This window comes from Argiope bruennichi, chromosome 8 (genome assembly GCF_947563725.1).
Source record: "Argiope bruennichi chromosome 8, qqArgBrue1.1, whole genome shotgun sequence".
Lineage (NCBI taxonomy): Eukaryota > Metazoa > Arthropoda > Arachnida > Araneae > Araneidae > Argiope > Argiope bruennichi.
Window position 1 is genome coordinate 79667998 of NC_079158.1, and position 1153433 is coordinate 80821430.

Genomic DNA, 1153433 nt, shown 5'->3' on the forward strand with positions numbered 1-1153433 from the left:
ATTTTTGGCCCTTAAAGTTAAACGACATTTTTAATGTTCTCATTTTTGTTAAAGCATAAACAGGAAATGCAGGTTATATAAAAATATTTTGTAAGGATTTGAAAGTATTTGTCGAGCATTAATATGAAGAACTAAATTATATTCCTTAATCTATGAAATTGATTATTTTAAAAATTCCATTTCAAGAAAACACGAGTAAAAAAATGCAATAATAATGACAAAAAATTTGACAGATTCAGCGTAATTTTTTTCCAAATAGTTAGCTGAAAATTATTGTTGATTTAGAAAACAAAACCAATTTTAATTTCAATTATGAAAGAAGAACAAGAGAAATGCTATGAAATTAACAAAGAAAACAATGACATATTTATTAGAACTGCATTTATGTTTTTAATTCTCTCAAATTCTAAATTGTAATGAATAAAACCCAAAGAAAGCAACTTAGTATCATACTGTATAAAATTATATTAGCATTACAAAAAAATCAATTAACTATATTTCAGTTAAAATATATTTTTGAAAACAAAATTATATATCTAAAAATTTTTAGGGCTGAGGAAATTCAAATATTTATTACTCAGATTCTCCAAAGACGTAATTATCAACTTTTTATATTTACTCATTATGTATTCATATCTTTTTCCAGTAATTCTTACTATGCTGCATTAATATAAAATGCATAAATAAAATTAACGATTTTTATTATGAAAAACTTGTAAAACATATCTATAAATGAATGAAAAGTTTCAATAAAAGAAAAATACATCAAACTTATGTGAAAACATAAAAAAATACAAAAATGTCAGTAATTACTCACTCTGTCTCTGAATATATATACTGAATAATTCGATTAGAAATTATTTAATTAGAAAACGACCTGAAAACTAAATAAAGGCTATTAAATCAGAAATTTTACCAAGGAAATATTTTCGTTATATTTACCATAAAAACATGCGAAGTTGTTTGTATATTCTTGATGAAATAACTATTTTTACTGATAAAAAATATTATTCCAAACAATTTTATAAGCCATTTGACGTAAATTGAAAGAATATTTTAAAAAAATATTACAAATGCAGAAAAAAAGTACTTATGTTCTTATTAAATATTCCAGAATTTAAGACAAATCTAATATTTTTTTATTTGAACAAAAGAAATTGTAAATAAAGCTTCTATATTTTTTTGAAAGACAGAGAGAGTGAAAAATGTTTTAGAGAAAATTCAGCGAAAAACTCTAAATGATAGAAAAATATGCATTCATATGAAAATATTTGAAATAATTTCTTTAAAGTATTTAAAACTATTTAATTAATTTTAAAATATTTTTACGATTATCGTATTGGTATATTGGCTTCTAAATATTTGCAAATAATAAAACTAAAATAATTGCTCCTGAAACTTATAGCTAACTTTTATCTGCATTAATTAATTTACCTAGTGTGGCTGTGATATTCAGTTAATAGGTTTCTTTTTAATTTATTTTAACTGGAAATTATCTGAGACTTTGTCCTGAAAGTAAGAACAATTTCGAACTTATTAAACTTTTGTATTCTTTGCTCATTAATTATTTTATATTTGTATTTTCAACTTTATTTTAAATGAACCTCTAAAATAAAGTAAAATATGATGATATATGAAAGGGCTTCAAAATTCATTTTAATGCAGTTGAGCAAATTTTTCGAGTTTTGGCATCTGAATATAGATAGAAGAATATACAATTTGCCATAAAAACCAAGATGAATATGAAGGGAAGAAAATTTATACATTTTCTGTTTTCTATTAAAAACATATTTTAGATATTTGAAAATTTACAAAAAATAGATGATGTAGGATGTATAAATAAGATCAGAGAAGATAATAATTAAGAAATGCACTTTTTTTTATAATTTTCTAACAATTAATTCTTTTTATCGAAGTCTCACTTTAATGAACTATTATAAGATATTATGTAAATGTAGAATAAAATGGATGTATTGTATGTTTTTCAATTTGTCATAAGCTAATTTATAACTCAAAATTTATTTGATTTCAAAATTTGAGGCAGTATCATTCTTCTCAGAATCCGAAACTGATTTTTTATTATCTGAATTATTGCATATGACAAAGAAAATGTTTCGAATTTTATGTGTATTGATAGTTGTATAATACTCAATTAATGTAATATTAATATAAATGAATAGAGGTAATAATTCGTCTTCAACTTTATAGTCTTTGCAATAGAGATGTTTTAATACAATTATTTGCCAATCTGACATCTGTAATCTGACACTACTTCGATGGGGCTACAATTGCAAGTTTCAGAACAAAATCTGGGCACACAGGTTTTATTGAACTATTAAAAAAAACATTTAACCATTACATTTTTTGGAAGTAGAGAAACGGAAAATCGATTTTATTGCATACCTTTCCAACTAATCAGTTTTCGATGAAGAAACTTTTCGTAAATAACCACCAAAATGTATTAGGATCAGCAAAAAGAGACAGCAATTGTAGCACTCTTTCAGTAGTTAATTACTTCACACAGGAAAGTTACTCAAAGAAACGCTTGGATCTATCATGTAAATCAATTATATTATATAGAAAGATACAGAATGCTTGGAGAAATAATTTAGAAAAGCAAAAGAACAGAATAACTTGAATGTAATACTTGGCTATTTTGAGAAACAGTAATACATTTTGTTGAAAAAAAGGGAAACCAATAACTTAATTTTTCAAGAACTGCGAAGTAACAGAAAACAAGAATATTTTCATTTCTAGAGTTCAATTCAAAATAGATTCATCTACAGATTAAAAAATCTATGTAAGAATTATTAATTTGTTTTTTGTTAAAAATACATATACATATATTCTATAATTTTTAGTTATTTGTAAAATATTTTTATTCCATTGTGCTATAAAATACTATATGTGTCCGTATATTGAATTAAAAAAATAATAGGCTTACACTTCTGTATTATCATATAAAGTTTATTAGAATCATTACTTTCTTGCATAAAAGTTTTTGTTAAGCGATCGCTGGATGAAAAGTGCATTTTATGACTTTCATTACTATTTAAACACGACTAAATTGTAGCATTTTTATATTTAATATAAAAATGCTAAGAAAAATATCTTGATGGATGGAAATGAATATTTTCTTTACCTTAGTTTTAATTGAAATAGAAAAAAAAAGACATAAATTTTTTTCTGTGGTCCCACGTTCCCATCATTATAAGAAGATATTAAATGCTGCACATTCCATCTTAAGTTTTTTTAACATGAGTTTCAATTAGTAGTTTGGAATTTCTTATTATTCTCTTTTTACTGACGAATTTTTTCTAAGTATAATATACATTTGAAAAATATCAGGGGAACAAAAAATTAATTAGTTTTTTTTTTGTATTGTTAAATTTCATCCGCATGTATTTTCAAATATGAAAATGTTGAGATTATTTTATTTATTCGAAGAAATTTAGAACTTATATCTAGAATAGTTTTTTTATTCGCGTAAAAACTGTTATAAAATATATAACATAAACTAGGACGAGAATAACTGAAAAGATAATTCTGTATAAATGGATATGTATCGGCCATTATTGAGGAATCAGAAGACAGTATCTTTTTTTAACAATTCAATATACTAATCACCATTTTAAAGCTAATAAGAAACTAGTTTGCATTTATGGATACAATTTAAGTTCGAATCCAGTTCAGAAACATAATCTTGAATTCAAACGAATTATTTTACTATGATTTAATTTATTTATAATGTTTTTATGAGGGAAAAGAATTTTTCATTACTAGTTTGTTTTAGTTTTCAAACATATTCTTTCAAATATATCTTATCCTTAAAAATTATATTTTTTCAGAAAGCATGCCAAATATGGAAACGTCAGTATATTGAGCATATTTCAAATGAGTACTGGTTTGCATCAAACTTTTTTAAAAATTAAATTAAAATATTTCACAATAATAATCTGATGCATATATCTATTTGCTATTCTCAGTATTGTTATGATCGAATTTCTTGCGATTTATCAATTTTTCACTTGTGTTTATTTTTATTTTATTTGCCATGAGTTTCTTCCGCAATCAAAAAAATAAAAAATAAAAATTGAGAATTTTTGAAAAATGTTGACAGATAAAAATGAATAAATGGAGATGTAAGATTTTTATTTCACTTTCAAAATGCAAAAGGTTTGATAAAAATATTTAACGAACAGATGACAAGAATTGCATTCCTCATAATATGCTTTTTGATAAAGATATCCAATTATTGTTTAAGTCCTTATTAGCAGCGCAAGATATATATATATATATATATATATATATATATATATATATATATCCTTTTCTATCAGTTTTTATTGTATTACGTAATGTAAAAAATATGTGAGAAAGAAATGAAGTAAATAAAGAATTTAGGAACTGAAACTAAGAATAATTAGAAATAGAATTTCAAAGTATTGTTTACAAAGCTGCGAAGTAATAAAGTTATATAACAAATAATTTTATTTTCTGCATAAAAAAATGAAGAAAATATTGAACCTTACATATGATAATTTTCATGCGAAAAAATGTTATATTTAAATCATGAAAGAGATAAATGTAGAAAGTCAAACTTTTTAAATCTTAATCAGCTGCAGATTGCACAATGCACCCTAACTGAAAGCGAATTTTTGCTTGCTCAGATGATTTTTGTTAATTTCAAATTGGTACACTGCACTGCTTACTTTAAGAAGAAGGGAGTTGAGAGGTCGGGAAGGCGGCGAAGATGAGTCTGTAATTTTCAAATAGAAAATTACTTTATGTTGCAGACACCTCGTAACCCAAACCTCCCATTTAGAGGTAATTAACCACATGAAAAAAGTTATCCTAAGATGGATTATAAGTTTCAAAATTTGCAGAATAAATTCGGTTTAAATATTTTTTTATTATTTATTCAGATTAATTGTTTCAGCATGAATCAGTGTAATTTCATTATATAAAGTTGAGAAAATTACATCATTATGAAGCAATCAATAGTGGTGATAAACTTTAAACCATAGAAGAATTATGATTTTTTTTAAAATTAAAAACAGCTCAACATATATGGAATAATAATAACATTTAATATAATTGGGATAAAGAAACAAAATAAAAACAGTTTGAGTGTGAACATATCAGAAAGGTGATTTTGCTTATGGTTTCTACATATTTTATTCATGTTCGAATAACGAATGAATTGCTATATAACTCCTTTTTGTATTCCCATAGCAACTTTCTAAGAGGAACTGCAACATTAATTTGGCATTATAAGCCATTCTAGAAAAAATGTTGGCAACTCATATGTGACATTAGCTTTTCGTAATAATAATAATAATGAATCTTTGAGAGCATCAGCCATTTCATTTGCAGTATGGTTTACTTGCATTAAATTACTTGAATGACCTGTTGAATGACGTTTCGTAAGTATTCTACATATAAAGAAGGGCGTGGCACATTTTATGTAGTGTATAAATATATTATTGCATGATACTTTTGTGGATGGTAATTCGAAGTGTACATGGTTTGGCTTAATTTTATATATATATATATATATATATATATATATATATATATATATATATATATATATATATATATATATATATATATATCATTTTTCAGAACATGCATGTATCGTCTGTTATCGTCGGTTTATACATTTCAAAATCAAATGAACGTGACAATTCATAAATGGAATGATTTAAATCAATGAAATGACGGTATGTGAATTCGTGATCAACCTACATTTCTGTGTCACATTTTGGTTTCAATCGGTAGACAGAAAAACTTACAGAATACAGAACCTTGCGATAGATTCAATAAAGTTTCTAAATTCATACATAGGATCTACATTCAGTATATATTGTATGCCATTACCATGCATTGTCTTACCCGAGGTCCACAATTTTATACCTGAAAAGTAGAATTAGGCATTCACTGGAAATTATACAAGAAAGTTTCATGGAGAATATTCCTAATGGTTTAACTTTCGGCATTCTGGAATTTTTTCAGATATTTCTTCCATGTATTGCTATCGGCTTGGCTACTGATCAGTGAACCTCTGAGCCTTTAAATGGGCGAAAGTGCGGAAGTGATAGATATGTTGAACTGATATTTCAATAAAAAAGGAATTTTTTTCAAATTTACATGATGAATATTGAAAAAAATCGATCAAAATTAGAGAAAGAAATGTTTGGGAATAAAAACTAATGACGCTAAAATGAAAATTGTTTGCATTTAAAATAATGTAAAAATGGTTTTGTATCATAATGCACTTTGACGCCAAGGCATAAAAATACTTTTGTTACGATTGAATGTAAAAAAAATGTCTTAAATTTCTCAATGAATGTAGAGTTGAATAAGGATTAAAATCACTTAAAAATGACGTACATTTAGTTATGTATATAAATTTTCTGAATCTTAAATTTAAATATAGCTCTAAATGTAATATTTTATTTGCTTAAAAAATTGTTTCTAGTATATGTAAATGATATTGCAGTTTCTTTATCGAATAATATCTACAAATAAAGAACATTTAATATAACTATATTATTTAGACATTCAGCCTACCATAGCTGTAATAAATTTAAATCAAGTGAAAGAAAGCAATAGAAGTGACAGAGGTCTATAACAGAGGTGAAACGCAATTAATGAAATAACTATGCATACATTTGACTTTTGTATTTTAAAATTATTTTTATAATCTTTTTTATCACTATTTTATTTAACTGTTTTACTTTTTTATATGTAAGTCTTAAATTTTAAAGAAATAACCGTTTCTTTTTATTTTAACATTAAAAATGTAAGTATTCCTAAGTGAATCTATAAAAAAATTAAAAAGTATTTTTTATAATTCAGTTGTAATTTAAAACAAAAAAAAATGTTACATAACGACAAATCATATGATCCAGCTTTTATTTTTATATTCCGTACTTATATAACCACTGATATCTCACGACTAATTAAAAATGTGAATCTTTCTTCAATTTTTCAACGACTCTGACATGATATGATCTTCTTTCAACATGAATATGAAAGAAGTTCTTTATGTTGCTGCAATATTTTAATCTTTATTTATGATCTATTAATATATGACGCTTTTAATCTTTTTTGTCAAAAGTTTGATTCATATGGTGTTCTAAAGTTCAGCTATAAATCATAAATGGATGTTTTTTTTCTTCTTTCGAAAGCTTATTAAATATTCCACGATGCCTTAAAATTTATTAGAATATATTTTTTTTTTAAATTTTGCTTTCCTTTTTAGCTTTTTTGGCTCATGTCTTCAATTCATTTGATTTGAATACTGAAACATCTCACGAAATTAGAATAAAACGTATATAGAATTGTTGAATATTAGGTTCATAAAAATTATCACCATCTGTTTTATTTATTAATAGAATCAGTATGACTGCATTACGGATACTTCATTCTTCACTGAATAAACTATAAGTAATGTCGCTATAGCAAAGCGACTTCTTCATTTATTCAATTGTATACAATTACAGCGACCCCGTCAAATTATATTTTAGATAAAGTAATTTTCGAGAAATAAGTATTCATACAATTAAGGAAACAAATCGGAATTGCGTGCGCTAATGCAAAAGACACAGTGTAGCTTTTATTGGGCAAAAATGAATAACAGAAAGTAATATTTCTTTGTCACTTACATCGCAGTTCACACCGTCTTCTGACAAGAACTGTTGTGGAACAAATACATTTGGCATATCTGGAATATCTTAACGAGTTGACCCAGATTCGAATAATAATAAATTGTTTCCTATGCCAAAAGAGTTGACTAAGGTGACAGATATAGATATCTCAAAAACGTCTTGATGTATAATGAAATATATACTTTGACAAATAGATTAAATCAAACTTTATAGAGAAAAATTGCATTATTTAGATTGCTTAAAACTTTTAACATTTAGCGATAAAGAAATAATTTCAATAAAAAATAATAAAGTATTTTTTATGGTTTATTTAAATTTAGAATGATATAGTTAGCACTTTTAAGAAATACATCAAAATAATAAAAAAAGTATATATTATTTATTTCTTCTTATTAGCCCAATCAAGAAAAGTGGCTTTCTTCCCTTTGCATCCATACTTTGATTAATTATTTAAAATAAATAAGTTCATTATTTATTTTATTGAATAAATTTTCTTTTATTTTCAAATTCATATTGACTTAAAATGTTTGAACTTGAATATGATATTTTATGCTATGTATATTTTTTTATATTAAAAAATGTTGTACCTTTTTGTACATTTTGAACAGAAATTGTGGTTTCTATTGCTCACATATTGTTTCATTACGCTTAAGTTTATTTCAGTTTTAATTCATGTGCATCTTTAATTATTCTTTCTATTTTTTAGGCTAATTGCATTTAAGGTAAAATAATTTAAGGTAATTCATTTTATATTTACATAAAAAATAAATTTACCATTAGATTTAAACTATTTTAACAAAGTTATTTAAGCAAATTATAGTTTCAGAATATATACTATAATATTTTAATTATGTTGAAAATGTCTACCGATTTTGATGATAATTAAATATGAATATTTCCTTACTATCACGAATGTTTTTTTTTTCATAAAAATGATTCCAAATTCACAATTTTAATTTTGTACAATATGCTGTCTTTCCAAATATTTGATGGAATTGATTTTATGAGAAATGATCCAATCGGATAGTTATCTAAAATTTGATTTATCATCTACAATTGATGAATAAGAAAAGTTAGTATTCTCATAATTTTACAAAGTACTTAAACATAACTTGAAAATTTCATAAATTGCAGTCAACTATTGCATAGAAACAATACAATAGGAGTTTATAATCTATTTTTTTTATTAGTGCGAAGTTTTTAATGGAATTATTACTTTAAAAAATCTGTTTTAATATGCACATAATATTTTTAATTGCTATTAATGAAGACATACACTCTTAAGTTTGAATTTAAAGGCTCGTAAAGTTTACAAATCATGACAAATTTAGCATTAATATTATTAATTAGAAAATACATATTTTTAGCATATTTTTTTTAAAATTATTTTCGTAAAGTATTGCAACTGCTTAAATTGGTCTTTTTTTACATAATGTTTTGAAAAACTCTGAAAACATGTGGTGTATTATTTTTAATTTTCACTGAAATAAAGTGAGAATTAATTAAAATTTTGATAGTGACGCATTAGATCAAATTTGTATAAAGCATAATTTAATTAAATTATAATATTTTGATTCATTATCAGAAATTCTGCATAAGCTCTGAATAATAAATTGACTTTTCTATTGACCAATATAGATGATAATGTAAAATTCATAGTATCGTCTAGACAAGGTTAATCAAAAATAAGAATATACTCTTTTAACTCGATATTATTAGTTATATAAAAATAAAGCAAGCTGTCTGCTGCTATTTTAAAACATTGCAATGTCTTTTTAAGTAATTAATTTTATTTTTTAAAAATTTATGGCAAGTTGTAAGTTTCTTCGATTTTATAATCTTAAATAAACCTGTTTTTAAATATATATAAGAAACGTTTAATAAATACTAAAATATTTGCTTTAAGAAATCAAATATTCTTATTTGTTTTAAATTCACATTTAAAATCATTATTTTCCGAATCAAGACAAAGTTTGTCTTAATCATATTGTTTCAAAAAAGCATATCTTAGATTTAAAATGGCAAATTTTTATACTACTTAACTACATAAGTAGTGAATAAAATGCTCTTTTATTACATTTAGAAAAGAGCCTAGATTTTGGGAATATCTATGAAAAGATTTGAGTATTATAGAATATCAAATTTGTGCATATGAATATGAATTAGTACAAACTCATATTAAATCATTATTCGATAATGTTATATTTTTTACACTAGGTAACATAAATCCTGAAAAATATTTTTGACTCGGTTTTTTTTCAAAATCTAACAGACGGAAAACATGTCCATTTGTTTATATTATTCATTTTATTTAAATTCATTTAAAATTTTTCAGAATTAAACAAATTTAAAGGCAAATAAAAAACACATTAAAAACATGCGATTGAAGTAATAAAACATTTATAGAATTTCTTATATAACAAAGTCTTTAATGAAAATCCAAACGATTGCTCCTCCTGCTACAATAGGTTTCACTGATGCATTTTGAAGAAAATCACACATAAATCTCCCTACTTTAAGGAGTCCTTTCCCTGTCTGGTGATCAAGAAACGCCCAAATCTCTCATTCTATGATTTCAGTTTCACTTTCAGAAAGTTGAGATTTAATGTGGTTATTAAATATCAAAAACAGCAGTATATATCTTTTTGATTTCCAGCAGCTGCAAAATAAATGATGGCAATAAAATAGGAATATGGCTCTTTTGAAAAATAGTTTATATTTTACCTTTTTCCTATGGAATAGAATGGAATTTTATAGTCTTTGCTCGTCTCGTGTGTTGAATATCGTCTTGATATTTTATAGTCTTCATTAAATATAAAAGTAAAATAAAGAAACTGAAGAGTTAAGGTTTCAGAAAATTCACTCGCATTTTTAAGGTCTCAGTACTGACAATTTCGAAAAGCATAAAATAAAAAGAGAAAAGTTACCAGTAGTAAGCAACTGTTGATGGTGAAATAAAGAGGACCATGAAAAGGGAAATTTAAATTTTTGCACTCGTAACTGGAATTATTGTTCGCGAAGCTGTGCAATTCAGCATCGCTTCAATAGGCAAGCTCCCTTTTCATGAACATAAATGCTGATTCTATTTTAAAACCCTCCCAGAACGAAGTATTAAACATACATTTCCTTTAATTAGAAACTGAGGCAGAGAATTTCTAAAAGATTTCTGCCGTTTATATTTTAAATCCTGCAATCTTGTTGCTTGATTGTTGCTTTAATTTTCATTGTGTGATTTGCTTTTCCGTGTTTAATTTAGAGTTGAGTCTTGGAATTAAATTATTTCAAAAATGAGCCTTGAATGTATAAACATCTTTATATTAATAAAAAGTACTAGATATGGTCTTGCATACATTTTGTCATGTTAAATGGCAAAATAAATGCAAAACGTTATCCATTCGCATAAAGATGAGCTTTTTATTGTAATTTTTAAATAAAAATGGAACAAAAAAAATAAATGGATTGATTTATTAGTTCTGTTATTAAACAGCTATGGTAAAATACAATAAATCGTATTTTTTCCATTTAGTTAAGTACCCTGTTTTCCTTTGAACAATGTAAATTTACTAACAGGGATTGTAATTTTAATTTGTAAAGATAATTAATTATTTGTGAGAAAAATGTAAAATTTTAGTCAGCAAAACACTTTATATATGTTTGGAATTTCGAAGAATTAATGTTCAACATATCTGTAAAAAACGTATGAATGTGTAAAACATGCTAATCTTATAGATTTTAATGATTTTTGTCTTAAATATCATAATGTATCTTCACAATGTTCACCTATCTCATAATCATGCTCAAAACTATCTCATCTAAAACTATGTCATTATTTCAACAGTTCCATGAAAGAATTTTATAATTAAAGCTTTCTAATGATCTATATAAAACTCCTTAAAAAGATTTGTGAATTGGGTGAATTGGACGTCTATAAGTTATATATATATATATATATATATATATATATATATATATATATATATATATATATGTTACGGCCAAAGCCCGAAGTACGGCCAGTTTGCGAATTGACCAAGAGGTTTAGCCAAAGTCCGAAATATTTGCAATTAATATTGTATTTTCTACTTTGGCTGGCTATTTCGCGAAGTGGCCGGGAATCTTTGGCCAAAGCCCGATGTGATAATCTATACTTATAAATAAAGCTCATAGTGTGTGTGTGTGTGTTGGCACTCTACAGTCCAAACCGTTAGACATACAGTTATCAAATTTTACATATATATAACTTGGAGGTCGGAAATGTGCACAGTGGAGCGATTTTTTAAAATTTTTAATTAGAATTTTAATGAAAAATTAAGCGTAATTTCGGCATTTTGTCGCTATAACCAGAAAATATTACAGCACAAAATCGATTTTTGCATCAAATTAAAGCTTAAAATTAAATTTTTAAGTTATGCTTAGATTAAATTATGCTAAAAGTTAATCTGATTGAGCACGCCAAGTTTAAAAAAAAATACCTTTTATCAACGTGTTGCTATCACATTGATAGAAGTTTAAATTAAAAAATAAATCAACTATTATTGCAAATTTAATAAACAAAATTGTAATTTTCGGCAGGTGTCTGTATAAAACGAAAAAAAAAAATAATAAAATAAGGTATTTTCTGAAAAGTAAAAGGAGGAAAAGTTTTCTATGAGCTTTGACAATACCTATATTATTAATTCAATAAAACAATTTAATTTAATTCAAAAATAGTTTAATATATTTAGGATAATTATTCTAATCAGCGACCATAAGCTAATTTGGGGCATACATTTGCTAACAAAATGGTCTAAAGGAACTAAATAATTATATTTAATATAACTTTAGTCAATAAATGCTCCAATCAATCAGGAATTTTAAATTTTTACATAGGTCCTCTGCCCTTTGTATCATATTTAAGAAAATATTCTTGAGACACCAATATTTTTAATAAAAAATCAACCAACTAAATCAATCACTAAAACTGACTGATTTATGAAATTTCAATATCACTCTTCTATAAAAACTGGCGATTTTAGACTACTTCACCGATTGTCGCAATGAAGATACGCTAATCCTCTGCAGGGTTTCTCGATGATTGGCCTGTGATTATAAAAATGTTGATTGTTCTAAAACTCGTTCATAAAAAAGTTCATAAATCGGTCAGATTCATCGCAAAAGATAAGGACGTTTATTTATTTATTTAAAAGTTGGTGTCAAGAGTATTTCACAGAATATGATTCCTTGGGACCAAAGGATTGTGTAAAATTTAAAATTCGTAATTTATTGACTGAAATAAAATAAAATATTTTTATTTGCATCGTCCTTTTGAAAGTAAAAAATTAATTTTAAGATGAATCAGAGAAATTTTTGTTGAATAATTCTTTAGCATATTATATAAATTATTCTGCAGTGCACATATAATTTCACTGCCGAACGACTCTGATTTCAATTTTCATATTTAAAAAAAGACATGGTTAGCTTAAATATAAGAAGCTTTTACACTAATTGCAGTTTAACATTTCCACTTTAATTTAAAGTAGAAATTTTATGGATACGGACAGAACATTAGGGAAGATAGTACAATGAAGCAGAACTGTTTAATTCCTACATGAAAGTACGACTGAATCATATAACTACCAACATATGAAGCTGAAAAATATTTTACAGAAAAGGCTACTAAGAGAACAAGTTACATTAATTGAAAATTTTAGCGATCATTAATACTGATGAACCAGTATTATTATTAACTGGTCGCCAAAGGCGACTAGTGGTAAATAAATATAATTACATTCATGTATAAAATATAAATAAGGGCATATTGTATGTGAAATTCGACAGATGGTGCCAAATAAGAAATGTCCTTAAATGATATTAATAACAAAACTATTTGTCCTTCATATTTGTTTTAATTAGCCCTTATTTTTGCTATTTGCCTTTACAAGAAATTTCATATTTTTTGAAGCGATATTTCGGGAGACAATGTGGTGTGAAATCTTTAACATTAGGTCCATGGAGCAGAAAAAGACTAAGGATCACCCTTAAAGGTAATTGACTACTGAATTCTCAATTTGCCTTTGTATTCATACACGATACGTAACGTCTTTGCTCAAGATATAATTCGTTCATTTTGAAGGGCTCGAATGTAATCTTCACGCTATCACGTTGTTACAGTATATAAGTTCACTGAAAAATTTCTATTACGGCTTAAATATAAGAACAGAATAACACGATATCATATTTTTATATATTACAAGCTTATTTTTAACTCAGAGGTGTCACTTATATTTGAACTCGTTTCTGAAACAATTGTACTTAAAAAAAACAGTACACAGAAGTACTCATTTTTAAATACTTCATTTTTAACAGTATGTAAAACAATCTGCTCGATTCCTTTCTTCCTACTTTGGCCGATCGTCCCAAGCCATTTCGCGAATTGGCCGCCCAAAGCCTGAAATCAAGAAAAGATTGGACATTGGCCGGTAAGTTTACAGCAACGTTTGCAAGATAGCGAATTGGCCAGCCAATATGTACGTATATATATATATATATATATATATATATATATATATATATATATATAAATGCGTGTGTACTTCAAAACTCATTGTATTTATGTAGGATTGTAATAGGATACAAGAAGATAAACACAAATCAACATGCAATGTGTGCTGGAAATTAAATATATGAAGCAATGAAGTATACCCTTGCTCAAATCTTGATTCGATTTAAAAGTGAAGTAAAATGTTGTAGGAGGTGTGATATTGGAGTATTTCAGCCCTTTTAGAGGAAATATCATAAAGGGTAAAAAGTATAGTTTGGAGGATGACATTTTCATTTCCCCTTAACACTCTTCCTCTTCATGAAAGAAAAATAATTCGAATTGGACGGCTTCTTTACATATGACCTAGAGCAACTACTCCATGTTAAAACTTGATCATTACAATTCATTAGAAGTTAGGGGCTGAAAAAGGGTTTACAGTTCCCAAGTCTATTTTTAACCAAAGATTATGATACCTCGTTTGGAACCTCGGAAGCTCTTCAATGAAATGCATTTTCTTCCGTTCTTTATCAAACTCAAAATTTGACCATTATATAAATATAGGTATTATTATTTAGTCAGATTAAAAATTCAAATATTTAGTAGAATTTTTTTTTACTCCCCTCATAATTTATAAGGTATTTAAATTACCTATACATTTCGCCTAAAATATCTATTTATAACTTTGTGACAATAATTTGTCAAATTTGAATTAAATTTCTTCTTTCAGTGAAAGATCTTTGAGAGAATTAAGTTTGAGCTCTAACATCCTTTCATGGCCTATCTAAATATTATGTTGAGATTTTTACATCCCTTAAACATATCACTCACTGGAGTAAATAGAATAAAAAGATATATAATGGCATGCTTACTAAAGTTGTAATACCATAGTTATAAACAGATGAAGAGATTCTATTTCGGTATTCGCATTCTATTTTGCGATCCAATAACACCAGCATGCAACGATTTCTTGTTTTAAAAGTAATAGTTGTTTTTTATGTATTTTCGCATGCTTATTTCAAAAATAATATCAGTTTTTACGTATCACGTACAGTTTTTTTGAAAAGTAAATTTTTTTAAAAAAATAAAAAATACACAGATTTTTTGCGATTTGGATAGGATAAAATAATAAAGTATGTATGTTTATTTGTTTAAATAAATTCTGAAAACCTCTTACTTTATTGAAATTAAATATTACATTTATATTGAATAAATACTTATAATTGTATTTAAAAAAACCTTTTATTTTAATCACGTTTGCAGTTGCTCTACGGTTTATGTTTTAATTTTCCTGTATTTCTTTATAGTTGAACTGTGCCGTTTCTATTGTGTTTCTAATATGGCGAGTAGTTCCAGGAGATGTTGTGAGAATGATCCAAATTCATTTTGTTACATTTGTGGAGAATATATGTTAAAAAAAAGCAAAGAAATACGATCACATCCTTCGTTAAGAAGGCCTACTTTTGGTACTTCGGAATGAAACTGGGCGACCAAAACAAATATTGGGCGCCGCATTTCACCTGTCGTTCCTGCGTAGAAAAGTTAAGAAATTGGACTTAAGGTAAGAGTTTATTTTTACCTTTTGGAATACCTATGGTATGGCGTGAACCGAAGAATCATGTGGATGACTGTTATTTCTGTTTGTGTAAAATTGCAAGATATAATATGCTATCGAAATCAAACATTGTTTACCCAAATTTAAAGTCTGCTATAAGACCTGTCGCACATTGTGAAAATATTCCTGTCCCGACACGACCTGAGGCTTTTGATAGTGATAATATATCTGAAAGCGAAAGTGATGAAAAAGACTTGGATTTCACCGTGAAAAATGAAGTACCTGAAAAATTTAATAAAGCCGAATTAAATGACTTAATTCGTGATTTAAGTTTAACTAAAGAAAATGCAGAATTATTAGGCTCTCGGTTAAAAGAGAAAAATTTATTAATGACACATACGTCGTTTAGTTGGTATAGGAATCGAGAAAAGCAATTTTTATCATTTTTCAAATCTAATAACTTCTTGGTTCATTGTGCTGACATACCTGGTTTGTTACATGAATTAGAAGATAATATTCCTTATAATCCGAATGATTGGCGACTATTTATAGATTCCTCAAAGCGGAGTCTAAAAGCAGTTTTATTTCATAACGAATCTAAACTTTCATCAGTTCCAGTTGCACATTCCGTTTTCATGAGAGAAACATATGAAAGTATGGAGATGCTTCTCACTAAAATAAAATACACTGAACACAAGTGGACAATATGTGGTGACTTAAAGGTTATAGGTCTGCTTCTCGGGCAACAAAGTGGATTTACTAACTTTCCGGGCTTTATTTGTGAATGGGATAGCAAGGACAGAGAAAGTCATTGGATAAAAAAGATATGGTAGAAGAGACATGAATGGATTCCTGATAAGAAGAATATTTTAAATGAATATTTAATAGATCCTTAAAATATTTTATTGTCCCCAATTCACATAAAATTGGGACTCATAAAGCAGTTTGTGAAAGCTTTGGATAAAGGTGGAAAATGTTTTGAGTATCCCAAAATTGTCTGGCGCTAAAATTAAAGAAGGGGTATTTGATGGAACACAAATAAAGAAATTAGTTAAAGATTCCAATTTTGAACAATGTATGACAAATAGAGAGAAGCAGGCTTGTGTTGCATTTAAAAATGTCATAGAAGGGTTTTGGGGAAATGAGAGAAAAGAAAATTACAAAGAACTTGTAACTGAGTTATTACGTACTTATCATCTTATGGGGAACAATATGAGCATTAAAATTCACTTCCTTCACTCACATTTGGAATATTTCTCAGACAATTCAGGAAAAATGAGAGACGAGCAAGGTGAAAGATTCCACCAGGATATAAAGGAGATGGAACGCAGATATCAAGGACGGTGGGATGTTAACATGATGGCCGATTACTGTTGGTCTTTAAAAAGAGACAGTGATGTGGACCGTAAACGAAAAACCCCAAAAAGAAGCTTCTTGACTTCAATAAAAACGCAAAAGTTATCATAATATTGTAAATGAACAGCATTATTGTGTTTAGTTAATAGTAGTTACAGTTGCAACTGTATGCATTATACTGCATTTTGTTAATTTTTTCATCGTCATTTGTAAAAAATCCTTACATGCTACATAAAATTTAGTTTGCATTTTGGAATGGCATCATCATTGCTAATATAAATCAAATAAAATTTTACAAACATTTTTTTTTGCAGGCTGGTGTAATCCATTGCTGTTCCAATGCATAGCTTTAAATCGGCTTCTTTATTTTATATGGAGGTGTTGGAGATGAGTATGATGTCGTATCCGTGTTACAGCAGAAAGAGGAGATGCAGTAGCTTCTGACGTAAATACATTTGAACATCCTAGGGCAGAAGGCTGACTTTCTAGCTCATAGGAAGATAACACACACACTCGCTTGCACAGCCCTTTTTTACGGGGGGAGGGGGGGCACTTTCACACATCTCACGGAGAGAACACAAGAGGAAGAACAACCATTACCGAACCAGGACTCGCACCCGGGACTCTCAGATCATGGGGAAGACGCTCTACCCTTAAGCCAGGAAGCCGGCAAGGTGTTGGAGAGGAAGATTAATATTATTTGAGCACTCGCGTCCTCTCATGGCCTATCTATAAATTATATAGAAAATTTTACATCCCACTAGACATATTACTCATTGGAATAAACTGAATAAAAAAAGTATCGAATTTGCATGTTTACTAAAGATGTAATACTAAAGTTGTAAACAGAAGATATTCTGTTTCAGTATGAACATTCTATCTTGTGATCCAATCATCCGATGCAGTTCTAATATATAGCTTTAAATCAGCTTCTTTATTTTATCTGAAAATGTTTGAGAGAAAGTAGAATAAGTATTAACGCTTAACCAGATTAAATACAGTAGGAAGAACGGCTAGCAAATAAAATTTCTGGAAAATTAAGTATCTTCTAAGATTTATTATTTCAAAGATTTCGTTTTCATAACAGATGGGAAATCCATAGATTTATTTTAAATCTGACATTCAATAGTTTTTTTTTTTTAAAAAGAAATGAAAGAGATATTTTTAAATGGATAAACACAATAACTTATGATTTATTCCTCATCAGATGCAATTTTCTAAAATTAATGGGAATAATTATAAAAGTATAAATTAATAAAAGTACAAAAATTATAATTACTTTACAAAATGTTGCGACATCATTCTTATGCATTTCACTAATATCTTCAAACAAAGTTTTCATTATGTTTAGAAATAACGTTCTGAATTTCTACCAAGAAAAGTGGACGATGTTTCATTTTCTGAGATATTATTTATTCTTGCAAGAAAATAACTCTATTTTACTCCGTATTCCACCCAAATTGCTGCGGGAGAAACATTTTTCTTTCTAGTGATGCAGTTTACATGCGTAACGCTAGCGAAATACCTTCTCATATTTTATGTTCCGTTTTGCAAAGAAGTGATGGTTCTCAAAATGTAATTTCTGTGCTTTCTCCAGCCAAATACTGTCGTACAGTGATTCATCAGTTTAAATTTTAGATGGGATGTAAAAAAGTAAGCAGGTTTGTTTTATGGCATTAATTTGTGACAAGGTTTTAATATTTTTGTTTATTTTATTCATCTGTATAAATTATTCATAGAAATATTGTTAACTTATAATATTTATTATTATGTTGCATTTACCCATATCATTATCCATTAAAATATATTGTCATTATCTTTTAAAACGCCAATTAAATTCATTTCATTCTTTCAACGTTTAGTCTGCAACAGAAGCAAAATAACTATAATTAAATAAAATCAAATTTGTTATTTCGAAAGCAGTTTGATCACACGATTTATTTCAGTAATACGGAATTTAAATGCTGAAAAAAATTTTTTTTTTGTAATCGATAATGATATTCAATATAAAATAACATTCTCACATTGATGATTCAATTTACATAAAAGCTATTCTATTCAGTTGACTATAAAGAAAATATTTGTCTGTCGAATTTTTTTTCAATATAAAAAATGTTTTCTGGAATTCATTTTAATATTTTAAAGTCTTCCATTATTGTGATAACGATAAATAATATATGGAAAATGTATATGTATTTATCAGGGTCAATATATGGAAAATGTTACTAAATAAAAATGTATATTGTAACATTTACTATGTTTTGAGAATAAGTAGAAACCTTAATGTGCCCATTTTCGGGGAAAAATATTCTTAAGAATATTGAAATATTGCTGCTCTGCTCTTTGTCTCCTGTTAAGAAAGTTTGTTTTCTGTTTTCTATATAGCTTTAAGGCAAGCTCAGTAGATTCAGGATGAATGGCAAATTTAGCAACATTTTGAAAACTAAGCGAACGAATATGCTTACATTGACACACACACATACATACACACACAAAAAAAAATCGAAATTTCCGACATTTCTAAAAGTTTGGCGGTGTATTGATAAGTAGCTAATATATAACATTTTTCTAGATCTCTCATGGAATCAAAGAAAAGCTGAGAGATAAAGCGGGAAATAAGACAGCATTGAGAGAATAGTGAGTTGGTATTTGAGTATAGCATTAAACAAGTAAATTACTGAGAATAGCAGACGATTCGAGAGGCTTGAATAGTCATGCGTAGTCTCTCCCCAACAAATGCTGTTTGAGCGCTTTGTGTCTTTACGGTTATTTATTACCGATTTGTTACTGGATCTTTGCTGTTTATTGCAAGTGTTGTTGGTTTTGTTGTCTGCGAGTTTTTGTTTTCGTGGAAAAAAAAGCATCTTTTTAGGAGCCTGTTGACTGTTCCACTGTATTCTCACAGCACTGTACCGTATAATTTGAATAATTTTCTGTAACGATATACAAGTTTAATTAAATTATTTATGAGATTTTTAAAAAAAAAATCGTCAGCTTTGATCAGATGAACCATATATTTTTATTATGATTTAATCCATTGAATAGATCATTTCCAAATTCAGTCTCAAAGAAATTGTATGACATGGGCAAAAAATTTGACAAATTACAGTAATAAGCCAAATTTTGTCAACTGAAGTACAATTAAATGTTACAAAAACGCTAAATGTTATTTGTTAAATCACAGTTATCTGTTCAGAATATAATGTTAATAATTTCAAATGCAGTAATTCTACAAAGTGCAAAATATAAATAAATTATTGGAAGATCTTTAAAAAAAATGTAATAACTGACGAGAATGCATTTGGAGTTTTTAAAAAACTAATTTGTATTGAATAAAAAATTGCCAATTTATTTTTTTAAAATAATCAATAAAACGCTTTTTAATCTTATTTATCTCTGTGGGTATTAATAAATTTATAAACTTTATATCTTTTTTCATTGCTATGCTTAATATGTAAAAATATTCAAATTAATAATGGAAAATCTAATTATAAAGAATATGAAAGAAAACATATACAAACGAATAAAAGGTAGCAATAAGAAAAGAGATTAAAACTGTACACGGCTATAAAAAAGAAACAAAAACATTAACATTGTGAACATATTCCTCACATCTATATATTATAACCCTACGTATACAATCAAATCAGTACATCAGGAATTATAAAGTTTTATTTTCAATTAAACTCAAGCTATTTCTCACAAATAAATGGTTTAAATTTCGCTTATATTTTCTGCTGTATCACGGGAAGTTCGTAAAAAGCATTTGAAATTTCTTAGTTAGCATTTTATAACTTGAAACTTTTTCATTTTTAAGTAACGACAAATGAAAGTATAATATTTTTTTATTAATCAATTCGGGAATTTTCTTTATAACATTTGGATGATGTGTTGCTTCGCATACTTTTTTTATATGATTTATATATATTATATATTATAACATATTTATATATATTATAACAAATATTAACTACAAAATAAATTAAATGTCGCATAATATATTAATTATTTATAATAACGTTTATCATGTATTTGAAATTTTTTTGATATATTAAACGAATACTATTAGCTCCAATCATTCAATTAGCAACTATTTATATTATTTTCTAATTTTTAATCTGCAATATTTTTAAAGTATTATTCCATGTATGACAAAAATAAAATTGTTCTTCTATTTTTCTGTGAAAATGGTGCATTATTGATTTTCAAAATAAATAAATTCAAAAAAAAATCTTAGAAGCTGTAGAAATTTAAAGAATTCATTATTTTACAATCGTAAAATATAAACTAGTATGCTTTTTAGATGTTCAACTAAATTTGAATTTCTATTAGAAACATTACATTTTCCCTCAATATTTTATATTGCATACCAATTTATGTACTTTGATCTTCAAATGTAATTAAATATTATACTGGAAAACACATTTGAGTATTAAGACACTCAGTAGAATAAAAACGGAAATAATTTAAATAGTTTACATATTCTATTTCGAGATCCATTTACATATAAACTCTAGCTCTGTTTAACTTCAAGTTATATTTGTGATTGCATTTTTATATAGCCCCTGAATTAAAATGGAGAGAACTTTTTGCGCACCCATTATTTTTACGTTCTCCATTTTTATCCTTTTTTAACAGTCCATTCTGTTCTTTTAAATTAATGTTGCATTAACTTAAACTGAAAGTTTATTTTCGCCAACATTCTTCGACCATTGAAGAAAATTCTTAGTGAGTTCGAACTATTGGAACACGCATTGTGCTCCTTGCTTAATGAAAAATGGATAAAGGCATGGCTCTTCTTCAAAATACTTAGTTACTCAGGAAAAAAAAGGATAATACCGTTTTTATTCCTTTTTTTAAGTTTTTTTATATTTTTCCTTTTATAAGATGAAAGCAATGGATTAACAGACAGTGGAATAACTTTTCTGAGTTATTTATAATGGCCTTAGACTTTCTTTTTATCTTCTTCAAAGGTATAGATGCTAGTAGAAAGATTAAAGTATGTATCGAATGCATATTATAAATATTTAAATGCAATCTTTCTCATAATGGGAATTTTATTTTTAAATAACATCTCATGTTATTAAGGATTAAGGATTAGGAATAAAATTAATGCTTAGTTTGTTCTTTTTAACTGAGCTCATTCTATAAAGATTATTATTTATTTAAAAAAAATCATAAGATATTTATTACTTAGAGGCCCCAATAAATGCTCCTTATTCATAGGAAACCTGAATAGCTTAAATAAAAGAATGTTTTCATTGTATTACTTTCTGTTTCAGTCCATTTACTAGCGATTAACAAATTACAAAAGAGTAAAAGTAACTTTATTTTATCAGGGAATTATTATTACGTGAAACGAAAACTGTTATTGTAATTATTTATTTTCATTTTTAATTTAATGTTTTTTGACATAGTGAAGAAATGCTTCATAAAAAATTACCAAAAAAGTAGATTCATTGAAGTTATATTGTAATGCATTAAGAGATTTTCATAGTCAGTTTTCACAAAAAATATGTGATGATCATTGAAACTGATCATTCGGAGAGAAAAATAATCAAAATATATAAATATTCTTGTTATAATAAGATGTTTTTTTATTTCAGTTTATCTACAAAATCTGAAATTTAACAGAGGATAGGGTTATTTACAAAATTTACTTAATTCGTCTGACGAATGCAGATAACTATAATTTAAATTAAAAAAAAAAACTATAAATGAAATACAAAAAAAAAAAAACCCTCAATGATTTGAGTACTTTATGCAGTTGCTGTGCAAATCAGATGCAAAATAATTGTGTTTTATGATGTACTAAAATTTAACGAAATATGTTGCATTGTTTATTTTCCAATATTGGAACAAGTTGAAATATAAACGTTTTGTTCAATTATTCAACGTTTGATCACCAATCGTTCAAACGTTTTGTTAAATAATTTTGCTCTAATTTTGTTTAATGTTAAATTCAAATCCTATTTCGTTGTTTCTATTATTATCCATATTCCCAAGAAAATTTAAATAACTGTCAGGAACAGCGAATATTTAATCTATTTTAATCGATATCTATTATTTTTTTTATTTCTCTTGCCATATCTCTTGTAACTTCAAAGGAAATTCAATCACGCAACATTTTTGATAGAGACAGGCGTATTCGATATCCGAGAAATTTATTTCTCTTTGATACCCTGTATATATCAAAAAAAGAGAAGAATAGAAGAAGAAAGTAAGTAATAATTTAACATATAAAAACTTCAGAATACCGCATTTTTAAATTTACAGTCGTTATAAATCTAGAAAGTAAAAGTCAGCATTCACTATTTACCCCCACAAGCCCTTAGTTATGAAATAGATTTGAACATACTTCAAACTCTGATCATCCACCAAGCAAAGAAGACGAATTATCTCTTTCCAGCAATTTCATGATAGATATAGTTTAACTATACCATCACAGTGTCTGATCACTTGGTCCCATGAGAAACAATTTGGGACGTTTTTTTCACGCAGAAATACATCTCCTTCTTGTGTGCTGAAGAAATTTGTCGCCTGCCTTGTTGAATGCTTTCAGCTGGCAGAATTACTTCTAAGACTAATTTTCCCCACAGTTGCTCACTATATAATATCGAATCTTATACTATTATGGGGATTCATTTCTTGTCTATCAAGATATGAGCAAGCGTTAGTATTTCTTTGTTATAATTTTTCTAATCGTAGAATAAGCGACAATAGTTCAAAATAGGAAAAAAAGTTGAAAAGTTGAAAACTTACAGGGGACTTTCTTCATCCAAGATAGCTCGGTTAAGTATTTTCTGATAGCATAGTTCGTCAAACCAATTAATTGGTTCAGCCAAACTCTCCTCAAAGCATTTAAGTGGCAATATCTATCGTACTAAACGACAGCTGTTAAGGTGATAAACCTATTTCTATTGGGCCGCGGTGGCTTGGTGGTAAGGTCTCGGATTCGGAACCGGAGGGTTTCAGGTTCGAGACCCGATTCCACTGAAGAACCGTCGTGTAAGGGGGTCAGTTGCACGTTAAATTCGTCATGACCAACCGTCCTCCCGCTGGTGTGGTGTGGAGAGGGGGGTGCCAGCTCAGGTGCGTCCTCGTCATCTGACCGCGGCTCAAAATTACGAGGTGCGTCCCAAAATAGCCCTAGTGTTACTTCAAACGGGACGTTAATATAGCTAAACTAAAGTAAACCTATTTCCGTTTAATTCCTACCTTATTTTTTTCAGATGGTGGCTTTCATGTCCTTTCCATTTTGATTAAGAATCTCACGTATATCATTTAGCATATTTGTATCGCATTCTAATTAAAGTGATAATTTATTTTATCACTTTAGTTAGATTTTTATTTAGATTATTATTTTTTTTACAGAAATACTGAACAAATAATCTTTTTTCCAAAAAAATTTCCCTCGACCTGATCACCACTAATCATCCCGTGGATGTATTGTTTTTGTAGATTTCTTGTGAGTTTTTGATTTTATGCAATTACTAATAATTTTAAAAATCAATCACTATTCGTGCTTTTGGACTTCTTTTCCCCTTAGGTAACTGCAATTGGAATCAAGAAAGAATAAGAAAGTACTAAATCATTAAAAAATAAACCAAGATTTAACATGAAGGGTTATGAAGACAGATGAGATGATTAATCGGTTGAATAATTAGGAGTCGCCAGGTAATGATTAATAATAAATAGGAAGTATTACACATTAATCAATACTACTGCTTCTTGCTTCCTATTCGGTCCAGTTCCACCTGAAAGTTGATGGATTAGAGCAATACAACACAACTACAGGAAATCAAATTAAAACCAAGATTATTTCTAAAACTAACTTATATTTAACTATTTATCTGTATTTGGATTATATTATGTGGGTGTTTCCTGTCGGTGGTGTACCTGCCTCTATATTTACTTAGCTACCCGATTGGTTTTATTTGTTCGTAAGCAATAGATATTTAAATATTTTATTGTATGAATCCCTTACGGGACTAGAGCCTGACTAAAGCCGAGGTATACGGTGCAGTTGCTCTGGATTCCAATATCAGAAGGAGGCCCCTAAATTGAATAGAAAGTTTATTTTATGTTTAGTTCTTTAATGATCTTTTTTTAAACAAAATATCAGTATAGTGTAAAATCCGTCAGTTTATGTTAGTGTCTTCATTAATCTATCGCATGAACACAAAAAATCTATATTTTATAAATCCATGGCTTTCTAGACGGAATTCAGGAAAATATTTCGTCTAACCATTGAAGGGAGGGGGGAGATTTTATAGCTATTTTAGGTTTTAGTCAATTTTCTTGTTATATATCTATAATGAGGTGAAAAATTTAAATACCACAATAAAGTTTGGTTCTTCATTACTGAAGTAGCGAAATAGAGGGCAGGTCTCCAAAGAAGTTTAAGTCCCGGGTCCAAACCAGGGGCTAAGTCGGGCCCTGGACGAACATCTCCATTTTTCTCCTCACGTTTTGTGACTAGAGTAATTTTAATCATCTGATTTGTTATATTATTCCCACTCAAGTGAGTCAAATTATCTTTTCTAAATATTACACCTGAATGTAACAATTATTTTAAGGCTTTCATGATCATTTAAGGCTTTCATGAGTAAATTTACCCGCTTGAGATGGTTGATTTGGGTGATCTTTGGTTTGCTGTTCCTCCCATCCTTTCACTAGTTTTCCACATTACTTTAGTAAAGTAGGGGAAATTCATATTTCAAAGTGCTCTTGGAACAACACATTTTTTTTTATCTCTAATAGTATGACAGAGATTGAAAAATAACTTATCTTCAACCTCAGTTGAAGATAAGTTATAAAACTTTATTTTATGACTTATCTATCTTTAACTTCAGTTGAAGATAAGCTATTTCAAAGAGAACTGAATTTTGTGCTGACAGTGTAGAAGATGGTATCATTATCAGTTTATACAATATTTTTCCATTTTGATTGAAAATTTCTGCAACGCATTCAAAATACATACATCATTAGATCTGAAACATATTCAATATGTCAAGTCGGAAGAACAGTGAAATGTAAACAGCTTGTGAAGGGTTGGATCATGTACAATAGACATGAGAAATAAAATCTTGTGAAAAATGAAACGCAAGTATTAATATATTAACTGAGGTCTATTATATTTTGTCGAGAATAAGACTAAGAGAGTCTGAATGATATTTATCTATGGATAGCATATTTCATGTCTTCATGGTAATGTCAAAATAGATTTCTAAACAGAACTCTGACACTCAAGAGATATAAATGCACTTGATTATGATGTATGAGAAGTAAAAGCATTCCTTAAGCAAGGGTTGTTACTTTTCTGAACTAACTACAGGAAATTATAACCTACATTCAAATCCTCAATGATACACTTTAGGTAAAAGGTTGAAAAAGGCAATCTTAAATTTAGTAGTTAATGATACATAATTATTAAAAGTTGAAATTTTCGCACGAAAACCCTCATTTTGAAGACCCTGTATTCAGTATTATATAACCCTTTCTATTTTATTGGGAGTTTTAAGATGTATTAATTAATGCTTTGGCATGCAATTTTCAGAAATTATAAGTCAAATTTCTGATTCAAAGAATATTGTTCTGTATATTGAAGATATGAAAGGATTATGATGAAATGCAATTTCACATTACATAATGTTTGTAATTTTGACTTTCGTTGAGTCTTAGGTGTAAGTAAGTTCCACTTCTGAATTAAGCAGTTGGATTATCCCATTAAACATCCTATGATGAAAATTCTCCTGTCGAAATTGCTCAAGATTCTTAGTTCCTAGACAAAACCATTACCGTGATGGTAATGTGTAGAGAGGTATTTCTAAAGTATGATTGAAATTGGTATTTTCTAAAGATTTGGATTCCTCCATTCAAGCTGAATAGCGTTATAGTGTTATTGTTCTATGATCCAATATAAAAACATAAGAAAATAAATAAGCTAATTTCATCTCAGTATTCTATCCCCTTAAGTTTTCAATTTGTTATCTTTTTTTCAATAATGAAATATTAAATAACCAGGCAAAAACTTTTCTAGAAATTACTTTGACTACTTGAAAGAAAATGCATAATACAGCAATAATAAAATCTGCCAAGGGGTAAAGGCTTAGTTGCTAATTTTGGAAGCCTATCTGATAAATGAAACTGACTGAGTTTACAAAATAAAGGGCAAATATGAAAATCTGTAAATGAAAATAACTTTAAACTGTTATGTTTTCCTTTCACCTTTCTTTCCATATCTAACCCCCAATTTTTTAAATATATTTTTGTTTCTCCTTCACTTAAATTAAGCTGTGAGAAAACCTGGTTACGGCCTCAAATATTTCATAATATTTTAATTCCCGAAACCTAATAGGGTTACACCCCTATGAGTAGATAAACTAAGAGATTCTGACTCAGTTCTCGAGGAAACTCAACTTAATACTTATCATATAATCTTGTTTAAATTTTATGGAAATGCTTAGAATATCTATGTTTTTGAATATTTTCTGAAAACTTCAGTTATTGCAAGGCAACATCGTAATTACCTTATGGAATAGTCTTGTATTTTTGCCATGGAGATTTAATTACAAATATGCTATCAATTGCACCGTGGATGCCTAGAACAGCTTCAGAATTTTTATTATATGCTTAGATATATCACTTTCCTGCACAGTTTGGATTTCAAGAGTTACTAATACCCAGAAGTTGGGTACATCTTTATTCTCGATCGCAGAATTGGTTTGTCTTCTGAGTATATTTAAAAAACAGATATATTGTCAGTTTTACGTTAGTCATTGATCTGAAGTAACTTAAAATCCATTTAAATATGAAAAGAGTAAAAACGATATTCATTTAGAAGGCGTGCAATGATCATTAGTGCCGACTAAAATAAATTTGTAGGCATTAAAACTCCATATTGTAATTCATCAATTTTTCATACAGATCAGCAAGTATCAGTTTCTTGTGGCGAGTAAATTGCCGTATGCCTTGAAATAGACTGAAGACACATATTCATATTATTGTACTGAAATGCACTTAAGGTAACACTTAACATGTTACAAATTCTGAAGAATATCAAAATGAACGTCAATGAGGTTGACTTGAAAATTTCAAATGTTCTACATTATTAGTATTAGTGCTGATTTCTATTAAATTTAAAATATCTACCAGACGAATAAAAAAAATAGGCAGAACTGGAATCACCTTCAAAAATAAAGTGTGTTACTTGAATAATTTCTGTGAATCCATTAAGGAATAACTCTGTGATTTGCAGGTGGATAACAATACAATCGCCTAAAAAAACACTGTTTGATTTGTCATAAAAAACTCATATGAATTGGAATTATACAATTTAATGCCTATTTGTAAAAGCATTTTATTTCTCAAAATGGATGTGAATTTGAATATGCATTGTAAAAACATATATATATTCTGAACACAAATATTAAAATTATTGCTACTATCTGCTGGAATTAGGTATTAAAATGTCTTTTGCATTTTGCTTATCTAAGAAAATATCTTAATACATTCTATATCAACCCCTTCACTCTGATGGTATTAAAAATATAAATATTTTGAGAAAAGCAAAACTTTTCAACACTTGTATGATAAGTATACAAAGTAACTAGTAAATAAAATTGAAAATCGTAAGAAGTAACTTGTAAAAATAATTATCCTTCCTTAACTATTTATTCTGATACTTATACACATTTTTAGAACTATAATTGTTGATTTATAATATTTTTTATATCATTCTTTTAGCAAATATTGTAGTATTTGTTTACAGCTTTTGCAATTACAATTTACTAAAAATTGGTTAAAATCATGTATAATATTTAGACATATATAATTTTAGAATTTTTGAGCAGATACTTTTTATTTTTCTCTAAAAATATGATTTGCCTTTTTAATTAAAACTAAAAATGCAAACGATTTTATTTAACTATTAATCAAAGTGTATTATAATGCATCCATCCTGAATCCAGAAATATAGTATAATATAGTATTTGTTTATTATGAAGCAGTCGAATTCTGTTTAAATTCTAACAATTATATCTTGAACGAAGTTAAGATTCAGAGGGTTAAATTAACTATATTTGGATATATATTTAAGTAATAAGCATTTTAAATAAAATTTAAAGGTGTATTAAGAAAAATCTTCGAATAATTAAATGATTATATATTCTATATTATAGAAACAAATATTCGACTTATTTTGAAGATTTAATTAAAAAAAAATATGAAAAACAGGAATTATATAAAAATGTGACACTAAGAGTTCAGTTTTATATTTTTGTTGCACTAATTGCTAATTTTTTTCCCTTTTCCTTATTTTAATACGATATTTATTAATGAATATGCAAATTATGAAGGCAGTCACATAGTCATAAATAAAATCTGGAATTATGTAAAAACGTGAGACTAAGCGTTCCGCTTTATATTTTTGTTTGCACTAATTTGTATTTTTTTTTCCATTTCTAGATTTTGAGACATTTATTAATGAATAAGGAAATTATAAAGCAATGACATAGTAATAAATAAATACATAAACTAGTCAATTATTCTTTGAATTTATTTAAAAATTTTCTTTTATAAAATCCAAAACGAGTTTCTAAATATTAAATATTGTTTATTTTCGAAGTAAAATAGATCTAACGCTCTATGTGCTTCTGAAATAATAGAGAATTTCACATTTTTAAAATTTTGCTTAAAACGTTACTTTACAGACAGGAAACTATCAACCATAAAATAAAGCAATCTTCATGAAAATAACTTAAGAATAAATATTTCCTGAGTCCAAACTAATGAAAGAACGATTAATTGTATTTAGAGTGCACTACTTCTGCTACATCTAAAACTCAAATGAACTTAACCATATTAAAAATAATTATTAAGTTCAAATGTAAAAACTAATAAAATGCAATAAAAGTAAAAAAGATGAATCCGGCCTGAAGATTTTTTCAAGGATCACCTTCAAGCAGGGATTCAAACCAATAATTTTTTCTATGAGTAGCCTGACTTTCATCCAAGTATTGACTCCTCGTGACCCGAAAAATCCCAATAAATTGAGGCTTCTGAAGATAAGAATTAATATCAATAAATAAAAGACATTAAATTACACAATATTAATAATCAAAATAGTATATGAAAATTCAAATCTAAACAAGACATAGCCAAATTGAATCAATATAAAACCATTTTTAAACCATAAAGATAATCGATAAGATATAAAAGCAAAGAACAAAATAGTTGAAAGTAAATACTCCAAAAGCTTTTATGAAGAAAAATTAATCCTATTACGCAGACCATAATACTCTTTAGTTCAATAATTAGTGCAGTCTTCAGGCGGGATTCGTTATTTATTTCTTTTTATTGCATTTTATTCATTTTTGCATTTAACCATAATAATTATTTCTAATTTTGGTTTAGAGACTGGAATTATTCGTTTTATCCCTATTGTTATAATTATCTTGTTTTTATTTTAATTGTAATCACATGTTCAAATGCATTTGAGAGTAAATTTATTCTTGAGTTTGAAGTACATTATAAACATTTCTATTTACCTGTGATTAAAATGGGACGGAATAAGCTAATTGACTTTCTGCGGCATTTAGACTGCTTTTAAAAGCTTACCACTTTCGCAAATCTTGTTTAATGGACATCAGGTAGAGAAAATCTTTAATGACAAACATGATTATAAACTAATCTGTAAGCAGGATTAGAGACTTGAATTAAAATACCAGAAGAATTAATTCAGTTCGAGTAGTGAAGGGAGAAAACATGTTTTGAATAGGACATCTAGATACAATTTTAAATTAAAACTTTTGTTTTTAAATGTTATTATGGTTACATGTAGTGTTGTAAAATAGTTATATTAATAAGTACATTATTCTAGATTCACAAAATGTCCGAAAATATGGTAAACGTTTTAACTTATTTCTTTCCGAATGTATGGTGTATGTTAAGAAGAAATTGCAATTTCATTTAAGTAGATTAAGCTTATTGATATTGTATATTCATAAAATACAAAATTATTGTGACTGAAATGGAATCTAGTTTCCATCAGGGTATTCTTGGAACATGTTATATTTGTTAAAAATTATCCATCATCATGGATTTTAGCCATATTAATAGGATGAATTTTATCAGAATTTTCTCCTTCATTTAGCATAAAAGATTCCTTTAAAATTTTAATGCCACTAAAATGTTATCAAAATATCAGTTTCAAAGCATATCTGTGTTTAAATCATTATATACTTATTTAATATATTCTATTAATATATCTAATGTTTTATGTTTCAATCATTGTATGGAATGGATAATCCTAAATGCGAGAATTTTCTGCGATTTAATTTAAATCGCAGAAATGAGGTTTTACGTTATTATATTGCATCATTCCATACATTATACATCAGCCTTTCTTGTTTTTTATCAAAAAATTTAGATTTAATTTCTGGAATTGAATTCTCGACGATTATTTTCTTACACTCCTGTGTTAAGGATCCTCTACATGTTTATTTACTAATGTTCCTTTAGATTTATTTTTCGAATTTCTTTTAACCTGCCTTCTAGTCTTTAGGTCATATCTCATTTTTACCCATCAAAAATTACTTCTGATACGTATCATAACATGGTCATTATACAAAACATATAATAATCACTTCAGTGATATAAGGTTTGCTTTTACAAGTCCTGTGGGATCCTTTTTTCATCTAGAATTATATTATAAGAACTTTTAATTCAAATTAAGCAATTTTTAGTCAATATGAATATTGTCATAAAAATCTTTGAAACTTCCCTCGCCCTTGATACACAAAATTATAACTTTGTTTTCATAATTTAAAAAGAATTTAACAGTGAAAGATATATGTTTAAAGTACGTTTCGTGCTTGAGAGAAGGAAAAATCTTAGAATTGGGGTTGTCGATAATGAATGAATTATGATGAATTAATCTGGATGTAAAATGATACATTCTTTAACTTTTGCAAATTTTCAGTATAATATGGTATCTATCGCATTTATATATTTTTATTGAAGAAACGTCCCCACATACTTTTCCTTGCTAAACTGTTTCACAGCCATTTTCCTATTTTTGAAAGAGTCAAGCGATATACTTTGACTTTACTTTGACTGCGACTTTATTATTAGAAACATCCCTCAGCGTTTGATCTTTCTCTTGTAATCGTTATTGCACTTGGATTCTCTAATGAGTTAATTGCTCTGAGTTGATAGTTCTTATTGGCAAGCAAACACTAGTTTCTTTAGTATAATGCTTAAAGTATGATATATTTCCTACAATAAATGTTTTTGATAAGCAAAAACATGTAGACCTAATAAATTCTTTTTTTCGTTTAAAAAAAAAACTGTCAAAGCGACGTTTTTAGGTTTTGAAAAGCTCCTACTTCAATTACTTTCAATATTTTATAAAATGTATACCATATTTTTGGACAGAGGATTTGAGGATTGAGAGGATTTTTGTGATTTAAAGTTTACAAAAATGTTAAGTTGTTTCAACGATGTTTTTGTGCTTTTAAAAGTTTTTTTTTTCTTTTTTTTTGTTACGATTTTAGACCTAATCGAAAATCTATTTTCCGTTTATTACATGATTTTGAATTTTCAAAACATATTTTATCTTTAAAGACTCTGCGTTATTTGAAGATTTCTTTATATTTTTAGCAGAATTTCTGAAGGAACTTTATATTAATGAATAATTGAAAATACGGATTTTCTGTTTATATGTATCTACACTAAAAAGTAAAATATTATCAATTGTAAGTTTGTATTATTGGCAAAAGCTTATTAAATTTTGATTAATTAAGCGAAATTCAGTTTAATAAATTCATGTTGAAAAGATAATGATTCCCAAACAATATAAACATTTCTTTGATAATGCGCCAATCAATTCTGAGAATTAACTATCCAAAAAAGAAAAGATATGCAAACCTAAAAATTAAGAGAATATTCAGACAAATCTTAATATAGAATATTATTTTTGAAACGGCCATAATTAGACTATTATAAGTATATTACATTATACTATATATACTATATATATTATATACTATATATACTATATACTATATATACTATTATACTACTACTTAGACTACTATTCTTTATTTAGATTTTACTATCATTTTCGGAATGCAGGAAAATTAAAAAATGTGTAAATGAATTGAGCATTGAAAGATAGATAGCAAATCTCAACTTCCAAACCTGAGATTCGACATTTGTATTTCGTATTTAACTTTACCTAGAATGAACTGCTTTTGAAAATTATGGTATTTTTATAAAAGAAATTTCCTTATAGAATTTATACGAAAATAAAAATTTTATATTTCTTATTACATTATTTCTGATATAATGATGTGATGCAAGATAATATTCTTTTTAGATTCTGATAAATTTAAATAAATACATAGTATTAGTTTCCCCTATGAAGATAATAGTGATATTCTATAATTAACTTCTTATTTTGATTTCTTCTCAAAGAACCAGGAGTTTTAGAAAATCACTGAGGAATCTAAACACTTCTTTTGAAGTTGTTTGCCAATAAATGGATTTACACCCAATTCAAATTAATGGTGATTTGATGTGTTGTAACTACAAAAAATACATATTTATAATGATTTAATTTACTAGAATAGTCATACAAAGCATGCCATCAGAATTATGCAGATGCATAACTTACGGGATTAAGGAGGTTTTGGGCGAAAAGAAGATGGAAATTTGGTCTTAAATGTTTTAACAGAAGTCTTTTAATCTGAAATGAAAACAATTAATAAAACTGTCATACGTATTTATTAAAATCCTATAAATTTAACAATCGGAAATGTAGATAGCTCAATTAAGTCAAAAGTAAATAAAAATTTAAAATTGGAAAAACAATTTAATTTTTAAAATAAAAATAAAAATTATGAAATTAAACTATAATGTGCGGTATATAGGACATAAATATTTGACAAAAATTTAGTCTCTGTTTCTGCATTAATTTTGAGAAATGTAATTTTTTTCCAGCAAAAAAGATCTTCCCGAAAAATACTTATAAGTATTTTCAATCAGCCCAAATTCACGGGGCGAAAATATTGCATTCCTGTCATTTCTAGTCCGAAATATCGTCGTCTGATAATATTTTAGATTCGATTTATCTGTCTTGTCAGTTGTAACATTCTATGCATAAGTCATAAAGTTTTCAGAAAGGATGTCTGACTCGCAGTTCGTCAGTCAGTCCTTTTTATTATGGCAATTTCCTATAATACTAGTTTTAGGATTATAGGCTTAGGCCAGAGAAAGATGTGTACAGACATGTTTGAAATGCGTTTACTCTTCTCTCTGAGAAATCTACAGTTGTTGTTCTCGTCCCATTAATGAACCCATATTGAAATTAACAACCATTGAAACTGTACAACATTTTAAGTTTCATTGTTTTCTTTCCAAGAATTTGAAAAATTAATTTTTTTTTTCAAAACGATTTTTTTTTGAAAAAAAAATAATTTTTGTTAAATAACGGTGATATCAATAAGGAATTTTTAGAAAATATCCACAACAGTATAACATATATTTCACAATAATTTTTTTTCAAAACTTTGTGCTATTAAATAAAAAAAGAAGAAAAAAAGTAAAGAAATTAAAAACATAAATATATATAAAAGAAAAAAAATTTAAAAATTTAAAAAATATATTAAAAAAATTAGAATTATTTTTCTAAATACCTTTAAAAAAATTACTGCTGATCTAATTGAATTTCATTGCCATATGTCTCATCTGGCTAATTTATAAATCATCTATATTATTTGTTTAACATTTTCCACCTGATCAATGGTCTTTTGTTAAAATTTAGACATGTATATTTAAATATTTTCGTCTGTGCATTTTCCTTAAATACTTTAATGTTTTCCCGCATGATATACGAATAAATGAATGGCTTTTGTCAGGCGATATTTTGTCTAGATTTTTATTGTAATAATTTGTGTTAGGGATTTTTTGTCATGTTTTTGTGTATATTTTTGATAAAATGAGACAAAATTACAAAATTCAGATTCATTAATTTTATTGGAGTTTATGATCTACGATGTCCTAAACCTCCAACAATTGATATGCATAAAACGATAAAGACATTGCAGTTTTATAATAATTGCAAGTAATAAATTTTTAAGCATTAAAGTTTTAATAATGATACTAGATCAATACAATGGAAAAAGAATATAATCAGTTTGAGTATTAATTATTCTAGACAATTGTGTATAATATTATAAAAAATGATTTTTTTTAGTTCTTAATTATAACAGGATACTAATGATTGGCTAAACACCCAAGTCTTAATAACTTTGACATTTTTCGAAATAAAGTAAATGCCTTAAGACTCGAATGTGTCATTTTATTTCTTGGATAATACAAAATATGTTTTACTTGGAATGACAGTTACAACTAAAAGTAGTTCTTTATTAAAGTGGTATTTCTTTACGTCAACTGATAGAGAACAATTAGACATTGTACAAATATTCATATAAGAATATTAAAAAAAAAATATGATGATGTTAATATTTTGAATAGTTAAGTTTAAAACTAAATATTCTGAATATTTAATAAGAGAGCTTCAAATGTTCTCATATTCTTTATTTTTACAAGGAATTACAAAATATTGGATTTTCAAAGTATATTATGATTTTCTCCGGTATTTATTTGAAGGCGAATTTAGAACTACAAAATGTTAATTTCAAAATTCTGCATACGAGTTAGTATTTTCAGAAGAAACATTAAAGTCTACAATGTTATTTCATTCTGTTCAGTTGTTATTCATTTTTTCCATTGTTATTTCATTCTATTGCTTTTAATTTTAATTTTATAATTTTTATAATTACCTAATTTATTTTTGAACGATGACATTTTGTTATCGGTCGCTTTTTTGTATTTTTGTTTGTTTTCAGTTCTCAAAATAATATTTTACTGCAACTAGAATTTAACTGCGTGTTAATTAGTAATCATTTAATTACAATAGTTTTTCCATTTGAGTGGTCACATCTAATATTGAAATGAAGGAAAACATACGCATTATAATATTTAAAGAAATGAATAATAAATTTAAAATTAAAAGTAGAAAACGAATAGATAGAATTAATTCTTCTTTTTAGCACATTAATAAAAATGTATTTTAAAAACTGCTTTCATAAATTCATTATTTTTCAAATGGAAGAGTAAATAACTATTAATAAATGGTAACTATATATGCATGCACGTACCAATATGTTCTTAAACAATTTTAACCCTCCAGCTGCTTGTCCCACGATTTCTACTGGTTGTCAATCATTCCATTTTCTATTGAATCCATCGTTTTTTTGCAGTTTAGAGTGTTTATTTTTACGATTACAGATTTTTATTATATCATATTATTATCTTATAACATATAGTATTAGTTCACTTTATTTGAAAAATATTTGAACTAATTTGCAAACAAAGCATCTAAATATAATGATTTATAAAATTTACTCAGACAGAATATTAATCAATAATATATCTGCAAATTTACCTAATAATAGAATATTTATCAAGTGTAATCAGCAAAGAAAATATTATCATTGAGGAGACACATTTTTCAACTTTAAGTTTATTAATAGATTTTAAGCATTATGAGTAGGAAGTAATCATGACTAATTTATTATGAGTATGGAAACTAGGAAATATATACATAACCCATTTACCACCTTCGTTATACGATATTATTCAGTGAGTCCAATTAAAACGTAGTTTTGACGTTGATAAATGACTGCTGGGATTTTATAGGGTTATGATAAGAATGTGTCGGATCCATTTTCGGTAAATTCGATTGAATGCTATTTTAATCATTGCTAAAGCTATTCTTATATTTTCTATCCTTGAATCGCTATGAGGTATAGATAGATATTTTTATGGAAATAAGCATTAAGTAAATTGGATGATTTTTTTAGTGGATAAAGGGTAAAGGCTTCTAGTTAATGATATAATTAAATTTATTTTCACTACACATCTAAACTATTAGACATCATTTAATTGATATAAACATTGTAGAATTCGATTACATAAGCTTCATGGATAAGTGTCATCCGTGTTTCTCTTTTATATTTCATAACTGAGAAAGGAATGATTAATGAAGGCAGAACATTTTAATCTATTGGTTTTCACATTTTATCTCAATTATTAAAAGTCTTAAAACATTTTTTTTAGCTCTGCTTGATTATTGCATAACCCTCAGCATCAGTCGTTCATACTTAATAAAAATTTTATCATAGTCCAATTTAACCATAGGTCGTGTTTCAAGATAAAGCTGTACAAAATATAAAACATGAATGACTTAATTATCTAATAAAGTTGTTTAAACTTTATTAGATAATTCTCCATTGTATCAACATAAACTTTCTTAAATGTAATGTTATGCTACAGGGTGGGAAAAAAGTCCGTAAAAACTTTAAAAAATCATAAAACCTGAATTAAAAATGGTTTGTAGGTTTAGCATTGATAGGTCAAAATATTTTAAGATAAGAAAAACCGGCGACAGATGGCGCTGATTCGAACGACTTAGTTGGATGTATGCAAATGAGACTGGCGATTATAAATATTTACGCTCTTGATCCAGAACCAGTTCTCCATTGTATGCCATGTATGTGAAAAAGAATGCTGAGTGGAAAAGATATATCTATGTTGGTGAAGCTGTTTTACATGAATCAGGAATCAGTGACTGTAGCACTGCGTAAATTCCGAATACAGAAAATTGTGAAGACTGGAAAAGGGTCTCTAACAGTGACAGACCTCATAAAGCTTATTCAGCTATTCGAGGAAATTGGATTGCTGGATGATCGTGTGAGTATAAAGCAGACCAAACTCAGCTCTTGTTGTAGCCGAAATGGAAACATTTGCGTCATAATCTAAAAGTGGAAATCTCGTGTTAATGTGGAACACTATTGTAATTGCTATAATAAATCATTTGCAGCATTAATTTTGTAATTAGCCTATCTTTTTTTCCACTTATGTACAAAAACTCTACATCTCAGCTGTTTTTTTAGCTATTTTTTTCTTATATAAAAAATACCGTGACTTATCGATGCTAAATCTGTAAACCATTTCTTTTTATCATGCTTAATTTTCTAGATTTTATAAATTTGTAAAGTTTTTACGAACTTTTTGTCCACCCTGTACTAATACTTCTAGTATAGGATTATCAAAAGGATGTATGGCGATCAAACGGCATGATGGAATTTATGTTTACCAAAAATTGCCATTTAAATATTTTTGTAGCTTGTTCCTGAAGACATCCTGAGCTATTTCTAAGCTTTGAATTTGATAAATATGTAAAGCTTTTTAATTTAAAGCCTTACAAGGTTTCATTAATTATACAATGCGTTTTCCTTTGCTTCTGCCATCCCAACTAAAATGTGAATTTTATTTTGAAAAGGAACATTTTTTGAACTTAATATGAAATATTTCTTGATGAAACTAAACATTTTTATTTGAAATATAAGAACATAAAGAAAACTCTTTCAGTATTGAAAGAGTTTTCTGTGAATACAGAAAACTCTCATGTGACAGTTTCATGTGAAATACAGAAAAACTTTCATAATTTGTGTAATAACTATTAAAAATTATTAAGGAAACTTACCATGAATGATTTTCTAAGTCATATAATTGTTTTGTACATGTCTACTTTTCATTCAAATGTCAAAATATTTTATTTTAAAACCATAAACTAAAATTATATCATTCATAAATTTTAAAATTTCAAAGAAGGATTATGGTTTACTTATGTAAAATCCAAGTTTTTATTATTTTTTTTAATACATTCAACAATATATTCCCAAACGAGAAAAATATTATATAATATACTTTCAATTAATAATAAAAAGAATGTATAAGATATATAAAGTAAAGTAATATTAAAGAATATGTAGTAAAAAATAACTGATTAGTTAATTGATTTATCTAAAAATAAATTTAAAAAAAATCTATATTTTAAAAAATTCTATATTTTTTCAGGAGCCTTAATTCTTTCTTTACATTGACTTATTATTTAGTTCATTTTACTAAAGATCCTTTATTGTTGCAGCTACTTACCTCCGATTTAAGTTTCCTCAAAGAGTCTGTAAATGTATTCCGTTCTCTACCTATGAATTAATGAATATTTACTTGACTTAACTTCTCGCATAGAGAAGAGAAGTTTTAAGTTTCAGTAACAGTGTGTATTATTAATGAAGAGCAATGCATTCTGAAATCAAAGTGAAAAGCGTTACTTAATTAAATCGAACCTTTGAATTACTTGGCAAGTGATTGAAAAGCGCATGCTTGCAAGGAGCAGTGATTAATAATGCTATTATGTAACAGGGAAATGTTCATTCTGTGCATCGCATTCTTCATTCTTTATTAAGAGATATCATTGTTTGTTCTGCTCACAGAGCAAATGCATATAATAATGATTTCAACATGCAACACTGATGAATTTGTTATTGTTCTGATTGGAATTCGCAGATGGTGAAATAATGAATGTATTGTCATGAAAATAAAGGGAAATTAAATAAATTCAGCAACATAATTCTAAAGGAAGAATCCATTAAAAGAATGTAAATACAAAATTTTATAAATTATTTAAAATTCTCATTCGATATTCGTAGTAAAGCATTATATGTGTTAGTGTAAATATATAAAAATATACGCTATATCTAGATAAATAGATATATTTTGCAACCATCTGGTTTGCCATGGATATTGTTAGTGTCTAATTTCAATTAAATCTATTATTCATAACTTGATACCGATGATTACAACAGCAAAAATTTCTTAAGCAGAGAATTTGTATTTAAAAATCGTTTTATTTTTAAAACCTTTCAGCTACTTTTTTTAATAAGTATAATAACGTTCCTTGATTCCATAATGTCCATAAGACACCATAATGTCAATAAAAATTTAATTGCCCAAAGTGTTCGAATAATCTTTTTTTTTTTTTTTCAAATTCGTGGTTCGGGAATTTAACTTATTAATTCATAAAATAAATTATATAGATAATAAACATAATTTATCATTCTTAGTTTTCAAAAATGCAGAAATTCAAACTTTAAAACAGTTGATGAAACATTAAAAACGATCTAAATTTCATACATTGTAAAAAATGTATTTTTTAATTATTATTATCAGATTTATACAATTTTTTGGGGGAACTAACACGAAAAAACATCGATAAATTATTCGAAATTTCAAACATAACTCAAAATATAGCATTTCACTCTTCTAAGTATACACAAAGGATTAAGACACATTGGGTAGCTTTTGATTTACAGTCTGCAGAGTATAGTGTCATTACTACATGTTCATTTTTATTATCAATAGAAACAATAACTAATGGCATTTTTCTACTTCTAATTTTTTATTTATATATATAATTTTATATTCATCTTATCCACTATCTTGCAAGGTAACATCTTTTTTATTAAGGTTTAGTGTCATTGCAATAACAGTCACTATATAAAATTTACATTGCATGTTTTTGACCTTATTTTATTCTTTTGATGATCTTTCTCTAGGTAAATTAAATGAATTTTCTTATCAATATTGTCAAATAACATGCTAAATATTATCACTTAAATAAAATATTGAAAATGTCTTCATTTTTTGTCTGAAATTTTAAAAAAGAAATTTCGGAAAATTCAGTTGATTGAAAAAAATCAATCAAATTTAATTCTTAAGCGGATATTTATACTTTATAATTCAAGTGTACTGAAATATAAATCTGTGCAATCATAAAAAAATGAAATTGAAGATTTAGACGATTTTCAAATTTCTAAATCTTCCAGAGTTAGAAAAACACGTTTTTGGAATTATATCTTTATAAACATGCTTACTTAAAACCGCTTTCAGCAATGGTCTTAATTTGGCATGTGGTTTCTACACCAAATTTGAAGATTTTTGTCGAATCTTGAACAAAATTCATTCATAGGGAGTCTGCCTAGTACAGAATAATTCGAAAACGAATTTGTAAGGGCTACTAAATACTTAAAGGGTTATATACAGTGAAAGTCAAAAGAAAGTAAACACCAACTTTTCATGTATAAAATGCTTTATTTCAAATGCATTATTGACTTATAATGTAAAACAAATACTTAAAATTAAATGTTCATTTAATTAGAATTTAACAGCTTATAAATGTTAAGCTAAAACAAAATACAAAAAGAAATAGCTCAATTTAAACAAATGTCTAGCCAACTTTCTGAGTCAAAAAAAAGTAAACAGATAACTCTGATAGCAAAATAGAATGAAAAAAAATTAGCAATTAATACTTTGTTTGCTTTCCTTTAGATTTTATTACAGCTTTTAACCTTCTAGGCATAGATGCTACCAATTTTTTCGTCAGTTCGATCGGGATTTTCTGCCATTCTTCCAAGATAGTTTTTTTCAATTCTTCTTTATTTGAAACCGTTCTTTGGCGTACTTTTTTTATCTAAATATGCCCATAAATGTTCAATGGGGTTGAGGTCTGGAGACTGCGGAGGATGGTCTAAAGTCTTGGGTGTCCGATATAGTAACCATTCTTTTACAATTTTAGATGTGTGTTTTGGATCGTTGTCATGCTGGAAGATCCAAGTTCGTGACAGTCCTAATTTCTCAACACTGGGGCCAACATTTTCTTTTAAAATATTTAAGTAGCCTATTTTATCCATCGTAGATTCGATAAATACCAAATTTCCGACCCCTGCTGCCGCCATACATCCCCAGACCATAATAGAGCCACCCCCATGTTTAATTGTTTTAACTGTACATTTATCATCAAATTCTTCGTTCTTCGATCGCCATATTTTCGACTGCTTTTTAGGGGCCAAAATTTCAAATTTTTTTTCATCACTAAATAAAATATTATTCCAAAAATTTAAATCATTTTTTTCGTACTTCCTAGCAAAATTCAGGCGCTTATTTTGATTTGTTTTCGATATGAATGGCTTTTTACGCGGTATCCTACCATGTAACCCATGATCATTAAGAGTTCTTCTTATAGTACTTGCGCTTACTGATTTTCCTGATGTCTGAGATACATTTTGCGCTATCTTTACAGCACTTTCAGCTGGATTTTGTTTTATCTCTCGTACTACAGTTCTAACTTCTGCATCAGTAAGTCTTCTTGGTCTTCCTGTTCTTTCAAAATCCTTAATCTGCTTATACTTCGTATATTTGTCAATGATTTTTTTTGACCGTGCAATGATTCCTTTGGACAATTTGTCCTATTTCACGTAATGATTTTCCGTTTTTCTTCAAATTTATTATTATTTTTCTCGTTTCTAGTGATGTTTGTTTCCCCATATCCAGTTTTCTAAAAATGTTCCAGAAAATTTCAGAAATTAACAGAAGAGCGAAATGTACATCAAGAATTCACTTTTGTTTAAGATTCTGTGAAAAAAAAGTGGTGGCACTTACAAAATTGATAACGTTATAGTGAAAGACTTGTCAGTGTTTACTTTTTTTTGACGCTCAAAAATGGGTGTATTTTTTGATTAAGCGGCTTATTTCTTCTTGTAATTACAATTTGTTTAATATTTATAACGATTTAAATATTTTAATATTAATTATTTAACTATGCAATATTAATTTATGTTACAAGTCAATAATATATTTGCTATATATTGTTTCACACATGAAAAATTAGTGTTTACTTTTTTTTGACTCGCACTGTATATAAAATCCGGTGCTCAGAATTAACATCTGAAGTGCCAAGTTTTATCAAAATTGAGATCACATATATCAAACTGTTGACTTCCTTCGGTCTGTTATTTCTCCATATGTGAATGCGTTGATTCATAACCGTAATAACTTAAGAAAATGAAAATTGATTCAGAATTTTGGCATCTAAAGTGTAGACGATACACATTGTTGCAACTTATAACAGAAAATAGGTACATTATAAACTATGGCAACAATCAATTTTATTTAGATGAGTATTCATGGTAAAAAAAAATTACTGCCGTTTATTCTAAAGGTGCTTATATGTTTTCTTGTAATATATAATTTTTAAATAGTTGAGTAATGCAATTTATTTATTATTGTAACAAAATTATTTAATATTATACTATAAAATACAATTTTATATCAATTCAAATTTGATATCGATTAGAATTTGATATTAATATAGTTTGCAAATCTTTACTTGTTGTAATGGGATGTAAAGATAATGATTTTTGTGTGTGTGGGGGGGGGTGAAATATCTAAATACTAACACTTTTTTAAATAATTGAATGCAATGAAAAGTTAGAGACGTTAGAGAAATCATAACAGTGAAAAACTATTTCATAAGTATCTTTCTTTTTCTTAAATAATTAGATTTTATACAGTTGATAAAATTATTCAGGTGCAATTGGAACTTACATTCTTTAATAATATTAAACTTAATAAAATGGGTGAAATATCCAAATACTGACACTTATTTTTTAATAATTGAATGCAATGAAATGTTAGAGAAATCATAATAGTGAAAAATTATTTCATAATTATCTTTTTTTAATAATTACATTCTTTTTTTATATTTGCAAAACATTATTCAGGTGCAATTGGAGGATACATTCTTTAATAGTATGAATCTTTATGAACTATCCTAACAGTACAAAATGTCCAGTAACATTGCGACAATTTCTTCACAATATTTTCTAGCTTTCAGATACTGTGCAATTTCCTGTACTAATACAGTACTAAGATTAATGTATAAATTGTATAGCTAAATTATTAAGTGAAAGTTCTATGATCTACAACTGTTATAATTTAAAAAGAAAACATTAGCAAAGGATTTAAAAGAAATATAATATAATTTATTATTAATATTATTATAAACTTTGTAATTAAGAGATAGAAAAAATGTTTTGAAATTAGATGATTTTAATTTGGGTTTGAAATTTTAATGTGAAACTATATTCACCTCTTTGCATTTAGTCTTAAAAATTAAAGCAATTTTCTTAATTCATTGTTTTATCTTAGAAAAAACTTTATAATTTAAAAAGAAAACATTACGTGAAAATAGAAATCTACATAATTTTTAACAAATTTCTAAATTATAGTTTTAGTCGATAACTTTATATTTTGATGCAACTAAGTACGTTTTTTCATTCATATTTTGTCATTGATCTTAGTTTCAACGCTAAGGAAAAATGCTTTCATTTTTATAAATTCGACTTGTTTATCATTTTACAAGTTATCAAGCTATCTTATATCAAGGCTTCTATGAAACTGTAAACTTATTTGTCTAGAAGTAACGTTCATTCAGCAGAAGAGAAAACAACAACTTTCTTTGAAATCAGTGTAAAAACTTGGTTTAGGAGTTTTAAAACTGTTTGATTATTTTTCAGGTAAGTGGATAAATATTTAGGCAAAAGGGCAAAAAAAAAAAAAATACTAAATACAAAGAAAAAAAGACACAAAATAAATCACCTAAGTAATGATAACAGAAGAAACAGCAGGAATATCAGATAACATCCATTCAATGAAAAAGTAATTGTACAAATAAATTCACTCATTTAGTGAAAACTCTTTTTTTTATTTATTATTATTATTATTATTATTTTGTCTCCTCATATCATGCCGAAAATTATTATAGGCATGAAGAAAATTCATTTCATTAGAGAAAATAAAAGTTGGTTTCACCACCCCCGAAGCTATACTTTTCAATGTAAGTTTTAAAAACATTAAAAGGTTTGATGATAAAAAGCAATGTACGTATCTTTACTGCATAAGAAATACATAAATAGAGCAATTCTATTGTAGAGGCCTTTGTCGGCAAATATTGAAACAAGCATTCTTCCGCTTAATTTATTTATAAGAATGTCTTCCTCCTGGTATTAGTTTGAAAGCTTTAGGATTTCCTTTGATTTGTATCATACTTTTTATATTACAAGCTTTAATGCCCAGTTATGCTAATTATTAGAAAACATTCATTGGTGATCAGTTGGTTTTCTGCGATTAGAAGTTGTTATAAACTTCAATTAAATATTTTACATAACAAGGTTTTAATGGCCTCTCCAGCAAAATATACCTAATTCAAATTTTAACCAGTATATAACATTCACTATTTTAGAAATATTACTCTGTTCTTTTCATTGAGTTAAGCATTTTATTAATGTTCAACTTATATTTTTATACATTCAAGCGTGACAAAATAAAGAACCACGATGTTTAAAAATGGACGGGCATTAACATATTTCATCGTTGTTTTATTTTAAAATTTAACTTTGATTGTAAATGCAAGAAAATTTGAGAATTTTATTCCAGAAACACTTTATACTGAAACATATTCATCATGAAAAAATAAACCGAATTTTCATATCTTGAGCATCATCAATAAATAAAAACCAAGGTGAAATATTAATAGTGACAATAAAAGCGATATTACATACATTCAAAATATTTTTTTAAAAAATCGATTAAGATTAGAAACAAAATTACACGTTAAGAATAGATTGTTGAAAAAAAAAATTTGTTGAATTTTAAGATAATGCAAATATAAATTTTTTCCAAAAAAAATAGTCAACAATTACCACCGAAAATACGCTAAAATTTTGTTCAATACTTTATTAAGTAAATGTCAGAAATCATCGTTACCAGGTGTACATGTTCATTCCCCAATGTATACGTCCGTAAAGTTTGGTGACTGTAGGTTAAACGTTCTAGTGTGTAGAGTGCCTAAGTGCACACGCATCAACACATATTCACCTTTATTATTAATTAAGATTTCAATGAATGTTCTGTTTTTTAATATTTTAATGATCCGAATATGCAAAAATAAATTTCTTCGCACGTGATTCGTTTATATTTATAATTTCAATACAATGGCCAAATAATGAAGTTCGAAACTGATTCATTAATATAAGCGTAATCTTCCAATTCGTTTCCCCACTTTCTGCTATATAGCGCATATTTTAAAAGAAGAAAAACATACGAAATGATTGATACTATGCACGTATCCTTCATTTGTACAATTCTAACATGTCTCGACATTACTACTAATCCACTAACTCGAGCCGGCTGATTCCGAGTTTTAAAATGCAACACTAGCATCAGGTAATTACATATCTCCTTCATTACGAAGTTTTCATTAAAGAATCATTACGGGAATTCATTTGATAAATCGTTAAACGTTAAAACACCCTCGGAACGCATCACCGGATGCACAGTCCGAGGTTTTCATAGGGGAATATTGGATCTGACAAGAGCTGAGATATAATTTCGCAATCCGGAGATGCTCGATCGCTGAACAGTGGGAGTGCACTATAATTATATCAAGACCTGTGTCTACTAATTTGGAATCCCCATCGCAACTGACTCGGCAACTGCGAGTTAATCAGGGGAAGTCCCTTGAGTGACGTTCCGGAATGGGGCAGAAATTATTGCGGCGATACGTTGTCGAGTTACGCGAAAATTACTCTCCAACTTTGTTGGATGACATACCGAGAATCGTTCAACCCCTTAATTACAAGGATCATCGCTGCTGATGAATTGGATTTGAAATGGAAACGTTGCCTCTGATTTTCAATTGCTCTGAAATGTGCGTTGCGTCTTCGAGTCATGCTAAATTAAGCAATCAGTGGCATGAAGTTGCAAGCTCGTTTGCATGATGGTTATTGCTGCAATTCTTCAATTACCCATTGGAAGTGATTTCAGACATAAAGAAAAGTGAAGGAATTATTTAAATATAAATTTTATAAGATAGTAAATTATATTTGTTGTTAAAAGTCGAAATCATCGATGAAGCAATCACTAATGATACGATTAAAAATAATTTTCAAGATTTTCTTTTCATTATTTGCTCAGTTTCATTAGGATCATTTCTTTCTAATCAGGAAACAACAGACGTCATTACCTCAACCATAAAAACAATCAATTTTGTAAAATAATAAGTTGTATTTTGTTGTTAAAAGTCGAAATCATTGAACAATCAATCATTATTGTAACAGTAGAAAATAAATTTCTGGATTTGCTCAATTTCATTCGGATTATTCCTTTTGAATCAGAAAACAACAGACACCACTGCCACAGCCGTCAAGACAACAAATTTTGTAAGACAGTTAGATTCCATTTTGTTCTTGAAAGTCGAAATCATCGATGAAGTAATCATTGGTGCAGAGGTTCAGAACAATTTTCAGGATTTTTATATAAGGATTTTCTCAGTTTTATCCGGATTATTCTTTATGAATCAGAAAACAACAGACGTCCAACACCACAGTAGTCAAAACAATCTCATTTCTTTCACCATGTATCCACACTTATTGTCCCATTTTTTTTATTTCGTACCTAAGGGAAGAGGTTGACTTATGTAATGGTCATAGAACAAAATTGAAAGATTTTAAAGGTATAAAATATATGATGATGGATTTGTAATGGAAAGATTACCCCTGATTTTAAATTGCTCTGAAATATGCATTCTATCTCCGAATCAGGCTAAGTTAAATAATCAGTGATATGAAGCTTCAAGGTCAAAAGACTCAAGCTTCGGCTTTATTGCTGGAATTCTTCAGTTATCCAATGAAATTGATTTCAAATCATTTTCATTGGATCAAATGAAAGTAATTAAAGTTTTTGATTATTAAATGATAGTATTAAAGCTTTTAAACATAATTTTCTAAAACAATAGATTGTATTTGGTAGTTAAATATCGAAATAATCTATGAAGCAATCACTGATTAGACAGATGAAAGTAATTTTCTTGATTAGGGTTTCAATAGTTTTTGCTTAGTTTTCCAATGTGTTAATGGTTTCAGGTATAGAAAAACTAAAAAATTCCTAAGAAGTTTGTTTTTTTCTAGCAAACCAAAGACTTTTTACAAACCATAAGGTATTTGTTTAACAAATTATATATTTGTTCTTTATACAAACCGTAAGGTGTTTTTATAAGACTTTCATTTGGATAAAAAGTAACCTTTTACCCTGTAAAATGCAGCCTTCATTTGAATAAAAAGCAGCTTTGTGCTTAATTTGAATTGTCATTGTTTCTAATGGCACTTGTCATAGGCAAGCCCGCTGGCAAAGTCAGTGATTTTAAGCCAAGTGTGCGTCCCTTATTTTTCAGTAGCACCATCTAGGGCCAAGAGTACGTCTTAGCTACACACACGTCACAACCCTTTTTACGGGGCGGACATCACTCAAGCATTTCATCCATTCATACACAGATGGTAATTTAGACTTTAATCAGAGAACGTTCACCCCTGATATAGTACCCGCAGTGGTATTATTCGTGACATGGAGGACTTTGTGACCACGACATATTTATACGCATGACAACCACCACACTCACGGATAGTCTTCTGCCGGCGGGGTTCGAAGTCGCATCCCAGGGATGCGAACCCAGTGCCCTACCAATCAAGCTATCCCGGCCTTAATTTGAATTCAATCTTTTAAACGCTCTTTGATTTTCAGGATTCCTTCAAATATCAGATTGTGACATAACTTATAAACATTCTACTTTAATAGACTTATATGTTATGCTTATTATACAAATGAAATGTTTTATATGGAATCGAGGGTAATGACATCAATGTGCTATTAAATCTTAGCCTTCAAAATAATGCATCTTTTAACTTACGTTATGTTCCGCAAAATTTTATTTTCTTTTTCTTCAGTTTATTTTCTTATTTCTCCAGCGGTATAAGCTAATAATCAGTAGAATTTTCTTCCTCGGCATGAAAAAAAATGAAGAAAGTCAATTGACTAAATATATCATGAAACATCGAGAAAGGTTTGAATTTTATTGCAATAAGGGGAAATGTACAGTCAAAATCATTACAAATATGTTTTTAAGAAACTGTTATAAGGCTAATAATCAGTAGAATTTTCTTCCTCGGCATTAAAAAAATGAAGAAAGTCAACTGACTAAATATATCATGAAACATCGAGAAAGGTTTGAATTTTATTGCAATAAGGGGAAATGTACAGTCAAAATCATTACAAATATGTTTTTAAGAAACTGTCAAAATCCGGGAAAACACTGTTATAAGCAAATTGTCATAATTAAAATTACAAACTGTATATTTTTAAAGCAGTGTAAAATCAGTTCTGTGCAATGATATTTCCGAGAATCATCTTAAAGGAATGGCAAGTCTTCAGCAATTAATATTTCAAGGAATCGCTCTGAATTCTGAGTTCTCATCCTCTAAAATATATCTGTAGCATTGTGAGAATTGAACAGGTTGTTATCGGAGCTTTTATCTCGTTTGAGTAAGCTGCACAGAAGATGAACTTATGAAATGAAATCAATTAAGGAATCATTAGTGAAGATAAAACTAAATTTATTATAGTAACACATTAAACTACGTAGATGTGTCTTTTGAAGATCAAGAGATATACCTTTGAAATTTTTAAATAGTTTAAATACCTAGCACAATAATACAAATATGTAAAAAAGAAAAAAGATGAATAAATTCCTAAATAAAATTTAGGCTATCCGTGTTTTATAGATGTTTCCATAGTTTTACAATCTAACTGAAATCAAAATTAATCAACTTAAAAACAAAATTAATTCTGTATAAGACCTTTTATCCTTTACGGAAGTGATTACTGGACATTTAATAAAGATGAAGGCCTGCTATCGATGTTGGGAAATTAAACCTTAAGGAAGATTCTTTGGATTAATTAAACAAAATAAGAGGTGGACGGTTATATGTAATTGTGAAATTTATATATAAAAATATAACTAATATATATTTTGAACTATATTATCGAAATAATACAAGCATCTCGTAGTAAATAGTTGGGTAACGTATATAATTATGTTGCTGCATTCCCAACTTAGCAAAAAAAAAATTTTTTTTTTCTAGTTTAGAGAAAATATAGATGAAGACCACCCACTATATGGCTGGATAGCGTTGGAAAAAATATGAAATCCATAGGAACCGGTGGGGTATTAGGCTATTTCCCCGGATAGTGTGAGATATGGAAAAAATAGATAGTAGTTCTTGACTTCTAACAGTCTGTAATGTTTGAAAAAAGGAAGAAAATAGTTTATATCAAATTTAGTAACTCTAATTGAAACCTTTTGATTTATTGATTGTCAGCACATGTGAAGACAAACATATATAAACTATCCTTTATTATAAGTATAATTTATTTACAGAATCACTTTTTCAATGCATGGGAATACTCAGTAAATTTATGACTCAAATTATTTTGCATTTAGAAGATTGTATCCTTTAATTAAATTTATATAGCAAATTTTAATTTATATTTGATTGTTATGTTAATCTGATATCAAATAAAAATGGTGCTTACTAAAATATATTCATTAAATAAAGATATAAATTGAAATTTAACAATCACTGGTGTTGTTTGTATAATATATTTTTCTAATCGATATTGCCAAAATTGTATAGTTATACAAAATTACAGCGGGTTGAGATTTCTTAAAAAAGAATATGTGATAAGATAAAATATTTATACTTTATTTTGTCAAATATTTGTTGCAAAATATAAATATAATATATAATCTATTAAATTAATTATAGATTGAACAAATATTATTAGAAATGTTTCCATAATGCAATTTTTTTTGAGTTTTTCAGTCATTAATATGCATTGTTAATGAAACAGAACAAATTTCCCAAATAAGTTTGTTTTTTTTTTTGATGAATTTCAAAGAATAAGGAAAATAGATGAATTACAGAAAGAAAGAAATAGGAAAAAAAAAGGAAATTTTGTTTATTTTTTATCGCTGGTTTAAATTGCCCCATTTATCAAAATTTAAATCAAAATAAAAAAAAAAATAGCTATATATTTCTTCAAATTGAAATTAAATAAAACAACTAAATGCATAGCTCTGAATAGTGATACTTTTAAATAATTATCATTGTACGATTATCTAAAAAGGCATTTGATGTTCACTTAAAATCAATTAAAACTTTTTAAAAACCTAAAATCTCAATAGAAAATGAAATTTTAATTGTGCTTTAAAGTTTTTTAACTAGAATCATTGAACGTGAAAGCCTCAACGAGAATAATAAAATACTTAATATTAAATAATTACAGTGTTTAAGTCAAAAATAGAAGTTTTCGTCCACTAATACAACTTTGATGAATTTAGAATATCTGATATATTTTTCATCAGGCTAAATAGTCAGCTTGAATTTAAAGCGAAAAAAAAGAAGAATTAGTTTTCTTACTAAATTGTTAACACCTGAAAACTAAGAAAATTAAAATCAATGATGCATTGCAAATTTAGTATGATATTAATATATACTGTCGATCGTTTTATCTTTGATATCAACCCCAAGTTACAAATAATTTTGAAGAGAATTCACCTTTTCAATCCAACTGCTCTTTCATCATCTCGGACAAAAAGTAATGATTGCAAGACGTGTAACTAATCATATAAAATAAAAATTTCGCGAATTTCTCTTTGGATTATTTCTTAGATTAGATAAAAAACAATTCAGGCAAATAAATTAAACGTAGGAAGTATATATTAAAGTTATCCCTTACTTATGCAAGAGTTATTATTTGAAATAAAACTCTTCATTTATAATTTTAAAGTGTAAAAGTTTTTTCGTCATTTAGTGATAAACCTAATAATATTTGTAAAATTGCAGTCATTTTCAAAAGTTCATTGCTAATTTATAAATTTATTTTCATTGTGTTGCAAGTTTTTTAGTAAAATATTTGAGATTTCAAATTTTGAAACTTCACAAAAATAATGTAAATTATGTTTGAATGACTTTGTTTAAAAATTGCTTGAAATCACTTTACAGACTAAACGAATTGAAATTTTCCATAACAACAATAAAGAAAACATGCTATTCATTGAATCCTTTCAAAATCATGATTTATAGAATACTTAAAACATACAAAGTGCTAATTATTTAGTTAAGAAATCGCATAATTTTTTTAAAAAAATGCTGCTTATTCTCAGAAAATAAGATTGAAAAATGAGGTTTATGAAAAATATGCTTTACGAGGAATTTTGCCTTAATGCTTGTTATTCAGTAAATATCTAATTCTTTGTGATAAAATAATTCTAAGGTTGGTATCATGATTACAAAATTATTTAAAATAATTAAAATCATAACGCTCTTAGTACTTTCGAAGATAAATATTATTAAATTGCCTTTATTTGGAAAGTTTTATGAAAGTTACTTCAAATAAGTTATTAAAACCTTTGAAATACATCAATTGCATTTCTAGATAAAAGTTCTTTGCGAAAACAACGATGTGAGTGTTTTTACAAAAAATTAATGGGGAAATTTATATATTTTGTGATGAATTAAGTTTCGATTAAATTATTAGCTGGAGTTCTTTTGAAATTTATGTGATTTTATTTTCATCAGTCAAAACAGTATTGTTTACTTTTAAAAACTCTTATAATTCGGAAACCGACATGATATTTATGTTGTAAAAAAATAGAAGAAATTTGAATTTCAGTAATATTTTTTTTTAATTATTGGGGTGACATTAAGTAATTTCAAAGAAATTCTGAGTTAATTTATTTCTGTAATATTTAATTTTTAATTCATAATGTGGAAATTGTTTTAAAAATATTTCAAAACCACATTTTTCGCAATTTTATTCACTAACATATTAACAGATGTGATAAAAGGTTTTCAAAATGAATGAAAAATGTGCTTTATTTAACGGTGAATGGTAACTATAACTGAAATTATTATACAGTTTGACCATAATATAACCTTCACTTTGGGAAGAAATTCTTCCAGTAACACACATATATTGTTCAATATTGTAAAATATAAAATATATTCGTAATATTGCATAATATTGCTGAATATTGTAAAATATAAAATATATTCGTAATATTGCATAATATTGCTGAATATTGTAAAATATAAAATATATTCGTAATATTGCATAATATTGCTGAATATTGTAAAATATAAAATATATTCGTAATATTGCATAATATTGCTGAATATTGAATAATACACTATTCCAAAATGTTGAATAATATGCTATCTCACATTATTGTCCAATATTCGGTAATTAATCTCAATTCAATCATATAAAAGGAATATAATATTTTTTCAAATGCAAATCTTAGAAGACGTGGAAAAACAAATGAATTTTGGAAGAAGAAATCTACCTTAGGTTGCAAAAGTGCCCACATACTATACATTATATAAGAAAAAAAATGCAAGAATTATTTTTCATGAGTTCCATACTCCGTGTCCTTCAATTTCAATTTTTGTACGTATAATTTTTATTGCTAAAACATAAAAGAAATTGTGCATAATTCCTTTTCTGTACATTGTACATTTCCTATAGCTATTTGGTTCAAAATTTGATAAGAATCTATATTTTAGATTTTTAATCTATGCACTGACTTTTATATATTTAGCTCTTTGCATTTTGAATTTATCGAGTTCATTTGTAATCAAATAAGCAGACCCCTGCCTGTTTGATTACAAATCAATAGACTTCCTGGGAATATATTTCATTTAAAAATTTGATAAGAAAATCTAAAAATTTGGTCATAAGTCCCAATATCAAATTTCATTCGTCTAAGTCAAAGCATTTTTGAGTTATTTTATTCATAGACAGATATATGTAATGCCAAAAAATGTGGCAGGAAGTATGAAAGTCGAAATTCGTCAGAATATTCAGGTCGAATTTTTTGACGTTTGCAATATTTCGTCTCCACTTTGTGTATGAGAAAGTAAAAATCTTCGTTACGAACTTACGCAAAAGAAGCAGAAACGTTTAAGAAGCAGAAATCAGCAAACGGAAATAAAAAATGGAGTAAAATACTGAAGCAAAAAATAATAAGGAAATGTATGAAAACTTTCTTTCTTGATATATTAATAATCTGCTGAAAATCAAGAGTGAAAATAATATATGCGATTTATGCTAAAATGATTTATTTCTAAAAAAATGCTTCTATACAGTAATGTTAATTGCCTTCAACAATTGTTCTAAGTTTACGTCAAGATTTCATTTCAATAGTAAATGACGCACAACTTAGTGGGTCCTACAGAGTATAAAATAAATATGAATACAATATTTTAATTTAAGATCAATTTTTATATCTCACGACAAAAATTTGGAGGATTCCAATTACTCTGGACTGTTTATAAGCTAAAGGAGTTAAGCTAAAGTAGGATATTTTCGGATTTATTTGCAAATATAATCAAAATACTACTCATTTGAAATTGAAAACATTTTATTGAAAAGGGTTATTGTTGTCGTTTCTTTGCAGAAGTTTTTGAGTGTAAATAAGATAAAATCCTGTTCATCCCACTAGGAGAAGATTTTTTTTCTTTATATTTCAATTTTTTTAGCTATGAAAGAAGTTTATAACGTATAAGAGGATTGTACTGCGTTGATCTAACAACTTACGATCCTTTCGACGTATTTTTACAAAGTGAAATCAATTTTATATACCAATGTACAGTTGAGACAGAATATTTTTGTGAGACAATTCATTGCAAGTAGTATTTGTTTTATTTCCTTTTTCTGTCAGTGACCAGAAATGCTATGAAATATTCCTCTCGCAATTGTTTTCCCTTCGCCGAATAATCTATTCGGATTATTCCTTGTGAATCAGAAAACAACAGACGTCATTGCCACAGCCGTCAAAACAATCTTATTTCTCTCACCATTTTTGTCACTGTCTCCACACTTGTTGTCCCATTTTGTTTATCTTGTACCTAAGGGAATAGAGGTTGATTTGTATAATGGCTGTAGGATGAAAAAAATATAAAGGTTTAAAAGATATAACAAATATGAAATATTTCAAAAATATAAAGCATATTTCCTTAAAGCATTTTTTAAAGTGAATAACTTGTTCTTTCTTTCCCTTGAAATAATTTCTTACAAATGTTTTAAGGGCTGACTGAAGTTTTTTTGAGTGACTGTGACATTTTTGTTTTCAAAACATGCAATAAATTTATTCATCGCATATAAACTGCCATGGGAGCCGAAAAAAAACTACTAAAGGACCCACTTGTGTCTGAAAATTAAATTAGGGATAATTTATAGTTACGATTGATTCCCAAGCATGCATAAGAGCCGGGTTCAACTTTCGTACCAACAGTAAGAAAAAACGGATAATAATCAGCAGCTCAGGTAATCCGAAGTATTACTGTGATCAAAAAGAACCTTGAATGATGACATAAGGAATCAATAAGGTTGTTAATAATTAAAACATCTCCTTCTAATTGCATTTTTCTAATTATCAAATTATGTACAAGTTGTTTATGTAAGCCCTGCCCCCTTGTTCACAATGAATTTCATTTTATCGATCTAATAGACTCATAACTGTGACCATGAAGAGGAAATTCCAACCGTGAAAATAAATAAAAATCCCTCAGTGCCATATCAGGTGAATACAGAGATTATAGAGTCATATTTGATAATTTTTTGTCAAACGTTAATGAATAATGATGACACTGCGTAAATACGCATTCTCTTTTAAAAAGAAGATCATGAATTATTTCTTCCAAGCTTTTGTTATTTTGTACTTTTTTCTTATAAGAACGTGTGACATAATTTCTTTAATTGCTAAAAGGCGATCATTAAGTGTCATTTCACTGATCTGATCATCACGTTGATAAAAAGTGGATTTTCTTCCAAATTTGATTCACTCATGACAGATTCTCTTCTGTTATTGATGTTTTATTCAGTTCAAAATTTCCTGTTTTTGAAATGCAGTTATGCTTAAACGTTTATCCGTAACATTTCAAATGCTTTTGTGCACAAAATTGCTTTTCTGAAACAAATTTTAATATATGTTCATTACTCATTTAAAATCACTGATGAGGAAAATCGGTGGAATTAAAATTCGTATTTCATTAGAAAATAAATTTATTTTCAGATAATAAAAGGCAATAACTTCCTGACTATAAGTGCTAAAAGAAAATGTTTGTAAAATTTGAAAAAAATGTATGAAAACCTTATTTTTATGATTGTATTATATTGAAATATAATGGATACATTTTGATAGCAGAATTTAAGTCATTTATTACTTTTCATTGTAAAAGTTTTTTTTTAAACTCTCCATTTAAATTATCTAATTTAATAAAATTTTCTACAAGCTAAATGCATATGAATACGATTTACCGTTTTCTATATATATATATTTTTTTTCGTTTATTACTCTTCTTATCCATTTCAACTTTTCTCACATTAAAAATTAGTATTTGTCACTTATGATGCTAGCAGATTTTTATTCATTTCTACCGATATCTTATATTTGAAAAGAACTTTAGAAAGAAAAAGAACTATAAAATACATATTTTATGACTTTATTTACTATAGCAATTTCAAAGTCATGCAAAGTTATGCCAAGTAAAGTCAAGGGTAATGAATAACGTTTAAAACATTATGTTATTAAATATATTAATTCATTAAAAATAAAATCAAATTCATTTTTTCAAATAAAGATTTAAATGTGTGTTCATTAATTTATGGCAGATATTCAAATGAAAAACAATATTTAATGAATTAAAAAACAATTGCTTACTTCTTCCTAAGTAAACCACACTTATATCCTAATTCTCAACGACATTTGCTACAATTTTAGTAACTTAATTTTTTTAATAAGCAAATTATAGAAATCTTTAAATTTGTTTTATTCTAGCTATAACAAGAATTATTTATTTGCTTAACTTAGGTGAAATTGGCAATTCATTTTGAAATATATTTTCTTAATCATTACAATTTCGCTTCTCTGAGAATAATTTAAATAAAATGAGACTTTTACCAAGTAATACATTTATAACAGACATAAGCTGGAATAATTTTTTCTCGGATTTCATTGAAGTAATTATATTAAATTCATTCGCATTATTTTCCTTGACATAAGATATTAATCTAATGAAATAAAATACCCTCTCTTACTTTGTGCATGTATAAAAGCTAATGTCATTATCTATTATATCCAATTTCTAAGAATTGTAACAATGTAAAAAGTGGTATTAAGTAGAAGTATCATATTTAAATGACACAATATCCAGCTTTTAGAAATGCTAATGACTTCAGGGAAATGCAATTACTTTCAGCTGAAAGTAGGCTTTATCATTCTCTTATAGTAAAAAAAAAAAAAAAAAAAGTTGATGTCAAAGGAAGCTCTGTATATTTTGTTAAAAAAAAGAAACATGTTAAGAAATTCTACATCATTCATTGTTAACAATTTTGGTGTTAAAAAATAAACCCAGCATTTCAATAAAAAAAAAAAGAAACAACGATTGTAATTTTTTAAAAAGAAGAGTTTTTATTCTAAAAAAAGTCTTCTCATATTATGATTGCACTTTTTATTTAAAGCCATTTCGTTACTATTTATTAAAAATTAGTTTCTATTTCTCACTACAATGAGATTACTGCTAAAAATAGTGGATAAAAGTCTTTATTCGAATTTTCAAAAGGCTCCGAGATTTAAATGAAAGCTCTTGAATCAAAAATGAAAATTGTTACTTAATATAGTGAAATTATTTAGAAATAGGAAGATAATACTTTACCTTGAATACATATTAAAACCTTTTCTTAATATGATTGAATACCGTTATAATGCACAATTTGAATAAATATTTCATCGTTTTTCATTAATTGCCTGATTATACAATCAAGTTAAACTGGTGGATTTTTGCCATGCTATTTATTAGAGAATGCTAATGAAGACAAATAAATTAAGTAGACTTATGGATTTTCTTAAACTTGTACACTATTAAATATGTTATGAAAAAAACGGTGAAAAGATTGATTTAATATTTTTAATTTGTAAAATCTTAAATTGGAGGCATTTCTAAAAGTTCAATGCTTTGATATAATTAGATAATTGGCATTGATAAAATTAAAGTACTTATATAATACTTACTTTCTCTGAGCATGGGGAGTTTGATATGTATGTAATTATTTGAAAGAAGCTACAATTTATTTTATTGAACCAAGATCTTTTTTTTAAGGAAATTAATTTCATTTCTTAATATAGATTTCAAGATTATGTTTTACAATATACAGAGTAAAACAGAATAATATTTCAGCTTGATTGTAAATTGTAAAACAAATTATCATAAATAATACCTATATTGTTTTTGTATTCTAAGCAGTAGTATTTCAGTTTTTTTTTAAATCTGAAAAACATTTTGTTGATTTCACGAATGTCTAACAATTTATGATAATGACTTAATATGATATAGAAAACGAAGAAATTCGTTGGACCTAACGCTTCCAACTTTGGTCTATGTTACATCCTGGCATTAGCTGCCTTCTATGAAAATGTTTTCCAAATTTCAAATTGGAATTTTTAGTAAACATTAGGCAATATTGTTTTCTTTACTCATTGTTGCTTTCTGAGTAAAAAGAAAATATAAAAGCTTTTTCACTCATATCAAATTTTTAGAAATTTTCTTTACTGTTATATCTCAAATATTTTCAAATTATACTTTTCTAATAATTTAATAGGTCTTTAAAAATATATTCCAATACATTTTGCAACAACATTTTTAATTATTTTAATCACTGGATTTTTATTCATATATATTGTGACAATATGAAATGGACATTTTTATGCACACATTATCCATTCTATATCATTAGAAGCAAAATTTGATGTCCCACAATCAAGCTATCATTTTTCGGGACACAAAATAAAATTTCCTTTCCTTTTTCATGACTTCTATTTTAGAGTGCAACTAAAATTAAACACCTTTTTGAAATTACTTTACTAAATAATGTGCTTTAATTACCAATAGCCTTTAAATTAAGATGTTTGGATTGATCGCACACATTGCTCTGGTAAAAATAAACCCTAAATTATATTTCTTAAGTTGTTAGATACGCAAAGCTTATAAAAGTACGATAAATAAGTACTTTGCTTCCTACTTATATCTTTCACTAATGGCCATTGTGGTGTTTTTCATCTGGATAATATCTACGCGCATTGTTGGAATCTGGATAATATGTTATAACATAGTTTGAGAGCAGTTGAAATGACAGTCCTTTGAATATGTGCTAGATATTATATTATTTTTCTCTTCCTACTCTTGCCAAATTTGTCATTTCCTTTCATCAAGCATAAGCTATATATCGATAATATATAGCTTATCTTTGAAGAATGGATGACGACGAATAAACGAACAGTGACTGTAATATATAGAAATTTAAACAAAAATGTACTTGAAGATTTTGATGAATTTGACACTTTATAATTGTCTTAGAGAGAAAAAAAATATTTCGTTAAATATCCATCAATAAACTTATATTGGAGAAGTCTAACTCAAATCGCTAAGTGTTCATTTAACAATAATCTCTGATTCTTAGTCAAGTTTTAAACAATCAATTTATTCACTTCATTTCTAAATAACAGATTTTTTTACATAATACATAATGACTAAAATATTTCATGGAACCTACAGCATACATGTATTTCTGTCATGACACTTGTATTCAGTAATAATGTTTTATACCACAAACAGTTTCCCAAATTCCTGCTAGTATTAAGAAATCAAAATCCAATTAGCCAATTGAAACAAAGGTTTTTTTTTGGGTGTCATAAACAAATTTATTTCAAATTATACGCAATGCACATATCAATGTACCATTAAAAATTGTTTTGATAATGTATATCAAACTACACATTGCTTTTAACTAAGTTCAATTTATTTTCCCGTTTTCTCATGTAATCATTGAAGGTAATAAAGAATAATTCTTTAATTTCTTAATTTTAATAATATAAAATATTATTTTCAATTTTTAATATTATAATAATTTTATTATTATTTTTCCAGTAATGAAAAATATATTGCAATTAAACATTAGATAAATCAGCGGAATTTGTGTGAATTTGATTGTGGAAACAAATTTATTGTTGAAAATCATATAAAAAATATTTGTTTTTAATTTCCAAAGTTTAGAAAATTTTTTGAAGGCACATAAATTTATATAGTTTCAGAAAATAATATTTTATTTCTAAAATAGTGTAAAAATCAGTTTTGCGAAATATTTTTTTATATTTGCCATCAAACATCTGCAAAGTCTTGCTTAATTTTTAATTGATCAAAATTGCAAATAAAATCTTAAAATGAATCACTCCAATGATCTAATTACCGAACCAAATATATATATACAGTGCGAGTCAAAAAAAAGTAAACACTAATTTTTCATGTGTGAAACAATATATAGCAAATATATTATTGACTTGTAACATAAATTAATATTGCATAGTTAAATAATTAATATTAAAATATTTAAATCGTTATAAATATTAAACAAATTGTAATTACAAGAAGAAATAAGCCGCTTAATCAAAAAATACACCCATTTTTGAGCGTCAAAAAAAAGTAAACACTGACAAGTCTTTCACTATAACGTTATCAATTTTGTAAGTGCCACCACTTTTTTTTCACAGAATCTTAAACAAAAGTGAATTCTTGATGTACATTTCGCTCTTCTGTTAATTTCTGAAATTTTCTGGAACATTTTTAGAAAACTGGATATGGGGAAACAAACATCACTAGAAACGAGAAAAATAATAATAAATTTGAAGAAAAACGGAAAATCATTACGTGAAATAGGACAAATTGTCCAAAGGAATCATTGCACGGTCAAAAAAATCATTGACAAATATACGAAGTATAAGCAGATTAAGGATTTTGAAAGAACAGGAAGACCAAGAAGACTTACTGATGCAGAAGTTAGAACTGTAGTACGAGAGATAAAACAAAATCCAGCTGAAAGTGCTGTAAAGATAGCGCAAAATGTATCTCAGACATCAGGAAAATCAGTAAGCGCAAGTACTATAAGAAGAACTCTTAATGATCATGGGTTACATGGTAGGATACCGCGTAAAAAGCCATTCATATCGAAAACAAATCAAAATAAGCGCCTGAATTTTGCTAGGAAGTACGAAAAAAATGATTTAAATTTTTGGAATAATATTTTATTTAGTGATGAAAAAAAATTTGAAATTTTGGCCCCTAAAAAGCAGTCGAAAATATGGCGATCGAAGAACGAAGAATTTGATGATAAATGTACAGTTAAAACAATTAAACATGGGGGTGGCTCTATTATGGTCTGGGGATGTATGGCGGCAGCAGGGGTCGGAAATTTGGTATTTATCGAATCTACGATAGATAAAATAGGCTACTTAAATATTTTAAAAGAAAATGTTGGCCCCAGTGTTGAGAAATTAGGACTGTCACGAACTTGGATCTTCCAGCATGACAACGATCCAAAACACACATCTAAAATTGTAAAAGAATGGTTACTATATCGGACACCCAAGACTTTAGACCATCCTCCGCAGTCTCCAGACCTCAACCCCATTGAACATTTATGGGCATATTTAGATAAAAAAGTACGCCAAAGAACGGTTTCAAGTAAAGAAGAATTGAAAAAAACTATCTTGGAAGAATGGCAGAAAATCCCGATCGAACTGACGAAAAAATTGGTAGCATCTATGCCTAGAAGGTTAAAAGCTGTAATAAAATCTAAAGGAAAGCAAACAAAGTATTAATTGCTAATTTTTTTCATTCTATTTTGCTATCAGAGTTATCTGTTTACTTTTTTTTGACTCAGAAAGTTGGCTAGACATTTGTTTAAATTGAGCTATTTCTTTTTGTATTTTGTTTTAGCTTAACATTTATAAGCTGTTAAATTCTAATTAAATGAACATTTAATTTTAAGTATTTGTTTTACATTATAAGTCAATAATGCATTTGAAATAAAGCATTTTATACATGAAAAGTTGGTGTTTACTTTCTTTTGACTTTCACTGTATATATGTACAAATAGAAAGGTCTTGGTCAAACGGTCTGTCCTAACTTTCTTTTAGAAAAATAAAGAAATACGTAACACACACTATGTTTTTTATTATTTATAGAGATGATTATGCATATAGAAGGTATTTATGGACTCCAAAATAGATTTTTATTGCTTAAGAAATTTTAATTAACTGGGAATTTTAACTAAATGCTAACATTATAAGTTAAATTTTATATAGCAGTGAAGTGAAATAAATTCCAGTGAAGTGCTATATTTTATTCCCAGTGAAGTGCGATATTTTTTTCCAGTGAAGTGCGATATTTGATATAAAGCATTGAAATGAGTGAAATAATGGAGGGGAATAATCATTAAATATAATTTTTCTTATACTATTAGAGGAGTTTTATAAATAAAATTATGAACATTTCCTTATTTTATACAATTAATATTGGTCATGCGCTGTCAGTTGTAATATAAAATTCGAATGGAGGTTCCGACATTTAAAATATGTTTTGCTTGGTTCTTTTTATAAAACATGAATTATCTTATACTAATACTGTAATTAAAGAGTCAGATCATCACCTATCTTAATATTCTTTAATATTCTTAATCACCATTTAATAGATATATTTATAATAACTACGCTGTATCGAAAACTTTTAAGAAACTAATACGCAAATGTGTGCTGTATATATATGGGATAAACTAAGTTAACCAACATTTCGTGATATTAATTTTTTATTCAATTCTTTTTTAGGTTTTACGAGCTTTAACAGACCAACTCTTGAAGCATGTTAAGTTGATATTTTGCTCACTGATTTGTTTCATTTCAATTTTTGAACAAATAAAATACAGATTTGGGTAAGGTTAATAAGAAAGTATTTTACTAAAGTAATTTCGCAACGATTGTCGGTATATTGTCTAAATATCTCATATTTTCAAAAAAAAATTTGACTATAGAAAAATAAGCTACTTTATAATTTTATACTTCTAAACAATACCATTTTAAATAAAAAATATCAAATCTAAAAACTTCACTGAGTATTAATATTTAAACAAGAATTTCTTTCTAGAAAGTTAAGAAATAAAATCATAGCTGGGGCGGTAGAAACTGGAAATCTAAATATTAGCTCAGAAACCGAAAATATATTTTAAATATTTATATATATATTTTTCATATGATTTTATCGTTATTCTTATAGACAACATTAATATTTTGAACATTTCTTGAGTAGATAACAAAATATCCATTAAAGTTTCAAAATTAGAAATTCGATCTCTTTAATTTTTTGTTTTAAATATAAATTAATTGTGCCATGCATTAATTATTTTATACATATTTCTATTAAAATGGAATATAATGTTCCAAGAAATGATATAATTGTGACGCTTGATATCATTCCTTTGAACATAAATGCATTTACTGCTCATTCAGTAATACATGTTGTTGAAATTGTTAAAATAAGGGATATTAAAGTAATTCAACTAGATCGACTTTTTATTTTGATGAAAATTAAGTAGTATAAACTGTTAACTTGTAATACATGAAGCATATTTGCAACTTTTTCAATACAATAAAGTATTTACTGACATATTTCAAGTAGAATTTATCAAGTCAGTCAAAAAAGATAATTTTGAATTTTTTCTAATTTAATGTTAAAAATTGTTCCATTTATATGCAAATAAATTTACTTATTACTGAAAATATTTGATAAATAAAATTATCAAAATCATTGATATTTAATGATTCTTGAGAATTGTTTATAAAAAAGAAGCTGAAAAATTCTTAATTATTCCCATTTCTAGAGATCTAAAATTTTGCAATCATATATTCTTAAGTTTCTTAATCGCACCATGCCGTTTTTAATATTACTGTCTTCAGAACGAATTATAAATTATATTACTGTAATTTAGATTTCCAAGAAAATAGAATTAACTGCGATCGCTGTTTGTGTTCATAGCAGAAGCAACTAAAGTATATTCAGACGAGATTAATTACAAATGATGAGAGTGAATTGAAACCTTTTTCGATTTCTTGGAGGAAATTAAGTTAAATTGCATTTTAGCAATTAAATTTTGATTTTGATTGCTCCGAAAATTATTTTGGAGATAAAGCATTATATGTTATAACTCATCAAATATCATTGTTTTCTCTGATTCCTAATTTATTTAAAAGCATCAAAATTGCCTTAAAATAGTACCCATCTTAGCAAAGTCTATGTCAGCTAATATTCTCTCTACTTATTTGACATATTTTATGTTGTGAGAATCATTTATAAGAGAATTTTTTTATTCAATATCCTCTCGAAATTAAAAATTCAAGTCACATACCGTTTCCAGCATGTTGAACAAAAAAGAATTTCAAAGTCTATGGGGATCTAATTGTATCACACGAAACTTTTAAACCGTGAGTAGAATTGAATGCCAAAAATAATTCTTTTGGTGTTCATCCTGTCGTAAAATTATTTCGGAAATTACTTTAATATATATAAAAACATTTAACTCCTATTCTTTTATACATTCGAATGAATAATACATGCATTTTATCAAAGTTCAAGATTGTAATTAATTACTGACTGTTGTTTGTATCGATAACAGATTAGTACTGTAGAATTGTCCAGAGACATTTTATTTATATTTCTTCGATGAGTGTGGAATGACTCGCTGTTTTATTTTTTTATGTACGTGCCGAATTCTATATTATATTTCTTCTGTTTTGATTTTATTTTTACTATGTATTTTAAGATTTTCATTTCGTTTCAATTTTCGTGAGATATTATCCAATTCATTTAAACGAATTAGATGCAAATATTAAATTCGTGTATACTGTTATTCTTGTATTATATTGTGTTATGTGCAAGCTGAAAAAAGTTGGCTTACAATTAAAAAGACGCAAGCGCATGAAGATTGAAAGATTGAAAGAATGATGACATATATTGTATCATTAAATATTTCATACTATTAATAATAAAAGCTGGTCTTTTTTATAAGAAAAACAAGTTTTTATCATGGAAATGTTATGGATATTGCTGTTGTAAAAACAAAAGAGAAATGTTCATTAAATAAATATGAATTTTAACATTTCATTACAATTTTCCGAAAAAAAGTACTATTTACCTTGTCTTAATGGCATTTCCGGTCTTGTATATTTAGGAAAATAAGGCTTTTCTAAGAAATTTCTAAGGAAAAAGTTCTGTAGATTTCAATCCCTTCTAGAGAGTACACTCAAAGTATTTGTCAATGGCTTCCAAAGTTGAAATATTTGAACTGACTGCTTGAAGAACTTGTCGACTTGCTGACGGCTTATAAACTTCGCGCAAATAAAAAAGAAATGCTACCATCTTCTTTAATACAAGAAAAATATTAGGATTAATTCGTAGTTAATGAAAAGAAAATTAGAAATATTACTTTTAGAAAAACGACTCCTTTTATTTGCAGATAAACAAATCCAAAGAATCTTTTATTGATTTACTTATAATTAAATGAAATAATGATAGTTTAAAAACGGCAGTTTTTATAAATACTAATTTAACAGATTCATTCAGTTAAAAATTTTAAATGATTATATACATAAGGAATTATTTACCATTAATTATATCGGTATTTTTATCTAACAATTATTGGCAAGTAGAAGAGAATCCTTTTAATTGGATTTCCAATAAAAATTTACTGGTCTCTAAGGATAAAATTTTAATTCACTAAATCTGCCTTTAATGTTTCTAAAATATAATTTAATATATCTTTCGGTACTGAATCAAGAATTTTCATTTCTGAAAAAAATTATATTACTCAATAAAAATTTAACTTTTTATAAAATAAAAAATAACATAAATAAATACAAATATATGCTAACTTACATAATGATATTTAGCAGCATATTGTTATAGGTTCATTATCTTTTTAGAATCAACTAAAAATAATATAATAATTTCACGGAATGAAATATATTACTAATTATTAAAATATATTTAAAAGAATAGCAAGGGAATTATTATTTTTCAAAGGCGTAATATTTTTTTTTGTTCGATATTTTGAAATTTGATAATAGAAATCCTCTAGTACAAATAATATTTCAATAATAATTGGGATATACATTATAGTAGTTACGTAATAAGTTAGAGATTGAAATACCTAATATTGCATATTTTGTCATCACGAGTATAATATGTAAATTACCAAAAGTAATATATTTGGTCTTCTTTGTGAAGCTTATTGATAATCCAATTTTTCATTAGAAAATACAACATAGACTTTTTAAATACAACTTTTTAAGTTTTTTTGGCTTATTTCTGAAATTATATTATTTATTTGATCACAACTTATGTTGGTTTCTTGAGTTTGTATCAGCTTAAGAACTGCTGATGATAATAAATTAGAAATAATTTACGGAATATTTTGGAATGACACTAATTTAAAAAAAAAATTCAATTAACATTAATAGCATTGCTTTTAGCATAAATTATTCAAACTACTTTAATTGTTATATAAATTGCAAAATGCTTTATCTTCTATAGTTGAAAAAAACCATGGCACTATATTTGAGTTTTATCTATTATTACAGAACTCACAATTGCAAAAAAAAAAAAAAAAAAAAAAAAAAAAAAATGCTATTGATAATAAATTACCTAACTTTCGATTCTGTCATTTTAAAGACCAAACATGAATGTTAAAGAAATAACACAACTTTTCAAATAAAATATAAAAAAGCAATCATTTTTAATAATTTCTGACAACGTTAAATATTAAAGTAAATAAAATTTCGGTTCAAGAATACAGAAACTTCATTTTTTTATAAAACATTAAAATAAATTTCATCTGTTTTATTAATGAATCTAAATATATTGTATACTTAAAGTCAAGACTATAGTTATCTCAAAATAAAATCAAGCATCCATCAGAAATTTCAAATTTTAAATATTATAACTAACCGCTTTAGAGCATTAATAAACAATACCAAAGAAAATAAATTTCAGCTAATTCTCCATCGAAATAGATTTATTTTACAAATTTCATATTTTATAATGTGCTATGGGAATTGTGCATTTGTTCGGAGAATTAATGATCAAATTCTCGGAAAACGCAATGAGTCGAAAAATACTAACGTCCATAAATCAGCAGATGACTAGAGCGCATCTTTTACTCTAAATGCATCGATGTTAATTCTTCTACTCATTCAGTGCTTAAAGGAAAGATTTAAAACCATAAAACAACACCCTGAGGAATTGCAGAGGATGGTAGCGATTAGAGAGCTCAGAATTATTGGCGACATGGGACCAATGAACCAAACGAGATAACAGCGATTCAAAGTGACTATCTTTTAGTAAACCCATTAACTTAAAGGGTAAAGACTTAGGGTAAGTGGTAAATAGAGTTTTAATGCTTGTATTAAGTATTAGGTTATTACTATTTTGAGCCATAATGACAATCCTATAAAATCTACTCCATCGAGAGGTGTTTTTGTCTTCAAGGCATAATAACGGAAATGCAGTGATTATTGGTTAGAAATAAGAATTGAGATTCTGGCTCCCTCTAAAAATAAGTTATCGATCATAAAAATCTGTTTTCAGATAAAATGTGATTTTAAAACTAAAATAAAGATATAAATTGATTGCACTTTAAGAATTGTGTGGAAGTAAGAAGAATAAGGTAAAAACTAATAGTTCAAAAGCACTGATGTAAGAAAAAATATTTCTACACTGAGTTAAAGCTGGTAAATTATTTTGGGGATTTAAATTTTGTAAATACAATGGATGGTTTATGTGGTGTGTTTTTTTTTTTATTTCTTTGCTCTCTCCAAGCATCTATTCATTTTAATATTAGGGATAATATATTGACAGCTCGTTTCCTATTTAATCCTTTCTTGAGATATTAATAATACTTATTGAAGGAAGTTAAACAAAATATACATATAAATACGAATCATCAACTTTTGTTAAATAATTAGGAAAAGCCTTTTCGTCGACTTTGTTTTAAGAATATGAAAGAGTATTGCAGTTGTATATAAAGGCGAAGTCTAAAATAATATTTGTTGCTCGATATATATTTGTTTTATCATGATTTTATAAGAGAAAATTAAAAAGCGGAACTATTTTTAGCTGTACATTTTTGCAATATGCATTTAAAAAAATTATTTTAATGATTGTCATATAGCTAAAACAATAAACAGTTGTTAAAGACTTTTCAATTTACTTATTATTAACATAATGCATATTTATTGTACTAAAAGTATAATATTAAAAATTATTATAATATATATTGAGAAAATTTAATTCAAGATCTTTTATATTTATTGAAACTGCTACATTTCTAAGCTAAGTAATTATTTATTTGGCTTAGAAAGAAACAAGAAAAAATAAAAATTATTTGGTTTTCACTCAATAATTGTCATTATTTTCATCTGACAAAAACAATGAAATGTTATTTCAGTTTAATTTTTTGCAGTAGTTAAAATTATAGACTATTTAGCATGTGTTAAGTGATGATTTGCATGATATAGAAATTTATGTTTTATAACTTTATAACTTTTTTTTTCACCACATCATCCTATTTTAATTAAGTCCTTCTTCGACAGAAGGGATTCAACTCAATATGTTCATTTATCTTAGAAGAAATAGGTTCCTCTAAATAATGCTCAAGGTAATCTGTTCATCATATGTATAATATTAAATTTATAATTTTTCACCAATTTAAAAATAAAATTATTATATTTAAAACTCTCATAAAGCATTTATATAATATATCCTGCAATATAATTCAGAGTTCTGGTGGATATAATAGATATCTCTACTAATGCTATAGGATAATTTGCATGTATGTCGGTGTCTACAAGTCAAATCATTTAATCTAGAGCCACCAAGCTTTGCACATTGCAGATAATTTGAAGTTAGGAAATTTGTATTTTGGATAATTTATTTAAAATATTAATAAATTGTGAATCAATAATTATTAATTATGGATTAAATCTTTTTAAGCAAACATTTTTAAAAATTACTTTGAACCAAAATTATTTCCACTGCTTTTCAAAATTAATATATATATATATATATATATATATATATATATATATATATATATATATATATATATATATATATATATATATATATATATATATATATATATATATATATATATATATATATATATATATATATATATATATATATATATATATATATTTTAAATGAATCAAATTGATTTAATATAATTTTTATACATATTTTATTTAAAATATTTTTTATTAACTTTTAAAGAGATTTTTACTGATAGTTTAACAATATTTCTAATGTTGTAAATGAAACACAAATTGTAAATATGTCCTCTATTTTTTTTCTTTTATTGTTTGACATCAAAGTAAAATAAAAAAAAATCGATTTTAGTTTTCATTTTATAATGTTTTCAGTTTAAAGAATGATTTTTGTTAAAATTTTAAATACTAGAACAATAATAGCTAGCATTTACATTCTGAACTATGTAATAATGAATGTTTTTAAGTATTCCTTATTTTTAATATCGTTATATTATTATGTGTCTGCCAGTTTTGACGTTTTGCATTCTTGTTGTGGTAAGCTATTTTTTTTTTTTTCGTTATTGAAGTAGAGGATATTAAACACAATGAACAAGTGCCAGAGACAGTAAAAATACAAGCGTAGGAAAATGAACATAATTATAAATGGCTTCTAAAATTATACTACCACCATCACAATCAACATTTGATAATAAAGTAGTGGAAAGATAATTTGGCTTAATTATATACAAAAGAATAAATAGAAAATTTAAGTAACATGTGGTTCTGGTGAGCCATTTGCTAGGAGATGTATAGAAATATTTTAGACACTTTTATTTAGGTTAATATATTTCAAGTGTTTTTTTTTTTAAATTGATGTAATTTGGCAATCAATATTTCATCCAATATCTGATTTACAAAAGTTTTGAAATCCCATATGCGTTCACTGATGGCAATGCTTACTTCCTAAGGTTTCGGAACTTAATCATCTATTAATTTAATTTATATCAAAATTAATTTTATGCTCTGTATAGTACGAATTTAAGAAAAAAAAATATCTACCTATAAAAATATTTATAAAAGAAATTAAAATTTGAAGAATGAGGAATAGAATAATATTAACATCAACATTATGTCAAATTTTTAATGAAGTATTAAACAGGTTGTGTTTTTGAAAACTGATTTTATTATACATAATGTTTTAACATAAATAAATTTTTTCGTAAATTTAGTCCACATATTTCAATGCATTTATGAGATTTTTACCCGCATATCCGAACTTAAAACTCCGAATATTTATTTCCTATACATTAAAATGGTAAAGTGTCAAAGGGGAATGTTTTCAGCATTAAAATAACCAATTACAATTATTTCGTAATTGTTACAGTTTTCCTTATTTAATAACAGTATCAAAAAATGCAAGGAATATTTATGTTTTAAAAGATATAAGGAAATATATCAGAGCTAGAAAAAAATACAACTGAACTTATTTCTCAAAAAAAAAAATGATGTTAAAATAAATGGAAACAATATAATGAGAGTAAATTTACTTAATTTTGTTTTCACAAATCATTTTAAAATATTTATTTATTTTATTTTTTGTTTTATTTTGCGCAGTTATTAAATAAGCTTTAAACAGATTATTACACGTGGGCTTAAATAAATTACAGATTTACTTATTATGGTTTGTTAAAATCAACGCAATAAATGAAGAAATAAACTAATATTATCTCTTACCAAAATGTTTATATGAAATGTTTAAATTAAAGCAGTTCAAACTTGTAAAGCCAAATCATCTCCAATTTTAACTTAATATGCTACATTTAATGTTTCTCTATAATATCAGTAATTAAGCCATTAAAAAATTGAGCCACAGAAATATGCATTCAAGGCATTAATATTGTAAAAATATGTGATCTTTTAAAACTATTTCTTAATTAAAGCAAGAGAAGATAATATTTTTAAAGAAAATAAAACAAAATTACATGCTTAAGTAATTACTAAAACTGGATGCTTATTAGTATTTCTAAAAATGAAATATCTCTTATTTTGAAAATCAAGTATTTAATTTGATTATTTGAGAATTTCTTTCTTTTAATTCAAAATCTGAAATTAAAACGATAGAAAAATCATTCTAAAAGAAACATTTCTCTGTTTAATTTCGGATAAATTCCGGAATGCTTCGAAAATTTTTCATTCCAACTAAATTTAACGCTAGGAAAAATCTTTAAGAAATTTAAAAGTCAGACAAATATTTTCTCCTTTTTCTTCCAAAGGACCGCATCGCTTCTGCGGTATCTTTTAAATGATTAAATCCTACCTGAGAATTTCAACTATTACTCATAATAAACATTCGCGCTGCCTCTTTTCTCATCAGCGATCAACGACTAAACATCCCAGAGTAGAGGATTGCGTGCAGAGCCGGGAAGCGCTTCAACTTATAATTAAAATCGACCGCAAAGTCATTTTGCGGTAGAGCGAAATTTCTCTGCATATGTCGGCAGGATTCGCCAAAGTGCATGTAATATTGGACAAGATACGAGAACTGGCAGGTGGCAAATATTTGGCAGGGAAGTGGTAAATAAAGGAGCATTTATTGGAAGACCTTTTTATAAATCTTTTGCGTGAAAATAATTACTTGAAGAGCCAAGTACCCGGCACTTATTTGCAATGAAAATTAAAAGCTTAAAAAATCATTAACAGGAAATCCAATTAAATTTGAAATGGTAATTTATTTATTTTATCTTTGTTTTGAAGTTTACTTGAAAGTATAAATTAAGTTAGTTTAGTTTCAATTCAAAGTAATGAATAAAGCTAATCGAATGAAATCGCGCTTATTCTCCTTTTAATAATAACTATTTATAGGTAGTAATAAAAATTATGGAAATAACACATACTACAAGAATTTGTATTAATAATGCGTTGGTTTAGTTTCATTTCAAAGTATGTATAAAGCTAATCGAATGAAATCGCGCTTATTCTCCTTTTAATAATAACCATTTATAGGTAGTAATAAAAATTATGGAAATAACACATGCTACAAGAATTTGTATTAATAATGCGTTGGTTTAGTTTCATTTCAAAGTATGAATAAAGCTAATCGAATGAAATCGCGCTTATTCTCCTTTTAATAATAACCATTTATAGGTAGTAATAAAAATTATGGAAAAGATACAAACTACTACAAGAATTTGTATTAATAATGCGTTGGGCCATCTTTTGCATATAAGTCTGGGAATCGAATCACACAAATGATGAATATTGTTTAGAGGATAATGGCATCATCCTTCTTGGCGATAATGTGAACGTTCTGGGAGAGATGCTGGTGAATGATATCGATTTCGGATTGAACTCTCTAAAATACAACATAACGGTTCGATTATATTGAGATCGGAGGATTTTAGGGCACAAGAGAGAAGTTTCACTTCAGCCTCGTGTTCATCAAACCACGAATACGGCTGTACGAATAGGTGAATTATCATCTTTTAAAATGGCATCTCCTGAAAGGAACAAAGTTTGTATCATAGGAAAGACTCGGTCAACTAAGACTTCTCTACATTCTTCCCAAAGATTGCACCAGCAGAAAATCATGGCACGTCTTCCCATACTATGACACGTCCACTTCCATGACTGAAAGCTGAGAAAAGACAATGACGATCATAGGCTGGTGCAAGTGTCTAAATGTGGGCCAGTTCTGTTGTAGGGAAAATTACGTGTTTGTTCATTCTGTTTGTTCTGCCATTTACCAATCGACCAAGTTTTGCTGTTATGATATCACTATAGACGAGGTTTGGCAATAACATCCGTGCCAGGTTTGTTTAATGTCTTTCTGCCTTAAATATCTTGTTTATGAAGGTGTTTTACAATTTTAATTATTTATATTGGAAAACCTAATGGCTGGTTGACTTCTCTGTAGTCAATTGGGTTCAAGCTGTTTCCTTTTAAGACATCACAATCCTCTTCAATAGCCATCGGACTTTTCCATCTAGCTTATCCTTCCGTTTACTGTTTTGCTTTGTGAAATTTGTCTTGCTGTGCAGTGTGTATATACTGTCATAACATTAGATATCGTGCTTCTAGAAATGCCTAAAAGCTAGGATATTTATGCCATAGTTGATCCAGCTAGTCGAACTCCGACAATTTGGTCTCATGAAAAACTGTGAGAATTTACGCTTTAACAAAAATTCAGGACATATGCACTTCACTAAAGCTATCTATTACTGTTATGATTTATACTTTTTGCTATATATCATAGCTTGAATTAAATTTTAATATTTACATGCAGGATTCTTAAATATTACATTTATTTATGTTACATTTCCAATATTTAAATAAACTCATGTATTTTTATTAATTCTAAATTTTGTAAAATATGATTTAAAGTGGTCTTTTTTATATAAAGAAGAAATTAATTACTTCATAAGTTATAAACATTCTATTAAAAAGATGGAAAATTGTATAAAGCAGAAAAAAATTGAATGGAGTAACTGAAATCTCTTAATATTTTATCAAATGTTCTTATAAATTTTGTTTGACTTTTTCGATATTTTTTAAAGTTTTCATTTGGAATAAATTGAATAAAGTGAGATGTTTTGGATTAAAATTTACCTTCCTTTATTTCGTATAATGTGATTAGTTTCATTATACCTATTTTACAAAGTGACGTTAAAACGAACAAAATACATTCAGACTGTAATTCAATTGGCATTCAGCTATTCATGCTTAGGCAAATCAAACTAAAGTAGCTTTGAAAAATTCGTTACAAGTCTTTTGAAATAAAAACAACAACAACAACAAAAGATTATGCATTAGTTAAAAGCAGATGAATGTTTATTGCCTCACATTTGAAACATCTAAAAACAATTCAAAATAATACCTTTTTCTACAAAATAAAGAATATTTTAAAAGTTTATTTCCTTAGAATTCCGAGAATAATGTCCTGAAAATTTAAATTATTTTTTACTTAGGTAAAATTTGCAAATTACTTCTGAGCTGTATTTTGTAAAAAAGAAATATTAAATGTTTTTAATGGTTTAGAGATCATGATTGATGCGTATAATATTTGTTCGATACATAATTTTTTTAAAATAAAATATTCAGCTTTAGAGTTTTGTAGGTTTGATGATTTAATTTTTATGCATTTAGAAAATATGATGATGAATGATGTATTTTATTTTTCTGTTTCTGAAATTATGTATATTTTTTCAGACTGATTCATTTTTGATTTGTAAAATGAAGTAATTTCATTTGTATTACTTGTAATTAATTTCAAGCTATGCTATATATATATATATATATATATATATATATATATATGCTATATATATATATATATACTATATATATATATATATATATATATATATATATATATATATATATATATATATATATAGCATATCCAATCCTTTAAAATTACAGAATATTAAAAAAAAAATTGAAAATGCTTATCTTCTAATCTATATTATGGAATTAAGAAAAAATCATTTAGAAGAATACTACTTAAAAGCATTTTTTTAAAAAAAAATATGATTTAATTTTAGTTTATTGAAATAATTTAAACTTCTTTCCTTAATTGGTTTTAATTTAAAAGTGTTGCGGCATAGTTTGCACCCATATATAGAGAATTAAATGGTGGGTTCGAGAAAATTGTTGAAACACAACTTTTCGTGTTTAAATAAAAAGCTATTAAATTAAGAGGAAAGGTTTTAAAGATTTAAAAATGTTGTAATATTAAAAAAAAAAAAAAAAAAAAAAAAAAATCTTTAAAATAAACAATCGAGTTTCGTGATGGCTTACTTAGATCAGTCGTAATTTTTTTTTTAATTTTAAATTGAGAAAATAATATTTTTTTTTGAAAATGTAGTTAATTGTGTGCGGAAGAAAATAAGTGGAAAAAATTCAAATCGTATGAATTTTCTTATGAAATAATTAACTTTTCTGTATAAAACAAGATTTTCGAATAAAGTCTATAGGTACTTTCTATTAGTCAGTGTTTGTGGACCAAAAAAACCCTTTTGGGAAATTATTATTCTGCAGTTTCAAATTATATAACTATTTATTTTTAAAGAACAAGTGGGAAAAATATTTATGAAATGAATATTTTTCTCAACTATTAAGTTTAAATACATTTTCTGTTGATCCATATGCTCATGAATACAACTATTTGAAATTTGTCGAGAGTAAATCCTTAAAAATTAAATTTTTTCTTCTTTTATCAAAGTTGACTTTCATCAGAATTGTATGAAAATTCAGCCTTTAGGATACCACTTGAAATTGTATAATAACGTTTCAAGATCAGGAGCTATTTTTTGGTTGCAGAATTCTTATTTTTTTACAAGACGTTCTTTACTTTCTAAAATCCATATTTTTGAAAAAATAGTATGCCAATATCAATCTTAAATTTAAACAATTATTTTCTCTTATTTAAAAAGTACTTAAGTTGGTCCTTAAAATTTTCGTTTAAATTTAAATAGTAATAATAAATATATTTTCGACTTGCACTTTTTAAAAATGTGATCCTGATCTAAAATTACTTTAATAAAGCTTGATAGCTCATTTTATAAGCATTTTCAATGTGTACAACTTTTTAATTATTTTTTTCTCAGATCAATAGCTTGTTTTATTCGCCTACTAAAATTCGGTACTTCAATATTCGTCATCCTTCCACCTGCTATCCGATAATATATCCAAGAGAAAGATTAGAGGCATGACATGCATATATAATTCAGCAGTATATATATCAGTATATATACAGTATATAATTCAGCAGTATATATGTACAGTAAATGTATTTTCAAAGTAAACTGGAATTGCACACATTTTGCTATCCAGTTCCATCTACAGTTCATTCTACTGAATACGTGAATTAGATTGAATTGAAGCAATGTGAATTATTGAAATAATCTAGTTTGTGTTAAAAACATTAAAATCGGGTAAAAAATTGTACAAAGCAAACGTTTAGAGCCTTATTGTAGTTCAGAAATAAAATTCATATTTTTTTGCTATGAGTCTTATAGTAGGCAGTTTTTATGGTACAATGTCGTCTATGAGAAAAATTCAGGACTAATTTATTTTTATTTGAAAGAATAATTTCGCCATATATTTACAGCAATTTAACTTTAAATACTTGCCATAAGAATTTATTCAGTCTTTGCTAGTTCTTAATTGATTGTTTATTTACAATATATCAAAATATTTTAGTTCATCCTGAATATTGAGCTAAAAACTCTGAATCATAAATCTCTTCTTGTACAGAATTTTAATTCATGGATTCATTTTTGTAGGAATAATGATTATAAACATACGGAATGCAAAAGAGTTAGATTCAATAAAAGAATTAAAATTCTGAAAGTTTTAAAAATTTCAGCTTTAATAATTAAAAGAATTAACTTCAAAGAGTTAACATTTATTAAATTCTGGATAAATTTTTGTTTAGTAAAAAAATTCGGTAACGAGGAAAAATTATAATATAGCCTCCCCCCCCCCCCAAAAAAAAAAAACACATTGCAATTTTATGCCGATTGTGAACTACCGGATTATCGTACTAGTTTGAAACAAAATAGCTTCACAGAAAAAAAAAGTAAAAAAAAAGTTTTTTTTTTTCTTTTGGGAATTAAAAAAAAAATTAAGACTTGCAGAATAAGACTTAAGAATTGTAGAACCCATATTTCTATAAAGAGGATTGTTGTAAAAAAATGGAATATTTCATGCAGTTTACCTGCAACGGCATTTATAGATTTTGTTCAAGAGTAAGTATATCAGGTGAAAGAGAAATCAAATGAGAGCTGACTTTAACAGTTATAAAACTTATTCTATGTAAGTCAGAAAATAAAATATCTTACAATTGTATATAATACAAGACTTACAAAGCTCGAGTTTCTATAGAAATTTCTTTAGATGTATCTTCAATAAAATAAATGTGTCATTCCTTAAAATTACTTATTTTATACAATCAAAAGAGAAAAAACCAAATTTCTAGAATGACCTAAAAATTTACAAGATAATGCAACATTTCTTGTTATACTGAAAATAAACAGTAGCAAGCAAAGTTTACAAGTAATTATGCACTAATGGAAAAGATCCTTGCCTGCAGATTGAAAGAAAATAGTTATGTAACACTCTGTTTGTTGCTAAAAATACAGACAAACCTTCTTTACTACAAGGTACCTCACATTTGTAATTAGTTTAAGTCACCTAAAAGAAGAGTTTTTCATTTTCTAAGCAAGAGGAGTTGAAAATTTTATGGCAATCGTGCTGAAGACTAAGACAGAGTAACAAAATTTCCATTTACTCTGGTCAGAGTGTAAGTAAAAATTACCGAAGGTACGCTTAAAGTCTAGATCTTAATTACATTTTGTTAGTTTCCCAAAACAAAGAAGTTCTTTTCAGAATTTCTTCGCTATTTTCTATTTTAGACTACATGAGAAGGCAATTCTTTAGTTTCTTTTATACACCAATACAGACTGATTTGAATATCATAAAATTTATTTCTTGCACAAAATTGGAAGCAGAAAATGAGATTTTCATTTCCACTAATAATGAAGAAAAAAGTATGTGCTGTCACTATATAGGAGAGCCTATTTAAGCCTAGTAGAAAAAGAAAAAAAAATTTTGAGAGTATAAATGCGAACTTCAGAAAGATTTCTTTTGAAATTTGAATTTGAGTAAACTTTTTAAAAACGAAACAATATTTTGGCGATTTTCTGTTGCATGCCCTAAAATATTAATACACAAAATTTATTTCTATATTATTTAAGAAACTGGATATAAACTCAACTGTTGAGCAGTTATGATAATTTAAAAAAAATATTTTTATTGCTTTCAACAATAGATTTCTTTTCAAAAGGGATTTACATATTACCTTAATTTTTGCATACAAATTCAGATAAAATTACCACAAAAGACAATATGCGATTTGAAATACATTTCCAGGCATTTAAGTTTTTCAAAGTTTTATTAATTGTATTAGAAATGTCCATGTGCACAGTAAATAGATTAAGTGTAAAACGATTGAATTTATAAGATTTTAATATCTGCCACAATTTGATCCTGAAAATACTTTGTAAGAATAATTTAAAAATATTTAAAAATGTACATCAAGGCATGCATTAGATATTTTAATGAAATTAAATTATAGTATTTTAGATTATTCAAGGAAAGTAAATATATTCATAATATATTTGATACTTTAGTCCTAAGAATTTAGAATTTAATTTATCGATTACAAATTATATGCATTAACTGTAATGAATTTTTACTAATATATTCTTTAAAAATACAAGGATTACTAAAGGTTTTCTGATGATTTTATTCAGACCTTTTGATACAGTTGTAGAATTTGTTTTCATTTTTATATTAGTATTTTTTTCCTTCCTTTTTATTACTTGCATATATTTTATTTCATATTATCAAAAAGATGAAACAAAAATAAGTCTGTGAGAGGTTGCATAGTCGGGTATGAAGAAGCAAGATGGTGAGCGACTCAGGATAATGCATTTTGGGTTTATATTACTCAGAATTCATCACCTTACAGATATTACTAATGCAGCATACTGCAAGGCATCAAAGATACACACAGTTAAATCATTACTGCCATTTTTGTGTCCGTAATGTGGTGTTCAAAGCTGATTATCAAGGGATATATTTGGTTATTCTTTGTTATGAATTACAACTTTGCACAATACCCTTATATATATATATATTTTTAAAACTTTTTTTGTTTTTTTAAATTTTGTAATCATACTTTTTATATTTTTTATTCTTTTATATTTTACTAAAAATAATTAAAAATCCTTTTTTTTTCAATCAAGGGAAGACGACTGGATAAACTTTATATTCACTATTTTATATCTAATACTCCTCATTGTTTCCTATTTTGCATTGTATGCATTTTTTTATTTATCTTGGTCTATATATTTTATCAAAGTGATCCACAAATTATTTCAATCCCCTCCAAAAGTTGCAGAGACATAAGGATAATAATTTTACAGTCTTATCTTTGTAAAATATATGCCTTACGTGTTGTCAGGGAACACATAAGGCATAAAGGTTAAAAACAACAGACGCAAGAGAGACTGGGGATGAAGAGAAAAGAAGTTGCAGCTAAGAAATTAAACTGTGTTTGCAGATTTTCATAACATGAGCTGAAATGTCTTACGAAAGTACATTACAATACCTGTTGATTGTGATATATGTTTTGACTCTCCGTCAAGGAAAAGTGATAGGATATTGCAACAGATTACATTAGATGGCGCAAGGAATGCACAGATTTTGGAGAGAGAGTTTTAAGAAAGAAGTAAAACGCAAATTTTGAGTTATATAAAATCTAGACATTAAAACACAATAATACCTGCAATACATACTATTCCAGAAAATGGGCTTAACAATATGCCGTTTATGTCTTCAAAGAATAAAAATATATTCAATTTTTATCAGGATTGTCATTTTTTCCCGGCGGACATAATCATCTTACTCAAGTATCAGATCAAATTGCCATTTTTTACATAATCTTTTTAAAGCAAAATTGATTATGTTAAAAATAACCTCAATGTATAAGTAAAGGTTATTATAATAGTATGTACAAAGAAAATTAACTTACCCCAGAAGCTGAAATCATTAAAAATGATAAATGTTTAGCCTAGATTTCTACTACCTTTTCATATTGCCTGAAATTCTATTATCTTGATGCTGTATAAAATTAGAAGAGCTATTTCAATCAACAATTTCTTTAAAAATATGCATGCACTGACATTAAATATTTATCATTTCATAAAAAATTGATGGAAAAATTTTTCTTAATATTAATTTATCTCCACAATATGAATGATTTTTATGAACTTTCAATTTTTAGTTAGTGCTGCCTTAATATATCATCATAAATTAAACAGTCGTGTGCTATATTAAGTTTGACATATTTTTGGCCAATCTGATAGATTACTGAAAATTTTAAAACAAAATCCAATTTTTGAAAGGAAATATACTTCTTCATAGCCTGGTTCTAAGGTAGAACAAAATTGCAGTTTCTTTATCTAAATAGTTTCTTCACGATTGACGAGAAGCACCTCTTTTTTATAGTATTTTATGTTTCTGTGGATTAAGGAAATTTCCCGCAATTAATGGGATGGTTTCCACACTTGACTAAAGAACTCTAAAAATTGAATTTGAAGTTGAAAACACTATGCAACTCATTATCTATGAAATTTTAAATTGAAGAAAACTATTTGTAAAATCAGTTGATAACTGAATAAAATAGAAAAATATTTCTTAAATTCGGTCGAATATTTAAAATGTCTCAAAATTCTTTGATATGATATAGATTTATTTTAACTGAAAAGAGAACTTAGTATCTGAAATCGGATTAGAAACTGAAATTTAAAACGAATTCAAAGAGGCTGAATTTATCTGTAACTGCATTTTTAGAATAAAATTATGAAACAAAATTTTCATGAATGAAAATTTATTCAATTATCATTTTCTAGATTCGAGATAGTTACAGAAGAAACTGGAAAGGCATTTAATACACGTTGTGGAATAAAATAAATATAATACAACTATTTAAACTCAATATTTATTCTTTAAATATCAATAATTGCATTGGCAATCCATGCAATTTGTTTTTCTATGACAACCTTGAAATTGAAACTGTAACGAATTTAAAATTCAAGCATGAAATTGAAACTCTTAACTGAAAAGAAATTTAATCAATGATTCTTGCGATTTCTATTTATTGATTAAGCTCATAGATGGGAGAGTCCTGATATGAAAATTCTTATTATAGTAACCCATACAAAGTCAGAACTTTTGAGGATAGAAAACATTATAAAGTTGCTAGAAGCTAAATTTGTTCAATGCTTTAAAAAGATATCAGTTACCGAATATAATTTTAAACAAGGTATTCAGCATTTATGATTTGAATTTTCATTTTACTTCAAATTCTCCAAAAAACAAATTTAAATCAGAAAATATTTTTATTCTCATATATGTAGTAAGAAGTAGGAAATACTAAAGATGTTTTCACAGTTTTTGAAGGTTTTCAGGGTCATTTAATTAAAGTCAAAATTTAAAACCTGTTCGATTAAATGTTGGATCAATATTATTTTTATGGAATGTAAATTTACATCGTGATTTTCATAATATAAAGATTTTTTGTAAATTTCTAAGGAAGATTGATTTCTATATCTCTTCTTCCACTTTCTAAAATTTGTGATGGATTTGTACTGGGAAATATAACTTGTTTTCTTATTTTCAACAGAATGAAACCATTATTACAAATTAATAAAACATCTGAATAGTGGAAATTTATAGGTTTAGCAAGAATTTGTTGAAATTGTGTATAATCAATACTTGTATCAAACTTCATTTTTTCAAGTAATGCAGTGGTACAAGTCGAAATATGACTTTTTGTTTTGTCTTGATAAAGCTTCACTTTTTAAATTTCATTGGAATAAAGAAATAGAAATTCTGTTATAAATATTAGGCTTAAAACAGATAAATATCGGGCTTATATTTAGTTGGTTTTTCTCATTTATTCCACTCATTTTATTTTTATTTTCCCACTATAGAAGAACCAAACGACAATCATAAATTCCATACTTAAACTTCCTTTGTATTAAAGGACTGAAGCTTTTATATATTTTTTTTCGCTTCGTTTCGATAGTAAATAAATCTTTTTAATATTCACTTAGATAAAAAAAAATGCTTCATCTTTATTTCTACTTATGTCCTATTAAATGGTTTTAATACCGGATTTTCAATCTGTTCTGCTTTAAGTCACATGTCAATTTTGGATATTACATAGTTCAGCATTTTTTAGATGCTGATCTCAGTATATTATTTTATGTGTTTTTGCTGTAGAAGTATTTAAAAACTCTGCAATTGATTTCAGCATCTGTGGATTTCCTGTTTTTGCCAATTACACCGACGAGTTTAGAAACATTTCAAATAGTTTCTCGAATATTCGTTTGCTGGTTTCTTTACATGTAAAAATAATGACTGTCTTTTTTTTTTCTTTTTTTTTCTCTTTCTGACAAATAATGCTACTTATTTTCAGTTTAAATTGTAATACAAGGCATTTCCCAACATTTTTAACTATGGAGTATGGATATTTCTCTTCGGAAAATGCGATATTCACAGTTAATTTGTATGCCATGGTTTAATGGAAAAATAAATTTATAAGTAGCTGACGGTGTTTCTGACTTCAATAATATGATGTTGCAAGATTTATTTACTTCAAAACAATTGCTTTTTAAAATTATTTACCGAATCCGTTCTAAAAACGTGTAAATACTTTTTGTGAATAAAATCGTCTAGAAGTTAAAAACTATTTACACTTATTGTTAAAATTTTCAAAAAGATAATCTGAACACATATTGTGTTTATCATTCTTCAAAATGAAATAAATGTGACTGAATGAAATTATAATAATGGATTCCTCTTTCTTTCAAACTCTGCTAAAACGAAAACTAAAATATGAATAAGCAGAACTAAAGCAATTTGTCTTATAACTATAAAAGCTCCAATTTCTTGCTGTGGGAAAATAAAAGCTACTATTTTTCCTCGGGATGCAACAATGTTGTTGAAATACCTTTCTTATTAACGTTGCATACGGTTCTACTAAACGGTTTTTGTTTCGAACATTATTTTGAGTGATGGTATACCCTCCAGTCACATAATACATACACTTAAACGTGGTTTAATGACCAATTTTGTCATTCATCCTGTTGAAGTCTGATAAGAATGTCTAGTGCTAGTATTTCATTTTTATGGAAGAGAGTAGTTGTTTTTATCGCTTGCTTGATGATTACTTTCAGAAAACAGTTAGGGGATATTCACAGAATAACTCGCTGATAAAATAGGTGTTTTTGTTTTGAAGTAAATTCAACATTTACTGAATATCCAAAAGAAGGTTGCATATTCACATCGCCTGCATGCGTATTCCAATGTGAATGGTTAAAAATAATTCAAAAAATAACTTATTTAATATTTACAATTTTATTAAAATTACTTTTAATTAAAAACTTTGACAAAAATAATTAAATTGTGTATTAAATCCATATTATCTATAAAAGCATATCACACAAATGCCAAACTCACTGAAATTTTAACCCTTATCCCATTACTCCCCAAAATATATAAAATAAATAGTATTTTTTAAAAATTAAAATTTATAACATTAATGATACAGATTTATATTGCACAAAATTTTGATGTTTGAATGCCAGTGAATGTTTTAGGCAACCAACTTCTTAGCAGTAAATTCTAACAGGTTAGCAATTTTTTTGTTAATTCTTATTTTTCTTATATTTTTATAATTTTTATATTTTTCTTTTTATATTTATGTTCTTATATTTTTTTGTTAATTCTTATAGAGCATTTTTAAGTATTAAGTTCCAATGAAATATTCTTCAATTAATTACCACTTTTTTATTTTGGAATAATACAAAGTTGCATTGTGGTATTACTGAAAGATGTGTTTCATTTTTATTATTATTTGGAAGAACAATTTTATTGTGTGTAAATTAACACTGTTTAATCTGCATTTTTTCGTATATATGGCTTTGATCTGCAATTTCAGAACATATAACCGGTATTTGTCATAATGAAATCTCAGAATATAAATATTTATTTTTTTATTAATATGATTAATGGTTTATTATCAATAATATCTATTAAAAGTGGTAAATAGTTGTGTCACATTGATCAAATATTAATAAAACGAACTGTGGCTATTATTATTGTTATTGATAAAAATAACTATAGTTACTATTATTGTTATTATTGATAAAACTCACTATGGTTATTATTAATAATAATCAATTAATTGTATTGAATGCCACATGTACAATGATGGAGTACTTAAAGAGCAGCATTAAAAAAATTAAAACTAATTTGTATGGAAGACATGTAAATAAGTTCAGTTATCCTAACATCATCGTTAAATTTGTTTCGTTTTATTTTCAGGTATAGATTTGTAACGTTAATAACAAGCAAAAGTAGGAAAACTTTCGGATTTTTTTTCCATTTATACCGGATGCTAGCGATTAATTTTATTCATCAAATAAAAATAATAATATAGGTATAGGAAATATCTATAAGAAGTGAACGTTTCCACTGGTGACGAATTAAAAAATAGTTTCATAGTGATATCTTGATCAAGAGGTGTCAGATGGTACACAGCTGGTAAGAGAGAGAATTGATATTCGATGGGTTTTACAATTGGCAAAGACGTACCAATTACGATAAGTGTTGATTTCTTTTAAGTAGTTAAATTTTAGTAGTTCATTGACAGATATGATTTGTGACATGAAATATTAAGCAAAGATTTGAATTAAATGCTCAACATGCTTACTTATAACAATGAGTTATTTTCTAAACATTTTTATTAATGTTTTTGTTTATAAAAATGAATGCATATAAAGGTATTGCAATAATATTCTTATTTAAAATAATCATTTTTATTGAAATAGAAGCATATCATATAACCTTTCATTCCTAAGATCACTCGAGTTCAGGTATCACAGAACATCGGGAAAGCTTGAGTTCTTCTTTTAAAAACTAGACAAATTCTTTTCTATTTAAAAATCCTCAGTGACAGCTCATGTTCTTAAAGAGATGATATACAAAAGAAAGCATCGCTTAGCTGTTGGTTAGCCTCAGAAGCCTCTTTGTCCTCAAACCCCATCTGGATCATCTTTTCTGACCAATAAAGTACATAAAATGGTTATTCACTGAATCATACGTTACGGAAGGTAGAGAACATTTGCAGTGATATTCAAACATTTCAGGTGTCTGCATCAGATTCGTTGAGCACGCATTTGGGACCTTTGAATGTTGATAGAGCTTATTCATATGTAACATTTTTTTGAACATGAGTAGCATATGATGGTTCATGAAAGCTACGGAAATTATTTAGAGAATAATGCAATATATTATTTTGTCGAAAATGACAACATCAAAGCGTTGTAAAAAAATTATAAAATTTACATTTTAAGCAATTTTTTTTTTTAAATTCATAGCGCCGAGAAAAGAGCCGAAATTGAATTTATTAAAATAACTTCTCACAATAATTAATTATTTTTCCTTTTACATTAATCCATAATTTTATTGTAAGATTCCCTGATAAAACTCATCTCTCTAACTCACTGGAATTTTTGAAATGTATGCACTTTAAATGTGCATTTATGAAATGCTGTTCTTTTACAATTATATATATATATATATAACAGAAATATGGGATATAATCATGGACCCTCCAGCATTGCATTAAGATATAATTGAATTCAAACGCATTAAAGTAAATTTAAATATAACTAATTATATTTAAATATAATTAAATTTAAATATTCAGAAGCAACAATGTACTGATCATATTGAACTTTTTTTGCCATAAATATTCCTTTACTTCAATATTTAAACTACATGTTTCTCAGTCTAAATAACTACGTAAATTATCTTTCTCAAAGAGGGCAACTTTTTACTTCCTTTCTATTCCTCAGTTTTTTCAAAAACTTTCTGCAGTAAATTTCCTTTCCACCTCTGAATTTTTCAAATATACTTTTAGGCCCGAGGGTGCAATAAATTTTAACTGAGAATACGAATAAATAAGTAATTTTTTCCTAATAAAGATAGAATTCCATTGATATTATTATTAATTTTGCATTAGCTCCCTTATTATAACTGACATTTTCAATTCCATTTTTTGAAACTAAACTTTTAATCTCGTTCTTGAAAAACATTATTCCCTTAGGAAATGGAAATAAATAAATACATATGCGATATCTTTTTCAGCTTCAAGCAGCAGTCGAATCTTGGATTTATTCAATTATTTCGAACACAGAGTGAAATTTTCTGTTTCGCATTTCAGCTCAATTTGATTGTTTTTCGAGACGAAATGTTTAATCAAAGGCATTTAAAATAAACAGAGAAAATATACGGAAGAAAAGAGGGAAAGGACGGAGAGGGTGAAATGCAATATTTTATGCAAATCAATTTATCGTGCTTTGTTTTCTCTCCTACAAAAAGAATTACTCGATTATATTTCCTTCTCGAAAAGAACAAAATTTCTCCATTTTTGAAGCCCTCATGCTCAGTGCCCGCTCTCTTTTTTCGTGTTATTAAGACAAATATCCCATGGCTTTGGGAACTGAATATACCAAAGAAAGAACTCCAAACTGCGATAATTGATTTTTACCCTTTGTTAGCTTGTCTCCCAAGGGGAGAAAGATATCTTTTTTATACATGGCTGAATCGAATTCAGGACTCGATGAACTTATTCGTCGTCTGCATTAAAGAAGTATTGGGTAAAATAAAGAAGTTAATTTGATAAAAAAAGTACTCCTCAGCTTCTGACCATTTGTTGGTCTTTGGTAAGTGATGACGGATTTTGGAAAAATGCTTCTTTCCTCATTGTTTTGTTTAGAAATTAGTAATTTTCAAGTTATATATTTTCTGAAAAACATCACCTAAAGAATTAAATGTATGCTATTCTATGTTTCTGAACTATTCAGAATTTTTACACATTATTTCTAAACATAAAACATTAAAATGCTGCAATTGAATATAAATTGACCCGTAACTGGAGACGGGAGTCAAAATGACTCCACGTTGTTCATTAGCTCTGACTATCACATGGTATTAGGATGAATACAATAATATCCTCTGTATCTTCAAATTGTTCTTTAGGCAATATGTTGACCGAAAGTCTAAGTATGCATCTGAGTACTAAGCTAATGAACGCGTGCGTATAACCAAATTATTCTTTTTTCAAACTTTTTGTTATGTATGGAGTCATTGATTCCATATTTCTGAAACTGCTTTTAATTTGGATAATTAAAAAAAATAAAGAAGTATTCCTAAAATATTATTTTAAAATGCTGTATTATTCATTCTTGTTTGTAAAATTTTAACAGTTATTATCCTTAGTGTAATTCCGTAATACCTAAACAAAATAAATCATTAAAAGATTGTTTTGGTGTTTTTAAATATTTTTAGCATTTAATATTATAGCCGTTAACATTTTTAATGTTAATATTTTTATATTTATGTTAACCATGATTTCCAGAATGCATTGTGTTTCCAATACTGTTTACAAAAGACGCAATCGAAAAATATAAATATAATTGGGTAACTTTGGTTACATGAGTGAGGAAATTCATGTCTCCAGTAACAGGTTAACACTTCAGGATACACAAAAAACACCACTCTCAGAAACGAAAATGTATTTACAGTCCAAAATGGCATGCCTTAAACATATTAAACATATCTGGTTAGAGGTAGCAGTGAATTACTATCCATAAAATTTTAAGCATCTCTTTTTTTAAGTAAAATGCATTTTACTTCTAGTATATCACGTGTTACCAAGGAGATATTTGATTAATAACAAATAAACAAGCTACCACAAAAGCAATGGACTAACAGGTCCAATTAGACATTTCCTAGAAAAAACCCAGCAGGAGTGATCTTACTCAAACTTTCCAGCATTCTCTCTAATAAAGATATTATCTCGGAGAAAACCTTGCATGTCATTGGCGTACTTTAGTTACTAAATATTAACTTTTGAACTGAAATTAGCAATGTTCCTGAATTTATCATGTCATCCTTGGCGAGTTGTTTAGTGATTAATCCCTGAAATGCGATTAAAAGTATCCATAAATCGAATTTGGGATGGAGACACGTTCTTCCTATCCGACTGAAACACAAGTTTTACATAAAAAGACATTTAAAGTCTCAAATCACATATCAAATTTGATATATTTAAATCACGGTTCTCCTGAGCTATCGCGTTTATGTCTTTCTGAAAGTAAAGACCAACAGACAATCAACCCTTGTTGAATTTCGCTCAAAATTTAATAGCCGTCTATACTATAGATGTTATGTATATGCACCGATTTTTATCTATTTTGATATTTTGGTTTCGTTGTCCTCGTGTTAAATAATATTCGAGCTGCCAGACAAACAGATTTCCTCTGAAAAGATTTTGCTCAAAGTTTTATGGAAATCTACATAATCGGTTTTAAACCTACATATCAAATATCATCCGTATAACTAGAAGCGGGTTTGAGTTATCTTTGTCTGTCACAGACATACAGTCACTTTCCAAAAATGTGTTTTTTGATCTCAGGGAAGTCTAAAACGAGGAGATCCGTCAATATCTCTTTCGAATTTTTGGACAATTATTATACTTTATCTATATTTCGTATACGATAAAGTAAAAAGAAAGGAGGGTTTTAGTCTTTGAAATATCCAAGAGTAATATAGTTGTCATAAGAAGCATATTATATTTTAAAGAATTTGGCTTCAGTATATGAATTGTTACATATCAGAAAAACAGATTACAGCTTATATTTACCTCAGAAGACTCAACATATATATTATGTTGTTTAGACTGTCAATGATATTTCCTCCACATTGCACACAATTGATTTATTGATGATATTCTCAGATAAGTGAAAAAAGTAAGAAGTTTCCTAAGCTTTCTCATCAGGGTAATATTTGGTCGTTAACATTGAAAAAAAAACTTCAGATGAGATTATGAAAATTTGCTTTTGGGTTGCAAGAAATATGATATGGTGCACATGATTGGAAACAAAACTTCGAGACTATTTCTGGATTCATAAAAGACATTATTTTTATAGGACACTCTCCGCATGACAATACTGTTCCAGTGCTCTTGCCAATTCTGGAATGTGCCAAGAAAATCCACATCTGCAAACATGTCTAGTATATTGTGTGATTCTCGTTTTATTATGGGGACGGAGTTCTGGCCATTCACTGATATTCTGTGGCTACTGAATTTTTATGTCCTACACATATATTTAAGGATTGAAAGCAGGATTTCTTCAAATTTTAAGCATCATCTGCAATGTCCTGGAAGTGAATTTGTTGAATTTCACACCATTTTTTAAAGTTATCTGCTTGTTTCTTTTGGTTTATAAAAATAATAACAAAAGTGGCCAAAAAACATGAGCTGCACAGATATGGATGCATTCAGCGAAAAACTAACATATGAATAATAATTCTCCAAGTTATTTTGTGTGCCGTGACAAAATTTTGATTCGAGCTATTAAGTTTTACTTGGATGCAACGTGCTATTCTATCTATTTATTGATATTTATTTATTTTACTTTATTATTTAAATATAAATTAGAAATATAGTTGTGCAATTTAGCATTTACAAAAATCAAAACTTTTATATAGAAAAAAATTAAAAAAAGAATATATTTTTTTATATAAATTAAATTATATTTTGTTCCTATTAATGCAGTTAAATATGATTGTTATTAAAATTGGAATTTATAGAACAAAATCATTCTGATTTATCTAAGGCAAATAAAAATACAACAAGTCACAATATTCTCACAAGTATGAATAAAATTTTGAAACACTGAAAAACTTATATTTTATTGAAATATTTTCAGGTTATTATTAAAATCCTTATTCAAGTAATATTAACAGTTATTAAAATATTTACAATTTACTTCTGTAGGCAAAGAATCATAAGATAGTATACATTGTATTTGGATGGGTGATAATCAAACTATTTACTTAAAATGACTAAATTTCTTTGAAAATTATATCAAAATTGAGAAAGGGATATCAGAAGCAATATATAGGAGAAAGGCATACGTCTTCTATGAAAATATTTAGAAATAAAAAATTATATTTAAATCAAATTATTATCTCAAACTAATGTTGGCATTTCCAGATAAATGCTTTATAAATATTATCTAGTTTTTAAAAATTTTTAGACATTTAAATAATGTGAAGCTAGCAATTTTTTTTCCCAACTCTAATATTTCATCCAATGCGTACCAAAAATATGCATTCTTTGTTTATTTGTTACGCTTTCACTACTTTTGATTCATTCATTTGGTTTGGAGAGCTTGCATTAATAGATTCTTTAATGTTCACAGTTTTGTTTAATATTATAATATTTATAGTTTTTTTTAAAAAAATAGATTCATAATTGATATTCATAAAATAGTGTAACAGTTAAAAATGATAATTAATAGTGCATATTAGAATTAATAGTACTTATATCTAAGTAAGGCACTCATTTTTAATATTATAGTAAAGGAAGATTATTATTTGTATTTTCACTATTTGCAAGTAAATAATATTAATTTAATAATGCACTTAAATTTATTCACGGTACTTTCAGAAACAAGAAATTAAAATAAGAGACTAGTTATTGCAAATTATCTGCCATCGTAAATGAAATTTAAGTTTCTTCCAGGCGAGTGAAACAGTGTCATTCTATTTGTTGGAATATATATGCTATTATTAGCTCTATATTTCATTTCCTATCATTTTCTTGTATTTTAAATGCAGTAAAATATTTAAAATACCGGAAACAAAATACAACAAAACATTTATGGTAACATTTCTAAAAGTGAATGGAAGATTTTGAATTCCTTCTACTTAATTTTTAGTAAATATTTGCTTTAAAGTTTTATTTCAACAATCAGATGCTAGATATTGAGCATAATTTATCTGTAAACCTTTTAATAATAAAAGCTGTATCAAAGATTTATGAAAAAAATTTCGTAATTTTTAATAGTTTTGCTCATGAATCATCTGGTCATTTTTAAATAATACATAAGTATCAATTGGTTAATACATAAGTATCAGTCATAATAGGAAACAGAAATCATCAATGCTATTCATACAATCACGTGATTAGTGCCAATGTTCAAGAAACACAAACGCTGCTCCCAGAAGATCACTCGTGATTTGTGAGATTCAGAGAACCCAGATTAAGATCATATAAGATTCAGATAGCGAGATTAATCTCATATATTAAGCAAGGAATCGTGTTACTCGTAGTATATCGGTATCTGGCTTCAGAGATGACATGGAGAATATACTGGATGGATTTTAGCACCCAAATCAATGCACGCTATCTAAATACTTCTATAATAATTTTGATTTAAAAAATACCATCATTTTCAATCCACCAATAATGAATATTTTAAAGTTATATCTTCATAACTTTGATTACATAATTGTTTTATTTGCATAACACCGTTTGAATCGAACATATATATGATATGAATACTGTATAAAGTATTGATGTTACAAATTGTTACAAATAGTCAATTTTCATTTATAATTTCATTTTCAATATTTCAATTTTCATTCTTAGGTGTTTCTGAATTATACAAACTTTATTATGAGCATAAAGTACATGCTGGATAATTCTAGTTAGCTTCTAAAATTGTAGTATATAATTTTTTTCAAAATATTCGCTGATTTCTGTCGATTTTCATAAGATATGAAACAAGAAATGGAAGAGAGAAATATCTCATTTAACAATGTTTTACTACATGTGTAAGATCTCATGCATTCTATATATATCAATATAAAGTTTGAAAAAATATTATTTTCTATATTTTCTATTCACGGCGAAACATAGTAAATTCCCTTGTATCTATTTCAGAATTCGGTTAAAGCAATGAAATTGTAATCGAAGCTTTAAAATCCGGCAGCTTTAAATTTATAGAAATTCATGAATAATAAAGGTAATGGGTTTCGCTGACAAAATTCAAGCGAAGCAGTCAGTTGCAAACATTGTAATTGTGTTCCTCAGCTCAAAATTTGACGTATTAAATCTGTTTTAAGGGAATGACAAACTTTCCTCCTGGGATAGTTATTACAAACACGTTCAACTCATAAATATAATTTTCCATATAGTAAGGACGAGATCCCTGACTGCTTCTGTCACAAATGTAAACGCATTGATTTAAAACATTGAATGAATCCTTTTACATTAAACGCAGCATCCCACGCAGAAAATTTGAAATTTGCATGTAAATTCACTTTGATATTTAATGTATTTTCATGTTATTTTTAATGTGAATTTTAGAATTGCAAGTAAAAGTTAAATATCAAAGTTTAACTTTGAGATTAAAAATTTGTGAGTCTTAGATATGCTACATTAATACTTCTAAATGATTTATTATCGAGTCGAGTATTACAAAGGTATAATTTCATTGATAATAAATTACAATACATAATTTAATACATTCATACAAGCGCTTATTTTAGTGCGAGTTCTCCTGCTATTACTATGACTCCTTAATCAGTCTCATTTTAAACAAAGAATGCAAGATTTTTTTTATCAGATGCTTCTGAATAAAAAGTAATTTTGAAATTCTCTAAAAATGTAGTATCAAGAGATACAATATGAATCTAGAATCCCTTTTACAGAAATCTATAAATACTTGTTAAGAATTTGTTTTTTAAGAATATGCTTTGTAATGCTACAAAACAATGAAACAGCATCCATGCCGAAGAAATGAGAGTAAAAATAAAATTTTGAACAAGATAATTTTTTATTATGCCACAGTAATTGTAATTGAGTTGAATCGTAGGCAATAAAATATATAAATATAAGCGACAAAATAATTCACATTATTGGGGATTACCTAAACCTTTTGAATCTGGGATAAAATTCAATGAGATAAAATAGTATATAAAAATTTTGTTCATTATAGAAAACTAATATTCATAAAAAATTATAACAGTGTCAATGCATTAATGAATTGTAACATTCACACTATCAATATTACGAATGTAATATTAAAGTGCATGCGTTGCGAACAGTGTGACTATTTATTATACAGCCGAATAATAATATTAAAAATAAGTCAATCTGATAAATCGATTTATTGCATTTACTGGTAATTTTTAATATTAATGATTCCATATGTAGGATTGATTTGTATTAATATGTGGTGACTATTGGTTTGGAGAGATTTCTTATACCTACATGCTAGAAGTTTTAGCCGGATAGCGTAGTCGAATGCGATTCCGAGGTGTGTGTACAAGAGCCTGTTAAGTTGAATTTTAATCGACATGAACTTGTTTATGGAACTAGATGGGGATAGCAACGGTATCGATGTGCTAATGAAATAATATAGCCAGAATTATGTAACAGCAAAAAGCCGCGGAAGAGATTTGACAAGAGCGAAGGAAAATTATAGAGGAACAACCTTCCAGTAATATAAAGGAGATACTGCAAGCGTGAGAAGTTATTGCCTTTTATGATAAGAAGCATCACTCTGATAAAGCAATTTCATTAGCGATAAAAATTATTTAACGGTAATTCTGTATCACATTGTCTTCAAATTATGAAGTTTAGCCTCCCCTCTCCCCAAAGAAAAGTATTTAGACATTTTTTTTTTTTTGTAAAAAAAAAAAAAAAAACATACATTATAAATAATAAACTGCATAACTATAAATTTGTTTGAGTAATTTTTTGAGAAAGAAATATATTGTCATATTTAACTTATATCCCTATGGAAAAAATTGCTTCACATTACGAGTAAAATTTTGGATAGAATTAAACTTGCCAGGCGAGGTTCCACTGTACATAACGAGCGACTATTACTGATCACCTCAGATAAATCGATCCTTCTCAGCTTCTTTAAATAATACTCTAATTTGATTTTTATGTGATGATAACCACAATATTTACATTCAACGTATCATTGCATTACCTTGATTTTAGAATTATAGTCTGCCCCACGTAAGTTTTGATACAATTAATTTCAACGTATTTTTTTTTCTCGTATGACTCGAAAAATTGGGCAGAAGTCAGACTTCTGCCCAACTTTTGTACAGTAGCTTCTGAGGGTAAAGATCCCTGAGCACCCGAGGGCAGAATTCTTACTTCTAGCTCAAATGAAGATAGTACACACACTCGCTTGCTTGCACAACCCTTCTTACAAAAGCGCCCATTCACGCACCTCACAGAGAGAACAACCAAGCTCAAACCAGGACTCGAACCCGGAATGCTCAGATCACGGGGAAGACGCTCTACCCCTAAGCCAGGACGCCGGCGGCTTCAAACTATTATAGAACATATTAAGCGCCAGAGTTATTTTCAACTCCATAAGTCTGGATGTGTAGCTTGCTGTTTTACCCTACGATGTCAGGTTTTTCTTAAGTTCATTCATTTATTCTATTGATTCTTACACTTATTTCCAACAGTGTAATCTTTGTTATCAGCAAGATCACTGAATACACCATTTAATTCCTGACCTGATTTTAAAATCATATCGCATACAAATGAATGATATTAAAATGATTCTAAGATAGCTTTGAAGCATATTAGATTCCTTAAATATGGCACCTTAGATTCTTATTTCTTTTATAGATTCGAATATCATCTTTATTATTTGTAATTAATTTGATATAATTTTAGATCTCATTAACAATTGGTTTTCTAACGGAGGATTTTATTTCTTGAGGCAATCCAATTTCCTTCATTTCCTTAAGATGGAGTAGGTAAGTAATTATTTACTAAACTATTTAAGCTGATTAAGAACAAGCTATATTATTTTTTGAGATTTTATTAAATTGATAATTTGTATAATAATATGAATTGTGAATTTAGCAATTGAAAGCCAATAAGGGGATGCTGGTAATACTTTCTGCATTAAAATACTAAAGACAACATATACTAAATTAAAACCGTAAATATTTTTTAAAAAATTAAATAAATAATTTTAAAATTAGTAAATACACAAACAGGAAATAAGGAACACAAGAAAGTAAGTCTTGATTGTTAAAGAATTGTTATTTTGATTGTCAAAGCAAGTGTACCAAGTTTCATTATTTTTGTCATAAATGGTTATACATCTCATATGTTACATAGCCGCGTTCATATTTTTTGGCTCTAAAAATTAAACAAAAAATTAATTTTATTAATCTAATTCGTTTGTAACATTTTTATACAATTTGTTTGGAAATTCCTAAAAACGAGGATATTTTAGTTTTCTCTGCCTGGAAATTAAACTTATCGTTAAAATATTAATAAACACATTATTATAGAGCTTGAAATGTTTTATTTTTTTACTAAAATGTTTTTTTAATATAAGTCTATGGAATGGACATTATGATATTTAAAAAAATGCTCTTAAAACTACCTTCCAAATAGGAGCATAAAACAAGTTGAGCTTCACTTTAATTTTGATTTTTAATTCATACTATAATATTATTAATTAACGAGTAATATTAGAACATTAATATTGAAAATTCAAATATTTGCTGGGAGAATGTTTTCTAAATATGGTATAAAATGCATCACATAAAAGGAGAAACAAAACACATCTTATTTGTAGTTAAAGATAACAAGTACAATTACTAGTAACGAGATTGATGATAATTCTTTTTTAAAAATATATATACGTTCCCTCAAGAAATGCAGCTCGTACACAGGATGCAAGTTCTCGTGTGCATGATGCTTTTTTTATGTCAGTTTGTATTTAATTTTTAATTTATTTTTAATTTTTATGCGTATCAAAGATTAATTAACTATGCCCTTGCAGTTCGAAATTTATTTGTCAATAATGATCTGATGGAAATTAAAACATTTTGTGTATACTCCCTGCATGGCGTAAATGTGTATATGAATATATTCAATATAATTGAAAATTCTAATTATGGAAATACGTATTATTAAAAATTCAAAACTTTTGACAAATAAATTTGTTAGCAGAGGGACTGCTTTCTAAATATGGTATAAACAACATTACATCTATGTTGAAAAAAAATAGCCTCAAGAAATGCCCCTATCATAAGCCTATGTCCAACATTATGAGAGACTGGTGTATTTGTAAGTCGGCTTGAACATAATTTTTAATGTTTATGTGCATCAAACATTAATTATTTATGCCCCATAATTAAAAATTTATTTGTTAGTAGCAATGAAATGGAAATTAGCTACATTCGTATATACATATAATTGTATCTATGAATGTGAAATGTAATAGAAAATTCAAATCTTGGAAATAAATAAATTTGCTATCAGAAATGGTATCATTATCTCTAAGGTAAATTAAACAGAATTGTTGGAATAAAACACAATTTATTTGCATTTTCAAGCAAAAATATAAACCAAAAACTTGCTAAACCACAAGACTCATTTGCATATAATTCCTGGAAAAATTAAGTACAGTAAAAAAACTTCAATTTAAATTTTAAAAAAATTTTCTTTTGCTTTCTAAATATGGTATAAACAACACTGTATCTATGTTGAAAGAAAAATAGCTCATTCGTATTTACAATTACAAATAACTGTGCGGGAGGTTATTCTTTTTTGCACTTGTCTCCTCAAGAAATATAACTATCATAAGCTTATATCCAGCATTATGAGAGACTGATGTTTCTTCTAGTCAGTTTGAACATAAATTTTAATTTTTATGTGCATCAAACATTAATTATCTATGCCCCATAGTTAAAAATTTATTTGTGATTAACAATGAAATGGAGATTAACTACATTTGTATATACTTCCTGCATGGCGTAAATGTATTTATGAATAGGTATAATGTAATAGAAAATTCAAATCTTGGAAATAAATAAATTTGTTATCAGAAAGGGTATATAAGAATCATCTCTAAGGTAAATTAACCATAATTGTTGGTGTAAAACACAATTTATTTGTATTTTCAAGCATAAATATAAACCACAAGACTTGCTAAACCACAAGATTCATTAGCATATAATTCCTGAAAAAATTTAAATACAGTAAAAAAACTTCAATTTAAATGGGAAAACTTTTCCTATGCACATATATTAGCATGCTACTTCTTTGCATCGTTTAAACTAGAATGTTTACTCTTTAATCTAAAAATATTTATTTATATACAGTTGTTTTTTATTTAGAGTGCAAGCGTGTATGTGAAGCAATGCAATAAAATTTTAAAAAAAGTATTGAAAAAAATGTGTTTCTATAATGATTGGTTTCTGAACATGATATAAAAATCATTGTCTCTAAAGGAATGGAAGATACAACTGAATTTTATTTACAAGCGACAGATACCAACCACAAGCAATGGGATGGACGGAAAGCAATTCTTTTTGCATACGCTCCCTGAAGAGTTGAAACTCCCGTAAAGTGAGGACCATTTTCACGGACGAACCGAAGTTCCCGTAATGCGGGGCCATTCCTCTTTTTCCAGATCGATTCCTGAATGCTGTGATTGCGCCCAAGATGAGTAAGAGGCGGGGGCTTGAAATCCAATTAACAGGTACCTTTGTTTCTTATTTCCGAGAAAGAATTTCCTTTAAAACGGGCACAAGAAAGGCAGGATAATTGAAGAAAGGCGTGCGCCATTTACTATGCGCATTTGCCAGTTTAACAATAGAAGAGAATAAAATAATGTGATAAAAAATAAATAAAAGAGTACTCCCTGTTATCGGAATTTGAAGAGAATAGAGGATTGGATCACGCGCATAAGATAGAAGAGAAAGAGAGAGGGGGAGAGCTTTGTTTTCCGATAAACATACGCTTAACGCTGGAGGAGAATAAACATGGATTGAAAAGTGTATTTCTTCAGCCAATAAATTGCTATAAATTTGGATTGATAAAAAACATCTGTTATTTTAAAGACTAATAAGGTAATAAAATAAGAAGTAACTAGTGTTAGATGAAATTCAAAGAATTCGATATCTTCTGTCGTTCAGATGGAAACATGAGTGTTCAGTATTTGTTTTTCTTCTCGGTTGAAAAATAATTTGACGTATAGGAATGGGAATAATGTAATATTATTTTTATGTTTACATTTCTATTTAAATTAAAGCTCAGAGTTGGCTATTTATAAAAAAAAATGAATCCCGTCTTCGCAGTTGTAGACGCAATTAAAGCTCTTTATTCAATTTAATAATAATATAATTAATTTAATAATGATATAATATAATTAATTTATATTAATTTAATAATAATACACTATTTGCAGTTAGTTTAACTGTCTTTTGAATACTGATATAAATTTGGTTTAACATTTCTTAAATAATTTATTTAACAAATAAATATGGGATTGACTCTTAAATATTTTCTAGGACATAGAAATCGAAAATATTTTTTTACAGTTCATTTCATGAATATTAGATTATTATTTACAAGGATGCATTGAAATATTGAAAAAAAAAACGAAATTAAATTTTTTCAACTAATTAAAAAATTTAAATACTATATTCCATCTCTTTAAGGTTTTACTTTTTATTTCTGTGCACAAATAAAAAAGAAAATAGATTTTTTTTAATGTGAAAATTACCCCTAATCATCAAAATAAATAAAGAATTTTATTAATAATATCTAAAAATATGTAATGAAATATATGTCTAGAACTAAACATATGCTTTGTGCATAGTTAGAAATAGAAAATAGAAATGTTCCCGAACTATATTTACAGAATTACATCTGCCAGTACAAGACTACTTTTCCACCATAATGAAGTGCAATATAATCAATAAAAACCGAAAATGATATTTCTACTATATTATTAAGAAATGGTAGCATCATTAGGAAATCAGAAATTAAGTTGCCACACATATGAGAGATAATGTAGAAATACATAAAAATAACTGGTATTAACATAGCTATGTCAAAAATGTAGACGGTTGGATAGGATAGGATATTTGATTCCAGTAAAAATGACATGTTATTAGGATATCATGTCATTTTTACTGGAATGAAATTTTCAGGAATTCTAGGGACCGGAATTTCGCAATTGCTTATATTTACTTAGAACTGCCTATTTATAAATAGAGCATAGTTACTTCTACGATTATTTAAACAAAATATTTGATAATTTATTTGAAATTGTCGTGTATTCCAGATAGATATTTACGAGGATCTTCAATTCTTGAGAGGCATCCACTTTCAAACAAACATGTCCATGGTGAAATTTTGTTAAAAGAATACAACTATTCAAAGAGGAGGATTGAATAATGCAAAACTTTCTATTTGTAGAATTTCACAAAATATTAGTATGAAGGGGTAACTAGGGGTGTTGTTTTTCTTTAGAAGATTTCTAATTTCTCAACATTGATATATATTTATATAAATAGAGTAAGAAATGTATCCACATTTAGTCAACCTTTAGAGAAGTTTAAAACGATATTGCATTTGGTCTGTTTCGTATAGCGCTGCTTAATTAAAGGTAACTGAATGCAGTGGCGTTAAAGGTAATAATAAACATAACGAATATTATATTTTAAATATTATTATTATATAAATATAACATTATATTTTAAAAATAATTGAAAGAATGTGCAGTTGTATTCAATAATGATATTTTTTTTAAGTCTTAGGTAATATTTGAAATATATGCCACAGCTTAGGAATGTTGGATAGGATCAAAATATAATGCACAGTTCATGTTCATTTCAAAGCAATTTCAAAATGTAACGTGACAGGGAAGAAAAATTTGAGTAAAATGTATGAGAGATTTCAAAAGAAAGATTCTTCTCTCTATTTTATTATTCTGCAAAAATTCAAGAAAGTATTGCTGAAACAATAACATTTGATTTTTGACTCAATCTAAATATTATATAAGTTAACTGCTTTGTATTGTAATTTCAAAGATTCTTATTGCTTTTTCAACAATTGGAAGTTATTCTTAATTTTACGTTCTTTTAATATTTTACTTGTTTTAGTAAGAACACTTTCTTTTATATCGTTTCTTCATAATTTAGTAGATAAAAAACTTTCTCAAATTTAAGTAATAACATAACATTAAAAATGTGAATTTACGCAATATTTTACATAAACATCATGATATAAGAAGGAACAATGTCAAATGCAAATAATCTAATTTAAATAATTTTAAAAAAATTAAATTTTTATATTTTATCTGTAGAGAAGCTAATGCGAAACAACGCTAAATAAAGAACAATTATTAAAATAATACGAAGGAATATTTAAATAAAACACCAATTTTTGAAAAGATGAATTCAGATAATAATTTTTGATAAATCGGGTAATTATAAATATAATAATTGTGATGAGTTCATTAATCTCTAAAATTTAAAAGCTAAACATAAAAAAAATATATACATTCATGTAGATATTTTTTAAAAAATGTGCAATATTTATTTTAGATTATTTTAAGTAAAGGCTTATAAATTTCAGAGTTTATCCTATGCTAAAATCTAGAATATAAATGCAAAATGCTAAAACTAAAAAAAAAGAAAAGAAAAGGCTATTTACCGAATTCAAAATAATTTCAGATTTTGTAATACAAGGTGATATAAAAGAAAAAAAATCAAAACAATAATATTATTTATTTTAGTTTGGGGAGAAAATATTTAAAAAAAACTAAATCTTGTAAAAAATTTAAATTTTGAAAGAATTATAATTAATTTTAATGAAAATTCTGAAATCATTTGTTGCAAATTCATAAAATACTCAATCCACATGAATTTATCTATTTTAGCTTCATAGCAATTTAATAGAAAGTATGATAAAATATATTTCTTCATATAGCGAATAATGTTTGATTACATTGGATTGAGGAATTCGTATAATCGTGTCTTTAGATAAATTGAAGTTTTATTTAATCTATCTATTCGAAAATTTTATTAACTCGTACAAGTTACAAAATGTGTAAAAGGTATGCAAAGGGTGAAAGAAAGAGAAAAATTAAGATTTTCAAAATCTTTGAAGTCTAGACATATAATGTTTGAAATTTTTTAAAGGAAAAATAAATAGTTACATCATAACGATTTTATTTATTTAAAAGTCTCTGTATATCCCTTGATATCTCACAAATATTTCTTTAGTTTTAGACATCTTCTTTGTGATTGCTGAAAATTTAATAAAACTTGCTGATGTTTGTAACTGTATATGCGAAAACTAAGTTACATTTGCATATTAAATTTTGAGAGATGAAACATTTATTTTATTTCAAAAATAGATTATATTTTTTAATACAATTGAAAAAAAAATTATCTATTCGGAAATTTTATTAAAACTTACAATATATGAAATTTGTAATTCTGCATATGTAATAAATACGTTTTAAGTTTAAATTACGAATGTAATCTCACTTATGCATCTTTTAATGAAGAATACTGTTCATAAGCAAATTAATATATTATGCATTCTTTTATAGATATGACTGAGTAAGTAAATGCTACATTTTAAAATTTTTTATCGATTAATATACTCATATATTGCTTGTAAATGTTAAAAGAATGAATTTGGTTAGATTTTAAAGTAACTTTGTAATTAAGAGCTTTATCTATTATTCTCATATTCACTACACAGTATTCGAATAGAAATTGTTTATCTTTACATTTATAAATATCAATCGTCTTTGCATTTAAAATTTTGCAATTGTCAATTTTATCAAAATGATGTGAAAAATAGTTTATATTCGACGATATAAAAGTTTTACTGTAATTACAATTGTTAGTTGTTGTGTCATTGTAATATATTCATTTCAGAAAACATTTATTACAAGTATTTACTGTTGTTTTTATATCATAACGTTTTGTAAAACTTATTGAAAATTGTATTTTTTGCAAAATTTTGTACCCTTTATCTAAGAAAAATTCATTTATATCTGTAAATTCTCTTGAGGAAATAAACCAACATCCCAAGAACCGTCATTTAACACAATTTTAATTAATTTAAAAATCCTCAATGATATTAATGAGAATAAAAATAACTTTGAAATGATATATAATATTATTAATAATAATTTTTAATAATTTTTACTAGACAGTCCTACTTATTATGTGGATTATATTATTAAATCGTCCAATGTGGTGTACAAAATATTAAAATTACTCCTACTTCTTTAATACATGAATGATATTTAGCTAAAATAATTTTTATCAAATTGAGAATATTTTGGAATTCATCTAGAAATGTGTTTCAATTTCAAAATTCTGTTAAAATATCAAATTAAACAAACCACAATGATAAAACGAATTAAAAAATATATTTTTTCTTCATTTAATCATGCTTTTTTAATGCAAGGAGCGCTTCGAAATTCTTAAGGAAAAGTAATTTAATAATTTTAAAATAGTAAAGCTTAATCTTCCATTTATATGAATTAATATCACTTTACTCTATTACTTTATTTATACAAATTATTATCACTTTAATCTTTGTAAAAATGAAAAGCATACATTAAAACTATTTCAAATGAGACTACACATGTAAAGCTACATCTTTCTATTTACAAAGTTGTTAATAATATCTATACTCATAAACATGCAGAGGGTCGGTATGATCCAACGAATGCCTTAAATAATTTCAAAATATTTTGAAAACACCTTGGATCTGTAATTTTCCGAATATTAATATCAAAGTAACGAATTAAATGAAACGTAAATTAATGAACATAAAACATTTTTCTTTAAATATTATTTTATTAATATTAAGCATATAAAGTAATGTTTTAAAGTCACAAGGAAAAAAATCAACTTTTTAGTGGAAAAGTCTGTTAGTCTTAAATACATATCAACTCACAATAAAAATATATTAAAATATTTTATTGAGCCAATTAATCAAAAACTATCTAATGCATGCCTATTGACTTACGTATAAATAAAGTCTATTTTGCAAGAATTATTGCTTAATCTTTTTATTGACCATATTTGCATATTTATTATTTGATTTAATATATTTTTAATTCATTCTTCCGTGAAATTTCAGATAATTATTTATTAACTTTTACGATGAACAATATTTCTTTTTATTTTCAAGTAATGTAATGCAATAAAAGTGTTATTCATATGTATTATGCATAAATTGCGTTTCTTAGTCAATATAATATAAATTTAAACACTTTCACCTAGAAAGCCATCGCTGTTCAGAGTAGTAAAAATGTTGGAAAATACTAAAATGCTAAAGTAGTAAAAGGTATCAAATAGTAAAATGTCAGTAACATATCGAAAATAACAGTAACGTTTATCGGATTTTTACTATTTGATGTGTAATTTCATGATTTTTATATTAAAGGATGTTGAATCAAATAATGCTCAAAAGTCGAAAAGTCAAAAGACTTCTTTCTTAAATCAGTAAATGATACTTTTCTTACTTCTCCTATTAAAAGTTAAATGTAAGTCTTAGAATCAGTAAATGACACTTTTTTTCACTATTTTCGTCAATGTGAATAAAAAAAATCAAAAACTAAGTTTTAGTTCTATGAGCCCATTTCTGTACTGTACACCAGTAGTCACACTCCCATTAAAACAAATGATAAAGTTACGATAATAACCTCTTATATTCAAATTGTTTCTTTCAAGACACATTCAATGCAAGCAAGCACTATAAATATATTCAAGCAGTTACATTCTCATGCGAGCGAACATTGAAGTAGCATTTTCGATTCTAACATATCCAGCTTGGGCATAAATATATTTCTTCTGAAGGAATGAGTACCATTTTATTCGTGTAATGCAACATTTATTGCTACAAGTAATAAAAAGAAAAAAAGAAGAACCCATCTTTCGCTCTGAACTCAAATTAAACTTTTATTACATCAATATCACTATTTTGCGAATGATATCCGAGAAGTATTTTCGTGCAATAACATTCTAGCCCTGAACAGGAAGCATTTTCGCAAGTTGTGATTCGCGCTGTTAACTTAAGAATCTTCACAGATATCGACAAAGGAGAAGTGAAGGACATAGTATCGGGCCCTCAGCTCAAGTTGAGGAGAGAAATTTCATTTCTCTATTCCGCTTGACTTCATATTTAACGACATGTCTGAAAATTAAACAGCCTTGCCGGCAGATTCTTCACTTTTACCGGTGGCCATCCGTAAGAGGGACCATCGCCAAAGTATGGGGACAAAAATTTGTAAGTCTATCTCTGAAATGTTACTAATTTTCTAATGAGTATTAATTATTAGTACTCCATTAGTATACAGTATGCGATTAATGTAAGATCGTTTACAATATTTCTTAGTAGTATTGTATGGTATTCAGAAAATCAAACAACATTGTAGGAAACAACTCATAGGATATATAGTAGAACATCCCTTTCACTGCAAACAAATGATCAGCTTAAAATCATGTTACTCTGTGTTTAACAGATTAATTTAATGCTAAATTTAATAAAAATAATTAACTTAGAAGTCACATATAAACAATAAGAGTATACATTTTCTAATGTAATAATTAAACAATTTTCTAAAAAAAGTATATGAAATACTTCCTCTCCGTTTTCTGTATTGTAATATTTTTAAGGTAAACATGTAAGTTGCTTTTGCTAGATCCCAAATAGCACTGATTCTTCACAATTTTCCATGATATTCTGTATTAATATATCAAATTATCCAGTTCTCAACAATATTATTCCATATTTTGATTATTGTATGGTGCTATACAATATTGTAAAATATATGTGTGCTACTAAGGATTTACAAAAATAACTATTAAGCAATTATACTGAAGTTTAAGTTTAAAGTGTTTCCATTTCTTTATCAGAATGCTATTTTTTGTGTTATGTTTTTTTTTTCATTTCCTCTATATAAACTCTACATTAATTGTATCATTTAGTTACTGAGTAAGGCATTTTTGTCAGCATAACTTTGCATAGAAATTTGATCAATATTATTTTAAACGATTCCATAAATATCCATGCTAATTGTTTACTGTTTTATATTTAATGAACATATTTCGCGCATTCAATTCATTATTACTTTGCCTTTACTTTATACCTTTCAAATGCTTATATATTTTGAAATGTATCCGACGCCATAGTAAAAATATATCATGCGTAAAAGAAACATTTATCTTAACAACAAAATTCAGTCAAACAGTCTTGTTTCTCAAGTATAGTGCATGGTATACCAATTATATATATGTCATTAAAATTGGATAAATTCTATACGATTAAGCAATAAAAATAAACGTCTAGTACATGAAGAGGTAACTGAGGAATTTCCTATAAAATAAATTTTTAAATACTACAAGACATACAACACTTAAGTCAATTGTTCATTCATTTCTGCTAAGATTTGACCTTGAAGACTACTTAAATAAAATTTATGAAAAATTCTAAATAACAGTATAAATTTGGAAATAAATTTTAGGAAACTTTTCTTTTTAAATATATTTTTTAAAATAATGTCATAATATCTTTAATGTATTGGATAATGTTAAAAAAATTAATGGCCAGATTTTGAATATAAATTTGAGATTTAAAAGTTAATAAATTTAAAAATGAATGAGTTCGTGATATTAGTAAATATTTCAGTTAATTAGATTTTAAATGATTCGGTATTTTTTAACTGATTAGTTAAAGAAGTAACTTGCATTTGTTTGAATATCCTTAACAATCAATGTGGAAAGTAGTAATACAGTAACAGGCAGTTTCTGTATTAAATAATGTCAGTAAGATTTCTGATACATTATATAGACTTTAAATATTTATGGTTTAGAAGTTAGAAGCTTCTTAAAGAAATTGATGAATGACTTCAAATGTATGATATTAGACAAATCTTTGTTTAATGTATATTTAATTCGCTACAGTTTGCAACTATAAAATAATGGCCCAAGAAAATCTGCAACTCAAAACATAGTTAAAAATATCCCCGCTTTTTGTCTTCTTTTGTCATTGCGTTGATGCAAATATCACACTTTTTTATTTGACTTTTTGGAATTAAGACATTTAGGTTATCATATTATATATTTAGGCTCTCATATATTTATAATTAAAAGTAACGAATAAAAACTAAGGTTTCATATGCACCTTACATATTTACCTTACAATTCAAAATCTATAATTTTACCGATTTAAGAATAATGCCCATTTACCTAAGTTGATTTTTATGGAGTAAATTTTTGCCGAATGTAATTCTGACATTTTTTTTATTGCAACACTAAAAACTGTTTATTTCCATATCTTACAACCATTCAAAACGATGATTTTCAGCCAGAGTTTATTACGATTCTTAGTACTTTGTGAGAAACCATTAATAATGACCAAAACACACTCAGCCTTAAACAAATAAATATTTTACGTTTAAAATACGCGCATAAAAAATTCAATATTCTAAAATTAAATAGTTTTTTTTTCTTTTTTATCACGAAGAGAGTTTAAACGTTTGATAGAAGCAAGTTTTCCGCAATCCATAACTGTTATTGCAATCTGTTTTTCAGCTGATTATCTGGTGATTAATAATATTTTGCAATTCCATTATTTAGCTAGGAAGTGCTTATTTAAGTGAAGCTGTAGAAGATTTCAATGAAGCGGTTTGGATTTCTGTACTGCAATTTGTTTGGTGGTTATTTGAAGGTTGATATTCGAGAAGAAAATAATAATAAAAAGTTCTGTGTCACTCAAATTTATCTTTTATAATAGTAGATGTTTAGATTGACTGATTTATTGATGTTCTCATAAAGCATAAAATCCCATAATTATTTTTTTACGTGAAAAAGAATCATAAAGTTAAATATTTTTACACTGCATTTTAGCAAAGGTCAATGAGCTGAAACAATAATAGAAAGTTATATTTTTAATTTTAGATATTTTCTATATCACGATATTCAGCTAATAATTCAGTTTTATTATTAATTTCGAATCTTGAAATATTTTTTTGTGTGAAATTCAATATTAGATGGCGCCACATGTATGAGATAAAATTTTACTTAAATTAATTGATAATGAATCCCATAAACTAGTAAGATAGTTTGTTCATAATGAATCCGGTGACATTAAAACGGAATTCCGTAATTCCGTCCTTTGATACTGAATTCCAGAAATTAGCAAAATAATTTACTGCGTACGGAAACGCACAGGTATATAAGATTTCGAAGCTTACGACAGTTAGGAAGTGATGAATTAACGCTTACAAACAAGCATAAATTATCAAAATAAAATACATGAAGCATCCACCTAGAATGAATTAAAACCTTATTCAAATTTAAACTTCTATTCGTTAATTCAATTCTGTAGAAAAATTCTGTTTTTTTTTTTTTTTTTCTTTTTTTTTTTTTCAATTTTTGATTTTTTAAAAGTTTTAACGAAGTTGATTATCATAGTCAAAACTGAAATCAGATAAATCGTTATCATTGAGTGTTATGCAAATGCTGACAATAGGTTTAACATCATCTTAATATGTCTGTTTAAAAAAATATATATATTTGGCTGTTGTGAGTATTTCTTTGTTTTAAAAAAATATTTCAAACATTTTCCCTTTAAAATAATTGTAAAGTTACTTCTGATGATCAATTTTATAATAAGTACATCATTATATGCCCTTTCAGTAAGTACTTTAATTATATGAGCAGATTAAAAAATAGTTTTAATTAAAAAGTTATTAATTATTAATTTATTATTTTTATTTATGTAATTAATGTAATTATTCAGCATATATTTTGTTTAAAGTTGCATTCCCATAAACATATATTTTTTATTCCTTATTTAGGAAATTTTTCTTCCAAAGAAATTTATTCGTGTATTTCCTAAAGACTTATTTCTTGATTTATGCAAAGTCGAATATGAAAGTTTTCGAGATGGACATGCTCCCTAACGGTGCTCTCATAAATCGATACAAAACTCTCACATGAGGTTCCAAAATTGGATTTATAAGAAAAGAAACTGTTAGAAACCCGAGGAAATGAAATTCATGCAATTAGGAAAACATCGAAGTGAAACCTCAGCAAGGTGTGAATTTGAAGTCAATCGAGCAAACTTGTTACGAGCACTTCCAAACACATTATTCCCCCGATGCCTGGGGAACTGCAATCGTTCAAAGATGGCTCGAGGCAATAATATTCATCTTAAAAATTGCGTAGATTCATTAGAAGTTGATGAGTCTGTAAATGCTACGCTCCAAGAATGTTGAGATACTTTTTTAAAAAGATTGTTAACGTCCCTTGTAGATGCCATCCAGTAGCATCTGGATCATTATCAGCGAGTAATCAAGGATTCTTTCAAATGCAAAACTTTTAATTACTATGCATGAATTTTAATGCATTTATTTTAAATTCGTAACTATAATGATATTTTTAAAACTTGGAAAGGAATGAGAGAATTTGTATCTATTCCGGCAGTTGTTTTCCGCCGTTATTAATATTATGATACCGTTATATTATTGACTATTACTTTTAAAACAAGCTCTGTAAAATAATTATTATTTATTTAAAACACTAGAAATAATCAGTTTTCCGAATGAGAATAGAACAGAATAAAGTGATTTTACTTTCACATAGTTTAGAAAGAAAATGCATTTTCGATGCGAATGCAATTTGTTTCATCAAGTGATAAATTTAAATGGGGAATTTTTTCGGTAATTTCACGATACTTTCTTGAATAGTAGTGATTTCAAATTGGCGTAGATGTTCACGGCTTTCTATGTCTATTTTAAGAACTGTTAATCTAGTTCGAAAATTAATTATATAAATTCTTTTGAAATGGAACTAAGTGCAAATGGAAGTTAATTTTACTATCTATCGAAGTTAAATTTGAGATAATCTTTCTATATGGGTCAATATGTTTTTCCCTGTTCAGTTATAATAGGAAGATCTCTTTTAACTTATTAAATAACATTAAAAGAAACTTATTTACTTCTTAATTGTACTTTTATTGTTAACAAATATTGAAAAATTAGGATTTTAATGCTCTTGAAAACTTGAAAAGTGCTAAAAAAATAAGAAATTTCAATTAATCATCTCCGACATTCTTTCGAAAAGAGAGCCTTATTACCGATAAAATTACATTATTATCTTCGGAAATTACGTTATTTATAAAATAAAAATATGTAATAATATAAAATTTCTGAAATAAAAGGGTTTTATGGGTTTTTTCATTTTATATGATTCTTAAAATATAATTTTTAAACCAATTTTTAATAAGTTCAAAAGGTAAGTAAAACATAATTTTCAGCGTAATTAGATTTCGGTTCACTTTCAACTATCTATATCGTTGCTTTAAAAAGACACGGGTTTCAGAAAGGCATATGAATGAACAAAATTGTGTACTTAGGAGGAATGCATGTTAAAATTTTGCAAATACATAATCTTTATGTTTCATTCAATAAGCTTTGAATAGAAAATATTCTGCAATAGATAATTAAGCATGAGGGAAAATAAGTAAATTAGGTAATAATGCTGAATTATCTTGAATAGTTTTTTTTGTTAATTTTTATTTTTACTTTTGATATACTTCATAAGCAATTATATTAGACAGAAGTTTACACAAAGAATATGTAAAAGGATATGAGAAATTTCAAAACGTGCTTAATAATCTCATATATCACCTACCATTTATACAAGATTATTAAGCGCACTTAGAATCAAATCTGATAAGAAAAAACATCAGAGTATATTCCAAATCTATTATTTAAACTCTCAATACTGATTTTTTTTTGTCGTGTGACTGTTTTGAGCCAAATTTTGTGCAGTGGCTTCTGAGGGTAAAGACCCCTGAGCACAAGTCTGACTTCAATCTCAAATGAAGATAGCACACACACACTCGCTTGCACAACCCCTATTTACAAGGGGGCTCATTCACGCACCTCACAGAGAAAGCACAAAGAAGATAACAACAATGCCCGAACCAGGACTCGAACCCGGAACGCCTGGATCACAGGGAAGACGCGCTACCCCTAGGCCAAGACGCCAGCAATACTGAATATTATAAGAATTAAAACCAGTTTGAAAATGTTTTTCAATTCATTTATTGTAGATAAATCTTTCTGCTTAGGAAAATATTTAATGAAAGAAATATATGTCTCTTAAAATTATTTTTATCTAATTTTTAAGAAATTATATTCTGTTTATTATACAATCATTAGTTGTTTATTAATACATTTTACTAATATCAACTGCGCCTTTTTTTAATCTTCATTAATAATCATACCAAACAAGAAGCAAAAATATTAATTTAAAGAAAAAAACAATGGAATAATGACAAATTCGTCTAATTTTTTTTTATTTTTTATTTTTTTATTTTTTTTTTATTTCAACTTGTTACGTATGAATCTTGATATGTTTATCTGCTTTAGAAAAGGATGCACTATTTCTTTATATTAAATTTGGGACAAAGGGAAGCAGCTTATAAATAAAATTTTAAACAAATATCAATAAGCCAAGTTTCCGCAATTTTAATCCCTATCGAACGAGTATAAAATGGAAAATCCATTATTAATTAATCCGTTTAAGATACATCATTTCTCTGCTAAATTCTCGTATTATAACTAATGGCCTTATAAGTTCAAATGCGAGAATCGTATGCTTAAAGATTATAAAGTATATAGAAATTTGAGGTACAATGCATTAACTGTGTTTAAACATTTCTTGATAGAATATATTTGTGAATTATTCCATATACTCGAAAATTCGGTACTTCTATGCACGTGTTTGATCTGAGGATGTATATTAAACACTTATTTAAATGGTTTTTTTATTAGCGGGCTTGTTTATTTTTTGCATAACTCTAATTTTCAATAAGGCGTTATTTCATTTGCATAGGCATATTGAAGCCTTTATCTCAAATTAACAATATCATTTTAATTTCGAAAACGTGATTTTGTTTTTTAAAATAACGGAATAACGTTTTTAAACACCCAGTATTTCCCTATTCAGAAGGCTATATGAACGATAAAACTTGTAATGTCATAAACGGATGATAAAGACAGCATCTTACCATATTCATCACTCTTCAGATTCACTCTCTGTTACAACATATGGAATCCCAGGGCATATTATTATTTATTTATTTGCAGCTGATGTTAGAACGCTCATTCAAAGGGTTTGTAGCAGGGAACGACAGATGTAAATGTTATATTGAATTAAATACTCAAACCATGAGGAATTTGATGGTCTGAGGATTTGAGAATTCAATTCTACCATGTGCTACAGATGGGATTTATTCTTCATTTCGTGAATTACCGATCACGAAAGAAAGATTCTACTACCATGCAACCATACCTGTTTACCAAAGCTAAGAAATTACTGACAAACTAATGAAATTTACGTAACATTTTAATATTTGAACATTTTAAATCAAGGGCTTTACAAGTCTATCGCTGAATTATGCACTCATTTTCAATTTATTGAATATGAAACAGAATATGAATGAAAATATTTTTAGCGATTATAGAGAACATAAGTATAAAAAGCTAACTATGAAGGAATTCAAGTGATAAAAATTTATTCATTAAAACTCTTGGATTTCACCTTAATTTATTATCCATTTTTAAGTTATGCTAAAGCTTATTTTTTAAGGAGAATGACTGAGGAAAAATATAAGACTATCTGCATTGTACCAGTATATATGATATAATTATCCTATTAAAAGAGTAGAATCAATGACTCGTAGACATTTCTGTCCACCATTTTATGACGGCACTAAGACGATCTTTGATAATGAACCGTAAAACTTTTTAAGACAACAACTTAAACCATACCTTATGCACCTTTGGCCTTGTTATTTTGTAACTGTGGATGTAAAAAATCATTTAGTGGTTAATTTCCCCATTCTGACATAATGCGAAAGGGCAAAAGTGAACCACAGGTGGGACCAATTACAAAACTCTATATCATCTGTGGCGGCAAATGGGAGTGTGCCATAAAGAAAGTCATCAAATTATCTGCTTTCTGAAGAAATGTTGTAATGCGAAGGAGTATTGTAACATTTTCTCAGTAAATTAAAATGAAAGCATTGATAAAATATATCGCAAAAGAAATAATGATAAGAATGCAAATCAAATGGATATTTTTTCTAATAAAAAATAAACGTGTAAATAATGCAAAATATATTTTTTCTAATAATTAATAATGCATTCAAATAATGAAATAAATGAATTCTTCTTTCATGAATTTGTGTAGCTACAGTTAAGAACTAAATAAAATGATCTTATGCTAAATAAGTATTTTGCTCAAATAATAATATTATTTAATAGAAATTAATTTAATTAAATAAGTATTATTATTTATTAACAACTGTTATTTATGTTTAATATAAAGGTGGGAATAATAAGTGAAATATAAAGTATTCAAAATTATGGTTAGGTTTACTGTGCAATGAAATTCAAATAGTATGACACTTTGTTTTTCTCAGAAAGACACTACGCTGTAGTTAAGGATAAATAACATATATTGCATCGTATCCCAAGATGCAAAGGAATTACCTGAAATGTCGTATCGGTTTTAAAACATATAGTCTGAACCAACTTATTATATTTATGATTTTTATTATTATTATTTCTTAAATAATCATGTTTAAGAAAGATAAAAATCTGATGAATATTTAGGTGGCGAAAAAGATAATGTTTATTTTATTTAATTATTAACAACGTTGTACGATAATCATGTAGCTTTAAAAAATAATAATTAAAAATGTCATTTAATAAAGAAAGAAGTAATTTTCTTTTGACCCTAGTGCCAATATACAACATGGTGTTGTACTATAGAATGTAATGGTCTGTGAAAATGTACTGTGCCTTAATGAAATAAATTGCGATTAATTTAAAAAAAAGGCTTTTTATTCCTTAAATGACTGTATATAATGGTCGACGCCGACGCCCTGACCTAGGGGTAACGCTTTTTCCCCGTGATCTAGGCGTTCCGGGCTCGAACCGTGGTTCGGGTATGGTTGTTCTCCTCCTTGTGTTCTCTCTGTGAGGCGCGTCTCCCCCCCCCCACTTTAAAAAGTGTTTGTGCAAGCGAGTGTGTGCGTGTTGTCTTCATTTGAGCTAGAAGTCGAACTTCTGCCCTCGGGTGCTCAGGGGTCTTTACCCTCAGAAGCTACTGCTCAAAAATTTGGCTTAAAAATAGACACACGTCAAAAAAAAGAGTAATGGTCGACTTGTAATCGTATACAATTTTAAACTTCTATCAAGGTTAAAATCTGTTCCAAACCACAATGCCTCCCTTTAATCTGAATATCGGTATTTTCATTCAAGTATTTCAAAATTAAGCTTTATTTTGCATTATAATTATTTGTAAATGTTTAGATCTAAGTCAATCAAATTGTTCACTAAGTGACTTCAAGTGAAACTAAGTGACTTCAGTTGGTACTTGGTGGTTACAATACATCTATAAATTCTGTGACGGATCACCTGCCTCTTCTCATATTTACAAAACTGATCTTAATAAATCCGTATCTTAATAAATAGCATAAACATGCAACGGTTATATAAGTTAGTAAAAAAAAAAGTAACAAATTTTTTCACTTTACCACTAATCAATTTGAATATTGCTACCATTCCTTGAGGGGCATTGCAGATAACTGTTCTTATAGAAATCTCAACAATTTTGAGAAATTCTTTAAATTTATATGAATGATCAGGAACGATGGCAAATCATCTACCTGATATCCCATTACTACTATATGATCTTTTATGGACGAGTTCATTCATTAACAATCATGTAATAATTATTACTCCGATATTTTCATGTATTCGTAATGCAGCAGTTTCCATTATAGTAACGCTGCAAAATATATTTGTTATCGATGTATTGTTGATGAAATGCTTATTTCATCCGTATTAAATAATAGGCATTAGATAGCATCTATAGAACTAATTGTTCTGCCTGAGATACTGAGCTATATGTACTTTGAATAAGAGATCAATAACACGCCAAAGAAAAAAAAAACTCTCCTTGAAATTTAATTTTGTTCATTCACAGAGCAAGAACTACTATTAGGTGTATCTATTTAAATAGATTTTTTTTCAGAATTTTTTATAAAAGTTTTGAATGGCCATAGATAACTACTTGCTGAAATTAGAAGGTAAAAAGACTGAAAGAAAAAAAAAAGAGCGATTTAAATCTACGGTTACCTCGTTAAAAAGGTATCTATTGGAGAAAATTTATTCTAATAAAAGAAATAGTTAGCATTGAAAATAAAGGTAATAGGAACTTTTTAATGGACTTTTAGGAATTAGTTGAAATCATTCATAAAAGGCTTTGGAAGCTGGTAAGCATAACACAGAACACACACGGAATAAGCGAATTTGGCAAATGTGAAATCTGGATGCAAAATCGAGGAATATGAGTGAGTAAAAAAAATATGGAATAGTTTTTTGTATGACCACAATTGATCCAATTTTAATAAAATTATGAATATATGGTAATAATTTTTTTTTATACTTTAAAGAGGGTATATTTTTAAAAAGGTTTATCTATATTAAAATAATCAGCTGAAAAAAATTTAAAACCCTAGAAATAGAAAAATAAAATAGATAAGATGTTAATTAGTTTAAATGTCATTTACATTTTTTTATATTGATTCCTGCTTATAAATCGAATATATTAATCAAATTATTTATGAATTTCATAATAATTTTATAATAATTATTTATGAATTCATAACAATATTTATTTACATTTTCCTCTTTGTTTTGTTCCTGTTTTATTTTGAGAAATGGTTTGTTTAATAATACCAAACTATAAAATTTCACAATTATCTTATTTATTTTCTCCTTGTGTATTTGTATTGTATATATATATTGTATATTTGTCTTATTTATATTTTCCATATTTTGTGTGTGTGTGTTAAAGAAGAATTAAGCCACTGAATATAAAGACAGCAAATTGCTTCAATAAATATCATTTAATTTTAAATTTTTCATAGAATAATCTGATGACTTTTTAAACATATCACTGGCACAATAAAATCAGTATATTTCTTATTTCAATTAAAAGTTTTTTTTAAAAATCCTTTTGTAATCTTTATTTTCATAGATATTCTGAAATCTTTCAGATTTTCTAGGAAAGGCAGGAAAAACAGTAGCGAGCAAAGCAGAATTAAAAAAAGAAAAAAAAAACCTTTAAATTTCATTTTCTAGCCTCAGTTTCAGCAACGAAAAGACGGAAAATTCTTTTCAACATTTTTCTGTTTATCTCGTTACTCGATTCGTATTGAATTATATCTTAAAAAGTGTGTTATGTTGAAAACTGTTTACTTTAGTTTGGAAATATAAATAGGATAACATTATACTACTGTAATACGTTTCTTGAAACTTGAAACATAGTTTAGTTGGATGCTTCACTTCAAAAGAACGGCTTCTTCACAAACTTTGAGATGTGTAATTCGAAATTTAGTTATAGAGTTTATATATATATATATATATATATATATAAGTATGAAAGAAAAAATTCCAAAATGGTTTCTCTATAAGTAATAAGAAGTTTGAAAAATATTCTTTGTATTTTTATCAAAATAGCAACCATTAAAACTGGTTTACTGAAAGATGAGGAACAAAGTATAACAATTTAAAATATTTATAACAAAAATGTAAACCTTTCCTTACATTTTTCTTTAAAATGTTTAACAAATCTGATTTTTTAAAAATTTCTTATGTTGCAGACATCATATTGCCTTGTTATAAAATAAATGTTTATTGCAAATATTATTTGCAAATGAAAGTTTCATTAAGAAAATAAATGTAGTAATGGAAAGAATTAAATTTCTTTTTTAACAAATACGTCAGGTTTTTCTGTGTAAGTAATCTTTTCTTCGCATTGTCGAACGGTTATTTTAAGTAAATTTTTGTTTCCTTCAACACAACGTTTTTTATATAAAAATGTGTTTACTGCTAGCTGTTTTCCGCGACTTCGTTCGCTTAGAAATTTTGATGTGTATGTGTGAGAACTGACGGTCTGATCAAAATGTAAAATGTTATCAAACCGAATCATTATGGTGCTGTTGAAAATAGAGTCTCATATGATATAATCAAGAAACTTGTAACTCATTGAAAGTTCAACAGGAAAATTTCAAAAATTTTTTTTTTATATCAATGCCGTTTTGTATACAACATTAAATGACTTATTATTTTCCGTCAGCACATGCAAGATTTGGGCACTTGAAACACGTGAACAACCAACATATAATTGACCGTGTGAGAAGCATGGAGTGCCCAAATGAATGCCTGCCACTTTTAAGGTTTGGGCCTGGGATTTGTTGATTGTCATTGTAAAAGTCAATTTTAAGAGAAATCGCAACCTCTAGATACAAAATGGCAAATTGTTTGGAATAATAGGTACGCCGGGAATTAAAACGCTGTCTCCTTTAGGAGCTCCTGTAATAATGGTACCTTTTTATAATATTACTGCCAAGCTCTGTGATACGAAGCCTGGTGCAGTTGCACAGTCTGGGTGCATCAAGATTTCGCATCAGCGGAGAAGGAACGCCAACTTTAAGATCCATCTTATGGGAACGTACACCTGTTAACTCTAGGGAGTAGAGAAATTCAATGGGGTATTCAGTCCTAGTGTCATTAGCCATCATAGTGTTTATGGATGTGTTTAATTTTACATTTCCAACGATCATGTATCAAATTTGGTTTATTTATTGATCCACTCGTTCTTTGGTGACAACACTGCCCTCTCACACTACCACTCTTCATTGTTTATACTAACCTCCAAATATGGAAACACTTTCATGATAAGTTCATCTTCTGTAGCCACTGGATGGGAAAATTCTTCGGAAAATAGAATTTTTCCATCTGCGTCCGTTTCCAAATGACACTTTCCAATTTGCAGAAGCTTATTTGCAAAGACATCTGATTCATGGTCGTTGTACAGTTGGACGCGCATGTTGCACGTTAGATGGAACTTTTCAATCCTAGACCAGAGAGGCGATGTCTTGAGACATTTATTTTTAGATATTTTATTTCATCCGCCTGTGTGCCTCTCTCAATAATTCGCAGTGTCTGTTTAAAATCGCCTACGATCAAAACGACAATGCCGCCCATCACCCCCTGGTTGCCGTGGATGTCCTGCAGGCTGCGGTTGAATGCCTGTAATGCATGCTTGTGCGACATTGTGCACTCGTCCCATATTATTAATTTGCACTGCTGCAAGAGGAATACCCAGGCCGAGGTTTTCAGTGATGTTGCATGCTGGGATATCTTCGCTTGCAAGATTAAGCGGCAATTTGAAAACGAAATGTGCAGTCCGACCACGTAATAAAAGTTGCTTCATTGCCCGTGGAAGCTACAACCTGAGCTATATTGTGGTCCTTTCAGAGTTGGGCTAGTAGAAAATCCAGTACAAACGTCTTATCTGTATCCACTAGTGCGTCAAGAAAGAATAATCCCCTCTTTCCACTATTTACTCGGCGCAGAATCGTTTCGTAGACTTGACGTTCCTCGGGAAGTCCCAGCAGTTGCGTCCCAGTGGTTGTACTTTTCTAATAGCTCTCGGGCCTCACATGCTTCCCTGAACGTTGCTCGCTCTTGACGATCTACGGTTTTAAGCATCTGGAAACTTGTCGGTCCCCGTATCTCATTGAGCAAAATTCGCAAGCCAAAACATTCAAAGTAGCTGACATGCACAGTATATATCCGTTCCAGAGCATCTGCTGCCTTCACACCTTGCAGTTTTCAATGTTCCCTGTACACGACGCTTCCATTACTTCCTAGATGCATTCCAGTACCGTAGTACTTCAGAATAGAGCAGGGATTTGGCAAAGTTGTCATTTTGGAAAAATGCAGTCACTGTGGTTTTCGGAGGTGTCGCCACTCTGTCTAGGAAATTGTGCTCAGTGAAGGATGCTCGCTTGCCGTTGGGAAAGTGAACTGCCAAGTGGATGACCCTGGGGTGTCTTTCGTGCAGCGGTAAGCTTAAGATAGGTCTACCTGCCCAAAACATTTTCACTTCATGACTGACGTTAATACCGGTGTTATCTTATTGGACACTAAAGAGAACTTGGTAATTTCCTTCGGAAATATATTTGCAAATGCATTTAATTGGCTTGAACAGAACTACTAAATTAAACATTTAAATGTGCGTTAAATATTCTTGACAATATGGAAAAAAACAAATACAACCATTATCCACTTTAACTTAAACAGGACCGCCACGAATTTTAATTTTAGTATTCCAACCACCATGCACTGTTGCTCTCCGTCTTTATAGGGGATATCCATTGTTATTTGTCTGCGTACCCTTCAATATCGCTCGGGGATACTTTTTTGTACACTTTCCGTCCTTAATGCAAGAAAATGAATGGTTTTGTACACCGCAGGGTCCGTGAATCATGTGTTTTACAATAATTCCATGTAACGTTTTGTCCATATTTGGGTCATAGATCTCGGCACTAATAATCAATTTAATAAGCCGTCAATTTGGTTGGGACGTATTTTTCTTTATTTTAGACACAGAAACAAATGTACGTGGGGCAATCCAAGTTTTTGACACTCAATCGAGTACAGAAAGTATCGAGCTTCTCCAAATATTTGATCTTTAGTAAGTACAGCGACTAATTTTTGGACCTATATACTGAACACTTTAACTATGCCATTTGGCCAGGCATGAGGGCTTCAGTTATTTATGTCCAGGCAGGGTTGCACGTGCACGTAAGGGTCTGGTCATCTGTAGTTACGAACGCACTCAAATGTGTCCTGTGTGTACTCGTGAAGATATCTCAGGCTATTTACAAATGATGAGGGAAGGATTACCATCTGCCCTAAATTGTTGGGATTGACATTACCATTGGTTTTTATTCCAGCCTGTAAATGTACGTAGTTCTCAGCTCACGACCTGCTCTTATTAAACGCTATGTATCTGAAGTATTCATTCTCTTTTTCGGCATACATATCCACCAGAAACTGATGCAAAAATTTCCTACACCGCAGTAGTAACGAAATAACTTCGCCGGAACATCATGTGAAATGCGTAAGTGTCCATACAGGATACCTTTTTATTTGGTATTGGACGGCTAGTAGTTCGATTTATTAAGTGGATGTCATAATGATACCCCTAACACCATTTCCAAAATATGATCGTGTTCTCTAGAACATTGTATAACATGTGAGTGTCAGCGATTCTGTAGAGCGTGCTATCGCGTGCTCGTAGAACAGTGTCTCGAGCTGTGGTCTGCTGGCTGCCTGCAATCACGACTGCTCTTTTGTTATTCTTTGGGACGTTGTAGCGTCGCTCGTGTTTTCCGCACGGCATCCGGTCGGTGTGGACTACTACTTTATAGCTTTCATCGGGGATGTTTTCAAGTGCAATTTTAGATTATCTGACTTAGGCGTTATTGTTGTGAAGTACTCGTTGTATTTTACGGACCGTCTCTCTATCCACCCCTGGAATGAGCCTTGACCATCGCTGAATTTTGGATTCTCCGTCACCCATGAAATAGATTTGTAAGAGCTCCGGTTGCATGTTCGAAGTAGGCAGTAGAGACCCAATTCTATGACACACTTGACCTTGAATGGTGCATATCGGCAAAATTCTTGGTATTGCAGTCACACTATCAGTTCCAAAAGATGCCGTATGGAAACACAAATTATATTTTCTAATATTATTCAAAAAATGTCGTGATTCTGCTGTCTCTAAAGAAAATAACTGCTTTAAAGGCTCCACCGGCCTCTCTATTAAAAGTATGGAAATGTTTCTTCCAGAACAACACATTCCAGCAGTTCCGTCCTTCCATTTAAGTGCCCTGCAAAATCTACACTTTTTTCTTATCCTCTCCATTTTGATAAGCTTGTGTCTGGCGTAGTCAAGAGTCGAATCATATTTAAATGCTACTTTATTAAATACGGACCACATGTTTCTTTTAAACGTTTGCCGTCGCTGTGCCGTCCGCTCAGCAATGGCTAGTCTCCAATTTTCTGTCTCTTCAAAGGATTCATTAGCACGTTCGAAGCAAAAGGTTGTACGTGCTGTAGTTGCCTCAGTTGTGATCGTTCCGGAGTTTAAGCAGCACGTTGAGATGCCAAATATTCAATGTGCTGTAGTCTCCTCTTTCTGAATGCTCCGGTGTTTCAGCTCATCTAGAAGTAGCCTGTGGCTCCGCTTGCTTAATTCTTTTAAGTTCCGCTTGAATATTCGACTCTCGGCTTGAAGCTCTTGCTAAATATTCGACTCTCATTGCCTGAGCTTGATTACTCCTCTTCAAAAGATTATATTTGTTTCCCGGGCATTTCTCAAAACTATCAAATAATAGCAAATAATAAAAAAATAAAACTTACCTAAAAACGATGTACTTAAAATTATAAGCATATATGACGAATATGTAACTAGCATAAATACAATTTAATCAATTTTAAAGGACACAACTAACCTAAAAACAATTTATTTATATACCTCAAATAAAACAAAATAGCAAACCAATTATTCAAAATCAAGTCTGTATACATAACATAAAATCAATTCTATTTCATTTATCGGTCGAGATTTAGATAGCTACAACAGAATAATACACATAATTTTTAAACGTTTAATTAAAATGAAAATAGCAGTTGTTAACAATTGCAACACACTGCGCATGAGCGAATTTTCAACAGATTAGTGCAGATTAGAAATTTTTAATTTCCTTTATTCTGCTTTATTTTAATTCAAAAGTACTTCAGAATGAATCCGAAAGATCGATTACTTAACAAGGTTTAGTTTTAAATGCATCAAATACCAAGAAAATAAATAGAACCGTTTGAAATAATCGGTCAAAAACATGCTAAGCCTAGCCTCATTGGCATGGGTAATAAAACTGAAGACTTACTCATTTGGAGGTGGGGAAATGAAAAGATTTTTTGGCTGGAAAGTTTACTTTTTAATTAATAAAAAAATAAATCACTAAATTACAGTGATAAATAGTAACCTATGTCCAATTCCAGATTATAATATATATCAGTGCAAAATTTTATAAAAATCCTTTCAGCCGTTCTGACGTTATTGAATAACAAACATCCATCCATGCATCCAAACTTTCACTTTTATAATAGTAATATAGATTATTTTAATGGAGTATACAATGTATATTTAAGGTTACAATTAACATTAATCTTATAAAGCATTTTTTTCACAAAATTCTTTTTAACAATCACATTAGCGTATAAAAGGAAATCTGAACAATAGTACAAAATATTTTTGAGCGAAATAATTTTGCATACTTATTCTACATATAAATGTTATGTAAATAAATAAATATATATATAAACGATAAAACATACTGCTATTTTTAAGTGTAAATAATCAATTTTTCAGTCAATCAATAATCAATTCAATCAGTGTAATTAATAAGTGTAAATAAATAAAATATATGTATCTTTCTTAGCATATTCTTCCTCAAATAAGAAGGCACATAATGAAATATCAAAGAAAATATCGAGTCAAATTAACATAATTTATTATGAAAAACAAGTAGTGAGTTTAAGCATAAATTAATTGAAGACATTCAAGACGATATAAATTAAATATTTATATTAATAAATACCACTCTTTGTGTATCTTTCATCCTCCCTCGAATCAAGTACATGCAATGTGATGATAGTTGTTTAGGTTGAAAATTTGCATTCTTTTCTTTAAAAAAATTTCAAAAAATTTAAAATTCTATTAATTTTAGCACAAATCTCATATTTTCATAGTTAAAATCATTTGAAAAAAAATTTCGTTGCTAATAGAGAGGGAAAACCAAAAAGTTTTTGGACTTGAAAATATATGTTTAAAAATACGATATTCAAATGTCAAATAAACTACTTGCTGTAACTGATCATTGAAATAAATTCCTAATTGTTATCTCTATTTTCCTTTATATATAGGTTTGAGATTTCTTAATTGTATAAAACCAATTTTTTGAAGTTCATATTACAATAGCTTAGAAAATTACTGTTATGTTTGAAAATAAAAATTAAAAATCTTGTCAATCTTGAATATGTCGAAATCCTTATAAGTCATTATTTGAAATCCTTATATTAAGTTGTCATTTCTTTTATATCTCCTTATTTGAAATATAAATTCAGGAAGATTATTTTGGATAGGAATGCAATTAGTGCAATATTTAGTTGCATGTTTTGCATTAAAAAGTTTGCTTAATTTGCAAGCAATAAAAATGTAAAAATTATGAAACTCTTTTAAAATATTCTCGATTTTTTTTAATTCTCAGAAATATTTATTAGATTTTATTTTATAAAATTTCAATTAAATGCATACTTTTAATATAAATTTAATAACATTTAATAGTTGTAAAATAAATTTTCCCTAAAGAAAATTAATTTTAGAAAGTTTATTAATTCTCGAAAACATATATTAAATTATCTAATTAAAAACAACACAAATAATCTTTTATCTATAATTAACTCGAAAAAAATTGTGAATTTAAATTATTTTCTTTCATTCCAGTTTATTTAAATGTACTTCACGTTTAAATGCAAAACAGCATGTTGCAGAAACATAAATTAAATATTTCTTATAATTAAATTCTATGTTCTCTTGAAGGAAAAAAAAACAAACATTCATAACCATATTACGAAGCATCTTCTCATTAATTTCATTAAGTAGTATGTGAGAGAGTCTTCAAGGTCTAGCAGACTGGTAGAACCTATCAAGGAGAGATAAAAGGATTTGCCAAAAAAAAATCCAGAAAGAAACAATAAAAAAAATGTAAAAGAAACGCATTAAACTGCAATTTGGAAGCGTTGTTTGAAGCCCCGCAGCTGCGTTTAAGAATATTTCTTTTCTTTAATAACTATCTTCCTTTACCTTTTCTTTTCATATTTTATTTTTTCGTAGATCTAATGAGACTCCTTTGCATTAGCAGAGTATAAATTCTTCAATGCATTAACGTTGAGCAAAAATTCTAAATATGAGTTGAAAGAAGGAGAGTGGCCGCTTCCCCTCCGACACGAATTTGTCGAAACTGTATCGAACCTTCTCACGACATTATAAAGCTTAAAAAGGATAAAAATAATGCATTAGAAAGGAACAACAACAAAAAAAAGAAAGGAATTTAATGATACAGTCTTCTTTACCACTTTCATTACAACGGATGGTACATAATGCTCTCGAAATATATACTTAATAGCTGTCGTAGCCTGTCCTGAAATCCATTAACTGAAATCACGATCAATCAACTTGCAAGAACTCTCTAACCAAATCTGTATGTTTTTCTTTTTCTTTAGCTATTACTGGGATTTTGGAGTTGTAATGGTTCCATTAAACTTGCTTCTAATGGGTCCAAGGAACAGTTTCGAATTCTAAAATCATTTTCCTGTCATAAGAAAGAAATGGATGTATTAAAAGCAAAAAATAAAGATTAAGACGTGAAAAAGAGAAAAGTTATATCGAAATGTCAGATAAAATAATCTAGAAATTCTTACGAATTACAACTTAAAAATTAATCCATATATATTTTTAAAAATATTAAATAATTTGTTTTGTTTTTTTCAATTCATGTTAACTGATAGCTACATGCTGTATTTTTATCTTATTTTATTATATCACGACTTCTTTCTTTTTTAAAAGAATAACCTTTCATTTCAAATTTAAAGTGGTTACTAATAAAGTAACGGAAAATAAAAAAAGGTAGTATATCAAAAATTATATTCAATTGAATCTACTTAAAGTTACTATTTCTTACGCCAGATGAGACATGAATTCATATTGACTCGAGTGGTTACTACCGTTCGAAGTTGCTTCATTGTATTGTTTATTTTAAACGCTATGTTCCACTTTTGCATCTGTTGGCGATATTAATTTAATCAAACATATTTTTTTATAATAAAATCTTTTAATCAATAACTTGTCATATAGCCATTTGAAGTCTCGCGATACTTTTTTCAGATTTCAGTACCGTTATTCGGTGTATCTAGTGAACTTGAAGATATTCCAAAATCTTTTAGAAACTTTAAATCAATACAGCCGTATTATCTATTATATTACTCAAGTTTTCGCAAGTGTTAATTAAAAATACTTTAACTTAAATATTAAATATATATATATATAATATTACGACGGAATATAAAAGAAAGGGTTTATAAAGGGATGCATAGAAGAAAAATTAATTTTATTGTGAAAACTGAATATATTTGAAACAAAATTTTATGTAGATTTTACTGATAAGTATGAGAGTAGTTACTTTGACTTAAAATCCAAATATTTGGAGATGGAATTCAAACAAATAAGGAATGCTAAGTTTTGGAAGAAAGCTTTTCTGTATGTTTATGAAAAATTAAAATTTTATGTCCATAATTATATTTATATTTAAAGCAAAGCACTGATAAAACTATTTGTTCAAAAATAGGCAGAAGATATATCTCAGCATGCCTCAAAATTCTTTTACTTGTGTTGTAAGCCTTGGAAATAAACATAATTAAAATAATCTGAGAAATTCAAATAAATGACAAACTGCGACTGAAATTATAATTTAGAGCAACAATGTGAATATTTTTTTTGATATTATAAAATTGTCGCATATATAGAGCATTTTAAAAATTTAGAAAATCCTTAAAAAAATAGCTATTTATTTCGCAAAAAGTTGTAAATATTAGGACGATATTTTTCAAGGTAACTTTTAGAAACCTAATTTCAACTAGAAATAAATTTCATGAGAACTCTTTTTAAGAACATACTTTAAATAGCATAATAAAATTCAAAATAATAACAATTATCAGTATTTTATATTTTTCTTCTAATATTAACATTTTATTAATGAAAATATTGAGGCAAAAATATTTCAATTATTAAAGAGTTTTACCATCTAAATATTACGAAATTAATATGCCAACTATTGGGGAATTGATAATTTGGTTAAATCAATATAAAAACCACTAATTATGTTCTGAAAATGTAAAATCAGTGCATTGTCATCACACATATACATGCGTTTGAAAATTATTAATTTAAGTCAACTGCAATGAACCGTCTTTGACAACATAAAACTTTGTAAAATAAACATAAACATTGAAAAATCAAATCACCGAATTACATATTCATCAATGCTTGAATAAACCCAAACAAACATTAAAAAATTGATTTTCAACCTTATTTATCATCTGTATTTTAATCTTTAAGGTCTACCAAACATTTTATTACTTAACCATTTTACATAAAAAAATGTAATTAATCTTTAAAGAAATAAAAAGAAAATCTGTGCAAACAATGTCTTATTGTGTGATGATTCATTGCTTTTACTTAAATATTCACAACTCTTATATCTCCTCTCTCTCTCTCTCATTCAAATTCACAGCATAGCTTCTGTTTATTTAACTAAATATTCATAAACCCCATTCGCTTCAGTCATATTTACAGAACGGAATAATAAAAGATCTCTAGCCTTCTTTAATTATCATGATATGCATAACTCACACTATTTCCACATAAATTTAACGCATCAATTTTCCGGAAACCTCGTTGGTATCCGAACCGGATTTAGAGCTTACGTGCAATGTAACCCCTTCTTTGTATGCAAAGATGCAACTGCTCAGACGTAAAAGGAAAATCTACATGGTTCGACGATTCAAGCGAAAGATTTCCAGTTCACCAGTTAGTAGAGTTTTGTAGTGCCACCGCTCTATCTGAGCCTAATGCATTTGTTGGGTAAGCTTAACTCAATCTTCTCTACACGCGAACCATGGCAGTTGCAATGAATGTACATTACGGAGAGATGCTGGCATTACGGGAAAGTTAATGGCTCCATTATACAACTTGAATCAGCAAAGGAGGACTTTTCTAGCAAATCCTAATTTAAATAACCGGACAGATAAAGGAGTTCCTTAAATGTTCTTCCACAGCTGATCGGCAGATGGGATTTCAGGCTCCTTATCGGTGAATTTAATTACTACTGCCTTGCCTAGAAAAGTAATCCCGAGTGTTAATGCACAGTTTTATGTTTCGCTTTCAGGAAAAAAAAGGACAGGAGTTTAACGGCTAAGAATTAGGGTTCAGAAAAAAAAGACGTATATAAAATTGGCAGTAAATATTTAAATTTCAACAAATGGATCGTAACTAAGGTTTTGATTTATGAATATTGGTCCATAATTTGTGGAGAAAAAAATTTTTTTTTAAGTGATGTTGATAAGAATAAAATAATGCATTTTCAAACATGTTTAGACTTGAATTACTCTTTAGCTGCTGGAAAAATGACTTTATTTTTTTTTTGTTCTAATTAAGCAATAAAGTTAAATATTTTGTAGTTAGATTTTGTTTAGTTATATTAATAGCCCAATTTTACGATGAAACAAAATAGCATTACTGAGTCTGTTTCATAGTAGATTTTGAAAATTTGATGTTGAGAACGATGTTTGAGCTGGTACAAACTCTACTAATTACTCTAGATTACACTAAGTTACACTAGAGGAAATAGTCGGATCCTCGGTATCAGACTGAAAGTTAACGAGGATAATAAACAAAGTGGATTTTTTATTGAATTAAGTTTCAAATAAAGAATATTCTTGTCCTGATGGTGAAACTTATTACAGGACACTCTTGGGCTTATAAATACTATACTTTTAACATGGATAATTATTCCATGTAGTATGGATAATGTCAGCAGTTAAAATTTGCTGCTCTAATTTAATTGTACTATGGATTAGGAAATTAACGAACATCATGATTATTTCTCATCATCAAATTTTAAATGTATACAGTTTACAAGCAATATATCAAGTCTAATAATAAATAACATAATACAAAAATAGATTTAAATCATCAAAATGGAAATTTAGATCTGTTTTAACAGTACAGAAATATCCTTGAAAAGTAATATCCTTTATATTGTCATATTAATTAAAAATGTGTGGTTGAAAGGAAACTAAATTATTTTATCTATTATAAAATCAAAGCAAAAAGGAAGAATTTGCACATTTAGCAGATTTAGAGATTTTTTCCAAGTATTCAAAACTCAAAGTTTATAAAAGGGTAGAATTTCAAATCATTATTTCTCGGCTGTTAGGTTTAACAATAAAAAGCAAAATATATCAAATGTATCAAAATATAATTTGTTGTAACATTTACAATTCGTTGTAATATGTATTTTTATGCAATTTCAATGTCCATTTTCTAAGAATGAAAAACTTCGCCCAAGATACAAAATTTAACGTACTTTTAACAATAATTTCTTGATACGTTTCTTTGTAAACAATATCTCAATCAGAATTGAATGAAAGAATTATTTATAAATAAGTAATTGCTTATATTTAGTCATTTAATAATTGATTAAAAGTCAAACATTATTGCGAATTGAAACAATACACACAGCTTTGTCGAATAATTGTAATAATTTTAATTGGACTGTTGTAATACGAAAATTTATTTTAAGCATTGAACATTATGTAGTGGAATTAAATTAAATTTTGTATAAATTAAATCTGTCGTAATGCAATGTTATTCTTTTAACTTTTGCCATTTATAATTATCTAATTTAATATATATATATATATATATATATATATATATATATAAACGAATAAACGATAGTATGAAGCTAAATGATATAACATATTTTTTATTTATAAATAACTTTAGCTATTCTATAATGCTCTTTATATTGACAATTATCTATGTAACATTGTTTGATTTATTCTAATGAATTGACAATCACATATCAATTATAGTTCGTAATTAAAATTTAAAAAAAAAACGCAACATAGCCAATCATCAAATAAAATTTAATAAAAATATTGAAATAATTATAAAGGATAACAAACATTGCTTTCCATTCTTGTTTTTCTTAGCTTACTGTCATGCTGTCAAGACTTACAATTTCCTTTGGAACAGGGCACTGAATACTATTTCAAATGAAATACTGAATATTTTAATCTCTGAACAAAAATGAATAAGAAGTTTATATATATATATATATATATATAATCTCAATTTCTTTTCTTTTTGTTTATTATATTTTATAGAAAATTCAAATTCTGGAAAAAATATGATTTGGATCAATTTGAAATATGATTAGGATCATATTTAAAGTCACTAACATCAGAAACTGGATAAAAAACTAATTAATTTTATTTGAAAGTATTAAAAAAATTAAATCATCGCATATGTTCTTTTTTATTTCGCAGAATATTATTAGGATGCAATAACGGACACTTTAGAAAACAATTTAAATCCGTTATAAAATGTTTTTTTCAATGTACTGAAGAATAATCTTTTGAACAAATCAATGTATTATTAAAAAAACTTCAGGGTTTTTAATTCTTTTGGTAATGTGGTTTAAAGTATAACAAAAAATTAAATTAAATTATTTTAAATGATTTAATATATAAATATATGAAGGTTATCTGTTCAAATCAGTGGCTAAATTTTATTTTATATAACGTTTCAGAAATTTACAAATAATAGAAAAAAAATATTTCAATGATGCATAATTTATGAACATTTTAAGATAATTGAATATACTATATTCCGTTTCTAAAAAATTATTACTGATACAATATAATTTCAAATAGGGTAATAAACATTTTTTATGACTCAAGGAGGCAGTGTTATGAAGAAACGAATTTTATTATTTTACTTATCACTGACCACCCTGCACAAATCATTGAGTAATAATCATCGAGACCGCAGTTAAAATAGTCTAAAATTACAAAATTTAACTCCATTATGCTGTTAATTTTAGTTGCTATAAATTGTAATTTTCCTTAGCTCAAAAATATCTCTCAGCGTTAATTTTATTTCTCACATTAATCACCTAATTAATATAAAAAATAACAGTGAAAGATAGCACAGAAATTTTAAAAAAGGTAAATTGGAAGGTCTGCAATGGATTTACTGATTCAATCAATTATAATACTTCAGTAAAAATTCCGTTTCGTAAAATTCCTTATCACATTTATTTATGTCTGAATAGAATTAAGAAAAATATTTTCGACAAAGATTTAATAAAGATCTTAAATCAATTCATCTCTCATTTTATCTTGACACCTAAAAATCTCTATTACTCTTTGTTTACTTTCCATTGCTTTATTTTCAATTTTGAATTACTTTTACGCTAAATTTAAATACTGTTATATAAAAAAGGGATTTTTACATCACTTGCAAATAATAAAAAATGTATATTTCAGATGGGCCAATTTTTTTCTGATTTTAAAATTTTTGAAACTGCCTATAAATCGCAAAAAATATACTTTTCTTTTAATTTTATCTTAAAAAGTCTCGCCATATGAATGAATAATTGCAGGATCTAAAAATGCCCATTGATCTCTCACTTTTACTACTCTAGTAAATAAATGTAATGGATGCAATGTGTTTATCGTTTGATTTGAATGGTTCCGTGTACGTAAAAATATTTTTTAAACATAAAAATGACAATAGATTTATTTCTTATTTTTACAAAATAGCAAAACTTATAGGATGTAAAGAAAATATATTTCCTCCTTTATGGATTTAGTGCCAATTTTGATATTCGTCTAAAAATTTTTGTGAAAAGATTACTGGCCAAATTTTATTTACATGTAAAAATAAAATTAAAATACTTGTTACAAATTTTATTATATTACTGAATTTATTTATCTACAAATGGTCAGAAGAAACTGTATGACTTCAAATATGTATTTTTCAGAATGAGAAGAATGATACAATGATACATTGAGAGAATCATCAGCAGTTAAATGTTGAAGTTGTCAAAATTAATTTTTTATACAAACTTCATATAAAAGAAATGATTGACACTTTATACATACTGGATATAATAATCTATTAACTACACATATTCTGGCATATATGTGTATAAAATGAAAAAAGCAAATCTAAAAGAAATAAATTCACCAAGATGTTAAGATGCCATGCAAAGAGTAATAAATTGCAATCTCAATGAAAATACATTGTTCCAAAAACTAAAATTTGAAATATATATTTCTACAGAATTTTGTATTACAAATTCATTAAATAAAATAATAACAATATAATTCTAAATAAAAACGAATAATATAACAAAATACTATAAAGAAAATCATTTTTGATTTTAAAGAGAAAACTAAACATTAAAGAGCTGATCAAAAATGAGATTCCAATCAAAATCCCAAAATAAAATTTTATTCTGTTAGAGACATTTTAGTTTTTTTAAGTCCATTCAAAGTATTTGAAAAATTACAAGACAATGATATTTTTTTTGAGTTATAAAGTGGGACAGAACATTAACAGTTCTATAAAGAAACGAAAAAGAAAATTAAATATGCGTCATATTTGGAATTATATTAATATAGATTTAATATAAGTATAATTATATTAAAAATTACGTAATAAATTGAATTAATTTATTTGTCAAATATTTAGAAAATAATTTATTAAAAACAAATATTTTTTTATAAGTTCCTTCATTAAAGAATTTACTTTAATTAAAGATCATGTAAATTTACTGTATTGAATATTACATCACAAGATAATCCAATTTTTGTAATTTTGTGTATAAATTAAATTTAATGAATACATTTAACTTTTTAGAATATTAGAAAATTAATTGTTTATATCTTAACATCCATGTGAAATTTTCTAAATAAACTTATGTTAGAATATTTTTCAAAAGAATATGTATTCTAAAAGTACAGATTTTATTTTCGATGGGACAAGGAAAGTTTTATTTTTCACTGTAATTGGAAATCCTACATGTTAGAGAATACTGAAAAATGCTTTCGAATACACTTTACCAGCATAAATCCATTTAAAGCTACAATATTTACTACGATGTTACTTTAGAAAGTTAGTACTTTATTACGTTACAAAAAGTGTTTCGTTTTTCTTCTATTTCACATTAAATTAAAATGAATAAAATTCATTGCAAATGTTCAGCTTTTCATAGTAATTGTTACTTAATTCAATTTCATGAAATATTTCTCACAAATACAACGTTTAACATTTGTAGCTATACCAGACTACAAACTACAAGCATTTAGAAATTAAAAACTACAAAAATAAATTATTAATGTTCATCAAACAGTGAGCGATACCTTTTTAGCAAGGTTAATCATGACCCTAACGACACTGTTCTCGGTTTTATACACATAATAATGGTTTGATTGCGTCAAATTATTCTTCGGAAATAATTTGACTTGTCAAGTATTATTGAACATAGCAAAGCTGAATATGTTTCTAATGTGAGAATACTGGACACACCCAATTTAGTGATTACACAGAAATGACAATAAAAAAATCTTCAAGAGCCGCACCCTTTCGAAAAGTAACTGACAGATGATTTAAAAACTAATTTAGCAGTCAAGAATTATAAATTAATATCTTAAAGAATGATAATATCGACCAGTTTTTGCATATTTTACTGTGTAATGAATTATTCAGCGCTGTAAATCAATTTTTTTCTTTCACTAAACAAATTTTGACATGAAATTAATTTTTCAAGAATTTCATAAAATTCTGAATTTCCTTAAATGCATTTTATGTTCTCCTTTTGATAGAATTTTGGAAATAAAATAAAAATTCTAAAGTTTTATGTTTTTTAAAAGTTTCTTTTAATTCGGTTTCTTAATTTTTTAGTTTTTTATTATAAAAGAAGAAATACTTGATTTTTTTACTTTTGTTTGGCCTCTGTGGAAATGCAAAATGACAGCAAAATAATGTTTGCACTCTTGGCGTAATCTGAAAATCATCAAGTAAATCTTGGAATACAAACATCTTGTGAATGATGGCGCTTGATGATCTTGCTTTATCTGAAAATCGCCAAGTAAATCTGGGGGACGCAAATATAAACCTTTATTTATTTAAGTACTTGAAAGATATAACTTTCATTTAACCTAGATGTAAAAATGTTTTAAATATTTAAAAAATTTTGAAATGCTGCTGGTTTTTTATTTATTTTTTTACTAAAATAAATCGATAGAAATTGTTTATGTATGTTTTAAAAAAAAATAAGCTTTGAATGGGCATTTGTAAGTCCATTGCGTTTCCATCTCTTTCTTCATCTTGTTCTTTTGTGTTACATAAAAAAAAAATTAATTTTTAAAACTGTTTTTAAGAGCAGGTTTTATTAAATCTTTACTTTCCTGTATACGAAGCACTGCAGTATTAAATTTCGAAATAAAAATTTGAATAAATGCTTCTAAAATATTTTTAATTTTGATCTCTGTCAATAAATTTGATAGCAGAATAAATATAAAATTTAAAAAGTGACACACGTGAAACTCATCTAAGAAATTAAAGAAACTAAAGGAAAAGTTGTTAGCTTATGGTCTTTACTTTTAAAAAAATGGACATCCACAAACTTTGATTCCAGTTAATCAGCATGAATGTCGAGTATTCGAAAACACATATTTGAGTCTCCTCAATATATAATCACCGATATAAAGAAAAATTACCACAGTCCAAAAATATTTGACTTCTACTCGATTGCATTATGTGGAAATATGTATGCTGGATACAATCTAAGTTTTTTTAAACAAAACATTACCACGAATCCTTTGTCCAAAAAAGTTTCATTACATCTTCAAACAACATCTATTATTATTTATTTATTACCACGTGAGCCTACTATTCTTTATCATCATGATTATATTTCATAATGGTTACATCATGCGATCATTTGGTTCACCGAGAATAAAATTATATTTAATTTCATTTAAATCGCTTACACATATTATCAGATTAAAGACTGCGTTCAATTAACATACATATATGCCATGCTATTTTAATGGACTTAAGTGTGTTAAGTTTATTAATACGTCCCTGAAGGAGATAAATTCCATAGCTTTGTAACTCCATTAAAAATGGAATTGTTCGGTTTGATTTTCTTGGCGGTATTGCGAAATAACATTGAAACTATGCAGATATTGTACAGAATCTTTCTGTTCAATTCTGTGGTATCTGAGTTTTCAACAATGAAAGTAAATACCACAAATTAATATCTGATGAAAACACAAAAACTGTTTGAATTTAAGATCAGCACTGTAATACATTATCAGAAATTAAGAAAAATCTCTACAGATGAGGAAAAATTTGTACAGCTATAAAACTAATATGAATTTTTTTTAAAAATCATATTAATCATTCATACTAATTTTTGATTAATTAATATTTTAATTAAAATTCTGAAACATTAGTTTCGAAGTAATTATTCCATTCTTCTAAATATATATATATGCTAAAATTTGTAGCTGTGGTTCAACCAATCTTTCCTATAGAGAGTCAAAACATGTGCAGAAACACAGATACACACATCTTCTCCTTCATCATTTTTACATTTAAGCTAGATATGAGTACACAAAAATTTATACTGCAAAATTATTTCTATATATTCCTTATAGTTTTTTAAAAAATCAATATTTACCACACCAAATCATTGCTAAGTTTGGTTGCTGCCCTTCCTTGTATTTACTAAAAATAAATAAATCCTTGCTGGTCAGTGTACAGTAGCACTGTTAACCGGAATGATGTTTTCTATTCTGTTTTGAAACAGGTGTTTGTGATTGTATGTTGTGAAATGACTTTGTAACACTTCAGCTCTTTTTTATAGTTGTCAAGATTGCAATCTCAAGACATAATAACGTCATCTGTATTAGAAAAAAATATAAAAACTCCATAATGCACTTTAGGATGAATTTATAGAAATGCATTTTCATAGCAAAACAACTACAAGATAATAAATTCTTTCAAAACACTTCACGAATTTTATGCCTATATTAATTAAAACTAAAGGAAGAATAATACTTCGAAAATACCCAATAAATTAACTCCGATTCTAAAAACCATTATTCTTGAAGCGTATAATCAAAAATGAAATATATCTTAAAGATTAGTAGCTTGTTTAGTAAGAAAGGCGTGAAATGCCGCTATCAACACGGGAACCTTCATTATTCTTTCGTGCTGGACAAAGTCCAAACTGACATTTATGGCTCAATTCGCTAGATCTTAATTCTGATTTCAAAATAGCTCATGCGTGTGAAACTAAAATCACTCACTAGAAACATATATTTTTTCTTAAATCTAAAGTTTGGGCTTATGCTTTTGCAATTTATTAGGCATTTAATACCGCTTTTCTTTTCAAGGAGGCTTTGTTGTGCAGGCATTTAATTTTGCAAAAGCATTTGTTGAAGATAATAAAATTCTACTTTTGTACCCTATAATTTTTTTCTATAAATTCCTAGAAATATGCACGCAATTACAAATTTAATTGTAGCATAATATCTATTAACCCTTTATTTACCGACGGTACTTGAAAGTGTTGTTTAAATTCTGCTGATAACTTCAAAATATTACTATTTTTTCTTACAGTATTTAGAAGAACACAAAGAACGTATTTTCAACAGAAAACAGTGGGTATCAACTAAAAATAGCATATAAGATCTTTAATTATTAATTTAATTAATTAAATTATTTTAAATGATTAAAAAAGTTTTTTCTTCTTCCTGAGTTTATGCTATACCAAAACTTAACTAAAGATTCAAAAATAAATTTGAAAAATTGATGGTAAAATAATTCAGTAAATAAAGGGTATTTCGGATTTCGATTAACTGACTCTCCTGTTATTAAGTAATAGCATTTTGTGTTTATACCAATTCATGAAATAAAATAAAAGTATTAAAATTTTTTAATACTTTTGTGAAAAAAAGTTACTTAAATAGTTTCGTTGAACACGTTTTTGATGCTATTTTCAAAATGTTTTCATCAGATTTTCTCTAATAAAAAATAGATACGGAAATCCAAAGTGAAAATAAATAATATGTTTTTGAAGCCTATATAAGGTCGTATCTCTGATTAATGATGCAGTAACAGTAGACGCCGTAAACAGTAGGCAAACCTTTTCAAAAGAAATAAAATATCGTTTCGAACATGCATTCTACATAATACAAAATGTAGTAAGTAATTAAAAGCAACTTTCATTAAATTTTGCAGATTTTCAGTAAATATATTAATATTATATTCCAGATGATTTAATCGTGTTGTGACAAATTTACAGGTTAAAATTTTAGTTTACTGTGCAAAGCTAATTTAAATTCTGTAGAATGGAGAAGCTTTAGTTCCCTTATATATGTCTTTCAATAAGTTATTCTTATATATATCTTCTTCATATAATTTTCTATACACACAATATAGATATAATATACAACTTTCACTTATTTTCTTAAAAGTGAAATTGAGCTTTTTTACAGTTTATATTATTTTTTTTTAAATTTTATTAGTTATTTTCGACTGCAACTAGAAAATATACAAATTACCTTACTTTTATTAGATTAAAAAAATTTAAACATTTATTCTATTTTGTAAAGTAAATAAATAATATGCACAATTTAGTGACACAATTTGTTCTAACTACTAAATTAAATATTTTTTCTTATTACAGCAGATCGTTTTTTTTTTTTTTTTCACATCTGGAATTCTAGTGTGATAAGATAACATAAAATATATGAATATTTTTAAGCAGAAAAACGAGCTAGCACGCGATAAAGTGATCATTTTGAATGCTTTTATTCTCATAACAACATTACGAAACAATTTTTTTAGCAATCAAATTATGTCCAAATTGTTTTCAGCTCCGATAGTATTTTTTTTTCTGAAAGTATCTGTAAAAATGTTTTTCTTCCATATGTAATACATGCACAGGAAAAATATTCTCGATTATTTTCTGGAAATGTCTGTAAAAGTGTGTTTCTTCTATGCAAGTTTTCTCCACAGGAAGGTTTTATACAGAAATCGCAAGTCATATATGTTTTCACCCCATTTTATCACTGACATCGGTTTATTGGTTGATATCTTCATTATGTTTTAATGCAATCTTTACCGATATTAGTTCATAGTTGAAATGTAAGTTCAAATTCCATGTACCGTAAATTCTAGTTTTGTGTTTTTAAGTAAATGGAAATCTTTTTCAGTTTATTTTCAAGGAAATGAAATTATTTTTCTAATTCATAAAAGATTTGATGGATTCAATCTTTTTCAGTTAAAACACAATAAATTATTGAATTTATTAGAGCCAATGATCTATAAATAAAATATTATACTAAATAAGTTGTTATAAACGCAAGAACAAAAAAAAATCTAGTCCCTTAGATCATTAAAAACAATGTTCAACTTCTGTAAATGTATTTAGTATTTTGTATAACAGGTTAAGAATGCCAAAAAACGTAAATGATTAAAACTCATACAGTGCATAATTTTCTCAATATAATTTATGAAATAATTTTAGTTCAGACACAGACTTAATCACGTGCATTAGGAAAGTATCAATATTACATTATCTTATTTATTAAAATACATAGATTAACTTATTTATAAAAATACGATTTATTTTTTGCTAAATACATTGATTTATTAAACATGAATTATTTGATAATTATTAAAATTCTGAAGCGATCGTATTATTGTTATTTTTTTTGTTATACTGGTTTGCTATATATATGGAGATAGTTTAAATATCCAACACATTTTGAGTGAACTTTCAACATTTAATTTGTTGCACCTCAAGCATTTTTATTCAGTCTTTTGGGGTTACCGATTTTAATTAAACAAAAAAAAACATATGTTAAACATTTCCTTATTTTGAAATAAAAAGAAAATCTATTTAAGGAAAACCTATTTTATCTAAGACATTCATTATGTTTAGAAAATCTTTTAAACATTTCTTGGAATCTGTAGTTAAAAGATGCATTTAATTTAAAATCCATTTTTAAAATTATTTTGCATCTGCATAACTTATAACAAATAATTTTTTTAAAAATTCAGCTCGTTTCTGGCAGTTTATCCTGAAATTGTATTTTTGGCCAAGAAAATATTTGTACTGATTTACATTTTTCGGTGTACGAACTTATAAGTAGAGCAGTTATTTGGTAGAAAGCTAAAAAACGAACAACATTTTTTTTTTAAATTTTTAAACAAAAGTAACTTTTAGTTTCTGCTCAATATAAATGTTAAACATACAATTTCACTGTAATTCCTGGTGCAATATAATGTCTTATTTAAATAATAATAAAAAATATGTTGGTTATAATATCATTAATTGAAAATTATTTAATAAATATCAATAATTAATACATCATTAATTATGCTACTTTTATGATAAATATTATTAATTAAACGATGATTATAAATATAATTAATTAAAAAATGTTTTAAAAATATTGTATTTTAGCATTTTATTATCATCAATGTAATATTAAAAAAGGATAATATGGTATTTGAACATTTTTGAATTTATACGTTGTTGATGCCTGTCTTCTTTTGAAAACGAATTATACAATAATAGAGATAAAATTTAAAGGATTTCACTAATAAATCAGAGCAGTTATTTGTATCAACTGAATCATAAAATCAATGTATATTCACAAGCAAGTTGTTAAATTCTAGAAAAAAAAAATGAAACAAATTATTGTAAATCAATTTTGATTTAAAGCATATTCTTCTTTAGATACTGTAGCGAATTATTAATAATATAAAAACTTGAAAAAATATGCATAATTTTGAAGTAGGTCTAATAATTCAAATTTTAAATTATTAAACAAATGTGAACCCAAATTTAAAGAATTTTCAATTATTTAAACATAAAGAAGTCTAAAACCCTTTGCCTCTGAAAAGCAATGTGATTAATATGCATTCACCTATTTAGAATTATTTTCTATTTATTCGTTTTCCAATGTGTACCATCTATCACAAACACTCAATACTCCAACAAACTTTTCCAGCCCAATGCAGTCCACATGTCAAAAGTTCTCCATCGGGTAACGATTACGATGACAAACGATGAGTATTTTTCCGCTAGAGGGCAGAGTTGGATCTTCAGAGTAGTAGGAGGATCCATCCGATTCAGGAACTCCAGTTGAACAGAGAACCGCGGGAAAAACCGTCCGTGGAATGTTTACTGTCCTAATATCAACCGGTGCGGCAAAAAGCGCGTGCATCTAACTCTTGACGGATTTTGCGAATCTTTGAGAAAAACGTTAATATGAACTGTATGACTGAAATGGGCTTACATAATTTGTTTGTATTGGTGATTTATATGGGTTTGATATCGGGTAAGTAATTTGAATTTATTTCTTTGGTTTCAAAATTTAGTTTAAACAATTAAAAAGGTTCATCCAAATACGAATTTATCCATTTAAAACAATATTTGAAACTTAAAAGTTTGAGCTAATTAATGTCGAATCGTTATAGAATAATTTTAGGAAATATTTTATTCCTCTTTGAGTTTTTGAAAATATAATTTTTCTCGTACTACTTTATTATTCTTACTTTTTTTTAAATTATCTTTTTTTTTCTTTTAATTTTTGAATTTCTTTCAATTTATCCTTAGGTTTATAAAACAAGTTTCAATTTTATGAAACAAATTTTCTAAAACTGATTTTATTTTCACATTTAACTAATTTTAAACTAATTATAAAATTTTATTTTATTTTTACTTTCAGAACTATTTATTTTTCATACTAAGGAATTTCTGGACCTAATTATATTAGCTAAACTAGAAAAAGAACATTTATTATTAATAGATGAGTTTCTACTAGTCAGAAACATTATTTGTTTGTAGTGGAATCATCTGGATTTCAAATTATTTAAATTATTACCGATGATATATTTAGAATCGACACATGGTTAGCTTTGACGTGATTTCCTCTTTTAAGTTAAATACGATATTCTTAGATATCCTATGATATTATTATTATCAAAGAATAGGCAAACTACAAAATATATTTGCTCAATTTCCATTAAAGTTAATATTTAAAGGAGATATAAAATGCATGATTAACCAAAACCACGTTCCCAATCGCAGTTACGAATCGTAATTTGACCATTTTGACAGTATGTGTCATGAACTAAAGTAATTGTGTATTGCCATCCTAGACTAAAAACCAAAAAAAAAAAAAAAAAAAAAAAAAACGATTTTTCTGTATGTGGTTAAAAAATGCTTTATTTTAAACTAGATGTCGCCAGCTTTAATAAAATTAAGTAAAATAATTTTTAAGGAGAAACTAAAAAATGCTTCCGATTTTCTAAAATGTGAGAACAATAATTACACTTTGTTACACATTTACGATAGTTATATTTTAAATTAAAACCTAAATTTTATTATAACTCTTTATTTAAAATTTACACATTTTAAAAGGTGAAGCCGGAAATCCTAGATTTAAAATCAATAAAGTTTTATAGAGTTGCACATTTTCTTAAAAAATATTTTGTTTCAAAATGCCTATTAATTGATATTTATAGATAATTTCTTTATGATATATGAAAAAAAGATCAAACATCGAGTTGTAGAAACGCGAATGGCATAAAATCTCAAAAAGTTTAAAGTGCTTGATTTTATAAGTTAGAATTTCATAAAAATAAAGAAATTAAATTCATATATAAGTAAATTAGGATCTAAGCACAGAATATCTCATTACTGTTTTGAAACATCTGATATTTTTCATTAATTTCTACATTTATTAATCTAAAATTTTAAAATTTCCATATCAAAGATCTCTGCAAATGACAGACAATTTGTAATCTCTACATGAAAATATTTTAAAATATTACAAATGGAAATTCGACAAATAACAATCATAATTCTTTTTAATTTAAATGAATATGTTTCATTTTTCATAATTTATAAATTGATCCCTGATGAAATATATTCTGTATCTTGCGAACATTTGAAATCTTGCATCATATTTAAAATGAATATTTTATTTCAATCAAAATTGATGAGATGAATCTAAAATCTTCATTTTTAGTCGGATGCCAAAATTATGCACATCTTTATTTTCATATTTTTTAAACCTGGAAAGAAATTGCAGCATAGAAATATAATGCATACTGACTTATAAAATAGGTAAAATTAATAAAAAAGAAACAAAATTGTAAAATTATAAAAAAAAACCTTAGACATAGTTAAGAAAAGTTAAAAGAAAACAGATTTCTTTCGTTCTTCACACGTATTCCCCAGTGATCGTTTAGTCTTAAGTGCAAACTTCTGTAAAGAGTTAAAATTAAAGTGCCTTGATGCTTTAGTCTTGTCGCCCAAGAGAGAACTCATTTTTACCCTTAATAAAATTCAAAATTTCAAAGCACCTTTTAATTAAAAAAAAAAAGGCAAAGCATTAACTCTAGCATTTTTTTGTTTCTAGGTTTGATTTAAACTGAAATAAAGTTTTAAAAAAGTTAGAAGCTGTTTTACAAATTTTCTAACAATGTAAGCGAATTTGTGCTTTGATATACTTATATACATATATAGTGCAATGTAGAGAAAGTAAGAATTTACTTGAAGAATAAGCATTCTGACACATTAGGAAAGATATATTGTTAGATAAAAATTAGAAAGAGTTATTGATTAAGATATTGTTAGATAATTTAAAACAATATAGTTATAAAATAAATAAACATTGCATGACTATTAAAATCAAACGCAGTAAAATGATTAGTTAAGATTATAAAAAAGAAAGATAATTAGGAGTTTATAAACTTAGAGGTGATAAATCAAAAAAATTTCGAAAACTTTTTAAAGCTGAAGTAAATAATAAAGTTTTTATATGTCATATAAAAATCATCTAAAATTAAAACAATTCAAACTTAATATAACGAAATCAAAAATCAATTAAGATTAATATTTTTTTATATAATTATGCACTATGACCTCTGTTTTTTTCTGATATTTTGGAAATCTGGAACGGAATAACATGTGTAATAATTTTATTACTATCGTTCAGTAATCTGCCTACCCATACATATATAAATAGGAATACATATACTGCAAAGACTTGATGATATTCTTTATAACGACCATACTCAAAGCCTGAAAAATTGTTTAGAAAAATTGAATCACCTTAGAAGCAAATAGAATAATTGGTAGAATAGATATAACATTTCATCCCCATATGATGGGAAATACTCTTTTTAATCTCAATGCACACAGCTTACTTTGTGAACAACTTGCTTTTCCGAAATGATGACAGATTTTACAATATTCGTTTAAGCGCCAATTGAAAGTAATCAGCACCTTTTGTCTATTAAATATCGCCAAATGCCACCTTCCCCGAATGTCACTTTACTCCACTGGATCAAACTTATCTAGCATGAATCTTGTCTCTTGTGGCTGTAAGGAGGTGAATCATTGCATTCCATGTTTACTGTTCTTTTCAATCCATTCTTTCTGCCCGTTAAACCTTTGTCGATTTGAATTTCCAACGTATGTGACAGTTTTATAGAAATCATACATTACTAATAAATTAAAACTGTCTTTCTTTCTTTTTAATTCCTACATAATATTATATTTATTTTTATAAATATAATTTTAACAACTTTTCTAAATCTCATCAGTATTTGTTGAGTTTATCTTTAAAACTGCGTCTGACAGGATTTCAATCAGTATTCACTGTTACATGAGAGAGTCATGATATTTGATGGTAAGACAGAATTGTTCCATTTCTCTAACGATCGAAAACTCAAAAAATATTAAAAAATAATACATTTATGTTACCATATTTGGCCTTTTTTTATCTATAAAAAATTACATTTTTGCGATTGTACATTTATGTTACCATAATTCGCATTTTTTTTTGTCTATAAAAAATTACATTTGTGCGATTGTTCCTTTACTTTAGCTTAGCAGTAATGCTAAAATTAAAGCAGTAATGCTACATTCCTTTACCTTAGCTTACATTAAGCAATTTAGTCGAGTGCTTACAACCATGTACCCGTCTGGTTTGAACATATGAATGTAAGCGATTCGATGACTGCCTATCCTCGAACAGTTATTGCCGATTCTGCTTTAGATAAGGTATGCGAAGATGTTCCATACATATATAGCAGAATAATTCGAAGTGCCGCAGCCCCAGACGGATTGTATTATGCGCTGTATTAAAATATATGATAAGCTGATAATCATCATTCAGTGGACAACAAACGTCAAAGTAAATTTAATTATCTTTATTATTTTTCTCTGTATATATATATAAATATATATATATATATATATATATATATATATATATATATATATATATAAATGTAAATTATCATATATGTTAGTGGCAAAGTCCTTTTAAGCCCTATAAATTCAAAATGACAACACGCATATCCAGGGAAGTAATATTTATATGTAGTAAAGTGGCTATGTTAAATATATTGAAACAGGTTTCAAACAATGAATAAACAAATAAAATAAATGAATAATCTGCCAAAAATCCGAATTAGAAAAATGTACGCTGTACCATAATAACAACACACAAAAAAAGTTTCATGAAATTATCTGCAAAACTGGCAGAGATGTTTGAGATTAAACTTATGAACTTTCCGTAATTTGAGAAAGGATTTATCTTAAATTGAAAAATGTATCCTCAGATTCTCTCTCCTCCGATGATGTTTGTTAGAATTGTTTTAAAATTATATTTATTTATTTTTAACTGTTAAAATTTTACTCCATCCTTGCTTAACTCTGGAAATCTGTATGGTAACCGGATAATACATTTTTTTATTTTTCAATTTTTGGACCAATTTACTTTCCATTCCTGGAACGTTCGTATCTTCACCAATTTTATAGAAAACTCCAAGACTTTTTTCTCTGTTCATGTGATGATATAACAAACATTTTTCTAATTGTACTTCTTTGCCAAACGTTATAATTTGTAAGCTGTTTCTTTGTAACTTCCTTATTTCGCCTCTAAGAGCGCTGTAACCTCCCTAAAAAATTTAACATACTAAATTTACTATGGGAAGACGGTACTTTCCTTGATTTACGAAACACCTTTTTGAATTTAAAGGGCTTTACTGATCTTTCTATGTATACATAAGAAAGTTAATATGATTTACATACATTAATGTGATTTGCTATTTAACAAATAGATTTCAGATTGAATTGCATACAAAAAATTGAATTAAAATTTAACATTGTCAATAATTCATACCAGCTGATTATGAATGTCGACAAGTTTAATTGTAAAAAAAAAAATGTTAAAAAAATCTATTGTATTGTTAAAAATTTACTTTATTTTTAATTTAAGAAAATGATGTTATCTCAAACTGAAAGTGATATCATTTTTCACCAATTGAACCTCCAATATTTAAAAAAAAAAAAAAAAAAAAAAAAAAACTTAACTCGTTTTTGCCTTTGAAATCCTAAACTATAATTTCATCAATGTATACCAGATCAGGATTTATTTAATGCTTTAGAAAAGAAAAAAGTTTCTTAGAAAATTTTAGATATATGGCATAAACTGCAAAGTTGAAAAGCTTGAAAAATATTTTGTATTCGCATATTAATATTTATATCCTTTATTTTTAATATTATGTCTATGCATAGACATTATACATAAGACACTTAGTGCTTTAATGCTTTAAATTATTATTCTTTTTTCTCAGTTAGGGCCCAAATATGATTTTATTTATATTATAAAATTTTTAGTAATGTTTGTCCTATTTTTTTCGTTAAGGCGAGTTTATGGCAGAAATATGTTTGGATATTCAAAAGTATTAGGAGAACATTTAAAATAGCAACATGTTTTATGTTTTTCATTATTACTTAAATGATGTAAATAAATTGAAATGAAGCCCTAATGTGGTGTTCAGAAAGAAATTCTTCTCAAGAAAAAGACTGGCTTACCCCGAATTATTGACATTAGTATTAATGATGATTATATATGAAAGTCTGTTTTTTCTTTTAAAATAGTATGCATTGTATAGGAATTTCAAATATGTGTCATTTAATATATTATTTGTACTTTTACAAATAATTTATTAAATGGCATTTACAAAATGCGCAGTGCGAGATACAGAGATTCTGATAGCACCATGGATGTACATCAATGTAAAAGAAGTAACAAAAAAATGAGTTAAAATAGTTTATCACATTTAAATTCAGAATGTTTCGTAAAAAGTAATGATTCTATAAATGTAGATTTTTTTTTCAAAGTAATTGCACATATATATATATAAAAAAATGTTACAAGGATGAAGAAAATAAGAAGATAAGCAACTAAATACTACATGCAAATGAAGCATTTATATAAAATTTAAAATAGATTCCAAAACAAATATTATTTTCTTCTGAAGCTTACATAAAAAAAAATAGAAATTGTTTCTTCAAATCATATACATACATTTCAGTCACAGTTGGCTGGTATTTCATTTTATAAAATTTATTTTTAACCAATACTTGGAGATAACATAGCTTACTAAAGGAATAAACAGAATCCTTAAGAATATTAGTTCGTAGAAAGGATTCTTTATTGGTTTTCTATGCAAACTGCGGAGACAAAATGTGGTAAATCATATTTCTGTAGACGAGCAAAAACGATTTGAAGAAATGTAATAAATTCAGATAACTTTCTTTGTTATTCTCAGTGTCTTTTTAAGTATTAGATTATCTTGTTTGATTATCAGCAAATTATTGATATTCAGGGCAAAATAATTTTAAATTCATAAAAAAAAGGGTTTTTTTCTTGTTTGCTTCTTTGATTCAGGAAGATGCTATGGATTTAATTTGCTATATGATATACTTATTATCCCAAACATAAGATTGCATTAACCATCTTAATTATATATGAATCTAAATCAATGCTTTATTTTTTTTAAAAAAATTGACATTTTAACATTTTTTTTAAATGAAAGTCGAAAGGTTTATAATTCTTACACTTAAATTGTTTTATTAATATTTCTGTTAAGTTTCAAAATAGGGGTTTCGAGAAATTTTATACATATAACTTCGATAGAATCCATTGAGTTGTACAGTAAATACACTTTGATAATATTCCAATGGTAAATTTATGACGTTTAGAGATTTACAAATAAAACTTTAAATGTTTAGTTTCATAAATAATCATAATAAGGATGATTTAAATTATATAAAAATTATGTTATACATGATGAGAAAATATATGTAATTCATGAAAAATTACTGACACTTTTTATGTTACTCATCGGCTCTATTAGCCATAGTATGATTTTCTTGTCATAGTAGCATTTTAAGAAAAAAGAAATGTTTCGCACTTGTACAAACAAAAATGCCAAGTTATGAAGCTTTGAAACTTACTAGTTTAGGCCAATCAACTCCTAGTGCTGCCCGTTAATAGAATGTATTTCTCTAAGTGGTCAATAGAACGACCCAGAATTATCCAGATTAGTGATATTAAAATCATCTTATTTGATCTGTTTTAGTTGCAAAATAATAAAACTTCTTTGTTTCAAATATAAATGTATCATGATTATTATGTAAATGTAACTAATAAGACAGGCTAGCAATATAAAATTGATGACTTCATTTTTCTAACAACATTTGTTTTTCTCATTTCAAATAATATAAATATTGTTTAATTCATTTAAAATATATCTTCATTTGTAACTAGAAAAATGCTATCTTTCTTCAGAGTTCTAAAAATAAGTTTTTGATATGGATTCCTTTTATATTTAAAGAAAATTGATTTTCATTAATCTAGAATTTTAAGTATATAAATATCATGGATTGAGTAAACAAATAAAATTGCTATTAAAATAAAATGCTTCATTTAATTTCTCATATAACTTGTCTGTTGTGTGATTCATAAAAAAAAGAATGTTATTATAATCTTATCAGTGAAATAGTTTTGCTAGAATTCAAATGCACTTTTTAAATGGTACTAAGTACTTCCCTCATAAATATATGACGAATATATGTTAAATATTTAACTTAAGTTCTTAAATAATTTTATAAATTTTCTATATGATGATATGTATATATTTACTTAATAGTTCTTATATATTCAGTTAATATACTAAATACGTATGGATTGACTAACAGCATGATATTGAAATATACTTAAAATAATTAAAATTATTTTTATGACACTAATTTATAATGAATTAAATATTAAATGAATAATAATTTCAATCATTATATCATTTTCTCATTTTTTTTTCCAAATATTATATTACTCTGTATAGCATTTACCATGCATATATATGTAATGAATTTCATTTTGAATTTCATTGATAAAACGAACATAAGTCAGATTAGAAAGAACAAACAGATTTTAAATAAACACAGTGAATAATTTTGTTTTGTTTTTCTTTTTTCGTAATATGCGTATGTATTATTATTATTAATTAAGGAAAACCGACAAGAGAGAACAATAAATGTCCTATATTCCAACGGTTTCTCTTATTTGATTTCTAATCATTTCGTTCATCAACAACTCCATATCATTCAAATATTGCAATTTTTTGTCGACTTAACTATGTGAAAAATAAGGAAAAAAACCCCTCAAAAACAGTATATCAGATTTTTTTTCTTTAATTATTGTTTTAAAACTAAAAACATAATATCAGAAATTCCACACACACAAACATAAAGACAGGAAATTTTAAGGAAATAATGGATTAAAAAATTAAATATTTAACAAAAATAAAAAATAAAAAAACTTTCTTGGGAAAAAATATAAGTTAAAGCATATTTTATTTAACTTATATTATTTATTAACTTATTTTAATGTATATGTAGTGTTTTTAAATTGAATCATATAAAATATTCAAAATGTTAATTTTTATTGTGATATAGCATTTGAGAGAAATAAGAGACCACTGAATAATTAAGAAACAAAAATATATATACATCGAAAAATTACAGAGCTAAAAACACTAGACAAGAACTTGGTGTCGTTCTCTTTTCACATAAAAATTGTTGAATAAAAATCAGTTTTTAAGATTGCGATATTACTTGTGAATCCTTTCCTTTGACGGATGAAGCAATCGAATATATTTTTGAAAGAAATTTTAATATTCTAAGTATTTACACATATGAATTGGGACTGAAAAATATATATTTATTTCTTTAGAAACAAAATGATTTTAAGGATAATTAATCGAAAGTTATTCCATAAATTTAAAATTAAGAATACAAACCAAGATATAAATTAATATTGCATAAAAGTTAATTTTACATTCAAAAATCAACACAAAAAGTTGTAAACCTTTCTCGAAAAATCAAGAGAAATTTAAGTAAAATACGATAGAAAATAATAAATCACGATAATTTTTGTCCTATTATAAAGAATCATGCAACAAACAAATGAAAAAAAATCTGAGTGTTCTTCAGATATTAGCGAAAGCGATTTATGAGTAATGCAACTGAAATAAATATTAACTTATGTTAAATATTTCATGTTTAGGGCAATTCAATGCAGCTTCCCTGATGGATTAAAAATATACTATAAAGAATGAAATCATTCCCTTCACAATAGGTGGAAGAATCTGATTAATACAATCGCAGAAACTTTCAGCAGTTTCATAGATTTTTTTTTCTTATTCATCCAAATAGAAAGGCTTCTTTTTTTTTCTATAACGTTCTTTGAATGAAAAGTAGACCGTCGTTTCTTTGTTCTTTTTTTTTCTCCAGAAATTGTGATTTTTATTTTGTTTATTTATTGAAAACCCATGTTAGGATTATTTGTTATAGTTATTTTCTAGGTGACATCTTTATTTTTACGTGTAAATATATGGAATATGTTATTGAAAATCCGTTTCAAACTATTCATATTATTTTGTTATATTACACAAACATATATTTGATTCTGTTCGAGAAATATTACGTTATTTTTTTCAAAGCATGTCAATTTTTTTAAACACTTTATTATGAAAAGAATTTTCCACTGTTTCAAAAAAAATAAACAACTTTTTCTCTGAAATGTGTGAATAAAAACTTGTGCATTTCATGTTTTTTTTTTTTTTTTTGTGCTTTAGAAATAGTTCTTTAACTTTTAAAGTTAATATTGGAAATACAAATCATATTTATGCATAAGTTTGAATAAGATTATTTGAAAGGAGTATAAGCTGAGAAATTTAAATATCTAAAATCCAACAAAACGCTATATCTTCATTGAGTTTCATGAGTAACAAACAGAAATATTTCAATATTCCTAAGACGTTTCGGAATTCTTATTCCATTCGAAGAAGAAAATTTAAATTAAGGTTTTTAAGCAATTATTTGGGAAGAAAAAAACGTATTATATCTCTAACATAATTCCGATAAATTTTTGTTCAAAATTAAAATATTCCAATCAAAATGCTTGTAAAATTGACATTATTTATAAATATCGTTTTCTTGTAATATATTAAACCTATTTATTTTTAACTTGCAAGACATTTCGATTTTCAGTTGGAATTAATTTCTAATTTTATAAGTTAAGATGAATGTAAAACTTTTTTAAAATATATCGTAATTTATTTTTATACTTAATATCTAAATATATTTTTTACTTCTTTTATTAGAATTCAGAGAATTTAGAAATGGAATTCAAATAATGATTGCATTGCTTTCGTTTTATTAACCACAAGATGTGTTGCAAACAGCAAAGTTAATGCTAGCAATGGTGCGGAAATAAAATCAATCTCGTACACTCAAACTCGTATTGCATTGGCTAAATGAGCAGGAAAAGTCGACTGGTACTAATAAATAATAGAAACAGCAAGGATTTTTATTTGATACAAATTCAGATGTTTTTGACTTGCCAACAACACTAATGCTTAACATTTTATTTACGATACATCATAAATAATGTCCTATGATTTCCTATTCCGAATGAAAGTGACCGGAAACCGAAGGTGTTAGAGTCAGGGGATGTATACAAAGTGATATTCGCTTTCGAACAATATGCCGAACCAGAGAATAAATCAAGGAATAGGCTAAAACCCGAAACAAAAAAATAAGCTGGAATTGTAAAATTCATATATTAAACTCCAATTCGAAAAAAAAGTATTATATGTAATTAAAAAAAATACATCAAAGAAATATGATTTAGTTAAATGATTAAAGACGATTGTTATTTCAAAAAAAAAATCTTGAAAGATAAGGCTTTTTAATAATACTATATGTTTGTGTGTAAATTTGTTTATATATTTTAAAGAAATATAAGTATTGGAGAAATTTATATTAAGGAAAATATATTAAATATGTAATCTCAATTTAATAATTTAGAAATGAACTCAAGTTTCTAAGTAATTTTATCATCAAATCATGATTTAAAAAAAATATTATTTCTTTGAGTTTCCCGTTGCAATTCTAACTTTTAATATATATATATATATATATATATATATATATATATATATATATATATATATATATATATATATATATAATTTTTTAGCTTATTGGAACTATTATTTATCCGTGACTTCTCATATTGCATCTTAAACAACAAGCAGCTCATATTTCTGTCTCTTCATTTTACGAAAAATCATGTTTTTTCTAGTACGGTTTAGTGAATCTGTTTAGAATTGTTTTTCAATTTAACATCAAATTTCGAATTTCGAATTATTATGCTGATTTAATGTTATTTAATAAACTGCATTTTTTTTCAGCAGTAAGAATCCTGAAACAAACTTATTTTTAATTTTTCTTGAAATCTTTCATAGAATTTTAACCATTGAGTAAAACTTTATTAAAATTGATACATTGATGAAAGTAGATTTAGTTTTAGCTTGTATCATAATTCTAATATAACAATTTATGAGAATTATTTATTATTGTAACTTATTTTCTCCACTTTCATTGATTAATGGGTACAAAGATAAGCCAATTTTAGACAAAGAGTATTGAATTGTAGATTAACTTAAACACATGATCTGTTTTATATGCTCCTTAACAGAGTTTAAAACAATTAAATCTTTAAGGTCTGTTGTATGAGTTTATTAAACAGTACAAACATAATTACAAATTAACAACAGTACTGTATGTGAATGAATATCATATCAGTAGTATTTATGTTAAAATCTAAACGTTTAAGTGCATTAGTGTTTCGTAATTGGAATTAGGAAATATTTTTTTTTAATTAAGATTGTGAAAATGAATTTAGTTTCCAGCTGTTTTTATATTCAGAAGCAATTTACGCTAACAAATAAATCGATAATAGCACGGAAATTTTCTAATTCCTTATAAAACTATGAAAATATAAAAAAGAGGAAAAACATTCTAACATTCCATTTTTTTAAGACACAAAGTACTTTTCAATTTCAATTACAGTTCCAATGAAAACCAGCACTTTCAGATATCTCTCTTATTATTTTAATTCATAATTTTGTGTCATGAATTGCAAGTTTAACAGTAAATTGTTCATTTATATGAACTTAGTACCTATCACATATGTATTTAATCTTACTTCGAAAATGATTCAAGGTGCCAAATTTAAACGTATGAATACGCAAAAAAGTAAGATAATGAAACTGGTAAGAGTAAAGATTTAAATAAGCAGAAACAGACTGATTTTGCTTAATGTTATTTAGAAAAATAGAATTTAAATTAGAAAAATATTGAACTTGAATTCTTTATCAATACGAATCACATGCCTAAATAATTCCAAGCACAGCGAAACTAGATTACATTTTATTTAAACTACTAACCTCATGAAGAAAAAAGAAAGAAAATATTGACAAAAAAGTCTAAAATAATGATATATTATTTTATTACTTTTCTTTTCAGTGACTTCAGCATGGATTTAATGAAAGCTTCTCTAATCCTTAAGAAAATTTAAGATAAGGATACATCAATTATATTTATATACATATTAGTTTAACTTAATGCAATATAAAATAAACCATGAACACGACTGATAAGGGATCTGTAGTAACAAATTTCTAGTTATCTGATATAAGTACCGCGTTCTTCTTCCCCTGGAATGAGGGTTTTCTGCTGAGGTCTTTGAAAATTAAATCACAAAAGAAAAGCAGACTTTATCATGTGAACATGAAATGATTTCGCTATAATTAAAATTTGTATATTGAACTGTTTTATAAATTAATAAATGCATAATATAATGATATTCTGAACATTGAGATTACCTGTATACATTTCTACTCTTTTGTCTAACGTTTAGTCTACTGTTTCAAAGCCAAAAAGATTCATAATCGACTAAATTAAATTTAGCTCAAAAATGAAAAATAACTAAATTAAGAAAGCAATTTAATTGTTTTGGTCTGAATAAAATATAATTTAAAAAAACTTTTTTTTATTTATTTAACATTTTTTTCAGTTGCAAGAAGCGATCGCAACCCTGTCGGACCAAGGTTCACCATCGAGCCCCCTGGAAAAGTGCAGTTCTACAATTCGACCGGTGCTGTCGTGACATGTGCAGCAAGTGGTGTTCCTCTTCCCACAATGTCCTGGATTAGACAGGATGGAACCCCGGTTCAGGAAGTCCCGGAACTTCTGCAGATAAGGCCCGATGCATCCCTCGTTTTCTCTCCCTTCAGACCGGAAGACTTCCGACAAGACATCCACTCTGCCACCTACAGATGCACAGCCTCAAACTCAGTCGGGATTATCGGAAGCAGAGACGTCAATATCCGGGCTGGTAAGCTCACGACTCGATATTTTTGCTTGCTGAGATGCTACGCAAACAATACTCAATGCTCAGATTATATTTTTGAAACTGAGAGTTGGGGAAAGGAAAATATACTTTGTTTATATTGGTGCCCATTGAGGGGAATGATTTTAATTTAGTTCGCTAAATTAAAAGTTCATACACTTTCAAGTTTGCAAGAAAATTTAATATTAAAGTTATTATTTATTTTGGGACTTCAGTTAAATAAATATACAGTAAAATTTAAATATGGTGACATTCTTGATTTAAAGGATTTGAATATATGGCTATCTTAATTTGTTCAAAATATTTTGCTAAAAGAAAATAAAAGCGGAAAATAAATAACATAAAAAAGAACAGAAAGGTCAAAAGTTTATTTAATGTTATGTATTTAAATTGCTACAATAAATTTTCGACTCACGGCAAACGAATATTCCCATTCATAATGAATAAATATTATATTTTTATTGATTTTTGAAATTTTAAAACCAATTATATTAATTAAATGAACAAAAATTTTAATCAAATAAAAATTGGCAAACCAACTCGTATCGTGATGATCTGGTGGTATGGTTTGACTTCCATACAGAATGATCCGATCAGGGATCTGATTCTATAGATAAACCACGTAAGCGTATTTGGTGTACGTTAAATCTGCCATAGTCAATTATCTCTCTTGGTATGGTGTGGAATCTTGGAGTGGGGCAATCGAGTCAGGTATCATCTACGTAATCGAACAATTATTACAAATCACGTTCCAAACTAGACCTCGTTTGCTTCGAACGAGCCTCAAATATAATTAAACAAATTTTTAAATATTAAGAAATATTTGAGAATGCATTTTAATAATCTAGTAAATATAATAATACATGCATTTATTTTAACTGAAGAATTCTAATATTCTGGCCAACATATTTAAGAAATAATTGATACAGTTTCGGAATAAAGCAATCACGATGAAATTTTTTAATCCAAGAATTTATTTTTATAATTAATGTTTTCGACCATAATTCTCTTGTAGATTTCTATAATTTCACTTTTAAAATTATGAATATATATAAGTATGCACAATAGTTAAATCAAAACTATTTCGAAACTGTATCAATATACGGAAATGCAAATTAATATATATATAAATATATATATATATATATATATATATATATATATATATATATATATATATATATATATATATATATATATATATATATATATATATATATATATATATATATATATATATATAATTTTATTTATATAAAATCATTAAGTATAATATCAAGGAGTTTTTCATAAAGCGAGCATATGTGACAAAATCCGTTTCAATAAGAAAAGGATGTAATATCACCCAATTTCTGCTCTTTATTCCTCATTTAAATTCGAGAAATTATGATAGTCATTTAAAAATATCAATTTTACTTACTAATTATTTCAGTTCATTAAGTTACATAACTCTTTACGAAATTATTTAATAAAAAAATTCTTTAATAAAGAAAAGAAATCTTATTTATTTTGTAATTTCTCTACAGAAAAAAAATTAAACTATATCAAAAAATATTTGCTTAATCCTCTTGCAATGCAAAAAGGAAAATCATCAGAGTTGCATTTATCAAGTTACATTGTGAATGCAAATATTACTCAAGCTTTTCAATACAACAATTTTCTCTTTTATCTCACCTACTAACTGGTAAAAAAAATATTTGAAAGAAGTAAATCCTCTTATCTTGGGCATTATTTGGTTGTCGATACGCTGATAGTGAATTCAAATGACGATAAATTACTCGCATTGTTTTACAATTACAATGCTTAAAAGTAATTTACGACAGATAAAAAAATGCTGAAATAAATTGAATTATAGAAAAACTCTTAAGATTAGAACGCTGGAACTAGTTAAAGTATTTAAACAGCTGAATGCTTTTAAGAGGTTGAGGAATCTTTAATTTTTATTATTCACTTATACGCTTTAATTAGAGCATATAAAATCGATAATTCTGGTATGCTTTTGACAAAGTTTCAGAACGATTGAAATATTTTTGAAGTAGAAGGAATGATGCTTTTTATTAATATTGACATATATTAGTTTATTCGAAGAATATTTTTTAATAAATTCATGGTTTGTAGAAAAAAGAGATGTCTAAATTAAATTATTAGTAAAGATATATTGACTATGTCTTTATAAACTAGGAAGGAATTGGGTGATTTTAATTAGTTTGGTTTTGTTATTTTAAAATTAATTTTCTAATTGCAGAACTTTACTTTTAAACTTTTGAATGCACTAGGTAAAAGTAGTTGTAAAAATATAATAAAAAATCTTTATGCAATAGCATCTTTTTTCATTTAGACTTTCTTTAGTTTTTTTTTTTTTTTTGATTGAAATGAAATGCATCTCATTTGTCGTAAAAATATTTACAATGCTTCTAACAATGAGACCCCATGAAATGTAACATTAATTTTATAAAAATTATTGCTAAACGAAGAAATTTATGCGCTTCTTTTTTGAAGTTATAGATAAATTAAATGTAGACAAATTTATAAATTTTATTTAAATTTCTGAATAATTCCTTAAAGAAAAAGTAAAACAAACTTTCTAGTATTTTGAAAACAATTTTCAATCACATTTTCTTACAAATCAACAATTAATAAAAATTTCAATAAAGATTTTAAGAACATACATAATTAATTGTACTTTGGATGAACGCAACACTGGAATGAGTATTAGAAAAGGTAATAAAAATGTCACACTGATTATTTTAGATAGTCTCTTCTTATCTCAACATTATAACAAAGAACATTATTTCTTTTGATTATAACATAAAAAATCAATACCTAAAATTGACAAGTGAATTTTTTCCATCCCAAAAAGGTAGCAAATATCCATCTTTCTTCAGTTTAGGGAAAAAACGTTTAATATGGAAATTATTCGTCAAACGCCTGTTCAGGTTCAGCACTGTGCTTTGTGTCGACAATCGATGTCTTCATGAATTTTGCAAATTTCTATAAAATTTAAAATTAAAATTTCATAACTTATATAAAATTTAATTAATTACAAAATTATTTAAATAATTATTATTTATTAAATTTACTAATAACTCTGTTAAAAATAGAATTTTTTAGGGATTTTTCCGTTTTTTTTCTAGCATTTCTAAGAGGTTTTAACTATGTTTTGACAGTTTTATAAAATGTAAATTAATCGGTTCATATTACAGCTATTTTTGAGATAGCAAATTTTGTAATTTTATGTCTAGTACCATTTTGAAAGCAGCATTCTTCCCTTAGGAAATTAAAAGAAAAATTATATATATTACAATTTGCCACTAGAAACTTTCTACAATTCTACAAATTAACTTTAAATGAATACAGACAAAACCTATGAAAAAATATAAAATATTTACTAAGAGTACATAACCATTGGTAAGTAAAATGAGAATAAATTAAACTAATTATATATTGGCTACTGACATATTATACTAATTCGAATCAGTAAACGCTTGAAACACAAGAAAAATAGCAATAAGAGGTTTATATTATTCCAATCATGTCCCCAGAAACTTCAGTAGACTTCTTTTTACACCTTTGTTTCTTTTGAAAGTATTTAGCAGTACCTCAGAAAATAATTAACAGTCAAATCATCTTAATAAGGATAAGGATATTGTGGATATGTGCGGATTCATTTAGTACATTTTGTTAATTTCAAAAAAGTTTCTGAAATAATAGTATTCCTCCTTGTTACAAGGTTTACACATTCATTTACAGTATAAATTTAAATATATACTTTGGCACTAAATTTTTATAAGTAAATATAAGTTAAAAATTAATTGATTTTTTTCATCAATCTGATATAAATGGGTGTTTGTAAATTATCACTTACATTAAATTTAATTTTATTCATAAATACTTAATTTATTAGAAATGTAGTGATACCGTTAGTAAGAAATTTTCATTTTCCTAATTCAGTAGAAGAATTTTAGATTTTATTTATTTGATCAGCTGGAAAAATGTAATATTTTTTTTATTACAATCAATAATTTCGCTTTCAACAAATTGATATTTTATAAGCAAAGCTCAGTTTAAATATATAAATTTCCATTTTTTATATTTTGATCTCTGCAGAAAAAAACATTTCTGCAAAAGTATAAATAAATTTTAAGGAAACATGTAATAAATAATTTGATATAAATAAACGGTCAACATGATTTCTAAAAATCAGTTGGTATACTGTAAGAGTCATTACATTTTAATTAAAAAATCTATGTTTCAGTAAAAGCGTAAAAATTGAAATTAATTTAATTTGAAATATTTTGATTATTATAATTATCAATTTAAAAATCCTTTTTGACTTTTAAGTTACTTTTACCATAAAAACGAGAGTCTGCATAAAGTATGTAGGCCGAATCGATCGATTATCTTTTTGAAGATGTGAGACATTTTTTTTTTACAAAAGAGACACATTCAGATAAATATTTCATGAATAAGTAATATGGGTGTTCCTGGAATATTTGAATCCGAAAATTGGTAAAATTTACATGACAATGAACTAGTTTTCCCGCTCCAAGCATCAGGTATATTTGACATACCATGATAGAAGTTGTGAATGAATGAAATGTCTGGAAACGAGGTATCCCACTAGAAAAACATATCTTGGAATGATTTAAAAACCGTACTGAGTATATTATAGATATCCCAAAATATTATTTGGGAAATGGACGTTTGCACAAATGTTGAAAATGTTGTCTTGTTTCACATATATTTTGTTTAATGAAATTGAAAGTAAATAATATATTACTAGAATTTTGTTATTTAAAAAAAAAAAACTTTTTCGGAAATAAAACACTTAACATATTAAAATTATTTACGAATTGTTGAATTGTTATTTACGTCAACAGGGCTATCAATATCAATTTATATCCTGCTATTTTGGATAACTCAACATTTTCAAAATTGTTACTCTTTTTTGCTAAAATTTGTTTAAAATTCTTTATATAGTGGACTAGTACTGAAATAACGTGTTCATGAAACTTATACTAGATTCTTATAAGTTAAAAGATCTAGCATTAAAAAGCTTTATGAATGGAGTTGAAGCTTAAAAATTATGTTAACTTCTTTTAATTAATTATTTTCAAATTAATTAAAAAAAATTTCACATTTAAGCTTATAAATTTCTGATTTTATTGCAAATGTATTAATTTAGAAAGAAAATATGAATTTAAATATTGCATAATGAATAATTTAAGTATCTACAAGTGGATGCTAACTAAGCAGTCAGCTGTTTTAAAGAAATCTGGATAAAATAACAATACGTCTGGGTGAATAATTGAATATATATTAATTGAATAGAACAAAATATAATATGCATTGAACGCCAATGAATTTTAATATAACAAACTATATGCTTTGTTAATATTGATGTACTCTTATGTGCTCAATATATTACATTCCTTCCGTTTATTCCTTAGGCAGCTATTCAGCAATTCGAGCGAAAAAATATATCTTTATACGAATAAAATTTCTTAATCACCGAAAATACAAAATTAGTAGCATTTCAATTGATTCTCAAAAATATAATAAATGATCCACTGTGATAGTATTGAAGGTAACCAAAATTGGGTACTCTGAACATCCCGAAGGCATACAACAAAAAATTGAATAATCTGAACTTGGTGACAGTGACAGTATGGTTGAGTCCTAGGAATCATTACTGTCCCTGTTACAGCTCCTGCCGTAGGGATCACAAGAGCAAACCAACATATTACAAACTTCTCATTCCCAAGTATAAGATACCTCTAGATGTGACTTATAGAAAAATGAGAGAATTGGAAAAATGAGATAAAGACATCCAGTTTCAATCAGATTAAAACGAATCAGTGTAAGCAAAACGAAATACTTACGAAAAGTAACTTGAACATTAAATTTTCATTTAAGATATAAAGGTTCTCATCTGTTATCAAATTATAACAGTAAAGCATAATTTAGAATCAAGTACAACATAAGTCACAAAATGCTTAATATTTAAACAGTAACAAAATGAGAAGCCATAATAAACAAATTTCAATTACTCTATTTGTTAATGTTACAAAGGAAAATAAGAGAATTACAAAAAAAATAAACAAGTTTTTCTAATTCTTTTACATATTTCGTTTTCTTCCATTTTGTGTTGAGTGAAAACTAAAATGACATGTCATTAAAGAATGAAATATAAGAAAGTATAGATATACATTGAATAGGAAGATTAAACAAAGTAAATGTTACGGTTTAGTTTCTTCATTATTTTCGCAGCATGATATTGAAGATTAGAAGCAGAAAGCATGCTTTGTTATAAATTTAATCTTAAAACTGTCATTTTATAATTATCATACATTTAATTATTAAAAGAAATAAATTACCTTATTTATCCAAAATGGTCTTGGATATGTGTAGTAAATGTTATTTCGCCCAGACATGTTTAAATGAATTGAATATGTTTCTGAGAGCCAAACAGAAGTTTAATATTTGCATATTATAAAGTTAAACATAAATTTAAATTAATTTTCAATATGCAATTATTTTATTAATAATATTATATACACGTTCTTCAAAATACCTTTAAAAATTGCATGAATGATAATACTACTTAAATGATATTGTTACGGAAAATTCAAAATTAATAAATCAGGTCCAGTGCACTAATTCATGAGTGCACGAATTAATAATCTAAAGGCTCTATAACAAATAATGATTCTTTATTCAATGGGTTAGCAGAACATACAGATAATAAAATAGAACCGAAACGCAAACAAGTAGCAGACGGGCTAAAGACAAACATAACAGAGAAAAGCAACAATATATGATTCGCAGAATAGAGACTAGCACGACAATTCAACTCTCTCGAATCGTCTGCTATTTTCAACAGACTGTTCGTTTCAGGTGAGTTCCACTACTGACTCACCATTGAACAAATATTTGACTCAATACCATAGAATTCAATTGTGGTTATTTTTGTTGTTTTCTTTCAACTTTTTATAGTTTTCATGACAAGCCAAAGAATGTTCTAGAAGGATCACATTGTAATGGATCTATCTTCAAGATTCTTAATATTTCTAGAATCTACATTTTAAAAAGTTGTCAGATTTGTCCTCAAGTTACTTCATTATCGGCAAGGGCGGGGTTCTCTGATACAGTATTTATATTATTTCTGTAAAATTTATTCCATACCAGGAGAATTACTAAACTGAGAAACAATGTTACAAATTCATTACAATATAATCATAGTTTAAAATAACGAATAAATCACATAAGATAGCCATTAGCATCTACTGAGAATTAAGATACTCGATGTATATATATATATATATATATATATATATATATATATATATATATATATATATATATATATATATATATATATATATATATATATATATATATATATATATATATATATATATATATATATATATATATATAACTGATTTTCTTTTCTATTCAACAATATTTTTCTTTGTGTGAAGATAGCTTTTAAAATGTATTTTATTTAATAATTTTTTCCTTATGAAATTCAATAACCTTTATTTCATTTTCATTTTTACATTTTCTTATAAATTAATTATATAAACGAGATCCATAAGAATGTAGAACATATGGATAACAAATAAAATATTCTTGATTATTATCTGTGTATGATGGTTTTGAGGAAACTTCTTTTTAAAACTAATTCTATTTAAAAGAAGTGCATCCATTAATTATTTTTTATATGTAAGCATATGAAGAAGAATAATTAATGGATAGCATTAATAAGGAACTTTCGTACTATCACATATGATATGATTAAAAGTTGAAGAGGAGGAAGGCTTCTATTGAAAAAAATGACATAAAATGCTATTAAGAAGAGACGGAATTCCCCATTGCTGGCTTTGTTGGATAATGGAGAAAGGCTTCTTATTAAAGAATTATAACAGTTTTATTAATTATACTTTTATTTTTTTTATTATGAACATAATTAGGCTTCTTTAGTTTCATCAAGAAATACATAAAGCTTTAAACAATGAAACAAAAATTGGTGCTACATAATATGCAATTTAATTACAAAAATTACTATCCCTTCTTATAATTAATCCAAAGCGATTCTTTTAAAAAATAATTTTTTGAAATATATCAAACTCATAAAATATCTCCATTTGCATTAATGAGAAAAATTGAGAAAATGTATTAAACTGCAACAGCCGGATATAATTAATCTGATGTGAAAGCATCCCATTATGCAATTTTTTGAAGTTCTCTATGAAACGAACGATATTTCTTTATAAAATTTAATACATGTGAAATAATGAATGACAGTATTTCCAATAGTAAATTACTTGATTCTCCCTATTTTTGATAATATCGATTGCTTTTAAAATTATTCTGAAATTATTTATTTATTTATAAGAAAGCAATCGTAAATTTGATTTTTATAAATAATATTATGAGGCGTTGCACAGTTTCGATTCATTGCAATTAGTCACAATATAATTACAGGCAGAATTTCGTAAGTAAGTAACAATATTATTGCAAACAAATTCCAATAATTTACCATAAGATTAGAACCGCATAGGACACAAACTCAGAGATTCGGTCATCTCATTATGCCATCTCCGGCAGAACAAGGACCCTTTCATTTAACTTATATTGATTAATGATCATCTCTAATGGTGCACATATACGTTCTCGTCTAAAGATGCTTCCTTTTATCTAGCATACTTCCATACCACCATCGATCAACGTATATCAGCTGTCCAGTAGTAATGATATCTCGAAGCGATGTCAATAGAGCACATAATATTAAGTCGCAAACTTATTGGATGTCGTAGCTTGAGTTAATAGTAATATTTTTCCTGTCTGATTGCCTCTGTTAGTAAGAGTAAAATCCATAAATCAAGAATATATATCTTTGCTTGATGCATAGCTGATTGAATCAATGTATGGTGACAGATGGTCTCTGGGCAATCTAATATGAGAACTAAGTATTATAAATGGTTTCCAGAATAAAGGATATTTGCCTTTTACTCTTATATATAAATTTAGAAGAAATTAAATTGAGGAGGACTAATGATCCATTTAGAAATGTAAAATTTTAGATTATTTTTTATCGGAAAAGCAATGTATAATTTATTTAAATGCACTAGTAAAGAAGTTTTACTTTCCGCAACAAAAAAATAAGTTGAAATCTTTCAAAGTAAAAATTATTTTTAAAATTACCTTGAATATCTAATACAGTCAAAAAATTGTATTTCAAATTTTATTAACTATTTAATAAAAGTGATTAACTATTTAAGTATAAAAAATTGCATATACTGTAATATTATGGTTATATTAACTTATTTTTATTATTTTATATGCTATATTAAGATTACATATTAATAAAACTATTAACTATTTACATATTTACAATTAAATAAGTATGTTAATTGAAAATTAAATTGAAGCGTATTTATAATTAAAATATTTTTCGGAATAAAAATATTTTGATGTAAGTATCTGTTTATTATTAAATGCATTTAATGTGGTAATAAGCATATTAATTGGATTTAATATGATTGTATTTATTAATATAAGTATGTGTTTTATTAATTTTCTCAATGCAAAACCAGATATAAATATTAAAATGGGATAAGACGGCAATTTTTAATCCAAAACTTTTTCTCAGAAAATGCAATTCATATCTGTCGCTTGGCTCAAGAGGTCTTTATTCAGGGTAATATTTTATACGTCAGATGTTCCTGACAGAAGGATCTTGCGTCATTTTAAATCTATGAGTAAGAAAATGGAGATCAAATTTGCATTACTGTTTTACGATGTAATTAAAGCAATGAATCCAATAATCTTTAAAACATTTTAAAACAAAAAATGTTTTTAATTAAAATTTATGAATATTTTATTGAATATTGGAATTTAAATATATTGTTAAGAATTCACGCATATCTCAGGTTAATAAATGTAGCAAATAGGAAATGTAGCTACTCGTAAGCCTGAATGATATTACATAACTAAAAAAGAGCTAGGAATAAGAATTTTAACTTATGCTCCAGGATAAGAAATGAAATAGCAATATTACAGTACGGTTTGTTAATTAATTACGGTTTGTTAGAATTATGACTAGAAATTCAAAATCTCTCTTAATATTTATAAGAAAATGTTTGGCCCGTGTGAGAATTTAATGTTATGATTTATATGGTTATCCGCTAATGTCCTGCTACGGCCACTAACTTCGTGCCTCAGTATAATAAAGTGAACATACACTACATAGTGAAATCTATTATAGAACCATCGGGCGAACGAAGTTAGCCATTCTGTTTCGAAAATGGTACCATATATGAAAACAAACAAAAAAAAACTGCCAATTACAAAATTGTAGAGCTTTTTCGATTTAATACGATTTAATATAAGATATTTGACCATAATAATGCTAGAAATGAAATTTGTAAAATGCTGATTTGTTTGGTCCCGATTTTTCACATCTGTGTTACAACTCTCGACAACTGCAAAAAGCAACATCTTTTGGAAAAAAAACAAAAAAAAACAATGGAATTAAGCATTCCGAACACCGAAAATAAAAGTATTTGCTGATAACTAATAATGATTATTCTGTTTCCAACACTTTTTCTGGAGAAGGAGTATTGGAATTGGTTGGTAACAAATGCCCTTTTACATGTTTTACTCAGAATTATTGCATTCAAGGTATTTTTATTATAAATAGAAGATCCTCTACAATTTTGTTATTGACTTTATCTTCATATCTTATACTATTTTCGAGATAGGGACACTAACCCTGCTATATATCGCTAAGTGACGTTATGATGGATTTCACCTTGAACCACACGATCACCTTACTATACCTAGGCACCAAGTTTGCAGTGATTGGTTACGACGCTTTCAAATTAAAATAGGAAAGGAAAATGTCTCTTCACACCCTGTATGAAGGTATACATATTTCCTGTAGACATAACTTTCATAAAGTTCTACGCATACCAAGAATTTTATTAAAAATTCAAAGAACTAACTTTCATCCGCAAGTATAGTTCGTTTCTTTAGATAATGCATAATAGCGCATCGAAGTGCATAGTTACAAAAATAGATTTTTGATTTCAAAGAAATGTAAGACATGGGGATTCATAAAAATCTTAAGGTTAAATGTATTTACTTTATAATTCTTTTAAGTTGTGTACTTCGTAATCCAGGGAAGGAGAAACAAAACAATGCATGGCATTTACCTATGAAATTACTATTACAATTTTTAAATTATAGCGGTGATGCATTTGAATGAACTAATTAAACACAATGTGACTACAATTTAAAATAAATGCTGTTTTGCGAAAAGAATGGCAGAACTAAGGTTCAAAAGGTTTTGTTACTATAACGTAAGAAAAATTCTTCTATCAGAATTTGTTAATCTAGTATTGAAATGTCTTTGGGTAGATATGTATTTTTTTTTAATAATGTAGTGCTTTTAGGTAAACAAAATCTAAGGAAAAAGAACATAAATTTAGAAACTTTTTATAGTATGGTTAATTAATTGATATCAAACTACGTAGACATAAATTTAATTTCCAGGAATAAGAAACAAAGCAAGTATTATGCATTTTACCTTTATTTTTATATTAGTATTTTACAATTATTAAAAGGAATCAAGAGTGTTTTTATATTGCTGTCGAAAAATAAAATCTGCAGAAATAATGTTAATTGATTTTTATTTATTTTCCATTATAAAATAATGATTTTTTATTCAATATCTAACTTACATTAAATAATAAAAATATTATTTAACACTGAATTTTGAAACATTATTTTAATTTTTGATTGTAAATTCTCTCTTCCGAATAAATTGCTGCAGACAATTATATGGATTATAATATGAATAAAATAATTATTTAACTATAGATATCAATATTTAAGAGATGGATTTTTATAAAATCTTTGAAATCTTCCGCAAGTTTATACATTTGTTTATGTCAATATTTATGTTGCTAGCAGATTAAAAGCAGAAAAAGTAACATGACGAAATTTTCAGAAGGCTTATACAATATGCATTAATAGTACTTCTACAGAAGAAATTAGAATTTTGCACAGCATAAGAACTTGGATTAAATTTATAGTTTATTTCATATGTCAATATATTGAAAAAAACCAAACAAAAAAGCGCTATTTTTTATTACTTTACTGATAAATATTGAGAATTTTATAACGGATATTCATCACAAAGAATAAATTTTGATTTGCATTTTATATAACTACATTATCAATTTCTCATTATTATTGTTCTGAATAATTCAATTATTTGTTGTGTAAAACCATTTATCGGTTTAATGCCAAGACCCTCATTTGGTTGAGAATTCATTAGTTTAGATAATTAGTTAAGTTTTAAAGAATTCTGTAAATTTGCATAGTGTAACAGTCTAGTGTATTCTAGAGGTTCCTGTACTAAAATCTTTAATTCCGTGCACAGTATTAATACACTAATTTATTGAGCAAAACATGATCCCTTGATTATTCTTATAAATCTCCATTTCCAATATATCTTTAAATTTGCATTCAATAAATCGTTAAATATTAAAAAAATAATGTTAACTATATCGTTAAATTTTCAGCAAAATTTACTGAATTTCAAATTATTGAATAATTTGAAATTTTACTAAATTTTTAATTATTATATAGTATATAATAATATCTTTAAGAATAGCCATTACATGAAGAAGGGCCTTTTTTAATGCACAAGGTTTTAGTGATCATAAATATATATTGTTTTCGTTTTAGAATCAAAATTTTTAGCTATAATGATTTTTATTCCAAAACAAAATGTAATAATAATAATTTTTAAACAGTTTTATAGATTACAGAATTAATTTGTAAAGCTATCAATTCAAATGATTTAAGCCCATTTTTATAAGGATAATATTTCAATAGTCTGAAAACTTGCACTTAAAACATTCCACTATCCCCCCTAAAAACGTGTGTAATAGTTTTAGTTTTTAATATTAGTAACTAAGACTTTTCTGAATAAGTAGAAAGAATATTAAAAAAACCATTCAAATGTTCAAATTAATTTTTTAACAATTTGCTTTTGATGTCATGTACTGAATCTTTATCCTTTTCACTAAATATTTTTCCAGATTTCATTTTCTTTCGATGTATCAAAAATTTATTCTAATTTTTCTTATCTTATTCCACTCTGTTTCTGTTGCATATTACTTATTTCCTAAGACTTTTATTTTGTGTTTTTCATGTATATATACTTATTTGTTATATTTCATATTGTGGTTTTTATTTTGTTTGTGTTTCTGCATGTTAATTTTTATTTTTATTATTAACAAGTTTGTTTTATATGATGCCTTTTATGGTTTTATTTTCTGCATTTTACAAATACTTTCTACATTATTTTCTTTTTTTATTATTATTTTTTCCTTTCTTATGTATATATATATATATATATATATATATATATATATATTATTACTTATTTTTATACTCATTGATTTCATGTATTTTCAAAAAAGCTTTTTATTTATTATATTTTTCTCCATTTTTTTATATTTACTACCCACCGAGTCCTGCTAGCTCTATACCCTTTGGGATAAAGAGAATGGAGATAAAGAAAACCTTATTTATAATTACGCATTGATAGTAACGTGTGTAGATTTAAATATTTGCCTTTTTTTATTAAAATTATTATCAAGGATATTATTTTTGGGAGGATATCATATATAAGAAGTAACTTTTTATTAAAATTATTATAAAGGATTAAATCATTATTTCTTCCTGTCATTAGTTTAATTTCAACAATTCAGGATGATTTAATTGAATTAATTATTTACCATTTTGGAAATGTTATGAAAATAATAAAAGCTAAATGAAAAAAAATCTTTAATTTTATTGTTATTTTTTTCTTTCTTTTCGTTTTGAAATTTTAAAATTGCCCCCGAAAGGTTTTAGATAATATTATAAACAATTTCAAAGGAACATGCCTGTCCAGTTTCACTTATATTCTTTGAAAATAGTAGAAATGTTCCTGCAAGGTAAAAAGCGTTATTTCGAGCAATAATCGTTTAATTCAAATGTGCAAACGAAAACCTGAAATTATTATGTTATATTTGCTAAACAATTTTGATAAAAAATTCCTTTGAAAATACTGCTATAATATTAGTCCAAAGTAAGACTGGTCTAAGACATCTATATTTTTATATTGTTTTCAAGAAGACTTTAGCAAATTCACCTTCCTTTATTCTATGGCAAAAGCAAGTTTCATTTTAAAATAATACCAAAATCTTGAAAGCTTAAGCTTTTACTTATTTCTGTTTGGATAAATGCTTTTATTGTTAAAACATTTTATTATCTCTTCATATAGGTGCATTAATCCTTCCTTTAAGAATTCGTTTTTGTTTCAGGTATAAATTTTCAATATGAAGAAGATATATTATTAAAATTTCAGCCGGTATGAGACTCTCTTAAAAGTAATCGAAAATTTAATGAAAACGAAAGCTTTTAAAATACTTACAGTGCCTTTTTGTTTCAATTAAACACGGCGTCTTTAATATTAGCTCAGAAGATGAGCTAAAAAGCTTTTAAACTCATTTACTTGGAGGAAAAATCAATAAAAGATGCACTTACCTTTATTTTAAAATATTACGGTGCTCTTACGTATCCGGTAATTATAAAAACTAATGGCCCAGTTAGGCTCTTCAAAATAATAACACAAAGGATAATGCAGGACATTATATTTCTTCTCCCTTAAATCTGGCTGTGAATGCCTTCAAATATTGATTAATGACTTGATTTTATTTTTAGAGCAATTAATACAAAATTAGTGCAAAAAATGCCGCGCTAAACTTTTGTAACGCGACACAATTAAGAAACGATGTAAGTGTAGCAATTAACGACTTGCAACGAGCAATAAATTATGTCGAAACTCTTCATTAAAGAGCTGGTATAATGCGCCTGGAATATAATCCTCTCGCACTTTTAAACAAGCTTTCTGTATTAAAATAGAGTTGAGCATTGATGAAAAGATAGATGAATTATCCGTGAATTTTAACATGAAGTTTTTTTTCAGTGAGAACTTTGTTATATAAAATTTATTCTTCCCATTAATACTTAATGAAAGCTTCTGTACTAGCTCATCAATTGCAATATACTGTTTTTGTTTCAAAACTGAATTAAGTCATTTTCTTTTGGCAAAGGTTCTTTTATATGAATTTTTGCAGGAAATAATTTATTCTTGATATGTGCTAGAGCTTTTTAAGAATATTCCACTACTACTAAAAATAAATGCACGCTACTAGAATAGAATAAAATTTTATGTGGTATTCTGAGAAATATTTTAGACGCACTCGCTGTCTTTAATGATAGCATATTTCATTCCTTAATGCAATATTTTGATATTACAGGACATTACATTAGTATTATTAAGTAACTTAACTTAATTTTCAGAAAGAATAATACATTTTCTCTAACCTTATTCAACATTTTTCTTGATTAGAATGAAAAAGAAAAGATTATGTTTCTTAAATACTGCCAGAAATAAATATTAATCATAATTACTACAAGCCTTCTTAAATGTTGATTAGGATGCATTTTATCTAACTTATAATTTCTCATTAGATATAAAATGAAGATCTAAAAGTGATATGAAATTTGTAACATAAAGTGCATGCTTTTTTTGGAAATGAATAAATGAATAGCTAGGAAAATATATATTCACTGTCTTAAAATTGATTAAACTTGTAAAAATAACCTTAATAGATGGTATTGATGTATTTAATTATTTTATTTTTACGATCACTTCCTTTAAAACAAGTAAGTATTAAATACTGTATTTAGAAGCATTGGATATTAGCATCATTACTTATGCCGTTTGTATTAAAATTTTCATAATCTCCAGAATAGAAAGAAATGGGAAAGTAATTTTGCTTCTCAGTATTTAAGGACAAAAGTGTTTCTCATAATTTCGGAAATTTCTATGTTTTTATTTAAATTTTTTTAAATAATTCAGAATGTTAAACATTTCAGTCAGCTAGAAAATGTAAACCAAATTGTAATTTAAGAAAGATGCACCATTTGAATCATAACATTGTTATTTCTTTAGTTAAAATGTTTTCACCATTTTTCAAATTTTCGATTGAAAGTTTAAAGAAAAATAACTCATTTTCATTAGTTTAAATTTTATTTATCCTTGAGGTTTTAAAATTTTTCAATATAATATATACATTTTTCAATATATTTTACAATACATCATTACTTATGCCATTTGTATTAAAATTTTCATAATCTCCAGAATAGAAAAAAATGGGAAGGTAATTTTGCTTTTCAGTATTTAAGGACAAAAGTGTTTCTCATAATTTCGTAAATTTCTATGTTTTTATTTTAAAATTTGTAAATAATTCATAATGTTAAACATTTCAGTCAGCTAGAAAATGTAAACAAAATTGTAATTTAAGAAAGATACACCATTTGAATCATAACATTGTTATTTCTTTAATTAAAATATTTTCACCATTTTTCAAATTTTCGATTGGAAGTTTAAAGCAAAATAACTCATTTTCATTAGTTTAAATTTTATTTATCCTTGCGGTTTTAAAATTTTTCAATATAATATATACATTTTTCAATATATTATACAATATATTTCAGTCTATATAAAACGTTTCAATATATTAAAATTTTTCGATTTATTTCTCCTTGCGGTTTAGAAATTTTTCAATATATATAAATATATTTTTCAATATATTATTCAATATATTTCAGAGTATTTAAAAATTTTCAATATATTAACAACATATACATTTTTCAATATATTTCGATATTTCCATAATATATTTTCTTGATTTGTTTTCCGAATGTCATACACTAAAAATTTTTATAACTCCCAACAGTTGTGAAGACTGTTAGAATTTTCTAGAAAATTTTTCATCGACTTTTGTGCGTATCGCATAAAATTTGGATTTTTTTCCCCCTTAAACAATGATTGCACTATGTTTTCCCTAGCATAAACCTAGCACTATTTTTTCGAAGTTGGAATTCCAAACACTGTTGTTTCCGAATAACTTTTAGTTTCAGAAATACAATCTGCATTGTAAGCTGAAAATATTCACGAAACGGAAAGTGTTGCGAGAAGATAAGAAGAAAAAGACTTACGGGAAAATTTAACTTTGAAATTCCTTTAGCACATTCTGTTGAAAATTTGCTTTTATTTATTAATATAAATACCAATTTGTTTCTTGAGTTGATAGCAAAACGTTTTCCTTAAATTAATATAATAAATAAGTAATATTTGATTTACAGATATATCACTTCGGTTAAGGAATATATTTTTGAACAAATAACAGCGAAGAGGGTATCATTTTATCAATGGTGTAATATTAAATTTATTAATGAGTAATGAAATGAATATGAAAATCTAAATGATTTTTAACACATAATGATAAAAAATACTAGATTAATGCACCTCCTAAATATTTTTGATTGAATTTCATATTTTATTCATGTTAATTTATTTTCATATTCCATATTTTATTTATTTCATAGCAAATACATTTCTAACCAAAAGCTTAATTAAAATTTCCGATTATGTATTTTTTGAATACATTGTCTTACATTTCTTTATAAACATTCCGAACGTATCTGTTGATATAATAATTTATAAGTTGTTTTCGGTAAAGTTAAAACATTAGATTTAAAAAAAAATCTAATAAGTTATAGTATTTCAAAAGATTTTATTCAATTCTATTAAATTGTGTCCATAATACAAGTAATTTAAATCATAAATATGATTTATCTTAAAGTTTAATTTATATTGTTAAATGTATTTTATATTTGTACTACTCAAGGTATTCGAAAAAATTTATGAATTTTTAAAAAAAGCGGAGATATTACTTATGAAATTTTAGTATTGATTTTCAAGAATTGAACAATTTTTACATTTACTTTCGATAAAAATTCAATTGGTCTCAAATTATTGTTTCTAATATCATTGACAGTATATTTACCATTATAATCAAGAATTGCAATGATCTATCTTATAACTACTCCAATTTTTTTTCTAATAACCTCAGTAGCCCTTTTATAAACTTATTAAACATTTTAACTACCCAGAAATATTAATAAACACTTTAAAAGTTTTGAAATCTAATATATGATCAACTTATTTTAAATATAATTATTTTGATATAATTATATTCTGACACTAAGTATTGAAAAGAAAGTCGTTATAAAATTTTGTTTAATTTTTTGACGATGAAAAGCTCAAGTCTTTTCTGTTTTTTATTTCAAACTTTAATATTAAAGATTCAGGTAAGGCTTCAGATTTCACAGATAATTTTTCAAGAATTGAATTAATAAGTAAAAAAACATTATCCTAGAAGCTAAATTCATTCCTTTTTTTGTAACTAAGGACACAATATAGAGATTAATTCTAAAAATATTTTAATATATAACTACCAAAGAAATGTTCCTTCACGGGGATAATAGAGTTCAATTGATAAAATTTGTAGAACTTATTTTTAAAAATAAATAATTTAAATGTGTTTTTCACCTAAAATGTAAATACATGATTTTGCTATTATATTCTTTCAATAGAATATAATATCAGTCTTAAAAATAAAATTAATTTGAAGTCTTTAGTTAAGTTTTGTAATTTAATTAAAGCTAAAAAGTAAGGTAAAAACTTCATTTTAACTAATTTCTCTTTCTAAAAATAAATATATCCTATCGTTTGCAATCTCTTAGTAATAAAATAAATAATTGCTTTAAAAGATAAAAACATAAGTTCTTGAAATATGACAGCTGATTCTTTAAAAGTGCAAACGTTGGAGATATTCGAAAAATTTGAGCCAACTAATGCATAAATAAAATTAACTTTACTTCCATTCCTAGAGAAGGTTTAATCATGCGAGTCTAGAAATTTAAATATCTTTTAAATCAGAGAAAGTTATTTTAAGTATTCGCATGACTGGAAGCTTATGAAATGCCATGCAAAGAAATATTTGGAAATATCTTCAAGATGTTCAAGAAGTTAACTTTTATAATAACAAATTTTACTACGAATCTTGTGACAATTTTAATCTGCCTCAAAATTCTGGAATGTAATAACATTAGAAGAAAACTCATGCATGGTAAAATTTAACACAAAATAAGTATTAAAAAGAAATATGTAGCTGAAATAAGATAAAAATAACAATATTTTCCATCTTCAAATGATGCGTTGATTCTTAATCACTTTTTTTCAGAATTGGGGCATCATTTTTTCTAAATGGTACATTTTGATTTGCCAATAATTTCTTTTTCTCTATTCTATTTATATAATGGGGACATTTTAAAAGCCAATTTTAATTATCTACAAGTCATTATCAGAAAAAAATAACAATATTATAGAAAAAATAAATAATAGTATACAGTTAAAACAAAACTAATGTGCACATATCTTGTATGTACATGTTTCTAACATTTTAGTGATTAAAAAGGGCAGTTTAATTGCATTTAATAATAATTGCATTAATAAGCCATTTCACAAAGAAATTGTAGGTCAGGACACTTATGGTAAAATTTAACCTTATGGTAAATTTAGTATTAACTCTAAATAATGTATTCTTATTTCAACAATTTAACCGAATAAAATTATAAATCATATTTATACATTAAATAAATTAATTTCTGCATTACATTACCTTAATTTATGTCGAAATAAATCAAACATTCAATACAAGAACTTTCGAATTAGCGAACAGAAACAGTCAGTCTCAAAAATTATTTGTGAAGCAATAAATTATATTTGATAATTATTTATTAATGAAGATACTGCTACCTAAGTAGCCTTAAGTGCATGAAATTTATATTTATCAGTAAATTAATAAATTAAATGCAACATTTGGAAACTTTTAGAAGTTTCTTGCAAAATGATGACAAAGTAAAGCTTTCTTTCATTAATAATATACATTTTAGAACTTTCCAGGAACATGGAATTTTTCTGCTACTTACTTCTCCAAACTGTGATTTCTTAAATGCCTAAAACGTGACATGAAAGTTATTGCACAAAATGCTCGAGTACTTTGAGCGACAAATGAAATTTCTCTCAGAGGTATAGACGTTAAATGCTGTAACTTGCTTTGTTTTTGTCTCATAAATAATGAAATTTAGCAAGTTTGTTTCTTGCTGAAGTTCAGTAAATATCTATTGCCTACTTATTCATCTTATTTGTCATTTACTGAAATTGTTATATTTTCAAGACTTGAAAATACCACATTAACTCCTGTAAAAGTTATCATGTAAAAATGTGTTTTTATTTTTTAACAATTTTATAAATATATTGCTAAAATACATTACATTAAAATATATTTAAACATGCTAAAATTTGTGCATCAGATTAGCTGAAACATTAATCTAACTGAGAAACAAACATTTGATATAGTCTAAAATATAAGAGTAAATAGTAGATTTTAATTAAAGAAATTTAATATGGATGTATATTAAATTTAAAGTTAATTTATTAAAGATACTTATTACATTATTTATTATATCACGAATTACTGTAACTGAAAAATAAACTGTGTAACGTTACTTGATTTTTCCAACATTTATCTGCCCTTTTAATGTTAAGGTTTTTGAAAAAAATTGAAAAATTAAGGGTTTTGATGCTGAAAAATTTTGAATTCATTTCAGTATCAGTTTAGTTTTGCATTAGCATTTAGCAAATACAAAAGGGAAAAAATTTTATAAATTTTTCAATAATTCAGAATTTCACAAGTTTTGAGCCCGATATTCACAATAATTATAATCTGCATGAAATAATACTGTATTTTTCACCCATTCATTTAACATTATCCTAAATTTTCATACCAGCCCTCCAAAAAAGAGTTTTTTTTTGTTGTTAAATTTAAATTTTTTATTAGCCTCCTACGAAAAAACAGAGTATAGCCATCATTTCTACTCTAAATAAGCTATAAATTCAGAAATCTTTATGATTTTTTTCATCTCAAAAAACCCCATTATTTTATAAAATATGATCTTCTCTTACTAAGCAAAAAGCATATTTATATATTCAGAAGCATAGATTTTCTTTGATCTTCAATCAAGTTCCTGACTTTTGTACGAAATGTTTTATTTTATAATCTATATATGCATCGAAAAAATGTTTTATGCTTTTGTAGTTGCAGAAAACTTTCTTCAATGCTTCATCTAATCCGTTTTAATAGTTGAGTTCTTACATCAAAACAACAAAAAAATTATTCAAAGTTTGATTATAGCTATCCATCAGTCCGCCCCAAAGCTTTTTACTGCATGTGTTAGAGCCGCAAGTTTTTTCGCTTTATTCTCCGCATTTTTCCTTTTATTTTTTATTTTTCCCCTTTTTTTTTCCTTTTTTTTCCCTAAGATCTGGGAATTTGATGTCGGAAATACGAGAATTTTTACGATCCATAACTGCTATCGATTTAACTTAATGGAATCATGTATAATGCCTGAGAAATGCAATTTCGCCTGCCAGACTCATATCAAGATAATTACAATAAAACGGTGTCGTTGAAGTAGTTTAGGGTTAAAATGCAAAAACTAAATGGACGTCGTTATCTAATGAATGAAAAAAAATATAAAAGTATTGGAACTCTAGAAAACTTTTTTTACCATGGTTTTTGTGCTCTTTTCACGAAATTTAGGTATGTCATTAATGGTTAATTTAAACTCTTAATTTGCAATTAATGGAAACTACCAGAATTTTTCTTTATCAATAATGCTTTTAACGTAATAAAAAAAAACATCATCAATAATATTGAAATTTTTCTTGTGTTTATATTTCCTTGTTGGAAGTCAACATTTTTCAAAGTGTAACTATCACGAACACCTAATTATGGGTATTTTACGCACAATTTATTCGCGGTATACTTCAGCTATTGTAGCACCTAAAAGTGCTATCGATATTTAAAATACCCCAGTTTTTCATTTTTTTTTCTTTTGTAATTCTGAACAATGTATTCTTTCTGGAAAAAATCATGCATTTGAATTAATATGAAAATGTTAAATGTCTATAGCGAAAGGAATTATAGAATTTTACAGTTGATATAATCACATAATATTATTTTAGCTAATCTTAAGCGGCCTGACTAAATTAATATTTACTGAGCTTTAATATTTACTTTCATTAATATTAAACTTATTATTTGTTTCTTATAAATATAAAATTTATAAAAATACATAAAGTTATTTTTTGCTTTATAGAATGTACAGTAAATAAAGAAAATAAGTAAATAAATTTTAAATAATAAATAACTTTTAAGTAAATAAAGTTATTACTCTACTTTAATATTTACTTCCATTAAATATTAAAGTTATTATTTATTACTTATAAACAAAAACTTAAAAAATATAAAACTTATAAAAGTAAATGATGTTATTAATTACTTTTAAGAAATAAAATTTTATTATTTATTTTCTTTTTTTATTTAATGGTAAATCTGATTCCAATAAAAATTTCCAAATAAAATATGTGTGTCATTTACAGTTAGTCATTAAGAATGTAAATTAACAATGTATTTGAGAATAATATTGTCATTTCTGCTGATGAGGCTGCTTGATAATTTAAGTTTTATTTAAAAATATTTAGGAAAACGTGCGTGTTATATATTGAAAGGTCTAAAAACTTTAAAATAGCAAATCGAACTGCTTTAGCCCAATAACCATTCTCCAGACAAAGAACTCGGTCTCTACCTGCCTTCTACAGCTGCCATTTTATCTTGCATATATTGAATCAAAGAAATATATTATTCTACAAATCATGGCTTTAATTTTATTGTTCATAAACAATATATGATGAATTTTTTCAAAGAGTTCTGAGACTCTTACATGAACAACAAGATATTTCATAAATCTAACTAGGGAGAAAACAAGTCATTGTTGATTGTGCATTTTATATCTTGTTATTTCATTAAAATCGCAGAATATTTTTTTGTTTAAATAATTATTCTGTCTTAATTACCATTATGTTCTCTGGCAAATTTCTAAAAATTCTCACAAATTCATATTTTGAACATTTATTACCGAGTGCATATTTGATTATCTTTGATCTGATCAATTAGATGAAACTAATGTTGCAAAGGTAACCCAAGAGAGGCGCAAAAGCAGTGACAATAAGTCATCTGCTTCATGAATAAACATTCATCCAATTTTAGACTGATGATAACGTGTGCAGAAATTTTAGAGAACCCTCAGGACATTTATGTGGAATGATCAAAGAACATTTCGCCCTTTCACCTCTATTAGCCTTTTACTGAATGAGAAATATGGAATGGAACTGATATTGGAACTCTTGAAATTCTGCGTAGAATGACCAAGACTAATCACAGTCGTAGGTAGCATTCTTACCTAAACCAGCCCACATATTATTGCTTTAAATATCCTATCTATAAAGTAAGACATCTCTCTTTCCTCCTTTTGGTGTCTGATCCACTTTTATGAACATTTTTAAGCATTTATAGGAGCAATTGGAGTTTTAATTGCATGCTGGAATTGCCCCTTCAGCCATTCAAATTAGTGTGATGGAGTGGTCTCATATTATCTTAAACACTGCTTATTCCTTTCTTCCAGTTTATGTAAAGCATATTTTAGTTAAAACGACTCGATGCTGTTTCTACAATAAACGCCAGGATTCGGCACACAGCTCAATTCAGCAATCGCTTGAGCTCCACACAACGCTTGCTTTTCGTTGGACTGATCCAACTATTCGCCGTTGACTATTTCCACGATTATAACTCATTTCACGAATGACTTCGGCTTGAGACTGCCAGTCTTTTATAGTTCCCAGAAGAGGGTATAGAAGGTTCTGGAACAATCAGGCATATTCGGTTCTTATTAGCTCAATCGCTTATTTTCTGGAAGTTCCCATTATTATCTCTTTTGTCTCTAAAATCGCGAAATTCGTCGCCAAGTCATCAAATGGTAGCCAAAGCCTGAGATCACTGATTAGGTATCCCATCAGCATCGAACAGAAATGATCGCAAAACGATCTTTCCAGGGATTGAACTAATCATGTTTGGAAGCAACATTACATATTTGTAACCATAACAAACAGAGTCTTGGTTGGTATTAAGGCTACATAAGACTTTGTTCATTTTGTGTGATCTTCTTTCCCAGAAGCATTTCATACTTCAAGAAATTTCATAATTAATTTAAAGAAGAGGAAGTTTCAGAGAAAACTCTTGTCTAATGCATTAAGATCTAATTTCAACATAAAGTATGCCACATAATTATTAAACATCTTTGGAAAATCTAATCATTGTTCAGCAATAACAGATCATTGACAGCTTTCTAGTGATTTCTTTGTGAGTACATGGAAGTATTAGCATGTGAATAATGCAAGTAAATATACTTTCTATTTAATAATTTCATTGAAATTTCTATAAAGTAAGATACATTACGCAAATAATCTTTTATGACTATCTTATAAGTAAGCCTGTCTCCATAATTAAATTATATAAACTGCTTAATATTTTGCATATCATATCTAATTTTCTGTGCAGATAGTATTTCGAGATTGTTCAAGAACAAAAGAAAAGTTCACCCGATTATTCGTAGCTTTATAACATCACTCTAGTTTAATTTGATAAATAAAGAAATCTAACCATATTCAACATTTTAGGAAGCGTAGTTAAAATCTATTTGCAAAGCATCTATGAGCTCAAACTGAGTACCATATTTATCTCAAAGTTTATTAAAGAAAATAAATTATACGACGAAATATTTTTAAATAGTCAATTATTAAAATGTATTAAATTATTCTATATTCAGAAAAACACACTTAACCTAAATTAGTAAAATATGATACAAATTATCAAATAAAAATAAATACATAAGCTAATATTTTATTTTCAAAATTTCCCAAGATAAGGAATTTTGATCATAAGACAGAAACTCATTTAAATGCAATCAACGGAATAATTTAAGCAACCTCTACTTCTTTTTAAGGTTATTATTATTTCATTTAGACCCAGAAAATTTAATTAAGATGGACAACTACATGATTCCTATTATTGAGAAATTTTCTCTATGGACAATTCTTCTTCATGTCAGTTTATTGTTCGGTTGCTTTTAAATTTCACACCTTTTTATTATTTTGAATATTTTGACTAATTTTAATATTGTAATAATTTTGCCATTCATAATATGCCTTTTCTCATAATGATGGTTCAGTCTAAATCTATTTTAAATATTTAAGGACTTTTCTTTATGTATTTGGAGGAATAAATTCATAAATACCAAATTAAGACTTTGGTTAATTTCTTATTAAAACTATTCTGAAAATCCGAACATGATAAATATAAGATTTTTATTTAAATTACATGTATGCTCTCTAATGAATGACTTTAAATATTTATTTATAAAGTTTTAAAAAAACATGATTTCAATTCCCTAAAATAGAATTTTGTGTGCAACAAATATCGAAAAGTGACCAAAATGCAAAACCATTCAATGATTAAGGATTTTTTTTTATTGAAATTGTTCATTAATTCTGATTTCTATGGTCAACAGTATGCGATACTAATTGAAATATGACATCCTTAAATTAAATTCTAGAATTATATAAGATTGCAAAAGTCAAATAAATATTAAAAGTTACTCTCACTTAAAAGGTAATGAATGTTTTGAAATGCAAAGTTATTTATAGTTTTCTATAAATTTTTATTAGTTATAATATAATAAACATTTTCCTGATATATTAAATTACTTCACACTTTGTAGAGTTGTGTATGGCTTTTTTAAGCAATTTTCAAATTAAAAACTTTTCTAATAAATGTTTTGGTTTGTAACTTATGTGGACTCGCATTTAAGATTCATATAATACTTTTAATTTGTTTAAATTTCATGGAATAAGCTCTGTAGAAATAATGTAAAAATACTATGCTTCTGATTGGAGTGTTACGTTGCTGTAAGAAATTTTGAATTATTACTCTTATTAAATGTAAAATATGCATTAAATTGCTGTAAGATACTGTTTCTTTTACCCATGGCATGGCAATCTAATAACTTAAGTGCAGTGTAGGAAGACGGCAGCTAATATATATATTAAGATTTTCTTTTTTGTCAAATTATATTTTATTTACTATTTTTCATCTGTGTAAAAAATGTTTCTTTCTTCATTGGATATATTAAAAAATTTCTGGAAAAATATAATTCGCTTTAAAAAAGTTATATCTTTAAAATGAATTTTCCTCGAGCTATGATATTTTCCTTGCGTATTTCAAAGAATTCTATCAACTCACAAATTTTTACTAGATGCTTAGGATAAAACTTACCCAATAAATGTTCCCACACATTTTTCTGTTTTGCTACAAATAGATGTAACAAATTTCCTGTTTTGTCGCCACTGGCTTTACTTCCTTTTTCCCCCAAGAATTTCCATACATCTTTTTAGATTCCAGACAAACTATTTTTGTATATATATATATATATATATATATATATATATATATATATATATATATATATATATATATATATATATATATATATATATATATATATATATATATATATATATATATATATATATACAAAAGTATTAGAATCAAGTTAATAGGAAAAACCAAAAATCAAAGAAAAATTAAACCAAAAAAATTATTAAAAAATATTAAAAAAGAATCCGGCCTGAAGACTTTTTCAAGGGTCACCCTCAGGCAGAGATTCAAATAAAGGGATTTTTTCTGTGAGGACATACAGACATTAAGTCTAATAATGATTCCTCGTGACCCGAAAATCCCCCGAAATTATGCTCAAGAGATATACCATTTTAACAGAAAGGAAATACTAAATAACAAATTAGAAAAAAAACCACAAAGTAAAAATACAATAAAAACAATAACAATAAAAACAAAAACAGCATTAAAATTAAAATTAAAAACGAAAAGCCAGCACATACCATCCAACAGTGAAGTAAACTTTAAACAATCGATTGTGATTTCCTGTTTTTGAAAGTTAACGGTAAATTATGTAAACAGAGGTAGGCACCCAGCGCCATCTATTGAGTGATCCAATATGCAAGTAAATTTCTATTTTTATTTAAGCCAAAAGATTAATCCCAAACCATACCTTGTTTAATTAAAAAATTGACATTACAGTAATTTCTAGGAAAATCATTTTTAATTAAATTTTTAAGGAGGTTATTTGATGCTTCAATATAAGAATTTTTATTATTGCAAACCCTTTTGATCCTGTTAACTTGTGAGAAAATTAGATTTTTGAAAATTTTAGAGTTTAGATTGGAATGGTAGTTACATAGTTTTGTTATTTTAAAGTTGAAATCATCCCTTTTATCGTATATACCAACTATTGTTTTATCATTAGCAATTTCGATTTTTAAATCCAGAAAGGTAGCCTCAAGTTGATTTATATTTGTATCTTTTAGAATTAAATCTTTTGGATAGCAATTAGTAATAATATTAGTATTGTCGAAGTTAATCAAAAGTAGGTCATCAATATATCTCCACCCGTTTATTAAATTATATTTAATTATTTTTTTCTCATAGTAATGCAGGAAAATATTAGCTAAAGCACTTGAGAAAGCTGTCCCCATTGGAATGCCCTTGACTTGTTTATAAAAATTAATACCATTAAACACGTAATTTTCAATAATATTAAAATTACATAACTCAAGCCAGTTATTTTTAGGAATGATATTTTCATTTAAATATTCGTCATATATAAAAGTGCAGACCTTTATTAATTTTTCATGAGGTAGATTAGTGTATAAATTTTCGAAATCAAAAGTATTAAGTTTATTAATGTTGTTATCTTTAAGAAAATCCAATACTTCTTTGTTACTAGAAATAATAAAGTTGTCTTCATTTTTTATTTTGTCCAGGATAATTTTTAAGTATTTAAAGAAATGTTTACCCGTATAGTAATTATAACTACCAGTGCTACAGGTTACGAATCTGAATTTTAATGGATTTTTATGAAATTTAACTGTTGGGAATAAATAAGGATAGTTAAGAGAGCAAGTCTTAGTTTTGGTTTTTTTTGCGAAAGCTAGCATTCTTTTATCTAATTCCTTTTTCCCGGTGTTCTTTAACATATAAGTTGCATTAGAGTTATATTCATTAATTAAAAGTTCTTTATAATAATATTTACAAATTAAACAGAAATTATTTGCTGATTTATCTATTACTGTAATAACAAATTTTTCTTTTAAATTTTTTATTTCATTTTTTAATGTTTTACTAAAATAAATCCCACGTTCTTTAGATCTGTCAAAATCAATATTCAATTTTATTTTAATTTCCTTTAAAATTCTCACTTTCCATTCCCCGAAACCTTCCGCAGGCCAGTGGTATTTTCTAGATAATTTGGCAATAAAAACATCCAAATCATTACCAATAGAAATCAAAATTTTGTTATGGTTTATTTTTTCTCTTAATCTAAATTTTGTTCCTCTTCCCATCAAATCTCTTAAAGAGTTGGATTCAATAATTTTTAAATTACCTGTAATAATATGACCTTTATCAATATCTATAAAATCTTTATATTTTTCCATGTTACAGTAACAATCTGTTTTATTTATTTTATTTAAATTTTTGCTATAGTAATTATAATTACAAATTTTTTTTCTTTAAAGTTGAAGTGTAACTAAACGCTATTGATACATTAGTTTTATCTGCAAGAGGAAAAAAATATATTATTATTATGTATAATTTTGGGTAATTTTAGATATTCGAAGTAAATATCCAAGAATTTAATCACACAGTATTCTTTGTAAACATTATTTTTATTATTAAAAAGTAAATCGTTTTTTCCAATGTTAAGTTTACATTTAATAAGATCTAGAATAATACATTTAGTGTACGAATTTTTAAACTCTAATTCCCCGAATTTATTATTTAAAAACCATTTCATTTTATTATTTCTAAGACCAAAAATGTATTTCCTAATTCTGTGAATGTTTTCACTATTGTGTTCCAGATTACAGTAATTTTGAAATTCCTCAAATATAATTTGAAAATTGCCTCCTTTCCCTTTACCTCTTTTAAATCTTTTAGAAAAGTTATCTTTATTTAGAAAATTTTTAAAAATGTTAAATTTGTTATAAATGCAATTATTGTTTAAATCTGCATAACCTTCCCCATTTAATTTACTATTGAGACCATAAGGAAATAAAGTTTTCAGGTTGCAAATATAAATGTTTTCCAGATCTAATCTTTTGTTTAATTCGTTAATATTGTCTTCTAGAATGTAGATATTAATATTGTTAAAGTTATGTTTTTGAAAATGCTCCAGTTCGAAGTCAGTGGTCCTATTTTTTATGAAGTTTTTTATATCGGATCTGTGATTGTTAATTCTTAAATTAAGCTCGGTGCTAGTTTGGCCAATATATTTTAAATTACATTCTGAACAATTAAGGAGATAAATCAAATTTTTGTTTTTACAGAATGTTTGTAATTTTGAGTTTTCATTTTTGATCTGTTCTTTATCTGCCAAAGGACATGTCCTACACTTTCCGTTTCCACAAATTTTATATTTTTTTGTATTTTTAAGATTTTTTAAACAAAACAATTGTGTCAGTAATTTTTTCTCCGTGAATGCTCCTGACACAAAGCTATCCACAGTGCCCCTTGGTAGAGCGCGCGACGGGCCATGCGCTATGATAAATTCGTTATTAACTTTTTGCATAGTTTAATTTATTTATTAAAATGAAAATATATCTCCTAAACGCCAAAAACAAGGAATTCTCGAAAAAGTAAAATCAGGAAAAATGATCTGAAAATTCTTAATTTTTTAGGCAATACACCAAAAAACCTATTGAACCCCCCACCACCACCAAAAAAAAACTATTAAAAATATTTTATTTAAAAATTTTGCAGTTCGTGGAACAGCGCACCTGCAGCTAAATTCCAACCAAATGCAAGAACGAGTAACCAATCTAAAGTAAGAAAAAGTTTGAAAACGAAACTAAAATGAAAACGAAACAAAACAGTTTCGAAATCGCAACTAAAATTTATTACCTATTTAAACTAAAACCAAAAAGGAACTTCATAGTATTTAGTAATAAATGGGGAAGGTTATGAAGATTTAAACAATAATTGCATTTATAACAAATTTAACATTTTTAAAAATTTTCTAAATAAAGATAACTTTTCTAAAAGATTTAAAAGAGGTAAAGGGAAAGGAGGCAATTTTCAAATTATATTTGAGGAATTTCAAAATTACTGTAATCTGGAACACAATAGTGAAAACATTCACAGAATTAGGAAATACATTTTTGGTCTTAGAAATAATAAAATGAAATGGTTTTTAAATAATAAATTCGGGGAATTAGAGTTTAAAAATTCGTACACTAAATGTATTATTCTAGATCTTATTAAATGTAAACTTAACATTGGAAAAAACGATTTACTTTTTAATAATAAAAATAATGTTTACAAAGAATACTGTGTGATTAAATTCTTGGATATTTACTTCGAATATCTAAAATTACCCAAAATTATACATAATAATAATATATTTTTTCCTCTTGCAGATAAAACTAATGTATCAATAGCGTTTAGTTACACTTCAACTTTAAAGAAAAAAAATTTGTAATTATAATTACTATAGCAAAAATTTAAATAAAATAAATAAAACAGATTGTTACTGTAACATGGAAAAATATAAAGATTTTATAGATATTGATAAAGGTCATATTATTACAGGTAATTTAAAAATTATTGAATCCAACTCTTTAAGAGATTTGATGGGAAGAGGAACAAAATTTAGATTAAGAGAAAAAATAAACCATAACAAAATTTTGATTTCTATTGGTAATGATTTGGATGTTTTTATTGCCAAATTATCTAGAAAATACCACTGGCCTGCGGAAGGTTTCGGGGAATGGAAAGTGAGAATTTTAAAGGAAATTAAAATAAAATTGAATATTGATTTTGACAGATCTAAAGAACGTGGGATTTATTTTAGTAAAACATTAAAAAATGAAATAAAAAATTTAAAAGAAAAATTTGTTATTACAGTAATAGATAAATCAGCAAATAATTTCTGTTTAATTTGTAAATATTATTATAAAGAACTTTTAATTAATGAATATAACTCTAATGCAACTTATATGTTAAAGAACACCGGGAAAAAGGAATTAGATAAAAGAATGCTAGCTTTCGCAAAAAAAACCAAAACTAAGACTTGCTCTCTTAACTATCCTTATTTATTCCCAACAGTTAAATTTCATAAAAATCCATTAAAATTCAGATTCGTAACCTGTAGCACTGGTAGTTATAATTACTATACGGGTAAACATTTCTTTAAATACTTAAAAATTATCCTGGACAAAATAAAAAATGAAGACAACTTTATTATTTCTAGTAACAAAGAAGTATTGGATTTTCTTAAAGATAACAACATTAATAAACTTAATACTTTTGATTTCGAAAATTTATACACTAATCTACCTCATGAAAAATTAATAAAGGTCTGCACTTTTATATATGACGAATATTTAAATGAAAATATCATTCCTAAAAATAACTGGCTTGAGTTATGTAATTTTAATATTATTGAAAATTACGTGTTTAATGGTATTAATTTTTATAAACAAGTCAAGGGCATTCCAATGGGGACAGCTTTCTCAAGTGCTTTAGCTAATATTTTCCTGCATTACTATGAGAAAAAAATAATTAAATATAATTTAATAAACGGGTGGAGATATATTGATGACCTACTTTTGATTAACTTCGACAATACTAATATTATTACTAATTGCTATCCAAAAGATTTAATTCTAAAAGATACAAATATAAATCAACTTGAGGCTACCTTTCTGGATTTAAAAATCGAAATTGCTAATGATAAAACAATAGTTGGTATATACGATAAAAGGGATGATTTCAACTTTAAAATAACAAAACTATGTAACTACCATTCCAATCTAAACTCTAAAATTTTCAAAAATCTAATTTTCTCACAAGTTAACAGGATCAAAAGGGTTTGCAATAATAAAAATTCTTATATTGAAGCATCAAATAACCTCCTTAAAAATTTAATTAAAAATGATTTTCCTAGAAATTACTGTAATGTCAATTTTTTAATTAAACAAGGTATGGTTTGGGATTAATCTTTTGGCTTAAATAAAAATAGAAATTTACTTGCATATTGGATCACTCAATAGATGGCGCTGGGTGCCTACCTCTGTTTACATAATTTACCGTTAACTTTCAAAAACAGGAAATCACAATCGATTGTTTAAAGTTTACTTCACTGTTGGATGGTATGTGCTGGCTTTTCGTTTTTAATTTTAATTTTAATGCTGTTTTTGTTTTTATTGTTATTGTTTTTATTGTATTTTTACTTTGTGGTTTTTTTTCTAATTTGTTATTTAGTATTTCCTTTCTGTTAAAATGGTATATCTCTTGAGCATAATTTCGGGGGATTTTCGGGTCACGAGGAATCATTATTAGACTTAATGTCTGTATGTCCTCACAGAAAAAATCCCTTTATTTGAATCTCTGCCTGAGGGTGACCCTTGAAAAAGTCTTCAGGCCGGATTCTTTTTTAATATTTTTTAATAATTTTTTTGGTTTAATTTTTCTTTGATTTTTGGTTTTTCCTATTAACTTGATTCTAATACTTTTGTATATATATATATATATATATATATATATATATATATATATATATATACAAAAATAGTTTGTCTGGAATCTAAAAAGATGTATGGAAATTCTTGGGGGAAAAAGGAAGTAAAGCCAGTGGCGACAAAACAGGAAATTTGTTACATCTATTTGTAGCAAAACAGAAAAATGTGTGGGAACATTTATTGGGTAAGTTTTATCCTAAGCATCTAGTAAAAATTTGTGAGTTGATAGAATTCTTTGAAATACGCAAGGAAAATATCATAGCTCGAGGAAAATTCATTTTAAAGATATAACTTTTTTAAAGCGAATTATATTTTTCCAGAAATTTTTTAATATATCCAATGAAGAAAGAAACATTTTTTACACAGATGAAAAATAGTAAATAAAATATAATTTGACAAAAAAGAAAATCTTAATATATATATTAGCTGCCGTCTTCCTACACTGCACTTAAGTTATTAGATTGCCATGCCATGGGTAAAAGAAACAGTATCTTACAGCAATTTAATGCATATTTTACATTTAATAAGAGTAATAATTCAAAATTTCTTACAGCAACGTAACACTCCAATCAGAAGCATAGTATTTTTACATTATTTCTACAGAGCTTATTCCATGAAATTTAAACAAATTAAAAGTATTATATGAATCTTAAATGCGAGTCCACATAAGTTACAAACCAAAACATTTATTAGAAAAGTTTTTAATTTGAAAATTGCTTAAAAAAGCCATACACAACTCTACAAAGTGTGAAGTAATTTAATATATCAGGAAAATGTTTATTATATTATAACTAATAAAAATTTATAGAAAACTATAAATAACTTTGCATTTCAAAACATTCATTACCTTTTAAGTGAGAGTAACTTTTAATATTTATTTGACTTTTGCAATCTTATATAATTCTAGAATTTAATTTAAGGATGTCATATTTCAATTAGTATCGCATACTGTTGACCATAGAAATCAGAATTAATGAACAATTTCAATAAAAAAAAATCCTTAATCATTGAATGGTTTTGCATTTTGGTCACTTTTCGATATTTGTTGCACACAAAATTCTATTTTAGGGAATTGAAATCATGTTTTTTTAAAACTTTATAAATAAATATTTAAAGTCATTCATTAGAGAGCATACATGTAATTTAAATAAAAATCTTATATTTATCATGTTCGGATTTTCAGAATAGTTTTAATAAGAAATTAACCAAAGTCTTAATTTGGTATTTATGAATTTATTCCTCCAAATACATAAAGAAAAGTCCTTAAATATTTAAAATAGATTTAGACTGAACCATCATTATGAGAAAAGGCATATTATGAATGGCAAAATTATTACAATATTAAAATTAGTCAAAATATTCAAAATAATAAAAAGGTGTGAAATTTAAAAGCAACCGAACAATAAACTGACATGAAGAAGAATTGTCCATAGAGAAAATTTCTCAATAATAGGAATCATGTAGTTGTCCATCTTAATTAAATTTTCTGGGTCTAAATGAAATAATAATAACCTTAAAAAGAAGTAGAGGTTGCTTAAATTATTCCGTTGATTGCATTTAAATGAGTTTCTGTCTTATGATCAAAATTCCTTATCTTGGGAAATTTTGAAAATAAAATATTAGCTTATGTATTTATTTTTATTTGATAATTTGTATCATATTTTACTAATTTAGGTTAAGTGTGTTTTTCTGAATATAGAATAATTTAATACATTTTAATAATTGACTATTTAAAAATATTTCGTCGTATAATTTATTTTCTTTAATAAACTTTGAGATAAATATGGTACTCAGTTTGAGCTCATAGATGCTTTGCAAATAGATTTTAACTACGCTTCCTAAAATGTTGAATATGGTTAGATTTCTTTATTTATCAAATTAAACTAGAGTGATGTTATAAAGCTACGAATAATCGGGTGAACTTTTCTTTTGTTCTTGAACAATCTCGAAATACTATCTGCACAGAAAATTAGATATGATATGCAAAATATTAAGCAGTTTATATAATTTAATTATGGAGACAGGCTTACTTATAAGATAGTCATAAAAGATTATTTGCGTAATGTATCTTACTTTATAGAAATTTCAATGAAATTATTAAATAGAAAGTATATTTACTTGCATTATTCACATGCTAATACTTCCATGTACTCACAAAGAAATCACTAGAAAGCTGTCAATGATCTGTTATTGCTGAACAATGATTAGATTTTCCAAAGATGTTTAATAATTATGTGGCATACTTTATGTTGAAATTAGATCTTAATGCATTAGACAAGAGTTTTCTCTGAAACTTCCTCTTCTTTAAATTAATTATGAAATTTCTTGAAGTATGAAATGCTTCTGGGAAAGAAGATCACACAAAATGAACAAAGTCTTATGTAGCCTTAATACCAACCAAGACTCTGTTTGTTATGGTTACAAATATGTAATGTTGCTTCCAAACATGATTAGTTCAATCCCTGGAAAGATCGTTTTGCGATCATTTCTGTTCGATGCTGATGGGATACCTAATCAGTGATCTCAGGCTTTGGCTACCATTTGATGACTTGGCGACGAATTTCGCGATTTTAGAGACAAAAGAGATAATAATGGGAACTTCCAGAAAATAAGCGATTGAGCTAATAAGAACCGAATATGCCTGATTGTTCCAGAACCTTCTATACCCTCTTCTGGGAACTATAAAAGACTGGCAGTCTCAAGCCGAAGTCATTCGTGAAATGAGTTATAATCGTGGAAATAGTCAACGGCGAATAGTTGGATCAGTCCAACGAAAAGCAAGCGTTGTGTGGAGCTCAAGCGATTGCTGAATTGAGCTGTGTGCCGAATCCTGGCGTTTATTGTAGAAACAGCATCGAGTCGTGTGAGCAGTTACCAGTCGTGCAGTAGTGAGTCGACAGTTGGATACAGCTAAAGCGAGGAGACAGTAGGGGATTGCAGGCGTTTGGGGACACCGTAGAGTGAAGCTACGAAGATTCCCTTCTCTTGCTGAATTTTGTCTAGCCGCTTTGTGTGCTGTGGTTGTCATTGCTACCGATTACTAGTTGTGGGCTATTGTTTGTTGTAGTGGGCTACTGTGTTCGCCTAGGCTGTATATCTGTTATCTGCGTATTCATGTTTTCGCGTTTAATAAAAGTCGTCATTCGTTATTGAGCCCTGCTGATTGTTTTCACACCATACACCTACTATAAGCGAAACCGGTGAAATTACGGACTTAGTGGAATTGAAGTTCCGTAATACTATTATCCAAGTAACTATCAGATTTAATCATCATGAAATGTGAATGTCATATAAAAGAAATTATTCAAACAATTCAAAATTGTTGATCATGTATTTCTTAAATTCTGAGAGTGAACAATTTGAGTTTTGTTTTGGCTATTAAAAGCTAATTTTATATTATGAAACATGTCTTTGCAATTTTGTTCTAGTAAAAAAATGTTTTCGAAAAAATCCGCAAATTTAAATTATAGATATACTTATTTAAAGACTTATATGATACCAAAAATAATCACATACGGCAGACTGTTGGTATGTGTTGCATTAATTATTCAGAATAATGCCAGGTTTACATTCGGCGAGTTACATGATAGCAAGTAGACAGTGCATGCGTAGAAAGGGACTGTTTTATGTTTGCCACAAATACATAAGATAGAGTCAGGCATTCCATGCTTGGCTATAAATTGCTATTTTGGGGTCCCAGAATTTTTCTTTTTCTTCTGTCTTATTAAAATGGTGGATATTTACACAAAGAAACATAGTAAAAATAAAGAAAAGGTCAACATATCTAAATTTGTAAAACAATTGAATAAAATGGCAAACAAAATGAAAAAAGTATATATATATATAAACTCGCATCAGAAAGAACCAAAATAAAATGTATGGAATTAATCTATGATAAGTGATCAATATTTTCACGCAAAAAACCAGCCAAATACTACAATCGCATGCTCATTAAGAAAAAAAAAATGCAATGCAGAGGCATGTTGTTGTACTGTCGGGGCAATTACTTGCCATGAACCGAACAGCATACATAATGCGCTGCCTACTGAGCAGAGTATAACCCGGCAGAAAGCAAAATTTTTAGAACATAATCCTAGAATATCTTATCGTATACAGTATTGAAGGGAAGGCAAAATAGAAACGTACGCTCTTGAGATTTAAATAATAACCTACTTATATGAAATGAAAATTTACAGCTAAATATTTATATTTAGAAATTCTATAAATGGAACTGTCGAATGCAGAAAAACACATCTAGATATGATATATGAGACAAACATTATCTTTAAATAAGATGGAAATTAAATAATTAGGTAGTATATATAAGGCAACTAACTCTTTTTAAATTGTTGCTTCCATATAATGTGCAATGCTCTCATGAACTAGAAATTCACTACTAAGTGATCAGTATTGAAGTACCATGCATTGGAAAGTATTGTAATATTAAAAAACAATGATTTAAAATATCAACAAATGGTGTTTTTAAGCCTATCTGTTGAAACTTCTTTTGTTTAAATAAAATGAAAAGCAGATGTTGATATTCACTCACACATTTCCTTAAATTCATTTTTTTTTAGTTATACTAAAAGAAATATCAATAGTTTTCTTTAATGAGATTTATTAAGGATGACATACCTTTGCTGTTAGCTAAGCTATAATAACACTGGTTACGTATAATTTTAATTAAATCTCTTTTACATCAGTCGAAGTTCAGTATTCTCTCAAGATTTTCTAACATACACTAAAGGCGTATTCTTTTAATATTTGTGCCAACTTTTCCATATATGTTTTGATTTATTGATTAAGTGAACTTTTCTAAAGGAGTCAAGACCCATGACAACACTATATCATTAAAGCATAATTCTTCAAATTATTCATTTTTTTAGATGATATAGTTCTTTGTGGCAGAAAATCCCAACTTTTAATATCGTGAAATAAATATCTATGATAATAGATAAAATCTTCTTATGTTAGTTTTCAATAGCGATATGGTTCAGGCTTTTGATCATTTGAAGAAAAAAACGAAGATTTTCAATGGATTGAATTTAATTTCAGTTATGTGATCTTTTTAAAAATAATATAATAAAAATATTTAGAAAAAAAATTGCAAACATTTCAGAATAATTTGCACTTATATTAAATTGAATAAATAATAGGTGGCATTTTTGAATATTTAAAATTGTATAAAAATCAGTATTATGCATTTATATATTTGGGAGTTATCAGAGAAAGCACCAAAATGTTGCTTAATTTTTAGTTATTAAAATTTTTAATTGATGTTTCAAAAATAGCTCTTAATTGCAGCAACCTCAAAAAAGATATATATTCTACTTTTAATTAGTCTGCCCTGCTCAAACACACATACAAACAAACACACACATACACTAACACACAAGCACACATTCACTTTTATTATCTGTTGAGGTATAAATAATCACTATTAATTTATTTTTTATTTCAATATGTTTCAATAAATCCAACAATCTCAATTTTCCTAAAGCTAAGATTATCTTTACAGCTTTATTATTAATTTGTGTCTAAAGTACTAATTATTATGAGTAAAGCCATTTTGTGCTAGCTCTTATTAAATATAAAAAAAAGAAACCTTGATTTCTTATCACTTAATTGCGTTTTCTTTCCAATATTGATTACTCGATATTTCCAACAAAATAATCAAACCTTAACTTCTATCCCAGATAAGAACGCCACAGCACAAAACGCTTGGGAAACTCGAGTAATTCATTAGCTCCGGCAAAATCGCGAATGCGGTTCTCTGAAGCAAAATGGGTCATTACCTTTAATTCGCCAGCAGAAAACCATCAGCCTTGGTCAATCCTATTATAGCTCAATTGCTACTCCAACCTCGAACATTCGGACGATCTGCCGTCACAGTTTCTAATTACTGCCGCTGAATGAACCCGTGGTTAATAATCGCGTTAGTAAGCATGCGTAATGATGGGGTTCAGAGAAAATTTGAAGAGCAAGAGGGCTGTTCGTTTGAGATTTGTGAATCAGTGCAATTTCTGTTTCATAATGTAATTTTACGCTTGAAGAAAAAATAAATTAAAGATTATTTAAATTCAATTCAATCGTAGCCAAACAGCTGTTTAATAAATAATGATAACCCAAATTTTGATTTTCTTACAAATACAATACAAAGTGATACAAATCAATAAAAACACAATTTTTTATCACATGGGTTGATACATTGACTGAAGAATCAGATCATGTAATGATAAGCCGGATCTTTTGTATATAACCATTTCTTAAGTAACATTAATATAATTAAACGGAAACTTTGTATTACAACTTTCAAGAAGGGATTTCAATCAGCTCAGAATCCGTCCTCGTCAACTAATTGCGGTCCAAAACAGTGAGACCAATTCCTGAATCAGTCCCGATGTATTCGTATTGATCAATAATTAAAGGGATTTTATTAAAACCAAACTATACTATATAGCTTATTTAAGCTCTTGTATACACAAATTAACACGAATCTTTGGTACCTGATACAAATATCTCTAATAACAATTTATATATTTATTCTCTCATACATTAACATATATCATATATGCTTATAATTGTGTAGATTGTTTTTAAAAGAAAGAAATACTAAACCTGCATGCAATCGAATTGGATAAAAGTTTCTAATTACTAATTATACAAAATAATTTTTAAAATATTTACTGCTCTTTCATCAAAATATTCCACTTTGAAATATATTTGTGATTAAAACCATTTAAAATCTGAAATTTTAATGAATATAGAGCTCTTAATTGACTCTATAATTCAAAAATGTTATTAAATCTAAAAAAAATTCGATATGTTATCTGCATGAGATCATTCTTCACGTTAATTATTTCTCTGTAAATACATTTTCCTTTAATAAAAGCTCATTATTCCTCTATTTCTCTAAAAAACAATAAAACATTGTTTGGTTGAATGTAGAGCAAATAAATTAATATCCGGAAATGTAATAAAAATGTTTTAAAGTAAATATATAATTTAACATTTTCTTACAAATGCTGTAAAATCTGAAATAAAAATGGAGAAAAAAGAATTTTACAAGATCGGAAATCTTAGAATCCTAACTTTATCAGAGAAAAGCTCAAAGATATATAATTATACTACTTTTCTAGAAAAAAAATGTAATTGAATGTAAAGGTTGTAAATATATTACACATGATATGAAATGAAGACTCAAAACGAGATATTTACTTTAATTCAACATGAGAAAGTTTAATTAATTTTATGCAACATTTAAAGAAAACAAATCCTATAAGAAATCTGTTAAAGCGTTTTTCTTTCTCGGTGTAAATCTAACAGAAAAACTCTATCTACATCAAATCGGAAAAAAGTACCTACTGTCAGAATATCTATACAGTTGCAACTCAGCTGCTGAGTCCGCATCTTTTATCGAATTCTGAGAGTTGAAAATACAATTGAATCTTTGTCTCAAAAAATCGATTCCATATTTGTTCTTCCTTAATAGTTATTCTCTCCTATAGAATAGAACCGAAATAAAATCATTATTTAAATTCTATTTGAAAGAGCCAGTTTCTATTTTAGGCACATATTATTCTATCTGCATAAAGTTCAGTAAATTATTTTAAAAGCATCGAAATTTTATTTTAAGCAAGAAAAATGCTGTATCAGCATATAATTTAACAATTCTATTTTTCATATATCAAAAAATTGAAAATTTAATTATTGTAAAAAGAAAAGAAAATAAGTTTTCTATATTTTAAAACAGGTGAATAAATATAACATTCACGATTTTTGTTGACTTTCTATGCGTCAATTGTTTCTTTAAATTTATTTCGAAAATTTTAATGCTAATAAAAAAATTTAAGTTAGATTTCTTTAGGAAAATAAAACATTCTAAAATAAAACTTAAATGGATAGAATACATTTCTCCGATTCAAATATATAAATGACAGAAAATTTAATATGAATTTCAAGAACTTACGATCTTCATTTGCAATCTCAATATGAAATAATTATCTTTTGTCTGAAAAGTTATACATTAAATTACAGTAAATTTCGATAGAAGTAAAATAACAACAAAATGAATTAAAAATTTATGAATAGAAAGGAAGTAAAATAGACACAACTTTGTTAAAGAATTGTTAAGTGTCGAGTTGAGAATTAATGTTAATTTTTTTTAGATGTTAAATTATTCCTGATCCCATTCCACTGTGAAGCTTTGTAAAAATGATGCGCCGTCAGTTCCACGTGTCAATTAAAAATGATCCCTTCGGTGCCCTTATCCAAAGTCAACACAAGTATTCAATCGACACGTAGCCGGAAATTCCATGTTATATAAGATTAGTGATAATTTGTTTCGTACCTTCCTTATGTCTGCTTTTCGTTCCGCGCTGTTGTGGACGTGTTCTGTCCGTGCCTGCTTGTAAATAAATTGCTTTCTCTGTATGGATTAAAATGAATTTTAAAAAGAAAAAGTATCTTCAATGTCTTTAAACCTACTGCTTTAAACGAATTAATACACACACACACACACACACACACACACACACACACACACACACACACACACACACACACACACACACACACACACACATATATATATATATATATTGAATAGCAATAAAATGTAATAACAGGCATTATTTTAATTTTATTAAAATAATTCTTATGATTTTTGCAGCTTTAAAAAGAAAGGAAACAAAGCATTATAAGGCATGCAAATATTTAAATTTTATCATAAAAGGTGCAATTAACTAATTAATTGAATTTCTTGATGCTTATTACCAAATATGCACTCAGAGAGAGTTGTTTCTGTTTGGTACTTGAGATCAAAATCATAGATTCATTTCTATCAAGTCTAGATTTGAACATTAAATTAATGCTTTTTATGGCCGATAAGCATTAAGCAATAACCATCAGGATTTTTAATTTGTACTTTTCTCATTCACTGTAATCTTTTGTAATCACTACACTTTTTTCTTCCTACGAAGCTTAAAGACACATTTTCTAAGCAATTAATTTTCCTAAATTGAAGATAATTTTTATTTCATTTTACTTCTTTCCGCCTTTTTCCTTTATACATTTACAAGCCTCTAGCTTTCTCGAAATTATTTATTATTTTTTTGCATCTACAGTTCTATAAAACAAATATTTTCACATTTAGATGTTAAGTTTACATTACATTTTTCGCCACAAAATTTATTTATAATTATTTATTTTTTCCCAACGTAGAATCCAACTAATTAAATTTTGTTCTGGGAATTTTCTTGAATTTTTTGTGCATTTTTTTTTTTCTTTTTTGAATAAGGAGGAATAACATTTTTTGCAAGAGAATTTATGTAGAATTATTCATTTTGCCCCTGCGTAGAATCCAACTAATTAAATGGTGTTCTTGGAATTTTCTAGAATTTTTTTGCACTAAATTTATTTTTGAATAAGAAAGGGTTTAGAAACACTCTATGTGGATGATATAGTATATACTTTTCTCTGACATTATTAAAGCATATTTCATGATTTATTTTATCCTAAATATCAAAAATTTATTTATCAGTTAAGAACGGAATCGATGCAGAAGAGTAGTAAAAACTATGAAGTGGCAGTAAAAAGTAATTCCATATGCTCTCTCATATCTAACTGCAAGATGCTTAAAACTGCATCACCATATTACTGTCTTTTCTACTTGCAAAAAGATAAATAAATTAAGAAAATAATTTCAGGTAAACGTTATCGTGATTTTACTCAATTTAGTGCTATGATATTATCTATTTCTTTATATTACTTAACATTCTTAATTTAATTCTTATTTGACCAACACTTATAGAACAATTTTTTAGTGACATTTAGGGTGAAGTTATTTTATATAGACGTTTCAATAAAAGTGTTGGTGAAATTTCGATGATTTAATATTTTTCTGAAGCAAAAAATTATTTAAATATGAAAATAATTTATGGAATATAGTAACAATAAAATCGTATATTTTATTTCAATATACTGTGCTTATTGACGAACAATCAAAGAAAATATAAAGAGAATATTATTGTGAACTATAAAAAATTATATTCAAGCTTTTTAACAATATTCAGTTTTTTTATTTTTTTATTTATGCAATAATATTTATAAAATCACTTTTCCAAGCTACATATATGAAATAAATATGTTGCTCGGAATTGATGTGAGTTCCATATGAACGATGCTGAGTGATGTTAAAACAATTAAATGAAAGGAAACACTAACATCAAGTGAATTCGTCGTTCTTTAGCTAGAAATTGTTTTCTTTATTATTCATATATGCTTCCTAAAACTTTATGATAAAAGAAATTGTGTTAAATGAAAGGAAAATAATTAAATGAAAAGAAATAATTAAATAAAAGGAAAAAATAACATCAAGTAAATTCTTAATTATCTGACAAGAAATTGGTTCCATTATTATTAAGAAATGCTTCCTCAAACATTATGACACAAGGAATTAAGTTAATTTTCTTTGTTTTTTAACTAATGTAATTTAGAATAAATAAAAGTTTAATTTTGCATTGTGAACATCCGTATTCCTTATCAAAGAAATCTCATAAAGCAGATCAAAAATTCAGTCTCTTTGCAATGCACATTTTTATAATTTCACTCAGTAAATGCCAAAAGACATCAAAAAACCATTTTTAAAATTTTATTATATTTACGTATCATTTAAAAATAGTAGAATTATGGAAGTAAAAAAATGAATAAAGTAGTATATATTAATAATTCATTTTTACCTACATGCGAAGAAAAGTTGAAGTCGCTTCCTTTTCGGAAAAAAAATAGATAAAACTCCACGAATGTAGTAAGTGACTTAACGAAAGAAAAGAGGAAAGAAAATTGAAATATACAGTATAAAAAATGCGGTATGTGTACACACCACATGCCACTCAGAAGTAAATTTAGCGTCAAAAAATGTGACAGACTTTCCGCTTTAATAAAAGATAACTTTCTCTTGCACGTCTTTGGGGTAGACAGAAATACGAAGGAAAAAAAGCAGTAAATATATAATAAAGGCAATAAAAAAAACGCAGGTCAGTAGGGAGTTAGGCTAAACGATTATACATTCAAAAGGCGTAACTTTCTGTCCAGATCACGTTCGAAACAGTCGAATAGTGATCGGACTCTTTATCTTGGGGCTACCCTTCGTCGAATCCTTTCCCCTCCCTCCCCCATTCACAGGTGGATAAACGGGGTTGGCTGATTTTACGCTATTTTGCGTCTCCGTTCATACATCATGGAAGGCTTGAATTTATTCCATTTGCTTTATTTCTAACGAGGTAGGGAAAGTATCATCAATCGCAGAAAAGGTTATAGTGCAAAGAAGGTACTATTCGATTGATTGATGCGAGTAGTTATGTTAGCTGCGTTTTTCCCTTCGTTTATTTCTTAGAAATGAATTCATACTTTTCCCATTCGGAAAGATGTAGGAGAAATAATCTTGATATTAAATGAGACGTTTCTTCATTTACATTTATTTATCTATTCTTTTTGAGGATTGGAGTGCATCGGCATTCCAATTTATTGAGGAACGAACTCATTCTTCAAATATATTGGTATTTTATAAAATCGTTTGGGATAAATATTTTGAAAATTATTGAATATCCATTTTTTTTTAATTAACACATCAGGGTAAAAAAATATATATTGGAAGTTAATTTAGAAATTAGTAGGGAAAATATATTTAAAACTCTACATTTTCTCACATAATTTGTTGTCAACAATGGATTTTTTAATTTTTTGAAAAATGTCTGAGATTAGGCATATTTCTACCATTGAGAAGGATACAGGAGAAATAATATTCATACTAAATGAGATGTTTCTTCTTTTAGGTTCATATATCTAGGCATTTCGAGGATTTTTCGAGGAGGAATAGCTTTTCGTCATTCAAATAATTTGAGGAAGGAATTCATTCTTCAATGAAATTAAATTTAAAGAAAGAAATCGTTTCGAATAAATATTTTGAAAACTATTGCAGATCAATTATTTTAAATGAACACATCCGATAAGAAGTTTGCAGCTGAAGTGTATTTAGAAATTAGTGGGGCAAATAAATGTAACACCTTACATTTTCTTACATCGTTTATTGTCAACAATGCATTCTTAAATTTTTGAAAAATGTCTAAGATTATTCATGTTTTTCCCATTCGGAAAGATATAGGAGAAATATTCTTGATTTTAAATGAAATGTTTCATCATTTATATTTATTTATCTATTTCTTTTTGAGAATTGGAATACATTGGCATTTTTTTTTAGGATGAAATTCATTCTTCAAATATATTGATTTTTTTTCAAAAAAGAAATCGTTTTGAATAAATAAATATTTTGAAGAATATTAGAGATATATTATTTTTAATTAACACATCAGTAAAAAATTTGTAACTGAAGTGAATTTAGAAATAAGTAGTGAAAATATGTTTAAAAACTCACATTTTCTTACATCGTTTATCGTCAACAAAGGATTTTTAAATTTTTGAAAAATGATTATTTGAAAAAAGATTATTTGTACTTGCCCCATTCGGTAAGATGTAGGAGAAATAATCTTTATGCTAAATGAAATGTTCTTTGATTTGCATTTTTTAAAATATATTCTTTTTTAGGATTGTAGTGTTTCGGCATTTACATTTTTTAAGGAAGAAATTCATTCTTCAAATATATTGATTTTTTTAAAGACGTTGTTTGGAATAAATATTTTGAAAACAAGTACAGATCCATTAATTTTAATCAACACATCCGGTGAAATTTTTTTTAACTGAATTTAATTTAACAATTAATAGAGAAAATTTGTTTAAAACCTTACAATTTCTTACTTCGTTTATCATCCACAATGAATTCTTAAATTTTCTAAAAATGTCTATGATTATTTATACTATTCCCATTCGGAAAGATGCAGGAGAAATAATCTTGATATTAAATTAAATGTTTCTTCATTTACATTTATTTATCTATGCTCTTTTTAGGATTGGAGTGTTCCCTCATTCAAATTTTTTGAGAAAGAAAACAAATTTTTGATATTGATATTCAAATATTCATCTCAAAATCCTTTATTATGTGCTTTTATATGAAACATAAATTTATAATGTAATGAAACAATTAATACTATTTTCAGAAATACAGTTTATTACTTTTTGTTTAAGATTTGGATCGCCTTTTAAATTAATTTTGATTTTATCATATATGTGCTAAAACGGTAGACTAAAATATGTGTGTTAATTTAATTTAAATGGCAAGATAAAAATTTAATTAATGATATTTTGTTTTTTATTTTAAATTATTTAAATATTCTATATTTTAAATGATAATCCATGCGTAATTTATAATTATTTAAAATAATACTCCTTTTTAACCTGTAGTACTGACTTATTTTATTTATTTTGTTATTTCTATGTAGACAATCAGCGTAGCATTCTATGTTCATAATTTGGAATAGATATTTTTCCCATTCTGATTATAAACCCTCACTTTTGATATGGAATATATAAGTAACTGTACTGCAAATCAAAAAATACCAATACTTTTAGATTTTTATGCATGCTCAAATCATAAGCACAATCACACATGAATCAAAACTTCGATATTTATTTTGCTTGATATTAAGCGCATTCACAAATATTAAATGTTAATTGTTCCAGTGTTCTTAAACAACATTAAAATTTTTGTATTTCTTATTAGATGACTTTAACGATGGATTTTCTAATGCATTTTAAATAATATAAATATGTTTCTTTTTTTATATTTTAAGGAAATGTATTTGAAGAAATATAACTCAAAAATAAATGCTGATTTTCCATGCAGTAAAAGAGAAAACTATTCTTCGAAACTCCGTTATGCTGATGGAGATTTGCGTTGAAAAATAATTAATCAAAAGATAATCGATTTCCAATAACAAAAAATAACCTCTGTTCCAATATTTGGTAAAAAAGCAATCCTTAGAAATGAAAGTTTAACTGATTTCGAATCAGAAAATAACGAATATGCATTTTTTTCTTGATCAGAATATTTCCCTTTCTTCATTGAATTTTAAGAATAGATTTAAATTATTATTACCATAAAATATTTCAGATCGATAAGGCTCGAACGTATTTATAAAATTAAATTTTTCCTACATTTCTAATTTTAAAATAGAATCACTGTAAATGAAAACTAATATATTTGAAATTTTAAATCAAAGAACAAAAATTCAAATTGGAAAAGATAATTAATATACTGCAACAATTATTTTTATCTGTAAAAATGAGAGACTATAATATTTTTTTTTCCTGTAGGTATAAGATTTTCAGAATTAAAGATTAAATATAGAAATAATGACTATGTAATTTTAGATTGAATAGATATTCGATAATAATAATAATATGATATATGTGTTTGTAATATGTTGTTATAAACACAGATGTTGTAATATGTTGTTTTACAGTAATGTACTTTATATGTAATAAAGTAGTAAATGCCAGTTTGGCATGCAGTAAAGGAGAAAATAATACACCCTTTCTTTATTACTTGAGAAAGAAATCTTTGAACAATAGTTAATGAATTAGTAATCGAATTTCAATTTTTGTTCATGTTCCAATTAGCATTTTTCTACCAGCTCTTGACGTTTAGAATTGTCAGATTATTTAAGGTTATGTATGTGAAAACAGTTCATTTACGTAAATACCTATAATAAAAAAAAATATAAATTGTTAAAATGTGTTTCTTAAAAAAATCAATATTTTTAATCTGTCCTTTCGGGTTTTAAAATCAAATTTTAACAACTTTTAAATTCCTAATGATTTTTAAAATTTTACGATTTAATGCTTTCAGATTTATAAAACCATTTTTTCTTTTAATTTTTTAAAAAGCTTTTATTGTAATTTATTTGAGAAATTTTTGGATTTTTAGTAATTTGAATAATTATTGCATGGGATTTTTCTAATTTATAATGTGCTTTGAATATTTGTAAGACTTAATATAATAAGTTTTCTAATCTCTCACAGAGTCTTAAAATTTCTAAGCCTCAGACTCTGTTTTAATAATTTTTTATTGCTTTAGATTATTGCATAGATATGATAAACTATCAATACTGTTTTATTTTGAGTAACATTTGTAACTTACACCCATCTAATGATTATTTTGCAACGCATTCGCCAAACGCAGCGTTTTCTGTATTGCATCTTTTTTTAATAAATAAATAAAAGCAAAAATAATCATAACAAACAAATAATGTTTAATTAAATAAGTAAATTCTTTTCCAGATTTTATTAAAGAAGTAATCCTTTAATATATGAGTGTCATTTATTTTGAGTAAAAAAAAATGGAATTGGAATAATAAAGTCATTAATTTTAATATTTATCATATTGATTTGTTTTTAAATTCATAATACGTTTTGGACATTTTTAAGATAAAATATATTTAATTTTCAAATCTCATTCGGATTTTTAAGGTTTCTAAACCTCAAACTGCCATTTAAAAGTTTTTAATATTTTTAATTATTGTCTAGACATAATGAATTCGAAATGCGGCTTTAATAATTTGATGCAATATTTGTACTTTAAAACTATTACTGCTCATTTTATAAAGCATTTGTCAAATGGAGTATTTTCAATTGTGCGTTTACTTCTTTAACAAAGAAACAAGTTAGTAAAATTAAACAATAGAAAGAACAAACAAACAATCTTTAATAAAATAATCAATCAATCTCTTCTATATTTTATTAATGAAGAAGTTGAAAAAAATGAGTTAACATATATCCTCGATTTTAAATAAGAAAAAAAAAATGTGCTGGATTTCTATTTTGCTCCAGATCTTATCGCCCTTTATATTTCCTTTATTTTAAACAGTGATTTTTTTTATTTCATTTGTTCATGATTATTTTCATGTCCTGATGATTCGAAAATATTATTAATAATAATGTAGATAGTAGTTCATAATGTCCATGATCAACAATTTTAAATATTTATATTCAGTTTACTGTACTAATTAAGAATAAAATCAGTTTTATTCAAAGCTTGGATTGGGTTCAATTTGGTTCCAGATCTTACTGCAGTTTACTTTTTCTTTATTTTAAACAATTTTTTATTTACTTTGTTCGTTCATGATTACTTTAATTAATTGATGATTCGAAAATATTCATAATAATAATGTAGACAGTAATTAATAATGCCCATGATCAACAATTCTAAATCTTTAAATTCATTTCCCTCCTACCCTAATTAAGAATAAAATCAGTTTTATTCAAAGTTGTTTTATTTTATATTTTATAGAAGTTAGTTATCCTTACCGAATGAAAGCGAAATATAATTTCTGTGCATTCCGTTACTAAGTGGGAACAAGAGCATTTCACTAATACGACATGCCTCTCGCAATGATGGCGCGAATCATCCAAAGTGCAGCTGCCGCTCAGGTGAAGCAAGAAAAGCCTCTCTCCAAAGATATGGAGAAAACATCATCCACAACTTCCCTCGTCCCTGAAGCCCATCAGAAGAAGCCCAAGAATTCCACCTCTTTTCATCTCCATGGTAATGCATTCCTCAGACACGTTTAATTTCCCTACATAGCGAGAGGCTTTGGAATTCAGCACTTTCTATGAGAAAGACCAAAGACTGAAGTAAAAGAGGAGAAAGGATAGGAAAAAAAAAACATCCAGCCCTTCATCCCTCGGAATGTAAACATATTTTTCGTTAAGACCTGAAGAGAGGAGCATTAATGTCAGGCGTTAGAGTGCTTTGGTTCCTGCTGTGAGCCGATATGGCCATGGGAATGGTTCGCTGCCACCTGCTGGGCGTTTCCATTTTTCCATTTGAACCTCTCGGAATAAAACTTTTACCGTTTGTAACTGTTGACAGAAGAATAATTGAATTTTTTTCCGTTGTTGTTGAATTAAAAAAGAACAGAGAGTTTTAGATTTGATAAATAGAAGGATTGGTGGATGATAAAGGGAAAAAAAATGTTGTTTCTCTTTAATGGATGGAATATATTTATATATTCCGAAGTAAAATAAATAAACGAATAAAGTAAGCAATTGTAAATCTGTAAAGGAATATAGACGTTATCAGTAATTCATAGAAACATGTGATAAAGCTAAATTGTAAAACAAATGCACAAATATAGGTTAGCTGTTGTTTCTCTTTTTATTTAGAAATGTTCAAATATTTTCCAGAATAAAATTATCAATTAATAAATAATGTATGTCAAATATGCAATAAAATATTATTAATGTTTCAATAAAATGCGAAAAATTTAAATTATAAAAATTAATGGTTATAATTATTTAACATTGAGGACTTGTTATCATTTTAATGCTAAAGTAAATATATTTTTTCTGTACACATATTTGATAATGATAAATTAACAACTCTTTTTAAATTCGAAAATACAAAGAAAAAAAAAGGAATCCTACATTAGTTTTCTGATACAGACACACGCACACACACACACACACACACACACACACACACACACACACACACACACACACACACACACACACACACACACACACACACACACACACACACACACACACACACACACACACACACACACACACACACACACATTGTTACAAATCTGTAATGTTGTTTTTCAGCACTTTTAATTTAATCACTAGGAAGACCGTTTTACGATCAGCCATGTTGGATGCTGCTCGAATCGGAAAGAGTGATCCCATTGTTTGGCGATCATTTGGAGATATGGCGACGAATTTTGATAAAATAGATAATACTGGAATTTTCCAGAATTTTGGAGATAAAGCTAATAGATACCGAGATGTACTAGATAGTTCCAGAATATTTTTCTGCCGTGTCTCAGGAAATATATAAAAGGCCGTACGACAGAGCTTACGAAGACGTTTATTTAGATTTCCCCGGATTCTTAATTAGGTCGAAAACATTTGCAGTAATGGGAGTATCTCTGATTTGGTTATAAATAAATATTTCGTAAATATTGCTGTTTCAAAACATGACGCAGCAAATTATACGTCTTTTTGTTAAGATAAACAATTCTAATGGGGATTTAAATTTAACTTTAAGAAATATTCTAGAAAGTAATTCACATCAAATTCTTTTGATCCTTAGCATATTCTCTATCACTAAAATAATTCTAAAAAATTTTGAATAATTAACAGCAGTAATCATACAATAATTATTTACATTATTCTTTATAAAACAAATACTCTTTCATTTGAAAATTCTCATTATAAAGTTTCAAATCATTTTATGGCGAATATTCGTAACTAGTTAATGAAACAAATATATGCTTCACTATAAAAATGTTAATTCCAAAAATACTTAGCATTAATATATAATCAAACTTTCATGAAATAAAATTACTCATATGAAAGAACATGTTTCAATATTTAAATCTATTCAAACAATTTGCAATTCTATTTTTGAAACTTTAGCAAATTCGTTTAAAATCTACCTCATTCATGTGATAAATTAACAACAATACTAATTAGTTTTTAAAGGGCTCAACATGAAAACTGTTTTGTTATTGCACTAATGAGATTTTAATGCACTTTTGAATTTTTGTCAGCGAAGTGATCTAATATTTTCGAACTCATTAGCACTAATTCCTGAAGGAAAGAAGATAAATTCAGGAATTTGAGGGTAAAATAGGTATCATATGTATTTATGCATAGTCTTCAATGCTCACAACGCATATAATACATTCGGGCTTAGTTTTTATAAATACACAGAAACTAAAAGCTAAATTTTGAGCATTTTGTTTATTAAATTCTTTATCGATCAAAATATATATTTTAGAAATCATTTGTTCAGATTATGATGTTTAAATGGACTAGATATGTTATATTTTAAAATAATCATCTTTATAAATATGTTTTAATTAAAATTGTATCAAAATAATTTTAATTCATTTTTGTTGGCTACCTTAAAATGTCTCTAGTCATATATGGCAAAAAAGAATTATAATCACACAAATATTCAGATACCTAAAATTCATCTTCGCTAAAAGCTATTTAATATTCTTAAGGATGTTGTTCTTGTTTGACTTACATAAATGAATTCATATATCTTATTCCAACAGCCAAATTTCATCTTATTTTGAAACCTAACATAATAATGAATCACACTACTGGAAAATAGTATATGTTTTAGTTTCATGTTTGAATATCTCATTAGATTATAAGGTAAAAATCTTTAAACGATATATTACTGAAAAAATATAAATTTTAAATTTAAATGCCAAATGAATATAATATTATGGATACTGAAATACATGTCCTTATTTTTAATTACAACTTTCCAGCAATTGCATGTTAATAGAAGCTAGGAACATTACGCAGATAATTGTATCCTTTGTATTTGCCAAGATTATTGCGTTATGTCGCTAATGTAGCCATTTTCCACATTCCTTCAGAAAATTCTAACATGTACACATAATTGTGGTGACGCTTTAAAGCCTTGAAATATTTATAAAAATTAAAAATTAAACACAGGACCTCTATGTAGCGTACGCTAATTTTAGTTATGATTTGCCACTTAAAATAAATGCCAAAGATGACTTTGGTAAAAATATTTTGATTTAATTCTAATTAGTACAAAATAAGATAGAATTTTAGGAATCTATAAATTCTATGATGGTATTTTATCTGAATTCCTTATTCTTTTTCAACAAATAACTATTAAAATATTAAAATAATAAAAAATGTCTCTATTTTTCGCTATTACACAGTATGCGCATTTCATATTTGTATCAAGATATATGTTAGATATATTTGTAATCAAACTGTAGATATATTTCATATCAAGGGACGAGGAAATGAATTCTTGGACAGTTAAGAAAATATCTATTGTGAAAAGATCAGATTTTATAAGTGTACATAAATGCAATGAAAAGTATTTGAAATGAAAATAATTTGAATAATGTATTTATTTCACTTTAATTGGAAGTTACGGGTAAATAAGTACAAAATAAAAAAAAAAAAATGAATAGTCGAAATGTTTTTTGTTGGACTCGATATAATAAAAATTAATATATTCGATTAATAAAAGCACTAAAAGTTTCGACACTGTTGATTATAAAACGCAATACTTGTTGTTATTACTGCTATTGGATATGAATTGGATTTCTCATATTTTAAAAAAAATTAATTAAAAAATCCGAATAAATTATTATAAAGAAATGAATTAAATATGCAAAGTAATATTTATAATTTTTTTTTTGAAATACCTCATTCCATAACCATATAATTAAAATATTGTAATAAATTTATACTAAGATATAAATATTTATTTAGTAATTTATAAGATATTTAAATATTTGAAATTGAGAAATTAATGATACTAAGATTTTCATTTATTATTAAAAATATAAGTCTAAATATATTTTAGAAATTATGTCTCCAAACCTTTGATCAAAAGGAGTATAAAATTTCAAAAAAAAAAAATCAAATATTTATTTATTTATTGAAAGGGGAATATAATTTTACATGAGTGAAAATTTCATATAACCATCAAACGAGTGAATCAAAATTTTTGAAATAAAAGAAAATAAAAATGTGCTAGTTTTTAAAATTATTTTTGTAGCTTTTATTATTTCTAACCTGGAGTCATCATCATCAATCACGTGTAAGATGTTCAAGACATAGAGATGACACGGGGAAGCTTTACAGAAGGGCAAGGCATTTTGTTTTGGAAGCTAATCAAATAAAATATGACAAAAGGGTTGGATGATCACCTTGGACTTGATTAATGTGTTGAAAAAATATGTATATTTACTCACATTTTACCCATTCCGCCTTTAATTTTAAAACGCTATAGTTGAAATTACTGTTTTTTATCTTACAGTTTTAAAATCAAAAATTAAATTAAAGTATCTTTTATCTTTAAATTCATTCATCAGCGATAGTAATAAATTAGTAAAATACGTTCGCCAAATTTAAAATATTTGAAAACTATTCAAAAAAATATCTCTGAAATTGTGACTTAACGAAAAAAAACATATATACAATACGATTCATTCATATGATTTTTTTTAACTTTTATTATTGTAAAACAAATTGTTAACTGAAAATTTAGGTCACTACTACAAATTTTTCCTATGTTTAAAATCAAGGAAACTTGAAAGCAGAACCGATGGTTAAAAAGTGAATACTTCAATATTTTAGCATTTGATATGAAATAAAAAATAATAAATGTTTAATTTTAGTATATTTATAGTATTATATTTTTTTCAGTTGTGCAGTTTTCATACCGATAAACAGATCGGACTAAAATTACTTGACTTTTTTATAAATAATCATTGCAAATACTCATCGAAATACTTGCAATCTGAGTTCCATTTTCTATTCAGTTTCTTACTTAAACACAATATGCTAGGCAATTTCCAAAAATAAAACTTTGAAAACTGTGTATTATAAAAAATCTATTACATATGGATAAAAATTTAAAAATTTATTTTGATTACTGTATTTAAAAACCTGGAGGAAAAACTACTTTCCCGAACTATAAAATTTCTGAGTAGAAGAAGTTGATACTTTCAGTAGCCGCAACGATTTTCCATCGTACATTTGACAAAGGTGTATTGAAGTTTAGTTGACAATATATTTGATATGTTTCCAAAACATAAACCAAAACTACGAAGACTTAGGAAACATCCAGGAATCTAAAAATAAATTGCAAAATTCTGTCATATCTTAAATAAATTTCATGGGCTTTCACATGACGGTGTTCAGCCTTCTGTGGAAACCCTAAGTAAAAGGATGTGAGCTTCAAGTATTGTTATTTTTGAAATTATTTTATAACAACAGTTGAGTTAAAAAATATTGTTAATTAGATTTAACTAGCCACCTTTAAGATCAGGTCAATTTGCAACAATATATATATATATATATATATATATATATATATATATTCGACTTTTAGCCCTTTCATTTCTACGTTCATTTTTCAATTAAAATATTGGAAAGCCAGAGTTTCTTTAAAAGATAAGTGAAATTCAATATCATATTAATATCATTCACTGTAGAAATCGCAGCCCTTGTCTTTAACGGGCTGTTATACAAAAAAAAATACCTCTTTTGACTGAGCCTAAGGAGATGTATGCTCGGATATCCTTTGAGACTTCTCATAAAACCTTCTATCTCTAAACCCTTCTGACTTCTTCTAAAACTATCACAGGTATTTAATCAATCTTTCTTGTTGAAAGTGGTGAAGACATTTTATAATGAATCCATGCCTCTCGGGTGTTCGTTGTAGTTCCATTGAATAGACATTTGAAGCATTTCAGTACTGACTGAATTAGATAAGTAATATGGAATGCATTTCCCTTTAATTTCATTTTTTACTTCAAAAAACTGAAAAATATTAATTTAAACGAATCGGTCAACTACAAATTAAAGAAACTGCAATAAAAAAGCGAATACTAAGAAATAAAATTGAAAATGGAAGTACTGTATATGTCCAAAATGCGATTTTTTTATACAATCTTTAAGATGGGAAAAGCATGTAACTGAATAGAATGAGTTTAAATTGAATTTCATCATAATGATAAATATTGCTACATAATTGATGTCAAATTAATTTTTTAAAAAATTATTGGAAGAAAGAAAATTATAGGATAGTGAAATAAATACAATTAAAAATGTAGATTTCTGCATTTTGTATGTAGATATTTTTTATGTTTGGTATATAAGGTTAAAATCACAAATATTTGCTTAGTTCTTAATTAGCTACTACTTTTGCCACGTAACAACATCTTCCCAAGAGAACTTGCCACTCCTGTTCAGAAAGAGAAAGAGAGATAAAAAGAGATTTTTTCTATTTTGATTGGCTACCATTTTAACTAACTTTGTATTTTGAAGTGCTGTTGTGACTTTCCATTTATTTTGAACTGCACATGTGCTAAATTTCATTTAGGACCGGACGTGAACTATAGATTTGTATAAAAAGACATACATTCTGTTATACAACGTAATTATGTTAATAAGTTATTTATCTTTATATTCAGCATATCGAAGCTGATATATTTTAAGTGTAAATTATAATTTCGTGCTTTATGTTCCATCCTTTTGCTCATGAGATTAATTTAATGGAAAAATTACCGAATGAAAAATTTGTTATTCTTTTAGTTAGTTAAAATTAGCCATTTAATCTTGAACAATGAATATTTCTACACTTTGTTTACTTTACGTATATATAGTGTGAGATAATTAAAAGTAAAATATTATGAAGAAGATGTAATAAAAGTCATAAAAGATTTTCAACTATAAAAAATAAAACAAAAATGATTATTATAATCATGATGATGATTAAATTATTTCATTTTTCATACAAGAAAGATACTGTTGATATCATGTAAAAACTTAAAATTGCATTAGCCTTAATTAATTTCTTTTGATAAATATGTATTAATTAAAAAAGTTATTAAGTACATATGCAAGAACGGGAATTCAAATTTATATCCGAATTTATTGAATAACTAGCTGCCTTTGGCGACTAGCCGGTGCGCCAATCTTAATGTTCGTTTAAATTTTAATAATTAAATATTTTACGCTACTTTAATAGATTCTTCATCAAAATATTTAAAAACTTCTAATTTTGATAGTCATATAATTCACTCATAATATTATAAATGCCTTCAGTCATAACGTAATATTATCTCTCTAATTTTCTGTTAGCTGCCGTAGAATTTATGCTTTAAATTAAAGTGGAAAGAATTAATCTGCAATTAATATCATAATATTTTTTACTGAAACAAAGCATTTTTTTATAATATGATTACTGATAACAGAGTCACTGAGCGTTTAAACTTTATGGGCACTAAAGAATATCTTTTTTAATTTATGTAATATCTCAAGACTTTGTCAACAAAATTTTCTGAAATTCATCATGAACAGATCGATTCATTAACAATGTTTCATTTTAAATGCATCAAACACTAAGAAAATAAAACGAATCGTTTAAAATAATCGGTCGAACACAGGTTTAAAAAAAGTACTTAAAAAACGATGTACTTAAAACTATAAGCATATACAAAAAATATATAACTAACATAAATACAATTTACTTACAAAAGCATGCAACTAACCTAAAAATAATTTAAATCATTCTTTGGTTGTCATGCCAACAGTCAGAACATAATGCGCATGCGTGAATTTTCTTCGCCAGTTACGTTAACGCAAATGCATGAATTTTTCTACGCCAGTTGGGGTAACGCTATGCAGATTATACATTTTTAATTTCCTTTATTCTGTGTTATTTTAATTCAAAACTACTTCAGAATGAATCTGAAACATGGATTAATTAACAATGTTTAATTATAAATGCATAAAACATTAAGAAAATGAACAGAATCGTTTGAAATAATCCGCCGAAAAATATTAACCCTAGCCTTATTACTGTTGGGAGAAATAAACAACTGAAGCCTTACTCATTTGGTGGTGGTAAAAATGAAAGATTTTTTTGGCGGAAAAGTTGGCGGTGGGGAAAATGGAAGATCTTTTTGGCGGGAAAGTTAGTTTTTAATTAATAATTAAAATTCTAATTAAAATTTCAAAAAAAGGGACCCCAGGTGCACATTCCCGACCTCTAAGGTATAAATGTACCAAATTTGATAGCTGCATGTCAAATGACCTCGCCTATAGAGCGCCAACACACACACACACACACATTGAGCTTTATTATAAGTATAGATTTAAAATATGGCGTCGATATTAGCTTATCCATATGAGCGATGGCATTTTTAATAATAATGATCATGATTAGAACTCCTAGCATTAAATTTTACTTTTATCTTCAAAAGATTAAATTATTTTTTTATTTGAAATCTTATGTATATTACATATTATTGTTATTTTTTAACTATTAAAAGTAGAGATGTGAACGTGCTTTTTGATTATTTTTATCCATTAATATATCAAATTCCAAATAAAGCTAGTTAAAAATCTTAAAATGCGTAAAAGTTTATATTTTAAATATATTTTCAGTATGGAAAGGATATTAATTTTTATTTTACACACCTAGCTATAAAATCTAAAGAATTTCAGAAAACTAATTTTGAATTTATTACTAATTTATAAGAATAATCTCCCAGGATGAAATGTAAAAGATTTCCATATAATATAATAATAATAGCGCTTTCAAGCATAAAAACTGATTTAGGAAACATTATTTTAATTGCTTTTTTTTAGTTTTTAACTAATTATCTAATAAATTGAGTTCAGTTTTTTATACCTTCTAATTCTTTGATAAACAGGACTTAAGAGATGTACTGACACATCCCATACATACTTTTGGCCATTAAAAATTAATAATTTCAATTCAAGATTCGTCTGGTAAAATAATGCATATTTCATCATTCATAATTGAAATTAATATTTGAAAAATTTCATCGAAGAAAATAGCAAAAGAAATATTCATTTTATATGAAAGATACTATTTGTCCAAAAATTTATAGCGTGAGAAAACCATATTATATAGGAACCAAATGCCTTTAATGCTAATTTCTCCTTCAAAATATTTTACCAGCAAGAGTCCAATTTCAATGGACTTTTATTAATAAATAAGGTTTAAAAATTCAACGAAATAATAGAAGGGTAAGTTCTCTTTACAAAACGGAGAATTAACAATGAATCTGCGTGTCGTCTTCTTGCAAATTACACTGTAACATGTGACAGAAGTACTCGTTTCAATTACGCATTTCATCTGCTAGAGAAGTCGAAGAAGTCTTGTGTGCGAACTCACGCAGTCTTTGCAATGTATCACGCAAGGGGGTGGTATATTACATAAAACTTGCAAATTTTTCGATCTTTGTTATATGTCCATTTTTCAAGTTACAATATTTGTTGTATGATTTATTCCTTGAATATTTTCTTATTCTGATTGTAACAATTTTGGTGTATGGACAGTGAATATTGTCTGAAGTATTTTAATGATTTGCGTTTTATTTTAAATTATTTTCTACCCTAAACGTGTTGGAATGAAAGTGATAATCTCCTATCTTTTGGTAGAAATTGTGTACTAATATTATTTACTATTTAATTATATGAGTGTAACTATTAATATTAGGAGTGTAACAGTTTAGATATATGGAAAGTAAATATTGTCAGAAGTACCTTAATTATTTGCATTATATTTCAAATTATTTTCTATCCTGAACCTGATGGACTGAAAGTGATCATCTATATCCTTGTCCATCTCCTGTCTTTTGGAAGAAAATGCATTGAATAAAATCTTTTACCACATTAATATTATTGATTAGTGGGGAAAATTTTCTGATCATTCAAAATGTTTGCAAACTTGATAATAATTTCCTGCCAAAAGATAAAAGTTAATATTTTAAAAGTCGCAGTGAAGAATTAAAATTTAATAAATCTTAAAATGAAAAAAAAACAAAAAAAAACATGGTAGAAATATATTAAATGTTTCATTTGATGAAAATTTGGTTTTTACTGGCAAAAGATGAAATACTTTATTTGAATCAAAACAGAATGGCATTTATTTTTGAAATGCCTTTCTAGCCTTCATTTTATTAGGCTTCAATAACAACAAAAGCTAATTTTTTATACCTCATCATACAAATATTCATTTAAGCAATTTTATTAAGTCTGTGTATTGAAATATTATTTATTTTGATTTTGTTAAAGCTATAAAAAATTCTAGAATAGAAATGACAAACATTTTAATGAATAAGTCAGACCGGGAGGCAGTCTTGAAATTTAATTAATCCTTTGTCACGAATAAAGGAAATTCTAAAAATAGAGCGTTATTTTAGTATTTTATAGGACTGTTTTCATATTTTTTAAAGCATGCAACATATTAAATAGCTGGTCCATTCTGACTGTCAGCTTTTTTGTTTTTAATCTAATGTTACGAAAAGTAAATTTATTCCTTACTCCCTAAGAGATTTTATTTGATTCTTATATCAATTGTGTGAATATTAAATATAAGAAAAATACAAAATTTATATTTAGAAGCATTATTAGTAGCAATTTATATTAGAAGCTGTATAAAAATATATAAAGATAAGATGTGATTAAATAATTGAAAAATTTCAGAAAATGAAGTTTATAAGCACATTTACTAGATTTTAGACAATAAAAGAAATCAATTCAATTTGTGCGAAGTCCCTTGCAATTCAAGTGCAAAGAACGGAATACGGCATTTTCTGTACTTAACCCACAACACATTCCCTCGAGATTCGGCTTTGCGCAAACGAAATAGGCAAAGCATTTACCATAAACTTTTCCGCAGTTTTGGAGGAATAGACTTCCCTTCTGTACACTTCACTCAGCATGCTTTTCCAAGAAATGGCAGGCATAGCGTCCTGAGTACACCCCCAGCCCCCCTTACGCCTCCGTCTATCTTATTTTTACCCATAGGAGAAAAGAAACTTTTATCTCTATTTTTTTCCCCTTCTAACGAGGTAAAAACTTGAATGTGTTCTTCGACATTTGTATGAAAAAAACAAGAATCTGAACCTCTCTGAACAACGTTGAATTCGGTTTGTGCAATTAACTGAGTTTTCAAAGTCTTCCCGATGATTCTTTCAGATTTTTTCGATTTTTTGTTTTGTTTTGTTTTTATTTTGCATGCTATTTTTCTTTTTATTTTTTTCCTTCTTTCTTTTGTTGGCATTCTTATACATTGAAAATATTTTTTTTTCTTCATTCTGTCTTCGAAATTTTGACTTTTTATGTATACCGTAGTTTTCATGGTGAATTCCAATTTGTTTGTTAACCATATCTGACTCTTCTTATCTTCGTGAATTTATAAAGCACTGCAAATCCTTTTAAATTAAGCAGGTACACAAAAATGATTGAAGATCAACTTTTCTTTCTTAGCTTCAGAAGATCTTCAGATTCTTCCTTCTTTTCATTACATTTTTTCCCCATCTTATTAAAGGATTGTTATCGATGATCTCAGCTGATTAAATATATAAGATTATATTACTTTTAGATTTTGGATAACAGTTTTATTTTATATATATTTAATAATATAACATTTGTGCATATTTCTCTTCATAAAAAATTACAGAAATTCGAATGCTATATAATATCTGTGTTTCGAACTAATAAAATAAAAATGTAATTCTGCTTTGTGAAAGGAATGCAGATTCTATCTTTATTAAATGAAGTAAACATAATTATAACTTGAAAAATCCGTTTTAATTATAATTAGAGAATTTTAAAGAATTTTGAAACTACGCAGATAAATAATTTCTTTTTATAATGTTAAATACGAATTTACAGCTCATATTTTTATTACATTCTTTAAAATTATTAAACTATTACTGATGAAGAATGTTGTCAAATGTAAATTAGAATGTTGTCACACACATTTAATAGAAAATATTAACATTTAAATCAGAAAAATGAAAAAAAAAAATAATTAACTTACAAAACATTTTAATTTATTCTTGCAATTTTTTTTGTAAGTACTTTTATATATTAAATAGAGTTTTAATATTATTGCACATTAAGCAATTCCAAATAAGAATGCTATTAAATCAAAGTGTCAAAAGAAAAAGAAGCAATTTAATTTATATGAGGATTTCTAGAACATAACTTAAAAAAATACAAAGTGGATTAAGAAATGCTAATTGATAATTAAAAAAAATAATTAAATAAGCTTTAATTAATATTAAATTTATGTGCAATTAATTGTTAATATTTGGAAAACTTAAGAATTCAACACTGTTAATAATATTAATTAATCTCATCTTCTTAATATTCAAAATTTTAATATAAGGAATTGTTAGGCTGCAGCAATAATATAATTTAGTGTTAGTTTAAACTGAATATAAAATAGATGCGATTGTTAAATTTCATGTAAGAAAACAAGCAAATATTGCATTGTGCTGTTTCCTTTGGAGATTATTTGTATCATATTGATAATTTGATGACATTTGCAGTTGTGAATGAATAATTCACTTATACAAGTATCTCTGAAAATCGTTCACTATTTTGATCCCATATTAATATAAACTTTTCTTAATGAAAGGCCAAAATATTTCCAATAATACATAGCAAATAAGTGTTTGCAAAAGACTGAAAATGTCAGATAATAAATTCTTATTTAAATTTTACTTTCATTTGCTAAATGTACTTTCTTTTACTTACTAAATTTAACTATACTGCAACATGACATTAATAATATTCAGATTTATTGCTATAAAATATATTTTCACATATCTACCTGTTTTCATTATTAAAATGAAAAATGCTTAAGGAATGCTACTTGTCTTTGTAACCAAATGATTCATCAAATAGTGGTGAATTTAAATTAAATCTCTAATGCACGATTTTTAAGATCCCTCTCAATAAAATATTTTTAATCTTCGAATTATATTAAATGCTATAGTTGTGTTATCATAACCGTCTTATAATTGGTCTTTTTATGATTTGCATGAAGGTTCCAAATGTATTTAAGTCATATGGAATCATGATGCCATTAAAATATCAGTATTCAAAACATCAATTTTTCAACTCTGCGATTTCTGTAGTAATAAAATAGTATAACTTTCAACATTAATTAGCAAAATCCATCTTCCTTAATTTTCAACAATTGAAAAACAACCTGAGGTTGAATATTTCATAAAAGACTGAAAATAATATGCATTTCATCGTAATTCAAAATTTTCAAAACATATTTATATAAAAATTTGTCAGATTTCAGTGAAAGTTGAACTGAAATTAAATTTATATCATTAAAATGATAATTTATAATTTTTTTAAAAGTTGTGAAATTCATAATTTTGCAATTACGTTTCTGATCTTATAGAGGAAAAATGTGATTTTTGATTTTCTAATATATTTTTTAACTTATTTGAAGGGCACTTGTCACTTTCGAGACGATATTTTACCAAATTTGCTCCTCTATGATAAAGAATTTTACCAGAAGGAGCCACACATAAATATTCTGCTTTATTTTTGTAACAATTACGATGAATATCAGTTTCATCCTTTTTAATTAGCTTGTTAAAGATGCTACGTTATTAATCAGAGTTTCGATCCGAAATATTTAAATTATCCGCATAATTTTATATAAATAATTAACGTATAATAAATATTCATGAACTATGGAATTCATTCATATTTCTTATTTCAATAATTTCGTAACTCAAATTTTTTGAAAAAAAAAATGCATGAACATATTCAATAAAAAAAATAAATAAAACACACAAGAACTATGCGAAGAAACTATATAACTTACACAATTGTTTGCATTCTACTTCGAAGATACCATTGAGAAGATGTAACAGCAGAAATGGACTTACGAAATAAAAGTAACCCATTTAAACTTTAATCAAATTGCATTGGAAGTTATTTTGTACATACAATGAATTATTGTGTACAATTATTTATTTTTACATATTTATAAATTTAATTATGTTTTCAAAATTTTTTGTATAGTTCTGGTCATATTTTAATCTGTTTTCTTTAAATGTGTTTTTCGAATTTTTAAATACAAAGATAACAATAATTAAATGTTTAGTTATATAATACTTTATTTTAGACACAAATATCAGAAGTATTAAGTATTATATGTAGCAAAATTAAATAGTTAGAAATTTTTTCTTTTGAATTAATTCTTCTTCTAGATTTTGACAGATGAATTTTCTTATCATCTAAAGGCATTATCAAAAACCAGATGAATAGAAAAAATGGAAATTTATTTACATTTTTGCAGAAATCAAAATAAAGTTTTTCTGAAAAAATTTAATAAAAATATATGACCAAAAAAGCGTCTCTTTAAATTGATGTAGTTCTCTTATTTCATAATAAAATATTACACTCGGGAAAAAAATGCTGAATTGAAAGAAAAGGAAAAAACACAAAGCTCCTTATTTGGTGCTTTTCCTGTCAAGTTATAGTAGAATTTAGTACCGCAGTGGAAAGGGATACCTTGTCGTGCAATGGAATGAATCATAAGTATTGATTATCAGTCAAGACACAAACTATTTTTTTCCCATTTCCTGCCCCGAAAAGTGGCAACCATTTTGACAGAATTATATAAAATGTCATGGGCTGCTGATTTTCTTCTCAACTTTTATAGCCAAATTTCTTTATAGTTTCTATTGAAATATTTTTATATCTTTTTCCGTTAAAAATTATCTGGCTTAAGATTGGAAATTCAAGTAATATATATTATTTTAATGTAATAATATTTTAAATAAGATCAAAAAGTTCTGAAAAAGAAACAAATTTAAAATAGTATATAGAATAATCCTCACATTCATGAATAATACTCATGCAAACGAATACTTTATATTTAATTTTAAATTTTATTTTTGTTTTTGCATTATGCTTGGTAAAAAAATAGAATTTCTGAGATTAAGTGATATTATGACTTGGGTAAAGTATAACTGTAAAAATATTAATGTATTTTTAAATGAAGAGATGGAATTTTATAAGTAATTAATTTTTCGTTTCTATATTGCATTTATTTTACTGTTTTTATAATGTATTTATTTTTCAATTCCTACTATTAGTTCACACTCCTATATATATATTTATATATGTTCAATTTTTCAATCGTTAATAAAATACTTTTTATTCATCCACTGAAGTTCAAATACATTTTTTTTAAACTTGTAGGGGATGACACTTGATGTTAATACCTTTTTTTTTATCAAAAATTAATTAATTAATTAAATTGAATTAATTTTTAATATTTTTAATAGAGTTTTAGCAGTTTGTAATGAAAATTGAAATCAACCAGCAGTTTTTCAATCTGTAAAATGCAAGGTTTTCAGTATTTTTCACTTGAAGGTGAGGAATGCGATTTTATTTCTTAAGAAAATCAATAAATTTTTGTTACTTAATAATTTTTTTGATAATTATTTAATAAAAAGTAACTAAAATAAAATTTTTATTTGTTGACTTAAGTTGGAATTGATTTTTTTTTATATTACTTGTTATTGTTCGTAATTGATTAAATCTGTGATCCAAGAGAAGTTTAAGGCAGAAAAACTCTAATATATATTTATTATCACTTATGTTACTACCAGCAATTTTTATCTTACTTAAAAATATATTCAGAATAAATTTATATTCTAAAATGCTATTCACTTAAATTTTTGCTTTCTATATCTTTCAACTTAACACTACTAATTCAACTTTTAAACTTTTTTTTCAAATAATTTTGTAAACTGTATGATGAATGACTGCTCCCACCAAGTAAAAAACTTTAAAATTTAAACAGAAAAAAAAACTGTTTAGATTTTTCCTCTTTTATAATATTTTTATTACATTATTGCGCTCTTTTAATAGTCAGATTTTTGTATTTTCTTCATTAAAATTTCGTTAACTATTACATAAATCTCATAGAATAATAATGAATATTATTAGATATGTGCTTATTAGTTTAGCTAAAAATAATATTTCCTTAAATTTGCTTAAGCAATGGTCAAACTTTTTATTTCTGATATCACTAACTCCACATGCTTTAACTTTGTAAGATTTTTTTTTCCTTGAATCCAAAAAGTGGATGAATAAAATCTGGTCCCTTAAAATGTCGTCTTTGGTAAAATCCAAACAATCAAGAATATGGAAATGAGGTGGTTGATCAGCTTTATAATAATGGCATTCGGGCAAGAATGCCATTATTATAAAGCTGCACTAAAAAGTAAAGTATTGTTAATAAATCATTACAGTGTTAAATATATAATGCCGATGCAAATTATATTCCGATGCACTTAAAAGTAAAGCATTGTTAATAAATCAATATAGTGTTTATTACCTATGCCTTACAGACATCATGTTTTTAATATGTTTACTCTTGAATTCAATAGAATCTTTATGAATTTCAGCAAAGCACCATGTATAGTTGGATGGAGCGTTTCGAAGTTTATTTATTTATTTTTCTTTAATTGAGAAGACTTCAGAGTAAGTGAGCACATTGTTACCATGGATGGTTAAGCTGAAACGAAAAAAAATATATATATATATATATTAAAAAAATATATATATTGTTATATTGCCAAAGCATCTGCTTGCCTCTGACATTCATGGAACCCCCTCAAAATTTGCTTGTTTTTGTCAAGTATTGTTTAAGAATTTTCTCCAAGATAAATTATTATTCGATTTCTTGAGGTAACAGCTGACACGAAATTATTAAAAAAAATCTGCTTGACAATTTGATTTTAGGAATTACTGATAATATTAAATCAAATTAATGAAAAAATACAAAATTTTAAATAAATAATATTCTACATCAACTCCTCTATTTGAAAAATAAGTTTTTTTCCAGATATTTAAAATGATAAATTATTAATTCATTTAAAACGCTAAAGAGGCAAGGTATTTTGATAAAAAAATATCGCAAATAAAAATAAGCCCTTTTTATTGATGAAAAAAATTATGAATGCATTGTACCTATTAAAAATCACTTTATATCTTCAGGAAGTAGGCGGAAATAAAAGTTTCTTTTCTAAAAAACGATACGTTCGTTAATATTTGATTCTCTACAGTCCACCAAAAAAATGACTTCCGTGAACTCCTTAACAGTCGCGCCGTTTTCGCAAAGTATCGCAGTTTCCGCACTTCTTTGCGACGACATAAAAAAAAGAGGAAAAAAAAATGAAACAATGCTCGAAAAAATGATCTGCTGAAAATCACTCTCTATGTGGAAAATAACCGCTGCAACCAGCCGATCATGCCAGAAAAAAAGAGGGAGAAATAAAATGAAACGTCTCCGCGGTGTATGGAATAGAGCCATGGGGAAAATGGATATATCTTCACCTACGACTAAACGAGGAGTTCCATATGTATAGTTGAATTCCGGCAATAGTGATTCAAGTCCATATGTCAGAAAGGATGTATAAATAGAAAGCGGTATTCCGCATTCTTAAGTATTTGATAGTTCTGAATAATATTCAGGTTTAAAATTTCCTTTATATTTCAGAAAACGGGAATATGAAATATTATCTGATATTTGTATATTTATGGAATTTTATTCACGGCGGTCTTTGCGATACAAACTGAAAAATAAATCTGTTTTGATGGTTGGATACTGTTTCCATATTTCTACAATACTATGATATAAAATAATGTTTTATTGCATTTTCTTTTGGAAGTTATTTCCTGAATAAAATTCTGCAAGCCTAAATTACGAACTTTTTTTAATAAAAATGAATGTTAAATGTTCCGAAGGAAGTTGGATATTCAAAGTTTATTAGTAAAACGAAAGTAACAAGAACATTTACAAAATGTGCTACATATTCATAGATTCTTATTTTTTATTTCTTTACCAAACACAAAAATTAATACGAAAAATGAAAGGCATAATACATAAATGAATAAGTTAAATAAAATAATTTATTTTGAATAAAAATTTATTTCGAAGTATAATACGCACGACAAAAGTTACAACTTTTCATTTTACATGTTACAACTTTTTTAAATGTATTTAATGGCGTATCCTATTAAACATGATCTTTTAATTCAAAAAGATAATATAAGATAATATAAACATCATTCCTTACATTTTTTTTTTATTCTGAATGTAACATTTCAGACACAATTTGTCTGTTTTATTCTAAGTATTTCATTCATTTTATTTTCCTTTGATATATCAGATGTTTGTAATATTTTTGACATAGTTTTGCTAAAAATGCCTGTTAAAGCTTGTAAAGTTTGCATTTTTAAATCTGAAGAATTTTATTTTTATTCCATCAATCTTAAATGTAAAGTATTGAGATCAAAATGAATTCTATTGTGAATTGCCTTTAAGAAGATATTCATTTCATTAATATTAATTTTATAATTTTTAGCAATCCCAATTTTATTAGAAATAAAATATTAAAATAAAATTACAAAAATTAGAAAAAATAATCAGATTATTGGATTTTAGAATTATTTTTCTGATATACAAAAGCATTTGCATTTAATTATGATTTTATAAATACTTTAATTATTTTACTATTTTCTTTCAGAGCAATTTTCGTATTTTTCTCCCTTTTTTTTAATATTTATGTGAAAAGTAAACATTTCCTTACTGAGTGGATTTAAGTTCTTTTAAATGTACTTCAAAACGTTTTGAAAAAATCCTTTTCCCAGAATTCAAATGAATAATTATTGCTAAATATGCAAAAAATTCGTGTCCGATTTCTGTGAAATTCGAAAACAGTATTTGAGCGAGCATAATTTTTTTTTAACTGAATATTTTTAGTTGAAAAAGAAATCAGACTAATATGTCTGAAAAGCAAGATATTTTCGAAATATTTTTATTTATTTCTTCATGATGGCCATTTCAATAAACGAAAAACTTTTGGAATGAGAGAAAATACTCTTCCTTATTATACTGGAGGGGAAAATATCAAAAGTCTTTCGTGCTCTCCCACACTTATTTTTCTTTGCATATAATCTTCTTTTATAAATAGGGCTTTCTTTTCTGTTTATGTTTTCCGTCTTCACAGCCTTGGTAAACAACAAGTAAATTCAAATGATTCAAGAAAAGGAATCGATATAATAATATAATGGAACAATTTATTATTCCTTGTTCCTTATTAAATTTTTGTCATTTAAAAATTTATATACCTAATTTTTTTCTTAATATATTGATAACTAATGATAGCATAATTAATTAAATTTACATTTCTATCATTTAAGTATTTTAATAACTAGGAGAAGATAAATAATTCGAGGTTTATTTTAAATCACATTTTCAGCAATGCCGTATATACTTTTGAATATTAGATGAAACAAATAAGCGTTGTAATGAAAAATCGTATAAATATGAAAATAAATTTCCTTGAATTTTATGAAACCAATCTAATACAGGTTTTCATTAATTCGTCCATCTTTTTATTTTTCCCAAATATTTTCCACATTGAAGAACTAATAATGTTTTTTTCTACAGCTATTTCATTTTTATTCATTACTTGACTATATGAAAAGAAAATTTGGTCTAATTTATTAAAATAGGATAAATAAATTCGATAGATCTTTTATTCCGATAAAAGAATTATATTAATAAATAACAATTAAATATTCATTTAATATGAATATGAAAGGTAGTTAAAATCGTTTAGCATATTTTAATGATTTAAAAAAAAGACATATTTAAATCATACCTCGTTTTAAATTACAAATTCAGAGCGATTCTAAAAAAAAATGTTTCATTGCGGTAAGAAAGATTTTTTGTTGTAATAGTTTAATAACTGAAAATTGGACACTTTGCTGAATCGTTCGTGAAAAGACACATTTAACCCACGAACAAATGTTTTTTGTTAGAATATCTCTCCTCATTGTCCAATTAAAAAATGTCCTGTATTTTTACAGTATATTATATAGAAGTTGATAAAAGAAAATGTGGTTTGGTTCATAGGCAGTTGCTCTCATCAAAGTACATATTACAGTTTCATAAAAAACAAGAAGACAATATTAAGTGTATGAGGGCATATGATGCTCATCTTCTCGGAGCAAGTAAAATACAATAGTGCATACAGTATAAAATTAACATTAATTAAATCATATTTATTACAGATTTTACGAATACTTTAATATATAACATATACAAGTTGACAAAAGGAAAGCTGGACCTGATTCAAATTCAATAGTTCTCCTTAAAAAATGTCTTTTTTTAGTAGCTTGATAAAAAGAGAAAAATATTAGGAGGATGTGGAAATATAATGTTCATCTTCATGGAGCAAGCAAAATACAATGTAAATACAATTTAAAATTCACATTTATTAAATCAATGTTATTTATTACAAATTTCCTATATAAATCAACCGAAAACTTCAAACCAGGTCTCTTAGATGTGATGCACTGGCTGATTAACATTTTCGATCGTGTCAGACTTCTCACGGACATCTGCATCAGTAGTCACATTCTTGGCAATCAGAAAATCTGCAGATTCTACAACTTTGACTTGACAATCCTAGTAAAAAAGTGAGAATAATGAATTAATTACTTCTAGGTTATTTCCGTATTCCCATAAGCCCCATCATGTTTGATACCAGGATTCGTTAATAATTATAATTCTTATCTCTGTCCTGGCAAATTACACAAAAATTTCTTTTATATGATATATAATATTGCCTATTCTTGGTCGGTAAAATTTGTTTAAATTCCTTTGATATTGTCTTCAGCCAACTCTCGCTGTGACTTCAACTTCTTTCATTCTAACAGAATGTTTAAGATAAATTGTCATTCTGATATTTTCACTTCCTTTAATTATATAGATATTCACGCTATAATATGAACATTTTCAGCTGCTTTATTTATGGAACGTGTTGTTCCACATTAATGCATTATTTAACTATCCGTTCAGCTTCACATCATTTAAATATAATATCCAAGTATGGTTTTCATTCGAATCTAATACATTTAGTCAAGATATTTTTCATTGAGTAAATGTTAGCTAAATATTATTTGGCATGGATAATTTATCTACTATTTTGTTTCACTCTTTCATTTCTTACGCTTTTTCTAAATTTTTTTTATTCCTTAACATTATTTTATCAGATTTGATGTGACGTCATTTTCGGAACATTTTACAGAATTTAAAAACAAATGGAAAATACTCACGATTTCTAAGAGACTGTACACAATTTTCAAGTAATTTTTGCTTAGTTTACATTTTTATTTTATTTTAAAGTGTAGCTCTATGAAGAAATCTTTGCTTGTGCATATATAACCCTCTGAACATTTCATGGACCATTGCACCATTCCTATGATTCTAAATTAATATTCGTAACGGAAATATTTATTATTTTCCATGTATAATATAATTACTTTGTAGATACTTTATAATACTATATAATACTTTGTAGATATAAAAAAATAAATAGAAATAAATTTCGCCTTTTGAAGTACTTTTATAAGAATTGCATATTTTTTTCAGTTAAGTAAGTGATCTTATTATAAATGTCGAATGATTGCATAAAGGACATATTTTATTTTCTATTATTGAGTACTAATCAAGCGATATACTTGCAAAAAAGAAAAAAAACATACGAAAATGCGAATAAGAATAATTAGTATGAAAAAATTATTATCATTTAGAAAGAAGTAAGTTAACTTACATTTTTCAAAACATATATCATTTCCATATTTGAAGCGTTTTGGAATGAAATGTAAATCTATTGTTATCCAATTGTAATCCAGTAAGTCCAAAAATTATATCGGAAAAATGGCCATAAACCTTTAGGCTTTAGAATATTTCTGAGGCAACTAAAATATTATCATATTGGAAGCAATTTAAACAATTGATACTGCGCTATTTTCAATAAAAACTATCAATTTCAACTTCTGATGCGCATACTGTGCGATATAATGCATAGTACTATTACATTTTCAATTTGCATCAAAGGTACCTCTTATTATGGGCGTCTGCAATCTCTGATCGAATTGTGCTAATATAGGCTCTGTGATTAAATGGAAACTATTCCACTAGAGGGAATGAAGTTAAGCTGCAGTAATTGAATGGAAAACACTTTTAAAGGCACTTTTATATCATCTTTATTGAACAATTAAGAAAAATGTATACTTTAAGTAAACTATAAAATTTGTTTCTAAAATATTATATATACTTACTTCAAAAGTAAGAATTAAGAAACCACAAATATCATTGCACTTACATATAATTAAAATAAAGAATAAATTAAAAATTTTATTAAAAAATGTTATTTTTAATCAAAATTGCCACTAAGAAATATTTCTTCAGGAATAAGTAATTGCATAATATTCAAAACTAGTCAAATTGTTTTTGTTTTTTTAATTTCTGAAATCTTGGCATGTCGATTTACATTCGTGGCATTTGATTTTAAATCAGAATTGCTTTCTTTTTTCGCATAGTTTTCCTGCTGGTTTCGTAAGAAAACTATAGTCTAATTTTCTGATAAATTAACAAGCAAAATTTAAAAGCAGGAAATATATCAAGTTAATTTCGAACAGAATAAAAAAAAGTATTCAAAATAAACGCTTATATTTAAATTCTTTATTTTCACTTTGAGCAAATTTTAAGTTTTTTTTTAAAAATCCAAGGAAAGATTGTTGCAACTATTTAAATATAATTTTCATTATACAAAGTGTTCGAAAAAATTTGAAAAACTCTCAAATAGACATAAAACGTTTCGGTAAACATATCCAAAAGTATTTATAAAAAAGAAATTCCAGGTAAATATTTTTATTATATTTATATATTAGTAAATTACAACATATCATAATTTTAATTCATAGAATCACTTTTTCTCAATACGACCATTTAATGATTAAACATTGAAATTTAAAATTTTATACATGAATTGAAAGTTTCATTACATGATTTCTGAAATTTCTAAAATAAGTTTTAGTAATTTCCAATTTTTTATTAGTTTTTTTAATGCAAAAATTATTTAAACTTATTAATTATATTAAATGTAGATAGGCAAAAGTAATTCCTGAATATCAAAGGGATCTTTGATCTATTTAAAACTTTAGGTTTTGAGCTGGTTCGCAGTTTTCAAATTTTCCTTTACTGCAGCGCCAAATTTTCATATCAGCTTGAAACATTTTTTTTTCTTTTAGAAATAATTAACAATTATTTTACCCAATAATGCATATGTTGAAAGTGGAATTTACGAATATACAAGAAAAATGGAAATTATTAAATTATTCTTTAAAATGCTGATAAAAAATTTATTTAAATTTCTTTAATACTTTGCAAAATGCGATTACTTTTTTTTTATTTTTACAGCAAAAATTAATTCTTTGAAATGTTATAAAACTTTAAAAATAATGTTTCATCTATTATTAGTCTAGCTGTGCTCAATTTTAAAGTACTACTTAGGATGTGTACTTTTCAAGAAAAGAAGTAAATGATTCTCCTCTTCAACATTTTATCAATTTTGAAACAATTATAAATGATTTTTCTCGTTTTAAAATAATCAATTCCTAACTTCCAGCAATAAAATATCAAACAATGTCAATCAAGAAATAATATAGAAAGAACTCTTATTACTCAACACTTAAATGAAGTACCATTGTAAGTTTTCTATATAATTAATAGTACTTTGTTATATGAGATATATTCCACAGTATAAAGGTATAACTATTGCAATTAAATGCATTCTTTTACTGCGTAATTACTTTTATTTTTTACAATGGCATTGTTATATATTTTGAAGATTAAGGCACTGATGCAAAGAAACAGGTATCAATTCAGTAAAATTCGTTTTAAATTCAGATGCAAAATTTTTACTTTATAAAAAAAGCGTCTAAAATCATTACATTGCTTCAATTTATTACCATTTTTTAATTAATTTGATTTGACGCTTGTATTCCATTAAAATTTTATTCAAAAAATGCTTTGTTTGAAAGATAAGTATTTAATTATAACAATTATCCTACAATACATTATATATTAACATTATCGTTTATAAACTGAAATTTTGTTTATCATCAAATTTAGATGATTATAATTTATTTATCATAAAATCCCTTGATGTATTATAATTTGAAATTCTCAATGAACATTTCTCAAACACCTGCATTTTGATTTTTATTGTCAAATTATGCCTGTTTAATACTAAAATTCAAGCAAACTGTCTTAATTAATATTCATTCTAAGAAATAAAATTATAAATAATTTCTTACTGAAATTAAAAGAACAGAAAAAAACAGAAAATGTATGAAAAATCAAGATTCAAGGAATTTTAGAATCAACACCGTCTAGAGGAAAAAATAAAGAAATTAACGAACCTAAACTATAAAAAATTTTATAACATCATAAAGGAAAAATTGGGACTGATGAAAAACGGTAAACGAGATCCTTGTGAACTTTTGATATCCTGAAATAAATAGCAATGCATTCAACACTTTCGTTTAATTTATTCATCAATTACAATAAAAAAATAAAAGAGTTTTTCAAACCAGATTTTATCATACAATAAAAAAAAAAAATATTCCAAAATCACAGACATAGTCGCATGAGAAAATATGTAAAAAAAAAAAAGGATTTTTTTAAATTCAAAATACTACTGAAATCCTAATGGATATATTATGTTTCATAAAAAAACAAGATCTCCAAAAAAGAATTAGCAAAAATAGAAAGCGCATGTTAGAGGAACACATTTATTTTTAAATCTATAAAAATATAAAGTAAATGTTGTTTCTGTTTTTCATTTTTTATTTTATTTTAATGCATCCATACACATCTTTTTATAATCATTGAAGCAAGAAGATAATAAACCTTAAACAAATAAGACGTTCAACTACATTTTGTTTTTAAATATTTAACGAAGCAACGTAAGCAAAAGGAGTCTGAATGACAACATTTTAAATATTTCATAAAATCAAATTAAAACTGCAGCAGTTTTTCTGCCTTCCTAATTTAGGCTTCATTGTAAAAATTAAATTTAGAGTTAGACATTTTAAATTTTCATAGTGTTTATTAGGAAATTATACCGATTAAAAGAAATAATTTTTATTTGGAAATTATATTTGAAAAAATATTTGATACATGTTTAATAGTTTGGACTTTTGCTATCTATAATCATTTATATCATTTATTTCGTATCAAAGATTAAATTTACCAAATTGAAATGCATTTTACTTCCATTTATTAATTCTTTTAAGATTTAAAACTTTTTGATAAATTTTATATTTAATTATGGTTAAGACATAGTACCGATTTTCAACGATTTTAAATAAACATAAAAAAATGAAGTAAGGATATATTTTAAATTCATCTTTCTTCTTTTTTATTATTTCTACAAGTATTTCCATTAAATATCATTAAACAACAACCTTCGCATTTTAGTGTTTTTGCCTGTATTAATTCTTATTAAATACAGAAAAACTCGTTAAGTTCGTTGATATTATTTTTGTAGATATTCACAAAAATAAATATGGTGAATTGAAAAATAAAATTACTTCTTTCCCTAATGTACATATACATGTGTTACACAATTTTATTTAAGAAAATAGAAACAAAATTTCAAAACACTCAGAAACAGCTGTGTACAGGATATCTATTGATAAACCATTTTGTACTCACATTTTATAAAAAAATGAAAAAGGTGTAATTACATTTCGCTCCTTTACTACATTGCACTGGAAAGACATTCTTATTTACCGTGAAGTAAAAAACAAATTATCATATTTTCGTCCCGTTTAATATTTTTCAACTTTATTTTAACATAAACACTTTCTAAATATATTTTGCTGGAAGAAAAATGATTAAAAGCTCGAAGCTGGGCATTTTGCAAAACTAAGGAAAAATTATTTAATTTTTTTTTCATTACTTTTAAACATTGAAAAATATATTCTCCAAATGGCAATAAGGTGTCTGTATAACCCATAAATTGATATATAACTTATTCTTGTCATCATGGAAATTTCAAATATATATATATATATATATATATATATATATATATATATATATATATATATATATATTAATTAGATCAGATTAAAATAAGTTATTTGTTAATAGAAAAATCATAAAGCAAACGATGCTCAGAACACAATAATCGATTTTCGTATATATACCATTCTAGAAGCATTTATCCCATGGTAAGAAATTCAACATATGCAACACATATTTTATAATTCATCTCTTATAATTGTAAGAATCAAATTTACTGCCTTCTAATCACAAACATTGGAATTAAAATCACATTTCAGCTATTAGTCAAAAGCAAATTAAACTTAGAATTTTATCTCTGTTCAGTTGCCATAAAAAAATCTGATACTGCTTTATTATGACATAGTTCATTGTAATCATAAATAGGTGTCCTTCTAAAGAAATTAATGTACTGTTAAAGAAATTAATGTACAATTAAAATTTTTCTAAGTAGCAGTCCGTAGAGTAAAATCAAAACAAACTTCAAAATTTTTCTAAAAATAAAATCCATTTTTTAATAATAAAAATAAAAAAATTACCTCCCAAGTTTTTCCTACAAATCTAATTTAATTTCTCTAGGTCTATTCGTTTTGAGATTATGAAGTAACAATTTTTTCAAATTCTAAGGTAAAAATAAAATTTTCTGCTCTTTTATTTATATCTTAAAAATGGTTTAGTTACTGACCTAAATATATTGTTAAAGTATAATTTTGTTAAAAAGTAATTATTATTATGGGAAAAAAAATTCAAATTTAGTTTGAAAAATTTTGAATGGTAGCGAACATATGAACATAAATCAATAGATAAGGCCATTTTATATGTATATGCAAAATTTCAGCTAATAATTCCTAAGGGTAATTTTCCTGTTAATGTATTACTTCTGAAACGATGCACTCTCATGTCCAAAATTAAGGTCACAAAAATGTTTTTCAAAGTAATTCTAAATGGCTACCAGTAAAATTTAAACAAATTATATTTTATATATTGTGAAGGACCGGTAACAAGATATTAACCTTTATTGTGGGAAAAATTTTATTTAGCATTAATTTTTGAGAAACTACTGAAATTAGACAGTGCAGGCATTTGGGATTTTTTGCCTGCAATTTTGTGAATATTGCATTAAAACAAAAAAATTAACCTTTTCCCAGTGAGAATGAGTTCTCATAATCGTTTAGACGATTCCTTGAGATGAAGAGCCAGTTGGCAGGCTTGAAGCTGGGCAGTCTCAAGCGGAGGTGGCTTGAGGGTTTCAAGTGGCACCGACAGTGCTATCTAGGTTGTGGAATCAATTCCAAACAAGTGGCACTGTAACAAGAAAGGCCGGCCAAGGCCGTCACAGAACAATGACGCCTGCACAGGTTCGCTATTTGGCATTAAGTGCATGACTGCATAGGCTGACAACGGCTCCTCAACTTGCTCGGGACCTTGCTGCTGCGTCTGGAATAAGAATTTCCAGACAAACAGTATACAGACGTCTAGCAGAGAGGGCCCTTTATGACCGGCAACCCATTGAGTGCGTCCCTTTGACTGCATCCAACAGAAAAGCTCGGTTGTTGTGATGGCGAACACATCAGACTTGGGCACAGCAAGAACGGGGGAGTGTTCTTTACAGTGATGAGTCGAGATTTACCACAGAGTGACACTCGTCCAATCTTCATCTGAAAAGAGCAAGGAGCTCGCTATCATCCCTCTTACGGAAAAGAAATCGACATATTTGGTGGCAGAGGAATCCTTGTCTGGGGTGGCATAATGTTGGGCAGTCGTAGACAACTGCAAGTCTTCGATGCGGTTATTGTCAATGCACATTGCTATAGGGATGAGATCTTTGAAGCCTATGTGAGGTTGTTCCGGGGTGCTGTTAGCCCAGACTTCCTGTCTATGGACGATAACGCGCGTCCACACAGAGCCCAAGTCGTTGATGATTTTCTTGTGGAAGAGGATATTCGACGTATGGGCTGGCCCTCGAGTTCTGCGGAATCTCAATCCTATTGAACATATTTGGGATGGTCCCGGAAGATTCATTGCACAGCGTAACACCCCTCCTAATACCCTCCAAGAGTTAAAAGCCGCGCTTTTGGAAGAATGGGCTTTGTTGCCCCAAGCATTTATTGACACCCTCATAAACAGTATGAAAGCTCTTTTTGTAGCCTGTATAGCGGTGTACGGTGGTCACACTCCATATTAGACAGGCTTTTTCCGAGAAAAATGCTTTATCTCTGATCCATAATCTAACACTTTTTGATATACCCTGTTTCTTAATTCCCAATTAAAATCTTTTAAATGTTGTTATGTGTCTATATTCTTTCTTCCATTGTAGTGTACCTCTGTGCCAAATTTCTTGGCAACACAGTGAATAGTTTTAAATTTTTCGCAGATCTTATGTGTGACCTTACTTTTGGACAGGAGTGTATTTATAGGCGCATTCATAAATATTTAAAGACATATTATATTTTATTTCAAAGCTATTAATGAGGTAATTTTGAATCTAATATCTTTACCTACTTTGTTGCAAAGTAAGAATATATATATATATATATATATATATATATATATATATATATATATATATATATATATATATATATATATATATATAATGCAGGATGCAGTGTTTTGAAGGCATAGAAGAGACATTTTGCATTTTTAAATTCGTTTAATCCATCCCTCGAAGGCATAATATATTTACAAGACGCGGACAAGGCACGTCCGCCACAGCGCCGCACAAGAGCAGAAGTTGGTAAGAAGAGAGAAATAAATTATACCTCGTCTTATAGAACATGAGCTATTGATAGGGAAAATATTTTTTCATAGTGCTAATATATTATTAAGATTCTTAAAGGGATTTCTAACGTATGCCAATCATAAATAAGGGAAACACAGGGTTCTTAAAAAATTAAATGCTTATTGGACATTTATCTGATCCGTCACGCGTAGCGTGTGAAAGTGCAAATGTAAGCATCAGAAGGTTTTACAAAGCTTCTCTTGAATTAATTCAGTAGAGAAAAGGGAATTGGATCAGTAAATAAGAGAATGTTTTATAATTAAGTTACTATGCGCCAAATTAAGATAACCTTGGAAATTAATTAAATTGAAATTAGAGTTTAAATTATCAACACACACACACACACACACACACACAAATATGTATCTATATATATATACGAAGTCGCCAAATTCGTACACCATTCGCCACATGGTCGTCAAGTTTGTCCCCAAGCTTTAAGATCACTGACTGTTGGGACTGATCGTACAACGGTCTTTCCGAAGTGACCATGCTAGAAATATATATATATATATATATATATATATATATATATATATATATATATATATATATATATATATATATATATATATATATATATATATATATATAGAAGAAGCCTTTTATATGTATACATATATAGAAGGTTTCAGTTATATAGTCAGAAGGTTTACTCATCTGCTCATACAAAGTCTCACAGAATAAAACTAATTTTTGAAAAATGAGAATTTTATTCCCTAGTCCTAATTTTGTCCAATTGCAATTATTTAATTGTTCAAATATAACTGATCAAAATATATATACTTATATTTAAGGCATATTTTGCTTGAAACATGCAAGAAAACTGCAAATTGTGTAAATTTTTCGATATTTGCTTATTTATTGTTCACAAAATTTCTTTCAAAGATTTAATAACGATAAACTATTGCTGTTTTAATTATTATAATAATTAATAAAATTTTAAATAGAATATAACTTTTAAACATCAAACATTTATTAAATAACTCATTTTGTATCTTTTTGGCTGCAAAAAGCATTTATTCTGAACAAATGCGAAGAATTTCATATAATTTCAATCCTTCACGAAGCACTGATTAACACTTTTATCAATAATTTTGTCAGTAAATGCAATACTTAATATTTAAATGAAGATAAAGTAATGAAATTAAATTTTTTTTTTAAACTGAATGTTGAATTGATTATTTTTCTTTGAAAATTAAGCTTTGCAAGAATTTCCCATGATGAGCAAAAATATTTTATAACCAAAAATTGCTCAGAATTTTGAAATGCCCTTTTAAGTTATTACGTTTTATAATATTTGAAACTTACAAAAAAAATCATTATAAGTAATTTTTTTTAAAATTAAATATAAGCAAATTTAAAATATAAATTACTTAGAAAGTAAATAGTAAGTAATTTTTTTAAAAATAAATAAAAGTAAATTATAATAATAATAATTATAAATAATTTTTTTCTATAAAATATTTTGTATATTTTTTTCTTTAATTATATGAACAATCATGATTTGTCAAACAATGCTTTTTAAATGCATTTAAGTGCTTTTCTTATATTGTTTTGAAAAGAATTTTAAACTTTTACGAATTAATGCAATCATTAAACATTTATCTATATCAAACACATGTTATTTTCAATGCAGTATATTTATTATGATTTGTAATTATTTTTATTGATATATAAATACCATTTCATTTCGTTATATTTAATTTAAAAAATTTCTTATGCAAATTTCCCTTTACTAGACGATGCCTCTTAAAGATATCCTATGGAATAATTACTCTCATAAATATATATATATATAATCATTATTCCTATAATTATATATATTTATTCGAATAATTGTATCTGCTTTTTGATTTTTATTCGTATCAAGAGCAGAAAAAATATGTGATTTGTTTGAAATAATAATTCACAAAATTGCAAATTTATCAAAGATTTAAATACGCTACTTTTTTATATGTTTGCAAAATAAAGTGGTTTCTCATTCCATCTCTGTTTAAGAGTACTAAACAAGGATGATAGTAATAGTACTTACTGATAAAGAAATTCAGGAATAAAGAATTAAAATCAGTTAATTCATTCTTTCTTTTTCTCTTATCAGTAGAGTATTGATTTTAACACTAAAATCAATACTTACTGTAAGAAATATATTAATAAAAATAAATTAAATAATTTAATATTTCTTTTAAAATGAATTAAAGTAAAAATGCATTATTATTTTATTTGCTCACTTAGCAAAGCTTTCCGTTTTAGTACTTCAGCATAATGGCGATTGAGCCTCAGGTTTCTGGAACGAATGAAGCTTTTTAACTAAAAATTAATTTTATTATAATTCTTAAACAATAACTTTTTATATTATTTCATTTTTAATTTATATTATTCTAAATAACTAAGGAAGTAGTCTTTTATCTAGCTTATTTCCTAACAAATGGGTAGAAAATATAATCCAAAAACCAATGAGATATCTGTAAAATTTTATAAAGAGATATCTAACAAACGCTTGTCACAACATTTCTTAGCAACTTCAGCACGGAATTGTACCAAAAAGTGACACTTTCAAATTTTACATTCACTCTGCATCGGAGTATAGATCCGACTTTGGCTGTACGCCCAGAATTCTGCTTAGAATTTCTGAATTGCAGCTCTATACAGAGAAGCAGACAAGTTAAAATGAGTTACATTTCTAATCTTCACGTTGACAGGATACCAATGAGTTGATCAAATGAAGACTGACGTGTACTAAAGCCTTCTTTAAGGTTTAAAAAATATTTGGGTTATTCAGGATACTTTGTACTGTATATTTTTACAATATGAGCATTATGTTATTTAAAAATATTTATTATATCTTTTTTAATCGTTTGTATTTAAAGTTCTATCGGAATCAAAAAGGTTAATGCAGCTTTTGTGTGAAGATTTATTTTAAAAATTGGTAGCATTTAGAATTTACAATAAATGATAAAAATACAAAGTTTCAAATTAGATATTTTAACAAGACATGAGCATATGTAAGAACAAAACATCATTAAAATACCTGTTAAAAATAAATGTATGATGGTTCATTATACAACTAATAGTTATTGCTTTAACTGATATTTTTTAAGATTTAAAAATCTTTGTAAGATTCTACCCTTTAAATTTTTCAGAAAAATATATAAAATATAAAAATGATCAATGTGAAACTTTTATATATATATCTACGTAGAAATTTTATATTTTGACTTTTGTATATAGTTAAAAGTCAATATTTGATGATAAAAAATACATAATTTAAATGCTTAAAATAATAATTCAATTTTTTTCAATAGATTTGCCTAAAAATTATTTCAAGAAAACTAAATATTAAATTGAATTAAAAATAATCTATATTTTTGTTCTAATTTTTATATGATTATAAAGACAAATTTAACGGAAATATAAATTTTGTGCGTTTGGTGTTTTTTTTAAATTTATAAAATCTGTCAATTTATTTTTTCAGAAAATTATTTAGTTTCAAATATTTTTTGCAAGATATTTGAGTTATTTATTTTCAAATGTATAATAAAACTCCTTAACTAAAGTCTGTAATTTTGCAAAAAAAGAAAAAGAAAAACCCTTATCGAATACCACCTAATTTTTAACTACATAATTAAATGATACATTCTTTTAAAATATCTTATAGTTATATCAGTTTAAGAGAATATAAAAGACATCTGAAATAATTAATTTACCCGAATGATTTTTGTCTTATATTACTGTGAAATGTTAGTAGTATCGCTAAAAAATTCTACAGATATTTTTAGCGGACACCGAATTGATACCAGATCAGTTATTTCCGAATTTGGCGTCTATTTGGCTAAAAAATAAATGCCCTTGAAAATGCAAGAATTTTTGTGATATCTTAAATTGAAGCCGGTACCTGAATATATTTCGAAGAGATTCCGTAATACCCTTTAGGGAAGGCATGAAACGCGATGCACTCACGCGAGGAGCCCATTCAATATTTGGAGTATTGATTGCGAACCAAGAACTCCAATCGTACTTTGTGACATGTATTTCTATTTTCTTCTTATAAATTTCTATTTGTCGGTTTGTGTTATGGATTTCTACAAGAACCGCTCAGAATAAACACCTTGATTATATTTTTCTCACCTGTGTTTTATTGTAAAATTAAGGACCCTATACCGTTAAAAAAAACTTGTTTGATATTCTTCTCTAGACACATGTGGGAAATGTTCCAGTAAAATAATACTGAATAACGATTCAAAACGCCTTAAAAAAGATATGGATATTTTAATATGAACAAGTATTATATATTTTCGTAAAATTGATTTTATAAAATGAATAAATATTTTTCTATAAAATTTCTGTATTATGTTCTTATTTCTGGAAAGTTCTTCTTTCGCACTCATATAGTTAAGATTTTAAGAATATGTAAGCACATATTTTAAAATAAGAATTGATTTATGACAGTTTATGAGATTATTTTGTGCTCTTTTTCAATAAACCCCTAATTTATTTGTTTTAATTTACCGGAATTTCTTAATTAAAGCATTTGGAAGTTTAAATAAGAATTAATATAACAAACTTTAAGGTTTAACTTTGGCTATTAATATAAGAAAAAATACTGGATTTAAGTTCTGTCAATTTATAATATATTTCATGCCAAATGGTTCACAAAATTGTCATCTTAGAAATATCATTAAAATATTCATTTTCAGATGCCCCCACATTGAAAATCCATCAGCATCTTTCAGTTTCTATTAAATCCACGTTACAGGAACAACTCTCATTTTTACAATAAAATAATTCATTCATTTGAAATGCCTTAATTTAGCATCGAACTTGAAGGCTGTATATTTACTATTAGAGAATACATAACTAGTTTTTATCATCAATTCTAGGGGAAAAAATCTCCATTTTTTTATTATTTAAAAAATACAAAAAATATTTTTAAAAAAACATTTATATATAAATAAAGTTTTAAAAAATGCCAAAAGTTATTAAAACGAACTTTATAGCTAAATAAAAATTTGTTGCGCATGAAGTGTTTTCAATTAAAATTTTCATTTATTTTTCAAAAAATAAAATAATATAAAAAAATTAATGCCGGGAATGCAAAATTCTAAAAATACTTTAAGATCTGATACTATGCTTTTATTACAATAAATATTCTCAAATTTCGTTGCTCGCTGGTGAAATTTGTAAAAAAAGTACCTTTTTATACGTTTTTCAATTATTTTCTTCCTTTAAAAGAACTTTCTAAAAGCAGTTTTTTTAAATGATACTATTTTTTTTTTCTGAATAGAAATAATGTTCATTGTACCGTATCTTAAAAATACTTTAAAAAAACTTTCAGCAATAGAATTAAAACAAATAAAGGAAAAACAGGAATTGTATTATTTCGTCGTAAAAGCTGATAAACTTGCTTCTTCCGCCCAGAAAGGGATTTTAATTAAAAATGCAATCTATTTCCAAATGATGAATATTTATTATTTTGAATTAATTTTGTTCTATAAACTAAGTCAACATTATATTTTCTTTTAGGGTACTTCGCAAGTTGTTTTTACGCTTTACAAGAATCTGAGAAAAATATTCTTTATCATAAACACACGCGTTTTTTAATTAAATTCTATTTCACTTCCTCTTCCAAAGCTTTTTCTTAAATGCTTCTTGGATGTAGAGAGAAAAACGTAAGAAAATTAATTTTCATTTACTTCAGTAGCTGAAGAAATAAGAAGGAGCACTCAAAATGGATTAACAACATATTTCGCATTTGATAAAATTGAATTCGTTATCAACTTATGCATATTTTTTTATTCGTCTGTATTTAAATTAAAATTAACTTAGGTTGTAAAATGATTCAAAATACAATATCAGATTCTAGGTTATGGCTCATAATAGTTGTTATAATTTTATACGACTTTCCAAATATGAAGAGTGAAATTCATATACAAGTTAAATATTTCAAAATTCCAAGAAATTATAATATTTTTATTATATTATAATTATATGAATTTGTTTTTAATATTTTTTATGCTATATTTATTATGAAATATACATGCTTATAAAAATTGAAAATGTAAAATATACATATACAAGCATATACAGGCATATATGGTTTTTTTTTATATTTTCCATTCTAGAAATATGCTTATTTCTTATCATCACTAATAAAAATAAAGGATGGTGAATAAAATATAAAATTAATTAAATTTGAAACTTGATTTATATATTTTAAATCCGTCATCAAAACTTTATAAGATAGACGAAATAATTTATTAAAATAGTATAATTACAATATAATTATCATCAATTTACTTAAAAGGCGAAATAATAACCTAATTTTATAAATGTGAAGTTGACTAGATGTTATTATAAATACGGATAATCATCTTAATACTAAGTAAAAAGTGGGCATTGAAAATACTTCTTAGTAATAATGCTGCTCAATATAATTATTAAAAGAAGTAAATAGTGTTTAAAAAAGAGATTAAAAAGATATTGAAATGGTGATATCAAAACAAATAAGTTATTATTAGTGTCTAAATCGCTCATCTGTAATTGATGAAAGTATCCATTCTGAAAATTAAACATTTATTGAAATAATTTAATAGTTTATGCTAATTATTTTCAAAAAAGCAATCAATCATCTACATTATAATTATTAATGAATAATTGTTGTAAATATGCCTGATAAGAGTTTTATTACATGTAAAATAATCTAAATTTTGCTGAATATATTCTTATGACATTATTATCGATGACATTTTGTGTTTACAAATATGTTTTACATTGACATCGATGACATTTAGTTTTCACATGCTTTTACATGAAATGCTTTAAATTAATAAATGACAGTATTTAAATATAATTCCTTGTAGAAGCAATTACTATAATAAAATAAAGTAAGAAAATTTATATTTAAGTGAAAATAAAAGAAAGACGATGCATCTTAGTATTCAAATACTTCAAAAGTTTAAACATTAATTGAAAACTGAATTTAATATTTAATCGCCTACTTTTGCCAAATGTTATATGATTTAAATATCATTTTAGAGATTTATTTTTATTTCATAAATAAAATTATTTTACAAATAATACATCTAATATGAAACTCTTCATTGGTTTGTAGTAGTTAAGCACTCAGAAAAAAGCAAGCGAAAAGTAATATATACTGCATGTAATTTCTTAAAATACATCAATTTTTAAACAAATCATATCACTTCAAACACAAATGTTTAGTATTTATATAAGCAACATCATAATAGGAAATCACTATCATTCAAACCAATTTAAGAATATAGATAAGAAATAAAGTTCCAAAACAAAGAATATCTTGTAGTTTTTGGCAATGACATAACATCAATGAATTGTTTTATTAGAAAAATTGCATGCATTAATGCAATTATTTTAACATTTAAGTTAAAGATATTTAAGCGAATTTTATAAAATCTATTTATTCTTTAAAAACTACAGGTAAAAGAAATTCATAACCTGATGTTAAATAACAAAAACAAATTAATTGGATTAAATTTAATTGCATATAAATTGCAAATTAAAATATTGTATAAGTCGAAACTAAAGAGAATATTGTATGTTTAATAAAAATGTGCCAAACATTTATAGCCAGTATAATAAAAAAGCTTTCAATATAATCATCAATTTCCCAGTGACACATAAAGAAACACTAGATCGTCATGAAAAGGCAAGCATCTGTTGCAGCACTATATTCAACTTGATTTAGATTAATAAAAGCAGACATTGCCATGAGAGCAAAAGCACAAAAGAAATAAATGTACTTCTGATTAATGCAATAGTGGTTTATCTACTGATAGGAAAAATATACAAGCCGATCTCGAAAGAGAGGACAGACAAATCATTTTAGATGTACTATAAGATAAAAAGATAGTCAGCATCAGTTAATGATCTTATGTATATGTCACCATTAAAGTGTATAATTCAGTAATTTCATAACAAGGTATTTCATGAAATAATTAAGTATTTCTTGTATTAACTAGACAAATCAGTTAAAGTATATAATAGATAAAAAAATATTTTACTTTACATAGTTATTCTATGAAACAAATAATGATAGACCGTTAAAATGAAAAATGAACAATTTCAAAGTTATTTAATATATTAATTAATCATAAATGGCTAACTAAAATCTCTCGATAAATACATTTTATCCCTATTGCGGATGATTACTTGATAAAAAATAAGGAAAAACATATGGTATAATTTATTATTGCTCATATTGCTAACATTAGTTAAACAGAAAAGACAAAAGAATGTTTCATCAATAGTTATATTTAAATGTTATCAAAAAACTACATGCTGGGAAGAAATAATGTTGCTTCATAATATCTCTGTGTAAAGGTTTTCAAGCAAAAATACAAAAGAATATTGATTTAAATTTTATGATTAATGTCGTATTTAATACTTTAACAGTCAAGTAATCGTTAGTTTATAAAACATTTAGTTTAATCGTAGAATTCAATAATTTTATATACTTTAACTGATTTGTTTAATTACTTCATGGAATACCTAGTTATTTTAAGAAATACTTAGTTATTCTAAGAAATAATGGATTTCACACTTTAACGGTAACATATATATATAATAAAACCTGGAAACGTTTTCCTATATAAACATTAAATATTTTACATTTCTTAGAATCATTATTATATAATTAATGTAAGACTATGAATGAAATTAATTATTTATGAACTAGATATTATATTACATTAAATATTTATTATATATTTATTATCAATATTTAATGCAATATCATTTCTTGCACTAGGATTTTATTTCTATTGTTTTTTTTTATATATTTTACTGTTAATGTTTTGCATTTGTATTCTTGCAGTTGTAACAGTTTCCTTCGATTTAGATTTCTGATATAATACAGTACTGAGGTCGGGCAATTCAGTTTCTTTTAATTTCACATAAAGTTTTTGTTTCAAATCTGGAAAATTGAACAAATCTGAGATATATATAATAATTTTGTGGAATGTTGAGGTTTCTTTATTTATTATCAATCTTTAGCACTCCACTATGGCGGTATTGGGATGCATGCACACCTTAGACTTTAAACATATATAATTCACATTTTTATCTAGAGAATATAAGCAGAACTTTACTAGATCATAATTACTCATTTTGGTTGCTAATCAAAGTAATTTTATTGCGATCATGAATTTAAAAAAATGAGTTATATGTGTTTAAATCCTAAAGTATACATATATATGACCTTTTGTCGCTGTGGCGAATACAGTGGAAAGTTATTAGTCAAAATTAAAAATTTGATTAACTTTTAATGAATTAAAATTTCAAAAAAAAACTCATTAGATGTATATTGTCATGCTCAAAAATATATATGTACAAAATTTGGTAACTCTAGGTTAAATGGTTCGGCCTTTATGCTGTCCACACATACGCAGTACAGATACACAAGGTAATCTTTATTATTAAAACCTATAGATGTAATTCGCATGATAATTATAATATAAAATGAATTATTTTTCATAAATACAGCATAAATTAAAAATAAATATCATAATTTTTGAAGTAATGTTGAATTTTACTAACAGATGATGCTTCCAGCTTTTTTAGAAAAATCAAACTTTAATGGACAAATTGAAATTCATATATTTTACATTATTGACAGTTGAGAATGACTTACAAAGTATATATAAAGTATTAGAAATAGTTGTAAAGGAACAATTTTGTTGTTATTGATGTGAGTGATCAGATAATAAAAAATTTATTTTCATGTTTGGATTCATATTTCGAAACATTTGGATCTATAAAGAAAAGAGTTTAAACTTGTAACCAATTTCATTAATTAAATTTGCCATAACTCTACACAATGTCAGAGCATACCAACCTCTGATATTAAACAGCTTTAAAGTTCAAACAATTATGTAAGTATATGACTCGTGTTAGAACACATAATCATCGATGCATTACAAAAGAAATATAATAGGTTATCTCTTGTCAATTGTAGGCAATTTTTTTTCTTTTATTTCATTTTAAAGTAAATGACAAAGCGAATGAAATATTAATTAAATTTTTAACTGAAGTATTACTTAATTGGATGATTTTAAATTATTAAATACTACTTTCAATTAAATATTTTGTTATCGCTTCATCAGCTATTTCACTCGAAGTTTCTAATTTTGATAATCAAATAATTCATACTATATTAGAGAGCATATATCTCCTGTACATCGTACTATGCATTTCCATATTTTTCTCTCGCATCTTTTAAAATGTAAATTTTGATTTTAAACGGGAATGATTAATTATCATTCAAAAAAGATTTGTTGAAATCGAACACATTTATTTTTAAAATATGAGTTCCGAAGATAGAATTGTTCAGTATTAAAGACGCTTTATGTGTACTATAGAATGTATATTCCAAATTTATGCAATAATTTAGACGATACGTTTTTTCTTATTCTTGATAAAATTCAGTTTTCTATTTATATAAATACAGCTGATAGTATTGAGGGTCTGTATTCGGAATTCAACAAAATATTTACTTATACAAAGTATATAACATATAACTATTTACTTCATTTACAACGTTTTTCATCTTTTTAATTTAGAGGTATACGTCTAACACTAACAGCTTCGAAATTAGCTGCTGTGATCTAATTGTACACCCTGTATATATAAACTAGGATGATACAGACATTATATTGTAAATAATTATCGAATTAATAACATAGACATCTTTAAAATTCATAGAAAAATTATTTTCGCATTTTTTACAAAAAAATATCATTTTTCATATTTATTTCTTCAGAAGATACAGTAGATAAATATCATAAATTTTTAGGTTTAAAGAGACTGAGAGTAGAATTATTCTTTTATTTTGAGTTTTTGTCAGCTTGATGGCAATTCTAATTTTTCAATCAAGTAAAGTTAATATTTTTTTCGTAAAAAAATGATTAAAAATTGATTAAAAGTGTAAAAAATATACGGTAATATGATAAGTATCAAGATAAGAATAATAAGTACCGGTACGAATTTAAAGAAAAATGTGCTTTAATATTTTTGTAGTTTATCGGAGAAAAAGGCCAAAATTTGATTTCCTATTAATTAATAAAAATTTTAAATACTCGCTCTGAGGTGCACATTTTCAGCCTCCAAAGTATTTATAAATCAAGTCGGGTCATTTTTGGTCAAACGGTCTTGCCCTAGGAGCCCTAACACACACATACACATACATTTATTTTTACTATAAATAAATATTATAAAAATTGAAATACAGTCCAAAATTGCAGTGTTTTAATTTATACGATATCTTTAAGAATTTAGGTTTCAGAAATCATCAAAGAGAATTAGGTTTCAGAAATCATCAGAAATCATCATTTCCTATAAATCCGAATTCGAGTGAAAAAAATGTGTTTTTTATTTATATTCATTCTTATATTGAATTTATAAAGAAGTTTCAGTATAATCATCAATAGCCCATAAAGAAATAATAGATTTATAGGAAAGGGCAATATATTCATCTTTAGAGGCAACATATTCATATTTTTTAGATTAATAAAAGGAGCCATTGTTCTGTGGCCAAACAAAAATAAAAGTAATAGAAAGATAGAGACTTCCGATTAATTGAATAGAAGTTTAAGCTTATCTCGTAATGGAAGCGATACAACTGATATAAAAAAAAATGAATAGTGAAATAATTCCGTATGTGCAAAAAGACAAAAGATTATCTCCATCAATTATGAATCGCATATATGAATTATATAAAAGCGGATAGTTTTCTCTCTGTACTATTGCATATTTCTTTGACTATTTATGCTACTCCATTGACTCTATGAATGTTTCTTTTCCTCTAATATTGCGTCTTTTGTTTTCAGATCATTCCATTGCTAAATTATTTATTTCTTTTCTACTACATAATTTTGTAACAATCTTCATAAGTATAAGTATTATAATAACTCAGTATAATAATTACTCAGTAGAATAATTATAATAACTTTAGTATAATAATAACTCAATAGTATTTTAGAATTTTGTTGCAATTTACAAAGAAAGTCTGGAATATTCTGTAATTCTGCTGCCAAGTTCTAGAGAATTGCAGCAACACATTCATGATTTTTATTGTTACACTTTTAATGTTTTTTCTCCGTTCCTATTTATTTAGGCTTAATGTTTTGCAACATTGCAAACTGAGCAATTTTGTGCTAGTAATACTTGTAATCAATTGCATTATAAAAATGAAATAATCCACTTTGTTTTTAAATTCACATGCTAAATAATACGACTTATAATGTTGAAGAAAATAAAATAAAATCCTTCCGGTCGGAATAGGCTCAATAACAAATAAGGATTCTTTATTATGACACATAATCGAAGCCTATTAAAAACTTCACTTGCAGTAAACTCCTGCCCACAAACAGCAAATCGTTAATAAGAGTACAAAGCACTGATATAGAAAGTGTCCCTTCAAAGCCCTGAAAGGACTTCGCTAAATTACTTGTATGAGTTCAACTCAACTGATTCTACTCACTAATGACTGGTTGAAAGCACCATGTATTTGATTCTTATAGCCACTGTCGAAGGATATTGAATCATTCAGAATAAAATGCAGAACCTGAATCCTGAGGAAAATATCAACTAAGATTCTCAAATATATTCAGGATCCATCATTTCTAAATGGTCGCCTAGTTTTTCGCCAACGCTCTTTGATTTCAGGTATTATTATGTCTGTAAAACTATCTTTCTTACTGGCAGGGAAGTATCATTACAAATTCATAATGACATAATATACTGCTAAACTGTATTAGCAAAATTTTTTCTAGTATTAATAATATAAATTTCTACAAAATATAATTACGATATCTTGATATTTTACGGAATAAAAATTACCATAAGTCATTCGAAGATATTGCTCAATATCTTCTGCTAATAGACTAATTATGTACATTAACTTCAAAATCGATATTGACCAAAAATATTTGATGGCCATTCCATTAGCATAAGTTAATTCGATTTTGAAGAGTGCCATTTAATGCTTGATAGCTCTCATTTTGAAAGAAATGAAAAAGTCATGAATTTAAAACAAATTTTAACTATAAGTCTTTAAGAATGATGACGAATTGCGTAAAGGATTTTTTTGTAAATGAGTGAATTTATGTTGACTGCTAAAAATACTTATTCAAGTAGTCAAAAACGTTAATTAAAATTAGTAACAAAGTTAAAAGGGTTTAAACGTGCAAAATAATTATTGTTAAATGTTTTCGCTGTATTATTAAAAGACATGCACATTTATTTTTGGCTGAAGAAAAAAATAGGGCAAAAGGCGCATTTTTTTTCAAAAAGGACAAACTCATCACATTTTACGGTATTTTAACTAAAGTACTTGAAGATAATATGGACGTCTTTCATTTAAAGAAAAATTGTGTATGTTTAAGCAATAGTAAAAAAATTGAAAACAAATATGTGGTTCTCAGTATCATTATTCATTTGAAGATCTTTTTAAAATTAATTTTCATTCTTGAACAGTTTTTTTAGAAAGGGATAAAAACAATGAAGACGATTAGAAGATTCTTCTATTTTTTTCTCTCAATAAATCCACTTCTACTGTGTTTTCTTCTAGCAAAGGAAAAAGCAAAGATATAAAGGCATAATTCATTAGAATTATGAAAAAGGCCTTTTATTTTTATTTCAAGCAATTCAACATACAAAAACTACAAAAAATCCAAAATTTCTCAAACTATTTTCACAATTTCTACTTTTAGAAACATTTTAAACACTAGGCTGAAGCATATGGGATATAGTAAAATAAATATTAAAATAAGTCGATTTGTTGCACTTTGAAGAAAAACTATAATGTTGATATAACAGCCACTAATAGATTTATTTCTTTATATTTAATGTATTAAAACTGTATTAATTTATAAAGTAAATGTTTTGTTAAATGTTTGTTTCCCCACCCTAAAACAAAAACGTATTTAAAAAAATCAGCTTTGTGTTTATCTATTATATTTATTTTGCAAGGTAGTAGACTTTTTATTGGTAAATGTAAATAACAAATGTTTAACTAACTAAAGTATTAATGTTTATTTAACTAAAATAATTAACTCTAAAACTACCGAGTGGTCGCATTAGCTAATTTACTTAAAAAACTATTACTTCTAGCCTTATAAAATATTTTAAATAATTAATATCAGTAAATAAGAGCACATTTAGAATACTTATTCCTTAAAGAAGGAGCTTTTTTAAAATTTATTGAGTATTCAGAGACAGGGAAATGTATTAATAATAGATTCGAATGTAAAGAATAATTGAAAGTAAATAAAAAAAATATAATAAAGATGAAGGAAAGTACATTTATTGAATATGCAGTGAGAATTCGTAAATAAAAAAATTATATATGAAAATTACATTCTCATACTTACAAATCCTAATTTAGAGCATTATAACAAAAATGGAAAAAAGTGGTCATTTTATAATAGAGTTACCTTTCTTTAACTAATAATAAATAAGAAAAATATCAGTATATCAAAATTTAAAAAGTTATACACCAGAGATAGTATCTATATATCAACAATAAATTCCATAGGCATTTATTTGGAAGTAAACATCTTTCATTTCAAATATAATAGTTGTAATGAAATTAAATTTTTTATTTGAATGCAATTTGATATATGAGAGTTGTGTGCTAAAATAATCTTTCGATTTGTGTCATTTCAACGAAATATGTCAAGATTCGCAATTAAGTAAATATAAACTACTTTTAAACTAAGAAAACTTTCTAATCATCTTAATTATTTCATACTGACAGATATATTCTCAAGGAAATTTGTGGAAATATAAGAAAGTATACAATCTTTCAGTTATATAAATTCATTTTTAGTCTTTACATAGTTTCTCAAGACTTGTAACATCTCGTTGAGCTGCAATTAATTTCAGCTTCATTAAGCAATGAAAGTCTGTTACTCTTTAGATAAAATTATGCACTGATTTACATATATTGATTTCTGATGACATGGAAAACTCTTTTTGATGAATGAGACTAAGTAAGAAGTGAGAAGTAATTAATTTAATTGCGTGTTCTTTTTCTGACGGCCCTACTACTTTTCTTTGTCAAAGGGGAAAATTATCAAATTATTGATATCGTATCATAGAATTAACTTGGACATAATAAATATTTTAAAATTTTATTATGCTAAATTTTAACATTTATTTCTTTGGTATATATTACTTTTATTAATTGTGAAAAACTGATTTACAGTGAATTTCTTTGATACATTTTCTTTAAGAACATTTTGAGTCAAGTTTTGTAGAAATAAAAATTATGATTATATTAATAAACGAAAATAAGAAAGAGAAATAGCTTTGGTGCCCAATAGGAAAATTTTTCTAATAATTCATCAGATTCACGAGTATTATAAAGCAGAAAATAATGATAGATATCATCGGTTAACGGTCCCTCCCCGGATGACAGGACATACTTCTTTCTGAATGTTTTAATCTTTAATATTTGATACATTAAAGGAGGATGGAGTTAATGGAGTTAATTTGGCTTAATTAAAATTCTTAGTACTGCTATTTGCAAAAGTCCATTGTTCAATAATTCGGTTTTTAATTATTTGCGCTTTCTGCCGAAGCGGATATTCTTTTAAGGATTTTAGAAATTTAAAATAAAAAAGCAGAACACACACACAAAAAAATTAAATTATGTTAATCATACTTTTGAACATCAAAATTCTTCATTTTTAAATTTATTTCCTTATTGACGAGCGAACTTCGAAATAATATCATCCAAAGATTTCATTAAAAAAAAAAAAAAAATTGTGTGTGACAAATTTTGTTGACAATTTTGACAGAAAATTATTTTGAAGAGTGTCATTTCTGTTTAGAAAATATAGTTATTAATTTCAAAAACAGTTACTTATTTTAAAAAAATCTGAAATTTACTCACTGAATTTACTTCTTAATTTCTCCTTTTAGATTTCGAGAAAGAGTTCATTCATTGAATTATTCTGTTTCTTAAACTGAAAAGTCATTCCACTTTTGAGAGAATTACGCACATAGACTCAAAGTACTTTTAATACTTCTAATATATGCAGAGTGATATATTACATACAGATGGGTAAAATGGAAATCTCATTTATAAATATTTCACACTAAAAAAAAACATAAAACATGAGCTGTGAAGAAATTTAACAACTCTTTTTTCATGAGTTAAATACTTATTTTTTTATGCAGCAGCGTGATTATATAATTCGAAATACGAAATCTGAAGTTCTTAAATCTTATGTAACTCCATCTTAAATGTTTTTGAAACATAAAAGTTTAAATATAATAAAACTAAAAACGATTTTTTTTCAAAAGCATGAATTTATTAGAGTAATAAAATGCATGGATATATGAAAAATTCATTTGGAATTGTTTGTGAAAAAGTAATGATCCAACTAAAAGAAAAACGTAAAATAAAATTTATTTGAGATATGCATTTCCAAATTATAATATGCAAATAAAAGCATTATCTGCGTGTAGAAATACTATAAAATCTGAATCAGAAGTTAATAACATTTGTAAATAGTTTTCCATACAATAGATAAAAAAAATAGAGTCCACATAGTAAATAAAATATAAATCCAAAAGGTTCCCTTTTAACGATTGTGTAGGACAAAATATTTATATTTCTTATATTTCTTATCCTATAAGCATAGTTATCAAGCAATCCATGTTCGGTTCATTAGATTTTAAATAACAAAAAACATTCTTGTGCATCGTTTGTAGAATACAACTAAAACTTAGTTTTCCTAAAGGTTTATTTCACTTTAGAAAATTTTTTTAACAAAATTTAAATGTTTAATTCCCAGAAAAAAAATAAAGTTATATTTATGGTAATATTTATAAATTTTTTTTGTTATTGTTTTTTCTTCTATTATTTATTATATCGCTAAGGACATCTCAAATAATCTACTATAAGAGTATGGGGAACATTATTAGAAAATATTATGTTTTTAATACATCAATGCTTTAAAAATGAATTTTATATAAATGACCATAAAAGATCTAAACAAATATTCGAATAGCTTATATCTTAAATATTAGGGATATTTAAGATTGTGACAGGGTTAAAATTGAAGGATTACTGACTTAACAATAAAATGACTTATGTTATATTACTAAATACGTTTTTATAAACGTATTTAATTAATCCTTAACAATTTAAGGTTAAATGGCCCATTTTCGTCCAAAAACTAGAAAAATAAAACTAACTAAATTTTCAAAAATAAAATTGGTATTCTATTCCATAATGTAAAATTCTTAAAACATTTTTATTGAGACATAATTTTTGATCCAAATCTATAAAATGATAAGAAAGAAATTTGCATAAATATTCACACATCAAAGTCGATTAAGGAGAAATTGATATGAGGCACATAAAAGTGAATTCAAAATAATCTTTTTGACCTAATTCATTAATTTTTTTAGAATAACAAATCCCATAATTTCGCTTTTTATAAAACTCATAGGATTTGTGGTCAGTTACTAATGAAATGTGACATCTATGTTACACATTTTTTTTTATTAATGGAAATTCACTGTTATCGGGTAATAGATTATTTTGTGTAAATGATTATATATTTCTATAATTTTCTATTGATGTTCAAGATAACAACTCTATATGTTACTATTAAAGACTAAAACCGAATAGATGCAGACATTTACATCTCCAAATTCATGTTTACCCTTACATCTTTAAAAATTTATAGAGTATACCAAGAAGCACTATAGCTTCAAATGTTTATTAAAAGAAAAACTGTTCCACAAAAATTTGCAATCTTTTAAAAGCTTCTTTCAACAAAATTGGCTTGTTTTACGTTTTGCAATTATCTGCATCATCTTTATTTATCTTTTTTTATTGCAAAAAGAGAGAGTATATAGGGAGATGACTGTTTGTATTCATGCATACTCTTTTCTTGTGTAAATTTCCACATTACATAATTTACCCCCAAAAAAACTGAAATTTTACTAATTTTTTTCTTCAAATATATCGTTAATTTAAGATTTTAAATTTACTTTATACGAATTTCAGTCGTTTAAATTTTGAATGCCAGAATGATGAATTAAATTTAGTTAATAAATGAGATCATATGAAAAACTTTTTCTGCATATATTCTTGATGACTATCAATATGATATGGAGAGGATTGATTGAGCATTTCCGAATGGTATGAGTATTAGATAAATTTGAATTGAGAAGAATATTTACCAGAGGTTATCTAAAATTCCGTGATCATTCTTTCGTAATGAGTGGTTTTCATTGAGAGGAAAAAAAAATGATTGAAGGGTGCATATTGATTCATCTAAGACTTTTTATAATGCCCATGTGGTATCAGCAAAAAATCCAGATGCTAGCAAAGATCTACATATCAGCCAAAGCTTATTATATATAATATAATTCTGCATATAATAAAATATTTCATATAATTAAGTTTGCATGTTGTTTGTTTTGACGATCAAAACAAACAAGCCACAAAAAAGTAAGAATCGTCGAAATGGTAAATAGCCCACTGAACGTTTTTAAAATATGGTACATTCTCCCCATTTGATTTGTTATTATCCAATTCAAAACTGTCAATATTTAAAAACAGTAAAAGATAATCAAGAAAATTCACGAAGAAATTGGCAGACATTTGGAGAACAAAAAAACATATTTCCAAAAACAGTTTCACCAGTGGGCAAAATATTGGAGATGTTTATACATCAGACTGAAACATTGTACTTAAAGACACAAATGTATTAAAATACATTTATTAATTATGAATTTAATTATTTATATCCATTTTTCCCCAGTTCCCATTATTTCAGAATTAAGTTGTCTTAAGTATTTTTCCATTTTACAAGTATGAGTTTATCATATTGAAGTAATAAATGTTTTTGGGAATAAAATAAACAAAAAAAAATATTTTGATTTAAAAAAAATATAGATAAAAAATTTGAATAAATATTGCTCAAATTTCTTAACAACAGGGTTTACATAAAATATTTAGCCATTTTAAGTAATTCTTGGAAATATTAGAATATCATGTAGATGTCAAAAAAAGTGGCATTCAGCATTCTAGTTCTTTAAAAGGAAATAATGGTTCTTTAAGTTGAAAATACACGCAAGCAATAAAAAACTTTAAGCTATATTGAACGAACATTTTATCTTCTTTCTATATCCAAATTGTTAGAACTACATATCGTCATTTCACATATTTGATCTCACATATCTCATTTCATTGGAAAATTTCTTTTGTCTCATACTAAAAGTTATTTATCCTTAACATTCTGCAACCTGGAGAATTTCCTTCAAAACAATTTGATAGTGTGAGTCAAATTCGCAATACAATAAAACTTTTTCTAAATTTACTAAAAATAATTATAATGCAGTAAGCGTGTAGAATTATAATATGTTTCAGACTTAAAAACTATATTATGAAAAGTAGGACGCATTTTAAATATTTTAACTTACAAACGAAAAATGTTGTTTACTAAACAGTCACAAAAATCTTGTACTTCATCTATCTCAAAATAATGTTTATGTTTGTATTATCTGATTGCAAAAGTAACTCACATTATTCTAATCTCAGATTCTACGCAATAAAGTAGATATTCTTAACAAAAGCAAGAAGCTAACAACCATTTTTTAAATCGACATATTTTTATTTATGGAAAATTACAACAACGTTGCCACTTTCGCTAAATGAAAAAAAAAAGATGTAACATCGTTGCCATTAACTTAAAATTTTGAATTACAAACGAAAATATAACATATGTGAATCAATATATTTCTTGGGAAAAATTAGTAAAAATTCTCTGAAAATATTGCGTTGCTACTGTTCGTAGACTTTAAGCTGTTCCTCTTGGATACTTGATATGTGCGGAAATTTGAGGAAAATCCCCTTCAGTTTTGCTGTAAATCTTCGAAGCACAACACCTGGCACAACGTAATAGAATGCAAATTCCCTAGCATTAAGAAAGGCAAACGGCAGAAAGAGAAGCAATATGAAAGACCTCTCGCCTGGAGGAATCGCGATTTGAAGCAGGGGAAAAAAATCCTAAGAGAGAGATCGAAAAAATAAATGACAAAATATTCTAAAAAATGTCGAGAAATACTCTCCATGTGGATATTTTTTCTCATACAGAAAGAATTGTGTCCTTCGCATTCTTACAACACTATAACAGATGCTGCGTATTTATAAGTAGTACAGTTATGCAAATTTTTCGAAATAAATAGGAATCATAAGTTTTTTGAAATATTTGTTAAAAAAATCTGAGGAGGAATGGAAACTTTTATGATTTTTGGATTTCGTAATACAGATTTTTTTTTTTACTTTTTAGTAAAATTCTGTCCTTTAAGACTTAATTTGGAATGAATTTTGAAATTCCATTTTGACAGAACTGTCATATTAATTTCATATGTATAGTTGCTGGATATCATTGCTTTAAACCTGAGTTTTAGTAATACCGTAGATATAATAATTTCTTTATAAGAGTTGGAAATGATTTTAAGTCTAAAAGAAAATTAGTATTTAACAAGAATTTCTGAATTTCATCATAAGCAAACATCTGTTGCTGAAATTTATTTCAAAAACTTTCTGATTAAATTTTACTTTTTACTCTGTCTTATGCCAAATATAAAGTGTTGCAATTTTAAGAAATCTCCTTAAGAGTTTAACGATTCTCTTATTTGGATCGAAAAAACATATTTTGGGCATCATGTTTATCTGAATGTGTACATGCCAATTGAAAATGTTTTTCTGTTTAATGGATGAAATTTGGTTTATGAATTTTAGACTAAATTTAAAGGCTTATGCCAATTTTAAAATGAAATCCATTCAGAGGAAATTCTTTTTATAGGAATGTTCATATTTAGGTAAACTCAATAAGAAAGAGTTATATCGGGAAAATTTCGTTCATAGGATTAGCATCTAAAATGTATATTTGTATTAAATTTTGCGCCGAGTCTGTTATAAAGTCATTTATGTGCCAATTTCTACTTTCACAATCACTTAAATGCAATAATTCGTAATGTAATGATTTAAATCATTGAAGTGTGGTATGTAAGCTTGTAACTACGACTCTGCAGTGGCAAGCTTTAGTTGTAATCAGTCAGAGTTGTAAGTTTAGTTGTAAGTTTTCAAAATGCCTACTCGCATGATAGATTCTGTAAAAATGCTAATTCAAGCCAAAAATCTATATTTCATAACTTTTGTCAGTGTCATGCAAAGCATTCGAGATCTTTCCTAAAGTCCTCAATTTTATGCCGGTGTAAAGGGATAATATCTTTAGTGGAAAGTTTGCAGAAAGTTCTGGGGAGCCAGCTTTCGCTAATTTAGAGAAAAAACATTCGTGCACATTTTCCTTTATATATTTTTGATACCACTCATTAAATGAAATAGCTACATTCTTCCAGGAATGCCAAATTCAAAAATGTCTTCTTTTTTTATTTTTTTTCAAATAGCTGACTTTATTTTAAAAATATATATCATAAATTTGAATGAATCTAATGTAATAAATTATCAATAACATTTTACCACTATATATATGTTTTAAAATAGATACATAAAAAAATCAAATTTACAATTTATTTTACTACTACTGAGAAAGTTTTAAAATTATAAATAAAAATATAAAGCTTTAAATTGTAAGACAATAAATGTCTGTTTTTTTAAATTTTCATGGCATAAATATAAAATTCATATAATATTTAAAAAATTCTAAATAAATACGAAATGTTAATATTCAAATGATAAAACTGCTATTCTGAACATGAAATGTTTACTTTTCTTCCTTTCTCGTTGTAAGTATTTGGTCATTAAATTTGAAACTGTTAAATTCAATTGACAATACTTATTCGAAATTAGAACGGACAAATATATTTTCTACTGCAATGTTTCAATTACAATTCTGGTATAATGTAACACAATCATACCCAAAGCTTATAATAATACCTCCTGTCAGAAAGCTGTTTGGGATAAACTTAAATAAACATAGTATTTGCAATGAACACGCTCGTTGACAATATGTACTCGGATGTTGAAATCAAAATTACCTCGATATGTATTAACAACACTTAAATAATCCCAGAGTTAGAGAACATTGGAATTAACATTACACGATCACCAATTTAGTTTCATAATGAATTGTTACTTGAAAGTGTATAGTTATGGCAAACAGTTTTATGATGAATAGATTAGATATTGAAATAGAGTGGGAAAGAGTATGTACTCAGTCTTGTTTCAGAACCTTTCCTAATCATACATTTAATCCAACACATTGAAAATATAATCTATTGTATCGACGATTTAATATCATGCTCAGAAAAATTATTATTATAAATGATTATAACATCGTGATATATTTATTTTATTCTTAATAAAAGTATATAGCCTTTTTTAAATATATATATATATTAAATAAATAGATGGTATAGTATCATGCGTTTATTTTTTTTTAGTTACAAGGAACATGAATGATAATTCAAATATATTCAGAATTGAAACATTCTCCAAAATGAATTTAATATATCATATATATTTTTTGAAGCATAACTCATTAATTTATCATCGATTAATTTTGATGAAATCAACTGTGAATTTGTGATATTTTTTTTCATGCTGTAAAAAGACCTAAATAAATGATTTTTTTCTGGATTTAATAATTTGTGAGATTCCTCAGGAAAATATTTATTAAAGGTTAAAAATTTCTAGGTATAATTCGAATAAAAGTTGTTATTGTTGTTTCTAATGGCACTTGTCATAGACAAGCCCGTTGACTAAGTCAGCGATTTTAGGCCGAGCGAGCTTCTCTTGATTTTTTTTAGTAGCGCCATCTACGACAAAAGTGTACGTCTTAGCTACTCACGCATCACAACCATTTTTACGGGGCTGACTTCATTCATGCATTTCATTCACTCATCCACAGATAGTAATTTAGACTTGAATCAAAGAAGAATTACCTCTGAACCAGTACCTCCAAAGGTATTCCTCTCGACATTCCACGACAGATTTAGACGTGCGCCAGCCACCACACATACGGAGAGTCTTCGGCTGGCGGGGTTCAAACTCACAGTCCAACGGATTTTACTCCAATGCCCTGAATTACAGTAGATTGAGGAAGGATATTTTCATTTCTCCATTAATTGTTGACTACATTTGAAGGTCCTAAGTAGAAAGGAACATTTTTAATTCTATTTTAAAGAAGTTATTTTAAATCAGATTAGGGGATAATATCAGATAAGTAAAACGTAAGCTGGGGTCACTTAGATTTTATTTAGACTCTAAAGTCATTAGAAATCTAAGTTTAAGATAAATTTGTGCATTAAAAATTCTATTAAAACATTAAAACATATATCTTTGATTTTATTGTAATTATAAAATATCTCAAAAAAATAATTGATTTTGAATTTTTGCATACGAACTATGCAAAGCTATTTTTAACACGAGATTTTAAATGCATATAATCAATTAAATTTACGAAACATCTTTTAAATAAATATGAAATATGAAGTCTTTTTTATAAGTAATTTAAAATCATATAGAAAATTTAAAAACTTCTCTTTATCTCGATATTGCGTTGAAGAATTTTACAGAAAATATATATACAATTATTTCATTTTAAACGCTAAAAATGAAAGTTTTATGTAAATTGCAATTTATTGAAAACAATTTGTTATAAATTTTCTTGTTATATTTAAGTTATGTTGTTATGGGAATGTATTAAATGTCATTAATTAAAAAATCAAAGAAAAAGATTTTCTATCAAAAATATTTTGTATAATTACCTGCTTTATTTCCGTACTTTCATAATTCAAATTTAATGAATCTATGGAAGTATTTTTAATTTCCTTTAAAGTATTTTTAATAAAAGGAAGCAAACTAATTATATTGAGTTTTTCCTATTAAAGTAATTATAAGTCATTTAAAATTATTTTATGAGATTTCAAGTTATTTCTCCCTGAATTATTGCATATCATCATATTTTAAGTAGATACATAATTATTATTATTAACAAGAGCTACTTAAATGCATAAAGTTTTTAATTTCCGAAAAATTGTGTCGCTAAATATAAGAGAAAACCAAAATAATTATTTTTAAATTTGACTTCATTACAAAGAAACTTCATATAACTTTTATGCATAATGCATTTTAATCGCATTAAAACGAAGCCCTGTCGCAAACTAAACCATATTTTGCAATAAACTTTCAAATTTTACTCTATTCAGGGTGTTTGGTGAAAAGCTTTCATTTTTCTCTGGGCAGTTAGAAGAAGAAAGCTTCTCTTTTTGAGAACTTCCATGGAATTACTTCTTTTCTTTCTCGCATTACCCCGCTCCATTTTGATGGTAAATATAAGGAAAGATTTTTAATATGTCGCTTGTTTTCCATAAATGTGCTGAAAGTTCTCCTTCTAACTCATCAAAACTGATACTAAATTTAGAGAACGAAGGAGAAAAAAATATAGTTGCCGTCATCTCGTTTCTTAGGTATTCTCTCTACCAAAGTTCTAGCAAAGAGAGAATAATTCATTAGGAATTTAATATTGTGCTCGGATGTAATTGACACGGGATGGTTTAGGGAGGGTGGTGGAAGCTCTCTAGAAATTCTGAGAATGTGAAAAGGGACGCTGCAGCATATGACAGACGATATTAAATTTACGGCTTCGCTTTTCTCGTCTCCTGCCATTTCCTTAATTTATGCGTCGAAACAAGGTGCAATCAAGTATTGGGAGACTCCTTGCTTTCTTCTTTTTCGCGTTGATGTTTGGGAGTTCAGTGACGTTGTTTGGGAATGTCAATTTGGAGATAAATGGTGAAGGCGCATTTTTCATTTGGTATATCAATGAATTAGAAATAAGAATTTTTATTTTATTTTTCATCAGAGCATTTATAGAGTAATACAATAATAAAGAGGAAGCGTATGATCTTAGGTTAAATTAGGGCAAGCAGTCGTCCTACTTTAATTTTATTTAGATGTTGACACACCAAGTGAGTCATTAAAAATAAAAATAAAAATATTTTTTATTAGCATTTAAAAGTAATTTGCTCAAGAATGTTGAAGTATGTGTTCTATTTGATTTCATGTTCTGGATGAGTGAGATGTTGTTTAGGAATGTTAATTTGAAGATGGTGGAGGGGAATTATTCATCTGGTATTTTAAGGAATCAGAAGTAGGAGTTTTATTTTTCCATCAGATAATACTCAATAAATACAATAATAAAGAAACAGTGTATGAAATATACGTTCGTTGGTTTGAACTTTATTTAGATGTTAATGTAATTATATATAAATAAATATTTATATATAATTATTTATATTATGAATATTTTAATCCAATGTTGTGCTGAAATATGTATTATATTCGACATAAGGGTCAATGCAATCGATAATATGATTTTGGAATGTGAATTCTGAGATAAATCGTAAAGTGCATTTTGCATTAGATATAGTATTGAAGTAGAGCTAAAGATATTTATTATTAGAAAATTCATGTGCTAACATATCAGTAAGAAATTAATGCAAAATTAGAGGGTTTTTTTTTTTTTTTTTTTTTTTTTCTCAACGTGGTGTTTGAAGAATTCAGGGATACTCTCAATATTTATTTTTTTTTACTCTGGAGATAAACAGAGCGCACGCTTTTAATTTTCTTATTAATCAATTAATTATTCCTGGAAAATTTCGGATATATTACTACTCGTCAGCAAATTACTACAATAAATCAATAATAGGTAAATGTTGTATAACTCGATCTTAAATTGGTGCATAGCTCTTTTCATTTAAACTTTATTCAGTTTTTAATATTTCATATAATAACTAAGAAGTAAAAATAATCTATATTAAAATAATTATCTAAAAAACTGTTAAGTATGTATTTTTTCCACCTGTGTTTGAGAGTTTCAGTAATATGATTTGAAAATAACTATTCCGAGGTAAGTAACTAAGTGGAACATTTGAAATATTAAAAGATTAATATAGTAAATTTTTGTGTATTGTTTGCAATATAATGCTATAATACAGTAATAAATAATTATTAGAATAAAATAATTTCATGTTTTTTAGGAATATTATTAAAATATTATTATAATGAAGTAATAATTGATAAAATGATAGACGCTTTGATTTATGCAATATTTTAAAACCATTTGAAAAATTGCAATAATTAATTGCTCAGCATCCTTTTATTCAACTTCATATTTGGGGCAACAGTAACGTTGTTTAGGAACATAAATTTAATGTTAAATATGTCACCTTTAGTGTACTTTTTTTGAGGAAAACTTTATGTAAATTGAATTGATTAGCAAATCATATGGAATTGAACATAAATAATTTGGTGTACACAGTGTAAATCAGGATTACACAACATTGATATAAATCAATTATCGCATTTCTTGGCACAGAAATCTATATAAATAATAATACTTAGCACCGAAATTTATTAAAAAAATTCTCATATTTTATTTTTGTAATAATAATATGTACGATATATTTGTACGTTGCTTTTGGCATCACTAATGAGGGATTTAAAACTATTTTTCGTCTTGTGAAGCAATCCTATTACAAACAGATTTACCATCGGTATTTAAATAAAAATCTTTTTTTTTCCTTATTACTTATTTTAGAGATTTTTATTATTTTAGATATTTTCCTTATTACTTATTTTAGAGATTTTTATTATTTTAGATATTTTCCTTATTACTTATTTTAGAGATTTTTATTATTTTAGATATTTTACTTATTTTAGATATTTTCACTGTGAGCAATGGCCGTTTTAGGTTTTATAATTAGTATAATAACTTTTAATTATTGATCGGTAGCAATAAACTGTTATCTGCAATGAATTATATGTGAAGAATAACTGCTTATTTATAACTTAGGCTTCATAGGAAAAAAATATTTTTAAGTTCAATTAGGATTTAATAATAATAATTGTATTTTCTTAAAGATTTATTTAGCTTCATTTGAAAATGTAAATTTCAATATAACAGCTGTGTTAATTTTTCTAGACGGTACTTAAAATTTTTGTATTTTATCAACACATGGAATTATGTTTTGTATGTTTAAAATTGTTTATATCAAGAATAAACTCTAATTATCTATAAGTTACTAATGAAATAAGGCATGCTATAATAATATTTATTAAGTCATGTCTTAAAATTGAATCATGTCTCAAAACAGCTAAAAATCTATATTTATTTATTTTCAATTTTCCAATAGATATTATTTTTATCCAAGTCTTTTCTAATTAAATAATTAATTACTCAAATGAATGAGCACCTATGCATATTTATTATCATATATAATTTCGTTAAATATTAAGTGAAAATCTTTATTTTGTTGAATTAAATAATTAATTATCTAATTTTATTAAAATTTATTGTATTCTATTTTTATAAGCGCAATTGCAGAAATAATAGGAAATCTTTTATTAAAGAAATATAATTTAAAGTCATAACTTGACGCCATCATGCGCCCCCGGTGATATGAATTCAATGGCGATTTCATGAGATAACCTCTTTGTTTAAACTCAGGTTGAAAAGTTTGAAGATTGCCTCAAACTTTCAAAATATAAATGATTTGTTTATGAACTATTTTTATAATTTTATTACTTCAATCCACTAAATCTCACTTTTGAAGTACATATGATAATTACAGAATTTAAAAAATTTACAGCGCTATTGCAAAAATATCCAAAATCTATGTAAATACATGAATTATTATCAATATCCTCAATTAAGAATAATATAAAAAAATTTATGATCTGTAAAAACTGAGCTTTAAATCATATTTCTATTTGGAACAACTTTTTTACTAAATTTCTTATTGCATCTTCATAGAATTTAATTAACACTATATTTTCGAATAGCCTTGTCTATATTTTATTTCTAAGAATTTTCAACACTGTATGAAATAAAATTCCCTAATAAGTGATATAAATAATTAGATAATTTTTAATTTGATGTAATTTATTTAATGGAATTATTAATTGTTCAAGATATTTAAATTTCTTTAATGCTTCATTATTTAAAAAAAAAGAACACTTTTTGATAGCTAATTTTGTGAAATATTTTGCCGTTTCAAACGTTTTAACTTCATCATTTCAAACTTTTGAAGTGTGTTTCAGATTTAAAAATAAACAATCGTTTTTTACACATTACCTAAAGAAATTTCTATAACTGTTTTTTGCTTTGAATTACCACTGCTTTTTTTTAAGTATTATGTCACAGAAATATTTTTAAAATCTACCACTGGAATGATGGTATGAGGTTTTCATCAATCATTTTCATATGTTGTTATTGAAGCATTTCCTCTTTTATTGATAGCCCTTAAAAAGTCTTTTATCGCTAGTCACAGTAAATGGTGGGCTAAATGTTAGGTTCATATTTCATTTTCATGTCATTCTAGCCTTATTTTGAAGCTATTAATGACAGTTCATTTTTCAATCGAACTCAAAGAAATCTAGAAAAAAACTCAATTTGATGCTTCTTTTTGTATTTGATGTAGTAGGAAAAGTAAAAATTTATTTTTGTTACGACATAAAGTAAGAAAACCCATGTAATGATAATTATATCTTAAATTGAAGAAATTAAAATTGTTTAACTGAAAATGCTGTTCTTTTTTTATTATTGCTTGACAATTGTATAAAGGAAAATTAAACCATAATTTGTCTGTTATTATTAACAGCATTTGAGAGAAAACAATAATTCTTGAAATATTTTATGGTAGCATAAAATTTTAAAATCATAAAAAGTCATTAATAAAAATCAGTTCCTTCTTTGTTATTTAAGGTCACATAATTCTATTATATAATCAATTTCCTATAGATATTAAATATGAAATATTTAAAAAATTTAATTGCCATTATAATTTAAATAAAATACCCATATTAATTAAATTTTGCGCAATTAATTCATTTTATATAATGTTCTAATCCAGGAAATAAGACCATAAAGAATTTATTTAACTTTATTAAACAATACTAGTGAAACCTGCTAAATGAATAAACTTTCAAACTGCCTTCTAGTTATTTTTGAATGCTAATAAGAGTCTTAAAGCAAAAAAAAGTTTTCTTTTAGTTATTTCAAGAAAAAATATTTCATTTTCATTTCTAAAACAATTTTTGAACTAATATAAAATTATTACAAAATGCGATTCGTAGAGATTCTTAAGAGATGAAATGCATTTGATGTATTATTCTCTCTAAATAAAAGAAGATATTTCTACCTATTTCGGAAGGGTTTTTCCGTTAAAATAAAAGACCACTCTTCTTTGAACGTCCAAATAATTTAAATGGTACTTTAGTTAGCCTTACCTTCTAAATATTAAACATGAAAGTTGTGGAAGTATTATCTTTATGATTAGAAGTAATTTCGATCAATTTCATTTAATAAGAACTACAGTTCATAATAATATCTGAAATGCATATTATGGTTTTTGTTTGAAAGCTTAAGATCCTTACACAATTGAAAAAATAAAATCCTTAATTTTTGAGAATACAGAATTTTACCCGAAAACTTAAAATCAAAACTAATTCTCGAATTCAAACATAAATAATTAATTTTCAAAGTTTCTAATTACATTATCTTTCCAAGAAAATTGTTATTTTATTGTATTTCATGAAGAAAATTATCATTTCACATACTTTGAGACTAATTTATGATACCTCATATAAACAAAAATAGAATTTTGTGTTTGATTGATTTCGGAAATTAATCAATTTAATTATTTCTAAAAAATTCTCGTTTTTTTTATTATGCATATGAAACATAATGATTATAATCCTTAGAGTTAAAAAGTAAATATAAAAAGCAATTAACGATATAGAACGGATGTATCTCAGACAGGATTGGTATGAATATTTATTTTTTGATAAAATAGGCTAATTAATATTAAAAAGACAATTCTTAAATATTTCTCGCTTACCAAAATGATTAACGAAAATTTATATATCTATATATCTAATTTACAGTCATATACATATTAAAACTTGTCTTAAGAGCACAGAACATTTTATTCTCTTTTGTTGTAATGCAAATTGTGTATTCGGCATAAATTATTTCCAAGAAATGTTTGGGAAATTATAAAAAAAAAAAAAATTATAAAACTAAATACTTATACTTCAATTTCACCAAACTAATTAATAAAAATTGTATTACCTATTTTGCAGTCATATTTAATTAAAATTGTTTTAAGAATATAGAGTATTTTATTCTCATTTTTTGCAATGCAAATTGTGTTCGTCACAGATTGTTTTCGAGAAATGTTTGGAAAATTATGAAATAATTTTTGAAATAAAATAATTTATACTTCACATTTATCCAAATAACCGCAAGATATTTAATAATTATTCTCTTCAGAATACTAATAAAGCAATTACCTAAAAATTATTTTAAACATTCTATATTTAAACTGCTGCAAAAAAAAAAAAATCAGAAATATTTATTTTATTTAATCATGTTAGCCAGATTTTTTTTTCTTTTTTTTCTTAAGTATAGGTAGATTTAAAATCTATGACAAAAAGAAACTTAAATAAGAATGAATACAGTTGATTGCATTGTTTAAGCGAAAATCTCTTTAGATACAGAATGGGTTTTTTAAAACACTAAGATTTTTAAAATTTTGGTTTATTTATTTATTGGAAGGCAATTAGGTTTTTTAATTTTATAGTGCAAATATTAGAGTGTCCCACTTTATTCTATATAATTACTAATTCAAAATTGGTGCTCTTATGAGTTGTAAAAATCAAATAAGTAATTTGTCGCATGGTAGAAAAATGTGTATGTTTATTCACAAGACACATTGCAATGCATAAAATTACACCAAAATGAAAAATTAAATTAAATATAGTGAACTATATAATTTCTGCATCCAGCAAGCTGCAGCTTAAGATTTGTAAAGGAAAAGTTTCAGGTTCTGTGATTGTTCTTCGATTCTCAAATAGGTTTAGTAATTGTTTCAAATAAGGAAGCAAATTTTTTTTGTCCTCCTCATTGAAAGGACTATGTTAAACCTCTTCTCTTATAGGATAAGTTTAATAAACTTTTACTTTCATTAGGACTTTACTTTAGTTCCCCACTCCGAGCAAATGCAACGCATATCATTCAAATTTCGGGATACGTAGGCAAGGTAGGGGTAAATCCTGCCACATTTGTGTGTGCGCAACGTTTTTTCGTGTAGACCGTGAACTCAATATTACCTGAGAAAATTGTATGAAAAATTTCTAAGCTTTGCTCGATTTCTATATGCTCTATGTTTTATAAGTTATGATAAAACATATCGAAAAAAAATTTAATAAAAGCTTATTAAAATAAATATTCCTATTAAGTTCAAACTTAGCAGTATAGCATTGATTTAAATCGCAATATTAATAGCAATACAAATAGTAATAGCAATGTAATAGCAACATAATCGTATATTGCTCGTTTAGTTCATATTTTCAGATTTATTTTTAGAACAGATCTCTTTACCATATTTGAAAACTAATATTATCTTAGTTAATTTTCAACAATGGTTAATGTTCCGATAATATATCCAGTACTTGAACCTGCAAAAAAGTTTATATAGTTCGATTGTAAATAAAGGAATAAAAACTCACAATAGTATAAAACATTCTCACGAGTGTAAGACACAAATTTGAAATAAAACGGCGAAGAAAAACAACTTTAAATATGTTTCATTTCGAGACTCTAAAAACACAAAAAAGAAAAATATTCAAACATCGTTTAAAACGTTATTAGTGATTGCAAATTCAACCATTTTTCTAATCATATATTGTAAGAATGTTTAGATTTACTAGAAAATTTAGCTGCGAATTTCCATTTCAGACAAATGTAAAAAACAGGATGTTTTTACTTTTTATATTGTCATTCAATTGTAACTCAAAAAATGATCTCGTATGCCTACAAATATATTGGAACTGAGTCGTATATTCTTCTGTGTTCGAAAATCTTGAAGATAACTGTAAAAGATAAATGTATAATGATTTCTCAAGGGGTGTCGTAAAAAATACACAAGATATCTCGTTTTTTATTGCTTCCATCAGGAACAACGTTGCTCTTCGAACAATATGTAAATTTCTCGTTTTACTATCATGTTCTCTTTATTGCTATTTGCTCAGGATAGAAGAGAAATATTTTACTGAAGTCATTAAATCATACTCATAAAGACCACACGCTTCATTTTCCGTGTAAGAGAATTTTAATGAAGACTGAAACATTTTTACCCTCAGGCACAACAAAAAAGAATGCAAGAACATATCTGGCTAGTATTAAAATAAATTGAAAAATGCTGTAGAACTCTTTAAAAGTTGTGCCTTCATGGTGAATTTCGAGCAGTTTATGTAAATTTCACTGCTGCATTTACGACATAAGAGGATAATAAAAAAATTGGTTATTTGTAAAAGTCTTCGATATACTCCATTGAATATTTGACGAGCAATAGTACAGTTAGATTTTAAACCTAAAGAAAGCAATGTAAAGTTTTTAGAAACGATCATATGAACAGCTAAGCGAAACTAAGTAAATTAAATAAACTTATGAATTGTAAAATTTCTTATGCCATTAGGAATTGTAGAATACTTCATTTGAAGATTTATAGGTACTTAAACAATATGGTGCTTTAAAAATTTATCTAAAGATTACAGATTACTTATTATACAGGATGTTGAGAAAGATTGTTTTCAAAATATATTGACGTATCAAGCATACGGAAATCTTCATTTTCCAAAACACCATATGACTGAAAACGTAATAGCGAGCGCTATAAATAATAATGATTAAACATATTAAGAAATACACTAAACAAAGATCTCAATGCAGGTTTAATACAACACTATTAAAAGTTTGTAATATTGCTTCCCTGCAAAGTACTGAGTGGTTGCAGATATGCTGAATGGATGCAAAATTAATGACACATAGCATTGGAAACAAAGTTGACAACGTATTCAGCGATTTTGGCTACAAAATTGAAGGATCCAGAATATTCAAGAATATTGATGATATCCCATTAGGGCTCGAAATTCTCCATTTGTTCTATAACGTTCTATGTACTGATACAAGCACTTTAAAATTCTAAGCAATGGTATAAGAGTTGTAGATTTTTAGGTGGGCTTTGTGATGGTTGTTTGCTACAGATTTACAATCTGTGTGTAGCTGTTTATTGCTATTGCTGTCTTGTGCTGTGTTTAATAAAGTGCATTTGTGTTTCCCTTCTGACGAAAGCGTTTTTTTCCGTTTCTCAGAGGGTTAGACGTATCACCGTAACCCTTCAAATGGAGTTGGATTTTCCGTGAATACCAATTTTTAATCATTCTTGTTATTATTTTTACATGTTGATATAGTCACAATTGCCTGTATATAAACAAATAGCTGTGTTTCGTTAATGTGCATGATATGTGCATTGGGGTAGACGAATTTCAAACTGAATTTGTCTTATTGTGGAAAAAATTCCTTTTAAAAGTTCTGTACAGCTTCTTTTTTGGTTGATTTCGCAATCTCTTTGACATTATTATCTGTTTGTTGTAATCCATTAATTAAATGAAACCTTCCTGTTATTCGCATTTCAATAAACTTGTTTCTGTATTTTTTGCTTTCCACATTGAGATATTTAGCTTGATTCACAGATACTTAACCCTGGTTGCTATTTGCTGAATACTTACCTTAAAATTCGCAAACACTCATTTGAGATATCTGCACAGCACACGCATTTAATTCTTATCTGGCCTGTTGTTGCAATCGATTAATTTAACGAAACAATGCTGCTATTCGCATTTCAATAATCTGGTGTATATATTTTTTTGTTTTGCACTTTCAGGTATTTGGCTTAATTCACTGATAAGTAACCCTTTTTAACGTTTGCTATTTGCTGAACTCTTATCTTAAGCATCAGAGACACACTATTAAGATATTTATATAACACACGTAATTAATACTGTTATTTTATTTCTCAACCCATTACTAATTTAACAGTTTTCAATGTATTTCAATATTTTTTCATAACCAAATGCCAGTTGTTCCGAACTTACTTACTTCCTTTCCTACTATTACTATTACTATTTAATTACTATTACTATTACTATTTCCTTTTCCTATTTATCGGAATTACTATTTTCCTTTTCCTATTTATCGGAAAATCTTCGAATCGAGTTGTTGAATTATTTTTTTTGTAAATCAATTTATGAGCGTGATATTATTTTATTTTCTGACTTTATCCTTAAACTCAATGATTTATCAACATTAATACAGTTGGTGTTGATTAGAAATTTAAATAATAGATTAGTTTAGTTTAGTTATATTAACGTCCCGTTTTAAAGCATCACTAGGGCTATTTTGGGACTGACCTCGTAATTTTGAACCGCGGTCAGATGACGAGGACGACACCTGAGCTGGCACCCCCTTCTCCGCGCCACATCACACCAGCGGGAGGACGTTTGGCATGACGGATTTAACGTGGTGGCCTGGACCTTACCACCAGGCCACCATTTAATTAATAGAAACTGACAATTTAATGCTTTAAAACTACTTTTTAACAAATGTATTTCAAACAAACAAACATAATTCCATCTTTACTAATATGAATTTTTTTATTGTTAAAAAAGATTAATAAATACTAGAAATGTAAAAAAACCCAGTAAAATAGATATTTTGATAGATTTTGTATAATAGCTAAATATGCAGTGTTTAATATTACATTTTCTAAAAATTAAAATATTTTCTTCACATGAAAGTCAATATAAATGCCTTTTATGAATTTTAAAGCATTTATTATTGCTGAATTTATGTATTGAATTTTAGAATATGGTTCCTTTTATAATTCTGTCACTTATTCTGTCATCAAGAAAAGTTTTTATAATCTTTCAATAATTGTGTTCAAAGGTTTTAGGATTCAACCTTTTTTTAAACACATACATACCTGTAATTCTTATTTAATGATTCCTAGAATATGGATTATACCAATTAAAATTTTATATAGGTGCTTTTTTGCATTTTATAGAATAATTTGCCATGTGTAAGATATATAAATCATATAAATAAGTCTTATCAGATTATAAAAGTAACATATATTTCTGAATTATTTATGAATAAGATTCCTTTGTACATAATTGAAATTGGTTTTATTTTTAACCGAGTTAAGAATATATGAGAAAAAAATTATCACTAATTAATTTTAAAAATGGCATCATTAAACCTAGTCTTCACTCGAATGAATTACATCATTACAGAGAGTATAAAAATCAACACTCTTTCAGTACAAATATCGTGATGAAGAATCACTAGAAATAGTGACTAAATTAAATGTCGACTGGAATGAAATGACACTGGAATCATCGAATGCAATTACAATGACTTCCCTACCTTTCTAAAACGGTGAGCAGTGTCAGTTTCCTGCAGAGATAATTAGTCAATGCCTTCGAGTCAAATGAGTAAGTCTCTTCGCCTTTCTAATGTCTCATATAATAATTACTGCCACACACACATCTAGAGACTAGCAATAACATTTTCTTCAGAAAGTGGGAGCCAAGTGCACTGTTCAGAAGCAACCATGAATCATTACTAACATACTAGACAGGAGGTAAATTAGTATTTTCCTACATGATTTCATGGTCATCAAATTAGATACAGAGATTTGCAGATGGTCTATCTAAATATTATATTCCAACATTACAAGATACTTCTCAGAAAAGTACGAAACAATTATTCAAAGCCAGTTAGCAATTAAATACATTTTACATGACTCGAAAAAATCACTCTGAATGTATACTTAATTATCATAAAGAAATATTAAATGTATTCAGAAAATGCAAAAAAAATTAAATAAACTGAACTCAGAAATAATTTCTTAAAAGAATTCTAATTAGTAGACATTGGAAAACTATGAAGATATTTGACGCAAATCTCAGTTTTCTGACTTGTAGATATATTCTTCTAAATACATAATTTTAGAATTATTGAAATATTTATCAAATAATGATTTACTTTATAGAAACCAATTTCAACTACTAGTTTGTTCGTCAGGTATATTGTATGTTTGTTTTTTTCAATTTGAATCTCTTATCGACAGAATCTTATTGATGAAGAGATTATAAATATGAATTTTGATAAGCAGCATTCAGCTTTGAAAGAAACTCAAGTGGTTAAGCATTTAATAAAACAATGAAAGTGACTTGAATTTCATTAAAAAAAATGAAACACACGGTTAAAAATAATGCTAACTTTTTTATTGAGTAATACTTATGACGTCATCGGGTAAAATCAGAAAAATCAAACATAATATACGTTTATATTATGTTTGATGTTTGTGCAATTATATACGTATATATATACGTGACACTTTGGACTTAATCTCACAAGTTATTCTCGGCTAACCTCCTAAGGGGCTAATAAAAAATTTAAAAAAAACTGAATAAATCACTGAGCTACAAACCCAGCCTTCAAAAGTATATTTGTGCCAAACTGGGTAGCTCTAAGTAAGTAGTCTATCCATTATAGAGCAATAACACAAGCACATATCATTTTCTTTGATAATTAGGAGAAATTACTAAAGTGAATTCAATAGCTAATGTCATTTTAACCACTGATAGTAAATTTTGCATTTAATTTTTTAAATTACATAAATAACAAAATCAACATTATTTCAAAATAAGCATATATACAAATCAACTTTAAAGCATTTTCTAAAAGCATTTTGCAAAAGGATACTGATAAGTTTTAAGGATAAAAGAAGAACATTAAAATAAATAAATGTTACGTGGTAATATATAAGAAGAAACCTTAGATAGGGAGGTAAGATGTGTGTGTGTTTTTTTCCCTTTGGAGAAGGAAATTCTTGCTCTTAAAGTAATTTTAAAAGCAAGAGTCATCATTATTTCATTCAAACTCACGGTATTTCTGAAAGAGCAATTATGAATATGGTATATGAGATAACACTAAAAAAAATGGCTTGCAGGCTTTGCTTGCACTTATAATTTGTGTCATGAAATCTTGTGAAGAAAGATCTTTTGTATATCTTTCTTGATTGTTGCTTGTGTACAGTGAAACATTTCTAAATATACATGTGTTAAAACCATAAATTGTTTACACTTTTATGCCAGAAGTTATGCAAAACTACATCTTTTTCTAAATTTTGTTCATAACTCATGAATTTTTCTTACATTATTCTCATATTGTTTAACAAATCTGTTTTATTAACATTAATTGTTTTTTTTTTGTAATTCTTCATCTATCGCTAATCAAATTGATTTTTTGTTTATTGATTCTTGTGTTAAAGCAACTAATTAATTCTGATCCACAGTATAATTTTGCATGAACTTGCATGAATGACCTTATATTCAAATTAATATGAATTGAAAAGCACAGATATCATTAAACTCTAACATTCATCGATGCTTATCTCTAATACTGATATAGATGAATGTGTCTATTGCTGCTTTAAAGGAAAAATATTTTGATATAGAGCTATCATATCTGACACAGATTTACTTTTGAAGGAAAAAAATGAACTTTGGAGCAAATTTTTTGAAAAACAAAATTATGCTTACCTAACAATAGCTTAAAAAAATGTGAAATATATAAAAAAAATAATAATAATTTTTTGAAAATAAAAGGAATTTTACATTTTTTTTTCTTTTTTCAAAATTTGAAAATGTTTTTTAATAATACCAATTTAATAATTATGTGATATTTTCATCAATATCGCAAATTACTAAGGAACGTCATTACCAATTTTCTAACAATTAATATCTTTGCTGCCTTGAAATGTAACCCGTTTTCATTGTTTTATCAAATAATTAATCGCATGAATTTCTTAAATGGATAAAATTTAAGAATGCGGATTCTATTTAATATTTGTGTTGTTTATTTGAGGAATAAGAAAATGAATCTATAAAATAAACGAATAGGACAGCTATATTTTTACTATAGCTGCGCTGTCATAAAACTTTCCATTTCCATAAAACTTTCCATTCGTGTTCATAATGAACAAAATATATGTAAAATTATTAAAATAACTTGACTTTAAAATATCTGATAATTTGATGCTGGGAATAGCTTATTTATTATAATTATTACGGAAACACAGACATGAATTACTGTCTAAGAAATTTTATTGAAATTATATACAACGAACATTCCAATAATATAATTCAAAAAGTTATTGGAATATTGATTGTATTTGGAATATTGGTTCTGTTTAACGTTTATTGAAATAAATGTTTTAAAAGTTTATTAGATTATTAAAAATATAAATTAATCACAATAAAGCCTAGTTTATAATATATGCAAATTATCTTCTTAGATATACAGGGTGTTTATAAAGTCCCGGACCCATTTTGATGTTTAATAACTCGTAAAATAATAAAGATATAAACAAACTTATGGCATTTATTGATGGAATAACTCATATATTTTCCTTTTCAGGTTTGAATATTTTTACTTTTGTAAATATCGTCTGCACGTGTGGTTATTTTCAGATAATTTCATTTTCCAGTCTAAATATCTGTACTTTTCTAAATATTGTCTGCTTATTAATTGCATTTTTCTCTCTCTTTTGTTTTTGGCAACTATTGCAATGTTATGTTTACTTTTGATGTGTTTGTTCTATGTAGTACTTTTGTATGTGATGTTTTATTCGAGTGGATATTAAGGAGAATGCGTACACCACAAGAGAAAGCACAGATTTTATGGTGGTTCATAGAAATGAAATCGATAGTGCAAGCACAGAGAAATTTCAGAAGAATTTACCAAAAAGATCCTCCATCCCAAAACAGTATCTTGCGGTGGAAAAAGAATTTTCTAGAAATTGGAAGTATCGAAGATAAGAAACGTTCCAGACGTCCTTGCACAAGTGATTTTGATGTTGAGCGTGTCAGAGAGACATTTTTACACAATTCTAGAATATCTGTGAGATCAACGGCAACATAATTGGATATGCCAATTTCGACGGTGTACAAGGTTATTAAGAAAAAATTAAGACTGCATGCATACAAAGTTCAAATTGTTCAAGTTTTGGAACCGAACGATAGGCCTAGGAGGATGGCCTTTGCAACAGATATGCTAAGGAGGATAGAAGATGCTGCTGATTTTCTGAAGAGCATAATGTTCTCCGATGAAGCATCCTTTCATGTTTCTGGCATTGTTAATCGCCATAAAGTGCGCAAATGGCTCTGTGGATGCCGACATGCTTGTCGCTACCTGGCGTGAAATTGACTATCGACTTGATATTCTCCGTGCGACGAAGGGGGCACACGTGGAAGTTCATTGACAAGGGTCATGAAACTTTTTGAGTCTATTTAACCATTTATGTTATTAATTTTAATCTATCTTTATTATTTTATGAGTTATTAAACATCAAAATGGGTCCGGGACTTTATAAACACCCTGTATAATGCCAGCAATTTTAAATAAACTGTCAGAGATTTAAAACCTAATAAATTCACTTTGATCATTACACGGTCAGTATTTAGGGAAAAAAAATAATAAAAATAAAAAAAAAGTTTTTTTTTTTTTTTTTTTTTTTGTAAAAATCGTTTTTTTATGTCAACACATATAATATATATAAAGTGGATTAGTTTTCAACTTTTGCAAGACAGTATGGAAATAATCGATCATTTTTAACGTCACTCTACAGAGTGTAAAACAAAATTTCTGAGAAATGAAGGCTGAAAAAATCTGACACTTCAAATGCCCATACAGTTTTTTCCTTATAAAACAAAGTTTTTGAACACAATTTCCGAAAAAAAAGGAACACCTGTGCAAATGATGTTGATTTCCGTAGATTTATTTTATATTTCAAATGGATAATAAATTAAATTATATATTTCTATAAATAATAACTTTGATTTTTTTTATGTTATACAATTTACTGAATCGTCTTTGAAAAAAGAAAGTGATTTAATGAGTTTATTTGGTTAGTTTGTTGTAGTTTAATGATCCAATATCAGTTGTTGACTTAGGCTGCGTGAAATTGTATGTACAGTTCTGGAAGGTTGGTCGCTTATATATATATCGCTTTTCCTTTTAAATTCCAACTATAAAACCCATTTCTCAATGCAAGTTTATAATTCAAGAGTTTCAACGTTTCTGCGTATTTATTAAATAAGAGATAAAATAATATTATATTAAAAGCCGGAAGTAGGAATTTAATCTTTAAAGGCATGATTATTTGCTTTGAATTAGAAAAAAATAGTTTATTACAAGAAAATAGTCATAGATTACGTAAAAGCGTTATAACTTTCACACCAAAAGTAATGTTAACTTTTTTCTTGCACAAATGATTTATTGTCTATAGTTATCAATATGCGGTTGGAAACTAACATACTCAGATTTTTGAATAAAATTAAGTGGAACTTGATGTAGACAATTGTCAACAATATACATTTTGTCAATTGTCAACAATTCATAAATGCCTTACCATATGTTTTTCATGCTTTTTTTTAATTGTGTTTACATATAAATTTAAATGAACACATTTATTTCAAAAAAGCATTTTATTCAATACAGAAAGACATTTATCTGCAAATATTTCTTCTTTCATCTCAAATATTTTTCTAGTGCATCATCTAATCTTCATGATTAAGAAGTTATTTGTTAATCACGTATGTTTTTGTTTACATTCATTGATAGGCTGTGCGAAATTCAACTGTATGAAAAAAAAAGGAATATACATTTAAGAAATTGAATATTTAAGATTATGTTTTAGCAAATTCAATTTTGTATATATTTACAAAACAATTCGGTAATTGCAAATTACTGGATCCTTGCTTCTGTGAGAAACATAATTCAATCAATACAGAAAGTGAAATTGGGCCTTATTTTATAAGTTAATCTCATTTTAGTGTAAGAACAGGCATTTCATAACTCAACATTCCAATACAAATAATGCAAAACATGTTTCATTGTAATAAGTATCCATATAGCATTTGTGGAATTTACTGAGAGCTTCAATCAGATCATGGCCGACGTCTGGAGTTTTACGATTAGACTCCGCCTCAGGTAAATCAAATTCCGAATGCTTGAGTAATGGAATGTTGATTGACAAATGCCATTCTATGAAAATGAAATAGCAAAACTCAAAGCAATTACTTTTAGCATGATAAAAATATATATTTCGTATGATAGATTAATCATCAATGGAATTTTTCATAAATGTGATGAGTGGGTATTTCGAAACATTTTAGTTGTTCCTATTTTGTGCAACAATTCGTAAAACATTCCATTCAATTTATTTTTAATTTGAATATGTCCAAACAAATTAATTAATTTCCTTTGGGCCGAGCTTTCACCATGTAGTTGTATCTAAATGGTACTAATCTTTATCACATTATAACTGCAAGATAATGAGTGAATATGCAATTCATCGAGAGATGGATTAGCCTCTGATCTGAAGCCCTTCTAAAGACCTTAGAACATCTCACTTGATGCATAGCGATTTTTATTAAAGAGATTTATGTAATTTTTTTTGTATAATACACCTTCTATCGAGACAGCATATCTTTAACTATGAAATTAGGAAATCTATCTTAATGTCATAAAATGATAAAATGTATTGTATGCATGTAAGTATATTAGAAAAATGCAAGTTTATATAGATATGGCAGTTGTACAATTTTATGAAATCAATTAATGTTCTAATTTTCTAACTTTTAACATTTAGTGAAAAGTTAATAAATATTTCATTATTCTCCGATTCCTCCCTGTCAACAACTTATTGAGATATGTGAATTTTCCCTGAAACGATCTATGAAAGACTCGTTAAAACACCAATCTGAAATTTAAAATAAATTATAATCTAAGTCAGCAAATTTGTCTTTTAATATCCCAACAATTTTTGTAGTTAAAGGCATGAAACATTTTTGTGTGCTTATTGAAACCTATAAGAGAAATACTTTATTATTGAAACACTTGCAATATTGGGACAACATAATAATTCTAATTTTCTAATTTTATATTTTCAACTTTAGTATATTCCAAATGATGTCATACAATATAAGAATCATATGTCCGATTGTAATATTTAAAGGAAAAAAACGCTTATTCCCCTTCTTTGGAGTACTCCTTATGCGATCACTTTACACATCTCCTCAACAATACAAAAGAATATTTTTTTGTATTGTTATTGTATTTGCGAAGTATATACTTACTTTCCTCTTTAGTAACATAAAGAGTAAAGTTTATATACTCAAATAAATATTCTTATTTGAATATCAACATGTAGTTAAAAATTTTCTGATATTATACCTTCAATGTAATTCCTCTTCATAAGGTAGATTTCGCCAACTTTTTCAGGAATTTAAATGCCTGTTTATTCATTCCGTTAAAGAAAGTCCTAGTAGTAAGGTACTAGAAGATTTGATATTCATTATACAGATCGGAGTACAAAAAAATCCATCGAATTCACCCAACTCCATTCAACTGCTGTGAAGTCAATGGTTAGATGTAAGGTACCTATCCATATTTCTTCCCATAATCAGGCAACGGCAAAACATTATGAGGATTGCACCAAATATCAATCGTACTGTTTCAATAGGAAATCTAAATGGGGCTAAATTAAATATCATATGGGTAAATATAATCCCATAAATCTGTTTAAGGAAATTTGCATTTAAGTTAATTTACTTTTTCTGATTAATTGCTGTTTACAAACAATAAAACATTCATGTTCATTACATTGTCACTAAATGCCATTTCACAAGATTGAATGATATTTGTTGGCAAAGTTTTCGAAACTAATGATCACAATACAGTTTATATTATTTTGATTGAATTGTGTTTTTAATTTTGTGTATTCATTAAGATTCCAATCAATTTTGAGTAATATCAGAATGAGATTTTTCTTTAAAAGTATATAGAATCCAGTAATATTTCCCATAATGAAATAATTAAATAAATTAGAGTTTCTTAATCATGCTGTAATTGCTGGACAAAAATTGTAAAAATAAATAAAATTGTAATAAACATTCATTTATTTTTTAAAAAAAAAATGTTTTTGTTTGTTGAGTTTCACCTTTCGTTCCCATTCTTCTGGTAGTTTCAGTTGTCCTTTGCTTTTACTTTCTAAATGGATTAAATTTAAGAACTTTATTCTAACACCCAAACGATTTATCACTCTAAAAACACCCCATCTGTTTACTTTCCCAAATATTACTTATGGGAGATTTCCTTTCGTCTAAAGCACTCATACTGATTGACCAGAAAGCTTTTATGGTATCATGGCAGGATTTTAAATCTTAAAAAAATGCATCTTTGGTCAGTTGTGACGGATAAAAATGATTCTGAAATATAAAAAAAACATTTGAAGTCGACTATATATGTGAAATATAAATCCTTTGTTGTTCTTTCTCTGTCTATATTCGTTGTAGGAAACGATAGATTTCGTACAATTATTTGTCATATCTAAGTATTTAAAAATTTTAGATTTTTCCATATGAAATTAAAATTCAAATAGATACACCTTTGTATATGAAAAGTAGTACCCCACATAACGATATGAAATTTCAGGAAATTGAAGATTATAATTCAAAATTCTTTAAATAGTTATTCAAATACATCAACTGATCTTAACCAAGTCAACAATTGTCTCAAGAAAGGTAAATATGTCTAGTTACATGCTATTATCAAAATATCATTTCTTTTTAAACTATCCTAATTAAAACCGGGCTTAACTTATTTCATCTGTTTTGAAGTATTTCACCAATTTAAAGTGTCTGTTAAATCATTTCCAATGCAATCTTTAATCTTATTGTAATTTAATAAACCTTGTTCTGTTTTAATCCTGACTTTGACAGACGGAATTAATACGCTTTTTAAATAAATTTCCAAATTTTCCCTTCTTCCGGTTGCGAAATAGTGTGTCGACATTGGTACTCAAAGGAATATTTAATTTAAATCAAGAGATTCAAAATATTGTTTTCACAATATTATCATTCGTTATATAGATTGAATTACTTTATTTCATATGCATTCATTAATTATATTATTAAAGATTAATTGAGGTATAATTAATATTTTTAATTTAATAGATGCAATTGCCATGTGTGATTATTTTAAAAATCTTTTATAGATGACTCTTTTTTACCAAAAGCATTTATCTTGATTAACCAAAAAGCTTTCACATGACCATTTCTGGGATGTTAAACACATAACACAAAAACACATCCTTAGTTAGTTGATAATATGTGTAAATATAATTATCTAATTATCTAATTAAAGGGAGCATAAAAATTAGCTATGCAATATGACAACTCTACACACTCACCCAACAACTAATTTTTTTGATCAGTATATTTCTAATTGGTATATATTCTAAACAATTAGTGATGCTACTTTAGAAAGTAGCATCACTTAGATCTCTTATAATTATGAAAATAAAAAATAAATAAATAATTGCACTATTAAATAGTAATTTATTTGGAAATAACTACTAATAATAAAGAAGATGTGCATGTGTGCGCATTATTATAGTGCATTACTATAACTACTAATAACAATGCGTACTTGTTTGTGTTTGCTCTCTACATTCCAGAATGTTTAAAAAAGAGCTTCAAAACTCACCACATGCAGGTGGTTATTAAAATAATGGAAATACCTGTGAATAAAAGTGACATTTTTGAATGCGCTTCGTAACCATTAAAATATAATAATAGTGATCAGTTTTTTTATAAACATGAATGCATGCGTTCTAGTAGTATGTTTTAGCTTTATTGAAGTTATGTAATTCTTTAATTTTTTTTCAAAAGCGTAAAATGTCGGACCCCTCAGATTTTCAAAGAGGCCAAAATGTATTAACCCGTCTAGCTGGAGCAAGTGTGACTGAAACATCTCAACTTTTAGGCGTTTCTCGAGGTACAGTGTCTAAAGTCATGACACTATACACATATCGTGGCAAGTCAAGCTGGGCAAAGTAAAATAGTGGGCGGAAAGAGAAGATCATTGGAAGAGACCGATGGAAATTGTAGCGGATTGTAATGTCTAAAAAGTGAAAAACTGCAGCAAAAATGAACGCAGAGCTAAATCCGCACCTGGATTCTCCACTGTCAGTGATTACAATTCTAAGGCACCTTCATTAACTGAACATTTATGGCAGAGCAGCAGTTTCCAAGCCAGTTGTCACAGATGTTAATGGTAAACGTCGTCTACAGCGGTGTCACACTCATATAACCTGGACGATTGATAAGTAGGAGGAAGTAAAATAGTCTGACGAATCGTGTTTTACACTTTTCGCTACAACAGGACGGGTTCATGTTTGGAGGGCACCTACACAAGCGTTTGATCGTGATTGTCTCCTTCCAACTGCCAAACATGGAGATGGATATGTCATGATATGGGCAGCCATGTCATGGTTTTCTTCTGGATCAATCATAACCCTGAAAGGAAGGATCACAGGGACGATGTATATAGAAATTTTAGTTGACCAAGTCCATCCTATGATGTAAACTTTGTTTCCTGCAAGAGACATAATTTTCCAGGATGATAATGCATCTATCCACGCAGCAAGACTTGTCAAATTATGGTTTGATGAACACGAGGATGAGGTTAAAAATCTGCCTTGGACCTTACAGTCTCCCTATCTCAATATAATTGAACCATTATGGTCTATTTTAAAGCTTTCAATACGGAATCAATATCCTCCATTGGCATCTCTCCCAGACATTTCACAATATCTCCAGGAAGAATAGTACACTATTCCTCTAAACACTATTCAGCACTTGTATGAATCGATTCCTAGGTGAATCCAAGCTGTATTACATGTCAAAGTCGATATTACACATACTTACAAAGGATTCTTTCTAAATGTAAGGTGTTTCCATTATTTTGATAATAACATGTATATTTTTCATGATAGAAATGTGTATTCCTTGGGGGATATTTTGGAATTTTAAAAATAGTTATAAAAAAAATTAAAGATTTTCTTAGCTTTTTATAACATAACTTCCAGCACGAATATGATTTTAACATCATCTTAAAATGATAAAAGTTTTATCTTTAATGTTGGGATTTAATTCTGTGTATTTTATAATAATTTTAGATAAATATTTTAAATATCGTTTTCAAAAGTGTACTTCATTGTTGAAGTGAAACACAAACCTTTCGCATTCTCATGTCTAAAATTCATCCGGGTTCATTTGCTTCATTCTTGGTATAAAGATTCGGCTTATTTTTTTCATGAAGAGTATGTTTCAGGGTAAAATATGCGTTTAATCATATCTATTTTTTTAATTTTTTGCAATTAAAATTAAATTGTAATTTCGGAATCAAGCTGTGGTATAAAAGTATTGAATATTCATTTTTAAGTACTGATGTTCTTTCAGTGATAAAACTGGAAATTTAAAACACGAAAATTCATAGAATGCATAGCATAACGAAAAACGGATATAAGTAGAATTATATGTCTACCATAATTCGAAGATTAAAATTATTTTGTAGAAAATGTTACTAAGAGATAATTGAACAAAACATTTCACCGGCATGTTTAGCAACCATTCATCCGGGTGAAATAACAGGTCTCTAAAGAGGAGATAAGTACTTAATAGTTTTAATTTAATCACGATATTTTTTTTCGAGAAGAAAATGTTTTTCTTAGAGGTTGATAATTTTCACGATATCAATTAAATTATTGTTTTAATTATTTTAGTTCATTGATTAGTACATTTGCAATTTACACTGTTAACAATTAGTTACTACCAAATTAATACTCATAATTCAGTTTATGCATTCCCTAAAAGCATTTCAGTGCAAAGGACCGTGAACAGTTCCAGAATCTAATCACGAGCTAACATAAATCAATCACCAACAACATTTATTGAAATTGATGTTTTTGTCAATAGGATAGTGTTTACTCCAAGTAGAGGATCATTGATGGTTGCTCCACGGGAAATAATTGCATTATCTGATTCTGCTGCATTAGCAGAATATTTGAAGACAAAAGGTATATCATTACTGTCTGCAGAAATCACCCTCGTTAGCGAGTTGCCGAGCAGGACTATCAGTCAAAGAGCTAATGCCCTTGGAAGCTCTGTCATTGATTGCTCCGAGAAGAGATGATAGCAATGGAAGTTGGGCATGATTCCGAATCTGAATGTCAAAATAAGTAATTTGGTAGAGAAACTGCAAATTATCAGTATAACACAATTTGGTCCATAGTTAACGAATCATTACATTTCAACACGGTTAAACTTGGAATTCTTCATTTATGTACGAAACGCAATCATAGAATTTAATAAATATTTTAATTACATAAAGATTTTAGCCAGATCTTCTACTTCGCTCAAATGACACGAAACTAGAGAAGCATTTTAATAAGAATTAGACACCACTGCAGAGAAATTAGCGGAAATATTGATTAATCTGGCGTATAATTTTAGTATTTTATTTATAAATATAAAATTGAAAATCCTTTTGTTGCATGTTTAAGCCTTTACAAATTCAAATTTTATTAATTAACACTCAGAATAAAACTTCATAGATATGCTAGGGTAAATTCATTGGGAAACTCTATTTAATTCAACATTCGAAAGAAATTAGATAAAAGACCCCAAAACAAAGATTTTAATTGTTTTAAAGATAATGTTAATTATCTGATTAGCTTAGTTCATTGAAATTAATTTATTCTCTGAAATCTGAAATAGGATTTAATATTTCCAAAATATGAACATGAAAAGAATGGAGACTTTTCCAGATTAATTTATTTATATCACACAATATTTTTTTCCTTATATTGAAATCAGTACCTATTTTCATTTAAGTATTTACCAAACGAACCATTAAATTTGCAAAAAAAAATAAATAAATAAATAAAATAAAAAATAAAAAAACACAATTTAATTAAAATGCTAAGTGTAAAGAACTTAAACGAATTAATTTTAAAGAATTTCGTTGCAACATTGCAAGATTTTGAATTAATTGAGATACAAGTTGCTTAGTTTAACTATGCCGAATGTTTTAAAAATGATGAACGTGGGTGAAATTTACAGAACAAAATTGAATAAACAAAATATGTTTGTATATTTTGACATTTGATTTTTTTAATTCAATGGATGGTAGATGTAAGAACTTTTTATTATGTAATTATATATGATAATAAAGAAAGGTTTTCTATTATATACAACTGTTTTTTTGATATACGATAACATTATAAACACATATTATAGTCCTGCATTTCTTTTTAGCTTTCCAAACGTTGTGGTTTATTTATTAACTTTTTATAAGAGTGGGGTTTTCAACCAGTAAGTCTATAAACCAATGAAAAAAGCATTACCATTTGAAAACTTCAAAGTTTTTTCGCTGTATCTATGAGAGGCTAAATGCAACCTTTCACATTTTATCTGAGCGCATATCTAAAAATGCCTGCATTCATAATTCAAATACCTTTCGTTTTATGGTAGGATAATTAGTGATTCTTATCGATATTTCTTGTATATAATTCTGGTATATAAAAAGTAATAGCCCCACCCGTAGCTGCTTACATTTGTATTTGTGCAATCATTTTTTTTAATTAAAAATTCCTTGTTTTCTTGTAAAATAGGATTTACAGAAAACATCTAATATTTCAGGCGCGATTGGAAACAACATAAAGGAGCATTCTAGGATACAATCAGTATCCAGTCTTCATTGTTCAGATTACTAAAATAATGATAAATGCATACTGTCTCCAAAATCCTGGACTTGCGGGTATTCAATAAGCATTGTGTAATCATGAAATACAAAAATTACACTGGTTTTCAAAAATTAAAAAAATGAGACCTATTTTTTATTGTAGTGATCTTTATTTTAATTTACTTTCACAGTTTCGATCTAATAATTCTGCAATATTATAAGCATGCTATCCAAATAATTAAATATTTAGCTAAATGCTCGCATTTATTTATTTTCTAACGCAAAAGTTTTACTCAATTACAATCATAATTTTATCGTGTACATAAGTAAAGGCGTAAATAAACTCTAAACACAAATCACTATTAGAGCGAAAAAGTTGGAAATTACAATTCAATTATCTGCGATGGTTTTTTTTTTTTTTTTCTTTTTACAATTACACTTTAATAGAAAAGCAACAAAAATAATTAAGCCACATAATCATTTACAGATATTGATAATAATAATTTCATTGCAATAGTAACTGCTTTGATGCATTGCTATTAAATTAAGTTTCATTATCAAAAAAAAAATCAAAAATCGATGATTATCAATTAATTATAAAAACCCAGGGATAATATTTTTTTTTATATTTCAGAGAATTCATTACAAAAAAATCATGAATAAATTACTTTAATGAAAGCATGAATAAAATAAATCTAAACATTATTTTATTTCTACAAAAAAATTAATATTTCCTTTTTTTTCCTAATTTACCGAAAGTTAAACTATTCAATCACCGCTGCGTAGGAGAGCAACAACTTTCAAAAGAATTTAGCAATTAATTTTTTATACTTAAAATATCAATTTTTTAAAACACTTCCTTTCAAACCTTGAGGCAATTTTTTTGTGTTCTGAGTTCGCTCCTTAAGTTCTACTAGAAAACTGAATTTTAAATGTTATGCCTCGACATAAATTCATAATAAGCCCCTGAAATATAGTTTCTAAAATACCTCGTCATATATTTCTAGCTATTCCTGAAAATAAATATTTTATTATCCTTTGGAAATTTATGACTCATTTTTGAAAACAGAACCTTTTGAAAACATAGAACATTATCATGAATTCTAAATCCATGCGATAAACAAATGCAACCTATAAATCTTAATTATAACCCATTTACGGATATAGCAATTCTAAATTATGCTTTTCCCATGTGCAGAAAAGAGGCATTTTGTGTGGTTGAGACGGAAATATTGGGAGAAATTTTGGGAGTACGCACCTTTGGATGGAAAACAAAATTTTTAATTTATAAAAGGTTTTCTACTACTACTACTACTTAGAAAGACGTAAAACTATCAGTGTTTTGAAATGTAGGATACAATAGAGTTTTATTAAATATTTGTTTCATAATTCTTTTATTACTCAAAACACACACACACACACACACACACACACACACACACACACACACACACGCACATATATATATATATATATATATATATATATATATATATATATGACAGAAGTTAATTTTTTTAATATTAATGTCTCTACTGAAATTATTAGGATCTCAGTATTTCTAATTCTTGTTTAATTATTTTTTCTAATTAATGTGAAAATTTCCTAACATTGAAAGTTATTTTTATGGTTTGTAATAAATGATTTCAGTGGTATCACACTGCATAGCTCAATAATTACTAAACGTAATAATAGCAAATTATTAAACCTAAGTTGTCACATATTTTGAATATATATTTTTCTCGTCATTGATATGAATATATTTAGATGATATTAATATTATTTATCTCAAAATTATAATCACTATTTTTAGTGAAACGCTTGATTATTATCTCAATAAAATGTATCTCTCTGTTTCATGACTATTTCATAATCTTATCGTTATATTTAAAATGTACATTTAAAAATATATATATTTCCTTTCAATTACGAATTAAAAAGTTATAAATATATCTCCAATTTTCCAAAAATAATGGCAATATACTGCATTTTCAATTGATTTTATCTTCATTAAATATATGAATAAATATTCCCATTTTAACGAAATACAACACTTTTATTATTTGAATACTGCTGACAAGGTAAAAATTGATACCTGTACTAATCAACTTTGAATGCGATTTAAGGCCACATTCTCTATCCGTAAATCCTTATTGTTAGACTAATGGAACACTTTGGAGTATTTCTTTTTAATTTCATGTTTATGATAATATATTTATTATTTGTGTATTCTATTCTAAATTTATATTCACTTTGAAGTTTAGGGATTTCACATTCATGCAATTATATGCTGAAATATGTGCTATTTCATCACTTATTTAAACATAGAAATAGGTTTATCTTCAATTAAGTAAATATATCTGTTTTTATTGCGAATAAAAGCTATTCATTCGAAGATATTTATAAAACCGCAAAAAGCTGTTGACTGTAGAAAAAATGATCTCTGGATTAATTCGAGAATGAACGATTGTTTAACTGTTTAGTGTTTCTATAATATATTCAGCAGCAGTTAATATATTGATTCTACTATGCAATTTGACCTACAATGGCTAACTCTATGCACTGTGCATAGGTTATTGTAGCCAATGTAAATATAGTGTAAAGGGTACCATTTTTAATAATGACCCCAAATCTGATTTGTAGACACTTTTTATATATACTTTTTCTTGGAAAAGTGTTCAAAATAAAGTAAGGAATTATATTTTATGTTGTTTATATCAGTAAAAGCGCATTTAAAAAATAATGAGCTAAATTTTTATTACGTTTCCTTATTTTATTAATCATATTTAATAAATTAATATTGATACTACACTATTTACAAAGCCTTTCAATTTTCTGCGATTAAAATAGACCAAGTATGAATGATTGAACATCATTATTTCAGACTATTTTAGACATATTTAATTTATAAAGTGAGGAACAGAATATTACAAATTACAATCAATTTTAATTTCAGAAGAGTAGTTTAATATTTCAGAGTATAAAAATTATTCTATTAAATACGACTTAAAAGACCAGAAAATTGTAAACATTTTAAATTTCGTAATTTTTTTTTAATTATATCCATACATATAAATATAATAATATATAATTATTTATATCATTCACACCATTTTTCACAATTGCAAAGATACGCCTAATTCTGAAGATTTAGAAAAATCTATTAAGCTACTATTAGAGAGGAAACTTTGAATGAGCTATTGATAAAATTTTGTTATCTAAATTTTGGAAATGAGAGAATAATTAGATTGATCCGTATAAAATATTAAAAATTCTAACTACACAACTTTGATTATATGCTTCTTTTCAATATATTTCTGAAGTTAAACCAGTTGATGGCATACATACTGGATATATTATTATTAAGTATATCCAGATATATTTAATAATGATTAAATATATTTTATTTTGAAAACGAGTTAAATTTTGGCTAGTTGTGACATAATTTCTTAACAGTGAACAAAGGAAAAATTGTCAAAATCTTTGTTATGCTTTTAAAACTTCTTTGCAAATTAATTTGAAATTAATTTATAAACGTTCATTATTTATCCTAACTCACAAAATAAATTTTCTAAAAAAAATTCATTTTTCTTTTTCCATTCAAGACGTACTGCATTTTGAAATCTAGATTTTACTAACAATATTTCATTTTTAAGCATAAGAAATACTTTTTAAGCGTAGCGGCGTATAAACTATGAAAGCGTACAGACGTAAATATCTATGGTATCATCTATTATAGGTTATAGACGTCTCTTTTCCACTCTGTTGTTGATATGTCTATGTTTTTAAAGCAATGTATATATATGAGGGGAAACATTTAAAGCTAATGGAAGGCAATAATACACTTTTTTTCAAAAAACTTTAAGACTAAGATTAGATCACCTTCTATATTGATACCCTCAGTCAAATCCCACATAAAGGATAGCTTGGTTTTCTACTGATAGGGGGTGTCTGACATTTCATGAATTAGATATAATTATAACAGAAGTTGCAGTTGTTTTTAGAGCAGAAAATGTTTGTTTCGAATGCAATTATTAGTATGGTACAAATGCTGTAACTGAATTTAATAAAATTAATAAATTCATCAGAAATATAAAAATAGATTAAACTAATTTATATTAAGTTTTGCTCATATTGATCAAACGTTTTCTTGTGGTATAAATTTTCTTTACACTCCTAAATATGAAAAGTATACTAGAAAATTTGATTTTTCTAAGACAAATCAGAAATGGGAACAAATACGTTATTCAGACACAGAGAAACGATATTCAACATTTCAAATAAGCCTGCCTGAAAAATTGCCAATAATATGTGATAAATGTCTTAAACAATTTTTAATTATGTAAAAAAAAGCAAAGATCTAGATGATGTGGAGACGTCTATTTGGCAGTTGAAAATGTCTCCAAACTTCTTGCAATTGGAAATGATGTCGGTAGTTAGGAACTGTGCCTTTTTTAAAATTGAATCTAAAACAAAGTGAAAAAAATTGCGGATTGGAATCGAAAAGAAGCCATTAAAACCAAAAAATGTAAATAAAAATTCCTTCAGAAGTCAAAACTAATAATCTGCTCACTCACTGCCAATATTTTCACTCACAATTTACTAATCACTCCTGAATTTTGAAGAAAAAAATTGGTATCTTTACAATGAATAACCATCCTCTTTGGATTATTTAGTACCCTATGTTTTCTTTTTTGTTCCCGAAATTAAAACTGAAACTAAAAGATTTTCATTTTGAGAATATTTCGATATAACACACACAGAGGACACGTGATTTGAAATCAATTAGAAACAGTAAACTAGAACAGGCATTTAAATAAATATTAAATTAGCATAATAAGTGTCTTGAAGTTAAAAGCGCGTATTTTGAATAAAAATAAAGAGAAATGTCTTATTCATTTTTCCTTTTCTAGATATATTAAAAATTTAAAACTGTCTTTCCAAATTAATTATTTATTTAAGGAAAGCCATCAGTGATTTAAAGAGATAATGCATCCTCTCTACAAGACGATAAATATTCATCACAGCCTTGTCTTAAAAACACCCATCCTATAGCTAATCTATTTTACTTATTTCTAATAAAAGTTGTTTAAGATACATTTCATATTCAGTAGCTTTGAAAATACAACAAATTTAAAATAGATCTAGTACAAAGTTCTTGAATTCGGAGATATAGAGATTCTAGTTAGAAAATCGAATTTACTATGAATCAAAAGTGGTTAAACATATTTCATATTCAGGAGTTCTGAAAACGCAAAAAATCTCGGATAAATTTAATGGTATGTTCTTGAATTAGGAGATAAAATATTTTTGGTTAGAAAACCGACATATTAAAAGTTGTTAATCACATTTAATATTTAGGAGCTATGAAAATACAACAAATCTGTGGTAGGTTTAGTGGTAGAGTATTGAGACCCTTCCAAAGGTGTCCAACGAGTGTTTGTTTAGGAAATCGTATCTATTAGTATTTGAACCTAACACCTAATGGCATAATGCAAAAGCTTGGGTATATGGCGCTTGTACGTATGAAACTGTGATCATCCGAATACGATTCGAATGTATGTATTCTCTCCAGAAATAATCATTAAATTGTTATAAAACAAGATGCTGATATAACTATAGAAAGAGCTTTCTACTTTTATGCTTACATAATCACAACCATATTAGCAGAAAATGGTCAATAATATTTCTACAATATCTACACGATGTTGACCGGCATTCAGAATATTGAACAACGCCGTGGAGTTCTAATAGGAAATTATTCACAGCAAGTCCAATGTTACAACAAACTTTCAAACACGATTTCAACTTTCATTTTCGTAATTATCATAATTATTCACATTAATTCCTATATTAGTCACACATTGTTTAAAAGTTTTATTAACATTCCCAGCTTGTTTTTAACTGTTATTCTTCTATTTCAGTCATCCGCGTCAAATACGAGATAAGGACGTATGACGACTTTGTGGTGAAAGGCAACACTGCTGTTCTCAAATGCTACGTGCCATCCTCAGTGCAAGATTTCGTGCCTGTCATCTCGTGGGAGACCGACGAAGGGTTCACCATCCAACGCAGCTCCTCAGATAGTAAGTTAATCATTTTAGGATCCTTGTAACGTAATCTCTTAATTCCTGGTTGTTTCTGCTGGGAGTTGAATTTGAGGCTTTCAAGTCAGGGTGCATGATTAAAATTATCAAATGAATCTGGAATTTACCATAATGCGTTTAGGAGAGGATTTCAAGATTTTGCCGCAATCATATGATTTTGATAAGATGCATTCAGAATATTAATTTGTTGCGTAGAGAAATGAAGATTCAATCAGTTCTCTTTTGAATTACATTATGATGTTATATTTATCTGGAAGCGATTGCAAATCATAAAAGCGAATAAAGCGAATTATTAATCTTATTTATAAAATATACTTCCTCAAGCATGGAATATAAATTTTTTGTGCAGTATAAGCACGCACGTATACGTATGTATATATATATATACGTGTGTGTGTAATGAATGATATTTTAAACTCTTAATTTAATCTAAATTAATTTCCAACACTTTGTCTTAATTTAACCCAGCGTAACTTCATTCTAAAATATTCTCTTATTTCGTGATCCAATTCCACTTTCGGTTTAATTAATCCCTTTGTAAAAATAATGCGCTATCAGTACTACGCATCAAATGAAAGTGACACTTTTGCCCTTATCAGAGGTCAAAACATGTATTTCATCTGCACGTGGCCGGATATCCTATGTTATATAAGACTAGTGATCATTTGTTTCGGCCCTTTTACCCTTCTTTGTTACTTCTGCTTTTGTAGCGCTCTGCGTCTGCTTGTAAATAAATTGCTTTCAGGAAATAAATATTAAAATTAATTTAAAAATATAACATGTTTCTTCAACGTCTTCAAACCTGCACTCTGCTTCAACCAAAAATATTACATATATATATATATATATATATATATATATATATATATATATATATATATATATAATTCCTGTTTCGCACCCAAAAAAATAAAAAGTGACTTTTATCAATTATTTAGAAAAATTGCATTGGAAGTCATTCAGAAAAGATAAAGCACTTGTTCGTAGCTTATGATTACAATCATTAAAAATTTTTCATCGCTGAAAGGTTTAAGTCCAGGATACTCTATCACTGTAAAGTTCTTCCTAGTGTCAAATTACGAGCCAGAATATCACATTCCAGTAATTCCACAACTGGCTTAAAATTTGATCATGCAAATTGTAACCATTTACTTGATTGATGAATTTCATTCAATCATTCAGTGTTATGTATATATTCATGACGTACATGATTCTCTAGTTCCGAATGAGAGATGCAATGAAGACCCTGGAAACGAGTAAATTGATCTTTTCAAATGAAGTCCTCATAACTTTCTAGTACCCCTAATAAACTGTGCAATCTCCATTTTTTTATTTATCTGTTCTTTAACAAATTCGTTAATCCTCGACTCTCCCCCTCCCACAAAAAATTGCATATAAGTTGTGCTAATCTATGAGCATCATACATTTCTATAAAATCCTTCACGTGTGAGGGTTTTTTCCCTTTCTTTTATTTCCCTTCGTAGTATGTTTCTTAAAACAATATGCATTTTGGAAAGCCTTTTTCAGAATGAATGGAACCAAAATTTGACAATCGACTATTCACTTATCATTATTATTATAGAAATGTTTGATATAAAATCATAAAAATATATTATTATATTCATAGAATATCAAATTTTGAATTAAAATCATTATGATTTTGAGTTATTCAATTTAATTGAATGCTAAAGAGCATATCGATAGTTGGTCACCTTTTTGAAGTGTTTAGTTCAAAATGTAATAAAATGCACACTTTAGATGCTAAAATAACTTACAATATGACATTTTTTTAAGTCTTTGATTGTTTGAAATATCGTATTTATATGTATAAGAAAGTGCAAGCTAGCTGACAACCTTTCGCTTTGCGAATTTATTTAAAACCTTTTTAGAGGAATAAAAAGGGAGGACTGGGACTTGATTTTACGTTTTTTTATGAACGACGGAAAAAATGCAAAGCTGTACATGCAAAATTGTAAAAGATAATTACTAGAAACGGACCACGAAATTTGTTTTATTTGTGTAAATTGTTTCACATTTTTTTTCAAATATATATATATGTATATATATCTGGTGGTTTACTATAGGTGTATAAAAATAGATTCTATCTTTCACCATTTCTATTTTTTTCATTATATTTTTAATTTAGATTTCATTTCATTCATTCAGATTGCCAATTTCTTGTCTGTAGTTAAAATCCTTTTTTTTGCTCAATAGGGGGCTACAATATAAATGAGATTGTTGCCAGTCAAAATCTCCCTGAATCTAATAATTCAATAATTTAACTTTCGTTGAAAATGAACTTAAATGTAATTTTTATATTTTGCACAGTTTCTTAATTATTAAAGACATATGCTAGTAAATTATATTTAAAACTACTAATAAAGAAAGGCAAAATATAGTAAAAAAATATTATTTTTCTTTAAAAAAACTATTTAATCTATTTGAAATGCAGAACTTTATTAATCAAGATTGAATCCATTAATTTAGGAAATATGATCTACCGAAAATGTAAAAAATCAAAAATATGCAAATGAAAATCTAAAATTCCAACATATCTTAAACCAAACACTTAGTTTATACTTTTAGCATTATGCGATATTTAAGCATTTGTATTCAAATTGTTATTACCTAAAATAAAAACCATTATGTTGATAGATATTTTATTCCTCGTATCAAATTTCAATTACAGAAGACACACTTTATAATATTGTTTCGTTCAAAACGCGATTTGTTGAAAATCTCTCATCTTCTTTTCTTTATTAATTTATTTCGTTACAGAATTCTCCATATTTTTTTTAAGATTTCGAATTTCATGCTAAATTCCTCCTTTTCTTAACTTATTTTATCAACAATATACTATTTAAATGCAGCAAATTATCTTATTTCGAGATTTAGCGCATTTTGATTATTTTTTAACTTTTCCCAGGAGTTTAAGAAGAATAAAATCATTTTTGACCATTACGCTAAAGAATTTCTGAGACTTATTTAAAAAAATGTATTGATGTAAAACGTTTTTGTAAGGTTTTAATATTTCTTAGAATTTAAGTTTTTTTTTTTTTTTTTTTTTTTTTTTTTTTTTTTTTTTTTTTTTGCTAAACAATTATATTAAATATGCTATTAATAAAATCTATCCTTATGCGAAAATTGGCAAAAGGATAAAATTATTTTATTTCGATAGCTAATAATGATTTTAAAATTAAGTAAAAATTCGTTTAAAAGGAGTAGGTGGTCATAGGAAAGGATTGCCAATCATTAATCATTTAAAAAGCGATAGATTCTTTCCATAAAAATAAAAGAAAGTTATTCAAACAATTTAGTTGCAATTCTGATATTTGAAGCAACTATAATCAAATCAGAATTTTATTTAAGTGCCTGACTGCGAATGGATTCTTTATTTCTAGTACTAGATATACCATTGGTATCAAATAATTATAAAGCTGTTTTTTTGGCAAATGCTTCATTGCTAATTTTTCATACGGTAAAATGGCTCTGAAGAATATAGATCCCATATTGTTTCCTGGAATACTGAAATAATTTTTCTTTGAAAATGCTAAGAAATTGCATTAAAAATAACTGAAATAAATTGAGAAATCTTATATATCTATATATAAACTTAAAACTAAAAATGTAATAATAAATAATAATGTCATAATTAATAAATAATAAACAATGTGTCATAAAGAATGTAAGGTGTGTCATAAGAATGTAATTGATTATTAGTAATAAATGCTTTCTGTGTGGTACATTCAACTAACGATATAATATTTACTAAATCAATACATGCCTCAAAGCAAGAGCAAATGAACGGTCGTGAGTTATCTGTTTTCTGTATGCCTTATAATAAAAATGTCGAAAGAAAGAAACTTAGAATTCTAATCGAAGAAATAAAACCTTTTGTACTGATATAGATTTATTGACGGAAAATGAAATGCTATATACATGAACTATTTTAAGTACTTTCATTTCTATATGCAAGATTGCTAAATCCAATTGTCACTTAGAAGCTGCATAAAAATCTGCACAATGCAGATATCCTGAATTCTGAGCCAGGTTCAAGTAATGACGACTACATTGAAGACAGAATAGTATCTCCAAACTTCAGTATCATAGGGGCAGAATATGCAGTCAGCAATCCTGCCAGTACTGCTGCAGGATAAATTTGATCAACCATTGTATCTATTGCTCTCCAGTCAGGCCACAGGCCAAATCATCTAGCTTGGCAAGGTTTTTTTTTTTTTTTTTTTTTTTTTAGAGACAGTGGACCCCTTCCTCCCTATTCCGAGGACACAGTATGTTCGAAACACCCCCTTGTCTGTCATATCACTTCCACTAGCTTTACTTTCATGTCAACTGCCGTTGGCCTTCTCTTTAGCCACAATGCGGTCAATAACTGATATCTTTTTACATCTGTGATAACACCTGACAATCTATGCTCAAGGCACAGGCCAACATCAAAGGACCAAGAAGGTTTTTGTTCTCATTTTATTTAATGCGAGTCAGTAGCACTTAACTAATTTAACTCGGACATTCGGCAGATCCTAATTTTGCAAACATTATCATTTAAAAAGTAAAAATAAATAAATAAATAATTTCCTTTGTTATACATTTTTCTGATACCAATGGCGAATAGCTGATTCAACTAGAATATTTTTGGTATTTTATTTTAATTATATCTCTTTATCATTATTTAATGAAGAATAATAATAAAAAAATGTAAATACAACCCAATTATAAAATAATTGGTTGAGCTTCCCAAGAAATTCGAACGATAACGATGTGATGTGATAACTCTCCTCACACATTTTACAGCATGTTCGTGTGACGCAATGACATATTGTAAATTCATTGATCAATATCAGTCGATAAAAGTGGAACATACACCTGTTTTTTGGTGTAGCCCAAGAAAAAAAAAACGACTATTGCTATACACGCATATCTGTGGCCTTTTAAAGTTTCACAAAGGCATGATGAATAAAAAGCAAGATGAATTATCATATCGCATGATGAATTATCATTGATATTGTTCCTATATTTCATTTCCGATTAACAACAGACTTTATTTTGTTTTTTAGTAACTCTGCAAAGTGTGGGTAGTTCTTATTCCTTAACAACTAGATGATACTTTTTCAAATTATAGTTGATTATTTTGCAAAAAAATTAAAATTTATTTTTTCAACAGAAAAATTCCAAATAGCACAATATAAAGTACTTGCATTTATTCTTCTAACAGAAAAAAACAAACATCTCAATTATTCTTGCATTTAACATCGAAGAATGCAAATATGAGATTACATTTTCAGAAAGAATCCGCTTAATATAAGGGTATGTTGCAGAAGCAGCATGTCGTCAGACCGACGCCATTCTCCAGATATAATGCCGTGGTTTTGGAGAAGAAATATCTTCTCTGGTATTGGTTTCTCATGTTGTTTCTAATCAGGACTTGAAATTAGTTTTATAAGAATGTTTACATACTATTACAAATGATTAATATCGAATACTATTAAACTTTGATCATTTGCTTTAAAATTTCATTTGAAGAAATCTTATTTCCGATAATTATTTCCTGAAATTGAAAACTGATTAGGTAAACTAAGTAAGTGCAAAACATTCAAAGGTTTCTAAAGTTAATATACACAATGAGCAATATTTAAAATGTGGAACCCATGTAAAGTACCTTAATGATCTCGAAGTGTGTAAATAGGTCTTTACTGTGAACATTCTAAAGAATACGTAAAGACTTAATGTGAACATTCCCGTTTCTCAAAGTGCATCGTATGAAAAGATTTCTGTTATTTTCTCAACATTTTCACATTTGGGATTATGAATATTTACCTGTAAAGTCCAGTCTGTGCACTAGTCATGATCTAAAAGGAAGAAAATTATTCTTTTACATCTCAAGCATACAATGTTCGCGTATACATAATTATTATCATTAGTTTAATAGAGCTTGAATTGCTTTCAAACTTAAAATAATCGGTGAATTATCATTCGAAACATGTCTTTTCAGTACCGTTTAAAAAACACTTAAGAAATTTGAATTTTTATTTAAAAGCAACTTCATCTTAATATTTCATTTAAGGTTTAACTTTCTCCTTATAACTAGTAAAACGCCCTTGTATTTATTATATAATGTTAAAAATTATAATATTAATCCTTGAGTTGTTAAGAAAATCATTTTTGAAATAGTTTACTCTTTTTGAGTTTAATAATTTTCGGAAAAAATAGAATTTCTGGCTCTTACAAATAAATTCTCATCATTATGAAATTATGTATTAATACATAGATATGAAAGCCAAAAGCGAAATTTAATGAAAATAATATACCCACAATATTTGCTAAATCCACAGTTGAAATATATCATTAGTTGACTACAAGTTTAAGAGATTGTTTGAATATTTTAAATAAAGTCTTTTCCATCTTGAGCTGTCTTTGAAGTTTTCTTTAACCAAAAGACAGGTGAGCCTCAGAAACCTTTCTGCAAATATGGAGACTAAAAGTTTCTGCAAACATAAAGTATTCTCCTCGAAAGAGGGAACTTCAAAACTTTTTCTGCGTCGTTTATTTTCAAAAGAATATAAAGCTACTTTTTCCAGAGAAATTCGACAAATATAATCATACATATTTACACCAAGGCACAGCAAATACTACTTCTGTTGAACGTTACCCGTATGTCAGTGGTTTGTTCCAACAGACTACCGAATAGTTCTTTCTTTCTCTTTTTTACCCTCTTTCGTCGACAAAATGACTAAACGTTTCGCTGCTGGTCCCAAGGGTATTCTTCCAAATTATTTCGAAATGTACCCCAGAGATTCGCTATTCACAAAAGAAAACATACATGTTTGTCGTGGCCGGAGGGTCTCAGCAGAGATATCTATCCCGAGCGAGTTCTTATTCAAAGTTTGAATCATGCTGTATCTTTGCCCTCGAGGAAGATGTGGAAACTCGGTAATAAATCTCTTATAATGTTTAAACTCTTGAACAAAAATAATGTTGAGGGAAAAAAATGTTTGCTAAATTCTCGAATTCTTTGGATGCAAATAAAATGTCAAAAATGTGGATAGATATTTTAAATAAGAAAAATAAATTCCCTATAGAAAACTAGAGAGAAAATAAGCATATTTTTTCTTCCCTAGAATTTCCCATTAAGTGAAAAAAAACTATTTTTAAAATGTTTGTTCATTTTGGTAATGTATTATCGATTGCTCATGACAGGTATATCTGTATATGCAATCGATTACATATCATAGCTACATTCACACATTTAGAGGAGAGAATTGAGATATAAGTAATTAATTTTAAAGTAAATATGCAATTAAAATCTTAGTTTAGGTTCTCTAATTTAGCGAAAAACGAGTTCTTATATCAATCAAATATTTAAATAATTAATTTCATAAATTTTATTTCTTATGAAATACATTTTCTTATGCTTTTTTAAATCTTGATTTAAAATTTATAAATGTTGATGTTGAATGAAATATTGATGATGAAATGAAAAAAATAATATTGAGGGAAAAATAGTTTCCTAAAGTCTCGAATTCATTGAATGAAAATAGAAAGTCAAAAATGTGGATAGATATTTTAAATAAGAAAAAAAAACCTTATAGAAATCTAGAGAGTAAATAAGCTTTTTTTTTCTTTACCTCGAATTTCCCATTAAATAAAAAGAAAATCCATTTTAAAAATATTTGTTCATTTTGGTAGTTTATTTTTGAATGCTTATGACAGGTATATCTGCATTTGCAGTCGATTGCATATTTAGAGGAGGTAATTGAGATATAATCAATTAATTTTAAAGCAAATATGTTATTAATTTTTTCACCATCCTTCCCTGTCCGTAAAAAATTTCTGTTTTTCCTTTGTTTTTAGCCGCAATAGAACAAACAAAAATAAAAACTCAAACAAGTAAACAATTACAAAGCATTTTAAAAGTTTTAAAACGTAGAACTTTTGAAGTGCATTACGGTTGTCCTGCAGAAGTTTCAATTGAACGCACTAGACGTGTTATGGATGACGAAGAGTTTAAAATCTTAGCTTACGTCATCTAATTCAGTGAAAAAGGAATTCTTATATCAATCTCTAATATTTCAATAAATTTTTATTAAATTTTATTTTTACATAATACGTTTTCTTATGCTTTTTTTAAAATGTTGATTGTTTAAAATTCTACATATTTAATAATTAGTATTACTCTGAATCAATTTTCTTTTTATCTCGAAAATTCATAAATTAAAAATGTAGCATTATATCATTAATATTAAAAATAATTCCCTTAGTTTTTAAAATTTCTCAGACATTTATCGTACTTTGAATATGATGGGAAATACTGAAAAATACAAAACTAAAAATCCGACCTTAAGTATATATTTATTAAAAAAGTAATGCAGTTATTTCAAGTTTCAAAAATATAAGCAGTTATGAAATTGTATAATTTTAAATAAGTCTTTTAAGGTTATTGTGGTGTTCTAGACAGCCAAAATCACTGAATTTTGATTATAATGAAATTATTTCTTTTCAAGTAAATATTATGGCTCATGAAACTTTCAGTATATTTAAAAAGAATAATATATATTCTTTATAAGTTAATATAAAATATTTTTAGAAAAGAAATTTGGCTTTTTATATACAAAATAAAATTTGTGCAAATATATAATAATATACTTCTTACCACAAAATAATCTTAAAAACGTGTCTCAGGTGGCAAACAAATTATATTTTTCATCATAAATAAATTTTTAAACATATATTATTGCACAGAAAGCATTAAAAGTACAATTACCAGATGCTTGTAAGTATTGTAAAAATATACTTTTATATTACTGTAGTAATATAATGCTGAATATATATATATATATATTGGAAATATGAAAACTCATGTTTTGAGAAAATGATAAAAATTTCATGCTATTGTAATGTCCATTTTAGCTGTATTTTTGAAAATTAACTTATGAGTTTTTAGTTTTTCAAACCGGTAATCTTTACTTATTTTTGAAGTCACTGTAAAAGTCTCTACTTTCGAAATCTAAAATAAAATATAAGAACGGACTTTTCTAAAGGTACAGATATTCCTAGCTTAGGAAATATTGTAAAAATGTATTCCTTTATTTCTCTAACTTTATTCTTTCATCCTTGGAAGAACATACTTAAAAAAAAAATGTATTCAAAATTTTCTTCCTGATCAATCATTTTTAGAATCCTCTTCGAATGCTGAATGCAATAGGGTTATAATATTGTTAGATTACCTGACTGGCGTTTATTGGAAGTGCGACCCCAGACAACTTCCAGACATCTTTCGCAAATATAATAGAGACAAAAAAGTATAAACTCGGATGGTATTCTTATTGGAAATTTCTGTCTCCTTTTAAGATAGGCAAACAAAAAAAAATACTTCAAAAATATGAAATGCTCGTATCTAATCATGAATGTATTTCCTGTATGTCGTAAAATATACACTCATTGAGATAGCAAAAGATACAACAAAATCATAAAGCAATTCATACTGATCAATGTCGAGGGTAAAGAAATTACGTTTAGAATAAAAACCAAATTCATATCATAAAGGCAATTTTTCAGTTCTATGTATGAATACATTGAAACTTATATAGTTTAATAAATATTTGATCGAATTCAAGACGCAAAGAAAATATTTATTTTTAAAATTTTGAAAGACTTCATTCATTTTCACAGCATCTATAAAAATGATTGTTTCAAAACAAGGCAGTACATAAAAGATAGGATAAAATAACCATGACAAAAGATCAATATAAACTGAACCATACTTTCAGAATTCAAGCTCAATACATTTTTTAAATCAATGATTAATAAAAAGTTTATTTTAATTCTAACATTTTTCATTTTTCCCTTGTAACTTTTCCCTTTCATTTTTCCCCTGTAAAGAAAACAAATTTGATTTTGCATTTCTTTTCATTCCATGAAAGCAGAACATTTGCGTTTGACTCATTTTATCGCATTTTATTACTGGTAGTAATATTGTTGAAATAAATTTAAAGAATAAACAAATTGCAGTAACAGATTTTTTAAAAAATAGGTCAATGTTGTAATATATTTAAAGATTAAATAAGTTTGAGTATTAGTTTAAAAAACACATTGTTGTAATAAATTGAAGAATAAACAAATTATATTAATAAATATAAGGAATAAATAAATTATTGAAATAATTTAAAGAATAAACAAAAACATAAAAATATTTGTTTAACATTCATCCTTAAAATAAAAAAAAAGGATAAAGCTAACAATTTTCATTAGTATAATTGAACGGAAAAGAAATAAGCAAAACAATAAAAAAAATTAATCATTTGCGCTAACATTAATTTTGTGAGTAATAAATGTAAAAGTAAGGGAAAATTAGCATAATTAGCACCAGTAAACGCTACTAATAATAAAGGAAAATGCTGTGTGTGGGTTTTGTTATTCTGTAGACCTGACTATTTAATTTGAAGCTTCAAAAATTTAGTACAAATTCATTTTGAAAAGTGAGAATATGGAAACACCAAAAATTTTTATCAGTAATGTGCATTCCGGAACAAAATCTTTGGAATTTAATGATTTTTTTAATCAAATATAATTTATATTTGCTTGAAATTTGTACCACTAAATAATATTGAAAAAACTGTTCTGCATATTAATCTCAAACAAAATAAAAATTAAATACATAAATAAATAGCAAAGTCTATTATTTAGATAATTATAATAAAGATGAATAAGTATCTGTGTTTGTGGGAGAGTTGGAGCTTTAAATTCACACCGTTTGACCTGTAGCTACTAAACTTGTTATATATAGAATTTAAAGGGTTGGGAGTGAGCACTGAAGAAAGGGTCTTTTTTTATAAGTTTCAGTTAGAAGTTTATTTAATTAAAAATTGAGCTAAATTTTGTCACTTTTCTATGATAATTTCGCAGAATATTACAGCAAAAATGATTTTTATATTATCATAATAACCACAAAATTTATTTTGTAAATAATACCTAATATTTTGTCGTATATTTTTTTTTAAGTATTAAAAAAATATTTAAACATATTTTCCATCACTCACAAAAAGAAATCAACCAGAATCAGCATATATACTTGAATGAAAAAAAATTAGTTTTTATTAAATTGCTGACACTTCGCTAAAAAAATATCAATTTAATAATTTAAATTAACACCCATTATAAACTTAGAAAAATGCAAATTTACACATGCTCTATGAAATAAATACCTGAAACGATAATTTTTCAATAAAAAAATATAAAAGAAAGATTTTTCTGATTATTTAAAATATCTTTATTATTTATTCAATATTTATGTGTTATTTAAAGTAAAATTGGTAAAATATATACAGGCTATCTATTTCAGTCGGAACATAATAGCTGATTTATAGACAATTAATAATAGGTTTATACATCTAATAATAAAAAATGGTCTAAAGAAATCATTAAATTATAATTTCATTCAGTTTACGCCTATACATATCTCTGAATTTTAATTTTTCTAGATATTTTTGGTCCAATGAGTCACATTTAAAAAAATACTGTTGAGGTACAAATAATTTTTTTTTACCGATAAAAACCGATTTGAAGTTATTAAATATCTATCACTATTTTATAAAATCTTACGAATTTTGACTATTTCATTGATCGTTCTCGAAAAAAAAAAATACACTTATCAGAGATAAGATTTTCTCGATCCTGAATTTACCTAAAATAATGAAATAGTTGATAATTCAAAAGTCATGACATTAAAAGCTTCATAATCGCATTAGATTTGCTCCAGAATATTATACTGAAGCACTAAATAAAATTTAGATATATATTTTTCTTTATTTTTTTTATTAATACAAAATAATTAATATTATTTATGCCATTAAACTATTTTGGAATTAAAACTTAAAACTGAATTTTATAATAAATAAAAGATATTTTTATAGAACAAAACTTAGAGAAATTGCATAAATTATTTTTAAAAAAATACTCTTCTGTACACAGGAGACTTCAATATGGAAAACGATTCTATACTTAAAAAACATGTTTCATTCCGAATTAAATTTAAAGTTGTAAAAAAATCATGGAAAGTCATAGTACAATGAACAGAACGATGTAAACATTCTAAAACAGATCGAAATGTATGACTTTCAAAATTCGAAGCTTCACATTATTTTGCTAAAATGCTATTAAAATTAATTTATATAAAATATTTAATCAAGAAATTTTGTAATTATTATTCTCGGGGAACAAATTTTTCAGCAAAGGCCACTAAGAGATAATAAACAATTATTAAAATTTATATAATTAAAAATAAATGCGATATATCTTTATCAAAGCGTTTGTAAACACTATTGTCTCTGGTATTACATTAGGAATTCTGCTAATTAGATAATATCGCCTTTATTGCTTTTTTAAGAACTGAAAGTCATTATCGCCAATATTAGATTCTGTCAGCCTGCGTTTTTTCCTTCTTTTGTAATAAATCTATAGTTGCATTCTGCATCTACTGCGATGGGAAAAGTATCTTTCAAAATTGAATATAATGACCCAAAGAATTTAATATTGTCAATTTATAAATTTTGATTTATAAATATTTCTAAAAATGCCTTTGAATTATATATTCAGTTAAAATAAGGCATACAAAAGCTACACTCATTTCGATAAAAGTTAAAATTCCTGCAAGTCTCAGAAAATTTTATTAATGCTTTGAGTTTAGGGTTTATAATAGTTAATAATTAATAGTTTCTACCACTTTTATATATTGAATAAAATTTCAGAACCAGCAGGCACATTTTGAAATGAAATTAGATTGGTTACTTTCAAAATTTCTTAGCATCTGTGGTAGCGAAATTATAAAATTATAAGACCAAAGAGAAAATGCATTTTTATTTTTAATTGGAATGAGAAAATATTTTTTCCCTTTCTTTAAGGATTCAACTTCAGAGCCCGGTGTATTTTCATGTATAGGATTACTTTTATGCATTTTTAAAAAAAAAAAAAAAATACACGTTTTTTTCTAATTATATAGCTAAGTTATTATTTTTAAAATCAGTTTCGTAATTTAAAAGAATCGGAACAAGTAAAAAACATTCAGTTTCTATATTTTGGAAATTATACAGACCTCCATTGTAATAGAAATAATAAAAGTAAATATGCGCTTGTTGTTTTCGTTTCATAGAATATTATAAGTTGTTATATAGTAACAAGTAAAATTCGTACTGAACTTATATATAAAGAATATCCATTATAATAATGACCCAATAAACAAATTTTATGTCGATACAAATGTGTATATACTATTATATAGAAAACATTATCTAAATGGGGGAAGGAAATATAATTTTTTATCAATAAATGCGTTTCTGAAAACCATTTAGAACAATATGTTTCGTCCATTTAATTTCTTTATTTTTAAAAATTATTATCTACAGTTAAAACTGAGTGCGCCCTGAAGCTTTTAATTACACATTTTTCAACATTTTCAAACCATTTCTTGTTTTCTTGCTTTTTTGGGGCAGCCATAGACTGCAATGAAATAATGAGATTCAGAGATTCACAACTAGGTAAGTTTAGTTGAAGAAGAATGGGACATTTTATTTAATGCTAGAGTATCAATATTAATTTCATAACTGCACCCAATAAAAAATAATTCTGTATAAAAACATAGACCGTGATTTTTTCAGAAATATATTTATTGACTGAAACGGAATAAAATGCCTTTCTTTTAGGGAACTGTATGTCTAGCTCTAATAGTTTTCAAATTACATTTTGCTCTACAATTAGAGAAAAAATTTTGTTAAAAATCTTCAAATGCATAAAATATTTAAACTATTCTCTCTTTTTAATCTTAATATAACTTCCATTTCATGTAAAATAAACTATATTGATTAAATCTCAGAAATTCTTCGTATATCACTCTTCTATTAAATGCGGCTTTTCAAAATATCACAACTTTCAAAACATTTAAAATTCATCGAAATGCCTTGAATTTAATAAGCCATTCAAACCCTTAACTACTAAAGTGCTGAAAGATCCGGCAATGTTTATTTAATTTCAGAATACAAAACACGAATAGTATCGAGGGAAAGAATGACTTCACTTCACTTATCCTGAAGGCAGTCTCAGCTGATGAATAACTCATTCTTGCGGTTTGCTTTATTTTTGTTCACAAACTTTGTTCAAGTTAGGACCATGCTTAGGAGTTTATAAATGACTTAGAGCTTTAACTTCGTGTCTAAGAGAGGGAGTTTGCAAAATTTAATAGGAGCTGGATGAAAATAATTATTGCTCAGAGGATTTAGAAGGAATAAGGAGAATTTCAAAATGTCATAAATGCTCTGTTAATTGTAAAGCTAATGGAAGTCGTGACAAACGTCGTAGTGAAAAATCAACTAATTAGCACTTTTAACGATCTTCATAAATGTAATAATTGCAGTAACTTAGCGGGTAGCGACTTGGGATCGTTGCCGAGTTTTTAACCTTAAATCATATACTTTTGAATTTGAGATGTCATGTGAGTAGATAAAATAAAATGTAATAATTTTCAGGATATTAAGATTATGGAAATAATGTTTTTAACAAATTACTTTTTTAAGATTGAAATAATTACCTTATGTAAATATTAATACAATAAAATACTATTGCATAAAAGAAGTGCATAAGTGTCAACCCAGGCAGTTATTACAATTCATAATTTAATTGATAAAATATTGAACAGGTAGGTATTTATGTTTAAAAATGTATAAAGAAATGACAGGTCATTTGGAAATTTAGTCTTTTAAAAAAAATTAATGACCACGAGAAAGAAAACGTTGTGCTCATTAAAAAAAAAAAAAGTTCTTAAAAGGAAAAAATATATTTTACACACGCACACACACGAACAACATGCATGCGCGCACACACGCAAACTAGTCATATATACATATATGACTAGTTTGTGTGAGTGCACGCACACTTCTTTTACTGGTGTATTACTGAAATAATCGCATCGTTCGAAAACAGGATGTTGATATTATTGAAAGAGATTGAATATTTTAAAATTATAATAATTAAATTCATGTATGTCATCATTAAAGTGTTACATACTTGATAAAAAATTTATTCTGGATACTCTCTAGGCAGAATTTTGTTCCTAGAATTAAAAATTCGAATAAACTTTTTTGATATTATGAGTTTACTAAAAAGGTAGCTTTCTGAAATTTAATAACATGATTAACCTGGTAATCAACATATTTTCAACGCGTTTCGCATTAAAATATTTCGTCATAGCCCGTTAATAATTAACAAAAAATAATCAAGATTTTGATGATTGTTATGCTTGTGAGATTTTATCGCTCAGAAATCATGCTTTCCATATTTTCCTATTCAAACATTTTATTTTTTTTTACCAATGTAAAATTATTATTTGTACATTATTCTATCTCTAATTTCAATATATTTGAAATGATCTTTTTAACATAATATACAAAAATACTTTTCATTGGTTTGCTGGTTGAATATATACACAGAAGCTTGCATGCAAGATAATTATAAATAATTATTTTGTGTGATCTTTCTCATTAGCATATAATTTAAAAAGAATTTTAATAATAAAAATAGCTAACTCAAGTCTAAAATTTGTAAAGTTACAATTCTTAAAGATTCGAAATTATTTCTAATCTTTTTTTTTTTTTTTTTTTGAAAAGTATAGTTCCAGGAAAGATGAAACAATTTTTCTCGAAGTTTCAAATAGGAAAAAAACGGGAACAGAAGTGGATTTCGTTTGGATTATTTGACAGGCTAAACTAGGAATATATGAGTTTCTTATTCAATGCCGAAATACTGACAGATATTCCATATCAACAACATCTCTCATAGGAATGCTAGTGTCACCTAGGTTTCCCGTATCAATTTTCTGCAATCATAGTCGACTTCGAGTTCTACATGACGCTGTAGTTGGAAGAGAGAAAAACTAGAGTATGGGTGTTTCTCCCACTAAAAATGCAGTATCATCTGAATAAAATATGGAATTTCTTTCGTAAGATCGAAAAAAAAATGGACTTCTGAAGAAAAACAGAATGCCGAAAATTCAGAAATATACTTAAAAATAGATTTTATTTGGATGTAAGAGTTTACTTTTGAAAAATATGTAATTTTAAATTAAGTATCTTCTATAAATTTTAAAATATCAATTGTTTTTTTATATTGTAGAAAGCAATTTATATTGCGCATCCAATAATGACATTGCATAATATATATTTTTTTACATATTATAGCAAGCATATTAACATCTATAGAAAGAACAGAATAAGGTTACTACTAAGAATAAATTTTGCGACTACGATTTTTATTAATATAAAAAATTATTATAATAAAAACATCAAATGATCCACTTAGATGATATAATATGAATGAAAATGAAACAAATAATAATAAATAATCAAAATATAAATAAAGGTAAAATACAATGAAGGATAATTTAAAATTAAGAACTGCTTTATATGTTTATTGTTAAACATTTTTTTTAATTATATCTCATTTTAAAAAGTGGCAAATATATTAAGAGTTGTATTCGTGAAACTGCCGTTATTGAAATGAAAGTCAAAATGTGATATAAATTTTAATTTGTTTGTTCTAATTCCAATTAAATAATTTGCAAACATTTCAATGAAAATGTGAAATTAAACAATCACTATTCAGTATTTTTCAGGTTCTCATTTAAAATAAAGATAATTATTGGAAAGATCATTTAAGAATTTAAAATTAAGGGTAAATAATCAGAAATTAAAAGCTCCAATACCAAAAGCTCAGCAATATAAATAAAATTCAGCAAGTACTGAAACTTTAGCTTCGCTGAGTTATATATATATATATATATATATATATATATATATATATATATATATATATATATATATATATATATATATATATATATATATATATATATATATATATATATATATATATAGTGTTGGTTGTGTATAATTGATAATTATACATAACCACCTGATAAATCATTTTTACCGTAATATATATTCATATGTATTTGGGCCCCAATAAATCGTCGATCATGGTTACGTATGACTCGAACGCAGAATAATAAACTCATTTGTCGATATATAGATAAACGAAACTCTGATTATTCACTTGAAGAACCAAGGGGAAAGTTCTTTCCGCAACTTTCTTGTACACTCCAAGGCACGTCTCCTCAGTCCCTGAATAAAAGTCGTGGTCCTCGAGCAAGATCATGAACTCCCAGAGAGCTTTTTTTTTTTCAGCTTACATGATTTATGTCCCTCGAATAGTGAAGGGAACTATGTATGTGTTTTGAATGACTCTCTTTCCGATCGATTGAAACTATAATTATTATAAATCTAGAATTTTAATAACAAGATCACTTCCTTGATTTTATTTATTTATGTCATTGTACAGGGTGATCATAATTAAAGTTCTATTTTGAAATGACCATAATAAGAAAACTACTCGGCCAAATGTTATCAAACTTGGTAATAGTTTAAAGGAGATCATAGGAATTTCTTTTCTACCAAAAAAAAGTTCAAAAACACACGACCAGGGGGGAAATACTGTTATATGTAATATTGTTAACCAAAGTAGGGCATGAAGACATCGGTTTAAACTGTGTTTATTCTTTTCTGAAAGTGTTAAAAAACATGTTCAATATGGCGGCAATCATTTTTTCAAAGCAATTTAAATTGCAATACTGCATTCCCAACATGACCATTTCAACGTGGGACATTAATAATAACCATTCTGTATTTTGGAGTTATGGCATTCGAATTCAGGTAAAAATATCAATATTTAGGCCGATCTGGTTCACACTTTTTTATGTGGACTTACTTTTTACATGCTTAAATTATGAAATCAAATTTCATTTCGCTAATTTATTGTTTTTTTCAGTGAGGAATTTAGATGCATGCAGAACTACAGTCGGACAACCCTTGATGAATATGGTTCAAGAATTGTTTTGAATATACTCTAAAGCCTCCTTATTTCTTTCTTATTCTTTTCTAGAAAACTATGAAGTCCTTATATATGTTTCAAAAATAAGAAAAATAATCAGACTCACAAAAAAAATAAAAAAAATATATGCAATGACAACACCATATCTTAGAATCTGATGTACAAAAGAAATCCCCCCCCCTTACCTATAAACTATTAAGCAAAGTATACTCGAAAATCTCTCCAGTGCTCTGTGAAAATGTCCACGTCCTCCAAACCCATCTAAGCGAACATATCTAATGAACAAAGCATGCAACTGGGGTATTTAATCAATCATTTCGCAGTGGTATCTGGAAGTTTTAGGCGACTGCCATAGCTTCTTCAAACGGGTGTTTAGAGCATATCACTACTAATAGAGATAAAATGAAAAAAATGTAGGAATCAGTAAATAAATGAATGGATTTATAAATAATATATAAAGTTTGTAGTAAACATGCTCGTTTACTTTTTGAAATGCATACTTGATGGATTGGACATCACGCAAAATTGATAGAACTCTACAAATTTAGTGTAAAGACGTAACATATATTTAATGCGTCTAGCTCAAAGCAATTGTGTTTTGTTTTCTTCCCAGACAGTCAAACATTATTTCAAAAAATATGTTTCACAGACTCAGGAAGAATACCGCCAACATTCATTAAATTCTCTAAATGTTTGTAGATAAAAAGACGTTTTAAGATAACTAGACTACTAAAAATAGATCCTGTTTAGTATTTTGATTTCAAAAGTCAAAATTTAATGTTATGTATAAAGATTTTATGTAATGTAGGTGATAAATTTATAATTTGGAAATTTGAATATTTTATTCTTAAAAAGCAACACTTTAGCAATTGTATGCAATTAAAGATTCGATAACTTTCCTACATAATTTGATTAAAAGACATTTATTGACATCCTAAAATGGTGAGTTTTTTAACACTAACCAAAAAAACTGAAAGAAATGAAGCGGAGATGCCATTTACTTTCTTAAAATTTATGAAAATTAAATTATCCATTTATCTGTCATTTTTCAAAATAAATCAAATTAAAGTGAAATACCTGAATGTCGAACATTTTTAAGAAAGGTTGTCTCGTTATGTCAAAAAAAAATTAATTTTTCATTTTCCGCTTCTTAAATAGGGACCTTTTTCCCATTAAAGCAATTTCCAATGTATATAACTTTACCAAGCGAAAACTCATAAGTGAAATTTTTAGCAATGTTATTAACAGGAGCCACTTTAATAAAAATTATTTTTTATTTCCCATTTTTTTTTATCAAAACGTCATTGTTTTAGTTTTCAATTTTAATACTCATATATAAAATACTTTTAACTGCATTGAATAGAATATTATAAAGTATGCTATTTCTTGGCTCTAGTGCATTTTAATGACGTTTTGTGATAATGGAATTATGTTGTGTTTTATAAGAATTTTAATTTATTTGAAATTTAATATATTTCAATATTTTGAATATATTAAAAAATTAATTAACTGTATTATTAAACCATTGCAGCGTTACTACAGTAATTTTTGAATAAATTTTCTCAAAACTTCTTTTCAGAGAAAATCAATTTGAGGATTTTTGAAAACAGTTCCTATTTGCAATTAAAATATGAATACTCTTTTTTCATGTTATTTTATAGAAAAACATCCTTTTTTTTCTATTTATGTTATATCCGAAATACGATATAATATTTAATAATAAAAAAATAATTATTTCGAAGGGAAATTTCACACATTTTTCATTGTCGTGAACAACACCGTTTCCTTTCAGAAAAAAAGCTTCAGTTTTTCTTTAAGTGACGATAGGAATAAATATTTTAACGGTAGTTATTCAATGTTTACTCGTATTTATTTTATGTTCCAGTTTGTGAAAAAAACTAGTTTCATTTTGCAATTTTATTCATTTAAGTTTCAATGTTAATTGAAAGAAGTATATTTTGATCGATATAATAGGAATCATTTTGATTAGGTAAGTGAAATAAGATTCGGCATTCATAAAATAAGATTCGGCATTCATATACTAATTTCCATTAACAAACCAGAAAATGCCACTCAAATCTCCGGATATATAAATAATTTCGTAAGTAGAGGCCAGTAAAGAGTTATTAGTTTACTTAATGATATTAATTGCAGTTAAAATGTTGTCACTCTGCGAGATATCCACTGGCGAAAGCCTTGCATAAAACTGCCTATTTAAATATGATTCAATAAATTTTACTTTGAATTATGTATTTTACTTTATATAACGCTTAATATATCTTAAAAATTAAGAAACTGTTGTTAATATTGAGATTTCAACGTCATTGAAATAGTTTTAAAGAAATTATTCATTGTATATTAATCTATTTACAGTATAAATTATTTTGTATCAAATGTTAATATTGCATGTTTTATAGCCTGCACATATTTGTTCGTTCTTCAATTTGGTGTATTTATCAGTCATTTGGTACTTTCATTTGATTAAGATATCTTGTATTTAATTCCAAAGATGTACTTTTCTAATTTATAATTCAATTAACAGAATTACAGTTAGGTGATTCATATTTAAATTTTAATTACTGTTCATATATTGGATAGAAAAGAATTCTATAATAAAGTAATTATTATTCTAAATGGTTATCTAATATAATAAGCTGTAACAAAAAAGTGCTTTTATATTTAGCCGAGTAAAATGAGCAGATAAAATTCAACAATGTACTTATTATAGACTAGAGCTTGTCTTGGTTCAGGAAACTTTTTAATGGAACCGAGTCCCATATCGTCAAAATACTTTAAATACCTGAGTAATTTATCATTGTCTATATTCAATTCGTATCGAACATTATTTTTTGCAAAAAAAGTAATTTCGCTTTCTGATTCAGCATGTAAACTATTCAACAATATAACACATGATTGAATATTTGAGTGAAACTATGAAAAGAATTGAATTTCATTGAATATATTAAATCTATTTTTGGAAAATATGCACATTTCAAGAAAAACTGTCAAAACTCCAAAAGACTTAGCACAACTTTTGAAATCAATTTTATTGAATTAAAAGTCACTTCATCAGTAATATTTTGGAAAAATATTGTATATATATATATATATATATATATATATATATATATATATATATATATATATGCGAAAGAGGTAGGGAATTTACATCTCGATTTTTTAAAACTTTAAACAATTAAAAATTGAGCCGAAATTTTTATTTTCTTCAAGATAACTTGTAATAGTATAGCGCACAGATGATTCAACAACATTTGAAAAGTTTAAAAAAAATTGGTTTTTGATAGCATGATTTGCAATTTACTAGTCAGGTTATTTTTTTTCTGAACTTTGACGGATTTTAACAAAATTGTTTAATTTCCAGTAACATATTACATTGTTGCTTTGAAATTTAGATTTTTACATTCCTGCATCGATATTTAGATGGTGATTATTTTTATTGATAGAAACTAAAGAATGGTTGTGTAATTTATAATAAAAAAGTGAAGCTACAATGCCACGAAATTTCGAAAATTGTAATTGAAGTCGAACTGTTCAATTACAGTTTTAATATCGCTATGATATTATAGGTTTGCTCTGCATTAGAAATATTCATATGCATAATGAAAGGAATTTGTAAGAGAAATAAGAACACGGTTTCAATATTTGGTAATATGGAAATATTTTGAATATGATGCTATCTATAGACGATATAACTTAAAATAATCTTAGCCATATCCTTAGAAAATCAGCTGATTATCATAAACGATAAGTTATTAATATGGATAAAAAGTTTTAAATTACTTGCAGTACCAAAATATTATTAGTACTTTTATACCTACAGTCTGATATTTACAAAGAAGGAAAGATTTTTGGTTTATATAAAGTCATACAATTATTACATTTTTAAATACATTTTAATGTGATTGAAAATAGAAAGAACGTACAATCCATTTTTCAACTAAAACGTTTAAGAATTTTACATTTATATATGTATTATTTGATATAAATTCTTCTGAATTATTATTCATTATTTTATTTCTGTATCCTAAATAACAGTTACATAAATCATAAATTTTAAATAAATAAATGTCATTAATTTAATTTCAGATATTATTTTTATCTGTGTTTAATAAGTATATACTAAAACGTCAATAAATTTCAATTTCATAAAGAAACAACACTAATTTATTCAACAATTTTGTAGAATTTAAAACTTTGAAAATAATTTTGAATACTTTTAGTTTCGTAATAAACTTACATAAAATAAATTTACAGTGGGATGGAAAACCCAACTTTATAATTTATCGACATGGTAAAATTTTGTACGTTGCAGCATAAAAAGTTTCGTGCATTTAAGATAAGTATCAATATCGTTCTAAAATTTGAAGATCGTGGGAAAAGTTCCACAAAAGAAAAAGTTGCAATCAATCCATTGCAGTGATGAAACATGATGGATGAAAATTGAGGATAAGGCAAAAGAAATCACATTTGTCAACGTCTGTATTTGGATTCAGTTTAGAATGATTACAGCTTTTAAAAAATGAAACAAATTGAAGTATTTTTGGCTTTCTTGAGAGCCACATTCTGAAAAATTGATGTATGAAAAGTATGAAAAATAAATCGTAAAACTTATATATCATTCCGCGTTTTTATTCGTAAAATCAACGAATGAATATTTTATTTTGTTTTATGAAATTCATATATTGCTCTCGTAAGTTAAAAGAAATTAGAAATTCACTTTCCTAATATAAATGAAGCTGTAAAAATATGCCGGTGGATTTTTACATAGAAAATTAACCATGATAATAGGTTTCAGGTATATACATGTATGAATATATACACATTGGAATCCGTTGGACATATACATATATCTTTTGACCTTCAAATGTAACTAAATGCACAATCCCTTAAATATCATTTTTTAAAAAAAAATATGTACTTATCCTGATTCAAAAAGTTTATAATTTGGTATTTGAAATTTGAGTTTGCTTGAGACGCAAAATTTTGGTATGTCTTTGAATAGAAAGTAAATTTCAGTAATATATATATATATATATATATATATATAATTTTTTATATATATATAATAGAAAGTAAATTTCAGTAATATATATATATATATATATATTGTCTAGTTCTGACAATTTTGTTTTGTTTTTTTATATGTTTTATTTCGAATATTAAATTTTTTTGTGAAAAATTGAACACAATAATCGAACTATAAAATAGGCATCATACTGTGATACTTGCAATTTGAGCTAAATAATGATTCGAAAATAATTTCAGCTGCCATTTCATATTTAGTAACTAAAGCATTTTATTACTCTTATGCTGATCAGAAAATTTTTTACTGAACATTGTTTCGAGATACAGCATAATGTCTAAAAGTACTATACGATTTGAGTACTATACGATTTCATTTTCTGTATTCATATTTTTAAAACACATATTTGATTTAATCAAAGAATTCTTACATTAGTTGAAATTTAATCAATTCAAATTCAAATTTTTGGGCAGATGATACAACATTGGGGATATACAAACATATAATGGGAATGAATTAGAAATTCAATGAATAGAATGGTGTATGATTTCTAAATAAGTATGAGCTATATAATTATTAATGATTTAAAGTTTAAAAATATTTTGCTGTGGAAGCCTTTATGAAAATAATATATAAAATATTTATTTAAAATTTTATCTACCATTAACGTTGACAAACGAGCTGATCGCCAAGTGTGACTATTGGAAAATGAAATCATCAAAGCTTTTTACTAGAGGCAGAATCAGTAAAATTGTAAAGTGTCAGTAAAATTGTTCAGTATATTGAAAATAAAAATAGTTAAAATTAATATTAATCGTAGAATCAGTAGCATTACTTAGACAATAAATTCTTTATAAAAATTAGAAAAAAAATATGTGAACAGATATGCAAAATAATTTAGTTTTTAATTTCAAGTATAATTATAAATTTTATTAGTGTTGATGACATGTTTAATCTTTCAATGAAGGTGGCTTGCATACGGTACAATTTATATATGACTAAATATCATCCTATAAGTTTTCAAATGCTACTTTGGAACAATTGAAATTCTGGAGCTAAAAAAAGCATTTAGATAAAAAAAAAATGTATACTTGAAAGGCAGAAATAGAATGGTTCCAAAAATTTTACTGTTGCTTTTTAAAAACTGTTTCTTTACTATCAACAAGTATATATTAAAAATACCATAGGTATTTTACCAAATTTTGGTTGTTTCAACTGCTTTTTTAGTCACCCTTATGAACTTTACATATCAGTATATGCTTTAAAAAAAACAATTTAAAAAAATTATTTTGAGAAAGCCAAAATAATGTCACCATGGTACATAAAATCACAAATTTTTCCATGCATTTTCAAACGCATCATAAAACAAAATCTGATAAAATTGAAACTTAAATAAACTTTATATTGATCCGTATATAATACAGTGTAATAACTTTTCGCAAACGCGTCTAGGGTTTACTCAAAAATCGTTTCCAGGTAAACTTCCGTGATTTTCAAATAATTTCCCATGAGCCACATGGAAGTCTCCGTTTATTGCGCTTAGCAATCTTGATCACATTTTAAATCACCAGCACAGATTTCAGTTCTATCTTTACGACGATGGCGAAACTGTTAGCTTAAATCTCCTGCAGCCCACCCTAAAATTTATATCAGAGCACCGTAGATTAGAGGAGGAGGAAACTGCAGTTTCTAAGGTGCAGAGAACACGAGATGACTCAAGCTAGTAATACCTGTAATCTAAAATTTATATCGTTAAAAAGGAAGTTTAAGTTCCATCCATTTTAATTCATTATAACACTGATGCCGTTTATATTTCTAGAATGATTGTGAAATTTAATGGATTGTACTCATCCTCTAAATAAGTAATGAAATATTTAATTCATTATAACACTGATGCATTTTATATTTCTAGAATGATTGTGAAATTTAATGGATTGTATTCACCCTCTAAATAAGTAATGGAATATTTAATTCATTATAACACTGATGTGTTTTATATTTCTAGAATGATTGTGGAATTTAATGGATTGTATTCATCCTCTAAATAAGTAATGAAATATTTAAATAAATAAAGAATATACTATTTAACAAAATGTCAGGAAATGAGTAATTACAGCGTTATGGTTTATGGCTTGTTTGTTTTATTTTAAATGTGTTTATAGATTTGAATACAATTGTATAATCAATTCGAATAAATGAATAAATTACAAATTTGTTATTTAGCAAAATATAATTTATGAATGTCATTTTTATAATAAATGTAAGGTTTATACTTTATATAAATTTAATGAAAGGCCTTTATTTATGATGTTATTGTTTATATCACTACAAAGTGATTTTAAGGGGACAATAGACTTTAATAGACACTTTTTGTATGGTTCACTTAGATGTCATTACATTTTTATGCATATTTATTACAATATAATCACATCAAATATCTTTAAAAAATCACTTAAATATAAACACATTATTTTTTTAAAAAAATAAGAAGCAGTATAATTTTTTTTTTAATTTCCAAATATTCCAGACGACTATTTTTTTTTTCTTTATCACTTTAAAATAATTTATTTGGAATAAGACTGTACATCCTTTTATAATTCCAATGAAATGTTAATTTTTCAAATTATTTTTATGCTCACTCAACGAATTTTTTATAAGAATTTTAGAATTTACTTTTAACTTTCTAAAAGAACTCGAAACATAAAATAATACCATATATTATAATATCTATTAAAATCTTTATTTTAATCTTTATTGTGAATGTTCTTTAATTTCTACAAAAATTAAGACATCTTTAGTTTTTCAAAGGTATTCAAATATAATTGGAATGTCATTTTGAAGAAAGTCATTAAAATGTATACTTTTTTTAAACGTTTCTCGATTCAAATACTCATTATATTAAATTATACATTTTACAATCTTTTTTGAGGTGAATAGAAACATATATTTGGTGACAAAACAAAACAAAAAACTAAAATTTATACATTCGCTTCTTTCAGAGTCCACTGTCGAAAAGAACATACATTTTTGTCCAATAGTATCTTTAATTTCATAAATATTTTTATCATAATTCATTTCTATACAATTATTTTCACAGTAATTTTTTTTTTCTTTTCATTCATTTTAATTCTTAGAGAATCAATTGATTTTCTTGTTCTTCGCATAATTGCATATAATAATATGATTATATATATATATATATATATATATATATATATATATATATATATATATTATGGTAAATGCGATTAGTCCTTTAATTATCCATAAATACCACTTAATTCACTGGCGAGTATGAATAATCACTGGTAATAAATAATGCATAACTACCAGTTTATTACATGTACCATATTATATACATATATATATAAGTATATAGCTTATTTCTCATTGACCAGTATGTAGAAAAAGCATAACATTTCAAATATAAGTAGGATATTTCCCTTCTTATTGAGCAATGCTCTGTGATATTCTATCCATTTATACATTTTTCTTTTTAGTATCTTGTTTTCGGTTTTCATGAGTTCAACATTATAGATGTTATTATAGGTAGTAGGAAATAATGCTTATCATCAGATTTGCATGTAAAACATTGTAGTCATGATTAAATTTTATTTTGATAGTAATTGTAATGATATCATTTTTATCTTTTTAATAATTTAACTTCCAAAACAAATTGCAACACTGAATTGAATTTTTTAAATTCAACTAAAAATGTTTTCTTGTATAGTAAAAAAGGTATGCAAAAGGTTTATATCGAATCTTAGTTGCGTACATTTCACCGTTAAATATTTATCTCATTATTCTGATTTTGTCTGGAATTCACAGGTTATACATTAAGATATACTTATAAATATCTTTTGGATTTTCATATTATTATAGAATTAATCTCTGTTTCTTTTTTTTCTATACGTATGCTTGGACTATTTTGGTTTTATATAATTATCAAAGAAAATTTATCAATTCAATTCGACCTGGAAATACAACGATTACATATTGTTCAACATTTAGATGTTTAAAAACATCCTCGATTTTTAATAAATATTCTTTGAATTATTTAGAATGCAGTATATTATATATACATATACATTTTTCTGAGGTATATAAAATTAGCAAATCTAGATTTTATGAAGCATCTATACAGTTACATTTAAGAATTTTACAATGCCTGTCTGTTCACTGAAAGGAAAAATCGTTAAAAAAATTATAAAAAGGTTTTAAAAGATTATACTGCACCATTTTTTCCCTTCAATTATGAATACGTGGAAGTAAGAAAAACTCTAATCATAGGCAGATGAGCCATTATTTTAAAAGTAGATGAGTGATTGTTTTTAGATATATTTAATAAGCACACTTTTATCCAAAAATAAAATATAACATAAAATAAAAGAATACGGAATGTTTAATTTATGAACTGAAATTCGAAAATATTGTCAGAAACGTATATAATAGGTCTGACAAACAAAAATATCTGAATTTAATGTTAAAATATTCTTTTAAAGATAACGATCTCGAATATTTCTTTTATTCTGATGGAAATAGAATTTGAAAAATGAACCTAAAGCTTATCAGAATTGTTGTTTTCAATGTAGTTACTACAATTGCATTGTTCAGTTAAATTGCTTGGGAAAGAAGTCTGTTTTACATTCTTTTCTGTTCCAAGTTCTTTTGTTATTGTAAATGGCAATGATGATATTTTCAAGATAATAAACTGCAAATGATCAAATGTATTTTCTTTTCAATAAGATAAGTATATTTTATTGTAATTGTTCATCTGTAGTTTGTGTATTGTTCAATATTAATTTTTAAAAATGCAGATAAAATCTGGAAGCACTTTACATAAACATCTTTTGAATTTTATTTATCTATATTTCATGCTTAATTAGTTATTTATTCACTGTTGTATTATTAATTTTCTGAAAGATTTGGAAATGTGCATACAACTCCAATCAAAATCACTATCCGAAAACCAAAGTAACAAAGAAGAATCTATAGTTTAAATTTTTTCCGTTTAAAGACGTTCTTTGTATTGTTTATTTTCAAAATGTTCAATTCAAATTTTTCGCGAAAATTACAATCCATTTCTTTGTTTGGTATTTATGAAATAATGCTTAAACATGTAATTCATATTAATATATTCTTTCAAGCAGTAAAGTGGGTCATAATAATAATAAAGATCTTTGATTTCACAGTTCTTTCAAATCTGTTAAGATGATAATTCACTTATTTTATATAAAAAATTAAAACAATATTTCAAATTGGATTCAAAACCTAATTGAGTTTTTTTATAAATTTCTGTTAGCTTTTAATGTAATCCTTTTGTGATTTTTATCTCACTTTATATATTTTTTTACAATTTAGTAAATTTAGAATGAATCGATAAAACAAAATTATTCCATGTTACTCTTCATATAATAGCTATCTCGATATATCTTTCATCACTCTAGACATGTTTGTTCTTATGATACTATTTAAAAATGTGTGCAAAAATGTTTATTTTTGTGAGGGACCATAAATATAAGAATCTTGCACCTTGTATTTTATTATTAATAAAAAGAATTAAAAGTATATTTTAATTGAAATATGATTTTAACAGGGCAGATGAAATTTTATATTTCCTCTAATTAATGCGATTAATAACAAAAATTACTTGACTTCTTTGAATAACAAATAATTCATATGGGGAATATTTTTGTTATATTAATATGTTTTAAATTTAAACGTAATAAATATTTCATGATTTTTTATAGTCATTAAGACTTTTGTTCCTAAATATATATTAATGCACTTTTTACTAAGTTCCTCCATGGTTGTGAAGTTGTATTTTATAATCAATTTTTCACCTTCATTTTGATGTTTGAAACTTTATAAATGTTTGCATTCTGGTGTTTTTACATTACATTTTAATAATTTACATAATTTATCCATCAGCCAATTGCTGGATTAAACTGTAATTTGATTACTTGTTGGTTTCATCATCTGGTAATAAAAATGATCAAAATTTACTTTTAATATCCCATAATATATAAAATGATATATAAATTAAAAATAGAGAATAATAAAAAAAATCTATTGTTTAGTGTTCTAATAAATTATGTTTATAAAACTATTTACATCATTTTTTTTCAGGCAAATACAAAATCATAGCCGATGGTTCACTCATGATAGAAAAAGCAGACCTGTCGGATGGAAAAAAGAAATATAGATGCATTTGCAAGGATGAAATGGATAATGAATCTGTTACTAGCATACCGTGGGGACAACTTATAGTGACAGGTAATTAATTTTGATCACCTCTATTTTTTATATTCAGTAATCATTACTCAGATTTTTTCATTATTTCAACATGCCTCATTTTTTTCCGTCATGGGTTTCATTGGCTTATATTAAACTTCCAGTATTCTGCAAGATTAGTTATTGGTGGAAGATTTTTTTTTTTTTTTTTTTTTTTTTTTTTTTAACAAAAGCAATGTTTCAGTAAAAAATTTTCTATCACATAATATTTTTTTTTTCCTTCCGATTGCATAAAATGTATTTATTTCTGGAAATAACCGCAAATATTTCCAAATTCAATCCGAAAAAAAATGTCCTTCATATATTTTCTGATGACGACTATCTTAAAATATTCAAAACATATTATTGCTAGTATTAAAGATTTTTATGGAAATTCTGTCTTCGAAATTATTTAATAAATTATGTGTAAGACTATATATACATAAAATAAACAAGTTTCATATTACGTCATAATATCTAGGATTTTTTAAAAACAAATTTCTAAAATTTTAAAAATGTATCTCAAACTAATATGGTTGAAAAAAATTCTACTTCAGTTTCATATAATCAGGCTTTTTATATATAATGGACGTATGCATCTAATCATAATAAACTCCAACTTCCAGATAATAATTTATATGATAATTTCCTACATTCAAAATTATTCAATTCAGCACTATCGATTGCAAAGATCATACGACAAAATGTTGTTAGTTTAATTAGAACTTGTTATTGTGATGTTAATTGAATTCAGTACTTGAAAGCGTCATTTGTAATCAAATAATGAATGTAATTAAAATAATTCTTCTGTACAATAGATTTAATATTCATATTTCTATGACATATAGTATCAAATATTCTATTAAGCAATAGACCTGAATGCATTTTGGACAATAAATCTTCAGATATGTTGCACAAAATTTTCAGCCTTAGATTTTCTGAAAACCGTTTTTCAACTTTAAATAATGATGTTTAGCCCCGATTCACTTTCTTATCATTTGTAATGTTGTTCACTTGGGAAATTGTACTTAATTATTCAAAAAGAACCTTTAATGGCTTTCAATTTATGTAATTAAAAGGAACATATCCAGCTTTTTATTAGAAAACAGTAAACGATTATGACAAAAGTTCCATTGTAAGATTATAGTAAACACTATTTGCTACCTCTTAAGCAATTCAAAAAATGTTGCATGCAATGTAATATAAATAGGATGATATATATCCAACGTAGAATATCATTTAATTTTCATTAATGCCATTTAAAAATCAAATATTTTGAGAATATTTATTATCGGTACTTTCCACTAGCACAATACAAGCAACATGCCCTTAATTTGGCGTGAAAATTTGGATATAACATACAGCTACTATTGATATTAAGTAGTCCTTTATAATTGTTGTCAATATAATGTTTGATAAGAATTGGCTTCATTATTCTTGTTTAGAGATGCGATGTGGCGCCTTTAATTGGCTACTATTTATCGTAGCCTAGACATTTTACTATTTATAGTAAGTCGGTGCTAATATTTGGCGAAAACATAATGAAAAGCTAAAATGGTGGAAACATCATTAGGTGTATTTTAGCATGTAATTAGCTGTATAAAGGAAATGTATCATATTTATTTCTCTGTGCACTCATTAAAGCTGCTAGAAACTTCTTATTTTTTGTGACTTTTTTCTATATTTATATAGCTAAAATGTGACTAATTTTATTTTAGAGCCAACGACTTTACAAGTACCAAGAATCCGCAGTGGAAGCCGAGAACATAATTACAAGGTTGGAGCAACGGTTGAACTTTATTGTATTGCTCAAGGATATCCAGTACCTTCTTATACATGGTATAAGCAAGAAGGAACTCGCATGCTGCCTTTATCGTCAAATAGAAGAATTCAAGTTTTACGATCTTCGTTATTAATTCATAAAGCATCAAAAATTGATACCGCAACTTACGTTTGTGTTGCCAATAACAGTGCAGGGGAAGATCGTATTCACTTACAGCTGGTTATATCAGGTATGCTACATTCAAGTTAATATAAGAATTTAATTAATTCACCAAACATAAATTTTTGTAAGTGAAAGTTACTATAAATTTTAATTACAATTAATTATCTTGAATTTCTTATTATAGTTTTTTTTATCAAAAATTCATTGAAAGTGAATTAAATATTCATTCTTTTAAAATGTATATTATCTAAAAATGATATTTTGTTAACATGGGGAATATCTTATACAATTTTTTAGAACAGAAACCAACATTCTTTTCCGTGGGTATGCTACAACAATAAATGAATTGTGATTTTTTTATAATTAATTATTGTTTAATTAGGTTACTATAAATTGTAATTACAATAAATAATATTGATTTTCTTATTAATTGTTTTATAGTAAAAATGCATTGTAATAGAACTTTAAATTCATTCTTTTAGAATGCATACTAATCTAGAAGTGATATTTCGTTAACATAGGGAACATACGATATAATTTTTAAAACCACAAATCAATAGTATTGCACGAATATGTTACAATAATAAATTGATAATTAATTATAAAAACTTCATAAAATATGAAAATGAATGGACGTTTGTTTGTTTGAATATAATAAAATCCACTCTAATAGACATATTCAAACAAAATTTTTCACACATATTTATCAAGACCTAAAAAGATTATATGAGCAATTAAAAATGTGCACCCCTTTCTAAAATGTGTAACGTATAAATAAAATTATTTTTCGTTTTTTCGTCTTAACTTTGAAACATGGTACCTCAAAACATTTATTCTACATCAACATAAAGTAAAAAAAAAGAGTATTTGAGTACCAATTTCATATAAAATTAATTTGAGCAAAATTTGTATCAATTCCATTTTTTGTCTAAATATTAAATGCATAATTACTAATGCTATATATCAATGTTAATTTTCTTTCTTCAGATATTTTCATATTTGCTTTCATAATATAAAATACAACTAAATATTTTAATATGAATGTGCAGTAATTTAAATTAAAGAATTACTTTTAAAATTACTACAATTTTTTAAACTCTTCGGTCCGATTTAGTTTTCTATGTAGCACTTTTAAGATATTAATATACATATTTAAAATGTCTTTTTTTTTTTCTTTTCAGTTTCAATTTGTTAAATAAAACTTTATTTTACTGGCAACTTTGTCGGATTTTCAAAATAGATCTTACTAGCTTGAAAATCATATTCTTTAAAGTGCTTTTAGTTTTACATTTAACAAATTTTAGACATTTGAATCCTTCGAAAATTGTTTGCCTTTGTAATTCTGGAATTTCTTTTTAGTAGTAATTTATATTAAAACCTCTACGTATGTTTTACATCAAGTATCAATTTAATGAATTGTTATTTGAAGCAAAAGAACTTTTAGTTTCTCTTTTCGTAGCACTCAAAATAAAATCGTAGATCTTCAAAAGATCAATATGAACGTATAAAATGAAATATTCCTCTACTGTCCCAATTTAATGTTATTAGCTCCAACTGGTTTTGTATATGTGTATACATATAAGTGGTTAAATATAAAATTGTAAAACATAAATGCTATGTTTTATTTGTTAATACATATATATAGAACAGACAAACTCAGATAAAGCAACGATCGCAGCTCCTAGTGAATAATAGAAGTAAAATAATTGCGAATAGTTCTTTTACTTTTATCAAAAGGTTTACAATAACAATTTTCACATTCAATCTTTACATTCCGTTGTTTTACAGTTCATGATCATTGATTTTTCACTATTAAATAAAATTTTTCTCTATTAAATAGATTTTTCATGTAATTAATATATAAAAAATATTAATATTTTTCTATAATGTAATAAGTTAGCAAATGTGAATCAATTCTATAAAATCCAATAAAAGCAGGGTTATCTCTAAATATACAGCCATGTAGCCAATTAAATTGCGTTACAATATCATAGAGCAATAGATGAATCAAAGTACATTTATTTTATTGGGCAGCGTCCTTAAAATTTTTCAAGCAAATTTCATTTTATTTTAAAGTTGGGGGATGTATGGAATATTTTTATGTTGCTGGAGGACATCAATATATTACCATAATATCATTGCTTATAAAATTAATAAAGCCAGAAAATGCTGCACAATAGCAAAGTAAGAAATGTAAAAAATAAATATTCATTTGCACACTGTTATATCTGAGATGCCGAAGCATTATAGTACTAATATCTATTAATAAATGTCTAGCGCATGTATAAACATTATGCAAAAATAGGTATTGGTAAATTTCTATTTTTCAAAAGTTATTTCATAGAAGGTTGATTCTTTTATTTTCTTTCATGTAATTATCTTCTATTAAACATTGTAATGGCATAAATATGCTTATTGAAATTCCTTTATATTTAATAAACATTGATGATTTCAAACTTTACTATGAAAATTTAAAAATTTCCTCATAAATTTAAATATTTCCTCATATTATTATTAAATAAACTTACTCATAATACGATATTTATAGAATTTTGATAGAATTTCAAAAGTTGCGAAATTCATGTTTGTTCTTATTTCTCATAATATAAAAACTCGGGGGAAACTTAGTAAATGAGTTTTAGTTACGAAAGAACCAAATCTTGAAAACTAACAAACGCTTTTTTTTTTCAAACTAAGCGTATTATATTTAAATAGGAATATATTTATTGCTCTCATATAGCTATTTCTATTGAATATTTTAAGAAATATAGTGTTATTAGTTTTTAAGTAAAAAAAAAGAATACATTTTGGCACCTTGTTTGCTTATACGCTTTAAATTTAAAAGATAAATAAAAAAATCACATGCAATTCATAACTATTCTAAAATTTTTCTTATCCTCTTTCATCGAAACGTTGAAAAACAAATTTATTCTTTATTATGTTATGAAATACATCTAATTTAACCTAAACTGTCGTGGAGAACATCAATATTCAATCTCTTCCAAAATATTAAAATAAAAACAAGTCTCATCTTTTCAAATATATTTTCTGCACGTAAGCGAAGAAATATGGCAAGAAATTAGCTTTTCTGAGTTACACTATAGCACACTATCCTCTGATAAAAGCGTTTTTCTTTCGCAGTATAAACTTTAAAATTCATCTTTCGCGTAGTAATAGTTTAATTTACTTTTGAAAGGGTCCTTCAAAAAAACTGCATAAAGACCTGTAACGAGTTGGGAGCAATAATGCAAGACTTGTTTGCTTACGGGACTTCATTATACAGCCACTCCACGCTTTCATCGCAAAGCATAAATAAAAAGTTATGCATCTTATGCATGAATTAAATTCTTTGAAGCAGCCATTAAGAAGGCCATTACTACATTTTTAGAAGCGAAAAAAATCAAATAAAAACATTTATTTTTTCCCCCTCCAAACTCATTTTATCAACTAGGTAAACACTTTATTCCACTTTCCACGCTTTCTGTTACACTTGGGGTAAAAGCAATGAAATCTAAAGATAAAGAAAAACAAAGGCACTTTATGTTAATGTATTGAATTTGTCTGTGAAGCATTTCAAGGAATTTTTCAATCAATGGTAGCGATTTCATTTATTATTATGATTTGGTGAACCACTTTCTTTTCTTTCTTATTTTCTAAATAAGAAAGAAATCTAAATAAGAAAGAATCTTTATATAGTTTATCTTTGGTTTTTTTGTAAACTTTTATCCGCACTTTATCGATTATTTGAAAATATATATGACCGCATATAAGGCTTATATCTCTTTAGAAACAGTTTCTTTCTTTATCAGAGGAAGATGTTAAATTGAAAGAAATTATCTAGACCAAAAATTTTAGCAATTCCTTTTAGATAAAATCTAAAATACTGAGTATTACCTGAGATATATACTATAGAAAAAGTTTTATTTTTACTACAGAGGAAACATTTCTGTGTAAGGAATTTAATTTCAGTACCTCCAAAAGAAAAACTTTAATTTTTGAAAGTAAATAGTATTTTTATAAATTTTCAATAGACGGATTAAAAGCGAGGAATGAAAATTGAAAGTAAACTTTGAATATGTTACGATACAACTACTATATAAATTTAATGTAAATATCCGTCGCTAATTTTTTTTAAATTCCAGATGAAGGAGCAGATATGTTATTATTCAGTTATTATCGAGCTAAGAAAACTTGTTAATAACTTATAATAAATTGGCCTATATTTGCATAATTAAATTATACTTTTTGTTTAATATAAAATAATTTACTTTCATTTAAATAAGAGCTTTTAAGGGATTTTTACAAAGAATTGCAAGTTGGAAATGAATAGACTTAATTTAGATGCGTATCAATAATTTTATAATAAACTACTGGCAGGACAAATATATAAGTTTATATGTTGTGATAGAAAAATGATATAGTTTAAAATTAATTTTATATCTGTTACACAAGACCAAATACCATTTTGGACATCAATGAAATATCTCCCATTTTTATCAGCAATATTTAGTGACTTTCCCTTAAAACTTTCCCTGACAACTTTCCATATTTTTCTCTTCATTATTGTGAATTTAAATTTAAATTGTGTGTGTGTGTGTGTGTGTGTGTGTGTGTGTGTGTGTGTGTGTGTGTGTGTGTGTGTGTGTGTGTGTGTGTGTGTGTGTGTGTGTGTGTGTGTGTGGCGCTATTAGTGAATGTTTAGTTAAAAAACTTTCAATAAAACAAAATTATTTCTTCCGACGTAAAGTTTTGCTTTGTGGCTTAGAACAACTTTGATCAACGAAATGAAGATTTTTTTTAATATACTGTGTTGCATTTTATTTGAAATAATTGTAATATTTTATTTTAAATAATTGCAATATTAAATAAAAATTACTTTTTAAAAAATTAAAAAATAAACCCATTTAAATTATGTTCACTAATATCTCGAGCTATTTAATTAAATAAAACTTTTATGTTTGTCACCAACAATTTTGAGATATTAATATCATTAATTTTTTCAATAAATTCTTTATATATATATATATATATTGTTGAAGGAAATACTAATTTTTATAATTGTGAAGTGATAACTATTTCAAAGTATTGGCATTTCAATACCGTTCAGGTTTAAATGTTATTTTAGACAATACTAAACTGAGATGTATTAATGGCAAATATATTTTTGTCAAAAGTGTTAATAAAAGCAATTATTGCATTTCCATTAAATTTAAAACTATGAATAATTTGAAACTATTTTTTTTCGTTAACCTTTGAAACTATGTATAATATTTTACCAATTAAGTATTATTTCTTATTACATACTCATAACTGACTAAACTAAAGAAAAATATCCCATTTCCATGCACTGGACTGATTCTGCCATTGTTTAGGACTTTTCAATGAATGTTCATGATTTATACATGTATTATGATTGTTTGCCTGTATTCCTTCGCCTCTTCATTTTAGATAAAAATCCTATAAACAGGGATTCCCAATCAATTATCTACGAAGAAACACCTTGTTAGAGCACTTTTGCTCCAAGCACTTACCTGATTTCTTCAATTTCAATTTAAATGAAACCTTATAACCCTAAATCTGCGTTTGTCTGATTGCAGTCTCTTTACAGTTTTTATTCTTAATCTCTCAAAAGACTTAATAAATAATTTTCTTAATCTCGTCATTTAATAAGTATATCTAACAAAACAAAGTGTTCTAAATCTGTTTCGAAGGTAGAATTTAGAATAGTACCTTTAAGATTCTATAATATTACTTTGATGCAATGTTAACCTCATTGTTGTAAAGCAAACGTCTCACTACTGCATTGTGAAATTTTGGCTATACCCTATTATTATGAGTAAAGATCTAGAGAAGTTCTAGAAATTTCCATGCCCATTCTGGAATGCTAAATAAACACGAGAAACTGAAGTGATCTTTCCGATTCTCTCTCTGAAGTTGTGCTGCTGGAACGAGATCCCGACGAGCACTCTGAGCGCTATTATAATTTTCGAGTTAGTCATGTCAGTGGGCATTCTCTATACTCATCATGATTATGACTATATTATCTATGCATATTTATAGGGCAAAAAAGCAATTACTTTTACTACCCTGTTTTTTCTTCGTAACATATCCATATGACGATTTCCTCAATTATTCTTACCTTTGTTGTGACAAGACATAATTTATCAAAGTTTATTGACATGATGTTTTCGCGGATCATATCAAAACTATTTACATGATAATATGATTTGCAAATAGCAGATTTTCTTTCAATGCAATTCTTATATATTCTTAATAAATTATAAAAAAAAATTCTTACATCTAGTTTTTAAAACGCAAATAATAGTGAATAATAGTAATATAGCAGGTTAGTATAGTAGTTTGTGAATAATAGTTGGTTGTAAGTAAACAACTGTTAAAGGTGAAACTTTCTTTATGTAAAGTATTTCCATCGATATACACGAAGTATCCATGCACATTTTAGAACGTGTATAAATCAGCTTACTAGGCATAAGAGGCTTTGAAAGATTTCTTGTGTTCCATGTCCGCAGGAATGTTATTAACGATTTAACAGGATGAATAGTAGCACAAAAATGACAACTGCAGACGCATTTTCGAAAACAGAAATTGTTGGGATATTCAAATCTAGATACTTAAAAACGAAATGTCTCGAATTCTGAATGTGTGATCTCAAGTCTCTGGCAGAGATCTGAAAATAGGGACATCAGTCAAGAGTAACAACCGTTCGTCAAGACAATATCTGGTATATATATATATATATATATATATATATATATATATATATATATATATATATATATATATATATATATATATATATATATATATATATATATATATATATATATATATATATATATATATATATTTAATCTTAATATCATGTTCATATAAAAGCTGAAAAATTTACTCTGGTTTATAAATTTATCTTTCTGTGTTTGCTTTGTTGTTATTCTTTTATCGTTAATCTCCTCAAAAATTTTAAAATTATATTTACTAGATACAAATCAAATCTTTCAGAGCACTGAATATCTAAAATGCACATTCCATAAGAAAAAAACCGAATATAATGATTTACGAAATGCATCTCGTTCATCTATCTAGAAATTCTCTTCAAAATTTTAGTTTGAATAAAATGCATCGCTGTTTATAAATGTCTATATGATTGATTGGAACGGCGGGAAATACGTTGAGTTTCGCTTAGATGTGAGGATCAAATCCCTTGAAGATCGGTTTTTCCGAAGCTTCCGACCGAACTTTCCCATAAAACCTCACACTTTTAAGCGGGAGATTTTGAGTGATAAAAAATATCTATCCTTACATCACTTTTTTTCACTCAGAATTTTCATGGTGAGACTTTACCAAGCCCATTCTTCTTGTTCAACTCATGCGGCGTTGAACATTTACTTTCCTGAAAGCAATCAATAAATATTTCGAACCAGCTTTATGTGTATGTGTACTGATATATTTTTTTCTTCCCTTTCCCTGCTCCTTCCTCATCCGGAAAAGGGGCCTGTATTTTTTATTTTTTATTTTTACTTCATAGTATATTTAGAAAATAAAAAAAAGGAAAGAAATGGTATTTTGGAATAATGGCGATGAAGGTAATAGCTGGTGGGAGTTGAAGCCCGTAAAGAATTTAGCTGCTCAACCGTAGTTTAATGCCGTTGAAAATATCCTGCTTCTTTTTTTTTTGTGGGAAATATATGCACGGAATGGTTGACGACCGGAAAAATTCCTAGGAACGGGAGTTAAGCATCTATTTATTCCTAAGGCTGAAAACAACTATGATGTCAAATACTGAAGATAACCATGAAGCATTCCACGAATCTATTTCGTCTATTGATTGCAGCATTTGGGGTAGCACCGAATCTATTTAAAGTGCATTTAAAAATATTTCCCCTATTTTTTTTTCCTTTTACGGAATAAGGCATCTTATTAAAATGCGGTAACATAAGTTTGATGTATCAAATTATTCTACAGGAATTAGTTCTTTGAAGTAGAACTAAAAGTCTTTTAAAGAGAAAGGAGGTATATGTATTAGATTTTCCATGTAGAACCGCCAGGAAAAACATTAAAATATTTCTTTTTTTTTTTAATTTTAATTTGAATCTTCCCTAGATTGTCGAAGAAATTTCCATATTTATCAATTTTAAATTGTGATGCATTGAAGCAAAATTTAATTAAAATCTATCTAAATTTAAAAAATTTCAACTTAACATATTTTAGAAAGAAAATCATTATCTTTTTTTTAAATTGTAACGAACCATATATAACATTTTATAAATTGGTATTCCAAAGAATTATGTCATTTATTTAATGACGAAAAATTGAACTTTTTAAACACGTGCTTTAATTTTATGTACGCGTATATGCATTTGGGGTAGTACTGAATTTATTTAAAGTACATTTAAACATATTTCCCCTTTCTTCTTTCTACGGAATAAGACATCTTATTAAAATGCGGTAACATGAGTGTGATGCATTAAATTATTCTATAGGAAGTAGCTTTTTGAAGTAGAATTAATAGACTTTTAAAGAAAAAAATGAGGTATTCGTATTACATTTTTCATTTAGAATTGCCAAGAAAATGGAGGCATCTGTATTAGATTTTCCATGTAGAACTGCCAAGAATAACATTAAAATATTTATCTCTGTTTTTCTTCTGCGGAATAAGGCATCTTATTATAATGCAGGAACATAAGTTTGATGCATCAAATTATTCTACAGAAATAAGTTCTTTGAAGTAGAACTAACAGACTTTTAAAGAAAATGGAGGTACCTGTACTAGGTATTTCATGTAGAACCGTCAGGAATAACATTAAAATATTTCTACGTTTTTTTTTTTTAATTTTTAACTTGAATTTTTACCGGATTCTAAAATAATCATCCATATTTATCAATTTTAAAATGTAAACAAATTTAATATAAATTTATTTGAATTTTTAATAGCGCAATTTAATATATCTTAGTAGCAGAAATATTATTATTATTTTAAAATCAAAGAAACAATATATATCTTTTTTTAATTTGGTAATCTAATAAATTATGTTAATTACGAAAAATTGAACTCTTTAAACACAGGTTTTAATTTTGAGTATTTATAGAAAAAAGTAAAAATGGGCTGTGGAAATAAGATATAAAATTAAGAAATATCAATAAAAAATATAATCATCGTTCCAAGTACCATTCGAAAAGGAAAAAAAATCCAGTATTATGAAAATAAAATGTTACTCCGGAATATAAAAAAACAGTGAATATATATATATATATATATATATATATATAAATTCTAAATCTTTAAAAGCGCAACTTAACATATCGTAGAAGGAAAAAGATTATTATTCTATAAATTCAAGGAACAATAAATACCTTTTTAATAATTTGATAATCTATTGAATTATGTCATTTATTTAATGACGAAAACTTGAGCACGTGCTCTAATTAGTGTATATGTAAAGAGAAAGTAGAAATGGGCTATGGAAATGAGATATAAAGCCAAAAAATATCAATGAAAAAATGTAATCACTGTTGCAAAAAGCACTCGAAAAGAAATAAATCCATTAATATGAAAATAAATTGTTACTCTTGAATATACCAGATATTGAAATTTGCTCTCATCTTCTAATCTAAAGTTCTTATATATTCTTTATTTTTAACTTAATTAAATTAATAGTCTCTAAATCTACAAACGGTTCAAATCTACAAACATAATGTGATTCAAAATTCCGAAAAGTTAAAAAAAAATTATATAATGCCATCAAGACTGAAAATAGATTAAATGTATGCGTTGTAATCAGGCGGAAATTTTAAGACAGTCCCTTCTGATTGGACTCTAGATATCTCTTTCTTCTAATTCTTATATCAATTCTTTTCACTAGCAATTCAAGGATGTTACTGTCTGCTGGGCCCCTCCATACGGCCGCATTTAAGAAATAATGCCTTTACAAGTATCGTGTGACTCCTCTCTACGTGTGCGACTTGGCTTTTATTTTCAGCCTCACTTAATTAGAGCTAATGGCCCACCTTCTTCCTCTGATCACCCTATCATTACGGATAAAGCTACAACTTTGGCAGCCCCACTTGCAACTTTTACCACAAGAACCTAGTCGATCGTTAGCTTTTACTCAGTTGTTAGGGCTAGAATTAGCACGCAGGAATGTTCGATTAAATTAGAACGTCCATTAGTTTTAGCTCACTCCCCTCCCCTGCTAATTCTTACTCTTCCAATGGTTACTTCTTATTTAGTTGCGTGTTCTTTCATCCCCTTACAGACTTACGGAATTTGTACCACGAGGGTGGAGGCGGAAAAGTGTCCTAAGTGCTTCTTTTTCAGATATATACTTTTTTTCTTCTTTCTGTTTGAAACACAACCTTGACGCTGGTAAACATTTTTGTCTGTAAAGCATTAAGGGCACGGAACTGAGTACCAACGTCACCATGTTGACTCCCTTAATGAACCCTCAAGACATTTATCATGACTAAAAGCCTTGACTTATACCTGTCCTTTCTTGCTGTGAAGAAGTTTTTCAGCAAGGGAAGCACACTTTGAATATTCATGAGATACTTATAGTTTACTGCCTCTCCCCTTTCCAGACAAATAACAAGGAAAGTAAAGTAGGTGGTATTAAAAAGATTAAAATCGCCTGTAAACACAGATCATGGTAATTTAGCAAGGGTAGTGTGTGATGTATAATTAATTCTAAAATATTCTGGTGTGCAAATATTTTACTTTTTATTCAATAATCTGTATAACTCTTCCGTGCATATCCTTGCGTGCTCAGTAAGGAAGATATAAAGGACTAGAGGGTTTCTTTGATATATTATCTTCACCTTCATTTTTCAAATTATTTTGCTTTTTAAATATGCTTAGCTAGAAAACAGAGCAGGGTTTCTTTTAAATTAAGTTAAAACTCTTTTTTTTTCTTCTTACTATTCTAATATTTTTCTGAAATGTAGTGGCATCTATAAAGTGCCAAGATAAAAATGTTATTGTTACTCATTAATCTCGCGAGTAATTAGTCTTTAATGAAAAGATCAACCATTGGTACTGAATATTCTAAGCCAATATATTTAAGAAACTGAACCATCTCATTCTACGAAAATAATTAACAGGATTGATTCTTAAATTGGCATCTAGTACGTTCTAATTTTTTATCAATGATGTTAATTAGTTTTTACTGTTTATGTACAGTAATATCTCCATTTCTGCACCTTTTTTTTCCTGTAATTATGGTGCTTATTTCTTTTAATGCCATTTTTTTTTTGCTTTATAATCTCTCTGTCTTGACAAATAATTGAATTCACTATTGTTTTGTCTAAAAAATAACAAAGAGAAAATAATTTAAAGACAAAAATAAATTACAATATGCCTGTAATCAACTGGCTTAGTCTAAAAGCTTGTAAAATTCTAACAGGATTAAATATTTAAATAATTCCTAAAGGGTTATATTCAGCGTTAAAATTACATCATTTATAAAAATAACAAGATTTAAAGTGATGCGAAATCATACTTCCCTAAATTATGTATTTTTAAAAAGAATTCAGAGTATTTAATTGTCTTTTACGATGGCTTAAGTATGCATTATTTACAGTGACGTAAAATAAATTATTACTTTATAACATATTTTATATTAAATACCATTTGAAATCTTACTTTTGAAATATACAAGAAAGAAACAAACAAAATATATAGAAATGATGAATTTTTATTGCTTTTGAAACATGAAATATTTTTAAAGGATTACAAAAAATATTATATATATATTTTATAATATGAAATATTTTTTATATTTTTTTAAATAATATGAAATATTTTTAAAGGATTTTCATTTATTAAAAAAATATTTAAAGTGTTTGATACCAAATCATCAAACATTTCTTCAAGTATTTTCTACAAAAATAGCCGTTTTTATTACAATAAGACATCGATGCTTTGTCCAACAAAAACAACATTGCAAAAGAATATTTTACGTCGTGTTCTTGATCCTAAATATAAGTAGCCTGCCCTGCTTAGGGATAAATAAACAAATAAAATTAACATAATAAATTCCTATCACAGTAAATATAAGATTCTTGTATTTTAAGAAAATGCTGAAAGCCATTTGTGTTCTAACAAAACAAAAATTGTTTCACCATAAACTGTACGCTATTTCATAATACGATTATAATAGGGTGATTTGTAAAATATATTTAATTCCTTTATATCCAAGACAGAGTATTTTTTCTTATATAGTCAGGGAAATGACGTATAACTATAGTAAAGTGACTATGCTGAATCTATTTAGAACTTAACACGGAAAAAATGAATTTTAAGTTACAAAATTAATTTTTAAAAAGTAAAGGAAATTGGCCAAAAAGTCCATTTAGAAAAATATAAGCTATCCCATAATCAAAGCACATACACAAAGAACCATTATATGGATTTTTTTTAATTGGTGAAGATATTCACGATTAAAATTATGATATTTCAATTACTTGAAAAAGGGTTTACCCTACATTGAGAACTGTGTTCTCCAGTATAACCATACAGTTTTTTTTTTCGATGTGAGCAAAGGTGTGTTGAAATTTTAGCAACGAAGAAAGTAAACAAACATAATAATTAAAAAAAATTACAAAACGCTCTCGAGTTGAAAGAGAATCCCGGAGAACCCATTTTTTTCAATTTTAAGGCGAACTCTTTTTCATGTCACAGAAAGTTAATAACTTCAATCGCTCATACTTCCACCGATTTTACAGATAACTCCATGAAATTTTTTCTCCGATTTTACTGTGGTAAAGGGTGCATTTTTCTAATTGGATGTTTTTGCCAATTTCCTTTATTTGTTTGAGTTATTTGTGTAATTTGTATATTTAGCCTCTAAAAACCGTGTGCCTTATCTCAATAAATTCAGAGTAGTCACTTTACTGTTGAAACACATTACTTCTCTAGTTATTTGTGACGAGGCTAATCGGTCATCCCATATACTATTACTAAACGCTTATGTCTTAATACAGTTTTTTTTTTAATAAAAACAGTTTTAAATTTAAAGAAATAAAATTATTCATAAATTAAGTTCCAAAATTTCTTTCCCAAACTAAAAATCTGATACATAAAATTATAATAAATGAAATAGGATCATGAGTTTTAATTCTATAACTTCATTTAAATGGTTTCTTAGGTTATATAGAGAGCACTGATATCGAAAAAATTCTTGAAAATTTGAAATCTTTGAAATTTGTCCATTCTGCATGACATTATTTGACATAACTCCATGAAAATAATTATTTTCTAGAATAGTTTCTCGGCAGTAGAAAATAATTATTTTCTACTGTCATTGAATATAATATATTTCAAAGAAAAATTACAAAATATTCTAAAAACATGATTTTTTTAAATAATGCTCTTATATAACAGATTCACTCAACAAAAATGTAAGCTTAGCGTTTTGTTAACAGCGTTTTAGTTATTATTATTACACATATTTTTTTTCTACTTCCAGAACATTTAAGAGCATCAGTGTATCCAGAAAAGTTAATCGTGAAGGAAGGGATCAGTGTTACATTCACGTGCAACGTAACCGGCCCACAGATCACCTCATTAGTATGGACCAAAAATCTGAAACCTGTCATTACCTCTGCCAGAACGAAGCTCATAAGCTCTGAGGTGTTACAAATATATTCTGTCATGAGAGAAGACAAAGGCATGTATCAGTGCTTCGTCCGAAGTCATGATTATTCATATCAGGGCTCTGCTCAGCTAAGCTTGGAAGGTAAGTTCACAGAATTGTTTTTGATATAAATAATTGTATTAAAACTAATATTTGTGGTTTTCTGTAATTAAAAATGAGGGGTTTACAATATGGGTATTTGATTATATTTTTTTAAAAAAAATCCTTAGTGGTTTGATATTTGGAAGATATATGGTCGTATTTCTTTGAGGGTTATTGTCCTTTCTGTATTGCAGAATGCAGTTTTAACGAAAAATTTATTAAACTTGGTTTTAAAAGAAAAAGTCCCAGAATATAGATAGTTAATTTAAATCTAGCTAAATAATTTATAATATTTATAGACACTATAAAGTTTTATTTATAAAAAAAATAGCCAAATATTTTTGAAATATTTTGAAATTGGAAATCTTTATTTTAAATTGCATTGCCCGTTAATTAAAAATGATAATGTGAGTGCACTGAAAAGGAAATAGACCATAAAATCTTGTCATAGAAGTTTAAAAAAATATTTCTGCCATAAGTAAAATATAAGAATACTACTGCAAGCAATTCAAATTTGTTGAAACTAATAAGTGATTGAAAAAATATAGCATCTTGAAGCCTTTATGATTTAGTTCTGACAAAGCAAATTTAAAGTCGTTTGCTTCTTTCACTGCAATGTAAAATAAAATATACAAAATATTCGTGTAATGTTAAAATAAATACAGTTTTAATATAAAAATTAAATGCATTATAAGTGGAAAAATAAATATATTTGTTATAAAATATAAATCAAGTGGGTAAAATAGTCCATTCATCCATAGGTAGGATGAATCTCATTAAAATGTTTAGAAAATAGAGATTTTTCAGCAAATGAAAGGCTATTCTCTTGAAATTATATATATATATATGTGTGTGTGAAATAAATAGTAGAAGATAAGGTGAAATATATTGAAAATCTTTTACTTCAAAAGCAGGTTCTTTATCAAAGACTGAATATTTTTTAAGTAGTTCTATTTTCTCGAATGGAGCAAAACAATTTTGGTAAAATAATATAAATATTCAAATTCTTCAAACACAAAAATAGTCATTAATAATTTAAATGATTTCATTGTTAAAGCTAATTTGTTGCGGTAATAGGAAGTCTAAATTTTCACATTTTTATTTTCAAAACATATAAAGAAAGAAAATCCAAATATGTGTCGCAGTTTTAAATTATTTGGCATGGCTCGAGATTCGAATGTTTTTGTCAGCCATTTTTTTCCAATCCTTCTTATTCTCCCTCAAAAATGATAGGTAGTAAATTTTATGAAAATGAATAAAATTAGATTTTTAAAAAATTCTATTTAAAATTATTAAGAATGTTCAGAATTAAGAGGACAATGTTTGATTCACAAGAAGATTCATTCTTCCATTATTGTAATTGCAAATACGGGAAATGAAAACAAGTTTATTTGTTTAATAAAAGATATTCCTTTATATTGTGAAAAGATATATTGTATTATTTGTCTTAAGCAAAAACAAGAACTCTTTTATGAGTTCTGCGACAGTTTTGAGTTGCTGCCAAATGTATTTTTTCCAAATCATTTAATGTTTTTTTTTTTTTTTTTCGTATTTTGTCTTTCTGTTTGCATTAAAATAAGTAATTATCTTTCAAGGCTGTGTACAAGAATAAGGACGATGCTAATTTTTATTCACAAACAAATGCATGAAGCAATAAATTTCATTAATTTTTTCCTAGTAAATATCATTAAGTGTACCTTAATTCAATTCCCTAATTTATCGGCAGAAATAAAAGTTAATGAAATTGATTCTTAACTCATTTTCTTTTCTTTCTTTATTGAAACGAAAGAGAAGAATTATTCATAAGTGTTTTCTCTACAATTTCTAAAAATCATGATAACTTTCCTAAAAAAAACAATTTTAATTTCTAAATATGGCAATGATTAGTTTAAAATGTTTAATTGATTTTTCATTGATTAATATGCAACGGTGCTTCTTATTTATTATTCTTGTTATTTTTTTATTCATACATAAAGAAAAAAAACTCTAAAGGTAATGTAGTATATTTAATAAATAAATGATTTTTAGTGCTTAACATCGCATACTTTTAAAGATGCACTACTCTGACTTTGCATTTATTTCTTATTTATCGGAGCTCATATTATTTTTCTCTATGGCAATACAATTTTTTATTTATTTAAGAGGTTTTAGTTAATAATTAATATCATAATTTAACTTAAAAAATTATCTTACAAATATAGCTAATTAAATAAGCAAATGTGAGAAGCACTAATTTTTATGATACATAATATTGATCTACATAAATTATGATATGTATCAAAGACTAAAAAGTAAAAGTTATTATTATTTTTTTTAAAAAATCAACATTTTTTTTTTTAGTGTTGCCAAAATATGTATTAAAATTTTATTGTGGGAAATCAAGCATTATTATTAGAATTAAAATCACAGTATAATAAGTAGAAAAAATGATTGGCTATTTGTTAAAAATTATAATATGTTATAAATGTAATTAAAATTCGAATATATTTGTGATATTTGCATATGAATCTCATACCTTAAGGCTTTGTTATGATTTTAATAATACTTTATTCTTAGAACTCTGAAGGGTTTATAGAATATGATTAGTTTCACAGTATATATTTGGACTCATTAAAAGCCTACCAATGGTGAAGACTTTCTTAGAATGCCCTTAAATGTCTCCAAAAGAATAATTAAAATGCTTTGATTTTTTTTCAAAGTTTTAACATTACATTAATATGTTCTAAGCATTTGAGCAATGATATTAACAGGTTGTAAAATATTTATATACCGAACTTATTATCAGTACAAAATATTCATTGAAAAATTCACAAGGAAGTTTATACGAATTCTCTTTTACAATAAGAAGTCCATTCCGTACTAATATATTGCAGATTTCAAAGATAAGTTAATTTTAAAAAATTAAAAATAAATTATTGTTACAAATGAACAAAGCAATTCCTATTTCGACTTTTATTTAAAAGCTAAATTCTAATGTCAAAATAATTACAAATAAAAGTATACTGATAAAAATCAAAATATATTAATATGCTCAATATTAATATCATGCCTTTGAGCATTATTGTAAACTGATCCTTTGTAAGTAAAAACCCTACGTTTTCTTCAAGGACAATACTATGCAAACTGGGAGAATTATTTACATTTTGTCCCATTGTATTCTTATTCAAAAATGCTACTTACTTTGACACATGCCTTTGAAAAATAAACAGCAAACTTTACCTAAGACCTTTAACAAAAGGGAATGAATGCGCATAATTCCCTTTCTGATGGTAAGCTATTTCTTTCATAACCATTTCCAATGCATGGGAATTCAACTGTATTCCTTGAGCACTGAATATCAGAAAAGCGCATAATACTCAGATTTCATGCTAATTACCATACGCATGAAATTCCTGAATGCATATGCTCAAGGGAAGCCGCTTTGGCTTGTAATTTACATTCTGTTCGAACAATCGATTGCATTTTGTAAGGTCTCCACACTTTCACGAGTTGTACACAATTCAAAATACTCAGTAATGGATTTTGAGGGTCATAAATTATGTTCGATTTTTCGGCCTCTTTTGTGGAAATATAAATCTGCTAGCAAGAGTTTTCCTGTTTTCTTCGAGAACACTTGATTGAATTTTTCTTTTGTTGAAAAGGACTTTCTTCTCCTTTCAAAATTTCGTGTTGGAACTGATCAGCTACTTTCTCAAAGGTTAACAGCGTTTCAATTAAAAGAGTGAAAGAAAGTGCTTTGAAAGAGAAATACGTATCTAATTTTAAAGTCTTCTTTTCCATAGTTATTACAGAAAACGTTCTTTAAGTAGTAGCATAGAAATAATCTTTTAATACTCAGAGTTCTACTTATTGTATGAAAGAATACAAAAATAAGAATAAGCATGTGAGTGGTTTGGAAACATTCATCATATTTTTTTTTGTTAAGTACGTACATATTAATATTTTTAGTGTGTAAGTAATTATTAGTTTATTTTTAGAATAAATTGATATTTTAGAAGTTAAAATAAACATTTTGATTTTTTTTATATATTTTTAAATAAGCCTATTAAGTAGCGGAATGGCTTTTAAATTGCAAAGAAGCTTTTCATTTTTATTATACATTTCTATAAAATCACGACCTATCTGCAGATTTCTAAAATTTCAGATGAAGGTTACATTTTTTTCATTTCATTATACATTTCTATAAAATCACGACCTATCTGCAGATTTCTAAAATTTCAGATGAAGGTTACATTTTTTTTCATTTCAATAATAATTTTTTATGAAGTGAAGCGCTATTGGTGCATTTTTCTCTTGATTAAAAATATTTTTAATCAAGAGAAAATAATGTTTGTATATCTGCAATAATACAAATATTATTTTTTTTAAATAAATATTGCAAAAATTAATTACTCAACAATTTTTGAACAAATTCCATTAAATTTATCAAATAATGATGTGATTTTCACAATGTTGATTTAATAAATGTTTCACTTTAAGCTTGATTTCAATACATAGTTTATTCTATAACTGAAAATGGCACGGATTATAAAATAACGTAAACTAATACTTTATTAAAAATTCTTAATTTTGTTTTCATGTTTATTTCCTGTTATGGAATCAAAAATAAATGATAAATTTCTCTGATAATCGTAAGCAATGTATGTGTGTGTGTGTGTGTGTGTGTGTGTGTGTGTGTGTGTGTGTGTGTGTGTGTGTGTGTGTGTGTGTGTGTGTGTGTGTGTGATTTAAAATACGTGTTATTTCAATGTTTCAAGCAAATCTAGATTACTTATGGCATTACTTTTAAATTGCTAATTAAAACAAAATTTATCTAAAATGAAACTGAAATTTAAAATAATTATTAAAATGGAATTGATATTCATAATTTAATACATTAGTGCAGAGAAGCGTACTTATATTGAATATCATTTAAGTAAATGTTCAATAACAAATCACATTTTAATCCGAAGTAATATTTCATTCAATAGAAAGTGTTCTTGCACGTTGTGAACAAATATACCACTGTTTCTTAGCATAGCTGTTGTAGAAACTCATTTATTTATTTTTTAAATTCATTTAGAAAGCAAATAAATTAACTATAAAGCTAATTTTATTGAACCCAGGATGTATGATGCACACCAATAATCAAAAAAATGGTTCATTATCTAATAAAAAGAATTTTTTTTTAGCATTTCTCTCGCCTTCACTTTTACTTCAATTCTGCATATATGCGAATATGCGGAATTAAAATTAAAATTATTTCCGTTACAGCATACATGTGAATAAAAAGTTGAAACAAACTATGTATAAGCTTTTTATACATTTAACAAAACCAATAACTCATTTTTTTTTCTCCCTTAGCTGATAAAATCTGCCTCATTCAACGTATGCTTCATATATTGTGAATTTAAATGTAACATATCAATTGAATTCAATATTCAGTACAAAACAACCATCTCCGTCATAAATATTTTTAGTTATCCACTCTTTCGTAAAATGTCAAATGTCCCCTAAATTAATTTTTTGTCATTAATTAAACGGAAACTTTGTAATAATTAATTGTTGCACTATAAATAGCATGTTGTACAACGGATTTGAATTTTGTTCCACATTTCATAATAAAAATTATATACGCATTGACAATGCTTCAAAAATTCAGTTAAGACTTAAAATTATAGTTGGAATTTTATAATATAACTATGTTCAAATGTTACCGAATTTCATTCAGTTCAACAAATCGCTCTTGAAACTCCTAAGCGAAATGGATTTGCATTTTATTTCTGAATACTACATAATCCAAACTATTTGATAAATGTTCTAACAATATTTAATTACACTTCGGTTTCAGGTGAACTCTTAATAATTATTCTTTCACATTCGATGAACTAAGGTATAACATTAGGCCTAATGTCTTTTCTTTAAGAATCATTTCTCGCAAATGACGCGTATTAAAAGATATATTCTCCTTTAAAAATTTCTCAGGCTTGAACAGTCTCTCCGATTGCTCACTTTAATTTAATGTTAGCGATTTATATTAATTTCGGGAATTCTTTATCGCATACTGCCTGGTATGGAAGCCATACTATATTCTCAATTCGATTCAATGGTCATTTAAAATATCAGATTTAAGAATATTAATAAATCTATGAACAAGAATCGATAAAATCCTAGATTTCAGTGCATTTATATAAATAGATTCTACTCGAGATTTATAATTTCATATAGAATGCAATTTCAATTATATTTAAATGTCTAACATTTATAATTATATTTATTAATAATTTAAATGCATTTGAATGTCAGAAGTACTGAGTTGAGGTAAATGTAAAACTTATAACTGTTTATCTATAATAAATGCTTTAAAAACCAATGTTCAAGTCAAACTTAAAAATTCATGATTTTTTTTTAATATTGTGTAAAATAATTCGTATAAAATCAAGTGTAAAGCCATTTTTAATTAATTCAACAACGTATGCAATCTCGAACAATTTTGATCTAGTATTATATCATACCCTAAATTTAATCATTTGATACTGATGTATTGTATGTTTTAAAAATGATTAACATTTTAAGTGAAACCATAGTGTTTGACATCTTAACTAACATTTTTAAGACTTTGATAATTATCTCTTTTCTAAGGAATCAGAAGTTTAAACAGTGATGAATTTTAAATCTACATTAAATATAACATCACAGCTATTTTTTTTAAATTTAAAACAAAAAAAAATTACGAAATCATGTAAACTTTTTTTTATTAATATATATATATATATATATATATATATATATATATATATATATATACCAGACATTGCAATCTTAGAATATATATATATATATATATATATATATATTCTAAGATTGCAATGTCTGGTGTCCCAAACTCGTTTTATTTGCATATAACAGCTCAGTGATAGTTCAAATCTCCATTTTAAACAACCATATACTAATTGGGGATATTTCCCATATGTAGTGCGTTCACTTTGCTTTTAAATTTAAATTTCAATACCACATGACAAATTATGAATAAAAGTTAGCCTAGCACTTCGTTAAGCCTTGTTACGTGTTCTGAATGTGCCATCTTCCTTACTAATATCCCACCTAAGAGATGCAATATTTCCTGTACAGCCACTTTCCCCACTCCCCCGAGAGACAAGCCTCATTATTGTATGCACATAACAAACCAGAAATTCTCGTAACGAGTTATAAATTAAGATGAAATATTTGTACCGCTGTGCCTTCGTCTTTGTACCATTAGGCTAATTGAACGACTTGCATGGGACGCTGAATCCAAACAGCCACTTACGTGGAATTGGAAACGTAATGGCTCGGACGTTACGAGTGCACAAGAAAACTACAGGACAGGCTCCTAAAGGCAAAAATTATTTACGAGTGCTCAGTTAGAAGCAGCCAGTTTCTGTTGAACTCGTTTGAAGTTGTAATGTTTCGGTACTTGAAACAGTAAGCTGGGTTTGTAATAATGGCGGGCAAAAAAATGACTTCGTTAGTATTAAAGTAAAAAGAAATTTTTATAATGGCTGCTGGTAATTATTTGGGGAATAGATATACTTAAATTAAATATAGCAATGTAAAAAAAAAATAATTTAATTTGGGCAAATCCATGTCTTTCAAAGAAAAGTAGAAAAGTATTTAGATGAAATATTTGAATCTTTAGAAAAATCTCACTGAAAAAAAAAATTAAAAATTCTAACTTTTCTGTTCATTTTATTTTTTATTTAATAATTTTATTTATATTAAATATATTTTTGTCAAAAAAACTGGATTTTTTTTTTTTTTTTTTACTATAATGGAATTTGGAATTTCTTCCATATTCTGCGTTTAATATTTTGTCGAAATGAACCATTTTTTGAATGCTTGAAAAGCTATTAAAGTAAACTAAAAGATGAACCAACAGTGAAATTGTGAAAAAAACCAACTTTAAACTTATTACGGACGCAGTTTCATAACAATAAATCGTGATAAATAGCTGTAAATAAAATCTGAATACAGTTTTAAGAAAGCAAATAATGTATAGACTAATTTTCACTAGCCTTAATTTGCATTTTTTTTTAGGAAACTGAACTCAGCAGAGCTAAAATAAATATAGCCTAATTTAATAAACTTTACAATTTTCGAAAAAATGCTTTATAAAAATATTTGAAAATTTTAATTTGATGTACATTTTAACAACATATTTTAGTTTTCTATGTTTTAATAATTTACCTATGATAAATTTGGAAAAAATAATACTAAGGGCTAACATTATATTTTATCAAGTGATCAAATAAAAGCCAAACTGATAAAAACTGGTTGTAAAATAAATAGAATTCATCAATTAGAATAATAGAATTCATATATTTCCTATAATGCATCATCCATAGAATATGTAAAATAAAGATAATCTGTTATCATGTATTATTCTTGGAGCACAATATAACCATATTTTTTTTTTTTTACTCTTATAAATATTTATTTTAGGAGTTCATTTATTTTTTTCATTATTGCATTGTTATATACTAGTACTGCATTCATTTACTTTAAATTATTATTTTTAAGTAATTAGCATTTGGGGCATCAAATAACTACAATGATAACAATAAATAATAACTAAAATGTTTATAAAATTTAATTTTACTTCTTTTCATTTATATGTAGTTTTCATCTCTTCTTGTTAAAAAAGTGTGTTTCTGTACACTGGATATATTTCTTTTGAATTTTTGCAACTTTTAGGAAATTGATATTATAAGTGCATGAGGAAGTGAAAAAAATGTTAAAATAATCGCAATACCTTTTTAATTTTTAAGCACATATGCAATAATACGATTCCCTTCCCCCCCCTGAAATTATGTATTAAACAACGAAGAAAATATTTTAAACGCACATTTACTCTCCTAGATTATATATTTTCTCTTATTTTATAGAAATATAAAGTAAAATAATGAATGAATGCTTAAATAAAATTGGATTTTATTATAGACTTTGATAATTAATTAATACAGAATTTAATGCATTCTTTAGTTACTGATAATAAATCTTAGCAAACCTTCTAGGATAATAAATGCGAAATCAATAACTGCTTCCATATGTTTATTTTTCTTTGAAAAGCTTTATGATATTTTAATACGTAGAAATAGCAATGAATTAAAATCATTAATAAATCCCGACTGAAGAATAATAAACTTAGATTAATTCATCTTTCCTGTGCGTTTGATTATTTGTATATAAATGCATTCAAAATTCAGAACTTGTTTATAAGCAAAATATATTAAATGAAATGTCATGATTTAATTATTACATGACTGTTATTTGGAAATGTATTATAATAATATGCTTTTCCCTAACATTAATTCAGAAATTGTCATTCAGATTAGTTTGCAGAAATATTATAGTTGGAACTAAATTAATATTAGTAACTCATATTAACAATAGATGTCATAAACAAGATATTAATTTCCATATCATGTAACTAATATGAAAACAAAAGAAAATATCGGGACTTGTAATAGAATTGAATAAAATGTATTATTTAACGTTATAAAGCATCTGTAACGTGTTCTGAATGGACTAACTGTCCAAAACAATATACAACTGACATTTACAATTATCGCAGTAGAATGCATATTTGCATCAAATAGTTATATACCTTCTAAAGGAATGTTATATCCATTTTAATGAATCAATGTGTACGTTAATTACTTTAAAAATGCTTAAGTTTTAAATGTCTAAATTTTATTTTGCATTGTATCTAAAATAATTTTAATATAGATCCAAAATATTTTTAATTTAAAAATTATTTTGAGATAATTTACATATTTGATTTTACTTTTAATTTGAACGCAGACTTACTATATAGAATGCATTTATGAATGTTGGAAATATTACGATAATTTATCACAATTATTTGTATTGATTGAAATATTTTTTTGCAATACTCTTTTTTTTTTTTTTTTAATTTTCTTTTTCTTTTAGTATGTGCATAAAGAAAAGCACGTACTTCATTTTGTTCGAAATTTTTTATAAAACTTAACTTTAAGCTTCAATTCTATTTAAAGACTCCATTACCGTGTTTTTTATACATGGTTTTTGTTAAAGGTTATGTGTCACATTAATGTACTTAAAGGTTTTATAAAGAATTCTAACATTTAATTTTTCCATTCAATCCAGCAATTTACTCACAATATCCATAAATTGGAGTTTCTTTACTCTATGTTAGATTTAGAAGACTTCGAACACTCTGCCATAAAAACATAAAGTAAAATAAAAAATACCATTTGATAAGAGTTGTTTATTCAAAAAAGGGGAAAGAATTAATGCAGTTTTTACATAAATTCAAAAAAAAAAAAAGAAATAACATCAATAGCTTAAAATAGTTGATAGTTTTATAAGATCCAATGAACCATTAACCCATTAAACGCCAAAACTCAAAATCATTATTTGTTTTCGATGTAAACAATACAAATTATTATTTTGACCACTTATAATAGTAATTTAATGTAAAAATAAGGAAATTGCACTTAACTTTAAACATATAGGATGTTGCGTTGGCGTAACGTCAGCGGAAAAGAAGTACGAATGTTGATCGTTATCACCGAGCACTACACCGCATTTTCTTCACGTTTTAAAAACTAGAAATTTTTGTGAGCTTATTAAAGGGTGTAAATAGTCCAAACAATTCTTTGAAAATTTTAATTTATTAAAAACTAACAAATAAATGTAGTTGACAAGCTTATTATGTAAGAATAAGGTGATATAAATTTCAAGTATGATATGCTTCACTACAATTGTGGTGTAAAGCAACTTCACAAATATTGCAGCGATAATAGTTTGGCTGTGGTAATACTTGCAACGTAGTCTTCTACTGTAGTCTACTACTTAACAATAAAATGTCCTTCGGATATTGGTTTTGTAAGGCTGAATTTGCTCGGACGTCCTGTAGCTGATCTTCTATTTATCTCACTATCCAAGGGCGTCTGTAACAGATGGAGCACAACCTCTCGTCTAAGATCCAACAGTGACTTTTTACTTCCTTCTTCAGAAAATCTTGATATTCTCCAAGCATTTGTTAGTACAACATCGATGAAATTTGAAAATATCGGCCACCACCATCTTTTGCCACGGGCACTAATTCGATAATTGGAAACAAAATTGTCACATAAATCTACACCATCTATTTTCTGATTATATTGCTCTATGCAGTGAGGTTGGGCTACTAATATTTTCTTCTTCTGTTTTAGAGAATCGAGGAAAATTTTTTAGTAATTCAATTTTTCCAAACGTTGACCCTATTGTCACAACAGAGTTGTCGTTCCACCGAACAACAAGTGTCTTTTTGTTTTCTTCATACTAAAAAAAAAAAAAAAAAAAGATTGAAAATATCTGCACTAGTTTTATCTTCTATGATTTCTTCGTTTCGATCAATTGAAGCTTTTTCTTCATTTTTTGATTGAGGCCTATCAATTCGTTCCTATCTTGTACATTGTAATTCTTCCTTTTTCCGTTTTTTTGTTTGTTTGTTTTGTTTTTTAATAGAACTTTTGGGAGGATCTAACTTCTTCTTTACATGAACTTAAACTTCCCCTGCAGTATATCTAGGTAAAACTTTATTATCGTTATTTAAAATATTTCCATTACCTTCTTCTTCATCACTAGCATCTGCTGTTTCTGGAGGTATGACAACAATATCGGTTTCCTCTGCATCTTCGTCATCCGAATTCTGTTCGAAATTTTTTTACAAAGCTTCTTCTAACGTAAGATATCTTGTTCTACGCATTTTAAACCACAGAGGATAAAAAAGTTGCTACCAATAAGACGCACAGTACTGAAAGGAAATATTTCAAGAAGGATAATAATCTACCCCCTTTCCGCTGACGTTGCGCGAACGCAACACCTGTTTTTACTTTTCCCTCCTCCCCCAAAGAAACACCTGCTTTGTGGAATGTACTGACAAAGAATGACCTTGGCTAATGTATTTCACAACCAAACTCCAATTTGTTTTTAATTTTTATTTTTTCTAAGAAAAAATTAGTTTGGAAATTTGAACAAAAAAAAAATGCTTAAAGTAAAACATCGATTATTAGGTGTAAAATAATTTATTTAAGTCCATTTTTTCACTGATTTGTTAGTAGTGCTATTCTTTAACATAAAACTGGTTAACTGGGTTAAAAAAGACGAGAATAGGGGACAAAAAGAATTTTTATTATTAACTGTTACATAGAAACATAGTTACTTTTCAATATTAACGGGATAAAGACTCAAACCTCTGTCATATATTAACGGAATAAAGATAAATATCTGTCATATACCAAATAATTTTCTGAAGAACATTGCCATCAATAATTGGTGATGGGCCTTTACGTTTATTTAACCTCTTCATTAAACTATAAGTTTTTAAAATTAACTTTTAGTGAAAGAATACAGAGCAGAAATGTCGAAAACATTTAACCTATAAAATCTCTATTTTGACCTGCTATGGAGCCAATTCCTTTTCTATGATTCAACCATCCCCATTTCTTTTGAAACATTTGATCAACTAGTTGGATGATATTTTCTTCTAACTTGGACACTTGTTTCTCTTTATTCTTAAATGCATTTTGGACTGACTGATTTTCATCTATCCCTGAATTTAAAAACCCTTCAAGGAGGCCAAAATAATACTATATGACTAATCAGGAGCTTCAAAGAAACATTATATCCCACCTCAATCACTGGCGGCAATAATATTCGAAGACATGAACGAAACTTTAATCCACTGATATGACAATCCCTGAGTCTTAGAAAAGATTTGAAGAGTAAACATATTTCTTCATGACTTTTGGGAAAAAATTAATTTTGTTTTCTAATCCATTCTAATTTTATGATCCGATGGAGTTTGAAAAAAACTGACTTTCCTATAAAATTAGATTCTGTTAAGTTATTTTAATATTGAAATAAATAGAAATGTATCCGATCCAAGCCAGACTGACGTATTCATTTGTACGGGATTCTAGAGAGATTTCAGCATTAAAACAAATTCATTGCATCAAATACGTTGAACAAAAGTGATCAAACGCAATTTCATATATCAAAACAGATAAAACAAATATTTTCCAATGTTTGGAAATAAAAGATTGGATTTGCATTAAAAGTTAATCAGTCATTAGCAAAAAGAACTGTGTAGATTGCATGCGCATGATCGACGATCGGAGTAACTCGTTGTTTACAATACTTCACTTCAAAAATTATTACAAAGGACGAAGCGTGAACATCTTCATGACAACGTGCAATTAATTTTCTGAAGTTCTACTTTCCACAAGTCATATTTTTTTCCTCTTTCTCTTCGCGTCCTTCTTTCAAATCGATGAATAAATCAAGAAATGTTGCTGGCGGAAGCCCAAGAACACTATAAAAATAAATAAAGTGGTATCCGAAATAAAGCCAAAAAGAATTTCTTGAGTTTTGTTTTATGGATATTTCCTCGGCTGTTTACACAATGGTAGCGATTACAGCTAAGGCGTCAGTGACACAGAGTTATTGATTGCGATGCATTTAAGGTTGCATTGTTGAAAGTTTTTCATTCTTTGATAAAAAATGAAAGTCACAAATGTGGCTGAAAGAAGTCAGGCATGTTTCAGGATACTATAAATTGAGTTTTTATAGTGCTTTTTTCTGCAAAATAAATCAGAGCTGCCAGGCTGTCCAGTGAAATATACATAATATATAAGTTCTTGAATGTATGAGTGTTAGCAGAATTTTTGGGAAGAGATAGCGCTTCTTTTTTTGGAGCAGAAATCCGCATTTACCTGCATCTAGTGCATTGGCAACTTCTTCTTAAATTCATGGTTGATAGATGCTTAGAAATCCACAAAGTGAATTTTATATTTCTTTCATTTTTTTCGCTATCCTTTTGAAAGACAAATTTTTAAAGCAGTACTATGTTTTGGTACATTTGACACGATAGAATTTCAAAGAATATTTCAGTGTCTCTTCCACTTCTTTTTCTTTCCCAGCTATCAGGATTTAGTACAACTGCAAAATAGTTTTATCGGCAATATTTTACAAATGAAAAAAAGAATTTTTTCTGAATTTACTGGCGTATTCAAAAGTATATATTACCTTTATGTAAAAAATAACTGTATATTTACTTTCTGCCTAAAGCATTCAGATTTAAATTGTTGCATTCAGTGTCTCGATTATTATTATTCTATTGAATTTAAGTGGCGTAAATGATTAATATTGCCAATTTTTTGCGATGCTTCTTAAATTTCAAATTTATGTAGAAAGAAACTTTTGGGCATAAGCATGAAAAAAATCAATTAGTTATTGCTTCTAATTTTTCATTTGACTTTGTTCAATATTCGAATTCGTTGACCATAAAAATAAAAATTTATGAAAATAATTTTATTCTTAAAAATAATTTTTATCTCTACAATAATAAATTGTGTGGATTGAGTCTTAATTTTCTCAGTTCCAACGCATTTGGATTTTTGTTCGATACATTACCACATTTTGTTCATTTGTCTTTTTGTTTCTTTAATTAATTGCATGTTCTTCTATTAGAGATGCATATCTATGCAATGAACTAATGTGCGTAGAAACCATATTTATGTTTAAAAATGTCATATATGACTAGCATTATTATATACGTATAATATTTTAGAATTATAGTGTTTGTTTCATTTGAAAAACATTTGGGATTATTTGCTTTCTTTTTTTAATGCAGGAAGATTTGCAAATATAAAATGCTTTTTCTAATTAAAAAAATTAGGAATAAAATTGAAAAAAAAAATTATTTCATGCTTAAGTTTCGTTTTATTAACCACTAACCAACTTTAGTGCTTTGTTTATACTTCAAGAATATGGATTCCATAGCTTTTAAACTATTAATGAAAAAAAGCATTTATTTAAAATTACACCTTGTTTCTTGATAATGCTATAAGATATAAATTTAATAAAATCAGTATGCTAAAAATACAGCATGCACAAATTAAAAGAAAGTCCATATACTGTAAAATAAAAATGTAGATAAAGAATTTTGCCTCCGAGTTAATGTCCAAGGAGAAACAATGTTCCAATTTTAATATTAGTAATGGGAAGCGATTGAATGGTTTGATGCATCTGTGACATTCTTTGATATATAATATAACAATAAAGACATTATTACATATTTTATATGAAATTAAATTTTACAAAAATAATAGAAATTAGAGAAAAACACCAAAAAGTTTCTTCAGTTTCTTAATTTTAATGAAATGTATTTTAATTCAATTTTGGACTTTGAAATGTAAACAGTAATCTTTCTTCTGGTGAAGTAACTAGTTTTGTAGATATAGTAAGGACTGTTGAATGGATGCAGAGCCAAATAATACCAATCATTTGGTGACTTAGCAACGAAGCTGAAAAATTAAATATTCGAAAAATTTTGTAATAACTTCATTAGACCTCCAAAGTTTGGCTCTAGAGCATCCAATGATGTGTCATAGGTCGGATTACCGAGTCACTCAGGATGAGTAGTAGATAACGAAAACTTAGAAACAAAGCTGAAAGGAATCGATCAGAAGATTCAAAAGGAGTTGAACTTTGGAGGATTCAGAAGAATCAAAAAGGAGCGAGTAGTTCAGCGAAGCCTCTCTTTGGAATGTAAATACCCTTCGACTTCACTGAGCATTTTGTGCTGTTATGGTTATTTAAAAGCGAAAAATTGCTTGTGAGTTGCTGTTTGCTGCAAGTACTGTGCTTCCTGACGAAATATCCATAACAACAAAATGAAAACAAAATATACAATAACAAAGCACACCCGAAGTGGCTGCACTTTTTTTGTAGTTTTCGTTGAGAATAAAGCTTAATTCTGCCTTTGGGGCTTTTCCACCGTATTGGGCTTTTCCACTGTAAAATTATAAATATTTATAATCATAATTAGATTTAAAAAAATAAAATTAGATGATAATGTTGATGCAGGTCTTATTCTATCGCAATATTCTTTTGTATTAGAAAGATAATCATGATTTTTTTTAAAGAAGAAAAAATATGGAATTAAGTTAAGCTTTTTGTTTTGAAAAATAGGATAAAGCATATTTTAACTTCAATATTATATTATGCTGCTACTTCTGAGATTACTGCTCCTTCAGAAACAAAATTTCTTCCTAAAATCAAATCTTCTAAATATTGTAGATATCATTTCATATGTGGGTACTGCCGTTTCACTACCCACTATGTAATCTGGCCGGCAAGTGCTTGATAGTTCTTTCACTGCTCGGAAGAGCTACTTCAACTTCTTCTGTTAATATTTTTTGTTTTGTTCTTTTTGTATAAAAAAATACATACTCTTGTTCTTGCTGAAAACGACGTGGCGTTACTTGAAGCTCTGAACATTTTAAGTGGAGGAATTATTCCATACACCTCAAGTGGTGACTTTGATATTAATACTATAGCTTCGTCAATGGAAATGAAAGCCAACAGTTTTTCATTAGAGGTATGTTTAATTCTGAATCCTTTTTGAATTTCGCACTTGATCGTATCCCTGTTCTCTAGTGTTCAAAATGGATGTCGAAATGAAATTTAATGCATCTGCTGAGTTGGCTCGCGTTGCATTTAGAGCTCCTCCGTTTTTAAAAGTAATTCGGAATTTTGATTTTTGGAATTAGAATCGCAATTTATCACATCGTAAGTTGTTTTAGAAAGCACTAAATTTCATTGTGTAGTTTCCGTCTTGGATTGACATATTTTGGTTTACGTAAGTAATCTAATTCGTTTCCCACCTCCTGACATTTCATACCCATTATTGAAAGACAAATATCTCAACAGTTTATGGATGAAGTATTGCTGGGCCTAAATTACTATGCTTACCTGGACGATATTCTTGTTGTCTCTAAAGATTCTCCCACGCATTTGCGTGATTAGCGACAAATTTTCCAACAACTTGATCAATATCATGTTTTAAATATTCAAAAATGCATTTTTGATCAGACAGAGTTACCATTTCATGGATATTTAGTTAGCAAGGAAGGTATATCTTCTTTGCCGGAAAAAGTTAAATCTGTTTCCGAATTCCCATTACCTAAGACTGTTTGATTTTCGTCGTTTCCTAGCAATGAGCAATTTTTATCCACCTTTCTTTCTTGCTCGAGCGGCGCATGTATAATCATCGTTTTATAAATTAGTTGAAAGCAATAAAAAATATGAGACAAAATCTCAGTTTATTGGACATCGGATCCACTTGATTCATTTGAAGCATGTAAAAAATGCTAGCTAATGCTGCCTTACTTTCCCACCCAAAAGACGATAAGAAATTGTCTCTTATAACAGTTGCATCGGAATTTACTATAGACACTGTTCTGAACTAAATGTCGATAACAAACTACAAACACATTTTTTCTCGTAAGTTAACTCCTACTGAAAAAAATTATAGTATATATGACCGAAAATTATTCGCAATCTATTGTGCAGTTTGTCATCTTCAACATTTTCTGGAAGGTAGACTGTTCACAATTTACTGTGATCACAAACCACTAATGTTTGATTTCTGTCAAAAAACAGACAAATTTTCTCCCTATCAAACTAGACATCTAGAATTTTTAACCAGTTTTCAACTGATATTCAATACGTTTCAGGTGATTCCAATGCAGTAGCTGACGCTTTTTCTCGTGTAGTTGAAACTATTTTGCCAATTAAAATTGATTATGGAACTTTGGCTAGGGAACAGGATTTCGATAATAATCTTAAGTCTTTAGTAGAAAGTGGTTGATTGAAACTGAAACTTTCTGAACTTTCATGTGTATTAAAGTTGATGCATAATTTTTCAACAGACCCTATACGCCCTTTTGTTCCAGAAACTTTCCGAAAAACTGTTTTCGTTAGCATTTATTACGTCTTTCATCATGGAGTAAAACCACAGCTAAATTAATAAAAGACAGATTTATCTGTCTTTTTTGCAGAAAGATTGCATCCGATTTTCTAGAAGCTGCATCGAATGCCAAAAAAGTAAAATATGGAAACATTTTAAGTCTTCTGTCGGACAATTTTCTCTCGTTTCAGCACTATTCATTCATATTTATCTCATCATCGTGGGGCTGTTACCACCAACTTATAGTCATGCTTATTGCCTCGCATGAGTCGATTGATTTTTAACATTTTTCGGGATTTTTTTCAATGCCCGATATGAAAGACGAAATATGTGTTGAAACATTTCTAAAAGGCTGGATTGCAAGATTTGGTGTACCTGAAATCGTAACTACAGATCGTAGCTCTCAGTTTGAATCTGAACTATTTCAGGCATTTACTCAATTTGTAGGTTCACAGCGGATCCGAACAAGTTATCATCCAGCTTCAAATGGCATGGTGGAAAGATTTCATCGACAGATGAGAGGTTGTTAGATGCTATTGCCTTTCCACATCAGGTTGGACTAGTATCCTGCCAATGATAATGTTAGGTATTCGAGAAAACCTAAATGAAGACTTAAGCGCTTTTCCTGTAGAACTACTATACAGTGAACCCTTGCATCTTCCAGGTGAATTTTTTTCGTTCCTGTAAAACTGGTTCTGCAATTCCAGGATTCATCCGTCAATTAAAGAATAACATCCAGATTTTGCAGTCAGTTCCTGCTTCAAAACTCACGAAACACAAGGGGTTTTTTCGCAAAGATTTGGATGCAACGACTCACGTTTTCATCCGTCGAGACTCAATTCATCGGCCCCTTGAACAACCCTATGACGGACCATACAGGATCTTGTCGAGATCGGGCAGTCTTTATACTGGACATGCATGAACAAACACGAAATGTAACTGTAGATAGGCTCAAGCCTGCTGAATGGTCTTCTTGATCCGGCTGGTGTCCTTCCACATACTGATCCTGAGTATAAGACTAGATATGGATGAAAAATCAGATTTCGCATTTCTCTTTCGGTCAAATCGTAATCGACCTTCGTTTCGAAAGGGAGTATTGTGAGTAATGCTGTTTCACTACCCACTATGAATCTTGCCGGCAAGAACAGTATTTCTTTCACTGCTCGAAAAAACTATTTCAACTTATTCTATTATTTTTTTTTTGTTGTTGTTTTTCTAACATAGTATTTTTCTTGTTAAAAATGGTGCAGCATTCCTTTAAGCTCTGAACATTTTAAGTAGGAATATCATTCCATACCCGCATACATATACGAAACTTTCTTATCAAAACCTGTTGAAACACCGTACTGTATTTGCACAAATATTTTTTATTTCAAACTTTCATAATTATTATTCGTATAATAATTTAAAATTTTACCGCTTTACTCTTAATGGATATAGGTAATTTATTAATTATCAGCACGACACATCATTAATCATGATTGCGTTCTTTTTATATATATTTTAATATATTTTTTTGAAGTAATTAGTTATACTCCCATTATAATATTTGTCATCTTTTTTATTATATCAGTATTTTGCCTTTCAGAAATAATAATTCATAATTTTGGAAAATGAAAAATATCAATACATAGCAAATAAAATTTCGGGCTTTTGATTACTTTTCCTGAATTTGCTTTGACACTAATAAATATAAATTTAAGCGAGTGGCATCTTACATACAAAGTCAATAATGTGGAAGATATTTTTATATTAATGGTTTCCAAAGCCGAATATTCTTACGTTGCGGGGCCAAAACCAGTCGTTATTTTTTTCAAAAATATTAAATTGTAGATTCATATTTGATTTTTAAGTACTGCAAAAATAATTCGTTAAAAATAATGTCGATCAAAGTAGTATTATGAAGTATTATTCAAACTTCCATTGTATTTTTTTCATCCAGTTTTAATTAGCAAATTATCTGCAGAAAAAAAGGCAAAAATATGATAAAAAAATTTCTAAACCAAATTTTCAATTTTATTGAACATAACAGAAAATAATAACCTTAAATATTCTTTGGATGTAAGAGAAATTAGGATTTGAAAATATCAAGAACATATTCTAAATTCAAAATATGAAAATAATCTTTCATCTGTTTTATTGGCTAAAAATTTAAAATGAAACTGTGCTAAGTTATGAAATGCGATTAAAATTAAACTTTTGCACATGATACGTTTTGTTACTAATAAATTGATGTTTGATTTTCAATCTCTTATAGCCGAAAGTTTAACTAGTTGTTTAAAGTCAAAATTTTTATATCAATCTACATTAAGATTCAATGTTTATTAGTTTTCCTTATTGTTTTATCGGCTTTCAACAAGGAAACTAATAAACAATCAAGCAATTGTGTCAAAATATAGCATCAACTATTATATCATTCATATTGTACTTTACGTCCAGCACAAATTATCACTATTATATCCCTGATTTGATATTGAACACAATATTTTTGGATAGATAAAGAGGAACAGGAAATATACTGAATTCATTTTATCAAAATGATGCAATTCGAATGGAATCTGTTACGGAATTTTGAAAAGTGAAATAATGCTACATTTTGCTGTGTTTGACAAAATGATATTGTGAATTTCATAAATTTCAAGTAAAGTTTTCAAATTAATAAGATTTTGTGTTACAAAAAATATTAGAGCACTTTTTGTAATTTTGGCGTTAAATACTTTCTTTTGATTTATTGAACGAAATGATGGAACCCCAACTGAAGATTTAGGCAGTAATTTCAAACACCAACCAGATAATATGAAAAATATTTCATCTAGGGCCTCTCTATCTGATATGTAAATAAACCATAAACTTGACGCAGTATATCGAAAAATATAATTTGAGCTAATACACTAAACCAAGTGTCAGTGCTCATGTCATTTGACTGTCTTGAAATTAGTAGCTCATACGTCCATGTGGAATCTAATTTACGATCGTTAAGAAATTAAAGCTCGGGTCCTTGGATTTCTAACTAGACTACCATAAAGTCACAATAACAATTAATAAGCCTTAATAACACAATAACTTATAAGTTTGTCTTTATTAATTTGTCATTTTATAAACAGTTAATTATTTTTACCTTGAACTTCCTATATTGTTATAATATTCAAATATTGTTACGTCGTTGTATCACACCAAAATGCTGATTTTTCTACCTTTTTCTCATAGTTTTATTCTAAATGCCATTTAATAATAGTTATGATATTTGTACGGATGTGATACATAAGCATTAATTGCTTTATTATCTACACATAGAATAAAACGTCATGAAACATTATTCTTGTTTATACTATTTGCTATTCTCCATTACAAAATCAATAATTATTTAATTTCAACTTTGACTACGGAATTTCAAGGCTTAGTTATTGACTTTATATAATGAAATTTTTTTAATTAAATTTATAAATTATTTATTCCATTTTATTTGCCTTAATCACAGTTCAATACTTTTTATTTGAAATTTTGGTTGAGTCAATAACTCTATCTATAAAATCTCTTGAAGAAATGGTTATAATAATGAAAATCCAGGAATTCAGAATAAAAAATCATTTCAATATCATTTTCTAGCTTGTTTCCCAACTCTATTTTTTTAGCAACGTAATTTATATAACAAAGAAATACAAATTGAAGTTAAATCAGAAAGCTAATAAAATAAATTTACCATCTTTTTTCATCACCGAATAATCAAAAGTCAATCATTATAAAAATAGAAGATGGATATATTTTATTATTTTCATAAAAATGTTATATAATTTGAAGGAAACAAATTACGAGAATTCCACAAGATCCGAAGAAACCCATTTCCTAAATCCATCTTCTCCAGACATCAAACATCGGACAAATGAATATAGCTAACAACATTACTTTGCGTTCATTTAACTCCTGAGAGAGTTCACAAAATTTTCTAGCTAACAACATGTGAGCATCAAGGGCATTGTTAACTCCGAAAACAAAGTATCGCTTACAAATTTGACTAATTACCTGTTTGCAATTACCAAGTTTCGGGTCCCAAAATTTGAATAAGATTTCCATGGAACCAAGACCGTTAACGAGCATGTCAGTTGTCCATGAACACGCTGCGCAGCCGATATCAATACTAGTTATTATGCAAACATCTGCTGTGTATTCTAATTCTTCTCAAGGGCCGCTATTTAATCTAGCATTAGGGATGGGAACACGTTACATTGCCCTTTAATCGCAATGTAATGGCAGGAGGATTGCTTATAATACTTTTGCTTCAAAGAAATCATGTGCAATACAAGCTAACGATCTTAATTTTAGAAACGTATTACAAGTAATTAAGAGTTCTGGAGTGCATTTATAAGCTAGCAATAATAAAAAGGAGAAACGAGAAAGCTATTCACGGTGATTGATTGGAATATTTCGACCAATGTTTTTTTACATTAACAGAAATATAATTGATAAGTTTTGCAAAAATATACCCATCTTAGAGATTAAAATCGACGCTTTATTTAAATAAGGATAAAATGATATATAGTGATAAGAACTGTTTCTAAAATATACATATTATAGCAAATAACGTATGATTCAATGCACTTGAATGGAACTGAGAATGAAAATCTTTATAACAATTAACTGCAACTAAAGTATACAAAATCTAAAACAGGAAGAGTTTAAGGCTAATGTTAAGGCAAACGATTATTTTCACATGTCTAGATATAAAAAGAATATCTTTTAATATATATTAGCTTTAAAGATTGTTCATTACCTAAAACTTTAGCATTTAAGTTTAATTCTGTAATTTATTGTTTTAAAGTATTTTTAAAACGTAATGAGTTCTATATTTAAAAGCTTATTTACATAGTATGATATTTACTTTATTTTTAAAAATTTCGTCTTATTAAGAAAATTGCTTATGTTTTTAATTTTAATAACATAAATGTTTTATTTTCAACGAAAATTATAAATTATTCTATTCTAAAAATTTCTATTCATTATCAACAATTATTTTTAATACTTTTTTTAAATTTAGTAATATAATTATATTTGAATCATCTATTTATTTCGAAGAAAATGTTTCAAACAAAGTACATTTATTTATTCATAAAAAAATCTAATCAATCTCATAAAGATAATAAAGATTGATATAATTCATAAATAAATATATAATGTTGCTAAATAACATAAAATGCATTTAGTGTCACCGAGTCATAATGCTGACTTAGGATTGAATACAACTGCCACGATCTGATACTTTGATACAATTATCTCATTGATACTTTCTTTCAAGCTGATGCAAATATCAGTATGATGCTCTTTCATATAACTTTAGCTGAAATTGGAAACTGACACTGATTCCAAAGAGAAACATTGGTTCAAAATTGGTATTTTGCTTCTTAGAAGCGATGGCTTTGATTTTGACAGCCACTGACCGGTGTTTGAAAAGACGAAAGAAAAGGCTTTGCTGATACAATTACTATTGAAGAAGGTTAGGAATTCTTCAGTGGTATGCTATATTTGGTAATGGTAGTTATGTCTAAGAATGAAATACATATTCTTAAAACACATTATGGTTTCTCATAGTATCGAAGAAGTAAGATAAAAGTCTAAAGTATTTCAACCTAGTACTTCGTATCAGTTTGGTATAGTATCATTCAATTGAAAACGAATGAGATTTAGGTGATTACTAATTGTCAATAATTGTGTCCAAAAATATTGAGAAGTACCTGATAATCTTAAACTGCATCAAATTTGTATACCGGGTACTTTTGCGTACCTGATACAAATATCACATGTCCAATATCACCAAATCCAAATTTACAGCAAAATCTTATATAGTTGAAAGCAAATAAATTTTTAGTTAATGTTCTCTAAATGTAGCATACAGTCCTCCGATAACACTAAAAAAAACAGTAATGCAAGAAAAATAACACGCATTAACAGATTTTACATGACACATATACAGTCTACTTGAATAAGCTTCTTGCAAATTTTCTTAAAAAATATTATGAAATATTCATGTAAATAAATGTGAAATATAGAAGTAGTCGGTTTCATAAAAATCCCATCCCGATATTGCATCGTATTTAATACTGCAGAAAATGCTGAAAATTGAAAGTTAGATGCCTTTCTCCATCTATCAGTAAATAATCCAACTGCTTGCCTTTAAATCGGGGAATCCATCCACAGGAGAAATCTCAACATTGAGTGTAGAAGTTGCATCTAAATCCAAAACTGCTCATTATAGATTTTGTTACACATTTTCTTCTCAGGTACTATGAAGAATAAATAAACGAAGGTTCCATGAAATGAATAAAATATTAATATTTTTTCATATTTAAAAATCCTATGATTTCGTGTACAGAAGAAATATTTTTTGTAATGCTTACCATATAGAAATAAATTTTTCAACTATTAAAAACTTAAGATAAGCTAATAAGAAAATAAATATTTTTTTATTAGTTTCAAATTTGCAACCTGCAGTAGTCAATAAAACTTCATGTAGTTCTATATAAATTATTACTTATTTATAGGGAAAATATGATTTCAGTGATTTTAAAAACAATTCATTTTAACTGATAATCTCAGTTTACTTAAAAAAATTCTTTTTATATGCATTTCTATGTATCATAAAAGTAATTTTTTCGTGAGATCATCTTTAAAATTAAGTAATTCTGCAATAACAAGTTATTTTCGTCAAATATTTAGGATTTTTGAAAGCACGCGTAAATTTAGTTATTATATGCATTGCTAATTCTTTAAAAAAAATCAACAAACTCACATTAACAATCGGCTTAAACCTCCCCTCCCCACCATGTAAGCAATCCTTTTGCAGAGAATATGAAAATAACTTTATAGGCGCGCATGATTTACAAAATGTATTTGCCCTTTGCATTGCGATAATAATATTTTTATTTTGAAATACTTGAAGCCGTATTATTTTACGCTTTTGGTTTGCGAAAATTTCGGAAGAAACGAAACTGACTAATTTTTTTACTCGCAATATATTATAAGAATGATAATAAAACAATGAGCTTTCAGTACTCTTAAGCCAGTTAAAGTATAAACTCTCATTCAAACACGTGTATTTTGTGAAGAACTCTAAGTTTATAACAATTGTTTTGAAAATTAAAGAGGAGTAATATTAAGTTTTAAATTATATTAAAAAAACTATTAAAACTTTAGTTGTTTTTAAACTGTGATAAGCTATAATTATAATCAATAAGTGAAGCAATTCCGATTAGTTTGGAAATTAAAGATTCGATTGTTTCGATCATTAATTGTATCCTTTCTATCATATCAAGAATTTATTCAATTCTATCTGTTAGTTATGATTTATAAAATAAGTTATATAGAGTTTATCCGTTATTATATCAAGAGATAAAAAAAATTACATCCTATTTAAATTTTGATTCAATATTAACCTTTACAATGGACAACCAGAAAATCCACAAGTAGAGAAAACATATTTTATCATTCCCCCTTATATAAAAATAATGCGAAAATAATACAAATCTCATTTTTAGGAACCTTCAGATTCTAAAACTAACGATCAGAGTTTTGATAAGTTTTCTCAAATCCCCAGGCCTCAAATGCGCTTGGAGGTAATGGATTTGACAAGTTGCGTTATTGGATGAAAAGACGAGAAAAAGATGGACGAACCGAGTTTAATCTTTTGCACCAGCTCTCCGGGGCAGCGTAATTATGATCCTTTGTATTCCAATATGTCATGCGATGTGGCCTCCCATTAGACATTTTGTCCTAGGATAATAAGTACTCTTCTTTGGACAGGGTAGATTTATGGCGTGACATTCTGCTTTTCGTCTGTGCAGGAAATATTTCTATGTCTAGCCTTATAATTCCTTCGCGTTTCTGTTAAATGTTAGGTTATCTGATGTAGGGAAGGAAACTTTTTAAGGCCAATAATAAAGAAATATAAGCAGAAAATCTATTTCTAGAATAGTAATTATTCATCGATAAAAAAAAGTTTTGATTAAAATTAATCGTTTTCTATGAGATAATCGGGATTTTGTGTTTTATATTTTGAAACTTCATATACTAAGTAAACAATGATAATATGCAATAACCAAACAAACATTCTAACACGAAATTCTGCCTTTCGTCTGTACAGAAGATAAATCTGTGTCTAACCTTATAATTCCTTCTTTCATCTGTTAAATAATGTTAGATTATTTGGTGCAGGGAACAGGAAATTTTAACAGGATTTCAGAGAAATATTTGAAGAAATTCCATTTCTACAAGTTATTAACTATCCATCGATAAAAAAATGTGGTGGTAAATAAAAGTGACAATATCTTTTGAGAAAAATGATTTCGTGTTTTCCGTTTCGCAACTTCATATACTAAGTAAACAAAGATAATATACAGTACCCATCAAAATATTCTAACACCTCATTCTGCCATTCGCATAAATTGCAAATGTATCCGGCTCTATCTTTAATTCCTTTGCAGTGAAAACATTCAATTCGTTGTTTTTAAATTGTTTGGAATATAACATGAGAAAGTTGAATATAATTTCAAAGAGCAATATTAAGAAAAATTATTCTGGTACTTATTAATTATTCGTCATTAAAAGTATGATGACAGATAAAATTTACTATTATCTATGAGATAAAACATGACTTTGTGTTTTCTGTTTTGCAATTCCGTATGATATATAAACAAAGAAACTATCCAATATACATCAAAATAGTCTACTACGACATTGCGGTTTTGTATTGCAAATATTTCTGCTTTTTCTATCCTTGTAATTTTTTTGTGATAAGAACATATGTTCAGATATTGTTAGGTTGCTTAGTTTATGGCATAAAAAATTTAAGAGGAACTGCACGGATTTATATTCAGAAATTATGTTCTAAAAGTTATACTTTTTTATCATTAAGAAATATGATAAGGCATAAAATAAAATTTGCCATTTCTATGAGTTAAACTATGATTTTTCCTTTTTCTATTTTACTCTCCTTTATGCGAAGTAAACAAGAGGATGTTTAGTATTTATCAAAATATTCTGAGACTTTTTGTCTTTTTAGTAAATTTTTCTACTTCTGAGTGTGAAATTCCTTGACTAAAAGAACATTCGAGCAAATGTAGTCAGATTCGGTAGGTTTTTAGAGTATGACATTAGAAATACAAGAGGCATTTCACGTAGAGATTTTTAAAATGTATGTTTTTCGAGCTCTAAATTATCAGTTGATCAAACATCCGTAATTATAGTATATAAAATTAATAACATTAACCGGAGCATTAAATCGTTACTTTTTTCAGCGATGCCAATTTTTTGCTATATAACTTTCGTTACTTTTAATAAATTAAAAACTATATATATTCAGTCCACTATAGAAAAATATATTTGCTTATTGAAGTAAAACTAAAATCATTTTCGCTGTTTGCTACTAACAAATTATTTTGAATTTTCAACATTGCTGCTGATGAAAATATAAAAATGTGTGGTGGTGGTGAGTTCATGTTGAGTATGTTTCAGTATACATCATGCATTTAATATTTTTTATATTTTTTTTGCATTTTTAATCAAAGATTCAATTTATAAACAATGCTGAGAGAATTTTGAAGTGGGCCCATATAGTCTCAAAAAGTGGATAGTTAATTTAATATACGGTATCATAAAATGCATTTTATATTTGCAATGCAATTATATAAGATAAAATAACTACATTATTTCAACATACGGATGAAGTAAAAAATACAAGCACCTTTCAGTAATTTCGCATCTATAAATTCAATTTATTTTTATTTCCAAGCTAAAGTTTTATAACAAGATGAGAAGCAAATATAATGAATTATCTAGATATAACATTATAGAGCATTTCACTTCTACAGCATGCCATAAAGTTTTTTTTTTCTTTTTCTTTATTCATTTCTGCTACATATAAAATTTTGATATACCAAAAAAAGGAGAAAATAAATAATCAAACCTTCATTAGATTATATCTCAACGAGTAATTTATATTTAATAACTAATAAGAGGAATGGATATCACACCTTTTCTGCACAAATAAATCCTAAATGCATACTTAAGCACGTCCGTCTTTTCAATGATCGTTTAAATAAAGTAAAGCACCTGAAATATCTCCTTCATTAGTATTAATTCTAATGGTTTCGCAATGCGCTAGATACACCTTAAAAATTTATAATTATACACCCACTTAAAATCTGAATTACTGAAAGGCATCGAAAATGCTTATTAATAGTATCTCTTAGGAAATTAAATAAATAAATGCAATGCATAGAAATTCATAGAATTTGCAGTTTCGCAATTATGTTGAATATCACGTCGAGCGTTATGAAATTTTGATTTTTTTTTTAATTAATTATGTTAGCTTTGTATTATATTTAGATAGTTTCGATGATTATGAAATGTATAATTTGCAAGTTAAGCAAGGTTTGAGAATATAAATAATAAAACAAGTTTTATGTTGGTTCTTTGTATATATTATGAATTTTTATACATTGTGTAAGAGTAATAATATATTTATTTCTATCCAAAAATGGTGAAAATTTGTTGTATATATGTTTTTAATTGTATATTGCTTCCTCTTTAGAATACTTATCCTCTGAAGAGTTATTCCAATATAATTATATCATTAACTAGTGTCAAGTATTTTTATATACTATGCACAACTGATAAACATAAATTTATGAAAGTTGGTCATGGATGTATGCTAAACAAGCTCGCAAAAATCTCTTAATCAGCACTAATCGGAAAATCCTAAGCTGACTGCTCTTTAAGAACGAATTGCACATAACATTAGCGATTATGTGAGCTTTATAATATATTTATTTTTGATGATTATGATATATATATAATTCGCAAGTTAAATTAGGAATGAGAGTATAAATAATTAAACATTTTTTATGTTGTTTATTTGTATATTTTATACATTTTTATCCATTGCATAATAATATATTTCTATTCAAAAGCAGAGTATATTTGTTGTATATGATGGAGATAAAATATATGCTATTAATTATGACATTGTTTCCCTAATAAGATATTTATCCTCTGTAGAGTTGTTATTCCAATATAAATATAACATTGACTAGTGTACGTAGCAGATTAAAATACTGCACAATTGGTAAACATAAATTTATGAAAGTAGGTCATGGAAATATGCTAAACAAGCATCACGTATATCTCTTAATCAGCATTAATAGGAAACTCTTAAGCTGACTGCTCTTTAACAACAAATTACCCAAAACAGTCAGATTAGTGATTAGTTGTTTTCACCAAGCAAGTGATGAAATAGAAATTGCGGTCAAGGATTTCCTCAAAGTCATTCAGGAATACAATTTACTCTAATATATTGAAAGTAAATTAGATCTTTTCTTCAGGTACCCTGGTGAATCTAAGTTATTTTCACTAATATATTCAATAATTATTTTTATCGTGAGTCAAAAACTTGATTTGATAAAGCAGAATAAATTATATTAAAGGTAATATATTAAGCGCAATTTTAAATATATAGTAATATATTTGAGGATTATTCTTCAATCCTAGTGAAGAATAATCCTCAGTAGTCAAAATATTCAGCAAGGTAATGCATGCTTCATTTTTATATCCAACCCTTCTTTGCATGCTTTCTTCTTTTTTTTAAGAAGTAAATCAGGGTAATATAATTCATGTTCTAGTTTAAAGAATAAAATGTTTTAAAAAATTCTAGTATAAATATATAATATAAAATAAATAAAAATCAGTATGATGGATATATCCATCATCATGCAAATTTGCATGTTAAGCTCATACAAAATAAATAAAATACAATATATATGTGTATCATTTTTATTCCTGATGATAGTGAAAGCAACAATTTTTATTCTTATTTAGATACAAATTAATTCTACGTTTATTGCCTGAGGGCATACATGCATTTAGAGCATTTACACTGGAATGACCCACCTACTTTTGTCAATCTTCAACATCACTCTCTTCTAAATTTCTCAACAAAAATAACCAAAAATAAACATTTAGTAAAAAACATTTTCGTTATACATTAGAAGTTAAACAACCGTATAGTGAAGTAAATTTCTGTCACATGGTTTTCAGAAGATTATTTGTACTATTCGATATAAATTGCACAGAAAATAACACAGATACAAAAAACTCTTATTCCCACTCATTGTTGCTTTTATTAGCAAAAAACTCTCAGATTAGCTGTAAAAAATATTCAAGAAATATCACGTTTCTTCCAACTACAACAAACAGCGTAAGGGCAAGTTCAAACCCGCAATAAGGATTGTGACATTTTTTTTTGACAGCTACTTTCCTTATGCACTAGTCGTGAAAAAAGTTGCCAGCAGAATCCAATTTACAGTACACCTGTTTTGAGTACAATTTTTTGTTCACTAAATGTTATGATGAAAATTTTCATCATGCAAAGAAGAGTTAAATACATATTTTAATCCACACTTTTTCCAAATTACTACTTATTTAGAAAACTTTCAACCAAAATGCTTCAATATATAAATCTGACTATATGTCATAAATTGATTTAATAAATTATTCGAACTTATAGCTCGTGATTGATTGCATGTTAGTTGATTCTTTGATTTATGAATTTGAATTGTTACAAGTTGTAATTATTAGAGTAATGCAATGTATTTAACGATTGCAATTCTTATATTTTTAATATTAAAGAAATAATTTTTAAAAATTATATTATAAGTCCAATAAAAGTTTAACAACAGGAAAAAAAATTCTCAGAAATCCAGAACCAGTAGCACAATGTAGTAGACACGAAATGGGCGTAGATAGTTCATCAAACTGACAAGACTAAGATAGATAGAGTAAAACGAGTATTGAATGGGTTTTTAGGAAACATTCTAATCAAAACATCTGTATTTGCTCAGATTATTTTAAAATATTCCAATTTTTTGCCAAAAATCTAAGACATTAAAAAACATTTTTTTTTTAAATATTTTTACTAAGCATGTATGCTTAAAATTAAACACAATGATAAATATATGATATCTTGCAGATTTTCATATATTTTTCAATTTAAAAAAAAATATCTTTTCGAATATTTTTATCTCTGCATCTCTACTAAATACAAAGACAGAAAAATTTCATGCTATTTCATTTTTAAGCAGTTGACACAAAAATTTTAATCTATGCATCGTCGATCGATTTTTCTAAATTCTCTAATAAAGAAGTCAAACTAAATGCATAAGAATGTAAATTCACTTCCTACAAATTAATTGCCGGATAAATCATTAGATGTGATTGAGAGAAAACTGATGTAAAGTTATTTTTCAAAATTTTCTGAATAGATGAAATAAATTTTTTACACTATATTTATCAAAACAATGACTAAGCTATTATCGGTTTATAACATAACAAAATATATTGAAAAAACGTATATCTTCATCTAACAGGATGTTTAGATTTCAGTGTTTCATGATCTATGAATGTATTTTTGAAAAAATAAATGACAATTTCTTCAAATTAATTATTTTTTAATCAGATGAATTTTAATTTACTTTGTAACAAGCTAACTGCAATTTAGAAATTTCAACTAATGAAACTTGTTATTTATTAATGTTACCTCTTCGATATACAATATATTTACTCAAAATTATATACCTTTTTCCTTAGGGGATACTATATTTTGATTTAATTCACGAGTATTGACCAATTTTTGGATGTATTTTTGACTGATTTTAACGCACACTCTCATCGTCATATGGTCCATTCAATAACCTTAATAACGTCTATGTTCTCTTCTACCTTTCAGAGGACCCACCTGAGTTTCGAGAAATATTTCCAGACAGACTTCTTCGACCTGGTGCGAAGACATCTCTTCGTTGTCTAGTGACTGGAAATCCTCTACCACAAGTCTCTTGGAGGCTTTACAGTCGTCCAGTTGTTGAAGGTCTTGGAGTGAGAATCGGAGACTTTGTGGATTCGCAAGGCCTTCTGATGAGTTTTATAAACATTTCGGCCGTGACTTCTGAACATGGAGGAATTTATTCTTGCCATGCTAGAAATGAAATCGGTGCTATTAGTCATTCTGCTCGTCTGTCTGTATATGGCCCACCTTATATTCACCCGATGGATAATATAACGGCCGTGACTGGAGATGAAGTGAATGTAGACTGCGCAGTTTCCGGACATCCTTTGAGAAGCATACGGTGGAGGAAAGGTATGAACATCAATATTTATTTAAACTTATTATTTATAAGGATATTGAGCTGTCTTTCAGAATAATTTTTCAAAGCAATGAGATGCTAACTGAAATATTTTCTGGAAATTAAAACAGATAAATATTTTAAATGTTACTTTATATTCTATATTTATAATAAAAATCCCATTACATTAGAAAAACTGTATTTGAAACAGTACTTTACGTTCTATGATTACTTATTTAGCCCTATCAGGATAAACTAATTAGAGACTTGCACAATGATCTATGATGGACTCAAGAGTGATCAATAAATATTGGGCAAGTCGAATAAGGGTTTCCAAATAATAGGGGATTATGAGAGCTTCACGGAAAGATTTTTTTTTTTTTTTGGAATCCTTTTGCCCTGTATTATTACATTTCAAAGCTTATACTCTGGTTGATTTTTTTTAGTTCCAAATGATTTTAACTTTTAAAAGTAAAGAGAAATTTAAAGTATCAATAAAGTTAAACTGAAATAAAATAACAAAGTAGTTTTTAATAAAATTTTAGCTCGTTTAACTTTGCAAAATTAAATAATTTGCATTAAAATTCGCAAATTTAAAGCGAATTTGATTTATTGATTATCATGAAATAATATTCAAATAAAATAAAAATTCTGCAGTTGGTCATGAAAATTTAAATAAAACTAAAATATTTGTTTTAAAATTTATATTCATGGCTAAAATATGGTTTTATATAAAATAGAATCTGAAAAATGTTCATAACTAATGGTACAAGATATTTTCTCTTTTTTTAAACTCTTTTAATGCAACCAATAGAAATGTATGAAATTTAACCAGCGAACACTCAAGGAATTTAAAAAAAAATTCTTTTGACTTTTTATTAAATTTTGTGAATGTTATGTGTCTAAATAAAAATTATCTATTCCTTAGAATAGCAGACTTAATTATAATTGAAAGAAAGAAATGTATACTATACGCAATTTCACAGAGTGAAACTTTATTCAGTATCATGTGCAATCATGCATATCACTCATAATATTTTTGGAGACGAAATTTGGTGGAAAAATGTCAAAAATAAATTTTTTATCAGTATTTTTTATTTAATCAGGTAACTGTTGAAATTAGGCTGGAAGCTGCAGATTTAGAGTAAATTAGCTTAATTAAGCTCAAAAACGAGTATGTCCAGGAACTTAGAGTGTCAGATATATATTATAGCATTAAGTTTATTCAAAACATTAAAAAAAATCACAATTCAAATTCCAAACTAATTTTCCAATTTTTAGAGTGAATAAAATCTTCTTATATGGAAGAATTTGTGACCAATTCTTTAATCTTCCAACAGTTCATTTATCGGATTTTGTTACATATTATAAGAAATGGTTATAATTATTCAATCTGAATTCCTTCGAAAATATTTTGAAAATGCATATAGAAATTTAGCAATTGAAAATTATTTGATTCTCTCATCTTGAAACGAAAATGTTATTTCTTTCCATTTTAAATATAATATACAATATAAATTGACTTAGTTGTATGCAAAATTGGATCATATAAAACAAAATTGACTGGTGAATTATCGTTTTTTTTATGTATATATTTTTTCGAAAACGAACATTTTTCTTAAAAATTCTGTGAGGTTGAATAAGAACTTAAAATCGGAATAAAATTTAATATTGAAAATCTTGCATGAAAATTAATCGCCTTTTCCTACAGATCTTACGAAAAAACTTTTAAGGTATTATTTAATCCATTACTCTCAGACATTCGTAAACAACGAGCAATTTAATCCTACAAAAACATCGTGACTTATTTTGCCGAGAAGCAAATATATTAAAACAATAATGGAATAAACAATAACGCAAAACCCAATTTCTTGAGTTCTTCTGCGTAACTTTTTCTGAATATAAAGCGACAAAAACGAAATACGATTTCATGAAATGCAGGATAAGAGAATGAACCCTAATCTCTTTTCTATTTTCTTCCCGTTTTCTTGAACACCCTGTGAGACGAAACTGCATTCGAAGCATGATGGAACAAAAAAAATAATGAAAAACATCAGAATTTTATGGAACACTGATGCATAGAAAATGGCTGGATATTTTTCTTTTCCATCTTCTCCCATTTTTAGGAATATTTTATTGATTTTTATTCTGTCCTTTAATGGTTTGTAGGAAAAAGATTTTTCAATCATTATGGCGCTATTTGTCGTTACATAGTTTGTGTGATATTTTGTTACTTTTTTTTTCCTGTTCTCTGATGGCATCGTTTCTAATAACATTAGATGCATATTTAATTCAAAAATCGATTAATAATCTCTTTCGTAGCCATCGGAAGCACGTGCATAATACTGCATATGTGGTTTTTATTGCTCTTTTTTTTATTTTTTAAATTAAAATGTTTACTAATTCATTGTGTTATTCACATTAAAAATTTAATTAACTCTTCATCTATTCATTGTTTCGAAATATTATAAGACAATCTGTAATTGTTGTTATTAAAATGGGGAAAAAATATTATAATTCTTATAAGAGCAGCAAATAAATTTATTTTTTCTAAAATAAATATTGAAATTTTTACTATCACTAAAGTTGCTATTATATTTGACAGTTAAAACGACATAAATGTTATTTATAGCACATTAATTATATTTAAAATTGTCAGTAAAAATATGCATTCAATATTATGGAGTCACTTTGTGTATGAGAGACAAAAATACCAACAAATAAAAATTTGATATATTTAAATTAAATGGAAATAATTTAAAATATTAATGTCGTAATTAATGAAACATAAGCAAATATTATTTGCTTTTAATTTCTTTTCAATCAATAACTTTCTTAAAATGTATCCCAGTTTAAAAAAAAAATATTTTAATGGATTTTTCTCATTTCTCTCAAGGAAAACATTTCATCATAAAGGAACCATTTTTAAATCATTACACTATTTCTTTCTTTCTAATATTTAGAAATATATTGTCTCATAAAATAAAAACATATTGAATTCAGAAATAAATTATTATCCTTTAATATAAACTTTGAAATAAAAGTATTTGCTTCCATAAATATTTCTTTTTTTTAACAAACTAGTTATCTAAACTTATTTTCATTTTCTTCTCTCCTAATATTTTATACACTCTCATTGTAAATTAATTTTATTCCTCAGTCTTTCTGTGCATGCTAAAAAAAAGAGAATATCTTATTCAATTTTTTATGAATGTATATTTTATTAATAATAATTATTTTTGGTCCATTACGTGATGACTTAAAAAAGCAAATGTAACAAAAATCTGTGGAAGTATATTTGTGATTGATTAACAAATAAGTCTTAATGCAAATATTTTTTTAATTATACCAACAAAGCATATATATAGCTTGCACTTCATTTTTCCTGCATTTTTTTTCATGAGGTACAGAAAACGACCCTCAATGAATTCAACTATGTTAATAAATCTAAATAAGAATTATTACTGTATCGTTGAAATTGATTACAGTGTTTTGCACATATATAATATAAAATAATATACTATCTGAAATTCTCAGATACACCATTTTACCTTATAACAAGAAATTAAAGAAAACAAATGATAATGCTTAAGGATAAGGGTCATCAAATGTAGCCATAAATATAATACCAAAATTTTATCAAATTTAATTATCAAATCAATTTTATCAAATGACAATCGAGCTCTGAAAATGATAAAAAGGAGTTATTTAATCAAGTATATACATGCATAAATATTACCAAATTTTAGAAATTGAAAAATATATAAAGTTGATTACAATTAAATCAAGCGTGGCAAGTGACAAATTAGATGAAAATGCATAAAAAATGTCTAAAATATGTGTATACCCAGTATTTGGCTAATATTCTGTTTGATTAAATAGACTCAATTACAATAGTTTGTTTCACCAATGCTCGGTTCGAATTACAAACTTTGACAATCCTTTATATTTTTCCGATGTTTATTATATATCAAATAATACCATGTTAAACAAATATTTATCCCGTATATTATTTTGTTTAATCTCGTATTATAAATTCTACTGTAAAGAAGCAAACGTTTTGGGTGCAATAAAAAGAAAGAATGCGAAAACATTCATTAAATTCTTAAAACAGGAAAATGCCTTTTTAAATCAATAGTTATTTATAAAAGCTGCTAATGTTTGTAACCATACAATACTTTAAGACATAAAGACATAAAGCAAGTTAATTTATATAAAATTATAAAATAACTTGTTGTTTACTAACTGATTTAAAAGTACATAGTTTATTTCAAATATTGCACACGTAAATTCAAAATTAATGGCAATTAAAATTGTTTATCATGATTTTTTCCCAATTTATTTTTAAATTTTGGCTCTGCTTAGAAGTTTCTAAATCATAAAGTGATTCTGGAATTATATAAGAAACAAGATATACATACAAAGTTACGCATAAGATCAGGAATTCAATAACTTAATAGAATAAATTAGCATTTAAAAATTTCTAATATCAATTAAATTTGAAAGTAATTTTTATTACTCATAGTTTATTTTTTAAAAATTTCAAACTATAAGCCAGGATTATGATTTTAATAGGGCTCTTGAGATTATTATTTCTTTTTTAATTACTTCAGAAAGAATTAAGGTTTCCAAATAACATACAAATAACAAAAAAAATTATTATTATAAATTCATTTTCTCATGAAAGCAGTAAGGTATCAATTCCGTGATTTAATTAAGTAATGTTTTCAATTCGAGTTTTATAGAAATTTATCAAGTAGAATTAATACATTTTTTAAAAGAAGAAACTAAGTTGTAGGATGCTATATAACATTAGGCAACTAAATCTAAAGAAATTTTTTAATTTCTTAATTCTTTAGCAACGAATAAATGAGAGGGAGAATTTCGGTGAAAACAACTACATTCTACTGAATATCTTATAGTAAATTAAAATTTTAGCAATTTTTGAGATTCGAGACACTTCTTTGCATTTTCTTATTATTCTTATTTCAGAATCTTTTTGGAAGAATGTACTTATTAATTTTTAATCATCTTTCCTTTTTTTTTCTTCCACTGTTTCTAAATAAAGTGAGAGTTTGAAATACGTAGTATCATTAATTTTTTTCTTGTTTTTCTTAAAAATATCTTACAAACATGTAAGTTTAAAATTAAAGATTTCTGAAAAGTATTAAAATATTCAAATGAATAACAAGTCCATAATGAATTCTATGCATTTAAAAAGAAAATACATGTAATATTCATAGCATTGCTGCTTTTCAACACATTCTGGAAATTGCTTTTATTATCTGTGGTAGAAATGAATCACTGCTTTTGCTTCAAATTTCATGAAGCGCAAAATATGTTTACTTTACTCTCATTTTCACATAAGAAAATTCAAGAATTAAGTTCAGTAAAGAGAGAAATGCTTAGAATAATAAATGAATGGAAAACTAAGTAAAGTGTCATATATATATTACTGTTTAAATAGTATTGCTAATATATCATTTGAAGTAAAGCTTACTTGCTATTTTATGAATCATTTAAAAGATTTTTCAAATTTCACATAGATTAAATGCGACTTAAAATACATTTTTTTAACAACTCGACGTTTCTTTAGAATTGCTAATATTAAAAAATACATTAGTGAGTTTGTACTCTCATTTAAATATTTAAACATATTTACTCTACTTGAATACATTATCGTGAACTAGTTTCACTAATGGAAAAGGTAATTCAAAGCATGTGATAAGCATCCTTTCATGCTGTATGGTGAATACGGCAAAAAATAGGGTTAGAAAGACAAATGAGTTAAATTAAAAATTTGAAAATAAATATCGACGGTGACAATCCAGTATGAATATTTTTTTGTTTTCCCTTCTTGAAAACTTCATAGTGGTACTAAGAACTATGGGGCATAATATTTAATGATTAAAATAATCAACCAGAACAATGCATAATGTAAAATAAATGCCAATTATAAAGTTATAAAAATTATTATTTCTAAAAATATTTTTAAAAATTACTTTTTTATCAACTGTAAAAAAAAGCATTATACATTCCCAAACTCAAATCAAGAATGCAAATTTAATTTATCCATATCTTATCGATCTTTAATCTGTTGGAATTTGTTAGCTATCGTATAAGCAAACATATAACAAAAACGAAGTTTCATTTATATTTATAACCAGGCGCCTTTGGCGACTAGTTGGTTCACCGGGATTAATGGTTTAAATTAGATTTTTTTTTGAAACTATGATTTCTTCATCAAAATACTGCTACATTTACGGTATGAAACTTCTTTGTCTTTCTTAGTTCCATTTCTAAGGAACTGTTATATTTCTGCTTTTTTGAAGTAATTAGTTCTCAAAACATTTCGTAAATAATCAAAATATATGCTAAAATTTAGTAATTTTGCTCGACTTTAACTTTACTTCGACTTACTAACTTAATATTACAGGGTGTTCATTAATTATTGTCGGGGTTTCCGTACCTCATAACTTTCGAATAAAAAATATTACGCAATGAACAGATTACGTATTCGTAAATTACAACTCAAAGAATTTTATTAATGATATTAAAGTCTAAAGCTTGTACAATTTGCACTTTGTAGGCATTCAGCTGAAGGCAATTCTTTGAGTTGTACTTTACGAATACATAATTCTTTGAGTTGTAATTTACGTGTTCATAATTCTTTGAGTTGTAATTTACGTATTCATAATTCTTTGAGTTGTAATTTACGTATTCATAATTCTTTGAGTTGTAATTTATGAATACATAATCGCCTTCAACTGAATGCCTACAAAGTGCAAATCATGCAAGCTTTACACTTTAATATCATTAATAAATTCTTTGAGTTGTAATTTACGAATACATAATCGGTTTTTGATTAATATTTTTATTCGAAAGTTATGAGGTACGGAAACTCCGACAATAATTAATGAACATCCTGTATTATTTGTCTCTTTAAACTATTATCTATTATGACTGTTCTATTTACTAAGTATTATTTTGCAAATATAAAAGCATTATTAGTTTTCGAACAAATATCTTAATCTGCCTTTAATGATTTCATAGAAGATATCTTAAAGACATCCTAAGAAATCTTTATTTGATTAGCAAAACCATTTTTAAATGATCTATCATACTTTATCTGTAGATTATCAGGTATATATAGCAGATTCCCACATTTTAAAGGCAACATTTCTAAATTTTATGCAAACGAGTTCTGCCGAGTTTCATACCATGATTGCTTTCGTTGTCAAATATTGTACTAATAATTTGAAAGTAATTTTTATTAGATTGTAAAATCATAGTTATATATTCCTTTAAAACTGTTCGAATGTTTGAAACATACAGGTAGTGCCTTAATAAAATTATATCTCTTGAACACTGATAAAATATGATTTGTAATGATCAGTGTTGATCTTCGTTCGAACACTGATCATTACATATCATTTGGTACAAAACGTGACAAAGTTACTTTAAACCTTTTTCAAAACTCCAATGAAATGAAAGAAACCATAAAAATGCTAAATTTAATCAATGTTTAGAAATAAGTTCATGGTCCATTTTAAATTGATAAATTGATCTTTTGCAAAGAACGTGCCAGAAATAAATAGCGAAACTGATCGAAGGAACTTCCTCTAACATAAAGTTTGGATCTAGAGATCATTCTGAAAATTCAATTTGTACGGATATCCCGTCACTTATAAGTGTCTACCCGCTCTTTCTGTATAAAATCGATAAGGTATTTTTCACTTTTACGTACCTTTTATCGCAGTCTAACTAAAAACTAAAAATGACGTGAAACCTACAAAAAAAGTGGTAGGTCCGCTGGGAAACCGAACATTGCGTGTCGAGTCAAGTTATTGAAGGAAAAAATCTCTTTTCTCATTGATTTTTCCCTCTGCCTGTGATACCAAAAGTTTTTCACTAAAGTAGATAAGGTTCTTTGTTTTTTATCTGTAATACCAAACTGACAGGATGAATCGCTGGTCTTTTTCACTCTTCCAGTAATTGTACTTTTGATATATATTTTTTCTTTTTTATATATCATAGCGAAATGAAATGAAAAGTTAAGCGTTCTGACACCTGTCATTTTAAAAATATCATTTTTAATTTCTTTTTTTCTTTTTAAGAACGTGTTTTCCGTCCTTTTAATTAACTGTAAAGACATTCTTTGAAGATTTATAGACTTTATAAATGATGCTTTTAGATATAGTGGACAGAAATGAAATTTTAGAAACAGTTTGAACGACTTTGTCATTTTTAGAAAGGAAGTATATATTTCATTTTTGAAAGTAAAATTGACTTTTGTAAAAAAAATCAAAAAAAATCACTTTATTGTGATTCAGTTTTTTTTTCTAAGATTCGCGTTTTATTTGATTAAAATGATTGGAAAATCAGTAAATATAGATGTTTAGGCAACTTTTATGTTATTTAAAGTTATTTCTAACGTTTTATGTGACTATTTAAGATATTGTTACGAAATTTCCGGGTTCGTTTGGATAATGGGAGTTATATGATGTGGAGAACGCTCAATCAGCAGTAGAAAATAAAACAACGACGTTTATTTACACGAAGGCACACAGGACAGCACAAAGACGACAACAATATACAGCACAAAAGAAGAATTATCTTCAGCCGAGACATGCAGCATACAACAAAACTCTACTGAAGACAGTAGCGCACAGCTTAGTTCAGCACTAGCTTGACTCAGTCGCTGCTCCGCTAATTTCTGGAAGACCAGTTCTTCACCATCGATTCCGACTACTCTACTCTGGCAGCTACGGCTGTCTCCTTATATAGGTCTCGGGAGGCGGGGCTAGAAGCCTCTCAACCAATAAGGAACGTTTTAGGCGTATCTCGGTTCCTACTGCACGGATCGAGAAAATTCTAGATGTTTCGGGTATAATCTATTTTGGCGCCAAATTCGTCGCCAAATGGTCGCCAAGCTCTGGAACCTCCAACGTGACACCGGACTCCGTCCAATACTGATGACTGTAAAACATTCTTTCCGATGGTGGAACCAACTATGCTGGGAAGCAGCATTACAGATTCGTAACAATATATTATTTGCAGTCTTTAAAATTAATCATGAAACCAGATAGAAATCATTAAATTGATCAAATTTCATGAAAAAATGCGAGTTAGATTTTTCTAGAACTTAAAATGCAAAAATAGTTGTCCAAAGCGATGGCACAATTTTCTTTTTTAATTTTTTTTTATATATTTTATAAAAACCAATATAATTTAAACTATTTTATAAAAACAATATAATATTGATTTTTTTTTCCATAATATGTCATTACATTTTTTAGACTATATCATTTTGCAATAAATTTCGAATATTTTATCTCTAGGCACCTAAGAATTCTAAAGTTATAAAAAAATGGCAAATGTTTTGGCACTGTCTTTTTACATGTGTTTAATGAAGCTTGAAATTAGCTGCAATATTTAGTACAATTAATATTTTCGATGTATTCACGGTTGAATTCCTACTCTGCTTTGGACATCAATATGTATAATGAAGCATCCATATTCTACTATATTTTAGACGTAATATCTATCAGAAATATAAATATGTTTAATTATTATTCAGCATGCTGAAATCAAAAGAAAAATAGAAAATTAGGAATAAATCCTTATACAACCATTCTACGAATAAAGCTGAAATTTTCTATTTTAATTTTTCTTTTCTTGAACTAAACAATGTCGTCATCTTAGGCCTAAGTAATTATTATGTAGTTTCTTTTCGAATAGGTTTTAGAAATAATTCATAATTAAAGTAAAATATTTCTAGAATTTTTTAGGTATTCAAAGATAATGCACAATCTTATTGGTCCTTGTTACATAAAATAATGATGAATTCACAGCAAATTATTTGAAGACTTCAAGAAGGTGACAAAACAAACTTTAAATATGGGATCCAGAGCAATGTAAAGCTCATAATTTTTTTTTTTTTTTCGTCATACAAAACTCAAGTAGATGTTTGAAGGAAGACGTACTTTGTTATAAATACTCCTTCGATAAATATATATATTTTTTAAATTATTATAAAAATTGACTTTAAAATCAAAACTACATATTTAAAATGTTTTTCATAAGAGTAAATGTTATTATATTCATAACTTATAGCCAAGAGTAATTTGGAATATTTATTTTTTTAATGAAATAAGCAATTCATCTGAATTGTAAACAGCTTATATAAATTTCCTTGCCATTTCAATCAATTTTAGGAAGAATAAGTTTGAACTTCATTTTAACCAGATACTTGTTTTCAATAATTCATCACTAACAGAATATAAACCTAACATTAAATTCATTAAAAAAATGTTTGTTAATAATTTATTGGGGATATATATTAATAATAGGCATATTGAATAACTTTTGCTTATATGTACAAAATAAAGCCATGGACATTTCTCTGCTTTCATTTTATAAGGTAGGAAATACTGAAATATTTCCCGATCACTGACGGAAAAAAATGTGAATTTCAAGCTTTGAATATTAAGCTTCGAAGGCATAAAAATAAATGATATTTTGCCCTTGTACATATACAATTGAGTTTCTACGTTACAATACAACCTATATTTAAAGTATTTGCAATCAGAACTACTCTTCTAACAATTTGGTTTATTCCTTTAATATGTGATCTTACTTATGGTGAAGTGATAGTAAATCTCTGCATTATTTGAAATAATCCTTTTGACATTCTTATACTTATTATTTTTACTTTTTTCTACTTATTAAAATATATGAACTCTTGAAGATTATTTTCCTTGAAAAAGTGTAAAATAATCTGAAGCTGTTAACTGCGTTTTTATGAATAACTTCCAAGTTGTTACATTCAGCAGCAAGAACTTGATTAATTTGACACTTTTAATGAGAGTAAAAATGTGCTAATTAGACCATTTCACTTTAGGGTGGAACATCGCTTAAAATATTTATTTTTTTATTTTGAGTCTGCTTCTTACAAAAAAAAAAGTTTCAATTTTTCCATAATTTTATGCACATATAATCAATTGCTTGTGACGTTATCTGCTTGACAATCAATGAAGAAAACATTGCGTTATTTATTTAATAGAAGATGAAAAATTCTATGGAAGATTGAAACGAATTTCTGAGTAGATTATTGTTTCAAAAAAGATTAAGAAACAAAAACAATCGTTGTAGTACCAGAAACTAATAAAATTTTGCCAAACAACAAATAATTGGAAATCAATTTGAAGGAAAGAATGTGACCCATATTCATTGATTAAATCTTAAACCATAGAATTTTTGTTTATCAATGAAATCATCTGCGAAATATCAGCGTGTTTATAAACTTAAAATCCTTATTTGAGTATTTATTCTTTAAAACGATTTTTTAAAATTAAAAAAGATGTATATTTTAGTAAAATATAAATTAATGAGAAGTATGGCATTGGATTTGAATTTTATTTTAAAAAAATAACTCTTATCGTATCTTGGAAGGAAATTTATAGATAAATTTTTTAAAGAATTTTAATTTTAGCATGACATCATATAAAACAAATAAAATAAATGGCTTCTGTATTATAAACCTTTTTATGTTATTACAAATAATTTATTTACACTATTTTTATTTCTGAATGCATAGGATGTGAAACGATATTTGATTAAGCTTTTAGTCATCGTTCTTCAGCGAAGAAAAATAATTTAGAAAGGGGGGGGGGAGGGTTCTGTAAAGGAAATATGAAGATAAGACAAATTATGAAATTTTGTGATCATTGAGTTTATAAATTTAAAATCTGTTTTTAAAATAAAAAATGTTTTAACATTTTGAATAATATTATATTTCAGTTCATGTTTAAAGTCTCCTTTGATAAAATTTATATTATTGTTTTTTATTCAATTAAAAATAACTCTTTGCGTAACGTTAACTGTTACTAGCTTATTCCACAAAGTTTATTTTTTTATTTTACGTTACCAATATAAAGAGTATTTTGCTTCTAACTTTATGAAAAAATGAAAGGAATTAATAGTTCTCTATGTCTTGCACAAGTGCATAAAAAAGAAAAAATAATTGAAATAAAATATGATGCATGCAACAAAACATTTATTAAAATTTTGGCATGACTTAGTGTTTCTTGATGAAAACTCCTTTATTGATACGATGTGTGATTTTGTAATTAAGGTAATACTTAAAAACTTTTGAGGATCAGTAAAAATTCAGATTTTTTTTCTATCTATGTATTACAGAACATTACAGAAACATTGCATTGCAGAAACGTAACAATATGAGTAAAACTAAATTAAAATTCCTCTTATTTCAGAAATATTTATGAATAAATAATTATTCGTGTTATTTTATTGATTACTAAAAATATATAATTTTATCAAGTAAGTGAAAATGACTTCATAAACATGATGCAATAAAGCTAGTTAGGAAATTTAAACAATCCAGTTATATAAATTTCATTAGAGAAATCATCTTAAGCAACGGTAAGAAGAAATAAAATTTAATTGTTTCAATAGTTATACTACATTCATTTAAAATATGTATATTAGTTTTTCAAACTCTTCCTCTGTATGGCCATTGTTCTGTTTTCAATGAAGAGAAATTCGTAACACAGATAAATATCTAGAAAGATTTAATATACTTCATATATATTGAGATTGTGCTAAATCTTTGCAAAATATCTTATTAATTTTTATTTAAAAAATTGTTGAGAAGTAGTGAAGTCATGAAAAGATAAGAATGAAAATCCTATATATTTAAATTAATTACAAAATAATATCTTTTCTTGGATATAAATTTCACTGGATGAACCCAAACAACAATTCACAATGGTCAACATTACTGACAAATTTTATATTAAAATAACATAATCTTTTTTAACAGCTAGACACAGAAACAGAACATTTTTCATATAAACGAAACAAACTTCGTATAGTTTTATTTAAATAAAATGAAATTCATCTTTTTTCATATAATATGCTAATACTAGGTAGTTTTAAAAATGTGCAAAGTAATATATTAAAAAGAAATATTACAAAGTACTATGTGCAAGCATAATAATATAATATATTTAAAAAAATAATCTTCTGATAAAATATTTTGTATGTGATATTAAGATAATTTTGTTTCAGTGTACTATATTCAAAAGAAAAACGTGTTAAAGGGTGATAAAGTTGTCATGCGCCGCATTGCGTGGGTTCAATTTGGTAAATAAATTACGAAGTGTTTATTTGACTAATGAATAAAATATAACTAAACTCGATGTGTACAGAAATTAACTCGATGTCAATAGAGTGATCAACTTATTAAGTAACATTCAATAAATCTGAGCTCTGAGAATAAAAGAAAAATAAAATTTAAAATTCGTGTTTTAAGAACAATGAATAATTTTTTTAAGATACATACATCTTATACATTGTAATATATATCATAACTTTGAAAATCGTAAAAAAACTTATATTAATTCTTCTAAAAGTAAATTATTTCTGTATTCTTAATATTGGGAAATAAACCTTTTATCAAAAAAGAGGAGGTCGAAGCAGAATTATCAAAACGTGCATTGCTGAATAAGATAATATTAAAAAATCACATTTTAAATCAAATTTATAATGTACTGTTAATATTTCCTAATTTTTGAGACTTTTTATCATATATATTATGTATTAATTATAATGTTTTATTTAAGAAATCCCTCCCCCCAATTTTTCATTTTAGGTCAGATTTCTTCTTTCATAAAATAAATATTATCTACTTTTTAGAACAACGATAAAAATGGGCTAATCAAAGAGTTTTGAATTTCTTTAATAGTTACATATGTATTTAGTTATATGCATATTTCCATAATTCAGTATTCATCTTTAGTTTTATTTTCATATTTCAGTATTCAAATTTACTGTTATCAAATAATGCTGTCAGTATATTCTCAAAATGACTACTTAATTGCTTTTTTTTATATATTCAATAAAAATTTACCTAAAAGCAATCAATTAACTGAAATTTAAAGGAAATTGAAATAGTGTATTATTATCAGGTATAAACATAATTGTCAGATCACACATGTGTAGTACATTGGGACATAAGAGAAATTATTTTTTACAAAATTCCATCTTCATAAAGTCGGAAAATTAAAATTTTTGATAAAACACAATAAACACTTAAAACCACCCAATTCTGCATTAACTCTGTAATATCATCAATTTAGACACATTAAGGAATAACTTGGAAAACTCGATTCAGGAATTGACCTACTTTCTTATCATTTCTTCAAAAATGTACATAAAATCATTTCTTTACCAAATGTAAAAAAACACAGAAAACATATAATTTTTAATAGTTTGAAGTTATTTCAATAATAGAATTCTTGTGAACAATAAAACTATAAAATTTGAAACGCAAACTTATTGCAAATCTTCCAAATTTTCAGCTGCCCATTCTAGCGATTCTGTCTGTAGAAAAATCAGAACTTAAAAGCAAAGCAATACTAAATCTTTCCGGCTGGCTGCCACTGACTTGGTGTCAATCTGAGACATTTGTCTAGAGGAATAGAAAAAGGATCCTAAGATATCTCACATTTTTCGACACCTCCAACACAGCAGGACTAGAGTCGAGTTTAACGGTGTGAGAAAAGATTGGAAAAGGTTGTGTTTCTTCAACTTGGTTGAGTTGAGCGTTAAGTCAAAGCCTTGTGTAAGAGAAAAAAAGAAAAGAAACTTAGTTCACGATTGACGAAACACGTAGTTTCCAAGAGAATAGCTTTTTTTTCAACTCAGTAAATTTCTTCAAAAAATCATTACTCTTTTCCTTCTAAAAGTGAGCACACTTTAATTACGAAACGCGTTGCTTTAAGCTGATCGTTACCATTGAAAACTGCATAAAAAATAATTGCTTCCAGTATGTGTATTATGCAGACTAATGTTTTTTTACAGTCCAATCTCTTAATTATTAAAACTTTTCATGCAATGCTTATCATTTCACTAATGCTAGCGAAACGTTTTAATAATGAAAATATATGTAGCAAATATGAAAAGATATTTTTGATTTGTTTATCTTACCTTTATAAAAATATTCGGAGGAGAAACATTAATCAAAGTAAAATGGCACAATAATTATTAACGGGTTGTAAATTTTTAAAGATTAGCATAGTTCAAATCAGCTTTTATGGCTTTCAAGGCAGGAAATTTACGAATTTTAAATTTCTTTTGAAAAAAAGACATTTTTATACGTCTAATCATTGCTCGGTTTTTATCTAATTCAACCTGTTTTGTATGATGATTTTTATATAAGTGCACAAAGAATGTGCTGTAAAAAGCATTTAATACGAAATTAATGAATTATCGTAATTAAATGATATAAAAATGATATTTAAAAATTGACTAAATCTGTTTTTCTTGTTTACATTTTTTACCATTTTTTTCATTTTACAATAAATGATACATCTGAATACATACTGGACTTTTAACATATTTTTGACATAATTGAAAAGTTTATAATGAAAATAATAGGAAGTTTACGTTTCATTTATTAATTTATTCCTTCTAAAGATCTTGTTTCGAGGTTTCCTAAATTTTCTTTTATCAATTACATAAGTATCCAAAGTGGAAAATAATACAAATATCATAAATGGATAACAAATTTTTTAAATGAATATATATGGGATTCTGTTTCCGCGTATCATTAAATTACCCATTTTTATAACAAAACTTTTATTTATTTAAATTGCATTTTAAGGGAAAATAAGGAAACCGTTTTATATAATTAAAGAATACTGAATTTTTATCTTATTTTATCTGCTTTGTGATGGATGTTATATTGGTACAAAAAATATATTGTGAAATCTGTTAAATTCAAGAAGGAAAAGCTGAGATATTAGAATGATAAGAAGTTGAAGCATTTTTTTCTAGTTTATTACACTTATATAGTAAAGGATTTATCTGTGCATGCACTAAAATCCAAATATATATTTTCACTGAAGTAAATGGCGAGTCTATATTAAAATAACAATTTTTCAAATTCTTACATTTGTTATCCTTTAAAAATGACAAGGAATTGAAAAGCCTTTATCAGAACGTTTAACTGAATACTTAGTAGAAACGAAGCATTTCTTGGATTTAACAGATTGGGTTTAGCTTGGATTTAATTTAAAGTCTATAAAATCTTTAAATACATTATGACAAACATTTAAATAAGATATTCCACTTGCGAATTCTGCTATAAAATGAAAATGCAGATTATTTATTTTACTTTCTGTTTTAGTAATTATCAGTACATTGTTTCTCTTTTTTACTAATATAGTCAATCTTATAATTTTTATAATTAATAATTTTTAAAACGTCTAAATAATTGAAGATAGAAGACAAATTATCAAAATATTGATCGAATTCTGGAAGAGAAATCGAGTTCCAATTCAATAAATAATTCTAACAACGCGGTAAAAATAATCTAATTCAATATTCGAAAATAAATTATTTAGCTCAAAATCAATTAGTTATGAATAACTAAGCATAAAGCAGAATAAATCTAAATAAAATTAATGAGAAATTTGAAATATCGATTCGAAAACCGATATATGAATGCCACTATCAAAATATATTAATTTGTTTTTCTTTAGTAAAACAAAATAGGGGTTTAAGGTATTCATTGAATGAGAATATAAATAATTTTCTTCCTAAATTATTATATTGTCTTTGTGGCGGTTTAGTGTTTTTTCTGCCACTATAAGAATTTATTATCTGTGAGAACTTTATTTTTAATTGGAATTATTTAATTTTTAGAGCTTTTTGAAAAATTGTATTTTTAAAGCTTTTACGCAGATATTTTTCAACATCAAAGCGAAAAAAGTTGGAATTTTATGGAAGGGAGTTTCAGAAATGTTCTCTCTTTCCAACAAGGTTTTCTGCGGTACGTTAATTGTATCACAGAAAACTTGTAAAAGAAATTTCCGACATTTTTTTCTACAAGAAAAGTGATAGCAGTTCTAGCGTAATTAAATGAAATTTCAAATCAGAGCACCGTTTTTATTTTTATAGTTAGTTTTTCATATCACTTTTATGTCCTTATTCGCTGTATTTTGTGGCTTATTTCACTATATTTGAACATTTGTCAACAAAGAAAATGTATTTGATATGATTCACAGCATAATTACTGATTTAACTGAATAGTTTGTGGGTAAAACAAAACACTTAACGTTAGCTTAATAATTTGTCATTCTTTATAATTCAAAGTAATGATTCGGTAATTGTAGGACAGTAACAAAATCGATTCAAAAAAAGCAAAAATAGAGAAAAATATCAAAAATTCAAAATAATTAAATAATGATTCTAAAATAAGTAAAGATACGTTATGTTATCAAAGAAATGTATTTAAAAACAAATTTTTGAAAAACTATTTTACTAATATATTAAAAGATAAAAATAATTTTAAAATTATTTTTAGAAATTACATTCTTTAATCTATTTATAATGATGAATAAGATAGAAATTCTTTTACTGAAATTCATTAGCAATTTAAATTAAAAATCTAATTTGATTAATCGATGAACTGAAAATTAAGTAATAAAAAAACAAAAATTAAATATTTACAAAGCAAATACATTAAATTAAAACAAATTTCATCCTTCCAAAAATTATGAAGTTAGCGAAAATTGATTTCAATATTTCGAACTTTTCAGCATGAAATAAATCAAATTTAATAGAAATTTGTGAAGTTAGGTAACTCATAAAACTAAATAAAATGCAAGTATCATATAGGGAAATTAGATATTAATTATTTAAACCCACATTATATTTTCGAAGGCCATGCTAATAAAACAATTAGAAAATTTGGAACTAGCAATTTCTAAACTAAATTCAGATAAAGATTAAATTTCATGATTAGCATTCCAATATTTTTAAACGATTAACTCCCGTTGTCATCCAAATTCATAAAAAAATAGCAATAAAATTTCAAGAAAATATCTAGTAATAAGGAAATCTAGGAAAGTAAGCATTATAGTGTATGGCTGTTATTCTGAGACATATGAATTTAGGATTATTTCTTCGAATCATCTTAGAGGACGACATAAATAATATTGCACAAGTATTTCTTATATTTCCAAAAAAATTGCTTCAATGCTTCTTCTCCTCCTTTAAGCTTTTTTACAAATTGAAATTAGCTTAATGGTCTCGGATCACAACAATGGCACGAAATCTGTTAAATTTAGCCTTAAAGTCAACGATTCGTTAAAAAATTGCCGAAAAAAGCTTTTGTGCCACATAGAACTTAAGAGAGAATAATGTTTTATTCCCTTCTTTTGCTTCTTTTTCATTATTTCCGGGAAAGATATAACTATTGCCATTCGTCAAGTGCCCAGTTTCTGTATTTTTTTCCTAACACTAAAGCAATGACTCTGGCGTAAAGCCAGCTGACAGCAATAACTGAACTCTTAAACTTCTCTCTCCTTTGATAACACACTGGAATTACGAGTTTCATTCAACGTTTATTTTGAGCTGGGAGTTTAAAGAAATAATGAAAGCCACTCACTAGATTGGCTTAAATCAGTATATTTTTAGCTTTAAATTAAATGTCAAAACCACTCGAGCGTCGAAATCAAATTAACAAAGAAATGACTTTATTAGAAAGTTGAAGAAACTGAAAGACTTCATTTAGTTTAGGAACTCCCAATCGTATTACAAAATTTTATTAAAAAAGTTTTTCAAAAAGTGTATGATTAATAATTTATAAAGAAAAAAGATGAAAACTAATCATGATTGAATTATTTTCCATTTCTGTTCTTGAAACCACGATTTTTAATAAAATCGAATTCAGATTCTTTGCAGGTTACAATTTAAATGATTCGGTATGTTGATAGAATAATATTTTATTTCCTAGCTCTGAATATCTGAATAATTCAAAGCTTTTAATTCATTTTCTAAATTGTATGATATTTGAAGATTATATATTCGCCAACTAATCTTTACAGTAACAAAAAATTGTTTATGGCTAAGTTATTGTAGCTTTTAATGTAACAATTGATATTAAATAGAATTTTAAATACAGTTTATCCACTTTACTTTTGATATAAAAATCTCTAAACTATTTGAGATAAATAGATTCGTTTGACAAGATGCTTAAAATGATATGAAGAATTAGTATTTTTTCAGGAGATAAATGGGTGGCTGACAAACTAAAAAGTGTAACAATTTAATAATATTCCGTTAAAATTTTATTGCCACACAGCTATTTTAAATAATGAAAGACATTTTGTTTCAACAGAAAAACTAACCAAGAACATTTTTTTTTTAAATTTCAATATTTAATTTCTCATTCCCTGCCGCTAGTTTACTAGAGGTCCTCCTCACGATTTCCTTTAAATTGATCTAAAGGAACCTAAAATATTGTTATTCTTAGCTTTATAACTGGGTCAGTTTTTAGTCAGAAGCCAAAAACAAGAATTCTTTCTTGAAATGTTAATTTGTCAATGATATTTTTTAAATATAATAACCATGGCCACAGCCCTGTCTAAATTATTTTTGCATTGCCTTTATTGACCTAATCAATAGAAAATGTAATTATTCACTTCATTATATTTTTTTCACTAGGTAAAATGTCGATTTACGAAAAAAAATGAGTTGATGTGTCTCCATTAGAATGAACATCCTGTAGTATCAGCTATTATATCGTACAATTACGAATATTTGATTCAATAATACATTGGAGATTAAAAATACGTTGAGAATAAAGAATGCCATTTAATTCATCATTCTGAATTTTATCTAAATATTGACTTGAGTTAAAAATTAACATTTAAATTAAAAATTCATAAAACATATACATAATGAAATTATATATTTTCTCTTCGGATTCATAAGTTCCAGTACTTTTAATTGACTTCTCAGTTTTCCATATTTTCTTAGCTGATTACATTTTGTATTCCGAAGTTGTGGATAAAAAAACTATTTCTAGAACTTATTTTATGATCACAAGTCAATATATGCAATAAAATGATTCTAATTATTTTTAATGTGATTGCAGACAATACCTTACTTGCCGGAGGTCAACGATTAGCCGATCACAGAAATGGCACTCTGTCAATTGCCCAGGCTGCAAAAGGCGATCAAGGCTGGTATCACTGTGAAGTTATTGGAGGACAAGGAGAAAAAGCAATGGGTTCTCTTTATATCCGTGTAGTCGGTAAGATTAATATTTCCATTTTATATTGGTAATAATTAGATATAGTATTTATAATAATTATAATAAAATAATTAGATAATTTTTGCTAGACATGCTTATGCAGGAAGCAAATAATTCAAATGCAGAAAGTGATTATTTATTTTTTATGCAAGCGAATTAAAATAAAAATTCAAAATAAATACCTTCTAAATATTATTTTCTTTCATTGAATTTTAAAAAGAATGTCGGTAGGAACAATAAATTTAATTCGGAAGAATCCACAACTGAAGCTTCTAGTTAAATTTGTAGGAAATATTTCAAATTTTTATTATATATAAATCAAATCAAATATTGTATAATTCTTTCAGAAATATTCATGTTTCTTTAATAATTTTAACTGAATATTTTCAAAATTCACTGAAATGAATTTAAAAATATTATTAAGATAATATATATTAATTTTATATAATCATGTCCATTATTCAAAAATTAATACTGTGCATATTTAGAAATAACATTTTCAATCATTTTTCAATTATTAATGAGTTCATGGGAAAATATGAAATTATTTGAAATTCAGTATTTCTCGAATTGAAAAACCAATTACTGTAATATATTTTTATTTTTTCAAATGGCTTTCGCAATTAAAATGAGTCATCATTTTTCTTAGTGCAATATATTTTTGTAAAAGTAGAATCTTTTATGGTGATATAAATAAAAAGTTTATAAATCTAAAATAACAATTATTACAAACTTATACTTAATTCCTAATAAAACAAAGATTTTACTATAATTCAGAATTTTTTAGCTTTAGAAAATCTATATTTATAATTTAATAATGTGAAAAATTCAAGAAGATTGTGTTATATCGAATTTTTGTAACTTCTAAAATTCTGAAGTCAAATTCAATGATAAATCATAAAGGCTCTCCTGAATAAAAAGTCACGTTTTCCTTTAAAGTGTCCTTCATGAGTATTATATGAACTCATGCTGATGATTTAAGGATAAAAAGGATCAAAGAGATCAGATGAAAAAAATAATCAAAATGAGAAAACAAAAATTCTCTATATGTATAATGTATGTTCCATTACAAAACAGGTATAAGCAGGAAATGGATACTTGCACAACAGTAGATAATAAAATCAGGCAGATGCTCATAAGAACAAATGGTTTATACGAGTCTCCTGAAAAATTAAAATAATTTAGTTAATATGGGGATTAATATACTGAAATATTATTATGTCCTACAAGCCTATCTGGGAATAAATTGCATATGCATGCTCATTATTCTATGATGCTAACTTATGCTCACTTTAACTCTTTAAACATTACTATGCAAAATTTCAGAATAGGGTTAAGAAGTTGATGTTGCTCTCAAACAAATGGTCCGAGAATGCTCTATGTATGCTCAAATGGCTTAAAATAAGAAGAGTAGGCTGACAATTCCGATGGATGCTATCCTTGTATTCAGGCATCAGTACATGATGAAGAGGAATTATTATTCGAAAAGATAATTTCTAGACCAATCGCATCCCAAAAAAGACTATATATGGATTATATATTGATAAATAGACGTGTCATAGTTCCACTATGTACCATACAATCTTTCTAGTACAGCCACAGTGTAACGGTATAAAATGAAAGTTCATCATCACTAAAGTAGCAGCATTCAGTGACTCTTTCTTGGATGTAGTGTGTCTTTACTATTCTTTACACGAAAATACGATAGAAGTAAGATTTCAAAGAGTACGTGGAATAAAGAAAAAGCAATGCACAAGTCAATTTTTCTGATATCCTAGTTAACATGTTATGTACATCAGGCTAGTTTCCAAAAACATTGAGTTGCCGTTAGAGGAGAATACAGGTCAAAATCCCCAACCTTCTGCTTACTGTATACATGTGATAATTGTGGAGGATCACATTTCTAGTTTCCAGTTTTATTTTGATTTTTATCATTATGGATGCTACTGTCAACTTATAATGTCATCCGATGTTTTATTTTGGATAGTTATATTCCCATTTAATTTTAACAGACATGACAGTGTGGCTTTGAAATTCTTTAAGATTTCCAGTCTGTCTTTCATGCATGATTTCTGAGCCATTAACATTTATTTAAAACAATATAATTTTTGAGAATGAACTCTGAAATGAACTAAATCAGATTAGCAGAATCTTTTACTTACTGCACGGACTTTTTCATGTTATTGTAATGTAGCATTCAACTCTATCGATTGGCTTATTTAAATTTGGATCTCAAGTATTTCGTTCAAGAGGAGATACGTGGTTCTGCTTCATCAAAAATGTTTAATCCTGTGATCTTTTTTCATTGCACATAAAATATTCTAAGAAAAAGGTCCACATGATCCCACTATTCAGTATCATCATGATTATAACTTATAATAGTAGCCTTAGGCGACTAGTTAGTTAGACCGGAATATTTGTTACATTTGATTCCAATTAAATCGCTTCGATATGTTTTCATGTCTGGGATTCCTCTTTGTTTCCCATTAAAACGGTGATATATTAATTGTCTTACTTATGTTTTATTTATAGTGTGCATAAACCTTGCTAATGTATACACATCCGTTTAATGATTACAAACGCACTATTAGAAAAGGAACTATCCGCCATTTATCTTCTAAATTTATCTACTAACCTCCATCTTTTATTTGCTTTTTTATTATTTTGTAAGTTACTGATATATAAAACTACTAATCGCCTCAGGCGACCAGCTGGTTCGCCAGAAAGATTGGATATGCGTGCCTTAAGATAAATGATCAAACGAAAGTAAAACAAAAAAAGTCAACTCCATTGAGGAAGAAAGATTTTTCTTCATGCATTTATTTTAAAACATCGTCTCAGGCGACCAGTTTTTTCGCCTAATCTTTAAAAGGATTTAATGTTTGATAATGTTGAAGAATCAGGAAAATTAAGTTACATCTACGATTTAAATAAAATTAAATATAGCAATTATTATCAGCAAACCATTTGGTGAACTGAGATGTATATTTTAAAACAAATAAACTGAGAAGAATTGTTTCCTCCACAATGGAGAGAAATCGTTTGTTTTTCTTTATTTTGATCATATATCTGAAAATATATATCTGGTGAATATTTATTTGAAAATACCTGGTTTGATACTTATAGGGAGTGTCCTATGTCGTCACACAGCTATTAAAAAGACAAAAATATCAGGTTCATAATTTCGCTAAGTTAATTTCACTTTCTTTATCTGTTTTGAAAAATAAACAAACACCAATAACAGATTAAACAGATTATTTAATTATTTTCCTTATCTTTCAACAATTGAAGAAAATCTCTTAATTTATTACTTTATTTTACTTCAATTTGTTGTTTCATGAAACTATAAAAAAGTTTAAATTCTAGGGTAAAAATATAATCTGCTAATTAGAAATTAGGCAAAACGCTTTTATTCAAGAATTGTAAAAAAATCTCATTATTTGCATTGGTATAGATTGGTGTCATTAAAAAAGACATTTTTTTTATTTTAAAATAGTACAACATTCATTTTTGAGCGGTAATATGTTCGTCAGTTATCGCTAAAAAAATTCAAAATTCAGGTTAATTCTTAATTAATTAAAATTTCAAAAAATCGCTCCAAGATGCCTATTTTTACCATTCAAAGTATATATGTGGTAAACTTGGTAGCTGTAGGCCAAACGGTCTGGAGTTAGAGAGCAGGCACACGTACACATGCAAGCATACCACACCAACATTCTTCTTCATTAATAGTACTAGACGCCTATAAAGACCAGCTGGTTCGACAGAAGTATTGACTGTGTTATTTCGAATTAAATTACTTTTGTATAACTTAATGCTCTATTTTCCCACGGAAAATATTTTTAAGCATCAAATGATCATAGACTGGGAAGCCGTATAATTTTAATAACTTGACATATATTCTATTTATTATGTATATCAACTTTTTTAGATCGAAACTATTCCTTTAAGATCTAAGTGATATTAAAAATGTATGTATTTTCTATTCTCTATTTTCTAATATTCACGGTATTGTAACTTCACTTTTTTAATTCATCACCAGCTGGCACACTGGGGATATGGGTTATATTTAATTTCATTTAAATCATTTAGTTATTATTTCAAGTCCATGATGTCATCAAACTGTATAAACTGTATGAGACCATGTTATTTTAATTGTCTGCGTTTTATTTAATAGTATATGCAATTTTAATTGCCTTTTTCTGTGTAAAGCAATTTTTCGTGTAATCCACAATAACCATTCAAATATGAATAAAAGAGACTACCTGTTTAATACCAACAATTTATCTTCCTCATTTTATTCTTTAGAGGTAATACATCGGAATTGCAAAGGAATTCTGAGATATATATTTGGCTTTTTTATTGTATATAAGCGATGTAATCCGCCATATTTGCATTAATAAGCTTTTATCATTTTTAACAATTTTCTCGTTTTCATACAGGCCAAGGCAAATAAAAACAAATACTTGTTTACTTTAAAATGTAATACATTTATTTTAAAACATTAACATTTTTTTTTATTTACATAGTAGCAATTTCTCTTTATAAACATTTGCATTGATTGCATAATGATAGATTGTTTACATAACCTATTTCCTAAATCGTCAGTATAAAAAAAAAAAAATATTTTTAAATGTTTGAAAAGGAACTACAAAATAGCGATCTAATAAAAAAATAGAATACTATGTATGATAGGAGGGTGTTTATCATTGTCTTTTTGTTTGGAAACATTCAATACTATGCCTGAAATATAAATAAAAATATTTATTATAAAATGAATGTTACAAATAAAAAAAATGAAATGAAAATCATAAAAGAATTAACTTACATAGGAAATCTAATTTTATAAGCTCATTTTCAATGCCGTTAGTTTTATAAAGATGTACAATTCATATATGAGATATTTACTTAGATTTTATCTCCGGCACAATGTTTTTTGAGGAATTTGAATTCTATATTGTTTAGGTAAAAATGTTGAATAGAAAATAATATCATCGTAATAATTAATATATTTGACAATTCTCTAAAATAATAATAATATCAGCTATAAATGTCGTCTGTATTTTTCTCATGAATAACAGACATATCTGCATGATTTAGAGACATATGTATCTCATGAATAAGAGACATGTGTATGTCAGGAATAAGAGACGTGTGTATGTCAGGAATAAGAGACGTGTGTATGTCACGAATAAGAGGCATATTTAGTGCATGTTATATAACATTTAAAGCTTTTTGCCTTGCAGTTTTAACGAAATACCACAGCTTCGTATTCATTTTGCTTACCCCGTAAATACCATATTTTATTTTAAAATTACAAGAGAATGTATTATTTAAAGAAATATTAATTTTCCATATTATTATTCGTAATTGCGATAAACACATTTTAAGTTATGGCAATTATACAGTAGAAAAATTATACATATAAATATAGAATTATTAGAAAGACAAAAATTGTATTCATTGAATAAAAATTACAAAAAGGAAGTTCTGCACAATACTAATTTCCACAGAAAATTACAATTTGAATTCTCTGCATTCATTTTTCTACATGTTAGAAAAATCATTGTTAAATTTAATTAATAGAAATTAAAATTAGTATAATTTGAGATAAATTTAATTAAATACACATATATTTAAAATCAATTTAGTAAGCTCTTAACGGAATTTATAGTTAAGTTTTACATAATGTTATTAGTATTCTAAACAAAATGTACCTATTAAACATGCAAACTATTTCATATAAACAATTAAAAGAATTTTATATAACAGCGAACCGAAATGTAAGCTAAGTAGTTGAATTGCGAATTTTCTTATGGTTTATATTATTCTTTTATTTATCTTTGTTTCTGAGACAAAAACATACAAAATGACAAAACATGCTTATAATTTTTATGTTTTCAGTATGGGTGTTCCGCGATGCATATCGAATTTAGTTGGCTCTTGCAAGCCCAATTAAATCAGAAAACATTATGCAGAACACCTGAATTCTAAATTAATCTGGGGCCTCTAAAAGATGAGGAAAAAAACTCATTAACATTTTGCCCAGCAAGTTTCTGCATAATGGTCTCATTGATTCAAGTAAGAGGACATGTCGGAATAAATTAATTTGTTGGTTGTGAAAACACCTGGGGAATTTAAAACTGGAGAATCCTGCGTATTCATTTTCTAACATATTAATGAGTATTCAAAGAACACAGGCAATACATCGAATACTAAAATGCAACTGCCATTTTTACAGAACGAATATAAAGGAATAATTTCTAAACATTGTGAATTTCCTAATTAACAGAGACACTGGTTTGTCCATTGTTATACATTGTTTGAGAAAGCGTAAAGAATCTTAGCAAGAATTGTATAGCAACATTTACTGTAAATGTTACTTCTTTATCTGGTACCTTTTAATCAATGGCCAAGCTTCGCTAAATACTTTTGTTTACCATTCATTACGGCTTTATTTACCTATCATCCTTAAGAGAATTCATTAACTCAGAGAACTTTCCGAAATATTTAAACGTAATTGATTTCTTGCATGACTTCCCCATTAATCTAAGACATGGAAAAGCAAACGATGAAGAGTTTAACAAATTCTTCTACTTAGGAATTTTCAGAATTTTTTTCGTCCATCTTAATGGACCGGTGGAGAGCTTGCTAAGTAAACGAATATCCTCCTTTATTCAGAATATTCAAATGCATGCTTTTATTAGTAATTTTGCTCCGTGCAAAGTAGAAGTTTGTGCTGAGAGAAAGAAGAAATTGTTACCATTCCACATTATTTTCCTAAACAATATAATTAAAATGTTTACTTCGTCGGATAATAATTTTGCCATTCAAATGTACCGAAATTGAATAAATAAATCCTTAGAATTTGTTTCTTTTAATACAATATCTTTAATCTTTATTTTTGAGAAATTTTTCTCCTTTCCATATTGCCGCACAAATCAGAATAACTCGCCATCCGCCATGTTTCAATCTGCAGCACATCTTATTTCTGATTGGTTGGTCCATGGTTCGAATCCCAACCACGATGGTTTATCCAAAGACTGAAATTAATTATTAAAAATGTTAGCTGTTGCGTATCTAAGATCTAGAAGATTTTAGATCTCTTTTAAATATTCAAATTGGATTGTTCTCGAACATTTTATATGTGTATAAAAGCTGAACTCCATCAGTGATGGGTAGGTTCTCAGTTTCGTTCTGTTGTGAGTCGCTTCGTTCTGATAAATCTAATTATATGTTTAAACAACAGCGTAGAGTGGTAAATCAAATGAGAGTAGTAAGTAATCGAGAAATAAAATTTAGTACATCAAATAAAATACTAAAGCCAAAATGTCACGATATATCTAGTTTAAAAATACCGATAAATTTAAAAATTATAAAATGAAATGATAATAGACACTTTAAAACAGCATGTACATAACCAGTAATGAAAATGAATTAAGAAGTAATCATATATCAGCAAAATACTGCAGATTCTCTTATTCGTGTCTCGAAAATATAATAATGATGGTATAAAATGCTGATTAAGCAATATTACTATCAGCAAATAATCTTGTAATTTTCATGTGAGAAAACACACAAAAGTTTAATGTCATCAGTATAATGATGTAGAAACTTTATTACCGATACGCAGAGTATAATATTTCTACGATACTGTTAGATACACAGAGCAAAAGTGGATATCGTAACTATATTATTAGGCGCTTTGTGCTAAGATTGAATAGAATGATAATTATTAAATTCCAATGAATACATATATTAAATTATGCATAGAAACAGTAAATTTGGATATTTTACTATCTCCTGATGAAGGAGAATATTTCAGGAATTATTTTACTTAAAATTAAAATGGAACATTGCACTTACATATGGGATATGTATGGAATATTTATAATATTTGCCAATGCATAATAGTAAATAAATTTATAATATTTTTATAAGTTTGTATTGCTACTGATTAGGGATCTACAATTCTATGGGATTCATTGAATAAAGTTTTAAACTGAATTAATGAAGTTACAATTATGTAGTCGAAATCAGAGGAAAAACGCGATTCTTTATATGTAACTCATTTTTTTCATGAAAATAACTGTCCGTCTTCTGTTTTTTAAAAAGCACAGATTAACACCATAATAGTTTAAAAAATTTCTTTTTCAATTGCAAAGGCAGTTTTACATTTTTAGAGTTTTTTTGGGCTGGTCATAGCAAAGCTTATCTAATATTGGCTAAATATACTTCAATTTCTTCAATAACATTTCAATATATTTGAACTGCTAAAGCATTTTATTATTTTTTATGCCAGTTTTGTTATTTTATTCATATATTTTAATTCGAAATAGAGATTTCCATACAATAATACAGAAACTATTTGTAGAAAACCATAATAGGAATTCACTTAAAAGTTATAATTCTAAACCTAGACTTTGCACCCATAATTAGTCTAGTGTTCCATAAAAACCTACATATATAATTTTTTATAATAAAGAAAAGGCCAAAAATAGTTGACATTTAGTGCGACAATGGTATGGTATTATTTAATTTAACTTAATTTATTTATGATATTCTGTTTTCCACCAATGGCAACGAGAGAACATGTTCCTCCTCTCGGCGAGTATTATTTTTTTATTAAAATGATTAAAATTTAATCGTCATTAAAATAAAATATTCTCATTTGGAAGAAGCAAAGCCACTGTGCCAAATAAGTGGTGACTTTCTTTTATCAACTTTAACATCATTGCTTAAAATTTCTTCGTTAGATGAAGACTTGCTGTACTCCGAGTTTAATATTGTAAGTGAATCTGAAGTAAGAATGTTAAACTATACCATATCAACTCAACGATAAAAGTTCTCTGAAAGAAAACACAATAATGTGGTGCTAGAACTTGGAATTGGACCAAGGATCAGAAACTTCAGCGTTCTTATTTAAATTAAAAGAATTTGATCAATATAGGATGCTTACACATTCCAACAATTTCTCTCAAATTTTCATTATATTAAAAGGCAATATGAACACTAAGTTTGGAATCTTTATAAACAGGATTCAACAGCAACATGTCATTTCTCAATGGCGATCACTAACCTGCTCTAACAATTGAATATTCTGCAAAAATTAAAGAAGGATGTTATAATGTTAAAATGATCTATCAGAAGCTTTTTTACTATGGACATCAGTGTTCTATTTATGCCCATCTAAAGATTGCAATTTTCCTACAGCGACAACAAAGCGGATATAACGAATTTGCTTGTAAGATAGTAACACCTGCCTACATCAATGAAAAAAGCGAAATGTCCTTAAATGTGGATGACCCCTTATACATCACGCAAGTATCATCAAAGAACCGCCATTGGTTGATACAAATGAAGAGATTCTCCCATTATATCCATATAGAACGTTGACCTGAAGAAACATTTTTTAGACCACTAAATAATAATGATGAATGCATCTAGTGAATTTTAAAAACATTTCGTGAAAGGAAAAATCAAATGTAAAGACTGAACTTTTATGCAGAAGTTTCTGCTTTGTTATTTTTTGCCTTAATTATTATTATTATTTTTTTTTTTTTGATATCACAGAGTAAAAACTTATGAAGAACTGAAGCAGTATATGTTTGCGAAATTAAAAAAAAATGATGATTATAAGAGCATAAAAGTTCATTTTTTATATCGTAACGTGAAGAAATTTCTAGGCGGGAATATTTTTCGACAGCTCGGTTCTGTCAAAAAATGAAAACTTCGCCTGGATATGAAAGTCGGGAAACAGTGCTTTTAAAACCACAGTCTTCACTTTTTCCGTTAGAGAATTTTTTTTAACAATCAGAGTCGTTGAAAAAAGGAAAGGGCTTCCATCAGCATGTTAGACTCATGAAACAAAGATATCAAGATTAGCTAAGGCAAAAATCTTATAGCAGATTACTGCTGGAAAGTCCAACAGATTTTCTCTGCACGTAAAAAAAAAATCACAAATTGATTTAATATTTTTATTCTATTGAATTCAACTCAATCCTACATCAACATGTACGTTTTAGAATATTATTAAAAGCTTAGTGTAATATCTGTTAAACTATTTTCATTTCTAGAAATACATTTCATTCATAGAATTGTTTTAAGTTATGATCTTGAACTTACAATCGTCTCAAATTCCTTGTGATTTTTTTCATTCTAAAAGTTCTTTGGTTTAAATTTAATTTTAATTTTAAAAAGTTTTAAAATTAATTAAAAGTAATTTTTATTTTAATTAATAAAAGTTTAATCGATATTTTATATAGCTTTTCTTTACTTTACTGAGTGAGAATTAAGCTATGAAAAATTCAGAATTTTTTTGCAAATTTTTGAATATACTTCAATATGACGAATATGCTTCAATATGGGAGATGCTTTTATTGAATATTTTCAATTTTTTGACAATTACAGTAAAACGGCACTATAAAACACTGATAAATGTTTAAAATTGTACCAGAATAAATAAAGATTTTCGTAGTATTGCAATCTCAGCCAGGTGTTTTACTTTCTTATAGAAATTCTCAGGTTTCTTTTTTTTTATGAAATTAGAAAATTTTTTATTGAATAATGTTCTGGGAGAGAAGTGAATCATAAAATATATTTCCAGAAATATGGAATTTCAGAAATAAAAAGTTCTTCTTTCCGCCCTCATATTTTTGTGAATGTTTTCACCTTACTTAGTACATCATAATCTAAGATGAAATTTAATCATAACTTTTTCAAATTAAAGAACACATTTTATTCGAGATGAAAGAAAAATATGGTGTCAGATAGTGCAATGAACAGAACACAGGAAGGCCCATAAAACAGTAGGAGTTACATTGCTATTGTAATAAAATAATAAATTTATTCATATAAATGTAAACATAATATAATATATTATGTTTCGAAACTGTCTGTAGCTTAAAAGTTGACTGAGAAAATATATGGGAAAAATTCACGATTTTGTAAGTTGATATCTATCAACTTACAAAATCGTGAATTTTTCATATTTCATTCGTTTTTCCTGAATAACTCCAAAATATGATATTTAAAGTAAATCTTGTAAAAAATGACTTTGAAGTCGAATAAATTTGCAATTATTAAGCCAGATTAGGCTGTGTACAGATTAACTACTGGGTGGTTATAATTAAAGTGCAAGTGTTTGAAGGATTGTAAAAGAAAACCTAATTGGAGTATTCTGAAGAAATTTGGTATATGCTATATTTACAACATGGAAAAATGAATTACACAATACAAAAAATTAGTTCAATTTTTTATCATAGATGGCGCTTTTTAATGACAATATTTTATACATTGTAATTATAACATCTTTCTTTGTTAAAATATGAAATGCGTAATGTATTACAATATTTGTTCAATATGGAATCCTTCAAGTCCTATCAAATGCTGTAGACGCAAGACAACATGATTCACAGTAGTACCTAATGTTTTGTGCTGAATTTCTAGGACATGTCTAATAATGCTGCTTTTTAAAGCAACAATAGAGTAAAGGTTTGTCCTTATAGATGCGATGTTTTAAATATCCACGTAGCCAGAAATCGCAAGGATTCAAATCAAGTAAACGAGGTGGCCACGCATTTTTGAAACATATGCTAACTATACGATCTTTACTAAAATTTCGGTGAAGTAGTTGTGTGACACAATGGGAAATATGAAATGGTACTCCATTTTGCATGAATATTGTTGAATCGAGGCAGTTTCTATCCTGCAAAGCAGGGATCACATTACTTTCTAAAATTTGAGTGCAACTACTGCCTGTTACGGTGTGGCGAACTAGCCCTGTTGGTGTAATATTTTCGAAAAAAATGGACGAATAATAAAGTCAGCAGTCATACCACACCAAACTGTAACAAATGCAAGGTTTTCCCGAAAACTATATGTGGGTTGGATGAGCCCCATATCCTACAATTTTGGGTGTGGACTTGTCGGGATAAAATAAAATGCGCTTCATCAGTCCACAAAATCTTTCGAATCCATAATTCGTCTTTATCAATTTTGGCATGAATGAAATTGGAAAAATCAATTATTTACTGTGAATCGCCTGGTTGCAAGTGCAGCAAAATTTTAATTTTGTATGGATAGTGTTTTAAAATATAGCTCAAGACTTTGAGAACGGTCACCCATGGTTTCGATAAAGTCCTTGTTATACTTCTAGAATTTACAGGTCACTAACCCTGACTCAATTGCTTCTCTAATCTCTTCCACAACTTCCTGATTCACAGATCTTCTTCCTCTAGTTCCAGGGAGCACTCCGAATTCTCCTGTAGCTTCATATTTATTAATCATTTTCTATAAGACATTCCCAAACATATGTATTTTTCTCAAATCTTTAAGACTGCGATATTCTTTCAAAGTAGCGCTATAATTGCTATTATTTGGGTAGTAACATTTTACTAACAGAACACGTTCTACCTTTGAAAAAGTCAAAAATATAGCTTAAAGATGCATGATTTTTATCATCATAATGATTTTTAAATTGATGTGGTATTCATTTTGACATATTAAAGAGCAAAAACAAAGTTTTAATAATCTACAACGCTATCTGTTGCAAAAAATAACTAATTTTTTTATTGTGTAATTCATTTCCCCATGTTGTAAATATAACATATACCAAATTTCTTCAACATTCTCAAAGTAGTTTTTCTTTTACAGTCCTTCAAACATTTGCACTTTAATAATAACTGCCCTGTATTCCAAGATATGCAGCTTTTCAAGTTTCAAAAAGCTTCAATATAAACACAATCGTCGAATATTTAATATCTTGTTATATAGACAATAAACATAATTACAGCTTTAAACTTTTTTTATTATAAAACAATGAAACGAGTTTAAAAATATTCCTATAATTTTTATAGTAAAATTAAAGTTCGGGGAAAAGTTATGAGGCATAAAACAAATGAAAGACTAATAATTTCAGTTTAGCTAAAGATGCAGGCCTTTCAAGCCCGACTTGTTTTCATCGTCAGTACACGCATAGCGTAGCATTTAAACTATACCACTGAGTATATAAATATGGCTTGTTCCTATTTATGTAATAAAAACACTTGTGTGTTATAAAAATTAAAGATTGATTTATTCAAAATACTTCTATTAAACAACTACAGTACATGTCCATCTTTCGTACAGGGAACAAATTCCTAGAAGAAGAAAAAAAAATTATTGCTTAGAGGCGATTAAGTTGCCAAGCCAATTTTTTGATTATTTATGTAGAATTCAACCTCTTTCCAGAAAAGGTACTAAAGGAGTGAAATAAAAAAATAGTTTGAAGGAGTAAAATTTAGTTTATATGGTGAGGCAACACTTTCTAGAAAAGTAATCCCAAGCATTCATTGGTTTGGTAACATGCATAAACATACAACAATTTTTGAGTTTCCATTTGTATGACAACATGCAAGTGAGCATTATCAAGTTTAAATAAAAAATCTCGTCATGTTTTTCATCATATTCTAGATGTTTCTTCCGCAATGCTTTTTTCAAATTGATCAGCTGCTGCTTGCATCATCACAACCGATGATTTCATTAAATAATTCTTACAAATCTCCGTTTTGGATTTTTTATGTTTTATCATGCTCATCATTATATGTTTTCAGATCATTTTTAAATAGTTGAAACTATTCTTTTCAAGTTTTATTCAATGATATATATTCATTATAAAAGTCCAACAGTAACTGTTGGACTGAAAATTGAAACATGACTCTGTTTCAATTTTCTTTTTAATGAATTTAAGTAACATTGATTTTTTTAAGTATTGCTTGTTTGGTACAAACATCTTCATAGTTTCTAAGTTTGAAAAAATTATGTTTTTTAAATATTAATCAGAATCCTCAAAATAATTCTTAAAGGTTGTTATTAAATTTTTCCATATTTATTTACAGGCGAGCAGTATTACGAATAATATCAATTAAAAATGGGCGGATTCATATTTATCCTTTAATTACATAAAAAAATTTGCTCTCCCATAAAATTTTTAACAAATTTAGTCTCATTTAAATTTATAATTTGTGGTTTAAATTTTTCTATAAAACTGATTATCCAAATAAAGACAAAAAGATTTTGATATTTATGATAGAAAATTTGATATCCATGTACATTAAGTAGCACTTGAATGAACATCAAACTCAAAAACATGGATTTTAGAGAGCACGCTCAACAATGGCAACATAAAAAAAATCAAACTTTTAATAAAACTTTGGAGCAGTAAATATTTTATTCTTTGATGATTTTAAACTATTACATTTTTAAATGATTTTCAAAAACGTGAGCTTATAATCTATTCATTTAGGATATTTAAAATTTTTTTAAACGATATTGCCATATTGTCTGTCTTTTAAAACAATTTAAAACCCTTCATGCGCAGTTACGCAGTACTGACATTATTCTTTATGCCCAACTTCTTTATCAGAAAATTTTATAATTTATTTTTCATAATTCAATAACTTTGATATGTCAACCCAGAAATATGGAAAACGTTCAGTTATTTCAAGTAATCTTTAAGTTAACTATTGATATTAAAATTGCTGTAAATTAAAAACAAAAAATAATTAAATTTAATTTTTAAAAAATGTCTTTTACTACTATCTACGGCTTGCTACCAGAACTACATTCTTCACGTTCTTATGAGTGCTATAAAATAAATTCTTCATATTCTGAAAATAAGAATCTAATTAAAGTAATACTTTTATGTTCCGTCAGGTTTAAAAATTTTAATATATTATTTTTATAAGGAATAACTGGTCATATAAAAGTTTTATGTTCGACTTGTCATCTAAAAAATTGAACAATTTAAATTGTAAAATAAACTTTCAAATTATTTTTTTTTGTTTATTTGAGTATATTAATCCATTAAATACATATGTAATTCTGAAATTTTTCAGTGGAAAATTCTATATACATAATCATTTATATTCTTTGTGATTTCCATCATTAATGATATACAGAAAATAAATGAAAATTTACTTCGGTACAAAGAAGAAAGAAATGGTAATTAAATCTTTTTTTAAAAAATTTTTAATTTTATTTTACTATCACATATTTGTCATTCCATCCTTTTGGTAACAAGTGTTGCACTTCGTTACTAAAAAATTGCAATGTGGTAATAATTCACGAAACTACGAGATGTAGATAAAAATGAATATTTCACTTTGATTAAAGAGATGAGTTAATTCAGTCAAGCATCTGCACCGGCGATAAGCAAAAACTTGGCAAACATCCCAAGATTAAACGGAGTTTATTGCTAGAAGAGGAAAGAATGAGGCATTTTTTAAAAATTTTTAAAAAGTGTGACGTGGAAAAAATATTCGACGTCTCAATGGAATCTGACAGTGAGTAATGTATCTTTGGAAGCTTCCCAACATGTCTTTGAGCAAGGCGTTACATATGAATGTGAGTTTCTGTTTAGTCTTAATAGAAAAAAGAATTTTCAGAAAGAATTTCTTTGAATGTGAACGGAATTTTTTTTCCGTTTCCAAGTTTTTATTTGTCAAATGAAGAAAAGGAAGAAAATGCCAGACTGGGAATTTTTTACCGGACTAGGAACAATCATTTGCCTGAAGAATAGAAGAAAAAAAATTATGCGTAAAATTTTTTTCCTCCTTTATGCCATGCTTAAAAGTTGAATTATTTATATTGAGCCTCTTGACTGGTCAGCCTTCTTTAATTTTAAAGCCTAGTCCCTAAAGATAGCTATTTTACACTTTGATATAAACAACTTCCATGTATCATTCTTAAAGTATCCTGTCAGTTTTGCTCCAGTGTGCCAAATAATAACAATTTATAAAATAACTGTTATTCGTTTATTCAAAAAATTTATATTATGGTTTTCTTAGTTATTTGGTAACAATATCTGACCTGACTGTTTCCGTATTTATAATTAATGTTGAGCATTGAATAAGAATCCTTCGCATTTAAATCATATTCATAAATTATCTTTTTCATTCAAATCTCATTTTTTTTTATTTACCACTTAAAATAATTCATTTTTGAAAAGTTTGAGAAAAATAAAAATGGTTCGTAAAAGAATACATTTATTTTCATTTTATTTATAATCGGGGTTTCTATAAAAAAATTAACAAATTTTAAAGAATTTTTAAAAAATATTTACTACTACTCACTACTTTTATTATCATTTAATGATATTTGTATTAAATATCAACATTTTCTAGAATGGTGTATCCAAAAATTGTCAATATAAATAAAAAAGATAATATTTTCATGAAAGTTTAGTATTGTTCAGTTAATCTCTAATTTATCACATAAGAATATAATAAAAATAAATAAAATAAAATAAATAAGATTTCCATTTTAAATTTTATGATGTATTGAACCAGATTTTTAAATCAGGATATTATAGTTTCTTGATGATATTTAATTTTTTTTTTGTAAACAAGAAGATTGCAAATATTGAAAGCCACGATTTTTTCATTAGATTGATGCAATGTTATTGAGTCGTTATTTCATAAGAAAAATAAATTATTACTTAGATTGTACACGTAATTGTGCAGAATCTATTCAGTATTTCGTAATGCCATTAATGTGCTGCATACAAATTTTAATATGAAAGTTACCGGTACAAAAATGTTTCAGATATTACGTACGGTATAATAAACTAACTATTGCTGAATTCCAGCTGTCTAATGAAAAGCCTACAAAAACATATCGATTAATTGTTCCTAGAATCAAGTCAAGAATTTAGAACAAAAGTTATTATTTGTAATGGCAATAGATTTTGTCTTTTCTTTGCTTAAGCTTAAATTAAAAATGAGAACTATTGAATGCCTGTATTGTCAATTCTGATATACATAAATTGTGGTTCACTGACAAGAGAATAGTTGTTAAATGACAAAGTTATTTTGTATAAAATATTATTCCGCTCTAGAATTAAAAACAAAACTTTCTTAAGCAATATCATTTCATTAAAATTTTATTATATATTATTTAGAGAAACACTACAAAAGTGCATAACATCTCTTAAGGGAAAATAAATAAATACACAACAATTTTTATGAAGTAGAATTTTACTTGATTTTTTTTTCTTTCTATTCAAGTACATTTGCAATCTTCGCTAAAAGTATGATTAAATTTTCTTGTGTACGATTCATAATATTGTGTATGATAATTCATTATTGCGAAGAACTATGTAATAATTAGCTTAAATTATTATAAAAAATCAATAATAAATTATTTTATGATGTAAAAGAATATCAGATGTAAATCACTTTTTTCTGTGGTGTTTTTATAATTTTTCTGATAACATTTACCTCAAAGTGTAATTAATGGACTTTATAGTTATATTTTCTTCTTGTATTTTATAGTCTTTATCAAAATGCATTACAATCAAGCTCATTCATAATTCATCTAAATTTATCTAATACCAGATCACATATCTAATAGCAAACATAATTCAGTTAAATTTATCTAAAAGCAGAAGATTAGTAACAACTTGATTTTCATTGAAATATATTCCCCAGTCAGAAAATTTGATATAAATTTCGAATAATATTCTAAAAGTTATTAGTTATTATTGAATGAATTAATAAATATATTAATTTATTAATGCCAAGCATAAATATTTATTGCTTAAAATAGAAAATGACCTCATTTTGAATGATATTTTCCTTGTGTAGTACTTCTCGAGCACATATTAAATTATTGCTCATTATCGCTCACAACGAATTTTCGTCTTATTCTAATAATGAATCCTATGGAAATATTAACTTAGATTCAGCAAACATAAGAAAGATTGTGTATCGCTATTTTCCCTTTGCGATGCAACATTATTTTCATCAAAAGTTTCTAATTTATAAATACAGTGGTGTTTTTTTATCTTTTGCAAATATATATATATACATATTTTTACATATTCAACATTTGTAAATGAAATCAAATCCAAAAGACATTTAACTATCACAGGTCATTTAACGGTTTTTGCCATACACAAACAATACTTTGTGATAGTTAAATCCTTCATTATACAAAAAGCATACCACATTTTCAGACAGAGAATAGGTTTTACTGCCGATAACGAACTTATGCTTTCATCTATATATCATACAATTAAATTCATTAAATCTATTTCTATTTCACAGAGCGTCCGGTAATCAACCCCTTCATCTTCGGAGATGAGCTTATGGAAGGCATGCGAACTATGGTGGTTTGCACCGTTCTTGCAGGTGAATCCCCCATCAACATTTTGTGGCTGAAAGACTCCATGCCGCTGCTGCATTCTGAGCACAGAGACGGCATCCACGTGACGAATCTGGGGGAATTTGCCTCATCCCTTACGATTCCTTCAGTTTCCCGCTATCACGCAGGCAACTACACGTGCCTGGTGGCATCGGGGGCTGCGCAAGCTTCTTATACAGCAGTCATGAACGTCAAAGGTAAGATTACGTCATGTATAATAAAACAGTAAGGGATGGTGTATAAATTTATTGATTGATCGCATTACTTGTTATTGACTAGAAGCAGTGAAAATTCAAAAGCAAACACCGTTTAGATTTTTGCTATTTTTCATCTTGGAGCAGGTGCAATATATTTAATTAAATTTGGAGTATCCGATTTCATTAAATAGACACTTAAAGTAGACATGTATTAAATTATTAAAATTAGACAATTACGATAGAAATTTCTAAATAACACTATGAAAAAGAATTTAAAAAAGCGCGAAATTCTGAGATAATCTATGGTTTAATTTCGGTCAGTTGCTGAGATTTAGCAACACAAGGACCAAACCAGATCACACTTGTTCAAACATTTTCATCCTTAGAAATTACATAGAAATTTATTTGATATAAGTTTAAAATGCACAAATTTTCAATTTAAATGCTTAGCAAAAATCTGAAAATTAATTTCTGTTTAAATGAAAACTACATTAAAAATAAGGCAAAATATTTAATACTCAAGTCTTTATAGTTTAATTCCAATTCCCTCTCTGTTCAAACTGTAATTGCAATCAATTTGAAACATAAAATATATTCTATGATACAGTAAAACATTTTAAGTATTATGGTTATCTCTCTATTTCGGAAAACAGATGAAAATTTCGAAATATAAAATATGTCATAATTGTAAGAAATAATTTTCAATTAAATAATTAATAATCTACTCTACATTATTGTTTTACAGTTTGGAAAGGAAATTTTAACTAAAATACGGATTAATTACATGCCCGTTAAAGAATAATCAAAATATTTAGTTTCGTATTTTAATATTGGGGTTATTCAAATTTTTATTTTTATAAACTCTAAAATACAAATTGCTATGTAAAGATTGTGAATTTTTACTTCAAAGTATTAAAAAATTATTCATTGACTTTTAATTGTAAAAATATTTTATGCGATTATATGTTAAAAAATAATCAAGAATAATAAATATTATGAAGTTTAACAGAAAAAAATATTTTACTTTGACGTTCTTTGAACTCGCCCACTGGGGAACACCTAAAAATTCCCAGGGTGGTTGGTTCCCACCACCCTGGGAAATACCCGAGAATGGGTGTTGGCTATCCCCTACCGATGACCAGAGGTACTTCACACCGGAAGAGGTACTTCACACCATGGTACACCATGTCGTTGTACCATGACCGCTGATGGCCCTTTAAATCTACCACACTTCCGCCAGCGTTGCTACAGCGGTGATCCATTCATTTAATATCCGTTTGCCTTAAGGCGGATAGAGTGGTCGGATTTTGATTGCGTCCTATGATCAGAAGTTTTAAATTCCAAAATAATATTCCAAAAACTCCTTTAGAAATATCTTTTTCTAAAACGACAGAAGATGAATGTCAAAGCTAAATCCCAAACTCTACTTTCAGAAACATCAGATTGCATATTTAAAACGATAAAAGTCTGTAGAAATCTGCACGACGTATTTTTTTTTTTTCCATTTTCAAACTAAAAAAGAGATGTCGATTTGTAAAGAGTTGCCAAACAACATGACAAAAAGCTTGAATAAAATATCTCAAAATATTAAAAGTTATAAATTTCACTAAAAATTTCATTATAGCAAAAAGATTATAACCTAAATCTATGTACAAAGTTCTTTTTATTATTATTGTTGGACTATTTCCTTATTTGTCAGTAATTTTAAATGCAAGTAGAATTTGAAAATAAGCACCTTCAAAAATATCCCAAATGCATGAGAGATATTGATTCAGCATTTTAATTTATAGATGGGTAGATGCATTACTTAATCTCCGATTTATGGGTTGCATGTAATCCTCATTAAGCTTGATTTAGCATCTTTAAGTTCCTCCTGATGCCGTTTCAATTTCCCAGGATGCTCTGAACTTAAGCCGTCTGTCAGATTAATGACGTCTTTCATTATCAGCCTGATAACGTGAACGTTGTAAATCGTTTTCGGCTTTATTATTAATTTCAAAGTCACACAATAAATGTCTTTCTGTATAACGGCTGATTTGACTAACAGCACCTATATATTATGTGGTTATTTCCTTGAGTTTTAGTAGAAATTTTAAAGAAATTACCAGAAATATGACTGAGAGAAAACAATTCATGTATCATGATTTATAAAATTGAGAAAATAATGTAAATTTTATTTGTGTTTTATTATATTTTCTCACATTAAATATTATTTTAAAAATAAATGAAGGTTACTGTTAGGTTTAGCTTTGGGAAGCAAAAACTCAGAAGTCATATATATATATAGGTTACCATGAACACAAGAAGATTTTATTTATTTTTCTTCAAAATTTATTATTAAAAGTTTCAAGATAAAACGATTTAACAAAGCCACGGGTAAAGATGTAATAAAAGTAAATTTAAAAAGAAATATAAAATCATGATTTAATGTTTTTAAAAAACGGGCAAGAAATTAACATGCAAGTATTTGATAAAACACACACAATGCTAACCAATGCCGTTAAAGTTACACTGCAGTAAGAAAAAAGAATTGGACATCATGTATATAAAATTCTCAAACAGACTACATCTTGTAATATTTTTGGTTTTCTAAAAAAAGAAAGAAAAAAAAACAGTTTTCTTGGATAGGTTTAATTGAATAGAGAAGTACAATAGTTTCAAAAAAAAAAATCCTATTGAGTATTCAAGGTGATATAAAGATTGGTTTTTATTTGCTTTTTTAAATCACGTATAAATACAAGGGTCTAAAAGAAGGCACGCTGATTTTCGGATATTGCCAACATGTCCATCATTTATTTTTACATGGGGAAATACAAGAAATAATGATTAAATGTTAGGTATGGAAGGAAATAATGCTTATATCATGTATTTATGTTAAATAATTTACTATAACAATTATTATGTTTTGGTGTAGAGTTATTTGCCATTCTTCGCGAGCCTGAGATAAAAACCAGCGAAAGTGATCTTCCCAAAACTTTCTTGACAAACAATCTCGTGAATGCAACGATCATATTTTCTTTTTTGGAATCTCAATTATGATAGTTGTATGTTTCATTGTAGGTAAAAGCAAACCTGTGTTTGTATATTAATTGCATGGTATTGGCGTAATAGTGACGAAATATTGATTTGGGACATGGCACTACAGTATAATCTTTGACGATTAATTACTGCCATGTGATTAATGCACAAGCATCAGAAAATTGAATATAAATTTTGGAGAGCTTTCAATTGAAATCAAATTCTGAAATAGAACTACAGTTATAGTTAGAATATCACACAAAATATTTCATTGGGTTTTTAAGCTAACACATTTACTAACTGATAGGCGATGAAACACTTTTAAAATTTCAATTATTTCTATGCATCATTACATAGATTTTGTTGCTACATTTGTATACTAAATTTTATCTGTATATAATTTACTTTTTATAATTATCATGTTCTTTTTTAATTGGGAAGTTGAGCAGAAAACCATACTTCCTCTGAAAGTACTGGACAGAAAACAACCAATCAATTATAGTAAAAAAAATCCCCTACCTAGTTAAAACGCTTTTTCAGTTAAAAATTTCGACGATTCTCCACATTTCAGACTTCTCTGAAACTGAATAAGAAAGCATTTTTAGAAATTTGTTTGTCTGTGAACACGAATTGGGGTCTAATTTCTTGTCGAGTACAATATTTTTTTCTTCATATACTTGGCCTATAAAGAAGTAAAAAATTCAAACTTGTTGCTTTTTATCAAAATCGAAAATAAAAACACATCTGCAAAGTTACATCTCTACAAAAGACATCTACAAATTCAAATAAACGAAGCAAAAAATGTTTCAATAAATTTAAAAAAGGGTTTGCATTGAAATAGACACTAAACATCGGATGATATCTATGATCTCTATGTAGACTGACAACCAATATTAATATTCTAGATATTATGAAAGGAATTCAAAGATAAAAGTCTAACGTGGCAATGCATAGTAGTTTGGATGAACGTGCTTGTAATAAAGATAATAGAATCCGATTATCAGATTCATAAGATATACATCTTCCTGCGTTCTGACAATTGTTAATATCTGTACATCAGAGGATGCATCTAAGATATAAAGGATTTCTTACTAGATATATAAAGTACATTAATGTAATACAGTTTATTCAATGCCATCCCGGGAATACATTTCGATTTGATAAAGATGTTACTCTAGCTTGAACCGCAGCAAATCGCAGAGATTAGCATAAAAGAGTGCATCATGGTTTCATGATTACTCAATTATTTTGATTTATAAAAGTAGTTCGAAGAAAGTAGTAAAGAAGTAGAAATAGTAAGATATTGCTGCTATATATATATATATATATATATATAATATAATATAATATAATCATTCATACTGGTATGGAAATAGAGCCTAGTCAAAGATAAGAATTAAAAAGAATTTATCTGACTATGAAATATGCAGCTCTAATAGTATAATACTTTTTTATGGTACAATTTTTAAACAAAAAAAAATTGAATGCTGAACATGAATATAAAAACACACCCTTTTAATATTGTATTTGAATATTGACTATTTAAATGCATGATATGCTGCTTTTATGTACATAAGCAGAGAGGGATTTTTTAAACATAGTTTTTCCTTCTTCATTATTAAGTCATGTTTTCTTTTTAACAGCTTTATTTATATATATATTTTTTACATAAGCATATCCAAGAACTCAATCGACGTGCACACCGCAATGATGTGAAAAACGATAAAGAATTTTTATTAAAGCATTCAAAGCGTATACATATTAGGGAAGAGGATAACAATCCAAACGGTTATTTTTAACTCGTGGACGATGTTCCATTTGACAATGTAACATCATATTAGACATATATAATTTAAAAAATAAACCATAAGAAGCAGGGAAAAGCAGAATCATACACAAACTGGAAGTAAAAGTAAAGTTTGAATTTCAATATTTAGAAAATAATTTACTTTAAAAACATAAATTAAATGAATTTACTGTCTAAATATATGTTGACATATATTTCCGTTATTTTTAAGGATAATGTATGGTTATCAAACTTATTGTATTCGTTCAATACTACAAAAAACTGGATCGATTTATAATTTAAAACATTCTGCTTTACCTTATTGTACTCTATTTCACTGTAAATAACAAAATAAATGTGGTTAAGTAAAAGTAAAGTATTTAAAATGAGAAAAACAAAAAAAAGTTGTCTCATTACCAATTTTTGAGGAATTTCTCCAAGAAAATAGGATTATAATGACTGAGTAACTAAATGGATGAAAATATAGAAAAAAAACGCCTTAAGATTTAATTAATAAGTTTCATTCAGACTGCGCTTATTATTTAGAAAATAAAAAAATGCATAAAATGTCCTTTTCTTACCCTGGAATTTATTCTACATAATTCTTTAATTCAAAAAATTGATCAATTTTCAGAAATTTAATTAATTAACTCAAGAAATTGAATTATGAAAATTGACTATTTGCAGCATATTTTATTCCAGAATTGTAATAAACGTGGGAAACTCCGTTTTACAATTTTATCTTTCCTAACTATAATATTCTTGGACACCAAAATCAAAACTAATCGCCAAGATCGCCAAATTGAAACAAATATAGATCCATTATGAAAAAAAAAAAATGCAATACTGAATACAAATTAATAAAATGTTGAAAGAATATATTAGCAATAATTTACTATTGAGTTCGTGAAAGGTGAATACAATGAATTATTATAAATGTTATTTATTTATGCTTCTGTTTATTCACCAATAAAGCAATCTCTTAAACATTAAAAAATAAATAATCGTTGAGTTGCTTGATATCACACATTCGATAAGTATGCAGATAAGGAGTTTTTAAGCTCCGCTCAGCATTACACGTGACGGCGGATGATTATATTTTCTGATAGGGCGCAATGTGATGCAACATTAATCCTCGCCTATAATGAATTTTATTATTTTCTATTATCTTTGCAATCACGGACTATTTTTTTAAAATACACAAATTTTAAATTACAATGTTGAAATTTTATTTGAGAATACAAATGAATAATATAAAACTAAGTATTTTTCTCTGTGATTGCTAATGTTTTATTTAAGATGAATTACTTTTTAATATGGGAATTGTTATAAAATAATACATATATTTTAATTCTTATTTATGCGACACAAAATTTTAAAAGATCGTGGAAGCTTACAATTAGATTAATAAATTTAGCTGCTGTTGAAATTCCACTTCAAACACACATCTCCATAGAAAGGGCATAGATACATCTACATTCATAAAATATCATTAAAAGCATTTTTAAACTGACATTGGCAAATAGGATACATTAACGCATTAAATCGGAAATCTTGATCATACTAAACATAGAAAAATAATCTGTAAATGAAAACATGTAGCAGTAAAATAATTCCGGAATTCTTTACCTTAAAATAATATACATTTCGTACTACCATATAAAAGCAATATTCTTAAAATTAAAAACTACTTCACAAACTTTGAAAATATAATTATGTTTGTGAAAGCCTTTGAATATTTCTAAAATCAGTTTGCAAACAAATTAAGCCTGCATCGATCAATACTACTTTAATCACAGTGGAAACATGCTTAATTTATTGTCATTTGTTCTATTTTTAGTCTTAAGAACAGCAGCAATCCAACAACCTTTCAAGAATATCTGTAAAAGTCAGGATTTTATCGAATTAAAATTCTTACCGTTTAAGGCACCAATCACGTCGGGAACAAAAACAAATAAAATTTGCTCATAAACTCATAATGTATTCCAAACGGCAAATTCAACTAAAATAATTCCAGTAACGTAAAAATGAGGCAGAAACTATTTCTGAGAAAAAAAGAAGAAGAAAAGTTGAAAAAGCTTTCTGTTTCTTTGAAAAAGGATCTTCGCCATTATTTTCTGCAACCCCCAGATCACCGAATAAAAGAATTCGATATCTCAAAGTCCGAGCCAGTTAAGCCCAAAGCTTAGGAGATTAGAACCCAGTGAATGAGATAGTAACTCCAGGAGAATGTAAAACGGATTAACTCCAAGCCGAGCGATGAGGTGTAGAAACACTTTTAAAAAGAACTCATCGCACCCCTAGAGATTTTAAGGAACTTCCTTTTCGGCAAAAGAAAAAAAAAAGTAGAAAAAATGAAATAATAAAGAAAAACGAATTCACAGTATTTGACGTACATTGGGGAAAATTCTAAAGTCTTTTTTACTTTTTTATTGATTTTTGTAGAGGAAAATAATTCGGGACTTTTCTCGAGGTTTTTTCGAAGAGTGTGATCAGGTGTGAAAACGGAAGAAAAGCACTGAAACATATCTTGTGAAATTCAGAATGCCTTATTGAATTATTTTAAGGACTTTATATTTGTGAAAAATTTATATTCTCATTCTCAAACAGTTTCAATATTGGCATTTTTTTATATATAAAAGTTTAAGGTATTTCCGCGAATTTATCGGCTAAAGTTTTTGGAGAATGTCTTAGAGAAAATTTAATGTTCAAATAAATTTTATTTATAACTGAACTTTTTTAAAAATAAGAAAAATTAGAAATATGTTTACAACATCCAATCATTTCATGCCTCTTAATACTATTTTTAAAAAATATGTTAAACTAATTTGATTGAATAAATTTAATAATAATTGCTTTTGAAAATAATAATACTAAGCCCTTTTTAATGCGCATTTTTAATTAGACATGCTATTTATTACTTTTTTGCTATATTAAATTTCAATATCCACCTACTCAATTAAGAATATATTTTTATTTTATTTTTTTAAACTCTTTGTGCACATTTAATATTCAGAGTTAATATCATTAAATTCTGAAGAAATATTTTTTTAATATTATACTTTTTCCAAATTTTGTTACACTTATTAAGTGTTTTTATATCTTTAATTTTATATATATATATATATATATATATATATATATATATATATATATATATATATATATATATATATATAATTGTAAAATAATACTTTGCAAGCTGAAAAAATATGAGAAAAGGTTTTAATTTTTTTAAAAATCTATCCTTTAACAGAAATGTGATAAATAATGTTTTTATAAATAGTTTTTTTAATGCTGAAGAATACATGATTCGTATTACTCTTCGAATTTGTAAGCACATACATTTTTAAAAGTCTAATATAGAATTTTTTAATGTTTTGAATAAATTAAATTTAAGATTTAAAATGGGCATAAATGATGAAATGTTAATATCGAAATATCAACTGCTATTTTTAAAAAGCCAAAAAAAAAAAAAAAAAAAAAACAATTTTTCTTAGAGGTGAGTAGAAGAAAAAAGGAATAATCTTTCTTACAGATTAAACAGAAAGTTACTTAAAAATTTAATTTGACACTTTAGTAAGGTAGTGAAGATTTTATATTTGACATATTATAAATTGCATTCGTGTCTGTGTTAATATTTAATTATAGTCAGAGCCAGATATTTTACAGGAACTAAATATAAAAATAACTGAAAGCGGATAACACAAACACACACGCACAAACACGAATATATATAACATATTTTGATTCAAGTAGAATGCAGGTTCGAAACAGTGAAGTTAGACTGGGTATTTTTAATTTCGTTTTATTCTATTCCGAGTGGCAGGCATGATTATATACAAGAAAACGCAGTGTGGCACAAAGCAGAAGTAAGAAGAGTGAAAAAAAGGGCCAAACAGATGATCACTAGCCTTATATAACATTGGATTTCTGGCCAGGCGCCAATTCAATACACGTGTGACCTTTGACACATTTTGAAGGGTAAAAGTATCACTTTCATTTAATACGTAGTACTGATGGCGCATTATTTTTACAAAGGGATTAATTAAACCGAAAGTGGAATTGGATCACGAAATAAGAGAATATTTTAGAATGAATTTACTATGGGCTAAATTAAGATAAAATTTTGAAATTAATTAAATTGAAATTAGAATTAAAATATCATTACATATGTATATAATATCAAACTATAAACATCCAACATAAAAACCCAGTGAGAGATCCGTGCATATATGAAGGCAATGGAATACACTACGTGATAAATGTAGAAAGACTGAAGATTTTTCTTAAATAATTGAAGTGCATTGAGTATTTGAGATAATTTAATGAACAACATTTAAAGACATATTTGCAAACAACTAACTGCATCTAAAACTTGAAATAAAAAAAACAAGTCAAATACACTGAAATAAATCAGTTTTGACTGCTTCATACATGGAAAAAATAGATTTGCAATTTAAATAGAAAAAATAAATGTCTTATTAATATGAAATTATTACATTTTTGGCTTTGATTACTACAAAAACTCGGTTTTGTATCAAACCAGGTAAATTTTTGATTACTATTTGGCAAAAGATTTTCCCATACATCATTCAAAGTTCTCCAAAGCTCGGCTGCAGATTCCGATTGCTTACCCTTTCCGTATATGCGACAATCCTACCCATATGTTCTCTGTAAGTTCTTCTGCGCTTTTAGCAGCCCGGGGCAAGACCTGAACAATATTTGTTGCAAACCAATTTTCATCCCATTCGCTAAGTGAATTGAAGCTATTTCATGTTTAAAAATCCAATCATTTCTGCCAAGTTCAATGCCATAGGTAATGATATATGAATTCAAGATTTGAATACAGCCTACACATCTCTGCCTGTTACGCAGAAAGATTATGTTATCATAAAAAATATTTTTCAGCTTGTTCTTCCTTCTTACCCAATTGCCAATCAAAACCATTAAACTTTATCTCATATATCTAGTAGAATAAATAGTTTCTTCATCACCGAGACAATGTCAAAAGATATTGGTAGCCACTTAGCCGATAAAATTAAATTTTAAACTCCAGGATATGTAATTTTTAGCCACTTGTTTTGGTGTTCAATGCGCCTTTCTTTTTTTCTTTTTTTAAACAAACTTTTTGAAGCCTTTTATATAGTTGTCAAAAGTTTTTCTAGAACCGTGTGTGACGCATGTATTATTCTGATCTTTAGCAACACTTCATTTTTCTTCCTTTTTTTCTTTCTATAATATATATATATATATATCATCGTGTAGCGTTTATTTTTTTAAATCTGCCAATCTTATTTTAGTAAACTGATTAGAATTTCTTGCAAAGTTCAAAACAGAATTTGGAGTCATGGGTAGCTGGCGTGCAATCTCTCTCATACATTCGACATCATTTTTGTAGGGGGGCAATTTGGCCTTTTTGAAACTCACTTAGTCACTCACTCATTTTCAGTCACCTAATCCAGGATCAAGAAAGCCGTTTCGTAATATGCTAAAATAATTGCACAAATTTAGATACTGTTTTTAAACAAGAAAATTCTTCATCATTAATTGAACTGCTCAATTAATAAATTAATGACTCAACTCAGAATTTAACTGCTCAATTTAATATTTCATTAATATTATTCTATTTGATAACTCAAATCTTCTGATTCGCTTATTCTAAACACATGACAACACTAATATAAATGAAAACGAAAGAATGAAATCTTTAAAAAGAATTAATAATATTCATGGTTAAATACATTAAAAATGTCATTCAGTAATGTGAAGTAATTTTACTCGTGAAAAGTTTAGGTAAAATTTAGAATTTTAAAATTAATCTCCCATAAGATCAGTAGTAAAAAAAATATTTGTATATTTTTAACGTTGAAATCTCATAATTGCATGCACTGTGGTGAATTTACTTATCTTTTTGGCTTACAATATTCCAAATTTCATGACAAAATAACCTCAAATGTTTTGAGGAAAATTAGTAATTCAAAACTATGATTTAAATACATTATATATAGAAGTTATAAATGATATTCATGTTTAATATTGTATTTATAAATTTTAAAACATGAATTAATTTTTTTATTTACTGTATTCTTTAAGTTATATTATGTTTTTTTTAATTCCAATTTAATCAAACCTGTTCATTAAATAAGTACTCGGAAGCGCCTAAATTTATCATCAAATGTTTTGCGAACCTAAAAGGAATGTCATTTAAAAGAGAAAAAAAAATTAAAGATGCATCTTAAAATTTAAAAAGAAACCCAGTCAAATATTCTTAAGAAAAATAATAAGGTCTTAGAAAGCATTTCAAAATTTAATATTACAAGTAAGCTTTTTTTTTCTTTGAATTGATCAAGCATACACTAAAGGAAATCGATTTGAATTTCCAATGTACCCTTTTTTTCGTTACCAAACATTGATTTTTAAAGAAAATAGCACTTTGTTAAATGTATTGAGTAAATAAAAGAAAATAAATATATTCTGGGATTTTCACTGGGATTCTTTTAAAGTTGTTAGTATGTATAATATTTTAGATAACATGCTATTGGAAATCTGCATTTTGCAAACTATTTTGGCATAACATTGTATGCGTGCAATTTTGCATCCTGCACTTTCTTTCCTTTTGCAGGCGAAAGATAATAAATATAATTTGAAAAGCATTAAGTGACAAGTTTTATATTTTCCTACGTAATCAGTGATTAAAGGCAATCATTTGCATCTTAATTTAATGATATTAGTGAGAAATGTTATGATTTCTTCCAGTTATTTATTAATTTTGTTTAAATAATGTGTAAATGTTAAATACACGAACTGGCTTGGTTTTCTAATTTGTCTACCTTCTCTCCATTCATTTAAAAAAATGATATTTTTTCCAGAAACTAAATATATTCTAATCAATTTATCTTTTAATTAAACTTTATGAAATCAATGTTACTTTAAAAAATTGATTAGAAAATATTTGTTCTTGAAAAAAATCAGATTTTTAATAGGATATAATCCTATTTAATTTCTTAAAGAAATAAAATTCATTTTAATGTTTGGGGGAAAGACAGACAAATTTAGAGAACTGTGCCAGCTCGTGTATGTAACATCTACTATAATGCAATCATTAAGAATTCAACTCATAACTGTCATATAAGACTTCTAAAAATTTGTATTTTATTTTTTGAAGGGACAAATATCTAAGACACATCTATGATATATATAATAGAGAGAGAGACTAATTAGTAATAAAAACTAAGTTAAAAGGGAAAAAATAGAATCAAAATTGAACCAAATAAAGTAAGAATAAGGCCTGAAGACTTTCTTAAGGGTCACCCTCAGGTAGGGATTCAAAGTAAGGGATTTTTCTGTGAGGAATCTGATCTTAGTTCGACAGTATTAACCTCTCATGACCCGAAAATCTCTGAAATTAAGGCCTAAGAGATACACCATTTTTTTACAGAAATGAAACACAACAAAAATTATAAAAGAGTACGACCTCTAATTAAGCAAAAAATATAATAACATAAAATAAACTATATAAGAACTCCCATAACCAATTATTAAAACAAAAAGAAAAAAAAACATATCAGCAGCAGGTAATTTTTTACAAAAAGTGTCCCATCTTGTTAATTTTTTTCTCGCATCTTAAACTGTTTCAGCTTATGCCATTCAATGCAATAAATAATTGGAGGGTCTGAGCGCCATCTATTGAGTTAGATAATATGCAATAGAAAGTCTATTTTTATTTTAGGCAAAGGATTAATACCAAATCATCTCTTTTTTTATTAAAATATCAATATTGCTGTAGTTTCTGGGAAATTCATTGCTAATTATATTATTAATGAGATTATTTGTTGCTTCATTATAGGAAATTTTGTTATTACAAACTCTTTTTATCCTCTTAAATTGTGAAAAAAATTAAATTTTTGAAAATTTTAGAGTTTAGATTAGAATGGTAATTACAATGTTTCGTTATTTTAAAGTTGAATTCATCCCTTTTATCGTAGATACCAACAATTGTTTTATTATTAGCAATTTCGATTTTTAAATCCAGAAAGATAACTTCAAGTTTATTTTTATTTGTTTCTGTTAGAATTAAATATTTTGTATAGAAATTAGTCGCAATATTGGTATCATCTAAGTTTATCAAAAGTAAGTCATCAATATACCTCCAACCATTTATTAAATTATATTTAATTATTTTTTTCTCATAGTAATGTGGGAAATGATTGGCTAAAGCACTTGAGAAAAAGCTGTTCCCATTGGAATGCCCTTTACTTGTTTATAAAAATTAATCCTATTAAAAACGTAATATTCGTAATATTAAAATAACATAATTCTAGACAGTTATTTTTAGTAATAACACTTTCAATTAAATATTCGTCATATATAAAAGTACAGACATTTATTAATTTTTTATGAGGCATATTGGTGTACAAATTTTCCAAATCATAAGTATTAAGTTTAGTAATGTTGCTATCTTTAAGAAAATCCAAAACTTCTTTGTTACTATTAATTATAAAGTCGTCTTCATCTTTGATTCTGTCCAGGATAATTTTTAAGTATTTAAAAAAATGTTTTCCCGCATAGTAATTTTAACCCCAGTGTTATAAGTCACGAATCTGAATTTTAATGTTGTTTTTTTTATGAAATTTAACTGTTGGGAAAAAATAAAGATAGTTTAGAGAGCAAGTCTTTATTTTTTTATTTATTTATATATTTTATTTTTTTTGTGCAAACTATTATTTTTTTATCTAATTCCTTTTTCAACGTGTTCTTCAAAATATAAGTTGCATTAGAGTTACATTCATTAATTAATAGTCCTTTATAATAATATTTACAAATTAAACGTAAATTATTTGCTGATTTATCTATTGCTTTAATAACAAATTTTTCTTTTAATTTTTAAATTTCTTTTTTTAATGTTTTGATAAAATAAATCCCTCGTTCTTTAGATCTGTCAATATCTGTATGCATTTTTGTTTTAATTTCATCTAAAATTCTCACTTTCCGTTCTCCGAAACCTTCCGCATGCCAATAGTATTTTCTACATAATTTAGCAAAGAATATATCCAAATCTTTTTAAATAGAAATTAATATTTTATTCTTGTTTATTTTTTCTCTTAATCTAAATTTAGTTCCTCTTTCCATTAACACTCTTAAAGAGCTAGATACAGTAAATTTAAATTTCCTGTAACAATATGACCTTTATCCACATGTGTAAAATCTTTATAGCTTTCTTTGTTGCAGTCACAATCTGTTTTATTTATTTTATCTGACTTTTTGCTGTAGTAATAATATATATATTTTGAACTTAAGAATTATGCTAACTGCTCAATTTGCAATACATAATTGTCAGTTTTCAATGTAAATTTATTTTTTTAAATCCTTGAGAATAATTATCAAAAATGTTATTCAATAACAAACAAAATAAGCAATGAGAGCAAATAAGAACTATTTTAAGGGCATAAAAGACGCTTAGTAAATATTAGTAAATACATGACGAGGCATAAATAATTTTTTTATTCGAAATGCAATAACAAAACCTTCATTTATACTTTGTTTTCAACTATTCCTAAATGATTTCGTATCACATTTTTAAGCTAAAGAATAAATCTATTTCCCTCTTCGTTAATGGTTACATTAAAAAAATTAAATATTCAGCGAAATTTCGATCAAAAAATACAAGAATCCTCCATTAATAAACAACTTTTCTGAAAAGCTTCTCCTAACTAAAGCAATGTCTTTCTTTTTCATGTACCGTGATAACAAAATATCTCTAATTCATTCCATCCTAATTGAGAAGGAGGGCGGGTTTAAGTGGGGGAATTTGGGGGAGAAAAGCCTATAAACAGGTCAATCTACGTAACTCTTTTGATTACAGACCTTACTTTTAATTAAACAAAATATTTCCTTGAAGCAAATTTCGTTACTTGATCAGAAAAAAAATCACAATAAAAAACAAACACCAGAAAGAATATATTTCCTAAGTTTTGGGAGCAATTAGGGTTCCGAAGAAGTAATTAAGTTTCCGACTTAACTTGACATATTACCCTGAGTATCAAGACGTGTTAAAATTAAATGTCAACTTAAGAATTACTGTTCCGAGCAGGCACTTTTTCCTTTGCATTTTCTGGATTTTTTTCCCTTTACCTGGTGAATTCGTTTCGCTAGTCTTAATGGTTTGTAATCAAAAAGTCGATAGTTCGTTTCAATTTTTCTTCGTGCTGATGGCAACGGGACGAATGGCTTTCACGTTAAATCGACTGAGTTCGATACTAACGGTCATCGGCGGGTGTATAAATTTAGAAGAATAATGGCCAGAATATTTTTCTTTCCAGCTCTGAAGTTAAATATTAATGACTCAGAATGTTAGGGTCGTTTGTTTCGGGACTATGCAGCAAGTAAATATTTTTGTTTGGCTGTTGTGGACAGAATTGCTCAACCATTTTGCACGTGTGTGATGAAATAGAAAGAGTTAAGCACAGATATAAAGATAAAAACCACATTTATCGAAAAATGTGTAATTGGTTGTACTTATGTGAAAGGGAAAATATTGATACCTATTAAAAGCTTATGGGGGAAATATAAAGGTTTGCAAGGTTGTCAAGACATACCGGACAACACATACAAGAAAATTTTTAAAAATATTTCCAAAACTGCCTGATAAACATATATCTACATTAAGAAAAAAAAATAGCAAATTTATGATATAAAAGACTAAGTGTATTTCGACTCTCCTCCCCAAAAAAGGAGCTGGTTCAGGTTATAAAAAATAAAATTGATGAGAAATTGATAATTTTGATGCAATAAAAAATAAAGGGAACATTGTTAAAATAGTTACAAAAACCTGAACATCAGAATTAATATAAACAAAGAAGGAAAATAATTCAAAATATATATATAATATATAAATGTCAACTTAATACATTCATACATTTTATGCACACATTGTTCTATAATTCATATATATATATATATATATATATATATATATATATATATATAATGTGTGTGTGTGTGAATTATAGAACTATGTGTGCATAAAATGTATGAATGCATGAATCTATGCAATGTGTGCATTCTTCTGTGCATGAAAATGAAACCTAACTTGTATGTTTTTCATATGAAATACATTTTATATTCGTTCTTAATCAAGAAAAATTTACGTGTTCTTCAAGGCAAGAGGAAGACTGTCTTCATTTTCAAAGTTTAAAAATTAAAACATAAGGTGAATAAAAAAGTAATTAAATTTTTAGTGTTCTTTTAGCCATTCTTCAAAATTATTATCACATTTAAATGCGTTTTTAGACTTTCTTAAAATTTAAGCAGTTTCTTTTATAATCACATCAATTCCCTATTTCACTTTTCCACATGACTTGCACTTTTTTAAAAAAAATTAATATGATATACAATTAATAAAAATGTGTTTAATCTTATGATAAATCTCAAGCCAATTGCATTATAACAATTCACCTTTCGATCACATGCTATACCAAAGCCAATATTAAGATTAAAAAAATGCTGCCTTTGGAGATTAATTCTAAGATGAAATTCTCATATGTGCTTTTATTCCATTCTTTATGTACTTTGTAAAACAATGTCCACAAGTATTAATTTGCAGAAGACTTATATATTTGAATTCATTATTCTCAGCTAACAAAATGAAATTTTAAATAATTACATTCCATATTAATAAATTAATAGTGTATACATAATAGACAAGGAAGAAAGAAAAATCAATTGGTATTAATTTTAATATTTTCAAACAATATCAGTAGATACTCAAAATGACAGCAAAATTAAATGTGTTATTGTAGAGCATTCAAATATAAATTATTGCCAGAATAAATGAAAAATTTAATTTAAGGATAAATTACTCGGTTCGCATTCTATTCGAAATTTCAATAAATGTGATGCAATTTATCTCGTTTTTATAAAAATGAATCGTTTTTATAAAAAATTTCGTTTTAAAATGATCTTTTTAAGATCTCCGACGGATTGATAGTTATCCAGTTTCTCATAGACATTAAACACAAAAACAGCATTTAAAAGCTAACTTGAAAGATATGGCTTGTAAGGCTACTACTTGTCATCAGAAATTTATTGGATATTTCTGTGCTATAATGCTGTAATTATTTGAATTTAGTTAACGAAAGAGAAATATTATTTCCGTATGTTGTTCAGACATTATGCGAATGCATTGCAAGAAATCGTTACAAATTTAACGACTCTTTATTAATAATTCATTTTCATCAGTGCATAATCTAATCTGATCAAATTTTTATATGTTCTGAATATCCAAATGCGCTTAATTTTAATTCTTAAAAAAAATTTGGAATTTAACGAATACAATATTTCAAATTAATAATAAACATTGATGAATATGAAAATCAAAAAAAAATATATGAATAATAAGGATAAATTAATATGAAGATCAATAGACAGGAATAATAAAAAATGATTTTACCAATAATTCTTTTTATTGTTCACCAAAAATGGATATAATTCATGATTTTCTTAGAAAATCTACTTATTTTATATTAATTAAATACTAAATTACTGCTTAAACATTGTTAACTTGTTTAATTTAAAAAAAAATAATTGGAAACTATATTTTTATAAAAAAAGGTTTAAATTTACGTTCTATAATTTTAAGGTGATTTCTTTGTTCGAAAAACTTTTCATCAAAGATTTTTTTTATTTTCATTTAATTTCATATTTTAAATTTTGTGTCGTTTGTTATTTTTTTAAAAAAGAATATAATCTTATGTGAAATGTCAGTGAATTTTTCTATTAAATTTCGTTAAAAAAAAGTAAATTTTATTAATAAAATATTACATTTTTACTGTCTCAAATATTTCAGTGGAATATAACTGAAAATCTTACATGATATAATTTATTACTTCACTATAAAATAAACCTCACAGTTTATTTAAATATATGTAGGTTTTGCATATTAGAAAATTCATTTCAATTCAGTTTCAATTTCAAGAAAAAATAAAGAAGATTTTAGCAAACTTTCCAAAAAATGTGATTCATCAAACAGAATTATTTATTATTCTTAGTTGGAGGGGAAATTGAAAATATTTACTCGAAAGTCAAATTCTAATAAATCAAATGCCATCCCTTTCCAATATCTTAAAACATCGTAGTTAAAGATCTTATATGACATGACAAATATGGCAAGTGGAGACTACCCGCCGGCCAGTCAAATTTGAATACGTTTCTGCATTCATTCTTGCAACCGAAATTGATAAAATCAAGCATGAAGTTTCAATTCGTGGTTTTCAATTACCATAAATAATTTTGTGTCAGTTAAATAGATATAAAAAATGAATCGGTGATCTTTCAGAAATACGAAAGAGTGGCTTTTTCTTCATTTTAAACTTCTCAAAATTAACTTTAACAAACCTTAGAAAAATACAAAACAAATAATTTAAATTTCAAAGTAACAATTTTTACATTGAGTAAAGCATACTCCCCATTCAATTTAATTCTTTTTTTTTTAAATGTAAAGCTTAGAGATTTCATTTAAGGAAATATGAAACGTCGAATTGATGAATTAGTTGTTGATTTTAAATTTTGGATAAATCGTAATCTTTTCTTTGAATATTTAACAGTAAATATATATGTATATATAGATAAATAGTGTAAATGAAACAATTTTTTTTTCATTGCATCACATTTATTACAATTTTCTAGTGATTTTAGGACATTTAATACTCTATACCAAGAATAAGTCAGCTTTCATCTATTTATCCCCTATGTTTTTTCGTCTTTTTTTCGTCTAATTATTATTTTTTTTTGTATAGTCAAACATTTTCAGAAGGAAAAATATTTATTTATTGAATTTCCTTATCATATATTTCATCACAAAAACATTTAAAATGTATTGCAATTTTGTAATATGTATTTTTTAATTTATCTAATATTGATAGCAATTTAATCATTACTTTAGTTCCACGATACTTCGAAGTCTATTTCAAATTCAAATTTAGAAATTGATTCTTTTAAAATAACACTTTCATCAAAAATTTCTCGTCGTGTATTTGATAAATTAGTTGAGAGCATTTAGTTCAAATTATTTATATTCACAAAATTGTGTATAACTACTTGTTATGATTTCTTATTATTTTAATTTGAACAAAAACAGCAAACAATTCTAGAATTTATACATTTACTGAAAATTTCAACTATATTTTAAAAATTTAATTAAGGAATATATATAGGCTGCAAGCATGCCTCTCATTTCGTAGTATTTGCAAATTAAATTAAAACTGAAAATTCGATTCTTTTTTTCAATTTCGTAATAAACTACTTTAAGTTAGAAACGAGTTTAAATGGAACAAAAAAACGCTTTTTAGTGGTAAATACAATTAGAGGTTCTAATTTTAATTAAAGATCCCATGAAACTTTTGAGGCAGTTATTCCTACGAAACACAAAAAGTAATGATTCCTAATACATGTGTTACTGGATAGTTGCCAGGCTTTACTTACACAAATTGAATCAGTATCAACTTTTTCCTAAGAAATTCCATTTGTGGAAACGTTTCCCTGAAACCAGTATCCTGACAATTGAAACATGGTATACTGTGTTAACCAAATCGACTTAATGCACAAATGTGCTAAATTTATCTTAATAAAAAGAAAGATAAATGCTGCCCTAAATATGAAAAATAAGCGTCAAGAATCGTATGAAGTGTATTTTGCGGAACTCGGCGTAAATTGTTTCGTGGATGTAAATTTCAGTCAGAATTTTGTTTCATTTGCTCATTGTTAAGGTAATATTGCGCTTAATTACTTTTCTGAGTTCTGAAAATAATTCTAAAAGTCTTAACGTCATTTCTTTTTATAGGAAATGTAAATGAAACTGGGAAATATAAACTTCGTATATTTACTGTTTTAAATATACGAAATAATTAAAAATAGAATAGCATGAAATATATTTTATGCATTATTTATTATTACTGAATGGATATAAATTTCCGTGAATACTTCCCGCTTATTTACTCGCTGTTTAGGTAATTGGTGCTTATTTATCTGTCAGAATTCTAAAACTTACTCTAATATAATTTTTTACTGGGTATATAAATATATAATAAATAAATATAAATAGTATATAAATATATAATAAGAAAGCATAAATGATAATGAAGTGTTTCCAATACAAAGTATAGTAAATGACTGAATGAATGTAGATTTTTGTGAGCATTTTAATTTATTTAAATATTTTGTTTATTTGTATTTTATTTAAGTTCTTATTAAGTTTATTTATGCTTAATGGTTTTTCTGAATTCTACGAATTGGATCTATATATATATATATATATTCTGCATGAACATAATCAACAGCTTTTTTCTATATTTGCTGTTATTTTACTATTTACTATTTGCATTGAAACTAAATCTAGGGAATATTGTAGATGAAAGGCAAATATTAATATTTAATACATTATTTTCATTTGAATAATGATTTATACCACATTAAAAGTGCCTTGTTTCGAGGCACAAATGCATTTTGAGAATACAAATTTAAAGGTTTTAATACTGTCAATGCTCACAGCTTTAGTACGAGTACCAAGAATTTTTGTACAAAGAGATAATGAAGAAATTATGTTTATTAGATCGAATGACAATGTTAGCTGTTAGTTTTAAAAAATATTTAGAGCAATGAATGATTATGAAAGATGACGACAGTATTCTATTACTGATACATATATATATTAGTATACATAATATAGTTTTAGTTACTTAAAAAAATTGAATTTTGACCTGGAATAATTAATTTCATATTCCAACAATACATAACGCAATTTGTATCCCAAAAATTATGCAAAATGAAAATAATTACCATTCTTATTCCTTTTTGGAATTGAATCAAGATTTTATTTTAAAATATATATTGACGGAGACGAGGAGATATTTTCTAATCTTGCAACATTCATAAAATATTCATGTAAAATATTCATGCAATATTCATGTAAAAATGTTATCAACTAAATATAAAACATTATCTCTGGTAATGTCTTATCTATCATATTATTCATATTATCATATATTCCCACAACCACAAAGTAATATTTTTAAAATGGGATGTGGTTTGTTTTAAATTATTTAAAAATGGTTGTGACTGGATTATCTAATAACATAAAGTTTTTTATTCATATGAAGGAGTGAAGGTTTTTTGTTACTTACTTGGGCAAATGTGTGATCGTTTTAGAAATAAACATATGTTTTTAATTTAGATGAAAAATAATAAAATATAATTTAATAACTCACTTTTTGAAAGCATAACTTTCTAAATTATAGATCGGATACAACCATTATCCATTGTTCCATTTAAAATCATATTCATGTTCACGCTTCGTCCTTATCTAGCCACCACTAAGATTGTAAAGCCCTTCTCATTATGATTCTTATGATGTTTCAAATCAGAATGGTAATATAACTAAAATTTTTAAAACCGTCACTATATTTAATTAAAACGTGGCTCAGAGTTATATATGGCAGGAAAGAATGATCGTTTCTTACTAAGAATTCTTGTGAAATAGTCAGTAGAAAAGTTTTAATATTAACTTGCATCTCTGCCTTGGATATTATATCTCTTCTAAAATTAGATAGTTAATTACAAACTTTCTTTCTAGTCTCTGAACATAATTAGTTTATGAATAATTCCTTCAAAAAGAAGCATTGCATTCGCTGCTATTTGTCTCATGAAATGAAGAGAATTTATTATAAATTTTGTCAATTCACTTATAAGGTTTAAATGATACGGATCGTGGATATGACTGACCTGAAAGGTTAGCGTCAAATAATAATTGAAATAAAATTTAACTTTCTTAACAAAGTTGGCTCAAAGAAATTATATAATACATTATAAAGCACAAATAATAGATGCTGTGAAAAGAAGGAAAATATGTAAATACGTAAATGCACAGATGTAAATATTTTTTAACAATACAAAAATCATTTTTTTCAAAGAAAATTCCTTTAAATGGGACTAAAATAAATTATAATTAATTTTCTTAACATTATTAGAACACATTTTTTTTAATATAATGCAGTTTGATTAAATGCAACATTTTAATTCAATACAAATTAAAGTGAACTGGGTTCGAAAAAATTGCTACAAAGCCAAAATTCTTTAATATCGAAAATTTAAAAAAATTTTTATGCCCTAAAACACATTAAATCATCACTAACTTTTTTTTCAAGAAGAAAGTATTTGACAGATTAAAACATTTCTAAAAGGAAAAAAAAAATGACTGATGTTATTGGCAAACTTCAAACAAACAAAAGATAATATAAGGTTTGCTCTGAAATAGAAAATATCTTCTTCCTAACCTTTCCTAAGTTCAAAGAAAAGGTACCTACAACCCAACAAAAAACAAATAACTTTTTGTACCACGAAATTCTCTATAAATCCTTTTCCTACACTGAGAAAAAAGACACGACAGAACTTTGAGTTTCTGTTATACTACTAAACAATTTTATTTTGTAATTCTCCTCTTTTCTTTTAACTTAAATACGTATTTAATAATGATTATTTTTGATACATTTTAAACATCTCTTATTATTTTAAACAATTTTTGACGCAATAGTGTAATTTTACACAAACAAATACATTGTTGGAATATTTTCTAAATAATTAAAACGAATAATAATATAAAACGAATTGCTAGATATTTTTTTTTAATATTTTAAAAATCAAGCTTGATGAATAGTTCGTCTGTTTGGATATAAGCATTGTTGATAAGAAATTATACGCAAAATTCATTAAGAATGTATTTTTAAGAGCAGGAGATGTATGTTATTGTGAATAAAAAATTGAGATTACACCATTATAAAGCAAAATATACTAATGTATTACTTAGTATTTAATAAATAATCTTCAAATTCTTCTTCTTAGACTGCATTGAATTTCCTCAACCATTTTTCCGATCTTTAAAAGCTACTTTAAATCCGTTTCCATAAAACATTTTATAATGCTCAGCTATTTTTATTCTATTACATTATTAAAATTAAAAGATCACTTCGAAAATGTTAATTTAACCTTCAGTATTAGGAAAACATTTTGTAGTACCAGACCAGGTGAATATAGATGTTGTGAAATATCTTGGAATATATTTTGTCAAAATTATATTAGTAAAAATGCTCATGGTAGAAAGTGAACTAATTTTGAGCAATACTCATTAAGTATTTCGCTGTAATTCAAATAATTTTGTCAAATTGTTTCAATGAAACGCCACACAAATAACAAATAATAAGTATCGATAGTCAGGCCATAGAAGAAAAATGGCAAAAATAGCACTTCGACAATCAAAGGAAAAAACTTATTACTTTGATTATTTTGATTATTTTCAACCTTATGCAAGCACGTTATATTATTATTGATTTTAATAAAACGCTTTTAAAAATATACTTGCAACTAATTATCCATTGGGGAAAAAGACTTAATGCATGTTCTTGATGCAATTATTTTCGCCATTTTGGAAAATCAATAAAAGAACATTATTCAGAATCATAATTTGAATGACACCGTAATTTGTTTCATATCAAATTATGATTCTGAATAATTAGGTTCATCCTCGAATAATGATGAGCCAAAACAATAGGTACTAAAGCAACTATTGAATGATGTGTGTTTGAAGTAAGCGGAACAATTTTCGGATTATTTTTATCAAAAGAGTAGAATTATTTTGAAATCATTTCATTTAAATATTTTCATCAAAAGTGTAGAATAATTTAGAAATCATTTCATTCAAATATTTTCATCAAAAGTTAGAATAATTTAGAAAACATTTCATTCAAATATTTTCATCAAAAGTGTAGAATAATTTTGAAATTTCATTTAAATATCTTCATCAAAAGTGTAGAATAATTTAGAAAACATTTCATTCAAATATTTTCATCAAAAGTGTAAAATAATTTTGAAATAATTTCATTTAAATATTTTCATCAAAAGTGTAGAATAATTTAGAAATCATTTCATTCAAATATTTTCATCAAAAGTGTAGAATAATTTTGAAATCATTTCAGAGCATGCAAATGATTAATGGACTTGCATATAATACGATATGCTTTTAAATAAAAGTTTTATTATAAATTGTTTTAAATAATTTTTAAAACATGTGGTGAAATTTGCAAATTCATATCGTTATAATTAATATTTTAATTGCATTAATATTAAATATGCTTATTTGTAAACTTTTCCGTGTCAGTATCTTTATAACATAACTTCTTGTAAAATGGTATATTTTGAGAATGTGTAACTGTTATTTTAAGAGTTTTTCAAATGGTTTTAATTTAATTTCTAACAGTAATGTTTTTGAACTTTAAGAATCTAAATATTATTCACCTATTTTTCTGATGTTAAATTATGAAAATTCACTTCATTCAATTTCTTTTCCTGACAAACAATTTGATAATGAATTTTTCATACTATAGTTCTGTTTATTGGGAAAAAACTTTTACAATTAAAACAGTTTTAATATTACTAATAACATCAACAATGCAAAATAACTATGAAACACACACACACATAAATTATTACATACATTATTATAAACTTGGATATTTATAAAATAATGATGAAGTGATTAATTAAAATGTTATTCAATAAAGCAGCATATAAATTTATTCCCTAAATAGTCGAGAAAGAAAACACATAAAAAAAGGCGAGAGCTCCGATGCTGGGAATTTTAAATTTTGTCGATTAACTCTAGGATTGAATACTTCTTCATTTAAAAAAATATTATTTAGTACCTTAGTAAAAATATTATTCAATATATCTTGAAGTTCATAATAAAAATTTGCAAATCAATCGGAAAAAATAACATTTATTTCTTTCAAAACGACACTTTAATGAATAAAGAGAAAGAGTTTTAAATTTTTATTTTTATGCTGTGAAGAAATTTATTTTCAGTGTTTTTGAAAGCTCAACTATTGTATTTCTGACATATCAATGCATTAAAGTACTTTATATATTTCGAGCCAGAGTGATTTATTATGCTTATATTTCTCCCCGAGTCTCGGTGCATTGTTACAAATAGAACGACACAAAATCGATGCACTTCGATCTGGTTGGATAACGAGCCTCTGGTCCTTCAAATTTGACTGCCTATTAGTGAAAGCTCAGCAGTTTGTAAAAGTATCGAAGATAATTTTTCAGCGTTGCTTAATCAAAATCCTAAACAGAACTAGCAGTCAAGTGATTCATTCTTTCAGAAAAGGAGTACTTTAATGCAAGAAGCCAAAACTTCCCAAAAATGAAAAGGAGCTCTCTTCCAATGCAATTTCTTCTCAGAAAATGACGCATATAAATAGTTTTATCTCCTTTTTCTCATCTTTTCTAAAAGAGAGTATGCAATTAAGCTCCGGAAAACTTTTCCAAACTATCTAAATGAAAGCAAGTATAACGTGACGATACTTGTATAAACGTTCCCGATCAAAAGCCTGGAGGTATTCGTGCTATGCTTGTATGGCTAGAATTTAAATTTCTCTCTAAAGTGCTAAGCTTGGAAAATGGCGCATACATAGCATTTTTTTCCTTACGCAAAGCATTCGGATGGAAAGGAAATCACAAATAAAATGTTGAACCTATGCTTTCGGGCAAATGATTCGCAGTGCCCGTTTTAAAAGAGTACTCATTCAACCAGAAGCATGAATTTGCTCTTATGGATGAAAGAGGGCTTCAACAACTTTAGAAAAGGTTCTAAAAATTCCAAAGAAAATGTATACATACAAAACTGAAAGGAAACTATCAAAAATCGTTGTTATTTCCTAAAAGATTTGACCTTTTTCCTTTAAATTTGAAAAAAAAAATATTTGAATGAAAAAACAAATTTTTTATGCATGTTAAAAATTATATAACAAAATTTTTTATTTAAATCTAATATGTTTATAACTTTCAATTTTTATGATTTTTAATGCATAGATTGTAGTTTAATTTAATAATTATTCCAGAATATTTCAGTCGAGTTTTCCTCCAATTAATTGTTTATTTTGAAATCATGAAACTATTGTAATTAAATAAAATAAAAATTCATTATAATTAATTGAAATATAAGTAATATGAAATATAAGTAATCGAAAATATTAGAATATTGTCGTGAGCGAGAACACGTGAAAATACATAATTTAAAATTCTACAATCGATACCCTTTATATAATATTTAAAAACTCAAATCAATTCAAAACAAAAGTTTGGAAAACTATTTTGTTATTTTTATTCATTCCTGTAATTCTATTAATTTTTTTCTATCTGTAATTCAATTTAATTAAAATATTAATTGCTTTATTTCGACTCATTTTTGTAACTTTATTTTTCAGAAATTCAAGTATGTAAAAAGTCTGATTTATTTTTTACTATGAAGAATACGCATTTCGTATAATCGAAGTTTGAAGATCTATAAAAATATAACTTCTTGAATTATGGCTAAAAATTAAAAAAAAAATCCAAATTTAAAGTTGACATTTACATGGAATGATTTTTCTGTTCTGTATTTCAACTTTCAGCATTTTTATTGAATTACCACAAAACTATCATAAAGATACGCAGTGATATCGAAGAATAAGATATTAAAAATTAAATGCAAGTTCATATTTATATTTACATTAATATTTATGATTTTTATGCTTTTCACATTTTTGTCTGTCACATTTTTTTGGGGGGGGGATAAGTTTTGGATATTTTATAAGAACAGATTAATTCTTTAAACATTTATTTTAACAATTTCATTTTACTTCATTGTAAATCAAATATATATAACTTGGATTTATATTCGGAAAACATGATATACTCATATAAAATTAAATTTATACGTAAGAAAAGAAATTGCAGTGAAAGGAATTGGTTGGTTCTATTGAATTTTATTTGATTAACTCTATAAAGAAATATGCACCGAATTTCCAAGAACATAACTTATTCTTTAGCAATCATAATGGCTTACATTCCATTAAGATGGTTAAAAAATACACACAAGTGCTAATTCCTTGCAATTAATATATCATTATTCTGTTATAGTTACTTTATAATAGATTTTCTCGGTATCTCGACAAAATAATGGATTTTTCGTATGTTCAACAAATATTGACATATCTGATAAGCAAAATTATTTTTTAACAATTGGTATCTAGATGTAGGTATTCCTTCTAAATAAAATGTCTACCCTGGTAAATATCTTCTTTCTCTAGTGTATCTTCTCCTCTTGAAAAGCAAAAATTGAGATGTCGAAATATTCTTTCAGGGTCAAATTAAAATCTTACAAAATATAAATTTATAATATAAAGCCTATATTTTTATCTATAGGTCTTTTTACTTCAGTTTATAATGCTATCACTAAAAAAAAAGTTAAAAATTTAAATGTTTATACTTGAAACATTACTAGCATAACTAATATTTTGTATGAAATACAAATAATATGCAAGGACAGTATTTTTTTCAATTCAAAACATTCAAATTAAATTAGTACCGCCTGTATCACAACATATATTTTCTTTGTAAGATTCCCAACTTACAAATGTTTTTCTAGATATTTGTAATCAAATTAAGTATCTACAAAATATACATTTTTACAGTAATTATCTTGCCAGACATCTCATCTAATAAATGCAATGTTTTGAGGTGTTTCTAACTTTTTTATAAATACTAAATCACATGCAATATCTGTACAGTTATAAAGTTTATAAAAAGCACTTTCCTAGATTCAGTTTATAAATTTAGGGCATGTTAAAATAACTTTAAATTATCTGTAACTTTTTCCAGCTCTGCTTTTTCTATTGAAAAAGTATTTCATTTGATGGTTGGAGTATCTTTTAATCTAGAAGCATAATAACAATCTTAGCACTAATGGCATGTCAGTCAAGAATTTCTATTATTAGACATTTTGGTCTTTAGGATCTATATCCCAGAACATCATTTTAAATCGAGGAACTCCGAAGGAGAAGTAGAGCGTTTCCTTCCTAATTTTTGAGACATTTTTAATTTTTCAATCAAAGAAACATTTTTTTAATTTGCTTTGTAGAAATACTTTTTGTCTTCACACACGAATGAGTGTGTGAATAAAACAGTAAAGTAGATTATCTATGGTTTCTAATTCCACTAGCTCTGTTATTCTAGCTAAATACACATTCCAATATTCAAATTGTATTTGAGCACCAAACACATGACCGATGTAGAAGACTCACTGGCTCCATTAAATGGGTTCAAATTCTCTCCTTCTGGGGTATTGCATTATATCTATCTTTTTCGAAAGTAATTCGGGAAATGTTTTGGAACAATCCCTTTAACTGATAGCTAATTATTGCTAAAAAATAATCCAAAAAGCTATATATTGGTTAGAATAATAGGAACTGGAATAAAGAATATGGATTACCTTGAAGACTTTTGAGGGAAACTATCTCATTTTTGTTTCGTTATTGAATATATATATATATATATATATATATATATATATATATATATATATATATATATATATATATATAAAGAGAACTTCCTTCACCAATTCCGATAACAGAAAGAGAAAGAATTGTTGTTGTACTCTCAAATAATATATTGGTTAAAATGAGAGAAAGAGAAATAAATATGATTTATTGGTGCAACATGTGTTCTAGCTTCGCAGTTAGACAAATTAATTCAATTATTATATTATTTATACTGTTTATTAAGAAAATTTCGAAATTAATTCTTGGTAATTCTCAAATCTCATTCACAATAATTGTAGAACACAAATTAAAAATTTCGCAATATATTAAATAAAGCAGCAGATTGTAGAAATACTTTCCGAACCCTTTTAAAGCCGTAAGAAGCAAAGTATTCTCAGCATTATTCATTCTAAACCATCTTGAAATAGTTCTCGAAATGCGATTTCGAGAACTATTTAAAACTATGATTAGTTATATTTAATGATATTAGAGAGTTATATTTAGTTATATTAGAGAGTTATATTTAGCTATATTAGACAGTTACATTTAATGATATTAGACAGTTACATTTAGTGATATTAGACAGTTATATTTAGTGATATTAGTGAGTTATATTTGATGATATTAGTGAGTTATATTTAGTTATTAACTTTACTAGATTAGATTATGAATGGAGATATAATTAGTTATATTAGAGAGTAATATTTAGTTATATTAGAGAGTTATATTTAGTTAGATTAGAGTTACATTTATCTATTAGTTATATTAGAGATATATTTAGAGTTTGGATTTCTTTGAAAACTCTTAGGGAAAACTGCTCATATTCACTTCGCATATTATTAAATAAATAAAGAGAACCTCCAGCAACAATTCCGATAACAGAAAGAGGGGGAGAATTGATGTTAAAGTGCACTGATGTCAAATTATATATAGGTTAGAAAGTGGGAAGGGGAAATAATTATGATTTATTGGTGCAAAATGTGTACTAGTTTCGTAGAAAGATAAAATAATGCAATTGTCATATTATTTGTACTTAAAAAAATTTTGGAACAAATTTTGATAATTCTCAAATCTTATTCACGACAATAATAGTTCCCAAATTGAAAGTTATGCAATATATTAAATTGAGCTTCAGATGGTGAGCAATACTTTCCAAAAATTTTTAAAGCCATAAGAAAGAAAGTATTCTTAGCAGCATTCTTTCCAAACTAAAATGCGCTTGCGAGAACTATTTAAAACTTTTCTGGAAGCATTCCCGCAGCTTTATTAAGCCGTATAAAAGTATAAAAGTAAAATTCACTCTAAAATGGGAAAGGTAACGTATCTCTTATGGATGTAAGAAGCATATATCTTTAGTTATGAAACCATCAAAATTTAGATCACGAAATCGAAGGAAATTCCATTGAGCAATGAAACGTGACATTGCAGCTTAAAAAGAAAGTTAGGAAAACGTTCTTCATCATTAAATACCAGAAACAGCTTTGGGAAAAGAAATAAAAAAAATACTAATGTTGGTTTGATCTTGCTTTCCGTTTCCCTACTTTTCGATTTCTTGCTTAAACAGAAGATCAAACTTTTGCAGCTGTGTATTTGCTGGCACGAACAAACATTTGTTATGAAACAAGTTGAGCAAAATTTTCTGCATCTATTGAAATCCGCGAAAACGAGTACACGAATATGAAATAAGAGAAGAAGAGGAAAGGATACTTATCGTATTTTGTTTTGAAGTTTTAAAGTAAGCACATTTTTTTTTGACTGCGTGCAGAAATTTGAGAAATTGGTAGAATAAATATATTTCAAGCGCAAAGGTATATGTATCTATTAACGTATTGATAAACAAATAGAATCATTAATAAATAAAATAGGCGTTCATTTTTATCGTATACTTGTTGAAATTAAAAACATACATAAGTGTATCACACTACAAATTAAAATTTTTGAAATATATTAAATAAAACAGAAGATGTTTAGCAATACTTTCAAAAAACTTCTTAAGCCATAAGTAGCTGCTCTCATTTCAAACCAAGAAAAACTTGTCTATTAAAAAACTGAGATTTTATTTAAGATAATGCAAATCACTTCTATATGAAAAGTTTCAAATACAGAGTGTCCATAAGATCGTGATGGGTTAATGATTTCTTTAATTTCCAAAATAAATAAATAAAAGTAGCTTTAGAAATTTTAGAGAAAGGATATTTTCAAGTAGACATGTTTTTGGATTAAGTCATATAAAAACAAATGACTGAAACTGTTCAATCTGTTGGTGTCTTTCGTCAGGTACTGAAATAATTTGACTATCGAATAAATAGATATGTGTAGCACAATAAATAAATTATACATAGAATTGTACTGAGAAGGAAGGTTATCGGGGGAAAATACGATTTGACGAATAGGTGAATTACTTTGGATCGATTTGAAAAAAAAAAAATCATATTTCAAGATTATAGGAATAAATATTTCTGAAAACTCTTTATGATTTGTATCACAGACTATAATTCAAAATGAAAATGAATAATCCAGATGTTAAGGAAATTTAGATTCTAAACTATGATTATGATTAAGAAATATTTGTAATTTTATTTTAATCGATAAATCTATCATATCCATAAATCTAAATCATCATTTAATGTTTCGATTCATCCGAGAAGTTTCATTTATTATTGAAATCTCTTTGGCATTAGGCTTTCTGTTTGATGCAGAACTGTTAGAAAAGAAATTTTTCGATTTAATGGAAACTTCAAATTAAATACTTAAAATATCTGTGCATTCCTTCTAGCAGTACTTATCGTGAAGAAAATGAAACACAAACAGGAAGTAAAATTTAATTTGTCAACATTGGAGGACATTTATATATGTTTTAATAAGATGATTTGTGTTACAAATTCCCTTCCTAAATTGAGCCATAAAATTTCCATACTCTTTTGATTCGATTTTAAAGCTCTCGAAATTTCCGAATAAAGTTAGACCATACATTCAATGCCAATTATGTATTTTGAACAGAAAATCAGATTTTACGTCATTTCTAAAGCCTAAGTATGTCCAGTAGCTTTTTTCCTTGTGATATACAATAAATAATAAATGACATGTATTGTGCTAGAACTCCTCCTGATATGGTGTTAGAAATTTTTCAAAGTTTTAAAAATATGACAAAAATAAGCCCTTGATAGTTTACGTCATCTGCTGTTCAAAATCTGTATACAATTATCTACTCACTGATATTATTAATGCCAATCAACGATTTAAATATGTAAATAAAATAGAGTTTCGCGAGATCTGGTATGTATTAGATTAGCATAAAAATTTAGAATTTCTTAAATTATCTATAATAATCTATCAACGTGAAACAATTTTTCATGCAAAAAAATAAGATTTTATTATTGTCTTCATATTGATATAACAAGATATTTTTTCTTTACTTTTTAATGAGATAATTATCTAGCTGAAATTACTATTTTAGTATTGTTTTTCTTATGTGGCATTGCGTACTTTTTATTTTTAAGAGATAAACATCAATAGAAAAGTAAAATTTCAAATTTGTGTCTCAATTATTTTTCTATGTATATCAGTAAAGTATTAATGTAAAATTATAATATAAATAAAAGTTTCAATCATTTGAATTCTTTCAAGTATTTTTTAATTTTACTTAAATTCTATAATAATTTCAAGAATATTTTAACGACATTAATTAGAAAGAGAAATATAATTTCAAATAGAATATAATATTTAACTTTCAACATCTTCCCCTCATTATCAAAAAAAATTTATATCAGATTTCTCTGATAGTTCATGCATAGAAATAGTTAATAAAATATAAGGTTCTAAAGACTAAAACCGTAAGATTGTTTTATAATATTTTGAAGTATTCCGTAGTTTTTCAAAAATATATATATGTCAGCAATATAATGAGTGCTATAAATATTAAGTAGATAAAATACATATAGCTGCACAATATTTATATCTGTAATATACAATATATCATGTATATGTTTAAAAACATGTATTTGACTTCTAATAGACGAATTTAATGACACGATTTATTTTGTTCTTTTGTTTTTACAGCTAGTCCAAAATGGGTGAAGAAACCAAAGGATATGGAAGTAATCGTGAATCAAAAAGTTGTATTTACATGCCAAGCAGAAGGTATTCCAGAACCAATACATCGGTGGAAATACAGACCTGGTACATATATTTTTTCCTTTTCATTTCTTAAGATTAATGCTCATAAGAATTCTAAAGCCCATGGATAGATTTTAAAAGCATGTCAGATATGCCTGGAAAAGCTGTAGATAGTAGAACTCCAAAGGAAATGACATTGATTATTTAGCGAATCTGGGATTAAATTAAAGAAAATAAAAATTTAACATATAAATTTTAAAACATAGTTTAAATGTAATATATGTAGAAAACTACAAAAATCTGGAAATAAATATTTCCTCTATGACAAATAACATAGTATTGTCAAATTACGATTTTATAACGTAGTAAGGATCTACAAATTCGTTATAGTTCACAAGATAATCGCTTATACCGCTTCTATAACAAGTTATATTCAGATTACTTTCCCAAGAGGTAGTTGCCATAAATCCTGTCATTGGATCTTGAACATCCCTAGGCTTCCCTCTCGTGTTTGAATTATTCCTATGGATGTTGCATTCTGGTATATGAAACGCTTGTGACGATCGATAAAGGCATTATCTGGTGAGAAACTGCTTTAAGTGTACTGGTATATGAGTTCGCTGGGTTTTTTTCTTCAAATGTTGTGGATAGTACATGATTTAAAGCTGTGAATTTTGCTTGGTATGTAAAACAATGCGACATCCCTTTAGTCCTTTATCACAATTACTTTTTTGATAATCTATATTGCAACTGAAGTAATAATGTACCTGAATGGTATCAAACGCAACGTAGGTCAGATATCCATGCATCTAACCTAGCCTTAAAACTTGTTGTAGGCTTTCTCATTCATCTTATATCTGGAAACAGGAACTGTTCGTAAAAGTTTATATATTTTAATTAATTTGAAGAATTGTATGTTTATGAGACCAAATACTCATAAGAAAGTGAAAAAAAAAACATACATTTTTTTATTATTATTATCAAGCTATGGGCTTATTCAATAATGCATTGCCAGCAAGATCGTAATTAGTAAATATTGAAATAATCTGATTCCTGTTTTTTTATCGTCTTGTATATGGATTCCATGTTTGGAGCTGCTATCCTGCTCTAGATTTTAAGTTGTATTTAAAAGAGTGTGGTTTAATATACATTCGCTCAATTGATGATGGCGCATTTTCAATGACAGAAATTCTTACTCAGAAGTATCTATGAACTACTGAAAAGTTTAAATTCATTTTTAAAATAGAAATTAAAGTTCATTCTTAAAAAAGAGCTTCTTTTAAGACAAATAAATAGATAAATCAATTATCAGATGCATTTTACAAAATCTATTTATCACAAACTTTACAATTTATATCTATTTTAAATTCGCAGTAAATTTTTTGAACACAATTTTTTTGTTTCAACTGTTTGTGTTTGATTTGGAGACTTGATTGTACAGTTCATCTAGATTTTTTTTACTCTCCTTCGAATATACAAATTAATATAGTTATTATGAAATATGGCTTTACTTTAAAACTTACATTGAAATTTTATTTAATTTAAAACATCAATGAATGGAGGACTTCACATTTTCAGAATATAATGTCTAGATAGGTTTATAAAGTCAGAAGACTGGCTCATAAAATATTTAAGACACGAATATAAAATGATACAGAATATTTCAGACACCTTCATTCTGGACAAATTATTGTTTTTAAAGTAAATTATATCATAAATAAAATATACTTTTTAAGATATCTATAAAATGTATAACTTATTACATGTAATGTATTAAAAGAAGATTTGATTCAAGTACTTTAAATTTATTAACATAAGTACATATACATTTTAAAATTCTATTTAAAAGTTAACTATAAGCATTTTTATTGTTTTGATTTCTAACTACAACTGTGCAGGAAACCAATTAAAGTTTATTAAACTTACTCCAAGTCATAACATTTATTCACAATAATATGAATTTCCCACTTTCAGACACTCTAAATATGTGTTTCTTTCATCTTTCTTTGTTTACAAAGTACCATGATATCTATTCCTGGAATTTCTAATGTTTCCTTTTTAAATTTATGATGTCGTTTGATGGATGTTTTTCTTATGGACATATATGTGTTCTCAAATGCATGAGCATATGAAGTAAATGATCCTTCCATACTTTTAGAGAGCCAAGACTTTAGAAATGTCATTACGTGAAACGTTATGCGAAATTTTACGAGTATTACAAAATATATTCAGATACGTATTAAGTGAGCTGTTTTCTTTTATTGAGTCTAGGTCTCTTGAAATCATCTCCTTTGTTTAAAAAAGCCATTAACACTCATTTTTTCTTCTTATGAAACAGGGGACAAAAAACGAAATTGCGTTAGAGAGCGATTTTTTCAAAGAAAAATTCCTCCTCCACCATTATAACTTTAATTACTCAACATTCTTTACCTTGAGAACAGTAATTCATCTCGTAATTTATGGTTTTTCCAACAAATTACGATCTCGGTGCGGTGGTTTGAGAAAAATGTTTCGATGTTATGATTTTTTCTTATTAATTTTTTTTTCATGAGAGCACAAAAAGAAACCTCTGCTTTTTTTTAAAACAAAAAGAAGAGATGAAGAAGAAAATATTTGTGAATGCATCGCTTATTTTTTTAGAGGATCCAGATTAGAACTTCGGAATGTGGAATTTTTAATTACATCTTAAAAGTAACGTTAGATGAAAGAACTTTATTTTGCAATTACTGTTGGAAGTTTTAATGTTGAAACTTTTAACAAATAAAATAACAAAGTAAAGACCTGTTTATTTGCTGGCGAAATCTTGCATATCTTTTTAAATTGCCGTCAGATGACAAGAATATTTTTTTTTCAAATTTAAACATGATTTTTAAAGCATGAAAAATAAATGAAATAAAGTTCAAATAATTTACTTTGGCTTAAATTCTTTTAATTGCTATAAATTTGCCATTTATTAGAGAGCTAAGTTGTAAAATTAAAAAGGACTTTAAAAATATGTTATTTTTATAATGCATTGACATTCACGTATAATGAGAGCTCTTTCTCAAAACAAAAACAACAACAAAAATTTTCAGGTTATTTTATTTTCTAGGACGTTTCAGTGGTCCCATTTTACTATAATTTAATACTTATAATATTTTATTACACTCATGGATGGGATACCCGTATGACTTTATGCCGTTTGATCATTATTTTAAAACACTCAATTGGAACATTTGCTTTACACTTCTGGATGGTTAGTAGAAAATAAACATAAAAATACTTAAAATTAATATTCTAAGATTTTTATTGCAAATATCAGTTTCAAAATTAATAAAGGAAAAAAATATTCGATTGCATCAGACTTATTAATAATCTTGTTATTAAAATTTACTATCATTTGTTCTTTAAATTTCTGCATTTAAAGTAGTCATCTTAAATTAAGGTCGTTAATGGAAATGTTATTCAGATGGGAAAAATAATGATAATATTATAATCTCAACTATTAAGTTTTTTTAAAGATACATACTATCATATCATGTATTAACATATATATAAATAGTTAGTCAATAGTCAGTCCAGTCATAGTTGTTGCTAACTATTTACATTGTAACATCATGCTACATATAAATTTAAGTTGCAATATTTCAGTTCGTTATCTGCAATTTTCTGATAAATTAGCACTTGAAATGAACTAAAATTCTAAAACATATATCAATTTAAGTTTATGAGCTCTTGTTCTGTACTATTTGAAAAACATGAATACTTTACTACAGTTATTCTATTTCTGTTGCTTTGCATTGATTTGATAAAAATTTAAACTCGCATTCAATGAATTCTAAATATTAACTATTAACATTTGTCGAGATTATTCATAAATTTTAGAACATCTTTCAAGAATACTCTCGAAATATTTCCTGCTGGAGTCTCTTTCTACATTATTATTATTTTTGCATTTGGAGATGCAACTTCTTTTAATGCTATTTTAGATTCATTCAAATATTTTTAGACTTAATATTAAGATATATAGTAATTATTTATAATTCTTTCATATCTTACAGAATATTGCTCATTTTTAAATGAATTATAAATCAAAGTAATATTTCCTAATAGCCTAAAACCTTTAAGATAATGTTGAATCAACGTTGAGGGGCATAAATACAAATGAAAATACTGGGTTTAATAGATCAAACAGAGTACCATAAAGCGCTGGATTGTCTTGAACATTTAAATATGGTAGCATCTTTCCTGTTTTCTTTCTGTACTCCTCTGTTTCCTCTAAATGCATAGCAAGGATGGAGTAGGGAAAGATTGGACCCAATAAATCTTCGAAAGTTGGGAAAAGCTCTTTGGAAGTATTAGTGCACCTGTTGCCTTTCCCTCTATTTTCAACTGTAGTGATGCAGTATATCTAATTTTTCGGTTTGTAATAAGAAAAAATAAACGGAGTGTGCATGTTAGACTCTTTCCTTTCCCTGGATTAAATCCAAATATTAAAACAAACCAACAAATTTGATTGCAATCAACCATAAAAAAATATACATTGATCTCAAGCATTGCATTTTTGAGTTTTACAGACAATTTTCAGACATGAAACTGATTCAATCATTTGATATTTGGTATTTGAAAGTTCTATGATCATCTAAAATATGGATGATAAATATGTATTTGGCATGTTATTCAAGTAGAGCTTTTTGAAACAACAAAACATATTTTTTCAAACAACAAAAATAATCTGCATTTTTTGTATTAAGAATAAATGGAAATTGCATATGTCTAGCCAATCCTTTCTTTAGTATTCGAGTTCACACACGCACGCACGCACGCCTTACGTTCTTACGACCGAATGAAACAAAAATTTGATACAGCAATACCGTTGTAATTGCAAAAGTAACAAGCCATATTGCATTTATTTAAAACATTCAGTTCATGTGTTATTCAGTTTTCTAGCATATGTAAGTGCAGTTCAGTGACGATCAATACTTTGGCATATTTCGTTTAAAATTTGATAAAAATCAATACTTTAGATTCTAATTCTATGTACTAAACATCATTTATCCATCTGTTTACGTTTCGTAGTTATCAAACTCACTAGTACTCGAACATCAGAGAGATACATTTCCTAAGAATGGATTTTGTCCAAAACTCGGTTGAAATTTACATAATTTTTGATTTCCAGTTTCAAACCAAATTCTTGGTCAAAACTTTTTTATCTTCACAGGCAGAAATAATGACGAAAATTTCTTTTTCAAAGACATCCGTAGAAACTTTGACCTAAAGATTTGTAAAAATTACGAATTCGGATGTTTTGACAATTAAAATATTTTCTTTATACTTCGTATACAAGAAAACAAGAAATAAAATGTAACATGCAAGGTTAAACTTGACTTTCTGCAAACGATTGACAATTTTACGATTTTTTTTAAATTCAAATATCCAATTTGTGCAAAATATTATATATATATAATATATATATATATATATAATAAATATTGTACTAATAAATACATGTACTAAACATTAGTATATATATATATATATATATATATATATATATATATATATATATATATATATATATATATATATATATATATATATATATACTAATTGTTCTAATAAATATAATATATTGCACTAATATATAAATACATTACAAAATATTTTGATTTTTTAATGGTATTACATATTTTACAATTTTATTATATATTATTATGCACAAATAACCACTAAAGATGCTTGCGCTTGATTATAATATAAGAAAGTAATACAAAAAATAAATATTTGTTAGACAAACATTCAAGAGTCATATTAATTGGAAACATTATTTATTGGAAGATTATAATATTATTGATTTCAGAAGATATTTAAAGTCATCTTATTTTTAAGTATATTTTCAAATCGAAGCAAATAATCAGAAAAAAAAAAAGGTTTCAACTGTTTACAAGAAAAGGCTTTTAAAAAATATAATTGCCTTTCTGTGTTTAAAAGAATCACAAAGAATGTTTTTACCAGTTTCTGTCAAAATCTCAAAGTGAATTATATTTTTAGTGAATCTTAGTGACTCAAGCAAAAAGTTTAGATACAACTGGAAATCAACTCACTTGCAACAGCGATCCTTTCTTCTAAATTTCTTCAAAAATACTTCTGGATTTTATGTATTCTTTTTATTTGCTGCTGGCCCAAAAGCAAAGATAGAAAATGTTTCATTTCGATTCTGTCTCAGAGAAATCTCAGCGATTTTTCCCAAAATAGTTTCCGTTAAAAAATATCCCCTGGTTATATATCCGTATATGAATGAAGTCTTATTTTTTTCTATTTCTCCACGCCTCGTTCTTTTCTGTTCAGTATTTGTTCAGCTGGGAAATACCGAAAATGGAACAAAAATAGTTAAGGCGGATACCTGCAAAGCAACCGAACGAGTTCAAGTTTTGTATGATACAAGAAAGTAAAAACAAAATTTGAAATTCGTTTCATAACATGGGAAACAAACAATTGAGATATGAAACTTTAAATATTAAGGAAAGGAGAAAAAAGGTGAAGCAGCGCTTCCGTAAGAGCAAGCATTCAATTTTGGAAATGCTCTTTCTGTTAGTCTCACAAGTTATAAATTTTGATTTTCTATTGAAAAAAAATGTTTTTTCCACCAAGTTAAATTAAATACTGTAAAGAGAGTAAGAGTAAATAAAATGGTTTTCAATCCACAGAATTCTATGAAACCCAAGTCGAAAACAAAAATAATGCTCAGAGTTTTCGAAAGAATGTTTATTACATTTTCATGAAGTCTGTGTTCATATTCAATTTTTTTGGAAATATGATACGTAAATTTTCATATTACTTGGAAATTATTATTGCCATAATATTATGAAATTCTATATTCAATCATGATAATCTATGATATTTCGTTATTTCTGAAATCTGTATATCTGGATAATCATATATATTAAAATGAGAAAAAAAATCACTTTAATGAATATTAAAATGTGTCCTAAATAATTAATTTTATTTTAAAGATTATCAGCATAAAATTTCACGCATTTTCTATTACTGAATATTAATATCTCTACATTTATACATTCTGATATGTTTTGCATCTAATTATAAGGAAAAATGACCTAGGGAGAAAATATGAATTTAGAACTTGTCGTTAGTATTTCTCAATTCATTAGCATGGATTGGTAGTAATTACTAATAGAAATTAGTATTTAAAAACTTTTTTTTTGAATACTTACTGTTATATTTGTATATTTGGTCTCGGTACTCATCTATGTTTATATTTATCCTCATCTCAATTATAGACCAATACATAAATATTTCACCATAATATATATTAATATCACGTCTTGCTAAACCGTAGCAGACTTGGATATTTGACTAGTATTTATGATCTATAGGAAATGGCATTAACATAACAGATCAAATCGTAACAATCTTTGCAACCCTTCCTGTTAAATGTGCTAACTTAATACTTTTTATTTTCTAGAATCATAAACTTTTATACATTTTTTAGTTCCTTTTTACCCTATATATATTCTTATTATTCCTTAAAAAAATATGCCATATCTTTAATATTTAAGATCTCGATAAAAATACACTAATTAAAAAAAATTCAGAACTCATTGATCAATTTATAAATAAAATTACGTAAATGTGGCGACATCTGGTAGTGGATTTGAGAGAAAATTCACTTTTATTCCATGCAACTTATAATAAAGAATTGTGAAGTAATGTGTAAAATGTAGAAAATAATGAAAATAAAAATATTTTTCTATTTTTTAATATATTAATAAAACTAAAATTTAAAAAATGCTATTACTAATTTGTTTTATGATTTAAATTTTTATTCATTAAATGTATTTGTTTGCATTCCAGGGGATGGTTCCGCTCAACCTGCAGACTTCCGAAGTGTCGTCAGTAGTTCTCACATGTATGTTTTAGAAAATGGATCGCTTGTCATTAGAGACGTAGAGAAGCAGGATGCAGGACTATATCTATGTGAAGCCAGTAATGGCGTTGGAGAATCTCTCTCGGAAGTTGTCAAGTTGACTGTTAACGGTGAGTTTCTGTTGCGTTTGCATTATGTATAAACATTTTAATGCTTTATATCTTGTATCCTAAAAAAACAGCCAACTCAAAAAAAAAACCGTCAATTAATGAAGTGGATGTAGTTTCTCAGATTTTATCAATATTTTTTTTTTATTTTATACTTTGAAATCAGTTGACAGTGGATCAAAACAATTTTGGCTATATTAAAAAGCCTGCATCTTTATTTTATCTTTTGTCTAATTCAAGAAATCTAAGGTTTAAAAAATGTAACCGATCAATGTTCTAAATTCCATATTATAACTCTCAGAGTATTTGATATTTTTTATACTAAATTATTCTACAGGACGAAGGCCCTTTTTCATCTGAAATAAATTTGTGAAATAGCTTCTGATGGATATATGATGCCTCCTTTGTTTTGGCTCTCAATTGGCTTCGATGTCTAATATTGTTGTGGCAGCATTATAGTTCATTGATTTTAAATTAAGTGTATTGATAATTATTATTGCCTTTCTAATTTAATAATGTATATGATTCAAGTATACGATAACATAATATACAGGATTTAAATGTTTTAATTTCTATATAAAATATCAAATTATAATAAATTTTGATCTTTCTATAACTGCGGATCTACTTCCCTATGGTCAAGTTTTAATTTAAAAAAATTAACACTATATAATGGAGTTAAAAATTTTAAGTCCTAACATATTACTGGCATAATGGTACCTCTTACCCTTGTGTTTATAAATAAATATACAGTATACTTAGTTAAGCAATTTGACAGAAAATTTTAGTGGGTAAAGAGCTCCACCCTGGTGGGATATTTCTGGTCAAAAATGCAGGATCTCACGAGTCATTAACCACACCGCCAATCCCTCATAGTCCATATATTTCTTGAATAAACAGGATTTGTGGACCAATTGACTTTCAGAAACAGGATACATTATGTTTCATTTTTAATCATCAGACCCAAAAAGTAGAAACTAAGAATACCTAAGAATTGAAAACGAATTTCTTTTTTCTTTATTTTTTACATTTCCTTTTACATACTTTACTGCATTTATTTTTCCTATTGTTTAATACAACATTACTGACATAGAATTACTGACTTGAATGAATATCCTTTTGAAATCATGAATAATCTAAGATTCGTCTTAACAGTTTGCTTTTCTGTGAATATATTTATTTCTAATTTCATAATAAATTCCTAAAATTATATACTATATGTATTCAGAGCAATTTAGAAGAAATATGGTGGATGGTATCCAATCATTGCAGAAATAGAATTAAATGAGAGAGAAATAAATATATTTTTGGTATTTAACAACGAATAATTGATTAACAAAGATTGATGAAATGCAAAGTCAATGTCAGTGGTCCCCTCGAAACTATCTGGTAATTTCTGTAATAAATGTTTGTATAACTGCAGGCCATTAGCAATAAATAATTATTAAAGAGCTTATGGACGAGCAAACTTTTATGATTAATAACTGTGTTAAGATAAAAGTACTATATAACTGAATGCCTATTTTTAATGTCTTTTTCTAACGGATTAAAATTAAATAGACACAGAACTACAATGGCAGCCATAATGCCATATACCAAATTTCATATATTTTAGTCGTCGAGTTTTTAATTTATTACATTTACATTTGATGCCAAATTTTACATAGATCTACACTTTAAATGTTAAATTTCTGTATCAAATTCTATTCATCTAACTCTCTTCGTTTTGAAGTTATCAAGTACTCATGTTCGAACAGTCGGACAGAAGGTTTACTTTGAAAAAGGTTTCATTCAAAACTAGATATAAATCTATAAATCTATAAATTATAAATTTATAAAGTTGATAGAAATCTACAAATTCTATGTTTATAATAGATTATAATTTATATTTTTGATAGAAATCTATTAATTTAAGTTGAGAAAACATACCAAATTTATGTTGTCTAACTCAAAGCGTCATTGAATTATAGTAATTGCAAACAAATAGACTGACGGATAGATATACAGAAATAACGTTTTGAGAACTGGGATAAGTCTGAGACTTGGAAGATTCATCAAAATCTCAAGTTCGTATTTTTTGACGAATAAAATACTTTTTCTTTCTGTATTTCGTATACGAAAATGCAAAAGGAGAAAACGCAACTTGAGAAACCATAGCAATTTTTATGAGACGTATTGGAACCTCGAATAACAAAGGGTTAAAGAGAAAGGTGGTCTAAATTTGTTACGAACGGAACTAACAATAAAGAAATCCACCAGTAAATTTTTCACATTTCTATATCTGAAAAAAACAAATATATTTTCGCGGATTAGAAAAAAAAATTGACAAAGCATGAAAAGCAATTTTGTTATTGAGAAATATCATGATGATTCAAAGTTGGAATTTTAAGTACAATGCAAGCTGGGGAGAAATATTTTCATCAGTTGCTTTTTAACTTAAATGTAAAATATATTCACAGTACTTCGATAAAAAATTTGAGTAGATAAATATATTCATAATTTATTACTTTTTCTCACTTTTTAAGATTTTTGAATGAACTAATAGCTTCTGTTTAAATGTTTAAGGTAGAAAAAGAATTAGCTAAATATAATACAAATTAAAAGAAAATTTGAATAAAAAAATATTTACGATTTTAAAACAAATAACGTAATGCATGAATAATATTTACGAATGAATAAGTGAAGTTAATTATACTTTAATAAATCAAATTAACTACGTTTTTCTTTAGATTTTGTATTAAAATAAAAACAATTTTTGAATAAAAAGTACGTTTATATAATCAAAGCATATTTGAATATAAAATTCCTAAAACTTGTACTAAGAATTTCTAAATTAATATTAATAGATAAAGACTTTAAGTAATATGTAGTAAGTGTTCGCAGTTTTATAACAAATGTAAGTTTTAATTTAGAAAAAAATAGGAATGTGTGGCATTAAAAAAAAATAAGCGTTGACATATATACCCTAAGGTAAAATTTTAAAAACAATCCGTAAATTAAAAAATATTAATCAACATAAATAGAAAAGCTTTTGAAATATATTTTCAAAGGCTTTTCATAATACCTGAATAGAAGCTGAAATCATTTTAAGTTTAAGAAATGTACCTTAAAAGCAATGAAAAATTTTGTTATGATTATTATAGTTTGATATATTTTAATTTCATTCAAACATTTGTAATTGTTTGTATAGTTTTATTGATAAATTTTAGAGATATACAAGCAATTTTGATTGAATTTTTCTATCTTTATGCTTTTTTTTGTATTTTTTATTTCCCATGAAATTTAGATCGATAAAATAAAAACTTTTAAAATGTATTGGCTTCTGGTAATATATTGTTACGAGTGAATTTGAAAGACAAACTTAAATTTTTATTAATCTGTTGAAGATAATTCTATTCACTTGTTTAAAAAAATTAAAATATTTACTTATTTTTTCGGATTTTGAGAATCACTAAGAGAAAATTGAACTTAATTATTTCAATAAAGAAGGCTTTATGTGTTTAACATTAAATATTTGAAGTACTCGATTATGCCAGCTTTACATTTAATTAAATACGTTTTAAACATCTGCCTAACAATTTTCAAGTTTCATATTTTTATAATGTAGGTAAGCACTGTACATTGCACTTACAAAAAAAAAAAAAAAAAAAAGACTTAAAATGTGTAAATACTTGCAACACCAATCTTAAATTCTTTAAAGTGATTCACCATCAAGAGACTTGAAATAAGGTAGTACCAAATGCATATTCAATTTAAATGCTGAATGCTTCACCATAGTTATTTTATTCTACATTGCTGAATGATTCCAACTCCTTAAAATAAAAATATGTGCAAAAAATGCGACGAAGGAGCTTAGAAATTCAATAAAGATGGTTGCCCATTAGAGGTATAAAGACTTTTAAACTCGATTATAAGGTTACCGGAATTCAAGTTTTCCAGAATTTTCTTTTTCTAGAAAATTATATGTGAGTGATCTGTTTACAAGAGGCTATATGCTTTTTTCCATTTAACGTGGAGCATATATCATTTACAATAGACAGTGATATATGCAATACAAAAGATCTTTCCAATTCAGTGATAGAAATCTCTTTTTTTCTTAATGAGTCTTTGTTCAACGAAATCTCCGATTCTTTAACTGAATTTTATTGCGAAAGTTAAAGATCCTTTGCATGCCCTATAACACAAGAAAAGAAGATCAATACGGAAATGGAAATTTCTTGGCCTGAGCAGGTACCAATTTTGATGAGTACAAAGACATCCAAATCTTTCGTTATGACCCGTGAACAATGTTTGATATTCAGATGAGATTCTGCACCTCTGAATTCTCCTTTTCAAATATTCAGTTCCTACGATCTACATTTATGTATTCATATGCATTAGGTTAGTTGACAGAATGTCCGCACCTAATCGACGAAATTCTAAAAGTTTGGACATTCATGGGAAAAGTATATTGAGGTTATTTTAATTAATATGAATGATGGCTTACTAAATTTTTCTAAACAGAAGCTAAATTCTTCATGAAAGGCATTAATGACTACGAATAAAATTATGGGTAAAATAAGTGAATTACAAATCCTGAGATAAATAAAATAAAAAATCATAGATCTGAAACACAAAGAATCGTATTTCAGAACTGCATGAAAAAATTCTGAATTAAAAATGAAAATTTTAAATTAAATGAGATTCAAACACTAAATTATATGATTGGAATAACATTATATAATATGATTACAATTGAACAAAATGCGTTCACTATTGAGATTATGCAAAATAATTTGAAGCCCAAAAGATTGTAAGACAATTACATAAAAATATTTAGAACGTCTGTTTATACTTATAGTCTGTTGATATCTAGAACAATAGATAAGACAGTTAATCTGTAAATTATATTCATAACTTTACAACTAATAATGCATGAATAGCATTTATGTGTAACGATTTATATAAAAATTTAAAATACTTAATAAAATACATTAATATGTCTTAATAAAATACATTAATATTAAATATGTCTGTACAAGTTAGTTTCGAAATTATTATCTATTATAAAGGGATATGTAGAAGAAAAAAAAAACTGAAGCAATTCTGCCATTAGAGTTTTTCAGTTCCTTGATTCTATATCCATTACACCTCATGTAAGGTTCTGCTTCATGTCAATTAATGGGTGATTTTTGATCATATACTCCAATTTAACATTTAATTTAAAAATATTTTAGTAAAAAATTAAAATTGCGAAATTTGAAATAATTTTTTACGGTGCAAAAAAAAAATACATTTAATATCAAGGAATTATTTAAAATTATTTTATATCCATATTAGATTTCATTAACCATATGTTTAACTAGAGAGAAAAAATGCGATGAAGTAGGAAAAAAGAGAGATTATTGAAAAATAGATAATATCCATTCAGAATACATGAAGTGAAGTATTTCAATTTTTTTATAGTTTAACTTAAATTAATATGAAAAAGTATAAATTCCAAAGTTTGGAATGAATTATTTTTTTGAATATTAAAAATTTACGGAAATTCGTCTTTTGTTTCGAAATTTATTTCCTTAGAATTATGCGAATTAATTTAGCATTCTAAATTATAAATTTAAAAAAAAAATAAGAAAGATAATTTTTATATAATAAAAATTAATCATCATAGAAATCTACATGAAGTTGTCTTAATTTCTTATTTAATTAAATTGCGCACTGAAGAATAGTTGCATAATTTGAGGCTAAATAAGAAATATGAAAATTTAAATATAATTCCATATAACTTTACTAGCATGAAGTTATATCCGATAATTATTTATGAGTTAAGAAATAATCCTAATTAAATGAAGAAATTATTTCTTGATAATCAGAAAAGAAATACAAAAAACTCAGTTGTGATAGATTCCAGAGTTAAAAACTTAGTGATCAAACTGACTTAAAAAAGAATTTTCAATTGCCATATATTTTAATTCTTCTTTTTTGTAAAGAATAGTAAATGAAATAAAATTTAAAAATAAAAAAAAAGTAATATGCTTTTTTTGTTAAACAAATAATCAAGAAATTGTAATGCTTAATCCATCAGATTTTTTTTGAATAATTTCCTTAAACTATATTACAAAGAGGGAAATAATCTTTGAAATATATTACAATTGAAATTATTGAATCTATAAATATAATTTTTTTTTCACTTTACTGTTTAATGGGAATTATAAGATTATATCTTAAGTATAGTTCCGTTATTTAATTGTTAATTAAGATAAAAAATTATTCATGAGAACTTTCGCGTTAAGATTTAAAATTCTTGAGGAGTACAACAGACTAATTTAAGCAAAAAATTTGCAAAATATGCGCATTTTTATCTTTCAATTGAGAAGTCCATTTTCTTGAAGTTAAAAATAAATAAATTAAATATTACTCTATGATGACAAATATTTACTTAAAGCGATAGAAACATGTTTCACTTGTAATAAAAGTGAAAATTCTTATTTGCTGATTTGTAGTCTTATCATTTCTTTGTGAAATTTAACTTTATTTCAAAACAATTATTTCGTAAAGGAAATCAAATTTTCCTTTGTAACAATTATTACTACCACCGGTGTTTCAATAGTTATTTCAATGGATTTTCCGAAATTATTATTAATGCTATATCGGAATTATTTATTCAACAATAAAAATGGAAATATAAAGAAAACACTACATTATTATATTAGACATTAGATATATTACAAATTCGGACATTAGAAATAAGAGAAAGAATATAGATACTAAAAAATTGGATTCATAGCCGAAAAGATTTTTAAATCAGGAATTTAATTAGAAGTTTGGTTCATCAAATTCTTTTTATCAAGCAACCAAAAATATCTAGAAATAAAGTGCAGAATTGCGTTTTCCATTAAAAATTAAATTATTAAAAGGGGATATAATGCATTCAACGAGCGATTCCAGATTACTCATTTTAATTTAAGAATATTATTTAAGATATTTTCTACTTTATTAAAAAAATTTTACTAACTTACAAAATGCCAAAAAGTCAATTTTATTTTTATAAAGAATTAAAATTCTTTTGACTATAATATTCATTTATATGTGAGCTAAATTAATTTTTGCATTGAAAAGCTCCCTAATAATAAAAGACAAGAATACTATAGCGACTTTTGTCAGATATTATTGAAAATATATTTTTGACTAAAAAAAATAGAGACACTCTCAAATGTCTTACTACCATTTTCATTTAATTCGTCAACATTTCAGTTATTAAATATGTAACATAAAATTGAGCTTCAGAATATCAATAAACATTTTCTTTGATATTTGAATAAGCACAGTTATTAAATGAAGGTTAAGGGAAGATAATGATTTTTAATTTTGTCTAAGATTAAGATAAAGTAAATCAGCTTATTTTCATTTCATGTTTTATGTAGTTAACTAAAGTCTCGAAGTAAAAAGATCCGAAATATAAAAGTTATAGTTTAATAAATAAACATCAAAATAAAACTTAAATATGAGCAAATATGTGTACAGAAAAAAAAACTAGCTTTTTTTTCAAAAATTTAGAAAAATTATTTGCGATGTGAAAAACTATACATCAGAAGTAAAAAAACGACATTCAAGCAATGAAAACTTTTCTATGTTTTTGAATACCAATATATAAAAACAAAATATTGAATATTTTCAATAAAAGAATTTTTCCAGAAATCTTTTATAGAAAAAAAAATCTTATTTTTATTTCTTTAAACCTTAAAACTTTCAAAAGTTTTCAAGAACAGAAATTATGCATTTCAAATTGATTTTAGATTATCTTCTTTTCATGATTTTAAATTTTAATTTTACTCTATAAAAATAGAAATATTTTGTAAAATATTTCACACTTACTTACAAAATCCAGAGTTAATTGATTCTTATTTAATTGATCATTTTCTTTAAAAAAATGTTCAAATGTTTAGATTAATTTACTGAACTGTGCTTTAATGAGCTAATATTTTTATTCGCTTAATTTAATTTCTGAATTTTCTAACCGCCTGTATCCCTTTTTACATTGGATAATTTCTTTCATATATTGTTCCTGTGTTTTATCCTTTATATCTGTTTACATTAAATATTTTTATAATCAAATTATTATTCAACATCAGAAATATATATTATCCAAATGAACTGGGCTTATAGACCTATTTTCTTTAACATCAACACGATTGCTTGTCAGTCTCACTCATAAGTAATATTTCAAATTGATTTTGTCGGATTTTTTGTATTTTTATCTTCGACAAAATATGATAAGAAATTTTAAAAAAAAATATCCGTGTATGTAATGAGTTTTGAGAAAAGAACAATTTGGAATTTCAACACTATCAAAAAATGTCAGATAATCAATTTTCTCTCTATTCCACCGTTTATGACCTTTTGTTTGAACAGTTTATAAGAATAAGGGTATTTTGAAAATGTATCGTGAAATAAAGAAAAAATGACTGAGGTGACAGTAATATTCTTCAATCTTAAATGTTACAGCTTTATGAAACATTTTTGTTCAAATGTATTCTTAAAGGTTTTTTCTGATCTGATGACAGTAAAGTTTAAAAAAAGACGAAAATAACCAGCTATCGTTTCAAGGTTTATACTTATTTGTTATATTAATATCATTTTATTTTGCTTGTCTCTTTCCTGAAGTGCCCTATTTAATTAATGTAAAAATCATTACATATCCTTTAGAAATAAAATAATCACTAAAATATAAGTGAAAGTACAAATATCTAATATTTAACCGGTATAAAAAATAATACATGTTATCACTAAAGATTTAAAAATTTTTTGTATATTAAATTACAACATTGTTAAGTTTTTTTTTACAATTATTAATGGAAAAAGGTTATAAAACAGAGCAATATTTCAAGAAGTCATTTTTATAGTAATGGAAAACATTATTTCAGTTTAAATGTACAAGAAATCTGCAGAATATATATATATATATTAAAAACAAAATATTAGTAGCCAAATTTTTCATATCCTGATTAAAAGTTATTTAAATATTTCTAAAAGTACAAATTAGAACATTTAAACATTTAAAAAAATGCCCTCCTTTATTAATTCAAAAATCTAGAAGTTATATTAATTTAATTTAAGCTCACAAATCGATCACATTCAGGCAATTAGAATTTAAACATGACTCCTTAAATCAACTTTACCGCAATTATTTAATGTATTAAAATATTTAAATTAAACGGGTGTTAAACGACTGATTATTTTCCAACATCCTTAGGTTATTTCAATTGTGACAATTTTAAAGCCAATCCGAAAACTGAAAAGTTTTTTCGCACAATGTGAGAATGAACGCAATGTATCTTGTCTTTGAAATTTGTTTGAGATGTCATTTTATTATCATGGAATCTTATATGTTTTTACTTTTAATAAGGGAATCAATATTAAATATTTTCAAATTTAAACATAAAATAAATGGGACTGCAATTTTATTAATGAATAATTTGAAACTTCAGATGCAAAAAATTATAACGGACTAGAATTTTGAAACACTTTTAAGGATAATCTTAACCTACTTACTTCTTTTATAAAAGCAACAACACTTTTGCAAATGCAGATAAAATATATTTTAAATATGTATTTTTTAATGAAATCTTACAAATAAGAATTCCAAACTATTTTTTAACTATTTCATTGTATAATTTAGAATAAATCCTTGAGTTTTCTAATAGAACCTAATCAAAATTAAACATTATTTAAACACTTCGCATAACAATTCAGCGCGCGATTTCCATAAAAAATAATTAAATACTGAAATAAACTAAATGATCCATAAAAGAATTTTAAATCACTTTGTGGAAATGGATGCATCATCTACATCACGATTATGGTGCGGATATCACTGGTTCCCATCTCTGACTTAGACCGCAACTATCGACAGCGTTGGAATCAATTGAAATCTCCCATAGAAAACGGAATCCGATACTTTATTTCACCCACAATGCCGTAAATTACGCAGCTCTGCACAATGGGCGTGCGGGATGTGTTCGGGTAGACTGAAAAGGGTGACAAGAATGGCAAAAAAGGAGAATCAGATATAAAGAAAGATTCCGATAGAGAAGATCATTAGTTCTACCTATTGTACAAATGAAAGACATTGACTAAAATTGTGCAGAAAGACGAATTGGCGTTATTTTCGCTGATTTAGTTAGCTTTTTTGTAATGGGGTTCTGTTGCGCTGGGGACTGCCTGCAAATAAATATTTTCTATCTGATTTTCTTTTGTAAATTTATATTCTATTCAATGGGAACAAATAATGAAATTAATATATATATATATATATATACAAAAGTATTAGAATCAAGTTAATAGGAAAAACAAAATCAAATAAAAATTAAACCAAAAAAATTATTAAAAAATATTAAAAAAGAATCCGGCCGGGAAGGTTATGCAGATTTAAACAATAATTGCATTTATAACAAATTTAACATTTTTAAAAATTTTCTAAATAAAGATAACTTTTCTAAAAGATTTAAAAGAGGTAAAGGGAAAGGAGGCAATTTTCAAATTATATTTGAGGAATTTCAAAATTACTGTAATCTGGAACACAATAGTGAAAACATTCACAGAATTAGGAAATACATTTTTGGTCTTAGAAATAATAAAATGAAATGGTTTTTAAATAATAAATTCGGGGAATTAGAGTTTAAAAATTCGTACACTAAATGTATTATTCTAGATCTTATTAAATGTAAACTTAACATTGGAAAAAACGATTTACTTTTTAATAATAAAAATAATGTTTACAAAGAATACTGTGTGATTAAATTCTTGGATATTTACTTCGAATATCTAAAATTACCCAAAATTATACATAATAATAATATATTTTTTCCTCTTGCAGATAAAACTAATGTATCAATAGCGTTTAGTTACACTTCAACTTTAAAGAAAAAAATTTGTAATTATAATTACTATAGCAAAAATTTAGATAAAATAAATAAAACAGATTGTTACTGTAACAAGGAAAAATATAAAGATTTTATAGATATTGATAAAGGTCATATTATTACAGGTAATTTAAAAATTATTGAATCCAACTCTTTAAGAGATTTGATGGGAAGAGGAACAAAATTTAGATTAAGAGAAAAAATAAACCATAACAAAATTTTGATTTCTATTGGTAATGATTTGGATGTTTTTATTGCCAAATTATCTAGAAAATACCACTGGCCTGCGGAAGGTTTCGGGGAATGGAAAGTGAGAATTTTAAAGGAAATTAAAATAAAATTGAATACTGATTTTGACAGATCTAAAGAACGTGGGATTTATTTTAGTAAAACATTAAAAAATGAAATAAAAAATTTAAAAGAAAAATTTGTTATTACAGTAATAGATAAATCAGCAAATAATTTCTGTTTAATTTGTAAATATTATTATAAAGAACTTTTAATTAATGAATATAACTCTAATGCAACTTATATGTTAAAGAACACCGGAAAAAAGGAATTAGATAAAAGAATGCTTGCTTTTGCAAAAAAAACCAAAACTAAGACTTGCTCTCTTAACTATCCTTATTTATTCCCAACAGTTAAATTTCATAAAAATCCATTAAAATTCAGATTCGTAACCTGTAGCACTGGTAGTTATAATTACTATACGGGTAAACATTTCTTTAAATACTTAAAAATTATCCTGGACAAAATAAAAAATGAAGACAACTTTATTATTTCTAGTAACAAAGAAGTATTGGATTTTCTTAAAGATAACAACATTAATAAACTTAATACTTTTGATTTCGAAAATTTATACACTAATCTACCTCATGAAAAATTAATAAAGGTCTGCACTTTTATATATGACGAATATTTAAATGAAAATATCATTCCTAAAAATAACTGGCTTGAGTTATGTAATTTTAATATTACTGAAAATTACGTGTTTAATGGTATTAATTTTTATAAACAAGTCAAGGGCATTCCAATGGGGACAGCTTTCTCAAGTGCTTTAGCTAATATTTTCCTGCATTACTATGAGAAAAAAATAATTAAATATAATTTAATAAACGGGTGGAGATATATTGATGACCTACTTTTGATTAACTTCGACAATACTAATATTATTACTAATTGCTATCCAAAAGATTTAATTCTAAAAGATACAAATATAAATCAACTTGAGGCTACCTTTCTGGATTTAAAAATCGAAATTGCTAATGATAAAACAATAGTTGGTATATACGATAAAAGGGATGATTTCAACTTTAAAATAACAAAACTATGTAACTACCATTCCAATCTAAACTCTAAAATTTTCAAAAATCTAATTTTCTCACAAGTTAACAGGATCAAAAGGGTTTGCAATAATAAAAATTCTTATATTGAAGCATCAAATATCCTCCTTAAAAATTTAATTAAAAATGATTTTCCTAGAAATTACTGTAATGTCAATTTTTTAATTAAACAAGGTATGGTTTGGGATTAATCTTTTGGCTTAAATAAAAATAGAAATTTACTTGCATATTGGATCACTCAATAGATGGCGCTGGGTGCCTACCTCTGTTTACATAATTTAACCGTTAACTTTCAAAAACAGGAAATCACAATCGATTGTTTAAAGTTTCATTCACTGTTGGAAGGTATGTTCTGGCCTTTTTGTTTTTAATTTTAATTTTAATTTTAATGCTGTTTTTGTTTTTATTGTTATTGTTTTCATTGTATTTTTACTTTGTGGTTTTTTTCTAATTTGTTATTTTGTATTTCCTTTCTGTTAAAATGGTATATCTCTTGAGCATAATTTCGGGGGATTTTCGGGTCACGAGGAATCATTATTAGACTTAATGTCTGTATGTCCTCACAGAAAAAATCCCTTTATTTGAATCCCTGCCTGAGGGTGACCCTTGAAAAAGTCTTCAGGCCGGATTCTTTTTTAATATTTTTTAATAATTTTTTTGGTTTAATTTTTATTTGATTTTGTTTTTCCTATTAACTTGATTCTAATACTTTTGTATAAATTCATCTGTGTTTTAGAAGTAGCTGCAATTGCGCTCTCTAAATACTATGAAGTTCCTTTTTGGTTTTAGTTTAAATAGATAATAAATTTTAGTTGCGATTTCGAAACTGTTTTGTTTCGTTTTCATTTTAGTTTCGTTTTCAAACTTTTTCTTACTTTAGATTGGTTATATATATATATATATATTTTACTTAAGAATTGCCATTGGCAACTATGCATTAATTTGTTGCACATGTAATATTGTTTCATATGGTTCAATATCAAGGAACAAATCTGCAGCTTCAGGGATATTTCAAGAAGCAAAGCTTTTAGAGAATTCTACAATTAAGTGAGAAATATGTATACTGTCTTTTATCGCATTCAACTTTTATTTCACTTAACATGCATCATGTTTGCAAAAATGGATCTATTATTATCGAGTTTTCATTCACTTCTTTTGAATTACAATTCTAAAATTGCAAGATTGTGGACAATGCAATATTTTATTGTTTTTAAAATTTAATTATCACTGAGTTGATTAATTCTTTGATTACTTACTTAATGCATGCATCACTCTCAAATTTCAAAATAAATCAATTTTCTTAAATACTTTTTGGAAAAGAAGTATTTTGTTACAAGACTACTATGTCCCACCATCTGGTTTAAACATCACTTGATAAAAAAGAATGATGATAACTGTACCATGTTTATAATGATTCCATCCGTTTTATAGAAAATGGGGGATACATTTTTTTCATAAATTCATGGAGAGAGAACCAAATTTCTATTATTGGTGCTTCTTGTAAGAAATGGGAGAAAAAATATCCACTTTAGATTTTCAACAAATTGCAAAAGAATGGGAGAATTGTAATCTGCACCTATTATTTAACCAGCCGTGTTGTCATGGAAATATTTATTTGCAGTTGTGGTTCTTGCAATAGGAAAATTCTGTCAGAGAAAAGTTCAAGATAAAACAAAATGCTGTAAGAATTAGGACATCAGATCATAAAACTGAATTTCTTTCATAAATGGTAACAGACCTTTTTATGTTCTCTAATGTAGGTCATCAAACTACAATTATATCATTACCAAAAGAATGGCTTAACTGGACAATTCAATAAAACGTTGAATAATCGATCCATGAATTTCGAAGTTAACCAGGAAGACTGGAACACCAGTTAGCTATTTTTCACCTATTCATGACAAACGACAAAACAAGAAACTCAAGGTTCACACCATTTTACCTCTTTTATGTATAAATTTTAACATTTTTTTTCACCTTCATTTATCTCTATTCGTACATTATCTGGAAACATCACTACATATATTGTTTGCATCCGGTATAGAATAGAGTTCAGGTCAGTTATATTAACGTCCCGTTTTAAAGCAATACTCGAGCTATTTTGGGATGGACCCCGCAGTATTGAGCCTCGGCCAGATGACTAGTGCGGCACTTCAGCTGGCACACACCTCTCCAAGATTCCGCACCACATGAGCGGGAGGACGTTAGTCCCCGACAGATTTTACGTTTACCCAGCCCGCTTACACAACGGTTTTTCAGTGAAATCAAATCTGAAAATCCCTCAGATGAAAATTTGGTATATTAGGGCCCATCATACGATCTCTATATCTATTCGTAACATTAGAAATATATTACTAAACATAGAGTTGCTAGTTTTCTAAGATAGTTTTAGTACTATATTTAAGGAAAATAAAATGTCTCTATTTCCTTCTTTTGAAATGGCAAAATTAGAGGCACAGGCGCCAATGATTTTTCTTTTATTTGATTATTGAAAAAAAAAAAAAAACGCATGAAAATTTTTCGCAAAATTTTAGAAAATTTTAGAATTGTACCATTTTAGAAAAGTTTCAAATTCGCCTGAGTGATATATAAATTTAATTACATGTTTTAATTGCTTTGGATTTTTTTAGAAAGAATATTCACTATTTCGCAAGAAAAATCGAAAGGAATACAAGAATTAAAAATTACTTTCAGACGTTTTATTTATTAATCAACATGCTCATTGATTCCAAGTTGTGACACATGTGACGAACATGAACTATATGAAACCTCGCATTTCGCAACAACAAACTATATATGGTTTACATCGCGTACTCAAATAATTGAAATGAAATTGAATAAGCATACAAATGCCAGCAAATGCTTCTAATAGATTATTACAATTATTATGCCTTTACATTTTTTTTTCAATACTCGAAGAAATAATGGCTTCAAATGAAGAAAGATGTAATTAGCAGAAAAGCACTTCGATTAATTAATTTTTTTTAATCTCAAGGAACAAAAATAAATGTGCTATAAATACTAGGACCGATTGAATACGAACATGTAAAAGCTATTTAATATTATAATTAGATGTCTTAAATATTGAAAGACTATTTATAAAAACATAAATCAATTTTTTTGATAGCAAAATAATGTAAATTAAGTATTTATTTAAAAAATAACTATTATGATATTTTTCTGTTTTAATTGAAATTGAAGAATTTAAAATAAAGGGAATAAATTTTAAAAAGTAAGAAAAGTAAAATTAAAATTAAGTAGTGTGTGTGTGCGTGTGTGTGTGGGTGAGAGAGAGAGAGAAAGAAATTCATTTACAATAATTATTCAGATTTCAATTCTTAATGCAACAATTAGTTTCAGAATTTTTTAAAAATTAATGTATTAAAAACGTTTATTCAATTAAACATATATCACTTACATCGAATCAAATCACGTATCGAAATTAAAATAGAAAATATCTAAGTAATTGTCTTTACAATTATATGCAAAAAACAATAAGAAGAGATATTTGAAGGAATAAAACAGCAATTCATGAATTGAGTAACATTAAATAAAAAGAAATTAAGGAATACATCTTATTAATTTCTTACAAATTCGACATAATGCACTCATTTTTTTTTTTTTTTTACCTCTGTCTTACAGAACAGAAGTTTATTGAATAAGTGACGAGATTACTGTAAATGAATATTTTTCAACTAAATACATTAAAAAGTTTACATCCTTGATTAATTTTCAAGAAATCTTCATTGGATACATTGTTTATATTATTTAATTTCTTGGCTCAAAATAAAGTTTCAAATCATCAATTTCTTTTTGCAAATTTTTGAAATTCTTTATCGTTTCTTGAGAATATACTTAACTGATTTCAACAAATGCAAAAAGTTTCATTTGATGCGATGAAACTTTATCTATCTATAATGTTGGGCCACATATCACAAATGCAATGGATTATATTTTTTAAAAAAAGGATTTTCCAATGCTTTAAAAAAATGCCCATTCGAGCATATTGTTAAAAAAATGAACACTTTACAAAAGGTATATTTTGTATCATTTTAAACCCTCAAATTCATATAATCATCATCATAAAATTTCCTAATCACAACCATTATTTCATAAATCATTCATTCGATTTCCACAAAATATTGATATTTCGACGGTGTTTTCACTGTTCACAAAGATAGAGCAGCGCTGTTTTTTTGGTTATTTTAAGCAAAATTAATAAAAAAAATATCTAAAACTTTTATATTAATAATTTTAAGATTTTCTGATATTATGTGAAATCAAACTATTCAATTTGCTCTATTTTCTTATTTTATATTAAAGTCAACTAATTTTATATTGCTAGTTTGACGAATGCAATTGTTATAAATGCAACTATACAGTTTTATAGAAGATTTACTTTCATCCTTCAAATAAGCAGTAAAAGAATCGTGTTGAATGTGAGAATAAATTTTGTCACCCTTAAAAAGTAAAGAATTTTTTCTCCCTTACTTTGGAACATTTTTTTTTTTTAACTTCTATCAAAAATTATCAAAAAGTCAAAAATTATCATGAAATGTTTCGGCATTTTCTGTTTAAAATGCTCATATTAATGGAGGAAAAATAAATAAAATTTGAATTTAAATTCCTCTCCGCATTTTATGAATCTTTTATTCGAATATGAAATTGCAGTTTTTGGGTGATTTTTTCTTATTCAAACTGCAATAAATGGCGTTGTCATACTAAGGCATTCATCGATAACTGTATGCAAGCCACGAATTGTTATTTCTTAGCCAAACATTATTTGAATTATCGTCTACATCGATTTTGTAAAGGATAATTTTTAAACATGTTAACGTCACATTATTGTTATTATTTACTAAAACCCTCAGTTTTATTTGAAATTCTTGTATTTATTTCCATTTCGAATTTCAATACAGAGGATAAAAACCTCTTATGAAATAGATAACTAAAAATATGTTTATATAAAATATATGTTATTAAAAATATGTTGTTAATATTTAAATTACTCCTTCTTATCTTTGTTTTTGGCAAATATTATGAAAAAATAACACTCTTATTCGATCAGTGTCCATATGTAATATTGGTGAATGTTACTTTAGAATATTGGACAATTTTTGAATCTATTTTTAATTCGACTCATTGAGATTTAACTTCGGAAATGTCCTTAAAATTTTATCAATATTATCACTAACTTCTGATTTTTATATAATTAATCAATTACCTATAAAATAGCTAAATCCTTATATATTTATTTTCTGACAGTAACAGGAAGGAATAAAAGAATTGCATAAAAATTCTCTTTAATATGTATAATAATATGAAGTGTTGATCAATTAACATTTCATAAATTAAAAATATGCCTTGAACAAATGATTTTACATGCGAATGACCTATTATTTCCTGCAACATAATCATTTATCACGTTCTAAATAATCAGTTGCATTCATTGCTCAGCTAAATGCGAAGACATTCTATTTTTGGCATGAAATTATTACAAATATCTTGTAAATATATAAATTCTAGATTTGCTTTCGCCATTTTGCTCCCTAAACAATTCTATTCCCACTTTTGAATTGAAATTGTGAATGAAAATCTCAGTAAACCTCATTAGTAAAAAAAAAAAAAAATCTTTACTTTTTGATGCTCCTAAAAATGCATCATTTTGTCATTTTATCCATGCTCTTTTTGCCTAAGATAAACATAACATTTTTGAGTACGTGCGTATGGGAGAGGAGAGCATTGCATACCCAACATACAACAAAAGATATATTATTTCCTTAAAAACATTTTTAGAACAATATATAGAAACTAAAAAGGGCTTATGATAATCAGTGGAATGCATATCAATACACCAATTTTGCCTGTAGCATTAATTATGCAAGCCAAACACTCATAAAAGCTTTTTTTCCTGCACTTATTCTATTATCCAACATTTTGCTGGTATTTTCTTATTTAATTTTTATTTCATTATATTCTTTTATTTTGAAAATACAAGATAAAAAATGCTTCATGAAATTTGTAGAAACTTAAAAATAAAAGATATTAATATTGAAATCCTCCTTTGTGAACAATACTCATTTTGGTTTGAGTAGGGGGAATATTAATTCAACTTATAATTCTCTAAAAAATAGAACAATGTATTGAATAACTAAAGATGTTTAACATTAGTCGGTCGGATGCACATTACCGCAGCAAATTGCCTTCTGGCATCAATTTCATAAGTTAATCGCTCGTAAACACATAAACTGTACTTTTGTTTATTCCATCGAAGCAAATCAAAATTTACTTGCATTTTTCTGTTTTGTTTCTATTTGTAATAGCTTTCTTTATTTCAAAAGAGGAAAAAATGTGAAAAAAAAAATCATGATTTTTGAAAGAACCTTAAAATAAACGATTTTAGCATTTAAATCACCCCTTTTTTTTACCTCCGTCGGACATCCATCTTTGTTTTGTTTTCTGAAGCTAATTCAACGTGCGAAAAGCGCCGACAGTTTTATCCTCAATCGGCGCATGTCATTACGGAACCTCGGCGCTAATGGATCCAATTCTCCGAGGCAACCATTAAAATGGAAGTTCTTTTTAAACAGTTCCATTGTGTACTGGGTGTAAAAAAGCAATAAAAAATTGGAAAACGCTTTTTCCACTCAGTATGAACAATGGATGTGTTTAACTTGTCTCAGTTGCCGAAAGAAATTGGTATCCATCCTCTTAAAACTTTTTTTCTTTTCTAGTCACCTTCTATAGAGGAACTAAAGGATGAACTAGGCACACTTGCCTCATTTGAAATAATTTTAAAAAACGAAAATACGGAAAAAGAAATTTAAAAAAAAATGTTGCTGCACTTTAATTTGTAATAAGGGCAAGTAAACACAACTTGCAAATAAAGTTTATGAAAAATCGCTTTATGAATGAATAAATGGTGTTTCAAATTTTCCTGCTGATCTTTTGTCTTCTTTTCTTTCTTTTTTTGATTACTGAAGATTTTTTTTTATCTCTTTCAATGTAAATTGTCAATATGTCTTTAGGAAGCTTTCTAAATTATATACGTTTATAAAGAGGTAAAAACTTCAAAAAATGAAATACTCTATGTAAAGAAAATTATTTTTGATAATTACCTCTGCAAAATAAAAATATCTCTGTATTTTTGGAAAGATACCATAGAATATTTTACGAATCATTTTTTAATGAAATAAAATTCTATATACTTATATTGCTGAAACTCCAAGCATTAACATCCAATTAAATTTTTAATTTTTAAGAAAATATATATAAATATTTTTTTCCAAATCTGGAATTTAATTTCTTTCATCAAATTACAAAAAAAGTCATGAACATAGTATTAAATTAAATCATGAAATTAAAAGAAAAATTATAGTATTAGGAAAACAATAATTTGCATAATTAATGAAAACGAGTGTTTTTACGAAGATTTAGAAGTTTCCATATAAAAAGTTATTGAATGAAGTAAAATTCTATATAATATTATTATTTAATAAATAAATAATTACATATTTATTTTAAAATATTTATACTAATTTATTTTATCTAGAAAATCACTTTAAATAATTGATAACTAAGATTGTGAAATGCTGAAATGTTATTAATAAATTATAATTTCATAATTTGCAGAATGTATTGACAAATGAATAAGCAAAAACTTGTTTATAAATCCTGAGAAAGTAAATATGCCAAACCCCCACCCCCTAAAATTGTATGCACAATCATAAATATTGTATAAAATTTTAAATGATGGATTATAAATCCTTGGCACAGATATTTAAAAATATTTAAGTATAGATTGCGATAAAAATTTTAAAAAAGGAAAATTAAATACATAAATATGTATATATTTATTTGTACAAAACAAGACACAGGAAAAATAATTTTTGATGTGAAACGTTTTTCATCATATGTTTTTAGTTAGAACGAAGAGAATGTATATACCGTGTTTAAAATCAATTCATTATTTTCAAGTTCCTGATTAAATTTTTGAAAAAGCGGTTTGCAAAGGAAAGATGTAGACTATGGAATCATTGTGCTGTAATTTTTAAAATTCTTGTATATGGAATAATATAAGTCGGAGATAAACTAGTCAATAATTTTTCTTAAGCAAATTCAAGAATCATATTTTTATTTTATACTTCTCCGTTTTGCTTATTTACTTTATCTTAGAAATGAAACTGCATGTAATAGACTAAGAACAATCAATCTAGAAGTCACTCTACCATTTGATATAAGAAAGCATAAGTAGCAAAAGAATTTATAAAACTTGCTTCTTGTTTCCGCTAAGTAATTCATGAAAGAATGGTTGTCACATGTTTCTGATATAGGATAAATAATAATTTTAAAGAACTCCGGGAAAAATATTTGATTAAAGATACTATTCATGTTTTTTTTAACGAAAACTATCAGGAAAACACTGATTTTAATTTGTTTTTTAATATTCAAAATGGTTTCCATCAAGTCAACATTTCAACCTATCTAAAGTTTAAAACGCCATGAACTAGATCCAAATAGGAAGTTAGTAAATTTTGTATTAGCTCAATTAGCATTAACTGTAACTGATTGTCCCAAGGAAACTGATAGACCACCTTCTAAGCCTCTAAAATTTTATAAAACTTGTAAGCTATATAAACTTTTGTAAGCCTAAGCAATTCCTTCCCATACTCATTATATTTTACATATTTTATTTTTAATGTATTATATATTATATATATTTTATATTTTAATGCATTATATTTCTCATTATAAATTTATGTGCTAAAGCACAGAGGGGTCAGAGCGTTACAATTGTGCGTACTGAGCGTTTAGGATTTTGTGCTTAACAGTGTGCTCTTGCTTTCTTTAAATAACGGTAACTTGACAGCGAATGCAGACAACTCACACAACGTGCATCCGACGCACGGCTGAACTACGCAGCAATTTCCACATTTCCGGCTAGCTCTAATTATGTGACACAACCACATGACCTTCGAAATAGAATAGGATTTGTATATTTCAGATATGTATGGAATTAAATTACCTACTTCAATATTGGAGTAAGAGCACTTCGTAGATGATATGAGCATTGTAGAAAGGAGGTTTAAAATGCATTTGTTTCATTCGCGTATGAATGTTAAAGTGATTTCAATTTTAGATAATTTAATGAGATTTTTACAAATTTTATGATAATTAAATTATTGTGTATGGGACCTCACTTTGATATAAAAATAAATTTTCCACTTTATGAAATTCATGTTTATTACCTCATTAGTTTTTTTTTTTTCATTCTCTTTTTGTTTGTTTTGATGGTTTTCTGTTTATAGTTTTCGTTTGTCAAATCGTTTGAGTTACCTCAGGATAACAGAAAATCTGGTATTTCTCTTTCAAAGATAAGAAAAATTCCCTTCCTGCTCAAAAACCGCGACAGATTGCTATTTAATGGGTTAATATATCAAAGAGATTTCGCTTAACTGATAACTACTAAGATATTTTACTTTGAGAATTCATAGAAATTCTCTATGCTCCTTCCCAAATATACCTGGGCAGCAAACAGTGCGTATACCACGGATGTTCAATCAATTACACTAAATGAAAGCGGAATAAAATTTTACAATGTTTTCCAGGCGCATCAAGCACCAGGCCGTAATTTCGTTGATAGGGCGTTTTGGGCTTTTCAGTATTGATAGAGTAAATGTGAAAATTGTCATGGCTCATTAGGAGCGTTGTCACTATTTAAGAACTCTTGTAAATTTTTACTGTTAAAAACTTTCAAAATTCCATAGGTAAATTCCAATACATAAAATTTTGCGTTTCTAACTCTCTTTACCAAAAACATATCAGTACTAAAAATCCGTAAATTTTTCAAGACTTTTTTTCTTTAAATAAGATTGCATTACTTCATGTGCATTCAAGTCTAATTACAATTCCTTCTGCCTTAAGGTTCTTCCACAGTATTTTAAAATATCTGATTTTCTAAAAAAAATAACTTCATCATAATTAATAAAGAGAAAACAGAAAATTTCACTACAAATAAATTCATGATTCTTTTATCGCCATGCAGTGCCTTTAAGTTCAATAGACAAAATTTTGTAATATTGATGCAAATTTTCACTAAACAAATTTAAAATTATAAAGACATATATGCGTTTTGTTATTATTACTCTATTGGGTATTCCTAAAGTAACCACATTTCATTTGTCTCTAACCTCACTTGATTTTAAAAATCTTGACAAATTTATTGGCATATTTTCGTTCCAATTTTTTTTTAATTCTTTGGTATATTCTTTTCGTGTTAAAGATTTTTTTCATAGCATAAGTCTTGAAATAAAGGTTGCAATTTCAATCAACCAAGATTCTCTTAGCAAAGACGAAATAAGATGCTACTTTGGTTAAACTGGAAACAAAGAAAACAGACTTCTCTAGGGTGTTTTGTAAAACCCTTCCTTCTAATGACAGTTACGTGAGCCGATAATTGCAAAAGTATTGGATTCGTTCTCTGTTAGTCCAGGCGAATAAATAGCAATCACTGATCACACTGGCCGATTTTCGGTGCAGAAGACAGTGACTGCATTCTAATTATATTACTTCATTTGAGGCGTAATTAGTGCCAATGCAAAACATTCATTTCCGATGGAAAACATTCGCTTTTAATGGAATCTCATGCCAAATAATAAATATCAACATTATACAGGCTATTATTTGGAGAAGAAGCTTCTGATTTTACTAGTTATATGTCTTTTTACTAGCATCAGAATTGTCAGAAATAAAGACCCAAATTAGTTTCAGAGATTTATTAAGAATATTATGAGAAATTATATTTTTAAATTATAATTCGCGCTATAAATTACTCCAATGTTTGCAATAATCCCACTAGCTAATTAATTTGCTACGGTATCTTCAAAGATTTTTTAAACTCTACAATTTTCGAATATTAACAATTGTTCTCTTAAGTACTCCTGAGATGTCTTGGTATAGTATCATATGAAATAAAATTTAAAAGGAAACAAGTAATCCTTAGGCTTTCAACTATTTTGTATATTAAATTCTGCGGTACTTATTTCAGGAACAAAACTTTAGGACAAAACAAAAGTACAAAATTAAGCCAAAATTTCATACGAATGTATGAATGGAAATGTCACAATATGAGATAGATAAAGCACAATGTGTTGAAATTTGTTTTTGACGTTCTCCTTCGCATCTCTAATGTATTAGTTGTGCACCTCAGTAAACCATTCAGCAATAGGGTTAAAAAACAGGCAGTTCTGCATTTTTGTTGGGCAACTCAAACTTATTGGCTTTAGACTCAAGAGACACGCTAAAGTAGATTTCAACCACAAATTTTTGCAACAATAATATATCAAAGCTGGAACGGTAACTCACATTTTTTTTAAATCACACAAACAGTAGAATAGTGACGATGCTGCTGTGGTGATCTCCATTGAAAAATATTCGTTATTTCGTAGATATTTTCAGAAGCGATGAAATTTTTAAGACGAAGATGGCAAATATCAGCATTCTTAAACAGCATGCACAACTGGAACTTGTAGCAAAATTGAAAACCAACTGCAGAATCTATGCTCAAATCTATCTCATCATGTCGGTATGCGTAATCATATTCCCTATTATGGCTTTACTTTCATTTTTCTTTTCCTTTCAACCTTAAAATTTGGACGTACAATGAGTATTTATAACTAATACGAAAAAGCAAGGTATTGCCTTTATACCAATTGGCCATTTCCGAAGTTAGCACAGATAAATTAAGTGCTATTTTAAATTTCAAATATAGAATTTTCTGAGGAAAGGTTCTATATATATATATATATATATATATATATATATATATATATAATGCACAAATTAATCTTCTAAAATAATTTTCTAGGACATTTTTGGCTTATTTGAAATATACAACGAGTTAAAATCGCTTAAAATTATTCTAGAAAATTTATTATATTCTATGTCTAGAGATTCATAACATAATAAATTCTCTATTTGCTATATAGTCTCCTACGATTCTGTTAAAATAATTATCATTTTTTTAACAAATGGAAGTTTATTACTATCACCAAAAGCATGTTTATGTATTGCCATCCACTATATATTAGAAGTTTTCAAGACATTCTACAAATGAAAAGTTTCAGTAGTATTGTTAGTCAGCCTTTTGCATTATTCTGCTGCATTTTAAAACTTGAAAATGGTAGAAAGGGGGGCAGGCTAACTGATATAAATTAAATATTCAGAAATCAAAAAGGGTTTTCTATTTTCACTTGGTCATGTTTATATATTTTCATATATGAGGGTATTTATATTATCTAGGATATTTTAATTCTCTACTTTAAAGATTATATATCAACCTTGAAATACTGTTCCATTCATTTTTCAAATACTTTATAAGTTGAATAATTTTATTAAATTTTATTTCGAGATAATACACCACATTTGCAAATAAACATAAGTTGCTACAAATATGAGTTATTATTTTCAACTGCTAATTGGTTATTCTTTTACGTTATGTTCTTATTTAATCTAAACTTATTAGTTTAAAGGCCTACTAAAGATTATCCTATGCAAGTGAAAAATAAACCCTTTTGTATGTTTATGTTTAAGTAAATATATTTTTTGCGATATGTTTAGTTATTTATATAATATAGAACAAATAAATGTAGAACATATTAGGGAATATATAAATATTTTATATATGTATGTGTGCCTTTACCTGATACTTTTTCAAAATATTTCTATTGTCTATAAATTATTATTCAATAAATTAATTCTTTATTGTACATTGAATAAGCAGTTCAAATTTTTAAGCAATTGGTGGATTATCTAAGAAAAAAAATTAATCTCTTTAACAAAATTTGAGAATTGTCAAAGATATAAAAATTATAAGGATAATTTAAAAATAAAATAAACACTCAATTTCTGTATTATAAAAACCTGATTATTCTGAGAATAATTATTTTCCCTCTTCTAGGCAAAGATTCCTTATATATATATATATATTAATTCTTAGTTAACATCATATTTTTTTATTAAAAAAATCCAAATATTTCCCATGAATTAGTAACACATGTTAAAATGAAATTTTAAGTTCATTTATATTCAAGAGATAATTACTGTTACTTAAACGTAAATAAATTTATAAATCGTTACAACATATTTAATCACTAACATAGAATTATTACCATATGTCCATTTGTAAAAATGATATATGCTGCAAATATTAATTTACAGCATATATCTTTTTTATAAATGGGCATGTGTATCATATGAAACTTACAAAAAGAAATGTTCCTGAAACTATCAGAAATTTAGACATATGCTCTAGACAATTGTTTAGTTAAATTTCAAAAGTTACAATTTGTGAAAGTGCAATATTGCAATCTGAATTCTGTTATACGATCAATCATTTCTGTTATACATTTTCTGTCTCAATTTTTTAATGATATATTGGTGAAGGAATTATGTTTTGAAGCCCTTATATTTTATTCTGTTTTTTCTTCAGGAGACATTATGACTTCCGTTTAGTTTTTAGTGTTTCAAAATTTACGTAAGAATCTAAATAAACCAATCTCCAGCATAAATGAGTATCTACTCGCACATATAGATCTTCTGTGAGTATCTGCTTCGTTCTATTGCAATTAGATATCAAATAAATATTTCAGCTACATATAAAATAAAATAATAATTCATTGCTTTTATAGTTGATGTAACAAGAAATGACAGTTATATGAATATAAAAATATCTTATATGAACATTTTTATGAATGCATTGAAAGCTGATTGCTTCTCCTATTTAATGTATAATTTATAACAATTTATAAATATTATCAAATCTTAAAATCAATTCTCAAATCAGTCTACAAATTCTTGTCAAATTCCGCTATTATAATGGATTCCACATTTAATTAAATTAACCAATAAAACTATAATTAATGCTTAAAATATTACAATAATGTTATGTTAAAGAGAACATAAGTGTGCAAGGTTTCAAAATATCGGATCAAACAGAAATGAATAGAAAATATATTACAGAACTCCATCTGTATTAGCATGAAACAAGTAAAACTAAATAAAATGATTTAAATATTGCATCCAAAAAATTAGTTTCTATTTTTAAGAGTACTAATTTGGATAAGTTTTTAACTTATAAGAATAGTTTTATAGACAATGAACATAATAAGGTATCTCATTCCTTGCTAACTGGAAGACATTTTTTAATTCTTTTGATTCAGAATAACTGAAACTCGGTTATTTGAATGCATGGATGAAACCATTTCAATACAGCAGTAAAGTTATGAATAATTGCGAAAAAGCATTCTTTGCAGAATCTATAATATAATATTTAGAATTTCATTGAACTTTCTAGAATGCTATTGAATTATAAGATTTCGTTAATGCAGTCCTGTTCGGATATCAAATGAATTCAAAAGCATATCATATATTCCGAGTATACCCAATAAAATAAAAACATGCTTTTACAAGTTTCTAATATTTAAAAATGTTTAACTATTCTTCTGATAGTTATCGTCTATATAGTATATAACAGACTGATATTGAAAAGCATTTAACAAAATACTGGCTTTTGTACGTAGTCAAAGGTAATGGATTCAATTAAATGATAAAGTAACTTCAGTAGTTGAATTCCCTAAGGAGATATATGCAATACTTAAAATTTAACGTATCAGCTTCAATACAAACATTAAATTTGCTGAATACAAAAGGTAGTGTCAAATATCTTTTTTATTAAAACATCCAATTTCTGAAAGGGACTATCTTTATTCAAATAGTATTTATTCAATCTTCTCTTATTGATAAAGAGTTAATTTATTTTCCCGCTCAATGCATTAACTTGTTTATCTGACAATTCCATAATGAGTTAGGGAGTCGTAATTCACTTTCCAATGAGCAACCCCAACGCAAATCATTCCTGATCAGATATCACATTCTCGAAGCAATTTACTCTATTGTCTTTGCATTTTATCTCATGATTGTTTCTAAGCTATGTGGAAATAATTTTTACTTCCGTTTGGTCCTCCAGCGATAGGGAGTCATTTTTTCCATAAAAGTGACAGCCAGTCAATTCTATTTGGCAAGATATTAACCAGATATTCTGAATTTTGTTTCTTCCTACTCATATTCAGTTTCCGAGAAGGAAAAGATAAATTAACTTTCCCATTTTACTTATCAGAAATCATTCTCGCGCGGAAAGGATATCCTCATTATTTAGCATTTATTGCTTTATTATTATATAGTTTTATTTTCCAGATATTAACTACCTGATCAGAGAATTATTTCTCCCTCTCTATATTAAGTAAAGAGAAATAATCTATTTTCTATTTGGTAACATATGGACATATGAGAAATTATATATATATATATATATATATATAAAGAATATAAGCTGCTTCCTCTATGCCCCCTTCGTTTTAGAAGTTCAGTTTAGTTCTGTTATATTAACGTCTCGTTTAAAAACAACACTAGGGCTATTTTAGGACTGGTTTCATAATTTTGAACCACTGTTAGAAGACGAGAATGACACTTGATCAGGCACCCCAACTTTTCTAATTTCCGCATTACTCCAGAAGGAGGATGATTGGTCTCGACGGATTTAACGTCCACCAGATACACGACTGTTCTTCGATGGAATTGGGTCTCGAACCTAAAACCCTCCTGTTACATGGTCTTACCACCAGTCCACTGCAGCTAACTTCCTTCTAGAAATAATACTGCAAAGACCTTCAAAGTAAATTCGTTATCAGTATTCGAATTTTAGGTGATTGCTAATTAGAAACGAAACATTAGTTTCCCTTCAATTTAAAAGCAAAAGATTATTTACAACTATATTGATACCTTAAAAACAAAGGTTCCTTAAGTTTTGACTGTTTAAATTCTTTGTTGTCCAATAATCTAATCTAATTATTCATTTAATTATATAGCCGGATTTCTATTAAAAACAAAGGTTCCTTAAGTTCCTGCAGTTTAATTTCTTTATTGTTCAATAATCTAATCTAATTATTCATTTAATTATATAGCCGGATTTCTATTATACCAAAACATTGATCCCGATTCGATTCGTATTGCCGATTCGAATCGTATTGCTTCAGTAAAAAGAGTGTCAGATGATGCAATAGATTTCCAACAGCGAAGATGAAAGCAATGACAAATCAATACTATTTATTTGTTGAAAACAAGAAAATATTTCCTTACAATGGAAAACAAAAACTGAATTCTTAAACAACGATCAAAACAGATTATTATAATTTCCTTAACATGAGGCCGTCCTTTCAAATAAAGATCACTTCCTGTTCTTTGAAAGCACTCTTCAATTTTCTACATATGTATGGGCATTATATAAGCAATTCACTGTAGTGCTTTATCTTTTATATTTAATTTTTTTCGAAGTTCATTCTAATTCCCTTTTAGTTTATCACCGCTTGATGTAACTTTTCAATAAATAAAAGTGACAGCCAGTCAGTTCTATTCAGTAGACATTAACCAGTTATTCTTTCTCCTCGCTCTCATAGTTTTCGATAAGATAAAAGATAAACGCGCTTCTCTGTACTCACTTCTATTGGAAATAATTCTCGCACAGAGTCCTCATAGTATTCTTCATTATAAATATTTGATTCTTTGATACATAAGCACCTATACGCTTTGCTGTTTGCTCTCTAAACATTGTATTTAAGTGGAAGGATTAGTTTCTGTGTACTGAACTCCGAAATGGGAAGTTACTCGCTCCCTTATTGATCCACTTTATGTCAAGAAGCTGCCATAAATTGGTAATTGTTTCTTCTTCAAAGTAATCGCAACAATAATATTGCTCTGTTTGCACTGTATTAATGGTTTTAGCAGGCAAAATTCAATTATATATAAATCCCTGGACAGTTTACTTGTGCTTGTGAGGATTAAAAATCATTATTTTCTCTTTGCCAACTAATTCAAGATGCTTACCTAGTCAATATTGATTTGTATGAATTGCGTGTGAATTGTTATATAATGTTCCAACAGAAGATACGCTATTTTTCGTAATTCGCCTTTTAAACAAACGCATTGTATATGAGATTTTTACATTATAATTTAAAATTTTGATTATTTAGAATAGAAAATCGGTTAATAATTTTAATTAAATTAATCAAGAGAAAAGATCTACCGTAAAACTAAGTCTTGTCGCTTTGTTATATGTATATTTAATGTATTTACATTTCACAGGTATTAGCATTATCATTCAATTTGCTTAGCCTTATTGAAATTAAATTTTCATCGTGAAGCCTGGAAGTCTAAAATTTTTCTTTCTTGTATTCCTACACTTTGAATTATTTTAAAAACCTAATATAAAGTTTAATATTATTAAATCTTCTGTCATGGCCTATTACATATTGAATCAAAAAATTATTGAAAACAGATTCAAATTTAAATAAGGTGTTTCATTAATGATTGTTTAAAACAGATTCAAATAAAAAGTTCCATTAATGATTGCTTAAAACAGATTCAAATAAAGGGTTTCATTAATGATTGCTTAAAAGAGATCCAAATAAAGTGTTTCATTAATGATTGTTTAAAAGAGATTCAAATAAAGTGTTCCATTAATGATTCTTTAAAAAAAGATTCAAATATAGCGTTTCATTAATGATTGTAAGATAATCAACAAAATACTTAAGTCTCTAAAGCATACAAAGACTGTGGTATTGTAATAGTTACCACAATTTAGGAGAGTACCAGGTTGGAACCGTGAATCTGTCGTGTATGCTGGTTTGGCGCACGCTAAAGCTAATCAGGAACGAAACATTTGCCTGCTGGGTCTGGAATGGTTGGAAATGGGGATTTTCAACAAATATGTTGCGCTTGTTATCTGGTGTTTATTAAAATTAAGAATTCTGTATCAAAACTACCCGAATGTTGCTTCCGAATAGATCGCTGGTAAATTCAGATAAACTTTGAAATATTACCAGCTTGTTTTAATTTATTATATGTATTGGTATAAATGCTTAATCTAAATGTATATAATTTGCCCTTTCTTCCCATCTTTTTCATGAATTCCAAGTGCAGTTCCGCCACGTTTTAATCAGAGTTTTGAAGTTAAAACTGTGAAGGAGCATGAAGAAGTTGTACTGAGTTGTGACGCTCACGGAGAAAGTCCACTAACAGTCTCATGGAAGAGATATCAAAGGCCCATTGACAGAAGTGTTCTTTCAAGGTAAGAAAGAGTGTATCTAGTAATCATTAACTAATAAATTGCCATTTTTTAGTACTAACAATAAGTAACAATACAATGACAAATAAAGCTGCAAATTACAATTTCTAATTTTTAAATTTATTTTTTCTTTAAAATATTAAAATCTCATTTATTTTTAAAGATAAAATATTAAAATACGCCTTGCTTTTAAACAAAATTTCTATCAGGAAAATAAGTTTTAAAAAGCCAAAATCATTCTACTAAATTAATTTTCATATGTATTGCTACAATGCAAAAAATATTTCCCTATGTTAAAATATGCAAAAAATATTTCCCAAGAATTAATCATTTCTTTTAAAAAAATTCATCACTTTTGCCTTGTTTTAGCAACAGCCTAAATTATGTATGTGCTTTAATAATTATTAAGACAATTTGAAAAATAAGCATTCAAATATTTTTTATCAAATTTTAATTACAATCATCTTTACACTTTTTGAATGATTAAATAAAACACACTCAGTATAAAAAACGGAATATCCAAGAAAGAAACTAGAAGAAACAATTTTCATGTCAATTAAAACTTATATATGTAATTTAGTAAATATATAGGAAATTTAAAAAGTGTTTGTTATAATATGTAGTAACTTTTAAAGTAAAAAATATTTATATTGAATATATGTTCTTAATAAAAGATTTTGAAAAATTCATGCAAAGTTCTCATTGTTTATTTTACTTGAAAGTCATCTTCAATAATGCGTAAGAAACTTCACTTATCATTAGTTAGAAAATTATTCTAGAATTTAATTATATTATCTCTTAATTGTTTCGAATTAAATAAATTAACGGCATAGCAACCAATCAAGATTTTTTTTTTGTTCGAAAGGTTTAGAAATGAATAAGAATTCACATCTTAATTAATTTGTAATCTGAAATACCTTTTATTTTTATTGGAAACACTCTAAGTTTTATTGTAGGATTTAGAATATTGAATAGTTAAACAAAATGCAGAACTTTCTTCTTCAGTTTCTTGTTTGTTTTGTAGTGTTTTATGGTTTATTTTATTTATTGCCTGGATTTTCTCAGAATATCGTACTTGATATCGTAATTTTTTTTCAAATAGTATTTGAAGAGTAATGGTTTAAAAAAAGAGAGAAAAATTATAGAATTTTACTATTGAATCTTTAGAAACTCACCTAATTAGTTAATTCAAAAATACTTTTCACAAACGTTTTAAAATATAATGCAAATTGCATTTGCCACAAATACAGCGTACGTTTTTACATTGTTTTCTAAAAATATCGATCAGTTAAATCCGAGCGTTTCTTCTTCAGTTCCTTATCGTTTTTTTCTTAAGTTTCAGTTTCTTCACAATTAGAGTTTTTTCCCAGACATCAACTTGAATTTCTTGATTTTTTTTCCTCAAATACGCTTTGTAGAACATTTGAAAAATTAAATTTTAAACAAAAAATCACTGAAAATTATTATAGAATCTTTTATTACTTGAATCAAAAAATTCCTACATCCTAATGCTTTTTACCTTTATAATATCAAAAGCAATTAACCGATTCGGAATATTAATCAAAAAGGTTTTTGTTGGTTTTATTAAGATTTTTTTATTATTATTTGAAGCAAAGTACACACAGTGACATATTCTGATGATAATAAAATAAATATAAAACAAATGAATAAAAATTAATACAGTTAAAGGTTTTAAAAGATACAATAAAACAATTAGAAGGGATCTAAACATTCAATAGCAAGCTATTACGATATAAATGAAATACATAAGCAGGAATTACTTTTTGCCAAGTATGTAATGTATGGGTAAAACTTGTGCTCTAACTTCTTTTAGTTATTTCATTAATTTATGTATTTTTCATTTTCAGATATGTTTTGCGAGAGCATGTGCACCCAAATGGCCTTAAATCTCAGTTATCTATTCCTTCAGTTCTCAGAGCTGATTCTGGATTATTTTCCTGTGAAGCAAGTAATGATTATGGAAGAGAGGAAAAGAGCATTCAACTTATCGTTCAAGGTATGTTCCAATCCTATGAAAAGCATTCCATTCTGGCAAATCAACTAATATATGCAGAGTGTCAGAGATATCTTACATAGATAACAAAATTATGTAAAACATGAACTAGAAGATATAAAAATTATTTCATTAGTTACATTAGAATTACTAAAATTAATAAATCAGAATGTGATATTGTTTGATTTCACGTAGTATATCGAAATTATATTTAAATTCCAGCTATATAATTGCACCTATTGATGAGTTATACTTTGAATAATAACTGTGGTGTCTTGCTGTGAACTCAAAGCATCTGAAACGCACACTCTTTCCAAAATCGCACACAAAAAAAAAATCTAAGGAAAACTTAATTTCTAAATTGCATGATTTGACTACTAAGTGAAGATTTCTCATTCAATCTCCCGCAGGCATACATAGCACCATCTATAGGATTCTGAGAAATAACGATGGTATTAAATAAAACTTTATGATACTTGTTTTAATATTATGCAGTATCAAAGAATTGTCACTTTTCTTAAATCTTTAATATAATTTCGTTATATATCCTGGACTTCTTGGATATTTTCTGAGATAAATACTCTTACTGCAGGCATAGAATACCTCTTTACAGAATGCATTCCTGTGCTATTTTAATATAATCATACCTTTACGTCCACTGTTTTGGAATACGATAAATTAATTTTAATCGGGATTTTGATGGCACAAACGCATGTCTCCAACAGAAGAGACTGATATTTTTTTTAAGTGAGAAAATAATATATATAAGCTTTAAATTTATTTATTCACTTTCTTTCCTTTAATATGTTTAGAATTAGCTGGACGACTACTGTTTCATTTCATGAAACTTGCCCCAGAAAAGAAATCATGTAATATTTCGTCTGTAATTAAGGCTTTAAGATAAAGAATTATTTCCTACTTGATTAACAAATAGGATATATTCATAACTCACAAACGTCCATCTATTTTTGGGAAAAAATTTCATCTCTGATAAAAGTTCTTTTAATATGGAGAAACTGCCGTCTAGACATGCAATTAAATTTTATATATACATTAAATTATAATCTAGTTCTGCCATGAGAATTTGTGTGAGTTAGCTACTGTAAAAGTTAAAAAGAAAGATAGAAAAAAAAACTCCGCATTTTTAGAAAGCTTAATATATGAGTCATTAGATTGATTTCCAGTCAACAATAAATTTTATTCTGCTAATTGTTGTTTCGAATTTTGATAGCAGTAATTTTGATGACATTAAAGACATTAAACACTTATCTTATGCATTAAGCAAATCGCATAAAAATATTTAATATATGCAAAAAGTTTTGATTATTACAAAACAAAATGTATCACACTTTTTTTACACAAAGCCTGCATTTATGTTCTTAATGAATGTTCAATTCCTTGAAACTTTATCTTAACGAATGGTTCTTTCTGTACTTAAATTTTGCTTCTATGTGTTCATTAAAAAATAAAGATACAATCTTATTTCAGTATATAGATTAAATAACTAAACACCCCATTTATAAATCTAATAATATTATATAATTTCCTATTTAAGTTTGTATATAACAAGCCTTTTGTTAATATTTTTCCTTCAATGAATAAGAACTTTGGATCATGAATTTAATTTAGTTATAAGTAATGTTGCTAATTTAAGCATGTTCACTAAAAGGATCTACACTTTATGAGGTTAATCGAAATTTTAATTCATCCATAAAGCCGTAATAATATTTCACTTGAAATGAAATTTGTTTTCTTTAACTATTAATTGCACATAATAATTCAGAATAAAGTAGTTTTTAAAAACAAACATATCAAACAACATTAATGGCTAAATGAAATTTATACTTTAATCTATTCCGATAGCTAAGAACAAGCATCTGTGGAATTAATTTTCGTTTCAAGGAAATAATTGATGAATTTTCCAAGATGATATTTTATTATATTTTATAATTATTCAAAAAAGTTTGTAATTTTTGACAGATACATTTGTTAAAAGTATTACCGGGCAGCAACACACACCAAATAGTATGACATAAAATACCTAGAAGAGTAGGTGGAAACGTATTCAGAGCTTATATAGGTTCCAAAGAGAATTTTCCTAAATTTAATTGGTCTAACATTCATTTTGCTGGTTGTAAACTCTAAAGTGCGAGAACCAAATACGTATGTAATGTATAAGTTAAATTTAAATAAAGTTAGCGTTCACGCTGTTAGATAACAATCATTTTAAAATTATGAATAAGCTGAATTTGTTATATCTATATAAAATAAAATCTCGTTATAGGCGTTTTCGAAATTAATTCTTGATCTAAATAGTTATTTAAAACTCAAAAACAGTTTACTTCAGATTTGCTGCATGCATGCTACCATTTCGAAGGTTCATATAGCTGTAACTTTAACTATTTTAAACTGATGGACAGGCGATTCTTTAATTATCGTTTCAGTTTCGCTTTTGAGATAGGTTATCTTCTGTCTAAGCTGATAAATGTTGCTATCTTCTTTTTCGCTCTCTTTCTGGCTTGAAAATTCCCCGGTTCAGTTTACCCGTTTTGTTTATATAAAATCATCATGATTAATATCTTTTAAAAATTTCTTTGAAGGTTAAATTTACGTTTAATTAATTAATCAATTCTTTAATAGTAAAATAGACTGATTATTTGTTTAAATTTTACAACTGCATTTTCTTCAAGATCACCTAATATCACTCTATATGTCTCCGCACAAAATGATATACAATACAATAAAAACTTCAACGCTTATTTTCTTATTTTGAAGGAAATTAAATGCTATGCGGATTAGTTTGAGCTTAAATACCCAAATAACTCAAATAAATAAAAATTAAGAGACATAATTTTTTTAGCAACATTATGTAAAAATTGATCAGAAAATTTCTGAAGCTACACATATTTGAATTCTTTTGTTTAGATATTTAATCTTTATATTGGAAGTGGCATTACAAATGTTTCCATTTTGCATCGTGCTTCTTTAATTTTTAAAAATAAACATAATTATTTTCTTAAATTATATATTATTCCTGGCAAAATAAATACATATGTGATTACATAGAAGTATGCTCACTAACATCCTTTACACCATAATTAATTTCTAAACTATGATAAGCAAATTCAAGAAATTATTATCTTAGTAAAATGGTAATGTTCTACGTAATGAGACAATTTATATGGGCATCTAGTTCAAGATCTGAATTTAGAATTTCTGTCTCGAAAACGGTACAAGTTAGGCAGAAAATATTAATTACAAAGCTGTAGAATGTTACCGATTTGAGGCAAAATAATATCGTCAGCTCATTAGTGCGAAAATCAAAAAGCTGAAAGCGCACATTTGTTTGTTTACAATCTCCGACATTAATATAAGGCGACATGTGATAGAATACAAAACAATTCATTTTCACAATATATTTTTATATTCGAAGTTCAAATTGCTTTATATCAGCTATTGTATACATTTGAACCTTATTTGAATTTTTTACCTGGCACATATAAACATATGAGGTTTCACACTGGCACGAAAATCGTCAAATGTTCGTAATATTGGTGCTGTGGTCGTATGTACCTATTATTCAGATTTATATATGAAAATATCTATTGGGGTCATGTAAGATGAACTTGTAGGTTAGCTGTAGACACTAAGAACTGCTTTATGTTTCATTTTTATATGGAAAAACCTCGTCATATTGGAAATCCTATTTCCTGAAATGAAGCAAAGCTATGATTTTAAAAGTAAGATTTTAAATTTTACAAAAACTTCAAACTATCATTTACCTGTTAACAAGCGCTGATAAATTATATAGCCGGCTAGCTTATTATTATTGATTCAACACCAAAACTAAATCAAAAAGTGCATGTGTGCAGAACAAACTGTTGCAGAGCGTTTAGAATCCCTTCTGGTCCACTAATATTTGTTCTATTTATTGAACAATTCATTTCGCGATACTTTTTATTCACTGATCTTAGAATAATATTAGCTACACCAGAAATGTTCTCATAACAAAATAGATCCACTTTTAACTTTTTCAACTTCCCCACAATAATACCGAAAAGGTGCTAGCCTAGACTGATGGTTGAACAAATTCCTTTAGAAATTATGAGATATGATTTTATGAGAGTTCACAGTTTTCACTGATTTCTCTTGTGATGCTGCTTAAATATGAAGGTATTTGGTGATATATCTGTAGGTTGCATTTTCTATCTTGAGTGGTATGATTTGCCGGATGGAAGTCATCTAATGCCATATTCCGTCGTCCATAAGCAAGCTACAGGATTTGGGATGATTTACAAAAACATAAGTTTATTGTAAAATCTTTTAGTGAATCCCTATCATCCATAAACGTCTCAGATATGAACATTTCATAGGTATTTAAATAATGCAAAAAAATTTAGCAATTTGGAAATCAAAAGCATGTTGTTACAATTCTAATGCTAATTTTGGAGGATTTACGTAGTCTCTATTCTATGTCTAAATTAAATAAATAATACTCGGGTTTTGAAGCTCAGTGTTTTTGATTAGCACTCTCATGTTAAAAGGGAATCAAGATATACGCTAGTCTTTTTTAACCAATAAACGTTATTTTCTTCTTTTATCAGCGTTTCGTGACGTCCCAGTATATGAAATCACAAACAAATTAATATGAATTTTAAGTGATTACTTTTTAATATTAATTTCTACAAAGGATTTTTTCTTTTATCCAAATCAGTAGTGCTCTAAAAATATGAATTTACATTTATCTCTTATTTGTACGGTTTTCTGGATAGAAATATCAATGTCGGAGTTTTCAACCAGATAGTGATGTAAGCGTTCTCATCACGTATCGCATAGTTATTTCATTCTATCCTGATATGATTTTCATGACTATAGCTGTTGTCAGTCTGAATTGAATAAGGAACGTAATAAATTCAAATGGTCTGACTGTACATAGATAAAATGGAAGAACAAATTGTTCAGTTTTATTTTAAATTTCTTTCGAATTGTTTTTTCGTGGATTTCAACAATTCGCAAAGCCTTGAGTGTCTGGAACAATAATGAAATAAATTAAATTGAAGAAGTGCATTAAATATACACAGACATAAGATTTAATTTCTCTTTCTTATAGTAAAATATTTTCGTTTTATTCTGTTTTTAGAAATGGATCAAAGAAAACTCTCTAGCTTTCAATAAACTCATTTTATATGAATAGTTGGAAGAAAGATGTCCGAGACACGGCAAAACAGGAAATTGCATTTCAGAAAATAAATTTAATCTGTATGCTTTCAAACAAGAATACACTTTGCATTCAGTACTTTATTTGCGTCGAAGGAAAGTAAAATTAATTTATTATTTTCACAAAAGGCCGAATTTACTTCTGAAAAAAATGAAATACGTCTGAGCGTTTTATCGCTAACTGGGTATAAGATAAAGTAAGGGATAATCAGAACTCAAATTAAATACATTTCTAAGAAAATCTAATAACTTCGTTGAATATATTTGCGTCATTACTTGAAGCTTTTCAAATTGCAAATTACATTTCAGTGTTTCGTCCAGTACATTTTTGCTTAATGCTTTTGCTTTTCTAAAAGAGAGATTATGAGTTTGAAACTACTAAATCTAAAAATGAGAGTTAAAGTAAATATAAATGTACTTGGAAGTTGGGAATGAACATAAAAGGGAAAATATGTGTGCCTTATTTTCATTAACTCTAAGATCTGAAATACCAGCCGAATAAAGTATACTATCCTTTTTCATTTTCTATTACAATTTGTTAGAAATGTTAAAGTTTAAAATTTATTGAAATTGCAATTAAAAGACATAAGGAGTTGTTAGAATTATAATATATTTATTCTTAGAAAACGTGCATAAAAATTTTGAGATGAAATCACGCAATAAATTAACGATGTTTTTAATGTTTCGTAAGCCTAATATGATGTTAATGTGCTTAAAAATTCTTTATTTTGGAAGGAGAAATTTTGTTAAATATTGTTAATATTCCAGATATCTTTATTAAAGCACAACAATTCCATTTAGAGTATTAATTTTATTCGATATTTGAATTTAGTGAACTGTTTATAAATTTAAATAAATCAATTTACCAAAAAGGTTAGAAGTAATGATTGCCTAAAAAATTCTTGGATTGAAAACCACTGGATATAAAACTCTATTGTATTGAAAATTGGCCTAGAACATTATTAGTACAAATTAATAATATACCACATCAATATGTGTGGAAGGTATGGAGTAGGGAAGTAATTTTAGTGTTTAAATTATTATCTGACAGAAATTTAAAATGACGAGTTTCTGCTAAATCTTATTCTTCTACAGCTTATTAATACGACATTATTCTAACAAATTGATGGAAAATATGTCTTTTGTATAATGCTTCTACAACTTTGTTGGTTTTAATATTAATATATAACATTTAAGGATTTCTTTGACAAAAAAAATGGATAATTATTGAAATATAAAATATAGAGGCATATCACAAATATTGATACAAATTCAGTATACACAATAATTGGCCAATATATCCTATTTCCATTTCGCAAATAAGATTTGTTAGTATTAATACTAAATTTAATCAATCCATTTAAAATGTTCTATCAATTAGTCCCAATCATTTTTTCATTTTTTTATCAAGCACCTTTGACAATCGGGTGTTCACAACAATATTGGTTATGTTTAATTTCAATCAAATATTTTTCGTCTGTCTAGGTGTTTATGATTCTCTTAAAGGTTTTCTAAGAATTATTTTTTGGCAGATATTAGGGCCGCATTATTTTAAAACATTTATTGGACATATTTTAATGTCGCAAACACCTGTTTTTATCATTCTACAGCAAAAACAGTATTTACTTTCATTCAGACATTTTTATTATTCTTAAAAATTTACAAAAAAAAAAAAAGGAAGAAAGGAAAAAGGAAAGCAACAAGGAAATTATAAAAAAGAGAGCCAAGTAAGAATAAAATAAATATGATTACTAAAGTCAATCTCGGTAATAAATTAAAATAATTTAATATTCGGAACAATTCTCTAGAAATCTAGCAAGCTAATATAAATAACGTTGCAACCTTTCTTACTTAATCATTTAAAATTGTTGCATTCAACCAACATATGTGTTACAAATAAAATAGTGCCACATTATATGTATGCTGATGATGGTTCAGGCTTAGTATACATCACTAGTCTAGTAAATTTTATAATTTTTTTATAATTAAAATTTGCTTGCTTAAAATTAGTGATTAATGGACGTATGAAGTATAATTTACAATGAACCTGAAAGTTCTGATTTTTTTTAATATTAAATTTTATACTTTGATCGGTGCCTTTTAAAGAAACGAAATAGATTTTCATAGCAATTGCTGCTTTATCGGTCCATTCTTTTCTTGCTACGCCTACGCGCCCTAGTATCTAATAAAAATGTGTACATTAGCTCTTTTTTTTAAATAAAAATTAAACATTACGAAACTAACAGGAGGCTTAGTATTGATGCGAGCGGAAATGTTTTTACAGATATTTTTGAATCTATATATATGATTATGAATCTACACATATTTAATTTGTAGTGCACCTGAACATTTCCGGTGGAGGCGAGTCCCCCGGTATACATCAGTCCCGGAAACACGATTATTCGGGAAATCTACTTGCTTTATTCGTTTGGGTTTGGAGATAAGAAGGTTTTCTGAGATCTCCCAAAAGATTTTTGACTACACATTTGCTTAATAGCTATTAGTTAATATCCACCAGTCATCTTTTGTATATTAATCCCTTAAATACGCTGGTTGTCATTCCGGTTTTTGAGAAGTTAGGGTATTTTTTCTTATCTTCGAAAGAAAATTTCTAATGTTCTAGTATTCTGAAGAAACTGAACTCTCATGAACTTCGGAAAGTGAGAAGGATAGCGTCATTATTATGGGTGTCGATGACGCATTAAGTACCTTATTTTGACGTATGATCCGATAAGAAGTTAAAAATTCTGTCTTATTTTTTATCAATCTTAGATTGCTAAAAAATCATTTATTTAAAAAATAAAAATGTTTTAATTAGTTATTTATCAGAGACTGCATTCATTATTTGCTTATCCTAACACATTTATTATACAGTAGGTAAGAAAGTTTTGGGATATCACTTCCACTGTTTTTATGGAAATACACTAACATCATAAACATAAGAAATGGCAGGGAATATGTTTCAGTGATTTCAAATTATAATGTGTCCTCAAATTTATTTTTTCTCTCCTTGTTGTTTTTCCGTTTAAAATTTTATTAATAGAGAAAAATAAGTATGTATCTTTTTAGCTATTTTGTTGAATAAATAGTATCACAATTCATATTCTAGGTTAGGATGAACTTCGGAATGTGAGAAGGATAGCGTCCTTATTATGAGTGTCGATGACGCATTAAGTACCTTATTTTTACGTATGCTCCTATAAAAAGTTAAAAATTATGTCTTATTTTTTATCAATCCTAGATTGTTAGAAAATCATTTATTTAAAAAAATTAAAAATGTTTTAATTAGTTATTTATCAGAGACAGCATTCATTATTTGCTTATCCTAACACATTTATTAGACAATAGGTAAGAAAGCTTTGGGATATCACTTCCACTGCTTTTTATGGAAATACACTAACATCATACACATAAGCAATAATAGGGAATATGTTTTATTGATTTCAAATTATAATGTATAGTCAAAATTATTTTTACCCTCCCTGTTGTTTTTCCGTTTACAATTTTATTAAGAGAGAAAAATAATTATGTATCTTTTTAGCTATTTTGTTGAATAAATAGTATCACAATTCATGCATCAAAATTTTCTGTTGAAGCTGTGTTGGCACATGTGTATATTACAAAACTCTACGCGTGATTATCCAATTATGTCAGGAATATAAGTTTAAAGGAAAATACATCAAAAGTCGACTGCGGCCGAATAATATGAGATATTTAATAAAAAATGAAAAAAAAGTCCTAGTAGCTTCAAAATTTTCTAGCTCTTCAGACATACAATTTGTGTCTGTTGAACCAATTTAATACAACTCCTTCCCTTCCAGAATCCTATCATCTCCTTTCAAAAGAACTATATTCTTTGTGCAGATATTTCCATTTTCTATAGCAGCCTTGATAAACAAATTTCGCCTTTATTGGAATACGTATTCTTCACGATTCCTGAATATTTTTGAAAGGTATGCATTACGGCAAAAGATATGCAAATGATCAAAAGGAATACAGGACTGGATTCTCAGTCGAATTTTATGCCCATATATAGAGACATAAAGGAACTGCCAACAACACTAAGCATTATGCTTTTTTTTATTCATTTTCAACTTTTACACATTTATTTGAATACTCCTATTGTGTCAGACACAGCCATGAGATTCCCATTTTCTAAGATTACTACGTTTTGTCTTTCCTGTTTCTCTGTTTATTCTGCGACATATTTTAGACGAAAAGTAATCACAATTTTTAAATGCTGATGTATAACATTTTTGCAATTTTACATAAAATAGCAATTTTCTGTTGCAAACTCTTTTTTTTTTTTGATTCACATAATTAGAAAGTTACATTTTTCTATGCTAAATAAACTAAAACAAATTTTACTCTCAATATAAAGCAGAATGTATGCCTATGTGTAGGTGTTATAAATCAAAAGGACAGAAAAAATTCATTAAGGCTACCAGATATGTCACAAGTAAAATTTGGGGGAGGAGATAGAAATGTTAGTATGAATGTATAACATTACAATATTCAAAAATCCTTTAATCTTGAATTAGGAATATTTACGATGAAAATAAAATGAACATCAACAGAGAATAGTGTTAATTTAACAAGAGGTTACTTAAACATATTTAACTTATTTTTATTATATAGAATAAAGAATGCAACCTTATTTATCAATTTATTTAATTTTGGATTAATATTATTTACAATGGAAAATAAACAACATAATATATATATATATATATATATATATATATATATATATATATATATATATATATATATATATATATATATATATATATATATATATATATATTACGGATCTTTTTCAGAAAAAAATGGAATGGCTTTTTTTAAATGTGAAATATAATTTTAATCAATTAAAAATTAAACGATTTTTTTTTTGTTGTTTGCCCATGCTACCTTACAAAAATATTGTTTCGTAATACTTTTATACCACTTTTTAATTTTTAAAAAAATTGCGGATTTTAATTCATTTGTTCTTTACGAATTTTCAAAATCTTCATAATGTTATAAAATGTTTAATTCAATAGATTTCATTGTTACAATGAGCTTTAAGAAGCTTTCTTCGCTTCATAAAATATTTATAATGGCGTGATTTGCTACCATTATTTAACACTAAGGAAGAACGATCTGGCTTAATTATCAACGAAATTTGCAGGAGAAATTACATCAAAGTAAGAGACAGCGCTCATTGAAATACATTATCCAGACACTTAAATTCTTAATTGTGCCATGATGTTATGGGGCACGATTCCATTACGAAGTTTCGTGTATAAAATCATTGGAACAAATATATATCAATTAAATAACGCAATTACAGTGTCGGACACAACTCGTACATAAAAATATTTTGTTGAGAGAATCCTGAATATGACGTTATACATAACCGTAACCGTATGCATACTCCGCAACAACGTTATACATAAGACATTTAAATTAAATTAAACACAACGAATGTTTCTTCTGAAATATCTGGCCACCAAAGCTATTGTACAGTATTTTGTCTCAAATTTAGCTTTTTTTTTTTTTCTTTTTCTTTTTTGTGTGTGTGTGTGTGTGTGTGCGTGTATATGTGTGTCTTTGATATACATTTTATTTTAACAAATTCAGTTAAAATTTGATTATTTAAGGTCAAGATATATTGCAAATTAAATATAGACTAGTATAAATTTGATCTAAATATAAATTTTTATAAATGCGATTAATTAGATGTAAATATCTTACATTTCTCTAAAAGACGGTATGATCAAGTCATGAAAATTTTCTCGTACTTATAAATTCTGATGTAAATCTCATATCATTAATTTGTCAGGATTTCCTTTTCTTTTTTATTTCCCTGATCAATGAAAGTTCCAATTAAACTCTTAATTCTATTTCAATACCACATGTATCATTTGATTCCGAAATCTTTATAAAATGCTTTTTCTCCGATCTTGAAACGATATGTTTCGAATCTCGAGATTCACGTTGTTAGGAATTAAGTCTATTATTTGTTTACATCCCAAGATTTATTACTAGTTAAATGTCGCCGCCTTGTGTGTACCCGAAAAGAGGGAGGGCCTGGCTCCTCCCATCGATGATGGGACGTATTTCCTTAGGGAAGGGTTTAATCGTGACTGGTGTTGCCTTTAAGGCTCAACCACACTTGCCGCAAGTGTTGCTGTTGCGGAGGTCCGATCATTCAAGTTTTTTCCGTGTAATTTCTGGCGGATCGGAGTAACCAGTTTGTCTTTTGGGATTACTAGTTAAAATGTTTATTTTTTGCCATTATATAATAGAACTAAAATATTTAATAACGATTCATATAAATAGCAAAATTTTTACTCTTATTGTGAACTATTTATAAGCACTGAATGTGCTTTTTCAAATCAGTTACATTTTAAATACGATCAACAATTATAATTAATTCTTTTATACTACTTCGGAAAAAGCAATTTGCTAAGTATCTGGAAAGTTCCCCTACCGAATTAAAAATAATTTAAAAGTAAAGTAATTTTTCCACCATTTTTATTTTTATACAGTACTTGCCATCATTTATTAACAAAAGTTCCATGTTAAAGCACATACAGTGATATAATGGGATGAAAGAATAATACTATCTACTAGGTGATTCGCCTCCCCAAACATTAGTTGCTTGAGGGAAATGAAATTTTAATATATAAATCAAATTACATTAGCCATGATCCCGAAAAACCAGATGGGATACACAAAATCTATTTTTTTCATGTATTTACAATATCTCGATTTTTCTGCATAGATTTATTGTAAAAAGAGGAGCATTTATTATGAAATTTTAACTTCTTATCTCCAAACGAGTAAGCCTAAAAAGGCATCTAATTTCATTAATAAAGTTCGTTATTTTTTGAATTATCATTTTTAAAATGAAGGCGAATCATCTTTACATTCGCAGAAGCTAAAAAGATGTACTAGTGGTACAACAAATTTTAGATTGATGACAATGTCTAAATATTTGGCAATGTTTGACAATGTCTAAAGGCATCCGCATTGATATGGAATTAAAATTTTAGTGACAAAACAGTATTTCAAATTTCACATATTTAGAATATTGCATTTTGAATTAAATCGTTCACCTGCACACGAATGGATAGTCAAACATATGATAGCCAAACATTTGAGGAAAAACTCTGAAAAATCCAATGTTTTGACAAAAAAAAGATCATACGCTGCATTTCATTTGAAATCATTGGGTTCGTGAACATAAATTTTCATACTGATGGAAACATGTATTCTGATGCATGGTAATCTAAGACTAAGACATCGAGGTGTCTTCTATTTCGTGAACGAAAAAGTAAAAAAAAAAAAGAAAAAAAAATAGAGGTGAACATGGACATTGAAGGAATTTAACATTTTTAGTAAAATATAGCTAATTTGTATTTTGGAAATAGTTTAACATTTTAACTTTCAGAGAAAAACACACACACACACACAAATAAATCAGTTTTTTTTCATTGCATCTAAAATCAAAAACAAAATATATTAAAAATATTTTCTGACTCAAAAGATTTTTATAATGCAACTCGAATTAAATTCATAAATTCTAATAGCCAAATAACATTATCTTGAAGTTTAACAAATCAGAAGTAAATAAAATAATTAAAATAGCTTACAATATTTTTTTTTAATTTCTTTCTTTTTTTTTTTTTCTCTTTTTTTTTGCAAGAATAAATTAACAAAGTAGATTAAATAACGAAAAAAAAAATAATTAATAAAAGTTCACTTTTTTTAATACAAGACAAAAATATTTCGTTTGAAAGTTCCTTATTGATCAAAACGTATTTGATTTATTAAATAAAAATTGTATAACTTTGGAGCAAAAATTCGTAAATAAACTCACACTTTGTTTCGATAAGTTAATTAGGTTATTTTCAGATTCTATCCCTTGAGCAAATTACCTAATTAGTTTGGTTCAAGTTATGAAATACAAAAGTTATTTTCAAATGATTCAAATTTATTCCTGGCAAATGCAAATATTTGAATATTAATTTAATAAAACTCAATAAAATAATTTTCTAACTCTTTTTACATTGCATATATTACGAATGTTACTAATCTAATATTAATTGGAATTGTTTTTATTCACTTTAATAAATTATTTATCAAAACTCACTAATAAATGTTTTTAATTATATTGTTAATTTTTATTTTTTTTAATTATCGTTTATTTCGCTTATAGAAATTTCAATCTGGAATAATAAATTTGATTACTATAAATAATATGCTATTTTGGAATTCTTTTATTATTATTGCGATATTCTACATAATTAGCTTATTCCTTCCATTAATATATTTTCGTCAAGTTATTTCTTTCGACATACAGACGTTTCATAGCATGCTTTCTGTGTGATGTGATTTTTTAACTCATATTTTTATTTATTTAATAACAGGCCAGAAAAATATAATTGAATTAATCAATCTATATTGTTATTATTTTTAAGATGAAAAATTTTTGAGATAAATGCAATAAGTATGTTCTTGTTATGTGAGTTTTAATATCTACTTTTTTTATTTGGCGCTCAATAAAATCTAAAAAAAAAAAAAAAACCCTTTGACAGTTGTCTCTACTAACAATAAAAATGAACATTTCAGTCTATATGGATGTGTATATGTTTGCGTGGGAACTGTAATAACCAGCCATTTGATCTTCAGCTACTAAATTTGGAACATAACATGTACCTAAGGGAGTAAAAATATGCTCCTAGAAATGATTTTTTTTTTTTGAAATTTTAATAAGAATTTTTATTTAAAAATTTAGGTCAATAATGGAATTTTTCCGTGATAACTTTTGAAAGTATTACTACACAAAAATTAATTTTACACCATTTCAAAATTTAAATATATATATATATATATTTAGTGACATCAATTTATCAATCAGTTGTGCAAATGTTTCTTGAATTGTTGATATTTGAAATTTTTTTTTGTCCAGTTTCCAATAATAGATTCAAGATTTTAACTGTTTTCCTTATTTCACTAAATATAAGCACGTGATTTTTTTCTCATTTTATAAGCTAAAGAAGAATTCTGATCAATACATTTAAATAGATGAAAAGATAAAAGTGACATTACAATGCCGTAGAACTCAAAAGATAAATAAACTGAACATATGCAGGGTTTTTTTTTTTTTTTTTTTCCTTTTTAATATTGCTTCAATGTTATTTAATCGTTCTCCATTAGAGAGGTCCATGTACATAATTAGAAAACTTATACAAGATAGTTAAAATGGCATGATTTTAATGTCTGACAATTTAGAGGAATCATGCATAGCAAGTTCTGCCCAAACGATGCATCTGAAATTAAATGTAACCTACATTCTCTCCTTTTATTTATTAATGTTCATTATCTTAAATATATCATTATTATTGAATTTTATTTCTATCATATTAAAAGACACATTTTTTGCAATATAAAATTTTTATTTGACTCATTTTTTAACATTGCACTAAATTATTTTTGATAAGGTTTCAATTCTTTCATTTCAAAATCCAATATCGGTTAAAGGTTGTTTTTCTCTCTCTCTCTCTCTCTCTCTTTTCGTTTCCTTTTGAAACTGATCCAAGCATACCCAAGGAAGAGCTGACAAAACTTAAAAGAAAAGACTTTTTTTAAAGTCGTCGATAAATAGAGAATTAATCTGAAAAAAAAATGATTCAATTCTGTATTGGAAATATATAAATCATTAAATCCTAAATACATCTATTCATGAATTAATTCCTTTTTTCTTCAATAATTCAATTGAAAAAACATTAATGCTGACAGTATTACTGTTATCATTCAACGTTATCATGAGTTTTCGATAAGGTTGTTCTAAAATTTAAAATTTATTGTAAAACACATTGATAATTTATTGTTCATAATGCGGTGAGCAACACATTCGTGTAACTATATAATGGACGGAAAGGCTTTTGATTGCGTGTATCTCTGTTTCCGAATGGTTGTTGGTAATCTACAGGCTCGATCTTTTTACATAATGTTCCTAAATTTGGAACATATGTACATTGGAATGTGAGAAACGAGAGATTGGAACGAAGTTTTTGAAACTTTAATTAAAATGTTAGTTAATTTAAAATTAAGAAAATGTTTCACCTATTGCAGCTTTAATTTCTGAAAATGTTATGACGCAAAAATAATTTTCATATAATTTTAAGATTTTAAAAAAAATCTTTTTAGATGCATTAATATGTTTACGGTATAATTCTTTTAATTTTTAATTAATTAAAATTATTTTAAAGATGCTTTACAACCCTGTATTTTATTAGTTGAATATAATTCATATAGTTTTCATCGTCGTTGCGAATATTTCATCTTGATACTTTAATGTAATCGATGATCAAGAAATAAATATTCGGCTTATTTTTTCCATATTCCCAAACTTTTGAATATTGTGGCCATTTCAGCTAAGGTCATTTCTTGCACTTCAGAAGTAAGCAATGATAATTTTTTTTAAAGTTCTTATTTTAAAAGCTTGGATAAGAATTTTTTTTTCCTTATTTTGCAAAGGAAAATATTTTTTTTTTTCTTATTTTAAACATAAGATATGCTTTATTTATCAATTTCATAATTTCGTTAGTTTTCATGCACCAAATATAATCGAATGTTTCTAATTTTTTTAAAACATTTAAGTGCATCAAAGATTATAATTAAGTAACCATAAAGGGTTTTTATTATTATTATTTTGAATAAGCATTTTTTTTTTCCAATAAGCTTCATAATTTTAAGCAAGATAATGTTGTTTATTGTTTATTTCCTCATTGGTAATGGTAATGTGCTCTTTCTGTCATTTATCTCTTGTCACTTCTGTTTATGAATAGCAACATTTGGATAATATGAATAAAGAATGATTTTAATTGGGGACTGCAATACCGGACCAAAAGTTCATTATACCGGTATTCGGTATTTTTTAAATCTTAATACCAGGATACCGGTTTTAATACCGGTATCAGAAATTTTAGAAAAAGAAAGAAAACCCAGGTGTTTTTTTCTTTTATTTGCCAGTTTTGTTAAAGAGTGTAAATATCACAAAAAATAATTTATAACTTATAAATTATAACAGTATATAATCATAAAAAAGTAAAGAAACATCTTATTTATTTAAATCACGAAAAAGTGTAAATATCACTATTCAGTTTGGGGTACTATTAAAACTTTTTGAAATGTGATCTTAAAAAACATAATGCATCAATTGTACTATCATTAAACCTGAAAAGTAATTTTGTGTAAAAATTACCAGTTGTCGAAAACGCTCTTTCGGCATCTACGCTAGTTGGTGGTACTGTTAGCAATACGCAATATACTTTTTCCAAGTATTTACCTCTAAATCCCTCATCTTCAAAAAATCGATTTCTCTTCGGATGGTTTTGGATATAGCTAATTTCCGTATTGTATTTTGGTTCGTTGAATTTTTTTTTTAATTTATTGTTTATTCTAATTTTTGTTCAAGAGACAATTCCTTTTCACTATCGACAGTAGTGACATCATAATCTTCGATAATTGAACCGAATTCTTCTGAATGTGGATAGGGTTGAGGGTAAAACATTTTAAGAAAATTTACTCTAAACTTAATCAGATTTGGATTGGTTATTTTCTTTTCTTCTTTTCCATTTTCATTTTTTAAAATTATTATAATTATGTAAATACCGTAAGACATTTTCTGTTTCGGTATGCCTTTCTTCGGTGCGATTTTTCAATGTAATATATAATTCTTCAGATAGTGATGTGTGCTGTTCTTTCAGTGACTGCAACATGAAATTTATTGTTGCATTAGCTGTTAATAAATTAGAATCTCTCCGACACAATGTCTCAATAGTCAGTTTTATTGGAAGTAGAGCTGATATAGTTCTGGATATTAAGCCGAATTCACTATCTGAAAAATTAATTTACAGGTTTAAGTCGATTATATCTTTTTGGATTGGTCTTCTCCGTTTCAAAAATTGTTCCATCATTAGGAGTAAACTATTCCAACGTGTTTTAGAATCTAATATTAACATATATTCTGTTTTATTTTCAGTTAGTATATATTTTAGTAAAATATCCTTTTTATAGGGGAACGTTTGAATATCTTAACAATTTTTCGAACTTTATAAATTATAGGAAGCAATTCTTGATAGGTTAATATTTCATCCTCATTAGCAATATCTTCTTCAACAATTACATTGTCATTATCTTCATTGTCAATATCACTCTCACTCTTACTCTTTTCAAAGTTGGAATCCGAAATTTCTATATCCACAGTATTTGGATTCTTCTGTTCTTTCTTTATTTTTTTTTTTGGTATAATAAATCTATTACTCCTAATTGAATTCCATGTGCATAGCACAGCTGCTGATTTGCACCAATCAACTTTCCAACTTTTTTTCATAATTGTTGCTCTATCAGTGGTTAAGGATACAATATTTTCTTTCAGGGATAATCCATTTTTCGCTAATTTAGATTTAAGCAATTAATTAAGCCGTTAATTAGTTAATTTCACCCGTTATGGAGACATAAAAACAAAAAGGCATACTATTTTGCTCTGTTCGCGATACATGAACATATAGTGGAGAAATTTTAAAAATTTCTAGTAAATACGGAAAAACCGGTATTTAATTTTGTGAATACCGGTATTACAAAATTGTATAAATGGCTCAAAATACCGGTATTCGGTATCCCGGTATACCGGTATTGCAATCCCTAATTTCAATGGAAAGGAATTTAATTTAAAACACATGACGGACTAAATTAACTCGAGTTATCTTGAAATATTTAACATATTTTTCTTTATGTGCAGCAAGAATTGCAAAAGGCATAACATTGCAATTTTCATAAATCTCTAAAACTTGAATTAAGAATGCCTATATAAAAAATCAAATGAGTATAAACAGAGAATGGTGTTAATTTAACATGAGTTATCTAGTCATTAAACTTGTTTTATTATATAGAATGCACAAAATTAAGACATTTATTCAATTTGAATTATTTAATTTTGGATTAATGTTATTTACAAAGGAAAGATAAGTAGTATAAAATACATAATGGATCTAGAGTGAAGATAGTTAATTAGAAATATTTAAAATGGTTGCCTTATGGCCTAGCACAGATAATGCTTATAAATCTCTGAATTTCGAAATAGGATTATGTAAAAATGAGGAATTAACCGTTATATTATGAAAAAGTAAATTTCTAAAAAAAATTTAGATAGCATTTTGCAGGGAAACAAATGATATAGTCTTCCCGTTTTAAATCGTTTGAAAATAGGGTCACTCTTCTCTTCTGTTGTCTCCTTAAATACCCTAATTTAAATTTCTTCTCAACGCAATATGTATCCTAGTAAGTAAGAATAACAGTTTTACAGGTAACTTTTATAGATATTTAATAGATTCGGATCAGTAATCTCCTATTATTACCAAAGAATTTGACGATAAAATCGAACATTCCGAAAAATGCTGGAATTTTGTCCATATGGCGATAAAAATTAAGAATGCCATAATGTTCTAGAACATTCATTTTCTTGTTATAGTCCGAAACATATAAACAGCCGAGAGCAAGCGCTTGCAGTCAGTCATTGTTGAATTAGTTGAATTGAGCCCAAGTAAGTAGTGAAGCGAATTCTCTTTTTGACTGTTGATCTCAATGAACATATATATAACTTGAACTCTCATGGGCCTACATACATGAGACATATAACTTACTTTTGAAACATTTCATTTGATTTATTAGCAAAAAAACTATTTTTCCTGTCAACAGGCAGAGCGACTATAAACTGAATAACAAAAGTGTAAGTTTCATGCGAAAAATGGGTGCATGCGCATCATTATGCACCTGTACGCATTGTAAACTGATGTGAATTTCTCTGATATGACGGGCGAGCTGTTGAAATATATCCTAACTTTTAGAGATTAACCATCTCCAATTTGGAGATTAACCATCTCCATCCATAATTTTTTTTAAACCTCCTGCATTTTGTAAAGTGAGCAGCTAATGTTAATGTAATATCTTATTACTTTAAACTAACTGCTAATCCTTTTTAAGAAGAAGATGGTGTCAAAATGATAGATAATATTTAAGTCACTTTAAGACAAAAACCAAGCAATGTTTTCTGTATACAAATCAAAAGGGAAAATTATTGATGTTATGGCGTATTAAAAACTTGTATTTTCAAAACGCTAAATAAATAGATAAATCCAATCCCTTAGAACTTAATTGTTTTTAAAAAGCTACCATGCTCAAAATGAATCAATAAATAAAAGGTGATTCGAATTATATAATCTTCAGTTTATAATAAATTTTGAATAAAAATTAAGCTCTTACAAAAGTTCTTTTTTTTTAGGGGGTGGGAGGTATTGATCATTGAAAATACGATTTAATTTGTTTTACTGAAAAAAAAAACTGATAATTTTCTCTTGTTTTTATCGAATATTTTTCAATGTAATTCTTTTTGATTTCCTCTTTTTTAAAGGGCTTTATTCGCTAAATTTTTACCTTCATATAAAATCGGTTATAAATATGCATAAGATTATGCATACTAAAAAGAAATATCGACTATATGAACGTATTTTTTCACGGAATTCCTTATATATTTGCAACTGAATTTGAAAATCCGAATTATTTTGATTAATCAGTTGTAAAATCCCTAGTTGTTAGTTCCTCATGAATTCAGAATTTTCATCCTAACCAAAATTGGTACTAGATTCGTAGTTAAGAAATACAAGCAATTTTGAATTAAGTCTCAAAGAACGTTGTATTTCTTTGTTTCTTACAACTTGTAGAAGTAATTTTAATTTTTGTTTAGTGCGTTTCATAAACCCAGTTATATAGCTTCATACCAAGTTATTTGAATTTTTCCTTTAGAACGATGCCACATACCATCTCAAAGATAAAAGGATTTATGATCTCCAGGAGGATATAAAATAAACACTAAATTCGAAGTTAGATGAAACCACTTTCGGTTACTACCGGAAGAAGTTATGACTAGTAACATAATTTTATAAGGTCTGTTCCTGAATGAAAAAGGTTTTACTGGCTCTTCAGGAACTAATCTAATTTTTTCGAACCTTTCAGGATGTATGAAATATTTAATTTTATACTTTCATTACATAAATTATTTATATATCATTTTTTTAAAACTCTTACGAGATGCATAATATTTCAGAGATATATTTTAATTAGATTATTGGATAATGTAAATTTTCTCTTAAGATATTGAAAATCCATGTGCTATTCGGAAATTTACATTAAACATTTTTTATAATGCATAAACTCATAAATTATTCATCTGATTATTTTTTAAAAAAAGTATGATAAAATTGTTATATAGATAGAAGATACTTTAGTCCGAAGAATTTTACTTTCAACCACATCATAACCAATTTCTTCAACTCTCTTGTTGCCGAAAATTTTCTTATATTAATGAAAAGAAATTATTCGATGATAAAGGAAAAAATCATTTGGTTCATGCTAAAATAAACTGCTCCTCTTCACTTTGTAAATCATTTCTTGAAAATAAAAATAAAAAATACCTCTTAGAAAAATCAAGTAAGATTTTTTTAACTATCTATCCAAAAATTTTATTTAGTAATTTTTTTCCTTCGCAATTAACATATTGCAGCTTAGAATTTTCACTAGATTGCATTTACTTTTCTTAGAATATTTTTTAAAATAGGAAAGAAAGAGAAATAGAAAGAATAGAAAGAATTTAAGAAATGAAAATATATGTATAATTTAAAGCGTATGTTGGATGTAAATATGCTGTGTTATTAAAAGTAAACAATGACTCTATGAACTAAATAACTTCACAAATACTTAAATAAAAACTTATGACTAAATTTAGATCAAGACAAAAAGTGCACAATATACGGGGAGAAAAAAGATATGCCATGTACATAATTTAAAAAAATGCTGAAAGAATATACTATCAATTGCTCCAAATGACCTTCTAGGCCTAGAATTAATTAACCAACATAAATATAAAATAATGAAAATTACAGATCTTGACCCAATGACCTTTGTTAAAATCCAACAAAAAAAATCAAATAAACCAACAAATTTAGGTCCCTTTAATTAATTTTTAATCATGCTTAGCTTTATTAAATAGTGATAAACTAGTTTCTTTAAACATTTTAAAGAATTTGGTAAATTTAAAATTTTATCCAAAGTATATGATCTTACATTGTTCACATCAAATGTCGATTCGTTTTAAATTTTCAATTTCATTACGCAAATATAATTTATTATTTATTTCCTTGTCGTATTATAGTATATTTTGCTTTTTATCGACAGAAATAATTAATACATATTAATTGAAATCCAACATTCAAGTTTTCTGAAATTTAATATCTATTATCGGAAAAAAGATGGTAATATTTCGAGAGGAAGATTAGAGTGTTCCAGTTTCGAAACTTAATTCCATCAAACTGTCTTGTCATTAGCCTTGTAAGTATGTTTGGTTCACATAGAATTAAGAGCAATATTTATCAAAGCTCTGTTGACGAAAACGAATTTTCCCTTCCCTTTATCCTTCCGGTCATCCATAGCTAGATGTTTGTTATTACTTTTAAAAAATCCAGCAGGAGGATTACCCCGGTACTTTCTTACATACATTCCAATAAAGGTGTTGCTCCTTCTACCGCATAAAATTACTGTCACTGGCCAAGACAGCGAATGCCTTAAATAACACTGGCGAATGATAGTAAAGAAACATAGATCTTTGGTGTGAATCAAGCAACTTTAATCAAACGCGAATATATATATATATATATATATATATATATATATATATATATATATATATATATATATATGTAATATTGCCTGAATGCTGTCGGCTAAATAATATGTAACATTATTTTGTTTGCAGCAGAAGTCAGGTTTGAAGTCATAGACGAGACGTTGTATTTTTAATTTCGTTTTATTCTCTCTCTCTCCCACCATCCAGGAAAGTATAATTATTTACAAGAAGACGCAGTACGACACAAAAGTAGAAGTAAGAAAAAAGTGCCAAACAAATGATCACTAGTCTTATATAAGAATTTCCTGCCACGCGCCAATTCTCAATACGCGTGGTGACCTTCGACACCTTTTCAAGGGTACCGAAGGGATCACTTGCATTTGAGACGTAGATTGATTGCGCAGTAAATTTTACAAAGGGATTAATTAAACCGAAAGTGGAATTGTATCAAGAAATAAGAGAATATTTTGAGAATGAAGTTACTCTGGGCTAAATTAAAATAAAATCTTGGAAATTAATTAAATTGAAATTAGAATTAAAACATCATTATATATATATATATATATATATATATATATATATATATATATATATATATATATAATGATGTTTTAATTCTAATTTCAATTTAATTAATATATATATATATATATATATATATATATATATATATATATATATATATATATACGGTAATTGAACACGAAACTACATATTTAATCGCAATATAAAATACCGATTAATTAAAGTATTGCGTTTTTGAGTTATTACTTTTGCATGCATGGAAAAGTATATACTGGCAGGTCAACCGTTGGATGGATTTGGCTCAAAATTTGATAAATATTTATATTTTAGATGCTAAAACTGTGCTCAAAACTTTATTTACCTTCACTTTTGAATTTTGCAGTTATCGAGGTCACTTCAACTCGAACAGCCAGACAGACAGATTTCCTGTAAAAGGATTTTGCTCAAACTTTCACAGAAATTTACAAATTTGGCCATATATTAAATGTCAACTGTCTAGCTGAAAATTATTTCCAGTTATCGTGTTCACAGACAGACATAATAATAAAATAAGTTTTGACAATAAGTTTCAAATAATAAGTTTTTCCAGTCATTTCGTTCGAATTTCTTAGATGATCACAGTATCTCATATATAAAATGTATATAGTATATAAATATACACTACAAACTGAAATAACAAAACATTATAAAAATTGAAATAAAACACATTTAGTTGCAGCTCACGTTCAGATCAGAATTGGCTGCAATTTCTCATATAAAATATCACAGAACTTAGATGAAATGTTAAGCAAAATTGTAAATAAAAATTGCAAAACTACGTTCAAGCATTAAAATCCCTCAAGGTTTATTTCGAGTATTGGCCTAAAAATCATTCAATTGAAAAAAAATAAATAAATAAATAAAAAACTTACCAGTTAACGAATTTTGAAACATGAAAAATCTTGAAAATGCTATTTATAAATTTAAATTGTTCGGTTTTAATTTTTAAAAGTCTGAATGGGACTCCGAATAATCGGGGGTCCTTAAGAATTTGCCTTTCTGATAATTCAGCCATTTGGAAGCAACAGTATTTTTGATAAAGATTTAGATTTTTGAAACGTTTGTGATGAATAACATTTTTCTACAATTGCAGAATATTTTCTGCAAACTTAGAAATAAATTTATAAGACTTTCATCTTCATTTTCAGAATTGAAATTCTTTTCTTTATTAATAGTTATCTTCAAGAAATTACGAAACTAGCTCTTCCGCTGAGTCACGCATTATTGAATGCTCATTCGAAATTATTTTGTCATTAGATTTCCCCCTGACTTGTAGTTCTATGTTGTAAATGATTTATCAGAAACTCAATTTTTAAGATCAGTACTTCTTAATCACCAAAATTCATTAGTCATTTACGGTACACAACTATGAACAAAGCCTTTTGAAGAATTATTGTGTTAGCATCAATATTCCTATTCAAAACTTATTTTCTTCCATGTAATTATTTAAAGACAGGTAAAATAGAAAGATTTTCGTCAAGATGAAATGCACAGATGCCACTCGTAAATAAATAATACTTTAACATTCTAGGTTTATGGATAAGGAAAAAAATATATAAGTGATTTTCCTGAAGAGTAAGAAAATTTGATCTAGTTAAATATTTGATTTTAATGATAAGCCTTAAATATTTATGAAAAAAAACTTACTGAAAAACAAAAAATATTTATTGGAATGGCTTTAATAATTGTTATAAATGTAAAAATATACTACAAACTGAAGTAACAAAACATTTAATTGTAGATCAAAATCAGGTCACAATTTCTCATATATAAAGTCACATAACTGAGAGTAATTTTAAGCAAAGCGATAAATAACGATAAGTAATAATTGCAAAACCATGTCCAAGCAATAAAAATCACTCGATTTTTTGGAATATTGGCCTAAAAAACATTTAATTGCAGCAAAAAAATAACACTGATCTGTTAGGAAATCTCGAAAATAGTAAAAATTCTAAAGACGGCAATCAAAAGTTTAATAAGTTGGCAAATCTAATAGGCTCACACATTGCGAATGTTTTTACAGTCCAAAACTTCTTGAAAGAGAATCCGCATAAAATTAAGATATACTTAATAATACAAACTCAATAACGATTTCCTTTTCTACTGTTAATGAGTCTTTATTCTAAATCGTTGACAGAATTATCGAGTTGGATTTTCACATTTAGAATCTTAGTCCTCTTCATAACAGCAAAGCTGAAGGAGTTTCAAGCAGGTACCATTATGGTGGCCATCCGAAATTTCAGAATTCTTTTGTCGTTAGATTATCCTTCCAAGGTGTGACTTCAAAAATCTCGAAGTCGCACAGACGGTATTTTTACGATTAGTGTTTATTAATCACCGAAATCCTTTAGTCATTTAACGTAAGCTCCAATGAAAAAATGTCATGGAGGAATATCATATTCACCCCAATCCTTCTATTCAATACTCATCATCCTCCACGTCCTTAAATACCAGTAGTTCCTTAACGATGGAATAATCAGTGCCCTTCGGTAATTTAGCTCAAGGAGAAGGGTGGGAAGGGTGACTCGCGATTCACTCCAATCTCGTTAACTCACGCCTGTTAACACTTTTTCTCCCTTGTCTTCTCTTATCTCTAACGATTCTGCCCCCTTGGGGGCCGTCTTTTCCAGCACCTCCCGAGAGCCCCGAAGGAATGCAGCTGCTTCAAGTCACCAGCCGTCAAATTACTTTCTCGTGGACAGCGCCATCTAGCGGGAATAGCCCCATTACGGGTTACATCGTCGTCTATAACCAGAGTCGGAGTAAGTGTGCCTTAATTTATTCTGCATGTAACGAGGCGTGACAGAATTCTTTTGTGAAGTGGTGGCAGTGCCTCCAGAATGAAAAGGGACATCGAAAGTTTACAGTCTGTATAATTAAAATCTTTCCAAGACATTTTTTTTTATCCAGAAATTATGTACCTTCCCAAAATTTCGGTGATTTTTTTTTTTTTTTTCCTCTCATCACAGCTATTTTAAAATCCCGATGTATAATTCAATTCTCTAATTAGAGAACTAATTTTTGTCTTAAAGAAATGTATCTTCAGAGTCTACTCAGATGTTAAGATTGACTTTGAAGTGTTTGCTGTGTTTAAAAATTTGTTTCCATGTATATTTTTTTAAATTACTAGATTCTACACTAAATATGTGTGTGCATATGATCTTTCATTTCAAAATTATTATTATTGATATTATTATTATTATTGTTTGCTTTGAGTGGAAATGATTTTCTTTTCTTCCTACGTCCACTTTGGCAATCCTATTTGCATGCTTCCTATATTAATAAAATATTAATATATAACATAACAAATCTATTATTAATATTTTTATTTTGTCATACATTATTATTATTATATATCATAATTAACAAAAGAATAAACTCAAATTTAAGGTAAATGCAGCATAAATGGTAGGTTTTTAATTTTTAAAAAATGTGTATGTTTCTTATATGAAAATTGCAGTTTTTATCGTTATATTCATTTTTTATCTCATTTTCGTACGAAACAATTAAATGAATCTACTTTTTGTGTAATATGAAATTGATCTCCACTAATATTAAAGGAGAAAATAATATCTGAGTATGTGTCTTTCTGCCTGATGGCCCTCATTAGGTAATACAGTTGACCTACAACTACCTAACTTGGCAAAATACATTTTGGAAGGAGAAGAGTATGTCCATGTGATGATTCTTTACTTTAGTTGGTGCTCAACTAGAAGAATCAGAATATGCATTAGTTAAGTAGAAACTTATCAAAATTTGTATTACTTAACGCTGCCGTTTCGCCATGAAAACAGACGCGTGAAACAGGAACTCAGGAACATTTCTGGTTGCATCTCACTATAACTGGATGGTTCAAGCGGGTATGACAGTCCTTTAACATTTTCACTAAATGACACATTCATTTAGTGAATATATTCATCTTTTGGGAGACACCAGTCGTCAAGTAGGTGTCTTGCTGGCTCACATCCATGTAGATATTTCAGTGCTCCATCCAGGTAACTCTTTTATTTCATCAGTGGTGTAGATAGCCGTCATCACTATAGCTTAGGAAATTAAGATCTCTATAGCCTTTCTACTGGTTCAACGATTTGATTTTCCCTTGAGCCTAGATACCAGTTTTCCTCTTTGTACAGATTGGTCGCCATTTCGAGAACCGTATGTATTTCATGCGTCGGCTTAGTGGTCAGCATCCTTCTCCATCTCACTAGAGAGGTCCTTTCAAAATGCTTGCTAGTTCCTATTCCCGGTACACAGCGAATGAGGGACAGTTCGGAATTTCTTGGCCACTCTACTCTCTTCAATAGGATGATTCGTTCTTCCTTGGAAGAATCGCCAGTGATGATTCTCATTTCACCCAGGCATGGGACGGTCGCATCAGATGTTCGACGCGAGATGTCTTTCCTTCACCAGTGAAATCAGGGCTCAGTCCACCTTTTCGATTTATACCACCTTTCCTAATTATAAATCCTTCTTCTTTTCGCCTTCACCCATCGCATATTTTTCATGAGTTTTCTTGTTTAAGTTCGCACACTTAGCTATTTTTTTCTGGTCATCGTGCCAATTTTCTCCACTCTCATTTGGAATGTTATTATTTTAACATCTTTGGCAATATTGGTGTTGATTTAATTAAGGATTATGATAACAAATAAAGGAATGACTCACCTCATCCAAGTCTCGATATTTATTACAGCGAATAGATTTTTTGTACACAGATTCAAACTACACATTTTGTAGCGCATTTACAGGAAGCACCCGTTTCCTCCAAGCATCCCCTAAGAATCCCAGTCCCTGAACAAAAACAAGCGTTCAAAGTTCTGGATTTTTCATTGCGCCATCTGTTGGCGTTCAGATGAATCACCAACTGGTGTAACCCTATAAAAGAATCTGCGTCATGTTTTTTTTTTTTTTTTTTTTTCCACTTCACACAGGCAGCCAAAATTTTCTCAGAGAAGTGGAGGCAAAGGTACTCACTCAGCTGCGATTAAAGACAGCCATCCTCTTCCAAAAAAACATTCCTCTCTGCCAGGAGGGGAGGATATATAACCATATGTTCGAGTAAACAAAACCATCAATTTAGCTTAATTTCACAAAATCATTTTTATAATATATCAAAACATTCGAATACTAGTTATAATCAGGGAAAAGACTTTTTGATCATTTTACGTTTTATGACTCGAACTTGGTCTCAAAGATGCAACTCATCTGACGTATAATTATCAGCCTTAATTTGAGATAGGTAAATTTACTTTTGTGTATTTTTATGCATTATGAAACATGCTGTCATCGGCAGTCAGATGTTCTTATGGACTGTGTTTGCTTTTAATCAAATTGTGTTTAGTTTCAAATAAATACAAAAAATGGTATTCATAAATGCCTCAATAATATATATTTAAGCATCAGTTGTAATAGACATTGAAGTTCAACAGATTCTAATTCAACAAATTTCACCTTTCTGTTCTTAATGAACATTGTATATGAATATTTCTTATAGAGGTGAAACCAATGATATAACTGCGCCATTATTATATTTGTTACCGATGTAATTATTTTTAATTCTATATTATCTGTTTTCATATCGAAAATTTCCTTTTTGATTCCACATATAAGCTGAGCTAATAAAAAACGAGAATCAGCATTCAATAATGAAAGGAAATCGCACGATTAAATATTTGATTACAATTAAAGAATCAAAACGAGTTGAATTTGCAACAATGAAAACTTGTTTAAAATTATGCAAAAACAAATCTAATTCATTATTAGAAAACAGAAGATACCTGAACAAATAAACTCATATCATTGAAAAATTTCTTTTGTATTTTAAAACAAAGTAATAACTAATTTTGGGTAGTAATATCTTCGGAAATTGGCCGGATAAAAAGGCAAATTCATGCTTTTATTTAATATAACTGTGATTAAAACTACGAAAAGTAATTCTAATTTTCACCTTCCATACTCTATAAAGTTTTGCATCAGATATAGGAGTTTTAAATGAAACCATCTATCTTTAAAGCTGCAAATGGTATAAATTTTCTTTTATTATTAGCTTGGAAAAATTAATAGTTTATCCTTTGTATTCTTTAATTAGACTTTCAGTTTTAGACAAGAAAAAAAATAGTAAATAAACAGCAAAAATTGGATGAAATATTTTTAATTCTTCCATTTTTTTTAAATCTCTGTTTTCTTCTAAACTATTATACTTTTATTCATTTGCTTTCGCACTCCAACAAAATCTACTCAGAGAATGTAAGGTATTGTTTCACTCCGCAGAGAATATGAATTTATAAACATGTTTACAATATGCATATAAACAAACATAATTCAATCACACAGCATATAAAACAGCACAATAAAGTACAAACATTTAAAAAAAAATATTTAAAGCAAAGGAAATTCCCACTAATAAATAATCATTTAGTGTAACAACGCCAAATCAAAAGGTAGATGAACAAAAATTTGTAATGTAAAAATAAATATTTTAAACTAAAAAAATGTACATAAGCATATAAAAAACTTCTAAAAATGCTTAAAGAACAAAATAGAATTTGTTTGAAAATTATCTTTCATTTAGAAAGATTACTGGACTTGCATCTTTTCAGTTTCCAACTACTTTTAATGAGAAGTAAAATTTTAATTTTTCAGAGTCAGTTTTCGTCCATAGGCCTGTTTAAATAAAAATTATCTAATAAAAATGAAGTTAAAAGTAACAGTTTGAATTATCTTGTGAGTCACATTTATAATTTGGAGTGCTCATTAATTTTTGGCGTTTTGGGAAACAAATGGACCAATATTTGGTGAGGTATGAAAATGTTACCAGTTATTAAATACACACTTTTAAACGCATCTAGCTAAAAGTACTATAGTTTTATCCACTTGGAGTCCGAAATGTAGCTTTATAGTTTAAAATAATTAAAAATAAGCAATCAATGATAAGCATGATTTTCTTCGTGCTCCATAAACAATATATCAAAGATTTTTTTTTTTTTTTCAAATGAAGTGTAAACAAGACGGCGCTACTTCAATGTTTTTCAACCTTCCTATTTCAAAAAGACTTCATCACGAGTAAAGTCTCAAATTATAATGGGATTTATCGAATTTAAACCTGTATCACAAGTAGAGAGTAAATTTCATTTACCTTCATTTTAAGCCCATTTTCTAGACCCATAATTTATGAATTATATTAAGAATTATAACTACATGAACGCATGGCCCATTGGTCAGCCTAAGTTAAATTTCGGTTCTGTTAAACGAATTTCATCAATTACAAAATTAATTACACATGATGTAAGTCAGGGCCTCACAACTTAAGAGGACCCCAAAATTTTGATATTTCGATTAAATTATTTTTTTCTAAATATTTCTTTTAAAATTATTTATAAATCTGAAATTTATTATTTTTATATGCGATATGCTGCAATCTCTTGTAAGAGATCCATATTCAAATGTTTCTTATCAGAATTTTATACTTAGATAGAAAAATTAAAACCAATACAAAGTGTTAGGTAATGGGAATTTAGAGAGAGGAAAATGAAAGTACTTAACCTTTAATTTCCCAAGAGCCACTAAACATAGCTGTGGATTTTGTGCATAAAAAGTTTCGTTTTTATTCTTATAAACTTAATTTGCTGCGTAAGTTAACCCAATAATAATCCTCGACATCAAACATTTGCCAAAGAAATGTTACCAACAGATGGAGGAAGATGAAAATGTTCTTCTACGTTTTAGATTTTCAGATGCGACAATGTTTCACATACCAAATATTATTAACTGACGCAATATTCCAATATGAAGGATTAGAAAATCATCAAGTCGTACTGGAGCAAACAAGAAACATACCTAAAATAAATATTCAGTGTGGTTACCTAAATGGTTGAATTATAGCCCTTTTTTTTCTTTCCTGTAGTAACTATCGCTCTAATAATTACCTTGATATGCTTGAAAGTTTCGTATTTTCTCAAATATAAGACTTGTAAACTAATATCCTTTTCTAGCAAGGTATAACCTCAGCATGTTCACATTTGGAAATGCGAAAAGTGTTAGTTGAAAAAATCCTTAGGTGCTCAGTTCGAAAAAAAAAATTCCAATATCATAGTCACCTAGATCTCAGATTTAGATCCTTTCGACTTTTTTATTTTTTTTTTATTTTATATTGGTACGGGAAAAATTGTTTGGAAATCTCTAATTCAAATCACTAATGAACTGAAAAATTGATTAACAGCTATCCAGTTAATCGATTCTGCAATGTTTTATTGAACGTAGTAAAAAATCCAGTATACATACAATATTTTGCTCAACATTAATGGTGCGCACTTTGAAATAGTGAGATGAAATATTGCAAAAAAATGAAATTTACTTTATCGGAGATAAAAGAATCGTAATCTCTCATTTATTCTGTATTCATTCCTGAATTTCTATTCAGAACTGTAATCATTTATTTTATAAAGTAAAAGGATTTTGGACTCCCTGTCTGTAAAATTTGAATGTTATCTACCCTAGTAACACATATATATTATTCAATTTTGCATGCCGTTAAATATTATTTTCATTACTGTTGAATGTAATTGAATAATGAATAAAATAATATCGCACAATATTTCAGAATACCGTGCAACAGTTTGTTGTCTATAAAGAAGGTCAATTGACCTTCTCTTATACAACCTTTAGATGGCTAAGTAAATAAATAAATAAATGAAAGACTCATCCCGATTTAGCTTATGCTGAGGGGATTAAAGTTGGAGGCGGGTTCGCTGACTGGCTTGGTCTTCTTCCTTTTGCTCTCTTACCTGATGTTTTCTGTTTTCTGTTGTCTGATGTTTACGTCATGAATTTCTTTTTCCGATCATTTCTCAAAAACTATCGAATTCCATGTCAACGATTAGTGTAGATAAGTAGAGGTTATTTCTGGCATAACGGAATTGACAGATGTAGTCATTTACTTAAATATTTATCCCATCAAAAAAATAAATTACATCAATTTTGATTGCCAACTTTATTTGACTTTCACAATTGAAATAATCACAAACTGCTTTAGCAGATGAGTAAGAAAATTATTTTCGCGTAGAATTGCCTGGCAAATGAAAATATCATAAAAATTTGTTACTATTCGCATTGTTAAAATTTTGTTTCCGTTCGAATATTAATGTTTTATTAAAACCAGCGGGAATGTTTTTAACGAAAAATTATCCATTATTCTAATAATTATAATAATTTATTAATGACCATTGGCGAGAAATAGTTACAAAAGATTCAATTGTCCTCTTTGGCGATATTTGCTGATTATTCTTTGGTATACGGTTAGTCAGCCATCTGACTCTTTGACCCGCCACGAAGGCACACGGATTTAAACCATAAAACTGAATGACCGGACCGCCGCAACAGCAACATTGGCGGGAACTGTGGTTGAGTCCTAAGGGCCATCACCGGCCACAGTACAACCCTCCCCGAAGGAAGTACGTCCCGTCATCGATGGGGGAGTCAGATCCCCCACTTATTAGTGTACTCTCCAAGGTAGCGAGATCCAACCACCATGCCGGAAGCATCTCATCCTCATTTAGAGGTGCCGCCCGGGATATACGTTAATATGAAAATGTAAGAACAGCGAATGCGCATTTTTAACACCATTTTATTAACTAAATTAAACTAAAAATTGATATAGTAGGTACTACAATTGTAGAGATAAAATCGCATACATAGTTTTATATAATTTAATTATTTCATTTTTTTAGTTATCACATTTATATGCTTGTGGAAGTATAAACAGACAGACGGTCAAACTCTTGATAAATTTGGTTGCTTATTTAATAGATGTCCACAGTTTGGTTTATAAATCTGTTGACAAAATTTTATTCTTCCACTTCGTTTTGTTGTCGTCATGTCAACATATATTTGAACAGCCGGGCAACCAGATTATTCTCTGAAATCAAAAGTTAATAAAAATTTACAAATATTATGCAAAGACCATATGACAAATTTCATTCTTCTATCTCACAAAGTATTCGCAAACAGACATAATGCCAAAAATGTGGTTTTTCGGATTCAAATAAGTATGGATTATGTAGATTCTCCAAAATCTTGAGTTCAAATTTTTAATGGTTGCAATAATTTTTCTTTGTATATGTTGTTTACAAAAAGAGAAAATATGCAAGCCTTACAATGTTTTTTTTTTTAAATAGTCTTCATTTCAAAGACTTCATGTATGATCTTTTGGGAAATAAATACTTTGATTTTGGCAGAAATATTGCTTTTCTGAATACTAATATCACTTTATAAAGAGTATTTGATTCAAAACCTCTTTCAACTTGGTATTAATTTATAGTCTCTTATGATGAACTAACACGATATTTCCTTATTTCCCAATATTCAGCATTCATAGTAGTTAGATTTTATGAATTCAGTGTTAAATCTCTTTTGACATGTATTCTATTCACCAGTTAAGCCTATGGATATATCTTAATAAGCATATTTAATTTGAGGTATTTATTATTGCAAGAGATAAATACATCCAATGCTCAATGTTGATAGCAAAAGATTTATTTATTAATTGAAACAAATTATAATATTTGGCTATGTTTATACTATGTTTAACAATTGATGCATTCAATAGCCTTTAATTAATATTTATGGAGATGGAAACATTTATTTTAATTTATAAACTCATTTTCCATTTTACATGTTTACATCGGTTTTATGTCCTTATAGGAAAATATGTTTACAAGCATTGAGAAACGTCGGATAAACTTAAAAATAACTATGTTCCATTGATAATGATGAAAATAGGAAATATGATATTTAGTGGATTGTCGTTCGTTGCTTTCATTAGGAAATTAATAGCAGGATTGTATTTAATTAAAGATTAAATTTAATAATACCGTATTAAACTGACAAGTAATTTAATATCGCTGGCAGAATAATTAAATGAAATTTCAATGGAAAAAGAATCTAATGTTTCAGTTTGAAAACTCCGATTCTGATAGAACTGCAACTACGCGTTTGCAAGTGTAATTTATTAAAGTTTTAATATACTTAGAATAAAAGTTCTTTAATGGTACGTTAAATAAAGCATATATAGCAAATTCCTTATAATTAATTTTAATATTAATTACAAGGAAATCGCTTTTATATATATTATTTTGAATACAATTTTAAAAGGAAAGAATAATTAATTAGTAAGCCTCGTACAGAAAACTGTTATCTTTACTACAGCTACAATTCAAGAAACATTTTTTTTTATTTAATTAAGAAACGTAAGGAATTATGTCATTAAATTCCTTAATGTTGGAAAAAAATTATAAAAATTAAAATCAGTTGACATTTGTCTTGTCCAATTAAATAAATAAAGAAGAAAACGACTCTTTACAAATTTTTAATTAAATACGTATAAACAAATCATAGCTGAAAAAATTAAATGTCTGACATAGGTTTTACATATACTTTTCTACATTCAATTAATTTTTTTTCTATTTATATAGGCGTAACATGGCTAGACCAGGAATTTAAGTATTTTTCATATAATTGCAAGCTGTTTTATTACGATAATGTAAGCAATTTAAAGCATATTGTACACATTTTCAAAAAGCATTTCAAATTTCTTGTAAAATTTCTGATAAAATAGAAAGTGATAGTCCATTACATATTTTCTCAAATAATCAGCTGTTTTCTATCCTTCATTATTCACCAATTCTCTTTATGAATTACTTTCTCTTTAGTTCCCTAACTAGTTTATTGTTTCCTTCAGATAAACTATTCACTAATAATAATCAATTAACTAATAATAACATATTCGTGATACGTAGTTGTATTTACCTCTTTCTGAAATGACATTTTTCCTACAGAAGGAATATGTTTTATTTTCGTTTAATTTTGATATAAGTAATGAGATTAATCGAGTTCGTGTGCTTCTTGGACATTTCTTTCCTTAGATCCTTATAAAATATTTTGTTTCCGTTACCTTGTCTTATTGGTCGAAAAATATTAAGTAACAAAACACTTAAAAGATTTATAAATTAATCAATAAAATGCGTAATTTTGTTTCAAAAGTCTTGATTTGGATGCTTGAAATAATTAAGAGGCATTGTTTCATATATTGCTGAAATACTTGAATTAAATAGGAAACACTTTCACTACGTTTTCCATAGAGTGCATATTATGCTAATTCTATTGCATGCTCATTTGAAAAAAATATATTATATATGCTTGATATATACCCAAGTAATACTTCATAAATTGATCAAATACTTGAAAGATTTCGGAAATTCTAACAACCTGGATTCTTCATTAGATAATGATCAAAAGTTGATTCCGTTTATGGTAATTAAATGAAACTTGCAGTATGCAGAAAGCTACCAAATAGCAGGACACAAATTTTTAGACCTTTAAATTACAATGGAAGCAGTTCCATGTAATGAATCTTTTGTTTTATGTAAAGGTATTATTTTACCAGAAATTTCACAGATGGTTTTGGAATTAAATTTTGTTCATGAAAATAAACTTTTTTTAATAAATTAGAATGACTAGCAAGATTATTTAACCTTTTACAAAAAAGTTAGATTCAGGTTTATTAATTTTATTCTTTATATACCATTCTCCAGGGGTATAATTTAAAGAATCAATTCATTCAAATAAAAAGAAACAATTTTATACGTTATTTCTGTGATGTTCCCAATTCAGAACATCGATCAATTCTGACAGTCCCATTACGTTAGGTGTAAAAATGGAACATATTGATGATCAAATCATAGATAAGAAGCAAAACAATGAAGAAATTCATTTTTACAGCTTAAAATAAATAGAAATTCAATTGGAAATATTTAAATTTGAGTGATTAAATATATTTTTTAATCAAAAACTGCGGTTAATTAGACTTTACATTTTATGATATTTTAAGAAAATCGATAAAAAAAATCATTTATTTTAGTTCTTACTATACGAAGTATAGAAAGAAAATGTATAGTAATCGTCAAAATTTCGAGTTTGAATTTTTAACGAATCAAAATATTTTATACCAATTAAGTCCGAAAACATATATTTGGAATTTTATATGCATTCCTTTAAAAGCCATAATTCAAAAATACTTTGAGATATAAAGATGAAATTCAGCATATGTTCTTTACACTAAATTTGAAGATAGCTACCAAATTTTGAACAAAATTCATCAGAGAAAATATGTATCTGACTGACCCAAATATAAATTTATACAATAATGCAAATGAAGAGAGAGGAGAAACATGGATAAAATATGAAACACAAATTTAAAATTTAGAGTTTAGACATGCATCGAATTTGGTATCAAATCCATCAAGGATTTGACTATTTATCTTTATTTTCACAAGCCTGTAAATGCGTTTACTCTAAACCACAGTGATATAAATATATGAAATATGGTATAGAGATTGTGTGTCAACAGTTGTTGTTCTGTTTCAAATATTGGTTTCAATCGATTGGAAGAAAAGGTTTCCAAAATACACATTCACTTTCCTGGTATTTATGTATTAGCACATTAGATTGTGGGTCAGCAATTGTTGTTCTGTTTCAAATATTGGTTTCAATCGATTGGAAGAAAAGGTTTCCAAAATACACATTCACTTTCCTGGTATTTATGTATTAGCACATTTCTAGAGATCAATCCTCAAATATTGAACTCTAATGGGTTCTTTAACTATTGTTTGCCTGTAACATACAACCAATAATGCACGAGTATAAAATCAAAAATTATTAGAGAGAATGCGAGAAAGCACTTCCACTTGTCGCATTGATTGCATTTCAATCTTGTTTGTCGCTTTATTGTGCACTTTGAACCCTGAATTGTTAGTATATTTATCACTTTATTGGGCACTTCAACCCTCAAACTGTTGTCTGAAGTGTCATCTTTCCGTACAGATATATAAATAGTAACTTTTGATTCTGGTTGATAACTACTTTTATTGTCTAAATTCGGAAAAGGATAACTGCAACTTTTACGCTGAAATCTAAATACATTATTTTGATATATTTCCTATATGTTGCTGCATGCTATGATAATCCAGCGACACCAGCCATGTTTACACCCACTGATATTTCTTATTTGCAGTTAGTGTTAAATATTTCAGCCAGCTGATTAACTCAACATGTAGGCATGTTACACGTATGGATCAAATTGTGTTCTAAATATATATATATATTCTTTCGTGCTCTGCGATATCTTTTAAATATTTAGATTGAAAGAAATAAAAATAATAATTAGAAGAAACTGTCACAACGTGATTATCATACGAATGGCTCATAAACGTCACTCCTTCGCATCTGTAAACAAGTGTCCAATATTACTGATAAAAATTAATTTAAAAAAATCAAAATAAGGTGTGTTTTTTTAATTCAAAGAGGAATTCTTATCTTGACATGAAGACGATTTTCTTTTCCTTTTTATTTCTAGTAAAGATTCTCAAGAATCGAAATACATTTTTTCATAACAGTGACAAATGGTTAATGTTTTGTATTGGATCAAAGAAAATGAATGAATTATAGCAAATAAGTTTATTAATATTATTTTTATCTTAAGCATCATCATGTCAAAAGATTAACTTTAAAGTAGACTTTTTTTAACTGAGTTGGCAGAGTTTTAGAAATTCTGGATCTTTTCTCAATTTATAAATATAATTTTACATGACGCACAATTTAAGATATAAAAGAAAGTGATTTTAAAAAATTCTGTACAGCATCCATTTTTCGTTAGAGATATAATTTCTGTATAAAAATACATCAGCTGTCATTCAATTATAAATAGTTATATTTTAAGAAATAATTATGCATGAAATTTTATTTTTAAATTTTAAATTCGATATTTTCACAAGGGAATATTGCCTCTTGAGTGGTTAATTAAATTTAAACATTGTCAACTTGAACTGTTAATTATCATAGAATAGTCTTAAAATTTAGTAAATTTTGTATTATACAGATACTTTAAACAATTTTTTGGAAGCGTTTTTGTTTGTTTACTGTTCACACTCATATGATTTTCTCTGTAATTGTTTCAATTACGTTTGCTTTCCTTGCATAAAAATTAATGCTACTGTATAAATTACTTCTTGCATGCAACGTAATTATTATCCCTATGTCAGTAAATTGTTCTATATAGTGTTATTTCTCAATCTCGAAGATTCCAATGTTTCCAAAAAATATATCTACAATATTTAGTTCCCTAGAAAATTGCATTAAAAAATGGTGGCGTCACATTTGACTCGTTTAGAAGTAGCTTTATTTAAATATATTATATTTTTTAACATTCATCTAAAATCAACATGAAACACATTGGTTTTCAATGGTACAGTTTGAATATATCGAAGTTCAACTATTCTGTTCTCCGAGGGAATTTCAAAACGCGAAAACTTTAGAGAGAGAGAGAGAGAGAAAAACATGAGCTTTTTTTATTCTTCTCAAAATTCTTTTAAGCTATTTTCACTTCCGAAAGGGCGTCCCAGATTATTTTCATTGAAAATAAACAAACGAATCAAATAAACTCACATTCTTGGTATATAAAGTCTGCCTGATAAAAAAAAATATTATTGCTTTATTTAATAATTTTATAATTTTTTTACGTCTACCAGCATTTTTATACAATTGATTTATAATATATATATATATATATATATATATTTTACAATTGGCTCAATTGCAATAGTAACGGAGTTAATTATTTGCATATTTTCTAAAACCGCACTGCTATACCATGCTGAGTCAATGTTTCTACAGCATGCTCCATCGTGCATTGACATGCAAGGCGATCATTTTGTACTTTTGCTTCAGTAAGCTATATTTCTTGTTCCTGAATTGCTACTTTTCAGTTTGAAAGGGGACTGCATCGCGACCGAATGTGATGTCATCAGTTTGTGAACATGTTTTTTCCCTCTAAAACTGGGAGTAATAGAGGTATAGTTCCTCAGACATTTTTTTTTCCATCTAAGGTGAGGAATTGTGATATTTGGAAGTTTTACAATCCTAATAAGTCGCATTATATTCACAGGTAACTTGAGCTTTAAATTTCTTCACCAATAAAGTTTAAGGAATAACACCTGGTCTACTATGCTTCTTCTTTTTAGTTATAAATTCAATTTTAGGCAAACAAATATTCCATTAGAACACCTTATAAGATTAAAACATAAATTTATTTCTTGTATTAAGTTTTTAGAAACATTTTCATTACGTGTGTGAATGTCTTTGATTCTGGTAGTTTGAATAACATTCGCCAAATCTTTTATAATTATGTCATGCATTTGGCATCTCCGTCTGATGATTGAGATACAAGTCATAAATCTAAGAGTGAAACGAAATTTTGTCGTGTTTGTTGATTGATGACTATAGAAATAGTTAAGTAAAAAAGTATACCTATAATTTAAAATACATTAATACATATTTTATTCATTTTCAGAAAACTGATATCATTAGATTATGCATCGTAATGCAAGACTATTACTGACTATTTTTTCCTTGAAGTCATTAGGTCCTTGATGTCTTGCTCCAACTACGTGAAAATAAAATTGAAAAGTGATTAACAGATAATGTAATTAAAAACGTTTCTCACTAGACAGATGAAATTTGATATATGGACTTAAGACGAAATTAGTAGGATTCTATTAAATTTTAGAAGAAATAAATCCAGAGGATGTCTATCTATTTGGTTGTTAAAGTAAAATCAACTCAATAATTGTACAACGGAAAGTGCTATATTAGTAAAATTTGGTGCATATGTTCAACATTTGAAATGCAGATTTTTATTCAATTTTAAAGTAAATATGTCGAACATACAACTAACTATCTGTTGGTCTCTACTTTTTCATGTATAGAAGAAATTATTTAAACAATTAAAATTCTGCATATGAGCTTGTGAATACAGTTGTAATTTCATTTTCGTTTTAAATTGTCAGAAAAAGGGCTTCTAAAATTCATATTCAAACAATGGATTCAGTGAAAATGCTAGATAAACACCAAACGTCTATATTTTGACATTAATGCCATGCAAAGCATTCAGTTCCTAACCCAAAGTCCTCAATTTTAAGAGGATAAGACTTTTATTGGAGAACATACTTGAAGGTTTCGAGGATAATACTCTTGCTAATTATTAATTAATGTTATAATGTTATGACATGTTATTATCAACCAGCTTACATTGTCCAAAAAATATTTGTTTCTTTCAACAAAAATACCAGCTTTTGTTGTTTATAAAAAAATTTTAAATTTTTTATAGTATATATTTTTTTAAATTTTCGCTAAATCACATAAAGTTTTCGAAATTTCCTGCAAAAAACATTAGAATTACTTTATCACATATGTAATTGAGAAAAGAAATGGTAAGAATGGGTAAGATTGTATAACATTAATTTGTATAACATTATTATATAACATTAATTTTGCTTCAAAATTTTGATTAATATAACAGGATTCAGAAAATAGTATTGTTTTCTATAGTTTATTAAAAGAAACCATGCTATTTAAATTTTTATAGAGACAAAAATTATTTTTCAATGTTCATCAGGTACTTGATAACAAATTCATTCTTTAATTCGTTCATTCATAAAAGTATAACTTTCATAAATGCAAAATGTGAACTGATTTAATGCAAATTTATGAATTAATTTTTCTGATTTAAAAAAGCGGAACTTCTTTCAAATCATCTAATGCGAAAATGTTTTTAAAATCTATAACAGGAGCACTTAAACTTTATATTGTAATGTCCTGATCTAGACTGATCAAATAACGAAGCAGAATTTCCAGACAATTCTTTATTTTACAGCCCTATATATACAAAGAACAACTTGTTCTAATCTTGGTTAAATAAATAGTCATTTACACCTGTAGTCGGAGATATAACAGTCAAAGTCGAAGGGTTTCTTGAAACTCCGTTAGTTCTCGGAGTCCGAACTCGTGGGCGTAGTCCAACAGTCCCCTGTAATTCGTTTTTTCTCTCCCTCCTAAAAAAAATAATCCCCGCACTTTATTTCGGCGATAGTCTCCGCCTCTTAATTTACATTGGTCATTTGAGCTCTCTTTCGGCCAATCGGGGTTCAGCAATATGCTCTCTCAGCGGTGCTAGTGGGTCGTGGGAAGATCCTTTCACAAAGAGAAACATCTTCCATCCAGATGTTTGAACACCCCTTTCTCTTTGAAGGTACTATCAATACTTCTTGGACGAGGAATTCCACATGTGGTCTTTCATTTTAGTTTCTAATGAACAGATGAGAGACCACCCAAATGAAAAGATCCACCATCTGGCTTTCTCGAGGCGTTTAGTAAGTAACAGCGACGACACAACTGGCTGTAAATGTCTTATCAGTACTGGAAATCGGGGAATGTTATAATATATTGAATACCGCAAACATAAGAATTAAAAATATATGCATTACCATAAAACATTTTCTGATTAAAAATCCATCCATTCCAAATGAAGAATTTATATTCGAAGAATAAAACATTTCTAATTTATGTTAATCAATAATATTCTTAAATACAATTTCTATATCATAACAAAGCACAGTATTAATGTATTATTTGTTTTAATAACTAGTTGGCAAATATTATAATTTTTATTATTAAGGATGATTAAAGCAACGACTGTGAGAAACTTTTGGTATATTTGACATATAGTTGAATTTCTAAAGCGAGTTAAACTCAAATTACAGATATATTCTACATTTGCTTTTAATTAATATCATTGATGTTCCCATTTCCCAAAGATGTAATGAATTGAAAGACGTTAAAACTTATATCCCTTTGTCGGAAATGCATTCACCTCTTTTTTTCAAACCAAAACTGCATATATTATTTCCTTTGAACTAGATTAGATTTCGGTCAACAATAAATATCAAAAAGCAGCTCTCTTTCATGTACCGAAAAATTTTCTAGAATAGCATTCGAAATAGAAAATGGATCTTTTATCCATTTTCTTTTTTCTAAATTTTCATGAAAGTAGGAATGAAACTTGTTTATCGCATGCAATATTTTTCAAAATCATTTATCGGTTGATCAGTTTGTAAAAATTGTTTTCTTGCAAAGTAGCTTTCTTGTCTTTCATAATTACACAGTTTGGTTTCTTTCCCAGATGAATTTATTTCTTCATGAACAGTAACAGCATTGAAAACTTTTAAAGTACATTTCTTCTGCTCAATTTTCCTGAAATGTTAAACAATTTTATTAAACTTAATAAAAAGTATATCAGTAATAAACAAATTGTTTAAAAAATTGACTTTTGTCATTCATTTTAAACATTTTACAAAAATGTTCCAACAGAAATAACAAATTGCACAGTAGTTCATATGCAGTATACACTCAGAATTCCTTCTTTAAACGATACTTTAACGAACACATGATCAATGAATTACTGATATATTCCTATCAACAAAGGGATTATAAAAACTTCTATTACGGTATCTGAGTTCTTGGCTATCATATATTTTGCAAAAATTCAGTGAAGTTAAGGTAATTTTTGAAGTATACAGTCAGGAATCAAATAAAAAACAACTGTGAAACTCCAACAATAGCGGTTACAGTGAAAACAATTTAAATTTTTAAATGGCAACAGATGTTTTTTTTTATTGGAATGTGATCTTTATAACGATAATTCATAAAAAGCATTGCGCATATATTATGAAAATTACAGGTGTGAAAACTAACTAGAAAAAAGAAAACAACTGTTGCGTTCGTCAGCATATGACTTTCATTTCGAATGGTAATACATTTCACATTCCGGAATAACTGAACTGCTGAATTTTCCAAGAAGGGGGAAGAAGAGAACCAAGTATTCAGATTTCATGGTTCGATGTAAGACATCATCATGACTGGCATCATTGCACAAGATAAAAGAAAAATCAGCGTGAAATATTCGAAGGATATCTTGCTTTCTTACAAACTGAACAGTTCTCAGCTTATACGGAAACAACGTGAGAGAATTTAAAGATTTATTACCTAAATGGACTAACTGCCGCTGAAGCATTGTGCGTCTACTGCAGAAATCTAGGATTAAGCTAGAGCACTTATGTGCCTCAGCCTGGTCCTGTTTCAGCCTGGACCTTTTGTTCCTGTTGAAGGTCTCCAAAGGCACATGAAATGATATTCAAAGTTCATCTTACATGGACATTCAGCATTTCAAATGCATTTGTCGAATTCTACTACCTTCAGATTCTGTTTGCTAGATATTTACGTACTGAATCTTATGAGTCCAGATGGTTTAAATTATACTAACCAATTACGATTAGATTTTTCAAATAAATTGCTCATCCAGTATTAGGATGGTTCCGATTGACCATTATTCATTGTGCGGATGAGTGATATCTATTTCTCGTTAATTTGTAACTTTAGTTGGAAGAGCAACATGCTTTGGCTAATTAATAATACCTCTTACACAGTTGCACTTCTGATATATGAAGAAAAGTGAATGTGTAGTACAGCATAGAAAGCGTCTTCTACCTCGATTCTTAATTTTTTTTAAGATGCTCCTGGCGAAGTCTAGAAATATGCACAGCAACGAGGGTCGCTGTCTTGGAATGTTGACTGATTATACAATTTTTAAATTGTAAAAGCGAAAAGCTCTATCTGATGTCGTGTGTACCCAAAACGGATCTCCTGCACTTCGTCTGTCAAATATTTCTTAACACAATAGTTTGATAGCAGTATTATCTCCTTCCATTTCACATTCCTGTGGTTGGCAGGATATCCATGTCCTTCTGTGGTACACCTGAAATCCAAAGAATATATATTTAATTCGCAAATTGGATCCGTTTTAAAAAAATGACATCAGACGTCAAATTCAACAAATTTTTCTTACCATGGTACGTGCTGAAATGCCCATCGGCAGCCTGCAACGTGCCATCATGTTATGAAAGAGGTCACGAGAAGAATTTGTGCAACACAACCACGTTTCTGTCCTTATTTGTTGTTTTCCCTTTTCTTCTGCAACTCTCTTGCATTGGGGATTTTCTTGCTACATGTATTGTTGCAATGTTATTTATGGTTCTTCATTAAGAAGATCACATTTCAATAAAAAGAGCGATATCATAATGTTTTCTCTTTAATCATAATTGTTAGAATTTATCTGCTGTTTTTAAACTGAATCTTGAGAACATATCTAAAAATAAACTTTTATTCAGCTTCAGTGAATAGTCTTATATCTAAGGGCTTTTTTATTTAGAAGGTAATTTTTATTATTCTTTTGTATATAATTTGTTCTAATTATTGAAATCGTAACTCCAACTCATAACCGTCTCAAAGTCAGCATTTATTGCAGAACCATCGTCTGCAAACTCGAGCTTAAATTGAGAATAAATGAAATTTCTAACACATGTAAATCACTGCATATATATAATTTCTTTGTCTTAAAAATTTCTTGACTGTAATGATAGTTTTACAACAACCATCATCTGCGTATCAATAAATAATATCAATAAATTAAATAGCAATAAATAATCAATTGCATATCAATAAATAATAGTGTTTCAATAGTGTTGAACATAGTAGTAAAAGAAAGCATAATGAATGACAATATGAAACAGCAATGAAAGTATTTCCGTTTTGTTGTTTTCCATCATAACTGCCATTCATGCTGAAACATTTATTTCTGCGCTGGACAAATGTGATGCATATCTCATAGAATGTCGTCTGCGGGGAACAGACACGCTGTTGCACATCCATTTTTTTATTTTTTTTCCTATCAAAAATTGTTTCTTTATTTTTAATATAGAAATTTAAGTTATCGTTATTATTTAATATATTCAATTTTTCTTTAACTTCGTGAATTTTATAGATAAAAGTTAAGAAATGAGTTTTACCAAAAAAAAAACAACAAAAAAAACCCGAATATAACAAAACACATGAAATAAATTTTAGAATAAAAAGATAAACAATAAAATTAGTAAAAATTATATGTTTATTTCGTATTAGATGATAACGTTCTGTCCACTATTCAACTTATTATTTCCTTGGCATTTACACTACAAGAAAAGCAAATGCTTCTTTTCTATCATCTGCTTCAACGACAGAATCTAGATATAGGATTTATTACCGAAATTTGAAAATTGTAAATATGTCCTACAGGAATAAGAGTATTATTTAGCAAAATTCGCGCCTCTCCAATTCATCATTTCCAATTCATCGCCATCAGTTAAATCAATACTACAGAGGTATGAATGAAGAATTTTCATTGTTGCATATTCACCGATATAGATTAAAATAGACAGATTAGTGAAAACGGCAATCGCGTAAATTTCGAGACCAGTTATTTCCTTCGTCTTAGCAACCCCCTGAATTTTGTTCAAAAGAATAAAGATTCAATCTTCCGTATCATATATACTTTATGACAAATGGTATTTTTAACAACTAACTTTCATAAGTGAAAAATAGTACTACTATTAGATATGTACTAATAGTAATATATATTTTTAAAATATGTGTTGTTAACTTGATTCAAAAGAATAAAAATTTTTTGTCTTATGGAACTCTACAGAATTTCTGGAATTGATATAATAATGTCACAACCTATGATAAAATCAGTTGTTCCAAGTTCTTAAAAAAATATAAGGTTTTCTTTAATCACATTATAAATATATTCCTAGTTACTCCATGATAAAATTTTCAAATATATTTTAGAACATAATTATGTTTCCAATCCAAAAGCAAAAATTGAGTTTCTTCTTAATCTTTATATCCAACAAATTCAATTAATAAGGAACTTATCAACTTACGTCGCATATGACCGGATCGGAGAATAAACAATGTTGGGAATATCTTGTTTTCATTTTTTAAATCTAGTTACCTCTACAAAAACTGGGATAAGATTGTAAAAAATTAGAAAATGGTTTTCTCCATCCCCAAGTCTGTGTAAACAAAGTATGTACATTTCAATTTGCTCAAGTATCACCAGTGTGCTTTATTCTCTGCCTGACATTATAACTTTTAAAATTTTTCCTGTTTATCTTAAAATAACTGCATTTAAAATTCACAATCTTCTATGCATCCTGAGTTGCGGTTAGTTGAAATTAGTCTTACTAATTAGCATATAGTTTGAAAATGCGAGTCATTCATTATAGATACTTTATAAGCCTAATTAGGTCAGAAAAAAAGATTTTTCGTGAAACCATTAACAAAAGCTTTTGTATGGATGCATTATAATGAAGTAAACATTTACTTAACGGATTTGTTCATCCTGTAATACAAATTGAAAAATATGAACGCTTCCCAAATAAAACACTTTTGTATTTATTCTTAACTTGCTTCATAAATCAGATTACATATTTTTAGAAATGAAATCCAATCGATTGATAATTAGTTTACACAAAGGATATTTTGTACCTATTATGTTTAAGAATATATTAATATAAATTTATTCAAATTATTTCTCCGAATGTTTGCTTTGTTGAAGAATAAAGAACTGTAATATTTAATTTCACAGATTATATTCTTAGATTATTTACTTTATTTTCGTTTAAACAAAAATTATTTAGCATGCATTGATGTTATTTTTAGAATTGAATAATCAGTACAAGATATGAATATCATCAATAAGATTTAAATTTTTTTGAGGAGATAGTGATAATTTTAGGATAAATATGTTATTTGATATATTTTTGATATTTTTTTTCACTTATTAGTTTGAATGTATCCTACCACAATACATATTGTTTATGTTTTGCATATTTCTTTATACAAAATATTAATATTCAGCTGACAAAAAAAAAATAATTTATAAACATGTCATAAGATTTGTATTATATAAGAAAATTAGATGTCTGTGGCTATCAGCTTATTCGCCCAATTTCATGACATTTTAGGGTGTTAAACTATTAATGAGAAAGGCATTTTTTTCAGTATTTCACTTTGGTACTCGATAAGATATATATATATATATTCAATTGATTATATCAAATATTACAAAGTATATTACAATATATATCAGTATATTACAAAATATGTATGTGTCCAAATTAAAAAGTTTATGTACTACAATAAAAGCAAAAGTAAAAATCCTACTAGTGATAATATCTAAAAAAAAGAATTTCTTTTTTATTTAATTTCAACACTGCCAAAAGCACGCGATTGAATATTTTGATGAATGAGTTCGAATTTCATCATGACATTAAAAATATAATTGCAGATTGCGTATCAAATTGATTCTTAAAATAATATTTTAAATGAAAATAAGATATTATATGAAAATGAAATTGATAAAATAAAAGAATTAAAGCAATGAAAAAATAATTTTTTTGGAGATAATAGTTTTGGGAGTTATGAACAGCAGTTTCAATAAGCAAGCCTGAACAACTGCTTATCTGATGAAGATTAACATGTTCATTGGCTAATATTTAGACTATCTCTCTAATTAAATGACTCTTAATTAGAGAGGTGGTGTAAAATAGTGAAGGGTTCATCTAACTAGATAGCAGGTGGGAACTAAGATGAGCCAAGTATCAGTCATCATACTAATCCAATTTTCGCTCTCGATTAAACTTTCTTTTTGACGCCTATGATTTGAATTTACTCTATATTTCCTCGCCTTTGACTCAACAGAGATTCTTGCGGGATATCTTTCGAGTAAGGATATTTTATAGCTACATAATTAGGGGCCGCGGTGGCCTGGTGGTAAGGTCTCGGCTTCGGAACCGGAGGGTTTCAGGTTCGTGTACTGATTCCACCGAAGAATTGTCGTGTAAGTGGGTCTGTTGCACGTTAAATTCGTCATGTCCAAACGTCCTAACTCTGGTGTGGCGTGGTGTGGGGAGGGGGGTGCCAGCTCAGGTGTCGTCCTCGTCTTCTGACCGAGGTTCAAAATTACGACGTCCGTCCCAAAATAGCCCCATTGTTGCTTTAAACGGGACATTAATATAACTTAACTAAACTAAACTATAGCTACATAATTAATCAAGCAAAGCATTCAATTAAGTAAAATTTTAAAAAGTTCAATAAAACATTCTTAAATTTTCGTAATGGGACAGCTTACATGTTTGTTTACATATATCAATTGCGATTTGACAATATCTACTAATAATAAAAGGGAAGGGGTATGTATGTGTTGGCGCTCTACATGATAAATAGTTACAGCTATCAAATTTGGTACATACACTATCTACCAATAACTAATTGGACACTTGGAATAAAAGAGATAAACACAATTTATTGGTATTCAATAGTTGGTAGAGCCTCCACCTGAGGTAATTACAGCCTTAGCCCTTCGAGGAATGTTTTACATAAGTGTTTGGATGATGGACAGTGGTATTTACTTTCACTCGGCTTGAAGAAGACATGCAAGTTCTTTCACCGAATTTGGACGGTTGCTGCACCCCTTGATTCGGAGTTCCAACTCGATCAGAAAGTTATCTATAGGATTCAAGTCCAGACTCTGGGCAGAATAGTCCAGTCGGTTCACCGCATTATGATTATACTAATCCATAGTGAACCTCGCAACATGACAAGTGGCTTTGCCGTCCTAGAAATATTCTCAGCGAGTCAGAGGAGAGTAGATGGTAACAAAAAGGATTTTTCAACAATGAAATACTCGTTCCACTCACATCAGGACTTTATGTATACATATATCTTACGTTAGTACTTCATTTATTACCAAAATCATTTTTTTAATTTCTATTAGCGGTTCCTATCATTAACAATTTAATTATGCATCACAAGAATTTAAAATGATAGCTTAATAAAGACAAATAAAATAGAAAATATTTAACATTAGTAATAAAAAAAATTTCCAATTAATATGCTATTCAGCCTATAATTTTCAAATGCTATTTTTTTTTTTTTGTATATAAAAATGTTTCGACTTTTCTGTTTTATTATAAGTACTAAAATTGATAATGAAAAGAACATTTATTCTGAATTGATAAATAGGGAGGCGTTAGACGACCAAACGCTTATAATATCTCAGAAAGAAGAACTGTTTCATTGTTTAAGATTTAGGCCATCATATAACACGAAAAGTAGTAATTTCTTATAATAAAAGGTATCACTGATTTGTTAGACTGGGACCTCAACACAAGAACTATAAAATCATTTGTTGAAATCGAGTCATCATTTTAATATCGATTCAATTATACGATTAGATTGTTGAAGGACATAAAATGATACTTTTTTTTTTTTTTTTTTTTTGTTATTGCGAACAAACCATGCAAAAGTAAAAGAAGTTAACAGCATTTTAAGACAAGAATTGTCTTTTCCTAGATGACATAAGCAGATGTTAGCAATCTGAAATTCAGGCGCAATAAATGGATACGAAATTTATAAGAACCAGCTGTGTATTGGACCTTGTGCAGATTTGAATACTATGTATTTAATATTACTGGGGTTAAGCAATTAATTTGAATAATTTGTTTGATTAATCGATTCATCGTATTGACAGATAATTATTTAAACTCTCCAAATAATTAAATTAATGAGCATCGCAGATTTTTTTCCTAATAGGTCGATGTCAGTTTTTTAAGCTGTCCTTTTGAAGTGATTTCATTTAAAGCATTACTAATGTAAAATGTAGATTTAAAACAGCTTATTTGATCTTACTTTTAGAATTTATATATCCCCACCACCACCAAAAAAAAAGATTGTTTTCTATATTAATACATTTTTAGAATTACGGTTTTTGTGATAGTTGTAAATTCTCATCTGTTTTGCCATTATTATTAAATTGCATACTTAATTTGCTTTTAGATAAACTGATAGCATATATTTTACAAATAGTTTGAATATTTGTATTCTAAAAAAATATTAAATAAGAATAAAAACATACCCTTCTATCCATTGCTTTTTCACAAATTCCACTTTTTAAAAAAGTGTTTGAAACCAGCTACAATTTAAGGTTGCTTCAAATAATTATAAAAAAAAATTATTTTTTTATTCAAGCCATTACTTATGTATTCCATTGAAATCCTTTAAAACAATCTGCAACACCATTCTATGTGATTTGAAACATTTGTATGTCCTGCATTTCTGATCGACGTGTTCTTATATTCATTTAATAACCCAAGATTTTGTACATAATTGTAAAGTAGCCAGAATATCGTCACTATTATTGAGATATCATGCAATATATTGAAGTAATAATGTAAGATCATAAACATACTAAGTAACGCGTCTCTGTCTTCTGAGAAAGCATTCGTTATACTTATAAGAATGAGTATTTTAAAATCCAATCCATTATTGGAAATTAAGCATAAAAGTCACACTCTTTAGGTATATGCATTGACAATTAATTTTAAGTGTCATAAATATTAATTGCATTGAAAAATGCATGTCATTTTATGAACATGAAATTGTGAACCTTGTAATTAATATTCATGAAGAAGGTTTCTTTTATTTTGAAATACATATTTCATGTCATATTTTAAAAGAACTATCAATAAATCTTTACGTGAATGGGATAAATATCATTATATATAAGTAACACCAATTGGTTTTCAAACGTATCGATTACTTTTCTTTATCTGATTGCTTTATAATTGCATTTTGTTAATATTGATTTGTCCTACTTTATTTTGAAAATTATTTTTTTAACTAACTGCTTTCATTGTCATTCTAATTCTTAGAAAATGTAATTTTACAAATGATTATTTAAAACATGAGAAACTCGTCTATTGATTGAAAGAATAATGCATGTAAGGTAAATGAAAGATTCATTTTAATGTATGGTTTTTTTATATCTTTTTTTATTTTTATTTATTTATTTATTCTTGATATTTTGAACGCTCGAATTTAACAGTCCACATACATTTCAAAATAGCTTTAAAATGTCTCAATAGAACTGTATCTTTCTGATTTCGATTTATCTCAATAGATGGCGCCACGACACCGAAATTTTCTTTATTCCAATATAGGGAGCAATTATTTTAGTCAATTTTAACAACGTTGGAAATTATTATTCTTATTTACTTTTATGTTTTGATTTTGGGAAGATATTTTATTTTCATATATTTGCTCATAGGATTTAAAAAAATCTGAATTTAATGCTATAACATAAAAGTTATATAATTGTTATCATATATCTCAAAATATGCATTTATTATTGTACTATTATTTTCCATTTCGTCTTATTATATTCATATCACTGTTTATCTATAAATTTCTTATGTAGGTGGAATAATGAAACAAATTATGTGTTATAAAACAAATTTTCACAATAACGATAAAGATCCATGGAAAAGAGTTTTGAAATAACATGATGAAGAAACTGACACATAAATATTAGGGCTATTGATTCAATTTTTCCATTTTAAAATTTCTTTTTTTTTTATTTTGATTTATTAAAACGAGCATTGTTTTGAGTTACTTGCAAATAATAGAGATTTCAAGTATTAGAAAAGACTAGTATTAAATATGAGCAGGCATGATTTATATTTCAGTGACAGTTGTGAAAAATGCTTTTTGAAATGTTACCTTCAAAACAATTTTTTTTTTCCTAAATATGTTAATTATTCGGCCTTTAATGTTACAAAAATATATATTCTTTTGATTTTGCTTTCAAAATCAGTTAACCCCCAAATTTTTGTAAATTGTATTAAAATTACTTTATACATTTATTCATACTTAGTTTGTATGAATAAATCTGAATCATAAATTTTCTATAGCTATAGAAACTGAAACTAGATTCTCTTGAATTTTGACTCGATTTCTACAAAGCACAAGGAATGTTTAGTATAAATTTTATGAATGTAAACTAAAAGCTTTTATCCATTAATCGAAAACTATGTGTCCTATGAGTATTATGCGAACAGGACGGAATCCACCGATATGTCTCTAGAAAATTCATATAACCAAAGCATGGGAATATGGGAGATATAATAATGAAAAGCGTTTCTTTAATTTTAAAATTATTTAGAAGTTTCCAATTACTTAAAAATTTATTGCTTTTAATCGTCTGCTTAGATTTAATATTCTGAAAACTTATGTCCTCACATTTTTTTTTTTTTTTTTTTCCTTTTAACCTTTTCTATGCAGACAATAGAAAGAGATTTGTGTTGAGATTCCCAGAAAACTTTAATATTAAATATGTGTTAACTTTTTCTACGAGGTCATCATGTAGTTTTAAAGAACTAGTTTTATATGCCTGAATATTAAAGTTTCCTATAAATATTTGTAAAATTGTACTTCAAATTCTGCTTTCACTAATGCTTATATAAAGCTAATATTAACGCTTATATAAAGCTTAAAGAAAAAGTTAAAATTAGTCAAGAAGATAAAAACTTATATAATACCGAAGTTATGTTATCAAGTAACGAATTATTAAATATAATAATTGTAGTTATTCTGACGTAATAGTATTTTAAGCAATTTTATTGCGACATGCAAATATGAAAAAAAAAAATTGATATATTTTTTTAAATATTCATTTTTTTTTTTTTTTTATGAATTTCTAAAATATATTTTCAAAGTGAAGGAATTTATGATCTTAACTGATATTTTTGAGAAAACATCTGGATAAACGTCACCCAGATCAAAAATATTTCATTGGTAATCTTATCTTCGAATATAATCGTTGTTGAAAAAAATATATATATTTTTTAATTAACACAGTTTCAATATTATCCTTAATATTAATATCATATAAATTTGACTTTATATATTTTCAAATGAGTGCATGTGTTCATAGAAATGTACTTTGATTATCAGTTTTCAATCACATTACCTTCTAACACATTTTAATTAAATTAAATGCTAATTTAAATTTTCAATTCTTTCCAACAAAGGACTGATTGTAAAAGAACGAATCAAAAGGTCGGACTACCCAATAAGCCCAGCTATTGGTGACTTGCTTGCGGAAGTGATAATTAGTCTTGTTTAAGAACGAATTGAAACCGGAAGGAAGTGTCGTATAATAGGGCGTGGCTAACCATTCATTGGACACTTCCCGAATGATATAAACAGCAATCGTAGTAGTGAAAGCAAGCAAGTGGGTAGTCGGTTTAAAAATTTAGTCAGACCCCTAATTTAAAAACTTAAAGCAGTGAATCAAATACTACAAATGAAGATTTGTGAAAACATTTTTTAAAAAAAGACAAAGATATCGAAAAATGTAATTATTGAAAGAAAATAAATAAACAAACAAACGGAAGAGAAATTTTTCTTCAACAGAAGAAATAAAGTCATTTTAAAAATAATTAAATGCAAATAAATAACAGATACAATTTTAGTATTAATTATTAAAATTTCATAGTACCTGAAATCTGAAGAAAAGAAAAAATTTTTCTTGTGAAAACTAAATAATTAAAAACTCAGCAACAAGGAAAATTTTGTGAAAATTTTCAAAAATGATTGGAAATAGCTTAGAAATGGGGTTGCTAATCACATGAAAAAAAAAAAAAAATCTTTAATATTGCAGTTATTCAAAGGCATATGTCTGCTACTCACATTTAGGAAAAACCCTTTTTCTTAACTTTTAGGCTAATGTCAATTTTTATTATTTAGTTATTTAAGTTTATTATTTTAGTTTTTAAAATTTTATACTACTTATTAACTACTATAATTCAATGAAATATTTGACAAGCCCATTTGTGAATCATTATTAATTTTCAATTATTTTAAATTTAGCTGTATAAATCGTGAATTTTAACGGAAGTCCAGATTTGTTAAATTCACAAGGACTTAGGGAAGTTGATATAAAATGTGATCCTAAAGTATGAAATTTTATTAATTTCAGAAGCCAAAGATGAACCTCTGGAAAGTGTACGAGTGCCAGCAACTGAAACAAAAGTAACTATAACTGGGTTAAATCCAGGAAGTACATATGTCTTCAAAGTGCATGCAGAAAATGCTTTAGGTCGAAGCGGGCCGAGCCAAGATTTAACAATTACTACAGAAGAAGAAGGTATGTTTTATTCGAAAACATATACTGTATAAATTTTTTAAAAGCTCCTAAATCTATAAGTTAATAGTTTGGATATCATTTTTTCATTAAGTCAAATTTTCTTCAAGTTTAACGAATTATTTTATGTTATTAAAAAGTATTTTATAGTATATGATAAAAAAATCAAACCTCTGATTTTTAAAAATTATATTTTAATATTTTATATATAAATGCAGAATTTTTCTACGTATGATATCTAAAAATGATGTAACCGTTTTTTATGTGAAGTTAATCAAATCTTGATAAAAAAATAAAATCTATTAATAATATGTTTACTTTGAGAATTTAATTTAAAAACTATTTTTGATTTACTGTATTTTATTCCGTTACCGATCTTAAGAAATTAATAGTTTATGTTACGTATAAAAATAATGTAAAACATAAGTTACCTGTATGCATTAACATGTCTGAATGCCATAGCGTAGATGTTTTATATGACAGCGAAAAGAATACAAGAAGCAATTAGAAATTTTGTTATCTATTCCCAAAAATAATTTTTCCATAATAATGTAATTCAATTCAGGTCAAATTTCGGAGAAAGCCATGTGAATAACGTACTTTTTTTTTGTGTGTGTGTGTGTGTGTGTGTGTAATTTATCTGAGAAAGTGACACAACAACTCTCATATTGGGGTGCTATAAAATTTAGGTAAAAAGACTAAGGAAATGATTAAAAAATACAGAGAAAGCGCAGTCATTTTTTAACGCTTTTATTTAATAATAGTATGATACTAGGGTTTGACGGTTTTCAAACCCGGTTTTAAAAAACCGGTTTTTTAAAGTAAATTTGTGACATTCGAAAACAGGTTTATAAGATTTTTTTATGAATTCTTAAAACAGGTTTTAAAAATTCATATTATTATGTAAAAATTAATTTTGAACTTATTTGATTTGCTATTCATTCTTATTTGATTTGCAAACACATTTTTTCAACGTTGCAAATTGCGTTGGCCAGTGCTTGTGCACTTCACAGTTGCACCTCGAATTCGTCAATTTGTTTTTCATGAACATCCCTTTTCACTTTTTTTCCTAGGTGAAAAAAAAAGTTTGATAAAATTCATCTCTTGCTTCTCTTCGGATGTTTTGTCTATCGGTATGAAGTCGGTGCTAATAGAAACGACAACAATTTGACTGGTTCGTTTCGAAGAACATGTGAAAGGAATAAATAAATCCCCGTTTTCTGCTTCTTGATCACCGTATTTAATGATATCATATAAAATTTTCTTCGTAGCACTCCTGAAAGCTTTTTTACATCACTTGAACTAGCCGTATCAATACGAAATATTCAGTTAAAATAAAATGCTGTCAGAAATGACATAACACTCACATACACGTGAAAAAAAATAGAACTAAAAAAGTATCTAATGCGAGAAATCCAAGGTCAAATGTGCTCACCCCTTAATAAAATGGAATTGTCGAAATGTGGTCTCAGAATCCTATCCATCTCGAGTCACGACAGATTTGCTTAATATTGTGAAGGTTAAAACTGGAAACAAAAATATAAAGTTGTTAAATTTGGTAAAAATAACGTAAGTACGAAGTATGTTTAATTTTTATTTTTATATTTTCTATTTTACATTTTAAAATTTAAATTTTGTTATATAAATTTCTTCTATCGAAAATTAGTGTAAAATAAGAAGTTCTGGCTTCTGTTTAATGGAATTTTAAATAAAACACAGGGTGTTAAAATATTCCATATTTTCTTTCGCAACGTTTTAACATAAATTATGTCTTTAGCAAGCATCGGAATTAAATTAAGTGTTTTTTTTTTCAGAATTCCTAGAAATGTGTAGATTAGATTATTTTGAATTGCATTAATATTAATAGTTAAAATAATAAAATTGTAAAATAAACGTCAAAAATACTTATTCAATAACTAATTTCATTTTTAGATAAAAATGAGTAATTCGGAAGTTTGGGAGAGTTTCAAAAAGATCGGGATAGACAAGGCAATCTGAAATAATTGTAATAAAATGTTGAGCTGCAAAGGATCATCTACGAGCAATCTACATAATCATTTGAAAGCAGTTCATAAAATAATTGTCGGAAATAATATAATTGTTTAGTTTCTTGAAGACCCTGAAGAAAAACTTACAAATCCAAAGACACTGAAAGCTGAATTTTCATTATTTGAACAAACGAATAAAAGAACAACATACTTAGATTTGTAATTTGATGCCAAACTCAGTAACTAGTGAACGAGTATTTTCAATTTCAGGCAATATTGTGTCCAAAATAAGAACGAGACTTAGCCACCGTTCAGTAAATATTTTATGTTCTTTAAAATCCTATTTTCTTAGGAGAAATTAAAATTAGTTAAAATAATATAAATATTATTTGAAGTTTTTGTATATGTAATCTTTAATTTTGTTTTTTATATTTCGACTTTGATACTGATTCCGTTTTTTGTTATTTTATATAAATTGAAATAAAAAAAAATAGAACAGGGTAAAATATTTTATTTTTCCCTATTCAATTTTTTTTGACAAAAATTTGAAAACCGGCTAAAACCGTTTCTTTCTTTTGGAAATATCGTATTCGAAAACCGGTTTTTCAAAAAGTCGGTTTTTGTATAAACCCTATATGATACCGAAAATCGTTCAAATTAGCGATACAGCTAGAAACGATCGTTTTTCAAATTTTATACTTAAGAGAGAAAGAAACTTTATTAATTAGTAATTATTAACATATTTCTATTATTTTAGTAATATTTAAAACATGTATCACTTCAAATTCACCGTTTTTCCCTTGAAGATGTTAGCTTTGTAAAAAGATTTCTCAATTAAAACTCCATTTTAATGTTGCATGACAATTATTAATTGTGTTTGCCTTTTTTGAACAAATATATTGCAAAAAAGTGCTTAAATATATTATTTTATTTTTGAAAACTTATATATAATATGTTAGAGACTGCGCATTAAAAATTTAAATTTCTAGCATTCTTTTAGCTAAAAAATAACACAGAGATTGAATTTGAACTGCAAACCTAAAAATAAAAGCTACTCCAACAGTTCACTTTTTTTTTTGTAATAAAAGTTGATTGTCAGAATAATGATAGATCCCTAGCGCTAGTATGAAAGAATTAAAAGATGCTCATCAGAAATTTTTTTAAAAAAAAGCACTTGATAAATGAAATGATCCATCCCAAAATTGTGATTTTTGCCTTTCAGTTCAGCCTAAAGAATAGAAATATTTGTTCATTCGATTTTTTTTTTATTTCTAGCCTTTATGCGTTGTTTCTACTGAGTCTACTATAATGAGAAAACAATTGATTATCAAGGGATTTTATTTTTATTTTATTTGATCTTTAATATGAATTAATTTATCTACTCATTTCATCGCAATAATTTATAATATGTAATTATAGTGACAGCATGCTTCAAGCAATGAAAAAAAAAAAAAAAATCCAGAAAGCCAGCAAAAATGTGATAATGAAAAGATACATCATTTAAATGGAAGATATGTTTTGACTCGTATAGATGGCAGCACCATACAAAGAATTTTTATTCCTTTAAACCATTATTTCTTTTATTGAATTCCCTTTGTTCTTTTAATGTTACATTTCATAATATTTCAATGCCAAGTTTATGAGTGTTTACATTTTTCTAGAAAGATAATTCAAATTGTTGTCCTCTTGAGAACTGCTATTAATTCAAAAGGAAAAGTAAAGATGAATTTAAAATATGTCACCATTCGGAGAACAAAGAATTTCGAAATGCTCATAATGATTTTTGAAAGTGTATTTTTCAATATGTATTTTGTTCATGATATTTTCCTTAAACAAACACAAGATTAAAGCTCTAAAATATTAATGTATAAGTATGATTGTTTTAAATTGAGAAAAATAATCAAAAATGAAGTCATTTCCTACTTATTTTTGTCAAGTAAAGTCAGTTATTGCTTGGAAATTTTTTTTAACTAAACAAACTTTATTTCTGCAAGATTTTGAGGAGCCTGTATTTTTTAAAATTCAAAAACGCATTTACTTATTTTGAAGTACTTGGTTTTGAGCATTTAATAATTGATAATTAGTTTGGACAAAAAAAAAGTATAATTTGAAGATAATACTCTTTGAAATTGAAAATTCTTCCAACTATTTAATATATCAAATAATATAAAGAATAATTAGCCTGTTCAGTCTAGTCAGCTCATAGGATTCAGTATATAATTTTCATAAGAGAGTTAAAAAAAAAAAAATACTTTTAACTGAATAGGCCGTAAATAGGGAAGATATAGTCCTCTCACTTCGTCACTAGATGGCAGCAGGGTATGAGTTGTAAAATAAACTGCAGTTGATACTATTTGTTCTTGTTGAAGTCTGTAGATGGCACTACTATAGTACTAAATACATTTTATTTATTTATTTTTTCTATAAATTCCGAAAAATGTTGTAAATTGTTATAAAATTTACTTAAATTTTTTCATCCATTCAAAATAAATGTTCATAAAATCAGATCCCGTCTTATATATATTTTTCCATCTGCACTATCTAGAAAAATTTTGTTTTACATTTTTATTATTAGGATAGATATTATTAAAATTATATTTATTATTAATTCATCATTTTTACAATTTACTGCATTATTTTCTTATTTTCATTGATTTCTCTCATTTTAGCTCCAGCAAATTCTCCTCAAGATGTTAGAGTCATTCCATTGAGTTCTTCTATGGTGAAAGTGACTTGGAAGGTTTGTATGATTTTTTTATGTCATTGATAAATTATGCAAATGTTTACAAAATATTGTAGGGTTGTTAATCATTAGCATAAATAATGACTAATTTTAGATAAATCAGATTATCTTTTTGTTATCGTATTCCATTGTCAATCCAGTTATAATTTTTAAAGAGTTATATTTTTGGAGTAAAAATTTTATGAAATTTTCCTGTATACTTTTTACTAATGGGGTCGAACTTAATTCGGAGAGTGAATAGGTTGCACATCAAGTATTTTTACTATCTAACAAACCGAATTTATACACAGCAAAATAATTTCGTGTTTTAACTTTTTAATTTCCTAACAAAGCATGATTATTAACCTGGAAAATGAACATTCGAGGCTGTTTTTAAATAAAGAAATATTTATATGGGAAAAATTTTTAGAAATATTTATTGGCTATTTTCACTGCGGATAAAATAATTCTCGATATACTGATGATGGTAGAAAATAAAAAGTGACACTCTTCAGCAAGAAACATTAACTCAAGATCCGCCTGATTTCTCTTTCATACCGTGTTTTTGAAATCAATTTATATATAAGAAATAGAGTTTCATTTCTTGGAATCAATATAAATTTTGATTATTTCGCCCATGTTACCTTTTAGTTTCAACAAATATATATATATATATATATTAGCTTTCATATTAGTTTTCTTTTCTTATACTAATTAATACATTTATAAAAATTAACTGTATACTTTTTTTTGCACTTTAATTTCAATCTTGAAACAGACAAAAATTTGACTGATAAATTTTTTTGTGATTTCCAGGCTCCTTCACCATCTTCTCTGGGATATCTACTTGGTTTTTATGTAGGATACAGGGATCTTTCTACCAATGACCCGTACGTATATAAAACAGTGGACATTTCTAAGCAAGAAAGACTAAACGAAGCTTTGATTTCAAATTTACGAAGAAATACAAAATACGCTATAACGGTACAAGGATATAACAGTAAGGGAGCTGGACCAGCTTCGAAAGAAGTTATCGTCCAAACTCTTCAACACGGTATGTACACATAACGTAATCTTTCTAGCAAAGTCCATTCTAAATTTAATATGATTACATATATATGTGTGTGTGTTACAAAACTGGACCATTGGTTTCATCTCATGAATGGTGGGTCTTTGTTTTAAAATTTATTTAATTTTAATATTCCTTATTAAATATGACAATAAAAACAATAATAATAATTTGAATTTAAATTCATGCTTTAGAATTAATATGCCTATTGATATGTTAAACCACTTTGTTCGTTAGCATAAGATTAGTTAAATATTAAAAGTTAATTTTTCATTCATTTATATTTGCAATGAAAAAGATATCTAAAGAATATTTTTAATAAACTTTTAGGCTTCATAAATATAAAATTAGGCCTGATGTTTAATGATATTGTATTTTATGATGAGTATAATGTCACTTACATGCATTTTTTTTATTATATTTATTTACCTAATATAATAATTTACTTTATATAAATTCGACACAAGAAAGTATAGCTGTATTTATTTAAGATTTTCATCTATAATTGTAAATTGTGTGTTAAACACAATATAAAACAAATTGGCTCAATGTTCACTGATGTTTTTTCCAAGAGCTGGACAAAATGAATACATGATTAATTATTTATTTTTTGAATTGATAGATATACAAATATCTTTTTTTTTTAAATTAAATTCTTCTGAACGTGTTGCTATATAGGAACATACTGATAATTATTCAATAATAAATGGAATTCTTATATTACTATTAAATAGACTTAAATTCTTTAAATCAGAAACTGAAATTCTTTCACGAAGATGAGAAGAAATAAATGTGAATAGGACTATATGACAGCATTTGAATTGATTCTTCAAAACGCATTATATATTGAGATCCAACCTTATATTATAATAAATTTATATAGAATATTCGTTATTTTGCCGTTTTTATAAGTTGACCAATATGTTTGTACAATTATATAATCATGAATACTTTGATTTCAGAAATATGCCATCAACAGTCTAATTTTAATTGTTAGACATTGTTTTCAATCAATAAGTATTTTATTCATTCTTTCTTGAATATTAGTCTTGATTCAGTGAATTCAAAATCATATCGAATCAATTTCATTATGTTAGTTATTATAATTTTTAAAACTAATAAAATATATATATTTATTGCATAGTTAAGACTTTACATTTAAAAGGCAATTTTTAAAATCAGATAAACTAGAAACATTTATACTAGGAAAACAGAGCAAAAATAAAGGAATCCAAAAATTTTTATCATCTATTTAATACAGTGTTTGGGCCAAAAAATAATGGCATGAATTACCATTTTGCTATCGTATTGCTAGATCAGCGAGATCTAAAATTTGATCAAATGTTTCGAGCCTAAATTTATATTTTCTTTAAGAGAATTTATTAATGCTATTAAACGATATTGCGTTCAAAATAAGCTGCTTCTGTATTAATGTAGCATTTTCATGTCTTTTCTCAAATACTAAAGGTGGCTTGATAAGCAGTTATTGAAGAACTGAAAACTTTCTCACGCGACTTTACCATTATCATCTCTCTTGCTTCAAAATGGTGCAATTTTTTTCCAAAAAATTCCTGTTTAGAAAAAAAAAAAAAAAAATAGATTGAGGTGTGCTGCATAAGCACATTAAATCAATGCTTACAGTTTTGAAAAATGCAAACATATTTCTCATTTTGATAATGATATGTAGATCAGCATACTTGTAATGGTGTCCGATCAAATGTAAGCATAACTATAGATTTCATAACAGTTGTTTGAATGTACATCAAGAAGCGATAAATTTGAATACGTCTAAAACGGCATTCTTTTTATAGAATAATAAAGTGTTTTTAATTTATTATAATAATAAGAAATTATTAGTATGCTTCATCTTTAAGTCAAATAATTAATTAGTACTATTTGGGTTTTATTAAAGTTTACATTGATCTAGGGTTACGTTAATATGTAGATTTTTTTTTTCGAAAAAAAAAATGTGTTTTTTATTTAATATTCTTAATGTTTGAAATGTTTTTATTATAAAATCGTTTGACTTTTGAATATAGGTCCCTTTCGTGGAATATACACTTATATTTATATTTGAATTTATATGGGTTTTAAACATATTTTACATCTTTAAATGATATTTTCTGAAATTCTAATCATTGGTAGAATTTACTTACGAAAACGCCTCCTAAATTAAAATCTATAGGACTTTTTTTTTTTTTTTTTCAAATTTGGCTTAACAATTTCTCAATATGTTATGCAGTTTTTGAATACGTAATACATTCATTTAGAAAGATCCTATAGTTGCTTTTAAGCTTCACAAAGAGATGACAAAGCGAAACTTCAATGTTATTTACCAATCAATCTCCAGTATTTAAGGAATAGAAGGATATAAAACTAATTTTTTTGTTTGTTTATGAAATGGAATATATATTTCTAAAACTAGCCGTAAAATTTTAATCAAATCATATAACAAATCTTTAAACTAATAGATTTTCGCTTTATACAGCTTTTTAATAAAAAATAATACGTTTTATCCAATTGAAAAAATGTGTAATTTAACTGGTGTATTTTGATTCGATAGATGTTTTTTCTATCCAAAAAATTAAAAATACCACTATTTTGGAGCGTTTTTTAAAGAAAAATTCATCTAGAAATTAGTTACTATTTTAAAGCAGTTACTGCTTTTCAAACTTTATTGCACATATAAAATCATGGTGAAGTATGGATCATAGTAAATTATGATATATAGAAAGAAGTGAATACTTCGGACCGAATAACATAGTACAACTAAATATCAGCAAGATTTCTTTAAAAATTCCGTTTAGGGGCTCTTTAAGAGAGTTTCTGTTTTATAGACTGTGGTTTTATGACGGCATCTTAATAAAAAATATGTTTTCTAATATAATGGCGACATACTGCGGTTTTAATTCTAATCAGTTTAACAGGTCGCACAAATCCTTCCAACACTTGAAAGGTTTACCAAAATTTGAAGCTTGAGGTTTAAAACTTTCATTCCGAGGCAGTGCCCTATGATATAGTATCCTATCGTATGCCGTTTTACATACTATGCTATAGACATATTTCAAAAATTTCTGTTTTATTGCTTTTATAAATACAATAATTGCTCTTAATAAAGATTAGCATCAATAAATCTATTACATTTCACAAACTATAAGAATATAAATCAGATAAATCAAGCTAGAACTAAACAAAAAGTTGTTAATTATAATGTATCATCACATATATAAAATTTTATTAAAAAATACATTTTTCTCATATAATGAAGATTTAAATCTTTTCCACGATATGATGAAAACTCTGCTATTGCTAAAATAATCTTCTTTAAAAATATGAAAATATCTTATTGATGAATACGACTTCCACTATAGAAAAAAGAAGAAACCTGAAAATTTTTTTAAATTATCTTATATTACCGAAATATTTATGTTTTTATTGTCTAATAGAAAATTGAATTGCTTCAATTCCTAATGACAAAATTGGAAATTTAATTTTCTTGTTTTTATTCTATCGACACCAATATTGATATCGCTAAACTTTTTAATAATATTTTACAATTATTAGTGACATCTTTTGATCAGAACTAAACATTTTAATGAAAATATCTTCTAAGGTTAATTTACAGTAAGTTCAGTTAGTTACTTTTTGTAAATAAGTACTGAGAAGAAAAAAAAACTCTTGTATATGTAAACAGGTTATAAGAACTGAATATACCTTTAGCATATAAATATTAATCTTTTTCAAAATTCTTCAAAATACTCCAGCAAAAAAAAAAAAAAAAAAAAAAAGTGTATTTGTGATTTATTTTCTCTAAAAAGATATTTGGATCGAACTGTGCCAGACAAAATATTACATTTTTTCCCTTTATAACAAAGGACATTTTAAAAGAAATTCCTGTAAATTTTATCTTCTCGCATACAAGGTAAACAAACAAAAAAATCGTAATGGCGAAGAATTCGAATTTGAGATTTTGGGAAATCTCTTCGTTTCAAATTTTTCTGAATCTGAAGTACATTTTCAATTTTGTTAGTTTGAACATGAAGATGCAAAGTCGCTTTGAGTTAGATTTTTGAAATTAGATTTATAATCTGTACTTCAAATTTGTAGATTTCCATAAAATTTTGAAAGAGTAACATTCCCAGGGAACTAGTCTGCTTGGCTGCCCAAATGAAAGTGAATCAAATAACTGCACAATTTAAATAGGCTGTAGTTGACTCCTGAAATGTTCTATCACACTTTCTCTTAAATTTGTTTACCCCCTCCCTGCATAAAACTGTGGATCTTGAAGCAAGAATGTGCATTTTTAATTTCACACTTGAGTCTCTTGTTTCTTATCACTATAAGTCATAGCACTGACTTTCCGTCCCACCCGAAGACACATGGATAAAGAAAATTGAATGACCGGACCCCCGCAACAGCAATACTGGTAGGAACTGTGGTTGAGTCCTTAGGGCCATCACCGGCCACGGTACAACCTTTCCCAAAGGAAGTGCGTCCCGTCATCGATGGGAGGAGCTAAACCCCCACCACTTTGTGTACCCTCCAGGGTGGCGAGACCCAACCACCATACGGGAAGCATCTCATCTTCATTTTGAGGTGCCCCTCCAGAGGTTTTCTTAGCACAATAAAGAAAACCGGAGCTTATGTATTAACTGCATGTCATTAATGAACAATAGTTACAAAAGATTGCTCTTTGCTGTGAATCTAGCATTCTGATTGTGTCTAATATTCTATCTTTGACGGTGTATAATATCACAGGTAACTGAGAGTCGAATATGCACTGCTTTTTATTTCGACTGATTTAAAGAAAACTTGATGTAAAACTAATATTGTAGTAACAAGAATATTAATCATTTATTTAAATCTTTGCATTGACACGTTAACATTTATGAGAAGTTACATATTGACAGATGGTCAATTTTTTAGCATATTTGGTCCAAACTTTGATAAAAATATATACTTTAGATGCTAAAATTGTGAGCCAAATTTCGCTTACTTATGTTGCTTTACCTTTTGATTATTGATTTTACATATGTAAAATACAGAACGACAGACTTAAATGCGTTGACGGGTTTGTTTCCAAATTTTATACTGATTTGCATTACAGATGTTAAAACTTATGCACGAAATTTTATTTATGTAGTTGTTATTTCATATTTGCAATTATTGTGCCCCTGGTTTTTGGACAGCCGGACAATCTTCCTCTGAAAGAATTTCTTTCCAAATGAGAGAAATCTACAAATTTGTTGTATAGATCATATACCTAATTTCATTGATCTAGCTTAAAAAGATATTTTGAAAGATCGTGACTTATAAACAGAGAGTTATATTTCCGAAAATTGAGTATTTCTTATTCAGAGAGATCTAAAACTAGCAGATTTGTCAAAATATATATAAAAAAAAATCTTAAAAATGCTTTGCATACTTTATAATTGGGAAAATAAAAAGAAAATCAATAAATTTTTATATACATATGTATCAGACAAAGTTTATATCCATATCAAAATATGAATGAAAGCCTTTGTTGGTCTATGTTTATGAGTGCATGAAAACGAGTTAGCTGAAAAAGTTAGCTGCTTTATTGAATGATTTTCAAATGTACTCTAAAGAGTGTGTTTCTTAAATTATATTTTGTACTTATTATTAATTGTACAAAAATAGCGTATACAGTAAAAAAAAGGAAAAAAAAATTATAACTTGCATCTGATATATATTTAAAATCAATAGTAAAAATGAAAAAAAAATAATGAAAATATTTTTAAATGTTTTTAAATCTCCTTGACTTTCAGAAAAAAAAATTATGAATGTAAATATGATTACTGAAAAATTTTTTTTTACAATTCAGAAAAAAATATCACTGAATAAAAAAACAAAAAAACATTTCAATTGCAAAATGCCATATAGATGCTTTTTGCGAGATAATATACTCGCAGATTGTAAAGAAAAAAAAACTGTAAAATTTTCGATTAATTTTAAATTAAAATTTCTAAAAAGATATCTTAAGTACGTTTCTTAGCAGTACGAGTTAAATTCAGTCCTTATAGATCCGAAGATATATTCTATCGAACGATAGGCAACACTTTCAGTCACCTCATCTTTTTCACCTCCTCATTACTGAATGTAAGTTCGACATTCCTCCTAATAAAATATTCAAAGATATTATTAAAGTGTTAAATATCCTATTAAGATTTTTGAAAGAAAATTTATAAAAAAAAAAATCTAAATTTTTTGTAATTGCATGTATTAATTAAAAGGACAAAAATAATTAGAAAACGCTTATAATCGGCAAGAAACTCTGCAGATTCAGAAAATCAATTACATTTTATTTTATTCTTTCTTCAAAAAATTTCTGTTAATGGACATTTAAAATTTTCTTCCTAATATTTAGTGTAAAACATATGCTTAAAAGTAAGTCAAAAAATATCTACTATTATCATCATCATCACTATTTTTTTTAAAGTTAAATACGGCCTAAAGCAATTATTTGACATTACGGTTTCCAATTTAAGAAAACATATTTGATACATAATTATTTAAGTAAATAAAAAAAACGGATATTTTTAGCTTAATTAATAAGCTTTCACAGAAATAGTTTTTACTGAAAATTGGATTATATGATTTTTTTTCGTCTACGCGATTAAAAAAGGATGAATAGAATTCATATGGAAGTCTTAATTTGAAGAATAAACTTAATGCATTTTTTTTTCGTTTTATTAAATATCTTTGTCTGAAAAATGTTATCATTGAGTTTCAACATTATTTGTATTATTTCATCGAAAAAATGTTTTTGAAACATTAATAATTTAATCAAGGTGACATTTCTTCGACAGTAATGAGTCTTTTACCATTTAACTTGAAAAAATCTGACAAATATTTATAATCTTTCTCGATCGTTCAATATCTACATTTTATAAAAGTTCAGTAAAAAGACAAATTAATACTTATCAATGAAAAAAAAAAATAATGGCTTTAATAGATTGCTATTTTTGTTTTATAATATGAAGAAATAGTAATAGAAGAAGTAATAGTATTTCATCGAAAAAATGTTTTTGAAACTTTAATAATTTAATCAAGGTGGCATACAAGGTGTGATATTCTGATTAATATAAGAAAATATGAATTTAAAAATATGTTGGTATTCCATTTAAGCAAAATTGCTTTCTCTCAAATAATTTAATTATTTTTTTTTAGAAAATAGAACAGAAATACAGGCATTTTTGAATGTTTTAATTTATTTTTAAAATGCCATTATCAGAAATTGGAAAATCAATTATTGATAAAAAAGAATAAACTAATTTGTAACTTTATATTCTTATTTTTTTGTGATTATTGAGTTTAATTATTTATATCTATAAATAATTGATTAAAAATGGTGAAATACTATTTATTGCGGGAATAATAAAGCTACGATTTAATAAATTGGATTTACCCATGACAATTTAAAAATATGAATTATATTAGATTTTGAATAATCTCTTTAAATTAGGTTTGAAAATAAATTTTTGATAAAAGATAATTCTAAGTTTCAGATATTTGAAAATAAAATTTTTGAACCCAGCATTGTTTTTAAATTTTCATTTGCAAAATATGTGTGATTAAAGAGTGAAATATTTGATCAGAAAATGTTTAGTCTCTCTTTCGCAATGTAGATGGCGCTGTGAACCAAGTAGAAGTTTGCCGAAATAGTTTATAATCTAAATATGCGTCAGAATATTGAATTTTTCAGTAATATAAAAAGAAAATATAAGGCTATTGTTTAAGATTTATACTATAGAATTTTTTCAAGTTTGAAATGTGTTTGAATCATTTTCTTAGAAACGTCATTTATGTAATTGAATGTGCATTCTAAAGGTATTCATTATAAAAATGCGATAAATGTGCCTATTATTAACTTATTCATAAGAATACCAATAATACAGAAATTCAATTTTTTTAAAAAAGATATTTTCAATTACTAGTTTCATTTTTTCTTATATTGTGGTTTCGTATTTTTTTTCGCTAGATCCACCAAGATCTCCGGTATTGAAAGTTATCAACACTTCCGAATTTTCAGTGGAACTTCAGTGGAGTATATCAGAAGTATCACCCATAACTGGTATGAAAACATTTGTTTAGTAATTTATTTCTTGATAAAAAATTTCGTTTTTTAAACAAAATATTTAATATTTTTTTCCTTGTGAACTGCATGATACATTAGTATTTTATTAACGAATCACTCTAACTATTCTAAATTCATTTGTGTTAATTTTTAAAAGACATCGATACCAAATTAATTTATTTCTTTATAATTTTAAGTTCAGTTATCTCAATGAATACAGTATTTCAAGTGTCTGGTAACGCAACAGGTTATAAACGTTTATTTTCCTTAGTTACAAAGAAGAATTCCAGTTTAATGTTCTTTAGAATAAAAAAGAAAAAAAAAATACTATCCATATAAGATTGCAAATTTTTCTTGTGATTATTTTACATCTGATAAGTTATAACAAGCCATAAAAACTTTTTTCATTAATTTTAAAGGACCTTAAATTGATAAGAACTGCAAGGTACATATTTATAACTGAAAGACAAAATGCCGTCGAATTTTGAACATTTTAATATTTTTATCGTATTTTTTTTTCTTTTTTTCGCTTTACAACCAGCAAATTTTCTGATAGCTAAGGTTTCGTAGATATAGATTGGGGGCAAAATGAAATAAAACAAAATTGAAATATAGCATTCAATACATAGGCACTCTGGAACTTCTTATGGATATCCTGAAAAAAAAATACTGGGATTTTTACTTAAGATAGTATATCTATGATGTGCAGATATACTCTTTTACATTCATATTTACTTACTGCAGACAGCAGGGAAGTAACATTTTATTAAGTATTTTATTTCATAAAAATGGAAACAAATCTGTTATTATAATGGTAGAAGAGTGTTTTAAAACTTTTATAATATAGTTCTCTCTATCTCTCTATGTGCATATATTCAGAGTGATATTTATATAATGCAATACAAAAAAATACTGGGATTTTTACTTAAGATAGTATATCTATGATGTGCAGATATACTCTTTTACATTCATATTTACTTACTGCAGACAGCAGGGAAGTAACATTTTATTAAGTATTTTATTTCATAAAAATGGAAACAAATCTGTTATTATAATGGTAGAAGAGTGTTTTAAAACTTTTATAATATAGTTCTCTCTATCTCTCTATGTGCATATATTCAGAGTGATATTTATATAATGCAATACAAAAAAATACTGGGATTTTTACTTAAGATAGTATATCTATGATGTGCAGATATACTCTTTTACATTCATATTTACTTACTGCAGACAGCAGGGAAGTAACATTTTATTAAGTATTTTATTTCATAAAAATGGAAACAAATCTGTTATTATAATGGTAGAAGAGTGTTTTAAAACTTTTATAATATAGTTCTCTCTCTCTCTCTATGTGCATATATTCAGAGTGATATTTATATAATGCAATACCGACAAGCCTATTTCTTTCCCACTTTTAAGCTATATTCATTAGAAATATCTGGAAAATATTTTGTATTTTATTATTCCTGATTTATTTATTTATGTTAACCTTTATGTCTATTGATTACTCTAAATATTACATTTTATTATTCCTGATTTATTTATTTATGTTAACCTTTATGTCTATTGATTACTCTAAATATTACATTTTATTATTCCTGATTTATTTATTTATGTTAACCTCTATGTCTGTTGATTGCTCTGAATATTATATTTTTTTTAAGTTCAACGAACATATTATTTTACAAGTAACTGAAGGATTGAATTATTATGGAAATTCCTGAAATGCGTTATAAATAATAAATATGAAATTTATTTTCCTCGTCGATGGAAATTATTTATGTATTCAGATACAGACTTCTTTTAAAGGAACCTCTAAATTATTCAATTAAAACTTATGCTGTTGCTCCTACTGAAAGAAGGAATTATTAATGCTTTCTAGCAAATCGTTTTGCATTATTAATAATCCTATTCTTATTTTATCTAAATTTTCTTCTATACTTCAATTAAATAATTATACTCACAAGAACGCCCATGCAATTTTAACAAGGAATAAATAACCTTTTTATATGCAAATTTCCGTTTTAACACATTGTTATAAGTAACACTGATGTAACAGTTAATTATTGAAATACATGAAAAAAATTTAGATGCAGGAAAATAAATTAAATTAAATGAAACAAACGATAGGTAATTTTTACAAATATTGGCTGTAAAATAAAAAAATACGTCTTAAAAACAAATGCTATAATTGTGCAGCAAATTTTAAAAGATAGCTTTCATATTACACAAAATTTAATTGATATTCTTTTATTTTTAATTTCCATAAAAATTGCATGGATAGCTATGATACGATTGCAAATTATATTTGATTGAGTGAATTGTTGCAAAATACTTGCACAAACAATAGAAATGGTGGAATTCGTTATAATTAAGGGTTGTACTATTTCATCAGTTAAGAGACACGCAAAAATCCATTTGGGAAAATTCAAAACAATTCCCAAACTTCGATAAATTTCAGAAAAGAGGCTAAAAAATTACTAGAATACGTCATCATTTTTATGATAATATTACGTGTCAAATTTGCTAAAGTATTTTACATAATACATTTATAAAATTACATAATGCATTTATTTAGAAATTACATGTATAACATAGTTATTATTAATCTACATTTTAGATTACTAGATCTACATTTATAATTACTAATCTACATTATAGATTACTACTAGATGATTATAGTATGCTTCAAAAATGCTAAACATAATAAGTTGTTCCTATTGTTACAACCAATTTTTTAAAAATATTTTCTTATGTAAGTTTATATTATATTTAGAATATCTGAACAAGAGCGACATACGAGATACATAAGATACAAAACAAACATTTATAAGATACACATACGTACGCTAAAAATAGTAAATATAATAATAATATATATAAAAGGAGAATGCGATACCATACGACACATAATACTTACTCACGATCATCAGAAATTTTCATCATTTCAGGAATGTTCGAAACCCACATATCCACATTCAGTGGGCAAGCATAAAATGACTCATTCATATTCAGTGAACAAGCATGAAATGACTCATCCATATTCAGTGAACGAACATAAAATGTCTCTTAAGTGGGATTACGTTTTCACACTAAATTCATACAAGAAATTCAGCAATTAATTAGTCTTTATTGTAGCAAAGATACAAATGCAGTTTTCAACGCTTAGTTTCCTGGAATGATTCTCCAAGAATGATTGCTGGTTACTATTATCTTAAAAAGAACGCAGTTATGTCCAAGAAAAATTGTCAGATGGTATCATTTCTAATTCTGAAGATCAAATATCCTTTCTTTATTGGTAATTATTAAGAAACTGAATTTGATTTTTTAAAAACCAATACTTAAAAATTTCAATCATAGAGTTATAAAATCACATTAAATAATTTTTAGAAGCTAAGGAACTTTCTCAAGCAATTGAGTTGGTAACCGAATGCCCCATAATAGCAAATCAAGATATGAGATATTTTATATATTATTTTATTGGACATCAATGTTAAGATATTGTGTCTCAGATTATTTTCAGATAATTTGGTAGGAAATAAGTGTTTCAAGGGAATCTTTGCTTACTTGTGAAGAGAATATTACTTCATTGAAGACAAGGCCAATGGGGGAGAAGAACAGTTTTGATTTGAGATCCAGATGCGATAATCATTTCTAGTGATTCACAGTATACGAGGGCACAATATTTTATTAATATGTCAAAGCCAAACAACTTTTATATGATGTGAGGTGAGAGTTGGAAAGATGGCATGACGGTTCAAATGGTGCTTTCAGTACCCTCAGTTCAGAATTAGAAAACTAGTCCTGAGATAACTCTTTTGTAAGAGCATATGTGGACATTAATGTAATTAAATTGAAACTTCTTGGTTTTCGTAATGTGTTAAGCTCTTTAATGCACAAATTTTGCTTCATGCGCAAAATCAAAACTGTTTATATATACAAAAAAAAAATGAATGCCATTAAAAGTGAAAGCATTTTCTTTATTTATTTATTTTGTAATTACAGTAGACTCCCGATTATCCGTGGACGGGTTATCCGCGGTGCGGATTATCCGCGCCTGCTGCACAAAGTTTTTTTTTTTTTTTTTGACTGATTTTTTCATAAAGGTGCAGTTTTACAGTTATGCTTTTGTAATTACATAATACATTACAGTATTAAAACAGTACATATGTATTAATTTTTCTGTGTATCCTTGACGCCTCTCGTAAATACTAAGCACTTTTCTGTTTTCATTAACAAAATGCATTTTAGGTTAGTTTTGAATGATATACTAAAATATTAAGCGTTAGTTAAACATTTCCTGCTGTTTATTTTAAGTTTTATTGTACATAAAACGATTTTTCAAAGTTGGAATGACTGCTTTCTTTTTTGCTATACCCGTTTTTAGCTTTTTTCGGATTATCCGCGATTTTTGTTATCCGCGGCAGCCGCGCCACCCAATTCCGCGGATAATCGGGAGTGTACTGTACTTTACAGTGGTAAGATGGTACATATATTACACCAACGCACGAGTATTTCATATATAAATTCAAACGGACATGCTCATACATTTTACACTGATTAATTTATTTTCCATTTTTAATTTCCATATTAGAGTCAAATTTACTGATGAAATTCTTGAAAATAGGCTTGAAATTCATCTGATCGCATGGGTACTCTGTAAACGGAGAAAATCCACGTCGTTCGGATTTGCTTATATACAGTATAGCTCTTAGTACAACGTCAAGTTGCAGATAGTTATGGTTATTGTTTTGTTCTTTCGTGAGTGCATATCTTTGACAACATACGATTCTTGATTTATTTGAATTTACATTTTAGTCTATTGGATGGTAGACAATGTAAACTCAAACGTTTGTAGCACCAAAGATGTCAAAACATATCTTCGGAAAGTTTTAGAATAGTATCCATTTTGTATGCATTTTCAAGTGATTTCCAAGTTACATATATATTTACTCTACACAGAAAACAAGTAAACAGAAAAAAATTTCCTCTGCCACCATTTTTTTCTTCTATCAATTTCATTATTTTTAATTGATCGAAATTACCAATTATTTATGTAATTGTTATAATATCTTAGAGTTTGTGAACACGAAACCTCTATTTTACTTCAATGTTTCTTTTTTTTTCTACCTTTCACAACATCATAAGACTTTGATAGTTTGTAAGAAGGTGGGCAACACCATCGTCTTTCCATTTCATAATAGTTACTCCGGAATCACTGGATTTCCAATCAATCAATCAAATGTCTCGTTTTAATTCTTTATCAGATACTTATTTTTGCTATTAGGCTGTATTGCGTCACAAACAAATATATTTTCTGATGTAAATTTATCATCAATTTTCAATCATCTATTGAAATAGTTATCATAGTACAGATGGTGGCTTTTATTTTCTAAACCTTGACATAATCTCAATAATACAATGGCTTCGAAATTTTTCTGAACAATGTTAATTATCTACCAGTTGCAAATTTCAAATTATAAGAGTTTCATCATATATCATCGAAATCTTTTATCCATATTTGGTATTCTGATCTTCGCACATTGTTTGAATGTACTACTTCCTTCATATTTCATTCGACTCATCAGTTGCCAGGAATTTTCCTGAAATAAAACATTTCAATTCAGGTAGCATATTCAACATTAGATGCACCACCATATTATTTACCACAGTCATATTCCCCTTTCTTTGGAACTGCCGCATTATCCTTAAGGTAAATGTAATTTAGAAGCCATCCAACCCATTTGCAAACATCAGGGATGAAATATAGTCGCCTGTAGTTCTGGCACATTAGACCAATAATCAAAGAAATTTTTGAATGCCCATCATTAAATTGATTCCTTAAAAGGTACATAGGTATAAATTTTATTATTTTATTATGGCGTCAAATTAATTTGGAATATTGTATGATTTGTTAAGTCATCTGTAAATATCTGGTGAAATATATCAATAGCAGAAGGATTGTCTATGTTAGTAATATATACACTGGGATCTTCATGTCCGGTAAATTCACCATTTCAATTTTATTCATTATCCGGTAAATTAATCATTTCAATTTTATTTATTATCCGGTAAATTCATCATTTCAATTTTATTAATTATCCCGTAAATTCATCATTTCAATTTTATTTATTATCCGGTAAATTCATCATTTCAATTTTATTCATTTTCCGGTAAATTCATCATTTCAATTCTTGTCATTATCCGGTAAATTCATTATTTCAATTTTATTCATTATCCGGTAAATTCATTAGTATATTCTTGAATATATTTTACTCTACTGTGGTGAGATTGATTTAGTCACAGATGATTCTTCTCGCATCATCTTCATTCATGCCATCGTCATCATCTGCCTCTATGATATCAAGCACCTCTTCAACATAAGCGATATCATCAGCATCAATGTAGTAACGTCTTTTCATTTGATGGAACTTAATCCCGTATACAGGCAATTTCTTAGGTAGAGAGACCGTTTTTACTTTCCATAACACTGCAGAACATCTGATATAATAAACTTAAATATACGTTTTTGGAAGCATATATTATGCTATGTTTTAATTGCAGTAAAATTGCAGTTATAAGTATTATATTGGATATCGATCAACAATGAAATGTAACAATAAAATTTGATGAAAATAAAATGGAAAAAATTAAAATAAATAAGTGAGAAATAATTATCAAAATGTCTCTTAAAAATTATATATAGTTGAAAAAATTACAAGTAGAAGCATATGCTGAAATGTAAGCTATCATTTTGCATACAAATATAGAAATCTACAAATGTAGAAATGTACTGAGTTTTATGTTAAACGTATGAAGTTCTTAAATTATTACATTAATTTGCTGTTTACCTTGTTAAACATTAGTGTTTTCCGATTTTGCATGACTGAATACACATGCTTAGATAAAGACATGATGGTATGGTTTCACTACCACCTCATGTCTAGCAACATAACGTAAATATGTATTATGTATAATTATTTTGCTAGTTAAATTAATGGATCAAATGTAAGTACCTTTTGCAATCAATTTAATTAAAATACACCGATATATTAAGACACGAGAACATTTGGTCAACAATACGACAGTTTCCAAAGAATTTTGAAAATCATCTTCAGAAATGGGCAACCATTTCCAACTATACTTTAAAAATAGAAGTATTTGAATTTTGGTGGTAAATACATACCGTCATGCAATGACTTTGAATATGTGGTGTATTTTTCTTATAACTATGCTCTAAGGAGTTAAATACAAAATACGTTTGGCTATCTCTGTGATTGCCTAGATCTACAAAATTGTTATGAAATATGCTTAAAATGTTTTGATTCTAATAGATATCTAATTATACTAGTTGATTATTTGCAAAACTTGTTTATTTCACATATGTTGATAAATGATAGTTCCTTTTAATTTTCAAAATATATATCTGCTAATATTTTAAAAACTTATGATGGGTATTTTTCACTTTTCTGCTTGGCATTTAAATATTTATTATTTTATGGTCTAAATACGTCATATTACTCATAATTAGTCATTACAGACCAGAATAATCAAAGACAAATGGAAGTTTCTGGGTTGTTGTTTTTTCAAGATAATGCAAATCTAAAATTAAACAAACTAATTTTTTTGGAGAATATAAAGCACATATGTAATTGTTTTTTCCCTCGGAATTTTAAAAATTGGGTAAATAAACAAATAAATTATCAACTCTGAAAATTTAGAAAGATTATATTGTTTTGATACAATTTGTAATTTATATCGTTACCATTACTCTTATCTAATTTTTTTTTTTTGAAATGTTCATAAAGATAGCAAAAATTTTTCTAAAGTTTCGTAAAAGAATTATTTTGGAATTATTATTATCTCAATTATCTTTATTACGTTAATTGCTTTTTTCATATTCGTTGTATATCTCGTATTTAAATTGCCAATAGAGGGATTAGATATTCATTATGCAATCATAAATTGATTATTAGAAAAGTTTATAAAATATTAAAAATGTAGCGAAAATGTTCAATATTTACGATAGCAGGCTGCAATATGCTGCAAATTATGGAAACACTTATATAAAAATAGCTGATGTCTTCACAAATCACAAACTTATGTTGCTTGAAATGTATGTTACAGATCTATCATAACTAGAGAAAAAAAAGTCTCACTTTCCCACTCTTGGGTATCGGTAGAGAATAGAAGTAGATAAATCAAAAGATCTTAAAATAAAATGGCAACAAATAATATTTGATTTTCACATGCTTTTTTTTTGTCTAAAACAATGTGTTATTCTGATTTTTTTTTATCTGTTAGTTAATTCACAAGCAGCTGAGTTTTGGTGAAATATTGAGTTTTCCATTTGTTAGCTCAACTACCTTCATTAATTATTTTAAGATTAATTTTATTTCTAATTCATCTAATTCGTTCGTTGTGGAAAATTCGCGACAATTCTGAATAATGTAAGAATTGCTGCTCTATACAATATGTAAAAATTCACTCAAAATTTATTTTTAGATGATTTTTTTTTCTGTTACGAATTGTTTTTGACATTTTGATTCTTCAAAGAACAAAATACACAAAAGGTGATGTGAAAGAGTCAAACAGTGTTACGAGAGAAATCATGTCGTTTCTTTTCATTGAAGACATCTGAATGCAGCTATGACAGTATTCAGATGTCTTGACTCAACTTATATATATATATATATATATATATATATATATATATATATATATATATATATATATATATATATATATATATATATATATATATATATATATTTAGAATGCCAGTTATCCAAATGTATAAAATACTTTGTTAAAACAATATCAGGCAATTTAACAAATCTACAGACAACAAAATCGACCATCAATAACACAAGAGCAGTGCTAATTCGTATATTTCTTACTAAAATTATATTTTTCATTAAAAAATGACGTACATTATAAGTCATTAAAATATGGGGGATGTTTTTCAATTTTCCATCAAATCTTTAGATTTATTTAAAATATTTTTATTTTTATTATTTTATTATTTTTATTAATTAAATCATTATTATAATTAAATTGTTTTAATTTTCATAAAAGTTAATAAATGACCATAAAAGAAACATTAAAACAAAATAAATTGTTATAAATTGAAATTCCACCTTTTTTTAATCAAAAGAATTGCAGCTCTAATAAAATAATAAATGCTTTCTGAGTACTGTGCAAACTATTTGTTGTTTGGACAGCGAAAAAATATGAATTTAACTGTACACCAAAATAATTTTCTTCTATATATTTTTTTTTAAATTCGTTTAGTTGCCATTAGATTATTTTCAAAATTTTCTCGCCTGTTTTGAAGTTTAATATGAGCTACATCTTTTAATTTTAAATTTTATTCTAGTGTTGACACGGGGTTGTAAACACCTTCTACGAGTTTCCACTCCACATCAGTCAATAGATGTGTTTGTTATCTTTAAAGAGTATAATTCATTTATTTCGTAGAATTCCTATTTTTTTAATAGGAATTCTATGAATAAACAGATTTCACAGAATGTTTAGTTATTTCAAGAAATATCTGGCCCTATTTTCTAAAATAACGGATTTTATAGTTTAACAATATTGATAGGTCCAACCTACAACTGACTTCATACTTGCAGAAATTTTCGTGGAATTGAATCTTGAGTACTATGTGAGTGAAATTTATTCTCTGATTGTTAGCTTTCTTTATTTCATTACTAATCATATTTGCTTACTAAATTTATAATGTACCACTTTTTCACTTCGTAGAATTTTTGATCCAGTTTTCCCTTTTTTAACCTGAAACTGCAACATTTGTTTATATTTTAACAATTTGTAAACATTATTATTTTTCCCATTTTGCCTTTTTATTATCTTATTAAATGGTACTTTTCGTTTCTGCAATTGTTTTCCTATAAAATTCATTTTAAAATACACTGAATATTTGAGATATTAGTGGTTCTGTGAAATTTTTTATCGAATTGTAGTATTTTTGAAGGATTTAATTTCAGTTTACGAATTTTAGAAGCAGTAATTGGATGACCATATGCCATACGGGTAGAGCGATTAAACAATTATTAAATTTTCAAAATTAAAATAAAAAAGAAATGAAACCCATGTGAGGTATTATGCATTACTGTGTCCCTTAGAGCCGGATTAAATAATTTATTTCACTTCATTACTTCACATATACAATTTAGTATGTTATCTGAATAAAAATGATTTTCCCTACTTCAATGCTTCTTGGCCCTAGTTGGCTCTACAATAAAAACAAGAGGCGCTTCCCCGTAGGCTTAAATCGGCTGTCTTCGAACAGCGGGCTTGTCCGTAGCAAGTGCCATAAGTAACAACAACAATGCATTTCTTCAGAATTAATAACAGTACTGAATGAGTTCAAAACCAAAGGTACTCAAAAGTACAATAAAACAATTATTAACTCTCACACTACTAATCCAGCCTTAAAAGTTCTGTACTTGTGAGCCGATTTCTGTTTCAAACGGCGGGTTTAAAACAGAAACTGACCGAAACCAAGGTTATCAGTTTACATATTGTACCATCGGTTTAGTAGTAAGGAAATTAAATATAAATACATTTATACTTTCTTGTATGCGTAGTATGCAGAAAGTATAGTAATCTTCAAAAAATTAGAACTTGACGTTTTGACCAATCTCCACGTTTAAGATTTTCCTGAGTTCGAAAAACACATTTTTGGAAAAAATCCATCTTTCTTGTCTATGGCAAAGATAACTCAAAGCGCTTTGAGCTAGATGGATGAAATTTAGTGTACGGGCTTTACACCAAATTTGTAGATTTCTATCAAATTTTGAACAAAATCTATCTAGAGTCTGCCGAATATTCGAATATAAGTTAACACGATAACTACAAAAAGGAGAGAGCTAGATAAATAAAATTAGTTCACACAAATCTATATCGATAGTCACATTTGAGCATTATCGGTCACATTTTGAGCTAAATATAACAAGGGGTTGACCGTCTGTTCGTCTGTACTTTCAGAAACTTATAAACGTGATAACTCAAAAATGGAGGGCCCTAAATATATCAAATTTGGCACTATAAGAATAGCTTTATATATATGTAATATTATTATATATATATATTACATATATATAAATTTACATTTATATATTATTATATATTATTTAATTATAATATGTAATTTTAGCACTATAAGAATAGCTTTGAATGAAATTTTTGTTTCAATCGTTGGGGAAAAAAAATTTTTGGGGAAAAATTTTTTTTTACTACAAATACCGTCAATAAATCGAAATGACGCAGCACATTTAATTGCTATAGTTCAGCAGCTTGCTTGCTCTCTCATCCTCTAATTTCTCTTATTTCTCGGTGACTCCGACTCTTCTCACACACACTACTTTTGACGATCCACACCACCTCTTCGCAGCTTCAGAGTGCTCGTCTTTTATAGTTCCGGGAGGCGGAGCTAGAATCTTCAGACCAATCAGGACGTACCTTGGTGTATCTCGGTTATTACTGGATGGATCGTGAAACTTCTCAAACTTTCCGGTATTATCCATTTAGTCGCCAAACTCGCCGCCAAGTCGCCAAATGGTCGCCAAGCTCTCAGGTCATTGACGTGGCAGCTGCTCAGTACAGATCTTACAACGATCTTTCTCACGATGACACTATTCATGCCGGGTAGCAAAATGACAGATTTGAAACATTGCTCCCCTCTTTAAAGACTGAAGTCCCGGCAGTCCCACTTTAATCCAACAGCTGGCGTAGGCTTTCGAACGATGTGATGATGTTAACGCGTTTGGCGACTTCCGCACTTTCGAAGATGACAACATTTACTAATTTGGCGGCGACTAAAGATCCATCCGTACCTTCTCAATGCTTTGGACTCGGACCTCTTCGTCGTTTCGGATTGTACACCCAGACTTGATTCCGCTCCTTAAAATGCAGGATGTCCCATGGAGTCAAACATGGTAACGCAACAGAGTTCACCGGAATGAATTCTAGCCAGGCTGGTCGGTTGGTCACTTTGAACTTCCTCCATCGAACCAACGGAATGTCAGGATTGTCCAATAATGTCTCCTGGAGTCCACTGGAAAGCCAGGGATTCGTCTTCGTCTTCAAAGTTTTCATGGGAGTATTTCCAACTATTCCCGGCTTATTCTCGACAGTCGAGAACTGTCCGCAGCTCTCAACACAGGGTCTTCTAAAGTGCTCATCAGCCTTTGCTGGAAGCGTTCTTTTGCGACGACGTAGCTTGACCAGATACACAGGCGATTTTTCGGCTTCTATTTGCATCACACCCCTTTTCAAATCTACAGCCAAGCCGAATTCTTGAATGAAACCGAGGCCGAGATAACAGGGATCTGCAATTCCAGCCACGTATTCTTCTTCCGTGTCACTATGCAAGGAGCTACTAAGAGGCTTGCAAAGAGATTGTCCAGTCAATCTTCGGGATGAATCCAATCTAAACAGGGTCTCTTTAACACCTGCATCCATAGGCATCGAGCACGGGTCGCCACTAACAGACCCGTCCAAACAGAGTTCATCTTCTCCATCCCCAAGTGTCTACTCCTTCGATTCCACTTCAGGGGCCTCATTCGGAGAAGACTGTTTCAGCTCTGCAATTATTTGACAGTCCACCTGTTCGTGCATATCCTTATCCAATTTCAGTTCATCCTCAGGATCTCCAGGCTCCTTTTTGGTGACAACGGTCTCCATTCGATCTTCGGTCGTTTCTTCATCCACTTGGATCTGGCTGTTTCCTTCAATTTTTTCTGTAATATCTTGGCCATCTTCGATTTTGTTACCTTTATCTTCTAAAATGTCTTTCTTTATTTCTTCATATCCGACTTTCAATTCCTCTTGTCCTTTCTTCAGCTGGGCCATCATGGCAAGTAGCTCTGCGAATTTTTCATCCATTCCTCTGTTTCAAGGCATACACAGGAAAATCCAACTAACCCCACTTCTGACACCAAATGTTACAAAATTTTTTTCTACTACAAATACCGCCAATAAATCGTAATGACGCAGCACATTTAATTGCTATAGTTCAGCAGCTTGCTTCTTGTCTCATCCTCTAATTTCTCTTATTTGTCGGCGACTCTGACTCCTCTCACACATACAACTTTTGACGATCCACACCACCTCTTCGCAGCTTCAGAGTGCTCGTTTTTTATAGTTCCGGGAGGCGGAGCTAGAATCTTCAGACCAATCAGGACATGCCTTGGTGTATCTCAATTATTACTGGATGGATCGTGAAACTTCTCGAACTTTCCGGTATTATCCATTCAGTCGCCAAACTCGCCAAATTCGTCGCCAAGTCACCAATTGGTCGCCAAGCTCTCAGGTCATTGACGTGGCAGCAGCTTAGTGCAGATCTTACAACGATCTTTCTCACGATGACACTATTCATGCCGGGTAGCAAAATTACAGATTTGTAACAATATATTATTTATATAGAATATGTAATTCTGGCACTATAAGAATAGCTTTGAATGAAATTTTTGTTTCAATCGTTGGGGAAAAAATATCTAAAACACAAATTCGATTTTTGGATACTATTTATTACATGAGAGAGATTAATCGTCAAAATACCAGCCACGGGTCATATGGTAAATTCAGTAAAAATCCTAAATTCACTTTAAAGGTTCGTATTTCGTAACTATTAACGCCAATATTAAGAAACCATTCTCTGAGATAGCACCTTTATTAGAGAGAACGCGAGAAAGCTTTGGAGAGATCACTCCGGTAGTTTTCCAAAGTACTTAATTTATTCATTAAACATATGTCCAACACAGTTTTTAAGCAATTTGTAAAGTGCGCACAATTTGTATCAACTTTATGTTCCCTGACATACAACGATTTTAAGCGAAAAAATGAAAAATTTTGAAGAGTAAGAATTTCCTGGTGAAGGGAAACCGATTTGAACAAGTAAATAAATAAATAATATTGATTCTGCAGACTCCGATGATAGCGATGATGGATTATGACGGATTCTTGGCTAGATCCCATGCCTCCACCCAAAAACATCCAGTAAAACCTTAGCCAGGAAATTAATATGCCCTGGCTTTGCATTTTCAACAAAAACAGTGAATGCAAAAACAATAAACTGTAGTTTAGTTATGCGTGTAAGATTAATGGTGTATCTGTTTCTACAGATGGCTATAGTCTATATCTATTTCTAAAATTCTAACTATGCACAAACTCATTCATATTTCATACAAGTTTGATATTTATTTATATAATTAAAAACTATTTTTATTATTTTATATCTTGAAGGCTTTATTTTAATATTGTTTATAAACGTTAAATTATTTTAGATACATATATAAAGATGAAAAGAAAATTTTCTTCTGTATTCGATTGTCTTTTATTCTAACAATTTAATTTTCTTTTAACATTTTGATAAATTGTTCTTGAATGAAATGTTTTAAGTTTAGAAATAACAGCAGATAAACTATACAAGCTTATATATTATATACAATTATTAAATTCGATTTGTTTTATGTAATTAAAAATTGTATTTTGTAATTGGGCTTTAATCGTTTTTAAGTATGCTAGCATTTTTGAGATTTAGCATGATTATAGATTATTTATGAAGATGTTATATTTTTATATCTTTCGGAATGTAATTAGCAGTTAATCGATTAATTTGACGAATTTTAATTTCTTCAAAAGGGACCTCAAATATAAGTTGATTTGTGAAAGAAGTAATTTTCGGTTTATTTTATGAATGTTGAGGAATTAGATCAAAAAAGCGTCATATTGTTGCTGTTTTTTAATTTTTTAAATTATTTTATTATTGTATTTTAATTTTATTTTGGTTTATTTTACATACTGGGCGGTTACAATTAAAGTTCCACTTTGGAATGGTCATAAAAGGAAAACTATCGGACCAAATGTTATCAAACTTGGTAATAGTTCAAAGAAGGTCCTGGGAATTTCTTTTCCACCAAAAAAATAAAGAGATCAAAAACTCATCACCTGGCTGAAATAGCGCTCTATGCAATATTGTTAAATAAAATAGGACATTGAAATATGTTTAATCGCTTCCGATACGTTTTACAAAGCATGTTCAATGTGGTGCCCACCATTTTCTGAAAGCAAGTTAAATCGCATTACTGCATTCTCAACACTAACTCCTAACATATTTCTAAGAATGTTACGCACATGTCGATGTATCACATCTTTGTATACTGCGCCATTCCCCCTGGTGGTGAGTTTTTAAACTTTTTTTTTTTGGGTGGGATGGGAGGTAAAGAAATTCACATGACCTCCTTTAAACTATTACCAAGTTTGATATGATTCGGCCCTGTAGTTTTTTTTAAAGACCATTTCAAAGTGGGATTTTGATTATAACAGCCCTGCGCATAAAATATCTTTGTTCATTTTAATTTCATTAATTTAGTTTTATATCCTTTTTACTCACTTTTATATACCTATCCAAATTTGATGTTTCTAAAACATTACCAATGAGAAAGGTTTTTTTTTTTCTTTTTTTTTTTTTTCCAGTAGATAGCGTTGTCAAAGTTCACCCTTGGTGCGGTTTTAGTTTTGGTGGTTGTCATTCAGAAAACTTTCGGTGTAAAGGAATTTGTTTCTAATGCCTACTCTGTACCTTTGGCCGCTTGTCCTATCGTGCTGTCAGTGCCAAATTTTCATATAAGCTGCGACAACCATAGATTGCTGTCGCCATTTTTTTTATCTGTCCAGAAAGGAACTATTTTAACGAATAAGTTCCATATATATTAAATTTACTCCTTAAAGAGACTTATAAAGTGCCCCAATCTCATATAGCTGAGGCATCATCAAGTCTTAATCCGAATCTGAAAGCTGGGTGGGGTCTAATTGCAGCAGCCAATCATCTTATCACGCACCTTTCAATTAGAGTGCGCTTTAGTTTCCTTATTTTATTTTTCAAAACATTAATAAAAGTATAAGCATTTAAAAAATAATATTTGTATAATATTTTTATCTATCTTTTAGGCTTTAGCATATTATATGATTCGTTGTGAAAAACTATTATGAATTTTATAAGCATTTCCTCATCAAATCTACTGCAAGACTATATTTACTGTCCCAAATAGTATCAAATTTCATTAAATTAATAAAAATTAATAATTAATTTAAGGATGTGTTAACCTATTGAATTGTTTATCAGAAAAATACTGCTGGGCAATAATACAGAATCCTGGAATATCTCAAAGTACGTGAACATTCGATTACGTAATTGAGTCTATACAAACATGAAAGAAGTAAAACAATATCGTGTAAAAACATTCAGCTTTTAGCATCAAACGTTAATATCATAAGCCTTTATCAAATATTCTTTGTCTTCTATTAATCAAAAAGATATCAAAGATAATTTAAACGTATCACTGCAAGCAATATAAAAAGAAGAGCTTTGCCAGAGAAAATTTCCAACTCAGCGCTGGGGTTTCGGATCGTCATAAATGGCTGAATGTAATTATTCCGAATTATTCAAGCGCTTTGTCATCTAACGAAATAAACACAGCTTAATCAACATTTCTGGAAATATAGCGGTTTGCTTGAGAGTTTGCGATGAATTCGAATAATTCAGACAATTAGTTTCGTTCGCGTGAAATATTTATGAAACACCCTTGAAGGTGTAATCAACTTAATGGATCGAAAGACCATTGAGAATGTGAGAATGAAAAATTGTTTCGTCAGTATCATTTATCAGTCCCAGAGGCTGATGTGGTCAATTACATTTTGCGTTTCACTCCTGATAAGATTTTTTTCTAAAGCTAATGGTTCTAAAATTATTTTTAGAAGGTGAGGAAATATGAAAATAATGCATCGCTTTTGCTTCAACGATAATTTTGTTTTATTTTTTCAATGCTTTAGTCTAATTTAGATACTCGCGTGTTATGAATATGTTAGAAATGATTACAGGAACAATGGAATGGATGATTTATTTCATAATGATGGATTTCATAATTTTGCATTTAATAAAAGAGATGGGTAATTTAAAGTCAGAATTGTTTTTAAATAATGGTTTCTTGAAATATCTGAACTTTTAACACTCAATAACATTAAATTTAATGCCATTAACTTTTAAAATAGAAGGAAAAATGATTTTAAATAAATAAATTTGTATATTATATTTTTTTTTATAAAAATTCATCTTTTATTTTCCAGAATGGAAAATAAAAGAATGGAATAAAGGTTATGCTTAAACTAATTAGTTAAATAAATTCCATGAAATAATAGCTTTAAATTTAAAAAAAATATATATTATTTTGATTTATTTATAAATAAGCATAAATAATTGTAATTAAATATTATCTTTAAAGATAATACATATCTTCATGGATGTATTGGAAGTATAGTGAATTCGTGACAAAATGTCAATGTAATGGGCAGATGGTCCACAAGATTCTGGAGAAGATCCATTTTTTTTTGTGCTAGTTTGTTCACATTAAATCTACTGAGAATGAAGCGTTCTTCTTTTATGATTATAAATTAAATCTGTATAATAAGTATATATAGATTATTATATATAATTTTAAATATAATATAAAAAAAATTATTAAAATTTCAATTTATGATGGTTACTTTGAAACAACGAAGATTTCAAAATATTTGCCGAAACAATTTCGCTTGAATAATTTGCAGACAAAATTTCGGCATTATCAGATGAGAATAGGCAAGGTTCTACGAATAAGTTATCTTGTGCTCTGACCTAGTACGCATTAATTCTGTTGAGATGCAAATAGTTTCTTGTTTGTAGATATTTGGAGCTTCGCAGACCTTAAAAGTCGCCTTCGTCACCCAAAATAAAAATTGTGAAGACATTCCAAAGTTTTCTCATGTGCGACAGTGAAAAATATCATTAGTATGATTTAAAGTTAACTTTTTAAAAAACTTTGGAATTAATTTCAAATATTGTAATCAGTCTAAGGTCATCCATGTGCAGCAATATCAGACAAAAATTATTATCTCAAATTCACAACTTGTTGAAAGAGAACAAGACATGATACGTATTAACAAAAATGACATTTCTTGACTCGTAGATACTACCTATAAGAAACCATTTTCCACAGCATGTTCTGAAAGCACATGAATATTTTTTTCCAATTCCTTAACAGTGATATATTTCATGAGGAGGGAAAAATTGTATGAATGAATGAATATCGCAGATAATTTTGAATACCAATAAATTACCTTCTCAGAGATCGAATTCTATTTGGAGCCTATTAATTATTATATCCTTATATGAAAAAATAATGTTTGTGGAATAGAAAATAGTTTTCTATGTAACAATTCACAAAATTAAGATGGTGTATTGTTTTTTTTTAACTAGAACATTTGGATATATTGACTTTAGAGTTTTAGAAATAAGATTTTAGTACCATTGCATAAAATAAATTATGCTAGATCCAAAGGTGATAATTCCATTCAAGGGAGGATCTCCTATCTTTGAAAGGATCTTAATATTTTTCTTTTAATGGAAGGATCCTTGATTACATAGGTATCAAACTTATTGAAAGGATTGCATGCTTCTATTCTATATATAATGATTAAGACTTTTGAAAGCGATGAATCGCTATTGATACAAGACTTGCTCTGGAAATTTAAATGTTAAAAGTTCTTTTATGGAATTCTATGTGAATCATATTTTAAATTTAATGCCAAAACTGGTTTTTGACCATTTTTATAGTGCCAGTTATTTGGGATATTTCTGGAAGATACTGATTATTGTTGTCGTATTAAATCCAAAGAAATTATCATGCTTAATATTTTTTTTCTAAATAAGGCAACTTTCCATATCTCCAAAAGTACTTGAGATATATTTTATCTATTTTACTTAGCAAAAAAGAAATATAAGTAATATTTTTTTGAGGTTTGTAATTTTGTATGGCTGCATAGATCCATTCATTTTGATTTATCTCAATAGATATGACAGAAACATATGTGGCTATTGAAAAGCAGGTTGTGACTGAGATTTGTTTTTTTTTCTTAGTAGCCCTTTTGTGCTATTATATTACACTAGAAAACCATTTGAAGTATCTATTTTTTTATTTTTTTACTTATTGGTTCACTCTTTAAGAATCATAAAATATAAAACTAAAAAAAACCCTTTAATTATTTATTGCTATGTTATAAAAACTTATGGCAAATGCCTTTTAAGGAAAGTCAAGGAAAATATGATATATATTTTTAAAAACTCCTCATACTTATAAAATTTTATATGAAAAAAAATTAATAAATAATAATTATAAAAATATATGTAGAACATATTTTTTTGTTGTTTTTGTCTGTAAATAAATTATCTTAATTCTAATATTTTGCTAATTTCTCCATGAAAATTTGAAAATTAAGTAATTTTTATCATGCGTGTATCAAATCATAAATCAATCTCCAAACAACTTTTATTTCTCTGCATATAATGATTAAGGGCAAATACTTATAAGGAATTTTTTTTCTTATGTTATTTCACAAAAGTGTTGAACATTCTGTTAAAGTTAGAAAATGATAAGCACTGAATGGTAGAAAGGGAAATTCAACAAGATTTTTATTATTGAAAAATCAGTCTGTTAACTGAGTTTTTGAGAAAAATGTTTGAATAAAATGAAGGAATTCCTTGAAGGAAGGTTTGAAGGAATTCCTTGATATATCTAATTTTGCTATTCAAATTATAAATGCAAACCAGCTAATCTAAGAAATTCATCAAAAAGAAATCTTTACCTTCATTTGATTCAATTCTTATATTGAGTTTTATTTCGTAGATTATTATGGGTTCTTCTTGAGGTTTGACCCTTAATAAAAAAAGGAAATAATTTTATTAAAGAAGAAAGACAACGCTTATTATTTCAGAAATTCGATTTTAAAACTAATGATTTGGGGAGAAAGATTTTAAAACTTCAAGAAAGACATATATATGGAAATATATATGTTATTCAATAAAGTTCCGAAAGTCTGTCAATCTAATATTTTATTGTGCTAGTAAAAAACAGCTGAGTCTACATATTTTCTGTAAAGAACCATAAAAAACTTTCATATCAAATTTTATTTTCTTGACTCGCTTGCAACAATCTATTATGTAACAGTAACCGTAGAGAAAAATTTCTTTTGCCATAAAATGCTAAAGTAACTCAAGAATTCAATAAAAAAATCTAGACTAATTTGATAATCACGATATATTTGTCCTAAATATTAATTTATAATATTTTCTTATAATAATAGTTTTATATATTTATTACAGATAATTATTTGTAAATTCAGGGATTTTGAAATAAATATTTCTAATTTTATGAAATTAAGTATTGAAAAACAAATTGCGTAAATAAAAATTATATAATTTTCTTTAAAATTACTACTATTTTTATATGTATTATATAAACTAATTAAAGTGTGTGTGTGTGTTTTTACCGTGAAGAAAAAAAACGAAATTGAAATAATAGCATAAATAAATACCATCGAAGCGAAAGTAAAAGTACGAGATGTAGAATTGTATTATTCTAATAATTGTTGTGAGCTGAAAATAGATAATTTTTATTTTATTTTATGTTTCATTTTGAAATGAGAATATAGTCTATTGCAGAAACATGAAAAGTTATTTATCATTAAAAAATATATTATTTTATAGATTTAGAAATTCCTTTAAAAACGTATAATAATATGTATGGGAAATAACTTTAAGAAAAGAATAGGTGATTCATTAATTTAAGAAAATAAATGCTAAAACCTTTTTTGAAACAATTTACTTTATATGGGATGCTTACATACCGTTTATATGATAATCATGAATTATTTTTAAATAATATAATTATATTATTAAGGTGTTGAGAACTGTATTAATACTTAAAGCCTACCCAAAACTATTATTCAAGAATATAATAGATGTTTATGTAAAAAGAAACTGGAACTAATAAACTGCGATATCACTAATTGCAAATTCATTATCTTAGGCAGTAATTTTTGTTCTTGCTGATAGATTAATTCATTAATATCCATTTATGAATTAGTATTCCCACGTAACATTTTATTAAAATCTTTAGTTAAATAATTCTTTTCTTTATCTTGTTTTGAAAATAATTTAATCTCCAGCTCATAAAATATTTAATTTAAGTTAAATGACAAATTTACTCTTCATTAAGGAAGAAGATTAACAGCTTAATTTTCTTAAATTATTCAGACAATTAAATTCATCTCTATTTAGTTTAGCTAATTGCTATCTTTCTCTGGAAATTTGACTTTATTAAGGTTAGAATGATTTATTTTTATCTAAAATATTTTGTTATTTTATTATGAGATAAAAATGAATCACAACAAATTCTTTGTTGTTATTTTATTATGGAATTAATTACTTAATACGTGAGATTACGATTTTGGAATAGAATAGGTACTAATAATAGGCCATTGTGAATAAAATATATCTTTGCTGATATGTACAAACGACCGCCCTCTGAGTATATTGCCAGAGGAAATAGAATAACATAACATTTAACAAAGGCATAGCGTACAATAACATTTTGATTACAGTTATTGTACGCTATGCCTTCGAGAATGATGAGGAGAGTAACTTTTCCAGCTATTCTCGCTATTATTACAAAGATAATTTTTGGAAGATAATGCCTACCTTTATTGAATAAAATGTGATCCTTATAGTAAAAGAATAATAATAGAACATATTATGGTATATTTTTAGAACGATATATACCTGCATTTGACATAGACAAACTAAGTGGAAACAATAAAAATGTCATTCATCAGATCATAAATAGTTTTTCCATTGACGACACAGTCAATTTCATGTATTCTATTTGAATCGAGCACATAGGAAACCCAGGTCGGAATCCATTTCTTTTATGTAATTGCATGGTGTTTTAATTTAAATGAAACAAGATATTTTGTTCTTACATTCTATACTAATGAAGATATTTTAATGAAATATTCAACAATGGTACATTTATTTAAAAAATAATTTTTGTACATTTGTGTACAAGACTGTATGAACACAAATGATGCAAATAAGATATAAAAAAAAAGACAAAATGCTTAATGATCACGTTAATGAAAAGATAAATATTTACAAGAATTGTTCAAATTGCGTCCACCAAAAACGATGCATGTTTGACATAGTTGTAATTCTGGTATTTCATACACACATACGACAACGGATACTGGAGCAACGAAGTTCTCAGCTGTATCAACTGGAGTCTCATAAGCAAGACTCTTCAAATATTGTCAATAAATGTAATCGATGCTTAATAAATCGGGGGGTCGAGGGGGGTGAAGGGACTGGTCTCCCACCCCTAATCCATCGCGCCCCAAATCTGGCATTAAAATAATTGCGTGTAGAAAATAGAAGCTAGGCATCTTATTTTAATTTCATTGAGACATCCTGTAATTATAACTAATGAAATGAGTTGTGATCTAGGTTGTCTATGCGAATATTATTTACATCTTTGTTCTCTACCACCGCTTAAATTTTCAACATCGATTTGGAATCATCTAGTATAGAGTCAGGTATTCAGTGTTCCTACTCTGACGATGATTACCGTTTTGCCTGACATCATGGCCCTAATAATGAAATATTCAATGTGATTTGAATTCTATGTCTTGTTTTCTTTCATTCTGAGTTAATTAATAACCTCCTAACAACGAAACAGATCAAGGAAATGAAAAGTCTTTCTTACATGAACATGCAAAATGCATTAAGAGCATTGTTTACCTATTATAGAAATTCCTGGAAATGACGAGGTTGTAATCAGTTCAAACTAAGCGGAATTTGTTTCAAATATTTGAAGTAATTGGTTGCACGTATGATTGTCTCTCCTGAGCAACCTTCTATTCCTTTTGAGGTTCTTGAAGAAATGCATCAACCCACAGATTAAATCAAGTTGCAAACGCAAGTTAAATTTCATGTATGATGGGGATGCTGAATTTGCAGATGGTTATCAGCTTGGTTAGATTTCTTTTATAATCTCATCTTACGTAATATTGATAAAAGCTAGCCTTAACGCATTTATAGATTAATGAGTCATATTTGTCATTGCTTCGTCATAAATCATTGCTTCGTTATAAATCATTTTGTGCAATTACGTGCATCCGTGAAATTTTCTATTTGATGTAGTGTGACGGCAAAATTATACTGTTACCCATGTCAGAGTTCCCGTAAAATGTTGCCAACTCAGCACTGGTGAAAAAATTATCTTGCACAATATGTTTCACAAAGTCAACAAATGGAAATTTAATTTATTTCTGACCCTGGGGATATTTGGAATCCAAAATACACGCAATAAATATGCAAGCAGGAGCTAATTTGAAAGACGATGCCCAATATATAATTCAACAAAATCCTTTTTACCTGGTACGAGATACAAGATTATGCCTTATTTGCCGGAGGCAAAGTATTATGGTATATAGTGTTGGCTAATTGAAAATCTGTGAAAATTTGTAGTTTCTGCTTCTCCCTCCCCCCCCCTCCGTTTTTACACAGTACCAGTTTGTTCCAAAAATATCATTTGAAATTAATTTTTTTTTGCTTTAATATCGTATTTTAATGGAAAAAATTAGGTACTTTCCATCTGAAAATTTCGAAACTTCGTTATTATAATTGTTATTTTTAGAGCTGGACTAGAGTTCTCCACACCACTATTTAACGCAAAACATAATATTTGGGTTAAAAGTTTTATTCCTTTAATTAATCTTACTCTTTCTAGGTCAAATATGTATCAGATGTTTTTTTTATTGTCATATGTTTATGACAATAAAAATAATTATAATAGATATATAATAGATGTATTATAACATTGTAGATGAATATTCATTATGTTATTAAATGCATTAGAACTCCAAAATTTCATTGAATGCACACCCATCCTTATCATAATATTTCAGAAATATTTATAAATTATTAAGTGATATATGTTTACAAATACTTATTAGGCAAAAGCACGAGTATTTACTACACAAAGACGCAAATGTTTTGTTTAAAACCTTTTCCCAAGTGTTTGTTAATTTTGATTATTTTTTCAATTTTCCAAAATTGTGTAAATACTTCTAAACTTTCAAAATAAATCGTTAATGACTTAATACATGGTTTTTTGGTAATCAAATTCTACTACTTTCTGTTTATTTTCAATATGGCTTGCAATAGATATTAATATTACGGCAACGTCAGCAGTCTTTATTTTCCTGTATCTTTCCTAATGATTTCAACATCTATTGCCAAAACAAATATTCTAAATAGGATTTAAAATATCTTTTGGGATTTCTTCCTTCAATGCAAACATGGTTACGGATATTAATGGGATCTAATAATATTAATAAATAATGATATTGATTTCAGTAAACACTGTATGATATCTGCTTGATCTTTTGATGAAAGATAGTAGAGCTTATCGATTGTTCACTTTACTGTAGAAATGAACAAAATGTGTTTCTATGAGTAAATCCATTTTTCTAAAAGACTTTATGCTTATTATAATTACAGAAAGGACGAAGATTAATTGACCATTGTTTTGAAATAGCGAATCCATTTCTTGTAAACTAAAATAATTCAAATATTGGATATAGAATGTTATTCTTAGATATGTATGGTTTATTTATTACTGGAGAAATTACGAAAATTCAACAAGGTGAGAGTAAAAAATTTAAAAATTATGTACCTTTAAGATGAAAATTATTTGCTCGCCATGAGTATTACATGATATTACCTAATAAACCATAGATTAGAAAAAAAAATATAAGAATGTTCTATAAGCTAATAACTTTATCAATACTACTGTTGTTTTTTTATAGTTTTTTTTAAATGCATAAGGTAATTCAGTTAGTATACTTATGGAACTCGAGGTGTATGATTATGCATAGAAAGGAATACAATAGTTGAGATAAATCGAATTTCCATCTGTAATGATATTCTAAATCACCACCGCTAAAAGAAAATAACAATAACAATAAAAGTGTATAACGATTTAACTTCTATGATTTGAAAACTTTCCTAGTATCTTAAATTTTTATTACGCTTTTATATTTATGAATTTATCACGATTTCATTTTTTAATTTTGCGAATGAGAATTAAAGACAATAATTCAATAATAAAAATATCAGACCATAAACATTTTATAATTTGTATGAATGAATATTAAACAAACATTTCTCTGATTGATAAAATCCTTATTTTAGTCTCGAATGATTTCTATATCGTTTCATCAATGAATTTTCTTTGCTTAGATGATATTTTTCAAGTTCTTGCAATAATTTCCCATTTGTCAGCGGCTTTCTATTATTTTAAATTCTTTATTTTTGATATCTGCAGATAATACAAAACTACAGACAATTATGTATTATAGACATTTAATTTTTTGCAATTCATTATATTTTCTATGCATATATTTCAAATTGTGACATCCATTTTTCTAACATTTCAGTAATTATGTTTCGATGAGATTAAGATTTTTGATGAATTACTTTTTCGCATATGTATATTTCATCCTAATAAATGAATGAAAAAGTTAATATCAATCAAAAATATCATCAGATATTTGCAATCTACAATTTGATAGTATAATTGACGTTTCTTCAACTAATTTTAAATTGCTAAATATTTCTTAGTAACATTATTTATCTTTCTTTCTAATTATTTCAATATTAGATTTTCAATAATAGAAATTTCAATAATATTTCACCTATTTTTTGCATTTCAAAACCTTTTTAAATTAGCAATAACATTTTAACCTAATCAAATTTGCTACTGAAATTTTTGATCTTCTATAAACTTTAGAAAGGACATTTTAAACACAAGTGAGCATACATTGTTGAAGATTTCATCCTAATTATTTATTAAATATTATTCTTTTATTTAACCAAATGACGGCATCTTCGTGAGAATTCATTTAACATTATTTTAAGATCTCTAAATATTTATAAAAAATATAATGAAACAATATGTTGCTATAAATAAAAGAAATAAATTATCTGAGTTAGAACTATATAAAAAGAAAATACACCCCCCCCCCAAAAAAAAAAGAAAGAGAAAATTTCCGTTATATTAAGCTGCCAATGCTGTATAATATATCTGATCTAAGCATTAAATTCAATTACTTACTTTAGCTTTTCCTTTAAGATAAAGCAGTCTTTTGATAACCATTGACTTTCTATGATAGATTCATCTATCGCTTTCACATGGCGATAATGCCATTGAAAGACAAAAGAATAGACAGTGCTAGATATCAAATGAACCATTATTTCTCTTAAACGTTTCATTTATTCCTCGCTGAATGTCAAAAATTGATGAAGCTACAATTTAGCTGTTCACCGAAACATTGCGTATATCTGAAATGGGAATGTAAAATGCATTGCAAGTTATTAATATTATATGTATTTCATTAAACGAATTTAATTATTTCTTGAAGATTAAAAGAATGTGGATTTAATACTGATAATACGTATGAATGGAAGATAAAATTAATAATAATATCTTTGAATAAATATATAAAAACTTATCAAATATTAAATTAAAATGTTTGAAAAAATATTAAAGTAAGAATTAAATGATAATATTTGATTAATCGTATTATTAATAATAAAGCAATTAATTAGAGTATTAATTGGATATTAATAGACGTTAAATTAAAAAAAATAATTTTTGCTATCATCATTTCTTAAATAAACTTATTCTCATTTTAATTTCACTTGGTTTTTCACTTTTCAGTTTTTTATCCGATCTTTCTTGGTTCCATTTCTGAATGAAGTAATTGTATATAGCAATAATCAAAAATTCATTAGTTTTACGGATTTTCTTCAATTCTCTTAAGATGCGAAAATGATAACAACTTGATGCATTATCTTAAGATTAATAATTTATCCAAACATTTAAAATTCAATATTTTTTTAATGATCCATTTTGTTACAGTTTAAAACATTTTTCACTACCTCAGTTAAGAACTATAATTTTTTTATTAAACGAAATTTCTTTTCTAGCATTTCAGAAATGTGATGAATTAAATATTTTGATACTGCCTTAAAATATTATTTTAGATTAAAAATAGATTCACGTATTGGTAATTTAAAATTCCATTCATGATAACATACTTATCGATTCTATCGAGTAGAATAATAAATATCACATTAAATTAATAATTTAAATTCTTTAATTTAAATATTTTTTCATTAATTAATTTTTATTTTAAATCGATATCTCAACTATAATCCTGTACATTAATACTTCTTATATGATTTCGTTGATATGTAAAACAAATTTAATCCAAATCGCATTGCAATTCTTTGCAGCTTTAACAATTCAATAATTTTTTGAAGGTTGCAATTCATTGCGAATTTCAAGCTTTCGAAATTTTAGGTATCAAATTACAATTATAATAAAAAACCGTGTAATCACCTTTAATAAAAACGAAGTAGTATCCGAAGTTCTATTTCGAAGAAAGAGATTTGAGATATAATTATTTTCAGCTAGTTATATCTTAGGAATATCTAATGCGTTCTAGAATTTTCTTTCAGTTCTTGAAAAATAAAATCTGTAATAAGAGATAAAAAATATCATTTTCCTCGACAACCAACTCCTTCAGCATACTTAGAAAAATTTTGAAATTAAATTATGTCTAAAAAAATCAACCGATCATTTCGAAATTAAAATCTTAGACTTTCCAAATTTAAATTTAACTACCTAAACTGTTTTTAAAGAAGAAGGGAAAAAAAAAGCATCTTGAAATTTTTTAGCATTTATACATCTAGAAATGAGAGAATATTCTTTAAGTGACCATATGCAGTAAACAGTATTGGGGAACTAAACGGTTTCCGGTGGATTTATAAATTATTTTTGTATAAATATACCTTTAAATATTAACTTGAATTACGGCTTTAGTGCTACAGAATTGGAAGATATGAAAGATTGAACTCTCATTTAAAACTCTTTCAAATTTTTGAAATAAAAAAAATAATCAAAGATGAGTATGAGTAATATAAATGTTATTAAAAAGTTAAATTTTAGGTTTTAATATTGAAACTAAACAACACCTATTCAGAAAAAAAAAACAGTATTATAGTCAATAATATTTGAATAAATGAAAATTAATGCTGTTAAAATCAGAAGAAAACGTAGAAACAATTTTAAATTAATGAAAATTTGTCGATGAAATTAAATATAATTATATAATATTTTTTAAATTCGTTTTAAATAATTTTTTTTGAATTTAAATATGCCTGTTATTTGATGAATCTATAAATTTGTAGATTCTGCATGAAGAAAAAGATTTATTATGAGAGCTATTATTATGAATTCTTACATAATATCATTCTTTCCCATGAATTATATTTTTGAAATTCCTCTAAAAATTAATATCGACTTTAATACTTTAAACAAACTATTCAAAGAATGCATACTTCAAAATCTGTTGACAAAATGTATCACTTTATATCTATAATAATAAACTTTAAAGCTCAAATCCGAGACAGGCTTATTTTCACCAAAGAATTTCATAAGCTATTTAGACTATCCTATTTTTCACTCTTGCAAAATAAAATACATAAACAGCAAATGAAAGCAAATCACTTCGCTCAACAGCCGTCTTCTCCAGCATTCCATTAATCACGAGATTTATTGCACGTGACAGGCCTTTGCGCCCGTCCCCTTAGCAACACGAGTGGTTAATAAAGGATTGGGCGAGAAAGATTGGTAATAAATTGGCTGCAACGGCTGCAAAGCCGGTTATCTCCTTAGCGCATGCATTTAATTTGTCGTTAACTGATATGACTGAAACATTAACGCTAGGCAGGGAAACTTTAAAGAATCCTTATACTTGTAACTCCAAATTAATTCTTAATTTGCGATGAAACCTCCGCGGCAGTAAGAAGAATGTTGTTGTCTCATGATCGCATTTCAAAGTTTGGAATGTTACGGTTAAAATTGGAAGACTGACTTCTATCCTCAGTGGACTGCCTACGTTGGAGTCGCAATAATGATGTATTTCAGCATGGTTTCATGAAATAAAAATCAGTTGAAAGCATTTAAAACGTATTGAAATGAAACTGTGGTCGAGGGGAAGTTGATATGCGATTAAAGTATTTAAAGCTTGGGAATGTAATATAAACTAGATTTAGAAGAATGAATTCTATTGCTTTGTTTACGAATAAGAAATAATAATTTAGTGCTACAGAATTGGAAAATATGGGAGGTTGAATTATCATTTGAAACCATTTCAATTTTTTTTAATTAAAAAAAATCTTTATATATGGGTATGGGTAATAAATAAATGTTATTAGAAAGTGAAATTTAAGGTTTTCATATTGAAAATAAATAGCTCATATTCAAAAAATATAATAACAGATAATAATAATCGTTAATATTTGAGTACATGAAAATTAATGACTATTAAAATCAGAACAACCAGGAATAATTTGAAATTACTGAAAATTTGTTGTTGAAATTGAGTAAAGTTATATTATATTTTGAAATCCATATAAATAATTTGTTTTAAATATAAATAGGCTGTTAATAGAAATATATGTATATTTGTGGTTTCTGCATCAAGAACAATACTTGATTTGTTATGAAAGCTTCTGAGATAGTGTGAAAAATGTTGTACATGTATTAATTCTCATTGGTGTGTGTTTTATGAAAGAAATTTTTAGTTCGGCGCTGGAATTAAATATATTTGAGGCCAGTTGTTATTATACATTATCATGAGCCTACATAAAAATAAGTTAGCATAGTAAAATAAACGGGAAATAAAGTGAAGTGAAATTGCTCATGCCTTTTGAGATAATATGAAATAAAACTTAAACATAATGAAAATTTATTTGCAATTTTTTATTAAAATATTGGGTTTGAAAGTAATATTATATTTGAAGTCAAACAGAATGATGAATTCTGAAGCCATGTACTGAAAAAAATGAAAAAATTCTGACTTTCCAATAATGTATCTGCAGGAAAAAAAAGAAAAAAAAATTTGAAACATTTCATAAAAATAAAATATAGAATCTGAAATCACTATTGAAACGGGTATTAAATATATCCGGGAAAATGAAATAAAATTAATATTCCAGTGCTTGAATATAGAGCTGAATATCAAATTTTTTTGAAAAGGCTTCAAAATTCTTATAACATAGATTCCGTTAAAACTTTGTTTATTTTCAAAATTTTGGACTTTGAATGAATAAACCTGTTGAGAAAAAAGAAGAGAAAAGGATAGAAATGTAAGAACCAGGAAAAGAAAAAAATATTGATACATGAACAAAGCCTGTTATATTTTATGCTTGATTATAATTTTTCTTTTCCTATTGGAAAACAAAATATGAAAAGAAACTTATCAAAACTTATCAAGATTGCTTTTTTTGAATATTTCAAAACTGGTTCTTTTGACATTTAATTTTTTTCCGGATATTTATCCAAATTTATAAATTATTGAATTTATGAAAATATGTTTAAATGTGAAATCTAAAAGACGCGGAACAAAAGAATTTACAGCAAATCATTATGTCTTCAGGTAAATTTTATTGGGAAGTAAATTTGAACATTACTACTGAATATTATCATGTAATATGTTTATACGCAAATATAGCGTTTAATCATCACAAAAACTCAAACTACGTTTGACAAATTCTTTTTCTTGAATGATATTCTAGAAATGAATTCTTTCAGATAATATAAATGACTTTCTTAAGAGGATTTCATTCTTTCTTTCATTTCAATTTTTATTTCCAGTGTTTATTTTTTCCATATCATTCAATGAAAAAGATATGACGCATTGAAATCTAAAATTTTATGAATTCGTCAGAAGAAAAAAGCAGTGCAAAAGATATGCTTGCTAACCTGTATACCAAAGAATCATTTGTCTTCATTTTTATTGCGTGTTGCAGAAAACATGAGATGAGAAAAAATCGTTAGTATTCCTTTCTCGTCTGCAACTTGAAGCTTAGGAATATAACTTTGTTAGTAGGTGAAAATTGAGTTGAATTTTAAATGAAATTTCAAAGAAGACTTCAAGAATTATTTATGTCAATTGTGTATTTCCTTTCTGAACAATAATTTTTTTTGACTATTTTCTTTTGAAAAAGACATTGTTTATTCAATATAAATGTGGTTGATATGATGCTTTCTGAGTGTAATACATTTGATAATAACCTTTTAAGTAATTATGTTTTTCTATAAAATATCATGAAAACAATCGTATAAATACTAATATGAATTTAGCATTTTCTCTATCTATTGAAATGTTATATAAGAATATTCAGATTCCTTATATTAATATTTCTTAAATCGGTTTCCTTATATTAGTATTTTCTTAAATTGGATTTCTTATATTAGCATTTTCTTAAATAATATTTGAAGACTCTTTGGATTCAATATTAGTATTTTCTTAAATAATTTTTGAAGAATCTTTGGATTCAATATTAGTATTTTCTTAAATAATGTTTTGAAGAATGTTCGAATTCCTTATATTAGTATTTTCTTTTTCATTCAAAATTTTATTTTATTAATTCCATTGCAAATATTAGTGATAATCTCTTTTCAGTAATCAACCGTAGCCGGAAATCAAATAGATATTTCAACTCCCCTTATGCCCATTTCCACTTCCTTTATGTCCTGGTAAAATCTTTTATCTTTCTCTTAGCTGATTGAACATAAATATTTAGAATAATAGTGCAGGAAATGATGGGGGAAATGAAATCCTGCCCCAAATTGCACTCTAATATCTTGTAAGTTGCTAACGTCCTTTATACATTAGCATTAGAATTAAAACATAGTTCTCTTTGATTTCCTTGAATGTTAGTTACTGCTAGTTTTAAATATTTATTGATTTTACTCTCATTTACTTCCGTGTAGAGTTGAAAATCCTCATTCTTCAATCTTTTCCTGATGGTAATTCCTACGAATAGTCACTTTCTTCCATCTTCATTTTGATAAACCTAGAAAATGTTCTAAAATTTTTCGAAACACACTTCTTATTTCAGTAATGGTTTAAGAAATTCTTGTATAAATCCTAACTTTATCTGAAATGGTCAATTAAAAGTATTTTTCTATTTATCAAATTTTGTAAATACAAGGAATATACTCTTTGTGAGCCCCAAGCTCTTCTTAGTTTCCTAGTTTCATACAAAAATAATTATGTGCACCTTTTTCGTAAAATCCGAAATATTTCTTTATAATATTTTTTAATCGAATAATTATCATATATACAGCAGAGATAACCAGGATAATTATATAGTGCTCTGAAGACCATTTCTCCATTTCTCAGAACAAAATTTAAATACTTGTACAGTATTGAAAAAAAAAAACACATTAATGGCGTAATAGGGTCAATAGCAGAAGTAAAATAAGAATGTAGAAACGAAGGAGGAATAAGGATATAATACTTATAGAGAAGTGATCCGAGTTTCATCTGGTTTCATTGGCTATATTGTTGTGTTATCAGTTTGCCAGTTTAGAGAAAATCCTAAATGAATATTTATTTTTTCTTATCGGCATGAATTTTCAAACAAATTAGTTTTTTTTTCATAAAGATTTACATTGGAGCATTAGACTATCATTTATTTATTTATTTTTTACTTTTTTTGTTATCTTATTTGGTTTGGTTACCTCTTTTGTGCATATAAAAAATGTAATTCTAAAAAAGTCAAGTGATAAGCAAATAATAAAAAGTGTTCTTCTTATATACGATATAGAATATTATTAGGGACAACGATTTTTTTTCATCTTTCTTCTTCACTATCAAAAGTCTTTAATTTCGTGAAAGCTTATTTTTTGGAAATATATATGTGTGTGTGTGTGTTTGATCTTGGAATGATCTTTTCTATTTTCTTAGGGGTTAAGAACAGTGATTTAACATAATCATTGCTGTTACTCAGAGAATTCCCCTTTTTGAGAATCTTTGCCGAAATTCCACCATAATTAAATTTGTATCATTTAAAAAACCAATTTTATATATTTTAAAATGGTGTAAAATTTTTTTTGTGCAATAATATTTCCGGAAGTTACCTCGAAGAAAGCTAAAATTCAGATTAATTTTTAATTAATTAAAATTTTGTTTAAATTTTCAAAATGTTAAATCAGGTATGGTGCACATTCCTGAACTTCAATGTGTGCATGTGCCCTGTTTGGAAGCTATTGATCAATCGGTATGCTCCGTAGAGCGCCAAGCAGCACACACATTTATCTTTAATGTTAGCGCCGATACTTATAACACATGGAATAAGGATTTTAAAATAAGAAAACTTTAAAAGGATTTTGCTTTTTTTTTCATTATTAATTTCATATTTAATTATAAATACAACGGTATTTCAAAATTGTTAGTAAAATCACACCTGCCCCTGAAATTTACTCTATATGAAAAAATAAAAAAAGTTTAGCTTGACCATAAACGATTAAAAAAAAAAAAAGCTAGAATGAAATATCGGTAGCAACAATGAAAACTATTTTAGTTCCATTTCGACAATCAAGTATATTTTTTGTAAAATATGTGTAAAATAATTTTTGAGAATTTATTGACATTTGTAAAATTGACAAAAAACGATGCCACTAAAAAGATATTTTTTTTTTTTAATTTTAAGATGATGCGAAAGGATTTTTGCCATAATATTTTCAGAAGTTATGAAAAAAAAAAAACGCTTATTTTTTATTTCTTTGTAATTATAGTAAAAATCTTATAAAAATCGTACCATGGCGCACATCTGAACTCTCCAAAATATAATGCCAAGTTTGGTAATTCTAGGTTAAATGGCCTAGGGAAACGTCATCACGTATACATATATAAGCACACTAATACACACATCCATTATCATCATTAGTAGAATTATACATATCTACAATCTTTTATTTACTAATTAAACTCTGAATATTAAGTTAAATTCTAGCATAATAGTACAAATTCGTCAATCTCATCTGTAGTTAACTGTATATTTTGCTGATTTGACAAGACTCCTAAAGGATAGAATTTTCTTAGATTTATTAGATTTAATTTAATTTTGCAGCATAATGTATATCAAGCAGAAATCTTTATTATGAATCCATTATTTAAATTAAATATATTGCGTAATTAATCATTCGAATTTCAGTATATTCTACTAATATTTAGAAAATTGCAAGATTAATTCGAAAACATGAGTTGTAAGCAAATTTCTCTCTGGAAAGCTAGTGAAATTTGAACCTTGATTAATAATCGTCTAGAATAACAATATTCTCGAAAATGAGTTAGCAGACAGGAAAATTAATAACAACCGTAATTCAACGTTAGCTAAAATTTAGCGGAGGGAAAATGTTTATTACTCAACGGATTGTTAATAAAATTTCTTCCAGAATAATTTGGTAAGTAACACAAAATGATGAAATATGAGATAGAATATGTTTTGAATCATTTTAAAATTAATGTATTTCATCCTTATTAGAAAAATATGAATTAATTATTTTCAAAAAATAAATTATTCCATTTCTAATTTAATTATTTGAAAATATTAATGAGGTCATTTAAATAAAAAAAAAAAATATGCGTATTATAATTTATTACTTCTGGGTAGTGATATTCGAAATAGTGACAAGAATAATAAAATATAAATTTTTATTTAAAAAACAAGCGAACAGAATACTAAAGAGGCTGCAATAAAGAGATATATATATATCATTATTAATCATTCGATATATGAAAGATCCATTATCATGTCAACACTTGATTATCAATAGATTTTAGTGAAATACAGAATTGTAATGGTGGGTTACTCTTAAATAACAAACAATTAAAAAAAATTCTTTATAAAAATATAAGCTTGTCGTGTTTGTCGTAAATGTTGTCGTGTTTTAATGAGGATAATACAAATTTCGACGATATTTATTTTAAAGTATTTTAAGTTTCAACAAATTAAATTGCGTGCTTTTAAATTTTATTTCTGATAATGAAATTTGGTTAATAGTATTGAATAACGTCATAGATATTTTTTAAAGTAAATTAAATTCCATTTTTGGGATTGTTTTCTTTTTGCAATGAGTCAATTAAGATTCACAAATATAATAAAAGTTCCTTTTTCTTTTCTTTTCCTCCTTTTCCCTTCATTTTGTGTTCATTCAACTAGTTAGATAACAGTGTTATATGCAGCGGGCCAACAAGATGACGTTATGATATGTAGCATCCGTGTAGTTGTTGTTCAGTCAGTTACAGTTAAGCAGGAATCTTATTAATACTCTTAAAACGGATTATTTGATGTATAAGAAGTAATTCTATAATTTTCAAACTTTCAGAAATGTTTTTTTTTTTTTTTTTTTTTTTTTTTTTTTTTTTTTTTATAAATAATTCCAGCTAGGAATACAAGTATATACCTTCAGATGTCACGAAAACATGAAAACTTGTTGTAGCAAATAATGTTAAATATTGATAAAGCAAATAATGTTAAATATTGATGTAGCAACATGTAGCAAATAATTTTTTTCAGCTAATCTAAATAAAGCCTGATTTTCCTAAAAAAGTAATATTGAAATTAAACAGAATTTTGTGTAATGGATTTGTAAAGACATTTTAATATAATGTTTTGAAATTAGAAAATCTTCTTTATAATTACATACGAGAAAATGCGATGTAAAAAGGGTGAATAAAACAAGGAGTAAAATATTTTTAAATCTTCACTTTACTTTCAGAAAATAATTTTAACATTATCATAGAAAGTAGAAAAATTCTTTTAGCCTTAGAATAGTGACTTCTAAGATTAAAAGATATTTCTGCCGATAATAACAATCTAAAATGTTTTTTAATTCAAAATTATATATTTATTACCTACTTGATAGCTAACCCACAATTACGAGTATGAAACGTAATTGTGCTTCTCTTGATGCTTTGTTTTATTTTATAATTTCAATTAAATTTAGTCAAAGATTTATTTATTATTTCTTATGAAGAAAAGCATAATTAATTTAAAAAATTATATGTTGTAAATAATTAAATAGTTCTTTTATAGTTTTTTCTGAACATAAATCATTTTTAGTTTATGTAATGTACAAATAAAATATATAAAATATTTATAGAAAAAATATCAAAAAATTTTTCTTTTAATTTTTATATCACAGCTTTATTCAATCTACCGTTTTTGTCTTCATTTAAAGATAAACATATTTTTATTACATTCTAATGTCACAATATAATCTCTAAATATCAAAGGAAATAAAATTATTTTTTCATTTTTTCCTCACATGAATTCTGATTTATTAAAAAAATAAATATATTACTTTCTTAATGGTTTAAGAAATGATATATTTCTTTTATTATTAAAACTCAATAATCAATTTCTGTGGAGGAATGTACCAAACAAATAAGAAATGGTTTATGAAAAAGTGTCCAATATCATTTAAACTAAATTGTGTAATAGTTAAGGGGAGTAAATAATAATGTAAACACTATATATATGCAAGGGAAATTCGCACTTTTTTTATTTATTCAAAGACTGCCTTGAGGTCTCAAAAAGTTTAAATGCTGAATTGTTCACGAAGTGAAGTAATAAAATTCTTTAGCTCGATACTGTATTGACAAAAGGTTCAATATCTCAAAAGACAAACTTTGATCTAAAGAGAAATTTCTTTTAGCAGATAAAAGATATTTCTTGGTGTATTTTTTCAATAAAGAAAATTATTTTGCAATGAAAGCTTTGTTAGAACTATTTCGATATTTACTGAAAGGCATCTATGTAATTTTCTCATTTATTTACTGATTTTGTGTGGTTATTTGTCGTATCAAACTCTTTCTTGATACACAAATTACTATTTAGGAAAATTAAAGCTAATGGCTAATTTGATTTAGTGATAATAAGTTAATAGTTAAAGGTAGTTAATTGGATTTAGTGATGATAAGTTAAAAGTTAATTTGGTTTAATGAAATAAACGCGTTTGATTCACTAAATCAAAATAGTAAATTGATTTGATTAACTTTTTTTGAATACTATTTAAGAAAAAAATCCTGAAATACAGCAATTATATTTAAAATTATACAAAATTGTTTTAAATTATTTTAATAGATTCAACGACCAATTTAAATTCATAGGTAAAGATGGAATTGGATAAAGATTAGATTAGATTTATTAGTGTTATATATATATATATATATATATATATTCTACTATTTAATTTTATATTAAAAATATAATTTATCGCATTAATTATACTTCATTTTATATTAATGTAATTAATACATAATGTATTAGTTATATCAAAGTAATATGGATTTTTTTCTATTTTAAAAATGCATACAATCCACTTTAACTATTAAATAACTTCATCATTAAACTCACAAAATAATTTATAAAAGTAAAGTTGTATAAACCATTAATATCTCCACGAAATATTTGCAGAGAAACAAAGCATAAAATTTTTGTATGAATAAATTTTCTAGCGAAATATTAGTTTTAGTAAAAAAAGAAGTTAGAAAATATGTGGTACAAATAAAATATTCCTATTCAAAATTTAATAATTGGGACATTGTCATTTTAGTGTGACAATCACAATAACGTTACTATAACAAATAACATTTCCAGAAAACATTATTTGTTATGGTAAAATATACACATAACTTTTATTCATTGCATCAGAGCTTGTAGAAAAGCTTGAATGATGAGAACAATTTTTTTTCCTTTCAGATTTTGTTTTGCTCTATTTTATATTTTTAAATCTAAAAAAAATCTTAAAAGACGATTGGATATTTTCTTATATTTTTTATTGCCTTAATTAATTTTATAGGATTGTTTTAATTTCATTGTTTTTATCTACTTTCTTCATTGAAGATCTATTTTAATGTGAGTCAGATATCTGATGTTAAGAATAACACTTCCACTTCTGTTTCAGGTAATCTGAAAAAATATATTTATAAAACAGAAAAGGGGAAAGACGATAGAGATGTAGGGCGTAACTTTCTATCTGTTTTTACCAATGCAATTCTTTTGAAGTATCTTGTGCAGTAACCAATTTATTTTATTTGAAGAAATATGAGCTCTTTTTCCAATTACAACATTCTACATAAAAGAAGAAATAGAAATGGTTTTTTTTTTTTTGCTTTGACTCATTTTCTTAGCAGTAATTATAGTATCAATTAGTATATTTAACACATATCACTTGCCATTTTAGAATGTGAATAAATTAATGCTGATGTGAAATCAAGGAGAATTAAAACATTTATTTAGGTCGACATATTAAATAAAATTTAATCTTTAGCTTTATATTGATTTGACATTTGAAAATTTAATTTAGATGTTTGTGACTATGCTCGAGATATTTTTTTGAAAAATACTTTAAAACAGTCATATGTTAAAATTTTTTCATAAAAGATATTAAAAACACATGTATGAAACCAAAATATACCATTTAAGTGGCAAACCCTTAAAAAAATGAAAAAAATCTTTTTTTTTACTAAAAAATGTATAAAGCAAATATCTTTAAATTAGATGTTTTTTAAATAATTTGCTTAAACTTTTGTAGATAGCTTAAGTATTGTGTTTTTTTTTTTTTTTTTTTGATAAATAGCATGAAAATTGATTTTTTTTATATTGTGAAGCATTAAAAAAACTATAAGATATTTCTAACTGAATAGATTACTTATTCTGTAATTCAGGAATTTTAAAGCGTGTTGAGAAATTATTATACCGAAATTAATAAGAAATAAGCTTTATATTTTGATTTTTGAAGTTTTTCATAAGGAAATTATGTCAAGGATTAGAATCTGAGAAAATAGCTTTAAATATGTAGAATAGCATTCACCCGTGTATAAATACAAATATAAAAATCATTATTACTTCTCCCAAAAAATGAACTTAAAAACAAAATTCAAACGGCTTAATAAAGGAAACTGTTCAAACATTTAGAATATCAAATTAAAAAAATCATGTTTTTACAAAATATTACTTTTTAAAGTATGAAACTATCTTAAATTAATATTATGAATTAACCCTTATCGTGGCAAGATTGCTTTTTTGAAGAAAAGAAAAAACAATGTATCTTCTTTACGCTATAAAAACATCAAAAAATAAATAAATAAAATCGTGTAATATAAATTGTTTAATAAAACTAAGTTAAAAATTATTTTATAGTGGTAGTATATTCTTATAAAGTTGTATGTATGATATACTATACTAAATGAACATAATGGTTAATAAATATCGTTAAAACTGTACACATTTAAATGAAAATAAAGTTTGATGAAAAATATAAAGTATTTCAATTGCAAATCCGCAAAATTTTCAAGACATCTAAAATTAAGTGCAAAGAAAGTAAATGTTATTCGAAATAAATTTTAAACATTTCATAGTAATAAAACTTTTTGTATTGCTTTCTGGTTTTGAAGTTCTACAGTGTTCAAAATTTAATTAAGCATTACTTTCTGGGAAGATAACATTGTGATATCCCCAAAACTATTATTAAATATTGAATTTATATATGATAGTATCTTTTGCGCAATGTTTTATTCCGTATTTATGCGAATAACATTTAAATTTTCTCTGAATTATATCTAGAATGCATATACTATGACTCACAAGCGGTATCAAAGATATAAGTAATTCAATGAGGGGAATCAATCTTTTGTTTGATTCACTTCATTGAATAAAAGGAAGTTTTAGAGCCTTATCAATTGTTTTCGATTAATTTTGCGACGGAATGATATATGTTTATTTTGATTATTTAACCATTACTTTTGTTTTTTCCTTTAAAATCATTTTTTTTCCACCTTATTTGAATCTCTAATAACAAATACGAAGGTTCTCTGTGTACAAGTGATTCTTATTGAACAATAAATAAAGCTGGTGTCTTCTGTATGTTAGATATTTCGAAGATTTCGGTATCCTAAGGCAACTGCAATGATCAGCTTTATATGTTCCGATGTAATTATCCTAAAGGTATTTACACTCCTGCCTTCAATTAATATGTGTCTTGGAGTAGCATGCAACTTCCAGCAACTCATGCAAAGAAAAGTCTATAGTGCCAAACCCAAAGTGTTGACAATCCAATCAGGTCTCATATTTCCAAAATATTTCTGTATTATCGAGAGAACAAGAGTCAGCCATGCGTCCTCAAAAAGGAGTTAATGGGTGATTAAACTTTGGATGAAGGAATTTAATTATTCCATTCATGTTTTGTCAGCGAGTTAGTAGAAGTGTTCAAATGTTGACCATATCCTTTATGATTTCCAACAGTTAATTTCAGTTGAAATTAATTTTTGATATGTTTTGACATCCATATAAATGTTTAGGTTTGAATTGTTCAACAGTCCCACATCGATATTATATATTAGAAAGTAATTATTGGAAATTAGACAAAATCAGTTTTGCAGTGCAATGGGATAAAACTGTTATTAATAGTGACTATTTAAATTTTCAGTTTAGAAAAAACTAATAAAGTGTTTATCATTCGAAACAATAAATGTTTTTTTATTTTGCATAAAACACTGTTGTTGATCAAAAATAGAGAAATGATTTATGTAAATAAGATTCTGATTTACTGTGTCAAATATGATGAGTATGACTATGCAAGTTTGAATATGACTATGTTATAATATGTAAATTTTCAACTAAGCAAAAAATAATAAAACATTTATATTTCACAAAAATGAATGATTTTTATCGGCTTAAAATACTACTATGCAAGAAAATGGAGAAAAAATTTATGTAAGTAACATTCTGATTTACTGTGACAAATATTATATAAAATATTCAATTGTATGTACAAAGTATTATAAATACAAAAGGTTAAACTACATGTATCGAATATTTCATATACCGATATTCAATAATATCTCTGTAATATATTGAAATAATAATATGTTAATAATAACATATTCATAAAATGAGAAAATTATGCGTTTTTCTAAGAAAAAAGCAGTGAGAATTTATTTATTATTATTTTTTTTACAGGATATGTTTTGCTCTACAAAAGTGAATCTGGAGACGTATCTGAGGAATCTCATGTTGCACCCCAAAGGAACAGTGTCATGGTGAAAAATTTAAAATGTGGGACCAAATATCACTTCTTTCTTACCGCCTTTAATAATGCTGGAAGAGGAGAGCCAAGTGAAGAAGTCACTGCAAGAACAAAAGGCGGAGGTAATATTCTTTTCTAAAATTAATTTAAAAAAATGTTAAGCATGAGAAAGTAAAACTTTTAAGCATGAGGATCTAAGGAAGGTGCCTGTTTTCGAAAAGCATACAACAACAGGATAGTAGTAAGAGATTAAAGTGATGCCCTTTATGTATTTAGTATGCAGTTGATATCTAGTTTAGAGTACTCCTTTACCTCGACATGAATACCAAAAACGACAATTCAAAAATCAAGATGGCTGAAAAAAACTGTTTTACCATAATGTTTAGCTCATCAGTCATCTATATTGGCGATTCGCTATTGCTCGTATTTTTTAACGAGATAAAATGGCACCCTAAAACTAAATTCACACCTAGTATGCCACATTAAACTTAAAAATACAGCACATTTGTTTACAAAATGTTTTATGAAATCTCCAAGAATGATGAAGCTTATTTTCATTGCAATGGATTATACAAAAACAAAGATACAAATTTATGATTGAAATGGGCTTGTCTTGATTATAATCCCTTACTAAGTAGAAATGAAAACTTATTAACAAGTGAGAAAATTCAGGAATATTTATCGTCGAAAGAAATTTTGTTACAATTATCACTAATTAAAAAAAAAAAAATGTTACAAAATTATGTTACAATCATTTATTAAAAATACTGATATATTTCAAAACTTTTGAACATATTTCAAAGCTTTATTGAACTAGAGCTTCAAAGAAGAGATATCAATAGAGGAGATATGTGCTAATTATAGATGTCCTGAGCTTTAATGAAACATTTTCGTGTTATCCTCTCCAATTAAGTGATTTTTTGCACTGGGTACATATTGAGATCTTTTTGGTTTTCTAATCATTAGGCGTTTTATATTATGATTTTTATCCTTGGAAGTATTTGAAATTAAAAACTAAATTTTGCACTGGTTCGAAGAAAAAAATCGAAGAAATGTATGGCAAAAAATCTGTAAAAAAATGTTAGCAATGTTTGAAAATGATTCAAAAACTTTTATACATGAAAATAGCCAATTAAATAGCATGATATTTCGTATTTAGAGGAAACGCGCATTCTTTATTGGTTATTTACATGGTATTATATAGTCTAATACAGCAATTTATCTTTAAAAGCATGTCTGTCCTGTGGGCTACCTGGTGTGCACATAACTTATTGCATCACTGTTTATTAACGTTTCATGTTTTACTCACATATGTAAAAGAACGTTTGCAAATATAGCAAAATTTCATTTCATTTTCAAAATTATTTCGGAAAAAAAGGAAATTAAATTTTTTTTGAACAATACACTAAAATATAAGCCTCAAAAAAAGGACGACTTATTTTTTAAGGCTCTACAGAAGTTTTTGTTAAGTTAAAAATTGTCAGCATTGCTGAAGAAACATTGTTTTTATTTAATGTAAATTTATGATCTAATTAAAAATTATTTTAAATTTTTTTCCAAATTATAATATTGTCAAATAAAAAATACTTTTCTAAATTTTGTCATGTAATATATACGAGTTGATGCATTCACTTAAAGAATGCACAATAATACAAAAATGATGTTGTTATATATTATTATCGCAAACTGATTAAATTCAACTTTTTTTAAATATTTTATTTATTGAAATAGAATTTGTAAAATGTCATTTAGTAAAAATGAAAGTTATGCAATATTTTTGTACGCTTCTTTTAATAATTTGAATAATATTTCAATTAAATAGAAGAATTTAATAATTGATAATAATAAGTATAAATCAATATCAATTTATATCAATATTATACAAATATTTTGATACTGGATCAATGATACTTATATTTTCTCAAAAATCTACTTAAGAATGTAAAAGGAAACGAAAATTTGAATACTGAGTAAAATCCCAGTTTAAAATAAAAATTATGGGTCCAAAGAAATCAACCTCAATCATGGCTCTTGTTTATTTTTTCTTCAAATTTAATATTAAAAGAACAGCTTAAGAACTGAAATTATATTAAGGAAAGTTATTCTGATTTATGCTGAAGATTATCTGTCAAATTATTCCAAATTATTGAATACTTTTTTAATTCTAGATTTTACTAATACTTTACTAATATTTACTAATACGAAGTAGAATGATGAATGAATGCATATTGATGAATACGAAGTAGAATGAACGAATGCATATTGATGAATACAAAGTAGAATGAACGAATGTAGATTGATGAATACGAAGTAGAATGAACGAAAGTGAATAATGAATGAATTTAGATTTTTGAATACGAAGTAGAATGAACGAAATTCAATGATGAGTGAATGTAGATTCATGAATACAAAGTAGAATGTATTAATACTTTTCAATATCATAAGATTGGTCGCGACAAATTACATCTGTATGCTTCTTTCAAATTCATTCAGAAATGCAAGTATTAAATAAAAAAAAAGTTACAATTGAAACAAGTTAAAATTATCATATTTAAGGAAATGCAAAGAATTTGGTACCGAATTTTAGATGCATTGTCATTGGAAGGAACTTTTATTAGTTAAATTTAAGTAAAAATATGTAAGGCCTAAAATTTCAAAGTCTTAAAATTTCTTACAATGCTTCCATTATTCAGAAATGAGCGACTCTAGAACATAAGCCTATGTTTAATTTGTTTAAATATATTCTTCCTCCATAAGCTAGAAAGAGACTTCCGGGAGGATATTACTCATACCGTGTTTGTTGCGGTTAAAACTTGTTTGCTAAAAGTTAACTTTATCCATATTATTTCACTTAAGTTAAAATTTAGAATATCTCGGCTTAAATTAATCTCATGATGTTACACAAAATTGCTTGTAACTCTCTAGTGGGTCAGACCATGAGAAAATATCTCCTCAAAATGGACGACTGCTGAGATTTGGTTCATATTGTATTACAGAATTCCTTTAAGATAATAAGAATTAACGTGATATCTTACTGTCAAAATATTATTATAAAAATAAGTTTAACATTGAAATATTGAATATTGTAAAAACTTAAAGTCAAATGCGTATGATCATGTATAATTGTGTAATTCAATGCACATCTTGCAACACTGGAAAAGCAAGAATTTGACGGTATCATCAACACTTGCGCTTGTCATAGAGTTATTATAGGCAAAGAAATGTAAATTAAAAGAACTCTGCTCTTTTTGTCAGAGTATATATTTAAAAGAAAACTGTGGATAATAATTTGTTAAATTACATAGAACTACAATTATACCCAAGATCAAAATGTTTATTTCTCAGAAAAATTCAATACGTTATGAAAAAGAAATTAAATTGAAAAGAGCGGGTTAGCTTTATTAAAATTAAAACACTGATTATTTTCCTTAAAAATAGAATCCAAAATACATATTTTTAATTCTAAGTTTTGTTAGAATACTCTTAATTTTAAAACAATAAATCAATATAAAAATGCTGTAAGTTATTCGCCTGTAAAGAGTGCCCCAAAATTAATGCAAGATTTGAATTTGCCACCATTTGTGCAGTAAAGTGTTGGGAACGCTTTAAGCACTGGCATTTGGCCATTTAACCATTTGGTAGTTGATAGTTCAGGGTTAGCAAAAATGAATCGTCACACGGTAAGACAACTTATTTTCATTCTTGAACAACATTTCAAAAATAATAAATGTTTGGCAATCACAATTCGAAAAGTTGAGAATTTACCCCTTACATTTGAAGTCAAAAGTCTGTGCCAACAAGCCCACTAGAAAGCGTGTATTGAAGAAAGAAATTCAACCCTGCATCAATGAAATTCAGCCGCATTTATGCAAAATTGCCATGGAAAATTGCGACGAAAGAGTCCGTATGTGCTAGCAAAGCTGTGGAGGCCATTTGCCCTATGTGTTATTCCATACATAACCCTATCCTACGTATTTTACTATTCAGTAAAAAATATAACAATTTAAAGAAAGGAACTATGTTTTTTTATTTAATTCAAATTTTGCGTTTACACGTTGTTCTATCGTATAACGCTCTATATTTACTAAATCTAACCTATTATCTGTCAAATGGTTTTTTTAACAGCGTTGCTAACACTTTACTGTTCGAATGGTGGCAAATTCAAATATTTCGTTAATTTTAGGACACTCTTTATTACTCTTTGATACAATTAACTACATTGCTAAACTAACTGTTAAATCACTAAAATTTCATTTTATTTAAATTACTATTTTGGCACTGCAAATAGAAAATATTCAATTTTCAAATTTTACAAATTTTTTCTGTGTAACAATTTCCCCTGAAGATACGTTCTCTTTTACAGAAGTATAGAGAACTTATTTCTCTATCTTTACAAATGACTACTTTGCCGGAAAAAAAATTAGTATTTAGTGTGCAGATCGGGTTTGGATTTCAAAGGCAAATTTTTATTATATATCAAAAGACATACTAAAATATTTTAGAAACTCATCTTTATATTATTCTCATGTTTAAATACCCTTTTATTATGATTCCCAAGACAATTGACATTCTTAGTTTACACAAAATATTTCTCCAGTTATATCACGTAAAGTCGAGGTGCTTTTGTTTCTGATATTTATGATCAGAGCCCAGGTTTACTGTTAAAGATCACAGTTTACAGACTTTGGGAGAATATAAACAGTCATTCAGAAGTCTATTTGGAAGAATCTGATTTGTAAAATGTCCATCAATAGTCTTCGAAATCGCGCTGTAAAATAGTGTTGCGTGTTGTTGCTTTTAAATATCGGCCTTTATCTTTCCTTGCTTTTATAACTCTGTCTTGATGATTCTTTAGCATTTCTATTTTTCTGCAACATGTTACATATTTTGAAAATTGTTCTTTATATTATCTAGGCTTTTTTTAAAGATGTCGATGGTTGGATTGGTTAACAGACAAAACTTTTTCTGAATTTGTAAACATATACTTTTATTTCCTTTCAAATTCTTTCATTTGGTAATGGTCAAAAAATAGTACGTTATGAAGTAGCTTTTATTCCGACTTAGCAATGCATATGAAGTATTTTGTACCGGTTCTTGAAGGTTTTGAGAAGAATGTTTCTATTGGCCATTGATGATAAAAAAGTAGTACATTTAATAAAAACTAATTTGAGATAAACACTTTCATTAATTTAATAAAAAGTGGACTTTTTATTAAAATTATTTTCTTTTTCTTTTAGTTGATTATTGATTTTTATACATATTACAAAATTTTTTGGAAACAATTCTGTTAAGCCTCACTATCGGTAGAATAGAGAGACTTGATTAAACAATCAATTAACCAATAATTATGAAAAAATTAAAACATTTATTGTCACCAAGAACATAAATTTGAACAACTTTCAAAACTCTAATACGAAAAAATTAATGAGGGTTAAATAAAAAAAAAAAAAAAACCGATTTTCTGCTCATAAAAAAAGTCAAAATCTTTTTAAAATTATTTCATAGCCCAATATGCTTCCTAATATTTTTTTTTTATATAATGTTCTGCTTAAATTAATTTAAAATAGATTGTCTTGTCTTTTATATATTTTTCAAGAAATTATTACAGACAAATTCTCATTTCTTATCTCTCTCTCTCACTGTGTGGAAGAAAGATGAACATTTTGGAAGACATAGATTTCCTAATATTTTATTCGTAAAAACAATAATAATTTCGTTATTTTCAATTTGGAAACTTCATTATTATACTCTTAAAAAGTGCTGGAAACGAGTATTAAATTAAGTAAAAATCTCATATATTATCTTTTCTCAGGAGACAAAAAGATTAATTTGCTTAGAATTAACTCGGCAGAAAAAAAAACTATCTTATTTTATTTTCCATATTATGTGATTTAAACTTTCATAAGGTTTCATGCCCAAAAAAATTATGCGGTTTCACTCAGTAGCATCTTAAATATGCTACGATTATTTTAAAAGTAATTTTTATCCTGAAAATCTCGTGATTTATTTTACAAAATTATAATGTTTGCTTCTCGGATAAAAAAAGTTATTTATTACATAAAAACGTTGGATTTTTAAACGTAGATAAAATACAGGAATAAGCCTTGGTTTTGACTGCATGTTAATACTTTGTGTTCCTAAATCTGAATATATTTATAAATATCTTGCTTTGTAAATACAATATATTCTTCTAAATACTTTGTAGAAAACTTGATGATACTACATTTAATTCTTGCATGAAATATATTAAATAATTTAAATTGACATTTCAAATTCTTAATATCATCTTACAAGAAAGAATAATATTTACACACATATTTATTTAAATAAAGTTATTTTTTGTATGAAAAATGATTGAATTTTATGCTTGCAATTTAAATTGGTTCCTGATGAATTCTTCTGAATTCATGAGGAAGAAGAAAATTTTCCAGAAGAATTCAGAATTTTGGAACTAATATATCCATAATATAGCTATCAATTATAATAAATTAATTTAATTTAATTATGATTCTAAAATGATGTCTCAATCTCTTATTGAATATGAGGAAAAATTGTCATTGTTTGTATTTACAATTTATAATAAATGATTAACTAAATTTCATAAAGTAGAAAATAATTAAATCAAGATTATTTTTTTCCAATTTAGAATAATAACAAAAGTGTGATTTTATAAAATTTCTCTTGTTTGTATTTAAAATTTATAATAAATGATCAACTAAATTTCATAAAGTAGAAAGTAATTAAACCAAGATTTTTCTTCATTTTAGTATAATAACAAAAGTGTGAAACAGATTTTACTCAAAATTTGACAGAAATCTGCAGATTTTGTATTAAGACAGTATACTAAATTTCAACTGTCTAGAGCAAAGCGCTCTTGAATTATCTTTGTCATAGACAGAGAGAAAGGGAAACAGGCTTACCAAAGGACATTTTCCAAAAATGTGTTTTTCGAACTTAGAAATATATAAAACGTGGAGATTGTCAAAATCTCTAGTTCGAATTTTTTGACGATTGTTATACTTTCTCTGTACCACATATGCGAGAAAGTAAAAGACTGACATTGACGATCAAACTTTCAAGTGATTTTAAGATATCTGCTTTCACCACTTTGAAACCGAAAATTCTGATGTTTCCAATTGCTGAGGCATTTAATATTTTTTGTTGCCTCGACTTTTTTCATTTTATTTATTTTCCTATATTTTCATGAATTCAAAATTTCATTTAGAAATAGCTAAAATGTTTCACACTAATATAATGGTTTGAAAAGTATTAAACATAAAATAATTTGAGATTTGTAAATGCTTTGCATTTTGTTCTGATTTCCTAACAAAAATTAATGAATTATGTAATAAATCAAATAATTTAAGAAAAATGCTAATTACATGTCTTTTTTAATTTAGCAGCTAGATCAATAATTCCGATTATTTTTTTATTTTTGTTTTCTTACAGACATCAGAAAATGTCAATATAAAATCCAATGAGCTTTTTAAAAAAGTGCTCAATGACCGAAATATAGATAAATCATTGATCAAGACGGCCGCCTTATGATCTAAGAATTGCAGAATGATATGAAATAAGGACAACAAAAAGAATCAAAAATAATTCGGTTTCTTTCTCAACAAAGTCTTCTAGAAATCGGATATGTTCTAAAAGAAATATTTTCTTACGAATTTCAATAGTCAGGAGTTTTCTTTAAAGAAGATATCCGAAGGGCGTAAGATCTTGCGAAATAGTATTTGAAACACAATACACACGACAGGATGAAAACTAAGTAATTACTCTTTGGCGTTGTTTTGCTAACAAATAGCACTTTGTGTAACAGGAAGCTCCACGGTTGCTAGAAGTCTCCAGTCTGAAGGGAAAAGAAAACAGATGAAATAAAATCTGAAAAACTAAACAAGGAACTGTGAGTTCGACTTCTGGCTTCTAATTTTATTTTTCTTTCGATACTGTTTTCCTTCGGGACTGAGAAAAAAGGATTTTCGAAAGTTTATAACTCTCAAATAGAAACTCGAACTACTCATGCCATAAATTTCTATTTGATTCTCGTTTATTGGAGACAATATATATGGCTAATATTGTTTTAGATAGAAAAACCAAAAATGATATCGTTCTGAAGTATGAAATTGTTTATTATAAATTTTCTTTCATAGAATATCTTTTTTTCTGCTTTGTTTTGAAACGAATTAATTAAGATGAAACAGCAAGAATTGCTTCTTTCATGGTGGTCAAACAATAATATCCAATAAAAAAAAACGATAAAATGTAAAAATAATTGATTTGGAATATATTTTTCTTCTTTTCATGAGATAAATGACTTTCTGAAAAAAAATATTACGGATTGAACTTGTTACCTGAACAATTTGAATTAGAAATTCATTTTTATGCTAGTGGTTACAATGCTGGTTCGCTCTCATGGCATATAATTAAAATATCGTTTGCGGTACTTAATTCTCCATATTTCTATAATAATTAATTCTATCATTTAGACAGAGCCAGTTTAAAATCTGCATAGCATATTCATCATATAGTGCTTCAGAACATATATACTTAAATTCTACGGTGCTTTAAATTTATGATGTTTTGAAAAATAATAAACACTATTTGTATTATTGTTAATACTGTAAAGTGATATTTTTCCATGAAAGATGTCCTATAAGACGATATTTAATATTGCCGTAATCTAATATTTTTTTTAAAGAAGATGCTGTTATTCATATTCTTTTGTCTGTGAGAATTTAATTAGTTTACTTTAATACTATACATTATAAATCTCTGAGGCAATAAGAAAGAACATCGAAGTTCGATAAAATGAAAATATATATTTCAGGAGTATTTGTAAATACAAATAACTGGCAATTAAATAATTTGAATGATATTTTTAGAAACCAACAACTTTATATTATAAGACTTATTGTAGAGATAAAATCAGAAGAGATAATTTTCATTCAACTCTTTAACACTATTATCTTATTACATTAAGGCATCATTTTAAAATTTGAACTTGATCTATTTCAAACTTCTCTTTTTTCAGTTGAAAATTCTATTTGATTTTATTTCTGAAAGTAATTAAATTAAGGTAAGGAATAAAACCTTATTGTTTTTTATATTTGCTAAGTCACTGACAAAATTTCAAGAATGCAACATAATTATTTTTTGATTTTGTAGAAATTTATAACTCCGGATTGTAAAGCAGCTAAAATAAACGAGATTTTAAAATACCTTTTTGATGATTTTCTCAGGGATACAATTATAAACTTTTAACCTTCTTCTTCTCTGTCCTTGAAGAAGATTATATAATTAAATCCTTTGAAGTATAAACAAGCATGTATTTAATTTGGTTACAAATATAAATTAAAATTGAGTATATATATGTCTTTATATTACTTTTAAATGTTGGTAGAAATATAATGATTAATTTGGAAGAATTGTGAAATTGATAAATGATAAATTTTATTTCACTTCCTATATTAAATTTATTATGTGAAATTAAATGAGTTATAACTTCTCTTTGTTGAGAAAGATTTCGATTAACAAAACACCAAAGAAAACATATCTGAAGGCAAGTAGAAAATGAATTAAATCATTGATATAAACTAGCGAAACAGAAACAAATATGAAATACTACTGGGAATAATTGAAATAAAATTATAATTTGTACATTCATATGTAAACATTGAATCTGCGTTTTTCCGCAACAAATAATTTTACCTGTTAATCCATATTTTCAATTATATATTGCAGAGAATAGCTGATTTGGAATAATATATTTCTGCTTGATGGTGGAACATTTTATAATTAACTTCCTTTGTTTCATTCTTAAAGAAAATTAAACATCAAAATGAAGGAAACGTTAGAATGTTATCATTGATTTTGTAATATCTCTTATTATAAAGTATTCAAAAAATCATTATTATTTACTTGAAACATTTTGTCTTGTAAAAAGTAAGAACTATTTTCTCCAATAGTTAAAATATATTTGAAATTTAGTATGACAATTTTATTTTCATTGATTTGTTATAAATTAGTTAGAGGGAAAAGGTTGCAATTTAGATTACAAAAGTAAATTATTTTTTTATCATTAAAAAGCCTTTTATTTCATTTATTGGCAACATTTATAACGATTTCTGAGGCAAAGACTAATTTTTAAGGTGTAACTTTTAAATAGCTATTAAAAATTTATTTCTATAAATATAACTTTGATTGAGGCGCAAAACATCCACTGCTTCATGCAAATTATTTTTCTATCTAAATAATTGTATTTGGTTAATTTCTTGTTGAGTTAGGAATGTTTGAATGAAGCAACATAGTGTGAAAATATCATTCGTCATAAAATGAGTTTAAAAAACTCCGAAACTAGAGTTTTTAGTGAAAATACCTGAAGAAAAAGAATTATAACTCGAGAAATATTTCGAATATTTACAACAACTTGGTATTGTTTGCAAGCTAAAGAATCAGAGAACATTTTGTAGCAATAAAAAAAAATTCGATATTTTGAACGATTTTCGAAGTTTTAAGTGTGTAATTTTAAGTTTTAAGTGTGTGTACACCTTAAGCAATTGATGATGGTATTTATTTGCTATAGCGTATAGATATAATAAAACATGTGTAAAAAATTATTGTAAAAACATTTTTAGATATTAAAAATTGGAGAAAGAAGTCTAAGGGATATAAAATTAATATCAATACAATAATTATATTTTCATATTCAATATGGCACGAAAGTATTCTGTGAACTAATATATTCCTAATTTATTGAAGAAAATCATTAATTATTTTTAATGAAAATTCTGATTAGAATTTCAATAATGATCTCTTACTTTTCCCCTATTACGCAAGATTTAAAAATATATCAAATTTGGTAGATTTAAATCAAGTGCCTTGATCAGAAAATCTTTTTCAAAGATTTTTACATCGTACATATCAGAGTTTATAAGCAATATGTTGGTCACCTAACATTCTAAAATTTAGATAGATAAATATCCCTCTAATGCAAATACTTTTTTCATTGTGCTAAAGATCTTGTGACCCTGGATTTAATAATTTATACAAGTTAAAAAAAATTGAATGGTTCAAAAACAAAAACTATTATCACCAATACTTAGAAATCTATTTACTCTAGATTGGATGGAATTAAATTATATTTTGGCAAACAAAATTAACTCGATGAATTTTGATGCAGATTGAACTCGGACATTGTGACATGATTTTATCACATTTATCTGTAGTTTGATGAAATATCATCAATAAAATGAGCGATACTGTTAGGAACAGAAGTGCTAGTGAAAGTAAAATAGATATTGCTTGCCATTGGTGATATTAGCATTTTGAAGCACTTGAATGCTCATGAGAAAAATTCACAACAAAATGAACAACGGTGAAAATTATGCTACTAATTTTAGAAATAAACAAACAAACAAACACTTTAATTACCAACAGTTCAACAAATTATTGTAAAAAAATTAATGACAGAACGAAGCACAGAAGAAAAAAAAAGTAGTTAGATCGAACTGAAAAAACATTGATGGAGTGTCCACTACTTCAAATAGTTTCTACCAATTATTCAAAAACAATCTCACCTTTTAACATCATAATGTTATAAAGTATTATTTAATATGTAATATATTGTTGTAGCAAAAATTAACAAACTCTGTAGGCGCACCTCTGGATTCAGAGAAACCAAATTCGCCGTATAATTGATATTGGATTAATAAATGCAAAGTATGAATTCTTTAAAATTCCTCAAAATTGAAAACAAATTCCAAAATAAAATCAGAGAATGCTAAAATCAATTAAAAACGTAGTAATTAAATCAATTTTAATCTACATAAATAATTTTAAAAAAAATCTTTTTATTGAGAATAATTTTATTTCTGCCTCTGTATTTATTTCTGTTTACCTTACTTTAATAAAATTTAAAAATACGTTTGCGTATATTTGACAGCGCATATTTCATTCTGAAATATTTAAGAATATTTTATTACAGAAAGTTCATTGATTAAGCAAACCTTTACATAAGCGAGTTGTGATTATATTAAATATATTTATTATATACATATCACATCTGTTATATAATTACAGTGCAATGAAAAGTTCTATGACATTAATTACCTAAAAAATATTCTGTCTAAGATATATTTTTGAGGTTCAATTCAAACTTGTTTATTTCGGTGATCCCATCGCAATTTTAAAATAATGCATCAAACGCTTTACTTACATCCTAAAGCCATTGATTAAAGTTTTAAAGATAGAGGTGTAGATATTATTGATGATGAATTTATGTTTTAATCATTCGATCTGATTTTTAAGCTGAGTTTGTATAATAAATGAATTTGTGAGTAATATATTTTTTTATATGTCGGTTATTTAACCAAATAATTCACCTGGAAATTAAAAAAAAAAATATCTGTGGCATATAAAATTTGTTTCGGATTTAGATTTCTTCATTATACATACATATTCTTATGAATTCAAAGAATTCTCGTTTGAGCTACAACTGAATCTGTGTCTTTAGAATTTATTTCAGTATATTTCAAACTCAGCCAGTTTTATTCAGCCAGAATTTCTGTTTTAAACTATGTATGGAACGTACTTTTATTTTGTTTATTCTTGAAATATATAAATTTATTTATAATATTTGGTAAAAAAGAACATCGCTCTTTTTCATTTTATGAATCGAGTTTCGTCGCTTTTCTCAAGGGAAAATTTTCTGAGCAAAACTGGTTGGTAAAAGAAAAGTTTGGATGATATATTTGTTCCCTTTAGAATTTTGAAAAGGGAATAATGCTTCTGGACAAAAACATAGCTCCAAAACTTTTTTTCAAAGAAAAATAGAGTACAAACCTAAAAATGAAACATATATGTCCACATAAGATCCACATTTTTGCTTTTAAATGTATTTGTAAATATTAATAAAACTATATCTAATAACTTTTCTAGTTTTATAAAGAACTTGAAACAAGTATAACTAATTCGAATTTAATAAAACAAAATTCTGCATTCCTGCTGATTAACTTCCCGGCATTCTAATGAACTACCCCCCCCCCCCCCCGATCTCTATTGGCGCTTTTACCTGCGTTTCGTAGCAGTTTTTGTGGAAAATATATGATTTCCAATTATTCAATCCATATATGTATAATCTAAAAACAAATGCATCCATTCTATCACATATATAAATAGTCAATACAAAAATAATCACTCTGCATTTCCCAATTATGTTACTACGAAAATAAAGTTATAATTTAATAAAAACAATTGCCATATTATTTTACTATTTTATTAAAAATTAAGCATTCGCCTTTGAGAATTACTAAATACAGAAATGAAAAATAATAAAAATCTAATTTTTATACAAATTCTTATATTTGGCAGGAATAAATTTTTCTCAATGCATTTCACTCTATTCAAAAAATATTTTTAATCTCATATTATTATGCAAATTGTTGCTAAACAGGAATTCGACGTCACTTATTTTCAAGCAGTATGGTCTGTTTAACATTCCAGGCAGCCAGCCTCACTGAACCTTCCTTTTCTAGCAGCATTATTCTATTCTAAAATATTTTTTCAAATACTCCATTTTTTTAGAGAATTTTGAACCGCAACTAACTTTATTTAATGATATTTTCAATCTTGAATTATGACCCAAGCCCCGTGACTTGGATTCCGATCCGCAAATCAGAAATCTGACCATTGTCCCTTGGTGTCCAAATCGAATCAAAATTCCCCACACAGACGTTTTTCGGAAGTATTCAACACATCTTCTCGCCTCAGAGAAAGATTCATATAAATAAACAAAAGATATACGTTATAGATAAGGGTGTTCGAATATATATATATATATATATATATATATATATATAAACATACTGTCCGAAACTGGAAAATATTCCACTATGTTGCTGCGTAGGCGTCGGAACGACAGCCCATTGCAATTCAATGCAACACTCTTCGCGACGTTTCGGGTTACAAATCGCCTCGTTTGGCCTCCCGAACCTCAGAATTTCAGCCAATTATTAAGTTGTTTTTGGCCTTTATTTGTTCTTTGAAAGCGGGTGTCTCATTCCACTTCAACTCTGAATAGGCGGAGTGCTAAGGCTGTAAGAAAAACCTGTAAAATGCAGGGCTGCAGGTCAGAATGGCGGAATCACGCCAAAGTTCCTCACAAAATGGAGCCAAAATTATGAAAGTGTAACGGTTTGATGTAAAATTTATCCTTTTTTTTTGTCTACTTTCTAATTCATTATATGACTGTTTTCACTAAAACAAATTCTGATAATATGGGATATGTTGATGAAAGCGATAAGCTAAAAAGAAAATTACGAAACTCCTTAAACAGTATTACCTGATTAGTAATCTTGACAAGTTTAAGAAGAATAAAAGTTTAAGAATTTTTTTGTCAGAAATTTGAAAATTTATTATCACTTACAAATACAAAGAATCTAAAAAAAAAGTAAAAGCATTTTGATTTCTGTTAAAAGAGGAAATATTTGTTCTTAATTCATTGCTTTCATAGTATTTCATAGCATTCTTTTATAGCATAAATTCGATGCATTCAATTACGAATTCTTAAATTTGCATATGTAGAACACAAGTTACCAGATGGAAACAAACCGTTATCGAAATTCATTTCATGGCTTATATTAAAAATACTGTATGAAGAGTTATTTTTTCTTCATTCTAGTATGAATATTCAGTATGAAGAGTTATTCTCGTTTCATACTAGTATGAATATTCAGTATGAAGAAGTATTTTCGCTTCATATTAGTATGAATATTCAGTATGAAGAGAGTTGTTTTTATTTCATACTAGTATTAATATTCAGTATGAAAAGAGTTATTTTCTCCTCATATTGAAACAGAATATACATGTTTTTAGTACATTCTGTTCCAGGTTTTATCAGAAATGTATTCTAACAACATCATTTTCCAAAATAATTAAATTTGATTCTATAAATTTTCGATGAAAGTAACAGTAAAAACATCTAAAAATTGAATTTAAGAAATGTAGAAAGGAATAAATATAGTCATAGTTCCAAGAAAAAGGGCCAAAATTCGCCTCAAAGAGGCCAATATGGGAACCCTGAGCAAAAGGTGTCTCAAAAAACAAACAAGTCGAACAAACGGATAAGAAGAAGAAAAATGGACCTGAAAACAAAGGACAGCGGCCAAAGGGCCTTACCTCAAGAGTAATGTGGAGGCATTAGAATCAGCGGTGATCCTTTCTAGGGTATTGGAACATGATGTGAAACGTAATCTTCCTCCTCACTGACCGCCTCCGTGGTCAGCGGGTATAATGACTAATCGCGCTGATACGGAGCCATCGATCTGTGGTCAGCAGCGATATGTGATGACCAGAGGCACCTCATGTTTGTAAGGGGATAGCTCAGTGAACAGCGTCTCACTAACTAGCAGATGTGGGACAAAAAATATAATTCATCCAAAGTGTTTCTTGTTTCTTGCCCGTCTTTACAAAGATCTACTATACATGAAATAAATTAAGGGAGGAGATTTCTTTTCTTTTATTCTTTTAAATAACTCTCAGAGTAAAAGATAATATTTTTTTCTTCCTATTTTTAATTATTAAAAAAATATATTTTTCCAAATTCAATCAATTTTTTGAAACGAAATAAAGATTAAAATAATTAACAGGGTAGAAAGAAAAAGGTAGAAACAGGTTAAAAAGGTAGAAATCCTTTTTACCTATATAAAACCAATAGATCATGATCTTAAAATGTTTTCACAATAGATTAATACGTATTTTTTCTAGATTTTTTATAGAAGTTATTACGCGATATTTTTATAAATATTAGTTGCTTTCGGACACTAGCAGTTCACCTGCCAAATAATAACATTAATTTAGTAATAAGTAACCCAAAGTTGATGAGCGTTTTCTTATCACAGCAAAAGGGAGCCCTATTTTATGTTATGCTTGCACAAAAGAAAAAGAAAAACTGAATGTATTAGCTATGTTTACAGAGTGAAGAAATTAACTGATTAATTAGCAAAATCGGCCAAGTTGTTGAATTTGAAGGCTCTGCTATAGCTACATTTTATCATAACTTACCAAAATAGAGGGCGTTGGTAGGCTGCAGACCATGATTGATGGCATACCTAGTGGTCATGTGTTTCTCCACCATATAAAAATTGCAAATAGTCACAATGTTTGCTTATAATGGCTTAATGATTCCCTCAAATGGAAAAGCCATTAAATTAGTGTTTTTAATATTTATCTCACAAACGGAGGAAGATGGAGAAAAGACGATTATGGATGACCTGTTTAAGGATCAGGAACTTTAATGTGAAATAAAAAGTAGGAACATATAATTCATTGTTTGGGCTGAAGGACCAACTTTAAGAATTACTTTAAATACCTAGATAAGACTTTTGTTTATTACTGAAATATTATTTTTTAGATAATATTTCTGAAAATAATAAGCCTGTTGTATGCGTTATTTCAATAGATATCGTAGTGCATAGATATCAATAGTATCAAACTGCGAGTTCTTGAATAGATGTAAAATAAGTCTGTGTTTATATAATACACAGTTTTTAAAGTTAGAGAATATAAGAGTGTTTTAAATAGTTAACTCTCACAAATATTCAAGTTACGATCAGTCTGATTTATAAGTAAATATCAGTGATTAAAGAGTATAATCAACTCTACGGTTGCATGCAAATTTCTTTTAACCGATGGATAATCGCTCAATGTTTATAAGAGTTTCGCCTTAATTCTTTTCCTCAAAAAAGGGTTAAGATTGATGAATTTAGTAAAAAGTTTGGAAAAGAAATACTTCCGAATAGCTGAAATAGCATCAAAATTCATGTTTCCAAAAGTTACATATGGCAACAAAAAATAAAAACATAAAATAATGAAGTATGTATACTTCAGTTATTTCAAATTTATTGAATATTCATAATTGGAATGAATAATAAAACAAAAAGCAGATAATATTAATAATTTGTATTTTGTATTTTACTGAGAATAACTATATTCCTTTATTTTGTTAAAGTCTTGCTATTGTAGGGAACTTAATGGGGCATATAATACTAATTAAAATTCAAAGATTGCATAGTTGGCATGTTATCTTACATTCTCGTATAGAACTTCAACTTAATGGCATTTAAGTTGCCAAGTGCGATACAATTCTTTTAGAAAGCTAATAAATTGAATAATTATATCGAAAATCGAACATTTATAAACGAAACAAATTTCGACCAAAAAGTTATTAAAATGCAATTCCAAAGAAATGTAGTATTTGGCAATTTGATAATACTCATTTAAACTAATTTTTTTTCACAATCCTATTGAAAGTATTTAAAGGCTTTCGTTAAAATGAAGTAGATAGTTTGACCTAAAGCTACCAGATTCGGCACGAATGTAATTTAGAGGATTAGAATATACACCTCTAGGTTACTTTTTGAAATTTTAATTAAAATTTTAATTAATTAAATAGTAAATGGGGTTTTAAGTTTTTCTGCGATAACTTCTTAAAGCTTTTTTTCCGAAATATAGTTTTTGCACCATTTTAAAATTTAAAATAGCTTTTTTAGCATTTAGCATGACAGCATTTTAATTATCTTGCCAATTTTTTCTAAATTTACAATATTTTATTTTTTATTAATTTTATTGCCAATTTTCATAGCTACAATAGAAATCAAACCATTTACATTTTTATTTTTCATTGAAGATTTAACCACGCGATTTTCCTTCATTTTTGAAAGATGGGGGGGGGGGTTGTTTTTCCATGATTCGCAATGAACAATTTGAGGACACATTACGTGTGCAATTTTAATACAGTTTTAGTGTTCAACTACATAATAAACAGAACAGGTGTAAGATTAATAAAATGATACGGCTTTAATCATGCTTGAAATTATTTTTTGACGGAATTATAAACATAAAGTTATGCATAGGCAATGTAAGACGAAAATGAAATCAATTAATACTCACTGCTTACCAAATAGTTTCAAAAGGTATCCAGTATAAAGTAAAACGAATTTGAGGAGTATCAATCTATTCTAGTTCTCATAGAAAACAGTTGAAACTTTGTAATGTATTTAGTTTGATTGAAATTGAAATTTATTTAAGAATGAAAATTTTTCAATTTGATTTTTTATGCTAAGAAGAATTAAAGACACCTGACATTTTAAGTATAAGTATTTGACGTTCTCTTCTACATTAAAAAAATGTAATGGCGTTTTGAAAAGAAAAAAAATTGCTTCAACATATAATAAGTACCATGATTAGCAGATGTTACATTTTTAACCTTCATCGTGGATAGTTAAAGATAGTTATTCCTACATTTTTAACTTAATTCTTTTCCTGAAACGCATGAAAGGCTTAAAGTTAATGAGTTGCTAATAGCCTCTTAGTGGAGATTAAGTCTACTTATTAGAGGATTACTGAAAAATAGAAGTTTTTTTACCATTTATCATTGGGGATTAGCAATTGCCACCTACAGATTTCACACTGAATTAAATTTCCAAATCAGTACAAATTAAAGAAAAGTTAAAATATATCAAATATTTTATATTCTTAGATTAATGTATTCTGTAGTGTTATTTTATATTTAAAAAAAATTATTTTTTCTTAAATTTGCAATCTATATTTATTTTTATATTTTTATACATTCTGTAAATGTTATAAAGAATAAATTTAGATATAAAAAATTCAAAAGGATATACTAAATATTATTATAAATTAATGCTTTAACTAGAATAACAAATGCGTGTTCTTTTACTCCTTACCATATCGAATTAAATATTTTATTTCATATTAGAAACAAGTTATTGCATTATTTTGTTTTATTTTTTAATATTTTTTTTAAAATTTCTCTATTGACTTTTTTGAAATCATATTTTATTCAACATTGTATTACTTTTATTCGAAATATGACACGAAAATTTTTGAAATAATTATAAATTCTTCATTTTTTTAGAAAAAAATTATGAATTATGTATTATATTATATGCATTTAATATTATAGATAGTAGGTTGGATTAATATTGCTGGTATTTTAGTGCTGCTGCAATCAGAAATTATTATATCCCACGTCTTATCTAACCATGTATATAAAATAAAACACAAACAACAATTATAATAATATTAATTTATGAACATTTCTTCCGTCTTTGAACAAATTTCTATTTTTTAAGACTAAAATGTTAAAAATAAAATGTTCTTCTTATTTATAACATTGACGGCAATTTTATTTCAATTGATATAGAGACAAAATAAATACAACATAGCTGAAAATAAAATTTGTATGATATATTCATTATCATAATATCTTTTAATTAATAATTTTATTTTTCCATATAAAATTACTCTACATTTTAATGTTTACTATTCTGCAATCCAATGAACTTTCATCTAGTAGAAGTAAAAGATGCTAAAAAAATTATAATAAAATAGAGAGAGCGCTAGTAATAAAATGCTATATTAAATGCAAACAACTCTTCAAGTTTTGTTCACAATTGCAGGTATTAGTGTAGGATTTATAATGATTAATTAAATAGCCAGTTACTTATTAACTAAAAACTGTGTAAATATGTTGTAGGGGGTATGCTCAGTGTATGTTTATTTACTGAGTGCTTCTTTCTTTGCTGTTTTAACATAGTGTATTGCTGATACTTCTATAAGTTAGCGGTAATCAGGTGGAATGTATTCTTATATCTACATTACATAAGCTATTCTTATATTTTCAAATATATGAAGATTATAATATATAGTGGCATTCTAGTTATGTGTCTTTGGGCAGCGAATACACTTATAGAATAATAAATTTTTGTTATTAAAATTATTGGAGCTTAAATATGTATATAAAAATATTTTTGAATTTCTTTTCAGTAAAAATATTGCAGATATTTAAAATGATATTAATTATTTACTTTTATTTGCCAGCCACATTTTTTTAATGCAGTTTTTACCATTCTTCAGAAATTATTGATAACTTCAAAAAAAAGAGCTTTTTTTCGTTTTCAATATTTTTTTTTTGTACTTTTTCTAGTGGAAAATATTTTTTAGCATTATCACTGCCAGTTGTTTTGTTAACATTAGAAATAATTTAAATAATTTATTTATTTGGATTAGAATTGCTACTATAAAAAATTTATTGAGTTTACTTAAATGTTATATTTTAAAAACATTTTTAATAAATTTATCATGTCGGTTTTAAAATTCTTTTAAAGTAATTTGGGAATAAATAGACTAGCTTGGAAAATTGATTGATGAAATTAAGTATTTTAATTTTAAATAAAAAAAACAATGTTGAGCTAATTATATGTTTTAAAAATTTAGTTTGAACGGATAATGGTTTGAGCTACTTTTAGTACGAGATGGATTATAATATATTGCCATTACATCCAAATCATTTTAATAATTCACCAAAACAATTAAAAATCATTTGCGACTATTGTTTAAGGCATCTGAATGATTTATACTCAATACAATACTCAATGTAATATAAACTATAATACTCAATATAGTATAAACTATAAAAATTGATACAATAAATATAAAATTAAAAAAAAATCAAACAAATTATATATTAAAAAGTTAGTCTATTTATTTCCGCAAGTTGTGAGTAGGCCGATAATTTGATCTATATTATTTTTTACGTGTTTTTATATGGTCTGATAGACTTTTTCTCTAAATTACAAAGTAAAACTAACATTTTCTCTTCTGAAGTAAAAGGGCAGTTTACTTATTCAATTGGCGAACTAGTTTGGAAGGTTCATAACTTACAGTACATAAAACGAAAATAAATAATACATCATAGATTAAAATATAGAAACAGATCATAGAATACAATTTAGAATGAAGCATAAATTACAATATTTGAAAAATAATATACCATACACCAATTAAAAATATCATTTATATAAATATATATAAAATATAATTTTATATATTATATCCACCCATTCTATAAAATAGCAAAGTTATTTTACTAGATGCATTTGAAAAATAATAATTTATTTACATACTCACCAGTTCCACATTCGCGAAAGAATGGGGGGTGTATACAAGTTGGTTGGTAAAATTTCCAAGTGGTGTAAATTACTTGACATAGAACCAAGAAGAGTAGATTTTAGAAAACATTGAGTGGAATCCCGCACAAAAATTAAATAATCTCTAATTTAGAATTCAAAAATTTATTTCTGTGCAATTGTAAATTTATCTTAAATTAAATTGATTCACGAGTTACAATTGAAAATAGCCAAGATCAAAGAGCACAGTTTTAGAATATGGCATTAAATTTCCGTCGATTTATTTCCGTCTGTTTAATGCATGTTGAAATTAGGAATAAATATATATCTGCAGCTATTAATACTTTGTATTAATATTTCTGCAGCAAAGGAAATATTCTTGACACGCAATATCTAACTTTCTCTTTATTTGATTTCTTCCAGCTCCTCAAGCCCCAGACAAGTCTGCACTTCTTGCCATTAATTCGACCTATGTTGTTGTTCGCCTATCATCATGGAATGATGGCGGCTGCCCTATCTTGTACTTCGAGATCCGTTACAAGCCTAAATTGCAAAAAGAATGGATTTTGCAGTCTTCCAACATTGCCCCTGCACAAGCAACAGTTACACTGAGTGATCTTAATCCTGGCACGTGGTACGATCTTTTAATGGCCGCTCATAATGACGCAGACTCTACGGAGGCAGAATACGTATTTGCCACGCTTACAGCATCTGGAGGTAAGAAGCATTTTATGCTAATAGGAGCCTGCAATGTGTTTTCACAATGGGAGTGGGCCAAGAAATGTTCGTGTTTACGACCATCTGGGTATCTTTACTTTCTACAGCTAAAAGGGTTTTAGAATAATAATAAATTTAAGCAAACTAAATAGTCAGGTAGTTGCTGGGTTGGGTTTTAGTTTTTATGGTAAAAGTGCACTTATCACACCTAGATTCTTTTCAGGAAATGCTTTGTCATTGTAAATTTCATTGTAATAGACGGAATTTATATATCTATATAAAATTACTATTTTTCTTTAGTAGCAGTATGTTTTGCACATGCATAAGGAAAAAAAAAGAATCCATAAGATCTTCTTAAGGTGGGAGTAGTATTATTTTTCCTTCTAATTTCTACCTTTTCACGAAATTCTTCCTTTCTCTTGGAGCAAATGTTACTGCTCTTTAAAAAAAATGGTCTTAGCATTAAATCCATAAGTTTTGTATCTAATTTTAGATAAATAATTCAAAGTTAAGCTCGTAGCCAGTTTTCAGAATAATACAGCATCTCAATATTATATTCATATAAATAATGCATTATATATATATATTGTTTTGTCATTCCTTATATATTTTTTCAACAGTCTACACCGAACAACATTGACCGTTTATTCGTATAAAAGAACATGAAATCCGTTATTCATAAAGATAATAATCTAAATAGTGAAATTTCAGCTTGTCATTTCTACATTAAAATTATAGTTTATTTTTCCTTTTGTAATCAAATCTATGTAAATATAGACTGTTTACGTGTAGAAACATGATAAATGAAAACCGTAACAAAAAATTGCATGAAATTTAAGACTTGATTTTTAGACCAAAATTTACACCAGTATCAAATTTTTCGACCCTTATATTTCAACTCTAAATTCTTTTCTCTGTACTTTAAAATTAAATTCCCTTGTCCTTAATCAAGAGGACATTTATTGATAATTGTATAATTTCAGTATTTTATACTTAAAATATCAAGTGTCAAAATCAATCAAAATGTAGCCTAGTTCATTATTATTCTTTTTTTTTAATTTTCAAGAAAATGCTAAACCAGCTTTGAAAAACAGAACAAGTAACAGCAAAAAGATTTTACAGGTTAAATGAAAATATTTTATAAAATATTAATTCTGCTTCCGATATTTATTATAAAATTTGTTATACAGGAATATTACAAGCTAGTATTATATTTTCTATGGTAACGCTGAGGTAATAATAGGGATGTTAAAATGCATTTAAAAAAATGCTTTTCACGTAGAACCTTAGATAAAAATTCATTTAAAATAATTTTACTTGAATGAATTCTTCACATAATAATATATAATATATATATTTTTTAAATTTATTCCTTTTTCTTTTAACTAGATAACTCATATCAGTTATGCAACATTTTACGTTGTTTACTTAAGATATAGTTACCGTAAAAATACACTATTAAGGAGCATCATTTATATTAAATATTATTATTTCACATTGTTTTTATTTTCTATTAACTGTTGTATTTAAACAGAAAAAAAATCACTTATCACTTGAATGTCAGTAGTTACTTTTTATTTTTTTTATATTTAATAATAGAAATAATATAAATACATTTAAAAATGATTAACTATATTTTTATACTCAGTATTTCATTAACTGTATTTTGAAAATACTACCATGAATATATCCAAGTACATTTCTTTTAAAGAAACAAGTTTAAAAAAATTACAACAAATGTTTGCTATATTTAAATAATGCATTAAATAGACAGTTCCATATTTCACAATCAATCAAATAGAATGAATAAATTAGACATGCACAAATCGATAAAACAATATATACATATTTTTTAATTCATTTGATACTTAAATAGTTGCGGCTTTATCCACATTACATGTGTATTCTTAAATTGTACTTATTTTTAATATTCTTTACAAAATAAACCTGCAGTAAATTAATAAAATAATTAAATAACAAATCATAGTTTATTGTTATTAAAATATTACTTTTATTTTTAATCTGTTAAATAAGATGCATTTAAATAACTTTGAAAACAAGTCATATGTTTCCAGAATTTTGATTATAAAATATAAAATACAAAAATTCCACACGTTGCAGAATTTTCAACTTGAGGATAAATGTAGAATTTAATGCAAATATGTGTCTGATAAATGGGTGTAACCCACGAGATAATACTGAAAGCTAATAAATTATTACTGACGCATATTCATGGCTTCTGTCATTTTTGCTTTCAAAATACAAATAATAAGCATAAAGCAAACTGATTTTATATGACATGCATTGTTATTCACCAGACTGTTTATGGCTGCTGTAAATTTTAGTGAAATATCAACATTCCAAAATAATAGTGTTCTGAAAAGGGTTGCAAATAGATTTTAGCATTATTTTGAGGAGCTACTCAGAGTTCTCAAAAAAGATTAAAAAAAAAAAAAAAAAAAAAAAAAAAAGAAGTTAATATATCTGTTAATAATACTTTAGAATCATTTTTAAAGAAGAAAGTTCTTTCTAATAATAATTACTGTAAGTTAGTAATAATTATTATTATAATTTTAAATAGGATAATAAATATATTATATTTCTTTTATAAAAATGAGGCGAAAGTATGACAAAGGCATGCTTATTCTTTTGAATTTTTCCAACGAAAAAATTTCTGCAAAATGTTAATCTGTGTGTTTCAAAGATATAACTGTAGCTATTTAAAAGGAAATCTCAGCACTATTATGAGACGGAAGATCCTGGTTTTGCGTATTTAAAACAGAAGAATTATAAATAAAGATAAAAGTTTTATACATCTTTGCAATTCCAGCAGAAACAGTTTCCTTCTATCAAAATATACTAGTCAAAGCTACTCAACAATCCACGCAGTTTCATGATCTTCCAGGTAGTGGTTTCGACGAACTCAGCATTAAATTGTTGAAACCAAAATATATCGAATTCAGTGTAATATAATGCCTAATCCTGTCACTAAATTTAAATCCACTCTGATTTAGTTATCTGTCATAACAAACTGCTAGTGGAATTGAAAGCGTTCATTTTTTTTATTTTCATTCTTCTATGTAATGAAATGTTTCGAATTACAATTTTGTTTCAAAATATTTATTGCTTTTCCTAAATGCAATTGTATTTTAAGCAAGCATTCTGTCAATTTTGTAAGTCAAGTATTTAAAATTATTTCAATGAATTACTACTGAAAAATGAGCTATTCTTATCTAGTACATTTTACGATAAATCTTTTAATTTTTTCTGACAATACACACACACACACACACACACACACACACACACACACACACACACACACACACACACACACACACACACACACACACACACACACACACACACACACACACACACACACACACACACACACACACACACACACAATATCGCGGTATTATAAACTTTGAAAAGTATTTTTATGTACAGTAATCTACTAATTAAATAAAGTGCTATATTAAAAATACTTAATTAACATATTACCTAAATGGTACTTTCTTAAAACTGGTGCTGAACATATGCGTTGAGCTTCAAAAATGCAACTGAAAGGCATTATATTGTGATATTGATTGGAAAATGTACATGACTATACATTTTATAAACATCGAAAATTTATATGCTTTGAAAATTTCTTTTATGTGAAGTAATCTAATTTTAAAATAAATTGTTATACTAAAGCTTAATTAACATATTACCTAAGTGGTACTTTCTTAATACTATATGAACATATGATGTTGTAACATGTGAAAAAATTAATGTAAAATCGTGACCTAAAGACGTTATATTAAGAAATTGGTTGGAAAATGTACATTATAATATTGTTAGAAACAAAAAAAAAATGAATTTCATACCTTTACAACAGACAATTTAAATATTCTTCACAGTTTAATAGATTGATGCACAATGTTTTAATTATATGTCAGAATTCAAAAATGTATTTAAAAGCAATAATGCGAAATGAACCCCTCATTCTTCATATATGGATCAGGAAAATTAATTTTGAGACCCATGAATTAATGACAATAAACCAGTTACAAATGAAAGCAAAAATGATGTAACGAGCAACAAGCTGTTAGATAACATTGTAGAAATAATAACTTTACTCAGAATTTATAAAGAGTCATAATATATCCCTTACCCATAAGCAATAAAAAGACATATCCATCCCATACATCCTTTCTTTATCTTTTAGTTATTCCAATTTTTATTATAAAATATTTGTAAATAGAACTGCATATCGCATTTTAGTATTGCAGATGCTTGCAATTGGGCCATGTTTAAAAGAGAATTTTTATATATAAAAAATTAATTCGAAACAATATGTATTAACTAATTGATTTTATATAATCCGGAATAATGATGAGATATTTCAAACGTTTTATAGAAAATTTGAGATACATGACTTACTATTAAAAGAAATAGGAAACAAAAAAATAATACCACATTCCGGAAATGAAAGATTACTTTTTCATTACAATAAAAATAATTTAAAAACAATGGTTGTTTTAATACATAAAAATTCTATTTGTTCTTCTAAATGTATTTAACATGTTTTATGCAAATTAATATTTAAATACTTTTTGAGTTAATATATTGCAATAAAAAATCTGGAAGCTGTACAACGAATTATTTATAACACTGCGATGGATTCAGTATTCATTGTTGAAATGATTATATATTTAAACGCTGCAGGGTCATAAATGTATAGTATCTATTCTGTCACTCGGGGAATAGCAGCGATAATTTTGAAATTCATGTTTCCATAGTCCTTTTTCATACCTATAATGATATTTTTATGTATATTTGTATGATAATGTATTTTTTTATCAAAACAATTTGTTTCCAAATCATTAATTTATTCCATTTTTTATAAGAATTTTCTCATAAAAGGTTGATTGCATTATGCATGGATTTAATATAATACACTTATCCAATTGCTCTGAAATTATTATTGGAATGATTTCTGAGAGCAGAGATAGAATCCCAATTATATTTCTATCCTTTTCTGCCAGTTTTGTTATCATACTTAATTTATAAAATGTCTGTTATTTCGATATCTATAATGGGGTCCTTTGGAAAAATTCCATAAAACCTTTTTTAAACTATCATCTTTAATATTAACAAACTAAACATCATATACTCAAAATTGAAATATTTTTAAGTAACATAAATGAAAACATATGTTATGTATAAAGTAAAATATTGTCGAATAATATCTTTTCTAATAAAGATTAGAATAAATAGAAATACCACCTTTTTATCTTCATCAAAACAGTCACTCTTACACTAAAAGTCTTAATTAATCGTTCTGATCAATGGTAGCCCCTTTTTTTCTTAACTACCCTAAATAAAAAAAATGTTTACTAAGTCTATATTCATTAATTACAACAATCTATGGCGAAAGAAAAAAAGTGAAGTCATAATAAAATCGGCATCTTGGCGTATCTATTGAAAGACATCAGCTAAGAATTTTATTCCATTATCTTAATTTATAGCGTTCCAATTCTATGAAAAAAATTGATGAATTCTACTTTAATTCTCCACACTTCCTATACAATATCCCTCACTTTTCAAGTTTCTCAAAGGGCGAATGAATGGCTCTGTGAGGTGTAGCGTTAAATTTATGTATTTTCCAGAAATAAAAAGGCCTGCCAAACTGTAGCTGAATAAAGAGTCTTTTTGTCTCCCTGCATTACCTTCCAAACTTCCCATTAATCTTTCAGCTCTCCACTCGAGATTTTGTTTTCCTTCCCATTTCTCTTGCTACCATCCGCAAATCTCCTCCAGCCTTCCGCCCCGTGTAAAAGGGTCTTCAGGCACATTTGTTCTTCAGGTTTATACGCTGTAACATTTTCTGTAAACGCAGTTTCCTTGGAAGTTTGACCATTTGTTTTCTACCACGGTCTCCAACCCTCCACCCCTATCCCACTACCTCTGAGGCCTGTTACCAAGAAAATGTGGGTAAATGTTAATGCATAAGAATAGCTTAATGCGTGCAAAAAAACGGGCCAAAAAAAGAGCAAACAGAACTTTCGATTTCGAAGACGATGAGACGGAATGGGATTTTTATTAGAATTTGTGAAGCTTGGGTCTAACGTTTAATAGATTCATTTACGTTTTATAAATGGTACATGGAAATCTTATTATCTTATTATCAGGAATCCTCATCATCTATAGAGATTAGAAATGCTATAAAACTCGTATCCGTGTGTGGACTTTTCTTTTTTTTTTTCTTTTTTTAATCTAAGATCAACTGATTATCTTTTACTTTTTCCCGTTCTTGGCGTTTTTTGGTAGTTCTCTTTAAGATAAACATAAAACCATTTATTTTGATAGTTACTAGTTAAATATATTAAAGGAGCTAAATTATAAAGGGAATTTATAGGAAGGACTAATTCTTTTTTCAAATTAGGATCATATAATTATTTAATTTTCTTTGCACAGCAAATTAAAACTTGGCTTATTACATGCTGACTTTGAATTAATTTTATTCCAGAGGAGCATTATTTTGCTATCTCAATATGATAAAAAAAATAAATGTTCTATTTTGCTTAATTTTAAAGTCCCTTTATTTTTAACTAGGCTCCATTTAGCACATTCATGGACAGTTTTAAAATGTGGGTAGACCTGCAATGTCATACTTTTTTTTTCATGTTAAAATTACTTTTCTTTCCAAATATTTCAGAGAAGTATTCTAATGAGAATAAAAATTTAAAAAATCACATCATTTTCCTTTTTTTTTATTGAAAATCGTTATTTGTATTTATGGTGAAGTTCAGCCATAAATCTACAAATAATGGTTATAACCGTATTGTCCGTGTATGTGTTAATTGCTAATCACACACTATTTTCTAAAATTTTTAAAATAATTTTTAAAGTTCTATTTATTATCCATCAGTAATGGATATAATGAAATGAGCGAATCAAGAACAATTCGGTATTAAATATGTCTTTATTATAGCATTGAATCAGTAATTAATTATATGTAACAACTCTTTTATCTATAAATATTACTTTGAAAAATTATTCATTCCTAAAAAAAAAAAAAAAAAAAAATCTTCACTCTTCGGTTATTCTTAAATAATTAGCACCTCTTATCTAAATATGATGACATCTCCGACTTTGCAAGTACTGAAGTGATTAAGGAAACTTTTTTAATGATTTGTTAATAGAAATATTTTCATTTTGATCTTAAATATTGAGAAAATAAAAGTAGAAATTAACAAAATAGTTACCAAACCAAACGAAGCAGAAATTTAAGCTTATGTATATGAACTACAATATATTGCAGTAAATAATAAAATGCTTGTAATTTCTTAAAACTCTTAACATATTATTCATGGAATTTTAAATATTCTTACATATGAATAGTTTTTGAATTTTCATGTCAATAAATTTTATTTTTTTAGATCAGAGAATTTTTTTTTAAATTCCTATTGACAGCTCAATTGTAATTTACCTCCACTGAAAATTAATAATCTCTGCCTTTAAAGCCATCACAGATTTGATTACTATCCTGTCAGATTAGATATATCAGAAATTTTACTTAAGATTTACCTTAATCATTTTACTACTGCCTGGATGCTACACATCAATAGTAATGCACTAAAAAGAATGAAAAATGATATAGATGGATACAAAATTGTTTATGTATTTCCATCATAAATTACATTTAATACATTATCATCAGTTTATTTTACAGAACAGCATTTTATGGAATATTTATCATTATATAGAAAAATGGAACAACATGCATACAAAAATTGATTTATTATAATGAGACGATAATGTTTTTTCTTTTTTTTTCATTCCATTACAAAACTCCTTTGTCACAAACAATTACTTGATTATTTTATTATGAAGAATAGCGGTTTGCAGATCATAATAACCTGTTTTGTATCAGATTGGCAAATAATGGATCGATTCAGGTAAAGAAAATGTAATTTTCAAATTTGAAAACAAAAAAAATAAAATCACAAATAAGCTTCGAAAAATTTTAAATAGAAAATTACATTTAGCACTTGAATCTTAATAAAAACGATTCTTCTTCTTTTTCTTATTTTTATTTATTTATTTATGTAGAAAGCCATCTAATATTTAGAAATTGTCTGAAAATTTTAAAAGCACCTTAGAGTAAAGGTGAAGATTAACACAAACCAAACAGAAATCTGAGTTGCACCAAACGTGTCATTATTGTTCAGGAGAATTTACATAAGTTTTGTGTTCCTTGAGTTGCTTCCTATGCATTATACAATTCAATCAAATGTGCACTTATTTAATTCAATTATTCAATTGTAAAACTGATGAAAAATTATAAAATAATTTCGTGAATACAAATTATTTAGGGATTTTGCTATTTTTTTATGTCAATACTAAACCTTGCACGTGTGTTTGAACTTGGTGCGGCAATTTCAAAATTGCGTCAACCATACTTTACTCCATCAGATTACCATTTATTTTTAAATATTTTATAAAATTCTTTAAAAAACTTTTTTTTTATTTTCAGTTCGTTGAAAAATTTTCATTCAGTTCGTTGAAAAAAATTTTTTATTCATAAGGATCACATTATTTATGTTAAACGAATCATGAACTCTCCGAAAATAAAGGGAACTCTCAAATAACAATAAGGAAAGTATATGGGTCCACTAATTGCTTTAAAATTAGCATAAACTTTTATAAAAATAAAAGAAAGGATATTACCTTCTCAATTACACAAAAATAATGGAAAGAGAAAATAAGTGCAAGTTACTGCAAAATTTCAAGATGCAAACTTCTTTAATTTAAAAATAAAAACACGATAAAAAAAACATTTATATGGGTATTTCAGTTTTTTTAAAAAAAACAAACCACTGCGTAAACGTAAACAAACGAATGGAAAAGATTTTATTTTTACATGATTTTCTGGATTATTTCATAAATTTTAAATATTTAAGATTTTCCGGCAAAGATAGAACTCACTTAGTTAAAACAGTACATTTCTATAAAATATGAAGTATTTTTTTTTCGTTTTCTAATATCTTTTGGGCTTCATCTCTTAATGCTGAATCTTTCACAATGCTTCCTTTGGGGCGTAGAAAGCACGACGAGGAAACGGCATGCATTTTTAATAATATTTTGAGCTCAAATTTCTGCAGGAGCTTCAGTTAGATGGGCTGCTTTCAGAATACGATATTTTAACAAGAGCGCTTTCTTCATCCGCTAAACTAAACACGTCGTAAAAGTACTTTATTTGCATTCCAGTGAAAAAAATGAACTTTATTCAGTGCCGAATGGGAGGACGACAAGCTATTCCAAACTCATTACAGTTCCATGTTTAGCTTTTCTTTCTAGTTTGCTGATATGCTTTACCGCCAGCTTCCACCTAATAAAACGGAGTGAAACCCTCGCCCGTAAAAACTGCATTTAATCTTTGCAAATCCCAATTTTTACGGTTAACGGCAGTGAAATTTATCACCGGACGTGCATCGGGCCAGAGCTGTGCCGATAACAAATGAGCGGAACCCTCGTAAAACTGGCCTTGAATATCAACTGGTTTTTATTGCCGCCTATGCATGCTGCCACATCAGCAGCGCGCATAGAAATGAGACAGTTACGACGTCCAATTTGCCTCACATTCCTCTATCTACCTATACATGCCTTCAGAAATACGTAATTAAACGGAATGCTTAAGCAGAATAATTAAATCCTTGCGCTAAAAATATGTTTCTTCTGAATGATTTGCCAAACTTTAACGTGAATGTTAGTGTGAGCACTTAAGCTTTCAAAACTATGGAAGAATAAAGTTTCCTGTGGTTTTAGTTAATTAAGATAAGAATGATGGAATGCCTTAATAATAAACATACTTCCCGAATAACTTTTGTATACTTATCTTAAAATTGGAAAATCCTTGATGATTCCGTGCAAACTTTTATTATTTTCGCAATGGAATTGAGCATAGAAAGATTTCTTCAATGAGCTTATGGTAGCATATTTAATTGCTTCTCAAGAAATCATTTTTTCTTTTCTTTCAAAGTCTTATACGTCTAAGTGTGACTTATAGCTTTAGATTGTTATTTTAGATTAGAAATTCAATAAAAATCTGAAATACTCGAAATACATTTTTCTAAGTAATTTCTAGTCTGAAAAATGATTTTAGTGGCTATAAACAATTATTATTGACTTCGATTAAGAATAAAATATATTGTTTTAATTTCTCCTTTATTTTTATTATCCATTTTTTCTTTATTTTAGTTTAAATTCTATATTCTTTTCGTCCCTTTTTTATTGTTGTGATTATAATTATAATTAGAGTGCAAGTATTTTGACAAAATGTGATATTTTATGATTGCTCTATTTTTTCCTGTAATTTAATAAATCGTTCTGCGTTAAGTCATAAAATATATTTGCGACACAGTGCATCACACATCACAATATATACTTTTCTTGATTTCGAAGGAGTAGAATAAAAATATAAATATATAATTCATATTTTTGAAAATGGAAAAAAAAAAAAATCAAAAGCTTAACTGCACAAAGCTTACATTTTTCTATAAAATGTTGTGATAGTCTCTATATAATTCAGATTAAAAAAATACTTCGATCCTCTACGAAATAAAATTCGATTATCTAGCTCTAATTATCCTAGTATGATATTTAGGCTTGATTCATCTTTTCAAAACTTTACTATTACTCCTATTGTACCAATAATGTGCTCAAAAATTATTTAACCGTCCTCGGTGCATGAGTATAAGTTCAGTATCTGAAAGATAATAGTTTTTTCATGTGATATAGTTAAGATTTTAGCAGATATATTTTGCAATGGAAAACATTATAAAATATATCAATTACTAACATCCCCATTCCTAGAATACAGGTCGTTTCTGATCACTTTAGGAATGATTTGAGTAGAAAGGCTTGACAAAACTCTATTTATTTTTTTAAAAAAACATTTTAGTAGAAAAGATAGAAACTTTTAAAAATGTAGAAAAACAATTTACGTTGGAATTGTTTTTATAACATAAGCGTTCTGAAAATTTGGAAAACAAAATTATTATTGCATTTATATTTTAAATCTTATTTCTTTTGAGGGAATGTCACATAGTATAGGGAGAAAGAGATAACTGATATTTAACTTGGATTTTACACTTAAATTATTAGTAAGGAAATCGAAGGGGGCAGAGAGAAATCAAAATGCATTTAAATATTTGAAAATACGAAAATTTTACACACTGATGCAATATATTTTCCAGAAACTACTTCATTTAGGAAAAGTGAGCTACTTAAACTCACAACTTTCACACACACACACAAGTTATATTGTAATGTCTTGATCTAGACTGATCAAATAACGAAGCAGAATTTCCAGACAATTCTTTATTTACAGCACTATATATACAAAGAACAACTTGTTTTAATCTTGGTTAAATAAATAGTTATTTACATCTGTAGTAGGAAATACAACAGTCAAAGTTGAAGGCTTTCTTGAAACTCAGTTGGTTCTCGGACTCTGAACTCGTGGGCGTAGTCCAACATTCCGCCTGCAATTCGTTTCTTCTCTCCCTAAAAAAAAAAAAAAAAAAAAAAAAATCGCACTTTATTTTGGCCACAATCTCCGCCTCTTAATTCACATTGGTCATTTGAGCTCTCTTTCGGACAATCGGGCTTCAGCAATATGCTCTCTCAGCGGCATCAGTGGGTCGTGGGAAGATCCTTTCACAAAGAGAAACATCTAGCATCCAGATGTTTGGACACCCCTTTCTCTTTGAAGGTACTATCAATACCTCTTCGATGAGGAATTCCACATATGGTCTTTCATTGTAGTCGCTAATGAACAGATGCGAGACCACCCCGGTGAAAAGATCCACCATCTGGCTATCTCGAGGAGTTTAATAAGTAACAGCGACGACACAGCTGGCTGTAAATGTCTTATCAGTGCTGGGAAACGGGGAATGTTACAATATGCATGCATAAAATGTTGTGAAGTTTTCATCAAATTAATAGGATAATAATAGAGTAGTTGTATAATATAGTAGTTTGGATGAAAATAAAGTAGTTAGTAATAGAATACACACACACACACACACACACACACACACATAAGAACGCTAGGAATTTTAAAAATATCGTACAGAAGCTGTATACTCAAAACAGAAGCTGTATACTCAACAAATAATAATAAATAAATAAAAATGAAAGAAAAAGGAGTTGGACATTATATTGAAATATTTATATATATAAGGAAACAAAATTAAAAATTAAGGCATTACATCTGTTGAGGTCAATGCTCTATTACAGTTTATATGTGTGCAGTGATGACGTATTTAAGCTTTAGCATCTTCGCAGCTGCTCATTGAAATGTATGAACTGCATCAAGTTGTCCGATCTCTTTCTTGTATGAAAAAAAAAAAAAAATGACAAAATTTCGAAGTCGAAGTTAATATATACAAAAATATTTTTAAAATTTATTAAAATTAGAAAAAAAAAATAAAGTGATGTAGTTGTAATTTCCACAAAATAATATAATATGAAATCCGAATGAAAAATCATTAAAATATCCATTAATTTTTAATTCAAATTTTAACTAATTCGTTTTTTATCAGCTTGACCTACAAGTTAAGAATTAATCTCTTACCAAATTTCATTATCTAAGGTCCAGTGATCTGCTGTGTATAACTATTGAACAAATTTTCCATCACATATGTAATTCAAGGGTATTTATGGAATGTTATAAAGAATTATCGCGTTACAATAATATAAAATGAGTTACTATGTTGCTAACATCATCCCGTTTCGATCTCAAATACAATCAATCTTGCATTTCTAGCATTTTCCTTCCTTTTTTGATCCTAGAGAACCTCTTCGCACTTTTCGTTGTAGAGTTAATGACTTTCCTCGAGCAAGGCTATTGCCTGAGGCCATTTCGAGATTCTCTACTCAAGTTTGGATGAGAAAAAAAATTTCCAGTGGTGCCATTGGATGATTCTCCCGTTTTAGAAAAATTAAAATTCTTGAAGCAGAAATATCTAGCTTACAGCAGGAACTTAAAATCCCTTAATCTGTAGTCTGCTTTTTTAAAAATTTTATTTCATTTTCGGTTTTTTGGATACGCCACTTCTTTTTTAATAAACTTTAAAATAGATATATGAACTTCATAGCTTGAAATATGGAGTTTATTTATTTATTTGGCTTGATAACTGCTGAGTCGTTTTTGTACTTTGCGCAAACATTTTGGGAAATGCTTGTGGAAATAATTGAATACATGTATTTTAATCAGAAATAATAGAATGCATGGAAATAATAGAAGACATATATACCATTTTTCTATACAAAAGGTATTGATAAATTAATGAATGACCCAATTTAACTTTTAATCAAGAAAAAGAAAATTCCATGAAAATAGCGAAGATAAAGGTAAAAAATCACTGAAATAGCCTATAAATGTTGTCAAAAATAAATATCTTTAAAATAATGGAAAGCGTTTATTGTGTAAAGAAATACTAGACTGAAACTATTTATAGACATTTTACTGATATCTTTTTCAAAAAGATGGAAAAATGATGGAAATAAGAGAATATATATATATATATATATATATATATATATATATATATATATATATATATATATATATATATATATATATATATATATATATATATATATATATATAATACTAAAGAATATTTGCTTAAGATAAAAAAAAATGAAATTAAGTTCTATAGTTAACTGAGATTCAATATAACTGAATCTCAGTTTATTAAAAGGAAAATATATTAATTTACGAACTTTCCTGTGTATTTTAAAGCGAAAAAATTTTCAAAAAACTTTTATCAAATCTTTAACATTTTGGTTTGATAAATAATATTAAAAAAAATAATACTATTATATTTATTTTTAAAATTTTATTTTTTAAGTCAATTGATTCTTATTCAACATAATTCGATTATCAAAGCATTTCTTTACTCAATTTTATGTATTTTTTCCTTCTATTTTATAAACAAAGAAAGCATGTAGGATACGTTGTATTTGGAATAGGAAATGCATGAAGTTTCTTAAGGAAAAGCATAAAATTTTAAAAAGACGGAATATATTTATTTGTACCAGATACGAAAACTAATAACGCTCTGGATTCGTTTCCAAAATCCAACCATGTCATAGCTGCAGTGATGACGTCACACTGTTTCTGAGTGCTGCCTGATTGACAGGAGCGTAAACCAATCAGGTTTCCTGATTTCCCCATAGCGAATATGTATGGGGAATAGAAAAATGCTTCTGGGAAATGTCACAGCGCAACTTCCGAGGGTTGTAAATAATAGACCAAACGAAATGAATGCCTGCCTGAGGATATTCTTCCATGAAAAGAAAAGTAAAATGTAGGGTATTTTTCTTTATTTTTAAATAAGAAGATGAGATGAAAATGCAAGGGAAAATATAAAGGACTGTTAAACTTCAAGAGCAAAAGTCATCAGAAATAATTTGAAGCTGAAGTTTTATTTTTGCAATGAAGGAGAAAAACTGATCATTAAAAATTATTTTCATTTGAAAAAATGCTTAGAATTGTTATGCTTAAAAAGGAATCAAATGAAAGGATTTTTAAGTTAAACTAGTATAAAGAACGAAGGATTTCGTCTCAAAAATATTCATAACGTTGGGTATGAAATGGATCGTTATCCATTCGGTTTCTAAAAATTGAATAGTAGTGTCAAAAAATTAAATATATCTGCTCTAGACTGAATAAATTAACAAAGAGCGGGAAAAATTATTCTTTTTTAATAAACATTTTTTTTTTTTTTTTTTTGTAAAAATATATTAACATCAAAACATCAAGAATGTTTTCAACATCAAACGGGCGGTTAAACAGTAGGATTGCTCACTTGATAAGTAAATTTTTAGGCTTTTAAAACTGTACCCTGAATAATATTTCTTTATCAACTATTTTGATTATTATAGACCAGTTAGCATTTTATCATTCTTTATAATTCAGATTTTTAAGATATTTTATGAGAATTAATTATGCTAAGGTAATAAGAATGGTTTAAATATGTTAATAAATTTCTTTAAGCCTCCTTAAATATGTTAATACGTTTCTTTAATCCTCCTTAAATATGTTCAGAAATTTCTTTACTTTTCCTTAAATATATTAATACATTTCTTTTACTTTTTCGTAAACGTAGTAAAGATAAAATATAATAAAATAAGATAATAAAGATAAAATATAGTAAACAAATTCGAACATTGTCGAATCTTTATGTGTCAGACCTCACTGAGTTCGTTAGCACATTTTTGTAAAATATCCGTCTGTCTATCTATCTGTGGCAAAGATAACTTAAAAACGATTTGAGCTATACGGTTGAAATTTGGCATACGGTCTTTACACCAAATGTGCAGAATTATCATCAAATTTTGAGTAAAATTTGTTCAGAGGAAGTCCGTCTGTCTGGCTGTTTGTATATATGTAAACATGATAACTGCAAAAGCAAGAGAGCTAGATAAATAAAATTAAGTACACAGAGTTAGCATTTAAAGTGCAGCCACTGATAAAATAGAGAGTCAAAACCAACCTGGGGTTAACCATATGTTAATCATTAGTTTCAAAAGCATGTAAATGCGATGGCTCAAAAACGCAGTGACTTAAATATATCATGTTTGGTATGTGATTTTGTGACTGCAATTGTAGTCTTGATTTAAAATTTCAGTTTCAATCTATTGGGGAAAATGCACATTAGCAGATACTATTAACCACATATCAAGGATTAATCGCCAAAAAACTCGCTAAATACAGGATAAAAGTATACACTTGTAATTATTGTTCGCCAACTTCATGCAAGACGTTTTCTGGCAAGACAAGTTTATTAGAGGATATGCGCAAAATGTTTAGGGAAGACCAGTCATGCTGATTATTCTTATTCTTATTTGTAATCAAGCAAGCAAAATTTATTATTTCTTTTTAATTTCATAAACTTAAGCATTTTATATAATTATATAATTTTGTTTTATTACATATTTGGATGAATTTTAAATAGATAATACATTAATTTATAATATTTTAAATATTAAAAATATATTTTTATATTATATGATTTTTGTGTTAATTATTTCCATTCAATGTATAATATAAAATAAATAAGTTACACAGGTACGATTTACGTTTAACTTGAAATTTATCATATATAAATAGACTAATTTTAAGTTACATTTTCTTTTTAAAATATATATAAAATAAAATTATATTTCTTTATTCTACAGCAACAGTACCCCCATTGGCTTCCACGTCGTCCACATCTTCAGGTGCCTTCTCGATACTGAAAGACCCAGCTGTATTCGTGCCAATTGTGTGTGCTATAGTTGTGGTAGTAGTGATCACAGTAGTTGTAGCTGTCGTCATGGTGCTGAGAAGAAAAGATACCACTTCAGAATGCCGATCCCAAGGTGTCTGTAAGTTCTTATCTATCGGTTTCGGTCTTAGACCGCTCTTTCACATATAAGTGAATTTAGTGGTTATTTACTATGTAGAAAGAAGCCATAAAGAAATTTATAGTCTTCGAAAACATATCTTTATATACATGATTGCGGCTAATTTATGATTGCTAGGCAAATAAAGTTCATACCGAAAATGAAAGAAAATTTTTCAATAATTTTTAGAAAGTCACATCATAATTATGATTTAAAATAAAATATTTTTCAAGATTAGAAATACAAATTATAAAATGTTCAAATCAAAATATTTTTTTTTTTTTAATGTGCTTTCATCAATTTCTTTGGTAACGATTTTGCTTCGCTTTAAGAATAAAAATGCCGACTAGAATGCGATGACGAAAATGAATCAAGGAAAGCTGATCATACCATTTCTATAAGTTTAAGCTTAATTCTAAACACAATAAATAAGATAAAGAGTGATTGCGTACGGAATGTTCAAAGAGAAAATTGAAAATTCCTTTTTTTTCGTGGCATTTCTTTTCACATTCTATTGTTTATGCTTTAGTATGCTTGATTATGAAATCCTTGTTTCTTTAATGCTATTCAAAAATAATAATGATAATGAGTTGAATGTTCAGTAAAATAATGAGTTCAATATCAATAAAAATGATAAAAAAAGAAATAATAAAAATAATGTAGAATTTCTAGAATTATTTTAAATTAAATTGTCTACATTGGGAATGCCTTTATCTGCTGATCATATACGGCTTACTAAGTTTTTTTGGGAATAGGTATGGATCTACAATCCATTATATATTTGTTAATTAACTGGTATCAATTTCTATTTGAAAAAAAAAACTAATAAAGGAATGGAGATAAGAATCGTGTATTACTTAATTAATATATATGATTAAGTTTCATTTTTAATGAACCGTGAATTTTAAGCTGTTCTAAATTATTATGTAAATCGAATTTGAATTCTACAGATGTTTTAGTCTTGATAATACATAAGAGATATAAGACAACACAGAATTTCTTTTCGATAAAACTTTTATTGATAGCTTTGGATTTGATAAAATTTTTGTGCAAAATTTTTATAAAAACAGAAAGTTTTGTATGCTACCCTATGACAAAACAAACATTTTATATTTTCTCTTCCACTTAGATTAGTAATTTCATTTATTTCAACTTCAGCATAAAAATATTTGATGTAGATTTTGATAATTTTCTAACAAATCAATTTTATTACTTGTTAGAATGATTATAAAGTATTTTTTGTTGTAATTCCAAAGAGGCAATCCATATCTAATACAGAATAATTTTTCAAACATCAATTCTAATCAATAAAGAAAGCAGCAAATCGTCCAAATCCGAAGAATATCAATTGATTTTATTCGTCAGAGGACAGTTTATTTATTTTAAATCCGGAATCCGAATGCAAAGAAACGGCGGTATGTCACAGATGAGAAAAAATGCTCCACTATCCATACCTTTCAAAACAAGTCTCTCTTTTTCCCAAGAGTATAGATCTTTCCCCTCGCATTCAAAATACATTCTTTTTCTTTTCGAATATGTGCCCGTAACTGATAGGCCGGGTTCCTCAACAAGAAACAACAAAAGAAACCCTTCTTCCCGTACGTCTAACGCTACTTTGGATGCGTTAGAATCCGGATGCTTTGCGGAGAGCTGTATCTCTGCAACAAAATGGAAGATTTAATACGTATGCCCTGGCTAAGCGCTATTTCATCTCTCTGCTGCTTGCCAGCAGATTGAGGACTTCGGTGATAGAAAACAGAGAAGCGAGCGGGGGTGGTTTGTTCATTGAGTTTATTTGCTGGAAGATAGCTTTTCCCCTCAGTTGAAAGTTGCAGTTTTATATTAATTTTAATATGAATTGTGGTGTATTTCGGTAGTTTATTCCGTTATATTTCTGCTTATTTACGAAAAATGGATGTGCACCCATTTAAAATATTTATTCAGTTACATAAAAATTTGAAAAAAATTTCCAACAATTATTCCAATTGTTTTTAATATTATTTTAATATTAATTTTTAATGGTAGAAAATATTGACTTATTTTCCTTTATACACTTCAAAACACAAAATACATAACTTAAATGAGCAAATATATAAGAAATTCTATAATGTTTAAACATGTGAAGTAAATTATTTTGGAAGCATACAAATTTGAAATACTTGAAAAATATTGATAAAGGTTTTTAATCAGTTTTTGAATTATTTAATGGTAGTGAAATAATAGATTTAATAAGGACAATTTTAAATAATATAGTAGGGAGCTTCAAATTTTCACAATTTAATTTTATGAAACAAATATACATATTATTAACGACATTTCAATCAAAATTGTATTATCTACTATTTCAAACTTAAAATTTTGTCGATATTAAAAATCTCAAATTTCTTTTTTTAAATACTTTTTTACATTTTGTGTGCATTTTTCCAAAGTTTAAATGTACCCAAGACATTAAAATATTTCTGCTTACATTCACAGAATAAGTTTCAAATCACCTGTATAATCCATTTTGCTTCTGAAGATAAATTAAAATATAATAAGCAGCTAACACAAAAACTAAAGAAAACATACTAAATATCTTTGAGTTGTTTAATTTGTTTGACTAAATATTTTGCTTTTAACAATTTTTACAAACGTTGAATGAAATAGCTTGAATGGCTATAAAAAAATACATATTTATATTTGAAATTGTTTTAAATGCAAAGACATTAAAATAACCAAGGATTTACTTTAAGACGCAAGATGATATAATGAAATTTAAATAATTACATTAAATTAGAAAATAATATAATAAAACTTAGAAATTACTTTAAAATTCAAAGTAGCATTAACAAAGAAAAGTTATCTACAATTTTATGCTTTGACTTAAAATTTTACTAAATACTAATTAATTTTATGATATTATAAATATTAATAATTTGAAAAAAAATGTAGATTTTGACCTTTTAGAAACTATTTATATTAATTGAATATATTTATTTTTATAAAAATATATATAATTTTTTTTCATTATACAAAGCTAGTTACTACTTGTATAAATATCTTATTTAAAGGAATAAAATCAAAACTATGAAATTAAGAACTTCCATAGATTTACAAAATTCTATTTATAAATTTTTTTGACACTTTGCTATATTTTCGATTAATAAAAATTTGTATGCATTTCTTTTGTTTTTGAAATTATTTTAGATGACTTAACTCGGAGTTTCTGATTTATCCACTTCATATTACGTTCAATTTTGATCCAATATTTCTAATCTAGAAATGATACAATAAGAAAATAAATTTATCATGCATTATTATATAGATAGGAAACTAAAACTGAAATTACTGTTCAATAATATTATATTTAAAGCAAACTATTATTTCCCCGAATATTTTTCAGTTTTGCTTCTATTCAATATTGCTTATTATGCCTACAAAAATGCCTACATTTTTTTTTTTTTTTTTTTTTGAATTTAGACTGTAGGAAATTTATAATGTGGACAGAAAAATATCTCATTTTAATCATCTCTAATAACTATATTTTTTTTAAATAATAGTTTTTTTGTCTGACTAAATATGTCTCTGCTAATAGATGTAAACATTAACATTAAAATTCTCAATGCACTATTATATGGAATTTTTTTGCATTCCTTTCATTAAAATTATAAATCGATATTAAACAAATTCAACATTAGCTTCAGAAAATAATGTTGTCATAAATTATATTTCATTTTACAAACGCATTCATTATAAATTAAAAAAATATTTTAATGAATGCTGTTTTACTAATGTTTTAACAATGTATTAGTAAAACAACGTTGTATATTTTTTGTCCAACTTTTTTATTTACTTTGTTGTCATACTTTTGTCTTTACAACATTTCATGGTTTTTGTCGTTAATTAGAATTCAAATTATTTACTTATATTCCCTATCTTAAAAGCATTAAATTTATTTATTTTTTATGTGCAAATGAAGGCAATTAAATTGAGAGTAAATATATATATATATATATATATATATATATATATATATATATATATATATATATATATATATATATATATATATATATATATATATATAAATGAGGCATTTCTAAGTGAATAGATGTATTTTTGAAATTTCAGATTTCTTTAAGTCAAAATTTAAAAAAAAAATGTGTTTCATTATTTCCACAAAAAGTATAAAATTAACGAAATCGAAATATTCAGCGATACGTAGCTCATGAGAAAGAATTTGAATTATTGATTATTATATCTATTTAATATTAAAAATGGATGTCTGGTTTTTTCACATTTAAATATTCATTTTTTTAATAAGGGAAACATAGCAAAATATGAAAGGAATTGTTTGGATATTTTATTTTATTTTTATTATTATCTAATACATCCAGTATTGCGCGGAAAAAAATATTAACTTTTTTTTAATGATAAATCAATTGTTCAATTTATTCTCATGAGCCTTTCACTAAAATCTTTTTTATGCTTCAGTATTTGAAAATAACATTTTGAAAAACAATATAACAAATAACGAAAACATATTTCTTTTTAAATTAGAACACATGCACTTTGCTATTACAACTTCTGATGACACATAGAAAAAAAGATTTTTTGAAAAAAGAAAACAAAATTAATTTTATACCAATTATGTACACATAAACAAAATCGTTTTCGTTATAATTTCAGTGAACATTCAGGTATTTTTTTTTTAATATCAACGGACAATTTCCACAATGAATGCCGCCTCTATGATTTGAGATAATCCTTTGTATCATTCAATTTGTCAGGAAATTCTTTTAAGGAAAGAATATGGAACATCACTATCTGAATATACATCTTCCAAATTTGCAAATTTTTTACACTAATTAGTCAGCTCATTGTTTCGGATTCTAGCATCCTCTATTCCTTTTCGAACCATTCGATCCATTCATTGAGGAAGATCATCTATTGAGACACTCTTGAGTGTTTAACACCCTTTATTGAAGAACGTGGCTTAAGACCAAGTGATTTTCTTCTCTTCTTTCCATTGAAGAACTAAGTAGGAGGTCAAAGCTTTCAGATTAATGAGGAGCTTCAAAGGAACGATAAGACTCGTCTCACATTATCAGTGGTAACATTTTTTGAAAAAGGGATCGGAAACTTGGCTTACCGACATAATAAATATCTGGATATACATGGCGATTATACCAAAAAATGATATTTATATATAACTTTCGGAAAAAAATTAGTTTGTAATCTATTGTCTTTTTAGGATCCATTGAAAGTTTAAAAAAATAGTCTTAATATTATAGGATATTTATATTATAAAAGTTCCTCTTATTATAAAAAAAACAACAACAAAATAGTTCTGTTGCTTGCAATAAAATTTTAGTTAAGATAGAAAATATTTTTATAAAAGAATTTCAGTATGTCGAAATTTCTTGATAATTTGCAAAATAGAAAATTTTTATAGGATAAACTTTGGCACACTTTTTTATTATTTGATAATGATGAATAATACTTAATATAAAACTACGATATACATTACTAGTGTAAATTGAAGTATGCATTTAAATTTTTGAAGATAAAGTCAAAAGAAAGAAGATTTTTTTCCCACTATTTTCTATTTTCAATGTTGTATTTAAGTCTCTATTGACGGTTAAATGTAAGTATTCAGTTTTTGAATCAATTTGAAAGTAACAGGAATCTGGAAGAGAATTTTTAAATCAAAGACAATTTGTTGTTGTAAATGAGTTAAACATTATTATTTTTTAAATATTACTCTTTCCCATTTATTTCCATTATTTTAAATCTAGTTTAACACAAAAGTTTTGAGAACAGTCCTATTTTTTTAGTTATTACTACACATGCTCAGTATATAAATAGGTACTAATTAATAAAAAAATTACTTAAAAATAATTTTTGCGTAATATTTACTAAATCATATCTTATCATTTATTGTATTTGTAAGTAACTACTGAAAGAAAATTATATAGAAGTTTCAATTTCTATAGAGAACACATATGCAATAATTTCTCTTTTTATACATGAATAAAACAATTTTAGAAATTAATTTATTAATAAAGTAAAATTATAGTCTTTTAAAAATTATTTGGCAAAAAATGTTTTTGAACTTTTAAATTTTCTAAAAGCTTTTCTAAGCTTCAGAAAATTTGTATCCTTTCCCTCATTCTTCCGATTGCATGTCCCTTTTCTTGACGCGATCTATGCCACTCAAATTTCTATTACGCTCAAGAGAAACACTTGGAGAAGAAAATATTTTGATTTTACAAGCTGGAAGCATAGCAGCCGGAAATAAAATGATACGCATTTTCTGTAAATTGTTGACATAGAATATCAATTTTCCTTTTATTTTCGGAGTTACATATTGGCATTGAATAGGTCTCTTGTCACTGTGGTTTCATTGAAACGATATGAGAGGTTAAACGAAAAATATCAGATTGATTTTTTTGCATAAAAGTAAATTTTCAAATTTGGAAATAACTACATTGTTTAAATACATAAAAAGAAATTAATCATACAAGGCAGTATGAAATTTCTTTTATATATATATATTGAAATTTGTATCGCTGATGATTTCTACTAATAAAAGAAGTAAAACTATTTAATGAATACTTTCCTATATTAATGACTACATTTTTCACAACTGACATGTAATTTATAAAATTTTAGCTGTTTATTATGCACATAAATTTATTTAAATTAGTATAGTGTTTAATATATATGTATCTTAATCTGATTTTCAGTTTAAAAGGTGATTCGGAAATATGTTCAAATAATCAAAGTTTATAATAACATTTTAGTTCTAATTGCATCATTAGGAGACATAATAATTTTAAACAAAAGCTTAAAATCTCCCAAATATTTCATTTTTCCGACAGCTCTCAAATTTCAATTTTTTACGGCTTTACAGAGATTAAAGTTGTCCAACTTTGAGAGTCTCAATTATAAATTTGCGAATACTTGCTCGAATTCAATTCCTTTATAAAAATTTATTCTAACATCTATTCCACGCTTCTCTCTTGATAGTTTCATCGTTGTCTTGATGGCTAATTAATGTACTGGATAACATTTTATGGGTAAGACATCAAATTCTTTAAAAATGTCGTTGGTATGTGAATTTAACAGACGCTACGCTTCTCTTATTTTCATCAAATATTCTGCTACTTTTACGGAGTTGAATTCTGGAAAACGTTGTTATGCTTCCCACGTTGTCTTGAATTTTTCTTGAATTATTAATAATTCTTTTGTAACTCAGTCCAGCTAACAAAATATATAAGCCAGGAATCACATATAAACATCGAAAGTTGCGTAGAAGTTAAAAAGAAAATTCTAAATTCCAACGCATATTTTCCTACCTATAACTTCTAAATAAATTCAATTAGACCTTATTACTCCACTTATGCTTCTAAACTCCCTACTTAACCAATTTCTGAAAATTTACAAATAATGTAACTAGATCCTTTGAAAGAAAATATGTTTCACTTTTCCAGTTTCCAATAATTTTCGGACGGCACTTTATGTTGTTTCAATAAGTCCTTTAGTATATCGTTGTTTGATTTTGTTCGTCAGGGCTTAAGTGAGGACAAGATGAAGCCATAATATTGCTCACTTTTTGCAATTTTCCTTCTCTCGACAAGGTCAAACAGATGAAAATTCAAGGATATCTAGGATAAAAATAAAATATTTTGATAAAAGCTTTTAAGAAATAGCTCAATATCAGCTCTCTGAAACTTTGAATAAGGGCATTGTAAAACGCGTCTGTGATGGAATAAAATACTGATAAATTAATCTTTAAAACGATTTTGCGGATAAATGTAGTATTATCATATGAATACATTAGTATAATTTCTAATTTAACATTTGCAGTTAGTATTTAAACATCTTATCTTGTCTTTTGATCTGTATTGTACACCTAGTTGCCATGAATGCAAGTTCACAAATATAAAACAGACAAGTAAAACGTCAAATAATTTGAACCCAAGTTATGTAATGTAAATAAGATTTCCATTAAAAGGATACTGGGTAGTAACAAATTTGAAATTTTCAAATCAAGACTTATAGAAGTTTAAAATACAATAGATAAGATTTCAAAAACGTGAAATAATTTTGAATTGGTCAATAACTTTCATGCTTACATTGGAAAGCCCAATAATACTTATTGTTGCTAAATTAAAGGAAGTGATAATAAATGAATGATAAAATGCAATACAGTAAATTCCCGAGTATTCTGTTCGCGATTATCCGGCTTCTGTAGTATTCGGCCAAGTTTTCTTTTATCGTAATTAAATGAGGAAGGTAAGGCGTCTATCAAGTATTTATTAAAGATTTTTTCAAAACTCAAAAACTGAATTTTGACTCTTATTTCAGGGCTATTTTTTCATATCTGTGCAATCATTTATCAGTGGAAAATAAAATAAGTTTGACCCAATTTTCTTAAGAACTAGACCTATGACAGTACGTTAATGGTTTGTTTATGTTTCCTGCATTTAAATTGGACATTGTAAAATTTATGTTAAAATGTGAATAGTTTATATTATTTAACTTACTTTTTCTCTAATAAATTCTTTAAATTGCATTGCATATATAAATATATATAAGCTATCAGTACAAAGCCTTCTATTTTAACCCGACATGTTGTCGGGTTAATAACTGCTTCTATTATTTACCGGGTTGTGGCTGCGTTCACATTGAAATGAATGGAGGGCTTTGTACTCAATAAGAAAGAAAAAATAGTACTATAACAGTGAGTTTTGAATAAAAAGTTTGTCTTCTCATATTGGTGGGCAAAGAATTCTTCATAGAATTCTAGCCGATCTGGCTTTTTTGTTATCTGGCCAGTCCTTCCTCACACATTAAGCCGGGTACCCGGGAATATACTGTATTACCATTTTATAATTTTTTTAAAATTACCGGTTAATACCAAATTGTTCATTATTTTGTTCTTGATCTCTTAATATATCCTCAGAATTGTGAAGTGTTTCTTGAATTTAATCTTATTTTAAAAAATCGGTAGAATTCTAATATTTTATGAGATTTATGAATTTCGTTTATTTGCTAACAACCAACTAATTATTTTAATTCTTAAAATTTTTAACTCCCATTTAAATTATTTTAAACTGTATTGTAGACATAAAGTATCAAAATATGAATGAATAACTTGATATCTGATTAATGAAAGAGATTTGAAGGATATTAGATTTTCTTTAATGGGTAAAATTGTAAATCCCATATAGAACATAGATTAATTCCTTTTTCAAAATTTATTTTTTAATTTTCTATTTTGATCATTATACATCATTTTATTTCGTCAATAATCTGCGTCAATTAATATTTTAATAATTGATTTTAATAATAAAATCCCGTATAAGAATAATTTTTATTTCATGCTAACATTATCCAATATCCAATAACATTTGTGTACATATTTTCCATTTGTTGCATTGAAATTTTGGCATGGAAGTCTACAGCTAGGAAAGAAATGCATTTCGTAAAGCAATTACACAAAACACTATCGAGATTTATATTGGCCATTATGTATTTCAATAAAATATTTTAATAATTGTTTTTGATAGTAATAATAATAATAAGAATTATTTTTTATTTCATGCTAACATAATACAATACACAAAACACTTGTGTACATATTTCCTATTACTTCTGTTGAAGTTTTTGCTATGTCAGTAGCTCCGAAAAAAATGCACTTCGGAAAGCAATTACACAAAATACCACCGAGAATCGAAAGAAACATGTAAAAGAAAGATTCGTATAAAATTTCCATGTATTTTTTCATGCAAAAAAGCATCCCAGAAGAAACCGCAATTCATGCAGTAGATGACTTCAAAAGTAATCAGTCTTTCCTTGCAGCTGTAGCAGAGGAATCCCACCAGCGACGGATTCGGCAGGGATGGTTATTTCGATCTTCCAGCAAACAAACTACGTACTTGGAAAAAGGAATTCTAGGATTTAAAATCGATATAGCATGTACTAAGCGCCACATTTTTCACACAGCCTGGAGCGTCTCATATAGTACAAGCGGAAAAAAAAAATCCCCCTAAAAGTAAGAAATTCGCAAAAAATGCACCCAGCAAAAGGCACTCTTTTTATGAGCGTTGTATTCTAGACTCAACGTTTCGATATTAAAACCTGCCCAACAACGATAGTGCTGATGGGTTGAATATCTATTCACTGTGAGACATATACATCTGGAAGGCTTGTAAAAAAAGAAACATCCTGCAAATATCTCATATTCAAGGATTACTCCCCTTTTCTCACTGACACTGAAAGAAAGAAGAAAAGAAACCAATTTCCTTTTACATTGATATTTGGATTCTAGAAATAACATGCCTTTACAATGTTTATTAAAATCTGTCAGAAAGGTTCGACGCTTGAAGGCATATTGTTCAGTATGATTTTATGAAGCAGAGTTGTGCGGTTCTGAAAAATTATTTGACGATTAAAAAACACACACATCCAAATTCGGTGCTAGTGTTATTGCTAAAATTAAATATTTGTTGCTTTATCGTTATAACATAAAAATAATAGATGTTATTAATATATATTTTTAGTCATTAGTATATTATAAAAATATAACATTCGTATTGATCGATATTGAATGAATTTTGGGACAAATGATGCATAATATGACAATTTCAATATATTTTGTAATTAAATAATATAGTTCGTAATTTATTTTCGGAATACCTATTTGATATTTATATAAAGAAAACAGTGTTATTGAAAACATGTTTTTTAAATGCATGTTTTTTTTCTGATCGAATTTCAGCAATTTGGAATTAAAATATCATTGTTTCCCTTTGTAACAAGTTCTTATTAACATACTTTAATGACTATCTATTTGTTTGTCGCTTTCGTACCAATTTTGAATCGCTTTTAAACTAACTTCCTAGTGAGGTACAGACTTGAAACTTTAAACATAGCTTAGATTTGAATGATAATATATTTTTAGCTCACTTTTAAATTTATCTGTTCGGTACAAATTTTGAAATTGATTTTATTCGATCAAAATTTTTATTACTGACAAATGGTGCCATAGAAAGTCGTAGAAATGTTTGTGTTTGATATTATTATTATTTCATTTTTCCGTTATACGAAGGGTGAATAGGAAAAAAATATTATAATCATCAAAAATAATTCATTTTCGAAATATTGGCGAAATTCCGAAATTTTGTTCTTCTTATATTTCTATATTTCTATATTTTTTTAGAATTATGTCTATCTATATATGAATACAATAAACTAAATTAGGTAAGTAGTTTATTACCAAATTTGGAGATTTTTAACAAAACACAAGTAAATTCGTCTTGTGAATCTCATCTACAGCTATTCATTTCCATTTGAATGCGATAACTGAGTAACACAAATAGCTATATGAACAAAATGAGACGCACATGTTATCATTAAAATTGCAGATTTGCATTAAAAATTAGATCAAATCTGCCACAGGAAATACCACTTGTATGTACTTCGGTTGTATGTGGAAGCGAAACTCAACTCAAAAATGTAACCGCTTAGAGGAAGGCTCAGTAGTAGGATTAGATAAATAAAATTTTAGATGACGTTTTGTGGACAAAATTGTAGTTCCATATCAAACTTTGGATGCAAACGATGGAAACAAGTGTCCAAGATTACATATCCAATATTCCTCCATAATATTATGAAGGGCCAAACACGCCATACTGCGTCCTTATATTCATAAATCAGGAGGAGGAGCAATGGCTTTAGCTGATTACTGAGACTTTCCTAGATCTGCCTTTGTTAAAGTACTTAAAGTGGGAACTTTAAGTACTTTAACTCCTGTATCGTCTAGGTAATGTAAGCAAACAGCCTAAGGAGAGAACAGAAAAGAAAGTGATAGATTCTTTAATTATACAAGCAGCAGAGAACAAGTAGAGAACATTCATGTTGATTTTACTAAGGCAGATGGATAATGCTTATTTCTTTTTACAGCCCTGGGAATTACTTTGATATTTTCAAACTACGCCAAGATCGCCAAGCTCCATTATACATAAGATTTAGAGATTTCGTCAAGATAGCTGGCGATGGTTTCCATGTTTTGGCGATTTATCATGGGACCTTGAAAATTGACATGCAAAGATTTGTATTTTAAATCTAAATGGAATTTTAAATCTAAGCGGAATGAAATTTAATCTGTCAGCGGTATAGGAAAAGAACTTTTCTTATTTATTTTTAAAAAATACTCATCGAATAATTAGAAAATAATCAAAAACATAAAATACCAAATAGGGGATTACTGCAAATCCATAAGCTAACTTGCATAGACGAGTGTTCATTGTTGGACTTTTATTATAAATAAATTTTCCTAAATAAATTATTTTACCATTAAAAAATAATGCTAACTGATATCCATATACACTTTCTAGGAATTCATTATTTATTTTTGGACTTTTGTTTGCTACTCAAGGCAGCTTTGTTTGCTTAAGAGTAAAAACGCAAAGTTTTAAACGATAATATCTGGGAGATAGAAGTCTTATGCTAATGATACTAAAAGACTTTCGGATATCTTTAATTTATATAATTCAATTTAATACTTCACTGTTTTTCATTGAGTAGTACCTTGCAAAATTTTATTACAGAGTTCAAAGTCATATTTCGTAAGAATTATATTGTATTTTTAGAAAGAGTGGAGATTTTGTATTCAATCATGTAAATTTTACAGATTAAATGGAAAATAAGTAATACGTAAATAACTTTGAACTAGCGTAGAAATATTCACGATTTACTTTTTTACCTTAACGCACCGATGATACTCTGAAAGAGTTTTTATTTTTCTTATTTGAAGATAGAGCTAGTTTGCAAGAAACGAAATTCCAGAAATCAAAATTGGATGAAACGATGAAATCATTAATGTAAAAAAGTAAACACCCTTTGTTTTTATGCTTTTGATTAATTATTAGAGGTTATAGCTTAGAAAAATGCATGATTTACTGGGAAAGCTTTCCAGGTTTTGTAATTTTCAATTTTATTTCTTATTATGAAGTGGATGGTTGTTCTAAATTATCTGCCGTTATCAATTCTATCCAAATTTATATGTTACTAGCCGCTTTTGGCTATCAGCTGATTCATCATAATTAATGATCACTAAAATTATCAATTAAATTTGTAAATGGTATGAATTGCTTCTTCAGAAAAATATTTTAAATTTTCAAATTATGATAGTCATACAATTCATACTAGCATCCTTTTATTAAACAATGTTTTCCTCAAAAAGCACTGAATTATTGAATTATAATGCAGATATTCTGAATGACAAGGAGAAAAATTTTGATTGGTTTAATTTGCAGGATGAATTAACTTGTTAATTTTTAATTTGAGCTTTTATCGCCATGATGGCAATACGCGGATGAAAACTAGTTTTTTCATCCAAAAATAATATTTTCGTGCCAGAAATTTTTAATTATTTTGTGTAAAATATATTATTCGAAATAACGCTTAAAATATTTTTTTAGAAATTAATACAAAAATTAAAATGAATTATTGCGTAAAATAATAAATATCACTAAAAAGATAATTTTAAAAAAATTTAAAATAATTTTTGTACTGTAATAAATTTGGAAGTTATCACCGGAAAATCTCAAAACTTTGTTTTATTTTTAATTAAAATTATGATTTTATATGTACTAAATTTAATATATATGCTAGATCAATGGTCTACCTATAAAGCGACTACACACCCAAACACATGTGCACAAAAATAAAAACACACTTTCATCTTTATTATAATTATAGAAGGATTGTTTGCATGATTACGTTCAATAAAAAGTTTTTCAGTTTTTGAGATTCCTTTCTCATAATCTTTTCATTATTCTTTATAAAAATTTATCATTACAAGAGGCATACTAATAACTTTTAAAAATGTTTTACGTCATACATTTTCTATATAATTCCTTATAGAAATATGGTAATCTTCCTGAACTATTGTGCTTTTCTGAAAATAATTTTTAGGATAAAACTTAAAAAAAGTGTTATGCATTAAGGATAAGGAAAGTAGTACGCACATCTGATTTTAAAAGGCTTTCGAAGGATTTGTTTTCTAAAAGAATTAAGACAGCAGTTCATAAAACGCGAATTTAATTAAATTAAAATTTTTACATAAAAAATAAAATAATGAAATGCACTGTTCGTCAAGAGGAACAAATTTTGATCATATTTCATTCGCTTTCCAGAGGGAAAAAAATCTTTAAAACTGAGTTGACACTCCTTGAAATTAACTATCTGCCATAAATCAGAAAAATTAAAAATAAAACAATATTAATTAATTTTCTGGAATCTCCTGGAAACCAAATGCGCATTCTTAAGTTGTTTGTTCTTTTCATTTTTACGCTTCTGTAATTCCGCTTGCACCCCCCCCCCTCCGAAAAAAGTAGCAAAAATATCCGCTTCCAATCCAGTTGACACTTGATCAATGTTCAAGTTAATTCCATGTCTTTTTTACTTCTCCCCTTTCTGCTAAAATTGAGAAAAGAATAACGTAGATGTCTGTCCTTTTCTTTCTTTTCTCATTGCGTTCATGTAGTTGTTACACTGGAAAAAAAATTATTAGGAAATCTTAGAAAACAATTGTATTTCTTCTTTTCTTTTCCAGTTGATTCCCATTTAAAGATTTACCGTCCTTTCCTTAATCCAATGGAGTTTTTTCATTACTGAAGAATTTTTTTCCTCTTTTTTTCTTCATTTTGGGGCACTTAATTAAATAGAAAAACATTCACCTACATTGCAATCTTCGGTGGGTTTTTCTCTGATGCATTTTTTTTTATTACGATATTGCTCCTTCTTATATGCTTCTTTAAAGGTTGTCTAAGCATGTTAAATCGCAAAAATTGTTTTCGACTTCTAATTAGGGATTATTTAATTACCATGCATAGTTTTTGCTAAATGAACCTTAACAAACATTTTTAAGTGAAATGTGTTACATTAATTTTGAAAATACATTTTATAGTGCAATAATACATGATCCAAATATATTTTAGTGTTCATTAAAATTGAACGGATTAACATGTATTTATACATGCACGAATGCCATTCAAATTAGTATATTACTTTCCTGCCGGCGTCCTGGCATAGGGGCAGCGTGTCTTCCCCATGATCTGGGGGTCCCGGTTCGAGTCCCAGTTCGGGCATGGTTGTTCTTCTTCGTTCTATCTGTGAGGTGAATGAATGTGCCCCCTATAAAAAGGGATTGTGCAAGCGAATGGAATGCATGAAGTAGCTAAGTCTTACTCTTGGCCCTAGTTGGAGCTACTGAAAAAACAAGAGACTCTCATTCGGCTTAAATCGCTGACAGATAACTGCCAGCGGGTTTATAAAGTGTCATAAGTTACAACAACAACATATTACTTTTCTTTATTAATCTCCAATTTCATACAAATCATTGCCAAAGGCTACTAGTGCATATGAATTAACACGTATTACTAAAAATATAAGCAAGAAAAGTTTTGAAGGACATGCATGAATTTCCATAAACAGACTATTTTATTAATAAATATAAAACGCAGATACTTTAATTAACTATATGTAATAAGTAGAAAATAATTTTGTTGAGGGCTACTCTATCAAAAAATAAGACATGAATAAGTTTACAGATGTTTCGATTTAGCTGTTTATTTCATTATCAAATTTTGCTACTTTATGGTTTATCAAGATTCGCTTTCCAGTTATATAGGAAGCCCCAGAGTCAGTGATCTTTTTTTAAAAAATAAAACAATGCATCATATATCCTAATTCCTTCAAACACCCAATATGGGCCTCTAGATATAATTATACGTCATGAAAACTTTGAGCAAAAAGGCTTTTACAAGTTTCCACAATATTAGAAAAACTGTTGCTGAAATTTATAAAGAATAGAAATAGGTTATGAATTTTTTTGAAACAAAATCTTTCATCTAAGTTTCTTTTATTTCTTTTCTGTTTATCCTTAAGAAACAATGAGAATTTATTTTCTGTTTTCCTATATACAGAGTATATTTTCAACTCGTTTTCCAACAGCTGATTTCTAAAGTGTTAGAAGTGGACATATATTCCTAGTTGAAAAAATACTTGATATTGCAAATTATAACACACAAAACACATTCGCGAGAGCACACATACAAATTAGTTCGGCGAATATTATTTCTTCACCTTTCCCCTACACTGCGTAACATTCTAAAAGGTATAACCAACTGTACCGTGCATCCAAGGTTCTTATTTTAACTTCACAACGAGGAATTAGTTTAAAATGAGTGCTCATTTGCACATCTATCAAGCGTGATATTCCATATATCAAACATGGTTATGATTCTTAAAAAAAGGTTATTAAACATTCTCGTATTTTGGATTGCTTATTCGTATTTCTCACCTTTTGATAGTTTCTTAAATCAAGTAGATATTCTGTCGATCATTGACACTAGAATGAGTCTTGTAAGGCATGCTGGTATTTTTCAAAATCTGGCAAATGAAACATCTTTTCTATCAGCAAATTTTGAAATTGAAATCAATGAGTAACTGAGCTGGAATTAAGGCTTAAATTTGATTCACATTTTGTAATTGTATACAAAATCAAATATATTTGAATCAAACTTTACGCAAGTTTTTTTCTTCTATCCAATATTAACAAATAGAATTTATACGAACATTCATCATTCTCCACATCAGTATGAGGGAAGTTAAATTTCACTCCTAGCTTACTTCTTCCTGTTCATGTTTAATGAAAATATGCATCTCTTATAGTTTATAAAATATTTTTTATTTGTTAAATTTATTGATCAGGGTGAGATGCTATCAGCATATAAAGGTATAAATCAAGAAATAGAGGTTTTTTTTTTATTTTTTTATTTTTTAAATTTTTTTATTGAACATTTATAAATCCCCCGTGCACCACAAAGTATCACACGGGGCTTACAGAAGTAAGTATGTAACACATTACAAAAAGAAAAATAAGAAAATTTAACAGTTATGAAGGATTACATATGTCAATAATAAATTTACAGAAATTTTCAAACGCACTTCTAGTGGAAATAAGTTGGTGAAACTCTGTAGGCCAATTTAAATTCATGTGCTTAAGAGCCAGTCTTAGGATCTGTCTTTCTTTGACAAACTTGGAACATAGAAGGAGCACATGTTCAACATTTTCCTCCTCACCAATATCACAATCGCAGGAAGATGATGGAAACAAATTAGGAAATAGAGTTTTAGAACTTATTCAGAGCTTTTGTCGATTCAAACCGGACATTTAAATGTTCTAATAATTATTTTAGATGCATAATTTTAATGGGATATTATAGTTAAATTTTAACCAAATAAAGTTGCTTAAATTAAAGCTTGGAAAATGTACGGATGTTCAGAATTAAAAAAAAGTTAAGTTCTTAATGCCTGTAAACCAAGCGAATTTAAAAGCGACGGATCTCAAGCATATAAATATAATACCTTCTATTTCCTTTTGAGGATTAACTTTAGTTAAAGTAGAAAACTCGTTACCTGAATTATAGAAGCAGCATTCCCAATGTCTGCCTTCATTTTTATATTGAATTATAGTCTAACTGGAAACCTGTTCAGTTCTCAAAAATTATGGAAATTCAAAATTTGTTTTCTAAAATGCCTGCCATATTTTATTCCTCCATTATTCCAAAGAAATATAAATGGAAAAAAAAAATTACATGAACTACAAGATTTGATTACCAAGTAAGAAATTTAGATTGAACTTTCATTTCTGCCTTAACTGTTTGGCTCGTCTATCTTACATGTTTGAAATTTCTTTTAAACCGCCATTAAAGAATAAAAGATACAATACTTTAAAATGTTTTAGCTTCATGTGTATGAATGTGCAATTTGAATTTCAGTTTTAGATATCTTATAACATATGCATAAATATATGATAATTTTCGATTTTCTCTATAAATATTTAACCACAAGTCGTTTCTAAATCGGGATACTTAAAAAATAAAATTTTATTAGGAATCATATTGAATGAAAGAATTTTTTTCTGTATTTTCATGAACATTCATTTCTTTAAATTCCTTAATTTGATGTTTAGAAAAACGATGTGGCTGGGATATCTTTTGATTTTATTGTAAGATACCATAAGCAAGACATAATTTCCTCAGGGAAATTAGTATAAGAAATTTCGTGTTTTATCGTTAATATTAGTTATAGTTTATTCAAAGAAATCTTCTACGAGAATATCAGACATTTTCATTAATTATATATATATATATATATATATATATATATATATATATATATATATATATATATATATATATATATATATATATATATAATATTAATAGCGTTAAGGCAAAAAGGATTAAAAAATATTTATTACGTTCCGTAATTCAGGTTCTGGAGCATGGAAATAAACAAATAAAAAGAAGTAAATACAAATTGGTTTATTTTCACATAATATATATTTTGTCAAAATTTGGGATAGTATAAAATATATTATTTATGCATAGGATTTTTCTCCATACTATTTTTAAAGTTCTTTAAGAAAGTTAGGAGATTAACTCGATATAAAATAAAGTATAAACGCAACAAAAATGTTGACTGCTATTTGATTTTTTATATACATAATTTCATCGTATTTGCATGTCTATCTCTCTAAGGATATATTTTTTTTTATTTCCTAGAATTTTTAGGCCTGCTGTATTTTTATTTATTTAATAAAACCTTTTAACCCTAGTCAAAGAGAAGGAGAATCGAGAAATAATTATTTCGTAATGTTTATTGATTTAAGAATAATTAACTATCTCTCTCGATTTCATGCATTTCCTTTTTAGACGTCCTATCACTTAAACTCTAATAACTGACTTTGATATATCACATTATAATTATTAAAATACTTAAAAGCATGATGAAGCGAATATGGAGCAACTGAGAATCTTATAATTTTCTCCTCATCTTCTTTGTTTAACAGGAAAAATACAGAAAAGGTTTTTTACTTACTCATCATTCTAAACAGGAAATGCTGATATCCAAAATGCAGTTTACAGTTTTCTAAAAACTGCATATATATATATATATATATATATATATATATATATATATATATATATATATATATATATATATATATATATATATATAATATAGAGGCGGCCAAAATTGTGGACACTTTTGAAAACTTTTATGTTTTCTAACTTTGTATGCTTACAGAAAATGTGTTTCACAAATTCCAACTCTTACATATCATTTTAAAGAGACTGCTGATTTCAATACGAAAATCAAAATTTAAATATTTGAAAACCAAAAAAAAGTTGAGCAGCAATAATTATCGATATACATTAGATGCTGATGATTGCAGTGAGTTATCAGTACTTAGTAAGGTAGTCTATAATATTTATTACAGCTTCACACTGATGTTTCATTGAGCTGACGAGACTTTTAAGCTCTTCCTTCGTCATTGCATGATGCCAGCAAGCAATTATACCTCAATTAATTCTCTTTTATATGATGAACGCTACAAGAGTTTTCAAACGATGACATGAATTCTCAATAATTTTGAGGTCAGGATTGTTTCCTGGTCATGATAACAGTTCAATGCTCTTTGTACTGAACAACTCTTTCGATATTTTTGCTGAGTGGCAAGAAGCTAAATTGTGCTGAAAAATAACCTATGTGTTGTTGGGAAAGTGATCACAGATGGCAGACGTAAGTTTTGGCTCTAGAATGGTATTGATGTATTTTCTTGCATTTAATGTCCCAACGATAACAAGAAGGAGAACAATACCGTCTGCTGACATGCACGACCAAATCATAACACTGAGTTCTTCATAGTTGCCTGAATGCATTCATGATGTAGCTCTTCATATATTCTATGTCTTACATATTTCCGCCATCACTACCTAATAACAATATCTTTGTTTCATCACTCCGTATAACTTGTGACCTTAGATTATCTGTCCTGTTTAATGTGTTCATTTACCCACTGTAAACTATTTATACGCTGCAGTAAGTTGAGATAAAGATTTTTTCGTTGAATTTTACCTCATAGACTAACATCTAATAATCTTCTCCTGATTGTTCTTGAACTGACATAAATGTCAACATCATTCAATTGACTTCTGATGGCTATTGATGACATTCTTCTATCTTGGAGACATAGTATTTTTATTCTTCTGTCATCAACAAGTGTGGTGCACCTTTCTCAGCTTTTTCTGCTTTGTATTTTATTGAATTTGACTCCTGATATCATAAACAAAACTTTCGGACTCCAGATGTAGTCACTGAACCACCCAACTGTTTTGCAATATCAGCGTAGGAAAGACCACATTCATGTAACACAACAAGAGTAGTTCTTTTTCTATTTATCCAATCTATTCTTTTATTTGATGTCATTGCTTCTTGACTAAATATTAGAAATATTTACAAAAATTACTATATATTAAGAGTTTTAACAAAATTTCTAATTTGCAATTTGATTACATAAAAAACAGTCTTCCTTCTACAGGAAAAATGCATAATAATGACTTGTCCCAACTTTAAACATGATAACAGCTTTTGCTAGCAGTTGTTAGCATTTGATTGATTCTCAAAACAATATCAGTGATTTGTCAAGAAAGTTAAAAATTGCAATCCACTTCATCACTGTATTTGTTATTCAGATTAAATTAAAAACAATTTTTTTGAAAATATTTGAATTTTGCTTTTTGTATTGAAATCAGCATTAAATTCTCTTTAAAATGATATGTAAGAGTTTGCATTTTGTGAAATGTAACATTTTTTATAAAGATATATATATATATATATATATATATATATATATATATATATATATATATATATATATATATATATATATATATATATATATATATATATATATATATATATATATTGCATCAAATATATTTAAGGATTGAACATAAGAATTTATTTGCAGATTTTATTTATAGAGCATATACAAACATTTTCCATCTATTATCTACAATCAGCAAAATTATATATTTTTTTTCTGCCTTGACCAATATTTCTGCCAACTTCAAAATGTGTAAAAGGATATCTTGAAGAAAATTTCACAATCTTACGTGGAGAAGCAAAGCAAAATTTTGGGTTTACAAAATTTTTAAAATAAATGACTTCGATCAATCTCCTAAATATTTGAACAAGAAAATAAATAATTTTCTTTTTCTATGAGTATTGCATTGCATATTGCAACAAGATACTTAGCTCAAGCTAGGACAACTGTTGAAGGTTACTATTGTAAAACATTTATAAATGAGATGACTTATATAAATGTCTTTGTCTAAAATTTCCTGATCTTTGAAACATGAGACGCATAATATACCTCTATTATGCTCATTGATTAACAAGAATAAAACAATCAAATGATTTACTGCAATAAAGTATACTTCAATTGTACTATTTGTTTTTGAACATAACTGCCTCTTAATTCCATCAGATAATGTCTCGAATCGACTTTATTGCATTGAGCATGAAATAAATAGGAAACATATTTAATAAATAAAAATGCTGATTGTCTTCAATTAAAAGAAAATAATTCCGAGATGTAATGCTAAAATAATTATTTCCTAACAGCATTAAAGTTCGCAATAATTAGACAAATATCTTGAGAAAACCACAACATATATTGTTTTATGCTATGCATATATATTATTATTTTTATTATTAGCTGCTTTTCGTTGACAAGACAGATATACAATTACAAAATTAGTTGATATTTTATTCATATCTCTCTCTCGAAAATTGCGACTATTGTTTTAATCTTGTCCATGAATAATATATATTTGTATGGACAAGTTTGTATACGATATGCATTTGTTTAACTATATTTATAATGTAGAAATGAAATAGAAAGAAATATTTATAGGACGTCTGCTTTCGTAATAACATTTTCTTTATCTCATTAGCAGACTATGAAATTAATATTTTTGAAATGCATTTAAATGTTACTCATACATTAAAAAATTTCCAGACACTATTACAACATTATTTAAAAATAAATATAAAATATTTTTAAATTTTTTTTTCTAATTACAAACATCTATCGATTTATTATCAGGACTAACCAGTACTGCCTCGAAATGCTGCATCAATAATTGTATTAAAATTACCTCCTTTCAAATTTAAAACCTTCTCTCATTTTACTCGAACGAAAAGAAAAGTCTTCAACCTATTAACGAATATTATATCTCTAAGAATTGGATCATTATCTACGAATGCTGACTCATTACGGTTAAAACGTGATACTTAAAGCTGAAATTCGCTTTTTGGGCAGCATTAAATCAGTTTGGATCTAACCATTTGAAACTTTAAACGACCAATTTCGCCCATATACAAGGAATGAGAGATAATTATGAAATAAGGCGCCTTTGAGATCGATTGTGTCCTGAGGTGTATTTGCTTTGAGGAGGAAAAGCTGCTGGCATACTGTCGAAATCTCACTGGCTCTTAAGAAAACCATTAATGCTTCCATCAGTTCAGAGCAAAGCTCAAATTGTTGAAAGGAATTACTAGGATCTCGTTTCGATCAAGGAATGTTTTTGTTTCTCCTAATCAGATTTCTCCTAATATTATTTGAAATTGATGAAATCTGGTGGCTTTCCAAAAGTCTTTGAGACAAAATTGGTGTCCAAATGCGGATGAAAAAGAGAATAAATAAAATAAAGTATAAGTTGTGAGTTATAAATATTTTTTTCATGTTAATGTTGTTTAAACTACTTTTTTATTTTAAATCGGAACTATAATTCAATGATTATTTTGCTTCAAGAAATGTAATTACTTCTTACCTTAATTAACGCATATAAATTATTTTTAAATTTAAATCTCTTGCACACGAAACAATACGAAACATATGAATGTATAATTTTTGCATTTGTTTACACATTAAAACTAACTGTCAGGCCGCCTGTTTGAACAAAAACAAAATAAATATCATGCGTAGTAAAATAAGTTATAAAATATGATATATTTAAAAAATAAAAGCTTTAAAAATAATTCATTAGTATCGTCAAAATTTGTAAAATTTAAATTTTTATCGAAAATCTAGGGACATTTAAGAAAAATGTAAAATTACGAATCTTTGAAGGAAATACTCTAAGAAAAATTAGATTTTAATAATATTTGCATTACATTTTAAATATTTATGAAAGTTTGCATAAATTAAAGAAAAATAATATTTTTCTTAGTTTAATTTTTTATTGCATCATTTTCAGGGATTCGTATATATATATTCTTGCTTTGACCAAATCCCTTTTTATAAAATTAATATTTTCAACATTTCAGTTGACTAATAAATGTACTTTCTAAAAATTATTTTAAAATCTTATTATTTCCTAATTTATATATTTAATGATAATTAAATGTTATGTATTATATAATTGTGTAATTAATATTTTTCTGTAATTCACTGCAGAATGGCGTCATTTATGTGAAATCAAACTTAATTAAAATAATTTAATTTAATGATGATTAAAATTTTATAATAAAAGTCTAGTTCATTTTTACTGCAGAATAATTTCTTTTTTTTTCAAACTGTAAATGAGGTATTTTATTATTAATTCTTTTCTAATTTGAAATAAAGCTAGAAAATATAGGAAACCCCATACAAACTTAATATACATTTGACGCATGCACTTATATGTGAAAAATAAATTTCAATTATATTAGTCTTAAATCTTTAAGAGAGAGAAAAAAAATATCTGAGTAAATTTAGTGGTGACATATGTGCTTTTGAGAATTTTTTTTTTTTTTTTTTTTTTTTTGTATTTTATATTTGGTAGAAAAGGGAAGGTGACAAAATAATTTTTTTTTTTTTTTAAATATAGTATACAGCAAATTCTCTCTCTCTCCCTCTATTTTCAATTCATAGATACTCATTTGTAACAGCTTCACCAATATGCAATTTATTTGCATTTTAAAAACCATGTTTAAATTATTTTGATACAAGGAAAATTCTTAATTCCTATATTTTGTTCCATACTTAACATTTTGTTGTCTTTTATGTTTCAAAGGAAAAAAAAAATATTGATATTGTTTGGCATATTTAGTATAAAAAATATTTGTATTATTATGAAATGTATGCATCAGCACCAAAAAATTTATAAATCTTTTTACTTTTAGTGAGGAGGCCGCGGTGGCCTGGTGGTAAGGTCTCAGCTTGTGAGCCGTAGGGTTCCAGGTTCGAGATCCGATTCCACCGAAGAGCCGTCGTGTAAGGGGGTCTGTTGCACGTTAAATCCGTCATGCCAAACGTCCTCCCGCTGGTGTGGTGAGTTGTGGAGAGGGGGGTGCCAGCTCAGGTGTCATCCTCGTCATCTGACCGCGGTTTAAAATTACGAGGTCCATCCCAAAATAGCCCTAGTGTTGCTTTACAACGGGGAGTTAATATAACTAAACTAAACTTTTAGTGAGAACTTGCGTTTTCATAAAATAAAAATCAAAGTTTTATTAATTTTTTCATTCGTTACCTGTAGAAGGAATTTTAAAAAAAGCAGTATAGAATTAAAGAATTCTCCTAAGATATTTACTTTCAACTGTGATGAGTCTCTGCCCGTCACAAATAACTTTCTACATTCTATGAATAACGAGTGACATATATCCATTTTCCGCTTATAAAACGGAGAAAATAGTTAAAATGTCACAAATTGCTTATATATGTCTGTTTTCTGCACTTATATCAAAAAGCTTAAAATTAGTTTGTATATCGTTTCCACAAAATTAAATAATTACAACTATTTTTTACCAATCATTTAGCATTTTTATTAATTCTCTTATTAAAAAAATAGGTGCTTGTAAAATTCCTAAAACTAATAAACACTTATTGCTGTAATTTTCCGTCTATTTTATTTTAGGTTGACTGTTTTTTTTTTTTTTTTTTTCAATATTTAAAATATTTCTAATGACATGCTTGCAGTTAAAATATTATTTACTGTCTGTATTTACTTTTTAAAATATAGAAAGGTTTTTACTATGCAGTTTTCAAATTAATAATTTGTATCTCATACTTAACTTTATAATAGAATTTGATATAGTAAGAACACTGTTAAGTTTCAAACAGAGGGTGAAACTGAAAATCTTACTATGGGATAAAAGATTATGACAAATTTAAAATTATAATCTTACTTACTGTCCATGTTTACTTTTTAAAATATAAACAGTTTATTAAGACCGGCATTTAAAGTAACTATTTTTATTATTTATCATTTTAAGTAACTATTTTTATTTATTATATTTTAACTACTTGCATTATATCGGATTGTTACAACTTCATAATATATATTACAACTTCATAAAATGGGGCTCACAATGTTGTTTCAAACCATTCAAATTTCTTAAAAACTATGGCCCTTTCATGTGTTTATTGAAAATTAAATACTATACCTAATGTAAAATATTATTAATTAAAATGAAATACTTTAATTTAATACAAGCTAATTACGACAACCAAATATAAAATTACCATTAAATTGTCTTTATACGATAAACGAAAGTGCTTATAATTAGTTCTTTTACTTTCACTTTAGACAATGAAACTACCGAGCTCGCTATCGAAAATAATTGTTGTTTCAAGTAGTTTTCAGTAACAAAAGATTTTAATTATATTATTCTTTTTTTTTAAGATTCTGGTAGCTCTGGAGGCAAAGGCGAAAATCTTTCGATGAGTTCATATGGTAAAGTAAAGCGAAGTGATCCATCAGATGATAGTCAAAGGGAACCTTTATATTATCCTACACCTTATGCTACAACGCAGCTATCTACCTACAGTGAATCACCCAATACTTCACACTGTAATACCCTTAGACGACATGATGGAAAAGGACATGAATATGATATACCGCATCGACATGCACAGGTACATATATCAGTTATACAGTTTGTACTTTTTTATATAAATTAAAGAGACTCCCTCCAATGCTAAAATCAATTATCTTAATAATGTGCAATAGCGATTGTATAGTTTAAATTTTCTACCAAGATACCCATAATGTGTAAAAATAGACTAATAATATAAAGAGTATAATTAGTCAGATGGCAATGCACTTTGCCTGACTTGTTTGTTAAGCGATTGACGACTTATCATAGATTTTCCTAGGAATCTTATTAATACATTAGAAAATTATAAGCAGTGAATGAATAGCTAAATATATCTTTTCAGTTTTCTTTACATGTAATGATAACGCGCATTTCTTTCTACTTGATGAGTTGACTGAATTAGTTGAAAACTAATTGGTTCTCTAAGACTAAATTAGTTTTGACTTTATAATATCTTCAGTTCTTCAAAATGGAAAGATTGCAGAAGCAATCTTATGTTAAAAAAAATTATAGAACTGATTTCCAAAAATTTGTTGCAGAAACAATTTATAGGTAATACATGACCATTCTGCCTCGTATAAGAATCCAGAATAGTAAATTACTCCGCAGGTTATTAAATAATAACAAGAATGTTACGACTAAATGGACATCATTGGTCCATGAAAAAACTTTACTTATAATATATATGCCTCATCATAGGAAATGTAATTTATACAAATATACTACTATTATTTTACCCCCCCTCCCCAACAACAAGTTATGAGAAAGTTCTTACTCATTTCAAAGTTATTTCTCATTCCCATATCGAACGCATCTTCTACAGATGCCCTTTAGAAGTTAATGTTATTCATTTCTGACCTAGTTTTTCATAACAATTCCGATTCTCATTTGTTTGTTCAGTTAGAATTTTTCATAGAAAATTTAACCAACCTATTTCAATATTTCCGGCAGTTTCTTAAAAAATGAACAGTAAAATGCAGCTTTACAAATTTTACTTATTGAGGCCATTTCTGATTCATGTTTTGTGAGATTTTATAAGTCAAATAAATATTAGTTATCCAAACATAAAAATCATCCTCGGTAGTACTTATTTCTTTGTTCTGCTTGTATTCCAAATTATCTATTAACTCCTTGGATAACGAATTTCAGAATTAGCAGTATTTAATTTTCATAATTATAATTAATGTAAGTAATATTTCAAATTTTCCTTTACTAGATGATATGTTTTATTTTCATTTCGTTTAGAGTATATAAATAATATTCATACATTTTTATGCAATTGTTTCTACCAATCTCAAATGGCCTAACTTTGCTATACCATTTAGCTATGGTTACATTTATCGCGCCAAAAATTCTGAGAAAAAATTCAATCAGAGTCTTCGACAAAGATACTTCAATAGAAACTTTGGAAAATGCCAGCTCAACAAAGAACAGTTGGGCCGTCAGCAACATCTATTAGAGTTAGGATTTTGTTAATATTTGTAACATTTTGTACGCATTTGCAGTTTTAAACGTTAGTTGTTAAAGTTCTTTTTGTTTCATTGATTGAAGATTATCATGTGAAGAAGTCATGGAAAATAATAAAAACTATTTTAAAAATAAGCGTGTTGCCTTGAACATGATGCTGAACTTTGAAGTTTTTAATAAAGTTGAAGAGTAAAAGGCTTTTTTTTGTACCTATATCTGAACTATACGTCGGATATAAACGAAATATTTCATATATTTGTTAGAACCAGGGGAAATTTGTACGAATTATGGTAATTTACTGTAACGACAGCTCAAAGACTAGTAGTATATTGAAAATCAGAAAGATATGACAACATCCAAGCTCAAATATTCACAAAAATTAAAAGCACATAGTTTACTAATTAAAGCTTGCATGCGACCTTTATCATAGAATAAAGATTCGGATTGTCTAAAGAGATCCCTCATTTAATGAATATACAATTTTAGAAGGTTGTTGATGATTTGTCATGTTTGGAAATGAAATCTTGAGATTTCCAAATAGCATAAAGTGATTAAATTGAGCCTCCTCATAAGTAAATTACTATATAAAAAAATTTGAAGCCTCGAACTGTCTACTCAGTTGTACCTGTAATGCTGATTTCGAATCATTTTTGCAAGTCGAACTGTTTTTAAAAGTAAATTGAATATAGAAAATATGGGCACAATCTTCAAAATAATAATATTATTTCTCTCCATTGTGGGAAACATTCTAAAATATAGATATTATTTCATATATCTATTATATAGTTGTAAGATATTTTTCTTGTTTAATATATCGAAAGTATATTAAATGCTCTCTGCCTGTGGTTTTTGGCAACATAGATTTATATAAGAAAGAGCTAATGGATATAGCCTAAGTTTATACAGTAAAATTTTAAGTTATATTCTATAGGAAATATTATGAATTATACAATTCACTATTTAATTGTAACTTTTTTATTTCTATTGGATAGCTAAAAAAAGGGATAGTGTGCAAATATAAAACATATTTCATACTATTTTATTCTTGTGAGAGAAAATGTGCGACTGTGAGAGAAAATAATATATAAAGGGTTTCAATGAATTGACAAATTGAGAAAATTTAGTTCTTTAATTTTATTCATAAATTAAGATACAGCACTACTGAAAATCATTGTTCAAATTCCTGAAAGCTATATTTATTTCCATTTCATGAAAAATTATAGTTTCAATTATGTTTTCAAAGGTTTACTTTTGAGAGTATTAACTGCTTCCGTTGTTAAATTGAAAGCATTGCCCAAATTAAATACATAAATTTATGCATCATACTTCATTGTTTCAGTATTCAAACAGCATGTTTATACAAATAATTTCTCGTAGCATTGTGCATTACTGAAAGAATCAAGATATAATTATCTTCATAATAATATTAAACAAAAAGATTCATTAAAGACGCTAAAATTCCAAGAATATGCCATCCGTCCTTTTAGATGCTACATATGATAATATTTACATGGAAGGAATAACTAATTATTCCTATTTCCAGTTTTACTTTAGATAAGGAAGTGGAAGAAATGGAATTCTATGCTAATGCAAATACCAAGATTTGAACCACTTTAGCAAAATTAATTAATTTCATTATTTTCATAGAAAGCTATAAAATATTTACTACTACCAGCGTTTCAGCCGAAAATCCAAATAGCTTATTTTGCCTAAAGAAGTGGAATAAACCAAAGCTTTTACGAAATAATTCAGTGCAATATATGCATCATTATTCTTCTGAGGTCAGCATTTATTTTGCTTCAAAGAATTTCTCTCGACGTTTTCTTGTAACAAATATATGCGTGCAGCGGATTTAATTGAAAGGCCCAATTTAAATGCTACATTTCCTTTCGTTCAGGTATATATGTAACTGTTTCTGCTGTTTAGCATCTGGAAAAATGAAAAGGACTCTGCCCATAATAATTCAGTGAAATTTATCGGAACGTATTTTTTCTAAAAGTCATTACCTTAATGCCAGACCAATTTACACGAATACTTTGTTAATGAACTATGACTAAGTAGTTCGGATTTTTTGGCCGAATGATCCATCGGCAATGGATGTAAGAGTAAAGTAACGTATTATGTTAGATATAATTCGAAACAGTTTTTTCATATCATGATATTAGCACTATTTCTTTTATTTAAATATGAATCAATTTGGTAACTTTATATTGATTGAAGGGCAAAAATTTAACATTCCCTCAATTGACCATCCGCATACGAATCATGAATTAATTTTCCAACAGTATAATGTTTTTTTTTTTTTTTTTTTTTTCCCTTTAATCTCAAGGAAGAGAATGCAAATTATTATAAATTTCAAGGAAAATGAAATTTGAAACTGAAAACATCAAATATTGAATTAAAAATCTTTCGGATATATATTTAAAGCAATCACTACATCCCTATAACTTCGACGTATAATCACAATCGCAATTTCAGAACTAATAAGAACTGAACATGCCGGAATTTTCCTGAAAATACAGCATGCATATAATATTAGTGGAGACTTAATTTATCAAATGACAACATTCGGTTTGAAGTATTGCAGGTCGGTAAAATAGGTTAACCTATAAGGTGTTTTTATCATCTAAACACAGTTAAAAATTACTATCTCACTTTTAAAAATAATCATCTGGCTTCTTCAAAATCTGCATTACTAATTTAATTAAACTAAATTATAACAAAATCCTAGATTACATTTCTACCTGTTAAATCTTATAAAATCAGCTATTGGACAATAAAAACCGAAATTATATATATATATATATATATATATATATATATATATATATATATATATATATATATATATATATATATATATATATATATATATATATATATATATATATATATATATATATAACAAAATTATTAAAATCAAGTTAATAGGAAAATCAAATAAACCAAATAAAAAAAAGAATCCGGCCTGAAGACTTTTTCAAAGGTCACCCTCAGGCAGGGATTAAAAAAAAGGGATTTTTTCTGTGAGGGAATGCAGACAAGAAAGTTTAATAATGATTCCTCGTGACCAGAAAATCCTCTGAAATTAGGCCTAAGAGATATACCATTTTAACAGATAGGACAATTCAAAATAACAAATTAGAAGAAAAAAGCAACTAATAAGTAAAAAAAAAAAACAGTAACAAAATAACAATAAACACTTAAAACGCTTAAACCACTAAAGAAAAACAAAAGGGAAAGGACTTACCAGCAGCAGGCAAGGAAATTTTAAGCTATCGATTGTGATTCCCGCTTTTTAAAAACACAAAGACAACGTATTAAAGGTAAATAATAATTGTAGTCCCTCTTTCCTTTTTGTTTTTTCTTTAGTGGTTTAAGCGTTTTAAGTATTTATTGTTATTTTGTTATTGTTTTTTTTACTTTTTAGTGGTTTTTTCTTCTAATTTGTTATTTTTATTGTCCTTTATGTTAAAATGGCATACCTCTTAGGCCTAATTTCAGGGGATTTTCGGGTTACGAGGAATCATTATTAGACTTTCTTGTGTGCATTCCCTCACAGAAAAATCCCTTTAATCCCTGCCTGAGGGTGACCTGCATAAGGGTGAAAAATTCTTCAGGCCGGATTCTTTTTTTATTTGGTTTATTTGATTTTCCTATTAACTTGACTTTAATACTTTTGTCCCAATTCATCTGTGTTTTAGAAGTAGCTGCCTTTGCGCTCTCTAAATACTATGAAGTTTTTCTTGTTCCTTTTTTGGTTTTAGTTTGAATAAAAAATAATCTTTAGTTGCGATTCCGAAACGATTTCGTTTTGTATTCATTTTAGTTTCGTTTTCTCAATATTCCTTACTTTAGATTGGTTTATTTATATATATATATATTTAAATAAAAAATTCCCTACTTTATTGCTATTAAAAAACATACTATTTTCATTGTATAAATTTGGCATAAAAGTGAACAGTCCATATTAGACTATCCAAATCCAATGTTCTGATGAGAAAGCTTCTGTATAAGCTTTATTTACTAAGGTGGATTAAGAATGCTCATTAAAATATTTTTGTCTTTTAATGAAGTAATAGATCTTCGGTAAGGAGCATTATATAAACTCTCGTATATCAAATGTATGAATACAAGGATGTAACTCAGCTTAAGAAAAAATAATAATTTTTCAGTTCTAAGTACACGCTTAGAAAGATAGCTAATCCTGTTAAGTTGCTGTTACTTATATAATTAATTATATAGTTTTCGTTACCGCTAATTTCACCATAATGGAAGAGTACTAATAAATTCGGTACCCTTCCATTTATCAAAGATCTCTTTAAAATGAACGCATCAAATGCTGAGTTAGGATTTTTTTTTGTCTTAATCATGAAATATAATCCTCGAATATTTAAACCTATCTGCATATATTATGAAAAAAAATTGTTGTGTTGTTTTTAGAAAATATTTTAAAATAATGAAACCTCTATTAAATTATTGAATATAATAGTCAATTGTCTGGTATAATATAATTAAAGCAGTGTTCATCCAAACATTTTATAAGATTTTATTAATTACTAAATTGAAAAAGTTGTGAAATTAAATTCTTTATGGTAGAATCTTTTTTGTGGTTCTTCCTTCGAAACACTTTCTTGTGCAATTATGCATTTCTGAAATCGTTCATGCAAATATTTAAATGTTGATTATCTTGTCTGCTTTCTTTGATGTACTTCTTCAGACCTAAAAAATCGTTTTCTGTTATTTCCTAATTTAAAGATAAAGTGAGTTGTGACAAGATAAACCAGTTGGCTGTAGAAACACCGAAATCTTATGTATTAATGCTTGATAAGTTTATTCAAAAATTGTCTTATTACAACTCCTCATGCTTTGCCAATTTAAGGGTTAAGGTAAATCAGTAAGGGAATCTATGGCAAAGAACGTGTCGATTGAAGATTAAAGCGGTGAAATTAGAATTCTGACCATTCTGAAATCTTGTCTGTCTTAAAGATAGGGTTATATCTTAATGGAATACCTTATATAAAACATCAACTAACGCGCAGTTCACTAAAGAATTTATTCATTCCATACATAATCGCTTAAAGTCTAACTACTTTGAGTCTAATTTTAAGCTTATCCAGTTTCTGACTGGGCATGAAAATTTTAAAACATATTTAAAATGCTTCAATTTGTCGCCGACTGATTGGTGTTCGTGCTATAGTGGTGCATTCCAGGATGCCAAGTATTTGATATTTGAATGCACCAAATATATTCTAGAAAGTCGTAAACGCAGGAACTGCCTTCTGAAGGACAGTATAGATTGGATTCCTCATTTATCTGCCTTCGTACAGAGTAAATCATATTTCACTTCATTTTGTACATATATTCATAGTATTTTTCTCCGTATTATTTAAACTTTATTTCTGTGTGTTTACCTACATATATTTGCTTATATACTTTCATACTTTCGTATTTGTATTTTGAATATTTTTTTGATCATGGTTCTTCAATTGTAAGCCAGCCGGTTCGGTAACCAGCCGGTTCGCCAATCTTAATGTTTGTTTAAATTTTAATAATTAAATAGGTTGAACCGGAGTTTAACCCCCTTCTTCGCCAAGTTGCAATAACGCACCAAAGCTGGTAATCTTTATTATGCACTATAATTGAACATCTGCTCTTTTGCTTTTGAACATTTCGCAAGGCCGTTGTTGGCGGTTTAAAAAAATCTCGCCAAGCAGGGGGTTAAACTCCGGTCGTACCATTAAATATTTTACGCAATTGCAAATTTAATAGATTCTTCAGCAAAATATTTTAAAACTTCAAAATTTCATAGTCATATAATTCACTCATAATATTATAAGGGCCTTCAGTCATAACGTGATATGTATCTCTCTAATTTTCTGTTACCCCTCGTAGAATTTATGCTTTAAATTAAAGTGTAAATGTTTAATCTGCAATTAATATAATAATATTTTTTACTGAAACAAAGCATTTTCTTTATAATATGATTACTGATAATAGAGTCCCTGAGCGTTTAAACTGTATGGGCACTAAAGAATATCTTTCTTAATTTATGTAATATCTCAAGAATTTGTCAACAACATTTTCTCAGATTCATTATGAGTAGAACTATAAATTAACAATGTTTAGTTTTAAATGCATCAAACACTAAGAAAATAAAACAAATCCTTTGAAATAATCGGTCGAAAACAGGTTTAAAAAAACTACTTAAAAAACGATGTACTTAAAACTATAGGCATGCACAAAAAATATATAACTAACATAAATACAATTTACTTACAAAAGCATGCAACTAACCTAAAAATAATTTAAATCATCCGTTTCTAGCCATGTCAATAATCAGAACACAATGCGCATGCGTGAATTTTCTTCGCCAGTTACGGTAACGCAAATGCGTGAATTTTTCTACGCCAGTTGGGGTAACGATATGCAGATTAGACATTTTTAATTTCCTTTATTCTGTGTTATTTTAATTCAAAAGTACTTCAGAATGAATCTGAAACATGGATTAATGAACAATGTTTAATTTTAAATGCATAAAACATTAAGAAAATAAACAGAATCGTTTGAAATAATCCGCCGAAAAATGTTAACCCTAGCCTCATTACTGTTGGGAGAAAAAAACAACAACAACAACTGAAGCCTTACTCATTTGGCGGTGGAGAAAATGGAAGATTTTTTTGACGGAAAAGTTGGCGGTGGGGAAAAAGGAAGATTTTTTTGGCGGGAAAGTTAGTTTTTAATTAATAATTAAAATTCAATTTAAAATTTCAAAAAAAGGGAACCCAGGTGCACACTCCCGACCTCTAAGATATACATGTACCAAATTTGATAGCTGTATGTCAAATGACCTGGCCTGTAGAGCGCCAACACACACACACACATTGAGCTTTATTATAAGTATATAGATATCAGCAATTTTGTTTTATTTTTTGTTTGTATTTGTGAATTTTCTTATTTCTCCTATTTTTCTTTGCATTTGTGCTCGCGTCCTTTATATTTGAAATTTCTTTTATTATTAATTTTATACTGACTTACGTTTGTAAACCTTGTGGTATCAAGAATAAAAAAAAGTAAAAAGTAAATTAGAAGGTGAATATTGTTACAAAAGAAAATAGGAAATGAAATTGATCAAGAAATTATTACTAATTTATTCAAATCTCTAACGTTATAAACCAACATGTATAGATAAGTTCTTGAAGTAATGAAACTTTAATCTAACGAAATAAAAATCAACTAGGAAAAAACAATAAATATTTTACTTATTTCCAATGAAATTTATCTCATTTTATTTAACATAAAATCATCATTTAACAGGATATATACATATATTTGTCTTTCAATTTGTTATTTTATGGTATTTCTAGAAATCAGATACTTTTTTTTTTGTATGAGTACTATGTTTCATAAAGAGGGAATGGTACTAGATGATAAAAAAGTAATCTAATTTCCTCTCTATATTAGTTTACTGCGAGAAAAATTCGTTTCCTCTCTATATTAATTTTCTGCTATAATCAAATTTTATATGTTTCCTGCGTATAATTTTTTTTATTGAATTGGTTTGTTTAACGCAAGCAGAAATTGTACACACTTCATCCCTTTTCTGCATAACTTTTAAACGTAAAATAAATTTTTAATAAAACAACATTTTAAAATAATGTTTTATGATAACTTACTTAATAATATCAGTAATGCTTTACTAATAATTAATCGCAATAATTTAATAATAAAATATATTATTATTTGTTTTTATAACAATAACAATAATTTAATATTGCGATATTAAAACATGCTGTCATTTATAATAATATTCATGCAGCATTATAATATTGTAGTATTTTAAATGCATTAAGAAAGCTGCCGAAATATAACATCCAAGTAAGTATATCATTTGAGCGGACGAAATAAAATCTTGAATATGTATTTATTTATTCATGTGGCAAACAATAATAGTCTGGCTTTGACAGTCATGGTTACAGTGACAAATATATGGAGTTTTCAAATACCAATATTTATTATTTCTTTTCTGAAGCGTGATACTTACAGTAAAAAAAGTTGGAACGAATTAATAGTATTTTAAAACAAAAATGATAGTTCGAGAAGAGTCGATGATAAACACATGAACAATAACTTATAAAACAAAGAAGGAATTATAAAGCAAGCATTTTTATATTTAACAGCTTTTAAGCATGTTTTCCCTCACATACGATTTAACTTTATATGTGGAAAATGCTACATAGTATTGCAGTACTGTACCAAGTGAAAGGGAATTACTTAAATCGCACATTTGATAGGAAACATTTCAAATTAAACCAGATTTGTGAATCTCATTTGTGCATTTTAGATTGCAACTATCTTCTGAGGCAGATATTAGAGTGAAACCGAATGATCTTGCTAAGGCAATGTGAAATGGAGCGAGCAATTCTGCCACTAACCTGAAACTGTTGATAGAAAAACATCATGTGGGAACATCATGCGTCTTGCATCCGCATGACATCATACACATGATGACGACAGACATGATGAAAACGCACATTTCGCTGTTGTAAATGGGGGATGACATAAATTGCCAATGTCCACAATAAAATTCACAAAGTGTTGATTTATAATGATCACACGTTAAACGCACATTCGTATAATTATTGGGTTGTATCCTCTTTAACATAGAAAGTGATATGGAAAGATATTTATTATACACACCAAATAAACCACTTTTGTTCCATGTAATGAAAGTGGGGTCACACTATGACGTTTTGAATCTCTGGTGAATGCAATATATAACAATTGACGTTATAACAACTCAGTAACAACATTTTTAATGCAGTCATCGTTAACAGTCAATGCTAAACATGTTTCATCTCTCTTTCGAATGCCAACCCTTAACACTATTTTGCCGGATGAAGAATTCATTGGCAAAAATTCACGATATTTAGTGATTATAATTTGGCAATGTTTAAAATTGAAAAAAATATGGACACATGAGGAATAAAGAACGCATGACGTAGACTGTAGAATTTTGCAGATTCATTTTTTTTTTAAATTCTGCATTTATTTTCAATGCAAATGTCCACCTTACATTTTGCATCAGCTTCAGAAGGAACGAAAGGTTAATCAACACAGCATGGATTAAGTTCAACCAAAATCTATACAATTTGCAGAGAAAATTTCCTAGATGAAAAAAATGTCGTAGAAAGTAGTTTTGAGGCATTTTTTCATTCAGATAATAAGTCTTATACATTATCCCACGCTATTTCGACATGTAACTCAAATAAAAATGCAAAAAGCAGAACTCGGTGACTCTGGGTAGGGTGATGACAGCAGCTATCACATTGTTCTACACTGCATTCAGAAATATGCATTATTTCACTTTGGCTGATTTTGATATCGAGAAAGTCATCATTAGCTAGGTTTAAAGCGGAGTTTCTGATAAACGGGCATTAGGTTTTGCTTTAATTCGTTTATTTATTTTTTGTCTATACAGTGCCATTATTTTTCAACGTAAAAATACGTTTCCACTTTCATTTATTATTATTTTTTCTTACTTTACGAATCACAGTTCCATAAGAGCATTTGTTGCCCTTTGTATATCACGAAATTTGTCACTATAGCTCTATCAATGAGGGTTGTGTTATTGATTTTCACATCATTCTTGAGTGTATAAAATGTAATATCTAGATTTAAAACTTAATTCTGTTAACCCGAATTGTATTCTTGCAAAAATGTCACATATTTTTAAAGTTTTTTCATAACCACTCAATACATTTATTTATAATGATAATGATGCCTATCATAATTTAAAAAATATAATTTACTTATTATGATGAAATATTCAGTATAAAATTTCTTATTCGTCTTGTGTTCTAAATTTTATTCGGAAGAATTTATGCATTTCAATTATTGCCAACGAGCATTTTATTTTATTATTTTGCACATAATTCACCATATAATTATTTGTTTTTTAAGACATATTTTAAAACTTATTTTTAATATATATATATATATATATATATATATATATATATATATATATATATATATATATATATATATATATATATATATATAATTACTCAAAAATCTTTAAAGTGAAGATTAATTCTCATATTAAATGAAATCGAAACATTAATAAAATACATTTTATGTTCCTACTCACATGAAATGAACTAAGAATGAATTAAAATGTCAAACAAAATGTAACTTTCCATCAGCAAAAAAAAAAAAAAAAAAAAAAAACTATCTTTGACGAAATTAATTAAAAAAAAAGCATTCATTTTTAAAATCATCTTATTTTGAGCTGCTAACATTCATTTGTCAAGTTTTCTTTTCAAAGGCGATTTTAAAAGTAGTACATTTGAATCTGATTGAAAAACTAATTAATATTTAAAATCGTAAACGATGAAATTAAAAATTTACGAAAGGAATAAGAAACTTTAATCTTAAATCTTTATGAAATAAAAAGAGTTTTTTTTTAATGCATTGATAATTTGTCTTTTTTTTAAGTGCTGCCAAATAAATTAAGAAGCTGTAAAATGCATTATCTGAATATTATAGAAATGCTCTGTCTGATAATTAATAATAAATTAACTCCTCTTTTATTAAAAAAAAAAAAAAAAAAAAAAAAACGTTTTTCGCATTTTATTTGACAGGAAAACCTAAGACTTATTTATGGTTGGAATTTATGTTATGCTTTGAGATATTAATTTAAGAAAAAAAATTTAATATCATTATTTTCATCTTTTGAAGTATTTCTAAATGTCATCAAAAGTTTAAATTGTTAAATGCCTCGAAATTCCATTTAAATTTTTCCAAATTTTATAACTGCTGAATTAAAAAAAATATATTTGCTTTATACCCTTTTTAATAATAAAATTCATATTAATAGCAATAACTCATGATTGAATTTTTAATTATTAAAACCATAAAATAAACAGCCAGAAATTCCATGTATTCTCTGTTTCGAGAACTTTATGATGCTATTTATAATGCTATATCATATTATGGAGCTTAATGTCCGACAGTTGATTTTTTTTTATTACAGCAACTTTTGACAATACTTGCATTTATCTTTCAATATAGATGTGTTTGTTATTATTTTTTATTTGTTAGCTATAAATTTTTGTAAAGTTTTAAAATTTCTTTATTTGTTTTTCACTCTGAATTACTTTCCAATTGTCACATACTACGATTGTTAAGTCTTTTTTATTGTGATTAAAATACGGATCAACAGTAAACCTAATTATTTTCAAGAAATTATCTACAGCATAATTGAATTGGTTCTAGAATACTTTAGATATGCCAGAAAATATAAAAAAAGTAATTTAAAGTGAATATAAAGATATCAGATGCTAGTAAAGAGACTTAGTAGTATACAAGTAAAAGAAATTTACCTAGGGCATTTAAGTCTCTCTTTTTTTGTGATTAAAATACAGATGAAGAGTAAACGTAATAGAAATTCTCTACAACATAGGTGAATCTGAGTCTAGAATACTTGACATATGTCACAAAATATACAAAAAAAAATAATTTAGAATTAATATAAAAGTATCGGATAATTGTAAAGAGACTTACTAGTATCCACATTCGTATTTTTATAACAGTGAAAGAGACTTAATAAGGACTATTAAACTCTTTTGATTGCGATTTAAATACGAATCAGCAGTAAAAAGAATTGTTTTCAAGAAATTCTCTACAACATAGTTTGAATCTTATTCTAGAATACTTGAGATATGTCACAAAATATAAAAAAAAAATAATTTAAATTTAATATAAAATATCAAATACTAATTAAGATACTTACTAGTGTACCCATGTCTTATTTTAATCACAATAAAGTAGACTTAACTAGGGCTGTTAAGTCTCTCTTTGATTGTGATTTAAATATGGATCAGCAGTAAAAAGAATTGTTTTCAAGAAATTCTCTACAGCATAGTTGAATCTGACTCTAAAATACTTGAGATATGTCAGAAAATATAAAATAAATAATTTGAAGTTAATATAAAAATATCAGATTCCGAGAACATTTCTTTTCCAGTGCCTGTTAGCACCGAATACTTTTTCCTCGCTTGGATAAGTTTATTTAATGACTATTTTTCAAATATCGCTTTTCTAGTACCAGATGTTATCTGAAAGAAACCGAGTTTACGACATTCAAGGTATCATTTCACTAAACTTCCACTTTTGGTCCACATCTTCTTTTACGCCACGTTTACGACCATCTGTTACTCTCAGCTTAAAAGTACGCATTTTTTATCTCAGGCAGTATAGGCAGAAGAAAGAAAATCGACGTTTAACACCATTCTTGTCTCCGAAGTCTCAAAAAATAAACGTCCAATCTCGAGCACTAGATTGGCGGGTAAAGAAAAAAAAATTAAATTTCCGGAGAAAGGAACATGGAAGGCCGAAAAAAGAACGTATATTGCTATAAACGTTATTTATCTTTCCTTTTAACGCGTGGTCTTTCACTTTTTAAAAGAAGACCCGGGTGTACAATCAATTGGATTAGAGCCTTTTTCTACTATGGACGTCCGCTCTGTCCTGCGCCTTCGCGCCTCCTGGATGGATTCCAGTTTTTTTTTCAATCTTCTTTTCTTCTTTTTTCTTTTCTGACACAAATTTTAGGCGCTGTATTCTATATCTTGAGCTCCTCTTACTAAAGTTATATACCGTCAGTCAGTGATGGCTGAACCGAGTTTCTAATGAAATTTTTCTTGGCTCCGGAATTCGGCAGGGTAAACAGATGGGGGAAGGAACTCAGAGGGTTCGCGACGCACTGTGCGAGGGGAATTTGTATGCATTGTAAGATTAAAAAGTAAAACAATTATTTGAAAAAGGATGGAAACTGTTAACTTGATAAAATGCGATTTTTATTAGATGCGATTAAATAGAATTCGCTATTTTACTTGGCCTTTAAATAAAATTATATAACTACCGTATTTTAACAGAATGAATTTGTAAAAAATACTACACTATCGTAATCTTGAAATTTGTTAAATTATCTAATTTTTGGATTCTGTATTTTGCATATTTCTTCCTGGAATTATTGATTTCTAAACGTTCTTTCTGATAACATTTTTCTTGGTTCTGAAGTTATTTAGAATAAATTTATTGAAGAGGAAAATTGTAACATAAAAATTATAGCATTTATTTATGCAATTAAAAATAATTTGGGTAATATTAAATGGTTGTTAACTGTTACTTTTGCAAAATGTTTTTACATACTGATTACTTCATTTATAAATTACAAATGTTGAAATAATTTTTATAAATTAATTAATATTTAAAAAAAAATCTAGTGTCACAGTGTTAATTCGGCAGTTACTTCAGTCCCAGTGTTATCGAATTCGATTATCAAAGTTTTTATTATTATTATTATTAATTTTGGAAAAAAATCATGATTATTCCCAATTTCATTCAATTGTCAGTGTTATCTCGACAGTTATTTCAGTTACAGTGTTGTCAAATTTGATTGTCATAGTGTTATCATTATTATTAGTTTCACTCAGTATTAACATTATTATTTCATTAGTATTAACACTGTAGCAGTCAAATTTGATTGCTACAGTGTTAATACTGTCATAGAGTTAATTTGATAGTTAATTCAGCTTCAGTGTTATCGAATTCGATTGTCTCAGTGTCAATTAGACAATTAATTCAGTTACAGTGTTATCGAATTCGATTGTCAAAGTGTTATTATTATTATTTTTGGGAAAAAATAATGACTATTCCCAGTTTTATTTGCATCGTTAGATATGTTGACTTTTAAGCTTTGTAACTGAGAATTAATAACACTACAAAAATTGAACATGAACTAAAAACTTTAAAACATGCCATTATTCATAACTAATAGCGCGATAGAAAGTGTTATAAGTGGAATCATGTATTCAACACAAGATTCTTCGATCCGCCAAGACTTTTCAAATGAATCTAGCCGGATAATGATTCAAATAAACCATGTTAAAAACAGTTATTTTAGGAGCATTTCAAATATTTACATATGAATGCGAAATTGCATTTCCATTATAGGATGATGTTTACAGAAAGGAAATTATTTTGTTAGCAAAATTTTTTCAACGGAAATTTCCATTAACTATTAGATTCTATTCAAAGAGATATTTTCTACATTAAATTATACTTTCCAGGAAAGTCGTTCGAATTCTGAATAATATCTTTTAATGCATCTAAACTGAATTCTAAATTCATTTTTTTTAAAGTTATTTCCAGTCTTTCTTGAAACACCGTTGCTTCCAATTTTCCAAGAAATTCCAGGATTTCCTTGATATTTCAGGTACAGTTATAAATATTGATCACAAAAATTCTTAAATGCACGAAGTAGTTGATAATTCCTTTTTATCACCTATGAAACTTCTTCAATCGCATGAAGTTTGGAAAATTGTCTGAATAATATAGGGATGCTATTTCTTTTATAATAATACCAGTTTCATGCTTCAGTTGTTTGAGTACTTAAGCTTGTAACCTCATCAGAGTTTTACAATTCATATTAATATTTAAATATCATCAAATATAACAGGCATTGTGGTGGGTGGTTAAGTTGTACCACGTATCCACCTAAGCCATTGAACCATCATTGATGGCATTAAAATTTGAGAAAAAACATTGTATCATATAAGATAAATAACATTTACAAATTTTTAAGTGCATAAATTAATGCGGTGATTTAGAAATTAACAGACATTTTGTAGCTTGCATAACTTCAAATTGCTGAAAAAAAGATATTTGCAAATCACATTTATATTCCCAAAAAGTAAAAAAAAAAAAAAAAAAAAAAAAAAAAACCTACAAAAGATAAAATTATCGCTTGAAATCTTTTTTTTTTTCAAAATAAATTATTGCATTTTTTAAAAATTAATTTTAAGACACATTATTTAACCATGCTATTTATCCATTCAATAAAATACGAACAAATATAATAGCATTTCTCAATGGATTATATTTTAAAATAAATCTCGACTTTTCTTTTGAAATTTCGAATAATGTAAGATTCATAATGCATCTGGCAAGATTTGATAGATTTATTACAAATGCTCCTATTTTTATTCTCTAAGATAAAAAAAAATGACATGTTGCAGCATACAAAAACAAGTGTTGAAATCAAAACGTGAGTATTTATAATTCATAAGATATAAAATAATTGAAGCCAAAGACGGCGTTAGTATTACCCCTGTTGTGTTTTCGTGTATAAAGTGAAAATATTATTATCGTCAAAAAAAATTCGAAATCAAGATTTGAAGAGCCTCCACATTTCAGTCCTCCTTGAATTTGAAAAACCTAATTTTGGAGTTATGTCTGTCCATCTCTCTGACCATTTTCCTGTCGATTCCTCTGTCTGTGAACATTCTAAATAGGCTTTGACCTACACAGCTGAAAATTGGTATGTGGTTTTATCACAAAATATGAAGATTTCTATCAAATTTTGAACGAAAGTCATTGAATGTATATGTGATAAAGAAGTATGTCTGTTAAATGAAAATGTAATGATAATAATTACAAAACTTAAAACTCTAGATAGATAAAATTAGCGGTATATATTTAGTATTAAAAGCGTAGATTAAAGTCAAATTTTGAATTGAATTTGACAAATAGTTAATAAGCTGTCCATTTGTCTATTTTAATGCGCGTTAATACTATAACTAAAAAACGCGTCTACTTAAACAAACCAAATTTTGCATGTGATCTTGTAATTAATATCATAGCTTTGCTTCATATTTTGGCTTTTATCTATACAAAAAAAAATTATTGAAATTATTTTCTTGGCTTTATTAAATACACTACAAAAGCACAAAACGTTCATGCACGCGATTCTGAATAAAAAACGTGAACTTATGACATTAACTGCCATACTCAAGTCACACGATTTTATCTAGAGGAAGGGACCACTCCTGCTATTTTTGTTATCTGTTATTGTTATTTGAAATATAGTATATACTGAATGAAACAAGATTGCTAATAACAATAAAATATTAATTTGTAAATAGAAAAAATAATACTGAAGCATAAATTGAAGTTCATATTAGAAATAAATCCTATTAATTCTAAGTATCAAAAAATTGATTGTTAAAATAAAATTTATAAAAATTTTAGAAGTTGTGGGTTAAATAAAGCTTTCTATATTTATCAGTAATTCCGGTTGAATTTGAAACTTCAGATGTTAAAAATGAGATGTACAAAAACCAGTTTGGAGATGAACGTCTTTGAATCTGAATTATACTGAATTATAATAAAATAAAGAAAATGTATAAAATAAAGAAAATGTAATGTAAGCGAAGAAGTAATGATCCTGATTAACATAAGGAATCTGAGCTAGTGAGCCTATAATAACTTAAATACTTTATTATTTGTTCTCTTGATAATATGCGCTTATTTTTAATATGCTTTTGTTTAACTTGTCAATAAGCCCAGGAAATATCATGCTGATTGTCATTTAACAATTAAAGGCATAATTGAATGAATTCCTTCATCGAAAAAGTCCCGAAATAACGGGAGATAATTTATGGGGTTTGCATTAGCGTAATGCCTTCTCTCAATGTCATTAATGTTTTCAAGTGTTTGGCAAGAAATTCTGCATATAAGATTCCAGAAAGTCTGTATTCACCAGATATGGCATCAAGTGACTTTTTCTTCTTCCTCTGATTGACATCTACTCGTTACGGTTACCGTTTATTGCTTATTAAAGAAATTTAGATAAATCTCCCCTCAAAAACTTAGGAAAACCTTTTAAAACATATTTTTAAGTTCGGACAGATGTTGCCAAAAGTACATTCGAATCAAAGAAGTAAAAAAGAAAAAAATATTTATTAAAATTTATGCATTTTTTTTAAGACGACATTCATACTTTTTGAACAAAATGATATAATCTATTGAAAATGCACTTTTTTAAAGAATAATCGGCAAACAGTTAAAGTTTCAAATGACACAATCATATATAGCATTGCTATTATTGTTTCTTATATTTTATTTCCCGTAATACTAACTATGAAAAAAAAAGGAAAGAAAATTGCTTTGAGTTACATTTTATTTCATAATCTATGTGTTAAATCTGGATCTGGGGGGGGGTGATTAAAGCCCTCACTTGCAAAATAGCGTGTTTCGAAGAAATATTTTAGAATTAATTACAGAATTGATAAACAAATGTCGTTAAATTATTTTACTACGATATTAAAGTAACATCAGCTATTGTTTTTAGGTTAAAAAAAAATATTTGATGGTATTTTCCTACAAAAATAAAACGAATGTAAGCTTCTGAAAACTAAAAATTGTTTATAATTGAAATTTTATTGTATTAGTTATCAGAAAGGAATAATTTTAATCAATATAACATAATTCGCTGAATGATGTTAACAATCATAACATTAATTACATTTTATCTCCTATTTCTTCAACTGAAGGCAATTCTTGAAATTCCCATTAACTGAACAAATATTCTGACGATTGCTGCAAATGCATTAACTTTCTTTCTTAGTTTAAACAGTTTAGCGAACTAAAACAAAGGGGTGATAGAGTTTAGATAAGATCTCATTCTCTTTCAAATTCTCAGCATTGAGTATAACTATATCTTCTAATCGAAGTATATGTGCCATTGAAGGGAAATAATGATCTGTTTTTAATTTGAAAATCACAATAAATATTTGAAATAACTATTTAATTTATAATTTTAAAACAGTAATTTATCATGTTTTTCGAAAACTTATATACATATTTATTATTTTCTGAAAACGTGAATTTTTTCTATAAAACTAAACCAAATAATTTCAGATATTATTTGATTTTTAATGATATTTGCAATATGTGAATTGCAATACTTAGAAATGAGATTTTATGCAATTTATGAATATTACAACACAAGGAGAGAATTACAGATTTACATTTAGCATCATATGTTATAACAGAATTCAAAAATCTTTCGCGAAAACTTAACGTTCAAGAATTATTGAATAAATCTCTAAAGCTAATTTTCTGATATAATAAAATAGAGATACAAGCTTTTGAAGCTAGAAATTTTTTATGCAGGAAGTAGGAAAGAAACCTACTTCATAAAAAATTGAAGGCTTCTTATTTGAAAAATTGAAGACTGTAAAATTTGGAAGGCTTATCAATAGGTAATGCACTTAATTATACCAATAATGAAAAGAATCAATGGATGATAAAATGAAAATTTGCAATACGTATTGTCAATTTACAATATCCAATGTCAATTAACTGTCATCATGTTGAGGCATTTATTCTAGAGCAGGACCAATTTGCTGCCGCTGTCGCCTGGTCCATTTTAGATCATCATCGACATAGTCATGTATCTGAATGCTGAGGGATCCGTCATGAGTCTAAAAATATGAAACTTGGAAAGTTTCAAGTCTAGGGTCCAAACTCTAGCGAATGTTCCTAAATTTTGCAATTGCAGTTTTGTAAGAATAGGGAAAACTATTCTGGAACTAACTATTCTAACTGCGCAAAAACCCAGACATCTCTCAAATTTTCATTTGTTTCGACTTATAATATAGCCAATTTAACAAGAGTTTTGGTGCAAAAAATGAAATATTAAAATTTAAGATAATGCAAAAAACCCTAACTTTTGAAACTCAAAATGTTAGGTTAATAAGTTTCATCCACCAAATTTTATAAATGTAAAACATGAATGATATAATATTGATCAACTAGAGGCAAAAATAGGACACTCGGTTAGCATACGGGCAGTAGAAATGCCTACAACACAATTTGCACTTTTTTCGTACACCCTTCCAATTATTTGGGATCTCTTAACTGCAAATGCTTGTATATGTAAAGTGTTTAACGCGAAGAGTTGATCTAAAAACCATGCTGTATGGTGATAAGATTGACCACATATTTACAAATGATTGTATCAAATATAGATTATTGTCAACAGTCAAATGTGTCCTGTCATTTTACATAGTTATATGTAAAATGACTGATGATTTTCTGTAGCATATTATCTTTCTCTCTCTCTTTAATATTAGAAATAAGTAATATCAAGTGATTTTTATGTTTCAAGTATAATATGACGCAGTACTCAAAAAATATGTTTATGCAAATATGCTTATATATCTACAAATATATTTATTATTTCAAATATTATAATTATTTTGGATATAGTTATATATGAGCATAAATATCTTTTAAAAAAATAAAATATCAATCTTTTGTCCGTTACCAAGAATGATTTATCCTACAATCATTTTAATTTTTAGATTTCTTTTTGCAATTGATGCAATAAATTATTTTTAAGAGTTCACCTAGCAAGTTCAATTTTTGCCAACAATATATTTCAGTAAAACTATGTTGTTTAAAAAATACGTGATGCAGAAAAATGTCTAATGTATTTTTTTATTTATTTTGAATGAAGAGATTCTACAATTTAGCGTTATTAAAATAAATAACTTTATATTCGAATATTTTTACATGAGAATTTACAAAATTTTACTATAAGGTATTTTGGAATATATTGCTTATATAAAAGTTCTACTGAATGAGCTGATATTAAACATTTATATTTTCAAAACTATTGCACCTAATATGTTAAGTGCTGCATGAAAATATTATATATATATATATATATATATATATATATATATATATATATATATATATATATATATATATTGTTTTTTTTCTGTTGTAAATATAGTCAGTGGTGCTTAATGCAGCATGATTTATCCTTTCAGCACCATGACTGTTTTCGGCCAGATATATTTAACAATTCATGAAGGAGGAATTCGCGTGTTTCTTTTCCATATTGATTTCTATATGCAATTTGTCCAGAAAAATTTTAAAAATATATCTCTCCTTTATTCTAACAAACAAAAAGGCTTCTCTGTTACTACAGTCATTTTAATTTCATAAATTGCCTTTCACATATCTTCTGCCACCTGTTAAGCATTGCACAAAACAAATATGGAGTTTTCCTCTTTCTTTTTCATGCATCATTATTTATGTCATGTGTAATGCTAACACTATATTTTAGCATCTCACAAATATTATAAAGTTCTTTTTATTTCAGACAATTCATTAATACTTTAAAAATATAGAAATCATAAAAGATGAATTGCGGCTAACTCAATTATAACCTCTGCATTATGAAAATTGTTCTTTTTCTTTCAAACTGCAGTATATTTGTAAAATGTCATTTTAAAGTCTTGCATATTTTATAAAATTACTCAACCAAATGTAAATACTTATCTATGAAGAGCATACCACATTTATTAAAAATGTTTGCATTGAGAAAGGCCTATTTACTTAATTCTTTATAAACCATCCTGACTTTTTATCTTTTAATTTATGAAAATTCTCAAGCTGAAACATTTGTGAAGAAATATCTTGAATTATGGTTAAACTAGTAAGGATATTATTTCCCTTTCGCTTCCTGATGTCTAGACATATATTATTTATTCTCTTCAAATTTCTTCTCATTTTTAAATTGAAATATTGCTAAAGTAAATTTAAAAGTCTTAACTGTAATGGTTAAAATTTTATTTATATGAGAATTCAAAGAACCCATCCGGATTATATTTCATGTTAATAATAATAACTTTGGTATTTATTATAAATTCATCATTATAATTTTTGTGCTTTATTTCCATTGATGGAAGGTTTTATAACATACAAAAATACATATTTTTGGTATTATATTTCTTTTTTTTAAGTGTAGGGGACTTCAGTTATTATTCATTATGCGTTTTCTATTTTCATTTCATTCTCATTCGATTTCTTTATTAATTTTTAAGAAAAGATTTTTTGTACAGTTTCATTTTTGCTTCTATCTGTTAGAAGTCCTAATCAAAAAATAATTTTTTTCTGAGTAGTGACTCATACTATTCGATAAAAAGTATTCTTGAAGTGGTGAAATATTCTGTATGTACATCATTTATTGATTTTATAATTTTAAAACTAACTGAAATTTACATAAACTCTTTTTTCATTACCATTATATCGCTGATGTTGGCATGTAAATATTTCGGGAGGAATTGTCTGTAATTTTTCTCAATTTATGTGTATTAATTTTAAATTTTTTCAAGTATCTCGAGTTGTGAATTACGAAATGTTAGAAAATATACATTACATAAACTTATCCGAGTTAAATTCCAGCAATGGGTTAATTCATCTGAGTTAAATTCATGCAATGGGTTAGTTCAACTGCATTAAATTCATGCAACTAGTTAATTCATCTGAGGTAAATTCTTGCATAGTTTACAAACCTGAATTCAATGGGTTAATTCACCTGAGTTAAATCAATCCAATGGTTTTATCCCCTGAGTTAAATGCATGGAATGGGTCAATTTTCCAGAGTTAAATTCATTCAATTGGTTTATTAATCGAAATAAATACATTCAATGTGTTGAATCACCAGAATTAATAAATTAACCGATTCTTTAATTTATATATCTTGCAATTTTAAAAGTATATACAAGTGTTGGACAACCACGAAGAACAAAAATATTTATTTTTATTAAATTTATTAGACTTTAAACAGATGTATTGCTTTCCATTTTTTTTCCAGTGTGCCTTCTATCCAAGGCGAAACTCATGTTTTAACTAGCACATTTGAAACCCTCTACGGATTTAAGCCAATAAACACATTATGTAAATTCTGGTTTCTGACTAAAGGCATGTCAGCGAATTTTAGAGTAAAATATAAAGCAGCGAAAAAAATATTGAATAAAACATTTTTATGGCATCATTTCTTTACACAATACTGGAATGATTTTCATAATTTAAGGATTTCTGTAAACTATGAAGAAATTTGTTTTGGAATATTTGTCTAATTTCGTATCGAATGTCTACAAATTTTAATGCGATGTTATTTAAATTAAGAGTAATTATGATAAGGAGTTCCAAAGAGTTAGTTAAGTTTCTAAATGGTAATAGTATGAAATTTAAATTTCTTTAAAAATGCATTCTATATTTAAGAAAGTGATTAGTGAATTAAGACGACATTGCCTCATCATAAAAAACAACTTCTGGATAAAATATATTTAATATTTAATATTTTATATTTCTGAAAAGAATACAAATGTCAATAACACAACTTATTGAAAAATAACAGAATATGCATTTAAATATTGTTGTTCGCTGTTTAACGGAATTTTGCGACTGGTAGGTTCTTAAACATATGTAATAGCGAGGTACGTCACATGTATAATATTGTATGTACGTCGTTCATACCAATATTATACATGTGACTAGCTTTAATGAAAATAATTCTAAATTCAAAATGAAATTTTCGAAGACGCTACATAAAAATGCATCTTAGATTTCCCAATCAAGCTATATATAATATAATACCAAGATTATAAAATACTACACCTATGTAATTTTTAGACACACTATGTAGTATCAACATATTACATTTTAAGCGAATAATACATCTTAAGTAACATGCATGATTTATTTATATTTTAGTGGAATTTTATTTAAAGGAACGTTTTATGTGGAAAAAACACATTTATCGTCAAGTTGCTGAAAAATATATGCATGTTTAAAATAAACCACTGAGGATTTGAATTTATAGGAATATATAAAATATATTTTTTATGAAAATTAAAGCACTGCAGTAACTACAATCAAACTATATTTAGATGGGAATATGACATGTTAAAAATTTTTTTTAAACCATACTGGATCAAAGGAAAATCGTTTTGAAATCTTTTTCGAATGACCAAATATAAGAATTTTTTTGTAACTCAGCAAAATAAATCTTTGAAAAATGATTTCTGTTTTTATAATATATATATATATAACAGTTGAAATGGTTTATAGCCTTTTCATTTGATGAGGCACTTTCAACCAAGATGTACCTGTAAAAGCTTAGATAGCGCTATCTATCTCAATTCTTCACCACGATTCTTAAACCGAGCTGTAGACCGATAATAGATTCCGCTAACGTAGGTAAAAGGTTTTCTTGACATAAATTCCCTCTTCAAGTCTTCTTTATCACCAGTCAGATGAAATCTGTAGCATTTATCAATTTCGGCGTTTATCTCACTGTGAAAACATCAACCACCCATGCAGAAACAAAGGAGTCAATAAAAAAAAAAATAAATAAATAAATCTTATAAAAAAAATATAGCCGCAAGCAGATTTTTCTATTCTTCTATTCTTGGTTCTTCTCTTGCTGCTTCAACGACCTTGTCTTTTGCTTTCTTTTTGTTCCCAAACGTTTCTTACAGCTGAACGAATTCAAGTTCTTAAATTCTTTTAGTTCCGTAAATACATTTTTATTGCTTCCGCTTCCGTAGTTTATATTTCCTCTGATTTAAAAAAAATAACAACGAATTAAATTTAGTTGATACACTGCAGAAATTTTTTTGAAAGAAATACTTTCTTATGGTGGTTGCCTTGCAAGAAAATTAAATGGAATTCAATTAATGTTCTTGGGTTTTTATTTTAATCCATCAAAGAAAAAATTCTGAAACATTTTCTAAGATTTTTACTGAAATTTTTTCGAAATAAGTTCGAAAATTCGAGTTTCAAGTAAGTAATAAAAAATAAGAATATTTCTATAAAAACTTATCACCACTTTTTTGTGTGATCTTCATCGTACCACCTTTTTCACCTTTAGTTCACCTGAATGTTGACAGCTTGATATATAATCAGTACAGATATTCTTTTTACTGTCGAGATGTTGATAAAATATGCCTGGTTATATGCTATCCTATTTAATCTGTTTATTAATAAGCAGAGTGAGAATTGTATTAATTCATAAATGTTAGATTATTTAGGCGACAAAATAAAATTTAGTCAACAATAGTCGTAATTAGAACGAATAAGAGATTTTGAATGGCAAGAAAGAAAACATGTTTGCCTTTTTAAGTGCCGAATTATTTAGAAAATTTGAATTCTGGTATCTGACTTTCTGAAACACATAATATAACTATCATGCATTTGGAAGGAGCAAAAAGCTTCAGTGGGCGAATAAAGAAATTTAGTTTTTAATGAAATTTATTAAAATACAATTATAAATTCAATATCACAGATTTCAATCATTTAAATTTTGTTATTGAAATATGACAAACTGGAAAGAAATTTGAAATGATGCGATTCCGTTCCCAATATAAACTTCGAAAGAGCTGTCTTTTAAAATACTCGATTTCTATATTCGTAATTCAAACATATTCTTTTATAGCAATAAATTTTAATTTGTATTTTAAAAATTCGTCACTCGTTGAAATTTTTAGTGAAAAACAAAAACAAAAAATATTTATATGGAACTTGAATTATAACTAAAATTATTTTCAAATCATAGAATTGTCTATAAATGCAATTTATTTAAATTTTATGTTCGCTTAACATGAACATCATCTTTATTATATTAATAAATATTCAAAGAATCGAATAATGACAGATTGATGAGAGTCGGATATGTGTATAAATTGCATGAAAAATAATATGATTATAATTAAAATGTTTGTCATAAAATTCTAGGAATATACTCGGCAATGATTTCTTAAAAAGCATTCAACTATAAACCAATTTTTATAATCGAAATAATTTCATCAATTAGTTTTTGTAATCAGTAAATCATTTTAAACTTTTAATTCTGTTAAAACCTTTAAGAATTCTTCAAACATAGTATGCATTTATAAATAAATATTCAATCTCAAATATTAGTCTCATTTTATTACATGCTCAAAATTATTGTTTACTGAGAAATAACTTTAAAGTATATTCAGACTTTATATTATTAATAAACTATTCAAACTAGTAATTTGATTTACTTCGCTGAAAAAGATCAAATGAATGAAACATGACTAAAATTTTTTCCGAAATATTTATGAAACGTATTTTTTGCATTATTTAAAATGTGAAAAACAAAAATTCCATTAATCAGAAAAATTTTTTTATCATTGTCTATCTACAAACAGATTATCGCGATCAAAATTATAAAGAATATTTTGACAAAAAGGTAAAAAATAATTTAAAAACCTTCAGTGCATTTGTTTAAAAGAAATACCCTCCCATTAGAATAAATTTTTTCAACATTTTCTTAAAACAGCATTTTTGTAAAGCCTATTCAGTATTTATTACGAATTTTTTATTGCGTACATAAACTCATAGAAATTATTATGAATTGATAGTTTCAAACATGCAAATAAAAAAAAAATGTATTTTACAGACACATATTAAGTAAATGAGGAATTTGTGAAGAGAAATTTGTTGAATTAAAAAAATCACGAATAAGAATTTTTAACGGTGAGTAGTTATTGTGGTGAAAATATCTCACCATAACACAATTCGTCATCGATAGTTTTCATTAGAAAAATGTTGTCCAGTAATAGTTTTATTATTGTCAAAAAGCAGATATTTGAATTTATAGCCATGTTTATGATAGTGGATGATTTAACATAACTTGATTTTTTTTTTAATTTTAAGCCTTTTATTCCACTTAAGTCATCTTGTATTTCTTAAAAAATCGCCTCAAGAGGCACCTGCAATATTTTAAAGAGAGCTTAATTCAAAACTGCATTGAAGAAACAAATTTAAAATCATAGCTATAATTCAATTATATTTGGCATTTTTTATAGAGTGTTGCTCATTGTAGTAGTAGGCCTTCCCAAAGTATGTTTAAACCACAACTTTTCCAAAAATATAAAGTTATGCCATTTTATTAGCTTGTTCTGCATATTATCACATGAATTTTTTAATGGAGTTACATCCCATAGTATCAAAAATGCTCAGCTTCTATTATTTATATATTAATAAAAAATGGTCATGAAACAAAAGTTTCAAATTACAGAATTTAGTTTGAATTTCATATTTACTTGACTTGGATTGTCAATAGGTAATATTGCTTTGCAAAGTTCATACTTTTATCTAAATCAAGTATAATAATAATTTATGTTGCTTTATTTATTGATTAGCAAATAAAAAATTGCCTTAAAATGTTATACTACTTTTTTCTCAAGTGTAGGAATTTCAATTTTCTTTTATAAGAAATTTAGAATGTTTATTTCTGTTAAAGTTAGTTCAGGAATTATATTATTCTTATTTGATTAAGATTATATATTTTTTTAAATAATTTTTTTTGATTTAGTCAAATAAAATATTTTAAGTAGTTTAAATTTTTGATTTTTTAAAAACAATTTAAAACAATGTTGATTTTAAAAGTAGTCAGTACAACGTAATACTTAGGCATATATAAATTTCAAAACGAATGAATGAATTAAATTACATAGCTAATTACTTTTCTGAAAGGGTTAATTTATGATCTTGATATAAGATTCTATTGAAAATAAGAATTTAAATTGAATCCAAATATAAAATAAATTCTGATTTATAGTCATAGAAAATATTTAAATTTCAAATGAAATTATTTAATTTAAATTAAATATTCGTGTTTAAATAATAAAAAGCTACAATTTAAAATTGTCTTCATCAGCATCAAGATTTCGGTATTTATTTTAGTTTCTTATTAATCAATCGCACACTTTATTTGTCTTTTCGTAAAAAGTTTCTTTAACTTCTAAAAAAATTATTTTAATCTTTTACAAATTAAAAAAAAGAATTAACTTATGCAATAATTTCATTACTGACATCTTTGAGAAGTGCTCATTTGACATTATTTGAATTTAAATTTATCTACAATTTAACGTTTGTATTTATTTAAAGTTAAAACACTTATGAAAAAAGTTGAAAATGGGAGAGAAAAAAATATTTTGCAAGTTTTAACGAGACGTTTTTGAAGCTGCATTTTAAAGATTTGAATATCTTAATCAAATTAGTTATTTTTATCTTATGCTTTGTGCTTAAGTTTATCTTCCTTGAATTCTTATTTTACCATTTGTTAATATTTTTGTTATTAAACTCTTAAGAAAGATATTAATGGAAAATGTATATTTTGTTTGGATCTCAGAATTATAAAAAAATTATTTTCTATCCGGAATTCGATATTATAAATACAATATATTTTATGACATAAATATATAATTATGAAATTGTTATAATTATAAAATGACAATATATTTTAAAATAGTAGTCTAAATTTATGATGTATATCAAAAATACATATTAATATAGGAAATTAGCTTCATACAAAATTATAGAATTTCAAATTTAGAGTTCACTTGAACTTTTAAAATTAGTTACTGCTACTCAATTTTTATATGTAAAAGAAACATTATAAAAAATTCACAATTAGTTATGTTAAGGGAATCTGAATTATCTTTGCTTTTTTATAGATCTTATTTTTATAAGTTTTTTAAAAGCATTTCTATGATACTAAATTTATTTATATTGGAAGGTCAGCCGATAAAGCCAAGGTAATTCACTTTAAAAACACAATTTTAAACTTTATGTAATGTTGCACTTTTATATTTTTGTTAGAATTATTATGGCAAAATTCAATTATCGAATACAATTTTAATGTTCTTTGTCCATCATATATCAAATCAAAGTTTGTTGCGAAACTTTGATTAATTGACATATATTCTACATTATAATAATCTACAATAATATGAAATTATAATATATTATTGTATAATATAATAGTCCATAGTAATATATTATGACAAAAAAGATCTACTAAATAGGAAATTGTCGATGTGTTTTATCAAATAAGCTTAATTTGCTTTATCTTAGCAGAATGTGATGACCATATAATAAGCCTCATGATGCCAGTTGATTATATCGCGAAGAGTAATATTTGATTTGATTTACTGCCTTAACATCCTGTGTAGAATTTGTTCTAATAAGGTTTACTTCATAAATCTTAATCATCGTCATTTGACAGGAAACGATACAAGAGTTTATATTCTATCTTCTACTTTGTGCGTATTTTCTTAAGAATATTAGAATTGCAACCAATTTTATCTCTCACTCCCAGTTCATGATAAAATCTAATTTGAGATTCTTGAACTGCAATTTCAACTGACATGAATGTTTTTAAGTAGACTATTTAAGTTTTTAAATTTTATAATTTCAGTTGTATATTTCTGGTATGTGAACAATCCCAGCAATGTTTTTTCATCATTCACGTGCATTGCCAGAAGTTATCTATTAACTACTGCTTTTTTAACTATTAACTAAAAGCAGTGGTTCCTTCTCATGGTTTAATTAGATATTTTATGAGTTGAGAAAATTTTGTTTGTATCCAGTTTATTGGGAATTACTTTATTTTAAGAATTTTATTCACTAAATGTGAAATGGTATTTATTCCTACTCATTTTTATCGTAATAAAGCGATTTATTTCTAAAATAATATAATTTAATATTTAATTGTTTGATATATATAGAATACAAAGGTAAATGGACGATGATATTGATGTTTTTTAATAATCGGTTTTTTTGCATTGTAATTATTTTTTTTATATATTTGTGATCCTTATTTATATTTTATCATTTATTCTTATCATTTTTTAATTCTTTTTCTTAGCACTTATTATACGAAGGGTAAGTGATAGAATATAATATTATTCAAATATAATCAATATCATCTAAATATTTTTAAAAGGATATTTCAAAATTTTTAATTTTCTCGGCTATATAGAAAAATTACTTTGAGAATAGGTGCAAAATCACAATTCTGATAAAAATTTAATATATTGTTATTTTTAGAAAATGCTTGGGGCTACATTAATTAATTAATTATTGTTTACCTGCGCAGACGCGCATTTCTTGAACTTAGCATTATATATTAATTGTTAGGTTGTATACTTAAAACTTTAGCTCTTAATAAATTAATATAACTAAAATTCAGTACTTTTATTTAACAAATATTTAACACCAATTTCTCTCCTTCAATGTCTGAATTCTGATTTGCAGCATTCTGTCCTAGCCTTCTAATATAGGATATATATATATATCTATATATATATAAATTTCATAACATGCAGAACACTACAGGGCGCTTTATTGGAAGTTTCGTCATAAAATTTGAATTTCTTAGGAATATTTATTTATTTTACAGGAACCAAATTTTAGTATCTCCTCTTGCCTCAACTACTATACCATTCATGTTGCCCTTTCTCTTCTACATTCTAAGCTAACATATCTGTTGCAAGTGATCATTGAAAGCTATAATTACAGATATGCATGTGGTACAGTATAATATGAAACAATTTTTGAATAACATAACTTAGATAAATCACACAAAATAAGTAAGAAAAATGCATATTAATATAAAAAACAATTAGGGCAAGATGATGAGATCATCAATATAATCCGAATTTTTTTTTCTCCGATTGAAAATTTTAAGAAATTTGATTTTTCTGGGGAAAGATACCACTCAAAATTGAGAGTGAAAAGTGTTTTATTTAAGGTTGTATACTTTATTTAAGATAATCATGTACAACAAAGAATGTCCTCCTTGATAATTTATAAGGTTATAAATATATAAAGTTCAGACTTTTCTGTAATATTAATGTATATAAAGTCATTTTTTTTATTGCACGTTCGGTAATCAGCCCCGGTCTTCTCCACATCGACATTTTATGCCAAAAATTTCCATTTTATATTATTTTTTATATTAAGTTAGCCTCTAATGTTGAAAACAGAATAATAAACGAGTTACTACTTATTTGGCTCTTTAAAAATGATTCTAGAAAGCTCATAAATGTATATAAATAATAATATTTGTTTTTATATATAATGGTAGAATAAATTGCTGAATTCTTTTTCATATAATTGCAATTTTTATTTCACATATTCAAAAAATTTGAAAGAAAAAGAATTTAATTAAAATATTAGTTAAATTTCAATTCATACTACTTATTTCAATATCAAATTTCATCCGATGCGATTTTTTTTATAAATATCTATAAATTAATAAACTAAAACTATCAAATAAGTTTGATGTTTAAATAAGAGGCCGACTTAATGCATTATCCTTAATACATCCTTTAATTTAATTTCCACAATTTTTTTAGATTTCTTCATAAACAAATATAAATAAACGAATAAATGATTATTATTTACAATATAAAACAAATTGTAATGATTAATATTTTTACTAATAAATCTTTTTCTTAAAAAATTTAATAAAATAAAAAAAAATCCAATTTTTTATATGTTATTTTTTATCTAGTCTGTAAATTTGAATATTAGAAATTAACATTATCTAATCTTATAAATAGAAATTTGCACCATTTCTCTGAATTACTTTGAACTTCTCCTTTGCACAATAGAATGCACTTATTTTAAAAAATCCGTTGTAAATGTATTTATTTTCCCAAAAAATAATGAATAATTTTTTTTCAAAAAATTTCATTACTTCTGGTATTCTGTATCTAATTTAAAGTATACAAATCTGTAAATGTAATTCCAATGCAAGGCGTAATGAAGACACTTAATGAGCTTCTTCTAATGTAGATCCAACTTTATTGAGAAAAAAAGAAAGCACAAAGAATTAAATGAGATAATTTGCTCAAATGAACTAAGGAATGTGAAAAACAATTCACGCTTAGCGAAATACTATTTTCTTCAGACCATGTTGCTCCTTAATGCACAAAAGAATGCAAAATTAACATTAAATTACGACTAATTACGCGCAAAAACGGAAAGGAATTTGAAATTTCAAATCACGTTTTTAATCTTTGAAAAGCAGCGGTTTCCCGGTTTTTCTAAATTACTTGATTTCGTTAAAATTACATTAAAAGGTTTTCCGAGCTCTAATCTCTTTCATATGCAAATAACTAGTATAATCTGTAACATGACTTTTTTGGTTGGAATCATTATTTATTGATTGATGTATAAAGATGACGAATGAAAATGTTATTTCCGAGTTGAAAAATAAAAAAAAAAATCATTAATTAAAATGTGGCTCTGTATGCCGAAAATAATATTTCACAATTTCATATAAGAAACGAAAATTGACTTTTAAATTGACTAAAAAATTTTAATATATATCAAAATTTCAGTGGTTTCTGGTAATTTTGTCTGGTAATTTTCTTTTCAATTCTGGTTATTTTGTCATCCAAAATTATTCTACATTTATCAGACTATGCATAGAATTTACAATGAAAATTTAGAAAAAGTATATAAATATAAGCAATAATGTAATTCCAAATGAGGTTTTAAAAAATGTAATTAAAAATAAAGTTTTGAAATATTTCAAAATGTCAGTGTAATTCTGATAATTCTGCAATCCAATATTATTCTACATTGATCAGACTGTACACGGAATTTTCAGTGAAAATTTAGAAAAAGTATATAAATATAAACAAAATACAACTAATTTACGTCTGTAAATGGCATATTTTATTACTATTAGAAATGTTCTTTCAAATGAACTTTTTTTGTGCAATTTGAAATAATCAGGAAATTCTTTCATCAGAAATTTTTGTACCTGTCTATATCAGAGTATAAGAGAAAAATCGAGTCGATTCTTGCGAAATTAAATTAATATTTACATATAAGAAGCAAACATATCACTGATAAACAAATTTTGTCCACAGTGAACAGCATATGAATATAAATGAATGCAAATTCGAGGTTTATATATGAGATATTTTAATGACGGAGAATTTTTATACTCTGAATTTCAAATGAAATATGCCACATTTTATTGCTGAAGAGAAACTAGATAGATTTATTTTTAGAATATTTCTTTCGTTTCTGCTAAAATTATAGAAAAAAATATTTCATACAATAAAATGTGATTGATTGTAGTGGAAATGAAGAAATGTATTGCAAACTGTGATTAGATTCACTATTTGCTAAAAATTCATCGATCTAAATTGAAAGTTTGATTTAATTTATGCAATAGATAGCCTTAAAAGTTTAAAAAAATGACTTAAATTGAATCATTATTTGGAAAATTTCCTGGATTGTGGAACGTAGACAATATATGAAGCTTCAAAAATAGCTAAATTTCAATTTTTAACTAGCAATTCAAACAAAAAAAATAATTATTTTATAGCATAATTTGGTGGGATATTACGCATAAAATATACAGTTATTTGTTTTCAGAATGATTATTTAAAAGAGCAAAATATTAATTCAATTTCATTGCAAAATGTTAAAGGAATATTTTTCTCGATATAATATTATTATATTTTCATAGCACACGATTTTAATTGACTCGTTGTTAGTAATTAAAATATTTAAACTTTTCATGTTTAGATAATATTAATTTAATGCCCAATTTTGAAGCAATGGATTTCATTAATTTGAATCGTGGTCTGATGTTGAGGACAAGACCTGAAACAAGCATGTTTCAAATATCATCACATTATTTTTCACATCACAGCATCATACATATAGTACATATTTCACATATAGCATCACATTATTTATTCTTAACATTTATTTTAATGATGACATTTATGCTCAGATGCAGAATTAGTCATAAAGTCATTAGACATATAATATCTTCATTTACTGATAAAACATTTATATAATACAACTTTTATCTGCTTACAACACATTTTAAAATGTTTTATGCCCATATTGCTACTAGAAATTATTGTGAGCGAATATATAAATAATTTTATGAAAGTATACTATGCATTCAAAGTCTACGAAAATTATTTAATGCCACAGATTTTATCATTAAAATAATTTTATTACTTTTTAGATCCAACGTATTGTGTAAATAATTGAATGACAATAAAAGCTGAAGTAACCTGACATACTGATAATTGGATATTGTATTATTTAATAAATTTCATTAATTAGGAAATGAAAATATAAATAAAGGGGAACTGTGCTTAGAATTTTTATAGAAAAATAAATTTATAATTGAATTAATTATAAAATATTTCAATTTGCATAATAAATGTATTCCTAACATTTATTTTAATGATGACATTGAATTATATGAATTTCTGATTGCAAACCAAATTTTAAAGTACAGATATATTTGTATTTTTAGTTACAGTTTGGGCATAATAATATTTTATATAGTTTTGCTTTATTAGAAAATAAGATTCATTTTTGAAATAAATCAAATGCAACATTTAATTATAGTAGTTTTAAATTATATTTTAAAGTCAAGAATATATAATGCATATAAAAATTATCAAATTAGAAAATTTTTCTCTTATTCGAATACCTTTGAAAACCTTTAATAATTAGTTATAGCCCTTATACAGATATTAATTATACATTTTATAATTATTATAATATATATTTGGAAAACCGGATAAACTAGGAAAACGCGTTTTAACTTACAGCCTTAGGGAGAAACACGAAACACGAGCCAATAATATTTCTATCTATTCTAAATTGTATTAAACTATACTTAACAAAATCCTATCCTATTATTGTATCCAAGTCCTATTATTGTATTAAGCTATTCTTAGCAAGACAGGTTTTGAAGGAAGAACCTATCATTGAAGGAAAATAGTACTTTGTTTGGATATTGTTTAACACAGTATCGTTATTACAAATTACTTATTTCGACAAGGTAAACTACTATGACACTAAGAATTGCAAAGAGAAATATTTTTCATTCAAAAACATCTGTCTGATGAACAATCTTTTTTACAAGAACAGCGGTCGAACCCTTGTTCATTTCCTATAGTTCCTTTTCTTGTTGCTGTTCCCAGCAAAATTTCCTTATTCGGAATTAGTTCATTTTTCAAGAAAATTTAATGCGATACATGGAATTAAATTCTGAAAAAAAATCAGTGATATGATAAAGCAGTGATTAGCTATCCTCTACTGTATAAATACTTATAGAATTTAAAGTTAATATAAATAATAACTGAATGTTTGAAATCTGTAAAATATCTCTAACTCTTTTTTTTGAAAATTCGAGGACAAGCATACAAAAAAGTTTATATAAATATAAAGTTTATACTATATCTAAATAAAATGAGTATCTTAAATCTTTTACCATTTGACTATTTAACTTAAAAACAACAACAACAACAGCATAAGCTTGTGGAATCTATTAAAAACCCTATGTAGGGAAAAAAATATTTGTACAGTGTCATTTGTTTTTTCAAACAATTGGGAAAAATAATAATAAAAAAATTGCTATTAGCAAAAAAAAAAAAAAAAAAAAAAAAAAAAAAAATCGAAATATTTAAAAGTGCAGAAGCAATACTTCGTGTGCATACGGATTATTTACTTAGAAGTCGATAAATTTACTTTTTAAATTGAATTTTTTTGGAGAATATTAAATTAGAAAGTCCAAATTTCGAAACTATGTTACAATATGTAATATATTTTACTTATCTTAAGAGTCCCATAAACCAGATTACATATGAACATCTTTCCCAGCAAAATTGAATAAAAATAACTCCAGAGTCATTCAATTAAGATGCTCTATGAGCTTCTTATCATATACCATAAAATACATAAAAAACTTACTTTGATTTATGACATATACAATATCAAAATTTTATCCAAAAAGCATAAATATGAAATAAAAATAAAGTGCTTTTGGAGACTTTAAAATCTTATATCAGCAGAAATTTAAAATTTTATCTGCCCATCATCTTCGATGAAATTGAATATCACGCCTGTAGTCTTGCTGTCTTGTTTATTGGAACTATTCCGTACTAGAATAATAAATAAAATAAATTTATAAAAATTGTTCGTGATGTGTTTATTATCAAAATTTTATCTCATTAGCATAAATATAAATAAAGAATTTTAAAAATGCTTCTGTAAAAATAAAGAAAAATCACATATGAACATGATTTATGCTAATTATCTTCACTGAAATTGGTTAACATACTTGTAGTCTTACCATCATATTTTTTGGAATAACGTGGACAATAAGAAAAAGTAAAGAAACATATTGTCTTTGTTCATAATTAAAATGTTATCCTGGACATATAAATATGAAACCAATGATTCTATAAGTGCTTTGAGTATTTACAGTGTTTATGTGATATTTAAGAAAACAATGGTTCGAAAATATTTCTGTTATCGAAGACTATTAAAAATATATAATACTAGGTTTTTCCAAACAAAAAAAAAAGTTTTACTTCATCTGTTTCATCGCCGAAAGAAAAACAGAAAAAAAATATCTTTCAAGCATTTCCTTTCGAAAAAACAATGTTTAATCTGCCATGTTTAAAGGAATTTGTATTCCAAGACATTAGCGAAAAAAAGTATAAGAGATTACTGCTTAACCAAAAACAAACACGAAGAGAGGACAAAGAGAGAAAAAAAATCATACACAAAAACGCGGAAGCAATAAATGCCCACATCTAGGCATACGCATGGTTTGTTTGACCGATTCCATTTCCTTTTTTCTACGTCACTCCCTTTTTGTTCGGCCGACATGAGAGAAATGACTCGAAAATAAGGGTAAAAGTTGAGAAAGAATCCAAAAGATCTCGATGTTCAGAAACCATGTGAAATGGTCGTTTTATACTATTTTACGAGGTCACTGTAAGAAATCACTGCACTCCAAAAAAAATGCCTTAAATATTTTGGACATTCAATTCCAAATGCGAAAAGGAGGGGCTAGGATATGTACAAGGTGGTTCCGTAGCGTATTTCTTTCAGAACGAAATGAAGAAGAAGAAAAAAGAATAGCAGAAGACTTTTTAATCAAAAATTCGTTTCTCTCATTTGCATATTTTTCTAATTATCTCGGTGGAAACTTTTTGTTCTTGGGATGTTCGTGAGCAGTAATTGATGTAAAGTAGCAGAAAATCCGGTTGGATAAGTTAAAAGGATCTCGGAAACATGAAAAAGAAATAAGGAGATGTATGTTAAAAGAGAATGGGCTGTGCATTTTGCTTCGAATCATATATTGAATAGATTTGATTAAAGGAAGAATTTTTGTTTGGATTCCTGATACTGATTTAGAAATCCTAATCAGAAATCAAAGTTGTGAAAAGAAAAGTTTTCTGCATGAGTTCGTTAATGAGAGTTACTTAAAATACATTTCGATAAAGTTTCATAAATAATTTCAATGTATTTATCATATATACATTTTGTTTTAATATTTGTGCATCTAAAAAAATATAAAAATGGTAATATTAGGGAGATATGATAATAGAATGGTTATGTACTTGTTAAGATAGCAAAAATAAACAAAAGTGATTGATAAATATTTTGAAATTTGATATAAAACTCTATTCTAGATTGAATGTGAGACAAAAATGAAAAGAAATGAGTTTTATAACACTGGATAAAATATAAATATATTTGTAAAAAATAGCAACTGCTTTGGAATTTCCATATAAACAAAGGATTAAAGGAGCAATGATTTAAATATCTTAAATAGCCTTTACTTCATGTAGCCAATGTCTAATTTAGGATATAATTTCCCATGAATAAACTTTTTTATGTTTTTATGTTCCATACGTTTCATGAAATTTCAGATAAGGAGAGTAATATAATACATTTAGTAATCAATTGGTTGAAAGGATGAATTGAAATCTCTCTTCGAATCACTTATCGAAACTTTGACTAAAGTCTTAAAAAAGTTGTTGTCAGTTGATGAAATTTTAAAAACATCACAGTATTTTTGTTCTAATAAAAATAAATTATAAAAAGTTACTTAGCAAATTACAATGCTGTCTGCTTAATCTTATCTTATTTTAATATATAGAATGTAATATATATGCTCCAAAATTTAGAGAAAACAATGTATATTTTTATCGTTTGATATTTAAAAATGGGTTAATTTCCTCGCCATTAAATAGTAAGCTTCTGGTCATCCGAAACCGTATTTTAAGATTAAATCTATTCATTACAAATTAAACTTTTGTTGTAAATAGAGAAAAATATAAAAATGTTTATTAAAAACATACTTTAAATAGAAATCTATATATATTATAGAACGCCAATCTTGTTTTCATACGCCTATAATCAAAAATAAAAGAAAAATCCAGTACGTCAAATTTGTAGCAACACAACAAAATGATTTCACTTTCTGTATAACAAGCGGAATAAATTGCTGTAAAGTAAGGTTAAATATATTTTAAAAGTTAATAGAAAATAGACTAAAAAGTTTGCAGCAATGTAACTGATATCATTCAAGTGATAAATTTTAAAGCATTTAAATAATTTAAAACTTTATTTTATGTGCAAAATTTTCTGAATTTTGGTAGCAAAGTATCGAAATTTTCTAATCATAATTTTAAAAGATCTCTCCAAAGTTTATATTCGCATCGTCCAAAGTATATTTGGGCGAAATTTGGTACCTCGAATTATAACAATATTTCCTGTCGATAGCCTACAATTACGCACTCACATTTTTCTTTATTTTTCGTAAAGATAATTATATGCTTTTATATTTAATTCTCTAAATGCTTTTTGAATTTTTTAAAGATTATTTTTACTGTATAATTCCTTAGAATCTATAAATATATACTACATCAAGAGCTTTCGCTATGTTATAATATTTCCCAAAATAATGTATACTTTTTTATATCGGTAAGACGAATGGAAAATAGATAAAAAAACTGCCACAATGCAATTGCTGTTATTCATATGATAAATTTTTAAATAGTAAAAATTTTATTTTTTACTGCAACATTTTCTGAATTTTTGTAGTATTGTGTAGGCATTTCTAGATCGTTCCAATTTGCACAGTTACACCCACTAATGTATATCTAGGTCAAATGTGGAACCACAAGGTCTAACAATATTTCCTGTAGAAAGCCCAAACTTACGTACATGCACAATTACACGCATTCTTCTTACTTATTCGTGAAGATAACGCTATCATTTTATATTTAATTCTCTAAATACTTCTTGGAATTTTTTTTTAAAGATTAGACTTAATATACAATTCTTCAGAATCTATAAATCTATACTACACCAAGAGATTTCACAATGCTATAATAAGAATTCTCATAACTAACATAATTTTGTAGTTCTCATAAATATATATTCCTTTTTTCATATTGTTAAGAACCGATTAAAAATGAGATCGACAAAATATCCGGGTTTTCGCTATTGTGTCTGAAATATAATCACACGGATAGAAAAAAGGTAGTATTTTATTCGAAACTTCATAGCAGTGCTAAAGCATTTTAAGTCTTAAATCATTAAACTTAAATTCGTGATTTCTGTTTTAAATGCATATCCGCCCACTAACATCAGGTTTCTTTCTTCTCACAGATGGGTGAGTACACATCCTACGCAAAGTTATGGACGCGAATACATGAGAATATAGAAGGTTAGTGAATATTTTGTAGCTTTAGAGTTTTCAAAAATTTCTACACTCTAAAATTATAGCAAAAATAAATTTGATAAAAAATAAATATTTTAAAAATTAATAAATATAATGAAATTAGTAAATAATACAACAGTAGATTAGAAACAATTCCTTTTTCTTCCAAATTCTATTATGGACGCGAATACATGAGAATATGGAAAGTAGAGTTTTCAAAAATTTCTACACTCTAAAATTATAGAAAACACTTAAAAAATATATTTCTTAAAAATCAATAAACATAATAAAATAAGTAAATATTACAACAGTATCTTAGAAATATTTCATTTTTCTTCCAAATTTTCTTAAATATTGAGATTGTACTCCTCTATAAATAGCCTTCTTCTTCGATAAAAATTATTTTAATTGATTAGGAAAAAAAACGCGAAAAAAGGTTTTCATTTTAGAATTAATAATTTTCAATAAAACGTTTAAATTATTGATTATATTTACAGAAAAGAAAAAAAATTCTCTTATCATTTCACGCAATTGAAATAAAAGAAGCAGTCCAACATTTATATAACAAAGCATAGTTATAAAATTTTAGAAAACAAATACAGAAGTACAAAAGAAATTATTTCTAATTAAATTATTTTTCAAAGGTAAATATGCCCAGTTTTTGTTTAGTCATTTAAAATAAAATAGAATATTTGGTTTCGAAAAATTTAAATGGAAATCTTTAAAACAGCATGAATTTTACTTTATGCAAATTCCAGAGTTTAAAGTATAAAAACTTTATTACCAAGGCTGATTTGTTTCACCTTATAGCTTGTCTATAACCATTAACTGTATATAGGATTTTAAGACAATGAAAAAATATTAAAATTTGCATTTAGTCCCTCCTATTAAGCTAAAAAAATGCCCTTTATACTATGAATTGTTAAAAAATATCAGCATCATTTTTCATATTAAAGTTTTACTTCATAAATGAAATTATAAACATTTGGGAGAATCATTAATTAATACATATTATGTGAAAAGCTATAAAATTGAATATGTAGGATATGAAGTATAGAATAAAACCTTTGAAAATAATTAATGTGCAATAATAAGAGAAAATATTTAATTGTCATTTCTCTTTGATGTCTTGTGGTTAATTTTCCCTATATCTCTCTAATGACTGAACAAACCTCAAAGATAATAATGGCACTAGAAGAACATTTTCAAAATATCCTGCATTTGAATTCATAATGAAATGAATTTGAAAATTATGCATTCTTAGTGTTTATTTGTCAAAGTAAAAATCAAATAATATATTTCAAGAAATCTTATATACATGGACATTTATTTCTCACGAAATAATTTAGCATTACAATAATATTTACCTGCCTATTCTAAGAAATTATTTTTATTTTATCTATAGTAAAATCATTTTCTTTTAAAAGTGGTGATATAAAACGGAAATAAAAACTATAATTTTTTTCCTGAAACATACTAAAATACAAAATATACATATACTCTTTGTTATTTGAAATGAATTCAACGATTTCACATTTGTCTGGAATATTATAATTTCTTTTATAGTCTTTTAAATATAAAGAAAAAAACTATATATTGCTTTAGAAATTACAAATGAATAAAGGAATTCAGAACTTATGATCATTTAAAGGAAAAAAAAACCTTTTCAACAATCATAATTTTGAAGAAACATGCTATAACCTCATAGTAATATTCAATATATTTTTCATTTCACGTTTTTGTAATTCGAAGAAAGTAATTTTAAGATTTTAATGATATTTATTCAGGACAATAAAAATAAATTCTTTACTTTTTTGTCTATATATTCCTGTCTACAACTCGGAACAGAATTTTTAATAAATTCTGCATGCCTTTGGGTAACTTCAATTTCAATTCTATATATTTTGGGAATTTCGTGGGAATTATATGTAAAATTTAATCTATTTCTGAAAGACGAAATATTTTTATTCATCAAAATATTTCTTTAGAATAATTGATTTGTATAAATAGAGAATAGAGATTTTAATAAACCCTTAAAATCCGCATTATTGTCATTTCATCAAAAATGGAACTCAAGCTATGATTATCGAACACAAAATCTCCTTTGTTGTTATTACAAAGTTAAAAATTGCTTTTATAAAAACTTGTTTTTTTAAGCATTAATATTCTTAAGTTTTTTTTTTAATAAAATTTATTCGCAAAAATTTATGAGTGATATTTTTAACTGAATAAATAGTGATTTGGAACATAAATTCATAAGGAAAATATTCATAATGTTATAAAATTGAATGAAAACTCAGATGAATAAATCGATAAAATAATTTTTTGAAGTGCTTGACATCGATACAAAAGCATCATTTGAAATGTTGTCTTTTCTTATGATAAAATATTTTATTTCAAAAGTTTAATATTTTAATGTGACATGCATCTATAAAATACTTCCTATAACATTGAGAAAGTATGCTTTTAATGTATCAAATAGTCATTGTATGTACTTTAAAAATACTTCCACAATCAACTTAAATACTATTTATTTATTGAATTTTTCGTTCATGACGAATTGTTTTTCTTTACATAAAATCATTCATAAATATATCATTTTAATATCAAAGATCATACATAATGTAATTTATATGCATAAAATTCATGATATGTGAAAAAGAAATATTCAATATATGGCACGGTGTATTAAATTGCATTCATTTAAAAGTTATTTATTTATAGTAAAATGCAATATATTTTCTACAATACAAAATAGACTTGAGCTAATCAACTTGTTTTATTATGTAAAAACTCTATATTACCAATTTAATATAAAATAATTTATAAATATCTTCGGAATACAAAATAAAATGCACTTCTGAAATTTTCATAATTTGTTTCAATTTATATTATATTATAATAAAAAGAAAATGCATTTTCTTTCCATAGTTGATGGTAACGTATCAATGGCGACAATGAAAGCGAACAATTTTCATTTAAAATCCATCCTTGGCAGGTTAGTAATTTTCCTAATTCATTCAAAATTTATTATCATCTTTTATCAAAAGTTTTTTTGAACATTACATATCAATGTTCATTTTTATATTTTCAAAGATTTTTGTTGATATAGAAACTTTCAAGTTAAAACATATTATTTATTGTCGAAATGTCTTGATAATACAATCTATTAGGCACTTCATAGTTCCTTTGTGTTGAAAAATGTATTTTCTTTAAATATACAGCAATTATGACAAATTGTAAAATGTTTAAACTAATTAGATAGAAAATTACATATTTATAATTTATAGGAAATTACATATTTTTAACTAAGGTATTAGAGAAAAGAACAGAATCTGTAGCATTAACCATAAGGTTTAGCTCGTACACAAATGAGAGATGCAAATGTAACTACAGCGAGCAAACTCTGTTTTCCCCACTGATAATGAATATTGTATTTTTTTTTTCATTTAATTCACACGGAAAATTTTAATATACAATTATGTCATTTCGCTGACAATTTATTCGGATGGGAGTTTATTTTTACCATGAATATGTTTATGCACCTTCTATGAGAAATTACTAATAGTTCAGCATCTTGCAGAAAGTTCTGTTTCATTCTATTTTCCATTCAACATTATGGTTTGCTATAATCCTCTTGATGTACGTCTTGATCTTGAGGATGGTTCGGCCAGCACTCATGTGTTTGGTTGTAGTTTTCTGCCCATTTTTTTGCTAGGCTAACTAGCAGCATACATTTTAATCTTATGAAACTTGTTCATCTTAGTCGACTTGCGGATAGAAGTGTTTCCGCACAATGACTAATAATAGTATCACTCTTTCTTTTATTTATGCAGAGCATTGACATATATTTATCATTCAAAAGTAGGCTTCGAATAAGAAAAAATTGTTTGGAATTTTTTTCCGATTTTTTTTTCCCAAGTCGGAGACTGAGTCATGATTAACTAATAGCCCAACAATAATAATTTTAGAGAGAAAGATTTAATATAATTTTAATGGTTAATATAATGTATATGTCATGTTAAAATTCAAATTATAATTAAAAATTTTCTTCAAAATAATTTTATCCAACTTATAGAAACTTCCATTCAAGTGAATTTAAAAAAAATGTATTTCACTTGCTATCTTACTCCTTAATTGATAATCATTTATTATTGAATATTTCATGGTAGCAGTCTGTGTATTTGCAATGATTGCTTAAATTCTAATTAGAAAATATGAAAAAAATTATGAAATATTCTTTTTCTCTTTAGGAAATATTATACAAACAAAATGAATGAAAATATATTACATGATATATTAGTTTTAACTTGGTAAACTAAAATTTAACATATGCTTCTTGAATTCATTTATATTTAAGAATAAAATTTTGAACAGAGATAACTAAGCATGTACTTCATATCTTCCAACCTTTTTGAAACAAAATTGCTCACTTTCTATCAATGAAATTCTTTAGGTTTACAAACCTAAAGAATACTTAGATATCTTTATAATATAGTTCTAGTGAAAATATTTGCAATGAAAATTGCTAAATAGAAGTGAAAATGGTCTAAAATTTGTAATATTTCGCCTTAATAAATTTCCATTCCAAACATGAGTCTATGTATTTTCAAAAGAATATATTTATAATCCAGTATGGATAAATATATTATTTTATGGAATATATTTATAATCCAGTATGGATAAATATATTATTTTATGGATAAAAACTGTAAAGGGCACTCATTCTTAATAAAAGGAACCGATGATGATTGCTATAAATGCAAATTTGAATATGACGTAGTAATAGTAGATATTTTAGGAATGGAATAAATCTTCTTACTCACATAGTAAAAGCTAATATTAATCATAACTTACCTGAAGCCCTAAAATATATATGGGATAATTTCGTCCTATTTTAAAAAAATTATTAAATAATATATGCCAAAAAATGAGAACCAAATACCAATATTGAACTGTTTAATTATTAATATAACTGGATGAGTGTCAATCTTTCAGAACAGCATTTTTTCATACTAGTTTAATTATCATAATTTGAACTGATGTATACCTTAAATCAAGATATTAAGCACAATTTTGAAATTTAATACTAAAAAGATGGAATAATTTATCGCATTATTATTTGTTATAATTGAAAGAAACTAGACTTTTCTAAATAAAAGATAAAATAAAAAAATTGTTTCCATAATATTTTCATTCAGAACTTTTTTATACATTTGTCACTTATATATTGTGATATTTCCTTCTTAAATTCTTAAAATTTAAAGTTGAAAGTTTTTCTAATCTTTACTTATTTACAACAGCTTTAGCGAAATTCATCAACTTTTGAAAAAATATGACATAATTTGCACCCAGGAGTGCTGAAAATAATGTATTTTACCTCTATAATAGCAGTATAAAAACATATAAGACATAGAAATCGAGGATGCTTCAGACAATTGCCTATACAAAGGCTCAAATCGTGGAGTACATATATGGTAGATAAAAAAAAATAATTTAATTATTATGTTTAAGAAAGAGAAAACTAGGATGAAGCCGAAATTTATAAAAAGTGCAATTTAGATGGCAAGAAAAGTTTTTAAACTTAGTCAAATTTTAAGTTAGTATAAGAACTTTAAAGCTTATTGTAAAAGCTTCAATTTGCTACTAGCTAGTTTCCGTTCTTGCACTAGCGGTGGAGTCCAGAATGCCAGATATTTGATACTATTATGTAAATTCCCTTCTGAAAGATGTTCGATCTTGAATTATCTACAAAAAAAAAAATAGATAGTCTACTTTTGTCTATGTTCTTGTTCTAAATAAATCGTCACTTATGTCATTTCAACAGTATTTTTACTGTTTCAGTAATTTTATGCACGCATACATACACCCACATAACACACATACACACATGCACACGCACGCACATTATTATTATTATTAATTTTAATTTGCCCTTCTTGCTTTCTGTACTGTTTTTCTTACTCAGAATTTATGCGTTTTATGCATGAGTGTTTTTATTACTTTTCTTCACTATCTACGTAATATAATTATATTTACTTATGGTCTTTCTATGCATTTGAGCAATTTTGTATTTAATTTTGCATATTTTATACATGCATTTTATTAGCCTACATTATGTAGAATATATATCTGTATCTTTTTCAATTGAATCTTCCCTTCATTGTGGATTAAGTATTGACTTACAACAATAAGCCTTTCGCAATACTTGTTTTCACATAGACAGTATTTTACCTAGATACTAAAACTATAATGTTTGTAAAATTGAATTCTTATGAAACAAAGACTATTTGAATAAATACAATTTCAATCATGAAAATGATATATATTTAGAAATTAATTGTGTATAATAGGATAATAAATATGCTAAGCATTTTCCTACGATATTATGTATTCTACAATCAATATTATTCAAAGATTTAAACCGAATTTAATGTTAGACAAATAACTGAAACTGCTTTGTTCAAATAATATTATAATCAAAGCCAAATCCATTTCCACAGGGCAGTTTTCCTTATTTTCAGTCGAAGACTTCATTATTTCTCTACTGTAGCGTATCTACCTCGTAACTTAGCCCTATTCTAAACATTACTGCATTGCTTCACCAATTTATTATCAATACGGTCTCTATCTCTACCATCCTTTCTGTTAATTGTATTGGAATCTCTTCTCCTATTGGCAATCATTTGTGAATTGCGTCGGCTATGGTGGCAGATCAATCTGTTAACGGCACCTCTGCATTAATGAAGGTAATATTTCGTCGGATAAAGTTATGCTTAGAGTGACAATGCAGAGATGGTTGGGGTTCTGTTTCCTACTCAACAGTATATAAATTATGCTGCGATATATTCTCTTCTCACAATGAAGGAAAGGTGCAATGGAGAGAAGAAGCTGTCTTGAATCTGTGTGTACTGTGCATATAGCAAAATTCAATGTAAAATAATTCAAGTGCACAAGGCATACAGCTTTTATTTATGAATATTAACAATTGTCAAAAATTCATTTTATGAAGGAATTTAGAAATAACTCTTATATCTCATTTTAAAAAGATAAACTACCATTAGATCAAAAATAATTAATAAAATTTCAGAAGTTGCAAACTACAGTAAAAGCATTTAAAGAAACGAGTGTTAAAAATATTATCGTTTCAGAATATATGTAGTTTCGTTATATTTTCTTATTATAGAAATAAAAAAATTATAAAATATAAATTTGTGTAAAATATATTCTAAACGCAATGAAAAATTTTCAGATGCGGATAAGAAAGATTGAAAATGCCCTCTTAGCTGAAATCTAATTAAAAAAACTTTATATAATGTAGAAAATTTATATTTTATAATTGATGTAAACGGAAAATTATTTCCTTTCCTTTTAAGAAACATATTTCTTTCGAGATGGTTGTATGTCTTATGGATGTATCGATCAAGTTTGGTTGTGGATAAAAAAATATGTTATACATTTTTCAGTTAAAATAAAACATAATTCATACTTAAAATAGCTACAGATTTTTCTACTTCCATCTCGTTCTTTAATACATGTAAAAACTAGACTTGTAATACTCAATGCTTGATCTGCAATGTTTAGTTTCCCAACAAGTAATACCTAAAACAATGCAAATTATCAGTAATTAGATTGTATATCAATTACTTTGATTGCGCATGGGCATGTATCCTTCAGTGACGTTGGATCCTTAAGCTTTCATTTGAACAGAAATGTTGTCTGCATAGTTGTTTTAAGTCGCGGTGCACTAAGAACTGTGGAATGGTGTGTTGTTAGGTAATTATGATTGTTTTAGAATAATTCTAGTTGTAGTTCAATCTCAGTGAGATTTTTCGTTAAGAGTAGCTTATAAAATTTGTTTTAATTAAACCTATTGATCATAAATATCTTTGAAAAAAAGTCTCCGTATTTAACCGCACATAAATGCTCAAACATCTCGATTATTTTCTTTTCAAGAAAAATGCAGTATCTCAACAGGATAAATTGTGTTTAAAAATTTCATTTATTTCTTTTCTGCTTCAATTATATTTAGTGTACATCATCGTTTGTCTTCATTAAAGTTTCAATGGCTTATAGAATGTTCACACATTTATTTAGATGATGGTTTTGACGATGAAACAGGATAGTCCCATTTTTACTTAATTTTCATCCTTGACAAAAATATCGCTTCCTATGTATGAAAATCGCTCCTTGTTCAACCTCTTTAAACATAAAGTTTGGTTTTTTGTCATCAAATTTCTTTTTATTTTCTATTTATTCCACACATCATAAAAATTTTGATTTTAATTCAAATTTAATTTTAATTGAATAAAATGTAGCCCAGTTGTCATAATTGTTGTTCACCGCAATAGGCATGCTATTAGAAATAATTATTCAACTGCTTGGGGATCATCTTGTTTGGCTTACTGGAATATTGGAAACATGAATCTGAGGAAAACGCTTATGAGTTCTATCCTCTGCTTGCGCTCTGAGCCAATTTTATTTAGAGATTTGGGAACCATTCTCATTTTGAAAGATATTGTTGCAAATTCGATTATATTAAAGTAATTAATGTTTAATAAGAAACTGCTGATAGGAGGATTTTATAATTTCTTTTCAAAGAAAATTGCTTTTGTGCACTAAATCTTTCAGTCAAACTTCTAAATCTGTAGACCTGAGCATCTGAAAAACTGACGCCATCTTTTCCCGTTATTATGATTCAAGGACCCATTAAACATTAACTAAATATATTGCAACAAAACTCACTTGAAAAACCACAGGTTGTTAGCAACTGCAAAATTCAGCTGTATGGAGTTAGTAAAACACAAATGGTTGAGATAAGTTCTAGGAGATTGCACGAAAAAATGCAGAAGAGCATTTGCAACTCTACCTGGAAAAATTTTAAATATGCCAGGTAATTTATTAGGAAAATGTAATACTCTTATAGCTTTGATCTCTAAGAATAGTGATAATAAAAGTTGGGAGACGTTTTCGCTTCCTCTTACATTAATATGTATTGAATCACAATTTTCAGAACTGAGAAATTACTCGAGATTAAAGTTCCACAAACATTTTGATATATATTTTTAATCAACAAAAGATGGCGATCAAAAAACTAATTTCCATTCGTCATACTACTTTGACCTTGTATCGAAATATGTATTGCTACTAAAAATTTAGATTGGTGCACACTATATAAATTGCTCCACACATAAATTTTTCTAAATTAGAAAATATATTTGTAATCTCATGAATAATTTAGGTTTTAAATTATCTATATTTTATAAATTCAAGTTTAGTGTGCATCAATTTAAGTTTCTAGATGTGGGAAACATTCATTTAGTGTATTTTGTTTATAAAATCGATATTTTCTATATTTTAACATAATTTATTTTTAACTATCACCATCTTTCCTGCTTTGCATTTGAAAACATAAGTTTTCATCAGAATTCTAGAATATTTTATATTATAAAACCATTCTAATAGCCTTAATAATTTCAAAAACTGAAAAGTAAAAATAATAACAAAGCACTTGAATAAATGAGCTTAGAGTCCGAAATTTTGATTGTTTGTCTCAAGTTGAAAAAACCCGGTAAAACATCAAAAATAAATATTGTCTGGTTTTAAAGACAGACAACATAAGCTGTTTTTTTGGACACCTTAAAAAACAGTCTATGTTTGTTCGTCTGGAATCAACGTCGGCTCATTTTTATGGAAAAAATTAATCAGTTACATCACCTAGGAAATGTTCCTAGTTAAAAAAGTTAAGAGTTTAGCAACATCTATCATTTTTTTTTACAAATTTCATTTATTTTTATAATTCTTCAGCTATTTTAATTTCTTTATAAAAGACACCTTTAATATAAATTCAAAAATCTGCAAGAAAAGAAGTTGGAAAATGTTATCTCTTGGAAAATGCTTTTAGTTTAAGAAGTAAATAGTTTCACATCATTTTTTTTTTTACAAATTTTATTTATTTTTAGAAATTTTCAGATACTTAATTTTTTTTAACCTAAAAACATCTTTTGGATGTTTTGATAAGCTTATAGGAAAATAAATTGAAAAATGTTAGCATATAGATTGTTTACCAGCAAATTTTTATACAGTAGAGTAAGATTTATAAACTTCTGTGGTTTTCTTATTCTTGAAAGAAATCTGGTGAGTATCTTCGCAATTCATAAGCAAGATGACAACGTGAAACATATCAGACAGTCAAAGTAAGTTCTTATACTATAAATTTGTGTTTCGGGAATATGTTTTGAAAATTAAGCCATTGTAATTAGGAAAAAAAATCAGGATAGGAATATATGAATTTTTTTGAGCATATATTAGGACAAGATAATTAATCCTAATTTTTTTAATAGAATAACTATTTTTGCAAATTTCCTCTCTAAAAATCAATTCTCTGACATCATGCTTATAAAGTATTTTTTTTAAAGGAATTCTTTTTTTTAAAAAAAATTATGGATTTTTTTTTTAAAGTCGCATCTTACTTTTGATACTTTTGTGATGTAATCGTTTATAGCCTTTCATGTACTTTTGGCTTGATTCGTTATTGCCTACAATCATGGGTTTGATTAAATATAAGAGTTTTATAGATTGATAAATTCTTCCCCCATGTCATCCTATTTCATGAAATATTCAAACACGCATTCTCTTTTTTGCACTAAGTTGAAATTTCCACATTTAATTCATATATGAACTATAAATAGGCGTTGAAATAATTAGAGTAATTTATTCAATGACATTTCAATCCATTTTATCTTTTGGGGACCAATGATAAATTCAATTTTTTCCTTTAATAACACATTTTGTATGCAATCACTTTGCTTTTAAATATTTTCATTCTTTATATTTATTCTGTTTAATCCTTCTCTTTGATTATCCGTTTATAATAAAAGTAGAAAAAAGCGCAAAACAACAGAATTTCATAAAAAACATATGAGAAAAATGAAATAAAAAAGTTGCACTATAGAAAAAGGAAATAAAGAGAATTTCCTTACCCGAAATTAAAATCTTGTTCATTTACTTTTAATTTATCAAAACATTCTTTAATTACATAATATCTTTTCTTGTATCAAATTTGCTTCTAAAGTAACTTATATAATGTGATGAAAATCCATCAATACTAACAATATGAATGTTGTGTATTATCAGGTACTATTTTAAACTTATTATTTGAATTTAACTGACGATTTCAAGTTTTTGGATTTACCGTAAACCTAACTGCAAGTAACTACAGTAATGATAAACAATGCATTTGAGAAATTTGAAGTTTCATCATATTTCAGGAGATATCTCTTTTATTTACTAGTTTTATTTGTGGAAGTTTCTACATAAGTATTTTATTTAAGTAATATTCCTCTGCTCTTGATGCTAATGTTTTTTTGTTTTTTTTTTTGTCGTGACATCCATAATTCACCATACGGCAACAGGGAGCTATTTTTAACAGGGAGCGTGCGCTCAAGGTCGCAATCTTCTCGAACTTAAAAAGCAATTCAATAAATCGAAGTTTGCATATCTTAGTTTTTGAAGAGATAGGCTGATCAGGGAAGAATGCCGAAGTTTCTTAACTCCGGAATCTTTGTTCTATATCTCGTCTTTTCGAAGGAATGGCAAGTGTTAATCTCTTGCCTAACAGCTTTAAAAATTGCAGACGATCTTTGTGACACCAATAATGCAAAATACTCAGCGTTCATGTTATCAGGCGTAGTCTTCAAGTATCAGGGCTGAATGGAAGACACCTAGTAAAAAAAACAAAACAAAAAAAAAACAACAGAGATCTCTACGAAGAATACAAGGCGGGATTAAAATGGGAGAAGGACTAAATAGCACTAACTGGACTAAGAAGTCGAAAGATGTCCTTTATAGCCCTGAAAGCAAATAAGTGGGAAATGTTGCATTCATCGTTTCCAAGATACTCGTTTTGCCAAAATTAGCAAAATCAAAAAAAAAAAAAAAAAAAAAAAAGAAATAAGCAAGTGAAAATGTCAGTAGTTTGGAAAAGGTCTCATGACTTGGCTGGAATCCTTTAAAGTGAATTCAGCGAATCATGTATAAGTTTCATTATGAAGACACTATGCGACTGTATCAATGCAATTTTCTTGGCTTCGTTTGGCTTTCGTTTCTAACTGCATAATCATCCAAAGGACGAATCCAAACACTTTCAGAACTGGTTCTCCTGCAATTATGTGACCCTCATTTATAAATCAAACCATCTTCAGACTTTGACATTATCGAGGATGTATGGGCAGATATGAAATATCGTGTTGTAAGAAAAAAAGCAAAAAATAAAAAAATAAATAAATAATAAATTGAAAAATAAATAAAAATAAAAATAAATAAATCGATCAAAAGTTCTCTCAACTTAAGGGAGAATGGAAGAAAATCTATATGCCCTTTACATATCTCATATATGCGAAACAGTTCTTGATGCAAGATGATTGCGACCAAATATTAATATATAATTCTTCATATTTTCATAGATCCTAACAATTTTGTAAACTTTTTACACACTTTATCTTGCTGTTAAAATTCGCTTGCTTTAAATGAAATAATAAGTTTCTAAATTTCAAATAATTTTTGCTGTTTAAATTATCATTGGTTCATGCGCTACATACATATTTAAAAATACATAATGTATAACAATTTATACAAATATAGAACCAGTGATACCTATCACTGTGGTGGCACTTTTTTTAATCTGTACTGCATATTTTTAGAAGGGCGGAAATATGCACCTAAAAGTGACTTTTAAAAAAATCCTAAATAGAATTTCGATTAAAAATAAAGCTGAATTCTGAGGTCTTTCCCGCATGATTTATGACAGTATTATTCCACAAAAATAATTTTTACACCAAGTTAACATCTGCGCAAATTTTTCGAATTTCAAAAAAATTAGAAAAAATATTTTTTGTCTAATTTCTAACAATAAATTTTATTGATGCCATGACATTAAAATATATTGTTTAATCAGGTGATTTTCTTCTATTGTTAAAAGTTAAAGAAGAAAGATTCTTTTAAATATTTGTGCAGTCAATGTGTCGAAATAAAAAAAAAAATGAAATTACGATAGCATGCTGAGTGTGAGAGAAGGCCGTTTGAGGATAAATTCTGAGATTGCTGGTTCCATGAATGAAATTGGATAAGATTTCTTTGCATAAGGCATTAAAAAACATGTACGACACCTCGATAAGTGTTTAAATAATGGAAGTAATTCCATCAAAAATTAAATTTTTCAATAGAACTTTTAGAATTAAATATAGTTAATATAAAATTTCGATCCAGTTTCATTTTCTTGAGCAGTATAACTAACTTTTTGACTGAATCCTGTATTTCTCAGTAGAGAAGATTAAAAATTCTTATGTTTATCATTTGTTGTTTACTGAAATGAATATACACTTTGTAATTATCTTTAATCATTAATGAATGAAGATATATATGAAAGAATTTATTCATTATTTTCGTGTTCACGTGGAAAGATATTAAGCTGAAAATAAAAACTTTGGAGCTCATCAGCTTCCTCAAGCCCTTTAATTATAAAAACAATTGTTGTCCATTACTTTAATGAATTTTCTTATTATAGCCGCAGGATAAAATACTAACTTTTTTACATTATGAAATTTTAAGTTAAAAGCTTCTTTTCAAAGATTCTATATGATTTAGGCATTTTATGCAGGTTTTAAATTGTTTATGAAATTACGATAAAGAACAATGCGCTGAATATTCAAATATTTTGTTTAAGAAGCTTATAACACCATACGGGAAAAAATAAAAGCGCTATCTCCTTTCAAAGAATCTTTCGATTCTTAAATCTTATCATTTTTTTTTTTTTTTTTTTTTTTTGCATAATGAATCTAAAGTACGTGGTACAAACGGTGGTATTCAGAAGATTCTAAGAGTACTTTAATTTTACTAATTACACCATTTAACACACAATAAACGTTAAGCTGATGAAATCTCGTTTTCTTGAAGACCTCTTTCTTTCTTTCAATAAATACTCTTAAGCGACTTTTTTGATTGTAAGATCATTAATTAACCGTACTTAAGATAATTATTTGTTCTTTTTGATTGCAACGCTTTTATACTGACTATTCCCAAATTTAATAGAAATAGATTTCCTAATATATTCAAAAATTTGCTTAACAATATGTGATCAATTTATTTGAAGTGTTAAACAATGCTTGTTGAGTTGATGTGAATTGAAAATAGTAATATAAAGGAATTGCAAATAAATAAAATTAATCAAAAGATGAAACACATTACTTTTATCTGCATTCGTTTAATGAAAAGCAAGCGATTTTATTATGAAATACACAATTGAAAAGTAAAGCATTATTTTCGAATACAACACTCTAACTGCAAGTTATAAAATCCTCTTAAAGATATACGTACTAAGTTCTTAAAAATTTGCAAGTGTTCTATTTAAATGAGATATTTATTAAACATAGTTGAACTTATTAAGCACAATGTTGAATGATATTATTGCCAAGATATTATTTTATTCGACTCTATTGCTCGGAGGTTAAGAACTTTAAGTTCCAACACTCCACCAAGACTTCCGAAAATTGGTAAAATTTTTCAAATATGTTAAGGAAGAAATTGTTCATTTCAGATAACTGAATTATTACAAAGGTTTGTAGCGGATTGAATTGAGCGAGAATAGAACCTGGGACCTTGTGGTTCGCTGCCGTGTAACAAGACCACAAGACAAAAGTAATACTCATGTCTCGTAGCTGTTACCTCGCTTATAAGGTTCACCACAGGTTTATGTAAAATACATCTGCAATAATACTCGTTTAATTTATATCCAACATTCTTATTATGGAAGGCATAGTTAAGAAATGAAATGTCATTTTCTTGATATTTTAAAATATAAGAAAATCGAATAATCTATAGATTTCTTTCATTTTTGTTTATATTTAATGTATTTAATTTGATGAACCTTATTTAAATGTTATGGAAGACAAATTATGGAAGAACTCAAAACTTATGAAGAATCTTTTTATATATATTTTTATTTAATTGGTTTGTGAGAAAATTATAAAATATCCAATTGATATTCAGTGTAATAAATAAACTGGATTGAGCTGATTTCTGATCATATTTATTAAAGTTAATTTATAATTTTACAAATTAGTTAACACGTTTTAAGTTGGAAAGTTATATAAAAAAATATTTCAACAAAATAAAAATTATTTTTTCCACCGAGATAGATGGATATGAAATATAATTGTTTAAATTTTCTAAACATTAATCATTGCTTATGAAATAAGTTATTTTTTTATTTAAAGCTTATTTATATTATTTCAAAAACTTTTTTAACCATTTGAATATCTTTCTTGAAATAATATAACTAGACTTTTGACTATAATAAAAATTGAAATCATGTTTCCTTAAATATATTCGCAAGTTTTATTGTTCAAGAACATTATACATACATGAATCAAATACATTCATACAGTCATTCAAAATCATGAACAGTTAATTATATATTTATTTTCATCAGCTAATGATTCAAGAGTTTATATATCTCTTATAAACAATTTTACTCAATCAAACTAGAAGCGATTATAGTTAAGTTATATCAGATTTCAGATTTTTAAACGTTATTAAAAAATTGACAATTGATGAATAGTCGTAAAGGATGATTCTTTTTTTAACTCTTTCTTGGTAATAGAAGGAAGTGATTTATTATCATTAAAGACATAAATTAAAGAATTTATTCAGATATAAAATGCAGCTAGGGTATTATTTTTGTTTAGAATTGGAAGCAATTGTGTGGTCTGGGTTTAAAATGTACTATCATTATCTGTTAAAATATTTAAAAGTGTGGCATAATATTATTACATAGTTCATACACAGGGTGTCCCACAAGGTATACTGCGTCTTATATTTACAAATTCGGATCGAAAATGTCAATACGAATATTTTGATGTAAAACGTATAGGGTCATCGAATATAGCGCCGTAGTCTGTTTAAACGGTTGCAAATACATCAAAATACTCGTCTTGATGTTTTCTATTCGAATTTGTAAATATTAGATTCTGCATATCTTGTGGGACACCCAGTAAAAAGAACACAGTTATATGTCTAAAAATATGTAAAGAGTTGACATTTTCAAATCTTCTTTAAGCTTTGCATTAAGCTAATTTGCAGAAAATTGCAAATTAGTTCCTATATAAAGGTGACAAATCTGTTTCTGCACTCGAGGAGAATTTTAACAATGAGCTTAAAATATATATTTAATAAGCACAACCAAGTACTCTAAGAAAGTAAAATAACAGAAGGAAGCAAATCTATTACTTAGTTTTAGATTTAAAATTCGTGTGTAAAAAAGCTAAATCTTGCGAAATAAATATTTTTTTTTTAAATTAAAATTGTAACTAATAAATAATAGGATAGTAGTTTCGAGTATTGTTTCAAAGGAATTCTTCGAAATTTTCAAAGAATTCCGACACAGTAGGTACGTTTACTGTAATAAATTAAAATCTGACATTATATTCTCATTAAGAGGAGACTCATTCTGATAAATTCATCAGATTAAATAGGATTCCCTTTATAAGACATTATTCAATAAATAAGATAATAGATAAGGCCAAAATTTCTCGAGAAAGGCTTAGTAAGAGTCGTGCTTTCGTTTATCGCATTACTGCTTAGCAACGTGCATGGTTACTTAAGTAATTTACAAATTGCACTGATTGCACAACTGGATTCATTCCAGTGATTAAGTCAATTGGTATTGTTAATTAACGTTGACTAATGCGCGCTTTCACGAAACAATGCTATAGAGAATGACCTTTTTACCTATTTGACTCCTAGTTAGGGTAGGTACTCATGTTATTTACTTCGAGTCAAAGCTCTTAGGAACATGATTTGTGAGCTAAATTATCTCTCAAAATAAACTTCACTTAGAAAGTTGGAATCAAAAATGTAGCAAAATGTATAAATTCTTAGTGGTTGAGTTCAAAGATTAATTCAGGCTAATTTGATTAACATGACTTCGGAGACTTTATGGAAGTATTATATTTGTTCATGTGCATTCAACTTTTCATTCATATGTGTATGCACATATGCCTTTAACTTTCCATTCATGTGTACGGTACATGTGCTTTCAATTGTTTTAATGTGGTCTCCGACTACTTTCACTATTTACTATTTGCAAAACGTATTTTTTACTTAATATAATATTTAACTATACAATATTCATTGAAGAATGTTAGACTGAATATTTTCTTTACACATCTGAAAATTTTCTTTATCCATACACATAAATATTTTCTTTACGCACTAAGCAAGAACATTTTTAAAATATTGCATGAAAATAAGAATATATTTTTAAAAACCTTTAGAATCTTTTAAATGCTTGAAAAATATTAAATATTTATAGTGTTATATTAGGATATCAGCGTTTGAAATATTAAAGGATTCGAATATGATAGTAAAAGAAGTTTCTGCATTGAAAATATCATATTTACAATGATTACTTTCCTTTTTGTGAAATTTTCAAAAGCATAATTTTTTGTATGCTTATATATGTTTTTAATTTTTAATATGCTAATAAAATTATTTTTAAAATAATCATAAGCAAGTAGCTAAATAATATTTTTTGAAGAATACAAATTAATTTATACCGGATACTGAGATTTTAATAATAAAATAAATCTAGAATTTTCTCTTCATTTAAAGTCATATTTTCAACTTAAATGATATAGAAATAAACTAGTTTAGAAATTCCACCTAAAAATCCATTTTTGACTATTCTAGTCCATTTCTTTCACTTTTCAATTCCAGTCTGTCACATTTAAAAGGAAAAAAATACCCCTTTTATCCTTTCGCCCAATAAAATTCATTTAACAGTGACCTTAGCGAAGTAATTTGCTCGCAAACCAAATCCCTAACCCAACAAAATTGACTTTCCTTTCTATAAAATTCGTTGTCCCTACAAATCCCTGCAAATTTCTAACAAAATAGCCTCATCCATCTCTCCCTTTTTTCCTCGACCCTTGATAGTCCCTGTAGACCTTTTACTCTCCGTTTTACTCCCTAGTCTATTCCGAAAGGAAACGAGATCTTGCAGTCGATAGACCCAAACACTATCAGTCTATTCCATTGGCTTGCTGATTGAATCTATTGTCGTCGTAGTGCTTGGACATTGTGTCGTCCCGTCTGCGATACCCAGTTGATATTATTCTCCTGGTTCGATCCCCCCACCTCCGCCTTATCCCGCTCTCTTCTTGATTGCTATTGATCACATTCTCCCATTGCTCTCCGTTCAATACCAACGCTTCAATCGTTTTACGCATTGAGATAGTCTCCCAACTATAATGAAGCTCTATAGCCCCCCATCAACGTAATCAGGGTGACTTAATTGCAGCCGCGTTGACCTTTCGTCGGGGTGTTTGCTCAAGAAGTTAGGAAGATAACCCTTTCTTTGCTTTCACTTTGTTGTTGGCATTTGTTCAGAGGCGTAAAGATAATTGAAAGCGGAAGTCTTTCTTGGAAATTGCATCCTCAAATGCAGGGACAAAGGGAGATGCAAACCAATTCAAACTCTGTAAAGGTGCAAATGAAGTAGTTTACATTTGTATGACTTTGAGTAATTCTGTGCAAAATAATTTCAATAGTCATTTGAAAGCATACTTGAGAGATAAAAGTTAATGCTCAGTATGTTTAGTTGATAAATATGCACACACTTTCTTTTATTATGGCATTAAAATATATCATTTATATATCTATCACAGCCATTATTTCTCAGTAATATTAAGTTTCTTTAAAAAATTATTTCGATGTTTAAAATGCAAACATAAATGTCATGAATATTTTGCCATCAAATCCATATTCATCAGATTATGGCATGATATTAATTTTATATGTCATTCTGCATTAATTTCATTTAAGAAGTAGACTCTATAAATAAAACCTCATAAATAAAATTACTAAATATTTTTCTATTAAATCTACAGTTTTTTTACAAAGGAAAAAATCGAAATCTAACAGATTTCAGCCCATTATTAATATACATGTGCTCTAAATGAAAGTTAACTATGAAACGTGACTAACTTTACTACCTTCTCATAGAAATTTGAATCGTATTACAAAGTTGGATTGTAAATGTCTTTCTGACGTGGTAGGTATCATGAAAGGCAGTTGTTTCGTGGGTGTTGTTCAACAAGCCGACTTCGTAATGAATTGGTCTTCCTGATTTTTGAATAATATTTGTATTAATTTTCCGTTGAATCAAGTTTTTTATTGCCGTATAGTAGCTACAAAAGAAATATGATACATCGCCCTTATTTCTGAGAATATCTTAATTTCCATGACATGAAGATATGAGATTTACGTAGATTCAAACACTCCCTTGAATGTCAACTGCATGTCAATAGTACTGCACCTTTGTACTAACATTTATTATTTTAGAGCATAGTTACTTATAAATTAGTTTTTTTCCTATTTTGTGTGCTTTTCGTTTTTGTGCTTGAAGTCTAAATTACCATATCAAAAGTAAATTTCCAATTTGCCATTACTGTGTAATTTTACAACTTCTCATAGCACCGTATCTTCCTTAGAAGTCTATAAACATTCCTTAGGCCACAGTGTATTTTTTACTAAAATTATGCTATACTCTACTAGTTCTTTATATCTTATAAGTAAGATTTAACCCTTTCTTATAGCTGAGCATTTGATTCATAAGTGAAATTTCTGTTAGCAATTAAACTATAACAGTAATTGATTAAATTTTATTGAGCACACTTAAATATATCTATCTCAAAGCAGAACAATCAGGAAAATTACTATACAGAATAATTAATTTTGGCAAATAACATCACAATTGATTTACTGTCGTTTTAGAAAAGCAACGGCAATCAAATGTATGTAGTAGTATTTATATACTTATTTACAAGTTAATTTGTAGTCGGTGTAATTATTTTTATGTGTGTTAAACACAAAATAGCTGGCAAAAGTTTTGAGATAATATGTTTTTCTGTCTTAACTTTTTTGTAAGCAAAATTTCTAAGTAATGTAAATTAGTAATTTTTAACTTGAGTCGTTCCAGATATTGATAAGTGTGAAAATTATTGATTTAAAAGAGTTCCAAAGGAAAATATAATGATATGTGAATTTCAAAAGTTGAAAGTAGAAGCTTTGAGACGCTATGATAAAATTCAAGTTTCTGATATTTGACTGAAATAAATGAGATATTGTTGCACACACAAAACGTCTCCACTAGTTCAGTGACTAGAGCTGAGGGTTTCACATAGATTATGTGAGCTCGTACAATGTGCTTGGATTTTAATTTACATTTTCGTTATTTTCTCATTTCGTTTTATTATTTCCCAACAAGTTTAGAATTCCAAAATCAACTGTTGTCCACATGCTAAAAAAGTGGAAGGATGGTAAATGTGTGCATTATTTTCGAAAATCAGGAGCTTCAAGAACTTCCTGATTTAAAATTAAAGCAAAATTTTGAAATAATTAAAGAATTTATATCGGCATGCGCCATATCATTTCTGCCGGCACCAAACGCTTTGAAACTTAGAGGAAAATTTATAATAATTTATATATATATATATATATATATATATATAGATTTTACTTTCAATTATAAATTTCCTACTTTTCATCTAAGTATATCTCTTATTTATAGACAGAAAAGTATTCATGAAATTCGAAAATTTAATACCGAGAATTTTGGTAATTATGGCGTTCTTTTAATTGATTAAAACAAAAAAAAATTAACAATATTAAGACAAATGAATAAAATGAATGAAAAAATAGAATGAGTTGTTGTATATTTCATTTCATTATTATTGCGTAACACTTATATTCTGATTTTATTAATAAGATAAAAACATATGACCATTTCATGCAGATATATAAAGATATTATTACAAAAGGAAAAAAAGAAATGCTGAATTTCAATTAAATAATTTGATTTTATTCTTTATTTTCTCTCTATGATTTTATCATATCATTCTTCCCTGCATTTACATTAGAAATGTCGATGTTTACGCTCATAAAATTTCATTTTTTCTATGCAGTCAGGTTTTCTTACTAAGATTATTTAAAATTATAGATAAAATAAAAAAATGGATAAAAAAAGGGCTTTCCGAACTATTAAGAAAATGGAACTGCATTATAACCTAATAATATTTCAAAAACTAAAAGGCAAGTAAAGCCAAGAAAACTAATCAAAATAATGAAATTTCTAAGTAAGCAGCATTCTATTCTTTGGAACAAAGAACACACAACCTTTTCTTATTGATTATCTGTATTTTCTAAGAGATTAAAGGTAGAAAAGAAAGACAAATGAGAAAAATTCTAAATCTCAGTAAAAGTGCATCGCATTCTAGTTATTGGCTGTTACGTGGAAAAAAGACGTTTCGAAAACACCTGATATCTTCCATTAGAAGATTGGGTCGCAGGGTACGTTCAGAAATGTAAGTTGATTTTCAGAGAACGACTCGTCTCGGCTTTCAGGTAAGGCTCTCTGAAAATTGGATGAAAAGCTTCAATTTGAATGACTGAAAGCTTAAGTTTGTAAAAGGGAGAAGTATTTACTTTAATAAACTTGGATAGGAATGCATTAATGGTTGTTAAAATATTTGCTTTCACTACATGATTAAAAATGGTAATGAAATGTTATTATTCCTTTTTTTTTCTAGAAAAGTATATTTTATCGAGAATATTTCTTTTCTATTAATTCTATCACTGGTAACCGAATTTAATACTCAGGAAATGCATTATTATGAAACGCATTATTGAACGCTGTATGTCTATTTAAATTTGAATTTCTTACTCTATTTATTTTATAAATCAAGATAAATAACAGTTGTCATAATCTTTAGTTGCATTAATTTTAAAATTACTTCTAAATACTAAATATCATTTGATAATGCAGTTTTACGAAAAAGGACCTTTAGTTTCTACTGCGTTGATTTCATTTTATTTGTAGTTTTTTTCAGTTGATACATTCAGGGTATGTTGCATTTTACGAAAGAAATTGGCGGGATTTGATTTTGTTTTGAAGACATATTAAATTATTGACACGTCTTTCAATATTGAAATGCAATCAAATCTGTATGGAATATTATTAACTGAAAGGAATTTTTAAAATATATAATTCAAGTTTTTTTAAACATAAAACCAAAAAAGTACTTTACATCGATTTTGCTAATTGAATGTCAGATTATGGAGAATGGAAATGATAATGTTTGTAAAACTGTAACTGTTTTTGTTTCTAATGGCACTTGCTATAGACAAGCTCACTGACATTAGAAGTCAGTGGTTTTAAGCCAAGGGTGCGTCTCTTATTTTTCAGTAGAGGCATCTAGGGCCAAGATTGCGACTTAGCTACATACACGTAACAACCCTTTTTACGGGGTGGACTTCATTTATGCATTTCATTCTCTCATCCACAGATCGTAATTTAGACCTGAATAAGAGAACGATTACCCCTGATCCAGTAACCCCAGTGGTATTAATCTCGACATGGATGACTTTGTGACCCCGACAGATTTATATTTGCGCCAGCCACCACCACACACGAAAAGTCTTCAGCCGGCATGGTTCAAACTCGCAACCCAAGAGACACGAATCCAATGCCCTACCAATCAGGCTATCCCGGCCCAAACTGTATCTTAAGAATAATTGCATAAAACTCAGATTGATACATTTCTTTTCATATCCAACTTATATAAAATATTTTTTATTCTTGAAAATATGGATTCCTGTAATCGTTACAATAATGCCTATTAAGTTTATTAATAAGATCAGTATAACAATATTAGATTAATCTTTCTCGAGCCATTGCTTTTTGAACACTGGTGAAAATTGCATTTTTAATTATTATTTTTTATGTTGGCGAGCTTCACAACTGATTTGCTTTTCAAAGTTATAAAAATATGAAAAAGAATAAAATATTCGATTTCACATTAGGCAGAATTCTCCCAGAATTAGGTTTCAAGATGTATCGGAATTGTGGATTTAGTTTATCAAAAATCAGGTAATGTCTGAGATGGAATCGAAACAAATGACTCCTTATTGAGTATCACACATTGACTAAGCCGATCCTCTGAAAGGCACACGGAAAAATTTGAATGATCGGACCGCCGCAACAGCAACACTGACTGGAACTGCGGTTGAGTCCTAAGGGCCACAGTACAACCTTTTCCTAAGGAATTATGCCGCGTTATCGATGGGAGGATCCAGATACCCCTCCCCTTTTCCTGTACCCACAAGGGTGGTGAGAACCAACCATCATTTCGGAAGATTCTCATTCTCAATTACGAGGTGCCCTCCTTCCTACTCCACCCTTCTTTTTAAACGCTGGAGAATGTTGCATTTTGGATTAATATTTTTTTAAGTTTGTGCGTTTCACCACTGAATAGCTTTGTAAAGTTATAAGAAATTCAAAGATATAATAACGACTTCTGTTATAACATGCGAATGAGAGAATAAGTAGACTGAAACATTCAAATTTTCACTAAGCAGAACTCATTTAGAGTTAGGTTAGAAAATCTCTTGGAATTGTGGATTTACTTTATCAAAAAGCAGGTAATGTCTAGGATAGAACGGAAATAAATTGCTTCTTACTGATAATTATCCTTCTTTTTAAAGCAATATATTTCATATAACCCCTATCTAATATATAATTGGTCGGTTGCCTTAAAATATAAATCTTTTAAGCCATGTTTATTCATCTGCATGAGCCTGGAATATAAGAAAACTATACTTGGAACTTCCATAAAAAATAATGGGGGAAGTGCTTAAAGATATTATAAAGCTAGTAGTCTTGAGTAAACGTTCTTCGAGGGAAAAATTCCAATTATCCCTGTATTACGATCGACGCAAATCTTTGTCGCTGCTATATTTTCTTAATACTCTGTTAGGAAAAAGGAAATTAAGTAATCGATAAATTCCCGCAGGGAAAATATTTCTTTCTTTTTCCTTTTTTTTTTTTTTTTTTTTTTTTTTTTTCATTCCAATGCTTTTTTTTTCGTGAATGGACCTCATCTTTCCAAGCCTAAGGAGCGATCCAGATAACTTCTATAATTACCGATTTTTTTTTTTTTTGCTTCTACTTTTCTTTTTACTCGGAAATATAAGCTCAAATGCAGGGACGTTCTTTTTTTTACGTTCCTTTGCAATTTTATTGGTTAGCGGGATGTAAAATTAAGCTCCTGCCGGCCCGTAATGACAGTTCTAATCAATGCGTGAAAGTTTTGAGTTCCGAAATTTATGAAGCGTATCTTTAAACTAATTACTTTGCATCGGAATGAAATAATTAGAAAATTAGGCAACGTCGAAAATGAGTTATTTTTATTCAAGTTCCCTGACAGATTTAGGATATCCGCTTTTTGAACCCAGAGTGAGAAATGAGATAAAAGTAAGCATTCCAATAAACTGAAATTACTGGAATTAAAGAAAAAGTTATTTTACAACAGAAATTCACAAGTGCATTAATAATCTCGCATACCCACATGCCAGTGTGATTTGTTTTGCATTTAAAGTGATTTCAGTTTTCAGTTTTAAAGAATTAGATTCTATGTTAAAATTTGAGAGGGGTAAAAATTCAACCAGGCTTAAAATGCATTTCTAGCAGCGGTTTTTAAATTATTTTTTATATTTTTAAGGACAATATTGGTTCAGTTTTACTTTCAAACTAATAAAAATCAGAAACTTAAAATATTAAATATAATCCCTTTAAACTAGAATATGAAAGCTGAATGGTATTTTATAACATATAAATTCATTTTAAACAATACGAGATAAAAATAGTAAAACAGATGAAAAGCAGAAATTTACTAAAAATTATTTATTTATTTGAATAAAAATTCTTGGATGTGAATGAAACATTCAAGTAAATTTAATTTAATATTATGATTTATAAATTTTTACTTCGTTTATGGACAATTTATCATTTTTATCTATCATTTTAATAAAGATATTAATAAAGATTGAAAGTAACTACTATTTGATGTTACTACAAGTGATTGCAAGTTTTTCAATTGAATAAATATATATGCCTGAAATGTAACATAATAAAAAGTAAAGGAATGTAAAGAAAGGTTAAAGATCTTGGTAGAAAAGTTTTAATTTTAAAAAGATCTTTATCGACTGAAATTTTATATACCTTTTAAATTCTCTACATATACTCTCAACCAAACTTCTGATCTAGAATTGAATTTAAAAAAGTTGAATAGGAAAAGAATCCAGTATTGAAATTCCCAAATAAAAAAAAGAAGAAAAAGAAAGTAAAAAAGAAGAAAAAAATCTGAAATCCGCCATTCAGATTCAAAATTCCGATTTGCCAGTTGAACCAGTTTGCTGAGGAAGAATTTGAATCTTTGACCAAAGAATTGAGGAAAAGAATATATTAAAAGAAAAAAATATATAGGGCTATTTGCATTTCTTTTCATTTAAAAGCTATTCAAATGATTTAAGCAAAGTTTGTTTCATCATGAGAGGATCGAATAATTTCTTAAATCTAATTAATTGATAAAAAATATTTTAGCTGTCTTAACTTGATGGAAAATATTTTTTTCCTTATCAAAACTGGAAAAAGAGGAAAAAGAATGAAATATAATTATAAAGCAGTACAAGCAATTTGAATTAATTAATTTTATCAAAACGGCGTGTCAAGTGGATTTTTAATCATTATTTTCTGATAGATATTAAAATATTTAAGAGAAATAGACAGACACTATTAGAAAATTTTCGTATTCCTATTTGAAGTCTCCAACAATAATTATGAAATCTTATCTTATATAACTCTCCGAAATTTTAACATCCATTTATTTAGAATTATTTGGACGATGGTTTAATAAGTATTTATCTTTATTATTTCTTACAGTTGGTTTATACATCTAATGTAATTTATTTGCATTGTCTTTGGTTACCTGAATTAATATATCCATCTGTAAAAATTATGTGCAACAGAAAAAGGAGAAATTTACTACTTTAAAAACAGTAAATTATTTAACACAAATTGAAATTTGGCATGCTATTTTAAACAAGATACTCACCAGAAATTTAAAAACTATTTTTAAGAACATTATTGATAAAGTGCTAGGATTTAAAAATAAAGCATAAACAATTATTTTATTTTTGTTCTATCTGATGAAATCCGACTCTGTCTTCTTTTTTCCTCGTTTTGTTATTTTTTATTGCGCAATCTTTAGCTTAAATCGTTACTGAGAATAAATAAAAAAATAAAAATCTATACGCTTAAGTTTATACGTTAAGTTATAGTGTTTCCTCGTCTAACACACTGGACATAATAAAATGAAGATAGCTAAAATAAACATTTTTTGAGCCTTAAAAACTTAGACAGACCATATTTCAAAACAGTCCGTGGTCACTTGAGCACTGGTGAGATGAAAAAAATATTTTATTCGATATTTTTATTGTAGTTTGCAACGAGTTTCTGGAAATTTGACCTTAAAATCTTGAATTGGAAATCTTGTCACCTATACGGGATTATTTTTCTTAGTTTTTGACCTTCTAATTAATTTCATTTTTTCAAGATGTAATTAAAAAATTGTGTATCGTATATTTGACTGAAATTAGAGCATTATTTGTTTTAAAATGCTATTTAAAATGATTATGAAAAAATTAGTAGGAATAAATATAAATTTACTGCATCAATGCATGCGTTTCTACCATATATCTGCAAATAATTATCTTTCATTTATATAAAATATTGCCTTTTATTCAGAATGATTTTTATAAGATTTTGTTCAACAAGATTATACTCTAATTAAGTAAGATATTAACAATTTTTTTAAATACTTTTTTCGTCAATAAATGAAATATTTTTTGCTTTAATTATTTTTCTTGAAAAAAAAATCCCCATGTTTATCTTTTAAACCCTTTCATTTAAAATTTACGATCACTGCTGCAGATATGCATCTTCAGTTAAGTTTGTTTTTTATTGACATTTTAGTTTAATATGTCTTTGCAGAAGAACTTTAAATTTATGCTTTAACCCATTAACCGCTGGTGTTGCGTTTACGCAACGGTCAATATAAATAAATATAAAAAAAATAACGATGAAACAAATTTTTGAATAAATGACAGTTTTATGTTAAAGAATAGCACTACTAACAAATCAGTGAAAAAATTGACTTAAATAAATTATTTTACACCTAATAATCGATGTTTTACTATAAGCACTATTTTGTTCAAATTTTCAAACTCATTTTTTCTTAGAAAAAATAAAAAAAAAAAAAAATTAAAAACAAATTGGGGTTTGGCTGTGAAATACATTAGCCAAGGTCGCTCTTTGTTAGTACATCACACAAAACAGGTGTTTCTGTGGGGGAGGAGGGGAAAATAAAAACAGGTGTATGTCTTATTGGTAGCAACATTTTTATCCTCTGTGGTTTAATATGCGTAGAACAAGATATCTTACGTTAGTAGAAGCTTTGGAAAAAATGTTCGAACAAAATTCCGATGACGAAGAAGCAGATGAGACGATATTGTTGTCGTATCTCGAGAAACAGCGGATGCTATTGATGAAGAAGAAGGTAATGAAAATATTTTAAATAACGATAATGAAGTTTTATCTAGAGATACTGCAGGGGAAATCGAAGTTCATGTAAAGAAGAAGTTAGATCCTTCCAAAAGTTTTGCTAAAAAAAAAAAAAAAAAAAAAAAAAAACCCGGAAAAAAGAAGAATTACGATGGGCAAGAAAGGAACCTATTGATAGGCCTCAACCAAAAAATGAAGAAAAAGCAATGCTATCAAACAAATCATAGAAGATGAAACTAGTGCAGATATTTTCAATCTTTTTTTTTTTTTTTTTAGTATGAAGAAAATAAAAAAATACTTGTTGTTCGGTGAAACGACAACTCTGTTGTGACAATAGGGTCAACGTTTGAAAAATTTGAACCACTAAAGAATGTTTCTCGATACTCTAAAAATCAGAAGATGAAAATATTAGTAGCCCAACCTCACTGCATTGAGCAGCAGTATAATCAGAAAATAGATGGTGTAGATTTGTGTGACAATTTTGTTCAGAATTACAGAATTAGGGTCCGTGGCAAAAGATGGTGGTGGCCGATCTTTTCAGATTTCATCGATGTTGCACTAACAAATGCTTGGAGAATATCAAGACTTTCTGAAGGAGGAAGTAAAAAGTCACTGTTGTAGACGAGATGTCGTGCTTCATCTGTTACAGGCGCCCTTGTATAGTGAGATAAATAAGAAAAGATCATCTACAGGACTCCCGAGCAAATTCAGCTTTACAAAACCAATATCCGAAAGACATTTATTGTTAAGTCTACAGACAGTAGAAGACTACGTTGCAAGTATTGCCACAGCCAAGCTATTTATCGCTGCAATGTTTGTGAAGTTGCTTTACACCACAATTGCATGAAGCATATCATACTTGAAATTTATATCACCTTATTCTTACATAATAAGCTTGTCAACTACATTTATTTGTTAGTTTTTAAAAAATTAAAATTTTCAAAGAAGTGTTTTGACTATTTTACACTCTTTAACAAGCTCACAAAAATTTCTAGTTTTTAAAACGTGAAGAAAATGCGGCGTAGTGCTCGGTGATAACGATCAGCATTCGTACTTCTTTTCCGCTGACGTTGCGCCAACGCAACACCTTACATTTTAAAACTTAAATGCAATTTCCTTATTTTTACATTAAATTACTATTATAAGTGGTCAAAATAATAACTTGTATTGTTTGCATCGAAAACAAATAATGATTTTGAGTTTTGGCGTTTAATGGGTTAATACATATATTTCATGCGCAAATTTGAAAAAAAAATAAACGATCTAAGTTTATCAAGTTTTCATTAATAAAACACGACTCGTTAAAATTTGAAACAGCGAACTGAAACCCATATTGGGACAGAGCCTCTTATATAACAAATTGCTCCCAGAGAATATTATTTATGAAATATGACTCGACTCACTGTGGAGAAGTTGCCATTTGGTGCCATTAATTTATAGTTTTTTTTTTCGATTTATTTCGAAACAAAATTTCAGGTTTTGTCAAAAGCTTATTTATTTTAGTTTCGCTATGATTGGAATAAGTAATCCAAAAATATTTAATAATAAAAACAAGTCAAATATATAGTTCGTTCGTTGAATAAAAGAGAATCTTCTCGAAACTGTTTTATCACTAAGAATATATGTAAGCCGCATTCATTGTAATGATTGGAGAAATCCGTTATACGCAATGCCTTTTCTCAAGGGCGGCATTTTGGATCTAGTTATCTTATATACGCCTCCTAAATTGAGCATTTATAACCAAGACGCCCATAGAGGGGATAACTGCAGCAGCTGCAATATCTGCTTCCTGGAGAAAATACGAGGATAATTTCAGTATACATTTTCCTCAAATTACCAGTGAGTGAGTCCTCTAAATCAGTGTACACGTTTTTCTAAGGTATTCTATTGAAAATACAAATTTTGTAGTGATTAATTTCTAACATTTTATTTCAGTTGGTAAAAGTTAATAAGTACAACTATTTTACACAATTTTTATTTGAAAAATGAATGGAAAGATAGCAATCATAAAGCACAAAATGTCTATAAAATAACCAAGAAATTAGCTGAATAATTTCAAAACAGAATAAATGAAGTTGTTGAAATTCCAAATTAAATAATATTTTAATTATATTTGCAATAAAAATTATAGAAACAATATGAAAATAATAAAAATCAATTGAAATTTAGATATAAGAAGCCAGTTCTACATTCATTTCAAAACATTATTGCTGTCCGCACAAATATATTTCGAATATTCCAAACTTTGAAACGAATGAGTATTGTCACAGTTAAGTCTTGTGATCCTAAAGAGCTTTTTTCTATTGGCAGATTGTCATTTTTTCAACTTGCTGCTACATCGGTCATCTTCTCAAAATTTAATTGTCCTTTTCAATTAGCATTTTTATTTTTAACATGTTTTGTAAAGGCGTTGGCGCTCTTTGCTCAGCGTTTGCTCTTTCATAACAACCGTACTAGCAGTCATAGATATGTCATTATATGGAATCTTTTTTATTGTTTGTTGAATCATTGCAGGTAAATTGTTGAATGATTGCAGGTAAATTATTTATAAAACAACAAACAAAAGATGATACAGCAAAGAGTTACCTTAATGGCAGTGAAATGATAATGAAGATTCTCAGAATTACATTAGCTATTTTTTGACTGAAACTTCATCAAAAGAAGTGAAAACTGCCTAAAATATGATTTCATAGATTTAATGATAAAAGTACATAAATGATATTCTACTGATGTGTACCCTTCATGCGCTTGTGCCCGTGAAAAAAATAAATATGAGGCAGTTAAGTCAGATGTGAATATTTATTCATTGAAATATTTGCCAGAAAATTTATTCAGCGATGTTTGGAATGACTATAATTCATTGAAAGATTTTACAGAAGTAAAATGAAAGTTCAATGGGAAAATAGCATAAACATTGTGTAATTAACCTGTAACGAGTAATAACCATGAGAGATATCAAATAATGAATGAAAATACTTCCCTGCACCTACTTAATAGTTTACAAGCGAATAACTCAAAACATTAAAAATTTCTTCGACGCATCGAATCCATGCAAGATATGATCATATATTTTATAATTTGATCATTCAAGATGATCATATAAGATAAGATATTATCATATATTTTCATTATTATCAAGTAAGACAGACATATAAGACAAGATTTAAACATAGATTTTGTGGTATTATGATCAATTTTACAATATGATCAAGTAAGATGCTGATATAAGGCAAGATATAAACATAGATTTTACGATATTATCATCAATTTTACGATTATCAATAATATGATGAAGTAAGATAGTCATATAGGCAAGATATAAACATAGATTTTACAATATGATCAAGTAAGATGGTCATATAAGGCGAGATATAAACATAGATTTTACGATATTATCAGGCAAGGTGATCATACATTTCTTGAACATAATAGAAAACAATTCTAATATATAGTAAACCAGGACTTTTTATAATAATATTATAAAAAAAAGTACAGTTGATATTCAGAAAATGAAAATAAAAACAAATTTAAATATCTTTTGAAATTTAAAATGCTAAAAGTCATTCAAATCTCGTCAGAAATAAAAGAGGAGAAAATTATTTCCTCATTCCTTTCTAAACATAGAAACTGTTTGTAATTCATATTTGAATAACTTTAATAATTTTTTTAAGTTTTAAACTGAATAAAAATCGAATTCGGAACAATAAATTGAATAAAAATCAAGACATTTAAATTGTTTCCATAGTTAAAAATATTATGATGAATCTTGAAACATTTTGGCCAGTCAAAATATTTGCTTATTTTGTTAAAAAATTAAGTTTAATATAGTGCAATTCGTATCAACGTATTTCATGTTATCCGTTTCTTTACTATTCATTCGACATTTAGATTTCGATATTTAAAAATTACACACACACACACTATGAATAATGGAAAATATAATTAAGATGTTGGATTTAATATTTCAATAAAACCCAGTTATTTGGAAGTTTCTCTAATGTACATTTCTTAAGAACATTGCAGCGCATATTTTAATCGCATCTTATCAAATTGCCATAATATTTAGATAAACTATTTTCTAAAATTGTATTCGCACGGTCTCTAATGTTTGCATACATACAGTACTGCTTTTACAAATCACTCCTTTAGGAGTTCTGAATTAAACATATTTAATTTAGAAGGATTTTGAATCGTTGCGGAATACCACCCAAGTGAATAGACATTGCATTTAAAAGCTTTTATCTTCCATTATTTTCAATAAAAAAATAAAAACAATAATTGAAATAGCGGTACCGATTTATACATACACATATATACAATCTTTCAGAAATATTTGAATCATCTAAATTTCCTGAATAGTTTGAGAAAATCATCATTAAATAAATGCTACATTTTAGTATTACATGATATTTACTTGAACTCAGAATATTTATATTCAATTTTAGTTTTTAGTCATAACATTATCCCGAATTTTAATTCTAGTTTGTAAAAATTTGACAATAATTTTAAAAATAATTCAGTAACAAAAAAAAATGTCAAATAGATATTTTAAGGTCAGAAAAATTATCAGAAACTTGTAATGGCTTATTTAACCCGTCTTTTATGGATTATAGCTATAATTGCTTTTCAATCAAAATTAAGAATGTCATAAGTGATGATGTAAATTATATTTTGTTATGATAAAACATTAATTGTTCAGTGAAACTTCTGAGCTAAAAATATTTTAGACAAATAATTTTTTTAAAAAATATTTGACGTGTATATCTTTATTATAACGCATTCTAGTGTGCATTAAGAATGAAAATTTTTGGAATTTCAAAATTGCAATTATCTATGGGTAAATTTAAATGAAAATAGTCTTTTATCTAATCATCTATGTAAAGTGCAAAATAATTTTTTCTTTCTCTAAAATTTCTGGTGTTCCAAAATTTATGTATTCTTAAAAAACTACCTCGTTGTTTCTTTTGGTTATAAAATAATAAATTTCAATGCTTTTTCATAGTTTTATTTGTATATTCATTTTATTTTTCTTGGTCCATTTTATGAATCACTCAATCATATTTTTACATTCGGCATTATAATCCCAAAGAAATTAAAAGTTCAAAATTTTGCGAAATTTTATAAAATAAATAGATTTCATTGCTGTTGCGTTATGACTTGTGGCACTTTACAAGCCTTTTGACAGTTATCTGTTAGCTGTTTAAACCGAGTGAGTGTCTCGTGTTTTTTTTTAGTAGTGCCAACTAGGGCCAAGAGTATCTAAGAGTTATCAACTTCATGCATAATATTCGCTTCCACAACCCCTTTTTAAAGGGGGCACATTCACACACCTTACAGAGAGAACAACTATGCCCCCGAACCGGGACTCGAACCTGGTACGCCCAAATCACGTAGAAGACGCGCTATTTCGCCTGCGTTTCTATACTCAATATTCTAAATTATATTTAGTCAATTATAAGATATCTGATGTTATGGTATTTAAGATATTCATAAAATATAAGAAACTGTGAATTTTCTTAATAGTGCTTGGAAATAGTTCGTAAATGGTTATAGTGACCCAGTGTTAATAGCTACAAAGGCAAAAACAATCAAAGTAAGACATTATCTTAATAAAGTAATATCGTATATCTTACAGGAAAACAATATATTAAGAAATTCGTCACTCAACTGTCTGGACATATATGTTTTGATTAATTGCAATCAATTAATAATTTTAAAAAAATGTGCTATCTCGTATTGGGTTTTAATGTTGTATTCATATACCAGCTTTTGAATTAAAAACGCAACATTGTAAAGCATAACATATTTTAAACTTTAAAATTATATTTGACAAGCACAAACACTTGAAAAATAAATAGATTCACATTGCAGTATTCTTTTGAAGAAAATGTTTTCAAGAATTTAAAACATTTCAAATTGCGGAGTATTTCTCTTCAAACTATCTATCTGGAATGGAAAATCTAAGTAATAGCTCTTCTTCAAGTGGACGCCAAACAGCAGTGATGTTCCAGTCGAATATTCAAACAGTTCAGATCCTGGGAAACAAGTTCTTTTCTTTGGAGGAGGAAATGTCTGGGCATGTCACTATTCCTATTATCCCCCGGCAGATGTTTTGTGTCACTCGTTTCACTGCTAATCCGCTAAAGCTGTCTCTTTCTTTCACTCTTTCTGTTCTTTTCACTGCTGTCTTTTTAGACAGTGCCAGGAGCAAACTAAAGAAGAACTGGGCCTCTTTATTGTGTTAGGAACGAGGGAGAGACAGAAAGAAAAAGCTCGCCTCAAACGCCGACCAAGTTTTTTAGTTTTGACAATTAAACGTTCCAGGAAAAATAAAAAAGAGCTATTGAGAAAACCAGGGAAAGAACGCTCCGATAAATAAAAACTTTTGGGGACTTAAGGCTGATCAATTTAGGTAAGAATACCAATTTCTTCGAAGAAAAGCTGACGCATATTAGGAGGATCATAATGAACCCTACCTGCTTTTTTCAAAATTGTCTCAATGCAAATTTAAATAAGATTAGGGAGTTGTCAGATGTAGTTCTTTTTATTTTTAAAAGAAGGATTCGCATATTTATTTATTTAGACATTGCATGGGAAAAGTATGAATAAATTTTTAACGCAATGTATTTAAAATTTAAAATTATTTGATAAGAGTTTTAAAGAGGTAATATTTCATTTAACGAATCATAAGGTATTTGAACTATAATTTTATATATTGAACAAAAGGGCAAATATTTTTTTAAAAAAAAATGGGAATGGTCTTAAAATTATTTCTTGATTGGAAGTATAGAAAATATTTGACTTAGTCTCTTAGTGAAAGTTAATTATATCTGCAAATAATGAAATAGTATTTTAGCATCTTCAGAATCTCAAAATTCACAGAATTATATTTTTAATCAAAGCATTTGTCCATAGTTTAATTTAGAAAGATATTAAAAATCATAAATTAATAAGTTACCAACAAAGTTTCTAAAAAAAGGAAACAAAAGCACTATTATGTTACCAAGTTCTCAAAAATGTTAACAAATAGAAGCATAGAAAATTATTTAGACAGTTTTTTCAGAAAAAGTTCATAACATCTGAAAATAATGAAATGCCATCTTTGCATCTTAAAAATTCGTATAAAGAAACTTTGTCCACATAATGAGGTTTTATTTCGGTTTGAGAGAACAAAGCATAAGTAGCGTGAACCCCCCCCCCCAAAAAAAAAAAAAAAAACGTGGATTACAAAGTTGGATGAATTATTTTTAAAGAAATATGCAATTGTTTTGACAGTAAATTATATTACTTTTGAAGTTTCGTGATTTAGTTAAATCATATTATGTTGTACAATTATTGAGATGCTTTGATTTGTAAATTTATAGCTATTTATATCATTTTTTAATCTTTGGATAAAAAAAATTAATATCAGATTCAATTTAAAAAGATGGAGAAAAGGACAAGAAATATTCATTATAATTCTATATTAGTTTCAGCGTACGAAAGTAGTATTAATTAAGGAAAGTTCTATATTAATTTCAGAAAGAAAGTCCTTTGCTATGCGTTCGAAAAGGACTCATAATTTATAAATAATCTGACATAGAATAATTTTAATTTAGGAAGCTGTAAAATCAAAATGTTGCATTTAAACGCTTTGTCTTTGTATTTCAATAGCTGTATGTCAGTTTTAAAGCACATTTTCTCTAAATTTTATTTAACACAGAATATTCAGCAACATTGCTGTGATGACTTCAAGACTTCAAGATATTTTACGGTATTCAAAATATCGAACAACATTATAAAAATAAAGTAAAATATTTTATGCTAATGACGTAGTTAAATATCGATGAATAAAATCTTTTTAAAAATGATTATGTTCCAAAATCAAATGAAATCATTACTGCGAAACAAAAAAAAAATATTAAATAATAAGTTTTCGAATAATATTGTTTATTTATTTGAAATTTCTCAACTTTTTGATTCCTATTTATTCCATATAGTTTTTGTTATGAAGCAGTTAATAAAGATAAGTAAATAGTTTTCTTTATTTTTTTCAGTTATTTCTCTTTTAATAATTTAATATAATTTCCCTTATAAAATTGTGAATAAAAAATAAAGAATTATTTTTCGTATATTTTCATATTTTTTAGAACATATATCCTTAATTAAAATTAATGTCAAACAATATATTTTCTCATTTTTCATCTTATTTTATTCTTAAGGCGAACTTCAATAATTTGAAAGGTTAATAACGTTTAATTAGAGATATGTATGATCACATTAATGTACAATAAGTCCCAGCAATGAAAATTATTTGATTGTTCTGATATAAATGAATATAATATATAACATATTGTTATGTTGTATATCGTTTATTAACCATGAATATTATATCAGCTGGCAATAATAATTCCGTGATTTTCTTTCTATTTCCTTGAAGAAAATAACATGTTTGATTTATAAAATCGAAGTGCAACGAAATCGTTAAAAATAGTTTCTTATAGATATTTACTTTGAGATTTATTCTTCAAAACTGCTGATTTTGCAAATCCCTTAAGTGTTCAGCATTAGATATTTCCCAATTTCTGTAGGAAAATTTTTTCACCAGCAAAATAAATACCAAATATTACTTTTCAAAAGGAATTATTTCTTATTTATTTGTGAATGGTTTTATCAGTAAATATTTATCTTTCATTATATCCTGTGAAACATTTCTCGCTTCTTTAAAAGAGTTATTTTCAGTTTTTCTGCTGTTCATAAGAAAAATAGAATTGAGAAAAATCTCCCTTGCAAAGCTTCTAAAGAGACGTTTACGAAAACATATTATTGAATAATATTTTAAAATTATTTAATTATCGTTTAAAAGTGATTATCATATGAAAATTATATATTAATGACATAAAATTTGTTATTATTGTTGATAGAATGAATCAAATCCTGACCTATGTAATTCTGAGTGATTGAAAACTAACTCATAACAATGAAATTACATACAAAATTCTTTGAAACTTAAAAAATGAATATTTTAATATTATGCATATGTACATTATATACGCGTTATAGAGCTATAATATTGTTTCAGTTCATTTTAATATTTTAACCTATTTGATATATCCAGAGGTAAAAACGTTATTTACAGTAAAAATGTTTTTACGTCTGGATACACTAGAGTAATACGATATTTTTTTCTGAAAAAAATCACTTTAAAATACTTTAATAATATAGAAATAGTTTTGAATTATCACATACATAAAATACAATCTATTGCAATATTGGTTATTCAGTTAAACAACAAGGAAATAAATTATTTTAGTTATTTAAATTATCTTTGAAGTAATATCAATAATTTTTTAGCATTTAACAATTAGTTTATCTTTAAATAAATATTAACAAAATAGTATAGTATAGCAGTATCAATCGGTCTATTTAATTATATCTGCACAACGTGAATAAACAAAAACATACAGTGTCGGTTACTTGAATAAATTGAATAATAAAAAATCAACCTCTAAAACACTTATTATATGAATATCATTCTAATATCATAAAGGAAATATTATATTTTAAATATCTCTTTACAAATCAAATGAACATTAATTCGTATAGAAATTCAATTCCAGTTTGATTTCCTCCCTTAGCTATGAAGACGGGGCGAGCGACATGGAAGAAGGCAGTCGTCGTCTGACCTGCCCCCCTCATCCGGATTCTGCAGACATTGATGAATTATCGGAAACCGAATGCGACAGGCATCACAACTCCTGGATTGTTATCAGAGGTAGGAATCACTGATCGCATAAACGCGTCACGCTACCGCCAGATGGATTGTAAACTGATTTGACAGTTGGGGACGGAAATTGGTTCCGTGCCGAAGAGCTCAATCCTGTTAGAGCTGGGCCTGGAAATCCTGGATAAAGCCAGATGATTCCTTTTCCGGGGATTAAGCTCTAGCCGCTGGTTATCATAAAACACGAATCGCTGACCCATAAAGGATTGTTCGCCAATCATGAAATATTATGAAGGGTGTTTGGATAGTGATTTCGCGAAATTCAGGACTTTGGATGATACATGTAATTGCCATGTGTATATGACAGATTCTATATACCTTAGAAAAATTAATTTATTGAGTTGCATGGAGTAGCGGTTATAAAAACTAGGTTTTTCATTAAAAAACTTCTATATTAAAACTAATGAAATGAATAAGACCATATTTTGTATACACGTTTTCAAAGGACATAGGAAAATGTATCCACAAAAATTATAAAATCAAAAGTCGTCGATAGGGAGAGATCGGAGTTCGCTGCTGTTGGAATAGAAAATGACTTATACTCGCAATAAACTCGTGATAATAAATTCTACAAACTTTCAATAATGTTTAAATTATATAAAATAATTGATGGAAGTTCCCAAAAGTTCATAAGTTCTTCATTTTAATATAAACCAGCGGTACTAGTTCCTCGAAATTTTCGCTCACACTTTCTAATAAATGTGTATTGTTAGCCGCATGCCATTAGCGAATAAAGTTATGAAAAAAAAAACGTATTAGCATGATCATAAGTTATTTTTCTTAGTGATTAATCCCTGGGATACATTTAATACACAAGCAACAGAATAAGGGTGTGTATTTTGAATCCTATTTTTTAAAAAGTTCGAAACCAAAAATTTCATACAGAAATGGAACTGTTGTTGCTAAATCACTTTTCAAATGACATATATTTCATATATCGCTTTTGCAACATTATGAAAGTACAGACAGTTGATCTCTTAAAAGATTTAGACCCACATTCGATAGGTATCTATACTTTAGGTGTTAAGTTTATGTGCCAATTATTTTTTTATCTAGTTTCCTTCATTTTGTAATTATCATGTTAAATTATATTCGAACAGCCTGCCTGGCAAATTTCCTTTAATGGCAGGATTTTGTTTAAAATTTTGAAGAAATCTATAGATTTAGTGTAAAGATCGTATGTCAAATTTTGATCCTCTATCTAAAAGTATTTTTGAATTATTGTGTTCATGCATATAATTCATGAATCCAAAACTGTATTTTTCGGATTTTGAGAGGTCTCAAACGTGGAGATTCGTCAAAATCTCAAATTCGAATTCCTTGACGATATATACTCTTTGTATACTTCGTATTCCAAAAAATAAATTTGAAAATGTCTGAATAGATAATTATTTAGAAAACTGATTAGAAATCAATATCGAAATCAGAATTTCATACAGAACGGGAACTGTATCAAAATATCGAATTCGAATTCCTAGACAATATATACTCTTTGTATACTTCGTATTCCAAAAAATAAATTTGAGAATGTCTGTGTAGATAATAATTTAGAAAATTGATTAGAAATCACTATGGAAAGATATTAACGTATCTATTAAACATTCATAAACAGCTGAAACATTTCACAACAAATAAAACCTTATAAAAATTTTTGCTTATTTTTATTTTTCATTTTCTATAAATTATTATAATATATAAAATTTATATCGATATTATATAATATACACATACTAAAAATATATAAAATTCATTAAAGAAAAAAAAGTAAAATAATAATAATAATAATAAAAAAAGAATAGAATGTAATAGACGAAGAATACTTGAATGAAGTAGCTGTCTGTTTTCTTTTTATTATTGATTTTGTTATAAAGATATATGACAGAAAATTGTGACATTGCCCGATGTAATTATTTAACCTTTCATTTCTCATACCTATTACGGAATTTCTTTTGAAATTGTCAATACAGACAAAAAAAAGGAAAAAAAAAATGATTCCAAATTGCGCAATCAGATTTCTTACGTTTTTTTTTAAAATAATAAAAGACGCATTATTTTTTATTTTGAGGTTTAAATTCAAAGCTCTAATGCAAACTTAGAATTTGATATCTAAAAAGGAATATGTGATAACGTTTTAAGAATTTTTAGCTAATGTCTTTTGTGAAAATTCATATAAAATTATTTAAATAATTTTGGGAAATAATGATGTTTATAAGTTTTAATTTTACGAGTCACGTAAAATTACATTGAGGGTATTTGAATGTAGTTATGCAATTTCACACTGACTTGAAATTAAATACGAATTCTTTTATTTAGTTATCCTTTCAAAACATTTGTGAGAAATCCTAGAATTCTCTTTTTTTTAAACACATAACAGTTCTACAAACCCTTCTTGAGTTTAACTTATATTTTCACCTAGGAAAACGTTTTTTTCTGCACCGGTACATGGGTATTCCTCAAGAATAAAATTTACATTACCGAATATTTCAAAGATATGTTTTTCAATCTTGAATTATTCACATAATGTTCATTTAAAATCGAATTAATCAATTCCATTGCTTGTGCTTATCGACTTTCTTCTCTTAAAGAATTAAAAACACAGAATGACAATTTATAAATGACTAATGGTGACTGAATTGGATTCTGAAAGTACGATTTTTTAATACAATTAACCTTTTTTCTACTGGCACAATATCTTTATACATATATATATAGTATATATATGTATAAAGATACACTGCCGACTAAAAACTACTATTGTTTTGCTTAGAATATCATTTATATTTTTGGCTAAATTTTCAGTAAGAGTATTTTCTAATCTTATGTATTATGTAGCAATTCTTTACAATTTTTTTATATTCAGTAAATCTTTGAATTTCCTTTCGATATCAATATTGTTTTTTTAGTGCAAAAGATTCCGCAAGTTTAACAATTTCTGTAGTGAGTAAATTAATCAAATTCTTCAATGCAGTTTTGAAAAATGCCCTTAATTTTCTTTTTTTTAAAATCATAATACGAAAAACTACGAATAATACGAAAACTGGAGTATTTGGGAAAGAAGAATCATTTCAAAAAATATTATTTGGCATATGTTTTACTGTGGTAACAAAAGAAATATTATTTTAACTCAGTTACGAATAGAGAAAACTCAAAATAGTATTGATTTTCACCAATTTGCATACAAAATGACAAAGCACATTCATTTCATTCATCAATTTGTAAGCTAATTTGCTGTTGGAAAAAAATAGTGTCAATTTCTTCCATTACGCAAGCATAGTAGCAACAGGTAATTATTCCGCTCCGCAGTATTGCAAGAGTGGAAATTAATGTCCTGAAAATAGCAACTCTTTAGCATACGAAATCGGAAGAAGCTGCCTTTCATTTTTTTTCTGTTCGTATCAATTGGTTTATTATATATATATATATATATATATATATATATATATATATAATCTTTTCGAAATGCTTGAGTAATTCAGAATTCATTTTTTATCCATCTTACGATCATTTATTCTCTTTTTTCGCAGAATCCTTTGAAGAAGATCTGATACGAAGAGTGCCTCATGTCTGTTGAAGACTACTTCCAAAATTTCAAATCATGTACTGCTCACTCAGTTAAAACAGTGCTGCCCCCTTCTGAATATAAGTAAAATGGTTTGAACTATGATTCCAAATCGTCATCACTCTCATCAACTATCATCATCATTTCCCGTTCCCAGTCACTGAATGATGATTCTCAATTTCTATGAATTGTGCCATGAAATGGAATAGCTATAAAATAGAAGAGAAAAAAAGAGAAATATTTTTCTGATATGTGTTATAAATAAATGATGGTCATATGTATTATGAAAGACTTTTTCCAAGAGTCCGTCTCATGTTAAGAATGGATATCTAATAAAATACTCCCTTTTATGAAACAGAATGATAAAGGGAATTCGTTTTTATTGTACTTCTCATAAAGTGTTAACACCATTTAAAGGATATTACTGAATAATCGTTTGTAATTGAAGCTTGTCTGTTGTTTTAAAATTTATTTAAAATGCATAAATCATTTGTTACATCATATTCTTTTATGCTTTCTTAAATGACGGATATCACTTTAAGAAATGCATTTATTTTAAAATAAAGTGAAACAAGCATTTCCATTTTGCTAAATCTTTATTAATGTATTTCTTATAAACTTTCGCTAATGCTTCTGAAATTGTAATTTAAAAAAAAATAGCTTATTCATAATTTAGTTTTTTGTTCATTATTTTAAAAGCATATATATATATATATATATATATAATTGCGTTACATTAAAATTAAATTGCTAATGAAAATTTATTTTTTGATTTAATCCTCATTATAAACCTTCATGGTTTTTTTAATCTTTTGCTGTATTATAAGGTATTGCTGAACTTATAACGTTATAAATTTATTTTGTTCTATTGATACATTTGAAAAAAATTTTAAGAAAATGAAAAAACCCTGCATGAATGTTAAGGTTATTTACGTTATAGAAAGGTATAAATTTTTTATTAAATTCAAATCTCAACAGTGAAGATAATTTGAAACATTTGATCCAATTCATTAATAGAATTAAATTTTCTTCATTATTTTTATTTCAGTTCATCAATTCAGAATCCATATTTAAAAAATGACTCAAGTGCAGATTGTTAAACTGATTTAATTTATTTTAAATATATCCATGTAATCCAACTTACCTCTTCATTAAAAATCATTTTCATAAAAATGTAAATATTTGTGTTGAATAATATTAAATGACCAATGTTTGAGCCATGTGTAATTTTATGATGCAAAAGGGTATATAAACATGCAAGTCTTCTAACAATTGTGCATGTTAATTGTAAATAAATTTTCTTGTTTGTGTTTGTGTCAAATTCATTTTTTAATTAATTTTCTATTTAGAAATTATAAATTTTATATTATAATTCTGCAGTATTTTCTATGGTGTTTTAAATTTATTAACAAAAATTTATCTTCTGGGAAATAAATAAGAATGTCATTAAATTCGAATTTCTTCGAGTAAAAGTACTCCTTGGAATTTAAATATAAGACTTTAAAAAGTGCATTTAGTACATAAATATTTAAAAACTGATAAAATAAACAAAAATTATATAACTTTTTTTTAACTATGCAAAAATAATCATTCTTAGAGTTTATAAAGACTGAAAATTCTCAGAGATAAGAAGATTTAGTAAGACGAAACTGAAAATGTAATTTCAATTTAAAATTACAAAAATAATTATAAACTATACGAACAATATTTTTTTTAAAAAACTGAAACATTTTAAAGATAAAGGTGACAATAAAATAAAAATAATGTGTTTATGTAAGAACCCCCTTTTTATTCAGATTTTTTTTCTGTGTGTTTGCCTACATACAATTGCATATATATTTTCATGATTTATATATTTGTATTTTGAATATTTTATTTTTATTTGATAATATTTCTCTAATTGTATTATATTATTTACTGTAAGTTTCCGTTCGTATGTGAGCATTTTTTTTTTTTTTTTTTTTGTATTTTTATATTTTCTTGTTTCCCTCATTTTTCCTAGAAGTTGTGCATGCGTCTTTTATATTTGAAATTTCTTGCACTATCAATTGGATACTGACTTACATTTGTAAATCTTGTTGTATACTTATTGGCACAAAATAATATATACATCGAGAATCAATATATACATGTGCGTGTGTGTGTTTGCGTAAGAGCGTCGTAATACAAAAATACAATACAAATTATTTTAATTTTAAAATTTAACTGTTTTAAAAACGTTTACAAGATGTTTTATGGAATACTGAAGATTAGATTGATTTTGAGAATATCTCAAAAATCAATTATTGGTGATATTATATTTTTACCAGTTTTGATAAAGGTTTTAAACGCATTTTTCTTACACAGCTCACATGCAAATATGAGTCGGGATCTTATAATATGCAATTATACTGAAATATTAGAATAAATGGCGAATGAAATTAATAGTTTCAAGAAATCTACGAACGGTAAATTGTAGGGTTATATTTCTCAACATGTAATTAGACTAAAAAAATGTCATGAATTTATAAAAAAAAGTATTTCATCCTAAATATTTGTAATTCACAGATGTACTCACCACATATAGTAAATATACTAAAACCCACTCATATACTAAAATAAAGACAATACAGAGAACATTGTATGATCCCTGCTAAAGGATGACACGGTAATCCATGAAGTTTTCCACATTATTTTATCCCCTTAATGAGAATGGCCGCAGGTGCATAAGACAGCATTATGCACTTAACCGTACCTACCGTAAATCTATTTTCATAATTTCCATGCGTTCGTTTCCATTATTCCGACCATATTTATCTAATTTGACCTACATCAGTTGTAGGTCAAATGAGATTATATTAAATATAATAACACATAAAAAATCAACACAAAAATAAATAAATGAATAAAATACAGCATGCAATGTAAATAGTTCCAGAATTCTTCTGGCTGTCCTTAAAAAGATTAGATAGAAGAAGAAATGCCTCATTAACAGAATGAGTGTCAACTATATGTGGCTGAAAGTAATTCCTTAGGAGCAAAGAACTAAATAAAATTTAAACTTCATAATTTTTTCAGAAGTACATTTATTTTTGAAACAAAATAAATTATTACTTTTTTCATCATTTAAATACTTTGGAAAATAAAAATTTAAAGAAAAGAAATTATATAGAGAAAAAAGAGAAATTTTTATTGAATGATTCTTTTTCATATTGCATAAATTATATAAGAATATTCTGTAGGGACATAAGAATTTAATGCTGAACGATTGTGTTTCCTCTACTAATATTTAAAAAACAATTGCTTGGTTCCAGCAAAAATACTTTTGTCTTAATAGAAATTTAGTCATATCTGTTTCAATTTAAATTTCAAATCATATAGGAATTGGCTAAAAATTAGAATGATTCATAGGACAATAAGCAGTACGACATAAGGCTAAGTTTATTAACATAGGTCATAAGTTATTAACATGCGTTTGATGCATCTTCACTACTATTGTCCATTGGACATTAAAAATTAATTAATTAATCATTTTATAACAGCAGAAATATATGACTATCAAAATTTCAGCTTTAAAATATTTTGTTGTGAAAGCTTTTAAGAGACCAAATTGCATAAAATATTTACATTTTAGCGAAAATTAATCCGAGCGAACCAGCTGTTCACCAAAGGTGGCTAATTTAAAATATAAATTAATGTCCCTCATAAATGTTTATGGGAATGCCAAGTATTTTTCATATAATATTGTCTCCTTTTTGAATTCAGTATATTTTTTTAATTAATTGTATTCTTCTGTGACTGATATTTTATATGAAAAGGGAAGGAAGAATGAAAGCTTGTTTATATATTTTAAAACTCAAAGGGAACAAAAAATTCTTATGTAAAGTTTGGTCTAAGAAGTTAAAATTATATAAATCTATTATGATTATATTATAATTCTTGATTATTTGCCATATTTTCCTAATTATTAAGAAATCGATTGAATAAATATATCAATGGATTTTTTAATAATCTTTTTCCTAAATGATAAACTATTTGAAATTCGTTGCATGTACCAATTACTTTAAATAAAGAGAATCGTACCATAATTGTGAAAAAAATATTTCGAATTATTTTCATTGAAGTTTTTTGTTCTGATATTCTTCATAATATATTGAAAATAATTTATTTCATAGTCACACTTTTAACACTCTATTTATCCATAATAAACGGACACATTGTTGTTTTCATCTTCGCATTACTGAATTTATAATTTATTTTAATGATATTTATATGCTGCCATCCTGTAATATGAATAAGACATGCATGAAGAAATAAATCTTCGAAATGATCTACAACGAGAACAGTTAAGCCTAGGGCTTCCTTAAAATAATTAAGCTTGTAGGGATTTATCAGATTGTAAGTGCTCCCTAAAAACTTTTTTTTTCAAATTTAATCCTATTTTCTTTTTTAAAATTAATCAAAATATAACGATGTTTCTCAAAAACTTCGCATCATATAATTGAGCAAAAACAATTTTTATACCTTTTGAAAATACAAAAGATAAAATTTCCAGTAATATCATCTGTACATGATTCAGAACTTCTATCATATTAACGGGTGATGGAAAATAAAAAAAAATATTTAAAAAAAATAGCTTATGATATTCCGCATAAAAGTTTTCAATCGCTTTTAAAATAATCAAATTATTGGTATGTGACACTGGAATAAAATTAATGTTAATCGCTACATAAAATAAAGCTATGGTTTATTATTTGAGTTTTCAATTTGAAATTTCAAATAATATTATATGTTTGTTGTTGATATTACATATAATGATATTTTGTAAAATACAGTTTCTAAAGAAGAACGAAAATTTGTTTTCTTTTTCAGTTTTTAAATTCAGACTGTCCCCAAAATTTGAGCCAATATTTTACTTCTGTGTATATATATATATATATATATATATATATATATATATATATATATATATATATATATATATATATATATATATATATATATGGTAAACAAAAAAGTGGTTGACTTTGATTGTAAGAAAATACACAAGAAATATGCAAATCGGAAGCTTATAAAATATAAGGGGGGGATGGGATAACAACTCATTTTGATTAGTTCTCTCTACTTGCGCTCACATAAATTTTTCATTGCAATCCGCGAAGTGTCAGTTGCATTTTTGAGAAACTTTTAGACACAGATAAATAAAATATATGTTTAGTCCAAACTTTCCTGCCGATGTGTTGTCTTTGGCATGAAGTTTGATGAAACAGTAAATTTATACAATCATACTTGTCGCATAAATGCAGCAAGTATATTAATAGCAATTATTTCTGAATCGCAGGGTCAAGGAGAGCAATAAAGTTTGGAAAACCAATTTTTCTTCGACATCAGTATTCTGGATTGTCCATGATGTGCTAATATTCTAAATTCACAATCGTGCATGATTTCTTACTGAAGGGAACGGCTAAGTAAGAAAAATTACTCGATTGGGATTTGTCGAAAAATGACAAATCTATATCTTCTGGAATTATGAGGTTCATTTTTTCCTTGCGTGAAATCGTCAGCTTCCATAACTGTATTTTGGGAAAAGGATAATCCACAAGTCAACTCTGAGTAGCCCTTTTTATTCAGCGTTTGTCTGAAGTAGGTTTTACTGAATCCTTTATCATGGCTCTTTTTTTTTTCTTTAAAGAGCCTTGTGCATAAACAATCTTCATGATATGTTTAGTTAATAGAACCTGCGACCTGCAAATGCTAAGGGCGTAAGTGATGTTTATTTATATGAACATAATATCTTTGGCATAGGTGGAATCATGCACATGGAACATCTCTTTCTTTCACAACCGAAGTAAAGACGTTGGTCAGAAGAATGATTTATTAATCGCCAATGCTCCAAGGAAGAGACTGTTGTTGACCGCATTTTCCATATGTATGTATTTGGCTCCTGTATTATATTTGGTACATAGATATTTGTAGGATAGAGCTATAGACTTGGTAGATTTTGGCTGTTAAACGACTCGAGAATGCATATCTAATCCATATAATTTATCTCTGGTTGGTAGAGCGTTGGATTCGTGTCCCTTAGGTTGCGAGTTCGAACCCCGCCGGCCGAAGATTCCCCGAGTGCTTGGTGGCTGACACGCGTTAAATCTGTCGTGGTCACAAAGTCCTCCATGTCGAGAGTAATACCACTGGGGGTACTAGATCAGGGGTGATTCTCTGATTCAGGTCTAAATTACGATCTGTGGATGAGTGAATGAAATGCGAGAATGAAGTTTGCACCGTAAAAAGAGTTGTGACGTGGTGTAGTTAAGTCGTACTCTTAGCCCCAGTTGGTTCTACGATAGAAACAAGAGGCGCTCTCCCTTAGGCTTAAATCGGCTGTTTTCGAACAACAGGCTTGTCCGTGGCAAGTGCCATAAGTAACAACAACAACATATAATTTATCCTCGTTGGTAACATTAAAAGACGGCATTCAGTATGAAATCTTTTGTATCCATCCATATATGTTAAATGTTGCAGCTAATGATGATGCAATCACTTGCGGAATGTCATCTGCGGAGGGGGGATATGAGCCAAGCAGATACATTAGTACCATGATGTTAATGTTATTTGTATGCGATTTATTTTTGGAAGGGGATCTCTATCGCCAAAAATTTGAATGTTTTTTTCCTCATCAAGAAGATCCTAGTGTGTGTAGATCTCCTTTAAATATACTAATTCTTCCCGATTTTATGAGTTTTTAAACTATTTACCGGTTTACAGGGAAGTTCTTTTCACCGATCGTAGAAATGGAAATTGCAAGACTAAGATAATTCATGCAAAAAAGCAAAAAGCAAAAAGCAAAAAAAAAAAAAAAAAAAACAGTTAGTTTTAGTAAAATACTTGAAATTAAGCTTTCTTTCAAAAAATACTAGGTAAAATTACATTGAATGTGACACTTATATCTGTAGACCATCAGAAACCAATCATAGGAAATTTATTAATCCCTACCTTTATTATTTGCACATATAATATGTTATTTAAAAGAGATCTTACTTTACTTGTCATGGGATATTCCTAAAATATCCTTAAAACCGGTAGTTTCGCCATTATAAAACATCACTTTGTTTTACAAATAAATACAAAAAAAAAAAAAAAAATGCTTTTTCTGATCGTCATGAATATATTACAGGATATTCTAAAGCTTGTAATTTTCCTGAAACTACATTTTTATGAGGATATTTTTTAGATAAAACTGAAAATAATTTTGTCGAGAATCTTCAAAATCAATTTAACATTTCTCTCTTGCTAGAAATTTTTTTCGCTTATGTATTAAAAAAAACATCGATATATTGTAGTGACCAGTTTTTTTAAAGGCTTTATGTGTTATTATTGATGCGTGAAGTTTTCCCCCTTAGATTTGGTTTCAAATTTACATTTTTACAAAATATTAAATATGCGAATCTGAATATTTTGAAGAATATCCTTTTGGTACTTATTTTTATCAAAATAACCATAGAAACCATATAAAATAACTCTGGAGAATATAAAGCAACGCAATATTAGAGATAACCCACTAATAAATTTACTGATATTAAATTATGATTAAAAATACGATATTCACATAAAATATGAAAACATTATGTTCTGCAACTGTCATCTCAATGCAATAAATAAATAAAAAAAAAATGCTTGATTTACTATTTAACAAAGAAATGAAGCTGAAAAGTCAATCCATTTTCCTGATTCTACTGTATGAGACGAAAGAAAGAAAACTATTAATTATTTTTTTAAAAAAATCACTCTTTCCTAATTGTTTTCCAAAATCTACAGCACGCATTTGGAACACTGTTTGAATTTCACTTCGCACAATTCCCGACAAATCAGGTAACATACTGGTCGAAGCCTCAGTAATGCATCATAAAATGTTCTCCTGTGGGAATGGTAAATCTTACTCCCTGGAAGCTTTATGCAAGAAAAAGTATTATTTCCCTTCAAGTCAGAAGAATATAGAGGTCTTTTTTTTTAAAACAGTATAGCCAACTTCCTGCTAGAATGTTTCAGCTAAATATTGCTTAATATTTCATATCTTTAATGAAGCATCCGTCAAGTTAGAATCATATGTTTGTGCAAAATAGAATATTTTTTTTTCTTTTCATTTATATTTCTTGGCATCGCAGTTTGGAAAATAGTAAAAGAAGAAGAAGAAGAAGAAGAGAGAAAAAAAAACCCTCAATGATTGTTACGTTAAGTGTTTTTCTCTTAGCATTAAAACTTTTTCTTTTGTACTAAATTGTTGATGTTCCATATTTGCATACTTTTGTATTAGTCTTTTTTCTATGATCTCTGTCAGTTTCAAAAGAGGAACATTAGTTTCATAGATTGCCACATGATGGTTTGTAAAAAATAATACGTAGTCTAAAATATAAGAACGAAATCACTTTACTAAGCAATACTTTTATAATTGTATAATAATTCGCCATTGACAAATAGCAACATTTCTTTCATTGATATAATGAAGAAGCTTAGAGAAGGTGCTAGCAATGGTGGTGTTATTTTCTTCAGTAAACATCAAACATTCAAGAAGCGTCAGAAAATTAGTGTTTTTAATTATTTATTAATTTATTTTTTGCTTCATAAGAGAAATATGATATATCTTAACAAAACGAAATGAGATTAGGCACTAAAACCAAAAATAAATAAATAAAAAGAACCCTTATTTGTTTCTTAGTTTTTAATCACTATTATATTGAAATTTGCTATCAAAACCAAGCACAAATTCTTTAAAAAATATTTCTTGATTTTTAAATACTCTTTCTTAATGAGTTATATTAACAATCGTTTGTTTTTATTTGTTATTATTTCAAATTACAGTACGACAATTTTTAAAGTGATTATATAAAGTTTAAAGGTATTTATTTATTTTGAAAAATTAAACAGCAATGCCTTATTATCTTAAGATTATTTCTAGAAAAAATATTTAAATTTCTCTAAATCATATGTATGCCATTAAAATCAATTAAATTGGAATATATCCATAAAATAACTTACGACTTAAGTTTCCTTATTTTCTTTTAAGAAGCAAGGACATTTCGTTTTCCAAATAAAAAGAAAATATATTTGTTTATTAAGACTGAAATTTTTAAGCAAAAGAAATCTGAATCACTGAAATGACGTCTCTTATTACTTTAATTATGAGAATTCTCTTAATGTAACCAAAAAAAAAAAAAATTGTTCCTTGAGCATTTCAATAGTCGAAGCCTGTTTTAAGTGACAGAAAAATAATTAAGAGAAAAGAAATAAAAAAGAAGAAATTCATAGCCTTTCCAATTATCCGAATCTTTCCATAGGCAAAATAGATTACGTTCTGAAACTATGTTAACAGAAAACTATATTTAATCAAGACAAATTAATCTTAGAAAATTAACATCCGTGCACATCAAAAAAGAAAATATTCAAACTCCAGTATTGATTTGTATAATTTGGAATAAAAATGGTTTAAGTTCTTTGTTAAATCGCAAGTCTTATTTCATTTCTGACAGCAAACTTTCACCAAAAAATTATAGATTAAAGCTAACCCCTACCATGACTTCTGAATATGCAACGAAATTAATTAGTTTGTCGTTGCAATATTAGTATTACAGCACAACCATTAATATTCAATCCGTATTATTACTGAAATGAAAGCTACCAGAGAACTTACGCCAAAGTTCTCCTGACTATGTAAAAGGATAAAATATTTCTAATAAAAAAAAGTATATGGGTCCCAAGTACGAGTTACCGATAAGAAAGCAATTACAGAACATTTGGCTAACCAGCATGGTTCCACTAATCAGGAGAAAGCTGCTTTTTTTAGGCTCTTTTTTCCAATCTAGCTCCGCTTAATTTTCTCTGCGAGCAAACATTGTAGTACCCAGTGTCAAATACTGATTACGGTTTCGAGAGCTCCAGTAATTTGAGTCAGTTTTCAAGCAAAAGTGCAATGAGTCAGTTTGCACATGAATTATTTACTAATTAAAATGTACCGATAAGATTCATCCGAAAAAAAAATGTTTTCCATGCATATTAGCGATTCGTAAATGGAAAATCTCCCGACGAAGGTTAAAAAAAAGCAAAGTATTAACTGAAAGAAGAAATTTTTAATTCAAAATATACATGTTGAATTTAAAATTCTATTTGGGAGGTCGGAATGAGGTTTTCAATAGGGAAAAAATGTTGAAATTACTTTGTGGGAAGAGGAAAAGCAATTTTAACGGGATGCTTTCTAATAGTTACACGTATTTACTAATTTCACATTGTATCATAGTATTGAATAGATACTGTTTACACAATTTGCCTCAACAATTTCAGGAAATCCTTTCTTTTAAAAGAGTCACAAAATTTGGTAGCATTAAACTTCAAAACTGATTTATTTCATAATGAGAGAAAACTTTTGCTTTTTTAATGATTCAGAGGGAAGATATATATTAGAAAGAATATTTTAACACACATGAGTAATGTTCGAATTTTCTCTAAACAGAACACAGTAACTAAATTATATGCTATTGAAGATAACCTTATAAAATATATAACAATTTTTTTAATGATGTAAAAAATTATTTTTATATTGTATACTCAATGATGATAATATTCAAAAATAACAGTAAAAACATTACACAATTTTTTTTTGTAAAATATTCTTGACACACTATTATTTTAGAGAAAAAATAAATTATTTACTCCTGTGATTCAAATCATGAAATTTTAATACCACTATTTCAGATTAGTTTAACAAATGAATTCCACATCTCCAAGAACGTTTTCAAGGCGTCGTATGCAAATAGAAATTATTTCATTGTTATTAGGTATGGCTTAATTTTATTTTCATTATATGAGAAGTTAGTATTATTTCTTTAAAAAAATTATTATTAAGTCATTTATTTAGAAGTAAATATTTTTTAAATTAATTTTATACCTTTATAATGTATGGTCACGAAATATTTCTAAAATTGTTTTTCGGGAATGGTTGATTATAATATACTATTAGCGATGTGTAAGAAAATATCAGTACTTTGTTAGATAGCTACTTAATTGCTAGCGAAGTACTTAACCAGTTCAGTCCAAACTGAAAATTGTGAGAATACTTGAAAATATAGATTCGAGATAAAAATATAATAGGATGTTTAGTAATATTACAATTCATTTTCAGGTAAATTGAAACATCATTTTTTAGTACAAAACAATCGACGTCTTGGCAATAAAAATAACTGTTTAAACTAATTTTTTTTTATTTAATTCATTGATCAGGAAAAAAGTCAAACTACAGTAAGTAAATAAATAAAAATATTGTAGCAAATATAATTTACTAATCAATACCTCATCTATTTATTTATTAAAAGGAAATGTTTAGGAATTTCATATACTTAAAATGAAATCAAAATATACATAAGTTAAATAATAGGATAATTTCAAAATTCGAAAAGTCAACGATTTCAAAAAAAAAAAAAAAAGACGTACTGAATTAACAATATCTGTCTTAATGTAGAGGATAAATTAAATTTAAATTAAACTTACCGTTGCCTAGCAAACAACACCACCAATCGCGATTTTCCAAAGAAAAGAAAGGAGAAGAAAAAACTTGATTTTCTTTTTGCTTTTATGGTTATGAGACTATATTTTCACACCAGAGGTGATGATGGTTAAAATATATCTCTTTGCCTACGAAAAATCCAATTATTTCCTTTTTCTTAAAAAATTTAGAAATTTGTGGTAAGTGGCATTGCTTGTTAAGGGACGATATTTTGCTCATATTATTGAAAATTATTTCAGTCAGAAAAGAAAACAACAGTCATAAGAAAATATCATAACATGTGCAGGACGAGGCAATAAATGTATTGATCTACGAATGCTTAGAACAAATATAGAAGACTAGATTAAATGGACAATTCTTTTTCGTCTGTGAAATCTCCTTCTTCGTTAACTTTTGATAAATATCACTGTTGTTTTATCTGAACCATTAACTGATTAATAAGAGGTGTTGTTTTAGGTTGAAGCCAGGCAAAAATAAAGCTTTTGCACGATGATTTTACAGCAAACAAATTTTTCCAGCAACTAAATTTCATTTCAATACGTTTGAAAATAACATCATTGTATACGGAGATCTTTTTAAGTGGTTCCCGTAGTCTCCAAATTTAAACTCAGTTGATTGTTTTATTTGAAATTAGATGAAAAGTAATGTATAGAAACGGAATATATGAGTAGAATAGATCTTATGTATAATATTATTATGACATTTATATTTGTTGCATCAACAGTGTTATACAGTATGCATGAAGAATTTTTACCATGCGTGTGTTTCTGTATTTCGAACGAAGAAAGATATTTCGAGTAAATATTACAGTAAAGCGATTTTTATTTCAAATTTACATAACTGTGAAATATTTTACCAATTTAAATATTAGTTCAAGTTTTTATGAAATTATTTTTGAAATCATGTCACAATGTTATTTTCAATAAATGTAAAATCTCAATAACTCGTCACCCGGGTAAATCGTCACTCCGTTTAAGTTGTCGTTTTCTTTCTATTCTATTCTATTCTTCTTCTATTCAACGAGGTTTCAAATAATAATATAAAATAATCCTCTTTTACCTGTCACCTAATTTAATTCTTCTCCGAATAATTCCTCACCCTCGAAAATGACCTAAGACATTTCTCCTCCATTTTCCATGGCATCGTGTTTTCTTTTAAACCCCGCCCTTTACTTTAAGCAATTTAGGCCTTTATTGCAAATTTTCGGTAACGCTTGATGATTCAGCAAAACACATGTAGCCTCTATTATTATTATGTATTCTCTTCCTGGCTTGATGTTTGCTTGTAAAGGACGAGGTAAAGGTATTAGATAGTAAAGAAAAGTTAAAAGATTCAGTTTTAGATATGATTAAAAGTGCTCACGAAATTTGTTCTGTTTCATCACAAACTATTTCGAATTGTTTCTGACTTGCAGGATTCATGGCAAAAGCAGAATCAGGAGAATTCTTCAGATAAAAAAAATCATCTACCAGGAACTATTAGAGACTTTGCTGCAAATGACAAATGAAAAAGGGTGCAGAGACTGAATTTAATATGTTTGTCAACATTGATGATGACATCTCAATCTGCTAACAAGTGAGTATGTAAGCTTTGACATCTGAATTTATGTAAGCAAAATAAAACAATTCAATTTCAGATAAAGGCGTAGAGAATATAAAACATATAAATAATATAAAATTTAAAATCCTTGTACATAAGAAAAGAAAATGATTTCCATTTATAAGAACTTGCATAAATCAAGACTATTGAAGTATTTAAAAACCGAAAATTAAAAAAGGATATATATTCGAAAGGATATATATATATATATATATATATATATATATATTCGAAAATTAATATATATATATAGAGACACTTTCTATTAATATAAATTATAAATTATATTAATGGAAAGGAATTAATATATTCTATTAATATAAATAAATAAAACTTGGTTATATAAAGTATCCTGTTTTAATTTTCGAATCATTCTTTGCATGCATTGGTTACTGAAAACTTGTTTTTGTCATCGAATCTTACAGCAATTAATATATATATATATATATATATATATATATATATATATCATTTTTTTAAAAAAAATCTATACTGCTTAAGTCATTACACCGCATAAACCTTCAAAAATATTTCATTCCTGCTTTTTTTGAATATTTAAACTAATAAATATTGTAAATGAATTTTTAATTGTTTCAGTTCAATTTTTCAAAGGCCAGTTTTTAGATACAAATTTGATTCCTTTCCTTATTCGACTCCTGTTCCTTTAAAAGTAAATAACTAGGTATATTTCATAATGTTGCTTTTAACTATAAAGCATTAGAAAATTATTCGTTATATTACTGTGGTATTAGTTATAATTTAACTAGTATGACTAATTTAAATTTCGAAAACTATTTTTTAATTAGAACTGATTTTTTTTTCACAAAATAGTCAAACTAGCAGAAGTCATTATTTTTTTTAAATGGAACACTATATTAAATACATCTCTAACCTATTTTATCTATATATTGGAAAAATTATGTTCAAAATAAAAAAAAAATATTGTATATGTATTAAACTATAAAAAATAATGCTAATATTAATAAACATAAAAAATCTAAATAACATACTGCTTTTACTAGATTACTGAAAAACAAATTTAAAAGCCTTTATTTCATTTTGATATCATTTTTGCCAATTTTTTCATGTGTATGTGTGTATTCACTTGTATTATGTGTATTTGAAAGCATTGTTTTTATTGATGAAGCTGTTGTTATTTATGGAGCTGAATTATTTTAGTTTAAATAACGAAAATAACTTTTATTTATTATTTGAATTACATTTTTTATTAAATATTGTGTTTTGAAGATATTATTCATTCAAAGTATAAGGAATTTTCATTCCTGCTTTAAAAGTAAATTTACAAATATTCCAAAATGAATGTTTTCTTGGAATGCTTTTGTAATTTAAATTATATTTTCAAACACTGTGCAGAATTTTTACAGGTAAACAATGGTATTTATCGGAAATAAAATTCTATCCCTGTTTTGCATTAATATTAACGTTTTGGGTTTAGTTCCTATTTACATTTAACGCAAAGGATAAAAATATGTCATTTTCAATTCAAAATAAACATTTGAGATTCCGCATTTTTATTTTAAAGCAATCTTTGTCAAAATAAATTATTATTTGCTTCAAAGAAATAAATCTACCTGGAAAATGAGTTACAAAATAAAATGTGTAATAATTGAAATTTTTAGAAATTTTAATATTTGCTGTTATATTTTACAGAAGTTTAATTCAAATCATTAATTTTTTATTAAACATTTTTATGATAACATATACAACTATTTTTTTAAATTTTATTTATTAATGTTAATTGCCGATAAAAATTCATCTTATTGCCAAAAACGTATATCTTCTATTGTAATACAGTTATGATTTTAATCAGAAAATTTTAGACACAGTTTTTATATGAAATGAATTTTAGAAGATAATAACTGTTATTTTTAGTGATCATTGAATTCAAATTTCCTTTTTTAATATTGTAATAAGAAAAAAATAAAAGCAAAATAAGTATTTTTTAGGTGAATTTTTAAAATAAACTCTACATAATTGCATTCAACATAATTATTTGGAAATTAATTAAAAATTAATTTTATGAAAAATATGCCTTTCTCACATATAAAACTATTTCAATAATATGTAAAATATCTTTTGTATAACAATTAAATACAAATTTCGAGATTTGGTAGGTAATGGAATTGAATGTATTTAAATATACCATCAGCGAGATACATAGGGTGTTCATTAATTATTGTCGGGGTTTCCGTACCTCATACCTTTCGAATAAAAAATATTACGCAAAAACCGATTACATATTCATAAATTACAACTCAAAGAATTTTATTAATGATATTAAAAAGTAAAGCTTGCACAATTTGCACTTTGTTGGCATTCAGTTGAAGGCGGTTATGGAGAACGTTCCATATCGTCGTATGTGCTCGGTCTTCCCGCTCCCTTTCGGTGTAGAACGCTACCAGTTTCCTGAAATTGTGTTAACCAGCGTCTGATAGAATTATCCGAATGAGGATCTTTCTTGTACGTGGTCCTGAAGCGACGTTGAGTAGTTATGACTGCTTTAGTTTCGAAAAACCACAATACACACATTGCTTTTTCTTGCACGGTCGCCATTTTTATTTATGACGACATAATTACCCAGACTGCAAATGCGCTAAGATCGCATTGTTGCCACGTAAAATTCTTTGAGTTGTAATTTACAAATACGTAATCGGTTTTTGTGTAATATTTTTTATTTCAAAGTTATGAGGTACGGAAACCCCGACAATAATTAATGAACACCCTATATATTCAAAATGCATAGTTTCTGAAGCATTTCTTAATTTTCTTCTTTGTATATTTAAAATAAATATATGCTTTCTGAAAGGATAAACAACTAATTTTAGTGTTATCCTATACAATGTTGATGTGTATAAATCCCTCAAAAATATTATTTAAATTCCGTGTTGTTTATTATTCTATTAGTTGGTCTCTTTCCAGTTATGCAACTTAGAAAATTACTTTTCCATTACTGACGAATAGAAATCCTTAAAGATTATGTTAGAAAGGTAGTCTAACAAGACACTTATCCGACAAAATCCCACAAATAATCTCATAAGTTCCCTATTCAGCTGGGCTTCAATTTCTATTTCGGTGTAACTTTCTTGGTGGAATTAAGCCTAGGTGAAATCAAGCGGATCGGCTCAACGGGAAATCTATTTCACTCACTACAAAAGGAAGAAAGGGCTGTGTTTGCAGGTAAACTCTATTATTCTATTTTTATCCAGGCTTCGGACCAAATTCAAAGACATTTTGTAATAAAGCGTATATTTTACTGACACAATCACAAAAGAATACTATGAAACTTGTTGGAAGAACTTTTCTTTATTGGGCAGTTGTATTGCTTGTAAAATAGTTTTTCGATTGTTTTTAGAGAAATTAGTTTTAAATATACGCATTATTTTAATCATCGACTCGAAATAATATCCAATAAATTATGTGTATCACAAAAAAAAATCAAAATATGAGAGAAAAATTTCATTTTGAACGAAATGTTGGGATTTGAAATATAAAAGTGTATTTAAAACGTATGTGTGGAAAGTGTATTTTATGGGCATTAAACGACTTTGTTTAAATTATGAGTTCATTAATATTTTAATTATTCATCGTAGTCAGACGAGAAAAATGAATATTTTTTTGAATAATTTATGGAGAGGAAAATAAAATATTATTTCTAAATATATTCAAAGATATCGAATGGTTTCAAGAATTCAGAAATTTCCTAATTATGGCAAATAACTTAAAACAATTCTGACTTGAGTTAAATTTAAATCATTGTTGGACTTATATTTTCTTGAAAAAAATCATATTACTGATAAAAAGAATGTAATATTGATATATGGTCCAATAGATCGAATCTAATAGACTAAAATGGGTTTTATCAGAAAATGTTTGAAACCGCGAAGTTAGGATTATTAATTGTCTAAGATTTTAGAAGATTTATTTATTTTGTTAGGTCTTGTTACATTTCCATTTTCCATATCTCCGAAAGATTGATTTCATTCACTGATTGTAGTATAGTTTTATATTTAAATTTTAATTAATTTAATATTTACCATGATTTTGGGAATTTTTCGAAAATGTAACTGCGCAAAGCTGATTTTAACATCTTTTGATATATATATATATATATATATATATATATATATATATATATATATATATATATATATATATATATATATATATATATATTCAGTTAGTACAAGATGTTATACATCCTTAAAACGTATTAGGGTATTTTGAATGTCGTACAACCTTAAGATAATCTGGAGCATCCTAAGTAGGATTCATTCCATTGATTAGCTTTAACCCGTTAGCGAATACATGGGTCAATTTTTACTCTATCCTTTCTCTTTTGTTTAAAAGTTCTATGAATTTATAAAAGCTTGCGCCTGTCACTTCCTATACCTTTACGTGGGAGTAAGAAGGAGAAGGCAAGAACAGCAGAAACCAGTAAAATGTGGCATTTCATTTTTAGTGGGGGGGGATGGGGTCATATTGACTATTGCAATTGATAGATTTTCAGATTGATTCATCGTTATGGACATCATAGTGCACGAACATGAGCAGCAAAGATTCTGAGATATTCTCGCAAATGTTCCTATTGATAGTGAAAACGATGACAGCTTCGATTTGCTTGATATTGATGAAACTTTAGAAAGTGGTCATGATGCAGAATAGATATAAGATGCATTCTGAATGCCCTAGAAAATCCGATCGAAACTTATCTTTTTCTTGTGAAAAATGTTGCAAATTCTTATACAAAATGATGAAATAATCTCTCATAGTAGAGACATTTATGATAAAATTTTATTTTTTACTTAACGAGGAATGATTAAAGAGTTCATTTTTGAATATATATATTAAACTTAAAAACAAAAGTTACGATTTTCATATATATATATATATATATATATATATATATATATATATATATATATATATATATATATCTTAAAAAAATTATTTATATGTAATCATTTATATGTAAATTCGATATCATTAAGCTTTCAATATTTCTATTCAGAAAAAAACTATGTACCTTATAAATAGTAAATTTTATGTGAATGAAATATGTTAAAAAAGGAATTTATACAGAAAAAAATATTCAGAAAATGTTTCAATTTTCTCTTTCTGATTGAAATCACATCTGTGTCTGAAATAGAACATATTTAGATACAAAATATTCTTAAACTCTGTCCATGCTTTATACAAATACCTGTAAAATTAGGAGTAAGTGCTTGACAATTTGAAGTTGAAACGACTCTAAATTGCTAGGTTTGTGAATATTCCAAAGTTGGATGAGTGTGCTGAAAAGTTAACTGAACTTGCATTCATATAGAGAAAGTTATTTCATAGCAACCTTGTAATTTTAATATTTTTACTCAATGTAAAAATTAAAAAAAAAAAAAAAAAAAAACAATATATTTAAAATTTCCTTGCAAAAGCAGAGAACACATCTACACTCACACACATACACATATATTTAAATCCACACATATAATCCAGAATATATAAATACGGTATTTAATGCCAAGTAAATGGCAAAGTCAATTTTAAATATATTTACCAAACTAGTTACATTATACACGATGTCATAACTTAATATATAAAATGGAGTTTGCGTTTTGAGAGTTTACCTCCTTTTATTGATGAACCGGATCTAAAATTTGATATAGAGACTCCATATTTAATTTAGTTATTTCTAAGTTTCAAATAAATGCTTTCGTAATCACATGGACAGACGCATTAATAAAAGTACAAAAAGTTATTTATTCCATATTTTACTTTACTTTGCTACTTTAATATATGTTAATATAATATTTTAATATAAATGCTTTCCTAAAATGTAAACCAACTTATACTTTAATACAAACTATATATAAACTGAATCGTGTAATATAAGCCAAAATATCCTGGTTCGATTTCTTCAAGATTGGTTTAATAAATAGTAGATATTTCTGCTACACTGAATGTAAAAAAGGATTTAATAGAATTTTGATGATTTTTATTTTCATGAATTAGTTTAAAATTCCATGTTCATGCTGGAAATGAATGCCGAGATATGAAACTTTCTTTTCAACTTATCGCACTTCTATTCTCCTTACTCCACTTTTCACCATTTCCCAAAGAATATTGAATTTTCATTCCCCAATGTAACTGAATCGGAAATTCATTTTAATTACTCTTCTCCACTTCTTCGCTTTTTCTTTACTTTCCGAGTTACATTGGATCTTAGATTGCCTGAATGCTGTTCAGATTTGATTGAATTTTGTTCTTCTTTCGTTTAATCGGTACTCGGACTCATATTGTCTCTGAAAAGAAATTTCAAAGTTTATTAAATTCGGTTAAAGTATTTCGCTTAAAAATAAATGAAATTCAAAGAGATTTTTTCTCCTTAAGGATTGAAATGTCCTTTGAAATTGGATGTCGAAACAGTTTGATTGTGTGAAGATGTCAAAAGAATGCAAATGCCGTAATTTGAATTCTTAGATATTTTTTCTTCTAGAATTTGCTGTTGCATCATTTCTGAATTCTTTCTGTTTCTAATGAGAATTCTTATTTTATACAGAATTTTATTCAATTAGAAATAATTGAGTAAAAATTTTTGAATGCGCAAACAATATTCAAGAAATGGTAAAAAGAAAATTTATAATATTTATAATATTATAATTGCAAAATGCATAAAGGGAGTACCAAAAAATAAAACAAACATTATATCTTTAACTGTTACAATTAGACATCTAGTTCTAACAGCAATATTTCATGAAATAAAATACTTAAATGTATGAATATGCTTTTTATTTTACGGGGGAATATTGTAAGATGTTAAAAAGGAAGATTAGAAAATTTATGAGGTTTCCTTAGTTAAAAAATGTTAACGGGTAATTTTTTTTCTTCCACTCATCTATAAGGGCTCATATTTTTATGCTTCTATTTGTATACTTTGCTGTAATATTAAAATCTAATTCATTGACTTAGATTATCTTTCTATATATTTTCTGTGCATTTGAGAGATAATGTCTTTATAATTTTAAGGGATATTATGAAATATTTTTAAAAGGCAGAATTAAAAAAAACAAATAAATATATTATCCTTTAATATTTTTCAAAAATAATTAAATGAGATTTCAATTGATGTGCTTGAAAAGTTGAACACATTCAATATCACATGAAGACATAAAAATAAACACATTCTAAATCTAAATGAAGATCCAATTCTTTTTATTAATGCTTCCACATGTAGGATCGACTTTCATTACTTGCGACATACTGACTTTTTTTTTATTTGTTAGCAAACAATTTATAATGTGAATATTGCCAAAAACAATTCATCACTTAGTTTAGACATTATGCCAAACAAACCTAATATATCAGCCATTATTTAGCAAACTATTTTACAAAAATGGGACCATACCAAATAGTTTCTAAAATTGACGCTCTATAGAAAGTATGAGCCCTGTTTGTACAAAAAATAGATCTTTAAAGTCACCATTAAATTTAAAAATAAGCATTATCGCTTCAAATTTAGCAGATCGAATTCCGACACTTTATGTGTGAAAAGAAACATTTTACTCATTAACACTTTTATACTATGGGAGATGTACAATGTTTAATTGCTTTGCTTTTTACTATCAATTTTCCAAAAAACCAAAGTATCGTAACCACATAATTATCCTTCCTATATAATGAAACTTTTTAATTGGAAGTATTTGACTAAAGACAACAGAGAAATAAAAGATTACTCCACTTATTTTAGACATCCTGCATATTTATTACAAGAGGCCGCGATGGTATGCTGGTAAGGTTTCGGATTCGGAAATGGAGGACACCATGTTCGACAACCTATTTAAGAACAATCGTGTAAATGATTAATTTTCTCACAACGGCGGGGGTTCGGTGCAAATGCTGTCCCACTGCTGTACAAATATCCAACAACAAAAGTGGAACAGAAGTTTGAGCAAGGGACAGAATAATCAACAGTTGTGTCACCCGAAGATTGAAAATTGCAGGTTTCGTCATTCGTGATGGTTGTTGAATAGTTCTCGTGATGTTTCAATATGTTATACAATGTAAAGAAACTTAAAAATTAAATGCTTAACCAGAGTGAAAATTTGAAACTCGGAATGCATATGCTATGCGACGTCAAGTTAAATTCAGTATTTATCCCATTACAAATGGCAATGAAATAAAAAAAGGAAAGAAATACGTTTTAAATTAGTGGTAAGAGATGGAGATAATAAATTATTTTCGATATCAATTTTAGAATGATCACTGGAAAAACCCGAATTATGAGAGTTTCGTTTGGAAAATAAATAAATAATATCTGAGTCATTGTCAATTTGCATAAAGCTATATGATTCAATTAAGAATTTTTGAGATAGTTTTGATTTTTTCGTCTAAATTTTAATATCCTATTTTCGTACCATTTGGAATTTAATTTTAATTGAAAATGCCCAACAGGAGCAATGCATACCTCTAATGCTCGAAATAGGAAAGGTATAATTTCATATTCACGTTGTTGTAAGAAGTGAATGAAATAAAGATACCTTAGAGATGTGAAGACAATTGTGCAATCTCATGACTATTGGACTGATGACATCGAATTGCTGAAATAGAGTCATAGAAATGGTTTGATATAAAAGCTGAAAGACAATAAAAGCTAAATACGAGGCTTTAAGAGTAATATGCAGACAAACTGCAGTTGCGACAGTTTAATTGGCTTTCAGAATCAGTTGTAATAACGATATGGGAAATGTTTATAATTGTTTACAATAAAAAGTGCTTTCGTTGAAAACTGGGCTGTTGTTGCGTGCTGCTCTATCTGTAAAATGTTATTCGCACCATCTGGCAAGCTATAAGAAGCCCTGAAAATCTCATTTTTTTAAAACTCTTAAAATTTACAACGATTGTACATGAAGGAGAAAAGCAATCAAAGTTTCAAATTGGTGTATTTGGTACAAACTGAAAAGTCATAATGTCCAATTTCTCGTCCATTTTCACAATACAAGGAAAAGTTTATCATAATACTCATTGCTTCCAGCAGCTATTCAGAAATATAATTTCTCACTGCTTTATTTCAATAAAGACTGAAACAACTGAACAAAGATACGTTGACAGTATAATAAGTTTAAATGGTACAATTCCCTAAAATATAAAGAGTGAATATAACCACCTAGTCAACACTTGTGTGAGTTTTTAGAGAGAAATCCGGGAGAAATTTCTTAATTAAAGATTCATCCACACTATACGGAATGTAGAAAACTTTAAAAGTTCGTTATATTTAACATAACGAATTTTTGGGGTTAAACTCATTTTTAATTATTTGCCTTCCTACTTTGAATTTTTTAAAAGTACGTTATGTTTAAAAATAATATATTATAATGGTACTTTAGACATACAGAGCATGATTTGTCATTTTGTTAAGGAAAAATATACGTGTTTTGAATTGATGATACAATTCAAGAAATTTATTTTTAAAAATGTAAACTGTTTTTTGTGAAATTAAAAAAAATGAATGTGCAAATGGTTACATTATAAATTATACAATATTCCAAAGACAAAAATCACATTATAAAAATTCTGAAATAAAAGCACAAGTCCCTTTTTATCAATATATATTTTACGAAGCAAAGAAAAGTATTTTGATTGTTTTGTTCATGTTTAATTCTAGTGCAGCTACTATAATGTATCAATCTTTTCAACACATTATCATCACAAAACATTTAAAAAAGATTTTAAGCCTTAATTGTTATATTTTGAAGCATTCATAGAAAATTTATAAATGGAAATAAATATTTGCCAAATACTTATACTATGCACTGAAGAGTTAAATCCAGTTTTACTCTGAATTAATTATGTAAATTAAAATTAAAATATCTGACACAAAGATATTTTTTCCCATATAGGAATAGAAAGCTTATACATCTGAATCATTACCTCATATATTATATAAATATACTGGATTACCATGGATTACTTATGTGGAAGAGGCACAGTAAATTACAGTTTTTATTAATAAAGATCCCATTTATCACCTTTCCAGACTCAAAAATTACAAAATTGCAACTATTAATGACTAACTATAAATTAAAAAAAGATTAATATTCAAAATCCATGAAGCAAGGTTTTCTTCGTAACATGCTATCTCATGCAATTTCAAAATTATTTCATATTTATTAAACAAACTAGATTTGCATTGCTTCATATTATCAGCTTAATAAAAAGATTACGATGCTAATGCATCCAAATAGAATTATCGGAAAAAAGAATTAACAAAATAGTTCTTTTCTTTTAACTTTTCATGCCAAATTAAGTATTTTCCTAATAAAATATTTCAATATTCTCTTGAAAAGAAAGTTAGAAAATTGATCGAGTTTTTTTAAATATAAAGTAAACATTTTTTTAGTTCACTCTAGAGAAATTTAATAGAAAAAGAATTTAGTAATCTGAAACTTTTTTATATGATTTGACGCACTTTTTTTTGTAAAAAGATACTTAAAGGATAATGTATTTGCCTACTTTTTAACATTTCTCCGATATTCTTTATAGCACTCTTACTAGAGGCGAACTTTTAAAATGCGCTGTAAAAATCTCTCTTGAACGCAACAGAAAAAAAAATTTAAAATCATTAGAGGATCCATAATTTGCTTACATTCCTTACTTTACGACCTTTGAGGAAATTCATGAGAAAATAGCTATCATTATCATGCTCCGTATCTTGTAAGCGTCGTAAATTTTGAAAACGGCTCAAATTTGAGCTCCTATAAAATTCGACTTTTTGTTTTTAGAAGGAAAGTCTGAGACTTTTTGGGCTTCGGCTTGCGGCGTCTGTCTTCTTAACGGGCAAAAAGTATCTTTCTTTTATCTGATATTTAATGAAATAGCCAACAGCAAAGCTTGCTTTATAGGCAACTCAGTGCAGTTTATGGTCCTTGGAAGTTAAGCATCAAATAGTGATCTTTAATCGTAATTAGAGAAAGAATTTAAAGAATATATTTTGTTCAGAAACTTTAATACGTCAATTGTTATTTTGTTTTAAGAAAACAGAATTTTTTATGTTTATATTCAAAACATAATAAATATTATTTTTTTTATAAAAAAAATGAAATCTCATGCATGTATATTTATTAGATATATTCACGCTGTTGATCACTTTTAACTGCACTATTTTCTGTTAGATATATATGTTTACAAAAATACCAAAACATCAAACCAAATAACATTTTAGACAAAATTATTATTAATGATTAAATTTTAAAATCTAAAAATTGTTTTCATGACATCCATTTTCTAACTTAAATATCAATTTGGAATATTTGAAATATTTATATTCTGAAAAAAAATATTTGAATAAAAATAAATTCAAAGTCCTCAAATGAGTAAAATATAAAAAAAAAGATGTTTCATCCTTCTTTTTAAAGCAATATTTACAATGAAAAGGAAAAAAAGTCGGAAATAATGAAATACATAATTTGAGAGCATATTGGAATCCAACCACATTTAAAAAACACATTTATACTGATTATATGAAAACCCTTAAAATGGGGTAGAATCAATAAAAATAGTTGTTCATTAAAACACCTAAAATGACAAGAATTTTAAAAAATAAGAAGAATGAATAAAGTATAAAAATTAATTCCATGAATATAACTTGTATATTGAAATAAAATAAAAGTTAAGATTTCGACAAAACATGAGGTAAAAAAGTGCAGCGTTCCTGATCTTTTTCATGAAAGTGAAACCCAAACTGCAATTTAAACTTCACAATTTAGTTGTTAACTAACTACTTGTTTAAGAAATATCGTAAATTCTGTGAGACATTCATGAAAAATCTGGAAATATATATATATATATATATTAAATTAAAAATATTTTGAAATATTAAAGTTTTGCTACATTAAATTGAAGGCAACATACATCTCTTCCATCGGTTCAGACAGCAATTTTAAATTAGCTTTTCTTGAAAGGCATATATATTTTTCATTTTGTCTTGTTAAAAATAATTATACAAAATCGAGATTTCTTACTAAACTATTCTAACTCTAAACGTAAAATAAGACAAAATGTAAAAAAAAGTAAGAACTTATATAATCTCTTAATTTTTTAAAAATTTCCTAATATAAGCTTAGTTTCAGAAATTGATATCCGTAAGAAAGTGAAATCAGCTTTTCTATATAAATAATGAATTTTAGTAGCACATAAGTATAATACTTTTAGAGTAAATTAAGAAAAACTCTGAAAACCCTTTTTTGAAATTTCAATCAAATATAAAATACGAATGAAATGTAAATCCTTAAGATAAATAAACATGGAATGATGCTTTCAGATCACATTTTCTTTATTTCCATATTTTAATTTAAAAATATTTCTTTTAAATGGGTTATTTACAAATTTTATTCAGTTTATAAAATAGAAATTACGGCAGAAATGTAATCCCGAAAGATGAATAATATTGAATCATATTATGATTATTTCTGTATTTCAGTTTTAAAAAGATGTCTATTAATCATTTTATTTTAAAAAATTCATTTGTGATTATAAAATAGAAAATATGAATTATATGTAAATATGTGAGAATAATTAAATGTGTTCTATTTTTTAAATAATAAAGCTGAACATGACCTAATACGGTATGTAGGAGGAATATGTAGATAAAAATTTATGACAAAAATATAGTTAATATATTTGATACTTTTCAAAACAATACCTAGGTGTTTTGTACAAACTAAACGATAGACTATCAGCATTCCTTATCAATCATAATGGTATCGTACTAAATCTACGTTCTTGATGATTTCGGTAATTTTAGTTTTCTTCTCTTTGCAATAGAAATTCGCTGGTAATCAGCGTTGCCTTGTTTATATATCGGAGAGATGGTATCATTTCCCCATTCCCATTGGGAGATACCTCAAAAATGAGGATGAGAAGGTTCCGGCATGGTATTTGGCTCTCGCCACCCTGTGGGGTATAGAGAGAGAGGTGAGTGTTAGCGACGTCCCATTGATTACGGAACGTTCTTCCCAATTGAAGGGTAGTATCGTGGCCGGTGATGACCCTTAGTACTCAACCGTAGTTCCCGCCAGTGTTGCTGTGGCAGTGATCCGGTCATTCAATTTTATTCGTGTGCCTTCGGAGTAGTCAGTTTGTGTATCATTATCCAAAGCAAGCTATTGTATGGTAAAATCTAGAGTTCATTAGCGTCAATGATAATTACTTATCAGTAGTTCATGAACGCCTGTATAGCTTAAAAATGTCGATATATTTTTGAAAGCTTATTCGAATTACAATAAAAACATTGTGGAGTTAAACATATTTCAATAAACAAAAATTCTCAAAAAAGAAATACTGAATATTATTTTTAATGTTTAAGTGCATTTATTTTCCTCAGGAATAATTTATTATTATTATTATTATTTTTGCAGTAATTCATTGCAAATCTTTATCTTTAGATAAGTGTTTTGTGCCAAATTAAATAATAGAAATTTAGAAAAAGTGTTGCTCGATTAACCATGTTTTGGTGTTTAGAATTAAAATATAAATAGTAAAAGAATAGGAAATAAAGGTTTTAATTATTCAGGGATGGAAACGAAGAAATCACAAATTTCGGCGTAATAAAAACTATTGATAATGAACTTGAACCACTTTCCTTAATAATTTAGATAGTCTCTGATGATTTTTCTTCAGGAAACTTTTGAGTGCATTTTTATTTTTATTTTTCCTTTTAAATTTGTGATCGCTTCTTTATGCAGAGAGAATATTGTTTAAAAGTAAAGAAAAGTTTTTAAATTTAAAAAGTAAATTCATCAGCCAACTCTTTTCCAGTGGAAAAATATTAGTAACATTACTAAAAACTGTAGTGTGTTTTTCTGCCGTTTCAATTAGTTGAGTCCCTCGATCTATATTGGCATGATATAACCGTAAAGGTAAGTAAATACAAAAAGTATTATTCTAGACACAATTCCAAATGCATTTGACTATCCCAACAAAATAATCATATCGTCATGGTATAACCTTAAAGGAAAGTAAATACAAAAATTATTATTCTAAATATAATTCTAAATACATTTGACTATCCTTACAAAATAATCATATATCAACTGCTATAATAATTATTTAATTTGGAAATACTTACCAATTTGTCATGAATTTTATTAGAAATAAATGAATAAATGGCTTTATATTATATTTAAACTTATATCATAAAATATTGTTCGCTTTCAATGCATTATTATCTTTTAGAATAAAAAATGGAAGGCATTTTGAAGACAAATGGCTGTTCAATTCTCTATTCTTCAAAAGCTCTGTACATGATTCAAAGCCGAATTCTATTTTTATAAAGTCCATATTCGAATAAATGTTTTTCTCAAATGCTCCAAAACACTTTGTTCAAAAAGGTCGTATTATTAGATGGAATATATCCAACTTTCTTACAAACAAAAAATCCTCGCCTCTTTATAAATAAAATAAACTTCCAGATAGTAAACTTTAAAGATGATAAGAAATGGAAGAAATATTTCCCAACAGATAGAGTAAAACGAGAAAAGAAAGAAATGCCTGATTGTTCTCAAAGGTATTCTTCTCGATTTCAAGTTCGAAGTTTACTACGACAAACTGAAAGCATGTTCCGCCGAACATTCCATCAAAGCTTTAACTCTTTAAAGAATGTTAGAGCATTTTTTTTAGTTCCTTCGCCAGTCCTATTGACCTGAGTGGCAAGAGGAGACACAAAACCACTCTGTCTTTAACAAAAGAGTGACACATTATCTTTTACCGAAAGAAAAGACTGAGGTGAAAAGATTGCACAAAAATAGAATTTTTACTCTATGCCTTTCATTTTACTTGGAATTCTTGCGAACAGAAGTGAAAGGAAACGCCGAGAGTTATTGAAAAACTATGTGATTTATAATATGCCACAGAAATTTTTTTTTCTTCCTTTCTGAACTGCAATATATTATCGGAACTCATTTTTTAAAAAGGAAAATTGTTTTCTAATAGATAAACTTTCGGATTTTTCCTGGTGAAATGCATAATATACTAGCCTTTCTCCGATAAGATATTGAATTTATTTCTACAATGGCACACAAACGTTTTTGGTTGTGTGGAATGATCTCTGATATTTATTTAAAGATTGAATTTAATGCTAGAATGCCTTCTATATTTATGAAGTATACAAAAAAATGTAACAGAAATATTCTAATATATACTGCAATAATAATATATCTTATTTTATTTCCTTTAATTCAGTTAATATTACTTAAACAGTTAACTGCTCCTACCTCTTGGAAAAATGCGTATCTAAATTGAGTCGCAAAAATTTTGCGATGATGATTATACTCGTCAAACGCAAGGTATGTTTCCTACTAAATTATGTTGTAATGAAAAGACTTTTCTTATTTCAATAATCACATTTATTTATTTACTTAAACTAGCATAAATTTTTTGTATATAAACGAAAATAAACATAAAAAAATAATTTATTATTTTAATTTGCTGTTAGAGAATGGTATTGAGCAAAGCATGGTACAGCGCATAATAATCTTTTATTTGTTCCTTTGATTTCAACTTGGCCTTAAAATATTTTAAATATCTTAAAATTTTTGGAATATATGTGAGTTTTTAATAAAATTCTAATTGAAACTTCAAATTGTCAATACTTATTACTTCTGACGAATAAACTCGTTATAACGCAAAATGTACCTTTTCCATGACGATTATACTCGTTAAAGACAGCCAACTGGTTAATATATGACACATTAAAAAGGACTAGATAAAATATATTTGATTTTATCAAATTTGAAGAAAAAATATTTATCGAAAATTATTATTATTATAATGAATTTGGATCTTACTTTGAAGAAAATTAAAAGATATTCTATAGCAAAATTATAAAATGTAAATATCTTTAAAATATTACCGAATTTATTAATCCGGAAATATTTATATAATATATTTCCGGATTAAAACCCATTAAAAAGGTTAATAAATATTATTCAAACAAAAGTTTTGTTATTAGATATAGATATTACTTATAATTCAATAATTGCTTATTATCAGATTTAGGAATTATCTCTTATAATTTGAAGTATTACTTATTTTTATATTTAAAATGCATTTATTATTATTAGAAATATTAGTTGTTATTAGATATAAAAGGTTTTCCGTGTCACTAGAAACATTAATTTTTATTTAAAGAAATTTTATATTTTGAAAATAATTAATATGGAAATGATTTAAGAAATCAAATGAAATAATAAAATGAGAAGCAACTTCGAATTATGATAAGAAATCGAACTAATATTTATCGAAAGACAGAATTGAAGAAGCAATAAACATTAAAAAACATTATCTGATAAAATTAAGTTTTTTAAATGACTCTGCAGAATATGAAACTTAATTTGTATTTTTAGCAGCTCCTCTATAATGGGAAAAAATACTTATATATTAATAATAATAATAATAATAAAATGAAATATTTCATTTCTATTTTTAAAAATTATTACATACTTGACATTATAAATCAAATTCAGATTATTTATATATGGAAAAATATTTATATACGAAAAAAAAACTTTAAAAAGAAACAAAATCCATCTGATTATATTGAAATTTGAATATTATGAATGAATGAATGTGATATTTTATGAATTATTTTTTTTAACAATTAAGTAAATATTATATTATTAATTAGAATAATTAGTAAATAATCAATCTTAATTAACTAGATCAATCAATTTCTTGATCTAAATAAAAATTCCCGTTTGTGCCATTACTAGAGACATCAGTTTTGTGAAAATGTCTTAATAAATATTATAGATTTGTCCCATTCTTTGCTTCCCATTCTCTTATTCTATATTGTACATTACTATATAGAATAATTTGTTTACACGTAATTAATTGTTTCTTGTCTCCAAACTATCTTTCAAATCTTCAAATTCTTTTAATATAAAAGATTCCTTTTGACGTATGGCGATTTTAATTCAAAATTTCTCTCTATTAAAATTTATATTTTAACTAAAAAAATATTAAGATATAACTGGTCTAAGTTTTTAAATGTTATAGAGATAAGGAACATTTATGAAGCGCGAAACCAAATTAAATAGCATGGAGTTGAAAAAAAATTCAATAAAAATTATCGCCTATTTTTACTAAATATGTTTAGTGAAATGTTTTTCCGTCTGAAAATTATTTTTTTCAAACTTAAAGAACTGTATAATCAACAAGAATATAAATATATAAATATATATATATATATATAAAGAAAATTATTAGATGCAAATAAAAATTTTTACAAATTTTCTCATTCTTTCATTTGCATAGTTCATTATTATTCTTAATAATTTAATAGAAAACTTTCTCCAATAAAATTGTTGTTATATTGTTTCATTTTTTCACAAAGAAAAAAAAAATATGCAGGACACTTTTTTTTTTGTTAAATTTAAAACTTTCTCTTTTTTTTGAGATATAATATATTAATTTTCTTCTTCCTTTGAATGACGTTAACGAAAAAGGCACTTGAGTTCTGTTTCATATCAAAAGAATATTGCTTTGTCATTCGTTTCATATTCTTGAATGATAATCGGCATGATATGCAAATTGTTAATCAAATCTTAATATGAAATCATAATTGTCAGGGAGCTTTATTTAGCTTTACACCCTTTAGTTAGGAAGGGATACAGAAAAAGGAATTTTTTGACAGAATATCAAGTACAAATCTCTACTAATAATAAAGAAGAATATGATATATATATATATAATTAAAAGTGTAGAAATATGCATCTTTGAGCAATTTTTTTGAAATTTTAGAAATAAATTAAAATTTAACGAATTTCAAAATTTTTTCCGCTATTTTTCATTCTTAAAATGTTATGACCCAAAAATAACTTTTTATATCATCTTTAAGTCCAAAAAATTTTCGTTTAAAAAAAACGAAAAATATTTCCCTATAATTTTATTTTTAATATTTTTTTAAATAAATGTCTTTAGCATATTTTATAATATATTTCATTGCTGAAGCGAAATTCAAACCATTTTCCCTGTTGCTAAGTTATTTTATCTTGACTTTTATTCCTTTGTTGATGATTTGATTTAGTTTTTCTATTTTGAATAGGTTTCAATATAAGATACAGTACTGATAAAATTTCTGAGCTTTTGTTACAACTAAAGTCTAATTTCAGAATCAAACAATGGACAGAAATTTTCAAATTGAGCACATTTAAAAATATTGCTGTTGTTTCCTGTAATATGATTTTGTGTTTAAAAATATATACAGAAAAATAGGAAAATGCATAGCAAAATGATCATAATGGTATAAGGCTTTTAAAATCGTAAGAGTTTATATATCCATGAAAAATTTAAATGTAAAGGTATTTTTCTGAGGAAGGCATTGAAATACAATTACTCAAAATATTTAACGGAAGTTTTCAGAAGACCATTTGTCCCCACAAATAAATAGGAACCCAGATAAATCTTATAAAAAGCCCATAAATTGAAAATAAATTAAAAGTATACAAATTATTATTTGTAGAAAATAAATAATTTATTAAATTTTCTACTTTTGAATAAAAAATAATGAAAAAAATAAGATGATAATTATGTTAACTTAAAAATGAAATTTAAATTATATTAGATTAAATGAGCACAAAATATCAGGTGTAAGAAGTTCATATTTTATTTATAAAATAGTTCCTCCTAAAATGAAAAAGAAAGATTTTCTGTCACAATTTTGCAAAATAATTACTTTAACTTTAGATATAGACAGTCACTGGGTTATTGATTGCTAGATCATCAAACCTTTCTGATTTTTGATGAAAAGATTACAGAGTAAGATGATTAATGGTAAGCTTTAGAACTTATTGGTTTTAAATTAAGCGCCAGATCGACTTGCGAAACCAGCCCATGTGGATGAATCGAGAAGATTCAAATTCTCGATCGTTATGTGCCCAAACAATATTTATATTTTGCTTTTTGTGGTGGATTATATGCACTTTTTATCATTTTTTTCATAAAAAGAGTATACGTGTTTTATTACCTCAAGAATGTGTTATACCAGTTTCTTTCACATAATTATGTTAAAAATTTTTTCGAGGGAAATGTTAAGAAGTTCTTTTATTTTAGAATTGATCCCAATTGTTACGAAATTAAATTAAATATGAGGATATGATAAATGTTCCTGCTTTCATCGAAATTAGAGAACGATGTAAAACTAAAAGTAAACAAGGCAGAAAAAACCCAGAAATGTTTTCTTATATATCATTAATTTATTATTCTGAAACTATTAGCTTAGAAATCCAATTTTCAGCTTCGAATACATATCTCTGCACATTATTTATTTGAATGAAAGCAAGATTTTACTAAAAATCATGCTTTCATTCCATCTTCGAAATCAAAATTAAATAATAAAAAAAATGAAATATATCTCAAATTTCAAGTAATCATGTGAGAACATTATTTTTTTAAGTCAAGTGATATCAATCTGTCAGAAAAACAATGCCAAATTCTCACTCGATTCATGTTTTGCAATCACCAACATTAAAAAAAACGGTGTTTTTTTACCATCTCAAATTCATTCGGTATTAAAATTTTTCCTTGAGACCACATACTTCTTTCGTGAAAAACTTGTTTATACCGGTTTGAAACATCTCCATGACTATCAAATTAAGCATCTATATGCAGAAAAATAATGGTTTCTTACATTTGAAAACCTTTCCGAGCACCAAATTTGCTTTTTCCTTAATTATTTATTTATTTTGTGAAAATTTCCTATAAAATGGTTTGGAGTGATCAAGTGACTATTTTATTATGCAATCGTCAACTTTTTGAAAAGCGATTTTTTTTTTTCCATTTTAAAATCGTTCGAGGTACTGGTGTCACTAGAAAAACCAAAAAATCTGTATATATATATATATATATATATATATATATATATATATATATATATATATATATATATATATATATATATATATATATATATATTGCATTTTGCATTGCAGAAATATATAAGCATTTTGATGCTTTAAAAACCACAAAGGAAAGTAGCACCATTCCTCGCATGATAAAAATTAATTTTGATTTTGGACATCAAAAAGACTAAATTCCTATTGCAACAGAGCAGTGCATTAAAGAACCGAATATTGAAGTGGGTTGTAGCTATTTTTGATGCACGAAGATATCTTTCCACTCATTTCTTTAAAATTTAGCAACAGTTATTTTCGGTTTTTCTTTTAGTAAATAAATTAGGGTAAAACGTTTTTTTTATGGTATCATATTACCTAAAAAGTATCAGACATTTTCATAAAATGGTTATGATTATATCATTATTAACTATAATATCGCTTAACAATTTGCAATAAAAATTGTTTTGAATACACAAGGAATTTCTCATAACTGAAAACATCGGTAAATGAGTATTTAATTGTAAATTTTAAAAGTTATAAATATGTCAGAAAAAATATTTTCCTTTATGAACACAATTTCTACAAATTAGGCTAAATTTAAATTGCATATATTGGAAGAAATCAATATTATGTATTCTTAGAACTTTTAATGAAATTATATATCAAAATGAAAGTTTTATCAAGACATGTAATATGATTTTTTTTTACTTAGTACCAGGAACAGGACAAACATAAGAACTGAAGCGATAAATAAAATTTAGAAAAAAAAAAAACCTTCGATAAATGCTATCTGATTTTTTTTCCTTTCCAATATAACTTGCTTTTTTCTCATTTCCTTATTTGCTTAGCTTCCTTATATCAGTTAATATCGCCTCATATTGAAAGAATATATTTTATTTTCTTCATTGAGTCAGAGTTTATCTATGGCAAAAATAAACACTCAAGGAAAAGTGATTTTATCAGTGAATTAAAGAATTTTTTTTTATTAAAACACTGTAGGTGAGCTCAAAATCTTAAAAGAATGAGAGATTCATTCTACGTGAAATATATTTGTAGTTATATTTATTTTGCGATATAATTTTTATATATTAAATACTTACATATTGTTTCGCTTCTTTTGATATTCGTTATTGCAATATATTCAACATAATTATTTTTTGCGCCTAACGCTTATATGATTTTTATTTTGATCCCCAGATTTATTTGTTTTTTAATAACTAATAAAAGCGTTTTTAACTTTTTTTTTAATTTCATGAAATTTTAGTGATTAAAGAAACTTATCATTACAAGCATGACATTTTTTAACTTTATATATATATATATCCTGATATCCTCAACAAAGTATTTTTTAAGCATGAAATTTTGAGAAATATTGAATCCGTGTTATTTCAATACCCTTATGCATGTTTCATTATGGTGTACATCAACCATCTTAATAAATTGAATTCATGATATCTCTACGTCATTAAAACGTATACTGCCAGGATAACCTATTTCAAGTCGCATTTTGTTTTTCGTGACATTATAATTGCATTTATTCGATAAATGCTATCTGATTTTTTTTCCTTTCCAATATAACTTGCTTTTTTCTCATTTCCTTATTTGCTTAGCTTCCTTATATCAGTTAATATCGCCTCATATTGAAAGAATATATTTTATTTTCTTCATTGAGTCAGAGTTTATCTATGGCAAAAATAAACACTCAAGGAAAAGTGATTTTATCAGTGAATTAAAGAATTTTTTTTTATTAAAACACTGTAGGTGAGCTCAAAATCTTAAAAGAATGAGAGATTCATTCTACGTGAAATATATTTGTAGTTATATTTATTTTGCGATATAATTTTTATATATTAAATACTTACATATTGTTTCGCTTCTTTTGATATTCGTTATTGCAATATATTCAACATAATTATTTTTTGCGCCTAACGCTTATATGATTTTTATTTTGATCCCCAGATTTATTTGTTTTTTAATAACTAATAAAAGCGTTTTTATCTTTTTTTTAATTTCATGAAATTTTAGTGATTAAAGAAACTTATCATTACAAGCATGACATTTTTTAACTTTATATATATATATATATATATCCTGATATCCTCAACTAAGTATTTTTTAAGCATGAAATTTTGAGAAATATTGAATCCGTGTTATTTCAATACCCTTATGCATGTTTCATTATGGTGTACATCAACCATCTTAATAAATTGAATTCATGATATCTCTACGTCATTAAAACTTATACTGCCAGGATAACCTATTTCAAGTCGCATTTTGTTTTTCGTGACATTATAATTGCATTTATTTCTTTTTCATGTAATTGCACAAGTAATAATCAGAATTTTTCATCTACGTCACTCGTCATCTACGTCATTCATTTATTTTTCATCAATATTTCATCAGAATCTACGATTTTAGCATTGGAAATCAATCATGTATAATACATCATATAAAGTGATATGAAATTAGTTACAAAAATTGAATCTATGAATAAAAATAATGCAAATAAATATTGTAAAACTTCTAAAAATTGACATCATTAAATGACATCATAAATATTTAAATTTTAAAATGGTTTAAATATCTGTATTGTGCAATAAAATTTTGCACCGAAAAGGTAAAAAAAAAAAAAAAAAAAAAAAAAAAAAAAAAAAAAAAAAAAAAAAAAAAAACCTCTCTTAGTTTTTAATTAAAAAAATATAATTCATATTTTAAAATATCTTTGTGAGATACATATTGTCATTTTTCAAGTACAATTGCATCAAAATTGACAGCGATAGGTCAAAAGGTGTATAGTATTATACCACTTTTAGACACGAACTATTTTATTATATAAAAAAGATTAATTTATTATAAAAAGAGCCACTTTCATTATGAAAGAGAAACTTAATGTTATTCCACTTGATATGAAAATTAAAATCGATATACTGCAAAAGCAAAATTACGTAGAAAAATTCACTTCGAATGAATAAATCATTCCAATATTGTTAAATATTAACTTTTCCAATAATATTTATTCGAAATATCTGTATGATTTATTTTTAAAAATAATTTAACTACATAAATATATAAATGCATTTCCTTCTTTAAATAACAAGCAGGAAAAAAAATAACATTCTTACGTTATTCCATGAAAAGCAAATCGAATCATATTCTTTAATGCACTGAAGTCTAGCTCTAAACAGAAATGCAATTTTTGAGTTTTTAAATAAAGTATCTCTTATATCCATTCAGTTGAATAATGAAAGCAATAAAAAAATGCACGAATTTTCTGATTTTGATAAATTATGCGGGGTTCTCTCAACTTTTGCATGAATTCCACGAGAATTAAAAGTACGTGGCCACTCACTAGAAAAGCGTTTGGGGGAAAGAAAAAGTTCCTGACAATAAATTCTGCTTCTGCTTTTCGCGTTCAAGTAACGTGCATGTTGTTGCTTTATTTTAAAATCTTATGTTCAGAGCATTTAATTTATGATCTTACGAAGAAAGGCATTTAAATGTAAGTCTCATGCTGTAGAAGTGATAAAGTTTTGTTTTTTTCCTAGAGGAAACGAATAATTTATTATGCAATGTTTTCCGAAGGAATTCCTCAATGAGAAAATAAACATTTTTAAAAATATTTTTTTAAAGGAATAACGTTCATTTGTTATCAGGGACTAACTTTAGTGACTAGTTTAAATTACAGCACACTTTTATGAGAAATTCTGCTTCTAATTTATTTTCTTTTTATGAAAATGATGCATGCTTTATATGTTACGCATGTGTTTAAAGAGCACAACGAGGATTCCCTTTTAATTTTTCGAATGGAGTTTTATCACAGCATCAATGAAAAAAAAATCGCATTCCTTTTGCAAATCGTGGTATTTTGATAAATTTATATCCCAAAATGCATGTTTACACTATTTAGTTAAGAAAACTATTTTTAACGAGCTCTTAGATCTTTTGAAATGCAAAAAAGTTAACTGTATAAAGTGGATTTTGTTTAGTTATAGCAATTAAAGAATGAAATCTCTATTATAATGTAATTGTTTTCTTTATTTTTTTTCGCTAGATTAAACATAAAAACATTATTCCTGATATTTATTATATTTTTCAGCCTCAAAGGAATCTTAACGGAAATAGTTATCTTAATAGTTAGGATAGAAAGGAATCTTATCTTAATATTTCTCATTTTATTATATAAATTCTGATTTGGTTCATTTCTAGGCATCCATTTAGTAGTAGTTATTTATAAAATGCACAAAGTCATTTAAACGGAAATCTAAATATGCCGAGGAATACCGAAAATGTTGACGCATGCTCATATGATCTGATAATGACATGTGCGCATATAACATTGTTTAGATACATAATATGTTCATGGGTGATTGCGACGAGCGGAGTTTCTCAATTTGAATCAAAATGTAAATATTGAAGAGTTCTGTAGAATGGCAATATACTGGTGAGTCAGAAATGATAATAATTCTGATATATAATGATTAATTCAACATGTTGTATACTATTGTATTAGAAATAAAGGTCATTCTTATAAATACCGATCATACAATCAATTGTGCACTGCTGTCTGAAATAAAATTCATTCCCATTACCCATTAAACAATCATTTGTGCACTGCTGTCTGAAAAAAAAAATCATTCCCATAAATACCTATAAAACCATCATTCTGTGTATTGTTGTGTTAGAAATGAAGCTAATTCTTATAGATACGGATTAAACGATTATTTGATCACCACTGCATTAGAAACAAAATCTAATCTTATATATTCCATTTAAGCTATCATTTGCTCACCGCTGCAATAGAAACAAAATTTAATCATATATATATTTCGATTAAGTGACCATTTGCGAATGGCATTCTTAATTAATGTCATATTTCAATTGTATCGGAATAATACAATTTGATTCAAAACAAATCAAGTATTTAACCAAATCAAATTATTCCTATACAAGTCATTAAAAAGGAAATTAATACGTAAGTAAATTAATATGTTATCTAGTTAATAATTCGTTACCATGTTAATAACTGGTGATTGAAAGTACGACTTTTGTATCTTATCAGTCATTAGTGACTGACTTCATACTTTTTGTTCAAGATAAACGAACTTGTTCCGACTGACAATATAATTTTCATTCCGATTGCTTTAGTCATATTTTCGTTGAAAATATCGATTAAAAATTATATTCTCTTAATAAATTTGAATTTCAAAATAAAAAAAATAGTGCATCTAAATGTATGCAGGATTGCCGCATAATCATACAGATATATGATTGTTCAGTAGAAGACTGCAAAGAAGGAAGTTGAATACTGGTTATGGCAGACTAGGAGGAAAGAACCCAAATAGGCTTATCGCTTAATGCGTTATGACAAACGTCAAAATTGTTGATCCTCGAATGTGTTATTGAAGAAATATGCTTACATATAAAATAAGATAGTGTTTCTAGTTTCAGTCATAGCTTAAAATATATCTAGGAATTCCATATTAGTACAATGAATTGCTTTGTCAAAATTGAAATTTACTCTCAAATATTGATTTAAGAAAATTTGTGTGTATCGTATATCTCAATTTTTTGCAGAATTGAATAAATAATATTTTGTAACCTTTGAAGAGGAATTTATATGCCTAATAATGGAGAAGATAAATAAGTTACATTTTTTGATAATGCAAAAAATAAATTAAACAATAACAAGAAAAGAATGAAATTGTGCTCTTTATTGATTATAATTCATCTCAAATCAAACTTCCAGTTAAGTTTAGTAAAATTCTAAATGTCCTACTTCTTCTATTTTAACTCAATAAATTATTATTCACAAATTTTCTGAGATGAAAAAAATATTATTTCAGCCTGTATATTTATTTCTTATCTGTATAAATTTTAATAAATTTTGTTCATGATTTACTTTTGCAGAATTATAAATTAATAGATATCACGAATTAGAAAAATTGTAGAGGATACTGCAGTGACAGGAAAATTTATATGTTAATTATTTACGTTTATCATCCTTCAATTAATCGATAATATCATTTTTAATATATTTACATAGATTATTTCATTCAAAATTTAAAAAGAAATAGTTTTTAATTGAAAGTGGAATTTGACATATAGAAATAAAATGTATATCGTACTTTATAAATTAAAAAGTTGAATAATAACTAAGCAAATGGAAATAATGGAGATAGGCATTTTTAAATTTCCCCGTTCAATTTTTAAAAACTCTTTTAATGCTACTGAATAAATTTTTTGAAGAACAGAGAATAAATTATTATTTTTCTTTGAAGAGGAAATATCTTACTTCCTGATCAGTTTCTGTGAAATCATTAATAAAGTTAAAAACACATATAGACACTTAAAAATTAGAAAATATGAAACCTTAAATGTTTTGCAAATTGATTATATAGAAATACAGAAAAATTGCATTAAATTATTGATTATCTTTGGCACAACTTGTAAGTGAAATTATGGCAGTAATCAATACAAAAATTATCATCAAAAATCTTGAATTCTTTCTCATCGTCCTCAAATATAAATATTGTATTTTCCACCGGAAATAAGTAACCATAGCCATTATCTTTCTACTGAACCTATGCTTACTTATGGTTCCTTCTGAATCTAAGGTTCATAAGTCTGCAAATATCGCTTGCACTTGCATACAAAATATGATAAATATTATATATTACAGCTTTAATTTGATTTAATTATTTGAGATTTTAACTTTCGCTTACTAGACATCTATTTATTTTTTGTTATAAAGTGTACTTATGGTGAATATCTATTATTAAGCACTAAAAGAAAAACCATTTAAAACATAGTATGATGCTATTTCAACAAATGGAAAAAATAAAAATTGATTTTGTCAACTTGTCATTTCAATAGTTCGAGCAGAGTGTAAGTGTTAAGATACCATTACCTAATTCAAACTTTCTGGGATCAGCATTATTGATTATCTTTTACCTACAATTTTCTTAGTCTTTCGTAGAAGCTATCATATGAAATCGAATGTTTGAGCAAACATCCTTTACTTCGCTCTTTTAGATGTTACAAGACAATGAATTAAGTGCTTCATAATAATACTTTTGTATTGGTTTCAGACAACACTTTCTTACGCTTCTAAATATTTTGAAAAAAAAAAGGCACTCAAAAGAAGCATTTATAATCTTAGTGCTTAAGAAATAGAAATTATGTGATATTTTTTTTTCCGTTGAAAATATTTTATAAATATTTTTCATTGTGGTCGCTTTTTTAATTTGAATTTACTTTGAATATCGTCAATATCGATTTCATCAAAATTTCCTTTTAAATTACTCGCAATTTGAATAATGGTGGACTATATACTACATTATTTAGTAATGAATTATTTCCATTTGAATTGGATTATTGTGTATTTGTATTGGAATTAGAGATATTCATCATCCAAAACTTGATTGACTTAACGTATATGGCTAGGTTAGTAGGGAACTTTTTTTTAAAAAAATCATGTGATATATTTTTTTATTAATATAAGGATAAAATGATGAATGAAAGTGATATTATTCTGATATATGTGTAGCTTTTGACGAAAACCATATTTTGATTTAAATGTTTAGCCTTTATTTACAAAAACTGGGAATGTTCTAGAGAATTTTTTGTTGATTTCATTTTTCTTTGTAACATTACATGAGTAACATATTTTAGAATTTAACTCAGAATTATTTCAGAATTATATCTAAAAATAAAATATTTGTCTGTAATATATGAAATTATGGAATTTGTTTAACAATATTTACATTAAACAATTATAAATACACTTCTAGAGCATTCAACATTAAAATTGTAGTTCATTAAGATATCTTGATTATTTTTTGAGATGTAACAAAACACTTACAGTGGAATTATAAAAACAAAATCTTCGTTCTTCAGAAAATGCTCTTACAATTTTTAAAATCTTATAAATAAACAACGTGTCGATAGTTTACTGTAATTTGACTTCTAATTGACAAAGAGACAAAGATAACATTGAAAACAGAAACGTACGTATTTTTTGAAACTGCAAAAAATAAAAATGCAAATTTTTATTTTTTTTACCTAGTCTGATACCTTAATAAGTTAAGCTCAGATATGTCAATGAATCTGCGAATTAAATTTACAAAGTAAATGAAAACATAAATATAAGAAGTACGGAAAATATTTTGTTTCACATCTTGTTGTCATGAGAGCAAGCCCTATCACTCCTATAGAACATCAGTGTTTTTGCCATATATATCCGTGACTTATTGCTTTTATCAGCCGAAAAAATATTCAGTTTATTAAAAGCGCAGAAAAAGACTTATTCCTTTCCAGAAAAAAAAAAAAGATTTTCAAAAGCAAAAGAAAAAAAAACATTAAAGCATATAAGAGTAACAAATAAAAAAAAATGTTTGGCCATACAATGGCCAGACCTTAGGGAGATCCTAGCAGATGTTGACGATATATGAAATGCTGTCACACCCTTATACCGCCCTTTCTTATACCTTTCTTTAAGTGACAGAATGAAAAATGGATTTTATTTCTCTTTTGGAGATCAAAGAAGGTAAATGCTCGCCTCTAATGAACGAAGCCATAAAAGGGGATAAAAATAGTTAAGTGGCCAGAGTATCTCGTTCTCGAACAATAATTTTTGTTTCTTTTAGTACTTAAAAAATTCCTATATGGGTTGAAATTATATTATAATGGCTGATGTATTGAAAAATGTTGCGTTGTCGTAGAATTAAAAAAAATATACAAAGAGGCACTTTGTAACTTTTAAGGAATAAACGATCTTAAATATTTAAATAAGATTTTACATTAACTGCATTTCATAGTTTTTCAGTTCAATATAAATTTTGAAGCAATATGATTGTTATTTTTAATTTTATCTTTAGTACAAAATAAATTTTAAAACAGTTGATTTTTATAAATCACATCAATTTATTGGATTCAAAAGTAAAGTATTATAGATTTATTTTCAGATTTTATAAAATCATGCTGATTACCACCACATGTATTTGGGCATTTTCAAAATTATTTAGAAGCTCAATGGCGTGATTAAATAAATATTTACATATGTTTCTTTACAATTCAAGTTTTATACGTTTTTATATACAATAATATTTGTTTCTTTTATATATGTTTTTACAATAAAATTTATATATGTTTTTATATACAATAATTCTTGTTTATTTTAGTAATCGAAAAAAAATCCTATATGGGTTGTAATTATATTCTAATGGCAGACATATTGAAAAATGCAACGCAGTCGTAGAAGTGAAAATATATAAAGGGTTACTTTGTAATCTGAAAGGAGTAATAAACTACAGTAGAAACTATTCGAATATATTTAATAAAAGATGCATTTATTATTTTACGTATTTTAAATATTTAAACAAAATTTTATATTGATTTAATATAAAATATTTAATTTCATGTTTTTTCAGTTCAATATAAAATTTTAATCAATATGAAATTTATTTTAAACATTATCTTTAGTTCAAAATTATTTTTAAACAGTTGAATTTAATAGATCTCATCAATTTATTGGGGTCGAAATTAAAATATAACATATTTGTTTTCTGAATTCATAAAATCATGATTTGCATTTAGACATTTTCAAAAATATTTAGGAGCTCAAACGCTTGGTGAAATAAATATTTATATATGTTTTTACAATTCAATTTATATATGTTTTTATATGCAATAATTTTTGTTACTTTTATATATTTTTTACAATACAAGTTATAAATGTTTTTATGTACAATAAGTTTTGTTTCTTTTTATACTTTGAAAACTTCTCTATGAATTGAAATTATATTCTAATGGCTGATGTATTGAAAAATATTGCATTGAAAGAAGAAATGAAAGAATATAATGTGATTGATATTTTTGTGACTTGCAAGGGATAATAAATTACAGGTAGAAACTATTCGAATATATTTAATAAAAGGAGTATTTATATGTTTATTATTTTATACATCTTAAATATTTCAAGACAATTATATTGATTTTATTTCACATTTTTTTCAATTCAATATAAATTTTGAATCAATTTGAATTTATTTTTAATATTATCCTTATTTCAAAATAATTTTTAAATAGTTGAATATCATATATGACATCAGTGTTTTGAATTCGAAAATAAAATATGATAGGTTTATTTTTTTAGAATTCATAAAATCATATAAAGTATCATTACAGGCATTTGCAAATTTTCAGAAAAGAATTTCTCTTCCTGTTCCAAAAGGAGGTTTTATTTGAACTCCCATGGAGGCAAAAGCTAAAGCAGGATTATATTTTCTTATATGCGTCCGATAGTTTCATCCTTCGATTCAATCACTTATCGGCAGTCTTTCAATATTTCTCGTGGATTCAACAGATGTTCCGAAATATATATATATATTTTTTATCATAACAACAATTCGTGCATTTGCCACTTGGATTTACACTTTTTCCCAGTAACATGCCTGGCAAAATGAACAGAGTCCTGACACAGTCTCACAACTATGCTCCTGTAGTTCGGAAACTTCGCTCCGTACACATAAACGTTTAATCCTAACTCGTTCATTACGACTGTATCTTCTTATGAATAATTCCTGAGCATTTTCATTCAGCCGGTCTTCTCTTTTTCGATGATTTCGTTTTAAAATCGATACGGCACGATTTAAACTCATCTCAAAAAATTTGACCGTTAATTTTTTTAATTAAAAAAATTTCCAAACCAATGCAAGAATAGCGTTTGCCTGAAATCTTATCAATCCGTGTGATAATGTTCCCGGGCGAGTTCGAAGTGTTGCCAGAAGACAATTAACAAATTGGTCTGATTTTGCGTTCACGTAAGCGTTTTATATATAGAGAGATGAAAATACAGTTGTCAGAATCAGAAAACACTGCGCACGCGTTAATTTTCTATGCCAGTTGGGGTAACGCAATACAGATTAGAAATTTTTAATTTCATTTATTCTGTTTTATTTTAATTCAAAAGTATTTCAGAATGAATCCGAAAAACCGATTATTTAGCAATGTTTAATTTTAAATGCATCAAACAGAAAATAAATAGAACCGTTTGAAATAATTGGTCGAAATCATGTTTAGCCTACCCTCGTTAGCGTGGGAAAAACACACACACACAAAACCGAAGCCTTACACATTTGGCTGTGTCAAGTATTGCCAAACGGCCTGATTTTACATCCACTTAAGCATTATATATATATATATATATATATATATATATATATAAATAGGCATATATATGTTATATAATTCTTAAATTTAAAGGTATGTATATGTAATATAATTCTTACAACGACTTCAAAAAACTATAAATTCTCAAAAGACAATTTAATGTATATTAAAGTATTTAAAAATATGTTAAAATATAATTTCTACGTTTTTTCATCAGTATCAGATTTTTCATTGCATATCAAGATTAAGTTTTCATTGTTAAATGATATATTTTTCATCAAAGCAATTTTTAAATAAGTATATAAAGGAAAACAGCTGACCTTCTAAAAAATTTTAATACGGTCCATTGATAAATACTGAAAAATTATTATTTCGCCATAAATCAAATGATACTATATGTGCAATTCTGAAGAAATTGAAGTATTAATTATTTTCCTAATATTTACTGATTTTCTCTCTTGAAAAATCATGAAAATTTTGAAGCAATTTTCAGATAATTATATAAAGGAAAACAGCTGACCTTCGAAAAAATATAAATATAATTCATTTATAAGTATTGAAAAATTATTATTTCACCATAAATTAAGTGGTAGTAAATGTGAAGTATTAAATTAAGTGGTAAAAACTGAAGTATTAAATTTTTTCTAATATTTACTAGTTTTCCTTCTCGCAAAATCGATGTACATTTCTTTCATTCTTGAATATAGAGTTTTAAATCCATGGAGCTCAAAAAAAAAATGCTAGCTAGATTCCTACAACTAACCACTTGAAATGATGTAGAATTTATCAGGCATATTTAGTAAATAACATTTCAATGTGAGTCTAAAGCTGTTCGCTTTCTTCAATCGTTCGAAAATTGAGCTAGTATATTTTATGAAAAATGTCTTCGTTTCATCTTTTAATCATATTTATTTCCCCAAATATTTTTTTTTTCATTAAAAAGTTGCATGAAAAAATATTTTCTTTCAAATACTTAATGGTACAAATTTTAAAATTTTTCTAAAATATTTTAATGATATTCATAAGACTATAGAAATTATTCGGCATTTTTAAAATACAAATATTTTGAAGAGCAGAAATATATATATATATAATATATATATATTTCTCTCTCTCTCTCTCTCTCTCTCTCTCTCTCTCTCTCTCTCTCTATATATATATATATATATATATATATATATATATATATATATATATATATATATATATATATATATATATATATATATATATATATATATATATGATATATATATAGAGAGAGATGATATATATATATGGTGATATATATATATATATATATATATCACCAATAATTTCCTTAATTTATTATATGACGAAAAAAATAATCAGTAATAATAAAATGTCAATTATTAATAATTAATTCTTAAATTTAAAAAATAAATTAAAATCATTTGAATTAATTTATCATAATTCGGCGATGAGCAATTTTGACGAAAAATAATTATATCTTTATTTCATTTTTTTGTTCATTGAAATGCATATACATGAAAGTATTTAATTTCATTATTAATTATACATTGCTTCAATTGCCTGTTTAAATCCATTTCTAGTAAGATGTGAGTTCAAATGAATTCAATTCTAACATTGTGCATAGAGGCTTCTCTAAACCATGCATGTCGACCACACAGTTTCAACATCAACTATATTGTCAATCTAATTGAAATGGTTTCTATTTGGAATGCGATGGAATAAATGGAGGCCAGTAAAGCGGGTTCATGCCATTAACGTGTATCACTTCTTTACGCCCTAATTAATGGCGGATGTATTTACCAATGAATAAACAGTTACTAATCTTGAGTGCGCAGCGTTTTGAAACTAGATTACTTTGCAAAGTTTTTCTAATGACTGATATTAGTAAAGAAAAAATGTGCAAAAATAATTCCCCAGTTATAATTTAATAAGAATTTATCAATTTAATTTAATATAAATGTAAATTTCATTACATAATGTATTCAATATTTTTATAAAGAATAGTTTGACACAAATTCGAATGCGATGAAATAAATGGAGGCTAGAAAGCAGGTTCATGCCATTAACTAGTATCACTTATTTATGCCCTAATTAAATGGAGATGTATTTACTAATGAATAAATAGTTGCTAATCTTGAGTGAGCAACATATTGAAACTAAACCATTTTGCAAAGTTTCAATGAAGAATGAAATGTTATTTTTGATATTAATAAAGAAAAAAAATATTACAAAAATAATGCACCAATTTATTTGCACAATAAGCATTTATTGGTTAGATTTAATACAAATTTAAATATCATTATATATTAAATGTAATCATTTAAATATTATAAATATCTACTAATAACGAAGGGGGATGCGTGTATATGTGTTTATGGATGTAATTGTTGGTCTTTTGCATGATAGACCGCTTACCTGCGCAAATTTGGTAAGTTTTGAAAATGAGGAATATGAATATCGCAGATTAATTTTTTGATATTTTAATTAATAAATAATCAAGCGCTGTTTTGAGGTTTTTCCACGATATATGCCGTAAAAATTATTGAACCAACGTAATTTTTGCATCATTTTAAAATCTAAAAAAATGTTTTTTCTGGATTCCAGTTTAATCCACATACATGTTTTTATGGGATTTGGGGAATTTTTTCAAAGGAACTTTTGCATAATTTATATCAGTAGATCCCATTTCTCAAGAAAAATTAAATCTCTATCATTGTTCCATATTCCCAATCGTGGGGCATTTTTTTATAGTTGAAGTATAAAAGGGACAAAAAATTGTGTGTTTATATGATGAATAAGAAAGTAAACTTACTATAGCACACAAATTTCAGAAAATGTTCAATCGGGCAATTATCCTTTTTATAGCACTTATAATGGCAAGGTACTTTATTGATGTACACAATGAAGGGACCAGGCGTAAACTATTGAAATAATAAGAACTTAATATCTCCACAATTTGAGGCCTAAAAATATTTTCCTGAGCACATCATGGATTCAATTTACATAAGCAATTTAATTGAATGGGTGTTTGGATAATTAGTGAGATCATAAAATGGCACCGCGTTGAGTATTTTCAAAATTTTAAAATTAAAAAAAGAAGTATTTTAAGTGTTGTATGGCTGAATTTTATATTTCTTTTTAGAAATTTTGAACTTATTGCTTCTACACTAAAAAATAAATATATAAAATTATAGGCTGATATCCTGTCATTAAATAACCCCACTTATCTTTAATGTTATGAAATTGCATTTTTAGCATTCTGGAGCTGAAATACTTAAAAACAGTGGTTATTTTTTTGTCTCTTACGAAAAATGTAAAGATTTGTGAAAGTTTATTATAACAATTTTCCAATTGGCTGATGGAAATAATAACAATCACAAAAAATCACTTGCATTGTGACACTGAGTCGAAAAGGGGTTCCTGTAAAATTTCGTCCTCATAGAAAATGTGCAGAGCACTGGTAGATTTTCTGAAGAAGCTATGTTAGTTTTATCACTAGTATTGTGTCCAAGCTTAACAGTACAGTAATCATGCTATCATTCGGGGATTCCCAGATAGCACTATATGTCGCTCTTTAATGTAGATACCATGCGTTATTAGTTTACATTATTCAAGATTCATATATATGTATATATCGAATATTGATTACTCTATATTATACAATACTGAACAATATATATGTGCTAATGGGGTTTTCACTTAATTTTCAAACAAAGAGCATCAAAACCACTAAATGATACTTAACTATAATCATTGCCATAGAAGTATGAACAGCTTGGACTGAATAGTGATTGAGTGTTCATGTTCAGTTTATGTCGGTATTATTTTTTTGTTATGATTGATAAAATAGTAAGGGATATATTTATTTCATTTACTCGATTATTTAAAAATTCTGAGAAAAGTAAATCTTTTCGAAGGAGATTATTTCTTCATGACTTGATTTTAGTAAAACCACTAACAACGAACTGACAAATTAAGCTACTGTTAAAAAGCAATAAATATATCTACTATACAAAGCAAAGCTACTATATAAAGCAATAAATTGATCTTTTACCATATAGAGGAATATGCTAAATTGACCTTTCAGCCTGTAGTCGGTGCATTGTGAGTCCCAATACAGTTATCAAGAAGACTAACAAAAATACGTTAAATACAATTAAATTGGTTGAAAAGTCCACGCCAGTATCATAACAACCACAATAGGCCACGAACAAAAGTATCAAAATGAAATATTAGTTTCAATTCAGCCTTTTGTATTCGAATACCTAATTCTAAAGAGGATTTATCATCATAAATTTTTTTTAACCATATTGCATTTTCTATATTTTTCCAACGACTGAAATTTATATATATATATATATATATATATATATATATATATATATATATATATATATATATATATATTATTAAACGATTTTAATTCTCTCTTTTAGGTTTTACTTGACGAGGAAATAAAAACGTGTTTTTAGTATTGGTGTCTCTGAATGCATACAAAAGCACAAGGTCTTTCAAGTTTCAAATTACAGCTGGTCATCCTTAAACTAAATTAATTTTTTTTTCAAAAAATATGTATTTTTTAAAATATTCTATATTAACTTTGGGGAAAGATTATGCATTCAAATTTATATAAAGCTATGATGATTTCTTCATCTTCTTTTCATTTATCTTATTTTTATTTTGACTGAAAATAAATCTTTTTTCTCAAATTATTATTCAAGTAAGGAAATATTCAGTGTTTAAGTTCTGTAGAATTACATATTTAGTATTTCCTAATGTTTTGTTTAACATTTTAAGTAATTTTATTTAAATTAGCAATACTAGTTAAAAGTGATTTTTTCAGAATTTTTTCTTTCTTTTTTATTTCTAAAGTAATTTGAATGATAAAATTTTTCTCGCAAACCTTTTTTTTTCACACTTTTTACGGAATATTTCATGTTTCCATATAACAATTTAAGAGATGGTTACTTATAGGATTTCAGTAATTCTAAAATAAATTAAGGAAAAAAGAATAACTAAAAAATAATAAAGTTTTTTCATTTAATTCCTGATTAAGCTGATTTTTGTAAAGAAATATTTTTATTTTAATTTCAAGTTTTTATACAACAATCTGTAATTCTGAATGTCTCTTCTAAATGAAATTTTTAACTTATGGGAATATATTTTTCTATTACACAGAAAAAATATATATTTCAAATCATTCTTAAAACTATATCAAAGTCATTCTTGAAATTTTTATTGAAGAAGATTCACTTAAAAATAATATTTGTTGTTTTTAAAAACACAATACAATTTCGACCAGAAAATAAGCATTTTGCATTCTAAAGTTGTTATGAGATCATGTTTTTGACAAAAAGAAATAATATCTAATTTTGTTTTATAGTAAACATCAAGTCTATGAATAGAAAATACCAATCTTCGCGAATCCAATCGCGAATATTTCTCTTTCACATTTATGGTGCTGTTTTCAAAGCATTCCTATAAAACACTATGTTTTTACAGTGGCTTCATTATAACGCTATCCATCTAAAAATTCCACAAAAAGCCAACATTTTTTTTTTCTTTTCAAAAAAAGAGTACTTCGACAATGCGCTGAAAAACAAATAGTTTCAGGACTATGAGAATAGTGCTCCCTGCCTCTTTATGTCAATACTACCTACAGAAAATGCGTTGCTGGGATTGTTCGCAGCACCTTCTTTGTAAGCAACAATTCCCGGAGTTTGTATGGGTTCTTTTTGAAACATTCCTCGTGTGGATCTCCGAATAAAAGGCAACCTGGCTAGCTGCCAGTCGAATGAGGATAAAAAATATGCGCATATCAAAAGATTTGTGAATCCAAACATATATGATATATAGCATCTTTCATAACTAAAAGAGAAAAAAAGGAAAACATCAACGCATAAGGGAAATCGACCATAAAGAGTTACATTCTTTATTTGTAATAAACAAAACAACTTTTTCAAAAAAAATTAAAGAATCCTGAACCACCAAAAACAAAACATAAATAGCGATTTGGGGTTCCTTCATAATGTTCTTTTGTGTTGTTTATTTTTTTTTTGTATGTATTTTTTTCCCTTTCATCTTTCTACTCATGTCTGAGGTTTGAAAGAAAATGTTCGCCAAAAGAACCAAAAGAATATGCATACACCATGGTTAAGATTTGTCATCTCAAATGCCAGGAGCAGCTTTTTGAAATTGGAATCTTACTTACTCTAACCCAGAATCGTGTTTCTTTTAAATTTATGATGTGCTTATATCTGTCTCGTGTGCGTTCAAGAAAGAATGTACGAAGCCTCTGGCTCTTTGAAATGGAACTTTCTTAGAAAAGGCTTCTATTTTAAGTTTGAATCACAGTGTTCGCTTCACTAAACGTGGAACAAAATCAAATTCGTGGATGGAATCCATTTTTTATAACGTTAAACATATTTCTTTTCAATATACATCATTAATAGATTATGGTATTTCCTTTCAAACAAAAATTGCAGAGTTTTGTATATGATTTCATATGTGCACAGTATAAAAATTCTTTTAAATATAACGACTGAAATGAAATTAAAGAAAATTTCATGATTTTTCATAATTTATTAAATAAAATATAGATTTTACTTATGCATTTTCAAGATATACCTCTTTTTTTTTATTGCAAGATATGACTTATGGTTTTATCTATTTATGGTTCTTAATATTTGGCAACTAAACTAAATCTCACAATCTTAGAAATGTAATTTTAATCAAAATCAAATTTTATAAAGAATTAATATTTAAAAATAATATCTAAAGATAAATAAATAAATATATATTATTCAAATTCTTTGAAAGCTTGCAAATTTAAATGATCAAACAATATTTTTAGTTATTATGAAATTCGAAAGGGAAAATGTATTAAATAACAAAGATAAAAAACATCTATCAATCTAAAACAAATTTACAAATGTATTCTAGTACTGCAATAATAGCAATTATTTATAATATTTGAACCCCCATTTAAAACATGTCTCCACCTTCAAATGATTACAATTGGGTTTTAGGCAGCAAATACTATTTATTTTACTTAATTATTTTCTGTTCTATTCATTTCATGAACTAATTAAAATGATTTTTAATATCCTTTGTTTTTCTAACGAATCCTTTTCTTTTGTGGAATTAATAACTTATACAAAAATTATAAATGGAATTTCATTGATACTATTGACTTTTATTCTTTAACATATAATAAGAATCATATAATAAGAATATAATAAGTGATCAGTTAAACAAGTAAAATAAATTATATATTGAGTTATCATGTTGTAGTTTCCATAGGAACCAAACCACGTCATTAAAAAAAACACTATAACTCCCACTGAAATCGAATTTATAAATATTGTGAAACTTTTGATATTATAAGAAAACGAATACTTTCTCTTCCATGTTTATTTAAAAAAATTGCGACTACGATATTGAAATAAGGGCGAAAACAAATTGAAATGGATTGAAAAAAAAATATTGGTTAGCTGAAAAAAAATTTGCCTTTGCTATTAAATTCTTATGGAAATTTCTAGCGGAATCTTTTGTTCAATTCTTTTTCTGTCCGGAGATTGAAAATATTTTCTTAAAATTCGCTCTGATAACGTCAAAAGAATGGGAACTCTTATGCACAAAACTGATGCCACAGATTGAACTCTGCTTTGCATTTACTTGGATGCATAGTGGCTGCAATGAAAACTCTGTTTTTCTTCTTTCCAAATAGAAAGCAATTTCTAAAATCTCGAGTTTATATTTGATATGATTCTTCTTCCATGTCTGAGATGGAAGAAAAAAAATCGAAAGATCAATATATCATAAATTGTTTACAAACTATCCGGAATTTCCAATAACATATTTCTCCGAAACTATCACGTTCAGTTCCCACTTCATATTCCTGAGAATTTTCTGTTTGTCTGTTATTTTCAGAAGAATATTGGTTTAAGATGACACAATTTCATTTTAGATCCAGCAGCAAGATTTAATTTTTTTTTCTTTCGTATTAAAATTATGCTTTAGGATAAAATATTTTTCCCTCATTATTTGTCATGAATGTCATGGAAGTTAGTGAGACGTGTGTTAGTTGAAACAAATGCTAATAATTTATACAGTAAAAATCCTTAAATTATCTGTTATAATCTTTCACGTACATAGACGTTTTAGCTATTTGAATAATATTATTGTGAGTTGTTTGTAATAAAATATTTTCATGCTAAACTTGAAATGTAATTTTGATATTTTCTAAATTTATTTAATTATAAATATTTCTAGCAATTTCATATGTAAGAAAGGATTAAAAAAAATTCTAGGTATAAAAATTGCATTTATGTATAAACTTCAAAATTCTGATGACACTTTCCTAAAAATCTAAGTATAATCTAAAGGACTGAGAAGAAAACTGTTCAATTTTGTGTATCATATCAATTTTAACTTTCTCTTTCAGGTAATATATTAGTAATCAGTCGAATTAACATAAAAATTTTAATTCCGTATAACTATTCACTTTCGAATAATTATTCCTCATCAAATAGTTTAATTATAAACTGAATTAAAACATCAATTTTAATCTTTTCAATTTTGAATCATGTCAGTTAATTCTCAAGATTTCAGGCGAGTTGTATAACACATCAATCAAAACGTCTGTTAACTAATTTTTTTAAAAAAAATCGACTGAAAATTGTTTAAAATGCTTAAAATTTCTATCAGTGTTTTAATGATTGCTTACTTAAGGAATAGAATCATATTTTAGATATATGAAACAGCTTATTTATTTTCGAATGATTGTTCAAATTCATGAATCGAATCATACTTCAAATGACTTTACTGTCCTGGAAATATATTTTGCATGGCTAATATAACTTAATTCTAGTAACTCTTTCCAAAAATTAAAATAAAGAAAATATTAAACCGACGATGAAAATCCTATCAGAAGAGTGCAGAACACAAGTATGTCTTTGGAAACATTTCATTAATTACATATTTGAGAAGGCAGAGAAGCGAGTTTATCATGAATTGATTTCATATATCATGCATCTTAATTTTTACTATAACTAATATAATTGTATTTATCATTCAACTTTGTTTAATATTAAATTTAACATATCTATATTAATACTAAGTATTAATTTAGTTTTTAAAGATATTCCTAATACTTATTTTAATTTTTAACAAAAATTTCTTTCATACATAAAGGAGGTTCACATGATATATTGTGGGTAAGAATCTTCCAGAAAGACGGGTGCATACCTGGTGGATACAGAAATGATGTGGGATTGACTACCCCCTACCGATGACAGGTCATGCATCTTAAATGAGAGATTGTTTTAGTGTCGGTAACGGCCATCAGTACTCAACATAGTCCCTGCCATGCTGTAGTTGCTTTGTGATTGACCAAGTTGTAGGTGTACTTTTAGGCAGGTGGAGCATTTCATTGTTATTTTACTTATTTGAAATATTAAAAACAATGCTAGTATTACTGAGATTCTTATAATCATCAATGCGATACAAACAGTTTTGAAGTGTGTTGAAAACATTAATCTATTATTTAGATAAGTATATTCAGTAGTCATTACATTTTTTTATGACCCTTTCTTTCAATAGACATTTTACGATTAGATATAGAAAAGTCATACGGAAACAATTATATTTATTTTCTTATTGGTGCATAAAATAGAGAGTATGAGGAATCGATTTGTGTTAATTACTTCTTTGAATAAAATAGTCAGTGATTGTTCCGTGATTTTGTTACAGAGTAATCAATCAAGGCATTTTTATCAACTAATAAATTTATTCCAGAACAATTTATTTTTGTTAACTAACTGAAATCAAAACTTAACAACTGGTAACTTTACACAAGCAACTGGAAACTTTGCACAAAAAAATGAAGTCAGAAAAATTCATTTGTTTTATAAATATTTAATACCCTTATTAATATTTACATCGCAAGGAAACAAGACAGAATCTTAATAAGGTAAAAGCAAATCTTTCATATTTGTGTGAGTAATAATCAGCAATGGGAGGGGCCATAGTTTTTCTTAATCTGAGTATTTTCCTTATCTTTGTTCTGAATACATAATATATGACCTAGAAATAAAAACAATAAAAACTAAACAATCTTTTTTCAGATGGGATAGAGAGATAAGTATCGTAATTATTTTTCTTGTTAAAGATATATTTTTGAAGAATAAAAAAAAAAAAAAAGAATCCGCATACATTTATAATCAGAAAAAAAAACATAGCTAATTAACAAATATTTTAGTTTTATGAAGTTTTTCTGTCAGCTGACATTTCAATGTTATGAAGTTTTTCTTCTCAGAATAATAATAGGCAATGTCTACTAGCGGTTTCCAATTTTCTTTTGCATTACAGTTGCTGCTAAATTGATAGGAGGCTGATTTCAGTTTTGAATCCATAAAATATAAGGTTCGTCTAATGTAACATAATTTTAATAATTCAGAATATTATTTAAGCCTATTATGCATAAAAAACAAGATTTCTTTATATATAGTATTTTTCTTTATTTTGAAAAGGTAAAATTTAAATTTTACAATGACTTATTGTGGAATTTTATCATTTATGTCGTTTTTGAAAATAATATTGAATAGTTTATTAATAGAAATATTTTCTATACTTTTTTGTTTATAGCATTTGTCATTAACAAGCTAGCTGACGATGTCAGCGATTTTAAGCCCAGTTTTAGCCTCTCTTGTTTCAGTAGTACCATCTAGGTCCAAGAGTACATCTTAGCTACTCATGGGTTACAGCTCTTTTCACGAGATGGAGTTCCTTCATACATTTCATTCACTCATCCACAGATCATAATTTAGACCTCAATCAGAGAACGATCACCTTTGATCCAATACCCCCGTGGTATTGTCTCGACTTGCAAAACTTTGTGACTACGACAGATTTATGTACGAACCAACTACCATGTACACGGAGAGTCTTCGGCCGGCGAGGGTTCTAATCCCCCAAGGGATGCGAATCCTACGCACTACCAACCAGACTATTCCGGCATTTCTATACTCTACTATGCATTCTTAAATGTTGTCTTTTTCAATATATTGTTCTAATTTACCCTACAAGGTGCACTAATCCATCACTGCACCATAAGTATTTTTAAATAATTTAATAATTTTCTCATAAAATCATTCTTTTATATTTTTAAAATGGGCGCATTAGCAAAGGAGTATAAACAAAGCAATAAATTCTTTTAAATCAATTAATTTTTGTCAACATTTTCGATCAAGATTGATATTAAATTTTTTTCGACAAATTTTATATTACTTCATACATGTATATACATTTAAGTAATAAACTAACGAACTTGAGTGTCTTCAGGAAACATCTCAATTTAGTTAGTTAGGCAGTTATATTCAAATCTGGTTTTAAATCAATTTGATCATTATTTGATAACGGACCTTGTAATATTGAACAGCGGACAGATGACGATTTAAATGACACCTGAGGTGGCATATCCCTCTCTATGTGTCCTCACCACATCAATAGAAGGATATTTCGCTCCGACGACTTTAACATGCACTGGACCTTCTTACACGACGATTATTGGATAGAATCGGATCTCGAACCCATAATCTTCCGATACCGAAACAGAGACCTTACGTTAGCCATCATGGCCTCTGAAGTCACCCAAACATTTTAGTTCAAATTATACCCCTTATATAAAGTCTTAAAAAATTATTGATTTAGAATAAGCAATAATTATTACAATTTATTTATAGAAATTAGAGAGAAATGTCTCCATCTTGTAATGAAGTACAAATATTTAAAAATAATATAATCTAATAATACAGACGTGAAGTGAAATCAATCGAAAATCATTCTTGACAGAAAAGTTTCACAACTGTGATTTTCAATAGCGCTGTAAGTGTTACTACGGTAGCTACTCGTTAAATAAAATATTTTCTTGGGGAAACTTATTCAACACTTCCCAAGGGCAACAACTTTTAGGTTGTAATATTGTCAGGATCCTTGTGAGCTCCTAAATGAAGCGCAACTGGCCGAGTAATTGACTTTAGGTTGGCACAGATTTTGTGCGTTTATTTAGTTCTAGTTGATCGTTTGAAGGAATCAATGAAAATCTTTTAAAATTGTTTTGCCACCCTTGAAGTTTGATCCTTTGTCGTCAACGGATCAAATTGAAGTTTGAAGTATGAAGTATGATCAAGTATGAAGTTTATCGTGGTGTGCGGTGAGTTGCCTCGTCAATACAATGAAGGATTTGGCAGTCAGCATGGAGATTGCTTCCAAATGAAGTCTTCGTACTCAAATAGATGATAGCAGCAATTTAGTCTTCCGTTGTCTTGGTTCTCTGTCTTCTAGTGAACTTGATGCTCAGTGTACCGTCGTCATCATCACTAGTGTTGAAAAACAGGTAAGGCTGGAAATATTTGTGATTCTCATAGATTTCTTATAAGATGCTCAGACTTTCTTTGCGTCCGATACGGATGCAAATATCAGAATTTTCAATAGTGTTACTAATGTGTTTGTTTTTAATGCAAATTACTCAATGTTTTTGTCATATAGTATTAAATAGCAAAGTTCTGGTAATATGCAAATAAGAAACGTAATATTGCTTATATTTCATTCTGCTAATTGCAGGCACCCATATTTTGCAAGAAACATATAGGTATTTAGATTTAAAGGATGAAACAGAATTTCTGAAATTATTTCGCTCCTATAATGTAATTATCTCTATCAGGAAATGGGCTTAAAGAGAGCATCAAACACTTAGCATTCAACTTTTATTTAATTGAACGTGGCTTATTTTTATTCAAAAACGCCTTTCTTTGAACAAAGATATTTCTCCGATAAAATTCAGCCTTTCCGAACATGTACGAAACACATTCTAAATTAGTATTTGGTTTATTCTGGGTTGACCTGCATTTAAAGTATCTAACTTATTGAGATCACAACTCTATCACACCCGATAACAAAATTTTTCAAAAATACTCTGCTCCCGTAATTAAAACTACATATGATGATTGACAATTGATGAATATGAGGCTTTACAATTGACAATTTTATCTGCAAGTTCATTTGAACTCGAATAAACAAAGTTGTCATATTTTAGACTTTCTGAAGGTAAACGCTATGTGAATTAATTTATAATATATGCCTTCATTCGAATTTCTTTCTCACCATGATGAAATGATTATTTGTTCTATGAAAGTTTGAATTGATGATGCTCCAACTTGCTTATGTTTTATCAAAATGTTAATATTAATTTTTATGATGCCCGGTCAAGTATTTTTAATTATTTGGAATTATTTGATGAGGGAAGCTCATTCTTCCTTCCAAATTCCCTTAAATACTAACATTTTTAAAGCTTTTCTGTGGACTATCGATATTTATAAATCCTTAGATACCCATCGATTTGTCTTAATGCTGACAGCTAAATTGCAGGATGTTACTCCGTGGTAATTTAACACTTAATGTTGTTGTACTCTGTCTAACAGGACCATCAACCTTCTGTTTTCCAGGGCGCCTGATAGATTTGCATTATCTAAAATATCTTGGTTTTGCTTTAGATGCAAAATAGGATGATTCAAATTAACTATTCTTCTGGCAGCATGATAGCATTTTTGTTGGAATCTTAATTCTACTTGTCAGTCTATTTCTATTCAACTTGTCGCATTATTTATTTTGTTAAGCCACTTATATGATAGGAACTTTTATATGATATGTTATGTGTTAAGAATATGTCCTTACATAGGAAGGTTATATATAGGTTATATGTCCATTGTTTTATGGTAGGAACTTTCATTTGTTCTGCTTCATAGGCCATTCTTTCGACTAAAAACTTATTAATTAAAATATAGGAGACACAAACCTAGAACAAAATTTAAGAAAAATCAAAGAACAGAAAATGTTTATCTGCCCTTCCGTCGACGTCAGCATTTTCATGTAAGTGAACATAAATAAAACGTTGAGAAACATGAAAACCTTTTCATATAAATCAAATACTTTTTTTATGAAAATCTTCAATAAAAACTGTGGATTTTAATAAAAGCAATATTAATTGCAATTTGTTTAATTTATTTACTGAAATGTCAGACACAATATGATGAACGTGAATTTGTATTATTTTTTTAAAATTAATACATAATTCCAAATATTTTTTTTTTGTTTCATCAGGAACTGAATATTTGCCAGTTAGATAATATAAACTTCTTTTTGAATTATAAATGGGAATAAATTAAAGTGCAAAAAGAAATGTGTAGATTTTCGTGGGTGATATAAAACATATTTAATCAATTATTATTGAAAATGCTGTGTAGGATAGAATGAAATAATATATATTTTTTAATGTTTAGAGCACGATATACTTGTTTTCGTATGTCAACACTTTATCAGTAAAATTTTGAATTGGGATAAAAAATAAAATTTTAAAATCCATATATTGTGTACATATACATAATCAAAACTTTTACATCATCATTAATTTACAGGTTCTCCCTGCAATAGCAAATAAAGAGAAATTTTTATGGTGATTCAAACGCATCCCACATACAGAGTTTACATATGGATTGCTATAATATAATCCTAGAGTCATAGTGCATTTCATTAACCCTTTGAGCCTGGACTCATAAAAAAAATGATTACAACATTCCATAAATTCCTGACTTGTGCGTTTTGGGATGTTTAACTGAAATCTTGGATGGGGGAAGTAATTCTTGATCAACCTCTCATGATCAGGATATAATTCCATTCTATATTTGAGCACGAAAAATTGCATACGGATTTGAGACATTAGGATTCTTACACTAGCCAAACTCCTAAATTAAATATAGGTATTATTTTCTGAACTTCTTTCAATAAAAAATCTTCGGAAATCCACTATTTCATTTTTTTTTGAGACTATTTTTAATTGTTAATCGATGCAAGCTAAAATTGATAATATCAAATATATTTTAATTAAGCAAATGCTGAAGAATTCAATAAATAATTTTAAATTAATAATATAATTATTTCAAAATATTTTAAACTTTAAAATCTAGAAACAGATTTTTGTGAATATTTTCCTGAGAATATTTTAATATGATGATTTGTTATATTAAAGAAATATCCATTACGATAATTAAAAAAATATTTTCATTGGATTTGAAAATTAAAATGCCGCATTTACAGTAAAGAGCATACATAATCAGTTATATGAATTATGTAAATGATAAAAATAGAAAATACATAATTTATTTTTTGTATTAATGAGTATTTATACAAAAATAATTGCAATATAATTATTTAGAAAAATATGATGGCTAAATGCTTTCTTGAACTTTATGTGAAGAATGAATGATTTTAATGATATAAATTTTGAAATAATGTAATATTTTAAACCGGTCAATGAAAAAGTGCAAAAAATATAATTCACTATCTTTATTACATTTTTTTTTTACTTCTTTTTATGAAAAATATTTTATTCTTTTAGAAACGTAAAATGGTCTTAAAAAATTAATAAAATCACATGATTGATTAGATTATGAAAACAAAATACTTGTTTCACTTACAAATTAAATATAACATTCAACACTTTTAAGAATTTTATTAAAGTAGATATATCTTCCAAGTGATAAAAGCGCAATTAAAGATAAATGCATATCACTTTTTTTGCTTGTAGTAAATATAAAATATAATCTAAGTTATTTTTTAATGTACGGCGTTCTTAAATCAATCATATCAGAAGCATTTCTTAAATTACTAACTTCCAAAATAATCGAAGATAAATAAGGATTTCTTTAATTAAGTTTGATATGACTTCCAAAATATTCATTATACTTTCTTCTATTTTTCACATTAAATGATCTTGTATCTACTTTGGCACAAGCATTCAATTTCTCTTTCATACCGTTACTAACGTTTATATCTAGGTATCATTTTATATTTTGACATAAAAGAATCTCTTAAAAGAACATATCTTTTGTCATAAAAATATTTTATTGGCAAGCATTTTTAACGTAAAAATTCAAATGAGACATTTAATAATATATTACTAAAAGCAAATGAACAAATATAGACTTTGTTAAAAATGTAGAACCTTTGCACAGCAAAATTGAACAATACTTTGTAAAAATGTAAACTTAATTAGCAGAAGCAATGAGTAGCAGATTTGTTATGAGTTGCATATGAATTCTCAGTAAACACGCTTATCTATCATTGTTAATTAGCTCTAAGGTATATACCATACTTATTGTGCTGAAGTTCAAATTTTCATTGTAAGTGTGAAATGCTTATACAATTATTTAAAAATATATTGTTATATTTACATTTATCCACTCATTGCTTGAAACAAATATATTTAGAAGTTTAAGGTATCCGAACACGTTCGGAGCACTTTTTTAGAAAAACATGGTAAATACATACTTTAACCATATTTCTGGGTTTAAGACTATTCAAAATTAGTTATAAGATGTCAGTATTTGAAATAAACATTAAAACTTTTTGAAAATTGGAATGTAACAGCATACATTTAAGCAAATTCTTTAAAAACTTCAAATTGGCTACACTAAAAACTATTACTCTCATCCGAACAAACTTATATCAAATTAAACTATATAGTTTTCTCTAGGGAAAGAACTACAATCGTATGGTTATAGTAATAAATGAAAATTATAGAACCAGTCAAAGAATTTATCGTGAAATTTTTAGTAAATTTATGACGTTATTGTTCAAACAATCGGCTATAAATTAATAAGTATTTCCTCAATCTAAATTCTTTTAGTTCATTCTCTATAAAATGGTATAAAGACAAAATCCACAAAATTTCGTAGTAATATGATAATTTTATTTTGAGTTATTTGATTTGAAGTGAGCAAAAAATAAGAAAAAATCAATTTTGAGAAAAATGCATTTAAAGTATACACTAACATGTTTTTATAGTAAATCATGTGCGTACATACTTAAAATTCACCATATTTATAGGTTATACCTTCTTCCTCAGCATTTAATAATTTCCCTTATTTTTTTTTCTGGCAATTTTTTGTGTTTGGCAGTGAATGTCGCCTAGATTCGTATATTCTGTTTTGTCGAACTCAGCAAATGCTCTAACTGCATTTGCACTATAATACACTCCAATAACCTTAAGAACATTCAGTAATCCTATAAAACCTTCATTAAAATGTATAACAGACATAAAAGCCCCTAATCTGAAAGTTCGGAGTTCAATAAAGACATCTTTAGGCACAAATTTCCACAAAACACCGTTAAAATTCTCATTGGCATTTTTCATTTTGCAGTGCAAAAAATGTTCCGTATTTAAAACTAAATTTGTGTTTATACAAATTTTTAACACGTTTTGGGCCCTTTAAATCGGTATTTCTGGTTATTTAAAAGTCCACTTCCGGTTTACCGATCATTACAAAAATATTAATATCTTGACTTCTAATTAATGCAGAGATAAACGTAAACCTGTTTCGGATATCTCGAAAACTGGTCTATCCAATAAAAGAATTTTTTTAAATGTCACTTTTGGCGAAAATCGACCTTTTCAATTCAATTCTTATAGGATTTGATAAATTTGAAATATTGTAATCTTTATGCTTATTTATTGTTAATAGGTAGTGATTTGAGATCACTATCATTTGATTTTGAGATCACTATCATTTTTAATACTCATAATATTTTTATTAGATCCAGAAACTTCTCATTTAGAGAAAAAAGTGTTTTTTTCAGAATATTATACAATAGCTGATTCTTAATAAAATAATTCCGGTACTTAAGGATTGTAATAAAATTTATCGAATACTAACAATAGCTCGATCAGGTTAATTATATTTAGACAACTAGTTAAAATCTACCACTTTATCATATTAACTTTTCCGGAAATACCGAGTAAAAGTTTTATTAATTTATTTCTTCTAACGGCTATTCCTTAACGATTCACTTATAAATTGTTTGTATGTGGATTATTCTTTGAAAATTTGTTGAACAATGACTCCGAATTGCAAAGTCCTAAATGGTTGATTTATTTCAGTGCCCATTGGAAAGATTCTTCTACACATTCTTTACTATAAGAATCAATAGCTTTTATTGCTCAGTATTTCTCTCAGGATGCTTACAATTTTTTTTCAAAATTTTACAAAGATAATATAAAATTTTCAATTGTTACGCAGTGCTGCGTTGACAAATTTTAAGTAAACTTTCATACTAGTTGAGAAATTTGCTTTCATAATTCATTCTCAGACCATACATTTTCACGTCTGTTCAATACATTTAAAATCATACTTGGTAGTATGGTTCAGTTTAAACCAACCCAGATCACTCTAGTCCAGATCTCCATCCCATATTTAAAATGTCTCTCAGATGTTTTTTTATAAGCAAATAAACGAATATCAATCATTAAGTCTGGATGAAAATAGAAAATTGATTAATTAATCTTCTGTTAGGATTAGCAACTTCAAGATCAGTAATATGAAATATTGTAATGAACCTCAAGATCAGAATTTTTTAATAATATATAGCGAATGATAGAGTTAATGACGCTCACATTAAGCTGCGTATTCTTTAGTTTAAAATGTTAATCATTTCAGTATTTAATAATGCAAAAAATTAAAATTATTTTTTTCCTTAAATTCTATGTTTTACTTTCTTTCATCTATCAGTAATATACATTATTTCTATGTGGCTTAAATTCTAATTTTAGTGTTTAAATCCCAAAAAGAGACACGTTCAAAAATGGAAATATCTCTGAGGGACTTGCATCACTGTCATTCTTTTCTTTGAATTCAATAAAAGAAAAAAAATCATCAAATTCTATAAAGTCCCATCCGTTTGTTATTGACTTTCTTATCTTGCTGGAAAAAATTACGAATTCTAAACTTCCAAGCTGTGAAGAATAAAATAAAGTCGCTGCACTGTTCACAATAACGCACTCCATTGATCGCAATCCCTTATTATGCTCACTCGCAACCTTTAATTTTCACGAAATTTTCTTCTCCATATCGATCTAAAGGTACTTCATCAATATTTCTGTCCTTTCGTTTGGAAATAAATTGTTTTGAATGATATTGGATAAAATAAAACCCCAGGAATTCGATAAGGAATAAAATACTCTGTCGGATGAAAAAAAATATATACGCATAGAATAATATGATTCTTTGTTTTATAACATTTGATTCTCTGGATTTTCTTTAAATCATTTTATAGAGATATATTTCTTAGTTTCTTTTAAACTTAGGAACATTGTAAATTACAGAAAAATATATTTTTATTCAGGTTCCCAAATTCAATGTTATAAAATATTTTTAAATTTCAGTACTTAATTTTTGAATTTTATTTATGAGGGAAATGACTTTAAATGTTAGAGGTCGAAGATTCTCCATCTAAATTATTTTCCAAAATGCAAAGATACAAGAATATATCTTAAAAGTACTAGGAAACAATGCGATCTCATTTTCAATTCGTTCTAATTTATGTTACATTAGCTAATACACCCGGGGTTGCTCTGGGTTAACATAAATTTATGTACATTTTTTTAATATAGAAACTTCTTTCATATTAAACCTAATACACAAATACTTTTAAAAGATAGTTTCAGAAAATAGTGGTAGTGTTTTCGTTCCTTGAATACCATCAAAGAGTACTTACAATTTTAGTAATTTTAAAATCATATCATCTGGTGTTAATCAGTATTAAATTTTCTAAAGAATTAATAAGAATTTAAAAAAATGCACAAAAATGGCATCTGCATCTTTGAAGAATGTATTTCTGCATGAAGGATATCTACATTAAAGTAAAAAATGGAATGAATGAAAATATTGGAAATAATTAATTTTTTACAGCCTGGAGTGCCTGTTATTGACATACGTCTAATGCATTTGACCGAAGAAATCTTACTTTTTTTGCTACCATTTTTTAATAATTGATTTTTACTTACTTATTAGCATTAGTTACCATTAGCTTAAATTAAAAAAAATGAAACAAATGCAAATCTCGGAAAAAAATATGCATTAAAATAAAGCAGAAATTTTAAAAAAAGCAGTGAAAGAATAATTCAATGTTAATAAATTTCCATGCATTAATTTTTTGAAAAGACTTAATGTTGAATATTGTGCAAGAATGAAATCGATGTAATTGACGTGATAATATTTTGAATTTTAAGATGGAGTTAAATATTTCTTTAAGATTATTTGTTCCGAAGTTGCTATAAAAATGATAAAATAGCGGAAAATTTCTAATTAAATATTTTATTTTGTACTCCGAAAAGTTGACAATATTTCTCTTGTGTTAACAAATAAGTGCGTAAAGTTTGACTGACATCTCTCCTCAGTCATTGAAGAGGAAATGGGAAGCATATATACCTAGTCATACTTACCTTTATTTATATTAAGATCAGAACAAGTGATATAAACTTAATATAACTATAATAATGTTATTATAGGCGTATAACATTAATTTTCTATAGGAATATGAAATTTAAATACGTACAATATGTCATAGTGTTCATCAGAAATTTGAATGTTTATACTTTTTAAAATACTTTTATATATCTACCATACGCATCTGGCTGTTGATCTTCGAACGACAAGAAAGCCTTTTAATGTGATTATTATTATTATTATTATTATTATTATTATTATTATTATTATGAAGATTTCCTTTTCAAAATTTTATTGAAAAGAGAAATAAAGAAATTTTAAAATTTATTTTGTTTCAAGTTTTGTAAAGATTTATAAATTATAAAAAGTAAAATTGAAATAAAATAAGGAGGGAAACAGTTTAAAATTTAATTTCATCTTTGAAAACCAAAAACATAAGTGGCGTATTCAGAAATGTTCACAGAAAAAAACATTTAAATGTTTCTCTCTAGCATTTCTCTAATGAGTCTTTATATTTCTAGTTTTTTAGAAAACAGCAAATTTATTCAAAATTTTTTTTTGTTATTTTTAGGCATTGGTTTGCTAACAAAAAGTCTTTTGAATCTCAAGAGATATATAACCTTTTGAGATATATAACCTTATCTTAAAAATCGGAAATGAATAATAAAATAGTGAAAACTATTAACAAATGAATTCATATGACACATAAATTGGCTTAGAATCTAATTTCAAATGCGGATATTTGCTTCGTTTTTATTGGTAAGTACCATATTCAGATGAATTTTACAAGGCGAAACGTTTTTATAATATTTAAATTATATAATTCAAGAAAATAATAATTGTAGTATCAAAGCAAGAATGATTATATACTACGTGAAGTATTATAATTAGATTATATATATATATAATAATAATAATACATTTTTCTGAAATTTATAATTCATTGCTCTTCGTTTTTTGAAATGTTAAATAATCCTTATATTTGTTCCCATTTTTAGGCTTGCATTTCAAAAATAACTCTTGTAAGACAATTTTATTTTTTTATGAAATCATGGAGCGTTTTTTGATTACAAATTGTTTGTTTTTATTCATATCTTTATAATTATTAATCACTTTTAGCTTAAAAAATTCCATTCTAAATGAATTTCGTTTATATAACATACAATAATTTAAAAATATAGGTAATTTTTAATTTTGTATTTATTTATTTTAAAACTGATTCTGTATTAGTTAAAGATCTTTGGATAAAGATAAACTTTAAAAAGAATTATAAATTCAAATATGCGTTTAGTTAGAGACCCAAGTTTCTGAATAAATCAAATATCGTAGCAGCTATACATATTTTTCTTATTTGAAACTATCTCTATACATTTTTTTCATTATTTCTGAACTATGTGTCAATCTCCTTTTATGCATTCAGGTCAAATTACAAAATTAGGCTCTATCTATTTTTGATAAGTTAATAATTTACTGCCTCCTTGTCATCATGCATCTTCCACTTCTGATGATTTAGTGGTGTTAAACTAAACTTCCTAACTTATGTCATCGTATATCATTCATATTCCTAACTAAAAAAAAGTGCTTTATTATAACTAAAGTAATATTTCATGCGTAAAACTTCAAATCCCATAATTCATAATATATTTCAAATTATTTTCTAGTACATTTGCTCTCAAATATAAAATGTCTGTGCTTATTTCTGAAGAGATTTTCAAAAATACATATTAAAACTCAGTGATAAATCTTTATTTAAGAAATCACATGTTAAAGTATTTTCCAGTTTTTCTTCCATGAAAATAATTGCCTCTTTTATTATTTGCGAAAGTAAAAATGTATACCTAAATTTTGAACATGAACATTATTGTAATGAGATATGATTAATGAAATGAATTTGTTCTAAAGAAAAACCATCGGTTGTAGATTACAATATCAGAATGTTAAGAATGAATATTTCATCTCTGAAACTCCTTATACTTTAAAAAAAAAATTCTTCTTGCAATCATAAATATTAAAAAAAAATCCGATTCTTGAATCTATATTATAAAAAGTTGTTCTTAATTTGAATTTCTTATAACTATTTTGATATAAAATAATTACAATGGAAATATAAATTATGGTAATCAGTTATTCTAATTTTCTTTAAGATAAACTTTGTTCACTGACCAGAGAAACTAATTTTAAATCCATTCTTAGTTAAATATCAAAAAGACTTTAAATTTATATATTTAATTATTATAAATATTTACAGAACCTTCAGGTATGTATTTTAATATTTCCTTAAAGTGTAAATATATTAATTTTAATGTGATATAAAAATAATTTACAACACATATGATGAAATAACTTTCCTGAATTCTTACATATAATTTATTTCTTCAGGTTCTCTTTGTTTTAAAAGCGAAACAAATTTTACTACCCAAAGCTCTGTTTGTATATTTGGGATTTTTACCCATTTTATAATCCTAAAAGGAACTTTGATTTTATTATATTAAGCTTCAATTATCAGGGATCAAATTTAAGATGATATTTTGCATTTAAATAATTGTAAAAATATAGCTTTGATGAAAATTGTGCCTTAAAATATAATACCATACACTTTACTGTATACTTTTTCCATAATATTCATTAATAGCAAATTTTCATTATTAATATACTTAAAAAGTAAGAAGAAATATAAGAATTTAAAAAAAAATGTTTATAAAAATTATTAAAACGATATAGATTATAAAAAGTAAATTTATTACATATATTATAATATAAGAAATATATTTCTTTTTTTAATATATATAATATAAGTTTCCAAAAAAGTATTAATTTAGAATCTTTTAGTACCGGCTATCTTAATTTCTAAAATTACAAATTAATATACATAAATTATAGTTTTATTTAGAATAAAATTGTACATAAAAGATTGAAAACGTTTCAGGGATTCATAAATATACTGATAATACGGTATACATGGTACTTTAAAATAAATTAACGTTTCGAAATACAACTTGAAAAATATACTAAAAATTATATAATTTGTGTTAATATATAGAAAATGACTAAGCATAATATTATGACAATAAATTCACATTTATTCATTAATTCAAATATAACTAACAACTAATCGCAGGAAAAAAATGAATACCGAAAAATTAAACAATGCCATATTTTAGAAAATGTGTTTTTTTGTTTTAAAGCATTAGGGTGTTACATTAATACATGTTATTTAAATGTACAATCTTCCGTAAAATTTTCATTAATGTAAAATCATGAAGTTATTCGGCTGCAAAGTTAATTATCACACGATTTGTTCGAGCTCCCTCATTTTTTATTAAGTCATTTGCATAAAATAAGTTATACACACATAACTTATAAAAACCTAATATATTAAAAAAAGTTTTGGCCCCTAAAATATAAAATAATTATATTAAAAGTGTATTGCAGAAATATTTTTCATTAAAATATGGACTGAAATGGAGAGAAAGAGTTTTATGCCGTTGAAAAATAATTAAATCATAAAATGAAAACGTAGTAAATTGTTGAGGTGTTGAAAGTACTTTAGTAATTTTAAGCTTAATTATGATTAAACTCTTAGGAATATTTTATCCAAGAGTGCTTAATAAAAGCATGAAAAATGATACTGTGTTCGGCTGTTCACACAATAAAGTTTTGCTTTGATGATGGAAAATAACAGAATACCTTTTTTATTTTGGTTAAAATCGTTTGTATGAATAATTAACCATAAATTCCAACTTGTTAATTCAATTTTGGACGCATTACAATCAAATATGGTGAAAAATCGAATTACATTTAAGTTGACTTTATTCTTTAAAGAAATGAATCTCTGCATTAAAGTATTCTCTAATTCTTCAATTTTGATTCACTTAAAATCACTTCTGCGTTCCGACCATCCAAAAACAACTGTCACATATTTTCCATGCGCTTTCCATATCCGTATGACGTTCCTCCAACGGAAAAATAGAGCGCATAGAACGGAATAGAATTTCTATCCAATTTTATCTTCAGACCTTATCTTTCCGACGATTTCTCCCAGTCTCGTACATTCTCCCGCCGTTCGCGAGATTTCAGGCGTTATCGGTTTTCCGTCCCATTATATTATGGAGAGTTTCTATAAGTCACGGAGTTGCAAGTTCTTTGGAATAAAATGATTTTCTGTCAGAGAAAACTTATTTTTACTATTTTAAAAGGCCGCGCGGAACTGCAAAAGTTCGTAGAAAGTCGCATGATAATCCGAAGGGGCAGGGAGAGAGAGAGTGAGGAAGAGAATCTATTAAGATCAGAAACTCATTACATTTTTTTATCAACTCAGACATATTTCATCCTTCTGTTTGAATTTATCGCAAGACGGAACTTTCGCTCCCAGATGAGTAATAACTTTTCATTACGGACTTATTTCGCTCGATTTACATATTTTGTGTTCTGTTCAGTAGTTTGGATACCATCTTGGAAATTTTCATTCGAAATACAGTTTTCAAATTTTAATGAAACAATTTAGACATTCTTCATTCGGAAAGTAATTCAAACTCAAATGTTAAGATGAATTCATTTAACTTTATACGTTATTTCTTTTTGGGAAAATTTTTGAAATTCAATAACAATAAAATGAATCATTAAGGAGTAATATCGAAAGATTTTTAACCTATCATAAATATTTTTGAAATTATCCGAAACGAATGATACATTGCAAGATTCTCATAATGAAAATAAATTGTATTAGATAAAATTTTGTACCGTTTGAAAAAAGGTTGTCAAGCAGCATTGCAACTAAATATAACTATAAATGTAGCATATTTTCTTTGGAAACGGGTAAGAATTGGTATTAGATTATAGAGAAGAAGAAAAAAATCCTTGTAAAATTTATTTTATTTAAATGAAATGCTTCTTAATTTTAGATCTGATTTTCCTGCAAGGTAAAGATGTTGAAAAATCTAAAAGACTTACATTGAAAGTTTCGAACAGTTTATTTCAAATTTATTGAAAAAGGAAGAAAAAAGGATTTCCACTTTTTTCATAAGAGGACCATGGAATTAAAATAAAATTCGTAATTAAAATAAAAAAATAATGTATGGAATTTATAATTAATACTTATTTTTTAACATATGTCAAAAGTCAAAAATTATCTTTGCAAAATTACAATATGTGGTTGAAAACATTTTTATTATTGCATAATTTGGGAGCATCATTAACTTGTTAAAAAAAGTGCATCTTCTAAAAATGTTGATTAGAAACAATTTTTGAATATTCATAATTTCAACATATATACCAATCAGACTTCTTTCCACAGACATCTAGATTTCATAATGAATATGTATAGGATATATGATGAACAGAATGATTGACCCGTAAAAAATTATTTATAAAAAATATTTCAATATTGATTTCTTTGAAAATAAAAATTCGAAAGTGTGTTTCAGCTGATTTCAAGAATGGTAAAAATGACCAACGAAATGTAGTGATAAGATTTTGAATGACAGTTATTACCTTTCAAACGTTTACTATATGTTCATTAATTTATTGTTGTTTTAAAATATCTTCAAAGAATGATATCTCTAAATTGACTTATTATCGGATTTGCTTCAATATGCAGGATTAATACATTTGGAAAGATACACTGTCCCACTTAAAGAACAGAATGACTCTCCTTGCTCCTATACATAGAATCATTCACATTGTTCACTAGTAGAATGAGCAAAAAATGGATAAAGTAAACAAAGGAAAAATGATCTGTTTGGTACTATTTTACTTATATGATCTATATAGTTTTGTTCTAGCTTAAGTGGAAATCAATGTGAAAAATAATGTAAAAATAATATATTAATGCAATAAAATAGAAATACCATTGTATTGCAAAAAATATCTAATATTAGTTCGCAAAAAGCAAAGAAAAATGTACACAAACTAACAGTATGAAATGCATAGGCATCTTAAAAGTATATAAACTTTATATATATATGTGTGTATATATGTTGTATGTATAAAAGAATATAAGTTGTATACTATATGGCATAGACACTATATATGGGTGTATGTGTACATATATACATGTATATATATATACATATATACACGCTGTGTATATACAGACATATATATAATATAAAGAGGAGGGAGAGAGCGTTAGATTTGAGGGAAAAAGAGATTTCCTTGCTTATAAAAGGAGAAAAAGATTTTTTTTCTCCAGATTCGGGAAGATTGAATCTGTGCATGCATTCGAGTAAGGAGTGCCTATCTGGGAAAACGGAAGGACCATACTTTTCCAGTTGATTGAGCGGGTGGTGATTTTATTACTATGATACGGATGAAAAGTTCTGTATTGTCTTCTCTTACTTTTTTGAATACGAAGTTTGAAAAAAGAAAATACTTTTATCGCTCTTATTGTAAAAAATTCAAATGAATATTTTGATTAAACCTATTGCTTCACATTTCCCTGAATAAGGAAAACAATTTTTGTGACCTACATCATTCTTTGATCAAGTGACATGGAACAATGATGAGACTGTTATATCACAATAATTTTTCTGTTTTTGATAGTTTCCATTGCCACTTCAATATCTCAGATATTAAAATTGATTCATCAATTGTTATTTATTTATATATAAAGTAATGGCTCATACATTTTAATTTTTGATACTAATTTTAAATGCTTCGCTACCCTATTATGTTAATGTTTATGCTCATTTGTAATTCCATATATTGTTTAACAACCTGCAGACAGCTATTATTATTCATCTCTGTCTTGGATTTCCATATAAATATGTAATGGCATATTCAGAACTGACTCATTTTTTTTTTCTTTTGAGAAAAATTCAAATTTTATGAAAAAGCTAACAAAAATAATATATGGATTCCCTGCAATATTTTTCTTTTATTTCTGCTTACGGAGAGTTAATGAGGTGTCTAGTCAGATGAGCAGTATGAGTCTGTATATTGTAAAAGGAAAATTTTCTTGATAAAAATTAAATTGAAGTTAGGAAATCTTGAAGATAATTTGTATTTATTCTGTAAGTAATATATTGAAGTCATTTACGTACACTTATATATATTTTCACTGCTACTAAAATTATCTCTTTCAAAAATTATATGAATAATATTTCTAATTAGACCAATTCCACTATTTTGAAGAATGTCTGTTAAGTTTACCTCTTAGAAATCTGAAGATTTTAGAAGAATTTGAGCCATGAATTTATAAATGAATATTTGAATTTCTTATTAAATATAAATTCAATAAAACAGAGTAGACATCATTTTTTAAAAACAATATGTATTTTCCAAGAAAATTTGCTTTAAAAACTGATTCAAAAGAGTGGTACTGGGATACCTCACACCTAGATAACCAATATTAAAATATGCGTTGAAAATATTTAAATATTTTTATTGTTAAACCATGAAATTAGACATTAATCGGTTAATTGGATCCTAATTGAAATTACAAAAATTATACATTAAAACAAAAGTAAATGAATGAGTTTTCAAGCAAAACATAATGTAGCTCACATTTTTGCATTTTCTATATAGTTTTAGAAATAATATCATTCTAAAATTGTGTCCTAATAACGTTATTTAGAAAAATTTCTTAAAAACTTCTCCTATAAACAGTATTCTACAGCGAAAACGGGTGAACAGATTGCAAGAAAATTTGGTATGTAGACTATACACGAGATGAACTCTCAGAATATTGAAAAAACAGTTTCAAAAGGTCCACCAGTGGCACCTTTTCCGGAAAAAAACATTTTTAAAACAATATGTGACCAAAATGGAATAAAGAAACAATATTTTTCCAGAACAAGAATTATCATTAGTGAAATTTAAAACCGGCAAAAACTGTCAGTTCTAGGAAAAATTATCGAGATTTACGAAGAAGAGGAAAAAGGTTAGGGTAAGAAACGTTTGCACTCGTTGTCATGTTTTATGCCGATGTTTCCGGCTGTAATGATGACGGTATCTTGTTGCGACGTTGAATGACTTAAAGAATTCCATTAGGCTTCATGTGCGTAGCATCATAACTGATCAGATACGATCTGCTGTTGAACACATTGTCCATCGACTTGAAATACTGCAGGTGAATGAGGGTGGCCACACGGAGCACCTTTCCCTACATTGTCGTGGACACGATTGACAACTACTCCTCTTGCGCAATTTCGTCCTAATCTGTTCTTGTTTCTGCAAACTAAACGGTTCATTCTCTCTCTCAAAACAGCGTATATTTTTTTTTTGTTTTTCCTTATCTTTATTTAAGTTGATTCGATGATAAGGTGCAGAAACTAGTCAATAAATGATATTGTTTATATATCCGTTTTAGTCATTTATTGTGTTAAAATTAATTTTTTTCGAGGAAAAGGCGCCCTCTGGTGGACATTTTGGTACTTTTTTTTTCGAAATTCCCCGAGCGCATCTCGTGTATAGTCTACATACCAAATTTCGTTGCAATCCGTTCACCAGTTTGCGTTGTAGGATAGGGGAAGTTTAATCATAACCACCCTGTATAACGCAAAAATATTAACAAAAAAAAAGGACATTCATTTTATTTTTATATATGTAAGAAAGTTTTTAGAATGTACATGTATCGTTCAGAAAATTGTATTAATGAAGCAATTCTTTTAATATAACGATCATATAAATTGAATCGTTAAAGTTTCAAAATTACTAAATTTGGTTTTCTGAAAAGAATACATCGGAATGTGAGTAGCAAAATGAAATATATTTCCGTCAGAATAAAGAGACACCATATATTTAAGGAATTTGCTTTTAAATATTGCATGCTATTTACAAATTCGTAGTTAATATCATAAAATACATTAATTAATTAATATCATAAAATAGAAACTCGAAAATATCAATATCAGCAGGTTGCCTTCTAGTGTATAAAATATACTTAACAATTCAAAATGCTATTACGATGCAATTTTAAATTAGTATGTTAAAAACTTATTAGAGATCTGAATTCATATTCAATTAATTTGCTTTACAAAAATTACTTCCGGCATTTAGCTTCGGGTAAAACATTTGTTTTAATTTCACATAAATCATTTAAAAATATGTATTTTCAAAATAATTGTATTTGGAAAGTTTGATTTGAATATACACTATAAAATATTCATTATATATATATATATTATATAAATCTTGAAATTTTAATTTACAGTATATACGTTAACCTTTAAGCTTCGGGAGTCCAGACTCAGAAAAAGTTGCTTTGAATATGGGCATTCATTGAGAAAAGATCGAAGATGCTTTCCCCTTCTTTTAAAGGTAATTGTTGGAAATAACCTTTCCGATTTCGACCACCCGCAGTGGTAATTGGTCATCTGTCCTCTCCGTTGTAATTAGTATTTTTGCGATTTTACCACGTATGCACTTTTATGTAAAACTTTTTATCGCAAAGAAAAAGCTTTTTATCGCATTTTTTTTTTTTTCTTAAACATTAGTTTACTAATTCTGTACGAGAAAGTATTGAATTAAATATTATGATATTAAATAAATTGTAAATAGGATAACTGCTCCGTTGTTATTTCGCACATTAAACAATATATTGTCAATTTTTCAATCATATTTGTAATTAAATAAATTTCTGAAGAATTACTGAAGCTTTAAATTCAATTCTTATAAAGCTTGAGCACATCATTGTGAATTTTATTTTGTTGTTCTTCTAACTCACCAATTTTGATAAAATGGGACGGTTTATATATTATGCATAAAGATCCTAATTGCTTATATTTCCTTTTTAAAAATACTCTCATTTCTTTGTGCATAACAACATATAACAATTATCTTCTGTTTTGTAGATTAAAATATTTTTGAATGTTTTAGTGTTAATATATTGAGCTCACAGAAATCGAATATAATTTTTATTCCTTACATAGTTTGAACGGTTTTTAATATAATTACTAGCAACGTTTTAATATTCTATTGTCGATTTATAGTGATTCTTTTTTATTGCTGAGAGCTTTAATTACTCATTGCAGTGTAGTATTTTTGAAAACTATGCTAATTTTTGCAGACAATAAATACCTGAATTAATAACAAAAAATTATTTTTCTGCGGAAAAATTTATTAATACGTAGGAAATCACCAGATTTAAGACAATTAATTTTAAAAAAGTAAGATTAGATATGGTTTACTTAGAATTCGACACATAAGATTACATTGCGATTATATTGCACTGAAAAGTAGTTAGCAAAAACTTAAAAAAAAAAAAAAAAACTTAAAACAATATATCTGTTATTCTAAATGATCAGCATTCGTTATTAAATACAAGCGACTGATTTAGATTATCTTTCAGAAATACTTCAAATTAAATCTAGAATTCCTGACTTTTTTTATGCAGCTACTTTATTTTATTTCAATACAAATATTTATGGAATAATTTAAGTGTCTAGTAACTTCTCAGTGGATTGAAATGAAGGTATAAATATTTTAATATTTCTCCACTGATATAGAAAAATTACTAATTATTATTTTTGGTAGATTTTAAGAACATCCTTCAATATTTTAAAATTATAACTTTTAATGAATGATTAATTATAAATTATTAAATCACTTTCATAAATTATGAAAAATAATGGTGAAACCGACACCTTACTTAAAAATCAAAACCAAAATGTGCTTTTAGCAGGAATATATCCAGTTCAAGTATTAAAATTTAAAGCTGAAAAAAATTGTAGGTCGTTTTAATACTGTGTTAGACTAATACATTAGTGACTGGGAAATATTTATGCCCAAGACTTCAGTAAGGGGGAAGGGGAGGTAAGCATGAAGACAAAACAAAGTGTTTTGTCACTCTTCAATGTAAAATATAATGACGGAATGAGAAAAAAAAAAAAAAAACTGAGGTCCCGGGTTTTACTGCCTCAATTGTGACGAATTTGTCTAGGTTGCCGATTACCTTCATAATACCATTCCTACAGAAATGAAACTTCAAGTAATTCTTCTTGTTCAAATTATTAGTAAATTTGAACCAAGTAATTCTTCTTGTTCAAATTATTAGTAAATTTGAACCAACTAAATTCTTGGTTCAAATATTTAGACAAAAAGATGGGCCCAATTACAACCATATATTATTATAAAGTTAAAAAATTATATTTATATATTCCTTAATATGTTAACTAAAGTTAAAAAAAATTAAGAAACCGGGGAAAAAAACGAAAGTTTACAACTAGTATTTCCCATAAATGAAATTATGCAACCTCATTCAATACATCTTAGGAATGTTACTTAAAAAAATTCCGCCAAAGCAGGGTTCACAAGACTAACACCAACAATGATTATAGCAACTGCTGGTCGAAATCTCCTGACCCTAAGGGTGCGACACAAAAGGGAAGGGATTTTACGAGGCAATTAGGGTTCAGCAGGAAAATTCAAGTGGGGGAAGGAAATTCAAACTCGTTCCTGGTCCAGCAGTTGTACTGAGCCGTAAGGAAAGGTAAAAAAAAAAAAAAAAATCTGGTACAGCAGTTGTAGCGGCCGTAAGCTAGAGGTTTACTATATATAACTATACACTTTAAAATGTGTAGTTAATATATAGTAAAATGTATAGTCTCCCGATATCACATAAATTTGAGTCACAAAGATTTTATAAGGCTATTTTGCAAAGCTTGAATAATCACAAAAACTTGATCAAATGTATCAGAATTAACTTAACATAAGTAAAGAAAAAGAAAAGTCAAAATTGGTGTAAAAAAAGCCTTTTTGTTGCTTGAATTAATTTTTCACGATAATGTTATATTTTGCAATAATATTGAATGTTCTATAAAAAATACTTTTTTTTATATTTTCATCTTAAAGAGAAATTGTAAAAATAAAAATAAATGCATATCGAAATTGCACTTATACGAAAAAAAATCACTAAACTATCATTAGCATTAATAAAATTCATTGCGGTTCAAGTACCTGGATGTATTGAAGTTTTCAACCGAGTCTCAATAACTGAAGTTATTGAGTTTCGTATCATCTCGCATTTCTTCCTTTAATCTTTTCAGAAAAGAATTCGAAGTTATTCTACAATTATCTAAAGATGGACTCATGGATGAAAAAAAGATCGAATTTTAAATTTATTTTATAAGGAAACATTACAAACAGAAGTTTTCAGAGAGAAACAAATAAGATAAAATAATTTAAAATTTCACTTTTTTTAACTATAAACAATAAACAAGATAGAAAATATATCAGAACGAAGCACCTGAATGCATTCGCAGGAATTTTAATATTATAGCAACTCTTTAATACTGCAATGATCCTAGTGCCTGTATCCAAGTCCTTGTATCTTAATGTGTTTTGAATGAATTGTTCTATTGCTATAAAAAATTTAAGCTTGAGGTTCCGTAATATCTATTTCTTGATCAAGATGGGAATAGGATAGTGAACGATGCCTTCCAAACCACTTTAATAGTCACATTTTAATGTCATATAAGGAGGAAATTAATTCTTGTTCACCTATTTCTGCAGTCTAAGTATTAGTTTTAAATATTTTCTCGCATTTTAAAACACGTTGGAAATTATTGATAAAAGCTAACAACTTGGTGATCTAGAAACATAATTGTGGCAATTTTAAAGATTACAGATTCTAGTTAGCATACATTCTTTTTTTGATTGAGTGAAAAGTTATTATTGCAATAAATATAACGCCATACTTTGTGTAAGATAGAGTAAGAAACTCTATTATAAGAAATCTTGAATTTTATTGAACTCTTATTAGATTATAAAGAATAAATACAATTTCAAAGCAATTAATCTACAATGGATGAACAGCATCTTGCAAAGATTATTTCACCTGGAAAGTTATCAAAAGAGGAACATGGTATATAATATTATGCTTGAGAATATAATTCTAGCAACTAAGTCTAAATTTCTCTTTAGTCATAAAGGGAAATTAACCTTAAACCTGGCTACTCTGACCCAGCTTGAGGCACACTAGAAAATCTGAGTGACCGGACCGTCGCAACAGCAACACTGGCGGGAACTCTGGTTGAGTCCTAAGGTCCATCATCGGCCACGGTGCTACACTTTCCTTGGGAAGTACGTCCCGTCATCGATGTATCCGTCCTTCACCTTTTTCTGTACTCTCCAGGGTATAGCGAATCAACTACCATGCGGGAAGCTTCTCCTTCTCAATTACGAGTTGCCCCCGGGAAATTTCAATATTTGTAAAAATAGGAAAACCCCAAAACCCTTTCCTGAGATACTGATAAATATCTTGTGACTTAACAAGTCCAGATATATATCGACTATTCATCACAAAATCGCCAATGCAAAATAGTAATGATTGAACCATTATGGCCCAAGAATTCTTCAATTCATTACAATGATTACAATGCGTCAAATAGGATTGATGAGCTAAATAAACGCGTTCAAAATAAGAGCGAAGAATTAGATAAAAACACAATAACATTTTCATAATTTTACAAACGAACATGAAATTGTGTTGTGTCAAGTCTTCAATTCTTTCATATTAACAAGGCAAAATTCTGCTTCGAGGGAAGGTTATGAGCACATATAATGTGTTTCCAAGATGCCCTGGAGAAGTCTACATGGTAACATAAAAAATAATTTTCTGTTTTGAATTATATGAATATAATTGGTCAATAATATACGTTACAAAAATTGCATTTTCTTCTAAATGTACATCATATAATCGTATAAAAATAATTTTAAAATGTAAATTTTCTGAAAAAGGGATAACATTTTTAAATAAAATTGTTACGTACTGTTAAAGAAAACTCTTGCACACGATCCTTCCGAGAATGATGTATGTTTTTGAATAACTGATCAACAAACAATGAAATTTGTTTCAACTACGACAAACCGTGTTCTAAGTAAACCAATTAATTTAGTATACTTTAAATATACCGATATCATATCACAAAATGCCCTTTCGATATGAATTTCTAAAAATTTTACTATACTATGATATTGATTTATTGTAATGGTGGTACTTTATCGTATTGAAGTCAAAGGATTATATTACACGCATCACTTGATAGATGAATTTAAACTAAATCATTAATTATTCTGAAGATGAAATATCTCTTAGCAGCCATAATTTATAATGCTAGATAGTTAACAAACGATTTAGTCTTACTAATTTTTGAAATAATTGATCAAAATTGTTAAAATAAAACGGAGCCATAATTATTCAAATGATAAATGTATGTCTTCTTAGCAATGGTATTAAATTGGAAATATTTGAACGATGACGCATAGCGAATTATTCTACTATCCTTTCAATTTGTTAGATTTTTATACTTTTTTTAAAAGGAAAAGCATAGAATATTTAAATAGTATAATTAATATGAATTAGAATAATAAATATAAAAATAATACAGGTATTTCTCTATTGACGTAGTATAATCTATGCATATTAGCATTTTTTTCTTTTGTCGTTGAAAATTTCCCTATTAGTATTTCATAGATTTAGCTAAATTAGATGCATCAAATTCGTCTTTGTAGTTCTAATTTTTGATTCTTAGTATCTCTTTTAGAATGATGTTTTCCTTTTAAATTCAATCCATTATAATAAAGAATATGTTAAAAAAAATAGTGCATTCATTACAAATACATTTCTAAATCAATTAAATTTAAAACAAAATTAAAACAATCATACTTCAAAAATAAAATTTCTTTGAATATAAAGTATAAAATTTTACTGAATGAAAAAAATGAGAGATACTCAAATATTTATTCTTAGTTTCATTACTTTTAATTTAATTAGAGATGATAATTCAAAATACTTTCAAACAATATTAATATAATTCAATTCTAATGCATTATTTAGAATCGTACAAAAAAGAAACCGGTAATTAAATTTCAAAATAAACTAAGGAAAATATTTTGTTTCCAATTTTGAAATAAGAATTTCTTAGTAATATTTTCTTAGTAAGCAAGATATCTTTCACTTGTTAAATTTAATAGTGGATGTCATTTTCTATCTATTCTTAGATATCGCATACAAAGTAAAATAAATGTCGTTTGTCTTATTCATCAAATCTTTATGGTGCATATGTAACTGGATGTGCACCAATGGTAATAATATCTGATAATTCTTTAAATATTTTTGTTAAACTTTGTAAGGCAACCTTCAAAACATCTTTATATCTTAAATTATTGTATTTAAAAAAATCATTGAACATTCAAAGCACCTAGACGACTATACAATATGAAATAATTTGCAAATGCAAAACAGTATTTTAATATTCTAAATGAGAAACAATTGCATTTACTAAATCATATTTGAATATTGATTCATTAGTTGTCATAATAGTTTTATAGATATTACGTTGAAGTTAATAGAAACATCATTTTTAATTATGTGCACATAAATAAATATAATAAAATAGCCGAAAACTATATCTTATTATTATATATACCGAAATAGATTTGGTATTTCATACTCAAATGAATTGCAGTTTTCATTTTAATTAATGAAACTGAAAGAGTTGCAAATCTCATTTGTAATAATGTAAATAAATGAATAGATGCCACATATTTAAATATATTTTCAAATTTCAAATATTTTTCTGGAAATTTATTAATATCATGATCAAAATATGTTGCTAAAAATAATTTTTGTTTGAATTCTAAACTTTTAAATAAAATATTTCCCACAGTTCAAAACTCTTCGAAAATTCTGAAGTCTGTAATAACATTTAATATACCCTCTTGTCATTGTTATAGATAATTGTTTTAAATATATTTTTTATTTCTAGAGATGTGCTAATCTATAGTCCAGAGGAGCAAACAAATAGAAATCCACTATTTCTTATTCAAGAATATATTTTTAACCCAGTCAGATATCTTAATGTTTGTTACAAAGTAATGAGGAATGAAAATAAATAATTTCAGAGCGTGATATATACATAAGCTTACATAATTCTTTACTTGATAATATAACATCTTTGAAAGCTATGCCTTAATGCATTTAGTTTGTGTGCATTGAAGTTATTAATTAATCATAATACACATAGTATCCATTATAATCTTTGTGTTGTAACTTGTCTGAATATTTATTATCTTTGCTTTTAATCCCTAACTCTGCGAAAGGCATGCAATAACAAATTATGTTTTATTATTTTGCTTTTACATTATTATGCTTATTTTATTATTATATAAAAGTTACTCCAAATGAAATATGAAACTTTAAATTGTTATCGTGGTTTAAATTACTAAGCGTACCTTGCTGATTGAAATAAATTTTATATATTTCGATATGACCATAAAGCTATTCAAAGATCATATTTAAATAATTACAGGTAACTACGAGCAAATATTATAACTGATTTGAAGGAAATTATGACTGATATTCATACAAAAGATTATAATGTATTGTTAAAGTTAATGATGTCATGTAATATTATGCAAATTTTATTTGAATTGCCTTTGAATTTTACATTCAAATTAAAACATATATTAATAATTCATAACATTCTTATTTATTAATGCTTGTCCGGAATTTTTATACCTCAAGACATTATTTCAAAAATAGATAATTTCGGAATAGAACTGAATATTTTTAAATACTTTCTGCTAATAATATTTCCTTTTCTGATTTGAAAAATTGGATTTTTTTCACTTAAAATGCAGAGAGTAAATTACAAATAACAAGAAAAAAGTAATGCATATTTATGATTTAATAGAATGAAATTATTTCAGTGCATCAACGAAAACGAACTGTAAGAATTTTTCCTTTCTTTTTTACCTTTTTAAGCAATGATAAAAAGAGCACCATTTACATCATGAACAACCAAATATTCATTTTTAACTAATTCATATTTAATTAGTTCATTGAGTCAAAAGAATTTGTATTAATATTTAATCGATAAAAAGATTTAATTTTCTTTTCAGTTTACAATGATATTTCAAAGTAAAAACATAAATATTGGTATTAAAGGAGATCATTTAATGTAAGTAGATCTTATACATACTCAATGTATGAAAATTTGCTGCCTTAGTATACTTATTATAAAAAGCTAAGGAAAACCGAATGACAATTGCGTTGTTTGTTACTTTTGCTTTCCTAAATTTTTTATCAAAAATTGTTTTGATAAATAATCAAGTCAGGATTAGATACAAAATGTTTTCATTATTTTTCGACCTTAAAATATTGGGGAATTATCAGCAATTGTAAGTAATATTTTCAAATCAAACAAAACATTTTATACTAATCATATTAAAAATTGTTCTGAGAATAATTCAGCAATATTTGCATTCTTATAATGGTATTTCCTATATAAATTTGAATCTAGCGGATCTTTTATTGAGCGGATGCAAAAATACATCTTGATAAATGACTCCCCAAAATATCGCGGAAGGTTATATTCTGCGTGACAGTAAGCATTCTCCCTACTTATGGGCGTATCGATTTAACAGTTTTCACCTGCCGAACTTCTATAAAACTTTTGACACGTCAGCTTGCAAAGAAAAAAGAAAGAAAAAATCGTGAAATAACCTCTCACCGGTTGTTACAGCGTGTTACATTTCAGCATTCCATTTAGAAAACAGTTTCTAGTGTAAGGCCCTTATCAGAGCCTTGCCTAAGGATACTGTTAGTTCAAACTCTGCTAAAAAGGAACGTAAAATGCAAGGCGTGGAATTACTCGCTTGAATTTTCAGCGAGCAGTCTGGGGAAGGCGCACTGGCTTGCAAAATAGCTGGAGCAAGTCTTTTATGGCCCTAGGTTGCTAGATGATTAGGGAAAAGAAAGTTGTTAGCGTTGAAGTAAAAATACCCGTGCGGCCATTTTGCTGCTCCTGCGTGTTATTTGGGAGAAAAAAAAATCACCTTTTAAAGTTATTTGGAAAGTTTATTAATAGTTTGATTTCATTTAACGCTTGCATTAGAGAATTCAATGAGAAGTTCTGAGTACATGTTGGGCGCAGAACTTGTTGCTTAGTATTATTAAAAATGATTCAAATATTTTTCTTTAAATATAATTTAATTTGCTTATATTTGTATGTATGTATAATGAGGCAAAATAAAATGCTATGCAATAAATCCCTACCTGATGCTTATAAAGATTCACTAATGATTTATTTCATCTAATATCTGCAGTTAAGAATTTCATGAATTAATTTAAAGACATATGAATGTGGAGATTAATATTGAATATTATCACATGGACATGATAAAATTCTTTTTTAACTTATTATGGCATGTGCTATGTTTCCTTTAATTTATATTCAATTAAGATATTTATTTATTAAATTGTTATCAAATGAAGCTATATAGTTGCTTTACTTATATAATATACATATATATGCAAGGACTAAGGCATTCAATTAAAGCTAAGTAGAAAATTGTTGAAAACGTTATTAATTTAAGATTAATTTTTATTATAGATTAATTTTTTTGTGTTGTGAAGAATATTTGGGAAAGAAAATTTGACTTTGGGTGACAATTTTTTTTCTATGATTATTTTTTTATTCATGAAAGGTTGCATATTTTAATTTGAGATAATCATCTCTAGCAATGCTTTGAAATAAATCAATAAATTAATAATTTTTTCGTACCATCGTAGCTAAAAATAATTTCTTGGTTCAGAAAATATTTAAATTCGCTTTCCAATCTATAGTTATATTTTGATAAACATTTCAGAAACCAATTAATTAAAATAGTGTTTATAAATTTATATAAAAATAATTCTTAAATTCCTCTCTATCAAAATGGATAAATGTCTCGTATACAAAATAATATGAATAACGCATTATTTTTGATAGAATCTGTAATGTAAAATGTCAATAGAGTTTATTACATGAATTTTTATTTGTTTTGTATCTCTAAATAGAACTATATGTTTAAATATATATATTATTTTTTTTAAAATTAATATAATTTGATAATTTAAGTATTATATGTAAAAAAAAATCAATATTTTTCATTATTTGAAATAGCTTTGAACCAAAATCCTTTAATACAGATAACTGAATAAATATACACTATTTGTTTGAAATAGTTTGAGATATTAGTTAAATAAAATACATGTCTAAGCAAATAATTAGCAGTTTTGATAATAAAGGTCAGACATAAAATTATATTTACTTATATTTTTTTTTCATTGTTGCATTTTATTGGAAATAAAAGCTAAAAAAGTTAACTTGTTACATAGTTTTTATTAGAAGAAAAGCATATTTATTGTATGATAAGTCCTAAAATATATTTTTCCTTTTATTTGATATTGGGTCTTTTTTATATTATATTTCCTTCTTTTATCTGATTATTGCTCTATTTAAAACAAACCAGCGAAAATTAATTGCCCTTTTATGTTAAATCGATATTAAAAGTAACCATTTAATATATTCATTGCAAATTCAATTGGTGAAAAATTATATTTAATTGACTTAGTCTGCAATATAAACAAGTGTTGAAAAATTCGAGTGAACAAGGGGACAATATAAGCAAAAGGAAAAATTAATTTTTAACAATCATAAAAATAATCAAAAGAAGAAAAATTCGAATCAACAAGAATGCTAAAAAATTCCAAAATTCCTTTGAAAATTAAATATTTCTTTTACAATTATATGTACCATTTTTTTTCATTCTTTTTTTTATCATACTTAAAAATAAGAATTTCATATTATCCAGGAATATTTTATGTAATTAATAGAACAAGGTAAATTTAATCGAATTATATTTAAATTTAAAAAAAAAATGTTTTTCTTTGTATTATATATGAGATGTCAGTAAATACTATTTGTTTTCTACCACCAAATTTTAATATTTTTGCATTTTTATTATTTTTGAGCAATTTTCCAAATTGCTTATTTTATTTTTATCGTTTCTTCGTAAAAGAAAAAATCAAAAATAAGACTTTTGAATATATATATATATATATATATATATATATATATATATATATATATATATATATATATATATATATATATATATATATATATATATATATATATATATATATTAAATTTATTTTTATTAATAAAATATGTATCAAACTATCTTTTCAAAGGTGGATAACGAAACACTTCATTAATTTCTGAACTTTTGTAATGTTCTTAAATTCTATAGACATAACGATACTTTGATGTTATATATTTTGATGTATGTATTACATATTATTTAAGTCCCTCTAGTATGGTCAGGGAAGTAACGCAAATATACTATGTTGAACTTTCAAAGACAGGCTACTCCGATCTTACTAATCGAAAAACTAACAGAAAATGACTAAAAAATAAAGGAGATTGGTAAAAAAGACTAGTTAGAAAAATACACTCTATACCTGATAAAAAAGAAAGAAAAGTTTTACAGAGTTATCTGCAAAACTAGCAGATATATGTTTGACTAAAATTATGAATATTTCAAACTCTTTGAAAAATGGGTTCGTCCTAAATTGAAACAAATGTTCTTTGATATTATCATTCCCAGCTATACTACAGAAAAAGAAAAATTAAGCAAGGAAGAAAATATAAAACATACTAAAATCTAAACCCATGATGAATGTTCTGAGGATATATTTTTTTTAATTTTAAGGCGAAATATTTCGCAAGTAATGGAAAGTTTACAATTTTAATCAAAAATACTTGAGCTAATTTTATACATAACTCCATGAAACTGTTTTCTATGGGTTTTTATTTTTTGTTATTTTGGTATAGCTCATATTTTCTAATTTGACTTTTTGGCTCACCTCCTTCATTTTTTGCAACTTTCCAATATCACCGCTAGGGACACTGTAACTTATCTCAATAAATTTAGTATAATCACGTTATGATAGATAGAAGCTACTTCTCTGGCTCTATAAGATGCTGTTTTGAACTTAAAAGGACTTTACCGATCATCCTGTGTAAGCAAATCATTAATCAATAGGCAAGATGGAAATAAAAAGACAATTAACGCATAAGATAATACGATTAACTCATTAATTGCTCATCAGTGGTTGAAATTAATGTGGACCAGAAAAAGAATGATTACATTTTCTGCAAACTTTATCTATCAATTAAGAGAGAAAAATATTGAATTGACCCTAAAAGCTAGAATAGATCATTATGGAAAGAGGAAGAAAGGATGATGCGAAACAGAGATACACAGCATAACTAATTTAAAGTGCAGTGCGAAATAAAAACTCATTGAAGATAAAAAAATTGATGAAATTAGAAGAAAATACATGCAATAAAATGGAAAAGAACAGTACGAAGAACATACTCTTCTCCATATATGATGCTTACGGTGTATAAAAAAAAAAGTCACCGCTCTTTGGCGCTGTTTGTAAATATTTTCAGGTGAAAACTAGAAGCAGTTTTGTGTGGGAGGTGAAGATTACAACAGGAAAATCCTATTTGTATTTATAAAATAATGCAAAACTGGGCAGAGTTAAAATAAATTTTTAAAAATTAAACATGCTGGAAGTATTAGGATGGGAAATTATTATTTAGAGCCCCTAAGTTTGACCTGATTTTAAGTGTTCCAAATAATAATACATAATAAATAATAGGGATTTCAAAATGCATCTTTATGTATTTTCGAGGATAAATAATGCACCTTGTTTGGTTGGTTGACTGTTCCACCATTTTCATAAGTATCACTCTACTTTTCGTACATCTTAAAACTCTCAATTAAAGGTTCAAAGATAAAGGGGGAATTAATATTGAAGGACGATTATTTATTAAGTTCCTGATTTCAGTTTTGCCTAAGTTTGTTTCCTTTAATATTTTACTATTTTTTATAAGTTGATTTGCAATAGTGTTTCTATAATATTTGTTGGTAATATTCGAATTTGAGGCAAACAGTTTGAATATCTTATAAAAAGGGTTAATGTACGGGAGTCGTGAAGATTATTTAGATAATATAAAGTTTAATAAGGTGCATAAAAGTGCGAAAATTTCTTTAATTGCTCGCATTATCTTGCTACCCTCCAATTATATAATATAGTCTGTCCATTACCACCAAGGACTTTTTTGAAGTAAAAAATCCCCCTCACCGATTTAAAAAATCTTGGTGTCTAAATTAATATTCGGAAAAAAATATTTTATAATATTAAGTACTTCTTTAGAAAACCTATCAAAGCAAAATAGTATAATTAGTTTTAAGTAATAAATATCATATTTTAAACAAAAATATATATTCAACTATTAAAACATTATATATTTAATTTAGCGTAATACTCAACAAAATACTAAAGTATTGAAAATTTCTGTAGCACAATATTATTTATTTTTCAATATTTACCCTAGTTAAGAGAGGTATCAGTAGATTTATATGATTATATGCTTTAAATGAACAAAACATACAGCCTGAAGATTAAGTAAAAAATTGCGCTATGCTTTTCGAAGTTAAAGTGTTAACTTATAGATAAAGAGTAAAAGCCAATATTAATGTGGATGAAATACTGAAATTTTGACCTTAAAAAAAGCATATAAATTTTGACTACACACTTTTGCTTAGATAATAATGCTTAGAGAGAAATTTTAACTTCTATTAGTTATGGAAATTTTCGACACTAAAGTAAATATTTAAAAGATTTCTTGCAAGACTGATTAAAAGCTTCCATATATACCACAATTTTGTTTATTTTGAATCCTAATTGGCTTGCAAAATACTTTGTGCTAATATTTTTTTTAAATATTGATTTATCGAACAGATTTATTTATATATCAAAAGCGATAGATGTAGTTTCATAAATAGAAAAATTTCAACAGGATATTTAACTTCGCTCATAGTTCCTGTAAAAGAAGTAATTTAAGAGGTAATAACGAGGCTTTAGGAAAAACATTCATATATATATTTTCTTTCTATGCATTTAATTTGTCTTTCTCTTCTTTTATAATCTTCTATTTCGTTATTAGTTACTTTTGCACAGATAATACATTGCTCTTAAAAGACTTGTTGTCTGGAGGGAATATTAACTTTTAGAATTATGTCAAAATTCATTAAGTTCAAAAGTTAATTGTTAAAATTATTCTCATTTCTTTTTATTATTAAAAAAATTTTGACCGTTACTTTTCCCTTCTACTTCTTAGTTTAAAATACAGTCATTCATTGAAAAATGTTCATGCTCTTAAATTCAATGTTCATGAAGCCATTTCACAATATTTAATGTGCGTATATGTCCAAATTTGTTATTTCATTGGATTTTGTAATCACTTTCAATAAACGCTTGCAACATTCTACTCTTAACTCGTATGTTTATATTCGCAAGAAATGTAAAACTTATAAATAAGCATTAAAGGAGTATTTCTGATAGCACATACAGTTTTTAAAATTTCTTTATCTCTCAGCGTCCATCAGAGTGTTACGAAGCAATGCAAACTTGTATAATGTTAAAAAATAGATTCATTATTTAGTAAAATTTAGTGGATTTACTTTTATGTAAGGCTCTTGTTATTTATCAAATACTTTTTTTTTGAAATGCTTGTTTACAAAGAACCAAAAAAACAATAGTCAAAAATATTCATCCAACTAATGTAATTTCAAAATATATTTGAATTAATAATCTAAAGCATTGTTTATAGAAACTGTCCTTTGAAATTGTATTATATGTATTAATAAATAATGTTTTAAAAGAAGAAACTTTAATTATTAATTCATTAAATTGATATTATGTGAAAATAAAAAATGTTTACCATTTAGTATTAAGTATTCATTTTTCTTTTTGTAAATAGTTTTATTTCAATTGTTAATTTAAAAACGAATGGATAAAAGTATTTCAAACTATTAACACAATTATTGGAAGAAATTGTCAAGAAAAATAGATTACTTTTCAATGATATATTTAATAATGCAGTTATTTTCTGCATTTCCCAAACTACGTAAATAGGAAAAATGGAAACGTTTGGTGTTAATTATAGATTTAAAAATAAAGTTTGTTTAATGAATATATTCACGTGACTTAGAGTTCATTTTTCCCTTAAAGTAAACTGATGATCTTCTGAAAGAATGATTTTTATTTCATTTTCATTTTCACTTCAAAAGTTTCTATTTTTAGCTTCACAATTAAAAATTAAAAGAAAAATAATTTTGTCAGGAGACTTTGAAAATATGAATTTAATTTATTAATTTCCATATATGGAATCTTATTTTCCTTTTTATATATTACTTTGAAAAATAGTTATGTGCTAAGAATAGTTATTATAAAAAAGGCTTAGCAATTTATAGAATGGAACTATCAATATTCTGATATATGGAATGGCAAATATATACTTTGATTTCAAAAATTTATATTTGTATTTTCTATAAAGTCTTTAGTAATCATTTTATTTGGTGTTTATTAATTCGAAATGTATCTTTATGATTTTTTAAACGTTTTATTTAGCATTTTGATTTTATAAAAATTATTTCCAGTTTGTCAGTAACAATGCCTAATTTCAACTGTGGGTATTCTGTTATTATAACTAATTTGCTTTCTTTCTATTGCTATGGGTTTTAAATAAACATAATTCAACAATTGAATATTTTATGCTATACTACTAATCTTACTTTGAAACATTTCTGCATTTGTCTAATCCAATTTGGACAAACCATAAAAAACAGTGTTTTTTCCCCCGTCATTTATCATTTTAGCTTGTTTATATTTTAAAATTTCATTCATTGGAAAAAACAATTGTGGTCTATTATTATCGCTTATTCTGTAAGCACTTCTAGTTTTACGAAACTGATAAAATGACTTTTTAAAGATAACCAATAAGTTATTAAAAAAATATTCATTTATGTCGATTTTATTTTCAAATTAAGCTTCAAATGTCTTTTCGTGAACAAGCCTAATGGAAAGACTTTGCTGTTAGAGAATATTATGGATTAAATTTTAATACCCATTTGTTAAAAACTGCCTTAAACCAGCAAAAGTCAGGCCTGAATTCATATGTTTTCCATTATGACAAAACAGATGTAATGTAAAATTATCCTTTGCTCGGTATAATCCTAATTGATATATTCGGAATATCAAACCAGATATTAGTTTATAGAACTTTGCATTTTCTTTAATATTTCTTATTGCTTTTTTGTAACGGTTCGCCTTTTATTAATGGTAAAATTTTGGGGAAATTTGCTTTGTTAAAAACTAATATCTAAAGTGAAAAAAAAGGCTGTATTAAAATTGTTAACTTAAAAACTTGATGGTAAAAATGTTATTTTATAAAATATTTTCAAACTCTCTTGGTTTTTATTTTCTATACATTTATTGAAAGGAAAAGTTTTTAAACAATGTTTCAGAAAGAGTTTTAAGCACAATCAAGGAAAGAAAATACATTAAAAATAAAAAAAAGTTGCGTCTTATCGATGAACCATTCAGAGAAACATCAGAACTAATCTCAAACTACAAAGAAAATTCGAAATAAAGGGGAAAGTATCAAATCAAACAAAAAAAAATAGAATCAAGGACACTTCCAAAACACTTGGCCAATTCCAGAAAATGAAGTGCTTTTCAAATCTCAGATTCTGTTGTTGCAGTCAGGACCACGTGTGCCCAATACTTCACTAAATTCTGCGCATATCCAGAAGCGCAAGAGGCGGAGCTGCCATCGGCCGAAGAAATGAAATCTAATGTATCCTCTAGAATCCGGCAGTGCCGGACTTCATCGCGATATCACAAGAACGTTTGTAAAGAGTTCAATAGTTAGACAACGTGGCAGGAGCGATCTGATGCTTCTTGGTCTGGAAGCGGACGAATTGAATTTCACAAGAAGTTTTTTCCCCTCATCATCGGAGGGAAAGAGACGAAAGTGACTGTTTGAAATTAAATTTGAATTGACAATTCTTCTGCACATTTGTTAAACGGAACTTTGAAATGTTTTCTGTGATATCAAGTTGATATAAAAATAATTAAGGAAGATTATGTTCAAAAATTGAAGTAGTTCAGAAAGAAAAAAAAAACTTAGTGGGAACATTTTTGGGGAAAACGACTAGACCCGTAAAATCCAGAAATACAGTTTGAACAGTTTTTGACCATGGAACCTGGATTCTTTCGACTTTTCCTCATTTTTTCTTTTTGGATTATTCTTGCTAAAACAGGTATTTAAAAATATTTTCAATAATAGATGTATAGATACTATTACAATAATTAATTTTAATTAACCATTGAATTTTAATTGATTCCCAATTTATCAAAAAAATGTATTTATCTCAAATTTTAAAACTATTACTCTATTGTTGAAACGTTTAAAATTCTTATCCAATCAAAATAAATGTAAACCAATTCTGATGTGAAAAAATGTTTTCCGTTTGTATCTGTATCAAATAAAATATGTCTGATTATAGTAATAATCAAAAACTTAACTGTTCAATAACGCATACTATATTAAATAATATTTTTTTAATTTACGTTCAATTTTGATTGCAGCATAGTAATATTATTAGTTTTAGTTTCCAGGTATAATGTCGATTTATTAGGTAGTAATTTACTAACTTATTCTAATTTTAAAAATTTCTATTTTAATATTTATAGACGCTATAACATCTTAAAAAATTGCAGGAGTAAAACATTGTGAAAACTGATTTTTGTTATTTATTAACTGTGTGGTCATTAGACCAAAAAGGGAAAAAAAAGATTCAAAAGAAAAAAAAAGATATTTTATCCAAATTTTTAGCATTAGGAAGACTAGATTAGGTTATTAAAAAATTAATCATTAAACGAAAGGTAAAGACATTTATTTTTTTAAAAGAAAATGTATAAATTGATTTAAAATATATAAAAATTCTGATTTAACAGAAAGTTACGAAAATAATTTTATGTGCAATAAATTTTTGAATTTCTCACAGTACCGGATTAACGAATTGGTTCAGATCATGTAAGATATAAAAATGTAAGCATTTTCATTTTAAGTTGGTTGATAAGAAGTGTTTAACCAATGAAACACTACTTATCTATCTATTTATTTCATAGTTAATATTTTTCTATTAATAGTAACGTAACATTGGTAGCACACTTTAAAAATCATTATTTTTATTTAAATACTGATGGAGTTTTTATAAATAATAATCAACTAATCTAAATCATATTATTCGAATTAAGAAACATTTTAATATTTAGATAAATGATTTTTATTAAACTTTAAATTCTTTGAAACTGCATGCAAAATTAGTTTTATTTATTCATAATTTTAAATTTCAATAAATGAAATTCCTTGGAAAACAATTAATCTCCTTCTATTTATAAAATTAGCAAAATTTGAAAGATTAATATATATTAATTGAATTTTAAATATGGAGAAAATTATTGGTGGAGCTGATGTAAAAGTTAAATTAAAATTTTAGAGACAAATTTCAATCTTGTATGGAAAATAATTCATAATTTAGCTTTTGTTTAGTTTAATTCAAACAGAATATAATATATTAAATTTGCATCGCAGTAGAATTTATAATTAATCGCCATATGACATATTTGATTAAATGAATATTTTTATTATTGAGTAAAACTGCAATGTTTATAGTTTAACTTTGCCCTATTTTTCCTGATGTACTTTTTTGTCTATAAATCATTTTCTAATATTATAACGAAATAATTACGTTTTAGAAAACTGTTGCTTCAAAACAAAAGAAAAAAAACTCACTATTTTCAATTAGAGCTTTAAATTTATAAATAAAAATTATGTTTGTAAATGTGAAATATTTCTTCGCCCTTAAATGGTATATTCAGATCAAATAGCCAGACAGATTAGATTTTGCAAAAAAACTTTAATTACCACCTTAGATTTAAGACTTTTGAATGAAGTAAGTTATAATTTTCATAAATTATTAAATAGTAGATATATAAATAAAGGAAATTAAATATTCTATGATGCTCAGAATATAAATATCCGTAATAAATTACCCTATTATTAATTGCTATGATATGGCACATATTAAATCGGTAGTTTTTTCCTCATTAATAGTTAAATAGTTAGCATTTCCATAATTAATAGTTAAATAAATTAATTATAACAGTGGTATAGTTAATAGTGAAAAATATTAAACATAATTAACAGTTTTTGAAAATTATAATTTTCCATAATTAATAATGAAATTGAATAGTTATATTTATTTAAATTAAAATCAATCTGAAAACCAGACGTTTGACCGGATCATTTCTTATGAAGTAGTTGCGGTTGCAATTAACAAAATAAAGATTACGTGGTGCTGGTAAAAAGCTAAGTGAGTGCAAAAGATTAATGTCTTATTTATTTTCGAAGGATTTCAGTTTCATAAAATTTTACAATAAACTATAATTGCAAATATTATTCTCTGGATCATTCAGTAATTCACATTGCTTTACATTTGTAATTCTAAGAAAATTTTTAAAAAAAACGTTCCATAATATATAAGTGTTGTCAAAAAATATACTTTAAAAATATAATTACAATTTTAATAAATCAAAAGTAAATGGGAGAAAGTTTAATAAAATTATGTTCTAAAAGTTTATGGATGTAATGCATAAAAATCCAAAATTGAATTCGTTATAGAATTTCTCCAAATATAAGAAGAAACCGGTAATAAATTAAAATAAAAATGAGCTTTTGGAAAACATATTTTTTTACATCGGTTAGGGATAAATTTAATAAAAATTCATTACTTTATCTATGGTGAGTAAAATGAAAGAAAAATATCTGAGATTAAAAGTTTTGTCTCCGCAGCGTCTTAAATTTATATTTATTTTATAATCCAATTTTCAATTCATATTATTTGTGTTAAGGGCAAAGTATCCAATTTCTGCCTTTAAAGGCTTAGAAATTTACATTAATTATTATTGTTAAAGAATTTTATAGTAATAAAATGTGCATAATGGAATTATAACATCAACATTACATAAAAATTTGTGATTTTTGTTTTAAAACAAAAAGACTAAAGCGCGAAAACAATTCTTTTTTACTTTTGCATTTTTTTTTTCCTGTCACGCAATGCAGTACTCAAAATAATTCTCTAAAAAGTTTTCTTTTTCTTAATATACAACGAATTTTTATGCTATTAGGAAACAGTGTTTCATAATACATTCTTTTGAAAACGCGGAAAGTAAACGAAAGATTACATTCAACATTCTTTAATTAATAGAATTTAAATACCTATGTTCTTTATTACAGAATAATTTTAAAAAAAGAAATAGTTGAGAGAATGATTGAACATGAAAGAATCTTTTTGAACCGTCAAATTATGATTAACGAAAAACATACAATAAGATATTTTAATTATTCTTTCATTTATTGTTAAGAATATTATAAGCAATAAATGACAAAAAAGTAAAAAATATTTTTGTTTAAACTTAATTTAATAATCCCGACAACAAGAAAAAACCTAAATAATACAACTATGATTCATTTTTACTATTTTTAATCAGGAATCTCTTCGGAAAAGGCATATCTGAATTGCCATATATAATATGTATATGACGAGTATACTCGTCAAAAAATTGTTTAATCAAAATATTTTCTTTATATTTATAAACTCATCATAAAGCAAAATGTTGTACTTTTTCCATGACGAGTATATTCGTCAAAAACAGTTAATTGTTTAATAAAAATAGTTTCTTTATTTGTAATTTCTTAGTTACACCAACATAAATGCATTGTATTTACACGGAATGATATCGTTAAAAATGTTTTTTGTATTTTCAAGAAAACACTTTAAGTAACTAAGATGTACTTCCTACAGTAATTTAACGTTCCTAACTCCACTCTCGTTTTAATCCGCAGTCAGAATGCAATTTCCCTTCCAAGCAAACATTATATAAGTTAATACCATCGGCTCGCAAAGATACTCCGAAATTGTTTCATTTCTCTGAGAAAATAAGACTCCATATTTGTGCGACATTAACGTCGATCTTTCCCGTTGGACAAGATCCCACCAGGACCAATCTCGAGAGCTTCTTTGGGGCCTTCATTATTCAAGGGGCTAAATGACCTCTCCTGGGGATGCCCTATTGTGGACCTAACTCTTGCGTACTAGCCTTGCGCGTTTTGTGTCTTCTGATCCTTAAAGCTATGGATGAGACGATATACGCCTCCTGGGAAGAAAAGGAATCTCAAATCAAGAGAAATGGATGGAATGGAAGAAATGTCCCCATAGATCTTCTCAAATATGTTGCCGCTGCTTAGAATTGCGGTAGACATGCCTTATGGCGGCTCTTAAGCAGTTTCGCGACATTGAGGCCATATTTTAGTTCATGCCATACGGGATCAGAAAACTGATCAGTACATTTTTATATTGTTATTTTTCCTGTCACATATATATATTAAAATAGGGAATAAAGTCGATGGAAGTGTTGCAGGAAAGCCAAAAGAGCTTGTGTTATTTATGTTACAAATACAAAGGAGAATCTTTCAAGATTTTTATGATGTATATAAAGAAGCATTTTATTTCTATTGTTCAATAATAAAAAGTTTTATGTTGAGCCTGAAATAAATTAAACTAAATTTTAATGAGAAATTAATAAACTTTCAAATGCACAAAGCTTCAAAAAGAAACTCTTCATTTAGAAAATATATTAGGGATACTTCAAAAAGAAAAAAAATACTTTATTTGTAGATTTTATTGCATTAAACTTAAATTCCAAAGATATAATGTGACATCAATATATATATTTTTTAAATTTTAAAATGCAAAATTCTTAAAGAATCTATTCACTTAGAAAATGTGCATATTATGTTTTCAGAAGAAAATTAATCATTTTTAATAATTATTACATTAATTTTAATTACATTCGAAATATTTAATGTGAAAAATATAATTTTTAAACTTTCAAATATAAAAATTTGTGATTTTTTTTATTTCAATAAGACTTATATTATGGTTTCAAAAATAAATTCGGATATTTTCAGATTTTACAAAATTGGAAGAATTTTTACTTAAAAAATTACATTTAAATATCATTTTGAAAGTATACATTTTTTCACTATTTTTCCTTTTTCTATTGAATTTTGAATATTTAATGGGTGAATTAAAATTCAATTTGTTCATTTCAATTTTTATTTATACAAGGGAATATTTTAGAAATATTTTTTTACATGAAATATGCTTTAATTCATTCGTTTTAACTAAAATACATAAATTAAAATAAATTTTATGCTTTATATTCATATGCATTTCTAAAGCTTTCATTAAAAATTAAATTAAAAATAAAATTAAAGTTAAAAATAAGATTAAATTGAAAACTAAGATTAAATCGAAAATTAAAATTGAAAATTAAATTAAAAATAAAATTAAATTGAAAATTAAGATTAAATTGAAAATTAAGATTAAAAATTAAATTAAAAATAAATTAAAATTAATAAATTGTTTAAGATAATGTTATATTTTAATTACTGTAATTCTAGTATTTACTCACTGTGTCATATATATCAATGAATTAAAAAAATAATTGAAGATGTACATTGAATAAATCTTCATAAAGAGTAAATTTATTCATGTGTTATACATAATTCATTTCTATTTCAACTTTGGAAATATGAGGAAGCAATATTCAAGTTTCCGGTTTCTAAGCCAAATCACAAAATGCATTTAATTTCTTATGATGTATGCGAATGAATATGAGCGATATAAAACATATATGTTTAATTAGCATGGGAATTTATTCTAATGCTTTAATTATTTTGAGAGATCAAAGAGCATCAATACAGAATTTTGTTAAAAGAAAAACGTATTTTTTTTCTGTTTAAAATATATGCAAAGCTCCAATAGAATTTTATCTCAAAGTGTACTAATTTAGAGAAATAAAAAAATTAGTATTTTACTGTTTACTATTTATCTTATGGAAATGAACAGAAATATTTTAAATTACCACATTATACTCTTCACTCCAGTAGTTTATTTTCATTTGAAACACAAACTACATGAAAAGTACCATCCTCTGTTTATTAATGCTCTAATTTATATTTTGTGAAAAAAAGGTCTGTAAATTGCTAAGAATCTACTTAAAAAAATTCCAATCGTTTAGTCTGAAATTAATATTAATCCGTTTTTAAAAGATATAATTGCAGATGTCCATTTAGAATTAACTGCTTGTCTTTAAAATGAATTGCACATTAAGATACTGCGTTAAATTTAATGGTAGAATCTACTTCCCACTTAAGATACAAAAGAAAAAATATTATATTTGATATTTATTTTCATTTTATTTCATCCATATAATTGGTCTAAAAGCTTTCTAGTAATTGGTAGAAAAAAAGGTTTAAAGATCTCTGAATAATTTTATGCTATCATAGATGCATTCACTGTTAATTTTTTGTTCTTCAAGGAATAATACTTTGTTTCAAGCCGTTTATCTTTTAGCCCGTATTTATGATGCTATTTTTTAAAATTGAAATGCTAAATAAATAAGGAATATTTTATAAATTAATTTGATGAATATGAGCAATATTTAAATAATGGGTATTAAAAAAAATTAAAAAGTTCATTTACTCAGTAAAATTTATCTTTTAGTTTTGAAAGATAATTACAGAATCTTATTGCAAACAAATAAATAATGCAATTTTAATTCTTTCTTTGTTTATCACGTAATTAAATATTTAAGTGCAGTGCTTTATAATTTTAGTTTTAAAAATATGCCTTTATATTCTTACTGAAAGTTTTAGTATTTTTTAATGCGAAACAAAAGATGGTTACTCTAAATTTTATTCTTTTTATTTGTAGTTTCATGGGTTTTTTTTATCTTGTTTCTTGATGCATAATATTAACTCCTTAAAAATGTCTTTTTTGTATTCTCAATAATAATACAGCAATAAATCATTGTTAAATATACATTTTACTAAGGGAAACAATCTCTCCTCTGGTGACAATATAAATAGAATATTATCCATAATTATGAGTTTCATAATAGTGTCAATAGTAAATGTAACAGTACAATTTCAGTTTCCAATATCTGTTTATGGCGCAAGTTCATCGATTTCATTTTGAAAACACTCTTATTTGCATTATTGCGTATAGTTATATATCGTATATATGCTAGTAATAATCCTTTAGAATTATATTTTAAAGATTTTTCTTCGAAAATAAATAACGGATATTCTGATAATAAAATTTTATTTGAAAAATGTATTTTTAGTATGTAAGAAATGTATAAACAGTGATAAAATAAATGATTAACTTAATTTTAATAATAAGAAGAATGAACTTTGTCTATAACAATAAGAATTCTTGTATCAATCAGGAAACAGAACTTTGTGATATGGTAAGTACTATGTTCATTAAAAATATTGAATACATATAGTGGGTAAAGTCTACGACACGCTTTAAAAAAAATACCTAAGATTGCCTTTTTTATGTTTGCATATGTCAGAAATCCCCTATAAGAATACTTTTGTAAAATCAATGAAATGATAAAATTGTCACTTTTTTCCTGCATTCTGAAGAGAAACTGATCATTCTGCCCTCCTCCTTGTGTACAAATTATGCCTTCCTTGAGAAAAATAAATCGTAATTAAATTTCAAAAGTGTCATCTTCTCGGACATGAAAAAGGATTATAAATTCAAGGGTGCAATCGTCCAACCCTGTACAAATGTTAGTGCAAACAAAGTTCCCTTCATTTGAATTTGCGTATTACAGTTACAATTCTCAGTGTGTACAGTTCAAACTGTTCAAAAAAATTACTAATCTGAATGATTTTTAAGCAATTTTATCCTTTCTCGAAGCCTATAAATGATGTACAGAAGCATTATACATAAAAATATGATTGGCGACTTTAGTCAATTATTGAAACATTTAAAATTTGTAATTACATGTAAGGCACCAATGACCAAAATCCATACAAGTAAGATAGAATTTATCATTATCTGAATTGCATGTAATAATATATTTTCTTTGAATTTCAATAGGGTTAAACAATTAAAAGAAAAGTAATTAGTAAACAATCAGTAGCTTGCTATACATTTGGAATTTTCTTATTCTTCATATTTGAAAAAAATTAATTTCCTGTAACTTACAAAACTATTTTATGCTGAAATAGTTTGAGAAAGAATGTATTTAAATACAGTCTGAAAATTACATTCTATCTCTGATGAAATGTTGCAATTATCCAACAAAAGATGTTGACTAATCTGCTACCATCATATGTCGAGCTCTATATACTCTAGTATCAAAATTTCGAAACAACACAGTGACGTTTCAGGGTATAGTTCTATTAACTTTTCACTTGACAGGAACACTGCTTATTGATAGACAGTCAATAATCATAAACGTAATTATGTTGAAGGAAATTCAGGGAATTCTCAATAGATTTCTATATAAAGAGACTTGTCAATTTCACATTGCTAAGGAAATGGAATTAGTAGCCAAAAAGAAAAGGCTTACATTGAGATGAAAATATTTCTGATTTTAATTTTTTACTTATACATTCAGTTTATATTAATTCAGAAAATATCGATTATGAATTTATTTAACCCGAAAAGTAATTGCTTAAACTGTCTAATCATACTTTTTATATTATGATAATGTGTGGTCTTATTTTGGATCGCAGAATATCTTAGTGAAGAGAAAAAAAGAACATATGACCAGATGCAATGTGAAAACGACTCTTAAATATGTTCATTTAATTCTATTAAATTCTATGGTTGCTATTAAATTCCATGGTTGCTATTTAATTCTATGGTTTTATTATTTTTTAAAATATTCCACTTGATAATACTCATTTGCTAATATCCAAATTTTAATGCTTTTTATTCTTTTTAGAATTTTATTAGATAGTATCTAATAAAGTTCTAATACTCATGTCTAAAGCTTTTAAATTTTTATGAAACACATCTTGAAAAGAAATAAAATTTAATCAGAAAAGCTGCATTGATTAAAAGGAACTAAAATGCAGAGAGTTTTATTTTCTTTTAAAAACAGATCCATTGTATGGTACGCATAGAAGATAAACATACATAAATTAAACGGAAATCGAAAACATGATATCTAATATGTTTACATATCCTTTTCCAGAAATCACTGACTCAAAGATCAAAGTTTAATCTTAAATACATTTTGTTTATGTTTGCTAATACATATATTTGTATAGAGACATTTCAATATTCAGAGTGAATTTGAGTTTGCTTTAAAATATTTTTTTTTCAAAATTAGTACTTGTTCAGATTATTTTTCTAGGTTCATATATTGAATAATTATTCTTTGATGTTATACTGAGACGTCTTCAAAATACGTTTTTGAAAATTTAACTGCGAAAAATATTATTTAATCAAACATATTTTAAAGAAGTTAAAAAATAAGAATTATAATTTTTTCTAATAAAAAACAACAACTTAAAGATAATTGTAATTTAAGTGATTTTACCGAGATTTATTCGTGTTATTTTTATGATAGTTTTATATTGGTTGAAAATAGTTTCGCACTGCATTCAATTATTTGTTAGCAGTTGATTATATAATATTCTTATAAATATATGATAACTAATTGCTCATAATATTTTTAAACTATTTTTATAACCATTGATAATGTTATGTGTAACGTACAGCTTTCTAAATCTAATGTAATAGCTTTCATTGCCAGTTATGATTACTTTTAAATAAAAGTGTTTAATTGATTTAGAAACCATTTTTCATGGATGTATCAATGCAGATTATTGTATTGGAGTTTACAATGAGCTACGCTGACCGCATATCAAGATAAAAATATTATTTTATTAAACAAAAAATAAAATACTAATACATTAGAAGTCAATACTTCAAACTTTTACATTTAAGCGAAAACTTGTTATTAGTGCATTTCAAAGCGGTTTTACATAACGGTAAGATATTCTTTATAAACATAATATGTTTCCAAGTGAAAATAATGCATTTAAAGAATAAATTATTTGTAATAAATTTGGTTAGAATCCAAAATATAATTCAGCTAGAATTACTCAGTTCCTATTTTAAGGTTCGTGTCACCCATGTTGATTTCATTTACGTAGGATAAGACGATTTCTATACAATTTGAATGAATGGTTACAATGTCGAAATCGAAAGAGAATAATTTGATTTGCATCTAATTTAAATAAAAGATTTGCTGATATCCTCAGAATTCTTCAGAGAATAATGTGAATTGTTTACTAAGGGAAATACTATTGTGGCGATCCTGCTTCCATCAAAATGACTGTATTCGAAAAACTATTTTCCTAACTGCGCACCGGAAGTACGAAGCAGTTATCTACGATCAAGCGCGCAAGCTGTGCGAATTAAAAAGATCAATTTCCGGTCTTTTCAAAAAAATCTGTTGTCTGTCGATGTGTTAGCGTTAAAAATTAAAAGATGTTTATTTTTATATAAAAAAAGTCGTCGCTCATTCTTTATGTGTGGATGTAACTTAACTATCCCAATTTGCAACCTTCTCCACTAAAACATCCCACACTATGAACTGTATTTTTTGGTAAGTGGACGCAAATTAGAAAAAAAAATACTATCTAAATAAAATATGTAATAAAGACTGCCAAAAAGGTTTTTTTTTTTCGGTAAGAAGATATTCTAACTTCCAACGAAGTATATATTTCTGTTCTTGCTGAATATTTCGCATCCCATTCCCTTAATAAAAAATATTTCTTTAGCCTCATAACTTAACTGCGAATATTTTATAGAATAATAGAGAAATGGTTAGTCTATAAATTATTAATTATTTATAAACTCATTTAATTATTTATAATTCAGGTTAGTCAATTAATTATTTATAACGATATATACAATTTAAATACAATACGTAATAAAGAAAGCCAGAAACATTTTTTTTTTGCGGTAAGAAAATATTCTAACTTCCATCTAAGTGTATATTCCTTTTGTTGCTGAGCAATTCTCATCCCATTTGCTTAAGCTCATAATTTAAGTGCGAATATTTTATAGAATAATACCGAGAAGTCGTTTATTAATTATTTATAACGATACATGTAATTTAAAGAAAATGCGTAGAAACGACAGACATAAACGTTTTTTCGGTAAGACGATATTCTAACTTCCATCGAAGTATCTATTGTAATGAATAATTTACAATTTCCTTAATAAAACCCATTTACTTAAGTTCACAATTTAGCTGTGAATAGTTTATAGAATAATAGAGAGAATTAGTTTATTAATTATTTATAAACACTGTTAAATATTTATAATTCAAATTCCATCGAACTGTCTATTCCTGTTGCTGAATAATTCGCAACCTATTTCCACAATAAAACATATTTCCTTACACTTGTTTAATTATAAATATGTTATAGGATAATAGATATAACCAAAATAAACAATTATTGTGGAAGAAAATGTATGAAAATTGTGCGTTTAAATGTGGATGACATGGACGAATGTAAAATGAAACCTAGCAATAATGAACAAAAATTTAATAAAAGATTCTTAACGACACAGAATCTTAAATTATAAATCTCTAAGAAGAGTAGATGCTTTCCATCATGTTGTTTTAAATAAAATATACTAAGAATAGACCTTAACGTATCCTGCGGTAGCAGATAGCTTGATGGACTAACGTAACTGTCATTGGACTAACGTAAATGGTCCTTTTAAATAAGTTAACACAAAGCAAATCAATTTTCAAGTAGAATCAAAACTGGTGAGGTCAGGGAAAAAGAATCTCTGTACATATCCATAGTTCTGAACGTGGGATGACCAGAATATTCATAATATCAACAATAAAATCTGTGAGACAATCATAATTCTAAAATCATATTCTGTTTTGCACAGGAAATGAAAACTCGGTATATAATCTTCAGGGAATGTTGAATATACGTTTCAAACCAAGCAAGGTAAAAACAAAGCAAAGCAAAGCAAAACAAAACATCTATTCTTATTATCATGAGACAAACCTAAATACACATTGATGTATATTAGTTTCTAATGCTCATGTGGTCTTGAATGTGCTGTTGTAGATGTGAGGAGATAGGACCAATTGCATGATAATTCTCTCATTGAACGTTAGAATGCCAGAAAAAAATTATCGAGAAAAAATGGTATAGGAAAGTTGCATCGAATACCCTTTGTTGTGGCAAGATCAACAGTATAATAAATCGCATTTACAAATGGTAAGACTACTCAATAACTGAAACCAAAATGTCACTCATTAAAATCAGTTTAAATTTTGTTCTGGTAATTGTAATACTCCATTGTTAATCATCAATTTTTATCATTTTTAAAAAATAATTTTCCTCCTCTTTCCGTCCATTTTGCGCTCATCCATCTTTTTAAGTAAATCAATGATGTGTTATGTTATATATATTATCTATTCTAAATGCAAGTAGAAAATAATGTCTAGAAGTACGATTCCATCCATGCCATATCATTCCTAATTTGCAATATTTAGCTATGTTATATTCGAGCATGCGTTCATTGAAAATATGTTTTCTTTGGATTTAATACATACTCTTCAAAATTTTATCAGAATTATTTTGAGTATCGTATATCCAAAAATGCTTGAACTCATCTCAGTATATCAATGTATGTTTTAATGTGTTTTTATGAAATAACGTATTATAACAGAAAATAAGTTGAATTAGCCGTTAGCATATTAAAAACATTAAACATTCAGATTACAATTTATATATTCAGATTGCAAATAGCTAACCTAAATTTGCATTTTATATGCAAGCACTCGTGTATTTCGTAGATTGTTCACGTATTCTGAAAGTATCTTTCATTAAATTTTTCCACTGTTTCTTCTTTGTCGCTTGAATGAAGAAAATCCTAATTTTCGTGAGCACACATAGCAGATTCTATACTTAGATTTATTTATGTTTAGAGAGAACCAGAATAATCCCAAGTTATAAAAATAATTGTAAATAACTTATACAATTTCTTCAAAGACTCCTGATTTGATCTAATCAGTTCAAATTAAAGTTTCATAAAAGTAAATAGTCATGTTCATGAAAATTTCAATTTAAGGTTTTTAGTTCCATTCTCACATCAGATCCTATAATTAAGCTATATATGTATAAAATGCGATATTTTTTTTCAAAACGTTTTTAAAAAAGAACACTGTATGAATATCATGCTTTGTAATTTGTGGTATATGAAGTTACCTCAGAGATACTATAGTTGAATTCTATAATTTATATTTAGAGATCCTGTAATTCTGAATTCTAACTATTGCAGTGCATATTCAATGATATTTAGTATTCTCCAAAGATTATTACAAAACACAGAATATTTATTTCCTTAAAAAAATGTATGAAAAGAACTTAAAATTCTAACTAATGAATTATTATAACAATATGTTACCTAAAATTTACTTCCCATATGACGGAATAAATCTTAAATTCCCACCAAAATTAATTGCCTCATTCAAATGTAAATGACTATTATAATGATTATCAATATTCTGAATATCAGAAAGCTAATTTGAAAAACATTAGCACAGAGAATAATCAGCATGGAATAAATGTCGCATTCAGAAATCAAATTTTTTTTCACCTCATTAGTTTCTTTTTTTTCTTCTGATCAGCATAATTAGTACTCATATAAAAATTCAGTTCAGTATAATAAAAGAAAAACTATTACTTCTGAAGTGATAAAAATAACAAAAAGCTATAATTATATTGATAATACTTTTTGTGTTTGTACTTTTTTATATTCGCTTAGATTTATTTTTATCTTGCTATAAAAGTTTTAGCATTTTGAAGAAACGAGCTATTTTTTTTAGGTAACAAGTTATAAAAATTACCATTCGACTGATTTTTTTTTTTCGAATAAATCGCTTTTGTCCTTCATTGGACTATATGGAATTGACTTAATTCCAGGAAATTTATGAATTTGTTTATTTAATACAAATATGTTTAATTATCCAATAATTCCTATTAGCAAAAAAAAAAAAATATATTTTAATATTTTTTTGGGTGTTGTAAGACATCCAGAGCATGGAAAAACAATGCGAGAGTTCTTATAATGTGCTTTATCGTTGCTTTTAATCGAATTCTCTTTTTCCTTCATTTATTTAATATGCTAAGTTAAGTAAAATTTCAATGTACAGACTGAAATAAAAATCAAGATTTCCGACGAATCATTGAAATTATTTATCAGCTTAAAATCTGCAGAAAACGTTTTAAATATTTAGGGAAAAAATGAAATTACCACTTAATCAAATTAAATGTGGTTTCTGACCTTACTAGTTTATAAACTATGTATACTGTAAAACTTTTTAATGTGCTATCTATCATTTTTTTTTTTGGAAAGAAATAATCTTAATTTTGAAAACCGACTGTTGATATCAATGAGTCAACAGTGGATATCTTAATCATAATCTTGAATCCAAACGATGATTCACTTTATTTTTACATGATTACCAGTTTAATTTCTTTTTGGATGAATTTTCTTTCTATTGTCTACAAATTCAGAAGCTAATGAATTGACATGCATATTGAAAAAAAAAACATTCAAATCTCTGAACAAGTAAATCATTGGACCAAGATGTCTCAAATGAGGCTTATTATTTCTCAGACAGTAATTGCTAATTTACAAATGATATGAATTTTTTTTAGTTAAAAAGTATTGAAATTATCAATATATATTTTAAACAAAATCTTTAACTCAAGTGGTTATTCACCTACTTTCTACATGAATATAGGCTGAAATTATTTTTACATGTTTATAGTACAATCTACACCATAGTACACACTACATTATATCTGTTAAAAAATTATTTAAACTGCTGTATAGGGTAAATTATTAAACCAAAAGTGTCCAAATTTGGCTTACAATTATTTCTTAGATAATAAATACTAGCTAACAATTGACATTTTAAGGATGTTCATTAATGTTTAGTTTAAAGTTTATTATGTCGTTAATGCTTTTTGACAATAACTGCATAACATATTATTGCATAAAAACCAATGTCAACATTCTTCAAGATAACGAAAAATAAGTTATTCAATTATAAATTCCTTTTTCTATATATTTTGCAAAGATTATTTACATTGTTTAAGAAAGTGGATTTATTCCAGCTCAGATATTTACGTTATCCAATATAATTTCGTATTCAAGTTATGTTGCTATATAGAGTAATTTCAAAAAAGTAATTGGAAAACTGATAAAGTCTACAACATTCTCATTCTACGATGTTCCAGATTACAGGTTCGAATATCCTTTACATTTTTTCCACATTTATAGACGTAATATATTTAAATTTTTTCCTCATTTATAGGCTCATAATACATTTTTAACGATAAAAGTGATAAAGTTGAAAATTTGAAAAGTTGAAAATACTTTTATCAGTATTTTATACTCCGACGGGAATATTTTAAAGTACAGGTTTCTTTCTAATTTTATCCTCAATTGCTTCGTATTGATAAAATATTTCATGGTTCGCTACATCATCCAATAAGAACAGTTTAAAATTTTCGAACCTAAAAAAAACCAAACAACAAGCATTATATCCTGGTTAAGTTTACGAAAAGTGAAAAACATGGTAGCTGGAGCTCTTATCGCTGTAAGTTCAGCTTCACGGAATCAATTGTTCCTCTTTTAATAAAGCCACATCCGCTTCGAAAAATCATTAAAATATGCATACGAGGCAAGTAACCAGAACTTTTAAAAAATACCTTGTTTAAAGGAAGATAAAAAAATGTGAAAACTTTCAACATGGTATTATCTTCTCAATTAGATATGCTGAAGTTTTTCTTGAAAGTGTGAAATTTTTAAAGTAAATGTATGTTAGTGAAAAGAGACCATTTAGACTATAATCTTTGACTTTAATTATAGATTAATGATTTCAAAATTTATGTAACTTATTATTTGAAGTATCTAAAATTCAGAGACGTAAATAAAATTCAGAGACTAATTTAGAGACGTAATTTTTTTAAAATTATTATTTATATTAAATATAAATCAAGGCCCTTTTTCCGAAAAATGATGTTGAGAAAATAGTATGTTAATTTCTTTTCTAAAATTTCATAATCCTTCTTATTAAATAGGAGTTTTCTTTAAACGGGAAGATCGAAAATTTCATCAAACATTGAGGAAAAAACCGTTTTACTGATAATTGTATCTGAAGAATTTATAACTAAGTACAGAAATATTAAAGATTTTTAAAATAATTTTCAATTGAATTTTGTTGCAGAAAAATATACTATTTTGCTATCCGAAATGCAACATTTATTAGGATGATAGTATTAATTACGAAGTACATTATCTATTAATTGTGGCAGCAATGCGACTCTATATACATGAAAAAAATAGTACAAAATGCTATGTAAGTTAGACAAAGAGCTTCAGAATTTAGAACGTATTTTTTTGGCATTGTCTTAAATACAAAATCTTTCACAAAACTTTATTTAAACATTTGTCATTTTTGTATGCAATAATTCACTGGATACAAAAAATACTTTCAAAATTGCTTGCAAAAAATAACTTTGCATAAATTTAAAATTCAAAAAGTAATCTTTTTTAATTATATCAGATTTATGTAAATATTATTTTTCCTCTAATTTCAAAAGCTTATTTTTTTATATTCTAAATTTCTTTTTATAAAATATCTGAAATTTCAATTTATTTGAAAATATTTCATTCTTTTCGTCCCCGAATATATATTCAAAGACTCAGAAAAAAGTTAAATGTATTTTTTAAAGTGCATGATTTCGCTGTTTCAAGTAAATTTTAAAAATGAAATAAAGGTAAATTAATCAACGATAAACCATTATCATGCTACGATGCTTTCAAATTGAGTTTTGAATTTCCTTTAAATACCTGGCTAAAATATTTTTTTGTTGGAGCTTAATATTTGTCCATCATGATTGATTTACGGTTATGGGACTAATTATATGGCGGCATTATTTTGTTTTACCTAAAGTTGCATAATTTTCTTAATATATATAATATAGTATATATAATATATATCTGCTATTACTAAATTTAAATTCATTCTAAGGTAAAAAGAAAATTATATTGGGAATTTAAATCGTAATGAATGAAATTCGAAGTAAATCTTATCTAACAATTCTATCCTTATCTAAAATAAGTGCCTCTTATTTAAATAGAAAGATACATCTTTTGCTGGATAAACAGCCAACGGTTTCAGTTAATTAACATTACTTCAAAGAGTAATATTTTAAATGAGTAATATTTGAATTAATTTGCTTTTTTAAAGCAAGGTTCTAAGAAAAGTATATGAATTGCTCAGTTAAAATTTCATGACATTTTTCAAGACACATGAAAAATTTCATGACCCATGAAACTTTGAATATAATAGTATTGAATATAATGTTATATTAAAGATATTTTTTTTAATTTGAAAAATTATCACTTTAAGTTGATTATGTTACTCATTTTTATCTCGCATAAATTTATCAAAAAGACAAGATTGTTTGGAATTATGATGTACTACGTCTTAATATGTCATATAAAATGGACCATCAATAATGTATTAGCATTTCAACGACTAATAAAAAATATTTTTGATTGTATTTAATAAGGTATTTGGATTTAAAATTTAATAAAAAAATTAGCTGATCATCAGATATTAAAAATTCTTAAACGAATTAGATAAAGAAAATCCCTTTGAAGAAATATTTGAGTCATTAGATACAACAGAAAACTTCCATATACAGCCCATATTCCACATTTTTCAATAATAATAAAAATTTAATTTCAACATAAAAATATAAATATTCTTCAAACAAATTGAATTGTAAATCGTTTTAGATGATACTTATTAAATTTGTTATGCACGAACTTCCTGAAAAAAATACACTTGTTGACTGCGAAAGTTTTACATAATTTCAAAAACATTTTATTCCCAACTATTAAATGAACTTGAAACGTATTTTATCGGATATTGGTAAATTTATGTAAGCTTAACGAAGCAACAGGTTTAGAAATATAGTCACTAGAATTGAGCATGCCATCTTTCAGAATTTTATCCAATACATTTCATATTACTATAAAAGACATGATTATATTACTGTATTTCTGACCAGCTCAGTGTAGGACACTTTAAAATTTCTTCATGGAACTTTTACTGTCACTGAATATTTAATGCAGTAATATCTTATATTTGGATCAACTGTAAATAAAACACAGGAATTCGGCAGGTCTTTCCAATCACAAAGATACATAAATTCTTCTAATTTGGAAAAGGATGCACATTTAAGTAGAATTCAACCTTGCAAATGTATTTGTAGTTAAAGAATCATCTAAAAAATACAATTTGCATTGTATTTACTAATATCCACTATTTTATTAATGGTGGAAAGTTTGTGCTCCGAAGTATTGCGTTTTGAAACTTTTTTAAACATTCAAATATAAATTTTACTTGTGTAATCTAGAAAGAGAGAGAGAGAGAGAGAGAGAATTTAGTTAACCTTTTCCTTCTACATGATTATTTCGAAACAATAAGATTGTATTAACTTCTTCGTTTATATTTCTTCAAAAATTATTAAGAATATGTTACCATAATTCATTTTATTTGAAATACTAAAATTATTCTTTTAAAATAAGTCAAATAAAATGCCAAGTGTTTAAAGTCAAAATATATAATAATCAATTAAAAAAGGCTTCAGTTGATAGTTTTGAAAAAAAAAACATATTAACTCGTATTTAGGGATTGCAATACCGGACCAAAAGTTCAATACCGGTATTCGGTATTTTTTAGATCTTAATACCGGGATACCGGTTTTAATACCGGTATTAGAAATTTTAGGAAAAGAAAGAAAACGCGGGTGTTCCTTTTTTTATTTACCAGTTTTATTAGAAAATGTAAATATCACTAAAAATAATTTGTAACTTATAAATTATAACAGTATATAAAGAATCACAAAAAAGAAAAGGAACATCTTATTTATTTCAATTGCTATACCACCTCCATGAAACCAAAGCCCCAAAACAATCCCAAACCAAATCCCAATATTAACAAAGAATTGTCTTCGGTCATAAAAGCCCCAAAACAATAGCGTATCGCTTAAAAATCGTAAAATTTAAACATTTAAGAATATAATTGGGGAGGCTTGATCTGCCCTGCACTAAGAACATTCATCAAAGATCCTCCGTCCGGTTTGGAAGGTGAGGGATTTGGTGTGTCCACTTAAAAAACGAGAGAGAGCCGTTTGCTGTTTTCTAGAGATATTCAGACGGTGACACCAACCGGGACCCTAACCAAAATACCAACGGTGAGCAGGTGGGACTCTCCAAAGTGCACTCGACTACATCTTTTTGATAGAGGAGATTTCAGAATAAGTGCTGAACCACCATGAAATATGTCAGCTGAGGCAGTCTTAGCTAAATTATCCGCTATCCCATTACCATTTAAACCAATATGTGACGGGACCCACTCAAATTGTATAGAGTGTTAAGCGGAGAGCCTGGCAATAATAATGTTTAGGTAAACAAAAAAAGTGTTAACATCACTATTCATTCTGTGGTACTATTACAAATTTTTGAAAAGTGATCTTAAAAATATAATGCATCAATTGTACTGTCATTAAGCCTGGAATGTAATTTTGTGCAAAAATTATCAGCTGTCGAAAACGCTCTTTCGGCATCTACGATAGTTGGTGGTACCGTTAGCAATGCGCGATATACTTTTTCCAAGTATTTACCTCTAAATACCTCATCTTCAAATAAATCGATCACTCTTCGGTTGGTTTTGGATATAACTGATTTCTGTATTGTCTTTTGGTTCGTTGAATTTTTTTTATCGCTAATTTTAATTTTTGTTCAAGAGACAATTCCTTTCACATTAGTGCCATCATAATGTTCGATAACTGTTCCGAATTCTTCTGAATGTGGATAGGCTTGTGGGTAAAAATATTTTAAGAAAGTTTACTATAAACTTGATCAGATTTGAATTAGTTGGTCTCTTTTCTTCTTTTTCAATTTTAAAATCATTATAATTATGTAAATACCGTAAGACATTTTTATTTCGGTATGCCTTTCTTCTGTGCGATTGTTCAATGTAATATATAATTCTTCAGATAGTGATGTGAGCTGTTCTTTTAGTGGCTGTAACATGAAATTTATTGTTGTGTCAGCTGTTAATTAATAAGAATCTCTCCGACATAATGCCTCAACAGCCAGTTTTAATATCAAGTTTATATTAAGTTATAACAACCTGTTCTTCAAAAGGTGGAGGGTTTTACAATCCATTGTCATACAGTATTTTATCACTTCTCTTGATTGTATTCGCAGTCTAATTAATTTCGTCCGTTAGGGTGACATAAAAACAAAAACGTATACTATTTTACTATGTTGGCGATTCCTGAACAATTTAAACAATTATAAGACAATTTAAAAAATTTCTAGTAAATACCGAAAAACCGGTATTTAAACTTGTGAATACCGGTATTACAAAATTGTACAAATGGTTCAAAATACCGGTATTCGGTATCCCGGTATACCGGTATTGCAATCCGGTTATGATAAATTGATTAAAATGATAAATTGATTGATAAATTCTTAGGGGAATTAATTCATATAAGAAAGGTTAAATATTAAAACAAGATATTTTGATCACATTTTATATCAATTTTTTAAGTTGATATAAAGATGAAGCTTTTCAATAAATATGAAAAGAGCATTGGGATATTTTGTAATTATTTATGCAAAATATAGTTTCAAAATCATTGTTTATGGCTATTTATAATGAAATCTATTCCTTAGCTCTCGAAAACTTTTTGCTTTCAAATATTTTTTTTTTATTTCCTTCTTTAAAGAAATAAATACGTTTTTATAATTTTAATAATTTAAGCGAAATAATATTCACTTTATTTTTAAAAAAATTCATGGTAAAAATAAAAAAACGAAGCATTGACTATAGTTATGAAATAAATCATAAATAATTTAAATAAACTGAATTTAAAATTTGTACAACTAAGTATCTTTATTTATAGGAGAATTATTGTCAACTTATCTTTTAATCAGGAGATTCATAATCTCGAACTCGCGCATGAATACAAATATATATATGAAGCAAGGTTTTTGAATATCAAGCTGAATTTCAGTTTCTTCATAAGCCTATGAATGAACTGGAACTACTTCGAAGATTTTTGAAATAAAATAATTAAAGCTTACTATGCTTTTCAAATTTGTCTGAATTTATTTCTTTGCATACATTATATATATATAATATTAACTAATGCATTCTATATGCATGGAGAAGCAAGAAGGAAATGGCATAAATTATTGCAATTCAAAGGGAATTTTCTATCTACAAACATATTATAAGGAATTTTTATTTAACTGGTTTTCAGGTTTATCAAACTTAATTTACATTTAATTTCTTTTTTTCTATTTTTATAAAAAAATATTTTTTTGTGCTTTAATATAATGACTCTCATCAGATAAATATTTTCATTCCTACTTCAACATTAATAAAAATTTCATAAATTTGAATTTTCAAGAATTTTAAAAATACAGTTCTTAATGAATTCCTTTGAAGAATACAATTAAGTATTTTATTTCATCTGCATTCTGTGAAATCCGGGAAATTTGCCAGTTCCTTCATAAGTAATCTTTTTAACATATTTTGCTTTATTCAGATATGCATTTTTTTTTTAATAAGCATGAGGCTTATATTATGACCAACTCTTCACTTTTGCAATTCTTTCAAGTTCATTTATTTAATGTGCTTTTTTTGGAAACTTAAAAGACTTTATTGCATTTTGATAATGGACGCTGAAAAGTTGAAAAAACTTCTGTGTACGTCATTATATGAAATATGAAGTTAAATACTGAAGTACCAAAATAAACCATGGTTTTATCCACTTAAATGTCTTTTGTTTCTACAAATGTAAAATTACTTATTTTTGAAATGAAGATTTTTTTTTGATGGATTCATATTAAATCTTTAACAATATATACTATATTGTCGAAACAAAATAGACAAATGTAGGTTTAAATAATTTTGGAGGATTTTCCCAGAATAGTTGACCGATCTATTTTTGAACTTCGACTACGAAAAGAATATATTTGGACTCTGCTTTCACTGAGAAGATCCAGTCATTAGGACATTTAGGATATCGACAATCAATGCGGAAGAAAAAAGGCTATATATAAAATGTTTTAGTAAAAAATAAAATTTTATAAAAATATTTTTCTATATTTTCTGTTTATGAAATACAAAGTTTTCAACAGAGTATGAGAAATTTCCAGAATGCATCACAAAATATTAGCAAATTTATTATTTAAACTCAAATTAAATACTTTGAATATTTTTTGAAATATAGATATTCTAAGAAAATACTTTTATTTAGGTGAGAAACAAAGCATTCTCTTTCTTACATTATGCAAAAGACAAATATATAAAGTATAATTTTTATATAATAAAAATCATTATCAACACCGTTAAGGCTGATACTGTTATCGGCATTTTAGCAAACTGAAATTCAGTTGCTCTTTATGAGGAGCTAAATGATGAGGAATTTTCAAAGGAGAAACCGCTGTCTGTTTAAACTTATAATATTGATATTAATTTCTTTACAGGTTTAGAATTTATTCTCCACAAGCTATTCATATAATATAGATAGCATGGAAATGCCCAAAGGGTAATCTTACATCTTCAGCGTTTCTTCTATTCTTGTTTCAGTATGATTCTCTTTGGATCAACAATGAATGGCCGTTGCAGAATATGTTTGATGATATGAACGTTAGGTAATAGTAGGGCCTTTTCGAAGTCAAGATTTTCTTTCCACTAATTATTTTAATTCGTAAAATAATTGATTATTCCATGAATTGGAATAATTACTTGCAGTTCTGATTGTCATAACCAAACTAATGAATTCTCTTCTTCATACAGAAGACGCCATCATTGCAACAAAAACTGGTCCTACTTCACATTGGTGAGAACGCGTATCTACCTAATAAGCGAAATACAAATGTGTTGTTACTTTCATTCAAAAAATGTATTCCAGTTTCAGTTTTTTTTTGGTGCAAATTAAGTGAATAACTTAATATAGTTAATTATTTTTCAGAATGCCTGATTTACTGCAAGTGTTTCTATTAACTTAGAATGTAATATTTGAGAAATATTTAACATATTTCTCACATTCATATAATTTATTGTAACTTTTTAAAAATTTAACTTTTATCTTGATAGCACTGAGCTGGATATTTTCTATAAGTTGCCCTATAGAGACGACTTTAAAATTAGGAAAAAGCAGGTTTATGTGTTTGGCAAATGTCCAGTCAAAGCTCAAGTTTTTGAAATATTATTCATATTTCTTCAAATATTCAAAGCATTTTATTCAAATTTTGATGTAATACTTCACTGATACGTATTCACGAAATCTGCGAGTTTCTTGTATTTTTTTTAGGTATAACAATTCTATAAGAAAATATGTGGCAGAAAATTTCAAAACGAAGGTCAAGAAAAATTCACCATTCAAAGAAATTTGGAAAAAATATATAATTCCAGAATTGTCCGAATATTTTGACTTTATTTTTTATATTTTAATTATGTTAAAACTGCTTTTCTTAAAAGTAATGCGTAACAAATTATATAATTACATATAATGCCTCTAAAAATATAATAATTGTCATTGGAAGCAGAAAATGAGCAAATCCTTAAAAGCAAAATTGATAGGAAAAAATATTAATTACTGTAGAAATGGGAGTTTATTATAATAAAATTTATTTTCCTTTACGTCAAGGATTATTATATATAAATAAAATATAAATATAATAATAATAAAATATAATAATAAAAATATTATGTATAAAGAAAACAAAATAATTATTATAAAGAGTTATTACATGCATGTAATTTAAAAATATAAAACTTACATTTAATACTTTACTCGGTTGATGGCAGAATAAAAAAAGTATTCGCCCCCAATGTATTTTAAATTAGAATTAAAGAACTAAATTAAAATGATAGCAATTTGTATTTTTGACATGTTTCTCAAAGAATTCAATTTCGAAATGTTCCAAGTTTACAAATAAATGCTTTAGGTGTTGAAAGACAATTCATGTTATTACTTTGTGACATTTATATGATTTCAATTAATTCATATGTAAAGATTATCAAGTCATTACCGAAGCAATGTTGCTGTTCTGCCTTATTGTTTTAAACGTCTGGCATTTTTCACATTAACCTTAAACATAATATACATAAGCACAGTGTCATGAATTAATTATTTAGATCATTCAGTCGAGAGATCTTATTTTACTCGACAGTTTTGTAATTTAATTATATAAACTCATAGCAACAATACTTTTTTATATCTGAAGAGAAACTTAAATAATCCAGGTAGAAGATGAGTATAAAAACTCTTTAGTATAAATTCTACAGTTGTAAAGATTGCCATTTTTAATGAACGCATTTTTTTCGTAATTGAATATCTTCGTTATAAAAATAATCGTTTCGTTTTCTGAAATAATGGAAATCATCTTAACAAAAATGACTTTAAAAAGTAAAATTTAGCCAGTCAGTTGAACAAAAAAACACTTAAATTATTCAGGACATAGTAAATAATTAAGATTCAATAAATATTGTACAATTCAATCCCTTTACTGTATGTAAAATATGTTTAAATTATTTAGATATATATTATTTTATATACATTTTTTATAAATGCAAATACCAGAATTCGAAAAGGAAAATTAAATATGCCAAATGATTAAAATATTGAGTGCCGTTATTTACATTTTAATTGTAAGAAGAAAACATTAAATGAACTGATATTATAAATCAGCAAAGAATGCAAAGAACCAATTGATAATTAATCCTTCGAACTTTTAATTCGAATCTGCAATTTTTTGTGTAAAATGTATGCAAATAATGATTCAGTTATGCTTATCATTTGCATTGATTCAAGTATTTGTAAGTGAATTGATTATAAAATCAATTCTGCCTTGAATAAAGTATTGTGTAATTCAAACAGTAAAACACGATATAGAAATTTCAGAAGAATTGTCACCAGTTAATGAAATATATGTGATGTACCTTTTAAATGTATTAAGCCTATATGGGTCTTTATAAATTATTTTGATGAAATCATACTTTAAATAGCGGCATTAATCCTATATACTTATGATTTAATCATCAAATAAAAAAAAATTGTCATATTTATTTTAGAGTAGAATATAGTATTTTTTTTTTTTTTTGCAAAAGAAATTTCCAGTTTTTCAGAAAAATAACTGTCTAGAAAAACTTTCTCAACTCTCGAAATAGAGCCTCAAAATGTTCTTATTTTTTTAGACTTCACTTGATATAAATATGAGCTTAAGAGATATCAATAATGTTTTAACCTACGGTTAATATGGATATATTTAAGAGTTTTAGTCTATTCTTCAAGTATTTTTGGGTAAAAATAGAAATATAGTAATTACTTTCATCTAGAAATTTCGAAAAATCCTTATGAAAACTGAACAGTAAATTTGGAAAATTTTTTCTAAGTTACGAACACATGAGTAAAAGTGTTTAAAATTTTATCATTTTCTTCCGAGTGAAAAATACACTTTCACAATCGCATAACAACTAAATATAACATCACATATTATATGTGAAAATTTTACAGAAATTTTTGACAAGTCCCAAACTATTTTAAAATCAAAACTAGTGCTGCTCTGCTTCTACCATTTCTCCCACTCTCAGCCTGAAATAGTTCTTTCTTTAATGTATTCATTCAGAAATAAAATGCTTTTTTTATATTTATCTCACCTCCAAAATCGTAAGAATATTTTCTTTTAGATAAAATTCGAAAACATAATATGTTTTGAAAGAATATTTAAAAATATTTCTTACTTATTAGATTATTTTAATACTACTTGTATACTAACATTCAACATATTTTGTGCTATATCATGGGAATAGAAACTTAGAAATTGCTTTAAATACTTCGCAGAAATATATAATTTCTCAAGGGAAGAATGTTTCATGCAATATCTGTAAATTCATGTCCCCTATAAAAATTTATAACCCTTTATGAATTTAATTTGAGTTGCTATTTTCTATCCTACAACTATTTTGCATGTATATTAAATTTCTTTTGCATGAAAGAAGAAAACAAGTTACAAAATTTACAACTAGAAGTTCTATCACTATATAGAAATTATGTCGGACATTTCCTACAAATTCCTGTTATCCATGGAAGTAAGCATACAAATACTTAATTATAAAATTCCTCTTTCTTGTGATAGTGAAAAAAATACTCTGATCGAATATTATGAGACTTTTATTACATATAACTTTATCCTGCAATTCTTTTAGACAGGTATTAAACATTAACTGTTTGATAATAAATTACTATGTTTCCAATAAGAGCTTCTATTTTCAATATAAGCGGGCAAATCCTTCTCACAAATTCTTATTATCCAATAAACAAAGCATAAAAATTTTATTTCAAAAATTTATTTTTTTTGATAGTGAAAAAATACACTATTGTTATAAATTATTGTATTTTAGGCAAACAATGTAACTTAGCTTTATTTTAAGCGTATAATAACAAATTTAATATTAAGAAAGAAATCTTGCTAATGTATGCTCATTAGAAATTTCTGTCACTGTATAAAGTAGAACAAAATGTAAAAAATTGTGCAATCCAAGATGGCAAATCTAAAATTGCCTTTTTGCGAAATTCCTCTTTATTTCGGTTGGTATAAAAAATATTTTTATCACAAATTATCTTATACTATTTTTGCAAATTATTATAATATATATCAATTTTAAGCAAAAAAAAATAATCTGCTTAAAATAGATATAGAATTTTCTCTTTTTTAAAAAATCTTATTCACATTAATTCAACAGGTGTTTTTAAATTTTCAATTGGATCTTCTACATCTCCATAGAAATCGTGCCAAATATTTCACATAAATTTCTTTTATCCACGAAGACAAACATAAAAATGGCAATTTCTGAAATTCCTCTTTATATTGGTGGCGCAAAAATATACTCTTATCGCATATTATCTTAAGATTTTATTGCAAATCTGTTATCTTGCATATGTTTTAAACAAATATTAAACATTAACTATTTGACAATAAATTATTGAATTTTCAATAAAAGCTTCTATCTTCAATAAAAGCTTCTATCTTTAATAAAACCGAATGAATTATTCTTATAAATTCTTACTATACGAGAAAGTAATTATAAAAAAAAAATTCATTATTTAAATCTTTCTTTTTTTAGTGCAAAAATATATCCATGTTTGAAATTATCTTTTTTTTTGTCAGATAATGTAATTACGCTTATATTTTAAACGATTAGATTTAGTATTAAAAAGGAATCGTGCTAAATGAATGTTTATTAAGAGTTTATATCACATCATAGAACAAAGAAAACTATTTATAAAAAAATTATGTAATATAGGATGGCAAAACTGAAATTGTCTGTTTATGAAATTCCTATTTATTTCGGTGATATAAAAAAAAATATTTTTGTCAAAAATTACTTTTTTATTATTGTTGCAAAATATTATATTATGCATATATTTTATGGAGAAGGAATTAAATCTGCTTAAAATAGGTGTAGAATTTATCTCCCCCCCCTTTTTTTTGTCTTATTCGCATTACGACAAAATGAAAAAGAAATTCCTAAATATCCAGTTGGATCTTCCATATCTGCATAGAAATCGAGCCAAATATTTCACATAAATATCTGTTATCCACGAAGACAAGCATAAAAATGCCTATTTCTAAAATTCCTTTTTCTTTTGGTGGTGCAAAAATATACTCTTATCGCAAATCGATACACCCCAATCCATCACACATGACTCTTAAAATAGGTGTAGAATTTATCTCCCCCCCCTTTTTTTTGTCTTATTCGCATTACGACAAAATGAAAAAGAAATTCCTAAATATCCAGTTGGATCTTCCATATCTGCATAGAAATCGAGCCAAATATTTCACATAAATATCTGTTATCCACGAAGACAAGCATAAAAATGCCTATTTCTAAAATTCCTTTTTCTTTTGGTGGTGCAAAAATATACTCTTATCGCAAATCGATACACCCCAATCCATCACACATGACTCTTTTCCTTCTCCTATAACTCTTTACTATATTTTTTATCCTTCACTGTGTATCGATATTATTTCCTAAATGCAACTCAATCTCTGGTAGCCCCAAGGTTTTCGGAAAGATCCCCAGAATTAAACTTCCATTTGAGTAAACAGAGATGGTACGAGCCTCACGACACCACGCCTGAACAACTGTTTCTAATTGATGTTTAATGGAGTGGGGGATCCGGCTCATTTTGTCGCCGAAGGGGACCCACTCAGAAAACTTAGTTTGAATTTCGCGAAGAGTGAGCCGAATTCGATGTTTTAATTAATGTGAGCGACGATACGAAATAATGATGGCGGGATTGCTCCCGAATCGATGGATAGGAAGGAAATGGTAAAAGTGCTCCTACTTGCCCCAAGGAATTCGGTAACAAATGAACACCGTGGACGACTCCAATTGAATAAATGTTTCTTTTTTATATGACAATGCATTAATCCCACTTAGGTATTTAGCATGCTTCGTCAAGGGGATGTACTTAGAAATTAAGGAAGGGCTGGCTGCGGGCAAAACTGTGGATGTGGTGAATCCGGTCGTGAAAAGTTTGTGAAGTACGCGGATTGCTTAGTGTATGGAGAACCTCTTGATTTTTTTTTCTGACAGAGAAAACTCAATTTACTCAGCATGAGATTGTGAAACGTCTTGTGGTGTTAAGATATATCTCGAGTTCTGTAATTTTTTTTCTTGCATATCATTCAATTTATTCGGATTTGCAAGTTATTCGTAAGAGCTACAAAATTAATAAAAAAAATAATAGAATCATTTATCATTAACTGATTCCGCTGTAATAATTTTTTTGATAATTTATTGAAAATTTAGTTATGCAAGATTTGTACCATAAGAAAAACTTTTATATTAAAATATTTTAAGATGAAAAAAAAAACATTCCTGATCTCACGTATCTATTGACTTATTCCACGTAATAAAATAATAATTCCACTTGGTGATCTTATAATTGTAATTATTTGTGTTAGTAAAATTTCCAATCAGAATACATAATTCATCACTTCTGAATCATAAATCATATATATAGTACATTTTTTTTAATTCTATAAAATTCATGTGGTTTGGATAAAAAGAAATATTACTCAGGTTTTTTTTTTTTTTATAATAAGCAAAATATAAATTAATATATAAATGGGAAATTCATTGCAATAAGGCAAAAATGTATATATTTACTAAACACAAAATGCAAATTACTGTACATAATTTAAACCAAGTTACAATATAGTAAATTATTGTTTTTAAAAAGTTCAAATTCATCAGATGACACGTAATTTCGCAAAAATTCATTTCAAATTAGTGATATGAATTAATACAATATGAAATAAACTACGAATACGTCGATGCTAATAAACAATAAACATAAAGCCCTATTTTATAGAAAGTTATTTTTCTTCACATCAATATCTTGTAAAATATTAGTTATAATTTAAATTTCACATTTTTTTATTTGATTTCCAAAATTTCTTATATAAATGGAAAAGCCAATGAATTTAAAATAATTTTACAAGGTAGCAATAATTTCCACGCAAACGGTAATAACAATAAACAGATATTATCAATTAGGCATAAATTGAAAGACAAAAACATAAAAAAAAAGGAATTTTCTGTGGTATTAAAGTTGAATCAATTTTATGAAACATATAAAAACATATAGGAAATTTCAATTAAAAAATGACTTTTTGTTATATGTTTTAACTTTAAAATTGAATACTATTAACTGTTAAATTTTTAACCGAAACAACTTAAAATTAGTGCATTATACATAAGATTATACATGGAATATTTTTTATAGTGAATTTTAAGAATCATTTTGTAAGAGAATCCATCTATGAATTATATAATAATAAAATATTTGGCGTCTTATTTGAAATAACTCCTAAGTGGAAGGATAACATTATACTTCTTAGCAAATATTTTAAAGAAGAGTTAGATTTATACATGTAAAATAAATGAACATGTTAATATTTGCAATGAAAAACGGAAGTAAATTGTATTGAAAAATAAGAATTTATAAATTTTTCTTATAAAACTTATTGCTTTGAATTTATAAAAACAAAATTACTCTATTCCAGTATTAATTGTTGTTACATAAAATAAAATTATTTAATATAAATCCTGTTAATAAGAAACTAATAAGAAAATGCTAAATTATTGTTTCTAACCAATACTTATATCATATAAAAAGTTTTTGGATACTTTAGAAATAAACGTTTTTAAAATATTTGCTAGAACATATTTAAATTTCGATATTATTTTTCCAGTATACTCAAAAAAAAAAAACAATTGAATAATGAAATAACTGTATATTCAGTTTTAAAATATAGAGTGTATTCATTAACAGATAATGGAAGATGACTTTACCTAAAGTTCATACTATTTAGGTATGTACATTTTATAAAGAATCATTCCTTATCTATCAATTGATAAGTAAGCATTTTCATAAGTAAAAAAGTTTAATACATAATTTTTTGATATATCAAAAATTACAAACAATACTTTCTTTATATTATAATTAGAGTATATTAAATTATCAGTTAATTAAGAAACAATAAAACATAATCAATATATTTGCCTTACAGTTGATAACAATTTAAAGCAGTTCTGTTAGATGATTATAATAGGTATTTTCCTCCTTTATACTGAACAAACATCGAATTTAAAAATATATATCATACATTTATATGGCAGAATAATTGAATCTTTTTCCTTTGAATAGTTAACAATCCCATTACTAATTTTCCATGTCTCCATTGAACTTGGAATTTTAGATGTCTGCGACTTCTCCATTATTCTGTAAATGGAATATGTAAACTATTTCAATTTTAATGAGATCATCTAAGAGGTGTAAGAAATAATTAAATTTTACAATTATACTCTGAGACGAGACTTAATGATTGCTTTCGTCATAGTTGAAATGATAAACTCATCTTATTTAAACAAGATTATACATTAGAAAGCGCACCTGGGTATTTCAAATGAAAATAACGTAGTCATAAAAATTTGCATTAACTTGCAACCTAACTAAACTAATTAAAAATGGAACGAAACTATCGCTGTATAATATTACATATAAAATTGATTTTTTCCCCTAATTATCCATGATTCCTTTGAAAGATGGAGTTAAAGTATCGGTTTAAAATGTTACATACTAATTATGTAGGATTTATACAAAAATATGAGTTGAAGAGACTAAATGGTTACAATTAATGTGCAATTTTGGAATTCCATAAGAATTTTAAATTTTTATTCATTACCCATACTTGTTGTTTGTAAAAATAATTGGAAAAATATATGTAAAGTATAATATATTAATATTTAATTCATGTATTTCTTAGCGAAAGCAAATAAAAAGATTGCCTAATTTAATTTATATAATTAATTTAAAATACATTTTTAGGAAAAATTCTTATTCCATCTGTCTTTAAAGATATTTAACTTCATTGGTGAGTGTAGCTGGTGTTTAAGATGTTTAAAATTTTAAACTGATTTCTCTTCTAATAATCAGAAAATATACTCTTTATTGCTTTTTTGAAGATGTACAGGAAAAAATAGACATTTTTAGCTTTCAGGCTAATATACGGTAATGAACATATGACATTCTACATTATTTTTAGTTTAATTCATGCATTTATACTATCGAAATATTAATTGGGTAAAAATTAATTTACTTATCAATTTAAGCCTATCAATAATTCTACAATTTATATATATATATATATTTTATTTTAATTCTTTAATAATTCCACAATTATATAATATAAATAAATATAAATATAATTTCAATTCTTAAATAATTCAATTATTAATAAAATTTATTTTGATTTTTCTACATCGCATTATATTAATTCAATATTTTAAATACAATAATGCTGATTCAAATGAGACAGAATTAATTTCAAAATTTTTTGATAAGGAAGGAAGACCTTCGGATTCTTTTGCAACTATACCACACACAATTGCTATGAATATTTTAAAAGTAAAAATTATAAATTTAAGAATTCAGTGCTTTAGTAACTGTAATAATTGATGGTTAACAAATAATTGCCCAAGACTATTATACGAATCTATGTTTTGAATGAAAATTTAAGTATATACTCATTTAAATTCATAAAATAAATCACTAATGGAAAACAGCTCATAATTTTTTATTGCACATTATAAGAATATGTGGATATAAATAAGAATAAAAAAAATGTTTTGCACTGATATCATGAAATTTGCAGCATCAAAATATTAAAGAAGAATTTTATCAATCTTTTTATTTTAAAATCTTATATTATTTCCTAAAGATAAAGATTCGAAAAAAATGTTGAATATCTTGTTTATAATATTATAGTACAATAATATTTTGAATTTCAGTGATTTTTTAATTGATTTTTTTAAGTTTGCCCTCAATTACATAGCAGAGTTAAATTACGTAAAAAATATTAAAGAAAAAACATAGTTGTAAAATATTATCGATGCATTTTTGAATACAAGTTTAATATAACGGATATAGGCTCGCAAAGTGATTAAATCTTTGCAAAATTTATTTAAAGATATCAAATGTATTTTTAAGTACATTATTATAAAAATATTGCTGTAAAATTTATTTAAAATTATTTTTTAAGAATTCATTTAAATGAAAGCCGAAAAAACCCTTAGTTTCTTAATGTTCAAGTGACGTTTAAATTGTGCAAGAATTTACTTCGTAATTATAGTGGTGAAATTCCATATTATAATACATGTTTAACAAAAAATTTTAAAAGCCATTTCTTAGTGAGCAGTTGTATCAATGGAATCGCTACAGGGCATATTTGGTAACTATACATAATGATCTGCTCTGTAGTGCATTTTAAGCGATTTCCACATAATGTATGTCCTATTTAATAGAAAACTTTCCAGCCATTAAATACTTCTTTATTAACAATTTCATAATGTAATTCAATTTCCTTTTATAACTGAATTTGAAGAAAAGTCTTTAATTTTTAAAACTTAAAACATGAATCGTTCCCATAAATATTTGAAATAAATCCAAGCATTCATAAATGGAAATAATTCAAATGCTTTATTTACATACAATAGAGTTTAATATAAGTAGCAGTAGTTACCAGTTCTATAGTTCTAAGAATATATTACAGAACAATAAAAATAAATTCTAAATCATATTTGGATAAGAATTCTAACAGAAGCATATTTGCATTAGTCATATAAAGCCCATATATTCATGACAAGCTCAAATATGTTTCCAAACCATAAGACTAAAGAAGGAAATTTGTTTGCTGAGATTTAAGCTGCTGCCAAATCTTGAAATACAAATTCCTTGCCAAAATCCGGAAGGGTTTGCGAGCCAGCTTTCAAAATAAAATACCGACTGAGCACTTATTTCGTCCACCATAATTCTGACGGAATAATTTATATCTCTACCGAAAATGGAGGTTAAATATCTATTATGCATAATGACTGTTAAATAAAAATCCATCTTGCTTTGCCTTTCGTTAAATCCACAAAGCATTTCATTGTTTCCCAACGAAAAAGATCAAAAAGCAAAGACACCACAATCTGCGGCTCACTTTAATAATACTCCCAAAATAAATGACCCTCACATTCAATACTTTTCTTTGAAAGGCCCTGCTCTAAATCGCAAGTAAATAATGTAAATATGCGTAATTCAATTTGTTCCCTGGCTTCTTGACGTCATCCGATAATTCAACCATAAAGGGAAATGAAATAAGTCTTATTCTTTTCCCTCTCGATTTTGTTGACATTATTTGTCAACAAAAACATCCCCCCTTTTCCCATTACTAAAACTCTTGCCTCCTTCTACATTTTGTTCCAAGTGGGTCATGCGGTATCGAGGATATTTGGGTCACATGGGTGGCTGTGATAAGGAACCCCTCGACATTTATCTTCTTAATAGCTTTATATCTGAGCCTTATCCCTGCAGCCGTCGAGTTGGAAATTCTGCTCCAAGTTTTTGAGAAAGATCATGTTGCCAAGGATGGCTCCGAGACTGGACGCAAAGATGATTCCATTTATTTTTCTTAAAAATTAAAATTTTGTTTGATGAAGATGCTTTGACGTTAAAGTTCACTGATGAGCGATTGCATTTTTCGAAGAGCTGGTTTTAATTCTCAAAACTTGAAACTAATTTTTTATTCGAACATATTTATTCTTGTTAATGTTAGGTTTAAGGCAAAGTGCCTAATTTTTCGTTTAACTACCATACGTATTGAAAATTCAATAATCTTCCTGATATACACTGCAGAATAAAAGGAATAAACCCTTATTCAATGTTTATTTTTCAAAAATATTTATTTATTTTATTATTAGTCTAATAGATTTTTTGGTATATTGACTTATTTTTAAAGTTTTTTTTCTTTTCATTTGCTTTAAAAAGTGAGACAGTGTGGATATATTTTTTTCAATAAAAACGGAATCATTCATAAATAATTAAAGATTTAACACATTTAAAACTAAAAGAAAATTAATTAAATTGTTACAATTCAATGTTTTATTGATCATCTTACTAACCTCGTCTTTATCACCCAAGACATTGAGTTCGAACCTGAACACCAATTTTTTTAAAATAATATCATAATGACAAAAGATTCATGCTCTGAAAAATATGCAAAGATGCTTTTTCGTTATTTAAAGATTATTTCGTTTAAGGAAAAAAAAAATACTTTAAAATTGTTCGACGAATGTCATTATCTGAAATATTGCGAAAAATACCATTCATTGCTTGGGTTTCTTAAAAAATATTAATAAATCTATAACCCTTTTAATGATTTATAATCTATTATATTTACTCATAATATTGTGCATTTAAAGAATCTAGGAATCGTCTATATGTAAAAAAAAAAAAAATTAGAAAAAAATATTTTTTTTTCTTCTTAGATAAGTATTTGAATCTATATATATATAAAAAGAAATTACCATATAAAATTTAAAAACCTATAAACATAAACCTTTAACATATAAAATTTATAATTTTTGTGTGGATTTTTTTGTTACATTTCATTTCTGAATATTAAATAGAAGATCATCAAGTGTATAAAAACTACGCCATATTTCAGATGAATGCTCATTAAACAGATTTTTCTCAAAAATCAAATTTTACAACCTAAATAAATTTAACGTCATGCTATGCTTAAGAAGAATTACATTTTAGAAATTGTAATTTTCATTCGGGATTTTTTTTTTCAATTTAGAATATCATTCTTTCAAATGATTAGCAGAATTTAGGATTATAGCCCATAATTTAAATTTAAATTCAATTCGCAATAGCATCTCAACCTGTTTCAAAGTACATACTTTATTACTAAAACAGAATATGTCAGATATTAACTAATTTTAAAAAATAAACTAGTTTTCTTGTTACTTTTGGCTATTCCTTTAGATGAAAAGGAAATAGTAATAATGAGGAAAAAATATAATAAAAGTTGAAACAAACAAATTTCGTAATCTGTGCCATGTAAAAGAAATGTTACATTTTTAACATATATTACAACTGTTATCATGCAATATTGGAGATAATTTTATTTTGAATGACAATGATTAATCCAAACATGTTGGAAAGTTGAGCAAAGTAGAATTTACTTCACAAGAAAATTATTGGAAGAACAAATTTCACTTATAATGACTTTACCAAACGCTTCACAGTTCGATTTTGACGCCTAGAAAACTCCAGCAACACTTTCATAACTGTGACATGTCTTTAACTATTCTGTACTAGTTAGTAGAAGAATTTCATAGATCATTTAGCTGAAAACCTTTAATTAAATTTTCTAACTACAACATAAGCTACTTTATTGAAATTGGATTTCTGCCTTCGATTTATAGGGAAGGAGTAAGATTAGATAATAAAAATATGAGAAAACGCACATTTGTTCATAAGGAAAATACTTTAATTTCATTAGGAATATCTTAATTACATCATTATATCTTAGTAATAACTGTAACGGGCATGTAAGGATTTTTAGTTATGAAAGATTCTACAAATTTTCAATAGCAATTTTTTAAATTCAATTTCTTGCCGAAAAATATATACAAATTACTTTTAAGATACTTGAAAAGAACCAACGAATATCAAATGTTTGAATGCACTAACAAAAAGTTTAAAATTATTTCAAAATTCATTGTTTTCTTTTCACAAATTATTTTATTACGAATAAATGCTTAATTATTGTATAAATATCTATAGGGAAAATAGTTACCAAATGATAAATTATAAAAGAGATCCTCTTCAAGTAAAATGAATTATCTCTGTTTTTGCTTTTGTTTTCTTATTTCTAGAATGTTGTTTATACTTTGAATGCGTCAATTAAAAAAAATGGCTTTTTACTTTTTCAAAGTTTTCAAAAAATATTTGATTAACTAGTGTGAATAAGAATTGATTTTTATTCTATCTAATAATAAGAATTATTAAATAAAATAACAAACAATATGCAAAAGTCATTTTATTTTGCTTTTCCTTTACAAAGGTAGAAAAATAACTATTTTTTCTTTATGATAATCTGTAAAATACAATTAATTGAATTTGAACTTTCTTACTTTCAACCAATTTATTTGACTTTATATTTTATCAATCAATTTAAATTATAATTATTTTTCAAGGAATAATTTTAATTTTTGAGATATTTTTACATTTTATTTAAATAAAAATTCTCAGATTTAGAGTTTATCGCAATCGTTTCTGCTGAAGTTATTAAAGTGCATTAAAAATCAATTTTGCATTATTTTCATCCCACTTCAAAAATGAAAGCATGATTGTAAATATCCATTTTCTAGAAGATGAGATTAAAAATGTATAAATTATTCCCTTCTGATATCAGGAAAATCATTTAAAATCAATGTGTCTCTATTTTATTAACTTTTCACTATAATTTGATCAAAAATTTCAAAAGAGAATTATCATATTTTATAATGCATCGTAAAAGAATATTTTTAATTGCTATTTCTGTTGGTACATTTCAAAATTAAATATATTTAATCATTAACTACTTGAAGTATACAAAAATTGCTTATATATCGGATTATAGTATTCAATTTTTCATCAGTGCATGCTCAAATTAGAACGATGTTTCAGAAATTCTTATGTCCAGTTATTTTCAAATTTTTAACATTATTTTGAAAATTTATTTATATTTCAAAGCCTGCATTGTTAGCAGGATTATTATAATTATTACTGAATTATACAAATAGAAATGGCACTATTAGCGGAATTATTATTATTACACAATTTGATTGTATAAGTAGAAACGGAGCTTTAAAGAGATTATAATTACTCAATTTGATTGTATAAGTAGAAACGGAGCTGTTAAGGAGATTATAATTACTCAATTTGATTGTATAAGTAGAAAGGAGCTGTTAAGGAGATTTTAATTACTCAATTTGATTGTATAAGTAGAAACGAAGCTGTTAAGGAGATTTTAATTACTCAATTTGATTGTATAAGTAGAAACGAAGCTGTTAAGGAGATTTTAATTACTCAATTTGATTGTATAAGTAGAAACGAAGCTGTTAAGGAGATTTTAATTACTCAATTTGATTGTATAAGTAGAAACGAAGCTGTTAAGGAGATTTTAATTACTCAATTTGATTGTATAAGAAGAAATGGAGCTGTTAAGGAGATTATAATTACTGATTTGGATTATATAAGCAGAAATGGCTTCTCCGTTTTATTAATCAAACCAGATTATTTTGAGTTCCTTTTCTTGAAGCTCATTTCTTTTGAAGCAATTCCTTCATTTCGGTATACCAAAAATGCCCCTTAATCTCTAAGAGTATATTTAGCTTGAGAAATAGAATTATGGAGCTCTACTAAGCTCTCTCTTGAGGCTTCTATACAAACTGGGTATATCTACGCCATCTATAAACCTTGTTCTAATAATTAATTATAAAAATAACAAAACAACAATTTTATTTCTGTAACTTAATTAATATAATCATATAAAATTAGAAATAGTATTCCGCATGTAGAAAAAATAATTTATTTATGTAATAATCAAGTATGGATGTGTTTCAGAGGAATATATCTCTAGATTTTGTCTAAAGATGTTCTTAGAGCGATTTAGTTTTATAATAGAGAATCATTTAGTTGCAAAAAAAAAAATTAATTAAAAAAAAAGATTCAGTTAAAAAATGTTTTTTTTTTTTTTTTTTTTTTTTTGTCGTGTGACTATTTAAGCCAAATTTTTTACTCAGTAGCTTCTGAGGGTAAAGACCCCTGAGAATCAGAGGGCAGAAGTCTGACTTCTAGCTCAAATGAAGAAAACACACACAAACTCTTGCATAACCCCCTTTTTACAGGGGGGCTCATTTACGCACCTCACAGAGAGAACACAAGGAAGAGAACAACCATGCTCGAACCGGGACTCGAACCCAGGACGCCCAGGTCACGGGGAAGACGCGCTACCCCTGTCCCAGGACGCCGGCAGAAATGTGCCTTAATTTATAAAAGTGTTTCTGAAATAGAAATTACTGGATTTTTTGAAATACTTGACATTTGACACCAACAATTGATTTTGCCATGAAATCCGTAATTTTTATCTTGCTTTCAAGTTTGATTTGATTACACTGTTTATTGAAATCAATTTCATTGAAATTATTATTTGTAACTGTTTTAGCTGAAGCGTCTGTCCTTTTATTTCCATAAACCCTACATGTGTCTTTCAGAAGTGTTACATATTATATCGACATTTGCCACTCATCAGTTTTGTATCTTTAATATACTTGCTATTTTGAAGGGAAATTTACATTACCTTGTAGATTTGTTTACTATTCCAAGTAAGTTTAAATCTATTTCATACCCAATATCTAGTGATAAACTCTAAGAAAAGCATGCATAAATAAGCTTTTAAAAGTACAAACTGCAATCTTTAATGGAGTTTCCATTTGTGCGTTTTCCCAACATTAAGATTTACTACGGAGTTCAGATGAGGTTTTAAATGACAATTAGCATAATGTGATTTTAGCTTGTAAAGCAAAATTACTTCAATAAATAAAGCATATATTTCGATTCATTACATGTAGTTCCTCAGTTATTTTACTGCTGAAAGAGTTGCGGTTTTCGAATACCGTGTTTCTATCCATTATCGTCCTTGTACCCATTTGCTGTGAACTTTCTGGTATTTAACTCAAAAATAAAAGACGAGATTTGAAACTTGATTCATCCGTCTGGATTTATTTTACCTTATTTATTTTATTTTTAAATTCTTCAATTGTTACCACTTAGAAGAATAAATATAGATAGCATTTTTTATTTTTTAAAACTTATCTATTGTGCAACTTTGCATTTTTGATATAATTTCTTAAAAAACTGTCACAGATGGGGAAAAAAAAACTTTTTCTCACCTTATTCTCCAATACCAAAATTTAGGAAATACTTTTTTAAGAACGAGTGAAATCTGAATCCCAGATAAATGGTCCGTAATCAGAGTATTAAGATGGTAGAGGGAAGGGGTTCTGGAATCTTATATTTTGATAAGTAATTTGATACTAGAACACAACCGTTCAGGATTTCGGGATGGAGCACTCACGGTGGTGCCTCCCACGTGAAGGAAGTTATCAAAACAGTAAATCACAAACAGCGTCCTGCAGCTATTTTCATTAGAACAGCTGAAACAAGATTTGACTTATCAGAAAATACTCCCCCCCCCCCAAAAAAAATCAGATTATTATATTTACATTATATAAAGTTTCAAATTAAGTTCCTAATAAAAATTTTGGTTTAAAATGTTACGAAGTTTCTTCATTATTTTTTAAAACATTATAATTTCTAAAAAAAATGAAGTTTGAATATGCGATATTATAAAATTAAAGTACAGATATTAATATTTCTATCCTTTGTATATAATGGGCAAATTACGGATATAGATATTGCAATATAATGAATGTCTATTCTATAATGTGTTTCTTTAACACTGTTGATTAAATCTCACTGAAAGAATAAATTAAATGATATTATATCAATGTATGTTTGTGTGTAAAGCATTCAAGCATTCTTTGAAGAAATGAACGTGGATTTCTTTAACAATATTTATTCTTTATGATTTTATGGAAATTGTCGAACAATTATTTTCTAATACTGTTTTAGTTAAAAGGGAAAAATTAATCCCACGCAGATTGGATTTTAAAGTTACAGTGAAACCGAAGTTCGAGAAACAAGGAAGTTACTTTTAGAACACTGATTACTTAAAACTTATTGAATGTATAAATAATATATATAATATATAAATGTGCGCGTGTGTGTGCGTGCATATGCATTTCGATTTTTTAATTTAATTCTTATTCCTGATATCCACTTTGTAGTTTAATTCGCAAAATCTTACGAATAAGAAAAATTTCTTGAAGTCAATTTAAATAAAACTGCATCATAATAACAAATCTTATTTTCTGATACATTATCATTATATACAAACACTGATCCACTAATTAATTGTACATTCAATTTTGAGTCTAATTCAATTTTAATACTAATTCTTGAATCTAAAATATTACTTAATAAATCCATTTTTGCTAACATCTCAGGTAAAGTGCATTTAGTTTGAAACTCCATTTCCAAACATCTTATGAATAAGAAAAATAACTTCTTAATGTCAATTTAAATAAAACTGGATCAATTAATAACAAACCTCATTTTCTGATAAATGATCAACATACATTAACATTGCGATGACACACCAATTACTTATACATTCTTGGTAAATTTGCACATATTTCATATCACATCCAGGAACCTGACGCAAAATGCAAGAAAAATATTGCTAATTACGCTTTTAAAAGCGCAAACTACCGTCATTAATGAAGCATCCAATTACACTTTCCCAGCCTAACCGTTTTTCTTCGAAGTTCAGATGGGGTTTCAAGTGACGCTAAGAGTTATGATGAAGAGATTTTGCCTCGAAAGCAAAATTATTGCAATAATTAAGACACTTATTTCCGTATCCTACTTGTCGTTGAGGTATATTGATGGCTGAAGTGCTCAGTTTTTATGGTTTTTCAACCCATGGTTTTTTTTATCTTTCTTTTTCTTTTCTTAGTCATTTACTTCGAGATAATTTCCATCCATTTTGAATTTTTCCCTAGAAAAGAAATAGTGTCTGGGAATTTGAGGGGAATAATAAATTTTAATTTGTTTACCGTTATAATATCATGCAGCATTTAGAAATAAATGTTATCATTATTTTCCAGTGTTTTTCTTACTTTTAGTTCTTTATATGGCATATTAATAATATAAGTACTTGAAAAAATTCATCAACAGAAAAACAGAAAATAAAAATAAAGTAATGATATATATATATATATATATATATATATATATATATATATATATATATATATATATATATAGGAAGACACTACATGGGAAAATAGACAAACACTAAAAGATATTTAATGGTTTTTAACAAAAATAATTATTGGTTATTATTAATAGATTTTGTTCAAGTCTATGTAAAATATTAACAAGTAATTAAAGATAGTAATTATTTCCTATGACAATAATTACTATAACAATAATTATAATGCCAATAATTATACATATATATTACTATATAATAATCGTAATTACTGAAGTATTTTTATAAAATTTAAAGATAATCATTAACTTTCATATTTTATTCATCACGAAATACTAGCGTTTTAGCATTGCATTCGTTATATTTCAGCAAAAGGAAGATTTGCTTTTACAGTATTAAATATCTCTTTATTTTTTTAAGTTAAAGTAGATAATAAATAATGTGAAGATAAAATGTTGCAACAGTGTTTTACTGCTACCTAATTTCAAATATAAAGAAAACTGAGTACAAAAAAAGAAATATAGTTTTACTTTAAATATTTGTTTTTATTTTTTGTTATTTATTTTTTTTATTTTGAAATCTTATTGAGGGAGGAAAGTGGACGGTAAGGGGTTTATACTGTCGTTTTCCTAGCCATTTTTCATAAATGAGCATATTACAAGAATAAGTGTCGGCTTAGTTTAAATTTGTGAATAAAATTATTTAGTGAAATATATGCATTTTTATCAGTATACAATACAATTAATTTCTTATTTCCATTATTTTTTGTTCAACTGTTAATTTACTATTACAAGTAGAAAAGAATGTTAAACTGAATTTTTTCAGGAAATACTACATTACGAAATCGTAATAATATCATAATTGTTAACTGATAATTATTTTAAGGTAGTGAAGTAGTCTTCTCAGAAAAATATTCAAAGGCAGAAAATTTAAAAAGACTTGCATATCAGGAAAAGAATGAAATAGAAAATTCAAAATTTCCCTGCAACCTTCATGAGGGTATCACAATTAAGGAGATATGCTAAAATATTCACTACAATGACTTTGCAAGTATTTTTTGAAAAGAGTTATATCATAATAGCTGTATTTTTTTAGCCATTAGAAGAAAATAAAATATTTATATTTTGTTTCCTACAATAAATTCCCCATTCCGACTTAAAACAGAATTAACTGGTATGTTTTATTACGAAAAAAGAAATGATGTTTATATTGGATATTGCAGAAGAATGGATATAATATGCATGTATTCTTACGTAATATACATGGAATGTGAATATTACATAAGAAAATAATCTTTATATGATAAGTAGCAGACAATATAAATGTTATGGAAACTAATATGCACATATATTTCTAAGCAGTTACATTTATATATTGGATATGCAGACAAATTCCAAAAGAAATATCTGTGATAAATTATTTGCCATGAATTCCATAGATACTATCTTGATCGCCTTACGCATTTTATATTAAGGCGACATCGGAGAATAATGCACTCAGACCCATCGGCACATTTCTTACTGTGCACTGCAAATTGGTTATATTGCAAAAATGTTTTTAACAATTACTATCTAAAATGTGTTGCAACTGATCATATTTTAATAGTAGATCAATAATGAACACATTTCATATAATGGATTACGAACTACTTACATTTGTTTCACAAAACATTGCGAATTATTTTCGCAGTTTATTCTAACATGTTTTGTGTAAGATCATGATTTCGTACAATAGTAGTTAATGATATTATATAACTAAAAATTCGAAATGCTAACATGAAAGATATATAATATATAATATAGTTTTATAAAACTATTTAATAAATTCCACATAATTGATTTCGTAGATTTCTTTTAATGGAAGAATGACTTTATTATTTTGATACTAGAAATACGATTATGTAAAAAGAAAGAAGGAATAACCTAAGGTCTGAGAATGACAGCCAAGGAATTCTTTGTTTGTAAAATATTGTAAATATTTCTTTGAGATTAAAAAAAAATCTTTGAAATGTTTTATTGTAAGAAAAATAAAATCTATTATTATATTATTGCAAATGACTTTAGGTGAAAACAGAATAAATCATTTAATAACTGAAAATTTAAAATAATTAAATATGAATTAATTAAATTTCACTTCAGGATTGATTTTCTGATGATAGGAAGATATTATATTAACCATTAAAATCAATTTAAATAAAGTATTTTTTTAAAAATTACTATAAAGCTTGCAATTTTAAATGTATTTTAAAGAGGCATTTGAAACTAAGCTTGTTTTCTGTGAGATTGAGATTTAAAGAATTAAATCCTTAATCATAAAAGAGATTAAAAGATTCAGGTTCAGATAATCTTTTCTAAGTAATCCTCTCTAACTGTATTTCATCCAATTTACTTGTCCATGAAGATGGCAAAAGCTATGAAAGCCGTCGGCAGATTATTTGGTAAAACCACTTTCCTCAAAATTTTACGTGTTTTTTAATAAGTATTTCAATTTCAGAGTAAGATTTTTATTAAAAATCAATGCATTTATTGTAATTAACAAAATGGGAGGACAATGAAATATACTTAGACTGAAAACTTTTATAAATTGTGTGACTCCTCATTCAAAAGAGTAATTACAACAAAATAAAGAAATTCACACTGCCGCACCCTCATAAGGAAGAGGAGAAATTTCTTATTTATATTTATACAAGTGGAGGAAACAATTATAATAAAATACTGAGCCATCTGGTGTGGGATACATAAATCATTTCAATCTTATTCTTTTGCCAAAACTATCAGTCATTTTTAACAATTACATTCAATCTCAACTTAATCGAAATTTTTGGAGAAAATCTTAAACCATTATCCAAAAAGTTTTTATTGATAAAGCATTAATATGAAAAATAAACATTTTTCTCCCTTCTTTATTACTTTTGACAAATTACTTTTAAGGTTTTTCCGGTCTTTCTCATAAACTCTTTCACTTTTAAGACATCAAATGCAGCTGAACTGTACCCTGTAAAGGAAAGTTAATATACTATCCGAGAACTACCAAAGTAATTTCGTTACTTTTTCTTAAAAACTAAACGAGATTTTATTTCGTATCTCCGTAATAAAATGCATCCTGAAATACCCCCGTAAAAGTTCACGACACAAGCAAATGGCTCAGAGAAAGAAAATAACGGTGAAATTATAAAAATATGCTTTCGCATGTAAAAGTATTTATATTAACTGGAAAACTTTTGATTTCAACCATGCCCCCAGATGGCAAGATGCCAGAATTTCAGCTAGGAATTCGGCTAGTCACCAGCGTTCAATTACTTTAAAAATTTGCCGCTGTATTAAGCCAGCTGTTCACCTAAACGTCCCGAAATGTATTAACTAATCAGAAAGTGTCTTCCCTTTCCTCCAAGGAAATGACATGGGCATTTCAGGAAAATTCTGGAAAAGAAGGATTAACTATACAGACAAGTTCATTGCTTTGAGATGCGTATATAAAACATATTTCATTTTAATAAAAGTGATTTAAACTCACTATTTTTAAATTAGAGAATTTTTTGCACTTCCATAAAATTTAATAAATGCATATCGATTGATTTTTCCATAGTAATTGATAAAGTAGGCTAGAGAGGCATTAATTCTCAAAAGTGAATTTTTAACAAATTATTTATTATAATTAAAAATGCACTTTTTTTATTCAGCATTATTATATATAAAAGTGTTTTTAATATTCAAGGAAAAAAATACAAAGTGGATGAGAATTGCCTGGAAAATAACACTGTTTCCTCATGCATGCAATCCAAATATATTTTTCTTGTTGGCGTAGTTTTCATTGTAACATCTTCAATTTATTTCATAATTATTTTTTGTCTGTTAGCTTAAAATTAAAACCTGCGACTAACACATTATTTTATGAACTTTTTTTCTGCGTGACTGGATAATTGCTCAGCTTATAGGATCATTTTCAATCTTTTCTTGCACATTTTCATATAGTAACTGTGCAACTAATTTCATACACAAATACGCGTCTATATTATCATCTCTTCTTCAAATTTTCATGCCTTCCAAGCTGAAGGGATGAATATTCCATCAAGACTCCCGCATGACTCGCATATGATTGGCATCTATTTTCCAATTTATAGCAAAGTTAAGTTACATCAAAGGAAATGGGCCATCTAATTAAATAGATGACATAAATCACCGGTATTAACTATGATGACGAAAATGTTAATGTATATAAAGCCAATTTAAATATAATATATGAAAAAATAATTGATGGATTAAGATCTCGAAGGAGTCAACTCTAAGCTCCCTGTAGTTGAAATCTTCATTTAATCAATTTTATTCGTTGATCATAAGATTTTTATGATGAATAATATATAGATAATCGTTACTTATTACATATTTTACCTAAATATAAAGAGTCTTTAAGCTAATTCAAAATAAATTACGATAGTTATGTTGTGCAATCTAAGAACTTAAAAATTATCTTTTATCAGAAGGGTTACTCAAAACTTACTTACAATTAAAATGAAAGAAAATATGACAAAGATCCGATACCTTTTAGATTTTTTTCCGAAAAATAAACAAAAATATGCATTTAAATGCACTATTGTGCTCAACATTTCTGTTTTCTCGTATTTCCTTAAATAATTTCTAATATAAATGCCATTAGAAAATAAATAAATATGATTATTTTGAAAAATCAAAATTTATGTCGTCAATGAATGTTGATATTTTACCTTCCCAAAATTATAATAAGTTTAATAATTACTAGCAAATAATACATTTTTCAATTTATTTTTTAACAGATCGCTTTTTTTGTGCCTGAAAAATATCGGCATCGCATTTGGAAACATACATTTTCTAGTTAACTAGAATTATTTCTATTAGTGCCTTTTATACATATGTAAAAATTTCTTTGAATATGAAATCGATGTATTTGCGTTCAGAAACAATGAAATAGTAAAAAAAATTACCTACAGTTTATGTATAGATTTTATATTGAATTACGAGCACATGCTTCATATCTTCATATGAATTCTTAAAATTGCATCCATTCAAAAGATCCAACTTTTCATATTATTGTAAATCCTTTCTTTCAATTTCATTAATTATTTTTAGAATAGTGATCCTAATTGCAAGAAATGTTATTTTTTTGAAAAGTAGCGTTAATATTTGAAATGTAAATCACTTTTAAAAATTCATGAAATGCAACAATTTGTCGAATAGAATTTAGATGTCAATTTAGATTGCAAAACATTCTACTGTGTAAAATGCCAAAATCTACGTCTAGACATTATTTGACTTCGATTTTAAACAAACAGTATTTGTCTGAACATTCAGTATATGCATGTTAAATCATTTGAATCGATGTAGACAGACATATTTACATATGTACATTCATTTCATTAAGAATGTAATATGATATCAAGGTCTAAAAATGTTTTGAAATTTATTGTAAATAAAAATATATTTCTATTTAAAATCATCTTTTTCTAGAATTTTTCAGTAAGTCTCTTGAAAAATATAAAAATCATTTTTTGTTTGTGTTATAAATTATTGAGTGTCGGTTTGTTATAATACAATAGAGGTTTTAATAGAACAATGATTTATTTTAAAGAAAAAATAAATATTAATTTTAAAATACAAAAATCTTCATCATTCTCAATAGAAATAGTCTTCGACAAAACTCAATTCAAGATCAATTATTTAGACATGCAAAGTTAATATATATTTTCTGTCCAATAAATAGCTACAGCATAATGTCAAGGAGAGAAATAAAAAATAAAATTTACTACACTCTGTAAAAATATAAGAAATTATTAATGTCATTTTAGGAATAATAGTATCAATGGTTGGAGCGTAATATATGAATCATTAACACATTTCGGTTTTTATTAAAGTTCGTCTTCATATAATTTGTTTCTGTAAATCCTAATACGACAGATATTTTTAAAAAAGAAAAATATTTTTTGTAAAAAAAAAAAAAAAAAAAGATACTGAAAAATGACAGGCTCAATTTTTAAATAAACATCTTGCCTATAAAATTATCTGAACAACTGAGCACTTTAGAAAAAATCACGATATGACATAACGACTATCCTTTAGCAAAGTGAGTATCAGTTACAAATAACAGTACCAAACTTGTAAGAGGAACGGTAAAAATACTTTCTACCATTTAATAAAAAAAAAACCTTCTTTAACAGAAACTTTCTTTTTAGATATTTACAAAAAGTACATGAAACAATGTAGTGCATTCGCAATTAAGAGAAAGGAGATAAAAATTTAATAATTTTAATCTTTGAACTAGGATGTGAAAACTTTTCTCAATCGTTTATATTTTTAAAAAATTATTTCCTTTAAATTGAATAAAAATAATTTAAAAATATGGTTTTCATTATTAAATAAAATTAAATATTTTATTCTTATTACCATAGAAATTTCCTTTAATTCTTTTGTTAAGTTCAGATACTACATCAAACAGGAAATTGAATTTACTAGAATATATGTAAACAAGTAAATATAGTAATTCTACCATGATCAATTAGATTAAGGTATTTGACAAGTTTGAAAGACAAATTTTCAAAAATTTATATATAAAAAAATACTCTTTGTATTTTCAAATTAATTCAAACAGTCTTTAAAGGTCAGAATTAGAAGAAAAAATAATATATATCTCTAAAATTTAATTTAAAAAATTGCTTAATTAATGACATTTTTATAGAATTTTCAAAGGTAAAGAAAACAGCACAAATAAAAAAATGAAATATAGAAGGTTTTTTTCACATATATCCTCGTCAAATTATCAACAATGTGATTTAAATATGTATATAAAATTCTTTTAAGAAAGTTTGAATCTCTAGTTAAAGATTTTTTTTTGTAAAACTTTCGTTATATTTTCAATTGAAAGTGACTTTAAACATTATTAACTGAATTATCTTAAAATCTGTGGTACCATAAAACATATACAAAACATTTTGACATATACATACCGAAGCTCTTTAAATTGTTACTCAATTTTTTGGAGATACCACATTTTCAAGAGACAATAATAGTGAAATATTCACTGCATGCACAATTTTATCAAACGTTTTTGACAGAATTGCCTGCATAAACAGCATCTGTATAGGTAGAGAGTTTATAGATACATTGTAAATATTACTTTTGAATAATGCTAAGGTACAAATAAAATAAATCGTTCACTTTCAATTTAAAATATCTTTGTTTCTAGTTCTATTCGTATTATTGAAACTGCTATAAATAAAATTTGGTTTTATATATATTATAAATAAAAAGCATTTTTAGAATGTACAAAGTATAAACATTTTTAGATCGAAAATTAAAATTCGATTTTTTTTCTAAAAAAACATACTTTAAATCTTTATCGGATATTTATATATATCAAAATAATTAGGATATAAATAAAAAAAAATTTATACTTATAAAATGTTATACTGTTTTATATCTAACATAATTTCTCTAAACTATGTATTACAGGAGTATCCTTCCAATGAATGATCGTTTTTAACCTCCAAAGAAAGAAAAAAAAATAACTTATGAGTTTAATTTCAGAGAATCACAAATCGTCACGAAAGTAAAACAAAAGGAATCAATTAAGGCCGCTGTAAATATTTATTGGATTTCCCAAAAAAGATAAGTCAATTGGTAATGCTCTTACGTGGAAAAGTAGGTTGATTGACTGGAACATAACAGTAGCTCGCTACCGTTTTCCAATTTCAATTTCCCCACTCAAACTTCATAAATTGCCGAAGCAGAAAGAAAAGAACGTTCTTTATCCTTTCTAAAAAAGATTTAAATCTGACAAACCCATTATGTCAATGGAGATAAGGGAAAACATTCTAGTCCGGGCTGTTGCTGCTCTGGAATGCCATCCAAAACCCGGGCACTCACATTTCGCGTTAATGTTTTCGTGAATGATTTATCATTATTCCCGGACTGGAAAAGACTAAAACCAGATAAAAAGCACCGTCCCAGATTAAATAAAGATATCAGAATGATGAATTTAACGTCTTTTTCTTCTGTCTTGTCCTTTAAATGAATCGGCGCCATTTTTAAATGTCCTGGTTTATTACCATACCGTGTGACAAAGTGATTTAAGCTTTAAATGCCGCCTGAAAAGTTTTAGTTCTTCGGGATAAATAAACAATTTTAATTACTTTGTAATGTATTTTGAAAACCTCGAGAGCGCCGAAATTGTGGTTTGACTTGCAATTTTTTTTATACGTTTTGTATGGAGCGGAGAAGAATTTATTTTGAAATTCTGCTTAAACCATATGTAATGATCATTAATTTCACTTTAGGATCTTAAGTAATGCCATGCATTCTGTTTTGGCTCTTCCATTAAAGCTTTTCCTGCATTACTGAAATGCTGGATTCATAACTCATTACTAATAAAGGAACTCTGAAATGCAATGAATGAAAAATGATAAATTGGGGCTATTGAAATGAAATGAGAATATAATAGTCATACTGATAAAAAACTTACTAAACATATATGGATTTCCGTTCATTCCGAAATATTTTTTTCTTAAGTCTTTACTTACTATGGAAATATATCAGAATTCGATAGAAAGGTATTTGAATTTGTTTTGAATATCAATTAAAAGCCTTAATTAAAGCAAATTATAGCATTTTCGTTTAGTAATATACTATTTAATTAAAAATAAAATGCTGAAACCAATTATTTACAAGTTGTGAAATTTCGGATCATTGGCCCTGATAATTTATTTACATAATTCATATTCATATCTCCTACAATTCTTGAACCACTTTTTTCATTATTATACAAAACAGCAGACGATATTTAATAAGAAATACTTTCGAATAACTCCTCTTAAGAAAAAAAAATTATTTATTTGGAAAGTAAAGCATTATAATTTTTCGAAATAGCTTTTTAAAAATTATTATTGAATCAAATTGCAAGTTTTGTTCTAAGGCCCGTAAATTATATAGTTGTGTAGATTTTAGTTTCGTTCAATCATGCGTATACTGTACATAATCTGAAATTAAAGAAGATTAAAAGGATATTTTTGATCAAATTAGACAGCTCAGAAAATGATAAGAATCTTAAAGCCTTGAGTAAACTCATATAAGTAAAATCAAATAGCCATTATCAAAATTTAAAATAATTATAATAAAGGAGTAGTTATATTAATATACAATCATTAAAAATAAATTATGGAAAATGGAATTATTCTTAAAAGTGCAAAAATGTATAAATGAAGAAGATATCTTCAAGAATTTAGGGCTATCTTTAATTTAAGATGCAACTCCCTTATTTGAGACATTCAATTCTTTGTTTAATTGCAGTTGAAAACAAAGTAGCGCCATATATCTTCAGATTAATAGATTCAACCCCACTGTTTTCTTACATTTAAGAAGAACCATCATTATTCTCTAATTCATGAAATGAATTAGAGAATAATGATATTATTTCTATCTAAGATATCACTCTCTATTCTCAATTTTGTTCCGTGATTTCTTGGATCGACTGAACGCGGTTATTTATTACTAGACTCTGATTTTATTCGTAATGATGATGACCTAACTTGCTTTTAGAAATTTGGAATAAGCTCAAATAGCTGGTGATAATCGGTTTTTCTGAAATAAATGGTGTTTCGAATTAACCATGGGTATCTTAAGGAAATATGAGATAGGTCTATATCAATTTTTACCCACCGCATACGATGTGTCAAATTAAAATAAAGCGCAATATTTTAAGTTCGATAATCAGACTGTTATGTTTCAATTAGACGTTTGAAAGAAACAAAATGAAATTATTATTATATTGATATAAATTTTGATAAAACAATTTTTAAAGGCACATCTAGATTATACGAATAAAGAACAAATATATAAGCTTCAGAAAAATATTAGATTCATGACTTAATGTTATTGTTCAAAAGAGAATATGATTTTTGGAAATACATTTATAAAATGGAATTTGATTAGCAATTTATAAGAAACCCAAAGGATCTATCAAAATATTTCATATTCAGTTAAAAGAGTCACACCCAGTGAATTTACTAGTCCGGCAATTTTCGATTAATTATTCATTCGATTCATTCTTGATTCGTAGGTAAAATGTGGGCAATGAATTCATTTCAACTACTCCGGATATTCGAAATCTAAAAGCTATAATTCATTCAGTTAAGATTAGGACAATCCATTTCCTAACACGATTTCGCTAAATATTAAGAAAGAAAGTGGGAAAGTTTATATAAAACATTTACTTAAACATTATTATAAAACTTGTGTTCCATAAATCAGATGAAGTCTTAAGTGGATAGTAAATCGAATTACATTATAATAAGAAATAACTAATTTCTCACTTTATATATAATTTCTAAATAAATTATGATTAGTGTTTTAAATTATTTGTATGACAAATAAAAAAAAGAATCAAATGATTTTATATATTTTTTAATGGTTTGCAATTATTGCAATGACTTTATCGAAGTTTGGATTGAATTGCAACCGTTGCAAAGCAAAACTGGTTGACAAAGTTTGCCACCTGATATTTATTTGCTACTCTAGAATATAAAGTAAACAATTTCCTCTACGGTTTCAATTGGAAACCTTATTGCGTTTAGTTGTAATCCTTTTTATTTATTAATATTACGTCAATCGTAATTAATATTTTGTTTATTTATTAATATCCTTTTGTTTAGTTATTACTTCTAAATATTATATATTAATTTTCTTAAGATTCTGTAACTATCCTTATTCAACTTTATGAAGAGGTTTTCGAACGGTTGCTTTAAGAAATTTCCAAGTAAAGAAACAATTCAAAACTTTCCGAAAAGAAAAATATTTTCTGCGAGATGAAATATTACCTTCACCTTATGTTACTTTTCAAAAATGCTTCAAAACTTATTTCTCTAAAGATCTAGGAACAAAATAGATGCAAAAGAATTGCCAATAAAGCCGATATACCTAATTTCGTCAATATATATATTAATTTTGCATTATATTTATATGGAATTTAAAATATATATTTTATTATTGTTTTTCAACACTATATTTTTAGAGAGAAAAAGAATTATAAATATAAAAATTTAAATTGAACTTTCTCGCCACCGTACAATCTTTATATATGGTCTTCGTAAGGCATTTATTTTCCATCGCTTTCTTAGATTATATAAATCAAATTTTTTTTCACTTGAAGCATTTTGAATTTTCAATTAACTGTAACTTATTTCCGTAAATAAAACAAAAAATGAACGAAATGCTCGCAATGGATATTAACGGAAGAGTTAAACTCCAATGATTATATTCTAAAAAATTTTTACTGCTTTGAACAAATGTAATATATATTTCTTAATTATTATTTTGGTATATAAATAGAAATTCTATTTGAAACAAAACATATTGCAGCGTAGGATGTTTAATTGTGCTTCTCACAATCATTGTTTAAAAATCTTTTAAAACTAAAAATATTTTTGTAGTTAATTTTTCATAAATGAAAATGAGAGAAATATTTAGTCTGTTACATTTAAAAATTGAAATAAGGGTAACAAATACTGATCAGAAAACTGATAATATCAATCAAGTATTGAAAAATGTGTAAATGCTTTGTAGAGAAACTCGGAATTTCATAATATTTTTCTTTTCCCATAAATGTGCTATTTTTACAATTAAGTTCAGTTTGTTACTATGTTATGCTCCAGCAGCTTTAGATAGCTTTTCGAAAGACTTTCTAAAATCTTATAACCCATAAAATGTTTAAGAAGATTGATATTTATAACATTGTAAGTGGTAAAATAGAAACTTTTTTCTCCACAACATGCTTTTATAAGCATTCATTTGTTTCTTCTATAGGTCTAAGATAATTAAAGTGGCACACGAAATCATTTTAGATGTTTATCCTTCTACTAATAATAAAAGAGGGAATTTTGCTTATCGTTATGTACGCAAGCATTGTACAGAATAGAGCAGTTGACTCAGAAGTGCTAACTGTACAGAGATGCATTTTGGAGTGTGAGATTGCATAACTCGGCGAAATTCTTTTAAATTTTTATTGATCAAAAGTTCAATTGGAGTTTGAAACTTTTCTATAATAACATTTTAAGATATTATTGCGCAAAATTTATTTTTATCATTATTTTATAATTTTTAAATTACATTAATGATGTTATCAATTTATTTTCTTGCAGGTTCTAATACAATTTTGGGATTTTATTTATTTATTATTATTTTTGCATAATCTTTAAAATACACTTCATTAATGAAATGAAATTGTGTTCTTTGTTTCATAAAACATTTTAAGCTTGCAATTTTTTTTTCATTGGTGAAAGTTAAAGAATAAAGATTTATTAATTATTTGGATAGTTTATATTAAATGCTAGAAAACGAAATTATATTTTAGCAAAAGGCAACCTAGAAATTGAATTATATAATCCAGGCACTTCCGATTTTACATTCACTAGTAGGATTCATGTATAAAATTAAAAGACGAAACAGGTGTAAAGTTATGAAAATAGCATGACCATAATGTCTGTCAATGCGATTCTTGAGAGGACTTTATTAAAGAATATAGGAATACCAAGTTATGCATAAGAAATGTCATCAAAACTATACGCAAACAATATTTCTAGTAGGTCCACTGATCTGAAGTAAAGTTTCACACTGAATTTATTTCAAAAGTTAGCTTGATAGTTTCTCCCTACATTTTATTTTAAATTTGTTGTTTATTGGGATAAAATAATTTTAAAAAGTAACATCCACATTTAAAATATTCTTATATAAAAAAAATTATCTTAAAAATATTTCAGATATATTTCGAAATTATTTCTATTTGACTTATCTGAATCTTATTGAGGTGGTTCACCTTTTAAATAAATCTATTTTATCCATTTAATTCTAGATAACGAAAATGGCATATAATAAAAATAACGAAATAATTTCTAATTGATTCTTTGGCCGGGTTGATTAAAATGTCTATCATCTTCAACTGAAATGATCATTTTTTTGATCTCCTACACTTTCCCGAAATCATCCTGAAATGCTTCCAATTTTAAAAAGATTATAATTTTAGCAAATATAATTCTTCTACATGCTTCCGTGGGATCTCTAATGGGTTTTGTTATACGTGCTTCAGACAAAGACAACAGGATTAAAATAACTCTGATTATTGCCGGTCTGAGGATTAGGATTTCGCAAAGTTTCTTACAGTATACATTAAAGAATTCATAAAATCTAATAAGAAATCCAGAAATATATCGTCTTTCTCTATATTTTTTGAAATGTATTTTTCAGAAAATTATTAACTAATTAATAAAAAAGGGGCTGCATTTCCCCCTAACATTTTGAGGACGACTATATTAAAAAAAATATTTTTCATGCCAAATATAGCATGATTGATGCTGTATAGAGAAAAAATAAAATATTTTATACCTGAAAAAATTGTCCAACCTATAATTCTCTCAGAAGGTGGAGGGACGACGTATGTCCTAACGATCTTAGAGGAATTTCAGAATTATCCCGAACTCTTTCACGACTCTTCTCGTTATTCGTTACTTTTCCTTTGCATTCGGAGAAACAATTGGGTTTTTTGGCCTATTATTTTCTATATGTCTGAAAAGTAACAATATCTGTGATTATAATAGAAATATTTTCTCACAATCAGCTGTCAAACATGACATTCTTTTATCATGTTTTGATGAATCTCCTCCTACTTCCCTCAATAAAATCATATAAATATGCAAGTTAAAAAAAAAACAGAAAATAGTTATCAATACATATGTTTGTAATTATTCAGTTCCTGTAAAGTAGTCAAGTTCAAAAGTTTATTAGTGGACATTAAATGAAAGTATCACTGGAAGCCCTCCTCCAGTTGTATATTGTCTCAAGAAGATAAAAGTTAAGTTAAAAATTTCAGAAACCAACCCATAGTATATAAAGAGCATACCGAAGGAAATACGGAATAAATTTTCAAAAGCTGCTAAAATGGTAAGCTGCAAGAAATGCTCGGGCATTCCGAGAAAATGTAGTCAAAATTCAAAAACTGCAGAATGAAAAGTTAATTACATGGGTTTGCATAAGCTATAAATTTGAACAAAAAAAGGAAATGTTTTATTTTCAGGAAATTCCACTCAATGTATATTCAAATGTGACATTTTATACAAATACGTCTGCAATTAGAATTATGTATGCGTATGAAATATTTTTATTTCCCTTTGCTACGAATTGTCTATGTTATTTTCATTTCTCATATATTCATTTTAAAACTCTAGTTAATAGAAATTTATACAAAATTCTTTAAAATATGAATAAACTAATCTAAATAAATAATGATATTCATTCAAGCTCAAAGAAACTGATTTCCTCAACTTTGAGCGGCAGTGTGGTATTTTTGCCGCTCCTTATTCGTTTTAAATAATTTATAAGAAAAGTTGTTTATTGATGAGTCAATTTCTTTTGAATATTTTTATTAAATTCCAAAGATATTTTCTATAACAAGCATTTCCTGAGAAAATCATTTTGTTGCACTACAAATAAAAAATATATATTCATTATCCGCAGAGGCATGACTTTAAAATTATTTTTAATGCTTCGTTTTTTTTTAAAATTCATTTTTATCATTTTTAGTTGATTCATTAGGATATTGAAATTATTTATAAGATAAAAAGGATTCAAATATATTTTAAAGCGATTTTTTTGGTGTTAAAAGAACAAGAAAAATATTTTTAAAAAGTGGAAAAATTATCGCCCCTCCAAAAGTTAATTCATTTTCCAAAGCGACAATCCGCGTTATACGACTTGAAAAAATATGTTCATACTTTCTCCCTCTGTTTTACATTGGATATTATGGATTTTCATGGTTGATAAATATATATACGAATATGTACAAAAATAAAATCAGGTGCACTTACTCTAACGAAATAAAATATGTAAATTAAAGTTAAATACTGATATTCCATTGCTATTATTTTTATGTTAAGTAGATATAAATTTCCTAAAATACATATTACTTGATAACACATCTTCCACAAAATATATAAATACCTAATATTGGTATTGAGTTTTCAAATAAAATATATACATGTAAATCATTTGAAAACAAATAATATGAATAAATATCTTTTAAGATTTTTACTAGACAAATGTAAGATATTTCTTCTCTTTCACTTTTTAAATTTTTTTTTTTATATTTTTGATTTTACTAGCTTTTATAAAATTGACAAATATTTCAAAATTTTTTGAGGCTGAAGATGATAAAAATGACCCAATAACTAAATTTTGAATCATAACTGATTTCTTCAAAATATAAAATAAAAGTTCTAAGACTACTTTTTTCTTAATATTTAAGGATGACAACACGATAAGTAACTTAATTTTTGCAAATTTTAAATTTTGAAAATAAGTATTTTTTCTGTTTTTTGTGGTGGGCAACAGTGACCAAATTATCTACATTGCATAAAGTATAAGCCGTCCTTAAAATTATTTATTTATACATTTAATCCTACTTTATTAAAAAAAACAGATTTTATCTATATAAATCCAGCAGAAACTGAAGTACTATGATCTTGCATAACGTATCATAATATTAGGACTTAAATTCGATCTTCGCATGAATATCTAAAGAAAATGATGGTTAACTTTTCCATTAACGAAATACAATTCTTTCATTGAACTGTTTTACATTCGAAAATACCATATAAATTACAAGAAAGATAATCATTAAATTGCTATTCACTAGAAAATATAGAAATAATGACATTAAAGCGTAGCTATTTTTGCATCAAGATAACTCTATCCTTTATGTTATGCCATGCCATTTTTATGTTATATTCGATGGGTAATCTTAAAGGCTCTTGCTTTTACCCATTTAAAACTCCGAATAATGTAAAACATAGCTGGTAGAATTCTTTAATGTTTCATATCAATAATAAAATAAGAAGATTGAACTGTTTTTAAATAAGATTATATGACTGCTGATTGTTTTAGAATTATTAACTTTCTATGTAAACATTCAATGTGCATATTTTCGTATTTTAATATTAAATATATACTGACGTACATAGATATATTTGAAATAAATTGAATGATTCAGAATGTTAAATTTTGTATTTTGCTAATTTTGATCGTTTGCCAAAATCAGCTTAATACACCAAGAAGTTGCAATTTTGTTTAAGAATAGAAAATAATTATTTTACCCGTCACTGAAATATATCCAAATCTTTCTTTAATATTATAACATGTATCAATAATTAAAAATTTCTAAGTGAAAATTGCAAGTAATACTAAATTAGTTTCACCTATTAGTCTGTATTTAAAGCTATTGCTTGATTTTTGAATTCTTTATTTTGAAATGGCATTATCATTTGATATTTTTGCATGAATAGAAATAATAAACAAATATATCTATTTTAGAATTTCATGGATAATCCTATATGCACACTTTCTCCAAAACTGATAATTGTTGGAAATGAGTTTTTATTACTTTTTCTTGTCCTTGATAAAAGGTTTCTTTTTTCTTTACGCAAATTACTTTTAGAAATGAAAAAGGCGTTTAGAAGCAAAAAAAAAAAATGTATATCGCTAATTAAATGAAATACATACTCTACATTTGGAAATTCTTTTTCATGGACACAACAAAAAAAAATACATATATATATTGTAGAATGGCTTCGAATATACAATAAATATCCATAACGTTATTACTGTTATATAGTTTTTATTGATATTTAATAATGTCAATAAAAATCATGCTAAAATAATATTCACCTTCACACTAACATTATTTTAAGATTTAGATTTTATTTTTTGAAACCGAAAAAAATATTTCTGTGAAAATAATATATTTTATGACATAATTTTTCAAAAGTGAACTTTAGTTAATATTGATAATAAAAGTTTGTATAATCTATAATGAATCGGTAATTATTATTCATCCAAAAATATCTTATGCATAAATGTCCTCTAAAAGTTATTATAGAATCTGTTTTTTAGGGTTTTATATTAATTGGTTATGATTATAATTGTTAATTATTGTAAAATTAGAGTTTATTGTTATGTAGGCATTTTATATGAATATTATGATCAATGCTAATACATGTTTTTATTTATGCTTCTTGAAATATATTTTAGATAATATATCAACATTAATACCCGTTCTTGATACAATTAAATGAAACATTTCAAAAATATTATCAATTCTTTAAAAATGCATGTGCTTTTCACATATTATTAAAAATAATTTTTTTTTAACTTCCTTTAAAAATATATTTAAGTAGTTCGTACCATTTATATATTCAGATTCTGGAATGATCGCAAAGTATCAAACATATCAAAATCGTTAACAAATAAATCATTTATATTTTCAGCTGAATATCCATCATCTGACGTCATCAAAGGTCCAACTTTCGTGAATGAACCACCGAACGATGTTACTTTTCTGAATACCTACGGGACAATTGTTCCATGTTCGGCCACTGGACATCCTAACCCTACTGTAACATGGCGAACAGAAGATGGTACCGTCGTGGTCAACGTTCCAGGGCTTCGGCATGTTCGATGGGATGGATCCTTGGATTTCCCTCCTTTCTCACAAGAAGACTTCAGAAAGGATGTCCACACTGCTGTATACCGATGTGTCGCAATGAATAGTGCAGGGATTCTTGGGAGTAGAGATGTTCGCGTGAGAGCAGGTAAAAATTTTGATCATTTTTGCATTTTTTTATAATTAAAAATTTCCAAAAATAAGAACATTTAAAAAAAATTAAGAGGAATTTTCTAGTATTTCATCATTATTTACCAAGCATTTTTGAAACTTTAATTAAATTAGTACTTTGCAATTTAAGTACATTAAGACTTTGTTTTGATATGGATGCTTTACACTATAAAAAAATACTGATATTAAAAATGCATTAAGATGAATTCTCCACATATAAATAATTAGAATCTTGATAAGTCAAAATTATAAAAAAATTAGTTATTTTTTTATATTTTCGAAAATAAGAAAAAAATTAAAATATTAAAAATTATTCTGTAATGTTTCATATTTACTATGAATTTTTACTACTTTAACAAACTTATTATTTACTTTACATGTCTGCTTTAAGTAAATTAAGGCTTTAATTAGATATAGATAAATTACACTAAGAAAAAAATGTAATATTTAAAAAATCCTGAAGATGGATTTTCCATATATAAGTAATTAGATTCTTAATGAATCAAAATTCAAAGGGGAACCTTGAATGATATAAAAAAAGCCTCATTCCTTAATCCCATCCTCACTTGCTAGGGTTAGGATCGACAGAGAACTAATTATACATTAAAATTTCTGTTCATTGAAAGAATAATTCGGATGTTTTCAGAAAAAAAATTAAGATTCAATGTATCATTTTTCTTCGATTATCCAAGAAATAACCTACTATCGCAGAAGTACTTATTTGTTGCCCAATATATTTTACAATATAGTGGTATTATTAGGGGTACTTTTTTGCTTGTTTCTGACTGCCTGCTTTTTCAATTCAATTTGTAACTTCAGAAATTACTACTTGGTAGTTTAGATATACAACTAAAAACTAAGACATTTAAAAAATTGTATTTCTCGTACTGAATTATTATTTTACACTTCTGTTTATATTTAATTTAAATATTATTTACAAATTAGATTAAATTTTATTTGGATTTTCTTGATCACAGTTTTAATATTTGAAAGCAAATATTGTTTTAAATATTAAAATAAAATATACCTTTGAATACATCAATGCAAATATATGCAACGCTATGAATATTGTTTATTCATCTTGCGAATGAGGAACTTGTATTATTATTGTTGAAAAAATATTATTGCATTTCCCACTGGCGACATTGTATGTTTCAAAAATGTAATTGAATTATATACGCAGAAAGCTATTGGGATATTATATTTAAAAGAGAAAGCATCATATATGAGAAACTTTAAAAAAATATATCTTGAAAATAAAGTATCTATTGATTATTCTATTACATCTAGTACATTCATTCATTTGATAAGGTAAATAGTTCAGTTTGTTTCTGTCAATGGTAAAATCTTATAAATATCTCTAGAATCTCTAGAATTCAAATCAGATGTTAGGAAAATTATATTTAAATAATATGAATATTAATTTAGTCGATTTTTTTTAAATGGAAGAATTCAAAATTTTCCAATATTTAAAAATCATGATTGAAATATAAAATGAATATCTTAAGCTTCTTAAATTAAAAAATCCCTTTTATATATTATATTATATATTTTATAGAAGGAATTATAGAAGGATTATATATCATATATCCTTTCTATATATTATTCTTACCATATTTATAAATGCCTGTCTTATAAATGCTTGAATATTTTTTCCGTATAAAATTGCAATGAGGAAATATATTTCACCTGTACTCTGTTTTCGACAGCTATGTAAAAACATTCCTATGTGATATATATATATATATATATATATATATATATATATATATATATTAGTCGTACGTGTTTCAAACATGAATAAGTATGTCGTCTCAATTTTGTTAAGTCATTCAAATTCAATTTAGCAATAAAGCAATTTAGTAATAAAGTTTTTCTACGTAAAGAATTTGAAACATTCAGGTTTACACTAATGCGTGAATTTGATTTTCAGCACGTATTATTCAATTATTTGGTAAAATATTTTGTTGCATTTAAATTTGATTTGAACTAGACGGGTTTAAATAATTTCATTTCTGTGTCTAAAAACAATTTTAATTTTTGAAAAAAAAATAGATTTTTAAATACTTCCACTAATAAATTTTAATTCTTGAATATATATTTTGATTATGAATTAAAAATGTTAAATAAATTAGATTCATATACCACTTTTTTATATTTTGAATTACCATGAGATATTCAATATTAAGAATTTTAATAATTATCTATGGATTCTAAATAATAAATACAGAACTATTGTGATGCTCATTAGAATTGATTTATTCTAGTATTTTCAGAACATGCATGGAACACTTCGTAAAACATGAATGTAACATAAATAACAAATGAAACGACAAATATTGGTCCATTGGGATTTTGCTGAATTATTCAAAAAGAGAAAATCGCAGCTGATTAAGGAAAACAGTTATTATGTTTGAACAACTCGTTTGCATCAGCACTTACTTATTGTTATTAACGGGCGTTGTCTGACTTAAGCTTGGAATACTTTTTTGTGATATTTTATTCATCTAAAATCTTCATAATTGTTTAAGTTCTGCAATCACTGAAATTATAAGAAAAGCACCTTTTTCTTCGTTTATAAGAAATCTAAATAGATGCTGATTAGAATTTTATTGAAAAAAAAACCCTCTAAAGTTTAAAGAAAAAGGAAAAGAGAAGGAATGGAAAAAATGGAATTAAGAAAATGGAAGGATTTATAAAATTTAAATGACATAAAACTGCTACATGAAAAAATGTGTTTCTTTCTATCGAAAGATTAGTGATTTTTTCATAAATTCGGATGCAATTTTAAGAGCTGTATATACTTTCTTGAGAATTAAACAAAATCAAAATCATTTTCTTTTAATTTAATAATTTATCTATTCACCGGTAACTGCTTTTATTATAGATAAACCATTCAAAAGTTTAAAAAAAATTATATATTCCTTTCTGAAAACAATTTATTTCATATAACATTAAATAAATGTATTCATTATTATTTTTATCTATTCTGATTTTTATCTTAATTCTTTCAAATAAGACCAAAAAATTTATGTAATTATGTAATTGCCTTTATTGCATTCAAAATGCAAATTTCTTTAAATTCTGATTGAAGCAATTATCTTTCATTCATTTAATTGTGAGATAATTATAAATTCATGACTTTCAGAAAACTGTATAAAAAAATTTTGCTTGAAAATCACAAACTTTCGAGTAGTTTATTATTTTAGTACTTGGTATTAATACTTAGTAATTAATTCAAGTTTCAAATTATTATAAATCAAGGAATTAATTATCTAAAAACTTTCCGTTATCCGTTCCTTATCATTTATTTTTCGTATTTAAAGACTGGGACATAAGATGCTAACTACAGGAACGTATGTTTTTGGCATTTTCAGAAGAATGCTATGTTTAGAGATAAATAAAAATAATTTGAATAAAAAGAACATTATAATTGAAAATTTATTCAATAAACAACCACATATATGAAAAATAAAAACAAAAGAATTATAATATTTTTCAAATGTTCCTCCTTTTTAATTTTTTTATATCTTACAACACAAATCCTGCCGATATGCTTTTTCTTTCTTTTCTGTATTCCTTCTACAATATATTTAAATTATTACGATTCCTTCGCGCATGGCATTTTCATCGGACTCAATTATTTATCATTTGCAAATTAATAGTATAAATTCAAGTTAAATCCTTTTCTCTTTTTCCATGTAATTGGTCTGTTATATTAAGATATTTTTTTCACTTGGAGAAGAAGCCATTTTTCCTGAAAATATCAAGCAATTAATTACTTGCTTGATAAATGCAACTTTCCTTTCGTCAATTTAATTTTTATTTCATTTGATATTTATGAATGATCAAAAAATGATGAGTTGAGCAATTACTTTTCCTTTTATAAAGGTAGGTATTCAAAAGTTCATCAAGAGTATCCGCCATTCTCTATCCGGAATTGCAGTATAATTCGTTTCTGGCTTTTGTCAGATGCGTTACAAATTGATTTATCAGGATGCATTGTGATCCATTCTGATATTGTGTCTAAAGAAAACCATTCTTGTCCTTTTTTGGAATGAAGCTCACAGTAGATTAGATGTAAAATAAAGGTTTCAGCTATATATATATATATATATATATATATAATTTGTTGACAATTTATGCGTAAGTTTGATTTATTTTTTCTTCTAATTCGAAGCTTGCTAATATTTCGTTTTAAAAGAATTTAATTCAGTCTGAAGAAAGTAAAGTTACCGTATGAACTATTGAGAACTCCAAATTTATATGCTAAATTATTTACAGATCATCTGCCAGCCTAACGTTTTAACCGAATTATTTTCCGGTTTAAGTTTGTACCATTACAATAAATGACGTTATAGTATTGGATTATGCTTATAATTTAATTCCATATTGCTGTATAAAGTTATAATTATTGACATATGTTATGTAAAAGAACATCTACCAGGAACTAATTGTTTGACTGCCGTTATATTTCATGTGAAAAAAAATTCCAATGACTTTTTTCAATTTTTTCTCGAACAGGAGTAAGCTAAAATGTATTTTTTTCCTTTATTGATGACTTCATTTATCACACAATCAAATGTTGCGCATGAATTAATTTTCATCCTTTTTTGTTTAGTTAGTATTATGTGGTGCATCATTTTACGTAGAGTAAAAAAAATGTCGTGTCATATTGACCAACGATATATTAATATTATTTAATAATAATTAATAGATAAATATAAGCAAAACCATTTTCAGAGAAATAACAAAATATTCTGAAGAGCAAAATAGCACAGTATGTAATTAATATTTCAATATTTTTTTAATTAAAAAAAGAATTAGTAAATAGGTGCTGGTAAAATAAAGAATACAGCAGAAATAAAATGTGAAATGAATGAAAACATTATTTTCTCTGTGAAAAATGAATATTTAGATACTAATTTATACATTTAAAAGCAGATTACTGAGTAATGAAGTATAATTCATATATATACGATCATAATTTCTTTTTTAGAATCATTCATAATATTATAAGAAATATTCTAGTTTTCGAAATTTAACTCATCAGTATTCAAATAAGTAACGATAATTTAGTAATCGCGGATACTTTCTTTTACCGTATTTGTTTACAGAGGTAAACTGATATGTTCTAAATAAATATTTCTATAAAGTTATGAAAATCAAAATTTAACTCATATTTAATCTTTAAATTTAATTACCCACTTTCAACCCATTCATTTCTTTGAATAATAAATGATTGATTTTGTCTATATAAAATAATGCACTGAGTCGAACAAGACAATTTGACAAAACTTCCAAATTTGGAACAAAAATGTTTTAGAAGTTGGGAATGTGAATACAGGAGAGATTTTAATGAACATTTCAATTAATTTTTTAAAAAAAACCCTTTATCTAATTTCCATGATAAAATCGTGTTGCACAAAAATAATATTTACACCAATTTAAATTTTTTAAAATGCAGTTTTTAATGAAATCAGTTTGTAATGTTGTACACTTTTTATTTAATTTTGATATTTTTTTATAATTATGGCTTTTCAAATTACAACTCATTTTCATTGCTCCAATGAAATTAGAACCTTTTCTCTCTTTTTTTTTAAATAAAATACTTAATGGCATGATTTCTTCTGTTACTGAAATCCAAAAAAATGACTTTATCTATTATGTGCTAAATATAGAGGTTGTCCACTCTTATTTTGGACCAATGGCTGATCTCTAAACTTTTGGGGATGGGCATATAATTGTATTTGGTAAACAGCCTTAAATAACGAGAGGAATTATTTTTTTATTCGAGTTAATATATATATTTCTGAACAAATTATGAATTTTAACTCTTTATATGGTCCGGCATATTTACTGAAAATTCCACACTCTAAAATATAAGATAAAAAAAGTCCATTATTTTATGAGTAAATTCGTCTACGTTTTAGGTACTTAATCAAAATGGGAATCCACATGTATTGTAAAAAATAATTTAAAAAGTAATACAATGATAAATAATTTTAATTTGCGAACAGTCCCTTGATTTCTTTTTTGAGAAATTTATCTGCAAAATTCGTATATTTGCAGATGAATTTCGAAAAAATATCTTTGTACGAAAAGTTTCAGCAAAATTTGTATAAAATTTTGATTTACAATGCTCCATAACTAGGTCAGATTAAATAGCAGAAGATATATATATATATATATATATATATTGCTGTTTAAAATGTTTTAGTGTCAAGAATATTTTACTAAATATGATTGATTGAGCCGGAATATTTATAAAAAGTTGGAATTAAGAACTTTTTCAGAAATATATTGATTCAAACAATACACGATATAACTCTTCCTGGCACTTAAAACCTTTTTTCATTGGAACTAGATGTATCCCTCATTAAATTTAGACATTAGTAATTAGATTCACTATAGGACTAAACATTCTGTATGCACCGAATATGAAAAAGAGGTTGTACCAGCATAAGAAATGAGATACCATTAGTAAAATACCTGAGTCATGAAGTTTTAAATGTTGCTATGATGTTATGGGACTTGACTCCAGTAGGAAGATTCACTTACAAAATATATTTTTTTTAAAAAATACACTTAAAAATATTTGCAAAAAATAGAGTAAAAACAATATATCAATGGAATCACTAGGGTTTCGAGGAAAACAAATCCCTATTTACTATTTCTGAATAAATCCGAATTACTATTGCTGAATTTTGCGATGTTGACTGAAACATCAACGTGATTGTGAGGATTTACGGAAATGGTGCTTAAATGCTGAGAAATTGCTGAAAAATATTGAAAAACTTATATCTAATATAAAAGTATAAAGAAGACAACATAATGTAAAATTCAACAATTATATAAAAAATAAAAAAAAAATTGACGATGGGTAAAATTGCTTTTTTTTTTTTAATCGGCTTGTGTGAATTTCATAGCACGGTTTTCGAGGGCATTTTAAACATACAGGTTAAGAACTAGTATAAAAATCCACCTATAAATTCTGTATGTATATATCTTGGTATATTAATGCATTTTATAAATTTTTCAAAATACATTATCACTAGAAAAGTTAATTATGTTTTAACATACGTATCAGAATCAGTTGAATGCGAACTTCCATCGAAAAACTCTTCTGTACAATTATTATCACTAAAATCACTTTCTGCTTCATTTAAAAATGTCTGGAGAACTGCTTCATAATAAGATTAGTAAATTGGATGATATTACGGGACCCAAATTTTAGTGCCATCTGCTAAGCCTTGTTTATCACTGCGACACTAACAGGGAGATGCGGTCTTAGAGACCGCACTCAAAGAAATAATTATTTTAAAAAGCATCCGCTGAAATCGGTTGAAAAAGTGCACGTGTATTGAAGGTCACAAAACAGGAAGCTACAGGGTTAATCCATTCAATTGAGCTAAAAATAGAATAGGAGTGACCGAAAATCCATCGCTAGCGGTCTCGCAGAACGCACATCCCCAGTTAAGGCTTAAAATATAGATATTTTAAATAATCTACAAATTTATTCATAGTTTTGAGCTGTATCTTTCTTTCACTGATCAATTTTGATAATTTCCAGTAATCAGATCCAACTGACCTACACCTTAGAGTAAACATCAAATTTTCAAGTTTGTAAGCATTGATTATTCACGAACAATGAAAAGGAGGTACTAGAATCAAAGTGATACAGACTTTCTGAGATGGGCAATTCCGATTCTCTGTCAGTAATTTTTTTTTCCTTTTCCTCCGAAAGGAAATTAGTTTCTGTAGCAATGAATGAGGAATGAAAGCTTTGCACCCACTTTCAATTTTAAGATCTGATAAATATATTTAGATGGCATATTAAACAAAGCATGTAGTTTTTTTTACTATAAGAAAAATTGTTGAAATAAACCTCCAGAATTTTTGGGTGAAAGTCTTGCTCCCGATATCTTGGACTAAACTTATAATTAACAATTATCCTGTATTAACTCTATAAAAACCTTCTTTCTTAAGAGGATTGTGTCGAAGCATTTCATTAACCCTTAATTGGGGATGTGCGGTCTGTAAAACCGCGAGCGATTGATTTTCGGTCACCCCTATTCTATATTTAGCTTTAATGGATTGACCCTGTAGCTTCCTGTTTTGCGACCTTCAATACACGTGCATTTTTTCAACCGATTTCAACTGATGCGTTTTAAAATAATCCAGTTATTTCTTTGAGCGCAGTCTCTAAGACCGTACCTCCCTGTTAGTTTTCCAGTGATAAACAAGGCGCTAAAACTTGGGCCCCGAAATATCATCCAATTTACTGATCCTATTATGAAGCAGTGTTCCAGACACTTTTAAATGAAGCAGAAAGTGATTTTAGTAATAAGGATAATTGTACAGAAGAGTTTTTGGATGAAAGTCCGCATTTAACTGATTCTGATATGCATGTTCAAACATAATTAATTTGTCTAGTGATAATATATTTTGAAAAAAAATTATTAAATATATTAATATACCAAGATTATATATATATATATATATATATATATATATATATATATATACAGAATTTATAGGTTAATTTTTATACTAGTTCTTAAACTGTATGTTTAAAATGCCCTAGAAAACCGTGATATGAAAGTGACACAAACCGATAAAAAAATGCCAATTTTACCCGTTGTTATTTTTTTCATATAATTGATGAATTTTACATTGTATTGTCTTCTATATACCTTCATATACTGTAAAAATAAATATGATTTAAAAAATAAAAAGTAATATGTTTTTTCAAGAATAATATTTATTGTAACATGTTATTTGAGAAGAAAATGTATGTTCCAACTCATTTACTTTTTTCAATGATAATATATTTTGAAAAATTTCCAGAACCTATCTATATATCAAGAAAAATATCTGAAAAATATGTTGGCTGTTTTTCATACTAATATATTAATTAGAAAATTTTATTTGTGTGTAAATGAAATGCGGTCTAGTAGACCGCACCTCCCTAGTTAAGCCCTAAAAATTCTACCTCCCCAGTTAAGGGTTAAGTGTAAAAAAATAATTATAAAGTTGCATATAATATTTGATTTTAATTTTGGCAGTTATTAAGGATTTTTCCATGAAACTGTTTAGAAAATTGAAAAATCATTAATAATTACATTAAAGTTTTTGTACAAAAATCACTAATGAGCAGACTTTTTAATAGTGAAATGAAAAAGTTGTAATGTTGTAAAAGTTGTAAAAAAATGTAAAGGAAAATTTGGCAAATGAAAATAAAAGCGTTTTCTATCATTCGGAAATTGAAGCAATAACCTTTTAAAAATACGATTTTCCTAGATGCATTACCATTATTTGTTTTGTTTAAATGTTTTGCGATGTTTCCGATTAAAGTACTCAACAGATCAATGAGAATCCTTCGAGTGAAAACTTTAAATGCATTGCTGTATTTGTTGTATGAAGCAATTTCAATAATGTTATTTTTTAATTATGTTATTTCTTTTAAATTATCAATATTCTCTTCATATCTCTTATTTTATCTCTTATACTTTTTATTAATCTTGAATCAAGCGATTATGTAATAATTATCAATAGCAACCAGTTGTCGGATCGTTAAGACGAAGATAAAGGATATTTTAAAACAATCAAAAATAGTCATCAAATCAACAATCAAAATTTAAATCATCAAAATAGTTTCTATTACAATTCACATTAATAATTGTTATAATAGTAATCTTATATCTAAGAAATATAAAATATTCCAGAAGTAAACTTTCCGAAATACGCTTCCGCTTAATAAAACTTTTAAATAAAAAGTACATTAAAATATTAGAGGTATCATTACAAAGCTAGGTTTCAGAAATTTCGATAAATTTCCTAAAAGGGGCAATTTTTACATTTTATAAATAATAGACTATTTTTTTAAAATCTGTAAAATACTCTTTAATAACATTCTTTTTTCATATTTGCATTTACTTCTTACTAAAAAATTTGAATTAATTAAATGTTTTTTGTGGGTAAAAAAAAGGAAACTAATGAAAGAATTTAGTAAAGAATTCATTGGCACAGAAAAAAGTACAAATCTTGCGTGAAAAGAAAACAGTTGCATTAGCATTACGCAAATCAACCAATTTAGTTATTTTCTAAACACTTCTTCCCAGATAAGTTCAAAAGAAAATTACCAGTGCCGAAACTCAGGACCTAAACGCATTCTTCTGAATCCAGATGCATTTAATAGTTTTGGAATAAGCAACGCCCCCAAGTAATTCGTTAGGAGCTCTTCAGCAAAACAATAGAGTTGAGTAATATGCGTGGGGCTTAATGACATGCTACTGGGGCGCATCCTCCTTATCCACAGCAACACCTGCGCCCTTTGGTTTCTTTCCTCTAAGGGGATTTTTATTTGATCGGAGGCGCATACTTTTAGTGACAGATTCCTAATATAAAGAGAATTACCTTCTGCTCCTAGGAATAAGTAATGAAAACACCTTATATTACCTAAAGAAATAAAGAGTTAGGGAATAGCTCCAGTTTATCTGGTGGAACAAATTGACTTTATTTTCGGATTGAAGTTATATTCCAAAACTTTCTGGGGCAGAAAGTCTGCATAAAATATTGAAGTAGGTTGCTTTTACCTAAAAATAATTTAAATGCTTGAATGACATTATGTAGTGAAGCTTAGTTTGCTAATGGAACTTAAAGAATACCTTGAAAATTAAAGAATTTCCGTTGGTTTCCTCCAAGTATATAATAATATGAGCTGAGCTTTAAATATCTTAAATTTCTGGCTCGAGGAATTTCTGGAGATAAAGTTAATATGTTGCAGCTGGCAACGAAAGTTAATCTGTGAGTCGAACTTGCATTAATAGTAAATTTTATCCATTAAATACAAAAGAGATAATATGCACCTTATGTTACTGATGTTTAAAAGTATGATATTTATGAAGAATAATTTTCAACTCGCTTCTTTTAAGAAATGATTATTACCTTCTAATTTCTTTCTTATCATACATAGCATTCAGATATAATATACATATAATATCTATGAACTTTCAAAATATGATCTTTAAAGAAAACCTTAAATTCTTTTGATGGATATTGTGACTATTAATTACTTAGTACATTTTCCTAACCATACAAAATACATGTATAAATAATCATAGGTTAAGTTCTTTATAAATTTGTTATGGTGTGTTCTATAAAAAAAAATGATAAAACATCATTTCTGACATAGTATTCTTAATTGCTGAATTTAATAGGATAAGCTTCATGTATGATCTTTCTCTAATGATGATTAATAATAATTTAATTATTAATAATTAATAATTATTAGTCATTCATAACAGATGACTAATAATGTTTACAATAATATTGAATATAATATATAACTAATTGTATTTACAAGGCAAATCTACAGATATGTTTAGCCATAATTTATTATTTTTTTTCTTTAAACTGTCAAAAATATACAGATACACATTTGCTTGAGTAAATCAATTTAATAAGAGATAAAATGTTGTTCAATCCAACAGAAACATAGGCAAAATATTTTTAAATTCATTACTGATATAAAGTAATTTTATGTAGTCCAGATTTTAAATATATCAATTGGCCCTTATATTTCTACTATATACATTTTCAAATAACGATTATAATACCTAAACAAACAAATATTAAATAATATTTTCATTACTTTTTCTAAAATTTGCAAGCAAATCCATACTTTTATTAAATTTGTATATTGTTGAATAAATCTAATTAATTATTTCTAAAATAATATTTTCATTACTTTTTCTAAAATTTGCAAGCAAATCAACATTTTTATTAAATTTGTATATTGTTGAATAAATCTTTCCTTTTATTCACTGTTTAATGAATGAATTATGTAGACCTGGTTATCTGTTACTACTTTCGTGTATCACTCCCTTTTTAGAAATATTTCGAAAAGAATGAAATTTTAAAAATATAATTATGTGCAAGAATAATATCATATTAACATATACAAAAGTCTAACGCCCTACTGAAGACAGCTTATAAGAATATATTTATATAAATTAGAACATATCTCAAATATTTAGAACTCGCTGTCATTGATACCTTCTTTTTAGAAATAATTCGACAAATATAGCAAAGTATATGATGTATAACGTCAATGTATAGAACTTTTTTTTAAATGTCTATTTGTAACTGTTCTGAATCAATGATATTAGTAAAAAAAAAATACATTTCAATGCATTCTGAAGATTTCATTTGAGTTTAAAATCATAACCCCATTTTTATCAAATATTTTTTTCCGTACGGATTTTAAAAAAGAATAATATACTTTTGATTGAAGGAGCAATATTTTAAATTAAGAATATATATATATTTATCCTCTTAAATAAAAAAAGAAATACGGAAAAATTAATTCAACATTATCATATATAATTAATACAAACATTAAAAAAAGCCACAGAAGTAAAAAACACATTATTAATAATTATATATCTGCATATTTAACGCCAGCTGAAAATAATTTGATAATGACGAGAAAAATAGTTGAATTATTTTTTTTACACTTAATTATTCTTCTCTTAAGAAACATTAGCACTAAAGTATCGATTTTTTTTATTATGTGAAAAAATCAATAGGTCTTATAAAGAGTAAAACAAAATTCTAACAAATATGTTTGTGACGTTCAATTAATTACCTATCAAATGCATATGGTGATTGTGAAAAAAATAAAAACAATGTGTAGAGAAATTAAACTTTGATAAAATACTTTGACCATTTCGTAACAATTTAGGAATACAGGGAAATTAAAATTCAGTTATATTTCCTGGATCTTTAATATTGGCCATGTCTAAAATTCTTCTTTATGTCTTTTAGATTTAAGCTATTTTATTTCTAATAAGCAATTTTATTTTAAATAAAAATAGTATAATAAATTAAAATGGGAAATATGTAATAATATTGTTTCTTAAATAAAATAAATAATTTATTCTTTACTATACTTTTCAGTACGATCGTTTCAGAGCTTCATATTTAAACGAGAAATTGCTATTAGGATATTATGAGAAAGCTAAAGAATCAGTCGTAGTTACCACTGTCTTTTTCTGTTTAATATAAAAATATTTTTCTGGCATATAATTTTTAAAAAAATTTCATTGCTTTGGAATAAATAGAAATATTTTATGTAACATAGTAGTAAAGTCACAAAACTTCAGGATTTATTCTTTTATTTTATATCATAAGCTTTTAATTTCTTAAAAAAATCTTTTTGAACTACTTTCTTTATAATTTTGTTGGACTAAATTAATAAAATCGCAAAAGTGTAAAAAAATATATAAAATAAAATATTAGTATGTATCATACAAATTTAACATTATAAACTTTCATAAATTAGCTTCACCTAGTCATGCCTCAAAAATCTCAATGGAATCAATATCTTCTGTGCATTTTCTTCGGTAATTTTCCTTTAAAAAATAATCGAATAAGATATATAAATGAGAAATATGTGGGTAAATATATAGCAAAAGATATAGTTAAAAAACGATTAAGGATGGGGGCAAAAATAAAACGTTTTAATTTAGCTTCATAGAAATACCATAAGTCGATAATAGTCTGGATTTAGTAAGAAAGCATTAATGAGGCATGAGTTATTAGCGGAATTGAACAAGAGGAATTTGCTGAATCTTTTGACTCTTGATGCAATTCATTTCGTATGTAATATGAGGAATAAAATTTACACCTACAATAAAAGTATTTTTTATATATATTTCATTCTATAATTGAATGTCAACTTGCAGGCAAAAGTACGAGAAATGTAGTTGTAGTAAAAAATACGATAAAAACAGTGTTATTGATATCATAATTACTCTGGTGCTGTTGCGAGGCTTTAGGTTTTAAACACATATAATACAGATATTTTATTCAAACAATATCGACAGACCTTCTCTGATATGACACAACTAATTTCACTCGGTGATAAAAATAATTTCATCTTTTAAGGAATTTAGCCAACGAATAGGGTCAGCAAAGCATTCTAAACATTTGATTAGTATTTTTAAGGGATAGTGGCAAAATAGCCTTAAATTTTATACTGAATAATTTTCTAATATTTACATATTAGAGATTTCTGAAATCAACTTTGAAATGAGTTATAAATTATTGTGGATTTTGAAAAATATTGAAGAATTTCTTCTTATCCTTCGTTAAGAGCAGAATTCAGCTTTCCTTTTTGATATCAGTTAGTAATTATTTCGATCCATTTTAGCAAAACTTCTCAAATCTTCTGACAATATAGATAAAAGAAGTTACTACTTCATTCCCAAAATAAAACTTTGGGCATTACCATAAGACCCCCTGAGTTAACCTATTTTCAACATTAAGATACCCTTAATCTTTTTTTTTTACAATATAATTCATATGAGTTTTAAACTGTAATTATCGTTTCATACAAAATGGATGTAACGTGATGAGTAAATTTACTTTAGGAATTCAATTTAAAAAAACAACAACTTAAAGAAATATTTACGGACCTGTAATTATAAAAACTATCCAAAAGAAGAGTATGCCTCCTGAAATATATTTAACCAACAAGAAAAATTTCAATTGTATTGTGGTTACAAAAAGCATAGCAGACGTGCTTCAATCTTCACATAAATTGCTTCGTTTTAAAAACACCAACAATTAAATAAGCTGTATACTTTTGCCTTAATACGTAAAAAAAATAAGTTTATCTCTTCAGTATTCGCATTTTAAGGAGAAGAGATTTACTTTTGATTGAGAGCTATTCTTCTTAATATTTCAGACGCAGCAATGTCCATAAATTTATTCCAAACAACTTAAAGAGAAATCAATGTTCAAAGGCACAGTATAACCGTAAATCTAGACGATATCTATACGAAACGAAGATCGTTATTGATGTTGTTTACATACGCTTTCAGTTTCCCATGAGATCCAAGAAATCTATCTCTTTTCGATGCGCGTGCAATGTTTTCCTAACAAAAGATATTTGTTCAAACTCCTTCAAAATTTTGAGACTAACAGAGGGAAACTGCTGTGAAACTTCTTTGTGACATCAATTTTTGTGAATTTTTGTTCGCATCCTGCTGGAGTTTAACATGCGCTTTCATGCATACTTGAAGTAGATAGGTAGGTAAATGAATAATAAAACAGCTCTTGTCTAGAATATTCTACATATTGTTTGATCAAAATTCTGAAAGCAAAGGGAGGGACAAAATTATTTTAGTAAAATCCAGTAGCATATTTAAGTGAATCAATAACTAATTTGTTCCTTTTCAGAGAGTCTTGACAAATTATGTTTGATATAATATGCATAAAAAATCAATAATTAAGGTAGAATGCTTCATTAAAATTTTATTTTTATTTAAGCTTCGGATTCTGATAATACACATTTTCTTCATTCCTATATTTTTTGCATTATCTATTCTGATATGTTGATGTTGCTTATCCCTCTTGAATTGAACTCCAATTCAAACTAAGTCCAAGAAATCAGGAAAAGAGGGGTGCAGTAGCTTCTGAGGATAAGGACCCCTGATCACCCTGGGGCAGAAGTCTGACTTTAGCTCATAAGAAGATGACACTCACACACTCACTTGCTCAACCCCTTTTTACAGGGGGGCTCTTTCACACACCTCACAGATAGAACACAGGGTAGAGAACAAATATGCCCGAACCAGTACTCGAACCCGCGATGCCCAGATCACGGGGAAGACGCGCTACACCTAGGAATGCCGGCCTTTTCTGATATTCCATATATATATAATATATAACGGAATTAAATACATTAATTCTTGTTCAAATCAAAATATAAGATGAAAAATATAATCCACTACAAAAGCATTTATAGTCTTATATTCATTCAAATAACATTGAAGAAAATAAAGCATGAAAGTCAATTTTTAAATTAAAAAAAATAAATAAAGCTGTAAATTATGCAACAATCCTTTCGCAATCTGTTTGATTTATTATGGTTTTATAGTACACGTGTCAAATTTTCTTACAATAGCAGAGAAATATAAATGTGACTAGGATAAAATGAGACATTTAAAGATATAATTATTTATATATTGCTAAAATAAATGAAATATTCTTTATTTTGTACGCATAATGACCAAGCATATTATATAACGATTTTGAAAATATCATGTTTTCATAAATTAAGAACCTGAATGGTAAGAACAACTATTTATTTGTAATGGAATTACTTAATAGATGAGATGAGCCAATACTTTAAAAAGAAATCTAACGGAAGTACTATTAAAATCAGCATATTCAGAAAATATGGAGTAAATCGGAAAATATTTCCAATTCCTGTAACTGACTGAAATAAACGAAGTTTTAAATTTTTATTTAGCAATTTCATGCAATAAACTAAATAAAATATTTATTGAAATTTTTATCTATAGATTATAAGTTCATAAAAATTTTAGAGGTAGTTTAGCGATTCTGTTCTATAAACCCATGAATATTCATTTATCACATTTGTTTTTTATAAATTTTTATATTATTATCCAATATCCACAAAGCCCTCAAAACAAATATATCACTTTAGAATAATTAATATCAATATTCAATTTTTTATTCCATTACTAAATTATAATTATTTTAAAAAATAATGTAAATTTAATTTTTGAATAAATTTGGTTTAAAGTCAATTAGGATCAAAGTATTTTTTTGTAATAAATGACTTCTAAACGCATACCCAAACACAAAAGCAATTCGAATTCTTGTTTTTACTCAAGCTTAAAAAACTAAACAACAACAGTTTCAAACTTAAAAATCAAAAGTTGAGTTGTTCCAGCTATACACAGAGAGTTGAGTTGTTACAAAGTGTAATGTGAGTATCTCATGTATAAGCAATAATTGTTTAACGTCACAACTGAATTATCTTTTACATTGTATTTCAAAATAAACGCCTTTCTAGGTATGGATACATTTCCTGAAGAAATAAATGCAATGAACACTAAATTATTTATATATTTTTTTTCATGAAGCCAACCATTCTAGAGCTGTTTTATTCTGTAGCATGATGATATGCTGCATGTATATTGATTTTCTGAAATTATTTGTTTGTTGCGTTTTGTCTTTTAGTATTTTCCAATACTGTTATCTATTATCATTTTGAAATTTCAGCAATTATTAAATGCACTGCTTGATAAAGAATGGAAATTCGGTTTGCCATCTTTCCGGTTATCCCTGTATTAGTAAACAGATTTTCTTTTTCTCGATCCTGAAACTCGAATATCCTAACATTGTCCGCGTACTTTGAGCAATGGAAGTTCTAAAATATATATAATTATCGTTTCATCAATGAATAATGGATATAAAAATAAAAATAAAATGCTTTTAAATCGAAGTCATTTAATTTTTTTTGTGTGTGTATTGTTAATAAATATCCGTCTATCAAGAAAGCATCATTCCATAAAGTAAAGAAAATTCACATTCAGAATTTGTTTCGATATTTAAACGTTGAATATTTATAACATTTGACAAATGTGTTTTGTTTAAAATATCTATAATCCTTACAGTTTTTATAAGATGCGTAACTAATATTATTTTTATAAACAAATGATCGGCAAATAAGAATTTCTAGGCGTAGGAAATAGTTTTGCTTTTTGCGCATGATATCGCTCATTTCTTTTTAAAAAATTCAATTGCATTTCAAAAGATGCAACATTAGCTATATCTGATGTCGTTACAAAATGTTCCTTAACGAAATTTTGGAAACATTTCTATGTATTTTTAGGATATTTAGTACTCTATTAAAAATATAATTTTATTGATTTTATTATATAAACATTATAATTTTTTAATGTATCAGCAATATTATTTATGCATGCAAAAATAATGTTTATATTCTTAAAAATGAAAACTTTATACATAAAAAATATGTAATTTCTATTCGTGTTTTATATCTAAAATATTTCATGAATGGAAGACTCGTATCAAAATTTTGAGAAGAATGCCATGAAAATGATTTTTTTCTTGAAAATTAATGTCTGTTAGAATTTCTGTATTAGCTCTTACTATTCAAAAGAGGTGTTAATCACTTAATGAAAAATGATTCTAAAATATTAAAAAAAAAAATAGACGTTTGAAACATGATTGTTGCAATATGATTGTCAATTGCTTAGAGAACAACATCCTTCAAATTTACTCTTATTTCAATCAATATGTATTTCCAATTCCATAGTTAAGAAGAATTTGAATATACTGCAAAGAAGAATATTATTTCTTGCATAATGATTTCAAGTAAAAGATAGTTTTGATGCAAATGTTGCCGAAGAAAAGTAAGATAGGATATTACTAGTGCAAGAGCTTAATTTGACTTTACAAGTACGTATAAAAATATGAATTTGTAATAATTCATATCAATATATTAAAGTCATAATTTATTACACAAAACGCTTTAAGGGTCTAAGAATATGGTCATATACATGCTCCTCAATCTATTACAAATATTCTTTTATTATCAGTTTTTTTCTCGATTTTTTTTTTTACACATTCCAATGAAGGAGATCATCACAAGTGCCAACCAATTGCAAACTCGAAAACTTGAAAACATATCTAATAATTAAATGTAATTGCATAAAATATGTTAATCTAAAATACTATTGTTCAAAATATTATTACTTGAATGTTAATATATCTTATGATCATTAGTTTTATATTTTTCATATAAATTTCAATGAAGGAGATATTTTAGGTATATAACCAATTGGAATTTAAAAAAATTAAGTGAAAATCGAATAATTAAATGCAAAACCGTAAAATTTATTGATCTAAATACTCTTATTAAAATATTATTACTTGAACGTAAATATATTTTATAATAAAATTACATGATATAAAAATTTAAAAAATAGTCCTAGCTCCCAAATTAATGGTAATTATTCCCTGAAGCATATTAAGGTAGATACCTAGAAGAGTTGTTACTATCAAAACATAATTTAAAATTATTTGCAAATTAAACAAGAAAATTTTTTTAGCCCGATTTGTTTGCAAAAATGCATTAAATGTGAAATAATTAGCTCCAGGCTGAGGAGATTGAAATTCGTTATGCCTGAATAATACTAGGAAATGGAAAGATTTGAAGAAACTCAAATCACATTATTAAACATAAAACAGTATTGAAATGTTACGAAAGCTCCAGAAGCTTAATTATATTAAAATATCTCGTTACAAATTGCAGTAATAGTTAAGATATACTCCAATTTAAGAGAACTGGTGGAATCAAATGCCTTTGGGGCCCTATGAAACTTGAGTTTAAAATGAAATCCAGAAATACATCATTTCGATATTAATTATAAAATAATGAATTTCCTTACTAGGTATTCTATGTTACTTTAGTTTGTTTTACACAAATTACTACTAAGTCGTTTTTTTAGCATTTGTTTGATAAATGAATTTATACCGTAGAAAGCAAATCCGCCAATGTTGGAATTTATCGTAGATACATTAAAATTAATTATCGGACAGAACTGGTTTTGAGTGGTTTAGAGGACACTCTTTGGATTTAAAATATTATGAGAAATAGTATTAATAATGTTTTTTAAGTAAAATTTTATTCAAATATCAACAGGTTATGTTTTATCATTTAAAATGGCTTTTATTATTTAATGAGTCATTAACTTTCTTTGATTTATAAAATGTGCTTAATGGATGAAATAATGAAATTGAATTTTTCTGAGTAGACAGCTTTTTAAGTAGGAATGTTTCCTTTACAAATGTTTTCATGTATGATTTTTTGTGAAAACATTCTAAAACGATTTTTGAAAGAAGGAATTGTATTAGGTATTTTTTATTTCTAAATGATTATATTGTGTTTGAATTGCTATATTATTTCATTTGATTGCTTAGTTATGTTCTTTATTTAAAATATATCTCATGTTTTATTACAAGGAAAGAAATATGCATCTCAAATAAATTTGAATTAATTTGGGATGGAAATGTAACGTAAAGATTACATGTATTACTCGCATTTGTAATTTTAAAGCATGACTTTTTTATATTTCAAATAATGAACCTAAATTTTTAAATGAACCTAATTTTAAAATATGCGTTGATAAGCAAAAATATTCTCGGTATTATAATTTCTAAATGGAAATTTTGTCTGAAGTTAACCTTAAAATACATATATCATATTTTAATACTAGGGAAAAATTATTTCACATGCTCTAAAGAATAGATAAGAATGAGAAAAATTACAGTAGAAGATACGAAAAATACAAGACAAAAATATTAATAAAAATTCATTAACTATTTTATCTCACACATGTAGTGATATGAGTTTTTAAAGAAATGTTGATCATAAACTTAGAAGATGGTTCAGATATTAACATAAGGTGCTCAACTATAATAAAATTTAATATTTCATTACATAATTCATTGTTTCAAACTAATAAACGTTTGAATTACTCGGGCACATAAAAGTGTAAAATTTTTATTGGGTACTAAATCCATAACCTATATTTTTTTATAAACTGTCACTAAAAGTTATTCAGCAAGTAATAAAATTCCAGAGATTTAAACAGATAGCTTTTAAAAATACTTTTTTTCAGTGAAGATTGAATAAGGTTGAGTTAATTATTCATTCTCGTTCCTCACACATGTGTTTGATCATAAACTTTTGAAACTCTAAACAATACTTTCCAATACAGTTTTGCATCGATCGTTAAGGGCGTTTAATTTCATTTCCGAATAACGGAGAGTTTTAATCTATAGCTATAAATAAGTTCCGCTTATTAATTTAAAGCTCTTATCTCATACCGATGCTGATAACAAGCCAGGATAAAATTAATTAGCCCAAATTGTCACTAATTGCGTTGGTATGAATACACAAGGCAGAAATTTGCTTCCGTTTATATTGATTTCTAGTAAAAGTGAACTCAGAACTTTCGTTTTAGCAAGTGAAATTACATTCATTTCTGGGAACAATTTCGCTACATGAAGGGGTAGTTTGTGAATATTATCTGTTTTATCCTTTCTTTTTGAGCTTACATTACATTTGAGGTACCAAAAATTAAAGTTTTGAAATAATGATTTATAATGAATGGGATGACATGTTATTTCAGTAATCTTTTACAATATGAATTTAACTTTTCGGTGTCTATTTTTCTGAATCTTAGCATACGAAAGGATTAGAATTTTAGCGAAGTAAAGATTTTTATTTAAAAGTTTCGTGAAATCTGCTTCAAGAAATTTCAGATCTAGTTTTATGGTGATATTCTAATTTCAAATATTATATGAAATGTAAAATACTTCATTACAGACCACAAGTCTTAACTTCAAAGAAGGCGATTTCAAAATTCTATAATTTTCGTTTAAAACAAGAAAACATTTAGAATAATGTTTAATAAACATATTCATATACAGATAGAAATAAAGACAAAATAATAATTATGCAAAAGATTAAGATAAAAAGAATATATAAGAACAAAAGAAATATAACAGCAAGAATAACATATAAAGTGAAAAAAGAATGTCATTTGGAGTAAGGAAGAAAACATTTTTAAATACATATAAAAAGAGTATAAAAAATAGAGAACACGTGTTAAGAAGCATTTGAGAAAAATACTTGAAACCAGTGACTTCAATGGAATAGTAATTCAGTATGAAAAAGTAGAACAGTGTGAAATTTGCAAAATAAAGAATTATCCTGCTTGTTTGCGGGATGGGAAAAATTATTTAACTTTCACTTAATTGTCCGATACTGTGCAAAGAAAATGTTATTACTTTTGCGAATCCAAATGATTTCGAACCCCGATATGCAAATCATTACGATATTTTACGAATCTATAATTTATTACGAATAATTTATTTCCTATATATATACTAGCTAACTCAGCAAACGTTGTTCTGCCATATAAATTATTTCTAGTGAATATATTGGTTGTTAATTAAAAAATAACAAATGTATTGTAAGTGTGTGGGGATGCGATCCATGACAGAAAGGAGAATAAAGCGCTGTAGTAGATCACGCTAAAAAAAAAAATTAAAAAACTACCAACCATTTATTTTTCTCAATACAATGTATTTCGTTAACATAACGAACACATACATTGTTTGATCTCTTAAAATTTAAACGTAAAGGGAAAAAAGTGATACATTTTTTATCCTAAAGTATAAAAATGAAATAAAGAAAATCAATATTCATTTCGAAAAGCAATTGAGCGTACGATAATTTTTGTCAGTCCGTATTTAGCCAACACAAATAAGCTCGATGGTTTGCCAACTCTAGAACATGCCACGTATAACTGTCCTTGTGAAAAACATGGTGTGCCCAAATCTAAGCCGCAAACAGACATCGTATGGCCTTGCGACTTATTGATTGTCATTGCGAATGTCAATCTAATAGTAAATTGAACGCGTTTGAATTCAGTTGGCACATCTGTGAGAATCATTGGAATTCGTTGCAGCAAAACATTTTCGGCTTGTAATTTGCCTTTCAAACTGGTGGTTTCGATAACGATTTCATCAATTTTTTTTAATGACCAATCGCGCGTCATTGCACAGCCGTGGTGGATTCAAATTCCGAAGTAAAATAAAAGGAGATTCAACTTTCAGTCATAGAAGGGGGTGTGACATGTCTGGCAAATCCAGTGAGCTCAAAAACTCTATTGGATAATTTACAGCTTCGTTAGCATCGCAAATTGTATCTATCGATTTGTATGATACCAAGTCGCCTGGCAACGATTGATGTATCCTGTAGTTTAAATCGTTGACGTCCACATTTTTTGCTGCCAAGTTGGCTCTTTCTGCTAGTCACGCATGACATGTATTTTGTGCGTACATCGGTCAATGAGAGCATTTTGCGAATCAACGATAGTGCAGAAATTATTGGGCAATTTTATACATCCAGTATTTTCATAGACAACAACTTTTCAATCGCCGATATCTAACAATTGATCCGAGAATGTGTCAGCCGATGGATCTTGTAGCATTTCGACGAGCATGTTTTTTTTTTTAGCTGGACTTTTTCAACATTACGTCACAGTGACGATGATTTCAAGCAAGCGTTGATCTCATCAGCGTACGGTGAACGTGGATAGGAACACCCTAATTACCTAGCGTTATGAAATATAATTTACGACCTATTCTCATACCTACCAAATACACACAAAAAGTTTCATGAAAATCGGTCGAGCCGTTTCGGAGGAGTACGAACACAAACACCGTGACATGAGATTTTTATATATTAGATCATAAAGAAAATTCTTAATTACCAAAAATATCTTCTTTATATAGAATGCGATTTTAAATGTTGTCATAATATTTTGTTTATCAGATATGATTCTCCTACTTAAATAATGCTATAAATTCATACAATTTATTACAGTTTGTTTTCGGAATAAGGTTTCATCTGGAATCATTTAGGATTCATACATCCATACATTCATTCTAATTCATACAGATTAATACAGTTCATTTGGATTCATACTTCATTCTATGTGGAGAATAGTTTATTTGTTAAAATAATAAATAGTATTAAAATGTTTACATAAAAACATAATATTTTGTTCAAATCATCTATGTCGAAATTTAATGCGTCAAATTTTCCCTTAATAGTAAATCATTGGAATCGACGCTTTTTTGCGAATTGTTGCTTTTTTTTTCAATTTCTTAACTATACTTTCTAATTTTTTCAAGCATGTAGTAATTCAGACGTTTAAGAAACCATTTCTTTCGTGCCCACTGCTTTAAACCAACTATTCACGCTCTAATGAACATTAAAAATATAATTCCCATACTGAAATGAATTTTAGCTAATTAATATTATGGGGCCCTTTGAAGTATTTATAATATGGAAATCATAAGTCATGAGAATCAAGAGTTTTTCGAGTAAAATATGTAATAAGAAGAAATATTATAATGTAATATGGTTATTGTTAAAAGAGGTTTATTTGAAGGTTTTATAAAACTATCTAAATGAAAGCGCTCACTGTTGTGCATATTTAATTTGGAATTCGTGATAATTATTTTGATACGTCTTGCTTTGAATTTATACTTTTACACATTCTTTGATGAAAATAATCAACACGCAAACAATACAATGAAATTATTCTGAAAATGATATTAAGACCATGTTTTTCAAGTACATAATTCTTAATTATATTTTCAATATTCGGTTCCTTTAGAATATGGGTAACGTGATACAGCTGATAATCTTTCTGAAGATTTTCAGAAATCTTTTGATTTTCTTTTCCTTTGACTGAAAAAGATCGGTTTTTTTTATATTCATTAAACAAATTTTTTCAAAAAGAAATATATATTTTGCTACATTGTTACATAACATTATCTCTCCAAAATGATATAATAGCAACTTGAATTTATATAAAACTTCTACTAAATATATTGTACATTGAATTTATGTATAACATCCACTAAATGATCTTTCATCCAAATCATGTGATTCACATAATCCACTAAAGGCATAATTGTCGACATCATTATATTTTTTATTGTTTAATAGATTTTACCGTTGATTCACAAATGATTGAATTTCTGAAAAGCCAATGGCGATTTATTTTAACATAGAAACTATATGGTTTTAATTCAAAGAATTTTTGAAAAAAAAAATTGCAGAAACCAAAAAAAAAAAAAAAAATGTTAGTATGCAGCAAGAATAATTATAATACAGATTTAAAAATCTATGGATAATTTTGGGATTTTTGAAATGACTTATTTAATGTTTAGTTTCTGTTGATATGTTAATATAGATTAGAATAAGTGATTCTTATTTTGAAGCATTTTTTTTTTTTCATTTTATGCTTTCCCATATACAGTATATGTATAATATAGATAAGAATGAACAACAATCAACTATATGCAATAAAATTGTTTTTGAGAAACGATTTTTTCAACTATTATTTTAAAAAAAACCATAATACTAAATTATATTTTCAATATTCAGGTTCCTTTAGAGCAGGGATTACGTAATATAACATGAAATATTACTGAAGCATCAATTAATCAAATTAATTCACAAAGAACTATCTAATGTTTTACTGTACGCTCACGTAATATCATCTAACTAGAATAATACATTAGTTCCCTGAATCTATATATAACATCCAATGAATACTCTTTCATCCGAAACACGTGATTCACATAAGCCCCTGAAGACATAACTGTCGACAGTCTTGCATTTTGGATTATACATGGAACTGACCGCTCAATAACAAATGATTGAAATCCAGCAGATGCCAATAACCATTTATCTTGATGCTACTCTGATCATCAAGAACCCTACTATTCGTTTTTATAAATACATTTCAAAGAAGGATGACTGGGAATATGTATGGGGAAATTATGTAAATTAGATAGCTATCAGATTTCCTGGACACTCGCCAGGCGTTGAAGTGAGATATTTCAAGTGTTATAAAAAAAGTGATAAATGGTGCAATGATTCTAAACTTAGAGCTGCGCCGGGTGAATATTTTCAGTGATTTGTGCTCGTTTTCTTCTCATAAATTGGTTTCTTATACAGCTTTGATGGAGTTACGTTTTCGTTGAATTTAACAAAGTAAAAGGATTATGGTTTGGGTGGACACTAAAAGTCATCAGTTATGAAATTTTTGTTTGGATTCTTTTCCGTGAACAAATACATTAACATTATTTATCATTTTTTTATGTTACTAAACTTTCTTAAATAAAAATTGCTGTTTCATAAATTATTAAATTAAGATATATAATTAAATGGTGTAAGATCTTTACATGTACCAATTTTTAAAAACTTGAAGATTTAAATTTAAATACTGGTTGAAAAATTCCTCAACGCATCAAAAATATTAGTAAAAAGAAAGATAGAAAATAAAAATTCGAAGATTCGGGCATGAATTTCTGAATGTAACAAACAAAAATATTATATTATAAAGGTATATTTTTAGATTATTTCTTTTCAATAAACTCATCATTATCATTATTTATCAATTAATTTTTGTTTTGGTAACAAATATTTTCATAAAAATTATTTTCTTTATAAATAATGAATTTAAGATATATGTTTAAAAGAAATTACATTAAAATGGCTGCTTATATATTTTCCATTACACTGAAAAGTAATAATAAATTGAAAATGACAAATTTGGAAATGTAAGCATGTGTCTCAATTTAGGTTTAACGTTTAATGTATGATTTAAGTTTAAAACATAAGTCTTAATTTCAGTTTAAAGGTCAAAATATTTTTTTTTCAATCGATTAAAAGAAAATTATTGATTTAGATGAAGAATAAGAAAAAAAAAATATGTTGAAGTTTATGGTTAAATTCCTTACAGAAAACAAATAAAATGTTAATTTTATTCATAAATTTAAATTTTATTTTCCTTAAAATTGAAATTGCCTTGTTCAGTTTTTAAGTTAGAATCGATAATAAATATTGGAAGCACGTTTTATGTATATGTGGTAATAATTTCAAAACATTAAATTAAAACATTGTTCGATATTATCTCAAAATATTAATAAAGTGAAAAATTGAGAATTTAAAATATATGCATGATTTAGGTAAAAAGAAAATTTTATTAATCATGCATTACTTTATTGCTTTAGTATGTGGTATTCCATATTCAGAATGTAAACAATATTTCAAGAGAAAGGTAGAGAAAAAAAATTCTTGAATTGGGAACAGGAACACTACTTAAGGGGATGCATCCTTTCAAAGGATGTAATCAGCATGATCGAGTCACTCTAGTGCTTTATTCATATGCGAAGATGAAGATTGTTTGGTACTTCTCATCCACATACCCCTATACGTGCATTACAATATTTACATGCATTACGTAATATTTACATATATGTGCATTACAATAAGACGTGTAGCTGTTTATACGGTTGGTAAGTACCTAAATAAACAGCAACGCATTTCGATTATAACTGAAAAATGTGATATAAACTTTTTTTGGCAGGGAATTAAAACTTTCATATATTTACAGCCAGAACTAACATGTCTGTTTTTTTTCTTTTAATTCTCTTCTCCTGAGCATGTTAAGAGAATTCGTGCTACATTTCTTTCAAAAGAATACGATAGACTATCTGGCATTTTAATACATAAACCGAGAGTAAGAAATGTATTAAAGAATTTTAACAAATAAAAGGAGTTCGTATTTTCAAAGCATTTTAGCACGATAAAATTAGATTTCAAAATGAGCAATGAATAAGGATGAAAATTCGTTTGCGCTATACAAATTCTGATTAAAAAATTTACAATGTTAAAAAAAAATAAAGATAATTGCTGTCTATCAAAATCAAAAATACATGAATGATACAAAAAAATAATCAAGATAGAGAGTCCATGATGGAATTCTCACTTTTCAGTAAATATTCAATTTATCTTATCGTCTACAAGTCTTGCAGATTTCAGAATTGGTATTTCGTCGTATTAAAAGAAAAGTTTAAAAATGATATTGAACATATTCCTAAGTAAACTAATTTGAATCGAGCGAAATAATTTATGGATTTTGCATCTGGAAAAAATTGCTTTCTTATTTACTTATTTACTTCTTACCATTATTCATGGAGCTTTAGAAAAAAATATTCAACAAATGTGCCTCCGACATTCCGTATTTACCAGATTTCACACAGAATGATTTTTTTCCTATGAACATAGTTAAAATTACCTCGCTATGGAATATTTTAAAAATTCTTTTGAGACAATAAAAGGCTTCGTTATGTATCTTGAACGTAAATTAATCAAAGTTGATGACGAAAAAATACTGACATAAGGCGTAAACAACTGGAAACGATTACTTTCAAAGAGGTGTAATAATTATTGAGCTATAAATTGATACATTTGATTTTTAACAAAGTTCTCCTTATTTCTGATCATAAAAACAGACTTTCGTAAAATCACTCAATAAAAATTAAGTAATGTGTACTATAACAGTTAAGTTGCAATAAAAGTCAGCAATACAATGCATGCTTATATGATTCATGTTTAACTACACCGAAACTAATTATTTTGCGCTTTACTGCTATTTATATTAAAAAAAAAACGAACGAGCTTAAAGTTGTGTTATTTCTTAGTCATTACAAATACCAGAAGTTTTAAAAATACCAAATCAATTGCTTTTTAACTTTTTAGAAAAATATCCGAAATTGAAAAGATACCGTTTTTTCCCCTTAAAGAATTCTCTTCAGAGAAAGTTTCAATAACCTCACCCTGAAGAGTAAAGTCATCGCATACTTTTGAATAGCAAGTTTGAAAACTAATATTCTTTAAAAAAATGAAGTGCCCTGCAGCAATATCAGTTTCGTGTTTTATTTTTATTTCCTTAATTCTTTTCAAAATTACTTTTGGAAGAAGAAAAGTAAGCTATGTCATAATGGCACACACGCGTTGAAGCTTGGATTATCATTCGTATATGTGCAGTGATTTGTTAAAACCTAATAAGGAGATAAAAAAAGAAAGAAAGCATAAGTTTTATTTTTGAACTCGTATTCAAAGGAAGTTTCTTTTTTTCGCTAAATATTTGAAAAATATCATCAAAAAATCATTGAAACCGGATTCAGTAAACGAACTGCAGATTTAATATCTCATAAATGGTTTAATATTCATTCCATTTTTTTTTTAATTTTTAAGTTAGATGTAATGAGATAATTTTTTATGATTTATTTAAATAAATCAGTGGGCGCTTTATGTATAATTATATAAAAAAAATATTGTTATAATTTCTTTTTGAAAAAAATTAGGGCGTGTAATGTCTTGTTATTTATGAGTTTAGTATCTTAGAATGCTTTGTTATATTGAAAATTATATCTTTCCATGAGGAATTACAAAATTGTTAGTCTTACATTTATTTCCTCTAGTGAACAGATATATATATATATATATATATATATATATATATATATAATATAAATATTTGAAATATTAAAGAAATATTTCAAAATAAATTAAAAATAATTTGTAAGAATTGTGAGACCAAAATTAGGGCCTTAGAAAGGGTTAATCCCACGGCCTTAGAAAGGGTTAAACTTCAACAAAAATTTTAGTAAACTGTAACTGCTAAAATGTGGTTCTTATCTATAAGCAGTATTAATAAGCTTAGTTTATTGATTTCGTAGGATTAACTCCATATGAACACGAAATAAAACCACGAAAAGCAATAAGAAGCAGAATTTTTTTTTTTAATAAGGAACCAATGATTGAACCAAAAATAAGAAAATATACATTACTTAATACAAGTGTGTGTGTGTGTGTGTGTGTGTGTGTGTGTGTGTGTGTGTGTGTGTGTGTGTGTGTGTGTGTGTGTGTGTGTGTGTGTGTGTGTGTGTGTGTGTGTGTGTGTGTGTGTGTGTGTGTGTGTGTGTGTGTGTGTGTGTGTGTGTGTGTGTGTGTGTGTGTGTGTGTGTGTGTGTGTGTGTGTGTGTGTGTGTGTGTGTGTGTGTGTGTGTGTGTGTGTGGTCTCACATTATTAAGACTACGCAAGATTAAGATTCTTATTAAGACTACGCAAACATTCAATTTTAAGAATATATTTTCTTAAATTATATGTTAAATGATTCTCTATTAGTATTATTATTTTAAAACATTAAATGATAAATTTGGACGATTTTTTAAATTTATCAGTATGCGAAATTTAATTCGAAATATCTTAAATTTTCATTAAAATTTGAAAGAAAAGATTAAATACTCTGTTTAATAATTAGGTAAAAAATTGCTCTTAGCATTTAACGTTTAAATATTGTAAACAGAAATTACATCGCATGATAAAGTATGTCAGGAATAATTTTTCAATTATTTTTCTTACTAAATATTTCCAATTAAGGGACGAAAGAAGAAAGATAACATCTAATTGAGTTTATAGAGAAAATTCTTGTTTATAGAGAAAGTCTAATTTGAAATATAAAAAAAGAAAAATGTTTATTTCCCAGCATATGAAAAAAATCAGAAGCTTGAAACTGTGCATATTTTCAAGTTTTTTCCCCCTTGAACATACTTCTTGACATTTAATTTTATTAGGTAAAAGCTTTTCTTTTCCTTCTTTAAACGCCATTTAAAAGCTATTTTTCTGTCCATTTATTCCAAAGTAATAAATATAATTTAACAGCCCATTATGAAAATTTTACTCGCTTCACTTTTTTTAAAGAAGTATCAAAGTTGCAATTATTGTCAAAATGCTACAATTTTTATTTTAAATTTCTCTGATATTATTTCATATTTATTTTTTAAGTTACTCTTTAACTCTTGTAATATTTGTTATGATTTTTTATCTAGAAATTTTGAATTATTTCTATTTGATTGCATATTTTTTTTAAAGTCTCTAAAATAAAAATCTAAGTAAAATTAATCACTTCGATTTTTTATATATGAAGTAAAAAGCAATTTATTAATGGCATTAAAAAAAATTCTTTGAATTCATTTGTGCTTGATTATCGATTTATTACTTCTATTATGTAATAATAAAGAAAATAGAATTTTGTGAGTATAACTTAATAAGAACATAGATTAATAAAAATACTTAAATGAATTTTGTTTTTTATGATTATGTATATAATTAAAATTAAAAATGTATGACAAAACACGATATAATGTAAAAACATCAGTGCTTGCCATGAAAACATCTCGAAAATAAATTTTTCCCTCAAATATACCTACACTCTTTTATTTATTAATTGAAATGTTTTGATGTCTTTTTAACAAGAAATATAGAATTTTGCCTTTTTTGTAATATAAAATTGCATATATCTGTATTGAAAATAAAAGTAATTATGCATGTGCATTTTTCTATCAATAAAATCTATTGAGAGTGTATAGCTTGAACTAAAGTTACTAGATTAAGAAAATATTAATTTAGTAGAAAAAGAAAGACAGATTTTGTTAAACTTTTAAATTAACAAAAAACGTGCAAACTGATTGCAGTACGATAATTTCTCCTATAAAAAAAATGAGCTTAGCCAATTTAATTAAAAACAGTTATTATTATTTTTTTTTTAAATTTAAGCGTATTTCGTGTTTTCTTTAAATATTGAAATTACCAATTTTTATTTCATTAAAATTTTTTATCGCAGATTATTATATAGCAAATATATTATTATGTATTTCAATTATCAAGATATTGAATACATTTTACTTAATTTATGATCCAAGTTATATCATTCATTATAGAAGAAAGCATACATCAAAATTCAAAACACGTCTACATGTATTTTTTAATATTCTTTTGTTCATCAAAATATACTTTTTGATCTCTTGCCGGAGTTATGATTTTAGATTACCAAAAAATTTAATAAGTTACATATAGAATGTTCTGTTTATTAGAGATACATTAATTAGTATATATAATTTTATAAAATTTAAAGTACATGCAACTTATAATGCATAAACAAATTGTTGCGAAAAGGAGAAATGATATGTTATAAGCTGATTTGATACTATAGACGATAAAAAATTGTTTGCTAATTCCTGACAGTATTTATTGTATGCCAATTCTAATCATAAGAATAATATATCCAATTTCAAACAAATAATTGCTCAGTAATACTTTTATTGAATTAATATCTTTATCACGATAAACAAAAGAAATTAAATTGATGAAACTGAAATGAAATACAATGATAGAAAGAGAAAAAAAATATGAAAAAATGAAGTATTTATCTACCAAATCAGTCTGTAAAGACATATGCAGAGGTAGGGTCCTGAACTATTTGAAGCCCTTTCGATTTTAATGATTCACTTTAAAGCGATACTAAAGTAGAGATATGATGAATTATTATTAATTGCCATGGTAGAATAATTAACTGCCAACGTATTCAAAATGATTACATTTCCAAAGTTATTTTTTTAATTGTGGAGTTGAATAATTGGTTCCTGAATGCTTCAAAGGTCAGAAATTACTTAAAATTCTTTGGATGAAATCGCCATTTACTAATATTTCCCTTAAGTGTTTTTTTTATATCTCAAAAATTATTTAATTTAAAGTAAAATTTTCAGGAAAAATTTACATTAAAGTCAGTTTTCCGATACAAGTATTATTTCTATTTACAATAAAGTCTCGAATAATAATAAACATAAGATAAACTGAAATATAATTTATTTGAATTATTTCCAGTTCAGATGGAAATATTGTAATATTTATGGACAGTGGTTCTAATTAATAAACACTGTTAGATGTCGATGACGGCACGTGGGCCGGCATTTCTTCTACAAATATTTTCATTATCCCAGAGGGAGAAGTTCTGATTCTTGGCAGATTGATGTTTTCCCTCCTCTCATAATAGACGGGTGCTATGTAAAATGCTGTAGCGAATGTATCCGAAATACAGTTATCTGTCACCTAGCCGTATTAGATTTTAATTTATTGTTATTATTTCAGTTATCAATAAAACCATTTTTGCAAATAAAGCGAAATATTTTAAAGTAATACTTTCAAAAACGCATATTACATTAACATTCATCTTTAAGATATTACATTTGTTGCTGATAAAATGAAAAGAGGGCACAATAGATGGATATAAATATTTATATAGCTAATTATAGAGATGAAATCTTTCATCCATATTTGTAATTAAAGATATTTCATCCATATTTGTAATTGAAGATATTTCATCCATATTTGTAATTAAAGATCTTTCATCTAAACTTGAATTAGAATTTATGTTTAAATTCTAATATTTTAACATGAATTCATGAGCCAATTATTCATGTATTTGGAACATTCGCCTGAAATCACTCAAGCAAATTATATGCTTAAACATTTACACTTTTAATGCATAAAATGAGATATTATCTGCTGAAACAGCTGGTATAAATACCTAGATTCACTTTATTCTCCGTAAATGGATAAAATATCGAACGATTTCTGAAAATATTAATCATATAACGCTGTATATCTAATATTAGAATTTATAAACCTTCTATTTTATAGAAAACGATTTCATTTGCATTATTTTCGCTTCGGATTATTCAATTTCATCATAATATACTTTTATTTCTAAGATAAGCTTTCGCATTTCTAAAATTTAAATGTGATTTTTCGTTAAAACCGAATTTACATAATACATTTTATTTCAGGAGAGAATTATTTGAATTATTTCTGAAGTCTAAATATTTAAGAGATTAATGCGCTTCGTTTAATTTTGCATCGAAATTAAAAGCATTTGAATGACTTGATTATAATTTATAACATAATAATTGCGAATTCTTGATGCATGATCAACATTATGGTAAGTCAGAGAAATGATTAATGCATTTAAATTTGATAGAATATAAAAGAAATGAAAAAAGGCAGAAATGTGTATGTACAAGCAAATAATAATGAAATGTATAAAAGTTTCAGCTGAAGATTCAATAATATTTCATTTCATAAGCTTAAAATTTAAGTACATTATGAGTGTTGGGGAAAATAGCATTTTGTAAATGTATTTAAAAGTAAATTACTTAACAATCATTTGGTATATGCTGAAGGTATGTATTTAAATTAACAAGTAAATATAATAAAAATATATTTATTTTGCAATACAATTTTTTAGTGACAAATATGCATTTAAATGTCAAAAAGTTGTGATGATTAAGGTATGATTAAAATATTGAAAGTTGATAAAATATAAACAAAATGAAAAGGAACAGCCATATTTATGTGCACACATGTAATAATGAAATATATAAAAAATGTCAACTGTTGATTAGATTAATATTTCATTTCAATAATTGAACATTTCTGTATATTATGATTATTACGAAAATTAACTCTTTATAAGTTTATTTAAGAGCAAATTATTTCACAGTTTGTTGGCATATGCTAAAGGTATATGTGTAATTTAAAAAATAAATATTTAAAAAAATATCTTTGTTACAGTATAATTTTTAGAGAGAAATATATAATTTAAAAGTCAAAAGTGTTTTGAGAATTGGAATAAATAATTTTTTTTATTCAAATAAATATTTAAAAAAAAACTCACTAATTTAGAAAACTATCAAAAGTTAATTACATTTTTTTTAAAAATAAATTCATAAATAAGCTACTTAATTTCTGAACTAAGAAATAACCTATAATTTAATCTGATCCTTAAATAGTGTTCAGCTGTCAAATAGCGTTAAATTTTAATTCCTTCGCGTTAATAGCCATTTAAGCATCTGTAAGATCGGGCTTTTTTTTAATGAACAGAGAACTTATTCTTCAATCTAAGCACTTCAAAAAATATCGGGAATTTCCAATCATCAATTAAAACATTAAAAAAAAAAACATTTGTAAGATTTTAATTTATTAAGATATTTTTATAAGGATTCCAAATTACATTGGGAATATAATTAGAAAAATAGCGCTTTATGATATAAAATAGCATTAAAAGTAGAATAATCAAATCTATAAAAAAAGATTGAGCTTCGCAAAGAAGGATCTTAAAAATAAAATTAAGTCATAAAAACAGTTTTTTTTAAGAAAACAGTCTAAAAATTAAGAATAGTGATTAAAAACTATTTCGTAATTTCACTGAAAATATGCGTTTTAATATAGTAATTTGTTTTTATTTTAATTGGAATTCAACAACTATTTATAAACTATTCTTCTCATGTGAACAATTTAATAACATTTTTGCAATAAAATTAATTAATTCAATTTAAATTTCGATAAATACCATTATGTAATCAATTTAGGAATTAGTAATTAATTAGACATCAATTTAGAATTATAATTAAATTAGGACTTTTTTTAAAAACATTTTTGGTCATTTATACCTTTACAAATTCATGTATCGTTGTTTCACATTCAAATTTATGATTTTACAATCCATTTCAGAATAAAAACATATATTTAAATTTATCCTGTAGTACCTTACATAGATATGATAATTTACTACAATTGGTATATTGAATTTTCTACACAAATAAATTATAGAATCATGTCAGCTTCTCTGTTTGTCGGTGTTTTGTTAAGCTTGTATATGAACTCGATAGCTCAACCCCTCAGACTACAGGCATGTGGACTATATTCGGCAACAGAAAAACGTGCTTACCTTTTTATCTTTTTTGCATATTCAACAAGCTAAATGAAGAGAAATTGCTGCAAAATTCATATTATTGGAATTTGTAGCTAACAAACCCAAATTAGTAGGATTTATAACAAATTTTGTACCACATGTGTTTAAAGGTAAATTATTTGTTCCTTCTTGTATAAGAGAATATGTTTATTCCAAGCACCACGAAATGATTACTTCAAATTAGTATTATGGTCATTAGATCGAATTTTTAATTCGCGTCAAATGTAGGAAACGATTATTTGTTCTGAATCATTTTTTTACTGAAATTCACACCTAGACTTATACCCTAAAATGAAATTGTTTTTGTAGAATCACGCACAGAACATTACCCCTTGTTGTTTCCCTAGTTTTACTGATTAGCATAAAATTATTTTTTTTTCTATTTGAAGTCATCTGAAATTAAAATTAATAAATGGAATGTAATTAAATTTCGTATGTATATAGAAGAAAATTTGGGAAAATCAATTCTACTTATATAAAACAAATTACTAAAAATTGCAAAGCCCAACCAGTGGCTTTGAAAATATTGTACATGCTGCTTGAGAAATGAACAATAATTCCTTACATTTCTTAACAAAAAAATAATAATAAATTATAAGTTTATTTCTATAATCCATTCATTTCTGTATATGTAATTTTATTTTTCGAAAAACAATTAAATCCTGCATTATCTAATTTACGTGAGATTAGTGTGACAAATTTTCATTCTGAAAAGTGTGAAATTTTCATTGATTTTAACCCTTTTTTTACCTACGAAAATTCAAAGTACCATTGAAATCAGGTTGGCTTCTTCGTAATAAAGCTATTTTTAACAATATTTTAAAAAAAACGAAGAGTGTATTTCCAATAGTAATTATAGTAATTAATAATTCCTATAGTAATTCCAATAGTAATTAATAATTCCTATAGATATAAATTAAAAACAACAAAAATATTTATTATAAATAAATAAATTTATTTTAATGAATTAAAAATTATTGTTGTTCTTCCCTAGTTTTATTCTGAATCAAAACTCAATTAGTAGCTCAAAAATAAATTTGAAAAATTAACGAGGAAATAATTCGATAAATAAACGATTAAAGAAATATTGTTTTGTGAAATCCTTTACCTATGTATATTATTTTTGGTTCCAATTCTTTCATCTATTTTATTTAAGATGTACACGTATATAGAAAATTTATTTTAAGATAAGTATCTGTTTTCCCGAAACAAACTTTATATGAATAATAAATAATTTTTTTTTAGCATTTGCATTTTTTTCAACTATTGTCAACATGCTTTCATTTCAGGCTTAATCGACTTCTTAGAGTTTAATATGATTTTTAAATACATATAAAGAGAAAATTGGGAAATTATAATTTCAAACGGTAAATAAATGAGTGCTCATTTTTTTTTTTTTTTTTGTATTATTCAAAGGGAACATTTTGAAATAAATAACTTTGTTATCACATAACGACCTGGAAAACACGCGTAACATTTCGAATCATTTCTAGAAACTAGGCTTTACGATTCAGAAGTTTTCGTCTCGCCGCAGTTAGAGAATTCCCTCGCCTTTCTAAGCACGTGTGTGATTCGGAACATTACGCCACTTACACCGCAAATTTGGGAAAGGCTTGCCAGAATCATGTCTAAATTGTAACTGTAACGCATGTTACCGCTAATTTGAATTGGCCTGGCAGCTTAACGTTAGCGTTCTACTTCGCCTAATGGACTTTGAAAGGTAGTGTAATTTCCCAACGTTGTAATGGCTTGTGAATCAGAGCCATTATGATATCAATGCTGCACAATTGAATGATTGCGATTCCAGTGGCGTGCCTGCAATTCGCACTTTAAACTGTTACTTAAATTTATACGTATTTGATTATTGTATTAAATTGTGGGTTTCGATAATTCAATTAGAGGTTAAAACGATTTTGGTGTTAGAAATTATCTTTGAAGCATAATATAAATTCTGTGTGACTCTTAGTTCTGAAAATTTGTTATGGTACACGGAATAAAATACCCGAAATACTTAATATATGAATTTTCATTTGAAAAATACATCCATAATATTTCAATTGCTCCTTATTAGCTTCTGTCTATTTACTTATTTTCTACTTTTTTTAATCATTGTTTGAAAACTATTAGACATGATTATTAAGAAGTACGTGTTTTAAATAAATTTCTTTTGAAATTAAAATGAAGTAAGTAAAAATAAACGGACATTTACTTTCTAGTGCAACGTATGAATCTGAAGTTTTATGCATATTTTCCCTAATGACTTAAACGGTTTTAATCAGAAACAATATATATATTGTATTATATAATATGACTATTGTGGCGATGATAAATTATTCTCAGTTGTTTTCACTTGTTCAGTTTCTAATCGTTTGTCATTGAGATAAATCTTCAATGAAAAAATTGTTTATAATCGTTAGGCTCTAAATATGGCCTGCTTATTGTATGTTTGAATATCTGTCATATAAAACATTTGATAAGGTTTTGAGTTTGGACAGAAAGATGCAGCATTCCATGACTCTTTAGAGAAAATGTTTTAATATATTTCTTTGTCAATTTCGTCATTCTTTTAACCATATTACCTTTATTCATTGATATTGTAAATTTAACATTGCTATCGATAAATGATCGCAGCTTTCATGTGCATTGCTGTTCAGTATTGTATGATTGATTAAGTCACAGTGACGGTAATGCTATATTTTCTTCAATATATTGACATCACTCTTTGGAGAATGTACATTAACACTGTGAATGGAAATGGTGTCGGATATAAAGTGAAGAGCTCTGCTTGTGCATTCCTTCTTATGCGCGTTTGAATATAGAATTGCATTAATAAACTGACTTTACACAAGTAGTAATTCTTATATCATATACTGTATAATTACTGAAAATTTTAGTAATTACAGTAATAAGTCTAGAAACATTGTCATGATAAATCTATAAATAAAACTGTAATGTTGATAAATTTAAATCTTTTTAAATAAATTAAACCTTTAATTACTATTACTTAATATGAAAGTCTTTATTGAATTTATTGAAAACATTAATGTAATAAATATGAAAATGGAATTCCAAGGAATTAAGAAACCATATTTTGAATCTTTCTCAAGATTAGTTAAAGATTTTAATTTAATGAAGCCATATTTATCAGATTGTGATTCCAAATGTATTTGAGAAGAATTCGTACCAAATCATGTCTCTGAAACATTTGCAATTTTAACATTTGGGAAGAAATTTATTTTGATGATGCTTCCAATACATTTGAAAGAAACATTTGTGAGCTGAAAATTTATTTGAGGAATCATTGATTATATCATAAGTATATATGATTAATCTTTTCAAATTTAGAAAAATAACCCCATCGATAATTAGGTTTTACTGAATCAATCGAATTAGTTGTTGTCGTCATAAATCAGAAGTATCGCAAATTTTATTGGAGTTATGTGAGCAAATTAACTGCATCTATGTACCTGATGCATAAAACAAGAGGAACATAATATGTTTTATACATCAGATTAATGTCCATCAAGAAGAACACTTCACTCATTCTTTATCTCAAAGCTTGTACTTATTATCGGAGATGAATTTTTTTAGGAATATGATTGATAACATCTGATGTTTCAATTGATATCGTTATTCATATTCATAAATTAGTTACAACGTAATTTCTAGAAGACAAACAAAGACTTCTTTCATTTTATTGAAAATTTTCTTTCATCCTATTGTTTAAAAATGATTACTTCTTTGTTTTACAACAAACCATTTACGAAGAAAAGGTTTTCTAGTGTCATCGATAATTAGGTTTTACTGAATTAATTATTGAAAATATGATAAAAATAACCTTTGCAAATATCGCATTATATCTAACTTTACTAATGCGTTATGATGCGGTTCATTCTAAACTCAACTCGGTGCATTCTAAATTATTTTCATATTTCTAAATTCCAGATCCAACCATGATTATTTCTTAATTTCTCAATCGTATGTTTGCTTATTCATTTTATTTTATATTTTATTCTAATTGTTATATTGTTTGCATAAACCTTCAAAATGGTAAACACTTTGTTAGAATATTACCACTTATGATGGTTATCTGTTTAAACACAGCATGCTACGAAACCAATTTTTATTTCTAACATTAATTTGAAGGCATGTTCCTTTATTTTCTGAAATTACAAACCTGCACTTTAAAGGATCCTAAACATTTGAACTTTGGTCAAATTATACAATATGACATCTTAACCAGTAAATTTTCCAATTTTTTTTTATATATTCAAAAATTAAGGTTTTGATTACCAAGAAAAATAGTACCTTACATTTTTCTAACATAATGATAAGTATAAGTGGAGTTCAAGATAAATAGAGATATGCTCAACATCACCGGATGTATAGTTTTCATCATATCTGCCTCCTATCTCTACTATAATGTCCATGTCTCACAACAACTTGGAAAACATTTGCCAATGAAAATAAAATTCATATTCTATAAGTAATCTAAAAACAAATTTATTTTAACGTCTTTTTAAACTATCAATGCTTAAGAAGCAAATATTTTCTGTATTATAAACTGGCATATTCATCTCACACTTGAAACTTATTGTTTACTAAGTATGAAATTCATCAATAGATTTGAAATTGAGTGTTAAGGAATACAATAAAAGCCATTCAAGAAATTTTTTATGGGCTAAAAATGCCATAGGCAGTAGTCTTTAATAGAACACAGTCTGCAAAATTTCTTTGTGGCATATCAATCTGCCTAAAAATTGCGGATCTCAAAAAATATGCCATAATTTTTTTAGACATGTAGCGGATAATATGAATACTTGAAGAGGTTTGTTGAACTGACAAAAAGAAGATTAATGTTTCAAAAATTGGTTTCTTTGCCGAAGGCAATTTTTATTCTTTTCCCTTAGTTTGGTAACTTTCAAAGAATGTATTATTTTTTAAAAAGTGGCCCAATTTTCAGTTTTTGTAATAATATGCAAAAAATATCTATTATTTCTGTAGGTGGTTAAAAGTTGTTCCTGAAAGTCATCTATTTGAGAATAATCTTAATTGAAATTTAGAAATTTTATAAAAACATGGTTCACTGCAGATGGGAGTAGTTATTAAAAAACCCATTATTATTTAATTTGTCTACGAAATGTGAAATTTTTTTTAAGAAAATAGTTTTATTTTGGTAATCTAGAACAAGGAGATAGCATGTAATAGTTGATACATTATTTGGAGCAAAACTTAATTGATATTTATTACTTTTGTTATAAAAATGCATTTCATGTAAAGAAAACAAATGATAATTGTATTTACATTTATGCTATTTGTTAATTATAAAACATCAAAATGTATGCTTTATGATGAACAAATTTGATTAAGAAAGCAAACATAATAATAGATACATAAAATAAGTTTGCATTCTCAGATATTGTTCTATTATTTCCGCATGATATAGACCCTGTTTTATATTTTTATTTTAGACAGAGATCAATAATTGGGAAATCATTGTTAAACAATCAATAAGAGATAATGATAATTATAATAGAAGATAAATAAATGATAATAGAAGAAGAATAATCCGAAATAAAAGAAAATATTTATCGAAACTGCATTAAAATGTATACTTATTTAAAAATAAGCTCTTTTAAATTCATTCACAACGTTTCTGATAAGATTTACAACGAAACAATTTTAAAAATGGCATGTTTCTGAATTAGAACCAATCGAAGGTGATTGCATTATAAGTAATATTATGTTTTATGCTGATCAGTCATCTATTTTTTTTCTATAATATCAATAAATATCTTTCTGTTATCGCACTTGTTTAAACAATAACAAACACGAACTTTTCGAAATATTTTCCAAATTTCTTTATAATGCCATTTCAGATACGACTAATTAGTCTAATTCTGTCTACATTAGAGCTGCCTTCAAAAGAAAAATTCTCACATTTAACTATAATTAGTAAAATATTTTAAATAAATGTTTCGGTTTTTATGGAACTAAGATTTTCGATTTTTCTCCCCAAGTGGTATGAAATATAATCCTTTCAAAGAACAAAAAAATAAGTAGAAGGGATTTATTTTTATTGATCCCATTAAATAGTTAAATATTCATGCACCTGTGTTAAAAAATCAATCCACTAAAAAAGTTACTCTTTTAAATAGTTAGAAAGACTTTGAAAATTAATTAACTTTATAGGCTTACAATTAAAAAAAAATATATTAATACATTTTTTTTTCTTTTACTATGTTTTTTACAAAAATATGAATTATTTATACATGAGAATGGTTTTCTTCAGAAATTCAAGTAAAAAAGAAAACTGTAAATAGCGTAAAAGATTGCGAAAGAAATAGCCTAAAGAAAATTCCTTATTGTACGGCAGATTAATATAGAAGAATGATGTATATAATTACAATTAATATAGATAGATCTCAAATCATTTCAGCTTGAAATTAATTTTGTAGAGGAAAAGAAAATTAATGAAACTTTATTTATGATTTATTTTTCATGCCCAAATTTATTTCTTAACACTTACAAATTAATTCTTAAAAAAATTTATCCTCTTGGAAAAAAAAAATATTAATCTATTAGAAATTAATTATGTATTTATTATAAATTAAAAATTAATTATTTTTAAGATATTAATTCTTAAATAAGTATTTTTATTTATAATGATTATTTATAGTATATATTATTATACTGCAAATTCAATCATACAATCTTTTTTTATTTCATCATTTTACTGATGAATTTTGAAATTTCAAAATATTAACATCAAAATCAATATTTTAATCAGCTATATTTTAAAGATTCTACCTAAAAGGAAATGTCCAATAAGTTAGAAATCTATAGCCTAAACATGAATGCACGGTCAACAGTATGCCAAACTTGCCTGGAAGTTAATATGTGCACCATGCTGCATTGTAAAGATTATTAAGATTATTATTGTAAAGATTATTGAAGATTATATATGTAAAATGAGTGATAAGTAGGGTTAAATTGTTAGATTAAATTTCAAGAACTCTTAGGGACTAACTGTGATGAAAAATTCTTTATTGCAAGAAAGAAATATTTTTGATCACTTTATGATTATTCTAGGAGAAGGGATAAAGGCTGTAAATATATTAGACATAATTTATAAATAGAAATTTAATAGAATAGCTGGAATATTTGTTTTTCCTTTTTTTCCGACATTCCAGTCAAAATATCTTGTTTTGATTTAGATCAATGAATGCAAATTTAGCAGTATTAATCACGAATATATAATTTGACAAAAAATGATTATATTTACAAAATTCTAAAAATGATTATAATTTTAATTAGTCTAATTCAGTTTGTTTGTATTATAACAATTTTCCTGAATCAAAAATCAAGATAAAAGTGAAGTAGCATCTTTTATAAGCCAATTTGGCCTTAGAATAAATATATTTAATTTGAGTAAAGATTGACTTAGTTTCAATATATTAGGATATGTGGCCGGAATTAAAAAGTTCAAGTAGAAATTGGCCAATATTACTGTTCCGCTTGAATGTAAACAAAGAAGAATTCCAATATCGAGATGGTAAGCAGCAAGAAAATCGTTTTTAAGTGTTCCTGAGTCCACCAGTTTCTGAATAACACTAACAGTACATATAAAGGTTAAAGCCTATAGTCATCATACACCGTTGCACATTTCTTGATTCTTTATGCCGTATACCTAAACTATCTATGTTACGGGAATTTTAATAATTACCAAAATATTTACAATAGAAAAACAAAAATAATTGTGAAGAATTTACAAACTTATAAAAATGATAATAAAATCAAACCGTTTGCAAATATTTTCTACTTTGAAATATTATAGAGAAATTATTTGGAATAATAATATGCAGAAAGATATGTGTGAAAATATACATGAATTCTGTATTCACTTGTTATCATGACATAGAAGATAAGGATTCAGTTATAAAAATCTAATGAAAAATAACTTGGTTAGATTTTTATAACTGCATCCTCATCTACTATACCATGATAATAAGTGAGCACAGAATTCATTTGTTGTTGTTTTTTCACACATAATATCTTTCTGCATATCATTATTCCAAATATATATTTTTTGCCATAGTGAAAACTTTTTGTTTAACTGAATCTTTTCCTACCTAACCTGTTCATTAAAATTCAAAATCCTGATCGTTAACATCTAATCTAGTCTTTTCAAATTTGTAAATTCAATTAACAAAAAATGAGATTATTAACTATTTTATAAGAAATAAAGACATTTATGAAGTTGTTAGTTAATCTTGAATGTTAATATATCCATTTATCACGAAAAAAAGTAATATTTATAGGTGTATCATATATGTCGATCATTTTAAGGCTAACTGTTAAATAAATATTAAGTAATTTCAAAGATGTGCTTCAAATGACAAATGCTTATTAAAGTAATAACAAGCAGATGACAATTATTTTTAATTTGTGGTATCTGCTTATTTTCATAACAAATATCATTCTAGATAGAAGAACGTAAGTTTTTCTGCTGATTAACATTCAAAAGATTTAATGCATGAATGTTAATATATATGGATATACCAGGAAATAGTAATATTTATCGGTGAATCGTCTTCGTTGTGCATTATAAGGCAGACTGTTAAATAAATATTAAATGATTTAAAATAAATGTTTCAAATGACAAAATGCATATCAAGGCAACAAGTATTTTTAATTTGTCAACTATGCTTATTTTCATTGCAAATATCATTCTGGATAGAAGTATGTAAGTTTTTCTGGTGATTAAAATTCAAACTAATTAATGCTTGATTGTTGATATATCCGTAAATATATGAAAGAAATAATATTTGCAGGAGTATTATCTACGTCAATCATTATAAGACTTTATGTTAAATAAATGTTAAATGATTTCAATGAAGTGCTTCAAATGACAAAATACATATCAAAGCTACAAGTAGATGACAAGTATTTTTAATTTGAGATATCTACTTTTTTTTTTTTTAACAAATATCATTCTAGATAGGAGCACATAATTTTTTCTTTGCAGAATAAAAACTTTCTCATCTTTTCACTTTTGATAATTAACAATTTACTTTACCCGAAACATCTTTTCGCTTCATATTTTCAGAAATAAACGCCCTATATCGATTCCTCTGTATATTTTTACGCTTCAAAAAAGCCGAAAGAACGTACTATCTTCGGTCATGAGGTTCTCTTTCAGACTATTGTTTACGAAATCAATATCATACTTTTTCGCTAGGAGCCAGCTTTATATTTGTGAGGGAATGACAGCGTCGTATAGTTTGGTGTAGTTCCCCCTTCCACGTGTCTAGCAGAGTGTATGATTCATGGACACAGTGCGCTCAAATAACCTCTTTGGTATGTTGCCCCAGGCCAGGGGCTCTTGTCGCCCCGGTGCACCGGTTCACTATTTGTTATTCTTATCAGTGTCCCCCAGTCTGAGATATTTTTATTCCCTTCTGAGCTTCTTATAAAATATCTTTTTTTATTTGCTGCCTGCCTTGTTCGCATTTTTTTCTCACGAAAGAAACTCAGTATAAAAGAGCATAGTAAAGGAGCTAAGATCCCTTGGCTTAGGAAAACATATAAACGTGAGTGACATTTTATATTTACTTAAGAGTTATGAAAAAAATCACGTTCTTTTAATTTAACGATAAGCTCAAAAGCTTTATAAAATTTCGAAGTTTTTGTTGCTTTGTTTTGTTTGTTTGTGGTGTTATATTGTACTGAAAGTTAGCTTCTTCATTTTCGTGGAATTAGCATATAAAACTGCTGCTTCCAGTAATCAGAATAATTTTATAACGTATTTTTATTTTGCATTGCATGCATATGTTTATGGAGAAATTAACGGAAAATTTAGAATATCTAATAGCACTGTTTTCTTGCAAAGAATTATCAGGCAGTTTTATTAAATTCTTATTAAAGGACAGTAACCAGTAAATTAAATTAATTGTTGCAATTTAATATTTTAATATCTATGGGTTGTCCACACAGCTTTTGATTTTAAAAAGAGAAATATATATTTTTTAAGACATTGTGCATTTTTTTTTTTGATTATTTTTAAACAAGTGTTAATTCACGGAATAAGAGAATGTATGAAACATAACTAATATCTCAATAAAAATTTTAAGAGAGCATAATTCATAATTAAATAAATAATAAAATTAAATAATAAAAATCTATAATTTAAATTATATATTTTTCTAAATAAACTTATTTAAAAAATGGCATTCATTTGAATTGTTTTTCGAATGAATGAACATGAAATGAAAATACTTTTATGAATACATTATTATAATGATTTAATTGTGCCATTTGAAATTTTAAAATAAGAATAAATTAAAGGAAATCAAGGAATTGTAATAGTTTAATAATTTAACTTTTAAAACAATATCATTATCTCAAAAACTCCTGTGAACCATTATCTAATATAATTTTCGTGATAATATTATCAACTGTTATTTTTATTAAGATAGGGAGAAGATAGACGATTTCTTATCATTGATAACCCTGTGTATTAGAAAGGAGGAAACCTAACGAAAGTAGATATTCCTTAATTCGTGTTTAGTTATCGTTTCGTCCTTTGACTGCGGTCATAAAACTTTTTCCAAAAATCTACATATAAATTTAATAATAGCAATGTTAGGCAAAATGTTAGATACAAAAACAATACCGTTTTCAAATTGACTTTGCAGTAAATAGTGTGCTGTTGACTAACACCATAAGAATACCAGGAATTCAATCCTAGAAATCTATAATCTCCTAAATATCCAGGTCATCGGATGAACCAATGAAGAATTGAATGTTTCAAGACTTTTGAGATCATCGATCATAAATTATGACTTTCTTTCCTAGTTTCTTTTCGGCCACTTTATATTGTTTCTTTCTCGCGAACTGTTAAACATCTTGATAACTGGCAATAATATATATAGAATATTCAATAAAGAATATTCATTAAAGCTGAGTAATAACTGATTGTCTGAAGCTTTACATAGATTCATTTCACAAATGACATTAAATACTGGGCTCTAAAGGCATCGCAACTTTAACAACCTGTGCAAAGAGGAAGGAGATTTTTAACATTAAAGCAAAATCGATCACTCCAGATCCCTGTCACTCCAAAATTTTTATAGCTTAACCTGATTCAATCATTTAAATAATGATGCAGTAGCGAAAACAATGATAGAACAATGTATGCTAATTTGAAAATCATTCAAATCACTTTTCCTTCATTAATATAATTGCCTAGTATTTTTTTTCCAATTTTTTAAAATATCATATCAAAAAAATAATTTAATTGGATATTAATAAATGCACTTTTAACATATTCAAATAGGTGTAATCGGAAAGATTTATTCAAAATAAAAAAGTATTACATTTTAAGAGCTGCATTATAATACATACTGTATAATACTGAATGTACTGTGCCATCACTAATAACCTACTCCTAACACTAAATGCGCAAAAAATGATTTAAATTGTCAGCACTACTACATTTAATCAAGGATGAACATAAAATAACTCTCATGACGTCTCAGTATTTGCACCATTGCCTTTCTTAAAAGGTACGATCCATCATAGAAGTGGAATAACTTATTAGAACACTAATACTCTATCCAAAAATTTAATATTTAATTATACGGCAATTTCCCATCCCTTTATTTGAGCTATTTCCAAATGTGTAATATGGCAGTAGATAAAGAAAAAAATAAACTCATGGGGTATCATATAATATTTATTTTGTTTGAAATAAAGCTTGATGAGTGTTTTCAAACCAAAGTCTTTGCGGTGTAAGTCGCATATTTTCTTCATCTGCAATTTTCACTTCATTATATAACTACTTATCCGATAAATAATATTCTAATTAATATTAAGCTAAATTTCAACAATCATTTTCTTATAAAAATATTTATAGAAAAAGAAAATAAACTATTTTTATACTTCTCCTAATTTTTTTTAGAAATAATTTTTTGTCTTTCGAGCTTTTTTACCAGCAAAAAAAAAGGAATGATACGCTTTTATGTATAGATGTAGATGATAAATATTTTTTCCTCATTTTCGATGAGAATATTAACGAAATCATAAGTATCGACTTTGATGCTAATGAAGATTTAGCTGATAAATAATACTGTGAAGTATCATAATAATAATACTATGATGAATGAATGAATGTTGATTTGTAATAGAAAAATAGAAAATTTTTCTAATGTTTGCTGACAGTATCAATATAAAATATTAATTCCCATTTATAAATTTAAGGAAGAAAAATACAAGTTTGAATAGGAATTTATAAATATAACTAAGAATTCCTTTGTAGGATAAATTAAATATTTCTTTATTTTTCCGTAACTTGTATTATTTTACAATGTATTTAACATTTAATAATAGCTAAAATGTTAAATTTTTAATTAAAAAATGCATTATATATTTACGAAAAGGCAAGCTAAAGAGAACAAATGTCCAATTTAAAACTAAGAGAAAAATAATATTCTATTCAAAATATGTGTAAACTAAGTTGAATTAATTTCAATGAACATATTTCTTGTTCCTTTAATTATTTATTTAGTCATGGTTGCCATATTCAAATAAAAAGTTGTAATTAATTATTAAAGCAAAGTAAATTTCAAACCTTTTTTTATTATTACTAATAAGTGATTATTTAACTAAATTTTGTACTCGATAACAATTTTTCCTTGTTTGCAGAGAGCACAAATAAAATTGAACCAATTATGTGAAAAACAATGTTTTTAATGCAAATTTGAAGATTAGAATTCTTTCAGTAAATATTTTGATTGCTTTTTATTGCATAATGACGAGAGCTTTAAATGTGCCCCATTTTTCATAATAAAAATTATAGCCAATGTTAAGATTTTTTTTTATTTTATTTGTTTCAGCATTATTATAAAGATTTTTTTTAATACTGAAAACCATCTCAAATCAAAATCTTTACATAAATAATTGGGGTATAATTTACAATAATAATTTTTTCCTTTTGTAATTATTAGAAAGCTTTTAAGTTTTTATACATTTTATTATACAAATAAATTAGTACAATTTATTTTTCCTATTAATTGTTATAGCAGAAAATTATGCAAGATCATTGAATAGAATTGATGCTGAGCAAAAAGCAGAATTACCATTAATTGATCTATTTGTATTTGAAGTGTTAATTTCAATCGAGTTATATTAAAAAAATTTCTGAATTGAATGTAAATTAATTGATAATGTACAAGTGTACTTGAGTGCTTTAGTAATCATTTCAATTATATTTTTTTATTTAAATTTAGGATTTGTTAAGATCAAAATGGTGTTATGCTTTTTTTCTCCTTTCAAAGTTAAAACATTAATTCAAAATTTTTAAGATTCGATATGGACAAATTATGAGTAGAATTCTATCTTAAATCTGACGTAATAATAAATTTCAAATTTTAATGCTTTTATATATATCATTAATGTATGAATTAATAATTAAAATATATACGGAAAATTATCATTTAAGCATATGAAAAATAAATAAAAATATATTTATATTCTATGTTTTGAGAGGAAGATTAATCCTAAATTTATTACAGCTATAAAAGTGTTTCATAATTTCAATTTTAGTTAGATTAGTCTTTACACTTTGAAGCAACAATGGCTTTTTTTTTAAACTTATAAATTTTGAACTGTGGTCAGATGACAAAAAGGATACCTGTGTCGAACTAAATCTCCAAATTTTCCATATAACACAACCTCAGCAAATTTGACATATACTAGGTTGTTCACAAAACGGATTTCTAAACGATTAGAATATTAAACTTTCGAACATCCAACCAGTTGTGTTTTTTCCATTCAGCAATGCCATAAATTCTAAAGAGAAAGTTAACACTTTTACATTCCCGACGTCTGCTTTATATCAAATATTTTATAATTATGAAAAAAATCCTTAGTGAAGCTTACTTTTTTATTCATGGATGATTCACTTACTGGAAAAATAGTTGTGTATCCTTTATATCAATGGTTCCCAACTTGCAAGTTAATCTAGTAATCGAAGAGTGAGCAGACAGTCCTCCCAAGAGGAGAGTAAACCTTTACGTAAATATATAATACCTTAAGGAAAAAAGAGGATCGATGACTATGATCTGATTTTTTTTTTTGAATTAGACCATTAAAATGTGTTTTTACCTGTTATATGCATTTTATTACTCTCATTAATTTCAAAATTAAGTATTTTGCTCATTAATGAAATTATGTAATAGTCTATAATATTGATTTGGGATTTTAAAAAATAATAAATTAAATGCATTCTAACAGTAAACCAAATAATCCTGTATTAGAAAAGTTCTAATTTTGCCGATCTTTTGATCTGGATATAAATGTTTTTCCAGAGCTCTTTGAAGAAACAAATATATTAAAGAATTTCTCTGACCAAACTGAATGGTTTTTAAATTGTTTAAATTAATAAAAATTCTGTTTAAGGTGATATTTGTCGCACAGCTGAGAACCGCTAGCAATGATTAAGACTGTAATGAAAGGAATATTTCAAATTTGCTCTTAAACAATAAGAAAGAAAACAAACGATGAAAAAATATCTTCAGAACATTTCCAAATCGACTTAAATGATTTTTAAATTACTTTTGAATTTTGGTTAAATAAAAGGCATTTAAATGATTGAAAAATATTTTTTTTTAAAAATATTAAAAGTAAATTTAATCTAGTAGTCAAATTTGAAGAACTGCATTCGAATATTTAATGTGCTAATGCTTTTAATTATAAATTTGAAAGTTTTAAGTCCCTCTTGTTTTTGAAGAATCCATTTTTCAACACAAGTTGAAACTTTCAAATTCATCAGTACAAATCAATTTAATATCTGAAAAGAATTTCTCATTTTTAGAATAACTAGGACTCAAATCTTAAGCCTATATTCATAAACATATATATAATTATTATTAAAATATTTTAATTGCAAATATAATTATTTCGCCTTTACGTATAAGAGATGTAAAATATTTGCGGAAACAAATCTAAAATAGAAGAATTAATTGATCAAAATGCTTGATGTTTTTAGTGATATATATCATGTTATCGCTGCAAATTAAAACAAATCTTTTATTGATTAAATTTTATTTTATGAATAATGAGAGACCCTTGTTATTCAGGAATTGATGAAAAGACCTAACTGAATTCTTATATACTTGGAATCCCTTAATTACACATTTTGACAAATTTTTATTTAAATGGGTTTTTGGGAAGAAAATATAAAACGGAAGAATGAACTGAGAAAAAGTCTTTGGTGTTATAGGTAGTGTATATTATGATATTGCTACAAATTAAAATAAACCTTTTACTTATTAAATTTTATTATATAAATAATGAGAAGACTTTTCTTCAGGAATGGATAAAAAGGACAAACTGAATTATCATATTAGTGAAAGCGTTTAATTTTAAATGCAAGACTCTTAATTTTATTTGTCTTGTGTAATCAAAATAATTTATGCTTTTTATTGCACATTTTGACATAAATTTTATTTTAAATGGGCTTTTACTCCAAGATACTGACATCAGACACATTTTCTCTACAGTTTACACGCTATCAATTCTTCTTACATTTTACACTAAAAAAAATTATTTTAAAGTAATTTTTGGACGAAAGAACATAAAAATGAAAAGAATATATATATATAATATATATTTGGGAGGGAAAAAATGAGAAATATGAAAGAAATGCCTATCTGCCATGTGTATTTTTTCCGCGTCTCCGCTGAGAAACAGCATATGTAACTCGGCAGTCTGAGAACGATTCTTCCTAATCGCTGATTGACGACGTTAACTTCATGATCGTCTGTTTCTTCTACTAATGGATCCTCCACTTTACGTTATCGACATTATGTGTCATTAGCTCGAAAGCAAATTTCTTCGTCTCAGAGGGCCACGGAACCATTTTCTCACTCCCCACGAGAGAGAATCTGGTGAAATTTCTTCTACTCGCAGCAGAACCCTTAATGGAGCATGGCAACATCAAATCTCTGGCAATATTAAAGAATCACGGAAAGTTTGTGATCATCACATTTTAATAGAAATGCTGTAGTGTGTAAGTAGTTCTCATTTTCGAATTGGGGTGATTTGCATTTGTTAAATCAAAATTATTAAATTGGAATTATTTTCACTTACTATGTGTCAGCTAAAACAAAACAATTAATTTTCAATTTATCTGGTGGTTGAGCAAAAGTTTATATTTGTTTTCTTGATATGAGAACAATAAATGTTTTTGATGCATTTCTGTCCTTAATGTATAAACGTTTTAATCATGTGTTTTTGTACTATAATTTTTGAAGTTACATATCGTGAATTTGTATTTATTTATAAAATATAATTGAGATCTCCTGCAGCTGATCTACCTCAAAAGATAAATTTCATTCCTATTCATCTCGGAATCTACTGCTCTAACCCTCCAGCTGCTTATTGGCAAAAAGTCCGTTTTCTATTAAATAATTCGTTCTGTTAATAAGTCGTTAATTTTCGAAATTTAGTACGTTTATTTTTACAATTACAGATTTTTACTATAACGTATTAGTAACGTGTAACATACAATATCAGTTCACTTTGTTTGAAAAATATTTGAACTTATTTGCAATCATCGCATAGCAATTTTAATAAATTACGCAGTCAGAGGGTTAAAGACATAAATTATTTTTGTAGATTGGTGGATTATTACTATCTCAAGAATATTCTCTCACTTTAGCCAATCTACTGTCCTGAAATATGTGAATTTTAAGAAACGAATCATTTTTTTTTGTGTTGAAATGTATAGTCACATTACAAAAATTTCAAAGCCTGAAAACATCTAGCCTAGCCAAAAATATCTAACTAATCAGATTTTAAAACAAATTAATAATTCAAATTGCACCAGATCAAATTTGATAAATTATTCATTAACATTGAAAATAATGAGTAAAAATTATCAAAACTCTTTCACAAATTCACAATAATATAATTTAAATAATACAAACATTTGAATGCTTGTTTGAATTCACATTTAGATTTAACATAAATAATAGCTAACACTTAATCAGGCAAACTTTAGATTCAATGTTTTTTGACAGTCTAAAATCAACAAAGAAATAATGGGAATGGTATACAAAAGTAATGAAACTCAGTTTTTATATTATTATCTATTTTTTTTAATTACATATTCATATTATCTGCTTTAGACAACTGGCTTGGAAAATAACGCACTTTTGGAGACAATTTTTCCACTCATGGTGTATAATCGAGTTCTGCTGGCCAGTTAGGCCTCTTATTAAGCAGGCTAATATCCTAAAATGAAGTTATGTAACTTTTTTGTCAAAATAAACAGAAAAACATTCTTGCTCTCGGGAGAGGGAGAATAAAGTAATTAAGAAATCATAATATGTGTCAACTTCCCAGTAACTCATTAAATGAAATTGCATTGTGGCAACCGCTTGTAGTAAGGATTCTTAGTCTTACATGTGCATGATTCTCGTTTCAAGTCTTCGAAGATTTCCTAAGTTATAGTGTTATTTTCAGAGTTAAATTTTAAGGAATACTTTCCTGAAAATTCCCAGACCTTTGAAAAAAAAATATTTTCTACCTTAGGTTTACTGATTTTTTTACTACTTCTGTTAGTTAATTATTTTTGATTCTGCTTTATACACGAATACCTAAGACTCACAATCTGTAATAACACATTTCAGAAACATTCGGACAACACTTGTTCCTTTCATTAACCTTTTCTTCCTGCAGTAGGTTCTTCGAAGCAATTTTTTTCATTGATATTCCACATCCCAAATTCTTTGTTCAAAATCTGGTGAATGATGGTCCTCTCAGCCTGATGGTCATGTGATGTTGAGAATGCATGACAAACTTCGACACATTTCCATTAATTCTTGCAATTGAAGTTCTTTCAAAATCCAGCTCCAATTCATTATCATTCTGAAAATGCCTTAAACCATCTGGACTATTGACAAAAATTTAGCTCAATAAATCTGCTAATATTTTACAAAATATTTTGCTGCATTGTGTTCAGATCTGAAGCAAAATCTATTAGCAATCCTTGTTAGAAATTAATATTCCGGCGTCCTGGCATAGGGGTAGCGCTTCTTCCTTGTGATCTGGGGGTCCTGGGTTTGAGTCCTGGTTATAGCATGGTTGTTCTTCCGTTGTTCTATCTGTGAGATATGTGAATGTGCTCTCCTGTAAAAGGGGGTTGTGCAAGCGAATGAGTGATGCGTGCGTAGCAAAGTCGTACTCTTGGCCCTAGTTGGCGCTACTAAATAAACAAGTGACGCCCTCCAACCGGCTTAAATCGCTGTCTTCGTAACAGCCAGCTTGTCCAAATGGCAAGTGCCATTAGAAACAACAACAGCAGAAATTAATATAACTCATTTTCAAAGCACACAAACAGTTTTACGTACAATCATATGACGCGATGGAGATCAGATATCTGAACCACATGATCGTCGTCCCATCATTCATGTCGAAAAAACTCAACATTGCACGCTCAAACGCTACATTTCCAATTTCATTAGTCAAATCTCCTATTTGGTATGTTAAAAAAAATTAACGTCAGTTAGAAGCTTTATAATTTAAACCAAATATTAGAAGAGTTATTTAGGTATAACTTTGCAATTATATGCATAATTTAAATTTCAAATCATTGCATGTTTCATTAGAAAATATTTACAAATAACTGGCAACTAATTAAAAAGGTATTTTTTACTTTAAAACATCATATTTTTAATTACTAAATACAACGCAATTCCTTTTTTGAATATAATAAAAGCCATACTATTGCTAAATAATAAATATCTAATGTTCCATTTACGTTCGAACTGCAATTTCACGAAATGAGTACGCAATTTTTCTCGTAAGTGTAGCAAACATATCTGGAAACGAATAGCATGTTATGTCTTAAAAAAGGAGTACTTTCCTGATTATAAAATTCATGCAACATAAACTTACCACAGATTAAACAGATTGAAAAAAGAAAGGCAGCATATATTTTTGCTTGGTATTATCTGCACAGTGCAGCACACACACATATATATATATATATATATTATTTTTTTTGCCAACGGTAAAAATTACAAAGGAATTTCAAGAAAAAAAGATCTAAAAAAAACTTATGGAGAAAATATAGCATTCTTTGTGAAATAATAGCGTGAGAAAATACGATTTGCTAATGGATGAGAAGCCATTTAATCTACATTATCGAGTTGCCGTTTCCTGAGACTAGACATTTTTAAATACCGGAAGCAGAAAAACTTTGAAAGGAAGCCGGTTTTGCGTTAGATCGATCGATACTTGCCTAAAATATGGTCACGAACTTAGGAACCATTTCTGGCCTCAGAAACTTTTTAAACATCTTGATTTAATGATATTTATGATGGATCATTTTTTCAAATAACCAGTTTAATGCTTTGAGTGAATGGGGTTGGGCTGAAAAGGAATAAAATGCAACAGAATACACGAACAAAATTGCCGAAATGACTTTTAATATGTAAAGATATTCAAACTAGTATTTGCCGAATATTATCAAGTTGGTATTTATATTTTATTAAGTTGAATTCAGGATTTTATTTATGTGTCAAATCCATAATTTATTTATATATAAAATTTATAATAGTATAATATTCATTCAAATATTATATTTTTGTAAAAGGTATTATTAGCATCTATTTATTTAAATACTAAGACATTTTTTCTTTGTATACATTTTCTTCATATCCGTCATTGCTTAAAGGATTGCATTAAAATGGCATTTCATTTAGAAAAAAAAAATCTTAAAATAATAAAATAAATAAAAATAATAAAAATAACTTACTTTAAATCTAGATAGCTATTAAATTAATTTTTTTGCATTCATTATAAAATTCATTTCTGTAGAACTGCCAACATTCCAATATAAGTGTCGTATATAGTAACGAAATGAAGATAAGAGAGTGAGTTGAAAAGTTTCTGGCTTAACAAAGAATATATATATATATATATATATATATATATATATATATGTTTTATGATTGCTTTATTTTTCAACATAGTCTTCTTCCAAAGGCATACACTTGCTCCAGTTGCGCGGCAATGCTTGAATCTCCTCTCTGAAAAAGCTTTCTTCTAAGACCTCAAAGTAGGCATTTATAGCTGAGATGACTTCGATATCGTAGCAGAATTTCCTTCTAGCCATAATTTTTTTTCAAGTTGGGGAATAGGTGGTAGCCCAGAGGGACCATGTCAGGAGAATACCGTGCATGAATAAGAATTTTAAAATTCAGTTCATATAGATTTGTCATCTCAATGACAGCCTCGTGGATGGGAGGATTGTCACAGGGAAAACGGACTTTCTTCTTGGTCACCTGACCTTATTTTTTATTTTGAAATGCAATTTATCCAAAAGATTAGCATAATATTCAACATTTATGGCCCTGCCTTTATCTGAATAGTTCAATAATAAAATTCCCTTGTCGTTCCGAGAAATTGTTGTCATAACCTATCCAGCAAATGGCACACTTTTCGCCCATTTTGGTGCTAATTCGTCCTTCGCTGTCCACTGTTTTAATTGCTGTTTTGCCTCTGGAGTATAGTGATGGATCCATGTTTCATCCACATTAAGGAAACACCCCAAAAAATCAATTGAATTTGAACTGTACAGCTCCGATATCGTCATGCACTGCAGTTTTTCATCCAATGTCAGCAAATTCGGTACCCATCTTGTTGATAACTTTCTCGTACACAAAATATCGATTAAAATATGATATGGTTGTTTTTTAGATATATCAACAGATTCAGCAAGCTCTGTATTCAATCTTCGATTATTCATAATATTTGTGTGTTTTCTAACAATTTCATCCGAAGTGGCTGATTTTAGTCTTCCAGAACGCTTATCTACCAGAGTGCTTGTACGACCATATTTAAAGTTTGGTACCCATTTTTTAATAATAGTAAATGAAGGAGCATATTCTATCAATGTAGTATCTAGCTCAGTTTTAATATCGGTTGAAGAGAAGCCGTTTATAAAAAAAATATTTTATCACAGCTCCCATTTCAGTTTTCTGCTTACTCGGCTAAAACAAAAAAGACAATTCTGAAACAGCACATACAAAAACAACCAAACACAAATCTTTTAAAATATGCAAGAAGTCCTAACCAAAGATGACACTTTGAAGTGCTTTAGTCAAAGTAATTCTGATAGTACATGAAAAAGCATTATTTTCAGTGAAAAAGAAATAAATTAAAATCTTTATTAAAATTAAGTTCATTTAAATTTGCTTTACTAATAAATTAAATTTATTATTTGTTGAATTATACCCTCTTTTGTAGTAGAGCTTCTACTATTCCAAAATATAAGATCAGGTACTAATGAGATGAAGATATTTTTTATGGTTAATGAAAGATACTTATTTTCATTAAAAAGAACAAAATAAAATAATTTATATTAAAATTAACTTCACCTAAAAGTACTTTACAGATAAATTAAACTCATTCTGTGATCAGATAGAACACTATTTGTGGTAGATCTTACACGATTCCAAGCATATTGTGGCAGGTACTGAAGAAATGAAGACACGTTCGATGGTGCCAAAGTAACGATGCCACGTTTGCCTCCATTATCTAAATCTAGCAGTCATAAACCACTCAGGCCTTCGCTGTGGGGGAATCTCATCTTTTCTATTATGTATATTCTACTCTTTTTCACAAACTTCGAAAAATTTAAGGGCGTACTTGAATAATCGTGACTTCACACAATCACGATTAATATAAAATAACCACAATTCGAATTAAAACTAAAAAGTATATGATCAAACATGAAGGATTCGTAAAATGTATGATTTATGATTGATATATTTTTAGTGTTAATTTCGGTTTGTAATACAGTAATTTGGTGGTAAAGGAATTAGGAAAATATTACATTTAATCTAAGTATTTGTTTTAAAAAATCCTACATATTCTACTATATGAAATGAAATAGAATAAACCGTGGTAGTATGCTGCAAAAGGCTCAGAGATAAAATAAAAACGGATTCAACTTATAATTTTACCACAAATAATTATTATTTGTTATTCTTTAAAACATCACCCTACAATTTCGGTGTATTCGTGCATTAATAAAATATTATTACCAATTATTAAATTTTAATAATGAATGTAAACATTTTTGTTATTTAATTTTTTAACATAGTGTAAAGAGATATTCATTCATAAAATGTTTAGCTCGGTTTTAAAACTAAATTTTTTTGTACAAAATTAATGGAATTTATGAAATTTTTATAACAATTTTGCTATAAATATTTTTATTGAAAATACATACAAAATTATTTGTTTTAACTAATGCACGAAACAGCCGAAAATTTTCACTCTAAATCATATCAATAGTAATTCTTTACTTAGCTACATTCAGATATTTGAAATGTTAAGACATCGAAATAAAAAAAATAAAAATGTTATTAAAAATTTGTAAAAGTTGAAAGAGCAAATTTTTGCAGAAATGCTTTCATATTTATTGCGGTTCTGTTTTCAACTTTTGGGATGGAAAAGATGAAGGATTGCTTAAAAGAAGGTAAACAAAGAATAATTGCTTGATATATATAATAAACTATCATCTAAAACTGAAATAATCATATATTATTATCAATATTATGTACATAAGAATCAATACATATTCGAAAAAAAAAATTATTGTAACAATCAATTCAGTTTTTATATCATCTTGAACATATATTCAAGTTAGTGACTTGGGAAAGTACTTCTGATTTTATTCTAAGAAAACTTAACTTCAATTCTGTCCTTAATTGAGGTTTTATACAAGAATAAAATGTTCTTTGGATAATAAAAAAGAGCTTGTTGAGCGAAGAAAATTACCCATATAATAGAAGTCTATGAATATTTTACTTACTTTAATGTTGAGTGAATCTTGTCAGGACAATGAAAATTTTCTTTCAACAGCAATGCACAAAAACTCATCAATTTATTCTTAAGGCATATAATTTGATGTTCCAAAAAAATAATTACTTCGCATACGATATCATCTTAAAATATATTCAGAGTTAACTTTGTTTTTAATGGCTTGTAACGTAATTGCATCATTATAAAAACCATTCATTAAAGTGTTTATAAGTATCATCGCACATAAAAACGCAGCTTTCTGAAATTATTACACCATTGAATTAATTAAATTGAATTAATTAAATTAACAATTTAGGAGTCAATAAAAAAATTACATCATTACAAAAATTTACATAATTAATGATAAAGCTGAAGGTGAATTTTGAACTATTAAAATATTTAAAGTCATCATTTTTTAATAATTTAGTTGCAACATTATTTACATGATTAAATATAATTTCTTATAAATATCCAGTTAAATATTTTTCAAGAACAAAAAATTGATTAAAAATTATTTGTATGTTTATGAAACGTATATAAAAATATATGGTTAAATAAATGTATGTTCTCTCACAACGATGAATTAATATTTATTTTATTGTAGAAAGATTTTTTTTTTGAAATTAAAATTATTTATATGCTTCTTACTTGCAAGAAAAAACGACTTATTATGTTTCTTTTTATTTTTTTAGATTTTAATGCATTGCCTTATGGATTTAAATTTTTTTCTAAGAAATTTTGAAGATTTAAGTTTGAATTATAAATACGATTGGTTATTATATTTGTTTTTATTTATAATAAAATATTTTTTATGCGTAAAAAGGAATGTATTTTTATTTTTTTGACAAATTATTCAAACGTTATAAAACTGGGAATTCTGTTACTTATAAATAAAAGAGGTGTAAAAAAAGTTGAAAATATTAATAGTAATGTCAATTGGGGATTAGTTACGGTACATTTTCCTTAGAAAGCCGAACTCATTTCGTTAATTATGCTGGTCATATGCATGACTCTCACATACACATTTATACGTAGTATGCACGTGTGCATTTGTGTGTGCAGTAAATTAAATATGATGAGCGATTTTCTTTTCTTCTTATTTATTGTAATTCAGAATGTATATATAACCACCTACTTTTACTATTCGTAAATTCTTCGGACTGAAAGCACGGAGGCTAAACCAATTCTCAATCACTACTCGATCTAAATACGACTAATTAACATACTATTATACCTTCAGATTATCATGGCAATATAAATTATGCAAGATATCGCGGTGAAAGAGTCAATCTTCTTAATAATGCATTGAAAAATATGAATTATATGACGGAAAAAAATAACGAAAAATTAGTTCATCAAAACCGGAAAACAAAGCATTTGTCTTACACAGCGAAAATTAGAGTATCATGCATTTAAATGTGAGCATTATCGATGATCTCTGATGTGTAGATGATCTCTGTTTCTGTCTTCACTGATAATCACTGTTTGTCGAAAATGTTTCATTTTAATTATGAAAAAAAATCAACTAATTTTAGATCATTAATTATTAGAATAAAATAAAAATTCAGTTTTAGAATAAATTACTCTGACTTTTCACCGTATTTTTCCGATCTCTGAATTTCTTCTTAATTCCGCTTTCCTTCTGCTTTCCTGTCGTCTGATCAGCCTGATTAACTAAAATGTTTAAACTATTTGCTATCTGAACTGATTAACTAGGAAACGAAAACAATTTCAAAAACAATTACATAGTTGAGTAACGTAACATCATTGAATATCCTGCAAACGAAAACATTTGAACAAGTGTGATCAAAGCAGAGGCGTCGGCAGAGATTTGCCGACGGGGGGGGGGAGGGGGAAGGCAGACAAAGCAGACATAGGGGCAAGCACAATATCTCTAATTAGACTTCAAAATACTCAACTTTTCAATTTGAACAACTTTCTATTCAGATGCTGATCCTTTCTTTCATTGTTAAAACTTTACAAAGACATTTGTAGAAAAAGAATTGTTCTCAGTTTCTTTTACTAACCATCAAATGATTGTCAATGTATGAGTGAATTTCTTTATAAGATTCTTGAGATTTAATTTCTTTGAGATCTAATTTTAGAAAAAAAATATGGTGGTTTTACATTCTATATTGTAATATACAGATATAAACCGATTATGCCAGAATGGCGTGTGCCGTTGAATGAACAAATGCATGCTCATATTATTATATATCAGAAGCTATATAAAATAAATGCTGAAACAAAAAAAAGATTTATAAAAGAAGCTTTCTTAGAAATACAGAATAATAAATAACATTCAATGATTTCACTAAAACCCGTTTTTCATTATAGTTCCCTAACTAATATATTTGTTAAGTACTACATAAAATATTTGCAACAACGAGCAGAAATTCAGATGTGTTACGAATCCAAGGAGAATAAGTGCGCGTGCTCTACAAAAATTTATTATATTTCGGATACGAACAATATAGAATGCGGAAAAGATACAATGATGTTGTTTCTTAAGAAGGCTGGAAAAAATATTTTGCAAATATATGTACAAATTTGCTATTTTATATATGATATGAGAAATTGACTAAAACATTCGACACACATGTATTTATTTTTCAATATATATTTATGATTTAAAAACCAGTGTATTTTATTAAGAAACAATTATATCTTGAATATGAATTCCTCTATTTTCATTTTTAGGCATGCGTTTTCATGATTAAATACTTTTTTTTTTATTTAGAAGTTATTGCAAGCTAATAATTCTCCTAAAAAGTGAGTTTTATCACCCAAGCTGCATACATTGGTTTTTCTTAACTCCTACGTAAACAATGACGAGTCTGACTTGCGTATAGAATAAATAAATTTTTAATGTTGCAATTAAGTTAAAGTAATATGTTATTTAAAATCCTAAAATTACTTGAAAATGCATCATTACTTCAAATGCCCTAGGAATATCTTATATTTTTTTGAAATAAGATGAATCACTTTCTTATTTGTCAGTAAATTGCGAAAATATAAACTCAAAATAAGAAATAAAAAAATTTAATATATTCATCTCAAATAGCAATATCAAATTTCATTATATGTATTACTGACAAAGAAATTCAAATTTGTATTCCTTATTTTTACTTGAGTTCGTATCATTTTTCTATGATGTCGTGAATTGCCATTTATTTTAATTGTGGCTTTCTTATATCTTAAATTAGAGGATAAATTTTATGCTGTTTCAAAAAGATATTTTTTCAATATATTTAGTTGCATTAATTTACTTTAAGGAATCTTTTTCTTCTCAAAACTTTTCAGATTTCTATTCTTGAATATTTTATTACCAGAAAAAAAATAATCCACTATTCTAAAAATGTGACTCCACTGACTCGAGAATTCGGCATTGAAATTATTATAAAAATCATTTGGATCTTTTAGAAAGCACACTGGCTATCCTCATTCGTATTCATTATTACTAAATTTTTTATGACAGATTTTTGTAACCACTACAAATTTCTCTTCAAGGAATTCAATTTTCAAAATAGCATATTTTACGTACTTGTTAAAAAATAATCTACTAGTTAAATTTCCCTATGGATTTTGGAAGAGGGAAAGAGGATAGATATTTATACTTAGAAATTCAAAAGAAATTTCATAAATCTCAGATGTTCACATTCATATAACATAAATATAGCTCTGTTGAAACATAATAAATTCTGGAAGACGAGAACTCTAACTCAGAGAGAATATATATATATATATATATATATATATATATATATATATATATAAACCCTCATAATTCTATAGCATATAGATTTCGAGAAAAATGTGAAGTGAAAAGTATGACAAAGTTTTATTAGAAACATAAATATCAGTATTTGCATTGACTCTACATAAATATGCTGAGAAGGACCATAACTTCACATGATATAAAATTATGAACTATTTCGACTATTGATGATACATAAACCATTGGAAGAAGTGATTTTATCTACAGTTCATATTTCTTTCCGGTATGTTTTTTAATGTCTTCGAGGATTAAAATTGTCTATATTGGGAATGAAGTTATTTGTCATATATATAATGTAACCAAAACTCAAAAATCATCCCCAATTGTTTAAAGGAATCTTTATGTTGACTTTAAAATATACATTTCTTCCTTTCCTTCTTTTTTTTATTCAAGTAGCATGGTTTACTATTCAAGTAGTAAACTAAAAAATCGTAGTTTAAGACGAAAGGAATAAGTTGAACCTGTTTTCTTTTTATTTTGACTTTTTCATTATTGGATGTATATTGATGATTTATTTTTATGTGAAGATCCTCCAATGATTTGAAAGAGTATCGAATTCTAGAAGTCTTTTTCCAAGCATATTCTGCCGAATTTGAAACTTTGGTCTCAAATATTATATATATAGTGGTTAAATAAATACTTTTTAGAAGATTTTTACAATGTTTTAATAAAGCCATTTGCTATTTTTACATAAAATAGCAATTTTCGCTAATAAAAGAGCTTCAAAATCGAAGCTCTTTTATTAGCGAAAAAAAAAACCCTTCCCCAAGCAAAACTTACAGTGGTGCACTCTACAACTCGGAAAAAAAACGGGAATATGTAGTTGCATTTTACCTGAAAGCTCAAAGTTAATATTTTCCTTAAATTTGAACATTTATCGTTAAATGATTCAATGATTTAATACAAGGTATCCAGAAAATAAAATCAAGAAAAATTTTAATAAATAAAATATCTATATGATAGAGAAATAGTTATTTTATTAAAATCATAACGAATTTTTTTGTTTTAATAAATTTTGCATGCAAATTTTTTTCAGTAATTTAAATTTTGATAAGCTCTTATAGATTTTAATCCATCAAGTGAATCGAACGTCAATGGCAGAATGTTTCAATAAGATTTTTGTAACATGATTATATTAGCAATTATATATATACTTTATACGATATATCTACTACTCTATTTGATCTATCTATATTCCGTATTTTAAATATGCATTTCACTATATCTGGAACACTATATGTAAAATGCCATGCTTTATTTTTTATATAACTGTCAATTTGAATGATTTTTGCGAATATACTATTCCATGATTAGAATACTATTGAAGATTTCAGTGGTTTGGGGGGGATTTATTTTTCCAGTAATTTTGTTATCATTTGAAATAGAAAAGAGATATTAAAGTAAAATCAAATATAAAAGTATAGTGTAACCCATTGTCTTGATTGCATTTCTATTTCTCATATTCTTTAAAAATATCTTCATTTCATTCATTTTATTTTAAAATAATTTTAACATCTTATGTTTTTCGAAAAATGAAAAATAAATAAATTTCCACATGTTTGATTAAGAAAATTTTTATTGATATAGATCATTGATAAGAATAATAAGTCATTGCACTTCATTGTTACTATTAATAGCAAGAAAAATGCATATCTTTTCGTCATAATAATGAAATCCATTAAAATTATTTATATAAAGATGCCCTTTTATTTTTTTCACCAATTCACTCAAAAAAATGTTTGAGTGAATTCTCCTGATTGCTTAATCCAGAAAATGACGTGGAAACTTCTGATCGTCAGTTGCTCCAGCGCAACTGAGCAACGGTCCCTTGAAACATCTCTTATCCTATTCATTCCAGTGTACCAAGAAAGAAGAAATGATGCTACAGGGTAGATGGAGGTACCTAAAAAGGGTCAGAAGTAAGCAAGCGATGTCTGTAAGCTGCCACCAACGATAAAGTGTCCATAACCTCCCTCAGAAAAAGAACGACAAAAAAAAATATGGATTATTATATGCGGTGCGAATATGTCGCCTGCTACGAACTGATATCAGGCCTCGAACACCTTGCCACAAAAGTTTTGCAAAAATAAGAAAAAGTAATGTGCCACGAAGAGTAGTAAAAAAAAGTATTCATACATTTTTTTAACAGTTCTTCTTTTGTACATGTGGCAATACGAATTTCAGATGTTTCCTACGTTGAGATATAGTAATACGATGGGAAGTTTTCTTGAATTCGGTTTTGATAGAAATGAAAAAGAAATTGTTTTTAAGATAGTTGAAAGATTTTTTTTAGAAAATTATTTATCTAATATACTTACATGTGAGCCGATTTTATTTCTTTGTATTCCGTAGAATGAATAAAGAACGAAATTCAATAAAAAATGTTGATAAAAACGTAACTTTTAAAGGTATTTTATATTTTATACCTTCTAGGTATCTAAATATATATGATAATGCATTAGAATTCTTATTTCTATTATTTTCTCTTAAGCGAAATGTCTCTGTCAGTGCTGAATCTCAATTCGTGAATTATTAATTTTCTTTTTTAATTAAATAATAAACTTTAAATTTTGATTTTAGCTGTTAAATCTCACTTAATAATAATGTTCATTTATATTATCAAAATAAATACAAGACAATAGTCTATATATTAGCATCTTCATTTATTTGTTTTATAATGAAGGTATGTGAATTATTGCATACAAAATTCCCAATAAGAATCATATTCAATGCATAAAAGTTGTATTTTGTTCATTCATCAGAAAATAAAAGTTTTAGAAACGGAGCTTTATTGATCTAAAAATATTTGGATTTAAATGTACATATATTTTTGTTTCATTCATTCATTTAGGAGCTGTTAGATTTTTAATGGTTTTTTTATGAATTCTAATATAAAAACAATCGTTTCAGCGCTTTATATGTATAAAAACTAGTTTCTTTTTGTATTGCAATTCCATTAGTAGTATGAAGTGTTTTACGAAGCCTAGGTTTCAATAAATTTTGCAAGACTCAGATTTTCTTATGAACTTAAATAATTAAAATCAAATGAACATTCCATTTATTATTAAAAGAGTTTCTGAAGTTGTATCTGCAATCATTGCACAAAAAAAATATTTTAAACAACAATTGATATTTATAAAGGTATGGATACAAATTGAATTTCAAAATATATATAAAGTAAACGAAAGAGTTTTCTGAAAATGTTTCATACGTGTTTCTCGATATGACAAGAACGAAAATTCTGAAGATAAACGCACATTCAAAATTCTACTATAATTATTCAATACATCTATTCATTTTAAAATTCAAATAAACTATTTAAATCTAAAATGCAACGCTTATCTTAAAAACAATTCCAATATTTAAGGTTTAATTCTAGTATAATATTTTGTTAAATACGCTAAATTATTCTGCAAGAATTTACAGAAAGGCATTGAAGGTTGTATGATTTCAATGCAGATCCAATAATTTTTGTTAAAATGTGATTGGGAACTTTCGTTTCAATATTGCCTAAGATCAGGAGAAATTTCTTTAATGCATTGGAAAACTTAAAAAGTATTTATAGAATAGTATGCTCTAATACGAATACTTAAAGGAATGAGAACTATTATGTCATCTTGACACTCTATACATAACTACATCATTAATTATAAAGGTAATTCCCATTTGAGTGTTTATGAAAATTTTAAATATATATTTCAAACCAATTCCATTTAGATTCCGTGATTCATACGTATGATTTCTAAAATCACACTCTTGATATAATATAAATGAATAAAATAATCCATTTTCCATTAAACTGCATTCCATTGCATAATCTATTTTCCATTAAGTTGATATAAATAGGTATTTGAAAATTTTCTGGCCATTAATATTCTTTCATTGGAGCTTTAAACATGAATGATTTAATCTTAATTATCTTGTTAACATATTTTCACTATTTCTTAACGATATTTTTAGTAAAACATTTCTATAAATATTTGATTGAGGGAGCAAAAATTACAATATTTGCCTTTAATTGTAAGCTTCCCATTTAAATTAAATATCTTAATGCATTGCATAGAAAAACTGAAAAATCTACCTATTTGCCATTTCTCATTTAACAATATTTATAATTGTAATTATAATAAAAATGATTCATACTCATCAACGTTTCAATTTCTTTTTATACTTTTTTTGTTATTTCAGTTGCTTCATAAAAATGTATTTTTCCATCTTAAGAAACTACAATTTAAAAAGTACACATAAAAAAATAAGTTTTGAAAAGTTTGTGAATAATGATTAATTTCCTTCAGGAATGGTAAAACTGCAAAAACCAATTTACCGAGACCTACTAAATTATTCAAACTTTAAAATGCTCACTTTTTATTCGTGAAATGATGATCTTAACTACACTCATTGCCATCTTTAACAGCAATCATTAGCTTCGAAGCTATAATATCTAAGGCACCAATGCCAATTACTCCGCTTAAGTGCGAGACGACTCTTAACTCCCTACTTCTCAACGCAAAACTATTAAGCTTATCTTTAAGCGTTCGCAATCCATTTGAAACTGTTTATGATGCGTGTTAAGCTGTTATGTGGCATTAGCAAGGAACTTACTTTGCACATACTTCTGTATAAACGTCAGAGATAGAGTAACAGCAATCCTTATCGCGTAAACATAATTTCATCTTGCCTTTCGCCTGTTATGTAATTTATGATTCAAAGACGAAGCTTTAATATCACTAACTGAACTTAAAAGCCCACAATCCCCTAGCTTCATTCCTTAAGCCTAAATTCAATAATAAAATGTATAAATTCGGGCAAAATTTTGAACTGTTACTTTGTTAAAATCCCTTCGTAGTATAAAATGAAGTTAAAACTTGTTTATAATGTGAAATTCAGTTTATTCATTTCTTCTCAGCAGGATTTAGTAAAATATAATGGATGAAGTAAAAAATTCGGACAGAAATGAATTGTCTGCGCTACATATTTTAATGTTATTAAGAAAAAAAAAGCTTTATTTTAAATAATGGTAGTCTGCTGATAAAGATTATTTAGGAAAAATTTTAAAACATTAGCTTACAAATTCTTAATACCATTTAAAATAAAATTAAAGCGACATTTTATTTATTTTCATTAATGTATAGAAAATTTTCTAACCTATTGATAAAGGTATAAAATTTAATGGAAAGTTTTAAGCCACCATTGTAACATTTTTTTTCTAAATTATTTATTAAATATTGCTTTATTGATTTGCATTAATGTATAGAGCATTGGCCCTACCTGATAAATAAATTATAAAATTGTGTAAAGAATATTAGATGCATTATTAATGCAATTCCATATTAAGAATTAAGGAATTATTCAAAACTGAGTTGAGTTTTTAAGTTAAAAATATTTAATTTAACAAAAGTATCCTTAAGAAAAAAAGAATAAATCTATTGAATGATGCAAATAAATATTATTTAATTAAATATTTAAATATATAAGTTTCAAAAACAGTCTACTCTTTACTTACCGATATTAATATTCAAATCAAAATCTCGAAATTAAATAAAAATCAACTCTACATTTTATACTGAATTTAAAGTATTGACAACTTCTATAAATCGTGTCTAATATTTCTGTTATTTAAAAACAAAACAAAAAAAATACATTCACCATTTATAAATCATCACAAAAATTCTTTTATTTAATAAATCGAATTTCTATTCATCTAATTTATGTTCTAAAATTCATCTTATTTACAAAATAACGATACAAAGAAGAAATTTCACTGCCTTTTCATATTAGAAACTTACTTAAATTTAAATTGCTGCAGTCATGCTTTTTATTTACGTAAATTTAATTAAGTTATTTTGCGTATTGTTATGAAAATGCGTAGTTTTATCCATTTTCTTAATACTTTATTTCATATATATTTAAATATATTGAATGAAATCTTCTAGATTTCAAAAACTGAGAATGAAAATGTTTTAATTATTTTGAAATTGATTAATAATATTTAAAGAAAACTTTATAGAAAATTGGAAGAAATATTTATCTTAAAATTACATTCCGAATTGTTTTTATACTGAATTATTAAACACTATATTAAATAATTATGTTTTATTTATTTCAAGAACAATTTATTATAATGATTCTTTTGCCTCAAAAAAAAAGATAATATAATAACCATTAGAATTTTTATATAATATTAATATTTTTTTTAAATTTTCTTATGAAATGATAATTTAAATAAGTAGTATGTTCAGATGCAGTTTGCTTTCTGGTTATCAAAATTTTGAAAAAAAAAATTCTAATAATATTAAAAGGATATCATTCTTTTTTAAAAAACGATTTACAAAAAAAAAAAAAAGTTAAATGCCTTTTAAAATGCAATGATAGATTTTAAGGTAAGAGAAAAGTTGCCCACAGTTTTATAACAGTGAAATAAAAATTAATTGTGAAATATGCAAAAGTCATTTAATATTTCTTTTTTTCTTCTTCTTTATATCATTTAAAATGAATATATTTAAGAAATTTATTTTTCTTACAATTGATGCTTGATTATCTTCAAAATATTTTAATAAAACCAAATGATTATGATTACATTGTAAAAAGAAATGGATAAAACTGAGTTTAAGAATATAATACATATAAGTATAAAAGTAATTCTGCGAACAGTATGGCTTACTCAATCAATTAACTTAAAATTTCTAATAGCCATAAATTACATTACTTTGTAATATATATTGTAGCATATAATGAAAAGAAGATATGCACTGTATAGTTTTTATTTAAAACTGTTTGAGTTTCTGAATTATAAACAAAATTTTAATATTCAAAGCAATAAATTACTATCAATTATTCACCGTTTCAAGTGGTTATGGAAAATATCTTATACTTTATTTATTATTTTTTAAGTTATATATATTATTCATAACAATTAAATACAACTATTCATAAATAAATTTCTAAATACATTACTCATATGGTATATTTTGAAAATTAATTTTTATTTTTTTAGATTTTTTTGAATGAATATTTATACTGCGCATATATCTCAGTAAAATACTCACACCCATATGAGTAATATTTAAAGAAAACTTTATAGAAAATTGGAAGAAATATTCGGAGGCAAATGCAAAGTTAACAGTTGTGAAGAAATGCATTAACTCTTCTTAACCGCGGAAGTAAAAGGATGAAATAGATGTATAGTGCAAGTAAATCAAATGCAAAACAATGAAATACAAAGAAAGTCTTTTCAGTTAAACCTAATTCTTTTAATTTACATGGCTACATCAGCAACGGAATACATTAAATGATAATATATATCAAATTTCTCGAAATAATGTTTCAAATACTGTAGAAATCTGTCTTAAGGATTACGTTTATTTTAATGTTGGAAAAAAAAATCATCATCATTTTGTTGGAATTTTCTGAAACGATTATTCAGTTTTTTTTTCAGAGTCACAAATATTATTTCTTTTATAAAGTTAAGAAACGAACAATAAAAAAATGCTATTCTTGCATTTATGCAATCTTAATTTCCCTACTGCTTATATTATTTTTAATATTCTATTTTTTTCCAGTTATTCGAGAGGTATATGAAGTTAGTGTTCAGGACAGCACAGTGCCAATAAAAAACACTGCTTTAATTAGATGCCACGTTCCATCCTCTGTATCCAGTTATGTTCAAGTCTCAGCATGGTTAACCGATGATGGACTGACAATCCTTGCACATGATGACCATGGTAAATATAAATTTTGATCATTGTGTTACAATAATAAATAATCTGGCATGTATCATTGCGTAAATTTTAATGCACCATATAATTGCATAAACAGTTTTGACTATAAAATGCAGTTATATCTGTGGAGGAGTTAAAGCGTCTTTGTAAAATAATGGCATTAATATAATTTGGATTTGCAAAATTAATAATAAATAGACGCTCTTTTTTATTATGGTAATTTTTATTTTAAGAGAATATATGGATTTTTATTACATCTTGTCAGAGATTTAATTATCAGAAAAATTCTATAAATGTGTATCTTAACTACAATGCCATCAAACTAATACATTTTTCGTAGTCTTCGCAAAATAAATTCCGCATATATATGCGGAAAAAGGAAATTAATTCTGCAAATTTCTGTAAAATAATCTCCAATTATAGTGCTTTATTTCTGGCTTGGAATAATCAGATATGCAGTCTCCAATCCACATGTAATAATTGAAAGTATTTTCATAACGTTTTTATATTAATCGTTTAATGAATTTGAGCCACTCATATGTCAAATTCATAATAACGTCCAAATGTTTTCCCTCGTCAAACAGGAATTTTTGAAATTTTAATATATATATATATATATATATATATATATATATATATATTTATTTATTTATTCTGATATATCTCATCTATCAGAATGCTTAATTAAATTTCAAAGATAAAGAGAATAATTTGCTATAATTAGGAAAAAATCCTTTAGCTGAATCGAACAAAAATCAAAAGAAATAGCATACTGCTACAAAACCAAAATATTATTAAATTTACCGGGTGTTATGATTATTAAATTATATTTAAAAGGAAAACAAATGAATATACTGTCATTTTTGTGTTAGATGAATGTTCAAATTTGTAATTATTGTAACTAAGGAAGCATTTCCATTTAATAAACAATAAGATTTGTATTTAGTAAATGTAATGTTTGCTCTAATATGTAATGATTTCATAAACCCAGCATCGTACGTAATGGGTCATTTCTGCTTAAAATAGTTAATATTGTAATAAATAAGAAATAACTAAAAATTACTTTTTTTTTCATTCAAATTGATTGAGGATACAATTTTCGCTCAGTGTTTCTGCTATCTATAGTGAAGCTTGAATAATATTATTTGAATTATTCATATTTTGAAGAAGAATAGCTTACTAATTTTATCTTTATTTCATAACAATTTTTATTAAAATGCTATATTTTATTTAATAAAATTGAGTCATACATAGATTCATTTCACAGAAAAATATCAATCGTCTTTCTGCAAGTCAGTCCTAAATTAATTACTATTTCAAAACAAATTGCAATTAAACCATACGCAACACAATAAATTTCGAAAGCTATTTCTTTTAGCTTTATAGAACTTCCAACAATGAGGTTTTGTTTCATTCAGCTATTCAATGCAATCTTTTCATTGATGCCAAAATATATTTACTCGAAAATTGGAAGTTTTCAAAGGCTGATCTTTTTGAATATATTTTTTTTTTTAATCAAAGCTTGATCTTTTGTTTATGCAATGCATGTCACATTTTACACCTTTATATAAATGCAAAATCCGTAATTGTTACGCTCTAATTTCTAGTTTCAACCTACATGCAAAGTTTTACTACTAACAAAAGATAACCTTTTACTGCTATATAGAAAGTCAACAAGTTCCTTTTCTGACAAATTTGTATTTTCACGTACTTATTGTTCTTTTAAATTATTTCATTTCAAACTGATGTATTATACGTCAGGGATTAGCACCTTATCTATAAATTTCTTGTTGAAAGAGCTTTGTTCGAATAGATTTTAAGCTTAAACTAATAAAAAATGCAATTGTTAGATTTACAATGGATAATTTTCACTGGAAATAAAGACACTCGGAGTCGGAAATTGTTAGTAATGTGAAAAAGATATATTCGGTATAAAAGAGATATAAAACAAATTGTTCTCAATTGCAGCTGTAATGGGTATTGTTTTTCCAATTCAAAGTATTTCAGGAATGAAAAGAATTAACAAGAAACAATTAGGTTTTTTTTTTTTGGATGAAATAAAATATAAAATAATTTAAAGAAATTGCTGTATCTCATATCAGAGAGGTATAACTTAGTTTTTAAATAATAGATTAGGAAATTCAGACTTATTACAGGCATTTGGTTCTAAAATGCATCATCAACAAATATAATGAAGTTATTTTTTTTCGTTTCAGTAAAATATTGCTAATAATATGATTGTTTTTTAAGTGCTTACTCCTCCAAAATGAACATATTGGTTTAATGATGAACTGAAAATATATCAATATACATAGGATTTTTTTAAAAAAAATATTCAAATGCTGCGTATCATCCACGTATAATCACAAAATATTTCTAATAATATCATTATCTTTTAAGTCGTTACTACTTCAAAATGGGTATACTAGTTTAATAATAAACTTTATATATATATATATATATATATATATATATATATATATATATATATATATATATATATAATATAATATTTTCAAATGTTACGTATCATCCACGCATAATTACAAAATATTTCTAATAATATCATTAATTTTTTGTATGTTTACCACATTTAAATTAACATAATTGCTTAATAATAATTCCAAATATATCTATATATGTTTTTTTAATAGATTCAAATATTGCAAATCACCCTGGCATAATGACAAAGAATTTAACAGTTTGATGAACAATGTATTTTATTTAAATTACTTTTTATACCCTGAATAGAAATTCAGTGAAAAATTAGTCTCTTTTTCGTTGAATGTAGTAATGATTTCTACAAATAGTGCCCTAATTATTATAAACTGTGACTGCAGTCGAATTTAAAGGTATTCCATTCAAGTTCTGTTGTTCTCTTAACGATAAAACTTTTCCTGTGAACAGTTATTTAAAAATTTTCACGGATACACTGGCTTAAAATAAGCCAGTTGTTTAATGACAGAAACTGTTCACCGATATGTGTCAAGAAGAAAGCCACTAAAACAGCTGTCAGACGGAAGCAATCTCAAAATGTTGCGATTTTTCTTTACCGTCTAATCAATTCCGCAATTTTAAAACTGTAACTTCTGTTAAAGGTAAAGCTGACATATATGAATAATTACTTCCAAGTGATGAAACGAGAAACATGTTTTTAAAAAAAGGAAAAGAAGAATTTACGTCGGATAGTGTTAAAGCTCCCATCTCACGCACAATGCTTAATGCGCTAATGTGTTAAAAGTTCGAAAGGAATAAAACTTGAACACTGCTTCGCCCAACGTTATTATGATGAGGAATGGTTTATGGACAACGAACGTAATTCGCGTGTCTTGAATAATTAAAAGCAAACGCCTCCTTAAAGATAGTCGTTTCATTGTTCTTGGAAAACAGACGATGTAGTTCCCAAGACAAGGGGTTCGACAAATATTTTAAGGAACATTATACAGAATATAATTTGTTCTTCAGATGAGCGGGGTTTTTTCATCTTTGTTTTGGGGGATTTAAGTGAGTTTTGTTGCTTCTTGTTGATCGTTTAGTTAATTTTTTCCCCTGAGAAATTGCTTTTATTGCACTTACAAATATTAAAAAAAATATAATACATTACGCAGGTTTTTATAAGTATTTAGATATTTTATCCTTGGTAATAGTTTAGACTTAGGTAGCAAAATAACTAAGATTTTTTTATGATTTTATTCTGCGTTAAAAAACAGAATATGCAAAAAACAAACTTTTTTTGAGATGTGATATGAATATGAAATTCACAGATTTTTTGAAAGTATACCAAAAATAAAGCAGAGCTTTATATTTCAGTTCTGTAGTATATTCTTAAAAAAAGTTATTAATCTTACTTTAAATAATTTTACTTGAATGATTTTATAGACAATCGAACATTCGAACTTTTTGTATCAATCTCCAAATCTCCAAAATGAAGATTTCGTTGCCTCAATTAAATATTCAAAGATCAATATGGGTTAAATTATAGACAGTTGAATTTATCTTTAATGGAGAGAGTAAAATTAAATTCCTAAATAACTAATACAAATATTTCATTATTTGCCTTATTATCATTTGTGCTTTTGATTTTAATTTCGTAATAATATAGCATAGCAAATCATTAGTTGCCAATAATTAAAATAGTGCGCCTTATCGTTACTTCATATTTTTCTCTGATTAAGTGATTTTTGTATTTCTTACATATAATTAATTCCATTTGCACGTATTTAGTATTGGAAGCAATTGTTTTTGTTTCGTTATAATTTGGAAATTCGGTTTGTAAGATTATTTACATTACACAATAATAAATAATTATCGTTTCCAGGTTGCAATTTATTATCAAAGTCTATATACATTTAAATTTCACTTAAAATATTTGATTACGATTTTACTGTGTAATTATTTTTTATTATATATAAATTTAAATGCAAAATTGACAGTATATATATTTCACAATTTCGCCATTTATTTTAAAATTGTTTAAGTCATACAGAGCAAATAATATAATATAAATACGTAAAAAGTTTTCCTTCAAGAATAACATCATTCAAAATATTGCCATAGACCCATTTAGCTTTGCTTCAAAAAATAAGATAATAAATAATAAAGCCAATGTTTTCATTAAAATATGAAATTTCAAGAAATGTTTTACTGGTATTTTATAATCAATATTTGTACACTAAATATATAAGAAAACTTTTAAACATTTAATGTTTTTAATTAAATTATCTTCAGAATAGTGTACATTGAAAACATATTATGTTTTATTTCTGATGTTAATTGTTATTTTAAAACATATTATTTCACACCAACACATTTTTCCTGCATCTGTTTTCTTATTTCTAGATTAAATGTTTTGCTTTCGTACAAAAGAGATCAGAAAATGATTTTTATTAACGATATATGGATATTTTTAGAGATTTATCTAACCATAAATTTATAAATTATAAAGAATGTTAACCATCAATTTATAAATTATAAAGAATGTATCTTAAAATGGTAATGGATTTCAAATTCAATCAACTTGTGCCAAATAATTTGAATAACTACACATTATATTGAACATTACAGTCAAAACGATTGAACATGCCACTTTACAAAAACGAACTTTATTTTTTACCTGGCATGTTGCTTTGAAATTTACTGCTTGCATCACTATAGCAGGAAATAAATTACGTGAAATTTGAGAACTCCCTTTCCCAGAAGTTGCCAGCATCTCTTCTTCGCGCCGACAGCTATTCTCCAGACATTTCAAAACGTCGAGAAATTCTGCTCGTCTTATCACAAAAGTTATGTCGTTTCCGGCTGTTCTTCAAGTAATCATAGCTGCCTCTGGGAGAGAACTCTATGATTTGTGTCATAAAGGCAGCGGAGGAAGTATCTCCAATTTGATTTCGCCTGCCAGAAATTTCAATAGTAAACCTTTCTCGTATCTAGACAAATAGGTGCTTTGAAACGTTAACAACATTAAGACGTTATACAGGTATAAACGTTTTAGAAATGAGTGATATGAAATATGTTTTACAATCAAAGGGGTAAGATAAATTTAATGTTTAGATTGTAAATGTTAGTTTTGAATAAAAGTACAAATGTTCTTGAAAAATTTTTGTTAGTTAACAACTCTTGATCATATTTAAAAAATAGAAATCTAGTATATAGACAAATATATATTTTGAAATAACATTAAGACATTATACACATATAACTGTTTTAAAAATTGGTGAAATGAAATATTCTGGAAAAATATTTTACAAGCAAATGGTAAGATAAAGTGAATATTTCGATTTTATATGTTTTTTCTGGAATAAAAAAATGCCTGGTCGTAATGATATTCATTAGTTATTGGCTCTTAATTACGTTAAAGAAATAGAAATCTAGTCTCTAGTCAAATAGGTGCTTTGAAACTAGATCAACCTTAAGACATTATACATATATAATCGTTTTAGAAATGAGTGTATGAAATATTTTTGAGAATTATGTTTTACAAGTAAAGTGTAAGATAAATTGCATGTTTCGATTGTATAAGTTTGTTCTGAAGAAAAACTTATATGGTCTTACATAATAATTGTTAGGTAACAGCTCTTAATTATCTTAAACAAATATAAAGCTAATATCTAGATAAATAGGTGTTTTGAAATCCTAACAACGTTAAGACGTTATACAGATATAACCATTTTAAAAATGAATTATATGAAATATTTTTGCAAAATAGGTAACAAGCAAGAAGTAAGATAATTTGCCTGTTTTGATTGCATAGGTTTCTTTCAAATAAAAGCACACATGGTGTTATATAATATTCGTCAGTTAACAGATCTTAATTATTTTAAACCAATAGAAATCTAGTATCTAGACAAATAAGTGCTTTGAAACTAAAAGCATTAAGCCGTTATACAGAAATAACTATATTAGGAAGGAGTGATATGAAATTTTTGAAAAATATGTTACAAGCGAATAGATAAGATAAATTGCATATTTCGATTGTATGTTTGTTTTTAATAAAAATACAAACGTTCTTAAGTAAAATACGTTAGTTAACAGCTCTTAATTATGTTTTAAAAAATATAAATCTTTATCTAGATGAATAGGTGTATTGAAACTTTAACAGCATTAAGATGTTATGCAGATATAACCGCTTTAGAAATAAGTTTTGTAAAAAGTGCTACAAGCAAATGGTCAGGTAAATTGCATGTTTCGATTGTATAAGTTTGTTTTAAATAAAATTGCACGTTGTGTTATATAATATTCATCAGTGAACACCTCATAATTATGCCAAGCAAATAAAAATCCAGTATCTAGACAAGTAGGTGTCTTAAAACTTCAATAACATTAAGAAGTTATACAGATATAATTGTATTAGAAATGAGTGTTATTGAATATTTTTGAAAAATATGTTGCAAGCAAATGATAAGGTAAATTACCATTTGCTTAACTTGTTTCGATTGTATAAGTTTGTTTTGAATAAAAGCATATATTACATTAAATAATTTTCGGTAGTTAACGGCTCTTAATTATATTATACAAATATATTTTCTTATTTTATTTTTGAGGAGACATAGCAAAAGTCGCTCACATTTGTTTTTTTTAAAAACTAGGTGTTTAGTATTTTTATGGTTTCTTTTTTATAATACTAAGATATATGTGAAAAAATCGTTGTTAATATAATAAATACCTTCTAAAATATGAAATAAAGTTACTGGTAGTTACACTCAGGGAGATATTAATTAATTAATTAAAATTTTGATGGAATTTGAGATAACGTTCGCGGTTTTTTTTTTTTATTGAAGTTACATGTGGAATTGAATAAACTTACGAAAAATGATGAATAAAACTGTTTGTGAGATTGAAGTTCTGGTTAATTGCTCTTTACCCTTTTTAGAAATAGGGACTGTAATATTTAAAGGTTCTAATTTATCTAAAATTTCTTTAGTTGATCATGTATGGTGAAATATATGTATAATCATTCCTCATGCCGCCTTCTCATAAATACATAAATCTACCAACAATGAAACATTTGTTATCTATTTACAGGAAAACACTAAATTTCCAGGTATCTGCGTATAAATTGATAATTCTTGTCATTTTAAAACTATTATTTGATAACCAGTAAAAAATGACAGACTCCATGTCATTATTAAATTTCTAATATTTAATTGCCATTTTTCAAAGAAAGATACAAGTGAAGTTAATGATGAAGAAAATAAAAACGCATAATTGATCGATACATGCACATGTCAACATTTTAGATAAATAAAATTGAGATAAATTTTGAAACTGCAAAAAATGCTTTTTAATAAAAAGTAGTGCATGTTTTTTCATTAAAAATGAGAACAACAATTCTTTCAAATTAGTCATTAATCTCAGCAGATCATAACTGATGGGCATGATAACCATTATTTAATCAAAGTATTCTCCACTATTTCGGCATTTCTCTCCGGACATAATTAAATTTGTTACATATTTTTAATGATGAAATAACTCAAATTCCAGGTGTGTTGATTTTCACCACTTAAATGAATATGAAATGCATATGTTTGACATGAAATACATTTTACATGCTAAAGTCACTCATAAAATTCCAATAATTACCAACATTTTCGATTGATGCAAAATGAAATTAACTCTTCGCTGCTATTAACTGATCATATTGCCTGGTCTATTTCAGCTGGATACGTCATCAAAACTTTCTTTAACCACATTTTTCCTCCCTCTGGGGTGGCAATTCAAATATGATAATGAGAAGCTTCCAGCAGAGTGATGAGCTCTCCCCACTTGGTTAAAGAAATGATGCGGGGTAGAGTACTCCCTACTAATAACGGGACGTAGTTGTCTCTGGAAGTATTGCACCATGGGCAGTGACCCTTCCGTCGTGTTGTGATCTTTATCGCTTAAACTTAGTTCCCGATAATGCTGTCTCTGCATTCGTGTTATTCAGATTTTATTTATGTGCCTCAGGGCTGGTCGGAGTGGTCAATGTATGATACCCACGTATTTCCAAAAAAGTAGCTGGAAATATGTGGGTATCATATTTGAACAATAAAATTTGCTAGCTTTCTAAAATTTCTAAAATTCTTAAAATTGAAATTTTTAATTTCTTAAAATTCTAAAACAAAATTTTCTGAAAATGAATTACGAAATATTCTTACCTTCAAGATTTACAAGACAAAAATTGAATTCGGATTCCAATTTCAACTAGCTATGCAATTAAGATTCCTTTAAGGAACTCAATTTCCTTTACTCCGTAACTGGATGCATGAATTTCCTCGCTCGGCCAAAGCCATGGAAACAAAGTGACTCCATTTTTTTTTTTTTTTTTTGTCTTTTGTAAATAACATTGGGATTTATTTTTGAAACAATACATTCTTGAAAGCATGTAGTTTTCAAAAATACTAAAAATATTAATATTAAAAATGTTAAATGTTATAATAATTAATGTTGGAAAGATGTTACAAGAAAAACATCAAAGATCTGTTAATGAGCATTTATTTCGTTTAGATATAACGGAAAATTACACTAATGTTAATAACTGTTTGAAGTTAACAAACAAAAATGAAGAATACAATAATTTAAAATATTATTTTAAGAATATTTGTTTATTCCTTTTGCATTATTCAAATTTAAAGCAGTTTCAGTGACATGGAACCAATAATTCTCTAAATAGCAACAAAAATTTTGAAAAAAGAATAATTCGGTTATACGCACTTGTTCATAGTGAGACTTGTGCCAACAGTTCATATGCTTCATACTGCTGAAAGAACAATTTGAAGGTACTGAGAAGACGATTGAAATCATGGACAAAATATCACGTGATAATCAGAGCTAATGAGCAACGTTTAGTCATTTTGACTCTCGGCTCCAGTTACGGGTTAAATTTTTCAAACTCAAAATTAATATGCTTCTTTTTTCTTATGTGCTGAATTTATCTGCAATTGTATGGGGATGGAAAAACTATAATTTTGTATATATAAATATTTAATGAACGAACATTTCTATGTCCAAAATATGTATAACAAATTTGCCATTTTATACTATTGAATGCTCTTTCTTTCATTGAAATTTATTACTGCACGTATACGCAGTGGCATTATCAAGATATAAATTACTAGAAATTTGAGAACTCTTTTTGAAACATCTGCTATAAGCTATCCGTTTCCCAAACCTGCCGACAGTTATTATCAAGTAACTTTTCTAAATTCAGAATTTCCAGGACGAAAATAGAATTTGGGTTCCTAATTCAAACAGTTTTGCAATTACAAATAATTAAAATTCTCTTAAGGAACTCTATTTTCTTTATATCTGCCAAGCTCAATAAACAAGCTTCTTTTTCTTATGTGTTGAATTTATCGTTAATTGTATGTAGATAAAAACATATAACATATATTTAACTATCTAATAAGCGAAAATTTCTATTTTCAAAAATATTATAGATAAATTTGTCATTTTATACCATGAAATACATTTTATTTCATTGAAATTTATTACTAAAGTATGCCCATCGGCATTTTCAGGATATAAATTACTAGAAATTTGAGAACTCCTTTTGGAACATCTGCTATAAGCTATCCGTCTCCCAAACCTGCCGACAGTTATCCTCAAGACGTTTCAAAATGTCGAGAAATTCTGCTCGTCTTATCACAAAAGTTATGTCATTTCCGGCTGTTCTTCACGTAATCATAGCTGCTACTAGGAGGGGATTCTATGATTTGTGTCATAAAGGCAGAGTAGGGAAGTATCTTCAATTTGATTTCGTCTGCTGAAATTTCAAGAGTGCACCTATCTCGTAGGCAAATAAGTGCCTGGAAAATTTAATCAAATTAAGAGGCTTCAGGGGGAAAGTCATTCTGAAAACGAGTGATATGGGATGTTTTGAAAAATAAATTTACCTTCATACAAATATAAATGAGACGTTTTGAATATGTTGATGCTAGTAATTTGAGAAAAGCAAAGGATAGGTCGGTTATAATACTAATCTTAAAATATTTATTGTGAATATGTTAATATCTTAAATACCTCACGTCAAGTATTTATTTCAATTATATTACCTTCAATACTGGAAAAATTTTATTTGATATAAACAAGAATAATAGCGAAAATAAATTTGCAATGTAAATATAAATTGAATATTTTTTTTTAATTTTATTTTATTGTGTTTCCTTGGGATGAATATAGAAAATATTTTTACAGAAAATATAAATTTGTAACATTTTAGAATTTAAGAAATTTACTATTTAATAATACCAATTTAATTGTAATTTAACTTTTTTTTCTAATATCTGATAACATTTCATTTTTTTAACTTAATTTACGGCATTATTGGTAATTTGTTATTAAAAACTTTTTCATTGTTTAACAAATATTTAAGTTCTTGGGTTTTTTTTCATTGTTGAAAGGAAACCACCGAAAGTAGTCTCTCAGAAACTTTCTTGCATATTCTCAAATAAATGCCTAATCTCTCTCCCACCATATAAAATTACTGAAATTAGGTAAGACAATGAATACTTTGTATGGCGTTGGCGAACAATATCGATTTTTCGAATGAAACGAGATTTTTACGGAATCTATCTAGAAAATATTTATTTTGGGGAGCATTTTTGCGAACCAATTGACACCAAAATGTGACACGAATCAGTAGTTGTAATAACATATATAATTTCACTGATTTTAGTCATTGCATTTGTGAATTATTGCTTTTACAATCATGCAGTGCAAATTAAAAATGGTCAACTATTTGATTTTGTGTCAAAATTTGAGAGTTTTATTTTAAATAAACTATGTACCAAATTTTAACTACGTAGCTGTTTGCAGTATGTAGTTGTCGGGGTCACTCGTAATCGAACAGCCAGAAGCATACTTTTTTTTAATGGATTTCTTCCTAAATTTGATAAACTTCAAATGTAGTTTAAATTCAATATACCAGCTTTCCATCGTCTAGTTCAATGCTTTATTTATCAGGCTTTATGCTTTATTTTATTATATTTTTAGTAATCAGGTCCATAGACAGACAGTCTAACTGATAGGTAAACAGATATAAAGCCAAAAGATGTGTTTTTCGGACTTAGAAATGTGTTCAGAAAGATTAAAAAAAAAAAAAAGTGAAGATTTATCAATCTCTCTACTTTGAAAATTTTGATGATTGCAATGCTTCCTTTATTAATCATATACAAGATTTTTTTTTTAAATCTATTTTTCCATTTGTGTAGTTCAGATGAAAAATAAAAAAAATAAAGTTTGAACTTCTAGAACATTACTAAAATTATGAACCGAAAAGCTACGCTTTTGATAGCACTATTGTGTGATGGAGCTTGATTTCTTTGGAATATCAGTTTTATCTATACTTATATAAAGCTCAATGTGTGTATGTGTTGGCGCTCTACAGGCCAGACCGTTCGACCTACAGCTACCAAATTTGCCACATGCATACCTTGGCGATCGGGAATATGCACCTGTGGTCCCTTTTTAAAAAATTTTAATTAGTTTTTTATTAATAATTAAAATTCTATCTTTCTCGCCAAAAAAATCTTTTCATTTCCCCACCACCAAACTAGTAAGGCTTCAGTTTTTGTGACTATTAAAATTTGAAGTTTATATGACTATTAAAATTTGAACTTTTAAAATATCTTAATGAAGAAGCAATTAAAATGGTAGTTCCATAAAACAATTATTAAAATTTTAACGTGCATTAAGATTGGCGAACCGGCTGGTTGCCAAAGGCGGCTAGTAATAAAATAAAACAAGGATTAGTCCATTAAAATATTACAGTTTTTATCTTATTTTATTTATTTATTTACAATTTCTTGCTTAAGAATATTTCGTTGACGGAATCATGCAAAAAAAGTGATTTAATCGAAATTAAAATAGATATTATCGGCATGATAACAAATAAGTCGGTCAATGATAAATATAAGCCAAACAGCTAATTTATGACTGTCCCAAGCTTTATATTCTCTTTATAAAAAAAGTATATTATGATTATTATTTTATGTTAAGATAATAATTACATAATTAAACAGCCATCAATTCTAAAGATTTTTGTTATATTTTTAGGGGAAAAAATAAATTCAAAAAAATAAATAAAAATAATTTATATCTAAAAATAATTCAAAATATATTATATATATTTTTTATAATATATGTATATAACCAGTTATATACAGTATATGGATGATTCAAAAGAATTTATGGGGATATTTATAAAATAAATTGGAAATGGTATTCAGATTATCACTGTAAATTCTTTCGAGATTCTGCGCAGAATATTTGCTTCTACAATAAATTATCTGAAACTTAAAATTCGATACATTTTTTTTAATATTATCTTTAATATCAAGACCTTCATGGAACTAATGCCATAATTGTGTCATGCATTATGAAATATTTCCCAAAATTCTCTTATAAAGCGAATAGATTGTAACTCAATTTAATTTTTCTATTTTTGATAAGTTACAAGTAATACACTGAAATTTCCACCGCACTTATCTTTAATGAAATTTTAATGGCAAGTGGTTTGCATTCATCCATCATCGTCGAATAAACATAATTAAATCATCTAACATCTATGTGTCCTTGGAGATGAAAGTTTTCAACCAAAAGGATTAACTTCGTTTCGTGAAGCGAGCTTAAGTCTTTGATGTCACATTACTTTTAAGAATGAATCGTCATCTGCTCATAAGCTCCAACTCCTTCGTGGTAAACTGTACTCTGCTCTGATCCGGAAACTTCAAATGCCGAAATAAAATAAGATGAATATTTGTCGAGAGACTAGTCGTTTGATATTCAGACATTCGTTAGAGTTCTACTCCCTGATTTAGCTGGAATAAATTTTTAGAAATTATTTTTTAACTTTATGATAAGAAATAAAAATAAATTAAAAAAAAATCAAATATTTTTTTTTCCGTTTTCTTTGAATACTATTTAATTTTAAAGCACTTTCAATTTAATTTAAATTACTACAAAATATCTTTTGAACCTTAATTCAAATATATATATATAATATGTAACATTATTTTGGTTGAAGCAGAGTGCAGGTTTGAAGACATAGACGAGACGATGTATTTTTAATTTCGTTTTATTCTCTCTTTAATATCTATCTCGGGAAAGCAAATTATTTACAAGCAGCCGCAGCGCGGTACAAAAGCAGTAGTAAGAAAGAAGCGCGAAACAAATGATCACTAATCTTATAGGATTCCCGGCCACGCGCAGATGGAATGCATGTGTTGACATCTGACAAGAGCAGCGAAAGTATCACTTTCATTTGATACGTAGTACTAATGGCGCATTATGTTTACAAAGGGATTAATTAAACCGAAAGGGGAATTAGATCAAGGAATAAGAGAATATTTTAGAATGAAGTTACTATGGGCAAAATTAAGATAAAATCTTGAAAATTAATTAAATTGGAATTAGAATTAAAATATCATTACATTATATATATATATATATATATATAATATGTTTGTAGTATAAATATGATTTTCTTTCAAATTACAGGTCACTCTAAATATTTTGCATTGATAATATATAACTATATTTAATCATGAGATAATGAAAAATAATAAAAATTTTCCCTAATAAAGTATTTAAATAAATAAATTTATGTAATTATGTTAAAAATAATCCTCAATTTTAACATCAAATGTATGTATATTTTATTCATAAATATATACTTAATAAATTCTAATGGAGTCAATTTTATAATAACTTCGATGAATATTTGAAATTGCTATACATGTATATAATTGAAAGCATCTATAATCGAAAACTATTATAACACCTGTGATTTAATATCTCAACCTACATCTTGTAAAAAAAGCCACATACAACTGCCAAAAAGAGAACTAATAACTGACTCGGAGGTATTTACCGTATCTGAATGTTGTAGAGAAATGAAACAACTTTCTCTATAGTTTAACTTAGCAAAGAATGTGGCTGCCAGTAAAGATTTCATAGTTCTATGTTTCATATGCGTTTTTAAATTTATCCCTAATTATGGTAAATCCTAAAAAATAACTGTTATTCCAATTGGACTTGGAAAGGAACATAAAACCTTCCGCATCCCTCTATAAAAACTTTAATTAAATGTTTTAAAATCCAATAATTTGTATATGCATATCTTAATAATCTTCTAACAAAATTGTTTTATATTATTCTTGAAATAACATCTGAAACCGATTAAAAAAACATATAAATTGCAACTAGATTTATAATTTCATTTTTCTCAAATATACGCAATTGAATCATTTACAGAACCTATGAACTGGAATCGATAATTCCATTTTTCCTGAAAGCCCAAATTTATGCACTGAAAGTTCTTCTAAAGTTATTTTAATGAAATTTTATTCGTGTATATTTTGTATTCTTCCATCATTCTCAAATAAATGAGTTTGAATTATTTACAAAACATATGAACTCGATTTGGTAATTCCATTTTTCCTGAAAGCCTAAATTAAGGCACTGAGGGTTACTCTAAAATTCTTATTAATGAAATTTGTATTCTTTCATCATTCTCAAATAAACGTAACTTAATCATTCACAAAATATATGAACTGAATTTGGTAATTCCATTTTTCCTAAAAGCCCAAATATGCACTGAAGATTCCTTTAAAATTCTTTTTAATGAAATTTTATTGGATTTAGTTTGTATTCTTCCACCATTCTCAAATAAACTTAATTGAATAATATAACTTTGAGTGTCCTGAGAGACGAAAGTTTTCCATGAAAGGATTAGTATCTTTTCGTAAAGTGAGCTTAAGTCTTTGATGTCACATCGTCCTTAAGAATGAATCGTCATCTGGTCAAAAGTTTCAACTTTATGCAAAATGCCACTTTCCGGAAACTTTAGATCTCAAAATGCAATATCATGAATGTTTGCTAAGAAACATATTTATGAATACAGTGCTTTGAAGTAGACATTTTGAAGAAGATGTTGAAGTAGATGTCCAGTAATTCATTCCGAATTATATTTTACTATACCTTTCATTCCACTTCAAGAACTTTCCAGGAAAATGTTTTTTTTTCCCATCAAAGGAATGCATAAAACTATTTAATAATTACTTGTGCACATCGGCAAATACATATAAAGATGAGATATTTGATTTTTATTTGGTAGTTTATTGAAAAATAAGTTTTTATGTAAAAAAATTGCTACAACTTTGAAGGGTCCGTTATTCATATTCAATCTATATCTCAGTCTCAGACTCTAATAGATAAATTATGCTGGATATTTCCTTTATGTTTGTTCAATAAATAAGTTTCTGAACTGTTTGAAATAGGCACATCCTTCCTGTAGAAAATATTCAAATGTCCAGAAGAAATGTCCTTTTTAAATTCTGTACTGTAAAAACATTAAATAATAAATTAAATAATAAAAATTAATAAATTATACAATAATAACATCTTATATAGTCATATTTAGTAAATTAATTTTATCACATTAAATTTTTAAATTAAAAAAAAAGTCTCGCGTTCCTGTTACAAAAAATAAGATCTCCGAATATTAGTATCTCAATTTGCAGAGGAATATCTACCAATAAAGAAGTAGCGCTTGCTCATGACGATCTTTTATTGGCTTAAAATAATGATGTTCAAAATCACATAATTCTGTTTGCATTTGTGGTAAAATTTGATTTTTTTTCTGTAAAAACAAATATTGGAAACGGAGAACTGCCTTAAAACCGAGAATTCGCAACATTTCAAGAATTTAAGTTTCATTCAAACAAACGGAAATTTTATTAAAAAAATTACGTTTTTTTTTTTTTTTTTTTTACTGACGTTATAAAACTATAGTGTTTTTTTTTCCTTCATATTCCTTTCTTATTATCATACGATTTCTTGCATAAATTGATATAATCTTTTCGAACCATTATAGTGAATTAAAAAGGAAATTACCTTTTATTGCGTCTGATAATTACAAAGAAAATACTCTCTTCTATCTTAAAATATGAAAAAGAAATGTTTTCTTAATGTAATTGCGTTTTTTTAAAGTGATTCAATTTCACGAATGCAATGCAGTTATTAATAATAGGCTTTATCGAGAAAATAAAAGTACTTAATTGATATTTGTATGAAGTATGAATTCAAAAAATTTTCAATGCAAAAGAATATGTTGTGAATTTATATTTTACATAACTGCTTCTATTTATTGCCAAAAAGAATATTTTAACAAAGAGTATTGAAATACATGCCTGTATCTAAAAGTCAATTTAAGTTTTCCATTTTATTTTATTCGAGATATTCATCAAAAAACTGAATTATAGAATTAAGCAATCAGGCTGAAGTTTATTTTTTTTTTTTATATTTCTAGTGCTTATTTGCTCTTATGATTCACCTTTCAGAAAATTTGAAACAAATTCAATGGATTATATATTTACAAGAAAATTTATTTATTTGGAAGTAATACAAAGTGAATAAATGTAAAGCATTATTTAGTTAAAAAAAGCACTACCATTATATTGATCGGATCAATGCATATATATTCTGAAACTTCCTTATATTCCCGAAATATCTAAAAGTAAATCTAAGAAGAACTTCTCTACAGTAATATCTGCGTAGGAAGTTCTCAGTATGCACTATATAATATTTTGCACTTTAGAATTCAGTTTTTGAAGGAATACAATACCATTCAATATTTATGAATTCCATGTACAAATATTCTAAAGAAAGATTTTTATCTAGTAGCAATTCTTTGTATCTTTACATTTTCTTCTTGAATTCATATGCATATATATATAAAAGAATAATCGTAAAAATATTTGTATTATGTTGCTGTTAGTTTATCACTTTTTGTTTGCATAAATTTAGACAAAAATAGAAATGCTTTCAATAATTACGTTAGTTTCTTGTAGCACGTTCAATATAATTATTTGGTTCATTTTACAGATCAACACATTCAAAACTAATTTAATAGTTGGTTAAAATATCTGTAATTGATAAACTGATGTAAATACGATATCGACAATTTACAGTTATTGTATTTTTCTGTATATGGAACTGTCAGGAAACATTCACTGCTCTGAGTTCACATTGCGTGAATTTGAAATAAAGCCATCTTTGTAAATCAATCATTAGAAATTCTTAACACTGAACTAAATCGTATTTACTCATATTTAATCACTTTAATGTTATTTTTAGTCAAATCTTTATTAGAATTATTAAAATTCATGGAAATTAAAAAAAACAATAAATTATTATTATCATTATTATTATTTTTCATTTGCAAGTGGCAATTTCTTTACGAGGTAATTTCAACTAAAAAAAATCACAAAAACTTTTACACACGTGTGCAAAAAGCTATCGTCTTTCATAAAAGATTTTTCGTCTTTCAGAAAAGAAAGAAAGAATGGATAGACAATGTAGCTTCCTGTTTTATGTCCTTCAATACACGTGCACTTTTTTAACCGATTTCAGCAGATGCTTTTTAAAATAATTCAGTTATTTCTTCGAGCGCGGTCTCTAATACCGCACCTCTCTGTTAGTGTCCCAGTGATAAACAAGGCTTAGCAGATGGCACTATAACTTGGGCCCCGAAACATCCTCAATTTTACTGATCCTATTATGAAGCAGTTCTCCATACACTTTTATGAAGCAGAAAGTGATTTTAGTTATAAAGATAATTGTACAGAAGAGTTTTTCAATGAAAGTTCGTATTCAACTGATTCTGATATGTATGTTCAAACATAATTGATTTTTCTAGTGATAATGTATTTTGAAAAATTTATAAAGTATATTAATATACCAAAAGATATATATATATATATATATATATATATATACACAGAATTTATAGGTTGATTTTTATACTAGTTCTTCACCTAATATTTAAAATGCCCTAGAAAACCGTGCTATAAAAATCACACAAGCCATTAAAAAAGGGTCAATTTTACCCATTGTCATTATTTTTTATGTTATTTTTCATATAATTGTTGAATTTTGCATTATATTGTATTCTATATACCTTCATATACTGTAAAATTAAATATGATTTTTAAAAAGTAATATGTTTTTTCAAGAATATTCTTTATTGTAATATGTAATTTGAGAAAAAGATGTATGTTTCAAAGCATTTAGTTTTTTCAATGATAATATATTTTGAAAAATTACAAAAACATAAAATATATATCAATAAAAATATCTGCAAAATATATTGGCAGTTTATCATACTAATACATTCATTAGAAAATTTAATTTGAGTGTATATGAAATGCAGTTTCATTGACCGCACCTCCCTAGTTAAGTCCTAGAATTTCACCACCCCAGTTAAGGGTTAAAAGTAATTGATATATAAAAGTTGTATACACATATATGAATTTTTCCTTGTGGAGACAAATCATCTCATACTTCTTTGAAACACAGAAACTTCTTCTTCTTCGAAACCTTTCAGAAAAATAATGATAAAAAATTATTGCCATAACTCTACCTTACTTTAAGTTTAGGTTTTAGAAGTCCTTCTTTCTCTCCATAAACAAAACTAAATTGATCTGTTGATAGAGCTATTTTTAAATTGCCAAAATTATCTATAAATAATTATGTAAACAAATAATTAATTGAGAAATAAAAAATAGGCTTTATTTCCAAAATTCTACGATGTATTTAGTGCGTTCCGGAGAGATATTATAAAGAGAAGTGTTTAATGATCATTTTAATATATTTTACCTAAATGACCTTTATTATTTATATGAAGCATTTTTGATAACATATAATTTTATAGCTTTAGGAAAGTTGTAAAAAACAAAGATGTCTACTAGAATTGCAATCAAACAATTTTAATACTAAATTAAATATCTTTATTTTTCTTAAAGTTTCTGTGCATTATTAAAAAATTACGAGCATTACAAAATCCGGAAATTTCGAGCATTAAAAATTCCTAAAATTCCGAACAGTGTCAAAAATTCTGAATTTACTTTAATAAATAGTGACTAGAAAGAACAGTGTCATTAAAAAAAAATTTAGAATTTTAGATTTTTAGAATTTTAGCTCACTTTTGTCTGAAGGACAAACTAAAGGATACTAAAACGTTACTTTGGATATAATAAAGATATTTCATAAAAATGTTAAAATGTTTCGTAATAAAGTGAAAATCTACATAATTTTAACAATGTATGATTTATCAAATCTGAAAATTTCCTGAACAATTTTGGCTATATTCGACTATATTCTGATTTGACTATATTCGACATTCTTTTTTTTTCTTTTATTCAATGAAACACAGAAGAAATTAAATCTAAGAGTTTATTTTAATCAATCACACTTCCAAGGTTTTAAAACATAAGATATCGTTTGAAATTTTTTCGAAATATTTGTACATTTGGAAATAGGATGTTCCAAATAATCCCTAAATGAAATATCATCTTTTTAAATGTTTCCATGTTCTTCTATAAGTCATAAAATTTCTGTAAACTATTTTTCTTTAAAATATATTAATTATTTTATCTTTAATTTTTTTTTTTTTGATTTAGAAAAATAATCTATTTGTATTTCTACCATATTGTATTGCTTTACGTAATTTAAACACTGCATGTTATACTTGCAGATTCCTGGAAAAAATGACCTACAGAAATTTCCATATCAGAAAAACATAATATAAATGTTCCATCATTTTCTTCCTAAAATAATTACATTTAATTAATCATACATGATTAATGGGAATATAATAGAATTAAGCAATAAAAGGAATTTATATTTAAAAAAAATATATAAATATGTAATATTTTCAATTCTATTAAAATCGCAATTTTTAGTAAATTTCACACGTTTTTTTTTACTTCACCATATTTTTAATTTAAGTTTCGGCGTCCATTATCAATTTAAATATCTTCATCAGATTGAAATATTTCTGTTTATAGAGCATACTTCCTATAAGAAATGTAAAGTTAAACTGAATTTAAAATTAAAATCTCCTTCGAAATGTAAAGAGATTCGTAGGCAGCAATTACGGGAACATTCAAAAATTTCAAAATGCCATCATTTTATAAAGTCTTGCAATTAAAAAGCTTTTATGGAGAACACTAAGTTACCGGTAAGGCTTGCAAGATTAAGTTACGTACATATAGCAGTGATTGAAAAACACTACTTTTTTGTATGCTCGTTAAATAAAGTGATGTATCCTTTCATATCTATTTATGAGCAGTTAGCAGTGATGATAGAAATAGTACTTATTGATAAAGAAATGAAGAGAAAAAAAAGGACATAAATCACTTTTTTTGTCTCTATATTGGTAAGATATAAGTTTTAAAACTCAAATTATGATTTCTTTTGAAAAATAAGAATATATTCTATTTTATTTATCGAAATAGCATATATTTATTAAATATATTAGATTTTATTTTATCCAAAAAACAAAACTTACCATTTTGGTGTTTTCATTGTAAAAATGATTCAGGCTGAGGTGCAATTTAAAATTAAAAAAAAAAATAAATAAAAATAAAAATCTCTCAAATGTTTTTGAATTATTTCTTTGCGGAAAAGTATCGACATTTTCACTCTTATTATAAAATAACATGAATGAAATAACAGTTTTAACATGAATATTGTAACTTTAGAGATGCTTTTAGAGTGTCAATAAAATAAAAACTAAAAAATAGTATTTCCAATATTAAGAGAATATCTAGATTTTACTCTCGAAATGGCCCCTTAACAAAACTTTTGAGATATCTCCCGATGAAATCTTAGTATATAAACCAATGTTTGTTCTCCAGGTAATTTTTTCATGGGAAATATATTGGTGAGAATAAAAAAGGATATTGTCATTTAGAAATTTCTGAGTTTGTACATTCTTAAATATGTAGACAACCCCCTATAAAACCTTTAGATACAGGAACGTTTAATACTTATTACTACCTTTAAAATGATACTTTTATTTTTCACATAGGATGATCGATAGCAGAATAAAAATGGGTAGCTCTCTTTTTTTATTCCCCCTTTTTTAAATAAGGAAACGATCACTTAACAAAAAAATATCATTTATCTCCCAATGTAATTATAGTATATACACCGAAATTTGTATCCCAGGTAATTTTTCTATGAAAAATAAATTTTCGGGATTAAAAAAAGGGTGTTCCATTTAGAAATTTCAAAGTTTTTACAATTTTAAATATTTAGACAATCCCTTATGAAGCTTTTAGGTACAGTAATTTTTAGTACTCTTTACTGTATTTAAAATGGTACCTTTAATTCTTTACATAGGGTGATAGATAACAGATTAAAATGGGTGACTCCCCTTTTTTTCCTCGAGATTTTTGGGGAAAGAAACGCTTGGAAATCATATATATGAAGGATCCAGTGTATTTAGTTTAAAAGAATTTAAGTAACTATACCATTTTTTTTAAAATTTCTATTTGATATCTAGAAGTTGGATACGAGGTACATATAATTTTCATTTAATATTCAAAATGTTGGTATTTAGAAGATCAGTACGTAAAGTTTCTATTAGATTTATTTTAAGGAGTTTTCAATAATTAAATTGCTTCATTGTAATAATTTTTGTTTGATTTATTTAATAATTATTATTACAAAACGTGTCATCCTAATAAATACAAAATTGTTATACTATGATATATATATTTTGGTGTCCATTAAAATATTTAAAGATTTCACCTCTGTCAGCTCCAATGAATGATTGGGAGCAAGGCATCCTGTTGCATATCCTGATGTTGCTCTCCTTTCCCCTTTTAAAAAGCCACGCTTTTGGGTTTCTTTTCTGCTGGATTCTTTCAACAATAGATCAATAGGAGGCAGTGGATGGAAAAAATAAAACAAAATCTGAGCAAAAAGGTAATCTAACCTCTTGGAAGCAATTCGATAAATCTCCTGTCTGCCTGTTCAAAGGATCGCCTCTGCACTGTATCGCATTTCCGAATTCCGTTCTTTTGAGTAATGGGACAGTCTTTTATCTTTTTTTTTTGTATTTTATTTTTCTCTCTTGAAATATCTGGTTAGATTTCGCTTATTTTAGTGATAGAATTGAGAAGTGAAGGACAGGAAAATAAGGCATTAAGTGAAAGCTGCCCTTATCCCCCTTTTCAATTTGCTAGATTTTTCAATAGGATATGTCAATTATATATCATATATAAACTGCTTTTCTTATCTCTTATGAAATAGAGCTATACATTATATATAATGATTATCTTTGTGCAGTAAATGCAAACATTATAAGCCCACATATTTGAGAAAAATTGTTGAATAGTTCAAAATAAATACATTCTTTTTTCTACATATTTATATGAAAAAAAAAAAAACATACTGAAAAGTCCCACCTTTTCTCTTCAAAAATAAAGTTAAAGCGGTAAAAATTAAATTTATTTTAAATTTTATTTAAAAATTGAAAATTAATACCGTTTTACATTTAAATAATTTATATTAACTAGATTTCTTAGTAGAATGTACTAATTATGTACCATACATAAATTGCTTATCTTATCTTTCATGAAATGGTACTATACATTTTATATAATGCATGACTTTGTAGAGAGAATGTAATAATTGAGATCACATATTTGCGTATAATTGTATAATATTTGAAAACCAATACATTCTCTTTTTTTCTACAAATTTATGTAAAAAAAAATCATACGGCAAACTCCCTCCTCTCCTCCCAAAAAGAAAAATTAAATCAGTAAAAATTAAATTAATTTTAAAATTGCATTTGTACGATATGTTTCTTTTACGTTAATAGTAATAAATACTAATTGGATAGATGAATAATTTAGAAGAATCAGAGTCCAATTTATTTTTAAATTGCTCTAATTATTTTCCAATCCACTTGATATTTTATTATAAACGAAATCTGATTTTGACATAGATTATTCCTCAATTTTCATTTCATACGTATACCTCATATATTTGTGCATAGTTAAAAAGCAAGATATTTTTTCCCCACAAATTTATTTTTAAAAAATAATAATGAAAAAATCTCTCCTCTCCTCCCAGAAAATTATATCTGCAAAAATTAAATTAATTTTAAAATTTTATTTGAAAGTTTTTTTCTCCTTTAAACAACCAAATTAAAAAGTCAGAAGTATCAGAATCCAATTTATCTTTCAAATATACAAATTATTTTCTAAACAGATTGATATTTTATTATAAGCCAAATATGAGTACTAAATATTAGATTAGATCATAGATCATTACTCAATTTTCATTTCCTACACGTATTCCATTAATTTGATATTTTACTTTGAAAAGACGTTTATTTGTCCATTTTAATATATTTGTTGTATTTTAAATTAATGGAGTAGATTTTAATGATAAACTGAGAAAACATGAGCAAAGGGTATATTTCTTTAATTTGTATCTACTTAATTAAATGAATTTTGTCACAGTGTAATACATATCTTACTCATTCATCATTTGAATAGACACATTTTTTATGCATGCCATTTTTATTTTATGTAATATACAAAAGGGCAAATAAAATGTAAAGCACAAGGAACTTTAAATTAGTTAGCAATCATTTTGATGTATGCAATAAGAGCAATTTATAAAGCCATTTAGAATGAATGCTTCTCTTACTGAATATCTAAATTAAGGAAAGGATGAATTATTTGAAGACAACATTATGCTAGAGATAGTTAAATAATATAAACAAGTACTTTTCTGAATTTCAAGCGATAATTTCAAATTTTAATAAATATAAATAATTTAAGATTTACTGATTTACAAGAAAGGTATCTCGAATAACATATCTCAAATGAACTGCTTTATAGTGTAGAAATATTTCAGATTGTTTTGCAAGAAAAATCAATCTCATTTTAAAACGAAAATGTGGTATAAGAAGAACACATTTTGACTAACCTTACCTTTTCATAGAACATAAGCTTCATTCTTGTCTTAAAGAGCAAAAATGGAGTTATAAGTAGCTTATCTGTTATTTTTTGTCCGAAATGGTTAAAGGCTAGAGAGAGGGCACTATTTAATATTATTTCTTCAATATATTTTGCAAGTATTTTTTAAAAGGTCTCGTTGTAAATCTTTTTATACACTTTTTAATAAACATTTTTTTGAATAAAATTTTAAAAAATTACCAATGCAAGTTAAAGACAGACATATATAGAAAAAGCTAATATTTGAATTTTTTTCTTTTTTGAAATTAAAATTTAGACATGAAGATTCTCCTTCCTTTCTTTAGAATCTGAAGAGTGAGGTTAAGCTAATACTTTATTTTTTTATTTATAGGCTACAGTGGCTCAAAGTATCAAGCGTTTAGCACAGGAACACTACATGTTGCATCTGTTGAACAATTGGATGGAAATCGTCGATACAGATGTCAAGTAACCAACATGCTGACAAAAGAGAAAGTTGTCAGTATAGGTTGGGGAAATTTAAAAGTTGTAGGTAAGTTATTTTGATTGAAACAGTAATGCTAAAAAAGGAAATAGTGGCTTTACAGAAATAAAGGAGTTTTTTTTTTTCCTTCAAAAAATGCAAATACAAGACACTAGTTTCTAGAATATTTTTCTCTCAAATGTAAAATCTTTCAGCTTTCCTGTTTGACCAAATGTTTTGAATACATTAGTCAATAATATTTTTAATGATCTAAAATCACTATGAACGTATTCATATTGACTTTTTTTTAAGTTTATGGAGAAAAAAAAATATTTGCAAGATACAATAATAACACATTAGATTTTTTTTAAAATGAGGGTTCTTCAGATTGCAATGAAAGTTTAAAAGTCTACGCTTTAATTAATTTGTATCAATTTTTTTTTCTGTAATTTTGTTTGAGAATATTCAAACGCAATTTTAGTTAATCGGCATCTAAAATGTATTTACCAAGCATATTGAATAAAATAAAAATGCGAAAGAAAGCCCTAGTTAGGATAATTTGTTTTTAAATGCAAATTTTCAGAATAATTCAAAAATAAATTTTTAAAAAATTATTGGCTAACATTTCAAAAATTCCTTTATCTATTCATTTTATCAAAAAAGAGATAGTTAAAGAATTATTATTCATTTAGAATCTAAAAATCAGATCCGAGATGAAAGTTAGATAGGCAAAATAATAATAATATTTATCAAAAAAAAATTCAAAATGTAGGTGCATTATTTTTGTCTTATGATTTATTTAATGTAAACCTATATATATATATATATATATATATATATATATATATATATATATATATATATATATATATATATATATATATATATATATATATATATATATATATATATATATATATATATATATATATATATATATATATATATATATATATATAATATAAATTTTCGGCTTGCATTTTGAAAGTTTGATCTTAATTGTGAAAAATTACAAGTAAATCATTTAAGGTTTTTAATCTTGTTCGGAAATTCCATATAACTATTTCAAAGACCTTATTTTTTTTTTTTTTTTTTTTTTTTGCAATTAAACATAATGAAGAAATTTGCTAACAAAAATTTTACGTTTTACTTTAACGTTCCGTTACGTTTAGGTTTTACTTTTCATTTGTTTTTCCTACAGTTCATAATATTAATAATACAGTTGAAATTATTTTAAGATAAGATAATAATAATTTAAAATTTATTAAAAATAATAAACACATCTGTTCTGTAAAGTTACGTCTTTATAGATAACTCTTAGTAAAATATGTTATTTTTATCATATATATCATATTTTACAATATATATATATATAATATTATCGTACTATATCAATGTAGTTTGAGTCCTATTTTTCTTTCTTTTGTACCCTTTACTTTAGAATTTCCTTAAAATAAAATTTCCTTAAAATTTACAATATCCTTATTTTTTTTAATTCTTTAAAAATTGAATTTTGTATACGCAATTTATCAGATTATTCCCATCGACAATAATGTAACAAAAAATGTATCTTCTACATTTATGCACATGATTTAAAAATTATTATTAAAAATACTGATTTATAACATTCATTATTACCATTTAGAGATGACTGGAAAACACTTTTTCAGGAAATACATTCGCATCAATGTCATGTGCATACAGTATAATTTATATAACTGAATCATGTAATACATAATATTTAAAAAAACATTTATTTTAACTATCTAGCTTTGATTTGTCCTGAAACAATTGATTTTAAATTGTCTGCATTTTTAAGTAAGATGGAAATCTTGCTGTTTCCTGGACAACATTATTTAAATGAAAAATATTGTTTCCTTAGTTTGTTTAGAAGGAAGAGAAATGTTAAATAAAAATGTTGTTTGTTAATAAGCTAATGCATTTTAGTACTTCAGAGAACAATTTGGAATTAATTTTTTATAAATAACATGCTTTGAAACATGCAATTCCTTTCTTGGAAACCTAGTTACAATCTACTTCTCTTGCTTTTCATTAACATGTTCTGTACGAGTACTGCAGAAACTTAGTTTATTTGAAAAAGATCTAATTGAAAACAACAAAAAATAAATTAAGTCTTGTTTGGTCCAAAAAATTCCATTATGGTATTTTCACAGAGTCTGGGGAACATTTTTTTTTTTTTCTTTCCTGAGTTTAATTATAGCAATGCTGAAAATTTTGTAGAAAAGGAAGAAAGCATTAAATTAAGCTTTATTCTTAGAATTCTTGGTAATAATGCAATTCTATATAGAAGCATTTGAAAATAATTTAATCTTAGGAAATATTTTTAGCTTTTCTGGAAGGTTCACTATTCAGTAAAAAGATTAAAAAATTGTGTTTATAAAAATATATTCAAAATATTGTTAAGAAAATTTATTTTAAAAAATATTTTAACTAATAATAGTAATTACATTATAAAAACAATTATCAAAAAAGGCTGATTTAATATAAAGCCAGAAATGATGATCCATAAAAAATCTTTCAAAACTCTCAATATACTGTTGTATGATCATGTACATATCCGCTTTTCTTTTATTCATAAAATATTTGTATTTTTCATATTTCATTTTCATACAGAGATAAAGTGTTTTGTTCACAAACAGCAGAATTTGAAACTGTTTTTTCCTCTTAAACAAATGAAATTATTGATATTACATTCGTCTTTGAAATAGTATAAATAGTTTTTCAAATTTATTTTGATATAAATTAAGAATTCATTTTAAAGTATTTTATTACTTATACACTTGCAGAAAAGAAAGATTTTTTTTAAAAAAATATATTAATATCTCACTATTCATTTTTCGCAGGAAATTTTGTAAAATTACATTTTTCATATATTTTCTTATCTTCTAAATAGAGATAAAGGAAATGCACTTCAGAGAAAGCAATAATGGATACAAGAGGTATACTTTCAGTGAAAAACTAAATTTCCTTAGTTTCACATTTTTTTACTTTTAAAGCAGTTTTACTTTTTCTATTTATAATCGTGAATATTTACATAATTTAGAACTTTAACATTGTTTATAACTCGATCATTTTATCAAACCAGAGACAAAAATAATGTTTATTTCATTATAAATTTGAATACAGAAATAATTATTTTTTATTCCAAATAGTCTGGAATTCATCTTATTGCATTTTAATATTCAGATCATTATTGTTTCAAGTATAAGGAAATAAAACCAAATGATAAAATGGCTTAAAATTATAAATGATAATCGTATAAATTTATAAAATATTTTTGTATGATATAGAATGAATCTTATTCATCTAAATAATAATAATCGTGTTGTATCAACAAGGGAATATGTTCTAAATTAAAGTATCTTTGTACATAAGGGATATAAAAATTGATTCATTATAAAATTTTATGATTTTTCGTTACATAACTTTTTTCATTGATTCATTATCCTAATGTTGAACTTTAGTTGATATGTTTTATAATAGTAACATTATAACATTTAGAAACGGGATCAAATATAAGGAAATCCAGACATATTTTTATATTCTGTAATTTATATTGCATTCAGCAAAATTAAAATATTTCTAAATTGTTTCTTCTATTTCATATATAATTATTAAAAATAAATTAAAATTTATCGACTTTAACATTATAAAAGGCAAATGAAAGTTTTATAGTGCGACCAAACCTATTTCATTTAATATATTCATAATGTTTCATTCAATTCTAACAGTTTTTTTTTTTTTGAATTTTGGAAAAGTAATATTGATATCCCTTGGTCTTGTCTCATTAAAATATCATTAACTTCATAAATAAAAAAATAAAACAAATATATAAACAGGAAAGTCATCATATAATCTTCATCTGAGAATCTTTTCTTCTTTTTCTTAATTTTTTGAAAGATACTGCGATTTATGATTATCATAGGTGGTAGAATCCCATGAATAATAAACGAAACTAAATCTCATAAATCATATTTTAATGACTGTCATTATTGATTATGGCTTTCCAATATAAAAGAGAAAAAGTTCCATCACTGAACAGATATTTTTATTGAAAATATATGTTTGTTTTATTTCTTTCTAAATTCCAATTCATACATTTTTATTGGAAGCAAAATAATTATTATAAGAAGACTAGTCATTGATTTGAAAAAGGGAGTACTCGCCTCAAGCGGGAAAAAAAGTTGAAGAGGTATTTAAAAATTCTCTAGACGCTCTTAACTCAGAATGATTTGTGTGTCATTTGTTATTTCAATAACAAAATATGACGGGCATTCATTTTTAAAATTAAAAAAAACAACATAGATATCAAAAGATGTCATATAATTTCCATCGATGTTTTGTTTTTTAAATGAAAAAAAAAGATATTAAATAAACTAAGGAAATATTTCTCTCTTTCAAAAAGAGAAGACTGAATTAGTTCATTAGGACTTGGGTATTGAAAATATTATCGATATTGAAAAAACTTATAAACATTTTATTGATTTATAAGTTTGGCGAAATTTTAACTGATATTTGCTTTGTTGTTGGCAGAATTTCACAATTATAGTGAATTATTTTGATTTCGCTCCTAGCTATAAATGTTATTATCTGTAAGAATTTAATCTACAGATATTTATCTTTCGAAACTTTTGCGGCAACATATTAGCCATACTTTTCAAAAATAAATTTCGAAAGAATAATGCGATAGTAACTATATCAATATTTTTGATGCTGTGCGAAATTTATATTGGGTAAAGAAGACTGGACAAAAGTTTAATTTTATAAATAAATTTATAGGAACAAGGAAAAAGCTGAAAATGTTTATAATAAATGAATAACTATTATATCATATTATGAATGTTTCAACCTATAATATCTTAATACGATAAATTCTAATTTGAATTTTCCTTTTTTACCATTAAAATGAAATACCTTGATAGACTGCCGACACAGGAAAATCCGGCAATGTTATTATTTGAATATTAAAAAATATGGGATGACCTAAAATAACACTTTCAATGTAACTAAAATATTGAAAAGATTTATACCAAACAATGAGTTTGAGTTGAGTTGAATTTATTTGTACTTTTGGCATGAAGGTCACTTTTGACAAAGTTGCGCCACACGCATGGTATTGAAATATTTTTTTATCAATTTATAATAAAATTGAAACAAAATTCAAATGTTTAAAAATGCAAAAGAATGAAAAAAAAGAATTAATGATGTAAGGTAGGATACATTACTAAAAAGCTTGAATACTGTTTATATATGAAAATAAAAACCTATATTTAAAAAAAAGCTAAAAAGATGAACTTGAAAAATTTTAGAAAACAACTGAACAGAACAAGGTGAAGCATCTGAACAAAATATCAAACGCCGAAAAGCAAATCTTGAATATTCTACAAGAATTTTTAAAACATACATAGAGCAGTTAAATTGAAAAAAATGGTATTGATGCCCTCATCAACTGATGTTGGTATCAGGTGTGACCATTCATCAACTTAGTTTATAGACATAAGCAAATGAATTCAGCAAAAAGATTCACTATCAATAATCGTCGATAAAAATGTTTTGTCGATGTAGGAATGAAAGAATCAATGTGCAGAAAATGTATTTTGTAGCATTTCATGAGAAAGCGTCATGATTTAATGATCGAGTTTCAAAGCACGAATTTTGAACTCATTGATATACAGTGCGAAATTCACAAGAAATAATGTTTCATTAATTAATATTAGGATACCATGTTCCACTTTCAGCATTTTCAATGTAGTGATATCCAATAGATACAAAAATTTTATCATCAGAAACTACTGATTTTTTTCACATAATTCCTCTGTTCATACCTTTTTATAATTTACAAATAAAATTTAAATCCATTACATCCATTAGCTGTAGAGGATTGCAACCAAAAAATTTATTAAAAAAAAAACTGCAATTTCATATTACTGAGTAGATGAATTTTTCACATGTAATCGCTCAGATGAAATTTTTGTTGCATTTTAAACTTGAAATTATCTTTATGAATACATTCTGTTGCAACTTATCGAGACCATTAACTGCAGAGGACTGCGAACAACTAAATTTATTTTATGTAAAAACTCTAATTTAATATTACTAAATAGACGAGTTTCTTTTTTCATGTAATAGTTCAGATGAAATTTCTGCTGTATTTTAAACTTAGGATTCCGTTTACGAACGACTTCTGTTAAATATTATCGAGTCAATTCTAAGTGTTAGTATTAGATAAAGAGGATGTGAGCAACAGAATTTATTTTATGTAACAACTGCAATTTTATATTACAGAATAAACGAGTTTATTTTCAAATAATCGTTGACATGAAATGTCCGCTGCATTTTAAAATTGATTCCATTTATGAACATATTCTGTAAAATATTATCCAGTCCATTCTATGTATTAGTATTAGCTGCACAGGATTGCGAAAGACAAAATTTATTTTATGTAACAACTGCAATTTTATATTACTGAGTAGATGAGTCTTTTCCCCTGTAATCGTCCAGCTAAATTTCTGCAGCATTTTAAATTTATGATTCCATTTATGAATACATTCTGTTGCATCTTTTCAAGCTTAATAGCGTGTTTATACGATAATTTTATTCCCTTTATTCATCCGTTTTGTAAATTGACAGGTACAGCCATTTTTGATGGCATCAAATAATTGATTTTCCTTGCAATTAAGTGATTTTAGCACCGAAGGCTTGAACTTAGAGTCAATATATGAATGACCCCTCATTGGATGACATCATAAAAATCGCTTGGAGGAAAACAAAAATCACTTAATTATGCAAAGAAAACCGATTGCTTAGAAGAAAATAACCATCATAAATGAAATGGCTTTTGGTATGTTATGATTTATCAAAGAAGTAAAGCAAAGAAAGGACATTAAGTAAATGGGAGCGGGGGAACTTTTAGATTGGTGCAATTATTTTGAAATGCATTCAGGAATCCACTTTGTTTTAGGTGCATAAATTAGAATATGTTACTTCACTTTCAGTTGTAACGGTTCCTAGTCATTACGCTTAAGAGAAGTTGCAAAGACAACGCAATTATTTTGAAAAAAACTATTGACTATTTTTTTTTTTTCATTTTTAATTTGAAAAACTGTGAAAGTAAACCTTTTCGAAGTATTTTGTAACAATGCTTTTTTTCAATAATAACGTTTTAAGAAAAAAAAATATTTTTAACAAATATTTAAGCTGGAGACCCTGCTATATCATATGGATGCATATGGAATAATATATTTTTTTTTTCAAATTTTAATAAGTTCTGTTTTTATTTTAAATTGTTATATAACAAATAAAAAAAAAGAAAATCCAATGCTAACAGAAGTTTAAAAATGAATCTAATTATTTTTAGCACACATTTTTTTAAAAAACCTACGATTTTAATTTTTGATTTGTGTTTTAAAAATCATTTAGAGATCCCGAGACAAATATATGATTAAAAATATTTAATGGCAAATCATAACCAAAACGAAAATTCTTACGTTAAAATATGGGAAACATGCAGAAAAAAAAATATTTGTATTGAGAATTAAATAACGTAGAAACAAAAAGAGAATTTGTTTAAAAATAAACATGATTATTTTACTTGTATTTCTTTGAATTTAAAATAAAGATTAGACAGCAACACTTGCTGATATTACATCCACTGAAGCATTTTTTTGCTACTTATAACCTTAATGTGCTTTTTTGTTTAGATTAAACATTGCATCAAAGGTATAATATATTAATTATGAATCAGAAATAATTTTACATAGTAATTATACTTGTGTCAAAAATCAAAAATCTATTTTATATATCTGTTTGAAATATTTTATACATTTTTTCAGTTATATTTTTCATAATTAATTAGAAGATTCAAATAATGGTAAATTGTAATTTGATGTTTTACAGAAATTCTCTAAAAGAATTTTAGAAAACTTATGGGTAGTATATTCATGCAAAATATATTCAATAAAAAGTGGCAATTTTAGTAGCCATACATCCGAATTGCGGATGTTTGTTGATATATATATATTATATGGGGGAGGGAGAGGATGAAAGTGAGAGAGGCAAAAATATTCACAATACTGAATGCAATAGTAATACTGAATAACTAATAAATATAAGAACACACATAATTTCGCTAGATATCATTTTGAGTTCGCCCTCTTTACGGAAATACTGGATATATTCTAAAAACTAAAATGAAGCGTTATTTTTATTAGAAGGAAGAGCAGAGCTGACTAATTACAATGATTCACTTGCATGTCTTCGTATTCATTTAGCATCATTTTTTATCTGCCATAGAAAATCCATCCCAAGGGAGTTACAGATATCCCTAGATAAAACGGTGTGTCGACACACGTATTTATCTGTTTCTGGTAAATGCCTGAAAAGAAATGTCTTTGAAAAGCTTACTAAGTTGTTGGATTACTCAACTGGTATAGCGTTTTTCTTCTGTGACTATGGTTTTCTACAATATTTCCCCTTTAAATATAAAACAAAATCTTGACAATTAAAGCTTTAAGCTCATTAGCAATGGACAATGCGCAACAATGAGAAGTATCTATACGTATTTATTTCTGATGTTGCTGAACGTAAATTAACTAATTTCTTCATGACTTCCACTACATATGAATGATATGAGACATGGGAAGATATATAAATTTTTTATTAAAATATTCAGTGAAAGCAAGCAGCTTTCGTATTGATAAATCAGGTAAATAAGTGATGCGATTTTCAAAATACGTATTAAATTGAAAATTATTTCTTATACTTTATATAATGTACCATATATATATGGTCACATTGTATCGGCATAAATTTAAGACTGTTTAACAGAAAAAAAAAATAGATTAAAATGGATACTGATACGCTTTTGAAAGGAATGTTAAAAAAAAATACGTTAATAATTCCCGAAAACCAATTATGCATATCTTAAATTATGCATATCTGCAAAGTAATATGACTTTAAATCGCGTGCTTTATAACATAAGCTTTAAAGTAAATTCTAATTAATCGTGTACTGAAAGGGGATTCTTTTGCATAAAATTGAATGTGTGTGATTTTGTGCTGTGCATTGTGTTTTAAAAGAGTAGTAGTTATTTATTCTTTTTAAAATATATATGTTTGTAATATTAAATCAAATTTCAAATGACTTATTGTAACCTTAAATTTTCATTCTCATGCAAAAATAAACTAAGAGACAATTTTAATTTGTACAAAGAAACATTTTTGTACAAAGAAACAATTATACTTTGTTCTGATTTTGATATTGATGCAGAGCGATACTGATAATCGCAGGAATGATAGTATTTTTTATATAGCATTTCTTAAGACATGCAGTTGTTGTTGTTCATTTTAAGACTTAGTTTCTAGAAATTAAACTTTGAGTAATGTTATCCTATTACAAGTGGATGCATCAATGAAAATTCATTCAAAATGTAGTTGAATATTATTTATAAATAGACTGGAAGAATACAATATTAAAAATAGTTTAAACATAATAAATTTTAGAAAATTATTAAAGTGTCTTATGCCGAAAATAATGGTGTAGCTACCGGAAAATGTATAAAAATTGTATCAGGATACATTAGTGGCAATATCATTTATTTCCTTTTGTTTATTTTACAGTATATGTTTGAGTAAAAACAAATAATTAGAATTTTCTATTTCTAATTATATAAAGATTAAAGATATTTAAAATGTTAGACACTTATTGAAAAGAAATAAATTCTTTCAAAAATGCTGAAATTGATAGATCTAAACTAAAATAGAATATCCCCACTCATAGGAAAACATATCTTTGAAAAGTTTGTCTCAAATTTTATGTCTGAAAAGCAATATAAGCTATCCTAAGAAAAAGTGCGATAATTTTATTTATACGTCTAGCCCATTAATAATGCTGCCATTTATGAATTTCTCTTCTTAATGGAATTTTTATATTTTAATAATATTTTTTTACCTTTATTTCTTTAAGTTGTCTTTGTTGAATATTATATACTTAAAATTAATCGAGATATATTCATTTCATTATAAAATAATGGTCCTCAAATGTATATTAAAGTAATAGCGGCATTTGTTGTTAACTTTTGTGGAAATGGAAATTAATTTATCTTGCAAACTCACTAAGTGTTTTTTTTTTCTTTTCCTAAGGAACTGATACATTTATCACTTAATCAACCTCGAGAGTTTTCATTACTTTCTTCTATTTCATCATCTCATACGTTTCCTATTCCTAAGGGAATATTGGAAAAGGTAATCTCATTGAAAATGTTAATGGAATGATTAATTTCCAATTAATTGAAATAAGTAAAACACTATTTTTTTTTAATTTAAGTGGTTATTTCTTTCACTTTCCATTTACAGTATGTAAATATATTCCTTCATATTTTATCCCCTCCAAATAAACATACTGACATTTATGAGTAATAATAAGCCTTATAAGCCATAATAAATATTATTGATATCTATTAGTTTATTTCTTAATGGAAACTGTTATCTAAATACCTTTCAGATTTTCAAGAAAAAAAATTAAAGGAATAATACTTTACAAAATAAGTAATAATAATCAAACATTAAAAAAAAAAAAACATTTTTTTTATTTGGTTTTTAAATTATATTTTAATTATTTATACATTTTAAGTATAATTAACTTCACTTTATTCCTTTTATTATAAAAAAAAACTAAATTGTTTCTTTTCAATTTATTCTCAAATTGCTAGTGATAACAATCCATTTTCCTCTCTTTAATTAGTTACATCCATTTCAGATTGAAAACCCAGAAATTCTACCTTTTGAATAGCTAATTGAATTAGTAATTAAACTTACGGCTTAGTAATCAATCATTACAACAGCGAAACAGATTGCATTCATGAAAATTAATTATACACTGAAATTAATATTTTGCGATCTGCCTCGGCTTGAAATAAGTTCCCATCTCGGCATCCCTACTTCCCATTAAACGGACTTCCAAAGGCATTGCCAAAATGCATTTTCATAACAATGCAACGATCAGTACCAATAATTTATTTGGATATAATTTAAGTATTGAAAGGAACTTTTGCACATTTTGTTTTCGGCATTTCAATTTAAATATTAGACTGTTATCAAAGAGAAATTTATCGCATCCATGTGGAAAATCCATTAATTTATTTTAGCATAAAATTAGAAGTTAATGCAATCAAAATGAATAGTATTAAGTATCAGATATATTTCAGAGACAAAATGCGTGAATTTTTACTTATTTTTCTTTTTAAGTGATAGATTTTTGAAATAAATAAAAATAAATAAATAAATATGAATAATAAAATTTTATATTTACAATATATACTTATATACGAATAAACTGGCGTTCAGAAGTACATTTTTAAATAAACTTAATCACTAATAAAAAGAAGACTACAAATCTTAAATTACTTTTATATACTTTTTATTACAATATTACATATTTTAAAAATATACATTTCTAGTTTTTCAAGTATAATATATGATAAGTATAAGTATTTTATAATAAATTTATTTCGAAATTCAGAATCATAATTCATCGCATATTTATAATTTATGATAAATTTGGGTGTTAAATCGTAGTCTCATTCATGACAAAATTCATTTAAAAAAATACAATTTTTATTTATTTGTAAAGATAAAAAACAACCAAAATTCGATTAAAATTTATACTATATAATATACCGATAATTAGCTTATGTATAAAATAGGAAGTAAAAAAAGATGCAACAGGACATTCGAAATACCTTTTAAGAGGTAATAAAAGAAAAAAAAAATGTAACAAAAATTAGGAAACATGACATTTCTTATTTTTCATGAGATTTTTAAAGAGAAAATACTATTTGAAAAAGTTCAAAGATGTGTGATATAGTTTAATTATAAGATGCATAATCACAAAATTTAATAAATGTAATAAAATAGTTACAAAAATTATCGAGTACACCATGCCTTTATACATTTTTTTTTATTTTGTTCCATAGATCACATTGTTATTCGTAGCCACAGTTTCATTTATCATTATTGCTACTTCAGATAATCGTTCAGCTTTGGAATGTGGTTGATTTTCAGTTAAGATAATTACACAAAATGAAAGTCTAATTCAGTGACGGCCTCAGTGTAATGGGCTCTCAGTGAGAAATCAAACTGTCGTCCTTCTTTCATTGCATATATCGGTATATATGATTAAGCCTCGAAGAGTCAATGGACTCAAATATTTTTAGCAGTAATATATACTTAAAAATGCAGCAGAAAAAAAATCGCACCTAGTTCAAAATGTTAGAGGAAATGCTGTTGTTTTAGGTTTATTAGACCCTAAGGAGTGAAATGAACAAATTCAAAGAAATAAACGGGAAATTAGTAAAATTCAATTTCCCTTTTATTACATTATGACACCCATACAATGTGTGTGCATATTCAAATTTGTAATTAAAAATTAGTCCCTCTCCATTCTTCATACACTTGTATCCATCTCTCGTTGTGTCATTCAACATAATTCGTCTATTCATTCCAATTGAAATGAAAATATTATTTGTAATGTTATGTTTAATCACAAAAATAATTATTATTGAATTTTTTTTCATTTGTTATAAGTTAATTTTGAAAATAAGTGTCACTATTTAATCTATATTGAATATAAATAAAATATAATATCGATACAAATCTCGAAGAACCCATGCTCTTAAACATTTCAAATCTATCTTTAACTTGATAAATTAGAAATTAATTGTTAGCAAATCAAAATAGATTTGCGAACAATGAATTTATGAAAAAAATAAATACACATTGACTTTTCACCATTTATTGTTTTGAAAAAGTGAACAGAATAGCCATTTTTTATTTAAATTCCCTCTTTCTCTTTAAGCGGAAAATAAATAGTTTTGATTATGAGAGATGGTTCTCAAACAAGTAAACAATAAATTTAATGAAGATGAAATCAAATATATGATTATTGATATTTATTAATAACAAAGGTGTTTTATCAAAATATAAGACAAAATTAATTGACAAAAACTTTATTCGGAAGTTATTAAAGAATGAAATTTTGCATGTGGGTCTAAATGTGTCAATAAATATCTAGAGATAATACTTTTTAACAAATATTAATGAAATAGTGTTGATAAAAGTATAAATAACAAGTGATAATAATTGCAAACTACAATATTGTAATTGCGTTCCATATTCCATTATTTTTATTCAATCGATTATAGCAAATGTAAAAACATCATTATGATTTTTTTTTCATTGCTGAGATTTCATTTTCTTTCAAATGTGTTTAGAACATAATGTGAGAGAATACTATCTGCCAAAATTCCTATTCAATACAATTCTAGTTTTTCTTTTATTTCTTCTGATAAGATCTAAGAACACATTAAAAAATGAATTTATTATATAAAAAAACTTATATACTGTGTGCAGTTTATATATTTTGTTCTCATTTTCTATATTATTTTGCATACCTTAATTACCGATGACAATCGGTGTTTTCTAATTCATGTTTTTGACTGCTAAAAATCTGGCCATTTTCCAAATACTTCAAAGAAATCTTTAAATCAGATTTTATTTCTCGATTGAAATGAATTTATGAGCTATGTAATATTTGAAACTACTCAGGAAGAAATAAATATATTATTCGAAAGATGAATAGAGTTTTCAACGTTATTCATTACCTGGGATTATTGATTTTTGAAAAATACTTTAAGGAAAAAATCGATAAAACTTTTATTTCAGGATTTAAAACGAAATTGCGACTGACACATGCACATTTTTTTCTGGCTATGATTGATTACGTATTTTTAACCAAAAAAATTATCATCGAAAACGATACAACTCAAAAATATACCAAAAGCGTATTACAGTCTTCTTTTATTGAAAATCAGAATAAATTGCTATCCTTTAAGGTATCATTCAACATTTTTAGTAAAACGGAATGTTTCATGAACGATTTAAATATTTATCTAAAAATATTTCCCATTTTTCATTTGCAAAAAAAAAAAAAATAGTTAGATCATTTGATAGGAAAATTTTGAAGTAAAAATTAAGCAACGAATTTAAGTTTGATTAATATATTTTTATACATCTCATTTCTTTATATTAATTCCTTAATACTTTATGAATGGATTTTTTTACTATTAAATTAATAAAATTTAATATAATAAATTTTATGTTTAATGAATTGTTTCTTTCAAGTTACTTTGAAATAAATTTAAATTATTTAAATGTCTAAAAGTCATATTTTTTTTCTATGAGTTTCTCATGCATGCTTATAGTATTTACTAATTGAAAAGATAATAAATAGTAGCATTTCACTTGTCTTGGAAGAAAAATTAAGACGTTTATTTCTTTTTGGACATTTTTCTTAGAAATGAAAGATGATTCCTTGAATAAAGAAATAAATCAAACTTTACATATCATTTTTTTGTCTAATATTAATATATTTTTTTCGATTCATAATTATTTTGTAATTTAAGTGCAAAGGGCTGGAACTCAACTTATTGGATTGTTTTAAGGTATGAACCTGCGTATCTTAAAAATAAAATATACCAGAAAATAAAATATATTTCGAAGAAAATGTTATAATGAAGCATTTTGGATGAAAAATACCTAATAATATTCTACTTTATTAGTTTTTAATATCAAAAATTTATATTTTCATATTTTTTAAAGAATGAAATGTTGTAAAAATTCATTTTTATACATTACAGATATACAGGAAATATTATACCATTATATTAAACATAAAAATGTAAGATAGCTACAGTAATAATATAAGATAATATATAATAGTAGCTATATTAAAAATTATTATATATCATTGAATATGAAAAATCCCTTTGTCTTATGAAGTAAATAAACTATTCTAAAATTCAAAAAATAATGTGAACATCTAGTTCTTTTAAAATATACTTTTGCTTTTGATATTTTTTTTTAATAAACTAAACCTGCACTACCTTTAAAAATATATTTTTATCTTCGAAATATAAGAAATAAATAGCTTTATTAAACAAATGAGCATCAAAAATATTGTAAAATTAAATGGATTTTAAATTTCACACAATTTATTTATATCAGAAAAAAACTCTATGAAATCTCTGATCAAATTTAAAGAAAAAAACTGAATAAAGTTCTGTAAAGACAATAATATTTTATTACGGTAATTTTAACAAAATATCGTTTCCGCCAATCAGCTATTTTTAACATCATCATTAAGATTCGATTCATCATATGAAAAAATTGTATAATGAATATCTGTTGATACAGATATTTTGCCCATAAAAAAAAGAAACTGTCATTTTAAATTGCTTGTATAAAGAAAATCGACTTAAAATTTAATTGTCGAAATATTAATAAACTGTTAGCATATTAAATTACATTAAAAAACATTTTTGATATTTTTAAAAGAAATTTGATAAAAAGAAAGACAAGAAAAAAATTTTTGAGTACATTAACCCAAATCCTTAGACTATGCCTTGATGAATTCACGTGAGCTCTAGATATCTACGCTTCTTTCAAATTTCTAAGAATTTTTGTAGTTAAAATTGTTCTTAGGTCGCAATATGTAAGGTTTTAACTAAATTTAATTAAATTTTAATTCAAACTCTCTGAGACTTTAATATTATCAATTTACAGAAACTATAATTCATTTCGATATTTAAAATAACTAAAGAAAAGTTGAAGTCATTTTATAACTGTATAAATTTTGAAAATAAAAATCAATCTAGCTGAAGTTTTAGCTGTACAATCTGTTAAAGATATTTTTGCAATTAATAATTTAGGATATTAATAATTTATAATGTTAATAAAATGAAAAAAAAACATAAATAACGTTTTAAAGATTTATTTTACATATCCATTTCATGTCATAAGTTAATCACCTGCATTTTATTGCAAACTTTTCATCTCATTCCTATTTACCACAAATAATATTCCCTTCATATATTCCCTTTGTTAATATATCTTCTTTGGACGTAAATACTGCTATTAGATGACTAGATATGAGCAAATACAAAGGAAGCTATTCAGTCCAATAATCAATGATACGAATCGAACTTAACAGGAAGGAACGGTTCACCGAGCATTAGATAGCGATCCATCTCCCAGCATTACATAGAAAGAGATTCATTAGTCCCTTATTCAAGAGATCGTCTTTTATTCCTCTGGTTCCAGGGAAAAAAAGTCGCTTAGTAACAAGGGCGCTTTGTGGAAAAGACTACTAAACTTTATACGTGCACTATACAGCGTCATTTGCCGTCAAATTGTTCGGAATACTAATCAAATGCTGCTGACGTACAATGTAGTACACACATGCCTGGAATAGCAAATATCATTAAATAGACTACTAAGCTGCGATACTTTAAATGATGGTCAAGTCGAGCACCTTGGTAATTGCTTTTTTTCCTGCAGGTTTTGTTCTTGTTCATTCGCGTAATAATGAAAAATGGTTATTATATTGCAATCATTATATGTCAGTGATGACCCTACTTATGGATATCATAACTGTGATTTATTTATGATTACTTACGAATTATTTATTAAAGTTTTTAAGGTAAAAATTTGAGTATAAAGCAATGTATGTGTTGATTCTTGACTAAATATAAAGAAATTTATGTATAAATTACAAAAAAAGCCGCTGGTTTGTCCTCAGCAATTACTTATGATCACAGGAACAGTAATTGAAAAAAGTAATATTCGATAAGCCACATCATTATTTATTCATCATTACTGGATTATTACAGTAATAAGCCGCATTATTACTTCTAATATTGCTAATGTAATATATAAAAATTAAATTTTCTTCTGATTTCATAGCTGTGATTTGTTTATATTATTTTTCGAGCATTTTACTAAAATTCTAAAGATAAAAGTATTTCTGTAGAATCAAATGTAAAATCTTTTGACTAAATAAATAAAAATTTTAACATGTCGTAATTTATCAACATATAGTAAGAATACAATCAGGAGCTGCTTATGGTTACATCGATAATTATTAATAAGAATAAAGTAGCAATAAGTTATATATAAAGTAGTAATAAGTTATGGCATCTTTTAAAGTTATTAATGTTATTTAAGATTTTACTGATCTAAATATCATGAGTGAATTATTTCTAATCCAAAGAATGAAATTTATAATTTCTATCACTGAATGGCTTCGAATTTTCCAGAATAATAAATACATTCTTTGATTTATGTTTCTTACTTTTTCTTTTAGTTATATGATAATAAACAAACTTGATACATCGGGATTTTAACTAATGACGTTATTACACAAAATATTTGACTATCACACGTATGTTTTGAGCATTAAAAGTTCTATTAATTATGGTATTTTCAAAATAAGTGTATGCCTCTGATGATATCTATATGTCACAATTAATTAAGGATACTGTCTTGCTACCAATTGAAGAATAAATCAAATGTAATATTTAATAATGGATAATGTATACAACTAAGATACTTTATTTGTTTTTTACTATATCTCTTTCTCTAAAAATAATTGAATTTTAATATGACTTTCTAGTTTACAATGAGTTTAACAAAAAAATATTCTTTTAGATAAATAATACAGTTAGGGATTGCAATACCGGACCAAAATTTCAATACCGGTATTCGGTATTTTTTAAATCTAAATACCGGGATACCGGTTTTAATACCGGTATTAGAAATTTTGGAAAAAGAAAGAAAACCCAGGTGTTTCTTTATTTTATTTGCCAGTTTTATTAGAGAGTGTAAATATCACAAAAAATAATTTGTAACATATAAATTATAACAGTATATAATCACAAAAAAGTAAAGAAACATCTTATTTATTTAAATCCCAAAAAAGTGTAAATATCACTATGCAGTTTGTGGTACTATTATAAATTTTTGAAATGTGATCTAATGATAATGAGCTGTGTGATAATGAATCAATTGTACTGTCATTAAGCCTCAAAAATAATTTTGTGTAAAAATTACCAGCTGTCGAAAACGCTCTTTCAGCATCTACGCTAGTTGGTGGTACTGTTAGCAATGCGCGATATAGTTTTTCCAATTATTTGCCTCTAAATTCCTCATCTTCAAATAAATCGATTTCTCGTCGGATGGTTTTGGATATAGCTGATTTCTGTATTGTATTTTGGTTCGTTGAAATTTTTTTATTTATCGCTAATTTTAATTTTTGTTCAAGAGACAATTCTTTTTCACTATCGGCAGTAGTGACATCATAATCTTCGATAGTTGAACCGAATTCTGAATGTTGATAGGTTTGTGGGAAAAAGATTTTAATAAACTTTACTCTAACTTAATCAGATTTGAATTGGTTATTTTCTTCTCTTTTCATTTTCATTTTTAAAATCATTAGAATTATGTAAATCCCATAATACATTTTCTATTTCGGTATGCCTTTCTTCTGTGCGATTTTTCAATGTAATATATAATTCTTCAGATACTAATGTGTGCTGTTCTTTCAGTGACTGCAACATGAAATTTATTGTTGCATTAGCTGTTAATAAATAGAATTTCTCTGACATAATGCCTCAATAGTCAGTTTTATTGGAAGTAGAGCTGATACAGTTCTGGATATTAAGTCGAATTCACTATCTGAAAAATTAATTTACAGGTTTAAGTCAATTATTGCTTTTTGGATTGAATTTCTCAGTTTCAAAAATCTTTCGATCATTAGGAGTAAACTGTTCCAACGTGTTTTGGAATCTAATATTAACATATATTTTGTTTTATTTTCAGTTAGTATATATTTTAGTAATATATCCTTTTTATAGGGAAACTTTAAATATTTTAACAATTTTTCGAACTTTATAGATTATAGGAAGCAATTGTTGACAGGTTAATATTTCATACTCATTAGCAATATTTTCTTCAACAATTACATTGTCATTATCTTCATTTTCAATATCACTCTCACTTTTACTCTTTTCACAGTTAGAATCCGAAGTTTCTATAACCACAGTATTTGGATTCTTCTGTTCTTTATATTTTTGGTATAATACATCTATTACTCCTAATTGAATTCCATGTACATAGCACAACTGCTGATTTGCACCAATCAACTTTCCAACTTTTTTCATAATTGTTGCTCCATCAGTCGTTATGGATACAATATTTTCTTTCAGGGATAATCTGTTTCGCTAATTTAGATTTAAGCAATTAATTAAGCCATTAATTAGCTAATTAATTTCGCCCGTTAATAAAAACAATAACTTATACTATATTGCTATGTTCGCGATACCTGAACATATTGTGAAGACAATTTTAAAAATTTCTAGTAAATACCGAAAAACCGGTATTTAAACTTGTGAATACCGATATTACAAAATTGTACAAATGGCTCAAAATACAGGTATTCGGTATCCCGGTATACCGGTATTGCAATCCCTAAATACAGTTAATGCATCAAATTAACTTTATTGATAATTACATATACATCTGAATTAGATTAAGAAATATTATTACACATACCCAACGACAAAAATACACACACACACACACATATATATATATAATGATATTTCTTACACTAATTTAAATTTTAATTGATTTCCTAATTTTTATCTTAAATTAGTCAATATTATTTTATTCTAAAATGTTCTTTTTTTCCAAATCGGAAACCTACTGTATTTACTATATTATTTATAATATGCGCTCTAAAAAATTGCGCTCTAATATGCGCTCTAAAAATTTCATACACTTCGAGAGAGGGAATAAAAATTATTAACACCTACACATTCCTTTTAAAGATGCCTGTTCCCTTTCTTATGTCTACATGTGTCAAAGAAATCCAGAATCCCATTGTAAAATCTCTAAAAGGAAAAATTTCAGTGTCTTCTGCTCTTATATAACGATGCAAAAAGATGTGTCTTATTGCTTTTTCTCGTGTGCAAATTCTATCTTCCATGCAAAATAAATTGAAATTCATAACAAACGTTTTTCCACACACACACACACACACACACACACAAATGCACACGCACACACACACACACACACAAATGCACACGCACACACACACACACACACACACAGTAGCAATGCATAGTGCATGACTTTGGATATATACTCGCATTAAAATCCTAATGAGATGTTACATTGCTTATTAATATCAGAAACACAAGATCTAGATGTATGAAATAACAAACCTCCATTCATAATGAAACCGTTTATCTTAAATTATATAGAGAGAGTAAACATTTTAATTTAAAGCCTTCTACTAATATTATTTGTTAAGTATAACAACAGATTCTATTGAATTAAAATATATGACAGTGATGTATATGAAACAGGATTTATTTAATTAACTAACTGATTTATAATTAAAGAGATTCAGAGTATTCTCCAGGCTTCTATTTATTCCAATTTTCTACATAATTTTAACTCTGAATGATAGTTAGTTATTTACTCCCCATATTATGATGAATAATTTCTGTATAACCAAATTTCTCCAACAATTTTTGTAATTTTTCAATTTTTTAAAGTTTTGTGACATCTGACTTCTTCAAATTTCAACAAAATAAAAATAAAAAATGGCAACATCTGAAAGACATTGGATAAGATTTTTGAGCACATATTTAATAAACTCATAAATAATAAATATCCACCTGTATATAGATATGTCCCATATTACAGAGATTATGAAACATAATGAAGATATTACATCATCATTAGAAAAATGTTAATGAAGAAATTTTTAGAAGTCTTTAATGAGAAGAAAGGATAGCATTATTTGATATAATAAAAAGGATTTAAAGTTCAAGAAATTTGTGCAGAGGATGAGTTTCAATCTTCACAGAGGTATGAATATATTTAAGGAAACTATATTCCTTATAATTAATCTGCATATAGTAGATATTTTTTTTAAATTTATGTATTTGTTAAAGTCCATAAATTGGATTAGTAATTGCTTAATTGTTCTTGTTTCCCTAAATTAATTTATAATTTTTTTTTCTTACCTGAAGAATTTTTATAGCGAAATTTTAAGAGGGTATTCCTTAAATTAAAACTCTCTTGCAGTTCAAACTCAACTGTAATACAAATAAATTAATAATTTCACAAATAAGCAAATAAATATTTGATCAATAAAAAATCACACAATCACCATTTGATCAAAATTAAACAAATATACAAAGAAATATTTGATCAGAAAAATAAATCAGTTTAAATTTACCATGATGAGATTTTATAGTTCTTTGAAACAAGAAAGGAAAAATTTATCTCAATTCAAATGCTGGAATTTTGTTCCATCATTCAACTTGTTGGACCGTAACTTTCACCGAAGAAAATTACTTGAAAAATCCTTGTGCCATTGCTTAAAAATCTCTTCCAGCTTGGTATCAAATTCGATGTATTTATTTATTAATAGATACATCAAATTATTGATATTATTAATGTAATAAGATTTTATAGTCCAATCTATCTTTTCTAGGAATGTGCGTTAACAAAATGTGATATAGACTAAATATCAAAACGCTACATATTAGATATATGTGATATTCTAATTGAGAATTAAAGCTAATAAAAGATCCTTGTACCATTAAAAAAACACATCCAGTGTGGGATCAAATTTGATGTACTTATATATCTAATAAGATTTTATAGTCCAATCTATCTTTTCTGGGTATGTGCGTCAACAAAATACGTTATAGACTAAATATCAAAACGCTATATATTAGATATATGTGATATTCTAATTCAAAAGAAAAAATGATAAATTAGTTTGAAAGTAAATTATATACATTATTGACTAAGTATTCAATTATATATATAATAACAATGAAAAAAACGAACAATAAAGAAAATGATTTTTTATCTAATACTTATTTCCATGAATCATTTCACTTTCTCTTTTATTTTTAACTTCATAATATACCTGCCGTTGCTCAGGTTTCAAATATATTTACGTATTTTTCAATAAAAAATTAATATTTAATCAATTATTATAAGAGCTTTAATAAAAGATTTGAATTATGGTGTTTTAATCTAACAAACGATACACAAATCACATGTGACATAAGGTTTTGTCTCCTAAATAATGCTAATAAAAATATATATTTATAATTTTAACTATCAATAGAATGACAACGTGCACTTAAATAAATTCAGTTTTAAAAATTAATACAACGTTTTAAAGCTTATTATGTATATAATGATATAATAATCAAAAGTTTCACATTGCTTATAACAATGATTTAAAATAAATGATAACATTAATTGCTAAAACAATTCTTTGTAAGTGTTGTGGCGTCATACTTATTACAAAATGTATAAAACTATTTTTTAAAAAAACTTCAAAACCAAAATTTTTTTCAATTAGTTTTGTATATTTAAAAAAATGATTCAAAGTAAATAAATCGGAAAATAAAAGGTAAAATAATGACTTTAAATATCAGATTTATAAATTAAGAAGGACATTAAAATTATGCTTTTATACATGATATTACAGCTTTTAATTCAGCAAATAATTAATAATTTAATTGGTCATTAAGAAATCTTCATAAAAACTTTCCTTATTTTTGTATTTATGAACAAGATTTTTATAAAAATCATTGATTTGGGTTTTACGTTGTATTTAAAGTAATTATGAATAATATATACGATATTATATTTATATATTATTTATAGAAAAATTTATATTATGTTATTTTATTGTTATAATTCTTTTATTTATATGAATTATACAAAATTATGAATTATTTCGTATACATATAACATAATTGAATGAAATGAAATCTTTGCACACATGTGTTCATGTATGAATAAAATATAGCAACACTAAATTCCTTGTTAAATAGAAAATCAGCCCATCAATTTTTCGTATACGACTTCCGCACTTCGCTTTCACAAGTGCATACTTATTTTATAACATTTCGAAATCCTACTCGGAAGTAACTTTATTTATTGACCAGTTGTCCGTGAAAGCACTTTTTTTAAAAATCGGTCTGTCAAAGATGGACAAAAAGAAAACAAAAAAAAAACATGAATCTGAAATACCTTTATGTTCTTGCTTTACTGATGCAAATGTGGGTAATGTGCCAGTAAATTGCTGCCACAGCAGATTGTCGTGACACATTTGCCATAAAAGAACTTTGCCAAATCGTGGGAAAGAATCCCAGCCGCGAAATTAGGACGTTCCATAAAATAAACATAGACCCAAGGACGATTTTTCCGAGCAGTAAACTTAAATCAGAATGATATATACCATTCTTTTTACTTGTAAGGGATTACGCAAACGAAAATATGCCAAAAAGGCCTATGCATCTGTGGATGACGTAAAATAACCATTTTCGCTTCGATGATGAATGTCTTGAAACGATGCTGTGAAATACACTAAAGTAGAGAAATAAAAATCCTCGTCTTCTTTTTTTGCCTTCAGTTGATGTTATGCTTTTATTTAGAAATGTTTTTTTTACCATTTTTTTTTTAGATTTTAGGACGATACTTTTTTCTAAATCAAGATGAATTTTTATTGATAAAAATGGACATTATACGAAGCAGCGTGGCATTTTTCAGCAATTTTAAAATGACATTCTCGCCATAAGCATCGGATAAAGAACGAAAAGAAAAGAGGAGCTTCTTTTTGCAGTATATTTTTAAATAAATGTTTTGCTAGAATTCCATGATATAGAAACATAGTCTTTTTACATGAGCCTCAATTGCTGAATATTTCCACAGACTTTCATTCAAATTATAATGACCAGTCATAACCATTATAATTTTTATTTCCCCAAAACGTAGGCAATCATTGTTATAATTTTAAAATTTAGCAAAATGTTAAATTAAGAAAATTCCCTTTTTTCATTTAGAAAAAAATCGTTTCTTTTCTCATTCTTTTTTAGATACTTTTTATGTAGAAAATGTTCAGGAAAAACATTGTTTATTTTTTATTTAAAATGCGATTACAATATTTTTGTTTTTAATTTTGGAGATGTTTCTTCTTTCTCCTTTCATTTCATGTTTTCGGATTGCACCTTTTCCTAAATTAAGTTGAATCTTCTATTGACAAAAATGGAAATTTTCCATAAAAATTTTAAAATGACATTTTTGCCGAAAGAGATAAATAAACGAAAGCAAAGAACTCGCTTCTTTTTAAAGTGCATTTTAAAACTGTTATATTGCTGAAATTCTGAGACACAGAAATATTTATATTCCATTTATATGTCTAAATTACTGAAGATTTTAATAGACTTTCCGTTTGAGTATAACTCGAATCGGAATCATTTTTTTTTATTTTAGGCGAAATAGATGCAAGATCTACTTTAAAAAATTTATAAAAATGTAAAAATATAATATCAATTTTTGTTTATATATGTATGTAAGTATGTAGAGATATGCAATCTGCAATTTATTCGATAATGACTATGAATCAACGTTCTGAGAAACTCAGAATCTATTTTCAAAAATAGTATAACTAGATATAACTTAATATATCAAGTGAAATAAAATGATGTATTTCTGTTGATTTATATAGTTTTATATAATCCTAAATACTTGATTAGATATTTTTGCAAAAATTTGAATTTTGATTAAAATCTACAGAAAAAAAAATATATATATATATATAAAAACACGAATATAAAGAAAGGGCAGATTTTTTATTTTTTATTAAAAACAAAATAAAATCGCTTATATTAATTTTCTATAGTATTTTTAACAAATTGACAGAAATTCCACTTGCATTTCATATTTTTTACATATATTCATACTTAAACGGAATTAAAAAAAAAAAAGGTTTAGTTCAAGAAAGGATTTTTATAATACCAAAAGAGTTCTGATGTAATCTGTAGGTCATTTAATTAAATTCTGTATCATGTAATTTCAAATTACGTTGTTTTTATTTGCCTTCTCTAAAACATTCCACTAATCAGAATTGTACATCTTGTAATTAAAGAAGTTCAGATATCTGACTGTTAAGGTTCAAAACACCTAAGGATTACTTTTAGAACCCCTTCATAATTTTGATTCGTGATCAGATATCTGGAACAATACGACATTCGCATCTTTACATGAGAAGGTTATTTGATACAAGATATCAAATATCACCATCACCAGTTTTACATACATGGCGTATATTTGTTTGCTTAATGTTTCGGACCTCGAACAAGAATCGATTTACTTATCATAAAGCTACTGATAGTATCTAGTTATAATAGTCCATTGATCTATTGATAAAATTTTGGTTCCAGTGTTTGTAATCAACAGCAAAGATTCGCATATATATCAGGTTCACTTTGTTGTAGTAGTAGCTCTTGTGATGAGCAAATTTGTTGTTAGTTGCCATTTTTGTCATTTCAGCATAGATAAAAATTACGAAATCCTTCCTAAAATTAAATTTTTTGTATCATCAAAATGGGATGTTGTTCTATTCGAAGTGAATTAAAGCTTCCCATTCTGTAATAATGAAAGTATGAATTCCTAAAATCCTAAAAATGGTGAAAATGATTGGCCCATGAGCATATTAGCTCTTGATCTATGGGCGAGTTACTCACCATGAAACTGAGCTATCACCTTTTGGGAATTGAACTGAAATAACTTACATAACCTTTTGTACACAAAGTTGAAGTCCACAGTCTAATGTGCATAATGTCTACACGTGCAGATTTTTTTTCGTTTATTTCAATATTATGATTTTATCTTTCATCTTTGAGCATTTTAAACACGTGAGTTGTTATTTTTCAATGTTGTTGTTTTAAAATTTCTTTCGTGAAATATTTTTCATTTTATTAGCATTTTTAGTGTTATTACTTCCGAATGGTTTCAAAATTTATTATTCATATGATTTACACCAGTTGATTTGTTGCTGGACCAACAACAGATTCATGTCAAGCGAAGAATGGAAAGAATTCATAATGAAAATTTAAAAAATTGATTTGAAATCATGTGATGTTGTGCATATCTCACCAAGATTGGGTGAGATATGCACAACAGTTTATACGATAAAACATAAATTCTCAAATCCAAAATAATGCCCTCTAAAGTGGACATTTTGCAAATGAATTAAATAAAAGAAATAGAAAAATTAGATAAAAAGCGAAACAAAAAATTAGTGGCAGACACATTCATAAAAACACAATGAAAATTGCATACATTACAGCTTGTGAATCGCGTTAGCTTCGGATGTTTTTAATCTTTATTTCGTACTTAAACTGTTTATTGTAATATTGCATTTTAACCCTTTGTACTCGGAAAAGTAACACGATAAATAATTATTCACTCTATACAGAGATTTAATTATTGTTATGAAAAATAAATATACATAATTGTTTTAAATCAATTTTCTTTGAAAAATTATTCTATATCTTTTAACCATTCTGTAGACATTTTTAACATTCAAACTTGAAAAATAAATAAATTAAACGTCAATATGATGTACTGGCTTTAATGGTGAGTGAGATGCACCATGCGAGTGAAAAGGGTAAATTGTCAATGTATACTATATTATGTATGACGATCATAATATAGCATCGTCGTACTTTATTATGTATCGTCATATAGCATATACAATGTACGACTTGCACTGTTGCCATTTATGTAGTTTCGTTTTTCAGGTAAAATCATACTTTATCAAATCTAGTTTTCACATTTTATTTAGTGCATCTAATTTTTGTGAGGATGGGGGATTTTTAATTCAAATTACCAAAATATAAAATTTTAGGTAGATACAATTAATCGATATATATATAACCAATGTAATAACGTTTTAGTAATTAAGATAATCAAGGAGGAATTATCATATATCCAGTAAAACTATTTTTTTTCCATCGATGTAAAAATAGTTTTGCACGTATTTTGCAATCATTTTTAAACGAATTCAGTGATGAACTAAGAACTGAAACTTTAAACTTAACTTTGAAATGGATGACAATGCTTTATTAATTCACTTTCTTGTCTCTTCAGTATAAATTTTATCATTTGGTGAAATTAGTTAAACTTCGATTGCAAAATTTCACAAGAAGAAAATAATATTGTTTAAATGAAAAAATAATATATTACATTTTTAAATTGAACTAAAACGAATAAAATAATTTATCCTAGTCCCTATACAGATGATCCCTGATCTCTTTCAGATTATCCGGAAAATTTGTGATTGCTAATATATATATTTATATTGAGTTTATCAATTAGTATGGAATTATAAATATGTTTGTAGCTTGGAGAAATAATTTTATACATTTCAATCCGTTTTAAAAATGTGATAAATAAGAATAATTTCATTTGAATACTTATTTGTACAGCACGATATTGAAACAGGAAAAATCTATTTTAATAAATTTTGGTAAACTGAACCGTTTTATGATTTCAATTTGTTTGAATTATTTATTCACATTTATAAGCAATCATTTTTTTATAATACTCATATTATTTGTGCTTCATTCAATGTTTGAATGCTTAATGAATTATAATATTTTTAAATAAATTTCTTGATCGTGTCCTATGTAGCAATTTTCATATTAGCAGTAGTTGTGACACCCATTTCGTGGGGGTTGCGGCAACCTGGTGGTAAGGTCTCGGCTTCGAAATTGGAGGGATTCAAATTCGAGATTCTATTCTACCAAAGAACCCTCGTGTAAGCTGGTCTGGTGCACACTAAATCCGTCGGGGTCAAGCGTCCTTCCGTTGGTATGGTGTGGAAGCTTGCAGAGGGGATGACAGTTCAAGTGCCGCCCTCGTCATCTGATCGTGGTTCAAAATTGTGAGGTCCGTCCCAAAATAGCCATTTAGTTGCTTTAAAAACGGGGCGTTAATATAACTAAACTAAACACCAATTTAGCATAAAATAATTAAAAAATATTTAAATATATATATTTATATAATACATTTATTAAATAAGGAGAGCAAAATCTCTTAATATAATAGCAAGGAATAGACATATCGCAGCGGTTGGAATTCCACTAACAACAAATATTTTTAACCATCCAATTATAGCAAACTTATTATGCCTCCTCATATCTGTTAGAAACTCACGAGTACAGAAGAATTTATTACAGCTCAACGAAAATTACGAGGAGCGATGAAACCATATTGAATATTCATTTCAATTACCAGCATTTACTCATGCCTTCTAATAAAGTGCAACTTCGAAATAAAATATACGAGCGTTGAGGCTGTCATTTCCCTGTGGTATTAAAAAATATGACTAATTTGAAACGGTGCGTCAAGGAAGAGAAGAAAAATAATTAAAACATACATCTTGCAGTAACGACGCGGTTACTTCCTATTATACGGTTCTTCGGGTTTCTAATTTCAGCGTCAGCTGCCTTTTTTTTTATTGTTGCTAAATATTTGTTTCTGTTTTTCCGCCAAGGGAGAGCAAATTAGCTCAGTGCAACATTTTAACAGTTGCTTAACAACACGAAAAACTGTACTTTAACTCCCTTACTCTGGTTACCATTAATCAGAAAACGAATTCAAGTAATAATAATAAAAAAAAGTGAAAACAAGTCGCATAACTTCGCTCATTCTCACTACGGTTATGACGTGTCCTGGGGGAAAACACTGAACCGTACCTTTTTTTTAAAGCATGCATTTACTGGAAACATAGGCGGTTACGAGTGGTGTAAGTGCCACATTTTATTTGAAAGCTTCGGAATGATGTATTTTATCAGTAATTTAGCATAGCAGGACTTAACGTGTTTGGCTGTCATTGTTAATTGCTTTTATTTGTATATTTTAACACATTTTTAAATATTAAAAAAATAGCATGCAATATCCAATATATATATATATATATATATATATATATATATAATATAATATTTTAAATATGTTATACTTGTTCAATAATGCTTTAAGAACTAAAGAAGATAATGTATTCCGAGAAAAGGTAATTTTCTTTATAAATTAAGTAATGTTGTTAGGTTATAGCAATTTTGTTAAATATCAAATATACATCTCAAACAAGTTGTGACATATATAATGTGATATGTACCATTAAAAATTGTATGTAATACATTCCAGTGATGACTATCGAACCAAGAAATACTAAATTTAATATTTAATTTCTTCTTAATTATTATGTGATTATTAGATAAATGTTTTTTTTTTTAAATTTAAACTAGATGCTAATTTTTTTCTTACTTTAAATACATATTACTGAACTGAGGTCATCTCGAGATTTATAGATGAGCTGTTGCTAGACTGAAATATTCAACCATAGGTTTTTGATAAATTGTTTTATTTTTAAGTTCATTCTAAAATGTTATTTAATACTTTAAAAAGAATTATAATGTTGTCTAAAGTTAATTAAAATATTACTGCCTTAAATATCTTTGTCGTCTTTTAAACATGCATTTTACAAAATAAAAAAAATAAACTATTTTATTTTTGAAAATTGGAATGAACGTTGAGAATTGAAAGAGCTAATGATAAAAATAAATACAAGGGAATACAGTCCACCTCTTGCATTTAAATGAAGTCATAGAAAGTAAAGCTTTCGCGAACAAATGAAATATATTTTCATTGTGGTAGTAAAATAATGTTTCATACAAAAATAATTCTTGAAAATATTATATATGAAAGCATTTTAATAAGAAATTAATCTCGAAACACCGTGTGTATCAATTAGACAGGATCCATATTCATTTTTTAGTTAAAAAAAAGCTTAAAATATTTTTTAAATGTGAGTTTCAAAACTAATGTCTTTCTGAATAAAAAATAAACTTTTTGATTTCCTAATGAATAACACATTTTGTGTTTTCTAAAGCAAAAATGCATTGTAACATTGTAATTCTACATGTTTGCCTTTTAAGAATATAACAGACATCTTTGCAATATTTTATTCGGATGAAGCAAACAAATCCCTCCCCCTTAATACTTACTGTTGGTCTCGGGTAAATACATCAAATTTTTATATTCGGTGTACCTGACATATTTTCAGACAAATATAGTAAATTAATTATTCTACCTAATATCAGTCAGAGTCTCTTGAGTGCAGCATTATTATTTCAGAAAAATTAAGCATAAGAATGATGTAACCATATTGAATATTAAATTAATTATCAGCATTTAAGCATGCAATCTAATAAACTGCGACAGAAAATAAAATATGCCCGCGTTGAGTCTATCATTTCCCTAATGATATTAAAAAATACTACCAATTTGGTACAGTGCGTCATGGAAGGCAAGAAAAATAATTAAAACGTATGTTGCAGTAACGACGTGGTTATTTCCTATTACGCAGTTCTTCATGTCTCTCATTCCTGAGTAAGCAGTTTTATTTTTGTTTATTAAATATTTATTTTTGCTTTTACACTAGGGGAAAGTGAATTAGCAGAGCATTTTAACGGTTTCGTAACATCGCCAAAAACTGTACTTCAACTTCCATGCTCTGTTGCCATTAATCAAGAAGAATCCAAACAAAATAGTAAGAGACGAAAATAACTCGTATAACTTCGTTTCATCCTTACTGGAAGTGCCCATAGGGAAACCGTTTAGAAGTTCCATTTTTAAAAGTATTTTAGAATTAGTGGGTGAAAGTCAGTGGAATGGCTGTTATTTCTGCAAAATCTTTACTTTAGTATAAATGAAATGTCCAATTGCTTTGGAAGTTAGGCAGCAAAAATAGCATTTAAATATATTTGCGTTTAAATTTTGCATATCACGATGTAATAACATTATTTTGTATGAAGATGTTCTGTTTAGTTAAACTGCAATATTAAATATGTCCCATATGACTTGCAACTTGTATTCTATGGATTTCCAAAATGCTCCTCATATAGATAATTGTATTATATCGTAGCTGAATATAATATGTATTTCAGCCGTGTAAGGATCTTATAAACAAGTATTTCATAAAAAAATACTTTATTTTAATAAAAACGTAGACTTTCTTTTCTTTCAAGAAATGTATGTATATTAATTCAGTTTCATTGTATGCAAGGAGAGTAAATACTATTATTGTATACTTCAAAATAAAAAATAAAAAATCTAATAAACATTTTTGGAGACAATATTAGTTTGTGAAAATGATTAATATGTTTACAAATATTTTAAAGTTCAAGCAATAAAAATTTGTTAACTAAAATTACTTCATATAATTAGCCAAAATACCTATCTAACGTTCTTTCATTTTATAATTTTAATACTTTTTTCTCATTCAGCATTCATTGGGGCGATAACAATTAATATTGATTTTTTTTTCCTTTTTTGGTTTGAATATGTTTTTTAAAATGCAAATGCATACTGTGACTATACATGATATATTCAGTGGGAATATTAAACAAATGGATTTGATTTATTAATTACTAGCCTCCTTTAGAGACCAGTTGTTTCACCAGGAATACTTTTTGCTATATTTTGCATAAAATCTTTTATGTATAATTTAATGCCCATTAGGTAATGCATAAGATGCATTTATCAATTTATGAACTGTGATTCATCCAGGGAAATATTTGTAAGCATCTAAATTTTGAAAATAGCATCAGACATGATATTTTAATATCATTACATCTGTTTTTTTCATTATGTATATGGTATTATATTCATATGAGATGTCTCATATGACAGATTCATATCATATTCATATAACATCACAATTCTTTTTAATATGTAGCTTTAAAGATTATCTATCTTTTAATTTTCATGATACTGTAGCTTTATTTTCTAATTTCTTACGTAAGCTTCACGGATATTAAAACGTATCTTTCTTCTTTGGCTTACACCAAAAAGGAAAATCATTTGATTAAATATTTTAAGGAACAATGAAAAACGCTCAAACATTAATTCAATAATAAAATGTAATCTTATAAATTATACAAAAACTATTTTTTTAATGCCTATTTCAGGAAAATTTACGCGGCAGCAAAATTTGGTATCATAATATTTTTATCAAGTTGTATAAAATCAATTTAATCAATTTTCTTAGTAGCTATGCCGAAATAATAAAATCTCACATAAGTTTTACATTCTCACAATGTATATTATATTAGTGGAGAATTTAGTTGATACAGAATGACTACACGTACACAGACACGTACTCATGTATGCGCGCACAAAGACATTAAAACATTAAAGACGCATGCACACATAAAGAGAGACCTACTCATGCATACATACAAAAAGACAGGCATTCTCATGCACACAGACATACAGAGATTCACGCGCATACAGACATTCTCACGTACATACAGACATACTAACCTACACGCAGAGTCATTTTCATGCCCACATTTCTATTTTGTTCGTAGAGGCATCATTGTGCCAAAATAACTGTTATGCTTCATGCTGCTCATTTTTAATCAGCTAAAAATATAAATAAAATAATTATTATAGATTGAAATAATGTATTCCAAGTGGTTTATATGAGGAACACAACGAAAGTTTTGTTCTGACAGTAAACTATTTCGCTTTGTATCTATCGTAATTTATAGCTTCAATATATATATATATATACAATAAAAATAATTGCATAACAATTCAGAATTATGGTATGATGAAGTCTTGTACAACAGTAGGTATAATTATTATCATCGAATTTAAAGTCTGCATTATCTTTCATTTCTTGATAATAAAATAACGGGACACACATTTTTGAAGGAAGCGACTGACTTACATCACGTTTCTTGTAATCTCCTCTAGTAGGAGAAGAATATATAACGAGCAAAATGCGCTATCATGACAACGATTAATCGCCAAGGGTTTGACCACTTGGGAAAAGGCCTGTCATAGGATCTTGTAATTTATGAACGTTAGTTCAAGGGTCTTACTTCAGGGAATTCTTAAATACAGAGAGTATGATCAGAAGAGAAATATGTAATTTAAGAATATTTGTTGTATGAGGTAGTCTCTTCATTTGAATAATGGTGATTTTTGCCTTGAAGGGATAAATATCTACGCCACGTCACAAGATCTTAGGAAATTTCAAGTTGTGCCGATGACATATGCAGAACTACATCATTTCATCAGAATAATTCCAGAAAGCGACTTTTGCGATTGTTATTCAAATTCATAAATGTGTTACAAATTGGAGTTTCTCTGAAACTATACAATATGCCACGAATTTAATGCTCTCCGAATGATATATTATGTGCAGTTTTAATTAACAATAAGATTTTAAATGTTATAGAGATCCGTTTAATATAAAATCGTGACTACATTTTCATAATTGAATTTGTCTTGCAACTTTATATTTGTTGATTTGAAGGGGAATTTCTTGTTAAATGAGGCATCTTCAAACAGGATTAAATTTAGATCAAATGTATTTATTATAAATTGATAGTTTAAGCCTTTGATATCTGTGGATTATTCTTTTCTTTATATAATAAATTGAATATTCCACTTATAAACAGAACAGAGAAAAAAACTCGTTTTTCTGATGACATACTTATTGAAGCATTGCAAACAGCATGAATTCCATTGCAATATTAAAATATATGGTTGAATAAACTTATAAAATTCAATAAAATTTTTGGAAAGATTATTATATATTTTTAATAATCTTTAAACATACAATGTTGATGTAAAAAATATGTTTGCCTTGCAAGGCTTTAGGATGTTAGCACGGAAAAATATCAAAATTTAGCTTAAATCAAAAATTGACGCATCTAATAAATACTTTAAAAAATTCTATTATTGATGTCAATTTGTATAAATATCACTGGGTCGGGAATGCAATGCACCAACAATTATATGCAAACATTTTTCTTTTATTATTAGTAATAATGTCTTTATTTTCTTCATGGTATTTTCTCTGTTACGATTTTAGACTTTCAAACGTTATTTCTTATGAATGAATAATATTATCAAAAAAAAAAATAATTTGTAACATTGATTTTTATATATAATTAACTAACAAAACTTTAGTTCCCATTCGAAATAAATTAACCAGGAATTTGTAGTTTTTGTAACATATGCATCATAGTTTATAGACAAAGAACTAATTGAAAAAATCGTGAATTGGTTTTAAATAGATAATCCGTTATATTTTGTCTTTCGAAGAACGTATTTTGAAGGTGAATCTTCAAATGTTTAACTATTTGCCCATGAATTCATTAACGATTAAAAATAAATAAGTAAAACATTGTAAATATCATCTAACATGGTTACACTTTCATTATTCAAGCGAAGGGATTGCTTAAAAAATGTTAGGAACAATATCAAAATGGTGTCTTTTTTCATACAAGATGAAAAAAAAAATTATTTTGATATGTAATAGAAATCGCTAAGAAGAAATTGCCAATGAATGCTGGATTGTAGATTTTCAGTTTCAAAGAACAAATAATTGCAAATAATTACCTTATATAAACAAGACTTCACCTTCTGTTTTATATAATTCATGAGCCATAACTCTAACTAGAAAATTAAATTTTCTGCAATGCCTAATATAAATGCTTGCTTTAATTATGGACTAATAGCTAGTTTCTAAGTTGTATTCAGAGATAGGTATACCATTTCAGTGAGGGAAAGGACGCAATGAATTATATTTTAACTTGAATGAGTAAACGTTAAATGCTAGCATTTTAAAGAAACAAAGTAGCTTAGACATTATTTCGAAAGCTAACTAAGTAATGCATCTTTGAATTTCTACATTTGAAACCAATCAATAGAATATTCTTTCATCGACCAATGAATATTCTTCGAAAACAGAATCGAAATGGTCTAAAATGATGAAAAATGGATATTTGAAAGTTTTATTAACTGAGTAAGATTGGCCGATAATGTGTGAAGATTTTATTGTTTCGAATATTATTATATCAAAATTATTTTACTGAATGTGTTTGTTTGGGGCAAAGGACTGTATAAAAATTTAGATTTCATAGTTGCTCCACAGTGTATTTATTAATTCAAACCACTTACAATACGACTATGTTATTTAAAATGTTACAACTATTTTATTTTATGCATATTTAAAAACTGATCATTCTAAAATTTGTCCATGTACACTTCTGAGGGCAATGCTTGTTCTTTGACATGAAAAGAGTGAACAAAAAAATAACAATAAAACAAACATGTGCAACAAAAAATATAAATAATGTCATAGCCCATTGAAAATCATAGCAACATATTCTTAAAGACAGGAAAACAGAAGAATAAAAATTATTACAATTAGAAGAAGAAGAAACGATTTTTTTTTCAATTGTAAGTTATATATTAATATATGGAAATTATTTATATTCACAATGCTCATGTTGAGTATTTTAATTCTTCCTTTCTTTAGGAACTAAAATACTTCTTATTACATAAAGTTAGCTAAGCAAGTGAAATATTACTTTCCATTAAATAAAAGTAATACATCTCATTCATGGCACACTTAACACAAGAAATAAAAGCATCTTTATTCACGAAAGCTAACAATGAGTTGAAATTCCAACCCTGTAACCGCTTTAATCTGTCTGTGTGGGATAGCTAAAACGAAGATTAGGAATCCTTCCGTTTACGGTTACTTGGGTTTGGTTCTTCCGCCCTAACTCCCAAGGAGATCCACTCATTTACAGGTAAATTCAGAAGAGTACCATTTATTACGGCTTCAGGAGCATTTCCTAGCTAAAAGGATTAAATAAGGATCAGGAAAAAGTTTCACTGAGTACTTCTGGGTCTTTATCTCCAAGTTAAAGGTGAAACTTAGAGCGCTCTTATCTGTTATATAACCTCCACTGGGACTAATTTCTTTTAGCATTACCGAATTTTTAATCAAACCAAGGGACTTTTGAAACTAATGCAAAGCTGATTTGAAAATCATAAAAAAAAGTGTTTGTGTTGATTGTGAAATTTGAAAGTAAGAAAAATCTGCAGTTGTTAGATCATATGTATAATATAATTTAACGAAGTAACTAATTACAGATAGCTTTATTTCGGACAGCAACCAATTACCCACAACAAATAATTATTTTCTAATCATAGATAATTTAAAAAAAGATTCGAATTATTAATGATTCATATTGATAGTTTTTATTAAGAGACTAAACTCCTTTTGCGCAGAATAATGTGTTTTCTAATAAAATATTTCTTAAAATTAAGCGTGCCCTATTAATCGAAATTCGAAATGTCTTATTAATGAGCTCATTAAATAGCACCCTTAGGTGGTCATTGTAAATCCCATTATTTTCAGATTTATAAGCTGATATCATCATTCATTCTTGCTGTAATTCTATGCAATAATCTAATCCGTAATCCATCTAAATTATTTAATAGATTTTCAGCTTAATCAACTAGACAACACATTTCCAAAACTGAAGATTATTTTTAATTCAATTATAGAGAAAAAGAAAATGTTAATCCGAATTTTTAATTAAACCAAGGAAATTTTCAAACTAATGTAAATCTGATTTGAAATTTATGAAAAAAATGTGAAATTATAAAATTTAAAAGTTTTAAAAAAATATGAATTTGTTAGATCGTATGTATGACATAATTAAAGAAACTAATTACAGATAGAATTATTTCCGATATCAACTAACTACCGACAGTAACTAATTATTTTGTAATTATGGATAATATGAAAAAGATTCGAATTATTGATGAATCATATTCATAGCTTTTATTTATCATAAGACCTAAACTCCTTTTGAGTAAAAGGAGATGTTTTCTAATGATTTTTTTTTAGTGTCTTCACATTTTGCCTTAATCGGTTAATCGAAAGTCGAAATGGCTTATTAATGGACTAATTAAATGGTATCGTAAAGTCGTCATTGTAAATCACATTATTTTCAAATTTATGAGCTAATATCATCATTCATTCATACTGTAATTCGATACAGTCATCTAATCCGTAATCCATCTAAAGTATTTAATGGGCACTTAGCTGAATCAATACGACGACATATTCCCAGAAGTGGAGATTATTTTCAATTTAATTATAGAGAAAAAGAAACACTTACAGATTTCATATGGTTTATTTATAATTAAAATCTTTTTGGATTTTTGTTTCGCTTTTCGAAATGCTAATCGTGCTCGAAAAGTATTGTGAAATGAAAATTAAAAATAAATTTTCATAATCCCATCCCAGTACATTCTTTATTGTTCATTATTCAAAAAGTTCATCTGTGTATTAAATCATTTTTTACAATGCAAAATGTGCATGCACATTGAAAAATTAACCAGAATGCAGAAATATTAATTATATAAGAATAAAAACAGAAAGATAGATGAAAGCAGTTATTTAGAAATTTTTAATGTAATGCTTCAAAAACGGTCTTCTTAGTTATTTATGTTCACCCATGCTGAAGAATTTCGCAAACCATTAAATTTGAATGTTTTCGCAAACCCATTCAAGATGGTGAATACTAAAGTAATCATTTCTTCTCAAAACAAAAGATTAATAAAGATGAACAATGAGACAAATTGAATAAACCATTTAAGTCATTAACTATTTGAAAATGCATTAAAATGTGTTTCGAGCTCTGAAATGAGAAAATATTTTGCTAATAAGCATTTGCGAAATAGTAAAATTGAAAAAACAAACGAGTGTGCATTTTTTTGGCTAATTCAAACACATTTGCAATCATTATGGTAGATTTTAAATTAAATTAAAGGCTTATAAACGTACAATATCAACCAACGCAGAAATTATATCTCATTTAGTCCAAATATCTGATGAAATTATTACAGCATCGCTTGCAAATAGCAATTAATTTTACGTTTATAAAAGTTTAACAAATATTTGCTCTTATACCTTTATAAACATTTTTAACTCACATTGTAAATGTTGTTTATAATATCATTTTTTAAAACCCGATATTTAAAATATCGTTTGCGGTTTCACACCAAAATCTAAAAATAAAATGAGAAAGACAACTTCTGTTTATATATTGGAACAAATTGATACAGCTGTTCCATATGATTGTTAAAAAACACAAAGGTGTTTACTTTAGGAAGAGATAAAATTAATTCCATAATTATTATTATTAGAAAGTGTTTAACTTATAAACAAGTCTTTAAAAATGAAAAAACGTTTATTATAATTCAAAACAATAGGGTCAAAATTAGTAATTTACTAAATTTAATTTTATGTCTTAAACGGATGAATATTTAATTGAATGCTTTTTTAAATTAAATATTTTTTCCCGATTATTCTTATAAGTTGCAACTTCAAATCGTTTATTAAGAAGCAAATTGAATTTATTGAAGTTATTACATATTGAATTATTTGAATTATTTTATTATTTCATTGTTTTAATCTTAAATCGTATCATAAAAAATATTATGATTTTTTTCTTTATTTCAAAGCATGTACCTATCATTATGGATAAATATTTGACAATCCATGCTGGTTAATTTGTTTTGAGAATTTCAAATTTAAAAAAAAAACACAAACCTTATCGCTAAAAACAGGTAAAAAATCATTATAACGAAACCAAAATGTTTTCAAAATTATTACAATAATTTATTAATAATTACCAATAATTTTCTCAAACTGAATATGGATAGTTATGATTTTTTTAATGAGATATATTAATCAAATAGAATTTTCTACAATTATTTCAATTTCTATTTCTTCTTATTTATATTAGTATGTACGTTATAAACTTTATATACATTATATCTGGATTGAAAAGATAACTTTTCGAGATATTTAAATTCTAAAACAAGAATGACAACGAAGATTCATTAAAAGCATTCATTAACATGCTTCTCAAAAATGTTTTATTGTTTTTATCCCCATATCGTCATTTTCTTATTCTTATTTTTGTTTGTATGAGTGTAGTATCAATATAGAAATGTTAATATTTCTAAGAAAAGGGTGGAAAATTATTTATGCAAAATCAAAAATTACTTAGAAAATAAACATTATTCTAAAAATTCTTCGAATTTAAATTAAAGCATAAGATTTTGCTTTAAATTCACTAATTGTGAAATATGCAAAATACAAGTGATCGATCAAAAATGGTATCTTTGTTAAAATATTAGCACAAAAGAATTCTTCAGTCTTAAAAATAATAGCTTGTATCAATAATAGGATACATAGTTTCTTTTCCTTTTAACTATCTTTGGAAAATAGAATAATTTTATGTATAATATTTTGCATAAATAAATGATTATTTTCGAAGCCTTTTCAAAGTATATTCATTTGCATTCCCTGGATAATCTCCATGATAAATAGTGTTTCCTGCCCGGGTTAAAAACTCAAATAATCTGCATAATTAAATTCAAAAATAATAAAACCAAAACATTCATTAATGGGCTGCGATATGCTTTACCCAGACATTTTCAGCACTTCGATCCAATAACCATAAATTCCCTGTTATTTTTCCGCATAAACTTAGTAGCAATTTATAACACTCCAAAAATGTTAATCTTCTCGATAGAGCGATGACTTATTTAAGAAGAAGATGCCACTTTATCATTTTATAAAGCTAAATTAAACTTTGTCTGAAACAAACTCTAGGGAAATAGCCAGCACCTCTCTTGCATATCCCCCCTCACATTCTGTATGCATCGCTTAATTTGTCTGTGGCTTTGGATGTATTTTAGCGACATGCTATGCACCACCGATGACAAACGAGCATCCTCCAAAACTTGACCTTAAATGTTACGATGATTATAAAGATATTTGTCTGCTTTGGTATTCTGAATATTTTATTATGGAATCAAGAGATTCTATGGAATACTTGACTTGCATTAAGTGCGATCGAATTTGAATTTCTAAGTGATAGTTAAAATTAAAGCAAATGCAGACTCTTGAAAGATAAAGGGGAAGAGGAAGACTTTAGAATCCCACTCCGATATCTTCTTCTAAATTTAGAGAGGATAATTATACGCATTGAAATATTGTATTCATCCTTCTTAAATACCTCATCAAAGCAAAGCAATTATATTAAACTGAAATGAATAAAGTTTAGATAAATTGTATTTGAATTATTTAGAATGAAGTATTTATATGAAACAATTGTTTCGAATAACTGAAGTGTCGAAATATTGACTGCAATGAAAATAAATCTTCAGAAGGTAATATTAAGAAATCAATTTCAATATATATTAAATAAAATAATATTCGAATCCGGAATTTTGTAAAAATTAAGCTAACAATTTTATTTTAACTAAGAATTTTAACAACAATTTTAACTAAGAATCTAAATATATCTTCATGTAAATAGTTATATTCGTGATTGTGTTGCAAATAAAATTAGAATTGTAAAATATTAGATGAAAATAAACTCTGAGCTACTATTATTAGAGCGGCAACATCGTAGAATCCAATAAAATTTGGAGTTGTGATTCTTGCTAAGATTAATCTTACGTCATACTGAATATGACTCCACACAATTTGTTGCTTCGTTTAATATGTCTGTAACTTTGAATGTATTTTGATGACAATCATGCAACAGATATAGCAAACGAATCTCTACGTAAACTTGATATTAAATGCTCATATTAATATATATGTCCATTTTAGCATCCTCAATATTTTATCATAGGAGAAAAAAATTTCATTAAATATTTGATTTGCATTATATACAATCGAATTTGCATTTCATAATGACAGCTAACTTTATGCCGTCCGGTGGCACAATGTTTGTCATGATGAAACTATCGAGAAATGCAGATGACACTACATTGGTTCCACGGGATTTGTTTTTTATTTTAAGAATTTTATTTATTTATTATTAATTATTATTTATATTATGAAAATTATTATTAACTATTTATTTATTTACCTTATAAAAATGCAAATTATGATCTCCTGAAATCCTCAAAAAACCGCAAAAGCCCAAAGTCCTACCGGCGACAAGCAAAAGAATTCTGAATGGACATGTGGACGGCATAGTGTTAAAATTAACCCAAATGCAGGATCTCGAAAAATTAGAATGTAGATGTGGAATACAGAAATGGACTTCAATATCTTCTTCTAAATTTGAAAATGATAGTGATACGAATTAAAACATTTTACTACAGTGCGCGAAAAAAGTATAAGGACAACATGTAATTGCATGAAAATATGCTTTATTTCCATTTCACCTAAATGAACTTTTTATATTTCTTACTTCTGCTGCATAATTTTGTGATAACACTTATACCACATAAAAAGCATAATTTAGCTTCAAAATATTGATTTTACAAAATTTAACATTAAAGAAAATACGGAAAAAATTATAAGGTCATGTTGTAAAATACTTAAAAAATGTTTCAATAATCAAGAAAACTGCCTTTTTTTTTCAATCACTTGAATAAGCCGAGAGGTCATAGATCCTGAAAGATCTTTTAAAATGTCCACATATATTTTTTCCCAAGCGTCTTTGATAGCGGCGACAAGATCTTGTGTACATTGATACTGTGTGCCGTTTTTATAAACAACTCGGGCTAGAAGTCCCCATAAGTATTCGATTGGATTAAGATCGGGACTTCTCGTCGGCCAATCAAGTAAATTTACAGAATTAGCTTCAAACCAGAGTTTTGCACTCATAGAAACGTGTATCGAAGCATTATCCTGCTGAAAAATATAGTCCCCTGAAGTAATTAGTGGCGCTTCAGGTAACAAACTTTCTCCTAACATATCAACATACCTGTCCGAATTCATTTTACGGTTGATAAATACAATTGGAGTGGTTCCATTTGCCGCAAAAGCGCCCCATACCATAAGCGAGCCATCACCATATTGACGACTGGAAAACACTTCCTTGGTCTTTCGCATATCATACCAAAAATAACGAAAACCATCAGGTCCATCAAGATTGAACTTTCTTTCGTCCGAAAAAATTACATCAGCCCACTTTTGACCAAGAGAAATGTATTTTTTGGCAAAGTAAACTCTTCTTTTCTTATGATGATTTGTAAGAGGGGGGCGCGACACTAATTTCCCATAAGAAACTTGAGGATGTTTACTCAAAACATTTTGAACAGTCTTTGTTGAGCATGGTAAACTCAAATTTTGTCTAACTTCATTCGCGGTTTCTCTTTTCTCGCAATCTCTCCTTACAATCATTCTTTTTTGTCGACGAGTGAGAATTTTCGGTCTCCCAGTTCGCTTTTTCATACTATACATCCCAGGATTTTTTAGAAAATTATCAACCACCGTTTTAGATCTCTTGATTCTTTTTGAAATTTCCCATCCACTTAATCCACATTCTCAAAAAGCAACAATTTTTCCTTTTTCAGAATCAGAAAGTTGAGTTACTTTGGGCATCGTTTAAAAATTCACACTGAAAGTCGCCGAGTGGGAAATTCTTTTCGCAAATGAATCTTTTAACTCGGAATTGTCATTTTATGCTTTCAAATATACAAATTTTTCAATAATTACTGGAGAAAAAGCAATGTCCTTATACTTTTTTCCGTTTTCATTGAGGTTTAAAAATCAAAATTTAAATTTTAGCAGATTTAAAATTGAAAATTTTAATTACTTTACGCATATAATATTTTAGTTTTACTTCTATTTTTGCTGCAAAAATTTGCATACGATTCTGTAAATAAGGCTTCTAGATTTGGCGATTTTTCGCGTGTTCTTATAATTTTTTCGGGCACTGTATACCGTATTAAATTTTAAATTTTTTACATAAATAATATATTTAGAATATCAGAAGTATTGCTACTGACAAATGATAACTTTTGAACAGTTCACGCTAATTAATTATTTGATTAAAAACTGAAATGCAAACTAAGGAAATAAAAAAAAAACTTAAAAATTTATTATTAAGTTCAAATCTGAGTTTTTTTTTTTCTAAATATTATTGAAATAGGAATTGCTTAATTTTCTGTATGTAGTATATATTTACGCAACGTTTAGATTTGATCCCTTTCCTCATCAAACGTTAATAGCAATTCTATATTAAAGCGAGAATCAATTTTTGTGAAAATGCGATTTTTAATCACAACAGGGTGGATTAACTTTGCATTTTTGAAAATTTCGATTCTTTGACAAAACAAAATTTTATTTATACATCTAGACAACCCAGGCAGGAAAGCTGGTTTTCATTAAATATAATCTAAAGATTAATTTACTAAAAATCGATGTTGTATACACATTATTAGATTTCAAAATTTTTCAAGATAATATTTCTTTTTAACCTCCCTAAATAATAATTTATTTTTATTTAGTTATTTGTCGAAAATGAGCAATGAAGTTATTAATGAAATAATTATTAATCTTTGGTAAATTTGTGGATTCCTATAACTTTTAATAATTAAGAAAATGTATGGGTTGGGAATGTACAGTTCAAAAATTTTAACCTAGAGCTGCAAAGTTTCACGCAGATATACTTTAGAAAAATTGTCCACAGTGATGATATGAAATTTTAGAAAATAAAACTAGCAAGATTTTAACATTTTTCCATGAACACTCTCTTTTTTCTAATCTTAGTAAAAAGATCATAAAATATTACCTTAGAAAACTGAATTTTACATCATTTTAAAATTTAAACCACTTCGTTTTAATGTATCAACTTAATTTTTGTGCTGAATATTGCATTTCCTGAATATTTTATGTTTCTTAAAATATTTTTAATATTTTCAAATAAGTTTTCAAAGTTGTAATGAAATCGAACCAATTGTCATGCTTGTGTCAAATATTTAATTACATATTTTTTTTTATTATTTAAAGAAGAAAAAATATTAATAAGAAAAATAGAATGATGCTTCAATACCGATAAACGCACCATAAAATTTGAAACGAGTTACTCAAACATTTCAACATTTTGATGTTACAGCATTAGTTTTCATTGGAGATTTATTTTATGCACTCAATAAACAAAACAATGTAAAGTTATTAATGTAGATTATCCCAATGCATTTACTTTCTCGAGGATATCGCTAGCATTATTTATGCAAAAGAATTGTAATTGAAATTCAGTACAAATTCCTCTATAAGCCAATCAAAAGTCTGTATTGAATATTAAAATTTAAAAGGAAATATATGTATTTTCTAGGAAAGAAGCTGATTACCCTAGAATATTTAGTAATTTTAATCTTGAAGAGTTGCTAAATTGCATTCTTATATTTCGAGATGTAGATCAAGGAAACGGAATCTTCGGTAAATTAACTATGAAAGAAAAACTTTAAATGACGATTCTCTTTTTTTCACGCACCATATAACAAAATCTTTGAATGGCAAAAAATAGTTGTTGAAACTGCTTCCTTTAAATGACTGATCTGTATTTTTGATGAATGCATCATTAAACTTTCATCATTGATGTTTGAAAAGGAACTACTTCATACTACCGTGAAAAAAATCGATTTGAAAGTAGCTGTTAAGCAATAAAATAGTTCTGAGAGTTGCAAAATAAATCTGTTTCGCAACGACATGGAAAAAGGCTTAAGTTTATTTTGATTTTCTAAGAATCTAAAATGGCGTCTGAAAGTTACGTTATTTAGCTTTATATAGTTCCTTATTCAAAAGATTGAATGAGAGAGAAGAATATTGTGAATTCCTTACTATACACATTCCTTTCATTTAAAGTATATGCAAAAATATGCAGATTTTGTCTTTTTACTTATGTTTTTTAAAGTACATTTGATTCTCATATATTCGGTCGCTACATCAAATTCAAATGCTAGTTGAAATGTATATTATCTCGTTTTTTGTTTACATAATTTCTAAGACTTTCAGAAAAATATTTAAACAAAATTGAAGAAATGACATGCATTTCAAAATAAAGGCATACCAATTGAAAATTCATGAGGGAATTTAACGTATCTCATTCTCCGAACTATTGAGCAATAATAATGGTACTATTTTTTGAATTTTTTCAATGAATTTTTTTGTATTTTATGTAAACTATTGAAAGTTTTTAGAAATATAAGACATCGACATCTTGTATTTAATCTACATATCTTGAACCAAAAATCACTATTATTTAAGAACAAGAATGCCAAATAATCTTTCGAGCATGATTTGTCATAATCATACTTTATTAATGATTTATCCTTGTAAAATGCTTATAAAAACATAATTCTACTATTCTCAATATTTCAACGCTAAAACTGTTTAAGCGAATTAACATTTATTACGTAATGTTTAAAGATTTATCAAAATATAATAGGATTTATTAATTTCACGGTTAAAATTTTATGATTTATTTATTTAAAATTTGGTTGTTTCAAACACAATGGAATCTGCAAAAGTTTTGCTATTTCTAAAATCACTTGTTGAACTCGAACGATTTTGATTTAAGGAATATTCTTTATATCATTTTTGAATATTATACAAAAGTATCTAAATGTTGAATTTCTTAAACTTATAAATGAATACCATTTTACTGTGGTGACAATGACTGTTATAATTCACTTTGGCAATTGTTTTTTTTAAGAATTGTTAATTTCATATACACCCACTTATAATTGGTACAAAAACAGCTCTTAATGCGAAATTGCATCAATAATTATCTAAGAATTTCTTAACCAACAAACCTGTTATTTTTAACTTTTTTTATTTAAATCATACACATTTCTTTTTATAACATGTATATCCATATTTATCATTGAATGAATAATGTTGTGCATTTATTAATATTTTTCATGAATATGCATAAAATAAAAATATTTTTTATCTTATTTTCATGTAGATAAATTCTATAACCTATATTTAAACATTCCTTTCTGAGAAGCAATAGCCAATAAATAATTTATTTTAACTCTGAATTCTTATTGTTATAGAAACAGAAGATTCATTAGAAGAAGAATCATTCGAAATTGAACCACTAAACTTTTTTTATACGAAATCTCATCCTTGTGATGTTGAATCATCTTAGTATAATGGAACTACCAATATCAAATTATTATGAAGTGACGTTATCTATAGCCTAAGTGTTATTTATTACGAAGTATTTTTGAACACTCCCAGAATAATGTCACTAATCTCGACTGTCTAGAAGAAAAACGCCTACTCTTTCTATTCGATCAAAAAAATGACAGGGACCCATTTATCTTATTCGGATATTTTACACAAAGAATTGCAAGAACTGTCAATGAAGCTTTATTTCTGAATATGCGTGTTTGTCCTTTTAAATAAACGAAGCGATTTATCAAAGGCAAGTCAACTGAAAAGAATAAGTACGAATTATACTTCCATTAAGGAGTTCATGTGCATTTTTACAGCAAATATTTGTTTATCATTAAACTATTATATTTTTTTTTTATTTGCTATGTGAACTTTATTTTTTTTTTGTCGTTCAGTTTTATGCACATATCAAATGTAAATTTAAATGAAGCTTTTATTTCCCTTAAAAAGTTACTCAATTTTTATATATTATGTATAGGTTTGATTACAATGAATATGCAACTTTAAGATGCGAACTTGACCCAATAAATTAAACGATCAACTGCACTTTTATGTTAAAAATCTACAGCCAAATCAGAACAGCACTTGCTTAATACAACCGTAATTTGTATGTTAAAATAAAGCTTATAAAATTATACCTCAAGCGTTTTTATTACAAATGCAAACTTCGATGTTCAGTATTTCAATCTGTGCAAAACCATCATCAAAATTGATACAACCCTTATTATTGATGAGCAATTTTTTCTTGAACACATACACTTCATTTAGATTCATACAGAAGTGTCAAGTTCAGATACTCGTCTTTTTTATTGTGGTCTTTGAAGACAATTTTTCTTTCATAAACTTTCTCTAATATACTCAATTCTCACAGCATAAATAATTGCTATTTTATACGATTAAAAAAAAAATATGGAAATCTGCAAAAAAAGCTTATTATATATTCTGATTCTCTAATTCCTTTACAGTCCTCAAAATCATTTTATCCTCATCGTATGAAACTTGCCTTTTAAATATTTTATATCTTTTTAATATTTTGTATCTCATGATATCAATGTTACACTTTAATGTGTCATTTCCTACTGGAAATATTGGTTACTAGAAAGTGTGAATAAAGCTAACCAAATTACTTAATCTGTAAAAGATTAATTTCAAAGATTTATTTTTATTCTTAATGTATAAACTCCTTGGCTCAACTTGCCAACAAGTATACCGCAAGGCTTATAAATGCAAATCAGTACAAAATTAATTGCGGAAGAAATTTCAAATATAATGGAAACAGGCACAAATGCAAAGAAAAATGGGGGAAACAAGAAAATGTACAAAAAAATAACAAAATTGCTCACATATTACCGGAAACATGCAGTAAATAATACAATACGATTGGAGACGGATGATCAGATAAAAATCAAAAAATCAAAATACAAATACAAAATGCATAAGAGATTTGTAATATTAATGATATTATTATTTTCTTTAGCACAATATACTCTAAATAATACTACGATTTCTTCAAAATAATGCATTTAAAATATCCACAACTTGGGAATACTACACCACATCTTTTATTAATAGCAATAATTCTCGAAAGGCAATGCATTTTCCTCTGAAATACCAATCCTAACTTCCATGGTGTTTCTGCTCTTATTGAATCAATTCATTAAAAGATGTCATTCATGGTATTTTGACCATTGCATTTCGTCTATCTTTCAGAACCCACAAACAACCAACTCCCACGAGTGATTCAGGAGCCTTCGGTATGGGAGGTGTGGGAAGGAAAGACGGCTCGTCTTCCATGCGTGGCCCACGGCCATCCGTCACCACAGTACTACTGGTACAGAGATACGGGTGGACAATTGACTCTCATGGACACCGTGAGGAAATTCACTGTGGTGGATGGAACGCTAGTCATCCATAAAGTATCAGTGGCAGACAGTGGAAAATACATCTGCTTTGCTAATAACAGTGTTGGGGAAGACAAAGTGGACAGACTTCTCAGGATAAGGGGTAAGTAAATGGACTGGTGTTAAATGCATGTGTGTTGGAATCAAAACATCGAAAATTGTCATTTGTGTCGGTTTAATGCCGCAGTTAATAAGAATGACTTCAATAGGAATTATACCCTATGGAGTCCCGTTAATTGCTAGGTAAAATAATTTCAACGCAGGAATTTCTGAAATATTTATGCAAATGGGAGTAGTTTAAATTATTCTCTCATGCAGATCTCCCAAAATATGAATTAAAATTACTCAGCTTGAAATTGTTAGTATATTAATAACACCAATGAAATTTTTTCCTTGTATTATATGTTTTATGATTAATAATTCCAACAAAATCATCAAATAAAAATTTTTGGAAGAAATTTAATGAGAGTAGGTTGAATAAAAATCTTTATTTGAATAGACCTGAACGGATAAAAAATGTTTATTTTATTGTTTAACACTACCAGCAGACCGACATTTATAAATGTACATTACTTTTTCATTTTTTTAAACTTTTCTGAAATGAAAATAAATTATTGGATTAAATGTTTATAGTAAAATAAATCACTTAAATGACATTTTTCAAAATTTTTTGACATCTCAGAAAATTTTGAATTAAAAGTAAACAACAGTTCAAACAATTACTTCAAATTGCATGAAATATATTTTACGAATGAAAATTATACAAACATAAAAAAATACCTCAAAAAGCTAATTTTTATTAAAAAAATTATAAAAAAAATATTTTTATTTTATTGCAAATGTTTTAAAAAAATACATAATTATTCCTTTTCACTCTAAGTTTTGTATTTGTTTGTAATATTTCTCTCACTGAGTTTATTTAATAAAAACCCAATTAAATAATATATCTGATGACAACGTAATATAGATAATGCTGATTATAGTAAAAAATATAATTTTATCACTGCATTAAATAAACAATGGAGTGTTTACAATCATAACACAAAGTATGTTTATTATTCAATTATATATTAATTATCTTTAATCTACTTCTGTAGATAAATAATATAATAATAATATTGAAATCCTAGTTTCGATAGTAAATAAAGGGATTAATAGATTACCGTTAAAATATTTCATTGATTCTTCGTGCAAGCGATAAATAATGATATATTTTTATGAAACAAATGTTATCTTTGGAATAATCAACAAAATAAAATATAGAAATAGCATTTAATATATGGCTTTAACACCGAAGTATACAAATAAATAGACTAATTTAATATTTTTGTTAAAATTTTGTTGCTATAGTCCATATTAATAATTAGAGACAGTTCATTATCATAACACTCATTAAATAAATTATATCTAAACACTTCTTAAGATATGATGGATGCTTTCTCTAATATCGGGAAAGAAAATATAGAAAGACAAAATGAATATTTAATCAATGTGAATTAAATCTATGATTTATAAAATTGAGATTTTATTAATAAATTTAAATATAAATTTTATGGAAAATTTGCTTGAACAATGCATCAACTCCCAAGAGAAAATTTTAAAAGAAATGATTTCTACCACTTTTTTTTATTATTATTACTCTAAGTAATTTTATATGTCGTAATTTATCACATGAATTTCATGGGAAAGGTGGAATTGAAATTAGAAATTGTAATTCAGAAATGTACAAGTGTACAGCATTTCAGTTAGCAATATTGCTAAATAATCAGACAAATAAAAGGACTCTAATCGAAAGACATTAATTTTCAACTTCAATTTGTGAAATTCTAATTTACCATTTTCAGAGAAATTATGATTATCATTTGTTACCAGAGCCGTATATTTCTATTTCATATTATTTGAAATACATATATTCTTTTCATGGTTGCTATAATCGTTCCGAAAAATAAATATAGGGAACATCATTCTTTATTTTACTCATTTCAGTCATTAAAATAATTTAAAACATGTTTTTCTTAAATGAAGATTTTAAAATCATTTCTCTTTCTGAAGCTTTCAAATCAAGAATTTATTTTTAATGAATCTTTCACAATTTCAAATATATTTTATAAAGACAAAATTTAAAAAAAATGGATAGTTATTATTAATCAGAAAATATTGCAAACGGAAGGAAAGAAGTTTTAACTCAGTATATAAGTTCTTTATTTTACTCATTTCAGTCACTAAAATAATTTAAAACAGATTTTTCTTAAATGAAGATTTTGAAATCATTTCTCTTTCTGAAGCATTCAAATCAAGGATTTATTTTAATGAATCTTTCACAATTTCAAATATATTTTATAAAGACAAAACAAAAAAGTGGATAATTATCATTAATCAGAAAATATTGCGAACGGGAGGAAATAAATTTTAACTGAGTATAAGAAAAAGTAAGAAAGGATCCATAACATTTCTAGGATTAAAGCGTTTGCATAAATGAAAGTTTGACTCTTATTTGCAGCATTTTGTATTCTATTTTTTCGAATACAAAATTATTTGGCTGATAAAAACAAAGTAATAACATTTTAATCATGAATCACATAAAAAATTGTATTGAGAATATTATGCTTCAAATTATTTTTCTTTAATAGAAAAAAAAAATCTAAAATTATTCTTCTAACTGTTGTTAATAAATTTAGTAATTCCCCTAAATATATAAGCACTTTTATTTATGATATAAATATTAAAATTGAAACTTGGAATATTTTTTTTATCGTTCTTTCTTTAAAAAATAGTTTCTCGATAAATTATATCAATTTCATGCTTTTGCAATTTAGTTATTCTCTTTATATATTTATTATATATTTTATTTCGCATTTTAAATAATTCTATGCATATACTCATTTAAATAATATTCTTCACTTCCTGAATTGAATTATATTTTGAATATAGACTAGGTTGGTGTTCTCTGAAAATGCAAAGTCAAATATCTCAAATTGTCAAATCTAATGATTAAAATTATTGAAAAATTGTTTTTCCATTAAGGCTTATCAAGGAAACTAAGTCGGCCCAACTAAAAGGCTAAGGTGTAATAAATCATAGAATTAACTACGAATAAATTACGTAGTTAATTAATCGAAGAATAAATATTTTATGAACAAATTATTCTTTATTAAAATATTGCATTCATTACATATATTTTATTTTTTTCAGTGCCCCTTAAAGTTGAAGTCGTAACTACCAAACGTGTTGTTAGGTCAGGCGAAGAAGTGTCTTTGAATTGCAGCATGTCCACCGCACCTAAATCCGTTGTATGGGTGAAGGATCAGCGACGAATTGTACCAGATCATAGAATACGCCGCGTGAGTCAGACTCATTTGAAGATATTGGTCTTTCAAAGAGAAGATAGTGGAATTTACCAGTGTTACGTTTACAATGACTGGGAGTCTTCACAAGCACATGTTCAATTGGATCTGAAAGGTAGGTTTGTGTGAAATGTTTTTATTATTCGATTTAATTTTAATTTTTTCATCGAATTATATTGATACCGTATAAGTTTTAATTATTTTTTTTACGTATTGAAATCATAATTTATGGTTGAAGAGTACTTCCTATTATTGCTTACAATGTAAATTACTAACGTCTACCTCTAATTTTGCTTTTTCGCCTTTGAAATCATTAAAATTTATTTCATGTTCCAATTAATTGTTTTCAATCATTATTTTTCAATTCGCAATTATATTTATACTTTAATTTTAATGTTTTTAATGAATAAAGAATTTCTCACACGGAAAACATTTTATTAAAAAAGTTCAAATCCCTTAGCCCATATAATATACAATGCTTTTCCATTACTTACAAAAATCCTTTTCCATTACTTACAAAAATCCTTTTCCATTAATTACAAAAATCCTTTTCCATTACTTACAAAAATCCTTTTCCATTACTTACAAAAATCCTTTTCCATTATTTAATATATGTCCCTTTATTTTATTTCTGTTTTCTATATCATGCGCCATATATATTTATATATGTTTGTTCATGTGTTTAATGTCAATGTAATTTTATATATATATATATAACATAATATAAATTTATAAGCCGCGTTGTATATTTAAAATTCTCTTATTTTCAAACTATAAAGGGATAAAAATTACCAAATTCTTTTGTTGCAGCCATGCATCTGTTTATACCTTGCTTCTGTTTATAAATTTCCAACAAAAGTCTATGTTCAATAAAATGCAATATTTTATTCATAATCTTTTTTTTTAATTCCACAGTTTTACTAGAGATAGTGAAACATATCTGTAATAACACATAATGTTCCCCAGACTATATATATTTAAATTGCAATGTCAAATACAATGTTATGCTTCATATAGGCATTTTTATACAAGAATATAATGGCAAAATAACACTAACGCAAGAGCTTAAATAAGTTTTAATTGTAATGCTTTAATTTGAACATTTATACTTGAATAAATAAAAATGTTCTGGCACGTGTTAAAAAGTTACCCACAACGTTTTTCGAAATATTAATTTCATAACACTACAGAATGGAGTGTCGATATTTTTCTTCGATAAAATTACAGAAACCGTCTCTTTAAAGAAATATTTAGAGACCTCGAAATTACTTCATGTGTCAAGAATATGTATCACACCACGAAATTGAAATGATTTTTGTATATTTAATTTTGATTAAGACACTGAAAATAATCTCAATATTTCAACCTCATATGAAATAGACTTTTCACATGATATCAACCAGTAAGTAATAAGATTTCTACAATCCTATATTTACTTCCAAATATGAACTCTAAAGAGCGAAAGTAAATTACGCAACTATTATAAAGCTTTAAATCCTTTCAAAGGTAACCGCAGCATTATCAAATAATTTGCCTACCGAAAATGAATTAAGAAGTTTGCAAATAGAATTTCACAAATCAGATTTTCTAATATCCAAAATTCAATTTCTTTTCAAACAGACGGGTATTAAAGCAAATATTAAATTTTCAAAGTAAAATCTTGATATGTTATTATTATTCTTAGCTCCTCATCACTTACTTTGACATTTTCATTTCCTTCTAAACACTTTCGTACGATTCTATATGAAGATAAATTCAGCTAAGGAAAATTGGATAAAAATCGAGTTATGTTTACTGGCTGAAATGATTGCATTACTTCAAATATATACCAGGTTAATTTTATAAAATACGTTTCGAAATCAGCCTTTTTTTTAGTTAGATTTGAATATGGTGAGATTATTGTTATGATTTCATTCATAATTAAATGAAATTTTTAATATGGTGAGATTATTATTTTGATTTAATTCATCATTAAATGGGATTTTTAATAATAATAATTATCTTTTTCATAATATTGGATGCTTTGAAATAACTTATTTGAAATCTAAATTAGATAATTTACATATGATTTATTATAAGTGAAATGCTTCACGTAAATGTTTAAATACATATATTAATTAAATGAAATTCTTTAAAAGTAATTTCACATGATATATATTAATATTTTTTAATTTAAATTTATTTTTAAATGTTAATTAGTTTTCTTTACGTCAGATAAATTACATTTTTATGCAATAACCTCTACTATGGCATTAAAATAGATTGATATGTTTTTCAATTCAAAATTATTTTTTTTTCTTTTGGATTGTGTGTATTTCAGAACGATTCATTATATTTCCAAGAATTTTAACTATAATCTTTTAAACTAGCAGCTTATGGCGACCAGTTGATTCGACAATTTATTAGATTTTTAGGCTGTTAAACCTTTAATATGGAGTGCATTTTTTTAGATTTCACCTTATTATTTGATATGAATGAAAAATATAAATTACTATCTACTAGTTCTAACTATTGTGAATGCAATTAAGATGTATATATATAACGAAATAGAATTCAAATTATAAATCCTATTTTAGAGTTAATGCCCAAGGCAAGCAAATCCGAACATAATTTTAACATTGGCAAAACTACGCTATTGAATGCTTTCATGGATTGGGTGTGCATATTATCATACCATTTGAAATAATACGACGGACTGCATATTAAATTATTTTTAAAAAAAATAATGAAAATGACAAAAGATTTTGAAGAAATGAAATTGATACCATTGAAGAAGTAATTTTTGAGTTTTACCATGATACTGAAACCCATTTGACATGATTAATAGTTTTGGAAGATACAGTCACCAATTTAAGTAAGTCATAACGATTAGTCATTTTATAAGTCGATTTTCGAGCCGGATTAAATATTCCATTTTAAACGTATTTCTTGATTTATTTTATATCATTTTCCTCCAACTGAATAGAGTTTTAGGGATATTTTGAAGCTCCTTCAGAGATTTTCTAGAAAAAGTTTCCATTTGTTTAATAAGCGAAGTGTTGAATTAAGTGTAGTTGTAGAAACGTTAGTAACAAAAGATACCTACTTACGTATATTACAGCAATGCAAATTGATAATGAATGAATTCCAAATATGCAAATAAAATTCAAATAACATCAATTTGCGATATTTTTTTAAATCCATTTATAGGATTTTGTATATGGTTTTACGCCAGGTCATTTTTCAAGTAATCTGTATCAAATTTTCATCTATTTTTAATTAATTATTTTATATTTATTAATGCAGAATCCATATTAGACGAAAATAAGAAAATAATGAAAGTAAAAGTAGAAAAAGAAAAAAAAATGAAAATAAAATAAAAATGTTTTCATAGAAAAAATCCATCTATATTTTTTGTATAAAGACTGAATGGACTGTTATACATGTTGATTTTTTTAAAAGGTCATATGACGGAAATTATGAGCATGATAGACAAAAAAGCAGAAAATGAATAAAAGAGTCCGATTTTTTTATTGCAGCATATACAGAAAACCTGCCCAGACTTGCTCAGATGATTTTTTACTGGTAAAATGAGATAAATTGTGATCAGAAAATATTTTTACAGAGATAGATGGCTCAGGGGGAAGATAATTTGAAATTTGCACCTGCAAACAACGCTGGCGAACTCCGTATACCAGCTCAACAATTTAGGATTAATAAAATAAAAAAGTCATATACAATTACAAATTAAATCTTTGTAAAACAATGGATTGCCTTGCATTTATTAGAGAGCTAAATCTGGAAAATAATTTTGTTCTAATTGTATATGGAATAATATCTTGTTTTTTTTTAATTATAATTTTTCCTTGGATTAACTTTTACAAAAATTCCAATTTTTATTAAGATTGAATTATTCGCTCTATGTCAACTCATTTTTAATTGAAACAATTTTTCACACACATAATTATTTCAATTTTTTTAGCCAAAACACCCTTGTTTTTTTTTAAATTAACGAACTTAATTTGAAGTCATATTACAGTTTCTTCTATGACTTATATAATATATCTACAGTATCATAAAGCTATTTTGATGTAAGATTTCATCTATGAAAATTGCTTTCAAAATGTTACCAATTTCTTTCATTTTCTTATGAATTTCGAAGTAATGTTAAAACGGGATTAAGAAATTTCTTTTCCAAAGAGCAAATTTAATAATATTTATTGCGAAATCATTATTATTTAGTACTGCTGTACTGCTTTTAAATCTGCTACATTCTCAGTGATAAAAAATTAAATATACAATGTTTTCTTAAAATTTTATGCTAAATAAAAATTTTTAGCAGATTTTTACTTCCGATACTTATTATAATGTATAGTTTTAAATCGTAAAATGATACTGAATAGTAAAATTATAATCAAAATGCAAATCATTTTTATACTAGAATATTGTATATTTAATTATCAAATGTAATCAATATATATTAAGGAAGTTTATTTAAAATTTTTCAATTGCCATATCAATCTAATTGAATAGAAATACTAAAATGAATTTTATTTACATCTTCCTGAGTCTAAATCATTTTTTATATATAATTAACTACAAAAATGTCGCTTTAAGAACAGTCATAAATAATTACCCATACTCTACCATAACTTCTTGGGATATTGAATGAAAATGCTGCTGAAACAAATAACATCCAGCTGCATGATTGATTCAAAACCGCTGTGGTTACGAGTGATTCATATTATAATGATAATGGCGGTCTTCACGACATGAAACCCACGTTATACCCTCTGTACTACTACTACTCAAGGTCATATTGTGATTGTTACGATATGAACTATTACTAATAACTATCTAATTCTCAAACAGATGTATGACTCGCTATCAGTGTTAATTCCAGAGAACAACATTATAATTTTGCCCATCAGAAAAACTAGAATCTACTTAATGATTTGAGTAACTTCCCTTTCCAGTATCTGAGTGCCCACAGCTGGAATATACTTTAAGAATGGAAAACTTATTTTAAGTAAAGGAAAAGTAAAGATTTTGATTTGATTTGCTCCCCTTATTTTTTGCTTTAAAATGATTTTTAAATGCAATTCACATTTAAAAGCATAATTTTACTACACAAGGCTAATAAAGTTTAACATACTTTATGTATTATCAGATTCAAACAATACTACATAATCTTGTAAATAAATAAATATTCCTAGCAGCACATTCTAAAATAATTTACCTCGCAATAGCTTTTGTTACATACTGTGGATAACCAAGAAATTCCAGCTTTAATTTGGTACTTGAGAATTCATCTTCTCAACTTCATTTCCATTTATGAATGCTCTTTTCGAGCAACATATATTCACTAATGAAATTCCAGCAAAGTCCAATATAGTCGCAATGAAATTATGCAAATACATTTTTCTGAAAGTACGTAGGAGAGTTGCTTTTTGGCGTTAGCCAACATATCCATCTGTTGGCGATATTTTGTAGCGAAGCGATAAAGCTCGGAATTTAGATTCTGAAAATATCCCACAGAGGAAGAGAGAAAATAATCGTCGATGTCATGAGCAAAATGGATGTGGCGGAAATTAAATTGGTCCAAGTTCTGCATAATGAAATGCAAATGACCATGCGGAAAGTATTGTTATCATTTGGTTATTTTTATGATTCCCATTTCGTTTTAATTTATACTGCTTTTTTACCAGGGGAAATGTTTTAGAAAGTGTCATAAAAAGCGTGGGTGCTTCGAAGAATTAATGTATTATTGACCCAGTTTTGAATCTTATTATTTTAAAATTGATGTAAGGTCATTACAGTTAAATCATTACTTTTTATCGAAAATCCAAAGAAATAATTAGGTTTCTATGGGATGAAAAGAAGGAGAAAATTAATTTTTGGTTTTGTAAAACAAAATATTTATAAAAGCTAATATTTTATGTGAAAAAAATTAACAATGTTTAAAAAAAATTCAAACTATCCCATTCTAGATTAATTTTATTGTTCAAAAATAAATAAAAACCTTTCATTTTGTTTTATGTATTGAAGATATTATAAAGTCGATAACAAATGTTTCTTAATATTTTTTAATTAAATAAAGTTATAATCACTTGTCCCTTTTTTATAAACTCGGAAGCACATATGCGAACTTATCCCGGAACAAAAACTGTGATTATATATATATATATATATATATATAATATAACATTCAGTTATTTTGAGCCAATGTTAAGAGTTTAAACACAGTAAAACCGATTTTTATTATTTTTTTTATTTCATTCATAAAATATATCGTAAAATGTCTTATTTCTTAAATTCGGGCACTTTTTATATGCTATTTTTAGATATAATATAGCAGGATTTGAGTTCGTATTTCTCATTAGATTTATAATACAGGGTGTTTATAAAGTCCTGGACCCATTTTGATGTTTAATAACTCATAAAATAATAAAGATAGATTTAAATTAATAACATAAATGGTTAAATAGACTCAAAAAGTTTCATGACCCTTGTCAATGAGCTTCCACGTGTGCCCACTTCGTCGCACGGAGAATATCAAGTCGATAGTCAATTTCACGCCAGGTAGCGACAAGCATGTCGGCATCCACAGAGCCATTTGCGCACATTATGGCGATTAACAATGCCAGAAACATGAAAGGATGCTTCATCGGAGAACATTATGCTCTCCAGAAAATCAGCAGCATCTTCTATCCTTCTTAGCATATCTGTTGCAAAGGCCATCCTCCTAGGCCTATCGTTCGGTTCCAAAACTTGAACAATTTGAACTTTGTATGCATGCAGTCTTAATTTTTTCTTAATAACCTTGTACACCGTCGAAATTGGCATATCCAATTCTGTTACCGCTGATCTCACAGATATTCTAGGATTGTGTAAAAATGTCTCTGACACGCTCAACATCAAAATCACTTGTGCAAGGACGTCTGGAACGTTTCTTATCTGCGATACTTCCAATTTCTAGAAAATTCTTTTTCCAACGCAAGATGCTGTTTTTGGATGGAGGATCTTTTTGGTAAATTCTTCTGAAATTTCTCTGTGCTTGCACTATCGATTTCGTTTCTATGAACCACCATAAAATCTGTGCTTTCTCTTGTGGTGTATGCATTCTCCTTAATATCCGCTCGAATAAAACATCACATACAAAAGTACTACATAGAACAAACACATCAAAAGTAAACATAACATTGCAATAGTTGCCAAAAACAAAAGAGAGAAAAATGCAATTAATAAGCAGACAATATTTAGAAAAGTACAGATATTTAGACTGGAAAATGAAATTATCTGAAATTAACCACACGCGCAGACGATATTTACAAAAGTAAAAATATTCAAACCTGAAAAGGAAAATATATGAGTTATTCCATCAATAAATGCCATAAGTTTGTTTATATCTTTATTATTTTATGAGTTATTAAACACCAAAATGGGTCCGTTACTTTATAAACACCCTGTATATTATTGAAGAATGTGAAGGCATTTCTTTTCAAAAATATTAAGGCGATAATGACTCAGTTATGTAAACATAAGAAAACCTCTAATAATTTTGATAATTTGTAACACAAAACACTATTGCTATCTTTAAAAAAAATACAAGAACCGTAATCAGAAGTATTGAGAAAAAATAACCCAAAAAATTTCATTATGTAATTGATAATATGTATAAAATAAACTATACAGTTTAAAATGTAAAGTATAAAAGATTGCTAAAAACGATATGCATCATTTGCAAAATTTTATTTTGACTTGGTTATTTTTCGTTACATATATTTTATCTTCTGTTCCAGAAAAGAATAATAAATTTAGTTTATGATAATTTAAATAAGGTACGTGAATGAGAGTTTATTTTTCCTTTAGATTTCCAATATTTTGCAATATATAATGTGATGAATTTATTTTAATATATCATATCAGATTAGATAATTGTCGCCTTATGATATGTGATTGTTCAGAATAAATGTTTTGAGAGACGCTCGGAAATATATATTTTTTTGAATATTTGCATGAAAAAGATTAAAGAAAATATCTATGAAAACAAAATAACGCAGTTAAATGGCAATTTTTTAAACAAAAATTGGTAAAAATATTGGGGGTGGCTAAAAAGAGGTATAGAGAGTAAAATTTAAATGTTTAATGTTCTAATTTAAATGTTTATCAAATGATTTGTCTAAAATTTCATATATTGTTTAAGAATTATATTATCTAGTTATGAACTAAAAATAAAGCTATATTTCTATCCAATCTTTAAATGTTGGGTGCCGATTGATAAGTGGCACGAAATGTTTTTCTCTTCGCATGATGGTGCACTAAAACAACTATAAAATATTTTAAAATGAATAGATTACTTATTCTCTACTTCAAGAACTACAAAACAAATTAAGAAATTATTATGCGAAATTTAAACAAATAAATTGCCTTAGATTTTAATTTATGAGGTTTTTTGTAAGAAAATTCTATCAAGGGTTAGAGTTTGAGAAAATAGTATCTAAAGATGTAAAATAGCATTAATTCATATGTAAGTGCAAATATTAAAATAAATGTAATTTCTGAAAAAAAGAATTGGAAACAAATTATAAATTGTTTTTATAAAGAAATTTGTTCATACATTAAAAATATTTAATTAAAAAAATTGGCTTTTTAATGTATATTTACCTAGTTTATTTTCAAATATAATGAAAAATGTTTCATTCCATTGTAGTTTTACCGGTACAACAAAATATTTGTGTTTTTGAAAACGATTTTTGTTAAACTCAAAGATTATAAATAAGAATAACATTCAAATTTCAGTTATATATTATTCAAAGAAATAATATATAAATAAGAAATATCTTGAGGCATATAATGACTTCGACTTTTATGTCAAATAAAATATTTCGTTATCTGAGAGAAAGGTTATTTTAAAACTCATTTATCAAAAAGCGGTAACTGGTGTCATAAGCTACAACTTGAGAGAGAGGCAAGTTTCTGTTTTTACCAAAGTGTACCTATCAATCTTCATCTAAATGTCATTCACCAACTTCAGACAGTACATCTTTTTAAAATGTGCTATCATCAGCGTATATTTTAGTCACTTCATTTTTAATTGAAACATTATTGAATATAGTTTTATTATTTCAAATCTGATTAAAAAGATGGAAATTATATTATGAAATCTAAAACTAAAATTTGAATGTATTGCCTCTGGAAAACTGATATTCTTATTGTAATAAAATTTTCCAATTCTCATTGCTGAAACATTTTAAATGAACCCGTTTTAAAAATGTTTTTTTTTGACTATCAATTTTTATATATTTTACTTTATCCATTTGCTTTAAATATATCATAAATTATAACTGGATTTTGAATTGTGTATATTTTATTTTTAATCTTTTTAACTCATTTATTAGTACATTTTGAATAAATAACAATGCAATTGTATTTGGGTTATTTCAATTCAGTATCTAAATGAAAACAAAAGCTTATGGTAGATGACTTGGAGTTAAAAAGTCAATTTTTTGCATTGACTTGAGTATTTTTTTTAATATTCTTAATGTCTGAACAGGTGTCTTTACGGAACCATGAGATTTTTGTTTTTAAATCAATTTTTGGGGGAAGTAACACCGATTTTTGTATAGAATTTTCTTACGAAAACCCTTAAAAACAAAAATCTAATGCATATTTTTTATTCAATAATTAGATTGCATATTTTTTGGTAATAATTCTTCAGTATGTTCTGTAGTTCCTGAATTAGAGAATAAGTAATCTATGCATTTAGAAATACTTTATAGTTGTTTTCGTGCTTCTCAATGTGAAAAAAATTGGAAATTTCGTGTTATTTATGATTTGAAACCAAATATTAAAATAATGGATAGAAATACAATTTTTTTTTTTGTTTAAGAAAAATATAATATATTTCTTATGTTATCAACAAAATTTAGGCAAATCATTTGATAAGCATATAAACCAGCAAAATTTTACTTTATATCTTTTTTTAGCCAAAAAACAACTTTTATCCATTTTTTAAAAAAAATTTCCTCTTCACTGGTATATTTTATTTTCATAAATAATTTTCAATCTCTTATATATATATATATATATATATATATATATATATATATATTAGAAAATGTGACTTTAATCAATTTTAAAGAATAAGATAACAGTAAATAACAGTTTGAATACGATTTTCAAATTATCAAAGAATTGCATAATTCAAAACTCAACTTCATAATTTTGATTTGTCTTTAGATTTGATTGCATAAATTTACCGTAAAGTATTGTTTGACTGTTTATGTAACAAACATAAAAAATAGAGACAAGATTAAAAAAAAAAGTCCTTAGCAATTGGACCCCTTTGTCTAATGTAATGCATTTGATGGTTCCCTTTTCGTTAAATACCATGCGTTTAAATCTTTTTAAGAATTTTATTTACTTATGTGTGAGAGATCTTTTTTAAAACTGTGTTCGAAAAAGATTATCATGCAGTCACAATTAATTTAATTAAACTGTTTACTTCGAAATAGTTAAAGATTTAGAAAACTATTAGCATTAAATGCTTTAAATTGAACCAAAAAAATAACAAAGACCATAACAGCTGTTTTTCTATACTCTGAAGTATTTTTAAATCTTTAAGCTGTTTGAAGAGCTTTATTAGGAAGCTCTTTACTTGATTATTTTAAGTGAGTCTTACCTCTTACGATATTTATTAAATTTATCGCAGCTTTTCCAAGTCGATACTGAAGAATAAAAGGTGACAATAAAAAAGAGGCAATTACTGTGCAGAACACGTTTCTGCCCAAAGAAGAATTTGTATCCCAAGTGCCCTCCTTAAACAGGGTAAAACAAGGAAATTCGGTTCCCTTCTCCCGGGTGTACCCAATCCAACAGTCATAAAACAAGAACAACGAGAAGCAGGGCGCCAACAACAAACGCCAAATAGGTCTAAGGCACATAAAAATAAGTCGTTTTACTGTAAAATGGCGTCTTCGTCGGTAAAATCTTCCAAATTCGGATCGAAAAAAAATCTGCTCGAGCAATACTGGAAAAATGCCTAAAAACAGAAAAAGCAAAATCTCTGTTTAAACTTGTGTCGTTCGTATTCATGTTTTATTGGAAATGTTTTACTATGTTAATTGGATGTTGTCTTTTTTTTTTTCGCTTCTGTCGTAAATATGAAGAGAAGAATAGAAGAGAGGGATTCTGTATTGGCTGAAGAGTCAATAATTTATTCGATTAGAATTCGCGAAACAAATATTTATTCTTTCATTTGACATACATTATTTACTATGCATTTTTGAATAATTATAGAATTTATTAGGTTCTAAGAATTTACTTTATCCAATTATGTTATAGTAACTATAATTTTACATGAAAGAAAAGTAATGGAGCAAAACATTATTAAAATCTGTAATCTTCCTAATTTCAATATTATTTCTTGTCATATTCTTTTATTAATTCCAATTTTATAGATGCAAAATTAAAAATGAAGTATAATAAGATGATCGAAGTGAAAAGCTGCAGTGAGAATTATACATTTGTTGAAATTGAAGGTTTTTTTTTTTTTAATAGTGAGCAATATTAGGAGAATCTTATTCCTTCTTTAATATTTTTATCTATAGTACTTTTATTCTGTACATTTTAGTAACTTTGAAATACTTACTTAGAAAAAATATTAACAATCGGAAGAATACAAATTTATCTGGTATCTATTAGATGAAATGAAGTTATTTATTTCAACATAATATATTCATAGAATTAAAAAGGGGCATTTTAATACGTTTGCCTGTTATTTATACTGAAATACAAAGAACACAATAACTAAATTTTGATTTCTGAAATCTAAAACAAGAACAAGAAAACGCAAAAAGGATATTTTGAAGTTATTTATTCCTTTATTGCAATAGAAATGTTCTGCCTTGCTGTAAAATTTTCTGAAATTTAAATTGCATATGACTAAATTTTTTATTATTTATAAAAATCTATTTTTAATTTTAGCATACAAATAACAAATATTTTTGATACAATGAAATATAAATTTCTTTAAAATAATTAATTCTCAGTTTGGAATAGAAATTAATAATGAAAGAATTTTGTACTTTGGAAAATGAGAACATTCTTCTTGTGAATTCTTGATAATGGAGTTGCAAAGCAACGTATTCAAAAGTGGTTCATAATTTCCTTCATTTGTAAACTTAATTAATCTTAACCATGAAATAAAAAAAAATCATCACGTTTACAATTTCTCACATTACTGAGCCTATTTCGTAAATATTTAATTATTATTTATTTCGTATTAAATAATTATTTATTTTGTAAATAAAATCCGCTTATTAAGAAATGAATAACGATCTATATCAACATTTCAGATGATCCTAAAAATATTTAAAATATTTATAATCCTACAATGGAAAAATATTCTTCACTTTATATCTAATGTCCATTTTTGTCCATTTCCTATGTAATGCAAAGAGCAGGCCATGGAAATTTTAACTGGAATCAGAATAACAATACACTGATTCCCAAACTCTCAGTCTTCACAAAGAGAGTTCATTTGATCTTTCTAAGGCTTTACGTTTCCCTAATCTTATTGAATTTCGATAGAATTCATTATCTTGCTTAATATTCAGCTTTCTATCGTCATCTGTTTTCATCTGACATTTGGAATTGCAACAAATAATTTCAAAACATTTATTCACAATATTTTTTTAAGTCAATAAACGAATCAATGTCATTAAAACTTTTATACTGTTTCATAATTAGAAAAAATATTTTCAATCTTCTATTCTTCAGAACACTAGAAAAAATTATATATTGTCTTTGTTTTCTGAAAAAGATTATAATACGAGTCAGTTGCAATATTAAACAAGATTCGGTTGTGTAGGAATTAATTCTTGCAAGATTCCAGTGAGTAAAAAAGTTTAAAAAAATTGTACGATTTTAAAATGTACTTTAAAACTTTCAAGAATTAATTAGAAAAATTTACAGATCTATATACTTATCATATTGCATAAAATGTTAAACAGAAATTTGATTTTTAAAAATTATTGATAATGCCAAGGTAATTTTTTTTTCAAATTTTTAGAAATTACTTAATATTTAAAAAAATGAAGGAAGTTAAAATGTAAACAGGATGAAAAGACTGTATTAATTAGCATCAACATTGTGTTTTATTTTTTCTTTTATATATTTTTCTCAGTGAAACATACACATAATCTTTTAATTTCTATCACTATTAACTGGAAATTAAGACAAAAATAATTATTCAATTGATTACTGCATCCTAAATATTTCATTATAAAATTTTTTGAGAATTTTAAATGTTAATTTCAGAGTTTTACAAGCTTTGAAAAATGAGAAGAAAATTCAGTAATAAGAAGATGTTATAAATGAGTGAGAAAGTTATTATATATATATATATATATATATATATATATATATATATATATATATATATATATATATATATATATATATATATATATATATATATATATATAATATTTATGAGTGCTTCCCGCGTTTTTAAAATTATTTCTTTCATAAAAATTTAATTTAAATTTAAATAGATTTTCACTTTTTCTTCATTCTGCCATTATATTTTTCTTCACCCCTAAGAATCTAATTATTGTAAATATAATTACTTTAAATATCTTAGTCTTGTATTAATTTTTTGAATAAATAAAGATAGAACAGGGCATTTCTTTTGAGGGAAAAAATAATTTCTTGTATATTTAAAAGTCGATTCCCAGGGTCTCTTTTTCCTTTGGCTATGAAGCTGAGTGCATTTCTGGGAGTCCGAACTGCAGTGGCCGGATGGCAAAGCTTCGACTTCGGAACCGGAAAGTTATTTGATGTTCTATTTCACCATAGAACTGTGTAAGATTATCTGGCACATCCCCTGGTCCTTCTGGGTCAAATGTCTCCTATCACCAATGTTATGCAGAAGTTTCAAGGGAGGGTTCAAACAATAACTTCTGATGCAAGGTCTTGATTTCGAGACCGGTGGGTTGCTTGGCATTCGTTTTCAGCAACAAATCCTGTAAGCAGATCTAGTACAGATTCTGGTCCTTCTGGATCAAACGTCTTTCTCTAATGTTGAGCAGAAGTTTCAAGAGACGGTGCAAGTTCAGGTACTGAACTAATCATCAGACTGACTGCCGTTTAAAATTATGACTACCATCTCGTAATAGCCAGAATGTTGCTTTAAAAACGGGACTTTAATGCAACTAAATTACAGTAAACAGGATTCTAGATTGGTAAATAATTTTGAAAATCTTCTTAAATATGAAACTTTTTTGCCTTTCTTTACAATAAAATTTATCAAATGTATAAAATTCCATTATCTTAATTCTTTCTTGGCCCCATCACAATGTATATAAATATTATAATATTTCATAATATATTGTATAACTTATATATTATTATATGTATATACATTATAATATGACAGTGTATATATCATATTATAATGTAATATAAAAATGATCAGAAGTGTTATATTTACAATCTGTATGAATAAATTAAATAAACGAATTCTCTAGCGTAATAATGGAATGACATTTTTCTGAACCGAGTATGAAAGTTTTATATACATATAATTTACTACTTAAGTGGCATTAAAAGAATATTTGATAGAATTTAAAATATTATTTTAAGTTATATAGTTTTAGAATTTAATATTAAAAGACAATGAGAGTATCAATAGTTTTATAAATGCATTATATCACAGTTTAAATATTGAGATATAGCATCTTATAAAAATGAACCTCATATAACATTGCAACGTATTAAAAGCTTGAGATTATATACCGGCTTACTAGTTAGAGATTAATAAAACATTCATTTTTAATAATTTATTAAATTTGCATTAATAATAAATTTGACGATATTTAAAAATATTTTTTCATTTGTTATCAAATTGTAATAATCTGAGTACATTACATATATTAACTATAAAATCCTCTTCCTCAGAACTAATATAACTCGATGTAATTTATAATATCTAGAGAATATGTTCAAATCCCCATAAAATAAAATTTGGAAGCAGTATGCAGAATCTTGAATAATACAATTTTATATCTTTAAAATAAAGATGTTTTTTTCATTTCATTTATTTTTGTGAATTTTATTTTTTCTTTTATGAAAAATTGCTACGTTTTATTAAATATTAAAATTTATTTTCTACTTGCTCGTATAAGCAATATACAGAAAGTATTGTAATCGTCAAAAAAATTTGAACTCGAGATTTTGATAAATTTTTAAATTTTAGTCTATCCAGACTTTGAAAAACCAATTTTTGGGAAATTACTGTTGGTAATAAAGATAGTTGAAAAAACTTTGTGCTAGATGACTGGAGTTTGGTCTATAAATTTGATGGTATTTACATCAAATTTATAGATTTGTATCAAATTTAGTGCATAATCTATTCAGAGGATGTCCGTCTATCCGGCTGTTTGAATATAAGATATCCCGATAACTGCAAAACAAAGACAGCTAGATAAGTAATATATAATATAAAGGGTATGTATATTTAACATCCCTATTGTAGATATATACAACATTTTGTGCCAAATCTAACAACCTCTGTTAGTCTTACTTTCAGAATCATGTAAATCGATAACTCAAAAATCTGAATGATTTGAATATATCAAATTTGGTATGTAATTTGGCAAATACAAATGAAATTCTATGTCAGATTTTGCTTTTAATCCTTTGAGAAAAACCAGTCTAATGCACAGGCTCGATCTTCATATACTATTAAGCATTGCTATCAATTAATCACAAAAATCTCGCCAAGGATCACATGATGGTTTCAGTAAATGCTAACTTCATGCCAAAATTTAATATTTTGTTGATATTGTACTCCAATGCCATGCATGGCGTTATTTGGGATAACATATTTATTGCAGAGTATGCGACAAAGTTTTGCGGAGACACTCCCAATGTTTTCGAAAATGTACTATACGTGGAACCTATCATCAAGAATGCACATTTAATAAAAATTTTCAAACTTTAGCACATCAGGAAAAGAGTAAAAATTCTATAATAGAATCCCATCTCATTCTATCCATTTCTGTTACAATAATGAAAAAGTATTAATATGAAACAAATATGAAATAATTATAAATATGAGCAAGTAATTCAAATAAAAACTGTAGAAAAATGTATTCAATCATTTGCAGATTTTCCATTTTCAACTGTTCGTTTAAATTTCAATAAGCGATCCTAAGTCATGAAAAAAATGAGATAATTAATAGCCAATATATTTTTGATGATAATAAGCTTAAATTTCAATTAGATCTTAATAATAAAAGAATCAGCAAGCTTAAAAGTTCTTAATTAGAATTTAATTAACGAACGTAAATTTTTTGATAATCATTCAATTAAGAGTGAGGCCACTTATTCTCGCTGTGATATTATTAATTTAGAAAAAGGAATGTTTCAAGAAGTTAGTGAATGGCGTTTAGATGAAGATTGATAGAAACGCCTCTGTAAAAACAAAACGTTCTCTTTCTCAAGCTGTAGCGTATGACACAGCAGTTACCACTTTTGATAAATGAGTTTTAAAACAACCTTCTTCTCGGATGATAAAATATTTTGTTCTATATAAAAGCCAAAGTAAAGTTATTATATACTCCGAAGCATTTCCTTTTATTTATTGTCTCCTTCAATTTAGTAAAAATCTTTTCAAGAACATAAAATTTTTATTGTAACGATAGAGCAATGATGAAATACAGCATGTCTCAACTCTTCCTTTCAAAATGTCGCATGAAGTTTTCTTTGATGTGTTGAAATTCTTTTGTCTCCTTCTAAGCTGAATCGAAATGTTAGGAATATTTTATGATTTGTAACTAGATATATGTGAGAAATATTCTAAGAATTCATTGCATTTGGAATTTCAGTATTTCTTTAGAAAAACGTTTCAACAAAATTAGTATCATTTTTTCAAGCACAATAAGCTTTATGATTAAAAAAAACGTTGTCTTGTATTCTCAGAAAACATCGACATTTGATTTGATAAGTGAGATTATATTCGAAAGTTAATGAGAAAACTATGAAGATATTTTTTATTTTTAATTTCTGCAAAATTATTGTGATTTTTCGGTGTTCTGAAACCTGTCTGTTAAAACGTGGGGAAATTTCTCATTTTTTATTAATATATATTTCTAATTAAACGTTATTGTAATGAAACTTTCAATTTGTGAAATATATGACGATACATTTCAATTTCCTTAATTTTCAAATCTATTTTTATACCATATTTCAAGAATTAATAAAATATGAGACATTTATTAGAAAAATACTTTCAAAATGAAAGAATTCACATTTACAGTTTATTGTGTGTATTTTCAAATGTACTTAAATGTATTCAACGTAATATATACTATACATTTTTTAAAAATATTTATACAATTAATTTTTTTGATTGATATAAATAAAACTCCTTTATCATTAATAATAGTGTACTAATTGCCATTTTTTTACATATCTTTTACTTTAAATGGATCAATTTGTAATCATTTCCTGCTACAAAATTATTTACGATATACATTATTCAGCAATATAAATGTTATTTCTTATAAATGTTAATATAAAAAAATTCATCATGATGAAGTTTTAAATACATGAATTATTATATACGAGTTAGAAAGTTTTCTTTAACAATTTTATATCCTCAAATTTATTGTAATTTAAATCATCACATTAAAGCATAAATTAACAATGAATAGTTGATTTCAAATTGGTAATTATCTTGGTAAATTACCTTATGCTGAGTTGTCCACTATAAGATAAACATTTTTAATGATGCCGTCTTCCTGCAATGTTGAATTCATACAGAACATAATCAAAAAGGTCTGCTAATAAGTTATTATAAAACGTCAGGTAAATCATTTAAATACTACAAAATACAAACTGTTACATCGTACAAGATTTTTTAATTAATACAAACCAATTAGTATCAAGAAAATGCAAACTGTTTCAGCGTTTTAATCATAACCTTCCCTAAGAATGAAATGGTGTATAATATCCGATAATTTGCCAACAAATTTTATATAAAATTTTGTTTGAAATACCAAGTCTCAAGTGATTTGTAATGTATTCTGCAATAAAAATGAAATTTCAGATTACTCCATAACAAACTTGAATACAGTCTTGCTATAGTAAAAAATAACCATTTTGATTGATGTACTAAAACATTCGGAAATTAAAAAAATAATTCCTGGAAAAAATTATTTAATTTCATTTTAATTCATAGATAGCAACATAAAGTTCCAAGCGCTTGTAATTATGTCACCTAAAAAATATGATATTTGTTTAAATAATTAGTTTACTTCAATTTGTTCCATTATTCTTTCTTCATTTTATTGCAGAGGAAATGCCCACATTCATCAGAATATTTCCTGACCAAATCCACATGCCAAGCCAATTAGTATCATTACACTGTTCCGCAAGTGGTTCCCCTTTGCCTCAGATATCTTGGACATTGGATGGAGAGCAACTGTCGGAATCAAGACGTGTAAAAACTGGAGATTACGTTCATCTGGATGGTTCTGTTGTCAGCTATGTCAACATCACTGACCTCGCTGTATCAGATGGAGGACTTTATGGCTGTGAAGCCAGGAATGACGTCGGAACAGTCAGCCACTCAGCTAGGATTGATGTATTCGGGCCACCTTTTATTCGGCCGATGGGAAATTTAACAGTTGTTGCTGGCACTACAGTGACTATAAGATGCCCCGTGTCTGGTTACCCTATCGATAGAACATATGTTGAGAAAAGTAAGTATGAATATATATATGTGTCTACTAAAATATTAGGTTTGTGCTTATTAAGTTAAATAATTTATTAATATATTTACATAATAATTTGTTGTAGAAGTTTAGACTTCCACCGTTTGGTAAAGGCTTGTAGACGTATAATAATATTTTCAGAAAAAAACATTTATCCATATTTTTTTATCAAAAAAGTGAATTCATACGTATACTGAAATCTTAGTTTTATTAATAGTGTTTCTGTTGCAGAAGTGTGAAATGCATAATTTAATTGAGTTCATTTTCGGCTCAGATTTATTGCTCATACTTGTATAAAAAGTAATGAAATAGTGTTTTTTACATTTTTTTTTATAATATACAATTGCAATATAAATTAAAATATTTTTATGAACAAAAATCTGAAATTTAATTCAATTTATAATCCGAATAAAATGGAAACATTTATATTTTAAGTATAAGTATTTATGTATAATATAAACCTTTATATTATACATAAAGATTTATAAATCATTTTTTCGAGAAAAAATTATTCGTTCTAAATCGGTAAAGCAAAAATAATATTTAATATAAATTGAAATTTATATCCGTAAGCCTATTTAAATTTTAAAGTCCTGGTTATCCTTTTTTTTTTGTATTTTTCTTAGTTTAAAAAATAAAAATTATTCATAAAAAATAAGACGTTACAGCATAATTTATTGAACACTATTTGTTTATATTAATTAAATAGAAATAATTAAACCTATCTCCTCAGAATTGTAAAAAAATTGATAGAATTTAGTTGCCAAATACTACTTGTTCTCAATCATGTCAAAACAATTTTTTTTTAAAAAAAAAGATTTTTAATTTAGAATGTAAAAGAATTTAATAATACGGATCCCTTATTATTGAGATTAGATTCAAATAATAATTAAAAAAATGAAACGTATTTTTTCTTTCTTTCCTTGATTTCAAAGAACAAAAATAAGTAGAGTCGACTAATACCACCTTGTCCATATGTACCAGATTCACGGGACTCTTTTGAGTTACTTTAAAAGCCTGTTTTTTTTCCAATACTTGATTTGATATTTTCTTTGATATTGAGAGCTCTATGAACCTTTCAGAGTAATTATATATTGTTTCTTTTAAAAATCGTTGGAAATTTACTCTATGTGTGAACTGCTTATATGATGGTATATAATAAATATACTAATGGTATATAATAAATATACGAGAAAAAACAATTATTTTTAAAATATAAATGAAGTTATCAAAGAAACTCCTAAATAATAATACCAAGAGAAAAATTAGAATTAAAATAAAAATATATTTTCCTCAAAAATAATAGTTTTTATGACAATATATGTAATTATATTTAAAAAAAAAAGCTTTCATTTTTTTATATTGATTAAATTTAGCCTCAAGGAAAAAAATGTTTCTTTTATATCTGGCATAAAGTTGTCATAGAAACAAATATCACATCTTTAGCAAAACATCAATATGAATTGAATAGAAATAAAATTTAGTAGAATAGTGGAAAATTGACTTATTTGGGAAATGAAACTTCACACCATTATATTAAATGTAAGAGAAATATTACCCACTTTGAACAATTCAAATTTCAAATAAAAAAGCAAATACTTTTTTGTGAGACAACTTATACAAATAAAAATGTGGAGGGTTTTTTATTTCCATAATTTCTTTTGTAAAAAAGTTATATATGTAATAGGTTCTTCATGAATGGTATAGAGGAAATATATTAGAGCAATATATGTCGAGAAAAATTTGTTCTTCTTTTACTAGAGGCTTGGGATCATGTTTATCCCTTTCGTGTGCTAACGTTTTAGAATCATTTAACATTAACACAACAACAGAAAATGAAAACGACTTTTTAAGCATTAATTTAAATAATTTATATATTTTAATGTAAGTATATATTATATAAATGGAATAAGTCAAAAACATGCAATGCAGATAAATTTAAAATGTAAGATGGAATGTTTTAACATAAGAAAAAAATGTTTTAATACATTTGTTTGGTTAACAAATAGAAAATGTATTAAAATAACAACTCCATTACACAAGGAGCAAAATTGGTACTCCTTTTGAAATAAGACTTTTTTTTTTAAAAAAAAAAATACGAAATGAATTATTCATTCTTTAGGAATGGCAATTTAAATTTTATGAAATCTGGAAGAAAATCAAAAAACCATTTTAAAAATTCGTTAAATTTTTCTTTTTCCACTTTTTAATAAGTTTCTGCTAAATAATTTTTTTCTGGGAAATATTAGTAATAATAAACCCATTACAATAAATCTGAAATGTATTGAAATCAACAATTTTTTTAATCGATTTACTTACTGACCGAAGTAATAATTTGTTTGATTTCGTGGAAATTAAAACTTTTATTTTTATGGAGATAGAAATGAATGAAAAGCATGAACTCGTTTGAAATACTTTTTTCAAATAACAAGAAATAAACTCTCTGGATATTATTATTATCAATAATCTTTGAAAGACTACATAGTTATTGGCTGCTTTCTGATAGTTGATAAAAATTTCAATCGCATAATATTTATTAAACTTAAATTTGTATTAAAAAGTGAAGGTTTATGCTAAATATAAAAATTCTAAACGCAATAATTTAAATCATCATGAATACAGAATTTAAACTTATCTTGAATGTTTCGAAAAGAATGAAACAAATTTATTAATATATTATATGTGGCTTCTCTAAATTTCAGGATTAATAAATTAACAATTATTTAGATTTTTAAATAAATAGATATTAATAATATAAATACAAGACACTTATAAAATGCATAGATACAGTATAATTATAGACAATTTTTATATATTTTGAATATTGGCTTTTTTAAAATTTACTTTGAAATGTAATATTTCATTTGTTTCTACCACTTAATTTTATGTTATTTGTATCCAATGCTTTTTAAATTAATTTTCCTACTATATTTTTAAAGTCAATGTAATATACAGTTTTTAATTATTGAAAAAGCTTAAGATCAACAAACTACTCAGTCAATAGAACGTTTAATATCGAAGTAAATCGTGCTATTTTGCCTTTTTTCTTAAACCATTTCACTAAAGAGAGAAATAAAATAATAGTTGCAAGTAATTTTGTTTGGAAATGAAAAATAATGTTTGCTTATTGTTAGTTTGATATTTTTCAAAAGTAAACAGAGTTTGTGTTTAATTCAGAAATCTAAATTATTTTTCGATGCATCATATACAAACCATCCTCAATTTAAGAATTAAACTTTTCTTTAATGGGGAAAAAACAGTACAAATTATTAAAAAAAATGAAAATATTCAGCATGATTTCAGATTTATAAATTTATCTTGAAATGCTCTAAAAAGAAAATAAAACTCTCTAATTCCCATTTGGTTTATTTATAAAAAAAATGAGGAAAGAAAAATGAATAGTGGCTGGATTGGGCGGTTAATGAGTTTCATAGGATAAGCAACTGCTTCAGAGTAGCATTTATCCCGAATCTTCCTCACTTCCCCCTTCATAAATCAAGAAAAAAAGTTTCGACCTAAAGCAACAACACACAAAAAAAAGTAAAAAATGGTGCTTTAGGTTCCCAAAATGCTCGAAAACGCAAAAGCCAAGTTAAAAAGCATTACGTGAGAATCTATCATTAGTAACGGCTTGTCTCTTTTATGGCAAACCGTTAATTCCGCTAATGGCCAAATTCATTATGAATAAATGTGCTAATGAAACCTTTCATTAGATGCGTCAACAACTTGTGCTGTAGTGGTATTTATTTTAAAACAAACATTGGATGCATTGTAGCTCCCTAAGTTTGGGTTAGTTCATTCATTATTTTTTATGTAAAATCGGGAGGAAAATTTATTTTAATGTATATTTCTTTGGGTTGCATACAACGTTCAATTGCTAGCAAAGAAATGATCAACAAAGAAATTGCCTTTTTAGAACGATGAATTGTGTAGTTCACATGTGAAGAAAAGATGCATTAAATGCATTTAAGATGCATTTGGAAATTCCTAGTATTAAAGACGATCTTTTCTCAAAAAATTCAGAGATAATTTCAAATGTTCTAAAACTTTTATTGAATTTTGCATGAGCTTTAATATTTTGATTTAAATACACTTCATGAAATTGACGGCCCGTTACACAAAATATATTTCTATCAAGTCTATATGAGCAAATATCTAAAACTGAAACTATACGTTATAAGATATATAAAATATTCCAAATTCAAGAAATTTGTATTAAAGTGTGTTCGCTATTTTATCTCGTGTAATCTTAATGACAGAACTTTTATATATACATTTAAAACATTTACTGTAAATACGATTCTCAGCATCCTTAATTATTCATACTCTAAAACATCTAATCTTGCCTAAATTTTGACAGTTTTGTGTAGATTCGCTTATAATTATGAACGATTTCTTATATGTAACAATTTCTTCCTAACTACTTGTATTGTATTCAATATTTTTTTACTAATAAAAGGTAAATTTTAAAGAGAGGATTGTTTTAAAATTAATAAAGAAACAAGTTAAGAAATGCTTGAATCACTTATTTTCTGATTCTATAAATTATTCTAGTTTATTGTTATATTATTTCTTTGTTTGTTTACGCATTTATTACAGCAGACATTTACGTTTTTTGATAGTTTCTTCAAAGATTTCTGCCATCTGTGATGATAGCCAATTATTCAAGGAGTTTTCTCAATTCTTTAATAAACCTGAATATTTATTTGAAGTTAACAAGCACTTATTTTTACTATGTTTCTAAACTAAAAAGGGAACAAAGTATATTTCGCATCTGACAGACATTCGAAAAGCCAAAATACAAAATATTGGGAAATTAAAGTGAAAAATATTAACACTAACTCTAATAATTACCAAATTAGCCCTTTCTTGAAGTACTTTTGAGCAAGCACGTTTCACCTTTATTACATTGTAAAGCATCGATCATTTGGCACCTTAAAGTTAAAAAAAAGACGTTTTAAATTTTTAGCACATACATAATTTTTGCTTCAATTAGTATTTGTATTTGAATTATTTATCTATCATTAGCACTTAAAATAACTATTATAGAATATAATGTTTAAGAAGTAATTTACGGTAAATACTTTCATTCAAAAAACTTCTTTTATTCTTCAATGAATAATATTTAATCTTTCATAATTTCATTCTTCTATTTTAAGAAGACAATGAATAACAATACACGAGATAATCAAAAATTCTTCCTATGATTAATTAAGATTAAGACTAATATGTAGATTATAGATTATGATTAATAAAATTATTAAGATGTAGATTAAAATTAATGTGTAAATTTTAGTTTTAAATACTTATTCAAAAGAGTATTCGACTATTATTATTATTACTTAGTCAAAAATTCTTCCCATGATTACACAATATTATTAAAAAAAGTACTGTATTTTGGCACATGGCTATTTCCGGTACATTATAAAGATGTTTATTAGGTTTTTTTTTTCGAAAACCATTTACGTCAATAAATTTCAATGTGAGCACTCTTGGTAGCTTAAAAAAAAATCAAATTGGTATTACGATTGTCCACAAACGTTGTCCAACATTTTGGCTGCCGCACCAGACAGCATCTGTGATCCCAAATTTGATTATGTCAATATCTTCACTAGCGTTGCAAAAACTAATCTTTATGCAACCCCAAAATTGACATTCAGACATAATGATAGATTTGAATTCAAAGAAAACTTTTTTATTTCCTTTTTTCTGCCATTTTCATAGTAGTCGAACGGAATATCACTATTTCTGCATTACTTGTGTTAACTGATAGATTAAAATAAATTTAGAATAATGCTATTTCCTTTTTAAAAATTTCACAGTATCATATTCGTACAGTATTTGCGCTTTTTTATAACTCAGTAACTTTTATAATCAGTAAAGACTTTACGGTTTGTATAATATGTAAATAATATAAAGACTTGTATAATATGTAAATTTTAATTGCTTATTTTATACGAAAATCTAAAAGAGCACATCATAATAAATGTTCAATATATTAATTGGCTTTGAAACGATTAATATATTGTTAAAATCATTTTTGATTTATATACTTATAAACATGTTTTTTTTTCTTACAATCTTTCCTAGCAGTTTAAATAAACGTCTCATGATCATGCTCGATTGACTGAAAATAACATTTTTGAATCGAATTTGAAAATCTCGCAACAAGCACTAAAGTTAAAAACTGACCTCTTTGTATATAGTTATCTGAAAAACATTCAAAATATCATAAAACTGTACATATGTTTAGAAAAATAAAACATTATTTTCTGATACATACTAACGTTTTATGCATTGAAAACAACTTTTACATAAACGTATTGCATTACCCTGTTCCTAAAAATATGTTATCTTAGTAGAGAAACATAGGGATGTCAAATGCAATTTTCTTTTATTCGAAATGCTGCTGTTTTAATATAATAAAACAATTTTTTTTTATTCCTACTCCGGCATGACTTTTATTGGCAGAGTAGCGTATTTCAGACAAGATATTGTTTTTTTACGTCCGATGAAATAAATCCTTCGTTAAATTTAAACTTATATTTTGATATATATTTTTTATGTCCTTGTAAATATCTGGAATGTATCAATATGAAAAGCTGCTCTGGAAATTTGTATCTTTCCAAAACAAAAGTCGAGTTCCATATATTATAGCAGAGATAAATATTTCAATTTCAACTACAGATAAAGCTTAAAATAATATTATATTTTTAGAAATGTCCCTTCTTTCCATACAGTACCTCCCTTTTAATATTTTAATAACACATTTCTAAAATATTGGAGATGGTTATATATTTACAGTTAATAAAATACTTTTAATGACAAAGACATATTTGGTTTTATTCGAGTGAATAAATCCGTCATGTTACTATACAGTAGCTTCCTTTTAATCTTTTAATAACAAATTTCTAAAATGTTAGAGATGGTTTTATATTTTCAATTACTAAAATATTTTCAATCATAGAATGAAAAATTTTGCCTTATTTGAATAATAACTACATTCTCAAAAAATTAGGAAATATAAATTTATATGTATTTGTTCAGTTCTACTTTTATATACAGAAAAAATAGTTCATACACTCTGTACTAATAAAAACAAAATTTCGCTCGTACATGTTTAAAATTGTTCGAGTAATAAAGCTTTGAAAGTCACATTTTTATTCACTTAAATTCAATAATCACCTCAAAAAAAAACCATCTGTCAATGCAGTATTGTTTCTCCATCTTAAGTATTTTTTTTAAAAGAGAACTAAAATTGAATTCATTTTTTTCTGATAAAGTAGTTCTTTTTTATTGAATTTCTTCCTATGATTAAAATTAAGGAATTCCATTTGCCATTAGCCACATTCCATTTTGCTACTTTAAGTTTTAAGATTATATATGATAAAATTATTCACATGATACATTTATACATTTTTGCGTTCTCACCTCTAACAATTGATGGAGGCTGGAGAATATTTTTCCAGCGTGGCAGCCTTAAATGCTTTATTGCTACATTTCTTAGTTTCCATGCCTTATTACAGATATTCGAATATAATTCAATTTCCTATGCAAATAAAAGTAAAAGTGGAAATATTTTTGTTTTAAAAATGTAGTAATTCCTATTTTTATTCATTACAATAATTATTAGTAATTGAGTATATGTGGATTTTTCTGCTGAAAACAAATATGGAAAATGTAATTATTTTATTTTCAGCCTTTTACATATACCTGAACAATAGTTCGAGTACCTTTTTAATAAACAGCTTGTAGATATGTTTCATCATTGAGACTAATTCCATACGAGCGAAAAATGCAACATTGAGTTTAAAATGCTAGATCAATTTAATCAATTTTAATTAAAACATTTTCAAATGGGATACATTTATTTATTACTAATACTTAAACCGATTCTGTACAACTAAATATAATGAATTTATAATGGAATTCAAATTTTAATTCGAAACAATAAAAGAAATTCATTAGTTAAGCCTGATTATTCAAAGAATTATATTATTAAAGCCTGATTATTCAAAGAATTATATTATTAAATTCATTATAATTATGTTAAAATAAAAATATTTTCTTCGTTTAATCCGATGAAAATAATATGGAGTGTAAATAAGAATCATAAGTCAATATATCCAATTTTAGCTGAACTTAAATAAATACAGGATACAATAAATGAATTCCCATAAATTTCATTAATTTCAAACATTGCAAAAAACATCTATTCATATTTTCAACCATCCACCTCCTTCTGTTACTTTTATCCAGTTATCAATTTCAGATAGGCGCAGAGAAACTAAATTTAAATTTTATTTCCAGAGAAATGGTTTGATATTCCCTTGGTAATACCAGCTTATTTGATACATATTTGAAACGAGCAGTGCAATCCCGGAACGATAAACGCAATACGTCTCGGCAAATATCGTGAATCAACTATATTCAAACGGAAACAGAGCTATTGAACTAAACTGTTCGAGTTTTAAGTCAATATTTACTTTGGTCTATGCACAATTGTGAATGGTGGAGACTGAGGCAGACATATTCTCGTATTCGATTACAAAAGAATCTTATATTCCAAAGGGATATCTAAATGCAAATAAGCAAATAAAATCCGTGCGATATCAACCCATAATGCGCTCTTTCTTTTCTTAAAGAGAGCCTCCTGAAATTTAGGATGCGCATTGTAATTCCAATTTAAAATGATAGCCTTTAAAAAAGAATATCAGCAGTGGTATCGATTATAATTTCAAATACATGCAATGATATGGATGAGTCCCATTTCTTTATTTTTCACTTAATACAGTAGGAAAGAAATGATGTATAAATTTACCTACCTTTAGAACAGTTACTGCTTATAAAAGTAAAGAATTTGAATAATTTAGCTCAGTACTCTATTTTCCTTTCTGACATTAAGTTACTATAAAATAAATTGATCGAATATATGAGTGTTCGTGTACATTATTAGATAATGTGTATATTTTATTTACTTGAAATCTTTTTCAATAAAGTCACCTAACTATTAAAGGTACTATTACTACTATTATTGCTGTTTAAGTTCAGGACTTTTTTTTTTTTTGTAGAATATTTAGTTGAATTATCCATATTTTCAGCGAAACAAATATTATGGTAAATCAGAATAGTTATATAATATACAGACGTTTTATTCTATTAACGAAAAGTATATTCTCTAAAGTGTATTCTAAAAGTATATTCTAAAAGTATATTCTCTACTTTAAATTCGTTATTACTATTTTCAAATATTTTTCTAGAAAATTGTTTTAAAAACACATTTTAGTTAGTTTCTGAAGAGAATATATTTTTTTTATAATTAAAATTTTAATCTTTCAAAGCAGCAAAACATTTATTGATATCATACTTGAATGCATTTTTATTTGGGAAAAGTAAAATCAAAATTTTATTAGAATTCAGAAGAAAATACCTCAAATAAGCGTATTTCTTGAAAATAGATTTAAATAAAATAATTTTAATACGCTCTTTGCCATTAAACAAGATGGAGAAAAATATAATTTTTAGTATATTTTTTACACAATAAACCAAAAATAATAGAAAAACCTACATGAAGATATTTTACATGCAGACTTTAACAAAATAAATAATTTGTAATAATACTATATTAATACTACATTTTCTACTTGATTGTTTTTCTAAATTTAACTGATTTATTGAATTCTACAATGCAAATGGCTTATAATCTCAGTATGATGCATTCTGTCATTAGGTTAAATATAACAAACTTCACTTGTCAGTATAATATACGTTCATCAAGATAAATGAAGAACAAGATATTTTGAATACAAACTTTCCTAATTACCCTTTACAATTAATGATTTGTATTTACAATATATTGGTACTCTAAAAATAATTTTTGTACATTATTGCTTCGATCTTTTCCATGCATTTTTACTCTAAAATTAAACAAACAAATGAAATTCCAAAAATATCGTGTTTTATTTTGATATTAATAAATACAGTTCACCATTAAATTCATTTGACATGTCTATATCTAAATATCGTTATTTCGTTATGCGATCTATTGTATTTATCAAAATTAAAATTTCAATGTACTATACGATATTAATATTCATACGTACATGCGTTCTGTTCGAATATTTCGCATTCAACAGTCAAAATTTTCATACAAAGTTCCTCGATGTAGGATTTTAAAATTTATTGATTATTTTTTATTAGCTTTCCATAATTGTCATTCACAGGACCACAGAAAATTAATTTGTGAAATATTGTGTACAACATTTTTATACTCTCTTTACATGATTGTGATTTATGTTTAATCAAACATGTTTACAAAGGACCCGCATTCTGATTGATAATGATTTGAAATAGCAGTGTTCGAATACATAGACATCTGCACAATTTATGAGACTGGAAGTAAATAGAGAGCGTCTGTTAAATTTTATGAAAATTAATGAGAGTACATTCTCATTAATAAAATGAATATTCTAATTCAAATTGAATTTGAATAATAGTTTGAATTTAATTTGAATCTGAATGAGGATACGGTACTTGTTGGTTGTAACGGCAACCAAAAAGCGCCTAGAAAAAAATTCACCGATTTGGCAGTTTCAATCGGCAAACTATATAGCATGTGATTATAGAACTTGATTATATTTTTATAGTTTGGTGAAATATAGTTTGATTTTCTTGCCGTTTTTTTCGTCGCTGTTAAAACCGAATTGTACCGACGATACATTCTCCTTGTTTTATAAATATAGTGAGTAAATTCAACTAAACTCAATATGATGTTAATTGTGAGTTTTGATTTTTTTTTTTGTCAATTCAGTTTTTTGATATAAAAATGGGAAATGTAAAAAAATGTAATTGTATTTTGAATTAAAAAAAGTGCATCAAGTGAATTTATTTGCTAAATTGTAATTTCTAGCAGTGTAACGATGAAACATACTTTGAGGAAATCCAGTGGTATTTCTGAATACTAGATATGCTGATAAGGTTTAAGTATAATTTAAAAATTGTGTTTGAAATCTAAAGGAATCTGTCAAAAATTATTTTGCATTAATTTTTATAACATAAATAGAAAATGATTTACTATAAGCTTTTCTTTCAATTGGCTTGTTAATTGATTTTGTTGGAAATACTTTTATTAAATAGTATTCATTTAATTGCTATAAATTGTCTGATTGTTGAATCAGACACAATATATTCTTTTGGTACTATGGTATTGGTATATTTTGTCACACAATAATATTGATTATAAAGTATTAATTCTTCTAATATCCGCGAAATATTAATTAGTTATTTTTATAAATAAAAAGGGGAAAAGCGATTATAAATTACTTTCTTAAAAATTGAAAAGCGATCTATTAAGACATTAAACATTCTATTACATTAGACATTAAGGTAGAATTACATTAATATCGAAGAAATATCACATAGGAGAAAATGCTTGCTTTGATCAACGGAAACATTTTGCAATCTATAGGAATTCGTATGGATGAATTTATTAGTCTGAGATCCACATTCCAAATTCCGAAATGATCCAAACCGAAACAGATCACGATGAAGAAGAAGAAGCAAATAAAATACAGAAAAGTATATTATTCCTTCCAGACTACTAGCTCAAGAAATCAGTGCTGCTGTATCCCTTATCTTCTGAATGAGAACGTGTCCTAGCATCGTCTTTCAGTTCAAAGATTGGAAGGAGGGGGGGGGGAGGTAGGAAAGAAAGATAGCTGGGAGCAAAGGACGTGCGTGCAGGGATTCTGGGAGGCTGAGAGATGGAATTCATAGATATGGAATGAGGTACTTCTGTTATGGTCAGTAAATAAGACTGAAAAAGAACAAGATTCGTATGAGATGAGTTGCAATGGGAGATGATGCACTGTGCTTCAGTAATGTCATCTAAGAAGCTCTAAAAGTAATGGGAAGAATCGGTAGAGTACACCAGTAAAGGATATATTTCTTCTGATATATTGTCATTCACTTGTGGGGGCATGATTAATCTTGATTTTATATGTGCTAAGATTTCGTATATATAATTCAAGTGTGTCATCCGTTTTAGTCGTTTGGGATTAAATATGTTATGAATTTCTATTAGGACTGAAAATGCCATGGAAAATCGTCGCAGCTCAATTAGTAAAAAATGGTAGTAGAAACTAATATCTAATTTTTTCCATGTGAATATCTTTTTGTGTCATGAGTGAAGCAATTAAATATTATATTTATTCCTTCCATTAAGAAATTATTTCTAAAAAGTAAAAATGAAATCTACGATCGCAGATTTCCAGTTATCATGTGAGAACATTATTATTTTTAAGTCATTATTTGTCTTAATTAATTGAAGTCATCAATCAGTTTAAACCAGTTTGAAACAATGACGGGACTTCTCTATCGATCTCTCTATCTCTCTTTATATATATATATATATATATATATATATATATATATATATATATATATATATATATATATATATATATATATATATATATATATATATATATATATATATATATAAAGAGGATATATAATGATATTTTTTTAAACTTCCGTTTTCAATTTTTCTAGCTGGCAAACACATTTTTTGAGGTCGAAAGATTTTGAGATGAAATAACAGCTATGATGTTATAGTTCTACGTCAACTTTTTAAAAACGCATCTGCTGTCAAAGACGCATGCATAATAAAAAAGCAATACTAGTAAAAGCAGGTCAACCTTTCAAAAACGCATCTGCTTTCAAAGAAGTATACATAATAATAATACAATTCTGGTAAAAGCAGTTAAAAAAATAAATGCGATTAAGATATCATGATGGAAATTGCCATTTATACTTTATCCATTGCCGACGCGATTTCGAGCTTCAATATTCATTGCCTAGGTGATTTCGAGCTTCAAAATCTCCTAACCAAAACAACACAATTTTCTTACATGATAATAAACTTATGAATAAAAAAAATTATTATTGGCACTTTTTTAAACTGTATTATATGCTTGTATTTTGTAAGAGTTTTATTTAATAGTCAAATAATAAAAAAAAATTTTTAAGCTGCCATCTCGATTAAGAATTTGAAATTTTGAAGCCGGCTGTAATATAAAGAGTGCATAGCAGCAAATGTTGTTTTAAATTTAATATTGTATACCAGTTCAAAAAAAAAAAAGTACCTAAGTATCATGTTTCAGAATAAGAGATTTTGAAAGTAATTTTGGAACTCTCCTGAATTTGTCAGTAACTTTATTAATTTTTGTGTATGAATTATTGTTTAAAATAGAATCTATTATGCAGGATCCTCAAAAAAATCATTCCCATGATCTTTACATCACTATTTTGTCTTAAATGTGATAAGTAGGTTAATGTCTTATAACAGGAAATTTTCCTCCAATTCACAGAATGTCTTCAGAGACTAAAAAAAGTAAATAAAATAATAATGTGCAATCTGATTTTTGAAGCATTTTTATTTCTTAAAACAAAAACAAAAATGTCGTTTTATTTCAACATTAATTTTCCTGATAAATTGCATTTTATTATGTATTTAATTTATTTTATATATATTGTCAGTTCGAAATAATTTAGAGAAATTATTTTTTTTCAAATTTGTGAGCAAATTATTACTGTTATTAACCGTATTATTTATTAAAAGTATTAATATCATAAATTTATCATAATAGACTTTTGATTCAGCAAATATAATATGCATGCATATTTTCTATAGTTCTAAATCAGTTTGTGGATTGCAGAGAAATTTGCTGATATAAATTATCAGGTTGATTACAAAGAATTAAAAAAAAATCTGATTTAATTATCCTATGCTAAATTTGATCAATTAATCATGAATTTCTTATACTATACTTTATTTTCCAAAGGCATTTTATGTTCATATTTTCAATAGTTTTAATTATTCTAATTACGTTTCGGATTTGCATGTATGTATAAATATTTTCACAGAGAGCTTATATATTTAAGTCTCTTAGAAGTTTAATATTCCTCAAATGTGAATATTTGTATTCTAACACAGATAGTTTCCCTTGTTGTGCCGATAAATATTTTGCGCGGAATAAACAATATCTATTTTCTCCTGATATACAACAACAACAACCATTTCATGCATGACGATCTATCCACTAACTATGTCATTAATATATATTATTGTGCATCGCATGTAACATGATAAAGACCACGTGATGAATGGTGACGATAATGCTTCGTCGTACCATCTTGCAGGTGGAAGCAAACTACCATATGGAGATCGTCAATCAATAGATCAGCGTGGAATTGTTCGTATCCACAACGTGCGAAAGGAAGATGAGGGAATCTATCGGTGTGTAGCAACCAATGGAAGAGGGGAAAAGGCTGAAAGACCCCTTGTTCTAAAAGTTGTCAGTAAGTATCATATTACTCATCGAAAAAGAATCTATTTTACATTAATAAAGTATCTTGATTTTAGAATTTTAAATCTGTTTATTATCATTTAGTCATTAGTCAGTATTTAGTCTTAACAGTTTTGTGCTTAAATGTTTTTATATAAATTTGAACAAAAAAATGTATGTAGTATTCATTATTATTTTTTCTTTATATTTCTCAATGTTAATTCCTGTTTTTTTTAGTTATTTTAGATATGAAACTTTATGCATATTTTTAATAAAATATTTCTTTAGGAAAAAGTGTTTTAATTTATGGAAATAGAGAGGAGCATTTTAATTTATGTTATAAACTGAAAATTTTCTTATTTCTCTTAAGTGAAAAGAAAACCAATTCATTTTTGTGGTTCTAGTATGAAACGGAATTTCGTAAGTTAGTTCTAAGAAATAACTGGTAATGCTTTACTTTTCAAACGATGTAAGAAATTGAATTTTAGTTTCCAATCTTAAAGAAAGCCTTTTAAATATGGACAAATACGTAAAATATCTCTAAAAATGTTCATTTATTGTTGAAATATAATTTTCTGTATTATATGATATATAAATGTTCTTTTTCATATAAAATTTGATATAATTTATGCCAGTATCCACTTATTGCAATTTTCGAGATTCGTTATATTTTTCCATTTCTTAGGAATTGCATATTGAATAGTTCTAAAAATTTTCAAACATGATCTTTAAAAAGACAATATGAATTTTAAATATTGTTTTTTTTCCTCTATGGGGCATATTTTTTTAACACTCATTTATTTCATAATACCTACTGAATTAGTAGCACAATACATTTAAATATTATTTCCCCTTAGAATAACAAGAAAAGAAATAAATAGAAATTAAAATTCGTTTAAATTATATGCCTGTTTTTATCACATTTAACATTGTATTTTATCTTCAAGTACGAAATAATTTAGCTGCACATCCGCTTTTTAAGAAACTTTTGATTCCTATTTCTTTTGAATTTGAGAAAATATAGATATAAGACATATAGTTGCAGTCTTTAAAAGTATGTTCATAGATACTTATACAAAAAACTATGGAATCAAGTAAAATGAATTAATACTTCTTTATATTATCGTAGTCACTATATCTACTTGACAGACGATAGGTTTTATATAAATTCTAATGGAACTTATTGCTATCATATGAATAAAGACTTGCATTATTTGATAACAACAATGTTAGGTATATGAAACTTTTAAATTCTCATACTTGATTTATATTGAGTCCGTATATTATCTTTCTTTTCGAATGCTGGTGATATCATAAAAATTTCGATTGGAATGGTTCATGTGTCTACACATGATCTGTTACCTGAAACCCAGTAATAATATTCATGCTGTCCTAAAAACTTGCTACAATATAAAGAAAAGCTGAACAAGCAATGCTGAACCATTAGTATGTGCTTTTATAAATAAGCAGGATAATCATATGTAAACACCCATTGCAAATAGGAATGCTAAGTACTCTCTGTGTTTCAGAAGGCATTTTACTTCCAAAGTAATACAGCATGTTGCAGAATATTTTACATTATTTTTATTAAATATTCAACAATATTATACAATATTGAGAATATTGTTTAATATCATATGATGTATAATATATGTGTGCTGCTAGGGTTACATGGCATTTCTCACTACGAACGGGATTAATTGGAGGTAAAACCACTTGTATACATAGACTAATTACAAATGTTAAATTTCTACAGTTGAATCGAATCGCTTATGATCAACTCAAGTGGTTTAATATCTTCTTTATATGTTGTTTTAGCATATTGTTATAAAATAATGGTTTGTATCTCTCAAATTTTCGCTTGATATAATCTTGATTTCTGCTCTTAAATACTTTAAAAATGATTTATTATTTTGATTAAATTATTAGCACGTCTCTATTGTAAATATCATGTAAAATTCAAATTAATGTTAAAAAAATTATATAATAGTATTTGTAAGAACTTTCCATTATTTTATACAGCATTTAAATGTTAGTAATATTTGTTGAAAATTACAAGGCATCCAATGTCTCCGACAAATATTGACATACATTTTACAAATAGTTTTCAGATTAACGTTGGATTAATCTGGGTGCTGCTTCTTACAGATATAATAATAAAAAAAATATTATTTTTTGCACAAAACTCCATAATTGTTTTTTCGCTTCTTAGCATAATTATTGTAGATAATTTATCATGTGTATTTTTTCGTTTTCATATTCTGCCTGTAGAAAAAAATATGTAATTAGCAACATCACGGAAGATGCATGTTTTTATGGTAATTAAATATTAAGATGGAAAGTTGTTAAATTAATGAGTAATAGTTAAAACAATACAGAAAAAAAAATCAAAAAAAAATTCTACATATTTTTGAATTTCCACTGAATGATATTAATTTTAAAATGTAAGCAAATCCTACTTAAAAAAAATCTGAAAAGAAATAAAACGATAGTTTCCCAATCTAAGATTTTTTTTTAAACGGGCTAGAATGAATTATATAAATTGACATATTAGAAGATTCATATTGATGATTTTCAGCAAATTGTTTCTAAGAAAAGATAAAAAAAACCTGTTAATAAAAATGATAATTATCTTATTATAATTTCGGTAATGTTTTTTATTAAAAAGGCACTGAACATAGATCGACCTCTAAACAGAAACATCGTAAAATAATAGTTTCCAGATTAGTAAGAAATAGTTTTTTTTCACGAATTGCCAAAAATCTTAGTCTCGAATCTGTATTTTTAGAATGTATAAATTTGTCTGCGTTTTTTTTTTTTTAAGTTAAAGAAAAGACTGGATCGAATGATTCAAATATTTATCCTCATAAACAATAACATTTGTCCATCTTTCGTTGAACAAACGTATTTCGCTTAAAGAAACTTTGTTTCTTTATATGCAATCCAGTTAAAGATTTAATTTTTGTTATATACGTGAAAATTGAAACTATTTTCACGAAGTGTTATCTGCAGGCAGTGAAACAGATCTTCGTTAGGAAGAGCAACATATTACGAATACAGCAAATGGCGCAACACACACAAGTTAAATTATTTCAAAATTTATTTCACTGATCTGGCAACATGTTTGTAGCACTGTCATATTAGGAAAAAAAAATATTTTTTGCAATATTCTGGTTTTTCCTTCTGTTTCACTGATCGTTCAACTTGATCAAATGATGTATCTGTATTGACTTCAAACTTTCAAAAAGCCTAGACCACTCTTTGTAGCTTTTATTCGATAGTGAATGTTATCCATGAAGGTTCAACAGTAAATGAAGTGTTTCTGCTGCTGTTTTCTTTGCAATGAAATGATTTTATGTTAAATGATTTTCTACTAGTGTTGCCTGTTTAGCACAAAACTCGACATGCTTTTTTATATGTGATATCAACCAGAGGTCGCACACTAATTTTCAAAGATAATTGACAAGTTTTTCAAATATAACATTACCGATTTACTTTCAATAATGCAATATTACTAATGTTATCTATTAAAAATGGGTGGAATGCTATTGTATTTCTTTATTTTCAATATAAGACATACAATGAATCTGTACATGGAATCTGTAATTATCTGATTAATACTATTGGAATCTTCAAAACATTTACATAGTTATTACTGGAATATTGGCAATACCATCATTGTATTGCCAATTCATTTGCTAAGGCATTCATATCGTACAATAGCCGAAATTTTACTATTCTATTACATTTTAAAAAGTAACACAGTTTGAGAGAAAATTGCATTTTTCAAAATGTTTGTAAAATTTTCTTAAAGGTTCATTTATAGATGAAAATTCCCGTTTAGTTTGATATTTCTAGTACATATATAATGTAGCTTATTCAAACCGAAAGCAAAATCAAACTATTCAATAATTTTGAATTACTTCTAATGTCGAGATATATCTGACATTTTCCTGCTGAAACATCTCTGTTAAATATATAAATAGATAAGTTTTATGGCTGTTTTTAGAAAACTAATCTTGGCTTATTGTTTAAATCGGATTTTAAAAGCTATTATAAATTTCGCCATTGACATCATTTTATCAGCACTCTTAAAATTTGACAAATTATTTAAAAAATTTCTAGGCATTGTTATATATTTCATTTTTATCATCAAAGTCTCCAAACTCGTTGCCAAGGCTCCAGATTATTGACCTGGCATCCATTCAAAATTCGTTAAAATTGCAGTGTCTCTTTTCCATACCATGCCACTAACAATGCAGGGAAGCAAATTACAGAATGTAAAAATTCACAAAATATATTATACTGTGGTCAAAAAAGCTAACAAAATAATAATTTATTTCTACTGACTGAAAAAAAATTACTTTCATGCTTAAAAAAATAGTTCTTCGATGTATTCAAATTTTAAGGAACATTTTAAAGAAAATAATGACGCAGTTAATTTAATAGAGAACTTTTGTGCTCATAATGTAGAAACCATAAGCGCTTAAAAATTTTTGAAACTAAGAAATAGACGCAGTAAAGCTCTTCTAAAGGAATAAACCGGAGAGGAAATAGAAAACGATGTTTTTATTTAAGTGATTACCGTGGCAATACTTAACACTTTTTTTTCTTCGAAGTCCACCAAAAGAGCTTTTGTATATAAGTGCCAAATATTTTTCTTCTCCATTTTTTTTCACTTACATGATGGTTCCTAACCATTTCTGACTGAATCAGAAAAAAGAGAGTAAAATCATCTCTGATATGGTGAAAGAACAAAAATGTGGAAAAAAAATGTAACAAATAAAATGATTTCGCCTGGGAATAAGACGAAAAGCCATGCACTAAATTTTATCCTTTTGTTTTTATACGTGAGAAGTATTGTTGGCTTGAAAAAAAATCTGTAAGAAATCGCTTCAAGGAATACAATCGGGATTTTGCGGTTCTTTTAGAAGCCTTTTAAGAGAAAAATGTCAAATATAATTTTATATATATATATATATATATATATATATATATATATATATATATATATATATATATATATATATATATATAATATTACTATGATTCGCTTTGAGAGAAATTCTTTTTAAAATGAAACGTCTGTATTAATTTTATGAAAAATTATATTAATATTTATCTAATATCAATAATATGATCTTATCAAATAAAATTTATCCAAGTTAAAGGCATAAAACTTTTTCTAATGTGTTCTAATTTATTCCAGTTTTTTAAAATCAATGTGGAAATACAGTGGTGGCCAAAATTGTGGACACTTTTGAAAATCGTTATGTTTTCTAATTTTGTTTGCTTATAGAAAATGTTACATTTCAAAAAATGCAAACTCTTACATATCATTTTAAAGAGAATTTAATGCTGATTTCAATACAAAAATAAAATTAAAATATTTTCAATACAAAAAGTTATTCTTACTTAAATCTAAATAACAAACACAGTGATGAAGTGGATTGTATTTTCTTACTTTCCTGTTCCAATCACTTTTCTTATTCTGGGAAATAATAAAATTTTAATAACTGCCATAAAAAGATGGCATCATGTTTAAAGTTAGAACAGGTCATTATTGTGCTTTTTTTTCTATAGAATAAAGACTGTTTTTTTATGTAATGAAATCACAGATAAGAAATTTTGTTAAGCTTTTTAATATTTAGTAGGAATTGTTCTAAATTGTTATAATATTTAGTCATGAAGCAATGCCATAAAAAAAAAAGAATATAATGGACACATAGAAAGAGAACTAAAATTATTGTGTTACATAAATGTGGTCTTTCCAAAGCTGAAATTGCAAAACAGGTGGGTGGTTCAGTAACTACATATGACGTTCGAAAGTATTGTTTACGATACCAGGAGACAAATTTAATAAGAAACAAAGCAGGAAATGGCTGGAAAAGGTACACCACATCTGTTCATGACAGAAGAATAAAGAGACTATGCCTCCATGATCGAAAACTGTCATCAGCGGCCATTAGAAGTGAATTTAATGATGCTGGAATTTATGTCAGTTCAAGAAAAATCAGGAGATGATTATTAGATGTTTGACTAAGTGGGAGAATTCAACGAAAAAATTTACAGCAAATTACAGTGAGAAAAAGAACCCATTAATTGGCCAGATGATCAGTGGTTACAAGTTATACGGAATGATGAAACAAAAATATTGTTATTTGGTAGCGATGGCGAAATTAGGTAAGACATAGAATAAGCGAAAAACTACATCCTTACTGCATTCAGGCAACTATGAAGAACTCACTTAGTGTAATGATTTGATCATACATGTCAGCAGACGGTATTGGTCTCTTTCCTGTTATCGATGGGACATTAAATGCAAGAAAATATATTGACACTATTCTAGAGCCAAAACTTACACATTCCATCAGTGATCTCATCCCCAACAATGCATGATTTATTTTTCAGCAGGATTCAGCTCCTTGTCATAAAGCAAAAATATCGAAAGTGTGATGTAGTACAAATAGCATTGAATTGCTATCATGGCCAGGAAACAGTCCTAAACTCAAAGTTATTGAGAACTTATGGGACCGTTTGAAAACTCTTATATATATGAAGCGTTCATCAAATAAAAGTGGATTAATTGAGTCTATAATTGTTTCCTGGCATCAAACAATAAAATTAAGAGATTAAAACTGTCGTCAGCTCAATGAAACTTCAGTATGAAGCTGTAATAAAAAAAAATAAAAGCTACCTTTCTAAGCGCTGATAACTCACTGCAGTCATCAGCATCTAATGTATCTCGATAATTATTGCCTCTCAACTTTTTTGTATTGTAAATATTTGAATTTTGTTTTTGGTATTTAAGGCAGCATTAAATTGCCTTTAAATGATATGCAAGTGTTTCCATTTTGTTAAACTTTACAATTTTTATAAGCATACAAATTTAGAAAACATTAAAATTTTCAAAAGTGTCCAGAATTTTGGCCACCACTGTAAATGTACTTTTGAGGTGTGAAATAATAATTGTAGATAATTCATTAATCTAATTAAATATGAATGAACAAAAAAAAATTAAAGTGAACTTATAATGAAAATTTAAATTTCCTTGCAACCAGTGGAAAATATAAATCAAATAATGTTAAATGAATTGTAAAGGCACATCTAAAAATTAATTTGACATTATGAAGAATTTTCTATTCAAAGTATTCCAGCGATAAAAGAGTAACAAATTATGAATTATACCATATAATACAGACATAATATTAATAGAGGCAAGCTGACAAGTGTATAGTAATTCTTTATAAAAACTTAAGAAGTTGACTTTTAAAGTTGATTTTCATATTCTGTCATATAATAAGCTCAGGAACTGTTGAACTAGCTTGAAATTTTAGGGGCAGGAAATTTTTGTTTAAAGTTGAAGTTTGTGGAAAAGGTATTAAAATATCTTAATATATATCTTCGGAAATAGTTTTGCAATGCATGATGATCAGAAATTGTTAATAGAACTGAGGTATTGAAGAAATTCTTAAATCGATAGTCATTTATTGAATGCAATCAGAATTGGATCTCTAATTTCATATTTTTGTCACTTTTTTCTTAAGTACAAAACGCATTTCAAAAATAAGTTATTTCTCATACTGGTTATAAATTTTCAAAGTGAACTAATTACGAAAAATCTTTTCGATGAATAAAATACATCTAAATTAGAATAATACAGAATACCTAATACAAAAAAAAAGGATTTCATGATTGTAAAACAGATTAAAAAATAAAATTGTTTTCGTTTCAAATATTATTTATTAGTAATTACATTAGTAATTTCATTTGTACAGTGAGTGTCTAAAAGAACTAAACTAACTCACCAAAGAATTTTTGCAGTGTTGATAGTATGATATTATGAATGAAAAATATGCAGACGTATAAATTATATGGCATTTCAAAACTTTAAGTACTTTATAGATAATATGCATAACATTTCGTAGGGAATTTTTTTTAATCAAGAAAATGAGGAGACAAAGAAATTTAAGGTTATTTCTTCTTGCTGAAATTTTATTGTAATTTTCCAGTGCAAAAATGCAATTATTTTCAATTTAAATTGTTTTTAGCAAAGAAAAAGAAAAAAAAACTATATCATGATCATCAAAAGGATGCTGCGTAAGATCTCTAACTAATTTTTTTAAAACCTCAACTCCAGGAACATGAAAAAAAATACAGATAATATCTACCAAGAATCTAGAAAAGATTTAAAAATTCCCTATTTTAATATCCATAAAAAAAATTCCATTAAATTAATAGGGAATATATATTTTTATACTGCAATAAATTTCGTTAGATTCGGTTTTAGATTATTCTATGTTCTATCGCAAAATCTTTTTAATTACATTAGACTTTTATTATTTTTTTTTTTTTTTCGGATTAATTCAGCTTTTTCGTACTTTGCAAAAAATATATTATATTTAAACTTTTTTTTCAAAAATAAAATTGTTAGGAATAAAATTGCAGTAATGATATTTCTTGCAAGCAGACATGTCCTGCATTATTTATCAATCTAATTATTACTTATCTTAAATATTTATTTCCTTTTTATAATATAGTTTCCATTAAATCAAAAAATAATACTATTTTTTTTTTGTTTTCATTGATCTTAACGGTATAATGCAAATATTCAATTACTTGGAATTCAGCTGCGATTAAATGATGTAACAAGTACATCGTTGCTATTTTTTTTAATATAAAACATTTCCTTGATACTGTCTTGTTAATTTATATTAGTATTTCCACCATTTCCCATATTTTAATGTGATGTGGTGTAATGTATTTTTAATGCAAATATCTATCAAGTTTAAATTTTAAATTAGTATTAAAAATATAATTATATGAAACTTATGATAAAAGGCATAAATTTTGTTTAAAATGTATTCCATTCTTTACAGATCAATTAAACAACATGATTTTTTTTATGTGAAATGTTTCGTATTTAGTTGGAAGGTCAAAAATGAAAGATAATAAAGAATTATTCAGAAACTAATTCATGAAAAACTAATGACTCTACCATGACAAAGAAAATCAATTATGGCTTGATAATATATAATTTTCAAAGGAAATCATTTACATATAAAAGCAATAAAAGAAAATTTCTGATTTTATTTGGAGTAATATACGTTTATTTGGGGTTTTGATATATGTATGGAACGAAAAACAAAAGAATATACTCAGTGTCTCATCTGCTAACGTTTCAAGATTTCGCCTTTCCTATTTTATTTCCATTTGATTCTTTTTAATAATCTTACTCTGAAACGAACAGTAGAATAAAAAGAAAAATATATATATAACAAAATATTACCTTGAAACTATCTTGCTAATTAATATTATTATTTCCATCTTTTTCCAAATTTTTAAATGCAATATTATGTATTTTTAATGCAAATATCTATCAAGTTTTAAATTTTAAATTCGTTTTATACAATAATTATATGGAACTTATGATAAAACATATTCAAAAAACATCCCTTAGAGATGAATTAAAGAATATAATTATCTTTTGTGAAGCGCCGTATTTAGTTGAGGGATTAAAAACGAAAGCTTATATAGAATTCCTCAGAAATTCATTCATATAAAACTAATGGGCTTTCCATGAGAAGGAAAACCAATTATTGCTTGATAATACTTTTCCAAGAAAATCATTCACAAATAAAATTAACAAAAGAAAGCTTGAAACCTTATTTGCAGTAATAATAAACCATTATATAGGTTCATTATTACTTCAAATAAAGTCTATTATTGCCTAGGGTATTATTGCGTTTTTTATACGTATGTAATGGTGGAATAATAAAAGGATATACTCAATGTCTCATCTGTGGCCCTTTCTAGATTCCGCCTTTCTTCTTTTATTTCTGTCTGTTTCTTTTTAATAATCTTAGTCTAAAACGGAACAGTAGAATGAAAATAAAAAGAATCAAATTTCGCGTCGCTTTGAAAAAGTTCTTATTACAATCCATAACTCTTTTCTTATTTTAAAATTCAATGTATTCCAAAGTTGCTTTACAATTCAATATGTCTAAAAGAGTTTGGTTTGAAGAAAATAAAATCTTCAAATAAAAGCCACGGTGAATAAAACGCATGGAAAACGTTAGCTCTACTTCGTGAAAAAACGCTGCATCTATAAAGATATTTGCCAAAGTGTTTCCTTACCCATATCATATTTCCTGCCTTTGAAAAAGAAATGCTTACTAACATCCCCTATACCTTCTCCCACATACATTCAGACATAAAGTCTCCGCAAAAGAAATGTTTCTTTTATCATTACTATTTTTCGGAAAGGGCATTTGTCCGGAAAAGCAACAGCGCCGCTGCCGCAATATCCACGAACCATTCGAAGAAAACGGTTCACGATCTGGTGCGGAATAATACGAAACTCTCCAGAACCAGTTTTGCGCCTCGCAAAGAATATGTTATCGAAAACCAATAGTCCCCTTCTAGATCCATACAGAGATGTTCTTACTGCAGAGTCGCTCTCTTCCACACTAAATCAGATGAATTCCGGATACAGGAAGACGCGAACACAACTGAACTTATTAAAGCGTGGAAAATGTTGCAGCTTTTTCCTTTCTTTTTTTTTTAAAAAAAAAAGGAATTGAAATACAATACGACATGACGGTTTGGTTAGAGGAAATAGATGTTGGTTCCTTGCTGAAGCAATTATTTTTAAAATTTCATTAGATATATTGTGAAACTGTCAGTTTTGTGTTCAAATTTTAATGAGTAGTTTTCATTATTTTGAATGAAGTAATGTTTCCTTTCCATTCAGATATATTGAGTTTCATTGCTTATTGTATAAATGATATCACAAAATTGAAATTTAAGTTTTATAAATTTTCATGGAAACGTGATATTTATCGCTTAGTGTTATTAGTTCATACTAACTTTTCATATCATATTTCCTATCATATAAGATGGATTTTTCTGCAATTCTCAAAATAAATAATTGGACTTTGCATTAAAATGTTTCATTTTTGTAGAAAGATGTAGAGAAAGAGAAAATAGTTTGTATAAAGAAGTATTTTTGCTACGCTCAAACGTTTTTTGAATAACTAAAATTGTCTATGAAGTAAGAATTACTTCAAATAAATGATGAGTATACATGTAACTTTATTCCAATTGTTCAATTTGCAGGTACTATAAAATGTTAGAAAAAAGATAATTTATGATTAAAATCATGCAATTATAGAACACTCATTCATTGAATTCTTGAATCACTAGTAAATTAACAAACATTTACAAAAATATACTACCAATTTTAACATTCAAATATCAAATTCAAATTCAAATTTCTTGTTTTTCTAAAATTTTCTAGCAAACAATTTACATTTAGACAAATTGTTAACTTTGTTATTGAATTTCATAAATTGTTGGGTAGATATGTATATAAATTGATAGAACTCTCCTTAATCATTTTGCAAAATTAATCCTTACTTATTTTCAATTGAAAATAAAAATGTAGTTCTGAGTCAGATTTTTATTTTCATCAGTTAGGAAGCAAGCATCAAAAGTACAAATTTGATTTTCTGATACTATTAACCGTACATGCAAATGATTAATCGCCAGAATTCTCGCCAAGAATCCCACGACCGATTCAATTTAATGAAAATGCTAAATTCCTGTTCAAGTAAAGTTTCTGTAATTATTTTTAGCCAATACGTTCTCTAGGAGGGAGTCATTATAAGACGTTCTCAGGAATAACATTTATATTAGAGAGTATGCGAGAAAGTTTGTAGAGACCACTCCCATTGGTTTTGTTGTGAAATGTAATGAGAAATATTTTCAATAATAAAATCAGATAGTCTTAAATAGTACTATTTAAATAATATGAATATTACTTCTTCGAAAATAAATATCGTCTCAAAATAATAAACATTTATACATACTTTTCATTAATATATAATCTCATAAAGTTAAACATAAGAAATAGTTTAAACATAATATGTTATGAAGAAAATTCCTTTTACACGTAATTGTAAAAGTATATCAAAAGATTGATCTTTCTTATATAATATTTTTCCTATTATATAAAAAAATATTTCCTTTCATCCATTCGATATACTGTATTTAATTCATTCCTAATAAGTTCCGATTAGGTATTCCACTCACAAATACATTCAATGCATTATGAAACTGACAGAAAATCCAAGAAACATTGCGTGATCTGCTTAAAAAAACAAACAAGAAACACATTTCATTGGATGAGAGAGAACAAGTAACACTGGACAAGGTTGTGCAATTCTTTAGAAAAGAGGGAGCTTTCAAGAATAAGTTGTATTTGTAAGCAAATTTTTATATTTGCATAAAGTAGAGGAAAATTTACGACTTCACAGAAAGAGGATATTAAAAATACGCAGTACTTGCAGTTCATGAGATGGAAATGCAACTCGTTGGGCGTAAATAAAACTTCAAGTATATTAAATTAGTGCAGGAGCTTTGTTCATATTCAATTTTATCACATACAAAAATAGAGTTACATTTTAACATTTTCTACTTTTCTCGGCTCTTTTTTTTTTTGCGCTTTTACTAAATCCTTTTCTTTCTCCTTTCTTTAAAATTTACTTTTTATTAGGAATTTATCATTAAAAATGTGTTTTTCAAACAATGAAAAAATTTTCAAACTATATATTCATTTGCTGAAGAATTTATCCAGTATCTACGCCAAATGTAAATAGAAGAAAATGTTTTTTGTAATATGCAAGAAAGATTTCTCTTCCCCAGTAGCACACGTATATTGCAAAATATTATACGATATTAAACAATATTCGTAATACTGAATAATATTGTTGCATATTTAATAATATAAAATCTTACAATATTGTAAAATGTTGCACAAAATTCTGTGCCCCCTGGTCTTGGCCTGAAAATTTGTTTACAAATATATTTTTAAAACGGGAGAACTAACATTTGGAATTAGTAAGCAGCATAATTTTTGATAAACACTATTTCAGTTGCTGAGATCGCAAATTAATTTAAGAATATAATGCTTCTTCATAAAGTATCTAAATTTATTTTTAAATGTTTTTTTTATTTATATTCCTTCAAAATATTATATATTTTCTTTCTAATTCATAAAAAAATTATAAGTTTTCTTCGTTTGTGTATTTTCAGTTACCATGAATTATTTCCAGAAATTGTTGCATTAATAATTAGTTAACAATCAAAAAAGTTATTTGGAAATATTTGTATCTTCAAGAAATTGATTTTTCAGTTTCAGTCTAATAAAATGGGGGAGGTGTATTTTACTGATTAAAGAAATGTATAATTTGTATAGGTTTGAATTGACATTTATAAATTAGTATTTAACATTGAATTTAACAGCAGAACATTGATCTAACTTTTTCTCGAAACACGTTTTTAATATCAAATCTTTGCACTTATAGAATGTATTTTATGTTGTTGTTTCTTATCCCCTTTGGATTGAACACAAAGTCCGAGAGATCGAATCGCATGATAAGATTGTAAACTGACTCCCCCTCTTTCACCAGTTGCCTCGCAGAAGCGCCAATAGATTCAATGATATGAGGGGGAGAGCGTCAACCGAGCAGTGGCAATGGGTATACATCTTTTGGCCTCTGATGAAGAAAATTCTTTTTGTATGGCCGGACCTTAGCCTACATAAGAGCGTTTGAACACTCCTTGAGCTAGTGCACGTCAGAGATTAGCCTGGACACCTACAGACATACCAATCATGCTCTGGGGGAATCCTCCTTTTCGTCTTTGTTTTTAGTTTAAACAAGGCATGGATCTCTGCTACCTACAATCTAGAAGAAGGGGGGGGGGTATTGGGACTTAGGCTTCCTTTCTTGCCCAGAGCGTCTTCAATTTCATTTCCGTGGATGCCCACATGAGAAGGGATCCACTGTATTCTCACTGACCCGGTCCTTACGAATGTAGTTAATTTGAAGATAATGCTTTGACTCAACTTATCTTGAATGTGTTGCCAGTCCTTTAAATATTGTATTGAGCTCTTGCTGTCTGTGAGGATACAAATTTGGGAATGAACTGTCTCCAAGGCGAGGTCCACAAACTTTGATAATAGCAAGAAATTCAGATCGAAAGTTTGAGCTATGGTTTGGGTCTTCCACTTCTCCCAGATTCCATTTTCCTTCCATCAGTGTAGATTTTCAAGGCTTGATCTGGGATATCACCAATGACCTCGAGGTCCAGCTGGCATAACAACTCTGGATGTTCGCTGTGCTTTGTAAGCTTAATTATCAAGTCTCAGTTAAAAACAATATTATCAAACAAAATAGTAAATTTGAGTCCATTGATTAAATAGTAAATTGAGTAAATAGTCCATTTGAGCAAAAGGAGTACGTGGCTCAACATCCCTATTCGCCAAACCCTCTCTCCACATCAAACCAAGAGGAGTGTCTTTTTTCAGCCTGTGATTGCTCGCCCAGTTTAGTCAGAAATTTGAGGTCATTTTATGAGGAGCAAACCTTTTATGTTTGGTCAAGTACTTTACCAAATCTGCGTATCTTCGCAGAGATAATGTCTGAAGGTCGGCTTCGTTTAATACAATTTCATTTGGGCAACAGTGTCTGAGGCTAGTGATGAGTCAGGATGCACTTATCTGTATTCTCTCTAGTTTTTTTGTTAGATCGTGCAGCTAATTGATAAATCTGATACCCGTTTTCAAGAATAGGTCGGATAAGAGTGGCGTAAGTAATTTGAAGAGTTTTAGTATCTGCACACCAATCCCTGCCGGAGATATATTTTAAAATATGGAGGCGCTTTCTACTCTTTTCAGCAAATCGATTGATATGTTTGATGCTGTTTACTTCTGTATCCAAGTAAGTAGGTGCCTTGGTAGTTTCAAGAATGTATTCCTTCAAAAAAAAAAAAAAAGTTGAAAATGTGAAGAGACGGCTTAAGGATTTGGTGGTGTTGAAATTTAATTTGTATTCCTCTGCAAAACACTATATCCTCACCAAGGTATTATTGAGGGAATTTTCCAAATGGGTCAAATCTTTATAATGATTCCAGATAACAACATATCCTAACGACTATATATCCTATATAAACAACGCAACCTTTGCCAACCCAGCCATAAATAGTATGTATTGTATTCATTACAATAGTATAATATTTTATACAAAAATATTAAAAAGCTATATTCATCCCTTAAAGATACATTTTCTATGCAATAATATTAATATTTAGGGGCATTAATCATGCAAAATACCATATATATTTTAAAATTTTCAAGTTACACGAGATTCTTTATTTTTGCAACTTTTTATTTTAACATATTAAAATGAAAATAAGTTCACTATAATTAACAAACCTATATACATAAGTTAAGCTAATTTTGGAGTGTTTTCACTCAGAATTATATTTTCTGAACTTACCGATTTGTAGTTAAAACATGGAAAATATCACGTCACAACACATTTTCGATTTTCCATTAAAAAAATTATTGAAGAAACAGAATTTTCTACTGTTTTATAATCATTCGCTTTACATATCTTACATCAGATTTTAAATTTTAGATTTGGAAAACTCATATATATTTACATTTGGAATTTTGGCAGTTTTCATTTTGATAAAATCCCAATTCTTTTAAATTATTTTTTTGTTTCCTAACTCATATCATCAGTTACTATAAGTTGCAATAATAGACATCAAGTATGAAAAATGGATTCGCATAATAAAATTAAAACATATTTTTAATTAAATATATTTTATTTCATTCTTATTGATTAAAAAAAAACTCTTGGAAAATTTATTATTTTCCAAAAGTAAAGGATAAGAGTAAAATTGTAATGATAACTAAATTTAAATACATACCTTAAAAATAATCAACTTATAAAGTTTTCCCGGCTGCAATGAACTCCCATGCAATAGAAATAATTTTGTGTTCTCTGCAAAACAGCAGCCGAAAAAAATATTTTTACATAGTAATTAAATCTTATATTTGCTACTAATTGTGCATTTCGAATTCAAAAGTTTATTTAAGAATAATTTTTTGAATACATCTACTATTAGAATCTTCAATAAACATTTTTAAAACTAGCTTCGCATTTGAATATTTAAAAAGTCAACACATATCTTGTGGAAATCTCTAAATTGGCTGATTTTAAAAATGCAACAATATTTGCATAAAGCTTTGCTCTTATTTTTCAATAATTCTTTCTGTATTTACTAATTAAATTCAAAAGCATTTGTTTTTCAAATAGTATATTGTGACAGAAAAGTTCTATTTTTGTATACTTTAAAAATATTTAACAAACAATCATTTTTATCCAAAATTGAAAAATAATGCAGTAAATATTCAACACCATAAACCAGAAGATAAAATAATGAGTTGAAAATAATTGGCTAATTAGTGTAAGTAAAAGACATGTTTGAAATATTAACATAATAGTTAAATGTAATTGGTTAGTTAGTGTAAGTTAAAGGAATACTTGAGACATAAATAAATGAATGTAATAGTTAAAAACATAATTGCATGGATTTTCTACTATAAGTTCGAAAGTTTTTATTAAAATTTAAAATGTTAAGTTAATTAACAAACTTTTATGCCTGTTTCCAAGTAAGTATCTTTTTCAGTTGCAGAAATGCCAAATAGTTGTAAAATAAATCCAGAATTCTTTTAACAAATGAAATCATGGTTGTCTACAACAAAAATGCTAATAATTAACAGTATACTCATTATATCGCTTCATCAAAATAAGTGGTATGATTTCTATGCCGTATTTTTACAGACATATAGTAAACAGCTCCACGTAATAAACATTTACTCTCTTCATACATGAATTAACATCATGCTATTAGTAATTCTATTTGAAAATAGAAAATTTAAGTCTCCTTGTCTCATATTAAATTTCATAAAATTCATTTTGAAGAGATGTACCTGGATAGAAACCGTCTGCTTCAAACTTTATTTAAAATTAGTACACCTGACAAGTTACAATAACGAGAATGCCTAGATTAAAAATGTTATATCTTACTTTCATTAGTTAATTATACAAATAATTATATTTCATTTATTTACACAAATATTATATTTCAAAGTCAGTACAGTAATTTATAAAACCCCATTAATGTCAAAAAGAAATTTAAAAGAAAGATTTATTAACTCATAGACGAAAAACCCTCAAATGTTATTCAGAAATATTATTAATTGGAATTAAAGAGTGATATTTAAATAGGACATTCTTGTCAGAATATTATAGCACATATATAAAAATTTTGTGAACTTGAAATGTATAGGTTGTATTATTCTAAATTATCAACTATTTTAAAGATTAATATTTATCGCAATTATCGCATCATCAGAGGTAGTATATATCAATCAATAATTATTGCTAATAGGGCGTTTTAAGACGTTCGAACTTCTGGGATAATTTTTATATATTAAACATATATTAATAATAATAATAATAATATATATATATATATTCCCAACTATGCGCAGTTACATTTACTTACTACATAAATATCTTTCCTTTTTTCTTTGTAATTAATTGTGTAATCACAGAAAATCAGAATCGAATCTTGTTCAAATTTAAACAATTATAATAATTAAAATTTATATCAGATGAAATTTATAAATACTGCATTGAAAACAGGAAGTTAGTGTTGAAATATTCATTTTCTATATTACACTAAAAAACTCGGAAATTCTTTAATCATATTTTAATTTTTATAATATTCATAGTCTATGATGAATGCATGCATTCAAGCCTTAAAGAAAAAATGTAAGCACATTACCTTTTGAAAAGTAATCCCCTTCGGCGAGAGAGATATAAATATCAATATTTTATTTATAATTAAAACCAAATCAAGAATAAAAATGAAACCTTTTATCACATATTTGTAGCATTGTGTTTTCTCCATGCTGTTTTGAATATTTAATATTAAATGTAACAGATATGATATATTAAAACCTAATAAGTCATGACAATAAATTAAGTTGAAATTTTCTCAATAGTCTGCTTTAAGAATATTTTTTTTTCAAATTAATTTGCTGATTTTCGATATTTTGTAAACCTATGATAGTAAACATTTAATAATCGATCACTAAATAAAATATAAATTTGTTTTAATAATTTATTAAAGAAAAATTAATTAAAAGAATTGCATTTTAAATTATTTTTTTTCGTATCTTCAAGACATATTTTGCATTGAAAAATAAATCTCATTTAATTAAACAATGTATCTCTATTAATCTTTATCAGATTCCAATTAAGATTAAAGATAACCGAATGTCATTCATTTCACTTTTGATTAAAATGCACCATTCCAGCAATTTTTATCCAAGTAAGTAAACATCGAACTTTCTGAAGCAGATCTAAATGAAAGTCAGTCGTTACATTTAAAGTAGCTTGACAAATTGCACTGCAAAGCAAATATAATATTGGTGTGTTTTGTGTTCAACTCCGTTTTATAAAGCCTCTGGAAGATAAATGACTCCTTACAGCCACATCTGTTCATATTGATCGAAACTTTCTTCCAACATGATCTCGCGCAAGAAGAGAAAAAATCGTTGCCATTGTAAGAAACGAAATCCTTAAATTAAATCTTTTGAACTTGTCAGTGTCAAAAGATATCTTATTTCAATTTTACGTATGCTTTTTTTTTTACATAAGTAATTTATTTTCCCCCTCAAGCATCTTTAAAGTTGAGGAATTGATTTTGAAGTGGATATTTTTATTTTTTGGAATTTCTATAATTGCGAGTGGCAAAATAACGTTTTATCTCTTCTAGATTTGACATTATTTTTCTGTTTGCGTGAAAGATACTTCCATTTTTTTTTCTTTTTTAAATTAAATATGTACTTTCTCTCAAAGAGAAAATAACATTTATTATTGCTGAAGAAACTTCGGCATTTATGATTGATCGTAATAATTAATTAATTAATTTTAAATTGTTTATATCTACAAAAAAAATTGTTATTTTATTCTAACCTTAATTGGGTTTTTTTCAGAAAATACTTTGAATTTTTTTAATAATTATTTTCATTTTTGACTGCTATAGTTTATTCTAATAAATAATCGAAAATGTAATGGTATAGGAGTTAATAAAGATGCAAAAGCATTTAAGGATTTAAAATAACTTTTATTTGCGATATTCTAATTACAATATCAAATGCATAATCAGAAGGTACCTCAGCGAATCTGTATTTTAAAGCTATCCAGATAATAATATCCAATAACTGAATTTGATAAATAAACATGGGCTATTGTAAAAATTCTATTTCTGCTTTTAGTTAAACATCTGAAAATAAGCATGTACTTATCTATATATCAAATTCGTTTATAAAATATTTTTATTTTAAACTGAAATCCTTCATTTTTTGGAATAAATTTCAAAATTCTTAAAAAGGCATAGTGCCTCAAAACAGCTACTTATGAAAGATGTTTTTAAATAAAAAAATTTTGTCGTACGTCACTGTAAGTCTTAGAAGACAAGTTATTTATTGAATAATAAAAACAATTTGCAATTAATCATAAATAAATAAAAAATATCGAATACAATATTAAATTATTTCCAATAATTAAGACATAATAAATTTCAAGTATTCAAAATAGGTTTTTCTTGTTATCTAAGTACGACCTTTAGTTCTCTGAAATATGACATTCGATTCCAAACTTCTGGCTGATTAAGTATTTGCTAAAAACTATGTTATTTAATAGAATCATTCGGAAAAATTATGTCTATTATTAAAATCTATCTAAAAATTATTATTCACTATGTATAATTATATGTTTATTATTGTTATTACTATCTAGAAATTACTATTCACTACTGACTGAATTATTTTAATTGCATATAAAATCAATTACTTTTTATCTATGGTATGTATTTATAATTATCATAATTTCATGTAATAGATTTTGATATAATTTAATTGTATAAATTTAATTACATTTTATTTTTATTTTTTAAATTTCGACGATGAATTATCAAAAAAGTTATTCGCGGCAGTAAAAAAAAAATACAATTACAAAAATGAATATTAATAAAGATTCCTATATCTAATTGACAGTTATTTTTTTAAATTAAAGATTTTATATATTGTTTAATAAAGCCCAAACAGGGAGATATAGGTGATCAAATATTGACAATCTGGTGAAATTCGCTCTGATAGAAGCCCAATTCATTTCGATTTTGCTGTGTCGGTGAAACTGTTCTGAAACATAAGCCAGAAAGTTTTAAATAATGAAAAAAATATGGTCTTAGTCATCGTTTAAGGGAATAGAAAAAAAAAGATTATTCATTCAAGTCTAACTAACGGATTTCATGGAATTTGTTTTAATCTATTATTTTGAAAACGTGATGTTTTTGGCGTATATCATACCATAATATTTAAAAACACCTGACTATTCTTGCGACAAAGACGTTAAGACTATGGATCAAGTGATTAAAAGTGTAAATTGTGACAAAATAAGATTATATATTGGCCAAAATAGTGGTTTAATCGGGAAATCAAAGAGATAGTTGACATGGTATAACTTCCAATTAAATGCCATTAAAATTGTGTGTGTATGCTTTGTGCAGGATTCTTTCCCTTATTTAGCATAATCAAGGTGGGAGGTGATAAGGATTGGGCAGCTATGTTTATGTGGCTCCAGGACAAATATCTTGGTATGAAAGAGTCATAGACATCGTGGAGATCGTCTTTTCACAACTTCATCTTTAATCCAACTGGCGTTTTCTAGGACGGTTTTAAGCAATATTATAATGCATACCATTCTAATATTATTCATTAAAGAAACTTTTAGATAAATTGTCTAGCATTGAGACAACAAGAGATATTATAAAAGACTGATGCAAAGATTTGAGAGTTAAAAGTTAAAAGGAAATGAATCATATTTTTTATACTTTTTTTTAAAAATAAAGAATATTGTAAAAAAAATTATGACTTTATTTAGGGATTCTGTATATTCATAGAATTCAAAATAATCAATAAAAACTATAATAAAGCTAACTAACAAAGCTGACAAAATTTTTACATAATTATATTTTTCTTTTTCAATTTAGTTATCGAGCAGTACTCTTTAAACAGTAACCGTACAAAAGACTTATAGTCAGGAAAGACTAGAAAATGAAATATTTTAAATATTTTCCTTTCCAAATCTCTTAATCACAAAGTTATTTGAAATTGCATAATGTTATTCAGTTTTTTTCCTCTGTTTTCTGTCATCAAGATTTCAAAAAAAGAAAAAAAATGTATAAAGTATAGATCGCCACATTTTTGCTGAATATCCATTGATTGTCAGTTCTTTTTAATATGCAATATGTTTCTAAATTTATGTTTCAAAATGTAGGAATATTCCAATCATAAAATTGCTGGACACTTTTTTTTTTTTTAAATTGAGCATGAGATCTCAAGACCTCACTACAGTGTAAATTGCATCTAGTATATCAGTAAAAGAAACGGATATGCTTAAAATGGACATACCAAGTCTTTTGGCGTGAAAATCATAATAGTCGACCACTTTGGCCATTTAAGTAAAATATTTTATTGTTAATATTGCAGCGTACTCGCCATTAACAAATCCAACATGTTGTGTATGACTCGCAATGTTAAATTCATGCAACTAATTCGTTGCGCATTAATGAGCGTAATTCCATAAATATCTATTGCGTTAACTTAAACTAGCCCACCAATTTCTTCATCAGCAAAATAGCGTTGTGTGAAACCTTCCATCATTTTGTTTTCGGAATTTCCTATTGGACGTTGCTTGCATGATTTACATACCCTGAAACATTACACTACAATTACAAAGACACCCTATACATAGACAAGCAGGGTAGTATTTACTCACAATGTTCTTTAAATTTTGAGTTACGTCTGATATTTTAAAAGTATTTGAAAGCGCCCATTCACTGCTGTTTAGTATACTTCATTTTGGTGCCTATCTCAGTATCATGAAATTCATGGATTGTTCTAGTGGTTATTTTTACAGTATTTATAATATTAAAAATAATTAAATTTTATAGGTCATTTTTTTATTTTTAAAATGAAACATTCATCATCTTTTTTTAATGACTTCTTAATTGTAAAAAAAAAAAAGAGTCGCTATAAAAATTTTCACTGGATAATGTTTCCTGAGCACTGAAATCAAATTTAAACATAAATGATTTCTTTAATTCGTCATTAATTCTAGTAATAAATCACTATTTTTAATTATAAGTTATTATAAATATGCTTTATGACTTATCAAAATTAGAATTCTAATATTAAAATTCAAATATTAGAATAATAAATAAATACTTTTTAATTCAAATAAGTAATGGATATGTCTTCATATTATTCCGTTATGAAATTTGATATATATCATTTTGAAGATAATTAACAAAAATATCATTAACTTTGCCTGTAGCTAAGGCCCAATTTCCTTGTAAGTCAATAAAATGAAATTTTTGATGAGAAATTTTAAGATTTAAGAGTTTTGGGGGATTGATAAACATTTTTTTCTGTTCTTCAAAGGAAATTTACTAGTTAACTTTCATTTGTCATTTAGTCATTTGTCGAAAAATATTTTTGATTATACATTATAAATAGAGGACATATTTTTTTTATCTTATCAATTTAATTTTGGGTTTCTGACATAAGAATTTATTTTGGCTAACTTTTTGGTACTTTTCTCAAACTGCGCAGTCAAATAATTGCAATTTTAACAATACTAATTTGATTTTGTATGGCAGTGAAGTAGTAATGATTTTAAAGGAATCCAATTCCTCTACTAAAGGAGATTAAAAGAGGTTAGAGATTGCAAATATATATATATATATATATATATATATATATAAACGTAACTTTTGAAATTTAAATTTGATTTATTTTACAAGGATTCATAATTCGTTCAGGAGAAAGATGATGATAATCGGACGTCGGTTCACATCGCTGTAAAGGAGCAAAGTGACCGAAACTTTTCTATTCAGTGATTTTACTATGATATTTTGATAGGAATTTCTTTGCCACATTTCTGTTTAGGCAAGGAATCTTAGGTATGTGCAAATCTTAAGAGATTTTTATCACTTCTCTTATATCGAAAAAAATGCATAAGTCATCAGTTTTCTAGAGCGCGTATTAAATATAATTTAATAAAACAAGTGGTAATCTGATCAGAAAATAAAAGAACATTTTAGAATAAAGTTAACCTGGGTTAATTTAAAAAGGAAATTAAGAAATGAACTACGACTTTTAAATTTTAAAATATCATTACACACAAACGTACGCACTCACGCATGCACGCACACACACAAATATATATATAATATGTTAACTTTTTTATTGTAGCTATAATGGAAGAAGATAAAATTGTATGTCTAAATTTAACATAGTTTTTGCATTGATCTTAAAGCATGAAATGCACTAATTTTATTTTACTATCTTAATGATTCAAAAGATTATATATGATTCCAAATGATCATCAATCAAAGATAAGGCAAAGAGGCTAAAGAGAGAAGCAAGAATGCCACGTATGTTGTTTTTTTTTCTATATATTAAAATCTATTATCGCCAATAAAGTTTTAAAGCTCACTCTACCTATAAAGCATTTCAAGGATATTTTAAACAAAGCACAATGCCAGCTCAGGAAGCAGGAAAATGCCTTAAAGTTTGTAATAAACCGAGCATGAAAGTGGATAAATTATTAAATAGAGAAATTGTCAATATCCCATTGAGGATTTGTATTTACTTATTATTTTAAACATATCTGATAGAACATAAATGCCAATAATTACTCGTATTATTGTTTATTTCATTTATTAGAGAAGGGCAGCTTCCCTTTCAGCCAAAAAAAGAACGTTAAGATGTGAAATTTTGAACTTCGAAAGCATCTGTGCTTGATAAACTGCCTCCCTCGATAGCAAAGAGATTGTACTAGTAAACTCGACAGGTTCGAGGAAAAGTATTTCTGATTGTATGTCATGGTCGATCACAGCAGCACTGGGTTCTTTGACAAACAGCTTCGATGTGTCAGCTAAGAATTACTACTTGAGCAATAAAGAAAACAAATGAAAAGTGAAAATTGATCCACTGTTTCGGATTTTTGATAAATGCGGAGGAAAACCTGCCTGTGACATTTCCTATTACCCATTGTAGCGATGTGATACATTTTGAGCAAATTATTTAGTTTTGACTCGGGGCACTGTTGAATTGAAAAAATAGATAAATGATAAAAAATGCTACAGTTATTCAATGATAATGTCTGCTTATAATGTTTTTTTTCTTGTGTTTATTGCAAAAGTAATCTTACTTAATGCCAATTCGTAATTGATTTTGTTTTGCTTATTGAGGTTAATAGTTAAAAATTTCTAGCGAGTGAGAAATATATTGTTAAAATTTTGTTGAATGATTTTTTAAATTGTTATTGAATAAAGTATCATTTTGATTTTATTTCATATTATGGAATTATGCCTGCAAAATTTAAAGATTTGTTTCTTATAAAGTCAAGTATAATATAAAATCAAAGAAATTATATACAATTATTTGTTTGTCATTTATATAAAAATTATCCAATATTGGAACATGCGTTCTATGATGTTTCATAATGATGCATATTTTCATTTATAAAATTTAGAACATTTTGATTTTCTTTTAAAAAATATCCATAATATAAATAAGAAAATTTATTAGAATAAATGATATAAAAAATACAATCATATTCAATAAGGTATTAAAATATTCCTGACAGCTTTATTTATGTTAAATTAAAGCAAATTCTTCAATTCTTCAAAAGCAATTTCTTTGTAGATCAGTTAATCAACAAAACAAGTAATACGTACATAGATTATAGAGTATAAATGCTATGTCTTAAAAAAATTAAGTTTCAGGTAATTCTTTATTTCTTTCACCACAGAAAAAGTAGCTTGCAATATGAAGTCTATTTTATATGTTTAAAGAATATATTTAAAATACTATTTAATATTATTTTCTGTCTGGTTTTATCAAGAGCTTTTTAAAGTTTAATAAAATTATAAAACTTTGTTATATATTTGAAACTATTAAACGAATAACATCTCGTATTGCAAAATATTGCTAACGTTTTTATACCTTAATAATGTTCCCAAAAATTATAATATATTTATTATACAAAAAAGGAGAAATATTTCAGACTGTATTTTTCAGAAACAATTAAAACTTTTTTTTAAGTTTAGAACAACAAATATGATGTAATATGGCAAATAAAAAAAAAAAAAAAAAAATGAGTGTTTTTTTCACCTATAAGTTTGTAAAACCATAATTTTTATTCTCTTTTTTCTTAATGATCTTTTAAAAATAATCGTTAGTTTAACCAAAACATATTTTAAAGCTTAAGAGGAAGTCTAGTTTAATAAAGTTTAATAAGTGTAATGTTTTGCTCTTGGGAGAAAACTTATTTTTAAACTTTTAGAAAAGAACTTTTGTAACAGCAAACTTAAATTGCCTTCGCTATTTTTTTTTGTTGCTTTTAAAAAATCATAATTAGAGACTTAATATTTTTATATAAAAGAAACTTAATACAGAATTCAAATAAGTCCGCTTCTTGATGTATGTTTTATTACCTTTGGAGAAACGTTCCTATTTTTTTTTTTTTATTCAAAAGCAAAAAATTTTAAAGATTGTGGTTTTATTTTTATTCGATAGATTTTTTCCATTATATAAATTAAAATATTGCTATAAGTTGACTTAACAAATATTTATTAGAAATGTAACTAAATTTTAAATATATACTTATCGAAATTAGTGTAATTAAAATTATGTGAGTTTAATGTTTTTTATCTTCCTTGTGTTCTTGGTCAATTTAAGATTATTTTTTGTAAATTAAAGTTTAATGTTTTTGTTTAAAAACTTTTATTGCAGCGAATTTACATAGAATGGGCATCATACCCTAAGTATGCATTAAAAAAAAATATGTTGCTCTATCTTAGAATTAAAATTAACTTCCAGTTTATATTTTTAAGACGTTGCTGAGATATTTGGTTAAATTGAAAATAAAAATATGTTTATTCTTAACGTTGAATAATAAAAAGCTAGTAACGCAGAAATTCAAACATGTGTCATTACTAATTTAGTTATTAAGAAAAGAAAACTGCCTATAAAGGCACTAATTTGGACAATTTTTTTTTTAATATAATCGATTACTCATTCATATTAATATAACGAAAAACTTGAAATTTTATGATATTAGAAATTGTTTTTTCAAGGAATTAAAGTAATTTGGATTTTTTTTAAAATTGCACCGTTTTCAGAAGTATTTGAAAAAAAATACATATAATTGTATATCAAAATAAATTTTAATATAATTTGAAATTATTATACTTACATATTATGAGTATTTTCTGTATACAATTTATAACTAATGAACATATACAAATGAAATAATCTATAAGTACGATATCTGTGCCAATACCAACAAACGATTATTTCGAAAATACTCGGCGGGTTTATGATATATTGGCAGACTATATCCCCAAACTGTTACATTTGCACATATGTTCAGGTTGTAAAAAAATAATTGTATCTAAGACTACCGTTCATTATTTCAGTCCCCTAGCTTGCTACGTTATTTTTTTATTAATCTTCTTATTTGACCACATCTATCGATTAAGGTTATTAAGTAGAATCGACAATCGATGGATAAGAGTTATTTTTCCATCGATATTATTTAGAAAATGGCTGGATTATGAAAGAATCAGATGTAAGTACAAAAAAAAAATTTAGTAAATTCTGACAATTTTTTTTCTTTTCTGAAAATTTAGATGAGATGTCTGGTATTTTCTTTTAATAATTCATCTTGTTTTATAAACAAATATTTAGTTTTGCAGCTATGCGGAGACATTTTTGAAATGTACCTTTCGAGTTCTTGTATCCTATTATCCCAATTCCTATCACAAAGCTACTTGATGGCCTTTAAAAAGAATGATGCTATGATGAATGATGAAATTAAAGAATGATGAAATGATGATATGATGAATCGTAAATCAAGGAGATAGTGGAATCTAATTTTGAACCCATGTTCCTCTTGAAACGGGAGAGATATTGTGATCAGGTTATTTAGCTTATTAGTTTTTTTTATATTAATTTATTTTAGTTCTTTAAATGGCAGATGCTATTCCGTAATGTGATATATTATTCCATCAATAAAACAAAAGCCAAAATAAGCATTTTCGATGTTGCGTGTGACATAAGCTATAAACTGATGGCTGGTATTTTTTGGTGCTTCTATGTTTGTGAATTCGATACTTAAAATTCATCAGTAAATGAATTATACCATGCATAAATGTGCAGGATTTCACTAAGTAAACTAAGCACAATCTGCTGATGAATAAAATGTATTACATTTAATTGATGAGAATTCTTAAAAAATAAATGATTTGATTGTTGTCCTGTATTTTTAAAATATTTTTTCAAAAACTAAAATGCGAGAATTCACGTTCAGCAGAATTTTGATTTGAACTCTCAACATATCCTTTAATATATAATATGAATAATATATACTGCTTAAATCGATATCACAACTTATATTAAAACTTATTTTCTATTTGCAGTCTCTAAACTACCGAAAGCATTTATGCATAAATCTTTTAACCTTAGAATGTAAGACTTTTTACAAATGAAACATTTTTTATTATTTTCGAAAGTAAATAATTTAATTTTAATGTTTTAAAAAATGTCACAAAAGTGATTTAAAAAAATAAGTTAGCCAATTTATTACATTATAAATTAAACAATATCCCAATGACAGAAGTCATGTTATAGCAATTCTGCAATGAAAATAAAAGCCTCTTTTTACTAATATATTTTTCTAGTGCAAAAAAAAAAAAAAAAATATTTTGCTAGTATTTTTAATAGCAGAATTATTTGTATATCTTGGTATTATTTTTCAAAGTCTCCAATTTAAAACAAAATCAATTACTATATATCGGTCTTTTCTACAAGGTTTATCAAAAAAGATTTATGAAAGGATTTCCAAATACCCATAGATGTCATTTGGAACAGTCATATGAAACTTATAAATGGAAAAACACCAGTATTTAAATAGCTATACGACACACTATAGTGTTCATTTTAACTTTTTATTCAACTTTCTTATTCACCCGTGATTTAGCATTAGCATTATTCGTAAAGTTGCTAAATCAAATTAAAAAAAAAAAAAATTGGGAAAATTAATTATATAAATAATAATTAATATGCTAATAAACAATATATTTTCTAGACATTATTTTTATATCGCCATGTATATAACAAATGACTTTTCCTAACAAGAAAAAGTCATTATTATACATTACATTTCACAATTTTGTTAATTATTTTCCTTTGATTAATGTTTATGGCAACATTTCAATATATTTAATGAAGCAATAGCTAATATTACAATAATACATTAAGATACCATGAGGTCATTATAAAGGTCAAACTAAAGTCTTATGAGATCTCTCTATATCTGATCAGTGAACGCTGTGAGGCTTTACCTGTGGATTTATTAAGGAGTAGTAATGCTTGATAGTGATATTCCTAGTTGAGCATCCTGAATTTGATACGTGAATATGCGCAACCAGGTAATACGTATATCAATATCTCTAGCAAATCACCCCAAGTGAGGTTAGAATTAATGAACCGTTGCTAGTAAACGAGATCTGCAGAGAAGATTGTTTGATATCCAAGTCATTTGGGTGCCATAGCAAACGTGGCAAGAGATATGCAACGAGCTCCAAATATATCGATGAAAGAATAATAGATTTAATTTTAAGTAACTTATTTATGGCACATATTGATTTAGAAATTCGGTGGTGTGGAATATTCAAATCAGCAGTAAATCATTTCAACGTATATTCGAAATGATTTGCTGTTATTTAAAGTTTTATTAATGCAAATCAAGCATAGTAACTCGTGCGTTGAATATGTAGTGACTTATCATTGTGGATATACTATCTAAATGTATCTCGGTGTCGTATTATTATGTGTAAAAGACTATCTGTAAAAACCTTTCCATCAAAAATCTTCATTCCTTCTTTATAAATATTTTAAATTATTATTTTAAAATGCTTAAATTATTATTTTAAATGCTTATACAAAATTATGACTGATAGCTAAAGGAAGTATTTACCAAATTAATGAATTCCTTTTAATACAATCTGAAAATAATTTAAAAGAAAGTAAATAGAAAGTACAGATTTCAATATTCGAAGCGACAATTGATAAATTCCCTAAGCTTATCATAGATGTACTCAAATGAAAGTGACAGTCGATAGATAAAGCGTATGGACTCGTTGGATCACAACCTCTAAAATATAAAATTGATTTAGTTTTGTGTATATTACTTCTTAGATGACGCTGGGAGCCTACATCTGTTTACATAATTTACCGTTAGTTTTTTTAAAAAACAGGGAATCACAATCGATAGTTTAAAGTTTCCTTGACTGTTGATGGTATGTACTGGCCTTTTCGTTCTTAATTTTTAATTTTAATGCTATTTTTTGTTTTTATTGTTATTTTTGTTATTGTATTTTTACTTTGTTGTGGTTAATTTCTTCTCATTTGTTGTTTTATATTTCCTTTCTGTTAAAATGGTATATCTCTTGAGCATAATTTCAGGGGATTTTCGGGTCACGAGGAATCATTATTAGACAATGTCTGTATTTCCTCACAGAAAAAATCCCTTTCTTTGAATCCCTGCCTGAGGGTGACCCTTGAAAAAGTCTTCAGGCCGGATTCTTTTTTTATATTTTTTATAATTTTTTTGGTTTAATTTTTATTTGATTTTTTGTTTTTCCTATTAACTTGATTCTAATACTTTTGTATATATATATATATATTATGCATACTTGAATAAAAAAATAATGTCATAATAGCATCCCCATAGGTAAATCACATTAATTCCCTACTATTTATTCTTAAAACGGAAAAACGGATGTTTGCGCAACTATACAACATGATGTTTTCTCATACCAACGGATCCCTAAAATCCATAGTAATACTATTGTTAGGTTGTTGCTGGATAGGTAGTTGGTTCTTAATTTTCTACAGAAGAGTTAAAATTAAATGCTTACCCTGAGGCGGGAACATCGATCTTTCAGCTCCTTAATTTTATATGCTGGATAAATTGCCGGATTTGCGTCTGATGAAATGACTAACTGCATTTCAAGACTGAATTATATAACTTGAATAATGTAGATAGGGAAATTTCCAGTCCAAAATACAACGTTATAGGAAGAGATAATGAATTTGTTTCCTAAAACACGTGTATACAATTTCGTTTGTATTAAGAACTCAAGACAGTTGTATGTAAAGATAAAGTTGTATAAAAATACTTGTACGAGTTGTATAAATAACTCTTACAACTATATATATTCCGTTAAAACATGTTTTTTATATTGTATCTTTAATTTGGATGCATCATAAATATAGTATTTTTTTTTCTTTCGGAATTGCATCAATTTAAGTAAAAAATTATCTCACTAAAATTTTTACATGTGAAGATAAATGACTTGAATATTTTAAAATTTGGAATTTAAGGACATTTAAATTTACCTTGAATTGATTATTTATCCAATTTTTAAAACCTCTAATTAACCTTGAATTTTTTCCATTGTGATTTAAATAAATTATTCACTATATTACGAAATGTTTTGCATAAATACTTTTAAAATAACCTAAATGATATGCTATTTTTTATATGTTTTCGTATAACTATGTCAGAAATGTGTATAATTGTTATCGGAGTATTCTTTAAAAAACTTCATTTTATTTTAATTTATTCTGACGAAACTCTTGTTCACTTGTTGTAAGTTTTTATTTGGATTGCTATAATTTTGTATTATTTCATGTCATTTCATTTATAAAGCAAAATTTTGCTTTGACTGTTATTTACTCTTAATGGAAAACAATTAATGAATAAAATAATTCAACTCATATATGAACTAATTTGCTTATACATTTTTTGATATATATATATATATATATATATATATTTTAAATTCGTTTTGCTTCGAAATACATTTTTGACTATCCTAAAGTTGAATGAACTTCAGTGAAAAAATATACCCTAATTACTGAACTAGAAATTTCTTAACTGCCACTTCATTTTCCAGAAAATTTTCAGAAAATCTGACTTTTTTTAAATCGTCTCAAAATTGTATTTCAACAAATTATCATCTTCATGCCACTTCTCAGGAAGAAATGAATAGAAAATACTATTTGATATTCTTTCATTAAGCTTTTTATATTTATTCCAATCGAATGAAAAGCCACTTTGTTCAAAATACTTCCAAATGGTTCGTTGAGCTTATAAGTTAATAATATATTTGCTTTCTTTCTTTTAGCGGCTCCTATGATAAGCCCATTCAGTTTTTCTGAAAACCTGGAAGAAGGAATGAGAAGTTCGATCATTTGTTCCGTTATCGCTGGAGACCCTCCAATTTCTCTAACATGGTACAGGAATGGTCGGCTCTTGAAGGAAACCTCCCCGGACATACAGATAGTACCAATCACTGATTTCGTCTCTTCTCTGATCATCAATCACGTTTCGAGACACCACAGCGGCAACTACACATGTTTTGCATCCAACAACGCCGCTGCTACTAATTACACAGCTACAATGGGGGTTAAAGGTAGGGATTTGATTGATTCCTTATGAGAATTGCTTTACAATTTCTATAGTGAAGTCTAGCCATTTGTGGATGTGAATTAGGATGATTGATGGTTAAGTTTAAATATGCTTGTCGTTTAAGATATGGTTATTCCAAAAGAATATTCTCTAATTAAGTAATTTTGATTAATTATAGTAATAATCTTCCTCTCATATAAATTGGATGAAATTAGGTAGTCCACAGTTATGGACAAGCAGGCATTGACCATAACATTAAATGGTATTTAATATTAATCCATGACCTTTTATTCTGTTTTTGTTCATTGGTAATTCCCACTATTTATTTATTTATCCACTAGTGGCACTTATCGATTACATTGATTGTATTTTACTAAGAAATTCATCATATTAAAATCACAGATTTTCATGCATAGAATAATGCATGATGTGGACTAGTTTGAATTGCGCTTTTATGATTGATTGATTTACAATTTCTATAGTTAAGTCTTGTCATATATGAAGGTGGATTAGGATGATTGATTTCTTAAATACTCGCGTCATTTGATTAAGATTTGATAAGCCCAAAAGTATATTTTATAATTAAATAATTTTGATTAATTATAGTGGTTATTTTCTCCTCATATAAATTAGATACGATTAGAAAGTACACAGTTATAGGTAATCAGGTACTGACCACAATATTAAATGGTCTTTAATATTACTTCATTACGATTTTGATTATTGGTAATTACCACTCTTTAAATGTTTTTTTCGCTAATGAGCTATATTAATTATATTTCATAAGGAAATTCATCATGCTAATATAAATCATTAGACAGTCTGAATTGTAATTATATGATCAAGTAATTTGCAGTGCACCTGTCTTCATGGAGGGAATCATGGAAATTTCTTTCTACTTTAATGATTTTTATTTTGAATTGCAATGCAAATATGCGATATATATTCACGTTACCTAAAATGCTGTATATTATAAAATAATACGTCTATAATAAAATAGTTCCTATCTCATTAATATCAATGTATGTCCCTTAAATTACGCTTAATTACAAACGTATTAAACAAGAAAAACTGCAGACATAACAATTAATTTTCATCTAGGAGCTCTAAATAATAGTACTCAGGCTTTGTTATTGAGATTAAAAAACAGACAGTATTAAGACATTAATTGTGAAATTCATTTATCTTAATCTTATTGCTTAACATCTTACGAAATTCTTATGTAGTAAGTGTTGAATCTTAATAATATTTGATGACAAGGATAATTACTTGTTAGCTTGACGTAATTTTTTCCATTCTCGCATATTTTATTTTTTATCATAATTTGAAATTTATTGGTCCTTTACGAGCTTAGATATTTTCAATTAATTAAATTGAATCTGATGTCTAAACAATTATATTTCATCATGTTTTATTTTATTCATATACATTGCAAATTGTTTTCATACTTATTAAATAATGATTAACAAATTAACAGCCAATCTTTAAATATATTCTGGATAAAAATATATTTATTTTTTTCCTAAGACAATTCGATTAATTTCATTTCACTTGAAACAAAAACGAAACTTTGTAAAAAATTCAGTACTCAGATTAAAATTGACAATTATAGGCAATTAATCGCACTAAACTGCATTATGTTTCTTAACAGATTTAATAACTTTAGAATTGTGAAAAAGAAATTTTCTTATATAAAAGTCTTATAATCATCTTTATGTAATAGCTATTAAATATTAAAGAGAGTTTTTTTTTAAATTTTACTTTGGAAAAAACTGCTTTTTAATAAAATATAACATAGTTTAGCACTTTCAAATATAATTTCAAAATTTCATAGCTCAGTTTTTAATGAGTATTATGCAAAGCGATAGTATTCACTTTATTGGGAACATAGTTAAATCTGTCACATTATTTGTTTCGTAACATAAATATATATCTTCGGAAAATCCACTCACGATTTAACATTAATCTAACATTTGCATCACTCTGTTACTTCCAGTATTAAATATAATATTTTTTAAATAATAAATATATATATATAATAACATTTTTTCCTAAAATATGAAAGCAGCGTAAATGTAAAAACTTTTGCGAAATCAAAAATCCACGGGAACATTAAAAGAAACACCTTTCTACAATCTAAAAATAAAATATTTTAAGATTATTTCATATAATAAAAAAAAGTTGTTGTTGCTGTTTATCCCCCTTGAATTGAACACCAATTCAAACCAAGACAAGAGATCGGGGAAAAAGGGGTGCAGTAGCTTCTGAAAGTAAAGACCCCAGAGCACCCAAGGACAGAAGTCTGACTTTTTCTCATATGAAGATGACATTCACACACTCGCTTGCACAACCCCTTTCTACAAGGGGGTTTTTTCACACACCTCACCGATAGAACACATGGTAGAGAACAACTATGCCCGAACCAGGACTCGAACCTGGGACACCCAGATCACGGGGAAGGCACGCTAACCTTAGGCCAAGAAGCCAGCAAAAAAAGAAAAAAAAATGTTTGGAAAATAATTCAGATTTTATCACTCTTATCAATTAATAGAGATAAGCAACAATTCGTATTTCATTTTAAATGAAGGTTTTCAAACATATTAAATTGCAAGATTCTTTAAGTGATAATATTCACTTTAAATATATTAGTTACTTAGATATATACTTCAGATAATATACAGTAGAAATAAGCTCCTTTTTCTTCCTCTATTACTTAATATAGGGGTCAATTTTTCCTTTCTTGATTTTTTTCCATTCCTTGTTATATAATATAAATACATACTCATTATATATATTTTTTATTTCCGTAAAAAAATTAGCTACCATTATCTTATCTTTATAGACGAACATAAAAGCAGTCTTAAGACATTTCTTAAGACTGCTTCTCATAATCATCACACTTAACCATCCCTTATACATTAACATATAAAGATCATTTATTTTTGTTTTAAAAATGCACGATTACTTCTGTCTCGTTTCTCATTTCCAAAATTATACGTATCGTAAATATCAGTGCGAAACGTTTCATAAATCTATGCAACCGTCGAAAAATATGTATCTATGCAACAGTTTACAGACAGGTCATATGCAAAAACATCTTTATTCTGGTCATAATCATTATACTTAAAAACTTTGAAACAGTCATCACTAGATAGCAGCATTTGCAAAATGGTCAACAAGCCAATGTCATATCACCCTCATTATACTTTGCCATAAGCTTAAGCAGCCAGTGCAGATAGCAAATAGTCGAACCGGGAGACATAGCAAATGTATTCAGGACCATAACTAATGATGCATTTTGATTCCATCTTGGAGCTACTCGTAACTCATATTCAAATATCGTTTCGACAATACCAATCAAATGCATACCGTTACAAGGCAATTATGAAGCCTTGCTGAAAGCGATGGAGTTTTCGATTCAAATTTTAACAAGAAGCTATTTTCTATGATATATAGATGTTTTAATCATAAATTCGATGCAAAGCAGTTTCGATTCTCTTTTGAGAAGACGCTTTGAGTATTACAATTTAGAAATGATTCTTAAACTTTGGACTTTAACTGTATTCAGTATTTAACATTTCTATAAGTGAGATATATTTAAATGTAAGCTATTTAAACTTTTAGTGCTTAAATATTCTGATAGAATTGAATAAATTATCGGTGTCGGAATATTTAAAATTTACTGTGTTTCATTTCGCAATTTAAATCTTATATTTTAGCTAGTCTTATCTTAAATTTCTGGAAATATTTAAGATAATCAATTTATGATGAGAAAAGGATGTTTTCATTTAATGATATTTTATTCTGATACGTGATTTCTGTTGCGGGAAAATAACGTGATTTTCGTTGCGTGAAAATAACGTGATTTCCATTTTCAATAATAAATACATTATTGCATTTTACATGAAACTTACTTTCAGATTCATGCAAAATACGTTTAAAAAAACCTGTTCAGATGAAGGTGAACAATTACAAGTTCAATTTAACTATTTTTACCATATTTTTAAGGTTGTTATGCCGATGTTATATATATTTAATTTTTCATGCGAAATATTTTTTTTTCATGATAAAAATTTAAAATGTTATCGAAAATTTTACTAAATATCCTGTTAATCCATACATGAGTAAATGTCTGTTGGGTATTGTTATGAATTACTACAAACTTATTTGGATTCTTTCAAAATTTTAATTTTTTCCCTTCATTTGGGAAATAAAATATTATTCATGTATAAATTAATGATTTTTAAAATGTAACTAATATTCAAATTCATTGCTTAAAATATAATAAGTTATATAAATATTTGAATGAAATATATTTTGATATTTGAATTTAATATATATATATTTTTAAATTATCATTAATAGAAAAAACAATTTTGTGAAACCTGAGAAATGTCCCATTAATTGCACTAAATTAAAAATTATCATAAATCATTTCTATATGAAAAAATCAATTTCTGAAAATAAAGAATAATGTGTTATTTAAATATTTAATTAATTTGCAATGCTATTCACATTTCATGTTTAGATATCAAAAATTCGATTTTAGTACTCCAATAACTAAATAATGTTGGTTGTTTTTTTATCAATGGAAAAAAAATATTTATTTGCTTTGCTTTGTGACGATTAATAGTTTATCTATGAAATGCCAAATTGGAAATGGATGTCTTAATTTATATATTTTATAAATTTTATTATAAAGATTAATAATTGAAATACTGGATTAATCTTAAGCCGTAATGGTTTTTGCATGCAGTAAGCCAAAGAACTCCTTTTAGCAGTGAAATTTCAGACAATTATTCAACTCCCCCCTAATCCTAAACAAACCTCCTCTAAATCACCTCTATCCTGAACAAACATCCTCCTAGAACAATGGGTTTAATTTCTCAAGCAAAAATCATTTGCCAAGACGAGGAATGTTTACGGAACATTCTAATTTACCGCTAAAAATTGCTAAATACTTTAAAATATCTTCCATTTTTGCAGTTATCGTCTATAATTTACCTTATTTACCATACACGAAAAAAGATTTGTCATATGTATATCGAATTTTTCTTTCAATTTTAATATAAAAAAACCCTCGAACTTCGTGTAGGAACTTTCCAGTTATATATATATATATAAAACTAATTATATATATATATATATATATATATAATTAGTTTTCCTTTTTCGCTGCTAGCGTAATTTTTCTTAAATTATTTTCTAACAGGAGTTTTAGGAGTTTTAATATAAAATGGAACTTTTAAAGATATTTAGTAGCTTAAGGTGGTAAAAGAATATTCTTCACCGTATCCCAAATTGCGAAATATAACCAATATTTTCAACAATAGTCAGAATCATGTTATAAAACATTAAGTTTGATCATCAATATTAAAATAATAATTTTCAGTATATGATAAGTTCAGAATATTTGATTGTTTAATTTAAATAAAATAATAATAATCAGTGTTTCTGAGCGTTGCTAGCTTCAAAAGACTTGAAAAGTACTTTTGTGGGATGTTTACGCTTTCAGCATCTTCTTCTATAGATGATTGACAAAATTGTTGATTCCGAAACTTTGTATAATTTCATTTCCGTTTAACTAAAAACACTGACATTTTCTTTTTTCAGTGAAAAATCTTATTATTTCAATAAATGATATTAATTTCGAAAAAAAATATTAAAATTTTACTTTGAAAACTCAGTAATTTTAAATGTACTTTGAAAAATATAGAAAAATCGCTAATTTGAACACAAAAAAAACTGTTTACTGTATTTTGGCAATATTAATTAAAACCTTTCACCTATTTTGGAGAAAAATATTCAAGATTCCAAGCTCCAACTACCAAAAAATATTAAAAACTATTGACAAATAAAATGTAGTAGTATAAAATGTAGAATATTAATTTTCGCATATCACTTTAATCTCAATTAATACAAATTTCATAATTTTAGTTAAATTTAACAAATTTTAACACCATTAGAAAAGTGTTAAGTAATATTATTCTAGTATGACTTACTATTATAAATTTATTCAATTTAAATTAAATAATGTTGTATCCTTATGTATATTATCCATATTTATTCATGTCCAATGCATACTTAGTACAATTATAAGCCCGCACTATTTTTTTTACTTGTAAAATCACTTATTTTTGAAGATAGATTAAAATAATAATAAAAAAATTAAAAATTACATTTTTTAAAAAAATATAAATTTTCGAGACATAATTAAAATATATTTTATTATGTAAAATGTAAATTTCAATTTCTAAGTACTCAATCTCAAAAGAAATTGATTATCTTAAAAACACACAAACAAAACTGAGAAAAGAGTCGATTGTCATTTTTTTTTAAAAAAACTCCCTCTAAATGTAATGGAAATTGATTATTTTATTTAATAATTCAAACATTCACGTGATTTGGTGAAACCTGATTAATACTCAAGTTCCGCTACTCTCCAAATGTATAAAAGGAAAACAAGCTGGAATATAAATCAGATAATAAAAAAAGAAAAGTGAAAAATAATAAATAAAAATTCATTTTCGATTTTTTTCCACTGCATTGTAGTTAACTATCCATTTGCGGTATCGAATAATGCATTAATATTCATGAGAACGATTTCTATTAATTCATGGTATTTGCTGAGTTAGTATTTTCTCTACATTAATACTTTTTATTCTCGGCATTTCTTTTTTTTCTTCTAATTTTTTTCGATTTTTTTTTCAGCTCCGCCTGTTTGGGTGATTAAACCTAGTGATCAATCAGCTTTAGAAGGGACTTCTGTCACGTTCGACTGTCAGGCAGAAGGACAACCTAGACCAGTCGTCAGGTGGAAATTTGGAAAAGGTAAAAAGTTTTAAAAAAAAAGACTTTGTGATAGTCAATAGTGTTAAGTTTCTTACGTGGGAAATTTGTAATGTGTTCAGAGTCGGCGTGAGTTTTGACAGAAATATCCAGGTGCAATTTCTCAAAACTCGAAAAAAAGAAAAAAATTCTTTCAATATACCAGTCTCTCAATATATTAGTATATGTTTAAATGTAGTTATTTTACGTTACTGCATAAACAAAAAAAAATCCATGAATTTATTGCTAAAATCATACTAGTCAATTCTTTTTCTTCTAAACATCTTTAGAAAGAAATCCTTTAATAAACTGTCAACATTATAATTTGAACAAAAATTATATTTTGTTCTGATAACGGACTTCGTTATTTCATTTCATTTTATTTTGTGAAATCTTAAAACGCAGTAAGGGCAAGAATTTTACAAAAATATATTGTTTTCTTCCTTTATAAAATATAATGAAGATTGTTCATTTACATACCAAAAATATATATAATCTATTGATTTAAAAACTAGACCAGAATGTTCATAATTTTATTTTACATTGGGTGTTCGATAAAGTCTTTTTATCGCCCTTTTGGAGTTTAAAACTGGTAATTATAATTATAAAAGTTGTGTCTAAGCATAATTCTCAGCAATGATTATGGAAATAGATACTACAATATCTGAGGAAATAACTTATAGAGACCTTTGGTGATATACCCAGAAATCGGATCATCTATCCACAAAATGATATTGGATTTTCAAAAACATTCGTAATATGTGGAACAATATTTTCCTTATAAGAAAAGACACCATGCATATTTAAATGTAAATTGCACATTCATTTTTTTTCTCGAGATATCCAATAGCATTACTACATGAAACTCATCAAAAGATGAGGATGTATTTATTACCATGTATGTATACCATTTATTTATATGAAGATGTATTTATATGAAGATGTATATATGAAGATGTCGTTATCATATTTTCTTTAATTCAGCCTCCATATACATTCACTATTCTTGTGCATCATTCTTTGACATATTTATCTACAGTGCAGTTCAATATAGTAACATCTTACAACCTTAAAGGTTGCAAGATATTACAATTTTGAGCTGCTATGTGAGTATCAGTATTAGAAGACATGGTTTGAAGTCATTTAATTGCCCAAATAATAATAAAAAAAAATCGAAGTTTCCATTTTTTAATGGTGTCTTTCAACAGGTTACATTCATGTAAATGAAGAACGAGCAAGTGTCACGCCAACTGCATTCTTTTTATTAATGAAAAAAACAACAACTTTATTTTGAATTAAGAGATTTATCATGAATAAACTGGGTAAATTTCTGAATTTCCAACAAGTGACATCACTGAGCAGTGTTATAACCACACAATTATGTCTGGACACCAGTTTGATAGTTCTAATAGTAAGAATTTAATCGTTACGAAGAAGAAAACTAACATTTTATTAATAATTTTTAAACTTTTTATATTTAAAAAAAATTGTTTTGTTTTTCTAGCATTAAATTTAAAATTTTATGGATTGTAATTATAATAATGATTTTTTTCAGATTTTTAAAAAAAATCCAAATTAATAAATGTTTGGCTAATGCAGTCAGCATAAGATTAATTGCGTTTCATCACACTGATATATTCAGTGTCTTCGGTATTTCTAAGATGTTCTATGATGGATAATTGTGAAATAAACTGTCAAAAAAAGCCATTAAATGCCTATACATATACAGCAATAAACCCTAAATTCATGTTCTCTTTAAGAAGAACAGCGTAGTTAAATTAATTCAGATATGGATCTGAAGTTTATTATATTGATAAGAGAATCAATATAAATCTGAAATACTTCTTTAGACTCACTTTGAATGTTAAAGTAAAATAAGTACTTGTTTGTAACAACTTTGGCCCTAAAAGTAATTTTTAATTATGTTTTGGAATTGAATTTCACATATCTTGGGAAATACGATGGTGTTTTCCGGGGAAAAATAGTCCTATGATGAAGGAATAAAATATTTTTAAAAAGTCAAATTTAATTAGAAAGTAATAAATATTCACTGTAAAAAAGTAATTGTGGGTGTTTTTTGATATATTTGTAGGTGTCAAGCAAAAATGTTTATTAAGTAATACTCAGTCACAATCTTTCTTGAGTGCGTATTCCAAGTTCCACTTTTGGGGAAAGTATATGAAAATATTTAGAGACATATGGACCAAATTTTCTGGTAGAGAATATTTAACTATGAAAAATATATTATAAAACATTTATATGTGAAATAAAAATATTTATAAAAAACAGTTATAATATAAATAACTATATATTTATATTTATATATAACTTTATTTTATATATATTTATATATAAAATAAAAAATACGATAAATAATATATATATATAATATATATGTAATGATATTTTAATTCTAATTTGAATTTAATTAATTTCTAAAGTTTTATCTTAATTTAGCCCATAGTAACTTTATTCTAAAACATTCTCTTATTTGTTGATCCAATTCCACTGTCTCTACTTAATTAATTCAAGAGAAGCTGTGTAAAATTGCTGAATCGGCTAAAAACCTAACTTTCCCACACTCCGAGTGAAGAGACAAAATACCGCTGATGAGACAAATTATTATTATTTTTTAAATCTCCCTGCGTTTCCCCTACCTCGCCGACGCGTGTAATCCCTATCGAAATCTCATTATATATTAGCACTATGAAGAAATATTTTCCCTATCAATTTCTCTGGTTATATAAGACCAAGGATAAAATGTCCAAGAGCTTTTTCCTCGTTCTTTTCTGTATCGTTCTGTGTGTTCATCGCTTATACATATGCCTGCTTCTTCAAAATGAAATAAAACGACGTCACGGAATCAAAAGTGCCTTCATTATCTTCAAACTGCCTTCTGCTTCAACTAAAATAATGCTTATATATATATATATATATATATAATATACGTTTCTGTTATTGTGAACGAAAATCTTTCTTATTTAAACTTGAAATTAGACATGAAAAGTTTTAATTATAACATCAACCGTTCTCGTGAGAGCCTGTCTTCAAATTTCTCTTCAGCCTTTCCATTCAAGCATAAAAGATTTAATGGTATCTATTAAATACCTTTTTTACAGAAAGGATTTCCAGTATATTGTAATGTCTCGAGCTTTAGTAATTAAATTTCATATAAGATTCTTATTCCAGAAATCCCCGTGAATGGTGTTGCAAAGATTTAATACATTTGGGAATTAATTGAACAATGGACATAACGATTAATGTCTTTTGTGATCGTGTTATGATGAATGGCAAAATGAAGAGAATTAATTAATTATTTCCATTAAAGACATAAATGGAATTTTTTCAAAGTCTATTCTATAGAATCCTGTTTAGAAGTGGGAAAATGCCGTGTCTGGGAATCATTTAGCAATTTTGGCATCCACCCAGCTTAGTGATAGCAGCGATGGACTTCTTTTTTTACTAGGCATATGTATAGCTTAAGATGAATTTCCTTCAACAAAAAAATGAGATGGTAGTGGCAAAAATATGTCTAACATTTTTTTATTAGGGATAAAATAAATACGCTGTAATATTAATCATTTTAAGAAAATCATTCTTTGAAGTAAATTCTATTAGTGTAAAAAATCATTTTCAAAAGATTAGAAATTATTATTTCTCACCCCATAAATGCAGTAAAAATGGCGAATTTAAATTTTTTCCCTAAATATTATTGAACTTGTACGCCTGACGAAGTATTTTTGGAAATAAGTTTGTGATAAAATTATCTGCTTTGAATAAGAATAATATTATGTCCATGTTTTTTCTTAAATATGCAGCAAATATTCTGTTTGAAACCGGACATTTCCCTCCTAATGATATTCGTTTTTATACCTTTTTTATGAGCTTGCTTGCTTGCTTATTTTGATAACTTAAATTTATATGCCACCATTTTTTCTTTTATATTGACTTCTTTTCCTCCTTCTCCCCTTCTTTTTTTGTACTACTTTATGAGATATGGCGAAAGATGTTTTAAAAAAAAAACGTGAAATTGATATCTTGTTAATTTTAAAAGGAAAACGTTTAGACCCAAATATTCAACATAGGCAAGATTTTAAATATATTTTAAATATACCAAAAGTATTCTAAATCATTTTCGATTTTTCATTAAAGTATAAGCCTGTGATTATTTATATTAGGTAAGAGCCTAAATATGAACACTTCAATCGATATCAGTTTAAATATTTCACAAAAGGGATATGACATAATTTAATGTATACACTATATATATGTGTGTGTGATGATATATATAAATTTAAATTAAATAATAATTAATTTCCACATTTTCGAAATTTGAGACTTTGTATTCATTTGGAAAATGAAAAATTGAAAAATATATTATTCATTTACCATATACAAAATATTTCATAAAATATGTTATAATAACCATTTGGTAACAAAATTAAGAAGTTATTAAAATATTTATGATCTTTTTAATTGATAAAATAAACTTCGTCCTAAAAAAAGTATTTAAAAATTGATTTTTTATTTTATTTATTTATTTGCCTAGCCAAAAATTAAGAGTCATAAGACGGAGTGAACTGAAAAACTGAATTATTTAAAATATTGATTCTAGTTTTTTTTTTTTTTCACCAACACTTTAATGAGACACCCGCCTCCCTTCCACAGCCCAGTTAATTGCTTAAAAAATGGTTTAATAGACATTTAAGACATTTAAAAAAATCGGATTCATCATCATAAGGAGAATTTTACATTAATACGATGTAAGAAAAAATAAAATATAATTCTTCAAATTCAAGAGTATTCAGTCTTGGCATGCACTTGATACATATTTACTGAAACCCCTAATGATAAAATTAATGATTGGTTTTCTGGAGAGGAATCACTCCTAGCAGGAGAAATAAATATGAAATACATATATACGTTCATACGCAATGTAAGATATGAATTGGATAACCTCATAAATAAAAGTATAACTTTTAATTATTTACTTTCCGAGGTATCAGGTATTTCTTTTGTTGTCCTTAAGATTAGTTTATTAGTTTGTGCGTGTTTCATATGCATATGTGCAAATATGAAAATTTCATCGTTATTCCAAAGTTCTATGCACATCTAATAACTCAATATTTTCGGAATTCCCCAATACATCCTTTATTCTTAGTTTGACTACATTTGTTTAAACAATATTCATCTGTCATGAATATAATTTTATTGAAAGGGAGCATTTCATTTATGCGGGCTTATCCAAAATATCTAACTTGAATTACCCATGTTTGCCGATTATAATCTAATATTTAGTTTTCGCTTAAATGTTTTAATAGCTAGTTATATAGACATTATTAGTTACAGCTTCTTTACTTTTCTAACTAATTTCGGCTTGAAATTTTAATAATTTAATCGTTTTGGGAATTTTAGCTTGTATCTTAAATTGATAATAAAAATTATTCTTTATCTGAGAATAGAATTTGTATGAAAAGAATATCAGTTTTGTATTGTATTCTTAGAATTAAAAAATCATTTACATATATGAAGTAATTTCTTATTCAAATGTCATTGCAATATTTTCAGAATTACTTTAGAAGATACTTCATCGCTTTATATAACCTTTTTATCTATTATTATATTGTTACAGTTAAATAAATATTTCAATTAAATAAAAATAATTACAATATTAAATGATAAAAATTACAATTGAACATCAGAAAAAGAGTAATAAAATAACACATTCTAAAGGAAAATTTATATTTGTAATTTGTTTTCTGCATGTTTCATTTGTTATGTTATAAAATGTTACTTAAAAGCAAATAGTTGCATTTGATTGAAGGATAGTTCGCTTCTATTCCATAAATGGGAATTCAGTAAATATCCGGGTAAAATTTAGTAAAATAGTAGAAAGACTGAAATTTTAAATATTTATGCACTAGGATCCATTATATCTATAAAGTGAAGAGTTAAAAAGATCATTTATTAACACAATATATAAGTGATTATTACTATATTTTAAAGATAACTGATAATTTATCATTGAACTTCAAGAAGATATAAAATATGATATTCATAGTACACCAGATTTTAATATGATGTTATTAGCAAACTCTTTTTGAAAAAAAGAAGAACCCAATCCTCATTTAAAATTAATTTTTTAAAAATTTTGGAAATATAAATATTTTGATTTTTTTTTTAAATTTTCAATATAACCTCCATTTCTATATCATAAATTTACCTACAAAATATTATATTTTCACGATTTTTTAACGTATAATTGATATTAGATAGGATATAAAGGCGGTCCTTGCTACTAAATAATGCTTATATTTATGATGAAGTATCATTTCATTTTATGCAAAATAATTGAAATGGCTCAATCTGTAATTGGGAAGTTTTTTGTAAAAAATCCATCCAAAATTTCTGCCAAAATATTAATAATTGAACCAGGTAGGTCTTCGATTGCGATAGATAAACTGCAGCACTATCTATGTGATGCACAAATTTTATCTTTATTCCTCCTTGAGCCTTAACTTTTCCCAAAATAAAATACGCATAATAAGAGCATCATATTTTGGAGGTTTGGTCTACTATTAACTGAAAATGTGTAAAAGAATTTATATTACTTGTGAAGTTATTTGTAGACCCATTCTTATATAATATTGGGCAAAATAATTATATATTGAAGTGAAGTTGTGAAATTATTTTGTTGACCCTTTCTTATATAATTAAAACCGTGTGAAAAAATAAAATGTTACATTTTATTCTAAAATAAATAAATTTTTTAAAAAATCAACGTTTTGTTACTGAATTTAAAGGTTTTTTGTCTAATTAAAATTTAACAGAAATTTACAATTTGATATTATTTTAATCAAAAGCTCAACTTAGAAATGTTGACGTAGCTTACCGTTTGCTTTACATTCCGGAAACGCTTGTGGAAGATGGGGTTAATGTCTCTGTCTTTATGGCTAAATTTTTATTAGGGATATTAATGACATTTTGTAAACGATTTGTAAACTAACATTTCGGATTTATATATAGCTTTGAGTTATATTAATATGTCTGTATTTTCATATCCGTCTCAGCGTATGTATTTTTATTTAAAATTCTAGACTTATATAAATGCATCAAAGGATGAAACGATTCATTTTTATGTGAACGCACAAGCTTATAAAAACAAGAAAAAATTAGTAGGAGGAATTTTAGTATATGATCTTGAAAGATATATCAGAAATTTTACGCTAAATCTGTCAAAGCATAGACTTTTTATTTACACTCAAAATGATGATTCCGAAAACAAATAAAACAATAAATAAATTTTGATAAAAGAATTGTTTTAGTGTTTACATATTAACCACATGTGTATTCGTTTTCTGTACATTGCATTGATAAATCCATAAAATAATATAATTTTTAAAAAAATTTCGTCTACAGTAATTGCAAAATTTTTATATCGCTATATATTTTTTATTAAAATTAATGCGTTACGAAATAATTTGTTTGGTTCCCATACATAGTTAGAAAATATGCTTCTTTCCCTTAAAACTTCTGTGTGAAACGTGCAGATGACATAGAACCCGCCTTGCATGGGAACAAATGGTTCTCTATTTGGAAAATAGTCACGGATTTGGTGAAGCATTCTCATTTCCAATATTTCTTCGTGTTGCTCCTGTCACACTACGACTTTACTGCTAATTACTGATCGTACCCCAACAAGTATAGGATGATTAACAGTCCACAATATATAGCCATATCAGGGAAGAATTTCTCATCGGCACATTTGCCGCTTTTTTTTCTTGTGGAAAAATCCGAACAAAGAACACGGAAAAATAAATTAATATGTAATTTCTTAAGACAAAAACTAATAAATATTAAATATCTAGTTTTATAGTTAGATACTATATTATCTTTTTAACTAATAATGCTGTTTATCGATTCAGAATTTATGAATGTAAATATAGAAATGTACATTTACATCGTAAATATGTGTATTTGTGTAAAATTTGCATCTAAATCTACTTTTACGACGGAAATATATATTCATTTATTTTAATAAAAATTTGGCTTCTAAAGGATATTACCTGTTGGCCATTTCATTCTGCTACTAATTACTAACTGCACTGTGCCTTCGAATATTGATTCTTCAACGAAGTATCCCAAAATGTAGATTAATGTATTACTATTAAAAATAAAAATTAATAAATATCCAATTTTTGAATAAAGCATTTACATAAAAATATAGCTTTCCATGATATTTATCGGCATTCAAAATTTATAAAAATATTTGTTTTATATTAATTAATGTTTAAAATGTACACAAATTCGCATAAATGTAGCAACATTTATGCGACTTTGTGTACAATTTATATTAAAATCTGCTTTTACATTATCTTATGTTCTTTCATTGGAACAAAAAATTGTCTTAAAGAAAATAAGACAAAGATAGCGTGCTGTTCCTTACTTTTTATCACAAACTGCTGATTACACTGTAACACGTATGAAATGAGTTACAATTCATAATACGATGATGAGTCTGTGTGAAATTTGTCATTATCACATTAGTTGCTATCTTTTTACTACTTCGAATGTTGATTCTCAAGCAAAACATCTGAAGATATAAAATGAGATGTTACTTTTCAATACAATAACTTAAATTATTTAGTTTAAATGCATACATATATATATAAAATTTCTAACGATATTAAATATTATCAAAAATATTTACCAACATTGAAATGAATACAAGTATAAAATATATTAATTATCATCAAAAATTAAAGGACATTTTGTACTAGGTGCTCTACAATTGGTCTTTATCTGAATTTATTTTTACTTCTTTCAATACAAATTCACCTTTCAGACGATAAAAAATGACTAATTCTAAAAAAGTAAGTATAACTAATATAATCATCAATGACTAGATTTTAGGGAAAAATGAGAACAACAATTTAGTTAAAAGTCATTTTGTATTATGTAGACATGTAATAGGAATTGATTATTTAATAATGATATAAATAATTATATTATTTATCGGCATAGAATAATGTAAAATAAATGCATTAGTTAAATAAAAAGAAAACCCTAATATAGGTATTTCCCTTACATGAATCTCAGGATCAAATGAACGATTATCAAAATTAATAATTCTCTTACAGAAATAAGTACATATATAAAATTTAAAAAAAAAACAATAGAAAAAGCTCAACTTTAGAATTCCTTTCCAGAAATCTGTTTGGCAATATTAATAACCAAGCGAATAACTCAATATTTCCTTCATAAAATTGTTTTATCGCTTACATATACAAAAGCAAGTTCATAGTATATAAACAAGGCAAAACAATTCATTTGACAAAAAATATAAGCAAATGAATGATCTTTCATCTTTTACATTGTATATATGCTCATCCTATGAAATATATATTTTCTAACATTCCGTTTGTGCTGTATAAAATGTAATACAACTAATTATACATATTCAAACTTATTGCAACTAAACTTTTCATAGCTTTATTATGCTAATATAACGTATTAAGATTTCTAAGTCTACTCATTACGCGCAGTACTTATTTATACATCTTTTTTATCTTATTTAGTTCAAACAACGACTTGATTGCTTCATAAATATTTAAAAACCAAGAATTCTAGAACATGAATACTATCATATTTTTCTGAATGCATATATAAAAGTTTCACCACATAAATTACTCATTTCAATTTTCCATTAGTTTGCATGGTTTGCTCAAAAATCTTTCTCCCTTTCTGCAATAATTACTAACGGTTTTTATACTTTTTTTATTGCCGAGATAAGTTTGTTTTTTAAAGAAAGAGAATACAGAAATAAATCATTTTTAAAGGAAAAACGATTTCTTCTTCCTTCGTAGAATGAAACATGACAAAGAAGCTTATTTCTCGTCATGCTTGAACAATGCAATTCGTCAAGTTAATGTATTTCTTATTTCCTCCCATCATCTATACGAGTCCACAAAGTATTGATTCACAAAGAATATTATCACAATTCTTATCTCGATATCTTTTGAGGAAGATTCGTAGCGATTCACTCAGGCAAAACAGACGACAATTGAGAAAAATGCCAGAAAAAAAATAAGTAAAAATATTCGAAGAATATGATGAATGTGTAATTTATAAAAGATGCACTCCCTATTTGATGACGAATAAAAATGCATTTTTCTGGGCTATATATAAATGAAAGAAAGAAAAGGAATTCTGAACGAACTCAGAAATTAAAAAAGAGAAATATCTTTTACACAGCTTATTCCATCATTTTCAGAACTCGCGAAAGCTTAACTGTGATTGGTAGAGTAAGTGCTGCGCTATAAAAACTCTTTTTCTTTAATCGAAAGATAAATAAAAGTATTCTTGTGAAAATTAATTCTTTCTAATGTATAGTGTTTCTTTATATTTAACAGATTTTGACGACAATTTCAAACACTGAATATATTTAAAACTCCGAATCCCTCTACATTTAGCTATTAATTCTTCAAATATGTTAACGGTTCTGTATTTACAAATGAAAAATAGAATTTTATCGCCACTGAAGTTGTATGTTTTTCCTATTTATTTTGGAGTATTGAGTATACTAATGGGTTAAGCCGTATTTTTTTTATCCTTTTAATATTTAAATCATGATGAATATTCAAGATGCTTTGTTTTCTTTTTAAAATTATATTTAAATATTCAAACTAAAAACATAATGTTTATTCACAGAGAATTCTCAGAATATTATCTGAATTAAAAAGTAAAAGTTATACTGATACTTTTTATCCTTTTAATATTTATATTATGATGAATACACTATCCAGGATAATTTACCTTCTTTTGTACTTTTATTTAAATACTCAAGCTAAAAATATAATGGTTATTCACAAGGAATTCTCAGAATATTATTTGCATTAATCCTTTTAATATTTATATTATGATAAATATACAGGATGGCTTGCCTTCTTTTATAGTTATATTTAAATGCCCAAGTTAAAAATGTACTGTTTATTTACATAGAATTCTCAGAATATTATCTAAATTATTTTGTAAAAGTCATACTGATTTCAAGAAAAAGGATTTCACTCCATCCCATTTCCCATTTTTAAATATAAATTATTATAAATCCGTGAAAAACCAGCGATTTCAAAAGTAAATCTAGCAATTAGCTAATTTAAGTTATTAATGTAGAACAAAGTATTGCAAAAGTTTAACTTAGATAATAAAGAAATCTTTTTTATTGATATGATAAATTTTACATAAATGCAGGTTTCACTTCTTAAATAATTCAATATACATCCTGATATATCTTATCTCTATATTTAAAATATTTGGAATCTGTTTTTAATAGTGATTTATACATACAAAGAAAACTTAGTTTAAATAGAAATTCGTATTTCAAACTATTTTTTTAAACACATAAGTTTTAGAATATCAGAAAATATAAATAATTTTATTTATTGTCTTATAACAGCCAATAAATTTGAATTAGTAAAAGTAAATTCAAAATAAATTAGAGGAAAATTCTTAAGATTATCATAGAGAACTCAGCAATAAATATATATAATAAATATAATTCCAAGAAAAATCCAAGAATTATACAAAACTTGCAAGTCAATGTATAAGAGAATAATTTTATAAATATTATGGCAAAATATATCAAAAACATCGGTTGAAAATTGTTTAGAATTTAGGTATTTTGACTTACTTTAATACTTTTGACATTATTTATATTAAATAAAAAATAGATACTTTATATTAGATAAAAATAACTAAATATCTGTTTTTGTTCTTCTTTGTAAATATATAACATGGGGATCTTTTACACGTGGTATATGTTCACTAAACTGTTGAAAGCTTCACATTCATTAATCAACTTGTCTGGAGTAATGACAGCAACAGCTGTCTAAGCCTTTGCTATAAATTGCATAAACCGTTTAATAAGAGAAAAGGGCACATATTGTAATTAAAAAAAAAACTCTTAAAAATACTCTGTGAAGTCATGAATTGAATAAATATTTTTTCAGATGCTCTAGAGCCTTTCAAACTAGCGTATATTTGGTGCTTCAAAGCGATTATGCTATTAACTAAAGTTACAATGCATTTTCGAAAACATAATTAAACTCTCCTTCTACGTTAAGAACGTTGAATTATTTCTAAAAATTAATATTTAATAATTACAGTGAAAATATTTTTTCTGTTCGAGAATCGTTATGTTTTATGATAATAATGGTGAAACATGACTTAAGCTGATATATTATCTATAAATTACGATAAGTTTGAGTGAAACTATCCTAAATGAGAAGCTATAAAGATGTGACATGACTGGTTGTAGTATCTTGGAATTAAAATTAAGGAAAATATCTATTGAAATAAAAAGAAAAAGATTTAACATACTATGTTTTTAAAACAGAAAAAATTAGTAAATAATCTTTCCTTGGTCCATACAGATTTATAAATTATAAAATTAACATTCACAATCACAAATTCTATTTCATTATCTATATGAGTCAAGGAGAAATTTTTTATTCTGTTTAAGCCATTTTTAAAAAAAAAATGGGGGTGTTATTTTTTATTTAAATATTTGTTTTCTGGTCTCATGTTTTCGAAATTCCCTGTCGAGTTCTAATTAATTTCCCGCTTAACTGCGCCCTATAAAAAGTTGTACTGAAAACACTGGAAAGAGAGTTAATATTACATTGCCATTCATAATTGCCAAATTTTTAACTCATTGGGAAGTTAGTTTAAAATCAATAACCGAGCAGAAAAACTAACAAACAAATGAAAAAATGAGTAAATAAAATAATGAATTTAATCAATAAAGGAGTTTAGTTTTTTTTTGTTATTTATCTGGCTGTCAGTTTTGCAGATCTTTAGTAAATAATTTTATTAGTAATTTATAAGAAATTGTAATAAGTAATTTGATCTCAAGTAAGTGATTTTAACTATTACTCTGTACTACTGTGTTTAGTTCTTTTAAAAGGCCTTGACATATTGACTATAGCACTTCTATTATAGATGTTATGATCCTTATTTTTTTATTACATTTCTTATTTTACAGTGGTTATATAGCATCAGAAACAAACAAAAAATCTTGTCATTTTTTTTTTACCTAAATAAAAAAAAAAATACATAAAAATCTACTCAATTTTTTTAAACGCCAAAACTGTTTTTTTTTTTTTGAAATTTTTTTACTTGATTTTTATTAACAAAATGAATCGAATATTAGACAGTGAACATCAAAAATAAATAAATAAATAACTGATAGATTCCTTTGTTTCTATTCTCTTGCTTTTATGAAGTACGCAGAATCAGAATTTGTTTAGTCTTGTAATGAAGATTCAATACATATAATTTAATGGTTGCATCAATAATGAAGATTTAATTAAAGCAGAATATTTGTTCATTTAGAAATATTGAATGTAATAAAATTTTATTGCCACCTACGAAAGTAAATTCCTTCAGAACTTAAAAAAAAATATTGTGTTTCGACTCGGCTATTAATAATATAGAACATGGCTTTTATCCACTTTTGAACTCTATTGAGTGAACTAGGTAACCTTGGTAAATCACATTTAATGTTAAAGTAATTTGAAGAGTGCAGACAAATAAACATACTTGGAATCATTTTTGAAATTGCGTTATGTAAAGGAGAAATTAAGTATGATTTGGTTATATTTTTACGATAACTTAAAAATTATTATTTGATATAATTAATATAAACACACTATAAAAAAATTGAAAAATCAAATCTAATGTTAATTGCATAACTGACATGCAATTTTTATTACGTATTTGCAGAACTTTTTATTTTATCTTTATGCAGTATTTCGGGCAAGAATATTCCTAATTATTATACAATTCCTACAAAAGCTTCTGATTTAAGAAATAGTTAGTCAAATTTTTCTTTCATTGTGAAGATCAACGAAATGAAAATTCTTTTTTATATTTTCGCAATCATTGAGAATATCGAAATTAAATTTAACTTTCTCATTTTATTTAAATTCAATTTTTTTATGGGTTATACAAATCATAATATCCTAAATAATTTTCTCTGTTTTTAATTTTTTTTATCGGCATACATTTATTTAGTTAATAGGCTATTTAAGATAATTATACAGGGTGTTTCATAAATGATGGGAGTAACTTTAAGGGGTGATAGTACACATCAAGACGAGTAATAGTAAATAGGAAACTAAGTGTCCCAAACGTCTTCCGAAGGAGATAGGCGCCATCAAAGTATAGGGCTCTAAATTTCAAATGATGATACAAAACGGAAAAATGGATCGATTCATTTGCGGTTTTCGCAAAAATCATTCTTTAAATTAGTATTTTCTTAAAAAAAAAATTTAAGACTAAGTTTAAAAAATGCAGATAGTGGGCGCTCTAGACTTTGGAGTACCGAACAACTACTTTTTACCAGTATTTTTTTTTTTTTTTTACTTTGTTAAATGTTTACTAAAGCTTAGACTTTAACTTAAATTTTGAGAGCAAAATTAAAATCATCGGGGGCGGTTAAGTGGCGCAAATTTAACCGCGTTCAGGGGGTTAAATTTTAAACGCTTGTATCTAATGAGCAAAATAATAAATGACGCAAACTTTAATAGGTGATAGTAAAACACCAAAACAAACAACATTCATCAAAGAAGTCATAGTCGTAATTTTAACCCGAAGGTGATAGAGGGCGCTGAAAGAGATTTCGTTTTAAGAGACAAAAAAGAAAACAAAGAACATTTACGTTATAAAAAAAAGTTTAATTATAAATGATTACAATAGCTGTTCGAAACACTGACCATTAGAGGCGATGCATGCGGTACAAGGGCGAAGAAGGGATTCACGAACCTTCTGAAACAAGGCAGGAGTATCGCGCACCTCCCCTGCAGTGGCCGAAAGCCTAGCGACGAGTTCTTCTGCAGATTCGATAGGAGTCTCATACATAAGACTCTTCAGGTTCCCCCACAAAAAGAAATCCAGGCATAAAAGATCGGGCGATCGCGCTGGCCAGGGGACAGGACCACCTCGCCCAATCCATTGATTTGGAAAGGTTGCGTTTAGATAATTTCGCACCTCTGGCTCATAATGAGCTTTTGCTCCATCCTGCGGGAACCACATTACTCGCCGGATACGAGGGGGAACATCTGTCATCATTTCTGGCAGCAACTGTTGCAGAAATGTAAGATTTTTTTTTTCATCCAGGCGTTCTGGCAGAAGATAAGGTCCAAGTAGATGGTCACCAATTATTCCTGCCCAAACATTTTTGGAAAATCGTCGCTGATATGCATGTGTAGAAGATGCATGTGGATTTACATCTGCCCATTGGTGGGAATTGTGGGTGTTAAATGTACCCTCACGTGTAAATGTACATTCATCTGTAAAACGCACAGTTGCACCAAAATCGGGATTTAGGGTGTTCTTCTGAAGATACCAGCGAACAAAATCCATTCGATGAGGAAAATCTTTTTGAATCAGTTCCTGGACTCGTTGGATGTGAAAAGGATGCATACTTTCATCCTTTAATACTCGCCATGTCGTGGAGGGTGATACTTCAATTTGACTAGCCACTGCTCGCGTGCTTGTATTTGGATGATCAGCCACCATATCCAGAATTTTTTCTTCCACAGCAACCGTTCTGTTAGACTTCTCACTGCCTGCATTTGAACGTGCACCAAAAAAAGGATCCTGTCTCACACAACTGGCTGTGCAAGCGCACAAATGTTTTATCATTGGGCAACCGCCTGTTGGGAAACTTTTCTCCGCACAATCGTCACGCCTCTGCACTATTCCCATTTGCAGTTCCGTAGATGAAGTGCATATCAGCCTTTTCTTGATTAGTGAAGGGCAACATCTTTCGTTACGTTTCTACCGTGATTTACACTTGCACACTCGGGTCAGTGGCTTTTATCTTAATAACAATTTTCATATGGGTTCTTCTTCCAGAAACTTGCAGCTATAACGCTTGCATGGATAAAATTTGAAGATGTTCTAACACGTTTGCGGTTGAATTCAAATCATGCATTTCCTAATAAAAGTTGATTGTTTTGGTGTTTTACTATCACCTATTAAAGTTTGATTCATCATTTATTATTCTGTTTTAAATTTGCGCCACTTAACCGCTCCCGATGGTTTCAATTTTGCGCTCAAAATTTAAGTTCATATCTCTTTATCTTTACAATTTATATCTATTTTTCTGTAGTCAGCATTTGGCGCAATTAGCAAGATGAACTTTGAAAATATGCTGACTCTGTTAGATTATAGTTCCATACATTTTTATTGATGAGAAAATTTTAAAAACTTATTTCTAGAGAAACGTTTTTACAAAAAGCAATTTTCTTTTTGAAATAGTAATTGGTATACTGGCACAGCAGCGTTCATGACAGCATTTTTGCTGAAATAGTGATAAATATTTTTTAAAAAAAACCATTCTTCATGGCGTATAAAAACAACAAATTAGAAAAAAAATCACCCTAAGTCCCTTAGGGCATCCTAAGTTACCTCTTAAAGTCGACACGTAAGCTCACTAATCGATCGGAGAAAAAGTGTCTGTATCGCAAAAATCACAGCTAAAGATTTGTTTTCATCTGCAACAAAATAGCAAGACTTCCTATTACCGCGATAAGCCAACTCATTGAGAAAGATGTCATGATCATTTCAGTTATTTCAGTGTAGAAGAAAGAAATAATAATATTTCTGATATATTAAGGAAATATTTTATGAAATTCATTAAGCTACTTATAGTCTTTTATGACCAGCTGCTTACTTGGAAAAAATGGAAATTATTATTTTGACATAAATATTTTGGACAAAAATTGCTTAATGTTAATGTTTCTTCAATGAAGTATGGACTGTGATAAATTCAATTTTTTTTAAACAACCAAAGTTCATTGTATGGTAGGAAAAATTGTCGTTTAAATAGGCCTTGCATTTATCCCGTTTATTATGCAAATGAGTATTCTTAATTTAAACAGTCCTTCGGAGATCATAGTGCATTCAGAACCATAACTGTAAAGGAATAATATAATAACTAGAATATATTAGTAAGTAGAATATATCTTCCTTAGATTTTAAAAATGGAAGTGTATCGTCTGATTTAATACTTGGTAATAAATCGAAAAAAAGTTTTAAATTCTATAACAACATTGTAAAGTATTACAAAAGAAAATATCAATATTTTTTTTAATATCGCATTGAAATTAAATTAGTTTAAAACAAAATAATGTTTGATTTTTTTATTATTTTATTTTTTTAAAATTTATTTTGGCAAACTCTTTTGTTTCGCTTTTTTTCTAAGCCGAAATCACAGTCCATACTATATAAAACAAGTTTCCGCTTACTTGAAGGCTAATAATATACTAGAATATCATTTAAGTGTTGACAGGAACCCTCCTTATCTAACAAAACCATCTGAGCGAGTATTTTAATGAATAATCATGTACCACGAGAATTCAATTAATCGCAACGAAAATAGGAAGAATTTCAAAAACATTCAGGGATTTCTGGAAATCACCGTAATTTGGTTTAGCGGGCATTTGGGTCCTATCAATATTAATAGGGTAAAATAATTAAAATTAAAAAAAAATAATTTATCTCCGAGAATAAGATTTGCGCCCTCCGAAGTATATTAATATTAAATTGGTAGTTCTATATTTAACTATTTGGCCATTATATAATCAAAAGAAATGGCAAAATGAGAGAATAAGATAGTGAAAGAGAAACAGAGAAACTGCAACATACACATTCTCTTTTAACATAAGTGAGATGAATCCATTATAAAATTCATCTTTACTCATAATAAAGGAAATAGTTCGAATAATGAGTAGATCATTTTCAATTAATTTAAATATTTTTATTAACAAATATTATACTGACATTTAATGCCTTTAATCTTATAAAAATAAAAGTATTTTGATAAAATTGAAAATCCAAATTTAATTTAATTTCTTTTTTCTAAGGAAGACTAGCTAATATTCCAACTTCAATACAGATGTTTTTTTATGTTTTTGACTCATGAAAATTGTGTATTTAATTAAAATTAACTTAACTTTTATCTAGTACCTTTTATACTTCATTATTTGTGAGAAATAAAATACTTATTATATAATAAATATGTATCGTATAGGTCATAGTTATTACATTTCCAAGCGGTCATTGAATTCAAGGTGTTGTGAATTTAGTATATGAGAGAATTAAGCGATTTATTAATTGCACTCGACATTATTGAGGACAAAAATTTTTATCCACTGCAATTTTTTTAATCGAAATAAAAATATCCATTACATTTAGGAAATTTTAAATCCCGTAGTATAACGAAAAAATATATATATCCCTATGGTTTTTATGAAAGTCGTTAGAATCTAACTTTTTTTCCAATTTAATAATATTTTTTAAATGACACAGAATTTAATTATTATATAATAAATTAATTATATGTTTACTCCATGTGAAAGGAACGCTATCTTGAGCAAGTAATTTAAGACACTGTCCATTATTATTAAAGCAATTACTCGTGATATTAATAATCATCTAAACAATTACCATTTAAAGATACATTTCCTAACTTCAAAAAGATAAAATAATTACAATTTAATTATATTTCGAATGCACATTTTTCTGGTTTTCTGGTTGATTTTATGAAATAAATCTTGTTAATCGATATATTACATGGTTGCGCAAATTATGCAAAATAGTTTTCAAAATTATAAAATAGTAACTATTAAACTAATTGTGGCATACACTTATAAACCCTTGTCATATGTTTCAGTTTTATTTATATAAATTTAATATATTTTACATTCTTTACTTACATGATAAAATTAGAAAAATTTGTTCACAGTTACACATTTTTTCCATTAAGAGTAATTTTTATAAAACCATCAAATTCGCCAACTAGTTTGAAAGCAATTCATTTCCCAATTTTGAAAGATTGAGTAATTCAAGGTATGATAAATTATTACAATAATATATTTGATAGTTATGAAACTATATATCGGCTTGTTTACAAAATCAAAGCATTATTTTTGGACTTTTTTATTTTTTTTATCTCGATTGCCTGCAGTCTGCTTTGAAAACTGAAGCTAATTCCATTCTATTATATAACAACAATGCAGTAATTTATTTTAAAATGCAGTTTTAAAAGTGCTTTATATGTTTAGCGGAAACTGCTATATATAAACGAATATTTTGTTTTGATTATCATTGTGTAATTGAAATGAATGATCTAATTTCATAATTTCAAACAGTTTCTTTGTCTTTATAAAATGCATTTGTACATAATAAATGGATTATATAATCAAACAGGGAAATTAATTCTAAAAGATGTTTTATATTTTCTTTTGATGATTTTATTGATAAATTTATCAACAAAATGCTCCACTAGCTTTTATTATTTTATTTTAAATAGACTAATAAAAGAAATAACTAAAATATTTTTTTTCCGTTTTCCAAAATAATAAAAAAATCAATATTTAAATTATATAAAAATTTCACATTTAATAAGAATTTTTAATCATTTTGATCACTTTACTATTTTATAGATTTTGAAAGATTTCCAAAATGTAACGATATGCGGCATTCAAGTTACTGATTCAAAAACAATAAATGTATCTTTTATATCAAAGAAATAAGCACATCAAAGAATTATATGAAAGCAAATCTGGAAAAAATGTTTACTAAGGTTTTAGGCTTCGAATTATTTGCGATCTCTCTTGGAAGGTCTTACAAAACTTATTTATCTTTACTTGGATTTCTGGTAAATAATAATTCATTTGTTTAGAATGGTGCTTCTTCTTCTTCTTTGAAGCTTAATTCACCTTATAGAAACATTTTAAAACTTGTTTGGACTTCTCTTTCTTTATTTCCTTCATGGTATTTACAAAACAAACAAATGTAACCAAAAAATTATTTTATTACATAAATATAAACATTAATATCTAATTTAATACATAATGTTTTGCTATGGAAATCTTTCAATTATTTATGTATCATTTTTAAGAGATATTTTTTTTTCTTTAAAAATATTATGTAAACCAAATTTGTTTACATACTTATTTTTTTTATTTTTTTTTATTTTTCATTTTTGAAAGATGTAAATAAACTTCGTTGTAATACATTTTCATATTGGAACTGTTTAAGCCTTTTAATGCTTCTTTTTTCAAACATTATCAATATATAATTATTTATTTATTATCACAGAAATACATATGAATATTTTCCTTGAAAAAAGTGATTAATATTCTTGAAGAAATATTTTTATACGATTTCATTGAATTATAAATCAGCTACAATTTCATTGCTTTCTCAAACTCATAAAAATTATGACATTTTTTATATTCAATCAATTTAATGAAGTTTAAGGTGCAAAATATTATCTATTTTATTATTATCATACTATGATAACGAATATAAATCCTTATAGAAGCATTTCATAAATAACGAATGAATTACGAGAAAAATGTAAAAAGTTTTCTATCTGATTTAGATTAGGAAAATTATTACGTGCTTTTTCTCTTTTTTCCATTCTATGTGTTTATGACTTAACGATATAATATGCATGTTATTTCCTTTTGTTAACTTGAAGGATGTTCAGGAAAATGCAACTATTTTCAAGTATGAAAGAAAATTTTAATGAGAACAAAAGAGGTATGAATTGCTTCCAAAATGGAAGAATTTGAAGATTTAAAATCAGTGCCGAAGCTAACATAACCTGATGAATCTTAAACATATTAATACTATTTTTTAAAAAAAATATTTCAAGAACAAAATAAATTATCATTTTAAATACCAAAATTTTTAAACATTTTTTTTTTTTTTTTCTAAAATCATCCTTGTAAAATTGAACGTAAAACTAAGACTGATATTTTTGTTTTGATTTTCATGTTTGACTTTTAGCAATAAATGATGAGATTGAGGTTTAGCTACAAATTTAATAAATATTTCAGTTAAATTCTCCTATATGACGTAAGTTAAATGTTCTAAACTAAATTTTTTTTAAATATTCAATATTATAAGCAGATATTAAGTATAAACAACTGTACCTTATAAGAAACAAATAATAGAATTTTTGACACAATTTTAGATACTAGAACCATTAATATTAAAATCCGAACAAAACTAATATTAATATTTGTGAATTATTAATCAATTTTGTCTCTTAGTATCACAACAATAAATTTAAAACAATATTTCACTTTCCACTTGTATAATAATTTCTTATATAAATTAATATACTAATTGGCAACGTTATATATCAACCTTGGTATAACTAAACTTTTTAAATATATCACATCTTTTTTTAGACAAACATGCAGCAACTTCCTTTGATTCATTAAAGTCGTAATTCGAATTAATCTTCGATTTGTGCCGGAGTTTTTACACGTAATGAGGCTTTTTGAAGTTATTAATCATAAAATGATTTTTAAGCTCAAAATTTCCCAAAATATTATTACGATATCTTTATTATTTTGTATGGTATTCAGAATAACATAAAAAAATATCATGCGAATACTGCACAATATCTTGTACTAATAGGCAAGGTAGAGTACAATGCACCATATTGCTAATGTAACTCATTTATACATGATAATTGAAAATAAGGATAGGAATTTCAAATAAAATGCTAATTAAACTAAATTCTATGCATCTCTTTTTTATTATAAATTTGTAGCAACTTAAAAAAAATAATGCGAGCTAAAATTCGTTATTTTCTTTCTTAATATATTTTTGTCACACATTGTGTTTTGTTTAAAATATTGATGAAAACAATACTGATCAGTTTTGAATTAAATCACCAAATTAAAATATATATTTATGAATAAGTTGCGCTGTAGTTTAAATTAACTATTAAAAAAATTTCTGAATCATTTGGAAACTCCAAAAACGTAAAAATATCTGTTAGAACCATACGTAGTAAAATTTGAACAAAACTAATATTAACAGCTCTGAAAAATTAATCAGTTTTATCTTTTAGTGTAATATCACACAAAAATTTAAAACACTGTTGCTATTTGAACTCATATGATGATTTCTGATATAAATTAATAGACAGCACTAGTCTTAACTCGATGCATGATTTCTAATTTGTGTTAGAATTAATTTATTAAAATAAAAAAAAAACCATCGTGTTAATGCCTTAAAATATCCTGTGCTAATAGGCATGTTAGAGTTTAAATTATCATATTCTAATATAACTCATTTATACATTATTATTGAAATTTAGGACGCCAATTTCAAATAAAAGACAAATTATACTAAATACTTTTATCTCTCTTTTAATATAATTTTTTTTATTTCACATTTTTCCTTGTTTAGGATAATGATGAGTGCAAAATTCTTTATTTTTCTTTTCTAATATATATTTACTATATTTCTTTAATATATATAATGTTTTTGTCCCACTATATGAGGTTGATAGGATATTGAGGGGAAAAAAAGTACTGAATTGATATGAATTAAATCTCCAAATTTTTCAATATATATATATATATATATATATATATATATATATATATTATAACGTCATTAAAGACATTTTATAAAATCTCTTTGACTAAAATTTGTTATAAAGCATAGTATATTTCAGTTCAAAACAAAAACTTCAAAACATTTCACGAACACTATACTATTTTTACAATCCTTTGATGATTCGGAAGCAATTTGAGAACTCCAAAAACGTCAAAAATCTCCGTTTACTTTTCCCAAAACTCGAAAACCCAAAAGCCAATATAAAGTTTACACGAACAGGCGGATTTCGCGAATTCCTGAAATATTTTCCCGTGCCAGGTTGATGAAGATTATCAAAGACTCGGATGCCACTCATTACTTAAAGTAAACACTCTCCCAGAGAAAACTATTTTCTCGACTGTCATTAATTAAAGTGAAGGTGATCTTTCTCAAAAGAATCGACTGCCACATTCCAATCACCGAGATTCGGGCTGTAATGAAACATTTTTCGACTTCTGTCGCCCGGGCGTCGAATTGTGGGCAATAACGGAAAAACGATTTTGGAAACTATCCGTAAATCAATTTGGAATGCGCAGAAGGCTACAATAGCTACCTTCCATTTTTAGAAACGAAAGTATAGGCAATAATACGATTTTTTTATTTTTTGCGTCATTCTCTCTAAAGACATTTGTTGTTGCAGGTTGTTTTAAATCACAATCGGGTTAGCTAAAATAAAATGACCAGCATTGTATTGATAAATATGAGAGTAAAATTGTCCTTTTCGCTGACTTAATTTATCGAACATCTCCATGGCAAACATCTGACGCTAAAAAATCTGCATTTATCAAAACTGTTAAAAATACATTTATTTTTATAGAAAAAAATATTTTTAGCTGGATTCGACACTTTTTTTTGTTCGTTCATTCTGTATAATTTAAATATATAGACGTTTAGAAAATATCTATTTATATAATTTCCTTCTTGCAAGAATTATTTTAGCTTTATTTTATTAAAAAGCTTTAGAAATGCATCTTTGATATTTTAATTTTTTTTTCTCAAAACATCCCTCTAAATATAGAAAATCATTTTTGTTTCTTGTTTTTAAGATATCGGCTGATAATTAGCTGTATTTGAATTGGGTAAAGTACAACTGAATATATTTTTAAACAACTTTGTTTTAGCACCATTTTCTGACTTTTAGCATCGAGATTAATTTTCTTGTAGACTGCTGTAAATCAAAAACATCCTAAACCGATATTTCAAAATGGTTTTCTTAATTGTCCTAGAGTAATGTTTTATGAATTGTACATGAATGAGTCTTATAATAAGAATACTACTTAAAATTTGTTGGGGAATTTTCTTTTGGATTCATAATTAATCATTTCTAAATGATATGTGCATCCTAAATTAAACAAATTTCTCTTAAAGAATATTGTTGAAGTCTGATGATGTTTTGCTTTATTAGAGCTCTATTGTTTTGAGCAAATATTTTATATACCTTTTAATTTATACAATGTTTTGTATTTGTGTATTTACTATTACAATTACAACTCCTATAAAGAGTACAGGAAAAAAATACACAATTTTAACAACTTGATAATGCGAACAAAATTGTCTTTCAGTATTTGTTTGAAGGGAAAACAATAGAGCAAGATTTCGACTTAGTAAATGCATCGACCTCATTAGTATCAGGAATATAATGATGATTTGCTGAAAAATGTAAAATTCTATCAGCAAAATTTCCCAGCTTATAAAGTAATGATAACGGCGTTTCAAAAAGAAAACTTTTGCGCTTCATTTAACATACGACTTTAAAGGATGCATTAAATTTCTTAGATAATAACAGAAATATAATAAAAAGTGGCGAGTGATTTTTCTAAATATTTCAGAATGAAGGAAGTAGTAAGACATTATCGAAATTGAAGAACGCTATAACCTAGATAAATTTCGAAACAATTATGGGAGAGCCGTTATGTTCCATTTCTATTACATTAGCACATCGAATCTAAAACCGTTCCACAGTATTGAGTGTGAATCAAATTCTGCATTTTTGCCTTGTCAGATTTCCATATATAAGTATGATGAGAAAGTTAGAGATGGATAGGGAATAGATGGATAGCCTTTCATGTAGCCGTGTACTAAAATTATATGGTCCGCCCTTATTACTCATAGAACAGTTCTAAAACTGGGCTTAGTCTTACAGATAGAATCAATCAATATTTTTTTTCATATATAATTGCTTCCAACCTCAATGTTTGAATTATTGGACGATTTTATAATGAAATTTAAATCGCATTATTATAAATATAATTCAAATTTTAAGAAATTATACTATTTTCAAAGACAAAAACTTTTTAAGAATTTAATTACTACTCACATTATAGTTTGACGATGGAATATTACTTTGTTAAAAATTAGATTCAAAATTATTGTTATATCTAACTTGTTAATATAGTATCATCCTTTTACAATTCTAATCAATTCCGAAACAAAAACTAATAATGACATTAAACCAAGTTAATGGACGTTTATTCATCTATACTTATAATAAAGCTCAATGTGTGTGTGTGTGTGTGTGTTGGCGCTCTACAGGCCAGGTCATTTGACATACAGCTATCAAATTTGGTACATGTATACCTTAGAGGTCGGGAATGTGCACCTGGGGTCCCTTTTTTTGAAATTTTAATTAGAATTTTAATTATTAATTAAAAACTAACTTTCCCGCCAAAAAAATCTTCCATTTTCCCCACCGCCAACTTTTCCGCCAAAAAAATCTTCCATTTTCGCCACCGCCAAATGAGTAAGACTTCCGGGGTTTTTTTCTCCCAACAGTAATGAGGCTAGGGTTAGTATTTTTCGGCTGATTATTTCAAACGATTCTGTTTATTTTCTTAATGTTTGATGCATTTAAAATTAAACATTGTTAATGAATCGATCCTTCAGATTCATTCTGAAGAACTTTTGAATAAAAATAAAACAGAATAAAGGAAATTAAAAATTTCTAATCCGCATAGCGTTACCCCAACTGGCGTAGAAAATAAATCACGTATTTGCGTTACGTAACTGGCGTTGAAAATTCACGCATGCGCTGTGTGTTCTGAATTCCGCATTGTGTTGACGAATTATTATCAACCGATGCGGACTGGATTTAAATTTTTTTTAGGTTCGTTGCATGTTTTTGTAATTAAAATGTATTTATGTTAGTTATATATTTTTTGTATATGCTTATAGTTTTAAGTGCATCGTTTTTTAAGTAGTTTTTTTAAAACCTGTTTTAAACCGTCTATTTTAAACGATTCGTTTCATTTTCTTAGTGTTTGATGCATTTAAAAGTAAACATTGTTAATGAATCGATCTGCTCATGATGAATCTAAGAAAATTTTGTTGACAAATTCTTGAGATAATACGTAAATTGAAAAGGATATTCTTTAGTGCCCATAAAGTTTAAACGCTGAGTGACTCTATTTTCATTAATCAGATTATAAAAAAATTCTTTGTTTCAGTAAAAAATATTATTATATTAATTGCAGATTAATTCTTTAATTTAAAACTTCCACTTTAATTAAAAACTTCCACTTTAATTTAAAACATAAATTCTACGGGTGCTAACAGAAAATTAGAGAGATACATATTACGTTATGACTGAAGGCCTTTATAATATTATGAGTGAATTATATGACTATCAAAATTTGAAGTTTTAAAATATTTTGATGAAGAAGCTATTAAAGTAGGAATTGCATAAAATATTTAAATATAAAAATTTTAACGAGCACTAAGATTGGCGAACCGGTTGGTCGACAAATTCTTGAGATATTACATAAATTAAGAAAGATATTTTTTAGTTCCCATAAGGTTTAAATGCTCAGTGACTCTGTTTTCGTTAATCATGTTATTAAAAAAATTAACATTTATTGACGAACACGAACACACTGATATTCACCGTTACTCTGATTAGATATTATAAAATCTGAATAGATAAACATAAACGTGTAAACAGCTGTGCGCCGGTTTCTATGGCAACACAGCTGGAAAGGGAAAAGAAGTTTCAGAAGAAAATTCACGCATGCGCATTGTTCTGATTGTTGTCATGACAACCACTTTCAACAGACGATTTAAATTATTTTTAGGTGAGTTACATGTTTTTGTAAGTAAATTGTATTTATGTTAGTTATATATTTTTTGTATATGCTTATAGTTTTAAGTACATCGTTTTTTAAGCAGTTTTTTAAAACCTGTTTTAAACCGATTATTTTAAACGATTCATTTTATTTTCTTAGTGTTTAATGCATTTAAAATGAAATATTGTTCATTAATCGATCTGTTCATGATGAATCTGCGAAAATTTTGTTGACAAATTCTTGAAATATTACATAAATTAAGAAAGATATTCTTTAGTGCCCATAAAGTTTAAACGCTCAGTGACTCTATTATCAGTAATCATATTATTAAAAAAAATGCTTTGTTTCAGTAAAAAATATTATTATATTAATTGCAGATGAATTATTTACACTTTAATTTAAAGCATAAATTCTACGAGGGGTAACAAAAAATGAGAGAGATACATATCACGTTATGACTGAAGGCCTTTATAATATTATGAGTGAATTATATGACTATCAAAATTTGAAGTTTTAAAATATTTTGCTGAAGAATCTATTAAAGTTAAAATTGCATAAAATATTTAATTATTAAAATTTTAACGAACATTAAGATTGGCGAACCGGCTGGTCGCCAAAGGCGGCTAGTTACAAATAAACAATTAAGCTTTGTTTGTAATTTTAATCTCAATAGTTTAGAGTACAGAGTTTTAAAATCAAATTACAATTTCTAGCGCAAATAATAATACCTTTTTAGTGCCGTAATTACAAGAGATTGGAGATCTTTTAGAAATTCTTCTTACATAGCACATCTAAAGCAAATCGAAATGAAAGAATTGGGAGGTTAACTACATTCTGATTGTACAGCATATTCTCTTCACAAAGAACGATACGAAAAAATAAAAATAGAAGAATTTCTTTCGATTATTCTTTTCTTCTCAGACAAAACGCTTATTTCGTATTCCATGCAGGTGTTTTCCACACGCGACACACATCTCGCAATCTCAACGTTTGAAAGAAATTGGCTCAATGAGTTATTACGTCGAGTGCTGCATTCAAATTCTTATGTGAGTTTTCTTATCTCATTGACGATTATCTCAATACTAAACGAAGCGTGGTTCAGTTTATTGTAATCTACATTCATTTCAATTTCTACAATAACAAATATGTTCGGAGTATTTTTGAAATTCTTCATGGAAAATACACTGAATTTAGAGCTTTTAAAATAATTTTATTGAAATATGATTAAAATAAAGTGCATTAGCTTATTCTCAAGATTAATTTATTTTTCTCATTATTCTACTTATTCATATATCAAAGCATTATGTATATGTTATCAGCTCTTCGAATATTTCTTCATTTTATTCTACATATTGATAATCAAAACGAGAATTTTTCTAATTACATTTTAAATTGCTATTCTCACTTATTATTCTAAAATATACATAGTATTCTTATTTATTTAGATTTTTTTACGTCTTTTAGTTGAGAATCTGAAAATATTCAATATTTATCTTGAAAATATTATGGTGGAATAATACTTATTCCACCGAAATATTTTCTTTTCTTTTTGAATTTTAATTGGTTTCATTATAAAAATCAATTAAATCAAGCTGTGTAAATTGTAATTTATATTTGGTAACAAATCGTTTTCTTTTATATTTAACATTTTCAATAACGCACCTTCTCTCGTTCCATATAAAAACCAATTAAATCATGCTGTGTAAATTGTAATTTATATTTGGTCACAAATCATCTTTTATATATTATATCTTCACTAAGAAGATGTAAAAGAAAGAAAAGAAATAATAATGAAAGTAATTATAATCAAGTTACAAATAATATTTTTTTGAAATTCTTTAAGTATTTAGTCTTTATTTCTGTCTCTAATATATACAAAGTTACTTATACTTTTAAAAGTCAGTAAATGTTACGCAACATAATGTTTACTGGCTTCTTATCAAAATTTCTATTGCAATAATAGAATATTTTTTCTAAATACTCTTACGAAAATCACCCGTTCTGTAAACAGAAAAAAAAAATCCAACATATTGGTTAATAGATGGCAAGATGCACAATCATGGAAAAAACAACATAAAAAAACATGCACATAATAACTCGCAGCATCAATTGACAGAACACAATAACGTTCAAAGTGATGGTAGGTAGTTCGTTCGAAGAGAGTATTCATACCTGTGCAAGCGCCTCAACTTATAAAATTATCAAATTTTCTAGAAGAATCTGGAATCTCGGCTCCTAATAGATATCATCATGATTCTTGTGTTTCCTAGAACCTTCATTTTTGCTGCCAAAGAAGGTTAATCATTCTACGAATCATAAAATGACATCCAAATTTGTAGATAAAGACGGGAGTCAGTGATGTGTAAGCCTTTCTCAAAGGGAAACAATCTTATAGATTTATAATGATACATTTACCAAAGAAGAGACCAGATTTCATAAAATAAGCTCAACATATTTAAAATTAAATGCAGTTTTACCCACTATGTTGCAGAATAAATGCAGGATACTTATCGCTATTATAATTATATTTATTCAAATAATATAAATCGTGGTTAACAGCGTATTCTATGATATTATTTTTTATAAGATATATAAGCAAAATGTTCTCCCAGATATTCACTTCTATTTATTACGTATCATCTTTTTCAACCTATAAATAACCTTTTGATAGACTTCCATTTTGTCTATGAGTGGAAGTTTCATTTACAATTACGGAAATTCTCTCTATCGTTATTTGTTTTGCTATCTTAATAATGTGAACGTCTAAAGTAATATGAATTATTGCGCTGAGAGTAGTAATCAAATTTCTCAGCAAGCTCTCTTTCCTCTCTGAAAATTGTATCAATGCTAAAGGACTCCTTTTATCCCTAGAAAATATTTATTCAAGTTTCTTCAGTGGGAATTAATGATAGAGTATTTGGCAATACGCTTGATAAAATGGTTTTCTTTTTGAATTTATATAGATATATAAATATGACATTCAATCCTTATATTTTTGTATGTGCAAACATTTAGAAGATTAAATAAAATAATTTGTTTAAATTCCTGTATAGAAATATATAACAAAAGAAATACAAAATATAAATATTTCACAAAACTTTAAGAAACAGACTATAATGATTTGAAGTAGAAATTATGTTTTAAATGGAAAGATTGCAATAGCAAACCGCTATTTAAGTTAGAAATAATTTAAATCTCTGAATAACATTGGAGCACTCATTTGCGACTTCTAAATAATTAAATGAATTTGAATGTCTTCCAATTTCAATATTTTGGCTGTTTCGAGATTATGGCTGGAGGAAAGCTTAAGTTCACGCAGTCTCTAGCGGAAATGGCGAATTAAAGGAATAAAATGCTGTCATCTAAAGTGGAAATTTTATTTATATGTTTATGAAATGATCTAAAAAGCTTTTAAGCATTCCTATATTCAATAAAGTTTCTTCTATAATTGTGTGTGTAATATGAATAACATTGTAATTAACAGCATTATAAGTTAATGAGTTTACATTTATAAAATTATTTGCCGATAAAATATACACAAAAGGATAATAATTATATGTTGTGTTGATTTATAACACTAATAATGTCCCATTAAAATTATTAGAAAATTCGCATTTCCAATTGTTCTAATTCTGATGTGCTATTAAAATGGAGGCTTGTGGTATAAACCATTTTATATTGACGTGTCTGCAACATTAAATTCTATGAACTGCATCCTCTATTAGTTACAATGTATGTATAACTCAGTATACAATGTATAACTAAACTGCATTATTCGATATTCTGAATGTCAGACAATTATTAGAAGACATCATAACAATTTTGTTGAACGTTTTATACTAATAGAATCAGTTTATTGTATATATCATCATTGTGTTATATTCTAGAGGGGTTTATTTAATCAATCAAAACAGGTAAATGTTGATTGATTAAAGTATTTAGAAAATTATCAGGAATCAGTATTAGAATTTTATAAAATAATATCATAGATTTCTTACAGTATTACAAATGCTTTAAAGTTATTAGGACATTTATGCTTTTTTTTAAAGATTCTGAGTAGCATTTAAGTTAGCAGATAATGAATGATTCAATGCCATCCTAAAAATACAAAATCTATAAAAGATATTTTATACCATTTATTTTCTTATATTTATTTTTTTGTCTGATATTTTAATTAGAGAACGTCATTGCATAACCATCGAATAAGCATTTTTAATGTAAAATTCTTTTATATAGATAAAAGTTCTATAATGCAAGAAATGCCAAAAAAATCAGTTAACTTTTATTTTCATAAAACAAAACATGTACATCTATGGTGTAATTTTTGAATGATTTTCTTAAGATAAGATCCTTTAATTTCCATAATAGTATATGCCAAAAACCCTCCAATACTTGCATTTTCTCCTGTTAAAAGTTTAAAATTATATTCTAAAGAATTTTCATAGTTGTGTACCTATTATTAATTTATGCTATTAATGTCCAAAAATGTAATTTTGCAGTACACATGAAACAAAATTTCTTCGGCGGAAAAAAAAAATGAAAAAAAATCAGTGAACTATTAAACAAAATATATTTTGAGTTTCCTTAGTTTCAACTTTCTTTCAAAATAACGAAAGATGGAGATTTAAAATGAGCTTATTATTCTCACGGTTTTTTTTTTTTTTTTTTTGTTTTTTTCTGCATTAAAAAAAATCTTATTATGATTTAACATTGCATTCTAAACCGTTATCGTTAAAATTATATTTCAATTCATTAAATTGCTTCAAAATTTTTCAATGTGTAAAATCTGTGTTCGTTTATAATTTCTTTAAGACGATCCGTTATAATAACACATCTGAATATCCTACTCTGGAAAAAAATCCTAAATCAACAATTTACCTAATGCAAATTTGAATAAATTAAAAATATTTTACTTGAATGATTCATTCTTTTTGCATTTTGAATGTTCACTTCAAGAATTAATTCATTTTTAACTTAACAAAGGACACTCTTGAAAGGTATAGATAATGAAACTAACTTTCCAAGCATTGAAAAAAAGAAGAGAAGCATAATAAGCCTTATTTTAAACTTCCTAATCTTTTTTTTTATACTTTTTTTTTCCAAATCTTCTAAGAGAGTATTATTTTTTTTTCTCATTGTGGTTTGAAAAAACTTTTCATATCCCGATAGTTTTCTCTGTATGCATGTCTTTAGCAAATTTTATGCTTAATGAGTTCAATTAATGATAAAGCGGAGAAAAGAATTACACTCTTGAAAAGCCCGAAATGCTTTTTATTACTTAACGAAAGAATACTGAAAGTGCAGTACTCTTTCAATTCTTTTTATTCCTTTTGATTTCCCTCACCCTTTTTCAACTTCCAGATCGATTACGCTAATCTCATGTTACAAGGTTTATCTGAAATAAAAAAAGCAAAAATTAAACAAAGATTTTTTTTTCTTTAAATTGTGCTGACGTATGTCTTTGACAATTAAAGTTTCAATCCTTGGTTTGAAGTTAGAGAAAAATGTCATATCACGTGACATAAAAAATAACGAATGAAATGGAAGTAATCACCTTCAATACAGTTCATTTTATAAACTAGTATAAGAAAGTTTTTTTCGTAAAAAAATGTCATTATTTCATTAAATCCTTTAATTTAACAGAAGATTTGAGAAAATAAATATTTGTAACCATGTGAGTTTTTTACTGATATCCCATCATTTATTAAATTTATAGCTTTGAAAATAATTTTACAATATACAAAGTCTCTTTTTTTAGACAAATGTTCATAGACAGATCAATTTTAATCAATATTACAGTATCCGCTTATGATCATGGGTGTATGAACAATGGTGCAATTGGTGGTTATCATGGTGATCATGGATGTAATGATCGATCGGTTGTACTGATCAAAAGAGTGCAGAACATATCTCTCGTATACAATTGCACAGAAACTCTGCCGGTTCTAATGAAAAATAATTCGTTTGTAGTCATTACTTTCTGTATTCAAGTGATTCAACATAGATATTCTACTATGCCCAATCGAAAAAATAAGATTATTAGTCCTGGTTCAATGTTCATTCATGTAAACTGGGAGAGAACTGAAAACAATTCAGGAGGAATAATATCTCATGCATGAATGCATTGAAAACATGAAGACATACATTATGTCATTAAAATGGCCCCCCCCAAAAAAAACCAGTCTACGAGACTCTCTAAAGTCTTCAAGCCTTAAGATCACTCCAATACCTTGTTGCATCCTTTGTTGAACATTATTCATATGAAAGTTTTATCCAACAAATGCTTGATTGCTCTAGGACCTCAGTGGCTATGTGGTAAGGTCTCGTTTGTGGTTCAGGAAGGACCCAGGCTCGAAACCCAATTCCATCGAAAAGCAATCGTGTAAGCTGATATGCTGCACGTCAGATCCATTGGGGCCAAATGGCCTGCCGCTAGTGTGGTGAGAAAGTCTGGAGAGGGCTTGCCATCTGAGGTATCGTCTTTGTCATCTGACCGAGCTTCAAAAGTACAAGGGTTGGAACTTTAATAGTGACAACTATTTATTTACATGGAATACAAAAGTGATTTATATCACCGTGTTTTACAGATTTTCAATATAGTCGCCAGCATTGTGTACAACCCGTTTCAACGATGTGGAAGTCGTAGAACACCTGTAGCAGCGCCTGTTCTGTTGATAGTTCGAATGGACTGGTCTACTGCCACAAGAATGTCTGGAACAGTTTTGAATCGGATGCCACGAATTGGTTTCTTTATCTTAAGAATTAAGTCAAAGTTACAAAGGCTCATATCTGTGGAGTATGGTAGATGGTAAAGTACTTCCCAGCCCCATCGATCGAACAAATCAGCCACAGCTTGCGGTGCATGTGGTCGAGCATTGTCATGCAAAATGATAGGGATGTTCTGCAGAAAGTGTCGCCGTTTATTTACACAATGCTGGTCAGAGATGGTGCTCCAAAAATGAGCAGTAATACTGCTCTTTGACGGTCTGCTGTGGGTGAACGGTATGCGTTAGGATGATACCATCACAGTCGTACACGAGAACCAGCATAACTTTCACATTTCTGGGATTCTGAAGAAATTTCGAACTTCGAGGTGACCCATGAGGACGCCATTCGATTGATTGGGGTTTCAGTTTTGGCTGGTACGATCTGGTCAAGTCTCCTCCAACGTATTGATACGGTGTAAAAATGCCTCTGCTTCGCGCTCATAGCGCTCCAGGTGGGTTCGAGCAACATCGTATCGTAGCCATTTCTGCATTTCTGTCAAATTATGTGGAACCCATCATAAAGCAATTTTTCTCTTTCCCAGGCGTTCCTTCAGAATGCGCAGCACAGTCGTATGCACAAACCCTGTCTGTCGGTCCAGCTCACGAATGGCTTGGCATCGATCACTGTCTATTAGTGCGGCAACAGCATGCACTTCTGCTTCTCTGACACTAGGACGACCTGGCCGATGCATGTCTGCCACATTTTGGCGTCCTTCATTGAAGGCTTTTACCCATCTTGCAACAGTTTTGCAAGGTAAGGCAGATTTCCCCGCAAGCCTCATGAAGCCCTACATGACATTGCCTTGCTGTACGACCTCTGACACATTCCATTTTTATCCAATTTCATTGTTTTTGTTATGAAAACCTCCTGATAACACTTACTTTAGACCGCAAGCTAATACAAGAATCAGTTCTTCGCGTCACTCCGAATGCGCGTGAAGTAGGAAGGACGAGTCTTTTTGCTGAGAGGTAAGGTAGGTATGTAGCAAAAGAGTGATATACGTGACATTCTTTGGTTTTGTTGCGTAGCGTTTTTACAGCAGTGTTGCCGCTATTAAAGTTCCAACCCTTGTACAAGATGCGTCCAAAAATAGCTTAGCGTTGCTTTAAAACGGGACATTAATATTACCAATCTAAACTGAAATTTGAAATCTCCAAAGTCTTATGTCTTTTTAAGAAAGTATAAAAAATGAAATATGTATGAATATTTCTTTCAGTTCTGTACAATATATCGATTTTTTTATATCCAATTAAAACAAACGAATAATGCCAATGATATTGTGGCGTCTGCTATCACTGCCCTTATATACTTATAGAATGAGTAATTTTTAAAGCATTTTGGACATAATGTTCACAACAGGCAGCGTCCTCTGTACAAAAATAAATGTCAAATATGCTAACAATTTTAGAAAATAAATCAAGCATGTGATTTAAAATTCAAAATGCTTTCCTTTAATTTTAATAATGCTTAATTATTTGTAAAATAATATTTGAATTCAATGTGGTTGAGATGAAAAATTCGATTTTCGTAAAATGTATAACAAATACAACTATAATGCTATAATAAGAATTTTTAATACTACTTTAATAATTCTTACAACACCTTTAATTTATTTGATTTAAGTAAAATGAATTATAAAGTTAAGATTATCCACTGAATTACAGTTTTTGCCGAATTTATTAATTTTAAAACAGATTTATTAAATTAAATTTTAAATTACGCTGCAATTATTAATTTGTTACGATACTCTAACAGAAGCTTTTATAAGTGAAGATAAAAATTTATTTATTCAGTTATCTTCTACTTATATTTGAATTTTTGTTTTGCTTTATTTATTTTCATGTCTAATCTAAATATACATTCGGTTGTTAAATATTTGTGTCGTGATTATTATTGTAAATATAATTAGAAATAATAAATAAGAATACTTACAAAGAGATCTGAAACAAAATATCAATGTAACTTCATTTGTTTTCTTCTTTTGTTTTCCATTCATAAATTTTTGGTAAGTGAAAAAAAATTCTTATTGCTTATTTGTTTGGGGATTTATTAAATTGATTAATGTGCATGCGTTTATATACCTAATTTTAAAATTATTTTTGAAATCAAAACTTTATTGAAATGCTTACACAAACTTTTAAGCGGTTTTCTATTATCTTGATATTTATTAAAATTTCTGTACAATTTCTTTACTTAAAATATAAATTCAAATATTCTTCTACGTCCCATTTTATTTAAAACCGTGAATAATTGTTTATAAATATTAAAATACATGGGTATTTTTTTGATTGACGAAATTGGATATACATTTCCAGGAGATGGTGAACTCTGATAGGTACTTTTGCGAATTGAAAATTCGGATTATAAATATTTTTAAGCATTTGTATTAAAATATAAATACATTAAATATCTTTTAAAAAATCTTTAATACAAAAAACATTAAAAAAAATAAAATATGTATAAATTTAAAGATTTCAAAATACTCCAGGCGACTTAATTTTACAATTTTTCTTTTATTTTTTTCTTTATTAACTACATAAATTTATTTGGAACAAAATAAATTTTGTCATTCCAATTAAATATTGGTTTATTAAAAGTAATTTTATGCTCACTCATTGGATTTTTATAAGAAGTTTGGTTTTCTGATCAGAAACCAAACTTTTAATTATCTAAAATAGTTCTAAATATAAAATGCGTACTCTGATTTTTCAATGTTTAACAAAAGTATTTATTATCAATGTTATTTAATTTCTATAAAAATTAAGACACCTAGAACGTTTCAAAAATATTTAAAAACAATAAAAATAACATTTTGAGAAAAGTCATTAAAATGCACGCTTTTTCTCTCCGCCCTTCAAATAGTCATTTTATTGAAAAAAATAAATTATGTAATGCTATTTCAGCTGAATATAAACATATTTTATGGTGATAAATCAATAAATATAACATTTCATATTTTCGTTGATTTCAAAATCCACTATACCCTTAAAAATATTTCAAAGTAAATACGTCCCTATATAACAATGTTATTAAATAAATATCATATATTATAATTGCCTTTAATAACACATTTTAAACGCGTCATTTTCGAAATATATTACATTGATTTTTTAGCGTTGTGTAAGGAAGGAATTTTATTATTTGTAGTTTCCTAAACACCTAAGAATTTTAAAAAACACCAGTGTTTAAGAAAACGACAGTTGACAACAATAAAGAATTTAGTAATGGAACTAATAGGCTAGTAAAGAAGATTGATTACTATCTAAGAAAGTTCTCCTTAAAAGAATAGAAATACTTGAAAAGAGGCTTTAAAATTGTAAAAAAAAAAAAAAAAAAAAAAAAAATATTTATGACTCTTATAACAAGAAAAATAAACTATTATCTTTAGAAAATGCTCATATGTTTTAATTTTAATCTACTGGCATTAAACGAACATGTTATTTAATTGATAAGTTTAATTTCAATTAAATCTCTTATGAATAGTTTATTGCTTGTATTTTCAACAAAGTAGCTTTAAGCATTGCATTATGGTTGACATAAGCTGCATTATTTAATAACATAAACCTGTTCTATTATGTATTATGATTTTCTTAGTGGAAACAAATCTTCCAGTAACGTAACAATGAACATATTACTGTATGGGTAGTTAGAATATTTTATTACTTATTCAGTTTTCTATAGTTGGCCGTCCTCATTTTGTTAATTAATAAACATGTCTGATTTAAGCTGTAATATATTCGTGCTTTGAATGCACCGTTATTCTGGCTCTCAAAGCTTTTTTTTTCCTATATCATGTCAACTTCTATCACTTTGCCAGAAAGAAATATATCTAGTAGCACAAATATATTGTATAATATTTCATGATATAAAACAATATTCACAATACTATATAATATTGTTTAATATTGAAAAATATTGTATATTTTCATACAATATTGTGCTACAGACTATGTTACATGGTATATAGAACGTCCTTTCATCCTTTTCACATTGGTATGGTCCTCGAAAATTAAATGCGTGCAAATTATTATGATTTTTTTTGTTATAGACAATTTACTACAACATGTTTTACAAGAGAATTTATACTAATTTCTATGATAAATTCAAGGTATGATTATTGAAAAAGCTATAAAAATAATTAATTGTTTTAGATAATTAACAGATTTCAGTAGTGATTTCAAAACGTGCAAATATCAGATTCTATAAAGGAAATTAAATTATTTTCTGTAATAAAATACTCCAATAATTATTTTTCCAATAATATATTGTAACAATTTCTGTCTATCTAATAGACAATCGTTGAGCTTCATTATATTTCACATATTTAGATGAAACTTTTCAGCTATCGAATTTATAATAAATTACCATTCTGTTAAATTGATTTGATTGTCTGCTTTATATTATTATATCATAAATCACTAAAAATTTTATTCGTTAGAATACTTCTGTTAAAATTATCATCTTATAACTTTAAACGAGCAATTCTTGTATATAAATCTATATCTTTTATCTCGGAAAAAGCTCTAACAATTTGGAAAAAAAAAATTATATTTAAATAAGGTTTTGCTCTTTATCTATATGTGTATCATTCCTGAAAAAATGTGATTTTACACAAAATAAAACCCATGTTGTGGGTCATCGGTTCAATTCATACTTTTTGCATCATTTTTTACTTATGTATTTATATATATTTTTTTTTCTTTAAGTTTGTCTATATATGTGTCTTTCCTGAGAAAAAGCGATTTTACACACACGTATATATATATATATATATATATATATATATATATATATATATATATATATATATATATAGCTAATTATTAGAGCCTTTTTCTATCTACTTTCATGCTGACAATGTCATATAGCACCATCACCCACCCGATTTGACCATGGTGAAACTGAGTGAGAAATATAATAATTTAATAAATATAATATGTTGAAATATATAAATAAGGATAGATAAGCTGTAAAATGAATACTGCAATATAGCAGATTCTTTCGAATGTTAAACCAAGTTCATTTATGATATTTTTTTATTTAAATGACCAGTTCATATACATTTAAGTTTGAAAAAATATTCTATATAATCAGTATATGATTCGTATCTAAATATTTTCTACGTTTGTAGAATATATATATATATATATATATATATATATATATATATATAATAATATAATATAATATAAACGGCCGATCGAATCTCGCTTTTCAGATAATCTTAGTAACAATGGTTTTAAAAATAGAGTAATGGCAAATCTAGTTTAAGTCTTAATCAATACATCTATTTTCAGATTTCATAGACCATCATGTTGATTGTAACTGTATTTGTTTTGATAATTTTTGTGAAAATGCACAATAATTCATAACATATCTCTGTTCAAAAAATATTTGATGACTAATTTATTTAAATTGGACAGGGATTCTTTGTCTAACCTCAATATCAACAGAGTCAATATGAAATGCTGTAACATGAAGCTAATTGAATCTTCTACTCTGTTTAAATGCTACATTTGGTATACAAATGTTATACTCATGAATTAATATTTAATAATTTATGAATTTCATTAATATTAAAATGATTAATTAATAGCTAAATTTTGTTATAGGATTTATAAAAGATTTTTAAAAAATGGATGAAATTCATCTTTTGTTCATCTGAAAAAAAATAATACAGAGAACTTGGCTCTGGAAATAAAGAAAGTAGCGAAGTCCAAAAAACAATAAAGACTGTGATTATTGAAACTTCTTTTAGTTTCTTCTCTCTACATATGCTTGACAGCACAGTCTCAAAAGAAAGACTTAAAAAATGTCCTCGGAAGATATAAAAAAAAAGCTTTATTGATTTCTTCCATGGCTAGCTCTAAATCTCCAATGCGACAGTTGGATATTTAATTATCTTCAAACACTTGACTGGATTTTAATGAAAATTTCAAAATTTCTCGTCGTTTTCTGAATTTTTGGGAGGAAAAAAAATATTTCAAGTCGCAAGCAAATCCTTTCAAAAAAGCAAGAGGGGAAAACGAAAAATATAATACAATAAAAACGATTTTTCTCTCACAACTTAACGTTTTATTTCTTTACCCAAAACTTTTTTTTTTATTCTTCTTAGTTCTGTACTTTTTTCAATTTTGCGACAAAACGCAGTCGGAACTGAAACTAAATTCAACGTATTTTACCGATATTATTATTTTTTCCATCCAGTGTTGCTCTTTCTTTCTTTCTTTTCTTCCCTTTTTGTTCATCTCTCCGGCGATTTTCAATATATACATTCCCCATCTGTTGCGAAATGTGAAATGCAATAACTTCCCCCAAAGAAAAAGAAGCCAGAAAACAAGCGCTGGCTCTCTATATCTGCATAGATATTCCTTCAAATCTGCAAGTACCTTCATTCAAAACATGAACAACAAAGAGAGCAAAACACTGGATGATTTCCTCTTGAGATTTTAGCAAAACAAATCTATAAAAATGTATTCTTTTTCCCCAATTCATCTTTGGAAAAAAACGATTCCGAATACGATCAATTTTCCTTTAATCTTTCCTTTTTTTACTTTCTAGTTTAATCAGTCGAAAATCAATATACTTTTCCCGATAGGAAACTTATCAAAAGTCTTGAATCAACTGCCCGACTTCTCATGTGAAATAAACTATTCCAACGAATTTCCAGAGGAAGATTAAAACTAAAATTGCTATTATTTTGATCACAGTAAATCATAAGAACTATATTCTTTACACGAAAACATTTCTTATTTAAAAGTATATTCATAATCAAACGTGGTTCATATATTCTATTCTGGCGAATTTTCAGAGGACGATTAAAACAAAAATTGTTATTATTTTGATCACAGTAAATCATAAGACTATATTCTTTACATTTAAACATTTCTTATTAGTACATTCAGAATCAAACGGGGTTTATATAAATTATTCTGATGCATTTTCACTGGAAGATTAAAAGTATATTTATCACTATTTTATCACAATAAATCCTAGGAATTATATTCTTTACAGGGAATCATTTCTTATTTAAAAGTACAAATGGTTATAATTAAAGTTCCAATTTGAAATGATCGTAAAAGGAAAAGTATTGGACGAAATGTTATCAAACTTTGTAATAGTTTAAAAGAGGTCATGGAAATTTATTTTCCACCCAAAAAATATTCAAAAACTTATCATCAGGGGTGAAATAGCCCTGTATCATATTGTTAAACAAAGTTAACACCGGTTTAAAATGTGTTTAATCGTTTCTGAAACGTGTTACAAAGCATATTTCAATGTTGTTTCCGCCATTTTCTGAAATAAAGTTAAATCGCATCACTGCATTAGCATTTAGCATAGCAGGTGGAATGTTACGCACATATCGGTGTTCGCATCTTTCAGTTCCGCTAAATTGTTTAGATTCTTACCATAAACAGTACTTTTGAGATAAAACACATTGAATATGCTTTGTAACACGTTTCAGATATGATTTTATTTATTTTACACATTTTTAACCGGTGTCTTCATGGGTTATTTTGCTTAACAATATTGATACAGCGCCATTTGACTCCTGATGGTGAGTTTTTGAATTTTTTTCAGCAGAAAAGAAATTTCCATGACCTTCCTTAAACTATTACCAAGTTTGATAACATTTGTTACCATCCAGTAGTTTTCCTTTTATGACCACTTCAAAGAGGAACTTTAATTACAACCACCCTGTGTATATTCATAGTCAAAAGTAGTTCATATAACCTATTCTGATGAATTTAAAAGTAAATTTGTTTCTATGTTTGTTGTCACAATACATCCTAAGAATTATATTCTTTACAGGAAAAGATTTCTTATTTGGAATCATATTCTTTATAAAAGATTTCTTATTTGGAATCATATTCTTTACAGGAAAAGATTTCTTATTTGGAATCATATAGAAGATAAAATATTTTTAAAAACAAGTATAAAAAATTAATTCGAAATACCAGATGTACGTGCTGAGATTGATTAAACAACAATTGTTAAGAAAAAAAAATAATTTTCTTGAGAAAAATTTTGAAACTCCTCTGTCTTTTCTTAAATTTCACAATCCCTGAATTACATTACAGTTTCACAACGTGCATCAAGGTTTTCAGGAACGCCGCCGCTTTTAGAGCTATTTTAAATCATTTAACCTTATTTAATATTTGAAATATTTTAAAAATTATTCCATTTCGTGATGGATTCTTTGGTTAATTGGTTTACGCATTCATTGTACAAGTGACCGACACTGACCTTGAGCTATCTCAGTTGAATTTTCCAGACATTTGAAGTAGCTAATTCTGGAAATTATTTCATACGTGCTTTTGCGGATTCTAAGCTATCAATGACGTTTAAATCCTCCAATATAATTTGAGATTTCAAATAAAATAATGCTCTATGGAGGAAAAACGCTTTTCGTGGGATGGCTTATTTGGCTAGTTAGGCTCGGATTCATTGTCCAAATGATGGCAATCGATTTTGAGCAATTTCAAGTGCCTGTCCGAGAGAAAAAGAAGATGAATCTTCTAGACTAATTTATAAAGTGATTTGGCATTTAATCGACAGCAAGCAAATCTAATAACAATATAATAAAATGCATTATATTAAATGCCAGTTTACTCTTTTTGAACTAATTGCATTATTTTACTGGCGTCAATAAGCACACATATATATATATATATATATATATATATATATATATATATATATATATATATATATATATATATATATATATATATATATATATATATATATATTTAGATTTTTATAATATACATCGAATTTGATGCATTTCAAAAACAAATGAAGCCAATCCATTGTCCAATAATAAGATCATTAATATCTAGTTCCATCTCAAAGACTTTGAATTAATAATGCTTTTAAAAATATATAGATTTCATAGCGCTTTAACAACACATGAATCTTGCTACATTTTTGCGAGGAAAATTAATTCAAGTACACGATGGCAGCTTATGTTTCTGGCTTGCAAAAATTTGTTTTATATTTTAAAAAATAAATTTATTGCTTTTCCTAATAAAATAGATGGAGTATGTATAAAAAGAAGAAGAACTTTAGTTTGCTTAAAAGTAATTTCATACTTTTCAAAAATATGGATATTTTTGACTTGAAATATCACTCATTATTAATTGAGAAACTTTTACTGCTAATTTGTACTTTTTTGAAATAAATATTTTTGATTTATAAATAAGTTTTTGGTTGCAAAATTAATCCAATAAACTTTTACATTTTTGAATAAATTCAATACAAATATAGAAATCAACATGTTGAAATGAATAAAAATATCATGGATATTTTAAAAGAATTCATTTTTAAAAACTTTATTTCTATTTTATTTCATGAACAATGAAATATAATGTATAATTTATATCTCAATGTAAATTAAGATTGTAAATATTTTACGACAAAGCTGGGATCTTATTGCTTTTATAATATTATTAATACTTTTATTAATATTTTACCGAAAAATCATTAATATTTCTTAGTTTTTTATCAAAATTCAGTTGAAAAAAATCAATAAAACGTTTTTAAATTTTATTTCTGAAATGTGAAATTTTGTGCAATTATTCGTATTAATGCCTGTAATGAAATATTCGAATTCAAATTATTTCAAAAACATTTTATTTGATTGATCTAGTACATAATTAGGAGTCCCTTTTTACATATATAACATATTTTACATTTATTATTTTATATTTTCTAATAATATCAAACGGGAAAATAAATGTAAAAAATCATTATTATCGATGAAAAATTTCCCACTCGTGTTTATGAAATGATTTAAATGAAAGAGCCATGCATTTATTTCCTCTGTAAAATTCTACAAAAGATGCGGATCAAATCTTAATGATTCTGTAAACACATTTTTTTTTTTTTTGCTTTATTTAATAACATGCTTGAAACACATTATTAATGATGTTTACATTTAAAACGAGAACTTCAGAATTTGAATTCTAATGATTATTTTTTTACCCAAATGCACGGTATGGAATTTTTTGTCGAAGCAAACTTTGGAAATATATACCAAAAATATTTTGTTTCAAAATACTACAAAATACTTAAGAAATATAAAAATACTTACTACTGTCTGTTTTTAATTTGTTTAATGATGCTACAAACAGTGTTCAAAAATATCAAGTTTTTCACTCTTTGCAGCTTTCATTGAATGTATTTCTTAAACATATTTTCATAATAATCGAAATCATTACAAATTATTTGAATTTGTCCAATAAAAGGCCCAAAACTTTTCAATTATTTTATAACGAACAGTTTGTGAAATTTTCAAATGCGCCACAGCTTTGCATTAACTCCTTTTTTTGTCTGATAAAAATATCAATTGTGTCTTTATAATAATAACTGATAATATATAATATAATTGAAACTAGCTCTTTTTACATGCATTTTGTTTTCATATTTTAGTCTCTGTGACAGTGGTTTATGACTATTCAACAGTTTTAAGAACAAGATCTGGCAACTTAATATCCAATCTTGATTGCTTTTCCCAAAAGAAAAATATTCTCACTTATGGGGGAAAATAACTTCTAGATATTTTCTTACTAGTGGAGTATGAATTTTTAAGAAAGTTAATCGTTAACGTTAGTTGAATATGAAGCGTCTGTTGATTCTTTATTTCAAAATTGATCAAAAAATGTAATGATCACATTAAAAAATATTTTTTCTGTATATTTGAATTATTTAGTTCGTAACAAAGGAATTTGTTAATATACAGCAAAAGTGCGCTGTATATTAAGTTGTAGTTCACATTAAGAAACGTCCACTATCGTTCTTCGTAAGTTACTTTCAAATTCCCCTGTTTGATTTTCCAGGAGTACATTTGTGAAATAAAAGTAATTAAAATGTTATATTTCATACGTTCTACAATATGTCTGGTAGATAAAAAATCAGTGCTAAATCAAGATGTACTGCACGAAAGGAAATCATTGAAATCTGTTTCTAAGGTATTGCGAGGCAGAAATTGAGAGTTGAATATGTAACTATTTTGATATGCTTGTTAATTAAATAAATAATCACTAAATTATTTAAATATTTTTAAAAGCATTTTATTCTTGCTTTGCAACAAACGAATAAATAAGAAAAATGAAACACAATTAAAGTTTATGCATCATTTTCTATTTATAACATTTAATAATTAAATTTGAATTTATTTTTCGTTTACACAAATTACAGCAAAATGATCGAAAATATTTATAAAAGAATTAGAATAAAAAAATATTATATTTGTAGGTTAAAAATGTTTTTCTTTCCTTACGAAAGTATTTCAAAGCAATTACAAATTTTATTTTTGATATTTCATATCCTGAATGGACAAGCAGTCTATACGCTCTTCAATTTTATCTTGTTTTGATAATCAAGTAGTTCAATTCTTTACTTGTTGTAGAATTTAGTAGAAATTATTCACCTTGTGACAAAAATAATCGCGATAATAAAGTTCAACACAAATTCATGTCAACCGATTCATGGGGAGGGACTTCTGTGAGTCAAAAGACTGGAGCACCAGGAGGTAGAAGACTGTTTTAGCACCTTCGCCTGCAGATTTTAGCTGGGCATAGTGGAATGGTCTTCATGCCTTGGGTGACCATACCAGGAGCAAGCTCCCGACGTACTTCATCTATTCCGCCCAGGGACACACGGCCGCCACAATGAGGCAATCTGTAGGACTTGGTAGGGTTGTGCCTGCCAGTGGCCACCTTAAATATCTTTTGTTTTATCAGGGTGAAAAATCTTACCCTCTCTTTGCTTGAAATGTCGCCAACATCGGGCCTCTGCTGAACGTATTCTGGACTCTTTAGGACTTCTTTGGGGAGACATTTATTCTTCTCTCTTCCTCGCTTTTGACTTTCTTCTTACCAACGGATGTTTAGATTTGGTCTGACTAAGTCAGACCATGGAGATTAGCAACAACAATAACGAATTCTCGACATTTCAAGTATAATTTCTTTAACTAAATGAAATTCTTGAAATGAAATTCTAGAAGATATTGTCAGACAGAAATTGAAATTCAAACATGTGGCATATCTCGGTACCCTTGTTATTAAAAAAGAAATTAGTCATTAAAATATTTGAACGTTTTTAAAATCATTTTGTTAGCTTTGTAAAGAATGAATAAATCTGGCGAAATGAAACTCAATTCAGTTTTATGCATCATTTTACTAATAAAAATGTTTAAAAATTAAATTTTAATTTGAATTGACATTTTGGGTACACAAACTGCCGTAAAACGACTGAAAATATTCACAACAACATTAAAATTGTTACATTTGTGGGTTAAAAACGCTTTTCCGTACGTCATTTACGCATCTCATTTTGATGGTTTCACAATGCTTAATTGAAAAGCAGCCAATTTTTTCTTCAATTTTATCTCTTTTTGATAATCAAGTAGTTAAATTTTTTACTTGTTGCAAAATTTAGTAGAAATTACTCACCTTATGACAAAAATAATCGCGATAATCAAGTTCCACACAAATGTATGTCATTTCAAGCACGATTTCCTTAAACAAATTCTCACAAAATACCGAAATTGCAATTCGCTCCTCAAGAACGGGTCTTATCAGAAGTGCGCTAATGCCCTCGATATCTCAACAGCGAAGAACCGAGGCTTTAGAAATCAATTAGTTGAAGAGGAGAACTTCCTTCACGAGGAGCATGAAATTAACGGATATCGATGAAGTCGAATATATTATCGAGATTGAAGGCTCTTGCTATCTTATTTGCCCAGTTGGTGATGATGCATATATAAACTTTTCTCGAAAAAGTCTTTAAGTAGACACTTGTGTTAATTTAGGGGAATTTTTTTTTGTATCCGCAGTGGCTTCTAAAATTAATTTTCTTTAGATTTTCAAGTTGATCAAAATTTGTTTTCCACTTTGCACTAATAAGAGTGATTTATGGTGCCTTATTCTTTTCTGGTTTTTGCAATAATCAATAATGAAGCTCTTTATGGTTCAGACAAAATTATTGTATGAAAGAAATTATCAGTTTCTACGTGATTGAATAGTTCTTAACTATTTCTTAAATGCCCTCAATTGGATTATTTTGTGAAAAAATGATGTCCTTTTTTTTCATATTACTGAAAAGTAATAATTCAAAATGGAGAAGAGTCTTTAGATATTCGAAAAAAAAAATAAGCATTGCTCCTTTTTTAAATGAAAATTGAAGTTAAAATTAACATATAAAATTATCAGTTAAATACCAATGTAACTACCATTTAATAATTTAACTGAATTGAAGTCACTCATGGAATTGTAAATGGCATTGGAAATTTCTATGAGTTTCTTTTTTTATATAACCTGTTATACTAAAAAAATAAATAAATTGCGCATTGAAAACTTATACAAAAGTCTATAATACTTCTATTTCCAGATAGAAATGCATTATATTTATTTATTACTCATTATTAGAATTGAAGATAATGAGCTTCTTACCATCGATCTGTACTAACATTCTAATGGGCAATTTTTACAGTTAAATTCTTTCATTATTGAAATAGGAACAAATTCGATAATGAAACACTGGTCTTAAATTATCATTTACAATATTTTATACTTACACACCATTGACTTTATATGTAATGACATTAAAATAATTCAGCAAACTACAATTTTTCAAATATTAATAAAAGAAAACGCATATCATAAAAGAAAAGAACATTGTTTAAAACTGTGCACCTTTCTTCCCCATTAGATTATTATCATCGTAATATCCGAAATTGTCCAGACCGTTATATTAGACTGAAATCTGTACCATGCTCATAGCAAGCCTTAGCAGAACTCTTTTCTTTCCCTTCTTATTAGAGAAGAATAGTATATCTTTAATGAACTAATTGCAGTTAAAATAATGTTTAGACACAGTGAATTCCAATTCTTTTCCAATTAACAACTGATAACCTTTTCTTAATATTTTCTTTTTGTTCACTGTAAATACAGAAATTAACATTTCAAAAATAGATTTTTCTTCTAGATTATTGTTATTTACTTTGAATTTTTTCCTTTACAGATGACGGAACTTTCCAAAGCATCTTAAGTAGTTCTCATATCCATGTCCTTGAAAATGGATCACTTACTATAACTGTTACTCAAAAGTCAGATGCTGGATATTACATGTGCGAAACCAGTAATGATGTTGGAGAACCTCTGAGATATTCTGTTCGGCTGGCTGTTCATTGTGAGTGTCTTCTATTTTTTTTTAACTGCATTTCTTTTTAGTAAATATATTGACTTATTTTTATTAATTAATGGATAATGTGTTTAATTTTTAATCGACAAATTTATAAAGAAATTAATATTAATAGAGCGAATATTAAGTTATGCAAGATTTGTAATATTTTATGCTGTATTCACTTATAAAAAATCGTTAAATTAATTTTAAAACTTCTCTTGTAAAGTTTAAAAAAATTAATGACTATGAAATTTATAAACAAGTCTATTCATGCATGGAAAAAAATATTTTTCTATATACATGTTCTTATATTCTCTCTTATACATCATCCCTTCTGTGAGTAAAGATGAGACAATAAGAAAGGAATGGGGAAAAAATGAGCTCTTTTTATTCTTAAATACATTTCGTTTGTTTCGGATTCATTAAAATTTAATGTGAAGATATCATATTTAGCACTTCTCAAAAAACATATAACAGTTTGATATAGAACACAGATAGTTCAAAATATATAAATAGTTTAAAAAAATAAATTAAATTATAAATAATATAAATTATAATTTAATTCATATAATAAATAAATACTTTAATTAAATTTATTTATTATTTGAATAGTTTATTGAATTACCTATAATGTTTGTTATTAAAATATATCTGTTTATAATAAAACACAAAAAAATTATTTAAAAACAAAATTATAATTCCATTTTAAAGATTTAAAACCAAAAACTCCATTTTCTGATGAAGACTTATAATTTAATTAACAGTTAGTTGGTTGGAATGTTATAAATAATTGAAAAACTGTATTCACTATTTTGGATATCTTTAATAAACTGAAGTATGCATTAACTTTGACGTTCCAAAATAAGTAATAGATTTGAACTTTACTTTCTAAATTATTTCCAGACAAAATAATAATTTCATTTTGTACATATTTAATATATTTTATTCTTATTATGTTATTCGTCTTTATTATATATAATAAATTCGAATAACCGAATAGAATAAGTTGTGCGAATTTTGTCTTAGCTCAATACATAAGCGGTTCATTTGTGTTAATTTACCAGGTTAATGCCTTAAAATTAGTACCCTTCAAAAGCTGAGGGAAAATATATTGCAAAGAAAAAAGTCAATGCATTGGCAATTACATTCTTTCCTCATGTCCACAAGTAGTAAATCAGTCTGGCAAAATTATCGTGTATATTCCATATATTTCTCTGAAACTTATGCCTTCGCAAAGAGCCCTTAGATATTCTCAGAGGCATATTCTAATTTATCAAGTAATACCATATCTACTTTTCAAATTTTGCAATACAGAGTAAAAAAATTAAAAATAATAGTATTATATTTAATAATGTTTTTCATTTTTGTTATATCTGAATGAACATAAGGCTACATGACCTTTCCAAATGTAAAAAAAGGATATATCCCTAATTTATCACATTTTTTTCTTATAAAATTTTTAAAAAAATGATATAAATTTTGTTGCATATTGAGCCATTATTTACTAAACATAATTATCATTCAAATGTTTCGAAATGAAACCTGATCTTTCCTCGGTAATTTTGAACCATTTGAGATGATAACTGATATTTGAAACACGAGTAATTCCATCGTTTTATGACTTAAATTATACTAACGTTACAAAATTATCAAATTTAATAACATTAACTGAACTTAATTTAAACAAAATCGTATATGTATTTGCATAATAATCAAATTACTTCCATCTAAATACTCCTTTTCCACTCCAGGTAAATGTGGCTCATTAAATATAATCTTTACATTTAAACAATGATTGCTACATGCAATAAAATACTTATGCTGTATCCCTTCTACATAGTATGGCTTACGCAAATTCAACGAATGAATCATCCTTCCTGAAGTCTTTAATAAATTAATTTCTAAATTCCAGAGCATTATTAATGCTTTCGACGAAAATCCCATTATGCGTAATATCTCAGAAATAAAGCGCTTGTGCAATTCTCGAAGCTAAACTCACCAACCTCTCGTCTGCTGACAATTATAAATCAGCTTAACGATTCAGAAGCGCGGTGCCCGTAGTTTTCCACCCTTCCAGTCCCCCCCCCCTGGTGCAGCTCAGGGAGTGCTAGAGGGAAATAGTTCTCTTAATTAAAACGTCAGAAATTGTTTTTAATTCGTCTTCTTCCACCCTTCTACCTTTAGCTGCCCCCCAAATCCAGACTTCGACCCAGGTGGTTCACGTGAGAAAGTCTGAGGAGGCACGGTTTTCTTGTTCCGCATCGGGTGATCCCCCATTAAATATCGTCTGGAGTAGAGAGGGGTTTCCATTGAGCCTGTATCCTGAAAACAGGTAAGGATAATCTGTGCTTTTTATTTTCATTAGTGGAATATGCATACTATATTAAAAGGGTCATAAAGTGAGTTATGAACGTAGTGTGATTTTAAGACGGAAGTTCATTTCTTAAATTGCGTAAAATGTGTATTTTAATTTCTTCAGATTTTCCGTGGATATATCTAGACTAGTGAATAGAATAATCAGTCATGTTACAAAAAACAATAATTGTTTGCATTTTTAATTTATTTTTGTCTAGCAATAGAGAGAATAACATGAAGAAATTTTTTTGATTCACTTTTTTTTTTTTTTTTTGGTTTGTTTAAGGGAGGGTGGGGGCAGTGGACGTGAAATATTCTTTTTTATTTTTCATTACCAAAACATATTCTTTTATTAAAATAAAGTAGCATTATAAAATCTATTGTTCAGTGAAATGAATATTTGAAGAGCCTAAGAGAAAAAGTAAATATTATTTACTTTTCTCATAACTACATTATAATTAGATTTAAACATGTTTGAAATGTTCCAAGTGTCTTAATTATTGAAGCATTTAAATAAAATTGATAAAGATGATTGTGGTTAAAAATTTAAAGAAAACTAGTGGTGCATTTTATATTTCGAGTTTTTTTAGGAACTTTAAAGTCAATTTCAGTTTAAAAAACATAAAATTCTTTAAAAATGCCATGCTTAAAAATATTTCGAATAAATTAGCATTTAATATTATAATTAAATGCATAATCATAATACAAAATACAAAATCATACACAATGCATAATACAAAATCATTCACAATTTTGCTCCAAAAACTTTATATAGGTTAATAAGGAAAAAGTAACAGGAAAAATTAAAAATATTATCATCAGGAATATTTTGAAATTTAAAATATATATGTACATATATATATATTAGTTTTTTTAATAATATATTTCTTTTTAAAGAGTCTTTTAAAATATATTTCACTCATTTACATGTTAATACATACACATAAAAAATTATAACTCTAATCAAATAATTCAGAAAAGTGTCTAATAAAATCCACCATTCACTTAAAAAGAAAAAAAATAATATTTACTACAAATATATATTCCTTATTTATTGGATTTCGAGTTCGAAAATGTGCAGGCTTTCATATATAAATAAAAATCGTATGATTTAATATGGAATTTTGTAATTTTTTTTATGTGAAACCTCACATTTTAAATTAAATTTTATCGATTAAGATTTAATTATTTAAACAATATATTAAACTTGGAATTATCAATAACACAAGTGACATGAAATATCAGATGTCTAATCAATAAGGAATTAAACAACTACTGTGTTAAAAAAAAATCCGTCTTTCGCTAATTTCGTAATAATTTGAATTTTAATGAATATTTATTATGTGTTTGCGTATTAGTTAATGTAACATCAGTTACAGCATATGACGCTTTTACGATTTTACTTTAATCTGATTTCTATTTGAAAATATGTTATTTTTAAGTATACTAATAAAAGCGAGTTTCTTTTATTTTAATTATCTTGTAGTTTTAATTTTATTTTTATTATTAATATATTTCATACTTCAATATTATTATTATAATTAATTTTGTAATCAGTTTTTATGTTGTTATTGAGCTTTCCATATGAATTCACTTTCCATGAATTCACAGAAGAATAACACAGCCAATATAAAATCCATAAACTCTAGTTCATTAGGAATGGCGAGAAGAAAATGGATACATAAAAAAAAATGAAATCAACTTCTTATTTATGAAAGGAAAATTAAATTAAAGAAAATAAAAATAAAAGATTTTTTTTATTTTAATAATTTACATCCTATAATAATTGAATGCATTGTAATTAATATAAAACTGAATTTGTATATACTTTTTAAAATACAGGAGTGCAAATTTCAAAAGTTTTAAAAGTTTTAAATTATAAATTATTAAAAAAAATAGTTCAATTTTAGAAGCCACGTTTACAGTCATCCGGTATTTGAAATTAAACTTCATATTTTCATTCTCAATTTGAAATAAAGAATGGCATTACGGATACAATTGTTTTTATAATCAATTTATAAAAATGTATAATTAGTAAAAAAGGAGCACTTGAAATAATATACATATACTATTATACAAAATGCAAATACAAAATTATTCTTTTCATGGATTTAATATACCTACCTATTAATTAATGCTGTTATATGAATTTAGACATTGCACATATTTTCATCTTCATTTCATTTGTACAGAAAAACAGTATAGATATAAATTTAGCTTTATAATTGATTCATAAAGTATTTATAGTTAGACAGAAATACTCAATGAATGAAAATAAATACATAAATATAAAACAAATATCCATATCAAAAAATAACATCAGATATAAAGACAGGATTAAACAACGCTTTTATTTGCTTCCATTAAGTACAAATTTGAGCTGAAAAATAATTATTTTTAATATGTTATTAATTAATCTCAACCGGAAAAAAGAATGAGAAGGAAAACACATACCAAAATTAGATGAGAAAAGAAACAATAAAGCTTTTGAAACAAAAGTTTCTAATGAAAATTTTAAATATTTTCGTATTCTTTGCCATTTACTGCTTCCAAAAAGTGTTTTCTTCAAATATCTGATATTTTTAAATTAGCCGATGAAAAATATTTATATTATTATTTTATGTTTATAAAGAAAATTTCACATGTATATGAATATTTCATTACAATATCACGTTGTTCGTGACGATTTGAATACATCAATGCGTCATATTCAGATTAATTATGTATCGTATTTAATTACTGAAAATCAGTTTAAATTGGTTGATTGCAGTTATATTTGAGTTTGCTTTTTAAAACAAGGAATAAGATTTTTTTTATATGTAAGACATTTTTATAATTCTTGCATTATTTACCTAACTTAAACAAAAACAAACAAAACAAACTTTTTACGTTAAGATTTTCATCTAAATAAATTTATTGGATGAATAATAGAAATTTGCAATTTCCAATTAAGGTTTTCTTTCAAAAATGGCTTATACTTGAAGAACTTCTTACAAAACATACATAATTTTCTTTTCTTTCAACAGCAATAAAAATTAAATTTAAAATCTCTTGATTCTTACTATAAAGGAATTCAAAGTGAAATGTTACAAAACTGCTTCAGAACACAGATTGTTCTACTTAAATACTGGAAGATATATAATACAGATAACATCTAAAGTCAAATTAATAAAATATATTGGTTTCAATCTCTCTCTCATGCACTAGTTATTGCCCTTTTTTGCAAATATTTTTTATTTCTACAGAAGTATAAACTATAAATCGTGGTAACAGGCAATATAGAAAATAGAAAGTATCAAAATCTACTAGAATTTAATTGTTATCATGCAGCATTATTGCCTCATATTTATGGTGATATGAGTTTAATGACGTCTCGCAATAAAAGTTTTATCATCGCGGAAACTCATTACTTGAAAATCGGGTATTGAAATCGCATCTTGTTTACCGTATTTCTGAAATATTTCCTTTCAAGATGAATCAGAAATATTGTACAAATAAAGCTTCCAATGTGAAAATAAAGAATTATAATTATTCAAATTAAAAGTGGTTATCTTACTTATTGAGAACCAACATAAGATTATATCATTCAAAATAATGTATCATATGAAAGAATAATATATGATGCTAAAAAAAATAATTGTTTTTTTATGTTATGAAAGTTGTACAATTGTATTATGCTCATAAATTTATATGCAATTGAATAAAACCTTTCTAAACCCATACATCTGGCCTACAAATGAAATCTAAAACAATCGTAAGCTCTATTTCTAAAAACACAATGGTGCTTAAATAAACATTTTAACGCATTATCGAGGATGTTTCTCCTTCAATAATATTTTCTCGCCGGATTACAAAGCTTATGGACAAGTTCAAGTATTTTCTTCTTTTGAACCGGTATCGCATTAGTTGTTCAAGGATTTACTGACAACAATCCAGCCATTAAACACGGGAAACCCTGCAGAGTAAAAGGTGATTCTTATATTTGTTTCTTAATGTCTGGGATTGGAATCATCCTCTCTTGGCATCTAATAAAGCTTAAGTAAGTTTACTTGAAAGATAAATGCTGCGAGTTTCTCTTTTTATTTCTTCAAATCGAGACAAGGAAATAAATCCGGGTATTAATTTATCCAAAAATGTTATTAGTAAGAAATACGTATCATTAAATGTGATTCAATCCATGTTTCATTAATTTATGGTCTTAAACTCCAAAATCAGATTTTTGTAATACTTATATTTCTTTTTTAAATGTGCATTGTTCAGTTTTGAAATAAAAATTTATTGGTCCAGTTTTTTTAACTTCCATCTTACATTTATTTTTAAATATCAATTATTCTTTTAATAGTTAAAAACCCTGCAAAAGTAGCACTCGTCGCATTTCTTTGTTGTGGTATGGGTTATAAAAATCATAATAAAGAGTGTTAGAAAATTGAAAAGGAATAATAAAATATGGAAATATTTTGACCTCGGTGAAAATTCTTAAGGATTTGGCATCTTTCTGTTGATAACATTTGTTTCAATTAAATAATTTTTTTTAATAAGTAAAGCAGCTGTAACTTGAAAAAAAATGTTGTGCATTTATTTATTTGGAAATCTAAGTGAAGGTGCTTAGTTTCTAAATAAATGAAAACAAGTTTTTATTTTCTCCTAAACGAGGTATATGAAGGGATAATATTGTAACCATCAAAAAATTCGAACTTGAGATTCTGACAAATTTCCAAATCTCAAGCCCCTGCGAGTTTAAAAAAAGACACGTTTGAAACTATGTGTGTCTGTCTGATTACCTGAGAACAAGATAATTTAATATTCATTGAGCTAGAAGGATGAAACTTGGTTATTATCTACTCCCATATATGTAGATTTCTATCTTGAATGAAATCCATTCAGTGAAATCTGCCTGTCCAGCTTCTCGAATATAAATAAAAACGATAACTACAAAACGAAAACAGGTCGATGAAGAAAAAAATTAGTACGCAGACTTTACATTTATAACCAAATGCTTCAAAAATGACAGATCTGTAAGTTTGTATTTACAAAAGCATGTAAACATAATAACTCACATCCATTTAATTGATTTTGTGATTAGAATAGCAATTCTGGATCAAATTTTAATTTTATCGGTTGAAAGAAAGGCGCCAAAAATAACCAATCATTTTTCTAGAATTGTGTAGTACAGTACTGTGCAAATTAATTAGGACAAACACAAAAATTTGCACAAATGTTGTTTAATGAGTATAAGTTAACTTACATGCACGGTATAGCAATCTAATACAAAATATGTCCTCTTCTAGCTTGAATGAGATCATGTACATGGTTTGACATTGATTCCACTAAATTAAAACATAAATTTTTGATCTCGTCATCACGAAACCCAAACTTTTATAGCATTCTCAATCATTGTTTTCTTTGTTGAGAAGTCCATTTTACTCAGATGTCTCTTTACCATGCTCAACAAATTTTCGATGGAATTTACATCATAAAATTACCAGGCCAATCCAAAACCATTATTTTCTGTTTTTGAAAAAAAATTCGTTGTTAGCTTAGAAGGATGGCATGGAGCAAGATCTTGTGGAAAGGTTCGAACACTACCAGCGAACGTTTGCATCATGGGCACAATTTTACTTTCTATTATAGAAATGTATTGTTTAGAGTTCATCATTCCTTCAACTGGTACTAAGCTGCCAGGTCCTTCAGAAGTAAAATAACCGTAAAACATCTGTTTCTGAGGGTGCTTAACTGTTTGAATAAGATGTTGTTCCCTGATGGGTTCTCCACCACTTCGCCTGACAAATATTGGTCGTAACCCTTGCACAAGAAATTGCATTTCGTCGTTGAATACAACCTTCTTCCAATCTTCTGCAGTCTGGGAATGATATTTCATATCCCAATCCAAATGTTTTTTCTTCATTGCAGGTGTTAATAACTGTTTTTCTATTGGTTTTCTTGCAAATCTCCCAGCTTCACTAAGCCTTCATCGAACCGTCAATGAATCCACGCTCACACCAGTAGCTAATAATTCTCTCTGAAGGTCTCTACTTGTTTTTTTAAGGATGCAATGTACTACTTCGTACAAGAAATTTGTCTGTTTGAAGTGAGGTCTTGCGTTTGCGTCCACCATTTGCTCTTTCATTTTGGAGACACTGCCCCAAAATTCTTTTGCTGATTAATAATCCTAGAAACACTGGATTTTCCAACTCCAATTACTGCAGCAATATCCCTCACAGCCATAGAAGTGTGCTGACTAAGGGCAACAATTCTAGTCCTTTTTCTGGAAGTGATATCCATTTTTGTAATACACGTCAGTAAGAGACAATTCACGCAAGCGACCACTATTTACAGCAACTGAAGGGGGAAATTTTCGACATGTCATAATCACGTGGTCAAACTGGTATAGACTTACTCAAGGACAGTCACGGGGTCTAAGATAATGCAGTTTAAAACGGTTTGAGGCAGAAAATCCCCGAGAAAGGAACAATTTTCTTAAAAAAATCTGTTTGTCCCAATTAATTTGCACAGTACTGTAAGTGCATCACAACATTTATTCGACAAAAAAATCGCCTACTTTCTAATAATTTCTTTCGTAATTATCGTTTGCAGTGTCATAGAGTTAATTACATACAAGGTCCATTATAGGAGATTAAGCTAGAAAAGTTTGGTTAGATTACTGCAGCTAGTTTATATAAATTATCAAGCGGTTTTCAAACTTTATAAGAGACAGAGGAATAGTTGGGTAAATAGTGGGAAGCCGTCAGTATGGAAAAAATCCCTTACTAAGATAAAAAATACTCGGAGGAAAAAAATACATGCCTCATCCATACACATTATTAATGCTATTAAATATTCTGCTTATATTCCAATTAGTTTCATATAATCATCCAACTTCAATTAATCCGGTAAAAGCGAAAAGTCCTTCCTCATAATTAAATGTTAAATATCTGATGCCTTAAACCTCCAGAAACATATTAATGGAGTTATTTGTTAATATTATTCTGCCTTTATGCTTCAGATTAATAAGTAACTAAAAAAAGAGTTCTTAAAATAATGCGTAATATATACATATAATTTAATTATTTTTTCTTTACATCTCTATTCCTTTACTTAATATGCAATAATTTTTTTTCTGTATTTTAAACATTTTCATTGTAATAAAAATTGTTTTGTATTTACAAAAATGACAAAAATTTATTTTAGATAGAAAGCACAATTACTACTTCCTGCAGAAATATATATCACAAAAGTTGTCAATTATATCGCTGTGTATTTCAAGTTCAAAATACTTATTAAAATAATTTTCCCTCCCAATCATGGATGCTTGAAATGATTCTAGTTATTAACACAACCATTTTACATTTATTTACTAATTTATTCATTTATTAATAATGGTGGGTGGTGCAAATAGTGGGAAAAATAAATTGCTCATGAGCATCAATTTCAGAAATTTAGTACATTACGAACATCAAAAATACGAAGCAAGCAAATAAAGAGAATGTTGTTAACGAAAGAAAAATGTTAAATATGGGAACGCAAGAGCAGGACAATGTTGTGCAGAAATTCTAATAGAAATATATTTAAAGTGGCTAAATTACTATAACCTTGGGGGAAAAAAGAATTTATATCATTACATAACAAAAGGAAATATTTCTTTGTCAATCATATTTCTGTCGGCTGAATATGTTATTTTTTTTAAATTAATTTTGGTGTAATATTTTCATATTACACATATTTGCTATGCTAAAAATGCTCTTTATGAATGTATTATATGCATTTTATTAAAAATATGATTTTTGTATAAAAAATGTTTTTATGTCACTTACTAAAAATTTGTCTGTGTAGGTATCTTACAAGGGAAAGTGAAGGTAGAGGAGTCAAGATATCAGAAGTCGTTATCAAATCAGTACAACGTAAAGATTCAGATACTTTTACCTGTTCTGCATCCAATCCTTTTGGAGAAGATAAAACCACGGTCAAGCTCATCGTGCAAGGTAAATATTAAATCGTGATTTAAAAGGAAATTTAAATCTGGACGAATTAAAAAAAATCTATATATGTTCAAGAATCTTACCGAGTGATTTCACTCTTGAAATGACAGCGAGAAAGAAATGTTAATATAATTTTTCTTTGAAATAGTTAGATATTTAATGAATTCATTATGTTCATCTTGTTTTCTGTTTATATCAAATCAATGAATATACTATATATAAAAATATATAAAATTTTAATATTAAATGCAGAGAAATTGCTCATCTTACTTATTTTTAAATAGCTACAGTTGAATATAAGCTCAAATGTATACTGCTTCATTAAATATTTCTTACAGTTATATTTAATTCAATGCCTCGCCAAGTTAATTAATGGAGCTGCAAAGTAGTATGTATAAGTAGAAATGCTCAAAAAGAATTTACCAAGTCTCTAATAACTCCAATTATTTAGAAGAAATATAATATTAATAAATTAAAATGATAGAAATAGACGTCAAAGAGAAAATTTAATCTAGCACGAGAATAAGCTTAATCTCGTGCTAGTTGTCTAATGTATAATTGCTGTGACTTCCCAATGGAAATTGATGTTCATATCTTCGAAAATATAATGCAACAAAAATAATTTCTGTATTTTCTTATAACTCATAAGATAATGCTTTTAGTGATATCAGTTTTTTTTCATGAATTTTTTGCTTTAACATTTAGGATGTCTTAAATTTAATTTCCTAAACAATTTGTAACAATGTTTATAAAGTTATTACGAAATTTACTCATGTCCATAAAAGCATTTAATTACATGTTTTGTCAATATTTAAATTAAGAGAAAAAAAGTGCTTCCATTGGACAAAAAATCATTTCTGCTTTTATCTCATAATATGTAGATTTTTTAATTCCCCTTCGCATTAATTTGTATTAGACATGTAATTAAATTCACGTTTTAAGATCGAATCAAATAACAAAAGTATAGTTTTCTTAATGCATTGCATACTGTTTAGCTTCCTAAAAGTATAGGTAAAATCTGGTTGAACTAGCTGGTCATCAAAGGCGGCTATTATAAAAATAGTATATTATTTTTATACTATTACTGAAGAACAGCATGAATGAAATCAGTGGTATTTTATGACGCAAGAGTTTTGTCTGCCAATCAGAGCTAAAAATAGTGAATATTTATCGAAGATATATCTATTCTTTGACGGTATAGATGAAAAATGATATTACGTATTATTAAGTTAAAAGGTCTATCTTTGATTAATTGAAATTACCTTAGAAAAGGTGGTTGTCTCTATAAGTGAATCAAGAAAGGATGTTCGTTCCCAAGGCATCTGAATCGAAAATTTGAGCATTCATTTAAAACACATTTCACAGATATAATTGTATTGCATATTTGGAATGTCGGAGTAATTCATCGATGATTAAAATCTTTTATATAATACGAGCATATGTATAAGAGAAATCATAAAATGACTGGCAACAAATGCCGTTTGGATTTAAGTAATAGAAAAAGAAAACAAAACAGCTAACTAATGCAATGAAAATCCTTGCTATTTTTTTATATGGTTGGTAATAATATAGAGTGAAATACAATTTTTAAAGCAAAATAATTGGCAAAGTATATTAATTGAAATTAAAATGAACTTAAATAATCTTAACAAGATTCAGTAGAAATTTTGGCAATTTTCATAGTAGGAATCATTTAAATCATGATGATGTTCACAGATAATGCATGGCTGTCACAAGATGTACTGATAAACACTTGGTTACTCAAATACATTGATACGAATTTTAAATAGGTCTCCTGCAAATATTTAAAGTTAAACTTAATTAAAAATATATATATATTGGTTTAATACCACAAAATATTCCCAGCGAATTAGAGAAATATCAATAGATCAATGTCATTACATGTGAGCAAAGACTTTATGTTATTTATTAAAATACAGCGAGTATATATTACAAGAAAGGAGATGGAGGAAAGGAGATTAGATGATATAATAATATATCATCTACCTACTATGCATAAAGACATTATTATTGTAATTTTTCATTCACAACGAAAAAAATAAACCCATGACTTTTCAATTCTATATTATTGACAGAAAATGTGAATAATTTCAATGAATATTAATAACATGCAGCAAACATGATCTGATTGTAATATCGCATAATTAGTAAAATCCCTTTTATATTCATATTTGCATATAAGCTTTTGATTTCGATATTATGAAATAACTACATGACTAATAACCAACTCTTTTATCGTTAAATGTATTCCTGAGAAACAAGGCCATCAGAAATGTAAGGAATATTTCACACAATAGCAAACCTCTAACTTCATTCAATTAATGAGATAACACCCGTTATTTATCAAACAATGACTTGAGATAACACATTCTTTTCTCTCTTTTCAAAACATTCATGTTATTTGGAGTTTAAAAGTCACTTCTTATCTCCTGAAAGACATAACACTCAGAAAACGTTGATTGTAGCAGTTTTTTGTATTTATCGGCTGCAATGGTGGAGAAACTAATTATTTCTGCTTCATGTGATACGTTCTTTGATGTTATCTATGCAAAGCTGAAGGAACGTGCCCTTAATTAAAAGTAGAAGTTAGCATGTTTGGGATTTTGGGAGTTGGGAATCTGGATAATTGGGACTGTAAGAAGAGCGATGCTCTGTAGGTATCCAGTGGAATTTCTGGAATCTCTTTATGTCCCTATTTTTTATCAACGGAAAGTCTGATTTATTAATGGGATTTGTTCGATTGAAAGAAAAATGTACGTACTTGTCTTTGGGGGAATGTATGTAGTGAATATTTATTTTGGTCTTCCAGTGAACATAATATTTATTTCACTAAATGCTCAAATATTTTTTTTTTTTACTTTTTTTAGTTTGTTTTCTGCGGCTACAATCTTGGCCTTTCTAGAATTGTAATATAGTTAAAGTGATCAGATTTAATCAAACAAACTATCAAATCAACATCTATATATTTATTCAAGAATTTTAGTATGGGATGCCATCATTTTTGAAAATTCTGATTCATTGCTATACTTAGCAGTATTTACTTTCTTTAAACGAATTATTTTAATGGTAATGATAATAAAACATTTATTGTTTTACTTCTTAAATTAATATGATATTTGGAAATTTTCAGAAAGGCTTATAGTGAGGTGTCAGAATTTGTAAATCTCAAATCATATTTCGCTTTATTATAGAAATAAAAATCTGTTTTTACTTTCATCTGGAATTCCATTAAATGTAATATTTCATGGTGTACCGAATACTTAAATTACATTTATGTTTTATTTTTCTGTACTTTTTATGAGTGTGCTAATAAAATATATCTAAAAATATAAGCAATGAAATTGAAATGCCATTGAAATAACGGTATGTATCCTTGCACACAAACATTAGAATTACATTGAACATAAAAAAATCAGGTATTTCAGTGAAATTTGAGTAAAGTCATTCTTACTTAAAATTTGACCCAAATAAATTAGTGTTATAATAAATAATGATTTTTTTTTAATTTTCAATAATTACTAACATTATTGTTAATTTTTTAGGACTAAATTAATTCGTATTTTTTTCTATTTCGCCCATAGATGTCATGTTTTAGCATTATAGCAAATTTCATGTGTTTCTAATTAGAAAAAAAAAAGTTAAGAAGTCATAGCGTTTTTGTAATTTTAACTAATATGCTGGGTTCTTTTCCCCTTGGATGGTAAATATTGTAATTAATGAACGAAAGTAATTCATACTACATGGAAATGAATAGTTCAAATGCTTCCTAAATGCTACAATTTTTTGTATTTAGTCAATAAAGAATTCTTTATCAGTCACAAATTTAAACCTGGTGTTTAAAAGTATTTTTTAATAAGGCGAAACTCTAGTTTATTCATTTTACATAACCGCATAATTTGCGTATTCCCATTTTCAAATTTAACACCATTTTTCTAGCAGTGTATTTATATCCTGAGGCAAATAATGCAAATATTAACTTTCAAACTTATTTAAATAGATATTTTTTTTAAAATGTATTAAAAGATTATGAAACCATTAAAAACATAATAGTATAATGAAAGAACAAAATATCTAGTGCAAAGATCTGGATGGAAAAAAAAAAAAAAACTACTTTTTTTATCAAAATGATCTTTCATTGGAATACAAAATATATTTTAATATTGTTTTCTAAGTATGAATTGGATCTATTCATTTTCTGAAATTCTAAAAGCAAATACATTACATAAAATTGTATATCAACTATTTATTTAATGATTGATATTTCAAACCAATCAAAAGATAATACTATTTTTAGGTTGGAATTACTTTTAATGATGTATATCATTTTTAAAATTAGTGCATTGTTCATAATACATGATAATGCTTCTCAAAAATATAATACAGGAATTTTACTATAAATTATACAAAACTTTGCATAATCTCCATAAAAAACGAATATCATTTTTTAAAGATTACTTGCTTTTGATTCGACAGATTTAACAGTCCAAATTGTTCCAAAAATAAAGATAAACACAAATCCTTACTGTTTTTTACCTCTTCTATGAATCGTTACGAAAGATTATGTATGGAAAATGAAGTGGTAAAGTTAGAAATAATTAACGAGCAATAACTATTACATTTTCTTCTTATCAACAAAATCCTGGTAATATTCGCAAATCCTATACCTTAGTATTGATTGTAAAAATCATTCATGCATTCATATTCAAGGATTTACTATTGCGTTACTTGATTAAATATTTGCATTTTTCCAACAGAGCCCCCGGATCCACCTCAAGATCTGAAAGCACTGGAGATAACGAGCAACTCCATCAGTCTTTCCTGGAATCCGGGCCATCCAGGGAATAATCCGATTATATCGTATATCATCAGCTACAGGCCAGATTCAGGTAGAACCTGCACTTTAATAACTCTCATTCGTTTAACTAATTAATTTTCTTTCCCCCCCGTTAAGCAACGTTAGACGTATTTCTGTTCGCTTGAATGAAAATCGTTTAATTAACGACTTACAACGATTTGTCCAAAGTATTTCTATTCCTTTTTTTAGCAGATAAGCAATTTATACTTCCTAACATTTTAAAAATGTATTTTATTTATCTATTATGTATAGTTTGTGATGAATGATTTTAATTATATAAATTCAATGTTTTATTTCGTATTCTCTCCAATAATTTGGGTGGCAGCATTCATGTTGAAATCCTGATTCAATGTAATATTTACCGTGGAATTATTTTTCGACTTTCAAATTCATCTAATTGGCTGCGCTTTATAGATTCAGTTCGGAATTCTCGAGCTAAATTGCATGTGTCAATGTTCCCAAATCTATCTTGATGTAATTGGAATACCCAAGTTTCATCTCATTCAAAGGAATGTTTATATATTCGTTTATTACTAATTTAAATTATATGTTTTTATAATAAAGAACAAGATGTTGAAAATAAATCAAATATTTAGAAAAGATAATTGTATTCTTTACTCAAAAATGTTTTGAATCATATGCATTTTGCTTTAATATTGATAATTTTATAACCTGAATTATTTTTGAGAATTGTTGTAGTGCTTATCAGTTCTGATATATTGAGTCATATTTACATCATTTAATGGAACGCAATGATATCTCAAATTTTAATATCCATATCTGGAGAATTTTAGAGACTATATGGCTGCAAAAAATGATTGAGATAATTCAATTTTATAAATCAGATGAGACATGCGTTTCCGAAGCAGCCGCTTTCAAACACTCGGAATTGTTCTTGAAATATCATGAAAAATACAGTGCAAAAATCAACGAATTTCATTTTTTACCCCTTTTCTTTATTTAATCTTGTTTCTTGTTTGAATTAACGGGATTTTGGAATCGAATTTTTGCTGAAATATTGTGCTTTGAAATTAAACATGATGCCAGTCATACCAAATAAATTAATCCTATTTATATGGTTATTTATATAAAAAAATACTTCAGATTTAAAATTTATTTACGAGATGCAGCGAATATTAAATTATATATATATATATATATATATATATATATATATATATATATATAATATGTGTGTGTGTGTTAAGAAAGAGAGATAGAGAGAAGGAATTTAACTTAGATCTGGACCATTTCTGTTATGCAGGATGCAAATGAAATTAAAGCAATTTGAAATACTACCCATCTTAAATATTTCTCATATATAGAGAATCAAATTAAAAGTAAACTGATTAATCTGCATCTTTCAATAATTAGCCACAGGACACTTTATATATGTTTTTATACACAGTTACAGGTCCAGAGCTTTCAATTTTTCCACAGAAACTGAACCATTATCTTTCGCCAATCACTTTTCAACTTACTCATGTAGAAAGATTCTACTGTTTATAGTTTCATCTTAATTTAGCACAAATAGATGCAGCAAAATTGATGCTAGAATTATTTTGAGAAACAACATTTATGCTTTTATTCAGTCACCGAATAGACACCAT

General features: G+C 26.6%; 2 protein-coding genes and 1 non-coding gene across 10 annotated transcripts in view; all 3 read left to right on the forward strand.

Moving 5' to 3' along the window:
• The first annotated feature begins 96745 nt into the window (after positions 1-96745).
• On the forward strand, positions 96746-723863 carry LOC129981948 (cell adhesion molecule DSCAM-like). 4 transcript variants are annotated; one of them, XM_056093016.1, is made up of 26 exons: positions 96746-96811; positions 150113-150433; positions 282624-282785; positions 311923-312069; positions 313785-314078; positions 327493-327762; positions 359331-359738; positions 379694-379852; positions 397939-398232; positions 430507-430626; positions 438415-438597; positions 468872-469019; positions 470885-471033; positions 496177-496308; positions 524184-524351; positions 529006-529076; positions 529875-530112; positions 538130-538222; positions 579069-579257; positions 600549-600842; positions 617091-617279; positions 642875-643107; positions 682530-682587; positions 685513-685579; positions 719713-719849; positions 723383-723863. In XM_056093016.1, the coding sequence occupies exons 1-26, from the start codon at positions 96775-96777 to the stop codon at positions 723427-723429; spliced, it is 4608 nt and encodes a 1535-aa protein (XP_055948991.1). In that variant the 5' UTR covers positions 96746-96774; the 3' UTR covers positions 723430-723863. The 4 variants fall into 4 exon arrangements, with proteins under 4 accessions (XP_055948991.1, XP_055948989.1, XP_055948990.1 ...); XM_056093014.1 differs by lacking the exon at positions 96746-96811 and adding an exon at positions 136987-137158; XM_056093015.1 differs by lacking the exon at positions 96746-96811 and adding an exon at positions 136987-137158 and having other exon boundaries at positions 617091-617273.
• A 2117-nt stretch (positions 723864-725980) lies between these two features.
• On the forward strand, positions 725981-726091 carry LOC129982007 (U6 spliceosomal RNA). Its single transcript, XR_008785412.1, has one exon. It is a non-coding gene; the product is annotated as a U6 spliceosomal RNA (small nuclear RNA).
• An 87442-nt stretch (positions 726092-813533) lies between these two features.
• LOC129981957 (cell adhesion molecule Dscam2-like) overlaps positions 813534-1153433 on the forward strand; it is a 545016-nt gene continuing 205116 nt past the window's right edge. For 4 of the 5 annotated variants that reach the window (XR_008785388.1, XM_056093028.1, XM_056093030.1 and 1 more), the window contains exons 1-14: positions 813534-813899; positions 872353-872676; positions 941862-942023; positions 966675-966833; positions 1014112-1014405; positions 1017495-1017761; positions 1035991-1036398; positions 1050613-1050771; positions 1082013-1082300; positions 1089008-1089127; positions 1136455-1136622; positions 1138801-1138948; positions 1146802-1146950; positions 1151723-1151854. Coding sequence is in view for 4 of the 5 variants with exons in the window: in XM_056093028.1 (XP_055949003.1) it covers positions 813836-813899; positions 872353-872676; positions 941862-942023; positions 966675-966833; positions 1014112-1014405; positions 1017495-1017761; positions 1035991-1036398; positions 1050613-1050771; positions 1082013-1082300; positions 1089008-1089127; positions 1136455-1136622; positions 1138801-1138948; positions 1146802-1146950; positions 1151723-1151854 (2842 nt within the window). In the remaining variant the exon portion in view is untranslated. Of the gene's footprint in view, positions 813900-872352; positions 872677-941861; positions 942024-947400; positions 947549-966674; positions 966834-1014111; positions 1014406-1017494; positions 1017762-1035990; positions 1036399-1050612; positions 1050772-1082012; positions 1082301-1089007; positions 1089128-1136454; positions 1136623-1138800; positions 1138949-1146801; positions 1146951-1151722; positions 1151855-1153433 lie in introns of those variants that run through there. The other variant, XM_056093031.1, reaches the window with a different exon arrangement.

Bases quoted from the DNA above. Each gene is read 5' to 3' on its own strand.
- LOC129981948 (XM_056093014.1), top strand. From the start codon at position 137,089: ATGAACTGTATGACTGAAATGGGCTTACATAATTTGTTTGTATTGGTG. The intron at 359,739-379,693 runs GTATGAACATCA...ATGTGATTGCAG, and splicing joins AAGCATACGGTGGAGGAAAG to ACAATACCTTACTTGCCGGA. The intron at 617,280-642,874 runs GTAAGTTCTTAT...TTTTTTTTTAAG, and splicing joins ATGCCGATCCCAAGGTGTCT to ATTCTGGTAGCTCTGGAGGC.